The sequence below is a fragment of the Anser brachyrhynchus genome (assembly GCF_964034855.1).
Source record: "Anser brachyrhynchus genome assembly, chromosome: 2".
Classification (NCBI taxonomy): domain Eukaryota; kingdom Metazoa; phylum Chordata; class Aves; order Anseriformes; family Anatidae; genus Anser; species Anser brachyrhynchus.
Window position 1 is genome coordinate 156,537,564 of NC_137695.1, and position 1,153,433 is coordinate 157,690,996.

The window sequence follows — 1,153,433 nt, forward strand, 5'->3', positions numbered from 1 at the left end:
GGTGATTGCCAGGCAGAAGAGAGCAGTAATGCACTGACTCCCCATCCCAAGTAATCACTCATTACACCATGGCATTATAACCCACTACAGGGCTGAATCGTTGTAATCTCTCATCCCCAAAATCCCACCTATAGCAAGATGTGGACACAAGACAGACCAGATTTAAAACATCTACAAAGTTTCTATGTGATATATGGATTTCCTTCCTCCTCTCGCCAGCAGCTAGAGGAAAGCAGTGACTGTGAAAGCAGCTGGCTGGTAGGAGTTGGGGGAAGAGCAAGCACCGTCTTGCTGCAGGGCACAGATAAGTGTTAATTGCTGCCGCACATTAAAAGGCTTGAGATAAAGACTTCACAATAATAAATGTCTCGTCCCTCACAAGGCATCCCCACCTCCCTGTCTGATGCCAGTTCCCCTTGGCTCTCCTGCTTCTCTCTTCTCTCTTCTTCTCTCTTCTCTCTTCTTCTCTTCTTCTCTCTTCTTCCCATTCCTCCTTCTGGCCTTCCTACATCCCCTGTCCGATTCTGCACACCTCTCTATGCCTCAGCCTGGTAATTAGGCTCTCACCTGGAAGACCATTCCTGCTGCCAACTGCATTTTTGTGTGTTTCTCTTGTGACAATGACTTCACTAGAAGCTGCTCTTTAGGAAAGTGCACCTCAGGTTTGCACATGCAGAACCGCGTGCTGCTGTGCCATGGGCTGCACAAAGGGCTCCTCTCCTTTCCCCCCTCTGCCTCCATCCTAGCAGTCAGTGCACAGCGAGGCTTATTTGTCCCCCACAGAGCTCCCTGGCAGCATCTCCCCGTGGGAAGAGGCCCCCTCAAGCTGCACCATCACTGGGATGACCCCAGCCCCGGCAGCCAGACCTCCCAGCGAGGGGATGCTCTTAGGGCCCTGAACATCCCTCCTTTGCCTTTTTCCCTCGCTCACTGCTTTGCACGCCGAGCTGCACCCACCGCTCCCTGTGTAATAAGAGATGGAGATGTTGTCTCATCCAGTCCTCAGCACCTCACATGCTCTGTTTCCCCGGGGGATATTGCTCAAGTGAATTAATCTCTCTGCCAGGAGATCCAGCTCTCTTCGGGGATAGTTAGCTGAACATCCCCCGAGGACCATGGGAGATGGTTTTACTATTCTGCATGTGTAGATCTTTGCTAGGACTAATCTTCTGCACTACACCAATCTGTTTCTTACTGAATAGGCTTTGACTGATTAAGGATGCAACTATTTCTGCTACTGCCACTGACTTTCTTAACCTTGGCATCAAAAGAAGTACCAAAACACTCAGAGAAATATCTAAAAACCTACCAGCCACAATGAGGCCCAATAAGCCCAGCTACTTCTGTTTTACTGGTGACGGTATCTACTACCAAGCTGCATTATGCAGAGCAGGACTCCATGATGGGTGCTGCACTCACTGATGCTGGTTCTCAGGCAAATTGAAATAAATCAACTGTAGCCTCCAAAACCCCATGGGCTATACAAGTAACCCAAGTAGCTGGGCTCACGGCCAAGCAATTCTTCCAGGTAGAGGTCCATCTTCTCAGGACGCAGGGTCTCAGTGTTCCTGCCATGCCAGCCTGTTGCCTACATCTCTCTAATGTCACCATACAGCCCCTGAAAAATCAACGGTCTCATTGCAAGGCTCCTGGGGCTCTGCTGCACATTAAAGACCTTCTGGCTTAACAGCGGCCATGAGCAGATTTTCCTTGCTCCCTAGTACCGTGCTGCCAGGCATCCTGGTGTTATCTGGCATCCCAGTCCCACTTCCTTGGGATTTCCTGGGAATTCAGCACTGTTGGAATATCTCAGCAACTTCATTTTAAGGACTTGCACGCCAAAAGGATGGAAAGCCTTGGTATTAGCCCACTGTCTCTAAATCACTTTATCTTAAGCTGGTCTAAGGTAAAAGCAAACAGTAGTAATACCAAATAGAGCACACAGTGTAGGAATAGATAATACAGTTTACTGAGACATTTCTATAAATATGCCACTTTCTAGTCTAGCAGGTTTTGAAGTTTCTTTCACACTCTGTGATTCAGCTAATAAGCTGAGAGATGCTCCTCAGCCTTCCTATTCAAGGACTCACACAACCCATTCACCATCTGGCTGCCTCACAAAAGGCAACCTGTGCACAGAGCCCTTCGCTCTTTTATAATTTAAGTCATTCCTTGCAGTTCCTTCAGATCTGGATATTTCCTACCCAATCAAGAAACGTGTTGCAGCATCCTGTCCCCACACCATGGCACGGCCCTGCTAGCATTCGGAAGAGTGATGTCTTTTGGACATAGCCTGGTGCAATTTCTGTTTGCCCAAGTGGTCAATAAAGATATTTAAAGAATATCCCTGTGGTCAGGGGCTATCGACAAGGACATTATTAAGAATATCATTAAGATTAATGAATATTCCTGTGGTCAGGAAATGAATTATGAAGTCACTGTAAAAGAAAATATTCTTCCTTGCAACTTCTATAGTCAAATGCCAGAGTGAAGCCTCATTATTCATCTTCACATTCCATAGTCATCTACATTGACAACACCATTTTATCCAGCTAAATAAATGATACTGAGGTGTGTGGCCTACTGCTGGATTTTGATCAAGACCATATTGTACTGTTTAAGGAATTTGGGATGAAATGACCCACAAATTCTGGTTTTAAGAGAAACAGCAACAGAATCATGCTAGGGCTGCCCTACCCCTAACCAGACTGCACCCCAGCTGGTGAGTTTCTTTGTGAAAAATATGAGAATCCAATAGAAAATTTGGATTTGATCAGATACTTAGTCCTGAAGTCTAACTAGACAGATACAATCAGTCTTTCAGCAATGAGCACAGAGCAGCCCATTACCAGCTCTGTGATAATTAGTCCTTTGGCACATGATTTGCTGATAGATACCTTTCTGTGTGTCACTCCTTTGAAAGAGTCTTTATTCTTGGACTTCGCTGTCTTTTCCCATTTTCATAAGCTAAGCTGTTTAATTTATCAAGAGAACTGTGCATCAGCTATAGGAGGTTGCCCGAGGCTGTGTCTAGTTGGGTTTTAAATATTTCCAAGGATAGCAACTCCACAAACTCTCTGACCTGTTCCAGAGTCTGACATCCCATCCTGTCTTCACCCCTGCCATCAGTAAAAACAGCCTCTTATGTTTTCACAGAATTTCCTGTGCTTCATTTTTTGTCATTTCCTCTTGTCCTGTCTCTGGGCACCACTGAGGAAAATTTGGCTCCACCTTCCCAACTTCTGCCTATCAAATAATTATACACATCGATAAGATCGCCCTGAAACTTCTCTTCTCCAGGCTGAAAAGTCACAGTCAGACTCCTCGTATGTCAGATACTTCAATCCCTGAACCGTCTTTGTGGCTCTTCACTGGACTCTTTCCAGTATGTCCACGTCTCTCTTGTACTGGGGAGGCCAGCACTGGAAACAGCACTCCTGATGGGTCTCAGCAGTGCTGGGTAGAAGGAAAGGATCACCTCCCTTGACCTGCTAGAAACACTCTGTGTGATGCAGCCCAGGAGGCTAGTGGCCCTTTTTTATCTACAAGGGCACATTGTTGGCTCATGGGCAACTTGTTGTCCTCCAGGACCTGCATATCTTTTCCGGAAAAGCTGCATTTCAGCCTGTCCTGGTGCCTGGGGTCATTCCTTCCCCAGGGCAGGACTTCACATTTCCCTGTGTTGAACTTCATGGGGTTCTGCCAGCTTCCAGTCGAGGCCCCTCTGTATGGTAGCACAATCTTCCGGTCTATCAAACACTCCTACCAATTTTGTATTGCGTACACAACACAGGACATCCGGAAATCTCATATAGGACATCTCAGTTCCACCCTTAAAGCTGTAAGAGTAAGAATTAGATCACACAGAAAGTAATTTTCAGGGGTCTAAGTTCCTCATTTGTTCTGGATCTGAGAACTGCTCTCCCTCTCTTATTTTGCTACCCTTCACTGCTCACTGAAAAGACCATATTAAAATCTCACAGCCCTGGTGCATACACTTTGGTTTTGACTCTCTGCGTGTTAATATTATTAGTATTGATTTTCTGAGATGCTGCAGCAGGGATGGTGAAGGGGTCTCTCTCTCTGCCTCACGCTCTCTGCACAGCACTCCACTCACACGTCATTGCTTTCGCAAATACAAAAGCTCCATCCCAATTCTCCACATGCCATAGAAATTCGCTAACAGTGAACCTTGAAAACAAGCCACCTTACAGCTCATGTCTTTTTTTAAAAAGAGAAATATTATTTGCTTTGTTCTGTATTTTTCCTTTTGTCTTGACTTTGCTGTCTGAGCTGCCTGCAAGGAGGCAGTGAGACTCTGCTCCTGCCCTTACAGCGGAGGCACAGAAGGACAGCATGAGTGCAGACGAGCACTTTCATGAATCTAGGGCATATTTCTCTCCCTCATCTGCCCCTTGCAGGAGCTCCACTAGAAGGACTTCTTTAGGAATTCTTACTCGCGGCAGCTTCAAGCCATCTGTTGCTACAGAAGAAAGTGCTTGCTGAAAACATTTTTTTTTTCCTAAATAGTTACTGAACAGTTGGTGCTGTCTGGTGTTTGGGGTGGTCAGCGTTCAGACAACCTGCCTGGCCAAACATTTGCTATCGTGCTTTTTGTTAAAACATCCCAGTGGATGTCAGCTGAATCTACCAAATGCCTTTCGCGGACTCTAAACAACATTCGTGCTTTTTCTTAATTCCTTTTCAGCAACTCAAATGGTCTTCACCAAATGACTAAGGCATTCCCGGTGTCATGAATTCCTGCTCACCTCAGAAGCTGTGGTTTCTTTTGTACTACAGAGGACACCACCGTTCCCATATTAAGAGGTGGGGCTCTTCCAAGAAAGTTTCTGCTTGGTTGTTCTGCAGGCCAAGAATCTGGTTTGCACTCCTTGAGCATTGGGAGGTCCCGTGGGGATCATTTAGCCCTTCTTGTGATGAGGTTAGTAGGCTAGTAGGACATGAGCCCAGGTAGTGACTCCCTCTCTGGGAAGGCAGACTGAGATTTATACTTACAATATTCACAATAATCACGCCATTGTCTGCTTCAGGGTGCCCTACCAACAGAGAACACCCACAGCCCTTTGTGTCAAACCTCAGACAGTTTCCCTAAAACAGCCAGAAAGGTGGTGAGCATCACAGACAGCTTTCTTACAGAATTAACTAAGGAATCAGACAAGCTCGGTGATCAGAGTTACTTTTCAAGACACAAACCAGTGGCTGTTTCACAAAGAATTAATATACCTGTTGGGAGAAGCACTCTGCAGCGTCTCTGCTAAGAGAAGCAGTCACAGCAGGGCAGATGGAAGGGATGGGGAAGAGCAAGAGAAGTACGGTATGATCCTGAGAGAAATCAGGAGGGATGTGGTGCTGCACTGCTTGGAAAGAGGTTATCCACTGAGCACAAACCGATAGCTGCTGTGTTTGGAGAAGTGGCACATTGTACATTCATTATGTACAGAAAAATTCAGCCTGTGTTAGAAAAGTCCATTTAAAATCAGTAATAAATATATTAATAAAAGAAGACTGAATATTATAAGAAGAGCAATAATGCAATTAATTAAGTCAAATTAGAACATGAGCAAAAGGAATAGGAAGACAGTCCACTTCTCGAGCCCTGTAGCAGTATACCCTTGGACTTACAGCACTCAGAAACTCAGCTATGCTTCCTTTTGGTATCCAGCTCAGAGTTATTACAGGAGATGTCCTGTCGTTAAAGTTGAACATGTAGGGGCTGAGTAAGGTCTGATCCACTGGCTGTACAGTGAAGAGAGAGATATAGATGCCTTTACAAAGTGTTATGGACATTTTAATTCATTCAATTGCCTCCACATTAATAACTAAGACAGTGTTACTAAAATATTGGCCACACTTTGAAATGGGAAAAAACACATTCATGGGTATGTCCCATTTAAAGAATAAGCTTCAGGTTTCTCACATGAAGACAGGGAAAAAAAGAGATCTCAATTTCTGTCTGAAGTTTCAGGTAATATCCTCTTCTTACCCTCTTTCTTGCTGAAGGAGCCTAAGCTTTTGCCAATCTGTGGGGGCAAGCATGCACCTCAGAGAACAAAAATTATCATTATAGAAAAGAGTGGTCTTATCTGTAAGAACTAGCCTGGGACAGAGGAGACCGAGTGTGTTTTCTGGCTGTGTGATAAGCATCTATCCTCCAGAAATGTCATTTCATTTGTCCGTTTGTAAAATATTGAATCTAATATGCTTCTTTTCTTCAGCATTTTATCTTTCTTCCCCATCTAGATTTTCAGGGGGAAATACCATTTTTTTAAAGGGTTAGGACTTCAATGCATAATAATAATAACAACAACAACAACAACAAATTACTATGGATGCTTTCACTGTTATTAGAGAAGGCAATCAAATGCCTGTCAAATTTCAGGTCCTCTGGCTCTTTTGAGATACTTCCACACCGCTCCATGAATCTCTGACGCTGTACAAATCAGCTTCTCTCACACCCTCCTTCAACTAGTTGATCTCCTGTGGTCCCTTTCCAACCTGAATTATCCTGTGATTCTGGTACATTGATGCAATTGGCTAATGATGCTCTGGCTACGTATTTTATCTCAAAAGGTGTCTCATTGTCTGGCTGTTGTGGTATTAAAGGTCTCCAATTACTGAAGTAAATAGTAAACACTGAGCTCAGTCAGGTGTACTGTAGTGTCTCAGCCAAGAGCAACACTGAAACTGAGGGGAAAGGAACAGTGAGGAAATTTGGCTTATATATTCATTACAAGCAAATCTATGAGATTGCAGAGTGATCAGCAAAAGAAGGCAACAGAAGGAGCAGCATTCCTTTTACCTTACAGACTAGGCAAATATATTATGCAGTAGGAGAATAGGGGCTTCTGGAACGGCCTGTGTCAGGGAATGATACAATAACAGAATAATTCAGGTTTGAAGGGAACTGATCATCTAACCCTTGAATAAAGCCAAAATTCAAAGTTAGATCAAGCTGCTAAAGAACTCTTCCAGTCAAACCTTGATTATCTTCAAGCTTAGTATTGGGATAACCTGTTACAGGGCTTGACCATTCTCATTGTGTCTAATATTTCCCAGGTATCTAATGGGAATTTCACTGTCTGTAACTTGTGTCTTTTGCTGCTCATCGTTTTGCTGTGCAGCTCCAAGGACAGTCAGGCTCCTTCTTTTCCATAGCCACACATATAATATGGGAATTTTCACACCCTTTTAGTGCTGAGACAGCCCTACTGAAAATCAATTGAGCTGGACTGTGCTAAAACAAAGGGATGAATTTATTACATCCTTCTGTGAATTCACAGGATGTTGAATTTTCTCAGCAATAATCCTCAGTCTTCAATGTCCCTTCGTCATTTCCTGACTTGCTTTTCTTTACACATGGATCTCAGCACTGTCTTTCATGACACAGGCAAAAAAGAACTATTTAATACCTCACATCCCAGCATCTACTCTTGGTACCTCACTGGGATATTGCCATGGAAACAGGGAAAGTTTGAAATAAAGGCAAATACGCTTGCTTTTCTTATTTTTCAGTAGGGACTTCAAAATTTACAGCGATATAAAACAAGCCGTGTACCATCTGCTTATTGAAAATTGAATGCAAATGTTTCTTTTCTGTCTTCTAGAGCTCTAAATCACAGCCATGGCATATACCCTCAGAAGCACCCTTAGAAGTGGTGCATGAGTTCATGTGGCTTCCTGTCCAGAAGTTAAGTAGATGAGAAATAGTGTCGTCCTTCAGCAATGGATGGCACAGATAAAGAACAGACTGAACCAAAATGGAAGGAGACGTACTGGAGACGAGCAGAGCCAAGAAATCAGCTGCTGGAAGAGAATCTAGGCTGTATAAGTCACACAGCCTCCCTGCTATATTTCAAGAAAGGTCATTTTTTCAGATGACAGGGGTGTTTAGGAGTCTTCACAAACATACCAGCATCAATTTTTTCTTCTGTGGTCACTTTCTCTGTGAATCAATAGAGTTGAGCACCACTGAAACAGAGTCGAGTCCTCTGCAGAGAGAGCAGCATGAGTCTCCCAGCTGATGTGACTGTGATTTATTCACATTGCCTCCTAGTAAGGGGTACCAGAGCATGGTTTTCAATGACGTCGATGGAGATAAGTAGTTCTAACATCTAAGTCAGCTAACTGGAGGATGGAAATGGTCTGTGTACAGCACCATTTCGTCCCACTGCCTGCAGAGGTGTAGAAGGGATTTTAGACTCTTTTGAAGTCATATGCCACAGCAGAGACCTAAGTCCTCAGGAGGTGACTAGAAAGAAGCCTGTTACTTTTCAGATCCCTGATCTCTCTTACCATATTGAGATTTCCTAGAGGAAACTTTTGACATCATTTTGAACACGTTTTTATGACCCAGGCACTTGCCGGTCAGTGACCTTTCTCTCCAAGGTGGGGTATTGCTATCTGCAGTAGCACCAGTGTTACAGTACACAAAGAAATCCCCAAATTGAGGTAGTTCAGACCCACCACTGAGCCTCCAGCAGTTTCCCAGGGGACTGACAGCATGTGGCAACACTGATGATTGCAGATGGTTCTTTGCCCCAGATTTCCCAAGTCAGTGGTCAAACAGCAGACGGCTCTATGAATTTATATGGAGTCAAGAGTGAGGGTGACATGGAGAGGCTGCCTTACAACTGTCCTTATCTACAGTCACCTCCTCCCCTAGAAGCAGAGGGCACAATCCATCTCCCTGTATTTTTGCACTGTGCTCAGCATGCAACGCTGCTTTGCAGGCAGCCTGCGAGGCTGCAGCTGTTGCAGGGCCATCCATCTCCCGCACGACTTCGCCTTTCCCTGAGCTGTTGGAGGGGAGAGGTGTTCAGGTAGCAGTTGCAAATAGATTGTGTTTTCTGTTGCTGTTTCTCTGGTAATCAGACAGCTACACTAATAATCATGTCCTTACAACCCTGGCTCATGCTTATCACAGTCTTCTTTGAGAATGAAAGCACACTGTGCCCTGTCCGCTCAGCCATCCGTCACTTCGCCGTCCTGAATGATTAATGTCTACCTACCAGAGCCTTCACACAGCTCTCCCTGGGAGGCCGTGAAGCTGCATGTACAATGTTTTGGGCCCAGTAAAAGATAGGCATGAATGTGTGATCATTACCAGGGAAGTCCGGTGCACTTTGAAAAGGTCCACAAGAGCCTGTACTATGAGGGAGACATATTTTAAAGGCACTTAGATTATGTTTCATTTCCTCCTAATTCATGGACATCAGGTCAAATCTTCCACTGGCTCCATTTGGAGTGACAGATCTATCGTCTCTGGAGAAACGTAGGTATAATGAGAGACTATATTTAAGTAGCCATTGTGTCACTGCTATTATATCTATGGAAAAAGTCTTGATTGCAGGTGGCTCTTTGTATTACACTGATTCAAACCCAGAGTCACAGCTCCGTTCAGGCTGCAAGGGACCTCAGGAGGTCACCAGGCAAACCTTCTGCTCCAAGCTGGGTCAGTGCTAAATTCTGACTGAGTTGTCTAGGGCTTTTTTCACTTGGGCGCTGGGGTGGGTTAGCCTGGCCAAGGGACAAACTCCCACCCAGGCACTCTCACTACCCCTCCTCAACAGGACAGGAGGAGAAAATAAGACCAAAAAAGCTCATGAGTCAAGATGAAGACAGGAAGATCACTTACCTGTTACCACCATGGGCAAAACAGACTCGACCTCAGGAAAATTAATTTATTGTCAATTAAAATAATTTGGTTGGTAGGAAGTGAAAACAAAAAGTAAAACACCTTCCCCAACACCTGTAGTTCCAACATCCCCCCTTCATCCTGAGCCCTCTCCCCCAGCGGCGCAGGGGATGGGATGGGATGGGATGGGATGGGATGGGATGGGATGGGATGGGATGGGATGGGATGGGATGGGATGGGATGGGATGGGATGGGATGGGATGGGATGGGATGGGATGGGGGCTGAGCTCAGCCCCTATAACCCCTCTCAGCCGCCCCTTCCTCCTCACCCGTGGCCCTGCTCCAGCGGGGGCCCTGCCCCGGGCTGCAGCCCTTCAGGAACACCCTGCTCCCGCGGGGGCTCCCCACGGCCGCAGCTCCCTCAGGAAATGTCCCCCTGCTGCGGCGTGGGCCCTCCCCGGGCTGCAGGGTGGAGATCTGCTCCAGCGGGGGCTCTGCAGGGCTGCCGGGGAATCCCTGCTGCCTGTGGGCCTGGAGCCCCTCCTGCCCTCCTCCTCCTGGGGCCTGGGCCCTCTGCTGCTTCTCCCTCGCCCTGGGCCTCCTCCTCGGCCTGTGCCCGCTCTGCCCTTTCAGAAATCTGTTTTCCCCGAGGTGCCGCCAGCTTGGTGCTGGGCTCAGCTGGGCCCTGCCCACAGAGGCCTTGCAGCCCCCGGCCAACACCTGAGAACAGACACACAATACAGGCACTGACTCTTCACTTACACTGATCAATTGCTTCCCTACCCTTTTCATTCCTGAGATGCCTTCTTTACACTATCCCTTCCCTTCTTAGAGTGGATTTTGAACAGTGTTCTTTACCACAAACAGCTCTTGGTTTGTGTTCATTTCTTCTCAGACACATAAGCAACAGCAGAGTAACCTGCTTATGACTACTTGATGTACCAGAGTAGCAGAATATACTTTCTTTTTCCCCCCATTAATTCATGGTAAGACGATCAGGAGAGTGGTACATATTAACATATTAGATTATAAACACTTCAAGGGAGCAATTTGCCTCAGTGGTGTCCGTGTACAACGCCAAGCTGAATAGCACCATTTTCACTTGGCATTAAGCACAACTGCAGTCAAAATAACATGCAATTACAAATATAAGACTGAAGTAAGAGTAGGGAACATTTTTCCCTGTTGCTTTTTTCCTCTGCCTTGAAGTGTCATGTATTTGAAACAACCTCAATTCTGCTGGTTCCCAGGTGGGTTCATTAGCTGTCTTAACACACACCTGTAGTGTTAAGAGGTAGTAGCAGTTGAAATGAAAAGAGTGCTTCTGATCCTGCTCTTTGAAAAAGACAATAGGTGTGAGCTGGTTCCCCAGTACAATTTGAGACTGGGTATAGGAGTACCCCAGTTTCCTGCAGAGACTTTACTTGAGTGGAACAGCTCCCCAAATCATTTAGGATTCTGTGAGGCAGGCCCTCCCTTTTACTGAAACAGCATCTGGTCGCCTGGTTGTGCTTCTCATTAGCGGATCTGCCAGACCTAACTGACCTGCTTGCATTTGAGAAGCCTCACAAAGCCACGTCTTGCAAAGCCATGTTGGCGTACAAGCTCTTACAAGAAGAGACTGAGGTGGAGAACCACAGGACAACAAACACAGTGTGATTTGTGTTCTAGATTTCTCTTTCCATCCCTCTCCCTCAGGAGAGCAGACACTAATCATTGCCTGTAACACCTCTGGGTGATTAATTTAAGTGATTTAACACCTGGGGATTCACTTTCACACAGAGATCGATGGTTTGGATGTCTCCTACATTATTACCCTTACAGCAATTACCTCCCACAGATACTTGCTCTTGTGCTAATGAGCCAGAAGCTATTAGCATCTACATCCACCATCTACATGTTTTACAGCTGCAGGAGGGCTCTTCCTTGGTGACCACATCTTCTGGGCAGGCAAATTTAAAATATGAATGGAAAAGTCATTTCTGGAGGCATCTTGGGAAGGAAAAAGAAATAGGCAAATTGTGTTAGCATTAGGAAGAGAAGTGTACCATAAGCATGAAATCAGAGCCAAGGATAGCAGAATCAGACCTTCGGTGATGTGAACAGTGCTGGGATATACCTGGTCAGCGTGAATAGCTCCATCAGGAACACCATACAAATAGAACTAGCAGGGTGGTATCATTTGCACCAGTTTGCTGAGTTGGCTTAAATGAGCCAACCTATATTAAACTGCTTAGCAGAGTGCTAAAAATGAGGTAAACTCTGTTTTATTATTTCTTACTAGTTAAGTAATTCAGTTTATCTTAATTGCTGCTCTAGCTTCTTTCTTTTTCACCACATCTGCATTCAACTGAGTCCTATCTTAGTGATGTTAGTTTTCATAGCACCACCTAGCAGTTTGCTTCATACCATCGCACAGACTCTTGCACCAAAATGCAGATTAATTTAACCCAACAGCCCCAATATTCTTCTCATTTACAGCAATATAAATTCAGTGAACTGATTTCAGATTTACACTTAAATTCAGAGTCCAGACCATAAGAGTCAGAGCTCATGAACTGCGTATCAGAATTCATACTGCACATTCAGTGTTTTACAATGGCAAAGCAAGTATAGAATGGAAGGAGGTTGCATTCTTGCTCTCTCTTGGGAAAATTACTTCAACCCATGTCTTCAAAGAAAGAGAAAATGACAGCATTCTCAAAGAAATCATTGTCTGAATATTTTAGCATCTTCTCTTTTTATACATGAAATTTCTTATGTTTTATAATGCAGAAATTCTGAAAAGAAAGCACAACAATAGGGTAAATGTGAGCATCATCAAGAGGCATAACTCATAGTCTGAGATCGAGATCACTCATATTGCAAGTTGGCCTCCTTTCCTCTCAGTTCTGTGGACAACACAGCAAACCTCTGTTCTATATCTCCACAGATGTGTCAGCATCTTGCAGTTTGTGTCTGCATCCTAGTGTTCAAAATGCAGCTGGTAACACTCATCAGACACTACAACAATGAAATGCAAGATAAAAGCTGTTTCTTTGCACTGTGCTACACAGGGCACCAGAGGATGGATAGTGTTGACTGTTCTTCCTTGCTTGACAAGTCAGCTGATGGCTTTATTTCTAGAGAAGGACACTAGATTAAGCTGACCATGCCATTGACACACTTTGAGAAGATGCTGTTCCTGCCCTCTGACACAGGAATCTTGTACCTCCCTTTTCACAGGTCCTCTACAGCAGAAGAATGCAAAGTGGGGACAGACTATGGGCCAGCTCTAAAATTCCCTATGATCAAGACGTATCATATGCCCTCCTTTTCTTCAGGCCTAAGTCTAATGTCACAGCCATGGATAACTGTTCCCTTCAGAAATACCAAATTAATTCATATGACCTGAAATTCTAGTGTGAAACTAAAATCTGTTGTGACATGGGAGTATTAGTTTATGAGAGATGTAGAAGCAATGTGGTTATTGCAGGTTTTGTTGTTGATTTGTTTTTTTTGCTTTTTTCCTTCTCAACCTCAAATTGGAGACAGAAGGAGAATATTCACCTCCAGGTAGAGTCCATATAGTCTGAGGTTGTATAGGTCAGTAGTTTCTATCCCTAACATTGTCGCTGTCTTAGAAACCAAGCGACACACTCCCAGTCCAGCCAGAGCTGGAACACATAACCGTAATGCTAAGAAAGGGCAGCTTGTCTGAATCTGTATCAAGTATTAAAGCCAAGAGTTTCCATTAATAGTCACTGTGTGGCATAGTACATTGACTTCATCTATGGGAACATTTTCTTCCTTTCCTTCAACAGGCAAAATTTTCCAGCAGTAAAATGCTGGATCCAAGGTTTGTCCGAATATAAGCAGCAACTGATCTTTTATACCTCCTTCAGTGGCTAAACTTCAGCTGAAACACTGACTGCAGGTCTTCCAGAGCTTTTATTTTATGCCTTGTGTAATCAAATAACAGTTGTTGGTTTTGTTTTGTTTTGTGTCTCTGAAGATCCTAGAAATGTAGCTTTCTTTTTTTCCTAAAAAAAAAAAAAAAAAAAAAAAACAACTTTATATAAATATAACGGAACTAAAAATATTTCCTTCTCCTAGGTATAAATGTTTTGGTTTCTGCTTAATTGGGTATTGCTTTGTCCTGGGAGAGTGAGAAAGCACAACAGGGAAGAGCTCATTTACCTTTTTTGTACTGCTCATTATTTTGTACACTTCCAGTACAATTCCCTCATTTGTCCCCTTTCAAAAGTCACTGCTTTTACAACGGGCAAACTGAACTGAAGACATTGCCTTAGGTAAGAAAGATGCAGTGATTTGGTCACAGCATGGTTACAGACACAAACGCATTTCCAGCGACTGAAATATTTTGTTTGCTGTCAACCAGTTGATGTGTACTGAGCAGACTCTTGCATTTTGCTGCAGGATGCTTAATTTCTTTCCTCCTCTGAGACAGGACCTAGGCACATGGCAACAGCAATACCTTGAGCAATCAAGCATCTGTGACTTTGATTTAGATTTATAAAGATATTTATATGCCTATAGATGAAATATCTGGCTTACTTTTCTGCAAGTTTTTATTTTTACTTTTTTTTTTTCCCAGATATTTTTTTTCCACATATCTAACTTTCCTCTGTTTTTTTAAGAAAAGCTCAGTGCACAAGCTCTTCTTCAAATTCTCCTGTACATGCCTCTGCATTACCTGGGTCCCTTTTAAAATGTGGTCTTCAAGTCTATATTATTGATTGCTCAATTAATTACTCTAAAAGGCTTTTTTTTTTCTTGCAAAAGGGGTGGACGGGGTTCAACAACTCTTTGGCTTGTCTTTGTATGTTGGATAAATTGAGATGATAGAATATGCTGGCAAATACCACTCCGAAAACAAAGTTGTTGATCCTAATTGCTAACAGAGATGTTATCTGATGCAGCACAGAAAATGCATGTGCAATTGCTCAGTTATATTTATCTCTATTGTTAAAGTGGTTGTTCTCCTTTCTGTGCCATGGGAACTCATCTTCACCATCACAAAATGAAGTCTTTATGAACATTTTTCATTGTTGCTTTAACATAGGCCAGCACTTTTATAAAACTGTGTACCATCCCACAGGATATGTTGGCCCTGTTTATTCATTTCTAAGTGAGCCTCATACACAGCAAGAACAGATGAAGGCAATTATGACCATCTAGTCTACAGATTAAGGCTATGATGACCACTTAGTCTCACCCTCTGTGTAATACAGACCAGTGACTTCTACCAAGTACTTTCTGCATCAAGGCAGTGGTTTCTTCCCGTGAGAGAGCACAAGGTAGTTAGTTTCTGTTCTATCACTGCATGCCATGGCAAATTCAGTTCAACCAGTTGTTTTGATGGTTAAATATGCTCACTGCTCATATGGACATTTTATTTCACTGAGGCAGCTGGAAGGTGACATAAAACCTGCAGCATTTGTTACTGAACTGTTTGGATCAGCTTTTGGCCATAATATCGTCAAGACAAAAAAAAAAAAAAAAAAAGGAAAACAAAAGCAAAAAAAAAAAGAAAAAAAGGAGAAGAAAAAGAAGAAGAAGAGTAAGAATGGATCATTCCTGCTGGTGGTAAGATTTTTATTAAATGTGAAATATTAGCTCTGGAAACTTAAAATTCTTCCTTGAGCTGCAGTGGGCAAAAATCACAACATAAGGACAATGTGATGTCCTGTACCTGACATCACTTGAGACTTACCTGGATGGGAACAACAGTAAAAGTTGCCCAAAGCTCCATGCCAAATGAGAAATCATGGCAGTGCCACACAGCGACAGGCGCCATCTAAAATCAGCACTGAGACTCACTTCTCATCCTTTTCTAGGAAGCATTAGATTAATAACTTTGAGTGCAACTTTGGTCTGTCCACGTCAGGGGAAACTGCACCGTTGACTTTTGTATCCCAGGATCTTTCCTTTAAGCTCCACAAAGATGAGGTGGATTTTCAACAGCTAGTTCCAGTCCAACATACACTGACACTGGTCTTACAAGTGCTTCCTTAAGCACTTTCCTTTTGTTCATTCTGCACTGTAATCTTTTGGGCACAGCACAGTTGGATATTCGATGAAGGTTCATACTTCACTCTGCACGTACTTTTGTCAAAAAAGCTTTTATTGCAATGCAAAATATCTTCTGTATATGACATCTTTCTTCCCCCAACCCCCTTAAATTTAATGAGTAATCCTTTCTGGGTTTGTACATTGTGATTCTTGTGTGTATGTATGAATATATATACATATCTATATATCTATCAATCTATAGATATTATATTAATACAATCATATATAAATCTGGACCTATATCATTTTATATATATACACATAGCACTAGATATGTGTGTGTGTGCATATACATATATACACATTATATATACACTATATGCACATATATGCACACACATACATATTGTATAATCATAAACATCTGTTGGTTGTCAAGGGACTTTTCTTTAACAAAATAGGTTCCATCAGTGGATTTTACTTCTGTAGTGCAATTTTACAGGAGGTTAACATTTCCACATTCAATATAAAAGAAACAATATACATTTGAAAACGTGCCATAGGATTTTTAATGAAAAAATTAGAAAAGTGCATTATTTTACAACACTACAGTAAATGATTCTTTTTTTTTTTTCTCTGTAAAGACATTGTAAAATATATACAGGGTTGCTTAGTGCATTCATTACAAAAGAAAGATGCAATCCCTTGCATAAATTACATATTGTACAGGGGTTCGCTGTCTACTTGGACTTGTAAACATTTGTGTGATACAGTTTTCATTCTTTATATAAGCTGCAATACATCTTATTTTCATTTGACTGTTGTTGCATTCTAACTCCAGTACGGCATTCTAAGGCCATGTGTGAAGGCATCCTCTCCCGTTATGGAGAAGGCCAGAAAAAGAAATGAAAACACAAAAACGTCTTTAATTTGGTTCTCTGTAATCAAGTTATCACTGATTTAACAAATCACATCTTGATGCTTATGACCTGCTCTTTCTCCTTTGCTAGGACCAGCTCAACAACTGTATTGAAGTTAGAGGTCTGAAATGAGCAGAGAAAACTGCTTCCAGGAGGTAAATTCTCAGTGCAGTCCACAGCCAAGCAGCCAAAGTGCTCCTCTTTCTAGAAGACCACGCTCCTAATGATCTGTGTGCTGCACAGAAAATGTATCACCAGGACAGAAATTTGGAGTGTTTTGCTCTATCTCAGGCTGTTGAGGGCCTTTAGAATGCCGTCAATATACCATCGGTAAGTCCGCATATGCACATTCAAAGAAGTACAAAAATGCACCAAAAAGTGTCAAGAGATCCAAAAGAGACATAGCATCAACACACACTCACAAACACACACATACACACACGCTTCTGTCTGAGCAGGAAGGCTCAGTCTCCAAAGTAGGAATCACAATTTAATTTCAACATGTATGTGTGTTTGGAAGAAATCCAAGAATTTCCATATAAACTCCTTAGGTCCCAAATTGAACACTTTTGTCCCTGTTTCTCATAGATGAACAGTTTGTTGAAGAAATTGCACCTTGAAGAGACAGTATCCACATTCTTTTGGCCTACTGGAAACAACTTTTAAGCCCCCCTCCCATTCCCCATTGACCTATCCAGCTCCAAATAATTTCCTTTGCCATTATATCACTAGGATCAGAAGTTTTAGTCAATACTCCTCAATGGCAACAAACAGCCACACAAATCTTAACAAGTCAAGGGAAGAGGAAAAAGAAAACATTTTTTTCCTTCCACAGTTCACTCCTGACCTTGCAGAAAAGTAACAGCTGGATTATTGGTTGTAGAGCATATTATAAGAAATTTACATTCTGTAAAAGAAATACAGATTAGGTTTGCATTGTAAAAAATGATACAGTCTCTCATCGTTTCTGCTTATTAGCTTGTTAAAAAGGTTAGTAGTAGACAGGACTCTTTCTGGAACGTATACTAGTTCTTTTTTCATACAGGGTTCAACCCAAGAGTACTGACACCCAAACTAACTTTGGGTGGACTAACCAAATTTGTTAATAGTAAAGACTAAAAGAGAGGTTCCCAGAGTGGTACCGAGGAAATGACTTAATAAAGCCTACTGCTAGAGCAGCCGAGTCTCAACCCTCTTGTAACTTGGACATTTGGATCTCCATCTTGTTATGCAGTCAGCGTACATATCCTCCAGTATCTGCATAATATTCCTGCACTGACAACTTACACAGAAATTATATGACACAATGTAAATTCAGCTGAACAGTCAAAAAGGAGGTAAACTGGCAAGAGGAGATCACTGAGTTGTGTTGAGCATACCAGCAAGTGGTGACCACACCAGACTCCGTAGCTCTAATCTTCATAGGAGAATAGAAACAGCACAGTATCAACAATGAAATTTCCCACTGCTGCCTCTGACTGCAGTATGGAAGTGAAAAGATATGCTAAGAAGGAGCAGTGTGATAACCATCTTTGCTAGAAAATATATGTGACAGGAATTCTACAACGAAAAGAGTAGGCACATGGAAAGAGATGTCACTAAAAAACAACTGGGGCTGAGATGCCGAAGAATGTGAAAGGAGTGTCCAGTGAAAACAAAAAAGAAATCACAACTAACTGGGCATTTTTAAAAGGATCTCACATATATGTCTTCAATCCTCTGTTCCCTTAGCGAATCCTTTGGCAAAACTGCAGCTTCCCAGGGCAACCAGAAGAATGTTCCAGTAGCCCTGATCACAATGAATAGCTGTAAGCTGCCCAACAGACCCATTTGGATGACTTGCAAAGAGAAGATATGAGATGTGCCCACGTCACTGTTCAGAAAGGGCTCTCGGAAGAACAAATCAGAGAGATCAAAGAAGTGTACTAAATCCCTTAGAGGAAACACTAGAAGAAATGGCTACGGAGCTATCTGAAAGCTCTGCCACCAACACAACAGAAACTCTGGCTTCTTAGTGACGTTGAGAAGATTTGATTTCATTTCCTCTAACAGGTGTAGTGCCTCAAGAGAAGTCACATTATACCTATACAAATGACTGCTCTGAGTCATTTATTGAAATCCAAGCTCAAACAAGGAGGAAAAAAAAAAAAAAAAAGATTAAAAGATGCCTCCTCCTATTTTTCAAAGTACAGATTGCTTGAGTGTTATTTTTCCCCCCGTTTACAGAATGTTGCAACACATTTTTCTAAGTTGAACACAAAACAATAAAACCCACCATGCACTAGTTTCACGGTCCTAGACAGACCCTTGCTTATAAATCTTTGCAACTCACCTGTGAAGGGGGTAAGCAGTATTATTCATATTTTATAAAAGAAAGGCAGATGGCCCTAGTCTTGGTTTCCAAGAAGAATGCTGCTCTGAGCTCTTGCCCAGTGTGTAAGCTAGAAATGAATCCTGTCCTTCTTCACCCTCACCCAGCGAACAGGCAGAAATCGACTCTGTTACTCTGCTTTCTGTAACCTTGCTCAGACAGGGGTTGGGAGAAGGATATGCCATAGCATCAGCTCCCTCATCAATCCAGCTTGCGATGGAGAAGCTCAGCTGTACCTTCTCCATTCCGCTGGTGGTCCAGACGTGTTTGCACATACATCCAGAAACCCATCCCTGTGCTCTTCCCTGCCTTGCTGCCAACTTTGGGCTCTCTCTTCAAAGCATAATCCTTCCCAGACAGCACAGCCGAGACCCTTTGGCCGTGCTCCAAAGGGTACCAGAACCATGCTCCATCCTGAAATACAGCCCCTTACAGCCCACCTGGGTCATGCCATCTCTCTAAGACACACCACTGGTTCTTTTCTCTACAAGACAAAAATCAAGCTCAAAGACATTTAAGCACCTATTTAGTTCAGTGGGAACTGAGGGCCTAACTCCATATATTAGATCTGAGCTAAAATCCTTTTCCCAGATACTTCCAGTCAACATGCCAAGATGATGTTTGTCAGTAGGACAACGTGGCATGACCTCCGTGTCAGCAGTGCCACTACTAAGCAGGCCTTTTGGAAATCATTTTGTAGACTTCAGATTTCAGACTCTGGGAGGCCAAAATCCTTTACACACTGTACTTCAGCTAATCTAATTAAATAGTGTTATCAAATTAATTAGCGTCTTAACAATAATTATGATTAAGGAGCTGCATACCAGTGCTGTAGGGAGAGAAAGAGAGCAGTAAGGAATTACCATTATTTCTCTAAAGGTCAATTTTGATTATGTTTGGACACGAAGGAACTGTCCAAACACAGTCAATACAAAAAGGCTTCTTTGCTGTACCATGACCTCCCAAACCCAGCTGGAGCAGCTTAGCATTTCCCACACATTTCTACAAAACAGCTCTGGGATATAATATCACAGATGGGCAAGGAGACCCCAGTCCAAGCCTTTCTGAGCAGTACAGATTTGCCACAGGCAATAGGGAGGATGGTGCAATTGATCTCTTCCAGGAACAGGAGAGGGAAGAGGCTCTAGAAGACACAATTTTCACTGCTCCCTGTTCAACATCAACATCAGTAATGTGGTCTCACTAATGACAATCCACTCCACCATGACCCTGTTATGCTTCATCCTTCCCACATCTCCTGCGACTCCTGCCTGGGAGGATGATGGCAGATGGATAGCAAACAGGCTACACCCAGAAGACCCATGGCTTGTCCTTAATTTGAAACCACACCACAGACCTTACCAGTGATCTACAGACAATGAGTAAACCACTGTGTCTCTTTGCATGCTCAAATCATCTGTGCTTTCTGCTAGTGCCCAGGCCTTCCCCCAGACAAACTCCCAAATTCTCCTCCCAGGCCAGTACGTTGCATCCCAGTTAGGGTACAAGTAGATTTCACCCATGCAGGTTTGTGCGCTTTATGTTTCCTATTTGATTCCCCGCATATTGTTTTTAATCAATCTGTAGATTTCTTTTGTCAGTAGTAATTAGAGTGGAACATTTCCTTCCCCAGGGTGCAGTTCTGTAGCATAATGCTTTTCATTAATACATGATAGGGGAAAGTACAGAATGTGGTGATCTTGGGTTTGAGCATACGTTTACGAAATGGCAAGCTAATGAGTTAATGTCTGGGTAGAGAACGGGGAGGGCGTATGGAGAAAGCCGGAGGGCCACTGTCTGTGCAATGGATCTTTCTTCTAGCCTCAAGTGTAGTGCTCTGGATAGAGCAATTACTGCAAGCTGTTCCACAGACCAGATAAACGATGAATCAAAGCCAGGCTAGTGGTATCAGAACTCATGCATGAGGAAGATGCATTATAGAGCATAGTTTCAATTATTATATTTGCTAGCTTCACTTGTGAATTAGCCAGCTATGATAAATGTTATCATGCTGCTGTTTGCTCTGCATTTCTCAAAGTGAACTAAAACATGACAGAGCTTGGAACTGTGAATATTAATTACCAATAAAATTGCGGCATTAATCTCTCTTTTCTCTCTTTTTTCTTTTCTTTCCTTCAGATGTGTTGTATTAATATATGGCAGCAATCCTTACATGGTCAGAAAGTAAGGTGAGGGAAGGCTCTGGGATATTTCTTAATTGCAATATTCACAAAAGGAGAGAAAATTGAAGGCTGAAGGCCCCAGAGATAATATTTCCAGCCTAAAATTAGCAGGCAGCTTTGGTTGCCTGGATTCCATAAAGGAAAACACAGTCACAGAAGTTATACATGTTGACTGCTGTCTTCAGGTCTTTCTACTCTCACCGTTAAGTTTAGGAAAAATTGTTCACAGCAAGCACTAGTTGAAGATACATATATCATATCTTAAGAGTTAAATAAAGGCTCACATTCTAATTTCAGTGGTGTGTAAATCTGGACTCATTGTATTGCACCCAAATCAGCTAGGTTACCATACTGGAAAAGTGCATGAGAAAAAATTACCCCTAAGCACTTTGATTTCTCTGTAGTTTACCATTTCACGGCAATATAAAGCCACCAACTTCAGAGGATAGTCCAGCAAAGGTCAGGTCAGCAGCTACAACATCCACCAAGGACATGAGCAAACCCAATCATCATGCATTTACCATGTCTGCATTCTCCAGTGTGCACAAGGAGTAACTTTGTGGAGCTCCCAGTGTAAAGAAGATGCAAATGCTGAAAGCTCCTTAATTTAAAGCTTCGTGTTGGACTTTCCCCCAAAGGAATACCGCTGTGTACATGTACATGACTTGGAAATTTGTGCAAAGAACAATACTGTTTGACTGAGAATCAATCAGAAGGGTTGCAGAAGCCCCTTAGGGGAAAAGCAAAAACTGAGAACAATCACTGAAAATTTTCCAAAGAAATTAAAGACTTAGGGCCAGTCTGAATAAGTTTAGCTTTTGTACAGCTTCTGCTAGCTTCAGAGAAGGTTCTGCCACTACAGACTCTAGAGTAGCAAAGAGTCTGCTTACATCCCACTGAGCCCTTCTTGCGCTTAGGAGCACCAGTATAACAAAATAGCATCACTAGCAAAATATATCACAGGGATCAGCACTGCTCACGATGGGCTGGCTGAATAATATCTTGGTTTCAACAAAGACAACAGCAAAAACTTAACTGGAGAATCAAGAGCACCATGAATCTCATCAGCAGTAACCACTGAAATACTGTCAGTGCAGGACTGCACAACACCTTTAAATCAAATATATCTCCAAGGGGTGTGCAGGAGTGAAGACACCTCCACAGAGCCCAATTTCATTGTCCTGAACACTTCTCTGTGATCACCCAAAGCAGCACATCAGCTCTCCAGTTCCTGACACGCTCAGATATGGGTAACAGGTGTGGTGAGGTGTCAACAAGATAATTGTTGACAGTTATCAACAGTTATCAATTGTTGATAACTTGATAATGCTCAGGCTAATAAGGCTAAGCATAAACCATATCTGAGCAGAGAGCATCTCCCAGACTAATTCTACCCAGATAAAAGCTCTACAGTCTTCAGTATCACCTCACTGTGATTTCAGCTGGAAATAACATTAAGTACTCTTCCTGTTGAGAACATTTTATTTTTTTTGCCTTGCTACTACTTGGGTGAAAGTTCTTCTGCCATGTTCATTATCTACATCTTAAATAATTGCAAACTGCATTTTGGCAAAGGCTCCCATCAGTTTTCATGGCTATAATTCAGTCTCTGAGCTCAGATTAACTAGCGTAAGAGTCCCAGAGTGCCTTCCATCTGTAATCAATTTCTCTGTGTCCAATGTCATTATTCTATTTATTTTTATTTTGGTGCATCATTATGATGTCTAATCCTTTTCATACGGTTTATCTTGCTGAAGTTTCCAAAATAAAGTTTGATATTAAAGTTAGATGACAGGCAGGCTGGTTAGAAAGGCAATATTTCTTTTTGAATTCTGTGAGCATTATGCACTTCTAGTTGATGAAAGTAGTAGTGGTGTGATTCTCATTGTAATTTGTGCAATATTCCAGTCAATAATAGTGTCTTGTTGAAATATGCATTAAAAAGTCCATAACATTACTGTAATGGACACACTCCAACACGTCTCTCTGGTCTGGCTTCCTCATAAAGATTTTAAATGACTGTCTTAATTGGATCCTAATATTAACAGGAATATTACATAAAGCTAAATGAGGACATAAACTTCAACAGAAAGCTACTTCCACCCAAGCCCCTGCCCTCTGGTCGGCACACACCAAATCATTCCGGAACATTTCCCTTCTCCATCCTGGTTCCACTGACCGCTTTTTTTAAAGCTTTTAGCAACAAATGAGTCCTTTTTCCACATCAAAAACCTTCATATTTGTCAGAGAAAACATGAAATTACCTTGCTCAAGTTGAATTTGCAATAATCTTGATTATTTCCCTGGCATTTCTTCGATCGAAGCATAGGAAGCTAATGAAACCACCTACATTACAGTAGACATTACAGTAGATTAACTTAGTCACTTCCCTCTTTTTATTTTATTTTTTAAAATGTTGTTCATGTTGTCCTAATAAGCTATTACAGAGGAGTACAAACTGAGGTCTATTGCTGAGGATCACTGTCTATCTTCTCCATTCATTAACAACCAGGAATTTATTTGGAATCCTTCATCCAGACATCATCATGTAACATCCAGACACCCCTTCCAAAGATGTCCCCTTCATTCTTGTAAAGCACAAATATGTACAAAGTTCTGGCAAAGCAGCCCCAGTTAGATCAGTGGTGATTTTCCTTATGCAGTAATGAAGAGCAAGAAGAGTTGTGCCTGTATGGCTCTATTGTTTCCTCTTTCGTTTCCATATCACAGCATGCTCAGTCAAAGCTGTTTTGGTGCTTCACTGATCAAACTGATTTTTTCCTTTGATGATAATATGAAATATGATAGGATAATGGGGTTGTTATATAATCAAAGTCGACAGCAGGGAGCTAAATTTGTGTTGTTTTGATGAACAGCACATTAGTGTGACATAAATAGATTAATCTGATTTATTATTATTATTTCGAATGCTTAATAATAGGGGAAATGAGACTCTGGGGAATGAGAGTGCATCACAAAGTGATAGCAAAAGTCTCTGTGCTATGGAAACATAGGTTAGGTGTCTTGGATATTAGAATGTATTGTCATAAGTGGCACCACTACTACCTGCTTCAATCTCAATATTTCAAGAAAATAGCTGTATTTCGAAAGAGTCAGTAGAAAGCAAGAAAAGCCGTTCTTAAAGAACTAATATCTTAAGTAGAATAAAATAGTAATGTACTAAAGAAAATATGCCGTGAAAAGTGGCATTGTAAGAAGAAAGTTGGTAGGGCAATAAGTAGCCAGAGATGGAGCAGATAAAAATCAGCTCAACTTTCACCGGCTGATTTTACATGTTTTAGTGAAAAGCTGAGGTTAACCTTGGAGAAAAGCTACTCTTTCAGGATGCTGAATGTTCCAGTTACAAACAGCTCAAGTCAATATTCGTGCATCAGTCAAGAACCACAAAAACAACAAGAGAGAAGCATTTTCAGCATATTTTGCTTGGTTTACTGATATGTGCGCACAAGAGTTCTTGTATTTGTGGCTGCTCACAAACAAAAGTCCTGCAGGAGCTCATACAAGCATATGGAGGCCTGCAAAGGAAATGTCTTGCCAATTTAAAATCTTATGTGCAACAAAAATATAGACGGGACAGAATGTGAGTTCTACAGGCAGAAGGTAAAAATAAATTAAATTAAAAATATTTCTAAATCCTAAGGAAGGCAGATATATTTTCCAAAATGCTTTCCAACATACAAAGTCCCTACATCCTTTAGACTCAGAAGTATCACTACAAACATTTACTCTGGCTCCATCATATCAACACATGTAGATTTCTTCAACCAAATCCATAAACTTTGACTAAGCTAAACTAGAGTTTTTAGAAAGCCATTGAGTTTTAATGCAAAGATTAAGTGGCAGACAACCTATGACCCCCTAGGTAAGTTGCTCCCCCAGTTAAAATACCCCCTGTGCTAAAATTTACCCTTTGTTTAACTTCATTTATGGTTCCAGAGGGGAAATTAAGTAACAAATCAACTAGAACATGTAACAGCTTTTAATTTCTGGAGTTCATCAAGATTTATAGAACATTCAAAATTATTTTATATGCAGCAGAAATAGAATTTTCCTCTTTTCTTAAAAAAAAAAAAAAGCTAACCAATGCTTTTTAAAATGCAACTTTGTTTTTCACAAAACTGTTCAAAGTTTTGACTCAAAGTCCTGTTACAAAAGTTCATTTTTAACAGGCAGATAGAATTTCACCCTCCTGAAATCTGCAAAATCCCAGATTTTTTCTGCTTTACCCCAGTGTCAAATATACTCAGCACTTGTACATGATACAGACATGTACATATTTTTTCTTATCTCCTTAGCAGGAAAAAAACCCTACAATTATTTGCAGTCCTGGGATGCCATCAGCAATAGCACTATGAAAGTGAATTTTGACACCACGGTGAACCCTATGGGCCACCCTCCAGAAATCAGTTTCTAGGTAGCTTTCACAGGGGTTGTTTAATACCTCCTGAAACTGCTTTTCTATGTATGCTTGCTTCAACAGTTTTGCCATCAGCATTTGCCTTAGGATATGGTAACAGCAGCACATCGTTAATGCACCCAGCTTGCTCTCCAACTATGCTGAAGGATGTTACACCCACATATTAGGCTGGAAAAGTCCATCTCATCTATCCTCATTAAGAATTACAAGTTAATTTTTCACTCATTTTAACGGAGTTTTGCATGCCACAGCAATTTAAAATCCAAAAAGAAGTTGCATAGGGAAGTCAAAGTTATGGATCCTTGCTTTTCATTTACTCGTTGAAATACAAATATCAAAATTAGGGAGAACATGAAGATATTTGATATAGCTAGTAATTTAAAGTCAGGGAGAACAGAGAAGGAAGGACATTCCTTCTTTCTCCCTATTGATGCTCTTAATAGATGCCTCTTTGATAGTATATCAACATCCATCAGCACACAGAGCTTAGAGCTGGGGTTTATGTGAAAACAGACCATCTACTCAAAAATATACATTAAAAAAGGAGGATTATTGCTTTTACAATGAAAGCACAAAATGGTAGAATCAGCAGGAAGTGACTAGTGCCAAATAAAGATAGGTTTTGTATGGTGAATTAACATGGAAGGCAATTTAAAAGATAGGATTAAATCAGAGACAATGGTGCAGGTTTACAAAACTCCCAGTCCTACCCCCGTCAAATCAAAGATAAATCTCCCAAAGCACTAAATCTCATGTAATCATTGCAAATTCCTATTGTCTTAAAAGGGAGCTGGATTAGGCCTCTAATTTGGTTCTGTAAAGTCTGTTTGGTCCGGATGAACAACCGAGCAAAGGACAATTTCCAAGGAACAACTCTACAACTTGGTCTCAGCATTGTCTACTACAGCTTGCCAATGCAATCACTCCCAATGTTACCCTCTAAACACTGGAGTAAAACTGCTTTTGACCATTACTGCGAAATGCATTTTGCCTTTCTGCCTAGCAAAAAAGCAATATCATCTAATCTCACAAGTTCCCAGTGAGCCAAACACAAGATACTGTCCCTTGAATTCTTCCTGAGACCAACAAAGGCTTTCCATTATTTACAAATCAAAAGCATTTAGAGACAATCATCTTTATTTTTTTTTATTTAAAACAAGGAATGCCCTGTCACTATTATATAAGAAAAAATATACATCCACCTATTTATACCCATCCTAATCCAAGCATTCAAAAAAAAATATAATTCCTATTCATGCAGATAATTGCTGCACAATAAAATAATAATAAAATAATAATAATATTTTTATAAATAAAATAAAAACAACAAAATACACTCTCTAGTTCCAACAATTCTCCCAATTGCTCTTAAAAAAAAATTCCACTTGCAAATTGTTGGAACAGTTTCAAATGATGAAAGTAAATATAGCTAAATCAACAGGATTACTTGCTTTTGATTATTAATTCCATTGCTAGTTTTTCTTGTGTTTTTATTATGCATACCAGTTTTACAAAGTGCATGCTTTATTTTATTTCTTTTAAATTTTGAACTGGCAAGCTAAAATGATCCATCGTTTCCTGCCTTTTTGTAATGTTAATACAATCTAAAACCTAGCATTAAAAAAAGTTATCATGATACACCTGGTATATTGACTGCTTATGGCGCATGCTTGTCTTGGCAAAAAAAGGAAACAAATTGGCTCCCCTCCCCACCTCCCCGTTCTTTTTGGAAGCAATCTAAAAAGTTAAAAGCAGGCTGGAACACAATTGCCTCAAGGGAAAAAAAAATAATACCTGATGCTTTAATTTTGTCACATGGCACTAGTTGTGGAATTGCACGCGCACACACCCACCCACACGCACCCAACACGCACGCAAGCACGCACGCTGCAACCTGCTCGTGAGGAAAATAGTTTATTAGGTCAGGAGTGCCAGTGGCACATGAAGGCTCCCAGCTGTGTGTGCAACTTTGGATTTGGTACCAACTTCACGTCACCTTGAATCCTCTGACATCCACCGAGGGGGTAATGTAAGGCATACTTTGCTGGAACAGTAATAATCCATGCTTCATGCTCAAGAGCTGAGTCTCAGAGGAGGACTGGCTTTCTCTACTCCCTTCGGCCTCGCTCCGTCTCACTCAAGGAAAACAACAAAACAAACAAAAAAAAAACACAACAAAACAAAACAACAGAGAAGAACTGGGGAAAACAAGGAAAGCAAAAGAAGACAAATCACTTTAAATGGACTTTCGCCTTCTCATCAGCCTGTGGTTATCTGTAAAGCTGTGCAACCCAGGTGAGATGGAGCTGACAGGAGATGGGAAAAGGCTGTTTTTTAATGTGCTTGGCGAGATCTCCTCTATCTTGTAAGAGATGGAGTGAAAGTACTGGGGGTTCAGCTTCGAGCTGAACGAATTTTGGTGGGACACCACCCGGCTGGTGTACTCGTGGGACCTGTAACACATGCAGGAGCAAACTGACTGAAGGTCTGTTACTTCGGCCTTGTACCGCGGCCGACCATGCTGGGAGTCCTCTTGGATGTGGATAATCATGCTGTTGCGGTTCCCTGCCAGGGACGCCCGTTCCTCGGCATCCCGCCTCTCGTCCTCGCTGTTCATGGTTAAGAACCTGAGAACAACCAGATTTAGAAATGCCCCAATGACTGTCAACCCCACTAGAATGTACATAAAGCTAAAAGCCACGTAGAGAGGCTTCTTTTGAAGGGCCCCTTTGGTCTGCAGGGCCACATAGTCTCCAAAACCTATCGTAGTCAATGTTATAAAGCAGTAATAGTAAGCATGGAAAAAGCTCCATTCCTCATACTGGGAAAAGGCTGCTGCTCCAATGCAGAGTGTCCCCATGCAGGAGAAGAAACCCACAGTGACCATGTTTTCCATGGAGACCTCAGTGCTCCTCATCCCACAGCACTTTTTGATGCGTTTCAAGAGGTACTTGACGAAGGTGTTCATGCGCTCGCCCAAGCTCTGGAACATGACGAGTGTCAGTGGGATCCCCAGGACAGCGTAGAACATGCAAAAGGCCTTCCCTGCATCCGTTCCTGGGGCAGCATGTCCGTAACCTGGCAGGGGGAACGAAAAGACAGGAGAGTCAGCAAGGCAGGTGGCTACCACAGCTCCCTTTCCACACAGGCCACGTGAATCGCGGTGACTCCCGAGTTGCGGCCAGATCCAAGGCTCCAATAGCTACAAGGACATCGCAGTCACAGGATCTTCCAATCTCCTTGCTCACATCCTGTATTTGAAGGAAATATGACAAAACAACTGAGTTGTACACACAGGACTGAGAAAAACAAAAGAACGAGCAATCCATATTACTTCAAATAGCCGCAAACTCCTAAACATTGCTTTCATTTGCTGAAGAAATTTCATGTCCATCCTGCATCACTTGAGGTAGTGGAAACTTTAGAAATAGGTGGCCTCCTCCACAACATTTTTGAGAGGAGTTGGTGTAGCCCTGTCCCAAAACCAGAGTACACCAATGGCATCTAAATTCTGTGTCTGCTGGCAACAAGGAGTTAACAACGTCCACAGAAACACTGATGAATGGAAGTCTTTTTAAAATTGTCTTTTTTACAGAATAAACCTTTCCCATAGGCACCCTTCTGAAGGCCACTCACTGCTGGAACACCATGGGATTTTAGGGGTTTAATACCTGCTGTAACTTTAATTACTGAAGAGTAAGGAACTTACCAGCTTCTCTTACAGTTTTACAGCTTTTTCAGCCAGTCTGGGAAAGACACTTTTGCCACGGTGCTAAACTAATCCAGGACAAAGGATGTAGCATGTTTCATAGCATAGCTTACAGAAAGTAAAATCACAGCTAAACCTTCATTCTAAATCAAACAAGCGTAGGGGTTTCTATTTCAAAACGTTAATTTCAATTTTTCACATGACACTGCTTTAGAAATCTACATTTCTTACAGCTAAGATTGCAAGCGACAGTACCAAAGTCTCCAAAATAGGATGTCTGCAAGTCACTCGGCCATGGTATGCATTCACCGTGTGGGTAGCACTATCTAGGCTCCCCTTAAAGTCAATGAATAGAAATCTTCACTTCCCAAGTGCAGTACACCTCATCTACACCTAGATATCTAAAACAGGTCACTAAGTTATTCTCAGGAGCCACATATTTCTCTGCAGTGATTATAACAGAAATCTCAGGACTGACCTCAGTTCAAGATTCATATGCATAAATCTAGGTATCTACGTGTGTGCTAGGTGTCCAAGCTCCCTTTATAGTCAACAAAGATTTAATGAAAACAGGCAGTAGTGAGTTATTTAACTGCCATTCCAGCATCTGTCTACCTTATGTTGAGCTGAAATGACAGTACTGACTGCTCCATTGACTATTTACTAGGTCCCCGTTAGACTGACTAGGTATCTGCTGACTACAGAAGAATTTAGACATCTACTGCACAGGTAGACAACTACATGGAAACAGCCAAATGTGGGCACCTTAGTCACGAGTAGAGCTTCACCTTCAGTGACCAGCATCAATTCAAGGTGCCTGCATTGTAGACACTGAAGGCTTAAATCCAGGTAGAGGCATCTAACTTCGTTTGAGACCCCTGAGTTCGCAGGATATTTATATAGGGCTAGTGAAGGAAACGCAGGACATACAGCAGTCCCACGCCACTATAGATCAGAAGCTGGAGGCCAGACTTCACTTGAGATACTGCTGTGCCAGACCAGGTGAGCTTGACCACTCTGTGAAGACCATTCCCCTCATGCTGCCCCAGCTCTGCACATCACTGCTAGGCTCAGGTTATGGACCTGCTGATCTGAAGCTGCCAAATCCTTTTTTTGAACCCCCTTGACACTATCTACCTCCCCGACCTCCTGCGGCAACAGATTCCAGAAGTGCACTCTCTTCTGTGTAAGAAAGTATTTTTAATTTTAAGCAGATCTCCTAGTTTCAGTTAGTGCTCCATTGCCCCAGGGCCTGACGACTTCAGCTAACCCCAGCTGTATCCCTGACCTCAGTTTTCGCCTGTCTGAAGATGAGGTGCAGAGACCAGAACTCCACAAAACCCTCAGGACATGGGCACACCACAAAGTCCGCAGTTTTGCTAGAACACCAGACAACCTTCAAAAAGAAAAGCAACAACAAGACAAAGAAAATAAGATGAATGAACCAGCAAGAATGCCCTCCAAAAAACTGTACTTACTTCCTTAGCTCAGATGCTAGTTGTTGGCAAATGGATAGGATGTAAGCACTGGTTTGAAAAGGAAATACATAAATCAAAAAAGAAAGTTATTTTCAGGTTACAAAATAAATACATTCACCTGTTCTATTGAGGAAGGTACCCTGTTTATTACAAAAAAAAAAAAAAAAAAAGCAGTTTCCAAATAACCTGCAAGGGGAAGTGTCTTCCATAGACTGATGCTGGATTTGTTCCACCTGACTGTCCCTCAATAAAGGCTATAATTGCCTCTCATTACTAAGATCAGCTTTTGAACTACAGGGGTGTTAATTAAACCAGGGACATCTTCCCATTTTATAGCTTTAGTTACAGCTGATAAAGAGAAGGAAAGTTTCAGAAAATGTGATTTTCCAGATGGTTACAGAGATGGCAGTTGGTGGAAACAGCTTTCACTTTGGGTTCTAAAGAAAAGGGCTGGGGTGAAAAAAGACTTCTTTTGATATCATTATATCCCTCTTACTAAAGATATCCACAGAGACAGTTTAGGGAGATTATAAAACATTAATATTATATGCTTAGACACTATCTCACAATTGAATTTCTAAGATTCGTCACAGACTTTGTAATTAACTCAAACTCAGTTCTCATGAGATAGGACCATACTCATAACCCTGTTTTACAGATAGCAAAGCACAGACACAGGCAGGCTATAATTTTTCTCTAATTCACATAAGTAGACAAAAAATCCAGAAATTCAGATTTCTATTCTGCCCTGTGTCATACTCAGTTACCACAATATCAGGTACATGCCTTTTACCATATTTTGACCATGAAGCTGGGGAATAGAAAGAACTTTATTCATAAAGCTGGAATAAGACCTTGCAAATAGATTCCTGTATAGGGAACCAGACAAATACATCTCTCCAGTGCAATGCAGCTTTATGGAGTAGTCACCTTAGTCATTGCCTTCAGCAATCTAAAATGAAGGGTTTCAAAATACACAAAAGACAGAGTAAATTCTCCTTTAATTTAGCCATACAAAATCTGTCCAGTAATACACAGAACAATATATGAAAAGCAAGCTCCACCAGTGCATGCTCTCTGAAATTCAGTAAATCTCGAATTTAAAACAAAACACTGTCTTCTTAACATCAGAAAGGACCTCTGGGAAAAATGAGAAGGTCAATGATTGCCAGAGGAAGAGGGGCACAGAGAACTATTAAGCCTGGAAAATAGCCCTCCACAGTGCATAAGGTCAGCCTCCAAGTAGTTGGGTTTTACTTGTGTCAAGGAAAGGCAGAAGCAAAAGTAACTGCTTTGGTAGCAGACTTCAGCCTCCAAAATTCAGCCTAACTTCCTCCACACAAATGCCACTGCCCTTTGCCAGAGTATAAAAAGAAGGCTCCATATGAACCGTAACAAATGCAAGACTTAAAGAGAAGTACAGAGGTTAAACATGACATTGGTATTTCTCACTCTTTGGTGACTAAGAAGAAAGACCAAAGAGAAGTCCTTTAAAAGTAGGTAAAGAAAATGCATCCCCTAGCAAGCCAAGAGGTTGAGATAACAGGAAGAAATATATATGTAGAGCTTTAAATTGAGTCACCCCTAGGTAAACACTACCTATACTACTCTAGTACACTACCCAGTTTGCTCAGGTCCCACGATACACTACTATGACCACAGCAGGCAGATTTGTCTAGTATTCAATGAGATACCATTTGAATGGTCAATGACAGTCTAAATAACTTTCACCTTGATTGGAAATGATGTCATGAATAGTCTCGTTCTCTTTTAATATCTCTCTCGGTTCCTTTGACTTTCAAGACAGAACTCATCTGGTTTGGCATGAAGGATAGTTTGGCATGAAGAAATGTCATGCCTCAGAGTGTTATTCCAATTCTGGAGTACAGAGCACCAGTCCACCAGTTATAGGAGAGCTGTGCTACAGACATCTAACAGAACTGCAGGAAGTTGTAGGCAAGAGAGTCGAAGGGTCAGAGCATGGAGGCTCTGCCTTCTTTTCCAGACCTTGAATGTTGCGAGTATTGTGACATTTCCCCCCAGTATTCAAGTACCCAGCTTCATCTTCAGGTGCTCAGGGACTTCCTAAGCCAGATACGGTTTCACTGGTTTTAGTAATGCATAATGGATTTCTCTCCCATGATCTTGGGCATTCCCCCTTGAACCCGTATAAACTTTCAGCACCTGCAGCACCCTGTAGCAAGAAGGTCCATAGATTAACCATATCTTCTTTAAAAAATCACCATCACTTCTTTATTTTGAACTTCTCTCCCACTACTACCACTTGAAGCCCCATCTCCTCTATGGAAGAGACCAGGAACAGCCATTCCCCACTAACCTTTGTGCCACTCATGATTTTATGGACATTCTCAACACAAATGCCATGCCTTGCTAGCTTGCGCTCAGGCACTAAGCAAATATCTCTGGCACTGTACAGCCTCATGTGGGCTGACCAGCTTGCTAAGATCTACATCAGTGATCTTTGCACCACTCTCAGCTGCAGGGTATAGACAGGCCCCTAAAGTCTGTCTTGTCCTCCAACACAAATTCTCTTAAATAATACTTTTCTTCTAGAGCAAAAAGGGTCTGCATAAACAACGCCACGCTATTGCAGTGATCCGGACTAACTAGAATAAGGGAATATATAACAAAGATAAAGCATTACTGGGAAAAATCCTGAATATTTTCAGTGTGTTGCATTTACACAGTATCCATGTCTAAGACTGCAAAGCGATTCCTATGGTGGAAAATTAACTGGGAAAAGGGATGGATTCCAGTACCAACCCATGATTATCCACACTGTTAAATCAGCACAGTTCCCATCATGGCTTTAGCCTGGACCAACCATCACTGTCCAGGCAATGCCCATACCTGGTCTACCCATGGAGGTTAACTCTAAGCAGGGACCACCGCAGCCAAGTACCACTCTGAGGCTGTAGGGGTGTTCAGCTCTTCCTGGCATTCTCCATGCCATCAGGTCTATATGTCTTAAATCTTGAAGCAACACTGTGTTCTTCGTGAGGGACATTTTATTTCTTTTAGGAGTAGATTTCTCCGTTCGTTCATCTACACATCATTCATCCCCATGACAGACATTTGGGCCTGGTTGTCTTTGTCAACAGCCTCCAGAAAGAAATGAACTACTCCATCGTCATGACTCAATCCTTTCTTACTCATGCTGGCAGCAACTCTGGACGTGAGATAACAAAAAGAGGATAATGGCACCTGTTCCTCAGATGGGCAAGCACAATTCAGATGAAAACATCTTCCTGATGTCACACGTTCACTTCGTAAGTTCGTCTACATCAGGGAAACTACCGCAGAAAAGAGTCTGGCTCTTTGCTGGATTTGGTGCTTGTGCTTTCAGTGGGGAGAAGAAGCAAGACTGTCTTCATGCTACGGTAGGGATTGGGGAGATAATTCATCTAACTAACTGGTACCTACCGGTATTTCATTTTCTAGGACAAAAACATTCTCCTGCAAGGAAATTGAGAGCAAATCACTGATGCTGGTGTACCTGGATGAAAGTTGCTGTGTTACAAACACCATCCTCCTGGCACATAATCACCGCTGTCTGCTCCCTCTTCTTTCTCCCACATGTCTGGGCTCTCCCTGAATCCTGCTGCATTTCTCCCTAAACATCTCCAGGATCCCCTTTCTCTCCCTTTTCAGTCAATGTCACTGCAGCACATCACCTACATAATCTCTTTTACTTTTGCACGGCATTCCCCTTCCATCCTGCCTAAAAGACCGTCTCTGAAGTTAGGTCAAAGCGTAATGCATGGCTCCCTACAGGTACACAGGCCAGCATGGGATGATATCATCCTATGCTGCAAAGATATGGACATCGTGTGGGAGGAGATAGGACGTGCTAGCCCCAGCTGCAACCTAAAATCTGAAATCCCTCGACAAGGCTGGCACAGCCTTTCACCTCGGCTCACCTCTGTTGTGTTATGACTGCTTCCACATCCTGACTGCAGAGCTAAGGCCATGCCACCTTGGAAGTTACACATACTATTTTACAGTGCATCAAGTCCTACAGAAGATCTATTCTGGGTATCCAAGGACTCAGTAGGTTTCTCTTGTTTTATTCTCCCCATCACAAGCACAGAGGTCTTTTCTTGTCAATCTTGGAAGCAAACTTTCAAAATGTTCAGGGAAGACAGCTTCAAAAGCAGGTCTGAGTGGATAGGCAGGCACACAACACGCACATGCAGTATCCAGCAAGGGAATGAGGAGGAGGAGAAATGTTTTTGCTGTGTGATCTGGTGCCTGGCAGGTCAGGGGGCAGCTGAAGCTGTTCTTTTTGTGGGTGGGAGGCCAGCCCTGACCCATGTACATCATGAGTCAGGACAGACAACTGCCTCAACATCCCTGAACTCTTGCAGATGTGTTGGAGCAATAACTCAGGCCATCAGCTGCGACAGCTTTCTGTATAGTCCTTCTGTGGGTGTAGCTTAGGAGGCAATGTGTTTCTCAGACTACCTTAAATTATAGTGGTCCAAAAGCTGCAATTTAGTTGTGTGAAACACAGCCATGCACTGCCATGCTCACTTTGGATTCAGGGTAGGACTTGGGACTTCAGGGTTGGCGGGGTTGGGCTGGGGATCACACGCTTTGCAGTCAGGCATGTCTTGTAAGAAGGTACCCTTGGTGAAAGGCATTCTCTTGGATTCTTAGGCAAATAATGTGTCCCAGTAAGGTCTCAGTAAGGTCACCTCCATGGGACATGTTGGAGAACCGTGTGTCAGAGGTTCTCAGACTCCTTAGACTGGGACTTCTTCCTCCTTTCTTGCCTGGACTCAACCACCAACATGTATATGGGATGACCTCTCCTCTGCCCTGCTGGATGCCTACCTGGGGCAAGGGGGGGAAAAAATCTATACACATTATTGGGGCAAAGTAGTTGGAAGTGCTGGTAATTCAGTTGTGTGCCCATCCGAGGTGGTGACCAGGCCATTCCCACTGTCCCCACAGCTGGAGATTTCTGAGGGCTTCTTCGCTTACCCTGGGAAAGCTTTTGTACTCCTCCCAAACCTCATACCCCAAAAGAAGACAGCTCCACCCTCTTCAGAGCTTCTGCCTGCTGGGGAAGCACAGATTTGGTCACAACATTTGGCCCTCTCAGATACCCACTGTGAGAACAGACAAGCCGACAAGTTTAAACCAAGCCATAGGAAACTTTTATTTTTCTAAATAGTTCTGGTTTAATCCTCATTGCTTGATAATGATGAGCTACCTATATCTACTTCTCTGCCCATCTGTCTTTCTTTCCCAATAGCTTTGAAGCTGCTCATCAATTTTCACCACTTACAAGAAGCTGTAATGTGAACTTGATAGTAATCTGTTCTGTTGGGCATGCCATCTGGCCTATCTGTGAATACACACAAAAGGCCCAAAAACCCAACACGCACATATGCAAACTCAGCTGCAATGTGATGAGCTCCTTGTCTGGCCAGTTACAGGAAAGAAGAAGGAGCCGGGGATCCTGTAAAGTGTTGTGAAAAGTAGGGGCACTGGAGAGATCTGGAGAAATTGGATGTCTCCACCATCTTATAAGATACCTTGTGATGGGATCGATACCTATCTGCCTGCAAGGATAAGGATATAGATAAGGGTTCAAAAAAATCAGGGAATTATATTAGAGTTCACAAGAAACCAGGCTTCACTAGTTCTGGTGCTCAGGAAAAGATAAAACTTGAAAAATGTTGCTTAAAGAAAATGACAAAGTGTTTGAGAGTTCTGCATTTGTTTGGGTTTGATGTTCTTCTTTTTCTTCTGCATGTAAAACTTTTCCTTTTGTATGTGTGTATAAAATTTATACTTTAAAGGGTTTCACTACAAAAAAGTTCAGTGAATGAAAGTGGATATTTTCAACCAGCTACACAAAGCCAACAACAATCTTCCTGCTCATCTGTATGCTGTAGACACAGAAGACCTCATCATCTGAAACCTCCTCATGTTGAACTTGGACAATGTCTACTTTTACTACTTAGAAAAGAGCAGAGTAGACTGGCACAGATTTGGCAGTGATTTGTGCCATGCTTCTGGTACACCGTTTCCCATCTCCTTCCAAAACCAACAGCAACTCTGTTCTGGATTTCCATCTGGTCAACAGCGGACAGTTCTTCGGACTGCAGCTGAACCTGGCCGGTTTTCTGAGGAAATCAATAGCAGTACATATCGGCAGCCAGGCAGACCAGGAGGAGAGCATTCGTGCATCACAGGGACTCAGAAAGACCGATCAGCCAGTACACTGGATTCTCCTAACAGCAAGAAAAACAAACCTCCAAAGCCAAGGACAGGAAGGTTGACAGTGACTCTTTGGGTTCATATGTCTTGGGAGCTTTGTGGTGAGTACCAACTGATCAGGCACTCCAGAGTTTGCACAACACCAGCTCAGCATAAAACTTTTGTATCTGAACCAGAGTGTGTTTTATATCCATTTGGTGCTGAGATACGTGACTGCACAAAGCCCCGTAGCATTTCTGAGTCAACATTTTCCCACTCAACTCATGCTCTCTAATTCTGACTTCCCCTGCATGCCTTTTCTCCACATCCTTCTCTCCATTTTGTTCTCTGAAACAGTCTGAGCATTGACCTGAGGCTCACATCACATCTAGTCCCAAGACAAATCATGCCCAGAACAAGATCTCAATCCGAACAGAATCGTAGCAACGACTAGGAAGAGACTTATCAGGTCATGTTATCCATTCCCGAGGGCCAGCATATGATTGTTCCCTACAATATGTTCTCCAGGGCTTTGTCCAGTTTTGTTTAAATGATTGAAATAACAGGGTTTCTGCTCTCTCCCTTAGGAAATTATTCCCCTGTCTAACAGATCCAGATATTAAGGTTGTTTTTTTTTTTTGATATACAGCCTGTATGTTTCTATGCCATCTTTTATCACAGCATTCTTTTATCGCCCTCATTCCAACACACCCCATTTCTTCCCGTCGTTATTCACTCCTTTACGCTTCTTGGAGACAGTCACAGCTTCATCCCTTAGCCAATACTAGCTATAAACAGAGCTGTTTGGGGCAAGACAGACAACAGATGTTTTACAACATATACCTGGGTTCACATTTTAAACATCTCTTTAGAAGCAGCTCCTTATGTGATCATTTTACACTTCTTTGAGATCCTTCCTGTTCTCCAGAAACTTTCAAGATCTCAGTGCCAGAGTTGTGTGCAGTCCTGATAGACATAGGACCACAGTAGCACATTTATCAGTTCCCTGGATTGCCAAATGTCCTCTTTGGGCTTGTAAGACTGGCCACTGTCACTGTAACATAATGAGCACCCAACATTGCAAATGTTTCCTGCTGCTGTCATTTCTTTAATCCCAAACCTTCCTTCTATTGCACATATGTGAGTGCAATACATACCATTTTTCCTTAGTCTCCTGTATAAATGACCTTATCGAGCAATTTTAATTGTTTTCTGTAATGGTGATTTTGGTTGTTCCCAGTTTGTTGGCAATGGTCTGTGAACTCTCCATGAGGGGAGATGGACAAAGGACTCACCACCTGCAGGTTTGGCAGGATGATCCAAACAGCACTCGGGGTCTGGGAAAAAATACATCAGGAAGAAGCACAGGGGGTTATGTCTTAAGAACAGGCCAAAAATGAACAGGTTTCTTCTTCATTTTGTTCTGATGACAGAAAAAGGAGCACAAGAAATTTCTGATTTCTCTTTGTTTAGAGGATTAGTACCTTTCAAACTAAAAACATACCAAGTCTGAGACTTCATGGGGTTAAAAGAGAAGTCTCCTTTCAGACCTGCTGAATGCCTGAGACCTCTCTCGGTCTGACATCGCCAGGGCTTCAGAAGCTGGATCTCAGCAAAAATATGCTGCTAAATAAATGCTTCCCAAGGCCAGAAAGCAGCAGAGCAGCTCAAAACATCAGACACAAATCATCCCTGCCATAGTAATCACCTCCCCGGTACCTGTGATGTCATTATCCACTGCAGCCCACGGAGCTCTGTTTGCAGATCAGCGTGACATCAGTAGCTGTCAGAGCTGGTCTGGTAAAACACAGCGCATCCTGCGAGAGACACGGGGTGGCTCTTAGAGAAGCTGTTCGGCTGTGATTTCACTGCAGCAATTGCATTTTGTCTCTACGACTCTCTTCTCCTCTGTGCAATGAAGAGATGTAGAAGAGCACAGGCAGCCTGCCATGAGTTTGCCTGCCTGCTTTTTTTTTGTCTGTTTTTTTGTTTGTTTTTGTTTTTATTTTGTGCCATGGCTGCTGCAGGTTGTTCCCACATGGGAGAATAACGGGATATTTTTCAAGCTTTTAGAAAATATTAATAGGCACACGGTACTTTGAGCAGACTGTCCTTTCTGCTATGAAAGAAAGCAGGGGTTCGTCCATGCAAAAGGGCAGCTAAAGGAAGGGTTAGGGATTCCCACCGTGCTCAACTTTGGTCTCCCCCTTGAAAAACATGACAACAAATCTGTTAGGAGACACTACTTCTACTAACACGGATAATGTGATGTAAGCTCTGGTCTGGACAAAGTTATACAGATACAAAAGCATTTCTTCCAGGGTAGTTTCTATCCTGGCATAACAGTTGAGCTTGGTGGAACCACCAATTCGTCCCTCTTTGCTTTTCATTTTCTGTCCCTTTGTTCCTGGCCATGGTAAGGAACCAGCCGGATGGACACAAGCTTCCCTGCTTCTAGACCTTTGGAATGACAGAATTCTTTACATCACTTACAGCATTTATTGTACCCTTCTCTGAAAAAAAATAGCTCTCCAACACGTATTCTGACTCTGGCTGGCCGCACTTTTGGCCAAGGCTATTTTCCCTGCAGACACTCTAATTTTCCAGCAGCTTTAGTAGCTGAAAGTTGACTTCAGTGATCTGACAGCCAAAGCAAGTGAAGTCCATCATAATTTCGCCCATTACATCACATACAAAATAAGCAGTGATTCGACTGGATTTATAAACAGATTTCATCAAAGGGATACATGCATTTTTTTTAATGAAAAAAAAACCAACAAACAAAAAAACACATTTTGTTCAAATGCTTTGGTTTGAGCTTATTGTAACCTATGTAAGGTTATTTGATTTTTTTTCTTATTCCCAAAACAGACTTCTGTTTGAGAATACAAGTAAAAAGAGATGTCTCAATTTTCTTCTACAAATTTTAAGTGTGTTCTTTTGACCAACTTTGAAAAGCTGCAATAACTCAGCCAAAACACTTCTGTGAAGGAAAAAGTAATTCTTATTGACAAAGTATTTTTGGAATATGATACCAAAAAAGTTAATGGTAATATACCTCCCAACTCTACCATCCTATTCTGTTTTCCACTGACCCAGTATTAACTTTGAGGTACATTTATCCTTGCACTTTGAAGATAGAAGGGCTGAGCTAAAACATGAAGGTCAAAGTTTTGCAGCATTGTTTGGGTTTGTCTACATGAAGATCTTCTAGATTGCAGTATCAGGGTAATTACTCTGCTGCAGCTATACTGGTCTAACCTAACTTTCTAGGTTGGCACTTTTATATGAAGTCACCTCATCTTTTTTTTTCTTTTATTCTTTCTTTTTTTTTTTCTTTTTTTTTTCTTTTTTTTTTTTTTTCCTAATAGCAACATTTATCTCAACTAAGCAAGCACATACCAGGAGTGTAGACTGCTGGACCAAGATGAAAACAGAGCCATTTCTCATGGGATTCTGTCCCAGCCAGCAGAAACTAAGAGCAGTCAGGTGTTTTAGAAACTTGAGACCAAGAGATACCAAACCCAGAACTTGATTTCACATACAAAGAAAATCTCCTTCCTAAACAGATGGAGCTCCACCTCAGTTAGGAGTGTTGACTCCAATAATCAAGCTGTAAGGCTGTCCCTAAACTCATTGCTCTTACAGATAAAAGTCTCCCTATTTCCAATCCAAATTTGTTTGTGGTTTGTTCTTGTAAAAATAAAGCCATTAACTTGAACAGCTCTCCTCATAGCTTGTCTTCCCTACTCCCATAGATCAACAGCAGAGATATCCCAACAGACTTTTTTCCCCCTAGAATGAGTAAACCAGCCTCTGCTAGTCTGTTGCATTAGACGGTTTCCCCTTCATAGCATTCTGAGTCTATTCAGCTTTAATTCAGTTTTCCTGTACACCAAGAACCCGAATTTAGACACAGAAACACAGAAATTCTGTGCTCCATTTGTGCAGACTTTGATTAGTATTTCATATAATTTTAGATAGATCTTGGAGATAGCACGGACATGAACTATGAAATTTGAAAATTGAAAAGTACTGAATCCTGAGCCTATCTGTCTTTGCATCTCAATACTAAAAAATCCATGAGATCTTATTTTGTCTCACAAAATAATATGAATAATATGATGAAAATAGACTGATCTTTCTTGGTGACCATGAAGTCACAGCACTGTAACTCGAGTACATGTGAGTTTTTTGTTTAACTAAAAACACGCATTTGAGCTAAGCTCCATGTTAGCATTAAACAGAAGGATGCTAAGAAGAAACTTCCCATATACTGCAAGCAAGTCTCCAACAAACGACCCATGAAAAGCAGGATGGGGTTCATGTGCACTACGGAGTCCTGAAGCTGACAGGCATATAGCAATTAGTTATTCTAAAAGTGGCTCAGTTTAACCTCCTCAACACATTTCCAGTTCCCAGCAAACCTTTTTGCTGAGCTCAGTATTAGATCTTTCACCTCCCCTTTCATTTCTTCATTGTTTACAGACATCTACCTTTTCCATGTCAGCCCTGATAAGCACACCGAGCAGCAAGATTACAGGAGGCAGTAGACTGAGACACCATTTAATGCACCTGACTAAGCATGATCGGAGCAATCCATCACCTCAGTTTTCTACTCGCAGCCAACAGGAACAGTCAGAGTGGCAAAAAACGCGAAGCCACTTCTATAAACTTCTTCAAATCTGTACCCCTCACCACTTCTCTGTTGCTGGGTTGAAAACAGTTTCCTACTATATTATTCTAGTATCATAACTATTTTTTATTTTATTTCATCCCTGAACTCCTGCATGCAATGTAGCTCAAGAAATTAGATTGACAAAGTACTTCATGTGATATTTCTGAGCAGTCACAGCCACCATTTGAATAGCTTTTATACCTGGGAACCTCCGTTGTGGTCCAAGAACCCGGAGTGGCAGGGGCTATAAATGACACGGAATAACATGAGATGGTCCCTGACCCTTCACAATCCTCCTCCGACACTGGGAACTACTCTCTGCACCTCCAGTATGGGAATACCAGAAAGGGAGAGGGCCTGGTCATGAAGAATACAGATCAGACCAAGAGTTTGACACCCCCCACAAAAAAGGCCATGTAATTAAACTGTTTACTAATTTAATTTAACTGTTATTAAACTGCTCAGCAAGTGAAAAATAAAAATAAAAAACATTAGGGGGATATTTTAAAACTGTTTTGGACAAAACTCTGGGTAGCATCCTCCAGTACCACTCCTGTGGGCATTTAAGTTTGGTTTCAGCTTCAGACCCAAGTTTTGGAGCTTGCAGAATTTACGGAGCAGCCCTACTGAAGGTTCACTAGAGTTCCTGTCTCTAAGACATAATGACTCCTCGTTGCACCAGCCATCCCATGCATGCCTTGCATTTTCAGTGCAGTACCAACTCCCATTCCTGTTTGTGAGTGGAGTTACAGACACATGCTCAAGTTTGGGCTCTCAGTAAGGATCTGAGCACGATTTTGTGGAAGTCGAGTTTCCCCAGCTGCACATTTCCTGGAATCAATATACATAATCAATATCTATTTTTTTATTTGCTTGCTTGGTTGCTTGTAAGTCTTGGAAGTAGCAACTGCACTTCCAGACTTGGGAACTCATTTGTTGCTGGGTCTCATTTGCTTTGCAAAACCGCAAGCAGTGTGATGGAGCTGTTGTCACCAGCCTTGAGTGCTCGCACTGAGGCTGAAGCTGTTCCTGGGTCCTGATGATCTCCTGACTCCTGGCTGTGTTGGAGCAGCAGAATTATAAACCTGGCGGTGTTTTATTTATCTTTGCAGAGGACCAGCTCTCAGCTTGAAAGAACCTGTCTCTGGGAGAAGACTCCAGTAAGTATCGGCACATCTGATAGATAATGAAGTTGCTTTTCTTGCTACGCAGATAGGTGGTACATGGCCTAATGACAGAGAAGCTGAAAATACCCTTCAAAAGAAAAAAAAAATCTTTGGCTGCACTGCATCTCAGATACTTCTGTATTCACTGTCCTATTTTTCCCATCATATTCTTTCGACTTCTTTTCCACACCCTCTCCCTTCTTGTTGGCTGTATCCATCCTTCTTCTCAGTTAAGCCATTCTCTTGCCTTTCCTATACTTGTTTTCACTTGTTGTTGTCCCTTTCTTTTTCTTTCTCCTGTTTCCCTCCTCTCTCTTGCCCACTCTCCTCTCTTTCATTCCCATCTACCCCTTCCTCATTCTCGTTTCTTGACTACTTCAAGCACCTGCTTGCTTAGGCAATGCTCAATAGTTAAGAGAACTTCATAGCCTATGCCGCCCTGCACAATAGTTGTTCTACGACCATTATTGCCAACTATAAGCCATCAGCCTTATCTTTGCAGGCAGGATTAATTCTGGCATGATGTATTATAAAATTAGCCATCCTTGGCAAAGCTACTGCCCTTTAGTTCTCACAAGAACACAATTAAATGGCATTTGCACAGTCAAGCTAGAGCAAAGCTAAGAGGAGACAGACATCATGAAGTTATTAGATTAGGAAGTTAAAACAACCACATCTCAGTTAGCTCAAGCGTTCGAACACATTATATAACATTTCAGAGGTAATACAGGCAAAATGAAGCTGCTTTTGGGCACTTCCCTCCCTCCCTAGCGAGCCGTGGAGAAACTCACGTAATAACAGCGAATGAAACTTGGAGGAAAATCACTACCAGATACCCAGACTTTGGGTTTGCTTAGAAGACAACTTCTACTGCACCAGCAGAAAGGTTAACTCCATGGGGACTCCAGAGCATGCACACAGCTTGCGGTCTTTGCTAATTAAACACATTCGCACACATCATAACAAGAGCTGCTCCCTCACCCCAGGGCTGGACCCCCAGCTCATGTAAGTCAGCAGAATGCCCCAGAGGAGCTACTTTGATTTACGTTGGCTAAAAATCCAGTCCCTGATCCTCTGTGCACGCAAGAGTGTGCTAGCATAACTGGTGAATATCTGGGCTTAAAGAAGCCTCGCTCACACAGATTTTCACTGTTTGAATAGGCACTTGTATATTCATCAATAGCAACTCAAGCTTCATCTTTTCTCCAAATCAGCTTTTTATCCATGGATAGTGCCCTGGAGCTGGTGTCCACAAGCTCCAGTCTGCTGGGGTGATCTCCCCCGCCACCCATTATATGATTTACAGGAAAGAAAATAAAGCAAATTTGCCAAGCATGCCCTACTTTGTCATCACAGAGGTCCCTCAGATCACTGAGTTTGACATGATTTTAGATGAAGTTTATGGAACAGAACAGTTCAACCCACCAGTTTTCACACAACCTGCAGCATGGTTTGCTCCTCTAAGCTGGAAAAATTAAACATTTGTCCAGCCCTCCCCAGATAAGCACCAATACTCCACTAGGAAACCAGGAATCCTACTGCAGTTGTCCTTCAGACAAAAGGAGTTACGAGATGGGTAAAGATGATTTTTTTTTAGGGTAAAATCTGTAGTCCCTTGGAGTTTGTGAAGGCCAAGTGTCCCAGGCATCCAAATCATTACAGAGTGATAACGCTCTCCGCAAACCGGATTCAACCTCTGATGACCCTCACAAGTTTTACGCATGAATCCTGTTCAGCACAGCTCTCCACCCACCCACAGCCAAAGGAGCAAAGCCCAGGAGCAGACCAGCTTAATTTACTGCTGTTTAAAAACAGACGCTGGCCCTCTATTTATCTCCATCAAGAGAAAAAAAAACCAAGCTCCTCAAATGAAAAGCCCTGCAGGATTTTGCCTGCTTGAATGTGGAATGGAGATTTGACAATAAAAAAGACATTTCATTTGTCTTATTAGTGGCTGACTACCGTGGAAGGTGTTCAATCAATTAGACTGATCTCGGACTCCTGAATTATTGATAGAGAGAGCTGGATTACACTCCCAAATGCTTTTAGCTTAATTGCCCAACCCATCATTGCTTCATTTTCCTTTTCTTATGTATATAATTTTTTGTTGTTGTTTCAGATTTTACCTATAGCAGCTTGCCAGTGGCTGACCCTGTTATTTTGCTGCTGTTGCGAGTGCTGCTGGTGCTGGTGCAGGGAGCGAGTGCCAAAGCCGTGCCCAGGCAGTGCTTGTAGGGTGCAGGCAGACGACATCAGGGTGGTGCTGGCATCCCCCAGGGACCAAATGGGACTGGGGTGAAGAACAACATCTTCCTGCTATGAAGACGAAGTGTGAGGGGTTCAGAGGTGCCCCACTTCCACCCTCCCTTCTTATTCTCTACTTTTTATCGCTCTCAGTCCCTTTCCAGGTCCTTCCCTTCATATTCATGCTCCCCTTCGCTTCGTGTCCCTTTTCTTCCCTCCCCTGACACCCAGAAATGCAATGCAGCACAGATCTGGAGCTCTTCTTGGCCAGCATACCACCTCCAGCAGCAGCTGAGCGGTGCCCAAGTGGCCCTTCTCACCCCACCTCTGGCCATAGCGGCTCCTCCCAAACACTTTTAGTTTTCCTCTCCCCACACAACACTTCCCAGCCTCTTCTCATTTCCCACTCATCAGCATTTCTCCCCGCTGACACCCTCTCCCCCATTTCCCAGACTGGACGCATCCCTCCCTCCTCCACTTGCAGCAGTGGGCAGTTTGGTGTAAAAATCAGCAGGATTAAGGAACACGAGCAAAACAGTCAAAGAGGGCTGACAGAGATAACGAGCGTCATCGTGTACAGGGGCTTTGAGTAATCCAGTGTGCACGCAAGCCCCGAACTGCACTGACCTCGATTGTTTAACTCTCACTGACGTACCGGGACATTAGCAAAGACAGATTCACTGTATTTGAGTGCGCTCCGTATTTTATGGACTAAGAACATCTTAAATGCCTTTAAAGTGTGGTTCCCTGCGACTCTCTTGCAGGCTAACCTAAAGCAGAGAGACAAGCACAAGTGGATTTATAAGGACATGGGAGCTGTTTCTTAGTGAGAGAGGAGAGAGAAAGAAGGGGAAAAAGCAAAATGAGATGGGGAAGGGTATGAAAGAAAGTTGAAATGGGGAGGGGAAAAGAAAGAGAGAGCAAAATGAGACGGGAAAGGGTCTGAAAAACAGTTGAAATAAGCAGAGAGAAGAGGTGTAAAGGAAAAAGGAGGATACAAAAAAGCAGAAAGAGAGAAGAAGAGAAAGTGAGAAGAAAAGAAAAAGATGAGGAAAAACTTGCTTGTGGAAAATGACAGACAGACAATGTTTGGGAGGACTGGAACTGCTGGTGCCAGCTTTGAAACAGGTTATTTCTGTGATAACAGGAGCATGATACGATCAGCGTTCTGGCTAGAGCACAGTACCGGGGGATATGATCAGAGAGAAATAAAAGCTGTAACAGCAAAACTGCAGTGCAGGTGAATTACACGACAGCTTGCAAGGATTTAAAAAAAATAAACAATGGTTATTTCAGGATCCATCTGAATATTTTCTTATTTTCTGGGAAGTTGTTACAGAACTCTGCTATTGGATTCAGACAAGAGGAGAGATCTCTGGGAAATTATTAGACAGATAAATAATACTGGGAAATGTGTCATTTTGCAATTTTCTAGATGGCAGTGGAGGATTACTGTTACCAGCAATACTTGTGCTCTGCCCTTCCTGGATGTAATAGGAAATAGATTTTTTTCCCCCTTGAAATAACATCAGAGCCAGCAAGAGGCAATTCTATTTTAGACTTGGTTGAGATGAACAGTGAGGACACTATAGAAAAGTGTTTGATCGAGTGTTGACTAGTAGTGTTTAAATTACAAAGAAGTATAAGCAACAGCAGGTAGCCAAGTCGTTAATTTCCAAAAGGCAATGGTGAAAAATTAAAGGGATTAGGGAGTGAGTCACTTGGTATGAAGAGCACAGGGATTATAAAAAAGAAGCTTGAAATTTCTCCATGACAAGTGCACAAATACCAGGATTAGATTACAATAATGCTTATTGCTATCAATCTCGCCACGTATTGCAAGATTACGTTAATACTCGGTGCAAGGGAAGGGTTGACAGGAGCATTTAAGAGGAATGGGAAAAGGACAAACCAACAAATCCATGTCTGCTAAATTGCCACGTGGAGGGATGAGAACTGCCTAATTAACATTAAACAGCAAAGGGTTTGGGGAATGTATAAGGAAAAAAGGCAGCTAGGGTAAAAGGGAGGAACATTGCTATGGTTTTCAGCAAAAAGGAGGTTACTTGATCCTCAGGCAACAGAGATCAGGAATGGGGATAGAGAACAGGTAACAACAACTCCCCACATCCTCAAAGGTAGGAACTGAATATCCCTGTATCAGAATTCTTGTAACTAAATAGAGAAAGATTTAAGAAAGAGAGAAGGAAAGAAAGAGAAGGAAAGAAAGAGAAGGAAAGAAAATAATTAATTGCAGGTCTGTTTCTTATTGCACTCCAGCTGGATAATAAGCCCCACATAGGGAATCCCTAGTGGAAATGAGCAAACTAAAGGATTAAACAGAAGTGCCAACACATTGTGTGGAGAGGCAGGTAACTGGCCCAGGAAGAGTTAATGGCCATCTTTTGTCACGGTGGTTAAAGAAATGTCTGTGTGGCAGCTTATGAGCAAGACAAGTCTTTAGTATGACAATGGGTAAGCGAACAAACGTCAGAGGCAGGAGCAGATGATGCAGGGGCAGCGATCCACGGATCTCAGCAGGCTGCAGGAACCGGGCTGGCCGGGCGACTGGCAAACTCCAAATCCAAAGCTTTGGGGGGTGGATGCTCCTCGAGGTGGGTCTCCTCTTTGTGAGTATTTTCATTGCTGGGACAGAAGCGGGATGCTAAATATGAGAAATGTCAGCTAGCAAGTCACAAACACATCTGCATCCATACCACCAAAATCTACAGTGGGAGCACTGGGAAGGTTTGCACCAAGTGCCCCAGACAACACAAGAGGCAAGCGTCTTTCCTCTTGAAGCCCTTCCTGCTGCCAGACACAGCCTGAAGACTGTGAAAGAGCTGAAATGCGAGGAAAATGAGATGCTAGAAGGGTTTGCATCTCCCCAAACACAGGGCGCAGACCTGCCCCACTCACCAATACCACTCCAGCCCCTTTCCTGCTCTCACGCTGCCCGAGCGAGGAGGCGTAGCAGCGTGTCCCTCTCCTGTCCTGCTGTCACAAAGTGGATCCAGAGCTGCCTTTCAACAGGCCAGAGCCAGCAGAGACAAACTGTATGGAAATAAGATGTTTTGCTTACACCAAGGCACCCCAGAGAATGATTTCATTCACAATAAATCTCCTTTCGTAACAGCGGCTATAGCGAGGGGCTAGGCTATTCGGCTATTCTCCCTCGCATTTAATTCCACTGATTGAAGTTATTCCCAATTTACGATGTTTAACTGCAGAACTGGGTCCAAATTTCCTGTTGCTGCTCCACTGCATCCTCCCGTTTAAATTTTTCACTGCCTGTGTCTGTCACGGCGCTAAGAAACGTCCTGAGAGGTCCAGTCTTGCACTGAACTTTCCTTGGCCATCATTCTGGGGCAGCTGCTGAGACCCTCTCCCACTCTCCAGGACGAGGTGCTACTGCACAGCCCCGGTGAGTTGGAGCTGCCGAAGGCATCAGGCTGGTCCCAGCCCAAGGCCACTCATGGATAAAGCCACGGGTCCACCCTGTGGCAGAACCACAAGATCCGGGCTGGCCTCAGTCCTTCGTGGCCTCCTTCCAGCCCAGGGGCTGGCGGGACATTGGTGCATGCCCAGGTCTCTTATCCCTGTGTGTTCCCGAGTCCATGCCTGGGACTTATTAGCTAGAGAGCAGAGGTGCTAATTGCCAAGTCCAGCTCCAAGGTTGAGAGCCCAGAAATGCATTTGAGGTGTTCAGACATTAATTCAGTGGGGGCACATATGTGAGATTCAAGGCATTTGAAATTATTTTGGGACAGTATATTAAAATAGTGAATACAAGCAAGTTTGGGTAACTTTTTTTTTTGTTTTAAGTGACCTTTAAAGAGAATGGGCTGCTTTCCCCATAGTATCATTCAGAAGTATGGTTCCTTCTTTGCAGGTTTGGGGTTGAAGCATTTTGTATAACATGCAAACCCAAGCACAAACATCTCTGAAAGAAGGTGAAACCTTTAACATACAAACTGAGACTCTGATCTTGTCCCATGTCTCCAGGAGAGGCCAGTGACAGCTCCTCCTGCAACTAACTAAACCAGCTACGATGCAGCTTGGTGTCACCACATGGCAGTACAGCTCCTGACACTGCCAGACCTCCTTATGGATGCAGTATTAGCACCCCAAAACCTCCGTATTTGCTCACTTAGCCTCAACACCCACAAAGACACAGCCTCACAGAGAGGCAAACTCATCAGCATTGTGCTCAAAATGTCAGTGCAGCCATGCAGGAGCAGTTTTCTTCCACAGAGCTACTGCCAAGCATTTTCCGACACATTTCTTCATATTACTTAAGCTATTATGACCATGACCCAAGGCATTTCCTGGGGACCAAAGAACAGCTGAAAGTACCAGGCACACAGACCATTAACCCCAGACTGTTGTTACCTGCCAGCTTGAGCATCACAGACTACAAGTCCCCCTGCATCCCCCGTCAGGGTCTCCTGCTGCTACCGCAGCATAGACAAAAACTACAAAAGCTCCTTTTGCACAGGCAAACCAGAGAAAATGAGAAAGGAAAAGAAATAAAAGGAACTTCCTTTGGTCATTGTGAGGGAAAAGAGGAATGCTGGATAGATTGGGACAGAGGAAAAGGCTGCAAGGAGGCATCAGGAATCTGGGGAAGGTCCACGTTTCCCTTCAAAAGCTCTCATCTCCCTTCTCACACACTTGTGCATCGCACTTCTGGGATGCTGGGGAAAGCAGGTTTGGGCCATGAGAGTACAGAGAGAAGCCAGGGGATGGGGAGCCTCCTGGAACTGCTCTGTGCTGTGCTCCTACAGCTCGACAGTCCCCGTGCTGCAGTGCCTGAGCCGAGTATGCCGAAGTCCCAAGGGCTGAGATGAGATCTCTACTGCCAGCCCTGGATTTCATACTCACCCCGAAACCAGGAGAGTGGAAATATTAGGCAGGCGAATCTATTACCTGCACTGCTCAATGAGGCTTTTTTGATATCCCCTGTCCCCCAAAGAGAGATGCTCAGTATACACTGGGGTGTTGAGATACCTTCATTTCCATTTCCAATTCCCTTTTATTCAGCAGCCTGCTCTCAGCAGTCATCCACACACGTTCCCATCTCTCCACACGCAAAGAGCCTTCCTCCCCAGCCCGTTCTCCACGAAATGCCTCCCACTGACCCCCAACCATCCTCTCTGACCTTTGTTCTCACACCTTGGGCAGGAGATTAGCTTTTCAGATTAGCCCTCCAGCTCCTCCATCACTTCAACCAACCTTGCCCCTACTTGTGCTGGAGCACCTAGTGTCACCAGAAAACACTGCTTTCATCCCCCTTTTCAACAGAGACATGGTTTATTGTCCCCTAAGTAGCCCTTCACAGTTCCCCTTCTCAATCAGCACTGGGTAATGGTTTCCGAGGGACCATAATACTTAGCAGCACAGTAATTGAATGATATTATTAACAGCAGCAGCATCTGTGTTGTCTGTTTAATTAACTGGAGAGCAAATGAGGCCCTAAGAGTCATTAGTCTGATCCTTTATTGTTTTCCTAATGATCTGCAGCTTCTCTTATTTGATTATTGGCTAAGAATCCCCTTTACCAAAAAATGCACTTTTAATAAAATAATAACAAAACAACTCTCTATACTCCTGACTGACACATATTAGTTCTCTCAAGCTGCAGATTAGACAACTGTAAACTTCTACTCTAAATCCTCCAAATACACCATCTCCGCTACTCCTTGAGCAGCTGAAGGGCAATAGAAGACATCTCAAGGAAAGAAAGAACAAAGCTGCAATAAACATCGTAATGGCGCACTGTTTGCAAGTGACAAAAGCCAGGCTCACCCTGCTGTCACTCATGGGAGCTCTGGAGGAGGCAAGACCACACTTGAAGACTGCAGGACGCCAAGGAAGAGGTACACTAACCCAGCACTGCTGATCATAGCATTTCATTCCACTTCTGTACAGAAAAAGGGATGAGGACCAAGTGATGAAGACTTCCTCCCCATCCTCAGTTGGGCTGAACCTATGGGAAAGAGTCATCACTGCCTCCACACCCATTTAGCAGCCGTCCTGGTCGGGTGTTTGGGCTGAGGTTCCTTGCTTGACAGCTGGTTATTGGCTTCTCGGCAAGGGGCATATGGAAATTTCCATGAAGATGATCCGAACTGCAGTTATTTAGCTTATCAAGAAGCACAGGCAATTGGCATTAACCAATTTAGGAAAAAAAAAAAAAAATCCCATCTCAGACAGGAAGGAGGTCTTGCTGTTTGCAGCCTAGGACATTTGCTCCTGGTAAGTCTGTAAGTTAAGCAGCAAAGGGTACTTACAGATATAGTCACATACAGACCTGGGGACATACCACTGTGTGTTACACATTCTCTCCCACAGCCGATCCTGGAAGGCCTACAATTGCACAGCATTTCTTTAGCCTAATTAAGCTGGTTTCTTTAGCCTAATTTAGCTGCTTAAGCCCCCAGCGCAACATCTATCAACCGTCACACTGCAGCAGGCACCTGGGCTGCTAACTGCATGCGTGGCAAACCCTGTCCTCACCCCAACATCACTCTAACGCCCTTGGACAACTGTGGACTTGGTGGCCCTGCTTCTCCAGGTCCTAATCTGGAGATCATTGTGCTCAAATACGGGCCTCAGGTAAGAGAGATGCCACCTCCTTCCTTGTCATCAGTCATTACTAAAGGCAGACTGAGATGAAGGGCATGGATCTATAGCTCTATGTAGGTTTAGTAATTTTTTACCGTGATCTGTGGGTCTGATTATCAAGGGGATCTCTGATCAGTAAGTCCTTCCTGGCTGCTCTTTCCTAACTCCCAAATGCTCCTCACTGCATAACACTGTCGGTACCAAGAGGTCAAAGCATATGGATGTGACACATTACGACCAAGTGATACACCAAGTGACAAGACAAGGGAAAATGGGCTCAAGTTTTGCCAGGGGAGGCTTAGGTTGGATATGAGGAGAAATTTCTATACTGAAAGGGTTGTGCAGCACTGGAATAGGCTGCCCTGGGAAGTGGTTGAGTCACCATCCCTGGAGGTCTTCAAGAGACGTGGAGATGTAGAACTCAGTAGCACGGTTTAGTGATGGACTTGTCAGTGCTAGGTTAAAGGTTGGACCAGATGATCTTAGAGGGCATTTCCAACCTGAATGATTCTATGATTCTATGAATCTAAGACCACGGAAGAGGATTTGAGGGGAACTACAGAAGGAGAGCTGCCTGTATCTCCATGATCTCAGTGCAAAATCCTCCTGGAGTGACTGACTACTTATCTGAATTGTCATTAAGGAGAAAAATAAACCCATTTTTTCCTGTGAGAGCCTCGTTCAGTTTAGTTGTATGTTTCATCAAACAACTTCTCCTTGCACATACTAAATAAATACAGAATGAAGAATGAGCACAAGTGGATCCTGTGGCTAAAAAGTCTTAGAAGGGTTCTATTTTTTGGACATTTCTTTTTTGGCTCTTGAGACTGACACTTCACTAGACCAACTTCTTAGCTACAGACTGGCTCCCAGACAACTACAGATGTCTCTGTTTCTGACTTCTTCACCTGGAAATGTTGCTGCACTTCTAACTGGATGAGGGATTTATTTGTAATCCCCAATTTGCTGCTGTTCCCTCCCTCCCTGGATCCTGGTGCAACAGTTGTTGGCTGCTTCCTGCTCACTGCATAGATGAAAAATAAATGAATGAATACGTGAACTTTGTGGCTTCCCGTAAATTTAGAATAGAGCAGCTCCTTCACACTGGGTATAACAGCAGGTACAAAAAGAAGTCAAGAAAGTTGCTGTTCCCTGGATAACATTACCAGCATGATTGCTGAAAGGACCTCAGACATCATAGAATCATAGAATCCTTTTGGGTCTGGAGAACCGTTTATAAATTCAAATATTTTTTAAAAGGCATTTAAAAATGTCTCAGAAGTTGTGCTGATATCTGACAGGTACAATCTTTCTCATGATTCAGTTGGAGATTACCCCCCTCCAAGAAACAGCAGCAGCATTTTGGTACAGAAGGTTCCAGTACTGATTGGAAACGGGAAAAAAAAGGATATATGTGGTATGCTTCAGAGAAGAAACTATATGATAAGTAATAAGAAGATTTTTCAGCTCAGCTGCTAACCAACTAAGTGACTACAAAGAGTCTTAGCCTTTCAAGTTTGCTTTTTACTGCCTCTGTAAACTGGGAGTAGTGGCGTCTGTCCATCAGTAAGTGAAAATGGCTGTGGGATTCCTGAACAGCAAGCACTGGGCACAAAAATGTTTCCAATAAACCCCACTGATCTGTGATTTTTTTCTTGTAAGAGTCAGCCTTGGGATAACTGCTTGGGAAGCCATCCCACTGGCTCCTCCCAGGCTCCCTTGTCCATGTTATTTACAGGTAAAATAGACATGAGACCTCATAAAAGAGCTTCACATGTGTTCATATGCCAATAGACCTGCTCCTACACCATTCCTGTCTCCAGATGCCCATTCGCCTTTACCCCTTTTGTGGTTTACCCAGTTACAAAATGCCAGCCAACTACCACACAACTCCACAGGAGATTATTCTTTAAACTAACATATCTGACTGCAAATCTGTACTGTACTCAACCTGGATTTTAACCTTCCATAATTTCTCCCCATTACTGCTAAGTGCTATGCCCTTTGACTAAGCCAAATCATTTCCCTCTTTCTTTGGTTTTTACACCCATTAAATTTTTGTAGCTAGGTAGCAAAAGCCCTTTTACTCATCCCTTGGACAAGCTCTCCAGATTTAACCCTCCACTAGTATTTCACCCTGCCTTCCCACTGTTTTTCTGTGCATTTCCTCGTAGCACATATCTTTTTGGTTTCAGGGTTACAAAGTCTGAACATCTGCCCTTACGGAAGGTATGAGAAAGGGGACTCCCCCTTCTCAGCAGGATACACCATCTTCAGCCTCTTCCTTTTCCTTCCCAGTGGCCGTACTGGTGATTGCTTTTTCCCTCTGTGCTTGTGCTTGGAGGGAGTGTTGCACATACCATGGCATGATGCCATCTACTTATCTCCTAGCACCTACAGAATATCTGGAGGTCATGCCCAGAGTCCAGTGGGATTCACACACCAGCTGCAATCTCCAAGCTTGTCTACTTAACCTCTTTCCAGTTGCACTGGCATGCTGCAGCTTTAAAGACTGAAACATGTGAAGGAAACGAGAAGGGAATAAATAGGGAAGGATCCCAGCTCTGTGGGAGGCCCCTAGAAAGGTGCATTCGAAGGAAGCCCCAGCTTTCTACCAAATAATAGAGCAGGTGGCAACGTCACACGCTGCAGGAGCCCATCCAGTGCCAACAGGCAATGCAGGGAACTAGAAATCTTGGCTCCCGATCTCTGCTCTCCACGTGAAGCCACTGAGCAAAACTACATAATCCACTTAAGCATGAGTCTCATTTTCTGATCTCTAGATGTAACGAGGTGGCAGGATCAACGGCCTCTTTGACCATGTCTAAAAGGTGCATGGGGAAGAGCTGCCAGTCTTGGTTTCACAGGGCGTTTCTTGCTGCATTTTTTGAAAGTGGCCATAATTAAAACAAGGAGAAAGCAATCCCCACCAAGAGAAATCCATCAGGCGATGCAAACACTCTACTGGAATCTGCAGGACCTTACCCAGCCAGAGGTTGAATTTCAGATAACTGATTTCCTGAAAACTTGGTCTTTGCCAGAACTGCTGTCTATTGCACTGGCTTTTGCAGTGAAACAGCTTACTCAGCTTATTCAGCAGATCTTTTCTGGTGTGACTGTGGGAGGGGTACCAGTGGGAAATAACTGCCCTGCTGATGTGCAACAGGACTGAGCACATGCATACACAGTCCTCCTCTCACCTCAACGGTGGCTGTGCCATGGGGTGTCCCTTGCCGTTTCTCAACACCACCAGAGCTCCGGCTGTGACATTAGGGACAGCGGTCCTCGCATTGTCTTGTGTTTCAGCTGGAGAGCCAGGTCACACTCATCTTTGCTCCTGGAGATATGGGACAAGGCTGTCATGGCATGTGGAGCTCCTGGCAGTCAGATCTTCACCAGTCCATCCAAGAGAGGAGCTCCAACTCAAGAGAGGGCAAGATCTGACTTAGGGTATAGAAAGGACAGCCTACGGCATGCTGTGGCTGATGCTGATGGGCTAGTGGCTCCCGGGACACGAGTTTGGTTAGTTTCCTGTTTTCTTTGTCCTGCCAGGCAGAAATGACTGGAAAGGCATACTGGGCATATTTTAATGGGTGATTACATGATCAGTTTTTGCTTTAGCTTGCTGGAGACCTCGGTGCAGCTCTCCTCAGCTGCTCCCCATGGCCAGCCAAGGGAAGACATCAGGAGCGTTAAGGTGGAGAAGGTGTGGGTACAGCTAGGCTCCTACCTCCCGTACCACCTCCTATACAGCATGCCCAAGTGTGTGACAGGCAGAAGCAAGAATGACAGCCTTACAGCTACACACAGATATATAAATATGGATGCACACACATAAATATATATATACGTAGCTACAGACACTGAACTAACCAGCCTTACCACCAGCATCCCTCTCTCAACCGAGACCTGACCGTTTCTGCAATGAGCTCAAAGTCTTTAGAGAAACATTTTGCTCCCCATATGGCCACTCCTGTACTGCGGCAGCTCTGAAGCAGAAACCAGGCCGTGCTGGGGACAGCACCAGTAGCAAACGAAGGTGGCTGCGAGCCTGCAGCAGAGTTAGGAGCAGAACCTGGATCCAACAGCTAAATCATGCCTATCTTTCCGCTCCGCCACAGCATAATTGTCTCCTAAGCTGGTTAGCCTGCTTTTTGTCCATGTCCTGACTCCGTAAGATCGTTTCTTGCATAAAGCAATGTGTCCCATCTATTCAGTTTGCATTCAGATTGCCTCGTTTCTGGTGTTCTTAAGGCTGCTCTCAGCAAGGATCGCTGATCTCGTTCAGATTTACCAAATCGCTTTGTAATGATGAGCACTGTGCTTGGTAACCTTGCAGCCATCAGCTGGAACAGACTCAGGTCTTTAATCTGTGCCTATATGTGTCGTAAATATTCTTATAAACCAAATGTAACAAACCTCATTGCCCAGCATTAGCCACAGGGCTGATGGTTCAAAGAAGAGCTCTCTTTATGTAAAAATACTTCCAAAGTGGGTAATTGAATATCAAGGTAAAATATTTACCTGGCAAGGATGTCTTCTTTCTTGATCTATGCAGAAAACATTTTTTGCTCTGAAATTCATAACCAGATACGTTGTCACCGCCCTCAAAATTAGTCAGCTGCAACTCTAAAAAGCCAGCCTCACACTTCCAGCAACAAGCTGCTTTGCATGATCATCAGAAGAGGTAAGAGGAGGTAACAGGCTGATTTCAACACCTACCGTGACAGGAGAATAACATTTAATTTCCCTAGCCCCTGATGAGCCCAATTTCTTCCCCTGTCACATAATCTGCAATAAATAACCCATCAATCCTTTCACCAGGTGGCCTGCTACAGCGCTGTTTGGTGTAACATATGCACTTGACTGTCCCCATTGCATCATTTGACAGTAGTCCACATTTAAGACGCCTTTTTGGTTTAAATCTCACTCAGAAGAAAAGACACATCTATTAAAAAAGACACACATACATCAGCCACCATCACCAGTGACTTGCCCCTCTGCAGCAAACTGAAACAACTTCTCCTGGATAAGCCCATTTCATCTCATTTGTCTCTCTGTGGTCCCTTCTTGCTAACTATTGCACTGCTGCCTCCACTGGGTTAACTGTCAGGGTATTAGACTGATTAGCTTCTGTGTACCCTTGAGTCAAAATAAGTCTAATTTGGGGCTTCAGGAGTTGAGAGGAACATTACCATCATGTATTCCCTGTAAAAAGGGAGAAGCTGGATTTCCGTGCTGCAGAAGCGTGGAAAGTACCACTTTATTATAACTTGCACTTAGCCATCTACACGTAGCAGCACCTTCAGTGGATCACTTTTCTCATGCTGCATTAAAGATGGGTTTGAGCAACCTGGTCTAGTGGGAGATGTACCTGCCCACGGAAGGGGAGCTGGAACTAGATGGTCTTTAAGGTCCCTTCCAACCCAAACCATTCGGTGATTCTGTGGAGAAAATATAGACCTGGACTGCAGTGAGGCCTTGGGCAAAACCTTGGGTGCTCCTGTCCTTCAGGTATGTGCTCACACTCACTGGCTGGATGGACTCGGGGTGGAGAACAATTCCTGCATGTGCTCCAAGTGTTCACGTTTCCCTGCAAACATCAGATGCCCCTCGAGCCCTTACAGGACAAAGCAACAAGTCTGGGGAGGACTGGGGAGAGGTGCTCCTTCCCTTGTTGTCAGAATGGGCATAAACTGGAAATAGGCACCCTGTAAAGGAGTACTTTAGTGAAGCACAACGTACCAAGCAGGAGAAATGCTTCACCGAGACAGATCTATTGCCTCCGAACACTCCCTAAGAGCAAAGGAGCCAGCTCCAGTAGCAGCTGTTCACACCAATATGTTTTCCACCTTTACCTCGCGTAACCTCTGGATTCTCGCTGAATCTTGCCGGGGCTTTGAGAGGAGAGAGGACGTCAGGGCCAGGACCAGTACATTGTGCTCTAAATGATTGATCAGAGACTTCCAGCTTGCTTAAAGTAGTAATTTGATGATAAAAATCCTAACAATATCCTGCTCCCTTCAACCTCAATACGCTATAATCTTATTTAACACAATGAAAAAAAAAAGAAAAGAAATCTTGTAGTGAGCAGGCACCAGAGGGAACGTGGGCTAGAAAAGGATATTACAGTATCACTTCAGAGAGCGCCATAAATAAATCTTTACCCGAGATAGGTAGGCAGATTGGTGCAGCTCCACACAAAATTGCACTGCTCTACAAGACAGTGACTCATCAAATTCTCCACTTCTGATAATCAGCCCAACCAGGATTTCATTACAGCAAGGAAGAGAAGCCAGGGACAGGAACCATCTCTGAGCCTGGCTAGAAAACGTCTCGCTGTCAAAGTGGGGAGTGGGGACACTTGGGTACAGTTCCTGCCCCCCTTGTTCGTTTTCGGACCAACAATGTGAAGACTCGCCAAAGGACAGTTTTGGAGCCAAGGGGCTCAGAGCTGGGCTCCCCAGTACAAGAAAGACAGGGGCATACTGGAGTGAGTCCAGCAAAGGGCCATGAAAATCATTAAGAGAGGGCATAATCCGTCATATGAGGAGAGGCTAAGAGAGCTGGGCCTGTTCAGCCTAGAGAAGAGAAGACTCAGAGGGAGATCTTATCCATGTGTACAAACATCTGATGGAGGGTGCAAAGAAAACGAAGCCAGCCTCTTCTTAATGATGCCCATTGACAGGGTAATGGGCACAAAGTGGCATACAGGAAATGCCATTTAAACTTAAGACGTTTTTTTTACTGCAGGGTGGTCAAACACTGGTATAGGTTGCCCAGAGAGGTTGTAGCATCTCCATCTTTGGAAATATTTGAACCTTGACTGGACATGACCCTGACCAACCTGCTTGTGCTTAGAATGATAGAACGGTTTAGGTTGGAAGGGACCTTAAAGCCCATCCAATTCCAACCCCCCTGCCATGGGCCAGGACACCTCCCACCAGCCCAGGTTGCCCAAAGCCCCATCCAGCCTGGCCTTGAGCACCTCCAGGGATGGGGCATCCACAGCTTCTCTGGGCAGCCTGTGCCAGGGCCTCACCACCCTCTGAGTGAAGAATTTCTTCCTTATATCTAATCTAAACCAATCCTCTTTTAGTTTAAAGCCATTCCCCCTTGCCCTATCACTACACCCCCTGACAAAGAGTCCCTCCCCAGCTCTCCTGTATCCCCCTTTAGGCACTGGCAGGCTTCTGTAAGATCTCCCCAGAGCCTTCTCTTCTCCAGGCTGAACAACCCCCACTCCCTCAGCCTGTCTTCATAGCAGAGGTGCTCCAGCCCTCTGAGCATCCTCATGGCCCTCCTCCGGACTCACTCCAACAGGTCCGTGTCTTATACTGGGGGCCCCAGAGCTGAACGCAGGGCTCCAGGTGGGGCCTCACAAGAGCAGAGCAGAGGGGGACAATCACCTCCCTCGACCTGCTGGCCATGCTGCTTTTGATGCAGCCCAGGACACGGTTGGCTTTCTGGGCTGCAAGTGCACATTGCCAGCTCACGTTGAGCTTTTCATCCACCAACACCCCCAGGTCCTTCTCCTCAAGGCTGCTCTCAGCCCATTCTCCGCCCAGCCTGCACTTGTACTTGGGAGTGCCCCAGCCCAGACGCAGGACCAGCATGGGGGTTGGACTAGACAATCTCCAAACCACGCAGCTCAGTGACTCTGTGAGTCTCACCCCAGTTCGCTGGCTGATCAAGGATATTATTATCACCTGCACCGTGGATTTGGCTGCTTAAAAGCAGACACACAAATACCTGATAGGCCTTACTAAGCTTAAAATTCATCATATTTACCCAGGTGCCCGTAAGCTTGTGACATAAAGTCTAGCCATGCCCCAGAAAAAACTCTCTAACTGCAAGGTCTCTTGTGTTCAGAGCTCATTTTATTTTTCTTAAAGAACAAAAATTCAATTTATCAGCAAAAGACCTTCCCCTTGGCCTAGGGTCTCCAAGGAAGACACCCTATTCCCGATATAGATATGCACTAGAGGCTGTCTGGCAAAGTCCCCATCTCAGACCACTCTCTCTCTGCTGGATTACAAACTGGCAAGGAATCCAGGAATCCATATGAGCACTTTCCATAGTCACCGGTGTAACCAGGCACTGTGCAGGTGCACATACGCAAAGCAACACTCTCGGTGTGTCACAGACTACTCTGGTTTTCTACCTTAGTTATAGGATGCCCCACGCAGATGGCTGACGTGCATAACCAGGAGGATTCAAGACTCCCAAGAGAACCTGGATGTCCTCAATTTACTGCCAGCTGAAGTCTATTCCCTCCTGTACACTAACCAACAGATCTTTTCAGCTCTTTGAGTAGGAACTTATCAGATGACTTTTATGTAGTCTTCTTTTTCTTCTGGCTAATTATGCCCATCATCTCCTTGTAGAACTTGAACTGATGCCTCTGCTCCATGAACTACCTTACATTGCTCCTAAACTCAGGTTTGGTCAGGAGTGCAACAGGCAAAACCAAGCCTTTAATTCTCATCCTTTGCAGACACGTCCATCCAATTCCACTGAACACATTATTTCCTGAAAACAGATAATTCCACTTCTGCATAGCCCAGGCCAAGTGAGCATTCTGCAGGTCAAAGGCCTGTTATTATTTTGTTTTCCTATTTCCATTACCTTCTCCTTGCTTAGAACAAAGAGACACCGAAGCCAGTTGGAGGCTTTTTGTTGACTTTTAAGGGCTAGGCCTCCTTTTCACGATAAACTCCAATCTCCAACTATTCACCTCCTCAAGCTGACAGCAGACTCTAATCATCCTTTCCCATTTGTCTTTTCCATTACTTCCCCCAAGCTGGGAACTTTCTGCAATGAGCCTTCCAATACATACAGCAGGCTCAAATCCAGAATCGTGGAAGAATTTGAACAGTGGTGAGTGAGTTTGGTATTATTTCTGCTTCCCCTGAAATTTTCCTTGAATGCAGCATTCTGTACTTGCCAACTCGAACCAATGTGTGGGGCATTTTATTGCAATCAAACAATAAACCAGAAATTGAGCTGGAATAAGTACATCAAGTGCTGCAGAATTCATGCAGGTATGCCACCCCATGCCAGCTGAAGATATGGCTTAGAAGATTTATGGATGCCGTTAAAAATAACTGATCTACTCCACACATGGGGAAAATGATACCCCTGTGCTGAGTTGGGAAGTCGTTACGATAACACTGATGATTACAGGAACATTATGATTTTACCCCTCAACCATCTTATCTGGACACCTCCAAATGATTACCACTGATTTTTATTAAAAAGATCTCCTATGCACCGTTCCCTTCTTTTTTTCCTCCAAGATGGTAGGTCTTCTCCCTTGCCCACTAACACCTTCTCTAAAAATGAGAAGGAAAATTCAACTAGACAGAAGTATGCAGTACAAAACTGCCACTCTGTGCCCTGGCCCATGCTCTGCAGCAGAAGAATAGGGAAATTCATACCCAGGGAAGGAAAGTTATGCACAGCAGCACATATCACTTGCTCCCAAATTAGGTAGTTGATTTCAAAGGAGCAGCATTTATATGTGCAGAGCAGCTACTTAAGGCTGTTCACAGAAGCTTTATGGTTGTCTCCAAGCTCCAGAGAGCTCAACCCATGATGAGTAAAGCACCTGGATTCCAGGTGGGAGGATGCTAATCTAAGCCTAAATTTAATACATTACAGCTCTCTATAATGTTTGCAGAACAGTTTCTCTGTAAGAGGGCATGTACAGAATAGACATTAGAGGACTGGATAGGAAGAATTTATCAGTATATGTTTGCTTCATACAGTTCTAGACTCCCATGCCTTACTTAAGCCATGACTCCCACAAACAGGGTAACTGTCTCTTCCATCCTACTGGGCCATTTTGGGTCTTGCATGACGCTCAGATAAATTATTATTTCCAGTCAAATTATCCCATTAAATTTGCATAGTTAGAAGTCCTCCTCATAGTCTTCCTCATAGGCAGGGTGAGAGCAGAAAGACAGCAGACCCAGGTGGAGAACCCACATGAGTCCCTTTAACCATGGTGATAAGCATTTTTTTAGTATTTTTTACCAGTTTCCCACATTGTATTAATCAAAGACCACCAGATCCATGCAAGCACTAGAACCCAAATTCAACTAACAGTGGACAGAAAGGTCAGAAGTTTCCCCATTTGGCTCTTAGTTTAAATGTTTGCTTCCCTTGCGCACCTTGCCTTTGAAGGTCTGGGTCATCAGCTCTTCACACGAAGGACTTTTTCTTCACATCACCCTGAAACATGCTTAACTTTCAGCACGGACATAACGGGAAGCTCAAACTCTTATTTCTGGGTCTGTAAGGAGGCAATATCCTCCCTGTCTATACGTCCTTCATGCAAGAATGAACTATATAGTGACACAGAGCAAGAGTTCAGATCTAATGCTGCATCCCCATGTAGAAATCTCACTGCTGTCTATAAGACAGCCTTGAAAACAGGATAAAACCAAGATGAGCCACTTGTGGTATCTCTCCATTCCTATTGAAATACATTTCTGAATGGAACAAAGGTTTTCTGTGGTTAATTCCATGCCTTCTTACTTCTGGTTTACCAAAAATAAGTCGGTGTACCAACTACCGCACCAGGTGGTCAGGAGATCCTACGGGAGCAGTATGAATAAAAGTGACAGGAACTGCTGAGTATAATCCTGTTTTCCTGAAGTCTGTCTGAGCTGGGACTGATGGTTCACAACCTTGGGCACATCAGTGGGGAACGTCATGAAATGATGCCCCATGCAGCGGGGCAGCTGGCACATTGGTGTGAACAGGCATTTTGAACATGCAGTGACCACATCATCTCCAGGGCCACAAGCCTTGACAGCTTTTCTGCACTTTCAGCCCTGATGACGTCCATTAAACTCTCCTCTCTTAGTCTTTCCTTGTCAGAGTTCTAAGGAAACAGGCTGTGCTTTTTTCATCTGGACTGGCAGGAGGAAAGAATAGGGCAGTAAGGACGGATAGTACTAGCCAAAAGCACTGCGTTCCTGACAGTGAGGGCATTTGCACGTGTTGCACGAGTGTGACTGCCCGTGTCCCTCCACCCCAGCACAGTGCATGTCCCCTCTCGGAGTCCAAGCACTTCCAGGCAGGCACCACCAGCCAGATGCCTCCTGGCATCCCTCCACCAGCTCCACACACCGCCTCCAGGACAGGCAATGCACAGGCTTCAGTGGCCCCAAAGCAGCTTTATTCCCAATTAACAAATACAATTGCAGGGCAATGTGGTTCAATACCTTTCCTGGCTTTCTGATTCTGTTTAACATTCTGCAGTTTCGAGTTGGTTTTCAGGCCTGTTCAAAGGCCAGGGGTATGATGAAAGTCATTGCCCAAGGTGTTCCTTCGGATGCTCTCTGACGGGTATAAAATCACTGCTTCTTGGCTAGTTCCTGTGGCTGCCCCAGAAACCCCCTGAAGGCAAAGCAACATGGATTGAAAGGTGCAGGATCAAAATGCCCCATTTCCTGGTGACCTGCTACCTGTGGATCGCTGACATGGCCATTAAGGACTATGAAGTCAGTACATGCCTAAGGAAGGGTCTGAGCCACCCATCCACACACGTGCATTAAATCTGCAGATGAAAACCATCTTGATGTGATTAAGGTTGAACAGCAGTGACTGTTTTTGACCCAGACCTTTCTTTTTTCTAAGGTTTTCAGATTAAGCAGAACGTATCCAAAGGAGATTTATTAAAAGGAGAAACCAATGCCTTCTAAAAAAGTATTGTAGGGACATTAGAAAGTCCTTATTATTGCTAAAGTTCAGCACTAACGAAATTATTTGTTGGAAAGAAAAGATTATGTTTGATTCATTTTAGAAATTACCCATGATTAAGGATTACTGTTTCTGGATCATTGTTATTATCAATTGGCATAGCAGCCCTGAAGCAAGGCTTATTCCCCACAGCTCACCCCTGAAAGACCTGCCCTGCCCATAGCACACGTGGGTGCTGATGCTGAACATGATGCAATGAACTGCAACAGACAGGCAGGAGGGGAGAAGGCAGCCTCGATGAAGGGAAGGTCAAGCTTTACACCCAGGGCTGGGATCCAGGGATGCCAGAGTCAGTTGCTGGCATTGAATTTCTTCCTGGTATGGCCAAGGCATTTTCTGTGCTCTCCGGTGACAACTAAAGGATGTGGCACTTCCCTGCCTTCATGAGCAAAGGGAAGATGTGATCCCTGTGTCACATTTCATCAGTGTCCTAAGCGTTTGTTTAGCAACAGACTAGAGCATCCTTTGCACAAGGGGCCCTTCCTCCTTCCTTGCCCTGTTTGCTACCTTTTCAGCTAACAGCAACAGCAGCAGCACTGCAGGGAACAGAGGTGAGGCAGGAGGAGAGCAGATGACCTCTGAGCAGCAGCTGAAGAAGCCCAGTTTGCTAATGCTGAAGCAGCAAACAGCTACGGACAAAACAGACGTATCAGATACCTCTGGTGGTCACATCTTAACACGCACATCAAGTGGCTTCAGAAAAAAGGAAAATAATGACAAGGCATGCTCATTTCCCCAAGCAATCCGTCCCTATCTCTGACACAGGGGGCCGATGGCTTGCTCACAGGGTCAGTGCTCCCCATCAGCAAGCATCCTGCAGCTGCCTATAGATCGGTGTCCCTCCCGTGCCAGCGTGTGTGTGCACAGTGGCAGTGTCCCAGCCTGTGCCAGGAAACACCAGCACACACGGAGCATCAGGTCACTGGCAGTTTCTCAAAGCACTCTTCAGTTTTGGATGGGTTTCACTTTGTACCTCTTCAGGAAAATTGAGCCGGTGCTTTGGTGCCCAAGTGCTGGGTTGAACCAAGCTGCCCATGTTTCATTATGGGGGTTCAAACGAGCTCAAAAACCGAGCCTGAGCCTGAATCAAGGCTGCTAGGTCTCTCCCAGCTGCAGTCATACACAGGCAAACCCCCCAACCCCTGCCCAAGTAATTTCAGGTTGGTCCAAGACATCACACATTGGGTCCATGCAACTTCTAGAGAGCCTGAACTAGAGCCCAAAACAGCCCTCAAAATCTGAGCCATTTGCCCTTTGGAAGGAGGCAACCCATGCTGCGATGGCTGCCGGGCACAAGGGATTTTGCATATAGCAGCTCTCATGAACAAGGTGACATTTCGAGAATGACATCCCTTCCCATTTCCAGTTCTACATCAGTTCACATCTTAAGTATTTACAGCCCATGAAATTTTCTTTCCTTTAACAATATGTCCTGGTTCCAGTTAGGACAGAGTTAAGTAGCTCATAGTAGCTGGTAGGGTGCTATGTTTTGGATTAGGATGAGAAGAGCGCTGATAACATGCTGATGTTTTAATTGTTGCAGAGCAGTGTTTACACCAGGCCAAGGACTTTTCGGCTTCTCGCTCTGTCCTGCCAGCGAGCAGGCTGGGGGTGCAGCAGGAGCTGGGAGGGGACAGACCCAGGACAGCTGACCCAACCTGGCCAAAGGGGTATTCCATACCATCTGACGTCATGCTAAACAATATATAGGGGTGGCTGGCCGGGGTGGGGGGGCCGGCTGCTCGGGAATAGGCTGGGCATCGGTCAGCGGGTGGTGAGCAATTGCATTGTGCATCACTTGTTTTCTTACACATTATTATTATTAATACTATTATCATTATCACTATTATTATTATTATTGTTATTATTATATTCCTGTCTTAATAAACTGTCTTTATCTCAACTCACCGGCTTCACTTTCCCGTTTCTCTCCCCCATCCCAGAGAGGGAGGGGGGAGGGTGAGCGAACGGCTGTGTGGTGTTTAGCTGCCAGCCAGGTTAAACCACAACACAATACTAGATCCTTCCCTAAAATATATACATACAGATTCCTGTATTCTTATATATATAAGCATACATTACAAAAATATACAGCTACCTCCAAGAAATGCTGTCCCCACCCAAGCCCACAAACTGAAACCTGCTGCCATGTAGCCTCTGAACACTTCTCCCCTCCAAAAACAACTGCCTTTAACTTTCTTTGTACTTCTCTGTGCTCACTGCTTCATGAAAAGGATTAAAAGACAAAAAGCAGCACAGGGGAGTGGCAGGTGAGCTGTTCCCTGGGAGTATTAACCCTGTTAAATACGTCAATCCTAACTCATTCATCTTCTTTCCATACGGATTAAACCCCATCACTTTCCCTTCTCTACCATTCAGAAGAACCACACGCTGCTCATCACTCTTTTTTTCCCCCTATTTGCGCTATCATTCCCCTTCTCAACAAAAGGGCGACCAGGACTGAATACAGCAGGTGAGAAAGATGAAGCACTGGTTCATCAGATTATTATTAGCCACATCATTATTATTAGCCACAGTTTCCTCCACCCGTCCCTTAACTCAGCCAAGTGGTCCTTTCACCGCTGCAAGTCCCCACTGCGTCCCAAGTAAATCCCTTCTTTCAGCTGTTGACAATGATGCCCTGAGGTCTGGAGGGTTAAAATGAGCACAGAAACCATCACTGCGTACAAGGCATTTAAATCAGTCCTTTTGAGCAGCATCGCCTTGTGCTTAGCTATATTGAAATTCACGCTGGCAGTTTTTGAGGTTTATTAGGCCTTTACAGAGTTGCTTTTATTCCTCAGTAGTCTTCACTAACCTGATTCGGGGCGGACCTTGTTATTAACCTCTTCCCATGCTGAGAACTGAACTCTTAACCCTCCTCTTTCCGTCTCTCCTCTTAAACACAGCTGAAGCTATGCCTCTGCTTCCCTTCTCCCTCTACACTCACCAAATCCCATTAATAGCTTCTTGTGCAGCGCTTTTTCAAAAACATCTTTAAAATCTGAATTAACTGTATTTACCAGTCCTCCATTATCTGCTGTGCTGTTAATCTTTCTAAAGAAATTGAGGGGTTATTAATGTTAGACACAACTTACTATCTGTATTCAAGTGCTGCAGTGTTCAAAGACATCAGCAAAGATTAGGTGGCATCGTGCTAAGCTCAGTCTACACCAAGGCAAAGTCCTCACCCCTGTTTGTTCACAATCTTAGTCAACACAGAAAAGCCAGCAAAAGGAACAATTGTTTCCTCTACTATAGAAAACACAAACGAAAGCATGCAGAATTTTACCCTTAAAACCCATGGAGTTTTGTTGCTTTTAACTCACACTTACCCTGGTGTTTTATTGCCTGTTTTTAAATTAATTTCTCAGTTATTCTTACAGCAGCTGGAATAAGACTGAGAAGTCTATAATTCTTTGGATCACCCATAGTTCCTATTAAATAGATGGATACATTGGCGTCTCTCCAGTCCTCCCTAGTCAAATTATTCATCATAAATAGTATTTATTATGAATAAAGCCCCATTTTGGTTAGCAGAATGTTTGGGAACCATCCTGATTTTCTTTAAATGTATTGATTGTTTATAAGCACTTGGCAAATAGATTTTAAGTTATTTGCAAACAATTTTCATTGACTGTTCACTTTTAATGGTCAGTTCCTGGTTGGTACGCCATGTCCATGATCTTTTATAACTCATCTATAAGAGAAGTCACACACTGCACTGGAAAATCATTGATCAATGATAAAATGGTTCGCCATTGATAAAACATTGAATATTACTGTACTTTGGAGACTGGAAGATGCTTTCACACATCTTTTGGGGCTCTCAGTATACTTACGAAGAGAATGAAGTGAACTGAACAAAGTTAAATGACCTCAAGTGCTCAGTCACAAAACAACAAAACTGCATTTTAATTGCACGATTCTCCCATTTCTTCAGATGCTTATGGTGATAAACAGCATGGCTATGAACCTCCAATATAAAGCTCTTTCAAGACATCTAGATTTTCCCCACTACCTGTATCAAGACATCTCTTTCGGGAGCTGCTCCTTAGGAAGAAGACCTTGTGCCCAGCCAACTTCAGCAGGGTACAACAGAGATGTGCCCATGATGTGCTCCTGATGAGACCAGAGCCTGACAATCTCCATTTTTTCCACTACCATCTTGACTTTGCTTTGCATTGCCCTCTCCTCACTACTTCTTCTGTGGGCAAAGCACGAGCAAAGAAGGAAAAATGGTACGAAATGGGACTCTGGATTACCTGCGACCCCAGAGTCAGGACTGTCTTTTAGTTGCTTTGATATGATGCCCTTACAGGGAGACTTTATGTCAGAAATCCTATGGCTTACAGGCAAAAAGCTTTGCTTGTGGGAATAGTTTGGTGGTACTCAGAAATTTAAACCCAGGAGAGGCAAGGGATTCCCTCCCACACATCTCTTCTCACTCTGCCACCCGAACCCTTCCCAATTCAACATGAACACAGCTTTCGAGTGAAGATTGATGCAAACAAGTAATTGAACTTCTCTGCAGTCAGTTTATTGTCCATGATTAGAATCAATGAATCATAGAAAAATTAAGGTTGGAAAAGGCCTTCGTGATCATCTAGTCCAACCAGCCCCCTACCACCAATGTTACCCACTAAACCATGTTCCTAAGCACCACGTCCAACCTTGCCTTGAACACCCCCAGGGACGGTGACTCCACCACTTCCCTGGGCAACCCGTCCCAATGCCTGACCGCTCTTTGTGAGAAGAAATGTCTCCTAATTGTTTTCATTGCTGAAGAGTAGTGTTCTTTGTTCAATTCTTTGTTTTAATTGTTGAAGGGTAGGGGCATATGTTTCCATTTTTCCACTCACCAGGGACATCGCCCAACTGCCAGGACTTTTCATCTATGATGGAGAGAGGCTTGGCAACTCCATCAGCCAATTCCCTCAGGACTCTGGGATTCTTGTCATCAGGCCCCATAGACCTGTACCTGTTTAGATTCATCAGATGGTGTCGAACCTGCTCTTCACTTACAGTGGGTGGGACTTTGCTCCCCCAGTCTCCATCTACGGGTTCAGGGAAATGAAAGACTTGGGAAGCTTGTTTACCAGTGCAGACGGAGGCAAAGAAGTTGCTGAGTACCTCAGCCTTCTCCACATCTGTCATTACCTATTATTCAGCTAGAGAAATTCACTCCACGTATAAGAAATCAGCGACCTATAATTGCTTACACACCACTATTTTCACCCCTCAGTCTATGTTAATGAATGTTAAAGGTGCATGGTGGCCCTCGGGGACTCCTCCTGCCACCCCAACACAGCAGCCCGAAGGGAGCTGGATCGTCTCTTGTGCTCTTCCTCGAGGCTCTGTGCAGAAGGGCTGCCGCTTCTTGCACAAGGGCTCGCGGATGGGAAAGAAACACTCACACAACCCCTGAGAATCGGCAAGAGTTCTTTATTGCCGGGTGTTTGGTGGCTCCAAGCTAATGCCTGGGATGGAGCCTGAGCGACAACGAGTAGGGAGCTCGTCAGGCCCTGCTGCATAGCTGTCGGCGTTCTCTGATGGCACAGAGCAGAGACCTGCCGGGGTAGTCCCAGGTCTGATGTGGCTGAGGTGGATCCACTTCCATGGGTTCCTCCGCCTCTTCTTGTGGACCCAGCTCCATGGGCTCCACAGTGTCAGGCAGGAGGACAAGCCAGTCCTTGCCTGGGACTGCCCACACGGGATGCCTCCCATCAGGTATGTTCTCCGGCCAGGGTGCCGAACCAGGGGGTCGCCCAGTTCCACGTGTAGGTCCCATGCCGCTGTCCATTTCATTTCCAGGCATGGATTCAACGCTGCCGTTTGTTTTATGGCGACGGCTGGGTCCCACACTGCGCTCTGGCCGATGGGCACGCCTCTGCTCCCCACGGCTCTCTGCCTCACGCTCCCGCCTTCGCTCCACACCACCACTGCACCACTGGTTAGGCCCAGACCCCCTGCTGCTGGATGTCTGAGGGGCCGGCCTGTTCCCCGCATCACTGCGGTGCCAGTGATATCTCCGATACGTGTCTGTGGGCCGGGCACCAGACGACCCCCGGGCACTGGTGTCTTTTGTGCCGGAGGTGCTGTCCCTCTGCCCACGACACATCTTCCTCTTGTCAGCTGCCATCCTTCTCGGTGCTTCCTCAGACCGCTTCGCTGTCCTCACACCGAGGAGGGCTGCCGCTCGCCTTGCTCCTTTCTCTGGCCTTCTTCCTGCCGCGTGCGCTGGCTCTCAGAGGACCGAGTCGCTGAGCAAGTGGCGGGCCAGCGGCAGGGGGGCCTGTTTTATAGGGCCCGGGGCAAAGGCGGGGCGGTGGTGGCCACTGTGACCTCAGCAAGGCTCTGTGATGGAGTGGCCCGTGCGAGGCCAAAGGCGGCTACGTTGGGAGAGGCCTGGAAGATGCCCTCACGTGGACAAGGAGGAGGGTTGGGGATTTTTGCCCTTTTCTGGGGCTGGCTCCCCCCCAGGCTTGCCAGAGAGAAAGGCTGTCCCATGCAATCCCGCCTCAGCCCATTTTTTCTCCAGATCTCCAAAGGTTAGAATCTTTCATTAACAAAAGAAAATCCCACCGACGAAACCAAACCAGACCAATTCAAAAGGCTAAAGCAGTCAAAACTGAAGTACCCATTGTGACTGTTAATACCTTGCAAAAGTTTTTACTGCACATTTGGTAAAATTCTGCAACAGACACATGGTGTGGGGGGAATAGAAATTACATTCAGAGTCTGAGTCTGGAAATTTGTGCCTGAACAGGGAAAAGCAAGGGATGTGTTTAATCAACAGGCTCCAGCACTCTCTTCTTATAAAAAAGACAGCACTTAAACTTGATAACTCCTTACAAATAACAAGTGAGGAATAAAGATAGGACATCAGTATTCCTCAAGAGAAGAAACATGAAATGGAGTTAGAATTAAACATTTCCTTTACACACACACATGCACTGTGTATTGTACAGTACAACGTGAGTGCACGTCTAGTGATTTCCCTACCTGCACTCCCAGTTGGATTACTGGTGTCTTATCTCTGTGCCCTGCGGTACACCCTTCTATAAATCATATGCTTGATTCACCGGGGGGGTTAGGAGCTTCAGCTGAGAGCAGGGTCCTCTGGTGGGAGTCGTTAGATGTTCCTCAATCTCTCAGTAACACATCAGCATTGAAATGAGTAAGAGGAAGGAGACTGAAGCACTAAAAGGGGGAAACATTTTTAAAAAAGGTTTTAGCAAAGCCAGAAACAGCGGTCAGGGTGTGTCTGATCAGCAGCCTTGTGCCCTCAGCAGGAGAGATCAAGCAAGCAAGGTTGGTCTTGTGTCCTAGCCTGCCAAGGCAACAAGAGCCACCGTGAAACACCCAACTGGATTTTATTTTAAATGGGAGCAAAAGGGGCAGGATAATGAGGAACTAAACACTTCTCTCCCTCCAGCTGGACATCAGAGTGGGACTGAACTCGTCCTGGAGAGCACCCCCACCTTGATCAGCCAAGAAACAAGCCACCAGCACCTTTCTGGGGCTCTCCCCAGCCTTGGGGACCAGGAGCCAGACTTTTTCACTGTGGTTTTCTATAAAGAGCTCATCCACCTGTCCTGCCACAGCTCCCAGGCAGCGCCAAACACTTTCCCAAGCTGATACCAGTGCTGTCACCAGTGGGTGTGGAGGAATAAAGGCATCCACCGACTAGGGCTTCTGGGCAAAGGTGTTGGCCCACCTCCTTCATAACAGGCTTCACCAAACTGGATGTGTTCTTGTTTTCCCAGCAGAACCAACACAGCAAGATGTCCTGCCCATCCGGACCCCCTATGGCATGACAGGTTTAATCTTAGGCAAAATGATGAAAATTAAATTGATCCTCAACTGAGTTTTTATCAAGGGTAACAAGCAGGAAAGGTACATATGCTCCACAAACAGAGCACATTTCCAGCAGAGCCAGTAAGAAACTCAGGTTCAGAAGGTTACTGCATCATATCCATAGGGACTTTCCTAACTTTAAGCTCCAGGCAAGTGCTTGCATACTGTGCTGAAAGACGTTATTCCATAAGAACAGAGCACCTCACTTTCACCTTGACAGTCTAGTGTTTAGAGTCACTGCAACTAGCTTGTAACTAGGAAGAAGGATATGAATCAACTGTTTATTAACCCAAGCAGGAAATGAATCTGAAACGATGCATCACTTGGAAGCCCACAAAGCTTTATGAGAAGCCCAATCACCTTCGCATGAATGAGGCCAGAAGGAGGGGTCCCCACCTCGATGGAAAAAGACCTATGGTTTCTGGCAGCCTTGCTACTAAACTACAAGTCAGCAGTAGGAATACTGTACCTCACATTCGTTTTAATACAGGAATTCACCAATAAATTGGGGAGCATATTACAACCATCAATTTATAGTCTTAGCAAGTTTTATTTGCGCAGAACGGGAAAAAAAAAATCAGTTGGTGACTTTATCTTAGGAAAAGTGATGTTGTGCAGCTTCCCTCAGTACTTCCTGATGGCAAGGCACAAAAGCTGAAAGGAGATGGGGGGAAAAGTGATATGGGAGAAGGGGAAATGCTTGGGCTTGTTTCCATGCTGTCCGCTGCCCCGCTAAATCCAAAAATCTTTCAGGCTCTGATTTATTACCGCTTTATGTACCCAAGTTTTCCCCTGACTTCAAGCAGTAAAATCTTTGAGGTCTGCAGTCACACAGTTTGATGGAAGCCATGCAATCTATGTTTTTATTAGCCGAAACCCAATCAGCATGTGTTAGGAGACTTTTTTTAGCTGGATCTCTCACATCTATCTGGTTGGTGTACTCTGCAAGTAGATACTCCAGCTTTCACAAGACAAACAGATGCCTGATCACTACCAGGGCTGGAGACTGCTAAGAAGACCCCAGATAGCTTGGGCTGTATCCTTCGCATCCATTTACTCCTCTGCCAAGAATTATGGCCAAAAACTCCAGTGCTAGTGCCTTGAGTACCAGCTAGAGACTAAAAATTATCAGGTAGAGGTGGTCTGGGGAGAATCTGGGGAGAATATCTATGGGGAGAACAAAGAGGTCCCTAGGGGCCAACCTCTGAAAACCCTCCTGAGACTTTTTTTATCAGGAAATCTTTAAATGGGAAATCTAAGTAGGTTTGTATGGAGCCAACTCTCCTCATCTCTCTCTCTGCTTTTCTTTACGCGAGTTTAAATCAGATTAGGCTTAAAATGAGTGACACGCCATTGTCGCTGGGGTGACCGCTCATGCAAGAGGGTGGGTTGTTATAAAAGTGAAATAGCACTCAGACCTTCACTGGAGGATTTGCAACATTTCATAAACACAGGGCAATCAGACCTTCTGACATCGGTGAGACAGTTAGCTATCAGCTCTGGACAGGGAGGAGAGTGCTTACACAACTTTCATGGCAAGTCAGAATCACAACTCACAGGAGGACACAGCTAATTTTTAGCCTGGTCCTCCAACTCCCAGAGGGCAGGGTCCCTCTAACTTGAAGGCTGAGATGGTGGGACTGAGATGGTGGGGGATTTCCCAGTTTTTTCATCAACCAGGTCACCCATAGCTTATAATAATATATAATGAGGTACCAGATTTTAGATCTCTATCCTCAGAACAACTTTCGAACACTTTAGGTTAGTTAGTATTTGTCTGGTCGAGCAGAGCTGGTGAGTCTTGCCTTCCTTCAGATAGAACTTTCCTTCAGATAGAGGGAAGCAGGACTGGCAAATTTATAAAGAAGAAAAAAAAAATCAGTGAAGAAAAAGAACTGATGCAATAATGAAGCTACAATGCCACTGCTGTGCCAAAGAGACCCCTGCGTGACATGGCACAGGAGATATTTAGGACCCTTAGGATTATACGTGGTCTTGCTGTTTCCAGTAAAGGTGGTGGTGGTCAAACTGCCCATGTGCAGTGGGTCCAGCACAGACTCCAGTTAACACACTGCATCCTGCCTACCCTCTAGCGAGGCCTTGGCACTGCATTTTCAAGGAAAACAGATCAGACATCCTGCTGTATTCGGGGTGACACTGAATGAGACACGGAGAGCGGCAGGTCTTAGAGCAACGCTGCAGGGAGAGCAGGCTCAGCATCTACTGCCTGGCAATGACATCACGGGCTCAGAGGATTGAGGTCAACGTTTTGCAGCCTGACACGGGCTCGAGATGTCAGCCTGTGAATTTTTCATGGCCTATCTGCACCTCTATCAGCAACGCTTCGCTGGCCTGGCCTGTATTAACCTCTTGATCTAGACGGGATTTTTGCCTTTACCGTTACCCTTCCTCCCATCAAAGCTCATTTCCTATTTTTCTGCCACACTACATGGTGCCAGAAGTTCAGAGCTCTCCGTGCGACATCAGTGGGCTTGCGGATATTATTTAACCCCAGCTGGGTCACCCGCAATGTTGCGTGGCGTTTCAGTGGCACATGAGGTGAGTCAGAAATCGTGATGCTATTTTGGGTACGCTGCAAAGCTCCCAGCCAGCCCACTTGGGACGGAGGTTGAGAGTTTGCAGCTTCACCCCCTGGCTAAGGACACTGCCAGTACCCAAACCTGTGGTGCTGCCAGGTTCCCTTATTGCAAGAAACTCCCTCTGTCAAAGCAAATACATGGGAGGGAAGCGCAGTGAAATTTCACTTCCCAGAGCTACTACACCAACACCAGCCCACACACCCTTGTCACATAATTTGGTTCACGTTTTCAAGATGACCTCTAGAAACTCAGATAACCTCTACTAAATATGTGTCTTACAAGCATATTGGTGTGGTTGTACGGCCATGGTTGGAAGGTTGCATTTCCTTCTCTGAGGCTGGTGATGTCTACCTTTGCAAGGGCTGGTGGTGTGAAATATGCTCTTCTTACCACTCTGGAATAGCCAGTATCTTTGTTTTGATGTGGTCCAACTCTAACCCAAGAAAGGACAGGACAGGCTGTGGCTCTTAACTAGCATGCAGGCTGAATGGTCTAAGACACCACTCAAATTTCAGAAATGAACCCAGGTGAGCCACAGCTTTCAGTAAATTGAAGCATTAGTTTTAAAAGAATCACAGGCTCACAAAATGGTTGAGCTTGGAAGGGAACACTAGGAGTCATCTGGTCCAACCCCCGTGCTCAGCCTACATACCTACAGCAGCTTGCCCAGGACAGTGTCATACAACTGCTGAATATCTCCAAGAAGGGAGACTCCAGAACCTCCCAGAGCAACCTGTGCCAGTGCCCAGTCAGCACACAAAAGTGTTTCCTGATGTTCATGCAGAACCTCATGTCTCAGTTTGTGCCCATTGCCTCCTGTCCTGGAACTGGGCACCACTGAACAGAGCTGTGTCCTCTTTGCACCCTTCCTTCAGGTGCCGATATACCTTGATACAATCCCCCTGAGCCTTCTCTTCTCATTTAACCTTCTGGGCTTTCTTTCTCTTTTTAGCCTTCTGGGGCTAAAAAGCTCCAGGTCTCTCAGCCTTTCCTCACAGGGGAGATGCTGCAGTCCCTTCATCATCTTCATAGGTTTCACTGGGCTCTCTCCAGCACCTCCACGTCTCTCTTGTACTCAGGAGCCCAGAAACGGACACTGATCAGCCCCAAGAGATTACCCGGCAGAACCAAATGAGTAACCAGCCCTTGAGAAACCACCATCATTCCCACCGTAAACTATTCCTGAATCTTCCCATCCCCTCATCTCCCAGGTGCATCCCGTGGCTGACAAGCTTTGCAGAACAATTTGGTATTTAAATCAGAGGACTACGAAAATCTGTCACCCCTATCCTTCAGTTTGGAGAGAAGGTGAAGTTTCCGAGGCAGATTCAGGCATGCTTGTGCTTTGTGTTTACTGGTTGGTTACAGTCACTTTCATTTTAGTGTCTGAAACCTTGGCTTCGTTGTGGGTACCAATTCTTTCACAGACGCATCTTTTAAATAAAAGGGCACCCAAGGCATTGGCAAGGCTATAATTCTGTCACCTGACATTTAAATCACAATCAGTCTTTCCATCTCTTTCCTTGTTAAGCAAAACAAAACAGAAGAGAGAATTCCTCAGGTTCTCCAGGTGTCTAACCTAGGCGGGAGAAGGAAAAATCACGGATGACCTTGCTTTTATGAATATCAGCTAACATTTTCCCTCCAGTCCTGGCAAGCTTCCATCTACCCAAGGAGGCAGTGATACGACTCTAATATTGAACCTCTCCATGCCACTTCTGGAGCCACATGCAAGGCTGAACATATGGACTGGATTCTGTTTTCACACTTGCACATGAGGATTAACCTCGCCAAGGTCACAGAGAGCCTGAGCTCCAGCCATAGGCTGACTGCACACAGCACTGCTCAGTGCAGTGTCTAAATCCTCAGGAAGAATTACAGCCCAGTGGGACCCTTGATCTCCTTCTGGAGAGGTAATCCCTTCCCAGTGCCATTTTAACATAAGAGGAGGTGAGGCATCTGCAAGCTTCGGTCACGGGCCAGTCTATTCATTTCTGCACTTGATTTGGTGCAAGTTTTGCTGTGGATGAGGCTATAGCTGTTTTAGAGTCCTTTCATTTTGTCATGTCAGAGGAATGTAAAAGAATTCAGACCCAGAGCTGTGTAATGAAATCCTACAGTCACAGGACAAAATTCTGTAAAGCTGCCTTGACTTTTGCTTTCACTTTTATCTGTCCAGAGGGCTGATAAAATGCTGCCGAAACAGATTTCCTCTGTGATTTACATCACCTTCTGTGCATGTGTAAATGATGGTACAGGATGAGAACCAGGTTAGCGTGCGCTGATTTAGAAAGAGTTCTCCCTCGACTGCACAAAAGATGGGAAGCTGCTCTCAAACCCTGCACTAATCAGCACCCCTCAGATTTATTAGGGTTGCTAAAGGGTCTCTAATTTTGGCTCACCTTCCATTTCACATTTCCCTCTTTCCTGGAATCACAAAGCCTCCAAGAATATTACCTATCTCTCACCTCACATCTGCTTTCCCATAATTCATACTTAGTTCTGCTTTCCTGTAACCCGCAGTAGTTCAAGGTTGAATTCTGTAATAACTATTTTCTAGTTTAAACAATTCTGACACCTTAGTGATGGTCTCAGGTCAGTTATATCTGAATGAAAACATTCTCAGGCATGTTAATAGTGAGGATCTCTGGGAAAGACAGAGAGAAAGCTTTTTAAAGGACTAGCAGTGTGGGACTATGTTAATGGTCTGATACCACAAGACCTCTCTGAATTCTTGTTAAATCCATGCAAAGACATCTTATGACTGCAAAAATATCTTCTGAGCAACCAACTGCCTGTAGCAAGCAACAAAAAAGCAATATCTGACAAATCCCCCAAAGTTTCATTCACGCCAGTATCCTGCAGTTCTGATCTTTATTCAGACATCTGAATTTAGCAGCAAGACCGGTTGTTCTAGTGGCAAGACCGGTTGTTCTCTGGATACCTGGTACCCTGAGCTGGTGGAAGGGGATGGGGAGCAGGATGTGGCCCTCGCTATCCATGAGGAAATGGTTGGCGACCTGCTACAACACTTGGATGTATGCAAGTCGATGGGGCTGGATGGGATCCACCCGAGGGTACTGAGCGAACTGGCGGAGGAGCTGGCCAAGCCGCTTTCCATTATTTATCGGCAGTCCTGGCTATCAGGGGAGGTCCCAGTCGACTGGCGGCTAGCAAACGTGATGCCCATCTACAAGAAGGGTCGGAGGGTAGACTATAGGGGAACTATAGGCCTGTTAGCTTGACCTCAGTGCCAGGGAAGTTCATGGAGCAGATTATCTTGAGGGTCATCACGCGGCACTTGCAGGGCAACCAGGCGATCAGACCCAGTCAGCATGGGTTTATGAAAGGCAGGTCCTGCTTGACGAACCTGATCTCCTTCTATGACCAAGTGACGCGCTCGGTGGATGAGGGGAAGGCTGTGGATGTGATCTACGTGACTTCAGTAAGGCTTTTGACACCGTTTCCCACAACATTCTCCTCAAGAAACTGGCTGCTCGGGGCTTGGACTGGCGTACGCTTTGTTGGGTTAAGAACTGGCTGGATGGCCGGGCCCAAAGAGTTGTGGTGAATGGAGCCAAATCCAGTTGGAGGCCGGTCACTAGTGGAGTCCCCCAGGGCTCAGTGCTGGGGCCGGTCCTCTTTAATATCTTTATCGATGACCTGGATGAGGGGATCGAGTGCACCCTCAGTAAGTTTGCAGATGACACCAAGTTAGGTGCGTGTGTCGATCTGCTCGAGGGAAGGAAGGCTCTGCAGGAGGATCTGGATAGGCTGGAGCGATGGGCTGAGGTCAGCTGCATGAAGTTCAACAAGGCCAAGTGACGGGTCCTGCACCTGGGGCGCAACAGCCCCAAGCAGTGCTACAGGCTGGGAGATGAGTGGCTGGAAAGCTGCCTGGCAGAGAAGGACCTGGGAGTACTGTTTGATAGTCGGCTGAATATGAGCCAGCAGTGTGCCCAGGTGGCCAAGAAGGCCAACAGCATCCTGGCTTGCATAAGAAGCAGTGTGGCCAGCAGGTCTAGGGAGGTGATTGTCCCCCTGTACTCAGCTCTGGTGAGGCCGCACCTCGAGTACTGTGTTTTGGGCCCCTCGCTACAAGAAGGACATGGAGGTGCTTGAGAGAGTCCAGAGAAGGGCAACGAAGCTGGTGAGGGGTCTGGAGAACAAGTCTTACGAGGAGCGGCTGAGGGAGCTGGGATTGTTCAGCCTCGAGAAGAGGAGGCTCAGGGGCAACCTCATCGCTCTCTATAGGTACCTTAAAGGAGGCTGTAGAGAGGTGGGGGTTGGTCTGTTCTCCCACGTGCCTGGTGACAGGACGAGGGGGAATGGGCTAAAGTTGCGCCAGGGGAGGTTTAGGTTGGATGTTAGGAAGAACTTCTTTACTGAAAGGGTTGTTAGGCATTGGAATGGGCTGCCCAGGGAAGTGGTTGAGTCACCATCCCTGGAGGTCTTCAAAAGACATTTAGATGTAGCCCTTAGTGATATGGTTTAGTGTAGGACTTGTTAGTGTTAGGACAGAGGTTGGACTAGATGATCTTGGAGGTCTCTTCCAACCTAGACGATTCTGTGATTCTGTGATCTGACACCCTTGGTTTTGCCATAGAGCCCAAAAGAGGCAAACCTTTTAAAAAGATTTTTGGTATTTCTTTCTTAATTAAAAAAAAAAAAAAAAAGTAAATAAATCCCAGGGGAAAAAAGAATATATATATATATATATATATATATATATATATATACACACACACAACCATACTGAGCCCTGGCAACATATGTAATCCATATGTATCCATCCCCTGATGTAGGGGAGGTTCAGGTTGGATATCAGGAAAAGGATCTTTACCGAGGGTTGTTGGGTATTAGAATGGGCTTCCCAGGGCAGTGGTCACGGCACTGAACCTGATGGAGTTCAAGAAGCATTTGGGCAACTCTCTCAGGCACATGGTCTGATTTTTGTGTGGTTCTGTGTGGACCCAGCTGTTGGACTCAATGATCCTTCTGGGTCCCTTCCAACTCCAGATACTCCATGATTCCATGATATCGTTTTGTAAAACAAAACAAATTCTCCTGCTCACAAAGCACAGGCAAAAATAAGTCAGCCAAAGACACTCAGCATGAAGATCCCCTTCCATGGAAGCATTTTTGGACATTTCCCTAAAGATGTCACAGGATTGCTGAGCCTCAGGGGTAAAGCCTTTGTCCATCTCCGGAAGATCCCCAACACCCATCTTCTAGCCATGGACTCTTGGCTGACGAGGATATTTTAGCCAAGTCTAGCAACAAGAACACAGGGCTAAAGGCATTTTTCAAAGTCACTTTAAGAGGTGTTTACCATGCAGATATCCAGGGCAATTAATTCCAAGTAACCAACATAAGATCTGTCCCTTAGAATCTCCAAATACAATCCTTACAGGGATGGACAAATTAGGTACCTTTGCTTGTAAGGAGGCTGAGAAATTGGCCTGGGAGTCAAAACACGGTAGAGTTTGAGTATTTATTTATTCAGGAGTAAAATTCAGAAGTAAAACCCACAAGGTTTTACTCTGACAAATCTCCACAGTCTGCTCTGAAATTAGTATGTCATCTTTATACTACTAAGGAACACGATCTCTAGCTATTAAAAACAGCTATTAAAAAATGGGAGTTCAATTACTCCAAGTGCTTTTGGAGCTGAAAAGAGCCTGAAATAGTTTATTTACTTGCAGAAGATAACTCCAGCAGGGAAAATGGCCCCTTTCTCAGCACAAACTCCATTCTGGATTGGGTCAGAGCCGGTCCTAGGTTTGCAGAGCCAACACGTGGGGAAAGCATGCATCAAGAGAATTTCTTTAGAGAAGACCTTGTTTTCCATCAGAAAAAGACTGAATTCAGCCTCAAGCCTTCTCTCAGAGCTCAATTAAACCTTCACAGCCTGGAGCAGCCAAAGTGCTCTATTTGCCTGTGAGTGTAGCTGTGACAGCATCCTTAAAATCTTTCCAGAATACCTGGAAGGATCATATGTGCTCCTAATCCCTCTTTTGTACCAGCAGCCAGAGGGCTAAGACAGCGGAAGACCCATCATACAGGTCATCTAACATTGGTTTGAAAAAGCTGATATGGACAAACCTGACTGTGTGGGTTTCTCTGCTCAGAAGCCCAGCAGGAGCTTTGAAGAAGTGAATGATGTGGGATGGAAGGAAAGGTGGGGGAGATGAGTACAGAGCAGGCTTGCTACTCTGACCCTACCCAAAGGACGGAGGTGGTAGGGTCAACAACGAGTGCTGCCAACCATGGCCAAGCCCCAACCTCAGCCATGCTCCAGAGAAACCCAAGTCACCCCTTGGCAGGACAGCAGCCTGGGATCACCAGGCCTTGGGAAGCAGGTGACAAGACCACTTTGCTGCCAAAGCCACCGTCTAATTTGCCCAGAGTCAACCATTCACTGCAAATTGTCATCATTATTTCCCCCTTTCACCCTGATGATAGAGACTCAGCAACGATGCACTTCACACATCTCATCACGACAGGTTCCCTGTATAGTCAGTGGAGGGAGATCAGCATCTTCAAAGAGCAATTAATCCCCCCTTGAAGCCAAAACAACCTCTGAACATGCCCATCACTGCTTACAGCCATGTAGCACTGCCAGAGAAAAAGGAGCCGGGGACAGGATGGCAAAACCACTTAAAGGAGTAAACGCCATTAATGTGCAATTGAAATGGTTGGCAGCGACCGAACATGAGAGGCATTCTCGCATGGTAATTGGCCTTGGCTGCAACTTACAGTATTACACCCATCCTGTCTTGCTAATAGAGACTTTGCCGATGCATATTCGATAGCTTCATTGTGTAATACGTAACAATATGCTAGGCCAATAATTCAAGGGTTGATAAACCCAGCTAAGCGGGACCTCGGAGTGAATTGTTTTGAACATTAGCTAATTTGCCACTAGCCAATTCATCCAGCAGAAAATGAATTATTGCGCACAACAGCGTTTCATCACTTGGGCTAACAATTAGCAATTTCAGAGGTATTTCTTCCCTCCCACAGATCTGCACCAATGTTAACTAAATAATCCTCACCAAGGATTGAGGAAAGAAGGCAATGAGTAGGAACTGTTACAGCTAGAGGAGGAAACTGAGGAAGCAGATTTAAGCCACTTGCTCAGAATGACCCAATAAAACAAAGGAGAGAAGGAAAAAACAGAGCCTCTACCCCAAATTTACCCATTACATCAGGCTTTCAAAGATAGGTATGCACCTGTTTGAAAAGGCTTTTTTCCCTCTTCTCAAAAGGTCATCTCCATCCATGGGGTAGAAAAGGACTCCCATGAAGGTTTGAGTTTGTCTGTCCCGCTCAATGCTTCCTGAAAGAAAGATAAAGCCAGGACAACACCAGTGTGGCTACATCAGTGGCTCTGATTTCTCACTTGGCTTCCAGGAGAAACCTCGTTATTCCAGCTTTTCAACACTAGTTTAATTTGGCTGTGGGTACAGGCTGCTCTTGTTGCATGCAGGAGAACATTTCCTGAATCACAGAGCAGCTTTAGTGAGCCCCCAGGCCCCTTCACTACTGCTATAGTCCCAGGAGAGGACTCCATGAGATGCAATCATAAGGCCTGGGACACTACTTGACCTAGGCACATGATGCCAAGAAATAAAGACAATAAATCAGTAACAAATTATTCACATTTCTATATTTCAAGCCGTGATGTCAGCACAAAGTACTTCTAGGACTACTGGTCCCACGTGTGTGACTGGCTCATAGCACATTCAGGCATTCCCTCCTTCCTCCTGTTCAGAAGTGAGTCCCACACTCAGGTGTTGCAGGAACCCAAATCCTTCTAAGAACATCATACACACAAATCCACCCTCCTCCTCACTGGATAACTGTCAACAGACAGTATTCAACAGATATTACAGCAGATGGAAGTCTGAAAGAACAACAAATGAGGGCTAAATGAGGGTTATGTGGATTTCAGTTGGAGAGCTTCATCCTGTTACCAAGTTGCGAGAGCTTGGAGGTAGTTCTAAAGGAGACCCACGATTCACCAGAGATGAGAAATGCTGAGAGTGTGGGGTGGAAGTTAGACTGTGACTGCTGCTCCTAATTGAAAAAAGAGATGGCAAGTATTGCTTCAATTTTAAATATCTCATAATTTTCACCTAACACTTTAGCAGCACCTTGAGTAGAAGAAAAAAAAAATCTTTTTGTTTGTCTTTGCTAGGATTCACAATTTTGTTTCCTCTTCCCACCAAATATCACTTTGCTGATACTAAAAATGGTTTCTTACGATTATGATAAAGTAGTGGCACTTCTGAATAGTCAAATCAAGGGAAAAAAAGAGGAATGAATCTGTTGATGAAAAGTTGAATGATTCAGACAAGAGAATTGATTATTTGAGTCAATTCCATCAGAATGTGGATGTCATTGTTGTTCTTCAGTTTCACTTTCTTTTATTGAAATCTCACTGTCTGGAAAGTAAAAATGAAAAATCATTACCTTAACAAAACATCAACAGAGACCTAATTCTGCATCATTCCTGTGGAATTCTTTGGTCATCTTGAACCTGTATTTGACTATATATTTAAAATAAATACATCAGTGTACATTTTCTAGTGACTTATGATATTAAAACCTTCTTGAGATAAAACACAGAATGTCCAAAAAAAAGTCTATTTTCCACAACGTTTTGTGCTCTCTTATAATCTTCCAAATGAAAAGTAAAGCAGCATTTACTTAGATTCTGAGTTTTATTAAATGTCTACTAACCAGATTGTAATAAGATTTGTATTTACTTACCAACACATTCAATGAGGTTTGCTTTTTTAATTTTATAGGCATTTCATAGTCAGTAAGCAGGTCAAATTTAACAAGTTACCAGCTAACAAACAGCACATTTTGAATGCAAAATTTTATTATGAATGACATCTGCACATACTGAAAAGGTTTTACATGGTACTGATGTCCCTTTAATCTAGCACACCATTATTGCTCATGGCATTCAGAGGTCAGAAGCATTCAGGGTATTACATTAGGCACCAGACATTTGATTTTTGTTTACGCATTCCTGCCTTAAAACCTGTTAATTCATTATCATTTACCAAAACTTTTGAAATTATACTAATTATACTTTAAAGAAGAAAAACAAAGGCTTTCCAGTTCTGTCCCCTCCGAGTTTCACGGTTACGGAGAAAAGGGAAGGCTTGTTGGCAAGAAATGCCAGACTAGCAAATGTTAGGTTTGGCCTGCTCTGGCAGATATTTCACTGTAGCAGGTGCCAAAGCCTCTCTGATGTCCACTCTTATTATTCCGTTAACCAGTGGCTGCAGTGATCCTATGGTACAGATCCTTCAGGGAGCTGTACTGACATCAAATATAGTCACTGCAGAACATGCTCCAGTCTTCATCATTCAAGAAAATCCTAAATAAATCCCACTGACTAGAAAAACATAACACCTAAAACTGTACCTAATCCTCTCTCTTGCAGAAAGAGAACCTCCTGACGACAGCTTAGAGGTTTACCTTGGATGATGCCTACAGCATGGAGTGGTCTCTACCAAAAAACATCTTGCCCTGTAACAGATAAAATGGGAACCTCCAGGAGTTTTTCACTGGCAGGATTACTGAGGGTTTGAGCTCAGATTTCCCGTTGGCTTCCACCCTTCACCAAGTGTGGAGTAAAAATATTTGCTAACAAGTGAAGAAACTCCTCACAAGACAAGGAGAAACCACCTCAAACTCTACTCCCTGCCCAGTACATGCAGTTAAGCGTCTTGAATCATGCTGGCTGATTTGTAGCCTATGCTCAAGCACGACAGCTACAGTGAAACAGCATAAAATGAGGAGGGAAATGCCAGCAAATGATCCTTAGTAAGTAAGGATCCCATTGTAAAAAATCTAGCCCAAGTGCCAAAAAGAAATCCAATAGAGTCTGTGCATGTCCCCGCTGAATACGTAATAAATTTCAAAGGGTGAATGAATGTGTATCTGGAGTGCCAGGCAAAACAAATACAAGCTGAGAAAGGATGGTCAAAAAGCCACCAACCTGACATGGGAACTCACTGCAAGCAGATTGACATCCCCGTAACTCCCCAAATGCACTTCACCTTCATTTCACTTATTCACTGGGTCTTGGCCAAGGCCTCACTGACAATGCAAAGATTTCTGCGTTCTCCTCCTTCATCTCGGAAAGGCTAATGGGATCATCCAAATGTCACCTTAATGTTAACCGACCACTGTAACACAAGCTTGGGAGATAAGTACTGCCAAAGCATTAGCATCTCCTTCTACAATCCCTTACATGAAACTCATGTAATTTAAAGACACCCTACAAAATATCATTTTAATGCTGATATCTTCCCTCTCCACTGTGCTTGGCCGCACAGTCCCCACACTGCAGTCTACCTCATGCTGCTGTTCTCCGTGGCTCATTTTTCTTTATCGCCATAAGCCACCGTTGTGGGGAGGAAAGGAAGAGGAGTGGGATGGAAGGAGGAATGGATCCAAAATTCCCCAGCAAAATGGAACGAAAAACACAAGCTTAATCAAGCACATCCCCCAGACCTGCAGAAGTCCTAAGGACTCAGCCAGGAACGAGCGTTACCTAGAGACATGGGACTGAGCTCCCAAAAAAGTGGGAGTTCAGTTTGGCCAGGAACCCAGAGTCAACAGGATTATCCAATATGAGGACGCCCAAACACTGCAAGAGGCAAAACCCAAGTGCAACCACATCCCTCAAAGGACTAAGTGCAAGCATCCCTTCTGCCTCTGTACCCTCTCTTGTACTGGAACAGGCAGCCTAAATGAGAAGTGTTTGCACACTCTCATCCACCTGTGCATCTCTTTTAACCTGAAGCATCTCCTAAAAAGCAAAAGCCAAAAAATACAGCAGTTAAATTCTTTAAAACAAAATTTGGAGGGTTTTCTATTATTTTCTTTGCTTTTTTTTTTTTTTTTAATCTTATCTCAGAATCCATAACTGGCTTAATGACTGGCCGATCAGTTTGGGAGGGTACTCCCAAGGGCTTGGGGGCTGGAGATCTTTTGCATTGCAGATGGTGACGGGAGCCTTATTCAACAAACAAAATCCATCCGTAAAGAAGGGAAATGGGGGGGGGGGGGGAAGGGAGGGTCATTTTTGCTGAAGATCAGAAATGCTTCACTTATCTACGGCTTGTGGGGAGGAAGAGGGGAGAAGAAAAAGAAAAGAGGTTAAAAATAAGGAAAAAAAGCTTGTAAACCCTGCCGAGCCTGGCGGGGAGCAGGCGCGCCTCTGGGGGGAGCTCGGGAACCACAGTTCGCCCCCCCACGGGGCTGTTTCCATTTCGCTTTCTGTGCTGATAAATCAGGAGGGGGGGGGAAGCAGCCGTCTCTCCCCTTTATCTGTCGTTTGAAAAATAAGCATCCTCTTCCCCTGGATGTTCAGTCTGGAGAGGCAGGTATCTGTTTTACAGCAGTTTGTTGGCTAGCTGAGAACAAACAGAATGACAGGGGCTGAGCAAAAGAGTATCGTGCCCTGAAACGTTAATCCCAATAATCATAGACTCATAGAATCATACAGGTTGGAAAAAGCCCTCCAAGATCATCTGGTCCAACCATCCCCCTACCACCAATGTCACCCACTAAACCATGTCCCTAAGCACCACGTCCAACCTTGCCTTGAACACCCCCAGGGACGGTGATTCCACCACCTCCCTGGGTGGTGTCTCTTTGGGATGCTACCAGTTGTAGGGACACGGTTTAGTGGGTAATATTGGTGGCTGGGGGACGGTTGGACCAGATCTTGGAGGTCTTCTCCAACCTTAATGATTTTATGATTCTATGCATAGAGGATCATGCCCACAAGGGCCGGATCCCTGACCAAGCCATCCCAGGCACAACCGCGAGTACCAGCAGGGATGCTTGCTGAGGTTGCTTCACCCACTCCCCGGAGCCATGTTTTCCAGCAGTTCCTGCACAATCTATCAGAGCCTCAGGCATTTTGATTGGCTTCTGAAATAATTAATCTCAGTGCGTGCCACTCTGGTCAGCCAGCTCCCATCTGCAGCCATTGCAGAGGCAGCACTTGCATGCTGCAGGGTTGGAGCAGGAAAGAGTTGTGATGCTTTCGTGAAGATCACAGCAGGGCTTGACCACAAAGCCTACCAGGGCTCTGTCAAACATCCCATCTCTCCGTGGGAAAAGTGAACCTATGACCCTGCTCTCCTCATCCCTCTCACAAGTCCGCCTTCGGGCTGTGACAGTCCTTGATGTTAGTTACACTTAGCCTGGGAAAAGGCATTTCCCCAGCAGAGGGAAATATGAAGGCAGCCTGTTAGGATGTTCCTCCTTCTTTTCAACCTAAGCCATAGATGTGGTTTTCAGAAGTCTCAGCTTCAATGCAATACTTACAGACTCTTGCATTCACACCTTCATCAGGGAAGGCAAAATTAAAAACCAAAATCTCTGATGAAATATAATTGAAGTGAATGTTCTGATGAAAAAAACACAAGGGGGGGAAAGCTCACCTCTGATTGCTTCTCTACAGTACTCCCAGGCCCAGAAAGAGAGGATAAATATTTGTACAAGATAAGGAAATCCAAAGACAGGCATAAGGAATTATGCCAGCACTGGAAAGAACTGATGAAGAAAGGGAGATTAAAACAGTCAAATAAACATTCAATTTGACCAAAAGTGATCTATAGTGAGGACTTAGCAGCAGTAAGTAAACACTGGAAGGATGTAAACACTTTATTTGAGGCAGCAAAACTAGCAAGAATTGAAGGAAATTATGAAACACAAAATGAAGAAGGCTAAAAATTAGGAGCTCGTGCCAAACACGGGGCCTGTACGTCAGTGGAAGTGTCTTTCGAGGAAAGTGATCTTTCCTGGAAAAAAAAGAAAGATTTTATTTAATACAGACGTAGTCTCTCAGCATCGTCTGTCATCTAGGAGGATTCAGCAGAAATCAGTCGAGGAACTGCAGGCTCCAGTGTGCAGCCTCGCACTAACTGCTTAACATAGCATGTTTGCAAATCGTAACACCACTGTTACAACTGATACTGCGCAAATTTTTAGCAGCTCTACACTACGAGAGGAAAAAAACATCGCTCCAGCTACAAAAGGAAGCAACTCTGCTCTGTCCCTCAGTGAGAGCTCTCAGGTTGAAGATCTCCCATCCTTTTTTTTTCTAATATTTATCCAGATGCATTCCCAGCCCTATTGCTCTTGCCCCTAGAAGTGCACGTGCTGGAAACAGTCACGAGGGGCCTGAAAATCAGGACTAGTTAGCAAGCAGCTTTGCAGAAAAAGCTCTGGGCATCCTGGTGCAGAACAAGTTGAGCAGGACTCAGTGGTGTGTCCCTGAAGCAATGGGGGCCAACCATACCAGGTTGCATGACAAAGAGCATAACAAGCAGGTCAAGAGAGATTATTCCCCTCTATTTGGCACAGAGAGCCGTACACCTGGAGGGGCACCGTGAAATGAGAAGCAATGGTCACAAATTGCAGAGAGAGAAATTGCAGTTTGGTATTAGGGGAAAAAAAAAAAAAAAACACCTCCCAGCACATGCTGGAGTAGAAGCAGAGAAGAGGTGCAATCTCCCACTGGCTTGGAGATGATCAAAACTCAACAGGACGAGGCTCTGACCTAACCCAGGACCAGGCCTGCTTGAGGGGAGGCGTGGACTGAAGACCATCAGAGGTCCCTTCCAACCTAAGCCTTTCTGTGGTTTTATGGAAGGAGTTAACTGAACCAAACCTGGAAGCAGGATTGGGATCAAGAGCCTCCAGAAGCACCAGATGGATTCAGAGCTGCATCAGAAACAGCTCACAGAAGTCAGTTCTCCTTCATCCCCTCCCCGTAACGCTGTTCAAGACCTAAACCAGCCCAGACATCCACCCAAAATCCCAAAGATACAAGTGGAAGTCTAATGCCCCATTTACATGCTCCCCTTTGGGGGGGTCTCTCTGAGCACACCCCAACCTAGAGGTTCTAGTAGGGAATCCACATGACCCTCCCGAAAGAGGGAAAAGACATGCATATGTGGACATTTCTTCCTCCCCACTGCACAACAGGTACTGGTTCATCAGCTTCTCACCCCAGTGACTTTACATATGAATGTGGGAACTTAGAATAAAAGGTGGAAGTCTGCAGTCACCACTGTGTCAATGTAAGGAGCAGCCCCTTTTGTCCCAACATGGCACATCCCTAAGTTAGCTCTTCCTACTTTGTTTAGAGGATCAGTTTTTTTATATTCTTAACACCATAGGGTCACTATGGTGGGGAATGAACTGCTTCCTAAAAGGGCTCACATACCGCCATGTGCTGACTGCAGAATATTGCTGGAGATGGCAGTCAGGAGTGAGACAGCACTGCTTGATTTCCAGAACCCAGCTGAGTTCACATGTCTGGTCGTTGGAAAAAGAAATGTTGACTTGAAAATCGAGCAAACCGAGTCTAGAAGTCATTGAGGGGGGATAAACAGGGAGTCCCAAGAGGCCTTTTGTAGAAGCACTTCACCATGGATAACCACACTTTGGAATGAGGCATTTTTCCAACCCCGTCTTTTTTTTTGTGTTGATTTTAGGTTTTTACCATAAAGAATCAGCTTCTTACAGTTTTTTTGTCAGTTCGATAAGAACCGGCTTTTGCTAAGTGCCCTCATCCTTACCTCACCGGGGACGTTTCTGAAGTCCTTATTGCTTGAAAGCCAGCTAAGAGTAAATGACTCTGTATCGTAGCCCAGTCCCAGCCCATCAGAGAGAAGAAGTGTCAGGCTTGTTCAGGTTGGCTGAGTCACAGCACCATTGCTTTCGTCTTTGTGATGAATGTCGGGGATAAAAGGAAAAGCACTACAGTTACATTATTCCTGCTCACAGGATATTGGAAAATGCATTAGATGGCTTTGAATTGGCTGAAGCACGATGCTGGGCTCCCTGAAGTTTTTTGTAATGAAATTCCTACATGGGCAGCCCAGGGAATGGTTTGGGGGAGCACTCATCGGTTGCCTCCCCCAATGTCCAGGATCCCTGTGGCTGCATCCACAGCTTTTAAAACACCGCAGGGCTTCCTCAGGCTCCTCTTGCAGTTGCCTGGATCACAAGTGTCCAAGAAAGCTGACCTCCTCGAGCAGCTGTAATGCTGTGGCAGACATTTAGGTTTCCCTCTGGGGCTGCCTAGCAGCAACAACTCTTCCAGAGCATGGGCAGCAGCCAGTCTCTGAACTGCAACACCAAAATCAAGCAAAGATGCAAGGACAGACCCGTCCCCATCACTTGCCGAACAAGTTGTTCGCTCTTCTCTCTTCCTCTCTGCTTCCTCAAGTTTTACTCAGGATGCAGCTCTCGGGGTGCACTTCTGGGATTCCCATCTGGTTTGTAAGGACATATCAAGGAGCCCCCGCTCACCTCAGGAACAGAAGTGACTCTACTGGGATTGTGCTCAACTTTGGTGCTGTAGAGAAAGTTGCTGCTTCTCCTGGGAGACATACAGGAGACCCAATGTCCACAGACCAGCTGGATTCCCTTGCAGCAATTAGGACAGATACTGAATATACAGTAATTTTCTGGATTTTTTTATTAAAAGTGTCAATTCAACCCCTGGCCCTTTGCTTGGGAATATGCCACTTTTGGCACACAACGTTTCTTGGGAGTAGGATGAAATTTGAGGCTGAAAAGCATCATCATTAGAGTCAGGGAGGATCTGAAAGGATCACAAAGGATCTGAATCCTGGCCTCCTGCCATCTGGTTTCCAATAACACCATTTCTTCCCCTCTCCCTTGGACCCGTTCTTCTCTGTCTATCCTACTGAGCCATTAGTAGAGCGATAACAAGTCCCAAACAAGTCCCACCCAGTTCCAAAGGACTATCTTTTTAGTTCACCCGCCTCTTGAATGCTTGCTCTGGAGTAATGACAAGCACGAAGAAGCACAAAGACCATCCCAATAAAAGAGATTGATTTGAAAATCTGGGGAAGCCCTCTCAAACCAATGACACCATCGCAACCGTGGCTCTGAACCCAAGCAGCCACGTTCTGCCACAGCACTGTTACCAATCTGCTGTGGTCTTTACTCATAAATAAAGCCACGGGACAAGAAAAAACATCATCTTGTGCACGGATTAAATACTCTCAGTTCCCACTGAAACCTGAAGCCCAGGTCCTTCTGGGAATATTATGAATGTCTCCGGCTAGTCACCAGTTTTGTAGGCTATTGAGTAGTTCAAAAAAGCATTAATTGGCACTTTTTAATTTTATCCACCATTGTTCACCTACAAGCCACAGTTCTGACAACAGCTGCCTTCTCTATAACCCTTTGGCATCTTATCCTGGGTAGAAACCCTATGAACTAGAAATAACATGGGGAAGGAACAAAAAGGGAGTAAATGAGAGGTATAGCTTTAGATATAGTCAAAAAAGCAGAACAATGCAATGGTAGTGAGTGCAGCAAGAAAAGACAAGTAGGGGACAATGTGACTGCCTAGAAACCTGCAGAGCATGAGGTTATCCGTTTTTTACAAGAGTGGGATTGGATCTGTGATGTGCTTGAACCAAACATCCATGCTCCCCTGCACAATCCCCCCAGCTAAGGTGTGCCAGGAGATTCTCTGCCTTCTGCACCCTGCGCAGTGGTGCTACAGCCCTCTTGCTGAATTTGGGGCTGCTCTGTCAGTGAAGGAGCCCGCAGCACTGGCTATGTTAATAACAAGGACATTTAGCTCAAGCCAATTTATCTGTCACTCTGCGAACCACAGATTCTTTCCTTTTCCATTTGTCCCCTAGGATGATTCTTGCGCTGTTTTATTCCCACCATTCCCAGCCATCTTTGTGAGTATGCTGTACTATGAGTTATAGAAATACTGTTAATTAAATGAGATTTAGAGCCAGTTTGTAAGACAGCAGGCATTTCCCTGATATAGGAGAGCTACCACCATGCTCTCATACAGAAGACCACCACCACCACTTAGCATGCGATGGGGCATTTCTGATTCTACCTGGTACCAAACAGCTCCGCTATTACAAACTACGCTATTACAGCTGCTTCAGCACAGCTCAGAGCACCTTGTAGGATAAGCAGTAACACAGCTCAGCGATAACTTGAGGTGATAATTAAGGTTGCCGCTCTTTCCTAAGTGTCTGGATTTTTACGGGCTGCCTACCTTAATTCTGCCAGCCCATTAAAAACTCTTTGGGGAGAACAAGTACGGATTCGTACAAGAAAAAAAAATAAAAAAATAAACAAGAATTTGGAGAACAGTAACAGGTGCATACACAAATGTAAATAATGCATTAGTTTATTGGATTTGCGCTGCGCTTTTGAAACCCCAAGCAAGCACCTATATTATATACTGTGCAAACATAATAAGATAAGGATTCTTTTTCAGCATAGACTGCACAAGGAGGGGAAGAGGGAGACACTTGTTACACCTATTGCACTTGCAGGAAACTGAGACACAGTAAGATTAAAGTGTAGAAGCAGGAAGGCCCCTGGGCACCCACAACAGAGGTGCAGTAATGCCTATGCTGTAGGTGTCTAGTTCGCAGAGTAAAATTCAAAACCTTGTCTCAGGGACTTGGAAAATGGGGCTGTGATGACTGTTACAGTGTTTTATTCAAATAAAAAGTCCAGAATCGGTGCAGGGAACCAAAACCGAGGTCAAAGACTTCCTCCTCATCTGATCACCATGCAGCAGCATCGCATGCTCCCTCCCTTGTACTCTCCCTCACTGAATCCTTTTCTGTCAAATGGCTCAGCTTTAACAGCACGAGTAGAAGAAAGTGTTCACTCCCTACCTCCTCTTGCTTCACGGTAACCTCTGTTTGTGATCTCAAGCATGCCTAAATGTGTGTTAGGTGTTGAGATGTTAACAGAGGGGCGGTTCTGCCCACATGCAAAACTGGAACTGTTTAACTGGAAGAGTTCAAAAATAAAAGAAAAACAAAGCAGAACAAAAGACAACAGCAGAGGTACCAGAAAAGCAGAGGTTTCAGTACTTGGAACAGGGCACCTGAGCATGAAAAAGAGCAAGCCTGAGACATGAAGACACATCAGCTATATCTCAAACCACAAGCATCTACAAGACCATGTTGATTTGGCCTTATGACAAATGGGAACTGAGAAAGGGAACCAGCTGGGACACCCTCGTATTTCTAGGGTCGTACGCCCTGGCTCTGGTCCCATGTTCCTGCAGAGCTGTCACCTTTTTCTGACCTATTTAATCCCCCAGGCTTGGATGCACATTGGATTTGATGGTTCTGATCCATCCACAGCACCTCTGCATCTAGGAGAAAACCAAGCACGCACCTTTCCCATGTCCTTCAAGACTCCTGTATCTAATCAATTCTCACAACAGTCTCTTTTTCTCTCTCCCCTTTGCATTTCCATTCCAGCTGGCCACTCGCCACAGAAGAAAAAAGCAGCACAAGCAGCACGCTGAAGAAGCTCAGAGCCTGTGACAAAGCAGCACAGAAGTTAACACAGCCCTGAGATGCCAGTCAGTTCTGCCATCTCCAGACAAAAGCAACAAGAAAGCAAATCACCAAGGTATTTCCATTCCACTTCTGAATTTGCCCTGGGCACTACTGACTTTTCACAGACTTGCAGAGATTGCTCTCTCCCTTATCAGCACCAGGACTCATCTTTCCGAGCTAGGCTGCCCAGCATGCGTTTTTCAACAATAACACCACTAAAGCAATTAACATTTCCTTTTAAGTTGTCGAGTCAAGGTAAAAGCACTCAGCCTGCAGAGTGCCGCTTTCATCAGAAAGGGCCGTTGTGCTTTTCAAGAGGCACAGAAGGATCACTAAACAACTAAATACACCCAGGCACAGAGACAGATTTGTAAGAAATAACTCGCACAGCGAGGTTTGGAAGGCAGCACATAAACAAGACCAGATTGAGGGGCCTGGCAATGGACATCCTAAGAACAGATGAAGGAGGGCAGCAGCAAGCCATGGATTTTCCACCTAGGAATTGAGGAGGAAATTGTAACCTCCAGGCAGCACGAAATAACCTTCTAATGCTGGGCTGCTAAATTCGCTGCACGTCCTGAAGCCTTTTGCCTGTAGAAAAACAGAGCCAGGGTATAGGAAAGGCTAAGTGTTGTCCTTCCACATCCCAGACAATACCCGTGCTCCTGATACATCTGGCACACGGGACCAGCACATCCACCCTATGATGGGGGATGCACCATGGTCCTAACACAAGAGAGCACCGTGCCATCCAGCTGGCATGCCGAAAAGATGCCACGTGCCAGGGAAAACTGGTCATGGGGCTGGCTAAATGTGTCTAATGCAAGGGGATAGGGGTAGGATGAGAGCCCATGGCAGCTGGCATCCCACTTGTGAAGGACAGGCCGTGCAGGGGGGAGAGCAAGAAGAGATGCACTTGTGTGAGCCTCTGGCTGCACACGTAGGGTTGACAGGCCATCGGCGTGTCTCAGCGCCAGCCCAGAAGGACCCCAACCAAAAATGAGAAACGCCATCTGGGCGGAAGGTGCTAAGGCAGGTGGCATCGTACGGGGAAGAGATGAAGAGCTTGGCACAAGCCCCGGCAGGGGGGCTGGGCGAGGGGGTGGCTTTGAGTGATGTGAAAACCTGGCTGCCAGAAGTTGGACTGAGATCCACCAACTCATTCCGCACAGCTCCCCAAACAGACACACTTCCTTTTCTTAGAAGCACAGATGCCTATATATATTTAAATCACTGCTCTAGTCAGGGGTTGTACTAGCTGTAATTTGGAAAACTGGGGGGGGGGGGGGGGGGGGGGGGGGGGAAGGCACTGAAGATTCCAATATGTAATTTTCTCTTTTTTGGCTTATTAGATTATACCCTTGTTTAAGAACTAACTGTTCTTTTACTTGGTGTCCTTTTGGCAACCATCTCTACCTAGCAATACGTGGGTGTGTGCACTCCCCCAAGTTCGCTTGTACTTGCATAGCAAGTTCAAATGAAATACAGCTCAGAAATTGTACTCCCGCAGTCCAGGAGCAGGAGTATTTAGAGCAATTAATCACTAAAATGAAGAAAAGGCAATGACTGGCACCGTAGAGGAAGAGAAAAAAAAAACGTTAACTCAGAGCACTACTGAAACGTGCTCAAAATACACAATCGGGAGTGGAAGCGGCACGCCTGCCGCGGCGTTGCAATGACGGCAAAGGAGCATCACGACAGCCTGGAGTTGTGCTCACAGTCAAAATTCTTCTTCAGTGTGACGTTGTGATGTGGCTGGGAGAGGGGATTTGGCGGTTCCTTTTCTCCTGAGGTGATTTTGCTCTTCTCAATCACACGCATAACAGAAAAAACGTTTAGTACTCCCTGAGTGTGGTTTAACCAAGAGAACAGCTCCGGGGAGGTTGGAAGGGCTCGGCCCCACTTTTCAGACTGAAAACAGAAGCATCGGGGTATGTGCCACACACTTGCAACAGCAGCTTCCCTCCCTGGAGGTGTGTTTTCAAGACCCCAAACTGGAAGGTATCCACAAATCCTGCTGAAGTCATAAAGCAGTATTTGGGCTCGGAGAGTTAGGATTGCAATTTATTGATCGATGATCTGGCTTCGGTGCCATGAACTTTATGTCTAGCATTTTTACCCTGATGTTGTCTAATCCTGCTGAGGTAGGACTTTCCATAGCCAAGTACCTCCACAGATCAGAACAGTGGGAACAATTCAAATCTCTCACCAGTGCTTTAACCCCAAAGTTTGCTGAAAACTGTTGGTAGCCATTCAAAAGAGCTGTGCTACTAACAAGGCTGATGTTAAACCTAAGGCAGAGAGCACACAAAACCTGTGGGTTTGGGCAAGGCTGTGCTAGCATGCTTTAGCCCTGCTTATATTGCAGCTCTGTAAGCAGCATAAACCTCTTACGTTGTCCCGGACTATATTACACTGTTAGCTGTGCGGTGCAAATAGCCAGGGAACAGTTGTGGTAGTGCTTATCTCCGGAGGCTTAAAAAATCAAATGTGTAGCTTCAGACTCTTTCAGAATGGAAAACGCATCCTGCATCTAGATCCTTGTGACCAAGCAAAGCATAAAGAAAGCCCTCAGCCAAGTCTGATCCCCACTGGCACCCCAGGGCAGGTCAATCAAGTTGTAGTTGTTCTAAATGACACTCACACAAGCTGTGATGCTCTGTAGATGCCAGCCACCTCATTCAGGTGGGATATCCTCACCTATCTCAAAAAAAACATCAAAGGAAATCAATGTCAAGTGTTAATTGGAGCACCTCAATACCCCCAAGAACTTCACCCTTCCCTCTCTGCTGGCTTTTCCTTTTCCCAAAGCATCTTCAAGCTTTTCATGACCACACAGCCCCGCTCCATCTTTCCCAGCTCCCATTTCTCACCTCATCACCCACTTCCCCATCTGCAATGCCATTTGTGCCAGCTGTGACTAGCATTTTTTGGCTTCTCCAAAAAATGTCTCCAGGCATTGTTCCTCACAGCCTCTTGGACACAAAAGCTGTCCCCAAATTAATCCATGAGGCCAGTATTTTTCCTGGGATAAGCTCTTCAGCTAGGCAGTGATGGTGACAACTGACAGCTATTAGGAGAACTTGGCTTTATACACTGACCTCTTGAACAAAAGAAATCCAATATCTGGTAGTAAAGACACCTGGAAAACCACATAACTGTTATTACTATCACAGTATCTTCTCCTTTCATCCTATTACTTGTTGCCATCATTCACATCTTGTTTCAAAACGACAAAATTTCCCTAGGGCAATTACTTACTCCCATATTTTGCAGGTATTCACCACACTCCTGTGAATATCAACAGCAGTTTGCACCACATGAGTCAGCATGCAAAAAAAAAAAAAGAAAAAGAAAAAAAAAAAAGCAGTTTCAACTTCTATATACAAGCAGACCAGCACCAACTGCAGCTTTCATTAATACTTCAGGTGGTGACTTGCTCCCTTGGGGATAACAGGATAGAAAAATCCTCCATGGAAAGTTTGTGTGCATGTAGCTGAGGAGGCAGATCGCCAGAGGACTCAGAGTTACCAAGCACCTGTATCCTTTCTTTAAGTTGTCCTGAAAGGCGTATTTTTCACACGTTCCTCAATGACTTCGCACCCCAACCAACCTGTTTTCCAAACCCGTATTTGGCAGGTATGAGCTTACTTGGCTTGAAAACGAGCCTCCTAAGTGCAAAAGCTACTTTTGAAAATGGAGCTTTAGTTCTGTGGTCTTCTAGACACTTTTTCAAAATCACCCTGAATTTCACGCTGGTACAGAGCCCGGTGCAGCAGGGCTTGAGTCCAAGGACAGGACCAATCATCATGACTAGCTCTAAGTTTCAGTGAGTGGCAAATTAGAAGAAAATGAACATCAAACCCAACTGCAGATATAGCGGTGCTGTTGTCACTGCCAAGTGACAGCACACAGCAACTCACCTTCTTGCTCAGTGGGTCCTATAATCTGTGCAGAGCACCGCACCAGCAGCTCCCCAATTAGTAGGGCTAAAGCTAGCAGGGGTATAGCTGCAGTAGGTTGTGATTTTGGAGTGGATGCACCCTGGCATCTCAAAGGTTTCAGAAGATAACACACGGGCACAAAAGTTAGGGTTGCACACAAAGACAGGCACCTCTGTCTGGGTTCCCCATATCCATGGCCTCCAGTCTTTTTGGAGGAACCCTCAATGATGCCATGTGTGGTATCTCTCACCTCTCCCATCCTATGCTGGACCCAAATCCATCGCACCACTGTTCCCCTACTGTCACCTGAAACTAGTGGTTCTTGTTACTTTGGCGGACCAAAGCAAGGCCATTGCTGCTTGCCACGGGAACAGTTCTGATGGTGAAGAGGTGCCACAGCTCAAGCCCTGCTCAAACAGGAGATGGGTGAGGCAGAGGTGGGACCATTCATGCAGCAGGTTAGGAGCTGCTGCCTACTCAGCTGGTACGTACACCTGCTAGTGTTTTCATGGTTGTGGTCACCAGCCAAACTGCAACATCAGGCTCCTGACTCCAATTCCTACTGCACTGGGACTGAAGGAGAACCGTCAGCCAGAGCAGCACCACGTCCACCTCCTCAATGCTGCCACCTCTCCATCGGGCCCTTGTGCCCAGCATGACCTCCAGACACTTGGAGGAGATAAGCCAGAGCCTTGTGACTACGCTCACCTCTGTTCATTCCAAACACATGCGCACTCCCTTTTACACTGACCATTACCTCCTCCTCCCCAAATCTGGGGAACATCCTCAATGAAGTTTCCCAAACTGATGCTTTGTAGTTCCAGTGGACTGGTATCTTTTAACTAACACATTTCATCCACAGGCCTCCAACCAACTCTAAAGGAAAGGCTTTTCTGATCTCAAAATCCATGTACTGCCTTTCAGCTGTATATATAGAGCAAGTCCATGTTGGCACATGTGCTCCACCACTTTGCCCCCTGCTAAGACAGGTATTTGGGATTAGTAAGTGGACCGAGTCATTAATTCATTCTCCCTGCTCCCCACCTCGCTTTTTTATTTGTTTTAACTCCAAAAAAGGATGAAACTGGAAATTTTCCTAACTACCTGAGTGCCCAGCTCTGAGCTTGCTGGGGCTCTTCCTAGGGTGCGCTGAGGTTAATAAAGTTTGCACAGTGACACGAAGATTGGAGGACGGTTTGCAGCTGAATAGGGATCTCTGTTCAAGCAATGGTTGATCCTTCATTAGATCAGCCCACGGGTGAAATGAAAGTGTGGTAACATTAGTGAACACCCTAGTAGAAGCAAAGAAAAGACTGCAGACCCACAGATGAGTCACGAAATCTGTCTGTTCCCCTGCTCTAATTACATTGCTCATCCACGAAAAGCCTCTTTTGGAGCCATTAGGTCAGAATCTGTTCTCCCCCAGCTGTAAATCCCTCATAACCGAGTGAAGTCAATCGATTCATATTGGTGTAAGCAAAACCAAGCACCGTGCACCCGCACAGCCTTTGATCTTTCTGTCTCTCTCTGAGCACAAGCTCGCAGAACGCCATTAAAGAGACAGGAAACCCCGGCCCCCAGGTCTCGCTCACGCTGCAGGCACTCCGAGAAGCAAGGCTGACACCAAGCACTGCAGTTGGGAGGTGAAGGAGAAGCCAGAGGAGAGACAAAAGCCTTCAGCCTCCCCTTGAAGATGAAAGGCTGTGGACATCCCAAAGGGCCTACGGACGCTTGTAAAAGGGTTGGAGCATGTCACATCAAAAGGTTATATATTTTAAAAAAAAGTCTTTCTACCTACCTATATAAGTATATTCAAATTTCGGGTAATTCTACTATTCTAAACAGAAAAAGAAATAGTGAAACACAGCTCCTGTGGGCTCTCCAGCAGTCTCAGTCACCATGCTCACGCATGAGTGATGTCCCTCCGGGGGCTGTACTGGGACCCTGTACTATTTAACTGTACTATTTAACATCTTTGTCAGTAACACGGACAGTGGGATTGAGTGCATCCTTGTTAAAGTTTGCCGATGATATGCTGGAGGGGAGGGATGCCATCCATAGGGACCTTGACAGGCTTGAGAGGTAGGCCTGGGTGAACAACAAGGCCACATGCAAGGCCTTGCAGACGTGTTGGGGCAATCCCAAGCGCAAACACAGGCTGGGCGGAGAACAGATTGAGAGCAGCCCTGAGGAGAAGGGCCTGGGGGTACTGGTGGATGAAAACTGAACGTGAGCTGGCAATGTGCACTTGAGGCCTGGAAATGCAATCATATTCTGGCTGCATCAAAAGCAGTGTGGCCAGCAAGGTGAGCGAGGTGATTGTCCCTCTCCACTCTCCTATTGTGAGACCCAACCTGGAGCCCTGCATTCAGCTCTGGGGCCCCCACCACAATAAGGACATGGAAGTATTAGAGGGAGTCCAGAGGAGGGCCACAAAGATAGTCAAGGGCATGGAGCACCTCTCCTATGAGGACAGGCTGAGGGAGTTGGGGTTGCTCAGCCTGGAAAAGAGAAAGCTCTGGGGAGATCTTACAGCGGCCTTTCAGTACCTAAAGCAGGCCTACAGAAAAGCTGGGGAGGGACTCTTTGTCAGGGATAGGACAAGGAGTAATGGCTTTAAACTAAAAGAGGGGAGATTTAATTTAGTGTTTGGAGGAAATTCTTCACTCAGAGAGGGTGGTGAGGCACTGGCACAGGCTGCCCAGAGAAGCTGTGGATGCCCCATCCCTGGAGGTGTTCAAGGCCAGGCTGGATGGGGCTTTGGGCAACCTGGGCTGGTGGGAGGTGTCCCTGCCCACTGCAGGGGGCTGGAATTAGATGATCTTTAAAGTCCCATCCAATCCAAATCATTCTGTGATGCTAAGCACACCTTTTCTAGTATACAGAACTAAAATGCTAGGATACTGCAGACCAACAAAGCCAGACATTTCTGTTTCAGGAAATCACGTGAATGAATGGTCCAAGCAATGGTCCATTTTGTCCTAACAGACGTTTTCAGCTTCTTCCTCTTCTTCAAAGTCTCTACCAATGTGCTGTGCAGGAAAACGTGCCAGCTTCTCCTTGGCAAAGAGCTCTGCACTGTGAATGGAAGCAGAAGTCACCAAAGGACATAGGATGTTCCCCCAATATTATGTACATTAGGCAAGCAACCAAAGAATGGTCCTGGGTCATAAGAGCACGATTTCTTCCTTTCAAATCTAACATCACATCTACTGAAACTGTTAATGACATGGTCTTCCGATTGGGAAGATCATTAACCACCTGCTTAGTCCACAGTCCTTGCTCTTACTTCCTAGATCAAAAGGGGCATCAGGTTCTCAAAGAGAAGAGGGAACGCCTTCAGCAGCCAAGAGTAGCTTGGCTTGAACAAATTCGATAGGGAAGCCTGCAAGAATAGCTTGAATATTACTGGGTGTGTTGGAAGATGTGAAGAGTAAAAGGAGAAGGTGATGAGACATAGACTGGAAAGCATAAGGACATTCCTCTGTCTAGGACACTCTCCAAGCAGAAGCACAACTGAATAATATAAAGCTTTCAGAATGCAGAAAGCTAAAAGGCTGTCCCCGTCTTGGACGTCCTGAAACTAATATTTGTTCTTGAAAAGTCATTTTTTCAGTCAATGGAGATGACTCAGGAAACGAGAGCTTTTGAGGAGTTGTTTCTAATAACATTGAAACAGCCATGAATATGTATCCATTTTGGATATATATTTACACTTGTTCTGTTCAGTTAATGTTCTTTCAGGGGAGAAAGGGGAAAACCTGTTACAAACATCAATCTCTGTCAGGCCTCCTGCCCAAGACCCTGCATTTAATATAGCAGCTCTAAGTTCTGAAATGAGGTCCCCTGGGTTATACATTTTCCACAGCTCTGAAATCTGTGTAGTGTGATGGAGACAACGACAGAGATATCTGTAATGGCTAATAAGGAACTGTATTGATTTTGTTGGTTATATGATGTTTATTTACTTTCTTAAGCCCTGTTTGAGAACATTTTCTATTTTTTTTCAGGCTGCTGCAACATTTTCCATTTGCTACAGGAGCTAATATTGACGCTGCATTGTGTGTGTGTGAATTTGTTGGATGAGTAGGAGGGGATACTTCCTTCAAAATACAGGCTCTCAAGACCAGATTCTGAACACGTTCATCTCTGTTTAAAGCCAATAACTCCACTGAAACAACCTGGTTCCACAGGATTTACAAAGAGCAACTGTGATCAGAATCTGTCCCAGTCTGTCAGGACCCACCATTTTTGTCTGTTGGGAAAGACGTAGGTGGTCTCTCCCACTCCCTGTTGATGGAAGGGGGTGGGAACACAATACCACATGGGAATAAAAAAGCAGCTTTATGGTGAACTGATACATGAACAGGAATTAACAAGGTGGTGGGAAGGGAATGAATCAGCCAGTCCCGGTGAAGACAAAGAAAATTTTCAGACACTGGATCTCACCCACTCAGCCACAGCACCTTTTCTTGGTCCCTGTGATATCTCATCTCTTCCTCTCATAAAAACATACTACGGCAGTATCAAGAAAACCTATAAAAATGACACTTCCAGAAGCAAATCAATTGGTTCTACACTCAACCGGTGATGTTACAGTCAGTCCATGCATGCCAAGCCAGTCCCAGACCTCCAGAATCATTTGTGTGGAAATGAAGCCTGTGCCAATACCGAAGTCTAGAAATTATGGAACCCAACCAACGTTTGGGCATCTGCACTTCCAGGTTTAGGGATAAATTCACCCAAGCCATGGAACATGATGAACTATATGGTCGTGATTCTGGGATTATTTCAAGAACAGCATGTATCTATCTAACTATTACAGTATAAAGACCCAAACTTAAGGCCATGGAAGGGAAAGCAAGTTGTGAAATACTTAAAAAAAAATAATGGAAGCTTCTACAAAGGCTTAGAGGGTTCTTCTGGAAAAAAAGTACATTTGGGCTTAAAATCTGTGTAGTAAATTATCTGTTCTCCCCTTGGTACAGGCAAGTAATTCCTCTCACTTTAATGGACAATTTTATGGCTGCTAATAACATTTGTAGCTAAGATAATGACAAGGATAATCAAATCCCATGCTTGAGGGCATAAACTGATTGCTGCGGGGGTTAGCAACGAAATCGCCATCGCCATATATTGCACAGGTGTATTATGGGATAGGTTTCTTTCCTCCAAAGTAGAAACGCATTGGTGTCTGCCAAGATAACAGATTGGATGATTGTCTGTGTTATGGAAATTGCTGGTTTGTATGCATGGGATCTAGGGAAAGAGGAGAAACCTCTTTGTTTCAACATGACAATTTGTAACCCAAAACGCAAAATGAGCAGGAGCTGCAAGATGCATTTTGATGCATGTTCTAGCAAAACAGTTCTCTTAAAGACAAGTTCAGCCTTGACTGCAATGAAGCCCACTGCCAGATAGCAAATGTTGCTGTGCATTTAGCGTGGTACTCAGCAACACCCATAGAGTATACAAGCCCAGCAGCTGAGGACTAGAAGGAACCTCATTCAACTATTTGACTTCTTTCAGGATGCTTAGACCTCAGTCCATCATTTGGGGGTTGTTCAAATTATCACTAGCTCCTGTATAGCAGTTATCAGCTTCCCACTCCTAGAACACATGGCTTGGAGGGACTTCAACAGGTAACCTAGTTCATTCAGCGGAGAGGAAGGCTGAAGTACACCAAGCCCACGCCTGCTGGACAGCTAACCTCTTCAGATAAATATCCGACCACTGGCACGTGGGAGGCTCCCTGCAGATGATGTGACAGCTGTTTTCACTGCTGGCAGTGAGTCTACATCTGCCATGCTGTACTGCAAACACTGTGGGAAGATATGTGGAGAAACTTATCGCTGTCCTCTTTACAACAACAATATAAATATTTGAAGGCTGTCACTGTTCCTCCCTTCATTTTCCAGACTAAACAATCTCTATTCATTTCACACTGAAGACAGGCCATTCTCTTAGCATTTTGGTTGCTTCCCCTCCTGACACTGATTTTTCTGTCCCTTTCTCAAAACTCTGCACCCAAAACTGGACCCAATTTTCAAGCTGATGCCATGCCAATTCTAACAAAACAGAATAGCTGCTTCTGTGACTTGCATCCAACACATGCCTGATTTGGACATCTCACACCAAAGACCTGTATTTAGAATACAATCCACTTTATCACCGTGTTCTGGTTGCAGTACATGCATCTAGTCAGTTCACATCATTTTTCTCTGGGTGCATTTGATTCTTCCTTCTGCAGTGTAATACTTTGCACTTGTCTTTATTGAATTTCATCATATTGATTTCAGACCATCTCTCCAATTCATCAAAATCATTTTGTATTCTGCTCCTGCCCTCCCGAGTGCTAGCCACCCCTCTCACAGTTAATAATACGTGTACTCTCTGTTCTCTCAGCCAAGCCATTAATGGGAAAACTGAATAGTACCAACCACCAGACAGACCCTCGTAAGACCATACATGTTATGGCCATCCAATCTGACAAAAAACTACTAATAATTATTGTAGATTTTTTTTTATTCCTGTTGTGAAATTATCCAGTGGCAGATTTAGCAAAGGCCAACCAGGCTTGTGTTTTCTGCCCTATTTACCCACACCTGCGCAGAGTGTGCTCTTGTCAGACATGGGATAAGTGCTGCCACACTGCAACCTCTAGTCCACAGTGTGTATGCTTCCAGACCTTGCACCCCCCTGTACTAATTCAGTCCAGCCCATGTTTTTCTACTGTACTTATGAGAACTCAATGTTATTATAGTGCTATTATAATGTTATTTTTATATATATATGCAATAAAAGTCAAGATCTACTGCACTCCCATTATCAACTAAACCAGCTACACTATTGAAAAACAAACAAACAAGGAAACAAACAAAACCAATTCAGATAACTTTGACATGAGTTACTCAAGAAAAATCTGTGCTGGTTCCAGCTTGTCCCTTGTTATCCCCTAGGTACTTTCACACTGATTGTTTACCGGCTTGGTCAAATATCTTTCTGAGTATCAAATTTAGGTTGACTGAGCATTAACTCCCCATGTTGTCTCCTGTCCCTTTTTTAGAGATAGGCAGTGTGTTTGCTTTTCCCTGCAACAGCCACCGGTAGAACTGTTCAAACAGCAGCCATAAAAAAACTGGTGACAGAGCTGACAGTGAGCAGTTGCTGCTAAGAGAAGAGAGGTTGATTCTTATCCAGATATTCAGCTGGAGACAAAATTGTAGGATGCGCCAATAATCCCCTAGGGAAGCAGGAACCTTTAGCAAAAAAAGGACAGGATAAACTTACATAGATCCCAAGCAAGATCTGAGACAAACTTCAAACAGCCTGTGTGCGTACAGAACCAGAGAAAATCAGGCAGGAGGAGACTAGTCCATGCTTTGCCGCGAGGTAGGACAGCATGCATAGGTCATTCTTGACAGATGCTTGTCTATCCTGTTCTTCAGGACCTAGCAAAAAAGAGCCCACACCCTCCCCAGGCAATGTATTTCAGTGTTTCACTAGTATCACTGCTAAAAAGATTTTCCCTCTGTAGCTAATCTAACTCTTCCTTGATGCTGTTTAATAGCTTTTTCTTATTCACTGTACCAAACTCAAGCTCTTCAGGAACAGGCTGTGGCTTTGGTCAGATCTGAAAAGCCCAGGCTGGATTCTTTCCAAAGAGATCACGGAAATATTTTTTAACTGCTTAGCACCCGACCTGCAAGCCAGGTTTCAACTAGTCATCCAAATCAGGACCACAAATGTTTGAGAGCCGGCAACTTTCCTCGTGATACCTATTGCTAAATACTCAGAGCCAAGCTTGCATGCCATGCTTCTATCTCTTCGGTATCACCAGCCTTTACTGTGGTTCATCTTGAGGAAAGAAAAAAACTGTTGAAATAAAAATACATAAATAAATAAATAAGCCAGAACATACTCATCTTCCTAGCTTTGGAAGCAGCAATATAGAGGTACACCACCGTCAAACCCACGATTAAAAACTCAACACCAAATACCAAAGTGCCAGCAGCTGGCCTGCCTACGTTGTAAGGGCACTGACATCAAGCTTCATGCAGCAGAAGCGATGCAGGAAGACTGCGAGGCTTTGTGGAAAATTATCTCTGGTGCCAGTCCAACAGTTAAAGCAGAGCCGAATGCAGCCCATACAGATTAGGTTATCGCTTAATAGGATAGGACTGGTACAAAGGCTTCTAAATGAAAATATAATTGGGGGTGGATATTTGGGAAGAAAACAAAAATAAAGCCATGCTGAATCATATCAAGTGCTTCTCAAGTGTTAAAACAAACCACTTGGATGTGCAGTACATTCATGAACTGACTTGTAACACTGCTAATTTGCTTCTGTTGGCCTACATGAGTAGGTATCAGCTTATGTTGTTTCCTCTGACTGGCAGAGTGCACTCATTAAGGCAAACACATTGCTACTAAAGCCCTAATTGTTTTGAAAAGTGCCCTTTAAATAACAGGCCTTTTACTACTAGGCAGGATGTGTTTTAAGAGCAAATCATGAGCTTAAGCCTTTGCTGCCAAAAGACTGGATGCTCATTTATTTGTTTGTCAGGCAAAAATACCAAAAAATAATGCGAAACCCGACTGCACCAGTACAGACTGAACAGCTATCATCTGTGGGGCATTGAGCAACCTGGTCTGGTGGGACATGTGCCTGCCCACGGCAGCAGGGGTGGAATTAGATGGTCTTTAAGATCTTTTCCAACGCAAACCATTCTGTGATTCCATGATCTACATCCTCGTCTTGGGATATTCATTGCCACATGAAGTAGCAAAGGTGGTGAGAAACTCTGAAGGAGAGAGCTTGAGAAGATCACTGATTCTTAATATGTCAGTTAGAAGGTCAACTGAAGAATTCAGTTAAATCTTTGGGATTTCCAGGTGCTTCCAATGATCAAGATCTAGTGTCACTGTTTTAACTATCAGTTGACTAGAATTAGTTTTATCTCATTTCTAACACACCTAAGTAATATTGCAGAAAAGACTGCAAAGATAGGTCATATTTGGTGTCCAGCAGCAAACCAGCAATAGATCAGGCACTTTTATGGAGGACATGGGGGAGTTATGGTGTGTAAATGCCTTACAAAGCTCAGACAGCCTCTCAATCCCCAAACACTGGTTGCCAGACTTCCATTTTTGCTGTTTTTCTCTTTAGGAGTCTAAGGCAATTCAGATTTTTTGACAGCCTCGTACATGTAACAATTCTGAATAATACTGAACAGGCATCCCTCTGCTGTTTCTAGTCCTCAGCAGAAAACACTAGATGCTTTATCATGAAAGGTACTCTTCTACAACTCCTAGTCTACCTCTGGAAACCCCCAAAAATTAACAAAGAACAGAACTGTGGAGGAGCGCTGAGACTTTTAGTCGCCTCTGCAGGTACAAGGTGCAAGATTATAATCAATCACCTTTATTACATCAAGAGTTTTAAAACATTTCTGATGCAGTGCCTTATACAATATAGCTGGGACACAGAGGCTTATAGAGAGGGCTCCTTGTGCTTCCTGCTGCTCAGTTCATATTATCGCAGGTCCCCTCACTTCCGGAACAGAGCCAATGTAAGTACGAAACTCCAGATTTTTAAAAATTATTGCTGCCAGTAGCTCTGTTTTCACTGAGTGGAGCCAGACCTGTTTCACCATATAGTCCAGACTATTAACAGCTAACAGCAACTGCTCATTAGTTCAAGTAATAGAGGCCTAGACCTCTGAAACAGGAGTATTTGACACCTTCTCCTACTGTGTCTGGTCCTGAAAAGATCCAGATGGGTGCGGGATGTAGGAAAGTGAAAACTCAAAACTCCAGGTGGTCACAGGTGTGTTACAACAGTTAATGTCTGATACAGTTCCCATAGCAATGGCCCGTGGTGGTTTAAACATAGGAGCAGGACATCCTCTCTACAGGACATCAAAAGAAAAGGTGGTGGAAGAAATAAAATATTCCATCTGCACTCAAATGTCTCCATAATGAGTTAATGGTAGCATACATCAGGAACTGCTGACAGTGCCAATTGCCATGGGAGCAGATCCCTTTTATTCCTACCTTTCCTTCAGCACATCAAGAATATCCCTAAATTGGGAGACTACGAATGTTTGCTTGCAGCTGATCTCCTGCACTACACAATTAGAGAGCTGCTGTAGGTCTCATTCATCAGCCCGTGTCCTAAAGCTCTCTGAAATTTTCCTGTTGGAGATGGCTCAAACAGTTAGCAAAGGGAGTGACCCCCTTGTGTGACAGCAGAGCAAGGAGACAATCAACTTCCCATCAGATACCTTTTAACCCCACTATTTGCCTGCTTTTCTCTGAAGCTCTTCTTTCTTGCTGGTGCAGGGAATTGAAAGGACAAGACAGCCTATTCCCTCCTAAGCGTCCTAACAAGTAACAAATACACGAGTCCTTAATAGAGATATGTCTTTCACTGACATGCCTGAATCATTTCTGTAATGAAAGCAGGTAAAAAGGATACTGAACCCCTTAACCAACTGACTCAACTGATTACTGCATAAGCCTCTTGTAGCAATTGGCCAGACATTAAAAAAAGGTCAGTTAACTCCTAAAAAAAAATTCAAAAAATGGAAAGATTTTCCCCCTGAAACAGTAAAGAAGTAGGCATTGCACTTTCAAAAAGAAACAAAAACAAAAGCAAAAACGAAAAGTCTCAGTGGATCAGAAGAGGTTGTTAATGTCAGGCAGCAATGAAAGAAAACAAAGTTAAAAAAAGTAAACCAACACCATCAAAACAAATAAAAAGAATAAAATCCATGAACATTCTTCCTTGAGATTTCTATTTCTTGAAAGTTAAGGTAAAGGTATTCAGGAGGTGTACGGCTGAGCCTTCCACTTTCAGTTAAATAAACTAAAAATCAGTAGAAATGTCAAATTCAGCACTCCACAAAATGTTTGCTTCATTATTAAAAGAAAAATCTGAAAATTGTTATTACAGATATTTGGGGGGAAATGGTTTCCTACAGAATACAGCTCCCTGCACTGTAGAATTGATGTCTTATAATGGCCTGATACAAATCTACTCTGAGTCCAAATAGTCTCTCCATTATTTACAGCAGACTTTGGATCAGGCCTTAATTTCCGTGTTGATTTTTGTTTGTTTGTTTTTCCTAAACTCCCTAATCCATAGATTCCCTTATCTGACTTTAAACAAAGAAACTGCCACAGGTGCATTTTCAACATCAACATTAGCTGGAAGGAGTCAAGCCACAGACACCTAGTAGGACGTAGGTAACCCGCTGGAAGGCCACTATCCATACCTTTTAGCTTAGAGTCAGTGGATCCCATGGATGCATTCAGAGAAGGCAACAGTTTAAAATTAATTTGCACTACACCACGTATGCACATACGCATCTACATATACGAAATTTCTGAAGTAGTCCATGGCTTTATTCAAAAACATCCCCAAACCAAAAGGAGATGACCATGCCCGCCACACGCAGCAAACATCTGTTGCAAGCCCGCAGTAAGCTGTAGTTCAACTCAGAAGCAGCAAGGTCTCTTACTGATTAGTTCTGCATCATCAGCAAGTGTCCTTGCTAGCATCTGTTACAGGGGAGGGGGATATTTCATGCAGCCGTTATCCGAATCCCGTCAAGGATTGTCAGGAAAAATGCAAAGGCACCAGGTACCTAAAAAGTCTAAAAGGTCTTTGGCAAATAATTACCCAGAACTGTAAATGTTCCTTTACATAGTAAAGCTCCAGGTTCTGCTTTTATTGCACGTCAGAAGACCTGAGCTGCAGGAGTTTGCTAATATCACCTGGAATTCATTATGGAGCTGTGCCTTTGGTTCATCTTCACTGTTTAATCTGGCTATAAAGTAATGCCATGTGGTCTGAAAGAGAGAAGTGAGCTGCTAGGCAATTAGAAATAGTTCTCAACCTGAATCTTCAGAAAGTCATTTTATCTTCTTTTCTCTAAATTGAGGATAATTTTTACACAGAGGTGTTGTGAAGATGAATCACCTAATGTCAGAACAGCATTCTGAATATAAAGTGCTGTGTAACTCCAGCTCGAACCCATGAGCATCATTTTCAGCATTCATGAAGGAATGTGCTCCAGCACCAAAGGAACTAAGCACCTCAGTTCAGGCTGCATTCAAGAGAAGATGACAGCATTCTGGTCCTTGCTTTGAGCCAGACCAACAGGGTCTGCCCCAAAACACATGTTGTGGAAAAGGGAAGCTTTCCATTAATCTGTTGTCCCATAGATTAAGCCTCATAGTTCTGATGCTGCTGCCAGAGAAAGCAAAGGGATTCCACTTCTTTTTAGTGAAGCAGGCTCAAGCCCAAAGCTAGCGGATAAATTTCTTCCCTTATTCTTCATCTAGAACACCTCCTCTCCCTCCCAATTTGGCCCTGAAAATTTCTGCTTGCCATCCTGAATCAGGGGGGATCATTTCCTTCTTCAGCTAATTTCTATCCCTAAAGACTCACTGACATCTCTAACTTACCGCCTTGTCAGGGTGCAAACAAAGATGTTTCTATGCTGACACCTGCAAAGGCACATAAACGATTTTACCGCATAGAAAAATAATCAATAAGCAAAGAATATATAGTGGAGAAAATGAAATGTAAAAGATCTCCGTTTTTCCTTTTCCAGAAAAAAACAACCAGTGTAGGAACTACAAGAGTTTGAGATGTGGAAAAAGAAAACTGTAGAACATACGGCTGATAAAGACTTCAAGAGGTCAGCCAGTCCATCTTCCACCCCAAAGGCAAAAGCAGCTATAAGTTAACCATTCCTGACAGATGTTTGTCTAAACTCTTTTCAAAACCCTCCAATGATGGAGATGCCACAGCCTCCTTAGGCAATCTCTTCCAGCACACACCTACCCTGACAGCTGGAAAGAGTTTGCTAGTGCCTAATCTAAATCTCACTTGCTTCAGTTCAAGAAAGAAGTGAAGAATAATAGTCAGCAAGAAAAGAAAGGGCACAAAATATTAAAAAATAAAAAAATAAATAAAAAAAACAATACCAATTTCTCAACCCAGGTTATGCTAAGGACATCTGCTGACACCATCAGCCGTCAGAGTGGCTAGAGGTTTCTCGATGCTTCCCCATAACTGTTTTCAGACTATTACTAGGCATTCGCCCTGCCAGTAAGCCATACAGCTGGAAGTTGCACTTCAGCATCAGTCTGAGCTGTACTTTTGCCTTTCTTATCAGTGATTTTTAAAAAGCTTTTTTTAATGTGCCTCTGGCAGGAATGCGAGGTATCACTGCAAAACCGGTTTTCAAGAACTCAGGAACTGTTTCTGTGAGCAAGCAAGCAAAGAAGCCATACCAAGTCCCCTCTGTCTTAGCACAGCATTATTTGGATATTATTTTTTGTTTTGTTTTCTTTTGTTAATTCTCCACGAGACAAATCATATAGTATGAAAATAAAATGCAGGATATGTTAAATATTCAGGGAGCAAACTCTACATAAACTTCATCTTCATGTGGCTCACAGAAGCTGACCTCCTCTTTGTCCAGGAGATGCCACAAGCAGATATTACAAGTTCTGATCATCCAGTAATCTCCACTGAAATTTCAGGTGGTGTGAATCAGAATAGATCCGTTGCTTCTGTGGATCTACAAGCCCTCGTATCACCAGAAAATCTTGCTCTCTACTTTCACCTGAGCTTATTAATAATAAAGTGGCTTTAATCTACTCTGTCTTGGTTGTTTTCTGGTTTGGTTTGTGGTTTTTTGTTTGTTTGTTTGTCTGTTTTCAATGAGGTATGACCTTCATGGCCCCAGCAACTCACAAGTGCAGCAGTTAACTGAACGAAATATTGGTCTCTTTGTTCTCTTTCTCCTTCTATGTCTTGTTGTCTTCCTTTCTTTTCTTTCTTTCCACTGCAAGTTGTCCATCTGACATGATTCCCTACTCACAGCTTTCCAATGGACTGCTTTTAAATATTGCCATCTATCAAAAACCAAAAGCAGACTCAAACCACAAGAGGCTGGCCTTAAAGAAGGAGCAGGACTGACAAAACAATTCACATGTAACATCGTATCTTTTTCTAACCCAAATTAGAAACATCGCAACACTATCAGCTTGGCAAGCATTTTATACCCATTTTACAGAAGGGTAAAGTGGTGCAGAGAAAGGATAAGGAGACAAAATAACTATTCTGATCTGGATTTAAGCATGTGCGTGCTTAGTTCATTAACGCACGTTCAAATTCGCTGTGAGGCCACCATCTGCCAAAAGTAAGCCATCCCCTTCTCTGGATATAAACAGCTCCTGAATCTTTAGATATCAGTAGCCAAACAGCTGTCAGTAGGTGCTTTCTCCATTCATCATTACAGACGTTGCACCACGTTCTCCAAAAATCTTTTGTCTCTGTTCACCAGGATACTTCATTCACTGCTTACAGTAGGTTTGAGACTGAAAACAAAGGCCTAAAAGCTAGAAAAAGAGACTAGCAATTCACAGCACACACACTGTTTCAATTTTGTACTCCTTACAGTCACTTCCTAGGAAAAAAAAATAAATAAATAAAAATCCTCAATCTGTTTGTTGTTTCAGTTCATTTTAGGGTGACATAAACAGCTTTCAGTTCTTTACATTCTACACAAGCCTCCAGAAATATTCAGTGTTTACTAGAGCTCAGTGGTGTTAAATCAAGTATGACTATCACCCTTTAAGGCCTAAATGATAGAGCGATAGCCATACCAACAACACATTTTGACAGTGTCGACACCTGCTAACACAGAAGCAGTTTAGCCACTCCTATAAACCTGTAGAAAAGGGCACCAAAACTTAGTAGGAACCCTAGGAGCTACTTTTTATTTTCAAAAGTTGGTGTTTTCATTCATCGTAGCCAGCCTCTTGATACTCAGTGGCATATTCTGCAGTGTTTCTCAGAAAAGACAAATAGCTGGATGGAGAACTGGATTAAATCACTCTCTGTCATCGTTTTGGCTGTGTAACTGTAAATGGATAGGAAATTATACTAGCTAACTCTGAAGTGAGAACGATCCCGAAATAAACTCAGCAACTGGCAACAGCCAAGAACAGCCTATTAGTTCGTTCTGATCACCTAAAAACTTTCACAGGATTCAAGCAGGACCCAAACTTCATGAAAGCGTGATATTTCCCTTCTGCTAGTGGATTTTAAGAGCAGAGCCATAAAAATGTGTAGCACCTGCAGTTCTTTCAAAAAAATATGACAAAAAAAAAAAAAAAAGAAAAAACAGCATTGCACCTGGGGAGTAGGAAAAAAAAATGTTGCCACAGGTGGAAAATAAATAAATAAATAGATAGATAAATAAATAAGTAAATAAATAATGGTTCCATTTACTCAATCAGCCCTGGCTTCTTTGTTTAGCAGTCGGACTGACAAGCGAGCAACAACCTCCCGCCCTCTACCCCAGGCGAAACGCTGAAGGTTCGAGGAAACGTGAGAGTTGGCCAACGCTCAGTGCTTCGCCTCGCGCGGGAGGCTTTCAGCTTTCTGTAGCCAACCCAACCTGGCCTTCAGCGCCCGGATCCCACCCGAACGAAGCCTCTCTCTGCGGAGGCTGCCCGCTGGGGAGGCCGGGGAGGAGGCGTGGAGGCTGCCGGAGCTGTCCCTTCAGCACCACGTCCCGCCGGGAGGATGAAGAGCCCGGAGGATGAAGAGCCCGAAGGATGAAGAGCCCGGAGGAAGAAGAGATCGATCATATGTGGGCCATAGTCCATGGCCCACGAGAACCTTCCCGCATTAAATTAAAGCCGCCGGAGTTTCACGCAGCACGGTGAGGAGGGAATCACTTCAGGCACGTTGCAATATCAAGGAGAGCAATTAGGTTAGACATAAATTAGTCTGCTATCATATGCATATCGCTAGACTTTGTGGTCCACTGATTCCTCTTGCACTCCTCCGAGGAGAAGTTCGTGGAGACAGATTTACCACTCTGGAATAGGCGACAGAGGGTTTTATTCGCTCTGTTTTAAAAATCACCCTGAGATGGTTATTTAGAGGCACTTTTACAAGAGCACTTACTGCCTACAGCACGCTCACTAATGCATACACGGCATGTGCTTCTCGAAGTGTGTCTGGAAAGATTCAGAGGGAGAAGGAAATGTATGTGAGAGCACACACACAGTTAGATTAAAAATAAGAACCACCAAAAAAAAAAAAAAAGATTAAGATGAACATTTAAGATCACTGTCCAGGGCAAGAAACAGAGAAGAAATCTTTTCTTATTTTCCTGAGAACTTTAAGACAAAAAGTCATGCTTTTCTCTTGTGAACCATTTTTTTTTAGGATAAATTAAAAAATAAAGAAATACCATCCATGCTCACTTTTGCAGACTACCCGTAGATCAGATAACATCCTGAAGCTACTTCAGCACTGAAGAAATACACAAAACAGAAAAAAGTTTGGCAAGATACTGATAGTAACTATTAATAAACTTTTGCTAGAGGGATCACGTATCCTCCTGGAGCAGAGCTTCCCCAATGAACAATTGTCAAAGAATGTCCTTCAGCACCATACTTTATTATCCCTTTCCCTTCCTGTGGTTCCCCATTGCTATACATGCTTTAAATTTACACAATTCTGACACCCCAAAGCACCTCAGCCTACAGAAACATACACTACTATCCTCTGCACGCTGATGGGCTCCAAGCTTCCTAAATGAATCTAAGCTCTTTGCATGAGAAAATGCTACAGCCTCCCAAGCAAGTTGTACTTGTTTCCAGGTAAAATACAGTCAAACCAGCAAAATACTGTAAAAACAGCCTTTTCTACCTGTCACCAACTGAGCTTAAGAACACAGAAAGTATTGCAGCCACCACTCAGGCAGGAGTATGGGGCACCGTGAGTATACAGGCATGTGCGTGGAAGCCCTGTTGTAAAGCAGAAGGGCACGATAGTCTAGTGTTCATTTAGCCCAAATAAATGACAAGACACAGATCGAGGAAGAGAGAATCTGTAAGCAAAGGAGGAGAGTTCGGACACCGTAATGAACAGAAGCAAATCGAAGTCATCTGCTAAAGTTACATTCTACTTTATATTCTATAGCCTACTTACATATGTTTATTTATGTATGTATATAATAACAGAAAAGGAGATTGCCGCTTAAAATCTAATCTTTGAAAGGGCAAATAGGCTTCATGCTGTCAAATAGTCTTTCGAATGGACACGTTAATGCACCAGCTACAACATAGTCAAATACAAATGTAAGTAAACACAGCTCAAAGGACAGCGGACGGCGTACGCTGCTGAAAACTGCCACTATCTTCAGGTGGCAATGTGGTAATTGGTTGTAACAAGCCCTAACTGGTAAAAAAAAAGATCAAGTCTTCATGTATTAGCACGAGAGCTAGTTCTTTCGTGTTCGATACAACACACTGCCAAGCAGCCTCCGAGCTAGAGAGGTCTTTTCAGATCTCCCCAGATATTAGAGGGGAACATCTAGAAGTGCAGAGAGAAGGACGAGTCAACAGCCTCAGCAAATCCACCCTACTGAAAGCAAAACAAGGAAGAACACCACCTGCTAACCAAGCCAAAGCCCGAGCCGCAGCAGTTTTGCGTGCACACGGCAGCCTCTAGTTACCGTGGTATTTATTCTTATGGCAGGGAAGCAAACTTTATGCGAAATGCTCCGTTTGAGCTGAACGAAGCAGAGAAGTACGAAATGACAGCCTGTGGCTGCGTCCGCTGACGGTCCCTCTGCTGTCCTGGGGAATGGCATGCCCGGGGAGCTAGGCAACACCGGCACGACAGCGGGCATTGTTCTGCCTGCTGGACTGTATGCCCACAAAGAGGAGATGCACTCTGTGACCTGTTGACACATCAGACGCTCCAGCTGCAAAGAAAACTTCGGGAACACGTTGGGAGGCCCAGCGACAGGACCGCAGCTGTGGGAACCCCACCACAGCCCTCGCCGATGCCAAGACAAAGTTTGGGAAAGCTGGGCTGCGCTCAGCCACGGCTGCAAACAGGGGGTTCCAGGCTGAGCCCGTTCACACACCCTCCTCATTTTGTCCTCATCCAGCTGCCTTTTACCCAAGTTTTCCCCGTGTCTCTGAAGTGCAGGTGCACACACAGCTCCCAGGAAAAGCATGGCAACAGGGCCTCGCTCCTCCTGCAGGGAACCCCCCAAGAGGTGCCATCCCGCCCCTTCCCCACCTCCTCCTCACCACCCGAGCCACAGGACGGTGGTAGCCACTTGGTAGCCCCCAGTCCCCCACCAGCACAGCCCCACTCCTCTCCAGTCCCACCCAGGGGACAACAGGAATGTGTCTCCAGGGGAAAGAGATGCGGGACACCTCCGAGTCCAACAAGTTGCCCGCGGAGAGCCACGAATTACATAACACGGGAGGGAAGCCAAAAAACTCATCCAGCACTTAACACTTCGCATGCCACAGCCCCCTTGCCCCTCTCCCTTTCTTCCAAGCCGGGAGGGGGGGGGGGGCTTTTGTCCCGACCCCAAAGGGCCTCCCCAAAACGAAGCCACTCACCGATGGTCGTGATGACCGTGATGGCAAAGTAGAAGGAGCCGGCGAATTTCCACTGGACGCCGGCCCGGTGCGGCTCAGACTGCATGATCACCAACTCCAGCTGCCGGTAGTCCTCGCTGGTGATGTTGTACTTTCCTTTGAGCCGGATCTCCTCGGCTTTGAGTTTCTCCTCCTCCCGCATCTCGTTGTCGGACTCCAGCGCGTCGAAGACGGCGGCCCCGACCAGCAGGTAGGTGAACGTGCAGATGATGAGGGACAGGGTCCGCACGTTCTGCCGCTTCATGGCCGCCAGCAAGGGGCGAGTGAGGGGACCATGTCCCCCCCTGGCCGCCCGGGGATCCGACAGGCCGCAGCAGCCGCAGCAGCAGCAGCAGCCGGGGGACAGCTGCCGGGGGAGGCGGCGGCGCCCACCGCCACCGCTGCTGGGGGGCAGCTTGTGCTCGGGCTCCTGGCCGGAGGAGAGGCACAGGAGGCTGCTGGAGCGCCGGGACCAGGTGCCTTGGAGCCGGGAAACTCTGCGCAGGACCTGCCCAAACCAAGCCGTCCCAGTGCGCAGGGCCATCCAGGGCAACCCCCCCCCCCCCACCCCGCTCCTCCCCAGCACCGAGGCCAGGGGTTAGGGGGGGGCCCCCGCCGAGAGAAGGAAGGAGGGAGCCGGGACGGGGTCCTGCGGTGCCTTGAGGGTCCCCCCCCTCCGCCAAATTGCCCCGGGGAGGGTCCCCCTCAGCCCGGGCAGAGCTCGGCGGGGAGGCTGGGGCCGGCCCCGTCCCAAGTTTCTTCGGGGATGGAGGGGCCGAGGAGCGGGTGGGCTCCGGGGGCTGCTTGAGGAGGAAGGCGGGAGGGGGGGGGGGGGGGGGGAATCTCCGGCCGGGCGGCTCGGGACGGGCTGGGGGCGCTTTTATTCCTTCGGCCGCCGTGCGAGGCGGGCGGCGGGGAGCCGGCTTGCTGCAGGTGTCCGCGGTGCGGAGTCCGGGGAGGCGAAAAAAGAAGCGGCGGCGGCGGCGGTGGTAGCGGTGGTAGCGGTGGTGGTGGTATCAGGCGACGGGCGGGGAGTTGGGGGCAGCATCCCCGGCGGGAGGCGGGGGCGGCGGGGAGCCAGCGCCCCGCAGGAGCCGAGCCGAGCCGAGCCGAGCGGGAGGAGCGGCCCCGGAGCCGCCCCGGGCGGGCGGGGAGAGAGAGAAGAGGCCGGGAGGGCGGCGGGGAGGCGGCCGCCGCTGGAGCACCTGCCCGGGCTGGGACGGAGCCTTGCTCCCACCCCCCGGGAGCAGACACACACACACACACAAAATAAATAAAAATAAAGATGTGGGAGAAAAATAATAATAATAATAATAAAAAAAAAAGGCTACTTTCGCGGCTGCTCCCCCTGGGCTGGTTTATTTAGGATGGGTTTTAGAACAAAGCCGTTAAGAAAAAGAGCAAGCGTCCTCCTCCTCCTCCTCCTCCTTCTCCCAAGCTCTTGACATCATCTCGGGGAAAATGAAGCCCGCGCCCCTCTGCCATCGCCCGCGCGCGTGTGTGTGTGTGTGCTCGGCGTGTGTGTGTGTGTGTGTGTGTGAGCGTGTGTGAGTGTGAGCGTGCCCGTGTGTGTGTGTGTGTGAGTGTGCCCGGGTGTGTGTCCGTGGCCGCCCCGCCGCCGGCTCGGGAGGCGGGAGCTCGCCCCGGCCCGCCGCGGGGAGCGGCTTAACCCCGTCGGCGCCGCCCTGTCAGGGAGAGGCCGCGGGGCTCCCCCGCCGCCGTTCGCTGCCCGCCTCCCCCCGGCATGGCCACGCCTTGGCCGCCACAAGCGGGGACGGGCGGTGGTGGCCGTGGTGATGGTGGTGGGGAGGTGACGGCCGGGACGGGCGGGCCGCCCCTCACGCCGGCCGTGCTCCGCGCCTCACGGCTATGGGCGCTGCAGCAGCTGTGGGGACACAGCCCCACAGGCACGCCGCAGCCCCGACCGCCACGGCTATACACACAGCCCCAGACGCTTACAGCCCCAAATAGCTCAGCTGCACACGCACAGCCTCAGGCACCGCAGTAATACACAGCCCCGAAGACACACGGCCCCAAACACCACAGCCCCAAACACCGCAGCTACACACGCATAGTGCCAGACACCACAGCGATACGCACAGCCCTGAATGCCACAGCTCCAGGCACCACAGCTACGCGCACACAGCCCTGAATACCACAGTCCCAAATAACACAGCCCCAGGCACCACAGCAATAACACACACAGCCCCAAATACCAAAACCTCGAACACCACAGCCCCAAATACCACAGCTACACACACAAAGCCCCAAACACCACAGCCCCAAAATACCGCAGTTACACAGTCCCAAATACCACAGCCCCAAATACCACAGCCACATATGCACATCCCCAGACACCACAGCTACACACAGACGGCCCCAGGCACCACAGCTACAATCACACAACCCCAAACACCACGGCCCCAAACAGCACAGCCCCAAACACCACAGCTGCACATGCACGGTCCCAAACTCTACAACCCTAAATATCAGACACACAGCCCCAGGCACCTCAGCCCCAGACACCCCAGCCACACGCACAGCCCCGAATACCACAGCCCCAAACACCACAGCCCCAGGCACCACAGCCACATATGCACAGCCCCAAACACCGAAGCTACACACACACAGCCCCAAAACACCCCGGCCCCAAACACCCCAGCAGGCCTCCAGGCAGGGCGCCTCCTGGCAGCCTGCCCAGCTCCTCTCCCCCATGTCACCATCAGCTTTCCAGCAGTAGGTGCCACCAGGGGAAGCCTAGGGCCGCTTCTGTATATGCTTCAAGACAAGGCTGTCCTTCTGGTGTCACTTTGCCCATGGTGACTGTAGGCCCCTAGATGGTAACTTCTGCCCTCCAGCTGGGATTTGCAGTCTTAGCCAATAAAGGCTGAGTTGCTCCTGACTGCTTTCGAGTATCATTTTAGGTCTTTCTGAAATCCTGGGACACCTGGGCTTGTTACTTATCCTCCCTCCCTTAAAGCATCTCTGTCTCGGTCCTAACTACGCGTTCTTTAAGGGCTTTGGGAACCTTTCCTTTAGCGTGCAACGGGAACCCAGTGCTTTGAAAATGGATCAAATCTGCATGCTGAGAAGTCAGTCTCTGAGACAGAAGCCCTCTAAAAGGAGCACCTCAGGCTGAGCAGCCAAAACAGGTCACAGAGCCCTTCGTGAAACCATTGGACACAGTGAGGAGTGAGGGATTCATTTTGTTAATTCAGCAAACGAAATTTTCATCCTCCAGGGCAAAGCCTGGATCGCGTCACCTGAGCATTACCAAAATCATTACAAGCGCCATGCAGAGTGGGAAGGTCTCACCTGATGAAAGACGCTTGTGCTAACGGCAACAGAGGGAAGGAGAAAAGAGGAAATATCTGCTTTCGATCAACTCCTTCTTAAAAATAGAAGTCTGATTACCGTTGCCCATTTCTGATTCCCCAAGGGAGAGCAGGAGAAGAAGAAGGATCTATAAATAGTTTGCAACACAGAGAATCCTATAGCAAAGTCGCTGGGAAAGATCAATAGCATGATTCAAGGAGGGCTCCAAATTACATCTCAGGGGATGGAGGTGCTGAATGGAATTGATAAATGAGTTGCAAATGCTGTGTGTGTTGTGTGTATCTAATTAACGGAGGGTGACTGGGATCAATAGCAACGAAGGAGCTGGTCTAAAAATAGCACTCATGAAGGGATTGCAACCTGCGGGCAACAGCTTGGATGGAAATGTCCCCCAGAGTAATTAACCTTTAGCTGGGAAATGGTGACTAGAGGGGGGCTGAGGTGGAGCCTGTGGGCAGCTGGGAAGGGACGAGGTCTCCGGGAGGCTTTGGGTCACAGAGCAGCGTGACAGTCATGGAGGGTACAGGCACAGCCACGGGGTTGCAGCCTTCCTCCTCTTGGGCTGCAGGGTCAAGCTGCAGATTGGCGTAGTGCGTAGTGGAGAAATATCCGAGTATTAGCATTTTGGTGGGGTTGTGGAGCAGGAAATATTTGTAGCTCTGTGTACTTGCAAACATTTCAGCTCTGCTTAGAGAGAAGTCGCAGTCACATCTATTTACATCTACAACAATTTAGGATTTTCTCCTTGTTTTCTGACCTTGTTGCTGAGAAAATATCCAACCTCTCTGAGGACCAGCCCCCGGCACTGCTCATCCGGCCTCCCCAAGCAAAACTCCGCATTTGAACCACGGTGCAAATACCATCCAAAGTGTCCCTCAAGCATTCCGTCTGCAGCGGAGCAGTCAGGCAAACTTCAGGGAGAAGGAGTGACGTTGGACAGGATGATCGATGGCTCAGCTCGCGGGCTCTGCTGGAGTGCCAAGCGGAGCTGGCATCGCCCGAGTGAGAGGCAGACACATACACCCTGGAACAGAAAGTTCACTGTCAGCCTGAGTGCGGGACTGGGACCCAGGGGTGTGCAGCATGGCTGAAAGAAAAGGAAGCCGTAAAGATGAAGAATCTAGAAAATATCTCTTGGCAAAGCTGGCATGGAAAGGATTAGAGCGATGAGGGATGAGCGAAGAGCTTTTCTCTCTGTAATATAAATGGAGGTGGCTAAAAAATCCCAGCCAAAATTTTTCTTTGTAAGGAAAAAAAAAAAATCTTTGTGGAGAACTGCCTGACTGGGGATGTGGCCAGTTGTAACACAACTACTGAAGGAGAAAGACCTGATTATTCACCAAAAGGATGCCTAACTCAAAGTGGCAACATGTATCTTAGCTCCTCTCAGACTAGTCTGACTTGAGGGAGAACAAACAGGTTGGAAGACAGCCCCGAGCTATGCAGTGGTTGCACTGGCTGCTGTGAGCTCTGCTAACCCAATGTTTCACCTACTCCCTTGAGAAGAAGCTAGCGGGTATGAGAAGTCTCCCACCTTCAAGGTAAGATGGTGTGGGTGCTGTGGTGTTAGAGCTGCTCTCCTCTTTCACCTTGAGTTTGCTCTGCAGCGAAGGCAAGAGCAAGCTGCAAGGGAACTCGCATCGGAGTTGCTTTTTGTGGACTTTTTGTGGACTGCTCTCCAGTTTCTACTGTTGACCTGTGAGAGATGCTGAGACAGGGAGAGATCTAGTGGCTCCCTCTGCAAGAACGGGCTGAGAGCTGCCAATCCACGAGCCATCTTCCACTTGAACCACTGGAATCACAACAAACCAGATATGAGGGAAAAAAAAAAAAAAAAAAAAAAAAACCCCGAACCAGAAAAATGACTGAAAAACATGATCAAAACTGAAGGAAAAAAAAATAAAAAATAAAAAAAATAAAAAAGAAAGAGCTAACCTATTTATTTTGCTCCACAGGTTGTCAAGAAGTTATTTTCTTTCTCTTGAAATGGCGGCACGAAGATGGTCAGAACAGTGGTTCTCCTTCAGGGCCAGGGCTCATTTAGCCCAGGAGTCTCTCTCCCACAGTGACACGTAGGGAGGAATGAAAACAGAACAAGTATATGTGATTCTTTTTCACCTCCTTCAATGCTCTCCCAACCTCAAGGCTATTTTGATTCAGGAGATTTTTGGAGCCTCACTTAGCTGCTCAGTTTAGTGACCCATAATGGATCTTTCTTCCAAGCACTTGTTCTTTCTTTTCCTGAATCCAGCTAAAATTTTTGCATGCTCAGCATCCGCTGAGAAGGAGTTTGACAGCTCTGTCATTCAGACTGGGAAGAGCATTTGCTTTTGTTTGTTCAAACCAGCCTTCCTTCAATGGTCCCCAGCCCCTGTGCTGCAACAGAGTCTACTATACAATTTCTCCATGCCACTTACAGCTTGGTAGAGGTTTTGAAGTTCAAGCGAGGTAGCCCCAATTTAGCCACCATCCCCATGCAAGGGTGTAACATGACAGCTCTTTGTAGCTTCTCCACCTGTCTGCCATGGCAAGATGTTCTGTGCCTTATTCTTTGCCTGCAAGCAAGCAAGGCAGAGGTGTAGCCCTGTTTCACCCCAGAAAGTGTCTCTTGCCCTGCGGGGGATTTCTTTAAATTACTGCCATACAGGTACTGGAGGAGGCATTGTCCTCTACAGCTCTGCATGCCCTAAGGAAGCTTAGATAATCAGGCAGGAGATACACATCAACACCTGATGGGTGCTGAAATTTGCTGTGAATGTTCTTTTGAGTGGCAATAGGCAGTTATTCGTGGAAGGTGGGCACACACAAGGAGGGGTTGTTGTCACACATTTTACCTGAGAGGAGGGCTTCAGACCTGTAGCAAATCCAACATCCATGCAGGGTGGGGATGCGTAAGGAAAACTTTGCAATTTCAGCGATGAAGAATAGCTCACCAGAGGTCCCCCATCAAAATTCTTCCCTGCAAGTTTAAGAAACTAGTTCAGGAAATGCTCCAACCGTGAGAGCGGCTGTCCTTCACAGTGCAGCTGCAGCACCGAGGTAAACATTGCGATTTTAAGAACTGGGAAGTGGCTCAGTTTAAAAATGCGATGCTTGCCTCAAAGCCTATCATAGCCAGAATCTTTCTATCTGGCGGCCTTTGGATCAGGTTATTATCAGGAATGCAGGGATTATCGTGGCAAATATTAGAGGCTGGATTGTAAGAGCCATGCTTCCTTTTACCCTCACAAGCTCTCCTCTGGTTCGTTGCTTGCACCAGCTGCGTGCGTTTGCACAGTCACTGAAGTGTTCATGGACCATGGACTTATTTGGCTGACTGCAGGAGGAAGCCGAGCTTGGGTTACCAGGTGAACGCACCTGTGTCCTTAGAGCAGCAGTTCAGGAAAATGATGGAGGAGGGAACCTTCCCTGTGCAGCTCTCGTTTTATTCTTTGTACCTTTTTCCCATTGATGTTCAAAAGGAGTGCAGCCTCTATCGGGTACACTCAGGCAGGTCTCGGATCATTCAGCAGTGTTCCCTTCCTCGAGCAGTGTTTATGCAGAAGGAGACAGAACAGGGGACTGGTGCTTTAATTCTTCTCTTCATCCCTCTGTGCCTGCAACATGACAACCCTCTCGAAAGTAATCAGCGGTGACAGAAAACATGCACGAAGAGTTTCATTGACTTAGGGAGAGGGTGCTCGTGTGAAGCAAGTTCACACGTGGGAGAAAAAAAGAACAGGATCAGACCTACGCTTCGTATTTTTCCCACACTTACTTCTTTTTACAGTGAATTCACTAATGCTAAATCAACCTAGGTGGCAGGAGTGTGAGCATCTGGTCCAACCTAAATAGTCTCTTCTGTTCTATTTTTATATTCATGTATCATTTTTATTCTGCAGAGCTCGTGCATGGCGGAAAGGGTGAGTCTGCTTCTCAGTACACAAGCCAAAGGTCTCTTCCAGCACTGCTGTGAAGGATTTGGAAGATGTTTCACTCAAACACAGAATTTATATATAGGCACAAAGCTTTCATTAAACATGAGCAGCTAAGCGGACAGCATCACTCACTGACAGTAATGTATGCCAGTCTTGTAGGCACACTGTAAGAGAAACAGGCTGCCTCGGAGAAATTAATACGGCAAAGGTGTTGATTATTGATCATTTGTTGCAGAATTGACTCCGTTTCCTGAGCCAATGTGACTTCCAGAGCTATTTGTAGCTTCCTGAACGCTCGCAGTGTGACTGGCACTTTTGCATTTGCTGCAGCTGATGCCTCAATATAGTATTTGATGCATACTTTAGATGACTGCCTTGCATACTGAAACTGCCGCTGAACAAGAACGAGTCTTTGAGGACAGCCCTGGAAAACTATAAAAAAAAAAGAAAAAAAAAAAAGACCCCTGTACTGGTATGAGCTTGTCCATCACCACCAGCGACGCCTGAATTGCAAAGAGCCAGAATGCTAGGAGAGACAGCAGCCTTCCTGTGGCAATGGCTACTATAATTTGATGCAGAAACTTCTGAATGAACTTGTGGAAGTGAGCACTGTGTTAAAGTCACAGCTGAAGGAGATGTAAATTGCTTAGGGGGCTTTCTGGCTGATGAAATAAGCTGCAACTATTACTATACCACCGCAAAAGGAAAACTGGGACTCATTATCAGAAATAGTTGTTGTGGAATAGTCTTGTCCAGGAGAAAATACCCAATACTGCCTAAAATGTTTAAAATAAGGGTGAATAAAATGCTGATTTACCTTACTGGCTTCTCTGTGTTGACTGCTTGAGCTGCAGGATCTAACTCTTATCTCCTTTGAATAAATGGTAGATGTGTATACATCCTTTTTATTTAGAAGAGATTGAGTGGGCTCTTCCACACATCGTTCTATTTTTTTTTTCCTATTTTGAAGTCACATGAATACACTCACACTTCTGATACCTCCATACTTTTCAGAGTGCATTTTTTTCTAGTATTTTTTCAAGCCTCTTCCCATCATTTAGGACCTGACCACCACCTAGTAAACAAAAAGTGTTTTCCAGCCAACATTTTTCTCCTGCATATCCCATCTTTTTAGGCAGGGAACAGATAGATTTACTAAAAGAGAAAGCCTGTGGCAGGTAAGGTGTCCAGCTGCAGCTCTAGCCTTAGAGTTAACCTAGATCTTTCACAAAAGAAGATGGACATCCTTTGGGGTGCCCCTGCTGCCTCCACTATTGCATCTCTTGCAAACCTGTCTCAGCGGTCCAAGGCTTGAATATTCCTGTGTAATCCCTGAATACTCTGACTGTGGACACAATTTCAGAGTCCACCTGGGACAGACCAGGGCCAAGCAAGCCAATTTGCCACTGAACATGTGGAAAAACAGCATCCTTCCTCTTCTCCACTAACATGTTGGAAGTGTCAGCTTTATCTCACCAAACTCAGGCACTAGCTGGACCAAGTAGTAATTAAGAATTTGGTGCTAAACATCGTTATTATTATATCTAAAGTGCTGAAATGGAACTAAGAGCATAGCAGTAGCCTAAACCTCTGCTAATTCAATTACATTTAGCTGTGCCAGAGTCTCTTACAGCTATTTTCCTAAATAAATTCCAACCTGTATATACACACAAGGCTAAACTGCTTCTTTGAAAGGAAGATTATAGTTTTACTTGTAGAGATCAAGCGGGATATATAGTATAGTGAAAACCTTCCCTGGGAAACTCAGAAAGTCAGGGCAAAGGCAGTACCATCTCATGGAGGGAATTTCCCACCACCTCATATTAGCGCTTATTTAAAAACTGGAGGAGGGAGGGAAAATGAACCTTTAATAACTGCCCAGCTCTAAAATCAATTTCAGTGCTCAAGACAGCTTGTAAATACATGATATGCTTTAAAAAAGGATTGATGCTGAGGAAAAGTGAGGGGCACATTTTCCTGCTGTTGAAGTCAAATAAGGCTTTTAAATAGCTTCCTTTTTCAAGGGTGTGTAAGTAGCTACAGTGTTAAGAGCCTTCCTCTGGCTGAAGACAAGGGACTGGATTCTCATCTCTGTTACACACATTTAAATCAGGAGTAACCCACTGAGAATTGACCCAAAGTACATTTGTTTTAAGAAAAAAAAAAATGGGATAAAGGCTTGTATAAAAAAATCCTAACAAGGACATAAATTACGAAGATTTACACTTTTGGGCCAGGAGCTGAGAGTCGTTTTAAAACCACAATTGATTGATGAAGCCTCACAACATCCCTGTGATTCAGTATTACAGTCAGGGTGCAGACGGTTGCTCTGAAGCACGTCATGGTTATAGGATTACAAGCCTAACAAAGGCAGAGCATGAACCAAATTCAGGTTGCCATATCCTAACTATCAAACAGCAGTGCTTTGGGACATCATTTCTTCCTTGTGGTTGCTTAATGCAGACCAGTCTGGCTGCACGAATAAGGCTGCAATAATAACTAAAGACTTCTGCAGTTTCTCCTCTTTTGGCTACCAAAAATAACGACTTAGCATTCTCACGGTGCTGGATGGTGTGACATCTCGTCACTCTGAGACCAGTGGATCTGAGACCAGTGGATTGCTTAGCAATCCACGCCCCAGCCAGCTCGCTGAGCTGAGGGTTATAAAAGGATGCATAGAGTAGGCTTGGAGATGCTGGCATCAGGATCAGTAAGTCCATTTTGAGGGACCAGCTAAGACTGATGGCTCACAATCTGCATGTGCAAGACACAAAACTAGTGGCAGGGATAGGCTCTGCAGAGTGAGTGAAGAGTACAGTAGTGTTGGTGGTAAGTAGGGTTTGTCAAGCAGGGAATCTAACCTAGATGGGGAAAAAAACAGAAGGGAAAGAAGGTGTGGGAGAGTGAGGAAGGCAGAGGATGGAGAAATGGTGCAGCTGCATACTGAAGCTGAGGGAGAGGGGCCGGGAGGGAGATGGTTGGTGCAATGAGCTATTTGGCACTGGACAGGCAAAAAATTGCCGTCAGAACTGCAGAAAATGTTTGTCAATGTCCACTTCAGCTGTGTCTGCAGCTTTTCCAGCTGTCTGGAGACTCTGGCTGAATACTCTTGGCATTTTTTCTTGAAGGCAACAAAGTAAAGGAGGAAACAGCTAGCACCCGAATTTCAGTTTTCCCAGAGGGCCAGATAGTCAAGCGGTGTTCAAAATCTAGGGGATTCTTGGGAAAGGCACATGATGTTCACTGAAGTTAGCACTGTACTGGCAGGGTAGAGTGGGCTCTCAGATACAAATTGTGTTTCCAAGAGGCATCGTGCCTTGAAGATTTCTGAGCACACATCTTGCTAAGGCTTCTTTCTTGCATGGATGTCACACTGCAGAGACTTTTGCTTGTGCTTCTGTGTCAAGCTGATTGTTAGAGGGGAAAAAAAAGAGCCAGGATTCCTGCAACTCCTTGGTTTTCTGATCCCAGCCTCCCTAGGCACAGCTGGAGACTCCTTGTGTGTGCTGAGATAGCTGGGGGCCATTAGCCCTAATGCATCTCCCAAACAACCCTTCCCTCCTTTCTCCTGAGCAGACAGCTCAGGACACATTGTTCAGGAGGGAAATTTGCAGCTTAAATAGACTTTCTCCATGATTAAATTTATGTCTACAGTAGATGCATTTCCCTCCTGCTAAAGTACAGTAGCAAAGCATCTTTGCATATATACAGAGACTCCTGCCTACAAAGCAGAGCTTTGCACAAGCTTAGTAGCTTTTCCCCGTTAGCAAAACCAGCTGTCTGGCTACAGCTCTCAGCTTTATAATCGTGCCATTTTTAGGACTCTGTGCCAGCATGGGTAGGCAGTCGGGGTTCACACCTCCTCACACCCCCGGGCAATGTCACCAGGCCAGCAAAAGTTCGTGGTTAGCTCCGGCTGGGCAGCGAGGCTGGAGCTGGCGTGTGCTCTAGGGGCTGCTGAGCTCTTGCTCGCTGAACCTGGACTAAAGCCACATGAAATAACAGCCACAAGTCACAGGACAAAAGCCTAGGAGGAAATGGCAAACTGTGTTTCTGGCCTGCTGAATCAGCGACAGAGGTGAGGAAGGAGGAGACTGGGTCTTTTTTGATTTTCCCTGAAGATCATGTCTGGGCAAGGGTAATAATTTTTGGCAGATTGAAAAGTCCCGTTGGGAAAATTAGGAAGTCCTGAAAAGGCCAGTTTGGGGTAGATTGAACAGTCAGGAAGCTGAGCCCTGAATATGAAAGTGCTTGATAGCTTCATAAGACCACTTTCTATCAATCTCATCCTCTTAGTAACTGTACAAACAGCAGGGCACATGATTGAATGTGTTTCATATAAATATAGTGAAATAAACTGCACTCCATTTCCTGCTGCAGGCTTCCTTCAACTGTAAATGTCAGGTGTACAAGATAAAAGAGGGGCTGAGATCTGCTCCAGACCGTGGCATCTCCTGCATTTCAAATGCACGCAGAGCTGCATTTCCACAGGCTACAGAAGACTGAATTCATCGCACTTTCCAGCACGCTGCTAAGTAAAACAGAAGACTGATATACTACTAATAGTCGAGGCTTCTTATAGCAGCCTCATCTGTTATCACATCCTCCGCCATCGTCCAACTTGTACTCCCACCTCGCAGTTACTCTGGCCCTCGTGCTCTGTTTATCTTGTTCTTCCTCTCCTGACTCCGTACCTGTTTCCATGCCTCTCACATTCACTTCAGTTCGCCTGCTGTCCCCCATGTGCCACCAGCTCATGCCAGTCCTCCCTAAAAATCACTTCTGCCGTGATGCAAGCCCAAAGCTCCTGACACCCTCCATGGGATGCTGCCCTAGGTCTGCGTTCCTGGCTCTGCACAGGGTGGCAAAGAGGAACCTATAAGCTGATGCCATACCCAAAGCTCACATAGGGGAGATGCTTGGTTCTCTGAGTGTTTTGAGATATAGTAAATCAAAAGCTTGGGTTTGGTGGAAATGGCTGGTTTCACTGGGAGTCTGCATGAGTGGAGCCTGAGACTGAATGAAAAGACGTTTAGAATTTAGTGCAAAGCATTTATTATGACGGTATCATTAAATCAGCCCTAGAAAATTTGTGTCCTTAAGGAATGGGATGGGAACTCCAGGGTGACCTGGAGCTGAGTCTGAGGGGCCTGAGGAGAGAGGGATGATTTAATCCTATACAAGATCACTATTAACTGGCATGCTGTCATGATGCTTTAGAGCAAAGGAGAAGGGATGATTACAGAGGGAGAGCAGCAGCCACAAAACAGCACTTTTATTTTTCAAAATCTTCCCATATCCTAGCAGAGCAAATGACAAGAGAAGTTAAAACAGCACTTTTCAATTTTCTATCCTTTATTTTCACACGATTCTTCTCTGGAACTGCAATTAGAATATTTATTTCACCGCCTTGTGCTTTTTCAACACAGAACATCAAATGGTTTGGTAGCAGTTAGAAAAACATGTCTCTTATCTCCATATAAATATGAGTGCATCCCTCTGCAGAACTAGACCTAGGTATTTGCGATGCTCATAGCCACCATTACTCTATTACCTAAATGACTTGCATTAATGGATTTCTCCTTGCATGACTCGAGTGAGGAGAAATTCAATGCTGTATTACTATCCACATCTTACAGACAGAGAACTGCATCTTAGAGAATTTACAGCATTGACCGGGGGCACGGAGGAAATCGGTGCAGATCAGAAATGTCAATCAGAAGCAATGCAGAAACAAAGGCTACAAATAGGACCCAAATCTGCCTCCCCATTTACCTATGGGGACCAGACTTCCCGGGGACACACAAATGAGATTTCAAACCACTGTTTGCTGATCTCAGAGCCACACTGTCTGAAATCTGTAGCTGTGACAGAAACTGGAGGAAATGCATAGTTGCAAAGCTGCCAACGATGTCAATTTACACCTGCTGAGAATTTGGCCTAATCCATTCGCTGCATCCAATTACACAGACGATAAACCACTGAAATTGTAAGATATTATATATCTTTAATATAAGATCAAAGAAGGCTTCTAGCCTATAAGATCTTAGGGAATTTCTCTCTACTGAATTGGTAAGAAAAAAATTATGTGAGACAAAGATTCTCTTTTTACAGTATTGCTACTAAAGTTACTAGAAATGGGGAATTTCCAATGTGAAGAAACTTGTTCTCAGGAGAAATTACTTACGAAGAAACTTCCCCTGTGGCTCTGTATTCCCATCAGTTATCATTCAGGTTCTCCTGATGCTATTTAACAGCAGCTTTCCCAGGCCCATGTAAAGTCTGGCTGGGGAAAGACGGTAGGGAAAATCACCAGCCCCAAAGGTGATTTTGACTTCCCAGCTTTTGGGCAAAGGTGTTGACATAGCAAACTGCAATTATTCAGGTCATCGATTTTCTCCTTGATAAAGACAAAAAGGATTTCCAAAAAAAAGCTTGGAAAACCTAGCTCCAACATAGTGTCCATAAAGCAGGAGTTGATCAACCTTCACACGTAGCCAGCCTTCCCATAGCACCACGTCCACCCAAGTGCAAAATGAGCACCAATTGGTGAGCGACTCAAGTCAGTAAATATTCTCACATTCCCTTCTCAAAACTATACACCAGGATTTTGGCCCCCAAGTGATAAAATCCTCGTCGATTCCAGCAATGCCACAAGTTCACGTAGGGACGTTACATGATTCATAGTCCACACACCCAGTCAACGGCTAAAGCAAAAGCAGAAGACAACCTCTGCAGCAGGAGGTGCTTTGGTGCTGGAATGGTTTGCAAATTGCAGTGCTTTGGTAATTCTGCTCCGCTTCTGGTATTGAAGTAATTGTGTAATCCCATTTTTCTTTCTGTCTTAGAAACCTGTTTTTTGTTAACATCGCTGTTAGCCTGTTGTAGCTGTTAGTCTCTTGCAATAAAAGTATGGTTTTATTTTAAGGGGGGTGGGGAGGTGGGGAAGAGTCTGTGTGCCTGTTTTTCTTCCTATGGGAATCTGATCAAATTTGGCTTTACAAATGCAGAAATAATTCCACTCTTAAGAGAATCCAGAGACATTATTGTGTGTGTGATATCCAAAGCTTTGATTCAGAGCTGCAGGAAACAGAGGCTCCATTTTCCAGCACTGAGACTCTTCCTCCCTAACTAAAGAAACACATGAAATCTTTTCACAAAACTTCTCATCTTGTCCCTGCCTGAAGGCTCTTCCAGCCTTCCCTGGCTCCAGGTCATGTCCTTCTAGTGTCTTGTCAGCTTTCAGATTGTCTCACCTTTTCATTCCTATTTTCCTTTTCACTTGCTCATTATCTCTCTCCTTCATTCTCAGCAATCTAGTCCTTGGTTTAAGTAAATGTCATATTTCCTCTCTAATGGCACAAAATGATATTTTAACATTTATGCTCTTGTTTTGCCTCAGCTTATAATTAAAATGATCAAATTAGCTATTTCATTAGAGTCAATGGACATACTGCTAACAGAACCCCCCTTTTAGAATAATTTAACATCAGCATACAATACAATGAAGGTGTCCAGCACTTAACATATGCCAACATCATTTGGGAAAGAAACTGGTTAGCTCTCAACCTAGCTGAAATGATTTGATACAATTGAGCTCTGAAATTAAGTTTTACACCAATTGCTGTGGTTTAAGTACCTTGGAGCAAGTATTCCAGTGCCTCCACTCAACAATATCACACATCTTGTTGTTTCTGTTCCAGACACCTGCATTCAGCGCAACAGCCATCTGCTATGAATCGAGATTGCTTTAACCCACCTTCATACCCTCCTGGTCCTAGTGATGGCCCTTCGTCCTTCTGCTCATGGTGTTGCTTAAAAGAGACTCAAGATTATCAATAACCATCCCGCTGGCCACGAATAGCCAGCAAGCAGCACTGCTCTGCCCATGACCCTCTTCTTCTCCATGAGACCAATCGCTGGCCTCTAATAGGACAGCTGGATAGCCCAGTTCGTATAAAATTACTGTATTGACTCAGTGCCTCGGAGAGGTCCATGAGGGTTATGGGCAGGCACTAAAAACAGCTGTGCTGTAATGAGAATGGGTCTGGCTAGCGACACACATGCTGAAAATTTCCTTGAATGGCTAGGTTAGCACACACAGGAGAATAAGGGTTTTGGTATTTAACTGTTGTGTTTTTCTTTGCCTTTTCAAAAATGAACCGCTTGATACTGATATATTCTTTGCCTTTTCAGAAACAAACCACTCAGTTCTGATATTAGTAATGGAACCAAGCTTGTCATCCTTTTTTGATTTGATATCCTTTTATATCTAAGAGTGCCCCACAAGGAGTAAAGCTAGGTTTACACAGACAAATCCAAAGATCATTGACCATACTGGGGTCTTGTTGTTCCCACTGCTGGATAGGGTTGCTGGGACAGAGAGCTGAGAAACCCCCTTGAAAGCCAAACATGGCGTTGACACTGCCTTCAGGGGATGGAAAACCACCACCCACATGCCCTAACCCCATCCTTAAGCCACATTAGCAAACCTTGTACCTCGGGGCTCCAGCATCAGAAGCACAGTGTGCAATAGTCAGGCGCTCTGTGCCACTGGTAATATTAAAGGCCACGATACTGAAACTTCATATCCCCAATGTCTATGCTGATCTGATCTGAAAAATCCTCCTTGGCAATTACAGCCATTTCAGTGACTAGTGTAAACCACTGGGAATTTACCCTGCCATTACACTGCATATACCTGTGGAGCTGATTTACTTCCCACAGAACGAACGCACTGCAGCTCCAATGGGTCGTGGTAGGATTTTTTCCTTTCCTGCCATGTTCTATATGGGACTCTTTTAATGCCATGAAAATACTGGAAAATTGCAGAGAGTCACACCTATTTGTGACAGGTTATGTGAGCACTGCACACACACACACAAAAGAGGCATTCAGGGTGAGGTCTGGGTGTTTTGGAAGGGACAAGCAGAGCCCTGCTGTAATGAGAAACATATTCATTAAATATGTTTCTATTTAATTTCTTTACTTTTATGTTTTCCTGTGTTCTATCTCAATGACATCTGTGCTCATGAATTTTGCCACTAGAAGCAAGGGTAACATCACAATTATTTACTTTCTGAGTAGCTCACCTTTGAGCAGAACCTTCTGCAGACAAGTATTGTTTCCAGTGTTTCAGATTTGCCCTTACTAAAGCTGAAGACTGCATTAAGTACCTAAAAGTTGCTTAAAGGGATGATGGTGCCAGGTTCTTTTTGGAGAAGCACAGTGAAAAGGCAGGAATCGATGGACTCAGGTTGCAGTGAAGCAAATTTCAGCTATTTGCAGGAAAACATTTTTCACCATGGGGATGACTGAGCAGTGGGACAGGTTACCCAGAGGGGCTGTGGAATCTCCATCCTTAGAGATATTAAACTCACCTGGACAAGACCTCAAGCAACCTGACACAACTTTGAACTGAGCCCTTTGAGCAGAAGGTGGAACTAGAGACCTCCAGAGGGCCTTTCCAATCCGTAGTAATCTTTGATTCTCAAATATATTTGTAAGACAATTTTATTGTCCAGTGTCCTGAGGCAAAGAGCAATACTCTTCATTTTACACAGCCTGAAAGGTGGACCTGGAGGATTCTAGACTTAAGCTCACAAGTTTCTTCGGCTTCTGAGTTGAAGAGCTATCAGATTCTTGGTGAATGACAGCCTTTGGAAGGGAACATGTAATGCACTTCAAAAAGCTTAAAAGAACAGCAAAATATAACTGAATCAGTCAGCAAGCAGACTCAGGATTTGTTTTTACAGCTGTTTTTCCGGAAGGCTTTACTCTGAGATTTGCTGCCATCCAGCAAAGGAAAAGAAACAGTCCATGTAACATATGTGTAGCCAAAGCCTCTTGACCTTTGTCAATCATACATTCAGAGAAAAAAGTTCACGATAGATGGAGACACAGTGGCAGAAATTGTTCAGCACATAATTTCAAGCATAGCCTATTCATGAACAGTTTGTGAACAGAAGTAAAAAAAGGCAACATTTATCAGAGGAATTACTGATGGCAAATTACTCTCCCAGCTCCGACTGCCTGTTCCCTATACTCCATTAATGTTACCTTACCTCACAGCTTGAAGGAAGGAAGGCTAATATATCAGCCAGGCAACTATATTAACTGTCACTCAACAAATGAGCAAATCACGGTATTTGCAAACTCTGCAAGCTGATCGTTGTAAGCAAGCTTCAGGAACATGCAAGTTGACTTCACTCTCATGTAACCCTTGACATATCTGCACTATTGAACTTAGAAGTTTGATTTTGCATCACTTTCGTTACAGTGGGTACATTTCCTAAATTTTTTTAAATAAGTTAAATTCTTTTAATTTAACTGAAATCTGCACAAGCATCTGTAGTGGTGTTGTTAGACCATTAAGGCCCATAGAATAAGTAAGTTCAGACCAAAACTATAAACAAGTTTGCTTTTGTATTTCAGATGTGTCTGTAGCATATAAACCATGATTTCATAAGGACTCTAAGTGCTAAAAATGCTCTTACCCACTCATCCCGAAAACTTATTTTAGAGTGCCAAGGAGCACGAAGTTTTACTCTAGGACACAGAGGGTGCACTGTGATCTAAGAGCTGGAAACAAAAAATGAAACTCGAGAAATTTTCCTCATTGAATAAACTGCCCAGACATACATCTACTTGTGAAATTGTTTAAATTGGATTTTCTCACAGCATCGCAGTTGTTTATGGGCCTGATTACATTATTGAACAGTGATAGGACTACCCACTATCTAAACATCAGTCTCAGTCTCCTTGAAGACATCTCAAGTTGAGCTCCAAAAATTGTGGTAAAATAAGTATACAATCTATTGGCCTGTGTATTCACAGTGTGAGAAAGTATTCAGAAGGGCTTCCAGTGCAGTTGGGGTTATGACTTTGAACTCAAACAGAAATAAATAGTACTCTGAGACCCTACCTGGTCCTCCTGAACTGCATTTCTTACCAGTGGACCATCACCACCCTCTGTTAGTTTCTTCTGTTCCACGTTCAGCTCCTCTTTCTCACAGCCCGATCCCTGCACAAGGCCACTTCTTTTCACATGGCAACAGCTTTTCCAGGTGGGAAAAGTTTCCTATAGCTCATTTTGCCATCCCTGGCATTGGCTCGACGTGGATTCCTAGAAAAGAGAAAGAATGGGGTCAGCGTGTGCTGGCATTTCCCCAGTGTCTGCAAACTATCATCTAGGAATTTCTGACCCAGGTGTTGTGTCTTTGTATTTAACAGTTCTTAGCAGATATTTTCTTCTCTGAATCTGCCCAGTCATCTCCTGAACCCACGTAAACTTTTAGCGTCTACAGCATCCCATGGGAGGAAATTTCGCAGCTTAATTATACCCTGTACAAGGGACTGTACCTTCCTATTTGCTCTGGACCTGCGACCTGCCACCTGCTAATTTTGCTGTTATCCCCTTGACCTTGCATTGAAAGAGGACACGAAGAAAACTCTCCTCCTTCCTTTTCTCCACACCGCTCAGGTTTTAAAGGCCTCTTTAAAATTCCTCCTCTGCTGTTCCCTTTCGCGGGAGAAGAGTCTCGGTCTTCCCTCATGCAGTTATCCCCTGTTGTGTCACCCTGTTTGTGCCTTTTTCAGTCCTACTATACCTTTCAGACACAGACAGGACACAACTCCTTACATTCACCAGGATGAGGGCACGGTGTGGAATTACACAAGTATGATGAAGTTCTCTCTTGTGCTGTCAACATCTTTTCCAATATCCGATTTGTATTTTTGACCCCTACTGAGCACTGTAGTTATGTTTTAACGTGAAGCATTTATTCTAGCCTCATAACCTTGCTTCTAAGTGATAATAAACAACTGTTCTGCCCTTGCTCAAACATCTCAGTCTCCACAGGCTAAGCATCTCCTGTCTAAGCCCCAGAAAGGTTCAGGAATGAAAAGTTCCTTAATTTAGCTCAACTAATCTTGACCCAGTGATTATTCCTGCATGCTGATCCTACAAAAGCTGGTACTTTATTTGATACTTCTGTACCTAATGGAACATTTTGTTTGCATAGAAAAGATCTGAGAGTCTCCGGAGGGGCTTAATCCTACTGGCATGCTGTACTGGAAAGGATGAAGCACCACCTGCAAAACCCACACCAAAGTGTTCACCTGTGTAAATCAGAAACTTTCACAATTGCTTTCTATTGAACAAGTATATAAATAAGGTTATTACACACCTTCCCACACACAGACATGCACTTCTGAGAAGTGCAATTGCAAGATCTGAAATGAAATGAAATGTGGATTAGTGATTCAGTCTCTGGAAAAATATGCATGGTTCATAATAGACAGAGCGCAGGCCAGCACCATCAGCGAATTTATTAGGAAAGCAGCAGATGTGCAAGTTAAGCACCCAGCCAGAAGCATGGCTGGGTCAATTTTGCTTCTCGGACGGTGTCCTCGCCCATTGGTGGCAGTGAGAATAAGAACATAGATGAAAATTCAAAAGTGTAGGGGTGTTGAGAGAAGAATGTGACCTCGACCCAGCCATAAGACCATGCAGACTGAGTGAGCAGGATGGAGCCCTGGGTCTGTTTGCTCTGAGCTACATCTCCTGTCATTTTCTTCAGCTGCTGTGTTCGGTTCACTGTGCTGTCTTTGTGAAATGCTGTTAAAAAGAGTGTGTGGTATAAGCAGTGATGGATTCACTGAGCCACAAGGCAGGGTGACCACCTGAGAGCCCCTCCAGTTGCATGATGCCTGTTAATGTGGCATTATTCTAGTAGTCTTCTTTAGATGGGTGCCACCACCTTATTCACAGCTTCTCTGAGCCATGAAGTGTATGGAAAATAATATTTATATCATATTATAAGGACAGAATCCCTGAAAGCTTTCAACTTAGGCTTATATTCAGGCAGACTTCTCAATGTTTTGCAAAGCTGTGGTACGTATAAGACTCATCTACCCTGAGTCCTATGCATAAAACAGTGAAGCTTGACCCAAGATTAGTCTAAAATGGACAGACCAGAAGTGAAGCAAGAAATCTTTCTGATCTCCCGGAATGCCTTTATGTCCCATTCTTCGAATCCAGTTTATGGTGGAGCTTACAGAGCTCATGATATAGCAGCCCTTCTGCATACAACTTAGCCTAAAAGGTTGGCCACAGACCATGACAAGTGTGGCCATTCTGCAGATGGCTACAGCCTAGGCTGTGATGATTGATGCTGGCACTGGTAATGATCAGAAAACAGGCAAAGCCAATTCTCCAAATGTACATTTGCTAAGTTGAGGGATGCTTTTAGTCCGGGTATTTTTGCAATACTTTCTTTAGATCATGATTAGTGATATCAGCGGGAGGACTGTCAAGTGGTGTCAGAGAGGTTGCAGACCAGCTTTCTAGCCCTTTCAACAGGGAGGCTTATCTTCTTTCAGAACATCTCAGATCCACACATTTTTTCAAAATGCTAGGCATTTCTGTCTACATCTGCTGAATGGAGAAATTAATTTGGTGAGTTCGGAGGATACTGGGGGAAAGTAGGTGTCTGACAAACAACTGAGCTGTCAAAGATTTTGCTGAGGACTTCAGCAACTTGCAGCTGCCAAAGGCCTGTTATTTATCTAATTTAGTGACAACAGTGTTATGTTGTTTTCTTTCTTCAGGCATCAGGCTGAAAGATATCATAATGTACTTGGACTGTGGACCTATGAAAGACAGCAAAAACTTGATTTGCTCCTCATGTCTTCCCCAAAACTATTGACAAGAGTCTTCCACTTGCCTTAAAAGCAAATAGTTCTGCTGGATATAAATACTAACTTAGCTGGTTTATTTTGCACCTCTAAGGCTCCTTCACAGATCGTACTGGACAATGTGTCTTTGGGATTTCCAATGTGATCTTACAAGTAAAAGTACTTCAGAAATTCTGGATTCTGTGAACTAAGTTTAGCTGGATACTATCCAATCAGTCAGAAGAAACTGAAGTCCTGGAAAGTCCAAGCAAATATCTCATCCAGCTGTTCAGAGTGCTTACTGAAGGCTGGAAGTCTGCATTCATTTCTCTTTTAAGTCTGAGAAGAAGGGCACTAGAGCCCACATCTGCTATCCATAAAAGCACCTTTATGGCTTCTAAGCTTTGGGCAAGGTGAGGAAGCAGCTCCGTCCATCACCTCTGTTGAAGCTGTTCCACTTTACAGGGCAAACAAAAGGGAAAAAAAAAAAAAAAAAAGGAAAAGGAACAAGATTCACTCAGCAGAGACAAGAATGAAAATGAATTACCAATTGAGTGATGAGTGTACTCTGCTGGGAGGAAAGAGTTCGAGGCTCTAGCTCCTCTTAGAAGACTGTTTTATATATTTGTGTGATGGACACTTTATCTCACATCCCAAGACTTTCACCACTCTAACACCAAACCAGTTACCTGCCAGTCAGACTATCAGATTAGTAAACCCACTTTTTTTGGATACTACCTCTGGTTTCCATAGAAACTGTTTCAAGCCTAATCCTCTCTCAATTAGAACTTTTTATAATTTCTCCACCCTTATGAGATCATTTGTGGTTCCCATGGTAATCACTAAAAATTTGTTATCTCTCAAGTACTGCTTCTTAATCAGAGGCTTCACCAATAACAATGTCCTGCTGGAGCAGTAAAAGGCACAAGAAGGTTCTACTAGTCTTTGAGAGCATAGCGTGTCCTTGATTCATCATGCCATGTACCACAAATCCATACTGAGCATCCTAATGCTGTCATCAAGGTTTTGGACACTGTGGCTTTCATTATATTCACGGAGCACTCCACAATGTCTCCATTTTATTGATTGCAAAATTAAGGCACACAGATTTACACTGATTTTACCAAAGATGTTTCCATAGGTCAATTTATGTCAACAAAGCATGTAGGGAAATTCAGATCTCTTACTGATTTTTCTTGTCCAGGTTCTTTTTCACTGTATCACAGTTATCACAGTACTACACACCTTCATACAAAACAGGTATCAATGGCCCAAAGGCCCCTTGTACTGTATTGCATGTTCAGGTGGTTAAAACACCACATACTGTGAAAACAAATTTTTATACGTGCACATGCACATACACTACATTGACATAATATTTTATACACTTTCCTTCAAGCCTAGATTGTCGTCTACTACCTTGTGCATCCCTGTGTGTTCATCTCTTCTGCTCTCTCTGCACTATAAAGAAACCCACTGAGACTTAGAACATTTTTAGGATGAATCTTACTGTGTCTTTCAAATGTGGATTTTTTTTCTCAAAGTGACCTTAATCCAAGGTCTGAGATGGTGGGATATGGTCCTGAACATGACTAAATGAATATCATTATGCACTGAAATTTATGTGTGTGTTGGGACCTCTCCTCTAAAAAAGGGGAATGTCATGTGCAGCACTGCAAAAGAGGTTCACTGATGGAGAAAATAATAGATAGTTAACATAACCTACATGCATAATTGCTCCATTTGTTCACCAGGAAAGGTTATCTCCCATGCCCATAGCAACCCAGAGTCCATAATCTGTTCATATCCCAATCTAGGACCTGCCTCTTAAGCTTCATAATAGGGTAAATTTTCAAGCTGGGATTCTAGCTGTGTACCAGAAAGCTTCTACAGCATTTTTTTTCTCTCCATGTTGGCTAAAGTTAGAGATTTCTGACTATATCAGTCAGAGGGTATTGAGGTGATCTCATTTTATATAGCTGGTAGGCTTTAGGACCTGCTTAATATCATTAGTACTAAGTAGGGTGTCATTTTATTTCATAGTCATATATAACATTTAATACAACAGCATCCTAGAGTTGTAAAGACATTTTAGAATCTAATAGAAAGTTTCATAGATTTTATTGAAAATAGGAAAGCATCTTGGAAACATTTGACATTTCTGTGTGTCGAAAAGGTTAAATGAATACCTGATAATTATGTAACCAAACACTGGCATTCATTTGATATCCAGGTAAAGGTATTTGGAACCTATAGCAGATCAAAGAGCAGCAAAAACGTTTCCTTAGTATGTTGAAAAGCCAATGTGCTGCCACGCTCTTCAAGGGCTTTGCGAACAAGGCATGAGAAGGAAACAAATTGCCACAGATGCTTGTTAGCAGCTTTATTAGACACAGACAGTAACCCCAGCTTTGAGAGAAAATAAGAATAATAAATGAAGCAGCATTACTTCAGTACTGCTCCAGAAGCTCGGTAACTCATCACAAAGAAAAATTATTTTTTCACAAAACATTGAATCTGCAAGTCATTTTCAGCTGAGTCCAATGTCTCCCCACAAACAAAATGGAAAAGAGCACACCTCTTAAAAAGAGGAATTAAATGCCATAAGATCTCTCAAGCATTTTAAAGGCTTCCAAGGTTACGGTATCAGAAAGAAAAGAGTTTTAATGCATTTATTGGTATTCTGCCCCTTGGAGACGGGCAAGTGCTCTTACATGCTGTATGTTTGTGCATGTATATTTTTCACAGACAATGATATGAAACCAGAAGTACCTTGGCCATGGCTCTATGGAAAGCTTGGCATGGATCAAGCGTTTGCACCCAATTTTCACATCTCAGGTACAGCTCTTGGAAAAATCCTGTTAAAATGGACTGTTTATACAAAGGGAGCTGTTGGATGCACACCTTCGTGCAACGTGCCTAGCTTACTTCCAACAGCACAGCGGTCCTGCTTCCATCCCCCTCTGCATTACTTTTTTCCACTTCACCCAACCTCAGCTTTACCCCCCCTGAAATTACTGCCCACCCTGATGCAAACAGTAAAAGAAGAAAAAAAAAAAAAAAAAAAAGTGAGAGGCAGCTGGAGATCATGAAAAGAACCTTTTAATTAACATCTCAAATTCCAATTGTGTGTTAGTTTCTTAAATTGCCTGTGTTTAACAGAGTAAGCACTTTCTGGTCCCCTAGCAAGGTTTGGAAATAAGAGCTGGCAGAGGTGAATAGGTAGTAGAATATACACCTCATTGACATGGAAAAGGATATTGCAGCTATTGTTTACCTAGAGGTAAGTTTCTCCAAGGCTGAATTAACAAAACAATGGCACTCTGATTAGATTACCCTGTTTGTTTTGCACTGAGCTCACCTGTGGATCCTGAGCTTTTTCCATGGGAAGAGGTAGGTACCACAATACCTGTCTGATACCCAGGATACCAGGCACCTGGGTCCAGGACCCAGCACTCGGTGCTTACTCCCTGTAGCAATGCTTAGGGAACCTGGGTCCCACTGCATGCTTTTCTCATCCTTCCTTCACCCAACAAAAGTTAGCACAAGGGTTCATCCATCTTCTCAGGGTCGAAAGTATGGAAGCTCCTCCACCTTCCCTGAAGAAACAGCATAGGTCCATCCTCTGAAAGACATTAGCAAAGGTTTCTTCCCAACTTAGAGCAATGCTGTAGCACTCACACTTGTTATTTCTATCTTATTTAACAGGGGTGCTCGGATCGGTGTCCCCCACAAAGCAAGAGGTATCTTGCCCATGTCTCTCATTTCCCAAAAATGGTGCTGTAACTCGAAGCTTCAGAAGAGGGTTGGGGAGGTGGTCTCCTTGTGTCAAAAGAAGAAAGGAGCAAAACCTTCACTGACCCACAGGGCAGAAGCACAAGAAGGCTGCAGTCTGCTCTTGGCAGCACTTCCTAGGGAAAGGGGAGGCCTGGGTTCCTCTCACTGCTTCTGTGGTTGTTAAATGTACGGTGTGTGACCAGCCCTTGGAGGAAGATCAGAAAGCAGGTCTTCTGTTTCCTACATGAGTCAAGAAAAGTGGACCTTTATCTGGATCCCAGAGGGCTTCAGTGCAGATTCCAGCAGCAGAGACCATGAGCACAGTAGAACTTCAAGAACATGGAAAACATTGATGTCAAACCACGAGGATGCTCAGAGGGCTGGAGCACCTCTCCTACGAAGACAGGCTGAGGGAATTGGGGTTGTTCAGCCTGGAGAAGAGAAGGCTCTGGGGAGACCTTACAGCGGCGTGCCAGTGCCTAAAGGGGTGCCTACAGGAAAGCTGGGGAGGGACTCTTTGTCAGGGGGTGCAGTGATAGGGCAAGGGGGAATGGCTTTAAACTAAAACAAGTTAGGTTTGGATTAGATATAAGGAGGAAATTCTTCACTCAGAGGGTGGTGAGGCCCTGGCACAGGCTGCCCAGAGAAGCTGTGGATGCCCCATCCCTGGAGGTGCTCAAGGCCAGGCTGGATGGGGCTTTGGGCAACCTGGGCTGGTGGGAGGTGTCCCTGCCCATGGCAGGGGGTTGGAATTAGATGATCTTTAAGATCCCTTCCAACCCAAACCATTCTGTGATTCTCTGATTCTATGAAATAAGCAGACACTGACAGATGAGTGTTTCTAGTGTATGTCAAGTACAGGGTTTTAAGCTCACGATTTTGGGCTTGTGCATTTTGATTCTTGCTTTTCATCTTTATATTCTTACTGAAAGAGTTAACTCCTGATCTTTCCGCTCTCCAATAATATCTTCTGAAGCCAGTGGGTCTGCTGAGAAAGCAGATAACCTTTCATCCAGATCAACATCTAAGCTGGGTCACCATGCAGCACCCATGTAAAAGGAAAGGTTCCAACCACCATCTGAAATCGTCTCGGGCTTCACAAGTCCTGTGAATTTCCCTGGTAGAAAACCCCTCTTCACCAGCTGCACTGTCTCAGCTGCAGCTGGTGCTAAAATCCCAGTATCGCAAAGCCTGGGGTTTAATTCTAGGTCCAAGAATAAATAAAGAATGCATATACCTCTGTATAGCATGAGCGATTCTGCTCAGAATTGCACAGGTGACTTTATTTACATCTGTGTCAGTGAGGTCAGAATCTCATACAAAATGTTCAGCTTTTTGTGTTGGCTTGCAAAAATGCTCACACTCTAACTAAATCTGTCTTATAAATCACCTTGACAGTTCTCATAATTCAACATAATAGGGTTCTTTGCAGAAAGAATTGTCTCTCAACTGCTGCAAGGGGATGGACAAGATAACCTAAGAGGGTTTTATGTCTATGAAAAATTCAGTTCTTGACCCTTTTCTTATTCCTCTGCAACTCCACCCATTCAGGAGCTGTTATATCCTGAGCATTAAGGAGATTTCTCTCCATTAGGTCCCCAGATCTCTTTGCTAGTCAGTATGCTGCAGCATCTTCCTAGTTAGCATATTCTGTCTTTATATTCTTTGCTCCAAGACTCATTATTCTACAGCTATCTACACCAAACTGAATTTGTCATCTTTTTGCCTAATTACTTAAATGATCTAAGACCTTTTGTGTCTAACTGCATTGTTCTTCATTATTTACCTTACCTCACCATTTGCTGTCACCCAGAAATCTTGCTTTCAATACTACCCAAGTCGTGTCTATAAATAATAAAGCATTTAAAGAACCATGGTATAACACTCTTAGTGAAATGCCTTCTCAGTTGAGACATGGAAAATGAACACTGTTTCTGTATGTTTTACACACCTCACTCTGATGCCTTCCTGTCACTCTCTGCTACCTGCAGTCCCCAGATGCAAGAAGCCCATATGGATGCTGCCGACACAAACATTAATTTATGAACTGACTATCTCAGAGATATAAATGAAGAGAGGGAATATTTTGTACCTAACAGGACTCCCTAGGTTGGAAAATAATCTGATGGGTACATTGATGGCTGTGAGACTCAGCAATTATGCAGATACTTTCTGCCTACACCATTGGCAGGGAACAGAGATGTGGTGACTTTCTTCAGAACTACAATTTCCCACGTAGCTGGAGAGAACCTCCTTCTCCTCACTCATATGGTATATTTTGGGATAAAGCCATGCTGGTCAGGTCAAGCTCTTCTTCATTCTTGGGTAATGTCTTTGTGTAAAGCTTCTGAGGGTTGCTTTTGATTGCACCAAGAGCCAGAAAGAAATATAAGCTTTTCCAAAAACTTAATCAATATTACTGGTCTGGACTGCACTAATTGGACTATATTTAGCCACTTACCACCACCAGATCAGTGCAGAATCACTGCCCTGATCTTTAAGGGTATAAAGAAACTAGCACAAACTTGGACAAACTCAGTAAGCCACAATAAAAGCTGATCAAATAAAAACATCTGCTGTTACATCCTGGCTTCCTAGCTTCCCCTCTTACCCTGCCCTATGGACATTCAATATGGAAAAATCCTTAACATGTTCATTCCCAATTTCATGCTCCAAAAATATCTTTTCACATGTGGGTCAGTGGGTAGACGAGTCAGTCTGTACAGCTACATCTGAAGAACTGAGTGCCCAGTTCTGGATCCTGGTCTCCAGGCTGTTTGCAAAAATAGTTCACTCCAAGCCAGAGTTTACCCAGGTGGGTGACAGAGGAGGAGCACTAGATCATGTCTTCTCTTGCTTTACTTTCTGCCTTCCCTTCAGAGCAAAAGAAGGTAGTTATGGGCAAGCTGAGAGCTCAGCTCATTTCCTTGTTAACTCTGTTTGGCTGCTTCTGCCCTAGGAAGCAAGAAAGTGCGATGAGCAACCCATTGCTGGAAACTCCTCCTGCTTCAGGTTATAGTTCACGAGACAGCTGGATCTTCTCCTTGACCTGTAGACTGGTATCTAGTTTCATAAAGACCTAATGAATCACAGACTATTCATCTTAAGTGGAAAACGTCGTTTCTGTATGGAAACAAGATCCATCAGGCCATAAGGCACCTGAATTTGAACACAGAAGGCATACCTTGATGATGTCTTTTCAAGAGAACCTGATTTACAGTCTTGAAACATACTGCAGCTAGTTCCAGCTCCCTACAACATCAAGACTGACCTATTAAAAATTTTCCAGTTCCTTTTGTAGTACAATTTTTAGTGTTTCCCAGAGCCAAGTGGAAACTATCACCTTCCTACTAGAGTAGTTGAGATGGACATGCTGGATTTGTCTACATTACAGTTTTAGTTTAGATCAGAGTTTGTTTTGGAAGTGAATTTCTCAGTTATACTTGTTGCACTTTCCTTCATAGCATGGGATGGCACATGAAATTGATTTCATTTTGGATTAAACTGAGCCAAAATATGTTCTCTGGGAATGCATCTAAGGCACTTGAGCCACTAATGAGCACTCGAGCCATAAGATCAGGATAAGCTCCACACTTAGACTGTGTGGATGTTAGGTCCTTAGGTCAGGTGCTCATTATTTTATTGCTATGCCAGCAATTTAGAGGTGATTTCTTATTGCATTTCCCACGAAAGCACAACTTCTTACAACTCTGAGGTGGTTGTCACCTTCAGCAGGTTTTCGTATTGACATGTAAAGAAAGATCAGAGAGGACACATCGATGCAAGGTCTGTGAAGAGTCTTGTGAACTTTGTGAAAGACATACAAGAAGAATTGGAGAAAAGGATTTCTACTGAGGGAAAAAATAAAAATAAAAATAAAAATAAGTTGTAGGGAAATCAGAGAGACACTGAAGGAATTAAGAAAATTTTGGACCCATGAAGGAGCCTGAAAGTGAGGAAAACAGAAGCTACGGAAAATATCAGGTGGCAGGTAGGTGAACAAAAGTGAAGTCCTCTTTTAGCAGCCAGAGAAGAGGATGCATTTTAAGGCAACTTATGTTCCTTTCAATGGACAAAGCAAGTCATTTTTACTTTCAAATGCACTGCCTTGTTCTGGGAGTGGACAGAACACCCCTCCTGTTTCAAAAGACAAGAAGCATATAGTATGTCTAACTTAGCCAAACTAATTATTTTTGAATGCCTCTTATAAGGATGGAAAAGAGCCACAACACACACACATGCATGTATCAGAGTAACTCACCACAAATTCTGGCCACTGTGGCCCTCAGCCTTAGTTCTCCTGTTCTTTGCTCTACTCAAACTGAGCATCATATTTACATCAGATTGTAAGGCCTTCCAGGATAGAAGTCATATCACAACTACAATTGTCTTCCCCTGAAACACCTCGGCACATTTTTTGCGACTTTATAAATAAAATAATCTTCATCTGTACCTGTGAAAGCCAAGAGCAGGCAACAACTGCAGTAGGGAAGTGTAGATGTTGGAGGCACATCCTTCTCGTGTGGTGACCAATAAGTGAGGTCTTTCACCTTGCTCAGCGATCCGCTTCAGTCTTGATTCCTCTGCAAGCTTCCAGGTATATGGTGCCGCCGGTGAAGGGTGCCTTCAAGCAATATGCATCAGCAGATACTTTCCATTCCTTCCTTGACACACTGCACAAACTCATCAAAGCCGTGACAATCACGTCATTATTAGTAGCGATATTAGAATGACGAACATTATTTTAAGTTACTGATTAATCTGTTTAAGTTGCTGGAATTGCAATGCCTAGAAATGGACAGCACTGAGTCATCAAGCTTGTTACAGGCATTTTATAACTTCTTCCATGGGTATTTTTAGGGCGAGGTGTGGGGATACTGAAGAGACTGGCAGACCCCAGCATCCCCACGCAGCATCACATTCACTGTTTCCCTCCCAGTGCCCCTAATGGAAAAGGGAAGCAGGAGCAAAGCCCTACCCCTTTCTCTCCCCCCCTTCCCTTCACCGTTAAGGCTGGAAGAACACACAGCGGAGACATGCTGTATCCCATTAAGGGTTGTAGCGGTAAACAGGCTCTTCAGCAACACCAGGAACTGTCATGATCTCAAGTGCAGGAGCTAACAAACAGCCGAGAAGTTTCTGGATGAGCAGTTCGGAGAGGCAGCAACAGAGGCTACAGATTTGGTCAGGCTTCCCTCCGTCTGTCACCACGGATTGCTCCTCCGAGGCTCTTGCTACATTGCCAACACTGCTAGTTGAGAGTCCAGCTCCTAAATATGCAGACAGATGATCACGGAGAGACCAGGAGAGCACAAGGCACATATATCAGGAGACCATGGAATTTGCTGGTTGTGTATCTGCATCCTCAATCTCAGCAAATTACAGGACTGCCCGTTCTTTGCTGGTCTTTAGGAAGTATCGCTGTGGAGGGACTGTCCTTTCCTCTTTGTCTGGCTCTTGGAGAGGAATGTCCAGCTATTTCTTGTGCTGGAGGAGTAGATGGCCACCTCCAATGGGACAGCTACAAACACATCTCAGTTGTGCTTTTGCACTGAAGCCAATTTCCTCTGCCATTTCTTCAGTTTTTGCTTTTCCTGACAGTTGAAGAAGAGAGGACTGACTCCATGCTTTTCTCCTTCTGCAACTCATACAGGGGTCAGAAGCTAAATTAATTTAACAGGTTTGGGAGGAAAGAGGATGTAGGGCCTTGAGGCATGGTTCTTCACCAGTTTCTTACGGTGTGCCACTCTAGCTTCTTGAATTCTAGGCAATGCCCATCCTGAAAGCAAATGGGCAAGTACTTATGCAAAGAGTGACACACGCAGGCTTTGCCCCTGTTGATCAGACATATCCAAGCTATTTTAGCCAGCCTGAGAGACCAGAGCATCAGCAGAATTTGAGCCTAGGAAGTCCAGAGTCACAATATAAACTGATACTTGAATTAGATTGTCATATTCGGTGTCATTCTGACACCTGTTAGACAGATATTTTAATGGTAGGCAAACCCATTTGAGGTTATGTGAGTACAGGTCTCCCATTACTTTCTAGAATGAATTTCTAGAATAATCTTCCAAATATTTAAATGCTTCCTTTTTTTTTTTTCCTTGTTTTTTTTTCTTTTTTTTTCTTTTTATTACATGCATTTGTGTGGGGGTGATTCTTCTATTAGAGAAATATTATTCCTTGTGAAAAATATCGGCTTAGATATCACTGATCATTTTGCTCTTGATCCTTGCACAACAAAAATTTCCACTGGTATCTCTCTGCTGCTGGTTAACTTGATACTTGCACAGGTTTGCATTTTTTTTCTTCTTCTCATTCTATCAGAGGAGTTGGAATGGGCCTGAAATCCCTAGTAGCTCGAGTTAATTTGGGAAGAAATAGTGTCAAAATTTCCACCCAGAAATGATGCTAAACAAATGTTGAAGGCAACTGTAATTTCTCCCTCTAAATATTTCATTATGGCAGATTCCCAGGACATGTTACTGCTCAATCCCTACAGTACAGGACTACTCAGTTATTTGAGGCAAAATTCATCTCGACTGACTTTACCTGTCGGTAGCATAGAAGTCTGGACCTGAGCCTTTAACCACTTGTGCAGAGCTAGTGGTGTTCCCATGGAAAGCTCGGGGCTCGGGATAGATCTGACCAAAGGTAGGGTGAAATGAAGCATGTCTGGAGCGCCAATGACCAGACTGACTGGCTCTGCACTATCTATAAAGGAAGTGCAGCTTTCTTAGGTGGACGTGGATATGAGTGCATTGTAGATAAACACATTTAAGCATATGTATTTTAGATAGCTGTACGCCCAGTCCTGCCCACAGGGAGGTATAGTAAAGGAGTAGAGCACACAGGGTGGGTGGCATCTTAGCAAACTGCAGCATGCAGACTCCAATATATCCCTACTGAGTATGTGCAAACAGATATTTCAGCAGCTCATAAGTAAGATTAATGGGCATGAATTTTAATAGGAGAGGCAGAAGGCAATCCCTGGCACAAGGGAGATGTCATGTCTGCTCCGGAACATGTGAATGCTTGACTTCCCCACAAGTCTTGGGACCTGGGCAGAAGAAGCAGTTTTTCCATTTCCTTGCTGCATCTTTCAGCCAAATAATTTTTTGCTGAAATTAAGGCACATTATTTTTTGAAATAATATATTAAAAATACAATCTGAACAAAAACTGTTCAAAACAAAACAATTCAAAATGAAACCAAATAAAAAAAAGGGGGGGAGGGTGAAGAAGGAAAGAAAAAAAAGAAAAGAAAAGAAAAAACAAGTAGCTCAGAAATAGGCAGCCAGAATACTTTAACCAAAATAGTTGAACTTATTCCATGATTGCATGAAAGTCTGGTAGAACTTTTGAAAAGAGAGGTCAGATAGAAGTGAAAGTGTTATGCAACTTTAGAGGCTGCACGGTCAGCTCTGACTGTGCTTGTTCCCAAATAAAGACCTAGCTAAGATTTAAAGCCTAGCATTAAAACTACTTTCATTTACTCCTTCATTTTGAGAGCGGCTTTTCCATAGACAAGAGGTTAATAATAAGATACTGAAAAGCATGCAGAAGGTGATTGCATAGCTTAGATTAAAGTGAGATTCACTGGTACACAATCATTTGCTCCTGTAATTGCATTCAAGTATATCTATATGTGATTGCCCAGGTCTTCCTCTGAAGCACCTTCAAAATGTTCTTTCACTACCTGTGGTGAAGGTACCTATGAAAAGAATGGGACTTCATATTTTAAAATGCAGTTTACTGAGCATGCTGCTAACAAGGCAGATGTAATACTGTTTTATTATGTGCTCAATGGGATGAAGATCATCATGGGTTATGATAATTAGGGAGTTTTCTTAGGCTGAAAGAACATAGTTTAAAAAAAAAAAAAAAGGTTTTACTACGGTAAAGCCAGCTTTTAGAAAATTTGTGGGAGATCTTACTTACAATTGAACCCACTTAGGAAACACTTCAGTTTTATTTAGCCCTGAAACAGCTTTTCGTTTCAGGATGGGTAGGCAGTTGCTCTTTTCCAGATCCAGGTATTTGACCACTTCTGTGGAATTTGCTTTTTTAGCCCCTGCCGAAACTTCTTTCCAGGTTTAGCTGTTCCCTGATATGCCTTCATTCAGGACTTTCTGAGTTCTCACTCCTACTCTTACCAGGGGATGTGTACACATCAGCTGGTGTCAGTAGACCTTGCATGGAGACCTTTGACGTGTATGTACAGGAGCGGGGGGGGGGAAATATAGAAAAGGTATCCAAAGATGTGGGTGAAGATCATAGTAAACTTTCCCTGCCAGAGGAAAAGAAGGGGTCAGCTCCTTTTCTTTGAATCACTGCTTCATTGACCACGAATTTCATCACCTCCATGTCTTCAGTTTAGCCCCATTCACCGCCTCACTGACCTTGATGCTGAAAATGTTGGTAAGCATTTCTGAGCCACAAGACAAGAGGTCCTAACTAGTGTCCTGTACACGACCCTTTGCTAAAGGCATCGCTGGGATCAAAATACATAGGACTGCAGGGATCCTGATCCCTCCCTGATGCTCTGTGTGGCATTTAGTTGCACAGATTCATCCTTCTTCATCGTACATGAATACAGATATTCCTGATTCAGTTGGCTTTCCTCAGAAATTGCATGTTTTATGTCATTCATTTCAGGGATATTGTTCTTTTAATAGAATCAGTCAAGAGTTTGCTGTCAGAAGTGGTCAAGGACCCCTTGCAAGATGTGGGTGAGGTCCTGCCTTTTCAGATGGCTCTGTGATCTGGAAAGCTATAGAGGGAGCAAAAAACTGCAGATGACATGGAATTATTTATTCAATAGCAGAGGGTTAAATGAATGGGCAACAGCAAGCAAAATACAGCCTGAATAGATAAAAGGTAACAGATGATGGAGGTGAATCTCCACTTTAAAAAGTTTAGCCTGAAGTCTGTCTTTGACTCTGTCAAAGACATTTTCAGAGCTTCGCAGAGCCAGAAGTATCTTTTTACCTTTAACATTTTTCTTTTAGCTAAAATTTTACTGCTACTGTGTTATTATTTTATCACAATTGCATTTTTCTCTTTCCCTCTCTCTCCCATTCTCTCTCTCGCAGACACATACACAAAATCAATAGAAGGAAATATTGAAAATGCCCTATTTTCCCTTTTCTATTATAAAAAGACTTTTGAGGCAGCCAGAGGTTGTGGGTTTTACAAACAAGTGACATTGCTAATTGGACCTAAACAAATAGGAACGTGAAGCACGACAAAAGGTTGAAAATTATAACAACATTTAGGGCTGTCTGAGCCCTGATTTTTCAATTCTGAACCCTTTTTTGAGCCTCTCATGGCCAGTGAAACTAGTTAATGGGACTAGAAAATGAAAAGCCATTTTTCTGTTTTGTATTTTAATAATTTAAGGCCACCTCCAACAACCAAAACAAATATATTTATCATCACACACAAAGCCTTTAGGCGTGAACTCTAAAGAGGCACATTAGTGTGAATGCATCTGGCACATTGTCACTTCCCAGTTTAGCTTAACTCTTGCTTCTCCTTTTTATCCTAACATTGTATCTCAAGAGATGCTTTCTATTGCTGTGTCTTTTCAGAAAAAAAGATAAAAAAGTAAAAAGTAAGATAAAATATACATCGATGCAGAAGTCTCTTGGTAAAATTCAATAGTCTGGCTATGCAGAAGATCAGGCTCAACAATTATAATGGATGCACTTGATCTAAGACCTACGAAATAACCATACCCTCTCAGCACTCAGAAGTCTATTTGTATGTGGGCAGGATGTTTTCATTCACTGTAAAGCAAAAAATGATACAGATGCATAACACAATTCCCCTTGAAGGAATTTTCTCAGATTAAGTGAATGTAATACATGAAGGATTAGACCAGCAGCCGTGCTATAGACAACGGGACTGCAAGCTTTAAGCCGGAAGGAGTGAGAAGATGCAGCAATGCACAAGTCTCCCTGTGTTTGATATCTCTTCAGAAGTCATATTTCATGGTGGAATTATATTATGGGGATCAGCCTGGGGCAATGTTTCTTTAGCGTCATTACATCCAACAGCCCACTGCAGCTCATGAAGCAAGACAAGTAAGCAGTAAACTGGAAAAATGACCACCCTGCATGTTAGTAAACAGTTTTGGAAAGGTGGATTGCTGAGGAGTCATAAACCCATTTTTGCAGATGGGAAAATAAAGGCAGAGCATCTGGGACAAGGTCATGCAGTAAGCCTGTGCCCAAGGCAGGGAGAGATGTCAGCACTTTTCGGCTCCCCCGAGCCATGCTTTGACTGGTGAACCAAGCCCTCCCATTCAGCAAGAAGTGAAATGTTCCCGTCTCAAGAATGAGGGGAGTTTGCCTTGGTACATCACACACACGGGAGGTTAATCAGGGTAAAATCAGCCACAAGCCAAGAGAGGTTTGGTTGTAACTGCAGTCTTACGACCGTCCAAAATACAAGCTGATCTGCAGGGCAAAGCGATCATGCCAAGCACATGCCTTTTTTTAATCCAATAGGTGTTTGTGAGCGAAGTCAGCACAGTGCAGTCGGGGAGCCAGAACGTGCCTAGGAGGACTGATTTTGCTGTCTTTAACCATAATTTCTGTAGTCAGTTCCCTTGGCTTCAGTGGCATCAGCCATTATTTACCTTACTGTGAAAGCAGAAGCAACACAGAGGTTTTCTGTTTCCCACCGGGGCTCTTTCCTGGACACCATCTTGCAGCCAGGCAGAACAATAAATCTCTTCTCCCAAAAGCGCTCTTCTCAGGGCTGGAAATCCTGAGATGCTGAAGGTCAGGAGGTGTAAGGTACATTGGCACAACTCTATATCTCCAGCTTGCATTATTCTGGGTGCGGGCCAATGCTATCAGTCTCTTGCCAAAAAGGAATAGCTATTATGGCATTGATTTTCTGCCACAAGAAAAAAAAAATACAGGGAGAGTGACTTCTAGTTAAATGCAACAGTAGAAAGTGCTCCAACCTTTTACTGCAAAAAAGGCTGTGTCTTGCTCTGTGGTGGCTGAGACCTGCACTAAAACTCTTCCAATACCAGTTTTCCACACAAGAATTAGAAAGAATCTGTAGAAATAACTAGTATGCAAAGAACAGATTTTAGAAATAGTTACAGACTCATCTCAATTACCAGGGGCTCCCAGGGATAACAAAAATGGCTAGAAAGCCTGTAAATTGTGTTGCAATCCTAAAATTCAACAGTGGGTTCAGATCTGTAGTTAACATAGTCATAGATGGATAGAGTCATACCACAGCAGTGTTGTTTTTTTTTAAGTATATCTCTCTGCTGGGAGAGAGACATTTATTACAAAAATAAGTCCAGTCCAGGCTGTCCCAAACTTTGCACGTTTAAAATAAACAAAATAAAACAAAATAAATAGGGAGAGTAAAGATCAAACAGACACCAATTAATTCCTAGGTTTTGTTAAACTTCCAGATCGCTTGGTTTCTGAGGACATATTTTCTTACTGGATTTCCATTACTCCCACTTTGTTTTGGGTAAGAATGGATACAATCCAAGATTTTGTTTTTCTTTTGGCATTTATTTTTCTTCCCAGGCTTCACCAGAGCACAAGTGAAGGAAAAATAAGAAGGAGATGGAAAGGCAGAGACTTGTGAGTTGTCAGTACGATGGAGGAGGTATCTAACCAGTTCCAAATCTTAAATAATCACCTATTTCAATTCAGTCTGAGCCATTGAGGAAGTGAAGGGTCACATTTTATTCTTATTTCCACAGATTCGAAGTCAGAGATAGCTTAAGCTCACATTCTTCAAGCTGAAAATGAACCTGAATTCCTTGTAACCAAAAGCAGACTAATCTGTTAAAAAAGAGAGAGAAAATTCATTTCAAAATTCAGAGTGATTTCTGCTGCTTGGCCGTGTGCCGCAGGACCAAGAGAAGAAGAACACAAGCATGAGATTCCTGTCAACCCCAGTTTAGGAGGGTGGCAGAACTGGGAGTTCAGCCTCTGTGGCCCAACCAGTCCACACAAGCAGCTGCCAAGGTCCGCTGTGATTTCAGTTTTAGTTTTAGTCATGTGCACATTTTCCCTCAAAGACTGAAATTAGTTATATATTTGTTGCTGTTCCATCTGCTGGAGCTGAGGGTTTCCAGCATCACTGAGCTGGGCCAGCTGGGGACCACCAACCACGTCTCCACACGTTAAAACCCATCTACAGGGACCAAGGTGTAGGTGCTGAGCTCCTCCTAGCAGAGCAGTAAGAGCACGCTGCCAAATGCCAGCTTAACCCCAGCCTTCCCCGGGTGATACACTTCATCCTAAGGCCACCACAGCTGCCACGCTCTGGATCCAGATGGTTTGTAGAAGTGACACCAGGAGAAGGCTTGGCAAAGTTTTCCAACAGCGATGCTGTCTACTACTAAATCTCTGTAGGGTGTCTTTGCCTGGGTTAAACTCAGTAACGCTCTCAATTGCTGTATTTTCATACAGGTTCCCTCAGCCTCCCTGGTGGTACTGGCTGTATTAGCACTGGAAGTTGCATTTGGGTACCGAGGCAGAGGCTAACTCTTGTGAACAAGTGTCTGCAACTGAAGATGCACCTTCAAACCTTCTCACGCATCTAATTTCAACCATACTTGTCTTTCCCAGAGAGCTTAAAAAAGGATGGAAGGAATCAGCGCCCCGACCCCAGCCCTTGAGCCCCCAGTCCCGTGCATGGGCAGGTCTCAGTGGGTGGAAGAGAGCCAGGAACTCCCCTCTGGGAGACAGAAATGGGGTGAGGCTGAGACCACCACTCAGCTCCGCACATGCCCTTCATCCGCAGAAGATGTGCTCAGCCCCAGCCATAAAGGTTCAGTCCCGAGCTCAGCCCGTGTGAATGACTCATGATTCTAGCTCTAGAGGCTTTTAATTCAATCTCAGGTGTGCTAACCACTGGACGTGATCACCCATACATGCAAAACTGGGCTGTATTAATCTAGTTACAGCATACAAAGGTAGAACAGAGTCACTTCTCAGTAATGAATCACAGTCATGTAGATTTAAACATGGGGGTTGAAAAGGAAATGAAAGTCAGGTTTCCTGTATGGCTCATTCTCCAGCCCAGCATAGAGTCATCCAGGGGAGAGATTTCGTTTCATTCATTAATAGCCAGGGCAGACAAAGCATCCCTTCCCATCGTACCCCTGCTTGGATGTAATAACTGCGCTAGGTGGTTCAGGATCAGTGTTGGAAGCTCCCTGGCTGCTGATCTGCAGAGCCTGCTGCACCGGGGTGTCTTGTGGCACACACATGAAGCATCTGCGACTGACCCCAGAAGTAATTAGGCATGAACCTAAGGGCTCTAGTGAGCTAAAGGCTTATTACAAAAATAAGCAACTCTGAGAAGGAAGTTTGCAAACTGAACATCATGGGTCCAGCCTGGTCATCATAAAGAAGGGTCTTCAGGAGTCCCGATGCAGGAGGAGACAGAATACACCCAAGCAACTTGTTACATTTATAAGAACATTACAATTTAATACATTTCCTAGACCTCTGAATAATGAGCAACACGGTAATCTTATTAAAAAGGACTTTAAGGGCATGACCAGCTGCCTTCAGTGTCAAGCATGACAGCCCTTGGAAGTGCTTAGTCACACTTTAACTCCCGTTATTATTTTCCAAGCCTGTATTTGAGTCACACAGAAATGTGGCTTTTCATCACCTTGCACTACAAACCAGCACGTTTAACCATAACCATCCCACAAAAGCAGAAGGGCAGACAGTACATCTCTTTTCATTAGTGGAAAAGACGCAGCACTGACTTAGTTTTCTCAAGGTTTAATAGTCTTTTTTTTTTGTCTTTTAAACATGTATTCCCAGGGCCAGCTTTTGCACTGATGTCCCTCTGATACGTTAGGTGGAGAACTATCCTTAAGAGGTTGCCTTTAATAACTGCCAGGGGACTCTGGATCTGGGCGAAAAATAAAGCAGAAAGATTTCCAGGGAGTAAATGCAGGGTGAAGGCACAAGAGACAGAAACTGTTCAACATGCCACTGATGGGTGACAATTTCTTGGGTAGATAGTGCCACTCAGTTTCATCCAAGGACTATTCTTCTAATCTTATGTGGTTGAAGGGGCCATCACATCTGGGAAATTATATTCCTAGAAAGGGGGAAGAAGATAGTGGATTAAGACACCCCAAGTGGAGTGTACAAATGGAAAGGGCTCATGTTGTATTCATAAGAAGCAGGCAAAACTTTGGTGTATCCATATGTTTTGGGTAAATCCCCTCTGCTCTGAAGGTTTTAGTTGCTTTAGCAAGTAAAGGGAAAGAAGAGGGGGAGAAAGAGATGGTAGGGGGACAGAGAGAAGGGGAGAGGGATGAGATAGAAATAGATGATATGAAAGGCTTCCCAGAAAACTAGACAAGGGGAAATGGAAAAGGAATGAACTACTGGAGTTTTGAAAAAATATATATATATATAAATGTATATATATATATATAAATAAATATGGCAGCAAGTTCTCAAAAATATCAAAAATAATAGCTTTCAAATTAGAGTTTTCACAGCTGCAGGCTACAGAGTTTATTGCTTGCAGTATGAAATCTAATGATGTGATGAAAAGAAATCTGAGATCTCTTCCACTCAGCCCTAGACAGACTGACAGCCCTAGAGATCAATGTCCATTATTAACTTGCTGACTTCATGCACAGCAAGGCAGAGCATGAACTTCTCTGGTTCTCGTCAAATTTGGTTTAATTGGATCACCTACAGGATGAGAGGATAATTTAGCATGCAGTTCCAGCCACATCTTCATTGCACCCCCGAGTCTAGAACAAAGGCTCTGATTAGGAGGAAGTGGACATCTAAGCAGTGAGATGCTATGAGACTATCTGTCCATGTCTTAAACCCCTGTGATCACACAGCAGAGGGCAAGTGATCCAGCCACTGTTGATCCAAACTGTCTCCAAGCCTGTGGCTTAAAAGTGACATGCCCATGTCACACTTTTTGAAGGAAGCCTAGCAAGACATCAAAGAGAAGGGGCCACGTGGGCTACACTCCTGCCTCCAAACCATCCTCCTTGGGGATTTAATCTAACCCTACTGAAAGCAACGGGAATTTTCCATGATTTCAGATGCTGCAGTATCAAATATGCATGGGCAGAGATGGGGTGGGGTCACAGACCACAGCGGATGCATTTCTCCCCCGGTCATCACTCAGAAACCTCGTCCTCACACAGGCACATCCTCCACCAAAGTTTCCCTCTAGAAATATTAACAAAAAGGCCTTGGTTTTCTTAAACAAATTGGTCTTTAAAAAGAATTTGAGCCATCATATGAAATTTCACAGAATGCAGTTCGCTGAAGTAACTAGAAGAGCTACGAAGGGTTTCAACCACCGTTTACATGGGATAGGGCTATTTCATGGCTTAGAAACTGGTTTCTCAAAGGAGGAAGGATGCAGCTTTATAACCCCAGCAGTGAGAGACCCAGGGGCACATTTATCTCTTGGCTGAACCCAATCTATAGTTTTGGTCCCCAGCTGCCCCACAAATCTACAAGAGAAGGCTCTAGCTGGCTCCTGTGCATCAGTCAGTCCCTGCAGACCCCTAGTCCCATCTCCGCCGGCTGCTTGTTTGAACCTATCGAGCACCGTGTCAGAGTAATGAGGCAGGAGTTGTCCGAACTGCCGCTGACTCCCTTATCTCGCACAGCATCAGGAGTGAAAAAATGGCTGCTGGCTTCTTTATAGTCTGGCAGAAGCCTTGTCGATAACAATTCTTTACTTGGGTTTGCTGGAAATTACAGCTATCTCTGTTCAACTCCATTTCTCAGCCTCTTGCAATTCTACGGGAAATAGTTTTGAAACAGCTTCTCTGGCTTTAGGAGAAAAGAATAATGAAAAAAAAAAAAAAGCAAACTTGTCAGTGTTGAACATGCCTTTCTCTCTCAAGAAGCAATAAATGAGACTCTCTGGTTTCTTATCTCTCACTCTCCTGCGTTAATATTTAGGAGTCGGCACTAGCGAGATGGTCTCTGGTTCTCAGTTATGGCTTTGGATTTATTCTACTGATCCCAGCACACTTCTGGATGCCTGACAGCCACTACCTTACCCATGTCTCATCAGCGCCCTGTGAGACGGGGTAATCTCAAAGAAATGAGCAGCTGAAATCCTGCTTCTAACATGTTTCCAGTGAGCGGAAGGTGGCACGGAGTCGGCACGTCCTGTTCCCTGTGGTACCTTCCCCAGGTCCCACGCTGGGCCACACGATGCTCCAGCCGCCTCTTGATCTCACGCAAGATGCAATAATTGCTTGAAATCCCCTGCTGTAGCTGAGCCTGTGCTGGGCTCCTTCCCTGCTGCAAGCCAGTGTTACTGAAGAGTTTTCTATGTCACCGTTAGCAGAATTTTTTCCAATTTTATGATGCTCTTAAAAAAATAAATAAAATAACAGAGACCCTGCCTGTGAACTTCTGGTTTGTTTAGTGCAACACCAGTCTCAGCTGAAGCTCATACAAAGTCTCTTGGGTGCCAGAAACTCAGCCAGTGTGAATCTGTGCTCTTCCTTTGACTTCAGTGGACCCATGCCCTGCTGCACCAAGTGCAGCTCAGCTCTTGGTATTTAACATATTTCTCTGGATGTTGGGCTGGCCATCCCCTGAGAGGAGACTTTTCTTGCAAAATGTCATTTTCTTTGTGCTACAGGGAGAAATAACCTCTGGTCTCCGTTATTTTGATGGCATTCAAAACTATTCTGGGTACCTCCCAATGCAAAGGAAAAGAGACGGACTCACACCTTAAAAGCTTTGGGTAGGCAGTAAAGAATACGTGTTTGCTGGCCACAAACAGCACATCAGTGTGGTGGCCTGGTTATTCCACAGAAGGGAACTGAGGGTGAGGGAATATGGCACACGTGTTCTGGGGTTAAGTGGTGTGAAGTACAGTGCTGCTTTTGTCCTGAGAGAAGACAAAAAGTCCTGCATCATCCCTCTCAGCCAACGGAGCAGCATGAGATGTTCTAGAGAAGATCAAGAAGCAGCAACAAACCAGGAGGAGCAGTCTGAGAGTGGAGTGCCTATGAAATGTCCGCCTAGAAATGTTAATGCCATCCATAGGATCCAGTGGAGTCAATGACCTGGCTTACTTCATATCAGGGATGAATTTCTGTGAAGAAAGACAGTGGGACAATGAGTTCTGGTGAGATGGCCAGGAAAGCCAGGAGTCTTGGGGAAGAACTGTGAATGAGGAGCATGGAACGCATTAAAAAAGCTACTTGGAGGGGCATTGCATTGCAAAGGTTCTTCAACCGGGGAGAAGCACCCAAGCGGTGCCAACAAGAGCAGAAGGCCTCTGGAAGAGGGCAAGGAAACAGCGATGGGGAAGAAATTCAGCACAGAAAGCACAAGACATTTGTTCAGTGAGAAAATTTCAGCCAATGCTTAAGAAACAATGAGGAAACACCTCCAGGAGAACATATGGTCTGGAAAACAACAGCTCCCCCAAATCAAATAGCTTCCCTAAAGACCGTGAGTGAAAGGACTCAACAAAAGGTTGAGCCTTGTATGAATAAGTTCACTGCGTGCTAAGCTCCCACCAGGAACACCAGGTACTTCCAAGGCTGTCAGACCTGCTCCTGTCCTCCAGCTAGCAGGCTGAACACAAAGCACTTGAATGTCATCTTAGCCCACGCAAAGACAAAAAGTGCCAAAGACCATTTACTGTCTGGGGACCTCTGAACATTAACCGCCTTTTAAGCCTGACACCGTCATTCTCTATAATTTTAAAACTAGTTGCTGCGTAGCAGAGAAAAGTTAAGCACTCTTTTATCCTCTCTTTCATCCTGAGCTTCTTCCTCAGACAGGAACAAGCACCTCGCGGATGAAGGGTCCCATCAGCTTCCAGGCATTATCTTCTGGATTCCAGTTCTTTTCTTAACAGGGTTAAACTCAAACCATTATTAGCCAAACCGAATGCAACATGCACGTGTTGCCAGACAAATTGAATTTGCTTTCATTGAGTTAATTAGGATAAGCTTCCATTCTCACATCAACTGTTTTGAATTCATGTGCAGGCACAGTCTCTTCTTCTGCTTCCTGCAATTGCCAGCATGAGGCCAGCAGATTTTCAGACATAAGACTTGCGGCTTTTCCGTGGCTGACTCTAACCAACCTCCTGATTTATACAAGGCTCTCTTTCTAGACTTTGATATTTAACACCTGCCAGAGAGGTCATCTCATTTATCATTGTCACATTCAGCCCTTAAAAAAAAAAAAAAAAAAAAAAAAAGAGAGGAAGGAAGACAGCAGAAAGCCACTGAAGGAGAAAACATCTTGCTTTTATCACCTTGTCCCAACTAAACAGATAGCTTTGACCCTCTTGTAGGCCAGCAGAGGTAAGGCCAGGAAATCAGAATCTAGTGGACTTGGTGGTGCTGTGGCTGCATGCAAATCAGAAAACAAAGCTTCTCTGTGCTCTTGTCCCCCATCTCAGTAGCAGGTTAGTCACACATACTTGTCCTTTAAAGTGCTTCATTACACGCTAATGCAAAGAGCCACATAATCTTTATTATTTTGTTATTATCCAAGAGTTTCTGTTTGTCAGGTGCGATGAGATCCCAAGGCCAGAGGCAAGGAGTTGTTGTTCAAAGAGGGCAGCTGAGCTGAATATAAACACCTTTCTTTTTCAAATTTTAAACGTCATATCAAATCTTCACCTTTTCTTCCTCCCCATTCTCCCCTACAGTGTCTGTAGACTTGAAGCTCAGTATTTTTTCAGCCGCACAAAAGGCTGCAGAATAAGGCCATATTCCCTCATCTACCTTCATCAACTTAGCCCACTTCATTTAAGATAGATGCAAACGCACAGGAGCCTAAAGCACTGCAAAAGCTGGATCTTAATCAGAGATATTTGGTTATACCAAGGCCCCAAGAACATCCTTACCTAGCGGCAACCGTTGTCTTTCAAATCCTCTTCCATGCGTTTTCCTTTGAATCCGTTAAGTCCATGCAGCTTCTTAATCAAATCACCAAAAATGTGTTGAGCAAAATAATCAGCTTGTGATTACATTTTAAGGGATAAATAGCACACGACCAGCATTAATCACTCACAACACCCTGGGTGGGTGGCTGATTCCCAAGGACTTTTGATAAAATCTAGAAAGTGCTATATTTTTCCTTGAACGCAGTAGCCTTCAACTGAATCAAACTGATCTTTTTTTTCTTACATCTAATTTGTTTACACTGCAGATCTCAGAATAGAGTTGACAATGCTACTAATAACAACATTTTAAAGTTATTACCCTCGCTGAAGTCCTATAGGATTTTATTACAGCTAATGCAATTCCCCCGGACTCTAATGATAAAAATGCACTTTTCAAATCATCTTACAGGCATATCATTACCATTTCTGTACTTATTGGTTTCCTTAAACACCAAAATATATGAAGGAGGAAAGAGAGAGAGAGATTGTTTTAGCAGTTACATTTCCCGTGAAATATTGTATTAACCATGCTCTAACATACCTGTAGCATTGATGGACTTCGATTTGGGGAGACAAAAAAAGGGAAGGGTCGAGGGTGGGGAGGAGGGTATTTCAGACTATTTACTGATCAGTAGTGGCCAAACACACTGCTTTTTAGTTCATATACTGCAGAAAATCCCAGCCCCCATTGCATTTTGTTGTGTTATGCTCACTGCTCGTCCCATTATGCAATGTAGTTTTAAGTGCACCCTACAGATTGTGACTGCTTTACTAATATTCTCATGCGAGCCAAAGTGTTCAGTTGTTGCAGCACAGTGGGTGGAGGGGGGGGATATAATCTTTAAAAATAGATCCTCAATTCTTTTCTTAGATCACAAAAAAAACCTCTTAAAAATAAAATAAAATAAAATCCAAGCTACCGCACACTCCCCCGTTAGTCTGAAAGTGATTTGTTGGCAAGAATAGAAGTTTGGTTTCCAAGGTACAGCGAAAGAGCATAGAGACGGCCTGAGGTATGGGATAAATATGCCATATTTCTCAGTTACACAAGGTGCTGTAGCTAAGGAGAGATGGGGGGGGGACCAGGATGAAGCCGCTTGCCAAAAAAGCCCGAGAGCATTTGTACGTAGTGCCTTGTGTTCCAGAGCGGCATGCAGGTGTGACTCACCCTGCCGGGAGAGGTGCGCACGGCTGAGATGCTGCAAGGATAAGAGGTCTTTGGTGGCTTCCTCAGACAGAAATCCCCGTGCCAGCTGCCCCTCACACAGGGATGAACCTCCTCTGGCTTTCCTGCAGGAACCCAGCAGCATTTGCATGCTTGTGAACCTTCGGTTGGCCCAAAGGCTGCAGGAGTTTCAGGTAGCTCTGGTGCTCTTGCTGCAAAAAATAAAAATTTTAAAAAAATCAGTGTTCAGGGACCTTCAGCCCTGGAATGTCCTTTCACAGGACATCTTCCCTCACTGCCTGCAGAAATGCAGCCGAAGACGCCAAGGGACAGCCCGTGGCAGGGAGAGCTGCCATGTCAACCTGGGGCTGGCGGGGATGGGGAAATTTTTGGTGTGGGTGATCGAAACTCAGTGCCCTGGGATGGCTGTGCACTACAGAGCCCCTTGCAGGAAAAAAGGGATTTAATCTCACTTTGTGGAGGCCAAACCTGATGGCCCCGAGGTTTCTTTTGCCTGGGGCAAAGCATTAGAGATTACAAGAGAAGGGTTTGGATCTGCAGCTATTCCCCATACCGAGATGCTTTACAGTGTCACTTCCTCCTTGTGCCATTGCTCCAGCTGTCCCATGGTACCCAACTGCAAAGGGATATTTTCACTCCAGATGGCAGGTGGAGGTAAAAAAGGCTGTGAACAAGCCAGAAAGGATAGGTGAATAAACAATGCAAGGGCTGGAAAGGAGATCGTAGCGTCCTCCAGGCTGCTGTGCCTGGAGTAGCCCTGGGAGGGCCCCAGCAGTTGGCCATCAGCTTTTGCCTTGGGGGTGAACTGAAGTCCAGACTGGCTGTGTGGATCTTTATTTCATGTTGCACGGAGGTGTTCAGCTATTTCCTTCCCTTGTGATAACCAAAAGTACCTTTGCATTCCTATTTCACCCCATAAAAGCTCCCAGCCTTGGGCCCTTTACTTTTTTCCAGGTGGGCCCAACTGGAAACATCCACAACCTTCTGTGGCAGGGTGAGGGAGGTCACAAGCTTCCTGGGCCTCTGCTCCGAGGGTGTACTTACAGCTGGTACAGAGCGAAGCATGAATAAGAAAAAGGACCCAGACTTACCCTTATCTAAACAGCCTACAGAACACCCAAAACTTCTTGCAGGTTATCTTCTACCCTGTAGGTCAATGAAATACAAACAAACAAACAAAAAAAACCCAAACACCTGTCAGACAGAAGACTTTCTGTGCCTATTTAAAATGATAACCCAGTGGTCTCCCAGCTCAGCGATGCCCTAGCCATATGGCCTAACCCAGCCTGTCCCTGTTGGACTGGGACATCCGTCCCACAAGTTTGGGGCTGCTTCTAACCCAGCATCTGAACCCTGGTGGAAGCACCTGGAGCTTTGGGCCTGGGCTAGCTGCTACGCCATAGGTCTCTGAGATGCTTAAGGCAAGCTCGCCGCATCCCACAAAGGCCCACATCTCTCCACTTCCCATGTAGGTGATGTTTTATTAGCACCTCCTTCCCCACCTCTCTTTCAGGCTCCTTATTTCAAAGTATGTTAACATATTTCACCCATTCATCCCCCTCCTGTCAGCAGTGCCGTAAGGCTTGCCATCTGATGCTCACCCATGCTCAGAGCGCAAAGAGCACGAGAAGCCTCAGCCATAAGGTGAGGGGACATGTTAAGCAATGCACCTGTGGTACATTTAGCCCTAAAACCCCCCAGTTGTCCCCAACAGTCACCGTGCCATTACGTGATACTCCCTACAGAGCAGCGTGCAACAGAGACCAGCACTATGGGTCCTCCGTTGAAGCTGAGCTGGAAATGCACATGATTCACAACCCCGATAGCATCTAACTGTTCGGTTATTTTCCTTTAATAAACCTTTCCTGAACTGAACTATTTTTCCTTTCTGTGTCCCCACCCCTTATCCTGCTTCTGCAAACACAGGCATTTCCTACTGCAGCCACGGGAACACTCCATCACCGCACCGAAATTTCCTACAGCCTTCCTGGCGTGTGTCCTCCGAAACTGCCTGCACGCGTATGAATGCTTTCATAAAGCTGAATCACTCGCAGAAAAACTAGGAGCAGAGCTCAGCAAGCTGTTGTAAAGTCAACCAGCGCGTAGCTGGGCCAGCTTTTCTTCTCATTCACTAGTTACACGTGGTGTAACCTCGGCACAGCACAGGCTGGGGGGTGGAAGGGGAAAGAGGGGCACAGTCGTTTTGAATCAGGGGTCTGTCTCCCCCTTCTCAGCAATCACAAGTCTCATCAGTTATTGCATCTTGTGTGAAAGCCCAGCTTTCTCTTACATGCTTACTGATTTGTTCAGCGAATGTGCTGGGTAGGTCAACTACCAGTTTATTAATTTTCAGGAGATTTACATTGCATCCCGATAATGTAATTTATTTATTTATTTATTTATTTTTGTCACAGAATTATATTAGGGCTGGGTATTAAGCTCTCTACATTCTTTCTTTCCTTCTGTCCTTTCCTTTTCTTTCTTCCTTCCTTCCTTCCTTCCTTCCTTCTTTCTTTCTCTTTCTTTCTTTCTTTCTTCCTTTCTTTCTTTTTCTCTTTCTTTCTTTCTCTTTTTCTTTTTCTTTTTCTTTTTCTTTTTCTTTTTCTTTTTCTTTTTCTTTTTCTTTTTCTTTTTCTTTTTCTTTTTCTTTTTCTTTTTCTTTTTCTTTTTCTTTTTCTTTTTCTTTTTCTTTTTCTTTTTCTTTTTCTTTTTCTTTTTTTCTTTTTCTTTTTCTTTTTCTTTTTCTTTTTCTTTCTTTCTTTCTTTCTTTCTTTCTTTCTTTCTTTCTTTTCTTTCTTTCTTTTTCTTTTTCTTTCTTTTTCTTCTTTTTCTTTCCTTCTTTCTTTCTTTCTCTTTCTTTCTTTCTTTCTCTCTTTCTTTCTTTCTTTCTTTCTCTCTTTCTTTCTTTCTTTCTCTCTCTCTCTCTCTCTCTTTCTCTCTTTCTCTCTTCCTCTCTTTCTTTCTCTCTCTCTCTCTCTCTTTCTCTCTCTTTCTGTCTTTCTCTCTTCCTCTCTTTCTTTCTCTCTCTCTCTCTCTTTCTCTCTTTCTCTCTCAATAGATAGGAACATGGGTTATTCCTGGGTGGAGGAACATTATTACTGTCAGCCTGGTCTGTGCCTGGTATCTGGCCAGAAGCACGGGACAAAGCCATAGCCCTGGTGACGTGGTAGGCGCTGTCACTTGTGCTTCACTGCTGGGAAGGTCGCACCCAAGCCCCATTTGCAGTCAGTGAGCTGGAAAGAGATATGGGGGCAATGGATGATGCAGGGTGTTCTAGCACCTCTCAGCCATTAACCAAGCTGGGCCATTTTGAGTGCAGAAAGGGCTGTTCAACATCCATTTTGCACAGCAGGAGGTGCCAGAATTAGGCACTGATGGCCAAAGTGACAGCTGGTGGCTCATCTAATGGGCTACCCAGGCTCTGCCTGGCTGATCCATGCCTGTTCCTCCCAGGTCTGAGCCCAGTCCCCATTCCCAGGCCTCCTTCCCCCACGGGCCTGGCCGGAGGGATGCTCACAGCAGGGTTACAGGCTCGGGGGGAGGCAGCAGCACCACACTTCAGCAAGGTTTATTTTTTATTATTTTATTTGACTTCTTCCTCCCTATAAAAGATTGCTGCAAACACTGAGCTTTTAAATTAAAGGGAGTTAATGAAAGTATACCTGTGATAACTATTACCGGATCCCTTGTACATTCAACAGTCACATTAAGATGATTTCTTATTATCTCTAAATCCATTCCAAAGGCATGTTCTCGCTGTTACAGCCCTCCTGTGCACCATTGCAGGTGTGGGTTTGCTGCCCAGTGTGGCAGAAAAAAAAATAAATAAAACCGACTGTGTTGCTACAGCCCTGACTTTTTTTTTCCCTCCCCCCCCCCCTTTTTTTTTTTTTTTTCCAAGACAGATGAGCTGAGGCTTACAAGGAACCCTGCTCAACGCTTCCCTCGGATAAAGCATGGTCATGTCTCCATGTCCCCTGGGCATTCTTAATGCAAATGGAGGCTTCACCTAAAACAAGAGGAGATCTTTCTTTTGTTATAAGAATAGCAATGCAGTTTTCAGTTGAGAGCGTGCTGTCTTGTACAGAACTCTATCAAACACGACAAAAATGGAATAAAGTGTGTTGGTGTAGCCAAGGCTGCTGCAGCCACCTCAGTCTCCAGAGTCAATTAGACAGAGTCTACTACCAAAGCAGACCGTCCAAAATGTATTTGGTTCATTGTCAATCACAGGTAACCCATGAAATGTGCATTTTCATACAGCAGCCACCGCATTTTGATTGAATCAGGCATTCATTCTGGAGCAATTCTCCCTGATACAGCCAGGGGTTTTGATGCTGTTTTGATTTTGGTGTATTTACCTCACACATCCAGTTCCTGGCATTAAGGTGGGTCACAAGGCAGAGGCCAGATCCGTGTCTCCCAGCTTTGCTTTGTTGTACTGGCAAACGAGCAGCCACTAATTGCTCTTACCAGAGACAAGATGCTGAGGAAGCAAAGAAAACCCTCTTGGCTTCTCACTGCCACCATCCGCAGCGGAGCATCAGCCTGATCTCTATTAATCAGTGGCTGACAATTCACATTGCTTGGTTTTGGGGTGGGGGTGGGGATTTGTTTTTTGTTGGATTCACTCCAGAGCAGAAGCACAAGGTGCACAAGGCCGGGGATGGGTGCTCGGCTGGTTGGGGTTGGTGCAGGCTGCGCCTGGCGCTGTAGGGTTGGGCCGTCTGTAGCCCCAGGGCCTCCTCTCCTGCTGTTATTCTGTCACCAAGGCAGAGTCTTGAAAACAGGTAGGAGTCAGCTTTATATCTTCAGGTGGAAGAGAGAGCTACAGCTGCTGAAGAGTTCGCCTGGGAAAAACTGTGGCGTGTAACTAAACTTTGGATTGAGCCACTAGGCTGGGCCAGGCTCTGCAGGCCGCATGGGGGACGTTGTCCTCCTGCGCTGTCTGAGCCTGCCCCAAGGCCTCACCCACCACTTTACACCAGCAGCATGGGGGCATTTGGGATGTCCCAAACACAGCAGAGACCCTAAACCCACCTCCACTGGTTCGGCAAAATGCCATGGAGCTGTGGGCAGGCCCATGTCCCCCATGCTGCGGGGCCTGCCATGCTTGGAGGAGGAGCAGGGAGACGGGGCATGTAGCAGCACTCGACATTTGCCACACAGCAGCTCTTAATATTTGGTGTTTTACACACAGCACTGGGACGGCTTACCGAGGTATTGTCACTAAGCAACAAAACAAGGATTTTGCAGGAGACAGTGAGGTGATACCAAACATCCTATCTTCCTCCTTTCCTCCCCAACGCACCTCAGAGTGCACAAACCTCGGGAAGGGAGGAGGAAAGGGGATTTAGAAGCTGGAGTGTTGGCTGGGAGCACCCATAAATCAGGGAGGAGAGGACAACCATATTGTGGGCTAATTCAGACCAGATGTGTCAGGTCTGAAGGGGGAGTCCAGCCAGGCAAGGTTTGTGTTGTCCTCCCCATGCCTGCACCTTGAATAAGGCATGCAGCATGCAGGGCACGGGTGGACAAGCCTTGAGCAGGTGAAGGATGCACTTGAAGAGGAAGAGGACTTTCATGCACTCTTTACACGTGAAGATGAAGGGGACTTCATGGACTCTGGGACTCTCTCTGACTGCTCCAAGCCCAGAACCGAGGGTTAGGTCAAATGGGCAAAGTGGTGCGGTCCAGCTGCAGAAAAGCCACACAAAGAAGCATGAGGGATTACAACACAAATAGACCTGACATCGGGGAAAAAATAAATAAAAAGTCCCTAAAAATCCCTAAAGGCTCTGTACCGGTGTCACTGCAAGCAGCTGCTCTCCGTATTGCCACCAGCGGACCCAGCTGATGTCACCAGCACAAGCTAAACCCCAGCGAGGGTGGTGGGTGGCACATTTCCATTAGCATCCTATATGTGCAAACAGATAGCACGTTGCCTCCCAGCTGCCAAAACACTGCCGCCTTATCTACGGTGCAGCAAGAGGTGCAGGGAAAAGGGAGAGGGAAAAATGTGACCGTGGTCATTCGGTTACAGCTCAGCTCCTCCCAGCCAAGGGGCCCGTTGGAGCAGATTTGCACAAAGCCAACATAAAGCTGCGGCAGGTTTCCCCCTTCCCCCGGACATTTCACACCGGTGTGCCCCAGGGGAGCTGTATTTCCTCGTCATGTGGCTCCTCGCTGACATGCCGCGTGATGCCCGGAAGGTCACTGAGCACCTGGCCAATGGTGCACATAGTGAGAAGGAAAAGTACTGGGCACGAGCCGCAGTCCTGTTATTCATAGCACAGCAGTGCTGAAGGGCAGGGGCATCCATAGCACCTCAATGCAGCGCTCTGGTACGTGGATGTCTCCATCCCAGCTTGTCATCTTGACCTCTCTTTATAGCCACTGGCAAAGAATTGGCCCTTTGGGATGGGAGCATGACTCGTTCAATGAAGGGTAGGTGTTTGCATAAGGATGGCTGGATTTCTTCCTCGTAGAGTTCCTTTCTCTCAGTGGATGAATGCTCTGTAAATCACAACAGCCCATCATATGGCTCCTGTTCCTATCCAGTGGTTTTAAATAAAGAGGGCTGTGCTGATAACATCATCGATCCCTTCTGCTCTTTCTTTCAAATGAGCTCGTGTGACCCCAAGCCCCCACTATGGACTTGCAAGCTCTAGAGGACACGATTTTATACTGAAACTAACAGCAGGAATGTTTAGAGAGATATACAAAAGGGAAAATCTGGTAGATTTTCTCAATATTTATACAGAAAAATATCCCAAAGCATTTGGTTGTTTTGTCATATTTGTCATGCTGTAGCCCTGGGCCAGGTTCCCACAATGCCCTCCTGAAGAGACTTGTAAAGGGCTTCAGCCAGGTGTAGAAAGGCAGGAGCAGCTTTTGTCTCCTCCATTATAAAAAGAGGCCTTTTGGGCTCAGCAGCCCAAGTGAGCAAGAGCTGGGATGGGGCAGGAAGGCTTTACACCCTTACCATTCCCTCCAGGTTTCTACATTGCAGACACCATGGGAGGGAAGGAAACCTCTTGCCCAATCTGCCTTGTCCCTGGGGTCTGTGGTAGTGGCACCTTCCACCTTCTATCTATGGGCCAGCAAATGCCCATGGAGCTGGCTGTAGGGTTTATTGCCATGAATTAAATTATCCTGTCCAAGTCTCATTTCGTATTTCTTCTGCTCTGCTCTTTACTTATTTTACACTCACATTACCTTTGCTCTTGTGCTTCCTCCAGGGATCTGCAGACACTCAACTGAGCAAGACCAAAGGCTGGCAAGGTGACATCCTTCCGAGGTGACATCCTTGTGCATCCCTGGAGCCCAAACCCCCAGCCTACACAAAACGTATTTGCTGGCAGAGGGGAGAACATCCAAATGCTGCATTCATTCCCCTGAACCATTTCTAATACTCAGAAGCCAGTAACCTGATTCATAGCAGAGGTGGGGGAAAACATAATCATTATTAAAAGGGTGATTTGAGAGATTTCAAATTTTTTCGGGAGGAAAAAAAAAATGAAAAAAGAAAAGTTCCCTGTTCCACACTTCTTAAGGTCAGACTTCGTATTAAGACTCCATTTATAAAGAACACATAAATGCTTAATACATGTTTAAGTGATTGATGAATCATTTATTGTATATTGCTATTGAACTGTTGGTCTCTAGAGCAGTGACTTATCCATCTATAACACCTGCTGCTGCCGTATGTACAGCCATCGATAATGCTGGAACATGAAGTATTTGTGTGCATAACGTGCTTACCACATCTAACATTTATGAATGCTTTATAAACAATTTATAAATGAAATCTTAATATACAGCGTAACCTATTTTTAATGTTGTGGCAGTTACATAATCCATTTGGCCTTGATTCATCTCGGCTCACTTTGGGCACCTCGCAGAGGTGTCTGTGGCTGAAGCCCTCTTCCATTTCTCTCTGAAATTTCTCCCCTCCTTGCCTCCCACTCCTTCTTTACCCCACTGCTGCCCAAAGAGCACTGCATACATGTCTGCGAGGGATGCTGTGCCCTTGAAAAGTTCCACAGTCTGTGCAATGATCAAGTTGCATACTAGTAACCCTCACACATGTACATATGTACGCACACACGTTTGCCAACCCAAATCATTTCATGGATTCAATCTGGTGCAGCCACACAGAGAGGCAAATCTGGCAAAGGGATTGGGAGGAGTGGGTCTAGGACTAGAGAGAATGGGCACAAGTTGCACCAGGGGAGGTTCAGGTTGGAAATGAGGAGACATTTCTTCTCCGAAAGAGCAGTCAGGCATTGGGACGGGTTGCCCAGGGAGGTGGTGGAGTCACCGTCCCTGGGGGAGTTCAAGGAAAGGTTGGACGTGGTGCTTAGGGACATGGTTTGGTGGGTGACATTGGTGGTAGGGGGGTGGTTGGACCAGATGATCTTGGAGGTCTTTTCCAACCTTAATGATTCTACAAGTCTATGATTCTATGACCACGCACCTGATAGAAAAGCAACATGAGTGGCATCCTGAATTAGGAATCTGTCCAAAATATGCTCCTGTAGAGGGTGATGCAGATCTTGGGTTGGTCCCAGAGATGTTTAACTCCCCACAGCCTCAAGCAGCTACGGCCCCAGCCTAGGTCCTCACTGGAAATGCCGCACTTAGAGGGGCTACAGCATGGCATCCATGCTCTGGATTTGAGCTGTTGGGAAAGGAGTTGCGAGGCAGATGCCTATACCAAAGCATCATTAGCATGGCATGACTTCAGCCACAGGCCTGGACCGTTCTGTAAGTACGTGGGCAGGCGTTGGGTGGCCCAAGGGCCCTGCTTCTGACACAGATGAGTGATGGCATCCTCATAGCCATTTCAAGATGCTCATTGTTAAACCATTTCAATAGCTGCCCTAGTTTCTTTCTGGCAGTGTTGTTTTGTTCAAATCAACCACGTGCCGAAAAGGGGTTGAAATCGCCCTAATTCACTCCTGATATCAGAGAACACGGGGTTGTAAGGAATCCTTCTCTTCAGAGGACCCAGAACTCCCTCTTAGCTGTGTGTCCTCATTGTTAACATATACCTGCCCCTATGCCAAGTAGCTTCTGAACAGGGAAGGTTTCCTGTGGATGCAGAGATGGAGAGGCAGAGAGGACGTGGACGCAGCCTGGGTTGGTACCGGCCCCTGGGAGAGGAGCCTTTGGATGCACAACTGCAAGCAGGAGGTTGAGGAGCACTCTCACCTACTATGCAGCTACTGGGCACAGCCTTTGGTTGTAACATGATTTCCCAAGGTGGTCTGTTCGTATGATTTATGCTTTGAAGGCTCCTTACTGTGTTTGGTGTAGGAATGCATTGAGCACATACTATCTCAGAAGTTTCTTCTGCATTCCCAGACTCATTGTATATACCTAGCATTAACATGACGGTGCCCAATTTTGAAATCTTCTATACGGACCACAGCTTCTGGGAGCCAGTGGTGATGCAAGAATATGATGGTCTGTACAACATAATGAAACAGAGGCCTTGATCTCGAATTTACAGGTTCAGATACAGATTGTGCATCTGGGCACAGGTTTAGCAAGCTCTCCAGGCAGATGTGAGACTCTGAATTAGCTGCAATCAGTGGGTCTATTCATGTACTTCAAATTAAACACGTGTTTAAATGTCTTGCTGACTCAGGAACATAGAGACAAAATGAATATATGTTAAATGATGTCTCACCTACATACAGCATGAGTTTCATTGGTGTTGTGGAATTGATGCATCATGAAAGTAGTAACCTAAGTATAACTCCAACAAGCAACCAGATGGTTATAAAATAGATAAGGTCCCATTCAAATGAAGGATCTCAAGATGCTTTAAGACAGAATGTGAGAGCCAAACTCCAGTTTAACAACTGAAATATGGTTTGAAGAAAAAAAAAATTGCCTGAAAATGATCCAAGTGTTAGGTGGGGTCTGATGGGAACGCAGCAGAAGGAGAGAGAAAAAGAAAAGGGTATGTGAATCTTTTCTGTTGGGACCAAACAAAAGAAAGCAGAAAAGTAGCGACTAGAGGATTTGGTGGGAAGGATGAGGAGAGAGAGATGAGAAACCAAGAACTAAAATAAAAAGATGTCGGACAACCCAAGGACCTTGAGCTAAGTCCCAGAATGGTCTAAACCACAGAGGTAAATGCATCATTGAACACTGAACATGAAAACTGTCCACATCTGCATTTTTTCTGTACCTAGTAAAGAGCACTAGTGTTATCCATAGGTTCGTGCCCGGTTTACAAACCTCTGCAGCAAAGCATGTTTCTCTAGGAAATCCCTCAAATCCCAGCCCAGCCCAAAGAGCTGAACTGCAAGCCCAAAGCACTACAGGGCGCGCTTAACATCCTGGGGCCTGGCAGATAGCACTGCTCTGCTGTGTGTGGTGCAAGTAGGATGGATGCACAGTCTCTTTTTTGTAAGTAAGAGACAAAGTGTCCACATCCAAAAAGGGAGCCAGAGGAAGAGTGCATCTGGCTTTCGCTAAGGAAAGCATAAGAGCTTCTAGGTCGCGAACCCAGACGTGGAAGCCTCGGGACCGTTGGCAGAAGGAACTCTAATAGGGCTGGATATCTGACTGCGTGCACAAAACAAGTGCCTCCAGCCAGTCTTCCTAAACATACTGCCTCCATAGCTGGTCCTCTGTCCTGCCTTTGCGCTGTTTCTGTGGAGGATGGAAGGATATTGAGGCATAAGTAATCTTTCACGTGAGTGCACCCTTCTCCCCTCAGTTGACAGTCAATGGAGACTGACCCAGGACAGGACACAGGAGCCACACGATACAGCATTTATCTTTCATCAGCTCTGAGTTCATTTAGGAAGAGAAAATTTGAACAAAGCTGAAGTTTCAGTGCCACAAATACATTCTCCTTTCAGAGACCGAATGCAGCGTCGAGGGACACATTATCATTACCAGTAAAAACACACAACCCTGTCACAAATCATAGGCAGAGGAGACAGGCAGAGGTGTAAATAACACAGGATAAGTATTTATTCAGATAGTTAAATTTACACAACTTACGTTTCTCCAATGCATACATATATTGGACCAACTTCTGCTCTCAGCAACGGTCATTTAAATTAGGAATGATTTAATTCAACCAAGTAGGATCATATCAGATTTACAGCTGTGTAACAACGCACAGTTTGGCTCTTCACATTCAAAATAATAGCTGGGTGGTTTGGAAAGAGAAAAACAAGTTTTCAGTTCCAGAAAAGGAGAGCAGATCAGAAAAGTATCATCCTTTATTCAAGCCATTGCAAGGACCAAAGCTGACAGCAATTCCAGTGAAAGCTTCCATTAAAAAGAAAACCAAAAGTGATGCAGTATTCTCATTTCAAGTGCCGTCCCCTCCCCCGTTGCCAAATTACACTGACACTTAAACATTCTCCTTCTGGACATGTCACAAATGATCCCCAGAAGGAAGAATTTCTTGTGTTCCATCTCTCTCTCCAAGACAAGTAGAAGTGTAAGAAAATTGGGAAAGGTATCATAAATGCCAAAAGCAACTAAGCATCAAAGTTGACAAGGGACAGAGTGGTATACTGTATAATGAACAGATAGACCATTAAGGGTCAGCTCACACATAAAACTTGTATTTATGAGCACATATGGCAGATTTATAATGGCATATTGGAAACCTAGGAAATATGCAGCTATCTTTTGCTATAATAAAACCTGTTCCCATTCCAGCAGCTTCAGCAGGCTAGGAATCACCCCCCTTTGTAGGTGAAGGGCAGCGTTGCACCTCAGCATAGGCTTCACAGGAACTATTCCCTCTGTTCTCAGACAATACTCTCAAACACATACTAGGAAATGATCCCGTAGCCAGGTAAGCTGAAGGATCCTCACTACAACAGCATCTGCTTCACAATATTTTTGTTTCGGATGCAGTGTGGTCCCTACAAAGCCTTAGCTATATGCCTCGCATCTGCAGATTACCTGCTGGGAATACTGAATAAAACCCAATTTGGATTTTGCTGCAACAGTGTTGTGTAACACAGTACAGAGACACATGTCAAAAGCAAGCTTTCATGGAGAAGATTAACTGGTTTAATTCCTGCTCTCCTGGGATCTTATTTTTCTGTGTATATGTCTATCTAGTGACAGAGAATTCAGCCTTATAGCATAGAACCGGCCTCCAATGACACAAAAAACATGCCCAGCTCGGCTGCTTTTGCCCCTCTTTCCAAGGGTGCCTCTGGCCCAGAGCCACTGTGCAATCAAAGGAGCAGTTTTGTTAGTGGACATTGTGTGCTGGCAGCTGGCAGAGCAGTACATCTCTGCAAGTAAATCTTCAGTCAGTCTCAGATTTCCATCACGCTACGTCTGAAGACTTCCACTCTGTGTGGAAGCTGCGTACGGAGACACAGCCCCAGAACAAACACTGATAGCATTACCACAATACGGTTTTAGAGATAATACCCTGGATGTGCTGGAAATACAGTTATCATGCAATAGCTATAGGTCTCCTAAATTTAAAAATAACATATTTAGGATGAATACATTACAGTAATTTCCAAACATGCAATGGACTGAGTTTTGAGCAGCGTCACGTTCCTAAGGAAAACACCAGTCACATCTAAAAGTACAAATGAGCACAGTGCAGAGAGCCAGAACGAGTGGCTATCCAATCTAGTGCTCCACAGCATGAGCAGGATGGACCAGGGCAAGTGTGTCCACTTTTGGATGAAGCCTACACAAAAATAATCTGCAAAGAGGTTGTGCATGTAGGTTTAACACATATAGAGCTAACTTGAGGGCCCCTACTGCATTTTGGCATATTCATCCCTGAAATTATTCTACCATGAACTTGAAGAGCTACAGGATGCAAATTTAAGAAAAGATTCAGACAGGTGTGAAACCTGTATTAATCATACATGTCAGACATCTCCCTGCGTTACATGGGGTAGATTCAGGTTTCTTTATGCAAAAAAAAAAATAAAAAAAAAATCTGAAAGACAACAGGTTAAATTTCCGATATGTTCATCAGGTATTTTACGGTCGGGAATTCCATGCTCTTAATTGCCTAATAATTAAGCTTACTCATTCCAACAAAACAAACCAAAAAAATAAAGAAACAAAAAAAAAAAAGAGAGAGAAAAGAACAAAACAACCACATAATCAAACCCAGTCTATTAGCATGAAAAACCTGATGAGAAGAGCTTGCAAAAACTGATGCAAAGTGATAATAATGGGCAGCTGATTAATTCTGGTGGCTCTTTAAGTGTCTGCAAACATTTCAATCGGTTGTGATTGTATTAAAGAGAACTACGAAAGCCCAAATTCATAGGCAAGCCCCAGGCAACCCAAAAGCTGACTTATTTCCTTTCTCAAGGACAAAACTCTTTAAGCTTTTCATTGCCTTTTTTCATTTGTTCACAGATCTACCAAAGTAAAGGCAGCGTGACTCTACCAGGAGCATGTGGCACTGGACTCAGGGGAGGAACAGAATAACTGGAGGCACGTTTGCTATTCTTACATTCAGTAACAAAAAAAAAGCATCTCTATTGCTATTTACCACCAAAGACACCAAATACTCAGCAAACAAGTGAAAAAGACCAAGCCTGGGAACAATTCTAACAGAGAACCTACACCTCAAGGCTACATGCCACAGGTCCAGCCTAAGCCAGGAGGAATTTCATTCAGAAATTTCAACTTGTGTTGAAATGCTAAAAAGAGACTATTCAAGTTGGAGTTGAGGCCTTCAAACGCATGGTTAAGTTCAGCCCCCTTAAATTCAGCCCTCAAGTCCCTTTCGAATCCACTGGTATCAATGGGGAGTATGAAAGTATGATGCATATATTAGCAGTTTCAAAGGTTTTTTGGAAACAGAGGAAAACTCGAGCATAGTTATAATCTGTCTCTCTCTCTGAAATTAGCTAAAGCAGCTGCCCAAATGACTATCAGCCAAATCAGAGCGCGTTCAGCTGTTCCTCCAAAGTAGGGACTGTGGCCTGGGGTTGGACAGAAACAAGCTGGGGTCAAGCAGAGGATGTGCCAAGCATTTTTGTGCACTGTTGTTAATCAAATAGCGCACAGTGCATTTACAGCTTAGTTCCAGCCACAGGCTCCATAGCACGGATGTGGACACTAGGAAGGCAGAACCAGGAGAGAGGCAGCTCCCTGCTGCAGTTGTCTTCATGGAATTTGATATTCAGATAGAAATCGCCTGTGTAGAGGAAAAGAAGTGCTCCAAAGTACACAGAGTCTTTGGTCGGCTTCACCTGCAAAAGAGAACGTGAAAATCAGTAAAATTAAACAAGCAACAAAACAAAATAATTGCACTTTGCAATTCAGTAGCTCCTTGAAATGATCTCAAAGTACTCCAGAAATATTCAGAAATTAAACATCTCAACATTACCTTCCCATAAGTGAATTTCTTGTCCCTATTCTAGCAGTGGTAAAATGGGAGCACTGAAAATGAAATTCTGTGTTATTCTGTCATGCAGCAAAGCTGTGGCACAGCTCAAACCAGAAGACAGATCTTCAGCACTCACTGATTTCAGAACAGATTTGGTTTAAGGCAAAAGTCCCCCACAATGTCTTGAATAACCAGGAACATCTTCCCTTAGACTGCATTTATCAACATCTATATTAAAGGTCTAAATCATGGCTGTGAACTCTTGTTAAATGCATGGTTGAACACCATTTAACAACTTAGCAATAACTAAATTCATCCCCACTTATTATTCAGACACAATCTGACTGCAAATTCTAATCAGGAATCTTTAATATTCACTCTCATTGAAATAATTAAATTTAGCAAGAAACATCCTATGAAAAAGTGGGATTTAACCTGTCCAAATTAAACAGAGGATTTGCATTGTTTCTACATTTATATATCTCCCTTCATCACCGAACCATTTATGATCCATATCTTTACAACAAATATCTTGCTCCACCATTTCAGCGAGACACTCAAGTGATTTTTAACTTCAACAGTCTTATCACTATTCAACATGTGCCAATGTTTGAATAAATGTCTGCTTCCACAAGATGATAAATCCATTTCTACAGTGTCTACATCTGGGTTAAAGTCACTGCAGGTGCAAAACACCGAATCAGCACAAAGCCTTACCATTGGATGGAATTTATTTGAAAAATCATGAAGAGTCAACTTCAGTCCCAGAACAGACCCAACAAAGGGCACCTGATGCTCCTCAGTACAGGTCTTCCTTCCATCAAGACCATCTTACCAGTTCCCTTCTGTTCTCTGGAGACCCTGAAACCATCTTCTCAAGATACCCTCACGGGGCCATCCCTACTCTCACAGGTAGGCTCGTGCCCATGTGTTTTCTTTTTTATTTAACATTAACTGGTAATGGGCCTTTTCTTGGTTGTCCCCAAACACCTCACTGTCCATCATGGTACAGAGCCCAGAGCTGATTCCAAATGACAGCAAAACACAGCACTGGTCACCAAGCTGAGACCCAAACATAACCACAAAGGAAACTCTGGTGTTACAACCAGAAGCACCAAGCTGCCCAAAGGTACAGGGCTTGATTGGATTCAGGGGAAGAAAAATGTTTGCAAAGGACATCCCTGAGAAATGATGGGACATTACCACCCAGAACAGTGAAGGGATGAGGTTAGGGCTCCAATATGGGTTACAAACATGGTCAAGGACCAGGAGGATTCTTGCCTGCTGTGAAGAATTAGGTCATATGGCAAACCAGGACATCAACAACTGTGGGTTAGCTGGGGAAGTGTTCTGGACACCCCCTGCTGAAAGGGCACCATGCTTTTACTTAGGAAGATGGGAACACGCATGATGACTAGACAGACCATGGCACAGGGGGCTGGGGAGGCAAACCACTGGAAAAGGTTTGCAGGGGTGTAGGGCACCTCAAGAATATGCCAAAGATCTGAAAATTGCCTGAGCTGCCAACACCTCTGGTGAGGAAAGCTCTCTGTACTCGTCGGATGTGAGGGGAATGAGCTGTTTGTTTCTGTTTTCTTCTATACCATTTTTGTTTTGTTTTGTTTTGTTTTTTCGACTTTCACTGCTGGGTCCTGTAGCCAGCAGGCACACACCTCTTAGAGCCCCCGGGGGTACCGGGCTTCTTTGCTGACCCTGCCTGAATTGCTGCTCCTGCCCAGGAGCCTGGCTTTTCACAAGCAGCAACATCACCCGAGCTGGCAGAGCCCGTGCTCCCTTTGGCTTTGGTGCTGATCACTTCTGCTGACCTCCAGCAAACTTGTGTCAGCATCGTGTCATCCACGTGAGCGCTCAGAGCGGTCACAGCTGTTCTCCTGACCCGTGTCCTTGGCATCTCCCCTCCTCACTGGGTACAAGTTCCTGCCCTCCGGCGCTGCGTCTGGACATGCAGAACAACATTAAGCAGCCTCCCCTCTTGCTTCCTCCCCCCCTCCCTGGGCTGCCTGCCTTATTTTTGCTTAACTCCAACCGAGGCGTATTTGCATCCAGAGAAGGACAGAGGCAGGCGCTGATGCAAGTGATGGGTGGAGGTGAGCAGCAAGTGAAGCCCCCAGTTCATTTCTCCCCAACCTAGCTGCACCATGGAGAAACATCTAAAATAGCATTTATCAAAGCTCTTGACAAGTAGAAAGGTGATGTCAGGCACATCAGCTTCAACACAGACTTTTCTTGTTTGAAGTTCTGCCTGTGTAGGAGCTCTCCCTGCCTTCATTCCACAAGTCTCTGCAGCACTCATCCTTTCCTTCGTCATATGGCAGAAGAGCCAGGAAGGCAGGTAGTGGTGTGCGCCCAGATCTGCCCACAGCACAGTATGCCCTCACCAACAACCTTCCCAACAACCCTGCGGACTATCCACATCATCGCTGTCACTAGTACAGCCACTACTCTCATCAGCACTTGTGGTCTGGGGAGGAAACAAGGAATCAAAACTAGCCTTAAACCTTTCCGCTGCTGAGATGCAAGGGGCCCTGCAAAAGTTAGAAGTTTCTTCCAAAGCAATGACTGACTGTGGAGTACGGCATTCCCAGAAGACCACAACGACATCAGCAGTCAGATCAGTAGAGGGCCAAATCCAAACCAATTGGTATAGCAGGCACAGGACTCATTTTGAGGTTAAACAACCTACTTTTAGGTCTTTCTACACACACTCGGTACCCAAGCTCCTCCTACAGTAAGCAGACATCTAGTCAATGCAGTGGAGTTAACAAAATGATCTACACGGCCGGCCTACAGAGGCAGGACACAGGTGTCTAACCACAGGCACCTTGTGACATTTGGGAAGACCTAAGGCACTGAGACATCTACACGGGGCTGGCAGATGCAGCATAGGATTTACAGGAGGATTTCTGAAGCAGTAAATGGAGGTACGCCCATGGCACCTAATGATGGGAGACACCTACGTTTAGGAAACTGGATCTCATCCCTGGTGTCTATGTTAGGGTGAGTTAGGCCTCAGGGGCAGCAGACTACATCTCTGTTGTCTCACAAGAGCTTAGCTGGCCAGCGTCAATGGAGACACCTACTCGTTCAGATGTCTCGGTCTGGAACTCTATCAACCCAAATCTCTGTAAAGTGGATGTCTACATCTGAGCCGGCTGTTCAACAAAAGGATTCATGTGATCAAATGTAGGTGTCAAATGGAGAATGAAGTAAAATATTCCTTAGACTCCATCAGCCCCGATGACTCACTCTTCACTGGCTGTGAAGGGAACGCAGTATGACTTGTTCGGATGTGTATGCAAGTCAGATGTACCCCACCGTACGTGGCATACGCCATCCCAGTGACTGCAATACACGATCCAGCTAATCGGAAACAAACGTGAAGATAAACACGAAATCCAACTCTTTAGGAGATGGACTCGATGATCCTTGTGGGTCCCTTCCAACTGGGGATACTCCATGATTCTATGACCTACTCATGCCTGATGCAGACCAAATTTGTACTGATGTTTGATCAAGCAGCAAATAGGTCTGGTAGTTTCACTGCCTGGACACACGTTTGTATGTTGTCCCAATCCAGAGTGATGTTGCACACATGTAGCTCGGTCTAGCTACAGAGTCGGAAGAGGTTTTACTAAAATCACACCAGGTCCTTTGCATGGAGACCAAAGGCAGGAAGCTTCCACCCCAGGAAAACAGGACTGAAGATTCAAGAAAAAAAAAATGCCCACATTACTCCTCCATTCCTCCGAGAGAGAAGAAAAATTAAGTTTCTAGCTTCGTCCTAATCCTTCCCTGATTCAGGCTACCATGTGGGACTGCGATTCCTGAGAACTAATTACTACTTATTTATACTGCTGTAGTACTTAGGGAGCTCAGTAAGAGATTAGGGCTAGTGCCAGCTACTGTACGCTGCCCCAAAGAGTTTACAGTGTGAGTACCAGTGCCAAGAAAACTAATTTGTTCCAGATGGGCCACAGAGGACCTGCCAGAAGTGAGCAAACGTTCATCATAGCTTCTGGGCTGATTCAAAATGACCATCTCCTAATGAATTTCTCCTCATCTTCCGCTACCAATCATTTGAGCAAGTGAGTGATAACACACCCAGGAAAAAGAAAAACCTGCTTGAGAATAGTAATGGCAAAAGCAAGAACAACAAGGAAAGATGAATTGTTGATAGTTACAGGAATCTCCATGGCAGATAATTTTTTGTTTTTAATTTGGCTAGAAGCAGCTCTGATCAACTAATTAGTCAAAACACTGGTAAGAACTAAGAATCTTTAATAATATGATTAAAGCTAAACTTCAGGTTGTGAAGTGAGATAAGAAATAAATGCAAAGGTATTTTAATTGGTAGAGGTCTGCCAGGTTACCTCATGTTTCAAAACCCCACACTTTTATCTTCTATCTAACTGATAACTGAGGAAGTCACTTTTTCTGTTAACTATTGGCATAGAAAGGTAAGGTTAATCAATTTAAAAGTTAATCTTAAAAATTAAGACTTTACATAATTTAAAGTGCATGGAAATATCTCATTATCCTCTAAAGTGTTCAGTAAAAAAATGTTGCTTTTAAAGGTAGTGTATCCCAGCAGTGATCTTTGGACACAAATCCAGACTGGTGCACTGAATTGAAAGGGGAGCACAGAAAGGTGAATAAGCACTCGTTCTGTTACCTCCAAGACAAATCATCTAACTTCAACTTCCAGCCATAAGAAAGAGGAGAACAAAATCCTACAACTTTTACCCTTTAAACATTTTTTGTTCATTCTGTGAAGCCGTGTGCGCATGCTGAAAACTCCTGTATATATTCCCTGTCTTCCAGAAACATGCAGAAACTGATTTGAAACTTTGTAGTCTGAAATCAAATAATTGTGATTAGCTGAGCATTTGCTCATTAGGTTTAATAAGAAGTTAACGCTTAAGAAAGCCGAGGGTTGTTTTGGTTTGCTCTTCCAGAGAGATCACATTCAACTGAGCACAAGTAATGTGGCATCATCGTGACAACAGACCAGATTTTCAAGGCACGAGAAGCATCTTTTCATGCTGAAGCACCTGATGCTCCCACTTGTTCTTGACCATACGCTACTGATACGCCAACCATGCACTAGTTCTCCGTCCTCCCTCCCACCCAGCTCAGCAGTGCAATAAATCATGTCACCACCTCCTTGCTAGTGTCAGTGTAATGTCAGCCCAATTAGCTCAAAGTGCTGACGAACGTAGTTTGATCTAAACTGGCCAACTTTGCACAGAAACAAATACTCACACCATCTCTCCCGCACGGTCTGCTGCAGAAGAGGGGAGCGTCTTTCTGCAGAGGGGCAGAAACAAGCAACTGCGAAATGGCAGCATCTCAAGGCACCTCCATTAAACAAGAGAAATAATTGTGTGCCCGTGACCTCAGTTTATAAAAATAATGAACACATGTTTAATAGCTTTGAGAGAGCAGCACAGAGCTACACCAGCTGGGAATCTCGTCCAGTGTCTCAGCTTTAATTTGTAAAAAAGAGACACTATGAATCTCTTTCATCTCACCCAACCACGAGCTTCTTCAGTTTCTTAACCAGCGTTTGTTGTTTCTGCCAAATTCAGAGCATGAACACAATTCTGAGTATGTTCGTTCCTCCCTGAAGCATCAACTGCACAAACCAGGACTTTATTCTTGTCCCCAAAACAGGTGCTGCTTTCTGAAATCATTTTCCATTACTGAATTAGTTATTACGTGGGATGAAAGGGCCTCTGACAGCATTAGATACAGTGTTTGAAGAATTTTCTTCCATGATCAGGGCTCTATGCCTCAAAGAAAAATGACTAAGCATTTTCTCTGGGAGCCTGTGTAGGACGTGTATCAATGCTACATATTGTGAAATACAGCACTTCTTGTCTAGGAGTAAACTTTTTTTTTTTTCATTTCACCCTTTTGGATAAAAAGGAGGACAAATGCCAGAAAACAACTCTATTTTTAACTTTTGGGGGACTGCGTTTTCAGGAAAAATGGCTAAATACTGAATAACGGGGCGAAAGCATGGGCTGTAATGTATGAGAAGGCTGCCCAGGCAGGCACAAGAGATGTGACCTCCTGACTTCTTGCCCCATAGGAGACTCAATCAGAAGGTAAGAATACATCACGCTGTCATCTCCCTTTTTCCTCATTAGCCTGAAGGGTCAGCCCTTTGGCAGTTGGGTATCTGAACACTGCCACTCACATTAAAAAATCCACATAGTCAGGAAGGGATTCAAAGAAAGCCGTCTCTCGATTATTTCTGTTGACATATCTAAATTATTCAGCTCAGAATATAGTTAGTACCCATTAAAATTCAAGTCGATGGTTTATTCTGTGCTCATTATCTTTTGGAAATATTTTCTTCCTATGATGCGCAATTGAAAAATATGCATGGTGACTGTCCCTGTGGTTAACCTTTAATTTCTTTCTTACTGAGGTTCACTTAAATATTCAGTTTTGACAGGTACATTTTATTATCTGTCTGAAGAGCTGACCTAAGCAAAGGTCCTAGGCGCTATCCCAAACATTCATCCCCTTCTTCATGTTTATTTTATAAGTTACCAGAAATACTGTCTATTCCACTCGGCAATATTGTCCATATGTTTTTCATTCCTCTGATTTTTCGTTGTTGCTCTTTTTCAGGGAAGGATGTGGGAGAGAGTAGTTATATTCGGGAAGTCTTTCCAGTGCCTGCCTTAGAAGTAAAAAGCTCCTGGACTTTAAATTTCTAAAAAATAATTTGAGGCAAAATTCAAAAATTCAATTATTCTAAAAAGGGACTTCTTTGTCCCATTTTAAGCAGGGTTTTTATCTTTCTATTTTTCTTTATTTTTATAAGAGTATGCCAAGAGACTAGGAAATGAACCAGATCATCATATTGGTCATTAATGTTTAGCATTTCCTTTTGTCTTTCCTCAGGATCTAACTAAAACTGATTTGCTGAGTTCCCTGGCTCAGCCTGGGGAATATTTCTCATGCACTAAAGAGAAAAAGTTACTTAAAATCCATTCCTGCAGACTGCACCGGATGGCTCAAGGGACTGGCAATATGGTACTAAACATTTTATCTAGGTTACCCGTTCACATGTCATCAGATCTGGAGTGACCAAAAGTTACTGGCTACAGGAGTTTGCTAGTGGCTTACATTACAGGAAATTACAGTCTTAGCCCATCTCAGAGAGATGATTCTACATCCCCAAGCCCAGCAGCACCTTTAGTAATAGCTACCATAATCACGGCATTTTCCAAAAATTAATCTGCCTTAAAATAAGTGAAAAATGAAGCCCTTCTCTGGAAATGCACATCATCCAGAACCGTGACACGCTTGATAGAAGAGCTTACAGAATCAATGTAGAAGGTGTTGGATCCCACAAAAGTGATAGCATCTTGCAGCTCATAGTTGTGCACCCCATTTTGGTAATCCTGGTAGGGCGTCACGGTGAGAGCGAAGGGCCCCACGCTGTGCTTGCTCCAGTTGGTCAGCTTCACCTCCAGTGGGACGGGGTCGCCCACTTGGCAGTCCACCACGACATCACAGTCGCAAAGCTTGCCGTCGACAAGGATATCTGCAAAGCAAGAAAACAATTCTACATTATGTTGGGCTTCTGCTTTAAAAACTGTATGAATCCTGTTTTTTTTAAAAAAATGTATTATTAGGAAGCTACTTGCGACAACCAGTTCGTGAAGGTCTGATATCTGTCCATAGCTGTTGAGAGAGCTATGAAAAAAATGACTATGCTCTACACACAGGCACCAGAAGGTATCTTTTTAACCAGCTAGCTCCTTTTAATCTCTTCCTTGGCAGGCCAAAGCCACAGACACCTTTTCTTGCTTCTCCTGCACATCAGCAGCACCAGGTGAAGGGAACTCCAAACAGGAGTCATCAGTACAAGTCATGGCTGGAGAGATTTGGGGCTGGATGCCCGTATTCACACGGGAGAGATTTGGGGCTGGATGCTCATATTCACGTGTTACAGCCAGAAATAAATCCTCCAGTATGGAGGTGACCTTTCAGAGCAGGACAGACACTGCCAGAATATGCAATGTAATACACATAGAATGGCCCAGCTAATAAGGAAAAAAGGGATTTTAAAATTATACAGGAGTACTACAAGCATGTTCACTCTTTGTGCTTTAATTCATTCTGAGATTTCTATTTTTAACTTCCTACTTCTCTTTCTCTTACTGGGATAGCAGAAAAATGTAAAGCTCTAAATTGGTTACTGCTGGGACAATGACAGCCGGAGTAATGTGTCCACTAACCTTGCCCATTTGCTCATACAGAACCAAAATGTTTCATTACTAACACACTATGAAATTGCTAGTCCAATTCCCTGCTCTGAAAGGGCTCCCAGTTGTGCAGTATTACTGTATTTTTCAGATGAGGGTTATCTCCAACGCACTATTAATACAGGAACATTTCTATTTCGCTGTGGGTTCATGTTCAGAGATAAGAGAAAGCCCTGGGCACATGTAAGAAAGAGTCCTCTCTGTGAATACCTATCCCCGCAATCTCACGTGCCCATGAGACTTTTCGATCACTCCAGCTCCTCCTCGGTCGCTTGCCTTATGATGCACAGCACACTGTTCCTCTGCCAACAGCACCGCATTTACATTAGGAATATCCCCTTTTCAGGAAAAGACACTCTTTTTACGCTTCAGGAACTTTCAGAGGGAAAAATATTTTACACCGAGGTGATTATTATATTTTTTTTTAACTTATTTTTGTTTTGTTGCCTTAGGAGAAAACCTACAAAATGATGCATGTTCTCGTGATGCCCTTTAGCCTGGCAAACAGAACAACTGAAAAAAAAAGCTAGTGCCAAAGAAGAAACTAGTTCAGAAAGGGAGATTAATTCCAGAGGTCGGGGCTGCAAAGCTGAGCTCCCCAGATGAAAACCAAAGCCATCCCAATGCAGCAGCACGTCCTGGATTCAAGAGGCTCGGCAGAGCAAGCACAAGGAAACCCTACAAAGCTTGAGCTGCAGCCATCCAAAACGCATGCCGGTGTCCCACTTGGAACAGTCTCCGTGCCAAAACTTTCCCTTTTCCAAAGGAGATGCCCAGCTTATGATGACAAGAAGGAAAGGAAGTTTATCATTTTAGGGAAGGGCTGGAAAATCTGCTTAGGGTTGGGTTTGTTTTGCAACAGCACACCCTAATGCTGCGGGCTGTCCTGCCCAACGTGATCAGACTGCTTCTTGCAGGACTGCCCTAGGATCAAGGAGGGGAGGTGGTGGCTGTGATGGTATCCCATTAGCCAGGGAATGCTGGAGACTTAACAGACTTGAATGTTTTTAAACACAAAAATGTGTGTATGTGTCTATATACTCTATGCTTCCCAGCACCCTGCCCCAGCAGCAAAGTCCAGTTGCTTCTTTCAAAATAATGCATTTATATCAGTTTCTGAGCTTAGATTAGTTTATATTTTCAAGCTTCTCCCTGCAAAGTAAGTGCTTTCGTTCAAGAATACGTGTCTTTTTTTCTGGTTCCTCCAGCCAGCAGGTCTTACAGCTGCGAGAACGGTTAGCTCCCAGGACCAGCATGAGCCTTCAGAAATACTCAGTGAGCTAAGTGGATGAATCTGTGTTCTCAAGCTGCTCATCAACTCGCCTTTTAGCTTTAAAATTCAACGTTCTGCTGTAGGAATTATAAATGAACCCTTTGCCCTCTGTCTCCACCTTTGTGTCTAATAATAGCTCAGAGCATTGCTTCCCAACATGTTCATGCAAAAATAGAAAATCCAAACAAAAGGGAAGCAATTAAGCCTGACTCAACCGGATTAATTTTCTATCATATTCCTAAAAAAAATCAATTCATTTAGGATTGATTTTAGAGTATGTGCGCACATGCGCTTGTGTACATATTGCGGGATTGCTTCCCTCCCTCCCAGCACACCCTTCCCTCTTGCAGTACCGCAGCCAAGGATCTCAATGAGATGTCAGATGAGAAAACACACATGGCTGGCGTGCAAAATACTATGGAAAGGAGTGTTTAAAAACAGTCTCCTTTCATCAGAGGGAACAGCTTGGTTTGACAGGCAGTTTTACTCCCTTCCTGACACAGAAAACATCTCATGGACCATACGGATTTGCTTTAATATTTTCATCCATGAACAGAGGAAAAGCCATGTGCACAGGGTCCCATTTCTGCAGATTCAGCTCAGTAACACAGATGGCATGTAAAAGCTGAGACTGCTCACACCACTGCTGTGAGAGTGAATCATTATTGGCTTCACTATACAGTAGCTCTGAAGCAGAAGATACAGTCGCTAGCACAGAAGACAGTGGTGGCCGTATCTCCGCCTTCCCCGGATTCAGACGCAAAGGAAAACACTAGTTCAGAAAATTAGGAGGAACAATTGTAGTGCAAACAGCACAAATAAATTGCATAAAAAAGGTGGAAGCTGAAACTCTGGCAGTCCTGGAAAAATAAAAATTAAAAAAAAAAAAGCGAAGACCAAGCAATCTCCTTCTAATTAAAACCTAAGTCCTTTCAAGTATTTTAATAAGCCAACAGAATGCTGCTTCTTTTTTCCTCTCCCCCCTTTTCTCTCTCCTGCCTATTTACCTACATATGTCCCCTATGAGAAGCATCCTTGGGTGCCAACATCACCCTGCAATGCCTGAAAGCCACTGAAGAAAGAAAAGCCTTCACCAAACCTTTTGAGATCTCTGTGAACCTACCTTTCTGTTGAAAAAACTATTTCATGGCCCACCTGATAGACAGTGCTTATTGGCATCACAGGAAGGCTGGAAGACAGCTATATGAAAATAATGCATCAGAATTCTTCCTACATCTTTCCTTCAGGGTCTCAAAACTCTCAGGAAAAGGGCATGAGTGCTCCTAAAGGGAAGACAGCCACTATTCCACACGAAAAAAATCATTTAGCATCACCTGCCAGGCGCGCTTCTCTCTGCATCACCCAAAGGAGCAGCTTGGAAATAAATAACAAACATTATTAACATTTTGCTTTATTTACTTTGCTCATTTTAACACACGGTAAGTTGTTCTTGCTACTCGGTTCAGTTTCCATGTGAGCGCCCGCACACATTGGCCCACCTGTACGTGAAGAGTCCTGAGTCAGAGCTAATTGCATTTCCACACCCAATTCCCCATTTGACACTCTGAAAGTTTAATTTTGGAAAGCCGCATACAAATACATGCTTAATCTCAACGGAAACACGTATTCCAGCGGTGCTTATGCTCCTCGCTCAAGTTGGAGTTGATTCTAAGAAAACGGGCTGCAGAGGTGTCTACGCTCATCTTTAGAGAAAGAAATTCCTGTTCAATGCTTGCTTTTAAACAGGATGCTGGATCCCCAGAGAGGCACCGGCCTCTTCCCTTCACTGCAGCTGGGAGCCTGGCTCAAGGCTTCCTGCAAACACCTCGCAGAGGCACGGCTTTGCCCAAACAACTCAGTGAGCAAGACTCAAGGCAAGAGATGCCTAAATAAGTAAATAAGTTTCACACGAGTGGTAAAAGAGATCTTCGAGCCCAGCAAAGCAAGCGTTGCTCAGCCATACTGCAAGAGTTTGGGGAGTTTCAGTCAATCGGGCATTTTTTATGCTGTTAGAAGTGTTCCAAAATACCAGTTTTACTCAACCTGGTCAGTGTACTAGGAGAGAGAGACGTGGTGTAGGAAGGAGGGGAGATGAGCTGCAGCCACGCCGATGTCTCTAGACATTGTCCATCAGACACTTTGATGGAGGAAAGCCAAAGACCACAAGCCCAAGCCAGAGCTGCTGCAGGGAAAGTCTCGCAGAGTGATTCACTTATTCTGTGTTCACCAAACCTAAAGTGCTGATTAAAATGTCTGCCCAGGCCAGCTTTGCTTCCAATTGTCCTAAAAGAGCAATGAAAGGTCCTGCGATGCTGTCTGGAGCTGCTTCTTTCTGTATCCTGTCCTCTTCTGCAAGCACGTTTGCCCAGGATTTTGCAAGGAATGTAAGAATGCAAAGAGGAATTGAAATAAATATAAAACCATTCATTTAAAAAATAGGTTGAACAACTTTGTGCATTTCTGATTTTATATATAATGTAGATGGAAGAAAGATCAGAATGGGGTAAAAAATCTGTACGACAGGCCAAATCTGTGTACAGAGCAAGCTGATCCCACCTGTCTCCAAATCATCCCTGTCCCTCCTCTCATGTGCTTATCAGGTCAGCAGCAGTTTTGGCAGCCTTTTATTCAGGGTTCAGTCAGCTGCTTAGAGGAGCTGGCAGACAACATGTGGCATTCTTTTAAGACAACAGGCTCCTTGATTATTTTGTTAACATATCTCCTCCAATAAATGAACCTAAACTCTGTTTCTGTTTCCCCTGTTCCCATTTGTTCTCAGTCACGTAGACCAGTTCCCTTTCATTTTCCAAACCATTCATGCAAATTATTTACACACAGAGATATAGCATTGGTTACATTTGCTTGTCCATTACGAGGTCCTGCAGTATTTTCAGAGCTGAATACATCCATATAAACGATATCTCTATGAATATAAAAACTGTGTTCCCTGTGACTCTCATCATGAAAAAGCTGGCTGGTTACTTAATAACATGAGAGCCTTTTAGCCATTTGCATAAAATCTTCTGGATGTGGCTTGGATCTGCTCCTCGCACCAAACCTCAGCATCTTTGCCTGGAATAGCAGCCTCATGTTCATTCATTGTTATTCTGACACGATGCGGAGCCAAATCCATCCCCTCCATAATTTCATAGCAGTCAGAAGCAAGAGAGCACGGAGGTATACAGATGTTTGTATTGTAACAGGTTCAAATAACACAAATATTTCACCCTGTCTACCACTGCTAGTCCCGTCCTGGAGAGTGCCCAGTGAACTCAGAGCCTGCTGATTCAAACCCCCCACAGACCTGAAGAGTTCAGCTCCAATTTGGGTCAAGATCCTTGGACAGGGATGAATAAAAATACAGGAAAGCGTATGCATAAGCTAGGGCAGCTCCCTGCAAGTCCCAACAAGGCAGAGACTCACACCTAACACAGGGGTACGGACCTGAAAACAGGGAAGTTGGCAGAGGCTGGGATGACTGAACATGAATACAGGCTACTGAAAGAGGCAATTGCTTTCACAAGACCTCTGAGCTGCTCAATTCCTGGCAGGCTTCCCATTCCCAAACATTTTACAATTGAATTAAGGACACTTTATTCGCTCCAAAAGCAATTAAAAAGAAAAACACATTTAAAATATAGTTCTAGCAACAATAAGCAATTAGTCTTAGATAATTGTCTGTGTCTTCCTATTTAATCACTCTTTTGCGGTGGCCAGTATGCTGATGACAGATCCCGACTGGTCCGATTACCGTTCTTGCCAAATCGTTTCGAGTTTGTGTCTGCTCTTAACTCTGTGATGACAACGGACTGAGGATGCTGCAGCATCCCCTAGGAACCGCTGGCAAAAGGATTTTTTCAACCTTGTTCATCTGGAGTGAGTAAGCTTTCTTCCTCCAAATCAGTGCAGTGTTTATGTCCAATTTTAATCCCCAAATCTATCCTCGGCAGGTATGTGACCAGCATTCAGTTTTGGAGCTACTCGATCTCGGCTGTAAACATTCAGATGTAGTACAATCTTCTTCAATTAACTCTAAATACCAGGGTTGCACTCACTGAAAAGAGACGCACTAACACGACCGGTGCTCTGGGGTTTGGCTGCCTCCAACTTTTACTTGGGATCTTAAAACTGCAAATCTGAATGCACATTAACCACAGATTTAGTTAAGAAACGAGTTGTTCAGTTTAACCTCTCTGGTGTTGGTGGGAGTTATTTTATTCTGCACTTGTCTCTTACAATAGACTTTTCTCCTGCCCTGTGAAATTGCTGGCACGTGGATTGCACCTGCTTGTCTCACTTCTCCTCTGGCAGCCAAGATAATTCATCATTTGGTCATCTGCCCAAATTGCTATCAAAGTGAAATTCACTTCAGCATTTGTATTGCTTGTGTCCGGTCCTAATCTAAATACTCAAAGGCAGACCCCTGAAATTTTACAATTCTCAAAGCTTTGTGCTTTCCAGTGCGCCTGAGCTCCTCTTGACTTATTTGAAAATGTTCCATGACGTAGCTCCAGTTCGCTTAAATAGTCTCATTACTGAATGTGGGCCAACCCCTTTTTATCTATTCATCACAAGCCGGCTTGCAGAAGACTTCTTTTGATTATCTGCTACACCGCCAGAAGGTCAGGCTGGCATACGCTGTATGCCTGTATTTTGAAAATTCACTACCCCAGGATTTGCATGTTATTTTTGGTTATTAAAAAACTTTATTTCTACAGCTTGTTTGTGGCAGGACTACTTTCAGAGCATTCTTGCCCTGCCTTGCCAAAAAAACAAAGAACAGAACAAAGGGAAGAAAACTCCTATACTACCTTTAAAGAAAAGTAATCCCTATCAGGATATATCATATTACACTATTTTTGTACACTAGCAGCTTTGTGCAAAACTGCTGCAGGTGATGAATAACATGTGGCTTAACCTACAGCTTACTGAAAGAAAATCACCTTATTCCTCACTGGTTGCATAATGAGACTTAAAATTTCCTCTTCTTTCTGCCACCCTGCAATGATGGATGTGAGACAAACCTCTCTGCAGAGGGGATTTTTAAAGGTCTCCAGCAATCTTTGTGAGAGTTTCTGACTTGCAGCTGAAAAGTTAATGGTAAAAAAAAAAAAAAACAAAAAAAAAACCAAAGAAAGAAAGAAAGAAAAGAAAAAAGAAAAAAATAAAGAGTCTGGAGGCCTCGTCTGCTGGTATGGGAGCCTGTCTGATCTCACAGCAAGTTTGGTGCTTGACTCAAAGTCAAGTATGTGGATTCCACCAAACAATCTACTTACCCAAACTCCCACTGAATATGCCAATATCAAGTAGAAGCAGCATTTTCTGCATTATTTGGTCAACAGGCATATATAATGGTGCTCTGGACTCCTCTACAGGGAGATCATATCTATATATCTCCCATATAAGGGATCGCACCTAACTATTTTTTCATATACCTTGCTATTTTTTCAATTCCTAGTTAAATTATTCCTATGTGAAATATAACTGTCATATCTGAGGATTTGGGGTTCCTGTAGGATGAAATATGCTGTGTGCTGTCTGAAGCAAGAAGGAATTCAAACAAAGAGGAGAAGAGAGGCAAGACAGCAGGTACCTCCATCCCCAGACGTATAGAGACTTAGGGGCAAAATGCTTTAAGAAAGAAAGGAAAAAAAAAAAAAGTGATACTCATTATTTAGAGAAAAATGATGGGTACATGACCCATTTTCCATGCTTGTCTTAAAAAGGAACCGTGAAATATTAGAGGAGATGCCCAGGCCATAAGAGTTGTATATCCTCGTAGAACAGCCAAAGCCTGGTACAAGATAATATATAACCCCCTATTAACAGGCAGGTAGATGATTTACCACATTTCAGTCACTGTGTAAATACAAGCACTAGGACACTGAGCCTCATGGGCCTCCTTCAGCCCAACCACGATTGAAACGCAATGAGCTGAGCTAAATATGAGATATTAAACAACTGCAGGTACAAACGGTGTATCGCAGCACTTTATGTACAGGGAAGGTGTGACGTGTGGTTACTAGACTACATGCGGCTAATGTCTACAGACCACAGTTGCTCAAAAGCAGAGGAGCATGTTAAAATGGACATAGTCTTAATGAAGTTTCTTTGAATTGGGTCTTTGAGTTAAACTTTTACTAATTCCCCTGGGTATGGTTAGTTCATTCTGTCACTTGTGGATTAAGACATGAGACAGCAATCTGGGTAGATATGACTTGGAAACTACCAAGCCCTACTGTGGTACTATAACATCTTAACTCTGATCACATCCTTCTTCTGCATCATGGCCTGTCTCAAAATCCATTTTAAGTCCCTTAATAAGAACCACACTAACAAATATATGTACTTAGAGGTTTTGAGTCACCGTCTGTGACACAAATCCATATTCTTTCTAGTTAGACACAACACAAAAAGACAATCAAATGTACAGAAAACAAGAAATCTTTAAGCCTAGAGTCATCAACCCCCCAAAATGTTGGCCTCTCTCAGATCTTTCTGTTAGTAATCTACTATCTGCTAAAACTTATCATGCTCAAAGCCAAGCTCCTGAATTTTTCCTGAAGCCCTTTCCTTTCCTTACCTACCTTAACTTCAGAAATAAAACTAGAACCTTTCCTGCCAGTCTCAGCTTCCTCTTTGACTTGCTTTCCTCTCATGACTCACACCTCCGGTCTGTGATTAAATCCTGATGCCACTTCCTACAAAACTTCTTCAAATTTGACCTTTTCGCGCTGCCCACATTGCCAAAGCCTTGCCTCAGATCTAATTAAACTGTGAGCGTTAACAATTAAAATCTCTTCTCTGCTTTTGACACACCTCCGAACTAGTGCCTTCTTGTCTACTGAGCTCCTTGCTTCAAAGACCTTATCTACGGCCTGGTTATGTCCGTAGGGCATCTTGAATGGCTCATCTTCTCTCTAGCTACAGAAGCAGATCTCTGCCCAGGCTAAATCCCCACCTACAGATCCAGCTCTTCCTGGGCAACTTGAACCTAAGCAGAACTCTGCTCCTGATGTCAGGCCTTGCTTAAGTTCAGCTACTGTACAAAAGGCCTACTGCAGGCTTTCAGGCCTGCTGTAGACATCTCTTCTCTCTCCAAGTTCTCCACGCTCTAATTTCTTGTTCTGATCTTGAATCCCTTCTACAGCTTAGCCCTCCCATGACTAAATCCCATACACCCTATGACAACCAACAAAGGCAGTCTTAAAGTCTTTTCAGAAAGAGCAGTCAGGCATTGGAATGGGTTGCCCAGGGAAGTGGTGGTGTCAGCGTCCCTGGGGGTGTTCAAGGAAAGGTTGGACGTGGTGCTTAGGGACATGGTTTAGTGGGTGACATTGGTCGTAGGGTGATGGTTGGAACAGACGATCTTGAAGGTCTCTTCCAACCTGAATGATTCTATGATTCTACGAAAGGCTGCCAGGCCAACGTCATCCACATCCAGATCCAAGTTTTCCCCCACTGGGCTCCTCCTGTGGTAGGACCTACAAAGCTTCACCTTGACCTTCCTCAGCTCCTTCACCACAACGTGACACCACTGTAATACAGGCAGAAAAGTGACATTTGCTAATTGCTACAGGGGTGGCAAGTTGTGCCCACCGCTACTTATGGGCTACAACTAGCAGGCAAAACTACTGCTCTCCTGTTATACAGTCACACTATTTTCCCCATTCTTCTTTCCTGCTAACCTTTTTTACTATAAAACACATATACTTCTGTAACATATAGATAATACATATATATACATGCATACGTATGTATATGTGTAGTACTAGACTACAAGCTCCTAGGGACAGTGATACTTCTGTTCTTGCTCTTGCAAGAACATTTTCTATGCTCTTGCTCAGCAGTACAATTTGTACGGCACCTAGAACTATGCAGACCTGTTTTCTTCGGATGTCCAGCCAGTACTGCTAGAGACATAGAAACAATAAAGGAAATCACCTGAAATCATATATATATATATATATATATATATATATACACGCACACACACGTATGAATGTATGTGTGTATGTATGGGAGCAGTGCAACAGTTTTCCAAACAGGACACTGGGATGTTTTAGGAATGAGTTAACCTCTGAGGAGTAGTTGGGAGTGTTTACTTAGCAGATAAAAGCATAAGCTACCCAGCAGGAGCAAGAGGGGAAGGTGATTTCCAGAGGACAGAGAAAAAAAATCTGAATTGTAAGCTTTCAAAATCCCTATGCTGGCTCATCGGGATGTGTTTTGGTCCACCAGCTCCTTACAGGAGTGAGTCTTAACACTAAACTGAAGGTAAAACCTGAGGATTTGTAGGACACAGAGGAAGGAAGAGGCTAAAAGGAAAGCCAGACATAAGGAAAAAAAATAAAGAAAAGTAGTGCTACTTAAAGAATAACTCTTTGATAAGAGAGTTAAAGTAAGAGCCTAGAAACCCTTTCTTCCCCATCACTGCATTTTGACGGAATGGAGACATCCGATATCACCAGAGTGAAAGGCAGAGAAGATGAAAACTCTGGGTTTAAATAAAACTAAAAGTGAAATATATCAGGATGGGAAAAAAAAAAAAAAAGGAACAAAGGAACATTGAGCCCAGATAGAGAGACTGAAAAATTAAATCTTCCCCACACCCAAGGCTGCGAGCTATGCCTTGAGCTTCACTGTCAAGTGGTGCAAAGCATTCCAGCAAACCCCCCTCCTTTTAATTGGCCATTTGGGTGGCAAAACCATTCCTTGCTCAAAACTTGCAACCCCGTTCCAGCCTGCAGAGCTGCTGGAAAAATGAGCAATGAGCAGGTGTCAAATTCTGTCCTTTTATCTTCAGCTTTTAAAAGACAGATACAATTATGTGCAAATCAGTGTAGTGTGGCAGCTGATTAGGTCTCTTTTCTAAGAATTATTTGCACAAGGCTCTGCGAGCAGACGGGCCAGAGCTATCAGCTCATCTACAGAAACAGTATTGTGCCTGCTCTACCTTCTAGAGACCTGCAGACGCATAAGCAGAGAACAGCTATTATTAACTCCTCATCCACCACAGCAGCCAAAGCAACAAGGTCTGACTGGTGCAACCTTTCAGTGGTTTATGTAGTTTGAGATTTTGTGTTTGACACACAGCAGTGGAACTGCTAGGAAATTAGGAGAGGTTGTAAAGCATAGGAAGTTGACAAACTTGAAGAAAATAGAAGCTAAAAATCTTCAAAACCCAACGTATCGAACAACTGCATGTCTTCCTTAGTTGTACTTCTGAAATAATGTCATTTTGAGGATTTACATGTGAAGTGATGCTGACTGCATCTTGTTCCCTCTTACAATACACAAACAAAAAAAAAATCGTCCCAGTCTCCACCACATTTGTATCTGCAGGGACTAGATTTTTAACTTTGTAAAAATCCATGGATTTAAATTATCTAAAGATCTGGCAAAAGGTTTATCATGGAGGTTTTTATTTGTTATTCCAGGGACATGAGTTAAAAAAAAAAAAAAAAAGGTTCAAAGAAGAAAAACAGCTTTTGCTGTCTTGAACTTGTCCCCTGCTGCCATCTAAATTGTTCCTGCTGTCTGGATGAGAACAGCCTCCAAACTGTGGATACAGGGTATGTCCCTTAACGCTAATTTATCATCCTTACATCCAGACTCGGAGAGGTTTTGTATGTTGCCTCATCACGTAAAACAGGGGAGGAGAGAGGATCATTTTATCTTGATCCTTTCTAAGCTCCTAAAGAACTAAAAGAAGCTTTCAGTGCAAGGGATTTTTTTTTTCCAGAAATGTTTAGGTTCCTAGCAAGAGTTTGGGCTACGCTTTCCATAAATATTTTTGAAGAAAGAGAGTGAAGCTGGTTGGAAAATATATAAAGCAAACAGTGACATATAATGGAAAGTATTCCCAAGAGCATTTGCAATCTCAGCAAGCGCAGGACATTGAGAGTTAACCACTGTATTATGTGGTTTGTCTTTTCCAACATTAATTTGTGAAAAAGTCTATCTTTTAAGCACTTGCAATCCAAACAAAAGAACAAATTAAAAGAACTAAGCACACAAACCATGCTGGGCAATGGAGCATCACAGCCAAACACTGCCAGTAATCTATATTCACGTTGTATTACATGAACTGACCCAGAAGTAACTATGGCTGCCCTCTCCTGGAAAACTCTCTAAAACAAATGAAGTTCTCTTTCATCCATTTCCATTAATGGCATTAGTGGCAAGACCACAGGAGAACATGACAACTGGATAAACAGCTATGAGGAAGCAGTTACAAGCGACAATAGAATTGAACTATTTTTCCATAAAGGTCCTGAACAGATTTTATAGTCCCCCTTGTAAAGCAGGGCGTAAATTCAGCTCACTCGGAGAACAGAGGCGATGCCATTCCGGCTTACATTGTCAGAATGAATGGCAAATGTCAGGATGGGAGGAAGAAGAAAACAACTTGCAGTCATTTCCTAGATCTTCATAGTCACAGAGAGCAGAGCTGAGCTTTAAGGAACTTCAGTCATGCATCTTATTTCCCCAGAGGTTCACTGGCCAAGCACTTGTGACACAAGCCCATGTGAGAGGGGACCCAACGCTGGCACCGGGCTCAGCAGGTCACGGTGCCAGAGCCTGCCAGCGTGCATTTGTGTGCATCCAGAGCACTCTTACTTCAGTTCCCAAAGAAAGTTGCTATTCCCAGATGGTCTGAGAAGAAAAGACATCCTACCTACATAAGGATGGGACAAGGAGGAGACATCCACTCTAACTTTTGGAGTCGGGGGGGGTTGGAACTCGATGATCTTCAAGATCCCTTCCAACACGAGCCATTTTATGATTCTATGATTCTAACTACGTTTGTGGTTAAAAACAGGACATCCAGCCTGATCCCACACAGGAAAGTCAGAGAAGAGATGCTTTTAAGGAAGGGAAGAAGTGCATCCAACCTTCACAGATGTTAGTATGAGTCTACAAAATGTCCTGATCCGTAGTGTCAGATGGTATCAATATAATACAGTATCAGTGCAGGTGTCTTCAGCCTATTGTCCATAGCTATATCATGACCTCTATTACCATTCCTACGCTTTTTTTTTTCTGAACAGATATCTGGCTTGAGCCTACTCAATAAGAATCTCTCAAAATCCTTTCTTCAGCAATGACGGGCAGCATAAGATTGTAATCTGGAAAGATCACTGGCCAAATCCAAGTTATTACTTCTTCCATAAAGGTACCGCTGAGTTCCTGAGTCACATCTAGAGATAAGAGCACATAGGAACAGCCTAATATTGTAGAAACATGATGAGATTTAATGAGATTTAGATACCAAATTGGTCTATAGAGTACCCATGATCAAAACAAACAGAACAAAACAAAATCAGAGGTAAAATATTACTCAGCTTCACGGAAGGATTGACATTGAAAGTTTTCTAAATATAGCATCAGTCTTCTATCTACAGATGTAGCAGAACTCTCTTTTCTTCACTGCTGTCCTCTCTACCCACCATGATCCTGATTACTTTTTAACCTCACATTTGCATTTACTCCTGACAGTGACATACCAGGCACTGTATGAACACAAAACCAGGCAAAATCTCTGTCCTTAAGTAATCATTTTGTCATGTAATGACCAGCGAAATCTACACATATCCAAAGAGCCCTTTCAGCTGCCAGACTCAATTTGCCTCAATTAAAAGTATCTGTAATACAGAACAGATGTTCCAGGAGTTTGCCAGCTGTTGAAGTGATATGCAGATGTTGAGCACACCAAACTCCATACAGTTGACCTTTCAGTAAAAATGGAATTTGTGGCTCCCTGTCTTAAAAATTCTGAGCCAAGATCCTTGTTACTGTAAATTGCAGCAGAATTAATAGTATTCTCCAGTTTCTTATACAAGTACAGAAGCGACAAACCCATAGAGCACCAAAAAATCCTAGAAAAAATAATGGAGAATTGTCTGACAGGCAAGACTAATTCCAGCTGTCCTTAATAACCTGAATCATACAAAACCCAACGGTAGCATCCATCCTGTTGTTTTCCAAATTTTATTTATAACCTTTTTTCCATTTTGGCACATGGCAGCCTCCTGGAAAACTGCTTTGTAAGATCAAGGTCCATTTGCTCTGACACTTTTCTTTGAGATCTGGTTTAAATGAATACCGCTCTAAAGTGTGTTCTCTAACAAGTACAATAAAAAAACAATAAAGTTGTTAATTACTTGAAAACCACGCAATCTTGACCTACTCTTACTTAAAATGTTTATCTAAGTAAAGAAGTCAGTATCAGCTAAGTATGCCAAACTCGTTATTAACGACAATCTGAAAATTGACTTGCTGACAGGGGATACTAGCTCTCTGACATCAAAGAACTACTAGGCTAACTGGAGATCTATTGGTGCAGTTTTATTTATTTTTTAACTTCTCAAAGTCGTTCTGCAGAATGGACTGCTGTCTTTACCATCCCAAAGCACCTCATTAAACTAGTGAGTTAATCAAGTATATTCTGCTAATGAGAAAACATGATTAAAAAGTTCAGAGAAGGGAGAATGAGGAAAAATTTTAACGGAGCAGTCAACCTCTTTCCAACCTAGGAACTTGCCAGTGGTTCGTAAAATGTAAGCTGTAGTTTGGTTAATAAAATATAAGCTGTAGTTATGTCTTCTCTGAGCAAACAGTAATTAACGTGGTCAAAAATTCATGGGGATACTTTCTGATGGGGATCCATGGGGATAATTTCTAATGAATTTCTGTCCTGCCTACAGTCCACTGGTCTAGAATGTAAGCCTCTTCCAGCTTTATGAGACACAACATACTGCAATTAATATATATGACCTGTACACTCTTTCTGTATTGCTTTGGCATTCAGGCCTCCTGCATTTATTTATATTTGGTATTAAGAGCTTGCTAAACTCATGATATGTATCTTTATCCATGCATACATCTCTGGGTTTATAGGGAAATATATGTAAGTGCTTACTCCAGGTACCATAGAACAGGTTGATAAAACTATTACTTGCTAGCAGCTATCTATACATACAGCTACATGATACATTTTTTACCATGTCAGCTTCCTTTGCCCAACTGAGAGTCATTACAACATCTCAAATCTTGTGCACTTTCATATATCCCTTGTCCATCCCTGTCCACAACTCACTAAGTATAGAATTTTCTCCCAAATTATGCCTGTCCAAAAAGACACCATCCTCTGCCAGCAACAGCTTTTCTATGCCCAAAAGTATGAGGGCTAGTTATATCTGGAATATTTCTATTTGACATTGAGATGGAAAAAAGCCTACATTTGCTCAGTCAGCCTTTCCCCAGCAAACACAGGAATATTTCATGCACGTATTTTCTTGTGCATTGCGAATCCATGGAGTCACAATAACCCCAACAATAAATCTAAGTATTTGAAAGACATTGTGGCAGAATCACGTTGGAAAATCCATCTGAGATTAGTGGGAGCTTCACTTCCTTGCAATCCACTGAAATATTTACACGGATCTTTGTTCTGTGATCTGCGTTGCCTGTTAATGTTAATAATGAGAAACAATTTACCTTACCTAGACTTTTCGTCCTATCAAAACAATCCTAAGTATTTGCATTCTGTATGAGAATATGTATTGTCTGGGACTGGGATCTTCTCTTGGATCGTCTGCAGGCGAGGCTCTTTATTACTTGGCCATAGTGTGAATTGCCATCGAAGCCAGCAAACGCCATTTCCCTGACTACCCACTCGCCGAGCCCTGGGAAGAATAAAAGTATGACACAGACTTTATTGAGAGCCCTGATAAACCACCTGCCATCTTTGGCTCCAACAGCTGAGCAATTTCTGCTGGGCAGTCCCATGAATGGCCTTTCTGTTGGGAGTTTCAAGGGAGAACAATACAGCTGTTAATTAATAAAATAGCTCAAGTTTGTCTGCAGGTTGTTTATACTAATGAGCCGAGCTGGTATTATGATTGTCCCTTTTCAAGTTACCGCAGCGCCTTGCAGAAAAGAGACCCGTAGCAAAGGAGATAACGGTGATTATAGGAAATGAGTCCTAATACTTCCAAAATTGGTATTATTCACAAAGATCACTTGAGCTGGGGGGACTCAAACAACTCCCTTCCAAAAATTCAAAAAATTGAAGATGTGTTTACTTGTCTGGCTGGTTTCTCTTATATTTCCCTCCTTTATCTTCAGTACCTCACTGCCACAGTTCTGTTAAATTGGCAGATGTCTCAGAAATGGTTTTCCTACTTTAAGCTGACACCCTTTATCTAACATACCAAAAATCAGTGATCACTACACAGGCTAGACAGTTAATAGGCTCAAAGAAAAAGATTCTGAAGTGCTTATCCAAAGTGACAAAATAGCCTGGCTTTATTTCCTGGGCCATCATTTGGTCATATTACACTTTCTTTGGATCCCACTCCTGGCTGCATATTCTCCACTGCAAAAGAATTTCCAGCTGCTACTTCTGGCAGCCCTTTGAGCTGTGTCCCTATCTCCACTCATGACCACAGCCTTGATCTTTCGTCTCCAGCCTTTCCCTAAAATGCCAATTAGCCATGTGATGGTCTCTCCAAATGAGATCTCTGAGCAGGTCTGAGTAAGGTCATGAGCAACATGACCTTACTTCCCATGGCGCTTCCAGCACTGAACTTTTGGGGATGCTAGTAGGAGATAGCGACTTTGGAGATGACCAGAAGAAATGACTACTATTTCTTTTTCTGGCCTTTGGAGGCACTTTCATACTAGAGTAGAGCAGGTGCTCAGATGCCACCACAGCCACACACCACTGCATTATACTTTCATCTTCATAATACAAGTCTGCAGTGAGAATTCAACTCAGCACTTCAGAAAGGCACAACTCTGAAATTAACTATCAAAATTCATTTTTGCCATATTACTGATGCCATCATAGGCATTCAAGGAAGAGATCTTTTATTCTGCTTTCTGAATTTTTCATTTCAAAAATATTAAGAATGAAAACTAGTCTTACAAAGTCCTTGCAAAGAACAGCCACAGCAGTCCTCTCACCGGTAGGCAGAAACAGAAAAAAAATCAGAGCTTTGCTGGCTCCTTGGCTCCATTGGAAAAGGCTGCTTCCACTACAGCTGTCTCATACTGTATAGCTTTCTCAGGTAATCCTATATTCAAATACAGCATGCTTTCTTATACTGAAGTTCTTTCCTCAAGGAGCAAGAAAAAGCTAAGGAGGAGAAATAGCCCAAAATTTACACTGAAAAGAGAGTTAATCTATAAGTCTGAGATTGCTCCATGCATAGTAAATCTCCTAATTTATCCAGTCCAGTTGCAACTGTTCAAAATGATGAGGCTTTAACCATATCCTTTAGGAAATAACTCCACAGTTCAATAGATCTTACTGTCAAGGCTCCTTAAGTCTCAGTCTAAATGTTCCCATCTTGATTTTATCCCATTACTCTTAGTTATAGCCTTTATTCTAGCCTTGAAATAATTCCACTCCCACATGGGGTTGATATCCTTCTAAAACTTCTAGCTGCCACTACCCTTGGCATAGGGAGACATTAGAAAAATATACTAGAATAAATTAAAATTGTCAGAAAAAAAAATGAATGCCAGATAATTTAAAAATAAATACAATTAGAGCAGTTAAAAATGGAGAAGGCCTATTAGATTACTGAATGAGTCCCTGAATGCAGGATGTCTTAAATTAATCTGATATTAAATGTGATCTAAGCCAAAAGGTCACGAAGAATCTTGCATATCTTCTTTAATTTATAATTTCTTGGCCTTTATGCAATGCGTCTCAAAATGCTAATGCAGCAGCACCTTGAGGTGTGCTAATTTTTATTTTTGAAGATCAAATTCATTTCTTTCTCTGAAGAAAATGATGGCCTTATCTTACAGCACACTTATCCCCAGTGTGAAAATCTTGGACTGGGCATAACTCAAGTTGCCTGTCAAGACTGTGCCTTCTTCAAACTGAGTGCGAAGGGAAAAATTGCTGTGCCTGTCTGCAGTCAGGTAGAACTGCTGCATCCAACCTCATTTGAGCTGCAGTTTCAACAAACACACATGGGAATGCAGTACTGGAAGAATATTTGATTGTGTTTGTTTACCAACAGTGTTGATGCCAAGCAGCTTTGCCTGGAAATAAAAAAAAAAAAAAAAAGATGAAATTTGATTTTTAATAATACCACAACTCTGATAGGAACTGTGTTACACGAAATACCATTTCAGGGTATCAGAAGACAGATGGCCTAAATGAAACAGCAATACATCAAAATCTCAAACCTGGAAGTCTTGGGAAAGTTATTTTAAAGGGAATATAAACTTAAATATATGCTGCAAAAGTCAGGACATGTAGTGTGAATGTGATCACCAGTGGCCCCACTTCAGTTAGGTTTTCTTTTTGTTTTCTTTGTGAGTAGGCCTGAAGTAGCTCAAGACACAAGTCATTTCACTACTCGAACAGAAGACCTTCAAGGAAGGAGCAAAATAAAGTTGTTCCAAAACTTTTTAAACAGTAAACCCCTGTTAATCCCCAAAATATCGAACAGGATTCAGTCTGTTACAGTCTGCATGTACACATTTGGCCTAAGGACTGAAGAGTGGCTCTGCAAATACCAGGCATCTCGGTCTAGAATAAACTCTATTTCTTTGAATCGTCTTGATTCACATATCTAAAGTGAAGATGGCATTTTCTTGCAACAAAACTCCTCCTTGTTGGGTCAATTAAAAATAGATTCAAGAGGAAATAAAGTTCCTTAGCAACTTGAAAAGGAACTTGTAGGAAAAACTACAGCCATTGTTAACCACTAGGGGAAAACCTACGTGCCTTATCTCTTTGCTAAATTGCTTTATTTTATTACCAGCCTCTTCAGGCCTGTTATATGAGAGACATTTGCTGACATACGTAAACGATTCCAGTAAGGATGCTTTCATTTTGTTCACAAGGCACAAAGGAAGCCAGGCTGAGTTCAGGCCTTCCCATTTGCCTTGGCTCTGGAAAACGTGAGGCACAACGGGCTTCGAGCTCTGAGTTGGACCTTACATCCTTCCTGTGTCTAACTCAGACATTCCGGTTTCATTTTCTAAATGCTCAAAATGTGTAATGTAATGGCTTAACCTGTTCTTAAAGACCAGAGAAAAACCCACCTCTGAACCACAATACAATATCTAGAGTCTAGGGAAAAGATCATAGAATCAAAGAAAAAATCAGATTGGAGGGGACCGAAGAGGGCATCTGGTCCAACCTCTCATGGTAAAATCAGGGACTAGACAAGATTGTCTAGCCATCGTGTTTTACTTTGTGCTTCCTCAGCCCCTGGTTTAAGGTGGTCATTTCTTTGGCATTTGGTTTTAGGATGCCATGAGCAGTAAGCACTTGAATAACAATATTTTGCTTCTTATGAAAAACTAGTGTCTACTGCAGCCATTACGACAGCCTCTGCTCGGAGACCGCAATGAAAGAGATATGATGGATTCTGAATAAAGAAAAATCCTTTTATTCATCATGATCAAAGCCTAGAGTGTCCAGAATATCTTTTTTTTTAAAAAAAAAAAAAAGTTCTTTATTTCAAGGTAGATCTGACAGACCACAGCTGGAAGTGTATGTCCCAAACATGGGTTCAGATGCTCACCGATCTTTGGAAACACAAAGGAATCGGTTCTGCTTTCTGAATTTTAAAGTGGGACAATTATTTTTGCAACAAACCCTTAAAACAGGTCGGACTGGCATAATTTTGATGGCAATTTCAACTCTTTTGATTCCGATTTTGCAAACAGCATCCTGAGTCATGGGCTGTGTTTATAAAGCTGTATTCAATGTTGCCACACACTGCAGGGACACATCCTAAAGCTGAGTTTTTTTGTCACTCCTAGTTAAGTGATTGCTATCTTCATATCAAGGTGAGAACTTAAAAGCCTCAAACATGCGTATGATATTACAGCCACTGGGGAGAATCTAATTGGCAAAAACAGTTGGGAATGGCAAAGAGACCACAAAACATTGGGAAGAATCCAGCCCCGAGTCTGTTTCATAACAATATATTTTAGAACCTTGCAAATATTTATATTCTCTTCTGCTGGACGGCCAGGTTGAACCAGGTTTTGTATTGTTGAATTATTTATGTGAATTCTATCTGGAGAAAATAATAATAATAAAAAAAAAGCCCTGCTAATACGCAGAAATTCTGCCATCCTATATACCACCGTGGCTTCTGCCTGTGAGATGTAGCATGTTTCTTGAATTCGTTCCTAATCTTTCTTGGGATGACTGAATCACATTGCCAACAGACCAAAGCAGAATGGTGCTGCTGATACAGGTCTCTTCCTCGCACAGCGTGCAACAGCCTTCCTCCTTTATTGTATTGTATCCGCAGCATCAGGCTGAAATTTTGGTAAACATAATGAATCCACTAAGCCCTGGAAATGACAGCAACATTTTCTGTTACCTGCCGGATAAAGCAAAGGTTCCTTTGCTTCTGTCTCCTTCAGTAGCATTTTCTATCATTAAACATTAGACCACAGGTACTGATAGGAGAGAAGCAGATGGCCCGTGCCTTTCTACTATCTTTTTGCCTCTATTTCCAGGAGATGGTTACGTTTTCCTCCTCTTTCGCAGAATAACTGGCCCTGCTCTGGCTGCCTGACAGTCATTTTCCGATGTTCCATGCAAGCACTTACACTAAGTAGCTCATCAAAAGAGGGGTTTAGTATCCATGATGAGTAAGGTATCTAGCCATCACTGCAGGCCATTCTTTGTTGTTGCTTTTTGTTGTCTGATGCTTTTTGTTTTGTTTTTGTCTTTTTATCATCAAAGCAGAAAAGTATAATCTGGCATAACTATTATTAAACACCGCTACTAACATAAAACTGAATTCTCTTCCTGCCTAACCTTTCCTCCAGCATTTTACCTGCCAGCAAACAAACCCCACAACACACTTCACGCTCCTGGTTTAAGTGACTCTGTTGATTTTTAACCCTCTCTTCTATGCAGTAAATTCATTTTTAGCCCATGGGAGTTGAAAGCTCTGTCAGACTCACAAGCCAAGCTGCTCCGGCCAGCTTGCAATGGGCAAAGCTTGAAGAAGCATCGTGCTGCAGGCATAGAGGTGCCCTTTTTTCCCCAGAAATACCTGGGCACAGTGTCCCTTCAGGTTTTACATGTGAGACATGAATCCAGGATGCTGATCCACTGCGATTATTTTCCAGAACCTAATATTAAAAGCACAATTTTCAAGGGAAACCCAGAGCTGAGGAGTGGTAGATATGTCTACCTCTACCTGGAGCTGGACAGAGCAAGCTTCGCCTTGTCTCCCACTTGACTTTGTGGTGATGCTTGCTCAGTGGATGATTCAATTCAGCATCCCATGTGCCTAAACGGCAGGGGAAATGCACAACAGTGATCACAGGTAGGACAAAATCCCAGCCCCCCAATGCCCTGTTGGTTTATCTCTACATAAACTTCCCATTCCCAGCTCGGGATAAATGCCCCGTTCCTCTCTGTTAAACAAAATTGGGAAGGGAGGTGCTCTTAAGAGCAAAGGGGAGGGCAAAGGGAATGGTCCTCCCCACTGGGGAGGGCATTTCCCCATCACTCCCATTGCTTCTGGCATTTACCTTCAATTTTAATCCTGCCAGTGGCATATCCTCTCTGCGGGTCCTCCCAAATGCTGACCATCTTCTTGTTCATTTTGACTAATTAATAAGAAAGAAAGCAGCACACGGAACATATCCTGCATTTCTGTATCGCTCATGAAGTCCTCCAAATTAACATCTCATCTACAGTGCAACGATCTACTGCCTTACAGCCCTCTAACAGCAAAATAAGGCACTATTTAGAACATATTGCAAAACCATTTAGCATCAAAATAGCAGTGCGTTTGAAAAATAGCTTTTCGAGTTTTATCTATCAGCCTCACCAACTCAAAAGTCTTCTTTTTTAGCAGATCCCCTCCTATACCAAAGTATTTTAGCCCCAGTTTGCTATACGTAAAATGTAAATGCGAAGAGATATAATTGACTACATTTCCACGCTAAGGCGTATTTAAAGAAAGGGGGGGAAAAAAATCCCAGCATTTTACGTCCCCAAGGAAGCTCTTTTTTTTTGCTCTTTCTCTTTAAATAACGCTATTCCCAGCCCTCTGGTGTGCTCGGGCTGCACCAGCACGGGCTGTACAACTCAATTACCCAGATCTGAAGGAAACTCACGTCCTCGGACAGCATCTCTGAGGTTTTCACCGTGAGCGCTGCCTGATCTAATTAGGAACCACTCAGCATCTTTGTGGCAATTACTAAAGAAAATAATTATGACGTGACCACTGTCTTCCTTCAGATGGAAAAGCAGCAGAAAATGACAGGAAACAGAAGTCATCCGGGAGTTAATAAAACAGCCTTTGGCAAGAGGGGAGAGAAAGGCTGCTTCCAGGAGGGGAAGGTACAATTCTCTTGACTGGAAAATGAGGCAAAAGTAGCACATCGCAAGCAAAGGACCAACAGAAGGGGTTTAGTCATCCTGTCATAAACGAGCCATAGCCCCACCATAACAAAGCACAGCTTCTGCTCGTCTGTTACAGTTTATTATGGGAAAAGAGCCCTTAGTGGGTGCCACAGGATGCCTTGTGGCTGCCCCGCTGTCACACGTTTGCCCTCCAGAGGTACCAAGCGACAACGCATTAACAACCCTACACCTATTAATGCCACGAATTAAATCCCTTCCAACACGGCAACCGATTTAAATCGCCGCAAATCCTCCCGAGTCCCCATAGGAAGTGAGCCTGGTGGCGACACCAGGGAAGCGGAAAACGAAGCTCCCCTAATTGCAGCCCCCACCTCACCCACCGATGTGCTGCCAGAACTTCGTCATTTAATTTTAGGGATTGAACCTCTCTGCCTCGGTTTACCCATGGGTAAACTGAAGCCATCAGAAGGTTGCTGCAGAGCGAAGGAGACGTGGCAGTGCCTTCACCAAACCGTGACGGAGATGGGCGCAGAGGTGCGAGTCCTAATTCGCGTTTATAAAAGTCCCTGAAGGACCTGGGAGATGTGGTGCCGAGGGAATACGACGCATCGTTACATTTATTTTGCAAAGGGGTGTGAACACGCGATCCCGTTTTCATCACCCACGCAGATTTACGGGGAGGGTTGGAGCACAAAAGAAATTAAACTTTTTGACACTTTCTCTGCGGCGCAGGTTCGTTATCTGAGCGGTGTATCACATGTAAGGGATTTAATAACTCGCTCTTAAGATCAACAATGAAATCATACCCAAGCCTTCGCTATCTCCAAGCAGTGCACGAGCAAAAAAACTGTGTGACAAAAGTGTTTTAGAAGTTGGGATTGCGATGTGGATATTATAGCACCACACAATCTGAGTGCTTTCAGAGCATTCATTTACAATTGCAGCTGTAATTTCCCCTGTATTTTGATTATCTTGACATTTTCTAATCATGAGAGTTATAAATTTTAAAATGATATGGCAGGCTTGATAGGCTGTGGGTTCACCCCCCTTGAGTCAAGTTACTTTTTTTATTAAATGCTAAATTGCTTTTCTCCAAAAGGAGAATGATATTTTGGTTAATTTTTGCTTTCTGAATGCTGCCACAGATTTCTTCTGATAATACAGTGGTCTGAGTGACAGCCGAGAGCTTTCTTTTCAATATTCCTGGATAAATATTGACCAAAGATGCCAGTTCTGTCTTTCACCATTGAGATGAATTAGTTCGGGCACAATTACAGCAGGTTTTTTTTTAGCGTAGCTTCTAGTATGACTCAAAAGTTTCTAATATCAGCTTAGAATTTGCACAGCTTTTATTTATTTATTTTTTCCTGAGCAGCTCTAGCGTTTTCAGGCATTATATATAGCTAGGGTCTGTAATTTGGCTGGGGAGGTGCAGTTGCCTGCATGTTAAGCATGATACTTTTGCTGCTTAACCCAAATTCATGCAAATTATATGCTTTGCAAAATAATGCCTGTGTATTTGCAGTCAAGACTTTTTATTCACGCTCCCCCTGTGTTCCCTTTAGTGAGCAGTCCCATTTCCAGCGTTGCAAGGTACGGAGGGTTTCTCCCCTAAATACTGCGTCTCAGGACTCCGGACTCCACCAGCTACCCCCAAAGGCACATGACAATCCTTCAATTAAAAGAGTTAAAACACCAAGGAACAGTATGGTTATGGAAAGCCATGGAGATGGCTTCACATCCCTTAATTTGAGGAGGGTAGGGAAGGATGAGAGCCAAAAGAGGTTTTAAGTAACCACATTAGTGCATCTACTTGTCCCAGAACTTTGCCCTGATGACTGCATGCCCGCCCAAATCCTTCTGTCCTAACCAACACCTGTTCTACTAACAATCAGGAGAAGCTGTGTCATTCCTAACCCATTGTCTAGTAGCATTACATTCAAGGCTGTTACTTCCATGAACAAGGTAAGGGATGCATTTTTCAATCCCGCTTTTCCTAATTTTGAAACCTCAACATGCAAGTTGCGATCATCTTTTGACAATTGCGTCTACTTAAGCTGCAAAAATTACATTTTCCAGAAGAACTCCAGCAACAAAGTCACGAGGGCTGTCCAGCCCACGACAAGAAGAGACACTGACACTTCCCTGCTTGACAAAGGACACATGTACACTTTCCAGCTACTTTATCTCATCTCTGACGGATGCAACCCAATGTAAGAAGCAGCTCTGCAACTTCTTTGCTTCCAGACAGATTTATAATACAACTGAAAGCAATTAGCATGACTAGACTACAAATCTCCTAACCTTCTCTCTCTTTCCTAAACTGTCCCCTATTTGACCAATAATAGTGGTCCATCGCACACTTCATGTTAAGAATTTTAACTTTTATTTTACCTGTTGAAGAGAGAAGGTGACTGGGAAAGCACCAAGCCTCACTTCGTCAGAAGAGCCATTTGAAGTACTTTTTTTTTCATATGTATTTCATTGATTACTGTGTAAACATAAAGGTTTAAAACAACAAACAAACAAACAAACCAAAAAACATCACTGCACGCCCTAGCAAAGAATCATCCCAATGTGGGATTGCAGGCCCCTGTCCTAGACCCACAACTCATGCCTTGGACAATCGTGTAAAGGACTTCTCTGATTAGGCAGATTCAATTTGAAGATGAAAACACATCCCAAGGCACTTTTTCAAATTATAGATGAGTTTTTGATTTGAATCCCTTAACGACTATTGTCTCCATCACAAGGCGGAATGGGATCACTATTAGCCCTAGTTGCACGGACATTAATTTGGATTTGAAGCTCACGTTAACTCTCAGAAGGGTGCATTTGTGTATACTGAAGTATTATTCTCTCTGCTAAAATGGCAACCAAAGAGGGCGTAGACGTCAGGTGGATAACCAGGACAGAAGTTTTCAAACCATTATTCAGAAGACAACACATAGCATATCTGCATTGAATATGAACTGATAGCTTAAGCAACGATTGACAGCTGATTTCAGTGCTGAGAGTCACAGAGGCCCTTTCAGCAAAATCACCTGAAATATTCTTCCTTACCAATAGATCCTTCCCTTTTCAATAGACCCCAGGCTTAGTCAGGCTGACCTACAGCCCCTCCAGAAAGTCAATGTACTGAGAAGCATTTTACATCTACCCACCATTTATCTCCCCAAGGACTGTCTCAAAATAAAGAAGTCACGTTGCAAAGTCTTCCTTTCTTGCAGATCTGATTCTTCCTACATACATTCACCGTGACCAAGCCTTTCATTTAGAAACATACAGAACTTCTCTCAAAATACAGTTAGCTCAGAAAGCAAACAGTAAGGCAAAAAAGGGAAAATAGTCAATGCTGTCGCTGCAGCAGAGCTGCTCTGAATGAATTCCCTAAAATAGTTAACCCAGGCATAAAAGCTCTGATGGCAACATCTTTACAAGACCTGCAGAGAGACCAACGTGTGATGACCAAATGGTTATGAACACAAGGAGCTCGCAGCTAGACTGCCTTTGAAGTAATCAGATCGCATCACTCTGTACTGTAATACAAATACAATGCCTTGGAGAAATAAAGGGAGTATGTTTCATTATTTTTGGCTGATGCTGTAGTGTCCCAGTAACAGAACCATATTCCTTAAACTAACTGAAAAGCTCACGGCGGTGAAGCCTCTCAAAGCCAGTGCAACTCCGCGTTTTACAGCATAGCAGAAATATCCTCCTCATTTGAAATTCTGTACGAAGGGGAAGGTGCTTTAGAAATACATCCATTTAAGTACTCATTTCTATTCTTGGCAATTCAAAAAGCTCTAAGCAGAGAAAGAAGGATGTTAGGTAATAGAAGAAATATCCTCTTATGCATACGAACAACCAGCAACATAAAGCACACAAATATACATTGGGCACCAAACTCTAGTTTATTTGGATTCCTAGTCCTAATATTACCAGCATAATGCTTCACACTGATCTTGGATTTACAGACATGTCCTCCCCTACATTTTAAAAGAAGCCTTCAAGATATTTTCCTGTGTAATACAGCAACGCTACATACCTTTCATAGCTTTGCTCTCCACAGTCAGACTGAAACCACTACAAAGACAGTGAGTGTCATTAGCCCTATTTAATAGCGAGAAACAGGCACAGAGAGGTGAAACATCTTGCTCACAATTATACTATATGACAGAGGTGGGAACAGGACCTTGAACTCCTCAGCCCTGCTCACAGCGATGCAGTCTCTAGAAACAAATTCATTTCCACGACATGTAAGAAAAAACTTTCCAAATTTCACAAAAGCAAAAGAATCATTTCACTTGCAGCCAGGCACAGCAATTTTATTTGGTTTTCTGCAGGCAAATGTCACCTTTCCAGGTTTGTTTTCATTTTGTTCACTGCAACCAACAGACTCATCACTCCTTTGAAGTTGCTTGCTTTCTCCCGAGCTGGCATTAGGTACACAGACAATTCTCCTCTCCCCTTCAATAGGGAAGGGTGAATTGTAGTAGAGGTGTTTGGCATAGGTTTAGGATATTATTTGCTATGTGCCTGCAAATAGCTGCAGTTTCATAGTGTATCTATTTTTACGACTAACTTTCAAAGCAACCCAATAATAAATATGGATGGATTTTCTAGGAATCAACAAAGTGGAAGGAAGGAAATGCATCCCTGCGCAAAGCAGACTTCATGAAATGAGGCTGACGAAAAGAAAAAGAGAAGGAGATGAAATCTTGACATAAAGGTGAAGAGAGGGAACAGAGAAGGTGCAAGACCCTGAAATTACCTTGCAAATGTAGGCCAAAGAGGCAGGTACGGAGAGCAGATGGAAAAAGTAAGTGATGCACCTCTGCCAGTGACACAGTAGTGGAAGAATGAAAAATAAGCAAAGAAGGAGACCTTGCCCGTCTTTACCTCAACACCGGCTAGATCTTGCATGCTGGAGAAACAAGAGGTAGGAGAGAGGCTTTAGGGACGAGTCGCGATTTACACAGCAGCAATTTGCACTGTGTGCACCGCAGGAGGAGGGCACAGACCGGCGTGCTGGGCAGTGCTAGCTAGAGCTTTGCTGCGGGCTGGCTGAACGTTAACAGCACCCACCATGGCTGCAGTACACAATTTCATATCACTTCTCCACTGCTGGTGATCCGGAGCCCCAAGGCAGAACGTGGGAACGGACCTCCTCCTTTGGCACAGCAGCAGGGAACTGACCTTATTTACCTGTAGGGCAGCTCTAAAGCGCTTGGCAAACACTTTTTCTATTACAGCTTCTCTGGCCGAGTCTTTGGGCCACCTAAACTACCAGGCAACGTGCTTCTGACTGACTGCAGGTAGGTTGGATGAATTTCTGGATTTAAAGAGACTCTGTTTCCAGGGCTGTCCTCAGTCCAAAACAGGCCGCCTTCCCGCAGTTTACCAAGTTGACCGTGCAACATGCGGACTTTCCCTTTGTTACCATTTCTGCTCTACCCAGACAGCTTCTTTTCCTACTTTACTTGAGTGGTCTCTGTGCTAAATCTACCTGTCGTTAGCGATATTTAATCACTCACAGTGTATGAATTACTGGAATCGAGCACTTAGCAAATGACATATATTGAATATCATTTGCTATTGAAAGACACCAATTTGTTATTCATTTTATGCTGCTCTTTTCAGAAGAGATGTTCAAGATCTCTTCACAGTGTTGCATTATGAGTAACACCAGCTATTCTCCGACTGTGAGCCTGTGAAATCTTTTCCCTTGTCCAGCTCGAGCTGAAATCCCGACATTTACCATTCAGCATCTGCCTGGTCATTCTCTTCTGGCTTTCATTCCTCCAGCCTGCAAGGACATCACATCACTTCATCTCTACCAACTCTACCAAAATCCCGTGGCCTATTTCTTCTTTGGAAAATTTCCAATTCTTTCAGAAAGCAGATTGTAGTGTACCACTAATTGCAGTTAAAGAGAGTAGATGGCTCACGTAGCTGTTATTTATTCATTTGACATTCTTAAACATACGCTCGGAATACCTACAGAGTTCCAACAAAGCTTCGCTGAAGTCTAAACCTGCACTTAGTTTTTTAGCCCTGTAATTTGCAGGTCAGCCTTGTGGTTTCTTTTATTGCCAATAATTAAGCAATTCAAGGTGAATTATTTCACTCATGAAAATTTGCATTGCTCTAAGCAAATACGCCCTGAGGAAGCTGTGCTGCCAACCATTCCCACTTGTAGTCTTTTTCGGCAAACTCCAAGCACATCCCCGGAAATCAGGGCCCTTATTCTCACTCCTGCGGGCTGCTTTGATGTAAAGAAGAAGAATGAAGGTGGTTCCTTAGGGCTGCAGAATCGCCAAGGCTGGCAAGGGCCTCTGAGGATCACCTGCTCCAACCCCTGCTCGAAGCAGGGGGCTCAGGACCACGTCCAGCTCAGTGTGAGTACATTCAGGGGTGGAGATGCTCCCGCTCCCTGGGCAAGCTGTTCCAGCCTTCAGACACCGTCACAGAAGAAAAAAAAAGAAAAAAAGAGAAAAAAAAGCTTTCTTATGTTTAAATGACATTTCCTATATTTCAATTTGTGCCCATTGCCTCTTGGCCTTTCGCTGGATACTACTGAGAATTGTCTGGCTCTATCTTTACATCTTCCCCTTGGATATTTACACACATGGATAAATGATAAATGATTATGAGATCACAGAATCACAGAATTGTAGGGGTTGGAAGGGACCTCGAGAGATCATCGGGTCCAACCCCCCTGTGAAAGCAGGTTCCTTAGAGCAGGCTGCCCAGGTAGGTGTCCAGACAGGCCTTGAATATCTCCAGAGAAGGAGACTCCACAACCTCCATGGGCAGCCTGTCCCAGTGCTCCGTCACCCTCACCGTGAAGAAGTTCTTTCGCATGTTGGCACGGAGCTTCCTGGGCTCCATTTTGTGGCCATAACCCCTTGTCCTGTCCCACTGAAAAGAGGTTGGCCAAATCCCTGTCTCCCACACTTAAGGTATTTGTAAACATTGATAAGATCCCCTTTCAGTTTTCTTTTCTCCAGGCTGAACAGACCCAGGTCTCTCAGCCTTTCCTCAGGGGAGATGTCTCTTCTCCATGTTGGTTTCCTCCAGCTGTCTGAAGGAGGCCTCACTTATTCACCACCTGGCCGTCTGCAGCAGACACCCACCACCACGTTGCTCCCACTGGTGTCCCGCTAGGGTCTTCTAGAAGTCAGGGCCTCCTGAAGCTGTCTTCTCCCAGCCACGGCTGGCACCCCAGACCTCTTTAAGCAGTTCCCAGGAGTCCTTCACCAGCCCCAGAAGTGCCAAGATCTCAAAGCAAAGCACAGAAACCGCCAGTCTGTTGGCTGCCTCCGTTAGCTGCTCTCACTTTGCCAATTTACTACAGGCCTGATGAATGCTGTGAACCATGTCAGCTCGTGTTCACAGCATCTTTTTTTTGTGGAAGTAGAGAGAAGAGTACAACTTTATGGATAAAAAAATACACGAGCTATCAAGTGGAACTTCTTAGGTTGCAATGAGATACTAAACCCTCAATACAATGAAATGCTAAATCCTAGCCTCTCACTGGCCGAAATGATGTACATTGACATTTACTGGTAAATACTGCAAATCTCTGAATTCCTCTCACATTATCCTGTTTTCTTGATGCCTTGATTTTCTTGTGTTACTGACAGCCATTACAATTCTTTATGGAAAAATAAAACGGAAATGTTTTAGTGGTTTTTTTAAAAGGCAAAGGGGGGAAATAGCAAAACAACGTTTGTAATTTTGAAATTATTTAAAACCCAGGTATGAAATGCAAACTAGAAAACATTAAGGGAGCACTATGGTAGACCAATGAGGCATTACATGAATTCTGTAAATGAGGTACTGATTGGAAACCGCACGAGAGAGAAGAGTGTCTGAACTTTTCATGAAATACATAATGCTGGCAGATAGACAATTGATTTCAGTTCCTTAATGCTGACAGAACATAAGATACTTTATCATTTGTTTAGAGAGAAAGCACTCGTAAGTGTTCTTGGAGCAATAGCTGTTATTCTTCAAAGACTGTAGGAAGAAGTAGAGATCAATACATTGCAGGGCTGCATTTATACATTTCTGTGGGAAAAGCAGAAACATCTAATTCTCAACCCTCCATCTTCTCATTTATAAAATGAAAAGTAATTCTAAGGGTACTGGTTACCTACAACTTCTTTTTTTTTTTTTGGTTAATTAACTCAGCATCAGCTTGTTTGATTTTGTAAAGAGCAGATTACAGGGGAATCCAGTCTCAGTCTACCTCTACCTGAACAGAAGTTGTAAAAGGTGATGGAGCCAAACGCTTCTCAGTCTTGAAAAACACAGATGGCCCCAAGGTCAGACTGGACATTAGGAAAAGATTCCTCACTTGCAGAGTAGTACTGCACTAGAAATGGTCATCCAGGGTGGTTGTGGAGGTATTTTTAAGGCTGTTGAAATACTTTTTCCATCCTTAGAGGCATTTGAGACTCAGCCCAGGCAAAGCTGCCCTGATCTACTTTGGTCCCTTCAGCAGGAGGCCTCCAGCAGCCCCTGCCCAGGGACATTTCCAACTTCTATGATATGGATTTGGTGGTGCCTGAAGAAATCAGTGGCCAGACTGCAGTATGATTTTTAGTGCTTTTCCCTAATTTAAAGTATCTTTAAAAAGTTCAAGAAGCATTTGTATAATGCTGTCAGACACATGGTCTGATTTTTTGAGTGGTCCTTCGGGGACCCAGGAGTTGGACTCGATGATCCTTTTGGGTCTCTTCCAACTCAGGATATTCTATGATTCTGTGACCTTTCCTCTCTGCCATAATTCAACAAATTCACAGGAATTCACAAAGCTCTCTACCTCTTTATCAAATTGCATAAGAAAATGGTGAGTAAATTCAAAAGAATTGAGAGAAATGCAGGGAGAAAAGACAGAGAAAAGACAGATAAAGTCAGTGATGCAAACACAGTCTTTCTCTCTTTCCACAGAGGAGTGATCACACACTTTTTTAAAAATGGGAAAGCAGAGTAAAACGAGTAAGAAGTATTTTTGGTTTTGCTCTCACAAAGTTATGTCCCAGGGAAGATCATCACAGCCCCGTGCACGCAGGAATTCCTGTCCTTTTCAGGACGTCCTTAGCCCAGAGATAGGAAGGCACAAAACCACCATCCATCTTCCCAACAACACACGCAGGGGCTGATTTTTCCAGCACTCTCCTTTTCCCGAGGCACACGGTGCCAACTCCGCCAGCCGTAATCCCAGACGAGGCAGACAAGTGCTCTGCCCTGGTACTGTAATTCCTGCGCTCTGGCTCCCACGTAACGTTTCTGTCCGTGACCTGCTTTGCAAATCCAGCTGAGGATATAGGCCAGGACAGAGCAGATGGAACAGCGTGTTATGACCTCTGAGTGGTATTTCTCCTAATGCATTGACTGAGTTGAGAAAGCGAGTTACGATGTCAGGCTCTCCAAGACGCCAATGCTGAAATCCAAGTTAGCATATAAATGCGCCGAGGGACAGACGTTACCAAGCATCACAAGTACCAGCATTTTCAGCCAGTGAGTTCAGCTGCCCATGTTGGGAAGTTAACAAGAGAATCTGAAAGTCTTTCTTAATACCTCATGTATTTAATTGTTCTTTCCCACACTTTCCAATACCTACAACGTGCACCTACACCCTGAAGTACCAGCTGTTACACCCAGTGCCTACAAAAAGATGGTTTGGGTTTTCCTGGAGGACATCAGCTGTCCATTTTACACTCCCAGAGAGGGATGCTGGCCCAGTGGGTAAGGAAAAGAAGGCAAACAGGACTCTGGTGAGTCTTCCGAGCTCTTGCTCCATCTATCATAAAATGCATTTTATTTTACTTACTATCACCCTTCACCAAAAACTCCCCAAACCTTTCATGTAAAATCAATACCCGAAGTCCTTAGGGTTTCTTGGCAGCAATCTCTTTCTTGATAACAACTCAAAATGAGAAAAAAAAAAAAAAGACTTTTAATTTGAGCTTTTGTCCATTTACTCTTTTGATCTTCCTTGGTTTTGCTACTTGACACGATTGTTGTTTTTTTCTTTCTGCCCGGAAAGGGAGAGCAGCAGCACTGTGAGTGCTGTTCACATATTTCCTTGCTTCGGACGAAGTTCAGCACAATTTGCTAGTGATGATCATGGCCTGGATACGCACCATGCGCCTGGGGGCTTGTTCCAAAGGTTCTCTACGGTCTCAAATCCCTTGCCCAGAGCTGAGCGTGGCCGGGGCTTTCTGACCAACCCCACTCCATCCACTTACAGTGCAGAGAACCAGGAGGAGTCTCGGTAGGTTACCTCATTAAAAAATGTACACATCTTTTGCATCTACCTGAAGTATCATGAGATCCAGAGATGGGCAGCGTTCATTTTCTTGACCTCAGGTGCCCCACTCAAGGAAAAAAAAAAAAAAAGAGATGGTTTTCTCTGTGTTTAGCACAAGCCCAGGGCTCAGACATAACCCCCCAACATCAGGCTAAGCAAATGCCACCCTAACCATGCCTAATTCCTGGGCACATGTCAGGTCCTCCCTGACAGACAGCATCAGTACTTTGCTCACATTCGTGAAGACTGAGAGCATTAGTCAGCCAAAACCCACTGAGCCATTAGAAAAGCCACCCACTGACTTCCATTTTTTTCTTATTATTTTTAAATGAGGAGGCTAATACTGTCTTTGTCAGAGGTAGGTAAGAGGATTGTGTAATACAAGCTTTATTCTACAATTTTCTTATATTTTCCTACACTTCTGAGCCGAAGTATCCTCATTTTCCCCCTTTTCTCTATTCCTTGTCTCCTCCTCTCATTTGCATGAGTTGTGTTTTTTTTTAAGCCATGAAATTCATTAGGCATTATTGTACACAACTCTAAGCACAACATACCAGATAAATCAGGGAAAAAAAAAAAAAAAGGAACAAGGAAAAGTAAGCATAATAGACCCACATGAGAAAACTAAAATGTCTGTAATTATTATTAGCGCTAAAATTTTACAACGTGCCAATGAGTCAAAACTAAAATAGGGCTACAAAAAGCAAAACAATGCAAAAGCACCTTGATAATGTGCAACCATATTAAAAAGATAAGCAGAAATAGTGAATACGTGGCTCCTGATAAATATATTTGCTGGAACCACTGAATCAGCTACGCACAATCCTACTTGCAATTACATGGGGTGTTTTGTTTTGTTTTGTTTTGCTAAAGGCTGTGGTGCTGCCCTGTTCATTCATTGCACTTCTTCCATTTCAAGGTTCCTCATTGAATACCTAAAATTTTCCCATTCTGCACTACTTTCAATCCACGCTCAAAACCTAAAGGGGCACTGGAGAAACCAATGTTATTTTCTCCTCCCACTCCCCTAAATTTTACCTTAAAATAAACCAGAATTTCAGTATTCCTCCATAGTTATAAAATTAGGAAATCAGAGCCAAGTGATACAGACACTTTTGTCCTATTGGGTCCCCAGTTGCTTCAACAGCTATCTTTAGCTAAACATTGCAAAAACTTACTTCCACGCCTAAATTCAGGGGTGTATTCAGAATAATCTGCTCCCAGCAGCTAATTTAGGTATCACGGCTGCTTCCCTCCACTGACGGTGCAGACAGCCGGGTCTGGCAGCACTGGATTGTAGGTGGCCTGAATCACTGATCACTTTCTCAAATTCAGATGCTAAAGATAGGTTTTGGTAGAAAAACAGTCTGAATGTGGCCCTGCAGCTCTGCCAATTTTTCTCCTATGATTTGTGTTTGCCCAGCTCTGAACCTCTCAAAATCTCATCAAGGATGCTGTAAGAGAAGCTCAGCACTTCAGCCTCGAAGCAAAGACTCTTTCCTGTAATCCGTACCATCACCACGCCTCTGCCTCACAATTTCTTTCCCTCGTTATTAGTACTTCTCTTAATTTGCATTACATAATCCGTTTTTGGAAATCACTTGTAGATCTTGTTTATATTCTACTTAATAAAATCTACGGACTACTGCGTAGAACGGGGCTGGTGTTGCTGTATTCTTGACCGTGTAATCCAAGTGCCCTCCAACACGACAGCTACAGCCTCTCATTCAAATCATGTTCTCTACTTGCCTAAGACTTTTTTTTTCTTTTTAAACATCCCTTCAGCCTTTCCTGTTTTAGTTGAGTTCACTATTAATTCATTTGTCTGCTTTCTATTTACCAGGCTTCGCTGAAGTCAAAGCAAATGCAGTCAGCTGACTGACATGAAATTTGGTCTGAAATACAAACGGCTGGGAGAATTTTAGGCCTTGATCCTGCCAGCCTCTATTCTTAGAAGTAATCCTTATTCATAAAAGGGTCACCTTTGAATGAGTAGCAACAGCGTTGATAAGCATCTGCAGGGCTGAACTTAATAAATGTAATTTTTTCCAGGTTATTTAGAGAGAACAAAACAAGCAGACCATCAGATTTAGACATCTGCTTTAAAGGCAACACTGCAAATTGTCTGGAGACCAAAATAGATCATTAGCAGGAAATGGAGTTTTCTTAATATTGAATCTGATCCTGCCCTACTGAAAATCAATGGAATCTTGTCCTGGACTTTCATGGGAGAGGGACGCAGCACACCTACACTCCCAAAGACCTGGCAGCGCATAAAAGAGCCGAGCTATGACAACCGTCAGGAAGAAAGCTCAATCTGGATAAACCTGACGTTACAATACAAAAGTGCCCATGCTGGAGAAAGGAAGAGGAACAGAGAGACCCAAACGTTAGATTCACGTGCTACTGAATGTCACTGCTGAACGCACTGGTGGAAACATTCAGCTTTTTGCACGATTCGTGAAGGATAAAAACTACGGGAAAGCAAGAAAATCCAAAAGATTTAGGTCCACAGGAATATGGTTCTGTGCAGAAATGTTCACACGAGAAGACTTGGTGCTGCTGCTAGCAATACTATTTTCATTTTAGCATCCTCAAACAAATATATCAGAATATTTTACCAACGTCAATTAAGACTCAGAATGCTTCTGGGACACACATCCTTATTACACCCATTTTTACAGGCTAGAATGACACAGAGTTTGACTCATTAAAGGCCAGAAAATGAGTCAGCAAGGCAAAAGAACCCCAAAGCCCCAATCATCCATCGGCTGTGATAACCACTGAATAACCTCTCTTTCCTCCGTCATTAGTCAGCCTTGGGAATAAAGTCACTTATCTGAAACATAAAACTATTTCATACTTGATGTTTGCCTTTTTTGTATGTTTGTTTTTCACTGTGATTGCCTCCTAACATTTCCCAGCCTCGCACACAGACTGATGCACTTAATTTTGACAGACACAAAATCCCTCTTAAATCTGCTGCAGTGTTTATGCTGGGATGTATAAAAATGACTTCGTGAAACAGAGTCTTGAAATAGAAAACGAGATTAAAAATATTTTGCACACGAAGACTTCTCTAGGCTATGAGAGAAAGAGACAAATATTACAAACCTTATTCTACTTCTCCTGATTGCCTAAAGGGGCCCCTACAGCAGAACTATTATCTTTAATCTTATGTTCTCTTTTCAGTGTGTATTTTATTTTCTCCTCTCTGCTAACAATACCCTGGCCTCCTAATAGCTCCTGAGTTCACCTGCTAAAAAGATATTCCAGGATAAGACTTCTCTGTATTAGATTTGCAAAGGTTTAGAAACAGCTTGGGCTCTCTCTGTGCTAACAAACACTTAGCGGTAAATGCCTTCTCAAAGCGAGTATTGCAGCAGTGATTCGGTCAGTGTATGAGCCAGTTTGCTTAACAAGCATGAACTTCCCCGGCCTGCCAGTATTACCACAAAATAGAATCATTTTCCTAAATGGTTTCATTAAAGGGACATTGTGAGGCTGAATAGCAGATATTGAATGAAAATGGACAGAGCGGATTTTTAGTCATGCCAAACCAGTCTGTGGCATCAGTCACAAAGGTTTCCCTGAAAAAAAAAATGCCCCTGTCGCTTTATTCAGAGCTGAACACATTTGCAGTGATTCTGAAAGATTCGCTGCCACAGCCACTGTGGCTGTACAGTGCTCATCAGCCATGATCGAGCCAATTTATCAGAAGAACCCAGGATGAGTTATTGTCTGACAATGCCAAGACTTACATTCGCTGTGGAAAATCATAATCATCCGTTGCTTCAAACAACTCCAGTTGAATTGCCTCCCCGACTTATTCATCCCATACAAGGCATGCTAGGAATACCAAGAAGGACGAGGGAGACACAGAACGACCGCAGATCCCCCTCGAAGGGGCGTCACAGCGAGCAGCTTGGAAGGCAACAAGTTCTGCATTTTAACAGCAAACACGAGGAAGAAGGGCAGGAGGGCACCGTGTGAGACAGCTATCGCTATTTTTTTTAAATACAGCGATGCTGGAGCAGAGACTGAACGACCCATCCATTGGGATTTTTCAGCTTTCTCTGGAAGGCGGGGCATGGAGCACCTTCAGGGCCTTCTGATGGAACTACGCGTACACAGGGATTCAACGTGGGCCAAGGGCACTAGGGTTTTTCTCACTTCTTTTCCTGCCTGAAACTCACAACTGAATTTTTAGAAGACTGAAACGTACATCCCTAATGCCTCCAGGCTGGTAATGGTGCAGGTGAATGGCAGTTAATGGCCTGTGACAAAAAGAGTCAATGATCTGTCCTTAATTTCTATTGAATCTGTATCTGCATTTCTACACGGAAGAGTTCTTTAATCGGGTACAACATACTTCTTCCTCATACCTGCCCCACAGAACACGTACTGTTACGGTGTCCCCTACACATGAGGCACTACACGGCATTAACACAGCAATTCCCATCAGCAAGAATTCATCTCCTCAAACCGGAGACACGTGAAAGCAAGATCCTCTCTAAGCTCGTGGAGAAAAATAAACCTCCAAAGGTGAACATGATCCTCCTGTCTTGGGCAGGTCGTGTAGGGCAGGGAGAATTGTGCTGGGACTACTCATCTCTGCTGACGGTGGACAAAGCCAGGACTTTCAGGCAACTCAAGTTAAGGGAGATAAATATCACCTACAGTACACAAGAGAGATAATTATGCACCAACTCCTACAGTCACAACTTTGCAGCAATTCAGTGGGATGCCTTTCTATTGTTATCAATATTTTGAAGGCACATTTGTAATGCCAAATCCACTTTCAGATAGCACGGGCAGAAAAACAGTTGGGAAACATGTAGGTGTTGCAAGTGTAGGTGGCGTTTCTGTAATTCATCTTGTTTCACATCCACTGTAAAGATAAATACCAATTCATGGAGATACCACTGGAAGTTGTTTCTCTTGCTGCTGATTTATGGTCCGTTGGTCATTAAAATAAACCAATGACAAAAAGTTAAACTTCTGTATAAGTAGTAAGCAACGCAGGAAAAATAATGAAGACAAGCAGATCTAACCTTTGTCACTCAAAGGACCTATGGAAAGTGTTTAGCAAATACCTGATGTTATACATTCATGCCTTTAAAAAAAATAAAAATAAAAGAGAGAGAAAGAGAGAGAAAAGGCTGCCCTATTTCCCTAAACTCTCAGCCACCTCTCCTTCCAGCTTTCTCCGTATTACAGGTCCGACATGCATCTCTGTCAAGCCAGCCTACTTGGTCGTTCTGTAAGCTGCTGTCTCTGAGCTGGGGCCTGAAACAAAACTGAGAGACCAATAAATCACGCCACAAAAGACAATCTCAAAGACCGCATAGTGGGCTCTTTTTTTCCTTCTTCTTTTGATTTCTTACAGCCTTTTTTTTTTTGTGTGTGTGTGTGTGTGCTTCTTGTGATGTTTCTTGCAAAGGCATTTTGCAGATCAAAAAAGCTCATGGACAAAGACAATTAATGCTCAACGTCCTCAGTGTGATTGTACTAACCAATTAAATTTTCTTTAAGAAAGAGGCTAGGATCAAACCCTGAGATGAGAAAGGGACTGAACTCGCAGGAAGTTCATACGTCTGAATTTTCCTGATACTAAATTTCAGACTGTGACCTCAGATATCTATTGATGGAATCGACTAATTGCATACATTGACTGAATCTTCCAATTACTGGGGAAGGGATGGCTTTTATGGAGGCTTGGGTCTTGATGTACTTGTGCAACTTCTTCACACCTGTGCAGTTAACGAATTAACAGGGCTGAATCAGGCCTCTCATTCGCCATGCCTGCCCATCCAGGGACCAAACTGGGTAACAGGCTGGGCTCTTAGCAAGAGGATGAGCATTTCGAGGAGGATGTGGAGCTGGGGGTGGATAAATTATGGGGGAAAAACAGAGACAAGCTGACAAGTGACTACAACATAAGTGGTGTAAGGACTGGTCCTTGGAGAGGATTTTAGCTGAGCAGCGCAGGAACCTTTAGCTACATACACAATGTATTCATAAGGTATAGAAATCCCAGCTGGCTTTCTGCTCCGTGCAGCTTCTCTCCAAGAAATAAAGAGGAAGAAGTTAATACCTTGTGAAAATAAAAACATGTTGGTATAACCTACCAATGTTTCACTTCTGTTCTTAACAGATAACGATCAATGCTAAAAATATATCAGAGAAAAGGCACTCTTGGTACTCAAAGGTTTCTCACTCATTTCTATAGAAAATCTTGTAGTCTCATTCCTGTGATGACAATCACATCTATAGAGGAATTTAATCTCCAGGGTTTTCAAGGAGACCAAATTTCTTACCGCCATGGCAATGGCAAACCCACAAATTTATCTCTGGGCAAATATTCAAAGCTTTTAGCTGTGACTTTTTATATATACGTCAAATGAGCTCTTTTGAGTGGCTGCTCAGTGCAGACGGCACTGCACTCCTTACTCCCAGTCCTGTGCTGCCAGATTTTAGATGCAATCACTCCAGTCTGCACACTGGAAGTGAGAGGAAACTCGGACAGAAAATCTCAGTGAAAACAAACTCAAAAGTGGGTGGTATTTGCAGAAGAAAAAAAAAAAAAAAAAAACAAAAAACAAAAAACCACAACAATAATTTGACAAACACATGCGGTTCCGAGGCAATTTCACACACTGCTGTTCAGGATCCCAGGGTCTCTGTACCATGTATTATGAAACTGCAGCTGAATGTCTTTTGTTCGGTTTGAACTACCCAATTTAGTTCAAATGAGTTAGTTTGCCTCCTATATCAGTACCTGCCAATGTTGTCACACAAAAAGAAATGAAGATATTAGTACTTTTTCTTCCGATGGTGTCTGGTTGGCTATTGTGAAAATACTAGGGCAGTTGTTCACATCCATTTTGCATTTAGTCTAAATTAGCCTTTTAGATTTAAAAATACCTTAGATTTCCCTCGTCTATCATTTTCTCCTTTGATACAATTTCTGAGCTGATGGAAGTTTCAATCAGAATGCTGTTAACCTCCAACAAATTAAATATTGGGAGAGTATATTAAGCAGAGCACAAAAACTAAATAGATTTTAGGAGCGATGTAAAAGGCAAGAAGCAAACTGGAATGAAAGATAGTTGGAAGAAGGAACAAGATTGATATGTAAGATTCAAATCTGATTTAAGTCCAGCACTTACTGGAAAAGCATGCAGAAACTAGATCTTGCAGTGCAACAAAAAAGGTACTGCTTAACATTAAAATGATAGTTTCCATTTCAACTTGCATAGGCACAATGAAATTCAAAAAGTGCTATGCCTTCCCAGTGGTAAATTAGTGCATTTGGCCCACACAACCCCCTTTTTTTAAAAATAAAACAAAACAACATACATATTGATCCAGAACACAATTTCCCCTTTGCAATGCCGAGTCACTGAGCCGGCTCTGACGCTCTCAAGCTCTTGATTTGGCCGTGTTTATACCCCAGAATTAAATCGCATCACCTGTTTTCACTTTCTTACACCCAACTTTAAAATATATACTACCTCAGGGTTTCATATCGTCACAGATACGCAATTTTTGTGGGTTAGCTTCTCTCAAATCATTGCTCTGAGCCCAAAGGCTGACTACAAAATAGGGCTGAACCAGAAGATACTTATCGATAATCCCAGAGTTTCCTGGTTCCAGCTGGGATAGAAGAACAGCAATGACAGCCTTTTCCATAGCAGCTCATTAGCTACCTTTCCATTTGAGGCCTAAAACTGTATGTGGCACATGTGATTCAAAGATCATTGGAAATCTGTATTCAGAGAGATTGATCATTGGTAATCTGGTGCCTTTTGCCAAAAATATTTCAGAATATTTCAAAGACCTCTCCCACGAGGGTGAGACTGGATGTCCAGAAAATATTTTCACTGACAAAACAATTCCATGAAAAAAAAAAAAATCTAGAAAGTAAAGGAAAAGTAATTCAAGCTGGAAGGAGCTACTCAGGATTACGACCATGCAACTTAAAATTGCTCCATTGCATTCGGCAACATTTGTCATGAACAGCAGGTTTGGTCTGGGCCCAAATTTCAAGACTCAGCACAGGCCAACTGGTCAAAAAAAGGTCAGTAGATGGTAACAAGAAAGGTAAAGGGACTTCCACCTTACCAATGAAAAACCTGCAGGGAGTGGGTTTATTTACGCCAGAAAATAGAAATGGCTGTGAGAGAGAATCATGGTAACCAACTACTATATAGGAACATTTTTAAGCAAAACAGTTGGAAAACTCAACAGGGCACATACATTCAACGTGAATCTTGTGTTTATTACATTCTGAGTGTCTGTTTCAGGTAGACTGTATTTAAATTTAAGTTCCCAGAGAGACATAAATTCCTGTTTCTCGTATAAATTTTTAATGTATTTCCATTATTAATCCAAATTTTATTCCAAGGAGCTTTGCCTCTGAAATTAATCAAAAGACTTCTGTCGTACTCCAGATGAAGCGAGCACAGAATTCCGGGATCCTAACAGAGAAATCAGACTAAAAATAGCCTGAGGACTGTGCCTGAGGACTCTGAAAACTCTGGGAACCTGGTTTGCTCTAAGTGAAGCGGGTAGGTCACACACCGCAGTTTTCCTTGCTGCTCAGCATCACTCAGGTGTGGTTTGAGCAGCCCAAGAGGGAAAGCAAAAGGTTTCAGCACCGAGCTCAGGGACACGCACTGACAGGACAAGAGAGAGCAGAAACTCTATGAAATACCGTGGTATCTCTATACATTTGAAAATGGAGCTTGAGGTTGTTATTTTTTCTTGCCTGTTTATCACTCTGCATCCAAATGCTAAAAATAAAACTTGCTGGTTATATGTGGGAGTCGGATCTCCATCCAAAACAAAAATACGCCCTGCAACATCTGTCTCGGTCGTCCTGATTTTGGCAAATTCGTTCCTGCCAATAGCACGGATATTTTGCATGAGCTGCTATGACAGGCACTACAGCCGGGACCATAAAATCTAACAGCCCGTGCCCGAGGTCTCCTCTCTGTGCAATGCTCAACAGAAGACCATGGAAGAGGTTCTCCAGTTTTGGAGATCCAGCTTCTGGGCACACATGTTCAGCGTGGTGGCACACGGATGCTTTGGCATGAGTTGCTGTACAGATATACCATTTAGGGGAGTGTTTGCAGATACAGAGTGGTCATGTACCCATTCCTCCTTAGTGTTTGTGGGGTTGCATAGACCCACTGCTCATGTTTGTGAGTCTCACACTACCGATTTCATTGACGACACATTTAAAAATGCCATCCCAATCCTCTTTAGAGATGCCTCTTTTGGTATGTGACAAAGAGTGCTGAAATACCTAAATAAAGGGCGAGATACCTTTAGTGAGATCATCCCTCTCCCTGAGAGGGAAAAAGGAATTCAGTCCAAAAATCAATCTTCTTGTTAATAATTTGTACTAACAGAAATGCTGACACATCAAACACTTCCAGTGGCTTCTTATATATTACCCTCAGGTGACAGCCTACAGCACAGCGCCCAGCAGAGCAGTTTAAGCTTTCCAAAGAGGGGATCAAAGGCATCTTTTGGGAAGTCCCCAAGTCTATGTAGCAGCTCCAGACACCTGGCATTCAACCACTGGGCTTCATCTACTTCTCTTGTATTTATTTCCTTCAACCACACACTCGAAAAGGGCAGAGTCATCTTTGAATGTGCTACTTCAGAAATGGAAAGAGAGAAAGAAAAAGCCATACACAACCTTCACACTGAAGGTTTGTTCCACAAATGTTTTTCTGTGAGACGTTTGCTGAACAAGAGTAGAAGAGAGGGTGAAAACATCCAGGGCAGCTACTTTGGTTTTACACCAGGAATATCTAACACCCTCTGTCTGACTCCATTTCGGCTAGACGAGGCAAGCTTTCCTCAATGTACGAGACAGTATGGGAGTTAGATCACGTGCCTCGTTCAGTGCCAGCTTTAATCCAAAGTTGCTCTTGACACAAAACCGGAGAAAACTTGGCAGCGTCGTTTCCTGAACTTGGGTTCAGTCCCGAGCAAAATTCCAAACGAAACACAAGGTCCCAAATCTGCATGGAGCAAACCAAAGAAAACGCTGGCACCAACGCCAGCAAAGCGAGCAGCCAAGTTTTACTGATATACACACGGCTTTCAGCTGCCCACAAAGAGCTAATGCTGCCTTGTACAGGCTCTTTGCCCTATACTTGGTGCCTAAAACCAGCGAGAGGGGATATGAAGGAAGGGAAAACTGCTATCAGTTCTGGTGGCAGATGTGTCCGTGGGCCATCGCCCCCAGGCCACACGTGGAAGACACCGGAGCAAAACTGCGCAGGGCACTGCTGAGAATCCCAATAATGGGAACAAAAGCAACACTTCAAGCCTGAGTAAACAGTTTATCACTTCAAAGGAAACAGCTGAATTTTAGCTCGTGAGGAGGGGAAGAGATCCTTTCTTCTGTTGTCTCTCCTTACGACACAGGCTCGGGGGCTACTCTTTCCCAAAGATTTCCTGTATGATTACGCTACAATTGCTAAACCCGTGACATCTTTGCTCACATCAAGTAGTACGTTTATGCACAGTGGGACCGTGCAGAGATTGAAGCAATGCTCTGAATGAGTAAGGATGCCAGAATTGCCTCTTGACGCTTTCTGTGATTCAGCCCTCGCTCCTCCCCGAGACGTACGGCAGGACCGGTACCCGACGAAGTCGAGACCGAGCCTTCCATGCCTGCGAAGTGCCACGAAACCTTTGCACAGGTAACGCTGTACAGCTGCAAAATAAGCACATGACAGGTTTTCTCCTCAAATGCACATGCATTTTCATTAGCCCAAACTAAATGGTGACCAGAGGACGGAGTCAGACCTCGGCAGACAAGCACTTAGGAGGAGGATGCTGTCAGCGCACTGCCTCACGGACTGGGAGGAAATTTTTCATTCCCTCGAAGTGGGCAGAGAATCAATAGCTCATTTTTCATGTTATGGTTATTATGCCCAGTGCTCCACGGGTATCGTGTTATATACAGCCTCTATAGCAACGGCTCAGATTCCTTGCTCCTGTTTGCTCTGTCAGTAGCAATAATTGCAAAAATCCCCAGGGCTCGGGAGCGTTTAGCTCCGACTGGGAAATACAATAGTGGACCCAGTAAAAGTAAAATAATAGCCAAAGAGAGCAACCCATAAATATGAAAACAACTGCAGCACGACACCTTTCCGGTTCCACTAGAGTGATTACCCCAGCGGCAACCCTCAAAAAAGTATGCGGGGGAAAAAAAAGTACTTTTTTATTGAAAGTGCCTTTTACCATCCACAAGAAATGCTAGTGAGCATCAAGGCAACATCACAACACTGCATGTATTGCTCAGGCTCCGCTTGGAAACAGGTCTGGAAGAGGCGAGGAGGGCTTGGAGCATGACTCCCCCCCTCCCAAAGTTACCTTTGGGCCAGGGCAGGAAAATCTCATCTCTGTAACACAGTTTTGAACACACCAAACCTTAAACATATTGCTGCCTACCTGAAGTAAAGCACTGGGCATTACAATCTGGCACGATTAAAATCTGGCTCTGGATGTGTGGTGATGACATGGAAATTGTAAGGTACAGTAAGGTACTGGGAAAAGCATCTTGCATAGAAACCACCTGACAAATACAGCATCAGCACCAATATTAAAAATAATAACAGTAATAGTAATGGGAAACTTAATATAGAGCTATTGTGAAAAGAAATATCAGAAGGCTTGCGGCTGTGAGAACAAATATAACCAAATGATACACCAACCTGTGGATCGCCCAGACCACACAGTACGTAACAGAAATTTCATTTTTTTAGTTTGTAAAAAGCCAGAATCTCAGAACTGACAGCCAAGAGAAGCATACAGCAACTTCAGAGCAGAAAGTAGACAGACAAAATGCCCTGTGCAGTGGGTTTGGCTTTCAGACACGTGAACGGGGCACTGAGTGTAAAATGGCTCTTTGGTGGCAAAGTCTTCAAGCCAGCTTGAGAACAAACAAGGTGGTTGAGGAAATACAGCTCAGCTTTCCTTGTGTACAACTACTGACTGCCAGCCTCTGTTCAGGACTGACTTTCCTACGGCAACACAGAAGGATATAAAGAGGAGAATCCTTTCATAAGAGATGCCCTTCACAGACAAAAACAGGACGTACTAAGAGAGGACAACTCCTTATCTTCCTTTTCTAGCCTATATACAAGTTCCTTTGACAGCTTGGGAAGCAAATACAAGTTGTTACACCCTAAATTAGCAACTGTAAAATTCCAAAACTTCAAAGAATCACAAAATGGTTTAGGTTGGAAGGGACCTTAAAGCCCATCCAGTCCCAGCCCCCTGCCATGGGCAGGGACACCTCCCACCAGCCCAGGTTGCCCAAAGCCCCATCCAGCCTGGCCTTGAGCACCTCCAGGGATGGGGCACCCACAGCTTCTCTGGGCAGCCTGTGCCAGGGCCTCACCACCCTCTGAGTGAAGAATTTCCTCCTAACCTCTAATCTAAATCTCCCCTCTTGTAGTTTAAATCCATCCCCCCTTTGTCCTGTCGTTATCTGACTGAGCAAAAAGTTGCTCTCCATCTTTTTTATCAGCCCCCTTGAAGTATTGAAAAGCTGCAGTAAGGTCACCCTGGAGCCTTCTCTTCTCTAGGCTGAACATCCTCAGCTCTCTCAGCCTTTCTTCGTGGGAGAGGTGCTCCAGCCCCTTGATCCTATTCGTGGCCCTCCCGTGGACTCGCTCCAACAGCCCCACGTCCTTCTTGTGCTGGGGGCCCCACAGCTGGACACGGGACTCCAGGTGGGGCCTCACGAGGGCAGAGCAGAGGGGGACAATCACCACATCCATACGTGTAAAGAAAAGGAGATAAACGGTTGCAGGGTTGGAGCTAGACCTAACAGACCTTTGAAGCCTAAATGAAATTTGCCTGCTGTTGTTTGCAGAGACATAGAAAACCGTTTCATTAGATTCTTTATGGAGGAGAAAAGAAAAACCACTGATAATTGAACAGCAGAAAAAGAACGAGAAAGTTGGTTGGACTCTCGTGCTCACTTTCTCCTGACTATACAAGCAGAAGATCTATCAGTAAAACTAAAAGATAAAAATTGATAGGGTAAAGCAGCACATGCAGACTCTACTCCGTTAACCCGTGGAACTCCCCGCCAAGACTTTCACATCAAGGCAGATCTTCATGTGAATTAATACAGTTTTCACCATATCGCTCACTAGATTTAAAACATCAGAGAGCAAACTGACTGTCATCTTTGGTGGAACAATGGTCTACCACCACTAAACTCTAGTTGCATTATCCGTCTTTCCTCTGCTACAAACATTTTGCTTTGGCCATCGCTGGACCAATACCAATTTGGTCTTAAAAAGATGCTATGGTATTTGCACTACACGCTGTGACTTAAAAAGGGGTATGCGTATAAATAAAGTATATTAGAGCAAAGTTTTGCAGGCTCAGGAGCTGAGCGGCCAGATTTACCACCAGCCTGTGCCGAAGAGGTTACACATATGCTCGACCAGGTTGTGCTGCTGCCCTGTATATGGCAGGCAGTGAAGGGGGCTGAAATGCCAAATACCATTAAGATGCTCTAGCAGCTGCTGTGAAAGGAATTAGCATGAGAAGCAGAGCACAAAGCTATCAGAAGAACGCTGCACAAGTGAATAGAAATTGAAGAAAAATGAGCTCCTTGTGAAATATTGCAATCACTTCTTTAAGCAATAAAGAGATGGTTTGTTAAATAATAGACTAGAACAACTTCAATAAAATAAAAACTGTCAAAGTACGCTTTTTAAAGTTGCTACACAATCTTCCAATTTTGCCTTCATTACTAAACAGTAACAGATGATCAGATTTTATCATCATCTTGTCTGGACAATATCTTACCAGCATTTGAATACATTAGAAAATGAAAGAATACCGGAAGAAGAAAATTTAATATAATTACCACTTTCTGAAAATAGCTTGTGCATAACATTCACTTAATATAGCTCAAATAAAGTGAGAAAGAAATCAAGGATGGAGAAACTGTTTCCTATTTAAAACCAGATACAAACAGCTTGTCCTAACCGTCTCTTTGGCACTCGCTTCCATTTCCTGCATGTGGAACCAAACGAGCGAAAATAATTGTGCCAAAAGAAACCACACACTATTGCCTGACCAGGGGCCTCAGCCTTCGTTAGCCCAAGGATGATCTGGCTTCATCAGCTACAAACCTTGCATTAAACAAACCCTTTGCTGCAAACACTTTTTCCTTCAGAGAATGAAAGGAATCAACGGCAAAACAAAAATTTGAACCAAATTTTAAATTGTGTCTTATTGCCACGTAGGCTGAAGGGCTTAAATCTTTCTCTCCCACCAAGCCCCGGCCAGCAAGCCTGCCACAACCTCTTCAAAACCACAGGATGTGGTCAGGGAATTCATCCTTCTCTCTCCCTCTGCAGCGACCCTGACACGCTGCGCAGCTGCAGCCATTCCCTTGTACGATGCCCCCAGGAGTACACAAAAAGTAGCTTTTCCTGTAAGCAGCACAAGAAAAAAAGGCCAATTTCCTGCAAAAGCTGTGCTCACTGCCCCATGTCCCACACCATCGCTCCTGCAAATCGCCCCAGATCCTGCTCTGTCTCTCGTGATCCCTGAAGGGACAAAAAGCCATCTCTGTCTGGTCTTTTGAGATCTTCACCTGAGCTGACGTGTAGGATTGTAATGACTTTGTAGCTTTTTGGCCTTCTTAAAATGCTGTTGCAATTGGCCACCATCCTGTACAATTACAGGGGGCGGGAGGATGTGCAGAAGTATAGCAGAATCCCAATTTTCTGAAAGCTAGAAAGTAGCTTCCTGCCCAAATTGCCAGACAGAAGTCTCCGTTCCTAACTCCCCACATCTCATGAGCACAGCACAGATATTTAACCTCAGCTCTCTAGCTCTGTCTACAGCAGTCCTAACTTGTGCCTGAGCTAAAGAAACTAGTCAAAGCCTCAATCACATCAATCCTTACCATAACAGCGGCTGATAGCATCAGTGCAAAACATCCACTTTTTCTACGTGTCGTTAGGACTGCAAATATCCTTTGGCCTTTTTTTAATCTTCAAATCAGCAGAGAAAGAAGTCACATTTTTGAGGAAAGGTTCAGTACACTGGGGCAGAGAAGCAACTTTCTCAAAGTCTTTTAACACTGAAAACGTAAAAGGGTTGTGTCCTTATCTCCACTGTTCTTGGGCACTGAGCACAAACTGAAAAGCAGAAAAAAATGAAGCACCACCTGGGTCACCAGATCCGCTCAGAGAACCAATATTGGAGGCTACTTTCATTTATTTGATATTGGAAGGTGTTCCACTCCAGCAAAGGCAGAATGACATCCAGTGGTGGAGGTTAAACCTACAGAAATTAGAATGGGAAATAAAAAAATGGATCATAGGGCTGGTTGATTTTTAAAGGATGTGGAAAATTCTAAGATAAATCTTGTAACTTTCTGAAAATCCCGCAGTTCTTCAACTGGAATTTACAGGGATCAGGGCAGAAATTAGGAAGCGAAGTCCTAGCATCTGTGATAATTAACGATAGGGTGACCACAGCAATTCTCCTTCAGACTTTTCAATCACAAGCTCTGTGAAAAGAAGGGAGGGAAGAGAAACAGGTTTCCTTAAAGGTGGGAGCTGTTCGGGTGAAAGCCTCTGGCACCAGGCTGTCCAAAGAGATTTCACATGCAGCTTGTATTTCCAGTATTTCCTTGACGCTTTTTCAAAGCAGTAGACAACCAATTGCAGATTTCCCTTGTCTCTCTGCATGCAAAGCAGGGATGCTATTGAGCAGACAGCACTGGAGCAGGATTCAGGACACCTGCGTTTGGATTAGTGCCATGCCACTGGCATGCTCAGAAAACCAGTGGCTCGCTCTGTGCCTTGGTTTCCCCGTCCATGGAGTGCAAAGAATGACCCTGATGTCTTCGGTTTCAGTATCTACTTCAAGATCTACTGCTGAAGAATGTTCTACTAAAGTGATGCTATTATTAACCCAGGAAACTTTTTCATCGGTTAATTGTAAATCTTCAATATAAAAGATAACACTGTCATTTTTCTAAAATAATAGGCTCACATTATAACAAGTATCTGCTTTAAAAATGAAATACCTTACTCAAGTGAAGGCAAAACCCTTTGAAATGAGAACAAAAAGCTCACTGTTCTGACTGCCAAATTCCTTCAATGCTTTTCTTTTACTCCTCTGATGAAATCCAGAATTTAAAAAAATCTAAATTGTCTATCTCCAGTTTTATCAATGGGAGCACTGGATTTTTCTTTGAAAGACTGGTTACTTGCCACCCCCTGCTCCAAAGAGAATATAAAATACTTTTGTTGCATTGATGTCAATTGTTAAGAATAAATTTCAGGGAAGGTTAGATGGCACATAACTTACGGGGAACCACTCTGCAGGATTGCAGGCAAGGTTACAGCGATGCCCTTTCAACAGGACAAATAATATATCCATTCACTATGAGCCAATCCTGTCGTGTTACCTTGTTTTAATCAGCCCTTTTATAATATAATATTCATGTGGAAATCAGGCTAAAAATACCCCCTGCCAAGGTGACTGAAGACATAAAATTGAAAACTTTATTTTGCATATTTTAAGTTCAGGTATTATCCTGAAATAATGTAGCATATTAATTGAGCCTCATATTGGGAAGAGAGAATGAAAGCAAGGGAAGGAAGGAGAAGGCAGGCCAGGAACTATTGCCTCTCCATCAATGATTAACCAGCCTAGGCTAAAGCTAACATGATCTCCGGGCACTCCTCAGAGGCAAAGCACTGTTATTTAGCACCTTCATTTGCATTATAAAAAATATGAAAAAGCCAAATATCGGGCTTAGATGCTGGAACACAACTGCACAGCAGCATCCACAGAAATCCAGGCAGCCAATTCCCTCCTTGAATCAGGTCCCAGGAGGGGAGCTGGACAGAGACGCTTACCCCAGAGAAGATGGTATCGTTTGTGGGGATGGTCATGGGGAGGAGGATTTCCTCTGGGTGTAATCCTCACCAAACAGTGATGCTCCTGGGAAAACTCAGCTGTTTGGGGAGGTGGCATCAGGGAGGAGAAAAAGTCAACTTGGGTCTACTTGGAAAAGCTTTTTATACAGGAAAGGGAGAAGCACTCTCATTACATATCAAAGCCATGAATGGCCATGGCATTACATGGCTTCAGAGACCCAACGGGTCTCATCCTCGGCTTGCTCAGTTTACAGATCAAAACAAGGTATTTCAGGTAGCTCAGCCTGCACCAAAAAATCAGCCGGCGACCTCTTCCCCGCCAGCATCCAGCCTCATCCCGCACCAAGGAGCGCTGGAACACAACTGACACGGGAAGCAGAGCAGGCATACGGCTCGATGCTTCGCTCTCATATCGGCTGTGCCGTGCTGACAGCCACAGAAATTTGTACCTGTCAGTTTATTGCACTGACATAAGTGAAAAAAAATCACAGGGGACCGAGGCTGTGATGGTGTGAGGGCTGTTGTCCAGACCGCAAGTGCATGCTGAAGAAGTCCCCCTTATTTTTCCCCCAAAAGCTTCAACTCAGCGCACATAACCTTTCGGCAGCCAAACTCATCTGAGGTTCAGCACACTCATCTTCCACAGGCATAGGGATACATCAATATTATGCAGAGCAGGAGGGGAATTGGCAGTTCCGTACCACTGGTTATGGGGAGTTATAAGCTGGTTTTCAAAAGGGCACATTGTCTAGAATATCTGCAGTAGGGCCTTTGACTTTTTGCAGCTGAACTGAAATAGATGAGGGGCAACAGTAAGCCTATTAGGACAAAATTGAATGTTACATTGCATACAAAAATAATACAAGAATGATCCTTTTCTGATATTTTAATGTACTAATTCCGTCCTACTACATTGCCATAAAAAGCAGTGAAAAATGTTCTCATTCAAAGAGAAAACTGACATTAAGAACCGATCTTCCTTATTTCAAAGGAAAAAGAGCTCCTGCTTGCTATAGCCATTTTCTTTTGCCGTGCATAAAATATGTATATATATTTGACTGTAGCCAAAGAGTACTAGTACTGAGCTTGAACGTTTCAGAAGAGGTTACCAGGGATGTTTCTCAGGGGTCAGTACTGGAGCTGATATTATTTCCCATCTTGACCTGGCTGATGGGATGCAATGTGCTCTCGACAGATTTGTAGATGACCTCAGATCAGGGAGGGAGAGCTGTCAAGATGCTTTTCTGCATGTCAGGATGCTGAGTTTGGCTGGTCAGAGCCACATCCAGGAGCTGGAGGCTGCCAGAAAACACACAAAGTCCTGTACTTGGTACAGAGCAACCTCAGCAGAGGCACCTGGAAGAGATTCATCCCTGCTGCACTTGGGGCTCCGTGTCCAGTTTTGGGAAGCACCCAGTACAAGGGAGATGTTGACAAACAAGAACGAATTCACATGGTTCAGGGCTGGAGCACATAATACACGTGGAAAGACTAAACGAAGTGGGAGAGGAGGCTCAGGCCTTCTCATTGCCAATAACCCCACATGAAGGGAGCTTACAGAGAAGACAGGGCCAGATTGTTTTTTGGAGATGCACAGTAGAAGGACAAGAGGCAATAGTTACAAACTGTAGTGAGGGAGATCCTGTTCGGAGACAAGGGAAAATATATCCACAGTAGGAGGAACTGTGGACTCTCCTTCCATCCCCTCGTGACTTGCTGGAGGCAGCTCTGAGTGATCCGGCCTAACTTGGTGGTCGGCCTTCATGTGAGAAGGAGGTGGGACTAGATATCTTCCAGAAGCTCCTTCCAACCAGAAATGTTGTATGTACTGCAGTACTTATTTATTTATTTATTTATTTATTTGTGATGGCTGTTACAGGAAGCAGCAGAGAAAGGAGTCAGCCTTCCATCACTACGTTTCAAGGAGAACGAGCCAGGGGTACGTCTTACACTCGGCACCAGTTATCCACATCTTTAACCACTCCAGTGCTGGAAGCTGGGAGGAAACCCACAACTGACTGTGCATTAGAGGAGAGAGAAGGCAGCTTCCCTGTTTCTGCTGGACTTAAAGTGTGTCCTCAGCTTCCACGCAGCCAGGGGATCTCAGGGTGACCAAAAGCAGCTGATCTGTAGTGGCTTGGTTGCCAGCTTTTGCTTTGGGGGAAATACGAAAATACAGAGGGCAATATTCTCAAGCAAGCACAGGGAGAATGGTAAACCTCCTGTTCCTCGTAACAACAACCATGCCTCTATTTCACCGTCATGCTTAGATCATTTTGGAAACTAGCACCCCTGCTGTGCATCCTGCTGCACACTGTAAGCTCATCGTACAGCAATCTCGGTTTTGTAGCCAAACAATTCTGGAAAATCACTCCTGCTTTTCAAGTTGAAGAAGTAGAGATCGAATAACTTTTTTTTTTTTTTTTCCTAGGTAATGGTGACAGATGCCAGGACTTACGGCTAATGACAGAAGGTATTATGAAGAACAGAGACCCAAACCTGATCCCAAATACAAAGCAGTATGGTAGTTTTGCCTAGTTATTCCAGATGAACAATTTCACTAAAGGCTAGGCTGGGGAAAAACAGCTCTAAACTGTATTATAGGTGAGACAAGATTTCCAGTATTGTACTTTTAAATTTAAGTAATTCAGCATCTGCATAAGTACAAGCTTTGCTGAGTCAACAACCTTTTGACAAAGAAGATTTACTCTAATAGCAACAGAACATGAAAAGGAAAAATGTTTTCATGATAATGTATTTTCAATATTCTGTCTCAGTAATATTCATATCTTAATGACCTCAACAAAGTCTTAGCAGAGAACTTATACACAGCAAAAATGATAAAGTTTTCCTGAATTTGGACTATCTGGAGCTAGATTAAAAAAAAAAAAAAAAAGAGAACAGCAAAGCTGCTGTGGAAATAGCCACTGAGTAGTGGGAAGTAGTGTATGCTAATCAGGACAGTGGAGTAACAAAGGAAACATAACTCTGTAAGTATTTGCGCACCTTCTCCTAACACTACTTATTGGGACAATAATTTTGGGTGGCAAAAATATAATTACCTTTCCTTTCTTTCATCAGACCGCCACTATGTACCGTAGGAACAGCACATCTCATTTTATTCTGGGCTTTGAAGAAGTTCCTGAGGCATTAATGTGATCTATGAATGCCAATTCAGAAAAGGAAAATAAAATAAAAACACCAGTTTTAGTACCTTGCAGCATCCATCCTCAAAACTTGAAGTGAAGTAAGAAGCAGCTGAATTAAGAGCTGGTCATTTCTTTGTAATATCTTTCATGCTGGGATCATGAAACATGTCCCATTTTTATGAAAGATAGACCTTTAGCAGAGATGTGGACCTAAATGTGTTTATTTCTGGATACAAATTTAGCAGCTGGAACCTTTACTGAATTTTGGCCATAAAGCATCACATATCCAGGTCTTCCACGCACAAATGTCTAGTAAAAAACTCCTGAAGAGGCAGCCTGAAAACAGCAATAAGGACACAAGCACAACTTCTTCATAATAACAGAGCACTTCAATAGCACCCCAAGGATTGCGATTTCTATACAGGTAACAGAAAACAGAAGGAAAAATCAAAGTGTAAAAACGAAATGAAAAGCTTCCTTTTTTTTATCACTGTATATACACAATCTATGATAACTCCTTTACTAATTTTAAGTGGTGAGTCAGAGAAGTGTCATTGTTTGATTGACTAATCTGCTTGGACCATCAAAAAAAGCTTAATTTCCGTTTTTCACTTTTTTTGGTAAATGATGTATTAACTCCTCTATTGAATTTCTCCCTTACACTTTTCCCCTCATTTTCTGAGGAACGCAAGGACCCAAAGCTTTCATTCAGACCAAAGAAATACTTTAATTTTTCATCTGTGGAAAGACATTTCCAGTAACTCATCTCCCTAATAAGACACAGTAGTATCAAAGAGAGCTGGAAATTTAGGAAGAAAGATAACATGAACATTTTCAGTGACCTCCTCTAAAACTTTTAGATTAAAATCAGACATGAAGTTCTGAACCACTGATGCCATAGCACCAATAATATCTTTAAAATGCTTTGTTGAACCAAAGCAATTAAAAAAGCCCAAAGGCACAGATGTGATTCCTTCTCCTGTGCACTGTTTTCCTTCCTCTACCAATATACAAAGTCTGATGGATTTCCTCTAAATTGAAGGATTAACACCACCATGGAACAAGTATTTGTTCCTAAGAAGAAAGGATTTGTGAGGGCAAACAAGCCACCATTAATCTTAATACTCCAGCCGATGCCAGTTACACATGCAGTCCTTGTTGACACTCCTTTATTTCTGAGTTAGAAAGACTCATCCTCTTACTGACACAATCAGACAGGACAGTTTATTTCAAAGCTATAAAAAGTAATGACATTTCAAGAAAACAGAGGCCTATTAATTTTTCCACAAGCTAAAACAGGCCTTTCAAGTACAGCCCAACAGCAGATGCAGTGGACAAAACTTTAATCCATAGTGCTCTGGGCCCTTATAAAGTATCCACAACATGAAGAAAAGTATCCTAAAATCTTAAGACCAGAGCAGCTGCTAAGCTATGCAAGGGGAGAAACTGACAGTGCTAGGTTGAAAAAAAAAATAGCAAAAAATAAAAGCTCTTATTCTTGAAATGAAATTTTAGAAAGCGAATTTTTCTCTTCTGTATTTCCTGCAGATTTAGCTCTTCAGTGGCCATCTTCTCGCTCTTTGGGTGACCTTTCAGCTGTTACATTTCACTGCCTTCCCTCAAGGATATCTTTTCAATATCTTGCTAAATGGGAAGGGAAACGTGCAATGAGCAAAACTCTCCAAAATGGAGGCATTTCTGTTTCTGTACATACTTTGAGGATATATAAGCTGCAGAAAAGGGTCTCTTATTTCCAAAGGCCACAGATTTTATAGTCTTTTCTACCAGTGCTTCAGGAAACTGGCTCTTACATGGTAAAAGAAAACAAAACAAGTGTGGATTTCTTTGAGTACTGCACACTTTGTCAAAGAGAAAATCATTATTAATATAAACTAGAATTTAATTAGGGATTCCTGAATGAAATGGGAGAAGCTCCATGACTGAGCACTAAATTCGACAATAGGCTGGGAACATCATTTAATGTCGCTGTGAAAGAATATGCTGATCCCATCCACCTCTAGTGAAAAGAAAAAGAACATTAAAAAAAAAAAAGAAGAAGAAGAAGAAGAGATGGTACTATTTTCTTTCTTGTCCTCATTTTTCCTGAAGTGAAGATTTGGATATGCTCTTTCTCACCTAACAATGGTTACTTCCCTTCTGCAGGACACAGCAAATTTGAAAGTCCTGTTCATCTACAAATTTTGTGCTGCCATTTACAAAAGACACCAAATTAACTATATTCAATCAGGCTGCATTTCTTATGCATCTTTACTTCTGATGAAGACCCTTACAAAGATTAAGAGACAAGCAGAACACTGCTTACCATTTTTAAAACATTTTAAGGGGAAAAAAATAAGACTTTGACATTGGAACACTGCTTTAGTCAGAGACTTTATATAAAAAATAAATCATCTGGAAAAACAACAATGCAAAACCCCAAGGTCTTTAACATACAAGATTTCTAACTCCCTCCTTTCATCTTTTCTGATCTGTTGGGTAGTAGCAAGTGCCTTGTGTGGTCCCTTCTGCTCAAGTGTGCTTGACAGGAAGACTGTCAAGTTAAAAATGACTTTTTTAAAAGATAACTTAAAAAATAATTAATTCCCACAAATCACTGGGACAGCCAGGGAAGAGAAGGAGGAAAGGAAATGGGGAGAATTTACCACCCTGCGTGCTCATAAAATGGATCCGTGGAAACAGCAGGATGGTAAATTTCTCCAATTTCTTTGCTCATGTTGCTCCGTAGCGCAGGAGCACTGGGCTCGGGAAGAAAACAAGAGTTATGAACCCCGAGGCTGCTGCGGTTCCCTGCAGCACAGCTTGCCTGGCAACACGGCTCTTCTCATCCGAGTGCACTGGAAGGGTAAAGCATCGCGTGGTGCAATGGGTACTGCCCAGCCAGCCTGCTGATACAGTCCCTACAAAGCCAGATTCCTCGTCAGATTGCCAAAGGGATGGCTCAGGAGAGGTAATAGGCATAGGAAAAGGTCATCTTCCTCTTCCTCATGCTCTTACACACTCAGTGAACATTTGGTAAAGAGTTAGTTCTCGACTCGTTAGAATTTTTACAATTTTTTTTTTGTTTCAAACAACCTTTTCTCTCCTTATTTTAGATATGTCTTTCCAATACAGCTTTATATTCTACTTAACAAATGGTGGGATATAATGAGTGAAGATTCATTTGCAGATTATCGGTATAAGCTTTAGCTCTCAACCTTTTGACCAGACCGTAAAATAAACTTGAAAAAGATTATTTCAGGCCCCTTTAAATCAGCATTGGAATAAGAACTGCACGAATGCACCTTCTGACAGGATCTGCCCATAACAGCTCTCTCTCTATGTAATTGAGCATAGATATAGTGGCAATTTCAGCAAAAATCACTTACTAACTTCTTCAATTAACATTATTTTCACAGGCTGGTTGAGGTGGGAAGGGAACTCTGGGTCCATCTGGTCCAGCCCCTGCTCAAGCAGGGCCACCTCCAGCAGGGTGTGCAGGCCCATGCCCTGGTAGCTTTTGAAGGCCTCCAAGGAGGAGACTCCACAACCTCTCTGGGCAACCTGTGCCAGTGCTCTGTCACCTGCACAGCACAGAAATGCTGCCTGATGTTCAGAGGGAACCTCCTGAGCTTCAGTTTGCGCTCATTGCCTCTTGTCCTGCACCACTGATAAGAGCCTGGCTCTGTCCTCTCTGCAGCCTCCCTTCAGGTGTTTGTGCACATTGATGAGATCCCCTTGAGCCTCCTCTTCTCCAGGCTGAACAGTCCCAGCTCTCTCAGCCTTTCCTTACTGGAGAGCTGCTCCAGCCCCTTGTTCATCTTGGTGGCCCTATGCTGGACTCTCTCCAGTAGGTCCAGGCCTCTTGTACTGGGGAGCCCAGAACTGGACCCAGCACTCCAGATGCGGCCTCACCAATGCTGAGTAGAGGGGAAAGAGCACCGCTCTCAACCAGCAGGTGATCTTTTACCTAATGCAGCCAAGAATACCATAGGCCTTCTTTGTGGCAAGGGCACCTTGCTGGCTCATGTTCAGCCTGGTGCCCACCAGGACCCCAGGTTCCTTCCTGCAGCACTGCTTCCCAGCTGGGTGTCCCCCAGCATGTCCTGGTGCCTGAGGCTGTTTGCCACCACGTGCAGAACTTCACACTTCTTGTTGAACACGAGATTCTCATCAGCCCACCTCTCCGGCCTGTTGAGGTCCCTCTGGATGACAGCACAGCCCTCTGGTGTGTCAGCCACTCCACCCAGTTTTGTGTCAACTGAGAATTTACCGAAGGTGCACTCTACCCCTCATCCATGTCATTAGTGATGTCATAAAGATGTTACGCAGGACTGGAACCAGTATTGACCCCTATGGTACTCCGGGCCCAGCTGATCAGCCAGTTTTTGATCCACACCACTGTCTGTTCATCCAGCCCATGCTTCAACAGCTTCCCTATGAAAATCTTACGTGGGACAGTGTCAAAGGCCTTACTGAAGCCCAGGAAGACAACATCCACAGCTCTCCCCTCACCCATCAGACTGGGAATTTCATTTATTATTTACTATTCAACTTTACGTCAGTGTAGCTGAGAATAGTTTATTGACAGACATTAAAATCCATGAGATAAATGATCCTGTGAGCAATGCGCCCATCCTATACAAGAGTTATGCAAGGATTTGCACCGCTCAACAAATGAATGACTTAGATCACTCTGCTGCGAGGTCCACACATCATATGCTTAATTGATTGGTCAAGCATACTGGAGCAAAAATAAGGCAATATATTGTTATTCTTATCAAAATTCTACAACATTAGCCATGATGCAATTCTGATATGAATGCATAAACGTGGGTTTGAAACACAGAAGAGCCCAAAAGAGCCCAAATTTGCAGGAAATAAAACTAAATGATGTATGACAAATGCTAGCACTTAAAAGTGCTCTTATACTCACAAAATGAAGTCATCTTCCAGACAGATGAACAGTAGAGTTCTTAATGCTCTCTCTTTATAGGGGCACATGCTAGTCCCATGCAGAAGATTAATTTCTTTCATAAAAAAAGCAACACCAGGTAGGAAATTTTGAATCCGTTTAAATGCTAGACTGACGATTTGGGGCAAGAGACTCAAAAGAAGGGCCCTTCAGCCATTTTATGAAAGATAGAGCCCTGGGTTAAGGCTGTGCATAAGAGTATGTTTGCAGTATAACTCCTGTTCTTAGATTATATTATGATAATGAAAGAGCAAAAAAGGTAGTGAGAACAAAAGTGTAATTGCTCGAGTCACGATGCTAAGTAGTATTTAAGTATTTACTTATTCTTTAAGATCTTTTTAAGAAGTCTCCAATAATAAAGAGATTACAACAGTGCCTCTACTGACCTATGCAATCTTACCAATGACAAAAATGATAGCACCAATGTGAGGTTGTTTCTTGAATATCCCATCAGATTCAGTAAAATCAAGATTCAGCCAAAATACCTGCTGAATGCCTGTGTATTATTTGTACTGTACCTTTATGTTAGCATTGTCACGGAACCTCTATCCCTTTTGATACTAAAACCAACTTCAGACTTTAAGTTGTAGATCTCTGCATCTATGTGATTTTGTAAACAATTGTCAAAAGTTTGAACTTAGGCAACAAATTTTAGGGTTTTCAATCTGTGACCTGACATGATTAATAAAATCTACACTTTTTCTGTTATCGTTTCAAACACATACTGTACTTAAAACCCTTGATGTACTTACTGCAAAGCAAAAGCAAGATTTTTAGCACTTAGGAGAATACACTACTAATACAAAGAGACATTTCCTTGCATTAAGAAATGTTCTAGTGTAAATTAAACAGCTTTTGAAGAATTACACAGTTTAGGTTTTTAGCAAAACATAAGGCTCAGCTTTGCTCTCTGTGACATAAGTGCTGTTCCACTAGATTTTGCTTCCGTATAATATTTTGAAAGGAATGTCACCCTGCACCCACAATATGAATTATATGGCCTAGTTTTTCGATGTGCATCTTGATTATGTTCTGGCTGATGGACAAAGGTGCCCTGCTCCAGAGCCCTGCTCCCCAAAAACCCCAACCAGAGTCCTGTGAGCACACCATGGCTCCCTCTCTTTTTGCAAGTTAATTGTATTCCTGAGAAACGTAGATTACAGCTTTGTGACAATCGTGATATATTAACTCTTAATTAGTCAGGAAGCATTTTAAAGGGTGAAATTTTAAGGCATAAATGTACATACAAAGATTGTCCGAGAAGAGTTGGGTATCTGGAAGCTTAGTAATGATAATAAGCAGACTTCAGTCTTTAAATGACCAACTTAAAAATCTTGGTCTTTTAAATGACCAACTTAAAAACACTGTCAGGCAACTCCAGGAACCATTGTGAAAATACTGAGGAGGTTTTCATGCTGTTCCACGTGAACCACCATAGAAACTCTCCTTACATAAACCCCTTCAGTATCACCTCAGCAGATACGAAGATTCAACGACCCAGGACGGGGACCATGGTGATTTCTTGGCTGTCTGGATCAGGAGGTCCTATCTCTGGCCTAAACCTGTGCTGTTAAATTTCTTTTACCTTCACTCTTTCCATAGGCCTAGATTCGGATCAAATGAAAACCACAATGATGACGTTATGACAGAATTTTCTGTCATACCTTGCTTCTGAGGTAGAAAATAAGCACAAAGAACATGCACTTCCCCTACAACGCTGCAGGACTACCAGAAACTATTCACCGCATGTTTAGGTTGTACATCTCCACAGTTCAGATCTTTAAAGCCCCATCTGGACACTTTATTTTATCTTCTTTTTTACTGCAGGATAAAACACAGTAAAAAGCAATCCCCAGAATGGGGACCCCAAGGAAGCAACACAAACCGCCTGTGGATAACAAGACTTATTGTTTAGACTACGGAAAAAGGACATAAATGGAAAACCATAAAAGTGATCCATGAGATTAAGGCTCCAAAAAACAATGCATTCCTACAGAAAACCAGGCTTTCTTCACATACAATATACTTCAATACAAGTAATAGCATTCTGAAAAAAAGGGCTACGCTCTCGGGCTACTCCAAGATGATTTTGGGGGCGTAAAGTTGCCTGTTCATCATACAGACGTTGAAAACGCAAGCAGTCTGCACAATGTTTTAGTGTCAGTTTTACTCTGGAATTGCTCCCCATCAGACAAAGATGACTGCCACACAGATACACCTCACCAGTGAGGAGGCCTGGAAAGTGACACCAGAATTTCTTAAGAGCTCTTGACAACATACTAATGACTTCTCCTCTCCCAAAAGGACCAATGCTCTACTGGAAACAGGAAACCCGACAATCACAGTATACCTAAAGGAAGAAAAATTCCTAGTTGTTTTTATTATTTGAGACCACCAGCCTAACTTTTAGCACATTAAGATAAATGCAACACGCCATACGAATAACTGAATGTGCAAAATAAGCTCCCCTGATTTCCTGTAGAAACTTTTGCCTTCCCTACCCCAAAACAATACCCACTATTAAAAAAAAAAAAAAGACAAAAGACAATTTAATGAAGAAAAATAATGTATCATTCTTTCTACCTGGGGATACTTCAACACAGTTAAATGAATGCAGTTCTGTGCAGAAAGCTACAATGCAAAGGAGTTTGCAGAACCCGGTTCAGAAATGAATACGGAACATTGCTTCAATTCTCATTGATGTGCCGGGGTCTAGTTAAAGTCCTTCTCTTTGGGTAGTGATAGACATTGCATTTTTGTTCTTCTGATTTAAGTAAATTTTGCTGCTATCAGTTTTCCATTGCTTTCCTTTCAGACACATTCTTAAAGCCCATCAATACAGTCACCTCCTGGCAAAACCAGACCAAGATTACAGAAGAAGAATATATGTTTATCCTATATAGTCCACACAATCCAAATTTATCCTCCCAGTGACAGTATCAGATCATTGAAAAGAGAGGCAGGAGTTTGGTGAGAGAACAGGATGTCACAGGAGGATTTTAATTAGCCCACTGGGAAATTCATTCCCAAATGGTTACAGAAAAGTGGAAAGATAATAGATATAAGACACCAGAGATGGATTATATCAGCTTGTTATGAAATTCATTCATATTTCAGTTCCTCTTTGAATTAAAACTAAGCAGTCTTGCAAACCTGTACTGTGACAGCTGTCCCCATTCACAGCAGTAGTCTCAGAGATTTCTCACCCAAATGCCCGTGCCAGGCCATGAGCACACAGCAAAAGAGCAGATTATGCTCATCTTTGTCATCTCCCCTCTCAGCTTTATTTTAACCAACTGGAGTCTCTTTTTGGTATTTAGATGATAGGCTCACTGTGTCTTCTCTGTTACACACGTATGCTCTGTCTACTGCAACGGGTCTGGGAGCTCGACAGTAATAACACCAGAAAACTTGTTAGAATGTGACAACTTGATTAAAAATTACACTAAGCATTGCGCTATAGCCCATAATTACTGCTAGCATAGGAGTTTGGGTATACAAAACCAGCTGGCACTGGGTTACCAAAGTCATTCAGAAGTGGTAGATGTTTATCAGTTAGACACTCTTCCACTAGGTAAGTTACCAATGTTACCTCATGTGCATTATAGAGTATTCAAAAGGAGAAATAAGTATTTACATAACTGATTCCATTTAGGAAGGAAATATATTCACTGAGCACTGGGCAGAAGTTAGTTCATCCCCTGCACGAATGGACAGATGACTTCAGCTTCCTGACCTGTACATGCAACTGCCCTTATTTACTGTTACAGAAGTTTTATTCAGATACAATTCAAACTTCTACAAAAATTCAACCAATCTTGACACTGAACACAACTGTTTGAATTTATACAGATGCCTAAAGGAACAGATAAAGGCTAAAAAAGGCTTATCTCCTCCAGTATTAGAAAACAATGGTCTGTCAGAGTCAATTCACAAGTCTATCTCATAAAAAGTTCATCCTGTTGAAAAGGGCAGCTTAGCATGCGAAGGGAGCAGAAGAAAAGAAACAACTCAATGTAAGAGGCCAAAATAATTGACTCAGAAAATCTAAAGAGGAAAGGAAGTAGGATTCTTCTTGTCCCCTCCACTGCATAAGCAATGGTTTACAGCAATACTATCACAGATCAGGGGTGCAGCAGGGATTTACAGTAAGAGGAATCTTTCCAGGTCAGCCTTTATCCCTGTGGAAGTGCAGAATAAGCAGCAAAGTCTACCACGGTTCACCACATCACTCATATTGACATATTTCTTCCTCCAAAACTCCTTACCTCTTACAGGATGATTAAAAAAGTAAACTGTAGGCCTTCTGGAAAGTCAAGACGTTTATTACTCCAAGGAGAATTGATATAATCCCCCATTCTATTATATATATAGTTCCCCCACCCATCCACACACCACCACCCCAAAATCTGGCTGCTCTTTATAAGATACGCTTGTGGTTACCATTTCTTGAAGAAGGTTTTAATGAAGACAGAAGTTTAACAGAAGGCACTGCAGAGCAAATGTGATATTAGGGGAAAAAATACGACTGCCTCTGTTCTCAGCCTCTCAGAATATTTTTATATTAAAGACTTAAATGCAACAAGGGCAATCGTTTTTGCTGTGCAGAGAAATTATTACGCTTTTGCAAAATGAAACAAAATTCTGATTGGTAGGGAAAGGAAGACAAGGCTACAAATGCTGCCCTAACGCCAAGTACTCAGGGATGGTAATGGAGAAGAAGTGGTCTCTAAGCATGCTGAGAACACAGATCGCATTGCCCAAAGTTCAACATTTGGAAATGTGCACCCAGCAGCCCTCCGGCACTGTGGAGTGTACCCTTTTTCTCACAGCTGCCTTTGAAATGCATCTTTCCATAAGCAGAGAAATATGATCAGCTCTTTGTGACTTACAGACTTTCGGTACAAAATGATTGTTCTGGGACTTTTAACTGCACCTCAGCACCTTTCATTACAGAAGCTTGCAGCCAGTTGCTCAAATAACATCCACAGATGGCAACCGGTAGCCGCCTGGAGAAAGACAGGTTGGAGAACTTCAGAAGACAAAACTATTCTTCAAACTGGATCATGTATCTGCAACTTGGACCCAAACATGGAATAAAAGGATCAGAAGCAACCTGCTACTGGAAGGGCTCACCACAACAGACAATGGTATATTATGAACTCACATCTAAACTGAAAGAAGTCTCTGAAGATGATGTATCCCAGGGAGAAGAGGAAGAACCAAAGTGCTGAAGCTCCCTGAAAAACATATCAACTAAGATATATTGACAACGTCTTACCCCTTTGGAGGTATGAAAGCATGCAGTCAAGTACAGCTCTCCAAGTGCCCTTTATCATCCTTGTGCATCTTTCAAGGTACACGCTACCTGGCAGTGACGGAAGGAGAGCGGCAGACTAAGGAATGCCAAGTGAGCTCCTGGATGGGTAGCCTTGTTCTGCAAAACCAAATCCTGCTATTCCCTTGTTCTGTCAGGAGCCTTGGAGCGAGAGGAGAAGGCGTCTTTGAGCTTGGACAGCTTCCAGTCAGCCAGAAGGGATTACAGAGGCAGATCTGTGCATCTGCCCAGCCCAACTGTATCACCGCACAGCCAGACCTGGGGCTTTCCGTCCACCCAGTTGAGGGTGATGCGAGAAGCCCGAGCTGCCTGCCTAGAGCTGAAAGCAAACACCAGACCGGATGAAATGCAGAAGCCATTTGCCCACGGAGAGCGTGCAGCCTGGCAGAAAGCAAACCCGGGGAACCAACGACTTGCCCTGCTGCCTTGGAAGCGACAGCACAGGGAAGCCCTTTGGCTGAGACTATAAAAGTAAATAAGAACCGAAAGGTCATCGCCTACCTGTTGTTTCCTCAGCTGGACACCTTTCCACCACGGGCACAGGGTATATGAAGATTTTTTTGTCTTACTACTAAAAGCCTCTACCTCTTCAACAGCCTGTACCCAAACTGGCAAGCAGACCACGACCGAGCTGCAGGTGCAGACTCCTGACGTGACAGATTATTAGGTTTCCTCCTGTTTGTTTTCCATCTCAGCACTTTGTAATGCTACCAATTAAGGGCTAAATTTATAACGGATGCATTTTTCTAAAATGAATTTACTCAATACTTCTCACTCGTAATGCGATTATTTTTTTCTTACGGTGTCCTAAAGTGTTTTACGAAATTAAAAATTACAGCTAGCTCTAAGACAGCCACAAAATATTGAAACCTATTCTAAGCAGCATGGTATGAACCACCAATTACCATAAAAAAAAACTATTTATTTAATATGTCAAAGCTAATTGTGGTAGCCCACCCAACACTTCCAAATAAATAATTAACAGCTGAATTTAGGAGCATGAGGTAATCAATTTCCCTGCTGCTTATGAAATGCATATGAAATGTTTAAAAACTATACTGGTATTATTTCAAAAGAAGGGAGCCTTTGCATAAGGAGCATGCTATTTCTGAGAGTGCGAATGTATATGTATGTGACAGGAAAGGAAAAGATGGAAAAAGAATATTTCATCACTTATTTACAGCCCTAATTTATAGAAATTTAAACAGAGAGCTCACATAAGTATTCTGTTTTTCCCTTCCCCTGGTAAAAGAGAAGTACAGGACCTAAGAGAAAAGTGGAAGAACAGTCTGAGTCCCTCGTACTACACTGATATGCATCTAGTTGCACAAAGCAACTTGAAAATACTCCCTGCATGGTTCAATGCAGAAAACATTTTATACTGTGAATAGTTAACCATGAATTTAATTCTCACATCATATATTTTTGCCGTGGAGTATCACTCACACAAGTCTTTTCTCATTCTCAAATTGGCTTATGATTTTGGATCAACAGATCGATCTTGGATCAACAGACCAATTGTTTTTTCCAATGATTCAAATAATTCTAAAAAGGTGTTATTCTGTTGTGCAGGGAAGTGAAATCATCTCAGTATCATAACAAAAGTAACTATTTGAGATAGTAATGGTATTGAGTCCCATGATCCATCTGGATCTCCCATCCTCCTTATAGATTCATAAAATGATGCTGATGTAGCCCATGGTTAAATGATGTTTTATAGAGTACACGGTCTTTAGATATATGGCTCTGCAAATTCTGCGAGGTTTGTAAGTAAATACAGATCTGACGTGACTGCTGAAATACCGAACTTTGTGGCTTCACTCACATTTTACCATCCCTGCTAGTACTGCTAAACCTTTTTCTCCCCCAAATATCTCCCACAAGTATCTGAGAGACTCATCTCTCTGGCAGCGAGCTATGGTCAGGGTCTAGACGTGTTTTGAGCATATTGCAGAGATTGCTCCAAGCTTCTACATATGTTTCTTCCCGTTTTTGTACAGGTTCTCATTAGAGGCATCTAGTCCTATTTGTATCAGTAGCATAACAAAAGGCAAACAGCACGAGGCCTGCATTATGCTTCGGTAAAGTCCTAGTTCCACTACTCACAGGTATTGAAGCCAACAGTCCATTTAAGTATGTCTTCATTGCTTCTGGATAGCTTCTGGATAATGTAAATCCTGAAGCTGTCCCAAGAGCACTGAATTACCAGCTGTCCTCTGAATGGGCGAGCTGGTTGAGAAGTGATATGGTTCTCATATGGTTCCTAAATGCACTATTTTTAAAGATAAAATCCCCAGAGCCACGAATAACATCATAATTTGTGAGAATAAAGTCCATTAGAAACAGCTGGGAAAAGGCAGCTACCATTAGGCATGACTAACTCTTGTGAGTACCTGAAAAGACACCTGAAGTATTTTTAATGCTTTTTATTATTTTTACACAGAAATTGTTGTCATTACCAGGTCAGGATGTTGCCTCTTCAAGACTGCAAAAACCTGCTTCTCTCCAAATCTGTTCTCTAATGTCCCCATCCAATTTCTTGGGAAGCTGAATTCAACGTTACAGTCTGAGCCCTTTTTAAAAGACCACTGTGAAGCAGTTACCTGTTAGTTCCTAACGTTCCTACCTTCATCAGACTTTTTTTGTTGTAGTAGAGTATCGGCCTGAAGTAACCTGATTTTCACTGCAAGACTCTTTTAGGACTATGAAAAAGCAGGTTGGTTTCTTTCAAATTAGCATCAGCATAATTTAAAAAAGAAAAAAAAAAAACTTTTATGCAATGCTGTTGGCTTAGAAGACTAAGCATATGGAACAGGCTACTCATTCGGGAGGTTGTCTTTGTGCCAGTGTATGACGCAGGCAAGAACAGACAAGATTTGCTTTTCTTTTTTTTTTTTTTCAACAATAAGTTGATATCTGATCCTCTCCATACAAGTCAGCATTTGCAAAGATTCATGCTACTGACTAGCTGCTCTTACCATGTAAAAGTGAATCCTTGATATTTTATATGAATAAGAATGCATTTTAAGAATGCAAAGGAAAAAAAATGCAGCAATAGCATATCAGAGGGTTAAGTTTACCCAAAGCCTTACAGAGTTACATTAAAGGCTTCCTAATCAGCTTCTCTAAAAGAGAATTAATGGTTTTAAAGTAAGTATTAGGTATAGCAAACCTTTACAGTAAAAATCTGTAAGTAAACTCATCCCCAAAAAATCACAAATAGATCGATTTTTTTTGGCAATTCCTGTGTAAGTATCTAAGATTGCAAGCTGGAATTAATTAGGTGCCATTACTTTTACTGTGCTACAGTTACTGTCAACCTGTCTTGGAGAAATAATATAAAAAAGACCAAAAGTCAGAGATTTAAAAAGAGGTTCACAAAGGAAATATTAAACAGAAATAATAGTATACCCCTTCTACTTCTTAGAAAACTGACATAACAATAAATAACGAGGACCAGGGAACTGCTAAGGACAACACAGACCAGTCAGAGACGGGCTCTTCCCAAAAGCACGTATTTTCATTAGAATACATACAAATGAATGCATCTGTATTTATTCAAGTAACAAAGGCTATTCTTAGAGAGTGGAAGACCTGTCATGAAAATCAGTAGTTTAGAAACTGATGTAGGAGGGTTATGATAGAGATCTATAAAATCATGAGTGACATGGAGTAGGTGAACAGGGAACCAGCTCCTCTAGCAGAAGCCATGGAGAAAGTCAAACAAAAGTAGCAGATGGCACACTGAAAACAAAGAAAGGATATGCCTCACCACACAATCGCAGTTAAGCCAAGATAAGTTATCAATGCAAAAGGTTTCCTCGAATTCAAAAAAAGCGATCGGACAAAAGGATTGGAAGAGAGATTCAGCGAGATCTATTAAATACAGCACTGCTCCTTCTTGGGTGAGCCTTCAACTGCTATGAAGATTGCTAAGAAGTGCTGTGTTGACTTGATTCGTGTACCATTCCCCAGGGTCTACTGCTGAGCACTGTCCGAGACAGAATCCTGGACCAGAGGGATCGTTAATCTAACCCTGAAATGGCCTTTGTACGTCCTTTATGATAAATGACAAAAAAGACAATAAAGTCTTGCTTCTACTGACATGTTGTGTTAAAAAATTTGCAACCACATAAACTGGCAAAAAGAAATAAAAAATTTCCTTTTGTATTTGCCATTGGTAAGACTAACCTTGTAACCAGTATGCAGTTCTGGTGTCCCCTTCTGAGAGGTAATGCAGAACGATGGGGACGTAGAAAAGGGGGAAAAATAACTGAAGGCTCAAATAAATATTTTTCAGTGACAAACTTAAAAAGCTTAAGCTGTTTAGCTTATAAAAAGATTGAAAAATTACTTGATTAGTGTGTAAGTATCTCTATGGAGTGAAAATGAAGAGTAATAAAGGACTCTTTAATTTAGTGGAGAAACAATTTAGTTTAGTAACAAAGAATGGAAGCTGGAGCAGGAGAAGTTCAGATTAGGAACAAAGCTGGGAGAGTGGGTCAAGCAGTGCCACAGACCAGGCAGGGAAGAGGGGGATTACTCCTATCCGAGCTCTTCATGTAAAGACTGGTGCCTTGCTGTAATCAAAATCAACAATGTTTTAGCAAGGAGTGACATGGAAGTTCCCACAGATCAGGCTGAGTGGTATCTTTTCACTAAAGATGTTTATAAATCCCGTGGACTCACGGATATCTACTTGCAGTGGTTAGTGGGAGAGAAATTGGGAATGACGAGAGTGGCTTTCACTGGCGTGGCTCAGGTAAACCGGGGGATAAGAGGAAACAACCCCTGGCTCGAGGTATGGATTCAATCCCTCGTGGCTCTCAGTGCTTTCCTACTCCTCAGTCACCTTCTGCAGATAAACAGCAGGGGAGGACAGGAGCCTGGGGTAACGCATACTCATAAAGATGTCCGTGGAAGACAGGGGAGACAAAGACAAAACATTAAGCATAAAACGAGAACAGAAATTATAGCTTTTCTAGATATCATAGATATAAAATAGATGACAACTGAGTTGTTTTGGAAAAGCAGGAAGTCTCTGGCAGGGATCTAATTTTATTGGGTCAAAATAGTTATTAACAAAGAGTTGTCTACAGAAAAGAAGATCATTTCCCAAATATTTTGCTTAAATGTATGGCTTTATAAGGAGACACCACATACATATATTTGCTTGTATTTAATATAAAGGGGAGGAGAGATCGAATCAGATGTCTGCAAGAACTAGGAGTTTTTCCATTTTCTCAGACTCGGAGGTTTTCATAAAACTGATTCACTGCTCACTATCTCACATATTTACTCATTTGGCAGACTAGTTTCCCCAAAAGGCTATTTCAATTCAACAATGCCTGTACAGCAGAAACAAAAGCTGGTAAACAGGGAACGATGGATGTTCGCTCATATGAGACAGTGTGAGAATGGAATGGCAAACACCTCATCTAGACTTCTTCAAAACAAACAGAAGAATACAAAAATATTCATTACCAAGAAAGAAGGCAGCATCGAAAATCAAATGGGAGTTACAGAAAGGAAGGAGGGCAGGATGAAGACAGAGCTGATGTGGAAGCCGGGATGGATATGACTACTCTGAACTTGTGCTACAGAACAGAGGTGCTTTCTCTCGGCAGGAAAAAGCAGTACGCTCATCTCTAGTTCACACAGGAGGCAAAAGTCGAAAACATTTTGCGCCTCTTGCAAGCAGAGCGTGGGTCTGAAGGCACTGCTGCTGCCGCTGCTAAGTGAAACTTAAATTGCATCCTCTTATTCTATTACCATGCTATGTTTCCAATATTGGTTTTTGTCATTTTAAATAACTACACCCAGTGCATCTCCCAGCAGGCTGGTCTGTGGACCAAGAGATTTCACTATCAGCTATTTTCTTCATTTTCTTTTTCCCAATGCAGTTATATTGTGTGGAGCTACAGCTGCCCATGCACCTTTGATGAATTTCTGTAAACAGCTCAGCAGTGGGCAGGGGTAACTGGATAACACGAGAGTCCTTTCCCTAGTTTCTTCCTTAGCAGTGACCAATACAAGTGACAGTGACAAGAGCAGAGGCACTGAGGGGACCATTAAGCTTTCTGAGACTTTGGTGTGTCAACCGGAGACTGTCAGATCCTGGCCTCAGAGTCACTGAGGTTGGCAGGGATCTCTGGAAACCAGCTCGTGCCCAAGGCAGGGGCAGCTAGGGCAAGTCGCTCAGGACCATACCCAGTAGCTGAGTATCTCTGAGGACAAAGGCTCCACAGCCTCTCTGGGCAACCTGTGCCAGTGCTCAACCACCCTGAGTGAAAAAGTGCTGGTTTCCATCCAGATGGAACTTCATGTTTCACTCTGTGCTCATTGCTGCTTGTCCTGTCAGCAGGCTCCACCAAGCAGTCTAACTCCATCTTCTTTAGTCCCACCTCTCTGGGTATCTACAAGCATGGACAAAATCCCCTGAACCTCATCCCTGGGGTAAGCAGTCCCAGCTCACTTCCTAAGCCCACGTCTCTCGTGTCCTGGGGAGCCCAGCACTAGGCCCAGCGCCCCAGATGGGTCTCCCCAGTGGTGAGCGGAGGGGAAGGAGCACCTCCTTCTGCTGGGAATGCTCTGCCCAAAGCAGCCCAGGACACTGCTGGTCATCTTTGCCACAAGGGCGTGTTGCCACCAGGACCCTAAGGTCCTTGTCTGCACAGTTGCTTTCCAGCCAGCTGGCTGCAGGCCTGTGCTGGTGTATGGAGTTATTACTCCTCAGGGAGTCATTTCATGCTTCTCTTATTACTCTCCAGGGAGATTTCATGCTTCCCTTTGTTGAACTCCAGGAGGTTTTTGACAGCCTTATCCTTCAGCCTGTCAAGATCCCTTTGAATGATGCCGGCCACTCCTCCCAGTTTCATATGAACTGCAAAGTTGTGGAGGGTGCATCCATCCCACCATCCAGGTCACTACTGAAGAGGTAAAGCAGTGTTGGCCACAGGATCAATCCCTGAAGTAAACTACCAGTGACTGACCTCCACCTGGAATTTGTGCCACTGATCACAATCACTCAAGCCTGGCATTTCTGACAGTTTCCAAGTCCACCTCACTTTCCATTTCTCCAGCCAGACTTCATCAGGTTGTCTATGGGAATGTTATGGAAACGGTGGCAAAAAATGTGCTCATGAAATTCAGGGTAGTGATCCTACTGCTTCTCTCACCTCCTCAGGATCTGAACTCCATCATCCCATGGTCACTGCAGCCAAGGCCCCTGACCTTAACATCTCTGTCCAGTTCTTCCTTGTTTAAAGTGTTAGGTCCAAGCAGATTACATCCTCCTCGATCATCTATGTCTGAAAGCTGTCATTAATGCACTCTAGAAGCTTCCTGAATTTCTTGTGACTAACTCTTTTGTCCCTCCATCCTGGTCTCACCTATTTCTTCCTAAACTGGAAGTTAGTAGGGGGAATCCCACCACATCATTGCCTGCATTGGTCTGTCCTCTGACCCCAACCCATCAGCTCCCAGCTGCCACATTGTTAGTTTATATCCTTCTGTCTGAAGCTTTTGCACTGCTTATGTGTTTGTTCTATGTTTTATATTAAAATAAGAGGGACAAAGTGTTCTGGTTTATCTTCCCTATTCACTCTGCTGCTTCCTGACTGCCTTTCCAGGCACCATGCTCAACTTACATAAGCTTCAAATTGAAAACAAAAATTAGAGTAGGAAAGACTACATTAATAAAATATTAAGAAAATATTTAGTTAGGAGTCACAGCTGGAAAGGTTTGCTGGCAATTGATATTTTGGAGTTTCCCTGATCCTACTATAATTCCTCCATTTCTCCCACTGTGAAATCAGCACATTTTAGATTTGAACTTCTTAAGCTAAAAGCATGTTCAAGAACTTCTTTATTTTCCATTGGTTTGGGAAATTCTGCAAATAAAGTGTTGTTTTAACAGTTTGCATGAAAACATAACAGTGACTAAGATCTATTACACTCCATTTCCAGCCCAGACACCTAGAGAATTAGCTAAATGTGCACAATTTACCTCCTACGTAAATGAAGATTATGGTTAACTCTGTTGAAGTCAATGTAGTTAAGGCAGTGGAACATAAAATAAACTGGAATAAAGTCTAAAGCACTCATTTAAAACATAAGTGATACGTAAAATGGAAGTAAACAGACCATAGGCTTTATGCTGGAGAGCACTATCAATTACTTAGATGAAGAAAAGTGGAGTAGGTGTGTGCTGATTATTATTAATAATAATTAGAATCTGGTCGAAAACAAATACTTTTATATATGAAAATTTAAGTATTGAAATATATATCATAAATCTATGCCATTTTTATTGCATCATTCAAAATAAAGGTCACACACCTGCTGTTTTTCCTGTAGGTAAATCTTCTGCTTGCAGGAAACAGAAGATCAAAATTTAACAATGTGAGGTTGCCTTCAAGGCTCTAATTTCAACACCTGATATCCTAAAAGCTTCAAAAAGATCAAAGGTTTATCTGAAATAAGAGACTGTTGGACCTTGCTTGTCTTTTCCAAGGTATTTTCTCTTAAACAAAGGAAATTGAACAAAATAAGCCATTTCTCAGATATCAGAGTGCATGAAAAAGGCTAGGAGGAGCTCTGAAAGTCTCAGATCACCAAATGAAGGCAGGGCAGGTAGGAAGTGATGGGGAGGGCTGAAGGACAGATGGAAGAACTGAGGTAAATGGATGAGCCGCGGGAGCAGTGCCCGGACAGAGCTAGAGTGGAGGCGGTACGATGTGGCAAGGGTGGCCTGCGAGTGGTGCCAATTAAAAGAGATGAACTCCTGGAGAAAGAATCAGTCATTCATTTAGAAAGCCTGCCCGTGAAGTGAGCATACTCTGAGCTAGGAATGAAACCATGTCTGTGGTTAATAGAATACACCATAAATCTTATTAAGCAGGAAGTCTGAAGAGGCTTTTCTCTCGTTTTGTACCTAAGAGTCTGAAAATCATTGTGTTATTAGATTAGCTTACAGAAAGGTAGTCATTCAATATCCCAACCTTATCCATGGGGAAAAAAATTGTTGAAGAAGATGATTTATAAAAACCACCAAAGCCAAGGCCTATAATTGGAGAAAAGGGATAGTTTAGCCTAGTGTTGGGCTAACAGATGTTAGCCCAGGGAACTCAGACACTGAGTTCAATGGGGATTATAAAGCTTAAGAAAAAGCAGTACCAGCCAGCCATAGCTCAATTCCTTCCAGCGCAGAGACAAGAAGTGGTTTCAAGTGCTGGCTGCAATTGTTCATACTCGCCATAGACTTCCAGCCTGCCCTTAATCACTCAGAGTAGAGGAGTAAATGCTCATACCTAAAATCAGTTCTCACTCCTTGGTCCAAGTGGGACTGAGCTGCTGCGTGAAAAGAAATGAATCAAGAAGGCAGTTCACAGTTTCAAGATTTAATGACTTTGCTGTAGTCAAGGACCTGGGAGAGCCAGGCTTCATTCCCTGCTCTGCCACAGTACTCTTGCACACCTTGAGACACACCATGAATTGTCTCCCCTTGCTTCTCAGCCGCACAGCAGAGATAAAAGTCCCTCCCTGATTTAGGGGAGCACTGCCAGCCAAAAATTCGGGGCTGTTCAGACATAACCACGCTCTAAAAAGTCGAATCTTAAAAGTGTAAATTCAGTTTGTATTTAAAACAATGCTTAAATACATGCTAAATGTAGAGATTGATTAAATCACTATGAAACAATAAAAATCTAGGGGCACTTTGATTTCAGCACATTCTCATGAACTGTCCTAAATACAGATAAACATCTTACAGCCAAACATGCTCATTAATTCCTGAAGATGCTCAATTATTAAAGGAAAAATTGGCTGAAAGGAGTCCAGGAAATATAAGTTGAACTTCCAAACTAATCTGATTTATTTAGCACAAAAGAAACAAGAACTTAAGAGAGGGTAAAAATAACCGAAATGATTTCATACGGTTTTGGTACCAAAATTCGTATTGTTCTCTAAACTATAAATCATTTTCCCACCTAAGTGTAACGCAAGCTATCTCAGTATTTCATACCTAAAGCAAACCAAGTGTAATCTCAACTCTTCTGTGACTCACTTGGATGAAACAGAAAAAAAAAAGAAAAAAAAAGATCACAAATTACATTCTGTAAACCATCAATATATCATAACCAATCTGCTTTTTTTCAATTGCTGAAGGACAGCCCCAGCAACCGGAGATCAAAACGGAGGGACAGTTAAATATTTTTATATCTGCTCTTCACCGTTGAAATTTAATCTCGTACGCTACATGCCAGCCGTGAAGGTATTAGAGTGCTTTTGTGTCCTTCACTTTTTAATCACATGCCTGTTGGACTTTTAACCTTCTGTAGTCAAAAACAAACATGGAATTTATCTTAGCAATGTTTTGGGGCTTTCATTTTTTTTTTTTTTCATTTTGGCTATTTCATATATATATCTGCAAGCAATCTTTGCCAGAGTGTTTGTCTGATAGTCCTGATATCTTAACAGTTGTTATATTCTTTTCAATGTAAGACTTTGCATTTGGTTAGCAGTAGCTAGAGCAGGTTAGCTCTCTGTAGAATCACACATACACAAGACGGGAAAAAAACACGTTTCATCAATGATAAGCCAGCAAAGAAACCTTAGGCACAGTGTCAGGCTGCTTGAGGCTGGGAGAAGGGTTCATAGATTTTTAACTCACTCTCACAACATAAACACTGCCCCGTATCCTACATGCAGGCAGTACCTGCTAGCAGAGCCACATAACCTTTTATGATACAACATTTTTAATTAACTACAAAAGGCGCCAGTTCAAATGCAGGATGTAATATTTGGGATCAGTCTCAGTGGGGTTTTCTCTTGAAGGCATTGGTACAGCCACTGTTAAAATCAGAGACCATCACCTTGTGATGCTATACGGATGGCATTTGCTCAGCAAGCTCCTGTAGTGTCAGAATATGGAGCAGTGCCATGATTTGGATATTTGAATATAAAACATCTTTCTCTGAATACATAAAGAATAGAAAAAAGGCCAATCTGTAGTTCCCTTCTGGTAGCACCGCCCTTTCTAAACAAAAAATCATACATGCTAAGTTGAGAAGTAGTAATGAGTTTTTGTTGTCTCCAATTTCTCTTCAAGTTCCTCTTCTTTTTCATTACCCAGCCTTTGATGATATTATACTTACTGTGATTGATACAGCATAATAGGTTTCCTGCCAGCTCTGGTGAATTATCGGCACGCATGAAAAAATTCTCTGTACCATTAATGTCACAGACACTTGATTACAATTATTATGTTTTAAAGGAGGAATGATAAGCTGTTGGAGGAAGAGTCCCTACATTGCATAACTTCATGTTGTGGAAAACATTGGGGGGGGTGGGGAGTCTTTGATTTCTTTCTATATGTTCCAAGAGGCTGATTTTCCTCTACTGTGTCATTTTCAGCGTTTAAGACCGGAGATTCTCCCATTATTAACAAAACTTCTGAATCATCTGACTGACTGAATAGTTCTGAATCCTCACAAGAGATTTTGTGACAATCCATCCAGTTTCTATTTCTAAATCACAAATGCTGCTTTTCTAAGAACATATCCCTGAAATAAAAATGACAATTATGAAACAAGTTTTAATATACTACCTTGGGATAAGTGGGAAGCCTTCCGGTACACCCTGAAGAGAAATATATCCCTGAATCAAGAAGGGGAATGCCTTGGTAATGGCAGCTATAGAGCGTTTTCCCACATGAATCTATGAAATTACTAGTCTTCCTTCAGACATCATTCATGTCTTTGCAGTGCTTATGTTGCTGTTGCATTTCTTTATTTTGTTTATCCTCCTTGTAGAGAAACACGCAGACTGAAACTATTCAAGGTACCAGGTGAGAAGTTATTTTCTAAGATCAGTCTCAAAGGGAAGGAAAACTTGGAGGAAAAAAAAAAAAAAAAGTGCCCTGTTGTACAATTCACTGAGCGAAACCAAAATAAGAAAAACAACAAAATATCATGACCTGCTCATTCATAGTACAAGTTTGTTTGTTTGTTTTTTTCTAGAGCACTGCTAAGGCACCTCTCACCATGGTATTGGAGTGCCAACCACCAAGCCATGCTGTCCACGTAAGAAGAGGTGGATCCTACAGAACGTCCCCCCCAGTTTTGGTTCACTGACCGATGCTGACCATTTGGCTAGTCTCACTGACCTCCAGATTTCCCAATAAACTTTTGCAGCTTCACAACGTGATGTAGAGAAACACTGCCGTGTACAGATGCAATGGTCACTTCCAACCTCTGTTCCCTTTCTGTCCCCAGTTGTTCTTGGTTTTGCATGCTTTCCTTCAAACGCATTGCCTAACATCCAACCCCAAGCTGCTCAGAGATGGACGTCAACCTATTCTCCTGGAATTCACTTAGAGCCATAAAATTCTTCAAAGTTGGAGAAAAATATCCTAGCATTGATGGCGAGTAGCTCTGCACCATGGCCAATTGGCCCATTAGTGCATCCCACACCAAACTGTGTGGCATGTCAACAAGACTTCTCTCTCCCACAATTTTATTTCTATGACTACCAAGCCTGCAGTTAACCCTTTCAGTTGCCTGCTCAAAGTGATTATTTAGCACTCATTTTCACTTCCTTAATAATAAGTCAACTGCATTGGCTGCATGAAATCAATTTTGGAGACAAATTGATTCACTCAGCTACACAATTGATTAATTCCAACCGGAAGGCGATCGCTGTTGCCATGCAAGTCAGCAGGAACCTCAAATTCACTCGTTCTCCACTCCTCTCTTTTTCACAAGCTCAAGCAGAAGGGAAGTACGCTGTTTTTTGTCAAGATGACTTTGGGAGGGATAAAAGCAATTAGAAGACCTACACAGCATCTCCACAGCACAAATAAATAGGACAATCCCATGCATTGCTCTGGGAAGTGAAAATATTTAACATCCAAGCCTCTCTTCAGGACCAAATCTGTGGTGTGTGCATTACAAAAGGGAAAAGGATGCTTGTAGACAAGGTCTCGGCAATGTCGGAGGAGTGGAAAGAAAGCAGGATGACTGTCAGGCATGTCCATTCCTCCTTTATGTGCTTTCCCACACTTACACACACAATTAGTCACAGGTAAGGATGCCCAGGAGCCCTTGTCAGTCTCACGTCGGGTGGTTTTCAACATAAAGTCAACATCTGAAGAAATGAAAGAGAACCAAGGACACCACAAGCAAAACATGTCATGCTATGTAAAGCTTATTAGGGAGTTGAAAAATAAATGCAGCATACCAGGTAATGGTTTTGCTGAGCTTTTTTACAGATGACCTCCACAGTTCCTGCCTGTAAAGGAGTTTGAAGGAGTGAAATAATAAGAATTATTATGAAGCCATGGCATGCTCCATGTTAGTACTTTGAGTCATTGAACAATTAGGGCCTGTGAAAGGTTTGAATGTCCATCACGATTCAAAGTCACAGAAGAAGCCTTAATTTTTACATTTCCTAACTCCTTGAGGATTTGACTCCGCAATTCAGTCTTAACTTTCCTAACTTACGATTCTTTCAGCGTCATCTTCAGAAATGATAGGGCCACACACCGAATCCAGCAGCTAAATGGCTTCTGGGTGTCTCATCACCAACATGTTTTAACAATGCTCCAAAGACAAGCTGACCACGAAACTCTCACAGATCTGGCCTCACCTTGAAAGTGTCTGGAATATAAGAAACTGAAACACTCCTTCCATCTGCAGAAAGGGACGTGGTCACATTACAGCTGAGGATCCACTACAAAGAATAAAGACTTCTTAGCTATGCTTAAGTGAAATATGGTTTTAGACTGCTTTGGTACATTTAATGACTAAGAAAAACTACCAAAGAGAGTTCCTGAGTACTAATGCAATTTAGTAGACTAATACTCACTTTTACTTTAAAAGAAAGCCATTGAATTATGTCAGAATAAAAGATATTGAAGAGATATTTATAATTTATGTACACAAACAACTGCACAAACACGTTAAAGCAAGACTGCAACCAGAGGAAGTAGTGTTTGGGTTTCTTTTCAGACAAAATATATCGTATGTGCTTGACGTACAAAGAGAGAGACTTTTGGTGGTGGTGGGAACAGAAGACAAGGATGCCTATTGACTACGGTCATTAGTATTCTGTGACAGCCTCTCTCAAAGCTCTGACACGTCTAAGATGGGAGCCCATACTTCCTAATACTTCATTCACCTCTCAGATTTGTAGTGATATAAATCGTTCTTAACTGCTTTCTAATTAAACCAGGATGCTATTTTTCCTACTTTTGCTCTGATTTAAATATTTGGTTAAATACTTTTCAATTAAGCCAGGATATTATTCATATGAGAAGCTTGATACTTCATTAATCAAGTAAAGCAGAAAGCTGCTTTTCTTTCCTATGAAGCAGTCTCAGATCATAAGATTTAAAAAATTATAACTTAAAATCTGAAAATCTGAGGTTTCTCCCCTCCATTGACCTTAATGAATAAAACCTGAGTATGAATTTTAAAATTCAGTGTCTGGAGAGAAGTCATCTTTTTTCTTTGGAATACTCGCTCTTTTTTTTTCATGGAAAAGCTCTAAGTATTTCTAAAACATTGATGTATTAATTTTCCAGCAATCAAGCCACACTGAAAATAGCAATGAAAATTGACATTTGACAACAGTATCAACATAACATTATTTAGTGCTGACATTAAACAAGTAGTATCTTTTGCTGCCACTGCACAGCCTTATCTTGTACCTATCAAGAACTTTTCAGGTTCCCTACGCAGTCGAAATGCTGATCAAGTCAAACATCCTGATTTAGTGTTTGCTTTGATTTCAGTACCTATAAGCTCCACGTTTGGATATTAGCACTGAGCTTCAAAGTACTACATGGTGTCAAATGAGAGGAGGACAGAGGCCACGAGTCCAGTATCATAAAAATGAAGGATCAGCTAGCAACGGTCTAAAATTGAGCTCATTTGCACCCAAGTTAAAGATAAAACCCAGAGGCTGAGAGATGAATGTTAGCCTACACAGACACGTTTGGACTTGGCACTTGCAAGATTAAATAAAAAGGTAATGAAATAACTTTTTTCCCCTGCACAGACTAAGTCAGCCTCTACTCTGACTTCCACTATTATGCTACATTAATAAGCAATGCAATACTTTTTCACCATTTTGAAGACTGCAGGAGTCTGCTGGTAAATTTTTCATTTTCTAGAAGGCAACACTGAGAAAGGGACGGCAAGGAACGCGCTCTAGACCACAAAATAAGACAGAAGCAACTATTAAAGTAATTGCATCATCCTCGGGATGTTAGAGCATGTTAATGCTTTCCAACGAAAATTCGAAGTCTCAGCCCAAATGAAACACAAAAATACAGTGCACAGCCCTCGCTGCTAGACAAACAGCACAAATAATATTCTGCTTCGGTATGGCAGAAACTGCTGAAAATCCAGAGTGGCCAGCGATGCCTTTCCAGTTAAACATCACATTTCTGCAGACTTTCTCTGGAGACAACAGCAGGAATCTTCAGTACAGTGAGCAATTAGCACCTCTGCTATAGTCACTCACTGATAAAACCTGGCCCGGCACAGCTCTTTCGTGCTGTAAAAGAAATTCCTGCAGTTGGACAGGTCTGTCTGCTCCTGCAGCCAAATATTTGGCCATCCTGACTGTCAGACTCTATACCTCACTCTGGGGAAAGCCAGGGCTATCTAGCAGCTCCTGCAAGGATCTCCATTTATTTTATGACTAATTTCCGTGTTCCCCATGAAGAAGGAACACCATGCTTTTAGTCGTAACTGTTTGCTTGCTGATCTTAAAATGCTCTCAAAGTGTGGGTGGAAGAGAAGTCCTGTAAAGAACCAGAGTAAAACTCATCCTGTATCAGAGGAATTATCAGGGAGGAAGATCCTGCACTTGGTCTAAGCACCTTTTTTTCTTTAATCGGCGTTCACGTAGAGAAAACAGTCATACACTGAAGACAAGCATGTCTAAATATTTCAGGTAATCTGACATATAAAGTACTACCAGTGTTTCTTCAGTAGGCTTCAAATAAAATAGGCAGCCTGAAGCCACAGACATGTTAATTAAGGTACTTAATGAAGACTGAAGAAGGGAAAATGCTACCACGTGCCTCCCACTGACACGGAGTAGACCACTGCTCTGCCCCTAGAAAGGAGGAAATAAAATCTCAGTATTGCCCAGTGGATGAAGCTAATGCTCTGGCTGAGGGTGCGATAAAGGATGAGTCGTATTTTGGGGAAACGTGGAGAAGGCAGGCAAAATCCATCCCGAACCGAGAAAATGAGGTGCCACCTTAACACCTAAGAGAAATAGGGAAAACCTTTGAAAAGCTCTCTGACCTTTCGCAGGGAAGGTGAGAGCCCTAGGACATCCTGTAGCAGTGGATAAACATAAATATCTACATTTATTAAGATGAGAAACTCAAGTCCAACTCATTAAACTGGTTTGCCTCAGGCCATTCAAAAGTTTCACGATATTTGGAAATCCATGCAAAGACCTCTGCATGAAAAACTGCTCCTTTGGGTCTCAGCCTTGGTCCCCAAATGGAAGATCAATGTAGGAACAAGAAGGTTTTCTGCTCCTTACCCAGCTCCCCACGTACCCACCAGGACAACTCTACATGTGAAATGATCGATGTCTATGTCTTGCTTTATGGTTTTTATAGTTACTCTGCACTCCACTGATCATGTCACTTCCATTTCTTTAGGAAAGAACAATGCAAGGAGTTTAAAATTCTGATGCCACCATTGTATCACTTTCAGTTAGATTAAGACTTTATCCAGGATGTAATTCCCAAATATTATATTCAGAAGAACCTTACGTTGGAATATGGGAGGTCACGCATGGTCTTCTTAATAACTACGGAATAAAACACATCAAATACAAAACCAAGTACAGAAAAAGTTCTCTTTTTGCCAGATTCATTGTCACCTTTCAGAGATATAAATACAGAGGGAAGGGCATTTTCTCCAAAAGAAGCAAAGAATAAGGGTTTTTTTTATTTTGCATAGAACTCAAAATTACAAATCGGTGGCTCATTTTTGAACTGTGCAGTCATGACATCCTTTCCTTTCCTGATATTTTCAGAATACATTAGCTCAGCAGTATCTGTAGTTTACAGTAGCAATTAGCATCCTGGGGAGTCAGCCGCAAATAACAAATTCATAAACAAAATAGAATTAATCAAGTGTAAAATTAAAAATAAGGTGGAGCTTGCATAATCTTAGAATGTCAGAACAGCTAAGAGAAGCCCTTGCTCCAGGCAAGGATTAGTCTGTCAAAATAATGGTCAAATATTTAAGCACGCTTTTTTTCCTTAATGGTTTAAAAAATTAATGAAATTTAATTATATATTTAAATAATAGCAATATTATGGCCTGTCTAGCAATTAAATTGGAACCATAATCACCTCACTGAACGTCAAGATGTCCTTGCAAGGTCTCCATTTCAGTAAGACACGGTACAAGAGAGACACACTTAGCCAGAAATGTGCAGGTAGACAAAATAGTGGACAACAGCATATGTTTTCTGTGAACAAAATCCCAAAGTCAAGATGTGGTAGGAAGGTCTTCTGACATTACACTATGTTATATTGGTCGGTTGTTTTTTTGAGAAGCATCCCCATACTTTAGGTAACTAAGTACTTTAATGAGCATATATGTATGTATGGAGAAAACCATTCAGAAGAAGTCTACTGGGTCGAGGAAGTCTACTGGGAGACTTGCTGTGGTAATTTACCCAGGAAGTGCTGAAATATTGACAAAAAAATATATATCAATATTAATTTAAAATATTAAAAAATAAAAATGAAACCAAAAATGAAACCAAAACACACCAAAGACAGATCAGACAGAATCATCAAAGCTTGTCAGAAAGGCAGGTAACATTGTCTGTCCTGGAAACAACTGTACTCAAGCAGCCCTTGCAAACTTATAGGAAAACTCACAAATGCCAAGTTACTTATGTCCTTAATCAGCAGCAAGATGAAAATGTTATTGAAGTCCTATGATTTGCTTTGCATTTCTATTCAAAATAGTTTCCCTTTAGAACATGCTATTGAAAGGAAGCGAAGAGTTCTGAACCATTATTTTCCATACATCTGTGAGAAAAACCCTTTTTACCTCAGGCTGGTCAAGAACCACGGTATTACAGAACGGCAAAGCCCTGTTGGATTACCAGTCTCATACCTGAAAGCACTCCAAACAATTCCACAATAGCAGATTTAATAGATACAGCCTTAAAAGAGAAAAATCAAAGCAGAGTTTGTAATTTTTTTTTTTCCCATTGAACACTAAAACACTCGCTAATTAGAGTCATAACACTCCTCCTGGCTAGGTAACAATTATCACTGCCATTTTACAGGTGGCAATTCCCAACTGCTAATTGGGAAGATTCTCTCACTTATTAGAAGTGAAAGGATCTCTATCAGGTCGCACCACGACTCAAAAGGACAGACACCACTGGAAAGTGAAGTGTCTCGATCCATTGGGTGGCAAGAGATGGTGAATTAGTTATGCATTTACTCTGATCAAAGACAGAATTTTCTAACAGACTGCCCTGCTATAGCTCGATGTGCCTCTATCTTTCATCTTTGTACCATAGCAAAATTGCAGTGAAAAGAAACAATTTTTCACAAAGCCAGCCCTAAACACAACAGCACAGAAGCTATTTTTTGCAGCTAGTGCTCAATGCTTCGCACCGCCTCTTTATTCTTAAGGCAAAGGGTCTGTATTTCATCAACTGCAAGGTGGGAAGTGGATCCATGCACGAAATGAAGAGAGCTCTTGCCTTAACATACAGCAACGCAGATGAGTCATTTTAAGGTCTAATCAATGGTAACAACAACCTGATAGCCGAGTCCTGAAAACTGACGAGATGTTTCCAAAGGGCTTTCATAAATTTTCATAAGGGGCCTTTCTGCCATTTAAACTAATACATACCAAGGGATCAATATTACAGGAGTTTCTGCATTTGACGAGGAAGATACAAAAACTTGCTCCTGGATTTCTCTTTGACCTATTTATATTCTCTTGGTTGCTACTGTCCTTCAGCAATGCAGAGCAACTAAATAAAGAAGCTCTAATTTATCTACATATTTGACATATGTCATTATTTGCCCAATTTTATGCAAAGTAGGTGTCTTCATAAGTGTTTTTATAGAATATATTTATAAGCTAAAACAGAACTGATGGAGAGCTATAAATCCATGTCAGTCACGAAGAGGTATTTTAATTTCCCAGAGATTTGGACTGACCAGGCCTGGCTTGCCAGGAAAACTCAGTGCTGAGCAGGTGCTTTATTTCTTGGCTACAAAAATACCTCATCCTTCTTCTCCTCACATTTCTTTTAGCCTTTGTTCTCAATCTGCAAAATCTTCAGAAAGCAAACTTGTGCTGATGGTCAAATTGCAAGCCACAAAGATTCAGGAATATGCCGTCACTGGATACAGCATAAAATCTCGTGTTAAAACAACAACCTTTCACCACAGACCGCTCCACTCGGCGTGTGGTTAGCACGCCATTCGGGACAGGATCCTAAAAACCATCTGGAGCATCTCAGCAGCGGCAGGGAGCTCACCAGTGCGAGGCACAGATTCAGCCTTTCAGTTCGAGTGCCCCTGCTTCAGCCTGTCGTCTTCTGGCCAAGACTCTGATACTCCGATAAACAAGGAGACAGATTATAAGCTAATTTGATATATTGTAGTGATGGGAATGGCATACGTGACAACACATTTGTTCTCTTTTGCCTATGTCTCCTAATTTTTCTACCTTCCCCCTATCGTATGCTTTTTTTTTTCTATTTATTCTCCTCCGTATGTTTCTATATAATAGAGAAAGTACAAATAAAATAAGAAGTACAAAAGAGAAAAGAGACATCTCTCTATAATTCTAAATTTTGTTGTGCGATGCTTTCATTCTGGTAAGCATTTGGGGAAACAGATTTTACGAACAGGTTCCATTAACAATAATGGGACAAGTTTCAAAAGTAATACAAGCTGGTGTACTTCAGAAGTGCAAAGGCTTCAATTACAGGCTTCAGGCGTTTTTTCTTTGCTCTGCAATAACTAAAATCACTGATCTAAAGAATAAAATCCACAGCCTTCCAGCTTGCTTCCTCGTGTAATATAGTGGCCTTTGCCTACTTCCAAAGCGACGAGTGCCTACACCGTAAATCTCTGCCCAGGCATACTGATGACAGTGTCACAGGGAACAAATACACCATACTGCTTCCTAAGCACTCTCAGTTCTTTTGTCTCTTACCCTGCTGGTTCGTTACCTCTGTACTGTGTCCACTGAAGTCTTCAGAATAGGCAAAACTACCTAGGAGAAGTTAACCAACTTCAAAAAGCACTTTTCATTTGGTATACGGAACACAACAGGGGGTATGCCAACTCTGAGCACACCCCAGCTCAGTTAGTCATCTCAATGGTATTAAACAGTAGACTGCCAGTCATAGGTTTTAGCTTGGGTCTCATTAGGGAATTATTTCGGACCCCACGAATGTCTCATGAAGGACTAGGTAGGCATCTGTAAGCATGGGGGTTCCTCAAGCCAAAGGAAAAGGCATCCCAGGGGTGATCACACATCTGGGATCCCCTGGAGATGCTGCAAGCTTCTCAGTGTACCACTTACAAAAAAACGTACAATACAACCCCAAATTATTATAATGTCATAGGCTTTCTTTTAAACATGATGTCTGTAGAAGTTCTCTCCAATACATGATCCAAGAGTAGAATGGTACTGATAGAGTTTTTAGCTAATAGAATTAAAGACGCCATTCTAATCCCAGTTTGAAGTTATGGGGTATTAAGACATCGTGTTTTGATCTGGGACCAAGCATCTGACTTCCAGTGGATTGACCCCGTTAGGGAGCTGAGCAAGAGGAGCTTGAAGGCTGCCCCCTGAAAACTGCCTGATGAACCCTCACCAGCCCTGGGACTACAAAAACACCCGTCTTACAAAATACTCATCAAAATGCCATAAATGGTGTGAATTTTCCCATAATTAGGGATAGGGGTGAAAGGTTCTCGTTATTTAACATCTATTTGCACAAGGAAGTGGAAACAACTTCTGCTGGGTCAAAACAAGCCAACCTATTGCAAATGAAGCACGTACTTCAAACGCTTCTCTGTGTCAGACAGCCAGGCCAACTTCAGCATTTTACTTTTTTGCTTTTCCTTCAGAATTGCTCAGAAATTGGATCCTGCCCTCAAAATCCTGCCCTCAAAACCCATCACACCTGGCCCATCTGTCTCCACAGCGTGCAGATTTACTGCTTGGTGTTCACCTACCTCTGCTTCGACTCGCCATGGCCTGCATTTTGTTTCCCTGTCCAATTAGACTGATGGCCTTTCTCATTTAAGAACTGGCAACCAGACTCTACTACATATACACTGGGTGCTACCAAACACTTTTCCTAACTTAGCTAGAGATTTATTTCTTTTCGATTATTCAGGGCATGCAAATTTAATGAATTTTGCAATAGCTGGTATACCATACCTCTGCTTTACAAACATACCTCTCCAATGCTCTTTTTTTCCCCCCTAGTGCTTCAAAGAACTTTGTGAAATTTCACGAATGAAATCAGAAAGTGCTGATTTGCTTTAATTGTTAGAACTTATTCAAGAACCCCCAACACATTCTGATTGTATCGAATGAGACCGGTAGAAGCATCTCAGCAACAAGCATCACTGCTGTATCTCTCTCTTAGTAGGCATAGAGAAGTTTTTGACCATATACTACGGATGAAGTAGATACTGCTTTTGAAAAGCAAAGGCTATGCATAGTCGGCTCAGTAAATTTCAGAACGGTAATCATTAAAAATAAAAATTAAGCTTCAGTTGTTTGGGCTGTAGACTCTGCTTCAAGAGTTTTTAAATGCACAGGTCTGATTTACACAAAATTTCTACATTTTTGCTTAAGGATGTTCCTGTATGATTGCCAAGTCTTTCTTTAAACTATTCTCTCCTCCTTTCTCTTCCACCCTTGTATTTGTCATTACTGCACTTACTTATTTTTAAAGGTTGTTTTTCTTCACAAGAGCTAAATAGGAAAAAATCTGAAAGGTTGAACCACGGCAGATAATATAAATTTGGCAAACGATTTCCTTCCCTGTCCATATCTGCCAAAACTCAAAATACATCCCCTCTTTAAGACTTCATGTGCTACTGCTGATTTAGAAGAAGTGAAGTAATAATTTGTTCACTTGCATTTTAACAAACATGAGGAATGGGACATTGGCGTGCGTGCCTCCTTTTAGTAGCAATCACCAGTCATCTCGCCTGGCCAAACGTGCTTTTTCCTCCTTATGTGGAAACAAGGAGAAATCTCCTTGCTGGCCCCTTTTCTGCAGAGCAAAGCACTACAAATTCAGATGAATCCTGTAACTTCCAAGCGTTTTGTCAATTTTGAGCACCCTGCCAGTGATCAAACCCAAATGGTTTCCTACTAGAAATCTCAGCTGCTGCTGCTCTAAGTACCTACCCCAGTTCTGTGCTGCAGTGATGTGGTGCATTTATTATGACACACAACAAAACAAAATCCTAAAACAAGCCCCTCTCTGTGCTCCCCTAAGGTGGCACTTTAATGCAGGTAAAACAGGCTGACTAATCTCAGCTCAGTAGTTCAAATCAAAAAGCTTTCCTTGCCTGACTTTGCAAAGATTTCAACATGATTAGAAAGCATTTTGGTCAAAGAAAGCTGAAGTTTGAACAACAAAGGAGAAAAACACACAAGCATTAGCCACGGGGAAGCTTGTCCCACTTGTTGTCCCCTAATGCACTGACAGCCATCATGAGAGAAAATTATACAGATTAATAATTTCCCAGTGGTGTTTTCACAGAATCAATTTTATATCATGAATCATTTTCTTTTAGAGCACTTGCTCTCTGTAGCACTTCAAGGATGTCTGAGACAGAGCAGGGATGGGTCAGGAGCAGGAGAGCTGGAAATGCCTTTGCTGCGACAGGACTAACAGGTTGCCTTCTAATTATTACGTTGTGGGCTAAAAGGACTATCGGTGACATTATTTTATACCAAGTCGCCGCTAAACTACTGCAAGTTTTACCCTGAAGCCTTTTTCTTTCACATGCAGTCACATTTTAGATAATACATGGTTAAAAATGTATATGCTTTCTCTTTTGCCACCAGCAAACTTTCTTTAGGGGAACTGCAAAAGCTGCAACAAGGAGCAGCTACCGTAACACCATGGGTAAATTGTTCAGACCTGAATTACACCTTAAAGACTCTGAAAGTCTTCAGGCTCTTGGTGTTGTATATAACCTGAGCTGCAAGATTCATTTGCTTTTGCTTAATAATAAGAACTTTTCTGTCTACCTTTTTGCTCAAGAGCAGATGATCAACTTTTACTCAAAGTTCGGAAAACGTATATTAGTCTTCAGGCAGAAATAAAGAAGGGAAAAAAAACTCCCCTTGGAGGAAAAAATCGGAAAGGTTTAATACTGCAGTCAAGGAATTCGGATGGAAACATTCATGCAAGATTAAATGTGAAGATTTTTGTAACGCTTTTTGTAATCAGTGTGGATGTATTTAGGTAAAATCTAATTTTCCAGGGAAATCATAAATGCCTCATTTTCATAAGAAGCCTGAGGGAAGCTATATGTACTAGAGATAACAGAGATTACATCAGGCAGAGAAGGCAGTATCACCGGATATAAATAACACGAGGAAGTACAGATGCAATTCCATCAAACACCACCTCCCTAGACTACAGAAAAGACTCACCTCGCGCTCTAGGTACGTTGAGCATCTCTCTGGTACGTACAGAAGGCTCTCATTACAGCAGGATTCAAAACTGTCCCGACTGACATGCTTTAAGACGTGGCTCTCACCTGAAAGGAGGTGATGTGCTTTCCCTGGCCGGGCTTGAACAGTTCCAAAAACTGCTTTGCAAAATAGGACCTCGTGCCGGTAGGATACAAAGTGCTTTACAGCACAACTTGGTAACTACACTTTATAGCTTGATCCACCTCCGGAGCTAGCTACGAGGCTGAATGCTTTAGTGCTTGGCTAGGAAGAACACGAGTACCCGCAGCTTTTCCTAATGTGGTTTTATTTCTCTCAAGGGAGGACCGAAAAAAACATTCACGGTAACTGAAGGGCCATTGCCAAATGCTGTTCAGTCCAAAGTTTACACAAATTACAAGAGAAATCTAAATATTTTCGTGTTTTATGAATTCTAAAATGAACGGTCATCAACTGAGTGCAAATATGGACATTTTACCATCATTAACAGGGACATTCTCCATTATTTCAAATAAAATATTGATAATTTCCTCACTCTTTCCTTTCATGGGTATTTTCTAGCCCAGCTGCTTTTAAAAAGCATTCTTTCTGCTTTTTCAGAACCTCTGTGATTACCATTGAAACTTTTAGCTGTAACTTGAATTAAAGACATGGAGGAATAGGAGAGTTACAAGTACCATCCCAGGTCCTGTCAAACATACCTTGAAAATAAGAGAGCCTCCCCAAAACTACCAGTTGAGGAAGTGGTAGAAATCCAGTTGCTGGATCTTAGGAGCGCATTAAAAATAAATACTGAGAAAGAAGTCCACTCTCCACAGAGGTGTTGGACTCTTTTGCTTCAAAGTCTCAAAATTTCAGTTGTCAAAAATTAATAGTTCTCCAAATATAATTACCAACCTTAATATCCACTCTCTATCCGCACAAATTTGGGATTTCCATTACTCTCCCAGTCTCCACAAGACTGTCAGCCTCTTGCCGAGGGGGTGACCTGAAGCAGACCTCTGCCAGGTGCTGCCTACAGCAGCCTCCACACTTTGTACATGCACAAGCACAAGGGCTAGGGCACGCACTCGGTGAGTGAATCTGCGTTTAATCCCATGTGCCACCGAATATTCTTTAACATAAGACAGGCTTACTTCTACCTCCATAACATTTTTGAGGCCATAACTTTTTTTATTGTTCTTTTGAGGAACATACAAGCTGGATCAACACTTTTTGTCTTTTTTTTTATGGTTCTGTTTAGGCAAGTGTTAATAAAAATCATCTTCAGTTATGATTCAAATAGAATTTTTCCTCTTGAAAAATTAGTTTCTCAGACGAAGCCTCCCGAGCCTTACTGTCTGATACGTCTGGCTTTTCCCACCTTTCTGCCTCCCCCAGCAGATGTTCAACAGGCTTGGTGCAAACACAAATGGAATAATGTCACCTCCCGGTCCCTCAGGAGAACGTTTCTGTTGAGATGGTCGAGGTGGACTCTCCAAGGAGCCATAGACAAGCCTGCAGGTCTGGCTGCACACCACGTGCCCTCTCCCCAGCCTTCTCAGGACACGTGAGGAGGCGCCCGGCCTCCACCGCTGCCGACACGAGGCTTTGCTCATTCCCAAGGATAAAGTCTGAAACGTCAACCTACCAAGTGGCAATGTAGTGTGGTATTGCTCCAGAGTATTTAGAAAGGAAGATGAGATGGAAGACTAGGACCAATGTTTGGGGTTGAGGACAGACTGTCATTACGCTGCCATCAGCAGACACAGCAACCAAAATGTGTAAGGGTGATAAAAGAGCTGGATTGTCTTTTAATTCTGGCCCTTGCAAGTATCTTGCAAGGATAGGGACATGGTTTAGTGGTGATATTGGTGGTAGGGAGGACGGTTGGACCAGATGATCTTGGCGGTCTTTTCCAGCCTTAATGGTCCGATAATTCTATCTAACTGGAGACAAAGACGCACAGCCATGACAGTTTGTAGAAATGATTCCTAAACATTTCCAACCACAAATTCACTTCCCTGAACAAATAATCCACTTTCATTTACACTGCCAGGCTCTTTCCTCAATTCTGAGAAACACCAGCCTGTATGGGACAACACAAGCCATCACACTCAGCTCACCTCCGTGGTGCTGTGCCACTGATGGGTTCCCACCAGGCCCGGGACAATTCCTCTGCGCTTGACCTCACCGGTTCTCCAGAGGTTAAGGAGCAGAAACGTAGCTTAAATCAAATTCCCTAAACTGATGGATGCGCCCTGCCTCAGGGCAAAAATTATCAGCAGAAAGTGTGCGGGTGCGTGGGAGGGCAGCACAAGTAGTCATTTGTGCCTTTCTTTCTCTCTCAAATCCTTTTAGTGAGCTTTGCCCTCCCCTCAACCTCCCACTTGCCATTTAAGGTAGTCTGCTGTGAGGGCTGTATAGTACACTTGAAAGTTAAAAGCTGATCATTAAAGTAATTAAAATAAGTCCAAGCGTACAGTGGCCTCTGCCTTTTCTGCAGCCATTCAATAACTGTGTTGGATTTCAAAAGGAAATTTAAAATTCCAAATGCAAATTTTACACAGATGAAAACAGCCGATGTTGATACCAATTATCTGACCGGTATTTTAGATGGACTAAAATCAAAAGGCAACTTCATCTAAATATTTTAAACTCATTTCTCCAAAGCACGAGTAAGGCCAATAGCTCAGCGAGATTTTATAAAAGATTCTCTTCCCCACCAAAGCAACAGATTTTATGGAAATGAATAAAGACGTGGCAGAGACGTACATTTTCATCTTTTGGGGAACAGGTGAGACTGTGGGAGGGTTACGAAGACTTTCTGTCTCTTGGCGAGCATTTGCTGAAATGCCTGCTCTCAGAAGCCCATTCTTCTTTGCCCAAAGTACCTGGGACAGCCTGGTCCTGGAGAAGGAACAGCGGGTGGCAAGGACCACGAGCCTGAGCTGGTAAGACAGATTTTTTTTTTGTTCCTGTTCTATTAGGCAGTCATCTACTGTCAAGCAGATCTGCTAATGAGAAGACAGAACAAACCAGAGGAGACAACCAAATTTTATGCAAGTTTATTGCCTAAATATTACTTTTGAGTTTTGTGCTAACAGACACTACAATAATGGGGCGTGTTTATTTACGGAGGGGAGACCGTGCTCAGTTCAGCTCTACAATAAACCGAGAGACATTGAAGTGATAAATCAGGAAGGCTTGGTAGAAACAAAAATTAAAAGTAAGCCCCACTAAATCTTAAAAATGGGATGGCTACATAAACAACTTGATGTATAGTTTCTATTGTTGTTTACAGATAATAGAGTTATCTATTTTCTCTAGCTATGAAGTGCTTTCTGTATTAAAGTACTACTGCCATCATAAAACACTTGTGAAAATTAACAGCCAACTTCTCTTCGGCACTGAATATTAATTTCTATATGAACATTTCTTGCCACGCAGCCTTCAAAACATCCTCTCCCCCAGGGTATTTCATTTCATGCAGAAAGCAATTTTGATGAACCTACCCGAATTAGTGAATGAAGAGCGTTCACTACCGCACTTCGCAAGCGCTGCATCCGACTGACTGAACTCCAGGAAAGCACTCACCGCTGCTGACTGCTGGACTCAAAATGAAACATTTATTCCATTTTTTATTTATAAACAAAAATCGTCAAAGGGCAGATAAGAAGTGGTGATGGTAGGTGGCAGCGGGCTGTTGAATAAAAACGAGGGCTGTCAGGCAAATGCTGGACCTGGATTTAGTTAAAATGAGACGGTCTCACACATGTCATTAGTGCCTGCTGCCAATACTGTCAAAATGAAAGAGGCCAAAATATGGGTATGAATATAGGGGGGGGATGGAATTAGAAATACAGCAAGTATTACATGTCGGGGGGAATAACAGCAAACAGATATTTGAGAGGAGAGAAGAGAAAAGCCTTGAAAGCAGCAACACCAGCAAGTCCCCGGAGAAGCAACAGACGGTAACTGAGACACGGGCTTACTGCTGGCCAAGACAGCAAGGTCAGCTGTTTTTTTACAGGATATAAATATATATATTAGCCTACTCCAGACACGAGTTAGTTATTCCTGTACAGCGCAGTGCAGTTCACATCAAACCCAGCCCGTACACTTCAACCCAGCTCAGCGCTGGAAAGGTTCGATGAGATTTCTGAGCGCAGGCAACATTAATCATTCAAAAGCTGGAGTGCCTAAATTAGTATGAAAGATACTGCAGTGAGCACAGCTTGGCCAAATAATAACTAAATGACTACTGGAAAAAAAGAAAAAAAAAAAGACAAAACAGACTGCTTTGTTCGGGGGGGGGCCTCCAGGAACCAGCAGAAGTGCCTCTAGCTGCTGGCTCCCCTCTTCTGCTGCACATTTCTGTGCTGGCAATGGGGTGAACTAAAAGCTCCGCTAATTCTTTTCTCCTTCTAGGCCCTAGCCCTGGAAACATTTATAAACCACACCAGCTCTCTGCTTATACACATCCTAGTTAAGGTTTCTGCAAAAAATGCTTCCAGGATCCTGACTCTGATCTCTTCATCTCTGCTGAAAAAATGTAAGGGATTTATAAAGCTGCTCATAAAACACAAACTAGGAGCACGTACCTTATTTCCCTAGCAAAAGCAACCAAAATGATGTTTTATGCCTTAAAATAATTTAGTTGTTGGTTTCCTTTCACTCGAGTCAGATATTCAAACCTCTGTTATATTATTCTCATTTCCTTTCCACTTTGAACTGACATCAGATAGCCCAGAAAAGAGGAAAAAAAAGAAAAACACTTTTTGCACAAAATTATATTGGTCCAAATCTTTAAGAAAGAAAGAGGAACAAGATACCTGCTTTCTAACGCTTCATCCTATAAAACCTTTCTCTTGTTCTTGATATTATGCTCACAAATGATTAAAATATATGAACGGCAATAATATCAAAATAATTTCCTTATTAGGCTTGAACTCCACTTTCTAAATACATTACAACCATGATGAGCCTCTATTTATCTTGCCTGTGGTAGTACTTTACAATGATTACATAAAGAGGTCTATTTTGGGAAGGTTATATCTTTGATCTCTTTTTATATACATAGAAATCATTTGCAACTGACAGATCTATTACACTTGCACATGATATTCTTCATCTGCAAATAAAATACTCTATATAAACAACTTAAAGAATCATTTTGTTTCCTTTAGAAAAGTGCATTCCTGCTTCCCTCAGCACATATAAATTGAATCCATACTGTGAGAATCAAGGAGGGTATCGATTCCTTAGGCAAGCATGGAGAATTCATCACACAGTAACTCTGTTACTGGGATTTTTATTTTTTTTAATCAACCACCACATAAACGCATCTATTTATAAATCCTGCCCGCAAAAAAACGAGGCGTTTCTAAGGCAGGTACTTGGTGTGAAGTTTCCAGAAAGCAGAAACAGTGAAGAAGATGAAGGAGGCTATTTTGGCTGCCCTGATGGAGCGAGCACACGGCCAAGCGCTTTGAAGCACGGTAGCGCTGAACCTGCCTGGCTTCCTCCCGCCGTGCTCTCCAGCCCCTCTCTGCAGCGTTTCCTTGCAGTCACTTTATTTTCTTGGTATTGTCAGTCCTGCAAAAGCTCAGGCAACACCTTGAGACCGTAAATTTCCACGTGCTCTTTCATCACTGTCTTCAGTAAATGCCTTAAATAGCTTGTGTTCCTCCAGCTTCGTTATATGCTTCACCTGATCATACTCACAGAAGCAGTTACTAGACCACTGAGAAGACTGACGGGGACAAAGCTAGGACCATCTCCTCCATCAAAAATAACCAATATATCTCCGAAGGAGGACAAAGGACAAGAGCACTGAGGAAAGGAGAGTTTCACTGAGCCACCAGGACCAATTTTCCAAATAAGCAGCAGCATCTCAGCGCCTCATCAACAAACTTCCATCACTCTTCATGTGCCAAACAGGAAAAATAAGCAGAGGAAGAACAAGGGGGAGGAGGAAAAAGTATTTCAAAGGAAGAAAAAGAAATGTATTCTTGTAAGGGAATTACCCACAGCATCAACCAGCTAACATTAGCTGAGTGTGCTAATTTCTATTTCATGATTGCCAAAGATAAACTCTGTTGAGGCTCTTGAAACTTCGTAAGAGTGCCTGTGTATTCCTTCGGCATTGGATTGCCACGAGCTTTGGCTCATGTCTATCAGTTCCTCAGAGTTTCAAATGGAAGTGCTATGCTGTTTTCTTTTTATTCATAACATACAAAAGACATCCCCCAATATAAGTCAGATTTCATCGCTACGTAAAATGTGGAGAAATGCTGTGTTAGGATAGTAAAGACTCACGTACATCAGCCCCAGTTTGATCCCAATCATCAGCAAACAGTTTGCTGTGATTTGAAGGACCATACCAATGAGAAAGAATGAATACTGTGAAGGACTTATTCATCTACAAATAAATACGTATCTGCCACCACGAGCATGTGATTTTGGCCAATATAGGCTCTAAACTCAGGAGATGGGGAAAATATGGTTCTGCTCCCCACTGGGGTACACCCTCTCTGCTGGCATGTGACTAAATCTACTCTACTGGCAGACTAGATTTAATCATGTTCTTCTTCCCAAGAATGTTATAAAGCTGCATTAACATCCTCAGGCAAAAGTCTCCGCACAAATGAAAAGGAATATTGCTTCTATTTCAGAGACGCGATAAAACCCCGTAGCCAGCCACCTACGTAAGTATTTCCACTCATCCTGGTTGCTGAATAACCAACATTCAAATCACCTCTAAGTTTAGAATAAAGTAGTATGGAAAGCTACACACTTGAGCAAATTCAGGACTGCAATTACCCCAGTTAAAGTACAGTCCTGATTTATCACCCCCTTCTTACTAGAAGTCTTTGTCATCTTTCCAGAACAAGCACACATGAGCGCACAGAAGGTTCAAGCAGTACAGCAAAAAATACGGATCGTAAGGATTTTGGAGGAGACATACGCCTTTCATACACCAAGCCCTCAACACCTCACTAAAAGAAGATCCATGACCAGAAGCATGGAAGCAAAGCACTGGAAAGAAGTGAAAAAATCACTTCAGCAGGCACAAGGAGTCGAATGCACAGACCCAAACCGCCCTCCCCAAATCCTTTATGCTCATCCTCCTGTTTTGGATCTCTTTGTTCGACTACCAGAAATACAGATTGCTGAACTCGTTCACAGAAACTTTAGACAAAGCTCCATGTTATTGTTAATGTGGAACCTGAAACACCAACTCACTGCTGACGCCTAAATTTGAAGATGAGGAAATTCAGAATAGGCCAGGCCGGTGCGTATCCACACTGCGCGTCACCAGCACCTTCTGGTCAGGTTTCTGACTCACAGACTGGTTGGGGTGGGAAGGGACCTCCGGGTCCATCTGGTCCAGCCCCTGCTCAAGCAGGGCCACCTCCAGCAGGGTGCCCAGGACCACGTCCTGGTGGCTTTCGAAGGTCTCCAAGGAGGAGACTCCACAACCCCTCTGGAAACCAGTTCCAGCGCTCCATCACCCCTACAGTAAAGTGCTCCCTGATGTTGAGGAAGTTTTATTAATGGGATCAAGTCCTTACTTATTTCACCTCTCTTGTTCAAAACATACCTGGAAACCACTGTAAAAACCTAATAGTTCCTGGTTACCTCATTAAAACACTGGCAGGCTTGAAGTGACATTTACTGGAGGGGCAGCTCTGCAACGTTACCTATTACCACGTGATGGAAGGCCACCTTATCTAGAAAGGGAAAGTTCATTGAGATGACCTCTTCATATGTCTTCTGACTACCTGCTTGACAAAAATATATTTGTATTTCAAACAAATATGGAAATCGCAGATTCCTTCATTATACCTTCATCTAGACCAACAAAAGCTTTTCTGAAAAAGGAGGACGTAGCACTGGGCAAAGCTTCACCAAAAATCTTTCCAAATGTTTTAATGTCATAGTGGCAGCACAAACTGGCCATAAAACCACTGAAGCTGCCAATACCCACATATAATCCATAGAAAAATTACAGGAACTACACTGGTACTTACATAAAAGCATGAATACATATTCTAATTCCCAACAACTTTAGAATGTTTCATCATTGTCACCAAACAGGAGAATCCACATGTAGGGCCAGTGCTTAGGTGACATTTTACAAGCAAGAAACTTGAGTGACACCTTCATAAATGGTTCTTAACATGCCGGGGAAGAGATGCAGTCCTAAGATTCTTCTCAACAGCTAAACAATGCGGTAAATCCATTCAAATGATGTGTCTGAAGTTCCTGTAAGCTCATTTTTGGAGCTACGATCTTTGATGCTCCACTGTAGACTACATGCTTGGCAAATATGTGTGTATAGAGAGGGGCATGGCACTGCCAGGATGCTGAGAGATGTGCTTTGCAGGAAAGGGAGGTGGTGAAAGGGGGGGAAAGCAAGCAAAAAATAAAAAATAAAAAATGTGAGAACTGATTTCAAACTGAAGCTGTGCAGCAGCTACGTCTGCATCCAGTCTCCTGCCTCCTCCACCCAAGTGTCCCAGACCCACTGGCATGACCCTGAACCTCCCTGGGCGATCCCTGGGCTGTGCGTGGCACTGAGCAGAGGCTCCAGACCCCATCCCGACTTGCCGCCCCACTGCTCAGCATCCCGATGTGCTTCGCCGTCACCCATCCCCAGGCGGGGGAGCCGAGGGCTGCCACTGCCCCCTGACCTCTGGAGCGTCTCTTCTCTCGCTTCTCGTCAAGAGGACATTGAGATGCTCACAAGTCTTCCTGGAAAGCTGCTACTGAAAACAAAACAAAGCCAAGGAACGGCTTGGGATGTGACACAGCAGCTGGAGCCTGGTTACGTGATTAAGGGCTGACGGACGTAGTCTTTTCCTTCAAAGTGATCTCATTTAATGAGACTACGGACCTCGGGAGGTAACATTAAACACTGCCCGTGCTTGGAGCAGGCATTTATTTGCTTGAATTGTTATTCTTAAGAGCTGCACAATTGCTAAAATAAGAAAGAAAAGGTGCATATTCCTGGTGGTCCTCTGATGTGTGCGAGAGGTACACACATGTCCCACGTGCACCATGCCCCAAATCAGAGACACTTGCAGCCACAAAACTCCAAGATGGCATAACTAATTGTAACAGACTATCATTTTGCCGTTTGAATTCTTCAGACAAATTTAGAAGTAAAGGACTGATCTACCAAGCCTTTTTCATGGGGTGAGGGTAATGGCACTGCTATCTACCCAGGCCAAACTAGCTTTCCAGGAAAGAAAACAATGTGCAGTGGGGACATCTTTTCTCTAAGAACACAACGGGTCGGAACACAAAACCAGAAGCTTTTTAAGGACCATCACCAACATATGATCAACCCATCAGTGTGCCAGAAACGAGATTAATCCACAGAGCACAAGAGCTTTTTCTTGAACGCGAGGTACCTGGTGACAAGGATGTAGATCCTGCTGTAAACTCACAAATGTTTTGTTGAGTTGCAAAGTGCATCAGGACAGTGGGACGTGTTGGGGATGACAATGATTCCAGATGCTCTGGTCTATTTTTCTTTCTAGCACAAACGTTAAATCTTTTCTTGCGACCTCAGCAGCAGCAGATAGCCCTTGCCCAGGAAAACATTAGTCCAGATACAGAACATGGAAAATTCAGACACATCTCTGAGATCAGGTAACTGTAAATCCATAAATGTCTTTGAGAACTAGATTCCCCATTCAAAGGCTAATTTACACATGCTTTAAAGAATAACGTGATGCCACACACATGGAATTAACAGCACAGCTCTGTTCTTGCTCGCTTGTGGCAATTTCATGGTGAAGGGGGCTGAAATGTCTTGCGAAACTTAAGGAACAATTTTTCTAAGATCAAGAGTAATATGTAGCTTTAAGTGGGTTAATATTTATGTTAGACCAATGTAGCCACTCTAAGTGTACTGAGAAATGTAATTCAAGCTTTGGAGAAAACTGCAATTAAAAAATGAATTAAAATCAAATTAATCTTTGCCCTGTCCTAGTGTAATGCTTAAATTGCAATTATGAAATCTGTACCAGAAAAAAAAGCTTGAATAAAGAGTAAATTACACCTATAGCTGAGCAAAGGGAGTGGAAGCTAAAGGAGAAATGCAGCAACTTAACAATAAAAGTGCTTTGCTTGAGGTCAAAGCTTATTATTTCCAGAAGAGTTATTTGGATTTACCCGGATAGGTGAAGATGATGATTTAACAGCAAACTCACAAAGTTTTGAATGGAGTAGACTGAGATTTGGGAAAGGATATTTCCATAAACAAATGTTGACATGTGACAGATGGATATAAGCACTATTTGAGGACAACTGGATGCATTCAGGATATTCATACTACATATCTCTTTACAGGCTTCCTAGCAACAGAATTTCTATCTAAATCCATAAGAAGCCACATGCTTTCTGTGGGACACTGCCCTCCCCCTCAAAAAGTGTTTCTGGAGGAATTCAAGAAAATCATTGAAGAAAAGTACTAACCAAATGCTCCTCCTGACTAACAGAGTACACGACTGATCTGGTCAGTTGACAAATATATATATATATATATATATGTAATAAAGATCTATGCGTATCCCATATATATATATATATGTATATTTGGGAGATACACACATATATTATTTATATATATATATATATATCCAGTGTATATCCCAAATATATATAGGGGACAGGTTTGTTCCAACTGAGTAGCATTTTGTTTCATTAAAGCTGAGCCCTGAAAACATTGTCATGGCAGTGAGAAGACAAAACAACACATGCTGAAGGTGTGACTCCTCGAAGGTATTACAAAAAAAATCAGGATCTTCAGGCACAGGGCAGGTAACCACCCTTCATCGGCCACAGGCAGCAATACTGCAAGGTGTAGGTGACATTAAACACAATGCTCTTTGTTGGCCTCAATTTCAGCGGATAAATTTCCTGGGTCTGCCAGCAGTGCTGGAGATGTTGTCTGTGACCAGCAGCTCAGCCATGATGAAGTTCAAGACCTTGGAGTTACCTGAAGCAGATGTGGAGGAGAGGGTAAGGAGCAGTGCCTGTGGGGTTGACTTTGGAGCAGTGACACTAAATTAAAATAATCAAATCACGCAAGGTTTCCAAGGCATTAAACAACCTGTTCCCCCACACGACAAATATATACGCTCCTTTGGGATAGAAACAGAAAAGAGATTTAGAAAATTCACTTGAGGGGTGATGATAACTACCTTCATTTGCCAAAGAAACAGTAAAACATAAAATGCCATGCCATTCTGCTACATGGTTCGATATTTCTGGGATTTTTTTTTCTAGACTTCAGAATGAAAGATGTTGGAATTGCACTGAAGATGGTCCCAATAAGCTTTCACCCTGCTTCCTTCTCATATCCTTAACAGACTGCAGCAGATACACCCCTTGAAGCGAGGCATTCAACACAGAAGGAAGATCTGAGGGTATCCAGGATAATGAAAACAAGAGAGGAAAAAAGAGGATTATTGCTTAACACACTTACTTTTGCAGCAATGAACATGCAGGGTTGCTGCCTTGGGGCTTATTAATTTATCACTTTTTCTTTTTTCCTTGGTGTCAGTTAGGTTTCTGTGGCTCCTTGACATACCCAAGTAAGTAGATTCTGCACATGTAACACACCTGACTAAAAACCATGGTCTGCCACCGACTTGACAACAGAGAGAAGGACGTTTTCTCAAAAACAAAAGCATTTATGCCATGGAGCATGAATTTCTTGGTAATTATTCTTCATTCACAGACAGGTCGTGAGGCTCCCTTAATCACTTAACAATGCCTCGGATATGTAAAACCCTGTAACGGCCAAACACCATAGTGTATATATTTCTTTAAAAATCACACATTGACTAGACAGAGGCGTTCCTCATCTTCTTCCCACACGTATTTCAGTCACCAGACCTCGTAAAACACATACATGCAGTCCTCTAGCACCACAGCTCAGACTGTGCGTAATTCTTAACCAGCACCTCTTGACCCCCCATTATAGCAACGACATTATTTTTACAAGGCTCAAATGCCTTAATTTTAACAATTGGGTGTGCATTTGAAATGTATTACTTGCTGAATAGCAATTTGTCAGGAGCCCAAACCACCCAAATAACTAATCCATGCTGCACTTGCTCTCTTTTCCACTCCAGACACCGCTTCTACAGAGTTGGGACATCCCAACTTCATCACGTATGAAAAAAAAAAAAGGTAAAATCCATATTGCACTCATATCGTCTAAGAAAACCAGAAATAAATATCTCCACTTATTTCTGGGCAAATGTATATTTAATGATGTAACTACGGTCAAGGCCCTCTTACTGCATGAGGGGTTTGTAGTAATACCAGAGGCAGCCGACAGCAGTCCCAACGTCTCCTGAACGCTCAGAGTTTGAACTTTTGAAGAATATTCAACATTTCTTTCCGCTGGGAAGCCTTTACAAGCGTCGTCAGCATAAAGTCAAAATACGAATCACTGGTGGCAGTGTGGGCACAGACGGATGTGGCACAGCAGCACAGCTTTATCTCGAAGCATTCATTCACCCAAGTCCTTGCTATTACTTCAAGCAACCGATTTACTTTCATTAACACCAGTTCAGTTTTTATGCTCTAGTTCCGATAATTCACGTACTGTTTTGGATATATTAATGGGCATGTTTTCAGGTTTTTTGCCACGGATTTGGCCTTCTTCCTGTACTACCATGGTTTTTTTTGTTTGTTTGTTTGTTTTTGCCATATATTCATTATGATAAGGATCATAATTTTTAAGTAGAGAATCTATTACTCTGTAGTTCGCTGAGGTATTTCTTAACCCCTGTCACCGTAAGCTTTCACATTTAAAAGATGCAAAAATCCTCACAAAGTTCTGGAATAATTTATTGGATTTATGCCATTTTGTGCTTTTTTAATCACAATACCAGTGACAGATGCATTCATCTGCTGAATGCTGACCGAGCTCATGACACAGCAGTATGCCATCTTAGACTTCTAACGTCATAACATACACAAAGGGAATGAAATCTATCCATCTCCGGTCACTCCAGTAATGTTTAACTCTCCCTGGATTCTTACCGTTTAAAAACAACTTTTAGTGAAGATGTATTTGGCTACTTCATCACCAGGAAAGGAAAGCAATAAGGAACGGTGCATTCTTGACTGCTGCATACCTTCAGGGATCAGGTTAATAAGAACAACGAATTAAATGGAACAAAGAAATGAAAATCCATCTGCTGTTGGGAAAATTGAGCCTCAGAGCCCCGAATCCCCCAAAGAAACTCTAAAAATTTGTTTTCAGAATTAACATCAAAGGTTGTGGGGAAAAGGTACATAGGAAATCAAAATACGTACGTACCTGCTGACTTCGCCACGGTGTTTACCGTGTAAACTTTGTGGGAATCAAGAGCTTTGATTCCTTTTGCAGAATAGGAGGGCACGTTGTGGGCTCAAAACACTATTGTGTCCCCAAGGAGAATTTCAAGGACATTAAATCAACTAGTACATTGTTTTAGTTTTGATTGCTTAAAGGAAAATATATGAAATATAATTGATTTAACATACTACTCATATCAGCTGCAATTATCTGGTTGGTTAAATTCAGCTCGCTAGCAAATACGTTTAGAAAACTATTCAAATTTATTCACCTATGTTCATCACAATATTCTGAACCCAAATGTCAATCCCTAATTTCATTTTGCTGATGAAGAAATCAAGGCACAGCTCAATGGCTTGCTAAAGGCCAGAGAATACATCAGTGACAAGCTCTCATTTCCATCTCTGATCACCGGACAACATGGATCCACAGCGTAGGGCTCAGTAAAGGGCTTCCATCTTAGATTTTTTTTTTTTTTTAATCTTTTCCTCATTTGAAGTATCAGAAATGGAATTTCCCCCCCCCTTTTTTTGTGCCCTGGACCGGCATTTCTTATTTTTCCTCCCTCTGAGACAAAAATCCTTATTATACTATTTATATTTCCTGACATCATGCATAAAACCGCATCCTCTTACTGCATTCCTTTATTAGCTGCCTTTAAGCTGAACTCACAGTGTACAGCTTGGCTGTGCAAAATGTAACTGGAATAATTTCTTCCTAAGGTAACAATTAGAAGAGAAAAAAGAATTTGAGGGGAACCACACGGACTTCTAATTGACTATCATGACAATTATATTATCTCTGGGATATTTATTTGAAGTAAGGATCCTTGCAATGAGATGTTTAAACAAGTATGCTATCCACATCTCGAGTCTCTTTTATCAGATGTTCTCAGTGCATCTACAGTTATTAATTAATCTGTAAGAACCCCCAGTGTCATCAAGCAATTACTGCTTATCTCCCCTTAGTAAATCCCAAATTGAGGACAGGGACAGATAATTTTTATGTTCAAAAGGAAGATTTCAAATCTGTTCTTCCCAACTGATGTTGCTTTTAGAAACAAATTCGGTTTCCTGAGCAGGCATGTGAGGTACTTGTGAGCCTCATGCAAAGCAGACAGATAGGAAGCATGAGCTGGATCACAAAGGAGGTGAGCACCTGAGGTACACAGCCAAAGGCATGGTGGAAAAGTGAACCAAAGGAGTCCTGAGACAAAATTGAATCCTGCCAATAGCATAAAATGCACAAAAGCCCAGTGTTCCAGATTTCTTTTACAAGGCAAGTTGCAATAACGGCTGAAATTCATAATTACAATCATTTATGTAATGGCTAACATTTTTAATGCGCGTTTTTCTCGCCAGCATGCTTGCTTTAATCAGTCCTTCACGGTTATCATCATTTTCAACCTTGGGCAGCTGCAAACCTGTCATAACACCTTTTAGTAGCTCTAATATCATACCCACCTCTCTGGTAGGATTGGAATAGACTTGGGACACCGATGTCCCAAGTCCTGCCTCCTTCAAACAAATCAAGAACATGAATTTGCCTACAATCTGCTGCTGTTCAACTTCACCACGTATTTTAGGTGCAGTTAATATGCAGGACTCCACATAGAATGAGTACTGCTACTAGAACGAAGGATGCAGAATTTCCTATTCATTGTCCTATTCATGTCCTATTCATGTCCTATGGCTTAAATAAAGTCATACTTTTTCAGTTTAACTTCAGTCAGAAGTTTGCCACAAATGAGATGTAAAAAGTGGCAGAGGAGACTGCATTCTGCTGCAAAGTTGGTGTTTTGAACTCATCCTGAAGGAGCAGAACTAGTTCTTTGGGGCAGATAAGTACTATAAACGCAGCATAGAGAAGTTCCCATTGTATATAATATAATGGCCTTCTCAATTCAGGAAGCCGAGATTCGTATCTACATAAGACAGACGCAAAATTAATTTGATGGCCTCAGCATAGACCTAATGGACCTAATTAACATTCCAAACCTCTTCTAGAAACAGTACTTGAATAATTTCTTAGATGAGAACCTCAACGAAATAGCACTGTAAAGCCTGGGGTGACAAAGCTCAAAGGGAACAATCATTTTGGTGCATGATTATGTTTGCTATAGTAGAGGGATCAGGAATGCATATTAATGAGAGTGAAGGGTGTGGAGAGAGAAGCAGTAGAAGAGATGACCTCTTCCGACAAACTTCAGCTCATTTATGTCCTTAGGCTATCAGGGTACAATAAAGTTATGATGAACTTTTATTTTCACGTTACAAGCAAATAGGAAGGTAGTTTTTTTGTTTGTTTTTGTGTTTTTTTTTATCAAACCTGGATATGGAGTTTGGGAGTCAACAATAAGTGTTGCCTTTGAAAACTTGTAAAATGTCGTCCTCTTTTGCAAGCCATTTTATGCAGTTGATCATTCTTCATGCAGCTGCCTATGAACAGAAACTCATCCAAGTTGAAAGGAGTTGGGCTACTCATTATGTACTCTTGTACTGCTCGCTCAAAGTTTTCACTTTCTACTTCCAGAAAATAATGCAGCTAGACAAACTCAAGCTTTATCTTGGTGTTTTGAAAGATACTGTGGGTGAATACATTTTCCCAGCATGAAGTAGTGCATGACTGGCAATCAAGTAGAAACACTGAGCGCCATCCAGCAGCAAGCTCCGGACCAGACCTAGAGCCGTCGGTACAACTACGATACCTCAATTTCCACCATTATGAGGAGACAGTGGAAAGGTGGCTACAGAAATCTGTGGTGCTGCCAAGGGTACTGCTGGATGTCCATGTTCCCATGTGTCTTTTATTTCAGAGTTTTTCTAGATGACAGCTTTTCCTCTCAAAATTTGCTAACCTTGTGTCTTCATCTGTAATGCCCCAGCACTGAAGCCGAACTTTGAGACACTTTAGCAGCTCCCCTCCCCAGGCTGCTGTACAGCTTTGTGTAGCGTGATTTTTTCTAGAAAGATGTGGTTTTCTGTTACAATCACAGGTAGGAAAAAAAAGCTCAAAATTAAGTACCGACGTATTTCTCTTACCAGACCCAGCATTAGGGCTGCTAGCGTGTCACAGCCCACACTGTCTGCAAAGCAAGACTACGCCAGCAAACTGCTAAACCACCAAAGACAGAGCTGAAGCACGAAACGATCTGATTCAACAGTACTCAGATGACTTATTTACAGACAAAAGGCTGTAAAAAGACAAAAGACAAATTGTCACCGAGGACACCGGTCTGCTCCATTGAAATCTTAGCGAAGGCATTTCCTTCTCTCTGTTTCAATTTCTTATCTGCAAAATGGTGTTAATACCACCTGCCTCGTTATGGAGCCCTTTGAGTGGTACTGATAAAGAAAATAACTGTAAAGGCAACGTGATACTACTCTCAGCATGAGTTAAACAATTTTAATCAAAGGAAAATATTAAATTGGGGAGATCGTTTCTCTTTGTTTTAGGCTAAGGGAAATCATGGCCAGAGTAAGGGAGAAAGACTTAATGAAAATGAGGTTTCTTAGGGGAAAAAAAATCCAAACATATCCCATGGTAATTTTCATTCTTCTCAGCTTTTTAAGAAGGGACATCTGAGAAATTTCACTTGTAACTGATGCCAAGCAACTAACTGTGCAGTGAACAGATCAAGAGCAATAACTTTGCAGAGCCCAAGCGAAGCAGCTCTATGATTCACTAGGCACGTGCACAGGACCAGACCTCTGCTCCCTTTTTTCAGGCAGAACACAGTTGCCTTGTAGGAACAGGAGCGGAGGTTTCTCCGTCCTTTAAACACACTTCGCTTTGTGCCCCTCTGTTCTGTACAAGGATAGGGCCGACTCCAACAGAAAGACAACAACAACCTTTGTTGTTGCAAAATAAACAGCAGAGAGCTTCCTAGTTGTTCACATTCAACAGCACCAAAGTTTTTTCAGTCCAGCAGACCAAAGGCAGGCTCCTGCTAAAGGGCCATTCACTTAATGCAAGACCCGAACCATTTCCAACACTGTTGACTCCTATTTTAAGTTCGATTGCATTGAACTGCATTATTTGGGGAAACGGTCTAAAAAAAGCATGATAACAAGCTAGTCTCGAAGGTATCGACAAGTGCCTTTTCATGGACCTCTCTACTGAATAGTGCAGGAGCACACGTGAAGGCAGCAGGAGAATTCATTGTGCTACAAAGGCTTGCCATGATACAGACATCTGAGCTAGCTGAAAGTCCCAGCAAGTCTTTGTCTGAGAAAACAAGTAAATAGCTCTTTTTATTTGGCCTTTATTGGAATAATTGATGTTGCTATAGAGAACACAGTCATAAACTCGATCATCATTCTCTCAAAAAAAAAATAAAATAATATCTCTAAAGAACAGTCTGAAAGCAAGTAAAATCATTTAGCAGATAGATTTAACGCAGTCATAACTGCAGAGCAAATTTACCTTGTAAATTAAGAAACTGCATATCTAAATCTATACATTTAAATGGGAACACAAATATTACCTTTGCTCAAAGGCAGTTCCAAACATCAAGTGAAAACAGTTTTCAGATGTCAAAGACTTCAAACCCTGACTTTTGCCAGTTTGTACTTACAGACGAGAAAATCATCCCAAAGAACTGAGGTTCCAATTACACCTCAAACTTCTTCATCTGAGAACTTGGCGGCCAAACAACTCTTCTTTCAACTACGGACACAGGAACAGAAGGGCATTCGGGGATAGGGGGTTTTTCTACTCAAAATAACCTTCGGCAGACTTTCACAGAACTCTGTTGTTATTCATCCTTTTTGGCATACATGCCAGTGACTCCGTGGAGCGGAGTAGGGTGAGCACCCTGATTCACACTTCCAGCCCTTGCTTGCTTGAGCTCTGTCTTGGGAACTTCTTGCTGCTCTTCCAGAGGAGGACTTGGTCACAGCTTAGATGAAGACAGATTGCTCAAGGCAGTCTCCGCTGGGGACACTAGTCACAAGGCTACTTATGTTCTTTTTTATCTCCTGATAGCAATTCAGGCCAACAAAAAAAAAAATAAAAGGAGCTCTAGGCTGCAGGGTAGGGTTGAACCTATCATTACCCAAGCAAAAAACACCTCAACTGGAGCTCTCAGCTGGTTCTTTAAAATCTCTTCTGCCAGGTCAAGACAGGAAAAGCTAACGACGTCCCCCCAGTATGACTCAGAAACCCCCAACTCAACTCATCTTCACATCCTTTGTGTGAAGAAATCTATTATTTTAGTATGTGAATAGAGGCTGCAGTTGTCAAAACTTACTATTACCACCAAAACAGCATTTCCATTAGTTACCGGGGGAACCTAGAAGGCTCAAACTACTGGCCAGGTTTGGTAAGCGATGCTGGCGCTGCGATGGGTATTTTCATCCTTTCGTGGAGTCCTTACCAAGGCCTGTGTATCAGCTGCTAACAGCTCAGCCCCAGCCCCGCTACACGTCAGTGCCGTGAAATGGGAGACGTTGCGACTGCCGCCTCCTCCCATCCACTACGTCAGGAGCAGCCAGCGGTCCTAAATTTAAATGACACCTGCTAAGGGCTTGTACCTTTCTTTAACATCATAAAGATGGGATGCTTTTTGATCTATTCCGATAGATCAGTGATGTAATTACACGCTGGTTTAGTTTTGAGGAAATCACTGTGCCAAACCGCACACAAGACTTGGCCTGGTCTGATGCTGCCTCTGCACCAGAGGCTTTAGAAGGAAGGCAAAGAGCTTTGCCTTCTGGTACCGCGAAAGAGAGGGGGAAAAAAAATATATATATATATATATATATCTTGTAATTCTTTTGCTTTGGCCTCAAGAAACATGATGCTTAACAAAACCTGAAATTTCCAATAGATGGCTGGAAAATGGTTCCGCAACTTTTGGAAGCTCCTTCACAAAAAGTCTAAGAAACATGAGGCAAGTAGCAATTTTACGTATCTTTACCCATTTTCTTACAATTTCTCATGGTTTCTTAGACTACCACTCAGCTTTCCATGAAATTTAATGGATGTTCCTGTGCACCAAAGCACTCCTTCCCAACCGGCAGAAAGAAGCCGACGATCACCTCACAGTGGCACGGAGCTGGCGTTTTAAAGGTCTGTGGACATCACATTTGCGAGAGCAGACAAGAAGGATTCATTTCTCCCTGGGTGAGCAGTTCACGAGGAGTCAAATTCCCTTCGTTGGCTACAAATCACTTTCTATCCTAAGGATTCCCATATGAAATAGTCATTCCTCCAGCTCGCTTAATACTTTTGCTGGAGGTAGGCTTTCGGTCCGACCTTCAGTGGGCTCCTGGCAGCTTAGGGACACGCAGGCAGAAGGAGATGCTTCTCCCAATCCCAATGCTACTCACTGATGAAGGGCAAATCCCCTTAACTTCATCAGGAACAGGACTCGACTTCTGCCCACAATTTCTGCCTTCTATAAGCAAAATACATAGATAAGTATTGGAGGGAATTTTTTAATTGGCAGCTTTCTTTGAAGTGAAGCCCAATCAATGTGTAATCTGTGAGTAAAGTATTCTTGGTAAAAACTCTCCAATCTCTTTACCCTTATAGGGTATAAAACCAAGTTTGCAGTTCTAGGCTGGCCTGCTTCCAAAACTGGAACATCTGCAAACTTTAAATCCCTTTTTATTATAAACTCAGAATATGCTTTCCCAGGAAAAAGTTCGCACTTACTCTGGAAGCCACATAGTACAAAAAACAAAAACAAACAAACAAACAAAAAACCCTGAAGTACAATAATCCCCTTCACTGAGCCCAGAGTGCTTCATTAAAATGTGAACAAAAATAAGAGTAACATCCAAGAAATTGCAATTCTCTTTCACATATGGGATCTTGATTTGTAAACAAGGACCTGTGACTTTAACAGATTATTCAAAACCCAGGAAAAAAACAAAACAAACAAAAAACCACAATAACTGCATTTCCTGAGGAACCCCCCAAAAGCTAGGACATTTATAACTTGTGCACACTAATGAAACAAACAACACACATCTCATCTGTTTTTCAAGATGTTAGAAAGAAAAAATGAAAGAAAAAAAATGATGTCAGCTGCATTTAGCCTTCCCTATTCTATCCTCTGGGCATGTTATATACCTTTGCATTTTCTGGTTAACCCCTGGAAGGGAACACTATGCATATTCATGGGTCTCAAAGCATCTTTAAGCAGGACAATCGGGTTAATTACCTTATCACCTCAATTGATAAGTCACTTCCAGGACTCCTCTGCAAAGCTCCAGGCCGGGAGCACATAACACCAGAAACGACCTCTTCTTCCCCTTTTTTCTGCCACTGTAGTCAATGCTGAAATGGACATTTTGCCCCCAGAAACTAAGAGTTATTCTAGTAGGGGCAACGCTGTTCTCAATTTTAATTCCCTGATGAGCACCTTGACACTATGTTGAAGGGCATTTAATGCACACTAATTATGACCATCTCTACTTAAAATCCATCAGTAATTTCATCAAGAAATACGTGACACACGGTCGTGCAGGATCACCTCCCCTGGTCTACAGGCATAAACCAATGGACGTACCATTAAGTGACTCTTCCAACTGAAAACAGATGAATGGCAGAGAACAAAATCAACTTAAGAGTATATTTAAGACGATGGTAGGTACATTGCTTTGCAGAAAAGTCCAAATTAAAACAGTAATTTAAAAGGCCTTTTTTTTTTTCCTTTTCCATTGCCAGACTCAAAGCACCTCTGGGGGAATATGTCCCCTTCTTTTACAAGTAGAAAAGATTTCATCCAATAAATCAGAGATAAGCTGGGAAGCAAGGTCTCCTGACACTTAGTCTAGCACCCTATTCACTGGACTGTCCCCCAGTACTAAGGATGTAAATACAATAAATCGGGTCAAAACTAAAACATATGCTGAGGGTTATCAATTAACCTTTATCATTGAAGTCTGTAGAATCAAAGGGCATATATGAATTTCCTTGAGGTAAGGAGCTCTATAGCATATGTTCGGATATTTATACCCTTTAAAGGCAAGATTGAAGAGTAAACGAGAGTTAAGGCCCTAAGGGAAAAGGGGCATCTACTCTTTTTCACACATCTATTAATGGTCAAATGCTTGGGAATGTGTGCAAGATGTGTATGTAAAGAATGTGCAAGGCCTGAGAGAAAGGAGTATCTGGCACAGAAACACACTTCTGATATTAGCAACTATGAGCTTACTTTAAAATCTGATGAGGCAAAAATTAAGAGAAACTTAAATATTATTGGTGGAAGGTATTCACAGTTTCTGAACAATTATTTCCCAATGGCTCCCAGCATAGAAAGGAAGGCATGGTAACTGAAAACAAAGCATGCATACCTGCCTTTGGTCTGGTCCTGTGGCATAAAGACAGACATTACACTCAAACTCAGCTTCAGTTATGTTCTGTAAGTTACAATTACTGCCAGTGCATTAATTACTGCGTTTTGCAGATGACCCATACCATAACCATTGAAAAAAAGCCATTAAACCTAATGAAAAATTCAGTTCCAAGGACTCCACTGGATCGGCTTCTAAATTCAGCTTTTAGAATCTTGGAATAAAACACTTTGTCAGTTTACATCGTTAAATAATTGAATGTCATATGAACGTCCTCTTTTAGTCATCATTCATTTAATTATCTCCACCGGCGAAATAATGCGATAAGCCCTTGCTGATCAGTATGACTTAGCACTTCGAAGCAGAAATCTAAGAATACACAAACTGTTAGAGTATTTCTCCTCCAAAAAGATCAATGCCAACTTCAGTGTATCTTCTAATTGACACAGCTATCATCTCCTACTCTTGGGTTCACCTTTCCACCTGGACTATAAGGCAAATGTATACAGGTATAACAGACCAAAGAGATACGCAAGAGGATAGTAACTACTAATATTAACTAGGGTTTGAAAAAGAGAAGAAGGTGTTAAAAATCAGATCAAACTTTCCTCCCTGTGGCTCTGCAAAAAGATGATTTTCCCCTCTCCAGTGAGCCTGGGAGCCAGCCACCACTTGCCAACCTCTTGTCTCCGGAGTGTAGTTGGGATTTCTTGTTTAACGCTCCATGATAGCAAGCTGATCACGGGTAGCCCAGGTGTGGGGTTTGAAGGTAGAAATACTGCTATAATTTTTTTGCTGTGTTCGCTTTATTAAAGTCCATATTGGACTTTGTAACACGGCAGTACCTGAGATATTCTTAGAACAGAGAACACAATGTACAGAGAAAACAGTATCTCACGTACCTCTGACTAGCAAAGATTAGTAAATACGTATTTTACTATGATTCATTGGTCAGTAATGATTTTCATATTTAATATAATTTTATATAGCAGCATAACATGCATACACCAGAACACTTTCAAGTTCATTCACAGGCACAAATATGGATTTATTTACGTGTGTGTCACTGCCACAGGTTCTTGCTTGCAGAGCCGAGATCCCATACGTGAAACAGAAGTACTGTTTCTCAGAGCAGTAACATCATTTTTATTCACATAAAAAACTATCACGCACACAGTCATCTACCTAGAAGAATCTCTGAGCTTTCTGTGTCCAAAACCAACATTTCTCTTTCTGACCAGTTGTGCGCTAGTAATAAAGAAAAGCATGACTTAAATTCCTATGATTTCCTTTTAAATAGGTAATATTCCAACTTATTCATCCTGATCTCTGGATCCTTCCCAGCAATTAACAAAAATTAAACGCACAGTCACAACAAAGTTTTAAGAAAAGCAGGTTAGCATGGAAACAATCAATAACCAGCTGAGAGTCTGAATTTTTATGATGTTCTTCCAATATTCTACTAGCTCCACTGAGGTGCGAATAACAAAGTTTTAAAGCAATCCTACATACTCCTCTTTGATCACTGCAGACTTGCATAGAAGAAGCTCTCAGTTTAGAAAGAAAATAAAATAGAAGGACTAAATCAAATCTGTATTTACAAAGGGCCTTGACACAGTAGGCATAATTCTTACCATCGATAAGCCCTGACTTTCTCAACCTCCTCTGGAGAACTCAGCTTACGGCATTAAGCTTGCATTGAAAAAAAAAAAAAACGCATACTGTAGCATGCTTATTTTCAGTCTAAGTCATGCAAAGGGATGAATCATGTGCCTGAGAGGGAAGCATAAAAGCTTGTCACTTGGAGAAATGATTACCCGCGTATGCTGGCTACAATCGTGTCATACCAAGATCATTACTTAGTAATGAAAAGGAGAACAAGAACACACACTTCATCCCTCTAACTGAACTTCATCATCTTCTCATGATAAAGGCAGTCCTGTTCCTGTCAGTCTCTCTAGAAAGGAATTATAGGCATTAGTAAAGTTAGGAAAACACTGAAGTTCACAGACAACAATCACAGTGCTGAGGAGACCTGACAATACTGCAACCAAATACTCCCACCCACAGACTATCACCTCTCCAGGTTGCACCACCTCAACATCTTCACCCACGTTAGCTCTAGCTAAAAAAGAGGTCGTCTCAGACCCTGCAGTGTGACCCATATGACACATGCCACCAGACTGCCCCAATTCATCCGTGTTCACACGGGAATGGCTTTCAGAAGAACACCACATGCTGAGCAACGGTGAATCCAGCACCCTTCACATGAGTGCTTTTGTGGTCGGTGAGTTATTCTCCCTGTTCAGAAAAGCTACCCGGTTCCAGTCTGACGGCATCTAGCTTCAAATTCCAGCTACCAGGTTTTTCTTTCCATCACCAGCTTTCTGTTCCTCAAATAGATATGCATAGATTGTGATCGATATCTCATAACCCTGTCTTAAAACTAAAATACACTAAGCTCTCAGTCCTTTCAATGTATTTTTCTAGTCCTCTGAGCATTCCAAATTCTCATCCAATTTTTTAAAACCGTAGCTATCTTCCTTTATAACAACAGAGATGGTGTAACCATGATGGTCTGAAGATACAAGTACATCAAAGCCTGTTCATATGTTTAGAACCGGTATATATTTAACGCAACATTTTTAAATCTTTAAAATAAAAGTATTACTTTACAAAAAAAGGAAAAACAAAAATAACTTACAAATGAAAATGTGCAAAGAGTATATATATATATATTTACATCGCTACGTTCAGATTTTATCAAGATTTCCATATTGCTGTTATATAAGAACTGGAAAATGACTCAATTAAATGCACTGTAGTTGATGTGCGCTGCCTTTAAACAGCAAAATTTTGCTGGTTAATATCTTCCCAAAGGCTTCTTTGCAATGAACGCGGGCCAACTCAGAGAAGAGAAGATATGAAGGACCATGACAATTTTATTATTGCTGCCATCTACACAATTAGGCAGAAGAACTAAAATAAAATCTAGCTAATTGTAAAATGTAATTATCTTTGAGAGAGTAAACCAGCATTAATTCTTCTAAATGCTGAAATAAACACAAAGGGGTTTCTCAAACATTCTCCAAGTAGACAAGTAAGAGAGAAACCTGCAATATTAAAACGACAGAGGAGAGCATCACAAATCAGGCAAACAAAAAATTGAAAATTTCTTCAGGGAAACATTAACAATTTTCAACTCGCAAACTGTATTAGCGTTGTTCTTAATTTTGTGATTAATGCCACCTTGGATATTACCAATGCTAAACTTTGCTTCACATGAAATATATCAAGCCTAATTGATGCTTTTTATCTTCCAGGATGTTACTGAAAATGGAGTCAGCAACTCACAGGTTCAAGAAGTACAAACTCTTGACGTTCATGCTCAAATCAAAGGTGCATGCACCATCCACATCATGCAGTATGGGCATAGACCAGCTCAGCCCATCATACTGAACGCGCAGATGGGGGTAAACCTCTGGACCAAATCACAAAGTCTTCCTTAGCATGCAAACATTTAAGAAAGAAATAAAAATGACCACTGTCTACCATAATTAATCTGCCAATTATTCTTATTTGGGGCTGGCAAGGGTTAGCTGAATACAACGTGTGTATCAAAGACAGACAGTGGACATACATGTGCCATGCCATCTGGGCTTAGACATCTTACAAAACCTACAACTTTCAATGCAATTTTCTTTAAAATCTAAAATGTTTCTGATATAAAAACATCTGTCTTGCCTCAGTGATAGGAAAAAGTAATGAACTTATCCATGACACGGATACAACAGGAAAGTAAGAATCAACCTGATCCTTGCTAAGTTTATGTTTCATGGAAATAACATAAGTCAAGTAACTCTAGTTACCAGCATCATAAGTAGCTTGAAGTTCACTGATACCAGAAAAATGCTTAAGATAATCAACAAGCCAAGCAAAAATATTTTCGTTTTATAGAGTTAGTAATACAGTTGCTTCCAGATTTGAAAATGAGCATTTGGGTGCAGTGAAATGAAAGAGGCAATTGGAAACCAATTAGCTAAACTGAAAATGGAAATGGTTTCAGCCCCAGATCTGCAATCTGCACCGAGATTTGCATCAGCATGCTTATTTTATCTTACACTCCGAAACAAGCTCCACGTGATCAAGAACTGCAAACACTCCTTAGTTTGGTAGAATTTGAGTATTTCAATATTTATTAACAACGGCAGTAATAAACCCACCACTGACATGTTTGTTTATTTGCATTCCCATGTTTATTGATGTTTAGGCAGATAGGTCTTTTGTCTATTTAGAGAGATGAAATTGAGAACAGGAGTTTTAGCCTTCTCCACGCTCTTAAATCCTGTTTAGACTGAAGAGGTTAATTCACCAATGGGATCCAACAGACCTGACACCGGCAGTGCAACCGCTATATATAGAATATAGAATATAATATAGAACGGCTTCCCTGTCGCTTCTCGCCTCCCTGGAGTGGGTATTTGGTAAGGGAATATTTTGGGAAGGGAACATCACATGCAATATGTATTTTTTTGGAAGTTGCATAGATCTGTTAATAAGCGGCAACGTGGCCTGCTTGTTCTCACTTCAGAAACAAACTTTACCGAAGGAGCTTGCTATCATATACCAAAAATAAATATTTAGGACAAATAGAAAGGAAATCCATTCTGTAGCTTAACGGTATGCTGTTCAGCAGCCTCTTCTTGAATTAAAGCAATTAGAAAGTCTCACATTCATCCCTCCATGGACAAAATACATACAAGGTGACACTGGCGATGCCCTGCTGTGCAATTCTCCAAGTTCTCACAGGTAAGTGCGAACTTGGAGGTAGAAATTCCTGTGCTTTGTGCTGTCTTTATTTAGCAACATAGCAGTAGCACCCAATTATGAAATACAGTTAAAACTCTGTGTTTAATTGGGACCTTTTACATGTCCCCTTGTATTGAGTGCCCATGCCCAGGTGCTGGCTGGGGTTGCCCGGTGCCAGACACAGCCCCATGGCAGGGCCCAGCTGAGCCCAGCACCAAGCTGGCGGTGCCAGCACTCGGGGAAAACAGATTTCGGAAAGGGCAGAGCGGGCACAGGCCGAGGAGGAGGCCCAGGGCGAGGGAGAAGCAGCAGAGGGCCCAGGCCCCAGGAGGAGGAGGGCAGGAGGGGCTCCAGGCCCACAGGCAGCAGGGATTCCCCGGCAGCCCTGCCGAGCCCCCGCTGGAGCAGACTTTAATTGTCAATGAAGTGAATTAATTTTCCCCAAGCAGGCCTTTGTTGCCCATGAGGATAATTGGTAGATCATCACCCTGTCTTCACCGCAACCCAGAGGCTCGTGCATCCCATTTTCTGCCCCCATCCTGTTGAGCAGGGGCAGTGAGACAGCAACTGGAGGGGCCTCTGGAAGCCATCTAAGGTCAATCTTCTCCACCCTCTAAGGAAATAACTACCTGTGGATTTCTCTAAATTGTAAGAATATAATTTATACATTAGTTGACTACTAGATAAATTGATTTCTGTGCATATATTCCTTCCACACACATCCACTGTGTTACAGACTATATACTGAGTACACATGGTATTCTTAAGAGACTATCATGTGGCCATGGCCAACACAGAAATATTCCATATGGTGTTGCTACTGTGCCTATAAAAAGGCTTTAATGAATTCTGACTTCATACCATCACATAAGAAGTGTAATCATAGTATAGAAATGCAATGCCTGCCACATTTTGTTGCTCTCAGCCGTTCCTGCAGCCTATCCTCCCCTCTGTTTTCCTCCCTCTTTCTGCTCTGGATGGCTGAGCTCACCTCTACGAGGCATGGGGAAACATCCATTGTCCACCTGTTTGATTTTAAATAAGGCTTTTTCTCAAGCTGTTGCTTATGCTGCCCATTGGCTCTTGGAAGAGTTATGTTGCATTCCTCCTTCCTTAAAACATTTCCTTGGTGCGATGCCTACAAGGCTTCACAAGAGGTGATGCTGTGCACTTGTTAGAGATCACTGCCTGTCGCTGAACCACAGCATCTCCTCTTTTCACCGAACCCTCCTCAGCTCATTCAGTTATTTATTTCATCTTTTACATGGATGGGTATTTCTGGACAAGGTCTCTTGTTTTGTCCTGTTGCTTTCAATGCACCAGTTAGCAGCATTAGCAGGATTTATAGGTTCTACACTAACATAAATAATAGATAATAATTAACTTATTAGGACTTTGGGAAAATAAATAAGTCATTTTGCTATTTTTCATGGATCATGTTTCCTAATTTACTTTCCCATACTTGCACTCATTAACTCTACTCTTTCAAAAATCAGATCCTATATTTTACCTTTCTTGTCATTTATCTACTCTCTTTTAAATTGAAAATATGAAATCTTAATATTATATCTGAAATTGTTTCTATACATTAGAGATAGGCCATTATTGACAATGAACACTTTCTTTACAATTGGTACACATTGCAAGGACTGTTCACTGAATTAATTTTTAAAAGAGAGTAACTTTAAGCTCAGTAAAACAGAGACACACACTAACTCCCGACCAAAAAAAATAAAAAAAATCTTAGGAATTAAGGAGAAAAACACTTTATTAAGTCACACTCCATCTGATATTCTTCAAAGAATGCCATGCTGAGAAACTATAAGCAAGAATACAATTTTGTGAGAACGGGACACTTAGCTGAATATTTCATTTTGGGAACTAGGCTGACGTGTTCAGGCATATGAAACAAAAGAGCTAGTCCATATTTTCCTGTTGTGATTTTTTTTTTTTCTAAGTAGCCACAAAGGCCCTGCAGTGATAGGACAACTGATAGGACACCTCCTGTTGGAAGAAGAGCTGCCACATAGCCTCATCCAAAAAGGTTTCCCAAAAGGAGGAATTTTCCTTTTCCTTTTGCTCTGATTTATATTCCTTGGCATCACATAACGATGTTTCTGCACATAATGCAGAAAAGCAATGTAGCAAGAACAAGAAGTAGGTATTACAGACAAACTGAAAGCAGAAATTTTTACTTACTGTATTTACAGAAATGCAGTATCATACATTACTGCTACTTCTTGCAGTGCTCCAGCAAGAGCCCTACAGGGCTGTCAACACAGGCTTCAACTGAGGAGACCTCATCTGTTTCAGAAAGTATCTCTCTTTCTCTGAGTAGCATCTAATTTCTGTGTTTAAAACAAATTATCACAAAGATTACTCAACTTCAAGCCTGGAATAGCACCAACACCTTGAAAAATCAAACCTCAGGCGGACAAAGAAAAGCAAAGAAAAATCAATAGTTTATCTGCCATTCTCATTTAATCTACATTTTAATCGAAGAAATTAACTTTTTAATATTCCCTGGACAAACTACAGTAGTTGTCAAGACACGCTAGAAATCTTTTCCTTCTCTCAATCTTGAGTATTAAGCAACCCATCTGGCTTGGGTCTCATCCAAGAAAACTAACCTGCGTCCTTCAAATATCCTTTAAATGCAGCACGCCAGAGTTTTAAAGATAACTTTACAAAACGAATGTGTGTTCTGCCCTTCCTACTCACAAAATTGTGAATCAAGAGCAAGTTCACATTTCAGTGTTTAATAGTCTAACTGCGTGTCCCTTATATTCTGCCTCCAGAAGTACTGTGGAATATTACACAACGTTCAAGGCTTCCTAGTAGCAGATTCCATTGTGAAATTCTGCCTGTGACAATAAACATTCCCCAAATGAGTTTAATTTACAAAGCAACTATTTAAATAGATTTCTTCAAATGATATTGCCTTTAGGTATTATCGATCTTATCTTATTTATAGCTTATACGCACAATGCTTCCGCATTTCCTTTAACATTTAAATATTTATATACTGGCGTTGCTCAAGCATGGCATACATGCCAATGACTATTAGCTGGATTTAAAGCAACATTTGGATTGGTAGTTAGCGCAAACATTAACTGACTTCTTAGTAACTCTAAAGATTTTATCCATACATCATACTAAAGCATGCTGTGTGGTTGGTGCTGTTCCAAGGTTGTATTCTGTAACCCACAGAGCTAGAAAAAAAATGAGTTTTTTTCTAAACTACTGAACAAATGTAGCTGTTTTTCACCTGTTTTACATCTCCTTGTGTTCCCTTGTTGTTCAATGGAGAGAAATTGGCATTTTCTGAGCCTGACCTAGACAATTGTGTATACCAAACAACCCCAAATTTTCAAGCACGTATTACTGTATTTTTATCCCTTCAGTACAAGGGTAGCCTAACACAACAGGATCACAGACATCTACACTAAGTAACATGAATCTAGTCCTAATCATTTCTGTTTGAATACATCTTCGTTTTCAGGGAATATTACCTGAGATAATTTGAAAAAAAAAAAAAAATCATTTCCCTTGGATGCTTACCCACACAAATGAGACGTCTCTCAAACGAATGCATTATTATTTACTGGCTTCTTAACTGCTCAAATCACAAACTATATTTTGAATGGAAAAAAAAAATGTTGATTTGTGCATTCTGCCTCGAGCCTGTAGCAGTGATACGCCTTTCATCCAGTAACTCTCTTTTAGGACTCTGATGACAAATAGTGGTTCAGTTTTAAGGGAGTTTTGGGTTTTTTTTTGTTGTTGGGAAGGAGGGGACAGGGAAATAGCAGTAAGTAATAGCAGTAAGAAAGAAATTATATGCATGGTCTCTCTTCTTTGATGGCCTTTTTACGTAGCCATGCAGATCAGTGGGAAAATATCAGGCAGAAACATGCATCATTTTTGAAAAGATTACTGATATTTCAAGTTCCTATGCATCAAGTGGAGAGAAGGGACTTTGCTGCCGTTCGTGATGCAAAGAGGCACCACCAACCTGTCAGTTTGGCTTAAAATAAATTGATCAGAGGAACTAGTTCAGATTTATTAATGTGTCCTTTGGGAGTTTGTCCCTGATTCATAGACATTACAACCAAGAGGGAACATTTTATCTTCTTCTCTGACCTCCCGTATTTCCCAGGACATACAATTTCATTCATTTCTCCTACCGACACTCCGGTCATTTGTGCTCATCCATGAGCCTCCCTGCACGGGAGTCTGGAGATGGGGTTTACAGTCTTCCCTTCTCAAGAGGCCACGTATGAGTCTCTCCTGGAAGGTGTTGGAGATTTATTTGCTAAAGGAGCCCTGAAGGCCTTCAAGACTAAACTTTTTTGCCTTTAATACATGGACCAGGCAGGTAAGAGCCATGGCAAGTCTCACATACACATGGTTAAACTATCTTCCTCCCCAAAAGAGAAAAGCATCATCCACAGTGCCTATTGCAAGCAGGTCCTTAGTCACATCACTCTCCAAGACTGACAATATGCATGGTGTGTTACTGACAGCCGGACACGTCTGTAGGTACTGCTGGTGAAATCTTTACAGATACAGGTATTATCTTTCAGATAGCCCTTCTCATTTTCTGTTGAATAAAATGGAAGGGAAGAACAGAAAGGGGAAATTCCTCAGCAGGAGCCAGCTGCTCCAGTTCTCTTATTTGCCTCTTTTACCAACCAAGAAACTAAAATTGTAACCCAATGTAACACTGGGGTAATGGACTCATAATGGACAAAGAGACTGATGCCTTTGATTTGCTGGCGTTTCTTCCTGAAACATCTGCTGGCAAAAACACTTTTCTGAGAAAGCTCAGCAAAAGCACTCTCTTCCCCCCAAAACAAGTGCAATTGCAGATGTGATTCAGAACTGGACAACCATGCTATGGAGCCAAATGGTTATCCAGAAACAATTATTCAGCAGATTCAAATATAGTTAGGAATTTCCCTCCAAAAGAGAAAGACTAGAAGCCAGGAGAGCTGCGAGAACTAATGGAGGCTGCAAAGACCCAAATTTGAACTCCACTATGGTCCCCCAAAAAGGTGAATTACATTTCTAGGGATCTATGGACCTTAACACAATGTAGAAGGCTAAAAATGAACCTTTTTGCTGTAGTCAACAGCGTTAATAATAGGTAATTCAGATAAATCCAGACAAGACAAACATCCAGGAAGGTGGGAAACCACTAGACAGCATAATGTCCCTACTCAGTTCAGAGCAGTGTGAAGAAGGATTGTGTTGTGGCCGTCACTTCCACAGGGAAATTTCTTACATGGCAAAAAAAAATGAAGCACAGAGTCTGCAGTGGGAATGTCTATTTTGGGACCCTGTGGGAGCATGAGGAGGAGAGAAACCACAATCTTTACCTCTGTAACCATTATTTCTTATTTTTCTCCCCCCTCAGTCCTAATGTTGTTTTTATGCAGCTATTTATGTTTACTGAATTGTAATTTACTTCAGATAACTCAAAAGAAAAACAAAAATTGGAACGCCTAGTACTAATGAAAGTGAAAAGCAGTATGACAACAAAATCACTAATATGATAAAACATGTACATCTAACCAAGGCAGAATATCAATCCTGCTGTTTCTGGCTCACATTCGATCTTATGAAGAGACAGAATGAAGATTTTTAAAAACTTATTCATGAGTAACACACTAGCACAGCCCAATTACAACAAATGTTTTTCTCTCCAGGACCAAAAAATGTCATCAGGGACTCACATTAGGAGCGTCCCAGTGTTCCCAGAGATTTTACTCCCTTTGGGAATAACGTGGAAGATTCATTGCATAAGATCTTTTAATGACAGATAAAAGAGGTGGGCAGGAGCCTTGCTGTGCAAGCATTTCTTCCACCACATCACTACCCAAGACAGTTCTACAAATGCCTTCCTACGTGCTAACCCAGCATTTGCCAACCCAGCCCCAATAAAGGGAGGAGGCTAAGGCAAAAATGCCCCCAAAAATGTGTAGATGCAGAAGGAAAAGCAGAGCAAATGACATTTTTCCATCTATTTTCAGAAATAAAAGTAGTGATGGACAAAAAGGGGTCAAGAATAAAATGTGCTTACACACCTACTGCATATGTAGCCTGTGACAACTTGGCGCCTTAGCTTGGTCTCAACATACCTGTCAAAGGGCCTCGATCAGTGGACAAAAAAAAAAAGCAGAGAGAAGGCCAGGAATAATCTCTGACCTCCCCAAGTAGAAGAGGTCCTACAATCCGTTCCATAATTCGACATCACTTTTTGACTTGTTGATGTTCACAGCCACCTACCAGCGCAACAGCACAGTTGCAGGCAAGAAATGAGCACGGTTCTCCGTTCTCGGAGGCAGCTAAGCAGTATGTACAGTACTTCCAGGGCGATTATGTTACATGATGCTCTAAAATAAATTCAATTATTAAACAACACCATATGTCACTTCCCTCCAGCTGAAAACACAGCATACGGTTGCTTTGTGACAAAATCAAAACCCGCTGGAGAAAAAAAAAATTATTAGATGTCACTAAAAAGCTTCTTTCTTTGCTCCAGCGTGGGGTAATAGTGTAATTATAAGTTTTGGTAAATGTTACCCTCCTCTCTGAGCGCTTGTTTGACATCTCTCTCATTGCACTCTCCCACCCACAAAGTGCCTGTGTGCATAAGTTCTCCAATCCACGTTTCGCCCCATGCTCACTCATTCATGGGCTTGCAACAACGGCGGTGCAGCTAACCTGCAAATTCAACAGAAATATCGCTGCCTCGTCTCCCAGCGCAGCCGCCAGACCTCACGGCCAGGAGGGCAAATTGCATGCAGGCAGCGGGTGACTTATTTTCCCTCCCACATCTCCTCCTTCCGCGTCTGAGGACACCGCTCCCAACCTCGTGCCCAAGCAGCCCTGCAGCCCGCCATCCGCTCGGCTGCCTGCTTTGCCCTCGGCGCGGCATCTGGGTGCTCAGCAGGTCACATCGCTTCCCGGCCCTGCAATTTACTGAGGATCAAACGCTCCTCCTATCAGCCCAGCTAAATCGTTCATCCTTACCCTGATCGTCTCCTGCCTCAATTACTGCAATCCTTCCTACCTGCTGTCCTATTCCCACCTGCTTCCTTCCTTCCCAGCCTGTTCAAATCGCAGCTGCTAAAATTATCTTCCTAGTCTGATAGTCTGGAAACACCCTTCCCTTCCTCCCAAGATACACATAAGCTTTTATTGTCCTCCCCTCCCACCCAACACGCCACGTCTAACAGCATGTGCACGTTCCTGACTCTGTAGAAATCCTTCCCTTGCACCTTGGATTTCATTTCTTACAGCGAGAAGAGAACAAGAAAATTCTTATTCTTCCCTTGCTCATTCTTTAATCAACCAAACCTACACCCATTATTTTCTCCCCACTTTTTGTTCCCATCACTGTTGTCCCTTACCCCGAGGTTTTTGTTGAAGGACTTATCATTATATAGCAAGCTCAAGAATTTCCAGGCAAAGTACTTCAAATAAAAAAGTGGGAACACTTATCACATTACAACCTTAAAGCTTGTGTTTAGAACAAGAACCAATATTGGCTTCCAAAAACTCTTCCCAATTTTCTTCCTTGCTGAATTCATTAACTGCTCAACTTTTAATATTTCCTTTATTGCTGTTGGTATTGTTTTTGGCATGTAGGATTGATCCTTAGGAACACTGGCAACATGGCCAACAACTTAAAAGCAAGTTCAGGTGCTGTAAAATCTGTAACACACACACACACACACACGCTCCCCTCTTCATCTTTTACACCTTCGTAATAACAGTAACTGTTGGTAGCATCCAAATCCACAGTTTTGAAATCTGTGAAATCACCTTGTTGCTATACTTGCAAAAATTAGAAAAAGGAAAAGAAACACTAAGAGGCCTGGAGTTTGCGGTGTCGTCGCTTAATGCTGGCGTTTGAGGGGGAAAATACCAAAATCTTCCAAAAATACCACTCCTACCTTGGCCTGTTAACTCCCTGCCTGGTTATGAAACTGATACTCTATGGAGGGGAGCGATTACAAATGCTATTTCCCAGAAGAAATTCTGAGGGAGTATCACAGCTCTGGATACCACGTGGAATTTGGCAAATAAAATATGGTTGCTCGAGTGGGAAAGTGAATATACAGGACAGAAGAGAGGAGATATCAAAGAGCCCCTGAAAGGAGAGAGGTCCCCAGAGAGCTGAGCTCAGAGTTGCATCTCCCAAACTGAACACAGGAGACAGGAGGAACTGGAAGTACAATCTGTGAGCTAGCGATAAATACATTTTAAAAGCTACAACTAAGAAAAGACAGTAAAATAATGATCATTGTTTAAAAAAAAAAATGTGTCCTGCAGAGAACGAGGAGGATAAGAAAATCATGAAAGAGCAACATAGAGTTATACAGCTTCCAGAGGAGAGATCCTGACTAGCGTTAAAGCAAGCCTTTATTCATTTCTGGATGGTAAGAAATGCACTGAACACTGTAGATACAAGATCGCCCACCAATTGCAGGTGAAGAGGCTGGGAATAAAAATAAATAAAATTAAAAAAAAATGAAACAAGTAATATTCTTTGGGATTCAGAACACCTTTATTTGGTGCCATTTAAAAAATATGAACAGGTTTTTCAGAACTAAGAGAAAAAGATAAAGAAGCACATAAAAACACAACTGGATGCTGGCACAGCTGTGATGAAAAGCACCTTTAATTGATAAAGTTTCCAACCCTAAAAACCAAGGACTGAAAACTATCTGACAAAATCTCATTAGCCCGGGAATTAAAGCACAATTAGATCTAAAACTTTTTAAAGAAAAGAGTGAAGTGAGAGAGAAACCACATCTCCTGAACAGCAGGAGACAATGTAGAACAAATAATAGGATCCTAAGCTTAAGGAAAAAATGGACAATAAGGTCAGTCAATTCATTAGGAATTGCGAGAAAAATCTGATAACTAGTTCAGAATAAACAGTAAAAGTTTTTGGACACGTCTCACGAATGATTATGTGGAACAGATATACATCCTTCACACAAAAGACAACCAACTACCTTGTGGACAGACACCAGCTTCAGTAAGAAGAAGGGAGGATAAGGCTGGATAATCCCATTGTATATGAGTTTATATCTGAATTTTACATGCTTTAAATTAGTTTTAAATCATTATTAGTTGATTTATTTAACAAAATTTGGCAAAGTTCAAAATATTTCTTTCTCCTACAACTAAGATAGCATATTTGTAATATTCAGAGGCTGGAATAATGGCTTATTACATAAACCTGTTGATGAAAATGTTGATGCAGTGATGTTTACCTAAATGTCAACAGATAGAATAAAAGGCATGCTAATTGGATTTATGCACCCAGGAAAGGATTTATGGTAGACAAACAAACTGTAGGTAATCGTAGGAGGTCCTTTAAGCTGCTATAAAACACGCATAAAAAATGACTCCCTGTGATATAGGCACTGAAAAGTACAAACACTTTCAAAGATTAATTAGATAAATCCATCAAAGAAAGTTCAGCGTGACCTAATAGACACAAAGCTGTGGATACAAGCTCTGGCTCAAAAAGTGCCTGGGATGCGCTTTTCCAAAACTAGAAGGGCACGCTAGGGAAAGTGTTTTTTAAGACCTGATGTTTCATTCCCTAAAAAAGACTCTCTCTGCCAGTGGCTAGTGTCAGGAGGATGCTGGGTTAGAACAGGACCTCTGGTCCCTTCTAAAACAGTTCTTGGTAGGGTTTAGTCTTTCTTGACCCCTTCCACCAAACACTGGTAATTGAAGAGAAGGGAAATATCGAAGTGTCCTATGAGAGAATTTACTTTTCATTGTGACTTATGGGCACCTGTTTCTGATTTGTATGAGGGCCTTAGACGTGCTGGATGGGAAAACAGGAGGCTACAGGTGAGATTTTTGAGATGCGATGTCCCGCCAGCTCAGACACAATGGGATGCTACTGAGAATTCCAGCGGGAAAAGAGAAAATTGCGAGAAAATTGCTTCTTATTTATACGTAGGCACCAGACAGAGCACAAGAATGGCAGAAGGGCATCTTGGTTCTGAAAAATTCAGATCACTCTGACTAGATAATAAATTAAAACCCACTTACTTTCCAAGGTGCCTTTGGATCTCTACTCAAATATGAGAAGTTGTGATCTTCTCATAGCTCCCTACTAACCAACAGCTTTAAGGGAGATGTGACTCAACTCTTTCTGTGCCAAACCTTCCTGGAAAAGTATATTTAAAAAAAAGTACATAAAAATCTTACTAAGAAATCTACAATAACCCAAATGGGATAAAAACTCTTCTTTTGCAGTGCCTTCAGAGGAAAAGCGAAAAATAAACATGGAAGAGTTCTCTCTCTATAGACGCTCTTGGGAGGGACTGAAATGCACAGATGAGTTTTGTTTTTCTCCTTGCTGATAGACTATGAACTTCTCAAATGTGAAAGGGATCAGCTCCTTCCATCTCTGAAAACCTTCTTTGTGCCACGTTCTGAGAAATCCTCAGAGCTAAAAGCGTGTTTTAACACCATCTGTCATAGTAGCCAACTTTCTGGACCATGCATTGCAGCGACTGAAATGCAGCCTAGCTCTGTGTTTTAAGGCACTCAAAAAAAAAAAAAATCCAGACGTGCTTGGGGTTTAAATGCGTTTGTTACCTAACACCAAAAGATATCTACAGAAGAATGGTGTGTAAAAGCAATTATTTGTCATCCCTCCTCAAAACATCTGTCTAATCACGTAACCTTGCAATCTCCCCTGTTCAGCCCAGAATTATCTACACTGGAAAAAAACCATACGAGTTTTCTGTTTCTTCCTCAAAACACTGAAAATTGCATCACACATACCTGCAAATGAAGTACTCAAGATTTTTCCTTCTTATTTTTTCTCTGACTGAACTTCCAGCATAGGGCGACAGCTTCCCACAACAGCTGGGCCTCTCTCAATCTCGGAAATAATTTTTTGATTAGGGCAGGTTTTCTAGAAGAGGTAATCACTTCTGCTAGACCACCTACTGTAACTGTCTGACACAGACATCTAAAGCTCTTATTCAGATCCTAAAGAAAAAACAGACGAAGAGCAATAACGATCCCGTGAGCAACAGGACTGGCCTCACTGAGAGACACTGAGGATGCAGCTTTTATTGAGGTTCCAGAAAGTGCAGAAGGTTCTCACCATCTGCATTGGGAAGGTTTCCACGAGGCTAAGGTGATCCTTACAGGTCTACATTTTCTCAAACTGGTGCCTTACAACAACACGAGGCTGGGACTTACGTTTGTCAAGAAAACAAAGGAAGCTTTTTTTTTTTTGGCAAACAAATAAGAGACTACATCAATCATTATCGTTTTGGCTGAAGGATCCCGTTGCAGAGCCACTATCACTAAGAGAACTTCCAAATCATCGCTGGCAAAAAGCTGGGAAACCTCTACATTCATGAGGGCCTGAATAGACACAAGACATCAAGGGACCATTACACCTGCTGTGTGTGATGTACGTTGGACAGAAGTGGGCAAAACACCACACAAGGTGTCTCAACAACCTGCAGCTAAGCTGTGTCCAACCAGCGGGTTTCCATTTTGTTTTTATTTGCGCTGCAGATAATTTTGTTTCATTCGAATCCACCCCATCTAAAGATTTTCCTGGGCTTTTCCAGTCTGATCTCAGCGCCACGCGTTGAAAAGCAATCTAAATTCACCCTACATCGGTACCTCTGCTGTGACAGTCAAGATCTGGAAGTTTATTGCACTGCCTATGGCAAGGCACAGCTCTCTGCTGACGCGCCCAAGCAGTAATCTTGTCCGCATAAAAAACCCACATCCCCTCGACAGAAGCATTTTGATCGGCACCATTTACACGGCACAAATATGTACGATTTTAAGGGCTACCTCTAGGCGTTAGATGAGTCAGCTAACAGCGGCGATTCTTTTTCTGCAGGAACTTAATTACGTTCCATGGCCTCGATACCAGATATCACAGCCAATCTTCACGGCCACGTGCCTTGGACTCTCGGTGCTGGGAGCAGGGCTGGACATAATGAGCGCATCCAGACCTAAATATCAAAACTCGCCTGCAAAACTACTGGGCATAAAAGCATGAAATGGCTGTCCACCAAGAAGACACAAAGAAGGTTAATTTTGCATATAAACTCACTGTTGGAAAGAGAACAATAGGAGGGGATTTTCTGAGTTTTCTACTTATAATCACAGAAGCATTCAGGTTGGAAAAGCCCTCTAAGATCATCTGGTCCAACCTTTAACCTAGCACTGCCGAGCCCACCATTAAACCATGTCACTAAGTACCACATCTCCACGTCTCTTCAATACCTCCAGGGATGGTGACTCAACTCCTACCCTGAGCAGCCTGTTCCAATACTTCACAACCCTTTCAGTGAAGAAATTTTTCCTAATATCCAACCTAAACCTCCCCTGGCACAACTTAAGGCCACTTCCTCTTGTCTTATCACTTGGTGCGTGGGAGAAGAGACAACTTCTAATCGACACTGCTTATTTGGAGTGACACAAAAAGCTCGACTTCTAGCATCTGGATACTTCTACAGCAGCTCGAGGAGTTGCCTGCATGGACAGCCTTCCTAATTTGAATGAGAATTTCTGAAGCTGTAAAAAAAAAAAGGAGCCTATTTCAGATCTGCATCTTGCCCTGTCCCTGTCTAGTACCTCCACATTGCCAGACATCAACTTTTTCTGTTCAAGGATGAAGCAAGGTCTAAGTGAACCCTTAATCTGGGTGTCCCTAGGAATTCGGATGTAAACTGGAGGAAGTGGGATGCACAAGTGGGAACACTGGGATGAAAGGAATAGAAATGAGGAGACTTCATTAAACAAGCTGCAACCTTCAGGGCCCAACACTGACACAAATGTTACTCGGAAAAATTGATGTTTGTGATTTATGAGCAAAAAATAGTACTCCATTTTCGAAAAAGGCACTCAATAGTATTTTACATTTAAAACAGTCCAGCTGCAGCACACACTAGCAGACTGGACACACCAAGCACCTAAGGTGGCACTGAAGCAAAGGCAGCTTTGGAAAGCTGAAGCTGCTTGTCGAGTTTGATAGTAAGGAGCTGAATCCTGATCAAAAGGTGCTCTTCTCTCAACAGACGAGGTCCGAGAGCTTCTACAGTAATACTCTGCTTTTACATCAAATCCAGAAAATGACACGAGGGCTGCAGTGCTCATAGCTTACTTTGAGCTAATTTAAAGGACCAGTAAAACAGGCCGTGGAGATGAAACAACCCTACTGGTGGTTTTCAATCGGTGGTGGGATTTCACAATTGGTTAAACATTTTAGCTGAAGTACTGATGATTGACACAGGAAACACCAGAAGCAGGCATCTTTCAAAAACTGGAAATTCAGAACATATTAAAATTAAAATCTTTTTTCTCCTCCTTGTAAAAAAAGACCTAGAGGTGACCCTTCAGAACAACATGGTGTACTTACAAAGAAATAACGTTTTGTAATTTGATCCAAGTAAAAACATATCTAAGATTGAAAGTCTATAAAGTTGAAAGGAAACATATGGCTTTTTTAAACTGTTATTAGCCTAATTCAACTTTATCATTAGCTTAACTCAGAGGTTAACACATTTCATATTTCAAATTACCAGTCGTATCTGCTACAGGCATGCTGAACAAATATCATATAAATCACAGAGCCTGACAAGATTTAATAGAAAAAGCTGCTAAATTGACCTATAAATATACTGCATTACAATGCATCAGCTGGTGTTGCCACTTTCTTGGAACCCGTGGAAGAAATTAGGATAGTTGTCTAATACCCTCTTTCAAGTGTTTTACATTGCCGTGGGATTGAAAACTTAAACCCAAGAAAGCAATCCCACATCCAGTGCTTTACATCCGAGTTACACCTCAACAGAGTGCTGAAATTCAGAGCTAGCCTCCAACACCTTCCCCTGTTCTCATCATCTCTGATCTGTCTGAAGCAACGGTTTACCTCTTTGACAAGTGCACTTACAGTGATTTTAAAATCCATTTTTCGAAATCCAGCAGTTCTGCAAACCCAATTTGCTTTGAATCTCATTCCCTCTTTGCTGGGGGATGCAGAATTTAATATTTATGATCCCTGCTCCTGTAAGGGAGTATTTGCAATCCTTCTGATACATGCTACTGGGTTAATCATCTTTTCTTTCTTGAAATGTAAGTATCTTTTGTTCCTACAAGGTAATGAAGGAGAGTTACTCATCTTCATAATTAATCCTGAATTTTAATTAAACCTATTAACTGAACATGTCAAATGTTTGTCACTTTCAAAGCAGCGTAAGAATTACACTTAATAATAAATGTTACTTATTCGCGTGTTGCCCTGGGTTATACTGCTGCCACAGTATCTATAACAAGATCCCTATGCTATTTTATTTGGTATTAATATAATTTATTATGTTATAACAAATGTATTTTATTCACTCCTCTGTACCACCAGCAGCACAAGGATAAATTTCGTCGTAGACCATGCTGGCGTGTTCTGTACAGTACACTGAAATAAATGAGCTTGCAATGACATATATACTCTTTCCCCTATCTTCCTGAACTTTGTGTAATAAACTCAAAACGCACTATTTATGCATCTCTGTTCCTGCAACCAGACTAGTCAAATGAGCAGCTCACATGAATAAACATAAGGATGTAAGGAAATGTTTGAAAGATCGGAGACCAAATTAGCAGGGTAGGGATCTTGTAATTTGAATATCTAGCAAAACGACACAATGTGAAGGACACTGGAGAAGAGAAAAAGATTCTGCTCTGAAAAAAATCCTAGAAAAACAGGATTATAGCTTTCCATGCTAAGTATCTGTAATGCCATACTTAATGCATTTGTTTTTCAAGTACCAGTTCTGCTTTCCCGCTTCTCGATCCAAAAGCCAGCCCGTGTAACAATCTCCTCACACATCATCACCAAGAATAAAGACCTCAGAAACCCAACTCTCTATGCGTCACATCACCCAGTCCTACAGTTCTCAATGCCTCTAAGTGATTTTCAGTCAAGATGTCCAAAACATCACCAAAGACCACCAGTTTGGGGGAAGAAATCCACTCCTCAGATACAACAGAGCAAGGAGAAAAGTGCCCTGGGAGAGGACTGGTCCAAGGCTAAAAGAACTACTAGATGCCACAAGCCATATCCTCCCTTTCCAAATACAGGTGAACTTCTTCAGCTTTGCCTTTGCTAATGACAATATAGTGTGTCAACTAATTCAACTAATTCCTCTATTCCCTTACTCCAATTTTCTCTTGGGAACACAACACATTTTTCAACAACCCCGACACAGTCCCGTTAACGTGGACGTAAAAACCCCATGATGGTGATGCGCAGGCAGTGGTTGGCGGTCTCCGGTGATCTGGTTTCCAGGGTCCTGAGCAATAAGCAGCACCAGAAGATGTAACTGGGAGAAAAGCAGAGCCATGAGGAAGCTTTTAAGGGCAGAAGAAAGTTCCTTTCTAGGTAACTGATGTTGATCAGACTAGGTGTCTGATTCTTCTTATGTCCGATATGGTAACTCCAGCTACCTTAAATAGTAGTTAAAACTCTCCACACTACTACGTAAGTGCGCCAATGTCATTCTAGTTTTCATCACCATTAATCTGTAGGGCAGAAAACAAAGCACGTTACCACTGCGACGTTTAGCTATTAGAAATTAGTGCTTTCAATTGTGTTTCGTTGAGTTTCATGGACATGCAAACATGGTTGCTTTTAAATCAATAGGAGGGAAAAACGGAGTATTCTTCTGAGTTAAATGAAAAATAAACTACTTACACAGGGAGCTTTAGACATGAGAGTGTAAAGTACCCTGCTAACAAGTGACATGAACAGCAAATAGGTCTCTTTCCCTGGGTGTCCAGGTTAAGAAGTTTGTCAGCGTTTTGTGAACCAGCTTTTCTACATCTTTTATATTTTTGCCAGTCTGCATCATCCCAGCCTTTGAAGACACCTGAAAGGCCAGAGTCCAGAAACACTAAGCCATATCTGAGACACCACCATAATTCACAACCTTAATGGATATATTCTTGTTCCATTACACAGATATTGATTTACGCTGTGTTGTAATAAATATTATGGAAGCTTTTTGACACTGACCAGCTTGCAAGCTGGTAATCAAAGAGAAACAACTGTAGCAACCAAATCTATAAGGAAGCATTTTTTACAATCAGATAACTGCTAGTGTAAAGACTGAGAATGCCAAACCATGGAGATGAAGGCAATCATACAACAGATGGATGTTCATGCACCAATAAATAAATAAATAACCCAGCTAGACCCCTTCCTCTACTGATTAACAAAGCACTAAAGCCAAGGTGGCTGTATGAAAGCACTTCAGTTTGCATGCTTTGGATTCTCAGCGAGACATATGATTTACAGAATTACAATTATATGCAGAAGCAGCCCTTGGAAAGCCACTTTAGTAGCAGAATTTGGAGGGAGGGGAAAAAAGGCATACATTGCCTTATACCTGAATGAGACTACAACGAACCAAAAGAGAACAAATGAAGTGGGAAGTTATTAACACTCAAACCACACAACCGTGTCTGTGGACAGAAACAAGCTCTGCCCAAAGAGAGAATTAACACCCGGCTGGCAGAAGTGAGATTTCCCCTGTATTATCAAATGCAGTGTGGACTCCTGATTCAGGAGCAGGACTGAGAGTGAGGAAACTTGTCCTCATTGTGGCAAGGAACCCAGGCATACGACACTGCAGAAGACCGATGAGTTGTGAGGAAGGGGAGGAAACCTGACTCCCTCCTGCTAGATGCTTTTGGGTAGACTTTCTCACTCACTCCAAGTGGTAATCACACATTTTTAGTTGACTACAGAGGCACAGTATACATCTCTTTGCACTGATCTCAATGATCAAAGTCAAACCTACATCCTTGCATAAACACTTTGCCTCCTTTTTCTGCAATTTTCCCCAAACTTCCCCTAGGAGGTTGTGCAAGCTAGCCAGGGACTCCTCCAACCACTGTTTTGCTTAGCAATCTAATCCAGCTGACCGCGGTCCTATGCGATGACCCCAGCACATGCGCGATTTATCACTACTGATATACCTTTACTAGGTACGAAACATCTCTTAAATATCTTAATGACATGCAAAAGCCTGTACTGCATAACCATTTCTGCAGGAAAGTTTCTATGGACTGTTAGAAATGTCTGGATAGGTTTCATTGGCATTCAGTAACAAAGAACCGGAGCTATTTCAGTCATCTGTCTTAAGTATCTAAAAAATCAAAAGGAGCACCAAGCACAGAAAACACATGGTACATTCTCAAAGCAGCTGCAAACGCCCTCACCTTTTCCAGGAAGAATGCCTTTTGTAAGCAGAGGACAAGAGTTTGAACATGTGGATAGTTCAGAGCAACTTCACGGAACTCGCTCTCTGTGTCCAAATATAGACTTACTCGAGATTTGTCATGATATTTTATAGCCACAGAACTGATTTCAGAAATTCAGACCACAGCTATGTTTGGAGAAAAGCTGATAGAAAAGATAAAATCTACACATGCAGCAAAAAAAGGAAGGAATGATTTGCTGCTCACCGTGCACAGAAAACTATTAACTGTTATATATATAACTACATTAAATTAACTCACATTTGAGAAAAAAAAAAAGTATACAAACTAGAAAGCTAGGATGACTGGAGTCTCTCCCTCAGATACAAATTCAGAGCAGTGTACCTTCAAGGGACGGACGCTTCCCCACATGCCCAGGCAAGCCGCTGTGCAGAGAAGCACATTTGATTTTGGTGGACTGATAGAAATGATGCAGAGAAAACGTTACAGATCAGCCAGCCTTATAAAAATACATACATGTATCACTTCGATTCTTTTTCCACTCCTCTTAGACATTTACTTGGAATAAGCAAACACTTTTTATGCTCAAAGAAGTTTGTTTCATTTTTCTTCTACAGAAGATATTGAGTAAGGACGCTAGAATGGTGATTCACTTCAGGAGGAGCAGATGGATATTTTTGGTCTGGTTATCCGATGTTGTACCACATACCGATGCTGATTAACTATTAGTGCCCAGCACATGAAAAGACAAAGTCCAGAGGCACAGCCCCTACATTACTTCATAGTCCACATGTACTTTTAAACATCTATTTTAAAAAATCCTGCATTCTAGCGGTGATGGATATGAAAGAGCAATCAATTTATGGGCCTAATTATGCCTACCCAGAAAATATGCTCATATCTAGAAGCCGTAAGATGAAGGAAAGAAAATGAAAGAAAGAATTATGGAAATATTTCCCTCCTTGTGCGAAACAGTACAGAAGGACTCATAGAATCCTAGAATCATACAGGTTGGAAAAGCCCTCCAAGATCATCTGGTCCAACCACCCCCCTACCACCAATGTCACCCACTAAACCATGTCCCCAAGCACCACATCCAACCTTTCCTTGAACACCCCCAGGGACGGTGACTCCACCACCTCCCTGGGCAACCCGTCCCAATGCCTGACTGCTCTTTCAGAGAAGAAATGTCTCCTCGTTTCCAGCCTGAACCTCCCCTGGCACAACCTGAGGCCATTCCCTCTAGTCCCATCACTAGTTACCTGTGAGAAGAGGCCGACCCCCAGCTCCCCACACCTTCCTTTCAGGTAGCTGTAGAGAGCAATAAGGTCTCCCCTGAGCCTCCTCTTCTCCAGACCAAACAGCCCCAGTTCCCTCAGCTGCTCCTCACAGGACTTGTGCTCCAGGCCCTTCGTAGCCCTTCTCTGGACATGCTCCAGGGCCTCGATGCAACACCCAAGGTAAATTTCCCCTTACCGATCCACCTTCAGAGACAAGAGGTGACAAAGACGTATGCACACCCCCCAAATAATCCTAAAATGTTTTTCTCCTCTCCCATACTGTCTTGTATGATTAGACTGTCCCGTAAAAACATCTAACTGGCATGCTAACATCTCCCAAAACCACACAGAATCCCACACACGCGGTTGATGCCGCAGATACCACAGTGTGCACACCCGACGTTTGCCATTTTTCAGTTGGCCTGCTGGTCGTGCAAGGCTATGTTTATGTAGATTATCGACTTGCAGGATGCTTGTCAATAGGGATCAACATAAACACGGCGTGTACCTGTACGTGCGTGGGCATCTCCTTCTGGCAACAAAGGCCTAGATGAGAGAGATGCATGAATTTAATGCAGCACCATAATAATAATAAAATGCCTCTAGGTGAGAATATAATCAGCTGAGCTGTATTACTCTAGAAGGTCTTAACCTGAAGGATTAAACTGTGTAACATATGCATTTATTTCTTTGAGAGGGAGAAAGGAGAAGGGAAGTGGTAGAGTTGGAGGAATCAATACAACCTTTATTGGAGCTGTAAATTAATTTACTGCCTCACTTTCAATTCAGCCTGTTCTACCCAGACAAGCCCACGTTCATGTGGAGTTTCAGTGGGTATAGGTGACAGAAACAGCCATACAATATCATTATTTAAAGGTGAGAAGGAAAAAGCCATATCCAGGAAATGTTATCCATGTAAACAGAGCACCATGATCCGGTATCACAGTTTTGTCTCCAAATTGGGGAATTTTTATGGCATCATCAGCCCACTAACGTATAAATCTGTACCTCGTGGCTCGGGAGCCTGAAGGACACGGCTTCCACAGACCTCGAAAAGATCAGCTCAACCACTGACCAAGTGATCCCCACGTCTTTTGTGCTTCTTATATCAACAGTATTTTGAACATTTAATTTCTTGTATACCAAGCTGATGTGGGGAGGACGAGCACTTTCTGAAGATGACTCAGCACTGACTTGCTGGGGAAAGGTGTTCTGATATTCTAGCAATGACAGGTATATAAAGAGTAGGCACAGAGGCATTCACTTCATATATCTAAGGAAATAAAGTGAAGCATCTAGAACAAGATTAAACGACTAGATTAGACAGACAGCAGAGTCTATTTTTAAAGTTCCAATAATAACCACCTATGAGAAAACAAAATAATAGTGCTTCGGGAGATGAAAACTCAAACCAGCTGTCCAGAGTGTTCCTGAGCTTTAGGGACACCAACAAAACAGAACAAAAATTTTAAAGCCATTTTGGTCATAGTTTCACATACTTGGAAGTCTACCTTTCTCGATACACTACAAACCCTCCATTGATAGCTTAATTCTGTTGCCAAGCTTTCCCCACCAGACATTTGCTTTATACTTTTTAATTCAGAATCCTGAGAAAGCTCCAGGACTGCATCTGCCTTATTTGGGCTGGGTTTGCAATGCGCAGAGATGTAGCAGTCTGGGTACAAGGAGACCATATCAAAATAAGAGATGCAATCGCTTAGCACACAGCAGTTATTTCTTCATGTGGAACAGGATCCTGGATGCTACCCCTGTTGCGAGTATGATTTAACGCATTTATTTTACTACATGTAGAGCCTGCAGAGTCTAAAGAAGGGGCAAAATAAATGAGAAAAAAAATATCTTTCCACCCTAACTGCCAAATTCTGAACTTCTGTTTCTGCTCCTTGGAGACAAGCAGTAGTATTTCTGGTTTTGCAGAAGCAGCTCAGAAATGTGTGAAATATAAGACATGACTGGACAACATCCATGCAGCTCCATGCTGTATTTTAGTCTGTCTCGTTTTCCGTGCAGAACAGAAGGGCTCTTGCAGAGCTTAAGGGCAGGTGATCAGTGCCAGGCGAAGTGCAAACTGCCCCGGTCCCGTGCCATAAGCCGAACAAATAATTAGCAAACCCGCAGTCCAAGCACCGAGTGGCGAGTGCCTCGTGAAGCTTTCTCCTCCTCTTCCAGATGGATTAATTTTTAAAGATAACTTGCTTTTCTTTTCCAGCGGGGAAAGAGTGGGGACAGACTTCCAAAAATAGGCTAGCCTGTCACAACTGCTAACTGTCACGCGGTGCCGAGATTGGAGCTGATCTCTTGGGGAGGCGGCTGAGAACAGAGGGGAGTAAGGAAGGAAGGAGAAAGAGTAATTCCTCTTTCCATAGCACAGCCAGAAAGAAAATGAATAGACAACCTGCAGTCAATCACAAATAATACATAAGCCAAAAATCAGTCATTCCAAGTAAAAATACATAAATGTATCAGTTTACCATCAATTATTACCAAAGGAATATATTCTAGAGCAACAAAACTGACGCCCAAATGTACTCTCTGTCCAAGGTCTCACGGGGACAAATACGACATTATTGCCTGTTTAAACAAATTGACCCAGCAAATTAAACCAAAATGCTCTCTTTAAATTCAATTTTCAAATGCTGTTCTAAAAAGACTCCTGTCCATGTGGCCTCTGCAGTAAACAGACACACTGAAGCCACAAGATGATTAGAAAAAAATATGTTTAGCCTTTTATGAGATCAGGGACTATTCAGATTACATAAATCAAAAGGTTATTTAGAAAAAAAATACATAAATAATCCCACTTAAATCCAAGCAAAATTTGCTCAGTGCTAAATATTGGAAGTTATAAGAAAAGGTAGGGGGAAAAGCTACAACTGCATCATTATTAAATGGACAAGAGCATAATCTCATTCAGCAGTGATCTTAGCCCTGTGCATCTAACGCATTCATTTTATTAAGAGGTCTGAAGCGGAATATTTGAAAACAGAAATCTTATTAAGAAAGTCTTCATCATCCTTGCTGGCGTTTTTCCTTCCCGCCGCATGAAGGAAATGCTTTTTGTCTGTATAATCTTTGCCAATAACGGGCTAATCTTTTTTCATGGCCTGCCTTAGTCACATGTTGTTGTGGAACATTAAGGATGCACTTCGCTAAGCTGCTGCACCAGGTGCTTTCTGACGCACCTGCGTAAGACGTAGCATCGGCATCAGGTCAAAACAAAAAAACAGACAACATAAAATTGGATATCATCACTCATTCATGAACTTCATTTCCCTTTTTAGGTCTAAAATGCAGTCCACCTGTCAGCAGACAACAGTAGGTTTTGTAGTATAGGGTCATGAAACGCTGATTTAATAAGACTGACATACTGACCAATGTAAATTATTTAATTTTTTAATGGTGACCATACGTAGAGACCCTGTCGATGACATTTGTGTAGCTGTGACTTGAGGTGCTTGCTACCAACAGCACCAGTGTGGCTTCTGCTAAAGGCCATCTCCTTCCCTTTCTTCAATGTGCCTCCTTCATTTATGATTCCGTGTAGCCCTATCCTGACATATAAAAATCATGGTAGCTAAATTTTATAATTACAATATTACTTGAAGCCAAAGAGTTGCATTGCTGAAGACAGGAAAGTACAGTACAAACCCTATTCATTATTATTTTGTGGGGGTAAATGCTCCTGCGTGGCTCCAACGTTGTGCACCAAGTGGAGGCTCCCGTGCCCAAGTCTGGGAAGGGCCAGGGGCAGCTGCGGTTCCTCCTCCTCAACAGCTGAGTCATGGCAAGTTCTTTGACTCAATGTCTAATATAACCCATTAAAATGAGGCTGATTTTATAGGGAACAGCGATGAGTAAGGACTGTGCCAGCAGACATCAGCATTCAAGTTATCATAGATAACTGGGGGCTCTAACACAGGCTCTATCACAGCTTTTTTCCTCCCCTCCAAATTTAAAGTATGAAAATAAATGCCTACTTAAAGAAATAAAATAATAGCCGGTGACAATTTTTTTGTTGTTGTTCATGCCAGAGATACAATAAAATTAATTCCCGAACTCAGAGACTGAAAACCAGCTCATGAGATATGCAACGTGGGCATTTAACTGAGCCCTAGCCTGGAGCCCTGTACTCTCACATGGTGAGGGTTTATGAGAGCTTTTATGAGAGCTTTTGTAGGGCTCATCCATATCACGAACAGGTACAGAGATTACTGTCGGAAAGAATTTACTAATAACACACACGGCAACTTGCTGCAAGCCGAAGGGCCACAGAGAAAAATCACCCAGGCCACAAAACAGCTGAGTTATGAACAAAATAAAAGTTTCCTCCAGGTATAGCAGAAGAACATCATCTGAGAAGAGAACGAGATGCCTAAGGCAATTATTTTGTTATCTAGAAGTGGCTTTAAAAGCCAGACGGGCTCAAAACCTGAACAAATGCAGTGTTTAGACGGCGGCATGTAGGGCTGTTGGAATAGTTTTTGGATAGTAATTCTTTTCTAATACAAATAGGTCAGGGAGAATCAACACCTTTTGTGTCATCACTGGCTCCCATGGCAGTGACTTCTGGTCAGCATCCAACAAATTAAATTAGAGAGTGATCAACTGTCTAGCTCTAGTCAAAATTAGACCCACCTTTAAATACTCTTCTGTTCTTACATTAGAGACCCATGCGATACTGTTGGGGTAGTAAAAAGGAGAACAGATGAAACCAAAGATCTCTAATAGAGAAGCGGTAAAGGGCCATATCTTTGAGCCAAACAAATTGCACAAAATGGGGCATTTGGAAACAACGACCGCAATTTCTTCCCTGAATCAAATCTACTTAAAGATACTTCTTTCAGGCAGATAGCAAAGAAAAAATACTGAATGTGCAACATGGTCACTTTCTAACGTATCTCCCGTAACACGCTGGCAGCCCCACAAATTGGCACATCCCGTGCCTTCAGCTCAGGGACTGATACTCCCAGAGAATGCCCACATTATTTGGGCACCCTAATGAGAGAGCCAGAGCCAACAAAATCCTCTTTTACAATGGAACAACCTCTCAATTCCACATTCCTGGGTGGAAGAGCAGGATGGGAACAACGTCTCTGGGATACTGACGCTGGACAAAAAAGAATCCTCTTCTAGTTATTTTCTCAGGTCAAATCTAAAGGGTTGCCAAATTGCTTGGATACCAACGTGTATTCACCAAGCTAAGCACTGATTCATTGCACTCACTGGAACGAACTGCTGGTTATTGCTATTTGCCAATTATCTGCTCCCACCTTTCCATTACTGAGATAGTAATGCGTGTATCACAAAGGGTTTTGAGTGAGTGACAAAGATTTTTGGCTACTGATAAACAGCGCTGCACAATTTACAAAACCAGAAGGTTATTTCAAGACAAAATTGCCATGAAACACCGTCATTTAAATAATGAATGGCTATGCTTGCTTGCTTGATTTCTTTCTCCTAAAATAATTTTTCTTCCTTTCTGTCAGTTGGCAACAAATACATCTTAACATTTGCATTTCAAGCAAGAAGACAAATCCAGACAGTTGCTCCAAAAGGACTGGAAAATGTGTTGTAAACTCTGGTATGTACAAACCTATCAAAGACGTCCAAACTTAGGCAGACAGGGAAGGCATTAGCAGTTTGTCAGAAGCTCAGGAGGAACCCCAACTTTGCTCAGAGAATTTGGAAATTGCTCTTCTCCCCCATTTGAAAACATTGTTCAGCCACGTCCCAGCTTGCAACATCCATCCACTCAGGTCAACACGGAGCACCTTGTTCTGCTACCTGCCATAATACACAGCAAGAGACACTAAAAGTCCTTTGCATAATCTATGACCAAAATGGCCCAAACAGGACCTAACGTTTTTTTGTTTACTTGTTTTTTGTGTTTCTTTTGTGTTTTTTTTAATCACCAGCAGTCACTATGGAAATCACAGGCACAGTATTCAAGCCAAAAATGCCCATTCAGGCATCATAAAATAGCTCCAACTTTTCATTACTATTCAGTGTAATTACGAGAACTAAAAACTAGCTCAATTGCTATCAGTTTATGTTTGCGCAGAATTAATAAGTCTGGGACTTAAAAGGCAGTAAGCAGACAAACTAGTGCACACATGTGGGACAGAAGGAAAAAAATACCAAACCCACAGTTTTCACACAGGTCTTTGGCTATGAGATATATATAAAGCCACTGCTCAAGTATTTTGCCTGATAGAATCATAGAATCATTAAGGTCAGAAATGACCTTCAAGACCATCTGGTCCAACCATCCCCCACCACCACTATCACCCACTAAACCATGTCCCCAAGCACCACGTCCAACCTTTCCTTGAACACCCCCAGGGACGGTGACTCCACCACCTCCCTGGGCAACCCGTCCCAATGCCTGACTGCTCTTTCTGAGAAGAAATGTCTCCTCGTTTCCAACCTGAACCTCCCCTGGCACAACCTGAGGCCATTCCCTCTGGTCCTATCACTAGTTACCTGTGAGAAGAGGCCGACCCCCAGCTCCCCACACCTTCCTTTCAGGGAGCTGTAGAGAGCAATAAGGTCTCCCCTGAGCCTCCTCTTCTCCAGACCAAACAACCCCACTTCCCTCAGCCGCTCCTCACAGGACTTGTGCTCCAGGCCTTTCATCAGCTTCATAGCACTTCTCTGGATAACTTCACTCAAGTTTGCTGTGTCATGGTCTCAAAACATAACTAATTTAGAAACTGTCTCAATCAATGTTGTTTTTTTTTTGCAGAAGGACATTTGCCAGAGAACACACAAGTTTGAAGGCTGTAGCTGTGGCATGCTCGGCTTCCTTCCCAAACAGAAAGGACTACAGAATAAGGCCTCCTCATCAGAAAATCTGCCCCAAAGGCAGCTTTACCACCTCTCCTTGCCGAGCTAACAATAAAAGAAAACATGGTAAACAACGCTGCTCAGGGATACTCTTGGATTTTTATAATAAAAGATGATAGATCATGCTGAACACGGTTGCTCCACTGACTTCCCACCACATCAGAGATCACCATGTAATCTATAGTGCGTGTTGGCACTTAAAGTAATGGTATGCTATAAATAATAAATACAAGGGATAGAATAAGAAATGAGACTGGGAAAGCAGATATGCGAATTACACAATTTCAAATAAACACGCATATATGTGTATATATGTATAGAGAGAGACAGCACAGACCATCCAGCACGGCTGGCTTTCGGCTTTAGATGCTGCAAGGGTTGGGGCTGCTTTTAGAAGCTGTTTGCATCATTTTATCTCTGTCTTTAGAACAGTATTCTTGTGAAAAGAAATAAAATATTCAAAAGGTTTAATTATTTTTTTTTCTCTGAGCACCCAGCAATCCCTCCATGAATTATTGTTCATTGCATTCAAACAGACAAAATAAATCCACCACAGCTAACTACCAAGATCCTCCCACCCACAAATAAATCCTAACTGTTGCCCACTTCCAAGCAGAAAAGAATACTAAAAAGCAAAGCCCCAGCCACAGTTCAGGTTACACTGAAACAATCAGAGAATTAACCTTCAAAACAGTTTTACAGGAGGGGAATGTCAGAAGCACAGAAGAATGCCACAAACATATCTCATCGAGAAATTTCACCGATTAGCAAAAACAAAATTGAGGAAATCGAGGTGTAAGAAAACAGATTTCTCATCTGTATCTTTTAAACCGAAATGATACCTTTATTATGCATTAATATATTTGAAGATTGGTTAGCTTGTATGGGCAGAGGGTGGGCGATACGAACTCCAGAGATCCTCTCCCTTCAAGCTGAAATTATTCTGCGGAAAAGAACTGAGTACATTATAGGATGAAGTGAGGGTGGTAAATCCCTACCGAGAACACATCTTCCAATAGCCTTGAATAATTTATAGCAGTATGATGCACTGGTCACTCTAAGAAAATTTCTGTAACGCTCAAAGATTCTACACATGCAGTTTTCCTCATTTTATATATTAAGCTCATCTATTTGCACTAAGGCAACCTTTCAGAGTTAAAAGGCCTTTCACAAGATCGTATCAAATGGGTGATTCTAATGGTCTTCAAACACAGCTCCAGACGGAGACTCAACTTACATAGCTTCAAGCAAGAAACAGAATTTGGAGGCAGCAATTTCTCCCTTATGTCCCGTTTTGTTCCAGAATACAACACTAGTTCTAAGGAATTATAAATGCAGAAATGTAACAGTAATACCTATTTCTTGTGTCTCTAATAACAGCGTCAGAAAAAAGGTGAAGAAATTAAACCACCACACCATACGCAGCCTCATACAACTGCTCTTTGTACTTATGTCTGTAAAGATGTGCTGATTCAGAGTGGCTTTTGGGTACATTGTTTCTCAAAAACTAAAGAAATTACTAGAAAAATTGGCAAGATAAAAAAACAACCCTCCCTAAGCTGTGATCCTACATCAAGGCACAAGGATACCATCCCCAAAGGACTGTTACTGAAGGGAGAAAGCCATCCTGTCATTAAAACTTGGAGGACAAAGGGCATCACCACAGATAGCTGAAGTATCCAAGAGATGAGAAAGGTATATGGAAAAGCTCACACAGCTGGGGGTGTACCCAACACCTCAACCTTCCCCAAACCAACCAGTACATAAACCCAACCCACATAACAAATCCTGCTTTGGGGTAAAAAAGTGGGGTATCTTTGTGTGTCTGTGTATTTATTCATGCATGCCATAACTGATAGGCAAAAATCCTACCAAATTCTGTCACATGCTCTGAAATCACCAGTGGTGATTTTACAACCTGGCTGTGAGACTTCAGTCATCAGGCCCCCATTTTAAAATACTCATCTCTGATAAGTTTTAACTTTGTATGAGGACACTGAAGTTGACTGCTTGGTAAAGCAAACCCAGTCAAATCAACTGACCTCAAGCAGGAGTTTATCAAGGTCTTTAACCACGAGATAGAACTTCATTCTTTGGATTAATCACTCCCCTGTGTAAAAGGATGGCTTCAAATTCAGCAACAGCAAGGCCCATCTCTCCTGCACCATGTTCCTTCAAAGAGTTGCTTCTCTTTTCTTCTTTCAGGTTCATAAAAGCTCTGATCCCAATGGCTTTAGGACAACTTAAGCACAGGCATTAAACATACCCTGAGCACCCTGCAAGAGTACAGCAAGGTTAGGACCTTGCAGAACTGTAACTCTTCTGAAAGTTATATGCATTTTTCCTATTTTGTTACCTAAAGAGTCAATCAGTGAACGGAATGATTTTCCTCTCAGGATCTGGGCTTATTTTTAAAACATGATTAATGGGACATAATGGAGTACTGGCTCTTACATTTGACAGAAAATAAAAATTCAACTGAACATGCTCTACTTTAAAAAATGCATAAGGATAACTAGAGCAAAAACAAAGCAGTTATGTTCTGCGATGTCATCTCAGGTCTGCTCTGAGAAAGCATTAGCAAATCGAGATATATTTAGAAGAAATTAAGGTGGTGGTATATGTCTGATCTGCCCAAAACCGCATAGGAAAGGAATTAGGAACTGGAAAAGACAGACTTTTACAATCATCCCTGGCTTTCTGCTTCCTGAAATGTTAGCAACCATGGCTACCAGACATCAGTAGGCTCTCATTTTCATCACCTAGAAAAAAAGTAATTTACCAAAAAGTAAATTACCAAAAAGTAATAATCTCCCATCAAACTTCTTAATAATTCAAAAAGAGAAGCTTCTCAAACTTTGGCTGCAAAACCAGAAAGGTGGTGTCGCCCACCTGGCCCATTTGGGAAGTTCCTTTGCCTACAAACTAGTGAAGTACCACTTCTTAGCCTTCACTCCTTAAAATTAGGAGTTGCCATGGTAAGGATTGGGCAGCAGCAGTCTCAAACAACCTCACAACAGCGGTTTGAAGCAACATCTGGGTCAACACAGGCTATAAAAAGCACTATAAAACCGCTCTTCCTCAATGCCCGCTTCGTTTGGAGACAGCAAAATGAACAAACAAACAAGAGTAACCCCAGTGAAATTTAAACAGTGGTTGTGAACGCGGAGACGTGGACTTTGATCACCTTGGAGCACGTGGCAGTTGTTTTCCATCTCAGGCCAGCGCGGTGTCTGCGGGATAACAGGCTGTCTGTCTGCTTTCTTCCCTTCTCCCAGAATAAGTGTCTGCAGCAGCTTAATTATCAAGTTACAAATAAACATATTCAGCTTGGTGCATACATTCAATTACAGATAATGAGCTCTAGACAAAAGCTATTGAACTATAACTGATACTCTAACAGCCAGTACACAACAAGCAATGATTAAATGATACGGACTAGGGACAAGAAAAGAAATTCTCATTCTTCCCTTCAAAAACATGCAAAGCAAGGAGATTTTCTGGCGAAAATCTGACAGAGGTAATTCTTAATACCTATTATTTTCCCTAGTCTCATCCATTTCTCACAAAATTAGAGTGAAAGTTCAAGTGGTACTCAAAATTTTCACTCTTCGTGTTGTCATTTCAGCGAGATGTTTACAAATAAAAGCTTACAGTGTTTGCTAGAAGTTGAATTTTATAGTACCATGAGGATGCAGGGTAATATGCTACATGCTTGCATATAAAACCTAAGAGGAAGTGAAGCCTGAAGGCACACTTTGGTAACTTCAGTAATTTTAATACTCTGTAATGATAAACCAAATAAAAACCAAATATTAGGAAGTCAGGAAATTCAGACTTGCAGTGTACCTTAAAGGAAATGAAAACATCAAAAGTACAGACAGGGAGAAATGAAGTCAGTGGAAAACTCTGACGTCTGTCCAATGAGTCGGGCACGGTCAAGAGCTGCACAGATTAATCTTTCCCAGCTTCAAGACAACTTACAAATACCACATGTAGTGCTCTGAATGCTGTGAATGGCTACGAAAATGTTTTGCTCTCTGAGGTTCATGACATAGGGAGTGTTTTTTACATTACCCTTGTCTCTTTCCCTATAAGCTGAGTTTTCATTTGCAACAGTATTAGGATTCAAGGGCTCCTCATGCAGACCTTATCAGAAATAAGATTTCTTTATCTCTTCAAAAATGACTGTCGCAACGTTCCATCTGAAAGGTCTGCTGTAATCCTTCATCTTGGACTTAGCTTATGCAGCTTCTAAATATAAACTGATCTAAAAATATTAACAATTGCTTCTTCTCGGTCTCAGTCCGGCAGTCGCAGGTTCATCATAATTTTTCGCTTCGGCCAAGCCGGTTCAGACTGCACTCACCTGATAGCACAAAATTAAAATCTCAAGCGCTGCCTCCTACCACGACGAAACCAGCAGCACGAACAAGCAGGGTGCTTACAGATCACAGAGGGCTTTGCAAGGGGTGTTTCACTTTGTTGCCTATTGTTAGAAGAAAATTGATTTCTCTAACCACGACCTGTGGCTGCCTTGCAGAAGACCGCAGCTATGACCTCCAAGCATCTCAGTCCACAGCATGACCAGCCCTGGGTTAACCGTGGCATAGGGGAGCAGGCAGCACTGAAGGATTCGGCTTGCAAAGTCTACCTCTTCCAAGTCAATGGGATGCTGCCAGCTTGCTGCAGCTAAAAATGATGAGCTTCCCTACCTGTCAAGGTAAACACAGAATGGCTTGGGTTGGAAGAGACCTTAAAGATCATCTAACTCCAACCCCCAAAGTGTAAGCACGTTCCACCAGCAGCCAAGGAATGTTCACCTAATGCAAAATAGGTTTTCCAGTAATCCTGGAGCGTGTTACTTTGAGAAAAACCAGCTGCTTTCTCCTAAGTATAGCCTAACTGTCAGATAGCCACACAGTGCTGAAGGTACAGCTCCCTGAGAATAACCCCTTCAGTGACACATCCTCATCTCTACACAGCTTTGCTGTCTCCTCTTGAAGCCAGCATGTTCTGCTCTCAAGGTCAAGGCAAGCTGACTGTCCCTGGGCTTCCCGTTACAGCTGATGAGTGTGTGGATCTACACAACCCTTGCTACGTTATGGCAAATTCTAAAACTGGGACCTGACTGCCATCGTCCTGGTCTTACAGTAGGGATGAGCAACTTTCTCTTGGATGATGCTGGACAGCTGCAGTCTGAAGGGCTACATGTCAAGAGCAAAACTGGGATACTGCATAGAGTAAATCAACTCAACATAAAATAGAGCTTTGTACTGAAAAAAAAATAATAACTTGTTGCATGGGAGCATTCTAGCCATTGGCTACACTGTACACAGGATCATGTGTCAGACTTTCTAATGCGGCAAGAACCAAGGAAATTTTTGCAACGAAGAGCTTTAGTGTTTGGATTCCTTTTATCACTTTTTTTTTTTTTTTAGCATAGGATTTAATTTGTCTCTTCGAATAATCTGGTTCTTTCTCAGCTGTATCAATTCCTTGCTAAAGCACCAATCTTGGCAGTAGTGACACTTGATGTTTATTACTTTTGCCTGCTACAAACTGCCTGGCCTTCCAAGAGCTGAAATGCTCAAAATTCAGATGACAGAGCTGGCCTTGTGCAGGCTGCCATTAACACATCAGTCAGTGGTTAGCAATTAGAGAACAGATAATCCAACGATCTTTTTAAAAGGGTCAGAGATTGGTCATTGGCAGGGTTTGGAGGTCAAGGTTTAGACTGAGTATTAGGGTAACCCTGGTCTGGAACAGGTCACTCACAGGGTCGGTGCAATCTCCGTCCTTGGAGACTTTTTACATCCTGGTAGACCACTGACACCTGACGTGACCTACTGCTGGCAACAGCCCCTCTCTGAAGGGGAGGTGGGACCATAGAATCATAAGGGTTGGAAAAGACCTCCAAGACCATCTGGTCCAACCATCACCCTACTACCAATGTCACCCACTAAACTATGTCCCTAAGTGCCAGGTCCAGATGACCACCAGAGGCCAAACAAAATTTCTGTGACTCTATGGAAGCTTGAACTACGTTATATGGACATACAATCATTGCTGGTTTCAGATATTCGTGCTATAAAAGGATGATACAAACAGAAAGTACTTCTTCCAGCCCTACATGAAAGGTTGCTCTAAACACACCAACACGTAACATGGAAGGTCAGGAGGACAATGCAAGCAGTAAAACCCCGAGGAGATTGATCAGGCAGGTCTTTTGGTTCTGTCATTACCGTTCACAAAAGTACTCTTTTTTTTTTTTTTCCCCCTCTATGTTCATGCCTAAATCTCATCTGAAGGTTTAATTTCAGTTCATCCTTCTGCCCAGCCACAGTTAGACCTGTTAAAGGCTGAGCTGATGGTGATGTCTCCATCTCTCTACAGTGTATTTCTGAACAACTCACAAACTTGCAACTCTAAACGATGTGCCAGCATATAAAACAAAAATCAGCATCCAGTATTATCATGGTTCCATTATAATTGACACATTATTTTAAATAAGCTATTATGATGATATAATTCTAAGAACATTTGTGCCTTTAACAATTGCTGTTACCAACAAAGTTGCACAGCTTTTTTTTCTTCCTCAATTCTTTCATGTAACCTAAATAAGACAGAAAAGCAATATATCTGCTTAATGAAATTACAGGGTAAATTCCATTAAGTCCCCCAAAAGCGAGACACAGATGAGCACATGAAAGCTCTGGAGTAAAAATGTATTTCCTGGGGCAAGCAGCAACGGGCAGAGATTGCAAAGATGCTTGTTAAAATTATTTTTCTTGAGCTAAAATCTAGTAGTCACCAATGAACCAAGTCACAAGAATACTGAAAACTCTTCCCCTAGTCCCACTAATTATCTCCACTTCATTCTATTTAAAAAGTGCTTTTACTTGCACAATATTTTTCATATATATGGAAGAAAAAATGGAAATCAAAGAAGCCAGTGGTGGTAGGAGCTATGGCAAACCAAGGAGGCCTTTCATAGAATCATAGAATCATAGAATATCCCGAGTTGGAAGGGACCATAAGGATCACGAAGTCCAACTCCTGGCACCGCACAGGTCTGCCCAAAAGTTTAGACCATGTGACTAAGTGCACAGTCTAATCTCTTCTTAAATTCAGCACACATTCAGGGTCGGTTGGGAGTTTGTCATTCCCACCGTCATGGTCCTCCAGCTCAGGGCACCCTGGGTCCCAAAGCCCATCATCAGCGTTGAAGACAGAGGCAAAGAAGGCGTTAAACGTCTCTGCTTTGCCTATGTCATTGTCTGTTAGGAGACCCTCCCCATCTAGTAGCGGACCTATGTTTTCTTTGGTTCTCCTTTTTCTGTTCACATATCTAAAAAAACCTTTTTTATTGTCTCCCACAGACATGGCCAGCTTCAACTCTAGTTGGGCTTTGGCCACACGGATTTTCTCCCTACAAACACAAACAGCATCCCTGTATTCCTTCCTCGTCGCCCGACCCTCCTTCCAGCAGCCGTACACTTTCTTTTTTTGCCTAAGCTCCAGTAGAAGATCCCTGGTCAGCCAGGCCGGCCTTCTGCCCCGCCTGCCTGCCTTCCGATATTTTGGAATCGCCTGATCTTCTGCTTTTAGGAGGCAGTGCTTAAAGACTGACCAGCACTGATGGACACCAATACCTTCAAAAGCAGTTTCCCAGGGGACCTTGCTGACTAGTTCCCTGAGCAGCCTGAAGTCTGCTTTCCCCACATCCAGGGCTGAAGTTTCGGTGACAGTTTTCCTTCTGTCACCATAAATTCTAAACTCAACCACTTCATGGTCACTATGACCGAGACGGCCGCCAATTGCCACGTCTCTTTATTTCATTATCAATGATATGTGATGGCAAATAAACACGACGAGCACCAAAGTACCATATCTCTGCAGAGAACTGCACTTCCAGCTCCTGGTCACTGTCATAGTTTCATGATGCAACTGTAGAAAGAATTGGGTCATTATTGTGAAGAGTGTGAGAAAAATCACATGCAGTGTATTTTAGACTTAATTCTTAGCAATAAGATCACCGTTTACCAGAATAAGTCATCAGCTACCGGTACAAGTTGTCTGATGCAAACACTGTGCATGCAACACATTTATAAATGAGCTTCAAGATCTTATTTAAGAGGCCTTAAGTACATTTTTTCTCCTTTCCATAAGAGATACATGAGTCAAAAAGAGACCCAGCAAGTAAGACAGCATGTAACTCTACCCACAGCATATTAAAATACTTGATTTCAACTGATTATTCATTTTAGTATGCACATTTCATTTTAAAAGAAGCCCAAATATATTCAGAAAACAAGACACAGGGCAGATGCCAGCCCTGTTGTTTGCTGTAGTACTAGAAGGCAGCTACAACTGCCTTCACAAAGAGAACTAGATGTTACAATATTCCCTCTCATCATTCAGTTTAGCTGAAGCCACATACCCAGCTTCCGAAGTGTGAAGGGCACTGGGGCAGATAAGTTGCTGTCAGATGGACTCCGCAGATCCAAGCAAGCTTTGGAGGAGACTTCAAGCTCAGCCAGGAGGAAACGTGCAGGTGACAGGTCCATCTTTACGTCTTGCCTCTTGCTGAGAGCAAAATCCTTTCAAACAGCAGGGAAGCAGTTTCGTTTCCCTGAAAGCCACAATCCCAATTTGTCTCTCAGTGAAGTGCAAGTGTCAACCTTCCTAAAGAAATAGCCACAAGATGAAGCACTGCTTCCACCTTCCTTCATTAAATCACTTGGATACTCCCAAAACGTGGGAATTTGTCTCTCGCACTGCCTCTAGCACAAAAACTCCGCGTCGGGAGCCCCAATTTTTTCCTGTTATTCCATATTTTTGCATCAGAACACTATCAGTTACTCAAGGGAAAAGTGAAATTGTCAGTGAAATTGGCTGTGATGGCTGAGGACACCGTGAGGCGAAGACGACAGAAGCACTTGACTTGCAGCCTTGCTCCAAAGATGTTTAAAACCTTCCTGCTACCCTAGCTGCCTGGATCTGTATTTCACCGGCTCGTAAACCCCCCTGGATATGTGCTAGGAGGCAGCATGGCCATAAGCCACATCCTGGGCTCAGGAGAACATTGGTAATACCTTCCAGATGAGTTCTTCAAAGCCAGGTACATGGACAAATTGACGTTGTGGGTCATGCTCACAACTTCGCTAGCAAATACATGTGGCCCATCTTCCAAAGACCATCCAACTAGTGTGGTTAACCACTTCCTATAACCAATCACACCACTTCAAATCCTTCAACAGCTTTGTCCAATCTTCATTATCTCTCTTCTGCTAACAATAAGAAATTCTCTGCATATTTTACAAGTAGTTTGGCCACAAAAGAAATCCACTTAAATAATCAGCAGTGAGATCTCTCCACTGGTACACATGTATTATTCATTACTACATAATCTCAACAGCTTGCTTAACATGCCAGGAGCTTCTCTAACTTCCCACAAAAAGGCTGACAGAGAACTTTTTCCCCATTTTTAAGAATGCACAAATTAAGTTTAGTCCATGCGCTACAGCCTTCCTGTTTCCTCTTCCCCCAGCCCTTAAGCATAACAAATCACGGGAAAATCCATCAGATGAAAGTTTGACTGAACAATTTCTCAGTTCATCACGGGACCATAGCTTCTATTGTTAGATACGGACAAACCTGCCTGCATTTGCACTCTCCCCGTTCCACGTGAATGGAAGACAAAGCAGCTCAAGCAAAACGCTGACCTGCTCTCTGCACATGAAATAACAATCTATCGTATCTGCTTCAAGAGGCAGAAATTAAAAATGGAAAAATCCTTACACAAGTATTTCTAATATGAGTAGCACTGCAGAGGAAGGGGAAGGAGAGAGAAATAGATATTTCTCTCTTCAGTCCGGTGTTTGGGGCAATCAGCTGGGCACAGGCATCTCTTTCAAGGAGAGGTCTTTGGGTGAAAACAAATCACCAGGAGCCACGCTAGGTGCTACATGCCACTCACCTGGTAGCCACCAGATACCACCTCTTTGCTGAATTTTGGAGGTCTCAAATGTAGGTCTCAAATGAGAGTTACCAAGCCAAGAACAACTTAATTCCATTTCCTGCCCATTGCTGTGATTGTTTCTTCTTAAAATGAACCCATCGTGTCAGCTACACCCAACCAACCAACCAACCAGTCCACCAGAGTATCTTCCCTGAACCACTGTCCTAACTCATTTCTGCTATTTCAAGTTAAATAAAAACAGAAGATGAATATATATATATATATATATATATATATATATATTCATCGTTTTCATTGTGCCTTTGTCCTCCTCAAGTAGGCACCCAAGAGTGTTTGTATTTGGCTCAATGCCCTTGCAATTCAGGTATGCCATATTATGTTCTCAGGGATAATAAAGCTTTCTCCTCAGCCCCAGATGTTACGTGGTATGCTTTCAGCAGGTTGCAGAAGAACAGCTGTGGATACAAAAACTAAAGGAGCAGCACATGATGCTTAAAGTTGACTTTAAAGAAGCAGGGTGGATAGATGGGTCCCCTTCAAATAAAAATGTCGACATACTCTCTGGAGCTGAAGTATGAGTCTATCTGCCAGCTGTGCAGATCAAGCCCCTGCTGTGTGTGTTAGCATCTAAAACTGGGGAAGACGGTGATTGAAACATGCCAAAGCTGAAATAGGAACCGTGTTGCTCCTCTAGTGGCATCCTGGAGGCTGCACACACACAGCAGCAAGACCCGCAGCTACTACCACCATCATCATAAAGGGATCAAGGATTCTGGATTACCCAAGGAAAAAAATTTTTTCTTTCCCTTCCCTTTTCCTCACTGCTCAGTCACCCAACTAAAGGCCAAAACAGTATTTCCAGATAAACTTTGCACATGCTGACAATCTGTCATATCCCGGCATGACAGATATCCTGCTCCCCCTGACTGCATTTAATGTTAAACCAGTCATTAAGCAAATACAATCATATACGATATCAGAAGAATGTTATTTCTTTTCAACAGGAGCTGGTATTAGTTGTGTGCAGCCCGAGAGAGGAAGCCTCTTCTCAAAAGCTTAAATCTGGATTTTACAGGCAGATTGCTTCACAGGTTGTTTTTCGTATAAATTTCTTTTTTAATGCGAAAAAGTTATTTGTGATTAGCTATCAATAATGCAAGATGTCTTTGAAATAACAGCAATACTTTTCACTCCGCTGTGAAAAGTGTCAAGAACAATTCTTTACATTTTGATGCTAAACGAAGTTACACATATTGCACTCCGTCTCACTACGTCACTGGTTCCAGCAAAGAAGCCCTTCAATGACAGCTCAAAGTCATCTGGCCAATCAGGCAAGAAAAATAAAGCACCCCTAAAAATCAGAGATTTCTGGTCCTTTAGTTAACTGTTGACCGAGTTTTTAAATGGGTATTTAAAAAAAAAATATTCTGCTTTGCTGTTGAAACCCTTTTTCATTTATAAAGAGCTCTTGCAGATTATGTGAACGTCCTTCCAGCATCAGACATATGGGTTGGAACATCTTTTTATCACATATGACAGTGCAGGTCAGACCCCAAAGAAACATGTTGTGAAGAACACATCAGTAACAAGAATAATTGGCTATACAACACACCTTGAGAACTGTCAAAAATGTACAGTTTTTATGAAAAAGCAACCTTTTTAAGTATGACTTTTGATGTTGTTCAGCACTGCCCCATATGTCCACCCAAATGCCATTTTTAAACCCCGAGGATATATTTAGTACAGCATACATCATCCCGCTGTCGTCATTTCACTGAACAAAGCAAAGCAGGATCATGCTAAATGATGCATCCTCAGCGTGTTTCAAGAGCACAGCAGTGAAAGGACTGCAATACCAATGAAGTTTAAAATGTAGTCAAATAAGCTAAAGAAATAAGCAGAAGACGGCACAATAGGTATCAATGGAGTTGAATTATGAAGTCAAGAATAGATGGAAACATAAAATATGCTGACATACGAACTGTATCTGCTCCTGCCTAGTCTCCGTTCCCCCGCCATTCACATAAGGCACCATCTGATCTTTCAAGTTTCTGCATGCATGATGAGCTCTTGGCTACAGCCTGGGCTGGTGCAGCCAAATCTTTGTGATTCCACCTGGGCAGGACAGAATGCAAGTTATCACTTCCGACTGGCACGATTTCCTACGCCCAGAGTGACCCCGCGTGAGAACTCCATGCCTCATTACACCAGCCAAGAAATTAATGTAAATCACCAGCCCAGCACAGCTTACTGCGATCTCGGTAGAAGCTTGAATTCGATTACCAAAATTCAAAATAACTGCTAAGGGTTTGAGATTTATTTGTTTTTTGTTTTTTTTTTCTTTTAAAGGCATTATTTAGCGAATGATAAGATTTAACTGTTTTCGCTAAGTGCAGATACCTTTTGTTACCACGTACTGGATGTCCCCCACAACAAACCCTTTGCTCACCTCACCTTCCTGCTAAAATTAGCTTTCGGATGCTGCGCTCTTTGAAGCAGGGTCGATCATCTTGTACTGGGTTGTAAGGGAGATGTCCCCTTCCCAAGGGACTGGAGGGCGGGGAGTAAGCACAGTCCTTCTCCTAGCACAAAGGAGCACGAGGAAGCAAAGCCAGGTAGTTCAGTCTGCACTGAAGGGTGGCACTGAAAAAGACATTTCTTGGCATGAACCCACAAATCATGGAAATTACACTCTTTTACCCAATTTTTAAGTAGGGCATAGATGGTTCTTAAAGACACTTCACGGAGACACTTCAGTTTGCTACTATTGTTCAAGCTTAAGAGAGTGATTTTTTTTCCCAATAGTAATCCACAACAATAACTCGCCTTTATGTTGAACAACAGAAGCAAAAATATCAAGTAAAACAGCAACGGCATGGTGAACTGGTTTAAAAATGGGACTTTGAGGAGAAAATACAGCACAACCATGGGCTTGCTCACTCTGCACTCGGGCAGGGTGTCGCTGCCCTCGATGCACGTCAAGTGTCCCCACCAGTCGTCCTCCATGTCCTGTGCTGGTTTGGCCAAAGCATGTCTGAAGCTACCAAGCCAAAGCAGTGCCAAAAGCCACCAGAGCAAAGAGCAGATGTGCTAAAGCCTGGTTCCCCAAGGACACTGAGCTCTGCTGCTGTCTCCTCTCCATCACAAGGTCACCATTACCGAGCAAAAGGAGCAAGTGCTGGGGTTAATTTGGGCTTTTAAATTAGCTGCTGCCAAACACAACAATAGCCAAATCCTCCGGCCTCTTCCTCAGCTCACTAACCTTTGGGCTCTCGCTCTCTCCTGCTTCTTGTAGAACTGGTAGAAATTTAAATGACATTTAAGCATCCTCCCAGTCTTTTAAATTTGGTTTAGGTTGTCCAAAAGGTTAAAAAGTTAGTAGGGGTGATAGAGATAAGCAAGAGCACAGAAGCCAGCCTAAAAATACAAATAAATGTAGTGAATAGCATCCGAATTCATTGTACTGACTTGCAAAAATTGGATTTTGCTCTAAGCCAAGATAACTGCCTAAAGATTTGACATTACCTGAAACCCCTTCCCCCATAAATCATCTTAGACAAATGTTCCTTTCAAAATGTTAGGAAAGGAAATGGTTAATTTCATTTTCTTTCCCGAATGTCCCAATTGAGACATTTCTGCTACCCAAGCAAAGCATTTTCTGTATTGATTTGGGGGATTAACACTACCATTAGCTTGATACACAGTTCATCCAGCTGTTCAAATCTGAAATTATCAAGGGTAGATTAAAAAAAAATCATCCATAGGCAGGCTTTTTTCAATTTTTACTGTATTAACTAAAGGAAAATGATTCTCTTGTTTCTTTCCATGACAGGCATTTTATTTCCCTTGTGCGTTCTCAGAATACATATGCTGGGGCCTTTGTTTTCTGCTAAAGCTAATTAAAGCTTTAGTTTCAGTTACAAAAAAAAAAAAAAAAAAGCTATTTTCATACAATCACTTATTTAAACCCACCACATCCAGATCGAGCATTTTTCCAACACAGCCAGGGACACATCATGCACGCAGGCTCATTTCCAGGGACCAGCCAAGCTGCTCTCCTATCGGAGAAGGTGCAGGTCCATCACCGTGTCTCTAGGATGAATTCATTAATAAGACCTTTTCTTTCCAAAATCTGTGCTTACGTTTTGCTATTATTACTAGGCCACGTAGCAGAGTTACTCTATACAGACTACACTGTGCAAAGCCTGGGAGATCGCCTCAGCTTTTAGTTAGCAGGTTTCCTTTATCAGCCTTAGCATATCACGGTGCTTCAAATAATGCAAGGAACTTGGTAATTTCAAGTTTTAATATTTTGGGACAATAACATCTCTGAAGTGAACTATTCCCCTATTGACTTTCCAATCTGACAGTGTTTGTGAGACAAACGCTAAACCTGCATTTGCTTTTTATGGAGACCCATGGTTTGCAAAGTTCGGTAATTGGGAAACTTTTGAGATGCCTGGGAAATCATCGCTAAGGGCCACGTTGCCCACTTGCGTGCTGCTGTGCTCTCTGCTGCTGTACTTTAAGAAAACCTCAATTTCTTCTTAGCCATGCTTGTTTTGCAGTGTCTGCTGGGCAGCAGTGCTACTGCGGTCCCCAGAGCTCACAAACCTGATCATTTTCTGCCGATCTGAAACCCCGCAGATATACCCAAGGGGACTTTGAACTCTGCTCTTCTCGTTAAACGAGAGAAGGAAAACCCAAACTACCAAAACAACTTTAGGCACAATCCCCATAAAAAGTAGCAAGGGAAGAAGGAGGGAAGATTTCAGGAGTGAAACATCTGAACTTCATTTGGAAGAAGACCAAGAGAAGGGAAAATGGGATGGCATCATGGTAGGCTCCTACCCATCTCTACAAGAAGGGAGGTGGGAATCAGAGGACAGTCTGTTTAGAGAGAGGAAATACTCTGCTGCAGGTTTGCTGCTGGAAAAACAAGCAGTGATAGCTGCATTTGTGCTATCAACTAATTATTTCTGCTGCCACGCAGCACAAAATACATAAGACTGAAAACTAAACTAAACAATCTAGGCACAGCAATCATCCTTCACTCTTGAATCTCAATATGTTTTCTACTGTTCCACTGTCAAACTGAATAATAAGAAAGCAACACTGCAAGATACGAGTGCGAGTACTGCACTTAGCGTTTACCTTGTATGCATGCATCACCTATGAGTGTCACATCATCAAGATGCCATACAGTTTTCCACCTCATTCTGGGAAGTAGTAAATTAAAGAAAGTAGTAAAGGAAGTAGTAAATTTAAGATATGATTGGCCCTTCTGTCCCAGCTCTGGCAAAGTGAGATTCTCCATGAAACCAATTTTCTCCTGGGAAACTCCTCTTATCAGTTCTTTTGTGATCCCTTCACCGGCGAAGCCTCCATGTCGTTAATGATATCGTTAATGATATCATTTGTAAGGCACTCACTGCTTGGAGAAACGCCGGGATGCACGTAGCATTTGACTATCAGATGACAGCAATGCTTTGAGGCTAATGTGCTCAGATGAACACTTCACCTGTGCTTAGACAACAAATACCCTCCTTATCTCATCACAGTAATTCAGAGTTACGCATGCCACAGTAGCACGAAACGTACCAGACCATTTATCCCTGTTTCTAACTATGACAATCCATGTTGGCTTTTCGTTTCCTGTCTCGCACAACCACCCTGATTCTCTAGAAGTTATCATAAGGGCAGATTTTCTGGGTTAACATCTCTGTGGTACAAATAAATGAGCTTCACAAAGATGCCCAGCCAGGTTTGCAGGAACATAACGTTGTGTCTACACGTGCCTTCCTCCTACTTCTTCAGACTTTGTACAGCTACTAATTTTCTCTGAAATCAGGTTTTGCTGAATTCCAGGTCTTCAGGTCTTGAAAACAGAAAATAATCAGTTTGCCCTCTTGCCTCTTCAGGTGTAAATGCCATCAGATAAGTACTCTTTCTCTTCTTTACCATTTTCTCAGGCTATTGACAAAGCAATTAATGACAGCATTCTTACAATTTATGGGGACTTTTCCTGGAACAGGTTCTGAAGCTCTTTAAGCACTGCAAACTGCACAAACTATAAAGCAAACTCTGGTCTTCCCTTCATACTAGCAAAGCATCACCTTTAAAAGGAGAGCCAGGGCTATTCTGTTGCATAAGCCATGCGATCGAGAGGTGATGCACCGAATTTCAAGGCTTGCATTCAGCATGGAGATGACAGCTACCTGCCTGTGAAGAAGAGACACAATCATATCTCTTGGGAGCTTCCCTGTGTCCGCAAGGGAGTTAAAGCAAAGCCTGCTTCCTTCCTTCAGTCGCCGGTATAAAATGGTGGTTGTGGAAGAGAGGAGGAAATTCGTAGGTGGGTTTAGAAGAGAATGTCCCTTTCCTCTGGATATTTGAGCAGCTTTTAACTGTCTCACTCTCGATTGCCGTGCAGAAAAATTCCAAGTTTTTCTAATAAAATTCAAAGGGAAAAAAAAGGCTTTGGTGTTATAGTTAAGCATCCAGATAAATGGCCTGATATTCTGAAGACTTGAGCATCCAGCAAGTCACAAAACATTGTTTGGCACTGTAACAGTCATCTTTTCAATATGAATTCAGGAAAAGATTTTCAGGGAGGTTGGGGTTTTTGTTTTGATTTTTTTAAATTCTTGGGCAACTCATCATTCATAGAATTTTTACTATTTATCATTTAGCACTGCCATATTGGTAACATTTTTTACGTAAATCTATTAATAAATCTAAAAAAAACACATAATGAAAACAATGTCATGAGTGAAATCTTCGTGATCGACACATTATTTTTCATCTTTCTGAAATTTAAAGTTGGTTTTGGGGCCACATTACAAATTTGAAAATTGGGGGGGGGGGGGAGGGGGGGGGACACAAAAAACAATAAGATCAACATTTAAACTTAAAAAAAAAAAAAAATCTCAGCAATAAAATCATAGAATCATTCAGGTTGGAAAAGACCTCTAAGATCATCTGGTCCAATCTTTAGACCTCCACATCTCTTGAAGACCTCCAGGGAAGGTGACTCAACCGCTTCCCTGGGCAGCCTATTCCAATGCCACACAACTCCTTCAGTAAAGAAATTTTTCCTCATATCTAACCTAAACTTCCCCTGGAGCAACTTGAGACCATTTCCCCTCATCCAACCTAAAATGTACTCAACTGTCAAAAAACATTACGCAGTCAATGTACAAATGGAGGTTCTAGGGGTTATTGCCATCTGCAAATTTCTTTATTTAAGACGAGGCGATAGGCGGTAACAATCCTAAACTTGACCCCTAAAAGTATATCTTAAATGGATTTTGCTTGAAACTATTCAAGCAAACATTGCCTTTGTAAAAACACCAGCTCATGGAGATATATATACGTGAGCAATACCGTGCAACTACACTGCTCCTCCTCAGCTGCCAAGGACACCAGCCCAGAACAGTCCTCCAGCATCACGGATTATGGGAATGATGCCCAAAGTTGGAATGACAGAACTACAACTCTTACACCAAGTCTATGTTATTTTCATATTAGCAAAGATGATAAACCCAGACAGAGAGAAGAAGAAAGCTGTTCCTTATGGGAAGTTCTGGAAGGATATCAAACCTCTCCGGGTTCTTACTTGGCACCCTGGGTCACTAGGCAGGTCCCTCTTACCTTGCTAAAATAAAAACAAGCAAATAAAATGCCAAAAAGATCTTGAAAAGCAAAAAGTGGTCCTTTAGTTTATGGTTTCTACAGCCTTAAAGAGCATGGATTGCTACCTCTGTCCATTTGACTACCCCGAGCAGATGAATCATCTAAAACAAGTTATGGTATCATGGTCATATTTTGAAGTTAAGTTAAAAGTGCCACTTGAATAATTAGGTGAATCAGAGAAAGATATCAGACCTCTGTGCCACCAGAAACCCTAATATGCAACAACTTTATTTACTTAAAAACTCTTACGCCATTCGAAGTACGGGTGACCTGTTCATATGCCTATGGTCATAGTTTAGTCAAATCCCTCCCTAAGCTGGATCAGTTGCTTGGCTAAGAGAATAACTTGTGCGTGTTATAAATGCATAGGAGGCAGCATCAGTTCAATAGAAAGAACAATCTATTGCTGTACGTAGGGTCACTTGACGAAGTGACCATTGTTTCCTTACATTCCTCTCCTATGAAGCTCCCTCTCCCAGCTGAGGGAGCTGGGGATGTTCAGCCTGGAGAAGGGAAGGCTCTGGGGAGACCTCACTGAGGCCTTCCAGTACTTAAAGGGGGCTTATAGAAAGGATGGAGTGGGACTCTTTACTCGGGTAGATAATGATATGGCAAGAGGGGATGGTCTTAAACTAAAAGAAGGTAGATTTAGATTAGACATTAGGAGGAAATTCTTCACTCAGAGGGTGGTGAGGCCCTGGCACAGGCTGCCCAGAGAAGCTGTGGATGCCCCATCCCTGGAGGTGTTCAAGGCCAGGCTGGATGGGGCTTTGGGCAACCTGGGCTGGTGGGAGGTGTCCCTGCCAATGGCAGGGGGTTGAGGTTAGATGGTCTTTAAGGTCCCTTCCAAACCAAACCATTCTATGATTCTATGGTTTGTTGCTACTTTTGTAGGCAAAAAGCGCCCTCTACTCATGACTGGAGTGGGCCCTAAAACCAGTATCTCAGAGAATCCTTTGCTTTCATCAGCTCTTAAGAATTTTATCACCCAGGTTCAGGTATTTTGTGGAACCCTCTTGGGAATCAGGAGTATGGAAACATTGGTATTATAGTTATTCTCCCAGTAACGAGAGGGCTCTGGCCTGGCCGATGGTCTGTGACCACATCCTGCTGTGCGAGCCTCATCTTCCCTCCAACCCCAACCTCCACAAGACATTTAGTCCACTGCAAGAAATGCACAGCAAGGGATGCAGCTGAGGTCTCTGGATGACCAGTGTTAGCAGATGGAAGTCAGGTTCAGGTATGCAGGGTTTTGCAAAGCATTTATTTTATGTCATCCACAGCATCTACGGAATTGTTAGCTGTCTGGCATACCTACAGACATGTCTTTCTAACGTGTAATTATGCTATATCATCTTAATAGGCTAACTACTAGTAAACAGCATAGCAATTATATACTAGAAAAAGATAACTTTTAAAAATATTTAGTCACGATCTGCCTTTGCTTCAGTTTGTTTCTAAATAGGCAAAAAATAAAACTTCTCTTTTTTTTCCTGGAAATACTGGTAGAAACTTCATTCTCTTTCTTTTTGTACTAAATCCTGTAGATAAATAGCCGGAGAACAAAGAAAAAAGAAAAGAAATAATTCATCCTGTGATCCTGGCTTCTGCTGACACAAAAATTCTTCTAAGAATATGCATTTCCTATTCAGTTCCGTTAATTCCTACAGCACTCTTATTTTATGTTCATTAACTTCCTTTTAACACTACTGTAGATTATTTCCATGCAGTCTGAAAAAAAAAAAAAAAAAAAAAGGTGCAAGTGGAGCAGAAAACAGAGCAGGGACTACAGAAGTTTGTCAGTTTAACAACGAAGCTCCAGGAGCAATAACATTTTCAAACAAATGCAGCACTAAATCCTCCTACACTGCAGTGTAACAATCAATTTGTTTGCCTAGGAAACTTCTAAAGCACTTTCAAGGGAAGAGAAAAGTATGATAGACAACTCAACAATATGAAGGGATGGAAATTCTTTGCAAAATCTCCCTATAGCAAATTGCAGGGGAAAAAAAACTATTAAAAATGGTAATTAAACAATAATTAGCTTCCCCATTGTTACTTCAGCAACACTGACGACTTTTGCATGAGTTTTCATCAAGGAAATTATCATCAAAGTATTCAAACACTAGCGTTTAAACATGATTTAAATGAATGCCTATATATATGCACCTAAATGATCATACTCCATGAAGCCAGGTTTTGGTTTACCACCTTTTTTTTCAGACCAACAGAGAAACACCATTTCTTATCAGCCAAAGACTTAGAACGGAGATGCAACTGATTTGCAAAAGTACTGAAGATTTTGTTTGTTTTGCAAGAACTGTGTTTAAAGTGAAGACTTTCTGGTAAAGAAATGGAAAGCCGTAGGAACTTGGATGGCTCTAACGGTATCTTACTTCAGAAGCAATCAATTTAATCTCATCCTGAATGCATTAACTACGCAGTACCACTATGAGTAAGACAACACTTCTATGCTTATACCTACAAACTCAGACATTTTTGCAGCAAGAATAAAGTTAACATCTACATATTTGAGAGGAAGGAGAGCGCAGTTTAGAAATGTACAGAAATATATTATAAATTAATGCATTAGAAGTGAACGTCACTTTCTGATACTATAACCTATGTCCTTGTCTCACTAAAGTATGGTTCACCGAGAAGATGTATTTCATTATCAACACTAAGAGTTCAAAATAAATAGCTACACCAAAAAAGAAATCTTTTATAAAGACAGATGCTCTGCAGACACATCAGTGCCTGTTCGTTTTTCTCCCTTCTAATTAAAAGACCATTCAAACTTCTGGCTGACCATTTCCCTGTCCAAGTTCAGTATATTCCGGGGGGTTGCAATGACATGACTTTGCACACCCGCCTGAACGGGACATCACATCTGCAGAGCGGTAATTTTGCCTCAGATTCCAATTTACTGTATAATGTATTACATGGCAGGGATTCACTCAGCCGATTTCCATAATGACAACAGTAGCTGCAAAAAAAAAAAGGTACTTGTCTAGTAAATTGAAACGTGACATCTATATCAAGGTAAACACGCGAGTCCTCTGAATACCTTATTGGCAGCCACACTATTTTAGCTTCAAAATAAATTTTCCCCAATAGCAGCTTTTATTTCATTTCAAATCCATCAGCTCTTTTAGCTTCTAATTCCCAGAGCTGCCCCTTCCAGTTTTTAATCTTATCTTCCTAGTGTGAAAGTGCTGTAGACCAGCACTTTTAAACACAATAATGCAACAGTTTTTGAAAGCTATATAAATCATGTGAGAGACTATCCTATTAATTCCTCTTCTCATTACCAATTTTTCCCTTTTATTTACAGGGCTTGGGGACTTTACAATTCAGTTACTCTGAGGGAAGGAAGAACTTCAATTTCATCGGGACCTCCCCTCTGGCTCTTGACATTTTCAGAAACCTGTTGGACAATAACATTCGGGTCAGCCCAGACATGGAAATTATGCTAAGCCTGAAACAGATCAATTCTAGTTTGTAGCTCTCGGATAATGACTTTGTGCTCAAGGCTCTTTACAGACACGCTAGCAAAAAAAAAAAAATCCATCTTCAGAGTATCAGACTGGTAGTACTAAGAAAATCGTGGGTGGAAAACAGGACGGTAAACTGATTAAAGGGCACCAGAGGGGAGAGAAGCAACTGGTTCTTTTATTCTACTTTAAAAGATTCATATTTTTTTGCAAGGTAGGAAACAAATTATCCTGCAAGCTGTAAGAAGCCCAGTTTCCCATTTTAGATGCAAATATCCACAAGTAACAGACACAGAGGAACTGAAAGCAAATATTTATTAGCACACCATTGTTGAAGTCAGCTAATTAACCGAGCACAAGGCGAATGTTTTATGGGACTTGGGTATTTAAAAACTGAAACTGCAGAAGAGGAAAAGGCTTAACTAGAAGCCACAAGCCATTAATGGGCCACTGCGGAAAGATTTTATTTGTCTCTGCTCTGAGTTAGGAGCACTGACCTAAGCTATCTGGAAGTTATGAGTATTAAAATATTAAAAATAAACTAAAGAATTTGTCTCCAAAGGAAGCAAGTTCTTGCTGATTTGACAACCCTCTGAGAAACTCTCAAAGAAAACAAAAATCTGGGTTGTGTCTCTCCAAGCCCCCTTAAAAGAAGTGTGGCACATAAAACCCCCGCATTTGCTTGCTTAAGATAAAAAGCTGATTTTGCAAGAATATATGACCTTATAAACAACAACATCTGCAGTGGTGGCCACCTTCCAACACCCAACAACACCCACCAGCACCAGGTGTGACGCCAACCCAGCCTCTCAGGTTCCCCTTCTGGGCACCGTCCCCATTTCAGCCATCGGTGGCATTCGGCGCCTTCAAGACTACGTAGACACTTTTGCCATTTCACGGGCTCAAAAGTTTCTTATCTGCATCCCAGGCGGAAATAAACCTTCAAAGATACGTGTACCCTTGGGCTGTTCTCAGCTCCTCCTTGTCACACATTCTGGTTTGCTGAGGGAAATAATTGGCTTTGTGGAGCATGAAGCAATAGGAATGGCAATACATACCTCAATTAGACTCTATTTTTAAAATCGTTTTTAAACGTATGAGACTTTAAGGACTTTTAACAAATTTGCTTGATTCCCTTCTATCAAACAAGGTTAGGGACTCATTATATGGTGCATGCAGCACTTTAACAATATTAGAATACACCACGAAGCCAAGCTTTCTGTAGGAGACTTCGAAGCGCACAGTAAGCAGATCTAAAAAGCCCTGTAATTTGCAACTGGCAATCATCGTTCTGGTAACACTCTACGAGGCTTTCATAATTTCACTGGTGTTTAAATTCATGAGCCAAAACGCATCATAAGTTCTCTTTTATTGCTGTCAAGACCAGAGATTCAGATTCTCTTCTTCGGCCTTTCGGGACTTACTGGGATCCCCCAAGTGTTCAAGGGGGAGCGTTTGCTTCATCGGACTCTCTCTTTTTTCTGGTAGACACACAGCACATAAAGCAACAACCTGAAAGGCTGCAGTCAGAGCACATTGGCTCTTTATAACCAAAATGGCATTAGTTCTTAATTATTAGGCATTTTTAGCGCAGCGATGATAGAGGGGGACTGCTCCAACATGGAAGGAAAAGGCCACTTTCTGCCAGAAAACTGAGGCTGGTTTGCCACACCGTGCCAGCGGCTGAAGGGAATATAAATGAATTAAGGAGGAAACACATGATGTGTCACTGATAAAATAACCTGGCATCACAGAAGTATTGGTAACTACGGCTGCACCAAAAGATCAATGTTGAATGTGCAAATAGCAGCCTCTTTAGAAATCATTGCTCTCCCTCCAATGTGTGGCGACAAACTCGGTGACAGTATTTACTTCCTGCCACCAGTTTCATTAAATAAAGCAGACTATCCTCATCCACCCGCAAAGCCATCTCCAGAAGTCTATGGAAAATATTGATTTTTCTTGACTCGTTTCAGGTCAAAGATGCAAGGTAATAGAATAGCTTAAGACAACTATTCCCTTTCCAGCCTTGAAACCATGTTTCTGGGGCCTGGTTTGGGATCTGTTGTCGATTCACTTTGACCATAGGCAAGGAACTATCAACCCTCAGGAACCTGCTTCTTTCTGTAAAACAAGCATAGTTAACATTTCCACTGGCTGGCTGCTTGGCTTTGAGACTTTTTGCTCTTTTAGGTTGTAGTGACTAAATAAAATCTATTTCAGCTCAAGATCATTAGATAAAATGCACCAGCAAGTAAAAACATTATATGTGGAGGATGATGCAGCTGAGGAGCTATGCCAGTGTCCCTCTAGATCGAGGGAGAGGGGATCAGGATCTCCAGAGTGTGACTTGCAGGCACCACCCTGAAACGTCAGCGGGAGGAATTTTTCTTGCATCACTTCCACTGGGAGGACCCACAGATCTTCCTGAGAGTGGATAAAGAAGAGCAAAGAGGCAGAGTTAAAGCAAGAAAACAAGAAATAGTGATTTAGGTTATTAGTTTTAAGTAAGGCACAGAACTAACTCCCTGCTATCACAGGGGCCAAAATCAGCAAGGGTATTTTATATACATAAATGGCGGTGAGCTCTGTGCCCATGGAGAAGCACTCATGCTGTCTCCATCAAAAGAACAATGATTGGGGCCACTCCATCCCACTGTAACAGTGCTTTGGTATAAACATGGTTTGATATATAACATGGTTTGCTATAAATGGATGCAACCGGTTAGAAATAGAGTTTATAATGAGATTGAATACTCTCAGACCTACCTAATAAGTTCACTATTTAATACAGAGCAGACAGCAAAGCTCATATGGCTTAGAAGAGCCATCGTTGCCATCACCAGCAAGCACAGCACCAATACCACCCTTCTCTTCGCTGCAGCTGATGTAGGTACACCCTGCAACCCTACAAGGAGAACCCTTAAAACACACTCCACACACACGGAAAGAACAACAAAAAAAACCTTCTTCAGGTTCTGAAAAATGCTACCATTAAAAGAGTTCACTGTTTTCAGAGGAGTAGATGAAGAGAAAACTTGCTGGCCTCCTCAACTAAGTCTTACTTGGTCTTTCATTGTTGTGCAAGGTCAGGCAGTGAACTATGGGGAATTCCTATGTGATTCCAGAATCTGTAGGATCCTTATCGCTAAAGTCCTGCTCAGACCAAGCTCGATGGCAGTTCCTGTACCTCTAGGCAGGAGGAAAGCATTCTCTACAATGTTATAGTGAGTCCCTGATATTCAAAGTGGCAGCCTGCATGAGGAACAAACTAACATTAGCAATCCACATTATTAATTCAGCCTGTTCCACCTTCTTTCCTCATGTTGTCCACTTTAATTTTTTGGACAAGAACCTGAGTTTTGTGGCATTTCTATTATAACTTCCTTCTAGCTTCGGGGCTGAATATTTCAGGCATTGCAGTGTGCCTTTATGAAGTGTCAAGCATCCCTAACTACCTTGCACATAAAAGATTCGCAAATTCATATGAAGTCCTTGAAACATTCAGAGTTTGAGCCTCAGCTTTGAACCAAGGAGAGTTATCATCTTGTTTCCCATTTCTGAGAGTACAGTCCGTGACAGCAGTGTGCTGACTGTGCTTGCCTAACTCTGTGATTTCAAGGTGATTTACTTTTTGGGGGCACTCAACATCCACCTGCTGAGAGTTAAACAAAACTTCCATCTTTCATTATCGTTCTGGTAATCACACAGCTCTGGAAGGAACCACATTTCACATAGCCCAAAAATATCCAGCCTATCACACGAAAGCAAATGTTTTTCTCCCTCTCCGCCTTCTGGAGAACAGAGGAAGAAAGGGACAATTCTCGAATCCTAAAGTTGGTGCCAGCTCTCTATATTTTTCAGTTCGGGGCTAATGTGCCTGTTTTCCCAGCAGTCCTCTATGGAGCAGCTGCATCCCAGATATTGAGAGCACCACCTCTACAAAGTCTCAGCATTATTTTGAAGACCAAAATGCTATTCAAGAGCGAAACATCAAAAACATGGGATTTTCAATCTTCAGATCTCATTTAGGCTAGGTAGGATATGAGATGCATGTTCGGGTCATTAAACTGTCTCTTCAGAAGATATTTATAGGAGTTGTACAAGCAAAGATAGTTCCTGTAGAGACAGAGAGCTCCATTCCCATGGAAAAACACCTGCTCCTCCAGCCCGCAGAGCACGCCATGTACCCAAACTCTTGTGAATCGTGCTTAACATCAGGCTGCCATGGCTTTATTTCATGCTGAAAGGCGATGCCACCAGCCCAGAAGAACAACCTATAGAAATATACACACACCAAAGCCAGCTTCCAGCTTACCAGTGCCCAAGCTGGCCACATGGGCTGGTTCACCTGCATCTCCCCGGCAGGACCGGAGCATGGCTTCAGCAAGAGCAGATAGCCAAGAGCTCCTCTTCTATGTCCAAAGCAGAAGTGGCCTTTTGTACCATTAAAAAAAACGAGTGACCAACCAGAGAGAGATTTTTCCAGCAGTGAGAAGACAGAGTTCAATACCAAAACATTTCATTGCAAGCGGAGTGCTTTTTGGCTTCTCACCCGACAGATACTTGACGCCCACACTCTGTGCAAACTTGATGTCCTGGTGCAAGTACGATCATTTTAATATACCAAGGTGGCAAGACTTAAAATCGAGGGCTAATGAATAGATGCTTTTGTTACATGCTGTACCAGGCAGCTCCGGGAACTGTTCAGAACAGCCAATAGGTATCAGCAACAAAAAGCAGGAAGGATAAAATAATACTGTGCCACTTGATGGAAGAATGGTTCCGACGTCTGGTCCCTCCAGGGTCCTTCACCCTGAAAACCCCAAGCCCAGAATACTGTTTTCACACCTACCTGGAAAACACCTGCACTAGCACTCCTAATGTACCAGTAATGTATTCAACTTATTAAAACTATTCTTGTATTTAGCTTTATGAGGTGGCAGGAAAATGAAGGCATCTTAAATACAAACAAAAGTTTGATTTACTACACTGCAAGTCTGCGAAGTGTAAATGGAAAGACAAAAACACTCAGAAACCTACATTTTCTTTCAAACCATCAAGACTTGAAACTGACTTTTTTTTTAAAAGTTACTTTTTGGAAAGTTTGAAATCAACAGTAGAAGCTGTTGTAGAAGATGCTGGTGCAGAGCATCTCCTGTGCACCTGTGCGATGCAGAAGGAATTTGTGAATGCACCCCGGCACGTGGCGCTACAGGGATTTTTATCTCTGGATGAAGAGCAGAAAGGGGACCTTCACTCCATTTCTGACACCTGCTCCGTGTTTTCATACCTAGTGATGTTAACAAGATGCAAGACAGATGCATTTTCTGGAATATCCAGTGCGAGAGCACATGTAGTAAGCAAGGCAAATAAGATCGTATGATGATTGGAGTTGGGTTCTTCCATAAATGCAAAAATTTCAGTTAGAAAATAATAATAATAACAGTAGCCTTAATTTTAACAGTCATCTTGAAATATTGCATAGCTTGACAAAGGCAACGAAAGGGTAACAGGGGGTCAGCATCACAGCTGGAACCAACCCTTCCAGGAGGCTGGCAGCTGGTCTGCCTCCAGCAGCTTTTACCTTCTGCAGGAGAGCTGGGACTCGAGCACCTCCAAAGGAGCTGGAGCCTTCTCCCCCCTGAAAAAAACAAAAATCAGAATTCTTTCATGACATCTTTTTGGGATTTTAAATCTGGTCCTGGTTGAGGGAAATGAGAATAACAGCTCTCAGGCCTTTAGGAAAACTCAGCTTTCAAACAAGGAATAGATTTTTTGCAAAGTACATAGCCTGAACTCTTTGCAAGCAGACAAGTTTACAAGCTCCTCTTTCTTCTTCTTTTTAAAAATAATTTTCAAAGAACGTGAGGTTCGTCTAGTTGCTATCCGCTTTCGAAACAGCAAGGACTGCAAAGCTTCAGATCAACAAGAAGAGAAAAGGAAAACAATACTGAATGAAGCTGGTTTATTTGCTGTACAAACACACTCCCACACATATATTAACACAGTGTAATAAGTTGATCTTGGTATAAAATAAGTAGCCCTTCTTTAGCTCAGAAGGGCTGAATAACCTCTTAGAGGCCTTAACCTTACAAGTAATGCAAAGAGTGAATAAAACACACTCAAGTACCTACCCCTAACATTTTCACGGAGTCTCTGAACTCCACTCAGTGATTTAAAAAGCTAGTTTGCTGGTGCATGCACACAAGGAATTAAAGAACAAGGAATTAAACTGATGTGACTTTTACAAGATGCTCCAAACTGACTAGAGCTCCAAGTCAAGACTGTCGGCTTTGAAAGAAATATTTCCGGGAGCTAGGGAATAATCTCCAATGTCTGAAAAGCAAACCCCATTTTTTTCCGACCCATAGGCATCAGGGCTGTTCCCCTTCCCGAGGCTCACATGTGCAGCGCCAATCCAGAAGACCTTGAGCCTTGCAGGGAGCCACAGGCTCCTGCTCATGGCCATCCACGTCGGTACTGGGAGCCTCCTCTCGATTCCCCATTCTCCCTGGAATCCTCTCACCACCTTATCTTGGTTTTATAGGTTAGATATCAGCAGTTAGCTTACTTTAACCAAAAATATAAACAAGTGTTAACATGTAAGACCATTAAATGCTTAGCAACCTTCTAAATCCTCATCTGTTACTCAAACACAAGCTTCCAGAGATGTAGGGTTTTTGCTCCCAGCAAGTCTTAAACCGTTACTGGAAAGAGCTTCTAAAACCCACGGCCTTCTGAAAAGCCCTCAGGTTGCCAAATTCCAACACCAGGCTCAGCAGTTTTGTTCTCCTGTTCTCTCTCATTGATCCATAGATGCTTTCCTGTAACCTTAGCGTGTGGTTTCTGAAGAAAGAGTAAAAATAAAGACTTTCTGTTGCTCCTTCTCCAGTCTTTCAGAAACTGAAACATAACTTCACCACCTCCAGATGAGATGTTAAATCCATGCAGTTTAGCACACGTCCTGCTCCTACTGTTAATTAACAACTGAAAAAGAAGACATTCATGTTCTGCAACTCTGCAGGCACTTAGAGTGCAGTAGGAAAGCCAGTGGTACTGAGCTACTTGCCGTTACACACAGCCTGGGTGTTACTAAAACGCAAAACCAGGAAGAAGCATACAGGAAAGGAACCAGGGTTCCCATTACTCAGGTCAACTTGCCTATGAAGAAAATACCTGCTGGGTAACAGCACCCTAGGAGATATTTTGGCAAAGAACCCATGTGAGGACACCTATTGGAAGGAGAGCAAAAAACGATCAGAAATTGCTAGTACAGTGAGTACAAAGCAAAGGAACAGCTCCTAACAGCGTTAAACCCTCGTGCTTCAGTTTATTCCAATTGTACATAGCAGCTACAAAAGGCAGATTTTGAATATTTATCAGTGAGCTGGAACAGCAGCAGCTTTGCTGTGCCGCTTCCATTTAAAATCATCATGGTTCAAGAAGTCACTCAAGGACGGAGAAGGTATTTTGAGAAAACCTACAATCTTTTAAAAAACTCAATTTGATCATCCTAATGGCCAACGTCAAAACCAACATCTTTCTGGATGATATTCCTGCCAAATACTATTTATCTGAATAAGAGTAAAAACCCCATCTCTTTCTGTATGCAGCAGACACACTGTTAATATCTACCTGGTTTTCAAACTATTTGAAGAGGTTGAAAAAGCCAGATATCTCCTAATAAAACGGTGTTCGCTCAGGAGGACTGTAATGAGAATTTTCATAATCATGTGACAAAGTTCAGAAGAGCTTCTTGTTTGTTAAATGAGAAGGTATCTTATGTACTATGCTTTATATCTCCAATATCTCTTCACTAATTTAACAAAATAAAGGCCTTTCGACTTTCTTTTGTTTTCATCATATAAGGAATCAATAAAGAATAAAGGCATGGAAAGTTAAACAAATCCAATTTTGATTCCATCAACTTCCAGAAAGTCATTAAATAAATTCATCATCGCAGAGTTTATTTAGCAGTGATTATTTCTAATCCCAAGAGAGCAAGAACTGACATTCAGATCACATGGGGAACTGAAAGCCAAACAGCAGCTGAGCTTTCTTGAGCCGCAGCTCACCAAGATGCAGACGTGAGAAACTAGGACAGCATTTCCAGCGTTGTCTTGTTGCATGATTTGTACCGTAACATACAATATGCAGGTTTAACGAAAACCCTAATTAAGGTATATTTCAGGAAGGTTATTTGAGTCAAAAGTAAAGAAAACCACTTGGTTTATAAGCAAGGAAGGAAGCCAAGGAAGTCCTTTCTGTGGCATCACCAGTTCTCAGTTTTTGACTGCATATTTTCCCCACTAAGACATTTTCCATTTCCCCTATATTTTTACAGCTTGAATTTTCATTTTCCAGCAATACGAAGAGACAGCATTGCCTCATGTGATGCTTTCAGACCTTTCTGCATCTTTGCTTTTCAGGGCTTTGTGAAATAAACCTCTACTTTCTCACTACCCTTTCGGACAATGCTGCCCTTCAGGTGAGGCACTGAGCGTGCAGGTGGTCGCTGCCTCCCAGCTGCTGCTTTCCTCCTCCACTCCCAAAATCAGGCTGTCCTAGCAAAAGACATCTCTCCAAATAAGAACTATCTGAAAAATCTTTCTAGATTCTGAACAGTGCATTAAATTGAACTTAATGCTTTTAGAAGTAGATGTAGAGTGGTTTTATCTTATTATAAGCAATCTTTATAAAATGAAATAATCTATAAGCAATACACTTACCATCACTTCCTATATTTTGATTTATGGACTTTGCTATACTATCAGAACCTGGAAACTATAGACATACAGAAGAGGAACAGAAGCAAGAAAAAAAAAGACAGGGTTTGGTGGTGTTTACAGAGATAATCTTGATATCTGGTTGCCACATGTAAATGAGGCCAGATTAAAGGTCCACTTTTGGATTGCTTCAAGCAAGCTGCTCCCAAAATACTGTTTTCATCTAAAAGACCAAAATTAATTAGATCCAATTTATTTTTAACACATGACAAGGACAAGATTATGTTTCTGATCCTCCTAAATTCAATTTAGTCACTCGATACATGCCTCGCAAACAAGCTGGCACTCGCTGGCTTGGGGGCATGGTGTTACCCTCAAGGATTTGTTAAGGACAAAGTCAGCGATTCCGATCGAAGACAACATCTGGCAGCCCAGGACTCTGCCGAAGCACGAAGGCTGCCTCGGACAAGGAACAAGTTGTTGCTACCAAGACTTGGCTGCATCCCTGTGCTCTGGGCTCAAATTCCAATTTGTGAAAAACAGGGCAATGATCAGAGGGCTGGATGTTACCATCAAAGGGAATTCAAGCTTTTGCAACGTGCTTTGGATAGCAGAACTATTTAAGAAGAAAATCTGTTTCTGAAAGGTAACATAAAGCACACATTCAAGTTGTGAAAACAACTCTTAAATCCTCATCTCCTTCACCTTCCCCAAAGGATGTTCTTTCCTTTCCCCTTCAAAAGCACCCTCAATCCACACTTCTGTCCTAAATTGTTTCCCACACCTTTTCCCAGTGCGGCTGCTGCCAACGCGAAGAAGGAGCAGGGTGCAGCTGCTGAGCATCGTGGTAGGGAGTTTTGCTCCATGCTGTGTTTCTTTTTTCTGCAGCAACAGAACCAAAATCATCATTAACATTGCTTACATGTAGCTAAAGTGTGCAATGTTGTCGTTCTGGAGCCTCTGAATATCTCTGTTATAAATAAGCCCAGGAAAAGTAGGGAGCTGGGAGTTAGGGTTGATGCTGCCTTTGGATACCAACCTGGTTCCAGTTTCTGTGGCTCCCAGGTGACAACAGGAAAGAGGAATTAAAGGGAAAAGGATTTCTCCACTTCTTGAATTTCAAAGATACTAATAAGTGTTACTCTGGAACCTTCTTAGTCAAACACGATATTACATCTCCTATACAAGTAACCTAGTGGTCTAGCCTGACATCCAGTAAGAAATAGATGAGCGAGCTTAAACCTCAACTCTACCAAAACATTAAGATTACAAGGTAATTTTTTGTATTATTTCACAGATTTGAAACCCACCTATCTCCTCTGTGTCCATACTAGACAACCAATGAATTACTGGGAGTCGTTAAGCTGTAAACGTAAGGAAAATAAGTGATTTCCAGGGAGTGCAGGACAAGGGGCAATGGCTTTAAATTGAAAAAGGGTAGACTTAGATTAGACATTAGGAAGAAATTCTAGACGATTTGAGCCTCTAGATAGCAGTCAACATTTAAATATTTAATTTTTTAAATGTTTAAACCTACTTGTTAGGTTTTACCTCACTCAAACAGTCGAGTGCAGCAGAGCAGAGGATGCTGGGTTGCCTTTACAGGCAACTCTCTGAAAAGCTGTAAGACACCACCATGCAACTTCAAGTCAAATTCAAAGAAAGACTTGTTATTTATTTTTTTTAAGTATTGAGACAGGTACGCAGACATAAAAATAATTTGCTGTTCAGCTTCTTAAATAAGTTAAATAATAGTTGAATTAAATGTATGTTGAAATGATTTTTAATTAATCCATTAAAGTACTCCATTGTCTTGTAAAAAAATAGTTTTGTAAAATGACTGAGCAGTGCAAAATGGCTCAGCACCTAATTTTCCTGTGGATTTTTAGATTTCAAAAGGAAGCTGCTGGTAATGTTTTGCTGATATGTCAAAAAGTTCTATATGCTCTTTTCCAATTAAGCAAAACTTAATAGTGGGTAATTAAAGCATTACATTCTTGAAAATTAAACTTCTCTCAAAATCGTATTTTCAAACAATGCACACAGCTTTTCTAAACTGAAGAGAAAGCAGCAAAAAAAAGCCAGCTTTCCTTAGACAGCATTTACAGTTATTTTTCTACGGTTTCGCTAAAGCAATGCCAATTTTAGGCTGATATCTGATAAATACCGCTTCCTCTCTTACAGCTCTCAAAGGTTAGCAAGTACATATAATCACTAAAACCCAGAAATACTGACGTGGAGATACAACACAACCCCATGACAAATCAATGGTTTCTGGTATTCTGCCTCCATCCTTTTAGTCAACCACAGCTCCTCAATCACCAAATATTAAGTCTAATCCTGCAAAAACAGTTACATTACCTTCTATATTTTGCCTAGATTTGTAACATTTTGCTTCCATTAAAAAATAGGTAAACACCCCAAAAAAAGAGATCATTCAGTATTCAACATTTCTACATACATGTGCAGCCAGTGCATTGCTTGAAACCTTGCCTCCTAAGTCTACCGATGAAACCAGCAGCAACGTCATGCCTGACTGGGACAGATTTTTAAACAAAAAAAGCATCCTGCTTTAGTATGCAATTCTTCTAAGTTTAAGAAACAAAGCTAAGGAAAAGGAATACTAACATTTAATTCGAATAAATTATTGTGAGAGTTTACTTAAAATTTGGCAGCGAGCTACCAAACATATGGACAGGCAGGGATGCTGTTTCACTTTAAAAAAAAAAAAATCAAATACTAAAAAGATAAGCATGTTTTCTTGTGTACCACACTGGCATAATGCTGTCCCAGCAGTAAATAAAACAAGAACTCTAAAATGTAGGAGCTGCTGTTTGCACAGTTTCAGTTAGACACAGAAATCATGAGGTGTGGGTTGAATTTCACTGAGTCAGTGGATTTATGCTGATAAAAAAAATGCAATGAGACAGAGCTGAATGGGAACTATATTCCTGCAGGTTCAGCTATTTCACCACCACTAATAATTCCTATAGGCCGTTGGATTGTTGACATATATTTTCCTCATTATTAAGAAATACTGACAATAAATATATATTTCCTGGAGATAAAAATTTGTTTTTCTCCCCACCTACATCACCTCCTTACATATTTCTTCTACATCACCTTACAAGACATTTCCTGCTATTTTTTAATTTTTTGAACAGCTCATTCTTCATTCAGATCGTACCACCTCTTTTTAAAATAAATTTCTGCAATGGCACATCTCCAGTGTGAATATTATTAGGGCTTTGGTTCACTGAGTTATCTAACTTTAATGCTTAATTTTAATCATATGAATACTCTCCCTGAAATGTAATACTTACATGCTTAATGCTAGTCATACTTATTAATAGCTTTTGTATCAAGCAGTGCCTGGAAACCTTAAGAGCGAAGCCTCGTTGTTCAGAGATACATATAGACTAAGAGATGATCCATACCTTGCAGCACCCTTACTGCATCTCAGATTAATTAAAGTAGCATCAGAGGAAACAACAACAACTTCATTTTTTTGTGTGTGTGTCATTAGTATTCACTACACGTTCACTGAATCTAATTCTTCCAGATTCCTTATTTAGACTCAATATTGTAAAACAGCCCCAAAAAAGCCTCAAGTTAATTCGCCTAAGGTAAACAAAGGAAAGCAAACTATTTTAAATTCTTCACCACTGCACTCGCAGCAAAAAGACAAGCAAGTAGGTTGTGCATGCTGCCTAGCACTTTTTCATGGCAATTGTTCATGATAATCGGTTTCATAGAAATCACAGATAAAAAAGATTAGCAGACTCTTCCATCCACTCTCTTGAAATATTAACAACTTTTGCATATTTTCCAGTGTTCTTCTCCAGAGAAGCGAGTCCCAAAGATATGGGCATTAGCTCACTGCTACAGGTGACTTTTCATGGACCAGCTGGAGCCTTCCTACCAACATGTTTCACCAAAAATACTTGGGGGAGGATTCAGCTCAAGATCAAGACATCTACACTGAGTCAGCTGCACGTGTGTATGTCCACGTGCCCTTGGTATTTACGGACCTGTGCCGGGGAATGCAGATCGAGCTGCTGTAGTCGATGGCTCAGACCCAGTGAACACTACCAGCTCCTGCCTTTTGCTGTCTATTACGGTCCAGCAGACACATGCTTATGCCAAGTGGTCCTTTTAAGATAAATTAAAACATGCATATTATCTATACTGTAATTTTTAATACATATTTTAACAGTATAACCTATCATACCATGTCTTTGAAACTTTTCATTGGCAATATAGTTTTCATACATTTTGTATGATCCAAGAAACACCTGGCAATGACCGTCACTATGAAGTCTGTAGATTGATCAGCATCACACAACAAATCAGCAGAGCACCCATCAAAAGTAAGAGCCAGTCTGACCAATTTTGGTTCTGACCTGGTTATCCTCTTGCTATTAAATGCAATATTTGGCTTAGCACCTTCCTCTAAAGAAGTAAACATACCCTTGCGCGTCTCATGCTTCGTGCTTGACAAAGCCGCTTCACTTCTCAAACTTCCCCTTGCATAAGAAGCCGCAGTTTAATACCTTCGAAGAGCAGCTGACACCTTGTGGAAAACTTTAAAAAAACATTCCAAGGAAGTTTTCATCACAGCGGTCATGGTTTCTGTCAGTTTATTTGCGGTATACAACGGCAAACTAGTTTTTAAGGCAGCACCTCTTTCAAAGGCCTCCTCCCCAAAGAGAACACAAGAACACAGTTTCTACAGCAACCAGTTGTGAAAACTTCAGTACTGGATTAGCACATAAATAAAGCAAAGTGTGAAAAAAAGGTTCTTTTCTACTAAAATTCTTCTGCACTGCAGAAACAGAGAAAAACAGCCTCAACAAGTCTATTGGAAGAGCTATACATAATTACAAAGCTTTCTGAAAAGTTTCCGAAATTTTATCAGCTACATCAATTTACCACAAACATCTGCAGTAGTTAAATTGCATCTGAAACACCCTCTCCCTGTATGCCATAAAAACGCGTAATTCTCCCGATCTGTTCTCATATCCCATTTACCTGCTGGATTTCCATGCGCAAGTATTTTGATGCCCTTCTTCCCGACTCTGCCCTTTTCATTTTGGCAAAATCAAACAGAGTTAAAGCCCTGTTGAGGTTCAAGTGCATGAGGAGTGTGACGTGTGGATAAAAAAAACACATTTAGAGGGAGAAAAACGTATGAGGAGCACCGCTGGAGTTACAGAGATGGCTTCATGGGAGGGATATACGTAAGCCCAAGAGGTCCATGCGTGCCTGGAGAGTGAGTTGGGCATCCAGATGTTGATGAGGTGATGATAGTGCTGAGCAAAAAAAGCAAGGTGCTAGAACATGTACAAGGCAGTCACGGGGTTATACTTTTAAGCAGAGATTAAGCAGCTAATTAATTGATTAATCAAAACAATTAACTAGATGTCAAATCAGCACAGCAGCAAATTTAAACAGTCAATTAATTCATATATTCAAAAGAACAGTAAATAATTAATAAGGAATTAAAGAGTTTGTTAATTATGTGGCAGTAGATTAGTTATGCAGAAAACTAAATGAGAAGCAATTAATTAATTATGCAGAGAATCAAATGAGCCACAAAATATTTATGCAAAGAATCCATACAAATGGGCAGTTTAAAAGCAAATGGGTGGCAAAAATGCTGAGATACGTTAAAAAAAATAGTTAATAAGGATCAATTACTGGTAACTGTAGTTAGCTAAGCTATTAAGAAAACCATTTGAATCAAGAATGGAAGTCAGGTCAGAAATCAATTGAGTGTGGAGAATTAGGTTATCAAATAGATTCTAAAATAAAGACTTTTCCAGATGTTGGGAGTCGCTGACATTTGGAGTTGGCTGCCCCCAAACCAGGGGCAGACCTGGTTTGGAAACACAGGTCACTAAAATCGAAGCAGACACCAGAAATAGGGCTTTTTCACAGCATTATGCTATCGCAACCCCATCACCGCTTTGCCATCGCCCTTTGCTTACTGCCCCAGTGCCGTACCCTGCCTTGTCTTCAGCTTAGGTTAGAGATGAATCAGGATTCACCTCTTATTTCATCTGCAAATTTTCACGCATACTTTTTGCAGTGTTAGACAGATAAAGAATACATTGTATGAACGTTATCTCCAAATATTAACTCCCCCGACGTGCCTTCACTAACACTGCAAATGAGCTACGTCAGGGATCTGAGAAGAAAGCTGCCTTTATGTTAGTAAAAAGGAGAGAGATGTAGGGATATCAATGTAACTAGAAGGTAAATTACACAGATGAGACGCTACAAACTTGTCCAAGCAGTGCCTTGGCATCAGTCAACTGAAGATAACACTAGGGCTCAATAAGATACAGTACAGTGTCCAGCAGGAAGATATTTGGCAGGAAATGTCTGTTTTATTGCTCAGATGATTGAGATCAATTTGTAACACACCGACTAATGCTAACCTATGCAAAAAAAAAATACAGAATGTTTCTGTGTCGTGAAATAATGCAGATTTTACAAGACAAGGAGGTGAAGATTGGATGCAGGAGGTACAGCTATAAATCAGCTGGCATTCACTTACATTTAATGGTCGCGGTGCCACTGGCTATCCCAGAGGGAAGCACAAATGCTTCCTTCATTTCCAAATGCATAAAGCAGCCTGGAGACCTGACAAGGTGCCTATGTACAGAAATGCAGCGAAACTGCATGTGCTTTAAAGAAAAAAAAACAAACATCAACCTCAGTAGTCCAAAGAGATAAAAGCTGCCAACAGATTCAGGCGGCACCGCTTCAAGGCTTCCCAACAAGCGTAAGCCTCCGAGTACGGCCACTCTAAGGCTGACGGGACAAGGATTATCTTATTCCAGGATAGGAAAGACAGACGAAGGACTGTGACACAAAAACTGCTGGATTTGGAGAGACCCCAAGTCTCCTCGCGCTCCACATCCCCTGGGATGGTCATGGTTGGGTTTTTTGGTGTCCCTGGCTTTGCTTCCCTCAATAACTGGCCATATCCCTGTGTCTACATTCAATGATGGACAGGGCTGTCAGAGGAGAAATGGCCTTGCTCTTTTCTCACTTCACTTTTCCACAGTTTTTATTATACGAACAATAATTGGAATTTTTAGGTACAATCTCCCATGGAAATATGGCCCAAAGTGCTCCACACTCTGAAAAACACCGAGAGCTGCTGCTGCCACCGATGACGTCCAGCCATTAATGCTGATTCCCAACCAAACTAGCCTGGAAAAACTCTTTTTTCTAGAAAAATTTTCTACGCAAACGTAAATTCTTGTCGCTGTTCAGACTCTACCAAGACCATCACAGCGCTGCAGCCCAATGCAATGGCAAGGCAAGGCGGTCTCAACTCATCTTGGGCTGCACGAAGCTTTGTTTGAGCTTCTTTATTTCAGCAGCAAATTTACTAATGAGCAGGTGGCTATGCTTCATTTGTTTCACTTATCTTTGTACGTTATAACCATAATTTCTACATAATAGCAGTAACAAGTAATTATTTGGACTACAATGAAGTATTTATGACTCTCAGATAATGACACAGCACAGAGGAATACGAGCCTGGTATGACAGCAGAGGCCTCTGAATGCTAGGACTTGGGGCACAGGAGGACAGGCACGGAAGGAAAAGGCTAATACCCGGCGGACAGCCATAAGGAACTCATAAAAATAATAATAAATACAAAAAAAAAAAAATTAATGTAGTAACATTATGAACTATGATACTGTTTTGAGACCAACATTCTTCAAACAGCCTGTTAAGATTTCAGACACACCAGCAATAAATTCTTGACCTCGTAGATAAGGGGTGTTTCATTTTTGCCCATAGGGAAGATGCAAATTGTACCATTCCCGTGGAAATCCACGTGTTTGCCTAACTACGATGTCGAATTATGGAGAACTGGGTTCAACGTCAGGCTTCCTGAGTCTTCACAAAGGGAAAAAAAGTGAAAAACGCGAGTGTTCGTTCCCATAGAGGGGTTTCCAAGCATTCTCTAATTTACCCTTTTCAACTCTTTCTTAGAAAGAAAATGAATTCACTGGAAGCTGATGAATTGCTTCTCTTTTTAATCCTTTTCATACAACACGATACCAACTTTTCTAAAGGAAAAAAGAACTGTTAATAGCTTTCCACAATTTTGGAATTTCTCCGGAAAAAAAATAAATGTTCAGAATTTTTAAATAACTAAATTAGGAAAATAAATAAACAGTTAACCTCTTCCCCATAAACACATACAAGGCTTTAGAGAAGATGCTATTAACAGCCTGACCTGAGGTCTACAAAAATTTTTCCTCCCAAATGAAATATTTCAGAAGTTGTGCAAAATTTGGATGGAAGCACTATTTTTTAAAGCAACAATATCCATCTTCAACGTCAGAAACAACTCAGAGCTTTGTGAATCTCTACAGAGCAAAAGCGAAATAGCTAAATGGTGACGATAAGCCACCACAATACCTCTTCTGGTTTAAAGACTAGCCTCCTGTTATTATTTCAAGAGAAGTCTCAACAGAAGCAGACGATTACCATATCTGAAAAGGCCACTGTGCTCCTTTTAATAGCTGCAATGAAAACCACTGCTGGAAACCGCAACTTTATCACCCAGCTGTTTTCTGTACCTATTCTCCTCTGCGTGCCTTATGGCTCAGCAGAGGTTTCCAGCTCAAGGTGAAACCACAAGAAAGTTAGGGAGCTCTCTAAGATGCAGTAACAACTCCTCTAACTCCGGCCATTTCAGAGAAAATCCTTATTTCCCCCTAGTGAAGGACAGCCAGTTTCTAAAAACATTTCCCCAGTAGCTTTATCTGACAAATAAAGAGAACTCAGAAGGAGTCAGTGTTGATAGAGTGGACCCCACATTTTATCCTGGAGTGAAAACCACATGAATGCATGTATTTATTATGAAAGATGCCAGACACAGACAGTGGACTTCTTATATCACCTTGCTGGCTCTTGGAGGTGCAGGGAGCATGTTTTCAGGAAGTTGATTCATCAAAAACCTCCATTTGGGGTGATAACCTGACAGCTTACATATACTGCAACAAAAATCATTTTTTTTAATTATTTTTCTGAAGCAAAAAAGCAAAACTACTATTTAACTATGACATCAGAATGTAATATGCAAGCTCTTCCCATTATTTAAAGGTAGAGAATTGGGAAGTATATTCTCATGAGCATCCTCTGTCTCGGGACTTTTCTCCAGGCACTGCTAAGACCCCTTGCTCTACGATAAGCCAAGTCATAAATAAGAAAGAAAATAAAACCAGTACATGATACTTAAAATAGTATTAGAGACAGAGTAAAATAAAATGCTTGCCAAATGGGGAAAAAAAGGAGATCAATATTATTTAACACATTTCTAGATTGCCAACCACCACAGCACATAGGAGCTTAAAACAATAAAAATACAACTTCAGTACAGTACCAACAGCGAAGAGCAACAAAATTGATCACAAGCTAAGTGAAATGCATGAAGCTTTGGTTCTCGCTGAGAAAGCTCTCTTGTCCTCCCAGAGCAGACCGCAGAAAAAAATGAGAGTGGGCTCAGGCTTAATGCTTACAGCAAAACTAAGAAAACCAAGGTTACGGTCAAGGCTTTGTATCCGTTATTAATGCCAAGGACACAAAATATTATTAAGACCAAATTCAAAGATAAGAGATCTACCACATGCAAATACTCTGTAATATTCTTTGTCAAAAGCATCTCTGAATTTGTAACAAACCACTTAAAAGCCAGAAACATCTACAAGAGCTGGGGAGAGTCAAGAGAGATTTTCTTCCAGGAAGGCGAACCTGAAAAATAGAACTGAAAAACCCATTGCCGGAGATCTCACTGTATTCACCTCCCCAAGGACTTACTTGGAGAAAAACACATTTCCTGTATTTATTACTGAAAGAAGTTATCTAACTGAATTTTAAGGGAAGAAGTATTTTATTCCAAGTGTTCATTCATTAGTTTGCAAGAACAAAATCACTGTTGTATATTCCAGTTTAAGATGGATGTCTTTCTACACAGTGCACTTCACATGACTGGGAAATCATCTGTGTTCTCAGAATAAATATAGCTTTTACACACATCGACCACCTTGGCACGATTCTTAGCGAGCATGTGAGAAGAAGAGGGAGGCTAGGTTTCCCCAGGTATTTCTGTTAGGAAGTAATGTTCTCACGAGCCCTGAGGACTTCTGAGATGTTTCCAGGTTTTTGACGAGTCGACAGAGAAGTCTGAGCTCCTGACTCCATTGTTTGTCCAGGAACTCAACCCACGGTGCACGTGTGCATCACGTCCAAGGGCTGCAATTCCAACTAATATCGCCCAAATGTCTGTGCTGATGCTCTGATGAGTCAACGAGCAGGTGCTACACAACGTAGGACAGGTTTTTCTCCAACAAATCCTGGGCAGGAAGATGCAGGCATGTGCTATGCATCTACCTGATACGTATTAGAGCTCTCTCCTACCTGCCACGTTGTCAGAAGCTCTGCTGCTCTCTGTCTCTGGCAGTTAAAGGAACAAGAGAAAATGCAGGGCAAACCTCAGAGGTTCTGCTTTACCTGGCCACAGCGCTGCTTTAATCAAATTCAAGCTCGTCAGCTCAGTATCTGGTGGACTGGATGAAATGTAAAGCTTTCAGCCCTTAAGCTGTACAAATCTGCTAAAATGACGGATCTGAAGATTGGGCCTGGCAGTGAGACATCGCTCATGGCAGTGCCTTCTTCTCACAAACCAAGGCTTTGTAACGTGTGGAAGCAGAGCATCTAAAACTCTCCAGATCTCCAAACGGCCTCCAAACCTTTCCAGTTAGGCCCTCTTTATTAGTACGAAGGAACACGCATGCCAAATGCTTTTATTGCTTTGCTAATCACCTTTATTGATATTTGCATGAAACCTATTTTCTCAGTCCATCTGGTCCTGCTGCTCATTTATAAAGTGAACTCTTAATTCTGCCTTGTTAGAACTGGCTCATATGGAGATAATTATGTCAGCAAAAACAAAGGATCATGATTTCTAATGGAGACTGGGAAGCAGAAGCTACCAGATTTGCTATTAATGTCATTCCCAATAATCCTTAAATAGAACTGCTTGTACATACAGCCCTTCTCAGGACGTACTGACTGCATTAAAAAGTCAAAGAAATGTTATGTTGAACCAAAAAGCAAATCTTTTAAAGAAAGAATAAAAACATTCTCTCTTCTAACTGTTCTTGGACACAACCAGAGCAATAAGGAGTGATGTGAGGTGTTTAGAAGACACCAAGCTGGTTTTGTTACCCATGAATGCACTCTGCAAAAGCAACAGCGCCATCAGACAACGCCTCACACGTTCTTTAGATATAAAAAAGTAACCAGAGCTCTTCACAAATACCATCTGTGCAAAGACATACAACAGATCTACAACAGAGTTCCTCGCAGTTGTTATTTATAAACTGACTGGGTGTAAACAGAAGGTCCCATTCCTTTGTGGCCAGGTTACATCTATTTAAATAAAGCCAAAATGTGTGACTTTACAGAACTTTTGCCAGCCTATCTTTATGAAATATTAATCAGTAACTCAGCTAACCCAGTGTATATTCTGCCCTGGGTCTCTACTGGCACAAACACCTGCCTCACCTGGTGACCCTCCAGTGATAAAAAGCCCCCCAGAAAAAAATTTAAATGGGGAAATAGTAGAGATGTTGCTTTTGTCCGTCTAAATTTCAAGCTGGTCATTGAGCAATGATTTTTTCTTGACTTCCAGTACAGTTCAGGTGTACTCACAGACTGGACAAACTTCAGTACAGGTAAAGTGAGGCAGTAGGGGTCAGAGTATGCATCCACAACAAAATGAGAACAAGACTCAGATTTACCTGAACACTAACAATGACTGGCAAATGAGAAAGGCACCCTGGAAGTCCCGACCACCTAAAACCAGACTATCTCACCTTGAGACAGTCAAAATGCCAACAACTGGAGAAATCAGAATAGTGGTTGTCTAATTATTAACAATTTTTATAGCATAAACTCTATCTCCTCTATACCATGATGGGAGCAGCTATCCTGCTGAAACCTTTGTAGTCTGCCTTTGGTCTCATTGTACCATGCTGAAAATAAGATTCAGTCTTGCTTCACTCATCCTAATCCATATGCCCAACCCCAATTTTAAAATAAAGAAATATATTCAAAAAGGGTCTGAAAATTCCCTCAGCTAACATCAGACCTATTCATGAATCCATTAAGTAAGTTGCAGTCAATTTTTCATTGAGAAAATAAAGTGACATACGTGAGACATTCACTACTTCGTGGGTAACTTTCATATATTTCTAGTGTGAAACTTGTTTCAATTTGCAAAGATGAATGCTTTGATTTTTCCTCTTTGCTTAGTAACAACATGCAGGGTAATACAAGCTGGGAAAGTCGGCATTTTTCTTTGAGCAAATTCTACTCAGCAGGAGCCAAATCCTTAACTGGAGAAAATCAGCATAATTTCTTGAACATTAGATGCTCAAGAAACACTGAGAGTCTCACCTTTCTGAGAAACTGTGAAAAATTAGACCTTTTTTTTTTATTATTATTATTATGTTCGCCTGCAGAAAGTTAAATTTGATTAGGGTAATCAATATTGCTTGGAAATTGTGATACATAATACCAAAGTAGCTCTTTCCTAGAAAACTGAGAATGGAATGAATGAATGAATGAATGAGGCACAGCCGCAATGCAGTGCTTCTTCCGACAGCTCGACCTGCAAACTTCCCCACCAGTTCTCTAAATAGCAGCTGTGATTTCTTTTTCTAATTACAATTCACTCCCTCTCCCCTCTTCCAACCCCAAACTAATTTTAACATAGCTTCTTGTTAATTAACTACGTTAATTGGTAATGCTTCTTGGCAAATTTAGCAGGTTTCTGCAAGCACTGACTCTAATATCTACGTCTAAATGCATATTCATTCTGATAAAATTCATGAAAACTCCCTCTGCTCTTTGCAGACTTCTCATAATTCAAAAAACTATCTCTAGTACCTACAGCCTGGCTGCGAAGGCCTAGAAAGTTCTGAGAAAACCACCACTGAATACACTACAAGCGAGAAATGAAGTAAGAACATCCCGTGCTGTAAAGCTCTATTCCTCAGGATACTTTCTCCTGAGGGTCTTTGGATATGTCATACCTACTAATTTCTGAATTACTAGGAAAAAAAAAAATAAAACGAAAAATAAAACGCAAGTGCCAACTAATTTCATCCAGCCCTGCAAATACATTATTAAGTGCCGAATCTTCTCTGATGTTTGGTATTTAATGAATTAAGAGGTCCGAGTCATCTGCAATGACGTGGAGCTCTCTACAGGCCGCTTAATTTAGCCCAAACCATTATTGAATCAATGGAAACCACTGGAATTTAGCATCACTGAAACCTGTTTGTTTATTTAGGTACCTAAATATTGGTTTATTCAGGCACTAAGCTAACCATAGATCTCAAAAAGCTGGTCTTAATTGTTATACATGGGTTTTTTAAACACTGCTTTGTACATTACAGCTGTGGAACAACACTATGTCACAACAGCGATGTTTTTACCAGGATTTCAGAGAAGGAAATTTTGTATCACCTCCCATTTAATTAGCCAGCATCTCGTACCCCAGAAGCCCAACACCTTGCATACAGGAAGTGCTATGGACGTGGTCTGCAAACAAACACGTATGAGACAGAGTATATGGGAAATATTTGTGGTGTGTTACTGCGCAGCTCAATACTTATTTTTTGTAATTTGTAGGATGGGAAAGGAACTACAGTAGGATCCTCTCCACTCCTCTTCCCCTTCTATGTTATGTGCAATCTGGAGCATGCCAAAGGGCTTTTCAAAAGCCATTTTCTGGAAAATTTCATGCTTCCCTGCCATCCTGTTCACTTTAGGAATTATTCTGCAGTACCCAGAAATAAGTAACCTCCCCCAGAAGTGTTGAAATCACTCCAAGCAGTCTTCCACCTGAGGGAAAAAATATATTAATAGGTATAACCAGCAAGGGCCATCCTCCCTTCCCTCACTGCTGCTGTTCTCAGTACAAGACTACTTGCCAGGCATATCTGCAGTGAGGTTTGTTAACCATGGCTCTGCAAGACAACTGGTGAGAAGAAAAAAAAAAAAAAAGAAAAAAAAAAAGACTTGAAAGCATCTGAAAGTCAGTCTGAAATAAATCCTGCAGTCACGTAATGCTGCATTGGGTCCTGGGAAATGAGAGCTGCCAGCTCTGCTACCAGTAACTGAGTAAACAGAAGAGTGAAACTGCTGGAAAATAACTGCTAATAGGACCGGGAAGAAAGTGCAAACTGCATTTGTAACAGGAATCACAGCCACAGCAACACGTCTGCCTGACCTGTAGCACGAGTTCACAAGTCTCGTCCATACAGTAACGAAGAGCTCTAAAAGCTATAAATCTTACAATCATTCATTACAAAGCGACAACCGTTACCGAGCCAGAAAGGTGTCACCTCTAATTTGTCTCTGCACCTCTCTAATAAGACATTTATGTCTTAATTTTAATGTATGTTTAAAAAAAACACAACATTTGCACTCTCTTCCTATTCAACCTTTAAAGGGAATCTTGTCTTTGTGTACAGGTTTACTTTTTTCTTGGTGTACTGCTGAAACTCTTCCTCCTCAAATCCAGCGTGGGCCCTTCATTCAGAAGCTCTATAGAGCTGGGAGCTCAGAGCTTCCAGAAGAGAAAGGACTGAACTAGCGTCAGTACCAGAGGAAGATATAATAGTGCAATAAAGCCCACCTGGATTCAAAATTGTTCTGCAAAATCTTCTTTACAGCTCATCAGCCCAAAACCCCTACCAAGCTTACTCAATATGCTACAGTTCTAACCTACAGTGCCGGTGAGAGCATCCAAGTATGATTAGCAAACCAAAATTCAGTGCTAGTAAATGTAAGAAGTACTTACTAGAAGCTAACAGCAACACACCCTTGCTAGAAACATGAATACCAGTTGGGATTTTCCAGAAGTGCATGCATGCGACAGCTGCATGCGACTAAGATCAGACTTCCCCAAAAATTTCAACATCCAGCCACTAAGTACTCTATGTCATCGTGCATTACAGAAAAGCTCTCTAAATTTAGGTATGATGTATTACCTTTGTAAACGTTAAAATACCTGTTTTCACACTGGAGTTCCTCTGTGCCAGAATCCTAAAAAACGTACCAGCCTTCAAAATTAATGTGGATTTTTCTCTACTGAATAGCCATACGAAACAATCTTTTGCATAAGCAATATTTCAAGCACTCAACTTTTGTTATTTTTGCTTTTAACTACTTCCAAGATGACATAAATTCAAGTCCTAAAACTAATAAGTGGAACCTCCAGGGGTTCCACCTAAATCTTCCTAGCACAAAAAGGGAATGACAAAAGAAAAGCCAGCACACGCAGCCAAACTTCACATATTCAGTGAGATTCCTTAAATTTAACTACACATTATTAAACAGCTGCCATACATTTCTGTATCTTAGCTTGCAAAGAACTTGCTGAGTAACTGCTACACTGCACCTGATCTATCAGGAATACTGAAGCGTCTTGTATTCAGTAAATTTGTAGTTTGGCAAGGAAGGGTAACAGCAGCAAGCAAAGGCAGGGCCAGCAAAGCTTCAAACTCCAGCTCTGTAGCAAGCCTGTGTGAGGTATTATGAGGTATTTACTTAAAATGTATGTGGGTAGCTTAAAGAATCATGGGGAAGGTTGGAAGGGACACACAAGGACCATCAAGTCCAACTCCTGGCTCCACACAGGACCACCCAAAATCAGACCATGTGTCTGAGAGCGTTGTCCAAATGCTTCTTCAACTCTGGCAGCCTCCATGCTGTGACCACCGCCCTGGGGAGCCTGTCCCAGTGCCCGACCACCTCTGGGTGCAGAACCTTTCCCTCACACCCAGCCTGACCCTCCCCTGTCCCAGCTCCATGCCGTTCCCTCGGGTCCTGTCGCTGTCCCCAGAGAGCAGAGCTCAGCGCCTGCCCCTCCGCTCCCCTCGTGAGGGAGCTGCAGGCCGCCATGAGGCCTCCCCTCGGCCTGCTCTGCTCTGGCCTGAACAAACCAAGGATCCTCAGCCGCTCCTCATATATCTCGTCCTCCAGACCCTTCACCATCTTTGTAGCCCTTCTTTGGACATTTTAGTAGCTTTTTGTCCTTTTAAAATGCAAGTATCATACAGCAGGCACACTTACAAAGCAGCACGGTATCAGAGGAGAGGACACCCTACCCTGTCTACCAGCACTGCTATAGAAATCTTCCTCAAATTGACAGATTTTGGTGTTCTGTTAAAAAAAATAAAATAGCAATCTAATTATGTTGATGTATCTGGTAAACAGCTTGCACCACAGCCATTAAACTCCGTTGCTGGAATACTACTAAAAATTATTTCAATATGAACTTTTGATACATTATCTGTAGTTTTATTCTGCCACCGTAGCATGGACTATTGTCCTACTTAAGGAAATACAGCAAAGGACATTAAATACAACAGCATTGATCAGGCAAAGTTTTAGCTTTGAAAAAAGGATCATAAAACTGAAACATGTCACCATTACTTCATTCTGATAGCCAGACTAGGGCCATAGAGCAAATCGACAAAGGGAAATTGCTCTTATGTGCATCTAAATATGGGGAATATCAGATGATCAATAGTTACTTGTTTGCTATTTTTCTGTCTAATGATTCATAACACAGTAATGTCTGCAGCAAAAAAAAAAATCGTTGCACGGCTTCATAAACTTTCCTTAAAAATGTCAATTTGCATTTATGAGCGATATCTCAAGGCCGGTGGCCATTCATCATTAAATCCTCATTAAATCCACAAAAGAGGGACCAGACAGGCCACGGCCACACAAACCTCCCACAACCTGTGGCCTCATAGGGCCTAACCAAGATGAAGCCTACAGCAGGGGAAAAGGAGGTCTTCATCTTCAGCCCCTGATCAAGGCCCTGCTCTTTTCACGGATGTGACAGAAAATGAACAAACTCTTTACCTACAGATCACTGAAATGCTTCTAAAATAGAATGACTTTGGGATACTGTAGGAAAAACAAAAAGCAAAAACAAAAACAACAAAAAAAACAACTAAGATTGCTCAAAGTACAGCTCACCAGTTTCCTCAGCAGAAGAACACACAGGGGACCTGTGCAGTTGAAAAGAGCAACACAATATTTGGGAAAGGCCTGACTAGAGTAGGGATGAGCATGGCTGACATCGCAATTTTTTTTTTCAGAATAATGAAAATCAAAAGCTTATTGTGAAAAATTGTAGTGTTGCATAATTTAGTGATGATGGGGTGATAAAATGGCAGCTGAAATTCAAAGGAAAGAAAATAGGTATTAAATATAATGTAAGAAATGACAGGTTCTTAGTCATTACCACCCAAGAAAGAGATCTCAGGTATACGCTAGACAGCTCTGTGAGAAGTGCAAGAAATACCAAAAGAAAACAGCACGTAAAACATTAATAACGAATGGGATTGAGAGCAAGAGAGAAAATACTGGTGTGTCACTACACAGAACTCCATGGTGTGCCCATATCTCTGGCTCTGCAGACAATACCAGCTCAAATAGAGCTGAACAAGAAAAAAATGGGTGACAAAAAAGATGAAATATGGCGCATCTAACAGGAGGAAAAAAAAAAAACAGTATTTTGATACTGCAGCTGGTAAAATAAGACAACAAAAGCATCTGACACAGAAGTATAATATCATGAATTATAAGGTAAAGATGAGGAGGGAACAATTTTTTCACAGTTCCACACAACACAACTGGGGCACGAATAAAGGTACCAAGCAAGAAATGTAAAGCAAACCACAGAAAGCCCAGCTGCAGGACTTTCCACCGCAGGATACTGCAGGGGCCAGGAGCACAGGAGCTAAAAAGGAGTTTACCTTGATTTGTGTAGGATTACACCATTAGCAGCTATTAATAGCTCATTGTAGCTGCAGCTGAGAAAGTCCTGCTTGTTCCCAGAAGCTAGGAATGTAAATCCAGGACATGTATATGGGAAGGATGACTTTAATGGCTCCTTGCACTCCTTCCCCAGCCACCAGCCATTTTAGAAGACAACTTGTGGGCCAGACAAGTCCATGTCCTGCACGGCTGCTCCTATCGCTTGCCTGTGCAGGTGAGCAAATGTCTGATGTAGGTCGCAGCCACAGAGAAGGTAGACGAGAGCATCCTAAGGGGAACACAATTTACTGGAAAATGGAAAGGATACAATACACAAACTGCCATCCCCCTTCCTACTCCATTCTCCTGCAAAGGAGAACCTGACTTGATATACTTTGTAGTTAGCACAGAGTTCCTTCTAGTTTAATACTCAAGTGCAGCACAGTCCCTTTACTTTCCTATTCAATTTACTGAAGTTCAGATATCACAGATATATCTTCCCCCTCCTGGAGAACTCCAGACGGTCGCTTCTTCTTTCCCAACAGTATATTTAAGGGTAGAAATATAGTTTATGATACCAAATTGTCTAATGCTTACAATCTGTTTCTGTGTAGAGGGATCATTTTTCCATGCAATATTAAAGGATAAATATAACAAATAGTGAAGGCTGGATAAATAGTCTCCTCTCCCAATTTAAAATCTACAGCATTTCACACCGAAGTAATTTTAACTGAAAGGAAAATCTAAGTGGTCATTCATCATGGGGAAGAAATGCTGTTATTAGTCTCCAACTCTAACAGCTGAAACCTATAAGAGACCATCACTGTTCCCAACAAGTCAAAAATACTTTTTTAAACTATTGCTATAACATTGTGGTGCTTTGCACTTTCATTGTGACGCCTTCAGGAACCAGTTTCCAAGTAAATGTAAGAACTGTGAGACACATTCAGTAACATGGACACCTTACACGTCATTAACCTCTGTTGACAGTATTTTGTTCCCCTCTCTTTCTTTAATAGTATTTTAATTATGGAGGCCAATTTCAAAGTATCAATTTTCAAATCTTAAAGTACTGCTAATGCCTAATAGGTCTGCAGACAATATTCTACAGATGATTTCAGAATTTGTTTCTGATGTAGCAGTTAAGCACAGATGCTGAAACAATCTGTAGGTAATTTGTAGGTAACTACTTCAGAAGGATGACAATTAAAGGACAGTTACTTGGAGACTGCTCAAATCCCCCTTTTTTTTTCTTTGTAATTAATGTGCAAATTTACAAGGTAAATAACAAAAAAGAAGTAGGGATAATGGTACCGTATCTGTGTGTCAGTGTGGTTATGCTTCTGTTTTTATTAAATGCCTTTAAAATGCATTATTAGCATTTATTTACAATTTTGTTGGCATCCTAATGGAAATATATCTTCTGAAGGGATCTGAAGGAAAAAACAACACTGGTGAGAAACTTGATATAACAAAGGCAATGGACATTGCCCAAAAAACTAAGAACAAAGGGACTCAAAAAATCAGAGGATATGCAGAACAGTCTGTTCCTAGATGCATGAGGAAAAAATAATATAGCCAGAAAATATAAACTATATGGCAGTAAAACGAAAAGGAGGGAAATCATAGGCACATGTAAACCTAAAACCAATCATCTGAAGATAACCATGATTCAAGCTGGGACAGTCTTTCAAAGTTCTAGTTCACTGCAAAAGAATTCCACTAAGTGTTTAAAAGTGTGAAATTTCAAATATTTAAGCTTAGTAACATAACAATTCTACTTCTATTCATAAAAATCCCACTATCATTCAAAGTATTCTGTACCAGCATATTTATATGGTAATAAGGTCAACCAACTTAGAACATGGTTAAGAAAACTGACTTTTTGAAGTATCTATTTTCCAATACTACAACAATTCTACGTATAGCTTCCAATTTGGGTTAGTTGGGTCGCTATTGTTCATCACACAATTTCAGAGTTCATTTTTGGGCAGTCTTTAATAAGATCAATCACAACGTAAATTTCATTGCAACCACTAATAACTACATACTAAAGGACTAGATGAAGAGGTACTTAGGAATGCCAGACAAGGGGAAGGTAATGTCTCTCAGAAGAGTTAACAGGTACCTAGAAGTCTATAATAAAACTGATGACTTCAAAAGGTTTTATACTAGTGAAAGATTTTAAAACACAAGTCTTAAAGTTTTATGCATACTTCTGATGGCAGAAGGTTAAAAACAGTTGCAAACTTTCATGGTTTTATACTCCCTCAAATGCAAGCTAGCCAGATATATAGAGACTGCTCTGAAGGATTACTGCCTAATACCTACACCCCGACAAAAGAGAAGAAGGTCTCTTCCATATGACTATCGTAAGTAATGAAGTTAAAAAGATATTAAAATAAATAGACTGTCAAATCACCTCCAGCTGCCTTTTTATCATACTGCATCTGCTGAGTTAGCATCAGGATCAAGTCAGTTCTTCGTCAGGAGGATGAAGAAAAGCCCTGAGGTAGAAGCAAATATTAATTGATTGATTCGTGTTTACGCTACACAAAAAATGGAGTTTTCATACGCAAATGTCCGTGCCACCTTGAAAATGTAAATGTGCGAATTCTCCATTCAATACACCTTAAAGAGGCACAATCCACCAGGCAAACCTAATCTTGAGAGACTGAGTACAGAGCAGTTTAAAACATTCATGTGGAGAGCAGAGGTTTCCTACAGGCCACAGACACCAAATTGTGCCTATTAATGACAAAATCCTCTAAGTCCCAAACATTATTTGAAAAGCACTTTAGTTTTCTGAACAATTAGGCTGCAGCTTGTAGTCATTTTACAGTCAATATTTATATGTCACTTCTGAACTTCACCAACCGCAGTTTCAGAGAAGTATGTAATGCTGTCAGTATAGTTCAGAGCAACTCCCACATTACAAGAATAAGCACGTTTTACACATTTTCTGAACAGTACTTTTCAACAGTATAACATTAATAATTTTAGATGGCAATTAAGAAAAGACATCTTATTCCCTAAATCCAGGAAACACCATTTCATCAACTCACCACAGTGTGATGTCAAGGCCATCTTAACATGGCCAACCCAACGAAAAACCCAACTCTTACCAACTAAAATAAAACCAGAATTTCATCCTTGGGAAGATCAAACCTCCCCACGGGATGGGAGACATGTTCCAGTGCACAGAAACATCCAGCAGCTGCAGAAGCACTTAGAAATACACCGGCCAACATTTGAAAGGAAATCAGAATGGTTTCATTTTAAGAAAATAATTCTCGTATTTTACTGATATGAAGGACAGTGAGGAGCAGCTGATATGAAGGAGCAGCAGGGTAAAGTTCCCCTTCACCACAGCTACCTCTGGTGTCTCCCAGGAGTACAAATATTCAGTAATTAAAAGGGTTTAACCAGCTCCCAGGGCCAAACTCACCATCTCATCTTCTTAAGACTGCCAATAAAGATGCCAATTACAATTAAATGCAACAGAACAAGATATGCTCTTGTGCACCACAAAATAAGCTCATAGTTGATTTCAAAGTGGTCATCAGATAGCTAATATATTGTAAAGGGCTTTCATCACTTTGATTTTGAATACAAAAGAATAAACTGCCTACAGAAGCTTTCCGAGCAGTTCTACCACCATCCAGCCCAACTGCAAGACTTGCAAACATAGTGAGCACAGTATTTATTCAAGAAACCAAATGATACTGTAAAAGATACGTATGCTAAAGGTATTAATTGTGCCCAAAAGCCTCAACAGTGCAATTGCTAACTCATAGCACACTAAATGGAAATGTGAAAATGAGAAATTGGGTGATGACAGCATTTCACTTTGCCTTCTCCAACCAACCTGGTCTATTCTGCAAAGCGAAAAAGCATGTATTACCTGCTTAACTTACTGTCAAATATAATCTGTTTTTAAACATGGGGCAATTAACTATTGAAAATAAAAGGTACTGACACTATTAGAGCTTTATCCCCCTGGCTGAGTCGCTGTGCAGGTAATGTGCGGTGGCTGCAACTTCTGTTTTACAGAAGAAAGCCACATACCCCTCAAGGCTGCAACAGCACAGCTGCTAATTCTGAATACCTCTCTTACAACTGGATCAGTAAACTCCAAGCGGGGATGAACAAATAAGGTAGGTGGGGGATTTTAAAAGGCAAGTGAAACAGAAATAGAAGTCTTTTTTTAGTAAGAAAAGCCTGGGGGAGATCTCACCACCGCTTTTCCCTGCTGAAAAATGCTATTTGCTTTTTAATTAAAGCTTTTGCGGTTTCTTTTTGCAGCCCAATTTTCACTGAGCAGCAGCACGTCTGTGGAGATGAAAAATGCACAGAGTAATGAATTTTAGATTTGGAAGAAGTCAGCTCTAGAAATAAAAAAGGCTTCCACACGTAGCCAAGATTTGAAGGTGAAGTGATTTAATGGCTGACTCGACTCATTATAATTATCATTATTCATGTCGTGGTGCCACCCAGAGGCTCTGTGTTCGGCACCGTACTAATAATATACTTTCAACAATAAATCTGTTTGCAAAACTATGCAAGGATGTAAGGGACCAGGCAGACTTGAAGCAAGAGGAAGAGTGCATGCACGGGAAGTAGATGGGAAAAGAAGTTTCAGCAGACAAGTACCAACACATTTGTTGATACGACTTCGCTTGTTCAAACAGGAAAGTAAACTCTTGTATGGTGAACAATTTGGCATGGTTTATATCAAGTCAAAATAAAAGAGCTGTATGACAATGCTGGTGTAATAGAACAGCAAAAACCAATTTGGTGCTTCCAGTCAAAATCTTTAGGCTTTTAATCTACGTTAGTTTATTCCTTTCCAAGTGAAAAAGTAGGCTTTCTTGGTAGCAAATTTAGCAAAACTCTTTGCTGACAGTTGCCAATAACCTTTCTCATTCAGGAAAACCTGTTCTTTACGTAACTCTCTAAATTAATAATTAAAAATAATTAAAAATTCTGATTAGACATACCCAAATATGATACGTGCATCAGAGCAGTAGGATAGGGCACAGCTCTGAACGTACAGAGGAGGTGGAGGTGTCAAGCTATTGCCTTTTACGATCTCTCAAATTCTCCAGGTCAGACCCTTCACTACGTCAATCACGGAGCTCGTGTAATTTTCTCACCAAAATTTAGCTGTGATTCAACTGACATGCAATGACAGTTTCTTACATTGACAGAATTGACCCTAATTGCAGTAAAAAAAACCAGCTAACTAGCTGTGATGCCGTGGATGTGGACTCCAGAGCTTTGCAATGCTTACTTATTTTCATTAGCTCTTCTAAAACTCGTTTCCAAAGGATATTTACATCTATGATGTAAAAAACAAGAATTAATTTGTTTTAACTTTTGTGGTAATCAGATCCAGCTGCAGGAAGAAATAATTACATTAAAATAATTCTAATTATTGAACCAAATAGCATTCTACTTCCCAGGTACCTTGGGGCTCATTGTAGGTGAGTAAAGCAGAATATTCTACATTTGCCACAAGAAAACTCAGCAGCAGTGATATTAATGTATATTTTCTGCTTTATTGCCTTTGAATGTATCACTGCTTATCATCCAGAAGGTTTTTTCAGCCCATATTTGTGCAGTCAGAAGTCTATGAAGTACCAACAATCTCTAGGAGAACACTGAACCAGACCTCCCTCGATGTTTACCGAAGACACACGTCTATTTATTCTCAATGGCACAGCGCTACTGGTTAAATAAAATATAACTGCAGTCGGTAATTCCCAGTCAGCCCTGTAAGGATACAAGGTCAATTATTTCATCCTTGTAAATTAAAGACTGGAAACAGCATACCAAATAACTAAAAGCCTAACAACAGACAGGCTGTTTTCATTACACTTCATATCAATAACAGTTGTCAAAATGAAAAGAACTGAATTCAAGCTTCATTTGCTTCCTACAAGCCATTAGTAAATGTGTAAGTTTCTGTTTTGATAGGCAAGGGAAGCCTTTATAGTCTCATAAATGTAAAAATAAAAGATCTAATTTATTCACTCATCAGCAATGGAGGATATAGTTTGACAAGTTTATATGCCTGAACACACACACACCAATTAAAATGGTGAGGATGGATGATCACGTAAATTTCTGGTGTACCACATATGGCAACCTTGTGAGACTGTCATGAAAATTAGAAGATCTTGATCCTGAAGAAGACATCTGCTCCATCTCCTTTTCGCACAAGAGGCTCTTGCTACACCTAATCATTCCTGAGGCATTTCTGCTTAGTTTGGTCTCCCAGGCTTCCATGGCAGAACTACCAGGTCCTCACTTTACAATCTCTTCCATAATTTTGCAATAAGTCACTATTATTCCAAATACCCTGCATACATCTCTTTTCCTGCAACTTTATTTCAGCATTTGTTGTAACCAGAAACATAAAAAGTCTTATTTTTTGTTCTTGTCTTTTACAGCAGACATAACAGAGATCTGTTGTATTCCTCCTGGTCTACTCTCAGGTTAAGTAACCCCAAATCTCTCATTATTCCCTCAGATCGTGCTGTGTAGATGTCATAACCATGACATCTTGAACGTACTTCGAATTCTCTATTACAAATCTCTACCCTGCTGGAAAGGCATACCAGAGCACTAACAAAGTCCTCCTGCCTGTTCTTCATATAAAAAATCTTACTTTTTCAGTTCATTTCTTAAAGTTATTTGGAATTTTAGTTCTGCGTTCTGACACAGTCGCAACCTCTCCCACCTTCTTCACATCTGCATATTTAACAAGAATCCCTTCTAGTCCACCATCTGGGCTGGTAATAACAACTAATCAGCAAAAGTCTTTGCTGAGCTCCATTCGACATCCTCCCAGTCTCACAACAAGCCACTCATAACTGCTCTCTGAAAATGGTTTTTCAATGAGCTGTGTATTCACCATATAGCACTATGACCTAAACCACCTTTATTCAGCTTGAAGTGTCACGAGAAGGAAAGTCCAAGACCTTACTAAACACCCCAAAACATGTCACCCACCAGTAATTCTCTCTCATTAAGTCTTGCCACTTTCTCATTGAAAAATCAGATTGGTTTGACACCATTTCTTTTTGACTGGTTCCTGTTGATCGATCTTTATCCGCTCATTTGAGGATGTTAGTGCCTTTGATTTTTTTTTCTTTAATTCTAAAGGATAATAAATAACAAGGATAATAATCTGTAATAGTTCCAAGTGATGAAGTGGATATAGCAATATATCAGCACTATCAGTCTGATGAGCGGCATGCATTCAAAACTCACTCGAAGTGCCAAACAACAACTCCACCAGGAAAATATGCTGTTGTAAAGAGCAGACAAACGACACGCATCATGTTCTTTCCAACTCAATCACGGAAAATAAGTTGTTGACCACCTTAAAGTTTGAGCACAGCATTCATTCCTGGTGGACTTCAGGTTTACATCTGCCTCTGCATTATGGCTCTGAGATAAGAGTCTCTTTTTAAAAGGTGGTAATAAATGGCTTTGTAGGAACATTGGTATTTCTGTGAGTCAATGTTTCTTGTCTGCCAATGACTGTAGATCAAACCCACCGAGTGCACAATTAACAGCCTACTTTTCCAATTACGTACCCTCCCAAAAGCCGAAGTTGATATAGCTGTCGTAAAGAAAGAACACGATACACCATATCTGAACAAACTGCTATATAAAAGGATACAGATTTATGTTTTCTAAACAAACAATAACAACAAAATACAGCTACCTTATCTGAAGGCAAATATGCACCAGGACAGCAGCTAAGCATTCTTGAAATGCTACTTTTTTTTTCTAATCTTTACCAGCTTCTCAGTCACAAGTACCCAACGCCTTTTAGCTGCTTGGTTTGAAACAGAAAATCAAAGAGATCAGAACCAGGAGGAAAGCAAACAGGTAACCATGCTCTGGTTCAAAAACTGGGATCCATTTTGCCCCATTGTCAGAAAAAAGTCTTGAGCGTAGCTCTACATTCACTGTAGAGCAAAATTTGCCTGAAAATATTAAAGAGAAATTGGGAATGTTACAGCAGAATTATTCAGAACTTTCTTCTTACTGCCTACCTACAGGTCGTCTCCATAAGCAGAGATTTTAGAAAGTGCAGTCTCCTTCCTGAGATAGAAAAACACGACAAAAATTAGAAGTAAAAGATTTTTCCCTGCTTTTTCCAAACATTTAAGAGGTGAGAGAACAGGAATACTGATAGTTTTACATCACAAGCACAGGTCTCCCATAACACAGCTCACTCAACAGGATTTGCAAACCCAAGACGAAAAGAAACTTTAGCATTTGTAAGCGGATACTGAGCAAGCTGCTAAGAAAGTCTGTCTTCAAGGCAAGTGTTTCTGCAACACACTTCCCTAGTCTACAAGACTATTAGTCCTCAGTTTTGTTTTTTCCATACTTAGTCCAGAGTGTTGCAAAGCAGTAATCTTCTTAACACCTCTTTGCAACAGTAAAAATTGACAAGAATTTAGGTACAGTGTAAGGAAGATCAGTACCTTTCACTGTAGCCATAAGAAAATACCACATATATTGGCTGGAATCTCAGAGGTTAAAACTCCATCAGGGAAACTTGTCACTTGTGGATAAAGATCTCCTGAGGTCAGCCTTAAGGACCCATCTTTAGATACCTTGCTTTCTACTCCCATTTCTTGCCGTTACTCAAAGCTGAAATTGCAGCAGAATAGAATTGACATTAGCTTAACACGCTGAAAGACCATTAAATCCCTAACACCAATCCTGCCTTGGATTAGCAAGAATACAGACAATTTTATCCCTCGAGACTTGCTCAGGGTGACCCGTGACAGGGATGCGATTCTCATACCTGATGGTGAGATCTCATCAGGGTGGGTGGGAAAAGAGCCTTTAGTGATAAACAGTCGCATTTTTCATGAAATGTTTGTGATGAAAGAAAGCAGGTCCAAAGAAAATAAATCATACCCCATCTGTTTAAAAGCATACCGTTATTATCCTCCTATAACAAATCTTGTTCGGATCCAAAAAATTGTACTTTAGTACTTCTCCCTGCGCTACAAAAATTAGTTCCAGGGGAAAAACAACTGACACAAGGTAATTTCATAACAGTGTGGCATTTATAAAAAATTAATGTTTCTGTTAATTGATTGGCTGAAGGAAAATGTGGAGACAATCCAGCTAAGTTTGAGTTTGATGACAATGCTTGCAGAGAAGGAAGGCAAAAATCCCAGTGCGTCTGGCTCAGGCTTGTTCACATGTACCAGGTGTCTTAATAAACAAAGTTTATTCAGCACACTCTCCGTATTTACTTGTCCCCTTTCTAGTATTTTTATTTTTTTTAGTATTTTTTTTATTATTTCAACCAAATTTGACAAATGTGGCTGGTCGATGTTTCAAAAAACAAATTCACAATGCTAATACAAAAAGGTAAAAAGTTAAAAACAGCTCAGCTGGATCATTCACCTTTTTTTTGTCCCCCTTTTTCTCCTTTTTTAATTTAAGCTCCTCAAACTCAACAGCAGACCACAATTCGTTTCTTGTTGTGGCTGTGGTGATGTGAATGAATGACATAAATGTAGGTAATGAAACAGCAGGGTCAGAGTCTGGAAAGGGATAACACAGGGCAGAGATGCAGCACGGTTTTTTAGGAGGCCACAGGCAGGGAAAAATGCCTTTATTCTGTTCTTCTCCCCTTGCCTTTGTGCCCAAGTAAGGAGAATAAGTGCAACATCTCTCAGATCCATACCAGAATAGTCAATATACGTGACAGGGAATGATGAACCTGAGAAAACTGGCCAAAGAAGTTGGTTTATGCACGTCAACAAAATACATACTGTATTTTTGGCAAGCAGATTTCACTAAGAATTAATTTCAGCACCATACTTGAACCATAACGTTTCGCTGGGCTCCCAACGTTCAGAGAAGTTTGTTCCTTACAGTACCGGGGTCCCAGACCTCTTCCACTCTGCCTCACCCTGCCAAATACCTGCATTTCACCCCAAAAACCTGGATTTTGTTCCTGTGTGATGTTAAGACATAGGCCAGAGGAGACATCTCCTTCCTGTTTGTGCAGAGCACTCCGGCTTGATGCTGTAAGATAAAGCAAATGTAACTTTACGTGACTGCAAATGAAAGCTGTTGTGGGCTTTTGGCTTTGTTTTCTAACATGCAAACTGAAAAAAAAGTGGGAGATAGCAGAGTCTGTTCAGACCTGAAACACTGCAAGTCCTGCTTATAGGGGCTGGTAACTCTGGTGTTCAGTTTTACTCTTCTCACACAGGACTAAACTGAAACAGAAAAGGATTATTTTGAAAAAAAGCAAAAGGAAAAAAAAATACTTCCTTATGTTATTTTAAAAATCAACATCTCAGTACTACAACATCTCCTTTCTAAATCTACGTTGAAGCTTCCACGTTACAACCAACAGAAAAAAGAGACACGAAATACGGGACTTGAAAGTTTTCCTCTGCCGGCCTCCTGCCAGCTGTCTCCTCCTGTGCAGAAATGAGCACTAACTAGGTACCTTCTGGTAGTTATCAACAATACGTCTTGCATACTCATTTGGGGGCTCTTTTTAAGTATTTATTATCAACATATTTAACTACAATTATCTCTTCTGCCTTTAAAAAAAAATAAAAATTTAATCTGCATTTCATTTGTCATTTCAGCATGATAAAGTCCCATTTATTTAGACCCATATCGCTATGAACTATGATAAACACTTCAAAATAAATTCACTTAGCTAAGCTATTTTACTAAATGAATGCAATCTGGACATTTTTAAAGCAGTCTTAAAGAACATGCGATACTGCTCGTTACAAAGGCAGCCTACAACTAGCAGGCACATTTTTCTGAAAGCAGAGCTTGAAAGTGAGCTCACATTTGCCAACATTCTGTTTGAATTTGGGAAAGAAACCTTACAGAACTTTCCATTGATAATTTCCCTTCTACTGTGATTGATGGTGACCTTTCTGCCAATGTATTAGATAGATACCCTTTGCAGACTGGAGATTTCTTCCTTCAAAATCCTATAGTAGGTTAATAATAATATTTTCACGGGCACTAAACACTAAGTGCCCATATTTCTAACCCCAACCTCTTTTTCCACCTTAGGAAATTCTCAATTCAACATTTTCTTTTTTTTTTTTTCTTTCCGATATGAATTTGTGATACTAAATGAGCATTTGTAAAATAAAAATTACAGATTAAGCTCATTCTCATCGTACCTATAAACGACAACTTCAAGTCACTGGTTCGGGATCCTGCAAATTGCTGAGGGATTATTGCAAGTGAGGCTATGTGGGTATGTTACAAGCGATTAGGCTTCACCCACACACATAATAGACCGTCATATTTAACCTTTCCTTTGTCTGCACACCCAGTTGACCCAGGCTAACTAATGACTTCCAGGAGGTGAGACTACCAAATGACCTGAAAAATGTGCAGAACCACTTGTTTTCCCAGAAGAATTCTTATCGCCGGGGGAAACAGGCACCAGCATTGTCAGGCTGTAACAGCCTGTCAGCAAAAATTCCCCATAATTAAAAATACTGATACAAATTCATAGTTCAGAAAACAAGCTGAAATTATAGGATATTCTTTCAGGTCTTCTGAAAATTGATTTTTGAAATGAGAAAGCAAACGCAGGTTCACTGTGACACCCCATACTGATAAATGGATACAATTTTTTTCTGCAATTACTATATTTACAATAGTGTCAGTACCTGATATTTACTTCAAAGCCAGGGGCACTCCCAGCAACCCCGGTGCATCTCATCTAGTCACCAAGCCCTGAGCTGAAGAGTTGTCGTGTAGCTTGTGAAAGACTGAATTAATGCACACAAAAACCACCTGCTTTGTGTCTCCAGATCTCTCTACTTACATCAGAGCCCCCAGCAACGTTGTGCAGCTCCAAAACTACCCACTGCTGTTGTTACCAAAATCCTCGGTAAATTCATTGGTGGTCTGAAGCATGGTCTGAAACAGCTGAATAAAAACTATTTCCATTACTAGTGGGCATCTCATCCATTTCTATTTGCCATCAACGTTTGAACTTTGGAATAAAAACTTATTTTTTTTCTTTTTCCTCTTTCAAGAGCGTATGTTTCCTGGGAGCAAATACACTGACAAATATAAGATATAAATAATAAAATATGGATGAACTCTTATAATGTAATGGAACATTCATGGGGATGAGTACAAAACCATATTTATAACTTATCTATATTTTATGTACAGGAATATTTTGGTATTTGGTTTGGTAACCCTTTGTTTGATGCCTCTTAAAACAAGCTTAATGAATGCATTAAACAGAGAACAAACCAAGCCCCCCTCCCTTGACTTTGTAGGACCATCATTTTTACTACTACTGACACTTACTCCAAGTAATGTTTTTATTTTCTGAAATAAAATATCACACACTTATCGTTAACAAACTGTGAACATTCAAATCCAATTCTGAAATCCAAAATTTCCTTTAATACTGATGATTTCTAGCATGTAAATCTAGGAATGAGGGAAGCTAGCCAGTGCAGCACAGCAAACTAAGGCTGACCTCACAAATATCGGGGAAATTTCTGAATTTTAAAGAAAATCCTCAAACTATTTTTGCAGACATTGCCAAAGAGCATCGTACATGTTGTATTAGCATGTCCCTAGCATGACAATGGATCAGGGAATGGTGTCATGCTCTCTGATGGTCAGGCTTGTTTAAATCAAATAAATATATATATATATTTATTTTTTTTTTATGAAAATCCCTGTATTTTTCACGTTGTCTGAGGACGGCCAAGCACCACGAGCAAGGACCACAAGTAAATTGCAGGTGTACGGCAATAATCACAGCTCAATCTCACAGCTGAGGGATGCTCCGATGGGGAGCCATGGGCTGAAGCCGTAAGCACGCCACCGGCGCGGCTGAGTTTCGAAGCACACATCCGTGCCACAGCCGCACGCAGGGCTGCTAGCGTCAATTTTGAAGAGAAAGCCTGGCCAAAAAAAAAAAAAAAAAACCATCCTATTTGTCAACACTGTCAAGCGGCCACTCAGACTACACATACACTGCTTGAGATACGGCCAGTTTTTAACGGTTTCCAGTATTTTTGTACCTTTTTTCTGGGTACAGAATTGCTCCTAACAAACCAGAATGGGACGCTCACTTGACGGCAAGAAAAAACCATCTCCGCAGTCCCCCGCACGTTGCACTGCATGTTACTGCAAGCGGCAGGACATGATGACCGCCTGGAAAATTCAGCACCCAACCTTTTGACAAAAAAAAAAAACAACAAATTGAGCCACTACCAAAGGCATTTTTGAAAGAGGGTAAGAAGTAACTGGAGAACAACAGATGGATGTTTTTGTAGATTTGCCGTGGTAATTAAACTGAGATAGAGGTATCACTTAAAGCTGTTGCTAATGTAAAGTTTTGTACATGGACTGAACGCAGACCCACAAGGGTACAGGAGAGAGGAGAAACTGTTTTTCCTAAAAGCCTCTTTAGGTTAAATCTCTTGTCATGGATAAAATATTACTATAGAAAATTGTGAGCTTGCAAGAACATGTCGTAGGAATACAAGCATAACTTGCCATAAGAGCTGGCAGGGAAAGCAAGCAGGAACACAACTGCAAATGCATCCCGGCAGCGAGACAGGACACAACCCTGAGCCCCCAGAATTTCTGGTCCAATTACCACCAACATGTTTTCCTACAATAGGACTAGAAATTAGTTTAAATAGCGCTCGCTTGGAATGACCAAATGAGAAAGAATGGAAACAGAGTTTAAAATAAGTCTTGCTGCCTTCTCCAATTGCTCTTCTTTCCCAAGTTTTCTCTTTTAATCGCTCTTCTCTGATAGCCACCAGATTTGGTTCCCATCCGAGCCATAGGGGCTGCTTGAGCTTCTCCTCTCTTTCCAGAGGAGAGTCCCCTGCTCCCCTCTGCAAGAGGGAAGTCTCCAGATTGAACCTGGTCTTGCTCAAAGAGAAGTCATCTTTCTGCTCCATGTTGCTGCCCAGCCAAATCTCTTCACCAAATGGAGCCTACAACCAATACTACAAGTAACTTCATAGTAGAGCCACATACCAGCCCCACTTTAGGAAATCCTGAACCTATACTAAAGCCAGCATCACCTCTAGGACTGCTTAATTCCCTGTGAACTGGCATCTTTGCTTGCAGACCTCTTATTTTTGAAGTTGCCAACTACATTGTGAAATCTGACATTTGGGCAGCCCCACTTTCCCTCGGAGAAGCAAACATCCCAGCTTGCGATTTGAATATGGGCATCAGTTTCTACGACAATTTGTTTTATTACAATATACTTTTTTCATTTAGAAATATGTTATAAAGACTGAGTCAACAACAAACTCCCCCCGTAATTCCCCTGCATTTCTTTCATTTATGTTAAAACCTGAAAGCATTACACTTGTACAGGCATCACGAGCACATGGCATTGCAGGGCTTTCAGTGACTGACCATTTCGCCGGTGCCTGAACATCGGATTTGGGTGCATAGGGCAACGTCAGGAGGAAGCAGAGGTCACTCCTCAAGGCTCTCAACAGCAGTAAGAGGTTTCCGTACTGCTTTGTTCTGGAGCAAGATCTGGGAGGCTGTTGGTTTAACTCAAAAATTGCGAAAAGAACAGAACGCGAAACTGAAAAAAAGAGTAACTTATTGCCCATGAAGCGTTTAGATAATAAATCAGGTTTTGTTGTGCCCAGTTTCCCACGTTAGGCAGGTGCCTACATCTAAGCTCTGCACTAAACCACTACTCTGAACTTCATTTGAGAAGCAGATGACAAAGACTAAAGCAGAAAAAATGCCAAAGGAAGCAAGGCTGGGCTAGAAACTAAGGTTTGGACGTGGTTATCCACTGCCTCACTCCTGCAGGCAGTGGGGAAGGGCACAGACCACTGCTTCCTGCCCTTTGCAAGCCTACGACCCCTACACCCAAGCAGTCAGTATTGTTTCTAACGTATTTTAAGAAGAACTGATTCTTGATATTATGCATATTTCCACTCTCAACTTCTGTCAACTAACTTTCCATAGGAGGAAGAACAGTCAAAAATTTAAACCCAGAAATTATTTTACTATTGACACAGAAAGCAATGGTAAGTAGAAAATGAGCAGCTCAAAGTAATACCTTTCGTGATAGTTTTGCTGCAGAGTGACAGACTACAGGCAGCCTACGAAGACGTCCAAGCCAACACCAGCCATAGAACAGCTCCACATGCACCAGGGTAAGACGCCTGAATGAGCATCCCTAAGAAAGAAGAATCAGGTTCCCTTCGGGGTCTGTCTCCACTTCCTTCCCATTTCTGCAGGCAGCAGAAAGAACTACGCTGTCAAACAGCGATATATAAATCGGGCAAGCAGTGGGAGACTTGATAAAGGTCAATTGTCCTGCAAGAAATATAAGGGCAAAAGCATTTTTTCCAATAAAACAAGGGAAGGGCTGGCCTTGCAGGAAAAGGCACAGAAGGAGGAGCTGGAAGATAAAGACTTTATTACTGTGCTCCTGATTTCTTGGGAAGTTTCTGCCACGCCAACTTGGGATTCTCCGTTACAAACACCAGCAGAACCCCAGGAGGACTGGGGTCTGGCTACCCCTGTTTTATTTAAGAGCCCCTCCAAGACACTGTGCAACCTAAAGACTCTCTGGTGGCACGGGGCTGATGCTGTGCAATTATTAAATAGTTCTTACCACGAAAACTGCTGCATCATGAAGGGCACCCTGTCAAAGTGCATCCACCTTTGCTGAAGAGACCTTCGCTGCATTTCTCCCAGAGCAGAGACCAAAGACGGTTTTATTGCTTAATAGGCAGTCAGGAGTCAAAAGGCCTTTGCCAGGTCGTGCTAAAAGCCCTGAGCAACCAGGCAGTAAGGCACGTGCACGGATATTCAATGGAGCAGAAGTTTATGGAGGCAGAAACAAAAATACAAGAGTTTGGCAACTTATTCACGGACTGGTTGAGGTGGGAAGGGACCTCTGGGTCCATCTGGTCCAGCACTGCTCAAGCAAGGCCACCTCCAGCAGGGTGCCCGGGACCACATCTAGCCTGGGGAAGTATTTTGAGGAAAAACAGCTTTATATGGCCCTCCCTCTTCGGTAGGACAGTGACCACGGAAAGGAACAAAACATTGGAGGAAGAAGGTTGCAGCTAAAGACAAGGAGGAACAGTTTGTCTCAGTACATGTATCACTTTACACCTTGTTTTTAATGCATTTTTCAAAAATTGTGTTCCTTGAGAATCACTTTGCTGAATTTAGTTTTACATTTCTTACTTTCCTGTACCCACACAACGAACCGTAACAAACAGCAGTGCCCACTCACTCAACCAGAATTAGTTGAAAGTTAAATATAAAGTACATAGTGAGCGGGGAAAATTGCAGTTAACCTCCTCTTCTAAAACAAGGCTCAATGATACTAAATTGGAATATATAACCAAAAGCAGTGACAAATAAAATTCGTTAGAAACAGTGAATAGCCAAAACACTAGGTCGTAACTATAAACTGCATTAAACATTCAAAGCACGTGCTTAGAGAAGCCTTGCCTTGAAATTTTTTGGAGAAAGCACATTAAGAAAAGAAAATATATATTTATTTTAAAATAATTTTGGCAATGGGTGATGATCTACTCAAACTCCCTTTTCCAATGTCATAATTTAAGGAATATTTTCACTTTCTATACTTACGTGCAACCCTGTATACTTTGATTTTGTAAAAATAGCACTGTAAAATTATTTTTTGGAGATTCACTAAGAGCAAGAACATACATATTTCACTCAAAGGGAACAGCTGTTAAAATACTGACAGCTATCACTTAACTAAAAAAGTGTTCAGAAAACTATCTCCCTTGGATTAAATGCTTGTTAATCAATCTGATTTTCTTTTCAAAAAACACTTGTGCCATCACGTACAGATGCATCACCAAACTGGAATAAAAAATCAGTTAAATTCAGATGGATTTTTAAATTAACACACAGAAAATGGATTATTCCGATATATATTATCGATGATAATATATATTGTCATGGATAATGTTCCAAAAATGGGCACATATTCCTAATAGCTTTCCACATTCTTCTACTACTAACGCTTTTTAACTCATGAAGCTGCAATGTGCAGCTGAAATAGGACCATAAGGAGAAAAGTATGAACACATGAAAACAAATTTCCACAATATCAAAATACCACAGTTTCTAAAGTTAAGAATAACCCGCCATTTCTCAACTAAAATCAGACTGGTGCTGGTTTTGCAGGTGATCTGCCTGCCCAAATCACTCTTCGTACCTGGTGTCTGCTGATCCCAAGTACCAAGTTCATCCCTCGTTTCCTGACCAGAAGAGATGTGCTAGGCAAGGTGTTCTGCAGGCATCACACAAAGTTAAAATCAACCTGAAAGGCTACAGTCAAGAAAGCATGTCTGTCTTGACTAGCATAAACCTCTTTTCAAGCTTCTGTGCATCACCATAAAATGGAAAAAAAGAAAAGCTTGGGTTTAAAGCCTCTCTCGGCTTACCTTAAAATAAAACGTACCCTATAGTTTGAAACTGGTAATTGTTCTCTTGGAAGGATTTTATTTAGGTTGATGGCCATAGATTAAAAAAAAAACTTGTAAGCCTAAAAGGTCTTGAATGTTCTAGCTGTACTCTGTGATCAAGTGGTTGGGCAAACATCAGCTTCTGCAGATTTTTAAGTGTTACTTGAAATAAGCAGCTATAGTGATCCTCTTGGGGTGGAAGAAATATTTCATAAATCTGCATCATAACTTTCCTGAATTTGCAAGTCCTCATGGCGCTGTTGTTCGTCATACTTTGGCTCAAAGGGAGAACCACACATTAAATTACATTAAGAAGTTAAGGTTTGGAGCTTCCAAATGTAATTTGCTCTGATTCACCAAAGTGAAAACCAGAAGCAGCTGCCCTAAGTGCTGCGCTCGGCAGTGTGCGAGGAGGGCCATGATTCATTTTGAACAGGGAAAGAGAAAAACAAAAAGCTTTTTTTTCTCTTTTTCTCCTTGACACTTTGGAGTACCCTGCAGGCCACCAATACACCATCATTTGGGAATGAAAAATTAATTGCTGTATTTCTATCACCTTAGTTTATCAAATATGATGATTGTATTATAATCAAAGTGTAGAATTAGTATGCTAAATGATCAAAATTAACTACAAAGATTTTCAAAAACTTCTAAAAGCTTGATTTGGTTCAAGTCCATCTCTTTTACTCTTTTTAATTTAATTTGAAATGCAAGCAGATTGATTTTTATTTTATTTGCTACTTTGTCAGGGACTTTATGACTATGGAAGTCAACCTTCTTTCTTTGTATGATTTACAAGAGCAACTATCTCTTCAAAGTAGAACTTGTGATTTTTTTCTGCACCACCTCAGATTCCAGGTATCGCAACACACGAAAACCTCCAATTGATTTTTCTTTCTCTTGCACTGAAACATTATAGATTGTTTTTCATATAACCTTCCCTTTTTTTCTGTTCAGTGTTTCTTCTTCTTGAAGATTTCTGAACTGAATTTTGAGATAAAGGCTACACGGAGACTAGCTGGTGTTTCTAACAGCCTTTGCCATTGAAGGGAACCGCAAAAACTCTCGCCTCAGGGCACTCTGGAAAATGGAATTAAAGACCTAGAAAATAATTTTAAGGAACAGAGGTCAGCATAAATGTCAATATTATGAATGCCCAAGTAAATAAGTTGGGGAGAGGGAGAAGAGGAAAGAGCAGATACATAATTATGGATTGCAATGGAACAGAAATCCTTTCTGACATGAAGAGCGATCCTTCTTTCTGATGCGAAGAGTGATCCTGGCTGTTCACTGTGTGCTGATGAATGCCACCAATTTTGGTTCAGTTTCACTTTGCTCAAGGGCTTTGAGAAAATTTCAGCAACAAAAGCCACAGCAATAATGTCATTATGGCCCTTTTCTATTTCGGAGTTGGAAACTTGCTAGGGAATACAATAAAATTCAGCAAGGAAAGAGGCAAGAAGAGTACTTCAGGTGTCATACAGATGATCACTGAAGAAGCAGATACTTATTGAAAAACAGTAGATAAAGAGCATTTGCAGCACCTGTACTATTTAGACAAATTCATTTTAGTTAAGATTTGATCAAAAACTCTATTTATTATGCAATTCATGTACTCAGCAGGAAAATGTATAAGCTAATTTCCTGGCTTTATTTATGTTTGTACTGAGAGGATCACGTTGGTTTTTTCACCCACAGATTCACAACTAGGAAAAAAATCTTTATTTTATGGTGAGCCTATTAAAGGTTCTCAGGAAAGGAAAATAAAATTGCCCCAAATCTGCTATTTTAAAAATATTAAAGTAAAACAAGTAGAAATCCTTTCAACAGTCTGTTGCCAATTTAGAACCGAAGCTCCATAATTTTGCTCTATTTTCTGCATTGCTTTCCCATTCATCATTTGTTAGACATCTCTAGAATTCTTCAGAGTATGTGAAACATCAAATTTACAAGGGAATTCTAAGCAAAAATATCAAGTCCTGGCATTGTCCATAGTCTGAGTAATACAGAAAAGACAATTATTTGCCTACTGTATTTCTAAATTCCTATTATGTTTTGAACACTTTTTTTTTCTTCTTCCTTTTCTTAATTCTTAACAGTGCTTACATCAGAGTTTAACAGCCTGTAAGCATACCTTCTAAGATTTATGAACTACTCATTATGAAATGTTGGTAAAATTCAACGAAAAGCTTAAGTAAGCAGTACAGAAGTTGGAATCAAACACACTGTGAATTTCAGACATTTGCAAAGCAGCCAGTTAGAGCACATTTTCATCCCTAAAGGATTTGCTTAGTGCAGAGTAACCAAAAACTTTGTGATTCATAATTATTAAAAAAAGTTTCTTCCTTTGAAATCTTTGTTCACTTCAATATTTCTTTAGGGCTTTCTAGGGCTTTCTTACAGACTATCAGGAGATAGTCTGGACTGTTCTGTTTAGTGAGAAGCCCAAATTCAACACCATCGTGTTTTCTTTGCAGTGAGTACATAATGCTATTTTCAGCTCGGAAAGGAACAGAGGTGGGAGTCAGGTCATATGAATAAGGGAAGACAGTTACAGGCTGTAACCAATTTAGGGTATAGCCTTTATTAGGCTGAACCCTGTACTCCATCTGTACTCTCACATCTACTTTACATAGGGGCATTTACACCTAGATACAGAAAAGCTGAGCCACGAGTAGCTGAGAGCTACTGAGAATCCTCAGTGCCCCTCCAGGTCTCCAAAGGTACTGAGCTGTGGTCCCACCAGAGAGCTGGGGCTGCTGCACAAAACTCAAAATTGAGCAAGTTTGAACTACAGTGAATCCATCTCATTCTTTCTTTTTTTTTCCCTTTTTTTTTTATAATATATGGGTTTAATATGATTACATTAAAACTTCAATTTTGAATGCAGGGCACGGTAAATAACAATGCAACATAATCAGTAGTTACTATGAAGAACGAGGCCCCTAATCTGTATAATAGAGCCTCTCTCTTGGTAATCCATCAAGCACTTTGCCAAGGACACTGCAGGGACAATAAAAGCACCAGTTTCACCATGGTAGTATTTCTGCTCAGCATGCATGCACTTGTTGGTAAAAGGCAAGAATATTATTTGTTGTGACTAACAGCTTTCATCTTCAGAAAAAGAAAGCATCACTGCACAGCAAGGTGCTTTTCTATTGATCGTTTTTTTCTACCACCACTAGCATGGGAAAGCTCATGGGTTTGCAGCCGTCCAGCACAGGTTTCCCTCTAAACACCAGTTCTTGAAGGGCAAAGCAAGAAAGGAGGACAGTGTGATACTGTATGCAGGTCAAAGCACAAACAGAAGCACATGGTCCACTTGCCAATGAGGCTTGTGAGATTATTTTGAAAACCTTTTTTTGCTAGCCGGCATCAAATTCCTTCCAAAATTTATTGAGATCGTTTATTTCCTCTTTGAACTCCGTAGGAATCAACTTCAAGCAATAAAATCTTATCGCCTGCCAGAAAAAAAAAAAAAAGCATGCTTTTCTACTGCTCCTAGCATTGCAACATTTATGAACCAGTGTGCTTTGGTTAAAACTGCGGCATTCAGCTTTTTCATGAAGCATGATGAGGTTTCCATAAACTGCAGCCACGTCTGTCCTAGAGGGATATGAATAAAGTCTATTTGTGGAACATTCAGCAAGTGGATCCAGGGTGAAAATACCACTTGTGCCTTCAAAGACCGAATTAGCAAGTTGCTGTAGCCTGAATTTCATGATCTTGTCCATTTGTCTTTTCTCCTGCAAATGTTGTATTTTGGCAGAATCGCTCATCGCGTAAACCGGAGTGACCCTCACACAGCCTCGGCACCCTCTTTGCACATGCACATAAACACACGTGTGCAGAAACGCTAGCTGTATCAACACATAAAGCTGGGTCTAGAAATAGCAACAGCAACAAACACGTTTTGGAGAAAAAATGTGAACGCTGGGACTAAAAATAAGAACATCTTTGAACGAATACCAAGATGATTTGTATGAAGAAGCAAAGACCACTAAATCTTGCAAATACCCAATTTAACTCCCTTTCCCTTGGTCACTCTGATTTAGCTGGCAGAAATAGAAATCTGTGCTGCAAACTGACAATTACGGGCAATACTAGTATCAATAAATTGTTCATTACGTAGTAAAATCCTGTTTTTCCAAGGAAGTCCAATACCCATTGGGCTCATGCTTTGTTTTCACCTTCTCCGGACAGACACAAAAGAAGTATGCTCCTGGACAAGGTGGGCATAAACAATTCCAAAAATTATTTTTGCAGAAAAGTATGGAAGAATGTACGTACTTGGGAGGCAAAAGCCCTCTTCAGATGACTTCACGCACTCAACTCTAGCTAACAACTAAGTGGTTGAGTATCTGTTGGTTCAGAATAAGAACTGACTGCAAACAACTTGAACAGTCAGCTGTATGCGCAAATCAGTGACCCAAATATTGCTATTTCTGAAGCAAATGAACCATCTTCGACAGAAAATTAAAGTTTTCAAAATCACCTTTTTTGACAAGGCCTGAGGCTGTTAAAATCCACGTCTGTTATCTCTTGAAATGATATCTAAAATGTTCAGTTGATAGGATGTTATATCATAGGTTCTATTATTAAGCCATGTGAAGAGGCATTGGTAATTATTACCAATTTTATTTTAGGCATCGGTACAGAAAAGTAGCTGAAATAAGTTCTCTTCAAGCAGTCTCTTTCCAGACTGATGTCCTACAGATAAAATATAACCATCTTCCCAAAGAAAATGTGTGGGTTTTGAAGACCACTAAAGGTCAGCCACTATCCCAAAATTAAGTTCTTAGAAGTTCTGCTGTTCTTTAGAGGAAAAAATGCACTAAATAATAATAGCATAATGAAATTAGCTTGGCAACAAGCTTCCAGAAAAGAACCTTCTCTCTAAAGAAAGATGTTAGAGAAAAGCATTAAAATTTCCAAGATGGAGATAAGAAATATTCTTGGGGTGCCCAGGAAAGAAAATATAAATTAAAATGCATGAAAAATTATTGTGTTTTATCATATATGAGATAAAACAGAGGAATAAAACTGAGGAATCCTAAGAGTCAGTGCTATCAAACCTAAGCATATCATACTAGCATATGGAAGTTTAATTATGACAAATAACAACAGTTCTAGATGTTTTAACCCCAATGGGATCCGATCTTTGGCAGAACACATGAACTGGAGAGCAACTTTCTTGCAGCATTTTACTTGCATCTTCCAGGGTTTTCACTTGCAGCACGTGATTTATTTATACATATTAATAAACTCTACTTCTAATAGCGTAATACATCCTAAAGTTTGGGGAAGAGAAGAAAAGTACAAGCATGTAACTGGTAAATACCACAAGTCTTCCCAACAAGCTTAGGCAGATCTGGATTACTTCCACATTGCACTGATCAGTGCATTAAGCGTTGCATATACATACATGCTGACTTGGTGGTTGGTTTTCTGCTTGGTTTTATAGGAAAAAGATCGCGCTAAAACATTTCAAACAAAGACAATATCATATCCTTTATCTAGATGAACAGAAACGCTAAGAAGCTCAACCAGTCACAACTTTAAACACATGCTCTTTTAGAAGAAAAGATGACACGAACAGAAAACAGTTACCTGCCAACAAGATTTTCTGTATTAATCTTGCACGTTATTCACATCTTACCTGAGGCAACAGATTCAGGGTTCCCCTTCTAGAAAAGCTACTGAACCTTCCCAATCTGTTTTCCTTTTCCTCATCACATCCCTGTGTCCTTCATCTCACCTTAAATTCTAAATCGAATTAACATAATTACTGAAGGAAAATTACAGTGCACGTAAGAGGCCTTTGCAGCAATTTATAAGCAAGTTAACCAGAAGATGGAGTTGGGGTGGAAGGGCATGGGCAAAATCTGCCAGTACATCCCCGTGTGCCCTAGGGGAACTTGCAGAGTGATGCCAACAGCCCTCACACCTGCCCTGACTTTGCAGTTCATTCAATATTACGGTTGGCCCTGCTCTGAGTGGGGTCTGGACCAGACGATGGCAGAGGTCTGGTCCAGCTAAAATTGACTTGATTCCATACCGTCCTGTTTGGTGCTTTTCGACGGCTTTGAACCTTTCATGGCTCTCTCACTGTGAGCATTGCAACCCCTTTTATCATAAATTCATTTCTTCCTTCTAACTCCATTTTGCTTTAGTGTCTCTATCTTTAAACCAAACATTGAGGAAGGAGAAGGAAAGCCCTGAGGTGCAGGACCAGGACACTACAGATTTGAAATCCCACCTGAAGTCCCTTTGAGCCTTGATACCAAACTTGGAACACGCTGAGCGTAGATTTGTGGGTGCCATACCTGCAATTACAAGGAAGGTCTTTGGACAGAAATATTGCTGGGACGCTGGGGAAGATAACTGGAAGGCTTTGTGCTCAGAAGAACATAAGCCACCTCATTGCCAAGCCAGTGGCAGCTAAAGGGAATAATAAAAAAGTTTGGCAAAACAGCCAAATTACAAGTGAAATGACTATTCTGACACGCTGATGTGTAAATAAAGATACTGGAAGTAATTCAGTGTAGAAAAACATTTGCTTTGCTTATTAATCAGGGATATTGCCAGAAGCAAAACAGAGTCTCATATTTTTAGCTTAATTTCGAAACTGGTGTGGAAGTCACAAGTTATTAAACCCCAAAAGGGGACATGGTTCAGACCAACCATTTTCCAAGCTTTATTCACCCTCATCCGTTCCTAGCGCGTTTTGGGGAAGTTTCATAAATGAGTCATTCACTGGTTAAACCAAGAGGCTGAAACACCGAGCTTCCCACTACGTTACTGTCTTATTCTGGAGCCTGAGGCAGAATAATGATCTTTTCTCAGCCTGTCTATATGTAATATGCACATTATGCTTCTCACAGGGATATGATCCGCTCACTGATGATAAGAAGCATTTCAGAGTTCTCAGAAAAATAGCATCATAAATTCACGAGAGGTAAGCAACAGTGAAAACAACTGCCTTCCCGTACCAGTGCAGTCGGGCAACTTAAAAGCTACAACAAACTTTTTACCTACAGATATACCATCCTCAGGTACTGAGCCCTCCAAGGTTTTTCTTTCAAAAAAAAAATTTATATTAGCTTCCCAAGTCAGCCTCCAGCCTTATAAACAGAGAAGTCAGAAGCTCATTCTGCCCTCAGAGGAAGAGGGGCCCTTGATTTCTTCAGGAGTTCTGATCTAGAGCCCGAAGGGATGAGGTCTTCCACGTCATCCCGTGAACCCTCAGGAACAGGACCAGCAAGAGCTGAGCTCCGCCAGCTCGAGGACAACAGAAGCCAAGAAGAGTGAAGGAGGCACCGCAGAGCGTATTGGCACGTGCTGAGTTGGAAAGCTGATGTGAGAAAGAGGCCAGGGAAAGAAACAGATGAATTGATGAAGGTAGGATTTGCTTTCTTTAGTTAAACAGACCTGCTCTTTTCTTTATTAAAAGGCTGCCGGAGTCGTGGTGGGTGATGCAGTTTCAGTGACCAACAACGCAATGTTTCCTCAGATACACACAGTTTGAAAGAAGAGCTCTAGAAGCTCTGCATGATAATTTTGCAACATTTTCTTCTGGGAACTAGTTAGAAACAAGCTATTAAAGAGGCTATCTGCTTATGTAGTCATGTTTCTAGCTCTTATTTCACTTTGTTCTTAGCCGCAGTGCACGATGGCCAAATTAGACGTCTTCACAGGCCTTGGCTACCCCACACCATTCTCTTTCCAAATGTTTAAATCCAGTTCAGATTATGTATATTCCAGGTCCTAGACTAGAGATTACTGGGTGAAAAGGCAAAATTATTCTTTCACTTTCAGCTTTTACTCCCTAAGAACAGACTGATGATTTTAGAAGTCACATGCACTGCGTGAGGTATTCCCTTCACAAGTGTCCAGGGATGGAAAGAAATTTTTTGGCCTAATATAATGCAACTTGGCAGAAATGTGGTTTTCTCTGATGAAGTCTTGGCTTATTTATCTATGTTTACATATATTGTTCTATGTATATCATAGAAGAATCCAGTGAACTAAGACAGCAAATACCTGTTTCTGTGTGGTTACTTAGACTTCTGTATGGAAAAAGCCTGTAAGAGTATTTCTGTGGCAAACACGCTACATGTGGGCAGGCAATAATAACAGTACCTTTTATCGCGTCGGTGTTTCCAGCATGTCAGCAGCAGACAAGTCAGAATCGTGAACAGAATCGGGAAAGGGCGATTTTACGCTCAGACCTAGTCATTTAACTGACAGCAAGAACAACAAAGTGCATTTCCACAAACACTCTGCCCATGAGTTCCCCAAGTTAGGATTTTGTTAACACAAAATTGCACAGGATCCAAGTGCTGAAATGGCATATAGAAAGAGATGTAGATGACAGGGTTACCTACAACTGTTAACTCCTTACAAACCTTGCAAGGAACCCAACCACGAGTAGGAAACCAGGGCAAAAATGTGTCTTAGGACTCTTGGAGAGCTTTAAATAGACAAGGAAACAAGTCGGTAGTTACACATCCAGCAGACACTACAGCAAGTCACCAGTTAGACAGAAAATACATCCACTTCCCAAATAGGTCTGGAATCACAAGCCATCCTAACTCTGCATTACAGAGGCAGCATTAGCATTGACAAGAGTCCTGTGCCGAGCAAACGTAAAGGACAGGGCCATTAAAATGCTCGCTGCCGCCTGCAGCGTTATTTGCAGAAGTGCTACCATCAGACAACCACTGCTTCAGGTGAACCGCTGAGACCCAGTGCTTTGTTTTAATTTGGACTGGATCTGCAGCGTAGGCTCTGTATGTACAATAAACTGAAGGCAGGGATTAGCTCGAGTAGATAAACTGAACTCTCCAGATACCGCCCTGCAGCAGCTGGAGAAGCTGCAGTTAGAGCGATGAGACGCTCTGATGTCCATACGAGTCTCCACGCATCTCTCAAAGCAACTCAATCTTTCTCAAACAACAGCCCTTGATATTCCTGTTGTTGCGAGGAGATTTACACTGAGATTCCTAAACTGAAACTTCAGCCATGTCAGGGATTGTTAATCCTTTTACACAGCAACCAGGAGCCAAATACATTTTACGATGACAGATTGCAAATAAAAGGACTTGCAGGGCCATCAAACGTGCTAGGGGCATCGCTACAAAATGCAGCAGAGGTAGATGAGGTCAGAACTGGGTCACATTTCCATGCTTTATAAAATTTGCCAGGTTTCAAATTACAGGCAATCACACAATAAATCTCAAACCACCGGAGAATAAGAAAATTCCCCTTGCTTAATAAGCAAATCAAGAAAAGGGTAGACAAGTCTCAGATGCAGCAGAAAGGAGAACAAATAAAACCCCTCGCAAAGTACATTTTCAGAGAACAGTAATTACAGGCAAGTATTTTTGTCTTCGCTACAGATACAGCTTTGACATTTCCACTCTCTCACAGAAACTATGTATTTAAAGTGAAAATACGAAACTAGTAAATGGCAACTGTCAGTCGCTGTGTGTTCATTGAATGTATGTCAGTAAGGGTATGCAAGTCTACTTTGCAATTATTTTTAACCTCTCTCTCTGCCCACAGAGGAGATCTATGGGAGAATTTAATGGAAACAAAGAGTTCGAGGAACTGACTAGCTCCGAGTTTTACAAATTAACAGCAATGTTGAATGTCAATCAATAGCAAAATGTACTAGGCTTCAACCCCCAGCCAACGCACGACTGACCTTCAGCTTAGTTCTTCACTTCGTTATACACATACCTTCTTAATGAAAGAGAAGCTTTATAAGCATCAGTGACAGATGATAACAAAAGCCACCAGAGAACCACAAAACAAAACAAAACAAAACAAGAGAAATAACCAAACAACAACAAACACCAAAAAACCCTCTGTTTCTCCCAAGAATGCTTAGCTAATAAAGCAAATTAGGTCCTATGTGAACAGCTAACTGTAAAAAAAAGCAGCTGCAAAAAAAAATAGATGTCACAGTGATTGCAAAATTGCAACAAAGATACCACCATTAAAGTAATTGCAGCTGGTCTGAGCCCAAATAAGAATTAAATAGCCTGAAAAAGCAAGACAGAATACAGATAGCAAACCTACGCAGGATTTCACATGGCTAGTCAGTATAAAAAGCATTAAGATTAACTAGGGAAGTTGAGGAAAACTCGGGTATACATCAGGATTTCAATGCAATGATGACTTTTATCCGTTTGTGATCTAGAACTTTTTTTCCCACCAACACCCTGACCACCTCTGTAGGCTATAAAAGCTATGAACAACTAACTTCTTGATTTGCAGTTAAGATCACTGAGTATGATTTTACATCATTTTTAATCATACTCTCTGATGATCCCTTCTGCTGTCAAGCGGTTACAGAAAGAAAAAACATCCCGAATTCCTTCCTCTACCATCAAAATCCCAGGTGTTTCTTGTTCTCCCACTATCTTAAATCTATCACTGATGTTTATAAAGTTCCTCTTTCATTAGGAAAGTGTGTATACATCCGTAATGAAGTGAAGAATTACGGCTAAATTCCTTCATCCCATATAGATCCTATTCTAAGTTTTTTTTCTTTTTCTTTGTACTGTTGTTTTCCCTCTGTGAGCTGGAAGATGAAGCTCAGGTTCTGTGTTCAGATAACCACACCGCAGAAATAGCTTCAGCAAATACTCCAGGACTCAGAATCCAGGAGGCTAAGCACAGATGGCCCTTGCTGGCACACCTCTCATAGCCAGAGCCGCCAGACCCACACGCGCGTATCTCTTACCCCTACAAGCAACCACCTCCCACGTCAGCATTAAGCCCCAGGTAATGCCCTCCTTTTTCCAAGCTGAGCATGTTTGTAGGTAACAAATCAACAGAAAGAAACATCTCTGGGCACTGCGGGACCTGGAGCTATAAGGAGCAGACACCAACATGGGTTTGAAGACTTAGAGCAGGGATGGGACGAGCCTTTGGGCGGCATCAGGATGGCTTCTGACAGCCCCTCTTAGGGTGTTCTCTTCCACACGGGGACTGGCTGCTCACACAACTCCTGCATAACTCAGCCTCTCTCCCCTTATCCTCACAACCTCCTTCTGGATTTCACTTCTTGCTCCTGGATTTCATAAGAGAGAAATTCCATCAGAAGCTCAGCACCCCACACAAGGGAGGGGGACCCAGACTCGCCCACCTGCCCTGCCCTTTTGCCACCTCTGGCTCCTCATCCCCGTTAGAAGGCACGCTGATTCAGCTCGCTAATCTGGCCAAAACAAAACAAAACAAAACAAAACACTTCCCCCCTACCCCAGGTTTCTTTTCTGCTATTTTAGTGAATTGAACTGAGTCACTGTGCCTTGAAGTGGGTGACAGAGCCAGAAACACATGAATTTCTTTCACATACGAGTGAGAGATAAAGAGATAACAGGACTAAGGACCAGCGCTCGGTTGTGGTAGGAACAAGCCATTAATGCCCTACGAGTCTTCTAATACACCCATAGCCTCCCTTCGGCTGTCCTTCCCTTCAGCCAATGCCCATTTACCTAAATCTCATTCAATTACAACAGAAAAAAAATACAGAATTTAGATGTTTTTTGGTTTCTCCTTCCTCTTCTTTTTGACAATCTTTCAATTTTTGGCTTATGTTACGAGATCCTGGAGACAGGAGCAGCCTACTAACGCGTGCTCAGCTATACCCACATGGACTAACTCAACTGCTACCCAGAGAGAAAGCTCAGAAAAATGGTATGAAAAACTGTTTGGGGTATGCAAAAACAGCGGAATTAAAATAATTTCCTGATATAAAAGAACCTGTTTTAAAAGGTGTGGGATAATGGCCTCTATGTGTCAGAAGATAAGAACAACCTCCACCAGCAAGACCTAGAAGAAATTCCTAGAGAAAAAGCACAATTAATTTTATTATACCCTGAGAAGAAAGTGTAGCTATCAGCGTATTATTTTACTCATGCTTTTCTTATGCTACCTAATGTTTTCTGAATAAAAAGGGTTACACAGCAGCTTATTATTATTAAAATATGACACCGCTTGTGCCTTCCCAAGCAGCAAAAAACTCCACTCAGATGCTCTGAAAAATCTTTTCATTTTCCTAAGCCATCTGTCAACAGGCCATTTCTTCTCTGCCTCTCCTTTGATCACACAGCCCTAATTTTCTCAGTGCGGCAATTAATCTTTCCCCCGATTTTTATATAAAGCTATTAGAAAGCCTTCTGAAGGCTGCTCGTTGTACACTCAGCTGATACATGCAAGCCTCGTATTCCTATAATTACCCCTTTTTTCCCCTCCTCTTTTCTCCCTTCTCCCTTTTACACCTCCCTTTTACACCTGCTTCAATAGGACCACGCGAGCTTTTTGTGCTCGCCGAGCTGTCCTGAAGCAGATATAATCACCGCCACCCACAATTCTGCTCCTCAAGTTACCAATAGAAATCTCCAGACTCCTTTTTTTCCCTTGGCGAACTACACGTTGATATTATGTCTTCTGCTCATGCAGTACGCTGCTCAGAAAATGAATGGTGGAGACGTCAGGCCGAATAGCGTGTGCTTGAAATTCTTCCCTATTTCAGCAGATTGCCTTTTGCTTGCATTAGGTCTTATCCCCTTTAATAAAAAACTTTCCTAGAATGAATCTTTTGATGAATAGGTATTGAGATAGTCTTCGGGAAAATAAAATCATTCACTTAAGGAGAAGTAGAACATTTAATGTGATTGGATACATCATCCTTCCCCGAGTATTCATTTCATGCACAAAATCCTTTTGATGCTTTATACCTTTAGTGTCACAATAAAGAAATCTTCTTATTACTGAAGAACGATAAGACAGTAAACAGCAGCTGTGTGATAGCACTGATGTAGCAGAACATATCCCCGCGAGGATTCTTGACCTTTCAGCCTCTGTTTTGAATGCTGCAGCTAAAAATATCTTTTCTCCGCTGACAAACATTACAGCTACATGCTGCAGAATAGCAATGAGGAGCTTTATGCTCTAATGGTTTTACTATAAATAGAATCTCTTCAATGCTAAAAGCTCTTCATTAAAAGGATTAGTGACTACAACACACAACAGGAACAACCGATACCAAACCTCAGGCTTTGTAGCACAAACTGATTTTAAATGTACTAGATTGAAGATTTCCAAAGTAACTGTAATTTGGTCAGTAAAGCAGAAAGAAGAAGAGCTCTCTCTTCCCCATGCAACATTTTGGAGAGCTGTCTGTGATACAAAATTAATATTTTGAGGAATCTGCTTCCTAGTATTCTCATTTTCTCCAGTTCAGTGCCAAATTGACTGTATAATGCAATGTCAAAATGAAGCACAAAGTCGCAACAAAGCCGATGTCAGTACTTGAGCATAACAAATGATCAGTCATCTGTTAGAGCAGAAAAATTTTCTTTCCTGCCCAGTTTGAGATAGGGACACGAATTCTCACAAGGCTGGGCTGCAGCACTCAGCTACGTTTCGGTAAGAGTCATCTCGGTGACTGAAGGAGGAGAGCGACAAAGGCAGGGGCAAGGAGACGAGCAGAATGGGGATCCTACTCACCATTTCGGGATAAACACTTAATAAAGCCGGCGTTAGGAGGTTACTTTGAGATGTGCTGGCACTTACACCATCAGACTGATGTCTCACAAATACTATGCCATGGGAAAGAACCAGAGACAAGATGTAAATTAACGCAGAAAGAAGGCACATTTGTTAAATGATGAGTTATCCTAACGTAGCAACAGAGAAAGACTGACGAGGAAGCCAGAAATTTTGAGGAAGAAGGTAAATATTACTTGCTAATCGTGACATAAATTTAGCACTTCCAATTCTTAGAGATAACAAGCTTGTCAAGTACCCTGTTAACAAAAACACTTCTGAAGGATCCAAAGATCTCTTCAACTCCCCCGACACGCACTAAAATTGGGGTGTATAAGCAGTCAATCAATGAAATGCAATCCCCTCCGAGATTAACGGCACCTGAAAACACACAGTAACCCCGCACAAGCACAGGGAAAGGAAACTATTCTGTTCTTGGATGTGGTTTACTCGCTCCCATCCTAACCTGCACTCCCAAGCCATCTGTCAATAAACCATGCCTACAATTAGCATCATTTACCTTATATTATATTTACCTTATCATTAGCCTTACAAACGGGCTAGCATTTTCTAAGTGCTAGTTCTGGAACCGTACGAGGACTTCAGCCACTACCAGAAGGTTCGCTTGCGGCAACTTGTTGACAATGTTATCCCAAATGGCCCCAAAACACGACACCAAGAAAGAGGGATAAGAGAATATATATATCGAAAGACTATATGTTCATATATCAAGCCTTCAGACCACTGAGGTTTATCTGTGATTCTGTGACCATCTATGGACCTCCTGTACGACTTCAACTGACAAAACAGTGCACCACTGGATCGCCATCGATGCATCCCAATAAACTCTACCTCCAGTCCTTTGAATTTTAATTCTGTGGCCGTGCAAAGATGTTTTTGCCTCAGCATTTCTAACCTGTTTGCATTAAAGCACACATTATAAGGTAATTCGGTATTTATTTATTTAATAAAAGGCACAGTTTGATTTAGTTGGAACTAATGGCACATTTAAATACTTTGCGGGTTTCCCACTTTGATATTTGTTTATTGTTAGAGAACAGAAATTTAATACAACAAACCAAATATAGATGACAAAAATAACTAAGGAGGTATGTTTCCCCTCTGATATTTAGACAAATGGCAAATTTTGATCCCCAGCAAAAATTTCTAATATGCAGAACTACATAGTTTTTTCATTTCAAATTAGAGGATTTGCTACTAACATGCCATATGCCGTGTGATATGTTTAACAGAATGTTACACTTCTAATTGCATACCAATCAAGGGTTCATATTTTCCAACAATTAGCGGGGTAAAATATAAATTTTCTAGTGTGGTTGTTACTTTCAGGCATCCAACAGAGCCTATAATATTTTAAATGTACACATCTTGGAAATATTTTAATCCACATAAATTCACAAACATGATTTGTCTTCAAGAAGAGACCTCCTCACATGGAACACTGACTTAGGATGGGGAGAAAGGAGAATGAAAGATGCATTTCTGCTTAGAGCACCTTTTTCAATTCCCATTATCTCCCATAAATGTTCTAAGATACCCGACCCCAGAAATGGGGGTAGAGAATGCGGGGGAGGTTGTGGGGGGTGTTATGGTGAGGGATGGGGTTTGGGTTTTGGGGGGATGGTGGTGGTAACAAGGGACATCTACATATAACGCCTCAACCTTCCATAATGAAGATCCACTCCTAACAGCGGTTGAAAGGAAGAACTGTGAAGCTATTTCTGACATCATGGGATCTTACAGAATAAGCTTCTCCAAACATTTGAAAATCACCTGGTTTCATGGGCAAGCACATAAAATTAAATATTGTATATTCATGCCAATTATGTCTCGTTCAAATGGGGAACAGAAAAAAACAGGAAACAGCTCTAGATAATCTTGATTAATTTCCACTTTCCTAGGCAGAAGATGGTATCCAAGTCTGACATTCATGCTACAGCTTTAGAAATGTTTTAAGATATTTTGTGATGACATTAGCTTGCTTTTTGTTTGTATCTATTAACTTACTTGCTGATATTCAAATTTCACTAACAAGTGATGAGTCTTCCCATCAAAGCATTTATTATTTATGATGGAGCAGGAGAGCACTGCTTAATGAATAGCAAGATGACTCGGATTCATTTTCAAAATACAAAGAATCCCAAGTGACTTTTCACCTAGACATTATTATATACCAGTAAAATTTTTACTGAACCAAATATTTACTTCTGTTTATTTCAGTGTTTACAAACTTGAATAAACTCAGTTTGCCATCAGAATATGAAGTAATGACAATTAAAGACTGACTAATCACCGCATATAAAACAGTTTTGATTTGCTATTAATTGCCAGATACTATGTACTGAGATTTAATTTCTAGAGAAATGCTCAGGGCAATTCCACTTCAGCACTGAAAATATTTGAACCTGCATTTACATCTCCTGTTTCTTTAGCATTATCTATATAACGGCCGTACGTTACAGCCTCCTCTCTAGATTTTAGCATGTCACGAAAAGTATAGGAGTCATCACTACGGTATTTGAGTTTAAAGCTTCTTCCCCAAGGTAGTTCAAAGACTTCATCACTGCAAGGTTCAGTATAAACAGTACTACCCAATGATATCCAGAAGGCACTTGCATACTGGGAATATACATGCTGCTAGCTTGAACTTCCATGAAGATTCCTAAATAAATAAATAAATAAATAACATCGATCGAGGATCAAATCTAGAATTTCTGCCATTAAGAACTATTCACTATCCTGTGTAGAATACTCTGAGTTTCAAATTTGAAGAAAAAATAACAGTATGAGATAATTGAAGGAACAGACAGTGTGTTTAAAAAATCCAATGGGGCCGTAATTTAGTTCGTATCTACAGAGAATGGGATGTAAATAAAACATAGTTCCTCGGGCAAATGAAATATGTGGGTTTCTGCACAATGTTGATCCCTTCATCTTTAAATTTACCCACGCAGCAACTCCATAGTGAGTTCATACCATAGGACTATCCAACTTAATTCCCTTAAAGGTTCACTGATGGCACAGTGTATGGCATCCACAGCTCTGCAGACTAAAACTCCAGGTACAGGATAAGGGTAAATGCAGTCTGTGCCTTTCCATAAATTAGGTAATGCTACTGGATTATTACCAAATTGCCAGCACCAATGCAAAAGATACTTTAGAAGTAACAAGAATGATTAAGAAAGATGCTATACAGTACTTCAGAGCTGTTCTTAATCTCACACAATACATTGTTTTCAAAACAATTTATTACAATAACAGAAGAAAACCTGGGAAGGTTTTGTCCTGCCTGACAATCAAGTGGCTGATTTTTTTCAAACACTCAAAATAACAGAGTTTCATTGTGTTCCACTCTGCCTTTTGAAGAACAGATTCCAGATTATCATCTCTAACCTCTGCTACAAGCTGCCTTCCCTAGCAGGCAGGCATCGCCACAAGGGACCGGGCTCGTCCGCCTCCTCCCGTTTTTACTCGGCTGAATTGTGTGCAGCTTTCTGAACGGATGTCCTGCACCAAAACTATGCGCTCTGACAGCCAGAAAGCCAAAATATTTCTCACAAGTAAACAGTCATGAACTTCTCGTTTTCATTCCTTGTCTTGCATCAAGCTAGCGTTCTTTTTTAAACCTTTGTCTGGTGTTTACTTCTTCTGCAGAGATACCTGAGTATTACTGGCTCCAAAGAACTGCATGGACTGCACTACTGCCTCTCAAAAAGGCAAAAATTGAAGGAGAAATTGAAGTAACGCTTTGGTGGGCTGCTGGTGGCCAGTTGCCAGATGTCCCCCAGCCACTGTCTCCCTGCCCCTCCTCAACAGGACAGGGGGAGAAAAAAGGATGAAAAATCTTGTGGGTTGAGATAAAGGTAGGGACATCAATCACTGCCATGAGTAAAATGAACCACTTGGGGAAAAGTGACTTTGTTTTTTACCAATTGAAGTAGATTTGGGCAGTAAGAAACAAGACAGAATACCACTTTCCACCTGCCATCTTTCCCAGTCCCAACGTCCCCCTTCATCTGACCCCTTGCCCCCAGTGGTGCAGGGAATGGGATGGGATGGGATGGGATGGGATGGGATGGGATGGGATGGGATGGGATGGGATGGGATGGGATGGGATGGGATGGGATGGGATGGGATGGGATGGGGGCTGTGCTCAACCCCCCCAGCCCCTCTCAGCCGCCCCTTCCTCCTCACCCATGGCCCTGCTCCAGCGGGGGCCCTGCCCCGGGCTGCAGCCCTTCAGGAACACCCTGCTCCCGCGGGGGCTCCCCACGGCCGCAGCTCCCTCAGGAAATGTCCCCCTGCTGCGGCGTGGGCCCTCCCCGGGCTGCAGGGTGGAGATCTGCTCCAGCGGGGGCTCTGCAGGGCTGCCGGGGAATCCCTGCTGCCTGTGGGCCTGGAGCCCCTCCTGCCCTCCTCCTCCTGGGGCCTGGGCCCTCTGCTGCTTCTCCCTCGCCCTGGGCCTCCTCCCTGCCATGGGACCGTGTCCGGGCAGCCCCAGCCTCTGCCCATGGAGGCCCTGCAGCCCCCCTGCCAACACCTGGGCATGGACATCCTATATATTCGGATTTCTAAGATTTGGCATATGAAAGTGATAAAAAGCTTGATTATCTTATAACGAAAACTAGCCTATTACTTGAAACTCCTCTGTGTATGTGGGTTTCCTAACAATGGCTGAACTTCCAGCTAGCAACACCAAGTGCTTGGGAAGGAACACCGCATGAAACACGTGTTGATTCCATGCTTTTAAGGACAACACAAGTCACCTGGATAGACAAATGCCATTTTGTCACTCGGAACACTAGCCAAGATAATAGGAAAGAAGTTGTTATATATCTGACTCTTTAGCAGTGGAGCTGCAGGCATCAATCCAACTCTCACTAGCCAGCTATGGAGCATCTGCCTGTGTTTGCTAAGGAAGACTAAAGGATGAAAAATGCTGGTGACAAGGGAGTCTGAAATCAATTCATAAACCTTACAATGTCTGAAATATAGACACTTTTTTTGTAACATTACATTCATCTCTGACAGAAATAAGTCCAGATACTGCTTTACTATAGCATTGGTTAGGGAGTTAAGTAGCCAAAGTGTGAAATGGAATTAAAATGTTCATCTGAAAGTTTTGTCGGTTTAATTATTTTGTATTTACTCAGAGGAATTAAATTATTATCCATCTTTAACATTGAAGATCCTGTTAGGCCAGAGGGGACTGCAGCCACTTGCTGATCACTGTGTTGTAGCTGGATATCAACGAAATTCACATTGGTCTTAGTACGTAAACTTTGAAAAGTGCCAGAAGGTTTAACAGGCTGGATTTGCTCCATCTTCACCAATTTCAAACTAACATTTGTGAGGGAGGCAATGTTGGTCTTGATAGCCTACATCATGTTCTGTGAAATACTAAATATTCATTACAATTCCAGCAACTAATAGGAGATAATGATAGATAATCTTGAAAAGGAAAGCACAAATTTACTTTTTTAAGGTAGAGATCATTGAGGATCCATGTCAGGAATAATCCTTCTGAAGAGCTAGTCTTGTCATGCAGATCTCAGAAAAAAAAAAATATTGTGCAACAGACACAGATAAAGGCTACTGAAATGACTGTGAGACAGGCAATAAAATAGCACTATGCTATCAAGGAGACTAGAAGAGGTAGCTCTGACTGCTGTCTTGAAATGCACCGAATAAAAAGCTAGAGAAAAAAAGGGCAAACTTCAGAGACTGAGAAAAGCTATTTAAACTAAAGAACATTATTGACATGAGAACAAAAGGGCTGGAAATGAGTCACAAATAAATTTAATCTTGAAATTCCTACTCACAGTATGGTTCTGAGATGCAGCTCGATAAGTTTATAAAAGGCTCTCCAAACAACATTACATTGAGACACTTTCTGCAATCTACTTCTGAATTAAATAACATCGAGATGTATATTTCATGTTATGATATCAATTTAAAAAACATGCAGGCAATACAAATCCCTATCTGTTAAGTACCCATAAACAGAAATAATTTCCTTCAAATACATCCTACCTGTTAACAAGAATAGTTCATAAATAGCAAATAGTGAGAGCACTGCTGATTAATACCTTCGTTAGGAACAGACGTTCACAAACTCACTGGTTACTCCAACAAGTTACAAGAAATTATAGTCACTGGGAAACCAGAGGTGGTCATTTTGCCTCTTTAAGCAGACAAAGTTCAGGATGTTCACTCCAATTGACTGCTGTTTACTGGTCTTATTTTCATCTAATCTCAAACCTTTGACTACATTTATCACTCATTTCTCATTTTCTTTGTTTCGCAACCACTAGTTTGCAATTCTGTAAGTGACAAAAAACGTGTGTTCTTTCTGCAGGTGAAGGATATATGGAGAAAAGTGTGACAGAAAAGCAAGTAGGGATGCAGTAATTGGGAGGGCCAATGAATCCAACTGATGGGATATACAGGTGTAACATCGTATTTTACCCCACCTACCCATCCGAGTGCGAGGAAGGCAAAGACCCCGCTGAGAAGCCCTGGGCTGCCGATGTCCCCAGCTCGGCAGTGCTTGGCTCGAGCTTGGTTGCGGCTCTGAGCCCTCAAGTCCCACTATAATAAATTCACTAACTGCTCCCACAGCTTGGGAGTGCTGTTCAAAGGCTCCCAGGCAGAAACATTTGGGGCTGGTGGCCTCTGTTTCTGCTCTGAAGTGTTTTTTACTTAAGGTTTCCAATGCTTTTAATACCTGCACTTTTCCTTTAGCTTGAATAACCCAACCCCACCGTTGATTCAGATAACTGACACTTGACTGTTTATCAAAGCACAGAAATGTAATTATCCCTTGACACTTCTTTTAATTATTGAGGATTGCTGCTGCTGCCTTTTTTTTCCCTGAAGTTTTCACATGAGGCAACCAATTATTTCTCTCTGCGTAATTCCAGACACTGCTGAGCCATTTTACCCTTTCTATATACTACTAACATTTTTAATTAAGATTCTTCCTTATTTCATCTCTTGTCTCTGGCCTTGATATGAAAGTTCTGTAACAGCTCTGTACATGTCTGACACTATTGAGCCACAACTTTCTATGACACCACTCAAAATGTAATGAGTAACAGAAAACAAATATAGTGTCTTTTGATGAAAGCTCTTACTGCAGCCATACTTCAAAATACGCTTGCTCAGCTCTTTTATACTGTAAGATTAAACACAGCAACAAAAAAAGCCCATCTCTTTCTGTAACTTTTACTAATGTATCCAAAGGTAATCAAAAATGATACTGACGTGAGTCTGAATTTCTGCTTGATAAGGAAAACGCGTAGTAAAATACGATCACTACTGAGTATACAATCATAGCTTGGGAAGGTTTTTCTGTTTGACTGGCTTCCTTTGTAAAAATCAAATTAATTATTCAAATCAATCAAATCAAATTAACCTCTTCCTGGTCTAAAACTTTAATATCTCTTATATATATACATATATACAAAAACACATTATGATCACTTAATACAAAGGTCAGGTATATAAAATAAAAGTAAAATCAAAAAGTTTCAACAGCATTTTAGCAAAGAGACAATGGGGAGAAGGAACAGGCTAAGGAAGAAATGGAGAAAAAAGGAGACAGAAAAATAAATCTCTTAAGATAGAAAATAGCCAATTAGCAGCTGATTTTAAGAGAGAGAGAGAAAAAAAACACTAAAAATGAGAAAAAGAGAGAAAATGAAAAAGAGGGGACTTCAGTCAAAGCTTATATTTCCTCATACAAATCTGTCTGTTCTAGTCTCATGCTCGTACTGTTGAGGTTTTGACAGTTGGAAGCTATTAATTTCAGCATTACAAGGCTTACTGAGGTGGATTTATGTTCTTTATAGTCATTAATTCACTTCTCCTTCCTTGATGAAATGAGGGACTGCTTCAGAACGAACACTGCAAATTAAACCACCTTGCCTCCCCCCAGATCGTCTGATCCCCAGAAAATTTCTACTGATCATAGACCAAGCTGCCCTTAAGTGAAGGGTCAAAACACGTTAAGGGTGTGGGGGTGAGTGCCCACATAAAAATTTTTTTCTTTTGGTTTTATTTGGGGTTTTATGGGAGTTTTATTTTGCTTTTAGCAAAAGATAATAAAAGAAAAAGCTTCCATTGAATTTGTTCAACTCCAAACTTCTAAACTACAGCTGAGTATAGTTGCTCTTCTCCTCAGAAGATGTCATAATCCAGTCAAAGGACACCCTTTTTCCGTAAAAGAGTCTCATCCGAAGTCCAGGGTAGTCAGTGAAAAGACTGCTTTCATTTTATAGCACTCATGCCATTCAGTTCCAAGCGTATGACTTATTTTTTAAAGAGAAATAAAAGCTGAATAAAACCAGAAGCTAGATAAGGAAAGCTGAGCGTATGCCTTCTGGAACAAGGCCTCCTTTCCTGCTTACTGCCCGAAACCAATTACATGTTGAACCTGTCCTACATAGGCTATTCAGAATATTCCTGATTGTAGAATCAGCTTATTTTTCATTTCTCATTCTCTGCACACTTAACTGTACAATTCATTTAATTGCTGGGTAATTAAAATGCTGCCTGATCAAAGCATCTTTCTTGCCTCTCTTGTTCATACATACATCTTCTGATCTTTTTTTCCTTTATTCTTTTTTAATTGTCCACAAGCTGAACTATATTTTTCTGAATTTTATTCAAACGGTATCTTCTGTGTCCATCAAAGTAATAGAAATCTATTTCTCTGCAGATTCGGTGATACTTTTCACTGACTGCTTTACAAGACAGCTTCTTTGTGTTTTCAGTCTTCTTCCTTACAACTGCCTTTGAACCTCTTTTTGGAAATGTAACCCATTGTCTTGATTATTTCAATAGCTTTTCATTTTTTAATTTGGATGTTCAATTAATCTATTATTCAATTTGCTTCTAACAGTACCTAGAAAATTAAGCACCTTGCTCTGACTGTGCAACAATTTATCATCCTTACAGTGTTCCCCAATCACCAGTTATGGCTTAACTGCGATCTCATAAGCAATATTCCTACAAAGAAGTAACCTATATATGCCTTTTTTTTTCTTTAAAAAGACAATAAAGTTTTGTAAAATAAAATACCGAAAACAAAGTAAGTCACTTAACTCACCGTAACAAAAGGTATTAGGTGCATGTGCCTGATTCAAACTTGAATAAGTTAATTGTCCTGCTACCACAAAGTTCTGGGTTTCTTCCTCCTTTTCATATCTGATCAAAAACCATCATGTGGTAGTTTCCTCTCCGTCAGTATTCCTGTTCTAAGATTGTATTAAAATCCTTAAAAATAAAAAAATAAACTGCATTTATTAACAGACGGGTACTATTCAGTATGTTCTTATGCCAAAAGTTGCCCGATTTAAGCAATTTCTTCCCCTTCTTACAAACTGGTCCTCTGACAGATTTCCAGCAATAAGTCAACTTATTTCCTATGCCCTGATTTTGTTAAATTAAAGAAATCTGTATCAGAGAAAGTGTAGTTCAAAGCAAGAGAGACTGTCTCAGATGTTTGAGTAGTGAACACAGAATCCACCTGCTAGAGTTACTCACTCGGTATCTGAGCAGATTTTATTCAGCGTGGTAACATAACCCCATAAACGTAAACCCAACAATAAGTCTTCATTAGCTGATCACCTCCAAAACTTTACTTTTTCCTACTCTGGTTTGATTAGAGCTCTTCCGTAAGAAGCTTCCCACGGGAGGTTTCATTAGAGACTTGTGCAGACATCCCATGCACCTTTCTTCACAGCTGAATCACGCTGGTAGGTCAGAGCAACACTAAATCAATCCCTGTCTAGTCACTTCGGACAGCTGAACTTCTAGCAGATTTCTATGTTATTAGGCTCAGAACAGATAATCTTCCTTTCTGGACTTACATTTCATCCATTTCGCTTATGGTACTTTGATTTTTGAGATTATCTATTGATTCCTGTGTGGTAGTCTGATCTTTTTGAAGAGACTGTGGTGCTTGTCTTTGAGCCAACAACATATTTCATCAGTATGTTCTTCTTCCTCCTCTTCTCTTTTTTTTTTCTTTTTCTTTTTTTTAAAGCAAAAATCACTATCAGTTCACACTGACAAGATCGTGAAAGAATGGTCCTAGACCAATGCTTACACAACTCCATTAGTATTTATTACTCCTTTTTCCCTCCAGCCTCTTCCCGCTGCTTTGATAGAAATTCTGGGCCTGCAGCTTCAGCTACCAGTTCCTTCAGAAATCCGAGGACATAACCACTGGCTCTCTACCTAATCTAGGAGGTTTTGTTCATTTATCTTCACTTTTTGGTGCTCTCTTTATTCTTAGTACCTTTTCTTTGAAATCGCTACTAGTCTAGTTATGTCTGAAACCCTTTCCCTGCAAGTTTTTCCCCTCAGTTTAGAGTAACCAAGGCTTTGGTAAGAATTAGAAGCAACAGCTGATTCCAAGCATTTCACACAATAGCATGTTTTGACATGTGAGAATGTTACTTTTGTGCCAGATGCCCTAGTTTCATCAAGTTAGTCCTTTTTTTTCAATGTACTACCCCAGTCCCTTAACACCTCCCAGTAACTAAAGCATGTTGCTTATTTGACATTGCCAAAATATCCTCCAAAACAGCCTGCACACAAGCTGTTAAGATATGAAAGTGTTCCCACCTCTCTTAATTCTTAAAAATAAAAATGAAAAACCTGAAGGTTTTTCTAAATGGATGAGAAAGGTTGGTTACCTAGTGAAATTCATTTACCACCCAACTGTTTCTCGGTTTCTGTCTTGCTATGAATCAGACTGCGATTCTCTATCTCATAGACAACTTTCTCTTCAAATTTTCTGGCTATCGTTTTCTTGGTTTCAACTTAACTTCTGATGGTAATAGCCAGTCTACTGTAATTCTGAAATACAAAACATTTAAGAGTATTTTAGTTTGATAAATGACTAGAATAATATTTGTTATATTTTTGAAGGACACACCCTGATATATCCACCCAATCTCTCCATATTCCCAAGTTTATCCCTATATAATCCATATGATCCTGTGATGATGAGTGATTTGTGTATTAAAAAAGAAAGTAAAACTGCTTCCTTGCAGTTCCCTCTTAAAACTATTCTTTTAACAAATACCAAGACGTGATTCAAAGATGGAGGAGGAGCAGCACTGAAGGACTGCCCCAACTAAACCCAAACTGTTAGCAGTGATCACGTCTGCAGAGATCTGGCTCTTTGTAAGTGAGGCCTTGGAGGTGGGACAAGCTGTCAGGGTGTCAAGATAGCATCCAGAACACAGGCTTGGAGATGTACGACTTCCTCATCTACTCACTGACAAATACTTTAAAAATATTTTCCGCTGTATTCAGGCCATGGTGATTTGACACTGCTGCAATCTCTGAGTTAATCACATAAACTGTGGAAAGGAAGATTTAATTACGGTCTAAGGTCAGACTGGAAAATACAAAATAAAATGGGCGAGTAGTTTCAGTAATTAATTTTAAGATCCATGAAATATATAAGCTGTGAAAAATTATTCTAATTTGATGTTCTTTAAAATAAACGATATGTTATGGAGATAATTTCTTTAAAAAGTAATACTTTGTAAGATGTTTTGTGAAACATAGCCAGACAGAACTTCCAAACAAGCTGGTGTGGATTGCATGCTCATAAAACACATCGAAATACTTTTAAATCTACCTCCTCTTGATGCTAACTACCTGCAAGGGCAAATTTAAAACCACCCTTCAGTTCTGAAGTTTTGAGTTTTCTGTAAGCTCAACATGCCCGCATGATGCAAGTAGACCAACAATTTATTGTGGACCCACAACGAAACGTAGTATACTCTACCTATACGTAAATAACTAAAACTTTGGCTATCAACCATCACTTTCCTTAATGCTGATCTGGAAACAACATTTAACAGCAATATTGTTAGTTTTCCCTTCAATAACATGAAAATGAAATATATTGCACTGTGAAAAGGTATCTAAAAGTAATTGTTATCAGCTGTCTTGAAATTCCTATTTATTAGAAAGTAAGAAGTGAAAAATGAATGAAATGAGTAAATGAAATAAAAGGATGAATGAAAGCGAAAGGTATTCCTGGACTTTGCCTGTGGTGATGCTTGATCGTCGTATGGTTCCTACAATATTATTGCAAATACTGTCTTTAGAGTTTATGTATAATCATTGGTTTTCAGTTATTCAACCAGTTTCTACAGGCAAGGAAAAGCTAAATATTTGCGCTATATATTATGACATGCATCACTTCAATATTTGTCTACAATTCTAAATTCCTAAATCAAACTTCTCCAATAAATCTTCACTCTAACATGTACGAGGACCAGCAGGAAAAACATCTTCACCCTGTGGTTGCAGTCAGCAACAGAAGTTAAGTTTCTTTTGCTTTACAAAGGAGGGGAATTTCAAAAAACTTTCTGTTGTGAAATTTATGTACAGCATGCAAAAAGTTGGGAACCTCTCCCTTTAGATGTAGTTCTCAAATTTGCATGTAGGAATATCCTGGGTCCAACCTATTCCAGGTTCAATCAAAAGCCCATTTCAAATTCAGTCTATTTCAACTTCGGTAACAGCATTTTGTGCATGGCATTCGTACCTCTGATTATTTTGCTACAAAATGCAGAAGAGTACCATCAAACTGATAAGTGCTTGGTCTCCAAATTTTGCTTGCTTGCAAAACTTAGCATCATAAATCAAATAAAGACTGAAAAAATATCTCACTGCAAGCAATTACAATTGCCTCCATCTGATCGTTTTCAAATCAAACCACATGACTTGCATGACGTATGTACGCCTTGGAAGAGTCTTGGTTCTTCTCATTAAACTTTGCAGGCTATGTTTCCTTGATTTGATCATATTAATATATGCACCTTAAAACCACATCTATTCCTACACTTGGTTTGTTGCCCAGCAATAAAAAGAAAATATGTCATAAATTTTAGAGAACATTGAACTTGCTGGTGTTGAGCAAGATCATGTTTTTCAATTACGTGTGATTTACTAACCTCGCTAATAGACAACTTCATTTTACAGAGATGTCCTAAATCTTAAAATCAATTTTAACAACACATTAAGAACTCTCCCCCTCTAGCCTTTGACATATTTTCTTTTTTACGATTCCTTATGTTTTAAATACTTTTTCTTTCCCCAGTCATTTAATCATATGAAATCACAACCCACACTGTCCACTAAGAGCCACTTTTTTCCTCCATCTGACAACCCTCAGAGCTGACTTCTGACCCTTAGACCAAAACTTCACTGCCACTAACTTTTAATTCTATGCTTTGCCTTGCATTTGGTGAAACAAAGACAGGATTGTCAAGTTTACATGAAAAATTCTTTCAATAGGCTTTTATAATTTTAGAAATGTAGTATTAACTCTAATATAAATTACGTCAAATTTAAAATAAATTTTGAAGTCTGGCTTTTATAATTTTGAACAAGAGCCAGTCATTTTTTAAAATCAAAACCATGTTAAATATTCATTCGTGTTTCAATGTGAGCCCTTATAATAAAGTAAACCCTTCAGTGTAACCATCAATATAGGAAAAGCTTTGAATAACCATAGGATCAATTTTGTTATACAACACTAAGGCAAAATTTCTTAGCCAATATATTCAAAGGTTGTATTACAATGATGGCTAATATAAAGAACGTTCATATTTAAACTCTAGTTCATCTTTCTTACAGAGAAGCAAAGCTCAAAGCAAAGCAAGGTTCTGACTACAAACAGTATGATGATTAAGAGGAAAACAACTCAAGTGGCCGACACTACCATATTACATTATTCTTAAAAGTAACTTATCAATAACATCAAAACAAATTAAGAGAGGCGGGATGATAAAAGACCATTTGTAAAATACTGCCTTGTTAATTATACATATTAGGATGACAGTTCTTTAAGTAGTAATGGTAACGGTCAAAGAATGTTTAAGATAGCTTGCATAAGATTATCTCCATATTGGTATTCAGTACAGACCACCATCACTAAAAAAAGCTGATTTGTACACGATAGTTACGGTCTATAATAAACCATACACAAGCACAAACACTGTTTTTATCACTTCAAAGCAACAGGAAAAAAACCACAGGAAAACAGAATGCGCATTACATCTTAGATGATTTGAAACACATAACACTTTATTTACTCTGCCTATTAGAGCTGAGTAGGAAACATAATCTGGCTAAAATTTAGAGTCTGAAGGACAATGTGTCACACCGCCTGAAGTTGTGTACACATACACTCATTCTTGATTGTCCAGACATTCCAACAAATCCTTGTTATTCCCACCTACCAAACTGAAAGACAATCTTTTAATTCCTCCTTCATACACTAATAAAATCAAAATTAGTCTGCCACTGCCATGGTGTTTCTGAAGGACCCCAGTAGCTTCCTCAAGATGACTGCAGGTAGCTTCACCTGGCCACGCGGTGGTGAAACCAGGTAGCAAAGATTCAGCTACTGAATACTCAAAGTTATAGTTGATTAAAAGAAACTGAAATTTCTCCATTGCCTTTTATTTTCATTTTTGCCTTTGTTTTCAAGTAAAATCAGAAGAATTTACAGGTATGAGGCAGAGAACATCACAGAGTGTTGGTTGGTGTTCGTATGTTCTGACAACTACAGCAACTGCAACTCTGAGTTAAACAACAACATGAGAAATTACCAACTGCACAGGCAATTGGATTTTATTGTAAATCCGTGCTACATTCATGGTTTCTGAATAATGCATCAAAATATCAATGAAAATCACCATTTAGGCAGGCTTAGCGAATGCAGCCCTATGCCTCTAAAAGTCTCTTTTACTTAGACGCTGTAAGGTGGACTTTGGCAGTTAACTGAAAACCAAAAAAGAAAACCAAGAAAATTAAAAAAGAAATAATTAAGAAGAATAAGAATTCATCCTTAAGATGATCTCCCATGCAAAAACGCCAAGGAAAGATTTCCGAGCCCAGGCTACAAACCTGTTGAAGGTCAATGGCATTCAGTAGAGCTAAAATGACTCCCAAGTGACCTGAGCTAACAACACCCATCTGACACGAGCTGCTTGTTTTACTGATGAGGACCAAATCGCCAAAGACAGACATTCAAGCAAGTGCTACCAAATCTTTGAATCCTCTGAAGAACAGCTGCCAGGTAAGCATGGTTTCAGAGACAGATGTTTAAAGTTCGACATGTTTACAACACAACAGATTCAAAATACTACCAGTTTTAGCCTTCTCATCTACATATCAGGTGCATACACATTTTGGCATATGAGTTGACGATGGTCTGTATGCTTGAAAAAAATAAACATTTGAAACAATAAATGTATGCAAATAATAGCATTTGGGGTCTTTTAAGTTTAAACAATTAACTCAGACAATGCTGATGGACCATTGCTCCTTAAAAGTGGTCCTCTCTGAGTTATCAAATTAATTAGAACAAGGAGCATAGAGTTAAATTTGCTTTTAAAACTAAGACTTTGAAAACAGTTTTCTTACAAACATGGCACTTCTTCTTTAACCGATCACTGCAATAGAAGGGTTGGGGATAAAATACCCCATGTTCCAAAACCTCTACACAAGCCCTGTTGAAAACCTCAGACACAAGTCAAATTATCACACTTCTTCAAAATTAAATCAACTAAATATTTAACTGTTGGAACATCACTCTAAATGCAAAGTTAAGATTTACTAAGATTACTAAAAAAGATACTAATGCAAATATCTAGATTATGATAAGAAATATACCACAAATAATATCGCTATTCTGTATAAAAACGTTTTAGAGAAATTACTTTAAAAACACGCACTGTCAGGCAAAGAGAAAATTTAAGCAGCAGCCACCTCTCCTGCAAAACAACTCGGACCGCAAATTACAGGAAAAAGTGCATACTCAGGTTTCATACATACCATCACTGAACAGTGATACTTAAAATAAAATTGATATAAATTTTACGTTTATATTCAGCTAAGCAAAATATCTAAAGGGAAAAAAAAATCCTAGCAGATTCTTCTGTATCACAGAGTACCAGTAAATGAAAACATTACCATTCTCATGCCGCCAGAAATTACAAACCAGTACGTCCTCAGAAGAGATCATCAGTAGATTTTGACATTACTCACCCCACTGGAGAGGAGCCAGCTGTAGATGCTCCAGGACCAGTTGATTGAGAACGCCTTCCACACTTGCTTCTCCTTCACGCTTCAAGGAAGGGTAAATTAGAATTAAGGAAAACTTTGATTCAGAGAGAAAAAGAGCATGTAGCACGCACGAATTTTATTACTGCAAATCAAAACTGCAACTTCAAGATTCATTAAAGGTTCAAGTTTTATTAGTCAGTAAATTGGCTAACAATAATAATTAGAGCAATTTGTATCTCCGGAATATAAAAATTTAATTCCACTGAGGAGCATTAAATATAAATATGCAAAGGTAAAAAGTGTCTAAATAATAGTACAGCACAAGGGGAAAAAAATCTGGAAAAAATGCAGAATCTGTAAGTATGTGGTGCAGGATCACAATTCAAAATGACAAGTTAAGAACAATCTGGAAACAAAAAGAGATAAAATACAAACCAGAACAAATGTGAGGTAGGTTAGTTTTGAATATTGGTTTGGTGCATGTTCCGTGGACATACAAGGAATGGTAGAGAATTTAGTGACCATGTCATTATTTGATCTTTAAGGTCCCTTCCAACCCGAGCCAGTCAATGATTCTATGAAGGGCAAACATCAAACCAGAATCACACGGGCATGTAACCTGCAGGCTTCCCTTCTACTCAGTCCTCTGTGAACTCAGTGACAAGCTCAGACTGAAAGGAGAAAAAATATTCTTACTCTAAGGACAGCAGAGAACCGAAATCAACTGTTGGGAAAAAGAGAATCTCTATGTTTAAAGGGCTTCAAAACCAATGGAACACAAAGATAGCATTTCCATTTGAACAAATTCATAATAATAAATAATATATTACAATGATATATATTTAATATGAATATTAATGGTAATGTGGGGTGCATCAGGAAACTTATGTCAAAGAGCACTGGATTATTTTTTTTTTAATTCTCTGATTTCAGAAGAGCACTGAATACAAAGGGCTTTGAAGGACACACAGACATTAGAACCACTTCATATTTAGCCAAAGTTGCACTGACTGGCTTTGGCACAATTTTGTACCACAAGAAGCTCCTGTCTCAGGTAGGCTGAGAGGCATCACAGAGTGGTTGAGGTTGGAAGGGACTTCACTTCTGGGTCCATCTGGCCCAATCCATCTGGGTGCCCAGGCCCACGTCCAGGTGACTTCTGAAGGTCTCCAAGGAGGAGATTCAACCTCTCAGCTCTCCAAGCAGGAGACTCAACCTCCACAACCTCTCTGGGCAACCTGTGGCAGCACTCAGCCAGCCACAGAGCACCGAAGTGCTGCCTGATGCTCAGAGGGAACCTCCAGAGCTCCAGTTTGTGCCCATTGCCTCTGGTCCTGGCACTGGGCACCACTGACAAGAGCCTGGCTCCATCTTCTTTGTGCCCCCCCTTCAGGTATTTCACCTTCAGGAAGAGGCGGACATGGAGCAAGCAGGGCTCAGCACATGAGCTTCTCAAAAATTCTCCTTATCCAACTTAGTAATCTTCAAACATCGTAAGCACAGGTGGAGTGCTGTCCCAACACAGTTACAGGCTGAACTCCCAGGAAGATTCCCTGAGGCGTTATCCAACTACTCCAAAAAGAACTGGAGCCATCTTTCCCAGAAACAGATAAACAAAGACAGACGAATCTATGAGTTTTTATAAACAACTCCTTAAAGCCATCAGTTCTTTTTCTGCAAAACTCTGAAAAGGGAGGCACATCATCAGACTGATGAAGTACGTCCTCATCTGAGTCATTTAAAAGAAAATTAACAGGTACTGAAAACAACTCATTTCTACCACAGGACATAATTTTATGTATTCTTCAGAAGGTTTAAAAAAAAAATCTTGAAACCTCAGACTAAAAACAGCTAATAGTTGAGACTCGAGAGCTCAAGGAGATGATAAATGAGGAAATCAATAATTTATAGCATTCTCACAAAAATTTTTTCAATAATCCTCATTATGGCCTGAAGAAAATGTATTAAATAGCTTTAATTTCCCTAAAAGTACTACAAATGAAGAAATCACAGACCCTAACAAAAGGATCTGAAAGCCATAAACAACATGACAGAAACCCACCTATTTGGAAAATTCAGGACAGCAGACTGCCACCTCAGAAAAACATTGCTGCTGAAAACTAAAAGCCAGGACACCAGCACAACAGAATAATTGCCAAAACCCAAACTCCAAGATAGAGAATACATATTTGGAGTGCTTTATAGACACACAGCAGATAAATAATTCTGTCATCACATCTTTAATCTAAGGAATATAAGCGAGAGAAAGCACTAATAAAAAGGCAGTATTTTAAAGAAGTTTTAAAACAGAGCGGTTGCCATTACCCATAATGTTAAGCTAACTTAACTGTAATTTACTTACAACTGGCTCACAGTGGTGCCTGGAATATTACAAATTTTTACTGCTTAAAGCTCCATGGAAAGCTTAATGCCTCAGATACCATTATAAAATGACTATAAAAAAGGTGATTCTCCAAAGTTTATTATTGGTAAATGCTATCAAAACAGATCCATGTATTCATAAAGAAAACACATTTTTGCAATTTCAAATTCAACACATCCACAGATTATTTCTATAGCCAACGACCTGTTAAACTTGATGCAGAATATTTTGCTATGCACGTGATACTTTTTTTAACAGACCACTAATAAAAATATGGGAAGTTCTTCCAGGTGAGTACAATATTCAGAAGAAAGTCTATATTTAAGTCATTATTCCCACCCTATGGCAAATGTTTACAGTGATTTAAATATATATATGCATATCAACTAATAAAAATTACCTTTCCACACTTTTTAAGTTCCACATCCTGTTCTTGCTCTTGGGTACAAGAGACCAAAATACTGGATCAAGCTCCCTGGAGTTCCCGGATGATTAGAGTGCTGAAGCACACAGCATAAAAAGCTGAGAGAACGGGGTTTGTTTGGTCTCGAGAAGAGAAGAAAGCCTAAGAAGAAATTTTACCGCTCTCTGCCATAGTGGGAGAGTATAGAGAAGATGGAGCCAGACTCTTCTTGGAGGAACACAGTAGCATGAAGAGGGGCAACAGACACAAGGTGCAGGGCAGGGTGTTCTACCAGACCTGGAGAGGTTCCTTCCAACCTCAATTACTCCATAATCCATGCAACCTCACCGTCTTCAGGACAAAATAGACTCAAATACAATATTGATGTCCAAGTTGCACGGACTGGTTCAGAAAACGTGCTTTCCCTTGGCAGCAAATCCCCAAAGTGCTTGGTTTTTAACAGGCACTTAAGATACTGCCCACAAAGTTCCCTAAGCATCCAGACCAGGTAAAACTCTGCTGCCAGGCAGCCTCAAAGTCAAAAATCACCAAAGAATCACGGAGAAACTCCGTGTGATGGGATGGTCTGAGCATGCCTAGTGGCCACAAAGAGCCACAAATGTGACTTTGTAGATTAAATCTCCCAAAATAAACCTCCACATATTTTCATGACCTGCCACCGCGATCACAAACCTGCTGTTCCGTAGAAGTCCCGTTTTGAAAAGCCTCCGTTCACCATTCACCCAGGCCTCAATTCTAAGAGCAAATGCTTTGTTTCTAACAGCACGTGCATCAGTCTGGAACTAAATAGATGACTTCCAGTTTCCACTGCAACTACTCACGTTTGGCAATTCAAGACCTTGTCTATTGCACAATAAAATGAGTTTCAATGCGGGCCTCGGATGTAATGAATACGCAACTACCGGATACTATTGAGAAAAAAATAATAATTTCACAGAGTAGATACCTTTATTTCACTGTTTTTAGAAACAGACTGTATATGATTCATACTAAATTTATATTTATAAATATATATTAAATAAATATGATTCTATATTTATGATTCATACTATTCATATGAAATTTATATTGTTTCATACTAAAAACCTGAATGACAATCAAATGAATTAGTTATTTCCCTAGGAAAACCTTAGTTTTTTACACCAACTTGGTTGCCTAATGTGCAGTTGGGTGCCTACATTTGTAACTCCGCATTGTTACCTAAAACCTGCAGCTTAAAAATAAAAGAGAGTTTTAAAAACAATTTCCGTATTAAAATTACTGATTTTTTTTTCTCTGCTATGCAGCATTCCACACCTTGCGTCCTTCTACAAAGATTTATTTTCACTAACATATTTCTGAGTTCTTTTGCAAATAAATACAGGTGGAAGCATGCTCACAATCATAAACAAATTAGCACAGGTTCATAAATAAGACTATACTAATGAAAAACAGATTTAAATGATTAATGAACACAGTTTACTTACAGCAGTAGCCTTAGTCATATTTTAAGCTTTCTGTTTTACTATTATTGTGGTACTTTATTACTACAACTAATTACATGCAGTTATTAAGGTTCCTAAATTTAGAAGTTACTATTGCAAACAATTGCTGATGCTAAGAAGCTGTATGGGAATGTAAAGCTCCATCCAAATAAAGTATTTCTTAGGCAATCTATCTATAATGATTTAAAAATGCCACAACATGCAATATTCTCATAACTGGCAATTCATAATTGTGATCAAGATGAAGTCATCAAAAGCTGAACAGACAAATAGAAAAGTAAATTTCAGTAACAGTTACCAGTGGTTTGCTGTCAAACCCAGACAGCATATCAAATGAGATGACTCAAGTTTCTGTCCAATACATAACCATTTCAAAATTTTGATTGGCTACTTAGATGATGAAATACAAAAACATTCATAATAAAATGTATGTATTTGGAAGAGGTCAGTGTTCAGAAACCTAATGAATGAGTGAAACTTACAAAAATCCGTTAGATGAAATTAAACGAAGAAAAGTTCCAAGTATCAACTAGAAGGAATCAACAAATTCTTAAAAGAAAGTTGGGACAATTATTCAGCTGGTTATGCTGGACTATATGCTCAAAATCAATCAGATATAGGACACTTGGAAAAGAAGACGAATACTGTTCTCAGAGCAAGCATCATATCTGAAACATGGACGACGTAGCTTTTATTTCATGAGAAGTCTCACCTGAAGTATTGCTTCCAGCTTTGGATTCCACGTATTGAGAAAAACATTGCAATACGACTGAAAGAAAATGTGGTTTGAAGAAAGAAAAAAAAAAAGCTGGCAATTAGGTTTAAATATAGAACAGAAAAATCAGAGGAGACATAGGCTGCAATTTCAAAACCTGTAAGAAAACATTTAAAATAGGCCAGGCTTCATATAAATCACAGAAATTACTGCTGAAGTAATTAAAAAAAAAAAAAGTCTAACTATTAGAAGAGTTAAAATGGAGCTTGATATTTAAGGTAGCACTGGAAGTTTCATTTGTATAGGCTGTTAGGGTGAGGCTCCAAATGTTTTCATGAATATGAATCCAAAACCTTCCCGTCTCATTTCACTGAAATAGTGTTTTTTTCACAGGAAGATCAGAAATTTTCTCCGTTTGAAAACAAACCTGGGAGGAGCTGGAGACAGGGGGAGGAAGAGGAATTTTCTACCGCATGGCTGCACAACTCACAAAATGGAAGCCAGTTTTGGAGGTCACTGTCCAAGCCTATGCTCAAAGGGTGGAAAACATCAAAATTACATCAGGTTGTTCAAGGCCTTGTCCTGAGTTTTTCAGTATCGTCAAAAACAGCAATTCCACAGCACTTCTGGACAACCCATTGTACTGCTGGACTGCCACCACTGTGAAAAGGTTTCTTCCTGGTACCTAACTGGAATTTCTCTGGATGCGACTTGCTACGGTCACCTCATCCTTGCACCGGGCATCTCGCAGGGTCGGCTTCGGTCTTCTCCACAACCATCCCCTGGGTACCTGAAGGAAACAATCAGATCCCAACACAGTCTTAGCTTCTCTGGAAACCGAAGGCCAAAGAGTGTGTTTTTCTCAGCTTCTTCTCACATATCGTGTGCTGCAGCCCCCTCATCATGCTGGTGCCCTCCTACATCGCATTTTCAGTATCTCCATCACACTCAGACATCAAAACAGTACAAAGTATTCCAGCTGCAGACACAGAAGCGCCAAGGGGATGATAACAGTCATTTCTCTTGACTTGTTGGCTATACCCTCATCTGTGCAAGACGGAACAGAGAGAGCCTTCATCAATACATGGGTACAACACTGAGCCACACATGATGATGTCCAGCAGAACCCAATGTTCTTTTTTTCTAGCCATCTAGTTTCTAGCCTATACTGATGCACAGAATAGCTCCGCTCCAGGTGCAAGAATTTCCTTTGTTGTTGTTGTTGTTGAAATCAGTTTGGTTGCTCCAATCGACTTCTCCACCTCGTCAAGAACGCTCTGAATGGCATCCGTGCCCTCCAAGGTATTTCCACGTCTCTGCAATTCAGGCATCCACATTCTCCCACACATGCTTGTTTCTTTTCTGTTGTTCTCCCACTACTTTAGAGACTTTGCTGTCCGTACCAAGCTTAAATCCAGACTCAGTAGACTAGCCAGTCTGCTGACAAAGGTGTTCTTACCTCACTTGATCAGGAGGGTTAAAAAGAGGCACCCAGAGCTACAGGAGGGAGATAGACCACTCAAAAAACAGCAGCAAGTTATGCCAAAAAACACTAGATATAAAACTAAAGCATAAATAACTCCTTGATGCTATCCCAAGCCAAGCCTTTCTGTGATCCTTATGAAAAAACCCTTCAGTCGGCTGAACATTGATAAATCCTTGCATATTTTTCTAAAAACGAGGATCACTCGAAAATGACCAAATTCTCTGAAATGAGTCTGAACATATCTGAATTTCTTCAGTCAAAATGTAGATGGTAGAGATTAATTGAATATTCTGACAAGCAATAATCTATGGGGGGTCTAACAAGGACTGTGTAAAGAGCACAAAGAGAAATTTAACCTACCCTTCATCTTCCACGTGGCAGACGTGATATTTCTTAGCTCAGGGGTTTGAAGAAACCAGGTACAGAGTAGCGGTATAAACACAAAAAGACAGAGCACTCAGCAACAGACACAGCACTCTAAAAACTTTAAAGAACACTTAGTACAGATGCCTTGATCCACAAGACAGAATGCATAGAAGTTCCTTGCAGAAAACATAAATTTTGTTTAAAAATATTTAGAAAACATGAAGAGAAGCATAAGTTGAAAATATTAGCCACCTTAATACTACATGTGCTCCATCTGTTCAAATCCTGTGTTAAAACAACAAACCTTGGTTGTTAAGCTGATACCAGATGCCATCTACCAGATGCTAAAAAACAAGACAGCGTGTTCTTAATTTAAATTATCTCAATACACCTATAATCTCAATGACACTCTACATTAAATTACTTCAGAATTTTTCTTAATTGAAACAGCATGGCAGCAAGCTTTCACAGAAGAAGGTCTATTTTCCTACTAATTTTCATTCTATCAAAAATGTACAGAGGTTACAATGAATAATATACTGTGTTGTCTTTACCTCCTGCCTTCAGCCCTTCAAAAGTATATGAAAATTGATCAAGCGTTACAATACTTTCCCAAATGAAGCACTGAAAAAAAAAATCACTTGAAACCCTGAATATTTCAATGAATAAAATGTATTTTATATTTCAATGAATAAAATATTTCAATGAATATTTCAATGAATAAAATGTGCTGGAAGATATTCCTGATGCTCCTCAAGACATTCAGACACAACTTGAAATCCTCATTATTTGGGAACTATTTTTGGTCCTGCAGGGGTTCTGTATAATTTTTCGCTACATCCTGAATAAAAGGTCCTTGAAAGCAACTAGAGGAGGGCAACAAAGCTGGACACGTGAGAATGGCAGAAAGCTGCACCAGGGCAGCTGGACTTGATGATCTTTGTAGGTCCCTTCCAACTGAGCTATTCTGCTCTTTTCAATGGCATCCACACACTTAAATCTGAAACCTTTGTTTGTGTGATGATTTCATATAACATCAACCAAATGCTGTAATAATTTAAGGAATTGTAAGCTTCTAACCAACACGTTAGTTTCCTTAAAAAGTGTAAGAAATTGAGTTACTCTCCTTCTACACTGTTCCTACCACATATCGAATTATATTTTAAATATAAAAACACTTGACACAGGAGACACCAACTTTTCTGTGGTTACTTATGAACACTGAATCTCTCAAATTCTAACCATGACAACTCATTTTTCCACTTTGCTGTATTCACAGAAGCACACATCAGTTTTTATTTATTTCTAATAAATTAAATAATATACTCCTTCCCTCGTAAACAGTACAAGACTGCTTGTAAAAAAAAATTGTCTGAACTCTGTTCCCTAAAGCATACATATATTCTCATGCATATATTTAGCACAGAAAGATTAGCTGGAGAGCTCAACATGGTTCAATAACGGCAGATACCAAAGAGATTGCTTTTTCTTACCTTTCTAAAGGCTTCTGCAAAAATTCCTTCTCTAGTAAGGAATAAAAGCAACTATACCCCTTTGCATTTCTGCAAATACTTTTTATCTCTTGGCTGCAGGCCTCTGAAGGAAAACAAAGCTTACACAGTTAAGCTATCTGTCCATTTCTCAGCGTATCTTTCCACAAGTGTGTCTGAAATAAAATCTGCTGGCCAGTATCAAATTAGTCTGGTGGAAGGACAGCTGTCTCAGAAATGTGAGAAATTAAGTTTCTCCAACTTAGCAGAAGTGAGAGGAGAACTGTTTGTTGCTTTCTTTTTTTTTTTTCTTTTTTTTCACCTGCTTGCACCTAAATGTTGCCATAAGAAATAAAATGATTAGAAAGATTGATTCTACCTGGGACATGAAATCTAGAACACTGCATCAGTTGACAAGGGAAGACCAACTGATGTCATCCACCTGGACTCCCGCAAGGCCTTTGACACGGTCCCACACAGCATCCTGATCTCAAATTGGAGAGAGATGGATTTGATGGGTGGGCCATACAGTGGATAAGGAATCGGCTTGAAGGTCACACCCAGAGAGCGGTGGTCAATGGCTCCATGTCCAGGTGGAGGTGGGGATGAGTGGTGTCCCTCAGGGGTCTGTTCTGGGACCAGTACTGTTTAATATCTTTATCAATGACATGGAGAGTGGGAGGGAGTGCACCCTCAGCAAGTCTGCAGATGACACCAAGTTGAGTGGTGCAGTTGATAGGCCAGAAGGAAGGGATACCATCCGAAGGGACCTGGACAGGCTGGAGAAGTGGGCCCACATGAACCTAATGAGATTCAACAAGTCCAAGTGCAAGGTGCTGCGCCTGGGTCAGGGCAATCCCAGACAGGAGGACAGACTGGGAGAAGAAATTGAGAGCAGCCCTGCAGAGAAGGACTTGGGGGTTCCGGTGGACGAAAGGCTCGACATGAGCCAGCAGTGTGTGCTTGCAGCTCAGAAGGCCAACTGCATCCTGGGCTGCATCACCAGAGGGGTGGGCAGCAGGGGTGATTGTCCCTCTCTGCCCTGCCTTTGTGAGGCCCCACCTGGAGCACTGCATCCAGGTCTGGGGACCCCAGCACAAGAAGGACGTGGATGTGCTAAGAGAGGGTCCAGAGGAGGGCCACAAGGTTTATCAGACAGCTGGAGCACCTCTCCTGTGAAGAAAGGCTGAGAGAGCTGAGGATGTTCAGCCTAAAGAAGAGAAGGCTCCAGGGTGATCTTATTGCAGCTTTTCTATACTTAAAGGGGGCTTATAATAAAAATGGAGAGCAACTTTTTGCTCAGAAAGATAATGACAGGACAAAGGGGATGGTTTTAAACTAAAAGAGAGGACATTTAGATTAGAGATTAGGAGGAAATTCTTCACTCAGAGGGTGGTGAGGCCCTGGCACAGGCTGCCCAGAGAAGCTGTGGATGCCCCATCCCTGGAGGTGCTCAAGGCCAGGCTGGATGGGGCTTTGGGCAACCTGGGCTGGTGGGAGGTGTCCCTGCCCATGGCAGGGGGTTGGAACTGGATGGGCTTTAAGGTCCCTTCCAACCCAAACCATTCTGTAATTCTATGAAAAAAACACAAGTTTCTTCAAGAATTTTTAAGCATAGACGTGTGTGTAATTCATTACCTTAGGTTAGAATAGCTTTGGTTCTAGGAACAAAGTAAACATTCATAATAAATCTTAAGAGCACAGAAAGTAAAGCTTGCACTCAATTCAACACACAGAGTTCACGCATTGTTCTCTTAGTTTTCTAAGGGCAGATTTACATGCCAGCCATGACGGTTTGGGTATCGAAAGCTGGGTTCAAATACAGAACATGGCATGGATGTAAACAGTATTGCTCAGCAACAGAAATTAATGAGAATGTAGTTTTACACCCTGACAAAATTATTAAAACTATGCACTCAATTCCAACATAAGAATTGGACTGTGCAATCAAAGGATATTTATATCTTTCCGTAACAGGGAAATTTTCTAAGTGAGTTCTGATTAAATATTGACATTTTTGCATAAATGGAATTCTTTCTGAAATGTTGCTTAGGGAGCCTGGATGGAACTAGGCACTAGGAATCTCATTTATATCTCAAGTTTTGCCTTTGACTAATCCTGTATAGCTTTGTGCAGCCTTAATAATGAGGAATAGAAAAAAATCATTGCAGATCACTAGATAAAAGTACAATTAAAAGCACAAAAAGACATCTCTAAAGATAAACCATGATTTGACTGCCACTCTTCTCTCATTTCCTGCCAACCATTATCACACTAATGTGAGGATGATCTGAGTGAAAAACATAAATCTCCTGAAGGATGCCGAGTATCAACACATGGCTGGGGGGGCTGTTGGCTGCAGAGAATGTTTCCCTGATGGCAATCATGAAAAAGCGTATTTCCGACACGCAAAGCATTAAGAGTTAGGGAAGTAATGTAATTTACAGAAACACCATTGGTTTATTTTCACTCTAAACTGAATTTATATGAAAGCTTCTTAATGTAAATTCTTATTATTAATAATGAGGGAATATTCTACTGCATTTAGAACGATTAGGAGGATTTGATGTTTAGGATAAGTCATCACTGAAGTCCTTTCTAAGCCTTAAAACAGCTACCCAAGATAAGATATACAACGGCATCTATTAAAAGGACTTGGAACTAAATTATTCTAATATGTTCTGATTTACTCAAATTTAATTAAATATATGAAAACTCTTAAAACCAGCTTCACATCTCTCTTTATGATTCACTTACATGGTGTGGGGAAGAGAACAGAAAAATTTGACCCTATGAAACTACTACTCATCAACTCTAACTATGCTTCCTCAGTTCCCTAAATGTTGGGAGAAACACACAGGGTTTGTGGCAGGCTTAATGATTCAGGCAAAGCCATTATAGTAAGACCCAAACATCATCTAAATAATATACAGCACAATTAACCTTAAACAGTCTATAATTATCACAAGCTTCATCGTTCTAATTACTTTTCTTTTCAGTAACACTGCTATAAAGTGAGTTGAATTACAAAATAAAATGTCATAGGGCATCTATTTATGTATTTTTAAAGCAAGTATTTATGAAAGGATATAATTTTCCAGCAAATATCCAGCTTGCTGTTAATCTCCAGACCTTTTGCCTGTTGTCTTTCTTCTTCCAGCTGCTTTTCGTTCGCAAACTGTGTCCCATCAGCGGGGGATTCTGGGAAGCTCTCAAAATTGAACTTGTCAACTTGGATAGCCATACTGTAACAAAAGGAAAAGAAAGAGGAGAAAAAAGGAGTTTCACTATGACAATTTTACAAATATTACTTGTGCAGAAAAGGCAGAGCGTTGTAAAACCAAGCACTACAATATTATACTGTATTTGTCTCACAGGCATGTGGTCTATATACTGATAGATAACCTGCATGATTTATGCTACTGAAAATAGAAGTCCGTCCATTCAAGATCATAAGATTAAAAAAATCATCAATTAGCATCTTAATGCCTTTGTGAGTAGTGCAGAAGGTATCTGCTTTGCTGTCGCAACTAGTTGACCTCACTGTGGCTGTGCAGGTGTCCATCTGCCTTTACTCTTGGTGTGTAAATGCTCCTGGTGTGCTTAACAGTTGCTAAAAAAATAACAAAATTGGGCCAAATGCTGATGAATGTACTATTAAAAGTTATTTATTAATCTCAACCTACACACAAGTGAAGTACTGTGTTCAGTTTTGGGCCCCTCAGTACCAGAAGGACATCGAGGCCCTGAAGCATGTCCAGAGCAGGGCTACGAAGCTGGTGAAGGGCCTGGAGCACAAGTCCTGTGAGGAGCGGCTGAGGGAACTGAGGGTGTTTGGTCTGGAGAAGGGGAGGCTCAGGGGAGACCTCATTGCTCTGTACAGCTCCCTGAAAGGAAGGTGTGGGGAGCTGGGGGTCGGCCTGTTCTCACAGGTAACCAGTGATAGGACTAGAGGGAATGGCCTCAAGTTGTGCCAGGGGAGGTTCAGGTTGGAAATGAGGAGACATTTCTTCTCAGAAAGAGCAGTCAGGCATTGGGACGGGTTGCCCAGGGAGGTGGTGGAGTCACCGTCCCCGGGGGTGTTCAAGGAAAGGTTGGACGTGGTGCTTGGGGACATGGTTTAGTGGGTGACATTGGTGGTAGGGGGATGGTTGGACCAGATGATCATGGAGACCTCATGATCTTTTCCAACCTTAATGATTCTGTGATTCTATACAGAAGTGTGTCCTTACATGAAAATTAAAACACTTAGAAAGCCACGTGCACTTCGCTGGTTTTACAAGCCCATCTCCTCCATTTTTCCTTGGAATTTTTCCTTACAAAATCCAGGAAGGAATGACCAAATGGTGTCAGTACTAGGGCTCAAATATGACCATTCTCTTTTCCTTTGAGAAGATGCTTGAATCCTGCCTAATGTATGTTAATGAATTACAGGCAATATTGATTTCAATACCGTAGTCTAATTCATCAGTAGCAAATAGTTAAATAATTGCTTTATTAAATGTATGGTGAGGCATAAAAGCAAATTAAATTAAATATATTATGCTATAATGCATACTAAATACGTATATGTTAAACTAGAATCACTAATCTAATGTAAAAGGGAATTTAGAGCAGCTCACATCACATGAAATGTGGTTATAGCGGATCTAATATACTGTGCTGCCAAAACAGCTTTAATTTCCTGAATCGTCTGAAATAGAAAAATAATTAGGGAAGAATTAAAATATATTGCTCTTGAGATGACTTTGCTCTTAAGGAAAACACAAGACCAAGCAACTACTTTTTAAAACCATTCATGAGGAAATTCAACTACTATCAAAGAAGGGGTATGAGAAGGGCATTTTACAAAACACCCAGGGTTACTATTACTCCTTTTCTCTGTTTCTGCAGATATCAAAGATGGAAACAAATTCCAAATGTCGCCAAAAGGAAAACACCAGTCACAGAAATCATCATGAAAGGACTTTGAAATCCCACCAGACCAGAAGAGATTTTCTGTAATTAGCATTAATTTAACAGACTGCTGACCTTAAAAAAAAAAAGTGAGAAAAGATACAGTAATTACAAAAAACAAGGAATAATCTAAAGCTTATCAGGTTTACTGTGGAAAGATGAAATAAAATAGGCCCATCATGCTTCACCCTGAGCAAAAACTGACATCTCAGGAGAAGACATTCATGTTCCTCTACCTTCATCATTAAAAAGTACAAATACAGCACTGAGACGAAGGTGGCACAATTACTTTCTATAAGCTACCTCCTCTGCAGACTGTGTCTTTGCTCATCTTTGCATTTAAAAATCAAAGAAGTCAGAGGAATTAATCTATTCCTCTCTAAGGGGTGTTTTTGTCTTGGCTATTTTTTCTCCAGCAAGAGATCATTGAGAATTCTTCATTTGCATGCAAAGACCATCAAGTGCTGGGCATATAAAAAAAAAAAAGCTAAAATGAGCTGCCAAAAGTATATCACAGTAACTGCAGGAATCAAGCCAGAAATAAAGAATGTAATGAAAAACACCTAGACACAATCTGTAGCGTGCATTTAAAAAAAAAAAAATCAGACCTGAAAACAACAATTCTAACTGTTTTTAAGCATGATACGCATCTGCAAATGCTGGTGGAGTTTCCTGGGTTTTGCATGGGCAATACATGTGGAAAATGGAGATCCAACTGGAAATTTGTTTCTGATATTAGTTTGTCACTTGGTGGTAAATGACCAGATGCAAATCCAGCACTTAATTTCTATTACGTATACCGCATTGCTTAAATTCTTACATAAATACTCATAGGTAGTTACCAATATTTGCATTTCAGCAACAAATTATGATAGTTTCAGAACAGTCAACCATATTTAGAATGCATCAGCCAATGGACCTGGAGAACAGCTCATTTATTTACTGTGCTGCACTTTCTAAGTGAATAGTATACTAGAAAAACATTTCTGCCCAATAATGTTTAATTGAAGACATTGAGATTGCATTTTTCCGTTAATGAATCATTACTGGCACTATGGAATTTTTTTTCTCTGGAAATGAAATATGCATGTAAGCACTTTTTCCCCCGATAGTCTACAACAAATTCACATCAGCTTCAGGAACACAGGCTAGATTTTTCTTAATAACACTTCATTGTACAGCTCTGAAATATCTTGTATTAAGCTCAAAGGTACGGTACTTAAGTAAATAGGGCCCCTAGTACTTAGAACTAATTCCTCAATGTTTTTGTTAAAAACCATGTTTTTATTTATACCGTGTATAGTGTTTTAACACAGTGACATCTCACATCACTTAAAAAAAAATAGCAGAATGCCCCCAACATACTCGCCTGCTGGAAAGCGAGAGGTCTGAGTAAAAGAGAACTACAGACAGAAAATATCACACTAAACAATATTACAAATACAGCTGTAGGCAGAATATATGAAAACAATAAACAGAAATTATAACATTTTTCAAGACTAAGGTTATGCTTAAGGTGCAGCATGACAAAATTATATCCTAACTATTTCTTAAGCATATGCACCTTTCACAATTGGTATTCTCCTTCTTCCCTAAAAAATATTCATATGGAGCTTTGTCTCTGAATTTTGTGTCACGTATTTATTCCTCAGCCTATGGAATGTGTAATAAGTTGGAAGGCTTTACCTAAAAATCAAAACAAAAAATAAATACCTTAACCTAAATCAGTCACTCATCCCTAAAACTTTACCCCTACACAAACCCAGCTTCTTCACTTTTAATATGATGATTCCTCCTATGAGAAGATGCAGGTGAAGTAGGAACGAAGGGATGAACAATGCCTGAAGACAGCTGACTGAAGGAGAAACAGATAAGCTGGACATTGGGTTACGATCACCAAATAAGAAACGATTTTTTTTTCATTTTTAAGTGATCTGTAGAGATCACATGGGTTTTATCCCAAATGCAGCAGAAGGCAGTGAAAGGCAACGTCTTGAACATCATCCAACTTTGCCACTGTGCTGTGTGCATCAAAATAATGAAACTAAAATGTATTTTAGCTGTAAAAGTCTTTTCTCACTTCTGTCTTCAGTTCTTTACAATCTATGTTTCAAGAATTCTTTGCACCTCTTTTCTCCCCACATTTGTCCTTGCTTGCTGCAATGTACAAGAACCTAGAGATTCTACAGAGAAAAGTAAAAAAAAGACAACTGAGATTGAAACAGGCATTCAATTTATTGTCAACAGCTATGACAACGATTGCTCACACTGTGCAAGGGTAATTGCATACCCGGTACCTTGCCCTTCACAGTAATTAGGTGTGAGGGAAAACTTACGAGATCTTAAAATCCAAAAGCTTAAACAAATACTTGCTTTGGGAGAAGGGACTGGAGTTTCATTTTAACCTGCTTTGCCTCATGGGTAGCTATCCCCATTTTCTACGAGGAGAGTTTTAAATAAATCATGAGCTATTTGTATAAAAACTCTGCGTTATATCGAAATATTTAATAGGCAATCCTGCAATGCAAATCAGGTTTTGTTTCTCTCTGGCTAACCTTGCTGGTGCGGGAGGAGGGATAAAATAACCGAAGTTTTCATGAATAATGAAACAATCGCGGTTTGAAACTACTGGGTTTTGTCATGAAACGAGCTCAAGCCGTTGTGACAGCTACTCAGACAAGGAAGCATCCTTACAGGGATGCAAATTTTTCAAATACAAATTAAGCAAACGAAGAGGAAAAGGTCAGCTCGTTGGCAATGCTGATGACACGCCTGCTCCGTATCATCTCACGTCACCTGTCAGGATGACTTACAGGGGAAAAATGACAAACCTTCCACACGCAGCAGCCATTTCAATGACGGTTATCCCAAGCCTCGGTAAAGTAACAGCACAGAGCTGCTAAAGGCACCGGACGGTTCATTTCACCACTTCTCATGCCCTGAGTTACAACTTTACTGGAAATACTACCCCGTCCTGCTGATAAAATGCGCACCAAAAAAGGACTTTATATAAAGAAGAAAACTTCCTGCAAACACCACCGTGCCTACTCCGGAGCCAGTGCTGCACACATCCATCCCTCGCTAAAATTAAGGAACCCCCCCCGGTTTCAGAGAAGCAGCAGATGAAATGAAGAGGTGGGGAAGTCAGCAAGGGAGCGTTGCCTGCAGTGCTGCAGACCCCTGCCCCATGGAGGTCTGTCCCAGCCGTCCCCCACCCGCAGTGATGATGCCCGGCACAGCTGATGTCCTCATCTCTTGTAAGAGGACGAGTATCTGAAGTGAAATTACATCTGTCACGCTCACCAAATAAAACAGGGTTACAAGCAGATAGGGAATTAAAAGAAATGCAGCAATCTGGCACCGTAACTAGATTGCAGCTTCCGTTAAATAAATAAAATATCGCTGCTGAGGTTGGAAGAATAAAAACCTAGAGATAGCCCTTATTCAATTATCTTTAGGAAGAAAGGATGTAACAGGAACCCAAAAACTCTTCCTCGTGGCTAACTACCTATTTAAATAGTAGCGCCCACAGATGAGTTTGCAAGCTGTTTCAGTGATGAAGCTGAAAGGAGGCAGTCAGAGACCTTATTCAGTATTATGCTTCCTGCTCATTCTCCTTACTTTTAAAGGAGACAGTAGGGACACAGAGCCAGGCCAGATTACTATTACTTACTCAAAATGCTTCCATTCATACATATATATATTATATATATATATATATATATAGTATGTGAATATATATATAAGTATGTGAATAGTCCCTCTATTGTCAGTGACCTTAAATTTCAGGAAAAGCTACAAGTGAGGATGATACCACTGCTTCTCACTTTCAAGAGAAAATTAAAAAACAAACAAAAAATCTTAACAAAAACAAACGAACAACAACAAAAAAGGATTCTACCATTATACAGTCTCAGTAAAACAGTTTTTATAACATCATGTTTCAGGAGTACATAATTCCACCCTAAATAAAAGTACTGCAGCAGATATTAGGAGTTTATTGTTATTATTTATTATTAGCTGATATTAGTTCTTTTTTTACTTTTACCCTATGCATGATGTAGAAAAATCCCTGGTTTTAGCTAGGCAGTCAAATGTGGTATATATCATATCAAAATTACAGCCAAATGCTTGTCAGTTTTTGACTGGATCAGGTACACAGGTAACGGTACCCTAGAAATTAATGTGTCAGAGGGACAGTCAGTTGTTCTCCTTATCTTGATGTTTGACAGTCACCTCTTTTAATAAAAAACATCACTTTTTTATAGTAAAGAGGGAATATTCATTCTCCGCTTAGTACATCACATGCTGATGGTACTGTTATGTTCTCAAGGAGGTTTAAAGCATGTTAGTGTTCTTGTGTTAGCCTGGAAGAGTTTAAGGCCGGGCTGGATGGGGCTTTGGGCAACCTGGGCTGGTGGGAGGTGTCCCTGCCCATGGCAGGGGGGTGGAACTGGATGATCCTTAAGGGTCCCTTCCAACCCAACCCATTCTATGTTCTATCCTATATAAAGAAAAGCAGAGTAGTGACACCCCAGTATAGAATAAGTTACGGGCTAAGAGGGACCTCAAGTATCAAATCTCTTGTGAAATTAATACATATGTATCACCAGCTGAACATGAGAAAGTAACCCAAATTAACATGTATCTTGTGTTTACTTCTAAATATCTCAATGCTTTACAAGTGCCATCTATATTTCATACGTTATGATAAAATACAACTGTAAAACTAAGTAGCTCAAGCGACCCATAAGTAATGATCTCTCCTCTTGGCCTAAAACTGACTTCATAAAGAAAAAGGATTGCTTTAATATCTGAACTATGCAGAGCAAAAGATAAATTTTTCCATTAATCTTTGAAAGGCCAATTAAATTAAAAAATTTGCATTTAGAACTTAAATATTTATTTAAAATAATTGAAGAGGAGATGAAAGTCAAACTATAGTGCTGAAGTCTGTAAAATTCATCAGCTTATACTTATCTGATCCACAACATTTCAGATGATAAAAAGTTAAACTGGCAAAGAACAGTTCCTCTGTATATAATTTAATGTTTGAAAATAGAACAGTGTTAAGAGAGAGTTAGCTACATAAATCTTCTGTTTTAATGAGATTATTCTGTGCATGCTGCAAATCTCACTTTTCAATTCCTAACTCTGAATTTGAAAACCATAACCTGGAAATGAAGAGGCATAACAATTAGCTTCAACTTGCATCTTTTTTTTTTTTTCCACTTCCCCATTTAAATGATTTGGACTTCTATCGCAATCGCCATGCAGCGAAACTGTTAGGTACATAATGAAATAACAAATTTAGAATAATAATAATGCATGCTCTATATATAGCATGCTCTATAAATATAGCATGCTCTATAAATACACCAACTTCCAGAGGGGGCATTAGAGACTGATAATCAATAGCCATTTACTCAGTTAAGAAATCTAGAAAAGTGTAACCATGATAATGCTTAAAGACTGGGTTGAATATTCCCCCCCCTTTTTTTTAATCAAACCTGAACTAAGCATGGATTGTCATCCTATCATTATCCAAAATAATGTCATACTGTACCTCCTACATCTCTCACAGTGGAATATTAATAATCAGAGAAATACATTTCAAAAGGTGTATTTTCATATTCAGTTACTCATTTGTATAATTCAGTACTGCTGTTTCGGGGCAGAAGGCTCAAAAGAGAACGTGTAAATTTAAAAACGTGTAATTTTGTGCCAGATAAAATGCATGAGACCAAAAAATTCTACAATTGTGCCCACTTCTCATTCCAGCTCCCTCTGTCTTCCCAGGAGATCGAGAAGATTGGCCACTCCAAAAAGTAAAGCAAAAAATACACCAGCATAAGGCAAGTATCTGTAATGTTTAGAGCATCTTTTCCCTGTAGCCTGAAGCAGAGGAGAGTTTTGCAGTACTGCAGAGTACAGGTACTCACCTGCTCCGAGCTTTGTCTTCCTACCAGCACTGCACACACCTAGCAATAAGGAACAAGGGACAAAAATGCCAGGTGTCTCTCCTTCTGGAACACCTCAAAGAAACCAGCAACACTGGTAAGAAGTACTGTGAGCAGGAATCACCAGCAGATCACTTCACAGCCTGCTTTCTGCCCTGTCCCCACACTGATGGTTGTTGCTTGGTCCCAGGGCATAGCACAAGTACACGGCCGTGTAGGACCTGTGCAGGACACCAAGACATTCGGAGGAGTCTCGGGGCCACCTGCACATGATATAACTGGATCATCAACTCACTTTCTCTTCAGAGAAAAGGCTTAAAAGTTCCCAGCAAGTCACACAATAGCCGGCACTATTCCTCTTCTAAAGGAATGTGACCATAACACGTTGCACACCTGAAAGGTCGTCTTCAGAGAAGATACTGAGACGCCAGTCAAAACCAAACTCCGAGAGAAAGCGAGTGCTCAGAACACCAGAAAACCGATAGAGAAATCACTCACACATGAAGCAGTCCGTCTCAGTGACACACAGAGGAAATGAAATGATGCATGGCTTTACATGCCAGATTTTCCTAAAGGAACTGATTCAAACATTTGTGGGGTAAAGTGATAGGATGCATGAATGCTCAGCGTGCAAGTGTACACATTTTGACGTGGACTATCACTTCAAGATACAACTAGACTCCACATTTATAGTAAATTATTCATTTATATTCAACTCTCTTGTCTTTTTTGTATTAATATACAAAGCTATCATTTGCCCTTTTTCGCAGAGCATTGCAATAAAAGTTCACCTTGGGATGACTTGCTCTGATAACCAAATTCTTTTCCAAGTCTGTTTTTCCCAAGCAATTTCCCTTTACAGATCTATAACCTGCATACTTCGATCACAGGCGTGGCCTGCACATTTTCAGGATTTCTTACAAACCAGCAACAGCTCTTCAGAGCACTCCTCTGTTAGCTCCTTGAAGACTCTTCTAAGCAAGGCAGCCCAGACTATGGACTTCAAAATGTTTCTTTTGCCACAGCCTCGTTGATTCTTTTGGTACATAAAGGAGTTGTACCGATTTTATTAGAGACTCTCAGGTCCCAGAAACAAGTTTTCTGGTGACACCATCCTTACGCTAGCCTGCCAAAAAGAAAAGTCAGGGGACAAATCAGCACATACCCAGTTTAGGAATACAAACCACCAGTACTACAGAGAACATCTCACACTGTAGGTCTATGAGTTTTGACCTACAGAGCTTATTTTATAACTACTGCCAGGTTCTATGATCACAAAATCCCTAAATCTTACTACCCCATAAGTTTCACCTGGGTAGATCTGCAAGCCATGGCAGCCAATTGCTCAGCACTATTAAAAGCGTGCCCATCTCCCTCTCTCACACACACTTTGCACATGAACGGTATTTTTCCACCAGAAAACAATGCACATATCAGAATTTCCTTCCACGTTTCCTCCCCCAGAAACACCTACGCATGCATTTAGAAGCAGGCTTCGAAGGAAGGCTATTTTCAAAAAATAACATCAACCGCTGAGCACTGCAACAGCCTGGAAGACCACACTGGCCTTACCAAGTCTTGTCAACACTTAAATCCTTAATGAATGCTTATGTCAGAGCCTCAAAGTGCTTCCCCTCTGCCCAGCAGTTAAGGTTTTATAAGGCAAGGCGCTGCTTCTATTGCTAATATCGCTCAGCCTCAAGCAGCCCTGGATCCAGAGCTGGGATTGTCTTCCCTTGTATCTCTACACGTTGCTATCGAGCTGCCTTTGAGCATTTTGCCCCACACGTTGCTGCGTGGTACAAGTCGCCTGATTTGCCTTATTAGCACCTCAGAAAGCGGGCACGGATCTGAAGATCTTTGTTATTTTAGCCCAAACTCAACCCGTGTGAGTTCGTATTCGGAAATCGCCGCATCCCATCAAACCGCCCAGCCGGGTGCCCTCTGATCCAGGGAGCCGTGAGCTGCAGCCCCCAAGGGAAAGGGCAGCGACACCAATGTTTGGGACCATTTGCAGGCGCACACATTTCTTAGATAACAACAGATTTTTTCACTAAGGAAGTGGAGGGAAGGGAAAGCACAACTTCGAAGTTGAGAACGGTCAAGTCGTGGTATTGGATGTGAGGGCCCTTCAGGTTCGACGGATGTCACAGAATCACAGAATCATCTACGTTGGAAGAGACCTCCAAGATCACCCAGTCCAACCTCTGACCTAACACTAACAAGTCCTCCACTAAACCATATCACTGAGCTCTACATCTAAACAGCTTTTAAAGACCTCCAGGGATGGCGACTCAACCACTTCCCTGGGCAGCCCATCCCGATGCCTAACAACCCTTTCGGTAAAGAAGTTCTTCCTAACATCCAACCTCAGGAAGACCTTCTTTACGTCCAGAGTGTCCATGTTACCATGGCCAGGGCGGTGCCCATCAATGAGGAACAATTCAAAATTTGAAACAAAGACCAAAAAAATTTCAACTGAAAGTTCATTAGAAGGCATCGTTTTATGTACACTATTAAGCTTTTTCAAAAATTTAATTAGTTTTTAAGAGAAAGTATTCTTCCTAAACTGAGGAATACAGTATCGGGATTAAGAAATAATGGAGTTTTCCATCTAAGTATTTAATTCATGTCCACTTCAACTTATTTTTCAAAAACGACTAGCTTTAAATATGTATATTTTTAGGTTAATCTTTTCAATATTTCATAAACTGAAAAAGAATTATTTCAAGTAAAAATAATCTTGGTGTTATTTAGAAGTTTTGGTAACATTTTACAAATTATGTAAATGTTGAAGTAATTTTTTTTTTCAGCATTACTTTTTACCTAGAAGTTTACAAAGTCTTTTCATTTGTCTAATCTTAACTTTATGAACTAAGAACACATTTTAATCAAAATTACATGAATCTCTGTTTCTTTGTAATATTCCTTTACAGACAATAAAAGCTGAGAAGCAGATGTTATTTAAATTTCTTCAAGAGATTTTTCCTTTAAAAAAAAAAAAAGGCAAACTGCAAGGTAAAATTCGAAGGTTTTGAAACAGAAAACAATGACTGAAGATCTCTTTTATGGAAAGTGCATATACTTTCCCCTTGTTGATAAGATTTTGCTGAATATAATAAAACATATGGAGGCATATCTAGATTCAGGCATCAATCTGAAACTAAATCCCAGTTCAGGAATCATAGTCTCATCTTACACGTTCAGAAAAAAAAACATATATTATTGTTTTCAATTCTTTTCAATTGGAGGGCTGAAATTCAGTTGTGTATATATATACAACCAACACTTTTATTTCTTAAATCATCATGTCCCACCTTGCTCCCCAACCTTTAAAGAAGCCAAAAACACCAAATACATAGAAGGCCACAGACACTCACACACACAACGTTAGGACAAATAAATAAATGAAAAATATAAATTTATCCCCATCTACCAACAACCATTTAACATAGCAAATCCCAAAACACCAGGCCAGTACTACCAGACCAACTGTACCCCAGAATTGTGTAGTTTTTCGAACCTTCCCATTCACAGCTGAGAAGTCCTCACGCTTCTGATGTACTAATTTACTCTCAGTTACTCAATTATACAGTTTATACGTATATATAATTAAAATTGGGTTTATATATACTATATTAAGTGTCTAATACTGCAAATAAACACACACAAAAAAAATCAGATGTAGAGGTAGCCGCACTCAGCAGCATTTAGATTTAGCATTTGCTTTTCACTGGCTGACTACACGTAAGAACTGCCCCATTATTATAAGTAAAATCGCGCCCAAGCTTGCCATTCAGATGCAGCATTGCATGGAAATTGCTTGGAAATTTGCCCTCTATCCTCTTGGAAAATAGTAAATATGGATAATACCGGTATATAAAAAACGTGTGAAATATTACATAATCTCCTTTGTTCTGAAAGCAAGCTCTTTATACAAAGCTTTCTATACAAAGGATTTCCTTTTTTATTGCTTATTATTCTCCATTTCGCTTCTCCCATACAACTAGAAAGGAGATGCCATCAAGCAGTAAATTGAGGAAGAAAGCTGCAGAGACTTTTTATTCCCATTTATTCCCATTGAGCCTCCCTCAGGGATATACAAATTGGAAATTGCTAAATTATCATCTAATAGGCAGAAACAACGTAGGCGAGACCAATTAAGTAAAAGGCAGAAAGTTGTATTACACATGTAATTAAATGAAATTCTTTGACTAGACTACATTAGAATAATTTCCCAAAAAGGACAAAAATTCACTTTAATCAGCATATGACACATTGTACGACATGTCACTAAAATAGCACATTAAGAGTTTTGGCATTACTAAAAAAAAAGCAGTTTTCTTAATTGTAAATCAAGTTACTTCCAGGTGTTAGGAAATGTGCTAAATGGCAGCCTTCCTTCCTATATATCCCAGACTCTAATGATGAATAATTGAGTATAAAGTCATAAAAGAGTAGGTTTGTTCTTGTTTGTTTTTTGTTTTTTTTTAATAATATTATTATTATTATTAATTTTTTTAATTTTTATTTCCTAGCTATTATATTGTTCAACTAGCTATCTACACACATTTTGTCGGTCGGACCGTTCTCTTGCAGAAGCCCATACACCGACACAGAACGCAGGAAATCACTAAATCAAATCACCACCGTAACTGCAGGCTGTAATGTGAGTGACAATAAAAAGGGATGATCCTTTTGGCTCGTAATCACAAACGCCATCAAAACGAGTAACACTGAGCGGAGGGGGGGGAAACCAACAGTGCAATCAATTCTCATTTGCAAGGCTTCGGGCTCTTCCTCTCGAGCCATTCTCAGAGCTGAGCAAACTAATACCCACTGCTCCGTCCTCATGCTACTGCACAGGTACTTTGTCCAGCCCTTGGCAGATATTTCAGGAGCTGGAATCCAGCTTGGGATCAAAACATACTCCAGAGGGCCATACGAGTGAATCTCCAGGGTTAGGGAAGCCAGAGGAAGAGGAGAAGCAACACTTACTTTTTGTCATGGTGTTTTCCCAACCTCTCTCTTTCTGAAAATTGTCTCAACCTGTCAAAAACTATGGCATCATCACTCCATTTTGAGAACAATCCAGTAGGATTTAGTTGATTTAAGCCAGTAATTGTTTATAAAACTGATAATCACGATTTCAGATGTGGATTAACACCTCTAAGCACAAATTGCTTTTTTGGAACTAAATTAATTCTGTAATCCCTCTGCAAATGAGTGGGCAAATGCTTTCAGAAACCTGGGACAGCCTCTATACCATAAAATCAGTATTTTCCTTCAAGTAATTCCCAATAACTCGCTTTCTCTCTTTTTATATTTCTTCAGACAATACCGTTTTAATAGCAAATCTGTGACCTTCTGTCCTGAGAAAGTTCTTGTCCAATTGGAATTCATTTGCCTAGCAGGCTTAGAAACCCTGGTTAAATCATTACCATTATTTCGTTATTGGAAACGCCAAACCATCTATTGAACATTTTTTAAATGTACACAAACTAACCTGGAAGAGTTGGAAAGGAAATAATGCGATTTGCTTTCTCAATTGAAATGGAAATGCAGAAACAGCATAGCCACATGGTTTACAAAAAGAAAAAAAAAAGAAAAAAAAAAGGAAAAAAAAAACAACCTCTTTATATCAAAAGAAGAAACAGCTTACTATTTTAAAAAAATCTAATATTATTTAAATGTTACTTATTTGTATAAATCAGTGCTTGTGTACAAAGGCTCAAAAGTAAATGAGTTTGTGTAGTTGACGGCAGTCCTGAAACAGCAAGCAGTGATACTAAAGACAAAAACCAGGGCTTGTTTTGGTGAGCATGTATTCAGAACAAGCAGTACAGACGAAACCAACTGTCTAATGTCACTGTGTGCTTGAAAATATCATTGTACAGGAGTCCAGCCTGCACAGACTCCCAGATAATAGACAAGAAACTCTGCTTCAAAATTACAGAAGACCAGCTCTTTCCAGAAAAGGAGACCTAACATAAAAATACAAGAGTGAATACAAGAAAGAAGTGGACTTGAACACACAGAATAGCCTGGGAAACAAACAGTGAGGAGCACTGACGTAAGCACGCTCCTCATCTAGATACAAATTCCATGATTAAGCCTGTGTATATGGAGTTATTGCCTGTTAACTGCCCTTTTGTTGTCATCATTTTATCGGGGTTTGTAAATCACTCCCGAAGTTTCCTTCGTGCAGTTCTCCATTTCATACTGAAGAGGTCACAAGTCTGAATAGTCCTTAGTAAGTCCCATCCTCCTTGAGTCACTGTGCGTTCAGAAGGAATATAAGCAACAGCTGAAATAAGCTGAAATGAGCTGCTAGTGATGGCCACCTTAAAATAATCTTTCCATCAAGAGACTGACAGGGGAAAAAAGGGAAATACTGGTAAAGTATGATACAATATTGTGCGTGACGCCTTTGGGCATGGCAGAGCTGCTATAGGGTGAGATTGGGTAAAAGCGCCTCATGATTAATATAAACCACGTTATTAATAAGTATTTTAGAGCATTATTTGTACAACATAGCACAGTCCATTATTCAAGCCTATAGATACTTGCAAAAACATCTCAAAGACGAACTTCACTTCCTAAGTTTACTTTCATACTTACAGGTAGAAATTCAAATGAAAAACTACAGGACTTCAGCTCCCGACTTCAAGCATGGTGCATGTGCTCTCCTACCATTAAATGAATGTTTCCAAACTTCTTAACTTTTAGCTTTAGAAGCTCATTAATTTTCATTTTATGTACTTTGTTTTCTCCTTCCAGTGAATAATGAGTAGTGTACAATGTATCATGTAATGCCCAGGAAGAAGTGAAAAGTGAATTCAGGAGGGGAAATGCAACTAAACAGTTGCATTCATGGTCTGGTCCAGAACAGTGAGATCTAAACCAGAAGCTAAGAGGTCAACACTTACAAGAATAATGGTTAAAAAAAATAAATTTACAAGTGCATTGAAGTTTTTAATTATATGTTCTTTGCTGCAAAAAGTAATATTTATAAAATATTTACTAAATCTGCATGTGCTACTGCATTCTTTTACTCCCATGTCTTCCAAAGTTCAGAAGATTGAATAATGCACTTGTTTTCTAAGGCTGAAAATCTTTATTGTTTCATGATTTTTATTGTCATAAACCTTTCGTTAAAAAGAGAGATTATTCTGTTGTGTGATGGCTTTAGGAGACGCAGCTTCAGCGATCTCAAGATGCAACAACATTCTGTGTTTCGCTGTATCCTCCTTATTTCAGTGAAGAAGCAATCTATTCTCCATCTCAGTTCTATTAATAGCTGACTTTTTGTAACAGGTAAGTTTTCTCAGCAATAGAGACAAATCTTCAGACAGAACCCTAGCCCTGTCTATAAATCCTCATTACCTAAACTAAGTTAACCTGGGGGATAATAATCCTTTGTTTAATGTGCACCTATATTCTAAAAAATTATCCTGTTTTTTGGGGGGTCAGTAACTCCAAATCATATTTTAGTTTATTGTTTAATTCCCCCCTTCCACTCTTCTAATCCCCAACACGCAGATTATTAATGTTCATAATCTTTGTCCCATTCATCACTATCACTAACAAGCTTTTGCAAAGTCTCTGCTACGCTTGGAAGAGACTGAAGTGCAAAGGAAGGTCAGAATTTGGCCAAGTAATTAGAATTCAGTTAACATTCCTGTAGATAATACACGGTCCAGACAATAATGAAACCCTTTATCATGCTCTTCCACTCCAGTGGCTAAATAGTGTTAATTATTAATAGATATGGAAAAGGAAGATTATTCACCAAAAATTGGAAGCTCTTTTATGATGTCTTGCTCCGCTTGAGTATTTATGTAGTGGCTGCACTCACCTTCATGACGTGGGATACCTTTTTTAGCCTTGGCCGTGCCAGCTCGCTGCTGCCCTGAACCATTCACCTGCTCCTTGAAAATGGCCCAAAAAGGACGGCGTGCTTCCCTCACCTCCTTGAGTTTCCCTCGATGTCCAGACTCAATTCAACATCAAAAATGAGACTGATAAAAGGAAAGTGTCAGCTGAACCTGCAGGTCTTAAAGAGTTTGCAATCAACTCCGTGTTAAATTAGTCTCTGGCCTTTCCACCACCCTTGAGAAGAGACAAATTTTGTCTTTTCCTGCCATCAGCGAACATACGTCTAGCTGGTTTAGGGTAACCCCACTGTAGTGCAGTGAGGTACTCAGTTAAGTGCAGACATGCTCCCTAGACCACAGATGTTTGACCTGAGCTTTGGGACAACTTTATAACTCAAAAAAACAAGCAGCACTTGGAAACATAATGATTATAATACGAATATAATTACTATTCAATGCCTTCTTCCTAAGATACGTTCAGTAAGATATGGAACTGGGGAAAAGCATCCACTGTTAGTTACAACCAGTGACTTAGGAACACATATCATCTGATCTGGGTGAGCGTAGCCCCCACTGCAGAGTCACATCTCTTGTTCGTACCCAACACAAATGAAATTCCTGGCATGTTCGGTGCTGAAAATTAACTGAAAGAAATTATCTTTGATGTTGCTCTTCATTCAGAAGTCAGGCATGATAGACTACTCAAATCGAAACCCTTTGTGCATCGTTTTACGCCAATTTCCTGACTACATATCACACAGCCCCATTAGTAAGCATCAGTACCTGCAACACGAGCACTGCTGATATAAACGAAGCCCAGAGCTCCGGTGCACTTCCACGCATCCGAGACTTCGTGCCCCCGCCAGGACCAGACATAACAGGGCAGGGGCTGAAGATGAAAGGCTGCTCTCCACAGATGCTGGCCACGTCTCATCAGACAAAAAGCATGGCTCAAATTAACTCTAGCGAGCGAAATAGCTGCACAATCATCTCTAGGCATCTTTGTACCTCTTCGGAAATGACAAAAAATAGCTCCACTTTACTGGAAGCGTACACATCTACGGGTACACAGAACCCCAGGAATGGCCTTAAAGCTCCTGAGAATCCCGGCTGGGCATCCTTTCACTGACAGCACTCTTGACCTGTAACAAACTGATTTTTAAATAAACACATGTAAAATATGAAAAGCACACCCCTGGAAGATGGACAGAAGCAAAACCGTTTTCCTCATGAAATGACAGAATTCTATTTCAGCTGTAGTTACCACATTTAATTTGAACCACAAAAGCTGTTCTCCATTTTCCGAATTTCAAAATAAGTTTGTCCTCTATTTCTCTTTTTTTGTCAGAAAACAGCTGCTGTAAAGCTCCACTCTTCTAAAATGAGAGGAAAGCTAGTGGGGAAGGCATTTAGTAGTGTTTCTAAGCAGGCTTGCATGAGGAACGATCCTAAAAAATACGGAGAAAGGTGGGTGGGCAAAGTCATTCTTACTGGCAAGGGAACTACAGGTGGGAAGTACTTCAGAAGAAGGAAACTTCTACTGCTCTCTGCACAGATGTTTAAACTCCCGTCACTCTAAACAGAAGAGACAAAGAGGGTGGGCCCTTCATGAAGATCTGGGATGCCATGAGGATGATAATTATTGGCGTCTATCAATAACTGCAAGCAAAGCAGGCAAGGGAGATTCAATCCCCCTCCCTTGTCATGATAAAGCTCCTCTCTGGAGCTCGATTAAGGCATCCCAGAACAAACAACAGCTCTGTAAAGCCAGTTCAAGCCTCAAAGGCACCCTCTGAGCACAGGGAACTGCGTTCCCCTGTTCTCCAGCTCTTGCACAGCATGGTTCCTTGCCAACAGAGCACTTTATCTCTTAAGCTTCTGAGAAAACAGTATCTGAGCTGCAAGACAGGCTCATCGCCTCAGCCTGTGACAAGTAATGACAAAGGTTGCCTTAATTCAGCACACCGACTGTAACAGTGGGTATATCCAACAGCTTGTCAGGGATGGGAGTAATGCCAGGCATCTCAGGGGGGCAGACGGATCACGTACCTCTATTAAGGTAGCTGCAGTACCAACAAGAAGTTGCCAAGATTTTCCTCGGATGGCCTGGATGTTTGAATGCTGTGGAGGCTCCAGAAAAGACGAATTTCCCTGGAACTGTGCAACGTGAGGCTCACTGATGAACGCCAGGGCCTGACAGAGGTTTGCAGTAAGGGATCAAGGGCTGAAATGCTCGTGGCCTTGGCCACAACCAGAGCAGATGCTGTGGCTATTAAAGGCTGCTCAACTGGGTCCTGCTCCAAACCACACCATATATACATACCTACAGGGCCACAAGGCAACAGAGGACGTAATTCTGCTACTCATGACAGCGTACAAACCAATGATCCTTCTCGAGATGGAACAGTCAGTGTTCTGAAGCTGGTTTTTCTATTTTCAGTAGAAAAGAGGAAATCAAGAAAATAAAATCTACGTGCTGCACGATCAGACATCAAAAATCGAGATTTACTCAAGCGGAAGAAACAGGTTGAAAGAAGTGAGACCCTCAAAGCCCAGCCGCTTCAAAGTCCCCATCCAAAATTGAAAATCGCCTATTAGTGTTTTGTGCAAAGAACTATGCTGAAAGAGATGGCAAGGAAACCTACAAAATGCAGCTGAAATGTTATGCTAAAAGTGACACGGGTGGATGAAGCCTCCTTCAGGAGGTACACACAAATTTTAAGTGCTTTAGTTCACTCCTGATGTACAGAACTTGAAGTATTTGCTGACAACCTATTGGAAATGCACAGATCCTTGTTGGAAAGTGTACGTGGGGCAACCACTCAAAGAAAAAAAAAAGTGTTTTAACAAAAAAGTACATCAAAAGCAAACCGTATACGAAGAGAACAGACATAGTTGCTATATAGCACTATTTAAACGGCCAGGTTTCATTACCAGAAAACTACCAGAGGATCTTAGATTTTGATCAAATAACATGTGCAGAAGAAGCAAGCTATTTGATCAGATTCCAAGACAAGCTTCTCTCATTCCATCAAGGCAAAAAAAAGAATATATATATATATATATATATACACATAAATATATATCATAAGACGAAATGCAAGTCATTGCATGGTGAAGCTGCTATTGAGTTCCACTACCCAACACATCAATCTTTCCCTGGGCTAAGTTTTAACTGTGAATTTATTTAATATTGTAGTGTTTAATGCGGGGATAATAGAGATATCTTTTTTTTTTCCTGGTTTAAATTGCTGACCTGTTCATTCCAATTTTAAGCTATTTAAAGAATAGCTGTGGGTTTAGCTTTATCTTGAAATTGTAGATATTCCTGAAAACGAATGCAATGTCAGCAATGAATATCCATTAAAACAGGAAAAGCTGGTATAAAGAAGACACACGGTACAAGCTATACCTGTCCTTTTTAAGGCAGAAAACCACACAGCCAGAGCAAAGCAGCCAGAAACCACTTCCCAGCAAAGCCAAGCATACAGTTGTATTGAATCATTAAGGCAGCATAGGGCTTAAAAGGATAAATCTCAGCTTTTAAGTGCAAAACAGAATTCAACTTTAACTACTGAGCCATGACCACCGCCTCTTTAACAATGCTATAAAAAGCTACCTGGCTTTTCAAATTTTAAAAAGTCGGTGTCACATAAATATGCTCACAAATGGTCTAAAAATAACTTTAAGCTGCCTAGCCACAAGGTCAAAGTAGAAAATTATGCTCCAAACCCCAAAGAACTGAGGCTCTACAAAGAGTTTTCGTTAAAGAAAATACTATTGACAGAAGTGAAGGTGTTGCCAGCAGCTCACAGCTATTTCTATACGGTTCTTCAGCATCAATTTATGTTGAGTTATCCTCAGGCAAAAATGACTTGAGATGTAGGAAGTAAGCCCAAATATACAGTTCTCACCAACGAACCACTTAACAGGTGTTCAGAGCATACTTACTTGAACTTTAACTGAAATTAAACTCTGGTGAGTGTCCTTTCTGTTCTTTATTAATTATGTACTAAAGGAGAATAAAGACAGACGTATTTGAGCTGCATTAAGGAGTCATTTTCAACAATTCAGCGTAGTCCAGCGTGCCCCATCACTATGAATGCCGATAGCATGAACTGTGTTGACCACACTACACCAGAAACCTCGTCCATGTGGGTTTTCTAATGATTCCTGCCCAAATCCTGGTTAACTTGCAATGCACATGTCTGCTACACCTCAATCCACACTGCTACTTACTAGGAAACCAAACAAAATTTCACTTTTCCATGGAGAGAAGACCTTGGCGAAAGTCAAATCAGCCTTAGCACACAACAGCCTATACTCTCACAGACTTCACGTTTCTCAGAGTTAAAAAGTATAATGGAAATAGCAACAGTGACTGGGGCTCACATTTCCTTGAGGTTTTTTCTTGGTTTTGGCTTTGGCAGGTCTACACCTGGTAGAATATCATATCACAAGACAGAAAGCTCCTATTTGTAGCCCTTAAGGAACAGTCTTAGGCTATCAATATCACTCTGAACACCAGTAAAGTGATTCACTGATAAGACAATTTAGGGACTTCAATGATTCCGCACCGAGTTGACTTTATCTAGCTTGCAAAAGATGAAAGATGAAAAGAGATGAAAAGACAAAGCCAACCCTCCTGGGATCTGAACCTCTGGTTTAAGGAGCGTAAATATTTCAAATCTGATGTTTCAGGCATTCGCCCAACACGTCCAGTTATACTTCTTTTTCTTACTGTGCTTTTCTTAAATACTAATGTTTTCCCTAGAAATTGGTACAGAAGGTATTTGATTACCAAAGAAAGACGGCATAGGCTGCAACAAAGCCATCAGAAATACTGCAGCCTGTCACAGGTGATGAGTGCCTCTGATTATTCTTTGCTGCATTCCCTGGGGTCAGCATTTCATTAAATAGCAATGCTCTCTTTTAAAAATAGATTTACCACCATGGCGTCCTGAGGTTCTTTCGTGTTTTTAGCTAAAACTACGAGCAGAAAGCCTACTTTCCTCAACAGTTCTATTTGATTTTCAGTTTCATTGTTACCGATAAGATTTATTAAGTTTGGGTAATACAACCTAAAACAAGTCATGAGCACTAAAACAGCTTCTTTCCCTCTGTTTTAAGAATCTCTTTTCAACTGGACAGATGAATAGCTTCCTGGGAGAAATTATGAAACGCTTTAAGAATCATGTATTACATTAAATGAGAGGAACTTGGCGGGTACAACTTTGAAGAAAGACAATGCAGTCAAACATCGATGCATGTCAAAATAAATTAGATTTTTTGCTGTACAATAACAAAATTCTTCCAGCACATTTCAGGGCAGAAAGCGTCTCCAGCACCCACCTAATGACACCTGATACAAATTATTGCTTTTTCGTTACTGGTCAGGATAGTGTTTCAAGGAAAATGCCTGACTCTTTATTAAAAATATGAAAATTCATATATTTACGTGGGTGGAAATCTTAACAAAATATTGAAAAGAGCAAATACATTTTCAAATAAATCTATTTTTTTGATTCAATAGAGATAAATGGCTTCTGCTCTGTAGAATACTTATCTAATTAGGGACAAGAGCAAGAAAGCTGAATTGATTTACCACTAGCCGAAACTCAGAAAGAAACTCTTTCCACAAGATGTCAAATTTCCATTTGTTTTCTTCATTGGGAAAAGACTCATCAAACATCAGGTGAGATCAAAGCGATGCTACCAGGAGTCAGGACAGAGGAAAAATTTAAACAATATTGCCTCTGAGAAGAAAATGTAAGTTGCAGCACCCCGCAGACAAGCTTTAAAGCACTTTCCAACTGCAGCTGAATTACCTATAGAGAAAACATTGTCCGAATTCCCCGGTGCTTCCTGCAAGTCAAGATGTTCTTCTAAGTTGGAAACTTTAACTGAAATGTGAATAACTCCTGCAAATAGTTTTGAGATGACTATCATTACATTCATGATAAGGAGATACTCGGTCATGTTCTAATGAGAGGCTCTTAAAAACATGGTATCTATAACTAGACCTATAAAAAATAAGATCTGTATCAAGGACTAGGAAAAAAAAGGAATGAATTTTGAGCTGGCATCTCAAATCAACAACCAATTTTTCATTTTTTCATTGAAAATAATAAAAAGGCACCAAAATAAAGGAAACTACATTGCAAAAAGTGCAGTATTTTGTATTCCTTCTCTAATGTAAATACAGTGGGATTTTGAAATTAAGACCTATTGCGCTACTATTTCCCAAGATGCAAAAATGTGTGCTTCTGTGGATCCACTGCATCCTATGTATTTGGAGAAAATCCTTAAGCAACAGGTTCAGTTTAAACTCCTAGGGGAAAAAAAAAAAAACAATAAGCAGATATGAACATTATTCTTCTCCTTAACCTAATTAAAACCTATTGCTGGAAAAATTCTTCAGGGGCATGGAGTCCAGCTTCCAGCTGCAAAAACCAGTCTATTATGTAAGGGAAAGTCCTACCCCAGAAGAGGAACAACCCAGGCACCAGCAGGGGCTGGGTCAGGCTGGAAGGCAGCTTTGCAGAAAAGGCACTGGGGTCCTGGTGGAGAAGCTGCACGTGAGCCAGCAGCGTGTTCTTGCAGAGAAGGAGGCCAACAGAACCCCTGAAGTTGGTAAAACTGGGTGAATTTGGTAAAGTACAACCAGCAGGTGGAGAGGGGTGACCCTTCCTCTCTGCTCAGCACCGGTGATGCACATCGAGAGCACCAGGACCAGTCGCAGGCTCTCCAAAGCAAGAGAGACCTGGGCATAGTGGGGAGAGCCCAGTCCAAGGCCACGAGGATGATTAAGGGATTGGACTATCATGTGAGGAGAGGGTGGGAGAGCTGGAGCTGCTCAGCCTGGCGAAGAGAAAGCTCAGGGGGATCTTACCATGTGCCTAAACACCTGAGCGTAGGGAGCGAAGGTGGAGCCGGGCTCTTCTCAGTGGTATCCTGTACAAGTCGAGAGGCAACGGGCACAGAGCAACACATAAGAAAGTCCAGCTAAATACAGCAGAAGCCTTTTTTACTGTGAGGGTGGTCAAACACCAGAATGGGCTGTTAGAGAGACTGTGCAGTCTCTGAGCAGAGCGTGATGATGTGCATGGTTCCGCAAACTTATTCATAAAATTATCTACTTCTGTCTTCAGGCCATTTAGGAAGACTGAAAGGGCAAAAAGCCTGTCTGAAGGCTATTCCAGAATGTCAGTCCTCTAATAGTTCCTGCTTCCAGGTTAGGCTTACTAATAAATAATTGGGAAGCAAAGGGGAAAAAATTTCAATTGATAATAAATAAATATTCTCAAACATCAATGGCTGAAAAACACAGACCAAAACATTGCCCTACAGAAATAAATATTTATGTCATACGCAGAAGAAAAGCATTTCTGCTTATCAGGTGAAGTTATGCAGAGCTGGGGTGGTTTGTTTTTGGTTTTTTTTTTTTATATTCAAGTACTTGAAAGATTGCTTGCATAAGGCATAGTTAGCTCAGAAAACATGTTCACGCACCAGAGGAGAATTGTACGCAAGAACCTGTGGGATCATCTGCTCATTATCTCTGCCCGCACAAAAATTGGCAGTTTCCTTGTACAGACGTTTCGTATCGTTGTTTCAACTCATTTCACAAAACTGGATTCACCGTAAGGAAATCTCCAACCTTTGGTTATCAGCTTCTACAGAAAATATTGCCCGAAGGGAGGGAGGGAAAAAAGGCAAAATCTTGTTTTGCTTCAGAAATTTGTTCATTTGAGGTGGGAGGGGTTTAAGAAGGAGAGGGAGAAGGACAGTAGATGGGAATAAGTGAGACAGAGAAGGGGAGCAAGACGCGAAAGAGAACCCGTAAGGGATTTTATAATGCTGACTTTTATATGTGGCTATACGTGCACCCAGGGGTGATATGGGGCAGACATAACGCACACTCCAGGTGAACACCTGAAGATGTACCCCAGGTCCATCTGATGGACACAGGCTGCAGAACTCAGCACTTTAACATCCAGGGACTAATAAACAGGTAACATGAAGACAAGTTTTGTTTAAGGTTGCCCATTTACTCAGCGACTTTCTGCAGCAACACTAAATGGTATTTACAGAGCACATAATGCCAAGAAACTAGTGGGAACCTCCTAAGTGCTAGTGTCACACGAGGAGGAGGAGAGAATGGTTCAGAGACATGGCTAAAACTAACCACAGTACAGCAAGATAGCTCAGCTGAAACACGCATCATTAAACTTCAGATAGATGAAGAATTTGCTGTAACAGTAAAAGTCCTATGACCTTCTCAAATAAAAAAAGAATAGAAGTTAGTGCATCCAAGCTCAGCATCATTTATCTTCCAGGAGCATCTCGAATTGCTAAGACTCAGGACTCAGCACGGTCCTGAACTGGGGCTCGGGGATGACTTTTTGCTTGATTCAGAAAAAAAAAATCTTGGATTATTCCCTCAAACTTCTCATTACCGTGCAACAGATCACCGTGCAGTGCTTATAAGACACTTAAATGAATTTAAAATAATACATTGTGTGTCATATCCATTCATTCTGCATTAACAGACAGCCTTCCACCATCACAATCGTAAATCTTCTCATTCTCATGTTCTCTTTTTGACACCTAAACACGTATCTTACTCCAGCAACACAAAAATATTGACAACGATCACTGCATTTGCCCTCAATCACTGTTCCACAGATTCTCAGTGAAATTCAAAGTCTCCAGCTATAAAGCTTGTCTTGATAATGCTTCATGACATAAGAGCAACTATCCGAGATTCTATTATTATGGAACTGATACAAATTTCAGGATGACATTAAATGGCTGTAAATCTTTTTTAAAAAATAGACCATTTCTCAATTTTTACACTTCTTGGTTCCATTAACTTCGTTTTCCTTCACACAACTTTCCTCAGTTTGAAGCATTTCAAAGATTAGTCATAAAAGCAGATTTTTTAGCGTGCCCATCTGTTCACTGGTACTCTCAGCACTTAAATCAGATGAAGATGTGCATGTTATGGTACCTGATGCTCCTTGTCCATCTCCTGCTGCACCCACGTGTAGCAAAGAAGCCCTGGGGCTCCTTCCTCAGCAGCAGCTCCTGCTGAATTACCAGGCCAGAAGACCTTCGTTAACACGCTCCTGACAAACCAGCAGCATCTTGAAGAGACTCCACAATAACTCGAAAGAGTCTATATTGGTTTGAAGAGGTTTGAAGAGTCTAAATAATGTCACAGTAATTAATTAGTGTCCTGCCTTTGCCACGGCTACCATGTCCCTGACCTGTCACATTATTGCTTTTATCTCAAAGGCACTACGTTATGTATTAATAAGTGTTCTCCAATGTAAATGCCTAAAATCATACAAGTAAGGAGCAAATTAGCAAAACAATTGAAACAATTTTCTAAGGTTATGCCGATATTCTCAAAACAAGTTATTTTAAAATTAATTACTGCTAGCGAACGCAAGCACAAAACACAGAACTAATGACAGGCCTCGTACCCCAAACATTAAATCACTATAATTCAGCTCATTTGGGAATTTGTTATTATTTATATTCAGTAACTTTTACTTCTAATTCTTGCACTTTCCTTTTATTATCTAGGAAAAAAAAAGTTAGAAACCTGTGCTACAGCTCTCCATCATAATCAGCTTCTATCTGACTTATGACTATTTAATTCCTTATTGATTCTTTCTCTTTTTAATCATACCCAAAGTGAAACTGATTCTTCGCCCTCTGAAGACAAAGCTGAAGACAAATACCCAAATTTTCTGAGCAGCATAATAAGACTATCATGCCTTATAGACAACAGTCCCTGTAAGAGCAAACCTTTCCTTTACCTTGACAGATGCAATTCAAAATGGGGCACGGTGTGAAATCAAAATATTGAAACTGTCAAATATAATCTCTCTTCTGGCACACCATGCAAAATTGGACCTTTATTTTATAGACAAGAAAGCTGTTTTATTGCTTCAGCAGACCAAGGTCTTGAAGATGACTCAGACTTACCCCGAGGAACACAGAGCCTAAGGAAGCAGACAAACACAAACCGCACAGCCAAAGGCTGGGTGTCAGAGGGGCATCTGCAGCCAGGAGGGACTGCTTTTACTATTGAGAAGCGGAGAGGCTATGAGCGTAATTCTCCTCTTGGTTCTCTTCCTTACCAACACAAAATATGAAATAAGAGTCTGGGGTTTTTATACACAAAGATTAACTCTTCTTGCCTGAATCCTCCACTCCTCCGACACCTTCTAGCTGTTCCACCAGCACTTACCTTCCTGTTTCATATCCTTCTTTTCCCACCTTCACAACTTCTTTTCCTACTTTCTCTCATTTTCCTCTCTAGTTTATTACATTCTTTCCTTACAATGCATTTTTGCAGCCTAAGAAATCCTCGCTCTTTATATTCTCTGTCCCCAAACACAATCTCTGTGCCTAGGTCTGAAATCACTGAATGTTATCCAAACTTATTATTTCAAATTCATTTCCTTCGATCAGTTTTTGATGTTCTCCAACCTAATCCCTGCTTCTTCCATTTCACAGTCTTAACAAGGATTACAAATATCTCATCAAGATCCAATCTGTATGGCCACATCATTATCGCCTATCACACTTCTGCTGTGTTTGACCCAGCTGACCCTTGCTCCTTTTTATTTACATTACAATCAAGAGAACTGGGCTGAATTCCTATTACAAAATGCCCAATTTGCGGCATCTTTGTTTTTTGTCACACTTTTGCCTTGTTTGTTTGGTCCCAGTTCCAGTTTCTACTTCTGATCTGGCCACCCAACCTAGCCAAACTCTGTCCTTGCTCTTGTCACAAACTTCCAGCACGAACCTCCCGGGCTCCTGCCTTCAGCTCCGCTTCTGGCCACACTCACCCCCCGTTCCTAAGCCTGCAGACCATTTCAGTTCTCTGATCCTCTAAATATCAGGCCCAGCAGCCCCGAACACCCTTCTGGATCAGGCACTTGCTTAATCTCAGCTTTCTACTGGGATGAAAAATTGGTTTTAATCTACCTTTAATGTATCACCCAGATACAATACCCCAGAGATGACGCTGTCTGCTTAGGATTTCTTAAAATAGGCCATTACTCACCTGCTAGCCAAAGGCAGTTCTGTACCATCGTCGCCTACCTGGCCGGTACAGAGCAGCTGGGTGACAGCTGAGGCTCCAGTACTGCTCGTCAGAGAACTTGGGCTGAGCACATCGCTGCTTTTGTGTCTTGTGCATGCTGCCACTCTTCTCTAAAACTGCTTCTGGAAGTATTGTTTCTCCTAGTTTCTATCATTTGCTTCATCAGCATGTTCTGCACATCATTCAAAACCTTTACAGGTTTGCTACCAACACTAATAGAACAAGTACGGGTTCAGAAACTTGTTAGGCGTTTCTGAATTAAAGCAAGCAAAAACAAAAAAAAGTGCACTGAAATATGCATAATGGTGCTTTAAAAAAATCTGAAAACAGCAACGGAATACTGTCATAACATATATTATTTACTTCAAATGATTTTAAAACCCTGTAATGATTATTTTTGTGTTAAATCATTCCATCCGTGTAAATATATTAGACGCTAAGCTTAAATGTGAATAGGTTTGCTTTGTATGACCTGAACCAGGTGTGAAAAATGATGACTTTGCAAGTGATTAGCTCTCAGCACGTTTTGCAGTATAGATTCAGAAAAACATATCTGATTCACTGTTAGTCTTTAATGCAGTGAATTTTCAACCACGGAATTGTAAATTTGTGCTTTTTCACTGCATTAATGTTGTTGATAGTACATAAAAAGAGAAACTATGACATGCCACAGGCAGCCCACATGGGGTCTGCAAGGCATTGCTGATCCCTTGCTAGGTGTGCCATTTATTGAAAAGTTTTGGGAGCCTAAATCAAAGCTAAACACGCTTCCGTCTAACTGTTCAGTTAGCTCATCAGAATAACATCTGGTAACAGAAAGCTTCAACTTTTTCTCAGATTCGGTGCATGCCCTGTGTTCCTATAAATGCTACTGAGGCATTTTCCTACTGGCTTCAGTTAGACACGGGACATTGGCTAGACCAGCATTTAATTGGACCTGACCTGGTCGTTTCTGTGAGACATGCAGTAGAGGTGCCAAGGCTGAATCTTTCACCAAAAGACAGCACGGAGATCCGGACTGCAGAACCTCTTCCTCTTCTGAACATGAAGGGAGATGTCAGCACACACTAAATTCCTAAAGGTTCCCAAGCACACTGCTACTGGGGGGATCTTACACAGCTAAGAGTTGACAAAAAAAATACATTTTATCTTCTTCCCTTTTACTTTTCATTATATATGCCATTATTTTAACTTAAGTACAACAGAGAATACCTGTTTGGGCTCAATTTTCTAATGTTAAGAAGAGAATCCCATGTCCCTAGAATAATTCCTACAGCTTCTACCATTTTGCTTATGAACCTTTTCACAGTTCTCCACACCCAAGTAAGGATAAAGTGCAAGAGAAGTTATATTTCTACTACGTCTTAGTGTCTGAAATTAATTTAATTAATTCATCATCTGTCATGCAGTTTCTACCTCTGTATCTGAATGGTCTTAAAATAACCAAGAGGTTCCAAATCAAGCAAAAACTTACTATTTTTAAACTTAAGAAGAAAATTAAATATTAAGATTTTAAAATATTAAAACCTGCTTCTTGTTCCCCGAAGTCAAATGTATTTTAGTACAGGCTGTATAAGCAAAACCTGTGTTATATTGTAGAGACTGGACAAAGCATCAGGGGCTCACCTCTATTGTAACCTGAAACAAATTGAATGGGTTTAAGCATATTTAATGAGTTTAAGTCAGCAGGTTTAATCACATGCTAGTAACACTGCTGTAATTACTCAGGTATTTGTAACAAACCTTTACACACATACTCTTTGTGATGAACTTACGATGTATAGAATTCAATCTTCCAAGAAAATCAAATGTGTGACCTACTCAGAGACCCTCACACAATGCCACGCGTGACTGAAACGTGCTGAGGTTGTCAGGAAGTCACATCTGGAAAACATTAATTATCAGGATCCTTATCTTGACAGATGTGGAAGAAAAACAGGGTTGCCTCCTGTTGGAAAAGCAGCCAACCAACCACTTTATATACATATTTCAACTACGTACAACTGCGAAACAACCTCTTGCCGTTGCCTATGATCAAGAACATGGATGGACTCGTTTTCAGACTGTATGTCGGGTTGCAATGAAGCAAATTAGTTGCACAGATGCCTCTGCTTCAGAAATGGGTATGCAGAATTGATCACTCCAGTACTGTGTAATGTTTGAGTATTATTTTACCACCACTAAGGGGAAATATACCTCCAATGCTCGCATTTCCTCTAGTATCCTGACCTTAAGGCTTAGCTGTAATTTGGAAGCAACACAAATATCTTCTAGTAAACAAAGCATTTTTGAAAACCTGTTAACTTCTTTTAGATCCATGTATTCTACTCTTGATCAGCATCTATTCAGTCTTCAAGCATGAACAGATGGACATAAGCTATTTGTAATTTTTCTTCAACAAAACAAAGCAAAATATTTTTCCTGAGAAGAGGGTACAAAACCATTTAAATCCAAACCAAATTTTGTTTTAACAGTACTGAGGCAGGGAAAACACCTCCTAGAATTTAAAGAGTTTAAACCCTAATAACTTTTAATCTCACAGATCATACACCAATCGCAAATGCAGCCACTATCTGAAAATTGCAAATGTATGCACGTTTAATAAATTAAGCTCTCAGTTACGAACCTCTAATTAATTTCTGATTACCGTATAGCATTAAAAAAAAAAATCGGAACTGAACAACTAACTTCTGATTTTTTCTCCTATTTCTCTTGTGAAGGCAGGCTGAGGGAGTTGGGGTTGTTCAGCCTGGAGAAGAGAAGGCTCCGGGGAGACCTGACAGCGTCCTGCCAGTACCTAAAGGGGGCTACAGGAAAGCTGGGGAGGGACTCTTTGTCAGGGAGGATAGGACAAGGGGGAATGGCTTTAAACTAAAGGAGGATAGATTTAGATTAAATATTGGGAATAAATTTGTGGAGAGGCCCTGGCACAGGCCGCCCAGAGAAGCTGTGGATGCCCCATCCCTGGAGGTGCTCAAGGCCAGGCTGGATGGGGCTTTGGGCAACCTGGGCTGGTGGGAGGTGTCCCTGCCCATGGCAGGGGGTTGGAGTTAGATGGTCTTTAAGGTCCCTTCCAACCCAACCCATTCAATGATTCTACGATTCTCCAGCATACCTCCAAGTGATACACATATTATCTACAAATCAGTGAGTTACAAATCTCTGACAGGTCAGATCTGAACAGAATGGATTAAGGAGAATTGCACGAGATGCCAATACAAATTTTTAGAAAAAATGACCGCAATGAAAATTTCCCATTAGATGATGAAAAACAGTAAAGTGTCTTTGCTAGCGTGAAGAAGACCCATGACTAAGATGAATGCCGTGATAAAAGCAAAGGAAATCCCGATTTTCTGGATCTGGGCAGGAAGACTGGCTAGATTTCATATCCTATCAGCACAGCCAGCAAAGCCATCTTGAAAAAGTGATGAAGGAGAACAGCTTAAAGAAACTGAATATAATATTGGAAATATTTTTCAACTTTCTGAAGGAAAAAAAAAATCACGTGTGTTGCTTCACAGCATATACAGTTACTTATCTTTTACAGAATTTAGGTAATTCTTAGTAAAATAATCGGATCTAATTTTAATTTAAGTCTTGAGTCTTGATTCTGTCGGTTTGTAAAGTGTTTTGGAGGTGCCCAGATTCGTGATTTTCTTCCCACCACTTAGGTGCTTTGGAGAGGCCATAACACACAATATGTCACAGGAGCTCTCTCCCCAGTGGCACGACAAAACTGTAGAGAAAATGAACCCAAATTCCATGTTAGCTGGTCAAGGGACATGATCCTTCCCCTTTACTCAACACTGCTGAGAAGGATCTGCAGCACTGGGTCTGCTGCTGGGCTCCCCAGTACAAGAAAGATACGGACTTACTGGAGTAAGTCCAGCATGGAGCTACTAAGATGATTACGGGCCTGAAGCATCATTCATATGAAGGAAGGGCTGAGGAAGCCGGGACTGTTCTGCCTGGAGAAGAGAAGGTTCAGGTAGAATCTCATGAACATGTATAAATACATGATAAAACGAAATGAAGATGAGGAAGGCAGACTCCTCCGACTAGTGCCCAGTAACAGGATGAGGCACTGGACACATTAAAAAATGTGAAATTCCATCTGGACATGAGAAAACATTTATTTATTTATTTTCTCCCAGTTTGAGGATAGCCAAGCACTGGAACAGGTTAACCAGGGAGGTCGTTCAATCTCCATCCTCAAAGATATTCAAAAGCCAACTAGACACGATCCTGGGCACCTGTTTTGGGTGGCCCTCCTTGAGCAGTAGGGTTGCACTAGCTGACCTCAAGAGATCCCTTCCAACCTAAAGGATCCTGTGATTCCATGACAACATATTTCATGAAAATTTCTGATGGAGCAATTACATCCAAACCAAAATGGTCTGAAATGAATTTCCTGATTATTTGAGGCATTTCTACTGTCATTAATAATACAAAGCAAAAAAAATTGAAGGGCTCAAGCTGTCATGAGATTGTGATTTATATTTTAATGCATGAAGATAAAATTTAATGTCACTTCAAACAAATTATTTTTGGTGGCAGATTTTATTGGACCATTACCCTCCATGAGCTGTCACAAACCTCTTATGGTGAATCACTCATAAATTGGATTCAGATGGCAAGAAGGCAGAGAAATGTGTTAACTGCATGAGTAATCCACTCAGCTTCTAAGTCCACTTAGTTATCTGGAACTTAGATTTAATACACTCTGCAAGGCAGATTTTGAAAAAAAGCGTACATTTAATTAAATTCTTTCAAACGTAAATTCTTTTAAAAATCAGGTAAATGATTAACCTCCACTGAAACTCGCTGTTACCTTAGATTTTTCTTCACCACCTTCAGCACCTCAACTTGTCAAAAATTTGGTCCATGTTCTTGTAAGAAGTAGTCTCATGAGGTTTCCACTCTAGCCCAGTCTTCTGTTGTGGTATCACAACTCTTGCTAAAAATCTCTCCCCCTACATCCAAACTCCAACACTGTTTTGTATGTACACCGGTTAAGGTACTCCAGCACCTACTTGGTCAAGAAAAGAGCAGTACTTCCAAAACTGTGCCACGTATCTGGAACCAGTCCAGATTCTAGATTACTACTACAGATAACTTTTTGTTTCTCTCATTTCCTTCTTTTCTGTGGTTTTCCACAAGTCACTGACTGTGATCTTAGGATGAAACAGTCTTTTCTGAAGAGGAGAAAGAGAAGCTGTGCATGCCCCATCCCTGGACGTGTTCAAGGTTAGGCTGGATGGGGCTTTGGGCAACCCAGGCTGGTGGGAGGTGTCCCTGCCCATGGCAGGGGGTTGGGACTAGATGGGCTTTAAGTCCCTTCCAACCCAAACCATTCTATTATGCTGTGATTCAAAATCCAATAAAATATTCTACCACAGGATCAGAAATATATTTTATAGTCCCCCCTGTAATAATGAAAAATCTATGCTGTATTAGGTACATTCGGTATGCCAAAGTGAAAGATCTGAGAACACATGCACTGCTGCAACTTAAATTAGTATTTTTCTTCTTTTTGCCTAATTCTGTATTATTCCTTAATCTTTTGTAATTCCTGCAGCAGCAAGTATAAATCTTAATTACTGATGAGAATCACTTTGTGTTGGGAAGAACACACGCACAGGAAAAAGACAGCCCATTGTCAATGAATTTACAAAAAACACAAAGATATAAAATTGCTGGGTAGGACTGCGAAGAGATGGAACAACAATTATGGTTAATGGTCAACACAATAGAGAAGTCAACACGGGAAGAAAAACTCTTCAGTAGGTGTTCAGCTAGAAATTCAATTACGCAGCAAATGAGTGTAATTTGCTACATAAAATTTAGGTTTAAATGCCTCAAAATCTTGAGACATTATAACAGCATTTGAATGCTGTTTTCTTCCCTCCGTATTTAATTTTAGATTTCCAGTAGGGCTCTGGCATTTTCAGGGCTGACCACAGGAGAGGGGGAAAAAAAAAAAAAGTCTTTACCGCTGTTGTAATTTTCTACGTGACTGTAAATCATAATTTACATTTCAGCCCACTAGTGCTGATGTATTTCATCTAAAAAGTTCTGAAAATCTTCAAGCTGCTCTTTATACATCCCAGCGCTTGGAATCGCTGCATAGGTATATTCAGGTAGGTATTAGATGCTCAGCTGCTGCCAGGGCACTCAGCACTGAAAAGCTACGGCTACGGCAAACCCAGCGAGGCAGATTGTGTTTCTGCTCTTGGCACCTTCCTGCTGAGTGACAGCCAGAAAAACGCTTACTGCTCTGTCTCTCGGGCCCCAAATCACAACACACACCTCTTTTGTAATGTACTTTAGCATATGGATAAAAAAAAAACCATGCGAGACAGACTTCGTTACTCCAGTTCACTACCTGTTACATTGAATGACTGAAGTTTCCGAAAACCAGCAGATATCGGTTCTGAAGTCTGTGCAGACAGACCAAGCGATGAACAAAGGAAAATCTAGAAAGTTCAACAGTGTTAGGAATTGTAGCACCAAATACCTAGGAGAATGAGGTTTGTCTTCCACCTTCTCCTTCAAGCTGAAGGAGGAAAACTAAAAAAAAAAAAAAAAAAAAAAAAAAAAAGTCAATGCCATTCTTCTAGAGCTTTCCATTTTGCTTTTATATGGAACAAGAAGCTTCTGGTCAAAGTTATACATCACAAAACGCAATACTGAATGAAACATACTCCTGCATAGCCCTTGATGAGGTATGTAATTCCCAAATGTCCTTCCATTTCCTTCAGATTTCCATGGGGACTTTCCTAGCTCTTGTAGCAAATTCCCATTCCCAGACATGAATTTATAGTCCTTGTAAATTCATTCTGACAAAGCATAGAAAGAAAACTTTCTAAGAAGTTCTAAAGTTTCTAAAATGTGGATGTACTCCTGGGCTTCAAGGCAATTAAATGCACTACTCTTAATGTTTCAGAAGTAACCAATTGCAAACAAACATTTCTAACTTCTACGTTTCTAACTCTTTTTAAGTTTGCTGTGCCCTAAGTTTAAATTCTGGTCTACATCAGTATTGAAATGTATTAACACCAGCAAGTTCAGTGTTTAAAGGCTGGGCAGCTTTAAGCACGTTTCTCCTTCTCACATGGCTGGAAAGAAAGCGGGCAGTGAAATGACTGCTGCCTGCACCTCTGGGTGAACTCTGCCACAGAAATCGGTCGAGTGTAAAAGTGGGCTGAATGTGCACCCGTCTCCTTCACCTTACTGAAGGGTTTAGACTCCTCTGCCCCTCCCTCCCCTTCCTCTAATGGCACGGTGTGATCAGCTCCTGTCATGGTGTCTTCTTTACGGCCACGTTTTTGTATCTTATCACAGCTGTAATCACATTTCTTGCTGATCAGCAGAATTGGACTATTCCTTCCACACTGTAAAAAGTCACGGTGCTTAACAACCCCCCTATTTTACCTACAACTTTTCTTCGCTGATGCTCTGTACCCGTTAAATGCATACTGAGGGACTGCTCATCCAGTCACTGCTTTGCTGTCTCAATACTGAGCCTGGAAAATGTAACTGAAGTCAATCACGCAATTAAATTTGAGAGTACCTAGCCATTGAAAACGTTGTAGCAGTAGTCTTCTAAAACACGTACAGGAAATTAAACAATGATATCATCAGTCTATGTATAACTTTTAATTCAACCTGCTGTACCAGCATACGCCAGGTAACTGCGTTCGTACTAATATAGGACCTGTCCCAGGTGCCAATATAGCACAAGGCTCATTCCCCTTATTGGGCTATCTTCTGTTTATTGGAGTCTTACTTTAAATTAGCTTTTCAGCTCTTCAGGATATGGCTTACTTCCTTGTATTTCTGCTGGTCGTAATAGCTGGTAATAAACAACATGACTAATATTTGGTGATAAACAATATTAGCAGCCTGCGCGGACCAAAACCATGTTTCAAGAGCACCTAGATTATTTTATATCAAAACATTTGAAGGACAAAACAGATAACATTCGATTTCCCACTGCAAGTTGTGATTTAGATTTTTCTGACCAAGCACTGAAGACCAAAACCCAGAGCTTGGCTGCCAATTAGCCCTGCCCTGCACAGCGTTTCCTCACCTGCAGCCCTTCTGCCCATTCATTCCATTTAGGATGTGTAACTGAAACACACAGGGAGGCGACGAGTTAAAAATAGCAGGGGGGAAAAAAAAAAAAAAAGCCAATTAGTAAGAAGTGCCACAATAACCTTTGTCAGGATAAATTTAATGTATAGGGCTCAGAGATAGTTCCTATGGCAACCAGAGGCACTTGCAAGGTACCATTAATGAGAAATGCAGTATCTGTCACACAAGGAACTAGATGCAGCAGCAGCCTGGCAGGCTATTTAAAGATACTGTTTTCCTCCCTGCCCCCTTTTCTTCAAAGAGCAGCAGGAAAATAAACTACTACTCAAGTAGCTTTATTACGTGTAATTTTCTAATTTTGTATTCTCTTACCACTCCTCCAGTCACTGAACTGTTAAGACCTCAATGTAAGCTTTATTCAAACTGAACAGATTGCATTTACGGCCGTAACCCACATTTTGCCTACTTTCTGCAAAATAAACTTCGCTCGCAACGTGTACAAAGCAGCAAGACGTGAAACGCTTCACGCAGGTACCCCAAAGATACAGTCACAGGCCCTACAATTAAAAAATACAGTTTCATTGTCTGCAAGAGACAGGCGTTGTGAAACTAAGACATACATTCATTAACATCTGCCTGCTTTGTTAACGCTGTTCATCTGTTATTTTTACAGAATATAGTTGGCAATTATTTCAGATGTAGTTTTGATATTTTCTCCAAATACACACAAACAAGGATTCAGCGTGAATAGTTTTAAAACCAGAGGTTTCTCTATTTTATACACAAAGTCCACTTCCACTTCTAGTATGTACAAAAAACCATCACAAACGTGGACTGTCACTGCCACCACATACTCCTTTCTTAAAGACAAGCCTCCACTAACTTGGCACTATAACACCCACGGAATAATACAGTTCGCATCAGGGCCTTAAAACGTAGTAAATCATCCTAATAGTTTATTTTTCAGGATTGTGAGAAATAGCAAAGTGTGTGCAGCCGCAACTCCTTGATTTAGCATCACTAACTACAGGATTGGATGGAAAGGCTTGCTCTAATACCGTTCTCAAAACCTGGGCCAGCTGAAAGAGGTATTTCAGCTATGCCAGGATCACAGGGATGCAGCTGGTTTATATGAACTGTCATTCACTGCTCTTACCCCCACTCTCAATGCAGGTATGTTCCCTGAAACCTTGTTCTCTACACCTTTTGAAGTTTCTCCTTGATCCAGTCTGGTTTCGTTCACACCAACCTGAAGAATCCTGTCACAAGGATCTTCTTTCAGAGCTCAGAAAGTGCTGTGAATTATCATTATCATCATAATTATCATTATCAAACTGTACTTGATCGTTTATCAATCCCAAACAGGCAGCTTTCATTTTAAACATTTTGAATTAAATACTAAAATCCTTAAGTAATAAATCTCCTAAAATTAAGCACTCAAGAACACAGTACAATGAACTGATCAAAGGCAGTTTGGGATTCAAATAGGTTAAATGTGGTCCTGCCAAGCTTTTGCACTGGCATTAGCAGGTGTTAGGCCTCCTTGAAGCTGCCAAAGCTCTGCCAACTCACTGGGAGACGTACAACTCATTAACACCTTTTTGATATAAAAGATAAGGCTGACAACAAAGGTTCTCTGATGCACGTAAACCTGGAAGGAAAGGCTGGTCATCAGCTGAGATGCTGGGGCCTCGTTAATCAAAGGGAAAGATTTTAGCTGAGATGCATCCATGGCCAGGATTTTATAAGACGTGCTTCACAGAACCAATTAAGAGAATTAACATTCTGCCGTGCGCTCTGTGGAGTTGACATACATTGCAATTGGAACTGAAAAAAAAAACAGACAAAGAATAAACATTCCAGAAAAAAATACAGATGACCGGGTAAACTGTTAAGTTGAAACAATTTAGAGAGAAAAAAAAAAAAATCCTCTTGCAAACAATGACTCAGTAGATTCTTTCCAAAACCAAATTAGTTCCTGAAGACTTACATAGAGGAAAAATGATTTTAATTGTATTTTAATTGTGGCATGCAGCCAAACTAAACCTCTGGTCAAACTCTGTTCTGTTATACCAGGTGTATCTAGTTTCAAGACATACCTGAATTTAACCAAACTGCAATTTTTAGTTTTGCCATGTAACCTGTAATACTTTCAACTGATTCAAAAAATGTTAAAGGTTGCTGTTCCTGTTCGTACACTGCTTTTCCCCTCTCACTTGAAGGACAGACTTGTGAATAGCTGACTGGCAACAGCACATTTCATGGCAAAGGTGACTCTGAAAGAAGAGAATAGACAACTGGGGACCTTAGAATACCTTAGAATATTTGAAAAATCTGAAAGCATATCTGCCATCAGTGAGAAAAGTCTCTATTCCATCCCCAAATAATCTCATATAAATACGCTCCAACCCACTCCCCGCTCCTCTCCTTAAAGCTGCACTTCAGCAGTGCAAATCTGGAATCAACTGCATGTGTCAGAATGCTCCGGAAACCTCCAGAGCAGAAGTCAGGAAGAGATCTGGTGACACAGCAAAACCTTCACCAAGAAGTAAATAATTTAGTTTGTGAGAGTAAGAATCATTAAACCAGTTTCCACTTAACCACCTTACCAATAGTTATAGCTGACAGAAAAACCTCAATCCCATAATTGTAAAAAATAAAAAATAAAAAAATTACCAATCATTTCAGGGTACTGAGTTTGAATTAACTTTTATAATTCATTCTTCCATTTCTGATGTGTGCCAGCTTGCTTTATTTTTTATTTTGTTCTCAAGTCTAATAGCATCTACATTTCTCTATGCTCTTCCTACCATGCAATCTGGCGAAGAACTTGTTACGTTAACTTCAGTGAGCTTTCTCAGATGTGCTCCTCTGCTGCATGGATGATGGAGGTCCCAGTCCAAGGAACGACCAGGTTAATCCCCCCAAATATACTCAGCAACCTGAGATAAGCGTGGGACCACGTGTAATTTCCACCCACTTCAATTCACTAGTTGTAAATAGCATTAAACAAGAACTGTTAAGATGCCAATAGCGGAGGTATCAGTAGAACAGAAAGGAAGAGGTATTAAATGTTAGAATAAAGAAAAGACTACAAAAAGAGGTATTGATAAAGAAAAGCATGAATATTTAGTTTAAACTCTTTGACTGGACATTCCTATTTTATAAACCCAACATTTAGGTATATTAAAGGTCTGTATTTATAAATAAACATGTTAGAGGATTAGTGTACTCATACCAGGGAAACAGAATTTCAAAAAGACAATCATCACCATACAGCCTCAGAATATGGTACAATACTGCAGAATGTGTAGAAAACAAGGTCAAATTACAGATACAATGAATGCTTTCAGCCATGTTTCTTTTCAAATTAAGAACAACTGGCCTAGAGTAAAATTCAATTTTCAGAAAAAAGTACAATTTTTAGAAAGTTTAATCTTTCCAAAGTGTGAAACGAAGCTGCTGAAGAATTGCTTTTATACTTGAATGAGACAATGTGATAATGCTTCTTAACACTGGAAGGATTATAAACTTTAAAGAAAGGAACCAAAAAAAATACAGTACAGTTCATGAGTTGTCAACCCCCAAGAAAAAATTCTATTACAAAGGGTGATGAAATATTTATGTGCGACACAAAGGCATTCTGGATTTAAAAAATGTAATTTCAGTGGGAAATAATTTCCCAGAGAAGTGACAATACCCTACCATGTGCTGATACAATGTCTGTTTAAAAGGATGGTTGGTTTGTATTCAACTCCTACTGAATGCTGAGCAGAGGTTTTCATAGATGTATGTATTAAAATCCACACCCAGTTCCTAAGAGGTGAAAGACAGCTCATCTGGGCTATTTGAAGCTATTCACTATTTAAAGTTTGGATTCTTTTTCCACCCTGCTCATCACTTTGGATTTATTAACTCTGAGTTTCATCTGCTATTTTATCACCTCGTCCTTCTGTAATTCCTTGCAGCTGGCCTCCCACTCTACAGCCCACGATTTACTCGCAGGGCACTTCCCAGCCCCGTGCTTGCTCCTTTTCCCACTCAGTTTCCAGGAAGGCTGAGCAGCACAGGGCCCAGCATGGATCTCCATGGAACTCCAACGATGACTTTACTTCTACAATTAACAAAATGATTATTCACTCCTCTGTCACCTTTCTCTTAACCAATTAATAACTCTCATTTCTTATCTCACAGCAGCTCAGATTCTCTATCAGCCTTTGGTGAGGAACGTTGTCATGTGCCAACAGTTACATTAATTAGATCTTTCTTACCCACAAGCTTGTTAATGCCTTAACAGAACTTAAATGGATTTATGAGCTACAACTTCCATGCTTAAAAACATGTTTACTCTTTTCCAATTCAGCACACTTATCCAGTGCAGATGTACACAGAAAAAATGGGAAGAAACCTGTAATTAACCTTCTTTACAAGTTCCCCGAGGGTACGTACTCTCGACTCAACACGTCAAACCTGGAGTGTTTCCAAAATGTTGCCATCTTTCATAGCCCGAAAGCACTACGTAAGACAAGGAGTAATTTTAAAAGTGCAGACATGGGGGCTTTAAACACACCTACAGCACTAGACAGAAATGACAGCACCACGGGATTCTGATTTAGAGTTACTCTACCTCCAGTAACGCTCCTTCTGAGGGACAGAAAATTAAACTACTCCAGTGATTTCATCTGAGAACTGACTATTACTCTTTAAAAATCCAAAGCTAGAGCAGAATTCTTCGTTTTTACTGCCCTTTCCAACTGTAAGGAAACAAATTAGAAGCAGTATGCATTTTCCAAAACCGAGCAAATGTGCTTTGAAGGCCACGTTGTTGACTGAGAGCGTACCGAGCCACCAAGAGGGACATCTCCCTTGGGAAGACCCGGCCACTGAAAGGGTGAGCTGGAGTGGAGAGACTAAGTGAACAAAAATAAGGGAAGATGTTGGACTTCACACGACGCCGCTGCCTGCCAAGACTTCACGTAGCTTCTCCAGTGACTGCCAGGGACGGCAATCTTACAGACAGATTAATACTGAAGCTGACGGTACCTGAAATGAATGCATTTGAAACTCTCAGCCAAGAAATCAGGTTTTGTTACTGCTATTTAATCAAATTCACTTGGGGAAGTATCAGCATAAGCAAATATTGTGATACAACATGACAGCTATTTTGTCTTGCATGTTCTTATTTTGGCCTTCTTTCTTAAACCACCGGGTATTTTTCAGTGGGGTGAGAAAGGATTGTTCTAACTTTCTGAAGGGTAAAAATTGCATTAAAAGGATAAAAAAAGAGAAAATAAAGACTCCGTTTCAAAGTTCTGAAAACACCTCTATGACAGGAAAATGGAAACACCGTAAAAAAGAGGCTTTATACACCAGAGCATTTACACAGCATCTTTCAGACTTCTTCAGATTATTGTTGTTTTAGCTTTTGGCTCCAGATAATGAAGGATGAAGGAAATGGATGTCAAGACTGAAGAATAAATTCAAACTACTGAGGCACTAATTCTGATTGACTTTTCTCTTTGAAGGAAAGACTCATAAAACAGCTATTTTAATTACACTTTTGATCATCTAAAATAAATTAATAGGAATTGGGTATTTTCATTTCCAACTTCAGGAAGCCTATGCCGTACCATCGTGATCTTTTGCAGGAGATCAGAGAGCAGGCAGAAAGCCAAATCAGTGCAACACTGAAGTGCAACTTTAATAAATCCTTTGGCTGTTAAACCAGACTAACTGGCGGCCATTCAAGACAATCTTCTTTCATCCCATTAACGCAGTCACCATGTCACCACCGCCACAAAACACAGCAAGTGCTCCTAAATACAGGCAGTGCTATAGGCTAAATCCATCTATTTAACTATAGATATCGATGCGACCTAGAGCTAGGTGTGACCTAGAGCTGTACCTGCACCCAAATGCTCCCTCTTCTACTGGCAGCAAGAATAAAAATGTCCTGAAATGTGTTTTCCCCTAAAAATGGAGATGATGGTTAATTAGGAAATGGACAAAAACTATTCGGTTCCCTTCACAGCTTGAACCTACAACCTATAAAGGTTCTACATCAAGATATCCTTCCCTCTGTATTTCCAAGTCTCCAAATAAAATAAGAAGTAATCAGACATACACAGCAGGACCGTGTAAACGCACGCTACTTTCAATAACAGACTACTTAAAGTAATACGGGTCTGGAGGCCAAGAGCTTTAAATGTAAACTGGCACTATGCCTTCTGTTACAGATGAAAAATAAAGGAAGAAAGGGTAAGGAAAGGGATCAATCCTCTGGAAGCAATAATAATAATGACAGAACAGGCCAAATGTTGGTAAGACAAAGTCGTAGAGGACAAGAGAAAGTTATAGAGGAACCAAATCATACGGGCGCTTGCCTGGCAGGAACAACATAACACTGCTGGCTTTGGGAAGAACAAGCGAGTTTCCAATGAGCAGGCAGATTTTCAAATCGAAGAATATTTTAGGTTGGAAGGGACCTCCGGAGGAGAAGCGGTTCAAACCCTCACTCAAAGCACAGCTAACCTGGAAATCGGCCACAAGATTCACGTCTGCAGCCCAACAGCATACAAGAAATACTTATTTCCTTTGCCCATCACAGCTCAGGTAGCGTTGTGTTCAACTAGGTTGGAAAGAATCAAGAAATAATCCCTTCAATAACAACGTTTGCAGCCTACCTTGAGTTTACTCCATAAGGTAAATCTGACAGGATTTGGGGTTGTGTGAACTACATTGGTAGAGTCGCAGATACATACCTCCCTACCCATCAGGGCTCGTCCAGATGGCGTCTCTTTTTTCTTAATGGTTGTCTATCATCATTTCTTTCACACCTAGGTTTCTAACTTGGACTTCACTGCAATAGTGCATAAATACATGCATGAAAATTTGATGCGTAAACACACAGAACTATAGGGTGAGAGACAGCAACGACCTATCTCAGTTGTGCTCACTACTGAGTAGGTTCAGGACAAAATAGAAATTTTGATTAATTTTCCATCTCACAGAATTAGTGACAAAAATTGGTAGAAAAAACAGTGTTTGTTAACACTACTGACCCGTCTCCTTCAAGTAGAAAATCCACTAAAAAACAAGAATAGACAACCCAATTTTTTTCCATGGATTCATTTCTTCCCAAGGATATTGCTGTTTTTCATTTAACGAGCGGACTAATTTCTAGTGAAAGGCTCATAATGGTCAGCCTTCAATTCCACTTTTTTTCCATCATCCCTCAGTGCTGAAACATGGTCTTTCTAAAACCACAATACAAACCTATAGGCATCAACATGTGTGAATTAAGAGCAAGCACAATTTGATTTACAGGAAGCAGTATTTTTCTCCTGTTTAGCTTTTTGATCCATTCTTATCTACCACAAGAATTTCGAATTACGAATTTTCTTGCATTCTTCCCTCTTCTCCCCACATATCTTGCACAAAAATGAAAAATAAATGAAAAAGTGCTAGCACTTCAGTCTTTTCTTAATACACATGTACTTTGTTTGATGCCTCCACTTAGACTGCTAGTTACTAAGGACCAAATTCTGTTTCCCTCTCTAAGCATCTAGCATCCACAAATTTCAACAAATGAATGGTTTTTCCCAAGTATTGATGAAACGAAGACAGGAAAAACCCTGGCTTCTCCTACAAAAAAAGCTCCTTTACCAAAAAAAAATAAAAAATAAAAATCTAAACCTGAATTCTGAAATCGATTGTTCTTTTTTCAAGAGAGATTTTTTTGAACCCTCGTTTCCTACAACCAGTGCTCTACTTATGATTTGAGGCGTAAATAACAATAAATATCAGATTTGGATTAATTTACAGATCATCTAAAACCAGGATAAAAAACTCATACAATACCTGTGTGATATTTTGTACAGGAGCCAACTTATCTAACCATGTTTATGCTATACCATATTAAAGTTAATAAATCCTGTCAGAGACAAACCTAGCCTGCACTCACAAACCTCCTGTTCCCCTAGCTGAGTACACACAAAATATTAGAAACAGCATAAATTTGGTCTCTTAAGGTCAAGTCGATGTTCAAAGATGGCAGAAAAACTGCCATGCAGGCTAGATCCAGCTGGTTTGTCGTTGACTTAGAAAAGCAGTCAAATCGCTTACACCTACTTTTGAGAAAGTGGGAATAGCAAAAAGACCTTATGAGGAGTCATACAACACCGAAACAGTTGCCTACCCGGCATAGCATCCTCCAGTTGCTGAAGTCAATACAAAGAGATTTTCAAATGAGGCTGAAGGAAGAAAACTGCCTTGGAGTAGACAAATGTAAGAAAAACTACCTAAAGGTACCTCTCTCGGTAACAACTAGACAAGAGGGGTTTATCTGTGCTCCAAATTATTGCGGTTTTGACAAAAACAGAAATGCTAAATTCAAATGTTGATCCTAAGAAAGAGATGTCGATGTTTTCTCATCGACAATTATGGGAACACAGCACTTGGAAAAGTCTTCCTGTTGGAAGGTGCAGCAATTGCAGGCAGGTCTTTAGCCATTCAGCTGAGGACACCTTAGACAAAGCCAGGTCCTTTGCCTCTCCTTCTCAGCAAGGAAAACTGCTTGATGATCTGATGTCTGAGGCTTGGAAGTCTCTTCATTTCTAGCTTTATTCACAGATAGCTCAAAGCCAAGTTTTTCCTGGTGTTCTCACCTCCCCTGACATTTAAAGGAGAGCCCGTCTTTGTCCCCAGATTCGCAGAACACATTAATAAACCCTTTTAACTTTTACTGCTTTTATCAAACTGAATTCTAGGTCTACATCACTTTGACCAGTTACCTGCATCTTCTAAGTGAGCTCGTCTTTCTTACATAGGTGTGGCCAGAAATGTTGTAATTCTCAACTATGGTTCCATATTTATATTTGCCTGTTCTGTTTTCTGATCACATTTGGTTTTTTGCAGCACCATGGACGACTCGCAGCCATCGTGTGATATCACCCACCACACCCTCACACCTTACCAGAGAAGCAGGTCCCTTTCACAGAAGGGATTTCTTCAGTGCTTTAACCACAAAGCAACCCAAATTTAAGTTTCTCTTTATTATGCCCTTTATTTCTCTTTATTTCCTTATTCTTATTATTTGCCAACCTATCATTTTTGCAGATCTTTTATGTAAAATCTCCAATTTTTGTGCTTTGAAATAAATATAAACATTAAAAGTGGACCATGATATTGATCTGAGCAGTGCTAAACACATCACCCCTCCCTACCCAAGTTAATATTTGGTATTAGTAAAAATAAATAAATAAAAATTGCAAACCTTAACCATCTTAACTATGTATTTAACAACTGTCAAGGAAACAAAAACTATTACCCTGAAAACAGTAGGTGATTTTTTATGTTTTGGTTATTACAAACTTTGGTATTTTTTAAGGTCAGCTTGAAGCGTCCTCAAAAACTTCCAGCTTGCCCTGTTTTTAACGTGAAGAGCTGGGGAAACTGCTGTGAAGTTTTAGCTTCCCTTGATGACAGCAAGGCCTTAATCATAGTGGCTTTGTCCTTAAAAAACAAACTATAACAGCAACATAAGGAAGACATAATTAATCTCTCATACAGACAACATGCCCTGTCACAATCAAAAGCACAAATTAAACATTGACTTAGCAGCTGTGAGTAATAACAAGCATGATTTACTTACACATAGACAATACATTTATTAAGGGAACTTACTGATGGGTTAGAAAAGGCAAGAATTTTTAAATTCTCCTACCCTTTGGAAGAGGACTTATTTCCAAATGTTTTCTACCGAAAATGCAATATACAACACTTCCATTCAACTGAAAGGTTTCATTGAAACATTGATAACTTAGTTCACATTTATTATAAACAGTTCTAAAAAAGACAGCAAGTTTTTAACACCAGTCTGATAACCAGTTTTCAGAGTAATGCCACTTCTGTGAACACAACATTCAGCTAATTAGGTCTAATCAGATATTCACAGACTTCACAGCTCAATTAACCAATGTATTTAACTAAGCAGTAGTCAATGGCCAATGCTCATTAAGTATGCACACAAAGAATTTTTTACATAACCGTATTTTACATGGACAAAAACCACCATACTGTATGATGATGGGTATACAAATAAAAAACGTTTTTATTTTTTGATTGTCAATAGAATTTAACAAAAAAAGTTTTTAAAAATAGCTGTGTCAATACGTACAAAACTTCATTCATCAAAACTGATAAAAATCCTGGTTGACTTTAGTGAATATTTACACAAAAGCTCACTCATTTAGCCCTACAGCCCTGCTAAAGGGCATGAACTGGCTACCCAGAAAGAAGTCTGGCTTGCAATTCTTAATTTCTGATTATTGACTTTGCTGCTGTAGTATTTCTCTGCTACTTGGATGACCAATACGAGGATGCCCTCATTTATGATGGCCTGTAGCAGTGATACACCTATCCGACAGCTTCAAGGGGTATTTCCTATCCACAAGGAAATACAGGTCTCAAAAACTTTTGGATTTTGTTCTGTTGCCTCATCCTTTGCAGCTCCTCCTTCGCTGGCAGTGTTTGACGCTTTTTTCCCAGCCTGTTCTTACCCAGGAGCTGTTTGTTCTTCACTTCTCAACTCCTCACCCTGCAGTTCAAAGCCTTAATACTCACAGCCCTCACACCAAGGCCAAAGCCATCCAAAACCTCCAACATCTAAATGTGTTATATCTGTGGCCTCCAACTGTGGAGTCGCATGTACATAAAAGTCTCTCCAACCTCCGTCGTGTTGCACCACAAAGATATATGAGAGGATTCATCTAACTCAGACCATCACCTTGATAAATCTCACGCTGATGATGATGTTTGCCATTCCGGACTGCCAGACATACTGTGCACAGAATGGAAATGCAAAGGTAATGCAGGGGATGTTGTGCAAAATGAGATATCCTGGGGCACATAACGAGATAACATCTATTACCATAAATTATGAAGTGATTTACGCATAAATGAGGGTTGTCATGAAATTTAATTTTAATGGTTTGATAATCAAGTAAGAAACACAATAATTACCATACCTAAGGTTTTCAATAAATTAAAATCACTGCTACCGGCAACACTTTTTTGTTAACGTACCTGATACAATTCCCTCCCAGAGCTGCCTGCTATATTCTTTAGGTTTCATTCCTGAATGCCACATCACTGTGATAAACAAGTTCGGTTTTACTGCTGATTGCATTGAAAACATTTCTAATTTACAGCAAAGCTCCATCACCAGTGTGCAGTCGACTACTTGAAGAAACAGCTTTGCAGCTGGGAGGCTCCACTGGTCTAGAAAGTTGAACTTTCCAATAGCAAATATGAGAGAATTCCCTGCAAATTCCTTCCCATTAGGCACAGGAGTGCAAATCTTATATCCTACAGTGACCGCTCCATAATACAGAAAGCAGAAACAACACAACAAAGGCTTCCGAGTTATTTTACTTTCTAAAAAAGGGGGAAGCAAAGAGGCGAGCACTGAGCAGGATGCAGCATTATCCTTCTTTGTAGGTTTGTTGGCAGAAAATATGAAAGGCTCTAGCAATGAGAACAGGAACGAAGAAAACAATTTCCTGCTATCTACACTTTGTCAGGACAGGAGATTTCAAAATGATGGTGATGAATGGAGGGATGGCAAATTACAAAAGGAACTATGAGTGACCAAAATAAGAGCTGGAGAAAAAGCTACAATTTAAATAAAAGTGGAATGGGGAAAGCATTAAGAATGAGGAAGGTATCAAGAAGGTACAAGCAAGGGGAAAAACAACTGGACTTGTCTGAACAGCCTCACTTCAAATATTACTCAAATATTAACAAAAAATCAATGTCAGAAGCTGGGAAAAACTGATAAAAAGAGAATATAAGAGTAGGGCTTGTGGAAAAACATTGTCCATGTGGACTGACAAAACTTGGTTCAAAAGCAAACACCTGTGAATGACAGTTCTATGTTTAAAAAGAAAGACAGAATCATAGAATCATTAAGGTTGGAAAAGACCTCCAAGATCATCTGGTCCAACCATCACCCTACTACCAACATCACCCACTAAACCATGTCCCTAAGCATCTAGTCCGGTCTTGAACCACTGCTCCAAAAAAAGGGAAGATCGTTGATTTACTTTTTTTTTCTTTTTGCATGATTAATAAAAGTCCTTTGCTAGAAAGAGTTTGCTAATTTTAAGGCTCAGTGTATGTTCCACCTAAGTTACTGTAGAAGATCCATTCGAATAAAAATTAAACCTCTACGACAGGAGTTATATACACGGTTACACATAGTAACAACTGTGCTTATCATTCAAGAACTAGATAACAAATGAGTTTAGAAGTGACAGAAAACTCAGTGCAACTTCTAAGCAAGAATAAAATGGTAAAATATTTTGCATTAAGATTAAACTCACTATCCTTGCAAGAAAAAGCTACAAAAAACACATTGATAAATGACTGTTTCAAATGACCTACAGAACAGGTTTATATGCATTACAATGTAAAAATTTAAGGGTATTTAAATTTCGATTATTAAGCCTATAGGAAAAAACAAGTAATTCATTCAAGGAGATGCAAAGTAATTTTATAACCTTATTTGTAGCACTATTTATGTTTGTTATATACTATCCTAAAAACTGGGAGCAAATTCCAAGCAGTCTACCAACTACAAAAATGATGGGAAACAGGATACAAAATAAATATGCACATTTTGGTGAGTATTTAACTTGTATTTTGAAAAAGAAAAGAATGAATTCTTTCTGAATAAAATAAAAAAAGTAACAAGAACTGCACGTTACCGATATTTTTGTCCATTCCTTGATAAATAAAAACTGACAAAATTCAGCCTTATTTTGAGTTGATGTACTTTGCCCTTTGTCAGGATATTGCTGGTACTGTTACATATTCTGTATTTGTTTTTCACGGTTGCATACCTTCCAGCTGATTTGTTAATTGTTTTATTCTTTGCCAGCTCCACAATGTTCCAAAGAAAAACAGGCCCCAAATATCATCATTACGGTAGAAATACATGGTATTGTTACAAATAGGACCCTTTTAATACTGAAAGGACTTACCGCTGACATTCCCCGGCATGCAGAATTAAATCTTCATTGTTCCTAGCACTAATGGTCAACTCGTGCTCTGTAGAATTGAAGACGTCCAGAAGTAGATGGCACTGCCGGGTGCTGTTCAGACAGGGGGGAAAAAAAAGGAATATTGCAACTTCAATATATATATATGTATGTATATATCAGAATATATCAGAATAAACATTTATACATAAAAATTTAGATGCATATAAGTATACGTATATTCTCATACATATATTTTATACCCTACTCCAACTATATGAGTATCTTGCTCTTTTACTAGAAATAACTCTTTTTTGGTGACTAAAGCACTCTCTCCCTTACACCAACTACTTCAAGAGAGACAACTTTGTCCCTTTTGTAGGAAAGGCAAACGCAGGCAGGCTTAGCAGAAATTCTTATATTCACCAGCTACCATCCTTCAAATCCAAATTTTCCTAGAAGCATTCATTATGAATATACCAACCGTGTTTCTGGTAAAACTAGGAAATAATACCAATAAAGCTACAGAAAATAAACTTTACTGAAAATTTTTATTCTTATTTGTAAACTGTTCTTCCTTGTGAAACTACACACAAACAGCAGCACTGAATGAAGATTACAATATAATACACATGCAACAAAAAAAATCAGGAACAAAACCAGACAGTAAAATGCCAAATACAACCAGACAGTCCCAATAACATTTTATCAGACCACTCGAATTCAAAACTTCCTCAGAAGCTATTTAACAGCAGGGAAATATCGTAGCCTTAAGCATCACTACAATTTAGCTTTAGCTATAAATGACTTTGAAGTTTAAATGCATGTATAACAGAATTAGGTGACTCGCCACTGGGAATTACAAAATGAAGTAGTATAGCCATTGTACAAAGGTTACAGATCATCACAACCCATGTAATTGCTACCAGAATCAATAAGTAGGGGAAAGTAACTTGTATTGAATGTCAGAAGTAAAAGCCATCAGCAGCTTTAATTTGAGAGGGAGTTCGCATGAATCACAGAATGTTTGGGTTGGAAGGGACCTTGAAGATCACCTAATTCCACCCCCCCTGCCATGGGACAGCTCCCACCAGCCCAGGTTGCCCAAAGCCCCATCCAGCCTGGCCTTGAGCACCTCCAGGGATGGGGCATCCACAGCTTCTCTGGGCAGCCTGTGCCAGGGCCTCACCACCCTCTGAGTGAAGAGTTTCTTCCTTATATCTAATCTAAATCTATCATCTTTTAGTTTAAAGCCATTCCCCTTTGTCGCTACACCCCCTGACAAAGAGTCCCTCCCCAGCTCTCCTGTAGGCCCCATTTAGGTACTGGAAGGCCGCTGTAAGGTCTCCCCAGGGCCTTCTCTTCTCCAGGCTGAACAACCCCGACTCCCTCAGCCTGTCTTCACAGAAGAGATGAAGGCCTTCTTTGAGGCCCTTTTCTGGACTTGCTCTAATATTTCCATGTCCTTCAGGAGCTACCTCAAAAAAGAAAGAGGAAAACAGCAGTAAGGTGGGAGCCATCATGGCCATTCTTAGAAGAACACGCGTACTCAAACCCCAAAAGACACAGCTGTGTGTCTCCGGTAACCACGTACACTTCTGCTACTGCATAATAACTTCAAATCAACCCCAACACCAGTCATTCCAGAGGCAATTAAACTCTAGAGGCGCAAGACCTTAAGATCTTAAGATCTGTGATCTCCTCGTCTCCAGGTTTTCCGGTTCATAACACAACTCTCTCGTGAATATCAAGAGATCATTTCCAAAGCATCTACAGGAGGAACTGCGCTGCTGCCTGGCAAGCCCTTGAGACGGGAGCAGCCCTCCGACAAGCCCCACATGCAGTCAGGCACCGAACTGCAAGCAAACGCTGCCAGCAGACAGTACCGTGCCTCTAAGCAAAAGCAAAAAAAAGTATATGTATATAGGGGGGGATGCTTTTTTAGTAGTTTTAAGGGTTTTCACTCTTTTGGGGTAAAGCCCCAGTGAATACCGAGTATGGAGAGGAATGCACAAAGGTAGCTGAGTGCCTGAAGCAAACACATCAAAACTCAAGAATTTCGACCAGATAAGGAGCCCCAGCTCGCAGCAGAAACTCCCTGCCTTAATTAACAACTCCCAAGAAAGAAATGACTGGAAGGGCGGGATTCGAGTCAGCAGCTAACCTGTTACCAGCCAGGCATGAAAAAGAGAGAAAAGGAAGCCTGGCTTCTACCTCATAGCTGGGAGAGTGGGACGAGACCTGTAAAGACGCAGGAAACTTCTGCCTCTCGAGGAGATGCTAAGATACAACCTGCAAGGGAGACTTCCAGGGTTGAGTAGGTTTACAAAGTCCAATGCAGAAGGAATTCTTTATTTACCCCATAGCAAAAATCAAACAATTGTCTGAAGTAACACTCAGACAAGCCCTGTGTGATATTTTTGGCAGGAGAACCGAAGTTTTGTAAATAAAACAATTGCTATGAATGTAAAGGCTCTATACACGATCACCAGTCTTTCAGAACAGGACACCATCATCCCTTAACACTAACATTTCTGAATAGGAACTCTTAGATTATGCAGGGAAAATTATTCATCATCCTGAGACTTTTTTCATCCTTTTCAAACACAACACAAAATTGGTGCGCAGGGGAATGTCCTTGTTGACTTTGAGTTAACTCTCCAGGGAAATCTTTAATAAAATAAAAATAAAAATCAAAGTTACAGAATAATTACGGTAATTTGAAAAATAAGAATAAGATACAGGTATAAAAAGCTTATAGGCAACGTTAAGACTGTAGGGAAACATAGCATTAGAAGTTCAGAGTAAATACGTATCAGTACCAAACCAACTACAAAAAAAAAAAACAAGGACAATTTAAGGGTACAAAAATACAAGAATTGAAACAGCAAGCTTCAAATACTGGAAAAATGATAAACTAATAAATAACTAAAATAAATAACTAAAAAACTAAAATAAATACTGGACAAAGCATAAACTCTGGAAAATAAGATGTGATATAATAAAGTGAAAAAGGAAAAGCAAAGGGAAAAAAAACCACACAAGTTGTTAAAAAGCACTTTGTTAAAGATCTGAAAAATGTAATTTTTTTTTTTTTTAACCATGTCACAATCAGTAGGACGGAGTAGAACTGATGATGTTGAACTACAGTCTGGGTGAAAGTGAAAGTTTCAGAAAAACGAAGAAGTAGCAAGAAAGCCAAATTAATTCTTTATATCAATTTTTGCTACAGGTGAACTTAGAGATGACTGTCCTCTGCAAGACAGGAGTTAAAGGACCTGTATCAGTGTCAGTAAATGAGATTTTAGAAGTAAATAGTATTCATGCAAGTGTGATAAAGGAAATTCAGCACGAATTTGCTGAACTACTACATAAAAATCAAGTCAGTAATCTGTTGCTGAGAAATTTCAAATGTCATATTGTTTTAAGGATTTCAAGGCAATTGAGAAAATTAGCCATGGCCTCCATTTTTTTATTTTATTTTTTAAAGAAAAGTATGTAAGCTTACAAAAAATTTAAACACTCAGAATAAAAAACATGATATAATATGATTTAATTACAGGCAATAGTAGCCTAGTGAAATTTCTGGCTGAGAAAATACAGTCATACGCCACTGTTTCCTGGACCTGGGAAAGATTATCCTACACTTACCCAATTTCTTCTTCATTTTTCAAGCTATCCACCACCATGTACCACCATATAATAGTTTATGCTAAAAGGTTAGTGGATTAGGAAGGGAGGTACAGACTGAGTCACTGGGAGAAAATTCACTACTTTGAGTCCTCTAAATCTAGTTAAGAATGGTGAGTTACCTTTCTTTCCTCCCAGAAAAGGGAGAGAACCGTCTTTGCAAGATGTCACACAACTTGAAGGGTCACTGGTAGCTTCCCAGTCTTTCTAGGGGTTTTGGATCATTTTGCTGACACTAATTACTTCTTAAACTTTGGGTCAAACACATCTACGAGTCATTTGGTGGGCTTGGATGCTTTTGTTGGGTTTTGCTTGTTTTTTCCCTCCAGAACATCTATACGGATAGCATGGTATCACCCCATATTAACACGCCCAATTAAACCTTCATCTAGGCTTGTTTTATTCCATATACTTACGGGCACAATATACCAAAGTGTAGGAAAACAGCATAAAAGAGCACAGAGCTTCCCTTTCCTGCAAAACCTAAATAAGCCGCTCAGACACTGCAAATACAACACGCGTCTTTTCTGAACAGAATGATATACAAATTATTGCATTATGTTAAAAGCCCAAATTAAACAAAGATGAATTAAAGCTGGACTGGACTGTCTATAGACTCCAGGATAAAGAATACCAGTGCTTGAAAGGATTTTACTTTTGTTTCCATCTATCATTCGGACTGCTAATGGAAAGGAAATAAGCCTGGGTCAAACAAACAGTTTCAGAGCCTAAGTGGAAAAATACTAAAAATCACATCATGAAAACATTTTCCATTTCAATTACCTTCCTTGTTTGTCTATTGTGCTTCCTTTAGAAAAATCTATCACGAATTTCAGGTTCAAGATTCTCTTTCACATTTAACATGAAAGTCTGTAGCTCAGGAGGTTGTGCATGCCAAAACTAGAATTACAAAGGATGTTATTTTCACTTGGGTGATTTATTATCTGAAGGTCTCAGAGTAACATGCCAAATTAAGTCAATACTTATTTCAAACGCTAAAAAAGAATTCCTTTTGTTTTTTTAATTGAAAAAAAGCGTTATTTCTACAGTGTCTTGGAGATTTACTGCATAAATTAATTTCTGTTATCCTCCATTACAGAATCCAGGATGTAAGACAAACAAAAGTTAGTGACAAACTGTATTTTAAAAACCTTCCAATGTCTGTTCTGATGACAGAAATAGTCACAAAACTGGGGCTGTGGGAACTTAAGACAAGAGGCAATTATACTGTGATCTAGAAATTTCTTTCAGGGGTATTGCAATCTACCCTGAAATGACATCAGAGGATGCACTTCAGTAACATTTAACACAATATTAAAAAGCAGATGCAGCTATCACGCTCTAATGACAGCTCACTTCAGTGAATAATCGTGTAGCAGCTCTGTTTCTAGCTTTGTTCTGAAATCAGATGAAACAAGAAACACTTGGAGGGAGTTTGGCAAGTTATGCACATCCTGACTCAGCTCCGTTTCCCCATCAAGGCGCGTTTTCACACCTATGCTTTGGTTTGCTTCTTTTACGCTTTCTTTAACCAGGCACGCCCAACATCCCTGCTCAAAACGAGACACCAGAAAGTGAAGAGAAACACTTGGAAATGCTGACAGGCAGTGGCATGCTAGAAGCCAACTCAGTTCTCCAAAATCCACTGATGAAGGTGACCACTTCATACAGTACAGCAAAACAATGATCTACGGCATCTCTGCTATTACTATTGTGTTTTGGAAAGAGCTTCTTTAATTCCATTTGATTTTTTCCCTTAAACATGAAGCTTTCCACACTAACTCTAGATGATTAATTCAGAAGTTTACACATCTCCCTGTTACAAGGCCTTTTTCACATATTCCACAAATTGTCCTCATCTGACTTCTCCTAGTTGTAAACCTTTTCGATTACGCTAAATATTCCCAGCACATCTATAAATACTTGCAGATTTATGTTCTCACGTCTTCATGTGCCAAACCGTACATATTTAACATTTTGATCTCAGAAATCAATTCTCCTCAACTGTAAGCTCCTTCTTGCCCCCCTCCCCTGAACTCACTACAACATTACACAATTAGCAGTTTGGGGTTAGCGAGATGATTTACCTACTGGATCTAACCTCCCATGTGTCTTGGGTTCTCACTCAGTGAAATCTATACTGAGCTCAATGGTGTACGTATAAAGAAAGTATGTAAAAAGAAAAGATATACTCTACAAAGACATCCAGTCTTGAGAACGTTAAAAAAAAGTTACTAAATCCATTCCTTGACAGGTTTTACAAATGGTTATTCAGCCTAATTGATCAAAAGGAGACCTTTACCTGTAATTGACTTTGCCTGGTTTCTCTTTCATCTACTTTTTATTATTATTATTTTTCATTAAGAAAAGAGTGAATTTAACACCGTGGAGACATCTATTCCTTTTAACCAGGTCTTATCCTGGCCTTCCTCCCAATGAACTAAAAGGACTGCCCTTCAAGCAGCCACCCAAAGGTTTTCCTCCACCCTTCAGGAATCCATGGCATTTGAGCACTGAAATACTGGGAAACACGAGACCAGAAACAGCTGCCTGTCAGCAGGTAGCTGATTCTCATTCGAAATGTGCTAAGTGTGAACGCTTACTTCAAAACTTCAGCTACAGAAAACCAAGAAGTGTTTCAGAAAATGCTACAGAACTTTTCTGTCGCGTGACCAAAACGTTTGTTAGAACATGGCCAAAGAACCACGCTGTTTGCCATTCCCCCTCTGCCATTTGTGAATAAGGATCAGGGTTTTCTACTCCAAACCGGGCTGCTGAAGGGGCTGCGTTGTCATTTATTGCACTGAAAACGTGGGCAACCATGGAAACCAGAAGTGAAATTCTGAAAACCATGGCTGATTTCATTAAGACCCAAACCTCTACCCACCCAGCAGAGATCTCCTGAGAAGCCAACACATAGTCAAGGTTGTCCTTTTTCTGTCTCCCAACACTTAGGTGAAACCCAAGCTGGAAAAACTGGATTCTACCATGACACATAAAGCAACGATAGGTCTTAGACCAGGGAGCACACTGCAGGCTGATGCCTTGTTTCCAGAACTAAAACATTTCATGACATCAGATACATTAACAGCACAAAGGAAAATGGACTTCAACCTACGGTGAGCTGAACTGGCACTTCTGGACAGTAGCAGTCTCAGACCTGCTGAAGTTCCTTTTTTATTTTTCTTTCTCTGACTCAATTACAAGAGGAGAGTCTAAGCCTCTGCTCTTGCCAAAAAAGATCTGCAGCTGATGGTGTAAGGTGGTTTTAAGACAGGAAGAAAACTTGGCTGCCTCAAGAAAATTAAAAAAAAAAAAAAAAAAACCACTTTGCTCATCATTGTGAATTTGTAGAATTGAAAAGTAAGGATATTCTCACATACCAGATTTCCAAACCTTGCTCAAAAGGAATTGCAGCATCCCTGTTGCATTATGGACTGACCTCATCTACAAATTCAGAGTGGCTTGCCTCCTCGCAATAAGCAAGGCAAAGAGTTTCCAGTTTTTGTAGATGGCTGTTATTTAAACATCTTTGTACAGGCGGCACAATGGCAGGGGATGCAAAGAGAATAAGAAGTACCCTACACAGCATGCAGAGCATACCTTATTTCAGTTCTTACCAAACACGTGGAGTAAAGCAGCATTTTTTCTAGCATTTTTTTCAAGCTTTGTTGCTTTTTTGACAAAGGTGGCAGGGGAGGACATACAGTGCTCACCAAAACTGGCAGGTAACGCTTTCAGGGAATAGTTCAAGACAATCTAGTTAGAACAACCTTCAACAGCAGACTTTCTTGGAGTTAACAGGATGGGAGAAGGAAGAGGTGTTTCACATGCAACAAAACGTTTCCCTTACTCTGACCCATCAGCATCCCAGCTCTGCTGGCGGTCTAGGAGACAACCTGCTGGTAGCTGAGCTCTTTGGAGGCCTTGAATCACCCTCGTAGTTTTGAGGCTAAGACCTGACAAGGAGTCAATTCACATGATACACCTGATTACAGAAGACAATGAAAACAATATTATTATATAGATTTACCAGAATTTTATGGTACATAGTGTCAAGCAAGGAGATCCCTGAAGCCCTTCAAGGCTTCAGTGAGCTGTGGGAAATATTGGGAAAACTTTCAGTATAAATTCATTCTCATACCCTATTTCAGGGCTACTTCCAACACCTATTTTTTTCATTATGCACGACAAGACCAGCATTTTCTGGCAAGGACAAACAAGCAGAATCAAGGATTACAAGTGACACGGCCAGAGGCATACAATTTCCAAGCGCGAGGCCGTCCCGCCAGTCTTTTTGGACGCAGGCAGCTCGGTGAGCGGAGGTTGAGATGCTCAGGGAAAATCGTTGGAGCAGAATAGGGCCGCTTACGGACAGAACATCCCCTTCTGAGAGGAGGGCTGGTGTCTGCACGAGAAGTAGGCAACAGACTGCACACTGCAGCACATCGAGGGCTGCACCAAGCTGAGCCGGGGTGCCCCTACGGACTAGCACAGGTCAAGGTTAAAAGGAGCTGTGTCAGAGTTAAATGCGTCTCAAGATATAGTGAAGGTGCAGTTAATGAAACTTCTCCCTCTAAAGCACAGATCTATGCATGAGCAGAAGACATACTTATGGCTACAGACAGTAAAAAAGGCAAAAATAAACCAAAGAAAAAATCTGTTTCACTGATATCTCCTATGCATATCTGCTCAAGCAACTAAATAAAAGGAATACCAACTGAGTTTGGAAGACGTTTACATAAACCATAATCTTTATGTTACATTGGGGGAAAAAAATGATTTCATTAACATTTTTCCTGTTGATTTTTTTTTTCCAGTGAAGGCCTAAGGGAAGAATCAATTTTTAAAGTTTTATATTTGACTTTGATTTTAAGCCCAGCAGCTATTAAGCTATTGTTTCTTACTTTTATTGAGGTAAAATGTAATGTAACAACAACAAAAGCATAAAAGAAAAAAAAAATTGAATCCAGAAAATGAAAACAATGCTAACTCATTCTGAAATGACAGCTGAGAAGGCAAGTTATAAAACACAGTTTCTCATATAATGACTAAACAAAAATAGTTCGGTGCCTCAAAAAGAATTTAAGCAATGATTTCTCAGCTGCAACTCAAGAGGAAACTTGGTTCAAGTTTTTAAAAGCGAGGAAAAGTACAAAATTTGATTTATAATTTGCTGTCACTGAGTCTCAGATACTGGCATAGATGATCAACAATCAAATAAGAAACTTCGTTTCATTTAATAATAAACGTTCATCCCCAGCAGTTTGGAAGATGACACTTCTACTCTTTGTCACTTTACAGCATAACACTGAACGGTACCTGACTTCTGATGGAGAATCACCGCTGGGACGCAGTGACAAGAGCCTCCTTGGAAGAGTGAAGGAAAAGCATTACTGCTCCCTAAAACCAGTGTAATAAAATCAGGAACACAAGATAACAAGCACTTAAAAACAAAGCGCATTCATGACTGATAAGGCAGTGTATGCCTTTGCAACAACAAGAAGTTTTGAATGGCAATTTGACAGCTCCTGCAATAAAACATTTCTGAAAGAAATGTAAACATTAAGGCATTTTGCCCCCAAACAGTAATAAACCTGTGAGGATTCTGAATTAAAATCAATAACATCTTTAACCACATCTCTAATCAGCAAATCACTTAAAGTTTCCACTGACTTAAATGCTGGTCTGTGTGACGGACAGGCAAAGAATGAAGTGAATGCAAACAGTAAGGGCTGCAGCATTTGGCTGAAGTGGAGCTGCTATATATAGCACTGCTGCTACATGACTAGCGAAATCGTACACAGCTGAACAACACAGCAACTCTACCTTTGAATTAAGACCTCAATCTATTTTTATAGATTTTGGGATTAAGCGTTTTCCAAGCATAGTAAATTCCTGAGAAGAGACTGACAAGGCAGGGGGGAGGATAACCGCGTCTTACGCAAACCACAGCTGGGGCCACCTCGCACAAGCAGCTGACTTACCAACAACGGTGTTTCAAATAAAAGCATCGTGTTGTATTTCAGGCTTTTATGGAAAGTTCACAGCTTCACACCCAAGCTACTCTGTGACTATAGGAAAGTAAGAGCAGTGAACCGAAGAGCCATCATGTTGCCCATATAAAAGTGTATATAGGATACTCAGAGTACAAAGGAGATTTTTGACAATGAATGAAAAAAAAAACTTCTCATGTAAATAATAAATGTAAACTAAGCATTTCAACCTATACACTGAATCTTCTTGAAAACTACTTAATGTAGATGCTGTGATACTTCCAGGATGGTACAGAGATCGTTTATTAACGCTTGAAAACCTTGCACACTGAACAATGTGCCACTGCAGGTATGAAACTCTGACCGTCATTAATAAAGCTCCTGGAATTCTCCAGATACCATGCTCTGACTTGGCAGGTAGCATTAGATTTATTTCTTCTAGAGCAGTTCCTAAAGGAATAAACTCAGGCCCATTGTGCTATATTTTCAAGTAGCAAAATGTTTGGCAGACCTGCTTCCAGTAAGGGTATGCAGTTTTAGGTCTCTTTCGCAAAAGCTGAACACAATACATCTACTCAAAAAAAAAAAAAAGATCAGTTTGAGACAATCTCATTTGTCTAATTTTTAATGATACTTTGCACAATCTATTTCAGTGCTTCCTTAGCCCCGTCTAACCTAAAATTTCCTTGCTGCATGCAAAGCCCATTATTTACTCTATTACCTGCTGTGAAAAACAGATACCTATCCCGCTGGCAATGCCATTTATGTAATTACAAATTTCTGTCTGCACTCAGCCTTCTCCTTAGCTCCACTAAGACCAACAGTTTCAATGGTTTAGCATTCACATCCTATTACTCTTCTTGCTCTACGCTATCTCCAACTTGTCCACTTTTGCTTCAAGTTTCTCTAAGTTAAAACCCCACCCAGACTCAGTACTTTTCTTGAGACTTCATTTCTTTTGTTCCTGTGAAAAACAAAACAGGAATGAAAGAAACACTTCACGTTTTGCAAGCTATGTTGCAGTCCATCCATCTTTCGACATTTTTGCATCAGTATGATACTGGTGACTCATTTCTCCGCTCGGAAAAATGAAATATGGCGCCAATATCTCCTAGACTTGTAGTTCTTTCTTGCCTACCTTTGGGGTTTCTCTCTGAAGACTGTCATGAAAAAGGTCCTGGGACCAATATGAATCTCTTTGATCAATCAAGTTCACTCTCAACCATTAAAGCAGTACTATATAAATGCACTGAAATAATTTCAAACTTTAAAACAAGAAGTTCTACAACGCACGGTGGCATGCTTTTCAATGGTACTGCTACTTTGGTATATTGGAATAGGTTTTCTCAAACAAACTTAGAATCACAGAATATCCTGAGTTGGAAGGGACCAACAAAGACCATGAAGTCCAACCCCTGGCTCCACACAGCACCACACAAAAATCAGACCATGTGTCTGAGAGCATGTCCAAACACTTCTTGAACTCCAGCAGCTCGGTGCCATGACCACTGCCCTGGGGAGCCTGTCCCAGTGCCCGACCACCCTCCCAGTGAAGAACCTTTCCCTAACACCCAGCCTGACCCTCCCCAATGCTGCTTCATGCCATTCTTATCCACTGTACAACAATTTTTTCATGTACTAACTCCATACCAATACTTGTACCGCAGAAGTACCTATGTACTGAAACAAAGTCCACTCTTCTTTCTTCCCCCAAAAAAACAAGCTTGGTTATTCACCTTTTGAACAAGAGCTATTCCAAAGCTATCTCTGGCACTTCCGGAGTTTTAATACATCACAAATATTTAAAGATTTTAGAGTATTTAATGACTAGCATGTGTGAACTTACATGCAAACATGTAAATTGACCCTTGATTTTTGAAAACTCACCAGGCCATGTGAAACTACTCTGTGGTTTACAAGAGAAAGCACTGAAGGAGAGAATGATTGCAATTTATTCCTCACATCTAAAGACAATCATTTACGCATACTTTTTTTTTTTTTTTTAAGACTCAGGCAAACACAAAACTATGTAATGCAGTAATGCAGACCACACCGTAATAGCGGAGAGATACAGAAAGAAGTCATCAGATATTATAATAAACAAGAAATATCCTGTCGTTGGTAAAATAAACATTACTGAAAAAACATTTGAACATCAGAAATTTTCAAATTCCCATGGAGTACTTTGATCACAGTCTGCAGTTAAACGAGGGTAAATTCCTAAAGTGGAGGAATTTTGACAACTGGTTGACAAAATTCTTTGCCCACATGTTGATGATGACATTGCAGGTTTCCAGCATGCCCTTTAAGTTATAGCCAACATAAAAGAGATGATAAATCACATATACAAGAGTCAAAGAAAGGCTCACCTTGTTGCTGGAAGGGTACTGACACGTGTGAAGAAAACAGACGGCTCTACTTCTACATGAAGACCCAGTGAAAGGTTCCTGTAATAGCCTTCAACGTGTCCTGGTCCACCAGAGTATTTAAAATTCAGAATGGCTTCCAGTGTCTAGAAAAATAGAAGTAAATTACTTATTAGCTATGTTTCACTGCTGAGCATTTCAAAAGTACAATTAAATTACACCACAGAAGTGATATAGCAACAAAGTTTCTATGCCATCAAGAATTTGAATTTGTCTTCCTAATCCGTCCATTCTATTGTACCCAAAAAAGGCAATCAAACAAATGACTGCATCCCTAAGTTGATTTTTTTCCTTAATCCTTTCACAAGCTTACAAGTACAGAACAAAATCAGCTGGACATAATTCCTCCTAGAGTTTATTAAATGATCCGCTCTTTCACACCCTTAAAAATATTCATCACTTCATTACCTTCTTAATCAAATGGGTAACTTGTAAAGTTTTTGACTGCAGACAAATGGAGAGAAGTTATACAAAGCTAAAAGCATCTGCTCTCAATACATGTAAGCATTCACTCATCTCCGCTAAGTAACAGCCTACAACAAAACTATTGACCTGACGCAGCGTACGAACCTCGTCTTTCCATGATGCTCATTTTAGAGAACGACTGGTTAGCAAAGTTAAAAAATAAGGATGATTCTCTATCGTTAGTCTTATGTACTCATTACTCTCATTAGCACTGAGTACTTCTGTGTCTGAAATTTTATTTTTGGGTCTTTTTCCTTAATGAACAGCATGTGTAAAGCTTACCAGCATACCAGTCCCCATGTCATCTTCAGGGCTCAAGCTCAGAACAAACCTTTGGTTCATGCAGAGGGGACCATACATCACCTCGTCTTTTATTATACTCCTGAAATATAACTTGCTTGAAGCAAGCCGAAAATTTGGGAAGTGCCATTGGATTCTTTCCCTGCTCTTATTCTGGTTCCCAGGCAGCTGCTATTGCCAAGTCTCAAGAGCAAGGGCACAGACCTAACACGGACATTACCACGGCATGCCGAAGTTTATGTCAACTAGGACAGCAGTTTCTAAAAAAGATTTAGGAGCAATGCCTACCTCCTCCCTCGTTAGCTTTTAGCTTGTTTTTTACAAAAATACAACACACACACACATACCACAGAAAAACCACCACCAACAAACCCTCCAAGACAACACCCTCTGCTGGAAACCATTCATATTTCCCAGATGCTATCAATCCTCAGACGGTTAAAAGTCCTTTCCCTTTCAATTGAAGATTTATTAAACATTTGTGAAACCTGTTAATTGGATTTCTAAACCTGGCTGAAGGAACAGAAACACTAACACAATCACTGTCTTAAAACAGCCATAATCCAGTGGTTTGAGGAACACCAAAATCAAGAGTTCAATGTTTTGTGGCACGCGAGGGCTGAAATGTTTTGCACATTTCCAGCTTGCTTTTAAGTAACTTGAACTAACTCTACTTCCTAATTAAGTTTGATTAAAATTCACAAGAGTCACCTTACAACGCAAACAAAAATATCCACTGGGCACTCTGGACATACCTGTCTACTCTGTTTATGTCAATTCCTAATTTGCAGTTAATGAACTCAAGTTTACGTTATGTCAGGAGAGTTAATCAATATTAAAGACAAAAATTAAAAAAAAAAAAAGCACAAACCCATTCAAAACAGGCTTCGTTCCAATTAACCAGCTGGACTATTTCCTACAGATCAGAGCTACGCTCCGCAAGTACAGGGATCTGACACTACTGATGTAAGTAGTGTAATGTAAGAACGGACTTCAAGTTGAATCAGGAAGTCTTCTGTGAAAACTCTCTGAAAAAGCCCCGTGTTATTGCTGTAACACTCAGAGTATCCTGCTTCGGAAAGCTACCGTGGTTTGGGTCCATGGCTCATTGTGCATCAGACTGGGTAAAGAGACAGGGTTAGTTTGAAAGGCCATGGAGTATTACCACTCCCCATGCAAAACCTTTCCCAACATCCCATACCAACTGAAAACACTCAAGAAAAGGCTAAAAATTACAACCCTTATGTGCCATCGGTACGTAAAAGAGTTCAAAGGCATCATCATCATCATCGCGGTCCCTCCCGCAGTAGGGAATTTGTCGCACAACCTTGCTGGTGGCCCTGGGTGCGTCTCACACCCCATGCTAGAGAACAGGGAAAAGACGACCAAAAGGTCTTCTACCAACCTCAAGAGCAGGAGGAATCTCTTCCCACCCAGAATATAAGATCTAACTGGGGGCGCTCGACAGATTTGGAGTCTCTCGGAGAGCTTCCGAGCACTGAACCCGCTGCTCTCTCTGGCCGGGGTGTATAGGGATGTGTAGAGGGGGAGCATGATTGAGGGAAACATTTTTTTCTGGTGCCTTCAGGTGATCCGAGAAAGTTTTAATACTTAGAATTCATACAATATCAACAGGATGTAAAAGAAAAAAAAATTAAATCTCCTTTAAACTCCTCTACGTACACACACCTTGGAAAGGACTCCACACACAATATGAAAGATCGATTTTCTATCTCCAGGATAGAAAAAAAAAATCCCACGCTTTCATAAGCTTACAAAGCTCCAATTTAAAACAATTTACCATCCTCTCCCACAGCACCTCCAGAGAAGGAGGCACTAAATGCTACAGCCACAGATTTAAATACCGTTGTACGCTTACTCCAGCGGCCTTGTCAAACCTGCACAGATAACAGCCTGAGCTGCAGATCCTATTAAAAGTTTATGAATATAAAAGAATTTATTTGATTTCTCTGAACTGCATCGCTGCAAACCAACAGGGAACAGCAGGGTGTCACTATGCACATAATTCTGCCTGGATGATCCATTAAAAAAAAGGGGGGAAGGGAAGGGAAGGGAAGGGAAGGGAAGGGAAGGGAAGGGAAGGGAAGGGAAGGGAAGGGAAGGGAAGGGAAGGGAAGGGAAGGGAAGGGAAGGGAAGGGAAGGGAAGGGAAGGGAAGGGAAGGGAAGGGAAGGGAAGGGAAGGGAAGGGAAGGGAAGGGAAGGGAAGGGAAGGGAAGGGAAGGGAAGGGAAGGGAAGGGAAGGGAAGGGAAGGGAAGGGAAGGGAAGGGAAGGGAAGGGAAGGGAAGGGAAGGGAAGGGAAGGGAAGGGAAGGGAAGGGAAGGGAAGGGAAGGGAAGGGAAGGGAAGGGAAGGGAAGGGAAGGGAAGGGAAGGGAAGGGGATTTGTGTCACTGGGAAGCTAAGCATAGTGCTCAATCCTTCTGTATGCTAGATCACATGTAAGGGGTTGACTGACTAACTCAAGATGAAAGAGCCAAATCAAGAAGTTTTACCCAAAAAACTGTTCCATGTTCTTTGTAGGCTGAAGAATACTACTTTAGTTCAAAAATCGGCTCAGACCACGGATATGTTAAGGTAAATATAACTCAAGATCATAAAATCCACTTCCAGACGTAATCAGTATATGCTGCACATGAAGAAAAATAAATATTATCTAGAAGACCACAAAATATTAGTATAACTTGGTATTAGAAACTCTCATAATTAGTCTGGTTTAAAGAAAAATCCTGAAGGTATGAGAAATGTTAAAAGAGTCATTTCCTTTAACAAAAGAACCATTATTGAACAGAAGCAGCAGATATAATCAACAAGGAAATAACCGATAATCAGAACGATATATGCAGTAGGTGAATGAGTAGTCAGGAAACCCAAATCCATAGTGATATATTTTCAATGCGTAAACAATCAATAAACAATTCACATACTTTCCTCCTCACTGCTGCAAAACATTTTTATGATTCTTTCTTTTTGATTCTGTAAAGCTTACGAAGTTGGAAACAGTTCAGGTCAGGAGCTCCTGGATTTCTATCTCCCATCACCTCTATTGCTTCGTGATTTTGTCTTTCCCACTTTTTGTAAGCAAAAGTTTAGCTTCGTTCCTAAGCCCTTCTACTAGCAACGGCAGTAACTCAGATTTTATCCCTGTATCTTGTTACTAGAAGAACCAGAGGATTCTGTTTTATAACTTCTTAACCACAGCACTGCATCACCACACATGCTGCACTTTGTGTTTCAGACAGCAAAGATCTATTTTGTCCATTTTTTCTTTTTCCCAAACTGGAACCCTAATGTTTTTTATTAATATTTATTAGCGATGTTTTACATAATTAAATCAAAACCTCAAACTTTATAACAGAGGCTCACATACGCTGCATTTTCGGGTCTTTTCTGAATTCCGTTAGAATAGCAAAAATGACACGACGCAGATCTTAACATTTTATACAAGATGAAATGCCAGTACTTAGCTACAGGCAGTTTGCTCCTGAGGCTCTGCAGATACTGCCTGCAATAACCGTGAAGAAATACCAGAATGTAACATCGCAGGCTCCCCATTAAGATTTTAAAAAAGCAGCATGAGGAGACTAAAAATATTTAAATTCAGAATATAATCTTCTTTCCATTTTGGTTTCTGAACTCATTATAGAAAACAACTCCTCCTAATGAGTATAATTTCTCGTGGGATTAGGGCTTGACATTTGAAAAGTAACATATTCTAGGTGTGCAATCTTCAAATCTACCTTCCTCTCTTTTAAATCAAATTACATGCACAACAGTAAACACGTTTTCCTCCCGGATCCCATCATGCTCCTGATCTCCTGCATCTCAGCCAAATCAGCAAATGCATTAGCAGGACATGCTCCAGAAGGAGAGGATGAATTCACGACTGCTTAGCCATTCTTCCCGACTTTCAGCCCCTTTTCTCAGCTGCCTGGATGCCTTTTGTTTTCTGTTCTGTTGGGTTTTACTTAAACAGGGTTGTATCAGGAATTTCAGCTGCCTAAGAATATTGTGTAACTAATTAAATGATCTGGCAGTGACAAAGAGAGAACAAGTTTCTCAAATTAACTACGCTCTTTTCACTAGCAGCAGAGGACCCTGGCAATGAATGAGGTGGGAAGAGCAAAGAGCTGGCCCGCTGAAAGCTCGGAGGGGGCAGCGCTGCTGACAGTCGGTTCCCATGTCCTCAGCTGCACCAGGGCAGCGATGCAGAGCCGGGGGCAGCTCCTGGAGCTTGCCCTTCCTCTGGGCTGCGAGGCTGAGCGGTCCTCGGGGCTGTCACGCTTGCACATCCCACAGGGCCCTCGTGGTGCTTCAGGCTGCTGATCGTCACCATCCCTGGGGGTGTTCAAGGAAAGGTCGGACGTGGTGCTTAGGGACATGGTTTAGTGGGTGACATTGGTGGTAGGGGATGGTTGGACCAGATGGTCTTGGAGGTCTTTTCCAACCTTATTGATTCTATGGTTCTATGCTTCCAGTCACAAATTCAAGCCCTCTTCTGCACCGTTCCCATCTTCGCCATCAAAATTACCTAGCACTACTGGATGAAAACAGAGTCAGAGACTACTAGCTTCTGAATCCAAGCACGTGAGATATGCTGCTCCACCAACACGATTCATACAGAAAGGCAGACACTGAACACGGATGGATCTTTTTCAGGAAAAGTCAAGAATGCGAGCATTGGCAGGGAATGGTGCGTAGATGCCTACGCAGCTGAACCCGAGTAAGACGGGATCCAAAAACATCAAGCTTCCAGTCCTTGGACCTGCTGGTGAATGCAAACACCATGTCCAGGTTTAGGCCTGGGCTGATGAAAAGATTCAGTCCTGGAACCCTCGAGTTAGATGACACCCAGACAGCATACCAGTTCTGTCTCCGTATTGATTTGATTACCAGAATTAATCTAACTTAGCACTTTCTGAGTTTTAATTTGCAGTAGTCTAACAAAAGACAAATACTTGTCATTTTTTGCTTCTCTCTCCCATCACTGAGTCCCTGATTTCACATGGTAACCTGGCAAAGGATAAAGAATGTATAAAAGTCAGACTTAACAGCAGTGCTGGGAGAAATGACAGGTGCCTTTATGTACATAAGCTGAATATTCTCCTGCCCACCTGTAGTCGGGGGAAGAAAAAAACACTCACCTGCACACCACTAGACAGGAAAAGCAGAGGGCTCACTAGCTGAGAGATTACTCAATTCTCATCGGCAGGACAACAATCTCAAATCAAATCAAAAAAGAAGCCCTCCAACTAAACGTCAGTTGTATTGTGTTTCTGCTAATTTCTGTCGATGGGAGCTAAGCAAAGAACGGCATTACTGAAATCTCAATGCTCTTGTGACATACCTTATGATTTCTTAGCTACATACACCTCTTAACACTCACAATTTTGACCAGTCTCTTACTGCAAGATGCAGACAGTAAGGGGTCAGATGCTGGTATCTTCACAGCCTCTTCGATGCAGGAATCCACATTATTCCCTCCACTGAGATCTCCCTTTACTTGAAATACTGGTATTGAAAGGAAATTTGAGGGGAGAAGCAGAGTATGCTATTTGTGATATGGAGAGCACTAAGCCTTTACCTCACAAGGTTGCTTTCAAGCTGAGTATTATTCCAAAAGTGGGAATAAGTTAGTCCTCCTTGATGTCTTTAGGAAGCAAGGCCAGCAACACAATTCGGAGGCTACCTGAGAAAGGTCAAGGACAACAACTGAAGATCCTTAACGGAATACGTTAACAACCACATATGAAATCTTTCTACCTGAAGAAAACACCATACCATGGTTCACAGAAATTACATTCTATCATAAATTGAATTTCTAAATTGAAATAACCACTGAGATGACTGTGCAGTGATATCATGCAACTTTGCAGCAAGAGCTCTGTTCATTGCTTGCTCTCCCTCTGGAGAACATTAGTCCAACCTGTCTGATTTTCTGATACACAAAATATAGCTGTTGTATGTTTTTCTGTATTTCCTAGATGATACAAAAACTATCCTTTTTTAGCTAGAAATAAATAAATTTTGTATCTTTAAGGAGAAGTTAAAAAGCCATGAAAGGGAAGAAACTACCTCTCCATTTTTCTGAATGTAGATGATAAAGCAAATCCGAACCTACTGGAATACTTGATCGAATCAGAATTCCTAATCTTCCCCAAACGGGAAAAGGAGATGTTGCTCCTTAAAGCACCAACGAGTAGAACTGATAGCCAGATCCCTGATACATGCATTATAAGAAGGATGTGCATATGTAATCATCTTGTAGTGCATATGTAATCAGCCTGTAGGACTGAACTGCAGCAAGCAGTCTCCATACTAATTTTTTTCCATGCATTCCATTAAGCACATGCGTGGCAATTACAAAAGCGGTGATAAAATTCCTAATAACTGATAAGCAATGAAACAAATTACGCCACTGCAGTAAATCAGATCTTTATGTGTATAAATAAATACAAACTCAGCCCAAATTGCTATTGCCGTTATACCACTTTTTCAGTCTAAAGGAAAATAAAGTATATTTTTTTTTTTTGCACACGTTAATAAGGGTGAATTTACACAGCTCGCCCATGAAACAAGCTGCCTGTTGTGTTCATGCTCTGGTGCAGTTTTACTCAAGTACACCTACTGCATACACGCTGACTTTCAGGAGCAATTTTTGCGGTACACCAATGTTTATCTAGCTCATCCATCTGCATTTATGTCTAGTTAAGCCCCTGAACAATGAAACCGCTGCATCCCTTTGTAAAAATAGCACAATGGCAACAGCAAGTAGCTGAAGCTAAATATAGCTCCTGCAGGCACATGCCGGGAATTAAATAGTACATTTTCCCCTTCCCCAATCCTAAATCAGTAAGCTGCAGCAAGGAATCTCTGGTGAATACACACAGGAGCTCAATAAATCCCCCTTAAGCTTACAAGGCATATTCTGAATCTGTGCTAGCTAAAAATAGCCATGTTTATAATGAGAATGGAGATGTGAGCAGAATAATATGAAGTTTAAAGGCAGGCACACTATAGCCTTTCTGCATTAACTAATAGGGTGAATCAAAGGTCACCCTAACAAACAGATACGTAGAGTGACAGACCCACTATAATACTCAACCATCTTTTATTGAAGAGCATTCATCTCACATTAAACCGTGCGCTTCCTAATTGCCTATTCCAGCTACACATCCCCAAGTTATTTTCTCTGCATTTTTAGCTAGAAAACACAAGTTGTTACTTCCAAAAGACGGGAAAAAGACAGGAGCATAGAGCATTATTTCTCTGGACAGTCTTCCCTCCTAGAGCTCAGTTGCCCTCTGGAAACATTCAAGAAATGTAATGCCTACTTTTTCTTGTAATATGAATCACAGAATTCTGTTCTCTTTAATTCAAGAGGCCTGCAGCCATGCCTGCAGGGCAGTAAAATGGCAGCCAAACGCTGATGCATGTTCACAACTGCCTCAAAAGTTTGACCTCTGTCAACTTAGGTACAAGACTACTGACCACAGCCATCACAGCGCCTCCTTCTCAGTCCAGACGTGGAGGAGAGACTAGAAATAATTTAAATATGGATAATTTTTATTTGCAACACTCCCACCGAGAGTTTTGTGTCTACACAAAGTAGGAAGGTTCAAAAGGAGAGTTAAGTGCAGGGATGGATGCTGACGAACAGCTTCCCACACATACACCCTTTGAAAGGGAAATGCTTTTCATTCGAAGACCCACAACCCAGCCTGATTCTCCCGGCAACGGCTATGTAAGATGTTAGTTGCTGTCAAGAAGCTACAGTACATCACCGAATGCATTTCCTGACTGAAACCTGTCCGTTAAACCCTGTAGCAGGTCCCCAAATGTAAAGGTACAAGAAGCTGGCAGCTACTTCACACTGAAAGAACACACCCACGGGAGGTGGATAAAACGGTACAAAAAAGACAGGGATCTCCTGGAAAGACTCCAGCGGAGGGCCACAAAGACGATATGGGACCTGGAGCGTCTTCCCTATGAGGAAAGGCTGAGAGACCTGGGTCTGTTCAGCCTGGAGAAAAGACAACTCAGAGGGGATCTCAACAATGTGTATAAATACCTGAGGCGTGGGAGACAGAGGGATTCGGCCAACCTCTTTTCAGTGGTTTGTGGGGACAGGACAAGCGGTAATGGCCACAAAAGGGAGCCCAGGAAGTTCTGCACCAAGATGCGAAAGAACTTCTTCACGGTGAGGGTGACGGAGCACTGGGACAGGCTGCCCAGGGACGTTGTGGAGTCTCCATCTCTGGAGATATTCAAGGCCCGTCTGGACGCCTACCTGGGCAGCCTGCTCTAGGGAACCTGCTTTGGCAGGGGGGTTGGACCCGATGATCTTTTGAGGTCCCTTCCAACCCCTACAATTCTGTGATTCTGTGAAATAACAAGATGCGATAAAAACACTCACAGCCCCAGAAAGAACATCAGCACCAGGAGGAAAACAAGCGCTGCACAACTGACGCCCTAGTTAAGAGTGACACATCTGATCTGAGCTGCTACTCACCCACCAGCAAGTTCCCTCTCACTCCGCAGAGACCGAGCACACCACCTTTTTTTTTTTTTTTTTTTTATAATTATCATGCACCACATCTTGCTTCTGCAGACCCAGCCATCAAGTACTAACTTTCAGTGTGGATTTTGGGCCAAGCAAATGAGAATTTTAGAAAGTTGTACGACTGTTCACAAGTGTGGGTTGCAGCTCTGGCCTCCCACCAGCCGGGGGATGGATACGCCACCACCCAGCCCGCCTGGGCTGCAACACCCGCAAGTCTCAGAGGAACACTACCAAGTTAAGCAGTTTTCAGTTTTTCAAGCTGCACACTTCTACTGTTTCACACTTGCTCAACGCTAGCCCATCCCTTCTTCTCCGTTCCTTCTACTTCTACCATGTCCTTTGTGAGAAATGGGAATTAGACTGCACAAGAAGCAGGGTGCATTCTGAAGCCACTTTTTCCTCTGCTCTCTATTCCTTTACTTTCTGATATTCCTAATATTCCATAGACCTTTTCCCACTGCTATTACAGATTAAATTCACATTTTCACACTGTCTCATCCCTCCAAGATCTCTTTCCTGAATGGTAATGGTTAACCTGGAGCCCATCATTGTGTATTTGGAATTAAGATTGCATTTTCTCCAGGCACATGTGGATCAGTATTGATCTTCACCTCAAATTTTAACAACCCACCTCTATCACAGGATACTCCTGGCAACCTTAAAAGTCAGTTTTCATATATGTTACTCTTAATAACCTGTGATAAAATCCTCATCGCCAAAGTACCCAGATTATTTGAATGACAAACGCAAAATAATGATCCCTAGAAACATCCTGGAGACGACTTCTTAGTGAGTAAATGGACCATTTATCCTACCTTTAACAAGCTCTTGACTCCTGATGGGACCTTCACTTTTACCTTACAGAGTATCTGTTTCTCTCAAACAGACTTCTGTGAGGTTTTAGGTACTTTAGGAATCAAACTAAGCAGTAATCAACAATTTTTTCCTTTGTTCTTGGGCTCAGCCTATGCTTCAAAGAATTCTGATAGATTCAATAACCAACACTGCTTTTCACAAAGGGAATGTCTTAACAGTATCCCAACATACATACCTTATTATTATAAAATGTGCTGCTACACAATGAAACTTAACTTTTCCAAGTTAACAAACTGTCAAGACACCTTAGATATGAATACAATATGTCAGACAAAGAAGGAATAGCTACATGCATCCCCCTATGGGCATATGGCCTGACACAGGTCCAAGCAAAATTTAGAGTTTCTATTTTACAACACACAAATCCACCCCATAAAAGAGCACACAAGAAGTACAAATGGTTTCCTGAAGATGTCAAATCCATTCGCTGCTCATAATGGTCTGAAGAACCCAGCTCCATCCACTATCCGTACACTCACTTTGTATTCTGACTATTGCTGTATTGTTCTCTAAATAACAGTGATACCTACACCCTCGAAAGACAAACCAAATTGCTTCTGCAATTGCTGAAGTACCTTAAAAAGAATGCATACATCTAGAACATCAGAAAAAATCTACTCTACGACAAAAGATCCTTGAAATTGAGTGATCAGATTTCCACATCAGAGCTCTTCTGTATGCTTGTGATAAACAATCTTCAAGTTTTTCAGGAATTCCTGTGATTAAGAGGGATAAGCCCAATTAATTGATTGTTCAAAAGCAGGAAAAGTGAAAAAGAGATTTTAAAACTGGAATGCTTGAACAACTTAATCAATAGATCTGTTTATTCAGCACAGCCATTAACATGAAAATATGGAAGACTGAGTACTTCAGATTTTTCAGCTGCTCCTCGGGTTGGAAATAGAGGCTCTAGCAGCACAATCATTTTCAAAATCTGTAAACTTATTGAGCTAAATTTATCACTGATTTAATGAGTTTTATCTGGAATGAATATTGCAAATTCCTACTCTAATACGATGGTAAAAACTAACGAAATGAAAACATAATGAAACTTGTTTTCAGAGATTAAAGCTTCAGAAATCAAACATGCCATATTCTAGCTAGACATCAGGTCCTGGAGTTGCAGAATGGCAATGCCTTCCATCCTAATCCATCTGCTTTCTTTTGCTGGGCATGTTATCCTACAGCTAATCTGCCAAGCAACCAAGCATTCACTCACATTATTAAAACATACAGTTCTCTCAACAAACACAGTGTTACGTGACTTCCTCACTTCTTTTTTTTTCAATATAGGGAATTTGGACTTAGCTCTTTAGTAAACACTAGAAGATAATTGCAGACATGAATCAGAAGTAGAGATGACACTAAAGCTCATTTCCTCTCTTCATTGATCCCATTTTGCCATAATTCAGCCAGCTAAACGTGGTCGAGGCCAATGAGCTCCAGCACCACTTCCCGCTCCAAGTCCCATCTTCACTAAAGCTTCCTGAAGGCTGAGCACAAACTTTAAATTCTGCGAATGGTACAACAAGAGAAATAAAGTTCTACAAAGGCAAAGGTCTTAAAGCAGATGAAAGGCATCACAAAATGTTTTCTCAGAAACACAGATTTATAAAGGGCTAGTCACTGGTGTAGTGGGTTTACGTGGCAAGGTTTTGGTAGCAGGGGGCCATAGGGGTGGCTTCTGTGAGAAGGATCTAGAAGCTGCCCCACGTTTGGTAAGGGCCCCACCGCTGACCAGAGCCGAGCCAATAAGTGATGTTGTTTTGCGCCCCTGTGAGAGCATATTTGAGACGGGAAATAAAAACGCTGCACCACACAGCAGCTGGAAGAGTGAGAGGAGTGAGGAACAGCCTTGCAGGCACCAAGGTCAGCGAAGAAGGAGGGGGAGCGGTGCTCCAGGCGCCGGAGCAGAAGTCCCCTGCGGCCTGTGGTGAGGCCCATGGTGAAGCAGGCTGTCCCCCTGCAGCCCATGGAGTATCATGGTGGTGGAGCAGGGTTCCACCCTGCAGCCCGTGGAGGAGACCACGGTGGAGCAGGTGGACCTGCACCGATGGAGGCTGCGGCCTGTGGAAGACCCCTGCTGGAGCAGATTCCGGGCCGGACCTGTAGTACGTGGAGAGGAGACCACACAGGAGCAGGTGACCTGGCAGGAGCTGCTGCCCGTGGGGGTCCCAGGTTGGAGCAGTTTGCTCCTGAGGGATGGACCCCGTGGTACGGATCCATATCCGGAGCAGTTCTTGAAGAGCTGCTGCCTGTGGGCAGCCCACGCCAGATCAGTTCAGCAAGGCCTGCATCCCGTGGGAGGGACCCCACAGCACAGGGGATGAGAGTGACCGAGAAGGAGCGGCAGAGAAGCAGTGCTATAGACTGACCATAACCCACATTCCCCCATTCCCCTGTACCACTTGGGGGGATGAGGTGGAAGAGGGCGGATGGGGGGGAAGGTGCTTTTGGTTTCTTTCCTTTCTTTCTCACTTCTCTAGCTTGTTAGTAATAGGCAATAAATCTTACTATCTCCCTATGCTGAGTCTGGTTTGCCCATCATGATAATTACTGCGCGATCTCCTTGTCCTTCTCTCAACCCTTGAGCCCTTTTCATCGTATTTTCTCCCCGTTCCTCTTTGAGGAGGGGGAGTGAGAGAGCGGTTGTGGTGGAGCTCGGCCGCCCACCCGAGTAAAACCACCACAGTCCTTTTCAAGTAATTTGAGCACTGTGTCAGACTAGTCTGCAGTATGTGTTTATTACTGATTTCTGAGAATGATCTTGCAATTCAGACAATACCTGGACCATCACTGTTTCAACCTGCCACTTTTTATGTATTTGTATTCACACAGACCAGTTATGCTTGAAAGGTAATAGAATATCCTATGAAAATAACATAAAAAACAGGTTTCAATGTATGTTGATACTTTTGGGTTTTTACCTTTTTGAAAAATACTTTCTCAAAGTCAACTGGAGGTCCTTATAAGTAGGTTCAATAACACCGTGAACAAAAGAATTAATCAGCTGAATCAGACAGCTTTTCCTGAAGAAAATATGACAAATCTAATTCTAGAATCTAAGCTGTAAAACCATCTAAAGCCATCATACGCCAACAAATCTGGAGAAGTCTCCACTTTCCAAGAGGAGAAGAAACAGAAAATCTCCTTTCTGTGTGAAAAGGCAGAGATCAGTCTTTCACTCCTTTCTTTTTTCCTTTGAGAGACTCAAAGAAATACGCTCCTCCACCTTCCAAGCACTACTCACACATACATAAAAATTCAGCAGAACACTGCCAGGATAGCACTTCTTTCTCTAGGGTCAGTGGTGAACTGACCTAAACAAATTCTTAAATTTAAAAGTTTTCCTGAAAAAAAAAAAACAAACTATATATTCACATTCTATACAACTAAAAATGTATAAATATAATAATACATATATATTTAAGCAACTGGTGCCTGATCTTTAAATCACTATTTTGCTTCTGTTAGGGACGCTAACTTGATTTCCAATCTGAGTGGTTAGCATACACTTAAAAGGATTACAAATGCGTATTTAAAAAACACACTGACTCAGCTCACTCAGAGAACTTCATAAATATGCAGCAGGAAACTCCCCAACAGTGACTCATAACTTCAGAGGTTTAAAACGGACAAATAATCATGAAATTTCCAACTGTTAGTCATACTTGATTAAATCCTAAGCCAAAACCATCCTGCTTCTGTGAATTCTGCTTGACCATCCATTACGTTCTACAGAAATGAGAGTCCTCTGGGAAAAGCAACAAAAACCATGTAACTGGGAAATGACTGCTAATTCTTAACAGCTTACATAGAAAGATTGTTTCATATAAATATACGTTGGAAAATAATTCCTTCCCTTACAACTGACGCGTGGGTGGATTTTGTCTTCAACTTGCTTTGAATGACTGGTCTGAAAAAATTATTTTACCAACTTTTCTCTAGAGAAGAGAAAAATAAAACATGATCAGAGGACATGCAACAATCTTAAAGTTTCTTCTCCATAGAAATCTATTCATATCTATTTATCGTGCAGCTCGACAAACCTGTGCAGTTCCTAGTTAGAAAATGCACTGACATCTTCCAGCTAGCAGCATATTCTCATAGATGTATGGTATTTAGAATCACAGAGTATCCCAGTTGGAAGGGACCAACAAGTCCAACTCCTTGGTCCATACAGGACCACCCAAAAATCAGACCATGTGTCTGAAAGCATTGTCCAAACACTTCTTGAACTCTGGCAGGCTCGGTGCTATCACCACTGCCCTGGGGAGCCTGTCCCAGTGCCCGACCACCTCTGGGTGCAGAACCTTTCCCTCACACCCAGCCTGACCCTCCCCTGTCCCAGCTCCATGCCGTTCCCTCGGGTCCTGTCGCTGTCCCCAGAGAGCAGAGCTCAGCGCCTGCCCCTCCGCTCCCCTCGTGAGGGAGCTGCAGGCCGCCATGAGGCCTCCCCTCGGCCTGCTCTGCTCTGGCCTGAACAAACCAAGGCACCTCAGCTGCTCCTCATGCATCTTCCTCTCAAGACCCTTCAACATCTTTGCAGCCCTCCTTTGGACACTCTCTAACAGTTTTATGTCCTCTTTATATTGTGGCACCCAAAACCGCACACAGTACTTGAGGTGAGGCCGCACCAGCGCAGAGCAGTGTGTGACAATCCCTTCCCTTGACGGCCTAGCCCCAGGACATGGTTGGCTCTCCTGGCTGCCAGGGCGCACTGCTGGCTCATTTGGAATAAATGTTTAATGGCTTCTTGCTAAATATCATCATAGTGTTCCTATTTGGTCTCGAAATGAAAAAAGAAACATCTTTTTAAAGTTTAACCGTATTAAAAATATATGTAATTACTATAAAGACAGTGAGTTCTGTAAAATGAACAAGAACGCCTCAACCTCTTCCTTCCAAATCTTGGTAAAATACTGCGTGTGTTTTTTATACAGAAACATTAGTTATCGTTTCACCAAAAGGCAACTTCATATTTGCACAATGTAAAACCATACAAATGTAAATTAATATTTCCACACGATCGCAGAAATCTAAACATCTATCCATCCGATTGTCACTGCAATGACAAAACTACTGCACGTGAAGCAAGGAAATTCATAGGGATTAATTTTAGACAAAAGGATCAGATACTACCCCATACTTCTAAAAACGTGTAAAACATACCCGATAACCAACAATTCCACTTTTGAGACAAATAAAAAGTGGCAAATAACAGAATTATGACTGAGAATGGTGATGAGTGGGATTTATTTCTTTTTATCATTCAAATTCATTCAGCCTGAATGATGGTGCTTCATTTCATACAAAACCAAGTAAGAAAAAAAATATATATATATAATATATATATATATTTTTAAATATAGGAATAATTACATGAAAATTAGGTTTGGTTAGAGTATTAAAATATATATTTTCAGCTAGTCAGAAGTCCTCTTATGCCCCTATCCCTCTTTTTTAGGCTAAATGATTAAAATCAGGTGGTAGTTCGACTTCATATTTGCTAAAAAATAGGCTCCTGCTCCCTTCTGATTCAGAGACTCATTTCTTTAAATTGCCTACTGAGAGGAATTATGAGCACTGAATATTACACATCCATGCTCTATTAACCATAAGTTCTTACTGAATGCAGTTAGAACCTCTAACATTTAAAGAATTATTTATCAATAAATCTGTATTATTCTCTCTTTAATAGAAGATAAATTATGGTCAAAACTGCATTTCAAAGTCAATCAAACATGAAGCATAATTACTGGACTACATGTTCTTGCATCCAGACAAGTGTCACACCCTGCTTTGAGAAATAATAAAATCATAAAGAATCGAGGCCTCCTTGTCCATCTCTAAAATTTTAATTTTATCACACCAAATGGTAAACAATCTGTTTGGCAATTTATAATCTATTTTTACCAGGTAACACGAGGGTAAGTTTTCCCTATTGAAATAAAGACGCACAAGAACTCTGTTTAAATATAAAAAGCCTCACAGCTTTAATATGGGAAAAGTGTAAATTGCTCTAAGGACTGTGCTAGAGGGTTGATTTGTAGTTGTTTGCCTAAGGGAACCTATCTGCATTCAACACTTATCAGAGAAAAATCAAGCTACGTGGATTTAAAAAAGAAAATTGAAATTAACTTTTCCAAAGAAGATAAGAAGTCCAAATGAGTTGCTCTGAAAAATGCAGTTTACTATAGATATATGTAATATTTAAAATATTTGGTACTAAAATTGTGCAAATGCAACCACGGTAGGCACAAAACGTTAAAAAGAAAATACCTAGGTTTAAACTGCCAATAAAGTTAACCATGAAATTATGAATGGACCACAAGTCATCCAGAGCTTCAAGATGGAGTTACCTAAATCGGAAGATGTATTCCATCTACTAAGTAGCCATTCAGGTCCTTAGTACCAGATTCAAAACAGTCTCAAGCCTTCTGTCCGGCTTCCCCAGATGGACAAAACCTCTGCATCTCCAGAAGGTTCAGGACAACCCAACCCGCAGCAGGCAGGACACAGCAAGCAGGGCTCTCCTAACCTTCTTCGCTCCGACCCAGCCAGACCCTTGCAGAGCAATAAAATCTCCAGCTACTCGTACCTGAATATACTTGTGCTGGGTTTTGTAAAACACGCAAATGACTATGCATTTTTAAGGATTATAAATGACATGTGCTACGACCTCACCACTTTACACCAAGAAAATGGCACGGAAAACAGTCAGCACCATTCTAAATATACCCTCAATTAATAAAAATAAATCGTTCATGTCCTCAGGCACGGAAATACAGCATTTGTGCTTGATTTATGAATTCCTCGTCCATCACTGCCTTTTGCTTCTCTGCTCTTTTTTAGTTAGCTTCATTAGGGCACCCACTCGGGTTGGAGAACTCGCAAGCCTTTGACAGTATACAGCAGTCTGCAGGTCAGGCTTGAGCCATCTGTTTCACCAACCATAAGCCTCCCATATTTTGAGGAAAAGTTATCAGAAAACTTTCTTTGTGTCTTAATTCTGCTCTCTTCTAGTTTATTTCTTTCTAACGAAACATATATTCTCCACATCTAAGCATAAGATAAAGGAAGAGATCTAAGGATAAGAGAAGGAAGTGTTCAAGTAAGATTATATAAAAGCAGGGTACAGCTAGGCAGTATTTTAGTGTTTCTCATTTTAATATTTCAGATCCCATACACTGAAAAATGAGAAGGAAAAATGATAAGATGACTCTCAGAAATTTAAATAAAAATGGGGTTGCTTTTGACATACAAGAATTCCACCTTCTCCATTTACAGGATTGCCACTTGTCTTGAATCTTGTCACGGGAGACTCCCAGTTTTGATAGACTTGTCATGCGCCCTGTCAAACAAGCTTGCAAGATATTATAAAATTTGTAGAGGGAACTATCTTTCTATTGTGGTGTTGGCATGACAGCTTTATGAATGACGTCAAGAAAAAATGTTGTTCTATGCAGCAAATATATGGTGAGTTATTACACGCTACTCACTCTCCATCCACATTACTCGGATGCTTCAGGCCTTGCTCTCTCATCTCCCATGTCATACAAATCAAGTTGTTTTACTCTCTCATACGCTAGTTTAAAAACATAAAGAAAAGGCAGTCCAATATACAACTTAAGTTTGGTAACTAGAGAGAGAATAAGTAGCTTTTTAGCCATTTCCCATATAATGGGGATAATATTATAAACTTAAACAACCAAATGTGCTAGAAGCAGCTATATGTTTTCACTGGTTCTCTCAAAATTCTAACACCGTGTAATATGTGCTCTCCCATTTTAAAGTGCTTCTTTGAAATGTTTGAGGCAAGAATCAATGCGTGAACATTCAAATATAAAACACAAAACTTGGTTTGCACCAACAGCTCGGATACAAACACGCATTTTAAAAAGTTAATGATCAGTACAATAATGTAAAATATAGATACTTTTCCATTGCAGATCTTTTGCATCAGAAAAAACAGCTCCTGGTTGTCACTCAGTACTTGCTAGGATACATCTTCTTCAAAAAATATTTCAGATAGCGTGTTTTTAACGCTTATTTATTCTTCTTTCAGTTAAACAAGACCATTATGTAGCAAACCCCATGCTTTCCCTAGGTGGACACCTGCTCACCTGAATTTACTGAAATTCACGGAATTGATCTAAATGCAAATTGTACCATAACCAAGACACAATGTTATTGATGGAACACTCTGCAAAGAAAGGTTAAGACTTTATACTAGTAAGAGCGGCCCCATGCAGTAAACAAAACAGGACACCTACAAAACAGAAGAAGCACACAAAGTACTTCCCAACCTACTCTCCCAGTCACAAATAGCATGAGATTCCTTGAAACAAAGGTGAATTTTATGTATTTGGTAACCCCCACTGAACCTCTCTTCTCTGATCTTACTCAATGTTTCTCTGAATCCAGAAAAACTTTTACCGTCTCTCTCATTCAAGTGTTTCTTCACATCTTCAAAGAACTCCAATATGTGAAGCATATGGACTGTGAAGCACTGACTTGAAAAGAAAAATAAACAGCCTTGTCCCTAGTATATAAGACATGCTCATGCGTCCACTAATTCTGTATTACAGTTTCTATTCAAGTGGCCAACAGAGACATCAGGCTTAGCGGTACACAGTGTCTCCGATCTGGAACTCAGATATTGGCATTACATCTGCCATCTATCAATCCTCAAGCACGAGGATGGTTTGAAACAGGAGGTGACAAACTACAGTTGGCAACTTAACCATTACACCCTTCAGTTCACAAAGGCGCTCTTGTTGACAGTACTATTAACTTTGTTTATTCCTATCACATTATTTTCTCCAAAAAAAATGGACCTGAGAAAATCCTAACAAAAAATGTTTCCAGGACACTTTTGAAAGATGTCATCTTGCTTTTAATGTGCTCCCTTGCCTTACTGTTCAGACATGCCGTTTCTTTTGTCTCCCTTCTCAAGTCTTTCCTGAGAGGTAAAAGGCTTTTCTTACAGAAATATTGTTTTCTGTGCTTCTGATAGGGTGGCATCAAAGCTTTCCAGGCTACCTACTAATATTTAACTCTCAGTTGCTGTTTTGTTTCTTTTTAACAACTTTTCTCATTTCTTGAATATTCTCTTTGAATGACTTTAAGAAGCTGTGCACCATTTCATCAGCTGCTGTTGCTGTAGCCAAGCATACCACAGTCACTTCCAGGCGGCACTTCAACTTAACATTTTGAACCAGGTCTTACACGTTCCCCAGGAAAACATCAAGGCCAACTTCCTCTCACTGCCTTTCTAATCAGCTGCCCCATAAAACCAATGGGTCTGTGAATTTAGTCTGTGTCATGTCCCAGTGCAACTCTTACAGTTCTCTTACTGCTGTATCCAAACTTCGCAGCCTCCCTAATTTCGCCGAAGATCCTGAGATCAGCATCACGCTGGCCAGTCTGCTGTATTGATTCACTACAACTTCTTCCTACTTCGGATGGAAAATTCAGACTTGGAATTCTATACTATTCATTGCAGCTGTCGACAAAAAAATTCTGTGTTACTCAGCAGCACTGTTGATTCACTAATCTCATTTGCTTAAAGCATTCCCTAATTCATAGCACCACAGCACCATCAGAAAAAACTACTGTGCATTCATTCAAGCGCCCACCATTGTAATGCAGAGGAAATACTTAGAAATTTTAAATTATGCTACCAAAATATGTAACGTTCTGCAGTTCTGCTGAAGAGAATGATCTGGTGCAGGGCAGTACTGGACTTCAAAGCTCAAATACCTGCAGTCCCGGCTAAAAGAAGTCCTAATACCACCGCTCAGCGATTGTTCCTCCTCACTTCTGGAATATCTGACCTGCGTTCATCAACAAGCCTGTAACAACATAATAGCTCACAAATACATCATTAACTTAATACATTTAAACTTGTTACTAATGGAACCCACAAATATACCTGCACTTTTATGAGCTATTATATCAGTCATAACATAAAGAGATGTGACAGACAATTCATGTATGCAAAGTTCCAGGTCGCTGATTTCTCTATAGATGTAGAATATTTTCTTCTATTTCAAACAAGCTGAGAAGTCTGTGCCAAATGTTTTAATGCATTAGAAAAGCTACTCAGAAAAATCCAGCTTGCTACTGCTGCAGACAAACAGCACCACACGGAGGAGAGCACCAGAAACAAGAGACAGGACAGCAGTTTGGTTTTGTGTGTAGTACTTACAAATCGTACCGTTTAAAGATAAAGCCTCTTTCTCATAAAAAGCCCGATATTCAACATACGACCTGCAAACGTCCTCCTTTCAAATTTTCGTAATATTTCAACAGCAAATTGCATGTTAATTTCACAGTTACAGAAAGTAAAATTTTGTTCTGCTGTTAAAATAGCAGTTCATTTGAATGATCATGATGGATACTGCAATAAGTGTTTTGCATAGCAATATTTTCATGTTTTAATTACACACATATTTAGTAGAGCTCCTCTGATGTTTTTCACTGTCATCTACCAAAGGATCCATTTTTTCAGTGGTACTCTCAGCTCAATCTGACAGGAATATTACCAGACTGATCTGACAAGAAAACAGCAAACAGTGAGGGGGGAGAGGGAAGGAAAATCTAATACTGGGGGGAAAGTTCTGACTGAAGGTTCTTTTACATTACTTTTTCTGGTTTTGGATGCTTTGCTGTGCCCATGTCCAGGTGCCAGAGGGCTGACCCGTGCTGGACACGGCCCCATGGCAGGGCCCAGCTGAGCCCAGCACCAAGCTGGCGGCACCTCAGGGAAAACAGATTTCCGAAAGGGCAGAGCGGGCACAGGCCGAGGAGGAGGCCCAGGGCGAGGGAGAAGCAGCAGAGGGCCCAGGCCCCAGGAGGAGGAGGGCAGGAGGGGCTCCAGGCCCACAGGCAGCAGGGATTCCCCGGCAGCCCTGCAGAGCCCCCGCTGGAGCAGATCTCCACCCTGCAGCCCGGGGAGGGCCCACGCCGCAGCAGGGGGACATTTCCTGAGGGAGCTGCGGCCGTGGGGAGCCCCCGCGGGAGCAGGACTGAAACCAAAGGAACATCTTCATGACACCAAGACATAAAAAAGGATATTTTGTTTTTCTCTTACAATGACCTTATAAAAAATTTGCAGTCAGAAATTCAGAATACTGTGCTATAGACTCTCTATCTCCCCTAATGTGTTCATATTATGTATTAAATTCATTCGGTGTCACAATTCTAAACAATTCTTGACAGAGTCTTGAGTACTTCTTCACTAATACAGTATATCCTGGAGCAAACAGAAAAACCAGCAGAGAAGTTCTGACTGAAAATGGCAACGGGAATTCAAAAGGGCTAGTCGAGAAAATACAGCATGCAGAACCTTAACTCTCCATTAAAACAGTATTCTTGTAACTGTAAAGATTATAAAGAGCTAAATCTTTTTGGATCTTCAAAACTATTGCTTATTCCAGTCAGCTGTGTATCCGTGTGACCACAAAAAAGTTAAGCATTCAGTATTTCACAGATTTCAAACTGCCGGATTAAAATTAACATTAATATTGCTTCCAATATTTAATTTAGACTTCCTTTCCTAATATTCTGTCATTGGATCCTCTATTTTCTGTCCTTTTCAGGTCATTTGTTCTCCTGTTCCAGACCCTTTCCTCACGGAGACCTGCTGACTCAATCTAAAGGCAACCAGCTTGGACAAAACATCATCAAATCCCAGTTAAAAAGAGGTGGTGAGCCATAATAAATGTGCCTTTAGATTGTACTCACCTTTTCCTGTTCCAAATTTTAAAGGAACTACTGACGTTGAATATTTTTGCTACGAATGGAGGCTTTACACGTTGCAAGTAGCAGAAGTTTGCAGGAGGCAGAAAACGAAAGTATAAAGGGGCCAAAGCCACAGAAAGATTTTAGAATTGCATTTGAGATATAGGAAAAATAGTATATAGTTTAAAAGGTAAAATACAGTCTAAAGAAAGGAAATCCTCCATCTTTCAAAAGGTAGCACACTTTCTTTTGGACGAGGCACTTGTTTTATATCCTAATGTAGTAAGTGAACACATTGCTGAATTGCTGAGCATTTTATTTCTGATGAAAACACAAAACTGGAACTCAGACCCCTGCTCTTCAAACCTGGTAGTTTTCACAAACAGAGAAGCGTTAACTTTAATGTTTTTGCCAAATTTCATTTGGATAATTATATTCCAACTAACCACTCCAGTAATTTCAAACGGCCAGGAGTCACCAAAACAAATCACGCTACACCTTAGCTCTGAGACCAGAATACAAGGAACTAGGTCACTGAGATTAACAGCCATAGATTGGCAGACAATCTTACGTGTCAGCAAAGCAATTTTGTGTAGGATAATAAAAAATAATGAAGAGCTAAGACAATGTTTTTGCAATGCTTAAAAGTAATGAGATGCCTGCCACCAGTCCTATGCACAGTCTGTAAACTGCACTCATTAACCCAAAAAATCTGAGTTTTAGTTTAGACAGTGGCTCCTTTTACAGGATTTATTTACTAACAATAGTGCATGATACAAAAGCTGTCTTCCCAGTGTAGTTGCCCTCTACAGTTTAGCCAAAGGAAGTGCTCTTACATGTGCATAATCTCTGTTTTCAGGAACAAGAGAGAGGAATAAGGATCTCTCTTCCATTTCCCTTGCACTGCAAGAAAAACTACAAGCAGAGAAGTACTACACTTCTTTCACAGAAAGAAGACAAATCATTAAAAAAAAAAATTATACAGACTGACCAGGAGCAAGAATGAAAAATATTACATAGAACATTCCTGAAAATAGTTGAATTAAAAGTAACATAGCTGCTTAACACCTACTGGGGAAAAAAAATCTGTTTAGCTTCACAGAAGAGTTAAAATTATGATATCAAAGTTAAAATGACATATTAGAAAAATCTGAGAGGAGACAAAATAGGAAGCGATATTTTCACATCACGGGTATTTTTTCTATCAGGAATTCAGTAAGTTTAAATCAACACTGCAGCAGAACAGGGATGTTTTTAGTGTTTAAAATAAATAGGGCAAAACTAGGATTTGTATTAAGGAAAGAAAAAAGCAAGAACTAAAGTAACAGCAAATTTCTCTTTTTGAAATACAACAGGAAATTTTAGAACTTACTGCACAATTCTTAACGTTATCAGTGATTTGATATACCATATCTGAAAAAGACGTGTAGGGAGTACACCAGGAAAACAAGAAAAAAAATCTTAATAAATTTGTTTACTTGAGATTACTTTCAAGGTGCATCTTGCATTGCCATTGTTGATATAAAATATCTTACTGAAGTAACCCATCACTCATCTGAAAAACGCATGTGACCCACTGAACCAGTGCTGCAGTACTTGTCATCCCACTATGTTCATTATTCAAGCTATAATCATTTTGCTGAAGAAGCTTCTAAAGCCCTCTCTGAGAAGTTAATACATTTATCCCAGGGTGTATTAGAGGTAGGTTGTTCGCTTTGAAGTAGTAAGATGGTGTCCTGTTTATCTTTTGGAATAAATTAAAACCTCATGTAATATTCCAAAAGGTTGGTTTCCTTTAGTAGAGAAGAGATCATCTCTCTGTTTTGTGACTGTACTCTATTCTCGACGCACCTCAAATTTATGCTTCCATTTGATATCCCATACATAACACCATCATTTCAAGGACTTCAATAAAATTGATCTTTATTTGCTGGATAAGGCCTCTCCCCATTAAAAACAAGATTTACCTTTTTCCTTCGACAACTTACCTATATTTTCGGTAAGTAACACCTTATTCTGTCAAACATTTCAGTAATAAATGAATAACACATTTTATTCCTGGCATACTAGATTGACTTGTAAAGGAGGAGTTAAAGAGAAAGACTATAAACAAAATCTGAATATATTTCTTAGCTCCCTCTTAACACTTCTAACAAGTTATATTAAACATTTGCAGCATGACAGCGGAACTGATTGCTCTGCAATATATCTCTTATTATAAGCATTTTACATTTTTATTATATCCATTTTTAAAAAGCATGCTAATGCTGTATTTGCTGTAAATGCAATTCATTCATCTGAGACTCATAAGAAGTACCTACGCACCACTTAGAAAAGAAATGAATTTTATAGTGCTTTGTTCAAGTCCTGAAAGGAATTCTTGCGTTCTGATAGGATATTTACATGAACACAAAATGATTTGGGGATGCTCACCTTGATTAAATAAAAAAAGTACAACTCCAAAAATCAGATACAGGCTCACAAAACACTGGACTTTGTAAACCAGTTTTGTGTTTGCCACTGAGCTTTGATAAAGACAGAAGGAAATTCATCTTCTGCCCGTGGGCACTTTCATAGCATCTTTCCGATGGATTTCCTAGTCCAATATGGCTAGGAAACTTAAAATTCAGGCAAAGAAAACAATATCTGGAGTATCATTGATGTAACAGTTAAACATTAAGCAGGCTACTGAAAAATTCTAATTACTTCACTCAACAAAATTATATTGCCATGCTGTCACACTTACTTATTTTAAAGGTACTCATCTTCAAAGCAAGTTTGGTTCGAGCTTTTCCCCTGCCAATACTGTATTTTACATCTGGTGTTCGTTTGACCTCTCACGTCTACCAAAAAATGAAATCTTGGAGTAAACTGAGTCCCAAACCTGTTTAAGTTTGCGGAATTGTGACATGTCATGGTACCTTGCAGAAGTCACAGCCTAAAGCAATATATTACAGGACAAACCCTAGCAGTACCATGCAATCTTACACGGCAAATAGTACATTACTATGCAGTCTCAGAAAACAAACAAACAAAAATAACCTCAGCGAAAGAAGGCCTGAATATTTGTTTTGAGAGGTACAAAATCCCAAGGAATAAAAACACTCACACACAAGCCACGCATGCAAGCAGGAAGAACATGGGGTCTCATTGTCTCTATACACTGCTTAGTCTAAACAAGGCTCCAGCCTTGAGCACTTCACGGTGCTTAGAAGCCCACGTTATAAATATGCATTTACACTTTTTTGTTCAAAGCTTCATCTTTTTTTTCTGTAGAATAGCAAGAATCTCAAGAGAGTTTCAATTTGTTACACGTGCAAATAAGTGGAAAAAAAAAAAAACTTTTTGCTTCTTCATGGTAATAACTGTTTACCTGATCGTATCGGCAACCAGAAGAAAAATCTCATTACTCAATTATGAGCACAGTATTATAGCTGAGTCCACTAAACCTAGCTAAATATGTTCTTAGAAACCGCCAAGCTATCACCATTTTACATCTGAATATCAAATGAAGGCTGCATTAATATTACAGCACATGTAATGCAAACACGTAGCTATACAGGAAAAAGCTCTCGGTTTTTCTACGTTATCTTGTGTAACTATACATGAGAACATCAGGAACTGATAAGCAAATCAGGTGGCAGCTAAAGTTTGGGATGGTAACTTCAATCAACCCTAGAGACTTTACAGGACAGTAAGTGCCTTCATATAACCCAAACCAAGTTAAAAACGTTTAACAACGTGTAAATGGCTTAATACCTACACCAAAACATGTAGCTTAGCCTCAAAACTCCGCAGAAACACTGATCTCATCAGTTATACTTGGAGGAGTTCGACATCACTAAAGGATGCATTACGTAAATTCTTTCTTCTCTGCAAGAAAATATGCAACAGACAAAGCCTTCACAAACAGCAACTGACTTTTCGTCCTCTGTTTTCAAATTCACCAAGAGGTTTTAAGCTTAGGGATGTATTACCCCATTTTCTATTTCAGTCCCCCCCAAATCCTCTACCGATACACAATCTTTGCAACTTAAAACCAACTGACTTGCGAAGGCACTTTTAGTTCAGAGTACACGGGTCCACAGAGAAAACAAACATATAGTGTCTTCTAAAATATTTATAACTGTAACAGTAATTATGAAAGAATGTTTTCATTTGCAGCAAATCATTTAATATATTCCATCCAAGGTGACAGCTTAATAAGATAACTGCTCAGGCAAACTGAATAACCAGCTCCATGTGTGTCACGCTTATTTCAAATTTTAAAAAATCAGTCTTCTTTGAATTAAAATGTCTCCATCAATATGCCAATTTTTATCAAAAATAACCGAACCAGCGCTCAGTGTATATTAAATCTTTCACAAGTAGCAAAAAAAAACAATTTCTGAAACTTATATACCACGTATAAATAAAACAAATCCTGCGCCTTCACGTATCTTCAGTATATGTAACACTTCTAACTTGGCCTTCCTCAAAGTGTTGGTAGTCGAATATATACAGGAATCACGTATATTCCTATTAGCCACCTGCATCTCTGCAAGGAACAGCTCTGTGTAACAGTCAGTGCATTCAGCATTTCATTTTAATGACACCTAGGACCTTCAGAAAGAAAGGAAAGGGAAAGAAAAAGGAAAGTGGGAGGAAGTATTGTTCAGCTTCATATCCCTGTTTAGCTCTGGAGCTTTACAAGTTGTAAACAATTCATGCAGTCGAAACTGATCACGCAAGTTAGAAAAAGCACTGAATGAAAAAGAATTTTGAATAAATAATTCATCTGTTCAAGACCAAAATATTTAAAAGACACTATGTTGAATTAAGATTCCCTAATCAATACCGTTATCAGTCTTCTTAGTTCAAACATACACAGTGCAATCCTTGTCAAGTATTGCGCGTCAGCATTATGAGCTATTTCGCCAGGTAATTAACACAGTCTGTCATGTTTTTTATTTTGTTTTGTTTTTATGCAGAGTAGTCCACATTTCCCACCTCTCACCGCTTGGGGAAACAATTTTTTAAAAGTAAGGAGAGAAGAAAATGATGTATTTTTATGTAAGCTCCACTCAGTTTAACATGTATTTATTCTCTCAGTTCTTTTATTGTTTGGTGACTCTTTTGGCATAGGATACTTCAGTCTATAAAAGCCTAAAGAAAACAAATACATGGCCTTTTGAATAAAGCCTTAAAATAAATTGCAACTACATAGCATCCAAGAAAATAAACCCATTCTAAACTCTGCATCACAGACGAACAAGGAGTTTGCCCACACTCTCGAGCTGGATGCTCATAGTGCACATTGACTATTTCTCTTACGGCTACTGCTTCTGAAACACCGGCATTATAAGCATTTTGCAAATAACGCTACCATTGCTAAAATCACTTTGTCACGGTTTCCTCAACAAGTTCATTACAGCTTACAGGGAACAGCACAGAAGCACACAATTAGATATGTTTCAACTTAACATCATTCTGACATGAAAAACTTGCCCCATCAGCCATCCACCTCCAGAATGCCAGAAGCTGGTTTAAGGCTTTTTAGGCCACAGAAGTACTCTGAACCTGCTCCTTCCGTGGACCACAGTTTTTATTTATAGTGTTGTTTCTTAGGAATTCAGTGGTTTTTTCCACCTGAAACAGCTTGGTGGCTATAACTGAAGCACTCCCCACTCCAGGAGATGAATCTAGCTGTGCTCAGCCAGACAGAGCAGGCATCTGCATCTAGAATCCGATCTTCCCCAAAATGACAGTGAGACATCTCTCCAAAAGTCATCACATGAAGTAGTTATTCGGCTTTGAATTAAACTCCAGCTATTCCCCCTGTTTACAGGCTTTTTCTCCTAACTAGCAAGACTCTAAGAAACTTGACAGAAAAGACCAAGCAACAGTTTTTAAGTAATTCAAAGTTTGATGCACAAAGAATAGGGATACTTTGCACAGAGAACAGGAAAACTATGAAAAGAGTTAGCACCGAAATAAAGAATTAAGGTCTTTTTTCTACGGCTTTCCACGACAGCAAAGTGCTAGAGATGATTAAATATAGATTGCGGAATTTCCATCAGTAGATCATCTTCCAGCATGGCCGAGACATCGCTGCTCCGCAACCTGACCTTTGAGGCAGCAAGTAGAAACTAGATGTTCTCTGAAAGCCCCTTCCAGCGCTCCTTTCTGCGATTTGTTTAGCATTTCTTGTACAAACATGGACAGGAAAATTTATCATCTGCAACTGGAATGTTTATTTAAGACGTCAGTAATAAAATTGAGCACAAGCTAACTAAAATCCCACTTTCTCCTAAAAATGTGCTTTCTGTTCAGGCAGAATAGGAAGGGTTTTTTTAACGGTTCTGATTATAAAAGCCCTTATCACAAAGCAGCATTAATAACTGAAGCTATTTTATTTTAATGGCACACAGATAAAAGAACAGCATATTCATTTTCTGTTAACCAGGAATTTTAAAATAATTTGGGTTTTACTGACTTTCAGATGTCAGCCACAGAAAGAACATCAATGCGTTCAGCAGCTCCAGAGCAGATAACCTTGCCTCTTCAGGAGAAGAAAGAAGACAGTCAGAGTAAAGTATAATGAGAAGCATTTTGTAGTAACGCTGTCTCCACATCAATAATCCACTGTTTGTGAGGAAATCTGCAATTTTTCAAGTTCTAACCTTTGAATACATTACTGTGCTTTAACATTCATAAGATCAAAGTAACATCAAGTACCGGGAAACATCTCGCGAATCTAAAATTTAAACAGCAAAATTGAATGTTACTGATAGCGTTACGTACCAGCCCTATACCTTTCACTCAGAGAATGACTAATATAACCACCCTAATATAACCAGCACGCACATTTTTCTCATCAAATACACAAAATGGGTATTATTTTAATCACTAAGGGGGTAACGTATTATTGCTCTGAGGAGTATAAAGATAAATACACATATATATAGCACTGGAGCGCCGTCTTATTATTTCTATTATCAAAACCTATACAGTGGAAAAGTAAATTACAGAATTTTCAAGATGATGCAGTATGAAAATGCTGTTAATAAATACAGAAATGTAGCTGCTGGTTGGCCCACACAAAAGGTTCCCAAATAGGAGACAAAAAACATTACTTCGAATACAAAAGATTGGGAGCTTTTCAAACAGCACGTTACCACAGCACTGTTACCTTAGTTCTTAGCCCAGAAAAACTGCATTTTCACCATTTCTTCCAGCATTTAAGGCCAGCTCTGATCCCACTTTAAGGTTTGTCTCCATGGTGCATTCATCTGTGCTTTCAGCCGGTCTGTGAATCGCAGAGTAATTAACCTTTATTCAATACATTTATCATTCACTGACAAGTGTGGCATTTCTCCCTCCAGCCTTTCCTGAAAGAAGTGCTACTATCATAGCTGTTACTAACAATGTATGCAAACAAATACTCTTAAAAGGTAGAGCGATACACACAAACGTAAGAAGAAGCAAGCAAAAAGTAATTTTCACTAGCTCCTGTGATTTCCCTTCTTTTTAATTAGGTCAGAAAATAACCTTCTTTACAGATAATTCTGAGCACAAAGCATCCGTGAGGATGTTTAAAAGTTTGAAAAATACCCCTTTTCTCTTCACTTTTTGCCACTGCCTACCCAGAACACAATAACGTTTGCAATTTCTAAGCTCAGTTTTTGAGCAAGTTGCAAATCGAAAAGGTTTTATCATTTCCAGTACAGAGCACTTTAAACATTACTCAATGGCATTCTTGCAGTCACTTATATTCCACCGAGGTAAATAGGAAGAAAGACTGTCAACATAAATGTATCATACCACCCAGTGGATGGGCAGCATTTTAATTAATTTATTAGGATAAATACAGCTTCTTTTACATAGGATGAATCTTTAGAATCACCTTCAAACCGAACTGGAAAATTTAGAAGAAATAAGGGGATCAGTAACAAATTGCCACTGTGGTTATTCACATTTGAATATCCTACATGATATTCAAATCCACGTTCACATCCTACATGAACCACCATTCCAAACTGGTGACCTACCAGTATAAACCATCTGCCACACAGGATGCCCAGGTGCCTTTTTGTTTTCTTTTTAAATGAAGGAGATTTTGGGGCAAATGATGAAGGAAATTACAGATCCGTAAAGAACTTCTAACTGGACAAATGGGCAGGAACCGTAACAGAAAACACAATGAGTGGACAAACGTTGGATAGAACATGATGGAATAATCCAGTTGGAAGGGACCTCCAAAAGTTATCGACTCCAAATGCAAGCCGAACAGACCGAAGCAATACACTGGAAATGGGATATACTAAAAATGCTCAAGCTTATTTTTGCGAGCAGAAACGACACCTGCCCAATTGGTTCTCCAAAGAAGTCACTGTCTACATGAGTAAGGATGAGTCTGTTCAAATTTTCCAATAGCTTCCTAAAAAGCACTTAAGGAACCAAGGTACGCGGGGTACGAGAACAGGCTTTCCTCCCAACAACCTGGATCAATAGACAGTGAACTCCATGTAGGTGCAAAAAGGCCCTCTTAAAACCGTGTGGGTCAAGACGGCCCTGTGCATCAGATGCTGTGCGATACAGGCATGTGGTCACAAAACGGGGCTGCTAAAAAGTGTAAGTTTTACCAATAATATGTTGATGTCGCTTAGTATTCCCAACAGATAAACTGAAAACCAGCCATTCAGAAGAGAAACTAACACCACTGACGGCATCAGGAATGAATCAAATGAGGAAATTCTGTGATGATGAATGCAAAGCAACTTACTGTAGAAAATAGTAACATATATATTAAGTATTTAAAAACAATTACTGGTTGTAAATTACAGCTTGATCATTGCGGGCAGCTCTCCGAAAACACCTACTAGGTAGCTAGCAAGTTCCAAAAGGAGCAATTAAATAGACCGGGACTCTTCAGGTAGACAGACAATCGAGACGCGGTATGAAAGCAGTCTGTCAAATAATAAACCGTGTGCAGAAAATGACTACGGAATGACTAAGCTACCGTTTGGGGAGCGGGGCGAGGGGGGGTGGAGGCTAACTGATATAATTATTTGGCAGATAACAGATCCTGCAACACAAAACAATTTCAGCAGAATACTTCAGAGGCTGTAAAACAAAAAGGGATTTGAAGTTTTCACAGCAATGTAGCCAAAATGGTAGGGTTTAAACAAGATTGATCGGCTACACCCTATGCTTAATGAAGCCAGCAGCCCACTGAACACTGAAACCTGAAAAAGTGAAGCAGAAAATAAGCCCTTTTTTTCCCCAGCTTTTCATAAGCTTTCTGTGAATAACTTACATTACTAGTGGCCAGTATTAAGGATGCAATGCCAAGCTAGGTGGAGTTTTCTTAATTCCAGCTGTTCTTAAACATTCTTCAGAACCATCCTGACAGCAACCTTCTTTTCAAGGGTGCTTGGCATAGAAAAGCCAAGCCATTAATAAAAAAAGTGTCATAACGGCAGTAAAGAACTTCTTTTTTTGTAGTCTTGCGACAATGCACAACTCACAGCACAAAACCAGTAGGTAACAACCAAACAGACTGATATGGAATGATAAATAAAAGTAGAGTTGAATCTCCATGCTTTGGTGTGAATGTCTGCTTTTTCTGAAAAACTAGTCTTCAGAAATTCATGGTCATGTTTCCCAGGAGAAAATGACCTCTCAAAACTTGCCAACTTCCGTTTAACTTTATATATGATTTAAGAATTAAGTAATTCTACTAACCCCAAAACTTAGCATGAAAAAAAGAGCCCTGGAAGGAACCAGCCTGAAAATGCTGCACAGGTAGTAGCGTTTTCTTGTGGTTTTGCCTTCATTAACTGGGAAAACGGATGGTTACTTCCTTCTAGTTTACCATTTTCTGTTTTATCAATAGCATAATCAATTGCTCGAGCGAGTCCAGAGAAGGGCAACGAAGCTGGTGAGGGGTCTGGAGAACAAGTCTTACGAGGAGCAGCTGAGGGAGCTGGGCTTGTTCAGCCTGGAGAAGAGGAGGCTCAGGGACGACCTTATCGCTCTCTACAGCTACCTTAAAGGAGGCTGTAGCGAGGTGGGGGTGCCTTGGGTGCCTATTCTCCCACGTGCCTGGTGACAGGACGAGGGGGAATGGGCTAAAGTTGCGCCAGGGGAGGTTTAGGTTGGATGTTAGGAAGAACTTCTTTACTGAAAGGGTTGTTAGGCATTGGGATGGGCTGCCCAGGGAAGTGGTTGAGTCCCCATCCCTGGAGGTCTTTAAAAGACGTTTAGATGTAGAGCTCAGTGATATGGTTTGGTGGAGGACTTGTTAATGTTAGGGCAGAGGTTGGACTGGGTGATCTTGGAGGTCTCTTCCAAGCTAGACGATTCCGTGATTCTGTGATGTGTAAACTTTCTTATAAAACATGAACTAGTAAATAACATTTAAATGAGGTATGCCTAACATTCTTACCAATGACATAAACCAAGTCCTAAAAAAAGACTGTATAAAGTGTGTGTGTGTTTGTATACTACTTGCCAACCTAGAAAAGCCAGGAGCAAGAAAAGGCTGTTGAAAAGTTACTGCTTACCACAAATTTTCCATGCTAACGAGATTATAATCTCTAAATTGGAAATCTGGTTGCCGTGTGCAGCCCCCACAGCTTCTCCTGTTGTTCCACATGGACTTCCATACTGACTGTTCACAGATACAGTCATCTGTTACTGCACCCACTAAATACCCAACCTAAGTGCAGAGAGATTACTTCAGGGCCTGCTTGGCAATTCACAAGATGGCAACCCCCACATCTCTCTGCAGGACTGCTTTAGATACCCTAGTAAATGAAACAAACCCGTTTTATTGGATTTTAAGTGCGCACGTGGTGGCAGAACTTGTAGTTGTGAAGGACAGAAGCAGCCATCAGCCTGGAAACTTAGTGTTTGCTTAGGGTCCTGAGTGGGAATGCCAAAAAGATTGCTAAGGCTCACGTACTGCTAAATCTGTGCCCCACGTTTGCCTCTCCATGGGCACAAACCGTGCTGCAAAGGGAGAGTCAGAGCAGAGATCGCTGGCAGTTATAGGACTTGGGCTCCCCTGGATCCTGCCACTCAGGAGGGGATCCAGCAGATCACCACGCAGCAGCACAACTGGCTTTGGGAGCTGGACTTTAGCTTCTGCGGCCGTAGGATGTGTTTGAGGAACGAGAACCCCTTCCCAGATACAGACGGGATGAGACGGAACGGATGGGCAGCCAGCAAAGGGCAGAGCAGCAAAAGAAAGTTGCAAGTTAGAGTTATGTGAAGGTTTTAATACAGCCTGCCTGACCGAGGAGTAGACAAAGCCTTGTCTGACAAAGCCGAGCTGTCTCCCAGTTGCAGTCTCTCTTCTGATGGAGGACTAAACACTGCCAGCATCTGCTGGCAAGGAAACAATTACACAAGTAACCCAAGAGATTTCTGGAGTGCGGAAAGGATCGGGTTTTGACACAGGTGGTGGACAGGCCTACTTACTCTAACCTTGTAAGAATTTGTCTGCCGAAAAAACACTACTGTTTTCTGTCAAATAAATTACTTTTACCTTGGTAAAACAAATACTTCTTGCACTGATCTGCTTACACAGCACTTCTGAATAGATATTCTTGGCAGCACTTTTATCAAGAAAAAAAGATGGATGTCCTTATGTTAAGGCTATAAAAATTAGTTCTTTGTACTTATGACTCACAGCTTTCCACAGAAGCTTACTCCTCTTTCTCATAAGGGAACATTCAGCTTTCATCAGCAGTGCTACCGCTAATGATCCTAAAACTGACAGTCAAAAAACCATGATGAGTCCTTACAAGGAGCCTAGCAGCAATTATCTTCTCTTAAATATCGATGGAGCAGATAGATGCTGAATTGGCCACAAATTTTCAGACAGACAAGAACTTGCTAATGATGGATTCTTGAAACTATCAAGCATGGGACAGGGGGATAACCGATCTTTTGCAGGATTTCTCTTGCTAGATATCATCGTCAAGTTTTGTGAGAAAAAACAAAAAATGTAGTGAGGAATAAAGGTTTTCTGGAAGTGAGGATATGGACGTCAAAATGTAAATGTCCGTATCAGGGGATGTACAGTCAAAAGTTTTACAAAAACCATTAAATAAGCAATGACCTTAAAGAAATCTGACCTGGCAGTCTGTCAGTCTGTTTTAGGAGACCGGGACAAAGTGAAAGGCTTTTGGGACATTGAGCAGAATACCCAAGAGCATGGCCCATACGTGCAGGGTGAGAGTTGTTGCTCCTTGCTCTTCTTCTTCAAAGGCTGGGCGTTATTGGTTTGCAGCCTCCTCTGCAGCATCTGGTACTTACGTGATCTGGCCCCTTGGAAGAAGACTTACAGTTCCAATTTAAAGGAAAGGCCATGATAAATACTAGTGTATGATTCATTACATTACGGAATAACAATAAAAATAAAATTAAAAAAAATTAAAAAGTCTCTTTAAAGAGACTTTCTGAAAAAGAGAGACAAAAAGAATGGTCTTCTCTTACACCACTGATATTTTCTTAAAAATCAAATCACAAATAAAAAATCAGACTACCAGAAAAAAATCAGCAATTCACATTACCAGAACAGCATTTTTCACAGAGGAAAGCTTTCCAAATTTGTATATGCTGTACAATTGCTAACAGACATCAATACAAGTTACAGTTAGAATAAAAATTCCAACTGCTGTTAAAATAATAAAAATCAGAGAAAAGGACAGCAGAGGCCACTTCACCCCTTCACAGTACGCATCTCTCTCTCATCTGAAGGACATGTAACCTGTTTCTTTCCTGCTCGATGGAAGCCCAAGAGGGAAGCTGTGGCTGAGTAGGGGGACTGCAACTGCTTAGCACTTGCTGGCTGTCCACATCACCTCTCTGCATCCTCCTGCCCACCTTTATCGCTCTCTTGCAGTTCCCCACAGCACCCTCCAATTTTCCTTCTGTGCTAGAATACAGTGGACGTTTCTCCACGTTGCATTTTTTGTGCAATGGGCCATCTCTAAATAGACAAGACCAGAAAACCATCGTTAGGAACTAGAAAGTCGTTTCTTGGAAGTCAGAATTGTGTGCATAATTGTGCACGTTGTATATCGGTTTTAAAACAGATCCCCAAAAATCACCACAGGAACTAGATGGCACCTGCCAAGGATTATTTTGCAAATTAAATTTCTACTTTGTCTAATTACATATAAAACACATTTAAGTGAGAGTTGCATGGAAATGTATGACTGCTGTGCACACACAGGTGGCATTTTTGATGTGCAGCTCCAGTAATGGAACTGGACACCCCTTTATGAAGTGAGTCATATTTTAAAGAGTAAACGAGATTTTAGCCTTACAGGGATTATTTTTTTTTATATATATAAGTTCATATCTCTTTTAAATTTTAATTCAAATCCAGGGATTCTCCCAGGTATTTGCTAGAGACTTGCAGGCATTTAATTAAGTGCTACAAAAAAACCTACGTCTACCAGAACCTCTCAGCACAATGCGAGTCAGAACACTGTTGTCTGCCACCCACATTTGTTAATAACCGAGCTATGGAAATTATTATTTCTTAAATGGAAAGAAACTAATATGCCAAGCAGAGGATGAATGAGAGCACCTCAGTCTGTGAAGCACAGCTTAAGAATTCTATCTGAGGTACACAAACGAAGGTTTTTTTAGGATTCCAAACAGAAAAAAAATCTCAAAGATAGTGCTCTTTCTGACAGGCTATATATGTGTTCTATGCAGAACATTAAAAAGAGGAAGATCCATTTCATACCACAGACACACTCTCAGTCATTGAAATTCGATACGTCTGAAGACAAAGCCACAAATATGAGATTTGCTGTAATCAAAGTCAGCATCTAGTCCATAAAATTAAAGCAGAAAATTGCATTTTAAGTGAACATTAGGAAATATGATTGGATGCCTCTTCTTTCTTGATATCCAAAAAAGCAAAAGCAATCTAAGCCAACCATCATATGCCTTAACAACTGAAGGCAGCTACACCTTCTTGAAGAAACAAATTCCTACCTTCTCATCTTTTCCCTAGTCAACCAGCTTCATCTGCTTCAGTTAGGATGAGCTCTAGCCAACAAACTCTTAGCCAAAACCCAATTTCAGTCACACACTTATCATCTAAAAAACCTGACCATCTGTGTTTCATGAAAAGGAGATGTAAAAATGAGTATTAGCAACATATTGATGAAACTGCAAACCAATCTGTCACAATCTCCTTTGCAGTCTCGCATGAAAGGCAAGGTTGACAGGAATCTCAAAAATTCCATGGGAAAACTTCTGGAAGAGAAGAAACAACTGCTTCAAACAACTCTGTTTTCTGGGAGAGAATAAAAAGGGAATAATTAAAAAGCATGGCTCTACCAAACACCAACTCTTATGGCCTGCAAACCTGCACACAGCACTCGTGCTCGACATCTTCCATTATCAAGGCAATGTTATTAAACAGTAAAACCAGAGTGATTTCTACATCATTTGAGGAAGAAATAGGAAGAATTTTCTCAAGATACTTCAGAACTTGATCTCCACCTTACAATACCCACCCAACCTCTCCAAATTTGCAGAGGATGGATTCTGTTTCACCACCTGGACTGCTGATTAGATAATGGACACTATCAGCCTCATTAGAATCAGAGAACCAGCCGTTTCACCCCAGAAGGCAATCGAGTTGGTCAGCCTTGGTCTGCACTTGTAAGTCCATGTTGACTGTGCTCAGTTAGCTTCTTGTCATTCCTGTGCTTGGAACAGTCTCTGTTATCTTCTCAGGAACTGAAATGAGGCTAAACAGCCTACAAAACCCCAAATCTGCTTCTCGTCTTTCCTTTAGGGGGGCACGTTAATTCTCTTCCAGTTATCAGGAACCTTCTTGCAATGCCAATCTTGTTTCTCTCTGTGTCCCTTTAACAGGAAAAACACCAACAGCCTGCCACCTCAAAATCACATCCGGATGCCACCTACAGAATGTTATTCAACAATAAAGTAATTCTTTCCTTCAAAGTTCTCCTTGTTACCAACATATTTTTCATGCTTTTTGGTGTTGTCTTTACAGTTTTTTGGTCTTTACCATAACTTCAGATATTTTTCCATTTTTTTTTTCTGTACGTGCCAAGACCAAACACCAAGTTCTCCCACTTCTTTACAGGTGCATGCACACCCAAATCCCTGCGTACACACCTGCACACAGAGGTATATATAGTCAGTAACGTATACATTCAGAATTGTGGGCATGACAAGCCAAGAACTAATGACATCCTTCACTGTCCAATCGAGTTCATTTTGACCATTCCTTCATACCAGCTTTCCTGCTGTCCTATTAATTGATGCTAACACATTATTATATTCCCATCTCATTTAAAAAGCCCCAGCAGGTCTGCAGTACAGTTCAGACATTACAGCCCTGCAGACCCCTCACTTTGCAGCACAGCCTCGTATGCTTTTATTCCAAGCGCTTTTGGAACATGGGCAGCTTTAATCACAGTGACCTTCACTCTAATATATAACATAGGTTTGATGGCGTTATATGATTAAGAGTAGTAAATCTCACAGATGTAAGATGTTTTGAGACATACATCATGCAAAAATTCTTCTCCTGCCAATCAATTACTTTTTCTTTTCATCGAAGCAGAATCACTATTAATCACCGGCAGGACATTTTTCCTGCTCCTTCTTCCTCCATCTGAAGGCAAGTGCCAAAAACAGGATATAAGGTTCTTATGTGCTCCGTTTGCTTATTTGATTTTCACACGCCTTACCCAGGGCCTTGCACATTCTAGAAACCACATACAAATTGTGAGGAGGAACCGTTCTGAGCGTACCAAGCCATATTCAATGTATCTCAGACTGGATTTCAGTCTTTTCTTTTAAACACAATTTTCCCTGAACTAATTTACATCCCAAATATAAGCTGGATAACTGCTTCATTTGTGTGCACAATGAGGCACAGCGCAATTCCAATATAAAACTAGAAAGACAATTTTCAGTATGATTGACATTTCTGGTGCAAAATTTGAGCAGTGAAAAGAATCTGGATTTGTATTTGTTCATTCCTCATCAACTTCACAATTAGAAGACACCGACTACTTGCCTGCACTGATTATGACAAAAGTTATCCTCAACAACGCTGGTAAAACATAGTTCTTTTACCATCCGTAAAAGCATCCACATTACTTCAAAACTTTTTGAACGTTTAGCTGAAAAACTGTGCTACTAAATTTGTAGAAAAAAGTAAAAATGTTAAGTAACATAGCACATGACTTTTTTTTTCAACTTGTTCAATAACTTCACTGGATTTGACAAATAACACTTAACCGAGTAGTAAGTAAAACTATGAAAAACCTTAAAAATGGAAAGTTTTCTCTAAGCAGCCAAACCAAACAACCTCGGCTTTTGTGTCTAAGATATATCTATCATAAGCTGCTTTATGATTTACTGGCTATCTTGTGAACTTTTCCTTATTTTGTAATAACATCTATTTGTTACAACTGAGTCCTGTTGCTCTTTTTCTTAATACGAGGCTTATCTTACTGGAACAAACCCAACGTTCAAGTAGCTCTGCATCCTGCAATGGGCAGCAGTGCCTGTTTAAGTAAGATTGTGACAAGAAAGGCAACAGAATGATCATTACTCATTTCTTCCTCAATATTCAGCCAAGTTTTTAACACAGACATGGCATTAGGGTCATCTTAGAGGCTGGAACTAGATGATGTTTAAGGTTCCTTCCAAACCGAGCCTTTCTCTGATCCTTACAACAGCTGCCTATCAAATCCAGTTTTCCATTTCACTTGTTCCGTGTTGAACCTGTCTATTCTCTTGCCCTTCCTACCATTTGGTAGCAATGAATTTTACAATTTAAATTCTGCACATTATGAAAACAAACTTTGTTTAGAACTTCACCTGGTAATTCCCCCAGCTAGAGATCGATAATGCTGATATTATCTTCTTCCAAAGCCCCAAATATTAATCTCTCCACATATTTTCCTACAAAGTTCACTTTATGTTCAATTTTTCAGCGAGGAATGATCTGTAATTCATGCCAATGCCTAGCAGAAAACTGATGCGCTCAATGACGATAAAGATGTACTAAAAAACGTATTGATCTGTGTATGATTAGAGTAGTTGTATAAAAGTCAAGATGGCTTTTTTCGATCCATACTTAACGAATTTAAGGGCAAAGAAAAATTCACAGCTGCTGTCCATGAATTAGAGAAGCTCTTTCCCCGGCTCCATAGAAGTAAGAGAGTAAAACCAGACCTAGCCATCTCTTTCCCAGCAGGGTGGATGATACCACATCACCCCAAACCCATAATGTATCACCGACATTATTCGGAGCCTTTTACTGCTTCCTATTTATGGCCCTACGGTCCAACCCCGTGCAAAACCAAACCCAACCAAGCCAAGTTAACCCAAAGCCTTGCAGCTCCCCTACCACAGAGCTCTACATTTTCTCTTCCAGTGTCTTTGTCAGGCATGGTGCAGACACATCACCACGCAGCCACTGGACACAGCTTTGTTCAAACAGGGACCTAATGCCATCGCTCCCGTCGTATTTACTTAACACCTCTTCAGTATTTAGAGAGAACAAATAACGCAGTCGAGTTCCAGGCTGTGTTACCACTCAGCAAATATTTCCCTAAGCAAGCTGCAGGAGCTTGGACTGCTTGGGTTTTAGGTCCAAAAGGAGCACCCAAGGGTCCTGCGAGACCCCTGGGCTCGCTCAGCCTCTGGGCCACCAGCCATCACCTGTGGCCACCGCGGGAGGCGGCCAGAGGGAAGAGCGCCTCCCAAACACAAAGCACCCAAAGATAAAGCCATATGAACCTCTGCATATCAAATTCCACCTTTCAGCACACCGACCTCAAATTTAGGAAGATTCTGAATTTCTTAGAAAGCGAAACCCCACCCTCAGCAGCAGCACTTTCGACAGAGCCGAGAGCGTGTGGATGCACATTCATAATTCAGTTAACTGTCTATACATTGGCAATCCGATACGAAACAAGAATCAGGAAAGCCAAACCGCCGGCATTAAAAATAAATGCAGGCAAAACATAGCCTCATAGAGTACCTCCCATACCCAGGCTCCAGAACATGTAACACGAAAGAAGCTATTGTATTTGCCTAAACAAGTAAATACACTGATTATCATTTTTTTCGAGCCTTTTTCTGCATGTATGATTTCTTTTAATATCATGTCTAGCTTTCTTCTTCCTTGCCGTGTAAAAATGTGTTAGTATATTGAAATGTTCCTGAGCGTATACAGATGTATAGCTTCTATTTGAGCGGCTAGGGGAATGGTAACCATGGTGCTGCTTCCAAGAATAGAATTATCATCTGTAACAGCACTCATGCTGTGGCAGTTGACAGAATGGTTATAAATATATCTATTAGCAGCCTGAGCTGAATCTTTAAACAGCACTATAGGGACAGCAGTTGGCTAAAAATAGCTCGACAATATTGCATTTGAGCACTTGTCCTCAGAAACACTTTGTCACACACACAGGGCGAATTTCAATGTTTTTTCTGCACGAGGCTGAAAATGAACATCTGTGGCACACAAGAGACAGACAGCGTGACATTTCGTGACCTCCCTCCTCCCCGTAACGCTACAAATAAAAGCACCGCGGTGAAACCTTGAAAAGGCTGCTCCGAAACACGAAGTAATGCCTCGAATTCAAAGCACACGAAGCAAGGGCAGAATCGAAAAACATTTTACAAGGGGAAAAAAAAAAAACAAACGTGGCAATCAACTGCACACAAATCACGTGTCGGAGCTGCTGGAGCTCGGCTTCGTTCTCAGACACTTCCAGATAACTGCAACAAGGAAATGATGGTCACACAGTTTTTGCTAACAACTGGATGAGCTAGCATTCAATATTAATCAGGGAAAACTGTCTGAAAACAGATTTCTGTATTCAGTAGTCGTGAAGTCAGACACGCATTGTCCAAAAAAAAAAAAAAGGTATTTTTCGTTTGCTCCTCTGTGTTTTAATCATCTTAGCATAAAATGTTTGTGCCCACCGTTGACAGCAGTGCAGTAATACTAATGGGGCCGTGTAGGGGGGCTGATAAAAACAAAATCATGACGGGGCTGATGAAAAAAAATAAACAAGCTTCCTTTAGTATTCAGGAAAATGTTTACATGCCTTTAAATTATCAAATGAAAACAGAGGCTGCTAATTTCCTCATGAGCAACTGTACATTGGAAAGTCTGGAAGTTCAAAAAAAAGAAGATAACAAATGATGATTTCCTCAAATAAAAGTGTGCTTGCAGAGTACATAATGCCATATATCATGGAATATTTTAGCTGAGGAGTCGTCTCTGGAGGTCTTCTGGTGCAAGCCTCTGCTCAAAGCAGGGCTACGTTAGATGAGAGCTGTTTAGAGGGGCTCAGCCACTGAACGTCTGAACACGTCTCTGAAGATGGAGGTTGCGCAGCATCTCTGAGCAACCATTTTGTGTTCGAGTGCCCTCACTGTGAATAAGAATCTTCCCAATATTCAACTGCAATTTCTTATGTTCCAGCTTGTTTCTATCCTCTCTTTTTTTTTTTTCACGTTTGTGAGAGGAGTCTGGCTCCCTCGCCTCTACACTCACCTACCACGTTAACTCCCTTTACCGCTGAAGATGGAAGCAGCCCATCTTTCTCTTCATGTCCCATGGATTCCAGTGCTCTCCACTGGACTCACTCCAGCCACGTCCACGTCTCTCTTGCACCAGGGAACCCAAAAGTGGGCTCAGTCCTCCAGCCATGGTCTCACAAGCACTGAATTCTATTGCCTGGAGTGCTACGGTGTAAGTATTTAATTTTATTTTAGTGTTTACCTGAGTATCAGGTTTCAGCTACAGGGTTTTAGCAGGTATTACCTAAATTCAAAATAAGAAATTAAATTTAAACAAAGTTGAAAGCCCACTAAATTTGTGTTCTTCATTGGTAAAGGCTACACCTTCAATGCACGCTCCAAAAAATGCAAGTGAACACAAGATACTAGGGAAGAAAAAGCATCTCTCAACCAAAATGAAATACGTATTTTAGAGCAGGTTTATATTACTCTTTACATCTTTTTTGAAGATTATTTGAGGATGAATTACAGTTTACACAGAATGACTTCCATGAGTTGTGTCCCTCTGAAAGCCTTATTTTTGGTACAACAACCTGTCACGAAAACTCAAATACTAAAAAAGTAAGCTATACTGTAGCAAGAGACTAATATTCAGGCAAGGAGAATGCTCTCTTGGGATAATTAGAATTACTGTTTCATAAAGCATCAACGTGATCATTGCAGTAAACTTAGGGTGCAAATATCATTAACACTTCTACATGGATTTTATCAACTATATTATCAATTATACATCGGTCCTCTCTTCAAAGTTAAACCACCTCCAATCTTTTTTCTGCATCTGTCACAGAGGAATTGCAGCACATTGCATATACTACAACTTTGAACATCTGAAAATGTATGCAAGTACTAACACTACTACTCCATCTCTCTTTAGGACATTTGTGTATCTGCCGAGTGACGTTACTGCCACCGGGATTTTTCCTCAACCAGTCGAAGTGTGATGCTTAGGACTGAAGGAAAGCAATGCCTGATCTGGTTAGATATTTTTTCAAACAGAAAACATCATGACAAAAGAAAGCATTAGAATAAGCAACACCTTGCTAGCCTTCTTTTAAAACATTATTTGGGTAACCAAGTCTTACAAGCACAATAAAAATTAGGCAAAACCTGTGTGTGAAAGAAAGCAATTTCTTTTCCACGTAACTTCAATGCCTACTACAATAATGCTTTTATTCCAATGGAGATAAAAAGGGTTTGATACAAGTTCCAGTTAAACTTGTGCCACAAATTTAAACCAAATACTACGATATTACTGTATGACTCTGTTCTGGTATAAATCCTTGATCAAGTAGCACTTGACTCTGAGCAGAATGACTGTGTTTTCCTCAAGTGGTTTGTTCTGTGTATTCTCTTAGAAGTAAAAGAAAAAGATCAAAAGTTTTCTGAATTTATTATAATTTCATCAGAGAGTCTCAAATTAATTCTCAGCAAGTATCAATCGGATGGCTCAGTTTACAAAAATGGTTTTGCTTGGATAAACCAGCAGTTCCTAAGCACTAGTTGCTGAAGCTAAAAAAAGTACAGTTAAAGTTCAACGCAGGGAAAAAAAAAAAAAAACAAAAACACTGTTCGATAAAACAACTTCAGAGACAACAGCTAACATTTATTCCAAGATCTAGCTGACTATATTTACAGTTGCCCGATTTAAATTTCAGTCACAGTGCCATCTGGTGACTATTTATACTCATACATTTTAAATAGATGGTATGTTTTAGGCTCATCCAACTACCTCTTGTCATCCATTACCCTATGTTATCCTCTACACCCCTCCTGTCTTAAGTTTTATCTGAAGGAGAGGACAGAAGCAATTCTCTATGTACCCAAAAGGTATAAAATTTCCAGTTTGGACATTCCTGAAAACTTAACAGTGTGGAACATAGTGCGCTACATGGTTGAAGTAAACTTTAACCACTAAATCATATGAATATTGCTATAAATAATAAGGTTTCTGTTGATGAGAATGAACATCATGATCTCAAGAATGAGATAAATGGAAAGGTATCCTTCAGATATCCTGGAATTTGGCCTCCAAGAGCCAGCTATGCAAGGACAAACACTGCTGAACCTCACTTTTCAAGTTCTATTGCTAAAATTACCATAGTTTTAACTTAAAAAGTTATGGCAGATAAATAATCTTAGTGAAGATTAATGAGAATAACATTTATTGATCAGTTTATGTTCACATATGCAAAATCAAATAGACTTCCCAGGCTCATTATATATTTAATTTCGTTTAGAACAATTTATAGAACTTGTGAGTACAGTTCTGACACTTCGATGAAGACAGTAACATGGGAGAAAGACTTCTCAGATTGATGTTGACCTCTGTTTTGTCCCCTTCCCCAAGCTCACAACAAATATTCCCATTGTTACTCACACCTCACCCCTTCCACAACGGAATGAGCAACAAGAGTATAAAATATATTGCGTTTGTCCTTTCATACCTGTCTATGAAAGAGGACCTTAAAGGGAAATACTTGGTTATACTCGGTAACGTTTTTCCTCAAGTGTTTTTCTACAATACAAACGTGCTGTAAGAAAAATACCTAATTGGCAAGTAAGGGAAACATTTCAATCGTTAACTGTTACGTGAAAAAGACAATAGCTATTGAACAAAAAATACAAGTAGATTTCTCTCTCCTTCCTTCTTGTATAAAAAGATGCCACACAATACATTTCAGTTTTTCAATAATAATCAGATCTCAACTTTGTATGAAACAAGCTGTGTGTACTTCATGACTTAGAAAATGAATTTGCTTCATTGGTGCTTACAGTTATTAATACTACTTCAATTCTCAGTAGTATTCTCAGTCATGCAGAAATGCTGTTCTGAAAACCAAAATCCACTACTTCTGAAGGTTTCAGTGCAAGGAGCTGTTCAATTTCCAAACACTGACCCAGTAAGTTGAATTATTTTGAGGATGCTATGCACGTCAGTAATTTCTGATAAAATTTTCTTTCCGTAAATCAAATTATTGATTTTTTTGACATTGTTTCACGTTTTCTAGAAAATGGTTCACACCCAAAGATAAAAGTTTTGTTTTTCAAGGGTAACGTAACCTAGTCCTGACAACGAGCATACAAAATTACGTGATGAATTGGGGGGGAGAACCCATCTTTCTGAAGGAATATTAATTCAACTCATCTGTTCTTTCAAGCTAATGTTCTAGAGTGCCAGAGAATAATTTTCTATTCACTTGATTGAACATTGATGAACCTACGCCCACCAACTCTTTCATGTCCTGATCACCTACAATAAACTTCATCTCATCTATGCTGTAAATGTGGAGTCCTCTGACCACCGTACTGCCCTGGCTGGTAATGGGCCAGAAATTGTAGTTCTGCTGCACTGCACTGAGCTTGCAAGGCCCAGGGGAAGTGATGCTTGACCAACCCGATAAGCTTCTGTGGGGAGATGGCAGGCTTGGTGGACAAGGGGAGAGCAGCGGATATTGTCTATCTGGACTTCAGTGAGGTTTTCAGCATTTTGCCCGTTAAGATCCTCATAGAGAAGCAGTAGATGAGCAGACAATGAGCTGACAATGAGGTGGACCCAAAACTGGCTGAACAGCCAGGCCCGGAGGGCAAAGATCAGCTGCACAAAGTTTAGTTGGAGGCCAGCGAGCAGTGGTGTACCCAGGGGTCAATACCAGCTCCAGTCCTGTTTAACAGCCTCACTAATGATCGAGATGGCGGGGCAGAGTCAGCTCAGGGTCTGAGAGACCCTCGGAAAGGCTGCAGATGAAGCTGGTGGAGTGGCTGATTCACCAGAGGGCCGTGCTGCCATCCCAAGGGTCCTCGACAGGCCGAAGAGGCGGGCTGGCAAGAATCTCGTGTTCGACAAGAAACGCAAAGTCCCACCCCTGGGGAGGAACAACCCCAGGCACCAGGATGTGCTGGGGCCACCCAGCTGGGAAGCAGCTCTGCAGGAAGGGACCTGGGGGCTTGGTGGGCACCGAGCTGGACATGAGCCATCAAGGTGCCCTTGCCGTGAAGAAGGCCAATGGTATTCTTGGTAGCATTGCCATGGCACGTAGGAGCCCATACTAAAATGGAAAAATGGCCTCCTAAGAGGGTACTGCCCTGAGTCAGGGTGAGTATGGTCTTGGAAGTGAGACTCTTGATCCTGTTGTTGTGCTGATGGTGTTAAGCCAACGGGTCTTCTGCTGTCGCCAGAAGTATTTGTGTAAAGAAAGCACCATTAAAAGAAGATACTGGCCGAGTCAACCCTACAGAAGCGTACTTTTATAGCAGGGGAAAACTTATTCAAAATCCTTCTCCTGCTTAATTCAAACCGAACCATTCCCAGCAACTGCCATTACTACCAACCCACTCACTGTACCAAGGCATTGGTGTCAACTTACAACAAAAAGCTCCCTTTTGAGAAAAGAAATTTACCACAAAGCTACTGCCACATAGCACTGACTACGACTCACGTAAACTCTCAGATTTTGAACATTCAACACAAAAGCACGGGGTCAAAATTCAGTTCTCAATGCTTCTACTCAGTACAAACTGTGTAGAAACCATCCACAACTATATATAACCTGTGCAACAATATATACCTGTAAAACTTCACACTATCTTACTCCATATAAAAAAAAACAGTCCCCGAAATTCTCATTAAACAAATAATGATGTTTGTTCATTTGTTTTTAATTCCACTACCAAGTTAAAACTAGAAAATAGGAACACTGGCAGGCCTAGTTAGGCACACAATTGAAACAGACTTCTGAAAATAAACATATTAAAATGCTCGACTAAAGCTTTCACCTAAATAAGCATCTACAAAAGTAGCACATTTTCAAGCATGTGTTAAACAGAAACAGCAGCAGCCAACTTTCAATTTTAAATGAACAAATTTGTAAACTCGCTCAGAAAGAAGTAAATTAAGAACTGACAAAAGTGACAGCTGAAAGTAGTAGAACTCAGTATTTTTTTCTAAATATAAAACAAGACTGGAATATCTTCAGTTTCATTTATAAAAGCTAGCTATGTTTTTCTTATTTTAAATCTACCTACTTGTATACAATTTTAACTGGCATTAATCGGTTTTAAAGTATGTTTCATAATGCTGAATTCATTCACTTTATCTGGCAATTTTCACATTATTTGTAGCTTTTGTGGCCCAAAACCTCAGCCACGGGTTAGAACACCAAAGGCACTGCTATATACATTCACTAAAAGTAGCATGATTTTGCAGGGAATGCACAACCTAAGCATAGGACAAAAATAAAAGCACAAAGCAACAGATCCTGAAGACCCCATCAAACAATCATCTGTGCTCACTAAGCAGGTAGCCTTCAGGAATATCCCTCCAAATATCAGCAGGTCCAAATGTCACTGCTGCACACCGAAGCATTTTAATTACCCATGTGTTCCTACTGTATGCTTATAAACTCTTTGTTTTCCCTGGGCTTTTTCCCTGCAAAGTGTAAGTGTAGAACCACAGAACGGTTTGGGTTGGCAGGGATCTCAAAGACCATCTAATTCCTGCCCCCTGCCTGTCAACAATTAAACTATTCACTTTGTGGTAACTTTGGGAAAACTGCATTTTGGGGACATACTAAGAGGCTTGATTTTCAAAAAGATTTCTTTACAAAAAAAAATTACATTAAAATTTTTTTACAAAAAAAAATTTTTACAAAAAAAATTACAAAAATTTTTTACAAAAGATTTCTTTAAAAGAGGCTCAGATTCCAGGAGAAAAAAAAAATTAAAAAAGCACCAGAAGTTGCTGGGATGCTGTGATAATTTAAGCTGAATTTTATCCAAATAGCATGCAAGTTTTGGTACGACAGAAGGATTAATGTGTTTAACACTTGCCAGGACTGCCATAACACTGAAATGTCCTCTTGAATTAATTTCAGAGCAGGTGCACCACTTTTTCAAGGGATTTTCAAGAATGAGCACTGACACACACATCAATTCTAACCAGATCGCTTTCAAAAGGCCAGTGACATAAACAGACAGTTATCCAGCATGTATTGACACCGCTGGTATTTTTAACGTGACATTGTTATCACAACAATGATAGAGAACTATGTAAGTTTCAGAGCCGCAACCTCTTCAAGTTCCTAAACGAAAAAGTGAAGGCAATATGAAAACCTACCCAAGAAAAAGCAAACAAAATTATGCAGGGGAAAGGGAGGAGAAATGTTGACAATTCACAGTTATGTTTATCTGTAGTTAAATTACTTTTGTTTATATTAGAGATAAAAGCCTCTAGCTGCACAATAAACTTTCTTCTTTCTAGGAGACCAGAGATTTCTTTTCACTTTTTGCCCTAAATATTTATCAAAGATGCAGGGTAGCAATTTGCTATGGATTATACGAACATAAACTGAAAGAAAGACCTGAATAAATGTCAGTGGCAGGGAAGTAGGGGAATTGCTGAAAGAGAAAGAGCAATGATCACAGTCATTCTAAGAACCTGGACGCTGCTGTGGGATAAAAAGAAAAAGGCAAATAATATTCAAATTTCAGTATTTTTCCTTTCTATTTGCTTTGCAGTGATCATTTTTCACACTGTCATCGATCGCTAGTGGGTTAATCACAGCTAAAGTAAGGATAAGCACAGAACAAAAGATTAACTGAACTGAATAAAACAAGTAGGTGGGAAGCACCATCCCCACACTGCCAGTTCAACAAAAAAGGTGCACCTTTGTCTCATGATACATAAATGTTACTCAAATTAGTAACCATGCACACACTGGAGTCAGATGTGGAGCAAAACTTAAAGTATAACCCTATTTAAAATGACAATAACCAGAAAACCCTTTCTTATCCTTCCTGTCTTGTCAATCTTAGTTCCTGTTTCTCTTACTGAAAAAAAAAAACCTCACAAGATAGAGTATAGCATTCATTAAGACATACAAGAAATCCCTCATTCTTCACCTTAAAATTCATTTAATGGCAGACTTCGTTCAACCCATACTCCTTTCAGTGCAGATTTCCCCAGACAACCTCAGCTCTCCAAACCCCACTGCTTCTTATGCCCTATATTAAAAAGCCACATTTGATATTCGCCATCACTGCAGCCAACCCCTGCAGATCCAAACCTACTCCAGAAGTAAAACGCTGCAGAGAAACCTGCAGACTAACTTGAAAACTGCAACGTCTACCTTCTGTTTAATTGCTTTAACCTCAAATGTAGCCCTGAACAAAACCCCCAGAAGAAGTGCAAGGAAATGCATTTCCAGTAACACAGAGGATGGTACAGAAATCTCTTGGCAGAATCTGCTGCTGCTCTTCAAGGTTTTCCTAATTCATAAACAACAATAAAAACTAAACCCAGCAACCTATGTACACAAAGAAGTAGGAAAACGAGGTTATCCTGTAAAATGAGCTAAGTTCAAGGCATATTCGGTCGGAAACTTAAGAGGTCGTCTATAGCTCCTAACAAGTAGCCACCCAAAAGTGGGAAAAAAGAACTGAATGATCAAAATTAAGCATCCCTTCCTTTAAAGTAGGAATACAGTGGGAAAGAAAAAAAAAAAAGGAAAGGAAAAAAAAAAGAGGTTAGAGAAACTGTGAAACTGTGTTGAGATGTAGCATTGCAAGATACTCATGTGCCAATCCATCACATTTGTTTAGGTTAGTCCAAGACTAACACTTCAGCCTGGCTGACAAAATTGTAATGAAGTGTTTCACTACACTGCAGGCTCCAACCGTTCGAGCACGAACCACGAACAGCTCCGCATTCTGCAGCATTCTGAGTTGTTAATTTCGCCCTCTTCAAAGCCCTCTTCTTGTCTTAGAGAGCACGTTTACAAAGAGCGTTTTCCGCAGTTTTCCTCATCCTCTGGCCTGAAGGTTTCTGCTTCCAAAAGAACGTTTCACTCTTAAAAAATTCAGATTTTCTGCAGGGAAAGCACACCGAACAGTAACTGAGCTGTTTCTTTCTTCACTGAGATATGAAGAATGGCTTTTTAACTCTTGTGAAGTCAATCACGTTTTTAATCACTGAGAAGATTCCAGCTACATTTTTATTTTGGGGTTCATTTTTGCAGGGACAGGAGCCTGATAAGAATGCATTACATTCACCACGTTCACCAGATCAGATATTTTATACCACTGTTACACCAACTAGGAAAAAATATGCAGTATTTAGATTACCATCTAAAGGTTTTTAAGAAGCTGGCTCATCTAAATCTTTTTTTATTTTTTTTGTTTAAATAAGTACATTTTTGCTTACCCCCTATTCAGGTGATTTTCAACTATAATTGCGCATGTTCAAATACATGAGAAAATTTTGATTTTCATCCCCAGACTGAATGGCCTCATTGTGTTGTAGTCTACGAATGTACACATCGTAAGCATTTTGGGAAAAATAAAAGAAAAAAAAAACACAAGCAGGGAGACTTTGTTGAACCTAGAAAGAAAGCCAAAAATTAAGATGTAAAATGAAAACGCAGAACAATCTCAATTCCAGACTGACTTCTATTCCCATTTGATGTTCTTTCACATATCCGTAAAAAGCCTGATGTTCATACAGCTTGATTTTCTGAGTAAGGTGGCAAGCCTGTAAGCTGAACAAACAAGGAAAAGAGAGCACGAGTTGAATCTTACTAACTTTCGCACATTAGGCTACTACAAGGTACTAAACAGATGGCAAGATTCCTGAAAAAGAAGGCCAGGATTTTGTACATGGCAAAGCACTTCGGTGAGTAGAAAATACTATAAGAGAGATGCGGAAAAAAAAAAAAGCCAAAAAGCTACGAAAGCTACAACCAGTTTAATTACAAAATACCAACCTACCCAGCATAAGCAATTCTAGAAATGGTTGGTTAATTTTCAGAAGAAAAAAAGTTCCCCTGGGCTAGACATGGTATATATAGAGACCATGTCCATATAGTCATAGTCACGCTTTTAAATTCAAATGTCTTGAAAAATATGCACTGAAAAAAACCGCTCGGAGGTAAGTGTGAGAAATAGCCCCCACTGGTTACACGGCTCCCTTGGTTAACTGTGACTCACGTACCCGCGGGAGGTGGCTTTCACAGCACGGACTTCTCAGAGCGACTTTCCAAACAGAGGGAAGGTAAGCAGAGCTGCCACTACGTCATCTGAGGGCTCTTGGTTTGGGGATGGCTGCGTGTTTTTATTATTGTTTTGGCTTTTTTTTTCCTCTGCGTGGAAATCATAGTCAAAGTTATTACTCACTTAAACGCAGGGCTATAGCTGCTCAGATGTGGGGACAGCTATTTCTTCTTCTCTGCTGGCTTCTCGAGCACTCTGAATAACACCCAATTCCGTGGCACAGGATATGGTAATACAAGTATGTATTTATTATTATTATTTCAGTTAAAAATCTAACTAGCAGCTAACATTCCCAATTCCTTTCCATCTGCACTGGGAGATAATAGCTCACACCTGGATATCAAGTACAAAGCACAGTTACAATAATCCAACCACTTTACTCCTTTTGTAGCAGAAAAATCATCAGAAGGAAATTATGCCTTATACCTTTGGGACAGTACCAACACAAGAGAAACCCAAGAGGTTAGTTTCAAAACTGCAACATTCAGGAAAAAAAAAAAAAAAAAACATATACTACAGTTTGTAAAGCTGGCTTCATCATTTTACAGACGTAACCCAAATAGCAAAAATAGTTCTTTTTGGAAAATCATCAACGAGCTGTACAATAGTGCTGGAAAGGTAATGCTTTCCCTCTTTTTGGATATGACATCTGCATCATATGCAAAATTTCCAAATAGGACTATAAGAATTATTGGTCTCACACCCACTCCCTGACAGTAAGTAGCGGAAAGATGCCTAGGACAGGATGCCCTTTACTTGCTTCAAAACACAATGGTGGAAACTAGACGTGGACAAATCAAGACTAGTGGTAAAATAAAGGACATGAGCATGCCACCACTAATGTAACTGTTCTAAGGATGTAAAAAGAGGGGGGATATCTTGAGAAATGGGCTTACATCGTCTATTTCTTACCCTATTCATGGTGAGGAACATTCGGTGGTTATAATGGAAATATTCCTAACTGCACACCTTGTACGATCTTGTGCAGGTCCTTTACTCCTTGTTCTGGTCTGTCAGCCACTGTATCAATCACAGAATCATCCAGGTTGGAAGAGACCTCCAAGATCACCGAGTCCAACCTCTGACCTAACACTAACAAGTCCTCCACTAAACCATATCACTAAGCTCTACATCTAAACGTCTCTTAAAGACCTCCAGGGATGGTGACTCAACCACTTCCCTGGGCAGCCCATCCCAATGCCTAACAACCCTCTCAGTAAAGAAGTTCTTCCTAACATCCAACCTAAACCTCCCCTGGCGCATATTGCTGTCAAATGACAGCAATAGTAATAAAATTGTCTATTATTTGCATTTGCATAGTGCCCAACAAAAAATGAGTGGAGTTGTACGAAATGCCTTAATCCTAATAAAGTTCCTTGTACAGTACTTGAAATGTGCTGCCCAGCTTGCTAGTCGTTTTATATGAAGATATAACACACCTGAAGGGAAACTTCATAAAATTTATATAAACTAGCTACCGCTACAAAGTCATCTAGAAGCCTCCTTGCTCCTGACAATGACTTTATTAAAAAACGTGCATTTTAATTGCGTCTTGCCATTTGTCTTTTCCTGCTGCTCAGTCCTATTTCAGCTAAATCAATATGTTTTAAGAGTCCCAGGTTTAAAATTAGCTGGTCGTTACGAGTTTTCCACTTTTACAAATATAATTGCAGAGAATGATATATTGTGTTCTCTGTACTTAATGCCTACAACTGATGCACAGCCAAGTCAGTTACCAGTAATATTTATACCAATACATCATCAAACCACAGATCTCTAAGTCAAGAGGCATAAAAAACATTCTAGGCACAAGCAACATGCACCAGTGCAAAGGAGTAATTTTTCTACACCAGTAGTCATACTATTCTTCTCCGCCGTGTTCCACCACCAGGGAACAAGATTTTTATTCGATTTAAATCTGGTAACATTAGAAATCCATTACACCATCAGTTTACACCTACGGAAAATTAGTTCCAAACCAGTAGTGGGGAAAAAAAAATCAAAGAAATAATGCGATTTGATTCCAGAACAAAACAGCATCTCAAAATCCTTGCACTTTCACCTCTTCATATAAGAATTTTTTTCATTAACTGTGTTTCCTCTCACATCATCAGTCACTGCAGTACACAGCAGAAACAGCAGTTTAACGACAACACAGAGAAATCAGTTTCATACAGTGGCTGACAACATGAGTTATAATTCAGATCTATTTTATATAACACATTAAAAAATGCATTTATTCATTTACTTGGCACTTTTTTTCCTCTTGTCCTAGAACTTCTCCCCTACTTCTGGACATTTTACACCCTTTCCATTTCCCAGAAATTTAAGGCTTTTAAATCCAAAATTGCCCTTTCACACTAACAAAGACAGCCTTTACTGCTTGATGATAAAAGTTAACACGTTATGCTTAGTGCTATACCGACATATAATTGTACTTACACTGCAATAAGATGTAATTGCCTGCATTAAAACTTGGGATTTATCGGTTTGATTTCTGTTTTCACTGATAGCAGTAGAAACTTAAACAAACGGAATTATGTGAAGCAATCCCTCAACCAGAATGTTAATCCAAAGCATCTTACTAAAAGCTTGCAAAGTATGATATTTAAATCCTGTATTGCTCCATAAGCAGTAAACGTGGAGCTCGCTGTGATGATTATCCAGTCGTTTCCCTAGGTGAAACAAAGTTGGTAAAGTAGATTCTGATGTGCCCTTTCAAAAATGGCTTAGCATCAATTACAGCTATCATATTCTGCGCTTCCCATTTCTTCTGCGGAAAGCTATAGCATTTGACCTACTCTTTTGAAGTCCCTACAGTGATAAATTACTAAACTTCTTTCCGTTTTCTCATACTCCTGGGTAAGACAGCTATTAAGAAAGCCACTTTTAGTGAAACAAACAGTATAACTGAAGGTTCTACTTTTCCCTTAAGATGCACTTCAACTCCTTCGGTTAGTTGGCCACAAACCAGCACAGACCTCCATGGATAAATATGATCCGTGCCTGTGATGAAGATATCAAGAATATTTCTAGAAGAATGTTATGTCAAAGCTTAAGAACCTGAACTTGCTTGCAGATTTATTTATTCACAAATAGAGAAAAAGCAAACTGATCTATATTTTTAAAAAAGGAACAGAATAAAACCTTAGCAATTTCAAACTAATCAAGGCTATGTGGCTAAGAAAGGCCTGCACGGATTTTAAATGGCATTTATCTCAGCCTTCAGAAAAGCTTCTTCATTATCTGTCACTGCACTGGGTTGCTGTGGTTAATACACCACAGCAAAAGACTAAATTGATAACATTTATGAAATCTCAAAAAAGATCCAATGAACATTTGGCAAAGAGAGATTATCATCTCCAAGATGTGCTCATATTTAAACAAAAATCTTACATGAGGTTTAAACACCTTCAGCAGCAAATTTCTAGATTATAATGTTTTGAACTTGACCATTTTATAAGGTAAGAAACAAATTTTACTGATCATAAAAGAATGCTCCAAAGACAGGGAAAAGAACCTAAGATTACCCTTTCTTTTCCACCTTTTCTTCCTTACCTTCAAACAGGCTAAAGGCACTTGGCGATAAGCTCCAGAGAAGAACTGTAAATAAAAAGGTGCTAATAGCAGCAGCTACAGAAATGAGCACAATTAGGATGCAGACATTGCTTGCCAACAGCAGTGATTAATGAAATGAAAGCCTAAACAAGCAGTTTGGGATGTAAAGTAAGACAATCAGGATGCAAATCCTGCACAGTACCAAGTGTTACAGAATCATCTAGGTTGGAAAAGACCCTTAAGATCATCAAAAGCCCACCCTTCAGCCTGACCTACTGAGTCCCATCACTAAACCATGTCCATTACTGCCACATTCACACGTCTCTTAAATACTTCCAGGGATGGTGACTGTAACACATCGCTGGACAACTTGTTCCAATGCTCGACCCCTCTTTCAGTGAAGAAGTTCTTCCCAATATCCAATCTAAGCCTCCTCTAGACAGCTTCCTCATGACTTGTCCCTTGTCACCTGAGAAAAGAGACAGACACCCTTCTCACTGCAACCTCCATTTAAGTAGTTGCAGAGAGTGATGAGGCCTCCCCTCAGCCTCCTTTTCTCCAGACTAAACAACCCCAGTTCCCTCAGTCACTCCTCATAAGTCTTGTTTTCTAGTCCCTTCACCGGCATTGCTGCTCTTCTCTGCATACGTTCAAGCAACTCAAGATCTTCTAGTGAGGCACCCAAAACTGAACATAGTATTACAGGTGGGGTCCCATCACGGTACAAGGGGACAATCCCTTCCCCAGTCCTGCTGCCACACTATTGCTGATGGTGGCCATGATGCCATTGGCCTTCTTGGCCACCTGGGCACACAGCTGGTTCATGTTCAGTTGGATGTGAACCAGCACTGTGGTCATACAGCTAGCTGGCTGAGGGAAAGGATTGTCCCGCTCCACTCGGCGCTGGTGCGGCCTCACCTTGAGAACTGTGTGCAGTTTGGGGTGCCACAATCTAAGGAGGACATAAAACTGTTAGAGACTGTCCAAAGGAGGTCAACAAAGATGGTGAACTGTCTAGAGGGGAATACGCATGAGGAGCAGCTGAGGGCCCTTGGTTTGTTCAGCCCAGAGCAGAGCAGGCCGAGGGGAGGCCTCATGGCGGCCTGCAGCTCCCTCACGAGGGGAGCGGAGGGGCAGGCGCTGAGCTCTGCTCTCTGGGGACAGCGACAGGACCCGAGGGAACGGCATGGAGCTGGGACAGGGGAGGGTCAGGCTGGGTGTGAGGAAAAGGTTCTGCACCCAGAGGTGGTCGGGCACTGGGACAGGCTCCCCAGGGCAGCGGTCACGGCACTTGGCCTGCTGGAGTTCAAGAAGCGTTTGGACAGCGCTCTCAAACATAGGGTCTGATTTTTGGGTGGTCCCGTGTGGAGCCAGGGATTGGACTCAATGGTCCTTGTCGGGTCCCTTCCAACTCAGGATCTTCTTTGATCCTATTCTATGATTGCAGGTCCTTTTCTGCTGGGCAACTTTCCAGCCACTCTTTCACAAGCCTTCCCAAGCCTATACCACAGCATCAGGTGGTTATGACCCAAGTGCAGGACCCAGCACTTAGCCGTGTTGAATGCATTACATTTACGGAGTAATTGTTCCAGTTGTAACGTGAGAGAGAAGATATGCTCTACAAAAACTACTCATCATTACAACACATCATTTTTACCCTAAACAATTGTTTAACAAGCTCATTTGGTTACACCTAACACATCAAAATGATTTTTTGAGGTAGGCTGTCTGTAATTGTTCTAAGGGAAGATTTATAGCAGTAACAGAACATCATTATTAGTATCCAAGTCATAGGTAATATAACATGTTCATGATGCTACATGTAAACTTACCTTTCTGACTAAATTATTCAGAAGTTAGAAAAATTATTTCCTCTAGGTATGAGCTTTTCAGATTTGTAACAAAGTCGTCTGCCTCACTTCAAGGACAAAACAAGAAGAGAGATAGAAAGAAGTAAATAAGATACAGGTAGTATTTATTTGGTATGTAAGTGATGTGCCTAGCATGTTATTTACCAGGCTCTGAAGTTATAAACTAACAGCTATGACGACAAGGGTGAAGAGATCTGATTATAGAGTTATAAACTAAAAGCTACAAGGTAATAAGAGAGGAAATGGAGGAAGAAAAGATGAATTAAACTGTAGGTGAAAGGCAAGCTAGAGAACTGCAGACAGAAGGCCCTTAGCGTTGTAAAGGCACCTCTGGAACTGCAGAAGTTCAATTATGGTAAAACAAAAATTGTTCAAGTAAGATCTTAGAATACTGATTGTATTACAGCACACTTAAAGGGATTAAGATTTGAATAACTAGCTGAAAATGAAAAAGCTGCCATGAATTTTAAGTGAAATTACAGAGAACAACTGACAAATAGAAAGCTACTACACAGAACACATACACAAGACAATTCTGTGTCATACTAAGTAGCAACAGGATTTTGAAACACACTACATTTAATTTCAAGCTCACATAGGTTGAATTAAAGTCTTGATTAAAAAAACCACGACAATAATTTCACTGGATATTAGATAAGTATATTTAGGTACTGGAGAACCTTCACAGTTTTAGCAGATCAGAGCTGTCCTCTTTCTTGGTCTCTCCCAATCTACTTTTTTGTGCATTTTAGCTTCTGCCACCACACTTTCCCACCAGAGCAGCTGCCTTCCTCCCAGCCAATTCCACACTTCTGGCTAAGCTAAAATGCTAGAAATTGTAATGACAAGTCTAGTGAAAATGATCACAGCAAAATGTTTATCAATAACCATAAATTAATGCATGAAAATACTGCATCATTTTTTGTGAGGATAAGGTGTGGCAATACATTTGGCCATAAAGTTACTATAATATTCAGAATTAAAGAAATTATTAAAAAAGGTTTTTTTACAATTGAAATCTAGGTATCAGATGCTTGAAAACATCTCCAATTAGACGAGAATGGAAGACTCTTTCACATTCTCAGATAAGTCATTCTGAAGTCATTTACAAAGTTGTAAAACATTCTGAATTGAAGTTGCAGCTACTACTCTGACAATACTGAATGTAAAACAGCAGATGAGATGAATGAACTGAATTTATTCAAATCCAGGGGGGGAGTAGCTTTTTTTTCCTCCCATGGCTCTAGAGAATAGCGTTAGCAAAATGCTTTCTTCGTGTTCTGAAGTACAAACCTCTCTAGAGCCCAACAGTGTTCATCTTTTGATGTTACTATTCACAGAACACAGTTGGCGAGCAGAAATAGTGTTGAATATTCAACTATTAATAAAACGAAAAGCACTCAAAGGAATATTGCCAAACTGGGCAGGGAAGGAAAGTTAAGTGTGATGAGACCCAGACTACTCAAAAACTGCAGGCTTTCATCCAAACCTAGATCATAATTAGATTTTTGTCAGCCATGTACCAATGACCAAGAATTCAGATTTCACTCATTTTTGCAGAAAAAATCTACTGTCATTATTCTCTTTATCTCAGGGGAAACGGCAATCCTTGGCCAGAAAGCAAACAAAAAATATGCTGCGGACCTGGGGAACATTGATTTGGCCCATGGCTACTTGCTGGGCAGACTTCAGGAAATGTGACTTGTTTTCTGGTATTTAACTCACAAATTTCTATTAACCAATCAAAAAATATTTTTTTTTAATAGAAATTAACTTGGGAAGTGAAAGAGCTTTAACCAGGCTTGAAAGTTATTAGGGAAATAAACAGAGAGACTTGTGTCTTCATTCTTTTTATTTCGTATGATCTGACGTGTGTAATACCAAAGGAGAACTCACAGGCACACGATTTACAAGCATGGTACTGAATTCCAATGTAGGACAATGTTAAAGTAGAACATCTAAGTTGTATTATACATTTGTGCCTAAAATCACACTGCTAAATACACTTCTATGCAAATAGAAAGAAGTAATCTAAATACTAAGAGTGCTCTGCAGATTCAGCGTCTCCACTAATTTCAGCAGGGTCTAGAACTATTCAAAAATTCTGAGAAAAATCAAAAGTTTTATTTACAGGGTTAAACTTAGAATAGCTTCAAGGTATATACATAAAATGATTTTGAGCTTAAAGCACTAACAATATAAACCTTATATCAATTAACAGCATACTTTCATTAAAAACAAAGAACATAGCCTGAGAAAGGCATGAAAAAAAATTAGTCCAGTATCTTATTTTAATACACACTGACTAAATCAGAAAAGAGACACCACAAATGGTGTATGAAATTAGATTAGCTCTACATATTGTATTTTAACACTTTGTGCCATTTACTGACAGTACAGGAAGAACAAAGTAGATTACACATCTAGATTACTTAAACCTCAGCAGCTGAATCTCTAGAATTACAGCTCAGGTTCAGTTTGTGGAAGCAAATTCTCCTGAACATACAAGTTTCAAAACAGATAAGTAACTGTGAGCTAATGCTCTATAAATTATAAGGTGGTCCTCAGATTGCCATACAACTGACCATTAATCGATGTCTATGATTAACAGTTTAAATCAAGATTTAAAAAAAAAAATCCACAAAATGCATTCAAAGTCTTCTTTTGCCCAACTAAGACTTCATTTCAACTCCTGTTTCAGTCCTTTGTAATAGTAGGGTCATGTAGCCTTTCTTAATCCCAGATTTTTTCCAAAGAAACCAGGGACACTGTTGAACTACTATGTCCTGATGGATAATTCTCATTTTCTCCTTGTGACAAAAAGAAACTACCAGTGGATTATCTTTACCTGATGGTATTCACTGTGACTTTAAGGACCAAATTTCCACAGATCAGATTGCTGTATATAGCTCAGGTCACTAATACGTGGCGCTGAGTAAGAGGTTGCTTCTTCCATCACTGAGCTGAACGAGTCTAGGCCAAATAATCTCCGCTTCCAAGCAAGAAAACCGGTACAGAATTCCTTGGTTTAAAAATCACACATTTTCTACTGAGAGATGACAATATTTCTTTTAATTTTTAAATTGCAGTTTAGATCCTCAGCAGCTGAGTATCTAAACAAACCGCAGTGTTCAAAAAAGTACCAGATCCAGCCATAAAACAGACCATTTCACCTACCAGCATAACCACAGCAATGCAGAGCTAAGCATGGGCTAACTCACTCTGCAGTAGAGATGCACCCTAGAATGACCAAGGATTTTAAGACAATGCTTACCAAATTACTCAGTGGTGAACAGTAGGAAAGTGTACATCTGGACATATTATACTGTGATATTCTTTTCAGCTTGAGGGTGTAAGCAAGCTTTATGATGAGATCATAAAGCAATTTTTGTACGAAATTTATGAGATCATTATAACAGTCATTTCCAGAAGCCAGTGACTGGTTTATTAGAAGACAGCCTGTAGCAAAATTGAAAACGAAGATTGCAAAGAAGTTCAAACGCAATACTGGCAATATCCAATATTGAAGCGGAAGAAAAAAAAAAAAAGGAAGGAAGTCAAATACGAAGGGAAGATTTAAGTATCAAGACTTCTAAATATACCAACAGTGACATTTCAGAAACAGCATCAGGAGAAGCATTGATTTCTATTAATTTTCTTTTGCAAAAATTCACCTGTCTTATGAAGATTGGTTAATGCACGCCATAGAGGATTGAAAAATCACTACTGCTACTGCACATTCACAACAGACATCTATTGCTACATCGTGAATAAATGCTAGAAGAGTATATCCACAGCGTATCCAAATTCTTTAAGATCTATCTTGTTTCTTAACTTAAAAGCTCCCACTTGCTTCTTACCATAGTCCTTGTCAAACCATTTTAATTGCCTAGACTATTACAAGATTAACCTTAAAACATAATCAAGCAATTGTCCCAAAAGGCACTGTGCAGGACATGGCCACAGCCCACATGCACTGAACTGTTGTGCAGCAACTGAGAGAACCTGAAGTACCTTCTACGGAGGTTCTAGGACATTCAGAGAGATTCAGAAATATGAAATATTTTAAGATTCAGGTTCAAAGGGAATCTTGGACCGTCCTCTCTTTTATATATCCCAGCTTGCTAGTGTATACAACAATGTTCCTAGCGAGGAAAAGCCTTTATATTTGACAATGAATTTATATTTGTGTATTCTGAAAGATATCTTGTCTGAAATCAAGTAAGTCAAAAACAAAAATACAACAAATTCCTCAGAACCCAGCCAAGATACATTCTGATTATGTTTTTAAATAAAAATAGTTAATTGACTCAATTAATAAAAATAACTGCCTGATATTTTAATTTGGAATTTTCCACGGGTGGATATTAGTTTTTTTTTTTCAGCTGAAGAACTCTGTCAAAGTAGAGAGCTGCTGCAAAGCGAAGTAAACACTAACGTACAAAAGTAAGAGGCAGCTGGAAAAAAGCTGGATATAACACCTTATCACAGAATGACTAGGAGACAAATGTAACGTAACTATCCAGAGGGACACAAATCTATTCAGTTGTGACAGATAATTTCTCCTGGCTGTCTGGCCAGTACCTGTGTATGTCCATATGCACGGAGACTTAATTTCGTGGATAGTCTGGCAAATCTAAAAATATTTCTGAGATCTTCTAAATACTTCTGAACTACATAGACGTTTTTAATCCAGGTAGATCAAGTGGTTGATTTATAGTGGCTTAACAGGGACAAGCTGAGATAATATTATCATTATTTATAAAAACATGGTAAATACAAATGAAAGTTACAGAAATGGTGATCAGTTACAATGGAACTAGCCATGACAGTCAGTATACACTCCATGGATGGTGTTACCCTATTGTGGTTTTCTCTCTCCTCAACCACAATATGACATTCTTAAAAATTTTGGAAAAATATAAATCACATCTTTCCTCCCATTAATGTCCCCTGCAATTACATGATCAGAATGGTATAATTTAGGTAATTAGACATAATTTTGTAGACTTCCCCCAGAATTTTATTCTGTTGGCTACTTTAACACCTGATTTTCTGTTTTTCCTGTTGATTCTCCATAAATCATCTCTTCTAAACTTACTTCATAAAAATGCACTTATTAAAAGAGTTCTAGAAGAGATGTTAACACAGTAAATTGTTAATTTGAAGCATGCTATGGGAGCTGCACTACAGTCATATAAAAACCAGGCTCAATGCACAGATAACTTTAATAAGCAAGGAACCCCGTAATGTTATCAGAATTTGTGTTCTCTTTTCAACATAGTTTTGGCTACCTGCAAGGTCCTTCCGTACAAAATACCAATTAATAAATTCAAACTGCATTCAACAAACTCACCAATAGAATCAAATTCGTGCATTCCCACCAGACTGTTGAAAGAACACATTCTTGCTTTACAGGTCTCCAACGTCCTTACAAAACCATCGCAAAGGTCACTGTGAACCTGCAGCTTCTCAGTTGCCAGGACAACTGGCTGACAACCAGAAAGTGCACCAAAGGGATTCTTCCATGTATTTGGTACATGGAAATTCTGCATTTCTGGACTTTTATTCCCATTTCAAAATAATATTCTCCTTGCTTGCATAAATTACAAGTATTCTGCAGAACATAAATTCTTACACAAACTTCCACGCTTGAAAATTAATGGTGAACATTTCACTCGCTTCAAACTGTTTTCCCAATCATGGTGATTTATCTTTATGAGCAACTGGGAAGTACCTCACGATGTCAAAAAATACAAAGAAAGCCTTTACTAGTGTGCTTTTTTAATCATCTCATATGCTGTCATCACATCATCCGTTTTGTACTGCAGAACCAAATGAGAGTGAATTAGTAGTACTAATGGTTCAAAAGAAACATATTTATAAATTAATAGTGTCCCCTGTTTATTCATCAAATAGAACTGTAAATAACCTCACTGGGAAAAAAAAGTAAAATTCAGATGCAAAGTGCGTTATTGAAAAAAAGCAAAACAGGTTTGCTTCTCAGTCAAAGACTTGCCAAGCCAAAATTGCTGTGTACAATACTGGAGATAAATTCGGAGGGAATGAACTAATGCAGAACACAGTTCCATGTAGGAAACATATCAAATACTACATGGCATGTAAAACATGCACCAAAACTATGGAATAAACCAATGAAGTCCTAGGCAACATTTTTATAACCCTTGCTATCTTAGTCTTAAATTATATCTCCTGCAAACCAGGCCAGTAAACTGCAGCTGTTCTTATTTCCCTGCTCAAAACAAGAAGTTTGTATTTTGAACAGGTAAGAACCTTTTGTTCTGTTTTCAAAAGAAAAACAAACAGTAGCTTACTCCAGGTAAGACTCACAGTAAGCACAGTGCAGCTCCTACCCACACAGTTGTTCTTTCATCCTGCTACATTTATTTATTTTTCATTTGGCTCTCTCAGTTATTCTGTTACTTACATGAGCACCTCTAAAAGGCTAAGTACTGGATGTGTTAAGGTAATACTTTGATCCTTTGACCCTTTACTTTTTAATCACAGAACAAACCGTAACGTAGCATAATGAAAACTAAATTTTTCACTTATTTTTATGTCACTTACTTACCTTCACATGACTGAAGTCACCAGCTTTGCTGCTTTCTTGTGGATTAACAGGTTTAGCCTCTACTCTTGGTTTGACAACCTGCCGAAAAGGACTGGAAAGTGGAAGTCCGCTGACACTGATTCCATCTAGAAAAACAATAAAATAAATTATTTCCTCTTTAAATATTGTATTTTATTCCAATAAATCTATGTCTGTTTTATTAAAGGGAGAGAAAATACTCAAAAGGAATAAAAACGTCACATGCAGTGACGTTCTTCATGTGGGCAAAGCAACAAGAGTGCAAGGAAAACACATTGTACTACTTTGAAATTTATGCGCCATAAGCCTGGTTTTCCTCACTGTTAGAATTCTTCTGTTAATCTCTATAAATGCTCAAATTAAAAGACATATTTGTTCCACGTGGGTCCACTCCAGAAAATCAATCAGCAGCATCTAGCTGATGAGAAAACAGAAGGGGTGAGTCAGATTAGCACAGCTACAAATGGAGAAGAGAATCATACGGGCTGTTATATGACGATCCTGGAAAACTGAAAACAGAATCAGTTAAACAGTATTTAAATATATATATATTCAGCAACAGCAAAAGAAAGCCTTTCCTCTAATAACATTGCTACATTACATCATGCAGTAGTCTAACCCTTGAACACCATAGAAAAGGACGGGTCATGAAAAAAAGAAAGAATTTTGCATGTGCTAACAGGTTTTTTATTTCTAACTTGTATAAGAAATAATAAGATACAAAACAATCCTAAACCAGCTCTTAACACCTCTTTAAAGCCAAGTGATATCAAAGTTACTTATTAGACTAAGATTTGGGACAATAATACACTAGAACATTCAAGTCAGTTGGCAGAAGGGTTGGAAGTAGATATCTGTAAGGTCCCTTCCAGCCCAAGCCATTCTATGATTCTATGACTTTAGGTTTTCCAGCAACACTTATGATAAATACACTTGATAGCTTTGCAATCCACTCTTTTCAATGGTAGTAAGAAATTTTACCTGAAGAAAAATACTCTTCAAACTGATGAATTAATTTCATCAGTTACATATTTAGAACAAAAGGTGAAGGTGACTGGTGCACACATTTGCACACAAAACCATGAGAACTACCAAACACGAAATATCTCATAGCACTCGTCTTATCTTCCGTTTTTATATAAGACCCAAGGTTTCCTTTCTTTGTTAAAAGACTAGATAATACCTAAAACATGCACTAGACATGCAACTAATGCCTTTTTTAAGCTATTTTGTCTCCTAAAGACAATTTTATTTTCATTTTCTTTGAAAAATGTCATGACAAAAGTTAGTTTAAACCATTTCTAGGGGGAAGTGGATTTTTTTTTATCTCTAAATTGCACCTCAGGGCAAAAGGAGGTAAGACATCAAAGAGAACATTGATTCTGCTTCAGGCTAAAAGGAAAGTCTAAGGTAATCACCACTGTGTTCAAACTTTTGTTTCTAGTTTGTGGCACTGTGGCATTGCCTATAACAGGGTCCGGCACAAGGCACTGCATTATACTTTAAATGGCTCACCCCTCCACAACTTTGACTATACAAAGACACTTCTCTGCCAGAGGACAAAAATAATTAACGTTCTGCTGCTAGCCAGTTGTTTTAGATTATTTAGCTTTTTCAGGTGTCTGACCAGGCAGCAAAGTTGGCTATTTATTTCACAAAGTGCTCCTTTGCAATGCATTCAACACTCATCACAGAATGGGGAAATTCTTTCACGAGTACTGGTAGGTTGCTGAACTTGGTGACTACAGACGAAAAAAAGGAAACTGAAAATTTTAAAGCAATTCACCAGAAGTTTTAAATTACTTCATATTTATATTTTATGAGTTTTCATAGTGGAAATACATTTTATTTTCTCTCATGAAGTTTAGAGATTTAAAGATGCTACATCCTCCACATTTATAATGTCAAGCAGCTTGAGCAGCCTTTCACTATAAAAAGAACAATTGTCTTGCTACTCGGTCCAGAAATCTTTCTAATTTCTGGAATTCACATTGAACATTTCCATGGTAACAGCACATGACCAACACTTTTTCCATGGTAACTGCAAAAAAGCAGCTTGCTTTTCCAACATCGCAGTCATTTCTGTCATAACAGAGCAAAATCTCTTACCAGCATTTCCTCTCTCCTCTCAAATGTTAAGTAAATTGTCAATTTAACTTCATTAGCCACTTTCGCAGTACGCTGAGCAGACGAATCCCACACAATCTTATAATTGAATGAGGGAAAGTTTACTAAGGTGGTTAAACTTCTCGATTTACAAGCCAGCGACTGAAGCACCCAGAGAACGAGCCGCCGCAGGGCAGTTTCCCTCCTGTTCAAACCCACAGCCCCATGGCAATGCAGCAACGTACTGTGATCACTGGCCTGATCCAGGTGACAAAAACACGAAGACTTTTAAACAGGTACATCACAACCATGGGAGCTGCAAACTCTGTTGCAAGGAAACTCTTAAATAGGCTTACCACTGAAGCCAGGACACTACTGTTGGTATTCCAAGGCTGTCTGTAGGTAACTGCTAATACAATGTGACGTGAAACATGAGCCAGAGCAAGATTTTTGGTTAAAGTGCTTCTCCTCTGCAGAAGAAATACTTGAAATCCAATAGCAGCACAAACCCACTTTCTGCTGTTTTCTAAATATACATGAAAGGTACATATGGGGTGTCTGTATGCAGGTGTTGGAAGGGCCTCTGTGGGCAGGGCCCAGCTGAGCCCAGCACCAAGCTGGCGGCGCCTCAGGGAAAACAGATTTCCGAAAGGGCAGAGCGGGCACAGGCCGAGGAGGAGGCCCAGGGCGAGGGAGAAGCAGCAGAGGGCCCAGGCCCCAGGAGGAGGAGGGCAGGAGGGGCTTCAGGCCCACAGGCAGCAGGGATTCCCCGGCAGCCCTGCAGAGCCCCCGCTGGAGCAGATCTCCACCCTGCAGCCCGGGGAGGGCCCACGCCGCAGCAGGGGGACATTTCCTGAGGGAGCTGCGGCCGTGGGGAGCCCCCGCGGGAGCAGGGTGTTCCTGAAGGGCTGCAGCCTGGGAAAGGGGGAGAAGGTGGTGTTTTCATTTTTTGCACTCACCAACCAAATCTATTTGAAGTGACAATAAGTTAAATTAATTTTCCTGAGGTCAAGTCTGTTTTGCCCGTTCTGGTAATTAGTAAGTGATCTCCCAATCTTTATCGCAACCCAGAAGCTTTTTCACCCTATTTTTGTCCCCCATCCTGCTGAGGGAAGACAGCAAACAAGTAGCTGGGTGGATATTTGGCCCTGAGCCAAAGTTAACCCACCAGAGGTTAAAAACTATAAAAACATAGAGTAACAACTTTCTAACATGTGTGCTTTGGCAGTATGAAATTATAACCCAAGAGGCTCTGTCAGAATTCTTGAAAAGTATTGAACTTGAAACATAAGACATGAAAATTAAATGTCCTCTGAACCCAGGTATTTATTTTGTCTATCAATTGTCTGATAGAAATTTCAGTACGAAAAGCCTCTCCTAAAAATACTGTAACAGTTTCAGAGTACTCTCAGCACAAAGAAAAAAGACTGAAGTAGTTCATGACAGGGTAGAGAAAGAATGCTTGCCAAACACGAACGTGCATTTTTTTTCTTAGAGAAAAAAAAAAAAAAAAAGAACAAATGATCTTGTATTCTGCTGGAAGTGAAAATTCTGCAGAACTCTAGGAACTTGCTGTCTCCGGCTACTGCAACGATGGCCTGCTTTTGGCTGGAATGGAGTTAATTCTCTTCAGAGTAGCTCCTGTGGTGCTATGTTTTGGATTTGTGACGAAAATGGTGTTGACAACACATGGATGGTTTAGTTGGTCCTGAGCAGTGCTCACGCACACGAGGTGTTTTCTGTTTTTCGCCCTGCCGGCAAGGAGGCTGGGGGTGCACAAGGGGACACGACCATGACAGGCAACCCCAAATGACCGAAGGGATATTTCATACCGTACGGCATCGTGCTCAACAATAACAACTCGCTGGGGGCGGAGGGGCAATTGGTTGTCTATGGAGGTGAAACCACAACAAATAGGGCAATAAATCAAGAGCAGACGAGTACTTATTCCTTCCCTCTCTCAAAAATATGCTTAAAACTAAGCATAAGACAACAAAAAAACTAAGCAAGACAACAGTTTGCAGTGCGCCAGGTGATGCCAGAGCAGAGACGACACGTAGCAGAGTGAGCTCCATTACATTTGAAGAGTTTGTTACTAATAATTGACAACAGGAAATGTAGTATAAGTAAGGATACATTCCTGAGGTTGATGAACTAGTACTAAAAAGTTAAACTCAGACAAAGGAAGCAAGTGAAGTGTAAAAAAAAAAAAAGTAGTCAAAGACTAGAGATTATTTATGCACACTACATTAGATGCCAAATTAAAGAGCCTCAGCGAGGAAACAGCACAACAGGAAACTTAATAAGATGATGGCTTAAATAGCCTGTAAGTCCCAATAATAAATTTATTACTGTTTGCCTCATGTCTGTCTTACTATTTACTTTGTAAAGATTTGAGGCCTAAAATACTTCTTCCTACGTGTTCCTGTAGAAGCCTGTACAACTGATCCAGGCTAAAGTCCTATGGCGCTTATATATTGTTAAAAATAATTTTAAAAATTAAATCCTTATCAGTCAAATTATCACACAAGACAGGTTAAAAGACATTTGGAAGAGAAAAAGGCACCTTCTGTAAGCACTAAAGTTGAAATTCAAAAAGAAATCTGTAAGAAAAATTCTCAAAAAAATTAAGAACTTTTTTTAAAGTAACATGCCGATTAATTTATGGAGGACGGAAGAGTTTGTAGGCAAAGAAAAAAACCTCAGTGCAACTAAAATGAAAACTGATATCTTCAAACTGTAAAGACAAAAAAGTTAGAAATGAAATAAATGAGAAAATATTCTGAATGATATAATGCATTAAAGGCAACCAAAGGTACTAACACAAAGGATCCTACTGAAGTATCTGAGGACTTCCATCATCACCAGAAATATCGTCCTAATAGAATTCTCCAGGCTATGTTGTTTTGCAGACTTGTCAAGAATCCACTTAAACTCATAACCAGGTATCTTTCTAACAAAGAAATATGTTGTCTATAAGCTATATAAGCATGGGAATGTTAAATGAATAAAACCTAGCTTTGAAATTGTAGTATTTTATTTAAGCAGAAAACCAACAAAGTAATTATGAAATAGATTTACAATGGTCTTGTATACCAATATTAAAACCATTCAAGATCCCTGCCGTTAGAAATAAGCTATTATTTGTCTGCAATTCTTCCTCCCCCAGAGAAGGGAAGGAGAGACTTAAGGCATAGTTTTGCTTCTCTTAGCATCTAGTTACTTAGTTCCTTTGATGAGTTTATGAATTTAAATATTCTCGCATCTGTCTTTAGGCTCCCTATAAACAGAACGAACGAACGCTAACATTTCTACATAATGAAGCACTCATTGCAGTTTAATTAATTTACCTTGCAAAACAGTATCCCCATTTGATAGAAGCTTTTTTTAAAGCCTCTTTCCCACTAACAAGTTACCAATTATAAAACAATCAAAAAAGAGCAGCTATTGTTCTTTTCCTGTTTAGCATCAGGGAAAAAAATGGATTTCAGAAATTACGCTATAATGACTTGGAAGAATTAATTATCCTCATGATGTGAGCATCCTGTTGACCTCTCTCATTTAACAGCAGGGAGAGGCCTTACTGCTGAAGCTCCTTAGGCCAGGCTGTACCAAGCAATGCTGTGCTTCCTCCTGTCTTACTCTACGATTCTAACAACCTTAGAATCAAATTAAATAGATATGCTAGATTTCTTGACCAGAGAACCAAGAATGTACATAGAAGGACCCTTGAAACACCCAGCTCAGGGACAAAACTTCATTAGTATTTGCAGCAAACAGGATTCTTACAGAGGACCCTTAAATCTTGGGCAAGTACCTTCAAGACATAAGCCTGGACTTCTTAATCTTCATTAACAAACCCAAGTGTCTCTAGAACATCTGCCCAGCTGTTCAAAGTGTTTGCAAAGTAATTATTTCCAAAGACAGTAAGCCAAGACAATCCAGATTGTGACAAGAACCGTAAATGTCATGTTTTAATGGGATGCACATTCTTCTGCATTATAATCTTGTGTGTTATTAGGCTGTATTTGCACAAACCCAACTTTCTGAGTGGAAGTCTATGCAACACAGAGAGAATGGCGTGTTCCTGACGTAACAGCTAGGATCTTATAAAACTTGGTGACTTGCCAATGAATATCAAATCAAATTCAGTATAAATATATGGGAAACAAAAAAAAAAAAAAACAAAAAACAATCCTAACCTTAAGTGTGAAGATTATTTTACAGAAGCAAGATCGTGGAGCTGATTCACAGATTCGTGAGCCCACCACTTCAACATCGAGCAAAATTTAAAAAAAATTAGGTTCTGCATTACTGCATTATTATAAGGCAAGTAATAGAAAACAAAGTAAGGAGCATCATTAGGTCAGTACAGAAGCGCAGAGATCACCTTTCAAGTAGTGTACAGAGACTACCCCATGGATATAGAGCTGACAGTGTTCAAAAGGGACAACAAAACCGAGAAACAGACGACACTCTTTCCACAACAAGGACAGCCAAGCCAGACAGAAATCTTCAGACTGTGAAAGAGACCACTGTGAAAATAACACTGGGAGGATGTGTAACATCACGAGTGTCGGTACTATGTTTAGAAGATGGATTGTTAGCTGTTTGTTGCAATACAGACACTAGGTAATATCAGAAGGATACCAGTAGGTTGAAAGCTGATAAAAGTAATTTAACTGTGAATCTTCTTGGCACAGCATGTTGTACCAGCCTGGCAGAGAGTGCAAAGAATTTTATGACAAATAAACCCACCGAGAATGAGTAACAGTGCCTAAAAACAGAGAAACTGTTACCAGACTCTGGAAGTTCCAGAGCTAAGAAGTCAGCATGCAAACATCTAAAGGAAAGGAGCATGTATGTTCAAAATTTTCCCTATATTCTCCCACAGGCATCTGCTCTTAGCCACTATCACAGACAGGATATTGGACTAGACGGTCATTGATCTGATCCTGTACAGCATCTCATGTGTTTTTGCTTCCTTTAATCTAGAAGAACATCTAACATTTTTCTTTACCAGACAGTATACCATCAACACACAAGAATTAGATCAGCAATTCTGATTGATAACTTAGTTTACTTTCCAATTGGATAAGTGTATCATCGCAAACATCTGCAATTTATCCTTTCTGTCCTATGTTCAGATTACAAACAAAAGGAAACAATTTCAGCAGCAAATGAAAACAGATCAAAGTAACAGATGCCCTGCTAAGGACATTACTTTTAAAAGACAGAAGTATTTTGATCATCATTGCAAATCTGGTCCTCAAAAGAAAAAGGTACCATAGCTACCATATGATTAAAAGCCACGTCAGAGTTTCTTAGCTCTCGATTGTTCTTTATATCAGGATGCTACCTGGTTCTTTAAAAATTACAGTATTCGTTCAGAATATGAATATATATATATATTCGTTCAAGAAATGCAGAAAAAATACAGTAGCAAGTTAAAATGTCAATGTACTTCGCATGTCTAATAATACTTTTAATGGACACAAGGTACACATCCCCCAAAGATACCAGAGCCCTAAGCAAATACCAATGGATCTTGCTCCTTTATCATTGCTGAATGAGAAAACATTGAATTCCTTCCAGGCTACAGGTGAAGAAGCTGTAGACAGAAATAACAAAGTAATAATGTTGTTCCAATATTTTTTTCATATCTGGTCACATAAAAGTTAGATACTTTTTTTTTTTTTCCTAAAAAAAAAGACGCCCAAATCCACTGTTCCACAACTGTTTGATGTCAGTAACAAGAAGAAAGCATGTTACCCTCTCCTTCTACAGTATATTTTATTTGTACATTATTTCACCTAAAAAACTGCTGGGAACATGTAGCTTTGCAGCGCCTTTAAAGATTTTGGAGATCGGGTCAATGGCAGATTTTTCTTTTTCTGAGAGTTACAAAAATAATGAGAAATAACAGAACTGGCACTAAAGAGCATAACGTCTACTTTTTAAGATACTGACTTTCAGAATTATTTTTCAAATTATATTGATTACATTGATCAAGTTGCTTCTCATCTCCATGACTCAGATTTCTTTCCTATTAATGTCAGCTAGAAGGACAAATACAAATAAAACCGAAGTTTCTGAAGTTCAGTTAAAATTTTGAATGAACTGGCCTATACCATTTTCTTCACCATTTCAAAAGCCTTAGCATAAAAATAATTAAAAAACTGAGTCGTACAAAGTAAATCTTATTGTTACTGCACAAAACCCATAGTGTTGATAAGTCCTAATTTTTTGTGTGTTTTTTGTTGTTTTGTTTTGTTTTTTAACTTATGCATTTTACACCAGGGAATTTTAAAAGGAAAGAAGTCTTTTAAACTTTATTAACACAATAAAATGTCTGTCTAAATGCATCTGCAAGGTAACTCAGAATTCAGTCCCTTTTGCCTTCACAGAATCACGGAATCATCTGGGTTGGAAGAGACCTCCAAGATCACCCAGTCCAACCTCTGACCTAACACTAACAAGTCCTCCACCAGACCATATCACTAAGCTCTAAATCTAAATGGCTTTTAAAGACCTCCAGGGACGGTGACTCAACCACCTCCCTGGGCAGCCCATCCCAATGCCTAACAACCCTTTCGGTAAAGAAGTTGTTCCTACTATCCAACCTAAACCTCCCCTGGCGCAACTTTAGCCCATTCCCCCTCGTCCTGTCACCAGGCACGTGGGAGAATAGACCAACCCCCACCACCCTTCAGCCTCAAGTAAGCTATACATACCTTCTTGTTCTTTTTTTTCTATTTTGAAAATATTTGTATTTTAATTACACCAATAATGCACACCTGCAAGTGAATCCCGGGAAAGAGTCCAAATAATAATTATGATATGGTTATCTTTAAAATACAGGAATATCTTGTGTTGGCAAGTTAATTCAATTAGTGTAAATATATCAGGCAATTGAAAAAATACAGAGAATAGCAATTACTCCAGTAAGACTTTGTGTTCATCATAAAGAGGAAATCCTTATTACAAGTATCTGGTACTTGTAATTGTGGATAATTCTAATACAAGCAAACATTGTTTTGTGTTTTTTTTTTGTTTTTTTTTGTTTGTTTTTGATTCAAAAGAAGCTATGAGCTTAAGCAGACTTTCTCTAAAATATAAATATTAAAGGGATTATGCCCTACATTATAGTACGTCACTTCTGGCAAAGCTGCAGTCAGCCATTATAAACAATTCCACAAGCTCAGATAAAGAAATAATCAACTTGATGATCATTTCTCTCTAAAGCCTGATGTTTCCAAACTCCATTTCTCTTTATTTTCTTAAGGTAAGGATACAAAGAGACATCAAGAACAATCCCTGTCAAGAAAGATTTAAAAAGACAGCAAGATAATGTCTCACGATGAGAAAAGTTTGGCCAAACTGTCATGTCACTGATTGCCACAAAAATTCAGTCTTGAATCCATACACCTCACTAAAGAGTTGCCTTTGCATTACAAGACACAAATATGAAAACATGTAGCCTCATCACATACAGTATGTTAAAAAGAACAGCACGACAACTGGATAAGTGCTTCTCAGAAGTTCACAGAATCCTTTTAAGCAAGAAGAAATTAAGAACTCACCGTCATTGAGATCTTGCAGAAGGTTTTCTTGGCATGAAAAGTCCAGTTTCACTTTGATGTTTACAGTAAAAGTCGCAATCTTCCCAGGTTTTAGAGGAAACTGGGAGAGAGTATCTTCTAGCTTCCAACTCAAGAAGTCGCCATACAGCTTCTCTGTATTAAAAAAGAAGCCAATATTTCCTTAGCATAACCACCGTACTAAGAACGTTTTATTTTATAACTGTTGTACAGAGTATTAACTGATTTGCCATCTTCTGTTTAAATTCTAAAATATTTAGAATTAAGGCATCAAAAGTGAATATAACACCAGAAAGACATCAGAGAGATTACTGAGATTGGCCTGAAAGCATTTAGATCACAGAGCTGAAAATAAAAACTTAGGTGAAGAACAATAACAACAAAAAATATATAGATTGGACAATAGGCAGTATTAAATATACAATTTGAATACACAAGAACACATCAAAATATTGCACCAAAATAAACCAGTTACCATTCTGAAGAACCCGTGACATCATTATACAATTACTTAACAAGCAATAGAGAAGACTAGGAACATCATTGGCTTTCAGTTATTTATAAAAAAAAGTCCTTTCTCAAAACTGAAAAACATAAAGTACACAAGACCCAAACCTTAAGGATGCTGCCAGGCGGGAACAGCCTGCCTTAAAACATATGTATCTGAGAAATGATTTACCAATGGTCTACATGAGATACAGCATATGTCATTATTAGCTCCTCTGTCCTAGGCCTGAAGTGCCAGAAGGGATAATACAAGGAAAAAATATATTATTTATTGCTTATCAATAGATTGAGGTCCATTAACCAGTTCTGCAGCCTCCTTAGTGCTCCAGTAACATCCAAAGATCCATTTTGAATGAAAGAAGAGCAGAAGTCAAATCCACTTCGGAAAGAGGGGTGAGTAAAGTTGTGCCATTTCAAGCTCCACGGTATGCCAAAAAATAGTCATGGACTTTTAAGTGCCTTCAGCAAAAGCAATGCATGCTATTCTATGAAGTTTGTGTAGGGGATTTTTTTTTTTATTACTTTTTTAAGAATGACAGAAAAGGCTCCTAAATACTGGAACGGTACAATAACACAGTTGCAGGTTGAGATTGCCTTTGCATCACCTGTTTTTCCTTCTTCTTTCCTTCTCTAATTAAACAATATCCCAAGCCAAGAGTTTCCCGGTTTGCCCCTGCAATTCTCTCCCCCATCCTGTAGCAGCAGCAGGAGGGAGCAGGTGAGTGACTGGGTGGGAGCTCAGCTGCCAGCGAGGATCAACCCACCGCGTCCAAAACCTCATTGACATTTGCAAGACCATGCAATGACAAGCACTGCAAAAAAAAAGCCTATTAATACATGAATATGATGGTTTGATTGGGAGCATCCTAAAGAGGTATTTATCAATTCGTAGCAACGCGTACCATTGCAACGTACGCTGAAGAATTCTTCTAAAGGCTCATTTAAAAACAACTGGAGTGCTGCTTTGGGTAACATGGGGACCACAGAAAGGCACAGAGCTCACCTCTGCTTCATACCAGCTTACTATATCTAACAGCACGTTAGGGTGTCAGCACTTCAGAGCCTCTCCAAAACCATCCTCTAAGACTCATCTTCAAGAAACCAGGGTGGGAAGGCCGCCTCAATAAGCTACAGCCTAGTATTAAGGATCTAGCAACAAAAGTAATTACAATTCCAGTCAAAAGATTATTAATTTGTGTGGAAATAACTGCATCTAGAAGAAAAATATTTTCCATTAACGGCAACTTCAATGGTTGGTTTGCTTGAGATAATGATCTTCTCTCTTTCCACATCAAATCCATATTATAGACTACTCTATAAGAACAACAAGGTAAAAAATAAAAAATTCTGCTAATAATTGTTTCCTTAAAGTCACCTCCACCTCATCTAATGATTTAGTTGTAACCATATCATCGTTCTGATTTTATTTTCAAGAAGTTTAACAAGTAGAGCGATCTCTATCCCCCTTTTCAAAGAAGTAAAACCGTAATGTGCTACAGGGATGTTTTTCCCCAATGTAAGCAAAGCAGAATGACGTATCCCAAGCACTTCAGTGTATCTCTAGCGTAATGAACAAATTGTTTCCAAAATGTATTTTCATTAAGGAGGAGATTTATCTGAAGATATTAGACTGAAAAGACTTTCTGAGTGCGAACAGCCCCTGCAGGTATTAAGGTACCCAACAGATCCTCTCTAATTTAACATTTGCAATTATAAGACAAAGTCTGAATGCTCGAGCTAAAAGTTTAACTGCAGAGAAAAATCAAGTTAATACTTAGATATCATTGTTTATAGTTCAATATTGTTTTCTTTACCTTGTTTAGCAGTCATTATTACAATGAATTATACTATTGCATGGGGATTCAGACCTTTCAGCTGAGTAGTAAAAATTCTTGGTGTGGGGCATGCATTCAGTTGTTTCTAGAGTCCAAAATGTGCCTTTAACAAACAACTGAATTTGCAAGCAACTTCTAGTAGAGAGGATAAATTAATGACGTGTTTTACCTTTTAACTAGAGACTAAATCACTAAAATCATAAAAAATATCATAAAACAGTTCACCCACAATCTAATTTTGGGTTCACTCTAAGTTCTTTTCATTTGAAGATCTGTAGAAGCAATTCCACGTTAGCACTTTACACAAACTCCATACAACTGTAAGTCTTTCGAGATTCAATTCTTTCCAAACTTAAGCCCCCAGGCAATTCTGGTTTTTTGCCATAACTCTTTTCAGACAAACATGTCTATAAAATTCCTTACTGAAATGATTTAACTTTGGGTGGAGGCATCTAAATTTGAGTGGATATTAAAGCCATTGCGAGGAGTCATAACCTATCTGCTTTTACCTTACAACCACCACAAGTTCACAGTGCTATATTTAAAAACCCTGTATCAGGATTGCTAATATTTCTATCAAAATAATTTGCTTATAACCAGTTAACAAAACCATAAAATGCCAATCCACAGAGGCAGGCAGTACAGGAGGCTTCAAAATGTGATTAGACAACTTAATGGACAAGTCCATAATGGGCTACTAAAAAAAGGATCATCTCTGATGTTCCTTGGGATGTAGGGCAACTAAGGATACTGAGCAAGCACAACAGAAACACAACCATGGCCAGACTTGCATGCTCTCTCTCTAAGCAGCATCTCCTAAAGTCCTGTGAATTCTTGGCTAGATGGACCGTCAGCCCTAATAGGGCATTTCTTAAATTCTTACGCCTTTGTCTGTCTTTCTGTGGTAGAAGGAGGTGGGTGCGGGCACTGAACCCTACTAACTGTACCCTTAGGATCTGCAGACAGCCTTGAAATTGCAAGTAACTTAAAGCATCAAAGTGTACGTGGAATTGTGGAGAACAGTTGTGGATTCCTGACAAACACTCATTTAAAAAAAAAATGCAGAATAAAAATATATAGTTCAGCCTGGAGGTCCATTGAGTCCCTAACTACATCACAGACAATTTAATTAAAATACTTGCAACAGACAAGGAAAAGGTTTAAAGGACAAAAAGGAAAAACAAAGTACAAAGAAAAAAACTAACAGACTAGAGCTGAAAGGTGAAGTCTGGGTAAAGCACAGCCAAAACAACTGCTGCTCCTCAAGCTGAGCTGCTGAGAGGAAATGGAAATGCAAAAGCATTTACCGGCTAGCACAGAAGAGTCAGACAAGCGCTCCATACCTCTGATACGAATTCAGGGTGCACAAAGGTACACTGAATACAAGCAGGATCGGACACCTGAAGATAAAAATCTTTGTTTCAAGGCAACAAAACTCTTCAGACTTTTATGGTAATCTGCACCTCTGCTTCTTGATGCCTCACCAGTTGAGGGATATATCCCCATCAGAATACACAGGACCCCAAAGCAACTAGCAGTTCGAAATGCATTGACATTGGCATTCGTACACATTAACCTGAAATTCTAGTAAAAATTGAAGTTGTGTATTTACCACTGCAGAGTAACCAGCATCAGTTGCTGTTTTTTATGAAAATGTGGAACTGTGGAGTGTTTAAATTAGAATTACAGGGTTAAAAATACTAATAGTTCATGCACTCATAGGCAGAGAACCAACACTGTTAATTAATTTTCCTTTAAGACTGGAGGAAAACATCTCCTTTCAAACTGAGGAGATAGTAATAGAATATTTTGAACTCAGACCTAGCAGACAGAAATAGATTTGCAGGAGTTGCTATATTCTTTACAATGCAAATGTATCTTGCAGAGCTTCTTCCGAGCTATTAACAAGTATCCTTAAAAGGTGACGAAACTTGCTGTAAAATCATGAACCATTTGACATTCATCCTATGAGTGGAGAAAAAGAGTTATTAGTAAGAATCACACAAAGTCCTGAATATCTGTGTCAGCTAGTGCGGGCAGAAAGGAAGAGACCTGAGCTGAGAAATCCTGATAGTAAAACCCTGGCAGATATGAGTGGGGCTGGACTACCAACACTCATTCTCCTTCCCTGGCAATGACGTTTGCACTAACTGGTGGAAAGCCCGTGTCCATTCACAGCTCTCCAAGGACCATAGCCCAACTCTAGATCCAAAAAACTTTGCAGTTTTGGTTGGGAAAAGGTAAATAGATCTATTCAAGGATACTCACAGTTCTTAAAACCTGATCCTCGGAGTAGATTTCTCATTTGTGGTCTAGCACGGTTAAACACCTGAGACCACAAGCAGATGCTTTCAAAGACAGTGAAAAGAACAGAGCCAGACAGGTAAATTTATTTCTCTATGTTTAAATTCCAGAGGTCAATCACTTCTAAGAAAGACCAATGAGGATTTGTTGCTTCATCATCCAGGTTTATTCAGTGCGTGCAGCCGGTGCTCACTACTACAGCCTACGATTCTGGTAAGAACGGCTGGCACGCTCCTCTCAATGCTTCAAGCCTCAAAAACACATCAAGGTCACATTTACCCCTGCTTGGACTAAATAGTTGAGTTATCAAAGCTTTCAGAGTGAACCCCCCTAACTCAGGCACAACGTAGGCTCTGACAAGAGCTGGCTGGAGATGGAGGATGGAAAGGCAACCCCTCGCACGTCATCATTCTAAAAAAAGTATCGGACCATCTGACATGGTGAGGGACAACGTGAGGTGACACACGGTTGACCTTGATGGGATGCGTGTGATGTCCAACTTAGAGATACCACAGCCTGGTAGACGAGACTGGTACAATGAGACATTAAAAGAAATGACAGACACGTTCGTTGTGGCGGTATGACAAGTCCCTCTTGCTGATTTGCCTCAGGATCTGTTCCAGAACGCGTGGCTGCTAAAGGACTCGAAAACCCTATGATGACCTTTATGAACTGCACAGGGAGAGCTGTAACTTCTTCTCATTTAATCCAAGAGCTAGACAGGGGAAATCAAAGAGATGCAGCTGAAAGAAACGGAGGAAATCAGAAGGAAGCAAGTTTGAAAATATGATCCCCGGAGCTTCTCATTACTAAGACACCATTAGAAATAATGCCAGAGAAGAGGGCTTCCCCAGGAAAAGTGACCAGCTGCAGCAGACAAGGAAAAGGAGGTCTGGTTGTTGCACTGCAACAGCTAGTTCCGTCCTGTCTACTGCACCAAAAAATGAGAATGGCGGCTCTTTACAGCACTGATCGTTGTTATAAAAGTTGTGGCCCTAGAAACAGAAGGTAAGGAAACAGGGTAAAAACTCACAGCTGAACGCATCAACTTTTCCCCTTTTCCCCCCACGTTTTTAACAAACGCTCTAACAGTGATGTTATGAAGGTTTTAATGTTGACAAGTCTATTTTTTTTAATTTTGAACTATTTTAACCACGTAATGTTATATACCGAGAGTCTGCTCAACACCTTTGATTCAGAGGCCCATATATTCCAATACTGAGTACATTTCAGTACAACTCCATCATTTAATACACGTGCTGTACTTGGTCTTTCCAAAACATACAAAGAGCACCTAGCACAGTGGGAGCACCTTGGAATTACTGAAATGAGAACAGTAAGTCCTCTCACTTTAGCTTTTAAAATTATTCTTGGTAACAAGGCTCTGATAGAAAATCTATTCTTAGATGATTGGCAACTCCTCTTCTCTCAGATTACAGAGAAAAAGATATTCTATTGAAAAAAAAAATTACGAACCTGAATACTGAAAAGAGTAAAAATCACATTCCATTTTAATATTCTGGCACTGACAATAAGATCTACAATCAAGTAAGATATTTCTATTGTAAGTAAAGATTATCTTGCTTGTCATCTGCAGTTCTTCTGTTAACATCATTTTGATAGTGATGAAATGTTTTTTCCCCAGAGGAAAAACCAAAAACAATAAAACACATCATGAAAAAGTGAGATTCGCCTAACAGACTAGTTATTAAATATTAATAGGTACAGAGCATTTTAGGAGAAGTAAGTGAAAGCAGGAGATGTACTTTATTTCTTTTGTACCTTCCATTCCACCTTTTAATTCGTAATACCTCATTTCATCTACTGCTGTGGTGTTGTGGTTTTTTTAGTGTTTTATCCCACTTTTTCTTATTGATTACTGAGTAAGCTACAAGTAGGCTTATTTACTTCCACTCTTTCAAGGAGCAGAACATTACTGCTAATGGCAATTTATTTAATTAACTAATCACTGTACTTATATCTAAGGAGAAAGTAATTCAAACCCATGATTCATGCCATTTTTTATTTTTTTTTTGCTTCAGGATGTTTTGCTTTTTCTTTATTTTATTTTGCTTTCCATTGAACTTAAAGAGGAAACCTAGATGTCCAAAAAAGCAGGCGATCCCTTGCCACACAGATGGTACTACAATTTCCTTCACTTTCTTTCTGCATATTCTTTCTTTCTCTTTCATTTTTATGTTTCTACAAAAAAATCAAACTGAATGATTCCAGTTCTTTGGCGGGGATTATGATATTTACTTTAAACTGACCTAAAATAAATATACCACAACTAGACCCCCTTTTATCTAAGAACAAGCAATGATTATTTCCAAATATAAACCAGCACACATACCCTTAGTGTTGACTGTTTTCGATGTGACCTCCAGGGTCTCCAATGGTTCTGTTCCAATGTTTTCTAACTTAATGATAAGCTGTTGCGTCTCTCCATTGTAAAGCTGGACAGATACATTCGTGGAGATTTCATCCCCTGAGGAAGGCTGAAGTGTATGAGCAGACCTACAAAAAGTGACAAACATGAAAACATAATATTACAATAAACATGGTAAAAGCTTGTCCAAGTTATTATATTCTATCGAAGATTTCAATGGAATCTTGAAGATCCAATAAATCCTCAACAGAATATGAGATTCTTTGAAGATTCAGAAACCGCTCCTCTGAAATCCTGCAGATATTTGACATAATTTTCCGTTCTAAGTTTAGCAAGGATCATTTTTAACAACCATTGGGGACAAACGTTACTGTTATGCATAATACAAGTCAGATTTCAAACAATGTGAGATATATATTCCTGACTGAAAGCTTGTTAAAAAATTGCTGTAAAAATCATAAGGAAGGGAACAGGGCAAAAAACTAATAGCAGGTCATCAGAAAGAGCAAACTTGAAAAAAGTGACATCTGATCTACCAAGAGTTTGAACACTAGGCTTGAATACTAATGAGTATCAAGAGCTGAATGTAAAATAAAAATGTAAAAAAATAAATAAGGAGAATAAGTTGAATGCTACATAGGAGATACCAGGGTGAAATTCCTCTGCAGGATCCTGAAGTTCATACCTCTTTCTGATCAGCCCATCAGAATTACAAAATGAGAATAAAACCATAAACCAGGAAGATTCCTCAGCTGAGATGAAACCTTTATACTTACAAGGGAGGATACATTATCTTACATTGTTAAGCATTCCCAAACTTCACCAACATACTACCCATGTGCAATATGAAGATGGAAACACCTTTGATGAAGTTAAGTAGCACTGACTGCTTTAAGCAGCGGATTGCCCATAGAAACTGGTTACTTAAGGGATCATAAACAGTATCAGAAGTATGAGGTAAGATATACTCAACAGCAAAATATATCATACAAATAACTTAGAGATGATACAAACAAAAATTATTTTACACAATTATATGTGCTAGAGAAAATGCACGGATATCTAAAGCTTCAGAAGGATGAGAATTTATCTCCACGAGTATCAAAAATTCCATTTTAAAATAACAAATGTGGCAAACCAGCCGAAATAGGAGACATTTCACAGTGCTGTGACAACACATGGGTAAAGCAGAATTGAGCAGTAACCTTGAACTTTGCTAGGAAGAGGTAATATGGGAGCTGGCAGAGTGCAGTTCTAGTGGACAGCAGGAAGCACAAACCTCATGGGAGTGGATCCTGGAAGAAATTTACTCAGCGAAAGGTGAAATAGTGAATATAAATGAACTCTTTAGAACATGAATGAGGGAAGGAGCACTGCAGAACAAGACAGATGGGCAGAGGTTCAGTTTCTGACTGCTTTTTTCACGCTAATGCAAAGTGGTCAGAAGGGATCAAGGACACGAGGGCAAAAGCTATCGAGATTAATGACTGATAAATTTGTTGGTAAACCCACGGTCAGTAACTTCTTTTGGCAAGTATTTCTGCTATCCTTCCTTCATACCCTATTTTTCCCTTATTCGAGATAAACAGCCTCCACAAAAAAACAACACAGCAGATTTTAGTCTTTCAGAATGCAGCTTTGACAACAAAAAACACATTTTTTGATCATTTAAATGCTACAGACATATATCGCTACCACTGCAGCACTCTGAAGTTTGGGCATCTGGAGTGGCAATGGAGGAAAATAAAAACGAGAATTTCTTAGTTTCTTTTCCTCCTCATACTCAGACAAAAGTAGGAATTGCATACTAACAAAGCAAAATAACGGCTACTCTCAATTACTGTACAAGGGTACATATGAAACCAAAATCCAGCTAATTCAGCTTGCACATCTTTTGCTTTAACACAGGTTCTTCCATTAAGGCATTTGAGTTGGGCCTCTCACAAAGCTGCATTAATGCCTGGAATGCCTTTGGGCCGCTCTTCAGGTGCTCTCCTGCTGACCCATGACCTTTCTCTAGGCTCTGGACACCTACCACTGACACTGGCATCAAACTGGGAGGAGGGGGATGGATTCAGGTTCCCCTCCTGCAGCAACTCTTGTTTAAAGCCCTTCTCACCAGCTTGGCAAGCCTATGAAGAGGGCTTGTAAACATAAATGCAAAACAAATTGTAAACATGCAAGAAGAGAAATTACTCAGGTTTAATCCTGCTGCCTGTAAATTAGGAGTATTCTCTCTGTCATTTCTTTACCACATCTTTTAAAAGTACATCATTCTCCAGAGGATCCAAAGGATAAAACAGAGTTGACAGGAGTTGCAGGAGTCAATTTACAGATATCATAGAGGCCAGGAGAAGGAATAAGTGATGGTAATCAGGGGCCTCTCTGGCATACTGAAAGGTAGCCAGAAATGCATCTGAATTCCCAGGATGTCACAGGAACTGAGACTGAGTACTGAAACTAAAGCATTTGGAGAAACCAAGAGCAAATTTAACACCAACGAAAAGGAAAACATACACCAATATACAAAGCAAATCTCGTTACTGTTCCACATTATCAGCAGAACATATATCCAAAAAGAGCAGATATTATGCTCATTTAAGAATATTTGCAATTCCCTCTGTATTTCAAACTCATCATATTCTTTAATATATTCATAACTTTGGCTACCCAATACTAATTTTGATTACAGCTAAAACCACCCAGACTCCCTATCTAGCAGAATTTTTGTAGACAATTTACCAACATGCAACTGAACTATAGTGTTTTATTAGTTTGCTGTCTTCACTAGGATATTTCTTTTATATCTTTGCAATACAATGCCATCAAGACAGGCTATTCCACATTAGAAAAGTAGAATTCATTATGGAAATATCAGAACCAAACTGGTTCCTTTTTTTTGCTAAGCCATATTGAATAACATGGTAACAAAAGAAGTAAGTAAGTAAACAAAAGGCTGTTTGCTGGTCCATAGCTAAAAGGAATATTAAAAAGAAAACCAAAACTCTGTATTTTATAACTACTTGCAAAATGGAACATGGATGCTCTTGAACCTGGAAAAGTTCCAAAAGATGAATTGAATTGGTGTCTTACAAGCTTTCTCTAAAGACATGGAATTAGTCAGTCTCATTCTTCACCCCAAAAAATGCTCAACAACCCGCCCCAAAAAACACTTAGCCCTCATGTAACAATTGTGACAAGTTTGGTGAGTGTATAACGAAGTTATTTTAATTAATTCTTCCTGTACCTCTTAAACATGTTGTTTTTGTAGTATGGTATCTAGTTTGGAGCTTCCCCATACAACAGAAATATTGACACGTTGGAGGAAGTCCAGAAGAGGGAGATCAAAATGATTAGGAGGCTAATGTGACATAGGACAGGTTCGAAGACTGTTTGTTTCATTTTGAAAAAGAGAAGGGTAGAGGGAACTTTTTCTGAGTGTGGTCAGTCAACTAGATAATGCCCTGAGCAGCCTGGTCTAACATTAAAGACGTATCACTTGTCAAAGATGGTCCTGCTTCAACCAAAGTCCTAGAACAGCTGATCTCCCCCTTCCAACTTACATTAATCTATGGGTTACCTCTTTACTTCAGCATTTTATAAACATTTATGAACACTAACATATAACCAAATAAAATCCTGATTTTATTAAATTTCTCACCTTGGAAGGGAGGTACTGATCTGCAGCCTTGGCAAAGCTGGAATGACTTCAACAGTACAGCCATTGGTCTTCACTCCTGGCAGATTGTCCAGAAGGCAATCACTGAAGACTCCAAAAACTGACGTATGGTAACCTGATTTTTGGAAGAAAACACAAATATTGCACAAGTTTTTTTTTGTTTTCTGAGATGTCTAATACATTAACCTTACTAGTCAGATCTTGCCAGTGTTTCTGCTACGCAAAAGACCACCTTCTCTACAGAAGAATCTTCTCAGGACACAAAATATATATTAAAAAAAGATTTTCATATCCCATAGATAATACATTTTTAAAATAAATGACATCATACAAACAACACGCATCTATGCCTTTGGATCTACGACATATAAAACTATAAAAAAATAGACTCCATAATTTCTACTATGCACCGTGTTAAATTCTGTAGAATCCTTTAAAAGATCAATGTTACAAGTTGTATGAAAAAGACCAGCATTTCACAATACCATATCACCTAATCCACCGCTGCACATAAACCTGCTACCCTTCAACATATGTTGAGTCCCTTATTTCTTCAAAAAAAAAAAAAAAAGATAGCAAAGAGTATCGACAGTATCCAGAAGCTATTAAAAAAATCCCAAAGCAAATGATTTTAAAAAAATTTTGAATATCTACCTATGTATACAGGTGCCATAAAAGACTGCAGGTACGTATACATTATTGAATATGTATATATGTATGCCCCTGCCATACGAGTCCACAGGTCATCCTCTAAAAGTTTGATTTAGTAGGCAAATACCTCAACACCAATTCCTTGCCAAGCAATATATACAACTTGTATCTGAAGGCAAATTTAATTCATTGACACCCAAGTAACGGCCAAATACAGAAATCAACTCCTCTACTTGCAATACATTTTTAGCATGTGAAACTAAAAACAGACAACTATAGCACAAATGTTCCTCGATGCTTTGATGGTATTCTGTATTTACTGAAATAGTTTCTGAAGGGGAAAAAAAAAAAAACAGAAATGAAGAATCTTTTTATGAGCAGAAAACACAGTGAGAACAGAGTTTCTTCAAGTTCAAATACATCTCCTTTTGGTGTTTGATTTTACTAAAACAGTTCTTTTCCTGAAATTCTATATTCCAGCAGCATGTACCTAAAATTGCATGTTGTTAATATGATTCAGTACTACTGCTTTCTGAATCTATCATCTCCTCCTTTTCTAGGAGACTGATCTGCTGGTCTTCTAAAAAAAGTTGTTTAATTCTCTCCACTTACTATGAACACAATTCTCTTTATGCTTATTAATGAAATGACATCTCGAGTGCAACAGACTACACACATCAGCTAAATTGTTTCTCCACAAACAATCTGCAAAAATTTCTGTAATCTTACATGAACACGATTAAGAAAAATGAGCTGCAAGATTATCTTCTGCATTCTCATGAAAAACTTCGTCATTTTTCTCAGAAGCTTTCCAATGAAAACATTAATAAGGTGGAGTTTGAGTTCATTATCTTTTTCCTCTCATATTGGAGATACTGAAAACATGTGTTCACTGCTGCTGTCGCAACCAAGTGAATTTTCAGCATCACGGGCTGTGGTTTTAATGAAGTCTAGTGTATTAAACAGCTCTGTTTGTTTGGGACTTTTTGTTTGTTTTACATACTGAGGAGAATTCAGAGTAGCAAATATATAAAGCACACCAATTTAAAGTGGGCCAGACAAACATGTAATTCACAGAGACATAAAGTATTGTTTTGCTAGTAAGAGAGTGATGAAATGCATCCCTTACCATTGACAGTGATCTGTCCAGTGGTTTGAGGAACACCAACAAGAGTTACCGGATAGAGACCAGACTCCGCAGGTAGAGAAAGGGCTGCAGGAAGAGATTCAAATTCTACTCCTGTAGTCAAGAGACCCTGAAGAAAAGTCATATTACACAGATAAATCCATTTATAATATACACTTACAATCTCTTGCATTATATCACCCAAACATTTATGGTTTATTCACATTTGCTCATAGCAGTTCCTTTGGTTTAAAGTTCCAGTGACTTAAGTATGCTTCAAGTATTACTGCAACATTTGTCTTCAATAGAGAAATGAATGTGTTTCAGGATTTTTCTGAGGTGGGAAAAATACATGAAATACAAATAGTAAGTAAAAAGAACAACTGATATTATCTGCAAGGCGTTTTGCTTTTGTTTTTTAACTACACTTAATTGCACCTGCACAACATACATTTTGGACAGTGGAAATCAACCATCAATAGCTTGCTTAGCTTTAATTAAAGTTCCTGTCCAGAAAGGACTTATCTATATGGAGGAAACAAATGGAGTATTTACAGATAATAGAGCAGGTCTAGTTTTATTAACTAACCTAAAAGTCTAAATTAGGAGTTGGAATAAGGTGAATGTCACCTCTCTCAGTTGACCACCTATCAAGCCTAGGTGCCTGCAGCTAGACTCTCTGATGATGGAGAAATCTCTGAGCACCCTTAAAATTAAAACATGGGACAAAATAAGAAGTACAACCAAAAAAAAATTATTTAATGTGCTAAGAACCACAGCATTACTTTCCTAAGTAAATTAATTGCTTTTTTTAAGCTCAGTTAAGAAGTTTAAGATGCTTGAGCACAGTATGCACTTAGAAGTAATATAAATATTGCTGTAAAACACAGGAGTCTAAGCCACTGGCTGCTTCTATATATTTATTAATTAAAAGTGATGATATCCAACTATTAATGCTGTAAGTACAACTAGATTAAACTTCAACTCCATTAAGATGCTTCATAGGAAGTCAAGAGTCTATATAAGAGGTAGATGCTAGTTTTGTGAAGACAGAGGAAAAAATTACACTTTCAGACAGAAAAACACAGAGATTGCAGACTAAACAAGGAGGTTAAGAAGCAGCAATGTCACCTGCACGGTGCCAGAGCACTGGCATTGCTTTCCTTTGAAAACATCTGACTGCCTACTTTCTCGTTCAATAGGTTTTTGAATGGCGTACCTCTGCAGCTCACAGCTGCTGTAAAAGGCAGACTAGCACTCTTCCGTTTCTCATTCTCAATTTGACATTATCCTAATTGCTACTCATACAACACGTCCTTAAGGAAATGAAAATGGCACGACCTGAATTACCCAGCCAATGACTGAGTCTTGACCTGTTGCTTTTAGTCCTCGATGACCCGATTTGCACGGGGACTAACCGCCACCACTTCGTCGACAAATTCCTGGACAATGACTAAAACCAACCAGCCAGTAACGAAAAACTGAACTCAACCAAAACCTGTTATCAGAATTTCTTCCCTCCTCAGAAGACAGTGTGCCATGTGAAAAATTAACTATCAATTAACTAAAAAAAATGTGAAAATGTGAAAAATTAACTATCAATTATGTAATATGCATATGTAACGTATGTACTATGTTAAGCTAAAGAAGAGCTTTGCAATTAAGATTCTTAACAGTGAAGCTGTCGACACACTAAAAGCCTACGAAAGCATGCTGAACAGATTTGGCAATTATTATTTATTTTCATTCAACATCTCAAGTAACCAAGATTCACACACTGCCTAATATACCCAAAAGCTTAAATCCTTCGTTCCAGCGATTACTTCTTTGTGGACGATACATTGGTGGGACAAAGCTTATTTCAAACCAAGCTGTCCTTGCTTTGTGGAAAGGTTCTTCAGAGAACCGTATCCTTCTCTGATACTGCACACAATTTAATCATTTCACTTGAGCTATAAGAAAATACTGTTGAACCCTCATTTCTACTGAATTTTAGTTTTCCCCTAGTTTCTCATATAGAATTATGTCCTAAGAAACAATCCCCACAAAAAAAAACTCATAAATCAAATTCTGTCTCGCTACGCTTTCGTCAGCCGGTCTAGCAGAGCATCGATGCTTTGTGATTCCCACCTCATCAGCGTAGGAGTGAGCGCTGCTTTCCAAAAGAGTGCTTTTATGTAGCTAGGAACGTAACCAGGCCTTGCTTGCAGTCCTTTCTGCTGTATTCTTTACACTATTTCATAATAAAGCTTATAAAATAATAGTTGCAATAACCAGTCAATACAAATTGATTTTAGATATGTTGCAACATAACTGATTGAAGGAATCCTTGCAGAGGGATTCAGACCCCAGAAGAGGGGTGAACATTTACACTTTACACTAAGGCTCACCCTTCATGGTAATCATTCTGCTTTTGCTTTGAGTGAAGCAAATCTTGCAACACAAAGGTGACCCCCACACACTCCAGAACTCACCTTTACAACAGGTACAAAAGGATTTTAAAAATTATTTCAGTCTCCAAAGCACTGAACTATCGCTTGGCCAAATATTCAAATACGGAGGAATTATTTAGGATTCACCTCAACTAAATACTTTCATCCAGGGACTTAAAATCCTAAAAAATCAATTATTAAAAAACCCTCCAATGTCTTGTTTAGTATCAGCTGTCGTAAATAAAACAGACGAGGCAGGGCCCCCTCGCTATTCCCTAATCCATCTCCCTGCTCTGAGGCAGAGCCAACTCCTCATTAACCTGTCATTTTTGTCCAGGGTATTTTGGAATTTCCTTCACTGGGACTTTCTAGGAGGGGATTAGGTAACTTAATGCAGTGCCTCAGCAGCCTTCCCACTTCAGTCCTTCTCCTAATGACTACACGGAACCTACCTTGCAACAATTAATACAAGTTTAATAATAATAATAATAATAATAATAATAATAATAATAATACAAAAAAATAAAGAAAAGCATTCTTCCACTCCTGGCTATGTCCCCAAATGCATATAAACACTAAGACGCTACAACACCATTGCAAAACTATGGCCCAGTCCCTTTTCCGAAATACAGGAAGCTTCCCATTAAGACAGGGTCCTAATTAGCCCAGTTTTCACTGGGCCGAGGGGGGAAAGGGAAGCTAGTTGCCTTTCTGGCTGAGGCACGGAGAAATTGAAACCATGGGGGGAAAAAAGGGGGAAAATTTTGATGTTATCCACGTTGATCACAGGAAAACCAGTAACGCAAAGGAAGTGCTCAGCACGATATATTTTTCTTATAATGTATTACAAATGCATTCTCAATCTGTTGTTTAACAACAAAAAAAACACATGAAAATGAAGAGATTTTTAGAGAACAAAAGCAATGGAAATGCCAAAACATCTGCACTAAGCAAAGACTATTCCTGGGCTAAAAATTAAAGAGCCTCAAGTCCATTAACGCATGAAGGAGAAAACATCATTAATTCAATTCTCTCATTCTGAGAGTTTTACTCTCCAGTGAAACTTCAAGCTTTTAAGAATAAAGATATCAAGAAAGCATAAAAGTTCATTAAATGAAAAAAAAATGCAATATAAACCTCAACAAGTCTTCGGTGTTCCAGGCATAAACTGAAATCAAGATAATTATTCTTAAAACTCGACCCACACAAATAAATTTTACATGACAGTGACGTATCTAGAATGTCTGAAAGACATTTCCAGTTCTGCTACATGCTGGATTCGGCAATATTTGCCCAACATTGCCCTCTGGTGCCTAAAAAAAAAATAAATTAACAGAGACAATGAAACCAAGGCTGAAGTGCTGTTATACCCTTTACCTAAAGGTATCTGACGCAGAGAAAGAAGAAAAGAAAAAGAAAAAGGAAGCAAGTGTCAGATTTCTTTTCCCTAGAGTCTTGTACCTTATCTCAGTAATAATACTTAGTAATCACTGCTCTTTTTGACCAAATAGAAAAAATGTATCTGTATGCAAGACTTCCTCCAGGGAATATATGAATCAGAAGAAAGGTTTTTATTTCCTTGTATTCCTATAAAACTACCTAAACTGTCGTAGAAAGGATATACGCATGCTATTACTACACCCTGCCTTTCAATCACTTCCAAACTAGATTTAGTTTCAAAGAAACAAAACAACTTGTATGCAAATGGTAGCTTTTGGGGATGCTGTTAAAACATTATGAGTATGTAAGTGCCTTTTTAGTGCTTTACTTACCAAACCTGATACGTAATCACTGTTTTTTTCCCCCAAGTACCACTGCCAAACTTAAGTTTTCTCATTGAACATACTTTATACAACATTGTCAAGTACTTTACACAAAAATTGCCAAATATTTATTTAAAAGGAAGTTTCTCCCAGTATTTCTAGCGAGACTGTTTTAAGCAGACCTACATATTTTCAACCACAACCATTTTTACCCTTCTTCCACCAACCTTTTCTATGTATTTTCTTGCCCAATACAGCTTCAATGACACGTAACCTATCAGTAAGTAAATATTCTCTCGAGAGTACAAAGATATGAACCCTCTGAAGAGCAGTTCATGGAAATATTTTGAATGATCATGAGCTAAATTCAGGGACTGACTATACACAGAGATTGATCAAAATTTTAGACGTTATTTTTAAACATCAACATAGAAAGTGTTCTTGGTAATACCATAGTTTTGAAGTTTAGAAATTAAAAAGCAAAAGCTATTCCCATACTGTCATTAAGCAAAATACTTAAATTGTCTTGAAATGCATAAATTGTCTTGAAATGCTCCAAACAGAATGAGACCTATAGAATAAAGACTTTCTTTTTGGGCTATGAGCTTTAAATACTCTAAATTACATTAACCCTATGTGTTGTGGCAGTATTTTTTAGTTTGTCAATACTGACTTACTAAAATACAGCTTATACTGCTCTGTATGTACCAATGGGGGTTGTAAGAAGGCTAGATTTTCTACAGAAAGTACATAAAAAGATGCTTTCACTGAATAAATAACACTCCCACAACAATCCTCAGCCTGTGAAGACAGCACATTTGTTTTTAAAATGAAACTTGAGAAACAAAGAGGAAAAAGTAGTTAAAATCTTATAGGACTTAAAACACTTCGCACTGCTTTAAACATTTTTTTCCAAGATACGAAGTAAACACACTAGAGATCTCCCAGCTTGGTTTTGTGGGTTTTTATTTGAAGGTCTGAAATCCAAAGGTCATTTTTTTCCTGGACAGAAAAAGGGCTCGGTAACTGTACGAGAGATAAAGGCTACCATTCAGGTACCTGAACAAGTCTAAACAGAAATCGATATTCCCGGAAAAAAGTAAAGTGGCGTATATACTTATTTAGAGCTGAACATCAAATCTACTCTTGACTTGGGTTAGACCACAAGGACAGCAAAAAATATTCTGTCTAATCTACTGCTGACAAAGGAAATTAGGCTCATTTTTGGCTCTCACGATGCTGATTTAAGGTACCTGCTAAGTTTTACACAAACACTGCCTCTGATCATCCCTTTGATCTCTCCTACTTTGCATTACTGACCAAAATATGCAGTTGTTGGACCTAACCACCTCTATATTCCATGCTTAAACATTTTAAACCAAAAGAAGACCGGGATACAGAAGACAGGAAAGAAAGAAGAAATGGGACACATATGAAAAATAGGTATCTAAATAGATTCCCAAATCATGAATATGCATGTCAGGGGATAAACAGCAAGAACAAGATAGATGGGCAAATAGTTTTGAAGAAAAAAAACACAAAAAAATCAACTTTTCCAACTTCACGGGGCTTCATCTGAATAATACTGATCCAAGTTATGCCTCCACAGTCTCATAAACTAACTGTACTTTACATTCATACTTCAAATAACGAAAAAAACTAGAGAAGCCTTTCAATGGGGAATCATGCTCCTTCACAACTTGTGCTGTATCCAATACTAAGTTGTTTACCTGATGTCACAAGGAAAAGTATCCCGATAAAAAGTTTGGATCAATGCTTCCATGGTTTATTTAACATGCAGCGAGTAAGCTAGAAGAACACAAGATACTAAACTGACAGTTGACAGAAAGGGAAAATTAGAAAAAAGGAGTGAGACTATAGATTTCAAGACAGTTTCGTTTTGATGGTGAGCCATGATAAAGGGAAAGACTAAAGGAAATCATGTGATGGAGAACTCAAAGGACTTCCAGGCATTGGAAACAAGGTTGAATGAGCAGTCATACTGCACGAGTAAGGTGCTGAGTCCGAAGGAAAAAAGCTGTGGGACAGACTAGCTAAAACTGACATTAAATGACAAAAAAGGATACACTCAAAATGCAAACGATTCTGAGGTTAAATAATGGGAAAGAATGTGACATGAAAAAAGACAAAAAGGAGGCATGAGGCGTAAGTACACATTGATAATAAATAACTAATAATAAAATAAAATACTTTAAAATATTAAACACCCTGAATTATTAAAATTAAAACAAAAGATTTCATGCTTGTGATAAAGTAACAATTATTCCCACACTCTAGAAAACCCACAGATGAGATCAGAGAATCAGAGCAAGTTAGGCTGGAAGGAGATGCTGGAGGTCCTCGTGTCCAACCCACTGCTCAAAATGGTGCCAACTTTCACGTCCATGCAGGTTTTTCACTCTCCTGGCCACTCAGATTTAGGAGATGGAGATCCCACATTCTCTCCCCGGTGAGATGACACCAGTGCACAGCAGAATATCTCAAAGCACTCCAATTATAGATCACTGACTGAAGAATTACGTTAGTCGTTTCTATTAAACGTCCAGTCTGCTTGCCTCCTTCCTCTCATCCTTACCAATAAAACTGAAATTCAGTATTAATTCAAAACATAACTATCATCCTAACAGGAAAAAAAGGAGTCATGCTACTACAATTAATTTGCTCACTGAATGGATGGAGCGCACACCCTTATACATAACTGTATTCCACGTTCTTAAGGGTATGCAACCACTCACAAGATATTTCCTCATTAAGGAATTATCCCAAAAAAATGAAATATATAATTACATCATTACTTACACAAGATAAATTAGACTATAAATCAAAATGCTCTTAAATTGGTTTCCACATGGAGTCCTTTGTGATGCACAGCTTTACAGTTATTTTTTCATTCCTAACAATCTGGAATACTTCTGTGTTAGATAAAATGCTGCTGATGGAACCAAGTGTGTTAGTGTCCAGGAATTAATTTTATTATACTGTAACTACAACCTTTGGGTGTGTTTGTTTCCTGTGGAAAAAAATATCTTATGTATGGCGTATTACCAGTAATTTAGGTCAAATTGTTTGACTAGCCACTGCAGGAGACCTGTTAATAATAATAATAATTAAAAAAAGAACAAATAAATATACCCTAACTCACTTAGCCCAACAGAACAATGGGCTCTGTGAGACAGGATTTCTTTCTTAATGCAATATTAAAGATTGGAGAAAAGGTGAAAATATTTAACGTAATGGCTAACACTGCATTAGGACTGACTGAAGATTAATCTGGTTTAGCAGTTAAAGGAGTTTTAACCTTTAAATGGATAACAATGAAAAAACTCCTGTTAATTGGCATAAAGGGGGTAAAAAACAATCCACTTGGTTTCGTATACACTGCAAGCAGTCCACAAAAACAATATCATACAGTTGCACCACATAGCAGAGAGCTTGGGCTTGAACCTTCCAACCTTAAATGCTTCTCTGGTATTCTTGCCTTTTTTTTTTTTGTCCTCCCTTCTGATTGCTTTAGCTTCCGGTGCTTTCAAATAACATCTATCCCTGGGAATAGCAGATCCATAAGCCGAAGCTTCTATTAACAAATCAAAGCTTCCCGGAACTAGTTATCTTAATTCCTCATTTTTTAAAAGATGTGACCAATGTGGGAATTTTAAAAGCTAGGATAAATACATTTTTTTTTAAATAACAGGAGGAAGAATACACTGATTATTAGGTTTCAGGATATGATTATTACTTGAAAAGCAGTAAAGTCTTTAGTATGGGTTCTAGTCAATGCAGAGAGATACAGAATTAATTTACAGATCAGGAACAGTAAAGCATTTAAACACTTCAAGTGGCAGAGATTTTCATTTCAATACCTCATCATCACTGCAAAACATGAGAAAACTGACACTACCGCACCGTTAAACTGAGGTTGGACTGACTTAAACAGTTTTTAAACTACTTGACTTACAGAAAACCGTATTTGAAACTCTGACTTCGGAAAGAGCTGAGAAAAAATAAGCAGAAGGATACATACCATGTTTTCTACTCGGAGCTCAAAAGGCATAGGGTTGTACACCATCAACTGAACTTCACACACATCTCCCTGGACCCACTGGAAGTCTATGAGAAAGGATTACAGAATTAATGCAGGAATTGCCTAATCATAGCGGTACAAAAATTAGCATCAGCTGAGCTGTCAGGTTGTTAGATTGGCTTTATGTTCTAAATTAACATCTCTCTATAATCTGCACAGCCCAAGTCCCGTTCAAGTGCACCGAGGGACACAAGCCATAAATCAGAGGCAAAGCAACGGGTTAAAGGACCGGAAGTGTTCGTTAATACACTCATTATATTAATAATAGTAGTGCTCCAGAGCCCCTGCGTGCCAACATTACATCGACAAAATTAACTCAGGCATCAGTTCAAAACAGTACTTAAACATATCCCTAACCACTTGAAAGCTTAAAGGCTCCCATGCTTGGAGGCAGGTACAAGGTACGCAGCACCGTGCATCACCAAGACTTGGTTTGAAAGCAACCAAATTAGAAATAAACACCACGGGAACAAGGATATTAACAATAACGGGAACAAATCTTCATCTATGTATAGCTGATGATATATAATAAATAAATAAGAATAAATAAAAGATCATTAAGAAGAAATCAGAGAATCACAGAATGGGTTGGGTTGGAAGGGACCTTAAAGCCCATCCAGTCCCAACCCCCTGCCATGGGCAGGGACACCTCCCACCAGCCCAGGTTGCCCAAAGCCCCATCCAGCCTGGCCTTGAGCACCTCCAGGGATGGGGAAAGCATCTGCTCACCAGCAAGATGATTTCCTTTAAGGACAGGTTGGACGTGATGCTTAGGGGCATGGTTTAGTGATGATATTTGGTGGTAGGGAGGATGGTTGGACCAGATGATCTTAGAGGTCTTTTCCAACCCTAATGATTCGAGGGTTCTAAGACACCACATCCATTTCCTCCTCCTAATTTTCTATGGAAGTTTGGGAAATGCTGTAGGAGGGGAAGATACCGTGAGGATCCTTTGATACCAATTTTTATTCGTTTATTTTTTGAGGTTCACAAAAGGGAGGCTCTTAAGTAATAACACCAATTATTAAGCAACTTCTGGAAATACCTAGGAAAGACATGACCAGTAAAAAGGCCAAGAAATAAGCTGCATTTTGAGTTTATATCTCACTACAGCTAACAGAGGTTCGGCTTTAAAGACATCTCACCCTGCCAAGTGTGAAATTTTGGGGAGTTTTATTCTGTTTCAGGAGGTGGGAAATTCAACAAAGTGGGGTCAGCAGCACAGATACAATTTCTGAGGAGCTTCGCAATGAAGAAAGATTATTTTACACCACCATTTTGTACTTTTTTCAGCCCACATGCTCATGTCTGCCTTCCAAATTTCTTGCAGTAACCACATGCACTTTGTCTTCAGAACTTACACTGAATGTGACAACATTTGCTATACAAGGACCTGCAGTCCTCACAAACAAATATTCATTACCCAGATTAAATAAATCATGACCATAATCTAATCCATAACACACACTGATTACCTTTTAACTAGTCTACTCAGTGATTTTAACACAATCTCAACACTTTTTTACTAGGGTATTAGAAAAAGTCCTGTAAAAGGCAGGATTATTAAGACTGTAATTCACAATTAAAACCATCTGTACTCTAATTGCACATTCACAATCACTATCTGATTACATTTTGCAAGCAGTATTAGATAGCTCGGGGGACACATACTTAATGCAAATGTCTAACTCCAATTAATGCTACTGGAAATTAAAAACATACATCCCGAGATATTAACAGGTTATATTACTATGAAACCTGCAAAGTAAAACAGTCGATTAAAACAAAATGTTCAAAAGCACAATTGTATGGAATGTTTGGTACATTTTTTTTAACCAACTTCCTTATGAGTGTCCAAAATCTTATGCATTTTGCAGTCCCCAAAGGAAATCTCCCAGCACAGAGCAGCAAAGACGTTTGAGCACTGACCCCCCGTTACAGTTTACAATCACCAGAAGGAGGCACTTTGGTCCTCAAAGTTGCAGTCATTTTTGGATTAGAGCTACCACAGAATCAGAATGCCTTTTTTGAAAATGTACTCAATGCAAACACATGAAAAAAGTGATTCTGAAAAGGTCAGTTACCTATATATATATATATATATATATAAATTTTATATACATATATATATATAATGTATGTATGTTGGAAACTCATTATTTCATCTTTCTAAGTTGTACCCAAAACTAACAAACCCATTAATTTCTCTGATGTTTTAATCTCTCCCTTCTTCCAAAGAGAATCATAGAATAACATAATCATTAAGGTTAGAAGAGACCCCCAAGACCATCTGGTCCAACCACCCCCCTACCACCAATGTCACCCACTAAACCATGTCCCCAAGCACCACGTCCAACCTTGCCTTGAACACCCCCAGAGACGGTGACTCCACCACCTCCCTGGGCAACCCGTCCCAATGCCTGACTGCTCTTTCTGAGAAGAAATGTCTCCTCGTTTCCAACCTGAACCTCCCCTGGCACAACTTGAGGCCGTTCCCTCTAGTCCTGTCACTGGTTACCTGTGAGAAGAGGCCGACCCCCAGCTCCCCACAGCTTCCTTTCAGGGAGTTGCAGAGAGCAATGAGGTCTCCCCTGAGCCTCCTCTTCTCCAGACCAAACACCCCCAGTTCCCTCAGCCGCTCCTCACAGGACTTGTGCTCCAGGCCCTTCACCAGCTTCGTAGCCCTGCTCTGGGCATGCTCCAGAAAGAAGAGAAAGGATTCTAGGCTTGTTTCTTTGTTTTTGCAGATTTGACCCCTCAAATACTCCCTGAGCTACCTCCCTACAAAACTGTTAATGATTATTTTCAGGCAAACAAATAGAACACATTGTGAGATCTTGTTCCTGCAGAAAAACCCCGCTGGTCACCACCAGCACCAAAAAGGTGCCCCCACTTCAAGGGCTCCCACCAGCGACCTCAGGTTTGCTTTCCAGAAGATCTTCCTAAAAGACACCAGGACAACACTACAGAATTGCTTCCCTAGGGGAAAAGCTGTTGAAAGGACAGGCAAAAGCCAGCAGATGGCCCTAGGTTCAGAGCGGTATTTCAACCACCTTCATGTAGGTATGACACGTTGCTTGCAAGATTTACTACTGGCACTGCGTTATACTACAAGCAGTACTGTTGAGACTATCAGCACTTCCCAACAAAAATCACTTTATGTCATAAATCTTGAGGTTTATTTCTCATTACTAGTGTAGCATCAAAGCAATTTAACCAGAATGTAATAATCCAATTTCTTGTTTCCAATCAGAAAAGCTTATCAGGCTGAAAGCTCAAAAGCTGAACACATTTCCTTAAGACTTTTCAAAAGGGCTTTGTTTCCCTTTGGTTTGTCAGCACCACTTGATTTCCTTTGCTGTAACAATGATTTATCCAAAATACGGCTTACGCATTTCCATAACAGAAAACAGTTCATTTGCTATTGTCATTGTTTGTAATTAAAGTAGATTAAAGACATGTCTTTAAAATATATTAATGATTTTCAAAGTTTATTAAATTCCTCCACTTCTTACGAAGAAGTATCTGGTTTCGTTCTGTGTATTCTTTTGTTTGTAGAACCCAACGTTAGAGGCTTTTACAAGTGAATGCACTGCATATACACTTCAAAAGACAAAAGCTTTACAAGATCACGAGCAGTTCAGACATCTCCTTACGCTAAATAAAAAACTAAAAGGAGAAACTACTTTGTACAATGTAACACTCCTATGGTACCCACAGCACATGAACAAAGCAACCTGCACTGCTACCAAAAACTGGAGGCTCTGTTTCGTACCCATCAAGGAACAAGACTACTGCATAAAACACCTGTTTGACAGGATTAGCAATAAAATGTTATTTAAATGGAATGGGAAAAAAAAAAAGTGGTATATTTATGAGATTGAATGTTGAAAATATAAATCTGAATCTATTTTTTAATCAAATTAAGAGAAATCATACAGACTGTTTTCCAAAGAAATAGCGTAAGATGCACCTTCTGATTGACATTTTTAAAATTTCTTATCCTTTATTAGCAATTTTTTGAAATCAAAGTAGTACTGTGATTGCACAGTACTGAAAAGAGTATCATAATGAGCCAAAATTAAGAAAAACACCCATCTGCACATTTCTGTATTCCGGTTTTCACAATCGGTTCTATTCCAAAGTCACACGAGTCTCTCCTCTGCTGACACTAATGCCCGTGTTAAAAATTATGCATTTGTGATATGCACAAAAGCAACAAAAAGGACTACCAATATTTGTAATTTAATCCAGGATTTGAAACAAGCCGTTTAATCTACTGCCAGTGACACAATTACTGCACTGAAGAGTTTGTTTATAATAAATTAAATAATCCTCTGGCAGAAAATGACTAATCAGTTAAGCATCCTGTGTTTAAGTTAAATCAAAATAGGATATTAACTGGATGCTCTCTTTTCCTCCTGAAAGAAAAAAGCTGAAAATCAATTTTAAAATCCCAATTATCAATTATTTATTAAAGTAACAATTCATTAACCAAAACCAAAAATTATATGGGTGATGAACTACCACTGTCCAGCTGATTTGCATTTTTTGTCCCCGAAACTGCAGCTTATTCATCTGAATGTCATTGTGTTCGATGCCCTTATCAGAAAAGAGAAAAACCCAACACTGCAGCTAGTTCATGGCAACACACACAACTGGCCAAGCTGGCTACTGCCAACCAAAACGTGTCAGAACTAAGCTTTGTCTGAATTCTTTTTTATTTGAGAAGGAAGCAACTAGTTATCTCCTCTGAAAATGAATTTGATCACCTACGTGACTTGATCCCCACTTTGAATTAGGTTGAACTGTCCCCCAGTTTCAAAATCACTGGGGAGAACAAAGCTTCGCTCCTTTAGCCCATCAGGCTAAAAAAGCTGATTAAATCAAACAAAAATTCAGGTTTGCTTTCCCTGACCAAGAAAGAATTTCCAATTTACCAAAACAATGAGAAATACTGGAAAATATTCTTATTCTTACCTATTTTCTTAGTTCGTTCTTCCCCGCGATTGTGAGCAATAATTGGAGAATATATGAAGGGGCTTTTGGTTGACACATTCTGAGCCAGCAGACTTTTCATTTTGTGAGGTCGGAGACTGGTGGGGAGGTTCAAGAGCTTCACAGATCTGTTGAGTAGAAATAATTTTATAGGAGGTTGTACTAAAAGTGAGCTGACAAATATTCATTGACATACTAAGTAAATAGTGATTAAAGTACCTAAAATGGAAAACATGAAGTAAACAGCTACAATACAAAAGGAAAATAACACCAATCCCAGAAAACTAAAGGGAAGGCTTCAGAAAGGTATCAGAAAACCAATACCAAAGGAAAACCATCTTGATGGCGGTAGATACACCTCCAGTGCAGAAAGTAATCAAATATTTAACTTAAACCCGAGCCAGAAGCCAAACGAAATTTCAGTGGACAATGTAATACAAGTAAAGAACTTCTCAAGGTGAATAAAACAGGTTTTCAAACAGTTGAAGTGAAGAGTTGCATCTGGAAGGAAGGAAACTTGACAGGAATTGGAGCGGTCTTGTTGAAGGCCCATAAAGCAATCACAAATAGACAGGAAGAGGGTGATTTATTAGACCATCTCTTTGCTAGACCAAAATCCCTGTGATACTAAGCAAGGAAGCCACTGCTCCTCCACTGCTGATGGGAAATTACAGACTAAATATTAGAAATATGAACAAGCAATACGTTAGTGGATATTCAGTAAAAGTAGCAGCATCGTAAGAGCCCATACGACTCCTCGTTACTTAGAGCCTGGAAGGAGCAAGGAAAGGAAAAACAAAAGGTGAAGAAAGGCAACATTCACTGTAACAGCTATTTTGCTACAGTCTGTTAAAATTTAAGTATTTGTGGCTTTAATTTAAAAAGAAAAAAAGTCAACAGGAGACAACAATGTTCCCTTTATAATCATGCATGGATTTAATCTCCAACTTCTAAAAAATTGGTTTTCCAATTAAATAAAATCTATAAAATAAAACTGATTTTTTTGCTAACTACATCCCAACACAGTGAGGCAGACAACCAAGAATTAAGTGAAGACCTCAAAAAACCTTCCAGCAGTAAACTTTTAAAGTACAATTCTGTACTTAAAGATATCGTATGCTTGTACCAAGGCATGACTAGGAAGAAAGCCCAGCCAAAACCCTAGGAGACTTCAGAAATCAGTTGAGGAGCCAAGCACAGGAATCCCAGAAAACCCCGACCTCTTCACAGACGAGCTCCCCTTTTCCCTCCTTTCCCCCATTCACCTGCCACAGTAAAATTTATCTCACTGGACTTCTTTGATAATGCTACAATAAACCCAAGAGGTTATGAATGTTGCTGTACGTGATTAAATTCTCGTGTTTTATAAAGTTCTTCAAATACAACGACTCACACTGGAGGACTACGAACGAAATCTGCCATCCTCAGCTGTAAAGGTCACAGAAATAAAATCAAACATCTTTATTTTGAAAAGCACATTCTTGTACGTGTTAAAACAATTTTGCAACGTTTACACAAGATAATTGAAGTCACTCACCACAGTCACAGAATTACACTGAATTTCAGAACAATAACCTATCACTGAGAACACGAAACTACTTCAAGTCCTCAGCACAACAAAGGACGGTTCCGTCAACCAACCAAATCAACATCCCCACTAATAAAAAGTGCATACATACAAGAAAGCAATTTGTTTTAAAAATAACCCGAATCATCCTAGATGATGTGCTACTGCTAAAACTGATGAAGCTCTAAGAGGAATATTACAAAGACAAGTTATCTCTGTGATACAGAACGCCTGATAAGAAGTTAACGGAGAACATCAAAAGTATTTTGGAACAAGAAATGTAATACACGTTATCGGCTGGGAACACTTAGGGTCAGCATCACAGCCAAATGCAAAATAAGAGACAACAGACTTTGGGAATAAAGAGAAACTATCACAGATTGCTGAGTACTTCACACCTCGAAGCAAGCACAATACCTCTTGGATTGGATTTTAAGTCAAATTAGAATGCGATTTAAAGCAAAACGTGTGAATGATACTTAGCTGAGGAAATGAACAATACATTTGACAAAGTGCTAAAAAAGAAATTTTATTTTCCGTATAGAAATGCTTTGTCTCATCCACCATTATTACATAAAAACCGTTGGGTAAGCTTTTTTTATCTTGCTGCAGAGCAGGGGAAGCAATGTCCTTCAGCCACCTGTTGGAGAACTCAAGGGTCACACACAGAATACAGCAACTTTTTTAATTCCTTTGGGCGAAAAGCTTGAATAAAGTACATTTTCTAGCCTTGGGAGCAGCCCTACTGAATTCAGATGGGTGACAATTAGGAATTACAAAAAAATTGCCACACCTACCCAGAAGAACAAAATCTTGTATTTGGAAAAAAGCTGTATTAATTGAAAACAAACTTGCTCAGAGGGGAAATGAAAATACTTTTAAAAACACTCTACCTAAGCAAACAGTGCATCTATTAGGATAGAAAGACATTAAATTTTCCTATTTTGTATTTGAAAAAATCCTAGGTGATAATTTCATAGTATGCTACAATGGAACATTTTCCCATCCTATGTGCTCTTAATTTCTGGAGCTTCATCAAAACAATTAAAAATGCAAAAAAAAAGCTTTCTATATTGCACTACAACATTAGAAATGTTAAAAAAGTTCAAAGGTTACAAGAGTATATATAAAAAATATTACCATATTTAAAGTCTGTCAATAATAGACCAAGTTTCCAGTTAAAAGACATGGCAGAAAAAATAGAAATGAATCTGACTGTATGGAATATCAGGAGTAAATAATTAAACAAAGGACAGCTCTAGGCTTTAAATACTAACTAACATGAGTAATGAGCTATGAAGACTTTTCCAAGCCAAATCTCTTCAATTGCTTTATAGGTACGGGGGAGAAAAGGGTAACGGTGTTACTGTGTTCTGACTTGTCCAAAGCATTTCAATGCTTGACAGTATTTTGATCAAGAAATCTGCATCCAAAATAAGCACCACACAATAAATGGATTAAAAACTAACAGACTACAAAATGCCAACAGTAAATAGAACTCAGCAGCAGTAGAAGTTTGTTTCTAGAGGGCTCTAGCATAGATTGAATCATAAGCTTGGGTTATTCAACCATGGCCAAAACCCCATTTCTGCACATTTATCATTTGTGTCTCAAAAATTAGCAGGATTGAACTCAAAGAGCGCTGCAGTCCTGCAGTGAGCTGTTTTCCAGACAAGCTGGACAGCTGTAAAATACGTTAGCCCTGCTGTGTAGATGTAACTGGAGGCTTTATATTTAAATGCAACTAAACAGTTTGTCAGCTAACGGATTTTTATCACTGTGGCTTTTATAGGACTTCCAAAAGACAAGAAGAAGGGGCAGGGGAGGAGGAGAATGATCAGCAATTCCCTGTTAAGCAGTCCCGCTGTTTGTCTCCTCAGCCCAGCCCGTGTCGCACCCCGCGGCAGAACTGCAGGAACTGTTTGCAGCAGCGCTCCAACTGCAGCCGGGTCAGCAAAAGCTCATGCTAAACGCTGCACCTGGGTGCTGAGCAATGTCTTAATGCAAGGCATCGGAACAGCAAGGAAATGTAACGTGGTTCTCAAAATAGAAAATGTGCTTCTCTCGGAGCAGAAAACGTTTTAAGGGAGAAAGGCAAGAGTCGTTCCCCGCTGAAGTATTGTTAATCTGTTGGCAAAAGTTTTGAGTGGCCTTGAGAAACTCACCTTCAGGAGGTATTTAGGGATATATTTTATATATTCAGAATGTATACAGGGAAATTGTCTAACAGAGACAGGTACCCGAACTTGCCATCAACCATCTTTAAGGTCAATGGAAAACCAGCCAATAATACAGGCAATGGGATTCAGTAATTCAGCTCATCCTGAAGCAGAAATTTAAATTTAAGCAGAAAAACCTAACTGTGCTCACCTTTCTCATGACTGCAAGTATGCAGGATGACTAGTTTAGAACTATACGTAGAGTTATAGTGAAATTAAATCCACCCCAAGGTCAGCTGAAAATGAATTAATCGTACAACTTCCCAACTCTCACGTGTAACTGTGGTTCTGCCAGTTACAGGTTTAGGACTGTAAGTCCACGCTGCGTGTTATGTGGCAGAGAAGCTGGTACCAGCTGCCTCTCCGAAGTGTGTGCTGTGCCACTGAGCACACAGCTACCTGCAAAGCCATCCCAGATAGCCGGTCACTGCCAACCAAATCCTGCCCGGGCACTGAGAGGACAAAGCTGGAAGACCTTGGAGAAGCTGCGTTTTTCCCCCAGGAGCAGACATGAAACGTGGGGTGGCCCAGGTGGCAAACCGATGCGCGGCTTTGCACTTGGTCCCAGCAGGGGACAAAGCACTTTTAAGAACACCACTGGTGCTTTGCCGTGTGCACCCAACCTCAGGTACGTGCTCAGGTTAAATTTGTGCTGTCAGAGAGCAACTCCCACACAGCAAATTGCTCGTGTGAGCAGACACATCACCGTAAATGAACTGCAAACAGTTAGACAGCACGTTTTCCCGCAGTAAAGAAGTTAGAGAGGATTTGGTAAAACTAGCTACAGCAGGAAAACCGGTCTTGGTGTAAAACCTTGATTTCATTTTAGAGACATTTACTGAAAGTAATCTGCAAATAAATACACTCTTCACTCTCTGGTTATACACTTTATTATCTTTTTGTGATACCAGAACATTGCTTCGTGAAACATTGATGACTTCCCACAGAGAACTCAAATCTCTCCGAGAACTCTTTTCAGGAACTTCCCCCGTACTTTTTCTGAATAGCAATTACCTTTCCTTCCAAAAGGCACTTCTTGACAAAGACTTTCTGTTATTAGTGATGCCAAATGGCTGTTTCCTCCCTCTCTGTCCCTCTCTCCAATACTTTAGTCTAAACCAGGTGTTATTCACTGGAATGACCGCGTGACGGGCTTTGGAACACGGGCACAAAATGCAATGTGGATTTAGAACAGGCCACTGAAGGGCCCAGCCTGAAAATGCATCTGGAAAGGAACAGCTACAAAAGGCAACAGTCCCAGCCAAATTCCAAGCTCCGTGGATGGAGACAGCAACCAACTGGTGGACTTTCAGTGTGGTCAGGTATCTAACTTAAATCTCAGCTGCAATTATACAATATTTTTTCTTAGACGGTATCAGAAACTCTTGAATGACAGTTTAAAAAAAAAAATCTCTCTCCTTCTGAAACTAAAGACCACAGAAAGTATTTTCTACTCAAAGGCTCTATTTTTGCTTAAGAACTTCTCAAAACAATTTGACATTTTGACATTTTTTCATGTTATTGTGAACAGCTTACGCAAACTGAGAAGACTACATCCTTCCAGTATCCTTTAAAATCTGACAGGTCCTGTGGAAAAGTTAAAGATTGCATTTTGGAGTCTTACCTCACAATAGGCAATTTGGTGAACGGAACAGGAGGTAACTTCAAACCATCTGGCAGAGTGATGAATTCCATTGTGCCAGGGCACTTTGCTGTGTAGCTTTCCAAGCTCTGCGTGACATCTTTCTTTTCTAGAAAATAAATTTGTTTAAAATAGAGTCAGAAACACTTTCAACTTGCACACAACAAAAGTTAAAGATGAACTTAAAACCTGAAGTTTTACTTGCTTTTTTTGCATTTTAACAAAATAACTCGGATGGAATGCCAGCAAACGTCCGCGTTACAACGCTTACATTACGCACCAAAAGCCTCAATGGATGTCTTATGTCCATAACTACTTAAATGGTCTTTAATGAGCAAGGTAGTTTTATGGACTTTCAGAATTTTTAAAGCATCAGCGTATACCCACCCTTTGTTAGTTTTTTTTCACTGTCAAGATAACAATTTCTATAATTCAGATAGAAAATCTAAACATTCAGAGCAGATGGCATCAAGCACTTAAAGGTTATTGATAGAAACAATGTTATGTGAAGAAGCCCTGTCCTGAAGCACCAGCTGAAACAATACCTAATGGCAAAGGAGAAACAAATTAGTTTTCACACTATCTTGTGTTACAACTCCCTAATTTTTAAAACAATTACACTATGCTGCTAAATTGTAACAGCCAGGAAGATTTTTTTCTTTTGTTTTTCATAAAAATACAAGAACATTCAAGCAAATATACATTACGCATGTCACCTTCAATAATATATAATAAATGGTTCTGAATTTCATGTCATTTCCACGAATTCATACAAGTATGTCTCCAGAAAAAAAAAAAAAAAAAAGGTCTATTGGGATATTTGTGGCCTGAGTCCAAAATTGTGTTTGTCTGTTGAGACCGGAGTCTGCAAACAGAAACAAACCTGAAAGTGTGTGCTTAGATGTGAGAATGAGGTAGCTGAAGACTGAGACCTACCTTGGTTTAAGGTACAGTGTACATGTTCCTCTGTACATGTGCTAGCAGTACAAATAACTACTAAATACCTACATCATTTCTCGAAAATAAGTCAGAGATCTACATACGCAAAGAGAAAGGAAAATAGAAAATGGGAGAGTGACGGCAGTTACTGCTTTCCAAAAAAAAATTGCTTAGGATTTTAAAAACAGTTACGGTTTGTTTACATCGATGTGAAAAACCAACTAGGAAGTTTAAACAAAACCATTAAAAAAAGTCATGCATACTTAGAAGAAGGGCCTGGCATAAGATTGGATATAATTATTGCTTAAGTTTTAAATTTTAGGGACAAAGTTTCATGATTTCTTAAGAACTGCCTGTAGTTCTCTCTCGTATTGTAAGTAGCTTCATGAAACCACAGCCTGTTGCTCTGTTCGGGCGATTAGCTGTTCGCTAGCAGTCCTCGGGATATGACTCAAGACAGACTCATTCCGAAACTGGGTCCCTCCCATTCCCCCAGCAAGAATCGGCTTTGAAGGATGAAAATTTCAGCTGATGACCTCGGTACGAATGGAAAACGGAGGCTGGGGAACCAGCCGCGAGCTTCTCGCGAGCAGGGCAGCACGTCCTCTGTGCCACCACGAGGAACGCAGCGTGCCTTCAGGGGCAAACCCAGTGAGAAGTCCCAAAGATCCCCAGGTGCAGAAGCACAATGACGCTTCAGATGCAATTAGGCATGGTTGGAAGGTTACCACCAGTAATCTGAAGCATGTGGGCCATGAAGAGAGGTTGAGAGACCTGGCCTTATTCGATGAGGAGATAAACCCAGGGGAAACTAATGACCACCACCATGAAGCTGGTGGATCCAAACCTTTCCCTGCAGTGCCAGCTGATGCAACAAGGAGCACCGGGCACAAACAGCAGCTTGGGTGGCTCACGTTGGGTATCAGGAAAACATTCAGCAGAGCAGAGCAGAGCAAGAGCAGCTCCCAGAGAAACTGCCCCGGGGGCTGCGGAATCTCATCTCCGAAGGTTTTCAAAACGCTGCTAAATAAAACCGCAGCTGGTGACAGTGCTGGCCTAAATTGGACTAGGTGACCATCAGAGATAAAGTCAGAGCGGTATTTTTACTATTCCGTGATTTCAGACGGCTGCTGCTGCCTCCTGGCCATCAGCACCTCATTCTCCTTCCAAGTTATTACCACTTCAGCCCTTTTTATTGCAAAATGCATCAGAGCAACTTCCAGAAGCAGCTAGATAACGCCACGGAGATCATGCAAAGGTTTCTCTTATTCTTATCTTTTCCCCCTAAAAGATAAAGGAGGGCTTCATTTAAAGGGAGCGTGGAGCTTGAGACACAGAACTATTCATTTCAACATTAAGTGAAGAACAACTGTGAGCCGACAGATTTACAAACAGTTAATTTTGCTCCTGTACGGATGCAGATCCAGTTATGATGCTGTGCAGAACGACGCGGTGATTTACGGCAGGACAGACCGTGACTTCTGGGCTGCTCCTGCCCAATGCGAATTGTCGGGAACTACAGAATCGCCAGCTTTCACAACGTAAACAGGGGGCTCTCCTTTAGCAGGACATGGCAGGGAAGAAACACTCTTAATTTGCTCGGTTTTGCCTGCCTGATCTTTCTCAAGACCTGTAATAACAGCGGAACACCGTAACTACGAACAGCACTTTCAATAACAAAGACCAGAAGCTGAAGGATGCATCTGTGACAAGAGGAATGGGAGAATCAGATCATTTTCTCCTTTAAGGTTCAACTACTCACGGTTCAGGGAGGTCCTGGACCTGTTTCTGGAAGAGCACATCTCTCTAGGTGCTGCTGTGAGACAGCTGATCCCTAGCACACGCTCAGCTCGGCAACGTCAAGGTTCAGGATTCATCCAAGGATTTTTCAATGCAGAGTCGTAAAGCCCAGCGAGAACCAAGCAGCGGGATCCCCTTTTACTTTCGAAGACATTTGATTACTTATTTCCTAGATTGTCTATTCCCTGTCAGACCAGGCAATGAGATGCTACAGCTGACGTGATTGATACCATTCCATACATATGCTCACTTTTTTTCATGCACCTGACAAATTGCCTTGCTTGTGTCTGTGTCCCACTGAACCGTCCCAAGCCACGCACCACATTTTAATGGAGAGTAGGAAATATTCCCGAAAACATGTTTTAGACATACACAGACACTCAGAACGGCATAGCAGAGCCAGGAGTTGTAGCAGTTCGAGACTGTTTTCATAAAAATTTCAGGCTATAGGATTCAGGATGTTATTTGCCATTTTATAGGAGCAAGGGCACATAATAAACGTTAGATCTGCAGAGATGGGAAGGATCACAGCTACCAAGAATGATGAAGATGACACTACAACGCGCACTTCATTCTGCCCAGGAGTGGAGGCTGTCATGCTGAAGCACCAGCTTTTATTTCCTAGCGTGCAATGCCATCAATCACTGCGTTCAAAGCAAACGTGCTGCCGCTTGCAAAAGGAATCTGCTTATGGATTTGAGAGTCCCGTTTTTATTTCGCAGTAGAAGCGCAGTGTGCTTGCCGCAAAGGCACGGCTAAAACAAGACGTTTTCCTAGGTGGCTGCTGTACGAAGTGCAGTTTGTAACACGCTGAGCCGAGCCAGCAGCTCGACTGCATTTCACTCAGCACCGCATCTCAGCTGAGCCGCACAAGGAATCCCCACCAACAGGACGCAGCGAGAAGCATCCACCTAAGAGCAGGAGCTGCACAATCTTTCCCGAGAGCCACTTCTGAAAGCAAACGTTGGAGCCTCTCTTCCTTGACTGAGTACCTTGACTGAGAAGAGCATCTGCGGCTGAGAAAGACACGTACTATTTGCAGTTTTCTTCCTCTTTGGAAAGAAGGGATGGAAAACAGCTACGCTTAGAGGTCGTTGCCCATCTAGCGTCTTCATGCTTGTGCGTGTCAGCAGGAAGGCAATCGCCACTTGATCCTCTGACCTGTGAATTAGCCTCAACAGCTTTAAAAGCCCGCGCCGCATCTGGAAACCCCACTGAATGCTCTTGTGCAGGTTTTACGGCGGTTGATTTATTGAGTGAGAAATGACGGGTTATTTTCTCATGTGGAATAACGATTCACGATCTTTTTCTCCAATTTCTCTGCAGACTCATTGAAAGCTCAGGGTCATAAAATGGCTGCAACCAAAATAAAGCTGCACAAAGCCACGGTCAGTACTGCCACTCGGGCACACGCTTCTCGGTCTGTTCATTATACCCTCATAGTACGATTTCCCTATTTCATACAGAATTATTTTCATTGCCATATTCTTGCTGCTCCTGATAACTGAAAATTTTGCAAGTCCGCCAATATTATTCGTGATCTTTTGCTTAACTACTTCATGTCAACACAATAAACTTTGGTTTTGTCCCAAGCCTGCTTGGAGCCTTTTTCTAAGATGAGAACACAAAAATCTGAAAGCTTCGGTTGCACAGTTAGAAACCGTTTGTGACTGAAAGCTACCGAACGTGAAAAAAAAAAAGTCTTTTTGCCAGTTTCACAATAATATGAAGCAACATTGCCCAATAACGGAGCCACTGAAAAAATCTGAACAGGACAGGAAAGAAGGTTGGTTATATAGAAACATTTTTAAGGACTTCGGTAACCAGTTTAACCATATCACACAAACAGCATTTCATGCCTTGGCAGGTAACAGAGAAAATTAGAAGAAAACAATTGCTTTAACTCAAGAAATGTAGAACATACCCAGCCACAGCTAGTACCCCTTAAAAAGGAGTCAAATATTAAAAATATGGTGTTGGCTCTTTGGCAAGCACATGGTTGGTCTTGTACTCATGAAGATTTTTTGTCCCTTGCAGAGCAATCTGCAGCAAGGCAGAATGAGGAAAGGGAACAGTTTATGTCTGACCTGCCAGTTGCACTGAAAGACAACTGACTTTCTGGTTCCTTCCACAACGTGCTAAAATATTGAGAAAGGAAGTAGGGAAACAAACAGCTAAAAGCCTTCTGACTTCAATTTTCCCCTGGTGGTAAGCCCAGAATCAGAGGTTTAACAAAAAAGCTGGTACCCAGGGTTGTTTGTGCTGGCTGAGCTTTTCCTTCCGCCTTGAAAACAGCAAATGGCATTGACGAAGGAGAAGTCAGAGGAGACCTCGTGCAGCAGTCAGCTCCGACAAGTGGCAGCCAGCTGGCCCACCCAGCTCTCTCAGGAACAAAGTGTCAGACATCTCCTTGACAAATTACTAGTAACAAGGCAGAAAACACTCAGTCTGACAGCAGAAGAAGCAAGAGAAACAGTAATTTCTGTACCCGGAAACATCAACTTTTCCCTTCACAAAATAGAAAATCGCTTGATGAGCCATCTTCCAACTAGAGAAGATAGAAAGCGTCTGCTACCGTGGAGATCTCCTGCACCACCATGCCATCAAGGTGCTGCTGATCCTTCAAAGAAAAAAAGGAATTCAGAAAGACCACAAAATACTTTAAGACCCTCAACAAAAGCTGGCGCAGTGAGTGAGTATTCATAAACTAACAGCTACAAATTGCTTTTACCTTGAAGTTAATCACTTAGCTTACAGCACGCGTGCAGAGGTCTTCGTGACCTTTCAAAGAGTCCCTCAAATTCTAGTCTGGGAGAGATGCAGAGGGACAGTTAAGCATCCTATTTGTACATTCAGTGCATCCCTCTTCACTACCACAAGAAAGCCAACGTTGTAAGCGAAGCGTCTTAGCAAGACTTGCCCGATCAACCCACTTATTCAGTATTTCAGCTGTTTAATTCAGCAGAACAGAGCAGGTCTCCTCTAATTTGCAGGCAAGCATCACCAGTTTTTCCATTACATAAAGTTTGGCAGGAATTCGATGACAGCATTTTCTACATTTGTAGTAAACTGCACCTCTAATATTTTTTGGAAGAGAAAGACTTGGAGCAAGTTAACCTTGCTTTCAAACTGTCCACGGGTCTCAAGCAAGTTGCTTTGTCTCTCAGGGCACCGTTAGCATTTACCTTTTCCATGGATAAGTAAGTGTCATGAAACTGGAACAAACTTAACGTCTCTGATCTCCGCGTTTAACGTAACAAATTTAACATCTCCACACCGCCACGTTTTGTCTATAGACTCAAAAGATATTCTCACGGGGAGAACCAGAAAGGACTGGCAGACAGCATATTACACGAACCCTGCTTCTTTGAGAAATCAAGCAAAATAAATCTCTAAATAAATACGGCGGAGACTAAAACTAATAAAATTCACAGTTTGAGATGGAAAAGAGAAGGAACGATAGGAAAATAATTTATCTGTGTTAGCCAGAGAGCTTGATAAGTAAGACCCACTTTCATGAATAGATCATTATGAACGGCAGCAAAGAAAGTGGCTCCATCCTTACAAGGAGGGAATGCGTACGAGGGGATTCAGTTATTTGCTGTAGTAGTTATAGTTCATCTCTGAAAGAGCAATCATTGGCTTTACTCCTAACATTGCAGGGTAGAGGGAAAAGGAAAATGTCTGGTTTCAAAATAGATGAGATATAGAGGAGTTGTCTGTGTCAGGATTATGCTCTCTGCTTCTGAAGACCACCACAGAGAAAGAAAGAATGGAAAGAGACTGCCTAAACACACGAAGGGTTTTTTTTCGGAAATTTGGTCTTTCATTACAAGATTTTTTAGCAATTATATAAAATGTGTACACATTATGTCACAGTGAGTCTGAAATTCACACCCAGCACAGAAATACTTTTGGATAGAATCTCAAAAAATTGGGATAGCCGAAGTGAGAGTTCAGGGAAACGCCATTAAAATTTCAGCATCTAGTTCTCCACTGTACCTGAGCTAACTTCAGATGTCTGTGTTCTCTGAAAAACATTTCAAAATATATTTTGTACACACAAAATCAGTATGTAAACCACTGAGCAACGCTAATGATTTCTGACGTTAATACCAGCAGACCTATCTTTACATAAAGTGGAGCAAATGAAGCAAAGCTAACTTCCAAAACAATAAAAAAAAAGTTAAAAGACAACTCCTGCAAAGCCACTTCTGAGCAAAGCAGGCTTTGTAAAAAAATGTACAGATACAATGGCCCACTGTTACACACATCTGATTTGGTGTTTTGGGTAGAGGAAGCACAGAGAGACAGAAGGTGGTAAGAACATCACGGTAATTTCTGTAGGAGCTCTCTCCTCACTTCACTGTCCTGCAAAGTCACTGGAATTTGGCCAGAGAGAATTAACATAATTCAGAGTTTTGATGCTTCCATTAGTGGCAAGAAAGAGAAGAGACTCCTCTTGCCTGAGAAAAGGCCAGTTTAATTGTTTAAAGAACCAGACAACTGTCTCAAAACTGATAACGAAAACATGCCAGCTCTCTCAGCTAACATATTTGAGTTTTCCAATCCTTCCGAAAAAGCATTTTTTCAGTATCACTCCTGAATCTTTTTGTTCTTTTCAAAGTACATCCAACCGTACTCAAATGGACATCATGCAGGGAGATCACCAAAGCAGATGGATGATCTTTTAAACACCCGTATTTCTACTTACATATAAACTGCTACTTGCAGTTAGGAGGGCACTGAGTCTGTTAAAGCCATCTAAAGGCCATATATTTGGATTTTCGTAAAATAGTTAATATAAAAATACCTTCCTTCAGCACAAAACATTAGCAAATACACCACAAATTCTTCATGTCTTCATATTGTCAATTAAAGCATGTCTTCCTCGAAGCAGTTTTTTTCTGAAACAACAGCTTGGCAAGTTGTCTTCGTTTGAACATCCCTTCTCTCCATTAATCACATCAGGCTTCTTCAAAAAACAAGAGGCAACTACACGATGATGGGAATTCTGACGTACAGCTTGGAAATTTCATTTTATTCATGAATGACTTTAAAACAACTTAGTAGGAACTTTCTGTCATAAAGAAATGCACCATTTTATTTTAACGCCGGATTTGCTGTTTCACATACGAATTTGGATAAGGCAGAGGCTGGAGATTTTGTCTGCGCCTCATCAAGTCCAACACAAGTCTAAACTAAGGTAAATTGCGTGAAAGACATTCAGCTTTGTTTGTAATGCCAGGCAGTTTGAGTCAGCGTTCATTTTATTTACATTACAGCATTTTTTTCTTCATGTAACACTGACTCAAACTGCTAGTCTTCATATCTTGTGTTATCCAAATGAATTTAAATCTCTCGTTCCTGTTGGTGATTTTGTTACCAGTTTAGTCACCCTCATTTATTTAGTCCACAATCACTAAATTCACTGAATTGTAGGCTGAACCAGAGTTACTCCAGCCACACAAGGATAAGCAGATCACTCTTTGCAATCGATAAACTTCTGTAGGCATTTTGGTTTTCCTCTTGGCAACCTTAAGTTTCAGCATAGTCTACAAGACATATATTTCATGAAAATCAATGGCATCTTTTTTTAAAATGTGGTTTTAGAGTGAAGTTATTTAATATGCCAGCTCCTCTAGAAAACACCAGTTCCAAAGTGAGGTTTTAAAAGAATATTATAAACCCAGAGAGTTTTACCTGGCTGCTACTATTCTGTATTAAAAATAATAATAAAAAGAAAGCAAAAAAGATTTTTAAATATGCAGGAGCGTTTTAGATAAACAACTCCCAGCAACAGGAGCAGGTAGCAGTGCTGAAGTTTTATAGCACAGAACTGAACAAAAGAGCACTAGAACAAAAGCAGCAAAACTCAAATCTAAACTCCAAATCTACAAATCCTAAATACCGCCCACGTTACTGATGCCTTTATACATTAACCTCGTACGGGAAAACTTAAATATGAGTATGTAGCGTCATTCTTTGCAGTACTGCAAGAGAGGTGGAAGAGTTGGAGGAAAAGAAAAAAACAAAACTTTAGCCAGTGGGCTTGTGTATGGCGCATTTCCTGGTCCCCTCCGTTTATCTGATTATATATAGAGTACCATGATGAATGAGTTAAGTGACTTCTAAGAAACTTCCTCCTACTTCAAGTCCAAACTCAGAAGATTTTTATTACAGTACGTCAGAAAGCATTTACATTCAAGCTTTTTTTTAATATATTCAAACACATTGTGCCACTACTATACCTCTAACACACACAAGGTGCTAAGTCTGCTCAATTATATTTTTATATGTATATACACACACACTTTTTATATATACATACATAGATAAGATACGGCACTATGCTGGAGCTGTAAAAATACTTCCGATCCATGGCTACGAACCTCCCATGCTGCTATAAATATTCCCTTTGTAATTATACTGGACATTTCAGTCTCCATCCAGAAAATGGTTCATTTTAGTATTACAAGCCCAAGCAGAGTAGCTCCCGTTTGAAAGATTTACCAGTTTCACAAAACCCCCTTTGCAGGCGCTTTGTCAACCAAAACACAACGCAGTGCGTTAAAGCAGTTCAGTACTGTCAGTTATGTAAAACTCACCTCAACTCAGACGTTTGCATCTAATTCTAATTTCCACATTCTCTGTTCAGTCTGATTAAAGCTTCATTCTTCTGAGCCCTTGAAATCGGTAGCTTCTGTCCTTCTAAAAATTGATTTATGTGCTGTAGAGAACCCATGGGGAAATGCTGTCCGAATGGAAAGGTAATATTGAGGAACAACGTTCCCTACAGCTATAAAACACTGCACAGTGCTGACAGGCCATGGCTGTATTAGCAAGTTCTACAGCACAAAAGGAGAGAGGCCATAGAGGGAATCAGTTGGTGCCTACATCACACAGACTTCAGGGGATTACTTGAGACTAGTTTCAGCGTAAGCAGACCTTCTCAGAGAAGGTTTCCAGTACAGCACCTCTTACTTTCTACTCTCGAGACAGTTACTGAAGTAACTATGAAGTCCTAAAAAAAAAAAAACGATGCAGAGATTCATTTGCCACTTACAGTTTTGAAAGGAGAATAAGGACCATTTAAGAAATCCGCTAATTGCAACTGTCAGAGGTTCAATTACTTAATTTTTAAATTCCTTTAGCATCTTTGAACTTTATCTGGTGAACTTTTTTCATCTTACAGGTCAGATCACTCCCCATCGTAAACCATTCCGAGTTAACTCTTTGAAAGAATTCATCGGGTTTACTCTCCGCAGAGGAAGGGCTTTGCCTTGAAATCTTCCTTCCTAAAAAGGAAACCTTCATCAACTTCTCTGCTATGGCTCCATCTTCCTTGAGTGTGTCGTTTTACACCTGTTACGGTTCATTTCTACAAAAGTGCAGGCAGGCTTCATGTTTCCAATATATCTGAAGAAGTTACTAGCTTTCAAGCGTTCAGTAAGTTACTCTTCAAAATCTGGTTTGGGCTTAGGATTCCCTCCTTCCCCCCATTTAACTTGTCACAGGCGGCGTTCCCCTTTACTTTCTATGTTTGGACACAACATATACTTTTACAGTGTAAATTTTCTCCACTTGTATTTATTTTGCCCTGCTTTTTCACTATTTTTGGATTTACTTTAACGGAGAAGGGGGAGAATACACTTACAGAGAACCTAGTATGACACCTTTAAGTGGTCTCCATGCAAGCAGCAAGCACACCACCCCTAATTTCTTCCAATGAGCTTCGTTACTTCTATGTAGCTCCTCTTTTCAAAGTTCGATGCTACTGACAGGGTTGTCTGTTTTTGTTAAAAGTCAAGCATTCTTGTTTATCCTCATTTTTATTTCTAATACTTACCATCTTGCTGCTTATGACCTGAATATGATGAAGAGGAAGGGAAAAAAAGAGGAACACTGGGAACAGGCAGGGGAAATGGCAAACAACCAGCTCAAACTGAAGCTCTTAAGAACTCCTACTACAAGCAGTCTAAAAAGGGAAGAGTGAGAATATCACAGGAAGACATAAACAAGAGAACAGGACACGGCGAGGTGAACAAACCCTAACAAGTTGCTCCTACAGTCCCGCAAAACCAGGTGGTTTTAAATTATCCCGTGCTCAAGAGGAGCAGCAGTTATTTAGAGGTTTGTAGGTTATCCTGAATCCCTTTCTTCAGTGAGATGCCATTAGTCAAATCCGTGTGGGGAACCATAATTCGCTAAGTGCTGATGCAGTTTGATTTAACTTTCCCAAGCGTTCAGGGGCAAACTGAAGACAATGTTTTATGTAAGGATCCCCAGAAACTAAATCTGGTCTTTACTGCTGCCAATATAGGCTTGGCAGAAGGGTTACACTTAAGGGCATTTGCACAGTTGGTTTTGGTCTAGCTGTCAATTTTTACGAGCTTGGTTTAATATCCTTCACTCTTTTCTGTATTTCTACACAGCAATTTGAAATTTAAATATCGCCAAGTGGATGCATATGCAAGTTGTTCTATAAATAAAAATGTCTGCAAAATACTACGTAGTTTCCTCTTTCAAGCTATGAGATAGAAAGGCGTATTTTCAGAGTTGTCAGATACCAAGTTTGACATGTTCAAATTACGATCGGCCCAGGTTTAACCACAACTGCCAGAGATAAACAAGGTTTGGGGAATTTTTCCAAGATTAAGCCCATCGCTTCTTTGCAAAAGGGACAGAGCTCACCCTTGGCAGTTGATATGTCAGCAGTCTCCTGAACACGACAGCGTTGAAAGGAGCATGAGAAGGTTCTGAAAAGAAATTCTGAAAAGAAAAGGGTCTGAAAGTGATCTCAGATTATTGTCACGCAGTCCCTGGTCCTCCAGCTACCCCCAGCTCTAAGCTACCAAAGCCGACTGCCCAGCCAACACTGACAAGTCCATCAGGACTCATCTAGAGGACAAGGGGAACTGAAAGAGCATTCCGCATAAGGCTGGGCAGAAATTCCCCATCGAGGAGGAGGATCTCAGCACCGGGGGAGAACAAGCAGCTTCTGGACAGCGAGAAATTATCTGCATGAGAAAACAGCCTGGAGCCGAGCTTGCAAACCCTAAAGTTTGAATGGCACAGATTAACATGCCGTGTGATTTTGAAGTGGCAAGCAACAGCCAGCCCTGCAGAAGGGACAGAACCGTGCCACCTCGGGGCTCAGAGTCACGTCCGTGACATTTATATGACTCAGGGTATTTTTGAGAAATCAACAGAGGACCTCTGAAAAGAGCAAAGACCTTTTTCTTAGACAGAGCCACGTTTCGCTCATCCTACTGACCCGATGCAGTCACGGCATGCAGTCACTGTCTGAACAAGGAATGATCTCAGCAATGCTGGGGTATTTCCTGTGCAAGGCCTGTATGAAGGTGTATAAAGCATTCACACCGCAAATGAAATTCCACACACAGAAAACCCTCTTAAAGGACACTAGAGAACTGTTAATAAGGTTTTTTTCCATAGAAAACAACACCCAGCTACAGCAAGAGCGACCCCCCTAAGTCCTTCATCACATGCAGGACTTCGTCTGACCTCTGCCTGAAGAGAAATGTCAAAACAATTTTTTCACTGAAGATTTCACGTCCTTCAGAGAATCAATGACAGTGGCTAGAGTGATGACGATGTGCTCCGCAGAGGGCACGCCTGCGTCTAAAGCCTATCTGTAATGAAGCCCAGGATATCATTTGTAGTTTAGCTAGGGCTAAAACAAATTTTGTCATGACTCAGTAGAAAAATAAATAAGCCAAAACTGTTCAAAATCTTACAGACAGTGAGCAGAGAAAGCCTGACAACTGGATCAACAGAAGTGGAATGACAAGTGGATCTTACCAGCCAGGCCGCCAGACATTTTGTGGCCACGGCTGTGGAGGTCAGCCTATTTATTTCTGGTCACCACTGCTGCTGAAAAGACTAAAGACAAAGGTCATCGCAGAAAGACTGAATTGCACGATGCCCACTGTTCTCTCGCTGCTGTTGAAAGGTCGACATACATACATGAGGCCGGCCACACCATCATTTTTCAAATTGTCAGCCAACGTGCTTCTGTTTCTGAAGAGAGTTATCGTGCTGATCTATGGGAGGGTAAAAGCAGCAGAACAGACACGCTGAGACACTGAGGGCCATGCTAATGCTGCAGGTGTACCTATGCTGGCGACCCCATTGGCTAGAGAAGCACCAAAAGGGTACCAAGGGGGCTCAGACAGCCACGCAGGCCGTGTCCAAAATCAGTAACTACGATGGACAGAAGGAAAATATGGAATACTTCTCCTGTTACCTTTGCCTGCCGGTTATCCAAGCTCAGAAGATAGAACTAGTGTCACGAAGTCGGCGTGCACCTTCCCACAGTCTCGAACTGCTTTGGGAGCCAACCTCTGTCCTGCAGTTTGGCAGCGGAGGCTGCAGCTGTATCCAACGATGTAAGAAGAATCAGTGGTGCAGAGGGATGACAGAAAGGCACCCTCGCACATTTCAGGAAGCGCTTCCAGATCTTGTTCTCTCTCTCACCTCGTGTCACTCACCTTAAGTATTAAGGTATCCAGAATGCTTGGTCAACAGAGGAAGCACAACCTCTGCGTGTTTCACGCAAGGCAGAGCAATTATGCTGCCAACTAAGGAGGTACTCAACAGGCGGATCAGGGGAGATCTCAGATGTACAGCCCACCACCTCATCAGAGCGCTGAAAAGCGTGAGAACAGCCAGAGGAACAGCCAGAGGACGGGAAGATCTTAATGACACTAAGAAGCAGCGGAAGGCGAACATGATTTCCTCAAGTAATAGAAGAGACAAACTTGGAAAATATTTAATGAACTGAACTTGTCCGAGGAAGTAGCAAAGCATTCCTCGTTTCATGCCACACCACGAACAGTGAGAGAAGGTCGCTTCTGTGCACCGAGCTCCTTGTCACCAGAGAAGTAACCAAAGCATCAGGCGTGACAGAGTTCAAAACCCACTGAACATCTGGAAGAACCCGAACTTGCAGGGGTGCCACACGTGCTTTCTGAAAGTCGGTTCTGTGCGGATGGTCACACCCCAGTAACTGCTGTTTTGAAGCAACTCTGTGCTCAGAAAAGCCCTATTAGATGAGCCCCCTCAGAATCATTTGTTCGCAATATAAATTACAGTCCTTTTAAGAACTATGGATACCATCAATAATAAAAAAAAAAAATGGTGTTTTTCAAGTATCTGACCTTACCCAAATTAAATTCAGCGTGAGCTGTACGCAGTGTTATGTTTCAAAAAGTATTATGCAAAAGAGATGGATTTAATTCCAAGCAACTTTGCATTTGCACATTTTAATTCTTTCTGAAAGAAGGAGCGATTCTCGAGGGGTTGTGAACATTACAACATAATGGTTGGAGATCACAGAGCTTTACAGCAGACTTTGGTACCTCTTTTTGCTAACCAGAAGATGGCATTTTACAGATTTACGTAACTAAATCGCTTAATTTTAAATCAGACTCCAATTAAAATGACAACTGACAGCTCCCATTTACGTGATCATACTGTTATTTGGATTTGCATGTTTGGAAATTGTAGTTCCAGTAAATATACACAAAAGTTGTGTTCTTAAAATAATTATCAGTGTCATTTAATTAATTCAAATACAAGAAAGTTTTGTTTTAAACACACACTATTAGACAATGCATTTGGGTTCTGTGAATAGGAGCAAGAGCTTCTAATGAGATTTTTCATTATAAATACAAAATCTCATCCTCTTAAATTCGACTAGAAGCGAAATCAAATTTTTCTGTTTGCTGAAATCCGAGTTCCTCAACTTCAGCTGAAGTAGTAACTGAACAGAACTAGATTAAGAAGATAGAATGAGCCAATATTCCTTTTCTGTGTCTACAAGAAGCAAATCCAGAGACATAAAAGGCTTAGATTATGTTCCAGTACCAAATGTTTGCCCGGTAACTTCCTTCCAGTTTAGAGTTTTCACTTCCATTGGTTTTATTTTTAAAGATGACCTGCAAACTGTCTGAATTTTAAATATAAGCACAGGATTTAACGTGTATCCTCAATTAAAAGCTTTAAAAATAGGAAGTGTGCTTTATTTAAGAAAAAAAAATAGTTCTGGGTAAAAAAATTATTTTAAAAAGAGTGAATTTTCCTCTACCTCTTAACTTCTAATGTGGCAACTTTCCATAGAGAATAATAATAAAATCTTAGCATTCTTAAACTCCAGCGCTACTGAGTTATTTCAATTTCATAATGAAACCCTTTTTGGTAAAGAAAACCTTGAAGTTTCAGTCATGATTATCAGAGAAGAATACTAGTTATATCTTAAAAAGTGTGAAGTTATAAATAGATATAACACTTTGTAAGTTCATAATATAATGGAAACTGTTCACAGACTTTAAATAAATACTAAGTAGCAAAACCTTATGCATACAAAGCATCTTGTTTTAGTCCTTTACCACAATCCATGGTTCAAGGGGGTTCTTTGTTTGTATTTTTCCTGATAATAATGGAAAAAAGAACACTATAAACGCACAGTAGTTTTCTATGCTAAATGAATCCTTGCAGAAGAGCAAACAAGAACAGCCTCAGAAGAATTAAGAAAAAAAATATACAATTCAGAAATAAGTTTCCAGTACTCACTGGTACTCTAGTTTGGAATACTCACCATGTCTGAGCACCACACTATCAGCAAAAGATTTCAAAACACAACAGCGAGCTCTATTTTGGACCCCTTCAGCAGAAATGGATAAAAAGATTCAGCTACATTTCAAACACTTTGAAGAGCACTGAGTTTTAATTTTTCAAAGACACTAAAAGTCAGAGTTATCAGAGGTCTTATGAAGCTGGAAGCTTTACTCAGCCATACAACGTTTGAAGACAAGAAAGACTAGAATTTCAGCTCTCATTTTTTTCATATAGAGGAAACTGAAACACAGAGAACATTCAAGGAGATTCAAAACCTAGTGGCAAATACAAAAATACGTTGGTTTTAGGACATTTTTAGGATTTGGGATTAGCAATAACATGTGGACATACGTGGAACAGCTCAAAGCCTTTTCTTCAGTGAAGCTTTCCATACGTAAATCAATGAAGCTTCACGTAAGAGCCCTGGAAAACCCACAAACCTGGAAAACCTTTCTGACAGCAACTAAGACCTACAGAGAGGCAGATAATTTATTCCAGTAACCCAGCTCCTCTCTGTTCCTCTCCTTCCTCCATTACTGATTTAGCCACTAAACAAACAAGGGAATTCGTGAGTAGGCAAAGGGCTGAAGCCTGCCAGCTAAATTGTTGGTTGCAGGAGTCACCAAAGAGCAACATTTGCCCATTATTAAAGAAGAAAGGAGGAAAAGCAACTGCTGAATTCAATTCCATCTTGCTCAGCTGCTACAAGTTCGTTGTCACAAACACAGGGACCAGGACTGTGCCTACTCCCTTAGAGGGCTTCTTTACCACAGAATCCTCTAGGTTGGAAAAGACCTTCAAAGACCATCGAAGTCTAACCAAAAAGCTGACCTACCAAGCCCCATCACTAAGCTACATCCCTAGCGCCACATCTACACGTCCCAAATTAAGCCCTCCAATCATACACCAAAAATTTACAGAGGAAATTGAGCAATAGGCTTGAGGCAGTCAATCAGCAGACGGAAAACATTTAAGAAAGTTTTATTTTAGCTACTACGTATCAAGGTCAGGACACTGCAATATTTAAAATTAATAACGCCGTACACTTGATTGATAGCCATCAAACAGCTACCCAGTGTGCACACAATTCTCTAACTTCTGTCCTCTCCCCTACTTCTCAAACTAAGCATACTTCAAAGCAAAGTCACGTTATTTGACTGTAGGACAGAAAAAAGTGCAGATGACTCTCCTCTTTTTTAAAATCATACCTTGATCAGAAAGAAAATCCAGCATGGTCTGGAGGAGGAAGGACAGATGCCTGACAGATAGAGCAGGGTTGCCCATTCTTCTGGAGGCATACACGAGTTCATGAAGCAAACGCATCTGTACTGCAGCCCATCCTCGATGAGTTCCTACAAAATAAACATTTTTTGAAAGCTAGAAGTCATCAAAAAACAATCAAATTTGGTTTTCTGTATATTCTAAGCAGTAATTTAATGATACTTGGATTAAAATCACCCAATGGAAACAATAATTACAAAACCCAAAGCTCGGACTCAAAACAGTCAAAAAAATAGGGGCTTTGGGTTTGTTGTATATTTGACTGTAAAGCAATTTTTGTTTCATATGCTTGCCTATTGACTAAATTTATCATTAGAACTCAGAAAACGAAGTTAACACTTCTCATAAAGAAAAAATAATACAATATACAATTTTTAACTTCTCCAAACAAGAAATTCATTCAAGATTTAACACAGAAACTTCACTTTCATCTAAATTCAGTACTTCTTAAATCTCTCCAAGGATCAAGCAAAATGTTTTCTCCCGATGCTCTCCTCACCTTTAAAAGTCAGTTAAAAAAGAAATAGACTAAAGGACACGAGGCATATCTCCTGACTATTATTAGCCTTTAAAAACTAAGTTTCAGACTACAAATTATTTCGTATTTGCCAAGTTTCTATCAGAACAATAAACAGTGCATCATAATGTAGGCTTTCTTTTGAAAATGTAATATTCAGTACATGTTATGAAACTTAACCTGCTTTCAGGTCATTCAAGGAGTAATGGTTTTAAACTAAAAAGGGTAGGAAGAAATTCTTCGCTCAGAGGGTGGTGAGGCCGTGGCACAGGCTGCCCAGAGAAGCTGTGGATGCCCCATCCCTGGAGGTGCTCAAGGCCAGGCTGGATGGGGCTTTGGGCAACCTGGGCTGGTGGGAGGTGTCCCTGCCCATGGCAGGGGGTTGGAGTAAAATGATCTTTAAGGTCCCTTCCAACCCAAGCCATTCTGTGATTCTACGATTAGTAGCAAGCAAAAGCAGTAATCGTTAAATAACGGACATTCTAAGATGTGCAATACTTCATAAACTTCTAAACAGACTTCTTCCTAGTACTACCCTTCAGCAGTTGGCTAACTTTTCCAGAAGCAATTCCCGGAACCAAATGTTAAGGAGTTTATATTTCCCACACACAGGTATCAACATGAGGTTATTTTTCCACGTGTGAAATGCCATTCTTAGCAAGCACTGCTTACAATTTACAGTGATCCTTCCATGTCTCTGCAAGAGCCAGGGTAATATCTGACAATTTTTAGGGGTAAAACCTGACAAAGCACTTCAGTGCAACATAAAGGTAAGGTAAAAAATAAACGCCAGTTGTCTTTTTTTTCTTTAATAGCCAGCTCTTGCAGAACTTCTGCAAACTCTCCTCCCAACACAGTCCCACGCCAGTCTTCGAACTGGAATCCCAACAGTAGATAGCCAATGCATTCTCACAAAAGGGAGAACAATCTGCCAGCTGCAATTTATTCTTATTTAAACCAGTTCAGAGTCCTATTACAGGTGAACCTCACTGCCTTTTCCATTGATGTTCAGCCCACTGTTTGCTGCTCCACTCCCGCAGAGACATCGTTTAGTGAATGTTCACTAAAACACCACTATACAAAAAGAATTCGAGTTTTTGGGAAACCCAGGAAAGTTTACTCAAAACTCCCAAGTTCCCAAGCAGCATATTAGCTGTCTCTTCTTTTACAGGGAAAATGTGGCACAGTATATTAAAATAAAGACATTTTTTTAAATGATTACTTTATATACAGCTTTGGATAACATTGGTGCCAAATTAAAAAATGTTCAAATAGAGGTTACCTAAAAAAGGGCAGCAGACAGTAAATAAAACTTGCAGAACACAGCACTTAACAGCAACAAGAACAGTCACTTGTTACAGGCTGGTTTGGGTGGTTTTTTTTTTAAATAAGTGCAAAAAAATAGCAACTTTAAAAATATATAGCATCTAAAAATTGCTTAAATGTCTTAACCAAAAGCTAGTCTTACAGATAACACCACACCAATTTAACTTGTGGAAGAATGTGACATTGATACAGATATATATATATATAATTACAAGCATGTATGTACTTTATATTATATCTGTATATAATGTATATGTGTCTATATATAAAAACATAAAAGAATCTTTCATTCTTTAATTAAAAGCCAACAACAAATACCACGAGGAATACAGTTTCTGAGACACAAGTCTTCAAAGGCAGCTAATTAAAAAATACTCAGAAATAAAATATGACCTTTGTTGTACTGAGAAGTGTATCATCACAAGACATTTTTGAAACAGCAGAAGGGAAGCTCTCGTTAATAAAATGCATTTGCTGCAAACAGAGGAATTCAGCAAGACACTCAGCAGTAGCTCTCCGAAATTCAGAACTATTGGAAGCAACACCAGCAAAAAGTAAAGTTGTTGTTCTAAAAAACTGCTTGATTTGCCACAATTAGTGACAGATAGGTAAAGGACTTGAGTTTTATTTGAAACCTCTCAAGGAAATTAGTCATAGAAAGCCAACTGAGTGACCTAGTAAGCTTTCCCAGAGACACTTACCTTTGCTGAAATCTTTAGGATCCAACGATAAGCTATAGCCAGGGAGAGTTTCTAAAAGCAGTTTGTAGCACGCCCTCCACCCAGGCTCTGGGATGCTCGGGGCAGCGCACTGCATTGCTGCTATACGCTTGAAAAAAGCGGATTTGCGGTGAAAACCAATACGTTCGTACAGCTCGGAAAGAATGCTGTAGCGCTGGATTTTTTCTTCTTCTGAAAGCTGAAATTTAAGGGGAGAATAGGAAGGAATTGGTTTTAATCAAGAAAGCATATATCTGAGTAACGGGGAAAAAAAAAAAAAAAGAGAAAAAGCAGAGGGAAATGTAGCAGACATCTCCAACACCCCAGAAGGCCAGAGAATTCGCATACAGCCAGTCCTGGCAGCTCCTACTGCCAGGAAAACTTACACTTGCTTCAAGTTCAACAGCTACCAAGAACAGTGAAGACGCATTTCTTTATCAACTTAATTTGTCATTAGTACTAACAAGTAAGTAGTCAAAGCAGTTAAACATACCTAACCAGCTCCGTATTTTATGGATGATGTTTAGCATGATACTCATGTGCATGGTCAGAACACAAAACTACACCACATCCAAACTCAACTGATGTAACGACTGAAGTGTCTTCACCAGCTTAAGAGAAAACCTAGCAGCTGATCTTGAAATCTCAGGCTATGAAAGCAAAGAAACTTAACGCCTCGATTTTATGAGCCTCTGATCTTGTAAACCACAAAACATGCAGTCCATGATAACATACAAATGCAGACTGTCAACTAGCGAGGTAGAATTTAGTGAAAGGTTAAGTCTCATTAAGCTTAAAGTTCAAACAAACTTGGTAAGGAACTACCAACATGCACTGTAGCTCGTAAATATACTGGCACAAGTCCCAAATAATCACTCCTTCCGCCCTGGTGTGCAGTATTTCTTCTATGCAGAAGAAGAAACTTCTGCAAGAGTCTCGAAGTTATCAGCTATTTCATGTCTATATCCCAGTAACAAGCATTAATGAGTCCTGAAAGTGGATCCATGCTGACACCTAGTGCACAACATCCAACACGCACAACCAAAAGCAATACGAAATATTTGCCATTACGAAGAATTATTCCTCAAAATATGTCATCAGCTTTACAGGAATGTACAGTGATAAAGTTCGTACAAAAATAGCACTAATGGACAAGAAACACCATTTCTGCCACTCACACTGCAAAACCAAAAGCATCAGTTGGTGAATTGTGTTTATCTTCAGATACTTCAGGACTTGTGAAGTTGAAAAATACTAGCCACGCTAGTAAATTTTGCAGAAATTATTAGGTTTTATGAAGCTTCAAAACATTTTTAGCCATGTAAATCCTGACATACAAAAACATGATCTGTTTTCACAAGTCACTACTAATTTTGGGCACAGGGATAGGTCCAAAAAAGGCCCAAAGAGACCTGGAGTTTTCAGGACACACCATGACCTTATCTGATAGCTCAAATCCTAGTAGGTCAAAAGATTAAGAGATGCAGACAGACTAGCAAATGATTTGGGGCAGTTTCAGCCAGTGTTTGAAGCTGAAGTTGCTATTTCCCTCAGACCTGACAACACGAGCCAATGCACAATGCAAAAACAAAGCCCGGCCACATAACAGACCAATCCTTTAACTGGAATTGTGAAAAGGCAATTGCACCAAGCTGAAAACCATCAATAAATGCAGCTGGAAGGAAAACAAGGCACAAAAATAAGACACTGACCAACGTAAAAACAGTTTTTCAGAATCCCCAAAAGCTAGCATCTGGAAAGAACATGAGGTGTTACATTAAGTTCAACTGCTCTAGCAGAGAAGAAGCTACTCCAACTTTTTTTCTTCTTCTTTTCCCTATTTATATAATTTTTAAAAGATAGAAAATCAAAAAACGGCAGCAGAGTTGAAAGGGGCATGAGCAGATCAAGTATTGCAGTTAGAAAAGCTTAAATAAATTATCAAAACGATTTCTCAAATACACAATACTGTCCGTGTTCACATACTAAGGGTTTAAGATGTAAGTTTAAGATGGGAAGTTAAGTCTTTAAGTTAAGAGTAAGTTTAAGATGGGAAGAAAAAGGGCCACAATAGCTCTTTAGATGAACATGAGCACTCACGAACTGGAACAGCTACCAGAGACAACAAATTCTCTGGAAGTTTCATTTTTGTCCTGTTTGAGTAAGTTTTTAACGCTTCCCTAGCTTGTGGCTCAATGGCTGTCCATAAAGCTACTCAAACATTTCTTGCAGTTGCAGGAAATTGTATTTCCTCCTGGCAACAAAGATAGCGAGGCTGCGTTTTCCCTCGGCATAAATAGTCCAGCGTTACCACCTAGGGGCTTAAAAGAAAGAAGAAAACAATCCCCCCCAGACACAACAAATAATTAATTTGGGAAATACAGCAGCAGGGTTCAGCAGACTATCAGTGCAGCACTCACAAACACCTTTCCTGGCCTTACAGATTTGTAAAAGATAACGCACGGATGTGAGATAGCCAACACGTGAGGCACAGCTTCTTTTCAACCTGGTTAATCTTCATTTAATTGTTGTAACAAACCGAGTTAGCAACCACAACTGGAAAGGCTGTACTTCGCTATCCAAGCAGCCGAGCCCACAGTTTTAAGACAAGCTTTCAAGAGGGAAGCCTTTTTTACATGATTTTTAATTATTCCTTACTACATTCAAAGAAGCATCTGTAACCTCACTTTCTTTGTAATTGGCAGTTACAATTTATTCCTCACAACTGGACGCAAAGATAAGTCTTACTACCCTGGAGCTCCCCTGTAATCAGAAAACGCCAGTTACATAATTCTACCAGACAGGCCTGATTTTTACAATTCAGGAGACTGGATATAAGTGGAAAGAAATCAGTTTTCCTTCACATCAGAGGCATGCACTTTATCCTGTGAGGTGTTTTTCTGCTGCCTACTGTTAGCTGTACTGATGTTCTGCCTACCTGCAAGAGAAAGACACAGCCCCCAGTTTGCTTCTCTAACTTACGACAAGATGACTCCTCCTTCAAGTTTGCCCAAATAATAAGTGCAATTGTTATCTGCTTCTGTGCTGTGCACAATAAATCCTGAAGAGCCAGAAATATCATTCCCAGCCACGCCATCCTATATGGAAAACGGATCCCCCAACACTGGGAAGATCCTGTAACTCACGTTTCTCTTAATACTGCTTTCCAGAAACACTTCCACCTGAGAAAATGACAAAATAGCAGACATGATCATATGAAGAATTGTGAGTTATGCCATCCTTGATTGAAATCAAGGCAGTTTAAAGGTAGTTCTCAGCACTGGATAGCCCAGTACTGTCACAGCGAGGTGGTGGTGGTGTTGAAGAACCAGCCGGATACAGAACTTCCAGACTGGCATCACCACGCTATGACAGCTGACATCAGGACATGGCCAACTGATCATCAGACATAAAGGAATATACAGTGGAAAAGATCCACCCCAAACTAACATGATTCCGAAAGAATCAGTGAATACCAATACCACTTGAGAAGAAAAAATAATAATAACGCTCCTTAGTATCAAAATTTAACCTGTTTCTCTCCCAGAACATATCCTGCTGAGTACCATCACCATCTTGCTTCATCTCCCACGTTACGCACGCACTCCGTGCATTAACTCCCTAAATTCAGACTGAGCTACAACAAACATACACAGTATTCTCAATTTTTATTTCAAGGTTTCCCAGAGGGTGGGAGATCTGGCATTGTGTACATGCACAGAGATTTATCTCTGGGGTCAAATAGCTGATGCCGTACATCAAGTTCAAAGTCACTTTAGGGAAAAAATAAAGCAGAAAGACGGAGAGAGCTGCTAGCTAGTCAGATAAGCAGCGGGGCCTCCAGGATGCCCTTCTCTGATTGTTCTCTCCATCGCAGCAGGTGACAGAAACGATGATGTCTTCTTGCCATGCTCTCTCACTACGTCCTTTTCATCAGCACCTGCTCAAACTCTGAGTTGTTTCCGTTTGTGACACTACCGAGCCGGCTGCTGCGAGCTGTGATCAGGACAGGGGCTGCATTCTGAGCAGCTGCCGAGCTTTGTGCATGTTTATTACAAGGTAATTATTAGCAGCTATTTAAATGCCTTATATACTTCGCCATTTAGTAAAGTAAGTCCTATTTTCTTCCTCTAATGTAAACTTCAAGTTACAGCATCAGTGGGAAGGGGGAGGAGAACACGTGATTCTCCTAATGATAAATGCTCCCTTAATCAACACAAGGTAACAGCAACACTCGAGTTTGCAGGCCGAGCAAATGACAACGCAACGACAAGGGAAAATTTCTGGCACAGCAGCTTCACAAAAATCCTGCCACAGCAGCGTGCATGAAAGGCTTCTGAGCTGCCAGTGTAAGCCACTGGAGAACTGAGGGAAAAGCAGAAATTGCAGCAGTTAAGACACCCCATGACAAAATTGGTTATTTATATGATAGTTCATTAACTAATTAAATTCTCATTCTTATTTGGTTAGAAAAATTGAGACACTGTACAGAATTAATAAGCAAAACAGATTACCTGCAAATTGAAGAAATTATTCTACCCCCCTTATAAATTTGCTGTCCCAATCTGGGCTTTAGCTCAGTGGGGTGGATTTCAACCGCTGGTTTTACTGAGACATAGGGAGCAAAAGAGGAAAAATGGTAAGAAATGTAACAACTTTTTATGAATCGTTTCCACCACACCAGTTTGGTTTGGTTTAGTTGCGGGTTTTCCTGGTAACCAGTGACACCAAGCATGAGACACTGATAACATCTTGTTCTGGGGTGGTACAGAGCATCAGCTTCGAGAGTGACATCACCAGAAGTCATCATCTTCATTTCAGACTAGAGAGGCTCTTGATAATCTCTGCAGGAATTGTGTTATAGAGCCAATTTTGCAGCTACACAAATAGAGGATTTATTCCCCACTTTGAAAACTTAGAATTGAGTATCATCAAGTGCTAACAAGCTTCACTAGCATTCTGTTACATGTGCCTAGAAAGTACAGCAACAATTTAAAACATTGTTTGTGATTACAAATGAACATTTTCAAGTCTTCCCTGAAGTGAAAAGGTCTATGCCTAGTTTTCTCCTCCCCATGTTCCCCGCTTTTCTCACAGTTCCAAATACTTTTTTCTTTTTCCCCCTCTGAATTCTTTTCTGACTTGGCATCACCCAGACACGGCACTGCACAACAAAAATTCAACTGAGTAACAATACCAGTTATACTCTAAGCTCACTCTGTGAAAGGCCATTCCTTGTTTCATTGAACTAGATACAATCAAGAAAAAAAAAAACCAAGGCAGGAGATCTGCCTTAAGCAGCTATTTTTCCCTAGCACAACAACTCAAGAGAATAACAATGGAACATTTTGTCTTCACGAGAGAAAATAACTGCTAGAGTCTCTAATCTCAAACTAAGTCCTCCTATTTTTAAATGAGTTCTGAATACCTTCTTAAAGCAGTCTCAGAGATGTGAAAACCATCAGAAGTCCTAGTGAGAAGCAAGTGATAGATGGTTTCCACATACAGAAAAGAAACTGGAGTCTCCTAAATCTAAGTAATTTTAACATCTGAGTGTAATCTCTCACGCAGGAACAGAAACGTAACGGGACGTTGTGCACATACCTGACGGAGATTGATATAAACTGCATTCTGAAGGAATTCCGAGGCTTCCATGCTCCTTTTCTGTATTGCAAGGACTCTCACCGCCTTCACACAGGCCTCCAGTTCAATCACACCAGCATTCTTGTACTTGGAGAGAGAAAATTAAAATCATATGAAGTACGGCACCTGTTAGATTTGATAAGTATTTCTCCCTAACACGTAAATCAGCTGTCACATCCTCCAGACCCCAGCAATTCCCTAACGCTAGTGACTACACTGTTAAATTACCAACACGTGCCCAAGTGACAATGAAGGTGTCATCTGAAATGTTATTATGCAAAACAACCGTTTTCATCCTCTTCACCCCTTTTTTATTATTTTCAGACACCGCAGAGCTTCAAGTCTGTGAGTTCAGATGAGGAGAAAAGTTGGGAATACGAGCATCATTTTAGGTAACCTCATACACACGGCGAGTACGGGTGCATGTCTACAACAAAGTAATAAATTCGACCTGCACAGGATAATATCTATATAAGCTCAAGGCTGGTAATAGGCAGGTCAGTTTTACAATTATTCTTCACCACCTAAAACTGTTCTACCAAGGTAAATGGGGAATTTATTTTGTCTATTCTACTCATCACAAAATGTATTATATAGCACAAGAAGCTGCACCAAGAGAACTGCAGTTTTACTACATCGATTTTCTCTTTAGTTAAACCAGTATCATTGATCACAGGTGAATTACAAACCATTCCAAGTTTTCTAATATCTAGCTGATACCGTTTTCTGTAAATTAATGTTTTATTTTCATTACACAGCTTGCCTAAGCAAGGCCAGAAACAACACAGATGTGCATTGATCTGTTTGAGCTCAGGCATCACAGGCAATCTTCCAGACAAACAATCTGATCTAGTTATTTCCCCAAACAATACCGATATTGGACGTTTGAATCTCCTGCTTAACTTAAAGTCTTATATGTTTGGAGCTTAATGGGGGACATAAAGCCCCGAATGAAATGCAAAAAGAACTCCAGAGAAGCACGGATCCATCTTCCTTTCTTAAGCGCTTGAGACATCAGCAAAAACAAAGTATGGGAGATCGAATCCATTTGAGAAGATGATGTGAAAGTTATTTATGCTTAGTGATGACGTCAAAAAATGTGTAGAAAGTACTGCTTCCTCGGCGTTACAGCTGCGAGCTATTCTGCCTGCAGGTCTTAGACAACAGCTAAATACACTTGCCTTGAACAGCCACAGATCAGTCCCTAGACAAAGTTCTTTGTTATTTGCAAGTGAAGCTTATTATTACCTGCTGAGAGCACACCAGATATGATTATAATCAAAATAGAAGTAACCTCCCCAAAACTAAGTCCAAAATTTAAAGAAATCATCTCCTTTCTAGATGAGCAACTTAAGGTAACATAATAAGCTGAATACCTACTTGAGAATTCCTGCTATAGTGATGAAACTGCCCCCCAAACTATCACATTCTCTTGCTTCTGATCATGAATTAACTCATGGATACGATTCATCTTGTCTCATTTGGAGAGCCTCCCTTCAATACAAGTGTGGGAATGACACCTCATGTTTAAAGATACTTCTAAAATCAAAGACTATCTGAAATGAAGAAGTGATTAAAGCGTATATAACTACATCGTAATGCAATTAAACTCAGCTTTAGTGGTGATGAGGATATTGAGCCACTCTTACCACAGTATGAAATCAAATTTTTTCCTCTATACTATACTACCAGTGCAAATATTAAGCTACCTTACTACCTTAAGCTCTGAACATTTGCACAAAAAATCCCCCAATAAAGTTCCTGTAGAGCTGAGAACTATTTAATTTTCCAAATCCTCATAAATGAGTGTTTGTCCTTCTCGTGGCCTTTCCTTTGTCCTTTCTTCATGACCACACGCGTTAAATACCAGCGTCCCTTAACAGTCCTGTAAAATCACATCCATCATCAGCAACCCCTTCATAAACTCCTGAATTCCCCAGAGATCATTCCAGCAGGCACAGTAAATAAGCTCACATTCAGCTCCCACAATGCATAAAAGCATCCATAAAGTTGCTGAGGTATGTAATAAAAACTATAAACATACCTAACAGTTAACAAACCTCCCCAACATTCAATACTTCTGCTTGAGAGCGCTTTAAAAATTTAAGACAATTAATCCAAAACCTCCAGGTACAAGCAGTCACAGTAAATATTTCACTCAGTGCACTGCTATTTCAGATGTCATCTTTGACCAAGCTTCTTTAGAATCTTGCCAGATTCTAAACCAAGCACTCAGTGCAGGAGCATGAATTATTACTATTGCTTCCATTATCGTATCTTTTAAAAATTGTAATGCAATTTTTAAAACCTGTAATGCTTTAGAAGATACTCCCAAACCAAAACCACGGCACTTCATTATACACAGGAATTTCAGTGAAATTTTAAAACTAGATAGAATTACCTTGCCATAGTAAGAGATGGCTTCTTTATATTTATCTATGATGTCTTCAGGGCTCAGGCAATTCTTGGCACGTCCGATTTCAGCACTGGTATCTGCATTTATACCATTTGAAGTCAGCGCACCTAGAACAGACCAGGATAGGAAATGAGCAGAAGGACTTCTAGCAAGTAGTAAATATTCAAGAAAAACAACAACAACAAAAATGTGATATGCTCTAGGTTTGACCAAAGCATACACAAAGAATGCTTGCCCTACCTAGAAAATACTGGCTCTGTTTTACTGTGTCACGTTAGAGGGCAAACAAAAAAATGGATTCAATCACAAATCAGCAAATGGGAAATAACCAAATTATTCAGTCTTTTAAAGTTTTAAGTATCTGAGTACTTAGGCTATGAATAAAATATTAGGTTGCTAAAATTAGATTACAGCCGCATCTGTATATGCAAATTTAATCTGAATTTTTCTTTGTTTTACTTACAAATTTTATTTCTATAGCACACACACAAAAAATGTGCAAGTTCTTCTATAAACTAATGATTAGAACAGTGATCTCCCCCTCCAATCATTTAAAATAAATGTTTTTCTTCCCTGCATCCAATCCCAGAAAATCAAGTGTTTCCGCAGCATAACTAAAGGCCACCCAATCTGAGCCTTCCACATTAAAACAGAAAACTACCTGAGGCTCAGGCAAAATAGTACAAAATTGCTTTTCTCATATAAGAAAGAAGGAAAGAGAGAGAATCTTCACGTCTACAAGGGATAAGAATCTAAAGTAGAAGCCAAGGAAGTCTGGGGTATTAATAAGTACCGGACGATTTTATTTCTAGAATTCAATTTTATTGCAGAGTTAACAATAAAATTGAAAACATCCATCAAAGGTTTAGAAAGACTCTGTATCTCCTTACGTATTATTTAATCTCGATGATTTCGGGCCTACATTTATACAGTAATTTATTTCTCCAAGAGGCTTCTTTACTAGGATGGCAAAGAAATCTCCATGTTTCAGAGCTGGACCTAACTTTTAATGGACTGTTAAAAACTGTGAAATATACTTTCTACTCACTCTGTATATTCAGAGATATGTTATTTATATCCTCAAATGCTAAAGAACTGTTTTGTATGTCTGTCAAACTTAAAAGAATCAGACCACAGACACCTGTACTTAAAACTTTAGGGTGTTTTATGGAAGCTATCTGCAAAATCTTTGTTCGTGATGACTGAAGGAGTACCACGACACTGTAAGACTAAATGGGACCATTCAGGCCATTAAAAATTTTAAAAACCTCACTACTCATGGGAAGGAACACTCTTGATCAGACTTTCTAGGGACACAATCATAGAATTCCATCGTTTATTTTGTACCGGTTACCCTTCGCAGTCTCTTTGTTTCCTCGAGATTTAGAGCCAAAACCTGAAGCACGAGGATCAGGACTAGTTTTGGCAAGTGGCAGCCGCTAGTTATACAAATACAAAACAAATGCAAGTAATAAAAAGAAAATACTTTGGAAACATGCATGAAAATAATGTACCTGGATCAATGAGAACTTCTTGTGCCCCTAAAAGGAGGAACAAAAATGGTTTTTTTTTTCAGCCTTCAATAAAGCCAACAGAATAAGCTCTTATAATGTTTTATAACGATCATCAGGCTTGAACAAAATTATAAAGTGTATCAGAATCATCGTTCCTATTTTGAAGGACTACCAATTATACTTCAAGTAGTCACAACACGTTAAATTTCATTTTGTCAAAAAACAAAGTAAAAAATCCTGTAAATTTGCAATTAATTCTGAAGCATGTAAAGAACTGAAGAATTTTCATTGTACAATTTAAAGGCACGTATTTTTTCTCCATTCTTGTTTTAGCTGGCAAGTTTCTGTCACAACCCACTGGTATTTTAATTTCAGATCCTGTGTTTAAACCTCCCTGTACGAGCTCCTTTAGTTCACAAAATACTCTGTAACAACATTTTCGAAGAGCTGTACCCAGCATATCCCTTTTTGATTACCATTAATTTCACTCCAGCACGTTTTCTGAATAACTGAGTAAAGCCAGAAAAGCCACCGAGCCAGGCTGTTCTGATAAAACAGCTGACAAGGCTGCTGCATGGGAGGAGGATTATCAGACAGACAACACCTTGCTGATTAAGCATAGCAGTAAAATTACGACTGAGGGTTAAGCGGTTCAAAACAACGCTTTATGAGAGGAAGGACCTCCCTCCAATTCATTTGCTCAGTCTCAGGATGAAGTAGAGATTTCGAGCCAGATCAACAAGATACTCCGAAACTCCACTGAAGTTTCCTAATTAATTCTGCTTGGGGAAACAAAGATCAGGCGACAAAATTAAGAGCTTAGTACTTCAAACAAAATAGAACAAAACAGGCAACAAGCTAAACAGTAGTAATCTAATGTCTGCTTATGGAAGATACAAATTGCCTAGCTCGCAGAATGTGGACACGTTCCTGGCCAAAGGAACTAAGCAATTCAAAATCTGGTTTTACACTCTAGATGTAAAAATCTACTTCAGGTGTAAAATCTACTTTTATACTCCAGCTAAAGTTCCCCTGCGGCCCGTGGAGAGGCCCCTGGTGGAGCAGGCTGTCCCCCTGCAGCCCACGGGTCCCACACGGAGCAGATCTCCACGCTGCAGCCCGTGGAGGAGCCCCCGGTGGAGCAGGTGGATGTGGCCTGGAGGAGGCTGCGGCCCATGGAGAGCCCCCGCAGGAGCAGGCCCCGGGCCGGAGCTGCAGCCCGTGGAGAGGAGCCCACGCAGGAGCAGGGGGTCTGGGGGGAGCTGCCGCCCACCCGTGGGGGACCCGTGCTGGAGCAGTTTGCTCCTGGGGGATGGACCCCATGGTAATGAGCCATGTGGGAGCAGTTCTTGAGGAGCTGCTGCCTGTGGGCAGCCCACACCATGAAGGAGCGGCGGAGACAAAGCGTCAGGGACTGACTGCAGCCCCCATTCCCCTGTGCTGCTCAGGGGGAGGAGGTAGAAGAGGATGGATGGGGAGAAGGTGGTTTTAGTTTGTTTTTAGTTCTCACTGTTCTAGCTTGTTAGCAATAGGCAATAAATGACATTAATCTCCCTTATGCGGAGTTTTCTGCCTGTGATTGTAAGTGGTGGACGATCTTCCTGCCCTTGCCACAACCTACAAGCTTTTTTCCATCATATTTTCTCCTCCTGCTCTTCAGAGGTGGGGGAGAGTGAGAGCAGCGTGGTGATGCTCGGCTACTACCAGTGCAAAAGCACTGCACACACACACCCTGCTACAAACACGAAGTTCTGGGAATGTTAAAAGTCAGGCGTGTTCATCGAAATGCCAAAGCTCCCTTTGCATGGCCAGCAAGATACTGCAGCCCTGGGGTTCAGACAAGGACCACAGAAGAAAACCTGCCTTTGGAAAAGCCAAGGCTCCACTGCTCTCCCCCTCCCTCAGGCAAGTACTTTAAACCCTCTGTTACTGACCAGCTCCCTTCTGAATGAACTGTTCCCAGCAAAAGAGTTTCAAAAGAAGTTGAAGGGCGCACCACCAACAGCCAGATGATATTCTGATGCCTACAGCGCTTCCTAGTTATGTACAAAAAATACTTCAACTCTGCTTAGTAGAGGAAAAAAAGCCACTGTCACCTCCCTCTTGAACGTTTGCTCTATTTTGTAGGAGAAGATATTCATGCTTCTCTCTCCACAGGTGTTTTTGAAACACCACAACATTTTCTGAGTAGCCAAAATCTGGCATTTTAGCCTAAGAAGGACAAATGGTGGAAATCACGCAAGATTCAAGACAAAGATGCTTCTCTTGGCCAGGTCCTGGCACGAAGACAGTACCAAGGAACCCTGTCGTGGCCAGGCTGAACTACGGGCACAAGAAGAGGAGCGATTCCAGGCAGGCACATGGGGAAGCAATACAGGTTCCTATCGGATCTACGGCCCTCAAAAGTAGCCACAAGTTGAATGCCCATTCCACGTATGCTATTTTTTGATTTGATTTGGAAACCCGTTTTGCATCTGGACTGATCCTACAGACAGGTACACTGGAAGTAGTTCTCCATGTTAAATATTGTCCCCTAAAATTAATTAAAATAAAGTAGATTATAAGCCAAGGTGCGCAGAGATTTTGCAGAGATTTTAAATGAAAGGCACTGCAGGGTCAAACAAAAGGTAGTGAAAAGAAACTTTCAGAGGACTGTAGAGGAAAAAAGCATCACAGCAGCAGCTGTTTGGCTAGACAGAGTTTAGTGCTTCAGATCTCAAAAACATTAAAAGATCGTAACTAGTGACAGGGAACAAGATCTAGGGGGCCACGAAGTAACACTTTCATCTGCAAGGGATAACCAAAAGTCTGTAACCAGTTTTTCTTGACCCTAATGCCTGATTCCTAGTCCTTTGAAAAATCTAGTCACGTGAAGTGACGGAAGGACTATGAGCTATAAAACACCTTACACAAAAGCAGCAGTAATATACCCAAATGTATTTTATTGGATTACTCTGATAGCTGTGACTTATTTGTTACCTACTTCAGGAACGGACTGCAATACTTACTGTTAAATATTTGTTTAAAAGGGGAGAAAGATTAATAACCGCAGGGAATTTTACCCTAACGGGCAATATAAAATGCACTCGTAAGTCACGGGACCAAACGGACAGATTTTAACCACTAGGTATTTCCTGCAAAGCTAGTGTCCTCTCCTTAAATAAGGTATTTTTATTATCCAGGTCATCTGGTGTCAAGACACACAGTATGTATTAAAGGTAAATCAAAGCAAACGTTTACTAGATTGTGATTTACAGATGAATAAAGACGGGTGGAGTTTGGTTTGTTATTATTCTTTATTTAAAGAAGGACTTAATTTTGATGACACTGCACACAGAAATACTTAGACCAGCCCGTAAACCTAGCTTCTGTTTGCTTCAGCACTGCGTAAGAACCTAAATACACACGCACAAACAGCTGCGCTGGCTGGCACCAAAGGCCTGGCTGGCTTACCATCCTATTTCTCATCAAGCATGTAAAAACAAAGCAAGGTTTTGTGATATTTCAGTAATTTCTAGCTCAGACGTGAACCAGTGGCAGTATTCACATATTTTACAGTAACCGTTACATTTTTTTTTTTGCTTTCCTGACCCTAGCCAGCCTCTCCTGGAAGGTCCAGAAGCTTTCAGGAGCCTGAGCACCATTTGTTAAGTGTCGTTATGCAATTAAAGGCTCAACTCCATGATCACAAAAGAGCCCAGAGACACCATGACAGCTGAACCCCAATAACCTGGAGTCAACACAGCTGTCCAGGGGCGTTAACTCATCTCGCTGGGTTTCGTGAGCTGCTCTCCACATCACCTTAACAGACAAAGGGATGCTACTGCCTACCAGAGTATGGATCATAGGACAAAAGGAAAAAAAAATACCTTGGGATTGTGCAAGACTTCTTATGGGAGATACAGGGGATGAACCAAAGGCAGGGAGAAGGAGGGACAGGAGCAGTTTAAGGAGGAACAAGCACGGAAAAATAGAGGGATGAGGGGGCAGTGTGTATTTGTGTGTGAATATCTAACTACCAACAACTGGAACGGGCTCCGAGGCTCAGTACTCAGAATAAAAGCCAAATCCCGTGCTTACCTGGTCTGTGCCTGTTGCCTGCCTCAGCAGAAAGAGAACCTCCTTGTGCCCTACGAGATCCAACTTTACCTCCAGTACCACCAGGGTAATGATAGATGACTGACGCTGAACATAACCCCTCGAGGGCAGCTAGAGATAAAAGAAAAAAAAAATAAGCAAATTAGTAGAGAGACTTTCGAGAACTGAAGTACCATGCAGCTGAGTTTATTGACATGAATACAAAGTATGTTTTAATTGGAAAGGAGTGACAAAGGCCATGGAAAAGGCTGAGAAGCTCAACGTCCTTTTTATCTGTTTTCACTGGGAAGGTTTACCTTCAGGCTTCCCCAAGCCTACCAGCAGAATCTGTAGGATTAAGCCTTATCCCACAGTACAGGAAGAAAGACATCTGAAGTACTTAATCCAACTGGCCACAAACCCACAAAACCAGACAGGATGCACCTGAGGAGCTGCTCTCTATCACCTTGAGCAGGGGGAGGTTTCTAACGACCAGACAAAGGCAAACACCACACCCATCTTCGAGAAGAAGGTACTGGGGTCTACACTCAGGGCAATCTCAGCTCCCTGACAAGGCTATTAAAAATCCTGGAAGCAGTTTGAAGGTGTCTGGGAACAGCAAACATCGATTTACAAACCAGTCCTCAGCAACCGCCCTGCCTCCACTGAGGACAAGCCTCCCAATAGCATCTTTATAGCCAAACTGGTGAGATACAAAGCGGAGAGGTGGGCAACAAGCAGGTAGAAAGTGGGCTGGACTGGCAGGCTGCTTCGAGCAGGTCAGAGCAGGGGACCTCCAGAGGTCACTTCCAACCTCAATTATTGTAATTTCCAGGAGTATAATTTTACAATCCACCAGCTGGGCCTTAAAATATCTTCATGCCCTGCACAAGTAGAAAAGTTCTCTTGTGCTTCAAGAATCCTGAGCCACCTAACCTTCTGCAAGAGAAGGAGGAAAGAAGAAGGTGGTAAAGTTTTCATGTGTAATTCACAGAGCACTTAGGAAGCTAAAAGGACTTCCAAGTAGAATGGGAAAGTGCAAACAGAAGGAAGATATGCCACTGGAAGTTAAACACTCATGGCTTTGGTAGATGTAAAGGCAAAAATCTTCTGCTAACAGTCGACAGTAATACCTGCAGGATAGATTTCAAAATCATCTGTACTATCCACTGAAAACAGAAACATTTTCAAAAAAAAAAAAAGTATTAAAAAGTCACACTTTTCTTTAAAAAAATAAATAACCTTTTACTACAGTAACACATTTTGTATTGCAGGTTTTCTTAAACACCTTTCTTTCTCATTTCTTATTAATTTATTGACTTCATTCTTAGTCACGCTTGAAATTCGGATTTTGGCCACCAAAGCTGCTCCTACTTTTCATAACGCAGAAGGAAAGTTATAGAAGATACTTTCATTTCCTGGATTTTAGCAACTAACTATTCGATTCAATATCACCAGTTAATCCTACCTCCGAGCCACAGAAAATCATTTACAGACCGCAGCAGCTCCACCGCCATGTGGTAGTGCACCAAGGAATCCTGCAACATCCCAGCTTGTAAACACAGGTCACCAACGTGCTTCCGCATCCGGCCTTGGCAACGCTTCTTGTAGTGTCTGCAAAATAAAAAGCGCAGTTTGCAGTTATTTCCAAGAAGCAGCTATCCGAGGTAAAGACAATGTTCTTTCCTCCTTAACAGCAGATCAACGTTTATTTACTCTGTTTCTCTGAGCAAATATTCAGTATGAATTCTAACCAGCATAGTATGCAGATGTAAAAGAACCAACATTTTGAGGAGACGCTGAAAAAAACAATGCAAACTTGGGCTAGATAGAATTTATGGAGTCAGATGAAGTTAACAGACTGCCCTTCAGGGTGCTTTAACAGCCGTGCCACAAAAGAAAGAAAATAAACACGCACTTGTAAAAAGCAAAGAATTGCTTACGCTTGTAAAGAAATACTACCTGTTTAGAAACGTTATGGCTCATGAGAACACAACATTTTTATTTCAAAGCAACGGTGAGTGAAAGAAATTGATGACGCCTTCATCTCCTTTCCGTTTTTGTCCTACTCCACGCTTACATACCCAACAAAACCACTGCCACTTCAGGCAAGCGCTGACTGGGTTTCTCTTGCTACCCCTTTTTTAGTTATTTGAATAAAAGCTGAGACAGCACCAGCAACAGTTTCTTTCCTTTCCCGAATAAAATCAACAGACAAGGTGGAACTAGAAAGGAATCGGGACATCAATCAGCATGATAAAGACACTAACCTTACTTTTTTGTCTTTATTTTTATTTTAAGTGGCAGCTAAAGCTACGTAACAGGTGCAATGTAAGACACGCAATACTTCCAAAGCACCCCATGGCTTAAGACAAGAGAAATCAGTCATGGTTGAGGGCAACACTACTCTCAAGTTAGTCGGCAATGCTCCAGATCTCCCCTTCTGCAGAGGTATTCCCTAGCAAGAAGAGCCCTGCTCGACCTCACCACATTTTCTTGAAGAACTGAACTTCAGCTTAGGCAATTTATTATTTTATCTACATTACTGCAATAGCGTATCCTTCTGCTCTAACAATGCCTTCCAAGTATATGAAGATATAAATACCTACGTACGCACGGTATATTTGACGTTCCAAACTTCACACCAAGATTTTTTTTTGTTTAGACTAAAATAAAATTATCTGAGAACGAAGCTTTAATTAAAAGCATTCCTGTAGATCTCAATTCTTCATTATATACATGACGGATTGCCAAAAATCTGGATGACATGGGTTTCCAAAACTACAAAAGACCACCTCAGACTGACTCATAGTTTTATGTTTTTATCTTATAATAGTTGTAATTAAACTTTTTTTTTCATTTAAAAAATGCCCAGCAGAATATTTAAAAAAAAAAAAAATTCCCTAGCATATTTGAACCTATCTAGCAACTTGAAACAGAAACCAAACAGGTAACATCCATCCTCTCTTATACCCTAAAGCACACTTGAAATACAAGGAAACGTCACGACTAGGCGATGAAATGGGGCTCGAGGCGGTGCTTTCCTGCCAGGCAGAGCTTCCCAGCGCTGAGTTACTGTCTGACTGAGATAATCGCTCACTGCGATTTCAACAGACTGCTGTTTTTATGAAGTCTGATATGTGAAAAAAGTAAAAGAATATATGAAGCCTAAGGGAAGGGCTAAGAGGCATATTAATTTCTATCCTTCAGATTTTAAGGCATAAAGGCTAGAAGAAACGGGAACGATAAGAACAATCACAAGTTACTGGGTTTTTGTTTTGAGGGTTTGGGTGCGTTTTTTGTTTTTGTACCAAAGACAGCCACCAAGTGCTAAGGACAGCCCCTGCATTCAGCCGTCAAGCAACGTCTTACTCCTTGTAGCTGGTTCAAAAATAAAAGAAAAACTTCAAGAGGTCAAAGAAAGTAACTGATTTGGATGGATGGATGGAGAACGGCAATCTAAAAAGAGAAGATATACGGACACGTGCACTGTCCATAAAAATCAAACAGAAAAACAGTCAGGACCAGTGTCACTGTTGAGAAGAAATTGCAGAAATTTTAAAGGGAGACAAGAAGTCTGTCTTCTACTGCTCCTCTCCAACTAAAATGTTGTAAATTAATTCAGTATAAATGTACATTCCACCTTTCTCATCTACCACGTCAAGTTCACAATTGATGTGGAGGTGACATAAGACTAAATACAACGGCTGTTCTTCATCTTTCAAATATGTCAAGGAATTCAGGTATTTATCTTTTCGTTTTTCAACAAGCATCATCTTTAAGAAAAAAAAGGAAGAAAACGAGAGGTGCTCTGCACAAACTATGGAAGAACATCAAACCTTAGCAAGATGTCAGCCTCATATCATTTTTAAATTTTAACACCAAGTAAGTAGTGGAATTAAGGAACAGTTTCCTTCCAGAGCTACAATTCCTTTTGAAGATGCTAACACTTCTGATTTCCTCTCCCTACATTTTCAAGTATTCTGTGTTTTTATGAACAAACCAGGCTCCCTATTCTCTCAAAACTGTAGGTTTTAAGGTGTGGTTTCTTCCAGATTTTCTAGCTTGCCTATTATTAACTTCAGAAATACGAGTCAGACAGCTAAAGGAATATTGCCAGACTCCTAAGCCAGAGCCTAATACCCAAATTATTTCAACAGCACTGCCTCACCAACAGCTCCTCCTAACCAATCCCCAATTTTGCTGGAAATGTACGCGCACCAATATATTCAAAACGTGAATGCATCCATTCATTACAGTCAAACTTGGGTGTCAGGGAGCATTGCTCATTCAAAACATTTCCCTTTTAGGAACTCTTCCTGTTTATAAACCAAAAGGATAATTTATTCCCAACGGTGAAGAAATATACCACTATTTATTAAAAATCCAAATTCATTCAACTTCATTTAGCTCTCACAATCAACAACAAGGACTTCTGAGCGTTTCTCAATTACTTTAAGCGTGTCTAAAAAAGATAAAAGGCAAAGATTACATTAAAATTAAACCCACTCTCCACAGAAAGTAAAACTCAACTCCGTTGATATTTGGGAAGCTGGTTTCGAACTCCCATGTCTACAACATCAGGTCATCAAAAGCGTGAGGAGACTGATTGATACTTTCTTCAATCCACACTGGATTGCAAATTTAATTGAAAAAAATATATACATGCGTATTTATCCCAGCAGAACATTATGATTATTCATTTTAACGTTTAGCTGGCTTTGCTTCACAGCTTCACCTGAAGAATCGGGCCACGTAGCTGAAAGCAAGAAGCTTCTGGATATTTTCTCTCTGATTTAATTTTGATTAGAGCTTTGGTTAATTGTTTCGGCTCTCCACCACTGACCCTATTTGATGGCAGGAAGTTCACAAGCAAGAATTGGTACTTCTTCTACAGTAAGACAATTTTTGCAAGGTCAGGTCCTTCTTGTACCCTGCTGCTAAGAGCTGTGTCTCTTTTCCTCCTCTAGAGGAGAATTTAGGACATGAAGTCTCACCCCAGACACACCTACGGCTCACCCAAACACCCCAAAAGCTCTTCTGGAGCGTGTGACACACTTGGAAATGCCCTCAGAGAAGGTAACACCCCGTAGCGTAGGGCTGCATGTGGGATCCTGCAGCATGCAGGCAGCCAACCCATCTTCCAAAGATTCCCTCCTTGACACAAAATCAAATTACTACAAAAAACACTACAAAATTTAAATTCTCATTCTCTGAAGTGGCTTGGTTGTGTTAAGCTGGTACCTAACACGCTCTTCAGAACGATACTGACCACCATCAGCACCAGTAACCATGACTGCTGCTTCAAGCTGGAGGCAGTGAACCTGTTCTGGGACCCAGAAAGCCCTACTCATGTCCCCTTCTACTCCATTTGCTATATAAGATGCAGGCTTTACCCCTGCGTCCTCAACTCTTTTCTAGGCTACCAGCATCATTTTATGGGAAAGTCAGAGTAATACATTTCAAGACAGAATTTATTTTCACTACAAAGCACCCAGTAACAAGCTTGCAGGACTTTCTGAATGCTCCGCGTTTCAAAACGGCTGAATTTAAGAACAGGAAACATGCAAAATTAATTTGCAGGATTCATGCAGAATGCTTCAACGAAAATTTCCATCCAATTCCGCCGATTCCGGTTAGCATGCAGAACTAGAGACTTCACCGATCGTAACAGTGTCCGGACTTAAGGAGCAGCTACAGCATTTCATCATCTGCCAGGACTTTTCAATCTGGAAACGAAACACGGGCAGCAACAGCTTCATGGCTTTGGGGTTTAAAAAAGAAAGCAAGTTCCAGAGGCCAGCAGCCGCCTAAGCAAATCACGTGTGCCCTACAAAAAAACTCAGCACTGCTACCAAAAGATAATTGCCAAGTGTGCCCAAAAGTGTCAAGCACGGCAGTGAGGCTCCAGGCAGCAATTATTTTTGTGTGTACTGAAAAACAAATATAAAAAAGCAACGCTAAACTATGCAATGAATGCAGAGTGGAAAGGCAGGTCATGGGAGAAAGCTAACTACTTTTAAAAAGACGCAATCACAGCCTACCTTTTTAGACCCAATAACAAACTCACAGGGCAGTATGAGAGAAGAAGGGAAAAAAAAAAAGAAAGGAACAGAACAAAAATTAGAAAGACAGAGAACAGAAACCAAATTAACAGCCACATACACATCCTGAGATATCACAGAGGTCGGCAAATCAGTAAACAGATCCCACCTACTACAGTACAGAGAAATGCACATCTGTAAACAGAGCCCTGCTTTCTCACTGCTCAATAGTGTTACATGGAAGCCTTACCAGTAGAAAATACAAAAAAAGGTCCTAAGACACAAACTGCTATAAAAGACATTAAAATGAGCATGTTTCATTTGTTAGCTGGAAACAGAAATATAATAGGAAAATTAAACAGACACTTTCGGGCGTTTCTGATGAGTGTTTCCCAGCTTGAAGCTTGTAGGACCGCGGTATCACCACGAGAAATTGCAATTCCGTTCTCTTTGATCGGCCTTCCGACCTTTACAAACAACTATCAGGTACGTCTGATTTCAGAAACTTTTACAGTTACCCTTAGCAGCCCCACGACCACGAATACTTTCCCCAGTTTACAGATGAAGAAACACAAACTGGAAAAATCGACAGGTTTGCCCAGACGACCTGCTGGCTGGCTGCTCCAGGAATTACACTTACTTCAGCCTCCCGCTCCTGCGGCTTTTAGGTAACAGGACAAGACTTCTCAAGTCTTAATCCCGCTATTTTCCATATAAACACTTTTCTACCAACCAAAGAAAGTACCCTACACAAGCCACACAGAGTTTTCCTGGGTGTCATAGTCACAGCACAAAGCCCAGGCACGTTGTCTCACCTGCTCATCACCCAGGCACCTTGCAGAAGACAAAGACCAGCTCCCCTTTTTCGGAGAATTCTTTTACTTGAAGTTCAGCCTAATAACCCCTGTTCCTAATTTATGAACTCTGCTTCTTAAAACAAGCTGACGATGTTGCACTTATTATGCAAATTAGAGGCAAATACTAATTCCTGATATTACTGCTAGTCACCTAACTGAGCAAGAGAGAACATCCATCCTATCTATCTAGTCCTTCTCGTAAGTATTACCCTTAATATTTCACAATAAATTGCTGGAGGAGAGTCCACTATAAGAGACTAAAAAGGTTTGGTTGTTTTAATTTGATTTCAAACCATGCCATCATAATTAATGTGTCCCATGTAACTTCTTAATGTATTTTCACTCCATATACCAGCCCCATTCGTCAGCTGAGTGTTACAGCTGCACTCAAGCTCTTACGAGACCTTTGCTACACACCGGGAAATTTAACTTTAAATTTGGATATTGCCCGAAAATATATGCTTATTTAGTCCAAGTAGGCATCTTCAGCTACAGCAGCAAAAACATGTTCTCTCTGTTATAAGCTAGCTTCCATCAATTTAATGAAGAATATTTGTGTTGTTGTTCTTTTTAACCAGTTACACACCAGCTGGTAGGTCAGGATAAACAGAGTAAGAAGGGGGAGAGGATGAAAATAGAGGGATAACCTTTATCTCTAGCCCTTTAACAATTTTCACCTACTCTAACCAAAGCTGTTTCACTTGCTTGTCTACCTCAATAATTTGCACTTCTATTTCATTCTTTAAATTCTTTATGTAGACTCAAAACCAGCAGCGTGGAGAAAGCTATTCTGCCAGACGCTCTCACATACACCCTACACGTTTAGACAGCCTTTATCCCTCACCCAACAGAATTACACAGCACAGCATCTCACAAACAGAAACCGGACTCAGGTGAGGAAGCTCCTTCCTAACCTGCATCTCCCCATCAGGGCCTCATGCAACACTTTCCCCTTAGTTGTGGAATCTGTCACTGCGAAACAGAACGTGATACAATAAAAACACTTCCTCGCAACCCAAGTAATAAAACGAAATATGCCAGCATTTCACCGCTCAAAACCTACGCTGGCAAGAATAAATTACTTTAATAAACTGACCCTCAAAAACACTTCACGGTCTTGAATTTCTGCTGAGAACACAGAAGCTGAGATTTGTCCTGCTCCACGGAAGGTGCCTGTGCAGAGCAGCTCACGCACACCACACGCCTTTACTTCGAACTCAGCGAAGGGCAGCTCCTTTTTTCCGTAGGGCTTTGTCAGTACAACTGATCTTTACTTGGGATTAGCTTTCTCCTTTCTGTTACAAAACTCATTAAAAAAAAAAAAAAAAGTCCGGGCATTTAAACTACCTCCTTACTCTCCTCAGTCTCACAAAATACCCAACTGACTGGAAGGATCTCTTTTTTCAGCTTGCTTGCCCTATTTCTATATAAATCCCAAGTTTTAAAACTTGGTGCATCAAATCAGAAGGGCTAACTCCGCCGCAAAATAAAAGCTGAAAAATGCTCTTACTGCCGAACCAAAGAGGGAAGATTAGAACATTTATCACCTTTTCTCTTAATTAAAGTATATCCGTTGGCCTAGACTCACCTAAAACCTATTTAGTGTTCAAACTACTGCTTAACTATTTTTAAAACTTTTTTTTTTTTTAAATGAACCAGGGTGGAGGAAAAGGCTCCTACACCTTCCATTTTGCAAAGAATTCAGGTACAACACTAGGTCTGCTGCAACTTTTCAGTTCAGCAGCATAAAGGAACCTCTTGGACAGGTAGGGATAAGCATCCTGCCTGTTACTGAGCTCCCCACCTCGTCAGAATCTCACAGGAATTATTTGGCCATTGGTTGCACACACACCCTGCTCCTAAAAAAGTAATGGGTGTGAACGAGGGGTTGATTTCCCAAGTACCACCTGGAAGGATGTTACTTAAAAGACACCATCAACATAATTAATTTGTATATTAAGGCAAAGATTTCGGGGGCCAAAACTCATAGTTTTCTTAGTTAACTGGAAACAGAAAATCTTGGTGATTGAGTTCATCCAAAATTCATCCAAACCGAGCAATCAAAGCCGAGATACTAAAAGGGCTCACCTAGTCTACAAAACCTTACTGCCCACAGAACATAAAAAAAATAAAAACAGTAAAATAAATTCTCCTGCCCATGAAAGCAGAGTACTGCGGGAGCTAACCAGCACACTCAAGACAGAGCAAGTTCAGCTGCGCACCAGCAAAGAGCAAGCAGGGATAACTTAATAATTTTAATTCCAACTATTTAGAAACCTAGAACACTTTCTTCTAGTCTACCCCATTCTTACACAGAAATTCTAAGGCTGGGATTAACGACCCAGGCAGGCAGACCTGATGAACATGATCAGAAAGCTTCGCAAACATGCCTGTACAGCTCCTGACAGCCCAGCCTGGATGCCTCTCAGCTTCCACGGGCAAGAACCGCTACCGGCATCCCTAGTCGTACAAGATGGATGGGAAAGATGTTATTTTCATGCACTCTATGTATTTTGACAGGACTTCCACACTTCTATCTTCTGAAAGAATAAAGGAAGATGGATTTGAGTTCAAGCAGCAGAGTCAAGCAGGCTTTGCACCTGTCTACAGCTAAAAGGCCACAATTACCAATCCCTAACACCAGAAATATTTGACACTCAAAGCTGAAAGCTACGCGTGCATGTGGTTAGGAAGGAAAGATGCAATGCGAGGAGGAAAAATTAAAAAAAAAAAAGGAACACAAAACAAAAGGGAACAGCAGCAAAACAAGATGGGTCAGGAATATCAAATAATTAAAAAGACAGGGAAAGACACTGAACTTAGACACCAAAATACGGTCACTATTTCGTGGGATGAAAAAGACAACAGAGGCTCAGAAAAAAATAAGGATTAGTCTACTACTCCTCAACATAACATAGAATTACTTTAATTGATGTTAATTTGTTTTTTAACACCGTATATCTATAAATCATTTGAATCTTTCCAGCAAAAAGTCTCATTACAGTGAAATCTACCAAACCTCTCCTGTGAATACTTCCTGCTACTTGATTTGCCTCATAAATTAAAGATTTATATATCTATATATATATAAACTCAGTCTCAAATATGGTCAGACTACTAATTAAATTCTCTTGAACTACAGCAGACACACACATGAAGATAGGAGCACGACCTTTGTTGTAAAAAAGCATGCTTTGTTTTTTCTAACAGTCTTATTCTAGAGGCTAGCAATTGCCGCACAGATTTTTCAAGACCTGCAAGCTGCCAAAAATAGCTGCTTACCTACTGTCTGTGTCCAGACCTACAAAATCCTTCTTCTCAAAGGGAACACAGAGGAGCGGGATCTTGTCTCCAGACTTATCAGTGGCTCTGTCAAGCCGCTTAGACTCCAGCACGATGAAGAGGGATTCGATAAAATCTTCTATTCTCTTCTCCACGGTTTCACACTCATCATAACTGGGATAAAACGCCACATCCGTGCGGGGCTGCTCTGCAATCTCTCCTTGAAGGCCAAAGACAAACAAGCGGGAATCATAGAGCGTGGAACCGTACATTTCCTTTTGAAGATGGAATTTTTCAAAAGTCTGAGGCCAGTCCTTTGCAGAAGAACAGTCTGTGATAGTTATCAAGCCCACGACTTTCCGGTGTGTCTGAAAATCCCCCCATTCGTTGTTCTCGGGGGGATAATGGTGCCTATAACGGATATACAACACGCGCTGCGAGTCGCGCACGTTAACTTGACTCACTGCTGAAATTCGCTTGTAGATCCTAAAAAAGCTCTCTTCGGGTACGATGCCGATCGGCTGAACCACGACCAGGAGAGTCTGGTGATCCTCGGCACACTGCATGTAGTCGGGGACGCTCATTTTGCATCAACTGCAGGCTAGGAAAAGAAAAAAAAAAAAAGTGCATTATTTCTTTTAACATTCAGAAGCATGCGCGGCTGCCGAATGAGACCAGGACTTTGCTCCTAAGCACTTCTGCACCCTGTGCATTACTTTAAAGACATACTTGTAGGGTTTTTTTCCACCTGGCTCTGTTCCCCTGTCCCGTTCACGGTGCAGCTACACGGTGCAAGCTGCACGAGCCAACATCGTGCTCGGGGCAGCAGGGTCTCCACCACCAGGGCTGAGGATTAAATGTTTCCTGAACCACGACCACCTCCACACGGCTTTCTCCTGGCCTCTGTCTCCAGCCTCACACCAAGGGGAACCACGGGGAATCGCCTGGGGTGGAACCTGAGTGGGGATGGCCCGGGTGGGGCTGAGCCAACCTGGCACTGCCTTGACACAGCCCAGGCCGAGGACAATCAGCTCTGAACTCCTAAATTCGGGTGAATGAAGCAAAATCATCATTTTTCTCAAAGCCCACGCAGGAAGGGGGGGGGCACCACACCATCAGTTCTGGATTTGCACGTAAACATTTAGCACTCCCCAAGCCACCTAAAATGAGTTTCAGCGTCTCACAGGCAGGCACAGCCCCAAACCCCTCTATGCCTGGACTCTTTGACCCCGAGCACCCCCCCACCCCAAAACCAAGCAGCAGGCTGACCCTACACACACACACACCCCGAAAGAAAGAAAAGACTTTTGAGGCAAAACAGATGGCGGAAAACAGCTTTTGTTTTTGGTTTTTTTTTTTTTTTGGAGGTTGAGAGTGTGACGGGGGGGAGCCGGGGAAGCTGCCGGCTCTGTGAGGGGGGCACCGCGCTGAGGAGATTTGGGGGGGGAGGAGGGGGGGGCACTCACAGCCGGGCCGGGAGCCGCCCCCGCCGCCTCCTGCCGCCGGCACGGAACTGACGGCAATGGCCGCCCCCAGCCGGGCAGGGCGGCGCAGGCGCCGAGGGCTCGGCGGGAAGGTGGCGGCGCCTCACCCCCGGTGCCTCAGCCCCGGTGCCTCAGCCCCGGCTCTCCCCGTAGGATGTGGTGGCGGAGGGAAAAAGGAGAAAGTCTTCCAAGGGGGTTTTGTTCAAATGATGCCCTCGTCGGCTGGCAGGGGGATCACAGCTGCTGGTAGATGTCCCTGTTGTGTGACTGAGAGCTACAGAGGCTGTGAAGTTGTTGGGAAAATAAAACAGCTTTCATAGACTCGTAGAATCGTTAAGGTTGGAAAAGACGTCCAGGATCATCTGGTCCAACCATCATCCTGTTACCAATGTCACCCTAAGCACCGCGTCCAACTTTTCCCTGAACACCCCCAGGGATGGTGACTCCACCACCTCCCTGGGCAACCCGTCCCAATGCCTGACTGCTCTTTCTGAGAAGAAATGTCTCCTCATTTCCAGCCTGAACCTCCCCTGGTGCAACTTGAGGCCATTCCCTCTAGTCCTATCACTGGTTACCTGTGAGAAGAGGCTGACCCCCAGCTCCCCACACCTTCCTTTCAGGTAGTTGCAGAGAGCAATGAGGTCTCCCCTGAGCCTCCTCTAGACAACACCCTCAGTGTTCACCCAGTTCCCTCAGCCGCTCCTCACAGGACTTGTGCTCCAGGCCCTTCACCAGCTTCGTAGCCCTGCTCTGGACACGCTCCAGGGCCTCGATGTCCTTCTTGTAGTGAGGGGCCCAAAGCTGAGCACAGCACTCGAGGTGCGGCCTCACCAGGGCTGAGTACAGGGGGACGATCACCTCCCTGCTCCTGCTGGCTGCACTATTCCTGATACAGGCCAGGATGCCGGTGGCCTTCTTGGCCACCTGGGCACACTGCGGGCTCACGTTCAGGCGAGCGTCGACCAACACCCCCAGATCCTCGGTTTGAAACTGGCTCCTAGGTTTGGTGAAGAAAGCCGAACATTGGCACAGCTCGTTATAGCAGATCTCTAGGACCAGTTCCCAGAGAATTGTCTGTTTTCCACTCAGGCAAGAGGTGACAGGAGTTCCCTGCCACTTGGCACCTCTGGCCCCAAATACTGGCCTTCCCTTCCCAAATTGTTCTCCAAACTGAAACCTCTCAGGTGGTGCCAAGCCTCTGAATCTACATCTCTTCCCATTTGAGATCCACTGTGTGTGACTGCACCCTGAGGGATTTTCTGTAATGCAGAACCCTGATAATCAATCTAACTATGATACTAAATTATGAGAGCTTCTATTACTGAGGTGGTCTGATAAAACCTTCATTGTTGATATGGGGAAAATCTTCAGGAGGGCAGCCCAAGGAGCACTGCCATCTCGTTTATGAACAATTAATGGAAGCGGTGCACTCTTCCCAAAAAGAAAACTGAAGAAAATGTGTTGTGTTACCTCTGTGTTTAGAAAGTGTAAGTCTTTAAATTTTCTAAAATGTACAATTTTAAAACTAGTTCCCACACAAACATTTGGGGGATAACAAATACCAGCTTTGAGCTGGTAAATAATAGTGAGCTCCCTCAAAGCTCACTTGTTACAGGTGCATTGCTGGGAAAAGATTAAAGTGCTTGGGAAGGGTCACTCGATCACAAACCTACCTCCAACACACAATTATTAAATATAAAAGTAGATAAATGAATGGTCTTAACCCATTTTAGGAGAATAATTACTTTAATATCCTGGTAAGCAACATATTTCTCACTGACAGGTCAGAAGCCTCTGCTAAAAAGAAATGGAGCTGTCAGCTGGACGCCTCTGTTTAAAATGCTCAGCATTTATTAGATTTACAGATGCATGTGAAAACACAAGGGACATATTACAAACTTGTTTGCACATTGGTAACCTACAGCTATGGGGGGAGAAATAAACACTCAGTAACCATACTCCTCTTCTGTAAGTTTTACTTCATATATTTGTACAAATATGTATATATCCTATGACCATTGTCAATCCAGTTATTTTCTGCTTGCATTTGTGTATTAGCATTTAATTTACCAACTGCTCAGACTTATCTCACATTTTGAACAACACAACCTTCTTTTCCTTACTGTGTAACATTTCGTCAAAATCCCTTTAGAATACTTCTTTTGCCTTGTACAAGACAGTACTGCTGCTTCATCAAGAACTTGTCTGTTTCCATTGTTTGTAAATGCTGCCTTTTTATTGTTTTGTATTGTATTTTGTATTTGCACTTCAAGTTTAGAGGGCACTACTACAGAAGTTGTTTTCCTCTGTGACAGTATGCATCTTGTGCTAAACACCTCTTTCTTTTAATATAACCTTACATTTATTGTCTGTGCCAGCTACTTATCCACATCTTGCATTTATGCTTTGTCAGACTGACTTCAGCTCCTTTCCTTGACTGCTGATGCAGGCAGATGTTTCCTCAGTCCAGCACTTACCCGCTGTTCTTTATACAATAATGGTGAATTTCAAGACTCTTTTTTTTGTGTGTGTGATTACAGAGCATAAATAATTAAAAATCTATTATCTATTATTAGTCTATTATCTTCCCAAATGTGCATGGACTTTTTTTTTTTAAGCGGTGCTCTATTTTTATATAAAGAAAATTTATCCTTCAGGTTTTTGGTTGGTTGGTGGGTTTGTTTTGTTTTGTTTTGGCTCTGCCAAACAATTTACAGTCTTCATCATATTCTCTCCGGGATAAATGGAAGATCTTCAGTGCAGCTAAAATTGCCTCAAGCTCTTGCTCTTTCTCTAATAGTACTCTAATTTCTCTTAGTAATCTAGGGAACAGACACTTTCTCCAGATTACATTCCTTGGGGAATTCTGATTATATCAGCTTTATCATGATTTTTCTTCTACCATATTATGTCATGCTATAAAGGTGTGATACACAGAAGTACTTTTTGATGATTCAACATTCCTTTCTTCCTTCAGGTAGCTCATTACATTTGAATGAGTTGTCCCCATTTGAGCCAACTATTTATTGGAGCAGCAAGTCTTACTGCTACAGCTGATGTACTTCCACTCAACACAGAGCTGTAGAAGTAAAATCAGTCAATTAGGGAATCAAATCAGTGCATTTCCTCAGTTAGGTTCCACTTCAGATTCAGCCCATGAATAAATTTGTTCCAGGGTAGTTCAGGTTCGGAGCAGTAACAGTTCATACCAGTAACCTGGAATTCATGCACACTGCCTCACATTAAAAGGGTGATGCTATAGAAAGAGTTCTCTTTCATAAATACGCTTTTCACAGAGCTGTAGGATGGAATGTACTGGGTTTATGTGGCAAGATTTTGGTAGTGGGGGGTTCTGTGAGAAGTTGCCCCATGTTAGAGAAGAGCCAGTTACAGACAGTTGCAAAAGGGATCCACTGCTGGCCAGGGATATGCACCGGTTGCACCTCTGTGCAAGCAGATTTAAGAAAGGGGAAAAAAAACTTTCTGTGCCACAGCAGCTGGGAGAGTGAGGAGTGAGAAGCAGCCCTGCAGCCCCAAGGTGAGTGCAGCAGGAGGGCAGGAGGTGCTCCAGGCACGCAGCAGCAGTTCCCCTGCGGCCTGTGCAGGGAGAGGCCCCTGGTGGAGCAGGCTGTCCCCCTGCAGCCCACGGGTCCCACACGGAGCAGATCTCCACGCTGCAGCCCGTGGAGGAGCCCCCGGTGGAGCAGGTGGATGTGGCCTGGAGGAGGCTGCGGCCCATGGAGAGCCCCCGCAGGAGCAGGCCCCGGGCCGGAGCTGCAGCCCGTGGAGAGGAGCCCACGCAGGAGCAGGGGGGCTGGGGGGAGCTGCCGCCCGTGGGGGACCCGTGCTGGAGCAGTTTGCTCCTGGGGGATGGACCCCGTGGGACGGAGCCGTGTGGGAGCAGTTCCTGAAGAGCTGCTGCCTGTGGGCAGCCCACTCGTATTTGTAAAAGATCCGCTGTCATAGTAATGTCAGCTGTTTCCACAAGATGTCAGAAGACGATAAGGATCAAACGAACTGAGCCTGCTATCCATATAGCATCACTGTACATTATGCTTCACTTCAGGTATAAGTTACAGAGTAGCCTCACCAAAGTTGTAACCTCAAAGCAATTATGCAGTCTAAGAGATTTTGACTGTCAGTAACTGTCAGACTAACTGTAAAAGTTGTCTCCAAGTACAGTAGTGCTGGAACCAGTGCCAAGCAGCACATCGCTGCACCAGCCTTGTGCTGAGGTGCTGGCAGCTGCTAAAGGTGCTACCTTCCATTAATAATCCAGTGTCATCTGTATGAAAGCCCTGTCCTTATGTACTTGCCAAATTCTCTATCAGCTCATAATATTGAGTTAAAAAAATTCCCTGTATTTTCCATTTTATGTGATGCTTTGCAGGTGCATCCCTTTCTGCCTAAATTCCACATGAACTATTATTGCATGCTATGGATATGCTCCCACGGATCCCTCTCATGCTAAGTAGAGATCAAATTAGTGGTCTTTGCAGATTTCTCACCACAAGTGATCAGACATACCGTTTGTGAGGCACACTGGAAACCCTTAATTAAAGCGATTAAGGAAACCAACTGCTCTGCCACTCAGTGGGGGCACAGCAGCTCTTTTCCATTGGGACTCCTGGCTCCAATGGCATCAGAAGCAAAACTTTCAGGACACTCAGGGAACACGAGGGTGAATGCCGTGCATGTGGGGAACGTGTTAATAACATTAATTAAGCCACTGCCCCGTAATGAGTTAGTGGTGTCTGGGTGCCCTCCACACCCCAACACAGCTCTGACAGGTGTCAGGATCACCAGACAGCATTCCCTACTACCGTACACCAGCAGCTAAAGAGGTGTTTAGCGGCTTGTAATTACGGTTTAGGTTAATAATTGTGTAGCCACTGGCCTGTAATTGGGTTATACACAGGATGAGTCCATTTGCCATTAAATACAACTTCCCCACACTTGTATTGCGGCCCACACACGGAAGCTGACAAGGGGGGTTCCAGGGCCGCTCCTGCCCGTGCTGGGGCCAGTTCAGGCCCGGGGCAACCCGCCCAAGGCGCTGAGGGAGCCCCGGGGGCATCCGCCATCCTCGGGCCTCCTCACCGAGGCGCCGCCATCTCCTCAGCGCTGCGGACAGCCCCGAGGAGCGCGGTGCACCACGGGACTTGTAGTCCTCCCGCCGCTCGGCGAGCAGGCGGGCAGAGCAGTGCGGCCTCATGGGAGTTGTAGTCCTGCCGGCGCCTGCTGCCGGCACCGCGCCGCTCCCCAGTGGCCGTCAGAAACTACAACTCCCAGGGGGCCGCGCGGCGGCGGCCGCCCATTTCTTCGCCGGGCCGGCCGGGGCGGGCATAAGATGGCGGCGAGGTTGAGCGGCGGCGGTGGGGAGAACCGGCTGGTGTCGCTGCCCCTGTCCCGCATCCGCGTGATCATGAAGAGCTCGCCGGAGGTCTCCAGCATCAACCAGGACGCGCTCTTCCTCACCGCCAAGGCCACGGTACCGGCTGCCCCCCTCTCCGTGCCCTCCCAGCCGCCCGGGCCCGCTCCTCCTCCTCCTCCATGAGGCGAGGCGCCGCGCTTCTGCCCCGCCGCGCCAAGGGGCGGCTCGGTGTCCTCCCTGCCGCTCGGCTCCTGGGGCTCTGGGGGCTGCTGCAGCCTTGTACCGCTGTTAGCTGGTTCAAACTAGCCCAGGGGGAGTGCTAGCCTGCTGCCTTCTGGTCCTCAGGGCCGCTGGGTGGGCTGGGTAGGGCTCTGCAGGGCGGCACAGGGTGAGGTGCGTGTCAGGAGCCCAGCCGGTGCTCCGAGAAGATGCCGGCAGTGTGGCCAGGATGGCCCCCGGTATCCTGGCCTGTGTCAGGAATAGTGCAGCCAGCAGGAGCAGGGAGGGGATCGTCCCCCTGTACTCAGCCCTGGTGAGGCCGCACCTCGAGTGCTGTGTTCAGTTTTGGGCCCCTCACTACCAGAAGGACATCGAGGCCCTGGAGCGTGTCCAGAGAAGGGCCTCAAGGCTGGTGAAGGGCCTGGAGCACAAGTCCTGTGAGGACCTGGGGTTGTTCAGTCTGGAGAAGAGGAGGCTCAGGGGAGACCTCATTGCTCTCTACAGCCACCTGAAAGGAAGGTGTGGGGAGCTGGGGGTCGGCCTCTTCTTGCAGATAGTGATAGGGCTAGAGGGAATGGCCTCAAGTCGTGCCAGGGGAGGTTCAGGTTGGAAATGAGGAGACATTTCTTCTCAGAAAGAGCAGTCAGGCATTGGGACGGGTTGCCCAGGGAGGTGGTGGAGTCACCGTCCCTGGGGGGTGTTCAAGGAAAGGTTGGACGTGGTGCTTGGGGACATGGTTTAGTGGTGACATTGGTGGTAGGGGGATGGTTGGACCAGATGATCTTGGAGGGCTTTTCCAACCTTAACAATACTATGAGTCCATATCCTGACTTTGTGGAATGTATCAAGCCCTTCTCAAATGAGTGGGTCTTGCATGGAGTGCCCTGTTTGTGCACAGTTAAATGTGGTGGTTTTGTCTTTGATTGGGGATTAAAGAAAACTGCTGCACTGTACCTGAATTCTTACTATTCACTTTAACTTTTTAGGAGCTTTTTGTCCAATATTTGGCATCATACTCCTACAAACATGGCCGAGGCAAGGAGAAGAATGCTCTAACTTACAGTGACCTGTCGCATACTGCAGAAGAGTGTGAAACCTTTCAGTTCCTTGCAGGTATCTATGGAGTGACGGTAAATCCAGTATGTAATTGGGAAAATGAAGTCTTGTCCTCACAAAACAATTCAGTGAGAGCACAAGCCTCCTGCTTGGTCGTTTATCTTCTATATAACACTAAAATGGAACTCATAACCTATGTCACTGAAAACCCTTCTTTGGCAATAGAGATTTTTGTGGTGCTTCCAATTTATACACGGCTAATTAGCACTCAGCATATTGCCATAAGCCTTCCACAACTCCATTTGAAAGCACTCAGCCTATAAAACAAGATCAGTGTACATCTTTGTTACAAATTATATGGCTCGCAAATTACACCTTTAAATCTGGGAGTCCTGTTTCGCTGAGTGACTCATCATATGGTTCCTCTCCCTGTTTTAATGCGTGTATATATAAGGTATACACGTGCGTGCACGCTTAACTTGCAATTTTGTTGTAACACTTGGCTCAGAGAAGTTATCAGCATAGGATATAAATTGAGAAGGAGACATTCTTAGGCTGGGCTTTCTCAGGGCCCTTTTTGTTGTCCCGAATATCTCTCCTGAATGGAGAAAACCTGTTTCTATAGGACATAAATAAGATAGTTGTCCTAGCGAATCCGTCAGAGGTGGCTGAGTAACTGAGCACTCCATTTTACGTCAAACAAATAACATTACTTGCACCACACATGGGTAATTCCCTTTTATTATAGCTGTTTAGGTCAGACTAATTCATCTGGTTATTCACTAAAATAACGATGTAAAACAAACAAAAAAGGCCTCTTTTTGGCTGTTTAATTAGTGGTATGAATACAGCAGGATGAATGAAACAACTTAAGTTTCAAACTGACTATAAAAGAAGCAATTCTGCCTTCCAGATATCTTGCCAAAGAAGATCCTAGCTAGCAAATACCTAAAAATGCTTGAAAAAGAGAAGCGAGATGGAGAAGTGGGGGAAGGAGAAGAAGAGGATGAGGAGGAAGATGATGAAGATGAAGCTGTTGGTGAAGATGTTGGATCTTAAGGCTAGAGGAGAACTACTTCATAGTTGATCCGCTTTCTGTTGTATAAAGGATGTTATTTTTGTGACTGAGATTCCAGATGCTGGATATATTTATATACTGAGCCATTTGCTTTTGCTTTAAGAAGTTTAAAAATTGAACTTTGTCCTTGCTGAAGAATGGGATTCTTCCCTCGGAAAACACGGTGGGGAGAGAAGCGCTCATGTAAATTTGACAGCAGAACTCGCTGAGGCGATCCAAAATGTGACTTCTTCAGACAATCGTTACCAAATCTAAAAGTCCTTCAGGGCAGCTTTCAGTCCAAAAGCTGTTTCACCTTCTCTCTAGAAGGGGGTTCTACCCCAGTTTGTCTCTCTCCTCAGAGTGGAAAATGAGGGGAGGGGAGGTGTTTTATACAGTAGCTTAAAATATCTGCTGTCCTGGTCTCTTTAGGAGCCAGGAACTGATCAAACCCTCCCCCAGCTGTCTGGGATAGCGCCAGGGCAGTAGCGGCGGACCAAGCCCATCTGAAGAGTTCTGCAAAACTGCTGCTGTAGTGCAGCCTCCGTGGGCGTGCCTGCACGGAAACGCGGAGAGGATGAGAGCTGTTCCAATAGCTGATGTGGTTTGGTGGTAACAAAGTCGGTGTTGGATAATGATGTAAATATGTACATCCAGAACCTTGCTCTGTACTCAGCTCTCCACATCTGCAGTGTGTCTGTGGTGGCTGACAAAACGCGCGTTGTTTGAGGTCTGTTAAACGTGGATTGTTGAGAATGAACAACCCATTTGCTGTTTAAGCGAGAGCTGGATTTATTTTTTTTTTACACTATAAAAATAACTTTCCTGTGTACAACTTTATATGCAACTTTTTAAAAATAAATTTTTTTTTTATGAAAAGTGATACTTAATGCAGAGACTTTCTACAGTTCTTTCCAGCTTCTGTTGTGCGCATGACTAATGTATGAGCCTAGCGTGCTCACCCTTCATCCTTCCAGGAAGGAAAAATAAGGGAAAACAAGGAAAAATAATCATTCTATGAAAATATTTATGGCTTGTCTTAAGTTGAAGGCCGAACTACACTAAATGGCTATTGAAACACAAGGCTGCAGCTACTCCATCATTTGGCACACTCCACATTTTGTTCTAGGAGTGCAAAAACAGGGGTTAGATGGCTAAGATCAGAGACTGGCAGAAGAGTTAAGCTGCTGAGCCACAAAAGAAATGTTCTTACTTTAAAAGATCAAAGACTGTGGCACTATAAACTGTGTTCCGTAAGTTGCCATAAACATCGCATTGTATCAAGAATGCTGCAGTGAGTGCGAAGTGATGCTTCAGCCCTAGAGAAATTCCCAGACGTCCATACAGAATTATAATGTTGTGAGTTTATTTTATTTTTTAATTATTAAAAATGCACAGATCCTGGCCAGCTCTGTGAGGGTCACATTCGAGGGAGCTGCGATAGGAAATCCTGCCGCAGAAGTCATTAGTCTTGGGACCAGAGCTGGCAACGACCCACGGCCTCGTGCCCCTCGTGCCGGCCCCAGCACCGCTGGCTCCCTGCAGCCAGGCTGCAAAATGCTGAGGATGCCCCATCCCTGGAGGTGCTCAGGGCCAGGCTGGATGGGGCTTTGGGCAGCCTGGGCTGGTGGGAGGCGTCCCTGCCCATGGCAGGGGGGTTTTGACGACAGCACACAGTGGACAAACTTAGCAAGACAAATCTGTTGTTAGATGTCTTTGTTTTCTTCCTACAGTGTTACCTTGCGGGATCCTCCCCACCAAGCCAGGGCTGCTCAAAGAAAACGAAGCTCCCATCTCCCCAAGCTTACAAAAACGACGAACAGACTGCAGTTACCACACACAAATCACCGCATTTCGTCCCTCTTAGAAGTTTCCCATGGGACGATGAACATACTCAGGCAATTAGCGAGGCCACAAGAACTTGGTTGAATTAATCCAGAAGGGTGTTCGGAGTCCTCAGGGGAGAGCTCAGAGCTGCCAAAATTTGCCAGAACCAACTCCAGGCCTTGCAGCTACCAAAGCTTGTTGCCATCAAAACTGGTAACTAGCACTCGTTTTCCCCAAATCTTGCTTGTCACAGAGCAAGTGTGCCCAATTCAACATCATATTTCAAAAACGAGGGATGTGACTTACAAGGGACGTGACTTCTGCCTCAAAGGGGAGGGACGGTTGTGACTTTATCTCATGCTACCAAGTAAAACCTGTCTGTGGCTGCAGGGCTGGAACTCACCGTACCTCTGATATCACCTTGACTTGAGGCTTTACGGTAAGCATGAAGAGCTCGCTTCTTTTGCTTAAAAACTGCAGGTGCAAACTGAGAAAGGCACAAAAGGCAGGATTTCAAGCAAGCGGTTTCCAAACTGCCAACCTGCCATAAATAATTTGAGAGTGCCTTGCCAGTTACTTTCTTGAAAAGCAGCACAAAACGGCTCTGGAAACGCGCCCAACGGGCACATGGCAGAGCACGGACCAGAACTTCACGGCACTCGGGCGCCAGAGGGATTCTCCCCTCTCACAAAAAAGCCCCAAAACCAGCACATTTAAATCAGAATTATGATTTGGCAAAGCACAGTGAGGCATACTATAAGGATGTCTGCTCTGGAATGATCTTGAATCAGCCACCACAACTTTACCAGAGCTACAGACTGCAGCAATCCATAGTTTTAGATTTCACAGTGCACAAGTAACTGGGAAAAAAAAAAGTCAAATTAAAGAAAGACAGCAAACAAACTTGTAAAGATGAGGAATTTTATTTTATTGACATACTATGAGGCAAAACAAAATTGACACCATACAAAATAACTTTATAAAATATCATTCACATCATTATTTTGTCAGGAATTACAGCATTCTGAGCTTGTTACGAGTCTTATGTTTTGAGGTGAGAAACACTATGCTAAATCTTTAGTATTAGTTGTATATATACAGTAAGAAACCAAAACAGAAACTGTTAGGTTTTTCATGAGTTTATTGCAAAAGTAGTGCAAACTATTTTACCTTGCAAGCTGTAAAACAAAACTTGGAAAAGGACCCACCTAAGCTTAAAAACACGACAATAAATGCTCGACTTCACAGCCTTTGAAGCTTCCTTCAACGGTTCTCAACAGAAATTCCCCATCTTCAACAGAAATTCCCCATCTTTGCACATTTTTCGGTTTCCACTGGCTCGGAAAGGCAGAAGTGGAAGACGCACCCGCAAGAGGCTGAGTCGGGGGAGCAGGTCGGATCCTGCTCCGTGCTGGGCCCGATGCTCACCAAGCCTTAATTTGGGCAGCTCGGCGCACAGCACGGCCGAGCCACCCCCAAAACATTGACCAACAGGGGAAGTTTGGTCCCTTTGGTTTTCCTCTATCAACACGCTGCCCCTCTCCCCATCCGTACTTGAGAAAAGAGTCAAGAAAGCGGTACGAGCACGCCGACGGTTAGGAACACGTATTGTCTGTTTTCGGAGTATAGTATCCTTTTCCTGAAGTCTATGTAAAGCGAATTTCCTCGTGGTCCCCCCTCCCCGTTGCGTACACGATGCAGGGCAAACCCCACCCTGAACTCCTGCGTGAAACCAAGGACGGATACTACATCCTACGAGCTCAACAGAAAACACCGGTCTAAAATGCTACTGGGGTCCCCCGAAGCAAAACAGGTAGCTAGTAATCTACTAAAAAAAAAAATAAAAGCAAACAAATGCTACATGAAAAATGTTAAAGGAACAAAATGCAGCATATTCAGGCTCTTTTTTTTTTTTCTTGAGGTACCTATATAAATATTACCTTCTGCCCAAAGTACTATCTGTTTTGTTATAAAACTAAAGTCCTTATCTCGAGCCAATTGCAGGGCATACATTATTATTGAGAAAGTGCAACCATGCTGATAATTTATATGCAGCATATTAAAGGATGAGTAGAGGCTTTAGAAAATATAGCTTAAGTATAGACCTGATGGAGCAGTTTTATAAAAACATCTAACAGAGGCATCTTCCTTTTGTTCGAGTCTCTCTGCAGCTGAAAGCCTTAAGAAACAGCTTTGAAGTCCTGCCACCCCGGACTGTCAGCCCTTTTACAGTTCCATACATAGATTTATTTTTTTTTTTTAATATTTAAACTAAATACAAGTCTACAGAAAAGATTTCCCCCTCTGTATTAAGTATTGGTAGAAAGTCGATTTTTTTTTTTAAGCTTCAAAAAATGATAGTATATCACAACTTAAATTTTCCAAAAAGGATTTTTTTTCTTAAGTAAAAAAGGCTTACGTAGTAGAAAAACTTATACGTAGTTGTAAACTGTTAAATACAAAACTGTGTGGAAAAGTCAATTACATTTTATTCCCTTACCCATGTATCCCTTTGTTATATATATATATATATATGCACACATATATACACACACAGCTGTATTCTGTATGTGTATGTATGTTATATATGCATATATATAGATACAGATGTATATATCTAGGGTTGGGATTACGTATTTCAAGAAGTTCTTTATTGGGTATTTCTTTGCCTAGTTCTGCTCTGATACTGTACACTTTACGATTTGATACACCGAAAAATATTTTAAAATTTGCTAAAAATATGCTGCTTTTCTCTTCTTTTTTAAACTCTGCGGTTAAAATTCGTTTGCTGTTTTTAATCAAGAACATGACTTTTGATTGTTACGCACTGGGAAAAAACACAAAGGCACAAAGAATCAAACTGAACTACAATATTGTTGTTTCCGAACAAGAAACCCAAAGGTTTTGGTTTGCAGAGGACCGCCTCCGCCGAGGTCAGTCGTCACATGCAGTTTGGTCGCTTTTTGCCCATCTCGTCGACAATTTGAGTTCATAGCACCCAACTGTTGAAATGAGGTAGATCCAAATCCAAAAAGAAAGCTGGGTCCCCGCCACGTGATTTGCCCCTGTTCCTAATGTTTTAAGGATTAGATGTCAGTCGGAGAAGCGAAAACGATGGCACTATCTGAAGTAAGCACAGAACTCGAGAATTATTTTTTTTTTTCATTTTTCAATGTAAAATTTCAGCGCTAAGTCGCGGTCCTCCTTCAGGCAGAGATTTCCTAGCAGGGGAGGGAGAAGAACACGTCCAACGCAAGGAGCTGAGATTTGAGAAAGCCCGTTTTGGGGCAGACTGCCCGAGAAACGCAAGAGAGCCTGGCTTCTGTAGAGCAACGGTGACGCCAGCGCCCAAGGAGGTCGGTCACAGTATAGAGATCTACAGGTTTTCCCCTTTCGTTCTCAGGTGAGCCTTCCTTTTTACGAGTTTAGCTTCATAGGAAGATCCTACTCTCGTTAAACAGTATTTTTGCATACTCCGAGAAAATCTGACCAATTTATCTCTTTTGTTAAGGCTTAATTTAAAGTGGCGTCGCCACACAGCGTCATGCAAACATCAAGCTACGTAAGCAAGGTACAGCATTTACCCTACGCACGTCGACACGGAGCCCCGCTGGCTCTGGGGAACATAAAGCAACACTTCATCTACGCCGTCAACTCTACGATGCCACCGGCGCGTTTAAAAATCAGTCAAGGGGGCTTTGTGTTACACGTGCTAGTCTTACCCAAACAGCACTACATCGTTTATACATCGGAAGCACGAGGCGTTTTAATCCGGATGCAACACGCAACCTAGCCAACACACGCTTAGTACCACTTGAAATGAGGCCCTTAACATCTTAGCTTTTTCTTTTTTTTGTTTTTTCCTTCTTCTTCCAAAAATAGTAAACTCTACACGGTCATAAAAACATTTGGATTCGAGGGAGCATGTACAACGGGAGACTTCTGAGTTCCTTTTTGGTTGGTTTTTAGTTATTTTTACAAAAATAAAGAAACAAAAATATTCAAAGAAAGGATTTTAATGGATGTCAGTTAAATCTGCAATATACCAAACTTCAGGAAAAAAAAATAGGGGGGGGGATTTAATCAATACATTCTCTTTTCCACCTCACCCTTCCGTGACCAAGTCAACCACCTTGCCGCACAGAAACCTGGGGTGAGATCTCTACAAACTGCCCCAAAAGCTTGAGGTTTTGTGATTGTACAAACTAACAAAGGACGACGGAAGCCAGCGATATTGTGCTTATTGTTCCCAGCCAAGCTCTGCCTTCGCACCTTCACGTCTGAGCAGTCACACTGCGCTTTCACCGACGCGTGCACGCACGCACGTGTGCGTCCACACACACACCACTGCCAACAAATGACAAACTGAATGGCAGCACTTCGGGATAATCCACAGCTTCGCCAGATACACTTTGCCATTGCATCTAATTGGTGATTTTTCACAGATAATTTCAAGCCTTACTCCTTTTTTTTGTTTTTGCATCTCCCTATAAAAAAAAAATGCACAGCTTTCCCAGATGCTCACTAGTAATCACCCCTTAAGTATATCTTCTTTCTGCAAATCCATACATTATCCTACCCTTCAGCCCCATATAATCAAAAAAACAAACGCTATTTTTGCTGCCCCAAACTCGGTAATAAAGGATGGGGAAAATGCAACAATCTTCATTTAAGCTGGAGACGTTCTGGGGATTAAACACTGAGAGGCAATTTCAGGTCAGTTCAAGATTCAAGTCGGCCAGGCAATTAGAGACACGGTATTTACTTCAAAACAAGATGACACAATTGTCACTCGTGGATGAGATGAGGAGTTTTAAGGGGTCAGTCTCAGGAGAAAGCAAGGAACAACAAAATTAGGGTCAATCCCACCTTTTTATAGCGCAAACAGTGGGTTCTGAGCATCTCCCAGCTGATGCAGGATTAATGTTAATGAAATCTGGAAACAAACTTCTCTGCACGTTCTGCTGATACGCGACGGGCTCAACCCAACCCCACCCGCAGCACACGATCAAGTGCCCGCCGCAGAGCCGAGATTTTGGGGTGCCCACCCAGCGTGGACCAAGCTCCGAGCCAAGCAAACCCAGGCAGTTTTACGTACGCTGCTAAGAGGGGAGCTTCCTCTGTTGGCGCAGAAACAGGAAAAGCTGATAGGCAAAGAATAGAGTCCCCATTATGTGGTATGGGTTTTATTTTCCTGCTAGGAAATGTAAGCTAACAAAGTAAATGCAAAGAGGACCAGCCAGGGGAGTAGGAACTCCCAAGGTTGCTTGCTGACCTTTTCACAATTCATGCTTGCCAAGCACACGCAGGCATAAAATGGTCGGAAACGTTTAAATTAATGCTTCAGGGACAATCAATAGGCTCGTTCCTAGGTTAGCCGTATCTGTAACTGCTGCTGCTGGGTAGAGCAGCTATTCCAGCAGGTATTTCAGTTCTTAAAGGGGAAAAAAATAGAGCAAAACTAAAGCAACCTGGTACAGCAACACAGCCAGATGCTGCGGATCTTTTACATTTCTGGCGCTGCCACGTGCAAAACTCCAGGACCGGCTCCCACCAGCCTCTCGCACCTGCGAACTCCACGAACGTCCCTGTCCTCGCTCCGACCAAATCCGAGGTGCTCTGCGATGCCGAGAGCAGAAGGCAGCTTTTGGGAGCTGCCCAACAGCCTTCCCTTTTGGGGCAGGGGCTGGAAGTTGCCAGCAGGATCTGCCGGGGGCTGCGGGGCTGTGCAGGAAGCCAGAAGGAAAACTACATGTTGCTTACTGTTGCCTCAACAAGTGCTTATTTGGCAGTTTTCTGATAAAAATGGTTCACCTTGCCTCCCTAGTCACTCTCATCATTTTAAGGGGATGTGCTCACAATCCCCTGCCTGCACAGGGAAACCTCTTCCAGGCCACAGCAACATCAATAGTGTCTATGGATCCATAAAACCAGGACGTAGTGAAATATTTTCTAAAAGCAGCTATTTGCCCTCGAGCAAAATCCTATTCTTCATGCCTTGGGGGGGACTTGTGAAGTTAGAACAAAGATCTGAACGAAATGTTCAAGATTTTACCCTGTTCAATCATTGCTGAGCTCATTTATTCAGTCACTCACCATCGCTCAGCAAGAATTCTTCCAAAAAGCCAGAACTTCGTCCCTGCCATCGATAGGCTTCGTTAGTGTCTACGGCCAAAGATTAAGATGATGAAATCGCAGGTAACATAATCCTGGCTGATTTGCCTCTGAGATGCCAGCTCCTAGCATAAAGCCCGGTCACTTCCAAACCAAAAGCTACAGCAGTGCCACGAAACCACCCCAGCGCGTCGTGGTCAGGCAGGTAGTATTTCTGTCAGCAGAGTGGTTAAGCATAAACCAGGGAAGCTCGCTTGGATTCACTGTAAACAAAACAAGGAATTAACGTGGTTTTCTACGGTTTCATTTCAGGCCATTTAAAGCACCTTTAGTCGGTGTGCGCTTAGTTCAAGACTGAGTTATGGCCAAGGCTTCACACAAAACTGACACGTGAAACATTCACAACAAAAACACTCCAGATTTTTTTTTGTTTTCATTTTAAAGTTTATCAGTCTTGGGCTGAGCAGGGAAGATAGTCAATATACTCAACGTTACAGTCTCACATCAACTTATCAAAAAAATAGGTTTAAAAATATTCCAATACATATGTTTTTTGCTTCAGATTCAAAATATATTCCAAGCACCTTGATGTCACTTGCAATGAAAGCACGACATTTGTCAGCCAACAGCTGAAATACGAAGAGATGTTTCATTTGGAAACAACGGTATACAAACCCGGCAAGCGAACCGAGAGGTGACACGGGAGCCGCTGCTACCAGGTACCAAAAAAGAAAACGTGCCAGGCACGATGTGCCAAGCTCTTTCTGAAATCTCAACACCACCTTTGCACGAGCCACGCCGACACCTTTGGAAGACAGGAGGAGCGAAAAGGAGATGTCCGGGATCACAGTATGGCACCGCTGGTCCTCCAGCACGGAACAAAAGAGCAATAATACAGTTCTCCGGGGAGCGTTTTGGCTGCTTAGGTAGTAGGCTCGCTTTACAAATTAATCTTTCTGTGGAGGAATAGAGGAGGTAGCCTTGAACTGCATCTGCTCGCTAACTAACGAGTACTACACAACCACCTTCCGTAGTGATTTGGCCAAGCCATTACATTCATCTTAACACTGCACGCAAAGGAACAACACGGAACAAGCAACTGAAACACACAAAACGAGATAAAACTGGTTATGTGCCACGCACACACAAAATAAGCCCCCGCTCCTTGGGATTCAACACAAGGTCTCGGAGGGATGCACCTTTCCAGACACTGACCCGCCGGAGACAAAACTTGGGTTTTGCACCTTAATGATACGCGACGGGCTGGAGTTCGGGTCTCTCCTGTCCCGATGGTTACAGAAGGCCGTTGCTGATGGCTTCTCAGAGCATCACACACCACTTCTTAGTTCAGGGCACTAAAACATCGACTGCACCCAACAGTCCCACAGCCACGGAGGGACAGAGAACAAGACATCATAAACCCCATCCCATATCCCTGTTACTCTACTAATTCTGCCCCGCAGACCGGTTCTTCTCAATACCACACGGGAATCAAATGCTGAAGGAAGCCAGGAAGACGCGGGACAACTGGAGCTGAGAGTACAGATACTGCATTAATTAATTAATCAGCCAACTTCAATCCAAGATTGGCATTTAAATGTTGCACGGACAACAAGCACGGTGGTGGCTTAAAAACCCGACTTAGCATCTTTATGGTGTGGGAGAAACGTGCACAGAGGAGAGAGGGAGGAAATATTTTATGAATACAAACACACCCTAACAAAGCAACTGTGCCCTCGGACTCACACCCTAACGCAAACGAAGCACAACAACATTTAGAACCAAAGCTCGTGTCTCAACACTGTAAAATATGGCAGCATTCCTACAACGTCAGAGCAAGGAATGGCATCCACAGCATTTCCGTATTTGCTATCCGTAGCGCTATTTACAGTATTTTTAAAGAGCTACAGCAGAAGGGAAAAAAAAAAAAGTCTTACAGTAAAAAGGGAGTTTAAAAACAATCAGTGCAATTACCTTCTACTTGAAGTTTTCCTTAAGACTGCATGTATGCAACAAGAAGCATGTTGCCAAATGTATATAAAGTTAAAAAAAAAATGTACTGTCCTGTATGAGAAATAGAGAAAGCCACACTGTCAGGAAAAACAACACAAAACAAAAACAGATGCTACTGTAGAAGAGTATTAAAAAAATTAGGAAAAGAAAGTAATTTTCTTACATTGGCATTGAGTGTAAAAAATAGAACAATAATTTTTTTTTACATTCTTTTTTTGGGTGTATAAGGTATTTAAAAGAAAAAACAATCCCTTATGGGCTACCTATGCCACCAGAAATGCTTACTGGATGACACCAAGAGGCAAGTACGTCCCCATCTGCGTCTCCACAAGTCCCAGTCCTGCTCCTGCAGTAGGCGTCCTTTTGCGTTGGACCGAGCTGCAGAGCCAACCTGTTCTCACTTCAAAACGACAACATTCTTCCTCAAAAAGAAAGTCTGCACATACAGGGAAACCTACAGCAGCCCACTAAACACGCACGGCGGTGCTAATGCAGGCCTTCCTTCTGCCCTTGCTCTCAGTTAAATCTCAGAGACTCGCCGGCACGAGGAAGATTGGGGTTTGAGGAGGCTGCTGCAGTGACTGGTGTTGGCAGCGATGTGCGAAGCACTCGGCAGCATGATCTGCTGCTCGGCACAAAGCCTCTTTGTGCAGGTACACATCAGGCTGCTGATAAAAGCTTCAAAAGCATCTGAACTCCGTTAGAAACCTCAATCTTTTATAAAGTGACCTGAGCACGCAAGAACCTAGAAGCCCACAGCTAACCTTCAAAAGTTACTTAAAATCCTTGCAGAGGTGTTACCTCTTGCCTTAGTTATACAGGTGGTCTATTCATGTCTGAACAGGAGATGATAAAAATGGACAGGGGCCGCAGGAGTTATTGATAGTCAGACTTCAAGCTAAACCTTAGCAACATTTTGGCTTTAACAATCAGGGAACGTATTGCCTGGACGAAGATCAGAAACGTGTAGTACAGATTTCTTGCTTTAGACTTAGGTACTTGGAGATTTTCCATGCTGGCTGCAGCAGGTTAACACACAAGGCCTTCCCTCACAGCTTAGGTCAACGACTAATCCCAAACCTTTCCACCTGACAGATCGAAACCCAAGGAAATTAATATGCCAGAGCTGCCGCAACGTGGAAGATCATTGATTGTGAGTCAGCAACCCAAACGCCGAAGCCGCCTAACTCGAACCAAGCCAGGAGGAGTCCCAATAAAAACAAGTGATCAGTGCACGCAGTCAAACCAGCAGAGTTACGGTTGCATAGGGCTATCTGGAAGGCCAAACTCACGTAAGGCTGGGACAAATCCCCCTACTTCCAACATTTCACAGTGGGGCATCTCCTCCTAAGGACTGCCTGAAGGAGAGGCAGAGCGGACGTTATCTGATTGAGCCACGGAAGCAGAAGTTTCTAAAACCAGGCAATACTGTATTACAGCTAGTACATTAAAAAAGACAGCTTTTAAGTATTTTAATCTTTGTTACTACGTTGTGATTGTCACAGAACCACACGCTTTGGAAGGGCTCTCTGGAGACACCCAGTTCCCTGCCCAAAGCAGGTCCAGCAGATCAGAGCCTTTCCAAGGACAGAGATTCACAACCCGCTTCAGTATTTGGATATTTCTGTTTCTATAGTGTTACCATTTCAGTACAAAGCCAGAAAAGCAATCCATAGCAGGCAACTCAATAATACCTGTTCACCTCTTGAGCACGCTCTTTTAAAGACGAGCTGCACCGAAACAGAAGAAATACTGCAGTACTGACACCGGTCAGTTTGTCCCTAACGGCGCCGACGCCTGGAAGGGGAAGGAGATATTTTTGTCACCAGGGTGCAATCAGGATCGGCTTTCAGCCCGCCGAGCACCAGGACAGCCTGCGCCAACAGCTGAATTCAAGCAAAAGGTCATCGCCAGGGACATAACGGAGAGTGAGAGGAATGCAGTGGAAGAGGTCCTGCCCGGTGCTCTTTTGCAACCGCAGTCACGCAACTCCTCGGCACGGCCTCAGGGAACTACTGCCGGAGGGTAAAATGCATTTGGTTACTGCTGGCCTGAGCTGCACAGTGACTTAGTGGTTATAACTGCCTACCTCAGCCACGACTTCGACAGCAGGAGTACGTGAGAGATGGAGACGTCTTGAGCGTTGCGTTTACCTGAGATATTGCTGCTCTTACAAAACACGAAACAGGTGGGAGGGTAAAATAAGAGTAGGGGGTTGGGCGTCTGTCCGCCCCCTCCCTTTTTTGTGGGGGGGGCGGGAGACGTTTTGAGTATTAAAAATATTGCCAGAAGGATAGCTTCTGGCCTTAACATAGCACGCTGCTTTTCAAAATATAATACTTCATCAAAAGTTTTTAGAAAAATGCTTTAAATTATTCATTAATTCACCACTGGGGCAGGGGCAGCAGGGGAAAGGAGGGAGAAATCAAGCTGTCGACTTAGTGGCATTGGAGGCTTAAAAATCTGTGGAAGGTAGAAATGTGCCTAGCCTGAAATGCATGCAACCATCCCAAGTTCTTCATACTCAAGGAAGGAAAGCTACACAAAATTCCTGTTCATTCCAAGAGGATACAGAGATGACAGCTACTCTGAGATTAAGGGTCTGCCTAATATCCCTTCTGCAACTGCTATGCCAGCCCAAAGAATGCATCCTAAATAGGGTGCAGGGAAGTCCCACAGTCTGCTTCAGAAATAAGGTTTGGTGGGTCAAGACAGATTCCGCCCTCTTAGCCTGACCTGACCACCATAAAGTCCTTGCCTAAAGTCCTTTATTCCAGATCTGCACGGATAGGGAAGAGGAGGATGAAATTCACATCCAAGAGGTCTCTGCATAAAGAACAGCAAACAAAATAACTGGCGTTTTATTTAAAATGTTCGATCTCTCCTATTTGTTAAGAATAATCCGTACAAAAATAATTCTTATATAAAACTCTGCCGAATTAAAATCTTCGCTGAAATCTGAAACTTCTCAAGCAAGCACACGGAGAAGTGCAACGTGTCCGCTACGGAAAAGCTTCTGCAGCTCAGCAGTGCTTGTGAGGGAGGTATGTGCAACCCGGCTGGAAAACAGGAAGACAGATGATGCGACCTGGAACTTGCTTTCTGTTACACCAGCGTCGTTTAAAAAAAAAAAAAAATCTAGATTTACAAAACTGACCAGGAAGAAAATCTGACCCAGCAGCCTAATCAACGAATCAGAACAACACAAACACCATTCATCTGTTACTAGGATTTACATTATTTCACCTAAACAACACCGACAATCAACACGCTTGCTACGAGGTGTACAAAGTTATGTACCTACAGCTCTTTTTGCAGCACAGCTTGGGCATTTTCTAGCTTATTCGACAGCAACCAGGTATAGTCCCTCTGCTATATGGCACAGACCTCCGCGTGGGTTAAAGCTACGCGCCCGCCTCAGTGGCTAGAGGTAAACGGACTCAGAACAGTGACTGAGCTTCTGCTAAGAGAAAAGGGAAAAAGACAATGCAAAATGGAAGAGAATGACATTTTCAAAACCTGCCTCTTAACATGTATTTAAGTTATCCTACGAAAACGAACAAAATCAAGTCAACATAAACATTTCCTGGGCTTTTACCATTTTCTCCTAAACCTGCTTGTGGCATCGTAATTAGTGCAATGGTTTACATATGTATTATGGTTTTCTTATGAACCCAGTGTGCAAACTAACAGAAGCGTTTGTCTAACAATTATCAGTTTTACTTAATGCTTCTCCTAAGAGAACGGCAAAACTCTCACATTTACCATTGACCTTATGCATAATGAAGAGAGTTTCACCTCCCTTCAAAAGTAAACTTCAGTTTCCTAAGATTTATCTTTACTGCATAGATTCTCTGACTTCTGTCTAAATTACAAACAGTGAACCACTCTCCTCTACCAGAGCGCCCGCTTCGCCAATAATCAACGCATAAATAAAATACAAGTGTTTTGTGCTTGAGCAAATGTAGAATGTTGGTCTCGTGTGCGTCTCTGAACGGCACAGGTAGAACCTGCTCTGCTGCGTGCACGCCTGAAAAGCCTTTCTACAAATTACAAGCTCCACAATACACCCTGTACGTATCTCTGAGCTCTCACAAAGTCAGTTGCATATTTTTTGCATTTGAAGAGTAATATCCTCACGATAAGGTTTTAATTTCTAAATCCAAAGCAGTCTTGATATGTTAACAGAAGCATAATGAGCACTCCTTAGTAAATAAAAATAAATAATAGCATCTAGTCTATCACATTAATACTGTGAAACATATATAAAATTTACATTAATTCAAACATAACAGTGAAAGAGGATTGTACTGTATTTTATCACCACAGACCCGTATTCCTTAGAGACTTTGGAAAGTAAGTGTCACAGTCCTGTATGACAAATTCTAAAGTTAGCTGTCAGTGTGATTAAAAAAATCCTTTACAATTTTTGTTTCTTAAAAATGGCACATCTTCTTTTGCCAATCTAACTGGACCTATTAAAAGTTTAGGTACAAGTTCGTTCCTTTTTTTTTTTTTTTTAAATTCTTCTTTAGTCTATGAAAAACATTTTTAAATGCAGCACAATAAAAAACATTCAAGAACAAGCTTCAGAAAATACATTTGCCCTTAGACACAGAGAGAACAATCTTTGTAAGACAGTTGAAAACCAGAATTTTGTCACTCTTTTGAAAATAAAAACTTTGTAAATGCATCTAGAATAATCAAGGCTTCATAAAGAGCCAAAAAACGCTTTGCTTTTCCTTTGTATTAAAAGCTAATTCACAGCATTTTTGCCCACCAACTTTAGTATGAATTAGATCTCTCCAAATTATTAAAAGCAGTTAAATGAATAGCAAACTGAATGAAGAGGTTTGTGTTTTGTTTTTTGTTTTGTTTCTCCCTAAGCCCTGAGATCACAGCTCTTGATTCAATTATAAAATATGGGTCTGTTTTATAACAGACAGCTTAGAGATTTTGGCAAACCACATTTCCAACAATCGTGGGGTTTTGTACAAGAATGCAGTTCACAATCAAGTCTGAAATTCTGGACGGAAGGCTTTCTTGCAAATGGGGAAGAAATTAAGATGCGTCCCTCATTGCTGGCTGTCACTGTAGCTTGGGCAACTGTTGGTCTAAGTGCAGCTGGTCTCATGTGAATCCAACTCTCTATTGTACTGAGTCGCTAAACATTAAAACATGTCAAGCAAAGTACATAGTGCGCAACGTGTCCTGATGAACTTGAACTGCTTTAGCAAGTGCTTGATGATCTCTGCCATTACTCTGACCCGAAGTGTGGCTGCCTTCAGCACTGAAAGAGAAGGGAGGGGGGGGTAAAAGGGAGGGCGAAAAGAAACCCTATTTAATCTGCCTCTCCTCGCACATAAGGTTTTCACGTCATTCATTTCTTCTGAACAGTCACAACAGTTCATTGCCCCTAAAATATCAGTGAAGTTCTGAAACAGAAGAACAGCACAGAAGCATACAGGCAGATCTTCTGGTTGTTGGCTTTGGTTCTTTTGTTTATTTTTGGTTTGTGGGTTTTTTTGCTTGGTTGTTTTGTTGTTGTTTTTGTTTGTCCTTATTTTTTCCCCACCCACAATGTAATTCACTGGGGAAAAAGCAAACCAACTTGCCCTCAAACTGCTAAGCGAGGATGCCACTGATCCCAGAATTAACAAGCCCGTTTCCTTCCTGTGAAATTCGGTAGCAATTCAAAACCATGCAACTCACCTATCGTGTTCTTTATCCACCAGATGGTACCTGGCTCGGAAGGCAACCAGGTGCGCGTAATACGCAGGCGCAGGGATGGAAACCGAACGAGTACAGCGTACGTACGTATGACACAACTGGTAGGTGAGAATCTGCAGTTCGTCCGAAGAGAAGCGATTGTCATCCCAGAGGACGTGGTAATGCGAAGGTCTGCTTGTTCCCTGAAGGCAGATCACACAGGACGTCAGCGCTTCAAAAACATCTCTTTTAATTTCCACCTCTGCGGGTGAACTGCAATACAACCTGCTACTTCCCCAAAAGTACACGTGTGAAATTCTAGACTTCGGCAATTTTTTCCTTTAAAAAGGCAAAGAACCTCCCTCCTTGCTCCTTGTGTAACAAATCCCTTTGCATTTTTGGAAAGGATTGCACTTCCTCGAATTTCATCCACGTTACTAATATTAAATGATTGTACTGAAGTGCACTTTGACCTTGTGAAAGTTAGATCTTACAAAGAAGCCAGGCAAAGCAGCTTTATGCAAAACATTCACCCTAACAGTAACCTAACCCGTGCCTTCACTGCATACACTTCTTTTTAGGGAGTACTGAATTTTAAAGAGGATTACATTATCAGTGCTATTGTTGATTAATAGTTTCCATTTCTGATTCAGAAGAAATCACAAGAAAAAGTGAAACTATAATGGTGCTGTCTGAACGTACTGGAGATTTCCTGTACGCGTTTCAAGAGAATTTCATGCAAGAGGCAGCTCGGAAAAATAGCCCAACTACCTCGCTACCATTCAAAGCAGCACACAGGCAGGATAGAAGCACATTAAACTAATTGCACAGCGTGTGCTTACTGGCTGTTTAGGTTCATTATTTTTTCTAGATGTTAACAGTGATGGAAGAGCATTACAGACAGCACAGGAAAAAGCAGAAACACATAGAAGGAGGTTGTGTCCTTTGTCTCCGGTGTAAAGAGCACATGAAATACCAACAGCCAGTGTTATCACTGAAAGTCCTCATCCCACACAAAATGCTGTACCTGAATACCAGCATGACTACACAGGTAAAAGTCAAACTCTGATGGATGGGTGATTTTTGTGTCCACTGTGGTGCCAGCTGGAATGTTTCCACTTTTTCCAACCTGTGTGAACAGTAAATGTAAATATATTAAGGTGCACAAACTTTTTTTTTCCTCTTTTCAGCTGTACAGTAAGGAAGAAGAAAACATTTTAAAATATCTGTAAAAACAAAAAGTCCAGAAAGGACCAGGTACAACTGAAATTCTGTTCATATGAAAACCTGGAGTGTCTGTACAATGAAGGAAAAAAAAGAAGAGATGAGCCGCAGAACCTTCTTTGAGTTTACCTATAATAATTAGCTTTTCTGATTAATGCAAAAAGACTTTCCCACAACTGATTTGTCAATCTCTTTTCACTTTCCAATTCCAGGACAGGTTATTTCTCTGCAACTTTTCTTGTTTATAGCTGAAAGAGGACAACCCGTGGTTGTAAGACAGGCCTCACCTTCCCTTAAAAATATTCTACTTGAAAGCAGAACTTAGAAACACTCTCTAAAAGCAGTTTAAGGGCAATCATCTCACATTATTAATATACAAAACCACCTGGATGTCAGCCTTAGAAGTAATTCTCTGCTCACACAGAGCAGCTTGACAGCAGGAAAACAAACACAAGAAAAGCCCTGTCTGTGAAAAGAGGTTTGCAGTTCAGAAGTCTCCATTTCCAGAAATAACGCCTACAAATATACACTGCTACAAATAATGTGTTGTGACACACCGTATGCCCAAACCAAATTCCAGGTATCCAAGGCATTAGATACCTAAGACATCTTACACGTAGCGTTAAAGGAAAAGAGTTCATCTCACCATGCCTACATCCCAGCTGCCTACCTAAGAGTCATTCTACAGTCAACAGGAATCAAATCAGTGAACTCGCTAACACTATTTTAGAATTGGAGGAAGCAATACCTTAAACTGCGATGGAAATATCAATCAGACCTCTGTTTACAAAAAAAAAAAAAGAATGCCTGAACTATTTCAGAGGTAGACATCTACATCACAAGCCTTACAGCACTCAGGTCAATCTCAACCCTTAAGAATCTCCAGATGGGAGAAAAACTGAAAAGAAACACGAACAATTCGATTAACTTTAAAAATCGATGCACAGACTTGTTCAAGGATGCACACTGTTGCCGTTTCGTAACATCTTCTTGCCAGTTATTATATGGGATAAAACCCAAAGGCTTTCCTTTCCAGGCACAATTATTTCACCCAATACATCATGTAACTCTTTAAACAAAGCAAGTTTTTCATATAGCACCCAAGCAGTTTGGCTGCGCGCTAGATACTTGTTGGTCACAGTTAGAACGTACCCGTTCGTTTTTATCCGTACAGAAGAGCCTGGTGTGATGCCTTTTCTGCACAACTATGAATGTAATTCCAGGCTGGTAATCCTTTTCTAGTTTAATGCATGCTTCTCTGATAGCCAGCAATTCATGATGGAGAACCTGAATCATAAGCATAAAGATAGGTGATAAATGTGAAAGACAGCTTACAGAGTACTCTTATATCGTGTTCCGTCTTGCACTGTCACTCAGAGCAATGAGATGTCAAAGCTTTCAGGATCAAACCTTAATTTCTCCACTTAATGAGAACAAGTTAGATCACCAGTTCCCTGAGCCACGCCAGAGCTGGTTCCGTATTTGTTGAGCTCCAAGCATGAGGCTTGGACTAATACAGCTGTGTGTCAAAATCTTTTCAACTGCCAAAGACAAATGTTCATTTAATTAGGCTGTTGAACATACAGCAGCATAATTATTTTTTAGGCTAGTACAAGGGATAAAAATCCAGAATTGCTCAATTGCGTGCACTTTTCCAGCTGTGTAAAGCATGGCTACAGGGATCAACAAAAACTGAAAGATAAATGCAGTACACAAAACAATAATTTGGGATTTATGTAAATTATAAACTGAAAAGTCAATGAAAAACAGTGAAATGGAAAAAAGAAAAGAGGAGTTTTATTAATTGATGTTTACTAAGTGACCTTTCCTTCCTTCCCCTTTGATTTTGAGAAGCAGACCAAGTTCTATATCTTTAAATTTACATGTAAAAATATCGGAAAGGAAAGCATATTAAATATCTTCAACATATTTAGTATATTTAATATCTTTAAAATATAAAGAAAAATATTTCTTAAAGCATGGCATTTGTAAGCGAACAAAATAAATACATTTGTTGAATTTTATACAGAATGAATGAAAAGTGACAGTGTAAAAACAGAGAATTTATTACACCTGGTTAAAAACAGGACAATGAGCTTACACTTATGTTTTCATTACTGTCCATGTTCTGTGGGATCCAAATTGACTAATTTCTATAATAATATATAATATTGACTAATATCTTGAGTAGGTCACAGATGTTGAACAGGCTTGAGTTCTAAAACTATACTTTATTGCTTATATTTTTGCAAAGGTTAAGCATGTTAAGGTGAACAAGTACTAAAAAAAAGCTCATGAAAGAAGTGAAATCATTTTCCCTGCTCCTCTTGGTCAGGACACAACAAATTTGTTGAGGGTACACTACTTTTCATAGCTCCATCCACATAAAACTACATTTACTACCAGAAACCGACAGAATAAAAACCTCAAAATAAAAATAAAAATGTAACCTGTTGAAACTGTCCCTCGGAAACGCCATCTCTGTAGAAAATTATACGAGTTGGTTTAAATCTGGTTGATTTGTAGAACTGGATAAGCAACTCCCTGACCATGGCAGCCAAATCTTGGATGATTTCTTGGCGGTGCTGCTGGACCCGAACAGTGGCACAGTATCGATTAGGATGAGCATCCATGCTTCCTACAACCTGTGGAAAAAGGGCTTAATATCACACCAAACTTAAGAGCAGTTTAATAATGGTAATTGATGAAAATAACTGAACTGCCTTTTCAAACAAGCAATTTTCTGTTTATTAAACCTTAAAGTTAATATTTTAAAAATTCCATTGGGCTTACAAATAAACAAACAAAAACTCTACACATCAAAAATCACAACACATCTCCACCTGGCTTTCCAGGACATGTGTGCAGCTTTTTAAAACAGATATTTGTTTATTTAGCACCAGAGTTAAGTCTAAGATGAATACTGCACGTACTGCCTGCAAAGATTCTCATTAAGTAAGCCAGAGCATCTATTACAGGTGTTGGACATAATGCAAGTCATGCCCTTCCTTATACTTAAGGAGATTACTGCACAATGAGTGTCATCAGAAAGCTTGAATCCCCCCCAAAAAAACACAAGTGAAGCTCTCAAATTCCTATTCAACAATGGATAAATTCTTAACATTCTTAACTGCAGATTTAAAAGATCTTAAAAAGCAGATTTAGACACACACCAGCTTATTACAGGTTGATAAATATCAGCTAATAGAAAAGCTCCTCTGTGCATTAGCAGCTTGGGCATTTTACAAAGCAATACACACATTTAAGTAATTAGCATCAGCCTTCTCTCCGAAGTTTCATTAAATTCTGCAGAAAAATAATTTGTAATGCTAGGCAATCAGAAGAAATAGACCACTGAAGAATTGCAAGTAATAAATGCTTCAGAACTGAGCAGTGGGAGAAAGCAGGGGTTCAAGATAACTACACCATTTACTCACTGCAGCAATGGAAGGCTTTTTCCCATCTCCAGCTGGAGGATGAGTTACATCTGCACCAAGGAATATGACAGGCTGTTGAAATACTGGCGGTCTGGTGAAGAGAAAGCAAGTTTGTAAAAGCAGCATGGCTTAAGCCTAATAAAGCACATTAGAAGCCAACTAAATGGCACTCTATTCTCTTGCCGTGAATTAGTCAACAATTTCAACTTAATCAGAGATGGTCACAAGTAATGAGACGGTACTTGGTCCTGATCCGGGTTCTCATGCTACAAACAAAGTACTTGGGCGTATTTTTAAAGCATAACTGCTGGTTCGTTTTCATTCAAAATGAGAAAAAAAAGATTTTTCTAACTTGTAGAGTCACCACCTCTATTAATCGAACCGCAGAGAAGGACTAGAAGTTGCTTCTTCAGCATCAGATAGCATCTAAAACTTAAACAACTGCACACATGCAAAAGCTTATGATTTTGTTTCCAAATGAAAAGACAGCACTGGTAAGGAAAAATGTGGTTATCAGAGGTATTGCTTTAAAACTAGAACGTTTAAGCTGTGCTTCAAAGATTAATTAAACCCTTAAGGTATTAGTCTGCTGCCTCAGAAGTAAAACTCCAAAACACTGTGCTCGAAACATGAAGCTTCAGCTCTGTTCCTTAACAAAAGGATTTTAAATGGGAGACTTCAGGCCACCAGTACTTTCGGTGCTTGTGGATGTATGAAGGAATGGTTAGGCAGGTTGACAGACTCAACTGTTCTCAGACCTTCTCTAAAAAGGAATTTGAAGGCAATTATAACAATGTAACCTACAATGCAATTAAAGAATTGTTCTATTATAGAAAGAACTGTTCTATTCCTGCCCCTGCAACCAACAGAAAATAATTATGGAATCGTTTCTGTTCCAAATACTCCAAAAAGATGCTTTTCTGGAGCATCTAGGCACTGTGTACATTTGTGCTGCTTTGCCTTTTCCCCTTTATTTAACTCCATTTTCATGAATGCACAGTTTATTGGTACGAGGAGCAGAATTCAACTTTCTGGCCTTATTATTGCTGTTAACACATGCACTTAACAGAGAATTTGTTTATGAAGCCTACTTATATGTTGTGCAGCTCTGTTTTGTTTCCACTGCATTATCTTAACTCTGCTCTAAAAAACACTGTGCCTTTTAAAATGCATTCTCCATAATACAAAGATTCTCTGTTGCTTTAATAGTGGTTGATTGAGAGTCCATGCTGCCAAGGCTTCATATATTTAGTGCAATAAACACAATTTGACAAGATAAACAAAACATATATCCCATCCCTTCTCATAATGTGCCCCCTTCTCTCCCCCCCCCAGATACTTTTTGGATTATTTTTCAGCAGCTGCCCTCTGACTAGCCTAAATATGAAGTGAAAATTTGCTTATCTACACAAAACAGTGTTTGCTTCTTTGATACAGGGTCCCAAGAATGATGTAGCAGGCTACTCCGTGGGCTCTCCGTAACTTGAAATGCAATGTTTGTAAAAAATGCCATGTTTTCACTGAAGTAGAAACCCAATTGTTCATTTTGATTAAAGTTACTCTTACTAAGTGTGTCTGTGTGTGTTTACAGAACTAAAGCTTCTCACTGTAATACTAATAAGAAATTGCAAGGTAAACCCTGGAAATAAATTAGTTCCTTGCTCCCAACTTCTGTTTTTTTAGATGTCTGTTGAAGTTGAGATGTACAACAAAATAAAGAATCTTGACCACAATTAAACTGTAAAGGAAATGGCACTATTATTTAAGATGATTTCTATTTGTTTGAAAATTCAAAATATTATGCTTTTTTTTTTCCAATTCAAATGAAAGCTGTGTATTTCAATGGTCAGATTGCAATATATATATATATTTTTAATAAATTTCAACTGGAGTAGGTATTCCTCTACAATCTCTGTAACCCAGCTCTTTTTTTTTTTTTTGCAAGACTGCATTTGAAGCCAAAAGATACAGTCTGACTAAAGACTCACTTAAATTATAGTGCTATTGACTATTGAAAAAAGCACTTAGTTATCTTATATGTTGGGTTTTTTTTACCATACAATACCCTCTTCCTCTGTGAAAGATGGCTTACCTTCCCTGTGGCAGTAAAATATTATTTACACCTCCTAATTTGACGTTTATTTTTAAGCAAAGGTTGGACAGAGTTTGCGGTGTTGTTCTCTGCACGTTTTTCATCTGAACACACTGCGTTGCCATTCCCAGCACGGTGTCACCAACACGCTTCACCTCCGCTGCAAAACAAAGAAAAAAAATATATATATATAGATTTGTGTATCACAAATCAAATAATGCAGGAGACATTGACTCAGTGACACCTAGAGTTTTAGTAAAATGGTTGTTTAAAGAGAAAAAATGAAAAAAAACTTAATTCCCTCCTCTGCTCTCCAAAAATCCTGCTCCCAGTTCTGTACTGCTCCCATCAGCTGACAACACAGTACCTCAGTCCTAGACATAACTAAAGGCACTGCTGGCTTATTTTAACTACAAATTATTTTAAATGAGACTAATTGTAATTTCAGAATTATAGTGTTTTAGCAGCATGGAAGAATCTTTGGCTAATGAAGTCAGGTAACATGGGTAATATTAGGATGATGAGCAGTTTTATTATTAAACACTGGACTAGTAACACAAAATGAGTATTAGCGTGCTAAATAACATTGAGACAATCATGGTCACGTCCTTCCAGTTTATCAGCTCATTAGCTTTAGCCCTGACTTGCATAAAAAGCAGCCATTTTAGCAAAGGAGGGCCCATAAAAGCTCCAAAATAAACTCATTAAGAGCCACACTCTTCAAAGGTTAAAATGAATCCTATTGTTAACAGCAAAACTGAGACTTAAAGGCTTTAAGGGAACTGCAATCTTACACTCAGGAGAAGAAACGTAGGCTCCAAGACAGCAGATATTCATTTATCCCAAAGGAATAGAATCAATACTACTCTTGGAGAAGATGCAACACCATTTGGCATCGGGAAAGGGAAAGAGACTTTCTGAGGAGCAGGGGGAGAGAAGGAGACAAGACTGTGTGTATAGACGTGCAAGAGGATGGAAGAGCACAGGGAGAAAATAAGAGATAATTAGAGGGCGCAGAGAGAACCATAATTGAAGATAATGAGAAGGAAAGCAGATGAGAGTGATACCACATCCTCTCAGTAGCTAGAAGGAGGAAAGAATCCCCTCTTAATGCCAAGCAAGAAAACTGCAAGATGTCATTTTGCCCTGGATTTGTACCGAACAACCTAGAGACAAACAGCTTTCTTTGCAAGGCTGAACTAAAAAAGAAAAAAATAAGTATTATTTTGTGGAAGCTTTTTTTTTTTTTAACTCTCACTTTTCAGTTTGTATCAGATAATCTTGGGAAAAGAAAGAATTAGGAACCTATTTTCTACTGTATTAAATTGGTGAGAGATGGCTTGGGGAAAACAAATCTGCAGCTGCTTGGTAGATCAGGGCTGTGAGAAACGAGAGTCCTTGAAGTTATGGGAGAAAAACAGTGGACGGTGCTGCAATTAGGCAGGGTAACAGAGACGGAGGAAGGCAGGACAGCAAAAAGAGCAGTCCTGTGTATAGGAAGAGCTAGTTAAAAACAAGATGCGTGGTTTGTCTCAAACATTAAAACTTCTGTGTATGTGCTATGTAAAATGCTCCTGTTGCCAATCTGGTTCCAAAAATCAATTGAAGTTTTGTGCCCTCGTGTTTCAAGGGTTACAAATTGAAATAGGAAAAATCCACAGGGCAGAAATTTTCTACTTCATTCAACTTCTTTTGCCAAAGGCTGATGGCATGAGTAAGCAAAGACATCCTAAAAGCTACACAGCTTCTGAGTTCGTTACTTCAACCACTTGGAACTTTTAGCACACCAATTACGCTAAGTACATTTTAATCCACAACATAACACTTTAATCAATTTCACAAAAGCCCCGATTTTAGCTTTCTCACTCACAAAAACGCATCTCAAATGCAACCAACGGGATGAACATGCAAAAGCAAATTAAAAGCATAGCCAAAAATAATGAAGTGAATTAAAGCATTAATATAAAACATCAGGCAGCACAAGAAGAGGAATAAATTTAATTTATAGCCTATTTCTAAATTGAATTTATACAATTAAACCAGAATTAAATTTGTTTTTCAAATGCTTAGAAAAAATTACATGAAATTGTGACTAGAACATGCTCACGGGTTTGGCTTACTGACCATAGACTGGCGTTTTTCCTGGCAAAATCACTACAACAAGCTGCAGGCCGGTGTAAGTGTTCTTGAGATGTCTGAACATGGGCTCCACGCTGTCGGCTCCCTGGGCGTATTTACAGAAGCACGGCTGCCCTTGGATTGGCATTCCTGCATCTCTGGAAATCTTCCTCAGTTGTTCCGTAAAGGACCTACAAGGATGGGAATGCATTAGATTCTCAGCTAGAAAAAAATCTTTTGTTCTCATTTTTGATGGAGTGGTCCCTAGACTTGCAGAGCTTTACTGTCCAAAATATTTAGGAATTTAACCCAAGCGCATCTTTAGTTTACCGTGCCTACACAGTCACTGAAGGAAAGATAGGGGAAGATAAGGAAATACGCTGTGTAGACTGTGTGCCATTACTGAAAACTAGACTTCCAAAGCAAATGAGTTATTCCACAGTATTTGATCTTTCTGTGGGAGGAAGAGCATGAGCTGCTTTTTGCAAAACAGACTGCAAGGATGATAGCTCAGATAGCCCGCTCTACCAAACTCATGTGTATCACTATAAAAGTGACAGGAACTTGTTTGGTTTTTTTTTTTTTTTTTTTTTGGTGCTGGTAAGAAAAACAACCAGCAGAATTTACCAGCAATTGCATCTCAGAGAACTAATCTAACATCAATAATAACACGCAAAAAAACACCTTGCTAGACCACCAGAGAAATGGTGTACCCTGGAGGGGAAGACAAACCTTCTCCAAGTTTTTTTACTGTGCCTCTTGCAAGCAAGACAACAGAAAGCACTTCAGTGTGGGAGTACAGGGCTCTGTAAAGCACACTGAGTCTGGAAATCGTGTTCAAAGTCCAAGCTCGTCCTAGTTTGATGCCTGGAGCCAACAGTGTAAGTACCACAAACAAAGGCAAGACGAGCAAGCAGTGAGGTGACACTGCAGATCTGCAGAGCAGACAGTTTGGTGCTGAGAGACCAACCGCCATACTATGTGTGCTTGTATCATTTTTCTTCAGAGCAGCTGTAACCTGGTCTGACTGTCCGTTCCGTGCTGAAGCACTGGTAACACATGATCCTAGGTAGCAAAGGTTAACCGACATCAACACCAACAAAGCCACCTTTATTATTTTGGACTGGATGTCTCCAGAGGTGCCTAACAAGTTGCTCCCCTTCACCAAGAGGTGCCAGATAACACTGTCTTGCCCGCAGAGGGCATGAAGATTTTTTCCAAACCCGTTGCTAGTCTCATGAATCATAAAAGGAGTGTGAGGTTCAGCCCTGCAGCTTGTGACTTCTTGCAGAAAATATGCACATTAAGCATTTTCCCTGGCAAAACAAGTATTTGCCACTCTAAGCAGTCAGTGGCAGAACATGCAAGTCTGCACCGCTGCAGGTTTTGAGCCTTTCATTTTAGAATTCTGTCTGCAGGTACAGTGCCTGAGACGAAAGGCGCACTCACCGTTCCCAAAAGGCAAAAACAGGATGATTTTGAAGACTTTAGGGTTTTCAAAGGTGTTTATTCTGATGGATCTACAGCAGTTGTGTTCCAATTAACTGAAGATGTAACAAGATGCAACTGGATGCAGCCACTTTCCCAGTATGAAGGAAATTCCTTTCACAACAAGGACAAACTCCATCTGAACTGTAATAATCTTGATAACCTGCCAATCCCTCTAATCTGTCTCATACCCTCCCAAAAACTGAGTTCTCCTATGCACGAGTTCCACTAGAAGCAACAGTGTGTAAGGGAAAATCTGCTGGCAGCTTAGTTCCTGCCACATGCCTGGGAAAAAAACAACTCCTTAGCTTTAAAAAATAATAGGATGTGAACTAAAAGGTAACATTTCCACGGTTTTCTCACCACTTGTTAGGGAAACGTTCCCAAGCTATTTGGCAAATTAGCCAAAAGAACCTTGTTATGGGAATACCGCTGCGATGAATAACCACAGCCCTGCATTCACCTGACAAAGAGCAGCTGAGTCACCTGCCAGGGCAGCTACGAGCCACACTTGCCCGTGCACGAAGGGAAAGCATACAAAAGACTTCGGCAAATCCACCTACACAGGCATGCACGCGTTCCTTGATCTAAGAACGGCTGAGGTCACTTTTAACAAGTCTTCCATTTGTTTGTGACAAAGGGAAACGACACCCAAGTAGTTAATTCAGATGTTGAATGTTAAAAATGTTCCTTTGGATAAGTTCTGCACAAATTCCTCCATTAAAACCAGGAAAAATCTAAGACAACGTAGAAGCTAGCTTTCGGTCCTGACAAATACTTAGCCCTTAACACCCTTCATTAAATCACTTTGATCATCTTACACTCAATCTTAAGGCCTCATTGTGGTAGGAACCTTGCCATTCAACGTGCGGTGGTTTTGCTAAGTGTGATTTTGAGGATTTCATCACGCCAACAGTGAAATCACATTGTCATCATTCAAAACACAGAGAGAAAACTTCAAAAGCACTGTTAAAGATGTACTGCCATGTGTTAAACTATATATTCTAAATAAATTAAACTGTGATATTTCCATACATGCAAGTAATAAAATCATCATCTTATGCAGCACACTTACTTAAGATGAACTTCAGTGCATTGGCGCTGGGGAGCAAAGCAAGCAATTGCCCAAACCTTTATTTCAATTCCAGTGTGAAACTGTTTATTCCTCATGTCCCAAACTCCTTGAACTGGGGTAGCAATTGCTTTGTTCTGGAAGTGGAAAGAAAAGAAAAAGTAACACTAATGTAGAGAATGATTCACGCTAACAAAGATCAGTTGTTTCCGCTTCCCTCCAACCCGCAGACTATTTATAGTCTGAGGTCCTTCTCTACTGTTTAAACATCTATCCTACCTTATAAAGATCATTCTATCACTTTAACAAGACAGCTGGCTAGGCTGGTGAAAAGTAAAGCTTGTAAAAAAATCAAGCAGGCATTGTTCATTTCTACTGCTTATGGTTTTCTTTGGTTAGATAAATCAGCAACAGTCGGAAATTACATATGGATATTAAGATAGATACCGTCAGTTGGTATATAAATCAACAGGAATTTATACTCCTACAGTAACTTTACAATTGCTGGGTGAACTTTCCAAGAGTGACTTGATCCAACTGCTATCAGTATTTTATCACTAAGTAGAGGAAAATAGTGGTTCAGTGTCAACTCAACTCTAGAAAAGACCTAAAAGAGATGACAAATGATGACTAGTTACTGAACTCTGACCTCTGCAACCATTTTCTCCCATCAAGTGGATATTACTGTGATGGATTATCTCCATTAGGGATGGAGGATAATGGATACAAGACAACAAACTAATTCTGGTAACATTAATTACCTTAATAAGTGTCAGTATCTAGTAGATGTTTTAGACAAGCTACCACGACGTCTGCCTTCTCATTAAGCAGACAAGGCCAAAATTTTTTCAAGACACACACACAAATCTGATGATTCATTTTGCAAAGAATTTTATTTGCTGAAAGCTGCACCTCCCCCACTCTGACTCTTCATCATTCATCTGCCATTGTCTTCCCCCTCTGTTCTTGCACCAGAGTAGTTCCTAAGAGCACTCTCCCTCATCAAGATCAGCCAAAGGCAGCTGGGTTACCTTAACCTGACATTGAAGGAAGGTTTGAGCTAGTCTGTCTGATTTTGACTGAAGAGCATTAGGTAGAAGGCATGAGATCCTTGCCCATTTCAGGTTTATGGCAGGTAACAGTGCACTGGAACAGAATTATCTGCAGCCGGTGATGCATGATGTAGGAAAGGTTCATCAGAAGCCTCCACAAATTAAGTCATCCTAAACATCAAGGTTTTCATCATCCAGAAAAACAAGATGCTATATAATTGATAGAAAATGTTACTTTTAAGCTTTTTTTTTTTTGAAAGACAATAAAGTAGGACGACTGTCAGAAAGAGGCCATCTGAGAACCCATTGTAAAGAAAAACCTGCAAATAAATACTGCAACAGGAAGAGGAGTCTCTAGAGAGTAACGTGCTGAGAGAGAGAGAAAATACCTTAATATAGTTGTCCTAAACAGAGCTGCGTCACTCAGAACACTCAAAACCACCCAGAAGTTTAGCTTTAGTGAGGGAGGCAAAAATAACTTCAGTTATTACCATTCCTTATCTGTGTTCTTTTCAATACATGCGGGTTTGAACCACTACTTGCAGGTTTCTTCTTGCAACACCCAGTAAAACAGCGTGTCAAAGAAAAAAACAGCTTGCAAACATCTTCCTCTGGTTTATGCAAATGCATTTTACCCTAGCTTTACTTTCAGAAAGAAAAAGGGAGAGCTGAAGAAAGCATTGCCACACACAACATGGCCACTGAATTGAAGGACTTCTAAAAATAGTATTTAAGTGCTAAATATTATACCTACGATGATTTTATCCCGTTATGCCCAACATCATTCATTTCAAACGAGCATATTACAAAAATTATCACAGCTAGTAATCAAAGCAATCACAGATAATTGTACAGTGTATGTTTAACATACCCTGCCTCCATAGAGGATTGAGGGAGGCTGTAGGACTCTACCAGTCACATCTGTCATTTCATCCTTGACCATTATCCCAAATTCACGAACATAAGGGTCAGTATTGAAACTTGCACTCCGCATCTGAAATTAAAAGGATTGAGATATTACTTGAAGAAAAAGAGGTCCTTTTTAGGAAAGGTGATAACTTTTCTGAGATAACTGTATTTGGGCATATATCCCCTATATATGGGTGAAGTCAAGCATTCAGAGCCTCAGTTAATTCTTCCTGGATACATGGCTGCCTCCAAATTCAAAATAAAGTACCAAAAACCAAACAACCACCCTTAAACCTGTTGAGAGAATGCATTTCTTAATGGTTAATATTTAGAAAAACAAGTTTATAACCTGTGTGCAGTGCACAAGCAACTTAGTACCTGCCAATGGTAAGAGAAAAAATAAATCCTCTGCTGCACTCGACTCAACTTTGACAGAACACTTACCAATTTGCTAATCTCTTCCTGACGGTCAGGTGCTGATCTGGCAGTTGCTCGAATCATAGTGGAAGTTTGATTGTCAGTGAGTTTTTTAATGCATCTTTGTCCTGCCACTATGTTGCACACCTAAAATACCCGCACACAAAGCTAGTTAAAAAACAAAATGCAACTGTGTGTAAAGCAGCAGGAAGAAAAACAACAACATTTCTAAGTTGGCTACTCATAATTTTGACAGCAGTTCTTTTTTTTTCCCTCTGCCCGCCTTCCCCCACTCCCGGAATACAGTATTATCTAAAAGTTTACTTGCCTCCAGAGGAAGGTACGTGTGCTTCTGCTCCTGTCCAACTTGTAAACATGGGAGGTGAGGATAGCGTAAAACTAATTTGTGCCTATCCTTAAAATACTGAGCTACAGTGCATTCAACTGTTTGTCCATTCTCCTGCTGAAGCGGGAATCTATTGGAAATCAAACATGAAAACAAGCCGTTACTTCACGCAAGCTACTTTCCCACACTTGCTCAATACACTTCTTGGCACAAGTTACACTCGCTGGAGATTTAAACTCTCTTGTTTAAACGATGTAAGCGTACTTCTGCAATTAGGAGTCCATCACAGCCACTACCGTGTGTCTCCCAGTAGTACCACAGAAGGCTGTTTCTGTAACTTTCTCGACACCTGAAGCTACAGATTGTTTCCTAAGAATGGGTACTTGGAGGCAAAAGCTAATGTTTTTTGCTTGTTTGTGATACCTGCAGTACTATATTTCAGGACGTGCCGTGCACAGAAGATTGTAAGCTTATTGTGAGGCACACAAAGCCAACTATTGTTTCCACTAATGCACTTCTCTTTGTATTACAAATATATTACCACATATGCAGACACATTTGCATAGGCTTATATCAAGCTGGCACAAACAGTCCTTTCATTAATATAACGTGTCATTGAAAGAGTAGGAAATGAAGTCAATTAAATACTGTATTTAAATATCAATGAGTTATTTTCTTGAAGAAAAACAAAAAGCTGGTAGCAGCTTTGTTTCTCATACTGCTTTCTTAAAAATGGGTAAAATACCTGCCTATTTAAGCTGCCTGCAAAACCTTCAACAGTGATTATAAATGAATATTTTTCCAGGCTAAAAATGGATTGGCAATAAGCAGGATTAGGAACCTTATCCCAGTTGCCTTCACTTCTCTGCTTAACAGCTCTGGGAAGCATTATGCTACCAATAGGGTGTTCGGTCCTAATGCTGAAGAAATCCGTGAAGGAAAAAGAAAAAAAAAAACAGATCTAAAATGAAAAGACTAGTTCAAATGTTATGAATTTCATTATAGCATAAAAATAGAACAAAAGGAACAACAAAATTGGGAAAATACTTTGAGGTGTATTTTAAATGTATTGAGCAAAGAAAAGTGCCATTTTGCAAGATAACTTTCCCTAGCTTAGTAAGGAAGTCACTCTTCCAGCATGAAGTTAAACATATGCTTAAGAAGCAAAATACTTTACGTTTGGTGACTTGCTGGTCGTCTGGTGACGTTGCACACTCTGTATTTTCTTTTCATTTGTCCACAGTGTGTTATCTCCACCTTCAGACCTAAAAATTGGAAAATCCGTATCACCATTTCTTTAAAAACAAGGTGTCAGCCCGCCCAGCTACTAAACAAGACTACTCTGTGTAGTAGAGCTCATCAGTGGTTAGCGTGTTCTTAGAGCACTGAAGATACCTATCTCAGGTAGAACTCAATTTCTAGTTTTAAAATTCGAAAACCCTGACCTTCAGCCAAAGTTCAACAAAGAGTTTTAGGTACAAGGCAAAACCTTAAAGGCCCAAGACTTGAAAGACAAAGCTGGACATACTCAATTAATTCTAGTTCTGTACTTCTAAGGAAGCCAGGGATGGTGGAAGGACAAAAAGGGCATGAAATGAAAGGCTTGTTTATACTCTGTGTCTAAACACACAGTGTCTGCGGGACCTCCAGCTAGCACAACCAGCCCTGACCTAATGAATCTGGAAACAAAAGACACCTACACAGCCTGCAGGAGCCCATGAGAATGAGGCTGCTGGGCTTTATTCTTACTGAAGACAAACATCTGTTGCAATCCCCAGTTGCACAGAAAACTAAGCCTACCTGAAAGCCAGCAACTTTTAGAGAAAGCTCACCGTAACAGTGGAACCCTCCTCGCTCTGTGCATCCCTAAAGAATAAATTACCCACCCCAAATCAGCACAAAATTGCTACCTGCACAGAAATATTTCGGATCTACCACTACAATCCCATATAAGCTTGGATACAGCATTTTTATTTGTATTACTTGCATGTTCAGACAGAAACAGGTGTAGGTGGACAATCAGAGTTAGGAAGTTGGAGGTGTGGGAATAGGAAAGAGGGGGCTGTAAATACAAATTCCATCTATATCTGCACACGTGTATAAACTCATGCTGCTGCTGAGTAACACCGCATATTTACCCTATCTGTCAAAGGCACTCGCTTGCCAAACAAACTCATCTTCCCACGTAATTTGCTAGGGCTCAAAGTGCTATCTATTATGAAACCATCAATAAATATCAAGTTTTCAAAAGGATCTGTGAAGTCTGCATCGCAGCAGTTTAATCAAGAGATCAACTGACTGCAGTACCCCAATTTACAACTAGTTTTGCTGCAAATTTGAGATAACTATTACTTCCTGATGACTGAAAATCCTCACGGAAAAGAATGACAGTAATAGCCAGGTGCTGAATTGCTAGCTATTTTTCCAGAACACTTACGAATGGTACAAACTCATTTTATTTATACTTTTCTTGCAAACTTCTCATTGGGCAAATACATGCTTTGAAGATGATTTCGTAGCCATTTTGTGGAAATAAAGAAGACCTAAAGCTGCTTTCCCCACAAAACAGATTTATGCAGCTTGTTTTTCTTGCCTAACTTACTTTTTAACTAGCATATCATGAAGGAAGGTGTCCTGGTTTCATCTGAGATAGTGTTAATGTTCTTCGTAGTGCCTGGTATGGTGCTGTGTTTTGGATTTAGGATGAGAATAATGCTGATAACTGGGTTTAATTATTGCAGAGCAGTGCTCACACTAATAACTCAAGGGCTTTTCAGCTTCTCACACACTGCCCTGCCAGAGAGGGGCTGGGGGTGCACAGGGAGCTGCGAGGGGACAGAAGCAGGACAGCTGGCCCAGGCTGACCAAAGGGATGTCCCACACCACACACCGTTATGCTGTGCAATAAAAAAACTGGGCGGAGATAGCTGGGGTGGAGGGCTGCCGCTGCTCAGGGAGGGGTTGTGCACGGGTCAGCAGGTGGTGTATGTTATGTGTCACTTGTTTTGTTTATTCTTTTTTTTTTTTTCCTCTCCTCCCTTTTCTTTCCTATTAAACTGCCTTTATCTCAAGCCACTCAAGTCACTTTTTTCCAGTTCTCTCCTCCATCCCACATGAGAGGGAGTGAAGGAACAGCTGTGTGGTGCTTAGCGCCTGCCAGGTTAAACCACAACAGAGTGAGCCTGATTCTCCAGAAGAAACATTCTGGGTATGGACTCAGTAAACAACACGAACAGCACGATTCCCCTCTCCTACTCTTTGATTCAGTCATTCCGTATTTGAATAACTGTAACTTACTTCCAGGAAATTACACATACGAACTATACTTAAGTATGCAAAAACACGTTGCCGATTTATTAGTAAAAGCTGGAATATGAAAATCTTTACAGCAGCAATCTCTAAAAAAAATGAGACTGAGTAATTAAAAAAAAACCCACACAACAAAAACCAAGAAAACTGAAATCCCAGTCTTTACAAACAACTTGAAATGACTGGATTAGAGACAGAAAATAACGCAACACTTCCACACGTCTAATTGTAACTTGCATTTACTCTAGAGATGCAACTACTTTAAGAAGAGCAAAGCATAAAGTAATATTTAAGTTCTAAATACAGGGTGAAAAAGCAAAATTCATTTGAGAAGGTAACTTTTTTTTTTTTTTAAGTAGACTGAGATAATAAGGGATGCTGCTGCACAAACTGAAAGGATCTCAGCTCCTCTGCACTGAGATGCTCTCAGACGTCTACACGCACGAGTAACTTTGACCTGACACTTGATCAAGTGACTGGGTGGTGGTGAGGCACGATAAAAGGAAGGTATGTCAAGAGAACCTACGCTTAAAGGAGGAGGAAAAGCTTATACAAGCCAGTAACTGATCTCAGTAATTAAGTTATGATCCATCTGTTAGGATAAGAGTTCATCCCAACACTTAGAGACTAAAATCTGTCATCTTCATGGATTCACTGCAGCACTTTCATGAAGGGCAAAGCTAATTGAAATTACTCTACTTGCCACAGGCTAAATGCACATGCATGTATAGTTACCGAATATTCTCAAATGTATGATAATTTACTTATACATACCCAAGCTCTAAATGTTCCTGCTTCAAAAATAAATGAAACAAAAAACTCACTTAACCTTTCGCACGACTGAATCATGTCTGAAGCCATAGACTTTTCTGAACTGACCCAATTTTTCTTGTAGTTCAAGAAACTCTGTCAAAGTCTTGAAACATATGCAAGCAATAAAACGATTCTTTCCCCTTAGTTTGCTCAAAAAGCATGTTCACTGTTCATTATGATAATCTGTCTCCCAAATAGGCAACTGCTAAGGAAAGTCTTTTGAATATGTGTTGATAATCTATCAGTAGACAGAATAAAACAGTTTTCTATATAATTATTACCTTTTATTTCTTTGGTAAACTTTACCCTTTGGGAATCTGTCAGAGGTTTTTGTTGTTCTTCAATACTTTTGAAGTCCAAAACTTCACATACAAACTCAATAACTGGCTGTGCTTTGTAAAATGCAGTTGCAGATACTGTAGACAAAAACAGTAAGGTTGTATTACAAAAATACTGAGGAAATTTTAAAAGAAACCCAACAGAGGGAATAAGAGTTTGGCCTTCCCATTGAAAGAGAGAAAAGGAGGAAGAAGGAATTTGTGCAGGACCTACCATCAATATTTAACATCATTTTCCATAAGGAAGGTCTGACTGATTGATGGAACCCAAACCAAACCTCTCTGCCACCGCCTAAGGGATTTGAGCACCCTTCTGATGCTGTAAAAAAAGATCGCCCCACAGGAGTATATCTGAAATAAAATAAATTCAGATCGTAAAATTAAAGCAGAAGGCAACAACAGCAATAAAGACTTAACTAATAAAAATTCCTATTTGAAAGCACAGAAATATGAGTGTTTCAGACAATAATCTGAAATCCCTGTCAGGACTCTAGGTTATACTTCTTAAAATCCATTTAGTTATATTAAACAATTGGCTACTAGTCAGGTTGGTTTTTACATTTATTTTCAGTATACTCCCTTTATATACTTCGTGGGTTGAATTAGTGGGTATTAATAACTTTTTCGTACTCTTAACAATTCAGACATGCTTCAGTAAGAGAATAATTAAAGAACTCTACTATTAAAACAGCACAGTAATAATCTCTCCCTGTATTTGTGCATGGCTTCCTCTAAAATCCATGGAAACTTTGTGCAGGTGAACAACCGATCTAAGTATTTCTGACACATCTTTCAGCCGCATCAAAATCACTGCACTGGTAATTCGGTACAATTTATTTAATATCGAACTAATCAAAACCAGTGCTAATATGTTTCTCTGACCACAGATGCATGAATAACTAGTCTTGGCTGGTTTATTTACTGTAAAAAGCTGACTGAAGTAGCTGACTGAAGAGATTTTTTTTTAATCCTTAATGTGAGGATAAAGTCAACGCAATATAAGGCTGCTTAAAGATATTTGCGTAAATTTAATTCTCATTGTCTCTCTTTAGGCCTTTAAAATGGGGAAGTTCAGCCCTATTAAGCTTTGTTCTTTACTTCCCAGCTGAATTTAATTTGAACAGTGTTGTTAAGCGAGTCTTTTCATGGCAGCAGATTTAAAGAAACGCAGCATCTCGCGTTAACTACAAATGCCATAGATCCCACTGGCTTGGGAAAGTATTTTGAAGGATAATTTTTTTTCTGCTAGAAAAATAGCTGTACTTGTGACACTAATGTCTCTCTGGCACGGTGATATACAAAATCAGCAATTAACATCTGCCAAAGAAAACACAGGAATAGGGCAACAAGTTTTAAACCTGCCCTTACACGTCTCCCAGCCTCCGAGGACTTTCAGCTCAGAGGGCTTCCTTCTCTGAGGCCCAGAGAGAAACAGGGCGCTGCTGAGATGGGAGGGCACCCCGGAGAGCAAGCACACCAGCAGGGAATGAGGCTGAAAATCAGTGAGGAAAGGGACTTGTATCCAGGCTTGAGGCTATTCCCTCCTCCTGATGAGCAGAAAAGTGCCATACTGCGTCTTGCCTGGCCCCACTAGGTAGCTATTATTTGGGTTGATCTGTGTCCACCTACTCAAAGCAGCTGCTAAAGTGATTCAGACAAATTTCCTAAGCCTTAAGGCAATTTCCTAAGCAATAAGGCAAATTTTCTAAACCATGCCAGTGTCTGCTGCTTACCTCATGGAAGGCAAGTGCCTCATCACCACATCCAGAGCCTGGATGGTTTCAAACGGGACGCTCGGAAGCCGGCCAGAAAGAGCATCGTGTAAAGCCTGCAAACTCACACAGGACATCCACTTGATTGCCACCTTAAATATCCTGTCCTTGCCTTCTCCTGGCAGCGTGACCTCCAGCTCCACCTGCAACAATGCCAAACAACAAACCAAGATGATTCTTTCCATTGAGAGGGAAAAATGAGAGGGACTTAGACGGGACCACGCTGAAAAACGTTGTAAAACATGGGAGAAGACAAAGAGCAATGATGAAGAAACGACATATATAGTAGCTACAGCCTCTTTTTACGGCTAGATTTTTCCAAAGGTGTATTTCAGAAAACTGGCACGCTTCCCAACTGGCATCTATGTCCCTCCGAGACAAAACTGTATTTTGGAAGTGTTTGCGCACAAACAGGGAGGTCTCCGTGAAGATCCGATAACCCGATTTCAGATACCCAACACAAACTAATGCAGCAACACGCACGTCAGCTTCTGCATGCCCAAAATAAAACGTGGTCTGCAATTACCTGCCAAGATTCACATAGTTCAGGTACTCTTCCTTATACTGGTGATATTAGCATGTGGGAAACAGGCGCATTTCCTCGCTGTGTTAGCCTCTACTTTGAATTTTACATCCAAAACCAAACTACATTATCGTGAATTACTCTACCTGTGGAGTATTTTGTAACGCTGTTTTCTCATCTTTATTAAAAGAAGAAGTCTGAGCACAATTCTTAAACCAACAAAGATTAAGGCTTGTCTGAAATTAAGACTTGTGGGAGTGACTACAAGAAATAACACGATCAGAGGAATATCCTTTGTGCTGGTTATAAACAAACACGTTGCATTTTCCTGTCCTAGGGAGCTTACTTTTTGAATACAAAAGGCATCCACTTACAGAGAAACTGTAATTAGCGGGCTACAGAAGACAATACATGGGTAACGGAGCGCTAATATATGCAATCAGCTGATCTTTCACAGCGCTTAGCTTCCGCAGTCAAAAAATAGGAAGCAATGATAAAGCCCAAATAACAACCTCCCTATAAGCCCAACCCCAAATTGACAATTTACAGTAGGCAATCACAATTAAAATTGCAGCCCCATCTCTCCTTCAGTACAAACATTATTCACCAGAAGACTCACGTAGAGGAAGGAGCCACACAGCCACGAGAGAGCAATGGAAAGCAGAGATCACTGGTCTGAATCTGGCCAAGACTGTTTATTCCACCAAAAATGCAAACAAAGGCACAGGTTTTCACCTGACACAGGCTGGAAGCTTTCTATAAAGCCTTTTTGCTTGTTTTTACTTTAAAAACTGTGCCATCGAAAGGTCTTCAACACCATTTAGAGCAGATAGAAGACTGATGAGATGCATTTTTCTTTTAAACTTCTCTCCTCCAAATAAAGTTCCATCATTTCTGTTATTCCTGACACTGTTAAAACATAACTAATCTGATTAGTAGTGTTTTTGATACATTAATCTAAATATATATATTTTTTTCCCTTCCCGATTTCAGTTTACAAAGCTCCCTAACCACCACGAAATGGAAAAAGACAAAGAATTGGACTACTCGTGTTGAGGTATCCGTGTCCCCAATGGATATAAAAGCCACAGGACTGAAGAATTTCTGTGCCAATGACCGGACCACAAGCTTGTGTCTGTCCCACTCCCCGAATCTTTAATTTTAAAAGTCGATAATCCATAATTTGAAAGAACTTTACCCTTTTTTGGTAACAACACCCTAACACACAGATATGCTCAGCTACCTTCGACAAACCTACCAGTGATCAGAGCAGTACCTGAGCCAAATACCCACCACGCTTAGTTTAGATCTAACAGTGAATTTGCGCTGCTGAATTTAGTCCAGTTCTTGCTGTTGGTCCTAAACCCTCCTCAAAACAGTTGAATTTAGAGTCATCGCTCAAGTAAGTAAGTTTAAATCCATCATTCCGGGTTCCCTTCCTCTCATATCTCAACTGAATAAAATACTACTGCAGAGTAGTATTTCGTAGCAGAGAAGTAGAGTAGTATTTCAAGTAGAGAAATTCAGAATAGTAGTTTTACATTGGAATTTTGCTACATAACTTACTAAATTGTAAAGCTGAATTTAACAGCTGATTGCCTACAGTTTCTCCAAATATAACCTGCCTGAAAATAAAAATTCACAGTCTCGATCACTAACCTGTCCTGCTCAAGACACTGTGCTGCAGTTTAGCAGTTAACCTCACTTGACAGCTAAGAACCCAAATGAAAGGGATGTTACTGTAGTGATGTGGAAAAATGGAAAGTCGTTCTTAAAAAGAACACGGCTGGTAGCTGAGGTACTCATCTGATTTATGCATACAAATCGGCGTAGCAGGATTTCATTTTGGTGGTGTTGCTGCTCTCCTAAAACCTAACCACACAATTGTGGGGAATTCTCTGTTCTCTTTTCCATAAAACTTGCATCACTATGTGATTATTTTGTCATGTTCTGAGTATATGACGTATTAATCTAGATTAATAGATCACATAACGATCTATTAATCTACAGCTTTTCGTTCCCACAGATTCCAAGGAAAACAGATAGGCAGTTTCCAATCAAATGCTTGGGCGCCTACCTTCCAGGGCCTCAGCTGGAAAATTCAAGCCAAGGATTCACGAAAGAGGTCAGCTATCACACACAATGTCGTTAGCAATATTTCAAAAGGACAAAGGCAGGAAGTTACAGGTGAACTGGGCTCACTATTAGAACCCTATGGCAAAGAGGAGGCTATTCGTATTTTTATGCCTTGATGGTGTCCTATACACTTCTTGTTTCTGAATGTGTAAGTAAAAACTCAGAAAATATTCTGTTAGCACTTACCTATTCCCTATTTGTTCCGAAAGGTCTAAAGAAATGAAGGAACAGAAGAACAAAAATGTGGTGCAAGGAATGAATGAAAATAGGTATAATTATCATGAAGGCCAAGCAGAAAAGATGTAAAGTGTTTGTACATGAGAAAGTTATGAGAGAAGTACGTTATCAGCAAGGGGAAAAAAAGGTAAAAAAACACCACTGACAAGAGATGAGAACAGTAAATTAAGTTAAAGAGCAACCGGTGAAAGATGATGGGAAATTAGTGTCAGCCTTCTGTTTAGCAGAAATTCTTCCGTTACTGACATACATCAAAAGTTAATCAAGATCTTCTCCCATTTAGATGAAGGACCATCTATTAATCATTGTGTGTTCATGAATTTTTTCAACATGATCATAAATATAATCAAACATGCTGTAAACTTGCTACGTTTGTTCTGTACAGAACAGCCAAAAGAAAAAAAAAGAAACCTAATCTAATTGCCCTGGAGGAAGTCTGAATACCTACAAGCTTTATACTGGTTTAAACCATGCTTAAACCAATTAAGGTCCACGTAAAAAATGTCCCTCATTAAGCTAAATTTCCCAACACCTGATTTAAACCAGCTGAAGGTTTATCTCTATTAGCTCTTTCCTCCAGGGTAATAACTTTAATAACTGCGTAAGTCCTGTATCTGCTGGGAAAAAGGGAAAAAGAGCAGTTTGTTAGAAGTGAGCCTAAACATCAGCCAGTCACACAAATAAAACGATCTAAACCATCTTTGTTTTTTTTGGAGATTAACACCTCTCCTCTGCTAGATCTATGATCTGGCACAAGCAGGTTTTAAAATCCGAGAGCATCTCGAGCAGAGTTGTGCTCAGGAAGCAGATACTCAGACACACAACAAAGAGGAGCAGAGCAGCTGGAGGTCATCCCACCCAGTTGCTCCAAGCGAGGTCAGCTTGCATCTCACACGCTCGCACCAGATCAGAGGATTACTTTGATCCCACGTTCCTTTCTCCTCCACAGATGGACCATTTTTCATTTACGTTTCCTTTTTAAATGCCCAACGTCATGCTTGTCATAAAGCGTAGAGTTATTCATGCACAGCTCAGATGGCATTATAGTTATAAGCTCAGCCTGTGCGTCCCGAGGACCTGTTGAACCACCCCCAGAGACACGCACCAAATATCATTCTAGCTTTGGCAAACACTTTGCAACTTTCTGCATCAAACCCGTAGGAACTTGGACACCATATGTGAAAGTCAAAAAAAGTCTCTAATAATCTTAAATGATTCCTTTATAGTTTTCCTAGACATCGGTTTATCAGTTAATGAAAAATAATTAAGACCGGAGCACAGACTGACCTTTACTGAATTGTACTCACTTCAGCACACTTTGGGGAAATATAAATTGCAGCTAGGAGAGCAAGAGCTTCATTTGGGTAGAACTATCAACCACGTCCTGCGCTGCCCAGGCACACAGCAGGAGACACAGAAGGTCAGTATAACTGCGTTACAGCACTTACCAAATTCAGGAAGACCTGAGCTCTGCTCCCAGTTGTAGCACACTGCAAGTTTCCGTATCCCTCTATAACTTATTTGCATTTTACTTTGTCTTCTTTTGTTGTAGTCAACAGGATAGAACAGGCTTTGGCCCTAATTGCACATGCCTCACCTTGCACCCACAGCAGAAGGGTGGAATGGCCTCCAGAAACTACCGCAGCACAAACGAATAACGAGCATGACTCCATCCTCAAGTATTTAGCATATAAATAAAAAAGGTCACGGAAAATTCAATCTGATATTAGACCACAGCAAATGTAGGTTAAGTTATTTTACAGGGTCTGTGTGTTAGCATGTTCTTTTTCTTTTCTTTCTGCGTAACGATTCATCAGTGGGTATAGATTTGTCATCAGTGGGTATACACAGCCAGAGTGACTGAAGAGGTCACTTTCCCCAGGACAGAGCTGGCAAACAACACACTCGAGCGCTCTTCGCCTGCCCCAGTGCTCAGCTAGCAGGTCTTTGCCTGGGCAATTCAAGCTAATTTGGCTCTCACATCACAAAAGACAAAGAGAAGAGGTTCCATACTGCCAACCAAGGGGTGCAGGAGCTTCTTCCAATTAGTGGATAATAATAATCAGCTCTCAGTAGGCTTTGATGACATAAATGAGCCGACACTACAGCTGGCAGATGTGGGGCTGTTAGAGTGGGGCCAGAGGAGGCCACGAGGATGGTCAAGGGGCTGGAGCACCTCTCCTGTGGAGAACGGCTGAGCGAGCTGGGGATGTTCAGCCTGGAGAAGAAAAAGCTCTGAGGTGACCTTAACTGCAGCTTCTCAATACTTAAATGTATTACAAAAGAGATGGACAGCAAATTTTGCTCAGGCAGCCAGTCGCAGGACAAGGGGAAATGGTTTTAAACTACAAGAGGGGAGATTTAGATTAGAGGTTAGGAGGAAATTCTTCACTCGGAGGTGAGGCCCTGGCACAGGCTGCCCAGAGAAGCTGTGGATGCCCCATCCCTGGAGGTGCTCAAGGCCAGGCTGGATGGGGCTTTGGGCAACCTGGGCTGGTGGGAGGTGTCCCTGCCCATGGCAGGGGGGTAGAACTAGATGGTCTTTAAGGTTCCTTCCAACCCAAACCATTCTGTGATTCTACAAAACCGTACCCTGAGTAAAGTGGCATCTAAAGGCAGCAGAACACATTTATACACACACACACACAACAGTTGCGATCAGTTATTAGAAAGGCTCTGCAAATATTACATTAGAATCACCCGCTAGAAACTCTTCTCTTTAAAACTTACTTTATCTCTTCCAATGGGAAGCGGCATAGCTGTATAAAGGTTTTTTCTTCCATCAAACACTGGCTTGCGATCCCCAAAGATCTGTGTTTTAAAGTGCTGAACCATATGCTCCACTATTTCCCTGAAAACACAAGATGACGACGTTAATTCAACTTTTTACTTTTGATGTTAAGCAGCAAGTGAACATTAACATTTACGAGCAGAAGCACGAAGAGAATTAAAGGGATGTCCACCGTTGGGCATCAAAGCTACGATTTGTTTAGCCGACCTGAACGAAAGCAACCTTTTCACAGACTAAACGGTTTTCTCAAAGCAGCTATTTTTTGGCGTTTTCAGATTGAAGCTTTCCTTCCTGTTTTCTGTGATTTACTAGAACTGGCAGACCAGAAGAACGTGCTAGCTCGGGCTCTAAACAGAAGGTGCACGGTATTCGCTGGGGCTCCTGCTCCCCAGTCCTACAGTTCTTTCTGCATGTCACCAAAGGATGGTGGACCAAACGCTCAGCAGACTGAGAAGCTTCCAAAGAACCAATGCCCAACCGTGCAGCCTTAGGGTTGCAGCAGCACAATATTCCTACGACGACAGTGGTAAGCAAGCTTTTCCCCTAACACTAAGAAAGATGTCTCAAATGCATTTTTTTCCCCACAAAAGCAGCAAAACTCGCGTTCACAGGGACTCACACGTATTAAAAATGTATCTTCATTCATAAAGCATAGCTGGAATGGGTTGTTAGTACGAACGAAGCGACCACCCCAAGTTTTTGTCAAACCACAGTGGTTACACGCTGGCCGTGAGTTCACGGGATGTGAACTTTGGTCCAAGCATCCCAAAAAGACATCCCTGGGCCATCTGTATCACACGGCTGGAAAATTAGAAACCCATCAGCAGCCTGCAGCACGCTGCCTAGAAGATCCTCGACGTATGGCTGGGAGCAAAAGGGCACGAAGAAGTGGAGCTGACACAGAAGGGAAAGCCACGGGATGCTGTTTCTTCAGTACCATCGTCAACTAGCTCAGAGAGGCTGCGAAGGCTGTTTTAAACACCATTTCTTGGACAGGTAATTAGCCTAGCTGGATACTGGAGCGACACAAAGCTCTGAAAAGAAATGCCGAGTTCATTCAAGTGCTGTAACCGATGAAGACTTTTAGCTGACAATTTCTTTGCTGTGTCCCAAGGCTTTAAGACAAGATGAGAGCATTAAAAGAAACTTGTCTGACCTTGCGAGAAGTAGGAATGAAACTTGGCCCAGTAATTTCTGCCTTGGATCTGCAATATCTGACTGAACAAGTACATACTTCAAGGATGGGAGGAGAGAAATACATTTCAACCTTAAGTTAAATGTTTTGAGTAACAGAAAATCCATTCTCTTACTAAGCAAGCTTTGATTGTAAACTACTCTGTACGAAAGTGAACGCTTCTACTTAATTAAGGTTTTCAAACTTCAAGCCATGTTTAGCAACTGTGTTTCTCAGCTGTGGGTCGAGACATCTAAATGAAAAGTGAAAGTATTTCCTCCATCTGAAGTTAAAAGAAGAGTTATTTACTAATTCTCCAACTTCAGCCCCCTGGGACTACTATTCCACGGAGACCATGCGTACACACAAGAACTCGAGGCCGCTGACCAGAAGTGGAGCTCATTTTGAGCCTTGTGAGCCCCAGCTATTCTCACAACTTAAACTGAGGGCATCCACGGCGCAGAACCCGATGCCACGTTGCCCATCCTGACCGTCAGCCAAAATAGATCTGGACACGTATCTGTCCAAGCCATAGCAAATCCTAGAATGAAACTGAAGAAGGAAGCCAGGACAGATAAGGGAGTAGTGTAAATGAAAATGAGATGTCCCCCTATTTTTTCTAGGGATTATAAAGTAACACAAGCTATTTACTATAAATATATGTATTAATGCAGTTGTAAAAAAAAGTACAGTTTAGTCCTGGACTATACGCGCATCCCACAAAACCCTACATATATACCCAAATACATACACAAACACAAGTATACACGTAGGATTGAAAGGTTCTGGCTAACAAAAACCCAGGCGTGGGCAAAGACATGTACATCTACAGGGTAATAAAAGCACGAATAAGTGCTCAAAGAAGTAAAACACACCCTTCATTGAGGGAATCCCATTTGTATTCTTCCCCCACCACACCAGAAACACATACGGTAGCATCATGAAATGCATTTACGACAGCCCTGGTTACTGCAAAAGGCATTTAGTCCATGCACATTTATACCTGCTCCTGAAGAGAATTTAGCAAAGAGTGTTTGCTTTCAAAACTAGACCCAATTCTCAACTAGCTTCAAAATTAAATTGTTAATAGCTAGCCATGGGAAAAAAAAAATAAAACAGAATTGCAAAGGTTAGCAGTGCTGCTTTATGGAAATCCTACCATTAGTGGCCTCGTCAGGGTAACGATGGGTAGCACACTCCAGTTTATTACCTCATGTTAGGAAAACTTTGGCTTTCAGGTGGCTTTTTTTGACTTCACACTTCGCTCATGACTGCATATTCCACCCATGTGACCTTTTTTTAATGCGGAAAGTTTTTGCTCTTGAATATATAAACACGCCATTCCGATCCTCTACAGTCAAGATGTGTAGGTAGTTACGATGAAGACACTTGCGGTTTCGAGTCGGTGCCAAGTCTTGTTCTCAGTTTCACTTCTGGCAACACCACTCTCCTCCAAGTTAATGAGGTTGCCACACTGTGACTAATAGGGCACACATGCAAAACGTGGGACCTAATTGCCTGTTTCCTTGGCCAACTGATCCGTGTCTTCATCTCGCTATCTGTTTCAGGAGCATATCTTTCCCTTATATAGAATCTCCTGATGAAGGATAATTTCTTACCTAATTCAGTCCCTCCACGATCCTCTCACAGCAGCACAAACAAATGGGTTTTACCTCTCTTCTTCCACAGGGGAAGGTAGGAAAACAAGAAGCTCTTCTTGCTGAAGAGCTTGCCAGCCAGCTGCATTCCAATATTTAACCGAGCAATACCAAGAATTGTATTTATCCAGTTGGTTTAGACTGACCTGACCCCTCTAGAGTTAACACAGTGGCTTTAATCACAAGCTGGCAAGCTCCATCGAAATAAGGGACCACTAGCACTGAGTTGGTAAGAAAGAAGAACTCTCAGAAATAACTCCTGTTGATGAACATGCAAAGCCAGAAGCTATCAGTGCAGGTAACGAATAGATAGAAAAACTCCTCTGAGCTGTCCACAAAACCCAGCACACGGCTCCAGCATTTTCAAATCACCGCAGGAATGTAACAAACAGAGGAAAAGCAAAGCACGCCATTACCTGTTAACTCTTCTAGGGCATTTTTCTGGCTTTATGTCCAACTCATAATGGTAGATATCTATTTTAGGAATGTCCATTTCAAAGAAGTTGGCCTGCAGTTTGATTGTTCTCCCAGAAGTACCGAAATCTGGGCGAGGAGGAGGTTTGAAGGCATATCCCTGTATTGGTGGTGGCATTGGTGGAGGAGGTGCGAGCACTGGAAAAAGAAGAGGAAAAAATTTAGCCATGTTAGCTACATTCAACTGACCGTTGAGCAAATTTACAGGTTATTTGACCAATGAAGTAGAGCACACTCAAACTGGTAACCCAAATTAAGAACAAAACAAAAAAAAATATGCTAACAGGAGTCCACGAATCTCTTCTTCCGATACTGGTTCATTATTCGCTGTATTTCCTAGTCCTGATTACTGACCAAAATCTTTAAACCAGTTGCATTTCCCTATCCTGGACAGGATTTTGAGATGCTAAGCACGCACTGCTGGAAAAGTGAGAACTAGAGCATCACTACTTTCTTGCAGGGAAGATCACAGTTTCAAAAGAGATACAGAAGCAAATCACCTAACCACTTTTATTTGAGCAAACACCTGTAAGATGCAGTTTACACTACTTAAGCCACCCTTGAAGTCGTATTTGAAAGGCTTGTACGCACATAAAGCAAATACCACAGGCGTATTTCAGCTGTATGCATTTTGCTCTGATCACCACAGCCTGCCAAGAGCAGGAACGAAGCCCAGGAGTCGTTCCTGCACATCTCTGCTCTCTGGCAAACACGGCGTGTTAGAATTCAGCTATACCCCGCTGTTTCCTTTATGCAGAAAGCAAACAGAGCAAATAGCCTCCGGCTGTTGTCCCGCGTTACTGAGCTCAAACAACAGCCGTCTGCTATAGATAGGGCAAGGCACAGCCGGAGCGCAATAGCTGCTTGTTTTAACCTAGGAATTCCCTTAAAAATCCACCAGAAAGGATCTAAGATAACAATTTGAGCATCCAAAGCTCCTGAAACAGCAGTGCTCGGCTTGCCCAGGGTCTAGAGCAGCAGTAACTCACAGCAAAATGCTCAGGTGTGAAAGAGCCCAGCGGGCTCCTCGCTACGTGTGAGCACCCAGGTGGGGTTTCGGGATCACCCAGCTCGGTCCTCAACAACGCACGTCCTTCCATCCGCACGCCTGTCACCTTCTCTGCTGGAAAGTGCTCCCAGAACGGTAACGCTCAGAAATACCCTCCTGCTTTCCGGCTGGTATAGTCCTTGTCGGATTATCCTCGCTGCCTTTTAGATTCAGCACCAATTGTGTTTTCAGATTTAAACCAAATACCCATTTATTTCTCATACTTACATTATTCTTTTTCTATTAATCTCACAAAACTGCCTTTATTCTCATCCCGTAGCCTGTCAAGCACCCGGATTTTCAGTTCACCTTCCCTGAACGAGGCTGACCCGAGCACCACGGACTACTTTTCTACACGAGGTCCCATCGGGGACTGGGGTGAGCACACCAAAGCTTTCATCCCTCAGCTGGAGATGTCGCGTTACTCAACCCAAAACTGCTTTTGCCCATTATGCCTCACAGTGATCAGCCACGATGTTCACATCCATCCTGGCTGTTCATGACGGATCCTTTTCCAGCTCCCTACTCACTCCCAGGTATGTGATCCTCTCTTTGCACAGATTTTACTCTGTATTCATTACCCTGCTGCCTCCCGTACAACACTCAGGTCCTCCCTTTCCCACACATCACGGAGTTTCTCACACTTCTCCCTAACAATCATTTCCTAAACGATCTCTGCCCAAACAAGACCATTCCTGACCCCAGCAGCATCGTTTCTCCGCTTGACCCTTCAACCCCCAGGGCTGTTTCCCCCCGTCAGTCTCTCCTTACTTATTTTAAAGTCCAACTGAAGTCCAGTCTTCTTTCCTTCTTCCCTTCCACAAGCATCACCACTAACAACGGTGATTCTCCAGGGCCAAACTGGATAGATGTGGGCAAGATGCCCCTTACTGACAGCCTTTGGTTTCGTGGTGGTGGCGGGCTCACCGTGGCACCAAGCTGCTCTGTCACTGCCCCTCCTCTGCAGGACCAGGTGAGAAAGCTGCTCCCACAGACATTTAAACCTGCAACGTTTCAAAGCTTTCTATTATTCAACTCCAAACCCCACCAGAAGGCTCCGCAGCAAGCACTCAACTCCCCTCCAACAGATCCTCCTTTACCAACTTTTCCCCCAAAAAATCTGGCTCCCACCTAGGGTTTCAGCCATTTTATTGCTTACACCTCATTATTGCATTAAAGCCATTATTTTCATTTCCATTTTTCCTCTAACATCCCCGTTCAACCACAGTGGCCTGGGCACTGACATTAATCTGTATTTTTTTTGTGTTGTTCCCTATCATTTCCATAGCACCAGCCATTCCAAAAACGTTCCCGTTTTCTGCCCAGGCTCCTGGCATTTGTCTTTGAACGTTTCTGCTCTTTTTATCCACGCTCTATCCTAGCTGGATTATGGATTGCCTTACCCCTAGTACCTGTTCAACTGTTATCACATCCATATTAAGCCCTTCCCTTCTCTTCGCCCCCAATTTTTACGCTTTCTGACATTTCTGTATCTACCGCCCCAGCCTTATTTCCCTGCCCTTCCTTTTTCCTGTGCCAGATTTGACGCAGCATTTTTCATCTCTCTGAAAAGTACTTCCGAATTTTTAAGGTTTGGCAAGACAACGATCAGCATCACAGAGGGAGGAAGGGATGCCATCCTAAGGGACCTGGGCAGGCCGGAGAAGCGGGCCCACGTGAACCTCATGAGGTCCAACAAGTCCAAGTGGGACAGAGGGGTGGCCAGCAGGGGAGGGAGGGGGTTTTCCCCTTCTGCTTTGTCCTTGTGAGGCCCCACCTGGAGCCCTGCGTCCAGGTCTTGGTCCCTCAGCACAAGAAGGACGTGGGGCTGTTGGAGCTGGTCCAGAAGAGGGCCCCGGAGATGCTCAGAGGGCTGGAGCAGAGAAAAACGCAGCTTGCTGGGCAAGACATGAAGGCAGTTTGACAGCACACCTGCACCGTGTATTTTTAAAACTTTTTTTTTTAATGATCCAATTAAAAAAAAAAAAAAAGCTATTTCTGGCTCAGCTCACCAAGTCAAACTTATTTAGGGCAGGGTGGTGCTTCAAGGAGATAAGTCCTGTTTATTAAACAGCAGCGCTGACCCGATAAGCAGGCAGCCTCCATCGCCGCCACACGCTGCGGCTGGAGGACTGAGGGCCGCCAGCTTCACTGCGGGGGGGAAAACCGAAGTTAAACCGAAAATGACAACTGGTGGCGTGAACTCGTTGCGGGGACTACCACCTCACGCTAAGAACGCAAAGGAACAGCAAGATACCTCGTGCGAAACGTGTTACAGCGACCGTCTGTGAAGTTCGGAGTCACAACGCGCCCAGTTCAGAGCGTCATTGCTCTTTTTTGTTGGAGAAAACCCACGAACCTTCATCGTGAAACGTAGCTGCTGTGTTCAAGGCTGCCCCGACACACTGCCCCGGCTCCTGGCTGCGGCGCTCCCGAGTAAATTCCCTGCACCCTTTGAAAGGTGCCAGCAGGGGAAGGCTCTTCTTCATGCACGAGTTCCTGCCGGGGAGGTTTCGGAGCGTGGGGAGGTGTGTCGGAGGATACGGCTGGACTCTGCCCACGGAAAACTGCCCAAACCCACCCACTGGGGCCCAAAGGGCCACCGCTGGCAGCTTTCCAAACACACCCGTGGTTTTTTTCTTTCTATTCCTCCTTTCCTGCTCTTCCAGAGGCTCCTTCCCTAGCAGAGACAGCATTGCAAAGTGTTCGAAAACTCCACGTGGATACCTGGATCTTAGTCTTAAAGCGCTGCCAGGGGGAGAATGAACTGGAAGATGAGAGAGTTATTAAACGTGAAACACCCGAGAGAGAGCTATCAGAAGCTCCTCACTCGTTTGCTACACAAAACCCTGAATACCGAGGGCGTTTCAGCCTTGATACGATGATTGAGGCCATCACGAAAATACCAAGCTCTGTCTTAAAGGTTTGGAGTAAGGTACGCTGGATATTCAATAGCGAGGTGCCAACACAGAGTATCCTGAGGCTTAGTTTTAATCATGAAATAACTTTCTCTTATAACCCAACTTACATAGACCAAATGTTATCACTCTTTAAGTTATCACTCTTAAGAAATGTGATTTCTACAAGAAGAAAGAGATCTGGGAAAGGCCAGGTATTAGAAAAATAACATCCTCGTGAAGGGAAGTAAACCTCAAGCAGCACTGCGCTGTTAAAAGGGATGAGCGGGAGGAAGGAGGAGCAGAGGAGCTACGCACCAACGCAGGAACGAGCACAGAAATGCTACTTCAGTGTAAATTAGGTGCTTTTGCAAATTTACAACCTGCCTGCAGAGCAAGGCCGCCCGCGTGCAGCTCCCACTCCATCCAAATAACGCCGATCAACCCCGAGATAAGAGTGACTCAGGGAGCCACCCGGCCAAGGCACTCCCAGCGCGCACAAGGTGTGAATGAGCCGCGCTTCTGACCGTGGCTCTGACACCCAGCCGGTTGTGTAACTGAGTTTTCGGGGCCATTTCTTTCATTTACAGCCACTTTGCAGGCTTCCAGCACTATCCTTCGTCCTTCCTGATGCTGTAAAGCTTCGCTGCCAGGCTGCTCGGTCCTGCAGGTCAGCGCCAAGCTTGGCTATTAGAGATTTTCAGCAGCGAATTATGCCCTGGTAACAATATCAGGGCCTAACGAGTTACTAAATAAGAAGGGGCCAAGCTGGTTGCATCCGAGGGCTTGTCGACACAGGAGATCGTCTGAGCATAATTAGACCAGAGTAATTATATCAATAAGTTTCCTGGCATAGCAGGTCCTGACACATCTTTAGTAATCAGGTGATGCTTTCACAACTCAAAAATGTTTTAGCGCCGGGCTCCCGTAGCCCACATTTGTCGATAGGAAGTGACTCTCAAGCTATTTTTCTAAAAACACAGCCCCTCCGTACAACTCACAGGAACCCACGTGAAGCACGGGAGCCTTGTTTGGCAGCTCTGCTTTCGGTCGAAGTTGCAGTTCCCCTGGATCGTCGGGACGGGCGTTTGCAGATACTGAAGCTGCCGTGTGAAGAGGATGCTTTAAGCCCTTCAAAAACATTTTCTGGTGCAGTTTTACTCAGCTTAAGCAGGACTTGAAACAAAGTGAGCTACAGGCAACAAAGCTTAACCTGAAGACAGAATTCATGTCTTTCTGCACTAACAGAAGAGGCACCATAAACACTTTTTTTTTTTAAGGATATCAGATACACTAATTACTTGACACCCAAGTATTTATTAAAAGAAGTCCAAGTTTCAAAGCCTGCATAAAGAATTGCAATTTAATGGTAATTTCGGTTCCCCTGCAGCGCTTGGTTTGATGTGCCCTGCTTGTCAACCCCACCTCGCAGGCAGCACAGCCCCTATGACTGCAAATAGCGCTTCTTCGATCGAGTTCTGCTGCCTCCAGGTGAGCTGGCTCCATCCCTTGCACAAGGGGACGTGGAAGGGATGAAAAAGGCTTCAAAAGCTGACGGAGAACAACGGAGGTTGGAGGAGACCCGAATTTTGCTTGCCCTTCTCAAAGGCAGTCCGATTACGTTTGCTCGGGACCTTGTCCCGTTGAGTTTCGAGTGTCTTTAAGGACAGAGTTTCCAAAACAGCTGATTCCAGTATCTGATCACCCTCATGGCCAAATAAACTTGCCTTGTAATTAATGTTCCAGGTTCTGTCCGTTGCCTCTTGCCCCGTTCTGGTACACCTGCCCTAAGTCTGGCCCTGTGTTCCCCAGATCTCCCCCTTCGGCAGCTGCAGACCACCTCACTCTTCTTAAGTTTCTCATATATTTGTGTGAGAGAGGGGCTTTGGCTTTTTCCTTTTCCCCCCAAACCAACTAAAAAGGCTTAGGACCACCTTCAAGTGTTTCACAGTCCGTGTTTTAGAGAGAAGCTCAACTTTCAAACTGTCTGTTAAGAGCCGCTAGACGAAGATAGGGAAAAGGCTCGCGGTGTTTTGCGAGAGATAAGGAAAACTCCAAGCTGCAGCTCCCAGTCCCTTGATACTACGAGGGCAGAGGAATCTATCCGTCTGTCTCTGCTCCTCGCTGAGCGTGTTTTGGCGTACAGAAAGCCCCTCAGTCAAGGCGCGGTGCTGTTGGAGTAGAGGATAGGCAAAGAGGGAAGGTAACGGGCTTAACCTTAACCCTAGGAATTCAGCAAACCACGAGGAAAGTGCTGGAGGGAAGTAGGAGAGATGATGCAGGCGGATTTGAATCCGGCATCTGTGAGAGCATTATCTTAAATATCACCTCCCGAAGGCCTCACGCTAAGGTGTGATTGCCCCGAGATTTCCCGAGGTTTTCTGCGGATACCTCCTCTGGAAAGCAGCACTTTGTAGGGTTCAGCGGGGCAAACAACCCGATAAGCATCTGGAAGGAATGGGAACAGCTAAAGAGCAAAGGGTAAAAACCAATTCTTCCTACCCTTTTATGCAAATAAAGCACGTCTAGGACTGCTTCGGGTAGCTCCTTTAACCACTTCTTGTCCCAGCTATAGCAATTAGGGCAAGTGTTCAAGTGGGTGGAGGGCAAACAGATTACCAGAGGTCTCCTCAGGAAAAAAAGAAGGGGGCGCCACGTCTCCATCTCCACTCGGACCCAAGCCATGGAGGAACTTTGCTCAGCTCCGTTCCTCGCTCTGGACGCGTTACGTTTCTTTCTCCTCCTCTTCTCAGCACATAGAAAGTGCCCAGACCCTACCACGGATCCACACGGGATGCCTTCACATCCCTGACTGCTTCAGTGCTGACGAGCAAAAATGAAGGGGCGCTCTGAAAATTTGGGCACATTTTAAGACCCTTGTACAACGTTACTGGGAACTTCAGGGCCGCCACCAGGCCGCAGTGCTTCTAATTTCTTAGTGCTGTCGCACGGAATCCAGTATTCAGGTAAAGAGCAGAACGTCTTGGTTAAACAGCACCGCCTGCAAACCTGTAATCAACCTCCCGATGTTCAGTAGACTTAATCTAAACGCGATTTTTATGGAACAATCATCACTCACCGCAAAAGAATTCGAGCTATGTTAATTCTCAAGTCCACCGTTGTATTGATTTTGCCTGGAATAAACGCTTACAGATCTAGAGCCTTGGTCATCCTGGCTCCTTCCCTCCTGCTGTGTGTTATCAGAGGCATCAGTGCCCGCACGCACACGAGCGCCGCTCGGCCCAACAAGCTCTAAAGGCTCGGGCTTTTGCCCCTGGCACGTCTTTGCGGCGAGCTGCGCCTCGCCAGCTGGAGACTGGTGCCACGGAGGCCCCAAACCTCCGTCCCCAGTGTAATTCCCATTGTGTGCAACTTAATGAAACGCAGAAGTGATTTGTCCTCAGCTTATTAGAGAAACAGTCCAGGATGGACACATTTGCTCTGTCCTTTCGCAAGTACATTCACACCCACCCCACGCTTTGAATAGCAGTAGTTTAGTCTAAAGTCTAGAAATATGGATTTGAGAGTTATTCTCACGCCTAAAATCTTTTTACTTTACGAAACTCAGCTGCTCTAACTCAGAAGCAGTCACGCTCTCCTTGGAAAAGAAATCTTCACCCAAACCCACACCAGATTAATCTTAAGAAAACAACTCGTGTCTTAGTTTCAAAGTAGAAAATTCACAGTTAATTTATCATTTTTGGTAGTGAAAGCAGCTGCAGGAGCATCTTTAATAGGAGATCCAGCAGCATATAATGCGGTTTCAAGAGATAGGGCTGTGGTTTTCAGCGCTGCTGGAGAGAGTGGTAAAATACAGGTTTGTACTAATGGAATAATTGCAATGTGACAGGAGTGTAGGCTTCCAGCAGGATGCCTCTGTGATATTCCCCCTCACACACCCTGTTACGGCTCGTTTTTCCTCTACCTGCTTCCTGTAACCATCTCGAGTTCTCCTAGCAGTCAATACAAATTCAGACTCGGCCGTGGCACCGCGCCACCCCAGCCATGACAGCAAAAGCAAGGGAGGAGACCATAAATAGTGGCATTTTACTACAGGGAGATCCAAATCCTGGCAGAAATACGAAGTTATTCAGTTTCTCCCGCAGTGTCACTAGTAAAACCTTACTCAACATCGCACTCAGTCCTATAAATTATAAATATATATATATTTATAAATATATATTTATAAATTTCCTATAAGTTTCCTATAGGAATTTCCTATACATTTCCATTTGGGGGCTGTCCTTCTCTTCTAAGGATTCTGTAAATGTAAAAAAAAGCGTAGAAGCTAAAAAGGAAAAGGTGTAAGTACAAGTGCTACAAGGAGGCCGACACCTCCACTGAAATTTTACATTACCAGGGATTTGCAAATTAGAAACAGTTGGGGAAAAAAAAAAATACCACTACCGTATTCTAATCACACAGCAAAATCCAAACAACCAAGCTCCAACTTCCCCGCCCCAGTGGGAACTCCGTTTGAAGTTTCCTCCTCGTGAGCGAAGCTCTCACTTTCCGAGGCACACGCCCTTGTCCCGCCTGAATCGGTACAAACGTTCCTGAGCGGCCCTGCATTAAAGGACGAAACAATTCTCCAAAAGAAATGCGTTTGGTTCACCACGACATCCATTCCGTCTTGGCTCTCCTACCTGCATCCGAGCGTCTTCAAGTCTATTTTTGTTTTGTTCGGGGTTTGGAGGGCTGGTGGGTTTGGTTGATTTTTTTTTAACCCTATGTCTCATTGCTATTACTACTGAGGAAGCTAGCAAGCCCGAAGAGCTGAAGGTGAGACATCCTATTGTTTGAGAAACCTCCTTATTTCACCAGCAGTTAAAAAAATAAATCACAAATCACACAAACAAGAGACCCCCTGCTCTTCCTACATCCTCAGACTCGTCCTCCACATGGGAGCAAATGAAGATTTCAGAAACGATGGAGGAGTATGATGGGGCAGGAGAGGACAACCAACAGACAAAAATATTAAAAAAAAAAAACAGCAAAAAAGGGGGCGTTCACTGCAATCCCCCGGTCGCATGAAAGGACAATGAAATAAGTTCATTATCGAAGGATAAGCGAAGCCAAGAACCCAAACATTTAGCTAGGAATTTACCCTCTGCACGAACAGACGCCTGTCCTTTAATAGCAAACGCTTGCTAAACGAGTTTCAAAAGGTGCACAACAAGGCCCCAGAAATAATTACATTTTAAAGCCTCGTTCATCTACATGACAAGTTTAACTTCAAACAATTCTTAGATCGATCCAGCTAAGCCAGTGAAACCTCCCTTCTTGGGAATTCTTCTGAAATCGGCTTGTTTTAAATAAATCAAAATCGGCCCGTCCGCACGCTTCCTAGTGCTAAATTAAAATCCAGGTTTCGTTGTTTTCTCGCGTTAACGAGCCGCACAAAAAAAAAGCCCTGCTAGGACAGAAAGCTCTGCGGGGCCGAGCTGCTCAGCCCGCCCGGGGTCCCAAAGGCTGCGTCATCACGCACGTTCCTGGAGAGGAGCGGAGCAGGAAGGACTTCCCGAGGCAGGAGGTGGAGGCAACGAACGAGGGAGCCTTGGTTTCAGTTCGGATCGGCTTGCCCCGCGGTGCCCCGCGCAGCCTCCCACGCCAGCACGACCGTTTCCTTCCACAGCACCGCGGGATTAATTTGAGGTGGAGGTAAACTTACTGGCTTGCACCCGGGCAGCTTTTACATCTGCTTTGAGCAACGAGGAGCTCTGTTTCTCGGGTGCCCGTTTGGCGAAGGCTGAAAGACGACTAAAAGCTGCAGCGGAGACGAAACGCGGCCGAGAAGCGCTGGCGAAAACGGAAAAGGAGAAGCAAACGGCAAGGGGAGAGAACGAACTGCTCTCGCCGGCACTGCGGTTAAAAATCACTTTCACAACCCAAACGCGACCAAGATTTGGCAGCTCTGTGGAAAGCTCAACGAGAACTGAATCCGAAAGACAGCACTAACGGCAGCAGAGAGAGGGGGGGGGAAAAAAAGCCAACTTAATGAGGGACTTAATTATGTCATCGCCACACCGAGCCGATGGTTTGCTTCTGCCTTGGCTGCGTCATTTTGTGAAGTCCCCCAGTTAACAAAAAAAAAAGCACACGGTCACCGGGTAGCGCTTGGCTTCTCAGCTGCAGCAACGCTGTGAGGGTATCTACGAGAAGCCCTTTTCCTTAATGCAAAGAAACCAGAGACCACGCAAACCCGTAAAAATGCTCGCACGAGGACTTTATTCTGAGCCTCTTCTGAACCTCTGAGGCTCACTGAGCGCTGCAAGGCACCGCCTACCAAAACAGCCGTGAGTATACAGAAATAGGGGCATCAGCTCTGCCTCGGGGTCACGGCAACACTTCCTGAACGGTTCTGAAAGGTCTCTTCAGAGCTCTGCTTCTTAGAAACGGCTACTAAAAAATTATCACGCTAACAAGTTACAGCTCTGGTGTAAGATTTGGGAAAGGCTGGACTGGTGTGACGTACCTGGGGACAGCGCTACTCGGATTTGTCTTTTACCCTCCTAATCTTGAGGGCGTAAAGGCGACAAGGAAACGTTTCAGTCCGTCTCTGGGTATTAACATAAATGGGAAAAGAAAAAAAACCACCTTGCGTTAAGTTAAAAAGCGCAGTACTTCCCCAGTCAACAGGACAGGGCTCCTCGTAGCAGCTGGCTGCTCTGTGTGCGCATCAGAAAGGATGCAGGGCAGTAAGGGAAATTCAGTCGATAATGCACGCAGCGGATCCCTACCCGCTGACGCTACAGTTAAACATATTAAATATTTCCCAGCAGCTACTTTTTTTCTTAACTTACCAACAGTAAGCTACTCAGGGCTGACTTCTCTCGATCGCCGCTGAAGCCAGAGATCAAATTTAAGAGTCAGCAGCGTTTTCTGGTAGTTTGAACGCTACAAACTCCACCACCAAAAATACAACCAAGCGCTCCGCTAAGACCTGCGGTAAGGCAGGCAATAACCCACGACACCCTTTTTGACAGGTCTCGCAAGCTTCGTACAGCTATTTGTCGGCACATGCTTAGCTCACCCAGGGATGACTCTCATTACGCAGGCAAAGTTGCTAATTAGCAAGAAGCGCGGCCGTTCGCGACGCCAGTTTAACACGGAGACGTTTACTGCACGCATCGGCCCGATGCCCGCAATTTTTGGGGGGCCAGAAGAACTCAGGAGGGCTGCTTTTGGGAACGGACATTCCCTCCTAGGCTGTTTGAAGAGAGAAGAAGGACAGACAGTCATATGGTAACCTGATTTAGTAGGATTTAGAAACCCAAACTCACTCTCGGGCGTTTGGGAACGTGACTCGCAGCCGTTCTGGAGGGGCCGAGCCTGGAGGCAGCAGCGCAGCACGACACGTGCCAGCGGGACTTTCCTGGAAGGCGAGGAGGTTTGGATGTCCCGCACGGCCTTCTGCGAGCGCTACAACACACCACCGAGGAGTCGAGTACGAGACGTTTTTGCCAAAACGAAATATTTCAAGAGGGAGGAAAAATGTACGTACTAAACCCCACGCTTCCGCGCAGCCAATGAGAGAACCGCTGCTGAAAAACAACTTCCACTTTCCACAGCGTGAATCTTGTGTGTACTTTGGCTCGCAAAGGAAAAGGAGGAGGTTCCATTCATCACTTGTCTTTGCACCTAATCACTGCCTCATCTTTAAGATACCTTACGATTACGCAGCAGGCTCAGCCAACACAGTAAGGAGTCGTCTTTAGGAAGACACCCCGGCCGTGGAGACGCTGCTCCTGAAAAAAAACTCACTGTGTTTTATGGGTAAAGTTGATGAGAGGAATTTAAGCTTAAAGAAAAACTCTCATGCGAAAAGGGAGAGCTGAAGGTGCACATGAAACTATTTCCTCTTTTATGTACGGCAGCTTACGATGGATTTCAACACAGCTGTCTAAAATGAAGCCGAAGAAACCACACAGCTCCGTGCCACCAGCCGAGCTGGCACATTCGGAGCAGGCCCGGGACACAAAAAACCTTTCCAAAACGCAAAGAGCAGCGACAGGAGGTGCCGGGCGTTCTTGCTGCCCTCAGGGCATACGCTGGGAGGACGCAGGTGGAGTTCAGATCCACAAGATGAAGGTGCTGCCATTTCCAGCACCTGATGTGCAGCAGCAGCACACCCTTCCCTGCACGTTTTAGGACTGAAGAGAGAGAATACGCAACCGTGGCATATCAACAGGAAAATATATGGGGGCTAAAAACGAGCACACACACACGTTGAAACTCAAGAAAGATTTAAGAGTTTCAAAAGTCTATTAACAACTTTTAAAGAGGGAACTTTCAGCCAAACAGCGACTGAGAAAATAGCCTTAGTTTCGCCGGTTCGATACAGAGAACTCCAATTTTTTTCTAGCACAAGAAACAAAGCCTGCGTTTCACACAGAAACCAAAACCCCCTTTACAAAGTCAGTTTTTCAGACAACTGCTGCTTCGACAACAAATTACGCCTTCAGGTAGCAGACAAAAATCAAACGCCCTTTCAAAGGCTCAGAAAGGAACCTACAGCATGCCAAGGTGAGAAATCAGAAACAGAGAAATGCTCTGCAGGGGGAGTTACAGAAGTTTACGTAAGTTTTAATCACTTCTTCAAGCCGAATTGATATAAGGACAGAGTTTTTATTATGATGACCCTGCCCAAGGCAGAGGGGTTGGACTACACGATCTTTAAGGGTCCCTTCCAGCCCCAAACGTTTTCTTTTTATGCCACTTCTACATTTTTCCAGCCTGGAAAAGATAACACAAGATGTACGCTTCCTGTGTTAAAACGAGCAAAGCAAAAATCTCAGCCATACATTCACATTTCTTACTCTTAATAGTTTCTTGAAGGCAAAAAAGCGTAGGGATTGAAAAATGCAGCAAATTAAACGCTAAGCCAAGAAGTCAGTACCCGGGGAAAAGGAACAGGGATCACAGCTTTGCTAAACACGGCAGAAGTGATTTTACGAAGTCCCGCTCCGGTACTAAAAGTGTCTTCCCCCCGACATAACAGTGTGTTCGAACAAAGTTTCCATGTTCAGCAGCAATTTTGTGAAATCAGTCAGATACGGCCTCCTAACTTGCTTTCTACCCTTTCCAGGAAAAAAAAAAGAAAGGAAGAAAGAATTCAGATGAAAATAGCAAACCCTGGGCAAATCGAGCCAGCTCGCTGGCGGGGGGCCAACGCGACGGAACAGGGCTGGCGGCGGCCGCCAGTTTTGGCAAGGGGGAGCCGGAGGAGTAAAGTAGCTCGGATGTATCCACGGGCTGGAGCGAAGCAACCAGCAGCAAGACCCAAGTCAGGAGGCGCATGAATGGAGCATTTTACGCGGCGTCGAGGATGTGCTGACAGACATGTAGGGGCTGGAGCTCTCGCGCGCTCGCGGCAGCTGCGTCTCGGCGCACGTTTGCAAACCGCAGCTCTTGCTCATCCCTCTGAACCGGATCTCAGCATGTGCTCAGGTAGCAGCCGGGCGCGTGGAAGGGAACTTTCACTGGCGGCAGCAGACCGCACCAAACACCTTGCGCAAGGCGGCCGAGCGTCCCGCGGACGGTCCCCTTTTCCACACTGCTTCGCCGCTCTCTTAAAAGGATAAAACGCTAACCAAATGCCCTGCCGGACCGTTCGATGGGGAGCGGGAAGATATTTGGGACTGCTGGAAGCCCGGCTGGGGATGGGGTCACAGGAAGGAAGCAGAAAACGTCACGGCGTGGAGAACAACTCGCAGCTCGTACCCCAGGACAAGCACTGCTGCTGCCCAGCTCCGCACGGGGGAAAGGGCTGAGCCTCCGAGATAAACTCGGAAGTAAACAAGGCAGAAGATGAGCTTGGTGGGAGGGAGCAGGAGCCCGAGACACAGCGGCGATGTCTGGAGGGGAACAGCAACCTGGGACTCGGTAAAAGCGTGGTGTTTGTGGTATCAAAAGCCCTGGGCTCAGAAAGGGATCTTCTGCTGCGGGGAAAACACCCTTACACACCGAATCTGGTGCTGGGGAAAGATCACTCTGAGTGAAAGGGAGAGCAGGAGGGTCAGAGAGCAAGGGAAGGAGGTTAGAGGGACTTCCACCTCCTTGTGTTAAAGGTTAAAGCAATTGGGAGTGATGCCCAATTCATCAGAAGGCATCTTCCCTTACATGATGGTATCTCCCCCAACATCCTCTCTCCCTTAAGCTAATTTTTATCATTTTTTACCTTTACGTGGAGATAGACTGACTCTAGGCACACAAACCTTTGTTACAGTTGGTGTGAAACGTTCCCGCTTTGCTTTTAAAGGCATAGACCAGAAGAACTTAAAGCACAAGCTCAGCGATGCATGGTTACACCTTGGATACACGTAGCTTTTAGGACGGAGGTGTGTTTCCATACCATTATATTATAATGGGCAAAGTTCACCAAAAGGGCAGCATTTTCTCAAAAACATGGCAGGCCGTTGGCCCAGGGTAGCAAATACGCAGCTTATCGGTTCCGATGTACCTTCGAGTTCCCATCTTATCACGGAGCCTGGCCGCGGTGCCTGCGCGCCGCTCCACCCTCCGCACGGCTCCTCTCGGAGGCGGCACACCAAGCTCCCCCTGTTCCCCCCAACATTTAGGGTCGGAGGCCTAGGGAACTTCTACGGAGCGCAGCTACAAAAAGCTTCCACCCTGGAAGCCTCTTCAATGCCGCACCTTTTATTTAAGATGGGAGTATCAGTTTAATTTCTAAGTCACCTCCAGCAATCACCCCCCACATACGTGAAACTACTCTCAATCCGTACACTGGCAATATTTTCAATAATCTGGCTCTCCAATTTTGAACAAGGTGTATTCACAGGAGGTGAGCAGCCTTAGCAACAACAGCACAGTCTGAGCTCCACGAATACCTGCACACCGAACGTGGAAACCAGAGAACCTGACGCCAGAAGCAAAGGAAATGATTAAATCAGTATTTACCCACAGTTATTGGTACTGAAGCGTGCGAAAGCCAAAGCCTTGAACCCCACTCAGCTGCAGAGCCCTATCTCCCCAGGGCTTCTAGTAAAGGCCTTCAGCACCGTAGGGAGAAAAGCAAGAAGTACAGCTCCTCTGCTTTTCCTAACACGGCAGCAATCCTGCTGGCTGTCCTTCTTGATTCTCGTCCCCTCAAGGGGAAATCAAAGAAAAAAGAAGCCAGCCCCCAGCCGCGGGTCCCAGGATGGGAACGCTCTTACAGTCCATGGGAAGCAGGACAGACATCTCAGCTACAGGTCCCGTACTTCACTGTGCTGTTCCTCGCTAAGGAATTCGACAATAAGGGAGAGAGATGTTATGCAAAGCTGTTAGGAACAGTAAATTAAAATACAGGAAGTTCGACTTGTTCTGAAACTTTTCTAGGAAAAAGAAAAAAAAAAAACCAACAACTATGAGGCACCAGCCATCCAAACACTGTAGTTCCTACATTAAAATAGAAACTGCCTCACAGAAACAGCCCAGACTCAAAAAAGCATTGTCCTATAGTAACAATACACACTTCAACGATATTAATGTATTTCTCTTAAATAATATCGGGGGTCCTTGAGGCAGTTGGCAACCTTTCTTCTGCCCGCATTCATCTTCCAGCTCACAGCACTCATTACACGACGGAGCCTGAGGACACCTAAGGAAGCCAATAACCTCTTCCAGCCCTACCTGGTGCCTGGGTAGGGTCTGGGCAGGTTTCACCAACACCTAAAAACCCAAAAATGAGGCAGGGCCCCATGACAAGCTGGCGCCCCCCGACCTCCTTCAGCCCGGGGCAGGCCAGGAAGATGCGGCCCGCTGCCGGGAGCGGGGAGGGAAGGAAATGGAGACCCCAGAGCTGCCAGCAGGAGGCTGAGCTGGCAGCACAGCCGGCCTGGAGGGGGAAGGAAGGCGGCACGGAGCTCACCCAGCCCCGGGGAACGACCCCGGGGCCGAGCCGGGGGGCTCCCCGCCGCCCCCTCGCCTCACGGCGGCCGGGAAGGGAGGGCGGGGGGGGGCCGAGCCTCCCCTCCGGGGGCCTCAGGACACGCACCGAGGCTTTGCCCCTTCCTTCCCCGCGGCCTCAGAGGCTCCAACCGGGCCTAAAGCCCCCGAAACGGCCCCGTCGGGGGTAAAAAAATGAAGGAGGGAGGAAGCGCCTGAGGGCGCCTCGTGCGCCGGCGGTCGCCTCCCCTCAGCCGTCCCCTCCTTCCCCTTCGACCCCGTCCCTCAGGCACGCACCGAGCCCGAGCCGAAAGCCCCAGAAAGCCCCAAGAGGGAGGCGAAAGCGGTCGGAGCCTCACCGGGTCCGGCGGAGGTGGCTCCCGGGTACATGTCTCCGTGCGAGGCGGCTCGGCGGCTCCGAGGGGAGGGAAAGGGAGGGAGGGAGCAGCCCGAGCCGCGGTTAACGCTGGAGGAGAGGGTGGGGGGAAAGGGAGGAGGAAAAGAAAAGGGGAAAAAAAAAAAAAAAAGGAGGAGGGCCCACGTTAAAACCAGGTTACTCGGCGGCCCTGAGGAGCGGGGAGAAGGGAGGAGCCGTGGGGTCACGGGGAAGGGGCGCCCCGCCTGCCGCCCGCCTCCCTCCCTCAGCCCCCGCGGCGAGCGGGAAGCGGGGCGGGCGCCGCCTGAGGGGCCCCGCGGCCCGGCTCTGGGGCCGGCTGCGTGCCGCCAATGGCCGCCGATTCCCTTCCTCCTCCTCCTCTTCCTCCTCCTCTTCCTCCCCCCTGACGAATTTCTTCCTCAGCCATGCCGCCAGGCTTTGCTCTTCGCTTGCCGGTGTGGCCGAGCAGGCGCGGAGCGTTTGTAGGAGAAGCGTTTCTAAGGCTCGGAGCGAGCCGCTGAGGTGAAACAAAAGGGTGTTTTGCCTCAGCTTCTGGCTTAGGCAGGTGTGGTATCGTCAGTTGTGCTAAAATAAAGTGTAGGGTGGCTGCTAGAGGGCTTTGGAAAATGCAAAGTACTTCAGGCTCCCTCTCTGCTGTGAAAACCTCAGATCAGTCACCTCGCTTCCCTCACACCTCCATGCCACATCCACTTTTTGTCCCATCTAGGAATCCCAGCTGTGTTGTGGTACCTTACTGTCTTGCACAATGAGATAATTCCTGGCCATATGTATATGAGGTTTGGTACAGGAGAACGCGAATTAGCAATTGCCATCGTGTGAAAGAGGCATAATATTGGTCAGCGTGACGTACTGAGGCCCAGGAGATGATCTGTGATGATTCCTGGAGGAGTTTTCATCCCTTGGTAATTACCTCATTGGTTCTTCTTCCTTTCAGGAGGGGAAAATAGGAAAAAATAAAAAAAAAGCAAACCTGCTAAGGAGACTGAGTTAAAGCATGATCTCACTTCCACCAGAAAACATTAATTACATCAGCTATGATCCATACTTTCCTCCAGCGGCGCCATTTAAATGTGGATAACTTTTTTAAAAAAATCTCATCCCAGAACAGTCAAGCCCCTTCAAAGTCAACTAAATTCCTTCAGTTAATTTTATGTGCTAGGGGACACGGTGAACGTACTGCTTGGTATAGTTATTCAAACCATTTAATATCCTCCTTCATCAGTTTGTATTTGAAGTGATAATAGAAGCATTTAGCTATTCCAAATTTACATCAGCTAGATGTTTACGCTCCCCTTTGGGTCATACTTGTAGGTAGATATTCAGGGGTTGCTATTAACTGCTCATCTCTCACTGCAAGTGTACTGTTCCTGAAAACCTTGTCACCACTAGTTTCCACTGCAGTGATTTTGGATTTGTCTTCATTCCAGGCTCCTCATGTTGCTGGAAAGTTAAGATTTACCAGCAACTATGGACAATTAAAGGACAAAATTACGGGTAAAATTTATTTCTAGAGAAAAGCCAAGTGGCTGGAGCACAATTGTAAAGAGAGACTTTGAAGATGGTCTGCCAAGGGAGCTGGCAAAGGGGTTGCTGCCGTCCCCTCTGTGAAGAGCATTTGGTAATATTTTTGCACAAACACCCACAATTTATTGGTTTATGCTAAATAAGGTTAGGTGAGGCTGAAAACAGGAAACAAAATCCCCCCAAACCAGACTCAGAAGGGAGTTATCCGAGGCGACTTTGGCCTTTCTGCTGTATCAGACAGTACTAAATGCTGAGGTGACAGTGGGAAATCATGCAGTCCCTATATCAGCATCTGAGTTTTTGATACTATATTTAAATCAATCTCTTCAATCTGATTAGGAGGATAACTCCTGCTAACATTATGCATAGCTCCGTGCCTGTTAGACCTTCTGCATTTAAGTACAAGAGAACATAAAAATATACAGATAGGTTTCTAGAAAAGTCTACTGAAAGTGGTGATCATGGAGAAGTTAGCATCCAGTACCCACCACCTCATCTCACCCAGCTAAGTCTAGATTTACTGCCTCACACCAGCACCGGCTGAACAATGTAGCTACATGCCTGTCTTGGCACCTACCATTGCCTACTCAGGTTTAAAAATTACACGTGAAAGAGCCAGGGGAAAAAATGTAGTAGGGCTACCATCATATGAGCAGTTTGTTTACTGTTCTAGCAAGAGAAATAACATGGCTTATGTTTGCTATAGAAGGAATACAAGACGAAAATAAGCCATCACCACAAGTAATGAAGGCATTTCAAAATCTGTGACTTTTAATCCCTGGCACCTGATGTGATGTGGTAGTTAACATACATCACTAATAGCATGTCGAGCATTTTAATACCAGGTCCATTAGTACTTAAAAAAATTGGCAAAGCTTATATACTTCAGTCAAAAATGATAACATAAACATTTCAGTCATAAGACTGCACTTAAAGGTATTTTGTGAGAAACAGCTCTCATGTTACAAAAATTCTAGCACACAACACACAGATTTTAGGTTAAGAGGGCTATATGTCGGGTTAAGAGGATTTGGTAAACAGGACCTCGGAGCCCCCCACTGCAGGATATAGTGGAATAGCTCTGCCTAATTATAACTCCAAACACAACTGCTGGTGGGGGAGAACAAATAATCCATGCATAGGTTTCCTAAAAGCCACCACCACCACCAAAACCCACAACACATTTGCGAAAGGCTTTGGTAATTTATTCTTGTCTAATCTGGTCACCCTGACTAGCACTGAGGCTTTCCTCCATCAGGACATTCACGAGTTCGGAGCTGGCAGCGTGAACAGGAACAGGACAGGAGCAGTGATTACTGTGTTATATTTTTCCACCTGAAGGAAGAGCTCCTCGTGTTGGTAGGCATGTGGAATGAGTTCAATCCAGACTTCCAGGAAAGAACCATCTCTGTCCTGTAGGTGGACAAAAAACAAACGGACTGACTGTTGGATACATAAACACAGATAATCCCATCTCACCTTTCCACATCATCCTGCTTGTGAAATACCGGACTGAAAACAACAGTCATTGAAGCTTGCATGCTGAAAGGATGTGCCGACATGAAACTTCATCTGATACCTCACCCAGCTGCCAAAGAAGAAAAAAAAGAGAGTTCATTTTGGTACTCAGCAATCAGTTGGAAATTAACAAGCTCCCAAGCAACAGAAGGTAGCTGACGTTTAGGGGAGGTTTCACAAGACAGTAAAGACATATCCCATGCTACTTTTGGGTTCTGAAGAACACTCTGCAATTGATTTCAGAAATTCTCTGGAAAATATAGAGCCGGAGAACAGCAATTAATATCTGGAACAGGCTAGAGTGCAATATACTTGTATTGATTTTGAGCTGATTTTTGTGGGTTTAGAACTTCATAAGCAAGAGGGCTTATCGCTGTGTATACATGACTGCCGACTTGCACAACCAGTTAAATAGTAAATCAGTTAAATAGCTTTATTTAAACACTCTTTTTTTTTTTTTTTCATGTAGGAGTCCTGGTGTTCCTGCAGGCTGTTTTCATGCTACTGTACACTCTCAGCAAGATTTCTGGGTTACTGAGGAGAGGAGAGTTACAGCTCTGGTCTGCCCCTGTTCTTGTAGTAACAGGGCACACACAGGTTGGTCCACGTCACTTGCATTACTTCTAATGCTTTCTGTCACTGACAAATGATGTTTTGGAGCACAGTGAAACCTAATTATGTTTTACTGGGCAATTTCAAACCCATCCCCCAAAAAAGCAAAACCAAAACCAACCCTCTCACTCCCCCTTACACACAAAAACCCCTCTATTTTTGAAAAGATTTGCGGTCATATTGGTCTGAAAGCTCTATAAAAGCGTTCTTTTCAACATGCTCTTAATAAACTGTATTAACGATTACAAAGTATCATTAAGAATTGCTGAAATGCTCAAAATCAGGTTTCTTTAGAGGAAAAATTGACTGGCTGTTGCACAGAATACCCTATCATAACTGCTAGATTTCAAGCTGAAATTTCCTAGAACTGGTATCTCCCAAGGAAGGAAATACTGGTTTTGGAAAAACTGCATTTTCTAATATTTTTTGAAGATAATATTTATGAATGGCTTTTAAGAATCATTTATATAAACAGAAGTAATTGGGGGTAAATATTTTACATACAAATAAGCTAGTGGCAGAACATATGGCTTTTCTTTTGATGAGAGAACATATTTCGATCTCACTAAGCACAACCCTTCTCTTTTTAAACTAAATTAATTTAAAAACCAGTTTATAATTTCTGTTAGTCATTTATAAGAATGATAAAATGGCAAAGAAATTTACTCGGAGAAGAAAGATGTAAATTTGATTCTTGACTGAGGGAATTCAAGCTTACATTATTCCAGCTCTCACCTGGCCTGACTTGAAGCTGTTATTCTGGAGTGTGCGCACTAGATTTTCATATACTCTATGTCCTTTTCATAATAATATATATATTTTGCTTTACATAATAAAAATATACAGTGAGATCAGAAAAAAAAGTGAAGAAGGACTCAAGAAGGACTTACTTTTGTAAGTGATCAGAGCAAACACTACAGCAATTAAAAACTATCAAAAAGATGCAGCACCACCTATTGGGGATGTGCTGTGTGCTGATTATTACCACTGCAAGTAGCAGTAGAGTTTTGTTCTTGTTGTGAGCCCAAACGAGCATCCTGTCCAGGCAGGTTTCTCAGCTGGACTTCCCACTATAGCCATGGACTCAGGCCTGGAAATATTTCTTCGGTTTGAACCCAGTTATGAGAAAGGGTAAAACACACACAAAAAAAAAAATCAGCTAAGGAACAAGTTGTTTCCAAAAAGAGGATAAGAAAAGCAGATAACTGTACTGATACTATTAATGAACAAAGTTGGAGAAGACAATTTAATGGTGAATAGTTGCTTTGTCAAATCCACTCCTACCCTCAAAATAAAATAATAATATTAATAATAACAACAACAATAATAATAAAAGCCATGGACTTAGTGTCATTATAGCCCAGTAAGTGCAACTGTAAAATTAAAATCATACCATACAGAGGAAAAGCTGGTACCACCACTGGAAAACAGTTGGGGGGGGGATAACTTGTCCTGGTTAACAGCACCCAGATGTGCCTCAACAAACACAGGGCACCCCAATTAACTGCCAGCTCCTTCCCTCTCTCAAGAGCGGAAAGCCTTCGGCCCTTTGGGTAAAGGTGTTGGCGTGATGGTAAACAACCTGAACTTCACTGGTGTGGCTAATTGCTAAAACCAGGAGATAGAGGCATGTCGAGCCAAATGAGGATCCTCCCAGGGCCAGTGAACAACTTGGATTGTTTGAACAGCTTAAAGTAGAAAACAATAATGAACTTCTACTAGGGAAAGAAAGGGAACTGTAGAGAGATTAAAGTGGACTGCGGTAAGAAGGACAACCTAAAAGGGCTCATCTGCTTTTAGGACCTCTCACCGTGACACAGGGATTGCCTTTAGGCAGCTACAGCATCTCCCAAGCCTATTCGGTGGCTCAGGGAATTGTGTTTGTTTATTGTTTGGTTTGGTTTTTGTTTGTTTGCTTTCAGGCAAGCAGTCATCTCTTTTCTCCTTCTTGCAGATGACTTCCCTACCTGCAGGACGTACACCTGGCTGAGCGGCCAGCTCATGTATTATTTCGTGTTGTAAAACACTGCCTTCAAGACACAGATATAAGACTTTGCCATTTTACACTTCTTATTCTTGCTTCCCCGGTGTCGATTCACAATATAATGCAGTTTTCTAGAACCTCACAACAATCACTGTGCTGACTTTACTGCTAGCTTCTTCTGACCCCAAACATAAGCATACCACTATAGCATAACTATATAGAAATTCCGTACCCAATGCCCGATGAAAACACTGCTGTCCCGCAACACTAACAGGCCGGAGGCCCTGACCCTAATTTGTCAGACCTGTGCAACTTGTGCGAGAGCTTGCCGTGTGAACTGGAACTTGGTACCAGGTGTCACGCTATGTGAGGTTTGAATGTGGGATAATGGGAAAGGCCTTGAAAGAAGAGGCCCCCAAATCATTACTAACTTCACAGAATCAGAGAATGGGTTGGGTTGGAAGGGACCTTAAAGCCCATCCAGTCCCAACCCCCTGCCATGGGCAGGGACACCTCCCACCAGCCCAGGTTGCCCAAGGCTCCTCCAGCCTGGCCTTGAGCACCTCCAGGGATGGGGCATCCACAGCTTCTCTGGACAGCCTGTGCCACGGCCTCACCACCCTCTGAGTGAAGAATTTCTTCCTTATATCTAATCTAAACCTGCCCCCTTTTAGTTTAAAGCCATTCCCCCTTGACCCTGTCATTACACTCCCTGACAAAGAGTCCCTCCCCAAACTTGTGGTCAACTACTAATTATCGAAAAAGTGCAACTTGAGAGCTGGAAAAAGGCTGTTTAATACAGGAAGGATCAGCTCAGGAAGGTTAAAAACAACAAAACAGTTAAGCAAGGTCAGGGAAAGAGAAAGAAATGTGTGATTCAGGTCTCCTTGGTGAAGACTTCTTGAGTTTGGCCACCTTGATGACTATCAATACCCAAAGTCATGCTTTACTCTACAGCGCCAGCTCTGTAGTATTGTGTACACACATATAATTTAGGAAGAAGTGTTAAGGACTGAACCCTTTGTATATGTAGCAATAACGACTGATAAAGTACAAGAATTGATCTGTAGTGGTTACAATTGTGAGAATTATTAGCACAGTGTTTTCTTACTTAATATTAGTATTAAAGTTCTGTTTTAAATTTAAAACTACCAGTGTTAGCGCTGCCAGCAATCTCTAAATCTTTAAATGGTGTGTGTATGTATACATATATATATACATACATATATATGCACACATAAATATATATCAGTTGCGACAGCGCATGTTGAAACAAGTTCATCCCCTCCTTCCTGATGTTTTCCTTTCCTGGCTGGTAAGTAGAGCTCAAGTGCATTCAGTCAAATCTCTGCTGCTGCCCTTTACCATCCTCCACGTGTAAAACACCCACCTTGGGAAATTTTCACACCCAACCTCTTTGCTTTGCTTATCGTGAAGACACTCCTGTGCTATCTGGTGAACACTTTATCAGCACACTTGTATTATCACCCTACATCAGAGCATTGTCTTTCTGGAGCAAGCCCTAGTAACTCATCACTCTGGAAGTAATTCAGGATCCTAGAACTGTAGACTACGCAGAAGCATACATACTTTCCATTTTTTATTTATTTTTTTAAACACCCCGATATATTTTCTACAGAGCCATCTCTAAGGGAAGTTATTCTGCTCCAAGAGGATGATGAAATATTAAATAGGTTGTATGAAGCATGGACAGTTAACCGGCTCAGAGGTGAAAAGCACACAGACTTTATCCTAGACTTTATCCCTCGGTCCGCCTTGGAATGGAGCTTTGTTAACTGGCAATGCTGACTGGATAGCTAGGCTTCAAAAAGCTTTGGGGAGCAGCAACACTGTTCTTTCCTATTACACAGCGATTTGTTGGCATCATAACTTTATTCTGAGCCCCTACAGATCAGCCACATCAGTGTCACTCAATAGATGCAGCAAGACAGCCATGAAGCAAGGATGCAGGCAAATCTCCTCTAATTAATGTCTTTATCAACCAAAACCTAAGCTTATGTGAAAGTCACGTTTAAATTTCAGGTCATAATATTTTATTTTTAAACAATGCATCTTCATTTTTAAATCATTTTCGCTTAAGAACTGTTACCTACGTCCCTGTTCTCTCCTATAGGGTCCGCTCAAATTTCCACTTGGACCTTCACCACTAAAACAGGATAGAAAAAACTGTCCCCTGTCATTCACCTGTCTTCTTATGCACAAGCAATAGAGACTCCTGTCCCCAAACAAATGTATTCAATTTCAGTACAACATCACGAAACGTGTGGATCATTGCCAACAAGAAACCCTTGAACACACAACCTGCAAGTTCAGTGAAGCTAGATTTTTCTCTACAGCCTGAAGACAGCAAAGATTTATCGTCACTATTTAAATCCTGTACAATAAGTTACTTTCTATTCAATGCAGGATGTTTTCAGTGGAGCAGGCACATTTCAGATGCTGAATCTAACATTATTAGGTTTCTTAGCTGGCAGTGTCTTTAGCCATGAAGTATAATCTGAGCTATTTAGCTATCTTCATGTGGGCTGTTCTAATAAAGGCTAATGGTGGTCCTCCTGCACTGGCAATTGATAATTCCCCTTGCTTCCATCTGCTTCAGCAAGTCACTCCTCAGTTCCTTCCTCCACATACATGAATGTAATCTGGGATCTACTTAGGAGGAATATTTCTTACTTGATTAGCTTGGGTGTCCTACAAGTTTTTTTTTAGCCTTTTCACAAGCTGTACATTTCCAGAGGTGCTATTGCTGATAAAAAGGAGTTACTCGGAGATTCCAATGCCCTTAAGCAAACTCCAGTTTCTGCTTCCAGATATTTTGAGCATAGCTATAGCCTATACATGAACTTCCTTCTAAACTAGATCTGTGAGTTCATTTGCCTGAAAATTAAAATTTTCGGTCCATGTTGCTAGTTTTCGGGCAGATCTTTGCAGATGTAGCCACACAGCTCTGAAAGCTTCCGCAGAGGAGGCCGTGGCAGCACTGGCATGAGGGATGGATGAGGCAAGCAGAACTGCCCCTGCTCTGCTGGGCCTTCATGAAATCCCATCCTCAAGCACCTGGCACTTACAGAGATTCCTCTGTGCCCTCCGCCAAGTACAAGAAGTTTAAGTGTTTAAAGTCAGAACTGGTACCACCACTACCAAGGTTAAAAACCTGCAAGTTAAGTGCTGCAACACTGCATTCATCGTCTCCAGCAGTAAGTAGTCTGATCCTCATCCAGTGAAACTTAGAGATCTTTCGAATTGTGAGGAAGGGACGGATACAAGAGGTCCCTCTTGTGTGCCTCAGTTTTTACTTGTAATGGTCTCATCAGTCCTCTGATTTTTGTGGAGAAGCATTAGAATCAGAGAATCCCTCAGGTTGGAAAAGCCCTCTAAGATCATCTGGTCCAACCTTTAACCTAGCACTGACAAGTCCACCACTAAACCGTGCTACTGAGTTCTACATCTTCAGGTCTCTTGAAGACCTCCAGGGATGGGGACTCAACCACTGCCCTGGGCAGCCTATTTCAGCACCACACAAGCCGTTCGGTATAGAAATTTCTCCTAATACTGAACCTAAACCTCTCCGGACACAACTTGAGGCCATCTCCCCTCATCTTATCGCTTGGTGTTTGGGAGAACAACCAAATCCCCACCTTGCTACAACCTCCTTGAAGGTCATTGTAAAGTACAATGAGATGTCCCCTGAGGTGTCTCCTGAGCCTCCTTTTCTCCAAGTTGAACAGCCCCAGCCCCTCAGCCACTTCCCAACAGACTTGTTCTCCATCAGACCAGTTCTCCACCAGACCAGTTCTCCACCAGACGTGTTCCCCATCAGACTTACTCCCCATCAGACTTGTTCTCCAGCCCCTTCACCAGCTTCATCGCCCTTTATTGGACTCGCATGAGAACTGCAGCTCTCAGACATACTTTGCTGGTATCGAACGCTGTCATTTTAGGATTCTAAATACCGGGTCTTTTCGCAAATCCTTAAATTATTCTGCCCAAGCTTAATTTTAAAAGTTTCATTTACAGAACACCAACAGCATTGTGAAAAAAAAAAAAAAAAAAAAGTTGTTTAAATGACTTTACTCTTGTCTGGAAATCGGTTGATCACATATAAATAGCAGAGGGGGGAAATGGTAGAATTTGTTATGTTTACAAAGTCACCTAGAAATTAGGAAGTGGGAATTTATCATAAATGGCTTTTTCCACATCGTTATTTTAATACATATATATATTTTTTTACACACGTACGTTTAGCCAAGCAACGACACCCTAGGTGCCAGCACCGCTGGTGCCATCCACCTAGGTGCCACCCACGAGGTGTGGCCGTATTTTTGGGGTAGAACAGTAACAAAACGCGACCCCGCGTGGTGCAAGGCAGCGGCCGGCCCCTCAGCCCCGGCCCGCGCTCAGGCGGCACCTCCCCGTGAGGGGGCAGCGGGAAATGGCCGCCGCCTCGCCTCCTCCCGCCTCCCCGCCGCGATTGGCGGAGCTCCTCTCCTCCCCGCCCGCCGATTGGCCAGCGGCGCTGTCACCTTCTTCCCGTCCCCATTTTCGGCTCTGCGATTGGCTGAGGGCGCTGATATAAAGCCGCCCCTCAGGAGCAGCCGTCTTTTCCTCGCTGGCCGCACAAGGTGCTGTGTCCTTCACACGAAGCTAAGGCCGTTCCACCCCGGCGACTGGCACCGCGCCCCCCACCACCATGGCCTCCGTCTCCGAGCTCGCCTGCATCTACTCCGCCCTCATCCTGCACGACGACGAAGTCACCGTCACGGTGAGTGCGCGGCCCCGGCGCCACAAGATGGCGGCCGGCCGCGGCATGGCGGCGGCGGGGGCCCGGCGAGGGGTGGCCTCCTCCTCCTTCTCCCCCTTCCCTCGGAGCCGTCCCCTCATCGCTGGCCTCGTTGCAGGAGGACAAAATTAACGCCCTCATCAAGGCGGCCGGAGTCAACGTGGAGCCCTTCTGGCCGGGGCTCTTCGCTAAGGTAAGGGGGGGGTTGGCGGGGAAGGGGCTCGGGGGGTGAAGCGAAGCTCGCCCCGCGGTAACGAGGCCGTGCCGGGTGCTTTCTCCTCAGGCTTTAGCCAACATCGACATCGGCAGCCTCATCTGCAACGTGGGAGCTGGCGGCGGGGCTCCGGCTGCGGCTGCTCCTGCGGGCGGGGCTGCGCCTGCGGGCGGCGGGGCTGCCCCGGGTAAGTGGGGTGCTGGGTCCGGCTGCCTGGGCTGGAAACGGCCGGGTGAAACCCTGGGCTGAAATGCTCTTGGTAGCTTGGGAGTCAGCGTGCGGGTGGGAGAGAGCAAAACCATGCCTCACCCTCAGTAATAAGGCTGGAGTCATCCTTCGAATTAGCGCGTGGGGCTGGGGTTACCTCAGAGCTGAGGCTGCCTTGTATGTTGTCAGGATGTGATGGCTGGAGTGCGCCTGCTCTGTGAAGCCTTGGGTTTGATGGGAGTTCTGAAGGCACAGTGCCACTTGCTTGGTAGCAGAAACATCACTCTTCCTGGGCCATTAAGATTAGAGGTTAAAAGAAAATTCTGCACGCAGGGTGGTGAGGCCCTGGCACAGGCTGCCCAGAGGAGCTGTGGATGCCCCATCCCTGGAGGTGCTCAAGGCCAGGCTGGATGGGGCCCTGAGCAACCTGATCTAGTGGGAGGTATCCATGCCTATGGCAAGGGGGTTGGAACTAAATGATCTTTGAGGTCCCTTCCAACCCAGGCCCTTCTATGATTAGTAAGTTATGATTGTCTAGGTTTGCTTCTTGTTAACTCTTCTAGCGTGTGACTTTTGTGAGTTGATGCAAATGGAAGAATTCTCACCATTTCTTCTTTTCTAGCTGAAGAGAAGAAAGAGGAGGAAAAGAAAGAAGAATCAGAGGAATCTGATGATGACATGGGCTTTGGTCTTTTTGACTAATTAGTTTTGTACCTGCCTGTAATAAAGAAGCATTGAACTGTTTGGTTGTCTCTTAAATGCTGGAAGGGAGCGGATGAAGGCTGGCCACACTACCTGCAGTTCCAAAAACTGCTGCCACTGAATGCTGGCCTAGGGTTTTACTACCCGCCATGCTGGGTCTTCACCCACAGCAGCAGCAGAGGTGTAGCACAGCGACAGTTACAGCTCTTAATTGCATTCCCAGCACGTGGATAAAGGTGTGAACGTAATTGCAGTGAGTATGGGATGTGTTCAGGTTTAGCAGGAGTGTTACTACTTGCTGTACTACCTGTGCTGCAGTCAGGAGCTGCTTGTGCAGTGGCCTCCTGGGAAGCTGCAGCACCCCACCAATTCTTAGCTCATGGTACCAGGCAATTGAACCTGCTCGTGAATGGAGTAATGTAAAAGCATTACAAAAAAACATTCGAATTGGGCTTATCCAGAGCACCTGAGTCAAGGTAGGGCAGATCTTTAAACGTGTAACAAAATATTAAATGAAAGTTAGTTACGCATTAATAAAGTGTTCGGTGCATTTAAGGACTCGAAGCTGTGTTGGAGGGGTGTTGTGTAGCTGGATGAAGGGTGGTAGCACTACACTGCCCCATCCCACAAAACCCCAGACTTTTTGTGGGGAAGATGCAGGCACCTGGGGAAGTGAGGTCTGGTCCTGATGGGGACCCCTGGTGGCGGTAGACCCTGCAACCCCATTGCTGCTGAGAGCTTCCAGAATAACCCTGCAGCTGCTACTTCCCCTACCTCCATCAAAGAAACGGCCCTCTGCAAAAACTGATTTTAAAAGGCTAAAGGAGCATAAGAGACATCCCATAATCACAACTCACACGGCCGATAACACCAACTGACTTGTTCCTGTGCTTAGAAATAAAACTGCTTTGTGGAAGGTGACTAAGAACCTTTGATTTCTTCCTTGGATGCTCGCTGTTGCACCTCCTGAATTGACCTTCTGAAATTTCAGGGAAAGGTAGGGAGAGCTCTCCAAGCAGACAGAATGTGGAAGGGCTGCTGTAAAACACACACAGACAAAAAAAAAAAATAGAGCCAGCCTTTCACTGGTAACACCTTTTTAATAGGTCAAAGTAACTGTACAGTTCATTATATTCTTCCTGAGAATAATTTATATCCCTCAACAGCAAAAAGGGAGTGTGGTTTTTATTTTAACAGAACAGATGGCATAACTGGAAAAAACCAAGGAAAATCTAATTACACTGCTCTACTGTAACTCCTCCCAGGCAAGATAGACAAAAGGATGGGTTAGTTAACTACAGTGGGTTTAAAATATTCAACATGGCTTTAATCTGTCTTTATAAATTATATAAAAATGGGGGGCATGAATGGTTACAGAACTCCTCTAAATGCAGCTCTGAATTGCTCTGGTACAAAGCAGCATTTTTGCTTCCAAGGAAAACAACGTTGCTACAAAAAAGAACTGGCACGTTATTCTGGTGAAAAAGACGAGAGTTTTCAGTTGTGTCCTACAGCTAGTTCCAACCAAATGCATCACACGTTCACGTAAAAGTAAAAGGCAGGAAGATGAAGAGGGCTTTTAGTTCGTCTTGAAATGACCGACGTCTTGAAAATATAGCTTTTTATTTTCTTTCTCTGTAAATTGTGATTAGCATATTGCGACGTAAGTGTTCTAATAAAAAAAAATTCCAGTCTGGATAGTTCATATACTGTGGGCAAGAATTCTCAGCCCTGAGGTTTCCCAGAATTCTTCTTCACAATATCTTTCTCCGCTCTGCTGCTCGAACAGTTCTGGCTCCGAGACTCTGCGGCAGCTCGGGGCTAAGCGTGGCCGATGCGATGGGAGCAAAACCGAATCGCGCCCCGAAGCCGCGATTTCCCAAGGGCCTCTGTACAGACTTCGGCTGCTGCCGACGCCGCTTCTTCAATCCCAGACCAGCTTGGCTTTGAAAAACTGGGTTAAACTTTTGTCACGGGAGAGAACCGACAGCTGTCAGTCAGCTGAAGCAAGAGTCGCTGGAAAGCCAGGACTGCACCGGGTTAATCCTCGCTGCTGGTGGAAGGTGGAACATCATCCTTTCGCAAGCAGAATTCTTTCAGACTGCTGAAACTCTTCCCTCAGTACTTAGTGCGGTCTGGACTGGCTGATCATTTTCAGTCTGGCTTGATCAATGACATCCAGCAAGTTTTTGGCATCCACGGCCAGAGCGTGAGCGGCCGTCAGCATCTGCTTTTTGTACTCCTGCTGCAGGCTGGTCATGACGTACTGCTGGGCCAGCTTCATCTTGTTAATGAGCTCGGCCAGGTCCGAGTTCAGCAGCTTCTGGGCCATCTCAATCTGCAACAACAAGACTCGGTCAGCTGCGTAAATCGGTAGAAATCACTCAGGACAGAGCAACCTCTCCCTGAGCGAGGGCATCCCCCCAGGGAAACCCCACCAGCCCCTGCCTGAGGTTTCCCCTTGGAGCTGGAGCCACCGCGTGGAGCAGGTGAAATTGCTACACAGGATGATTCTCTAAGACGGCACGTAACGATTCTCTGGCTTTCTCACTATCACGCTCAAGGTTTTGGAGGAAAATGGTTTTATTCCTGACTCTCCTCAACTTCACCGAAAGATCTGTCATTCCTCATCCCAAACGAGGCTACTAAGGGATATTTTCTCATCAAAAGCTCCCAGCTGCACCAAGCTATGCTCAATTACCTGTTTAATGACTTTGTGCGCAAGCTGTGTTCAATCAAAGATTCAATCTGTACCAAGAATTAGCGCCCAGATGGTCTCCCTGCGCTCCGGTTCTGATTTGGTGTAAGCACTGCTGACAATTTTTACTTAAACTGTGCACGTGTGCGTGCTGTATGCTCCATCCAGTGTGAGCATCTTCACTTGTAAAAACCTACATCCACACAGCGCTTAGGTTCTAATAAACTTGATTTCATGAAGAAATCTGAGAGCTCACAGCGCTTACTAAATCCAAATGCGTGCGTGCAAAGAAGAGAGAGCCAAAACACATCCAGTAGCTGAGGGTAACTTGGAAGACAGGGACCGAGCAGCACGCGAGCGGAGCTGTACCCACCTCTCTGTGGGTGCTTGCAGGAAGCACCGGCAGGGTCTCATCTACCGTTGCCAGCAAGGTTCTCAGCGCCAAACCGACCTCCTAAGGAGAAAAGTAAGTAAATAAGGAAATAGAACAGACACGGGACACGGACCCTTGCTTTGATTCCGTCACCCCTCTCATGTACACCACGACAAAACCAGACAAAGCTCCAGCACTGCCTGCACGTTACCCCGCACGACCACAAAAAGCTTTTCTACTTCCGACTTTCCAGAAAGTTTCCTCTCCCATCGCTTGTACCACGAATTCTGTCATTCAGGAGCGAAATAAAACCCTGATCTCCGAAGTTCCTCCTCACCTTTACCATGGGCACGTACTCCTCTGGCGGAGCTGGCTGTATTTTACTGGACATTTCGATGACTGCTTTCACCAGCCCGGTTACATTCTCATAGACTTTGTCGTTGGAGCGGTCCAGGTTGGCCGTGGGAGGAGGGCTGATTTCCTGCGGCTGAATCTGGAAGCAGAGAGGGGTTGTTGAACCTCCTGTCCCCAGCAGATGGGGCTCAGCAACCTCCCAACCTCCGGGCTCGTGTTCGCAACAGCCACCCTGTCCCTGCTGAACACGCTCGTCCTTGGGGCTGAAGGAAGTTTCCTTCATTTCTGACTAAACCTGATCTGTGAAACGACACTGAGGGATTTTACCAAAAAGCCTCTGAAGAGCTCCCAGTCTAACTCCCACAACAACAAAAAAAATAAGGTGAGGAACGAGGAGCACGGAGTACCTGGCACATCTGAGTGCACCGATGGACAAAGTCCCTTTACAACAACGGGGTATCGGGTCCCTTGTTCCACAAAGTCCTCTTTTTTCACAGCAAATTAACAAAACCGGTGTCACCAGCAGAGGTGGGACACCCCAAATGTGTTCATCAGCTCGTTTCCTACAGATGAGGGAAAATCCAACAGGTTCCAAGTCCTGTACAGCTGCAGACACCCCAGTTCCCCGCAGCTCTGGGTACAACAACCCCCTGGGGGAGAGGAGGGTTGGGAAACGCCTCCTTCCTCCTGGTGCCACGGTGGTTGTCCTCCCTGCAGCTCTGGGATCAGCTCCCGGCCCCCCCACATCGCTTCCAGCCGGTCCCAGCTACAAGAGACGCTTCACTGGAAGCATTCACACCGCTGAAAGGACAAAACACTTGGGCGAGGCTTTGTCTAAGGAAGGAGCGCAGGATTTAGAGCATCGGGCTTGCAAGTTTTTTGCATTTCGCTAACTGGTTATTGACAGCTGTTACGGAGATTGGGGCTGGCGCATCGATCAGAGAATACTTGAGGAAAAAGAACACGGTAATTACTTCAATCAGCAGGGAAAGGCCGTGATTCTAATTGGATTAAGCGATCGAGAAGTTACAACAGTCCTCTTGCAAAGTCGCATGCAAAGACATTTGGGAACAGGGCACGTACACACGCTCACGCACTGCTTACCCTCCATGGCTATTGTTGAGCAGAATGTGGGGGAAGGTTAAAGAAATTTACCAAAAGAAGGGAAAAAAAGAAAAACAATTATTAATAAACTCAGCAGGAAAAAAAACCAAACAAACAAACCAACAAAAAAAAAAAACCAAACCCAAACCAAAACATGTGTAGCGATAAGAGACCAGTTAAAAAGCCTGCAACAAAAACGCATCCTGAACGGTCCCGGCAGTCGTTCGGGTTAGCTCGTGGCCCCTCTGTTAGGGAAGCCCCGTGGTGCTGACACCCTGCCGTGCACCCGCGAGGAGGGGGAAGTGCTCGCCATGCGCCCATGCCGACTTTTTACTCAACACATGGGGAAGAGATCATGCAAAGCTCGACAGGAGCGAGGCAGCCTGGCAAATAGCGAAGTGGGGAGTGGAGTGAAAGGGCCTCTGCAGCGAGGGGGGGGGCGCTTCCTGGGAAACCCTGCTCCTTTGTAACACAAGCCATCCGCTACCCAGCAGGTGTAGGAAACGTTGCTTTCACCTTGCTCTTTTTTTTTTAAAATAAAAGTCATGATGGGAAACGCGCAGTCAGGTAACTGCGCGGCTCCTGTTCACGATGGCAGCCACAGCTGGGGTTAGGAACTACCAAGAGCCCGCTCCAAATGCATTCTCCCCAACCCACTGAATTCCTATGGCCATAGGACACATGACTTCAGAAAATGGACATCTGCAGTTCTTACTAATCATCATTCTCTCTTTTTTTTTTGTTTTTATAGCTAACATCAACATTATTGCTCCGCGAACTTCAACAAGTCAGGGATATCTTTCTGTGGACTGGCCGACTTTGCCTCGGTAACTGAGAACTATTTCTTGGTGCCCGCTGCCCTACAGGTCCCCTGGGGTAAGCAGTTCTAATCCCCTCCATTTGTATCCTGCAGAAAAGGGAGGATGAAATGGGAGTCCGGTGGGTGCACAGGAAATGGAGTCTGAAACGAACCCCCAAAGCATCTTCAGCGGAGGGCTGCAGACATAAAGTCACAACCTATTGCAAAATAATGAGCTCCTTTCTTGAAAGGGAATATGACAATCCCATTTCAAGAAATTACTAACAGGAAAAAGAACAAAACCAGTGCTTCTTTTCCACTGAAGGAGTTACTTAGTACATAAATCTTCTCCGTACTGATGTTTTTGGCTGCTCAGGTTTGTTTGTTGTGAAAAGGCTGTATTTCAGAAAACATTTTTTGTGTTCCAGTATCAGTAGTTAGAAAGGAAATTTTAGAGAAGCCAAATTCAGCAACACATCTGTTCCTGCTTTTTTACGTTTTCTGAGGCTTGGCGGCTTGAAAAGCACTGGCACCAGTCGATAATAATCCCACTCGAACTCGCCAGCGCTGTCAATTTATGCCGATTCTTAAATATTCAGATAATCTCAGAACAAAAGTGAGCAAGAGTGAGACAGGCAGGGGCTGAAAGATCGATTTGTGCCAAACACATTGCTTTGGGGGCCAGTTTTGAACCTCATGGTCAGAGGAACTGCATTTTTTCCTGAATTTTCTCAAAATCAGCATCAGCTACATCTGTGCCTACCGTAATACGGATTCCGATTTTCTACTCTAGGCTTGGCAGGGCTCTGATTAGCACGAGGTTCTCCTTCCGTGAGGAACTGCACTACTAACACTGGCTGTCGTAGTGCAGCAGGGATGGCCCCAGCATATTTACAGGAGCCTGCACTCTAACGCTGACATTGCTCTCTTCTGAGGGAACGGCTCGAGTGCAAATACTGGTGGCAGCCGCTGACAGAGGGGCAGCAGCAGCAGAAGGGGTCCTGCCTGCACGCTCTGGTCAGTAATGCCACGGTCAGACCTTTGGGAGGGTATTTGTCTAGCCACAGAGGCTGGAAAGTAACCTGCGGTGTGTCTGCATCATTTCTGGTAGAGCAGTGCTGATGGAGAAGCCGCAGTCAGTATTATACCTAACTCCTGGAAATTGCTAATAGCAGAAATAGCTCCACTGGTTCCCCTCGGGAGGCCCCGGGGTCATTTGTTTCTGATTAGGAAGGTAAACGAGTCCCAAAGGCAGGGAAAAAAAAACCTGGAGACGTGATTTTAGAAGTCACTGACACTCTTAAGGACCGGTTCCACTTACTCCAGCTGCAAGAGGAAACAGGGCACAGTTTCACACAGCCCTGCAGCACCTCTCTGCTAGACAACTCCACAAAGTTTCACTCCTGGTTTTATTGCCTATTTACTGGAGATGAGACAACAAATACAAAAATATCTCAGTCACAGGTCAGAAAGTCCTGACCACACCATTTCCTCTCCTTCCTTGCTCCCCAGAGCCAGCAGGGTTTTGGGAATCGTGGTGCTGCAACAAGAGCTTTTGGGAGCACCACAGCTCAGACGCGTTTCCCCTCTGTGTGACTGAGGGCCCGGACACCGTGGTAATACCTGAGTAACTGGGGCTGGATCCTGGGTGTGCTGAGCTCCTTCCTGCTCAGCAGAACTCCTGAGCAGGAAGGCTGGGTCCGTGTGAGAGAGATCATACACCCCTCAGACCAGAAATAAGCTCACCTGGGAAAGGTTCTAGGTGAGGAACGTGCTGAATCAGTCCTGGAGGATACGAACCAACCAGTTAACTCCCTGGAGAGCTGCCAGCGCGCGACAACATCTACTTGGGAAGTTTAGTCACTTTTGCTTTCCATGGTCTCTCCTTCAGGAACAGCTAACTGTCTCTGAGGGGCAACGTTTCATTTTCTGAAACGTGTGCTAGTTTAATTTTCGTGTGATACCGAGCACTGTACCTTCACGCCTTCGTTGTAGCTGTCCACAGGGCTGTTGAGGCTTGCGAGGCTGCCCAAATGGCCGGGGGCTCCGGGCCGGGGAGGTTTCTTTGGCGGAGCTGTGTGATCTGGTGAAGAAAACCTGCATTTTAGAGGACCAGCGCATCAGATGTACCTGCATAATTCTGGTCTGTCAACATTACAGAGGCTACTCCTGCTTTATTCTACTGCCAGAGGAGCTGTACGTCGTAACGTCTTACAGAAAATCCACTGTTTGCGTGGGTTACACGTTAATCTGTGTTTCTATTCAAGAAAAGCAGAGACAAAAAAAGGTTGTGGAATTCATCAAGTCTCCCTGTAATGAAGAGGACACGGCCATTTTAGTAAGGTACATCGAAAATCCCCCTGTAGGGAACCCTCCTACTCACTCAGGGCACCTAACCCAGAGCTGAGAGGTGCTTACCACCTCTACCAGTACCCCAGCTGAGTGCCCCGCATGCTGTGTGTCTGGGAAATCAGGCCTCTTCCTGGCAGAAGTCCTGGGCATGACTCACTTGAAGACAGAGAAACCTAAATTTAGTCGTCTACCTGTGCTTTACATGTCTGAACTCCACACGCAGTGGAGTCCTACACAGTGATTCAGCTTCCTCTAGGCTTCCCAGCTGTTGAAACACCTTCTTGGATTTGTTGACTACGTCTCTGGGAATTTAAGCACTGACTGCACCGAAACATCTCCGTGTGTGGTTATCTGGAATCGAATCCAGCCTTGTATGGAAATACTGGAAAGCGTCTTTGTTCACTGCTGCTGCTACAAGACTTGTAATCCGGGATTCAAGGGGACATTGTATGATTTTACTGCTTACCTGGTTTCCCCACCGGCTGATATATGTGCTGGTTACCAGCCTATAAAATAAAATACACATTTATAGTAGTTAGTACAGTGCTCACGATTTCACGAGCAGAATCTCAACCAACTGGAAATAGCCAGTTCTCAGCCCATTTCCCAGCAGTTAAAACCCTTCCATATTCACCGTAATCTCTTAATTACATTATTTATACAGCAAGGAAAGTTATTTTCATTTATGTTGTAGTGTTCACAACAGCCCTGCCCTGTACATGACAGTTTATCCCTCACTATTAACCAAATGTGGTGGCATATTTACAATATCTTTTGCTCTCCATTCAGGGATCAAACTGTAGAAGTCATGGTGCTGATGAAGGAATTGCAGTGCAGCACTTAGAGGACTATTTCTGCACTGGGGAAGAGCATCAATGAAGGTAACAGAGCTTCTGAGCTGTGAAGCTCTTAATCAAGGTCAATTTGTTTATTCATTTAATGATAGATTCAAGTGAATTTCCTTGGTAATTATGTTTATACAACCTCAGGCCAAGAAAGATGAAAATCTGTTTGGTCACAACCAAATTAATACTTTATGCAAAACTTGTCATATTAAAAAACACACGAAAATGTTACAATCAAAACAGACTAATTTTATGCAAGTGTATCTGTGTAAAGGAGTTTCCATTGCAAAATAAGACACTGAAGGCAGTTAGAATTTAATATGCCCAGTAATAAAACATTTCAAGAAGGCATTCGTTTATAAAATAAAGACCGCTTTCTGCAAAGCCAGAATAGCTCTTTGCATCAAACCTAAGGAAGCTGCTTTTTCAACATGCTAAAAAATGGCAATAAGGAATCCCTGAGCTCCCTTTTAATGGTGTGAAAGCACAGTAGCTGCTTCAGTTCGACTTCAGCTCCGGATAATGCTATCACAAAGCGCTGCCTTAAAATGTTAATTCACTTCCTTTTCTGATCTTTTAAGCACGGTTTTTGAATCTCTCACATTGTCTGTTTTCAGAAACACACCCAGGTAATAGGAACAGCAGCAGTACACTCACTGTTCCTCAGCTTCTAACTTCATAGCTGCCTCCTTTCTTCACTAACACAACTACGACTGTGACAAACCAAGCACCTTCCTTGCCCAACAGCATGCAGGTCTGCAGGAGATCCTCTAAACGGACCTGAGAAGCTCCCATCTTGCCAACGGGATCATCGTCCCGTTAACGAACCTGAAGGACACTCACCATTTCAGTTCAGCATTTATTCAAAGCTTTGGCCTGGCATTTTTAGAAATTAATGTTAGGGTTTTAAAACTGCAGGCAGGTCTGACAAGGCTTCTGTGGTTAGGGCTGCCCAGCGCTTCCTGAGGCCTCTTTTGAGCTGCTCAAAACTTTTCCCAATTTTAACTGCAAGAACTGAAAATTCCCACGCTAACTCTACTTCTAGCTCATTTCTAGCAGTTTGCTGTGGAAAACTGTGGCCAGAAGCAAAACGTTCAGGATGTAGGGTCACACAAAACTATATCGCGTGGGGAGAACTCCTAAGAGAGACGCCAAGCAGTTCTCACAAGTTCCATAGATGATATTCTAGCAGGAGGAGGAATCAAAGCTCCAACGTCCTGACACTCTCCTGCTGTTACCACGTCTCTCTGAAACCCATCGGCCGATCATCTCACACACAAATCCATCTGCTCTCTGCCAGCCCCATCGCCATCAGCTGTGTCACTGACTTTGTGAACTCTGCTATTTCAAATCTGAGAACCCTGGGGGGAAGAGGTGGGGGGGAGAGGGAAAGGAGGCTTAGTTCACTGAAAGAGTTCGTGCATTTTTCCTTCCAGAAAATTATTAAAAATATGTGTTGAAAGAAATGTGAGTGAAGTCATCCAGCCAAGCGCACGCCCGCTCCAACTACCACCATGACTAACCTAACAAAAACTCACTTGGTGGGAGGACTTCAATGACACCTCGGCGATCGGGATCCTACCCTTGCCACTGCCACAGAAATCTCTGTGTAATGCTGGGCAGTTGTTTAACCTGAGCTCTCCTACAAATGACTACTTATTTCTCATCCTCCCGATGAGAAACTGAGATTGACTCAGAGAAGCATCAGACATTTCCCACTGCAAATGAAGTCAGAGTCACATTTTAAATGTATCGAGAACTCTAAGAATGCAAAATCAAACTCTGGAACTGAATTAAGAGTCTCCTGTAAAACCCACTTTGGCAACGCTCTCATTTTTCTTCCCACTCTTTCAAGTGGGGTGTGAAGTTGTCCTCCCTCACCTGGGAACCTGGAACGTCCCCTACAAGCAGTTTGGGATCGGGGTGTTGGATTTTTCCTTCTAACCCTAGGCAGTCGTGTTGAAATCACAGTCAGAAAAACCAGCCTGCCAAAATGAGCTGCGCTTTTAGGTGGCTGTCAGAGGCACGGAGTTTAATCAGACCTCTGATGTGACTTCAAAATCTCCTGCTAATTTCTTGCAGCACCTTCACGAGTAGCACAAAACACAGTAATACTTCCACTTAAGAGTAAGTAAGTAAATAGAAAGATGCAACGACAGCAAGACAAAACGATCATTAATAGTCTTCAGGTTCACAGAAAAATTCTTAGCAGCTTCCAAGTACCAACAGCTATCTCTGGAGACCATGCTGCAGCGTGCCGTTAATACACTCATCTGTGACTGTGCTTTGGCTGCAAATGCAGGAAGAGCCCCTGCACTCACAGGTAGTGAAGAAAATACAGAAGCCACACTACGACTTTGGAATTGCATCCCAAACGATCGAAGGAAGTGAATTTAAAGTACTACCTTCGAAGAAATGCTTTAAAGGTGATCCCTGGAGACAAGCAATGGCTGAAGCACCAGGTTTCTATCAGTAACGGTCCCTGGCCTGACCCCCCTCTCCTATCTGCGTGATTCAGAGATTCCGATGGCAATTCAACGATCGGGGAGATGTTTTTAGTTAAACAGACGCCAGTGAAGCCAGTAAAGAAGAATACCGCAGCTGCAGCTGCTGTCTGACAATAAATGAACGGCTGTGGGGTTTATTCCATTTGTTTCAGAGCGGATCAGTTACCCTAAACAGATTCCTGGGTAATACAACAGTAACATTTACATTCCTTGTAAGAAAACCCTTCAGATATTTAAACAACTGCTGAAGTTATTTTACCCCTGCTTCCTGTTGATAGAAGTTTCAGAAAACCATCGACATTTTTAAACGAAAGGCCCAATTAGACACCGCACAAGCTTTTAAAAATAATTGCAACATATTTGCAGAAGCATTTGTTTCGACAGCAGCTTCGAGGGGCAAGAAAACAAGCCCCAAATCCTCCCAACTGCTGCACAAACAGCTCTGCCACGGCTGCTGTTCCCACAGAAGCTGAGCTTCTTGGAAAGCTGTAGAAGCGTGTAATAACAGTGGAAACATTTAGCAAAAACTTTCAGTCATCTCCCACAATCACGACTGTACAGCGTGTACTACCAGGAAACTGCAAAGAGGGCTGGGAGACGAGAAGATCCCACACATACTTACTGGGCCCTGGAGACCTCCGTCCTCGCGGTCGATGCTGCCCCGGGAGAGCCGCACGTCGGGTTTCTGCAAGGAAAATTCACAATTTCATTGCTCTGCTTACAGATTCACGCAACGTAGGCTTAAAACCATCTTAAAAACAGGCAAATACTGTTGAAAACGTTTCGCTGACAGATACAGATGTCATTTAATTCCCCTCCCTACACTGCTGCGGCTACGTGCTCCTGTACCGACAGCTACCAAAACGCCTGGCGGGCTTCTAGACTGCTTCTCAGCACACGTGTAAAAAAGGCTTTTTGTAAGTAGTGGTAATACCGTTTCCCCAGCACAACACTGGAAAACCTGCATTTTCATTTTCTCAAAGGCAAACGTTGGGTTTTTGACTTGTTTTCCTCCCAACAGCACAATTTCAGCCACAGGATGAGGAGCGCTGCGCATTAATTCCTGTTTCCTGCTCGGGAAGGCTTATATGTACTTGGCTGCCTCGCCAAGCCTGCGAGCGGAGCCAATTACTGGAGCTCTTTAAACACTGCTTTTGGGTACAGAGATCTAATAAAGGCGCCCTGATGCACTGGTCTCCAGACACAAGCGACAAACAAATGAATTTCTACTTTATCTGCTTTAAGAAACATGGGACATGATTGTTTTACTAAGTCATAATAGGACCGCCCCAATTTTTTGTCACAGAAATTGTCCCTTTCCCTCACCTCCCCCCCAAATCCAGGTAAGTTATACTTATTCTCCGAGGACAACAGGAAACACGTGAAAAGATAAAGGAAGAGCTGATGTGCGACAAAGGGTAAGGCTGAGCTGCAGCAAAATCTGAGTGCCTTTCCGGCACAGAAAAACAAAGAATTTTGTCCCCAACACACTGGCCTACGAGACTGGATGAGTTGTTCATTAAATTCAGGAGTTCATTAAAATGCACACCTACGTCTGTGCAAATACAGCCTCTTTCTTAAGTCTGAATGCACGTATACATTACATTTCTGTAGATGCAGAATGAAGTTATTTTACTGAGAGGAATGCAGGCATGTGAATATGGATGGCAGCTACACTCACTCCATGAACGTGTTCTTTCAGGGTCAGTTTTGGGGGACAAATATACCTTCTTGTTGAAAGCTACTCAAGATCCCTTTCCTTCCTTCTTTCTAAAAGCACTAAAGAATAATTCCAATTCCCATATCCCGCTAAATGACCCTAAAAGCCATCAGGGCAGGCAGATCAATATGCTACCATTGCTCTTTTATCATTAAAACATTCATATTGTGCCGGCAGCCTGCATCAAGGGCTTATTCTTTGGGTTTTCATTCAGTCCTTCACAGATGGAGCAAGGCACAGTCAGAGACAGTCGCTGCCTGAAAGAACTTGCAGATTAAAAATAGACAAACAAAATTAGACGGGGAAATATTTAACCCCTTCTTGAACGTGAAGAACCGACACAGACAAAATTGAGCAACTTGCTCAACGTTTCTCTGAAAATTTGCGACAATTTTATAGTGAAACCTACATGGATGGATCTCCAGTTTATTTCCTTTGTGGTGATGATGAATTTTTTTCTGATGGAAATCTCATTCGATACGGATATGTCAGACATGGCAGTAGGTATCAAGTGACTGTGATTCTCATGGTATTTTTTAGCTAAATATGATTTAAGTACATGACTGAATTTCTATCACACTGATGTTCACAATTTATCACTTTCATTTCTAGCCAGAGAAGTGCCCGAAGTCTTTGGAAATGGCTGAAGGCTACTTTATTAAGGGGGTCTTCCATGATCCTTGCATTTTCAGCAATGTACCACTCCAGAAATGCCAGACTCCAAACATAATGAAATATTTAGCATTTTAGATGATTCAGAAGCACAATATGCACACCAGACCAAGTAACACCTTTCTTTCCAATATTAAAAGGAGCAGAAGAACGAAAAGTTACATTTACAGACACAATTAAGTCTTGTCCCCTCCTTGTCCTACTAACAATGTCCTACAACCCAAGGCACCACCAGCAGCAAATGTACGGCATGCAAGCGAACTTCAGGACATTGCACACATGAACCTCACACAAACACCTAGCTGCAGTCTAAGATCTGTTGCATGGGAAGGGTGTAAATACACCGAAAATATTAAAATTAACGAAGTTGTGTTGGACTAGCCCTATGCAATCGAAGCCATGGAGGGCATTGATGTTGCCCAGGCATCTCCAAGAACCTGAAAATGAAGATACCAAGTAGCAATGGGTCCGTGAGCACTTTGTACCACTACACAACACATCGGCATCTTAGCAATCTGCACGTTCACATTATGGATGGAAAGACTGAAAACCTTTACTGCTGCCTAAACACAAGCACTTTTAACCACTCTTCTCCAAACGCTCTTCTCCCTCTACCCCACCAAACCCCCAGGAGTTAGGTACACAAGGAACAAGAGAGAAATATTCAACGTACTTCTATGCCTAATGACTAACAGGAGGCACAGCTATATTTCTAACAATCAGTAACCAATATTCTGATTTATTCATTTGTATAGCTATGGAAATATCAGAGGACAAACAATTTTATAGTTAAGGTGACAACTAAGATCAAGCTCTCCTTTTACTTTTAAATATAACTTAACAGGAACTCTTCTAAGTGGCAAAACCTTTAATTTTAGCCCCCGATGCTGGCATTACATCGCAACGTGTGGCTGAATTTTTCATACTGAGCTCTTCCAGACATGTTTCATGCAACAAGTAAGCCTCACACCAAAATTCACCTGCTCCATGCTTTATGCGTTTATTTTTATGCATTTCTCCAACTTGTTGGAGCACAAGCGGTGCTCCCAGGTGTACATATAACACGTCAGGGGAAAAATCCTCAAGCTATCATTTTGGCTGTGAAGTCTCCCAGACTGAATGTAACAAGCAAGACGTCTTAGTAAGCCATGCCTAGAAGCACCCTGCTTAAACTCTTGTGTTGTCTCTTCATTTCAGAGAATGAAGCCTTTGGGAAATGGGTGATTTACGATTTCAGATTTTTCTGAAAATGTTTCTCACTTGCGAGGATATTTTTTTAGCACAGTGACTGGCCATGATGACAAGTCATCCTCAAATGTGTTTCATACTCGTCATATTATGGGACTGCCTAAACACAGAAACTTTTTTTTTATTTTTATTTTTTGGTGAAAGCAGCAACTTTACCAGACTAAAAAGTCTGGGCAACGTCTTTTCTACTTACTATTGTATCCATTACAGATATATATTCCTGGTAGGATTTTATCAAAATCTTGCAGAAAATCAAAGCCCTGAAAAAGTAAATGGCTTTCCCCCCCAATAAATAGTCTACTATCTGAAATCTTTGGAAACTTTAAGAGGACTTTTCAGACAGGATGCATATGTTGACAAACTGGAACAAAATCTATTTTATTTCCAGAATTCCCGGTCACTCACTAATAAAAGAACATGTATGTCTTGGCGTTCTCAAGACATGCCGAACTGTAACATCTCAGTGGGATTTTCTCAGGCTAAAAATTAAAATCTTATTTTAGCAACAGTTCACATCAATTATACTTGAATTGCAGTTCTCAGTGTCAGAATAGGACAAATACTAAAACCACAACTATGTGGGAATTTCAGAAAAAAAAAAAAACACAAAACCAAATACGATAAGGAAACTATGCGAGTTATTTCTTCTAAACATCACAGGAAAGAGCTCTAAATTTCTCAGCACAACGCTGTTCTATCTGCTGCGGAGTCACTAAAAGGAGCGTGCAAATACATCTTTATTTCATATAATTAAAAACAATGCCACATACCGTCAATACAACCACAACAGAAAGGTTCAAGCTGGCAATTAAATTTAAATGGGGAAGAAATTCATGGAGATGTCCCAAAAGAAGGAAATGCCTCTGCAGAGGGCTGCTTCAGAGATGGCCAGCTACAGTGTAAGAAGTTACAGGATAAAAACCACAAATTTCACTATGCTGTTGTACTTAGAATGTCACCTTGAGAAGATAACAGCGTGACAATTTCTGTCCCACAACTTCTGCTAAGCCAGCTAAGAGCTGTCAGTTAAGTTAAGCATGGCATCACCACCACCACTGGCTTCTTAACTGTGGTTACAGACGGATTCCCCTTTGGGGCCAAACTCTCTATTAAAATACAGAAGATGTGCTCTTCTAGAACCAATTAAAAAAAAATCAGGATAGTTCCTGGCAGTTCCAAACTTCTGCCAAGACCCCAAAATCAAAGTATCCTCAGAGGGCTTTTTAAAAATTATTTTAACTCAATGAATTAACTGATTTGCTTTTAAAGTACTGCTACACATGAGATCAGGGCTGGAAGGTTAACGTTTACGTGCTGTGGCCCTGATGGAGTATTTCAATCCTTCGATCCTGATTTTCTGTGCACACACACTGCAAAGGGAAGCCAGCAGGCTCGACATGAAGTGCAAGTATCTCAGGATGCGCGCCAGACTGCAGGGTAACGTGCCAAATCTTTTAGTTACAGCGAGCTGTCAGGCTATTTGTGATCATGGAGCTCTGCTTTTAGGGGTGGAGGCTGCTCATTCAGCATCTACATGCTTTGCGCTACGTAAGAGTAAAACCTTGATCAATTTTTGTAAATCTTATTTTTTTAGAGTGGAAATACCCAGATGGATGAAAAATAATATGAAAGTGCAGAACGAGAGCTTCGTGTACTTCTTGTGATGCTTCCTGTGGGAATGAGGTAACCACCCAAACATCCCAGGATATAAATGAGTGAAAATCTTGTGGACTGCAGCACCTAAAGGACTGTACAGCAAGATTCCTTGCTCAGAAAGCCAAGCAGAATTCCACCTGTTTAATGCAACGTTTGTGTGGCAGCTATCTGACCCATCTGCCTTGCACAGACAGCATCTTCTGTGGCTGCCCGCACCACGTGTGAAACGCTGCAATGCTTCGTCTTTGCTTCGACTTCTTCAAAAATAATTCACAGATTTCTGTCTCCTTCCTAGAGGTATTTCGTCCAGGACAGCATGAAAAATTGCAGGTTTAATCAGTGTCCATTAAACACCTGGTGTGCGGTGTCCCTTCTGTATCAGGCGATGGGACGGGGTGTAGTCCTGAAGGAAACAACCCTCCCCACCTTCCCTGTTCTCTTCTTACCTCCCAGTGAATAAATTTGATTCAATTTAAAATTTAAGATGTTCTTTACTGCTCAGTTTTTACACAACAGATTTATTTTTATTCAGGAGCTTCCCATGAAGAGAGATGTTTGTTTTCTCTTTTTCCGGCAGGATCTCAGAATTTTGGATTCTATTTAAGACTGCAGCTTGCAAACATTTCTATCTCCTCTCAAGTACTGACTGGTTGTGTGTTCTCAAAGGACCAGTTTCAGACAAACTGCTTACACAGATAACATCCCCTCTGAAGACTGGTACATTTCCATTTCAATGCCACTGCGATTTTGTTCTTCATCTGGGGTCTCTCTTCTAGCACACACAGCATCAGCGCTGTTTGTGCTTGTGCTAACATGCTTTGAGTTGTATTTTGTCTTTGTAGAAGCAGCAATAAATTTTGAGTCATGAGCGTGCTGCTGTTACTCTAGGGAAATAAAAATTGTACTAACAGAAACCCCAGCGAGGCCCTTTCGTCTTGCAGCGTCTCACATTAAATGATTTGCAGTTACTCCTCCGTGAGTCCAATTCTCGGCAGTAGAAGTGTGATATGCTGTAGGAGTCTGAAGGCTGTGTAAATAGGGGCTGCTTTTGAAAGCAGTCAGTTTAAACTAAGTACACTAGACTGCAGTTACATAAGTTAAAAATTAAATTCTGGCTCTCCTCTCTCTATTGTTCTCTGTGCTCAAAGGGAAAAATATTCTTCTGAAACCTATAGCAGGGAAGGGAGGGCCACGCTTCAGCCAAACAACGTGACCAAAATCTAAAGGTCAGTTTTCCTGCAGAAAGCAGGAAAAGCAAGTGAGAGACATGACATCGACTTTGAGAGAGCAAGTTGCTCTCCTCCTTAAATCACTTGGAGCACAATTAGGGAAGTCCCTTCTCCTGAGAGAAGAAACGTCACCTCTTTACTAGAGGCCATGGGACAAGGAGTGTGTGTGTATACTATATATATATATATATATATATATATAAAATAATATATATATTTCTACACTGTATGTAGTTTGGACTCTCCTGTATAAACTCTGGATATTCTTCAGGAAAAGTGCAAGGCCTCTGGGAGTGCCTCCCCTCAGCAACTTTTCTAACATCTTTATTTTTTCAGGGCTAACCCTAGAAAACTATGCTCCTTTTCCATGAAACACCCACCTATAAACTGAAGCTTCCTCTGACACGTATCATGCTACGGGTTCACATACACCCTTTGGCTATCATGGCTCAGCTTTTGACAGTGTGTAAATGTGTAATAGGCATTCAAATGTAAGCCCCAAGTCTGTGTGGTCAACATGTTAGCGCAGAAGGACAAAACTCTCATGAATTCCAATTCCCCATTTTGGCCATTTAAGTTCACACTTAACTTCCTCTCGATCTTTCTCTGCTTTTTGCCTTTTTAACTTTCTAAGGTTTACACCAACCGAATTCGGTGCTGGCAAACTGCAGAGCTGTAGAACTGGTCACAAGTTCACAGGTTTTCCTTTAAGCAGGATGTGGCAGCAGTGATGGTGTCTCTCCAGCAGTGAAGACTATTAGAGGCCAAAAGAAAAATCAACGAGTCCCTCCTCAGGCAGCAATCTGTGGGATGGTGACCTGGCACCACATCCTGAACCTCAGGACCACATCCTGATGGTCCTGAGGTTGAACCAAAGCAGAATACCAAGTGCTACGATTAATTATCACCTATCCAGCAATGTCAAAGGTCCCACGTAACCCAGTGCCACCACCTGAAGTCACAAATGCCTCATTCTCAGAGGCGTTCTATTAAAAGGCATCCTCAGGAGCAATATGTTAATCCCTCAAAAAGTTCTTGACAGTGATTTAAGTTTGAATCCACGATTTGACCTACTAAGCTTGTGAAAATCACAAGCAATCAGTGCTGCTCGAGACTGGAAAAGCGAATGCCTAAATTAGGCAAGAATTTTTCCTTTCCCCTCCCTCTCTTCAATCTTGCAATAAATTGGACAAAGCAATCTGGGTTCAGTGGTTTTTCTACTATCATCCAACGGCAAGCTGCAAATTCCCACGTGTATGTACAGAGAAACACGTCAAAACCAAGCTGTTAATCAAAAGTAACAACTCCAGCACGATTTGGATCATGGCTAGAACATGTAATGGGCATGTGGGCATCACCAGTAGCTCTCAACAGCATGTAGAGATTTATCCTTTGTTGTCTCCATGCCAGGGGCTGTTGTGAACGGTTCTGGATACTGCATCAACTAAAACCCTGACAGAGTAAGGTAATGCAGCTGGCAAGGAACTAGGTCTCAGTAACGCTGTCTACACACAAGATCTGCTCTCCATTCCCTCCCACAGGCTTCCTGTAGAATAAAGCACAAATTCTTATTCGCAAGGAACTCAATGTACTGGCTTCAATATCCCTAAAAGACGTTTTCTCAAGCTCTGTGGGACAACCATAGCCAGTGAACTTTGATGTCCAAACTACAAATAATTCATCTGTACAACAAAGACATCCCTGGAGGCCTGCTCTAGACAGTGCAGAAAACTCTTATAGAAACTGTCTGCCGTTATCATCATCTGCTTTAAATACACAGCAAGTTTATTTAAACTTACCTCCCCTAACAAACCTAGGGCACCTGCACTTATACAAACATGTTTTGTACCTACAAATGACATACAAAGCTTCCAAAAGAAAACGTTCCTTGAAATACACTTACGACCAAACGTGTGACTGGTATTTGTCACAATCCGTATCACACCACTGTCATTTATTCACCTGCCAAGGGAGGCTTGTCAGCATGAGCCTATACTGGGTAACATGCTACTAGCATCTTCTGCTGCATCTGTAGCCAACAGTCTCGAGTAGCAGAATTTTAACACTGAACTCGAATTTTGACAATAAGGAAGCCAGAGTTGAACTCAGAAATGTACATCAGTGGCTCTGACAACAAGAAAACCTGGAACTGCAGAGAAACAGCAACAGAAGATGCCATTACCAAAGCATTTCTTCTTTTTCCTGGCGATGCTCAGAGCTTTCCCCCCACCTCACAGAGCTCTCTTTTTAAATTATTTCTTCCCACTGACGTGTCTCTTTATTCCTTCGGTGTGAGACTGCTTGCAAGTCTTATTACAGTCAGGGTTGCTAGATGGCTGAAAGTAATCCCTTTTTTAGGGGCAGAGCGTGCACAGATCTATATCCTTAAGAATAAACATGCAATCTTCAGATGGCCACAGAACCCACAACTTTTCACACATAAATACTTGACTGAATCAAGTGAGACTCACTAAAAAAAAAATATGTTTGAGGCACCTGTAACACAGGACACACTTCCTAGCTGAACACTTCAGTGAAGAACTTCTTCCAAACCTGCATTTTGGAATCGACTCCTGTGTTCAGTAAATATTCTCATTTCACAGAAACGACCAGTTTTAGCAAGCTGCAATGAAAAGAGTTAAGAAGCACCATGAAACAAAATTTTACCAGGAATCGTTCCTCCTTTTCAAGCCAGCGTTGATCTTCTTCCATCTCTTGTTGTTGTCGTATCAATCTCTCCTCCATGAGATGTGTGGGTAGAACCTGCCCCATTCCTCGTATGTCCAAAGTGCCTGAATCCTACAAAACCGAGTTAAGTTTATGCAATCTCAAAACCACTGACAGTTTGTGAAAACAGCTGCAAGAACTTACAGATTATAAAAGAGTGGATTTTTAAAAGCCCCAGCGCACAATAGCAATCAAGCAGAGTTCCTCGATCTGCTTATAAACTGAAGCAGGTCATCAGAAGAAACTCTTTCCAACTGCAAACATTTTATTTGCCTTGCTCCTAATCACTGGAACCAAAAAGATTTGAAAAATCCTGCTTTATTTTTCAATAATGTTGTCACTTCATATGTTGCACTTCAAGTTGGACAACAATAACATTTATCAATTTCCTTTTCTTGTGCAATAATGCAACTATCCAGTTGTTAAAGCTGCAGGATATGTGTTTTACCCAAACCAAATACCCTTTTCTGTTTCAGCTGACACTTGTAAATCACGTCATGAAAAGACTTAATGGATTTTTTGAACAAGCTTTTATGTATGTCTTTAGCCTACAATACTCAATATGTGATATCCCAACGCTGTCTTGAAATCATTAGCAAGTAACGTATAAATTAAAATTTTTAGAGAAGCCGTGGTGAGTTTGCAAACTAACTTCACTGAGGCCGTCTACAGGTAACCAACTTCCCAAGCTTTTGTGAAAACTTTGGCTGTAGCTTATTAATACGAACATGTGCAAAGTATTCACATGCTTCCACCAATACTTTAGTTAACTATGTTGTGCTTGAATGAAGTTGTTTCTGTGGTGAGTAATCTCAAATTGACCTTCTAGAACAAACAGGTATGTTGAACTACTTGGGATGACGGCCCTCAACTATACACAGCATGAATAACAACAACACGGCAGCAAGCTGTAATGGCAGAAAATATGACCGAATCTACCAAGAGTTACCTGAGGCAAACTGAAGGCTTGAACACCTATCTGCTCTATTGTATTTTGGGTATCAACCTCAGTTCTCACTTAAAAATTTACCAGAGGCACAAAGAACAGAACATTGCTTAGGGAGTGCAAGTGGATTTAAGACAGAAACTGCAAAAAGAGAATCTTTGTGGAAGGATAAAATAGAATGAAAAAAAGTATAAAATATTGGAGAAGAACAGAAAAAAATGATGGAAGGTTAGAGGGGGAAATAATTTTATATTCCTTGCAACTATACGCAATTGTTGAGAGGCTGAAAAGCATCTACCAAGAATATAACTCAAGAACAGTTTTGCAGACCACTTCATTTGCTGTTCCAGATAAGTTACAGAGAATCCTTGGATATACTTGCTATACTGGGTGTCTCCCGTGCGAGGTATTTTTAAATAGGTAATGATATCACAAATTTTAACATGAGTTTTTCCTCCTCTCTTAACACCGCTAAGTTTCAGTAAAGCCTTCTTCTAACAAACTCAGGATAACTATCATCACCCAATTAGTCTCAATGTCTTAGTTACGGTGCTAAGTAGTAGTAACTTCATCAAGAATTTGTGTAAAGAGTACAAACACTATGTCCAATCTCACATAAGAGGATTTGGTTCAAAAAGAACTGAATTCAGTCATGACTCCAATCCTACTCCAAGAAGGCAACTTAAAAAACACCCAAGAAACATACTCAATTTTCCTACAATAATTTCCAGAGGTATCTGAAGAATAAAAAAGCGTGTTTACTGTACAGAGTGCATCAACAGGTGTGTCAGTTCACGATACCTCCATGTTTGGTTGCCACACTGATATTTCCTGAGGTCGATGGTTCCAGGAATCTGTTTGATCCAAGAGAGAAGCCTGCCCTGGATAGATGCTGCCTGCCATGGCTGGTATCCCGTGAGAACCAGGGTAGCCAGATACCTTTAGGGAAAATGCAAGAGGTATTATGTAAGCAAACTTACGTTTCCCCATATTTAATAGATTTTATTTTATTTTTTCAAGGGAGCAAATATGAAAGTGCAGAATTGACTTAATTCAAGCAGTCACTGCAAGGGAGGAGGAGAAGCAACAGCAGAAGAAGGGAGCCAAGCCACAACATGATAAAAACTCAAAGACTTATACTATCTGAGGAAGCCTACCCAAACAACAGCATTAGAAAGTATGTTTCAACCTCTGTAGTCAAAAAGATCAAAGTCCTCTGATGAACAAAACCAACCGTATCGATACATTTATAAGACCTACACATGCACAACTCATGTTCAAGTTAGTAGGAGCCATGCACACATCGCCCTGTGGAGCCATACAAATATGTACCCCCCAGTGCATATTACAAGCTTAAGCCTTGAGTGACTGCATGTAATTACTGTGCCTAACTGCGCAGCCTGAGAACTTCCCCACAGAAAAATCAAAGTAGTTTTAATGAGCCTGAAGTATTCCAATTCAAACAAGGAAAACCTCCCCCACTCCACGGGAAAAAGAACCTCGACTGAGTCTGTTGTATATGGATGTTGATTTGAACAAACCCAAGAATACTTAAAGGAGGCTATCAGCTAACAGAAAATAAAAACATTTCAGAGAAACATCAGGGAGCAGAGTATCAATAAACCCAAGGAAAGCGTGGCAACTAATCCCTGCAATTTACAACGCAAGTAATTTCATAGCTTAGAAAAAATGCTAACATGAACATTATATTCCTTCAGTAAATATGAAAATGTCTAATGTATTTCACTTCAGTTTTCAAGAATTTGAGCACTGCATCAGATCCGAAAATACCTGTCACCTGGAGTAACCCTACCAGGCTCAGTTCAGGGTTTGTTCTGATGTAAAACAAACAAAAAAAACCACGTTTAAGGCAACTTAATGAAACTAAACTGTGTAAGAAGTGAATCAATCCCACCAGCTGCAACTGAGTTATAAACTCCACGTTTGAAAGAAAACACGCAGTGTTAAATTTAATACCTGGTAGTGATTTGGCTGTACCATATGCTGTGGACTCGGATAAAACCCTTCACTGGATCTTGGACTGGGGTAACCAGGCCTGCTGGGCTGTAAGTGTAACGGAAAAAAGTCTTTAGAAACAGGAAACTAAACACACAAAATTCCTCTTTGCTGAAACAAACATTTATAGGAGGCACATCACAAAAACAAGCTCAAAAAAAAATCCCTGAAATAAACATTCTAAGTTATTTACACTTAAAACAAACAAACAAACATACATATAAAAATTAAGTTTTCCTCCTTTTTTTTTTTTGTCTGGAGAAAAAAGAAGCTGAATTGTTTGCTAGATATCTCTTCCAACCTAGATGATTCTGTGATTCCGTAATAAATAACACTCGCTCTGTACGTTTTTGGGGCGTATTTAATTGTTTGCACCACAGGGCCTTCTCTGTACTGGTTAAGTCCAGACAGAATATCACAGAAAAGAATGATTCTTAAATCATGCTTCCAGGTGCAAATAGCGCAGGTTCCAAGTTTATAATCTGCATTACGTAAAGTTTTGCCATTAATCTGTTGTTTTGTGACTGTTCCCAGCAGCAAATTCTTTTGCTTCAGTCAGAGCACAAATTAAGTTTTGTTTAGCATGAATATTTCCACACATTATTGTGAAGACTAAACTTGGTTCTGATTATTAACCCCCATGCAATTCATTGCCTCAAAATGGAAGGTGCTTTTGGTCATATTCTGAACCCCATGTCCTTCATTATACATGCTTTGGGTTGCAACCCATTCCCAGCCAAGAAAAAACAGAAACAGTTTCTATTAGAAAGGAGCTAAAGAAGAGCTATCACATTATTTATCTGAGTATCTTCCTTTACCCCTTCAGGAAAAAGACAATACTTTGCACGTAATCAAAGAGGAGGTATAATCACAGAAATACATGAGAAAAGTCACCAGAAATTCAGAAAGCCCAGTTCAAAAAGCTGTCTGAAAAGCCTGTTTTCCTGCACACACTGAACAGACCTCCCTTTTGCCAGAACAGGCACAGAAACTTCACACCAGTGGAAGAAGCAATGCTGGAAAAAGTTTCTCAGAAGTGTACTTTTATCTTCCAAGAAGCAGCGTTCTGTTATTTGTACTTGATATTAACCTCCGAAGGTACGTTTGCCTTTTTTCCCCAGGAACAGTGCTGCTGGGTATTTCAGAAGGGAAAAAAAAATCAACCAAAGAGAAAAACAAAACCCAAACCAAACCTCATCGTTTTGCAAATGGGCTCCTGGTGTCCCTCTGGCAGTTAAAAGCTACTTTCACAGTTCTTTGGGACTACAGAATTTTATCATCGCTGCATGAAAAATGTTGTTATCACTCAGTACTTGTTATTTTTGGTTTCTAACTAATCACTGCAATCCAAGTAATTTCATAGTACAGATTGTGATAGCTGTGAATTATCTGAGAACGTGTAGGAATTTAAGGCTGTGAAGTAAAAGGGAGTTTAAGCCCTGTAAAGAACTGAAACTTTTATAATGAATTGTTATAAGAAAAATAGTCTTTTGTTGCCATTAAAAATTTACAAAGTAACTTGAGATGCTTGAAATTCCTTATCTGTAAAATTCAACTTGTTCAAATGTCATTAGCATGCATATCCATATTTTACAAAATCACACTGTACAAAAAACATAACCGTTTGACTGTATTGTATATACAGTGAGAGTACCTCAAAGAGTTAAAATACTGAGACCCCCTTCTCCCCCCTCCAAGAAAAGGTACGCAGTGGTAGGAGCACTGATTTCAATCCTAACACAACTTTTTTCAGGTGTTTTCATTTATGGGTCACACCCAGAGCTCTGATGATGATCACTTCTACTATGGTGTGGCTCATTCATTACATTAATTAAAGGTATTTTTAAGCCCTGAAGACTACATTCTTAAACAATTTTGTAATAATTAAGTGGCATATTGTTCCAATTCACACGGTTTATCTGCTTCTGTTAGTCGGTATGTTATCTGTTTACATATACACCGAATCCTGTCAATCTCAGGTGCCTAAACAAGTTGATGGATTCTTTGCCGTTCTCAACTCTGAAATGAAAGCAGCAGCTTCAGTGTCTGTATTTCTTGGTTGCCACAAAGCTACCAAAATGGAGAACCAAGCTAGGAAATCTATCAGGCAAGAAGCTAGACGTGGGGAAACCAAACAAAAATAAGTTGCCTTCCTATGGCCGTTGGGGCAGCAGAAGGGGCCCTGCTACTACTACTAAAATCCCCATCAGCACTAGAGCTCAAGTAGAAGACTACAGGAATTTATCACAGACTGATTAGGATGCAGATATTATTCCACATCACAGCGGTGACTGCACAAAATGACATCCTCCCAAGTATGGACTTGATCCTTCAAAGTGCGAAATAAATCTTTGGAAAAGCACGCAAGTTACGGAAAGAAGAACGCGCTCAGCAACTGGAGAGGTTTGACTACCCCAACTGGAGAGCTTATCAGGGACATCCAAAACAGGGCAGACATGCAATGGAACAAAATTAAGTGTAAACTAAAACACATAATGTCCTTGGGAAGTAAAACCGTTATCTGTTTGGAATAAGAAAAATAAAATTAATTAATTTCTCTTCTGTCATTGATTTTTATAAATAAGCTTTACAAATGTCTGAGATCTCACCAGCTAACGTTTCATAGTAGTGCTAGAAGAAAGAAAGAAAAAGCCAGGAAACATTTTTGTGGCAACTATGGGAGTCTCTTGCAAGTTAAACAAACAAGAAACAGAAAATTGTCAGTGCAAAATTATAGCACAGATCAGTTCTAATAACAGCCTAAGCAGAGCTGGGTCATTTCAGGCAAGCATTAGCAGATGATGACAAAATTGGGCAGAACGCCGTTCTTAACCAACCCATCAAACGAGGCTTTGAAGAATAATAATCCTTTTAATTCAATTTATTTATTATTATTACTTTTAGAAACACTCATGCTTTGTGTTCTGATATCTTAGCTACCTTGGGAGGAGCCTCATCCGATCCTCCTGAGTCCCAGGACACCGTGACTTGTCGCCTGGATTCCATTCTCATTCGTTCTTCTTGCTGCAGCTTCTCTTCCTCCAGTATTGTACTAAGAAAAACACATCGTATGTAAGTAAAACTCCAGCTCCATGTCTAACAAACCTCAGAGCTCCCACATCTCTCAAGCTAATGAATACTAGACGAAAGAGTGAGTGAGAACTTTTAAGACAAAGTTCTTTTATGTATATTGGTTCTGGAAACCAGTATCCTGAAGAAATACATCTGTAGGGTTGTCAGCGTGCTTTCAACAACCGAAGCAGCACCGGGCTTTCAGAAAGCCGTGGTTGATCTTCTACAAAAAGTTTTTTGCATGTTAACATTTCTTTTGATGTGTAATTACACAGAGAAATCCTCAAAGACAATAAACCAAGCACTCACTTGCATGAAAACTTATTTTTCACATGAGAATACCGAATTGCTGCAAAGGATCAAAACAAACCGAAAATACGTTCTTTATGGAAGCTCAGCTGAGCTTCAAATCACTGGGATTTTTCCCTCTGTTAAACAAAGCAGTCAAAAAAACCCATCTCAAATACCATGCTTTCCTCTTACATTTCAGCCTAACCAGGAACGCATTCAGCAAAGCAATTCAGCAAGACAGAAATATCTGACAGCATTTACTCAGCTTTTAAACGCTCAGGTCAGAAGGGTACATTTTCAAACAAAGCACAAGACAGCAGTAAAACTAGTTTGCTACTTACCACTGTTCTGACTATTAAAAAGACCGTTTGAAGTTCACCGTGATACTGCTGCCCCCACAGCAGCCTCCTCCCAGTTCTGCTATGTGGATTATTAATGTTGGATATTTGCCATTTAAGAACTGCTCAGAATGAAGCTTTGGACGAGGGAGCTGCAAGCTACATGGATAGTCTAGAGATCTGAGCAGGGCAGATTATTTACACGTTGATCTCCCCAGAGTAAAGATAATCCCGTAAAGGAGCTATCCCAGCTCCTTTAGCACTCCAGTTTCTAGAAACAAAGCTCGGTTCTGAGTTTATAATCTCCTGCTCAGACGACTAAATAACCACCCAGAATTACTCATGCAAGGGATGAGATCAACTACAGCAATCTATTCTAATCTTGGAACTTCGCTGCTTGTTTCAAGAATAAATTCCTGCTTGGTCGGAGACTAGAACTTCGCCTTTCCTCCCTCAGCCAAAAAAATTCATGCCACTTCTTAAAAGCAGGGAAGTCAGCTCATCTCACTGCAGCCTACCCGAGTTTCTGAGTATTGCAGCAATTTCAATCCATCACTGCCGAAGGAACACAAGAATGTGGAACAAAAACAAAATCAGACAAAGTTATTTGCAGCAGTCGTTCTGATAGAGCTATTGCAGACAAACAGCTACAGCCCGACAGAGGCAACTAAAAAGAAAATCATTCTACTTTACCACCTCTCTCCTCCTACAGAGTAAGGAAAAAGAGTATTTCTTACGTGAACTCATGAAGAATTAGCAAAAATGCACCACTTTAAGGCTAGGTCAGACTTCAGATATTCAGCATGCATTTTTATGTATCGTGAGAAATCAGTTGGGACGCATCTGGAGCCACGAACCACGATTACAATCTTTGAAGAAATACCTCAAACCTTAACCAAAAAATACCAGCAAAACAAAAAAACACCTACCCACACAAATAAAATGTGCATTTTTTTTTAACCAAAGCTGTTGATATGGCAGTTGCTCTAATGCGAGCACAAGGAATGGAACAAAAGTCAGCTAAAAGCAGCTGACTAAATTTAGAGATGGCTTATTGACAATTTGGGGCCACGGGTATAATTTGTCACAGCCCAGTCCTGTTTTTCCATAAAAAGGAATGAAACAGTGCTACCTATCTGCCTTGCTGTCAAAGCGATTTTATCTGTGGTGTCCCAGTATTTAATACCATACCATTAACCTCCATCGTATCACTCGAAATGACAAATTTTGACTGAAATGATTTGTTTTTCATAACACAGGCTCAGCTTTTTTTCTTAAGGCTCTAATTCATCCTGCTATTCCTTTGCCTGTGTCATCACGAAGACCTTTCCCTCCCAGCCCGGCGAGTAGCCTGGTCAACGGCTGATGAGCTGCAGCAGAATTTGTACCGGATGCCCTTGACTACTACCGACAAGAAGAGAATATAAAATAGAAACGCCTCGGAGAAGCATCACTCGAAAAAAACACAAGGAATATAAATGACTCACAGAAATGTCTTTGTTTTTACAAAGGGAAGACCAATCCATAGATGGAGCACAAGTGTGCCAAGAGATATTTTTGACCTTTTCTCGGTGCAGCTGCTTGAGGACTCTCAATGGTTTATTAGAAATTGCAGAGGTCAGGGGAGTCACATCTAGGCATATTTTCCCAAACGGCACATATTTTTAGCAGCAGAGAAGCATTTCTAGCCATACGACTTCCCTAGCAAACCTTGAGGTAGAACAAACAAACCTAAGTCGTCGTCTTGGCTGTGTCTGATGAAAACCTCTACTATTAAAGTTTGCGTCGTCGATAAACTTATTTCACTTTCAAAGAACCTTTTCACTCAAATTTGCCCGTGGCATTGAAAAGGAAACATTTACTGGGAGGTTCAAAGCAGGAATATCTGAAATACTGAAATGCAGCCTTACGTTTCGGAAGACAAAGCAATGCTGGTGTTTGCTCATACGTGGTGTGGGAACCTAGAGGAAGTGCTGACCCTTCAACAAGCAGCTTCTTTTCTCTCGTCTGGCCAACAAAAATACAAGGTTGCATGGAGATGAACACATTTTCCCCATACAGCCCTAATTTAAGAGCACTTTTGCTGGACTTTTATTCCTAATGGTCACTGTCGATGATCAAAAGGCCAACAAAGTGTTTTGCAACCGCCATCATATATATCAAGTATGTGCTACAATTTTTTTTGCCAGATGCCACAAAATGACGTGACTTAAACTGCCTTCATTCTTATCAGTTTTGGTCCTTTTGTTTATAAGCAACATTTCGAGAGCTGCAGCAAACAGTCACAAGAAGGCTCAAGTCCCATTTTCATCAGTTAACTACCTCATTGCTGTCGTAAAAACAAACTTTAGGACGATGAATCGGTCATTATTTTACTTTTTATATTCTTTTTAGAGTTGAATCTGTATTTAACACATGACCTGCAGTCCAGGGATCATCTGGGATCATCTACTCTGGTAAAACCTGTGCTTCTTCATCAGCAACCAACAGAGGGCCTAATCGACAATCTTGTCACAGCCATGATAAAACTGCTCCTGATTTTGCTATTTTTATTAGAGAAGAATGGCTAGCAATAGGTACTTGGTACAAAATTCATTCAATGATGCACTGAAAATGTCATTGCATGACATTAATTTAAAAAGCTCAACATCAAAATCTAGCTTAACACTGAATACTAAAAGGAGTTTTAACAGAATTACAGCCAAAGGGATGTGCAGGGCAGCCCAGCTCAGAAGCACAAGCCTGGGAGAAGACCTGTAAGAAAGCCTGTACTAGTGCTGCCTTACCAATACAAACCCGTGGCATATTGAACAGAGCAGAGAATAGTTTAAATTTAATAATACACGTGTGAGGTGGTATGTATAATTGGTTACGGTGCTGTAGGTAGGCAGAACTCATTCTGAATAGCAACACTATAAGGGTAATAGTGCATGATTCGGGTCTGTTAAATGCTTAAATGGACCTAGGAAGTTAGGAGGAATTAAAGCTGGAAATCCACCATCTATCCATTCGTTTCTGTGTTGGATGCGATGACTAACTCATCCTTTACCCACTCTGGACAGAGCAAATACCACAGAATTCCCGGCCTTATTTCCCCCCTAATAACACTATGCAAATTCTACAGAAATCAGCATCTTTGCGTGGCGCAAGCAGCTGCAAGTAAAGTTTGTGCAAAGCAGATGTCACTACAAAACGGGTAAGGCACCAAATAAACCGAGAACAGATGAAATATTCGTGCTCCCATCAGTACTACTTCAGACGCAGAAAAGCAGTTTTTTCCCAAAGCCACGGTCTTTGTCGTTAAAAAGGGAGGAATGCTGCAGTGTTGTATCGTTGGCTTTAGGCAAACAAAGTCTGCTCTCAGCTTGAAAAAACTACCCTGGCTCCTATCCAGAACGAGCAGCAGCCACACCACACAGAAAAGGCCACCAGGGAAATGGCTTGTTTTTGCAAGTTCATGGGAATTGGAGTTTTGAAACGCAATCCTTCCTCGTTGCCTGAGACTGCCTCGCCATGCGGGAATTGGCAACCTTTCTGACAAGAGGCTGACTCTGCGAGCAGCGAGAAGAAGCCCTGAGGACAACTGTGCTGCCTGACTTCCAGCAGGGAAAGGTCACCATTTTGGAGTGGCAGAAAATTCTTCGCTTTGGTGAGAACAGAAACTGGATGCTAGGGTTGCAGTGGCCCCAGGAGAGAGCTTGTTCTCTGAACGCTGCTTCAAATGTCCTAGCATGACAAGAGGAGGAAAAAAAGTTTAAAAAATCCCCCCCTTGGTGCATTTTTCATCCAGAATCAGAGAACCACTGAGGTTGGAAGGGACTCCCAGAGGTCTCCAGTCCAATCTCCCAGTAAAGTTGATGCACAGTGAGGTCAGGTCGCTCAGAGCCTTTTCCAGGCAAGGCCTGAAAGTCTCCGAGCGACCAGCTTCAGTGCTTATTCATGCACTCTGGGAAACACTTTTCCTGGTAAATGATCAGAACTTGCCTTGCTGCAGATTTTGGCTGTTGTTTCTCACCCTTTGCCTGTGCGTTTCTGACGAGAGCCAGGTTCTCGGGCATTGGTCCATCGTGTCTATTTGGCGATACCTTTTCCTCTCTTTCCTCTTCTGACTCATGCTGTTAGGGCCATTCTTGCCTTTGCTCTGTCTCTCTGCGTAGTCTACATTTTCTTCAGCCCCCAACAAACTCACTTTTCCTTCCCTTGCTGGTGAGGTACCCTCCCTTGGTGGGTTTACACATCACAGCCATCTTCCTACTCACATTTTTTAGGGCTTCGTTCTCCTCTGTGCCAGCCAGTTATCACTACAATCTGACTACAAACTGAAAAGAATCCTATCCTTCCAGAGGAAGAAAAAAAATAAAGAATTGGCACTTTCCACCTAGTATCCAAACCATACTACTGAGTCCTATCTTCTCCTCGTAATCCCTACCCAGGCCTACCATTCCTTCCTGTGTGATTAACTCTACACAGATAATATTATAAGGTCCTTCTGAGAAGGGTAAGTCCTTCTCTAGATATGTATATTTTAAGTTTACACAGGAGCTCCCAGAGTAACAGACAGTGGAACATTTTACTGAAGAAGAAAAAAAAAAACTTAAAAGGCAGCTACAGGAAAAGTTATCCATACAGCAACTTTGAAACAGCATCAAAATTATATTCAAATTGCCTCTTATTTTAATGACCTGTGAATTCTCTTCTAACACAAACATCCAGTGACAGCACATATTATGTTACGAAAACAAAACACACCACAAAGCACAACTTTAAAAAAAGATGTCAGCTAAAACTGAAGAACTTGGTAATGAATCACAACGAATTCAGCAATTTACAGCTGTACAGTACCTACACGTTGTTTGAAGCCTTCACATGTTGACTTAGGCAAAATAGATACCGAGCACTCAGAAAATCACAAAAGTGGACACAAATATTAAACTTCTCTATATGATATCTCAGGAATGTTTCAAAGTTTAAATATCACCCTTGTCCTGTGACTGGAGAAATGGGTATATGGACTCTGGAAAAAAATACTGCAGAATATGCTGTGCTGTGAATTTAGACTGGTGTCAAGTGTGTAGTCACACTTACTGCAAGACAGACAAAAGGTAGGCCATCCCACTTTACAAAGGGCAGAGTAAGTCCTGGCTAATTACAATGCATTTATTGCAGGCTCCGCAGTTGCACAAAAAAGAGATGCCGTGGCGAACTTGTGTGCTAGATATATAAAACTGACTTCCAGCAGCACTTCAAAATTTTGCATGTTCTACTGAACATGCTCAGATGTCTAATTTCAAAGCATCTACTGTGAAACCTGGTGATTCATTTCTTTAGGAAAATACACATTTGTACCCCAAAACTGCATACTACATGTTTGACTAGGTAATCACTCTGAATTCTTTCTATCCCCCCCCGAGAACTGTAGCATATGTAGCTAAAATTATGAACAAATTACTAGTAAAAAATTGATTTTTTCTTGGCATAAAAAGATGATTCATATTTCTAGTTATTTGAATTCATTGCCTAGTTTAATTTTCTCCAACAGATAAGGTCCAGAATTCCAAAAAAAGTATCACCAACCTGGCCCCCTGGAGATAAAGCCTTGCATTTTTGACAGAAAGAAAACACTGTAATGGAAGGTATAGCAAAAGCAAATATTTCTGAACAAGGAAATGACCTTTCAGAAGTAAAACCCTACCTGAGTTGTGCTTTAAGTTCAGTAAACCTGGGTCGTCTGCTAGGGTCGTATGCCCAGCACTTGGTCATAAGGCTGTAGAGGGTAGGAGGGCAGTTTGGAGGCATGGGGAGCCGCTCACCGTTCTCAATCCGCCCAATTACATCATTGTTCTTCACTCCCTGGAAGGGCTTTACCCCATGCATGAGGATCTCCCACATACACACACCTGGGGAACACACACAAAAAAAACATTTCCTCTGTGTGAGCAAACAGAAAAAAAAATGTTACAAAAGAAAGCAAACCTTTCCTCCAGCCCCAGCACACAAAGCCTTGATTTTAAGAGGGAAGAAAGGAGGTTTAATAAGAACGGTGACTGAAATAAAGGACAAAAGCCTCCTTTCAGAGCTGCTATGCCCAGGAATACTACATGTTAGAAGTTCCCAGAGTACTTGGCTTGAGTCGTACAGCCAAACAATGCGATTTCTGCTAAAACATATAGCCAGGGAATCAATTTTTACTTACCGGCTGACAGCAGCAAGGAGGGATGTGTAGTAAGATTACGCACGCAGTACCAACCAGAACTATTTATGAGGAAGCATGACCCACAGCTGGCTCACAGCAGCCTGGCTTCACATTTAGCTACGCTTTACCTATTGTAAATCAGAATGGTTGCTCATATTCAAATCTACTTTTCTTTCTTCTTCTTCTTCTTTTTTTTTTTTTTTTGAAGTAGAATGAGCTGTATTTGCTTTTCCCTTTGACTAGTTCCAACTGGCCTGTTTCGACTTGCATAGTGTATTTTCACTTTGAGGGTGTTTTAACGCTGGCACCGATCCCATTTTTTTTTGGTGCTGAAACTATGTAATAAAACAGTTTCTGCTGAAACTATGTTAAAAAGCACAAAGGGGAAAAATGGTCTGTCAGTTTAAGATCAGCCAGAAGGTTCCACAGGCTTAATTCTTCTGACTACACTAGACTTTTCTTCATACTATTACAAAACAAGTAAAAATCACATACCCTTTGCTTAAAAAAAATCACGCTTCAGTTTGCAAAGAGGGTGAACACTGCTCTTACTTAAAGTCTCATCGTCTTTGCTCCTTTACGCAGCCTTTGTTTTGTCTGTCCACAGCAGCACTCTATAGACTCTAGCTCGAGCACAGGTGATCAGATTCATAGAAAAAACATGCATATTTAGGGAAAAAAGATCGGGGTTTCAGGATATTCCTGAAAGTTACGCCTAAACTTGACTATGTAGAAAAAAAAAAGAAAAATACAGAGAGAGAAAAGGTGCTAGAAGAAACCGGAATTTCCGAAAGAACAATAAAAACAGCCGAGTATCTGGAAATTACTCATCTTACAGTAATTAAAAACACTGAACTTCTCGGACAGGACAGTAAAAGCCGCACCATTTGGGTTCACTTACCAAACATCCACACATCGCTAGCTGAGGTAAACCGTCGGAAGTTGATTGACTCTGGAGCCATCCATTTGATAGGTAATTTTCCTTTGGAAGCTACGGGGAAGGCAAGACAAGGCAGGCTGTTATTTCCACTGCTCTGCTCAAGCAGCTCTGTCTCCCCAGGGAAATAATTTACAGGCAAAACCCATCTCCAGCGAATAACTATCAAATTTGTACGTGAGATTTCTGTGCCACCTGGCCAGTTCTGCTGGTCATCCTCTAGAGAGGGAGGGGAACAGCACTTTGCAAAAATATACAGACTGATTAAGCTCCTTCTTATTTTAAGTCAATTCTTAATTCAAAATGCAACTACTGTGGTTAAGAACCCACTGGTACGAAGTCTGAAACTGTCACAAATTTTCAGCTAGGGAACAGGTGTTTGTAAATGACTGAGCAAAATAAGGGTAGCTTGCTTGGCCTTACATGAAACAGAAAAAACAACAACTCCAAAACAAAGCATTTCCCCAACCCCCCCCCAAAAAAAACCAAAAGCACAACAGGAAATGACCACGTCAAAAACATTCCTCACCTTCTCAGCAATTAAATCAACTGTAAGTAGCTCGGAGGGAAACGAGACAAGTGAAACAAGGAAGCACACTGAAGCGTACGAGGACAGATAACAGATTTTTAAAATCCATGCTGTAACTTCGAAATTCATTGAAGATTAAATTTGTAAAGACAGCTACATAATATGCACCAGATTTAAATGTTGCAGTTCGGCACCACATAGCAGGACAACACAGGTGGCCTGTTTTTCCCTATCAGGCACTGAAGGACATCTCACAGCTGCTGGAGCCACTTAAGCTCAGTCTTCCATGCGAAATGGGGGGAAAAAAGTAATTTCAAGTATGTTTTGTATTGAATCTTGCCAGACCAGTGGCATTTGTGAGTATGCAGCATACAACGACAATGCAAACTCAAACATCTGTAGGTAGCCTTAAAATCACTGTAGGCTACTTAGATTGTGCCATTAATATGATTATCTCGGGACTCGAATGTGGAGAACCTTCTTAAAATTGTGAAAAAAGTACTGTATGCTTGTCCTAAAAACCAGAATGTAACCTACATTTCCTACTTCTTGCAACTTAAATCAGATTCTGTGATTTGTCTTCTTGAACCGTATATGTAGGAATTTACTGCCATCTACTAAATTTTCAAGCAGTTGTCAAACTTAATGTCAACTTACCTTTATAGTAAGTACTATCTTCCATGTATCGGGATAAACCAAAGTCACCTAATTTCACACAGTCAGTGGCAGACACCAGCACATTTCTAGCAGCAATATCCCTGCCAAATAGAGGAGACACTATTTCTAGTCATTTAAAAACTTAAGAGTGGTAAAATACCATTTGGAAAATATTATTAAAGCCCAGAAGTATCAAACTCCTTTGAGAAGACCAAATTATTCTTCTACAGTTTGGGCAGGTATATACAGAAAAAAAAAAGTCTACATATTTGTCTACTGATTCTGAGAAGCTTAAAGAAATGTTCTAACACATTTGGTCCTTTTGAGTAATATCTGTCATCCTGAAGCGTAACCGTCAATGTCAACACATCAGAGGAAAAAATTTTGTTCTATGATTCTATTTAAAGATCACAGGGTAACAAGTTTTGGCAGTTTGAATTAATGGAAAGAAGAAAACCTGCCTCCTGACACTGGAAAGGCAAGGAAACGGTTTAAGGTCTCAGTCCTGGCAGTGGCTTCGTAACAAGGAGCTCAGTTTTAGCGGTACCACAGGGCTGCTGGCAAGGCCTGGACACCTCTCACAGTCTCCCAGGTGAGACAACAAGCCCTGTTTGCTGAGCCTGCATTTGTGCAGACTGACAGATTTAGATTTGAGCAGTGAAACAAAGCAACCTGAAATGGTGCTTTCTCCCATTTCAGTACAATACGCTTAAGTTATCTGTCAAAATTTTTACTGGTAGAGTTAAAAATAAACAGCTACTTGGCCAAAATTAAAATATCTCTAACAATTGTAAGGGTCTATAATTTACAATATTTTTATATACATACCTCATATGTACATGTATGTATCTATGTACAATATATACCATATATATGCAACTTGAACTTAAATGTTTAAGCACAAACAGAAAGTTCAAGTCCAAAATGTTTCATGGCAGTTTGAATTCTGTTTACTGTTAATTGCATGCAACATGAGGCTAAAATCAGTCTTTTCTCCCTAGGGAGGAATTCAAAGGGAAGAAAATTAAAAACACATCCAGAAAGAAATTTAGGTTCACTTTCTGGTTAAGCAAGAACTTTTATTTTATAAATACTCTGTTTTCCCTGTTCTTTGCTTAAGAAGCCAGCGGCCCATTGTTTTACTTTTCTGTATTGGGAAGATTACAGTTGACTAGCAGTTTGAAAAGATGTTGTAACCACAAAGCAACAACTCAGCTGAAATCTATTCTGATTAAAATCAGGCACCATCTCCAAGTCAATCTAGGGCTGAGCCAGCAGGTGTCACTCTTGAAAAGGGTGTTATTTTGCTGGCAGCGTCTAAAAAAATGCCATACTGATATGGAGAGAGACATAAAAACACGTAAACGGATTTTAGGAGTGTCAAAGTATTGCTGCTACACATTCATCATAAGCCAAGGAAAAGAAACATGAAAATGAAGCTTAAAGGATCAAACTATGCATATTAAGTCTCTTCACTCAGGCAAGTGTATCTAGTACCAGAATTACTGCCAACAAGCAATCTGGTAATCTAGGACATGCTTCATTCTCTAAAATTTCAAGTAGTTACATATAAAAACATGCACACGTGTGTATATATAGGCTTACCTATGTACAAATCTTTTGCTCTCTAAGTAGGCAAGTGCTGTGCTAAGCTGGTAAGCGTAGAGTATGAGGGAGGCCAGATCCAAGCTGTATTTTCTTACTTGCAAAAACGATCTCAACTTTTTGCACAAAGGAAAAAAAGGAAAGAAGTCAGGACAAAAAAAAAGATAACAGATTTAAACAAGACATATCTCAAATTGTAAAGTCTACACAAGTGTCAACAGGCCTGCTTTCCCTTTAGACAGGATGAGAACAGAAAACCACTCATGAAAAAGCCCAACTGGGTTAAATCCAAGTATTTTTTTCTGTGTGGAAACTGTTAGCCCAATCAAGAAAACATTTCTGCACTGCATTCAGGCTCCTTCTGAAGGCTGAGTGCATATGCTGCTGCTGAGACAAGTGCTCCTGGTCTTTTTATGAGTTCTTCCCCTGAGAACTGTGCAAGTTTTTGTCCTAAATGATTTCGGGACCTAACAGTATCCAGCAACTCTGAATACTGATTAGACGAATATTGTTTGAGGAGCATGAATTTTACTCTGCATTTATAATTGCTAAGGTATAGGCATTTAGCTCAGAGTAGCCACTATCAATGCAGAAATTTTATAAACTATACTCCCAGTAAAAGGCAGTTAGGATCTAACAGAAAGTGGCACTAGATTTACCTTAAAAATTAAAACAAGGCTTTAAAAAGTAATTTGGGCTCTGGAAAAGAAATTTATAAACTTTTGACAGAAAATGATTGCACTATAGTTTTTCTGCCTTTTTTTGTTTGTTTGGACAATGTACTGCACGTTGATAATTAAAATGTCTTGCAGAATGAAATATTACTTCAGCTCACATTTTCATATATACGTGGCTCAAAGGAAACAAATCAGTTTCAAAAACCTGAGCTCTAGTTTTGTTTAAACCATTCATCCGAATGATGTGATAATAAGGAAAGTCATCGTATGTAAGGTCTCTGCTGCAGACTCCGTACAGAAAGAGAAACATAATAAATTCAGTATTCCAAGGAAAATCGCAGTATTACTCGGGAAGCTTCCAAAAGGTAGAAAAATCCTGGTTTCTAACTACTGTCAGTAATATGCCACAAGCCATCTTTGCTTAAGAATAACAAACCTGCTCACTTTCATATGCAATGTTCACTTTTCAAGAAACATCTGTTCAAGGCTGGGAAAGAAATTCGGATGGTTTTATGTACCCCACTTCCACCCTCCTCCCAAACCCTCTGTGCTGTAGTTTCCTTCAATTGCTGCTCACACAACACAAGCCACTACTGCCACCTTTTAGGAACAGAAGATGTACCACATAATTTCTCTTCCAGAAGGCATGCTCGCAAATGCTGTTTATATCTCGTTACCATCATCTGACTTGACACAGGTCATGCTCTCTCACTCTGCAAGAGCAACTGAAGTTCTCTGAAAAAGCTATGACTAAATCCCTTTGGTACGAGCTGATGCAGTTGCCTTAGTGGAGGAGTGAGGTCAAATCCTGCCGCTCCTGGGTCTGAGTCCATAATTCTACCACAAGTGTGATATCATGCCTGAGGAGTTTGCCTTTGGGTTAGTAGTGATAAGTGATTTTTTCAGTCTTTTGCAAAGCTAAAAGGGGTAACCAAAGACACGGGGGAAATTTTCATACCTCTCCAAGGGTACAGAGCTCCATGATTATCCAGACTGGGTTTTCTGTAATAACTCCAATGAGCTTCACAATGTGCGGATGATCAAACTGACGCATTGTTACTAAAAGGAGAAAATAGAAGTTAATGTGCCCCATAAAACTTATATTTTTTGAAGATAATAAATAAGTTCTGCCCTGGCTGAGCATGATGTAAGTGAACACACTGACCTGCCAGTCCAGTGTACAACCTATAACCTGTACAACCTATTAACCTGTTGGAACAGGAGGAAGGAAAAACCAGTATGTATAACTCAATGTCTGAAAAAAATGTGTCAGTTTATGGCATAGACACACAACCTCGTTTGATGATTAAGTTCACATCTGAATTTATTTTCTATGGGCTTAATTAACTTTTCAGTCTCAGCAGCGCAGTCAGTATATTTTATGCAATAAGATGTACAAACGCTTATTAATGTTCTGGGGAGGTCTATTTGGTAGGTTAAACAAAACATCAGTCCTCTGATTACGTTTTTATCTTCCAACATACGCACAACAAGCATCCTTAATTTAATCTTAAAGTAGTCTCTCTTTTACATTTACAGTGTATGCTGTCAACAGAAATACACAGCAATTACCAAACTGGCAAGTCTGCTTCAGTTCACACAGAATTTGAAAAGAATCAGAAAAGATGTATTTTGGCTTTTAATTAATTATAAGCTAAAACAGCAGGTGGTTTTGGATTCACGTTCTGACGATCTCTGAATTCTACTTCTGATACACATCAGCAGTATAACCAATACCTCTTGCAACACTAAAAATCCCAAGAAAAACCCTTGGACAATGCTACTTAATCCCACAATATTTCACTAATATATTTTACTGCAGAGAGGGAGACTAAGAACATATCCTTTAAAATATTAACGTGCTATGAATAGATCAGGAAAAGAATCAATAAAACAAACAACCCTATCGAGGACCTAGCTTAACACATTAATGAACAGGAATAAAGAACGTGCCGTGACATGCCAACTGGGCGATAAAAACTGGTAAAACACCACAATGAATTGAGACTAGGTTCCTAAATCATTGAACTCCCCTCCTCACTTTTGAAGTAAAAGGAATTTCAGAGAGGGAAGTTTATCTGAACCCTACTTCAGTATTAAAATATTGATAAATAAAGTGTATATACCAAAACACCACCGATTATTTACCTTTAGGGCTCTCTTATACTAATCTAACTCAGTGAAATTTGCAGTATGTTTTACAACATGAAAATATTGCTTCTTTGATGTAGAAATGAAGTGGGAAGACAAAGTGATGGGGAGGAAACCAACATACGTATTTCTATACTTCTTATGGTCTTAAGCATAATATATTCCATTGCTGGAAAATATATCTGAGAGACTAATTCAATCAATGTTAACTGAAAAACTCAAAAATTCATTTTGCCATCAAGATTCTAGAGCCAAGAGGAAGATTCCCTTTCCAGAAGGAATGAACCACTTGCAGAAAGGAGCAATTTACCAAGACCCATGGAAGATCAAGGAAGATCTCCAAACCCCAGGCAGTTTGTCTTCCTTCTTGCAAGAATCAACACAGCATCTTTTCAGCACTGGAAAATCCACTGTGAACAACTAAAACCCCCAAACTACTAGAACTGTCTTTACGTCATACTTAGAAGTTCTGAATCTGCAGGGTTTACATATGTATGTGTTATTAAAGGAAAAAAAAAATGCCTGAAGCTCTTTAGTGAAATAGTGAAACTCTGGCTAGATGTTGGATTTGGGCTTTTTCTGAGTGCTCTTACAAAGTGGCAGTGTCCTCTCAGAGTTTGCAATCTGAACACAAACAAGAGGAAGGGAATGGATGGAATTATAAGAAAAAAGGAAGAAAGATGATTAAAACAAAATTGAAAAGCACTATTTACCTGTCTACTCTGCGGGTATTTCCTGATCTGTTGAGCTCAAGGTCTAACAAGCAGCATTCAATGAGCAATTATTTTCTATGTTGTTAAGAGACAGCAGCCTACCTTTGACTGCTGTTATTACTATAAACAGTGCTATTTACTTTTCCAACAGCTAGATAGGTAGTTGAAAGAATTATAGTAATTTAAGAAAAATCTGACATTCAAAAATAGTAAGCAATTAGCTATGAACATGTTTTCTGAACAATTAGAAAAAATTCTTAAACAAAAGACTACTGAGTAAGAGAATACAGTAACATCCGGCTATAACCAATTAATTTATTGTTATAACACAATAACTTTACAAGATTTATATACATAATAGTGGAGGATAATAGGCAAAAATTAAGGTCTATGTCTCATACCATAATTTGCTTACAAAACCAAACATTATGGAAATCGGCACCTACAATATTCTTTCAAAAGTTTTCTGTTGGTATTCTCTACAACAAGCCTTCCTCGTGTATGAAAGATATGTTTTGGGAATGCAATATTTGTGGGCAATTATTTAGAAGAATTGTTTATTCTACTAGAATTTTTAATTCTGAAATTTCAAAACAGGTAAGAATTAGACATAATGTTTTAGCAACTTTTTTTTAACAAGAACAACAACCTGACCTTCTAAAGGTAGTGTACCACACTGAAACAAATGCTACCTGATTTTATTTTAAAAATTCATTGAGGAGAAGGAAATAGAAGATCAGATCTCTGATGTTCCAAAACTGTTTCTGAAGTCTACCAGGAGTCAGATATCACTGTTCAACTTGGAAAATCAAATAATCCACATATAATCATACACACGGGCAATGCCAGGATATAAAGCAGTTTTCCTGGCACATGTTGCAGGAGAGGACAAAGCTCATGTTATACATTAAGAAAACATTTAAATTAGTATCAGAAGTTTCTGGCATAGATGGCTGCAAAGTCTTTCCAAGGACCATTTACAGAAGCTACCCCGAAAGAAATAATTTAATACTCACAGGCTTCTTGTAAGAATTTTTCTCTAACGCTGTCTGAGGTGCAGTTTTTACAAGTTTTGATTGCAACAGCCATAGCCGGATTTTCCTGAAACACATTAATTAGAAATAACTGAAAATAACTGAAATTCAGCCCACCAAAAGCTAAGTCCTGTAAAATTCTAGTACTTTAGTTATTGTGCAAATTTATAGTTAATAGTTAATTTATAGTTAATATAGTTAATAGTTAAATAGTTAATTTTGCAAATATCAATGATAAAATATTACTGTAAGCAAGACACTTAGTGTACATTTGTATCTAATGAGCCTTGGAAAAATTGATCTGATTTAAAGTATATTAATTCAAACAAAAATTGTGATAAAAGATGACTGACTTAAGTGAGTAGTACTACAAGCGTTCCAGGGCTACTGAGGATAGTAAACTATGAGCATATTTAGCAAAAGCAAAGGAAAACAAGTAGATACATGCCTGAAAAACACACTTGGCTTCTGCAAGCAAGCAACTTGGAAAGCCAAATAAAGGACCGTTTGTGGCTGTGCAGTGCAAAGACTGGCTGTAATTCTGACTGACTCAAATCCTTCCTACTAAGCAGATTGCTAACAGGATGCATACTAATTGAACTTTTCAACTGAGCTCAAACTCCAAAGGGAAGTGAAATATTTTATAAATTAGCTTCACAATCAGTTACATCGAGTGCTTTAAACTGATTTAACACAACACATGTATTCAAAATCAGAAACAGATTTTAGCATCTGATTGCTTATCCTCTGAATACAGAAAAATGAGAAGCTCTAAGAAAGCCCAAAGGAGGCCTCCTGGCTCAGGCGGCATCTTTCATCTTCTCTTCCTTTGGTGTCTTCCACAAACACTCCTTTTCTAAGTCCCAGACAGCATGGAGAAGCTGGAAGTGCCTTTTATTTTGTAAAGAAGCTTTAGGCATTTAAGCTTCAGTAGAATTCAAAACACTGCGATTTACTTAGAAAATGGTATTTTAAAAGTTTAAATCTCGATTTATCAAGTGAGTAACCTCCATTACAAGCCAGAAAGCTCGTGTATTCCTAGCTCTGACAAGAATAGCTCTGCATGGGCCCAGCAGAAGCTGCTCCACCACAGGTAGCTCAAGCTCTTCCAGCACAGCAACACGGCACGTCCCCACTGCTCCACGCCGTGCTAAGGCGTCACTCCGATGAATTCTTCATGGATTGAAAGCAGCTGAAGTGTTTTACAACTAATCCTGATCCAGGCCTGACCAGGGCCTTATATGACTTCCTTCAAATTGGGAATAGTGTGGTGGAGTCACCGTCCCTGGGGGTGTTTAGGGAAAGGTTGGACCTGGTGCTTAGGGACATGGCTTAGTGGGCGACATTGGTAGTAGGGTGATGGTTGGACCAGATGGTCTTGAAGGTCTTTTCCAGCTTTGGTGATTCTATGATTCTAATGGGAAAATTACACACCACCTTTTCCCCAAAGGGGCACAGGGTAAACGCGTGTCCTGGCCTGGTTTTTAAGGCCTGTGAGAGCCCAGCACTCACAGAATTGTCCTGTGTCTGCACATCCTTGTCCGATTTTAAATCCATTTTTATGCACAAGTGCTACCAGAATTAGAATAATATTTGTATTTTGCAGGCTTCATGTCCATTTGCTAAGAGTCAGTCACAACATAGCTCTTCAGGTTGACTTTGCATGAAAATGTTGCTCAAAAATCTTCTCTCATACATAAACATGGCCATAAACCGACTGAAAACCTGGTGGTAAATGAAGATTTTATTCCCTTCTGAAGTCAGGATTCAAAAATCAGGGTTGGAAGAGTCCTCTGGAGCCCTGCCAGACCAATCCCTCTCTCCTCGGGCTACAGACAGAGGGTTTCAACGTCTTATGTATCAGTAGTAACATCAAAAGGAAGAGTTTAGTGCCTGAAGCCACCAAAGACTCCAGATACGCAGCACAATAACATACAGAAAGAGGGCTCTTATCAGGGTTTTGCTGATGCTTTATTTTTGGATAAGGAGCCAAAACAGCGAGGATCTAACAGACAGGTACCAGATTGTTCAGTGGGCAGCAAACATCGCCATTTTAAATGACACCTTTGGCTTAACTCCAGAGCAAATAAGCCTTTAAAGACGGTCTTATTTGAACAGCTTACACCTGAGCAATAGGATCCTGTATGTATATGTATGCACACATTTTTCATTCAGCATGCTATAAATGCAGGCTGGTTGTGGTCTTTCGGGAATATTTAGTAGCAAGCAGCCTTCTAGAAGATGTGGATACTGCACAATCAATAGAGTAAGAACTTTACAAGTCCAATGAACAGGGATAAATACGATTTTCAGATTGGAATTTGAGCCAACAGAATGAAAAGCCAGAAATCACCCCAATTTTTTTACATGTGAGCTGAATACATACAAATATGGGAAGGCTATCGTGTTATTGCAGCTGATTTTTTACCTGTCGTACCATTTCTTCCAGAAGTTTACGTTTCAATCTATGACTACTACATAAAAATGTAATGATACCTTACTATTATCCCTTTACATATTCAAGTTCCTTGTATGTGGTAAAACATTCCTTAAAGAACGTAATCAGTTTCAAAAATCTGCCAGACACACACTGACTTAACAAAACCAATTTTTTCCTAGACAAAAAAATAATAGAGGTGGACAGCATTTTCTTTCAAGAAAAAGTAGTAGATTTATTAACATATAAACTAGAGAGCAAGAGAGAGAGATGCTTACTGCCGGAACAGACATATTTTTCAATGTTATTGTCCCTCTGTTGTAGGCTACTGCCCTTCCAGCATAACAGACTACAATTTCTCCTCTATATTTCAGCACAGTTAGATTAAGTTAGATTACTTTATCCTGACACAAATGGCAGCTTCTGCACTGAATCCTGGACCTAAACAGAGCTCAGGCTTCACACCTTTAGATACTGTTTTAAACTTCCAAAAAAAGTTCTAGAGCACTGAATACTCAACAGAGTATGGCCAGAGTTCATGCTTCCCATGCTTGGACACACTCAAAGAAGTGTATTGCTGGGGTTTAAAAGCAATGACTTGGAATTCCAACTCTGCCAGTGGCTTTGATAAGGACCTGAGTAATTTAGTTGGCATTTTTGATTCATTTCCTTATCTGTAAAAAAACACACCAGGGATATAGGAGCAGAGAAGCCACTCTGGAGCTCCTTTTTTACATACCTGGAAACTGAAAAATATGCACTACATGCTGATTATTTTGATAAACCACAGAGTCAACATGTACTTGTTCTGGAAGACACAGTCCAAGGCATATGAGGCATACATTTATTTATTTAAACCAGAAACCTTTTGTTTGTCTGTGATTTACTTCAGAAGTAAGGCTTACCGGACTCATGTAAACTCCTTGATGTACATCTCCAAATTGTCCTTCACCAATGCAGCGCCCCAGCTCAATTCTCTCCCTTTGAATTTCATAATCTCTGGCTACAAGAATATAATGCACTTAAAACATCAGATCTCCGATGAAGAGCAAATGAACAATCCACAAGATACCAAACTCAAAGTAAGTCACTCAAATGTCTCACATATGAATAACTAAGATTAACATCTGCTGCACACCAACCTATAAAAATGCCGTATACACAGTGGAAACCTCTTAAACAGACGTTTGAATCAAAGCAATGAAAAAGGAATTGATAAATCTGATTTGTTAATGAACTATTATGCATTATTTATTTCACTGCAATAGACATAATTAAGTCTTTCTTAATTATAGCTAGTAAAAGACAAAGAACACAAACAGCCTAGGGCAATACAGATGATAATAAACACAGGCTTAGCCCACGTGCCTTTACATGTTTAAGAGAACTCCACTATGTGATATTTTAGATCTTGGAACCATCAAATGAGCCAGGAGAATTTTTAAAGAGGTAACTGCAAGAAAAAAATACAGAAACAAGAGCGTGGCAAACAAAGAGAAAATGAAAGAGCAAAATTTTGAGTGCACTACACCACCATCAGTGTGTAATTGGAGTAAAATTGATATAATGCTTTGCAACTTATGCAATTTTGTTAATTCCATTGTTTAATAGACTGAGAATATTTCTGATGAAAACGTCTCGGTACTTCAGCAAAACATTTAATCAATTGCAACTGAATTACTTCATTTGCAATTTAATTTCTAGCAGACAAGGAAAAATATTTCAGGACTAGCAGAAAAGCACGTACAGTATATGTTTTCACCTCTACTTATTTTATTCAGAGAAAAAAATATAATCTACCAGCTTAGGACTTCGTGACTGATTATTTTGTCTTCATTAACACTACAGAAATAATGTCACCTAGAGCTGGATAATACAATGATAAATGCCTTTTTCATTTCTTGTTTTAAGTACTGCATTTTCCTCTTTAAAATCCCAAAGCTAGCTGGTTTAACTATAAATAAATGTTTATTAAATGAAAGTGAATAGTAAACTTAAAAATTCCACATCATTCCAAATTGCAAGCATACAGGGATGGGGAAAGGGTCTCCTGTTACCTTCATCTATTCCATAGCTTTCTGCAGTGCAATTAAGAGAAAAATCAAATGCTTACTTAGATATAGCTTCTTGAAATCAAAGCAAGGACAAACATTTTTTAACATTAAAAAAAAAAAGAAGAAATATACTGATGCAATTTTAAGTTTACATTAGCAGAAGTCACGGGTCTGTTCTTGTGATCTTACTGCCTCAGTCCTGTGAGAGCTGAACACTTGAACCCACTTCAATCCAAGCAAAGCGCTTCACTTCATGGATTTCTCTCGAACAGCCCATCTTATGGGCTTCGAATTGAAGGCATACTTAAGTGTTTAGCATCATCCAGGGCTGGGACCACAAGTAATTACTTCCAAGAGAGTTTAAATGAAAAGATTTTAAAAAATCATACAGAGTTAATATGTTCACAAAAAATAAAGGATATAACTTATCACAGTACTTTTTTGCTCCTGCAATTATTTTAGTAGAATCATGTAGTGACTTACTGCAAGACATTCGAAACACATTGTTTATTTCTGGAAAACATATATTCTTGCTTTTCAAATATTTTCCACAGCAGTATGCTATATTGCGAACACTGAAGTGATTATGGAGCATTCCTGCCACATGGAAACCTGTAGAAGTCCTTCCATATACGTATCATTCTTCAGCGGAACGTGGTACCAGTTCAGCACCACCCTCCCCTTTTACACTAGCCAAACCCGACATTTTTGCAGGTCTGAGCACCAACTGATTGCCTACTTCTGGAGAAATCCTAGGTTGCCAAAACGCAACTCTAAGCTGTGCACTCAGCTGTTAAAATCAGCATTCTGGACTTTCACGTTAAATTAGCTAGCCCTGCCTGTTTAAGATTATACCTTAATTCAAATATGCTATAAGAAAATCCTTGCAGTGGCTAATGCATGATCTTTTTTTGCTTTCAAAGATGAAGACTCAAAAGAACTTTGCATTTTTATTTTTGTTCCCAAAGTCTTTCATCTTTAACAAAATTGCATGTGGTACAGACAACTTTTTTCTACCAAGGAATTAGAGAGCGGCAAGTCTGACACAGAGCAAGGATGAGATACGGTTACAGAGCAATATGCAGCAGCTTTCTAAATTCCTTGCCCTTGTTAAACAAATCTTATCCATTCTTTCTTTGTGCATTGTGTTCAGCACCACCATAAAAAACTCTGTATTTAGAGACATAAAAGGAAGTTCTCTGTGAAGTCACTGACATCAGCAAAAAATACTGAAGAACTTGTTTTTGTTTGCTTCATAACCTGAACTTGAAAGACACTGAATCTGAGTTTTTAGAACACCGTCAAGAATATTTTCTTTGCACACACATTAAGCCTGAAATCTAAGATTCACTCCTTGCTAAACCAAAGAAGCTGCCAGACAAAAAGTTCCCGTTAACTCTCATACTTACTTGATGGCATCGTATAAGTATCTTCTTCATCTATTATCTCTGCATAGTCATCTGTTTCTGTAAAGGGAGGAATTGAAGAATTTCGGGAAAAGCAGATGAAAACAATTCTCCAGAACAGTATCTCCAATTTATCAAGGGTGATATGCAACAACCCCCCCCCTTCAACAGCGCCGGGACGCATTCACAATAGCGTGAATAAAACTTGCTCATGCATAATTTATGGTATGGTAATGACCCCTGCCAATTATACTACGTCACATAGATGCATTCACCAAGGAATAAAAGGAAGATTCATTCGGATTCAGAAAAGTCTAAGTTCTGTAATTGAAACCAATCTCAACTGTTGACTTCAGAAGAAAACCTTTTTAACAGCAAATCCCACCACAGGAAAGATAAAACGTTATTAATGGATTAAATTGCTTCATCTTCAATAAAATGTGAATAGTAGCTTGCTAGTATTTGATGTCAAACAAGCAAAACAGCCAGTAAAGATGTTCCAGGGCAGCATCTACCCGCTGCCAATGTGGCAAAGGTGAGCAATTTTCTGTAGCGTCTCTTGGAGCGCAGAGGTATTTTAGGTCACAATCTTGCCTCAGACCCATTTTTCTTGTACTGCTCTCAATTTCCTTTGTTTAGCAGAGATTTCACTATCACTTTTGCTGTCAAGAACCGGCATCTCATGGACTGCTTTTGAAAACGTCCAGTTCTCTAAGTTTTCAGAAAAATGACAGTGTATTTTTTCCCCTGTTTAAGACTTAGGGCTTTTACACTACCAGTTCTCAAAATGGTCTAAATGGCATCAAGCCCCATCAGAAGCTCCTTCTCTTGCTCTAAAGACTTCTTCCAGTGCGTGGAGGTCTTTTCGTCATGGTTAGAAACTCTTCCAGGGGTTACAAAACCAATCCACAACAGTGAGATCCTTACTCACTGCCAGGCACATTCTATTCACCAACTTTAAATGCACGGAAATTCTCGAAAACGAGCAATTTCAAGTCCAGTCTGAGGTTTTCATGGTTGGTTTCAGGCGATCACGTATTGGGCTGCCTCTGAAAGGCATGATTTGCTCCCCTTTTTTCCCCTTCTGCCCTGGAGCATATGTATGTTCCTACACGTCCTTTGCATCGTTTCTAAAGGTATGGTTTCTGAATGGTGAATGGGACAAAGCAAAGGTTGGATGATCCCTTTTGGCAGCAGCCCTCATTTCAACCAAATTAAGCCACTTCTGAAACCAGAGCAAGGCTCCTAAGTATTTTACAGGTACATAAACAAGTTTTCAGGCAAACTAAATACTCAAAAACTAGGAAACTAGAGGTCCCCGTAACCTCTCAAGTTCAACACACTTCAGTAATTAAATGTAGAATTAAATGGAGATTTATGGTCCTAACTTCGTACTACTAAAATAAAATGAAAGCGATTTTCCTGTCTTACACCTGTACCATGTCTTGTAAAAATAGAATCAGGAAATTTTATGCCATTTAAATTTGTGCTAGGCAATTTCTATTTAGGACACTGCAAAACAGAGCCACCTAATGAAAATTCAATGAAATCTGAAGACAGCGCCCAAGTCACAACAGGCAGCATACCCCAGAGGCGCTGATCTCTTGGCATGTTTTTTCCTCCTGATATAAACTAATGTTTTTGTAGAAAAGCCCCTGCTTGATCTGAAAAGCATCCGTTTGAAAGAAAATGTTAAGTGTTACACCACTGTAACGGGGATGGATCACTCTGCTTCCTTGCAATATTCTGTAAGATGTTTTTAACTTTCAACTACTGTTACAAGCTGTTATTTGAGGACTATAGCAAAGAGTCCTTCATATATGTATAAAAAATGGGCTGAATGAAATATACAAACATCTTCAAGAAGAATTTTAAAAGCCTACAAACAAAAGTGGTGCCACACTTCTTTAGAAAAAGAAAACCTTTGTCACACTAGATTACGGGACGGGGCTTATAAAATATGATAAATGACTTGGCTTGTTCATCTCCCTATTTTAAATTAATGAAGTTCATTCGTAATAAAAGCATTAAGGGAACACTGCAGAGCGCTTTACATGGTTTTGAGACACTGCCCCAAACTGTCCTGAAACGAAAAGGGTCTTCGTAGCCAATCCAAATAAATAAGATGTATGCAATTAACTCAGTATTTCTTGTTATGCATTTAACACTTGGGAGAGGAATATATAATGAGAACTCAAAAAATGATTCCAATCCATGTCTGGCATCGTTTCTTGGAATTAGAGGAAAATTCAATCCAGGTGATGTGCTCCAAGTGCTCTGCACCAAGGGTAACCAACCTCCCTCGCTTGCTGCTTTACCCCACGACTGCAGTCACTCGGTAAGAGACGATGACCAAGCCTGTTAAGACCCCGACCACGTCTGCCAAGAGATGGTCCAGAATACAGCAAAACCCAGCTGGGCGAGGCTCTGCAGGCTTGGATTATTCTAGATGAAAGAAATGAGCAGGCCACTTCTGGACAAACGTAGTGTCAGTGATATATGGGGGTGAGCCAAGTCGAACCTTACTAACTCTGAATGTATTTATTAAAGAGTAGAAAAAAAAATCAGTATCACATCCATAATAGCTCTTTCCTTATTTTAACCCTCTCTTTGAAATTCTCTTTCTCATGATTTTTTATCCTCTTTTCAGAGCCCTTATTTTTTAAAAGGTAAACACCAATAAAAATCAGTGCAAGGTTAGAATCTGAAATGCAGTTTCTGAATTTATGACAGAAATAAAACGCTGAGTTTTTAAGAAACACATTACTATTTCTAAGTAATAGCTAGTATTATCTTAACATGATTTATATCTGAAAGAGAGAAAGCAGACAAGAATTTATACACCCCCTTGACAGTTTAATAAGAGGAAGACCACAAGACATTATCTCTATTTCTTCTCATTGCCTTCTTTTGCAAATTAAAAGAACATAAAAAGCAGTACCTCCTACTTATATGAATAAAGACACATACACCAGTCTATCAGTTTGATTTTTTTTCCAACATCAGATAAAATCCTTTAGAAAAATAGCTAAAATATTTTTTGTTGTTGGTAAAAAACAGACTTGTTTTCAGAGGATAGCAAGTGAATATTGCCAGGGAAAAAAAAAGACTTCAAATGTTTAGAGAGGATAATATTTTATAACAACGGTGTCACACTTTTGAAGGAAAAAAAATTAAATTTCTCTTTAAAATCAGTAGATTGAGTAGCTGAAACCTGATTAATATTTCATATATTCAATCTAAATCAATCCCTCAAGTATAGCTTCTTTAATGCACGGAGCAGTAGTGGACTACCGAGCAATATGATGCAACCAGGCCTTTAAAGCATCACTTAGTGGATTCATTTCCCATGCTGTATTACAGCCATTGAACATCGACCAAACCCAATCTGTGATATAACCATTTAAATCAAACTGAACGGACACTCCTGAAAACCTAGAAACTTTCGTTGCATCATGCCAGAGCCCCCTTTGCAAACGCATGCAATACCACATATCCCTGTGTGTTTGAAACAGGTCCTCCTTTTTCGTTTCCAGTTTAGCAGAAAGTGTTAGTTGCACAGCCTGTAAAGTACGATGTTTATTGGCTCACGTCCAATGCAGAACTGCTTTTTAATACTAAAATGTGTGTAAAATTGATTACGGAAATGCGCATTGAGTGGTATGTGGATGTAAGAGTTGCATATTGCATATTAGTAACACACAGACTAGAAAACATATTACCGTCCCCACTAATTTCATCTGCAGATCCAGGTGGCATGCAAGGAGAGAGAAAAACAGAGGGAGAGAGAGAAGGGACAGAGAAGGGGAGGGGAAAATATACTATTAAATTCATGAGTAATCCAAAAGTATTCAGACTGCAGTTATCTTATATACCTGACTCAAGAGAAACCAGAAAAGTAGCGGAATTTAAGACTTCTCACCTAAAACCCAAGGGATAAAGATATGTCCTGAGAAGCTTGTACGATGAGACAGAGTTAATGACTTTCAAACACAAAATTTCACAAAATTAAATCCAGGAGTGGAACTAGTTCTCCTAAGGTATTGTTAAGAACTGACAAATTCTGCTATAATTCAAAATTTTGCTATGAAATAGATCTCCTACGGCCAGATGAGCCATTTCATTTTGGCTTTGCACATACACATGGGACTGCTGCTAACTAGAGTTGGTGCTGACATTTTCCAAGGACGGACACTCCTGTGCTATCACTAAGACATAAGAAACACCCTCTAATTTAAGTATTAATTATACAGAGCATAGTGCAGTTATGCAAATGAGCACCATGGCCTGCATTTCTGGTAATGACGCTACTCCACGCCAACACCCGCAGCACAAGCTGATGTACTTTAGGACATTATCTATAAAGAAAAGGAAAATATTGTAAAATGCACTTATTACTCCGGTTCTTCTTACCCCTAACGAAGCCAAACCAGCCCAGCCCAAGTGCTGAACCAGTATGCAGCCACAAGCATCGCTGTACTCAGTATTTAATTCAAAGTGATCTTAGCTGATGCTTATTGTTGCTATTCTATTTCATTCATGAGCATGCTGTATCAGGGCTCCAAGAATGAAGGAAAAATACATCAACAAAACCCGCCAAGGGCATACGGGGCCTGCATAGCTATACAAATCAAAATATGAATACGTTTGTCATTGTAGCATATAATGTTTAAAATAAAGTCCCCTACTAAAATGGAGACCAGCAAGTTTGCGACTGCAGGAAAATCCAATTCAACAGGAGACGAAGGGGTGGCAGAAATTTAATGAAATTATTCTTGGAACTCTGTTTGCCTGAGGCTCAAGTAGTAAACAAAAAAACCCAACAGTAACTGAGTTAGTATTTCAGCTTTTGGGTTAATAAGGCAGCCTATACAAAGAGCAGTGCAGTACCCTTAGGCGGCGGCTCATGGGAACAGAAGACGAAAGGGAGAAAGCGCCTAGCTTTCTTTACTTTATGCTGACAGTGATTGACTCCTTTACAAAGAGGCAAGAAAAGAAAAGAGAAAAACAGAAACAAATTATTTGGAAATAAAAGAAAAGAGACCGGAGAGAACATCTACAATGAATGAACATAAAAATAAAGGTTTACTTTACAGTTCTCTGTACGCAAAATGGATATACAAATGTTTATGGAACTCTAAAGCACATCCGTTACTTTCCTACAAATTCCTTTCTACAGCAATAAGCTACGTTCATTTCACTTCTTAAAAGTGAGATTAGAATCTATTTAAAAAAACCACTTTTGCCAGCTACATACACCACCCATTCACAACGCAGACACCATCCATCCCAGACGTGTAATGAATGCGCTTTTGCAAGCTCCCTGTCTAAGTTTTCCTAGAAGGTGCTGTAGTTAAATTCTGACTTTAGTGGCAGTCACCAGACTGAAACATGGACGCACTGACTTTCTGGACCCAGGGAGAAGAACTTCACACAAAACAGGTATTCCACATATCACGGTGACACAGAACAAGGAAAAGCACAGTTACTCTGTCCCACTGACACATATTATAAAATGGGATCAGTCACTGGAGTTTTATGCCCAGTGCAGACCTGACTTGCCAAGAGATACTCAGCACAGTCCCCCTTTCCTCATCATCACCCTTCAGTGAATTAGCAAAGAGCTTATCAGGACGAGAGATTTCTGAGAGCATACAAACTGGATTTCACAAGGTGACAAAGAAGGAAGCAAGATGCTACAAACCTTAGGGTAGCTGCTTCTCTTACTTCTCCTGGCATCTGTAACACTCCTCTGCTTTCGCCTTTTCCCCCTCTCCTCTATCTCAGGAAATAGGAGAGGTGATGTACAAAGCCAGTCAACCAAAGACTCCCTCACAGCTACCACTTGAGAGCGAAGCCCAGTGAAGGGCACAACTACAGCCCATTTTATTTAAAAAACTTGACACTTTTAATAGAGTCTGGAAACCTTCGAACCACCAAAGCAGCTGTATTTATGCAAAAATCACTGTCTTACACTCATATTTTTTTTGTGCCTGGAGCTTGAGGGATGATGTGCAGGATGCTTTAGAGCTGCATTAAGTGTGTTCACTGTCCAGTCTGGAGGCAGCACGTTGAATTTCATGCACACAAACCTAAGGGTAACGTTCATAACGAAGCTTTCGACATCCACAAATAAAAGGAAGAAATACTACAGCTATTTTAAGAGGCTACTGAAAAGGTACTGAAATAAGAATAAAGGAACACGATACACTTCAGTGAAAGAGAAGAACAGGTATAGAGTCGCTGGAAGCAATGCGAGCTGTCTCGAAGGGAAGAGATGCTTCAACTCAACCCATCTGCTCAGGCTACAAGGCTAATTCAAGCCTGAAGTGTCACAGTGTTGTCACTCCTACACCAGCACATGGGTGGCAGAAGCTGATGGAAACCTGACCAGCCCATTTCTTACGAAGCACTCTTCGAAATAACAAAGGTGGGTTGAATTCATCGTGCCCCGATGAGTAGCGATGCTCAGATCAACTTGTCTCCTGTGTTTGAAACTTTACGTTAATGATCCACTGCTTATAGCCTGTGCAATTATTCTGCTAGATTAAATCCAGAATGCTTTGTCTTAAACTTACTGCAACTTCAGTCTAGCTACAGAAAAAGTTTATTTTGGTAAAGAGGCATTTTTAAGTTCAAAAAGAAGTTGCAACTCTTTTCTAGGAGCCTAGAGAGTACCTGGTTGAAATGAATGGTACTCTGACAGGTTTCTGCCATTCCACACTGATGCCCATAAAGTTTAGAAATGCTGCTGAAAACAGACCTCACCTGACTCTTTTTTTGGTTAGTTCCTCTCCCAAATACTAAGTATTCACTAAAATTACTGTCCGTCAAGAAGACCACAGCACTTTGTACACAGTAGCCTGTTCTCCAAAGGGAGCCATCGGGCGAGAGGGCAGCTGCTCCTGGAGCTCCTCGTAAGGATATCCAGCACTGCACGGCTGGAAATCGTAACGTCCCGTTCTGTTTTAGTCATACATTCCTGAACCGGTTTGAGAAAACCCCAGAGAAAAATCTGTGAAAGAAATAAATCTATGCATTTTCAAGGTTTTTGAAGTAAAACAAGTACCATGGAGCTGAAATATTAACTGAATGTATTTGTCAAAGCAAGGATGCTTATACATAAAGAATAAAAAAACAAACCCAACAATGCAAGGAGCATTTTTCTTGCCATACAAAAGTGTCTGCTCAAATCAAGAGAATGGATCGCAAAGGAGGAGCACAGGAGGGGAAGAAGTTTAACCAACGCCACAGTTCATTTTGGCCTTTTTGTGAATGAAAAGAAGCAAGGTATTTTTTCTTTAATCTTAAAAAATTCCGTGCACTTTTCAGCATTATCTTTTTGGATTGATTTGATAAAATCAGCATGCAAAAAACAACAACCAAAAAACTTTACAACCTTGGGCAAAGAACACCTTTTCCCCCTATCAGTTTATTCAAATGGAACCAGGAAATGTAAGCCCTACACAAGAACCTCCTTCAGAGCTGAGCACAGGGCATACCTTCATTTTTAGTACAGGAATCACCAAACAGGGCAAGCACTGTGCTTTGCAAGCAGAAGTGATTCAATAAAATCTTATTTGTCTTTCCATCCTTGCTCACAGTTTTGCTTGTGAATAATCCTCATCGTTCACAGCTATTCCAGCCCTTTTGCATGCTGACATCGTCTTCATTAAGAACATTCTTAATTGCTGTCATACTGAAATCAGGTAAATATACTTAGTATTTTCTTCTCTCCTGTTTGTTGTGTTTTGACCGTTGGCTCCTGCTACGTTTCATTTTGTTCTAGATAACCAACTGGAAGTCTGTCTCATAGATAAACTGTACCATATTCGATTTATTTATTAATGCAGGCATAATTTAAGTGAACTTTTAGCATATCTCCTTCAACACAGCATATTTTTCATTCAAATTTAAACTGCAGCCAAATGACACAAGTCGGGTGGCAACCACCTCAAACGCAAGATCTGCTCATAAAGAGCACCTTAGAGAAGAACTACGATGCTGCCTCACTGCCGTCATCAGAAATGAAGTAAGTGATTTAAGTGGAATTATATTTAGGAGTGGATTTATACACCACGGAAACTGGAAACTGGCTAAGAAGCCCCTCTTTCAGGATGCTAAAACCCTACAATCCCTGTAACGAAGCTCTCTTCAAGAGACCCTATTTCTCCTGCACAAGGTATGTACACCAGCATCATTACACACTTAGGCCATTGGATAAACTACTCCTTTTGACTTTAATTTTAAAATGCTAATTGTAGTAACAACAGCCATGTCAGCTAGGGAACAGGACGCGACAAATTTCTCCGTAAGTTACCATTTCCCTATTAAAGGGGTCTGGCCTAGGATCTGTTACTTAGATGGCTTAAACAGCTTGCCTTAACATCTGAAACAGTGACTGTGTGTTTAAACACCCTTCATTTTGCTCCACCACGCTAACACCTACTTAAGCCACAAAACCAGCATCTGCTATGAGCTGAGACCATCCCGTGGCAAGCCCTAGCAAACCTTCAGGCCTGTGCCTCGTGCCAGTGCCCGCCGTCACCCCTCCAGTCACTGCTCCCTCCCCACAGCCACATCATTTTATCCAGCAGCACCAGAACATCCCAATGCCAGTCTTGGCTTTTGGAGAAGGCCTTCAAGATGATCAAGTCAGCAGCAGTGTGCCTTGGCAGCCAGGAGGGCCAACCGTACCCTGGGGTGCATCAAGCACGGCATCGCTAGTCGGTCGAGGGAAGGGATTGTCCCGCTCTGCTCTGCGCTGGTGCGGCCTCACCTCAAGTACTGCGTGCAGTTCTGGGCACCACAGTTCAAAAAAGACGTGAAACTATTGGAGAGAATGGCTACTAAGATGGTGAAGGGCCTAGAGGGGAAGACGTACGAGGGGCGGCTGAGGTCACTTGGCCTGTTCAGCCTGGAGAAGAGGAGGCTGAGGGGAGACCTCATCGCGGCCTACAGCTTCCTCACAATGGGGAGCGGAGGGGCAGGCGCCGATCTCTTCTCTCTGGTGACCGGTGACAGGACCTGAGGGAATGGTGTCAAGCTGCGACAGGGGAGGTTCAGGCTGGATATCTTCATGGTTGTCGCGCACTGGAACAAGCTCCCCAGGGACGTAGTCACGGCACCAAGCCTGTCAGTGTTTAAGAAGCGTTTGGACTGTGCCCTTAGCCATATGGTCTGAATTTTTGGGCAGACCTGTGTGGTGCCAGGAGTTGGACTCGATGATCCGTATGGGTCCCTTCCAACTCGGGATATTCTATGATTCTATAAGCCCACCCACGGTCTGTACGTATTCTGCCCTATTCTGTAGCTCTGCATATAATGCGACATTTGAGCAACAACTGAAAGAATTTATGGCCAGAGAATTTTATAGTGCAAAGGAAGCACAACGATTAACTAAGGCATGCAATCGTTTGATATTTTTCTTCCTATTCATATTTACGTGAGCAAGGACGGGGTAGAAGAAACCAAAGAACTTTGTCAGAAAGGATTTATGTAAGAGTACAGCAAGCTAACTAAGGCTTTATTGGTTTCATTTTATGAAGAACTTCTTATAATATATAATTGACGGGGTAAATTATTATTTTTGGAAATATGTATATCAGGAAATACGTGCATCACCTTCCTAAGGCTAATGGTTGCTATTTCAAAACAAACTGCTGGCCAAAGTAAGTTTCTGTGGACTAAAGTAAAGCATTTAATAAGGCGACTCCAAGCAAAACAGCAGGAAACCTAGTCAGTAAAATCATAGTAAACTCCTATGTTGCTTCTTACAAATTAGATGTACTATTTGCACACAGCAAATAGTTTAGCCTTACTGTTTCCTGAGTGCACACTCTCGGCCAAGTACAAAGAATTCCTTTTTAATGTAAAAGGAAGAAATAAATTGAGAGGGAGATAAAAGTTGGGTCTATCCATCACCTAGAACACTACTCCCCTCTGGTGAGTCGTAGTAATTGAAACTAAAACATCAAAAAAAATCTGAAATTCTGCTCAGATTTAATTGGGCTTTTTATATTTATATATAAATACATGCACACACACACATAAATGTAAAATTTGACAAATAAAATTATTACTATGCTTAAAAACTGGGGGAAATCTGCTAGGCATCTTGCTTGCACGTAATAAAAGATAATGCCTGCTGCAAGAAACATTTAATTTAAAGGCAAGACAGACAAAGAATACCAGAACAAACAGAAAAAGCCGCATGCAGTAAGAGGTGTGTAGTGAAACCTGGTTCAGTGACCCACAGCCACAAGAGAACGTTTCTTGGCTCCCAGGTCCAGCAATCTCCTGCTTTAGATTCCTGGAACCAACTTCACTCTCCACTAGTTTGAAAAGGTCTTTATTCAAAGTCAGAGCAAAAAAAAATGTATTTAGAAACCTTCAATCTTTGTATGCCTTGGAATATTGAAACACTAGGAAAGAACAAGTTTTCATTTCACTAAACCAGAAGTATTTCAAGGTAGGTTAATACACATTTCAAAAAGCAAGACAAGACGTCTTTCATTAACAAGTTCATTTTCAAACCTGTAAAACTTCAGACAAATGCCTGAACTTTTCGATCACTACATCATGTTCCACACTGGCTTTCAGCTACTGCAGGTTCCAAACTGAGGTGGAGAGCTCACTTTGAAACTTTCCTTTCGAAATACGGGGTTTAATGCTTCAAATATGTCTGTTAGATTTTCCTGCTGAACGCCTGCTTATGATTTTTGCTATTTAATGTTAGCATTGGGAGAGGTCTAAATAAGAACAGGAGTCTCAATGCAAACAAAGAGGAGAATTAATTTATGATTTAAACTATCAAAGGCACGAAGGACATTACAGCTGTCCAAAAATTATAAAGGCTCATCTCATTTGAAGTCCTTAGCTCTAAGGCATGTAAATGTCACCAGAGAAAAGCTCTTATTCTGCAAACCAAGATAGCATCATCCACAGCTGGCTTCGCACTGGATGCTGTCAGCTGTCAGACTCTGCTGACCTGTAACTCCCGGGTTAACCGAGCATTACGTACATCTGTTGCCTCTGTTGTTCCATATGATGTATCAGTTACATCTGACAACACCAGTGGCACCTCTTTGCATCTACTTGAATCATTACTTCATTTATAGCAAGTTGATTCCTTAGGGTAACTCGGAGATTTTTACAGAAGACATCTCCCTTATGGAAAAAACCCTTATTATCATGCAACTTTACCTCAACAAACTGTCTATGGGTTAAACTCAGTGTCCGGACATCCACTCTTGATGCACTTCAAAGAAGTTGGGGGCAAAACCAAACCAAACACAAAAGTAGAAGGTTCAAGATTCTCTGTACTCTTATTAAAAAGAAGAACAAATCCTTGAGACTGAATTATAAATGCAACAGTTTGAATCATTCCAGTATTATGTCAGTGTTTCCAACAGTAACACGGTACGAAACCCAAGCACAATGGTTTCATTGTGGAAAGATACTTTAAGATTTTCACTGGGGAGAGAGACTTTAAATAAGATACCTGACTGCAACACAAGAAAAATACATAATTGGTTTTGATTTTGGAACTGGAAAGAACCAGAGGGACATTCGCTGGTTTAATCTGCCTGGTTTGCTTATGTCATTATGGGGCAGCTTTGTGCCTTACAGCTTCTTTGATATCCACTTGGAACAACTGGCTCATCTCCAGCTACTTGTTTCTCCTGTATTTTGCTAGATGCTATGCTCTAACCCTGCTTCTGCAGCAAAGCTCGTTTGCCTATCTTTCTTCTGTATGTGACACCCTACACACCAGAATTACGGGGCATCACAACTAACTAACATCAAACCACTTTTTTGAGCAAGTCTGTGGTGTGAGACACGACACTAATTCAGATATAAGGCATCAAGCAAAGAATATCTAAATTTGCAAAGTTGAAGTGACTGCAATAAAGGATCATGAATTAAGTATTTACTACTGTACACTCTTTCAATAATAAAAGTACATCAGTGGTCTTCCAAAAATTGAAAGGGTGGAAATTTGAGGTGGCAGTATGTTTTTTCCCCTGAAGATTAGCTTTTTTTTTAATGAGTGAGGTGATGAAAAAACACTGCACTAGCCATTTCCACTTTTTCTAACAGCCAAAATAACCCACACAGGCATGAATCAAGAGAGAAACCTATCATGCTTCATGCTTATCTACCTCCGTGCCCCAAAAACCTTGCTTGATGAAGGAGCAAGAGCTGCTATTTGAGAGTGAATGTTAACTGATGAAGCTCTATTACACCTCTGCAATTCGATAAACATTTGAATTCCAGATCTTCTCACCTATTTTCTTGCACAAGGTCTGTCTACATGGGTTTCTTATGCCAGGGGTGAATCTTAAGCGTCTTTAGAAAAGGGTAAGGGTGGGGAAAGGAATCTGAAAAGCAGGAAATCAAACATTATGCATCTTTTCTCCTTTTTATAAGTTTTCTGAGTATGTGCCCCTAAATGGTTGCAAAACCCCAAAAAGTGGGGCTGTAGCCTCCCTGTAAGTCAAGGATGTACACTCCACTGGGTCACAGTAATTGTTCCTGAAGTTTGTGGCCAAGCACTCTAACTCTATAGGGACATATCACAATATTAGTACTCTTTCACACTGCAAACCTCCATTATAAATATCATGTGTAAGTATTTAGAAATGCATTTCCTATTGAGACACTGACTCAACCCCTCAAAAGGACTTGTTCTGAGATTCTGTAAAAGAAAACTGTTCTTTCTCAAGTATATAAACTTAAAACAACACAAAAAAAAAATACAGTAACTAACTGAAATCTTAGAAGCCCATAAGCTGCAGAAACACCACTTACGACCTCACACGCTCAACCCTTCAATTAACTCGTGATTTTCAATAGCAAAAATTTAAGTGCTTTGATCTGAACAGCAGCTACAAGAAAACAGCTATTAAGTTTCTTCTTTCAGCAAGGCGATGATGAATATTTACTTGCTCATTTTCACTTTTCAAAGCTACTCCCTCATAATTAACACATCCTCAGGTAATTTAAGAGATAGCCTACTTGATTACAAAGCCAAGCGGGAATATTGACAGCCTGGCTTTGAAGTAGCCTGGCCCTGCTGTACTGCACGGACAGGACTGCTCTCACGAGCAACACGACACGGAAGGGTAGCTGGAAAAAGTTTCCCTTTACAAATTCCACTACAAAAGCAGCACAGCTATGGTCTTGGGGAAGTCAACAGCCACGAAGCAAGAAACGAGCTAACTGCAAACGAAAACCTGTCTGAACATCTGCTAGCTTTAAAAATGCACTCGCTTATTTATTTTTTTTTACAAGCCTTACCTGATACAGAGACCGTGTGTGACCTTACTCCTTGCTTCTCATTGTTGGCCAGCCTGTAAAAGAGAGGTTTGAATCGCTGAATGCTGTACATTCTTCACGGTCCCATACGCTGTGAATTCATCCTAACAGGGCACCTACTGTAATTAGCAGGGCCAATCCATTTGCCACAGCGACAGATTTTGAGGGGGAGCAAAGTCAGAAAGGAATCTACCATTTCATCCCAGCCAAGGGAGGAGCGGAGAGAACACGTTACCATTTTAATTAGCAAACAACTTCACGATGTCAGGGTGAATTTCAAAAAAAAAAGAGAAACATGAGTTTTAAAAACTTTTAAAATCAAGCAGTACATGTCTAAACATTGCCAGTGCAGACAATGTGACGGTGTATCTACTTTCATTATCATACTGGAAATAGAAAATTTAGATTTTAGAATTTAGATTTTTTTTTTCTGTAAGATGACTTATCCTGTATAACAATTTTAAATCGATTTCTTCATTTACTTAACATAGAAAAATAATCAAATGTATTTAGCTATAGAAGTTCATCACTAACGGACATTCCAGTGAATTGTTCTAGCATTTTTTTCCATGTACACATGTAATTTTAATGGCAAGAGAGCAAAAGAGTACTGCACTTGGTGTTCTGAAAAATCTGAAATTTCAGCTGCCAAAGGCACGTACTTCCAGATGCACGATGGTGTTGGCTAGTACACTGATACATTTGACATAAGACCCTTCCTCTGCTGTCAGCCTAAGAGCATATGCGGTGCTCTTGTTTATACAGACATGAGCATACTAATCCAGTTCTGGTAAACTGCCCCAAAAATGGCAATAAGCTTCTCCTTCAAACCTTATTTTATCCCAGAAATCCCTACAATGGAAAAACAAAACCAAGAGTAAGATGAAATGTATGTAATTAGAAGGTTATGCTGTGTTCCTCAGTTGTATCTGTTTAAGTAAAAACAAATTCTCCTTTCCTGTATGAGTGCACACTGAGTTTACCAATCTTACTGCTTCCAGCCTCGACTTTCATTTCCTTCTCCTCCCTGCATTTTAACTCCTCTCTTTCTGCACCGTGACAGAGCTAGGCTAGCAAGGACTGCAGCAGACCTGTGAAGGAAGAGCAACCACTAGTATCTAAGTGGCCCATTTCTTGCTGATTCAGGAATAAATCATGTTCCGTGCTCCATCCAAAGGGTAAAATTATAATAATAATAATCGTAAAAAAAATAATAATTTTGGACTTCCTCCAAAAAAAGGAAGAGATAAGATAATATAAAAGGTTAAATTTCGTGTGGTCTTTCAACCATCATCTCCTGACACTGGATATTAGTGATATTGTCTGATAAGGCTCAAGGAAAACAATCTGATGAGATACAGCTTTAAACTGGGTCAAAATGTGGCTATTGATGAAGCAGTCAAGACTCCAAACAAGCTGGTTAACAGACTGAATTTTAGGAAGCCACAACGCACATGGAAAGGGTAGACAAGCATCACAACTTGCCAGATAGGGACAGAGATCTAGGCACTAATATTAGGTGGGCAAAAATCAGCAGGAGGAATTAACAGGCTTCCTATCACTGCGTTTGGGACTACGAACTCCAACAAGGCAAGGAGTATTCATAGTTCAAACAGTCAAATTAGAAATCTTCTCTTTACCTGAAAGCTCTGAAGGGAGAAAGATGCAGAGAGATGTATTAGCACACATTAAATAAGAATTATTAGATGCTGATAGCATGTCTCATCGTACCTTGGGTTGAGTATCAAAATAAAACTATGCAGAAACAAAGAATTCAGATCTATTTGCATGACACAGATTAGGATTTTCTACACATCTACAATTATTATTGGAGAAGATTTTTTCTACATTACTGTATTTTTTTAAAAATAGATGAGAAATTCTGTGCTGTATAAGTGATATTCTTTATTACAGTCAAACCTAGGGATTTCAGCTCAGATTGGTCCCATTATGGAAATTTAATTTAAAAAAGGAGACATGAAAGATTTATGATAGGGAAAAAAAAAAATATTTTCTGTATTTGCATAAGCAGAAAAGAGGGCAAATAGGAAAGAACAACATTGTAGACTGACTCACAGAGAGACTGAAGTGACAATATGAGGACTGTTTAGCATCACTCCTGTAATCAAATTTACTCCTATAATTAAATTTACTTATGGACTGGAAATAAATGGCCTGAAGCCCACTCCAGTCTTTTCCAAAACATCCTACTTTTGTTATTGTCAAACATTATTGATGCATTATGAACTTCTTCCCCACGGATTTTATTTCTGGTATCTTTATAGTTTAATGCTACTGTCAGTCATCTATGCCCTGCAGTCCCAGATGATTGCCTGCTATTTGTCCTAGAATCCAAAAGCAAGAATAAAAATTAAGCACGTATAAAAAGTCCCAAGGTGTCACTTAAGCAAAACTACTTTTCGCTACATAAAAAAAAAAGAAAGCATAAAACTTACTTTGGTATCGATGGTAAAGCTCTTTCACCTTCTGTGTAAAGAAGAAGAAAACAGAATTAAAATTTTATTTCAGAATTTTATTTCAGTTTCCAAATAACCTCTCTCAACGTGCAATGTATACAAGCATGAAATAGTAATCACCACAACCTCCCAGGGAAACTGAGCATGTTGACTCAAAAGACCATTCTCTACTTATATTAACAGCAGCATATCAACACAGCTCCTAACCAGAGATACAGACCTTCTGGCAAAGTCTTGCGTGAGAGCAATGTAAACAGAACATGACTCCTCTTTTATTCATAACAAATAACTCTGATAAATCACCTGGCAGAAGGTATGACAGTATTTCATCTCCCTAGTGAGAAATGCTTCTCTCATTTCCAAGATGTGCTAACTACATACATATACACAATACACATATAAATACATACAGATTTTTTATATAAATATATATGTATAAAATAAACATATAAAAATATATAGAAGATAATATATATAGTGTATTTATAAACATACTATATACACATAAATAAAATTACTTAAGCCAACTTGAACTTCCAAACAAGACAACAGTCATTACTGCATGTAACATACAATATTAATTTCCCATGTGGTTGAGATTATACAATAGTAATGCTCAGTAGCTAGAAACGAGGGTATCCTCTTATAAACTATTTTCAAATCCTCTGCCAGTCTTTCTGTGATAATGGCTCTGTGTGTAAAAGTTTGCTGTAAATAATCAACTGTATTTCCCATCTGCATTTGATGACACACTCAGTATTCATACGCGGAAGGATGATGGGGAAATTACTAAGCCTTTACCAAAACACCAACAATTTGCGGTATATGGAAGTATGCAGGGAAGGTGAGGAAGTGGGTAACTAGAACAAGTATCTTTCTCCAAATCACTGTAGCAGCGATACAGTGACCTGAGAGAAAATGGAAGAGCTGCTTTTAGAAAATGGAGATGCGTACTGTTTACAAAGAATCATATTACTTCTGGTTTTTTATCCTATGTTAAAATTACTGAATTTTCCAGACCTTAAAAAAGAAAACTACAGTCTCTCCTTTGTGTGCTACGGGACTGAGTAGTGAAATGCCTGATATCCAAACGTCACGCTCAACATGGCAAACGACAGCATTTAGTTACAATTCTTTTGCTGTCCAAAAAAACCCGAAACTCACTGCAGCGCAGGCATGCTCAATGGAGGCATCATGCAGCCTCAAAATTAATTCCCTCCTCCGTGGGGAGACTCTGGAACTGTCCCCCGTGCAACTGGTGAGCATTTTCCAGACCTTAAGAGATCCCCAGTGACAAACTGACCATGCACCAGCCCACAGAGCCAGTGCATATGTTCCTTGAGCCCCCTGAAGTTTTCGTATGTGAGATGCTGGACATGCACCATGTTCCCAAAACAGCTATGTTCTTCTTCTGCCCACCTAGCACTGACCAAAGCGTACATGCATCATCTCCTGCAAGTAACCAAAAGTTCTCCATTTCTCCTCTGCTCTCGTGTGGACTTCAACATGTTCCTACAAAAGAAGTGCACACGTTCCACATCCAGCCCAGGGCTACAAAACCAGATCTTTCCAAGCAAGTTTGGAGACTGGAGCAAAAAGAGACAGGCTCAATCATACTTGAAAGCAAAAGAGCAAGAGGGTCCACCACAACTGCAGAAAGGATGAGATCAGGGGTGTAGGAAGGAAGGTACGGGAAAGAAGGGAAACAAAGAGCCCCGATTTGGGAGATGACAGAGTAGCTTGGTAAAGTGACTAAAAGAAGGCCTGAAACTGGAGGGCAGTGGAAGGACAGGAAGATTATACAAGAAGCATGAGGCAGGACATAGAGGTATGGTCAATTGTTGGAGGAAATGATACCTTTTGGAGAAGAAAGCAAAAGGCAAAGATCATGAAAGGCAGTGTGGAGTGACAAGTACGAAATCAGAAGCTTGACCATGACAGCCTGGCACTAAAAAGATGCAGGAGGAGGGGATATCCAAAAAAGAGAGACTGGAATGGGCACTACAGCAGTCACGTTGGCTTGAACTAGGCAAAAGATACCAAGCTTGGAGAAACAGGCACAAGAGTCCTGCCCACCACCTGGCAAGGCCTTCTTAGGGTTGTGAATGAGGCACAGAAGCTTAAGACCCCACCTGGTATCTCCTGATACCTCCATCAGCTGTCGGTCCTTTTTTGTGCAAGCATCCCGAGTTCTAGCTTGCATCGAGTTACTCCAATACCTCTCTTGCATTTGGCAATGGATTTAATCAGATGTTGCTGACGAACCATGTGTTACTGATATAGCATACTTGCCAGCCTGTTTTTGAAGGCTCAGGAAACTATACAAACACACAGACCTCAATGTTAAAAGAACTTTATTAAATTGCAAGCTTAACTTCATCACTTGCTATTTTTAAATCAAGATAACTGGCGTACAATTAATGAAAAACTACTCAAAGTAAGTATTCTTGCTGTTCTGTGTGCATCTCCATCGCATATTAACTGCACACTATTCAAGACTGTATTCTAAAGATGGACTTTTTAATTTCCTCTCTTTTTTTCTGTGTGTGAGGAGCATATCAGTATCAGTATATCTGGGGACTTCACAGAAACAGAGACTGATTTTATAACACTGCACATGTTCCAAGTGCTGAGTTCAGCTGCCGATCAGATTGTTCCTCTCTCCTGCAAACGTAAGACTCCAAACCCTCAAGGAAGTGAGAAATACCATACAGGTGGCAACTGGCAGTGGAAGCTGAAGTTGCTACATATCAAAAAGGATCTCTCTAAAAGAGAAAAATATAGACTCTAACTTTCCAGGGCAATATTAAATATCCTTAAACATGATATCTCCCCATTCTGTTTCTGCAACTCTCTACTTCACTTATTGAACAGCTTCCCACTGGTATAAAATATAAAGCTAGGGCCATATCAAGACATCTCTTTTACAACAAAATCCTGATTCCACCTTGGAAGGAAGCCACCCTATGTGTTTTACGAGATAAGGAGAACACAAATAGAGGTGGTATTACATAGTTAACGATTAATAACACAGAGGGACACAGGATTAAACAAGCATTTCCTGATGTTTTGGAGTCTGTGACTTGATCTGCATTCTCTTAGTGCCTTTATGTTTTTATGACCGCATTTAGGAAAGCTGTCTTATTTTCAACTTCAGCTGCAGAAAGCAGGGAAATAAAAAGCACAGCACAGCAAGAAGAATCAGTAGCTCCAAGGATGGACAAGCAGTAAGTGATAGACTAACAGCTCTACACGTGAACCGATTTGTGATGGTGCTGCTGGAATGAAGGACTGTGATGGAATGGGAAAAAGGCAGCATGTGTGAGACCCCAAATGGAGCACTGTGTTCAGCTCTGGGGCCCCCAGCACAAGAAGGACATGGACCTGTTGGAGCAGGTCTCCAGGAGGGCCATGAAGATGATCAAGGGGCTGTCCTATGAAGACAGGCTGAGGGAGTTGGGGTTGTTCAGCTTGGAGAAGAGAAGGCCCCGGGGTGACCTTACAGCGGCCTGCCAGTACCTAAATGGGGCCTAGAGGAAAGCTGGAGAGGGATTCTTTGTCAGGGGGTGTAGTGACAAAGGGGAATGGCTTTAAACTAAAAGAGGATTGGTTTAGATTAGATATAAGGAGGAAATTCTTCACTCAGAGGGTGGTGAGGCCCTGGCACAGGCTGCCCAGAGAAGCTGTGGATGCCCCATCCCTGGAGGTGCTCAAGGCCAGGCTGGATGGGGCTTTGGGCAGCCTGGGCTGGTGGGAGGTGTCCCTGCCCATGGCAGGGGGTTGGAATTAAATAATCTTCCTTTTTTACTCTCCTTTGCCCACAGGAAGCACAATTGATTTCATTCGCATTAGTAGCAGAGCAACGCACTGGCCAGCCACAACGGACAATGTCCCCATTTTGGCCACCAGAGATGTGCCCCAAATGGTTGGTCAAATATGGACAAGGAGAACGGGGAAAAAAGGGGAAAAATAAACATATGCAGAAAACCACCAAAAAAACCAAGCCAGAAATAGAACCCTACCAACAAGTAGTATTAGAGACACCTCTGCTTTCACTGGAGAAAATTTAGGGAAAATCCATCTGTATGGAACTACTGGTGAAATGGCCCACCAAAGCTGATGGTACAGACGCCTACGTGCTCTTGGTGCACAAACCGATCACTTCAGGCAGCATACCCAAGCTGGCACTCCTCCATTTACAGCTTATATCCCAAATAAAATCAGAAGCCTTCATTAGTACCTTTGCAGGTCCAAAGTCAAAACTCATTACAAACAGCATCCCAGTAAAAGCATATGTTGTTTTTCACAAGTTGAAACCCACAACATTTTGCCCAATTCTTCACACACTTGAAAATAAAATAAAATAAAATAAAATTTGTCTCTGCACAATTGTATCGGAGTGTCCGTGCCCAGGCACTGACAGTATTTTTACTATTTTAATTAGAGTTCGTTGCCATTCTGTTAAAATGAGAACAATTTTCACATGTATAAGCCAGGAGTAAACACTTATTTGGAGAATTTCATGGATTACTTAATTTTGGTGTCTTGAGACTTGAAGGCCTGAATTTTCATTTAATCCTTTTATATTCAAAGGGAATGTTTAAATTTAAGGCGAGTTCTGATCTAAAGGAATGACAATCAGTTATCTAGTTCAGTTACTCAAATGTGTTTTTTTCCCCCAGAGTATTTTTAGCCTTTTATAAGAGTTTTGACAATTTTGCATTACCTAACCAGCTTGAATAAACAGATTAATAAATTCAAAATTCAGTCACTGGACTCAGATCACAGGAAGGCTACTCAGCACATAGCTCAGTCAGCAAATAGCTACTTAATGTCAGCTGAAGTTTTTGAATCAATCATTCATTTGTGCACTTTGAAATAGTTAAGTATGATAATGCAAGCACATATTAAGCTCATAAAGTTTCTACAATGGACTAAATTGACCTATGTACTAAAATATTTATGAAAAATAAAACAAACTGAATGGAAATATGCCAAATGCTGTCCAGGTCTTAAACATTAAGTGATCTCACCAAATTAAGAGAAACAGGATTATTAACTGTGCAGATAATATCACAAAAACATACACTTCTTGTAGTAATCAAGAAAGACAATTTATAAAGAGACTTGCAATAAACATATACGTTTAGAACAAAGAGAGAATGGGAAAGCTCATGGAGGGGAAAAAACACATCTGTTGAATCCAGAGCTGCTACATGATTTGTTTCTGATATGCTTCACAGGTCACTGTTGGAGGGATGTGGGAATTCAGATCATGGTGGGGACAGCTCTCCTACAAGACGTTTAATTAATATACTGAGTATTGCTACAATATTAAAAAAAGCTTCAAACAAAACAACAACAAAACTACAAAAACAATTTTTAACTGGAGGGATTCTCATAATGTTTGCATAAAGAGGAATGTTCCCAAAGTGCTATATAATCTTCCTTTAAGTGAATCACTGCTTGTTTGCTTTATGTTAATATACACTAAGAAGAATATCATGCAAATAAACACGTTCCCTCTCTTACATGCATTGATTTCTTTTGCATTAGTGCCTACAGTCAAACCACAGTGCATGGCGTAGCCATGCCTGGTACTGTATAACGTAGAAAAATCAGAAGTCTTGCCTTTAAAAGAGCTTAGTGAGTCCAGAAGACGTAATAGCTGAATGATAAGTAAGTCAGGTCAGTAGAAGAAAGGAATTAGAAAAAGCAAAACCAGAGTGGGTCAATTTTTATTGCCACTTTCAGCAGTAGAATATTAGGACCCATTGGCGCTGTTAGTCTTAGATGGCAGTTGCTTATATGCATCACGGAACAGGTTATGTTGACAAGAAAAGGTTAAAACCTGTAGAGATTTTGGCTGGGAGCTGTTCTCCTGCTAAGGCAAGAAACAGAGGAGGGTTTGGCAGAGAAATGGCAACAGGCATGACTGGAACACAATCAATGCTGCCATGCACAGCACTGGAGGATGGCCCACTGGATGAACAGGGCTAAGACTCGATGAGGACCGTAACTGCCTGTTTGTTGCTATTGTGAATGACAGAATGGGAAATCATCGGGCAGCAGTATTCTGTGGAGTTAAAAGCATCTATGTGTAGATAAGAATAGGAAACCATTCCAGCTGCAGAGAAACAAACTGATAATTTGCACTGGCAACAGAGGCTAAGTGGACCAAATTTCTGAAATACCACCAATGCAGAAGTAGCAAGAACTGGACATAGCCTACACGGGTGCCTTTAAAGAAAAAGCAAGGCTTCCCATTAACTTAGAAAGGGCTTTCCATTAACTCAGGATGACTGAGAGGTGAGAAGAGATCACACGTTAGGACATGAAAAACTTAAAAGCTCAACTTTGGCTGCTATAGTTAAAGCTGACAAATTGCCAATTCACTTGGGATACTGAAAGGGAAGTTTTGGGAGTGAATAACAAGGGTTGTAACAAACCTGAAACCGTGATTTCCAGAAAAGCTAAGTTATTGTGAATATTTTAAATAAGAATAGGCATAGAAGACGATTGCTGAAAGGTATAAACTAGACTACTGAAATTAAAATCTTGGTTCGGGATGCCTGAAACTGAAAGACCCGAACTATTTCGATAATGCTACCCCTTTCAATGAACTAAACAACTATGGAGTAGGGAAAGCTAGTGGCAAAAAAAGCAAAAATGTGGCTATAAAGGGACTCAAGTTTGGATTGTAGAACTTCTAGAATGGCTCATGTACTTTCTTGTATGACAAACAGGCAAGAAGGAAATAGTTTGTTCATTGTTTTAGAAACCAAAAATATTGGATGAATTTCCATAAGCAAGGATTATGGAAGAAGGACAAAGTTCCACTTTCAAGCAGCTTTGATTGGACATATTTCAATAATCAAAGCTAGCTGAAAGTAGAAAAAATTCTACTGAAATTTAATTAAATTCTCTCTTTACATCTAGCTCTAGCTGCACCCTGGTCTCATGTCTTTCAGCTTGTGGTTTGCTAAAAAACAATAGATCAACACTACAAAATACATTCTTTGCTTTAGTTCTATTCATTGAGAAAGACTCGCAGGACTTTTGTCAAAGTTTAAATAATAAAACCTGAGAAATTTTGAGTATCTGGGAAGAGAACACTAACTTTCAATAGTCTTACCTAAAGGTATTCTAACCAACCTCTCTGAATTTCTACTTGAATATTAAGGTGTTGTATTTCAAGTTAACAGGTCCTTGTTAGGGCTGCCTTTAATTACAGTTTATTTACTTCTGTTAGTTAAGTTCAGAATACCATAAAGCAGTGACTACTGGAAAACAATCTAAATTATCAGTCATTAAGTAATTTTCAATGGAGTGACATTGACAGTCAGTGTTTGCCTTAACAAAAATACCTTAAGTTTCCTTCCAGAAAGACAAGTCTCCAGGTGAGGATTTTGAACCTACCTTGTGTCTTCTGTTCAAGTGCAAGATAATCTACCAGTAGATAAGAGTATAGCCGCTACCAGAATGAAACACCTCCTTACCTTTCTGTGGCCTGATAATAAAAGATTGCGTGGCTCCATTCACCAGTCGGCAATATCCGTCTATCAAGTCAGCCATGTTCTCTGCAATGGTTAAGGACGGTGCTGTCACTGTCAGAGGCTAAAGAAGAAGAAAAACAAGGCACCAACAGAGAGGGATTATTGTAGTTGCAAGCACTGAGCAGAACAGCTGTGTCATTGCATCAGAACTTTACATACACTCACAAACAGTCCACAGAAAAAAGTGGGCGAGCACAAAAATATCAGATTCTTGCTTTACCTTTTATGTAGCAAATTTAAAATGCAAGGTTTAGAAAGTACAGCTGATAAAACCTTCCACCTAAATCTAAGATTAATCTGGATCTATTAAAAGGCTCACTAGGCAAACTTTTAGTCAACCACTGTTCATTACAATTACTGTGACTTTTAAAGACTATAATCATGACAATTCTATAAAAGTTGCTCATTCCTTAGATACCCTTACAGGCGGTAACGATTTTCCCACCCCTTTGCAGCAATTTATTCTTTACCCTAAAAAGTAACCTCCCCAACTTCAAAATAAATTGAAATTAAAAAGACAAGGGGGAGAAATGGAGAAGGAGATGAGACATACAGGCGAACTATTAATTTTAATAACTCCAATATTAATCCTCTTCTGCACAGATTTGTCAACTTGCCCCCAGTGCTTCTCTATCACAGTGACTGTTTTCCTGTGTACAGGACCAAGAAAAAGATTTGATTTCACTTCCAGCTCTTCCCCATGAAATATGAGGAAAACAGATTTTCTCTCTTTTATACTTCCCTTTTCACAAAAGTGAAATTGCTCAGTTTCCTCTTCAGTGCATAGCATCATATATACATGCAGGCTACTATTAAGATGCACTTAAGAGCTAGTATTTTCAAATTAAACCTCATTTACAAATATCAGAGTATACAAGTACCAGATGCAAAACAAAAAGCACGTAATGAGCTTTATGAGTATAATGAATACTCACACTCAACTTCCCTTCCCTCTTAAAGCACAAGAAAAATCAAACAACTATACAGAATGCCTGGAATGCAAAATTTAAAATATAATGCATGGGCTGTACCTACAGGAGGAGCAAGAGCGTTTAACAATAACTGAAGTCTTTGTATGCATATGTGGTTAGGCTGTCCCCAGCTTAAACATACATGTGCAAACACGGCATATACTTTTAGTACAACGTATTTGTCAACTACACTGACAGTAGAAAAATTCAGAATGAAGTTATAGACCAGAAGTACAATATACAGAGTGCTTTAATTAGAGCACACTAATTTCATTTATTTCATTTAAGAAAAACCAAAGATAGCAAGTTTATCACAACTGTCAAAAAATCATACCTCAGGTGCACCTGCTATCTTGAGTTGCAACATCCCTTTTCTGTCCTTGTCTTCACTGTTTGAATACTGAATAGTTTGCACTTGATTAAAATCTGCCAGGTGAGTTGGCTACAAAAAGGCAAAGGAAACAAAATTCAAATTAAAGCAAAATACCTTGGCTTTACTCCTGAACCATATGCAGATTTTGATCTCCAAATTACACTTTTAGAAGTCTGTTCCTCTGTTTCTTTCTACAGTTTCATTGGGCTTTGCATAACAGTATCTACAAATATGCAAAGGTATCTACCAAGTAAAGCCAAGCACCAAGTTTGCCTACAGAGGTCACTGTTGAGTAACTCTAGGCACTTGCTGAAGTACACAGCGGAAACAACGTCTTGGAGGGCAAGACTGAAAACTCAACAGGTTATACCAACATGGTATCTGCACTTAGAGCATAGTTACCTATCATCAGACCGCTGGTAAGAGGTACATTTTTAGCTGGCTACCTATTCCTGATCTCTAAATCTTTTCACTACCTTTGAAGGATTTTCAACAGAAGTTGGACATATGCTTAACTTGTATCATGACTGTAAATGTCCCAGACACTTTGATAAAGAACCTGTCCAAACATTCTTCCTTGCACCATGAAGGTGTACTGGCAATGCTGTAACATCAGGCAATAGCAAAGCTGTTAAGAGCACAAAATAAGACAAATAACACAAATAAGCCAGCAATGACTGCACAAATGCTAAACACTGATAAACAAGCTCTTCACTTACACAATCTCCCGAAGAAAGGAGAAAATAGTTTAAAATAATTTACGTGTTTCATTGTTAAAAAAGTGAGCACAAATGCTTCAAACTCCTTAAGTAAGCACTTCACTGGGTTAAAAAAATAACGAATTCAGTGGTAAGGACTTTCTCTACTTAACTATGTTTTCTCCATCCCAAATCATGACTTAATATCTGAGTAATAGCTTTGTACGTTGAATTTCCCAGCTCTTTTGAGTTTACTTCGAAGATTAGAGTTGCAATTCCTCTTCGTGTCAAGTTCAATTCACAACAGGCCATGGCTGTTAACTCAGTAACAGAGAGAAGAAAGCAGAAGTAGACTTACATTTGCGCCCTTGTCTGTAAGGTAGCTGATTCCTTCTTCTGGGCCAATTGCCAACTCCACTGAAATAATCCAGCTTGACTTCAGAATCGAAGGAGAAAGAGTAAAATTTCAGTGCGTTTAATGGAACACTATCTTCCCACGTTATCATTGCAGTTTTTAGTAATTAATCTCTAGAAGCTTCCAAACTCCTCAAACATTTTAAAATATATTAAAATCAAGTAATTCTATAAGTAGCAAAACTCCTGATGACGAGTTTCCTGGGGATCTGTCCTACTCAGAGTGAGTTGCCATGTGTTTTATCTTAGGTCTACACGAGAACTATAAATTTCCTTTATTTCCTTTTCTCTCCTCATGGACACTGACGTTCATGTTCCAAATTCTACTTGAGTATCTATTTTCACAAAGTTTGCAGACTTAAGACCACTTTGCAAAATTTATTTGTAATTGGTAGAGATTAAAAGCCGTTAGAGGAAAATTTACAAACAGAAGAAGCTGAGGAGCCTCATTTCCTCAGGAAACCAAGTTAGTAACTGCTCAGCTTTCACAAATGAATCACCAATAACAACATCTAATAAGATACAATTCTTACCCTACTAATAGATGGTGCTTTTTAACAGTCAACTGAGAAGGTTCCAAATAAAATTAAAAACCATATTTTGTTGTTAATGAAATCCAAGGACTCTTCTCTACATCAAAAGATGAACTAAGCAAGCGTTTAATTGAAGAACTAAGCAAAACCAATTTAACTTGTAACTACAACATGTATTCTGGTGACTTGCATTCTTCTACTTACACCGAGAGCACATTTGAAGCATTCCTTGTCAAATCTATACACCGGAGAGAGGATCTCAAAGAATTTCAAAATACTTTCTTCTCTATTAAGGTTGGCAAATTGTCGAAATGTTTGTTGGATTAATTTTCGCAGTGTTTTGGCCTGTGCATGGAAATTTAAAAAATTCATTATTTTAAATCTAGTCAGCGATGGTGCATTTTAAGAGTTTCATTTACTCAGTATCACTAACAATCCTTTTCAAATGATACCCTGAAAATTCTCAAAAAAAAAAAAAAAGCGCTTCAAAATATAAATAACAGTTCTTCCTTACAAATTTTTCTTGGGAATAAAATTATTTCTGCTATACTTTACAGAAGGAATGTCTAGCTAATAATATTTTGATTAAATTACAGCCAAAGACAAAACATTAACCTTTGCAGGAACTACTTTTTCTACATTCCTCACTTCTCCCAACATCTTAACTGTCCACCAACAGAAAAGCACTGCCGTCAGGACACTACACCTTCTAATCTGTCTTAAATTTAAATCATCATTCTCCTATCTGGTAAGAATACCTCAGCTGTAGCTGAATCTTAATCTCTCCATGCAAGTATCTTAGACTATCCATTACATACTGGATTATTGAAGTCTGATAAAATGCAAAATGACTTTCTTATTAAAAAAATAAATAAAATAGTAAACTAATGTTAAAAGAAATATTTCAATTGCAAAGTAAAATATTTTAACTCCATTACATATCATTCTAGTAACTTTTTCCAGGACAGAAACAACCACTTTGAAATAGCAGTACAAATAATTCTTCCAATAGCCACACCATTTGGGACAATGAGATGGAGCAAGACACCTGTTACATGTCCTGCCACAAAGCATGTAGAGGATCCAAGCAGATTTTCAAGCAACCGCATTTTTTTAAAAATGGGTAACTAAACAAAGACTTACGAAAAGAGAAATATTTGCCTGTACGTAATACATATCCCTTGGAAGGCTGCCATCCATATCACAATAAAAGCAATCTGAGATGCAATCTCTTTAACACACCCCAAAATGGAACAAACAATCAAGAATCCCAAATGAAAACATCCCGACTATCCACCAGAAAACACCCAAACACTGCCAACAGAAGTCCTGTAGCTTCTCTCATCTGTCCTAACCATAAGAACATAAGGATGCTATTGAAGTAGCACGTAAGTAAGTAACGTGGGGTTTCATCACTGCTTACATTACTGCACAGTGACAAAATCTCAAAACCTATTCCTTTTTTTTTTCCTTTTCAAAGCTTGAACGGAGTCAAAAGTGATTGAATGGGATGTTTAAAAAAATTACCTTTGCTAACACCTATTTCTAGTACATCTTCCAACTAACACGAATAATAAAATGCAAAACCGTGTTTATTTTTGCAACATGTCAAGGTTAAAACAAGAATTACCATTGTTCCTCTACCAAAACGTATCTAACTTTCCTGTGATAACAGCACTAAGGGTCTTCATTCTTTCACGCTGCCTAAAACAGCTCCAGGCTCTGTGCAAATACAAACTTTCTTTTGACATTAGCACTTCTAGTTAGCTTAAGCATTAATTTTTAGGAATCCTTTAAGGAACATCCACCACTCTGAATTTTTTTAAAGATTTTTTAAAAAGTAGCTTTAAGAAAAGAGCATTATAGCAGTGATCTAATAGTGCTGCATATTCACATACAAAAGGATGATCGGTTTTGGAGCAATGCATATGTGGACTGAAAAAAACCCACCTCAGCTCAGCACGTAAGTTTTATGTCATAAAGTGAACAAAGTAATCTGCCATTTTGTCAAATTACCCTGTCTGTATAGGAGAACCTTCTACCAACTCTTGTTTGAACCATTCCTGTGCCCAGCTGAGGATGCTGGGCAGGACTAAAAAGTGGCTGGCAGTCGGGACACCTCCACACTGCACCCAGAGCTCTCGGCACTTAGGAATACCAGACCCTCCTGTGCCTCTATCTTTTCCTATGTCATGGAGGTTATCTCCCTTTTTTATAGAGAAAACTGGTATTAGGGAACTTAAGACCACAGCCTTAACTGGACGCCTGATAAAGACCAGGAATAATAATAATAAGAAGAAAAAATATCTGCCAGATTGAAGTTGTCCCAAGTATTTCAGCCATGCAGTTGTTGAAAGATACTTTATTCTGCCCGTGATTTGATTCACTGTCCTACTTCATCTTGACTTCAAGGCAAAAAGGGACGTCTTATTTGGTTCTTTTAAGTCAATGAAGATGACTTACTATTTGCATATAATCTTCACCTTAACTTCAGATCATTAATAAAGCGTAAACATAGGAGGTAAGTCAGAAAAAACAACCTAATCCGCACCAAAAGAGACATTTATGAGAAAAATCTGCGAATGACCTCATTTCAAGAGAAAATGCATTAAACAATTTATCTTAAAATATTTCATAAGAACAGTTTTTTTCTCTGTTATTTCTCAAGGCATGCTCTAGAGTGGGAGAAAATTTGCAAACTAAAAAGAATCTGGTTTATATTCATTCCCCCCGCCCACTGTTGGTTTAGTATAAGTAGCATTTTTATCCTGTGGTTTCTGCATACATGGTATATCTAGATGGATACAGAGGGCATGGCTACTGACTGCCCTAAACATAGGAAGGTTTATTATTCTTCCCTAGTGAAGTAATGAAAATGGTAGGCTGGGTGACTCAGTAACTTTACCTCTGTGCTTGATTCAGGCTGACTTACTCTTTCTTGAACAAGCAGTACTATTTGCAGCATATATGAGGTAGAGCAAGGCCGCACCTCAAGTATTGTGTTCAGCTTTGGGCCCCTCACTACAAGAAGGACATCGAGGCCCTGGAGCGTGTCCAGAGCAGGGCTACGAAGCTGGTGAAGGGCCTGGAGCACAAGTCCTGTGAGGACCTGGGGTTGTTTGGTCTGGAGAAGAGGAGGCTCAGGGGAGACCTCATTGCTCTCTGCAACTCCCTGAAAGGAAGGTGTGGGGAGCTGGGGGTCGGCCTCTTCTCACAGGTAACTAGTGATAGGACTAGAGGGAATGGCCTCAAGTTGCACCAGGGGAGGTTCAGGCTGGAAATGAGGAGACATTTCTTCTCGGAAAGAGCAGTCAGGCATTGGGACGGGTTGCCCAGGGAGGTGGTGGCATCACCGTCCCTGGGGGTGTTCAAAGAAAGGTTGGACGTGATGCTTGGGGACATGGTTTTTTGGGTGACATTGGTGGTAGGGTGGTGGTTGGACCAGATGATCTTGGAGGTCTTTTCCAACCTCAATGATTCTATGAGTCTATGATTCTAACTCTAATGTTTCATCCCAGAGAAACCTCACTTGACCCTTCTGGGACTGCACTTGCTTGCCTTCATAACATCATTGTGTCTTACGGCTGCTCTGTGATCAGACAGATGCCTTTAAACTCCTGAGTTCTTTATCTAAGGAGCTCCCCAAATAAAGCTGAAATATGTGTTTTTTAAACCAACGTATATCGCCTCATACTTTGCAATGCTAAATATTTGAATTCTCATTATCTCAGCTTTTTGGTTTTCCTATACATAGGGTGATATCTTCTTTGTAGCTGGCATTTCCTAAACATATATATCAACAAATTTTATTAGCACTGCACGACACTAATTCTACCTCCCTAATAGAGAGAAACACTTATTTTTGCATTTCACGGCCATCAGGAGCCCTTCTTTGCCTGCTAGTTCAAAACTATTGGTCTTCACAAAGTAAGTCATTTAATTACTTGAATGCATCCTAAATTGTTTTTAATAGGGATTTCATTTTCATTAAAAAGCAGACCTGTTTTTCTTTCCCTTGCTTTTCTCTTCAGACATCCAACATTTTTTCATGTCTTTGCAAGTTTCTACCCAGCTTCACCTTCTGGAAATTCTTGCTACTTCTTTCTGTTATTTTCTCCATTTCATAATTTCTAAAGAGCAATCTTCTTTGTTGGTCAGTTTTCTGGCTCCCTAATAACATTTTTCAAGGTAGTTATTTATTCATTTGGGTCTGGAGCCTTTCACCACAATTTCTCCCTCCAGCTCCAGATAATTGCTTGAATTTAAATGCAGAGGGATTACTTAAATCCACTTGACTTCATTAGTTTCTGATGTTCAGAAGTCTTTTGAAACAAAACCCCTTCGTGACAGACCTTTGCTGTTTATCCTCCCATTTAATTAACAATGAATAAACTTTCTAAATCTGAAGTTAAATTCTATTAGTAACTCCTCTATAAAAACATCACTGCTTACCAAAAGCAGTTCTAAAATAACAATTTATGATTTATATTTGCATATATGAACAACAGATGTATTTTACCACGGCAACCATATCAAGACTGCTACAGCTGTACAACTTCATGGTGACCATTCTTAACATTTCCTCCCCTCCCCACCTTTCAGAACATGTTGGAAAAAATTTGCATTTTTTACTCTGGGAACATATGGACTTCAATGGAAGTGAGATCTGACTAACATTTATAGTCTCAACTAGGATTAACATAAATGGAAATTGCTGGAAATCTTCCTCGAATGAGTCGCTTACAGTCTTGAGCAAGGAAGGCAGAATTTGGTTCGTCAAGCTGACGCTAAAAATATGCCTTTTTTTTTTTTAATGTCCCCATCCTCCTTCTCCAGAAGTCTCATTTCTCTTTCAGAAAGTAAGTTATTTGATACCAGGGAATCTGAGGACTCATTTTGAGTTTTTGTCCACCAGGCTGGAGAGGTAGAGGCGTACCTCTCTCACATTAGCTCAGCAGGGCCACATAAATCACTACCAGTTCTTCCAGCTGCATGCCTATACCTGACCACGGGGATATATGCCTTACCAATCTGACAGACAGCTTTGATATTTTTTCAGCAAGACAGTACAACTACACACCAATTCACTTACGGCTATACAGTGAAATTAATCATGCAATTTTCAGATTTCTGAAACAGATTTTTTATTTTTATTTTTTTTAAAGTAACATACAGTTGAGTGGAATTAAAATTACCTTCACTGAATCTAGCAAACTCTTCGGAAAAAATCGTCTTAAACCAACATCTTTCCTGAAACAAAAAAAAGCACACACATTATAATAAAATAAAATATCAGATACTGTATTGCTGTTTCCTAGGGTCTTTTTTTTTTTTTAAAAACTAGTGCATGCAACATAAAATAGTAAATGATTTTCATAGTAAAGTCCTTGACAATCTCAGCATCACAAACACCGTACCAGTAATATGCTAACCGTAGCCACTCTACAGCAAGTGAGGAATTAGCAGCATTGTCTACTTTAAACTCAAAAGGATTACATATTTACAACAGGTACCTGATGTGGAAAGCGTATCACTTGATATGTTGGCTCAGGCGCAGAGAAGTTTTGGTAATAAAAACTATTAATTGTACGTTAGATTAATTTAACGAATACTGAAAAAACAGTCTTACAGCTTCATCAGCTGAGAAGCGGGTAATACAAAAATGACGAATTCTAACAAACAGCTATTGGAATTAAGCAGGAGATGCAACATAAAGGAGAGGACCTCTCGTGCTATCAGCTCAGTAGGCATGCGGACAGTCTTTCCACTACTATTTTACCCATATGTAACGTAATTTACATTTTTTAATTTCTACTGTCGCTTTTTCCTCATATTGAGCATCTAATGTTAGAATTTCCAGCTTTTTATTGCAAATAATCTCACTTCTTGCATCCGTATGTCAGGATCCTGTATCTGTGAGCTTGGCTTCTGTAAACTAAATTACATCAAGCAACCAAATTACATCACTTACAAAGAGGCTCACAGTCATCCATAAGGATTGAGTATTTTTGTGGCTTAGGTGCGCTGCCCCTACCTTATGTTTAACATATACATGTATCACTACAATTAAACGGTAGCTTAGATGCCAGTGGTGTTATTGTTAAGGGGATCATGATTTGGCCAGGTACATCAAATGCTGCATGACCACATACTAGTAGTACACACATTAGCATGAAATTTGCATGACAAAAAGGAAAAATTGAAAGAAAAAAAAATGTAAGTAGGAAAAGGACTTAAATCCTTGCCTCTCAAAGGTATTAGTGACAACTTTTAAAAAAATAAAATAAAAAATTAAATGTTGATCAAAAGGTTGCAAGCTTTTTTAAACAAAGACTGTATTCTACTTCTGAAATGAGTACGATAGCTTTCCATGACTGCATGCTTTGCAGAAACAGACATGCAACTGGAATTTTTACATTTGGCAAAGCTGTTAGCCAGCTTGAGAAATATAGTATATATTCACTGCTGCCTAACGGCAGAAGAAAAAAGCCAAAATTAAAGTCAATATAAAAAGCTTACTCAAAATAATAAAACAGGGTATTTTTAAAGCTCTCTAAAGACTAGTACAGAATTCTACAAAACGTACTAAAAACACCCTCAACCAAGAGGAGCAGAATGTTCACGCACAGCAGTGAACACTGGCATCTGTGCAATGACAGTAAGCTGAAAGATGATAAAACTTTCATAAATGTTAATTCCTTTGATGCATTTCTTCTCAAATGCAAATGATATGCGGTTTATCATCCCACACAGTTAACTAAGTCTAACACACCATTACCATCTAAATAACATGCAAAGACATTTTGACAAGGAATATATTAGTTTAACATTAAGCATTTTAGAGGGAAATGGTGTTTTCAAAAATTAAGCACCCTACATCTCTCCTGTATTACTCCTCTTAACAATACTACAACACCTGGCTGTGACATTCTGATTCAGCTGGCTGTTAAAAGGAGGCGTAGTTTGTAAGGTCTGTATGCAACAAATTTGGAAGAAATTCTTATGCAGAATACAACGAAACACAACTCTTACTTAAATTTGTTAATAAAGTATTCTAGGTTAGACTGCAAATTTATTTACTGTAGGAGAATTTAACATAAGGAGCACAGAGATTTAATGCCAGGGTCAACAACAAACGATGGGTACCTATACATAAGAGAAGCATTATAAACCACAGCACACAAACAGCTCTTTAAACAACCCTACAAACTCTTTCCTCTCTCTCCTCAGCTGCAGTATATGGGGATAAACCACAACAAATCAGTCCTCCATATTAAGAACTCCAACATCTATTTTCTGATTGCCAGTAAGAAATAATTAGCAGTGAGATCCCGGTTCATACAGTTTTACCAGCTTTGTGTTTAACCCATCTACTCCATCCTACTTGAGGACTTAAATGCATTTTTTTTTTCATGTATAAACTTCAATAGGATTAATAAAATACCAACTACAAATAGATGATACTGCTTGTTGTATACTGATAAGCAGCTCTAGGCAGGACATATCTTCATTTTTATTTTTCATCTCAATTAAAGTTACATCAAAAAAAGTAATGTTAGATTAACATAATAGACTTTAACATGCTCTTTACAAAATTGTGGATGCAGCTGTTTCTTCATATAGCTCCCATTTGTATACTGGTAATTATCCCTGCTCTGTGCTAACAGGCTTCACATTTATTATGAAAAAATTCTTCTTTCATTACACGAAGGCCCAACTATTAAAGGCTACTTAACAGTTTGATTCTATCTACCATTTCCCATCCAGATTTGGTCTTGTATGAAAATTTGATCAAAGATGAATGTACATCAAATAGACATCTGACAAAGACAGGCAAGAAGCAATCACACGAAATGCAAAAAAGTGCTATTTAAAAATTGCACTCAGCTGGTTAAGTGCCTCATGATGTACTAAAACTAGCAAAAAAAAAAAAGGAAAGAAACAAAAGGCCTCACTTGAGAAATAAATATTAATTGTGTAAGAAAACCTTTATAGGCTAATTAAGGTGATAAGATCAAATGAGTACATTTTGGGGATCACTGGCACTTTTTGCACACTCTCACAACCTTATAATTATCTACAGCCACTTTAAGATGCTTTTATCCTCTATCTCTCCCAGCTGAATCCCATACAAAACACACTTTGTTTCAAACAACGTAAAAAATAAAATAAAATCCTGAAGTGCACAATTCAACATTTCCTTTTTTTTTCATGGCATTAAGCTTTTACATTTTGCACATCATGGTTTTGCTTCATTTTCTTCCTGCATTTCACAGCAGCGATTATGTTAAAACCTACCAAAAGAGTTATTGTTTGGAAAACACATGCATTGAAAGAGACAAGTCATTGTTAAAATGGAAGCAGCCCCATGCTGAGTCCTACAGGAGCTCTTACCTGTTGTAATTCTTAATTAAAACTTGTGTCATCTGTTATAACCCTTGTTTCCTTTGCCTCATTGCTTCCCAAGTTATTAACCTCATTACTAACATCTGCACTTCACGAGTTGCCAAATAACTGTCTAAATATTCTCAAGTTCTTGCTGAAATATATATATATATATACTGCAAGTGCTGCAAGTCACATACTCTATTTCACAGGAGGATGACATGATCAGAACCTTCTTCAGGCCACAGTACTTTCGTATATTTTTATATAGCATTTTAGCCTTGTCTAACCGTTCATACTGTTCATCTCAGCCCTTTCTCATTTTGTTATGAGTTCCCTCACTCAGCACATTTCTACTGGCAACTATGACAAAAAACTGAAGTCCTTCAAAAAAAAAAAATTCAAACAAAAGCAGAACTTCAGAACGGCTGCAGAAATAGAGGAGCATTATATAAAATTCAATTTATCCTTCTGAATTAACAGAAGAATAACTGTTTTCCATTTAAAAAGATCGAAAACAGTTGGGTTTTTAAACTGAAGCTGTCTCTATTATGCTCAATCTGGAATATCTACTTCTAAAGACTAATTCACAGATTCCAACCACAAACAAATCTAAGCAGGGTCAAAAAAGCCAGTATGGGAGCTCTGCTCTTCCTCTAAAATACTCAACTATATCTTCCAGATTTGGTAGCATTCAAACTCAGAGACCACGTTTGGAAGTTTAGGTCTCATCAATTTGCTCACCATAACCCCAAGAGGCAATGTTAGACGAGGGGACCTAGAAAATCCCGGCTGTGTGTTCAGTACAACCACCTGGGAACATTAATTATACAGAACAACCTCCTGTCACAGTATGCACATGCAGCATGGTCCATCTGCAGTAAAATTGTGAAGATAGGGAAACTTTCGAGTGGAGCATCTGACGAGGGTGTTATTGTTGCAGCCTAACAAACAGGCAATTCCCGACTTATTTTTACCCATTAAAACTATATGGTTTCCTCAAAATACCTTATAAATATTCATTGTGAAGAAAATACTGATAATCCAAAATACTCTTAATTTCACACCTCTACAGGTCAGCGGAGTTGTTTTATTAAAAGCATAATAAAAATACAGACTTCATTGCTACACCAAACTTTTATCCAAATTTTATGCTATGCTGTAGAATGTATTTTCACAAAGATAACTGAAGATCTCACAGGGCTATGTATGTATGAAACACAGTTCCACTAAATTAACACAAATAAAATCTATCTTCAAACCCTAAAACTTTAAGGAATTTGGAATTTTTTGGACTGAATCAAACACACCACGATTAATCCTCCAAAATCTTTTAGTATAAAGATGCTTCTTGGTCATCTTAAAATTTATGATACATATAATAATCAACTTGTTAACTACAATTCAGCAAGTTCACATACTTAGCAAATAAAAGGAAAAAATGATACCTCAAGCATTTCAGGTAATTCAAACTTTAGCACGGATTAATCACCACTGAAGAATGCAGCTATGCACAGAAAATCATTTAGGAACAAGTACAATTTAGAACTAGACTTGTTGATCCCAGAGACACTACTAAAACTAAAAATCATAATAAACCTCATGATCAAGTTTAAACAACTCAACCCTATTTCCCTCTACCAGCTGAACGTGTTCTTCCTATTTCCATATTTTGGTTGGTTTCATCAACTTTTTCTTATTTAATGCACTCAAAAATCTCAACAATCTTCATGAAATAAAAAATAACAATGGAATCTTTCTTTTATGGACCTGAATTTCATTTATCTGACTAAGAGACAGTTCGAACCTCCAGCTGGAACACAATACTTACTCTAACACTTCATAGTTGGACTTCTTTTCTAATGCATTGCCTCTCATCTCTCCGTAGGATCTCCTGAAGTCAGGAAGAATATTTGAAAGCAATAATTATTGCAAGACCCAACCTAAAACTACAATACCAACATAGTCAAACCTTTCAGAGACTTACCATTAGAAACCATTGGCAGAATGAATTCAAATATAAGTGTTAGTACCTTATTAACCTACCTCAATACAACAGATTTTTTTTTTTTTGACAAAATAATTTCAGGCAAGGAACATTGCATGGGACAATACCAGCACTGCATTTTCAGAACCACTTTGACGAAGCCTAACTACCAAAAGAAGCAATTTAAGCTCTCCTTCAGCAGCTCCTTTCCACCTCTCCCAGTATCTCCTTCTTTTTCAACAGCACTTGTGTCTGGGCACGTAACGGGGAGAAGAACCAGAGGAAGTGGCCAACGATAAGAGCCAACAGTTTCAATCCAGAGATGCTCAAATCACCAGCTCAAAAAATAAAAAAAAATGTGAGAATGAGTGGCTGTTGTAGGGAGAGGGCTGGGAGCGTTGTTTTCACTGACAAAGGGGGCCACTAATACTTAAAATAAAGTCTTAGTAGTCATCTACTAGAAATGCCTCACCGAGGTGAAAACGTGCTGAAGAACCACAGCATGCTCAGCATGCTACCAAGAGAGCCATGGACAGTGGGATTTGGCTGACAAGATAATCGTGGATTAGAATATTCGTTGCACGTTCTGAAATAAGGCACTGGTAGTTTTGTCAGCGTGGAAGGATGTGCAGGTACACAATTTGTTTTTTCTGGGGCTACCAGCAAAACTTACAGCAAGGACATCAGGTTTTCCCTAACAGTGTCCAGGCAATTTCACAGACCAAAATTCTGTTTTATTTTGCAAAATTACTGTTCAAAGGACACTTATTCAGTGCTAACAAGTTTACATGTGCCATTAATTTTTTATCAGTTTTACTACTTTCCTAGTGTCCCTGTGCGAGACAGCAGTGTAACTAAAGAAAATGTTTCAGGCTGTAAATTCTTATTTGATAATAAATTAGCAAAAACCAAAAAACAAAACAGGAGTTTCAAAAGCTGTGCTGGGAACTCTCTCAAGGATCTACTAATCTGATAAACTTATCTTTATTTTCCAGCTGTCCATACAGTTGACAAGAACCCCCACCCCCCAAATCCCTAAGATTTAATCATTTGAAAACAGCACATTAAAACTGAGTTAATGCAGAGAGGAAAGGTAGCAGCATTTATCTTAAACATTATTTAGCTGTAGGATTTATATATTTATTCTTATTTATAGAAGCACAATGACAAGGCTTTTTGCTAAATAAAACCATGGATGCATTTTTCTTTTAATGTACATCACTGTCCTCTACAGGTTTTTGCATTATTCAGATGAAAAAATCATCCCAAGAAGGCAATATCAAGAGGTAATTAAAATTTTATAAATAATTTTAATCTAAAGATCACCAGAAATTGGTTACAATGTGGCCTACTCAGTTTTTCTTCCAACTACTTCATAGCAAAAAGTCTGATGATGTTTTATTCAGCTATATTAGCCAGAGATCTATGAACTACAAAGAGTTTCAAAATTAATGTATATATTCTACCAGAAACGTGTTGAATAATAGATGAAATTATCAGCTTACCTGATTTCAAGGCAACCTAGTTTCAAAGCAATTTCCTGGTCCACTTGATCTGCTATTTCTAACATATAGTCATTTTTCACCTACAGCAAAAGAAGCAGGTACGTATCACAGAAAAATCAGTTCAGTGCTGATACAGACGAAAATGCTGCCCAAACATCTTTGGGATAAACATATCTTAGGTTTAACTTTTTGGAGTCTTTATTTACAGTGCACAAAAAGAAGCCATATTTATATTATCCGCAAATGAGCCGCACTTTTGTAAGAAACTTATTTCAACTGCAATGAACTTGGTAAAAAAATAATCTACATCAATATTACTTATGCTTTATTAAATCAAATGAAAATCTTCAAAGGAGCTGAGCACATGGTCACCCCTGCATTCAAGATACGTGAATGTGTGCTCTACTCTTGAACCATTTTGGTCAACAGTTTTTAATTTCGTAGGTGCATAAAACATATAAATATCCATGCACTGCTGTGAAAATAAAAATAGCTGTAAGTAAAAATAGTGGCATGTGAAAATCATATTCCATATTGACTTGAAATAATGTTTGAGCTAGCAACAAGAAGACACAAGCGTAAATAGATGGGTGCCATCTGCAGTAGGAAAGCAAACAGGCCAGGAGCGTGCTTCAACACTGAAACCAAATGCTACGTTTGGCCATCGTCTTCGCTCCTGAAGAGGATGGTTGGGCCAAACCAGTGCATTTGGAGCACTGGGGGCACACGGCGTCCCCAGGTGAGCTGGGGACAGTTGAGAAGTGGGATAAATTGCCATGCACAACCTCTGTGCCACGGAGCACACCAAGTGCTCAACAGGATGGACTACGGTGGGTCAAAGCCTCACCGCATGTCCTGGACTTGTTTCATTTACCAACATCAGCAGAGGTAGCAAGAGTGCTTTTGGGGTAGTACTTTCACAACACTGCAATAAGTTATTTGTACAGTTATTAATAAAAAAGGACAGAGAGAGGGAACAGAAGTAGTGCTGAAGAACTTAACTCTGCAAACCCCATCTTCCACGCAACAGACATTTTTTCACCAGTAACATCTTTACAGAAGCATAACTTTTTTTTATAGCTCACATTATGCTCTATCTCATGAGATCATAAACTTGATATTATGATCCTAAAGCCTCTTGTTGCAGAAAGTCCTGAATTACCATAAATATGACAATTGCAGATCAAAGAGGAGATTATACACTGCGAGAGAAATACACTTCATGTAATGTTTTTTGAGTGATTCCAAGTTGTAAGAAAAACTGTTTCAAACTGCTACCGCTATGAAATTCATAGATTAAAAGATATGGAAATCCAGCAGCAGATTCAACAGCTGGAGGTCATCTCCAGGCAGCATCTGCCCAGTAAAATACTAGTATGCAGCAGTCCCCCCATCAGCGTAACAGCTGGATCCAGCCTGAGACTAAAATGCAACAAATGCAGGAGACTTTCCTAGATATAAAGTGCACAAACATTTTTAATTTATTACTGAAAGATGGTGAAGAAGGAATATGATAACTACATTCTCACTCCTACGCGGTTTATTACAAAAGCTGCAATATCAGGAAAAAGCTTCTCACGTTGGGACTCAATACGTTGACAAAATAGTAAGTTTTTAATCCTGAATTCAATTCTAACATACTAGAGTTGACAATTAGAAAGGAAAAGTCAAAGACTTGACTAAGTGCCCTTCAGCTTTATGTAGTTTGCAAAACATATACACACATGGAAATACGATCGTTGTTTTGTGCTGCCATGATAGTAATACACAAGATATGTAGAATTAATGACTATTTCTTTCTTCGTAAAGTTTACAGTAAAACAAAACAAACCCCTCTTGTATTTGATTCCTGTTTGAGTTTTTCTGGTAACGTTTACCAAGATTTATCTGATTAGAGGTTAAAAAAACCCAGCACCCAAAAACCGCAGACTGCATATATCTGATAAATACAATGGCTGAAAGTGATACAAACTCGGAGAGAGAAGCCTCTTCCGGGAAGTCGAGATGCTTTGATTCTGTATTTTCATTCAAAGGCATGAAGCTTTCCGTGCAAAGAGTCCTACGTGTTAGCCAAGTAAACAGACATTGCTCAAATGGAAGAAACATCTAATTTGCGAAGTCATGTACAAAAAAAACCCATCAATTAGAAAGAACGGTCAGTTATATGACCACAGATACCATCTACAACATGGGTCATGTTACCATCTACTTATTTATATTTATAGAGTGGATATATTCCATTCAATTGAAAGACACTGCAGTTATTTTCTGCAGAAGGAATTTAAAGAGCCTGGCTCCATTCTCTTTGTACCCTTGCTTCAGGCATTTAAAGAACCCTGGAAGGGACCTGGAAGTCCTGGAAGGGACCTCCAAAGATCATCACGTCCAACCTTCTATGGGAGAAGGAAGCCTGGATGAGATTGTCCTCATTGTCAAAAAAGTATTTCTTAAATATGCTGGTAAAATCCCCCTGAGCCTTCTCTTCTCTAGGCTGAGCAGTCCCAGCTCTCAGCCTCTGCTCACAGGAGAGATGCTCTTGTCCCTTCATCATCCTCATGGCCCTTTGCTGGACTCTCTCCATCAGCTCCAGGCCTTTCAAAGTCATTACAAAGCCTTTAGGCATCTCCAAGGTATTCGGAAATCAAGAAATTTGGGCACCAGCCCGTACTGCTCAGCATCATGGAGTGCCAAAGCAGGAAGAAGTGTGCAAATGACAAAAAAAAGGAAGACAGTTTGAGCAGTACTTCTCTTGGCTAGTATCTACGTTCACTCGTCATCCTACTGCAGAATTGCACCTGTTTGCAATGGTGTAATATTCCTCTGTGGGAAAATCTTCCATTTCCAAGGTTTTGTTCGACTTTAAATCAGAAGTACCATCTAGATGTCTCTGCAAACAGCACAATGTAACTATTTAAACAGAAAATTAAATTAGAACTTGTGTTCATCAGTAGGGATATGAATCCAGTCCTACACTAAAACTGTCAGGCACAAGCTCAGGCCATTTAAATAGAGAATATAATTTTCAGACTCCTGTGTTATTACCATAATCAGCCTCTGCAGTACACACAGATGGCAAACAGCAGGCTGGTACTCCCTGTTTGCAGGTCTGCATGGGGCCATAAGAAAAATAAGAGACAAAATGAAGAGGTGAACTCTAAGAGAGTTCAGTTCCTATATGGATGCCTGCATTCCAGAAATGAATCAAGTTAAAAGGAGCTATAACCAACTTACTTCTCGTTTATATCATCCATAACGAGGTTTAATGAACTTTAATGGCACTTTAAATACAACCTTTCATTTCAATCTCCTACCTTTTCTAAGCATTCACCTTTATGTATAGTCCAAATTACTTCCCTGAAGAAGCTACCATAGCTGTTCACGAAATCCCTCACCTAGTCTGCCTTACATCCACCCAAATCAACCATCCATCGGCTAACTCACTTACCTTTAACTATTTTGTTGAAATACACATCGGTTTTTGAACCATTTCAACAACTTTGCATCACCAGCAGACTTCACAGCGCTGTTATCTACCCCTTCCTTGAGGCATTCACACCACAAAGGGCCTGCCTGTGGCAAAGCACTTTCTCAACACTGCCACATAAAATTTCCCCTTGCAGATAATTTGAGGCTACTAGAATATATGATGATCAAATTTTTATTCGTTTATCTTCACAGCTCATTGCCTGGTGGGTCCCAGGACTGAAATAATTCATTTGTTAAGCTAAACAGTTTAAGAACATCTTCAGTTTCATACAAACAAATTTAAAAATGCTGCTAGCCTCAAGTAACTAGTAGTCCATAAATAAATAAGCAACATTAACCAAACACTTAACATTTGGGTTTTCTTTCCCCTTGCCCTCTGGCTTGGGAGCTTTCACAAATTCCAGTCATGTTTTCCCTGCCCGACTCTGCAACTACAAGCACCAGAACTCAACAAAAATAATTTAAAAGCCCTCCTGATCTCGACAATTTGGAAGAAAAAATAAGCATTGTGAAAATCCTCAGCTTATTTGCAAGACAAAAGTGAGGCATTTTAACCATATTCTAATAGGCAGCCAGATATTTGCCTACTTGACTGCATAATTTTGTTAGTGTGACAAGCAGAAAAAAGGAGGTTTTTTGTTTTGCACATCCCAGTCTGGAAGAGATGGACAAACACGGATATTTCACAAAGGTAGAGCAAATCAAGAATATTCCCATATCCTCACATTTCAGCCCAAAAGAGACTCTTGCCTGCAGGTTTTCTGTATGTTTTTTTTTTTTTCTGAAGTTCTTTGGTGATATGGAGTTTCAAGTCTGTCAAAGCCACCCCAGTATTCAACTGGAAGAGTAGAATAAAAATGCCTTCATCTACATGCAAATGGACATGAAAACACATGAAAAAACCAACTCTCCAATTTTCACAAGTGACCAACATCAGCATTCACAAAATCAGTCATGACATCCTCTCATAAAAATGAAGAGCCGCCACTTGATTATCATAAAGCACTGCATATTCATCTGTTTATTTTTATTTTTAAACTTTGGCAAGTATACAAAGTCATACAAACTTCAGAAAGCCTAAGGCCATAATCTTGCGGTCTAATTCGATTGAACAACGTTCTATTAGAGATAGCAAATATAATAAATTGATAGAAGGAATTAAATTTCTGCTTTTTTCAGAAACCTGACTGCATACATTCTTCTTTAAGTTTCAGTAAGTTTAAGAAGAAAAAAAAGCAGATTTGATTTCTGCTCTCAGAATATTAATGAGAACTTCTCTTATCACTTTTTCTTGCCTATTCTCTTTGAGATCAATGCATGAACTAATGCTCACACACAGACTGGAGAAGAACTTTGCAAGAGTTTCAGCATGTTTTGCATAACATCAAGGAACGAGCTGAGCAAATATTAAATGGAAGAGACACAAGAGATAATTTAATGGCAATTAAGCGTGCTGCCACAAGGCAATCGAATAGTTTTAATAGAATTCTTCTGTGTTTGCTCAGTTATGACTTTTATTATTGTTGTTAATAGAGTTAAATGAGAGATATGAGTGGTTTTGTATTGTTTTTGTTTGTTTTTTAAGAGAAAAAGGGGTTTATTCTTAAGAGCAGAAAGCCTAAGATACGTCTAAAACCCACAAAAATAGAACTCTTGACACATTGGAAGAACTTGACTAGTTTTTCCTGGTTATTACCAAGTCAGATGTACATTAAGCGGGAAGATGACTCCTGATCTGTGGTCCTTGGAGATAGGGTTATATCCAAAATCATGTTCCCCCTCAGCACTGCCCTCCTCCTAGGCACGTGCAGACCTCTACTTACAGCTTAGAAGTTCAGATATATCCTCCTGGAGGAGGACTGAAGAGTATGCACCAAGATCTACACAATATTCAAGGATATGAAGTCTCATTGGTGTTGCTCTCTTCCCCATTTTAATGGCTTCACGTGGGATCTCTCCAAAGGCTAAATCAGAAAAATGCCTAGCACGGTATTTAATTTACCTAGTTTACGTTACTTAATTTACCTAGATCGTAAGAGAATACTAATTTATATAAATAATGTCTCACAGACCTGATTTTGAAAAAGCCACTCAAAAAGCCAACCAGCCAAAAACGAAAAAGCAAAGCAGCAACCCAACCAACCCAAGGAAGCCTTTAAAGCACTCCTGCTAAGCTGGTGTGAATTGATTTGGTTTACGCTGCCTGTAACACAATCATGTCTCCACGTACATTTTGCATTCTAGCAGACTGTGCTTATCTGACCCGGTGGAGGAAACTCTACTGGAAAACAAATTTTAAAGGAGGCTGAAGAAAAAAAGAATTTCTTGCTACAAATTGCGTTGTCGACTTTAACCACCTCTTCCCTTGGATTTGTTTGAAAATGTTCCAATAAGTTTAAATCAGATTTATGGGCAAGCAGGTGTATACTTCAGGTGTAAAGGATCCTGTAGTGTAAAGGAAATTCAGACTACTTCACACTTCTAGATGAGTACTACAATCCGAGCGTTAACATAACTATACCTGTATTTGCCCACTCACAGGCTGATGAGTAAGAATTTAAGCACAACCTATGCTTCATGTTTGTTCTTAAGCTCTTGGTCGTAACAACTACAGTCTGCTGCAATGAAGGGATGAAATATGTGAAAACCACCAATGTGAAGCAGAAATGCACTTCTCAGAGGTAGGAAAAAAGTCTTTTACAGGCCCTGATAAAATAAAAGGTGGAACAAAACTGAGAACCCACGCAATGTACACTGCCTGTTCAATAAATATGTGGTTAGAAAGGGCAGTAACATTTAAAACAAACAAGAATGTCAAAGTCCAACATAATCCTAAACCACAATATATTTGACATATTCATGTCCTGATAGTCAGCTAGAATTCCCCCATTTTTTTTAATTAAGTTTATTTTCTTGCCAATATTTACCTTCTGTTCTCTGCAATGTATTTTTTTCATCAATATTCTTCACTGGCTGGCAAGAACACAGTTATCTGTTAGGATTCTAAGTCTTTTCAACAATAAAAGTTCAAAGATAGTGTGAAATCATACAAAAAAGGAGGTGAACACTGAACCACGAACTAATAAGCTTTTTCCATGAGGAAGAAAGGCACACAAACAAAAAGCCCCGGTTTCGCTGGACCAGTTTCATTTCTGATGTCAGACTTTTAAAATATTTGTTCTTTTACATGAATGGACAAATTACTGATGGTGTAACTTGTAAACTTCTCAAAATTTACTAGGAAATAATTGGCACTCTGCTAGCTATATCAATGGCGAGCTATGAATGGTTCCAGCTGGTACAATTTAAAACAAAAATTGGAGACAGGGGAAAGCCCATGTTTGTGAAGACGGAGAAATTAGAGAATAGCCCTGTGCTAGCACACATGATCTAAGAAGAAATCTATCACGGGCCTCGTATTTTATATACCAGCTGCTACTTTCAAAAGCCATCTGCTTCATTTTTCTGCACGCGAGTTTTCTGATGCAGCTGCAGTATTTCAGAAAAACGTTCACTCGGGCTGACAAGCCATCCTGCCAGTGCAGTTCATAAAAACACCATGTGGGATTTGAATTTCTTTATTAAGAACAAGAGTAAAACCATTCTGAACCGAGTACTGAACTCTTTCCAGGAGTTTAGAAATTAAAAGCCTACTTGTTATGTCTTTAAAATATTTTTTGGTTTAAATTTTGTTTATATCCTAAAACAAAAAAAACCACGGTCAAATACAATTATCAAACTTTCTATTGAGTTTTGTTTTCAGGTATAAATACTGTGAATATTCTTTAGTTACAATGCTATCAAAAGCTGGCTAAAAACAAGCAAATACCAATAATTAGCCTCTGCGCTGGCTCTCCCATCTCATTTAATGTTAGCAAGGAATTTCCCACAGGATAATCTCCAATTTTTCAGGACAGTTTAAAATTAAGCAATCTATTTCTCTTGCTATACTTTCACTGTCTGTGACCTACTTTTACAACTTAGGTTTTTAATTTTATTTATATATATTTTTTTGGGGGGTACTGTTTTATAAACTGTATTTAAACAGCACTTCAGTGGTAAAAGACCTTCTGAAGAGTTAAAAGCATAACCAAAAAAACCACCACCACAACACAAAAATGTAGATAAACAAAGAAACCAATTGTCTTCTGCACTCCCATTTAGTAAGCAGCACAGGAGTTGTCATTAGAGTAGTTTAACGAAGCGTGGAAGACAAAAATTAAATTATACCACTTTCTCCTTAGGCAATGTGTTCTGTCCACAGATTTTCAGCTGGTGTTTTTGTTTTACATTCAGAAATTAGTACCGGCGGTTGGTTAGTGATATCTGTATTAACAACCACAACTCTCCTCCTTCTCTTCCTCTACTTACAATAATTCTTTCTTCTCCTTTTTAACAGCTTAGGTGTGTTCTAGCTCCTGTGTTTAAAGGTTTTAAGTTTCTGAAAGGTGTTTGGGTCCAGAATACCTCAAGGCATCAGCCTGCAAAGCTCATCTTCAGCAGCTAGTTATGTGCCCAAGGCAATTAGTGAAGCACATAGCACATTTCTTTTCCCTGAAACCTGGCATTAAAAATTAACCAAGTTACTCGGTGTTCACGTTCAGATTGCATTTCATTTCCTACTTACTGCAGGTAGCCCACCTAAGTCCACCACAATCCATGTCACAGCTCCTCCCACCAGAAATAATCATCTCAAATATTCTGTGTTTTTGGTTGTAATGTGTTGTGCAGCGTAAAACAGACTGCCAAAAAGCTGAAGCACATCCTGGGAGAGATAAAGCATCAGATGAATGTGGAAATGTCCCACTCCGTAATTGTTTATAATCACAAGACTGCAAAAGGAGATGGCTCTGCACTACAGAGTCAAAATAATCAAACTGAGATACGACTTTGCTTTGAGAGAGTAAGGTCCCAACCCACACTGCTATAGCTTCAGAAATCTTATGCAAAATTAACCCTCGAAGATTTGTGCCTCATCTGCTTTGAATGAAGTACCATATGCACAAAAACCCAAAGCAGGCTTCTAATGTCATCAGTATTTTAGGAGCCTCCTTAATAATTGTAATGGTAGACTTTAAAATGCACACAGGAGGAAAAGGCGTATGTGGGAGCTCTCTACCCCTATTTACCCATCTGATAATATTAGACTTATTATAGAAACTAAGGCTACATTAGGGAAAATTAAGGCTTCAGCCATTTCTCGTGGAGCTAAAAGCACAGATTCGGTATCGGGATAACATTCATTTGCCATCTGCCCTCAGCTGCTCCTCCTCTTCATCTTCCAAGGTCACAGTCTCTATATTATCTAGAGGTGATCTTTGACATCTCTAACTAATTTTGGAAGCCCCTATGTTAATAATAAGGGCATTAGAGGTAGGGAGAAAAAAAAATCAACTTCTGACGAGGCATTGTTTGGGACAGAATGGCTAAAAATGATCCCTTCTGTCAGGGAGGGCTGATCTCCAGATGTCACCGCAATATCCACTGCTGCTCGGAGATCTTCGATAAAGTAGGACTATACACTCGGGAGCCATATAGCACTCAACCTACTAAGCACGCCTTGCTAACAGCTAATTTTATACTCCTCCCCTCCGACACACGACTTTGCTTTTCCAGATCAAACGAGTCCAAGGATCAATGCGATTTACATTTTGGTTGTCTGATGGATGTTATATACACCATAATCCGCTCATCACAAGAACATTTGGTTCAGGACACCGAGAAAGATGTACGCACGCACCAATACGTAAAAATCTGTGCTATCTTCAATTTATGGCCTCAAGTTAACAGCCACTCACATACGACCAAAAGCAAGCCCACAAGCACTATTTTCTCTACTTCTGTTGACAGGTGGAAGTTTAAAATCAAAGAAGTCCTTTTCTTCAGGCTGCGCTCGACTAGTGAAGAAGGATTTGGGAACACAAGCGTGTTTCACATTCCTGGCATACGGCCCTGCTAACAGAAAGCAGACGTTTGACACAACATTTGGAAGATACAGAAGCACAACCGTACAAACAGCAAGACCTGCAAGAACATCAGCGTAGTTACAAGGCTGTAAATCAACCGTTATAGGGAAAAAAAAAGGAGTACTTTATGAGGAATTGTGAATTTCGGCAATTTGAAGAAACTGACCCCTGTAAAGGGTACCTCGCTTATAATTACTTTTACAAGCTGTAAAGAGCAGACAGGTGATGTTCAGTTAGATTTATCTTTTCACTTTCTAAGCAGCTGCAATTCTTACATTTATTACCATTCTGCCTTTGGGCACAGTTTTGTGTGTCAACCATTAACTCTTCTTGAAGGATTTTATTTTATTTCCAACAGGCTGCTAATATAAGGAACAACACAAACCTTTCCTCCTATGTCCTTGACTCTCTGCAAAGCTTTTACTATCAAAGTCATTTGCTTTAGGTCTCCCCTATTTTTATTACAGTATAAGAGATGCTGGTATTTAATTAGGTTAAAGAGTCTAATTCCCAGCCTGCACTTCAAATTATATCTCAAGCACCAAAGCCTTATAAAACTTTAATCGTTATTATAGCAATTGTCCCGACTTAAAAATTTCTTACGTTTCCTCCAAAATGTTGGGGGACAGCATTATAAAAATGGTATTTTATTTGCATATATTTCTCTAGAACAAAATAAGAGAGAATTTTCATTTAAGGAAATTTCACTTAAGGAAATGTATTTTAATCGGTAACTTTACCTTCACAAATACTGCAGCAACAGAACAAAAAAATCCCATTGCCCACAAGAAACTGTCTCATTTTTCTTTGTAGTACAGAACTTTTTGTTTTAAACCAGAAAACTACCAGCACTTTTCCTTTTTTTTTTTTTGAAAGAAGGGATGCCACTTCTTATGAAAACAAACCTGCACTGTAATTGCCAAGTGAAACAGAATTCAGCTCTGTCTTTCCAGGGCATCACGTAGCTGCCCTAACTTCGAGCTCACCCTCCTTCTGCTTGCAATTCCTCCTCTTGTGCATTACATAAAGTTTGCCTCATGTAAAAAAGCAAAACCAAAACCAGTCCTACGGTCTCCTTTCTCAGATAAACAGACACTTCCATGCCACAAGCTAAAAAAAAGACAGCACAGAGAAAAAATGGACACTGATAAAAAAGACTTTTTCTTGTTCTTTGGGATCGAACCCCCCCCAAAAGTTACAAATCTGTTGGAAGCACAGGGACGGCAACAATGGGACAGCTGATGCCCAAGAGCTGGTTACCCCCCACTCTCATCCAGATGCTTATTCCCTTTTCATCAAGGGATAAACCAGCTCCAATTACTGTGGCCTAACATGTTATTCAAGGATAAACGTGGGCAGGCTCTTACCCCACAATCAAAGGCAGGCGGTTCAAGTAGCTTACGTCTGATTTTAATTATATGAATGCTTTAAAAATCTGTATTCTACCTTGATGTGAGACACGGTTTTCGGTCCTCATTCAGCTATTAAGCCATGAGCCTTTATTCCACCTCCCAGCAGCGTTATCACTGGACCAGAGGGAGAGGAAGACACTTGCAACGAATCCCAACCAACACTTTTTTTTTTTAAAGGAAATTGAAATGCTCCGAAAAGAACAAGAAAAGTGTGAAGTATAATTTTCCTGACTTGAAAAAAATTCCAGTTTTTAATTCTCCTTTTATACTCTGTTTCATCTGAAGTCTTTAAAATCAGTATATAAAAAATCATAAAAAACAGTTGAATTTATCCTTTTGAGATTTACAATACCAGTTAATAGAAAAAAATATTAGTGGGAAGAATTCATTTGCAGTAGTTTTCATTAGCAATCCTGTGTACTTGCTGTTTAGGGGGTTCAGGGTGGGTTTGGACTTCAGCCTGTTTCGGATTTGGGTATCCAACACGACAGGACACAACTGAAGACCTGCGCATAAAGCCAATACAGCATCTGCAGACTGCGTGGTTAACCTTAAAAATGGCATTTCCTAATTTTTGAAAACTTAAATCTCTCAATTCAAACACCACTGGGTGGGATGCGATTTGCCTGATTTGGCTGAAATTGCAAGCAGTTGGGTGCAAGGGAACGACACCGTCAATGCAATATCACCAGCTAAATGCGCTTCTACTTCATGAAAGAGAAAGACCTCTGCAGACCTGTCCTCCGCTACCTTTGCTGCCTTCTGAATAGACCAGCAAAAAAAGAGAAAAAAAAAGAGAAAATTCAAGCACAAATCTGACCTGAGCATCACTCTCCAGCGTCCCCAGACTCAGCCTGAAATGCAGATGCTTGTGCAAACCGCACGCTATCGATATTGGTATGACTAACTCTGACATTACCAACAAGTCGCAGCATTTCCCCCCCAGCGTATTGATTTGAATCCTTTGCTGTACAGCTTGCAGAACAGGGGCACTCTCGTGAAAGGTCTCATTAAGTGCCCTGCTTTTATACTTCCAATTAGGACCGATTACGCCCACTGCAGCTGGCAGAGTGACTGCCACCGACTGCAAACGGCTCCGCTTGCAGGGTCTTGGTTTGTTCGACTCCTGGCAATAAAGAATAGGTGATGCAAATAAAGGTCACAGCATCCTCAGTATAGTCAAACGCAAGAAACAAAAAAGATTTCACATAGGAAGTACAAGCTGAAAAACTTAAATGCTTGCATCAATTTATGCAGGCACGCATCGAAGTGAATGGGAGTAGTCAGGCATGTGGGGCTGCAAACGCGTGCCAGTTCGCAGTTCAACAGCCTGGTCACTGTGGTTTGGTTCAACTGTATGAATAAACTGCATCTTCTGACAGCAATTAAGGTAACATTCTGTCATCTTTACTAACGTTCTGGGCTTTTGTGAAAGATGGGGGATCACCTGAGGACTCGGTCTTGCCCAAAATTCCAGGTTTGCAATGATGTCGCTGCTCTGCAGTTAAAACTCAAGAAAATAATTGCATGACTTCTAAAATCCATGGACTTTTCATAGGTGACAGAAGCCACCAGCTTTATTTTCCTTCTCCATGACCTTTTTAGTTTGCTCTTGTACATTTTTAATCAGCCAGACAACATGTGTTTAGATGTTATCAAGACAGTAACAGGTCCTCAGCCACGTCTTGAAAACAAAGATTTAGTCACGGGCAGCATCTGGTCCTCCAAATCTTTTTCTTCATTTAAAACTTGCATGGCAAGAACTTGCTCAACGTTTACATCCATTTGAATCTTAGAACTATTTGGTTTTTATTTTTTCTTAATTCTCTAACTGGGCCCTACATTCATTACGTTTAACGTAGTAAATTCTGTGCTGAAACCTCCTGGTATCTGTGCACGCATATATAATTTATATGTGCTTTGTTCTTGCCTATGCACAACACGCTGTGTCTGATGACACAATGTCTGATTGTGAAGGGTGAGCTGTGGCTAGCAGAAAAAAATGCTAAAATGTTGTGGGAATGACAATTAGAGACAAAGTGAAAAATTCTTTCCACGTCCCTCCCTGGTTTAGATCTGTTCTATGCCGCGGTGTTTTTGCTCAAAACCTTTTCCTGCATTCTTTTCCTAAGTCAGTGGGGTTACCTTACCAGACAGAAGTAACTGTCCTGATTTAGCAAGAAGCCAAGTGAGAATTATGGAGCAAAACAGAGCCAGGGACAGAGTTTGATAGCTCTCAAAGTTACACACTTGATTTCCATGACAATAGAGACCCCAATACCTTGCAGGACCCCAGAAGGAAGAACACTGACTTTTGAAGAACTGGATTTAGAAGTATCTCATGATAATATGAAGAAGAAAAGGGAAGAGAAAAAAAAAAGAGTGCTATGCAGAGTAAGGAGACAAGAACCCCTGATTTTCATTTGGTAATTGGCAGAACTGAGATTCAGGGCATCATCAGATACATACAGCTGTCTGTCGTCTTTGCATATCGGTTCCTGCACAGCTTCATAAGCATTCCTGCTATTCTCAGACATTTGTCGCTGTTTATAATGATTTCTCCAAATTTACTAAAAGCATCTTTGTTTACAAGTACCCCTCTGGCACTTTCAACTCCTTGCTTGAAAGAAACAGTCCCGTGAGGCACGCATGAGAAGCTGCAGGCTCGCGGTGCCATTGTTTGCAAATGAAACAAATCTCTGTGTACAAAGGAAAAAAAGGAAGTACACCACAAGGAATTGAAGACATAGCTGCTCCCCTTCCTAGGGCTGAATTGTGGGATTAAAAAAGTAAAAACGACAAAACCAAACGTAACTGTGTGTTCTTATCCAGATTTGGGCTGTGACAGCCAGGTGAGTTTTGTCACGCTACAATAAAAGCCTCACGATAGAGAAGGGGAGCAACCTGAGGGAGTTCTCCTGAACTCTTCCCACCTGTTGAGCAGGCGAACGATGGAGTTCAGGGAACGATCCTGAAGCTCATCACCCACTTTTGCATCATGGAAAACAAAACCCTCACACGTTTAAAGCCAGTATGAAGAAAGTCACTTGCTGCTAAAGTAGAAAGGAACATGATTTTGTTGCTTCTGCATGAACCCCTGGCGATACATAAAAGTCACTGATATCCAAGCATATCACACAGATTGGTTAAACTGGAATGCTACGTCCAGATAAGCACTGCATAAGAATTATTGCCTTCTCAGATGTCAACTCCAGCATATATCAATTTTGTTACACATTAAAAAAAAATTACAGGTCATTTACCTAAGGCAGTAACATATGTGCGTACAATAAAGCGTAACAGATGTTTAAGAAATTAATGCCAATTAGTGATAATTCCCTATACTGACTTAAGATGAAGGATTGGACAAAGGGGCTGATTATATTTTCCTCTTTCTAGAAACTTGAAGAGAAAAATTAATCAGAATTACTGTTTCCTAGTTCCTCATCTGCAAACATAAGAGGACTCTGCCTATTCACAAGGGCAGGGCATTTCCATGGTTTGCCCCAGCTCCAGATATATCCTAATTTTAGGTGATGTTGCTCAAGAATGATGGCATGTCCCAAGCAACCGACCTAAGACTGGGATATTTCTGAACCTGGCAGATGCCCCATTCTCCTGCCTCTCAGTCCTACCTTATTCTGTCTCTATTATGACATAATGTCTCATAAGGAGTCTCATAAAATGACACCTCTTAAATGATTTAGATTAAAACTGATCTTCCATACAGTAGTATAAACTATTGTTTAGAAGTATAACATAGAAATGTATCTAGTTCACAAAAATGCCACCATTAATAACAGAAACTGTTAAGTACTGGCAGTATTTCAGTGTATGAAGACAGACATCACACCACCCAGAAACTGGAAAAGACCCATCTAACGTAGTAAATCAGTAACTTTACATTCGAATTTTCAGAGAAGAACAGATTCTTAAAGTTAGGGCATACTATTACCATTCAAGTCCAAATTCCTCTAAAAAATATCCCCTCAGAAGTTTTACTTTGAGCTTCTCAGTCTAAAAGCAGATTTAAAATATTTAACAGTATAAAATGAAGATTTAGAGACTTAATTTATAGAAGTTTTACTGTTATGCAGTTTTACTAATCAAGAATACAGACTGCGAAAGGATACTCAAATCAAGAAAAAAAATAATGTGATGGGAAAAAAATATTCCATGGTTGTAGTAAAATTGCCTGCTTATTTACACTTGCAAAAAAATAAAGAAACTTGGCAATTTAATAAAGTGGTAAAAATAGAAAGCCATCTGAACAACAGTAAATTTCATCTGAGTTAAGACAACACCTGCAGAATAACCAGAAAATATTCCTCATCTCTTCAAAGACAGAAAGATGCCATTGTTGGTTCCTTCTGATTTATATATAAAACCTTAGATTTTTACCAACTTATGTTTCTGCAACAATACATTATCCATGTATACAACGCAAGAATTTCCCAAACTGATGCCAGCAAAATAGGAAGTAGCAGAACTGAACGTACCTGCTGATAGAAAAAATTTAAAGTCGGTTTGTCCTCAGTGAACTGGTTTAGAAATCCTTTTGGCAAATACCGAATTCGCAGTTCATACCTGAAAAACAAGGATGAGAGAGTTGAACTGGTGAGATGAGCAATCATCAGGAATTCCTCACAATTAAAGACAGTCTTCAAAGTTTGTGCAAAACAAAGATAAAATCAAAATAAACTAAGGGAAGTCATCTCTTTTGACCACTCAGAAAACTAAACCAAGGGCACTCAGTACCCAACATTTTGTAAGGACCCTTCTATGGGACCTTTGTACGGAAGCAAACCTAAAACCCTGGTGCCTTGCCTTCCCAAAGCTTCAGGGGGGACTGAAGCATCAGGAGTCAGTGGAAACGTGATCAGGACCAGATCCATGGGAAGGGTGAACCCAGAGAGGTGATGGCAGCAGGTCACCAGCCATAACCAACGGCACAACCCCTGCAAGAGAATTTCTCTCTGGTTATCAGCAACGTGATTCTCCACGCACAGACCCCACATCCTACAGACAAAACAAAGGCATGCTGAGGGAAAACGGCTCAGCTCCTTCTCGGATCCAGTGCTGCAATATTCACCTCTGAATTGTGCCACAGGTTTTGAAGGGATTTACCTGGAAAAAGGTTTCCTGCTTGGTACTTCATCATTAAGATGTAGCAAAAGCGGAACGAAGTGGTTTGCAACGTGGCAGTCATGTACAAGCTAACAGTGCATAATGGGTGACATTCAGATTTCCCCTTGAGTCGCGATATACCAAATTTCTATCCCTTCTCAAAGCCTCAACTTCTATTTCTATATCCTAAATTTAGCATTATTGCTCGTCCTGAGGCAAGAGCTAATGACGTTTGACACATACTGCATTCCTGCCATGAAACCCTGACAATAAATGTACTCATCCCTGTAGGGCAAGCATCCCTCTACTTTCTTTTAGGCAAGTAATTGGGATGCCCATGACCAGGGTTTATATGGGGCTACGAGGAGTCCCACACAACAGACTGCAATGGGAAGCTGCAGGGTTCTTCTTTGCTTTGAAATCACTCGAAATACCTTGTCTATAGTTAGAAGCCAAACTAAGGAAAATAATTAGAAACTGGAAACACGCACACACTGGATACAAACGAGGAATATTTAGAATGAAGGGTTTTCCACAGCACAGCAAGTCGTCTTGTGCATGGAAAACGATCTTCAGGCCATAGGATATAAAAGAGATGGAGGACACCACCAGGCAGAAGTCAGAAAAAGACTCAAAAGTCACATTTAATGAGCCATTTTTTGAGAGTTTGTCCATTTCACGATACATAGAGGATACCTAGCTATTCACTGAAATTTTAACTATAAGGCAAATTGTACCTGTGGGTGTTTAAGTGCCAAGGAGAGAAGGCAGCAGGCACACACGACCCAGAAGCAGAAAAGCGGAGCGCTCCCAATCACCACCTCAAATTCATCACCCTCTATCCCCTCAAATTCATCACTGAACACCACTGCAGAGATTGAAATGGAACAAATCTATTTAAAAAAGACCCATTTGCACTTTTTTCTTTGTTCTGTAACCCAGTATGATTTAGTCGTCCTTCTACATTTTAATATCAACACCACTGTGCTCTGAAAGCCATCCTTACTGTTCCTCCTCGTTTCTCAGGTGCACTTTCTCCTCCTATTCTCGGCGCTTGCTTTTGCTGTTTCTGAGCTCCTCTCCTCGGCATCGCCTCCCAGGCCTCATTACAGGAGGCAAAGAGCATTCAAAAGGGAAGATCCAGCCTCCGAAAAAAGGAAAGTGGAGTGACCTGATACCTGAATGCAGCAGGGTTATCCACATCGCACAACTTCCTGGTTAATTAAAAGCAGCTTCATTATGCTCATTCCTTTCACCTCTAAAGCAGTCTGACAGCCTTTCCCATTGGAGCTGAATTTAAGCAGATCGCTGAATGTTATTACAAAATCCACTACCTATTTTATTACTGTTAGGATTATTTCGTACTAGGGACTTGCAAATACGTAGCGAAGGCTGATGCGCAACTCGTGGGTATTTGCGTTGCATAAAAGAATTGAAATATCAAACCAACAAACAGCAAAAAAGCAAAACCAGCTGAAGAAAATTCGGAATCTTGCAAACAGAGGTTACTTGTCTTCCGCACAAAGCTACGGATGGAGCAGGGCCATGTGTGAGGAGGAAGGATCCATCCTACTCCCTTTTTAACCGGCAAAAAATTCAAATGAGTTTCCCCCAAGTTGAGCCCGTTTTGCTTGTGATGGTAATCAGTATGTGATCTCCCTGGGTTTACCTTGTCCACGAGCTTTTTCATCCTATTTTTCTTCCCCTGTCCCGCTAAGAGCACCAGCATCAGCCCACTACTGGGGTGTCTTCTGCCACAAGAACCTCACCAAGGGGACCTTCTACATCCTGGAAGCATTAGGGTTCAACGTGTGCGTTTCAGACATCTTATTTAATGACAGATTCTGAAGATGGGGTTGAATTTTCACACCACATAAATGAAAAGAACCCTTTATTTGGTCTTCCAAAGTACAAAGAACAAACACTGGCTAAACACCGTCGGTCACCCTACACCTCTTCTCCTACTTTTCAGTCCTGCAAGCAGAAATCAGACGTCACTCAGGCCTGAAGAGATGGATACGCAACTTATCTCAAACCTCCAAGATTCAGTCACCCTTGTAAAGAGATACGAAAATACAGGAAAAGCAGCATTTCCTATTTGCAGAGACCTGCCTGCTTCACTGAGGAGCCATGAAACGTATTGCTTTTTGCAACAGGATCTCACAAGAAAATCGAGCAAAGTAAAAAAACTGGGCTGGGATAGCAGTAGTGACCTTCATTACCTATTTATAAACCAGTCTCTGACTACACTTATGGGAATGAAGAACCTGATTTCCAAAGGCCAGCTCAAGGATGGGCTTGATTTTCAATATCCTGTACATTTACTCTTTGAAACACAGCCAGCTGAAGAGGATGCCAGGTCCCTTCTCACAAAACCGATCTGCTCACTGAGCCAGTCAGCCAGTTAATGGTCACCTCCCTTAAGTTCGCTAAAAACACTACCAGAAGACTTGTGTGGAAGCTATCGAAACTTACAGCACAGGACTGCTAAATTCTGGGGCTTCCTTTGGGGTCTTTTACCTATTAGAGCCGACGCACGAGCGATTTTACCCCCACACCTATGAAACTGGAAGAGCCCTACCCCAGGAGGAACAACCTGTTCCAAGAGATATTATTTGTTACAGGAACCTTTTTTGATTTTCCCCTTTTTTTGGGACAAAAAAGGCCAGCAAATGGAACAGTGCTTTGGCACGTACCATTTGTAAGAGACAGGAAGGATTGCTGCTGTGATTGCTGAGTCTGATCAAAAATGATCAGGGCTGATGCTGTGGTTTAAGAGTCCTGCATCCTGGTAATCCTACTTCACCTCGCTGTACAGGGATAAAAATGACAGTTAAGGGAGGAAGCTTCTTTCATCTTTTACCCTCACGCCCTTTGAAACATCGAATCATTAAAATAATACTACAAGTGAAGGGGAATTTCTTCATTAAGAAGTGAGTTTAATGCATGCCCAGGTCTGCCTTGCTGGCATAAACACGAAGAGGAAACCTGAAGCAAATAAATCAAAGACGCTCTGGTCTTTATTGCCTTCCCATAAAAGAGCACTGGGATTTTGTTTGTATTCCTCTTGTCATCTGGGATCGTCTTGCACACGCAGCTGTACAGGGCTTCACACAACCAAACGCTTAATGAAGAATTAACAATTTATGCTAGGCTAAGATAAACCTACCGGCAGCAGTGTTGGTGGAATTCAGTAATGAACAAAACTCTCAGGCTGCATCTGGACGACCACAGTTATTCTAAAGCAACTGCAAGAAATCATGCCCAAATTTTACAAATGCTTTTGTAGAGCTAAACCTTGGACATCTCCGAGATAAGGCGGTATTGCCCAAACTGACACAAAGCAGACTCCAGAATATTTATTTCCCAAAAAGTTATCACAAACAAATAAGCACGCGGTTCCAATAATTATAACGCTGAAGACTTTTTGGCACCAGGACTGAGATACATTTGGAATTTTCTGATGCTAGGAGGAGTTATCTTCATTTCCAGAGATTAAAACAAAAGGGAAAAGGATATTTTGTCTGATACGGTTAGCTAGCACGAATGTTCCTAAAGTGAAGGTGCAGTTAATACACAGCTTCTATCTGAATTTTAGTGCCAATCTTTGTAGGAAAAAATGAAGTATCAGGCCTCTACTGATTGTTATTTTTTAACCACAAGATAGTTCAACTTTTGCTATCTTGTGCAAAATACAAACCTTTTTTTAGCAGCCAGGAGGTCAAAGGAGTATGTAAAGGCAAACATGAGGGTGGGGAAAAAAAAAAGACTTGCAGTAAGCAATGATTTCCTGCTCGTCTTTTGCCACGTAATTGAGGTTATCCCCTGGCAGTCTGGCAAAGCTAAATTGTGTGTGCTCCTGCAGCTCAGCTGCTTGCCATAGGAAGAGGGAAGAGAATTTGAAATGACAGAATTTTGGGCGACCTCATTGCCCTGATGTCCACTGTTATTTACTCTTCCTAAGCTCTATCTACAGCTGTGTCATCTGAGCCGGAGCCACAGCCCTGCTGTTCCCCATCACTAACCCATCCTCTGCAGGACTATAAATAGTGCAGGACGAGACAAAAGATGCCTACGCGGGAGATGGATTTTATTCTGGTAAACTTGTGTACATCCTACTGACAAACAGTACAACTTCTAGTATCTGGATCAGTCCAGGAGAACATTTGAGTTATTATTTCTGAGCGATGAATATACAGCCCTTTAAATTTAGATAATTAAAAAGAAAAATCACACGAGAGGCAGTTATTGGGTTATTAATACTATAGGAAGCTTTTCATTTAAGACCCATCCCAAGACTTCTCTCCCTTAACTAATCTAAATATTTTTACAAGTACTGTCATATGATCTTAAACACTCTGGTTTATGGTATTACAAATATGACAGCAACGTTTTGATTATGCACAGCAAATCTCCACAGGTTTCAAAGGTATGTCAGCTGCATGTATTCGATAAAACATAAAATGACTGCCTGGAAAGGTATTGAATAATTTACGTCTTATCATAGCTCTTTCATGAGTATTTTATCCAATTCCTTTCCACCAGCTTCAAAACAATCATTTACCTTTGCTTTTAAAACTGATTAACTCTGTTCTGCAACGTGTACCACGTGAGTTGCACCGCGTAATAAAAATGGAACTGGCACTTGTACGCTATTTAAGAAATTTCAAACAGCATAAATAATTCACACATCTTACACACAACGTGACTATCAGGGAAGGGATTCAGGAATCCCTTACTTCCCAAGCTGTGATTTCACAGTATTATCAACGAAAAATTTATTGTGCGGTAAAGAAGGATAAATATTGATGCAGGTCCCAGAAACAATGAAATGTAACGTTCATAGAAGAGAACATGCTACACTTCTGACACCCAAAGTTTTAAACATTTCTGATTTGTTTGATATATGGAAGTCAGGACACTGAAGAGAATTTATAAACTGTGACATCTGCTGGTATATGACGCTAATTCCATTTGCAAGAAATTAAATATAGACTATTTACAACAATTCTGCAGAAGACAATAATTGCAGCCTTCAAAATAACAGCAAGTTTTGCACAAATCGTGGTTATAAACATAAAACATGGAGAAAAACATGCACAAGACCCCTGCAATAACCTAGTAAATGCCAATATTTTATATATTTTTTTCATTTATGTATCAAGATCTCTCCTTTTCTATTTTAGAGGTATGCTTACATCACAGATAACACTTGTACTAAAACTTTAAGGACGACAAAACGTGAGATGGGGCTCACTAGATGTATCACAGGTTTTGCAGACTTTCAGGACGAATGCCTGAGATTTCTGCTCCTACTTTAGGCCTCCTCTAAATCCCAGGTTAGACCTATCTGTTCTCTGCAGGAAACCCCTTCCAACAACGAAAACCATTCTTTACCACTTACAGCTTTATATGTGAAAAGTATTTTATCCTGTTCCACCAAAAGAGGATCGTCCTTAATAACGCACGTTATAGAGCCGACTTTTATGACAAGGCAAACACTCACAGGACTTGATTTTGACACTAAACAGATTTATGGCCTTACTTCCATTCTTCGGGAGGGTGGGCTAGTTCAAATTTCTCTCTCACGTTGGACACCCCCATGTCCAGGTGTAGCCAGTGAACCTCCTCAGACTGCAGATGGCTGAGCCGCAACCCGTAGCAGGCCACGTTTTTCACTTTGTGACTGTCCACAATCTTCTGAATTATGCCCTGAAACAGAGAAACATACACTCCTTACAAGCTGTAGCATGCAAAACAAATATATATTTTAAAAAATCCTACAGTAAGGCTTTAAAATGTAACCATGTCACATACTATACAAAATACTAAGCAATAAATCGGATACCATCTTTATTAAAAATACTAAACATTGTAAGCTCCTGTTTCAGATAAAACATTTACAGTTTCTGAAACTTTACTGGCACAGTTTCAGAAATCACTGCATAAAAAGGTTTCTATGAATCTTATCAGAATTAAGCCACAGTTCCCTCTGTGTAAAATAAAATAACAAAAACCAAACTATAAAAAAGCAGATTTGTGGATGAAAGTGAAATTTATTTTGTCCAAGAAAAACCATCATCAGCCTTTAAAAAATCTGTCTAGTTCTGGAAAATTATGTTAGATTTTCACACTGCTTAGCGCCTGAGCAGCCAGGATTTAGCAGGTCACAGCCCCTTGATTTCGCTGCCCCCCACTCACTTCGTTCCTGAGCTTCAGCACAGATCTCATACAAGATGAGGGAACTGACAATTACTCAAGACTCTCAAACAAAATAAACACACTCCTTGTTGGTCCCGAGGTAACTTTACGAATTTGAGGATCTCCTGCCAGAGAAAGGACCCGTGCAAAAAGCACCCAACAGATTGCCTCTTTCCTTCCCGAATGAAAGGTTTGACGCACGGTAACTAAAATTCAGATGCGTTAACAGAGCATGGATTAGCAACCTCTCAAGTGCCGTGTGCCGGGCTGTCCTGCTCTTAGCCAGATTAGAAAGTCAGCAGGAGACCAAAGCTGCTGCCTCGCAGCCTGCTGGAAGGTAAAACGTGTCCCTGCCAGGCAGCAGAGCCCTGCCGGGGCTGAGCTCCCAGCTCAGCAGGAGCACGGCTATCGCTGCTCCCAGGCGCTGCTTTCAGGAAATCATCGTCCTCTGCTGCTGACCCTGTAAGGAGCCGGATGCATCCTACCGAAAACGCTCGTGTGTGCGTGCGTGTATGCGCAAACACACGGGTACAGACACAAGCTGCTGAGTCTTGCACAGAATTTCACCAACGTGTAGGCAACAGGAAGTTTTGCAGGAGCCAGATGCGAGCTGTTGGGGCTGCTTAAGCGAAAGTTTGCTACACCATGGCATTGTTTTGCCAAAGTTATGAGTTTATATCCCAAATAAATCATTTAAGACCTTGACTCTGCAAATTATGCATGCAGAAAACAGCAAAAAATATTTAAGTATTCTATCTGAATGGAGGGGGAACACCCTCAGCATCCTCCTCGGTACCGGCGGTGCCTCCAAACCCTGGTCTTCCTGGCCGGGAGCTGCCAAATCCTCACCGCCAAGCGGATTACGAGGCCGATGCTTGCAGAAGGATGGACACAAACTGCAAAGTATGTGAGACGCTTGTGGAGAACTTTATCATATGGGAAGGATGCTTCAGAACATGCTGGGCAAGTCAAGCTCTCGGAGTGGCCGCTACCTGCTGGCAGCACCACGCCGACAAAGCAGCAGGAGCCGAGTCCAGCAGCCAGGAGCCAACCTGCTGGGACAAACGTCCAACACAAACGAAAACGATCTCCCTACAAGCTGGTAAAACCACGGAAGGAAGAACCACAGCGGCCAGGGCTGGATGCCCGGGGAAGAGGCAACACCAGACAAGCACATAGATGCTGCCCAAAGCGCTCTGCCAGCCTCTGACTATTTTTATCCCGAGGATTTCCTGAGCCAAGCCTTGTGTCATTCATCAGCCTTCAATGAGGCTCTTCCAATTCCTTGTCCAGTCTCCCCTTAAGGCTGTTAACTTCCTCCACCCTTCACCAACCGGCTGCAAAGGTCTCTTACCCAGGCAGCGGACGGGTTTAGAGCTGAATTAAAGGTACTGACCACAGGGTACAAAACGGTTAAGTTTGTTTCTTGCCTCTATTTATGGGTCTTTGTGTAAGGGAGCAAATACTGCAGAAGAGTTGCCAGTATCCAGGGAAACACACAACAACCCAGCACCCTCAGAAGCAACAAAGAGAGGAACTTGTAATTTAACCTCTTCTTCACCCAGAGGACTGTCTCTGCTTAGTCAGTGGAGCCTGATATTTTGGCAGGCGTGCTTTTCCCTGAAGGGCACACCGCCAGCTTTTCCATACGCGTGCAGCCAGAAGAGATTCATTCATTTTCCTCGCTTACTGAACGCTGCGTGAATAGAGGATGTAGCACGCAGCATTTGGTTCTGGAAAGCCGACCCTTCCCACGTCTCTGGGTGCTGTCAGTTCATAGTGAAAATGGGCGTGCGTGTTCTTAACAGACAGCTATACTGCTGTATATATATGAAACGACTTCATAAAGAGAAAAAAAATCATTTTTCTATGACCACGAACAACCAAGAACGCCGATGCGTAAGGCAGCTGAAACCATGAGCATCTCAAGAAAGAATCAGCCTGGACATTTAAGAGCCTCTAATTTTCAGGCTGAGATTTCAAAAGGAGCGAAGAAGCCAGCTATCTTCATTCCTATCAAAAGCAGGTGAGATTTTCAAGCCTCTATTCCTTTTACATTATCATTAAGGTCGGACAATTCTAAACCTATCACAGAATCAATATAAAAACACATATAGGTTTTTATTATTTATTTCAGGAGGGCACAATAACCCCTCTGGTGAAGCAGTTAGTTCCACACCACAAAAGTAAATAGCAAGAGTTCACATTGCAACTCAAGAAAAAGTTGACTGCTGAATGCTAAGGAGAGATGGCAGTATTGGTGCAAAGGGGTCAAGTGTTTGAAAATACAAGCTAGGAACTACAATGTATACCCAGAAAGGAAAAAGTGATGCTTTATGTGCAACAAACACGCAGGTTTCTTCTTCTTTTTGGTTTAGGAAATCCCAGAGAGCTCATTCTGCCACAGCCAGAATCAAAAAGCACAAATAAGGCAACGTGGTGGTCAAGCTGCTTAAATTGCCTACGGCCAGTCAGCAGGGGAAACCTCTCAAGCAAAGCATCCATTTGCTTATTTACTTCTTTATTAACGTATCAGGGAAGGTGAATTTGAACCACGTCGAGTTTCAAACACCACGTCGAGCCTCCTCGGGTCATGGGCAGCCTCCCCAGGCCGGGCGGAGGTGCTGGGGTGCCAAACAAAGCTGCTGCCATCGCTGCGGGACGGGCGACGGCTTCTCTGCCTTGCCAGAAGCACGCCTGGTGTTCTTCGCAGGACCGGACCAGAATGCTAAATCAGCGGTTCCCAGACAAATAATTTAACTGCTTGAGCACCGCACAATAGGGACTGAACACCCCGCTGGGCTATGTCCCAACAGTCTTCGAAGTGGAAGCACTGCCAAAGAAATCTGAAGTCTCTCCAGGCTTGACAGCTTTTTAGCTCAGGAAGCTCCTCAGGTGCGTTCTTGAGTGAAAAAACAACCGGGTAAGGAAAACCAAAAGTTTCAACCTTGATAACGAACTTACTGCCCCAAAGCCATCCCAGCTAGAAATGCCGGTGGGAGAGCTGCACCCCGGCAGACACCCACAGCTAAATAGGATTTTATCTGGGTGTAAGCAGGGTGCCTGCATGGACATAACCTCCCGATAGAAATTTTCACCTGTTGTCACTCTCATCTAAACACGGGACAACCGCAATGAAGTCACAGGACCGAACGCAAGCTGAAAGCTGTTTACTGTACACATCGCCTTTAATTAGGTTTGCGGAGCTGACATTTACATCCCAAACAAAAAAATAGGCTGGTACAGCTGAGCAGAAGAGAATGGGAAGCCCTTAGAGGAATTTCCTATCAATAACAGTTGATAGGTCACCTTTTCCTTACCTTTAGCCCAGAGGGGAGGCAAAAAAAGCTCTTTCTACAGCTAGCAAACTGGGCAGTGCTAAGGTTTATTCCTTCGTTCAAAGAACCCTCATATTCAACACAGCTAACTCGCAGAATGGATTCATATTTGTCCTCTGTTAGAACGAAAAAGTGTCCAAAAATAGAATTTACAATACAGTATAGTTAGGAAGCTGTTGAAAAATTCAAGACAGGCCAGAGGAAGGCTGAACGGTGCAGGATGATAACCTCGGCTCTTCCAGTATGCATCAATATCATCCTGTGCTCCTGCAAATGAGTGAAAATGAATTGCTTGCTTGTAAATTAACCAAGCTGATGTGCTACTATGAATAAATTGAAGTTGGAATAATGTACTCCCAGTGCGACTACAAACCTAATTTCCCTATTTAGCAGGAAGGAGAAAGTCTCCTGCACTAGAAAAAGTCTTTAGGCGGCACCTCCTACACAGGGACACAGTGTTAATGTTTGTGAGGCTCTCGAAATATGTCAAATGCTATTTATATATCAAGTATTATCATTTCTGATGAGCGATTTATATGGGGAGCTTAAATGAAGAGCTGAACAAAAGTCAATGACAAAGCTCTGCTGCAAGTTACTTTTAAAATTTCTATAAAACTCCAGAATGCCTTCGCAACACCAAGGTTTGACCAAGCATCACCCCCTCTGATGACGCTTGTCCAACATTGGAACAGCAAAGCCCACATCCCTGTTTTTAAACATTGTCACGTTGCTTTTTTTTTTTTTTCTCTCTCTCTTGCACTGATCCCACAAACACGGATCACTCATCCCGAGTGCCAAATGACGGGGGACCTCTGGGCGCACGTTGACAAACGCAGAGCTGGTAGAGCCGTGCTTGCCAGTGCCCTTGGGTGGATTAACACTCTTCTGATCCTACTGCACACTGGTACAGCTTCCTAAATAAATGTAACTGTTTTAAATGTTGATGCTAAGTTCAGTTTTCTGGAAGCTTAGCATCCAGAACTCACCATCTCCTATCCTCAGTCGTACTTGTGAAATGTGGGAGGTTCCTTGGATCCTGCGTAGTTCGATTCTAGCCCAGGAAGTGCTGTTGACTTGAAGGCCATCTGTACACCCAGGTATTTCAGGTAAAATGTCAAAGGGCGATTTATATTGTCTTTAAAGCATTGTTTTGCATGTCTCTTTCATCCAAGGACATCCAGAGCATCCACAAGTAAAGCAGGCACTCTAAAGACCAAAGGTGGTTTTGTCTGTTACAATTAGTTTATTACTAGTATACCTTCTTTTCTTATGCTGCTTCCATCTGCAGGTCTGTAGCTGTGTTCTTGATATTTTTTTCAAGTTCTCAGAAGCAGAGTTCATAGTAATTAAAAATACAACTCTGTCTTGTCATCTGGTGCAATGCAGGTAGGTGTACAGCAGAGAAGAGGAACAGAAAATGGTAAATGGTACTCATTTTCTAGCTCCTTTGCTACATCAGGATGGATTTTATTTCTACACAGAGGTAATTGATGTTAGGAAGTAGTGCACTCACTCCAGTCCATTTCTACTATGTCAGAAGGTTCCTGTGGCTCTAAGCACATGTATTACTGTATATATATGGCAATTAGATTCAGATGTGTAGCCCTTGCTGCATGCAGCAGACTTCTACCAATCAAAAAAATCCTCAGGTGGCATGGTTTTCAGTCCTGCTGGTGTTCACAGTCTTTTTCCACTGAATACGAAAGGACTTTTAGTGTGGCCGACCTGCTAGACCCATACCACATTATCGTAAGAACCCATTTTAAAAGAGAAACCTACTAGATAAAATCTACGTATATCACATTAGCAACCTCCTTTACAGGCAGCAGTAGATAGATTAGGTTAGATTAGAACAGCCCTGCAGCATGCCAAATCCCCTATAACCCTTCAAGATACCTGCTTGGTTTAGGTGGAATGTATCTGGCCCATCCAGCCGCTGGGAAGCCACGTGTTCAATTTCTGGCTACCTGGCAGCAGCACCCTGGTGGCCCGTTGGGATCAGTATCACAAAGACCAGCTCTGCTCCAGACTAAGCACAGTATCCGCTATATTTTGTCCAGATATCAGGTCAAAATAAGGTGGGTTATAAAAAGGGGAAAAGGCTTGAAGGACAGAGAGGAAGACGAATGGGTGGAACCCTGGCTAGAAGCAAGTCTCATGGACTGAAGCTTGACGGATATGCCTCTAATTCCCTCCAGAGAGGTAATATCCTTCTCGATGTATGGTTGGAGACCAGGAATGCTGCAGGGGATGATGAAGGGTGCTCACAAAAAGCTTTAACAGCCTGTTCCCTGGTGGTGCAGTAACTCTGCAGACCCGAGCAGTGCCAGCACCAACAGGCATTTCCTTGCGTCCTACAGCCTTCTCAGCTGGGTCTGTCTGCAGGATGATGCAGCTAACAGGACCGCAGAGCCGATCTGGGTTGGAAACACCACTGAAAGAATGATCCACTTGGACTTGGACTGAGCTTGCCAAAAGGTCACAAACACCTGTGCTAGCGCAGCTCAGGTGGAAACTTAAAGCAACGGGAAGGAAGCTGGCAGTGCTGCCAGGAGAAATGTACGCCTAACTAGGATATCATTTGAGCCACAGACCTTTGTGACAGGGACTCTTTCCATTCCACCACCATGAACTGACAAACGCTCAGGTCTCCTATAGCGCTGGATGAAACACAGCAACAATCCATGGTACAGAAATGCCAGCAAAAATCCACGGACTTAATGCAGACAAATGTGGACGGAAGAGAACACTGCAAGACCCACCAGACAACACAGACACTGTAGGACAGAGTAAGACAATGAAATTGCAAATGGCTTGGGAGGGTAAAAACAGGGTGTGGACTGAATAGGCAAAATAAACGGGAAAAGGGAAGAAGCACACACTAACACAGTAATGCAGTTTATTTAGCTGCTTTAGCGATGTCTTGGCTGAATGTGATTTAGCCCTTCTAAAAAGGGAAGATCTGGGACCTGGTTGTGATCAGAGCTCTTCCAATGTTGTACCCATGCTTTCTACCTGAAGAAGATACGATTCTGTAGGTGGGTAGGGAATCTGATGAATTTGCTGTGGGATTTTTCCTCTGATATAGCATGGGACAAAGCCAAAGGATGCCCCTTGACTTCTAACTTCGAGTCCATCAGGTTAGATATGTCCTTATCCTTAGTCAATGACGTTGTTCCTTTTTTCTTCAGCTTTATGAGTTCTCAAAATGTCAACATTAAAGAAGCCAATATCTTGAGAGATGCTGCTTAGAAAAGGGAGGAAAAGTCATCTTAATGATGAGCAAGTTAAAAGAACCGTGGATGTTGTATCTTTGTCAAAGACTTCTAACCGTGCTCCTCTCTAACTCTGGAAGTAAGGACAGAGCTGACTGCCAAAGTTTTAATATTAATTCTATCTAGTGTATCTTTTAGTTGGCTAATCCTACAAAATTGCAAGAAAACAAACCTGTGGAACAATCCAGGTGTGATGCAAGTCTGGCAATAACCTAGTTTGAGATGTCTGGTTGTTGTTTCTACGCAAATAATGCAACTTTTACTTCTCACAACCACTACTCAAGAATCAAGAGTTCTTTGAAGGAACCTTTGAGGGCTAGAAGTTGAAAAGAAGATATAATGGATGCCAACTTTGGGGTGGGAATGCAGATCACGAAGCAGAACTGCACATGACAAAAAATCTTTGTATTTAGATCAGCTCACGTGGCCTTTCCAACGGCTTGTTTAACAAAAATCCACCCTCCAACCCCCCAAGCTGCTAAATGTCAACAGTGCCTTCATTTCTCCATCAAATAGGGTAGTTACACCTTTGCTTCAACCACTCCTGGTAAGAGAAAGGCGATTTACTTGTGACTGCTGATCAAGCTGCGGCGGCACTGCTTGCATTCAGGGTACGTTGAGCCCATCGAAATTCCGTTTCGGCAACAGCCACCCACTCGCATGCCCATCCGAGGCTGCGAACAGGACAGAGCATGCCCTGCAAATCCATTGTTGAGAATATGCACGTAGGCAACACATCCTAACACAAATAGGCAAGATAAACAACTTTTCTTTCCCTGCATTGCAAATATACACATTGGCAGTAGGAGAGCAATGTTTGCACGTTCATAAAAAACACTTTTTGTTTTGGAAATGAAGCATGCCTTGAGTGTAAAACCAAGGGAAAAAAAAAAAAAAAGGAATAATGAGAGCACGCCAGTTCTTTGAAATCCAAGAAAGCATTTCCAAGAATTGAAAAGCTGCCCTTCAATCCATTGGAGCATACAGACTCATCCTTCAGAGCAAACAGCTGTCTTGGAGGGACTAAACCCATCCAGAACAAACAGAGGTTCACGGCCAGGATTTCATGACCAAGGATTTGTGTATAATGTATACAGCTAAAGCACTGCTTCTACTCTGCTCTTGAAAAAATCAAAAAGATATTTTCCTTTTTTTTTTTTAAGGGAAGAGGATTTTTCCTCACTTTTTTAACCACCAACCACACCCTTTCCATTGACATTTGACTTGGTTTGAAATAGAAGATGTTAGGTTAGAGAAACACCAGAAATCAGGAAAGAAACTTCAACACTCACTTTCCCTTGGTGTTAGAACACTCCACAAAGACCTCCGCTTTGCCAGCAGAAATACCTTTTCTGGAGATTTCAGCCCAAGTTTAACTTCCTTTGAATACTGGGAAGGTTCCTCGGCTATCATCCCACTAGCCACACTAACCAGGGAGAATTCTTAAAAAAACAAACCAAAAAACCTTTTTTCCCCTTCCCCTTTTAATTGCAGAGCTGTCTCAAAGATATTCACCACTGAATACTTTCAAAAGTTCATCAGAAACAAGCCAAATACCAAAGCCAGCACCAGTCTCCTTCCCAGTTCGTAATTCAGAAGAAACAGAAGCTCTCTTGCAGTCGATCTCCATAAGAGAAGGAAAAAAAACTAATGCATAAAAACCTTAAAGACTATTTTCACCTTAAATTATTCAGCTTGGTTGGACAGAGGTCATTTCAATGGAATGTAGGCTTGTACTCCAACAACGGTTTACTGTTCCTAAATTAAGTGTAACGTGGTAATACATCAGTGCTAGGTCATTCCTACAGAGTACCTGCACGTTTCCACAGTCACTGTCCCAGTCTGACAAAACAAAAAAGCCATCATATTTGTTAAAAGAGTAAGAGCAATCCCTTCACCTGCCCAAAGTATATTCTTCTTTCTTAGAAAAGGAGGACAACACAAAAATAATGTTATTTTTAGAAATGAACATCCAAAGAAATGTGTATATATGGAAACTAAAAATTAAGGCAAGCCTCAGGTTACTGGTACTTGTCTGTTCTTTTAAACCAGTTTTATAAAAATAATATGACATGTTTGTGCTTAAAATAAGGATGTGTAGCTCTGCAAATTGAACTTGGCACTGAATTTCTTAGTGAGTGTAAGTTTTGGAGCCTAAAAGCCCATAACCACAGGTATTTCTGAGTCGAAGAAACCAGAGATGTAATCTCTGCTTTTGTTTTGCAAGTTTCTACATTCTCCTTTGGAAAGATAACCTGCATTTCAAGTACTGTATAAAGAACCCTAGACTTACATTCACAGTAGAGGCTTGCAAATAAGGTTAAAAAAGGAGACAGTTTTCCTCCCTTGTACCCATTAATACACTTTAAGAAATTAATCAATCATACGGGATGCGTATTCAAACCAATCTACCTAAGTCATGGTGTAAAGATGTTTCAAATGGCACACAAAAAAACCTCTTTAATGTAAAATAAGAGTATGTTGCTGATGACAATGATTCCCACTACTGTATGTCTAATTTGTATGGTCACCAGGTTATCCCTAAACACAGGTGTGAGCTTATTAAATTGCCATTAGGCAGATTCTCTGATGATCACCAGTGAAAATCCTTGAATTTCACAGGTCTACAATCACTGACACAAGACTCACTCCACTTAGGAATGCTCTTAGGTCTTTTCATAAATAGTGATGCTAGGAAGTAGTAAGAAAGGAAGAGAGAACATTCAAATTTTGTCTTTCTTCTTAACTTTTCTCTTACACAAAAGAAACTCAATAGTGGGCAGAAGGAGACAACATATCTCCTGAACACTGGCAGTCCTTTCCCTTCAGCAGATCAGAACTGTGTCTCTGAAGTGGAATATGAAGTACTGTACAGAGGATACAAGTGATGGATGGGAGGAATGAGCAGGTGGAAACCTGCTTCTACAGCAAGAACATCACAGAAAAAAACCAAACCCATACACCACGGACCACCAGGCAAGACTGTTCTTGGACAATAACTAAAACCAAGCAAATCATGAAATTTTAAAAACATCTGACATGTTAAAGTGAGCTTCGTTTCAGTACCGCAAGACCCTAATTGTATGAGCAAGTGTAGAAAATGGTAAGTAAAAGTCTCCGTGTAGGATTATTGACCTGTACTTTCCACACAGAGCTGCTTAACTTCCCTTTTCTGAACAAATGCTATTTTCACGCATATGTGTACTTCCACGTATCTCAAAGATTACAGATACTTAAAGCTATCCTTCAAACAATCCCAACCTTGTATTTTGTGTAAGTTAACTGAAGGACTACGCTGTACAAATAAAAGCAGCAGGTGATTGCCAGGGTGAGGAGGGGAGGGAGGACAAAGGGATGTACGTACTGGTGGGACAAAGGGCTCTGATGCAAAAACTTCAGCTCAGTTTCCCCATGCTGGGAGGAAAGACTTTCCAAACAGGGATTAAAAAATAAAAAAGGCAAAGAAAACAAAAACCATGCACATGTCTTACATTTGAACACAGTAACCATGTAAAAATGTTGAACTTTTAAAAAAAGAATATGAAGAGAATCATTTAACGCCTCTTTTCTCCTCCATTTCCTCCCATCATCATACAGGATTTGGGGAAGTATAAAGTGGTAAAAGTCAACTGACATAAATCAGTAGTGGTATCTAGACTGATAACCAGTTCTCTAAATTTCAAGTTTCTGTTCTGCAAAAATGAGAAGAGTTCTTCTATTTCTTCAAGGTAATACAAAATCATATATCAGATTTTTTTATTTTTTTTATTTTTTTAAAGGAAAATTAGTACCACTTAAAGCCTTCTCTGAAATTACTCACAACATACAACAGGTAAAGATTATTTTAAAATACACTGTGAAACGTCTGTGTTTCTGCTTCTGGACTTCTACCTTTTGACCATGAAGTTAACATTTAACCTGAAGATGACATGAGAATGCTAAAACCAGACTTACTCGGACATCAGTAGCATCTCCATGCCGGATAATACTGGCCCACGTTGTCGGCTCACTGCTATTTTCGAAGTAGTGAAAAACCTTTAAGACTCGCTCCATGGCCCCCGGGGAACGCTCCATCCCAGTACTGAGGTGGGTCTTTGCACTTGAACTTGGTGTATGATTCAAGTTTGGATCGAGGTAAGCTGCCGCCATGGTTTTGCTAGATGCTAGGTATCTGTCATATTCTAGGAAAGGAAAACAGAAAGCAAATTAATTTTAGTTACGCCTAAATCTTACACTGATTCAGACAAAATATTTACTGCAAATCCTACAAGACTCATTTTTAAGGGACATTTAATCGCTCTTTCGGAGTCCCCTACTAAAATAGTTATGCAAATACAAATATAAAAGAAATACTACCACAGAAACGGCAAGTCCCAGCGAGCAAGTGAGTGTAATTCAAACAATACAGTTAACACAAGTGGCATCTTTGGCTTCGCTTCTTCCTTCAGTTTCTCAGTGTCTTAACCCAGCCCTCCCCCAAAAGCATTCAAAACCAAATACTGCCTTCCAGTTTTAACAAGAGTTCCCATCCCAAAGGTCTGTCGATTTGGACCTTACAACAGCCCAAAGATCAGCATCGGGAAACCCCGACACCCGAGTCACCAAACTGAAGGCTCTGCGCGAAGAAGCTGCACACTGACACAGCTTCTCCAGTTTAAGACTAGGGGCTAGTTTTGTTATCCACTGATTTCCAAATGATTTCCACGTCTGGTAGCAAAAGGACTACAGTACGAGTCCGCATCCCAAAGAAGAAAAAGACCGCCTCTTGGCTACTGCTGCAGATTAATCAACCATGAGCAGACGGTATCTGAGAAATCAATACAGAACAAGAGGGAAAAAGAGAAAACAATACATCCTTCCTCGCCTGACGTAGCCTCAAGAATCATCCCAGCCTGATGGATGGCAAGAGCAAAGACCTGCGGGGCTCTGCTCCAAGCTGACAGGGCTTGGACAAGCACATCAAGATTTCTATAGGATCAGAATGGTTTGGGTTAGAAGGGACCTTAAAGATCTAATTCCAACCCTGTGTCACGGGCAGGGACACCTCCCACCAGCCCAGGTTGCCCAAAGCCCCATCTGGCCTGGCCTTGAGCACCTCCAGGGATGGGGCATCCACAGCTTCTCTGGGAATTATATATATATATATATATACCTGCCCCTGGCAGCAAGCAGACAGTGGGCAAGCAATTTTCAAAATCTGGAGCCGAGTTGTTAAAAATAAACTTGATCTTTTGGGCGTAGTAGGATGAACGCCTTTCTGGTAGTAAAGCTGAGCTGGGAAACAGGCAGAAGAGGTGATTTAAGGTGTTTTAAGCTGTACTGTGGTTGAGTATCTGAACCTTAGCTTGCTTCTCTGCAAGGCAGAAGGCTACAGCTCAGCTTTTAGGGTAGCCATTTTTAGTTTTATACCCCAGCATCTTGAATTAGCTCGTCACAGATGAGCACAGAGCAAGAGCAGCAGAAGTGGGTGGGTAGGGGCACGAGGGGACACCGTGTCCCTTGGGTCAGTTCCCCCCAAATCTTCACCCACGGCCAGGGTTCGGCTAACAGGAATTCAGCACCGGCCCTTATCAAGGCTCGAAATCTTGAGACTGTAGATAACACCGTTTGCTAGAGGCTAAAACAGGGCTTGAAGCCTAACAACGAAGTTAAGTGTCCAAATTCCTAGCCACAGTAGAAGATAAAGGGGAAACAAACAGCCCATCTGCGCAGTGTGACTTTACCTCTACAACAAATGGTTGAATTGCGTTCGTCCAACAGAGCTGTAAGAACTTGGAGTTGGCAGCACTGGGGCAGACAAAAGCCCTCCGCAGTCCTGCCCTCAGGAGATTTAAGAGCAGGCCAACAAGACTTCTCCCAAATATTCCCCATTGCCTGACCCCTGAGGGACTTCCCGTACCTGCCTGCTGCCAGCTCTGCTTTCGTAACCCTCTGTTGCCGCAGTGCCTGAAAATCCAAGAAGCTGTTAGATCTTCTGAGCCGTGCTTTATTGCTCTCTTTTCTAGCGATCAATACAAATGCACTAAGCCAACCCCATGCCCATTTTAAAACCTGTCCGCCCTACCCATAAAGATCCCAAAACGCTGGGAAAACCTCGGCGAGGTTACTCGTGGGTTCTCCACGCTGAAGGAGCTGGCATGCTGTTTCCAGAAAAACCTTGACTTGAAAGTTGAAGCGGGTATAAAAATCTTCTCTGTGGCTGACTGCGACCAACCCGACGTAACGCAACGTCACCCTCCACGCTCCGACCTGCGAGGCTCCTCTCCTGTAATGGCAAAATGGCCTCAGCTCCTGTAAAACAGCCTCAGCCTCTCCTGTAATCGTAAAACAGCCTCATAAAACTCCAGATGACTGCAGGCTGGGGAGCTGCATGAGGACAACTCCCTTGGACAAAGTCCTAATGGCTCTCAATAGTGTAACTACTAAGAATTAAAGTTTTCTACTAAGAATTTATTTTTCTGCTCAAACTTGGGCCACTTTTAACCCTCTTCCATGAAGTCCTGCCTCCTTTAAAACAACCTACCCTAGCTCAAAGTCACTAGGAAAAATGCTGTTATCTCAAGCTTACACACACAAATGATAGAAAATTACTCTGCAAACCAAAGCAATACAATTTTTTTTAGTAAAGAGGAACTAAAAGAGCACCTGTTTTAATACAGTATCGTCAACTTAAGGGACGTATGTATCGGGTTTTATTTGGCAGAAAAAGAGCAGGGAAAAAGCTATAGGAAAAAGCAGAAACAAGCATTTTAAAAGTGTCTAACCACAGATGTATTACGGACAATCTATGGGACAATATATGTCCCTTGGGAGCAGCAAACAGAGAAGTGAAAGACATCGGTTCCTATATACAGAAGTGCTCTTAGGCAGCGTAATTTCAATGGGTGGGGAGAACACAATGACAGAAGGAATTCCTTCACGTTCATCACAGTGAGGGGAAAATCTGGAATCCAGCATGGGACCGACCACGGCAGGTACAAAGTATTGTCAATTTTCACAGTGTTTCACAGGATAGAAGCACTGAAAGGTAAACCAACCTCCTTCTGAAAAGCAGACAAGCACTTTTCCTCAGAAATTTCATCATCTTTGGGTTCTTTATAACTTCTTTTAAAAATCCCAATGCTTACTTAACGAGGCAGCAGAAGAGCAGTAACTTTGGTAGCTCTGAAGTTACAGAAACACATGCCCTCTCTCTAGCTACGAACCTATTAATATTTCATTTAAGCCCTGCCCCTGGGTCTGAGTTTATAATGTGACTGTAAAACTTTGCCCCTGGCCAAAATTCTGTAAAACATAGCTGCTCGCCATGTAAGGATAATTAAACTACTACTTTACAAGATCTGCTTGGTTATTTAAGATACAAAGAAAAGTAGGATTACAAGACCAGGATGCCTCCTTGTGCTCTTCTGAATTCAAACCAGATTGGTTTGTAATCCTGCCATTACAGGCCTCAGTTTAAAAGAACAGCTTCAGTTCTCCTGGTATTAAATAGCCAAGCAGGACACTATTACGGAGCAGAAACAAGCTACAGTACACACGGAGACTTAATTCTGCCGGGTTTTATTGGATATCGTGGTGATAAAAGAGCAGGGGCAAGCCCAGTGGTCTAACATCAAGGCTGGTCAAACTTGTTTGTATGCAAAGTCGTGCCAGCTCTCGCTCTGTGTGTCCCAAACTAAACACTCCTGACCTCCCGGTGCTCACACGTTACAAAACACTCCGCTGTTCCTCGGTACCATAAAGACAAATTATTCCAAGCTTGGGGAGAGGAGTGGAGCAAACCAGTCCTGGCCTGCTGATACTCGGTGGCTCTGCTAAGATGCTGCAGTCGCTCCCCAGAGCATTATCATCCTGTCAGCCTGCTATCGCCTGGCAGAGTACCTGACATTTAGGGAAATAAATGGGAGATTGTTACGTGAGGTTAGAAGATAAAGCCTTTTTTTCCCCCAAAAAACAACCGTACTTTGCAGCAAGAAAGCACTGTTGACCTTTTTTGTGCTTTGCTTTTTATACCATTCAGTTTTGAATGGCGGCTGTTGTCCTTACTCACGTATCAGCTACGTTAGGAAAGAATAATCAAAATCATTTTGTCAAAACCCCCAGAATTATGAGGTAACTAATTGAATTACTTCTGAATTTCTGTTTGCAAGTCATTTGCTGCTCAGCCTAATTCCTGCTGACATCTCACCAGCACTGCACAGCCCCACGTCTGATGACTGCAGCGGGAGCAAAGTCAATATTATGACTTTCAGTAGTACAAACAAGCAAAGTTCAAAGTCACATTTCACTACCAGCTCTGAGTACTCAGAAACTAAGTCACTTCCACTGATGAGACAGTCAAAAAAAAAAAAAAAAGAGGTCATAACAAATGTTTAAATCAATTAATTAAAATGCGATTAGCACACTGACAGAAAAGTTAGCGGAGTCCCATCGGGGCAATCTTTTCAATGCCAATAACGTCTTCTCTATCAGCCGTTTTGACGATTTACTGAAAATAATAAAATAAAATAAAAAAGTTCCTCATGCCGGTGTTGGCGGCTCGCCATCAGCGCGGTGTCAGCAAGTTTGCGTGACAACGAACCAAGCCATAATTATTCACACCGTGACTTCACGTTGTCCTTTGGAAGTGCCCTCAAGTTTTATAACGTTGCTCGATCTCCGTGGTCTGATCCCCACCTCCAGCCTGAAGGCAGCCACGTCTATGAAAATTTCTAGTCACACTTTGTCAAAAATAACTTGGCCCACCTCACTTCAGGCCTGCGAAAGGAACTGGGCCCAGAAGAAACCTCCCACTCCAAATAAATCCAGAGTTAATTGCTTTCATTGGTCCTGGTGTGGAAATTCTACAAGTCCTGAAATGCTTTTAAAAATATTTAAAAGTAAGTACTTTAATACTAAAGTAGTTGAGACTTGTTAAAACCCTTCAGGTTACTTGCACCCTCAATGTGCAACGTTGCTTTATCGGACTGACACAAAGCCCTTTTTGGCACAAAATACTGAACAGGAGGTCCCATTTAAATGTAACAGAAAGATTTTGTGTTATCCGGGGGGGTGAGCACTGGTTTGGGTTGCCCAGAGCGGCCGGGGAGCCTCCAGCCCTGGAGATGCTGGAGGCACGGCTGAGCACAGCCCCGGCACCTGCCCCTGCTCGGCGGGGGGCTCGGTTTTGCGATTCGGTGAAGACTACATTAAGAATTCCTTCCACACTCTAAAATCCTAAATTATCCATAATGTGCCTCACATCAGACAGTAAACATCTCACAAACGTACTGCTCAATCCATTTTCACAGCTTGCATTAAATCCTGCTGGAGCTCACCTTGCAAATATTACCTTGTCGATCTCAACCTCACAGAAAGTGAGGGTGTTAGGCAGAACTGTAAATATTTTCCCCATTACAAAGACTGTATTTTTAGGAGTCTGTTAAGTTTTGCACACTGCTGACACTTGATACGCCACGTCCTAATACTTTTTTTGTTGTTGGTGGTGTTTCTGAGGTTTCGGCCCAATGCTTGCTCTTGGGCATAAGTTGGCTGACTCCCTATCTTACCAGGACCACACTACTCTTCCTAAGAAAACTGTCCTAGTGTATTTAACAGAACAGAATGGAGAAGTGGGAAAAGCTGAGACATCAAAAGTGAACCCCCAGAACATGCACGTGCTACAGGAAAGCAGCAGCAAGCACTCCAGGGGTGCAAGCACAAGGTTCTTCTTCTCTCTCTTCTTTCTTTTTAAAGTTACCTTATGTTAACGTAAAATCTTGCTACAGATTTAAGGATGAAACTTTGAAAAAGCCATTAAGAGTTTTCTGATTTCAAACCGGGGATAAACAGAGAAAGACAGCAAAAAGGGCATTTCTTCCCATTAGGTTCACTTTTGCCTTCAGAAAGTCAATAATTTCAGCTATTTCCAAAAGTCACATTGGAAACTCACTGTTTCCTACCAAGCTTACTTCTCTTGTTTTTCTTTCAGCTACTGTTGATGTTCAAAAGGAAAAAAAGCAGTGATCCTTTGCTCCAGCTTTGGCACCTTTTGGCTACATCCACCCTTGTTGGTAAGGCTGCCTGTACCTACACAGCCAAGAAGGCACACGTTTCCCTTGCTGCCTCCTCTCTGATCCCCTTCCTGGTCACCACTCCCTCCCTCATACATATATTTATTTTAAAGTACATTAATTGCAGCCAGAAACACTTATTGAGGCCCCCAGGTCAAAGTATAAAGCAGCCTGGCCAGCCGCATTAAAGCCATTTGAATAATGAGTTCTTGTATCTATTTTAGTCTAAATTGACCCACTGAATATTTCACTCTATCGATATGAAATGGGAGAGTGGCCTGTGACTGACAATTCCTGACCGTTTTCTTTCCTGTAGAACGTTGCCCAAGCACTTACTAACTCCAGGTCTCAGTTCAGTTCAAAGCAGAAATGTATAGTCCTTCTTCAAACACAATTATGTGTTTGAGAAATACACTGAAAAGCCAACAAGGGAAGACAGAGACCAAAGTCAAAAGATGTTTAGCAATGCAAGGTGCAAACGTACAAAAACCTGTTTCAATTATATCAGTGTTTTAGGAGATTAAGTGTTCAGGGGAGCATGAAGAAGGAATTCAGAAAGAACACAAACTACAAGATTCATATGAAACAAAGCAATATGACATCCTGTAGGCTGCAACACAAGGCAAGCATATCTCAGCAAAAATCAATTGTTAAGTATAAATATGCCCTAAATTAACTGAAACAAAGGCGTATTCCATGTACAGCTGCTACTGGTGAAACTTGTATTCGAGGTTCGTAAGAACCTGTAAATCACTTTTGCAAAGTGCGAAAGAAGCATTCGTCTGTACCTTGGGATAAAAAGGTAGAGAAAAGTTTTAAAGAGCATTCAAAACCAGCTGAACTATTTTTACTGTCAAGCAGTAATTCAAATCCAGTAAGATGTCTTGCAATCCTTTTGTCTTGCAATATCCAGTATGGCACTCGTCCTAAGGCTCCCCAGGGATGAGTCCTGACATACCTTCAGACTCAGTTTAACCCAATTTCATTGCAATGTGCTTGCATAATCTGCACCACTCAGCAACTCCCTTTGGAGTTGGCACCAATTCCTAGTTTTAATATGAAACATTTGATAATGAGGAAACATCGTTTGTGTTGGGAATACAAGAAAACCAGTGTCTTTAATTAGCACAAGGTATCCAGCCAGATATTTGCTACAGTTTTCAACAGCACTCTGAACATGCACTGAGCTCCCTTGGTACCGCTGAAATCCAAGTAAACACTAATCTTCCTTTACATCTTCAATTAATGACCTTACAAATCTCTCTAGCAAGGTATACGAAATTATAACGAAGTTTTCTTAAAAGGCACCACAGAAGTGACCAGTAAAAATTGTTCTCAAAAAAGCTGGCAGCAGGCCTACCGATCAAAACACGAGGGTGAAGTAAGCAATATGACAATCTTTAATACTACTTACTGAGTATTGCTCAATGGATGCCCTACGTAGCACAAGTTCTTCTAAACAGCTGCAGAGTAAGTAAATAGGAGCAGTGAGTAGTGAGTGTTTACTGTCTTTCTAGAAAAGCAAACGCAAAGAATAAATTAGAATTGGTGATAATGAGAGCATGTTTCCAGGAGATTAGGAACGAGACATGCCTGAACCAGACGCAGTTCAGGGAAGTATTAAGGTATTCCAGCTATGCAGTATCACAGATTAAAATATTTGGCTTTTGCTGCCATTTGACTCGAAACCTTCCCTTCCTAGTTTTAGGTAGTGAATGATGCCATCCCAGACCCGCATGTCACAACATTCAGCTGCACAGGCTTTTAATTTTGGATCCATTTTAATACAGCATTAACTGCCCCCTACGTTATCTCCATTTTTCATGGAAACCAGAAGGGCACATCAGATAACAGGCACTGTAAGTACTGAAGGGGAATAGAGCATGACAATGGTCACGTTGTCGCACTTGTATGGCAACGGCCTGTTCCAAAAATCAATGACCTGTAAAAAGTTTTACTTAAGCCTATTCCGGCTCAAGTGTTTTCCAAAGCCAGTAATTACAGCCTCTGTTACATACAGAGAAATGTACGGACCAGGCACAAAGTGATTCTCATTCAAGTGACTGAATGGCTGTTTAATGTAGGCCAACCATAAAAATCCTTCTAATTACAGCTCGTTGAGATGATACTTCTGTGCGTCTCCACACACACAAGAAATATCAGTTATTTGCAGAGCTGGTGCTCTTGGAACTGGGCATGTACCATGCATCTCCTGACATCTTCACGTAAGATCCTGAAGAGCTGGGTAAACTGTGAGCTCCCTTGAATCCCTTTAGGAATCAGAGCTCTTGGCTCCTCATGTTGTTCTCGAGGACCTAAGCTACACCATTCTTCAGCTAATGGTCCTTTTCTCCTAAGGTCTCCATCTACTGCACCCGAAGACAGAAGAATAAGCAGAATTAGGTTAATTAGTCCAAGAACGGGTACAGTAGTACCTGTTCTCAAGTTTGGCATTTGATCTAACAATTAAGTCAGAGGCACAATGCCTGATAAAAATTCCTCTAACAAAGCCTCTGAAAGAGAAACCTAATACTCAAGAAAACGTTGCTCTGCAGAAGAAAAATGAGGGTTCAATCCTCTACAGCAGAGATGATTTTGTGGCAATTCAGCTTCATCCTTTTTGTCACTTTAAAATGGACAAGATCACGTAGGAACACCTCAAGAACACTCGATCATGATCAGGGTGGAACTTGGAAGGGTCAGAAACATCAGGTAGTTTGGTTGCTCCAATTTTTGGGAAAAAATCGTAGTAATATCCAGTCTTCACACATTGTTTGGCAGCTCTAAGCAGCACAGACGTAATGACAGAGCTATCAACACTCACTTACGTCCAAAGCCACTGCTGTGCCTTGTCCCTCATCACGCCAGGCTGTTGAAGGATGCGGGTGACAGATAGTCGGCGTGAGATCTTCGTGGCCTAGGACATGCCAGGAACTAAGGCAAACCTGAAGAAATGACTGCTTGCTTAGCAGGTTTCCCTACCTCCACCAGAATTTGTTGCACCACTTTAGCATACATCTGATCACAGGCAGGCAATTAAAAGAGACTTGTACGATGAAGCTTGCTTTATCGTGCGTTTTTATTCTACTTTATATTTCCTTGGAAACAATAAATCAGTTCCCCACTATAACATACAAATGAACAGTGCAATTTGCATCCCACACTGACAATTTGCGGAAACACCAGGTGGTAATAAATTGACGTTACACAGAGACGACACCTCCACAAGCCTGCGTTACTCAGAACAAACAACCCAATCTTCCTTCAGTCCTTGCTAAAGCAGGCAGGCACATTAACATCAGGGGTTACTTAAAAACCTGGAATTTTAAAAATGCTGAGTAGCACTTGGCCTGAAAACAGACCCTGTTACAAGAGGGTCCAGTAATGAAAGCATTACTTCCTGGGCTTCAGGAAGCACGGAGTTTTTACATATTTGCGATCCGTGCTCTTAACGTGTTTAAACTTCTTGCAAAAGTCCTTTGCTGTAGCTATGGAGAACACAGGAAAACAAAAACCTTCACGAGTGCTTCAGTATGTCTGAAAACACCTACATTTCTGCGCCAAATGAGAACTTGTTCAGTTGTGACACCCTCCACTGTAGGGAGGATTCATTTTTTTCTCTGCAGGTTGGAGGAACGGGACCCATCACTCCAAGCCCTATTTCCAAGCTAGCTTTACAGAAGGTGCCACAAAGGAGCAAAATATTAGGTATTCCAACCAAAGGACACTGTCTTTCATTGCATTATTAATTTTAGCCTGGAATTGGGTCTTCAGGATATTCATAACTTGGCATAACTTCTGTCAGTGCTCACCAAAGGCTGGGGGTGAGTAACTGTCTTTAGCATCGTACAGCCTCTTGCCAGCAGAGAACCACAGATTAAGTTTATTCTATTTTAACTTCAGGGTGGCAACAGAGTAGAAGAGTCAATGAGATTTCCCCCAGATTTCACAAATATCCGCAAAGTCCTAAAAAAAAGGGGTAACCGAGTGATTAGGAACAGAGCAGCAGCTGTGTGAGGGGAATGAAAAAGGCTGGGACCTTTCAAGGTGTGAGGAGAGGAGATGGGGGAGCAGGGGAACTTGACCAATATCTGCAAAACCTGTGAGATGATGGATAAACTGAACCCGAAGTCCCCTAGCAAGAGAACTAGTTGATACTTGATTAAACTAATTTATTAGTTTCTGACAGAAGACCTTTTCTTAGCATGAGAAGGAGAACACAGGCAGACTGTCTCAGCAAATTCATAAAGCTTTGGGGCAAATTCAGAGAAAATGGGTGCCTAAACAGATACTACAAGACCCCTCTGAAGTCTCTCGTGCAACAACAGTGGATGCTGAAGAACCAGAAGGAGAAGAGACCGCAGGTAACAGCCACCCTCATGTGGTATCCTCACACATTCACAGATGAGAGATGCTGTCAGAGAGAACAGTGAACTAGATGGACCACTGACGTGATGCACTGTTTTACACTCTTAATGTCCATAAAAGCTTCACCTTTTGCTTCTACCACTGAAGCTGAAGCGTGATCCCTGGTTCTTCCTTAAAGTTCAGCTGAAAATACAAATATATCAGATTTGCAAGCCTTCCCGTGCCTGACATTTCACAGACCACATTTATCATGTCATTTGTTGCCAGTGAAGGATGATTATTTCCAGGCTTAGAAAAGGCTTTGACTGTAAATCAGAAAATTAAATGAAGTCGAAGTAGACATTTTTCTTGCATTGAACAATTCAGAAAAATCCAAAAATCTGAGAAAAAAGCACATCTACTTGCCAGAAAACATACCCAGTATACCCTCATCCTTACAGGGATCCAAAGTAGTAAGAAAAAAAGCAATCAAAGATGCCCCATCACTCATGCAACACTTTCAGGTGTTTTGTTATTTTTTTTAAACGTCAAATGTTTGCAAGCACAGTTGACGTTGTCATGTATAGTCTGATGTTCAAGTATCACTAAAGGAATTCAAGTCTTGTTTCTCCAATCTACCTATAAAAGATGCTGCAGACAACAGAACTGATATATAATCATTTCTAAAGTATATATATATATTTGTACGGAAGTTTGAGCTCATTTTTCAAAGGAAAGCAAGTTGTCACCACAGGCTGCTGAGCCAATTTAATATAACCAATTTGTCCCCGCTGCTGCCAAAGCTGCAGAGCCTGCTACCCCCCTTCCTCCCCGCCAAGCATTTCCTCATCCACACTGCCTGACGAGGCAACCCTTGCTTCCCTTCTGCGGCCTCCTGTTGCTGCTTAAACGCTTTTTGAGCTGCTTTTACTTATTAAGACAGAAGAAATCTGTCCGGGCTTCTTCTTTCTGGTTTTGGGTTGTGCGTGTGTTTTCTATCTAAGTGCGGCGAAGTGGCTCAAAAAGAGCTCTAAGAAGCTCTGGAGCCAGCACAAAGTAAACAGCAAAAGCACATGGCCAGTAGTAGGGAGGAGGAGGAGGCTTCCCGCTCTTGGCAGCTGCAAGCTATGTCGGCTCATTGCTCTTCTTGGACTACACCTGGCTGGGGTGGGAGGAAAATAACTAAGCAAGGGATAGAAAACATCCTCTGCACGCACAGAAGGGGGAGAAAAGCGAGGGCTGGGTTTTTGTGAAATTGTTTTTTTTTCCAGTCCAGCTGCACGGATCATTTGCAGTCCACATCTGACAGCTCTGAGCCTCTGACACTGAACTATTAAATTGCATTTACTGGTCCTGATGCTGGGGAGCCCGTTTACTTACCTGGGCAAGAGAGGGAGGAAAAGGGAGGAGGGAAGGCAGAGCTGGGCGGAGAAGGAGAGCTCTTCCATTGCAATGGTTAAAGAAGGCAGAAATACTTGGTTAAAATATGAATATTAAAAATGCAAATATTGTGTCCAACCTTATTTTTTTCTCCTCCTCCTTTAAAGCTATTTACCAACTACTAGCTGGTACCCAGATGCACGTGGCCAACTAAGCTGGCAGGTTTGAGGTAGAGACCAAGAATCTTTAAGACAGGTGTACTGGCACAGAAAAATATCCAGGGAGCATCCCAGCAGACAGGAGGAGGATGAAAAAGAAGACAGAACAGAGAGGAGCTGCTGGGTGAAACAAGTAACACACTCGAGGCAGACTGACCGAACTTGTACAGGGTTTGGCCTCCTGGCTGAAATAACGCCCACCTTCCAATGCCTGACCTACCTCGCCATGAGGGGGTCCCGCTGATCTGGGAAGCTCCCGTGTGCATCTCCTTACCAGTAAGGACGGATGGTTCTTTAGGTCACCTACGTTGTCTCTCCTGCCAACCCTTCATACCGAAGAAAAGGGAACCGAAACTGCCCAGGACTTTCATGTTCCATCTCAACGACGAATAATAAACTTCTTACAATTACTGCTTTGATAAAGTTAAAAGGTTTTGTTTCTGTAACATATGTTAAAGGATTGTATATAATACACTAAATATTCAGAAATAATGATAGTAATTATTAAGACTGTTCTTCTTATTAATAAGATTATTCTTACATTTCCTGAGAGTGGAGCAAGAGAAGCAATTTATCTTGTAATTTTAGGGTTTGAAACATTTGTAAACTGGACAATTACGGCTACATCAGCATCCAGTGTTCTTCCGAGACACAAATGTCTTCTAAAAAATGAATAGGATGCTCTGCTTTGTAACATGCAACTTTGATGGTGTCATAAAATGTACACAAAGCAAGTATAACAAGGTATGGAAAGTATAGTTGTGAAATACCAAATATGTTCCCAAAAGTGCATCAGAACACCCTATCTCTAGAAACGTTAACTCTTAAAAACTGAGGCATCTCCTGACTTCGGGTTCAGATTAGACACTGCATGAGCTGAAGTCCTTGAGGGCACAGCCCGAAAGGAACAAACAAGTCTGACTATCCAGTTTACCCAAAACAACAATTTCCCCTTGCTCAGGAGCGGAGCCTTTACTAACACTGCGCCCGCAGTTCTGGCACTGAAGTTTTATCTTCTGACACATTCTTATCAAAGAAATTCGCTCCAGGAATTTGGATATGGGGCAAAAGTGGATGGGATTCCTGGGTAACAGGGCAGACAAGGTTTGTTTGCATCTGATAGAAAGCAGACAGGGACAAGCACCTGTAATTTGCACCAAAATCAACAAAACATCTGAGAGTTAACTACCAGAGCACTAGCTACAGATCTTCAGCAAGGGATCGTGATTTAAAAACATTGTAGAAGTGCTGTGGTACCTTTTAAAAGTAAATTTTTGGGGCAGAAACCGTTTAAACACATGACATAAAACAAGCAAGCGTTTGAAATATGCCTGGCACAGTCAATGGCAGCAGGAGCACACCTAACCTCTAATTATTTCCAAGTAGTTCGTAAATGTCAAAGTATGGTTTAAAGATGCTCAGCATTTGTTTGAATCCGACTCAAAGCACTACGTCTTCATCAGCTGCAAGATATTTCCTGGAGCAAATGGGGTTTCATAGGTAACAGCCAGTCAAGGAGAAAAACCCATTTAAAACGTCACACACGATGCTGCTCAGAGGAACGAGGGACACCAAAAAGGGGTGAAAAGCAGCAAACTAGGGTTTTGATAGCCGCAGAGCCTATGTTACTTCTACACGAATAAAAAATCGGAGACAGTAAGAGTTAGGAAGATTTACTCCAAAGAAATACACTGCAGATTATCTCCACACTCCAGGAGAAAATGGGCTTTATCTGCTTTAAAGAATGGATAGAAGCACATTTTGCTCACGTAAAGCAGAGTCCAGAGCAGGAAACATAACGAGACTTTGTGCTTTGCTGTCCTTCCAGCTAAAAAAGAGCAGACCCTAAAGAAGCATCCCCCAGCCACAATCCTTCACCTGCCGCAAGACTACAAAAGTGCGAAGGATGAGGAGCAAATTCTGATTCGTTAGTGCAAAACAGCAATTCCTCATTTCAGATGTCAGCTCGTAAATGAGACTGAAAACTTCCCTCTTCCATTTCTTGTGAAAAACCTGTTCCCTTACAAGAGCCTCAGCTGCAGGCTGCTTCCCGGCCACACTGCTCTGCAACAAGATAGGCACGAGAAGGGTGTTAGTGGGAGAAAAACCCTTCACGTACAGCTAGCTGCATGTTTCTTCACTACAGAAATGGCTGAAGAAGGCCTGTGCTCACTGTTTGTTGAGAAATTATTTTTTCTTTAATTCAGCAAATGAACCTCAAAGCTCAAAGATTTCAGAGATGAAGACAGCTTATACCAAAACTGAGCAAAAACTCAGGACTGATGCGGTTTCTCCTTACTTCACATTTATGATGGTGGTGGTAGGGGACCAGATGATCTTGGAGGTCTTTTCCAACCTTAATGCTTCTATCAACTAGGTTATTTGCTTTTAACACCGCCATTTTACCAATTAAGTTAGTTTAACAGTATTTGAAGACAGAGGACTTCGAAAACTCTGCATTCAAACAACTGTTCGCTAGCATGCCCTGCTTTCAATTGTTTCATCTTCCGTCACCCACAATATACTCGATATCAAGGAATTATTTGAATTAACTAGACTTATTGCTTTTATAAACCAGGGTAAGTGTCCAGAAAAACAAACAAACAAACTTTGTTCTTCGTTTTCCAGATGAAAGGCATACTGTTAGAATTGGATTTGTTCTGTAAGTTTGATTTAAAAGTAAGGACATGCTCCATATCTGTAGCTTGCACATTTACCTTGCTGTTTTATGTCCCTTTATCAGGCCTAAGAAGCAGCTATATTTACAAAAAAAAAAAATTTTGGAAAAGGTTTGTCAATTTTTGAAGGACTTCTTATGGGATAGGTTTTAAATTCCTTGTTCTTGTGATTTAATGTAAAATTTGGATTAAAGAAATGACAAATTGCTTTGGAAATACTCCTAAGAAGAGTATGTTTTCACAGAAAGCTCTGAACTTATAAATCAATTTGTTATAACATTTATATATTCTCCTCTTATGTGCTAAATGAACCAGTTCACAGTGCTAGTACAAACAGCATCTCCGTGGCCAAAAGGGAGCAAGGGGAAAAAGGAAAATACACTAAGTAGCAGTAAAAGATGCCAGAAATAATTACAGCCCATAGAAAAACCCAGTGCCAAGTTACACCGGGCAACCAATGTCAAACAAAAAAGACTTTAACAGAAATCAACAACCTGAAGTGTCTGGTATTGAGCCCTTCTCCAGTTTGGCCTTAATTCTGCAAAGCAATGGGCGCCCCCAGGCATTTCCAGGAGCAGACTCGAGTGGGTATTTATGGCCGGGTGATGAGCTGGAGTAGGTGTGTGCATACTGATAAGGAGGGAAGAAACGTTCAGCACCTGAGAGAGCCTGGCCATAGCCCTGCAAACAGGTAGAAAACTGCACAGTCACAAAGGACACATTTTATGAGCAACTTTATGGCATTCCAGCGGGCTGACTGTCCTTGCGAGGAGCAGAAGGGTAACAGCCTGCACCGTATTTACGGCCTGCTCCGGGAATTACTTTTCCCATTGGAGGAAGAGAACACGACTGCATTTTATTGCCATCAGAGCTGGAGTGGTATTAGTCTTATACTAGACTAATATCAAGTAGGATCTATGATATCTTCGGCTTGTAGACTGGAGACGAAGAGTGAGCGAAGTCTAACAAAAAGAAGGAAAAGATGCTCTCCAAGAATTTTATGGCAGTAAGTTACAAAAAAGCTGTTAACAAATTCCTCCTTTCCACGATCTGTTCCAGGGCTGAAGCATCACATATACCACAGACTGAGAAACCCAAGTGAAGTTCATGGTATCTGCCACCTCCTAGGTCCAGGCACCATCCCCAACAGGCCAAGGGAATGCTTCTGTGCTTCCAGATGTGTTATTCAAAATAATGACTGTGTACCCAACTTCTTGGTAGGTTCCTGTCACTGCACAGGAAAGTACCGACTGGCCTCAGGCATCAGTGATGACTGATTCTTAAAAAAAATATATTAAAATAAATCATTATAGTATATCAACACTTTCTATTGATCCACAAGCACAACTAAGGGCAAGTATACTTAACATACAAGTAAAGCCATTTTAAGCTGAGGTTTGGCATCCTACCTCTAGTCTGCTCACTGCTTTTTCTTTCTTTTTTCTTACATCCCCAAACAGTGCATTCATACGAAACTTCTCTGAATTGCTTAATATCAAAGAAAACCAGAAGAGATACAAGTACAAGCTTCTGAGCTGGCCATTTCTCCTTCTCCTGAAGATGCGCAAGCCACGACTGAGCAGATAACTATAGTAAGTAACCAGATACTGAATGCAAGCATCCTTAAATTCCTTTCTGGATACCTCGAAATGATAACCGTCTTCTCTATTCATAACTTCATATCCAAGAATTATCTTCTCTTATAACATAATCAGTTTCAATTAGGTAGCTTACTCATTTGTGTGGAGATGCAGTTCCAGAACAGACACTGAGGTTCACCCTGTGAAGGTTTTTCCCCGTTTTTCATTGAATTTTACTGATTTCTGAGATTCTTAAACCCAGACCCTCCCACCTTTTTACTTCTGCTCAGCTGTGATTTTCACATAAAATAACGAAGTGGGGATAAACCTAGATTAAGCAGAAATCAGCATCCAGCATTATTTTTCTGTGCTGGATAAGCATTAGATAAAAAGTCACACACTTGAATTAATGGAAACTCCTCAAATTCACTTCAATCAGCTCAGTAAGCAGCCACCAGATTTGAAAGAATCTCACACTGGGCTGGTGGTGATCAAAACATTGTTTTTCTGAACTACTCATAATTTATTAATTGAAGACAAAGCAAAAACAATTCTCTACTTCAGTATTTCTTTATTTACGCTACAAATGAGCTAAGTACCGCACGTCAGGTAGCTGTACGTATGGCTTGAGGAGGAAGAGGTACAGCTGAGATCCTCACTGGCACAGCTGCCAGTACGTGCCTTTCATTACCTAAACAATGCCAGTGTCCAGTGACAGCATTTTGGAAGTGCTTCACTACCATTTTTTCCGCTTCCCTCACTCTTCTTTAAGGAACCTGCTCCGTTTAATTTCGGATATATAACTAATGCCTTGCAAAATGTACTTAGCTGATACCTACGCCATTTTTCTTAGTTGCTTTGCACAGCCCTACAAGATTTCTCAAATCTATTGCTACCTTCCAATTGATAATTTTTAGCAACTAAAGCTGAAAACTAAAGCACAACAAAGAAATGAGTATGAAAACTACCGGATAAAACATCCTAATGAGATGCATGGTGTTTACACAAACACTACAGATACACTCTGGCCCCCTTTCCTCTCTTGTGGAAGAGTTTGCTAGTAAGGTGTAATATTAATTCCTTGGCGGAAGGAGCACAACACTAGGATCTCTACAGACCCTGGCGCGCTCTCCCTGACAAGCAGCATGCTGCTGTATGTTTAGGTACCACCTTTCTCCAAACCAAGAGTTCAGGTCAATCTTATTTTATTACCCCTAACAGTCACTGCTCCCTTGCAGAACAGCCCAGACAGAGGAATAGCCACTACCTGGTATTTTTGGAAACCCACAATGATAGAGCAGAGGGATTCCAGAGTATAAACCTGAGTAATTTCAGCAGGAATAGTAAGAACTCTGAGTTCAGAAAACTACCTGAAAGAGGGTTTTTTCACAGAAACTGTTAGGTAGCCACACTCACAGCAAGTGCTGCTGTTCCTACTGTGATCTGTTGGTTTCCATTATTAAGGTATGGCATACTTAAACTTTACGAACGTGACAGTTTTGAAAAGAAGCAAGATGTGACAGATAAAAGGAATAAAAAACTTGAGTCCTTACTGCTCCTTCAATTGACAGCAGATACTAAGAATTGTTTAAACGTAACCTGGTACTTCTCAAGCATCACATCCAACGTTAATGGCCAACACAGGCCACGTGGTTTTGTTTTACTAAAAATTAGTTAAGTGCATCCAAAACCAGAAAGAATTTGTTCAATACCTGATAAAACCAGAACCTACTGAATTCCCAAAATGACTTTGAAAGAATAAGTAATGAACATTTTCCCTCCCGAGTACCGATTATGCCTTGTACCCATTTACATATGCAAATAAGCAACGTGGCTGAAGAAACTCAGCAGCCAAAGTACAAATGTGCAAATCCTTCACTTCGAGGACAGAACAGGAACGGTGCCTTGATGTTCTCCTACCTCAGCGTAAGATAAACCCCGGGCATTAGATCCTCCCGTTATCACTGATGTAAAAAATCCTTTTGCATTAAACAAGCACGGATTCAGGAACACGTAAGGGAAGCCTACCTTTCGCCAAAACCTACCGTTAACTCCTCGAACAGGAACACGTCCAGCTGACACAGCACTGCTGCCTGCCCCACCCCAGCCCTGTGCAGCTGAAAAGGGCAGGGTGTAAAGTGGGGAGGCAAGTCATCGTCCCCTTGCCATCCAGACACAAAAGCAGCACGCCCCAATGCTGCACGGTCAGCTTTGCTGACTGAGGCACGGGCACATAGGCTGCTGCCACCTCAGGGGTGCCTTTACCTTTGGCAAAGGGCTGCGATGGATAGCTGCAGAGCTGCAGCAGTTGCACACTCCCGTTTCAGAGTCCTTTTGAGCCAACCTTTTCATTCTGCCCGTGTAATTCTGTCCCACTGCAATCAAACACCCGAGCGGACACAAAGCTGCTAAGCCGACCGGCAGCACGAGGCCTGGTCCGTGAACGGGCCGCTGGTCCCGAACAGGAAGGCTGCTCTGGTCAGACATGTTTCTGCTCAGTTTATCTCGGCCAACCATCATGTCACAGCCGAGACAAAAACTCCTTTGAGGTGAAAACACTTGGTTTTCACGAATATGATTCCAACTAGTATCTCTCATGGGAACAGCAAGGCCTACAGATCCTTGCTGAGCTGCACAAGGCCTAAGCACAGGCCCTATTGCCCCTTACCTTCGGAAGCCAGCTGAGAAGCTCCAGGAATATATCTGGCTCCTTCCCATCTTCCTGCCTAGAAATATAGATTTGGCATGACTGCAGGCCATTACCCACGCAGCAACTACTTGTGATCAAGTTATTTGCTGCAGTGATCTTTATAGATCACATTAAAGGAGAAAACAACTACAGGAATCCACGAACTATTAGCATTAAAGAGTCTAGCTTCAACAAGGAGCTAGAATCAGGAAAAGTCTAGTTTTACTGACAATTTTAAGTACGGATGGCTTCAGCTAAATCCCTATAGCTATTGGAAAACATGCAAAAAACAAAAGGATTTACTTTTCTTTAGTCATTAGTCAGACAACACCGGTGTCACAGGCTACAAGCAACAAGGCAACGAAGATGATCTGTGTATTCTACAAGGTCAAGAAGCAACATAATTGATTGCTTTTTTGAACGTTTTCGAAGTTATTTTATCAGCACACCTCTTCTGATTCTGAAAGGAAACTGGGGGGCACATTCGGCTGACGCAAGGCGAAACATCAACTGCTGGGTGCAGAGAAGTCACAACTACTCAATTTCCTCTGACAACGAGTGACTTTTAGTCCTACAGCATGTCAAATTCAAGTTAAAATTCAGCTTTTAGTCTCAAAATGCCACCACTCAGTTTATTAAGCTCTTCGTCTGCCCTCTTCCCTGCAAGCTGCCCCCCAAGTGGCTTCAGCTGCTCTGAGCACAGCTGTACCGAGCAGTGGCAAAATCGAAGGTCACGCGCCGATTTTCTTCCTGGGCTTACTCCAAATGAGGAGACTTACACCACGGAGAAGCCATTTTTTCATTAGGAATTTCCTCCATAAAACAAGGGACTATGCATCATTCACAGAACGAGTCCAATTTAAACAAACAAACAAAACCCAGGCAAACCAGAAGGCTGGCCTTTCGTTTTATGGATCTGCGATCCCTGCCAGGCAAAACACTCTTTTGGAAAGCAGTGGCGGTGCTGGGGAGAAGAAAGCAATCCCTCTCCTCGCAATGACACAAAACTTGGTTATCAGATAAAAAAAAAGAAGGGAGTTCGTTTACAGGTTGTTTTTAATGAAGTGACTCAGCAGGACTCAATTCCACCCAGGAAAGCTAACTTTTCCTGCCGTCTCTGCTAAGCAGCGACGTGCAGCGAAAACCCAGCGCTCCTCCCTTACCCCCCCAGTAAAAATGCGGTGTCTCAGGGAGTGCTGGCCACCTACCAGTTAACCAGCTATTGCCATAACCTCAGCAATCCCTTTCCTTCGCCGCCGGCCAGGAGGAACTGGTGCCAGCACCTCTCACCACCGCATCTGCAGAGATCTCACTGATTTTGTAAGGAGATCTTTGTGAACGCCAACCGTATGTTAATAACTACTATGATCAACTACATTTATGATGTGCTGTCCTTAAGCTGGTTTTAATATAACATTCACAAAGGCATTTTCTTTTGTCTTTGCTGTGCCAGTTTATAGGAACCAGCAGCTTGTACGGGCTTGCCTGCGATAATGTGATAGCGCCTGTTAATTTAATGTCTCTCCAGTTTTTAATAGAGTATCATGAACAAATCCATACCACATCATGAATTAAGGATACTAAAGCGTGTTTTTTTTTTATTTTTTTATTTTTTTTGACTAATAACTGATGAAAAGTACAGACTCTGCTAGCACACTGAAATTTTTGCATGGCATGAATTTGCACCTATTCCGTTTAAACCACACTTCAGCAAGTGGAAGGATTTAAGCAAGCTAATATATGCCTTGCAAATGTAATGCCAGTCAGAAAAGCTTGATTTCATTACAATAGTCCTTCCAAAAGAAGCTGTGCATGGAGATCAGTTGTCCAATGGATTGCTTTTGTTAACACAACAAAAACAGGTAAGAGAACATCTTGAGGGGACCTGAAGGATTAGCACCCAAGGATGCTGATTTCTAAACACTGCAACAGGCTATTGCCAGGCTAACTAGGTGAAGAAAATGAGAAAAAAACTAATATATATAAATGAGAACACAAACACACATTTTTCCTAGGTGACTTGTGATAAAAAAAGCCAAATATAAATGGAACAAAAAATCTATTAAGGCCCCAAACTCCTGTCTGAACATTCAGCAAAAGGGAGTATTTCAATCAACGTACCGTCCTCTTTTAGATGCTGGCTTCCAGACTTTGCTCTTCTGCCTTTATCTCAAGCATCTCCAGAAGGACAGTGAGATCAGTTTGTTCTCCTTGCGTAACTTTTAGTTTTCCAGTGGCAGCTCAGAATTTAATTCCACTCTGGTTCACTGGCTCATCACTAAGTACCACAACTGATAAGATCACACATCTCCATTACACTGCTAACACTAAATGCTCTCCAGGCACTCAAAACAATCGTTTTCCTTTCTTGTCCGAGTATCTCGAGCTCCATCTTCTATCCCATTTCTCTTGGAATAAGAAACAACCCCCCCAATGGAAACGCATCACTTCTCATAGCGCTTCTCACACTTTCTATACATTTTGAGCAATAGCAGCTCTACCGCACGCAGTACAGTAACGCTGAATTGAAAAACAAAACCACCTACTTTTCCAGACTATTTTCACTTTTAAATAAGCAAAAGCATTTTGGGAAGTTTTCTTAAATTGCCTTTGAAGAGTTAGTGGTTTGATGAGATTAATGATATTTTTCTTTTCCTTTTTCTTTCTGCAAAGGCTTCCAACAATAAAGCAGGCACACATTAATGGAAATAACACGCGCTTCAACAGTTTGTGAACCTCACATCTCAAAAAGTCACTAACAAAAACTTTAGAGAAAACTAATGTTTGGAAATAAATGGCTAACATGTCTCATCAGCTGATGCAGCAAGTGTAGCAAGATGCCGACAGGCTGCCAAAGGACAGACCGAGCTCCTCTTTCCCCAGGTGCGTCCCCGCAGCAAGGGAAAAGCCTTTAGCATTATAGCATTCCCGAACTGCACCCACAGATCTACGAGAGCGCGAAAGTGAGCTGAACACTCCCTCCAGTCACCTGAACCCCAAGTCACTAGGAAGATGGAACAGAACACTCATGCTAACAGATTTTTTTTTCTTAACACACCATAGCTATTATATTTCTATGCTCCGTATAGACATTAAGGAAAAAAAAAAAGAGAACTCAGACTAATTACCTGCCTACGTTTCCAACATCAGCAACTTTCCCTATGCCATTGCCACCATCGTGTTTAGGTGATTACTCAGCACCTGAAAAGCGAGGGGTGTGCAAGACTCCAGTTACCGCCCCAGTATTTTCCTGCTGGTAAAACAGTAGAGAGTGAGGAGATGGGGACGAGGGAGGAAGAGCTCTGAACTTTTCCCCCCATGTACCGAAATCTGGCTTTTACTCATCGCTTATCGCTTTAAAAAGATTGCAACATTAACAGCTTGCAATAAATAGGGTAAAACGCCTTCCTGGTGGACTGACTAAGTTTCACAACATAGCTGGCTTGAAAACAAAATCAACACAAGGGCTTGGACTGAATTGCAGTTATCTGAAGACAGTGTACACCTTTTACAGTCTAAAAGGCAATATTCCGTAACTGCAATCGCCCCTCGCTAACTACTCACGGGTGATACACTTGACATCGCGTCAATTTATCGCTCGTAAATTATTAAACTGAGCTCTTCACTTGGAAGGTTATTAAAGAAACTTCCTCCTCCCTTGGGTGGATAATTTACAGCTATACAGCCGAGCTACCCAACCACCCTTAACTGTTAATTTCACATTTCCTTCACCGAGTTATTGGGTGTATTAAAAATGGCATGCCATGCAAAATCTGGGAGGAAAGGCTACCAGCAAAAGCATCCAACACGAAATACGTTATACTGTCTAAAACTTTTAAACGATATCTGTAAGCTTCAGATTACAGATTCAGTAGATGACTACTGATCCACAGAAAGTATTTGGTAAAATTTAAGGCAATTAAAGTACTCTCTGGTCTGTTACAGTCGGAAAGAAAACATCCCTCTAGGACACCAGCACAGATTTGCAGTACTCAGCCCAAAGAAACTTCCTGCCTGCCTTTGCCGCGACCAAGACACCGCCTGCAGTGTTCCCTGAGGCTCTGGCCAAGCTTGAACCGATGTATTTCACAAGCTGAGAGATTTCAAGTTTCAAATGACGTAGAGTAAGGGAAGGGTAGCGGGGGGAAAGAAGCAGCCGAAAACGTCTTGCTCCTACCGCTACCGAAGTAAAGTTATACGGGCAGCTTCCTGAGAAGAGGCATGCCTGTCAACAAAACCCACACTTTCTCTTCGTTTGCCGACCAAAATGTTCTCAAATCTGGAATATAGAGAACCAGGCTAAGGTACCAAAAATTCAGAAACATCACTTAGCATTGACGCTAGGGTAAAGAGGAGGCAAAACCTGGCAACACAGATTATGCAAATAGTTTATGAAGGAAAAAAGTACTGTCTTATTCTTTGGTGCAGCCCTACAGTGGGAGCACGCGGAATTAACTGCAATTAGGTCAGCCCACAGCATCGGCAGGACGGAAGATTTCAGACTGATACTTAAAAGAAAGCGAGCGCAGACTTACCGACATATTTCAGAGCATTTTCAAAGAACAAATGTTTGCTATGAGATCACACACAGCACGCCAAAAGCTTAATCTGTCACATTCAAACGGAGAATGGACCACTCAGAAAGACGTTTTCCGTAGAAATCAAAGGAATACATCAAGATCACATCTTTAAGACGTTACAAAACACTTGATAAAGTTTTATCCATTTTTGCTGCAGATAAACTGAAGCTTTAACAGATTAGCAAAAGGCTCGGAATAAAGCCACGCAAACCAAACGTTTCTCTCGTTAATATATTACCTTTCTTTGACTGCAGATATCTCACGGCCCTTATCAAAGTAGGCCAGATCCGTTTCATTTCCCTAAGGTTAAGCTGGTGAACAGTACACGGGGTATTCATCGACTAACGAACGGCCACCATTCAGTGACAAATATAGCACAAGCTATTTCTCGTCTGCCCTATTTTTTTGGGGAGGACGGTATGTCGCTTTTTCCAGAAATCGCCACAATTGGCAGACTCGAAGATGCTGTGCCTTTGTCCTTACGTAACCGTTCGTGTCCCCTCTCCCCCCCCCCAAGAGGAATAGGAAGAGATTACACGGCCGCTCTCCGTTTCGGGCCGGAGACGGCTGGGATAAGCCATCGTCACCCAAGTTACGGCCTGAGAACCCTCCGCAGGCAGCCAAGGCAAGAGGGAGGAATCGCTTTGCCTTCATTTTAGTTGTTGCAGTGGGTGTGTGTGAGGGGGATCAATACCTTTTATCGCGGCCCAACGCAGCCATCCCCTGCAAGAAGGGTGCAGGCAGCCTTCCCTGCTGTCTTGATCCTCTGGTGCTGGAGCGGGAGGAAGAAAACTGATATCCCCGAGACTAAACAGCCTTAACAACAGATGGCAACAACCTGCTCTTTTTTTCCTTTAAAAGAAGTTCTTTCTTCCCCATTTGTACACTCTGCAAGTTACTCTCTAGGAAGGAGACCTCATCCTGACTCTCAGGATATCCCAAGGAGGTGAATCCCGATTTCATCTAATACTGCTGTTACCCAGTCCATGGCACCCAGGCACAGACGCCACTATTACCCGTAAATCCCACTAAACAAGTTTTTACTGCAAGCAAAGCACAGCTTCGTCTCAGCTTTACCTCCAGCTACTGTTGCTCACTGCTTTATTAACTTTTGTTCCCCACCGAGGTGACAGATTGCGTACTTCATTAGACATTTCCAGGATGCGGTGGTGCTCCGGGTCTGTGATTTAAGTTATTTCTCCTATATGTGCCAGCATTTATCAATACAAGGCAAGGGGGAGTACGTTTCGCCTGAACTTTTCAGCAAGGTGCAGAAAGCGCCCGAGACAAAGACAGCGTTAACCGCATCATGTGTCCTCCAGACAGCAGAAAATTGTAAATAAACTCGGCGTTACTTTACCCGAGACCACTCCTAATCAATTACGTGTCCCAGCTCCTACAGCACCATTTCCTCCCCGGTTCTGCCACCTCTCCCCTGAACTTCTGAAGCAACTGCCTCTGTCGGCGATCCAAGATTACGGTGACGCAACTCTCCACGGCCAGTTTCTCTTCCAAAAAAGAAAGTGCATTGAAATGAAAGTGGACGAGGGGAGAGTTGTGCTTACAATCAGCAACACTTAACCTTTTACAGTCGCTTGCCATCTAAGGAAGATTTGATTCTTTGACTACTAACACAATTTTGAGCTTAATCCCTGCGCTGTATCTTCCTGCGGATACTTTCACCCACATCACCAGCGCAAACACTCCCCGGATCATAATAGGGTAAATATTAGGGTTTTGCAATGCAAGTTAAGATAATCATGGGAATGAGTTTCATATTTCCATCTAATTATTGTTAAGCCTCCATTTCAAGTCAAAGCATCTCGCTATAAAAGATGCCCACTTTGTGGCCAGTCAGCCTCTTCTTTTTTTGTGTGTACGAGCTCAAGCAAAAAGATATTAGTCCCCCATTGTAAATGCTACAAACAACTTCTTCCGAAAGGCACACGAAAGCAGAATTACGCTGTTTTAAAACATACAAACCTTAAAACCAATGCAACAAGACCCTCGCAGCAGCAGAACTAAAAGCTGAGCAGCTCGAGTGCTCTTTCGGTTCAGATAATTTTGAAAAGCCAAGGGGAAAAAAAAAAAAGCATTACGGTTGTCAGGTGAAAGCAGATCCAGGTGACTGCTTCACGTTACAATTGCATGACCAGAATGAAAATAATATGGTATATTCCAGGTTTAGCTTTTTTCTTTTCTGATAGGAAAAAAAAAAAAAAGCTGTAGACACACAGGTGGTAAAACATTAAATGAAAGAGGGAAGGGAGGAGGGGGGGAAATAAAGGTAAGTTGCGTGTACCTTTAGCCCAGCACATCGGGAAAGGGCTGCAGCCGCTCTTCTCCATGCAGCTCGCACCTGCTGGTTTGGGGCCCCGCCACCAGCTCCACCGTGCAGCCGGGCGGAGGGGATGGAGCCAGGCTCAGGGTGACCCCGATCAGTGCTGCGGCCACCCGGGGTCCTGCAGCGGGGCTGGGAAGCCGGCCCCCGGCGTGAGCAGCGATCCACCAGGCCGGGGAGCGACCAGCGACCTTCCCTGAGCCCGCTCGGCCGCCTTCATCCTCTCGCTCCTCCGCCGGGCGAAGCCAAGGCCGGGTGAGCCGTGGCGGAGGGCGAGCGGAGGCCGGGAGCGAGGGAGGGCGGGAGGGAGGGCGGGCAGAAGGAGGGGAGGCGATGAGGGAACGCGGCATCCATATAACTAATCTCCCCCTGCTCCCGTTGACAGGGCCTCCAGCGGCTTCCTCAACCCGGCCGAGCCCCGGGTGCCGCGGTTGGGGCGGCGAACAATGCGGAGAAATTCAATGGGGGAGAAAATCCTCCCAGAGGCACCCGCAGCCGGCATTCACGCCCGCGTCTTTCTTCCCCCCTCCCGTCGCTTTTATCTCCTTTATACAGATGCTCGCACGCAGCCGTCCTGGTAAAAAAAAAGAAACGGGCCGCCCCAAAAAAGCACGCGGGAACCTCCATGAATTTGTAGGAGCGGGCGGACGGCCCCACAGCATCGCCGGCCCCGCTGTGCACCTGCAGCGGCGGCCTGGCTGCGAGAGCCCGGGGAGTATCTCGATGCTTTAAAAAAAATAAGAGAAAGCCCAAAAAGGCAGCAATTATCACAGCCCATGCCACTACAAAGCCAGCAGCACGGCTGCCACCCCCCTAAAACCAGGGCTTCCTTATATATTTGTATATATGTATGTATGTATATATATATATATATATATATATTTTGTATGTGTGTATATATCTGTGTATACATTTTATATATCTGTATATACATACATATAAGCATAAATATGTATTATATATACAGATATATAAATATATATACATATTTATGTATATATATAGAGAGAGAGAGAAAGAGAGAGACACACACCACTCTAGTCGAAAAGCGAAGATCACCACAAGCACACAGCCTTTGGCTCATCTCGACTTTGCAGGATTTAACATCTACCCTACTTAGAAAAGGATTTTCAGAGTATATAATTCAGAGTGTAATTCAGTATATAACCCGAGTATAGCCGTTGTAGACGTGTGTGTTTCTAAACACGCGTTCAAGCAGCATGTGTCTACGGAAATTAAGGGAAAACCCATTTTACCCTTGGCACAAAACAGACCGTGGACAAGTGCTTCGGCTGAAATACCCATTCAAGCCCCCAGAGCAGGGCTCAGGCAGATCCTTTCACGCATTTTATATTCAGGCCTTTTCACGTATTGCATGTTAATCTTTCCCCACTCACAGCAGCAAGGCACACGGCTCAGCCAAGTCTGTAACCAAAAGGGAATTAATCCAAAGCTAACAGCCTTCGACTTAACCTATCTGCCTACTTGTAGCAGCACAAACTAATCTATCGCTTATATTTAATTACTGTTCATTATTTCACTGCCACCTTCACTTCTCCATACACCGGCTATGCAGAACTACGGTGGCGCATGCGAAAACTCTTTGATAAATACAGTTGCTGCTACTTCTGAGGAGCGTTGCTTTCTTCTATATTTAAAGGAGAAAAAAATATTCACTGGAAAAAAAAAAAAAAAAAAAAAAAGAAAGAGCGGGGTTAGGCCACAAGCAGGCCATCAGATGTTCTGCATCACTGCTCAGGCACAAAGCTCTTCCTGGGGCTGAAGAAAGCCAAAGGGAACCGAAGACATGCCTGGATGCCTCCCCCCCCTCCCAATAAAGTTTTCAAAGCCCTCAAGTGCTCCGCAGACAGCCCAGCACTTCCCAGAACAGGGTGGGTGATGTTTACCTTCAACGCTGAAGAAATACATGTCGGTCAGGGTACCCTTTGCAACACGACCGAGTGCATTTGTGTCCTACGGAAGATGCGCGGAGGAGGGCAGGTGCCGGTGCGGTGCCAGCTCCAGCCCAGCAAGGCACAGGCAAGGCGATTTTCCAGGTCCGGCTCCGCCACCTCGTGACCCTGAACCCTTGTTTCGCTCCGCCGCAAAACTGAAAGCTGCAGACGCTTTCCCGGTTTTCACCGAGTTTGTTTGCTCTGTGCGTTAGGGTGGAAAATGCATTTTAAAAAAGTGTGGATTTCTCCCATAGAAAGACGGCGTTTTGCAGAAAACAAGCTAAAAAAAAAAGTAAAGTGAGAGGCAAAAGTGGTAGGGCCTAAATTAAGTTTTATTTGTGAAAATAAAACTCTTAAATATCAACTAGTAAGGGCAGTACCGTGGCAAATTATAGCAAAATGAGTGGACCTGCATTTGTCTTTCCACTTTTCAGATGAAACTGGTACAGACTATCAATCCCAGTGCCAAGAGATGCTGTCTGCTCCTTGCAGCTCTCCTTACTGATGAGACGAGCGCGACGATCCTTCTCGGCAAGGACGTACCTCCCTGCTGTAATACCACGCTACGAAGTCAAGGTGAATGCAAAGTACTGCACGGCCTGCGAGCTCTTCTCTTCAGTTTTACAATTTAACCAGGTATTTCGTACTCTGAATAGACAGATTGTCGAAATCAGCCAATCGCTTCCTTGATGCTAGGGTGTATTTTCTTTTAATTACACCTTTTCTATTTATTATTGTAAAAAGTACCTAGTGGACACAAGCTCTTTCTCCTCTTTCAAACACCACTGTTAGTTTTTCAGTACAAAAAAGCCCAAAGAGTAAACTTTGTGTTCTGGATAAAGGCAGAAACCCCAAACCTACAGGTTGCTGGTTTTTTTTTTGTTTTTGTTTGTTTGTTTTTTGGGGGGGGGTGATGCAAAGGAGAAGATAAGGCACAAAGTAAAAAGAAATTGAAAAAGTATTTGCAACATTTTACAAATACTGCACACCAAGTAGGTGTCTGAGTACCATTAACGTAAAATCACCTGTTTTAAGTAGTGCCAATCAGATTAAACCGTTTACTGAGGTAAGGACCATTTGTCAGAAACCAGGCTTGTGGAACACGAACATTTGTTCTTCCCGTGTTAGATGCACCTGCTGACATATATCGATAGTACCTGTGTTGTGCTCACTGTGTAAGCAATGATGCTAACGGCTATTACACAAAATACTAAAAAAAAAAATCTATTAAAAAAATGTATCTGTTCATACTAAGAACATACAGAAGGAAGGGGCATTCTCATAAAATGCACATTGTAACCAGAAAACTTCAGAGTACCCCAATAATAACCTAGAAAGCCCACGACCCTCAGACAGGAAATGATATTTTGCTTCCAAGGAAATTTGAGTCAGGATTTTGATGTTTTTATTTTTATGTTTTGCACGGTGACAACGACTTCAGTTGCCCAATGCCAGCCTAGTTTCCAGGCTTCAGAGTATCAGCATCAGCTCTCCGAAGGCAAAGAAGTCAGAAGCTTTTGAGCTGTATCACAGACTCTTTGGTTTGTTGTTTTCATTTTGCCTGAAGGGCTGATCCCGTCTCCCGGAGAAGCCAGCTGCAAAAATAACAAAGCCTCGTGGAACAAAGGGTTAAAGAGCAGTTTTATTTCCCCATCAGTTAGTATCTTCTGTTCATCAAATTTTGATCAAGCTGGCTGACAAGTTTGAGCACTGTTGGGATGGGCAGCAGGACAGAGCTACATCAAGAAGTTTCTTTGCCCAGAGAAACCAAACTAAACTCAGTACTCAGAAACTCTGAAGGAAGTCCATGGGTCTATCTTAAGGCAGAGTTCAACAGCAGAATAAAAACCTTCTTTTTCGGTTCCTCTGCTGCAACATCTCAGCTGCCAGACGAGCATACCAGCACCAGGGCTCTCCTTCCAACAGTGAGAAGAGAGCAGTATTTTTGCTTCTTAGATGAAACAAAAAGGTGCAGCCTAGAGCACAGGAATCCTATCAATATTATTTTATTTTTTTGGACTTGACCATTCCCAGTCTTAGCCACATTCTGGGATACTGCTCATCACTCCAGTAGGAACTGGGTGCTTGAGAACAAACACATTTATTTTAAGAAGATCTGCATATTGATTTAAAAGAGGGAAAGAACATTTCTTCATTGCATTCATTTTGCCAGTTAAAAAAAAAAGACAGTTCCCAAAACAAATTTGCCTTCATGAGAAATGGAGGGTTTTGTTTTGTTAAGCTGCAAATGCTTTTTTACTGAGAACTGCAGAACAGCCTGTAAAGCTAAAGTGCCTCACGACTGTTTTAACAATTAAAACATGTTCGTTGCTCACGTGACAATCTTCTGCATCCTAATTCATTTGCTTTTCCATGTTTGTTTCTAGAATTCAGCAGCAATGCTCTCCAAAGAGTGAAACTGCAGCGTAATTTTTACTGATCTGCACCCCCTCAAGCTTACCCCTTACAGTTTCTTCAATTACTGTAATTATTTGTGGGTGTGCTCAATTCTGCAAGGACTGTAATGGAGATCTTCTTGGGATGCCCTGGTACCTAAATGTATCATCCTTTAAAAAAGGCAAAAAAAAAAAAAAAGAGCAAAGCAAACGACCGGTAAGATCAGTTCTCTTTTGGAAAGTTCTCAAGAAATGTGGATTTGGGAATTTAGTCTTCAACGTTAGTCTTCACTCCATAAAGCAGATCCTGCTTTAGGATTTCTTGCTCTGTTTTGAGGATGCTTGAGATTTCAGCTCATATGACACAGCGAAAGACACCTCCGAGCTTCAGCCTGGGCCAGCTGATAGCCAGGACAAGGAGGGAACACACTGCAGGATTCACACCCTGGTGCTGCAGCTGCCCAGAGGAAGATACTAGCATCCCAATGAAATTCATTCCACATTATAAACTATTTTTCATCTCTCTGCTTCAGACATTTTTCTAGCATAAATTCAACCCAACGTTGAATTAATTCCTTGGTCTCTTCCTGCGCTTGGTGAGCTTTATTAGTAGAAAGCATCTAAGGCCACGATTCCTGGGAAGTGCTTATTTAAGTAACACATCCTCACCATGCCGTGAGCACCTAGTTGGCATCAGTATCCTCTAAACTACATTTTGCAGTAGCATTTGTATCTCTTTTTGAGATGCAAGTCCTCCTTAGTTCCCATGGCTGTGTTTCATATACTGTTACCAAAATACCTCTGTTATATTCCATTATAAAAATACCATTATAAAAATACTGTTACCAAAATACCTCTGTTATATTCCATTATAAAAATACCTGGGGAAAGGAAACTGGGCAGGACGCTGGGAGAGAGAAGGAGCAAAATACTCTGAAGTTTCCCATACCAAAGGATTCCCTTCCCAAAGGATCCTCTGACGTTGAGCAACATGCAGTGTCTTGGCCCATGCTGTTAAGACGCCAGATGTTAGAAGGACCACTGAGTTAACTTATTTTTATTGTTCCATAAATAAAGACTAGCCATTTTTTAAACCCACATGGGTTGCATTAATTTGCAGGCATCAAAGTCACAGCAGATTTTCTTGTGGGTGGACTAGCCCCCTCATACTCTCCCACTTCCTTCCATTTACTTTTGTGAAGGCTTATTGCAGAGAAATATAAAGGCAGCACCATGAAATCCGAGAATGTTTTAAAATTACTCCTTCCTTAGGGCCCTGATTCCAATCTTCTGCCTCTTTGGATTCTAGGTTGTTTACCAAAAACCCTATTGTTGTCCTCAAGATGTCTTTGAGAAGTTCCTTCACGATTCCAGCGCTTCCACAAAGCAGAAATCTGCTTGATGGTGAGCTGGAAAGCTAAGAGGAGAAAAGAGCCAGCCCTGCACCTCCTGCTCCTTCCTTTAAGGCAAAATCAAGTCTGATCATTCTGCTCCCCGTGCTTACCAGTTGCACTGCTTTTCTCTTCCAGTTTGGATGGGGAGAAGGAGCGAGACACAAAGCTATCCAGAACGGTCACCAGAACCTTACAAAAGCTTCCTCTGTTTGTGGGGAAAAGGCTCCGGTTATGGGGTAAACACAGCAGAAAGTACCTCAAGGGGGAGAACCCCCCCCTTTGATGCTGTTTAATGGAGACTCATTCTGCAAGGATCACTTTTGTTCTGTGGAAGGGATGCATGAGTGGATCAGTTGACCTTACAGACGCTCCTGAAAGCCCCTCTTCATTAATTCAAAGGTAAACGAGAAGTAATTGGTCACATCTTCCAAGAGGCGATAGAGGAAAAAGAAGTTGGTTAGGGGTCAGCAAGTCTCTGAAGTGCCTGCTCGTATCTGGGCTGATTTTTCTCTCATCTATCTAATAACCAGTTATACAACAGAAAGCTACGCAGCCACAGAGGGTCCAATTAATTCACCAGAAATGGCATAGCCTGGACATGCTTCCCTCATCCTACCAGCTTCTCCTCCAGATGCTAAATGCACAGCTAGAACAACAGCTTACCAAAAAAAAATGCATGCTAAAAAGATGTTTACAACTAAGAGTTGTGTCTAGTTTATGTATCACCGCACCTCAGAAGAAAGCATGTAATTTTCAAAGACTCACAGCATTACATAAAACACAAATATAACATTAGCAATTCCTCAGACTTTCAAATCACTAAACGCAATCGCAAATGGAAAAAAAAACTCCACAATAACGCACCATTATTCCATTTATATTTTTAAAAATCTGGTGGAACGGTTAGTAATGTATTTCTTACTGAAGGATGAGAGTAGCACAAATAATTTCCATGTGTAAATAAACACTTACAGGCTACGATAAACACCCGTCTAACTTTAATGTTTCGGTGTTAGACTAGTCAAGCCAGTGTTGACATCCTTCAAGCCTAAGAAAGCAGGAAATTAAAAATTAATTTTTACATAATGTCTCCTTAATTAAAGTTTTATAAACGCAAATGTTAAGGCTGCTTAAGCAAGCAAATTCTGTGCCTAACCTATCAAGAAAAGAATAATGTATATTTAAAATATAAGAAAAGCTGCACAAATACACCTTTTCCTCTTCCATTAGCATAATTTGGGGTCAGAACTGTTGCATGAGAAATTCAAAAAAAAAAATTCAGTTTAACTTTTTTTTTTTTTTATCACAACCTCAGTAAAGTCAGCTGTAGCATAGCCCCTAAACCACACACACAAAAAAAATCAACTCCTGTTCACTTCAACCATTCCCCCCTTACAATTTTCTACCAAGAAGTGCCATTCACTTTACAGGAACTTTCTCCCGTGTCTCTGACTACCTGAGAAGCAGCTCTTTGAAAGTTTACTGGTGTTTGCATGAGGCATTATCCGCTCCGTTATGGGGATCAAAGGTTGTCCTCGGGTAACACAAAACCTTTTATTCGATGCAAAATCTACCACCTTATATAAACTCATTTGTTGCTCCAATTAGACAAAACTGCACTGTTCTATCAAACAGGCTTACCCACGGAAGTGCCTGTAAACTCTAAACCAAAGTGCCCAGAAAATACAAGTATGTATGGCTCAGTTGTAAAAAGGCTTTCGGGATGTCACTGCGAAATAAAGCCCACGTTGGGTTCATTAACAAGCGGTAACACTGGGTAAAACTGTTTCAAAGACAGCAATTGCCCCTAGCCTGCGTCCTTCTGCAACACGTACGTTTACAAGCAGACCCACACCATCTCTCCACTGTAGCTCCAAATTCAACTGACTTGTAAGTGTAATTAACTTTATCCAGCGACTTGAGGACAACTACACGTAAAAAGCGGCATTTCAATGAAGTGAAAGACAGTCAAAAACGTTGTAATACAAATTAAAATAAGCAAAACCAAAAAGTGCAAGACCAAGTGATACAGCTGAGAACTTTTTGAGGCACAGCCCTTCTTCAGATCTACGGAAAGGGATATTAAATAAATATCCAGTGTCTTGCAATGGTAGACACAACATTAAAAAACCTGACAGCAACCTGAATGACCTACATCACCAAACGTCACAGGAGCAATGCTGTCAGCACATAACAGCATCTGACAAGGCCAAGAACTCATCTCTTGTCTAGTAGTGAGCTGTCAAACACCACTTCCAAAAAACCTGTGGCATTCGTCTCCACAATCCCATTTGATGCCTTTCAACCTAGTCATGATGTTAAGGTTTTTATGCAACAAGAGACCGAGACAAAAACCAGTGAATGCATAAACAGTGGAAGATCACAGGCCTTGTCTTGGTGGCAGCACATGGAGAACAGAATGCAGTCAAACTGCTGGTAGAGAAGTTTAAGCATTCTGAGATGACGGGAGAGTAAGAATTTTTAAATTGCAGAAGTATCTATGAAACTGCCATCTTAATAGGTCACCTTCATAGGTTAAATGACTTATGTCTAGTTGTTTCTGTCTTGAGGGTAGGAAGGACAAACTTCCTCTTCCCCTCAGGCTTTGAAAGAGGAAGGTTGTTCAACAAAGCTCATCACTGTCCTCCAAATTTCAATTTAAAACCATTATAAAACAAGTTGTACATTACAAAATGTCAGTAATTCAACTGCTGATGTTTCCAGAACCTCAATCATCACGACTACATCTAACATCCCACCATATACCTTTCCGTATCATAAGGTCTAAAGTTTTAAAAGCTTAACAAAACCATTTAATCCTCCTCTTGGAGGATGCATAGTTGACCAGGGAACAATCAGCAGGAATTCTCATATAGTCTTTCATTTATGATCATTTTAGGCGTAACTTATAACAAAGTCTGATAAAAGTTCAACCACGTAATGTTTTTCCTCTTAGTTCACTGTGGCCCATGATGTTCTACTTCAAACAAGCTTATGTGTATTTTGGGAGACGATCCCAAACCACTCCCAACTCAGGTCTTGCAGAAAAAAAAAAAACACAAACAACTAATATTTTATATAAACAACTACACAAGCTCCAACCTGATTTCCAGAATCCTTCTTTCAGTAACGCCGTCATCCCCACCCCTCCTTTACTTCATATTTGCTGCTATCAAAACCTTAGGTACTAACATACTTGGACAGTATAAAAAGCACATCCAAGCAAGTTTCAGGTCTCATCAAAACACACTGCTAATTGTGCCCAATTCCACAGGTATCCTAGAATCCCAGAATATCCTGAGTTGGAAGGGACCCACAAGGATGATCGAATCCAACTCCTGGGTCCCCAGAAGACCACCCAAAAAAAATCAGACTACATGTCTGAGAGCGTTGTCTAAACAAGTCTTGAACTCCTGCAGGCTCGGCGCTGTGATCACTGCCCTGGGGAGCCTGTCCCAGTGCTGACCACCTCTGGGTGCAGAACCTTTCCCTAACCCCCAGCCTGACCCTCCCCTGTCCCAGCTCCATGCCGTTCCCTCGGGTCCTGTCGCTGTCCCCAGAGAGCAGAGCTCAGCGCCTGCCCCTCCGCTCCCCTCGTGAGGGAGCTGCAGGCCGCCATAAGGCCTCCCCTCGGCCTGCTCTGCTCTGGCCTGAACAAACCAAGGCACCTCAGCTGCTCCTCATACGCCTTGTTCTCCAGACCCTTCACCATCTTCGTAGCCCTTCTTTGGATGCTCTCTAACAGCTTTATATCTTTCTTGTACTGTGACACCCAAAAGTGCACACGGGACTTGAGGTGAGGCCACACCAGCACAGAACAGAGCAGGACCGTTCCTTCCCTCGACCGACTAGCGATGCTGTGCTTGACACACCCCAGGGTACGGTTGGCCCTTCTGGCCGCCAAGGCATGCTGCTGGCTCATGTTCAGCTTGCTGTTGACCAAAACCCCAGATCCCTCCCCGTTAGGCTGCTCTCCAGCACCTTGTCCCTCAGTGTGTTCGTATAACCAGGGTTGCCCCTTCCCAGGTGCAGAATCCAGCACTTGCTCCTGTTAAACTTCATGTTGTTGGTGATTGCCCACCCCTCTAATTTGTCCAGATCTCTGCAAGGCCTCACCACCCTTGATGGAATCAACAGGTCCACCCAATTTTGGTATCATCTGTGGACTTGCTCTAAAAACCCTCCACATCCTACATCCAAAATCGTGCATGAAAACACTGAAGAGGGCTGGTCCTAAAAATGGAGCCCTGGGGAACCCTACTAGCAACAGGTCACAATCCCAACGTTACGCCATTTACAAGAAGCTTCTTGGCCTGACCCATCAGCCAGTTGTTCAGCCATCATATTATGCTTTTATCTAACTGCATTCTGGTCATCTTGTCCAGAAGGACACTGTGAGAGACAAGATCAAAAGCTTTACAGAAATCCAGAAAGATTATGTCAACATCTTGACAAAGCGGAGGGATAGGAAGAATGCTCCTTTTCCATACTTTTGAGTTTTTTTAGAGGGAAAAGTAACATCTCAAAAAATTTATCAAGGTTTAGTCATCTCGGTTGCTTCTGCAGCAGAAAGCTACAATATGAGATGCAAATATAACTGGACAGGAAACCAACATGGTGCGTGGTTTAAGAGAAATCCATTCTGTGTATTATTTCTATGAGTTTGAAGAACTACAGGAGTTGAAGTGGTTACAGAAATTAGCAGAAATTGTACTTTTCTGTGGAGTAGCCTTATTAAAAACAGAGTAAATGCGTTATGGGCATAAGCATGATACTGCTTGCAAGATAAAGTATACCTGTTTATGTACTGTAATTATTAAATTCTTTAGCTTTCAGAATTTCATGTTTTTCTTACTGTGTTCTGCACCATTACAAGACACTTTCAACAGCTGCCACCAAAGGTTTCATGCTATAAAGAAGCGACACAGTCTCTCATACACCATACCCTAATGCCTGAATAGCTCACCGTCCTCCGCTTGCAAGGCTGGCTCTGCTTTAACATCTTTTTTTTTCGTCCTTTAAGGAGATAGGTGAATTTTCCAGTTCTCTCAGCTACCTACCTCCTGCCTTGACTTTCAAACAAATTTTTACAAACTCAGAAAAACCCACCCTACAGCAAACAAATCCCTTAAGTTCCTAACTCCTTACCAAACAGCCTTAAGAAGTTCCCTTAGAGTTTGCAGCTGTACAGTGTCCCAGGGTAAATGAGGAGGCATACTCTTCCTAGAGCATCTACAGCCAATCTTTCAATTTAAAAGCAACTCCCTCTGGCTGATGCTCTAAAACAGCACTGACAATTAGTTCACTGTTAGCACACAATTATGTGTAACAAAATGGGAAACAATTTTTGCATACTCTGCTACTATCAGGATGTCTCATTCCAGCAGGGTTTGCTCCATCAAGCTGGAACAGGGACGCTTGGTCAGGTCTTTGCAAAGGTACCCGCTGAAATGAGTGCACCAGCTCCACTTCCACCAGAGTCCAACCTTCACTTCTGAGAAGCACAACAGCATTCATTACACAGCTACTCCCCTGAGGCCAAAAACCAGTTTTTCCTGCAGAAATGTGAGAAATCTCATGTTTCTGTAACGCTGGTAGAGTCCAGACAAAATTCCACTTTAGATCCAGATCAAGTATGCCACTTGAATAACACTCAGCAACGTGCCTTTGGCTTCGCATATGGCATATCCTTCACTTCTGGAATTCTTCCACGTCCAGGTGGTTGCAGAGAATCAAGAACAATCCTAACTGTGTGTCCCCCCAAAATCTTGGGAGCTAGACAGGAAGCACTACAGGAATGTGCTCAACTGCTGCAGGCTTTTGTTTTATTTCATTGTTTGCTTTTTTAAAGTTATCAGACTACTAAACCAGCTTGCTAATGTTTACAGGAACACAAAGCATAGGACTAGAAGGACTTTTCACGTCATCAACTCCTACTCCCTACATTTTCATGCAGTCCTGTCATAGTGCATTAATCAAGCGATAAATGCATTGAATTTCACTTTGAGCATCAAAACAGACTAAACCAGTTACCAGGGGTGCCACACTACTCCCAGTTCTGACTTTTATCCCCAAAATTCAATACCCTACGCTGAAACCTTTTTCCTTCTATTCTTTTTCTTCTGTCCCTTCAGTGCAAGACTGAGATGCCAAACATAACCTTCGAGCACAGTCTGGCTGCCACACACAGATGGAAGAGCCTCTTAAACTACATTTTTACACTGCTGGTACTACACATACCGAAGTTTAAGAATCTCTTATGGAAGTGTTTATATGAATAACATTTTTTTTTTCAAAAACCAAGTTTATCTACATCTATAGCCATACACAGAATTTATTACTGTTCAGTAAAACTCTGGCATGTTCAGAGGCACATAAGTTACATTTACAGAATGTACAGCACCAACATATAAGTGTAAATACTAATATAGATTCCAAGGTCAGAAAAAAACATGAAAAACAAGACTTTATACACCAGCTTATTGTAGTTTACCTTCTAAATGACCTCTACCAAACCAACATTTTAAATGAGAAGCAGCAGCAACTAATATTTATCCTGCATTTTTTTAAAAAATAAAGACTCCTAGATCTGTCATTGCAGATAGTCTTCCCCCTTTCCACAACCTGTTACAAAAGAAAGATTCTCTCTTTCTTTCTAAATAATTACCTTCCCATTAGGCTGTATTTTCATGGGCTATAACAAAGCCAGTAATGCCCTAAACCAATCTCAAAATAAGCAAACCAGATCTTGGTAGCTTTTCAGGTTGGTTTGATGAAGTGACATTGTTGCCTCTAAACAATATCAAATTAATGCTCACCAGCATTTTGCTGATGGAATGTCTTCAGGAGGGAATAATGAATTACTGCCTTAGCTAACTATCATTGACAAACCATAGAGTTACTTGCAAACACAAGTCAATTATTTCGCTTTGATAATTACATATAAGGCTACCCCTAGTTTACTGATGCTACAAGCACTTGTCCTTTTTTGTTTCTTCTGATACTACTGAGAAGAGCAATGGCTTGAGGAGTAGATGGATCTTGTGGGTCAATAAAAGGTTGCACAGCTGGTGTTGGCGACAGGGTTTTGGCTGGGATCCTCTCTGAGGATTGAAGACTTCTTGGAAGAGAAGGGATCCACCTTACAAAGTGAGGCAAAAGCATCTTTACCAACAGGCTGGCCAACTTGGTGAGAAGAGCTTGAAACTAGAAATGACGGAGGGCACAGATGATAACCGGGTGAAGAGCTGATCAAAAAGGATATCTAACAAGGAGTGCAGCAGGAGATATGGAAGGACATAACTGGAATAAGCAGACCGTGGTCATCACGGGGGACTAACCACCCTGGTATCTGCTGGAGGGTCAATGCAGCAGGGTACAGCAAACCCCAAGGGTTTCTGGAGTCTGTTGATAGCTTCCAGGCACAAGTGATGGAGGTCTATCATTCCTGACCAACCTGATAGACTTCTATGATGAACGGGCTAGCTTGGTGGACAAGGGGATGTTGTTTATCTTTACTTCAGCAAAGCTTTCAGCACTGCCTCCCTTTGACAACATCTTCGTAGACAAACTGATGAAGCACGGACGAAATAAATGGACATTGAGACAAACCGAAAACAGTCCAGACTGTCACACTCAACAGCTTGTGACCAACAGCTTGAAGTCCAGGTGGAGACCAGCCACAACAAATAAAAGATTAACAACATTTTCTAAAGGAAAAAGAAGAAACGCTAAGCCACCTAGATTTCAGTGAGGTGTTCAGTATGTCTCATCACCTCAACTCTACTCACTGAGGAAGTTATCTTTTAATTAAAAACCATGCTGTTGCTTTTGAATTGTTTGGACATGAGCTACAAGATACGCATGGGGGCAAAGGGAAGGGTGGGAGAGGGCAGTGTCAAAAGAGCAGCCAAAATGAGCATAGAAAGTTTCATTAAAAAGGCTTGCAAATATTGAATTTCAAAGTTTTTGTTGTCTTCTCCTCACATCCCCAAAGTGTTCAATACAAAAAGCCAGACACCTCACAGCAGCAGACAAAGGATAGATACATTGCTTTACCGAGTGTCAGAGGTATATAACAGTAGCAAAAGGTATTTTATGAGCACAGAGAATTAGATTATTAGAAGTACACAACAAAATTTTAAAGAAGGAAGATTTAGCCTACAATAGGCAAAGGAAATTTCTTCAAGGTGACAAGTTTTATCAGCAATAATTCTCATCCAAAAGGAATAGGGGCTTTGCGATACAGTATTTGGAAGTCTAGATATAGCACATTCCTCAATGGTGGAGAAAGAATTAAAATTATAAAGTACACTTGTATCAAAAGAAGAAAAAGCTTTCTTGGGACTTCCAAACTTCAAGGGGCATGCAGACAACTATTCTGACGTGACAGCACTAGCTTTTTATAGACTGAAAATTGCTAATTCCTTGTTTTTTCATTTGTATGAGTGCCTCATCTAAACACAAAGTAAAAAAACTACAACCAGAGATATTACAAACATATGAAAAATACATTTAAAATGTTAATACTGTTTTATTTAATTTAGTAAATTGAATACTGTTGGAAAAGAAGCAGAAATCTAGATAAAATTTTCAAAAATTCCTTGAAGAAAATCCTGATTTTCCAAAGGTATTGAAACTACTGTAATGAAACAGCCGATGCAGGTTTCCTTGCATACCCCCTTAGGCACCGTGTAACAGGCAATGTGACACGAGCAGCGAGAGGAACTGCCTACAGTCTCTAGCACAGTTCACTTTCACTTCTTTAGAATTGAAGCAACAAATCAAAAGGCCACTATTTTGTACTTATTTACTTTTGAGTCCACAGTTGGTTATTCATTTGTGCTTTAAACAGCGACATTGACAACAGTTCTCTGCTAGTATTACTGAGTTTGTTCTCAGCTATATGAATAATCTCTGCAGAATTTATTACCCACTGTATTAAGCGGGAACATTTATTTTTAAGAATTCTGCTTTTCATCAATTTGTCAGTTCTTGCTACTGCGACTTCACCTGGCTATTCCTCAAAACCGACTTTTAATTTTCCGTCTTTTAACATCATAGAAAGTAACCCTGCTTCTTTTTTCCCCTCGAGTCTGAAAAGCACTGTTGCATTTCAGGTTGCTATATGCAAATACATCAGACAGCAGGTGTAGATTTAGGATAAGAAGGATCCGGCTACACAGCACAGCATTGAACACCCTGCCTCGTAGCTGGTAGCTAACAGAAAAAGCAGCAGCAGGTTTTTTTGAGGCAGTGTGTTTCTGTGGAGGGTTCCAGGGGACGAATCTGGTTTAACTAAAGGGATCACCAGCAGGCTTTCTGTAAGAAGGAACACACTAACGAATGACGGAAGGAAAACATTTTTTTTAATTCAGGAAGAGCAACATTGTTAGGCTGAGTTGAAGATGTATCACTTCATTTTTATAGTTTTTTTTTTCTGGTCACATGGAACTAAAGCTAGTTCCAAAGCCATTTACTATGTCAAGATAACAATGGCTGTGTGTGGATGGTACTTACCTAAATTCTATGCTGTGCATCACAAAATCCACCCAAAAACATTGGAGAGACCTCAAATATAGCGCACCTCTGGAATTCAGCTACGCAGACAAGATAACTCATTTCCTATTCACTTTTCAATACTTTACGCTAGGAGAACACCACTTCACTCAACTCACCAGAGTATCTCTGAAGGAGAGAGTCTTCAAGGAGAGAACATCCGCATTTAAGATTCCATTCTGGGAAAATGCTTTGCTCCATTTCCGACTAGAAACCCAGTATATGTTCATTTCTCATTATTCTGTAACTATCTGATGTAGTCCCGTAATACACATTTTCTTGCTTTCTTACTATTTCTTGATTCTAGTAATGAGTACTTATTTGCACTACAGTATCAAGAACAAAGGACCAAGGCTTAAGAACAGCCACTTACATCACTAATACTATACCTGTTTTAAATTCAGAGGGGAATAAAATCCAGGAGGGATTATTTTTAATTCCAACAGTGCCAAACGGACAAAAAGTTTAATTGCATTTACCAAAGGAAGCTAGCCTTTCATTCCTCCAGGCATACTATGAACACACCCGTATTCAAGGATAGCTTCACATATAGACAAGAACACTTTGTTCTCTATCTGGCTTTGAAATTATGATATTTTAGCACATTTCCTTCCAAGTCCCTAATGGCTCACATTGCAGAAACCCTCTACGATCGTATGTATGGGCTCTGTTAAAAGGTAATAAAACACAGAAGTTACCTAGACGTCAAAGCAGTGACACAGACTCATGTAGGGCAACTCCCTAGCAATGATTTAACCAGCGGCCAGTCAACCAATACCTTCAGCAGCACACAAGCAATTATTCATACCACAAGAGTTTGTTATGAAACCGAAGTGAAGAGGAAGTTTTCCGGATGACTTTGGTATACCACTGACCACAACGAACTTACGTGCAACACAACCTTGAACGAGACACTGTAACTAAGACCATTCTAAATACCCTCCTTGCAACTGCAAAGTCTTCAAGTGCCGAAAAAACTTTCAGTGGATTACGATGCAAAGTTGAGTACTAAAACACAGGAGGCGGAAGTGAGAGCATTTCTATTGGCATCTGTTAAAAGTGGCACCCAGAAAAGAAAGTGAAGTTCTGCAAATATGAGTTCTGGTGACAGAACAACATCAATTAAAGCTTCCCATCTAAACGCAGAATTTATTCGAATGCGTCTTTATTCAAATGCTTTGTATCTTTCATCCTGGCTATTTCTCCAGTTTGTCAAGTTTCTGTTGAGTTTTAATTCCATCCTCCAGTGTGCTTGTAGCCCTTTTTATACTGCTGTCACTTGTAAATTGAATAAGCACATTAAGTCCACCATCATGGCCATTAATGAAGCTATTGTAATACCACAGGACAAGTCAGACCTCTGTGGGACTCCTTTCCAAGCATTCTTTTCTTCTGACAACACTTTAAGTATGTTTTTAAAACAAGTTCCCTTAATTTCCTTACCTATGAGTATTGTTAAATCCTTGCTACAGTCAAGCTACGGTGTACAGCTTTTGTAACCTATATAAAATCCCCGTACCTTACCGCAGAAAAAGGTTACCATTTCAAAATCCTGGACAATTATTTGCCTTCTATCAGTATTCAATGTCACAGCTAAAATTGCACTCGGAATTGCAACCGGGACAGCCCCCTGCACATACACAAATTGAAAGGAATAATCTCGTTGTGACTCAGATTCACAGCAGCAGACAAAATCTTTGAGTCCCGAATGGAAACTCAGAACAACACGATACCCAGAGCTTGCCACAGCCTCACCAAACATTTTGCAGCATCCTCCACGAGTACTTGCCTTCCTGACAACTGCTCTCAGCATTCTCACATCCTTTTAAAGGTACACCTTCCCCGAAAGGAAAACAACTTTCTCCAGATTTAGAGCTCTCTTCCCTCCTCCAAGCAAGCACGATTCCTTCTCAGAGCAGCCACATTCAAGCTCTTGGGGAAAGACTGTACAACAGATAATTTGTCAAGCTTTTCATTGAAATGGTCATTCGATTCAAATGGGAAAAAGCAGGTACCTCCAGAGCAGATTCCGAATAATAGACATAATAAATACATACCACTGCACTTCAGATATTCACTATATAAAGACACTTTATGGATAGATATGAAGCATACTTCAGCAAGAAGAAATAACAGAAAGGATACTTAAGAAAAATCACCAACCAAGAGTAAGGCCAACAGGCAGCAGGCCTGATAACAAATATCCAGCCCAAAACTTGCTCAGGTTTGAGTAAACCGTGCTGTTAATGGAAAAGTCACGTTTCAAACAGAGGCTGTCCCCTCAGTTACTCATGTTGGGGGACACAGATGACACACTGTGAGAGCAAACAATGAAAAACCACCCTCATCCTGAGCTCCATGGCAAACACTTGGGCCCACAGCGCTAGTCAATTTATACTGTTTTTAAATTATTATTATTTTTGGAAAAAAAAAGAACACTGATGGTGAGACACGGGGTTTAACAAAGAAATATTTCCAGCTCTGCCACAGTCACCTGCAACCCTGGGCAGGTGAACTTGTCCCTTACCATCCCCGCTAGCATCTGGGGAGAGTCCTGCCAACTATAAACCACCATCCACCTCCTTGCAGGCTGTCCCTCCGATCCACCACCACCAATACCGCTGCTGTTCTGACAGCTTTATCACACGCTGTGCTGTTTTAAACGTTAACCACATCACATGCATATTTAACAACGGCATATATTCCAGTTACCTCCTCCTCTTGTCAAAGTACACCATCTGAACGGGAAAGTCTCTGGACCTCAACAGGTCTTGTTTGGACCTTAGCATTACCTCAGGTCCCCGCGTGACTAAGTGCCACGGCAGGACCGGTACGAACCGATACTCTGATTATATAAAAGCACTGCTGTATTGCAAGCGAGCCTCTGAACGCTGCTCGCTGTCACATCAAGACATAAATGAAAGAAGAGAACTTACCTGCTGGCAAGGAATGTCTTGAAATATCTGTAACGATAAAGAAATACATTTAGAAGCAGAAGGGAAAATAGCCCTGCAACTGAAGCAGCCTAATCACTTTTCTGCAAAGCTGTACTTGCTTAATAAAGCCCATTATCTGAAGCAATTTGCTAGCTGCTAGGCATGCCACCTGCAAGTCAGAAGCATTTCCCTTGTCTCACCCTGTTCATTAACAAGATTATGTTTTGCCCGCCTAATTGAAGGATAAAGATGACACTAAGCAGTGAGGGTAATTATTACAGCAGAATACCAGTCACTACATACAAATTCATATTACATATGCATTTCTCTATTATTACCTATATAATTTCAGTGTTAGAAGTGTCAGGGTTACTCTTGGCATATGAAGAGGGCATTATTATTTTCTTTATTCTTAACCCTTTAGAGAACAGACCATATAAACCTTACCAAAGAAACCTTACAAACGACCAGGCTTGGAACACGAGAAGCAATACTCCAAGAAAGGAGGACTGATCTTTGCCACTGTCTGAGCCACAAGACACAGCTGCTGAACATTTTCATAGTAAAAGTCAAGGCTGTCTTGAACTACAATCGACCTTACAAAAACCACTAGTTCAGTCTAAATAGACCATATTAAAAATGATACCTTAAAAAGAGTAGACATCAATGTAAGTACGTGAACAGGCAATAATATAAATTATAACTCATTATATTCCTTCTGCCTGGTTTTCCTACATCTGTCATCTCAAATCTATGTGATCCGCCCATGGGACTGGAGGTGCTGACCAGGCTCAGAAGAGAAACTACAACCCACCCAGAATGAGAAAGCAAGAGTTACTCCAGGTCAGTAAGGATGAGGACAGGGGACAAGCACCGAGGGGTTAATGAAAACTGAAATAAATACAAATATGGCAAAGTAGGAAGAAAACAAATAAGAAACTAAACTGAACTATGAAAAAAGGTCTACATAGTTGCTTGGTCAAAAGGCAACAGCAATATTGAGTAACAAAATCCCTGTTCTGGGTACAAAAGCCCAGTGGAAGTTGAACTTCATCAATAGGTGTAGCAACTGGAACAAATTCAGAGATTATCAGGGCAGACGGTCACTGCATTGGTACCTATTAGAAGAAATAACAAGGCTTAATAAACGTAGCCCTGCTCTCACTGCCAGACTCGTAACATCATGCTTGCTTTCATTTATAAGCCACGTTTGCAGCTGCAAAAAATGGCAAAACTTGAATACCAAAGAGGATTACACTTGGAAAGAAAACCTAAAGGCAGCCTCCCGAAAATTTCAAAACCGAACTTCAGTACTCTGAGGAACAGTGAAGAAGCAAAACAAAGCTAAACCACACTTAAAATGCCAAACAAAAATAGCAACAGGACACCCGAAAGAGCAGAGAAAACATTGCATGCTTTGTTCCGGCAGAACAAAAAGTCTGAAAGTCAGTTAAGTTACATCGAAGAGCTGCTCACCATGCTGTCTGCTTATGGACAAAACGAGCTGATGTGGTCAGAAATGCCTTTAGATAGGAGAAAGGCAGGCAGGAAGAAGCTGCACGAACCGCAGGAAGGAAAAGCCTCAAGTTGCCTCCTGCAACAGCTTCTGCATCGAGCACACATCAGTGTACAAGGAAGGGAGCTTCCTTCTGGCAGAAAAATGTTGAAGCTATAATTAACTTGTAAAATTTAATGAATCAAGCGAAACGTCACACCTTTCTGCCCGCCTGTTTACATATAGGTTTGGTAGTTTCCCCCCACACTTTTTTTTTGGATAAAGACAAAACAATTTCTGCTTGTCACTAAGACCACACAAACAACCCTGGCCACTCGAGTAAATAACCTAGAGTAAGACTGCAGAGCAGAAAGCATTACATTTGATTTTAATTTTTCTACCGTGATGGAAACTAATCTCTAAATTCCGTTTATACTTAAATTTATAAAGAAAACTGAAATTTTAATTTACCATAAAAAACTAAAAGCTGCATTAAAGTTTCCTTATAGCCCTTGATGTACTGGAAAATTTTTATCACAGCATTTATTACTCCTGAAGCAGCCCATTTGATTACTTGTGCCTCCACAACAGATCGCAAGAAAATAATGGTAAACACGGCCGCCAGATAAATACATTATCATACCACAGAGATATGCAGAAAACATTAATTTACATCCTCTGAACTTAGCCAAGCAATTTCAAACAGCTCGAGGGAAAGCTCTGTGTCTAGGACACACACGTGACTTTAACTTAACGAATTGCTTGTGGTACTTGTGTGTTTGTCCCCAACTCCTGAGTTGCTTCTTCCTCTGTGCTATCCCCGTGCGAAGGCATCTGCGCACAGGTAGGTCCCACCGACCTCCCTAGGACCCACCAGATCAGATCTGCTGCTATACTGAAGTCCACGACTGTAATGATTTAGTACTTCCAAGTTCCACTGCAAATTAGTTCTGTAAATGCATAAAGTGAAGAGATGCTGCACCTCCGGGACAAGTATACTCAGCGGCTTCCTGCAAGTCCACGTTCTTCTAACACTGAGACTGTTTTCCAAGATTAATTGACACGCACACACTAGAGTTAAAAACAAGTAGGCCAAAAGAAATTGAAGCCTGAAGGTCACATCAGTCAACTGAAAATTGCATCAGTGCACTTAGCGAGTTGCTTGTATCGTATTTTTCAAAGATTTCCATCAAGCCCAAGGTCTTCCATAGGCTAATGCATCTTAACTCCGGAAAACAGCAACTGCTAAGAAACATCAACTCATAATAGCAAAAAACGAAGCAAACACTGTCACGATTGCAAACAGAAGTACCAGTTCCACGCTTTGTGGTCACTGTGCACGCAGGAACCACAGCAGTAAATGTTACTTACTTCATTACCTTCATGCATTTTTATTAGTTGCAGCTGCATCACAAATTTTGAAGATTAAATTCCATGATGTTTCTTACCGTTGGGCCTACCCCATCTCCCCAGCGCACTCTCATCTTTTCTGGCTTGAAACTTTTTAAGCTTATTCTCTGAATACAGTTTTTCATTTAACATCTAACATTGAAAAAAGACTAGTGGGTTCTGACAGCGTTTTAAAGACTTAATTCATTGAGAAGTAAACAGACTACGCATTCAGCCAGCTACTCATTTCAGATCATGTTTACACACCTGTTTTCTTTGCTGTGCAAAAAGATTTCCCTTTTTGAGTTCCCCTCCCCAGTGTCGCCCCCCAGTTTTCCCTCATTTCTCACTTCCTGGAGCGGAGCCGAGCTCACAAAGCCCCACCTGATGCTTCCAAGAGTGCAAACACCTCACCCTGCCACCCTACTAGAACAACACAGCCCCACACACCGGGCTGCCAGGCCAGACCTCCGCCCATCAGTCGCTGCTGGGAATCTGAGCTCACTATGATCCCTTGCATTACAGCACAATCCAAAGCACATTATACCATTCACATCTCTATAAAGGAGAAAGTCATTCGCTGCTGAGCTTAGGAAGAGGGAAAACTAAAGTTAGGCTCCTAACCTTGTGTGTGACTGCAAGAGTCCAGAGACAAGAGCATTTTACTTCCTTTTCCAGGAGCTGTTCTGTCGGTGAGGACCCCCCCCCACTGGAGGTTTGCACTGACCTGTCTCCCGCAACTCGTTTCCTGAACGCCCATGAACTGGCACGTGCACCGTATTTACAGCTGGGTAACACGAGCCAACCGTACGTTCCCATCTGTTCCAAACATTTTCTTCAAAGCGTATTTAAAAAACATGCAGATTTCATGTATTTCTCTTTCTACTGCTACTTCCAAGCAAATCAGTCACGTTCTGCGTTTATGTTCTTACTTACCATGCTACTAAATAGAAACAAACTGCCAGTTATTACATAGGCAAAAAGAAAAATAAACTTTAGACCATATTTTTTTTCCAGCGCCTTTTATATACCTAGCAAAGGTAAGCTACTTCTCAAGGAAAACTGTTTTTAATCCTAGATAGATAGTGGAAGGATGAAGGAACGAGATGGCTTCAAGAGGTCATTTCCAATCACTTTCTGTAACACTAGACACAGGTAACAATAACAGAACAGGAAAGAAGCTGTAACAACGTTAGAGGTGCTACGAAATACAGTTCCTCAGCCAAAAATCTTGCTAAGTAAATCAATTAGCTACATGAATTCACAGAAGGACTTCATTTTAAAGAAGGAATACTACTGTTACTTCTATACCCGTTGGGATGGTCTGCGGCAGTACAGTCCTCACACAGGCTTTGCTGATCCAGTCAACAAGTAGCGTTTTCTATGATATCCAGCACTCCAAGGGATTCATATATTTGTAACACTTCTTTTAAAAAAAAAAAAGTTTAAATAAAAAAATTGTTTTGAATGAAACCATGCATTTTGCACTGCAGACTTTCCTCAAATGCTTTCTTGGAAATGGAGCCACAATTTAACTTCCTTCTTTCCAAGAGTAACATCTAATCATCAAAACCAGGAATATTTTGTGAGCTTTGTGTTCCTGTCCCATGGTAAGATGAGAATATGGCTCCACGGGCCATGACAGAGGCTCACACACTTACCCAGGCTGCAGGCACAGATCTCTTTCCAGAGCCGCGGCAAGCAGACGACCACAAGAAATTCAATCCTGTTTTACTGTAGCAATAGCAGACTAACCTAACAGTATCCCCTTGAAAAGTGTTCAGCTATTCGGTTCACGAACCGATCTCTCATTCCTGCGAGGAACATGGGCTCTCAGCATGCGAGGAACCGCAGACCACAAGCTCCCAAGCTCCAGGAAGCGAAGCAGGACGTGTCCTTCAGCAACCAGCCCTCCAGCTGAACGAGGAATATCACAGCCACAACTTCAAATGCGATTTGCTTATTTACCTACCGGTACCAAAAAGCATTTAGGAATACATTTGCGTATTCAGCATTTAGCCTTCCCATGACTGATCCTGCACGATGGTGCCTCAAAGGCTGCATTCAACAGCCCTGAAGCCTCCCTTCCTACTGCTCGCTGACAGGCAAAGGGGACCTGTGGATGGATGCTCCTCTAATCTTTGATGAAGCTTAGATTTCATTGTCTAGGTTTTCATTTTTAAAGTGTAAACAATTAAGCAGAGAACACAAACAACCTTAAAAAACCATCATAAATTGACATTTGTTGTGACGCTCAAGGATTTATTGAAAATGAGTTAACTCAGGGAAATTGTGAAAAACACCTGAAGGACAATGCAGTCATTGGTGAGAGCCAACATGGGTTCGCTAGGGGAAGGTCACTTCTAACAAACTTAATTTCCTTCTACGAAAAGATCCCTTGGTTTGTTCAGGCCAGAGCAGAGCAGGCCGAGGGGAGGCCTCATGGCGGCCTGCAGCTCCCTCACGAGGGGAGCGGAGGGGCAGGCGCTGAGCTCTGCTCTCTGGGGACAGCGACAGGACCCGAGGGACCGGCATGGAGCTGGGACAGGGGAGGGTCAGGCTGGGGGTTAGGGAAAGGGTCTGCACCCAGAGGTGGTCGGGCACTGGGACAGGCCCGAGACTGATGGAGATCGAGAAGCGTTTGGACAACACTCAGAAATACGGTCTGATTTTTTTGGGTGGTCCTTTGGGGACCCAGAAGTTGGACTCGATGATCCAACTCAACTTGTGGGGACTTGTTGGTCCCTTCCAATTGGGATATTCTATGATTCTTTTATTACTCCGTGGCCATCTGATCCATCAGGCAAAGACACTGGAACTACTATTAGTTCATTCTTGCAGCATATCCAGTACGGAAAAGCTGTTAAGGAGTTTTTACAACATGATTAAATTCCCATGCAAAATCTACAGTAACCAATGGTTAATTTTTCCATATATTTTCATTCACTGTTGAAAGTTCATACCTTATTTCTAACCTCAATCTAACCTACTTCTAATTCAGCAGTCTGCAGAGCTGAATGGTAGCAGCCCTTTATTATATCATTTCCCATTAAGGCAATTTTAGGTTAAAGATCAACTCAACGAGAACTCTTTTTACATTAGCTGCACAGAATGAGAGACAGAAGTGTTTCACTATAGAGGCCCGTTTCTCTAAACCTTTGATCATCCTTACAGATCTCACACTATTTTTGCTTTCAGTAGCACCTCTGATTTGCAGATACCAGTACCTGACACAGTATTCGTACGTCACCCACAGTCTAAGCAAGCTGGTGGTGTTTTTAGTTTTTCCCCCTTTGACGTATTTACTGCATTTGCCTTAAGCATAGAAACAGCCGAATAATAGAGGACAGACTCTTCCATCCACCCAACTTGCCCACACTTTTTGTCCTTTCACCAAATCAGAGGAAATTCAGTGTATAAAACCACACGGCTTTTGTTTTCAACCCTACTTCGTAGGAGACCCAGGTTGCGCTGTAATCCTTTATTAAATTCGTTTAAATCCTTGTTTCAACTGTGAGTATCAGCAGTAATGACTTAATGCTTTCATCTACGTCTGTTGAAAAGGTTAATGAGCGAACAGCCAAGAATGAACCGCTATTAGACCCTCCTCAGGAAATGTGCACATTCTGTATTGTATTTCGAGAAGGTCTGTTTTACGATTTATTAGTTTTAATGCACGCTGCTGTCTCTGAATTGTAAATGCAACACAAAATTAAGGTAAGGAAAAATTAGAAGGCCAACTGCCATACTGCACAGAACATTACCTTTTTTTTTTTTTGAGATGGTTTGGTTGACAGAACAGGTATGATATATTTACGGTATCATCACCACCTATCTGCCATACTTCAGACAGCTTAAAACAATATCATGCATAAGCAAAATATCCTATTACAGAAACACAAGCGTCAACTTGTCCTATATCTCAGGAACGTGTTCAGTTTATATTTATTTCCATAACTGACAAATTGACAAATCCGTAGCTAATTAACTGTGGCATTATTCTCACTGCCCCCAACCTTCTGCTTGTACCTGCCTTCTGCTTCTCACCTACTGTGATTTAAAAACAAAAGCAATGTTTAGTCTCCTTAGTTTCCAGCATCTACAAAAGTCTTTCAACAGTTTCCAATAACAATTACCCCTCTCCCACTGAAGGAGACGCTCCTCGTAAATCACTTGGCTTGGTTGTTGAATGCTAGTTTTTTGAATTAAAAAGAAAAAAGCCCAAATTCCGATTGAGATGCTGAGTAACCCACTTGCATTTTCCTTCATTTCAGCTGAATTCTGCCCTCATCTAAAAGAGCATGCACCTGGAAACTTCAAATTAATTTGCACAAAGTAATTGAGCGTATCCACAGAGCTACCTATCCAGCCACTGGTGGCCAAATTTTAGAGCGGGCATACTGAGTGATAAGAAATTAAATGAAAAAAAAAATGGTGGAAGCTATATTCAAGGAGGTTACAAGCACAAAAAACTCCATGGTTACTCAGGGCAGATGGGATCATTAGCATTACTTACAGAGTTACAGAGCAACTCAGGTAAAGAATTTATTCTTATCTCAATACTCTTTTGCCTATGGTAAACAGAGATAAAGACTCAGGAGCAAGGTCCCGTAAGAGTTGGTTTTATGTCTAACAAGATGGATAACAAACCTGCAAGTCTACAGGTACTATTAAGCTCTTGGGGGTATGCAAATACCATGCTACCAGGAAGAAACTCCAGAAGGACCTCACAAAACGAAGCAAGTTACCAAAAAGTAGCAGACGTACTTCGCCATGGATGTGATGTAATGCATCTAGGGGAAAATTTTCTGAGCAATACCTCAATCACACTTACCACTTACACTTTCTGCAGTTCCAACTGCAGGAGGAAGTCTGAGTCACTGCTGACTGTTTTCTCTGAAATCATCAGCTCCAACAAGGGCAGTAGCCAACAACAACAACAAAAAGGCAATAAAGCATTGCGTATCATTAGGAAGGGCACTGAAAACGTGGTACTTAAAGACGTTGCTATATAAAACAATAAGGCATCTTGCATTCGGTTCTGGCCTCTGCACCTGAGAAAATGCATCCTGGAGTTGAAGAAGGTTCAGGGAAGGGATGGAGCAGCTGCCATGTGAGGACAGACAAAATGATCTGGGACCCCCCTGCTGGAAGGACATGAGACTCACAGAGTACAGCCACAGCTCACAAGCAAGGGTAAAGAGGAAAAAATGAAAGTATCAATGCAGCGCCCCTGCTCATCAAATCCTGCCAATATGAGAAGTAGGAGGCATCTGAAGGAAGTACTGGAGATAGCTTCAGACAGATAGGAGCACCGCTGGCTCCAGCAGCGAGCTCCCTCAAGTGCCTGCACAGAAGCAGGTAGCCTCAGCGAGTTCCAAGGGACTGGAACATCCACAAACCATTTAAAATCAGCATGTTTTGTTGTCGCTGAAGCACGATGCTGGGCTGCAGGATCACCAGCCTCATCCAGCAGGGTCTCTCGTGGTCCTGAAGTCCCCACCACAGCTCTGTGAAGATGCAGGGCACCCGCAGGCTTTAGGGCTGACCTGCAGGGATGCCTGTTCAACTGGAAGCACTGTTTGGAGGGTAGGTCAGCTATGTTATAGGAATGATCTTACATTTTCATGGCTTATAGCAAAAAGAGATTGTGCTTAACTCCAAACAAGCCCAGGAAACTTTAAAAATGCTCAGGATGTGTAAGGAGGGACATCTGTGTGCTGGCAGTGGTTCAGATATAGCAGGAGTGTCTCCAGCACTGACCTGCGATCATGTAATCCTGGTGGAAATCCTGTGACATTTTTATGAACCAACCAATTCAGGCCCTCAGGCAAGCTTAGGGAAAACAGCAGACTTGTACTCCACACACATCTACCTCTCCCCTCCTCATTTGTACTACAGAGTGTTTCTTCCTGAAAGCAATACGTTTAGAGGATTTTTTTTCTTTTTAAACATAGGCTTGACATTGCCTGCTATGATTAAAATTCCCTCCCTTGTCATTTTACATGATGGCCTCGTGACATGCGGTGTTCCGACACAAGTCACCCGCATTTTCAAAAGGTGACAGGATTTTGTAATTCTTGTGCTAAAATACAAACCAGCACTGCGTGCCAGAACAGCTGCTGCAGGTATAACAGGAACTCAGTACGACCATGGAGATGCTTCAGAATTAAAAAAAAATATATATATATATATTTTGGGGTACAGAAGTGAACACCAAGGATGCAAAAATAATGGAAGATAATTAGAAGAAAGTATTTCAAGGCAGGAAACTCAAAAATAATTCCCCCAGAGCCAGAGATCCCAGAAAACAATGTGTAAGAATATTGTTCTCTTGGTTTTCTAAGGATAATTGGTTAAGAAGATTTAAAGACCAACAACGTAAAAAAAAAAAAACACTGAAAATTTCTTTTCTGAATACCGGAATGGTATTTTGCAAGCCTTTTTTTTTTTTTTTTTTTGGGAAAAGACTTAAATTCTTAGAAAGTTGGGAGAGTCATTTCCCTTCATGTTCCACCACTGTAAAATTATGCTGTTTCCATGGCTATGGCCCACACACGGATTCCATTGTTCCGGCAGTTTTTCTGAAGCTAGAATTAAAGTTACAGGACATTTGAGTGAAAGAAGGCTGAAGGAAATCAATGCAACGGGCACGGAGGGAAGGAGAAGTAAAAAAAAAAATTCAAGAGACAACGTTTCAGTGGAAGAACACACACACAGCAGTTTGTCAGGAGTTTAACAGCTTCTCATCTCTGCTCACGCGTTGTACCTACCTAAAAAGGGCTGTTATGTAGTTAATGCATGAAAAGACTAACTTACCTAATGTCAAAAATAAGAGTTTTATTCATTTCAATGGGATTCCTGCAAGGCATTCAAAGGAAGCTTGACAGCAGCTGCTAAAGTTTTGCTCTGTACAGAAGCCTGCTCCAATGCACAAAATTAAACCTATTTTAATGAGAATACTGATGCCTTACTTAGCTTAAGAGTGATACTATGGACGGAGAAAACCTTAGCTACACTCAGAGCTGATTCTCAAAGCATTACATCTCTGCAACGAACGGGCATTTCCACAAGCACATGGCTTAGGGCTTTTGCAATGGGAAGTTGCTCCTCCAGCGAGACATAACAGCTTCGAGGTCCTAACAACGGACGAAATAACAGGGAACCGAAGGCAGCCTGCTCAGCGTGCCAGACAGGCTTCCAATAAATTTACCACCACAGGCATAAGGATGACTCCTTTAATGTTATTTCAGCAAGCCTTAGCACTTCTTACTAGGGACACAGATTACAAGCCTTCAAACTACTTTGCTGTTTGGAGGCACAACATGCTGCAAAATGCAATGCTGGTGCTGTAAAATATATACAACAATAAGCTTTTTAAGACCTAGATCACAAAGAAAGGAAGGTTGTTTCAAGAACCACCTAGGTTAAATTATTTGTCAGAGACTAGACAACATCTGGTAATGTTTTTCTTGTTAACTTTCATTATTATTTCTATTGTTACACAAACATGCATAATTATTTTAAGCCAAAAAGGCACAGATCCTATGTCAAGGTCTTAAATAGGTGAAAGAAATAAAGATGGCAAATCACAAGTAGTAAAAGAATAGTCTGAGCTATACATTCATTTAAAACATAAAACATTTTTTTGGGGGGGGGGGGGGGGGCTATGTTTAATAATAACTGCATTTGTGTAGGCTGGTTCCCCCTTCATGCAAGGTAGATGCTAGGGAGAAGTTTTTCCCCTAGCTTCAGCTCTGCTTCTGTCACCTTTTATACAGTTTTCCAGCTGGAAAAAGAAATGGAGGACAAATTAAGACAGCAAAAAAAAAAAAAGATGACAGGTGAGGTAGGGAGGACCTACATGCAGAGAAACACGACAAGGAAATACACACATACACCAGGACAACGACACCAATAGATGACTGATGAAAACTAGATTAAGAAGAAAAAAAAAAAAGGGTGGTGGGGGAACAAGGCCGCAGCCAGAAGGATTTCAGTACACAACACGAGACAGGCTTTCTTCTCCTAATTGGCTCTGTCATGTAGCTGTCGGAGAGCGACTCTCGAAAGACGCTGTTGTTCGTGTCAAAGGAAAACCCCCAACACGTCTGTTCTCGGCAAGAACACGATCAAACGAGAGCCCCAGTTGGCTTGACAGAACACAACACGCGGGCGGCTTCCGTCTTCTGTTTGCAGCGACTTCCAAACGTGGCCATTACTCACATCAGCCAAGTGAGCGAGCCAGTTTATTTCTAATACGGTAGCACCCGAAGTCTAGCGTGCATGATTAATGGGTTCTCATATCCACAAGCCCACTGAAAAAAACTTCAGCTTAGCATCATTAAGATGCTATCGGTCCTGAAATGCAATTTAAGATAGTATTTCTCCCTTTAATCTGCTGCGTTATTTAATCAATTTAAATGCGCAGTAAAAACTTAATTTGACAAAATTGAATGCGTTATTTCTCTCTGCCTCTGGCATAAAGCAGATTAAGACCACCAGAAATATTTGCAGAAAGATTCAAGACTCACTACCATCTTGGGAGGCAGATAAACATCAGATATGCTACAAACTCTATATTCTGCAGACTCAATCCTGGGTCTACAAAAGCTGTGGGTTTTTTTGGTTAACGCTGTAATTACCTCCCCAGCAGCTAACTCAGACTGTGCCTCCTACACAAGCCACGACTGCAATATTTAAAGTCAAGCTGCATAAAATATTTGATGCCATGCAGACTCCACTGACGTTAGGGAGATGGAACAAGGACAAAGGCAACTCTTAGTTTATATCTATTTTATTTCTCCCGTGTAGGTTCCAGGCCACGGCAAGTTGGATAAACGCATGGCTCAGAACTGAACGAGTTCCAGATCCAAATCCCTGCTGTCTCTGATGGGACAATCAGCTCACGATCCTCCTCAAAAACGTATCAGGGTGGGATTTCATCTGATTATCCCCCAAAACAATGAAAGGCAACGGCAGTTGACATAGCAGAATGCATGGAGGCCCATGGACAACGTCACGAAGCTGGACGTGGACGTGCTGCAGGATGATGCCTACCTCCTGGGCAGCCCCAAGGGTACGTACCCCCAAGGGTATGGCGTTGAGACGGGAGCTGGCTCTCCGAGGGGCAGCTCTTCTCATCGCACTGTAGCCCTGCCGCTATCTGTACGATGAAGCGGACGCTTCTGCCTTCGGCGCTGTCAGACTGATTTTCCTCACAAATAATTAACAGGCCAACCTGAAGGGCAGCAGCGAGGAAAGGAATCCTGATGGAGTACTGTTCATGAAAAATGACCATTATTTTCTTTGCTAAAGACTGCTACGGTCCCTACATAACTCCAACTTGCCTTATATTGGGAACTATTGAAATACTAGAATGTTACAGGTCTATTTCAAATTGACTGTCTAGCACAGTTTGTATCTGGACTTGATTTTGCAGAAAAAATATTTTTCTGACAAAAAATGCCTCAAAAGAAGTCAGTCTGAAGTTTGCTATTTCTGCTGATGTTCAGAAACAGTACTGTTTCACTTAAAGAGTACATAGCCAAATATTTCAGTAACAGCTTTTCTCCCTTTATGCAAAGGGATCATACAGTGCATACACTCGTACGATCACATCTTTCCTGAACTTGCTTAGTTGATATGTAAGATGCAATACTAATGCTGATTACACATACTGCTGACGTATAATGATTCCTTATTAGCAAGCAAATTAGCTAGAACACACATTGGCATAAATAAAGAGATCATGTCTTCCTTGAAGGATAAATAGAGAAGGGCCACAGATCCTAATTATATAAGCACACATGGTACAGTCACGTGTAGGTTGGTCATGGTGAACAAGTGTTTTCTACACAAAAAAAAAAAAATCAAGACTGCAAAGAAGCACACAGAAAAGATGTGTGCTTTCTCCTCAGCAATGAGGGCTGAAGGACAACATAATGTCCATCTTCCCTACCACAATACGATGTGTAAGAAATTACAGGCTTTATTGTGGCTGCTACATCAAGAAAAAACAGCAATAAGCTTTTTAGAATTCTTCGCTAATATTATAGTTTATTGGTTATCCCATCACTGGTTGCCTAAAAAAGCCAACCAACCATCAAACAACATAAAAAGAACAACAATAACAGCTCGCATCTTCCTAACAAGGACAGGCTATTCAAGGAGTATTCTCTAAAAAGCTTTTCCTTTTCCTTAATTAGTAAATTAACTAATTGAATAGCTGATAACAGAAGCATAATAAGTAATAATGGAATAATTAACTAATTATGGAAGAAAGATCAGCAAAAATATCTATTCAGCCTTCTCTGCTCCTTACCCAACTTTGCCTGTTGGATGCCACCAAATCTCACCAGCAGCAAGAAGAAAGAATTACACTTGGTCAGAGCAATTATGAAGAACAGAACTGACAGTTGTTTCATGCACATTTAACCTTGGCAACATTAAAAAAAAAAAGTACTTTTATTAAGCCATGATCTAGTTTTTTGCATTATCATGTACGAAACGCTATTTATTCCTAGCAGATTAAAGTATTTCAAAGACATAAAAATACCTGCACTTTATGGAGGACAGGAGAGTACATACGCCAGGTTTATTAAAAATTAAAATTCAGTAAATATTGAAGCAGCATTGAGGACATCAAGATCTCTTCAACCCTCCCTTTCTGACTTCCCGCTGAAGGTACCCTAAAACTCATGCTCAGGAAAATCATTCAAGTTCAAGCTTGAAACAGAAATGAGAAAGAAAATGGTTTAAAGCTCCAAATTAAAAACCTTATTTAATTTTCCAGTAATTATTACCAAAAAAAAAAAACCACACATTTTCAATGCAAGCTCTTTCAAGATCTAGTCAAGTTCAGAGTGAACATGAACTTGAATTTGCTCAAAACTGCTGAGCTGTTCTGGCACAAAGCCGTCCAGCTACTGCAAGAGGAGAGCAGTACTTCAGGAGCCCCTGAATGCGTACACCTTCTGCTGGTATGCAGAAAGAGATAAAACTAAAGAACTACAGCGCATACTTATTCTACTGTTAGCTCTGCTAGAGTTGATATTTCATCGTTCTGCAAATTAAGCATTTTTGACAGCACAAAGGAATTTCAACCTGCATACACTAACAATATCTCATGGAACTGGAGTTGAAGTAATTTCTACTTTGTATTTGTCTGTTGCAGCACCGCACAGGAAAAAAAAATGCCCAAGTTGTTAATAACAGGATACGGAAAGCTAGAACAAACAAGGAAGCTCAGAATGAAAGCATTATTTTCGGTCTAAGTCACAGGGATGTTAACCCTGCTGCCAAATGAATGCAGTCAAAGGGAAGCCCATCTACCTCCTCCTCCTCAATTCCTGAATCACGAGGCCAGAACGAACCTTAGGGAGCCTCTCCCTCTGCCCACAGAACAGAAAGACCTCGGCTAGAAGGCTTTGGGGTAAGCCAGACAACACTGACCTGCAGGAGAGCAGAGCACATTTCCCATCGCCGTAGCGGATCTGGCAGTCAGTGCCTGCAGGCATTCCCCAGCACATCCAGCAAGGCTGGAATCAGCAGAATCTTTTAGAACAAATTCACACACACCCCGGTGCAATTAATTACACGTCTCCCTGAAAAACCTACAGCCTGAAACCAATATCCTACAAGTTCTCCATTAACCAGTCTCACACCTCTAGCCGGTACTGCTTGAAGCACACAGTCCTAAGGCTTTTCCCTTCCTGAGAATTGTTCTAAAACCAGCAACTCCAACTCGTTATTTCCTCTTCCCGTCCTACTGCACAAATCACCCTCTTCTTGTGTCTAGAGTGCCTCAGATGAGCGCACCAAACATGCAGGCACCAACATTTAGCCATACGAATCCCATTCCATTATTGTTCATCTTTGTAACATTTCAGACTTCCTTCTTGCTTCACCAGTAGTCAAGTCCTCTTCTTTATGGTGTATTTTTTATTTTAAATACACTGAAGGAAAACTGAAAAAGTCTGAAAAAAGTCTCTAAATTTAAAAATCCTGACTAAGATGCAAATGAATGGCATAGCATGGTGCTTAACAAGATACCTCAGACCACAAGAGCTTCTTACATGTTTCCGGCACAATTTTACTTCAAAATGGCTAACTACAGCATGTTTTAAATTGAGAAGCTGCTGTGAACAGATTAATATAGGATTATTTCCTGCATACTGTGTACTCACCACCACCGCAGTAACCAGAACACCCTTCTCCTTGCTTCACGAGCATCTCCCCCCAGCTCACCTTCTCACTAGCCGTCAGATTTGGCTGGATGGCCTCATCCAGAGGGTTGTAGTCAGTGGCTCAATCTGCTCTTCTCACAGGTAACCAGTGATAGGACTAGAGGGAATAGCCTCAAGTAGTGCCAGGGGAGGTTCAGGTTGGAAACGAGGAGACATTTCTTCTCAGAAAGAGCAGTCAGGCATTGGGACGGGTTGCCCAGGGAGGTCGTGGAGTCACCGTCCCTGGGGGTGTTAAGGGAAGGTTGGACGTGGTGCTTGGGGACATGGTTTAGTGGGTGACATTGGTGGTGGGGGGACGGTTGGACCAGATGATCTTGGAGGGCTTTTCCAACCTTAATGATTCCATGATTCAATGCCTACATGGAGATCATCAACAAGTGGTGTCTCTCAGGAGTCCGTACTGGGACCAGGGCTGGTTTATCATCTTCATTAATGGCTGAGACGGGGGCTTGAGTGCACCCTCAGCAAGTCTGCAGAGGACACCAAGCTGAGTGGTGCAGTCAACACAACAGAAGGATAGGATGCCTCCCATGATGGCTTCCAGCACAAGAAAGAGGTGGACCTGTTAGAGCAGGTCCAGAGTAGGGCCGCAAGGGTGACCAGAGGGTCCCCTTCCACCCCAAACCGTTCTGTGGTTCTACAAACAGCTCCACCTGGTTCAAAACGTCAAATATACCACAGGGACACCATGGGTGCACGCTGGTGGGACAGCTGCTGGCCTGAGACCAACAGCTCTGCTCAGCTGTTTTGAAGCTTCTGCCGCTGTGCTCAATTTGGCAAGAACCAGCTTATGGTCAAAAATAATGTCAAAGAGCATAACAGAGGTGGTCGGCAGTTCAAGCCTAATTATTTAGGAAAGCAAGCTACTTAACAACGCGTTTTACTTGCAAGCATAATATTTTATATATACATATATATATTCATTCTATGATATATAATATAGAAAGAACAGTGTGGAGCCAGGAGTTGGACTCAATAATTCTTGTGGGTCCCTTCAAATCCAGGATATTCAAGGATGGTGATTCTATTATTCTCAAGAACAAGACCATGGAGAGAAGGGGAACGCGATGTCACGGGTGGTACAGACCTTGACTTTTAGTAGTTTCATCCCATACAAAAGAGTTTCTGTGCACAGAAGGGCATCACCTGGTGCAAGTTACCTTGGCTTATCCCAATGATGCACGATTACAATTGACTAGCTTAAACTCATGTAGGTCACCTCAGAAAAAGCAATACAAAAAAAAAATCTAGTTTTTCCAACAGACTTTTCTAATGAAGACCTCTTCACACATGTCTATAGACCATCAGTAATGTCAGTAGGCTTGGTAATATGTAGTTCTAAAATCCAAAGTAGACAAAATAATTAGACCCTGTTCCCAAAATCATGAAGTGCCATTTCGAGGCCACAGAGGCAGCAGTGGCTTGCCATGACCCACTCACAGGCCTCTTCCCAAAGTACTACCATGAATACAGGAACATCCAAGTTTTATCTATCTGACAAGCATCCAGAACATCTATTTCTGGAAAGTTAAAAAAAAATCTTGTTTGGCTTTTTAAAGTTAATACTAAGAACAAAGATCCAAGCCCCCCCATCTTTCCTGAAGTACAAGAACACCAAGCTAGACAAAAAAACTGAAGACTTGGTTGTATTCAGGTTTCCAAAATTTATGCCTCTGCAGGACTTAATTCCCCGTTTTCCTCGCATTTCGCAGATGAAAGAACAAACAAGTAATCCCCATTCTACCTGCTCAAGAGCTGAGGCAACCTCATGGCGTTACGTTAACTTTTATCTTAACTTCTATTGGCCCATCTAAGTTAGAGATGAGAGAGATCCGGGTAGCACGCGGCTCTTTTCAGCTGCTGCCTTCTACCAGGCAGAGTTCCTGGGGGGCTTTTGAATTTTATGGAATGACCAAGACCCGGTGGACCTCCACCCCAGCACCCCATAAAGATAGGCATGCCGTTCAAATGAAAGACAAGTAATGGCAGCGTTGATTAAGAACAAAACAAGAACGTGCATCAAAGTATTTTAAGGAGCAAAACGAGATTAAAATCACTCATGTGGCCTCATACAAGAGCCCCAAAAATGTGTTATTTTAGGGATAAAACCTCATTAAAAAATGAGGGATGACAACAATTGTTTAATTCACGCGTGTAAGCGAAGAGAGGGAGACTCAGCACAAACTTATGTTGGGAACATTTGTGCACCGGGTTGCAGCTCTGATTAATAGCTACATACCGAAATCTGTGATGGAAAGCTCCAGAAAATTGAGATCTGACTTTTGAATTTTCTGGGAAACTGAACTTCAGGAGATGGACAATATGAATGACAAGTGTGACGTTTCCAAGTGCGTTTCATGCAAGTACCGTCAGTGTCACTTTAGAAAACCAGTTAGTAGTTGCCTATTTCTTATTTTCTCCTGCCCTTTTTTCCCCCCTCCATATTTACACCAAACCTTTCAGAGATCAACTTGCAGAGCAAAACCAAGCTAGCCTCATGTGGGTGCAATCAGTGAAACACGTGAACTGAAGCTGCAAAACAGAAAGCAGTCTGTAATTCAGATGTCTGGCTTTCAGAACCAACACTGCGTATTGAAGTATGGAGTTGCAGATCAATTAACCACAATTCACGAGTGCCTTTAAGTTTAAAAACAGCAATGCATAAAATCAATACTTAATTTGCAGCCAGCGCAGGAGTGAATAATATTGGGGGAGATTATCCACGCTTTGTAGATATTTTATCAATAATGAAATAAAAGCCAGCGTGCATTATACATTGTTAAAAGCAGGGGATATTTAAATAAAAAAGGTTGAAACACAATCTGTAAACAACCACCCATTTAAGTTATAAACGGCACATACATGCCACTAATTGCATGCTCCAAAACTCCAAAAACAAAATTTTTTCCTCCTACTTCTTTTTCTACTGTAGGGAGAACAACAAGCCCAGATAGATTTCCTTGTCCTCGGGCTGCTCACATCCCCAGCTGCCCCCCTCCTTCAAATTTCTGCATTCTTCTGAAATTTGAGAGCTCTCAGACAAATCAGGACATGCCCTCGCTCCCAAACATGTTTCAGGCAATTTCAGTAAGAGGCAAGAGCAAGAATAAAAACCCATCAAAATTACCATAATTTCAAGAACAGACTACATATGACCTCAATTAAGCCATCAACCAGCAGTACAGAAAATATAGATGCTGCAGAGGTGAAAACCCAGATTAACTGAAATCAGGTTTGCTGCAATCTTCCCGTGCTGCCACTTGACTCTGAGAAAAATTACAGCTCTACCATACACAAAAGAACCAAGTGTTTTGTTCAAATTCTATAGCCTTCTAATAACTCTCATGAAAGCAAAAATTCTAAACCAGAGAGCAAGCGTTGGACCTCTCCTAGAAATTGCTTTTCAAGTGTTCCCAGGTTCCTGCAAATTTCTCTTGAAAAAATTACTTTGAAGAAAGGGAATGAACTTCATCCTCAAGTAACAAATTGGAAGTAAATTCCAACTAACTTACACAAATAATATAGAAATTAATTTTTCCTAACAAAAACAGTGCAGTCCTGAGGCAAATCTAATATTTATTTTCTTTAAAAATACAAAATAGATGAGGAACTTGAATGAAGAAGGGATGATGTAATCTTGTACTTAAAAACAGACGAGCATTCTGATTCACTGCAACCTTCCCTCCCCACCTTAATACCTCCGCACTTTGCCCACTGTTTAAGAATTTGGGGATACAAAACTTGCATTACAAGTGTTAATGTGGAAGGCGTAACTGTAGTTCAGCATTTGTGCCTTTCAGCTCCTTTTAAATCCGTGGTGCTCCACCCAACGTAGCCACCACAGATTTTCTTTGTATGAGAATACCTTCAAGTGGGAGGTTTAGAAAAGCTAAAGCAGCATCTTCTGACCCACATTACTCATCCTGCTGGAATAGAGTTATCAGAGTGATGGCAGCAGCATCCTGTGCAGGTCCTTTTGCTGTCATTGCTATGGATACAGACACCATCGGTACATTAAGCAATGCAACTCACTGGGTTTCTTATGTCCTTCTCTCCCTTTCCAGCATTTACTGACTTTATGTCTCCAAAGCTAAGTGTTTGTTAACAAAAGAAATGTCATGAAGTACGAATTTCTTGTATTAGTATCAGGATCCTGTCATTTTTTATGTTGCTGGAACTCCGGATTTAGTATACAACTCCAACTCTTCTCATTTTCTTTCAAGAAGCAGGAAAGTAACTGGTGTGAAAAATCTCACACCATATACATACATTTCCACACATCCTACATTACAAAAAAAAAAAGCACAAATCTTCCAGGTAGCTTTGCTTGGCTTCTCTTCAAACTTTATTAACAGGAAACCTCGGAACTGAAGCCCAGATCGTCTCCATCCCTCCTATGTCTGAGTCTTCATTGACTACTTATACAAATACAAAACCTCCTGGAGAAAGCGGGCCTCAAAAAAAAACATGTCTCTCCCCAAAAGATGTAGAGAACACCCTGTTTAGGGTCACATCTGTTCAATAGATTCAAGGAACTAGCAGCCTTGAAGAGCAGAGCATAGAACTAGGAATGACCCAAAGCAAAGCAAGGGCAAACGCATGCAAGCCGATGGCCATGAAGAGGCACAAATCCATTCGGACTGGCACAACCACAAGAACACAAACCTGCAAAGTGAAAAAAAAAAAAGGCTACTCCGTCAAATTTTATTCTTATACGTGGATTTGTATTCATCTGATAGGATAAAAAGACCGACTTGCTACTTTGCTCTCCTCAACACAAAGATGAGTTTGTGATGTGCAACAGCCTAGTTAGTCTCTGCAAGAGGGGAACATCACCTGCTTCTCACCTATGAAGTCTTGTAAGTCAAGACTTTTTTTTTGTTAAGGAGAAGTTATTCTTTAGAACTAGCCCAATCCCAAAAAACTAGCATTTTTACTTCTTGTGTTCAACCTAATTTAAGGTATCAAACAAGGATTAGTACATAGCCTCTACCACCATGCAAAAAGGAGGTGCAAGTTAATATCCTGTTTGTTTTTCAAAGAGAAAAGTTACTTTGGAGAGGTCTGTACGGTAAATTATTCACCATAAGAAACCAACTCAAATGTATATGAACGATGATTTGTATGAGTCAGCATACATTAAAGGCAGATGAGTACAACCTGAATTGCTCTGCTTAAAATAGCTATGATACAATACCATTCAGACTCCCAGCACCGGGACTATAAACAAAACAACATCAGGAGACCTCCAGAAACAGGAGAAAGTCAAAAATACATTTTGAGTGTTAATATTACTAGAAAAAGCCTATCGTTCCTTTTGGACATTTCTATTCTTAAACGACTTCAGCAAGAAAGAAATAGGCTGAAAGGAAAGGACTTTTTGTTCACAGCTACCCAAATTTCTTTGGACCTTAATACCTACCAAGATACCGTCAGGCTTATATTGTCCCATCCTGAAAGTTAAGCCAACTGTACTGATCCTGGAAGAGAGAAATGACGACACGACCACCTGCTTACAACAAATACAAATATAACCTGGAATGCCAAACTTGGAGCCCTGTTGACAACCGTGACTTTTAAAGTGCCCTTTTCCTTTCCACGTGCCTGATACTATTATACTAAAATAAGAAATGACCTTTTGTTTTCAACAGGAATCTCGGTTAGTGATTTAAAGGCTGCACCTTTCACAATACAGCTGTGAGCAGGTTCCACACGTCCTTAAGGGACGTATTTTAGCGATACCTGGAATAGCCATTGATCATAACTTCTGTTAGGTGATCCCTCTTTGTCCTCTTGGTAAAGAGCACTGTAATCTAATTTAATGCATTCATTTATGGGCTCAGTTATAGACTGCTACCCTGTTACGGTCTTCTCAGGTCCTCTCATTCTTCTTCACAAGGAAACACTGCCCAAGCTGCACGAGTCCAGAATCCTGCCCAGGGAATTCGAGTTGCCTGCTCTACATCTTGCCACAGAACAAAAAAAAGTACAAAATTAATAGCTTCCAGTAAGAAGGAAACAAAATTCACATCGCTTCTGACAGTCATCTACTCTATTCCTGAGCTAGCAGCATTCGTGACTAGCACAAGATGTAATCAGGAAGAAATCACAATTTCTGCCAATTCCTGCTACCGTAAATGGATTTCATGAAATTAATTCAAGCACGTGAAAACACAGCACCATTTCCGCTAACTGCGGGCAACACTTCTGGTCTACAAATCCACCGGCCCAAGACTCCATCACTTAGCTGGAACATTTTAAATGGAGACGGCTAGCAGCACAAGAATGGGGAATAGAGGAAAGCTTTTCGTAAGTATATTCTACTCAACTATAAGCTTAGCTAAACTCAAAGCATTTTGTTTCACAAGAAACTAGCAGCCAAAGATTTATGATGCATTAGGAAGAATTATGAAACTTAAGGTCCCAAAGAAGTAAGAGAATTGTCAAAGTTATCTTTACGTTCCTAGCCATAATGGGAAGTTAGGCTGATTTAAAAGGATTCACTGAATTTGAAATAAACCGGCTGTTCACTTACAATGGTTTTGTGTCTTACAGACGGATGAGAAGACATGATCTTCACCTACGTAGGAATAGCTAACCATGCATATACAAAATGAGATTACCGGCAGGACAACAATTCCATGGAATATAATTTGGAGGTTGCAGTCAATCAAAAGTGAACAAGAACGAGTACAACTACTGAGGGAAGGAGGGGAAAATAAAAGTTAACTATTACACTAGGACTTATGAAAAAGGGATGCCTTTTTCATGAGGAATGACTTCAATTTATACAATGCTGATAAGGATTTGGCTAGAACATTGGGTCCAGTTTCCACGTCCAGCACGGCACAGTATTTATAAACCCTGGATTTCTTGAAGGATGAATTTCTCTGCATCTCAGGCACTGCTAGCAAACATCTCAGGAAGCATACTCAAGACTGCATCTTGTCAGAGGAGCTCTCCACGAGCATCTGCCAGAAAATAACGCAGGTATTTCCTTTACTACTGAGCATACAAACAAATCCCTGGCTTGCCACTTGCTGGTCCTGCTGCCTATCAAGCTAGCCAGTATTTGCCCCATCACACAGTATTTTATGACTTGTCAGTACCTTTGTGTCCACTAGTTTTCCTTTCCTTATATTTGGTATGCGATCTCTGTAGCACAAGTGCACTCATTACCCTTTGTGCTACAACTACAGCTCCAGATGCTAAACCATTCACAAACAGAATCAGGAAAGGTAATGGGAAGCCTGGCACGCCAAACTAAGATTATAGGTTAAAACAGATACTTTCAAGTCTTGGAAAGATTATGGTCTGGTTTGAATTTTGGTCTTTTTGATGCTCTCCAAAACTTCTCAATTTTTTTTTTTTTTTTTTTTTTTTTTTACAAGCAGACAGTTAAAACACACTCCAAGGTGCGCTCAAAGGCTGATGCTGAGTTGAGCCACTGAAATGTCTGAAGCTTGGACATCCTCTAGGGTTAAAGTCCACCAACCAGCAATGCAAAGCACATCATCATTAATTTGTCCAAGAATGTCTGAGCAAATGACTCAGAATATCCTGCTGCTTTCAGAAGCTTTCCTAGACCAGTGTCAGCCCGGGGCATTTCCTGCAGCAAGTAACAGCCAGTACAGATTTTTAACCTCTTCAGCAAAATACAGCATCAAAGGACAATTAGACATTATCAGCTAGGTAAGTGTTCGTACAGAAACAGCTACAGCAAACCTTACTGCAAACGCAACCCCGAATCCCCAAGAGCAACACATCTATTTTAGAGAAGTGGTAAATACACTAGTGGGGTGGAGCAGAATAACCAGAGGGGACCAGAATTAGTTTGCCTTTTAAGACAAGGAAATGGATAACATCCACCTTCATTACAAGTACAAATAAGAGCCTACCACCGCAATAGTTCAGCACGGGAGTCATCATTCCGAAAAACGTGTACAGGCACGCTTGACTTCAGATACTCTTACTGATGCGAGCAGGTCAGCGTGGTTACACAAATCCAGACAGGTACGTACTTGCAGGGCTGGGATTAAGAAAAAATTAGTTGCCCCAAGACAAGCAGCAGCATTTATTTTGTGAACAGGTTTCAGCATTTCCAAGCTGAAATAGCGCTGCAGTGGACAGGCTGATGCCCTGACGGAGCCAGGGGTGAGCCTTATGGATGTTTAACCAAGTCAGTCATTCGGAAATCTGTAATTTAAACAGTCTGGAAAGTTACAACAGCAGCGTTACACGGCTATTCCTGGCATTGTCAGGATGTACTCCTACAGATCCATCCAAGTTCTGCTACAAAGGAATACTATTTATAGACTCACAAGCATTATTTTCTGCTGCATACTTCCCTACTCGCACCTACCAGAAGAGCTAGCAGGCAAAACAAATCATTCGTTTTGGTGTCCAGAAGACCTTTGGCACCTCCAGAGGGAAGATGAAAAACCCTACTTCATTCTACCTCGGTAATGTTTTCCCTGGTAATCCAGACAGGCTGAGGTTTTATAAAACTCCACTGAGGGACGAGACAACTAAGGAGAAAGCGCTTAAATTTATTTCCTCCCAACCCACTTACTTCCACGTATAAAACAACAGTTGCTCTGGGGGGACACCCTCATGAACAGCAGCGATCCTGAGCGAAGGCTTGGAGAGAGAAATCAGGAAGGCACTAAGCATCACACGGCACGGATTGTGTTTGTTAAGTTCAAGGTCATTGCTTTCAACACTGTGCATAGTGAGTGCTCTGATGACATCTGCCAACATGGATCAAGAACAAAAAGGATCCAGCCAGTGAGAAGAACACTTTCTGCACCACACCGCCGGTCAACTCATGCACACTTGTGAACCCAGCCTGCTTGGAAGAGTTCAAAGTTGACTACAAACCTAGTGGAAGATGATCTTTCTTCAATGGCCCCAAAAGTCCAGAAGAATAAATCAGATGGCAAGCCCAGCAAAATTCCACTTTCGGAAGCCAGGAGGAGCTATAAGCACATAGGTGTTATTGGCTCAAAGCACTTTAAGTTAATTAATTATCCTGACACTTAATGATAGTGGTTATTCCTTATAGCTTTAAGTGCAAACTGAAATCTTTGGAAACAGCTTTTATATCAAGAAGGGATTCTTTAATTCTACAAGTTAGAACGTGATTCCAGGCAAAACACTCAAAACAGAGAAAACGTGGATATATTTACATTTTATAAGAGAAACATTTCTTACTGCAAGAAATAAATAAGAATCCTTATTTCTCAGTCTACCACGCTGCTTTTAAATGAGTAGCATGGAAGGTACAACGAGGTTGTTTGTCAAATACTAGTTTAATTCCAGTGAAGGCAAAAAGACTAGAATGCTGGAAAGCATCCGATGTCGCCTGCAGTAGGGATATAATCAGGAGAACGTTTTTTGGAAATTGTTTTATAGGTGGAAGTGCTAGCACCACCTACTGCCACTGGCTGTCCATCATCTTTGAAAATGAATACACAATATATACCCATATCTGTGCCAATCCAGTGCATGAAGATTTGCCTGAGGAATAAATCAGTTATCAAGCCAAACTGTTGCTCATAATCCCTCCTTTCTGATACACGCCTTCTACATTTGCTAATAAATAATCAGAGTAAATAATGTGCATCAGGAAGAAGACAAAGCTTCATGAGCTGAAGCAATTAGTGTCATCTACACATTCAGGTTTCTGGGTGATGTTAACAGAGTCATTTAGTTCAGCTTTCCACAGTCACCACGTGTTTCTCTTTCAGACACATGCCTTGATTCCCTGGGGGTTAAATACAGAACTGACAAGTACTTCAGGTGCTATTCAAGTCAGTGAGAGATCTGCTTTGAATGCAAATTTTAAGTGCTACAACAACAAAAAATGGCACGTCTGAGTAGGGACCGAAAATCAAATTATTTGATCCTAGATTCTGTGACTCCATCCATACTAACCAGAATGTAAAATGAAAGGGTAAAGCAGACACTGCCATTGCAAATTTAGCACAAAAAAATCCATTCAGTCACAGAAGGGCTTGAAAACAGCAGAAAATAGACAAAACATGTTTTGGTACCAAACGAGGTAGTGGTTCTGTGGAACGAAGTGAATGATTGTGTAATATAAAGACTACCGTGGAACATGGTAGGAGCTTAAATTCTGACGAGTTGAATATATAGTTCACAGTAATGGTCTTTAACATCGCAGGAGATCCGGTACTGGAACTGTCATTCCAGTATTTGCACATATAATACCATTTCCAAAGAGTAAGTAGTGCTAATCTCTTCCTCCTACCAAATCCCCAGCCAGAAAACAAACACACATACTTCAGTGTTAACCTCACAAATCAGAAATACTTGCAATTTACATTTAATATCTCTTGCTGTTTTTTCTTATTTGCCATTACATTTCAAAACCTTGTTATTCACAGGGCTGGTTTTCTCTGAATCCTTATCTAGGAAGGTACTGCAAGTTATTTACCTAACAAACTCATAAATACTTAGTTGTCATGGTTTTACCAGGATATGACTCACTTCAATCCTTTACAAACTATGTATTCCAAAGAACAAATGGCTTCAGTTCACAAAACATACAAGTGTGCTTTTTGCCCGTGACATCACGACAGTAGTAGCTGTTCCTTTTAAAAGGTCAAACAAAAGGAAGAAGCGTAAGAAAACCTGAAATCACAGGGCTGAAAAAGTCAAGAGGCGGGTGCCCTGTTTTGTGAGCCCCTCCCTTTTCTTTTCTCTATTTCCCATACTACTAATTTTCCATGTTAAAAGAAATAAGTTTTGTCTGGCGTCTCATCTAAACCATTATATATCATGCTGAATCTGAATTAAGACAAATTTTGGTCTTAATTGAAAAAAGTACTAGTGGTGATGCTTTTTTTTCCCCCCAAACTAAAGTGTTTCAAGTTTTTCCAGTTTAGGTGACAGAGCTGAGAACAACTGGTTTTGAAGCCACGATTTATTCCTTGGAGCAATGGAAGTTTTTCCAAGGAATTCCACCTACTGTATCATCTGTATAGTACACACAAGCAGCATCCCCAACCAGAAAAGGGAAGGAATGAATTAGAAAGGAGAAGCAATTAGTCACCATAAACTTGAAAATTTAAGAAAGGCTAGCATGCTCACCACTCATGGAATAACAAATTATGCAAAAAAAAAAACTACTAAAGATTAAAGACATCTACGACTACAAATTTAGACAGTCACGAGACAATAAGTGACCCTCTGTTTCCAGAAGATGAATATACAGAGAGATCCAGGAGAGCTTTTTATACGCCAGAGGCAATACACCAGTTGAACTGCAAGGTAAGTCTGAAGTCCCCCAGGGACCTAGTCCATGCAAAATGCTAGCCACATCTCCTTTGCTACCAGGTATATTCTAACCCAGGCAAGGAGAATACTAACCTTGTCTAAAACAGGTGATAGGTTTTTTTTTAAATAAGGTTCTCCACATCAAGAAGTTATATGCAGAAGTGTTCCTGAAGTGGCAAGAGATGAGTTTTGTTACATGCCAAAGCCTGAGCTACAGAAAATAAAGATAAATCCTGTAATGCAAGCTCACAAACCAGCAACTACAGAGAACGCTGGAGAAAGCGAGCAATCATGGAAAAAATTAAAAATGGATCCAACAAATTCTTCTAGCTACATTCAGATGAACGAATATTCTAAACATCCACACATCAGCAGCATAAAAGCAGAAGTCAGAAAAACTCCAAGTACGGTGAGTAATAAAATTGAAGTTTGCAAATGTAACCATTGACTTTATGAAAGGCAAGTCAGAAGGAATCAAAAATAATAAAAAAGGAGTCCTACAGTACAAAGAATACTGTGCTTACCCAAATTCTCTGCTCCTGCTTGTAGCTCAACTACTTAAGATTAGGTCAAGTCCCCCTACAGTGAAGACTTTGCCTAAGACAAACTTTTATCTACTACAGAAAAGAAGAACATGAAAACAAAGAACCGTTACCATTTTGCTCCAGAGCCAGGATGTCAGTCTGGCCGGCCAATTTCCAGCTAAGCGATTTTGGTAGGCGAGAAGCCACCTTACAAATTCCTCCCAAGCACAATAAATTACTGTGCGTGCCTATACCTCGGTACTCAGGCTGAATGGAAAGGCTACGCAGGGGCTATCAGAAAGTCAGAGAAAGGCCAGTTTTAAAAGGCTCATGGAAAGAAACATACCAAGAAACTCTATGTAATGCTACTGTTCAAAAATCAAGATTTTCAACCATAATTACAAGGAAAGAACAAAACCAAAAGAACAAAAAAGACAACGTGGACCATTTTATCCAGCACACAACCTTGTAAGAGCGAAATCATCAGCTGTTCTACCTACCTTAAGTAGACTTTCCAGCTCTCAGCAGTAGGTGCTCAACATCAGATGAAACATGAAATCTGAAAAGAACATTTAGAGTTGATTAGGTTATTTTCTTTACATCAAAGCGGACAAGTATCCCATAGAAACGGAATGCAGCTAAGTGATGTTCTTGTATGAAGACAAGATAATTCTCCGCTGAAAAGGTGTGTAGTAGATACCCCACTTCCCAAGTTATTCACCTGCAAGCCCTTAGAAAGACCCCAGAAAAGCAGTGGGAGAAGCCAGGAGGCTGACATTTGAACTGAAGACAGACACCTTACAAAGCAAGCTGCCATCCATCTTGTACGTTTCGTACATTCGGAACTTAACTAATTGGATGACTTCGGTATTTTGAGGAGCGGAAGGGGTTAGAGGATTCTGAAGCGAACTTTTAATCTAGCTAACATACATTTAAACCATTAAATTAACAACAATGCAGCCAGTACTAAAAATTTTGATCAGTGATACAAAAAAACGATAGCAGCATTCAAATCTAGAATTAGAAAGAGAGCTTTCCTGAAAGAAAAAAAGCACGTGGGGGAGGACCTAGTGAAAAGCATTTATTTCCCCGGGGTACGTGCATCGCAGGACAGCCAAGCCATTTTTTAGCTGAAGTAATAAATGCATGCAGATACAGTTCAAAATACACACGTAAGACTGTCCAGAAAGAATTGTTTTGTTTTTTTCTTAAAGGAAATGCTCAAACTGAAAGCACTCCGCGGAGCTGAGTTGTCTGCAGAGTTTTCTGCTATTTTGCTGGTTGTTTTTTTTTGCTCTTTTGCCTTTTGAACGAACGCGTGCTACAGGGACAAAGGCAGTACTGAGCAGAGAGAAATCAATTTTTAAGAACTGTTTCTGAACCTTTATTCACCTTAGCTACTTCAGCCATTTCACACACAAAGGCCACCGAAAGATTTCCACACGATAAACTAACACACAACAAAAACACTGAAGAGACTGCAAAGGAGCTTGCATTCTTCTAAATAAGAAAACAGCACAAAAATTCCACTTGAAGCATTAGTCTGTGCTATAATAAATTGAAAAAAAATGAGAAAAAATCAAACTACTTGCAATTTCTACACGAACAGCCATGAGAATTTCAGTGTCTGGACATACGCGAAGTAAGGGAAAGCAAGGCGTGCTGCCTCTTCCTCACCCCATTTACACGCGCTGGCAGCACACTGAGAACGCTTTGCAGAACTCGGGTCTGAATTTTAACCTTTCCCGACGAAGCTGTTGTGCCTACGTTAAAAATTAAGCAAGAAGCTGCCATGGGGGAATAAGGAACGTGGCCAGGCCGGTGTGAACCCAGCAGCGTACCGACTTTACGCAGTGGTGCAAGGTGTGCCTGGTGCAACTCGCGTTTTTGCTCCTTCTGATGCACGACTTCGCCAGGACAGGCGTCTCACCTGGTACGAGGAAGGCAGAGGAGAGATGTTCCTTCCCCTCCACCGATGTTTGTCCCTACCCATCAAAAAGCTGAAGCAAAACCCCTACTCACCTACTCCCAGCACCTGTTTTTCCCCAGCGAGAGCGTAACAGGAACCAGCTACCTCCGAACGCTGACTTCAAAGTCAGCGCAGAATCTGCCGAGGCAGCCAGCTGTCCCACCACCTCCTCCAGCCTGAGTGGCAAACGACAGCTTTCCCCAGCCTCGTGTCTGCTCAGAGTATTTTTAGGGAATTAGTCATGATTTGGGACAAGTTGCGGGAACACCAACGATGAACACAATGGGAATGACATCACGACAAGTTCTTACATCCTCTACGAAAAGGGAAATTCCTCACGAGACTGTTCCGCAGACTGAGAAGTCCGTGCAAGTATTGATTTGCTTTAAGAAAGACTCTCTCTGATATGGCAAAAGCTACTTTTAACTCCCAAGGCTGATAGTAATGACCTTTCTCCGCTCTGGGAAATTACGTCAATGGTATCCGTAAAGCATTTGTTAAAATAATAGTGTGTAATGCTTGGGAGGTACTCACAACCAACCTCAAAAACGCACCGAACACAAATACTAGAAAAATTTTATTTTAATTGCTTAGCCATCAATAAACACAGACGCTTACGAGCGTAACAGACTCTCCACACAGGTTATCCCATTGATTTTCTACAGTCACCGCTGCTTACTGGTTTGCTTCGCTTCAGAAAGCAAGAGGTGATGAGATCTCTTCTGCGCTCAACTCAGCTTCCACCACTTGTAACTCTTAAAAAGCATCTCTTAGTCTCATTCTGGCTGGGATAAACACCCAAAACTTCTAAGGTGGTCAATATCAGACTTAACATAAAAAAAAAAGGTTTGGGTTAATTGAAATGCAGTGCTTGTATTTCAACTTTAAAAGAAAATCCATGCATTTTTGCCAAAATGGTTTCCCTAAAACAAAAGGGCAGCAAATATATTTGCCGTGAAAAAATTAGGACGGAACTTTTCATAGATTTGGGAATTTCTCTGCCTTTCTCCCCAACGGAAGGCTTTCAATAAACTGACAATATTTAAACATTAACACACTTTTTTCTGCTGGAAAACCAGTCCTTTTCATACTTCTTCCAACTGGCTGAAAGTCCTCCATTTGCTCCACTTTCGTTTCCTTACTTCTTTTTAATGTTTTATCTATTACTGTTTTACCTCATTTTCCTCTTTAAAACCACCCACAAATTGACCTGCTTTTTCAATTAAAAGACAGAGCATCTTACCTGGGGACCTAAACCTCCAAATTCACTGCCTAAAACTTCAGGTTTTTGTCTGCCAGTCTCTCTCCAGCTTGACCTCTTGACCAAACACACTACTACAAACAAGCTAATTGGTAACATCCAAGAAAAAAAAAATCTTAAAAACATCTTTTAGGTGTGGAACTCAACCCTTATGCTTCCTTGAACCTTCCGATGATCCATTAGCCCAAGCCTGACAAAACTAACGATGGACAAATGCCGAGCAGCCATTACTGATTTACCTCCCCTTCCACCTCTGATCCGCAACAGCAGAGCAAATTTTGGCACGGTGCAACATCTTTATCGTTATACGTGAAGCATTTATAGCCTTACAACAATCAGATCAGGTTTCTGATGATGCTGTTTGGCAGTACTGTAAGTTGCAGGACAGCTCCACAAACAATCACGCCAGATGGGAAAGATTTCAAGAGCTATGCCAACGCAGGGAAAGAGCAGTAACGCCAATTTCTGGACACAAGTAATTCTTTATTAGAGATGAGTCTTTTTTTTATTAGAGATGAGTCTTAGTTATCATAGCTTTGTGATATTATTCTTGCTAGTTATATGGTACATACGGGTTTTCAGATGCTCTCCTGGACCTTGTGCAAACAGCTGTACATGCACAGCTCCTCCACGCCTGGAGCAGTAAGGGCAATGGACCTGCCTGGAGCACTAAAAGAATTTGTTTTTTTAGGGTAATTGGTGTACAAGGTACAAGCACTAACTTGATCTTAGTGCTGCTCGTGGCTCGGGCGGCAGAAGAATCCAGTCCATAAAGAGGATTTGGAGCGGACTCGTTGGACACAAAAGCGTGTCAGCACAGGACGTGGTGCTGCGGCCACTCAGCCCCTCCACCAGCAGCTCCGCACAGGCACGTAGCCAGCTCGTCAGAGCCATTAACTGGGGGATAAAGGGCAAACTTGAGTAGGAACTCACACCCCAGCACATTAAAGCTGCCACAAACCAAAGGAGCCCATACTTCCTTTCGGCTCTTATCCCTACGAGCCATCACGCATCAGCTATGCGGATAAAGCTTTAACATCGAACCAAACCTCTCCCTTCTGACCATAATAACAACACTCAGCAGTGCTGCACGACAGCCTCAGCCCAAAAGCTACCATACCCCAAGTGAGAGCTGTGCTTTAAGCACTGATGTCACACGCACGTGGCCACCAGGTCCCCCAATTCCTCCTGCCTGTCCTTCAAGTGCTTTGTCGCGACTCGCTGCTTTCACCTTGCCTTTCCACAGCAGATCTCAACACAGCAACCCACACGGCCATGCCTTATTTCACTTTTAATAGCTTTAAGAGGAAGGTATCAAAGCACCACGGGCTTTACATGCATTTATTTTCCTAACTTGCTGCAGCCCTCACCCTCTGCTCTCTGACCTTTTGCTTGCTGGAGTACAACCGATGCTCCTGTTCCCCCTTCCAGCTACAGTGAAATTCCTCTTGCAACAGACTTTGAAAGACTCGAGAGGAAGAACCACAGTGCAATCCCCATTTATCTTCAAAAAAAAAAGATGAATATGTTACAGAACTCCAAAGTTTATTTCCTAGGAAGGGAAGCTCCTGCGCTCAATACTCTTCGCAGATTATGAAGCAGTTGAAAGGTTTTGTTTGCCTTTAAGGGAAGAAAAAGCTGATTCAGTTGTAAAATGAAGCCAGTGATCTGCACTCCTGTCCTACAAACTGCCTCTCCTCTTTCACTGAACGCAGAGCAAGGCACAAACCCAGCTGCTGGAAGCCCCGAACAGCACGAGACAAGCGGCACTGCCGATACACAAAGGAACTCACCCCCTTCTAAGGCTGAATAAATGGAGGCTTTGTAGCCCGTGCCACAAGTAAACTTTAAATCCTCATCGGAGGAGTTCATCTTCTGTGCCACACACCATCTCCTTCGAACGGCATCTGATCTCCTTCATGAACAACCAAGCATATTTCTTTATTTCATGGAGGCAATAAACTTCGGGGAACAAGGTAACGATAGCCAGAAAACTAAAGCACATTTCTTATATAAAGAAAGTACAGAGACGAACCCTAGGCAGGGTATGGAAGAGAGGCGCATCTGGCGTTACATCCCTCTCCTCCTTTCAACTCCACTCTTCGACTAAGTTTTATAGGGGCAATGACTGTGTTGTTTCCTTCCACAACCTGAGAAATATGAGTAATAAACCCCATCTAATATTCACAAAGCCACCAAGAAACAGGTCAGAATATTCCTACAGAAGAAACAAATGCCATATACCCCTCCACACGATTTCTCTTAACATCAATCCTTAATCTGTGCCATAAAAATAGAAATAAAAGGAATACTATTCACTTCTGGAAATTGATTTTTTCTGAAAATTGACTAATTAATATACCCAAAACACTTTGTGTACGTGTGCGTTATGGAATATACTGCAGCACTGCTGTCCTCCTCCTTGGAGGTGATATTCCCCCACCCCAAAATCACACAGCTTACAAATGCAACGACAAACAGCAAGGCCATGTAAATCAGAAATTAATATTAGATTGCCCTGATAATGAAGATTCAGCATGACTGGGTGCTTTTATAAGTTGATTAAACAGAATTTAATACAGATGATGAGGAAGAGGCTTCCCCTTGCCTCCACGTCACCTTTTAATTGTTGAAATCCCTGCCAGATCACCGGGTCCTGCATCACACAAGGGAACGCGATTAGCTCTGCTCCTTGGCTTGAAGGCTCCCTGAAAGCTCAGGTGTAGCACTAGAGCGTTAATTCACGCAGCTTCCACCTCTAAATTTCCACTTGGGGTTTAAAAAGCTCTTAGATCAATGAGTTTACTCTTTATTTTCACGAGGAACACCTCAAACGCAGGATGTGCCATAACTACTGCAGCAAATACAGACAGACACGCAGACCACATTGCAGTTTGTCTCCATACACGCTTTCACTAAAGATCACTTCATTCTGTTTCCCAGTCTCAGCAGTTACTTACTCCTTCCTTGACAAAATGCTGGGAAATATTTTGACTTGCTTTAAAACGCATTCACGTAAGTTACAATTAAGAGGAAGCCTACTGGTGCAACATCAAAATGCAAGCTATCGCATTAAAGAGTGAAAGATAGAGATAAAAAAAAGAAAATGTTCAGTTTCCAGACTATTTTTCTGAAATAAAAAGATTCAGTTTATTAGCATGCAATAAAACACACGCATTAAATGAAGGGCAATACCAAAAAGAATGAGAGAAATTGTCCAAGAGCACTCTACTGCTTGCTCATGCGCTTTAGCAGCACTTTCCTGGAATTTGTAAATGTACAACCAAACTAAACTGATTGTTTCAGGGTCAGTAACCAGCCTGCAGTTCTGTTTTTCCAGCCATATCCAGGTAACATCTGCATTTACAGAAAAGCATGACAATTTCGTTTATGCAAAGGATCTTCTTTCCTTCTTCTGAGCTTTACAGCCGTGAGAACAGCAGTGCACAAAGCAAATACAAGACGCTTTGCCTGCAACAGATCTCCCCCAAAGCTGCAAAGTAGCAGGAGAGGACTTGCTAAAGAGCTCAGAGAAAGCTACAAGTTGCTGGAGTTACTGTCAACTACATTGACTACCAATATAAACCTGGAAGTAACAAACCCCATGTTCGTTACCTATTATTGTCACCAAAATCAGGGCTGGGTAGGACTCGAGTGTCTGACATCCATCTGCTGCTCCTGAGGCAGGGATAAACAGCATCTCCTTCCTGACAGGTGCCCAACTTGCCCTTAGAGACTGTCAGCGACAAGAGTCCCCTCCCTAACCCATTTCAGTGCTTTATTATTCTTAGCATTAAAAGTTTTCCTCCCCCATTTGAGTCAACAATCTCTCGTGTGAGCCCCCACAAGCCCTTACTTTCTTCTTCCTTGTAGTAGCCTAATGCACGTGAATACCTGTAGAATACAAGGAGAGAAAACATCAACACCTTACTGTTCCATTTTTACACATCATGTACTTCAGCTATCTGATTAGTTACTGAAAGCATCCAAAAGGGAGGAAAAACCCTTTCTTGCTGCACGGTGCCCCAAACGAACACAGCATTATCCCTAAATCCCACCAATACTGGATTCAGCTGAATGGTTATTCCAAGTGTTCAGCCCTTGAGACATCACAGGAGAGCACGTCCGTCTTTGCAAAAAAAGAAAAAGGTGATAAACTGAGAACCAACTAACACACATCCACGCGCACTCAGCTTTTGCAGAACTTGAAAAGCGCGCTTTAAGTGGACACTTGAACAACAAAATCCAGCGTGCACTCCCAGTAGGAAGAGAGGCACCAAAACAAGTACAGAAAACAGTCAGCTTCCTGATTTTTATAAAGTAAAATGAAAATGAAAAGATGGTTCATAAACCAACTGGGATCTAGAAGTCTCCAGGACACGGTGCTTAAGCCTGAAGTAGAAAGTGAGAACTGATAAAAATTAGAATTACTTCTCCATTAACAATGTTCCTCTAACGGTGCTGTTAACAGAAGGGTAAGAACAGAAACTATGACTTGTAATATTTGCAAAAAACTTTACTGAGAGCAACAGAAACTTACAAGTCAGTGTGCAAAGGTTCCCTGGCTGAAAGCTAGCAATAGAAAAATACAGTTTAAAAAAGCAATGAAATTAAACAGTCTTGCATATGATGAATATGGAGCTTTGAGGTTAGAGCCCTCCAACCTGTGGCTTTTTTCCCCATATAATCAACCTGCTTTTGCTCCTATTTGTTACATAAAGCGCGAGGTGGTTCCAAGTCGGGTATTGTGAAAGGTTAACAACGTGAATTTATTGAGACAGCCACGTCAAGGCTCTTGCCTAGCAGTAACAGCACCCGAACTGACCAGCTTTCATCCAAATTCATGGCGAGGGGTACTTCGAGCCCCTCTTACAGAAAGCACTTCGGAATCGCCGTGAGTTTACACGCCCGCAGACGAAGCCTGAGCATAGCAGTGTCCTTACTTTAAACAGGAGCAAACGACGGCCCGGAAATTCAATCAGTCTAGCCAACATCAGAAGAAAAAAAAAATAAGCCAGAGAAGAGGCGGAGAAAAAAAAATCTCACCTCCTGACTTGCAGTACTGCGGTTATATCAGTGCTTGCTATCTCCTTCCACCAGCGGTTAGCAAAACCAGTGCTATCAGGAGCCTTAGCAAGCACTGGCAAGAATACAAGAACACCTCGATCACGTTCTGGAACTAGCCTGGGGAGGGCACGAGGAAAGGGAGATAAGGGCTAAAGCAAAACGCAACAAGTACCGAGTTTAAATCTCTACAAAGAGTACGTTCGAGCAGCTCTGGAGGTACCTGCTGCAGACATTTCTTCTGTATGCCACTGCCTAGACCGTCAGATCAACTGCGAAGAAATATCCCTGCGAAGAAATATCCCTGCCTTCAGCAGCTGCTGCTACAGAAGAGCGTCAGTGAAGAAAAACAGAAAAACAGGACGAAGGAGACTGCTAAAACCTGAAATAAAAGCGGGCATAAAAGGACCACGAGAGCATTCAGCCCCAAGCAAAAGGAATTTCTGCCTGAAGAAAAGCGTCTTAGAAACAGCAGAAATAAAAGCGGGGAGACGGCTTGGTTAGCTGAACAGGAGTAAAAAGGAACTGTGCTCCTTTAAAACGCTAACTTCATTTTTCCCCTTTACGTACTAACTTTTACTAGAGAAAAAAAACAGGAGATACGAACTCCAGTGCTCTAAACCAGAGCACAAAGGGACAAAGAAGGAAACCACGAACACACCTATGTAAAAACATGACAATGGCAGCGGGTTATATGCTTTCACTCTACATTTCACAGAATTTTAAAAATTGGCTAAAGTCACTAAGAGGAAATTCTCTTGTAAAGATCATCAGACGTGGGGATTTATGCGGAGTCTGTTACTGTACCTTCGGTACTTCACTAATTTGTTAGCACTAATCTTGAACCTGTTTATTGAGGCATCTCCAGGAAATAAAATATGAAGTGTAGCTGAACCTTGCTGGCTGTTGTACGTCCCACGGCTTACATCAGTAAACACTCTGCAGCATTAAGAAAGAGTCAGGAAGGAAGCTCGGTCCCCGGCTAAAGAGATGCATTCAAATCCACAAAATACATCACTGGGCTCATTTTGAGCTTTTGCTAAATTAGACTTCTGCTACTCCCCTGCAATCAAATTATTCGCTATCTGAGCAGCAAGACGACAGGAAAGAGCAGGAGCTCCTCCTTCCTACACTCAAAAAGGAAAAACAAAAACAAAACAAACAAAAACCCCATCTGCTGGTTCAAATCCTTCCCAGGAACTTTAACGGGACTAAAAGAAAAACGATCTCTGCCTTCCAAAGGCATTTAATAGCCTGACGTGGTCCGCTCCTGCTCCCCTCCCCCAAAACAAATTAAAACAAAAGCAGGAATCGCACGTTTTCATGCGAGGGTAAACAATAAAAAATAAAAATAACAGGATGGCAGCAGGAAGCAGGAGCAGTTACCAGTCAGCAGAGCCCTCCAACCTCTTCCTCACCGTCCCCAGCAGCTCTGGCTCTATCACAGCAACCTCTACAATCCGTGATGGAAACGAGACGGGCAGCACTTCAAGGATGCTCCCGTACACATTATTGCTTCTAAGTCTACTGCTCGATCAACTTACCAAGAGGGAGAGCAGGGCAAAGAACGTGCGAGCTCCCAGTGCTGCCTCCTGGACAACCGATGCACACCTTTTGCTCATGCACTTCCCATTAAAAGGAAGGAAATTAATCCAGGGTTGCAAAATGAGTTGAATTACAGCTCCAACGGGGGGAAAGGGTTGAGATTAATCTTAAGGATAAAGCTCGGAACTGACCTGTATTACACCGTATGAAGTCGGAGCCCTGCAGCAAAACAAGACAGCCCCGACCTCGCCAGTCCCTGTTCCCAGCCAAAGGAAAAAAGCAGCAATGCTTCGGTGCAGGAGGGATCTGCACAACTATTTGAATGCATCCTACATGCCCTTCCTGTGCTGAGCACAATAAAAGACACCCAGGTAACCCAATGCACAGAGTTAGAGGTGAAAAAAAAGTCCTGAAGTCATAGGGTACAAAGGAAATCTGATACAGGAGAGGTTTTTTTAATCAGTTCAGCTGTGGGCTGCTGCGGATCTGAGGAAGACTTAGACGTACCCACCATTAATGCTGACACAAGAGAATGACGAGAGGGTCTCTAACAAAGCCTCCAGCTTTTATTTACCTCTTCCATTTTGATTTTTACTTGGCAGATATTGCTAACAAACCTTACAGACCAGATTTCAGAGACTATTCTCGTATTTCTTCCTCGTGCATCTCCAAATTTCAAGCACCGTCAGCCAGACAGGTGAGTTTCAGCGGTTCTCATCCCACCTCTGACTATGCTCAGATATAATTTCTTCCATATACGTGATCGCCAGTGTCATCTTCCTCCATCCACCAGCACATCCCTCTGAAAAAGCTTCCAAAACATCCCCTTGCAGGTTTTAGTAGCTCGCACACCTCGCAGCACGACCCTCTGGGGTAATCAAAACAGTCTCTTGGGGCTGCTTTAATACAAGTGGAGGAAATCAAACCAAGCCATTTTATTTTTATTTATTTATTTTAAAAATACAAAATCACTTTCTATTCACAAAGACCTACTCAAAAGCCACGCTGGAAGCAAGACACAGAGCGTCAGGAACCCTAAATGCTGAGCAACCAGCAAACCACCTTAGGAAGCTTTCACGGTAGAAATACCACAAACTTACAAAGGAAAGGGAGAGGAAAAAGGAAAATGTAAGCCTGCAGTACAAACCCGAGCTTTTTAAGACGCTCAGTTCCTAAATAAACACTGTCTTCAGCAGTTCATCTGATTAGCCATCAACCACTGCCTGAAGAGGGAACACTGACACGAAAAGACAGGAGCTTTTAGAAAGCTGTTTGCTCGGATCCACAGCAGTTCTTCCTCTCCGTTAAAAGGCTACTTAAAGCCAGCTATCCATTATCACGCTCTCAGCTGAATTTCTCATTCTTTCACCTTCCCATCTTTCTGACAGACACCATAAACCAGTGGCTGCGTACTGTGGTACAACACACCGGCCATCAGAGGTTCCTAAATGCAGCCGTACACAGATCAAGAGACTCACCTGAAATAGCTAGCAATTTACAAGCTGCAATCTTCCCTTAATATGCATTTAGGTCTGCTTTTTTTCAGACAATTTTAATGCAAAATGACTATCCCGCACAAGTTACCATTCAGGGACGCAAGAACCACTGAAGCTCGAGTGCTAAATAAATATATTTAAAACTCTAGAGAGTTCTTACATCATTTCTACCGTCACTCCATCCAAGAGATCGGAACGATACAGCAAGAATTTGTTTGTTGCAGTTATTAAATCCCGGCCTCTAATTAAAACCTTTTCAAGAAACTCAGTCAATATGTCCACGTTTTCAAGTTACCCAGCAGTGGTGCTCAAAACATGAGAGCTACGCTAGCATGGGATGAGAGGGAACCCAGATTTAGGCTGGGAACCCCATGTGATGGAGGCAGCTATCAGTCACACGCTTGCATTTCCATTGAAAGCTGCCTGAAATGCAAAATCCTAAGCTTACTGGTAAGAAGCAAATAAAACCCCCAGATTTCACTGCTAGCACTCTAGAGAGGCAGTTGTAGCATAAAAGAAAAAAAAGTATGAATTCCCAGTATCGTTTTTAAATACCTTCCAGTGATTTACTGAAATTTATCCAGAACGCAGTAACTTGAAGGCACTGTATACAACAACCTATATCATGTTTAAAGCTACAGATGTTCTAATTAGGACAAGAAATTATGCAAAACTAAAACCAGACAACGTTTGAATGTACGCATTACCAGTATTCTGCAAAACATTACTTTTTTTTTTAAACACCACCGCAGGTACCAGCCAAAAACCCGCAGGTGAATGCATACACAGGGATTTAGGAACATAGAGCACGTGGGGTTGCAGCAAAACTACACTTTGAGAGCACAGAAAGCTCTTTGTCGTGGTGAAAAAGACTTTTCCACAAATCCCCGGGCAGAGGAAGGATGGGAACAGGCTGTTAGCATCATGAATGCTGTAGCATACTACAGGCAGCGCTGCCATGCGCTGCAGTGACTGCGAGGGGGAGAAAACACATCTTGCTATGCAAATAGCACGAAGTAACTTCTTGTTTTCCAGAGATGCTCAGCTTCTGGAGTTACCCTCTTCAGAAAAAAAAACACGTTTATAGATCCAAAACAGAAGATAATCTGCTGAACCATCAAACCCACCCGGCTCACTACTTCATTTCCACGAACTCCTCCTCTTCTCTTCGTGCCTATCATCCCCCCACACATCTGAGAGCTTGGTGGAATTCACAAAACCAAGGTTTCCCCCTTTCAAGTGTTAGTCATAGTGCGGTAAACCATTATATTTAAAAAGCCCTTTCCACAACGAGCAACTACTTTGAAGCGAGGTTGCATCACTACGCTCAAAATCTAGAATCTAAACCAGTTTTTTTTGAAGCTATTTCAGCCAATTCCACACTCGAGACAGAGAGTGCTATTCTAATATTCATTTTTGGGAGAAGTACTCCGGTACTGACACTACCAGTTGAATGCTACGTCACCTCCACATGCGTAACGCTTTTAATAATACCCAAAGCTGAAGAGGTCTGAGTTTTCTGACAAATAAGCACGATGCCATCTTCCTTTCATGCATATGCTTCAACCTTCCCCAAAGATAACAGGTCAACCAACACAAGCATCAATCTGAGCTCAACATCAATCTATAAAAAGCAGATTTTAAATGCACAAGGCAGATTAGTTTCTGTACCATTTTCCTCTTTTTTAATAGCCAGAAGAGTTTACGGTCCTGCGAGAGAAAATGTTTTCCAGCAGCTAGGCAAGTGCATCCTCCCTCCTTGTTGTTGTTTTTTTTTTTTTTTGTCTATAATACCCCAAATTTTACCTCCATTGAATTTATTCCACGAGCTCCAACCTCAAATACACACACACAAGTTCTTTACAGACTCTCTGCTATAAACCCTGCTTTAAGAAATCCAAAGGCTGTACTCTTCATCCTGCAAACCCCACTGGGTGGACAAAGGCGTCCCCGCACCGGGATGCGGCGGGGTAACAGCCCGATTTTGGAGGTAACAAAAAAGGAGATGGGTGGAGAAAGGAAGCGGTGGAATTTTGGACACGGACAACACCAATAAGATAACACGCTGTTCTCAATGACTACGTAACCGGATTTGCTGGCCCCCGTCCAGCTGCGCTCTTGACCTTACCCAGGTTTAATAAAATCAGAGATGCTAAAGGCAGATTAGCTGCGAGGAATGCGGGACTTTTCCACCCAGCACAAAAAAAAAAGAAGTTTTAAACGACCAAAGACTAAAATAACCTGTGTTTTTAAGGGGCACTGCAACACCACTTTTAAGCCACCGCATTAAATCCCACTATTCCCATTTACTTCGATAGGAATCCCCACGCGTTTCTCCTTTCAAGAGAACTTTTTTGTTCGGTGCCTGCGGTACAGCACTGCAATTATTCTCGTCAACCGGCCGAAAACGGGGCCGCGGGCTGACGCTGCAGCAGCCTGACCGTGGTGCTGGGGCCTGCAGGACACGCTCGGCTTTCAGGGCACTTCGACGAGACCGAGGGCAAGTCGGCTAACACAGAAGCAACACAGTGAAGCACAGCCTTTCAGCCAGAAATAGAAGAAAGGAGGGGGGGGGGGGGGGGAAATCAAATAGGAAGACAACCCCCCGCTCCAAAACAGCATCATCTGAGTAAAGGAAGTTTGGGAGGAGAACGGATGAGAACGGGCATTGTGCAGCGTGCGTCCCAAAAGGAGAGCCGGGAATGGAGCAGAGACACTCGGTTACAGCTGCAGAAGTCAACGCTCTGTGTAGTGTAAAACCAGGTTTACGAAAGGGAAGAATCAAAGGAAGAAATCAAATTTCTCCACGCACCGCAAAGGCTCCGACGCAACTCGCGTGGCGGACCCGAAGGCAGGCTGAGGGGTGTGCTCCCCGTTATCCCCTGCCCCCAAAATCCTACCCCTGCCCGCAGGACCAGGGGGGCTGCCGCCGCTTCTCCCCGTACCCAACCCCGCTCTCCAGCGGGCGCAGGCACGGAACAAAAAGCCCCAAACCCAAAAGACAAAAAAAGCAGAGGAGAAAGAAACCTCCACCGCTCCCCCTGCGCTCCCACCCCAGCCTCCGTGAGGCGACCAGGGCTCCCCCAGCACGGCTTGCGGGGAGGAAGGGGCGAGCCGGGCGGCCGAGGGGCCACCACCACCCCCCCCTCGTCGTCCTCCTCCCTTTCCTTTTTTCCCTTTCTTTTCCTTCCCTTCCCCTTTGTTTACTTTAGGGACCGGCCCGCTCCGCCCGGCCCCGCGTCCCGCAGCATCCGCTGGGACCGGCCCCGGGGGACGGAGGGAGGGAAGGGGGCGAGGAGAAGGAGCAGGGGACGAGGAGAAGGAGGGAAGGAGAAGGAGGGAAGGGCGATGCAGCAGCTCACCTCTCCCCCTTTCCCCTTTCTCCCTTCCACGCCGCGTCCCCCCCGCGCCGCCCAGCGGGGCAGGGAAGCGGCTTCGCCCGCAGCCCCCCGCTATGGGCTCCGGGGGGGGGGGGGGGGGGGGGGGGGAAGGAATGGGGATGTGTGGGTCCCCCTGGGGGTCTGGGGGTACCCCAGGGGGTGTGGGGGTGCCCCACAGATGGGTACCGGTGCCCCAAGGGGGGACAGGGGTACCCCAGGGGGGGTCTCCTGTTCTCCCCCCCTCCCCACGGCAGCCTCCCCTCCCACTGCTCTCCCCCCCGGGTGCCGCTGCCGCCCCCTACGCGGAAAGAAGGGGAGGGAAAAGGGGGGTTTCTCTCCTCCTTCCTCCCCCTCCCTCCTCTTCCTCGCCCCCCCCAGGGCCCCCCCAGTGCCCGTTATGTAAGTTAAGGCCGCCTGGCCCCTTATGTCTGCGTCCCCCCCCCCCCCCCCAGCCGCCAGCACTCACCGCGCTGCGGGCAGCCGCCTCCGGCCGGCTGGCCCGGAGGAGGGGCGGCGAGCGAGCAGGCGGGGAGGAAGAGGAGGAGGAGGAGGAAGAGGAGGAGGAGGAAGCCGTGAACTCGTCCTGCCAGCCCCGCTCTCGGTGGCTCTGCGCGGCGGGGCGGGCGGCAGCCTCCTCCCTTCTGCCCCCCCCCGCCCGCAGCCTCCCTCCCTGCCCCGGCCACCCCAGGCCTCTCCCCCGCCCTCCCGGCGCGCTGCACCATGGGATGCGCGGCTGCCCTCTCCCTCCCCGCACTAACATGGCCGCGGGGAAGGAGGGGAGGGGAAGGGGAAGGGAAAGGGAAGCGAAGGGAAGGGGGTCCGGCTGCCTCCCTTCGCCCCCAGGAGGGGGAGAGCCTCGCCTCGCCCCGCCCGCGCAAGCGCCGGGGCCTCAGGTGGAGGCAGCCCCCTCTTGGGGGGCTTCGGGGGATCGATGCTTCCTCGTGGCCCCACAGGGCACAGAGGGTTTGGGGAGGGAATAAAAGGGGGTGAGGTAGGGGAGGAGGAAGGTTTAATCCTGTGTCCTCCCTCCTGAGTGTCGGTGGCAGCTCTCCACGCTCAGCCGGTGTTCTCACTGTGTCTATGTTTGTTTTATTACAAGAAAGATACTGAGTGGCTGGAGAGCGTACAAAGAAAAGGCGTGAAGCTGGTGAAGGGACTAGAAAACATAGCATGAGGAGCAACTGAGGGAACCAGGGTTTAGCCTGGAGAAAAGGAGGCTGAAGGGAGACCTCGTAGAATGTCGCGAGTTGAAAGGGACCTACAAGCATCATTGGGTCCAACTCCTGGCACCACACAGGTCTACCCAGAAATTCAGACCATATGACTAAGGGCACAGTCCAAACGCTTCTTAAACTCTTGACAGGCTTGGTGCTGTGACTACGTCCCTGGGGAGCCTGTTCCAGTGCGTGACAACCGTGAAGATATCCAGCCTGAACCTCCCCTGTCACAGCTTGACACCATTCCCTCAGGTCCTATCACTGGTAACCAGAGAGAATAGATCGGCGCCTGCCCCTCCGCTCCCCCTCATGAGGAAGCTGTACACTGCGATGAGGCTTCCTTTCAGCCTCCTCTTTTCCAGGCTGAACAGGCCAAGTGACCTCAGCTGCTCCTCGTACGTCTTCGCCTCTAGGCCCTTCACCATCTTTGTAGCCCTAACCTCATTGCTCTCTACAGCTACCTGAAAAGGGGGTTGTAGCCATCTGGGTGTCAGTCTCTTCTCAGGTGACAAGTGAAAGGGCACAAGGAAACTGCCTTAGATTATGCCAGAGGAGGTTTAGATTTGATATTGGGAAGAATTTCTTCGCAGAAAGGGTGGTTAGGCACTGGGACAGGCTGCACGGGGAAGTGGTGGAGTCCCCACCCCTGGAGGTATTTAAGGGATGTGTGTACATGGTGCTTAGGGACATGGTTTAATGGTGGATTTGTAGTGTTGGCTGATGGTTGGGCATGGGTACTTAAGAGTACCTCGTCCTCTTGTCCTGTCACTGGGCACAACTGAAAAGTGACTGGCTCCATCCTCTTGACACCCTCCCCTCAGATATTTATACACATTGATGAGGTTTTCCCTCAGACTTCTCTTTTCCAGGCTAACCAGGCCCAGTTCTCTCAGCCTGTCCTCATACGACGGTGCTCCAGTCCTCTAATCATCTTAGTAGCCCTGTCAGGGCATCAAGACAGAATATTTTTTTTCAAGGAAATACTTAAGCGTGGCGACAGTGTTTGCATGCTTGTCAGCCATTGGGTGTATTTAACAACTGAAGTCTGAAGCAGCCACTTTAAAAATCCTTATTATTACATCTCTTGCCTTTAGTGTCAGTTGAGCCTGAGCAGCCCAGGCAGACCCAGCTTGAGCAGTTCCCCAGCTCTTACCTCTGTGGAAGTTGCCTCTGTGTCTGGAAATGGGAAGTAGGATGCTTCGGTGGGAGCGTATATCTACAGCTGAGCTAGTTGGCTGGGTTTTCTTTGTCATCGATGGAGCACCAGTTGATACAGTCAATGGAATTTAGGGTGACTCATCAGATCAAACATCGGTAGTTTACTTTAGGGCAAGACAAGTCATGCTCTAAACCTCACTGACTGGGTTGATTAGCTTTCCAGGTACTATAAGGAAACAAGGGAGCCATGCTAAACAAATAGATGCTTAGATTGTAAATAGCTACTTCAAATCGGGTGAATCCCAACTGAAATGTCCCAAGCCCCTGTGGAAGCCAATCTGTCAGGTAAGCTCTGAACACGATAAAAATGCATTGAGCACCATATAAAAATAAGTCCTAGAAACTTTTAAACACAGGTGCAGCATTACTGTCAACCTTTTATAGAAGAGCTGGGCCATTAGATAGGCTGCCAAAAAAATGGGAGATGCAGTGGCTTCCTTAGCTCATGAGGTTTGTACATGAATCTGTCAGTCTCCTGGGAATCCTTGGCTCAGCAGGCTGTAGGCTAGACAGGATAGCTGATACACTCTACCCTTTCAGCTGAAGCTGGACCACTATGCAGAAATGAAAGAAGGAAGGAAGGAAGGAAGAGTGATTTCAGTTATTTTATAATTATTGGTCTGGGGATCACTATTGATGCTCTTGCCAAAAAAGGTAGAAATGCGCTAATTAAAATTACTGATGACAGAAAGTTGGGAGACATCAATAAAGAGGATGTTCACAGTAACACACAGGAAAAATTGGATGCTCTTGGGGACTGGGATATTAAAAATGGAAGGAAATGTATGAGTAAAAACAGAAGCATATTTTGTGTAATAGGCGGGGAAGGGAGTGGAGGTACATTACTGGAAAGGGAAAATGGATCTTCATAAATTTTTATGATATTTTTACCAGTGATAACAGGGAATTGCACCAAATGACCCTCCAAGCATTTGATCCCAATTATTGTTTCCTTTTGTCTTAGCCTTCATCCAAAGATGTCATAGTGCACTAGCCTCCAAACAAACTTGTGAAGAGGATATTGTTATCGCCATTTTTTACAGTGATAAGTTGAGACAGTATTTGAGTTGCCACATTCATACATTGTTCACTGGCTGAACAGGCCTGAAAGCAAATAGCTCTTCTCCAGGGCTGTATCTTTAGCATATAAGATAGTAGCAATACGTACTTCTCATGACACATAGTACATCCTATTGTTTTGATACACAGGTTTAATAAACATTCTTGTTTCAGGTAGCTTTTCAAACAAATAGTAATAAATTGTGACTAATAAATGCTCTATTATCTATGCTCTAATAAATTATTACTATTCCTGAGTATTTATAACTTCATCTTCTGCAGATTCTCTGGGAAACATCAGTATACCAATTCTCCCCATTTTACAGATGCAGTACTCCAAGTGAGGTCTAACGAGAGCAGAGTAGAGGGGGACAATCCCCTCCCTTGACCTGCTGGCCACACTTCTTTTGATGCAGCCAAGGATATGGTGCTTACGTACAATGTGCAAGCGCACATTGCCAGCTCATGTTGAACTTCTCATCAACCAAAACCTCTCAGGCCTGCCCAGGTCCCTCTGGATGGCATCCCTTCCCTTCAGCGTGTTGACCACATCACACGGTTCTGTGTCATCGGCAGACTTGCCGAGGGTACACTCAATCCATTATCCATGTCGCCTACAAAGATGTTAAACAACACTGGTCCCAGTACTGACCCCTGAGGAACACCACCCATTACTGATCTCCACGTGGACACTGAGCCATTGACCACAACTCTTTGAGTGTGACCACCCAGCCAATTTGTTACCTGAGTGGTCCATCAAATCCATGTCTCTCCAATTTAGAGACAAGGATATCGTGTGGGATGGTGTTGAATGCTTTGCACAAGTCCAGGTAGATGACATCAGTTGCTCTTCTCTTATCAACCAACGCTGTAATAACCCTGCTGTAGAAAGCCACCATATTTGTCAGGCATGAATATCAAATTGATGGCTTCTACCAATTCCTGAAAAGTGTTTGTTTTATGTCCTAGTGAGATTACTTTTTGTTGGCTTCTTGTTGCTTTGTCCATCAGCAAAAAATTTATTAAAACAGAAGCGTTCAGCAACATGCCTATTTTGATAAAACACTTGATGGGAAATCTTTCTCACCTTACCGAATGCAATTTTTATTCAATTGTAGAGGAAGTTCCATAAAAGTTGTTGACTGAAGCTCTCAGCAGTGAGAGGGGAGATATGTTCAAGTTTAAATCCAATGACAAGTTAAATAGTTAATCCAGAATAAAAGCTTCAGCAGAAATTCATCACGCATTAGTAGGATGATAGTCATGGTTTCTGTATGGACAATAAGGCATTAGTTTTCAAATCTTTGTAGCTGCCTTTTTTCCCCCTCTAACTCTAGGTTCTCATCCAAACTAATAATTGCATTTGAGAAAGACAGGCACTTCAGAAGTTCGCCCATCCTACCTACTGAGAAAACAATGAATCCCTCTCTGATTGGATCTATTTTTCTCAACTGACTACTGGAGAGTTGAGGTAATGGGCCTAAATCTTTACACAGATGACCTTTTATGAGATATGACTTGCACCTTGGGCTTCTGAGATTATTGTTTTCTTCTATATCTTGAAAATTTGTACAGAAAAGTAAAATAATTTGCTTGCCAGCTCTGTCTCCACAGAGGTTTTTGGTAGGTGGAAATGAGACTATCCTCTGTAAGTCATTACTGAACAATTAATATTGAGGTAAGGCATTCAGTTGAATACTAATGTTATTATTCGTCTAGTCCACGCCATTATCTCATTCAATTTACAGCAGTTATTAAACCTGTGCTGCACTGGTATAAACAAAAAGATAGGAAACTTCATTATAGTGTAGCATGTATTGTCTTTTATTGAACGATGGAGCTGGGGTAATAGCTTTAAAAAGACCCAGTCCTTTCCGGTGTTTTGGAGCACAGCTGCAGTCAGGCGTCTTCAGCTTTACTGCAGGATGGTAAATATTCATTAAAACAACCAGAGTGATCAGGCTTGTGAGAGACAGGTAGCTCTGAACTGCAGGGCTAATTCAAGCTGTGACAATGAAATGCAGGAGGATTTAGAAAAAAGGAGAAAATGGCAAGACGTTAAATATTTCACAAAATACACAGTTACGTCCTTCATCATAGGAGGAAAAGATGCTTTTTAAAATCCTTTGAATCAACCCTAAATGAAGAAGTCTTCAACTGCATACACAAGATGTCTACTCAGTACTCTGACGTTGGTTAAATAAAAGTAGGTAGTAGATATCTTTTTTATAAGGTAGATATAGGAAACATGACAATGCCCATCTTACTAGACTTGCAATCTGCTGCAAACCCGATGCTGCAATGTTTTTCTCATGTGAGATTTTTCATTTTTTATCAATAGGGTCAGTGGCATGGATTATCTTGAGGGGTCTGGTCCTATGTTTGTTTACCAGTGAATAATTTCACACAGGTGGAGGATGAGCGTTACAGGAATTAGGGGCACAGTGGTATGTGCAGCCTTAGGGTTTGGACCGACTGTCTTGCACAATGTAAGGCATCAGAATGTTAGTAATGTCAAAATGAACATCTTCAGCTTCTCCCTTAATTTAAAAAAATAAGCAAAACATTATATCGGCATCTCTGGACAGTGTCTAGACTATAAACTGAATGGAAAGGCACCAAAAGAAGTATTTCTGATTTACTAAAAATAATAATAATAAAGAAACCCAAAGAAGGAAAATTCCAAGGGAAATTGACCTAACTATACAGGAATAGGAAGGGAAAATTCAGGTTGAAAATTTGGTGTGGAAAAAACTAATTAGTGGCCGGGGGACCCTCTTGACGAGCTGCCGTTATTAACTACAACCTCCAAAGCAAATGTTAATGTCTTAATTAGAAGCACAATAATAATCTTCCTAGATTTCCCAATGGGAAACAAACAAACAAACAAACAAACACCATTTTTCTACCATTTTGATGCCTTTAACTATGTTGCACGCTTTTCTCAGACAGACGTGGAAGAGAAGGGGGACTGAGGAGCGCGTGCTTTCGGGATACTCGGGGTCGGAGCCACAGAGCCCTTGGTGGCTTTCCCAGTGAAGGTACAGCCTTCCAGTTCCAACCAGCCCACAAGCCTGATGTTTGTAGTTGTCAAACTGGTCTTAAAACACCTTTTTTTTTTTTTTTATTTTGTCCTCATGCAGTCCTGCTTCTTTGTTATTAATCAGATCAAGTCAGCCTTTTGCAGAAACTGTGACAGCGATGTCATCACTCTGTTCTCTGTCAAATCCCTCCTCCCCAAATCCCTGCAGCTGCTTTGGTAAGCTTACGCTTCTCCTGTAGAGCCCCTTGATGTGTAAAATGTATGCCATGTTTTGATCAAAGGAGTTCTTGTACTTAACGCAAATTTCAGCACACTTCTGGCAGTCAGATGTGAACGTATAGATCTAATCCTCCCGATCGCCAGAGCGACACCGGGCCCATGGGACAGCCGTCCAGCCAGGAAGGAAATCAGGGGTGGCTGCTGAGGAATAGTTTGACTTCCTTAATTTTAAGACTCAGTTAAGCCTTATCTATTTCTGATAAGATTAGCTAATATGACTTCTGGACACCTATGGTGGTCTTTTAGTTACTTCTCAGGATTTGAGCAAATGGGAAAAGGAAAAAAAAAAAGAAGAAAAAAAAACACTCTCCTTTCTGCAATCCTTGTTGTTGTTTAAACAACATTTTAGACATCTGAGAATAATTTTCTGTAGATTTATTTTTGAACACGGAAATACATTAAGTAGGAAGACTTTTTTTTTTTTTTGGATGTTGATGGTCTATTCTGGCCAGTCTCATATTCAGTGAATGATTTTGAATTTTTGTGAGTATTGAGTCTTTGAATACTTCCCTTATTTTCCACTCTGTTTATTCAGTTGTAGTATCTCCAGCTTTGTTATCAACCTGATTTTTAATTGTAGGTAGACGGACTTCTGAGAGTTGTGGCAATGTGACCAGTCATCGTGTGGTCTGTCCCAGAATCGTGATGACTTTGATGCCATTTTGGTTTGGATTTTTGGAATGGTATACAGGACTGGTGCTTGTTCCATATGCCTTTCCTCTGAGTTTTAGGGTTCTCCCCGTCCTCCCTAAAACTGTGGCAATGGAAATTTTTTCTTTCTCTGCACTTCCACAACAGACTGGGGCAAATCTTCTGATCCTGTATTCAGAGACAATCCCCTTACATTACATTTTCCTCTTGTTAAAAAACGATTACTTTAAGTTATGGTCAAGATATTGCTGACCTGCATGAATTTATTCTATGATGGCTGCAGCGGGAGTCCCTGCTGTCTGAATGAAGTCATTATTTGGGAACCACTGAATAAATGACCTCATAAGTTTAAGTCAGCCTGAAGGAGCATATCTAGGTAGAAGGCTTCTGTTGTTCCTCTTAATTTTTTCATCCTGTACTGCTTTGAAAGCTGAAATAAGAATAGAATTAAAAAAAAAAGACTGTGATTTTCTTGAATTCAGGTCCATGCTCTTCAGTTGCCTAATTAAAAATTGATAGTTTACTATAATTTAAGATACTGAAGAGAAAGGGTACCACTCATGCACAAAGTTTTTGAACAGAGCCTCTACGACAGATAAAATGTGGAGTTAATTATCATAGCAGATATGTTTACAAGATGGTGATGCATCAGAAAATACTTTCTTTGCAGGATTGTCCAACTCACAAATATTTTATTCTGTATTCCTTCAGTGCTGGCTGACGTTCACTGGAGTGTATGTACTCGCAGTATATCGATGAAGAGAGATTTTCAGTAGTGTCTTTTTTGCCACCCGACACACTTAGTTCTACCTACTGGTTTTCTCAGCACAGGCTCAACATCTCTGCCTGTTTTGAAGGTGCTCTGTGAAGTGCCGTAGTATGTGAGTACCTCAATGCTACACCTGAGTTTCTGCACTTTGTAGGAAAAGTATTGCATCAAAAAAGGAAGAGAGAAAACCTCTGGCTGGACTTAAATTAGCGTGCTTTGCTTTGGAGGACTAAATGAGTTGATTACGGCACACACAGGAGTGAGTTCATGTTTTGTAGGTCCCTTCCAACTCAACTCTTATCAATAACTCCTGAAGAATAGACCACATTCTTTAACAGTTATGTTCTTCTATATCCTCAGGTTGTGTGCCATTTTAGATTGATATGGCAAGCACTGGAAAACACAAATATTTCTCTCAGGTTCTTTTATTCTGAAACCAATTACTGTAGCAGAAAGATTGCATGAAGTTTCTTGCTCTTTGTGGCAATCTCGCATTGTTGCAAGTCACTAGAAGCTATAGAAAGGCAAATTGACAGCAGCTGAAACATCTATAATACATCTTTGAATAGAAATTTGTTCTTGAAAATGTTACTCTACCCCAGAAAGAGTGTAATAGTTTTAATTTTTATTGAACCAGTTTAAAAGTGTGACTATCTAGCTTTGAAACAGAATATTGCTTCAAGTAAAGGCTGCTTGAGAAACAGCAGGAGACAAAAAACAACAGCAAATGTACTCAGTTATGGCTTTCTCTTTCTCCAAGAGCCAAACATATCTTTCTTATGGACGCCTGCCTCTCTAGAAAGTTATCTGGCCGTTTTGGTATGCAGGAAAGAAAATGGTCTCATAAATCAGCTGTGGATTATTCCTCCTTATTTATTTAAAAACATATTTTTTGCATATCACTATAAACTTTATAAGAGTATTACTTATCAGCATAATAAACATAGAGGATATGTCAAAGAGTTTGCAAGTTAGAAGAACAAGCAGTGCAGTGTTAGGCTTTTTTTCTGCTATCAGCTTCCCGTGGGGTTTAATGTCATTTAGGGTTTTGATGCCCCCAGTTCCAGTCTGTAAATTAGGCGTAGTAATTCCTTAGCTAGGCAAGACACTGGGTGTCACAGCTAGGAGGATGAAGCTGTCTGAACATTCAAGATCAAGTGTAGAAGCTAGGCTTTCTTCTCTTTTTATGTACAGTTGTTGTTTTCCCAACCTTCTTATTTGTAGCTTAGAAAAAAAACTTCTAGAGTTCCAGGGACGGAGTGGGGTTGTGCATAACGGAGGAGCAAATGTTTCCTTACTGTGTTCTTTTGATGTTGCTAGATCAGCTCCTCTGTCGGCCTTTCTTATTTGTTGGTGTTAATTATGTACCAAGCAGGTACCACAAGTGTAGAGGTTTTTCAAGCTCCTGCTATTAGTTCCCCCAGTGCTGTCTTTTGCTATGATTTAAATCAGGAACGTGTCCGGAATGTAGGAAAAAATAAAGGCTGTTAAGATGTTTGAGAGATTTCATGCTTAAAAAACAAATTGTCTTTAGATGTACTTAGTGGTTCCCCTTTGCCGTAGTGAGGAGAGCCCTGCAATTCATCTGAAAACAGAAACTCACAGGTATTGAGGTCAGGAATAGAAATAAAATTCATGGCTTGTAGCCAGGTGCCAATGAAAATCTTAATATTTGCAGAGAACATTATTTTCCTTAAGTTATGTGTAAATCTTTTGAGAAACATACGATATTTTGGGAATATTTATGCTTTTGGTCATTATTATGATTTAGTAAGAAAAAAAAGAGCTCCTTGAGCATATCGTGGTGTTGCAGTGACCAGCTCGGAAACTCTGAAGCAGCTGCAGAGCCACCGGTTGAAACGTCTGGGTAGGCAAACAAAGAAACATTAGGCTGTTTGCAGCATTTCGTCCAGATAACGGAAGGCACAGAGCCATGCAAAGCTTTTTCATTTCCCCCCTCTCCATCCTCGTTGGGAGCAAACAGGCCCTTTGCTTCGCGGGATGCAACATTTCCAAAAAGCCTTCCCAAAAGATGCGGCAGAACTGATCTGAGTGAGGCATCTCTAAGGTTGGTGTCTTTGAGCGAATCAAGTCAAAGGAGGGGAGAGTGTGCATCATCTCGCCTTGAATTATATGTCTGCAGTCACCTGCATCATGCTCTGAACTTACCGATGAAATTTTTACGGACCTGCCAGGGTGCTTAGAGCATCAGCTGACTACAGAAGATAAAAGTAAGGGAGACGAATACCTATATTTTAGGATCCTCTCCCCGATCCGCAAGCAGAGTCACCCAAAGGGGTGAAACCACAGAAGGTACAAAGGCAGCCCATGCGCTATCACATCTGCTGTGCCAGCCCCGTGCTGGTCTGCCACAGCGACGCTGCGGCTGCTGCAGGTGCGGGGTGAAGGTGCGCAGTGCCTGGCGTCTCCCACCTGGGAGGCAACCCCAAGATCAGCAGCAAATCTCCAGTTGACTTCAGCGGCCTTCAGACCAACGCTGAAGCTCTGCAAAATGCATACGTGTACTGTAGGGAATTGTTATAATCCAGAAATTATAAATAGAAAAGGAGAAATAACTTACTGAAAGTCCCTTCAGGGTTCCCAGCTTCCAGTTCCATTTTCAGTTGGCCAAGCCACACACAGTTTCACTTAGCAATGTTATTTATATAGCTGGGACCGACCTTACAGATTCTTTACATTAATTCCAAAGTCATTTTATTATTATTTTTTTTTTTCTGAAGACTGATGGCAGCTTTTTTTTACCATAACCCAGTAAAACATGCTCATGTCTTTTAAGTACTGCTGGACTTTGGTATAAATTACTTCTCTTCTTTTACAAAACTTCAGATTTTAATAAAACCAGTTATTAATTTTACAATTGTTGATATCATTGTTGTTGATATGAAATATTTTGTTGATAGCAAATATTTTTATCAATTTTTTATGATTGTTGTTGATATCAAATATTTCGATCTACAGTCTTGCCACTGGAATCCTCTTTGTGAATTGGAAAGTTTCAAAACAATTCTTTAGCCTTCCTGAAATATCTTCTATTACAAAAAAGGTAACTTTCAATGTTTTGTACACAGAATTACTATCTTAGGAAGCTTTCTTTGATATGGTAAGTGAGACACTTAACCACTGAACTGTCAGAAAGCAGTGTCATTGTGCCTGTGGGAAAAAATAGAAATGTTACGTTTAGATAAAATATATGAATTTTGTCAATAAAACTTAAGGAATTTAAATTTTATTTGCAATTTCCTTGCAGTAGAGAGAATAGCTTTTCTCTAGAGCTGGTGAAGACTTGGAGTGTTTTCTATTTATTTCTAGCAGAAACTATAAGAAAGTTTGCAGCCCAGGTTTTTGTGTGGATGGATGCAGTCCCTGCATGCCTCCAATCTCAGCCTGAGAAATGCTCCACAGGAAACAAAAATTAAAAGAACAAATTCATTAGCAATAGCAGTGTTATTTTAAGCTGCTGTGCCGAACAATGTTCCTTCAGTAAAAATAACAAAAATACTAGACTATTTTCGACAATAAATAAGGACTGATGCACAGTCCATTTGGCTTCTGTTGCCTTTCTTACACTGCAGCTGTAGCGTCAAATACTAGAATTACAGGAAAGTCACCTGTGGAATATTTGATGCCCTGAAAAAACAGACTTGGTCATGTTTATTTTTAGGTATGTAGATCAAGACTCCTTCATTATTTTGCCCTTTCATTCTAAATTAAAGTATTTATCTCTTGAATTTCAAGAGACATGCTTGATACGTTCATTCATGAGCTAAAATAAGTTGAAGTGAGCCCACAGAGGAAGAGATTACTATAGGAGAGAGGCTTTTACTACTGCTAAACCAGCCAAATATTTGCAGTGATTCATCCTTTTTCCTCCAGCAGTAAGTATTTTGGAAGAGCAGAATAAGGAAGGAGCTAATGATACTCCTGGTCCAAACAGAGATCAAGCCCTTTTTTGGTGATTAATTTGACCTGAATCAAATCCTTCGTTCCTATAACGTGGCCACAGAAGTGAGAACTGGCCCTGTCCATCCCAACTGGGGAGCAAGCCCTTTATCTTATGTTTTCATTCCAAAAGCATATTTTATGTGGTTTTATTATTTTATTTATTTATTTTTACATCGGTGCTGTTATTTAATATTTACTATTATTTCTATAAAGGGAAATACTCAGACCTGGGGACCTGTGCTGAGGAAAGGGTGGCACCACATCGATTAGGACCATCCTACAGAGGAGGCTGGGTCTGAAAGGAAGCTTGTGAGTCAGCACTGCCCCAGCCCCAGCTGCCTTGTGGCATGAGCCTCATCCTGAATTGGCCGAACTCAACCACAAAACAGTTAACTTCCCAGTCCTAGGGTGTACAGTAAGCTAGCCACGAGTCAGAAGCCTCCTTTCAGCCTCCACCCTACGTTTATCCATGGAGTTGTTTGTGTTTGCTTTTTTCCCAAGGTAGTTTCTTGGCAACCGGTTCCCCTCTTTCCCTTTAAGGTGCCTCCACCCTCCTAAATAGCTCGGCTCCCCATTCACTTTTGGGTCCTCTCCCTTGAGCATCCACAGTGCATAAACATCGGTTCAGTCCCAGCTGTCCTTGGGATTCGGTCAGATGCTTCCTTCTGAAATAAAAACTAACTGTAGTGTTTAGGTTTGTTCGCTCCAAAAACCACTCCCTGGGGATCGTACAAACAGTTCTGTGGGTTTGTCTCCCTTTCTCCCATAAAGTCCTCCAACACCCTCCTAAAAAGACGTACACCCTCAAAAATAAATAAATAAAGGAAGGAATTTTACAAACCATGCACATCGCTGCTTTGCACTTCCTTGCATAGCAGCCAGGGATCATTCACCGTGGCAGACAAATTGAGCTTCCTCTGTCTTCTCAAGCTTGTCGTTTCCCTGATGATAGACAGAATCCTTTGTGCTTTGGTTTTAAGATGCTGAGTCTTCAATGGCGATACTCAAATTATGCTCGTCCTTTGCTTTTCACTCCAGCCTCATGCTGCTGTATCGGTACAGCTCTTTGGGGGCTGCACTGGGACCTGGGCTGTAGAGAAAATCTGGCTTAAAAAAAAAAAAAGTCAGGGTTCTCAAACATTTCACAGTTTTCTTAAGTATAGTTAAAAGTTTCTAGATAAATACTCAGAACCATGCATATCAATTTCAGAAGCCAGAAGGGAGAAAAAAAACAATACCTCTTTATTAATTTACCTCTTAATCAGAGTGAAATGGAAATACCTGTTTCTAATAAAATAGATCAAAGGAACATTCTCATTGCTGATCCATCGCTCTGTGTCTGAATGAAAACGTTCAGCCCTGAGTGTCCAGAACGTGCCAAGGACAGTCGAGAACATGAGAGTCCTTTCCAGAGAGGCTGCTTTATCCACCCGTGTGTTTCAATAACACCTGCACTTCTGGGTGTTTCATCTGAAGAGCTCAAAGCACATTATCGACTGAGCTAAGTGGATAGCTAAGGTAAGAAGCATTCTGTCTACCAGTGAGTCAGGTGCCACCTCAACAGGTAAAACATCACGATTAAGGTCAGAAAATGAGTCCGTGGCAAAGCTGGAAGAGAAGCAGGAGAGATGAATTTAATAGGATCGATGGCAGCCAGCTGCCTTGCTGCAGCTGCGCTCGGGGAACGTTCATCTTATTCTTGTTGATGCAAGTGAACTTCTCGAGACAAGCAATAGCACATAAAACCAAACCATTTATCAACTGTTAAGAGAAACGAGCTGTAAAATGTTAGGCTGTCACAACTGTAATGCAGGCAGCAATTAGTAAGCTTTAAAGGGGCGATGTTTCTCCTCTCCATCTTTCTTGTACGTTCCTATAAAGCTTTGGTCCTATGTAAAGCTCTGCTAGACTCCTACCTTTGTACGTGCATATTCTGATCGTAGAGTGCTTCAGTCTGGAAACCTTCTCATCACCTTTTTAAAAATGATAATGCAAAGATCTTTCCGTTTTGACATGCTAGACACATTTCTGGAAGCAGAAACACCTCATACCCCTCGAGACCTGAAAAGAAGAATGTATAGCTTCAATACCTGAAGTGAAACTGCTCTGCCTCGGAGGCAACGTGAAAACTCCGGCTAGAAGTTAAAAACCTATGAGTTGAAAAACTTTTCAAAAAAAAGGCAAATCCAAAAGCCTAAGCTGTGGAGAGAGAAGTATAAACCCATACTCCTTCCCACCATCCGTCTATTCACACTGGGAGTTGCACAGTAACAGTAAGTGCAGGGCAAAACCATCAGCAGGGCACCTCAGACACCACTGGTTCCCCCATTACTGTTTTAGCTGCCTGCTGGTGGCACTCGAAGAGCTAAATCAAATCATCGAATGAACAAAATGATCGAATCACAGAATCATCTAGGTTGAAAAAGACCTTCAACACCATCAAGTCCAACCATCGACCTGACCAACCGAGTCCCATCACTAAACCTTAGTGCCACATCTCTTAAATACCTCCAGGGATGGGGGCTCCACCACTTCCCTGTCCCAGCACCTCACCACTCTCTGTGAAGAAATTATTTCCAATATCCAATCTAAACCTTCCCGGTTGCAACTTGAGACAGTTTTCTCACATCCTATCACTTCCCACCTGTCTTAAACTCTGTCCCAAATGGGTAGATGGGTTTAATTTTTAGCTAGTCCTGTGTGGAGCCAGGAGTTGGACTTTGTGGGTTCCTTCCAACCTGGTATATTCTGATTTTACGATTCTATGACTTTACGGTTCTATGATAAATAGCCGAATGACTGCAGGAATGGGTAAGCAGCCTTTTGTCTCTCCACTGCCAGCCTCAATAGAGATACCACATCCTTCTATAACTGCAGGTGATGGATGAATCTTCGTGGCAGACCCAATGAAACACATCGCACTGTGAGGTCACGCATGGGAAGGTATCAAAATGAATAGCTCATCACGTCTGGTGATATACAGGGTGAAATCATGTTTCCCCGTGGCTGAGCCTTGATTTTCTGTGATCTTGAAGTACCTTTTCCTTCATCCTTTTTACAGAAGACCACAAGTAGCTCGTCCCCCCTGCAGGGGGCCATACTAAAAGGTCGCTGCTAGATCAAAATGAATAAGCGTTTTCGGGCATGTTTTTCCCTCAGTTGCCAACCATACCATATTAAAGCTGTAATAAAAAGCATGCACAGTTCACCTGCATGCTTTGTGTTTATCATTTATCTCAGCCCACTGAAACCCAGCACCATTCCTCTCCCATTCGGTCACCGTGCTTTTGCTGGTTTTATACTCATCGAAGCAGCAACAGTGCCAAAGCTGCAAGGAAATATTTAAACGCTAATTAACTTCTTAATTCTGTGTGTGGGCAGGCCCCTTCTTTCCCCCGGAGCACAACTGATTTTCGAGATATTTATTTGGGATTTCAGGGTGTTTGCATGTTGTGTACGCTCCCGGTGCATGTGTTGGTATGTGTGTGGGATGCCGCTGGCTCTATCTGCCTGCAGCTGAGCCTGCGTGACGTTCCCCTTAGAGCAGGCAAGTTTTCCACTACGAAAGTGAAAAAACCAACCCTGTCTCCTATTTTCTTTCAGTCCCTGGATAAAAGCAAGTGCACGGCGGCTCCATCGAGCACCAGCAGTAGAGGTGTGCCCGTCCTCCGAGCCGCGGCGAGCTGGCGGCGGTCACTCGGCAGCACCAACCCAGGTTCAGCCTGTGCAAAGCCTGTGCAAGGTTTTTTACAATTTTTCCAATGAACCAAGATCTGTGAGGTGTTATTGCTGAAGCTAATCTGATTTGCTCTGGGAGGCGGCTAAGCATGTGGCTAGAATTTGTATTAGCAGTTATTAAAATTGCTTGTGTTTCCATACTCCCTTCCCATTCAGCTTCCCCTCCACATGCTGTGGCACATAAGAAATGGCTGGAGAGCAATAGTGAGTCCCTAAACTGAAAATATGTATAAAATATATCCAGACTATGTGTTTCTGTGCCTGTTTCCTGCAAAGAAAGAAAGATCATGCCGCAAACTTCAGCCCTCCAAGCGTTAAAATATACCGGCATTAAGAAGCGATTCAAACAGGTTTTATTTTAAAAACCCCGCAGAACTGGCTGCGGCTCAATGGCACGGGTCAGAACGTGGCTTTTTCTGCCCTGAAGGAAGGAGCAGGGCTGCGAGGAGCCTGGTGCACACCCGCCGGCAGCGGTTCCTCTGGGCACTGAAGAGCAGAGGCAGCAGAGCTTGAAGGACTTGTTGCTTCACGCCTGCCTGGCAGGAGGCTGCAGGCACCTAACAATAGGTTGAATCAGTCCAGCTGGAGTTGTCTTCTTCATATATTCCCCTCCGAGCAAGAGCAAGGTGCTGTATGGTCCCTCCAACCTCAAACACGCCGCCTGTGGGGCTCCTACAAAGAGTTCTGCTCACCCAGGTGCCACAAAGGACCATCCTTCGCAGATCCACATGGAGCCTGACTTGTAAAACAGTTTTCCCTTTGATTTGCTTCATTCTGTGTGATTTATCACAACTCTTCAAAAAGAGCTGTGTGTCTAACGGGTTTCCAACAGCAGCACGGGCAAAGCTGAGCGTTGACCTTAAATGCTTTTTTTCCCCTTGTTGCGTTGCACTTAATAGTGCGTAGTTATACTCCCCGTGCGTTGGGAGAGCAGGAAATTACACAGTAAATGTTAGCAGAGGCTGAAGAATAGGCTTTGATTATCACTTGATAAACCCCTGTAAATCCCATTAACGCTGAAAGCAGTTATGTGGATATACCAAGGGAAAAAGAGACCATTTGCTCTCGAGTGCGTGTAACTAAATAAAAATTTAAGAGCATATAGTGCATAATTATATTAGACTGTAGGTTAATGCTCTTGAATGAAAAATGCCAGATGAGCTGAAATTGCTCTACAGAACAAGAGAAACTCTGGCTGCCCCTGTGCACAGAGCCCGGGAGCTCTCAGTAAATGGCCCCAGTATTCTCCGTGCTGGCTTGTTATGGGGTCGGGGGCTGACGGAAACGGCCACGTTGCCAGCTGTGACCTTTGTCAGGACCTGCAGGGCAGAAAACAATGCAGGGAAGACGAGAAGACAAGCCTTCGCACCTAAAAGCCAGTTTCGCATCCTCTGCTGACCTTATTTCAGGCAGCATTTTACTTGCCAAGGCGACCAGCAGGCAATGGCTTAATCAGCGTCTCTCTCACCATAGGGCAGCCTGCCGCAAGCATCACGGAAGCTCAGGTTTGAGAGCCCGGTGCCAACGTACTCTGAATTCCCATTGATACTCCCCTCCGGAGCGGTGTCAGAAACGTGTGCCCAGCAGGAAGGCTGTCACCTTCCCACTGAGCACGAAGGCACCAGCCACTGGGACGGCCCAGACAGGATGCTCCTGGGATTGCTAATCTGGGGCAGAAAACACAAATCTGCTATAAAATTATTTATTTTTCATTCACGGGACTGTCTTAGAGCTGTGTTAGAGTTAATATAACTGGAAGTAGCTCGTAACCTCTGTTAAAGGCACGGATAATTGAAACAAGAGCAGCAGCTCCACCGAAGTTATCCATCCCTGCCCGAAGACGCTCAGTAGCTCACGTAAGGAGAACATAACACACACGTGTATGGAGAATGGCTTCACAAGCCCCAGCCCCTAGCACAAAGATGACACAGTCCTAAGGAAAAGGGCCATGAAAAAGGTTTGCTTTTATTTGATTCTTCCTGAAGTTAAGAAAAACAAGCTGCCAGATTCTCTGTAAATAAAGAGCATGGGACCAAAGAAATACCCGTCTCTGCTACAGGTTTCACAGCCCCATAGAAAAAAAAACTCTTAGGGGATTACAGCCACGTATTTAAGTTAACACAAATTCCTGACAACCCTCGCATTTTATGGCAAGATGAAACTGCTAGAACGAAGTCCACGGGCAGGTGCACAGCCCAACTTTTCAGCGCAGACTGTCCCGTCTTGCCATTTGCTTATAATCCTTTTATGGTTTCAGAAAGCCCCAGTAACACACAAACGCAACCTTTAAAGTTTTTCACGTGATTTATGCTCCTTTAGCCACTGCTGGTTCACATTTCGCATCCATTCTTGGAGGGGAAGTTGAGCCGATCTGTTTTTCATGATAAAAGAGCAGCCACCGAATTAATAGCAGGTCACTCCAACATATATTACAGCGCGGTTTGGCATTTATGTTGAGAATCTCCCGTCATCTTCACCACCAGCCCCAAATGCCATAGCAACCACATTGCAAAGGGGCTGAAATGTATGCACAGCCTAACGTGCTGCTAAATGAATGCACTACTTGTTTTACCGTTGTGATGATGAATTCATTTCAGCTGCAGTCACTGATTAGCAGAAAGCCTCGCTCCCGCTGAAGGGAAAATAAACAAACAGCTCGGATTTTGCCTTTTTTTGTAATTGAGGAGTTTTGCAGAATTCAGCTGTGTGGGCAATTAACTGAAAGGACCTCAAATTACATGTTGCGCTTGCACATTAGCTTTTAGAAATGCCATAAGAAAGTAATCTTTGCAACGAACACAAGGTTCAACCAGCAGAAGCAACAATTTGTTGAAAACTTCATACAGAACAATGCTTGTTTATTCACCAGTGTTTGAATATTGAAGTAGCCCACGCAATTGTTCTTAAGTGTAACGAGTTTCACCAATGTTTTGTAAAGCTCAAGCAAGTCAATAATTTGCTGCAATTAAAAATATGCAGCCAGCATTGTGATTGCTTGCAAAATACCGGATTTTTATCTTTTTTTAGCACTTTCTTGTAATGTTTTAAAGACACTTAAAATGTGTGCTAAAGCATCCAGCTTGTTCTTCCTGCACTTTTTCCACAACTTGCTCCCCCATGAAAAGCTACCTCCAAAGACGTGGGCTTTTCTCACATACTGCCATGCTCCCACGTTGCTACACCCACTTCCAACTTTCCACACCCTGGTGTATCACATCCAGGTATTAATTATTCCATACTCCTCGTCGGGATTGCTAGTCAAATATTTCACTCGAAACACTGGCTTGCTATTGTCCACAGACAGCTCTGAATCCAAGAACGAATTGTTCCTGTTACGTATTCACCGGTTATTTTTCCCCTTTGTGCTTCCAAGCATCTCCCAGTAGAGCTGAAGGAAAAAAAAAAAAAAAAGGAAAGGGAGGGATTGCACTAAGGCAGAATCTGCAGCCAGATGGATTCAGCCTGATTTTAGCCACCCCCTTCTGACCTTCCTTACACCGTCACGTTTGGCTACTGGCCTTTGAAGGGACGGGATAAGAGGTGTCCCAAAGGAGCAGGTAGGACCATGGAAATGAGAGCCGCTGAGATATGGGTGCAGTAAATGCCCATTATTTTTTAATGTCTTTCTCATGTAGTACATTACAAAGTGCTGCTGCTCTCCAACCCTTCCATTTTTCTCTTGCTCAGACTGGTCAATGCATAATTCTTCCTTCATTTTGGGGGGGAGAAGGCACAGCAGTTTTCTTGCCTGAGCCTGCTCCCCTCGTCTCTTGGTTTTTAGCTTCTTCTCCCTCCAGAGATTAGACAGGAGCTTTGAAAGCGCTTGTTCTGAGACAGGCTGGGCCACCAGATTCAAATCTCTCAAACAATGCAACATTTCTTTGGCACCGGGATCAGAATGAAGACGAAAACCACAGAATGAAAACAGAGCCGGAGGATCCTGGACCCAAATTCTTTGGCCACGTTCGCACTCCAAAGCCGGGGAGTTCTGCGGTGTGCAACAGGCTCCGGGTCCCTGGCAGAGACCTGCCGGAGCATGCTGCAGCTCTTACTTTGTCCAGGCACTGGAATTTCTCTTTGAGACAAAGGTCGATGTGTTCCTCACCTGTGGAGGCAAGGCTTGCACCTGGCGTGGGAGTTGGGAAAGCCCCAGGTCTGGTGGCATGGGACGTTCCTGTTTGCTAGACCCTAGATGACTTCTGGTACTGGATTTCTCCCTGGAGGCACTTGGATGAGTGTCTAGCCACCCCTTAGCTTTCTTTTGACTAGCTAAACAGACTAAGCTTCTAAAATGCCTCCCTGGAAGTCATCCTTCTCAGTCCCGTGTACATTCTTGCCAACCTCCTGCTTGTTTCGTGGATGCAAGAGGAGGGCACGATGTGTTGGCAGCGGTCTGGAGAGGGGAGGATACTCAGACAACATAATCCTCCTCTTCCCCTTGGATTTCCTCTGCTTGTACGTACACAGATCGGGTCAGTTCATGGTCAGTTGGTTGCTCACCGTGACTTGCGAGCCTTTTTCGGTCAAGGCTTTCCACTGCTTCAACCCCCACCAGGCAAATACCGTCTTCGTTCTCTGATCTTGTGACTCCGTTTGGCTGTACTTGCTTACCTCCAGACTACCACTTACTCATTTGTTTCACTGACCTCTGTTCCGGCTCTTTACCATTCTCCCAACCTTCGGCTCATCTGAAAAATTTGTCGGTAATGATTTAAAGTTTTTTTTTTTTCTTTCTTTCCAAGTTGCTGATAAACTACGTTAGTGTAGAGCCAAGAATCAGTCCCTATGGGATCTCCCCAAACACACACCCACTCAAAGAAAATTTCTCTGTTTATAATTATATTTGAGGCACGAAGTTAGCCAAGTCTTAATCCATTTAATGTGTTTCCCGGTGGTTTTGTATTGTTTTAGTTACTTCATCAACCCGCTGTGCTGTAGCAAGGCACTTTTCTTACAGAAGACTAACATCAATTCCCTCAACAGCCAAACGTGTAATCTAATGCAAACTTCTCCTGATCTGCATTAAAAAATGGTGTAAAAAAAATGGTAATGGGATATATCTGCCCCACAGTCACAGCACAGACTGCACAGCCTGGTGTAGAGAGACCAAAAATAACGTTAAGTTGCTTAGTTTGAGTATTGGTAGCAGGGTAGGCATGGCACCGTGGTGCTATATAAATTCATATTATATAAACAAACAATGCAAACATATATAAATTGAAATTATCCTTGTCCCCTGCAGCCTGGAGGACAGGCGTGCTCTCAGCAAGGTGAAACCCCACTGCAGGCAGCGCTGCTGCTTCCGTCCCTCTGCAGACACCGGTTATATGATCTGCCGAGCCACGTCCTGGAGGAGAGCCTGTGTTCCCAGGACGAATGCCACCCCATTGCAACCAGAGCCTCTCGTGCTTATAGTTCCACAGATGCTTTGTAAGCCGAAGGTGTTTAAAAGAAATTTCTGGCGTGCTGGACGTAACCTCAGCCTTCTAGTCGGCTGTCAACAAAACACAGCACCTCTCTGGTTTCTAAAGCACTTGGAGGGCAATACGGGTGGAATGAAACGTCGAGGGTTATCCTTTTCTCCGTGAGTGTTTGGTGTGATTTTTATCAGGGAATGAGTTTAATCAGACTCTCTTTCTTTTTTTTTTTTCTATTTTTTTTTCCCCAGTAATCCAGTAATAGCAACATCTTGCATGTTATGCACCTACCATATTTGCCTTACGAGAGATGAATGGAGTGGGGTTTGGCTCACGGTACGTGTCTTTATCTACCTTCACGTGATGTGGTCACTGCAATGTAGTCATTGCCTTGGATGCAAAGAGGACAATTCAAGGAGTTGTCCTTTTCAAAGAAACCTTCTGAGCTCCAAGGAAGGACCTGAGGACTATGCTAGGCTTTTGTGTGAATGGAAATTAAAATGTTTGCAGTAGCCTCAGATCTCTCGACTTTCCCAAAAGGCAGACAACCTACAAATGATGTATAAATGCTAAATCAAACAATTGTAATTTGGATTTAGATTTGGGAATGAACGGGATGTTAATGAGATAACGTCTAGGCATGATACAGCCTAACTTCTTGGCATAAGGATGCATAATAAAATCTTCTATGGTGTACAAGGTTGAACTCCAATGACACCAGTATTTCATACCTATTTATTTCTATGCATTTATTATAATTAGATTATTGATAATTGCAATGTGTCTCAGTGTACATAAATTCCAATTTAATGCTTATAAATAAATATAAAGCTTAAAGGACAATGGGAAAACAGGAAACACTAGGGCACAGGGAGGTTAACTCATCAAGGGCAATGCTGTTCCACTGGAAACTTTATCTACTGTCTAAAAAAACGCTTTCGGTTCAGTCTGATTGCCAAAGCGGGGATTATTCAGCAGCAACAGCCAGAACAAAAACCATTAAAAGAACAAAATAGGAAGGCGAGATCTCTGCAACCGGGGTTTAATTCATGTTAATATGCACGAGAATGCAATTAGGGGAGGCTCTGAATTGCAGGAATGCGTGCCTGATGACATGCAAATCTCATTTCTACCGGGGCAGCCACCCGACGCGAGGCGGTTAATAGATTATCCGAGTTCTTATCATGAAGCAAGCTACTTGGGGTGGAGTTCATTAATATAAATAAAAGAATAGGAACATCAGTTCTGAAAGGATGAGTGGGTGGGTCAGTAGTGAGACACAGAGCAAATATTCTCCTGATAATTTTAGCAGCAGCGCAGCGACCACCTGTAAGCTGCCTCTGCTGCTCGGAGAGTTCAGACCCGCAGCAAGCAGAAAGCACGAGGCAGAAATTCTGTCTCAGCTGCATTTTTTTTTTTCCATCCCTTGCTCTGCAGAAAGGATTAAAAAAAATTGTTGCTGCTGCTAATTGTTAATCACACTGAAAACAAACCTGGCCTTGCAGAACCGACTGCACAGTCAGAGGGCTGGGGAAGTTGGGGAGAGGGAAAAACCATCCAGGTGGTTTCTGGATGCTCAAATGTCTCTAGTTTGGGGTTTCCATATTTTGCTTATGTGATTATTTTGCAGTCATATAAACTACGCCATTGAGCTTTTTTTTTTTTTTTTTTTTAAACTCAATATACGTTTTCCTTTGGACAATTAAATTGTGAGGTCAGATTTACTGATCTGTATCTAGGCTCCTGAAGATTTAAGAGACGTATGGATGTGGCATTGAGGCACCTACTTCAGCGCTGGGACTGGTAAGCGAGGTTGATGGGAGGTCTTGATCTTGAAGGTCTTTTCCAACCGAGATGAGTCTATGCTTCTATGCTTCTGTAAGATGGATGGTAAAATGCCCAGGTGGTCGGCGATGCTGGGAAATGTCCGAGATAGCTCTTGCACAGGGCACAGTCCTGCTTCAGTCCCACATTTGCTTTAAGAGAGAAGGTGGGCAGATAGCTCAGTGCCTCCAGGCCCATCTTCAAGGCATGCTTCTTGCCTCCATGCTCAGTCTCAGGCTCTTCCACCATCCGAGGTTTTCAGAAGCTGCAAAAATAAATCAGAGCAGCTGAAATTCCCTGGAACACTCTCAGCCAGAAGTCCTGAATCATGTCTTTTTGGGATTGTTTAGCTGTCACTTTTGTACAGACCTGCATCAGCCCTGAGATGTTTGCCCTCTTCTTCTGTGGTTCTCCTTCTCGTGTTCACACCAGTTTGGGGTTGTAGGATTGCTGGTTGTGAGGAAGGGGTGGCTGACATGAAGGAAATGGAGGTGAAACAGGTAAAAAATCATCCCTGCCCGTGGCAGGGGGGTAGAACTAGGTGATCTTTAGGATCCCTTCCAACCCAAACCATTCTATGATTCTATAATAAAGGTGAACCATCGCACAGACCTTGTTGAAACATGCTGAAAAATCAGTAAAAAACAGGTGGCTTCAACTTTGGCACTAAGGAAATAATTTTATTTAAAAGAGGACCCCAAACAAACACAACCAAGTCATTTCCAGAGGGGGACAAGGCGATCCTATGGTCTGCTTTCAGTGCGGCCATGCCTTGGGGCTGGAAGCAAGCCCGGCCTTGTGCCTGGGACTGCCGGGGCTTTTGGTATCTGGAAGGTGAATTGCTCCCTGCAGTGGGCTGTGTGTGGGGATTTTCTCAGCCGAAACTTTGAAGTTGGCTGCTTTGCCCACTCTGTGATGTGGCGCTGTATGTTTATAATTTGCGAAGCACCTCGGGGTGAGAGGCCTTCTGTAAACGCTGTTATTCATCAGGAAATAACCGGGCCCGTGCTTTGAATGCTAGCTGGCATCGTTCCCAAACCCCACCAGCACGTTCAGCTGTTTATTTTTCTTACTGCAGCAGCGCCCAAGGATGAAATGAGAGTGGGGGTCCCTGGTGCTAAACGCTATGCAAATATAAATGTCATCTTCCCAATGACAAGAGAGGAAAAGGCTGTGGGAAGGGAAATGTTTTATACTCTGGGTCTGGGATTGTTTCTTTCCCAGCTCAGCGAGGGTGGTTGGAGGGCAGAAGGTTTCCTACATTTTTTCTCAGATGTAACCTAAAAGTGAGTCCTTGCAATGGGAACAGTCCCATCTGAGCATCCAGGCTCCCCTTTTCACTTATGGGGCAAAGAGGCCTCCTGGGGGCAGTTCACCTGAGCCAGTAGACACCAAACTTAAGGTGAGATGAAGGGTATCCTTCGGGTACCTGCTTTTCTCCACCAATTAAAAAGGAAAATCATGAAACTAGCCCGGACTTAGACGCCTGCAGCTGCAATGAGTTTGGCCATTGCAGGTTGGGATGACCGAAGTGGGTGCCACCTGTGGACAAACCCCACTATATCAGGCTGTAGAAATGAAAAAATGAGCTGCAGTGCCCCCACCTTGGGGCTGAGCAACGCACTGATCTCTGAGACTGTCCCTTTGGCCTTTGCTTTACAGCAGCTGAAGCAGGAGAAGAAGACGTGAACCCGCCCAGCAGCATAGCTAAAGGAGTAGGGTGACGGTGGGAGTGTGGGACAAGGAGAAATACCACAGTGAATTAGATCTTGTGTGTCTGACAAGAGACCAGTCAAAGCGCCAACAGACCTCCTTTTATTCCCACAGGAATGCACTATGTCTTATGGGATGCCAAGGACAGTATTCATGCTAAAAACAAACAAAAAAAGGTCTTCTGTGTGAAATTAATACCGAGTGCTAGCGCTTCGCGTCGGGATTCAGACTCCCTTGGGCTTTAGGGCCGCAGAGCTCTCTGTGTTATTTCCAGGGCAATTAGTATCCTCGATAAAAGCGCACCTGCCTGCAAGCCGTGACGGCCCATTACGGGTTTAATGCAGACGATTAGCTAAAATCCAGCTTCCGGAGCCTGCAGCACGGGGCTGGAGCCTGTGCACGAACAGAAGTGCCTGTGGCTTCCCCTGCTTCCTGGCTATATTGACTCAGAAAGGCTCCAGCAGAGCCTCTCCTCTTTTTTGGCATTTCAACGTCTGACCTTGGCAGGACTCCACCGTATCAGCGGTGTTAAAAATACAGAAGAAAACCGACATAATGGAAGAAAATCGTTCTGAACAGGACACAGCCCCCTCCCGATGAACACACTGAGGCAGCGTGTTTAAAGATCTCACCTCAGATCTCACCCTACCCATCCCTGCTGCCCGTTCGTTTGGCTTTCACACGTGTCCAAGGCTCTGCTGAGACGAGACCCATTTCTTTTGAGCTGGGCCCAGGTTCTTAGCAGCTGGCTGGGAAAAATGGAGATATTCTTCCTGTTTGCATCAAGGTTTACTTTGGGGAGTTAGGAACGATCACCATGGTCCAAAATGTCCTGGAACCATCCATTCTAGAATAACACCGGGTTGTGATGGTTGGAGGGGGCTCCCTTTCCCTGCCACAGTCTGATTGTGCTGAGTTTCACAGCTTGATACGGAAGGATTTATTTTCTTTAGGTCTGGGCTAAATATTTACAGTGAGATTTTAACTCTTCGTGTGCCGGCTGAGGGTCTTTTAGGGGTTTTGCTGTGCCAAGGAGGAACTGGTCCCCGCCAGGGACAGGGGTCCCGTTACGTGGTGCAGTGCTGGTTTGAATCGGTCCCATTTTCTTGGTATGAAGAGTGTTTTCAGAGGCTTTGAGGAAGTTTTTATTATTTCAGGAATGGTTTCCTCCTACTTCTGAAGGAATTACTGCGACACCTCCTCCCTGGCCTGGTTACGTGTGCCAGGACCACAGAGCTGCCATCGGTGTGGTGTTTTGTGCCGCCGTGCACGTCTTTCCAGCTCTAAACCCCATGGGCCTGCCGATGCTCAGCTTTGTGAGCAAAAATCACTGCACTGGGTATGAGACTTGCCTTGTTACCCATTATCTTTCCAGCACTACAACTTGTCACATCGGTAAAATGGGACTTCACCTTATTTTCGCGTTATAGTAATTCATCCTTTGGACTTTGTGCTGATATTAAAAACACCCAATAACCAAATGTAAACACGTCCTCTGACTCAGCCACGGCGTTCTTTAAAAGACACAACCTATAAACATCCCTTCCTGCTCAGGCCCAAACAAAGCTGAAGGGCCTTCCTCCAAGCAGGACGCGGGAAGGTTGGCTTTGAACATCTTCTGCTGATGCCATCGAGTCCCCTGCAGCTCTCTACCTTTATCCTACTTCTTCCATTCATTTCATTTATTATTCCCTAGATGACTGATTGATGATGCTTAGCAGCATTCCTCAATCAAGCTGCCTGGCATAGCAGGGCAGCGGTAATTTGTTTGCCTACAGACACCTCCCGCAGCATGACCAGCAGATTTTTTTTTTACCCATTGAGGCTGATTTGGTGCAAGCAAATCGTCCAATTTCTATTAGCAGGGCTTGAAATTCGGTGGCTATATGGAAAGTTTCCTCCTTCGTCCTTCACATTTCTGAGGAATGTGGGTAACGACAGGAATTGCAAATGCCTGTTAGTTGAAATAAATTTGGCGTAGTTGCCAAAACTGGAGGCTGACTGGAGCATTAAAACCGCTGACAACAAGCTGTGTATGAACAGCAGTGTGTGCCCGAGAGAAAAGGATGGGTGGGACGGTATGGGAAGAAGCCTGTGACCCGCTTCGTTGTTAAATATAAAGATATTAAAGCTTTAACAATCAAAGTTAGGGTGTTAGTGCGGGGCGAGTGTGTGGGAGTGCCAGGAAGGAGGATTACAGACCATGGGCTCACATTAAGAGGTGAGCTGCTCCTGGAGCTTTTATCTGTAATATATGGAAAGAAATACCAGGTAATGGGAGATTTCAATCATCAAGATGTATGCTGGAAGTCTCATATAACCAGAAATAAATCTCTTTGAAGTTTCTCAAATGATGTGCGATCATTTTCTAGCACAGGAGATATTACGCCCAACGCGAGATAACAGTATTTCAGATTTCCTCCTGACAGCTTGGGCTGTGCATTGGAAGATGATGGTATCTTAGGAACATATGGCTGGGACCCCGTCTTCACAGAAGCAGAGGATGGCCCGACGCAGTAATGAATATATTGGGCAGTTCAAAAGGGGTAATTTCCCAGTCCTGAAGCAGAATAGGGAAGACTGAAAGCTGGGCTTTATATAAGAGGGTTTTACCAGCTGACCAACACCTCGATTTCATAGGGATGCGAGTGGACAATTTTAATTAAAAACCCATCCTGCTAAAGAGGGGGAATGTCACACAGCATGAGACAAATGACTTAATAAGCTGATTGGGATAAATAAAACATACCTTCAAGCAGACAGATGCACAGTTAGACATGACTGCAGCCAAATGGCCAGGGCAGGATGGAGAGCGGTGCGGTAGTGAGCTTTTCCCTTTGGTGGCAGAAATGCAATCCCATTTGCGTGTCCGCATTTAGGAAATGTTGAAAAAGGATGAGGTGGTGCTGGTGGAAAGGAAAAGCGAGGTACGATTTGGGGCCCAGCAAAAATGCTTATTTGGCAGTTTTAGGAGCTCCATCTGTTTAGTTTGCCCAAAAGAAGACCAAGGCGTGACTTGGTGCCTGTGCGATGCACTTCGGGGAGGACGAACGAGGTACCTTGGGCAGATAGGTGTGACAGCAGCCAGTTCTGGGGGCTTAAGACTGGGCAGATTAAATGAGAAATAACAGTTTTGTTAAACACAGGCTGGTGATGGGCTCTCCAGGCTCCCCATCTCTTCATACCTCCAGATTAACATGCAGCACTGCTCTGCATAGGGTGGTGAATTAAAGTGTAGGTTGCTGAGCCTGTGCTGTGTGCTCTCCGCTGCTCTTCCTGCCTTTAAAAAGCTCTAAATCCGTGAGAAGCAGGTAAGGAGACTGGTGATATTTTATTATGCAAAGTCTGTTTGATACTCTGTGCAGAGTTCTGCAATGACGCGGCAATCATCTTCCAGAGGTGGCAGACACGGTGGGGTGCGGGGAGAGGTGGGTGATGCAAGATGCGCATGGGGAACAGTCTTCAAAGGCTCTCTGCTTTTGTATTGAACCTTATGATCTGTCAAAAGCCAACTGGGAGCAGGAAGATGGAGGTTTGGGGTCCTGGAGCCCTGTAAGGAGAAGAAATACGATGAGGATGTTGGACAAAAAGAGAATTGCTTTGGTTCCTGTTGTTTCCAGATTGCTGTTTTCTAGGTGGATGGGGACCACATGCCAGCCAAAGAGCAAAAATAAGTTTAAAATAAGAAATGCTGTAAAATTGGAGAATTCTGGGGCTGGAGGCTGTCTGACTTCAGCTGGGGCACTGCCCCCTCCCTGGGGGACCCAGGTCCTTGTCTCAGCCCTGCTGAACAGCAACAGGGAACTCACTACCTGCCCGTGTCTCCTTTTCTCCCCCATAAAACGTGTCTTTCACAGAGCACATTGGCACCTCCCGTGGAGAACGGCTTCTTAAGAGCTTGCTGTTATGTTTATGTTATTATTCCAAAGCAGGGGAAAATAGTTTCTTTCCCTTTGCACCAATAATTGAACTTATCCAAGAGTGACACGTTGATGGGTTCTGGAAAGGGAGCGGGAGCGATGTCTAAACTGGCCTGAAATTCAGTCGACAGCTTGTAGCATCTCTGGGAAGCCTTCTGAGTAGTTATTACCACGTCTTTTGTCTGCAGAATCATGACAGAAAGCAAAGAGAGAAACCTGAGGCGTTTTTGCAAGTGGTCAGGTTAATTTATTTCCCAGGAGTTCTCAGGAAATAAAAATTTTCTTTCTCCCACCCCTCAAATTTCAGCAATTTTAGTGATCTCATATGTAACGCTGAATAACCTGTGCCACTTACTATTGTGCTTTCCTAGGGAAAGAAGTGATATAAAGACATTTAGGGTATGCCCAGCATTTCAGAAGGACCAAATACAAGTGAGCCAGTAGGTGAATTTCAGCAGAAAACTGAAAAAAGGACCTTGGTCTTGCCTGCATAGCTCTGCTCTGTTGATGCAGGTGCAGAAATCAAAGTCGTGGCAAGAGCTTGTGTGCTCACACGTCCCTCGTGGTCGCAGAGGAGCAGCTGCCTTGTATAGGGGTGAAATACCTGTTACCAGCAGCCACCCGGGGTTTGGGAGAGGGAAGGACCCCAAATGGCTGAAAACAACACGAAGAGCAGCATGGAAATTGCTCAAAAAGCTCGATTGTGGCTGTGTGAATCAGTTTGTTTGAACTGCCAAACATACACGAACTCACTTATCGCGGCCTGACACCGCTCATTGTGCTTCTGACACGGTAAGGACACGGGTGTTCGTTGTGGGTAGCGGGTATTATGAGGAGTCAAAAGAAAAAGGGAAAGAAAAAACCCTTTGGCTCCCCGTAGCTAATCAGGTATTCACCTTGAACGACCACTAATGAAACCAGTACTGCATCAAAAGGAAAGCTGGCTCCAGCCGAGAAGGTTATTAAAAAATTTAACAGTACCAGACGGCCCCCGACCGGCTTAAGTGACTGCGTTTTACATGCTGCTTTGGAAAAAGAAAAGCAGCCTTGTGCTTGCCCCTCTCAGCTGCCACCTGTCTGGGGGCTCTCACAATTAAAACGAGGCATTGGGGATGCTGTCCTTGTGGGCAAAGATTATTTTTCTGTTCAGTGGCTCAATGTTTCTTGTCTGTTCTGCACACGGGCAGGTTATCAGCGTGTACCAGACCAAAGCTACCAGGTGCTGATTTACTTTTTCACTGAATCCCAGGCTGGTTGGGGTGGGAAGGGACCTCTGGGTCCATCTGGTCCAGCCCCTGCTCAAGCAGGGCCACCTCCAGCAGGGTGCCCAGGCCCACGTCCTGGTGGCTTTTGAAGGTCTCCGAAGAGGAGACTCCACAACCTCTCTGGGCAACCTGTGCCAGCGCTCAGCCATCCACACAGCACAAAAGTGTTTCCTGATGTTCAGAGGGAACCTCCTGAGCTCCAGTTTGTGCCCATTGCCTCTGGTCCTGGCGCTGGGCACCACTGACAAGAGCCTGGCTCTGTCCTTTCTGCAGCCTCCCTTCAGGTTTGTGCACAGTGGTGAGATCCCCTTGAGCCTCCTCCTCTCCAGGCGGAGCAGTCCCAGCTCCCAGACTCACAGGAGAGCTGCTCCAGTCCTTGACCACCTTGGTAGCCCTTCGTTGGGCTCTTCCCAGCATGTCCAAGTCTCTCTTCTACTGGAGGGCTCAGACTTGGACCCAGTGCTGGGGGTTGTTCCCCTCTGGTGCAGGACTTTGCACGTCTCCTTGTTGGACTCCGTGAGGTTCTTGTCAGCCCAAGTTTGGGGTTTTGTACCCAAAATGTACCCAATACCCAACTAACTCCTTTATGTTGTCAGAGAAGAAACAGGTTAAATATCCTGATTTGGGGAAGAACTTAAAACTTCCCTGCTTGCAAGCCTAGTGGGAGAAAAATTAACATGGTTTTGTTGGGGAGGTAGTAGGAGTTCATTGGGAATGGGACACGTGCAGTTTGGTCTCCAGCTGTAGGAAAGCTTAAGAGGAGGGGAAGGAGTCCCTAGATGGGGTGAAGCTGCTCCTGAACTTGTAGGTGGCTTCTGCTGCCACAAAATGGTTATTTGTATCACATAGTGCCCCAGGTGAGGAGCCCAACCTGCCTCTTTGCCAGGGGAGAGATGGATGTGGGCACCTCCGTATCCTCCCAGCCTGGTCATCCCCCCCCCCCCCCCAAAAAAAAAAAAAATTGCTCTTTTTAATGGCAAATGCACTGTGATTTCTCTGTGTATCAGCACAAGGGAGTCTCGGCTACTGTCATAACTTGGCTGTTTTCCACCACACTTTGATAGCGTAAAAGCAAACCTGGAGACACAGGTGAAAGTTCTTTAAAGTCTTAAAATCTTTCTAGTCATAATTTGCTTTGTTTTTTCCACCATTTTAGGCTTGTGCTATCTATAATGACTCCCTCTGGGTGCAAGCAAAGCTTGGCAGCTGAAGGCATCCAGGGTTTTATCTTCAAATAATGGTGTAGTCCCCCCCACCTGAAGTAATGCCTAATGTAGGGCTACACCTTTGGCCAAAAACTCCCCTGTAGATCATTAAAATCTGGACTTCAAAGAAAAACGATGCCAAAGGACTCCACAAGAATCTACTCCAACATGCATCTGGGCCACACGACCTTACACAACGAATTGAAGTAGCCAAATCACTCTTGACTCCCAAATGACCCCTCTTATGTTGCTGTTTTAAAGTTACAAATTGGTTGTAAAAGAATATGCAAAGTGCCAGGGAAGTGAAGCAACTTTGTGTTTTATCTCAGGAAAGCCAACAACTCAACCCCCCCAAGTCAAACTCATTAAGAAGCTGCCTTTGGGGAAGACGTCCATCGCCACGTGTTCAAGACAATTTTTCCAGTAACAGTTCTTAGATCTGCAAACGTCCTTGATGAACCTTCAAGCAAGGCTGCACCATGGATAATCTGCTAATAGTGTTTGAGCGTTAATGGCCAGCCGCTGCCTGGGGTGAGTGTCGGGGGAGTTTTTCTTGCGAGGGCTGGAGATAAGCAAAAAAAAAAAAGTGATAATAGGTGGGAGCTGTACCATAAGGTTGGGGGCAAAGAGAAACGCCTGTGCTTGCAATGCTCTTGCCCAAACTCCCACCACACAAGACTCAGGGGGCTGAAATGATAGTCCTGGAAGGTTGGAAATGCACACTTTTTTTTGTAGCGTTTGTGCTGTTTGTGGAGAATCAACTCTAGGGTTTTTGCTGCTGGTGGTGATGGGAGAAGCAAAAAGGACAGCTGGATCCTTCGGTTTTCAGGTTGTATTTACTTCATGGCGAAGAGAAATACGTTTTCATTTTATGCTTGGAGCAAATTAGGTTATCAAGTCAGTGTGCACAGTGTCAACTGTGCAGTAAGTCCTGCAATGGAAATAAAAGAAACGAGCCTCCCTAATTAATTCAAACGTACCTTCAGGAGAAAGTTACAAGTTCATGGTTGCACCAGGGGAGGTTTAGATTAGGTATCAGGAAGAATTTATTCATGGAAAGGGTAGACAGGCTGCCCAGGGAATTGGTGGCATCGCCATCCCTGGAGGTTTTAAGGGATGTGTGGACGTGGCACTAAGGGACAGGGTTTAGGGGTGGCCTTGGGAAGTCAGGTTGATGGTTGGACTTGATGGTCTTGAAGGTCTTTTCCATCCTAGATGATTCTGTGATTCTAAGCACAAGTTACAAGGGCAGAGAAAGACTTCCAGGCTTACCAGGGATGGTTTTGGAGTTTTGCTGGATACTATTTTATGAAAATACCTATGCCTGGGAAAAGGAGGCAGAAAGGCTCCAGAGCCTTCAGGGGAGGCAGCTGGAAAGCCCCAGGTGCAGCCTCTGAGATGGAAGAGACAAAATTCCCAACAACAAAAAGGCATTTTGTCACCGAGTAGCAGTGAGGGCATAAAAACACTGTAGATGGCAAAATAGACGCTGAACCCCACAAATACACTACATTATTTACCTGGTTTACCTGGCTCTTTCATCAGCTCCTCTTCCACCCTGAGTTTTGAATACACACGAATTTTGTATGAACCACACGTTAGCTCAGCTCCATCTCCCTGTGCTACTGAGGTTTACATGGCTTTAATTTTTTTTAAAAATTTTTTTTGTTTGTTTGTTACATGGATTTTCCTCAGTCCAGATGTGGTGTGGCCATGTTGATGCCGTAGTTAGGAATAAAGCAGGCCAGCATGCTTCAAAGTATTTAATGTACATACCCTCTCGTATTTAATGTACTTGTACACCCAATATCCAGCCAGGTAGACAAATGGGTTATCCATGTTACAGGGGGACAAGGAGTTTAAAGAACAAAAAAATGTGTTATGATGTGCTACAGAGCACAAACACACAAAGCAAAATATATATTTGTGTATTTCTGTTTTTTCTGTATGTGCATTTCTGTAGGTGTTTTCCTAAATGGATGGAGTGGGCCTAGAATTTTTTTTTTTCATTTTTGTTTGGTTTTTGTTTTTTAAATATTTTTTAAAATGGCCAGGAATGCTAAAACTGAGGCTTAAAGATGATGGTCTGGCAAAATTACACTTCGAAGCAGAGAGATGGAGGAGCCCTTTAGCACGGCGATGGCCTGGACCTCGGTGAGGACAGCTTCTCTGTGGCACAACGAAGCCCAAAGAACTATGAGGAGGAGCAGAAGAGATGTATTGCAGGAGACCTTGCATCTCCATCCACCTCCTGGGCTTGGCGAATGGCTCACCCAGGAAAGCAGGACTGGCACGTCGCCTCCTCCTGACCTCACCGGAGGTTAAGGAAGGAGCCCTGACCTCGAGCATCCTTTCTCCTGCTGTGCGACCCGCCTTTGTGTGAGACCTTTATTGTTCGAGTCCTGGAGAAGGATAAATAGGCTGTCGCTGGGAGCAGATTGCAACGAGAATATTGCCACACAAAAACCGTCCTCGCGTCCTGTTTCCAATAAAACCACATTTTTTTGACCGCCTGGTTCCAATAAAAAGCCCAGAAAGAAAGAATCGAAGGGGGCACTGCTTTTCATGGAGTGCCAGCAAATTGCAAAGAGTCGCTCGCTTTGAAAGAGTCGCATGAATAGGGACAAAGCAGGGTGCTTGGGGCTGCACAGACACCCCTGCTCCCGCTTCAGTCCTGGATTCAGTTCTGCTTTTTGCTCTCCTCCTTGAAGATTTCCATCCTGGCCACTTGCCTTCATCTTCTGAAGCTCCTCCTGACCCTGGCTATTGCGAGGACGAGGCGAGAGGAGGCATTAGCTGCAGCTGGGTGGCTTGACGGGAGTGCTGGGTCTCAGCAGGGTTTCTTTATGAAGACATCGACCCCGGCACTTGGCAGCCGCCGGGGCTGATGCCACCAGTTAGTGGTGTGGTGGGGCTGGGATTACACGGGCACAGCTCGGCCTCTTCCACTTTGAATTTTGCCCGAGTTGGGCACACTCTGGCTCTTCCAACGGCTTCAAAACAACCCCGAGGCAAAACAGCACCAGGAAAGCCTTGTAGAATTTATGACTGTAAAAATGCCAAGCATACAGACCTATACTACATATAAATTATGTATTTCTATTCTCATATTTTATCCCCCCTGCCTTTTTTTTTTTTTCAGTGAGTTTCTTTTACTATTATTATTATTTTTAAAGTGCTGTGTTTGTACAAAATCAAAGCATTTCTGGGTCTTTCCCCCACCCTCCCTAAAACAGCACGCCCCTCAAACATTTCTGCTTCGTGCCCCACGGTACCTCCTGCCAAATCCCCATCTATTCATGCCCCAGAGCACATCCCACCCCCAGGCACCCCCAGCGTGCTCTTGGTGGGCTCAGGGAGCTTCGAACCCATGGTGTAGTTTTTCGTTTCAAACCCTGCTTTTCTTTGGGGCTTTTTAGCCCAGCCTTTGCAAGTTATTGACAATACGCTGACACCAGAAGCGTTGTCAGGGAGAGGTTTTGGCACCGCTGGGGAGCCAGGAGGCTCCTCTGGTGGGCGCAAGTCCCATGGGATGTACTGGGACGAGTCAGGATGCTGTACCACCACCCCACCTCCCGCAGTCTGTCCTGCAGGATGCTCTTCCTTGTTAAAAATAGATGGAAGGCTCTGGAGGAAATTGCCATTGAATCTCCCTCTTTCATCCTAGATCAGCTCTTTTTTTGTGCTGTTCTGGATTGCCACAGAGGCGTGGATGCAGAGCAACCATCAGAGCTGTCTTCTGCATTATGAACACGGGACAATAACCTTGTCATCTGTGGGACGAGCTGGGAGGATGCTGAGGGTGATAACAAGAGGGACTGTAAATGCTCCAGGCATTTGCTCCATTTTGGGGCCAGATGGGGTAACGCAACCCCACGGTGCCAGTGGCTGTTGTCACTCGGAGTCCAAAAAGCCTCCTAGAGAAACGCTTTGCAGAAGAACGGACAGCAGAGGGATTGCACTTCATGGGTAGCTGCAACAACACATACCAAAGTGAGTTGTTTGGAGAAATCTGTCATCGTAGGTGCAGCTTGGGCTTTTAGTTCTCTGGGTTCACAGTTTCCCAGGCCCATCCTGGGCCACTTTGAAAAACCTATCCTCTCTCTAAGGCTGTTAAGTGATGGGAGGAAAATTCCGGCTGCGTACCCCAGACCATTGAGAAATAGTGACCGTAATAATGATAAATAATGATGGCAATAGTGAGAAATAGCAAACAAGCAGGGCCACAGGTAGGTGGTAGCAGGCAGTGGAAGATAACTCTGTGCTTGGCCTTTCTTAGCCCAGGATGTAGAGCGATAGTGAGAGCCAAAAAGGCAACAACACATGGCCTTGGGAGGTTTTTAACCTCTCTGGTCATGAAGATGGGGCAGCGCATAGGAGATCAGGCAAAATATTCAGGATGGTGAATTGCTGGACTTGTTAGAGGAAATTAGAAGCCTTAGGGATGGCAAGGCTCTTAGAGGAACATAAGAAGAAGATGCATGAGGGAGGTCGTGATTGGCTTGGCCTCATCCTAAAAATGATGCCTTTAGGGAACGGCGTGGGAAGGTGTCCTGCCATCCAGGAGAAATAAGACAGCTCTGCCTTGAAATGTCTGGGCAAGGCTTAAAAGCTGCTCGCTGGGGGAAAAAAAAAAAAAAAAAGCTGTGATATTGTGCCAACAGGCCACAGAGCTCTGCGTGTACCGATTGAATCGTCGCTCTGTGAGCGGCGCGGGGCCCTGCGCCTGCCAATTAGCGACTTTGGGGAGAGCATCTCGCGTTGTCTCCCCTCTCCTCTGCAATGCAGGCACTCGCTGTGCCTTGGGTTGGGCTGGAGCACGTCCTTCCCTTCAAGAGAATGAGAAGTCATCGCGGCGATTTTGTATTTTTTAGCGTCGTTTTATTCGTTCAAAGCGAGCGGTGCTTGTTTCAATTAAAGAATTACGTTCCTCCTTTCTTATGTCTTGGCTTACTGCCTGGCACTGCATTTTTTTGGGCCTGGAGAATGAAATGTTTCATTCAAAGCAGGATCCTCCTTGTCCCCGTGTGTGGCCGCTGCTTGGAGAGGTGAGGGACATGGGGAGGAGGCAGCGATTTTGATGTGGGTGGAAGAGGAAGGAGGGAGAAATGGCTGAGATTACAGAACAGTGAAGAAACCACAAGTTTTGTAGCACTCCTCGCACTTAACTCTGCTGCTTTTCCAAGGGCCGTAGCAAATCCTATTTATGCAAATCCTCCCCTTAGCAGCTTTCTAATATTCTTACAGCCTCCGGTGTGTGTAGAAGGGAAAAGTGGCAGGTATATAATCCTGGCCAAACGCTGAGCACCTTCAGAGCTGGCTGCAAAACTTTTGAGTAACGATGTGGCACATTTAACCTGAATTTGCTGACCTCTGCCCAGCATCAGCTGTTCTTCAGAGCTCTGCCTGAGCTTATCAGCCCTCCTCAATATCAGGCTAAATTCCGAAGAAAGGAGGGAAATCAGCTGGCAATTCATCTGATGTGTTACTTTTTCTTTTTTTTTTCCCTCCACACTTAATTGAGCATTCCACTTCGAATAATCCTCAGCATTAGATTAAATCTCTATTGATCTCATTTTAATGAGCTCACCACTGTGACCAACAGCCCCTTCTCCTGCAGCAGATGGAGACGTGGCCATCTGAACATGCAGCGGCAGGAACTGCGTTTCACAGGACTTACACCTTCTCCTCCATACAGCCATCCTTAGCACCCCGTTATTGCTGAATCTGTGGACCCAAAGCCAGCAGAGGCGTGGGGTTCTTCACATCATGCTTTCTGAGTTTGCTATCACACTGAATTTCTGCATAAGCCACAACCGATGACTCCCAGCTCAAGGATTTTGTTTCGGATTTTGCCCAGGTCCATCAGTATGAAGCTGGTAGCTGAGGGCCGTACATGAGCCCTTGTACACCGTGGGGAAAGCAGGCGTGCTGAGTGCTCCCAGCTCCCAGCTGCCTGGTTTAGGAGATGCATTACAGATTCAGGTCTGGGGCAAATCAATTTCGTAAGCTACAGAATTGATTCCGCTCTCGCGTTTCAGCTTCAGACACCTGCGTTTAAATTTTCACTTGAGATTAAAATATAAAATGAAGGCAATCTCTCCTTCCTTATGAGGAAAAAAAAAAAAAAGATTAATGGGATTTTAAATCCTAACGACAAACAAATCCTAATGACCCAGCACTTCTGATGTCAAAGAATTTGCTGCACTGTAGCATTTTGTAGACTTCACGGACCAAGGGACCCTTAGGGTCAGTTAATATCACCTTCCACCTAACTAAGGTCATGGACATTTTCTCTGTGATTTTTGCATACAGCCTAGCAGTTTGTATTTAAATTGAATAGTTTGACTCTTTTTGAAAGCCTACCTTGATGTAAAGGCAGCAGCATGGGGGTGTTCTTGGTGGGGAGCAGTGTAGTGCTATGGAAGAGACAACGTTTAATTGAAATCTGTTTCCTGCATTGTATAGAGCTGTCATCAAAAGATATCCTATCCAAAACAATATGCATGCTCAGTTTGGTGATATGTGGTTATTGCCAAATGGCATTTCTTAAAAACAATTGAAGAGATGCAGCCACCTGAGGCAGGGATGTTGTCTTACTTTCAGCATGAAGTTTGCAACATGAATTTGTAGATGCTGCCCAGCGTCATTTTAAAGTTTGGGTATTGCTCGCTGGCTTTAAACCTCTTTCTTTTCTATCTACAAGAGACAATGTGTCTTATGTCAGCAGATTATGGTTAATAGTCATGATGTGTAATGACATTAATTAGCAATAACTATTGCTAATGATTAATAACAGCAGCTAAGTGAAACCTTGGCTGCAATGATTTATTTTGGTTTATTGAGCTGTGCATCTGGCAATATTGTGATGCTCTAATACATTCGGGGGGGTTGGCTGTGTGGGGAAGCAAAAGGCTGAGAAAGTCTGAGCAAGGGCACACGTGTGGGCTAGCTCCTAATTGCTGCTCACAATCACCCCCGGGGAAATTTAGTGGCTTCTGTGGGATGGAAGACGGGAGCTCATCATGCCGCTTGCCTTGTGGCTTCAGCACAGGTCCTCAGTTGACCATGAGCTCCAGAAGGGTTTGGAGAAGGCTGTAATTACTCATGTTGGAGTGAGACGCGGGATTCCCTCTGGTGAGGTGTTGCAAGGTTTGTAACAGCTAGAAACCTTGCTGGGAGTGTAGGATTTTTTGTCCTGGTGCTTAACCTCTCTGCAACCACCTGGAGAAGAATTGCTCTTTGCTCCCATGGGATGCTGAAGACTCAATTCAGAAACGGTGAGCTGAAGCTGTGTTTAGTAGACTACTAATGAAGTCTCTTTTTAGTCATGCCTTAAAGATCAAAATGTAAGCTAAGTGTTGCATAGCTTTTGTATAGCTCCTTCACAAGGAAAAATTATTTTAATGTCTATTAAGTGTTTTGACACTGAATGGGAGACAAGCCAGAAGTGCAAAGCAATAACCTCCAATGTTGCAATGAAGGACCTGAATCAAATTCCAGCTCTGAACATCCCTGCACTTTGATAAAACTCATCTCAAATTGGAAAGGAGAATTGCAGTATGGGCACAAAATTGTTGTTCATTACCCAGCTGAAAGGAATGCTAAAAGGCCCCTCTTTAGCATGGCCTTAGTGCTGGTTCCACCTTCTGGGAGAAATGAACTTGCATTTAGATTAAAGTACAATTATTCCTTTTTCCTCTTGCATCCTATTAATTACATGCAATTTACTCTAAAAAGATCTGTTACTGCGCTAATCTTAGCAATAACCATACTGCAGCAAAAACATTGCACAACACTCCAGGTCTGTAAATGTTTCCAGAGATGAAATTTCAAATTAAAAAGCAGCAACAAACGTATCCTGGACTACTTTTACAATTTCCCTCTGTGGAACAAAGGTTTCTAAAAAAAAAACATTTTCCTTTCCTTATTTGTAGTCACTTTTCCTACCTCTGCAGTTGTTCTTGTGGTCTATGCTTTCTAATTTAAGTTGCAGGCAGCGTGAGGCAGTACCCAGCTATTTGATTTGTCTTGAAGGAGCCAAGCAGATGAATGATGTGGGCTGTGTAATAATGGTCAGCTTGTTCTGGGCAGGGACTTCCAGCCTGGTGCCTGGTTCATACAGAAATGTCCAACCCCCCTGGAGAAAGCAGTGAACAGCGGCAAGGTAAGAGGTTGGAAACCTTCCAGTTACGAGCATGTGGTTCAAGTGCAGCTGCAGACAGTTAGGATGGGAAGATAGTTTCTGATTGTTGGGAGATTCCGTAGTGTCCTACAGGGTGCAGGCGAGACAATCAATATGCAAGGCAATGTGCTAAGGTGAAAACCACAGAAAGCACCATTGCCAAACCTTGACTGGCATAGGCCAGAGGTGGTTCCTGCACCATAGGCTCTTTCTCCACAGGCTTTGTTGAAGTCCATTGACAAGGTTGTGAGAAGGATCCCTGACCTGCTGTGGCCCACATGATAGTTCCTGGGGGGCAACCGGGATGGCAGCAGCTAAGTTACAGCCTCCAGCACTTAGAAAGGGCCAAGGCAAGCCTCTCCACTGACACTCAAGGAGCAAAGGCCTCAAAATGTCCTACACCGGGCCCAGTGATTTGCAAACCAGTTCAGTCAACTGCTTTAGAACAAGACACCATCTTGTCAGATGAACCCAGTGAGCAATTCAGCTTCTCCTGAAGGAGGCACCCGCGTTTGGTAGGAATGGCATCCTGAAGCTGACGCTGATGGCTAGGCCTCCTCTAACCGTGATGGCTACCCAGACCATTAGCTCAGATGTAGACTTCTTGGGTGACTTTTTGTCGCCTTAACAAAGGTGGCAAGAGCAACACTGGCTGCCACTGCAGGACGTGCAGGTCTCCTGTACGTTCAGTGTCACATCTGTCAGCCCTGTGTGGTGGCCTTGTGGTAACGCAGATCATCCCATACGGCACTAGATAGCGATTCTAAAGCAACTGAATCCCCCACTTCCCTTTTGTAGACTCCTAAAGTGAGGTGAAATGAATCATATCCCACTGTCATTGTCTGATCTGAAAAGTCTTCAAAATTCGTCTGAATGTCTCTAGCTTTATATATGGCTGCCAGGTCCCTTCCAACCCAAAGCATTCTGGTTCTGTTAAATGGAACCTTGACCAGAGAGGGCACAGAGGGTGACAGGCCAGATAAAGGCGGGTTTGGTGAATACTGGGCATTTCCCCACAGTGCTGAGGCCTAGAAGGCTTCAAAAGCCAGGCTGACAGAAGGCCTCTGTGGTGTCATGTTGTAGCTACAAGGTGCCTCACTCTCCCCAGGAACGGCAGAAGGACTTCTTGCTGGGCTTTCTGTTCCATGGTGGGACCAATATTACTGAAGGCTTTGTGAGCCTTTCCTCTGACACAAAAATAAGTTGTTTAGGGCCTGGAACATGTCTATAACTATGGAGTGAGAGCTCGTGGAGCTGCACTTTCTGTGGTCTGAGCCTGATGAGGACGTTACACTTTGCACAGGATTTCCAAATAATGATGAAGCCGGTTGACATGCAAAAAGAATTTGAAACCAATATTCAGACTTTTTCCTTTTTTTTTTTTTTAGACTGAACAAAGGTCAAAATGGCTTTAAGAAAAAATAAAAAGACACCATGTTTGGTCAGGATTTACTGGGCAGCCCATGGAAACACATACAACTGAGTGGGCAGCATGAGAAGAGGTTGGGATTGCTCAGACTGGCATTGTGGCTAGAAAGGGAAAGTACCCTTTCAAAGCAAAACCCAGCTGAGTGATTCATCTGGCAGTGCAATTTAAAGACAAAAGATAGCAGAAAGTCCTGTCTTTTTTTAGGCCTTGTTGAAAAGAACTTGAGACACAGAGATATTTGTGGAAACATGCTCAAGACTTTTCTGTAGGTAGCGTGTGGTTAGTTGTTAGGAAACCCCTCTGCTCAATTCTTGTGCACAGAGATGGAAAATGAGACTATTTAGAGATGAAAGCAAGGCAAAGTGAGATGAAATTAAATACCTTAATGATTAGTGAAGCTTTAGTATCAGAAAGAAAACTGTAGCCTTGAAGCTAGCTACTTTAATACAACTGTTTTTGATCTGCATGTCGAAAAAACGCCTGGAGACACACACCTTTGTGCGTGTGTGTCACTTGCTAGATTCTCACCCTAAAATCACTACAAGAACCTCTTTTAATTTCAGATGTGCACAAGACCTGAATTCTGAGTACTGTGCCCTTTCACACCGTCTCAAATAGGTGATCTCCTGTCTCTGGGCACTTTTGGAAATGTAGGAGTTTGTGGCTAGGACGCCGGTGAGCTGAGGTAGCTCAGCATCTCCTTTTCCACTGAGCAAAGTGCTGAGTCCCCAGGTACTGCCTTTAAACCACCAGCCTGTGTTTCTTATTGCTACTATATACGGAGTCTAGCTCCAGTTAAAGTGTAATACATGGAGCTTATTACCCTCATTTTTTTCAGCACTGCAGAACTGAATGCAATTACAAAGCCTCTCGGAGGTGATTTGACTATGCAGACACTTTGCAGCCTGCTGATTTTTCAGCCACATTTAGCGCCTGGTGAAGAACAGAAATCCTTCTAGGCTGATATTGGAGCCATCTGGTGATGTCTTTTTCAGTCCAGTAAGCACTTCTGGGTTCAGTTTAGAGGATGTCAGTATATAACAGCTTATTTAAGAGCCTAAATGCATGAACATAGTCTGGGTGACTATCAAAACCTTGGGAATGCTGTAAGAACTGAGAAACACAAGTGTGAAACAATGCATTATTTCTAATAATAACCCCTGACAGAAGACAGGAGAAACCCGAATAGTTTCTCTTCAAGCACAGGTTAGGGGGTTGGAAGGAATTTCAGTGTCATTTCTGGAAAGGGCAGCGAGCCTCATTTTTTGTGGGGTGACTTCACTGTAAAAGCATCAAGTCGCCTCCTGCTGCACCGCTTGGAGCAGAAATAACACCATTGATCCTGCAGGCTGGGGAGGAGAGGCAGCGTTTAGAGGATGTATGATGTATGTTATAGGTACAATGAAGCAGTGCTGCTCTGCCAGCGGTGCCCGCTATCACCACACCAAGCCCCCGGCTTGGCACCACATCTGATGGTGCAAGGCTGCGCGGGAGAGCACTGCACCCCTTTTTTCTTCAGATCCCTCCCTATCAAAGGCCCTTTCCCCACTGACCTCCATGGGGCGAATCAATACGAAAAACTCCTGTGAAACCTTAAAACCTTGGCCAGATGCTCCCGTGGTTCCTTTGTGGCCAGATATTGGAGGCTCTCCCCCCTCCCTGCCCAGCAAAGCACTGCCTTGTGCCCATCACTGAGCCCCATGCTTGTTGCAACAAGGAGCTTTACTCGGTGCCCCTCCAATTTTCTTTCATCAGCCCTCGTGCTGCCTGGCGTTAATTAATTAGCTGGCACATTCCCCAGGGCTGCAGCCTGCCCGTCAGTCTGGCCTGCGAGGCATTCACGTACTTTCAGGTGTTGTTAAACCATAGCTAATACTTTTAAAATTCACTGCTGGAGGACAAGGCTTTGGGATGGTTCTCAGACGTTTCAGATTTTGAGCCGTATTTTATGGCAGAAATTAATTCTCACGGTCAGTCAAGACTGCATGCTTCTTCCCCTCACAGCCTTTTGCTTTTTCTCTGGCATCCATTGTTGTTCTTTTTATGGCAAGGTGGTATTAGGAGGCTGAGAAAGAGATTTTTATTATATTTTTAAATGGGTAGCTGCTGCTGGAAAGGGTGGCCAGGCTCAGCAGCCTGCACACTTCCATTAGACGATTTTGGAGGTCTTTTCCAACCCTAATGATGCTGTGATTCTGTGATCAGGTCCCTTGTGCTGATCCTGCTGCATGCTGGTGCTGGGAACTCCACCAGCAAGAAAACTTCTCCAGCACAGGAACCGGAGGGCTCCGTGCTGCCGCTTCAGCTCCTGGCCTGGCACAGCGTGGGTCAGGGACGGAGCAGCGCGGTGAAAGGGAAGCTGCAGGATGCACGCCGGGGTCAGGGACGGCGGCAGGGAGCCGGACTTCCTTCTTGGCAGCGGGTAAAGGTAGGCTGGCTCCGCTCTGCAGCAAAATCAGTCACCCACAGCCCTCTGGAGCTGTGCATCCTGTAACAGCTGCCCTTCGGTACCAGCGTGAGAAGTGATGTATTGAGATTTGCTCAACAAACGCAATCTCTTTTCCTTTTCGGGAGCGATCAGGTTATTGCTTTTATCACATGCATTCCATATTTCTCACAACATTTTTTCCCAGTAAGCCATGGCTTATCAATTATACATCAGCAGCACGCGGTAGATGGTTTATGCTGAAGTGTGCTCTCAGTTCTGACTGGACACATGAATCACACACTGGGTTTATCTCCTCTGGCTGGAGAAGTTCATCCAGAACCAGGTCTCCTTTGCGGATATTCACAGATGACCTCCAAGCTCATTTCCATAGCAGGCAGCTGCTCCCCAGGCATTTCCTTCGTATTTGTGTTTATATGAGCATTCCTCCCTGTGAAGCGAGCAAAAGGCAGAAAGGAGCAAACACGAGCTGCAAGCAAACAGAGGCAGTGATCTCAGTTCAGGTACCCACCATCACGTACAGCTGTACAAGGTCTGCAAGATGAGTCTGTGAAGCTCAGCATAATCTGGATTTTCATACAGCAAACCCCGTTTAACTGGGGAGAAACACAATTTGATGATATGGGGGTGTAGGTGGCAGCCTCAGGATTTTCTGCCTGTCCCCTGCTATGGCTGCTTGTTTTCAACTCCATATTGCTCCCCTAGATGTGCAGCCATCCCCGCAGCTGGACAAAAGGTGGGGTTTTGAGACGGTACTTTGAGGTTTTCTATAGGAGAACATCGCTAATTTCAGGGTAGATTTCCATAAGCAAGTGAACAAAGGCAGCTCTGCACTGCAGAGAAGAGAGGCTGCTCTGCATGCTGGAATTTATCTCCATAGATAACCGGAAGAAAAGAGCAGCCTGAGTGCGGGAGATCAGCACAGCAGCTATATTTCATATTCTCCTTTCTCCTTTGCTGTCAATACATCCGTGCATAAAATGCTTGCTTTGTACGGGTCCAGCATAAACTGAGTAACACAGAAGTAGAAAAATCTAAAACTGGAAACTGAATCCATCTGATATTCTCTTCATTTATCAAGCTCATTCTCGTTGGATTTTATGGAGTAAGTCATCCTTTCCTGAGCATTTTCTCCTGGAACAAATGGGCAAGTCACCATCCTCTCTCAGGCGCCATTTTATAATCATAAATTGCACATTATAACAACTCTGGGGCCATCGCTTGAGAATAGCACCCAGAGGAGACTAAGGACTTTGCACTGCTCCCACTTCTCTGGAGACAGAGTACAAACAAATTAGCAAAAGGGGATTTTGCATCGCTGTTTTCCATGAAGATGCAGTTTTTTTGACAATTTATATTTCAGATTGCACAACCATTTATTGTGGCAATTTCACGGCAGGCATTCTGTGCCTGCAGTGGTATTTTAGACTGTGGTCTGTGTTGCTTGAATGGCTTTTCCATTTACTCAAAAAAACAAACAAACAAAAAAAACCTTGAAAATGACTTATTTTGTTCTCACCATCATTCACCTATTGTCAAAGTTATAGGTGGATCTTGGTCTTCTGAATTTGTAAGGCTTGAGTTTTTGTTTAAGATTTTCCTCAATCCCTCATTTTCCCTTTATGGTTACAACTTTTTTGTAGCGGGAAGGGGTTGGAGCATGTCAAAACTTTGTGTTCAAAACTTCGTGTTCAAAACTTCCTAGAGGATATGGATACTCCTTGCTGAAGCTAATGGGAATGAGGTGTCCCAAATCCTGGTAATTCAGACCAGATTTAGTCTACCTCTGCCCTTCCTAAGGGAATGAGGCAAGCAGGAGATTAAAATGAATCCTGAGCTCTGCCAGCCTACAGATCCCTCGCAGCGGGTGATTTTAGGATCCTTCTAAACTAAACCTGAGCCTTCTAGATTTGGTAATCTGAGAGCATCCCAGGGCAGCTGGGAGAGAGGCAGGAGCACACATCGGTGCAGAGAGGTGGAGGCTCTTGCCCATGAACAACGCAGCTCACACTCAAAACACTGGGAATATGAAACGTGGACCCCTGAGCTCGTCTACTAGAGGCACACGGGGTTGCACAACCCTACGTGTCACGCCGAGCGTGTACGTGCTCGGCGTCGTGCTTGTGCTCACCTGGTTACTCACCCTGACGGCGGCGCGCTCCACGCACAGCCTCGCTCCTGCCAGCAGCACCCTGAGTCACTGCGGTGGGGCGACTGGTTCTTACTGGTGTCTGCAAAACCCTCCCCAGCCTCCCAGAGAGGTCAGCTCCGTGCTATGAGCCCAGGGCAATATTTGGGAATGGGGTTTGGTGAAAAGAGGCGAAGCGAGATGTTCTTTGGGGTGGCTCAGGGCTCCGGAATGACGTCCACAGCCCATGCAAGGAACAAAGGTGCTGGTGGTTTGCTTCATCCCAAAGCCACGAAGAGCTAGAAAGGGTGAAATGTTCTCTTCATGAGAGGCAAGCATGCTTGTTTACCTTTCATGGTTTATTTTGGAGGAAATGGCCACAAGGCCCTTCTTGAGCTGTTTAGCAGCTGCTCTTTTTTACTTTTTTTTTTTTTTTTCTGTCATTTATTTTGATTTCTGGATTTTCTAAGATTTAAAGAACCTGTCCTCCAACCCAGAAGGACAGTGGTGTGAGACCTGCTGCAACTGGCCGGGTGATGTAGGCAGCCCTCTGCTTTGCCATGCAATCACTGCTGAAAAAAAAAATCATTAATCTGCACCCCAATACCACAAAAATCATCATTTAAAGGATCAGGAAATAATTCATGCTGGATTATACGAAGAAGCTGGATTCTCCCCTTTGTGAATTTTCCTCTCAGAAGGGAGGGGAAGTTTGGGTTGCCTGGAGGCTATAAACCTGTTCCTGATTCACTGCACAGGATCATTGCAGCACGCACTAAATAACCTCTTTCCCTCGGGGACTGACAAAGCTGGCAGCAACTTACTTGTCTGGTTCTTCCTCCCCTTGTTTGGCAGGGCTCCCACCCCCAGGATTTTGGGGGGATATGGTGAGAAAGAGGAATTTCCTGCCCCTCGGAGATGTAACCGAAGGGAGACCGGTGCTCATCTTGCCAAGAGGAGTGGCTGGAGCAGGGAACTTTGTTTGTAACGTTTTGTGGTAAGTAGAAAAATCCTGCCACAGGGAAATGATGCTGTGCTGAGTGTCATGAGCCCGCTTGTGCATCTGACCCAAACCAACAGCAAACACCAGGAGGAAATTCTGGGGAAAAGACCCCAGCTACTTCTTTTCCCACACCTGAAAGTCACAGTCTGGAAAACCGAGATCCAGCCAGAGAGCCTTTGTCCAAGTCTTGGTCATGGTCTGATTTTTTTGGGTGGTCCTTTGTGGACTGAGGAGTTGGACTTGATGATCCTTGTGGGTCCTTCCAGCTCCGGATGTTCTGTGATTTTATGATTCTTTTAGATTAACGCCAGGTCTCAGGTCTTCCAGTGGCGTGGGAAGCTGCCTGCAGATTGGTGCTGTGCTGCTGCTTCATAGGAACGAGCATTAAAAAAACGAATTAGTGGACAAATGGATAAATGTGACGTGCTGTGGAAGAGTCAACCTGGCATTTATAAAGGGAAGTCCTGCCATGTGGGCCCACTGGAGTCCTCTGAAGGTGTCAACAAGCCTCTGGATAAAGGATATCCTGTTGATATAACCAGCTTTTATTTCCTAACGGCTGCGGACAGCGTCTCTCATCAAAGGCTTTTAAGGAATGTCAAGGCATAAAAGGGAAGGGCCCTGAATGAATAAAACCAGGATTAAAACCTAGAAAACAGAGAGGGGGAGCCCATGGTCGGGTCTCATGGTACGGGCTGATCAGCAGTGGTGTCCCCTGATCAGCACGCTCATACACGGCTGGAAAGGAGTGAAGAGTGAAGTGACAAAGCACTGACGACACGCTAATCCCAGTGCCAAGGGTGAGGACAGGCTGTGAAGAGCTGCAGAAGGACTCGATGGCTCTCAGTGACAGAGCAATGGGATGATGCACAAGGGGAAAGAAGCCCTCAACTCACCGGTGAAGTGATGGCCCTGAGCTGGGCACTGCCAGCCAGGAGGGAGAACATGGGGCTGCGCTAGTTGTTCTGTGAAAATGCCTGCTAAATATTTAGCAGCAGTTATTAAAGCAAATTAAATGTTAGGAACTGTCAGGAAGGGGATGAAGATTGTTGTTGTGCAGCTGCATATACCTGTGGATCCCTTTGAGCTTGAATCCTATCCTTTTGAATCCTATGTGCAGCTCCCGTCCTCTTATTTAAAAGGGAAATTAAAGAGCTAAAAGGTTTCAGAGGAGAGTAACAAGGAGGATAGCAGAATGCAACTGTTTAATATACGGAAGAACCAACCTGGTCCACCTCTTCAATCTGAGAGATGCCCAGGAGAAATCTACGGCATCATGAATATCACGGAGAAGGTGATGAGAGCTTCATCTTTCCTTGTTTTTCTCCAATAAAAGAGTAAGGAAGTAGCAAGTTGAAGTAGGAGAGGACAAGCTCAAAGCAAACAGAAGGAAGTGACTCTTCACACCTGTGGTTAAACTTTGGGACTTCCTGCCACAGCGTGCGGTGGGAACCAAAAGCTTGCGTGGCTTCGGAAAACTTTGAAACAAGTACCTCACACCTCTGTCCAACTCTCATCCTCTTCCTTAGGTGTCCTTTTTGGCTGCTGATGGGGAAGGGTACCTACAGACAGCAGAGCCTGGTCCTTGGGCTGCCCTAAATCAGGGCATGAGCTCATGCTCGGACAGTCGCCAGAACCTGAAATACATTCACAGTGGATAGGGAATATTGCACATTTTTTTCAGCATCGCTGTGCACGTAAGACCTCAAGGATCTGGCCTCGGATGTAGACGAAGCAATGACCTCAGGCATTCAGTTGCTTTTTTCTCTATCTTATTTCCTAGAGCTTGCCTCGCTGTTCTTCGGTTGTTATCTCCAACTTTTCTTCTCTTGCAGGAACACCATTTGCAGTCATTACCCGTGTAAGGATTTTGCTATTATCCACTGAAAAAAAAAAAAAAAAAAAAAAGGTAGAATTATCACGAAACCCATGAGTTCTTAGCGTATTATTTCAAGTGCTATATTTAACCAAATTACCCCCTCTTTTGGAATTGTTTGTTATTCCTTTGGTGATAGAACAGCATCCTGTTTGCCTGCACACATTGCAGCTGCACGGTTTAGAGAAATCCTCATGGGTTTCTTGAAATAGCCTCGTAACTGAAACCACCCAAAAACTGATCTGCACTTCTCATTTATTTAACTACATCCTAGTAAGAACCGAGACTGGTCCTATCGTGCTGTATTTCATCAGAACACGATTGTAATATTTGCAGTACAAATGCATAGAAATATCCCTGAATTATGCAACTTTATCTTTTCCGAAGTGTGTGACTCAAACTGGGCACATTCCAGAAGGTATGTTTGCTTCCCCAGCCTCAGCTCGATTACGCCGCACATCCTATGTGAATAATCCATTGTCAGCTACAGGAAACGTGCATCTCGTTGAACTGCCACAACCTGGTTACAGACTTGCAGACAATGACCCACAAACTGGTAGCTCTGAGTAACATTAATCACTTTCCTGAACATAGGAGCTTAGACACGTGTCTCGGTAATTAATTAGGCGCTAATAAATCTGTAGAGTTTGTGAGTAGTAGGTTGTACTACAGTTATGGCAAACAGCTACACCTTGTAGTAATGCTTCTTGCTTTCTGTATTCTACAAGTACAGGGTAGGACTGGGAGCTAGGATGCTTTTTGCTCTTTAAAGATGTGATGTTCATATTGAGGTTTTATTTTGTAAGCACAGTAGGACTGGATCCAGCCTAAACCAGGCTTATGGATTAAGGATTCGGGTGTTAATTATACCTACTAATAATTGGGTAGCTTTGGAAAATATTCAGAATCTGAACATCTGCTGCTACAGAACAGTAGAAATCAGAACTGGAAAACTGGCTGGTAAGAAAAATCCGGATGAGTTAGCCCCCAGCTATAGGCATAGATGAGAAATGGGGTGGAGAAACCACCAGATATGCGGAGTGGAAACTTGTTCCTCCTTGTGTAATGGTCTGAGCCTACAATTAAAAGCTCAGGCATGGAGTAGCTTCATTGCAGACTACTCACCTCACCCAAGATGAGGTTCCTCAAAGGTATCCGGGCACTGGAATCACCTGCATGAAGAGACTACAGCAAGAATAAAATCAGTAAAATGGCATCACTAGCTGTCTACAGACTATATACATATATATATATATATATATATATAAAGCCATTGTACTTTTAGAAATTACCAAAGAATTGCTCCATGCTAACACCTTCATGGCAAAACAGCATGCTGGGTTAAGTGACAGTGTACTCACTGTATTTCAGGAGAGGAAAAGGATTTCTCAGAGAGAAGGACGGTGCCTTCTGCATGACAGATGACCTCGCATATGGAATCCGTTTGGCCCCAGGCGGAACCACCCATGGAGCTGCTCACAAAGATCCTCAGCTCTGCACAGCTCCAGCCGCTCTGCCAGGACAGATGGGTTTGCACGTCGTACTTAAATCTTCATTACCTCCATCCAGCAGATGAGAGAAAAAAAGAAGAGGAGATCGTGGAGATAAAAGGCTCTAAAAGCACCCGGCCACGGACAGGATAGCAGCTGCGTAGGGATGCTTGGTGCATCCATTGCATGAATATACTGAGCAGCAGTGGGAGAAGAAGGACTCACCTCCCAGATTATTAGCTTTATTTCAGATCTTATAGTTTCAATGGGCAAAAATGAAGCCCCCAAAAGACCTATATATAAGACAGAAAGCCCCAGCATAAAGCTCTGGACCTGCACAAGGATGAACAGGAGCACAAACATGCAGCGAGAGCAACCTTAAGGGACCACTCTTGGACCATGCAGCAGAAACTGCAGTGTGAATCTGCATCCGAGGAGAACTTGGATGAGAGCTGGAAAAAAAATCTTGTAGATCCTTGAAATACGGCAACAGGGGAAGAAGCAACAGGCAAATGCTGTATTTTCACTGTATTGTCAATTACAAATCTCTTAACCCTATTGCTCATCCAATTTATTTTATTTATTAACCCTATTGCTCATCCATCTCCACTTCATGTTATTTATTTATTTATTTTCCCCCAGCCCAGATGCAGGGTTGGGTGTGTTGTCCATGCTCTAGGGAAGAGGGATATGGTCGTGCATCTGGAGCCTCCTGGCATTTAGCAGCTTACCAGTCAGAGAGAAGTGGAAGGCCAAAAAGCATCCCCTTTATGGAGTGGCATTTTGATGAGCGTGCATCGAGGGAGCAGCTCGATGGCAACCTGGTGTCTGTGACGCATCGATCCTCAGCTCTCACTTGTCTTCTCCATGCCTCGTCTTTCCCTGCTCCTTGTTTCGCACAATGCCCTCGTGTTTAGCTGCACACTTTTTGTGCAGCTGGCATTCGTTTGTCTCTTCTTCCCCACTATTTCGGTGGCTGTCGGCGCTGGCACTGCAGCTGCAGGGCAGCAGAGCCCAGCGAGTGATCAGGATTAGGCAGCACCTACAAGAGTTTGGCAGGGACAGGACTCAGGGCTAACACGTCTGCTCAGCACCTCACCCAGCACACCAGTGCTGCCCTTGCCTCCACCTGAGCTTCTAAGTATCTGCAAGTTGCAAGCAAGGTTACTGCTAATTGCTATTTTTTTTTTTCAATAAAAGGAAAAAGGAGGAAAAATGTCCCAATAAAACAGATTAAGGGCAAGGAGAGACTGGTGGTTTCTAGGGTTATGCTAAAGGGTTTTGATGAACGGCAGCTCTCCCTGCTGGTGCTCCCACCTTGGAGCAGCAAGAAAGAGGCTGAGCTTTCCCTCTACTCTACCTGCTGCCCTTAACCCCATCCCACTTCGTTTTCCTACTCTCCCATTGTGAATGGTTTCCTCTTTTGACTCTTCTCCCCTCACCCATCCACGCTGCTGCTTACCTGCGACCACCCATCTTACCTCCATCACCTTTCCTCTTTAATTTCAATTTCTTTCCTTTGTCCCTTTTCCCACAGTCTCTCCTCATTTGCTTCTCTATGAATTTGTTAACCTAGATGGGACCTGGGCAACCAACTCACTTTTAGGCCCAGACTTTTCCGGGATATCAAAAAAGGACAGCTGCAAGCTGTTTTTTATTTTTTTCTAACTATTTGCAGAGGGTTTTCAGTTCACTGTCTCCTCACATTGATTCACTCAGCAGCTATGCACAGGGTTTATTCTATGAATTGATTCAACATTAGGGCTCAGTTATTTCCAACTAGTAGGCGAAATAACGCCTTGATGTTTCCATTCCCTGCATATTCAAGGGCATGAAAGACCAGGCATGAACCGTGTCCACAAACGCAACTCCTTTCAGCCATTCAGCCTGACTGTGAGGTGTGCTCCCTGAAAAGAAGTTTCTAATTTGTAGAGTTATGAACTTGGACGTTAAATATAAATACTAACTTTTCCACTGTTGTGCCTTTTATTGATTAAAATTGGAAAGAAATCTTCAGGAGCAGGTATTTTTCATCCTGTTCCCTTAACCATATTTGCCTCGTTCCCTACCCAGATGATAAACCTGCAGCACAGCTGCTAGTTTCAGGATTTCTCACCCGTAGACACAGACTTCCATGTATATAAAAGACTTAATATAAAAGGAGGAAATTCTGTGCCTTTTTCCCCTAAATCAGGTAGGCACTGGCCATTGCTGGAACCTGTTCTAATCTCAATTTGTTTGCCTCATACATAAAAATCTTAAATTCATTTCAGACATACGTACTGGTTACTGAGGGAACAACTAGGAAGCCCACTTTGGGTTGGATGGAGTGGGGAAACAAAAATCTGACCCAAAGCTTGTGTTTGGATCTTGGTCTTGTGTGAGGACTTAGCTCTTGTGTTTAGATCATGAAATTCTGGCGTGTGCTCATCAGCAAAATGTCACAGCAGAGCCACCATGAGCTCTGCAGGAAGACACTCCCATCCATTCCTAGAATGCTTCGTAATCCGGGGATTTAGATCCTGCTTGCAAAATAACATTTTTATTCGAGTCTTTTAAAACCTTGGCATTGAGGGAGAAACTTGGCCACAAAATAGCGCCTTACAGAGCAGGACGAAGCAGGGTCCTGGTCCGAGGGGCACTGAGCACATGGAAATCCTACTGAAAACTGTAAAATTTGCAGTTTCTCAGCTTTACGTAGCACTGAGGCCATGCAGCTGAGAATATCGGTAAAAAAAATGGTAATAGAGCTAAGAAGAATAGTCAGGCTGGCTCCGTCGTGCTATGCAACTGGAGAACAGCTGTGTGCTGGTAGCAACGTGTGATACTGCAGCCAGAAGTCCCAAATCACTGCTAGATTTCTTCCAGGGATGTTTGAACTGCCTGAGCTCCCTCTGCCGCTTCGTCAAGGCAAACAAGACGCCGTGTCTGCACCCACCTGGGGCAACGAGCATCTCAAAGCCAGGAGCAGCTGCCGCACGCCACAGATGCGCATTCGAGCTGAGGAAACTCGGCTCGAAAGGACCAGGCTGGCCAAGAGCTGATATTAATCCCAGGAAGGAGAGCAAGCTGACCCGCCCTGCAGCTGCTGGCTGAGATCGATGCTCGTGTCGGCGTCTCGGCGAGCGCTGCCGTGGCCGAGGCTCCTGGTGCCACGCAAAGCCCTCGGACAAAGCTGCCCCGAGCCTTCAGCATCCCAGTGTTTCCAGGGCAACCAGGAAAGTCCACCGCATCGCAGCTCCTTCAGATATAATATTTTTCCCTTGCTGAACTGGCAGCTGTTTCTGAACAGTAGCCCTAGTGTGCGCCGCCGCGCTGAGAACCGGCACAAAAGGCAGATGTGATATATTTTGGGAAATCAGAGGCAGCTCCTTTGCCTTCAGTGCTGGTGCTATCCCTTGGGAACACAGACTTCACTACAGGAGTGGCTGCATGGCTGTTCGGTGGGGCGGCTTGCTTCGGAGGGGGTTTAGTGATGGAGACATCTGTACAGGGTGCAAACAAGCCCTGAGCTCTCCTTTCCCTGATGGAATAATATCAATCCCCTATATATAATGGGTACTGAAGTGTTTATCTCCCTCCTGAGGTATCTATAGATGTTCCTGTTCCTGTACCAAGTTTTCTCTCTTTTGGGTTTTAAGCAAACTCCAGAGCCCCATGGTTTGTAGTTACACTGAGCAAGTGCTTCTGCTGTAAAATTATAATTTTCTCTTTCTCATCTCTCTCAATGACATTTTGCTCTTTTACTGTATGAAAGGGAAAACAGGCGCTCAATCCACATGTCCTAGGCTGTTCATTATTTGCTATATTGCATTTTGTCCTTCCCAGATAAACGGCTCCAATCCTTCTTTTAGTTCTTCTTTTGTTCATCGCTGCAAGAATGCCGCTTGTCCCTGAACTGCTCAGCCTTGTTATTTATTTTTGAAACAGAGGAACAAACGCTGAGGACAGTCTTCCAATGTCAGCAATCGCATATATTGTGCAGCTGCATTAAAAAAAAAACCATCCCATCCCATCCCATCCCATCCCATCCCATCCCATCCCATCCCCTATAAAGCCTCACATATAGTTGATTGCTGGATGTGGGCACACACTGATCTTTCTTCAGTTATAGCCAAGGACTTTTTCGGAGCTGGTGCTCGTACTTATTTACGGTGGCACAACAGCACAGTGAGCTATGACAGCTGTAACGCCCACCCGTAGACATATATCCTGCAGGAAGTCTTTCCAGGGAGAGGAATTATCCCAAAATCTCTGGAAAAGCCTCCCACGTAGCTAAGTCCTAATTTAGGGCCATGCTTCGGTCTCGGAGGCAGCTTGGGAAGAATCACGGAGACGCATAAAATGAAAGATGAAGGTATGAGCCATGAAGGTTGCCACAGATAGTACACGAGGCTGCTACGACAGGGCAGCTAAATAAAGTGGCAGTGACACAGCCAAAGACCTTGAAACACCCGACCCGAAATAAAATATTTCCCCCGAAGACAGATCACTCAATTAAAAAAAAGAAAAGGGGCCTGTTTCTAGGCGGAACCAGCTGTAAATCTCGGCGAGAATAGAGACGGCAGCATCCTGCTCGAATGCTGCTGAAGGGCCATAAATCCACAGGTAGCAAGCTGCAGGGCTCTGCGCATCGCCTAGGAGAAAATGGAAGAACCAAAGATTTCAGCAGCAGCGTCCCTGGTGAGACCCAGCAGGGCTGTGACGTGCTGTAGCTGCTTCCAGAGCGCCTTTGATTCTCTGAGGGCTTGTAAAAGGCTGGGGAGCTACAGCTGGATGGGGAAATCGCTGAATCTCAGGCGGACAACGGGTGGGATTTCTGCGGGAGCTGCTCGGGGCTGACTTTTGTAAGCGGTGTTGCCAAATGCACCCGGGGTGCTTTGGGTACAGCAGCGTTTCCTTTGGCAGCTGCAGGAATCGCATCCCATCCCGCACCTCCAACGCAAGCTGGTCCTAAAATAGCCCGTTCCGCTGCACAGAAGTAGGAGATCTCATTTTCAAAGCATTTCCTCTCCTGGTAGGCTCCCGGCTTTTTGCTCAGGTTCCTGTGCGAGGGGGAGGCAGGAGGGAAGGAACCTGGAGAGGAAAACTCACCCCCCTCCGCCCCAACCTCCGCAGAGGACAGTGAAGCCTGAAATTGTAACCGTGATGGGGCCAGCCCCCCGTAACACCGCTCAGACAAATCCCAAAGAAGATCCTCGAGAAAGGTGGCAAGCAGGGACAGGAGGTCTGACGGATGGCTCGGCGTGGACCACGTGTGATGTTTCTTCATCTCACACATCAGCTCGTAACCAGAAGCACCAAATGTCCCCCAGGACCTGGCCAGAAGCCACCAGAGAGCCAATGCAGGGCATCAGCAGCGGGGAATTGTTCACGGTGGGGGCAGAAGGACACAAAATAGGGGGGAGCTTCCGTGCTTGCAGCAATAGCTCAGGTGGGACGCTGCCATCCCAGCTGTGGTGGGAAGGATAGTCTTCCTCAGCCGTGTCCGGAGGAAGGAAATCTCCCAGGTCTTACCCCGTTCCAGCTTCTTTTCAGGGTTTCTAGCAAAAATCCTAATTTTCAGTCATCCTATTCAGTGCTGTCTCCTCCTGATTAACGCGTTGATATGAGGCTTCAGGTAAGTGGCCCAACTTTCAACTCTCTACTCTCTAAATTGTTTCTTCCTAGCTAATTAGCCCTGTCTTTATGATAACACCGTACACCAGGCAAGGTGTCTGAGTCTCAGCTCCCTGCTCCAGCAGGAGCTCACCTCCTCCTTTCCTCCCCACCTGCACCCACCTCTCGTAGCATGCCCGTGCTGGACAACGATGGATGGATCTCCTTCAGACAACGCGAGCTTTGCCTTTTCTTTATTTCCTCTACTAGGATGGCTATTTAAACGTTTTTATAAAAAGTTTATTTCCCCAGTCTTTTTCTTTTTCTTCTTCTTCTTCTTCTTTTTCTTTTTCGTTTTCGTTTTCTTTTTCCTTTTCTTTTTCTTTTTCTTTTTCTTTTTCTTTTTCTTTTTCTTTTTCTTTTTCTTTTTCTTTTTTCCTTTTCTTTTTCTTTTTCTTGTTCTTTTTCTTTTTCTTTTTCTTTTTCTTTTTCGTTTTCGTTTTCGTTTTCTTTTTCTTTTTTCCTTTTTTTCTTTTTCTTTTTCTTTTTCTTTTTCTTTTTCTTTTTCTTTTTCTTTTTCTTTTTCTTTTTCTTTTTCTTTTTCCTTTTCTTTTTCTTTTTCTTTTTCTTTTTCTTTTTCTTTTTCTTTTTCCTTTTCTTTTTCTTTTTCTTTTTCTTTTTCTTTTTCCTTTTCTTTTTCCTTTTCTTTTTCCTTTTCTTTTTCCTTTTCTTTTTCTTTCTTTTTCCTTTTCTTTTTCTTTCTTTTTCCTTTTCTTTTTCTTTTTCTTTTTCTTTTTCTTTTTCTTTTTCTTTTTCTTTTTCTTTTTCTTTTTCTTTTTCTTTTTCTTTTTCTTTTTCTTTTTCTTTTTCTTTTTCTTTTTCTTTTTCTTTTTCTTTTTCTTTTTCTTTTTCTTTTTCTTTTTCTTTTTCTTTTTCTTTTTCTTTTTCTTTCTTTTTCTTTTTCTTTTTCTTTTTCCTTTTCTTTTTCTTTTTCTTTTTCTTTTTCCTTTTCTTTTTCCTTTTCTTTTTCTTTCTTTTTCCTTTTCTTTTTCTTTCTTTTTCTTTTTCTTTTTCTTTTTCTTTTTCTTTTTCTTTTTCTTTTTCTTTTTCTTTTTCTTTTTCTTTTTCTTTTTCTTTTTCTTTTTCTTTTTCTTTTTCTTTTTCTTTTTCTTTTTCTTTTTCTTTTTCTTTTTCTTTTTCTTTTTCTTTTTCTTTTTCTTTTTCTTTTTCTTTTTCTTTTTCTTTTTCTTTTTCTCTTTTTTTTTCTTTTTCTTTTTTTTCTTTGTCTCTTTCTCTTTCTCTTTCCTTTTCCTTTTCCTTTTTTTTGTAGTTCATACAAGATCTCTTTGTGATCAAGTCTGTCTTTAATACCGATGTAACTTTCCGCCAGGCTGTTCGAATGAAGTCCAGCTGCCAGAAAACAAACTTCTACCTTTTTCTGAAAAAAAAAAAAACAAACAAAGAACCACCTCTTTTCCTCCTTCAGAGCCCCTCGCTGGGCAACATCTGGAATCAGTCTAATTACTGAGCACAGCCCAGGGAGCTGTGGAGAAATCCTTCCTTGGGAGGGTGCTGGAGCCAGATCAGGAACCAGGGGTCCTATAAAATCCTTCTCGTGGCCAGACCCTTCTGCATCCCAGCTGGACACATCCTTTGCTGCGATTAACTCCCATAAAACTCAAGAGCAACCTCAGGGGTGAGGCAGCAGCTGCTCGTGGTAGAGGAGGAGGATGGGGAATCTCACATCGCACCACAGATTTGGGGAATCCCACTGGGGATGAGAAGGGGGCTTTCTTCCTGACCAAATATCCTGTTTCAGCAGTGGTACTGGCAGTGAGAGGGGACAGCTTTGGCACTTGTGTGCATCCTTTTGACCTCATCTGCGTTTTGGCTTGGCTGTGCCCGGGTTCTCCGTGCCTCCATGTGGCCAGCAAAGAAGACATTTCCCTTCAGGTTCCCTTCTCTATCGTATCCCAAAAGGTAAAAGTTTCATAGCAAGGGCTTTGCTGCAGGCTCCCGTCGCAGGAAAACATCGGTGGTGGCACAAAAATAGAGTGATGCAAAAAGAACATAGCTCAGATTGTGGAAACTTCCCCCCATTAGAAGTAGGCATGGGTTTGGGTTAAGTTTTCAAGGAGAGAAAAGATTAGTGCACAAATCACCGAAAAAAAAGTGGGGTACGGAGCACTCAGGTGCTCCTGGTTGAAGGGAATATTTGGCTCTCAAAATGTGAATAGGCAACAGACAAAAAATGTTATCTGTACTTTGCAGCTAATGAAAACACTGTCTTGGGAGCCAAGGCTCTGCTCTGATATTAATGCATTTTCTTAGGTTTTCCACAGCTGTGACTAATTTGTGCTGTCAGGTGTGCCTTTTTTTATTATTTTTTTGAAGTAAAAAGTGCATCTGAAGTGCTGCAGCCTCTAGCCAGGATGTTTAAATCGGGGAGGACTCATTGAAATAGCATTTCAGAGCCTGTCAAGTGAGGGGAAGGCACTCAGACACCCTGGTCCTCTGGGTGATGGGTGCTGAGCAGCCTGTGCTCCCGGGGGACCCGGAGGTGATCCTTCCCGGGGGCAGTGCTGTTTGCCCTGCTGGCACAAACTGCACCGTGACTTGCAAGCACAGGGCGTTTCAGAGCCACATCCCAGTGGGAATTTATGTCAGCGGGGCATGCAACGTGCAGTGGCTTCCCTCTGAATTTCAGAAAGGGGCAATGGTACGTACAGTTTGGAAAAATGCACTCAGTCACACCTATTCTCCCTTCCCATATATATATATATATATATATATATATAATGTTTATCATGTGCTTTAGCACTTCTGGTTACTGGACCCCCACTGCCTGCAGAATTTTGCCAGTCCAGCCCCTGGTAGCGATCTCTGAGCACAAATCATCAGGGCAGAAATTGCAGGGCTGAATTAAGAGGATGCACAGCAAATCGCACAGGACTTTACCCACCTGCTTACTACGGCTGCGTTCACATCATGTATTAAACCCGTCTCTGCTGATCCCTCTGTAAAAGTGCTGTCTGCTTCGTGGTGCCCCTGAGCATGGGGTCTGGGTCTTCAGGGCACCCCAGGGTCAGAGTTTGGTGGGCTGGGATGTTGCTGAGCTGTGCCGAATTGCTGCTCAGCTCCTTGCTCCTCTGGTTCAGCTGATCCTGGTGTCGTCAGCACTGCTCAGCGATCCAGGAGGGGGTCAGAGGAACCCCCAAGCAGCCCCAGCCTCAGCAGGGCAGCCCACCCTTGTGTATAGGGTGGGCATACCTTCTGGTGCCTGTGACAGATGGGATAATATGGCACGGGGAGCTGGGAAGAGCAATCTGGGCCACCTGCTCCCCATGGCTACTAGCTATAGGGGGCAGGCTCTGCCAAGCCTGAGTAGGAGGGCTGTGGACTGTTGGCAGACGTCATTTAAGATGCTATAATAATGGTTTAATTGTGCTGACTGCTGCATGTAGTTGGGCACCAGGCTAGCTGTTGAGCCTGTATGCTGGGAGAAGCCAAAAAGGAGCTGCAATCTGTTACTTCCATAAAACCAGGAAGAGTTTAAATTTAGGTATTCAGCGCCATCTAATTTCTTATATTTGTACCTGGGGGGGGTATGTGGGGATTTGGACAAGGGCCAGAGATGAGCTTGCACATGGCTTGTGCTCAACATTCAGCCTGTGACTTACTGCCTACAAGGCGAGGTGTTGTTTGCACATCACTGTGGCTCCATTGTCCCTGCAGCTGAGCACAAACAAATGAGTGTGCATTTGGCTGCAGACATTAACCCTGCGGAGTAGGGAGGCCAGGTCCAGGAGAGCTGGGTCTGTGGCCGCAGCTTCTTGAAAAGCACGAGAAGGTACAGATGTGTGTGGCACAACATTGAATGCTTATCTCCTGGGAATGGAGCCAGAGGAGGTTTTCTTGTCTTCAGAAAGCTGTCAGCTCTTCTCTGGACCATTCCGATATAATTTATTTTCTCTAAACTGGGAAATAAAAAGGAAATTTGCCCATCTATTCTTGCTTTTTGGACTGGAGAGCAGGTAAAGACCTAAGTGCTTCCTGCATTCAGCAATGATGTATGCAACTTAAGCAAAAACAAACAAACAAAAAAACAGTCAGTGCTGGATTCCAGAGGAAAAAGGTCGCGTTTGGATGTTCTGTGCTGTCTGGAAAGAAACTTTCACAGAAAGTTGCTCTCTTTGGCTGCCAGAGCATTTTCATTCTGTCCAATGACAGCTGTGTCTTCCCATCTTTCTCTGATGCTGGCTGGAGTTTAATTGCATATTTCTCATTGGTTTCCTACAAAGACTTTGTAGGATCATGGCATCTGGTGGATTTCTCCCCACGCTTCCTTCTCTTGCTAATAATGTTTAAATCTCTTTTCAGTCAAATGTGACAGAAGGGCAACATTTTGAGCAGAACTAAGTTCCTGCCACTTTTGTGATAACAGGCAGATGGGTAAAAAAAGCACCTGTAAGCATCCTTAATAAAGCAAAGGCTGTAGACTTGTGCCTCGAATGAGAACGGGTGGATACCTTGTAGGTACTGCTACTGTGGGAAAAGCTTCACTTGGTGCTTTCACTTCTTTACGTGCAGAAGGCAGTAAGTTGGGGCTCGAGCAATCCACGGTTCACCAGTGATCAAACATCACTTGTACAAATTCTTGTCTGTTGAAAGACTTCTGCTTATAGCTAGGCTAATAAAAAAGAAAAGAAAGAAAGAAAGAAAGAAACAAACAAAAAACAGTCCACAGCCATGACACTGCTTCCTTTTAGAAATGGCTGTCAGTGTGTCAGCACCATATCCTGCAACTGAAGTCTGATCTCTGAGATTATTCATGTACTACTTAATGAAACATCTAGATTTACACCTTTAATCAGAGGTTCTCAATTACTTTGCTTATGTTAGGAAGTGGTTCCCCACAGATGAGGGAAAACTTCTCATTTTACAGAGAATTGTGTGGCTGGCAGGTGACGTGATTTGCTCAGGGTTATACAAAAGGCTTACGAAAAGATGTCCAGCCCTGACGACACATCAGAAGTGTGCAGTGGCCGCAGGGCTGTTTGGCCGGTGTGCATCTGTGACCTAGTCCCACCTCTTTGTTTGACCAGCACCACCATTTTCAAGCTCTGGGCTCTGTAGTTTTTGCTGATGAGAACAGTTAAGTCATATATCATAGCTTGGTTTATGGATAGTTCTTCCACTTGAGAAAAATACGAGAAGACTGCAGTGCACCAAAGGCCGGCGTGGTTAAGGCAGGAAGATTTCAGCAGCCATTAGCACACAAAGGAGAGACATAGCTAGATCTGGTACAAATGGGTAAAACCGATAGTTGAGCCAGCTGATTTAACATTTTTTGCCATGCAAGATCCAAACTTACATCCAGAGCATAACACTCTGGCCTCTTTGCTGCCACACACTCCATTAAAGATGCCTTCAGTGCCTTTGCTTCTATGAAATAGTTACTGTAGCTGTGTCACTCTTGAAGATGAAGAACAAAAAAGAAAATATCGAGGCTCTTCCTCTCCCTGGTAGGATGTAGCTCAACCTCTGAAGAGTGAGAGGTTTCCTTACCTTGGAATGGAAAACCTCATGTGACCAAATTTCATCTGTGGGTTAAATGCAGGTTTTTTCAGTGCTTGTTCTTCATACAAGAACTGCACAGCACTGTACAATCCTGTTGCATCACACAGAGGTTTAATACCTCTCAAAAGGTCAACTAATCGAACTACCATGCTCACATTTGTAATAGGCAGGGAAATACCGGGATGAGCTGCTGCTCTCAGGGAGGTGGGCAGCGTAGTTGGAGTAGGGGAGCTGCTTTAATAAAGCACACCCATAATATCTGAACAATTGCATAGGCATTTTTAAACGCAGATGTTATGTACTTCCTTGGATAATAAAAAAGTTAACAAAAGGGCTGTCTTCTAAATAATTTTCTGAGCTTTAGAACTGTGTAACAAGCCTGTGGATTTGTCCTGCAAACTGCTCTGTGTGTGAACTGCTTACACTGGACAGAATTTAACTAATTTCATCACGAAAAACTAATGAAGTAGAAGTCGCAAAGGTCTGGGTTTTGTTTGTCTTTTTCTTCATTGTTGAACCTCTTCACATTTTGAACCTGTTTAGTAAAATTGGCGGTGGATAAAGAAATCTCATTTTTTTCTGCAGCTGACCTGATGTACTTTCCTAAAGAAATTTGTGATCTCTGAGCCTTGAAATGACAAATATCACAGGAGTGCAAAATCCCTCAAAGACCTATTTGGAGCTTTGAAAGAATTAATATTTAAAACAATCAAACACCCAACATCCTCAGATTTTGTGGCAGTTGCAGGCAAAAAGAGTGTATTGCCCATAGCAATTAACAATCCTAGTCGAGGAATGTTTCCCCCTTTTCCAGGCCCTTGTGGAGTCCAGAGGACGAGTCTTTATGAAAATAGGATGAGTCTTTAATGACAATGGACTCTTTAGCTGAAGTGACTTTCTGAGAAGTTGAGGCTCTAGCTACCAACCCCTCCAGAATCAGAAAGGCTTACTACCCTCTCTTTGTGTATTTTATTTATATTTTCATATTTCCTAAGGTTTTTGTGTGAGATTGGGGTGGAACCATTTCCCTTCCCTCCAGCTCTGTCAAGACTGGCCGTCCACGCGGGGCATGATGTGATCACACTTAGAAGAGTGGGACCATGAGGAAATCTGGGCTGCATATAGGCACTCTTCAAGAGTTTGGGTTGCCGTGGAGCTTACGTCTCAGCTTAGTCTGGGAAATATCGAGCGTTCCTGAGAGTGTCGGGAGCTTGGCAATCCCAAACGCAAGCATGGATGAGGTGTCGATGACTGCAGCCCTGGCTGACAGAAGATCTTTACCATTCCCTTGACTTAAAAGCTAAAATTTGCCATGTCGCTTATAAGCGGGAGGTGGTCTGAATACGTCTCCTAGTGGTTAAAAGCAGCCATGGCATTTATTTATTTACTTATTTATTTTATGAGCTTTGCTAAAGTTTTGATGCTCTTGGTAAACTGGATGAGGAACTCTTCCCATTCCCTAGAATTACTCATCGTAATCTTCCTTCCTTTTTAGATTTGATTTTTCATCCTTTCTAGAACTCTTGGGCTTCCTCTAGAACGAGAAGGATGGTAACCGTGAGAAAAAGGATGCAAACACAGCAAGATGGATAGTACCCTAACTCCTAGCCATCACTGTCTATTTTAGGCAAGGCATTTAGCCTTTACCTATCCGTCTCCCCATTTATCCACTACTGTGAATAAAAACAAACTGAAACGAAGAGGTAATCCTGCTCCAAATTGCTTTTGAGGTGTGTGACAAGAAACAACAGATGAAAACAGTCTGAGAGAAGCGCTACCGATCACTACTGATCATGGGATGTAAGCTGTTGCTGAGGCTTCTGTATTGTGGCAAACAAACAAAAAAAAAAAGGATTTGAGAAAAGCTAATGAGAAAGCTCTGTAAATATTTTTGTAAGCCCAGAGCATAAGAGAAAGCATGAAATTGATTGTTTGAACATCTAACAGTAACTAATTTGTGTAGTAAGTACGATACCCATGAATTCATAATGGAGGTTATGAAGGTTAATTCATGAGCATGTCTAAGCGTATTTAAATACCACTGAAGAGTGGAATATTGTTAAGTTAATCATTCCAGGGAAAAGTCTTAGAGTCATTTTAAAGAAAGGTAGTGTGATTTTAGACAGGCGACGAGTGAAGAAATTGGAAGCTGCTAGGCCATAACCTTCTGGTATGAGCAGAGGAAGTTATTAGCATGAAAATTGCCAAAGGGATTTTCTAGCAATTGCAGACTCTGCCATATCAAATTGGGCTCTAATTTCATTTGCAGTGGCTAAAATGCTGGTTGTGGTTGCTCAGACTTCAGCGCTAGTGTGTGTGTTTATTTCAGGAAGTGAAACTTAGGGTGAGAGAGCTACTTACCTGTGTGTTGGGATAAAAGATCTAGTATAAATAGCATGACTTACAGTCAACACGCTGCTGTCAAAGAAGTTAGCTTATCTCAGCACAAGTGATGTAATTCTGATGAAGGAAGTGTCATACCTAAAACCAACACTTCTCTTAAACACATCTCAGTGTTACATAATATTTGATTTTAAAAGTATTACATGGAAAATAAAGAAACTTTTAGAAGAACCCAACATTTAATCCCACAAAGCTCCTTGGAGTAAATTCCTGATGTAGCCCACTGACCTTGAATATTTTTGGTCTGCTGTCTGCAGTGGAGATACAACTGGGAGGACCTTTGTGAAAAAAGACTTTGTATGGAGTCACAGTTATTCATGACATGTAACAGCAGCTAAGCTCTATCCTGAAACACAGATCCTCTAGTTTTTTATCCTTTTGAATAGCTGCAAATATGCATATTTTTTAAAACTTACAAGATTTAACAGTCTTCATTTTTTTAAACTCACAAGATTTAAGAGTCTAATCTTAAGAGTTGGATTTTAGGTTGTCAAATCGGATCTTTTCAAGAAGCCGTTAGAAAGATTTTTTTCTAGTGTGATTTGTGCAAGATAATTCAGTCTGGAGCAAATGTGACCCCTCCGTGCCCTATTCCTGCCTAGACAAAAGCAGTTGCCTGCAGCTGTGTCCATCTCACTCTCAAAGGATTTTTAAAATGCCACTTGACATGCTGAATGTATTTGAACGAATATTTTCTGTCATTACCAACTGAAAGAACTCCTGCCATCTCCTCGTGACCTTCAGAGCGGGAACCCCATAGAAGAACAGCATTCTTCCTCTTTGGGACAATTAAAAGTCTGATCTCCCTATACCAAAAAGGAAGTTTATGACATGGGAAATATTTCCTTTTCTTGAAGAGAGGCTGTTGGTTAGATCTGTGTAGACATTATAGGGAACTAATTTAACAAGTCCTAGGCTCTGGTTTCAGGCTAGCTCAGACATGAACTCACTCTGTGGCTCTTGGGGTATTTCAGCCAGTCCAAATTTTCTGAGTCTCTGCAAAACCCAAACAGAATTGTTAAGGCACAGTGAAAATCAAACAATCATTTGTTCCAGAAAATATGGAACTAAGCCTAGCAAGAGTTAAATGGCTGTGGACAAAAGGAGATGGGATTTTCTCAGCTAGAAGATACTGCTTAAAAGAAGGAAGATAAAAGGAGTAGTTTGTGGTAGGGGAAATCCTGTTCTCGATTCTAGGAAACAGTTTACTCCGAGTACGCCCTTTGGAGAAGAGAGGACTTTGATTTCAGTTACTACACCTGCCGGCACAGAACAAATAAGTATAGCTTTTCTTTCTGTGTTATGAGCAGCACGGGGGAAGGGAAGCCCACACTTCACCATCATTTTATCTAACTTCTGTTTTTCAGAAAAAGGGTAAGTAATTTACCCGCAAGCTTCCTCAGAGATATCTCTGGTTGCCAAGAAGCCGTGATGGCCATACACCTCCAGTTTACACTCAGTACAGCTGCAGTTTGAAAGACGGCATTTTGGAAATTTTTCCTTAGGTACTTTAAACTCAATGTATAGAAACATAATCAAAATTAGTAGCTGCTGTGGAAATTCCTTGCCTCCATTTAGGATGCGCTTACATTCCAAAGAAAGAAAGAAAGAAGAAAGTACACTCCTAATTTGTGCAAAGATGAAGAGAAGTCACCTGGGGTTTTAATAGAGGGAAGGGGCTAGGTTTTACACTCAAGTTTCCTGTTGAAGTTTTCATTTACTACCAACCCAGCTTTTAAGCTTCAGCTGCCATACTCATGGCAGCCCAAGTTAAGAATACATATTTTTTTTTTCCCCCAGAACTAACACATTTTGAGTCATCTTAGTTTTGAAATGGTTGCTTCTTACCTACTTTTCCATGGGTATGTTTATGAGTTACTGCGTGCACAGAGCTTGAGAAGAGGAAGTCCTCACCTATTCAATCTGAAGACCAGGAGCTGCATGAAATAGGACAGAGGTAACCACCTCTGTACATCAGGCCCAGCCTCTTACCTGTCTTGTTCGTGATGTTTGTTTGCTTTGAACAGATGGAGCAAGGTAAATAAGCTGGTTAAAAATAAATCCTGTGGTGCTATTTCACATACCTGCTTTTTCTGCACAGAAGATGAAACAAAGAAGACGTCAGCTCAGGTCCTGAATGTCAAGGCCTGATATTGTTCATCTGCAGCCAACGTTGTTTGCCTGGTAGAGGTGAAAGCAGCGCACTGATTTTCCCCATGTGATCTTACAGAGGTGAGTCATGGCAAACAGTGATGCAGGTACGCGTATTTTATTTATAAACTCGAGGATAAGAGCGTCACTCTTCATCACATGCAAAATGCTGTCGGTACTCAGTACTGATGGGCTGGCAGGGAAGGGAAATCCAGCTTGTTATTTTTAGTACGCCAGAACTACAAACTTCAGACTTATCTTTCAGGCAGAGTCATTTGCTAGTCTTGGTAACTTGTTGTTAGCAGTTAAAGATGGGTGAAAAAACACTACCTAATTTAGCTTTTTGTTAATCATTCCAACAACAGTCTAAGCAGCGAATGTGCAGGTGACATCAAGTGTGATTTTTATTTCCCCTCCGTTGTAATTGAAAAGATGCAGATGTGCAAATGCTTCTTGAGAGTTTATCTGTATCTATCAACTTGATTATTATCTGTATTCTTATTAGAACAATTAAGCTGAGCTTTATCACATCTGTCTTCAGGTACCAAGTGAAGGACCTAGGCTGAAATTCACCCTAAACTCCATCTATTCTCAGTGATGTCCTCATCCCACTGTCAGTTTGAATCCTGGTCTCCACAGCTGTTACGAGCGAGAGCTACAGCTTCCCTAACAACTGAAAATCTTTGCATACTGGTCTGTACCAGCTATATCAAAAAGCCTGAAGCACGACAGGCTGGAGGGAAAAGACTAGCTTTGTTCTGCTGACACGTAAAGTTAATGGCAGTCACACTCAGAAAAGAAATTGCTTGTGGAACATCCTTAATAGTCAGCAGCTTCTGCAGAGCTGGTTATTTGGCGGTAGTTGTGGGAGACAGGGAACTTCTGGTTACAGAGCTGTGATTATTTCTCATCGCACACTTGCCCATACCACTACTTAGTCAAAAGCAGAGCATACCACCTTTGTTTGCAGTTTCATGGTCAGCATCCAGGGTGTTTGCACACACTTACAAAGACAGATTCCATCCAGTAGGACCTTGCATGCCTATAGTGTATCACAAAGAGCTGTGATACTAAATAAATCAATAATAACACAGCGTTTTCCCTTTCTTTCCCAGGAGAAGTCACGGTTCCACCCAAGTTTTGTTTATCAAGTCACCTCCTGCTTTTTTCCTGTTCTTTATGTGCAGCTCGTGGAGTTATATCTTGTGAGCAGGGGTGGCTGGATTTGGTGTTGTGAATCTGACGTGACATACTTCACTTGGCACTACCTTACTAACTTCCACAGTACTCACGAGTAAATATGTGCAGTCTTTTCCCAAGCTCGTACTTTTCTTATTCCTTCCATCCTCGGTGCTGCCATTTCTTTTCCCTCCTTCTGGAAAAAAGTGGACACTAGTGAGAGCAGAGCAGATTAAAACTTAACAAGAAAATACATGAATTGGAGGGAGATAACACTGACTCCTGATCACCTTTGTGTGTGAAACCAGTCCCTTCAGCTTGGAATAAATAACTCTGCCTTGCCACTATCTAGTAGTGCCTTAATGCTGTTTTTTTTTTCCTTCTTTTTCTTAACCCTTTTGAGAAATAGAGTCTCTGTTGCTTTTATGTATCATGGTTGTATTTATGCACTCAGAATATCAACGAGAGCAAAGAACTGAAACTGATAATGGAAAGTTTTCTTGTTTCCTAATACCAATCAATGATTTGAGTGACACTAAATTATTTCAGTGACCCAACTATAAACAGAGAATGCTTTCCAAGTGTTGTTGCAGGTTTTTCATAAAGGAGCACATCCTGATACCCTTATGCACTTGAATAAATCCCATCATGAGTTCCACAGTGCTGTCCATGTGCTTTAAGTGCTCAGGGCATGGCTTGTAAAGTTCATTACCTGCTGTGGTGGGTTTGACCTCAGCTGGCTGCCAGACTCCCACCAGCTGCTCTCGCGCTCCCCCTCCTCAACAAGACAATGGGAGAAAAACAAGACAGAAAAGCTTGTGGGTTGAGATAAAGTCAGGGAGATCACGTACCAACGATCGTCACGGACAAAGCAGACTCAACATGGGAAAGATTAATTTAGTTTATTGCCAATTAAAAATAGAGCAGGATGGTGAGAAACAAAACTAAAAACACCTTCCCCCTGCACCTCACAGCTGTCGTGCGGGGTTCCTAAATGTTATCGCAGAGGTGCAAGCAGCAATACTGATGGGCTCAGCTCTGGCCTGCAGTGGGTGCGTTTTGGAGATCATAGAATTACAGAATGGGTTGGGTTAGAAGGGATCTTAAAGATTATCTAACTCCAACCCCCTGCCATGGGCAGGGACACCTCCCACCAGCCCAGGTTGCCCAAAGCCCCATCCAGCCTGGCCTTGAGCACCTCCAGGGATGGGGCATCCACAGCTTCTCTGGGCAGCCTGTGCCAGTGCCTCACCACCCTCTGAGTGAAGAATTTCTTCCTAATGTCTAAGTTAAACGTACCCTCTTTTAGAGGTGGCTGGATCTGGCTCTGCTCAAGCAGCCCCTGGTCTCTTTTCATGCAGCTGCCCTGCTACCGAAACTCAGAGAAGAACACCCAGTACACCTGCTTTTACAAAGAGAAGAATCAGAAAAATTCAAGTGTGAGGTGTTATCTGAAGGTCTCGAAGTGCAATCCCCTGCTCAAAGCAGGGCTAACATGGAAATTAGATTAGGTTGCTCAGCAACAGCAATTTCACAACCTCCTTCTCAATTAAAAAGGAGGAAAATCTGGGTGGGTAGATGACTGCAAGAGTGGAAACCGGAGCCTAGTTTGCAATTCAGACTTAGCCAGTACTGAGAGCGCCTGGATGCCATGAAATTGGAGCCGCAGGAAGAGACACGTGCCATCAGTATTGGCATCCACACAGCTTGCGGTGTTCACTCGAGCAGCAGCCAGCCTCACAGCTATCATTAACTGCTTCCATTCTGCCTCGGGGCAGAATGGGCAATGAGGGTGAGGAAAGGTGGAGAGCACGCTCCCTAAGGCAAAGCCTGGGAGCTCATCCTGCCTTCAGCAGTCTGGATTCAGCTGGCTTCAGGTACCACTGCAGTGCAAGTACTAATGACTTCTACAGAAACCGTTTTTACAACTCCTTTGTAGAAGGTGAGGGAAACGTGTTATGCAGAGTCAATGAGGTGTACCCGAAAAACCAATGACCTCAGCCTCCTTCCTGACCTGTATCTTTTATACAAACCTTGCACGCTCCCCTGCTGCAAAGCAGAAATGTCTTTCAATGTGACAAAAGGAAAAAAATGAATCACTGACTATTTCCATGATGCTTTTGAGTGGTGCTATGGGGTGCAAGCAATACTAAAAAATAAGGACTGAGAAGAGAGGATATCTATAAAACCCTGGTTTTCAGGAACAGGGTTACCATCACTGCAGGCAATCTGAATATTGTCATCCTAAAGAGGGAGGACAGATGCCTGGCTGAGACTTTATGCCTCCTGACATGGGAAATGGGATGAATTTAAGCAGAAGATCTGGGCTAGAAAACTCAGGGGAAAGTCATGAAGAGCTGGGTTTGCTCTTGGTGCTTTGAACAGAATGGGAAAGTAGAAATCAGTAGCTGTTGCTTGGGCAGTGGCCATCTCTGAATCACCATCTCACACACCTTCTCCCTCTTCCTTCCCGGGAGCTGGAAGGGTAAGCAGAGCTTTTCAGAGCTCTGCCGTATGCTGCAGGGGTAGCCAGAGCCATGGATGTTTTGTTATCAGAAAGTTGGCTGTCTGGAGCTGGCTTTGCTGTCTGAAATGAGACTGGTAGTGAAAGATAATAAGGGGAAAACATTGCCTGGCGATACGAGTGAGATGTGGTTAGAATTAATATGAAAACAAGGCTGCAAATTCTGCATATTTATGCAATCACTTGTCTGGAGGATGTGGATGTTATATTTAAGTTCTGGTATTTATTTTAATTTAGCAGAACTGCACACCATCTGTACTCAGAGAATAAAGACGAAACAAGCCCTTGTTGCCAGGCTGTTGGTTTTGTAAGCTCTTCAGACCAGACGCTATGCCATAGGTCTGTAGGATGCTTGGATTCAAGGGTGTCTCAAGCCCCCTAGTGTACCTGGTATTAGCAAAAATAAAGCAGAGTACCAAAATATCGCATGGGGGATCCAACAGCTGGCTCAGTGCTGAATTACAGATGCTGCTTGGTGCCAAAGCCTTTGTGCTGTTTATGTTTAAGGGCTGCTTTTTGGCTGAGCAGGAAAACAGAAGGCTTGGCTGCTGTTATTTCACGAGATTTAGATAGGTCGGGATCACTTGGAAACTCCAGCTGGGGGCTGCTTTCTCCGAAACAAAATGTACTGCTTTTAAAAGACGTTAATTTTAAAATAAATGCAACTTTTATAGCATATTGTAAATATACATTGCAGCACGGTGCCCTACAGCACTCTTCTAGTCATCGCTTTATTAATAGCCCCTGTGATTCCTCCCTGGTGCACTCAGACTGGTCCTGTTGCAGTAATCCTAAAGACTTCCACACTGAAGTTCAAGTTTAGCTTCAGTTCAAGAGACTGAATCTTTCTGGACACTGTGTAAATAAATTACCTTCTTCCTTTTGAAGTCTTTATCATAATTACATGATTTTCAGGGGTAATCGTGCATGTTGTTATGAAGAGGTGATTGTATCTTGTTCAAGTCAGTCAACTCTCCACTGGTGCTGTAGTATACTGGCAGCAAATCACCATGAGAAAGCTTCTGTGAAAAAGAACCTTGTTAAATCCAGGAGAAAACCCAGAGAGATATGAATTAAAGAACAGACCCGGCAGGAAAATCTGTTCATAGATTCATTTATGAACTCCCCTAATATTCTTTCTCAACTAACAATGCTGCTTTCTTATAACTATAGCCCCAGACAGACAGGAAAGACACAACCAATTTAGTTGGCTCAGCTTTTCCTAGGAGCCTGTACTCTGCTCATTAAAGACATATGGATTCTATCAGTACGTGTTCAACTTCTTGATCTATGATCAACTTGCACAGCCTGGAGAAAGGCCTGAAAGGGAAGCTCACATGGTAGCGGCGCACGACATAACCCCAGCGTGCTTTAAAAACGACTTCTCTTTCGGTGCAGTACAGGCCACAGCAGAATGATGTAGTTCACATGTATTTCAATGCCTCCCGACCTGAGGCTTTTACAGCCCGACGTTGCAATGCTGTAATGACTTGTGTGGGCTTGATCCTTAACAAGAAAATAAGGGCTGGAGGCTTAATTTTAAAAAAGAGGCAGCAAGCGAGCTTACCAATATATAAAACCTGTGGATGAGAACAAAACTTAGGCTACTAGAGGAAGACCAAAGCTGTTATAACCAGTTTGCTCTTTCTGACACTTGATAATCGCATCTAAGGTTCATCTGTGTGGGGTATGACTCTTCTTTTATGATTTTCAGTCACTTCCTTTTACACCGGGTTATATTACTTCATCTAGTAGAGCTATCGTATTTAGGTGGTTTTCTGCTCTTAAAAGATTTGAGGTAAATCGACTTTGAAAATTTCTCCAAGCACCAAAGAAAGATAAATTGAAATAAGGACAGATAGTGTTACGTTCAGCTGGGCCAGAAAAGAAAGCCTCACACCTTTGATGAATACTTCACCTTTGTAGATACTCTCTCTGTTCTTTAGCTAACAGGATATCCTACAGAAAACTGAAATTCCCATCACAGAGGAACAAAAAAAGACCATAGAAAACAAGACAGAAGGGACACACTGTCACGTAAATTTACCAGCCCCAACTTTGGCAGTTCTTTATTTACAATATCAGGAAAAATGCAACATAAAAAACAAGCACAGACCATGGGCGATGCTTCTACTACTGTATTTTTTCTTTTCAAACTCAGCTATGTACGGAATCCTCCTTGGTCTTGGGGCAGTGCAGGCTGCCTGTTCTCACGTTCGAAGTTGCCCTATGATGTTCCCATGCAAATCAGGGATTTTGAAGCAGTTAACTGGAGTTAACTATTTACCAGAAGTTACGTTACGTCCAGTTTCAGTCGCACACGACACAGCAGTATGTGTCTGATTGCTATATTTGACGTGTCGGGCAACATTTAAATAAATTTCTTTTACAGTGGTATAGAAGTACACCTAAAAGTACCTGATATGTTTAGCTATGCAAATGTTTGAACTTTGTTCTCTCTCTGCTGCACTTCGAAATCTCTAAGGACCCTTGGATGCAAATAAAGCAATATAGGCTTAATTAATTATAGAAACAAAGAAAGACGTTGTTTAGAAGGAACCTTCGGAAGTCACCAGTCCAACCCTTTGATCAAACGGCGGTAGCTTCAAAGTCAGACCAGGTTGCTCTGCTCTTTATCCAGCCAAGTTTCCAAAACCTCTAAGGAAGGAGATTACACCGCCTTGTTGACTGACCTTGGTAAACCCATGCTCACCACCTCTAAGCACCTTCAGACTCCGTCAGATTCCAGGCACAGAAACAAGTTTCCTTTATTTACAACAAGCAAACAAACAAAACCAGCTTGTAGTCATGAATTACGATACCTGTATTTATGCATTTTAAGGCTTCTTAGGTTGATGGATACAAGAAGTTAGTACATAAAAATTATTCTACCTGAAGTTTTACTTTTTGTATCTGGTTTTCCTTCTCTCTGCGCTAATTGAGCTCTCCTCTCTCTTGTCCCACCACTTCAATAATTGTGGATCTGCACTTCTTTAACAGCACTGCAGTAAAATGACAAACGTTATGAAGTCTTAATGCTACTATAAAAAAAGTTGTAAAACTATCAAAATCCCATTGGCTGCCTGAGATTGTGCCAGATGGCAACTAACTGGAACAATATATGTCATGTTAAGCAAATCGGATTTGAGGGACATGCTATACATCCCTCATAAATAAAACACTGCTAAAATTGACCCTATAGTAATTAGATTCAGGAAGGAGCTTTTCTGCAGCCTCAGGAAAATCTCACAGTATCTGAAATGAGAAATGTTTCTAATATCCACAGCACTCACATTAGTCTGGTTCTTTTGCCAGCACCTGACAGCTTAGCGTTGCTACATGTGACAAAGCTCAGCTTTTTTTTCTTTTTTTTCTTTTTTCTTTTTCCCTCCAAGGTCTTTCAACAGATTTTTTTTGACCAAAAAACTAAAACTATGGCCAGTGTACTTAATGGGAACATAGAGATGACAGGGAATAAATGTTGCATTGACACCCAAAAGCTATTTTCTTGGGGCTTGGTTACCCTGTCACAAAAAAATACTTCATGCTGAATTGACAGGTCGCTGTTTGTCCAACTGGCTGAGGGTTTCCCCTCCTTGGTTGACTGCAATTCTAACATTTCGTTTCCTATATGGAAAGAATTTTTAACCTTCTTGTATTTGTACAGAGAGTCGCTGAGGATGACAGACTCATCCAGGCTGGAAGAGACCTCAGGAGGTCTCCAGTCCAAACTCCTGCTCAAGGCAGGGTCAGCTGTCAGGTCAGATCCACGTGCTCATGGCTTTATTCAGTCTCTTCTTGAAAACCTCCACGGATGGACATGGCACATCTCCGGGCCCCTGTTCCGGTGCTTAACCGCTCTCAGAATGAAAAATATTTTCCTCAGACACATTCAGTACTTCCCATTTCAGTTTTGACCACTGTTGCTCCACCTCCTGTCGTGCACCTCGGTTATGAGCTTGGCTATGTCTTGTTGCTGACCTCTGGGGGTTCTGGGGCTGCTCTTCGCTCCCCGATGCCATCTCTTCTCCAGCCCTGTTAGCTCGACTCCTCTCAGGGCAAGTGCTCCAGCCCCAACCACCACGGCAGCCCTCCACTGAATTTGTTCCAGTTTTTGTCGTTACAGTGGTCTTGCACAGTGATATCCTGTGGTCCTTTGCAGCTTTTATCAGGTTGTGGGATTACAGTGGGGCCAAGGGGACGTTTATCTCCTCATTAGCCCTCTCTCCCTCCCTGTTGGGGCACAAACACCAGGTCACAAAACACTGCCGCACACATGTGGTCGTGGCACCTTTCTTTCCCTCCCACGTCCTACCCTCATTCACAGCGTGGCTGGGTCCACCTTTATATCTCAAAGGAGATGACAGATATTAAGGTAATTAACTGCAAGCACCATAAAAGCTGACGAGTATTCTGTGTGCAGCACATTAAATTAATTGGATGTTTTTGCAGGTGCCAAGACTGCCGTTGACAGTTCTGGGATTGCTGTGGGGCAGCGCAGAGGTACTAGCTCAGTGCCGTAAGGGTACCAGACAAGCCAAGTCAAAAAGGAAGATGCAAATGGAACTGTTAATAGCTGCCGAGATCCCTAAGCTGTCCTCCTTGCCCTCTGATGCCTTTCTGCTGAATCTGGTGGCCTTTTAGAGAATAATATTGAAGTCAAAGTCGTTATCCTCAGTTGGACAATAACTAAGAAAATAAAAATCTGTCACAGTAGTTTTTATAGCATTAGTAAGAATGGGAATAAATATCTGAGACTCTGAGAGAGAAATTCTAAGACTGTGCAGGGCCCGTGTTTGAAAATAATAATTCAATTTGCATAGCCAGTTATCAACTGGTTGCTAATACGAGTTTAAATTTGCATTGTCTTGCAATGAAAGCAATGTCATGTCTGCCCATAAATACCTTTCTCTGCATGTCCATGGAATTCTCCTGCTTTGTATTCCTTCTGAGAGAAGGATTATAAAACTAAAATGCTGACGTTGGGAAGAACATTACAAGCTGATGTCCCTGAGTTTTGTTTAAAACAAATCCTTCCACCTATGAAAGACCACGTTAATAAGAACTGATTTCACAGCCAAAGAGTTTAAAATCTTGAGATGCTGTGTTTCTTCACGGACTTCTAGACTGCAAAGAGTTAGTGTGATGCATTTTAGAGGAGCGTACTTCATACTGTACTTCCCTTCTTCTCTTTGGCTGGGGCACACAGCTCCTAGCAGACAGAATAAAGACTTACCTATGCAATCTTGCACAGCATGGACAGAGAAATGAGGATTCTTGTGAGCCCGTTGGTGGAAGGAAGCAGCCGTCTGAGTTTCAATCCTCACCTAAAGAAAGACACGGCTGTGCAACAATCTTAATTGTAAGTGAAGGGGAGGATATTGAGCGGAGCAGCGTGTGAATAAACCTGCAGAATACAAATGATGTCTATATTCAGTGGCAAAAGGAAATTCCTGTAGACTTATATAAATCATGGTGAAACTCTGCAAAAATTAGAAACTGTGCACTCCTTGTGTAGCCTACATATAATTCACAGCTTTGTTTGAGAACGTGCACAAGCACGAATGGAAATCAGCACCAAAATAACATGCCCAATAATCATTTTGTAACTCCTTAAGGCACTTCTGTGCTTTACAGCTCACAGTCCTAGAACTTCTGGAGGGCAAAGTCGTTTCTCTTCTTTACCTCAGAGCTGCTGTTATCAGGTGGTTGTGCCATACCCATTGGGAGGGAACATAAAGGTTGAGGACTGAGCACTATATTATGGGTACCAAAGACGACAGAAGACACGTGTGGGAAGATGCCATGATGAAAACACATTGAATGGCTTTACCACTACATGGGTAGGGTTCATTTAACTAAATATAAGCGTTCACAGTACAGATGTCTGCAACCCAACAAAGTCACGCTGAGCTCTCTTGTGGCGTGATTGAGAACACGTCAACCATGTCCATGCAGTTCACAGCACGACTGTTGGACAAATCTGATTTGCAGTCGCTCGATTTGAAAGAGGTGAAGGTGGAAATCTTCCACCTGGAGAAGATTTCGGAAGAGATTTCAAATGCAAGGCAGAACATGGAAGATGGAAGATATTACCTGTGACTATGGGATTTTGATGATGTCCTTAATGCTAGAGACAGCTCTAGGCTTCTCATCTGATTGGGTTGGTTATATTTTATAAGCAAGATGGTGTCAAAAGAACACTGACAGCTGCATTAGATTTCTATGTTAAGGGAATCTTTACCAAGACATGGTCTTCAGGTGCGATAGAGCCTTGCCCATGTTGAAGATGTATCTACAGCAGCAGTTTTTCTTCATGTACTTTAAGCAGCTGAGCGCCACATCGGATAGCTAACAGACAAACATCTACTGTATTTGTACTCTTGCAAAAAGAGAGCACATAACAAAAGTGGATATTTCTTCCTCAGATGTCAATTTTTCTTAGGAAAAGAGTTGATTCAACCATGTGAATCCCTCTGTAGCACAAAGGGGTTCTTCTCTGTATTAATTATTCTGTCTCTTCCCAGTGATCCCATATACCTGTTATCCTGTTTCCAAAGTTTTTGAGATTTTATCAGAGATTCACATTATTACCTTCTATCTTACAGTTCTGCTTTTATAATAACTTTATAATAACTTCTTGAGGGCTAGACTAATTATGAACAGGAATCATTCACTATTTATCATTGCAGATAGCAGAGAAATCTGAAACTAATCATAATACTGATCAATTAACCGCAGGGTGACCTAGATTGCTAAATAGCCTTTCTCCATTTGTATGTTTCTTTTAATGTGGTCAAATAGCAGGTCACAGACACGGGTCAAAGAAGTGGGATGTAGGGCTGTCACTGTGGAAGTAATAACCTTAAGAATATTCAAAAACTTTGAAGAGATTGATAAAAGACACACAGATGTGACTAGGAAGAAATTTAATACGTATACATATGTTGTATAATTTCTTAAAAATAAATTGAGATCAAGAATTGTCTTGAACTCTATATTTCCTATGCAAGGAGAAATCTTTTTCTAGTGAAGAAGCTGTTCAAGCAGCAGGTGAAGCTTAACATGAACCAGTGGCAAAAAGCTGAACTGAACAGTGAAACCAAAAGTAAGATGACTTCTATCAGGGATTGTAATCAAACCCTATTTCAGGACTCATGCATCAGTCAGAAGCATACAGAAATCACTCTGATTCCATGTCCTGGACTATGCAAGCTAAACAAGATGATTTTAACAGTGAATTTTAAGGCTGTAAGGGATTAACATAAATCTATGAGCCCTTTTGAAGAAATAATCCCTGAACTTCTAGGTTTTCAAGAATTTCCTTCTTTTAGTCAGTGCTATATAATAACATTTTATTTCGTGTTTGTGACTTACCCCCAAAAGTTATATGAGAACACGTGAGACTGTAAAAAAACAAAAAATCAGATTATAAAATCTCCACGAAAAGGCACTTCTACCGGGATTTTTTTGTGTGTAAAACCCGTGAAAAAACCACAAAGAGGTTGGCAGCTGTGGTAAATTTACCTCTTACACTTTCGGTTTCAAAGAAACTGCTTGCCACAGTTGCAGGTACCTCGTGCGGTGTCTGATAAAATTATGTGCCAGTCCCAGAGGACACACATTTCTGTCAGGGAAAGCCAACTCAAGCCAACACGTGTGGAGTGACTCAGTATCTGTGCAGATTACAGAGCTGGAAAAGAAACCATGGAATCCCCTCGCTATCCCCTCGCTTGCGTGGGCAGCTCGAAGCCAGGGCCCTGCTGCTGTGAGGCGAAAACACCTCACAGCCCTCAACCCGCTCTGCGGTTACGGTTTGTCGAAACTATGACAAGTTGTATAAACGAGGCTTGTATTTAATGGCTCTTATTTAACGGCAGCCACGCACTGCTGCTGAGTCACTCGGAGCAAACACGAGGCGAGCGGCACCGCTCAGTGCAGCGCTGACTGCACCTGCCTCTATGAGGAAGCGGGCAGCCTCGAGGCACCTCAGGGCTGAAAAAACCGGCTTGTTTCCTCCCGGGATAAAACAAGGAGCTTCCCCCTGTAATAAATGACTGAGTCCCAAACAGGATTGCAATCAAAGTTTACAATTTATTAAACGAATAGAGGCAAGCAAACAGCACTGGGTGCGCCGGGAGTCTCCGCTCCACCAAGATGCCCACCCGTTACATCAGGCGGCTGGTTTTTATGCTCCTAGGTTAATACATATTCATTACTACCTCTAGAAAAGGCAGGGTTATTATAATTGGTTTCTGGAATCCGAACACTCCCAAGGGCGCCTGCGTATCAGTCTCCGGTGGTCCCTCGGGGGTCGCTCGTGCTGAAGGCTCGTAGTCTTCCTCCCAGCCTTTGTCCTTCAGTCGTCCTTCCGCTCCCCCTTCCTTCTTATTTGGTAGCCTCTGGGACGGATGTCAGAGACCTGCGCAACGTCCCGTGCAATAGGCAGCAGTTTTCTTTTTTTTGAAAACCCCTTTGTTCTCTTATCCCCTAGACCCGGGTCTCAATGTTAACCCTTCAAATCCTCTACTGACACGAACTGCTGGACCATTCCTTACAATCCCCCATCTTCTTTTTAATATTATCATGTCTCTTCTTCAACCTTTGCTAGTAACAACTGGATTTCATCAGTCGGTTCTCAGGGGGTCCATTTCTTAAGCATCATTATTGACACATCACCCTTCTTCTCTACTGAAGTCACCACAAATTGGGTGTTATTTATTATTCGACGTTATCAACAATGTAAAGCAAGGTATCATACAAGGTATAAACAATAATATCATTACACCACATAAAAATAAAAATAACATCCTTTTAACCCATGGTCCACCGGGCAGCCATGAAAACAAATCCCAATCCATACCCTTCCAAGTTTGTATTGGGACATGGGCTAACTTCCTAATTTCCTTTGTTATCTGCTTAACCACTTTTCCACACACTCCCCCTTCTTTTGCTAGTCAATAGTCTAAGACCATTCTATGTTGAAAGATAGCATTCCTAATCTGAGTGGATTGATCAGCCAAAAGATCCAAGGCCATCGCTGTTTGATTGGTTACAATTTTGAGGACAGCTTGCAACCTAATTATTTGGTTCAAATTATAAATAGGTTCTTGGGCTCCCGATAGTACCTCATTTAGGTTCCAGGTAGCTGGTCCATAATGCTGTATGATTCTTTCAGGAGGCCATTCATCCTCTCCCCACTTTTGGGTACTACCCCCGGCTAAGGAAGCGTCAACAGATCGTTTCATTCTGTTCAGGTAATCGTATAATCTTATTCCTAAATGATTTCCTTGTGTTTGTGACAATAAAAAGAACAAGGGTCTTATGTACCCCACATAGCATATTCCCGACCAGTTTCCGGGTAGCCTCTTGTAAGCATGTTTGCCACACACCCAATAATGTCCCTTTAGGGCCCACATCCCGTTTGGAAAAGGACCATCCCATCCCTCTTTACCCTTTGGAGCGTGAAAATACAGAGTGTCCTTGTTACCGAGTGGTCCTGTTACAATGTCTGCCCTGTTTGTACTCGTATATGCGCACTTCCAAGCTCCTGCATTGGGTTTCCACTTCCAGTTACAATCAAGTTCTCTTCAGCGGCCTGTCATATTAAGAGCTGACCAGAAATGTTTAAAGAACACTCTCCTGCCATCTCCAGCGATAGACCCGTACCACATGCTGTTCCTTGGTGGTGTTATCACGCTGACAGCTCAAGATCTGGCTGTCAAATTGTCCCCCCGCTTGTGCTCTTGCCACGGTTTCACATCCGGATCCAAAAAATTCCCTATATGAGCATTTCAGCCAAGTCCAGTTTCTCAGCTGGACGTGTGTGGCGTTCCATCTCCCACTACGTGCTGTACAGTTTACAGGTCTACATCCAGGATCGGTACAATCATATCCTCCAGGCTTCGGTAGTTATTGGTCCTTTTACTCTGGATGCGTGGGTCCAACCCCTTTCTGCTGTTCTCACAGCTGCTTCAGTAGTAAGTAAAACAAGGTACGGTCCCTCCCATCGGGGGTTCAATGATTCTTCCCTCCAGGTTTTTATTAAGACCTTGTCTCCCGGTTGTCTCTTATGAATAGCAAATCCCAAAGGTGGTGTTTGAGCCACCATCCCAATTTCTCTTAGCTCTTGTAACCTCCTTCCAATGCTAATTATATATTTCTGGATACTACGATCCTCAACTACATTGTTCCCTAGAGGCATCCCTTGAGAATAAGGCATACCATATAACATTTCATATGGTGATAATCCAGTCTCGCTGTGTGGTTTAGTTCTTGTGTTTAGAAGTGCCAATGGCGAGCATTTCGTCCAGGGCATTTGTGTCTCAATCATTAACTTAGCCCATTGTTGTTTTATTGTTTGATTCATTCTTTCAACTTTCCCTGAGCTTTGTGGGTGCCACGGAGTGTGGTATTCCCACTGAATACCTAACGATTGACGTAATAATTTTATTATTTTAGAAGTAAAGCGTGTGCCCTGATCAGAATCAATGTACTGGATTATCCCATATCTAGGTATTAAGCGTTCTAATAAAATTTTTACCACCGTTTGTGCCGTAGCTAGTGCTACGGGATAAGCATCTACCCATTGTGTTAAATGATCTACTATTACCAATAGATATTTTATCCTCCCTACCTTAGGCAATTCAGTGAAATCAACTTGTACTTTCTCGAAAGGTCTATAAGCTGTTTCTCTCCCTCCCGTGGCTGCTTGTCGAAACACTTTCTTATTTATTTTCTGACAAGTTAAACGACCTTCTGTAATTTGCTTTGCTATTTCAAAAATCCCAACGCAACCAAATTGTTCAAGTAAATGATCACTTAACACCTTTGTACCCCAATGTGTTTGTGCATGCAAGCGTTCCAATATTTGCCTCGCATATGCTTTTGGCAATATCTCTCGCCCATCGGGCAGTGTCCATTTTCCTTGTTCTAACTTAGCCCCTATTTTCTCCTATTTTGTTTGTTCCTCAGGGGTAAACTTCTTTCCTCCTCCCTCTCGCCTTTCTTCCTCCCGTATTATATTGATTTTAGCGACCTGAATCCTCAAGGCTGCTTCCTGGGCTTCTTTATCTGCTAGATTATTTCCTCTGGTTCAGTAATCTAATCCCTTTTGGTGTCCTTTCACATGTACCACTGCTATCTCCTTTGGTTCTCTTAATGCCCTTAAAATTTTTATTATTAATTCTTGATGTATAAGATCCCTCCCTTGAGTATTAATTAAACCTCTTTCTTCCCAAATTTTTCCAAAAGTGTGGACCACCCCATATGCATATTTAGAATCTGTATATATAGTCCCACTTTTCCCCTTTAATAGTTCCAGGGCCCTACATAGGGCATACAGCTCGCAAGCCTGAGCTGACCATGATGGGCTCAAAGGTCCTGATTCCACAGGTTCTAGGTCCTTATTAATTATTGCATATCCTGATTTTCTTTTTCCTTCCACTACTCGGGAGGAGCCATCTACAAACAGTGCTTCTCCTTTCTCCAACTCAGTATCCCTTGAATCTGGCCTTACTTTAGTCTGGGTCCCAACTACCTCTAAACAGTTATGTTGTAATTTCTCTGATGGTTTTCAGAATAAAAATTGTGTTGGACTCTGAGCAGAGGTTACCCTCAGAAGTTCTAAGTCAGGGGAGTCGATTAGTATTGCTTCATACTTTAGGATCCAGCTATCCGTTAACCATTTTTCCGCTTTCTGTTGTAAGACACTTCTGACATTGTGTGGAGCACACACCTTTAAAGGAGCACTAGAAGTAATCTTCCTACCTTCTTCTATTAATAATGCTGTAGCGACCAAAGCTTGGAGACAAGCAGGCCACCCTCTACTTACTGGATCAAGTAACTTGGAGCAATACCCCACGGGTTTCTTAATCCCCGCCCAGTCTTGAGTAAGAACTCCATATGCTGTCTGGTTTGATGTGTTCACAAAGAGATAGAAAGGTTTTTCCACATCTGGGAGGCTCAATACAGGTGCTTGTATTAATGCCCTTTTTATTTCCTTGAATTTCTGATCATCTTCTGTGAACCACTTAAGTTGGTTATTAGTTAACTTCTCATATAAGAATTTGACCTTTTCACTGTAGCTTTCAAGCCATGGTCTACAATATCCTAATAATCCCAATATTTGCCGAATTTCCTTTTTAGTTTGTGGGGGTCTTAAGGATAAGTTCCCAGATACCCTGTCAAGATCTAACTTCTTTCTTCCCTCACTCAGCCAATGCCCTAAGTATTTAACTTCCTGTTCGACAAACTGTAACTTTGATCGAGACACTTTTAATCCCTTTTCTCCTAGAAAATTTAATAATTTAATAGTAGCTTGTTGGGTTCCCTCTTCAGTTTCTCCCGCTACTAATAGATCACCGACATATTGCAATAATTTTACCTCCCTGGGTAATGTGAAATCTTGTAAGACTTTCTCTGAAGTTTGTCCAAATAGATTTGGTGACCCTGTAAACCCCTGTGGTAGCACAGTCCATCTTAATTGTTGTTTTCGTCCCGTTTTGGGGTCCTCCCACTCTAAGGCAAAATAATCTCTGGATCCCTCATCCAGAGGGCAGGCCCAAAAAGCATCTTTCAAATCTATTACACTATACCAAGGATGTCTGGGAGATATACGACTTAGTAAAGCATAAGGATTTGCCACCACAGGGAATTTAGTGATTGTTCGCTGATTTACAGCTCTCAGGTCCTGTACCAGCCTGTATGACCCATACGACTTCTTTACAGGGAAGATGCGTGTATTATGAGGTGACATACATGGTTCTAAAGTTCCTTTTTCCAGAAGTCCGTCAACTACAGGTTTTAATCCTTTTCGGCCCTCCATTGGTATAGGGCATTGTTTGATTCTAATTGGATGATGTGGATCCATTATTTGAACATTTATGGGGTCCATTTCTATCTTTCCAGTTTCCCCCTCCTTATACCATACTGAAGGGTTAATGACTTATTCATCCTTTTGTGCTATAGTGTATAATTTAATCTGCAATTTGTCCCCTTGGCTTTGAATGCTCAAGTTTAATCTCAAAATCAAAATTATTACCCCTAATAAACTGTATTTTGCTTCAGGGAGCAAAAGTGAATCATTAAAACAAATTTTCTTCTCTGTTTCTATTTCTACACCTTTCAAGGCAGGTACCTTAAAAGGCTCTCCTTTTGCCCCTACTACTGATATATAACTCTTCCCTTCTTCTATTCCTTTTGGAAGTTTTTGAATAGTGGATTTTTCAGCCCCTGTGTCCACTAAAAATAAAACTTCCTCTTTATGGGGACCAATTAATAGTTTTATCAAGGGCTCTGTTGATGTTGAAGTCCCCAGAAGATATAGCCCCTGACACCCCTATTCTTTGAATATTTTCTCATCTTGTTCCCGCTTACGACAGTTCCTCTGAATATATCCCTTCTTGTTGCAATAGTAACAGACGGGAATTGTGAATCTCTCTCGATAAGGCTGCCCCCTAGATGTTTTCTCTATCCCTTTTTCCCTCCTCTTTCCAGACGGGGTCTTTTCCTGACTTTCTCTTACTGCTGCTACAAAGATTTTGGCTTTCGCTTTTTGTTTTTCCTCATCTCTCCTAACATATACTTTCTGTGCTTCCCTAAGTAATTCTTCTAATCCCCTCTCTTGCCATTCTTCCAGCTTTTCTAATTTCCTTCTTATGTCCCCCCAGGATTTAGCTGCAAGTTGTGTTCTAAGGAGTGCGGTTCTGGCCAATGTATTCGGGTCAATTCCGGAATACTTTGTAGGCTTTTCCTTAATCTCTCCAACCATTCTGTTGGAGATTCATCTTTCCCTTGTTGTTCATTAAATGCTTTATTAATGTTTTGCCCTCGGGGAACTGCTTCCCTTATTCCCTGTATGATTAATGTTCTCAAATCCCTCACATTCTGTCTTCCTTGGGGTTGTTGATGATCTCAGTAGGGATCCACATTTGGCCATTTTTGGTCTCCTGGGGGTCCTGCTTGATTCTGTCTTTCCCAAATTCTCATTTCAGCTTGCCTAATCATTCCCCTTTCCTCAGCAGTAAATAAGATCCCTAAAATGGACTGTATTTCTTCCCAGGTGTAAGTATTAGGGCCTAGGAATTGATCCAATTTTTCAGCTACTCCGAGGGGCTCCTCTAATAGGGTCCCCATTTCTTTCTTGAGATTCCTTACATCTGTGGTATTTAATGGGACTGCCACAAACCCGATGCCTCCCTGATTGCCTCTGAGGGGTACCTCTCTTAAGGGACACAGAGAAGCTCCCTCAGATATGGCAGTCCTACTTCTCGTACATGCAGCTGGAGGTCAGTCTAATTCCGGTGCTGTTGGTGGTAGAGGCAGGGGCAACGGTGGTACTGGTGGAGATACCACAGCCACCGGAGGGGGAGGTGGATTGTTAGGATACGGAGGTGGTAGGTTATCCAATGGCTCCCATTCATCATCTTTTTCTTTTTCCGGTTTTTCTTCTTCTTCTTCAAACTTCTCGTCTGCTTTTAGTGTAAATATTGAGGCTAGAAAAGGAGGTGAAGTCCTGATCCATAATCCTGCACAATCACTTTCCTCCTGGCTAAAAGGTTCCTTCGAATTAACATGTATATTTAAGGCCTGGCAAATCCAGTCTTCAAAGGATCCAAAAACAGGCCAAAAGACGTGTGGTCTTAAAGGCTCCTTTGGCCATTCTATCATACAATACTGGACCGTTTTTAATTTACTTTTTCCTTTTCTGGGGCCCCTACCGTTCCAATTTCTAATCATTACTCCTAATGGACTTTCTGGTGGTATGTCTCGTAATTTGCTCCCTTTCTTTTGGTCCCTGGTCTTCGATTTTCTCCGACCCACCTAGGAATTTTACTATGGCAATTCCCACAGCCCTTGTGAGAGTGTCCTGCAGGGGGTTTAGGACCTGTCACCCACTCACGAATCCTATAGGAATCGCTTTGGTCCTTCACCAGCCAAGTCCCTCACACACCCATGCAACCAAATCCCACCCAACCGAACGGTACACGCCTTAAATACTTACGACTCCGTCATCTTCCTTCGGATCTTCGCACGCAGAACTACGGGCAAAATATAGTGCTGCAGCCGGCAAAGGGAGCTCATAAAAATAAATAAATCAAACTCTTTGCTTTCCTTTATTCAGGTACAAGATGGCGTTAGTCCCGACCCGACTCGAACAGGAGCCACCAAACGGTGGGGCGCCTCTCCTAGATCAAATCAGAATTCGGGAACCAAAGCCATCCCGGACGAGCCCCCAGTTGTAATAAATGACTAAGTCCCAAATAGGATTGCAATCAAAGTTTACACCCCTCAGGCGGGGAGCGGCTTCCCCGGGATCTTTCCCGGAGGCGGAGCCGGGCCGAGCGCCATGCGTCGAGCCACACTCCCCCTCAGCCGGGGCGGTCACAAGCAGCGACGCCCCGCCCCTAAAAGCCCGCCTAACTCCCTTCCGCGGCTCTGATTGGTCACATCCCTCAGAGCGACGGGAAGGATGACCAATCAGAAAGCGGAACTCCCTGAGGGGAGAGGAGGGCTCGGAGCCGCCTGAGGGAGCGGCGCCTGCCCGGGGCCGCCTGAGGGGAGGGGACGGGCGGTGCTGAGGGAAGGCGGCGGCGGTGGTGTGCCGCGTCCTCCCGTCCCTTGCCGCCCCGTGCTGCTGTGCCATGGAGGACGTGCTGCCCTCGGGCCTGTTGGAGGTCTGCCTGATGGTCGGCGTGCCCAAAGAGCGGCTGAGGGCGCTCCTGCAGGTGAGGGGGGTCGGCGGGCTGAGGGGGAGCGGGAGGCAGCCTCCGTGGGACAGCCTCTGCAGTTTCTTCCCCGGCTTTTACCTCATGTCCGAGCTGGGCAAACTCCTCCCTGCCCTCCCTGGGCATCTCTCCGCAAGTGTTGACGCGAGTGAAGCACCTGGGTTGCCTTCTTGCTGTCATCGGATGCAGCAGAAATGCTTGAAAAGTTGACAGGAGACCGTCAACAGCAGGGAGAATTCTGCAAAAACGTGAAGTAATTACGCTTTTTGGAAGGTCTGGGCTTTGGTGAAGAGTGCCAAGTAGCTTTATATAAGCTGGAACAGCAAAATGCTTGAATAGCATGTATCCTTTACAGGTTAACATCCCATTTCCCATCTGTGGTGGAAAAAAAGCTAGAAACAAGAATAAATACCTTCAGGATAACATAAAGGTCAAAATCCTGGTATTGAGGTTAAGGTTGGACTCGTTAAGTGCTCCCAATTACAACCTGTTTGATTCAGGTACAACAGGAGTCGATAGGTTGGGCTCAGCCTAGAATATTTGTAATGTGCTCGTGACCTGCCGCTGCACACGTGAGTTAACAATTAAAGTCCTCTGGTTAATTTTGTTTTGTTGATACGTGCTGATGGCTCTGCTCGAAGCTGTCCGGCTGTGGGAATAGCCGTGGTGCTGCTGGCACACGCTGAAAGCCAAGCTCCTGCTCCCACGGATCTCTGCTGTCTTTCTTCAACTTGGATTTGGCCGTGCGCTCTCATAGCGTTAGATAAAAAAGGCTTTGTTAAACACGGTATTGTTGCTTACTCACTCAGGAGACGGTTTCTGCTGATGTCAGCTTCTTAAGTGATAGTGACTAAAGAGAGGTTCAAATTCCAGGATCTCATTCATGTATACATTCAAATTGGGGAAGTAGTTATGCCATAAATGTTACCACCAGGCTTTTGAAATTGGTGTGTATGTGTTGTTTTGGCATCTGCTTCAGGAGCAGACCCAGAAGGGACGAATTTCCTTTTCACTTTCATCCACTGTTGTATACTCAGTTTGATCTCGTTGCTTCCGAAAACATGCGGAACAATAAGTAGGAAACTGGCTGAAAAAAAAAAAAAGAAGCCTTTCCATTGTTCTGATCACGTCACATGCTTTGAATCTTTTTGCTCACAATACAAAACGCAATGTCAGAAAGGAAAGTAGCCTCTATGGGTGTGGATGTTACTACAGTAACATCTCTTCAAGCTGTTACACCACAGAATAATTGTTATCTTGGGGAAAGTTTGTAGGTTTATCCCACTTCCTTTTCCTTCCACAGCACTATCTACATGAGAAAATGTTGGGCTATGTTTTGTGTAATTCCAGTGAGTGCAGAAAGAAGAGAACTTCTGACAGGAATAATAAAATGTGGATGAAAACCGGTGATATTTACAGATATAACAGTAGGATAACCTTGTCAGTGCTTCAAATCTTGGTCTGGAAATTGTGTTTATGCATTAACTTTATTGCAGCGTGGAGTAATAAAGTCAATGAGGTCAGTGGGAGCATGATGTTTAAACCACTCCCCAGACAGGAGAAGTTTTAAGAGACTTACCTGTTGTCAGTGGGGATTCCGGGAACAAAGAGACAGTTTTGCACAGAAGCTTCTGGGCTGTCACCCGTTAATTGTCCTTATTGCCAAGATAATTTTTGCTCTAAGGTTTCCAGATATAAAGCTGAGTTTTGAAGTGATGCGTGTGACATCCAGGCAGTCTGTGAGACATCTGGGATCTTGCACTGGCTCCATCACTGTTGGGTTTTAAATCTACCCACCACCATTAGTATTACAGATGTTGCTCTTTAATGGCTGCGTTGTGCTTTCTGGCCATCCCAAAGCAGACATCACCACCAAACCAGGTTTTTTTTGGACTTTTTCTGTAGTGGCCTCCCGGAAGTGAGGTGTCCTGTTGTACAGAAACAGCCAGGTGTGATCACATTGAATATTAGTCAGCAGTGTGAGCTTGTGGCAGTGAAAGCTGCTGGGTAATGGCCTGTGTTATCAAGACCATAGCTAGTAGGTGAAGGCAAGTGATGATTATTGTTGTTTTTGTAGCTCAGTGCTCATTCACACATGAAATACTGGTCCACTTTTGGATACCTTGATGCAGACAGCTGCTGACCAACAGGAGGGCTACCAGAAGAAATGGTTTAAGTTACTCGAGGGCTGCAGCACAAGTTAGGAGAATCTGCTTCTCAATGGATTTCTGACACAGCTGCATGAGACCCCGAGCAACTTGATTTAACTTCAAAGTTATCATTGCTGTCACCGCCAGAGGTCCCTTCCTCTAGGGGAAGGCTTCATACCTTTCCCTGCCCGGTTCTTCCTTAAAGAAGCCAATTCTTTGGTGACACGTGAGGTGGAAGTAACTTCTTGAGCGATGGGAAGAGGAGAATGCCATCAAGGAGACACCAAATAGTCGAGATTACACGGCTGAGAGGACGCTCCGTTCTGTGGTTTCAACACTCTGCTTCTTGTTGTTGTCTAAAGCAGTGTGGTCATTGGTTTGTTTTTGTTTTTTGTTTTTGTTTTTAAAAAAAGTCTCTTTTATCTGTGTCGCATGTGGCACTGTTATCACAGGAACATAATGGGTAAATAGCGGTGGAATAAGATCACGGACTTCAAGAATCTTGCAGAATTACGGGAGAGAAAAGGCACTAGTTTTTACAAGAAGCTAGGTATGCTGCAAGGACATTGGTAGTGAAATGCAACAGTCAGAAGAGAAGCATCCCAAAACAGAAGTGGCAGGAGAAGCAGAGAATAGAAATGCTCAAAGAATAGTAGACACAAGTGGATGTTGTTGGGTTGCTGCCTATGCGTTCTCTGAACTGAGAGGGTAAGAAAATATGACTTGGGCTTTAGACATTAATACAAACTGATCTGACTGTTGACAACTGGGTCACTGAGCCAGCAACAGCACTGACGAGGCTGTTCTGTGGGAAAAAAATAAGAATCAAATTGGTGTCTAATGCTTCTCTTGTAGTCCTGGCCATCAAGGCCCTGCCATGTTAGGAGCTGTTAGGCTGAGAGGCCGTTAAATCGCTGGCTGCCATCCAGCGCTCTGTAGCACAGAGATGCCTTCAGAGGCAGTCGGGGATTGCCTTGTCAAAGCAGCCTCCCATCAAAAGCTCTGCGGGGCAAAGCTGCCAAGTTGAGATTGCTGATGTTGGAGTGGCTCTATGTTTCCCTACCACAACAGCCTCAGGGCTAAGCCTTAATTCTTAACTTCCTTCTGCAGTGCTTAGCAGCGTGGATTTTTTTCTGTTTGTGTTTTATTTTTTTGAGAGGGGTCACGTTCGATTTCTCTCTGGTTGTCAGTTGCCAACTAACAAAAAAGACACCCGAAGTTCTTGGCGGGGTATGGCACCCAGTACCCCAATTTGTAAGGTGCTCTTACAGTCCTTACTGTACCTTTTGAGTATCTCAGTGGATATTTACCTGAACTTTTGTCTTTTCCCCTCTATTTCTTTCTACTTCAGACTCTGTTCTGTGAAATAGTAGTGTTATTTTCCCCACACTCTTTATTTCTTATTTTTATGGAAGTATTTTTTTTCCAAGTACGCTATTATAGAGTATGGTGGATCTCGTAATCCAGTAACTAATATATCATGAAGGTAAGTATTCCTTCTCATTTTTCTTGTGATGCTTCACACGTGAAGAAGACTGCTGGTGGGTTCATCAGCTGGAATGTGTAAGCTGAGACTTTCTGTTACAAAACTTTGACAGAGGGGGATGGGCTTCAGTGAACAAACAGAGCCTTGTGTATTACAGCTACCTGAAAAAGTGGGGCAAATAACGAGGCCAGCATTGGTATTCAAGGATTATTTAAAATATAAGTGATAGTTGCATCGTGCCTTAAGGTAAAAGAAGCGGCATGTATGCTTTGTCTGTCTGTAAGGCTGGCAAAAAGTGCACACGGAAAGGCTTGTCAGCCACAGTGAGACTTGCCTTTCCTGTTTCCAAATATCTGTTGGCTAAGCAGAGCTCTCACTTGCTGTTTTTGCCTTGCCAAAAGAATTAAAATTACAGTGAAATAGTTAAAATGCAGCTATTCGTATCAGGTGCATGGTCAAGAATCCAAAAAGCTCTCTGAAGTAGAAGGGAATCTCCTTTTCTGAGGACTTTTCCCACAGTTTTTCAAAGCGAGGCAGCAAGGGCTCTCTGTGCAGTAGTACCTCACAAAGTTGCCTGCTATAAAATGTTGTAATTTCATCTTGGGATGTCTGTTCCACTAGTCATCAGTATATGTTAAAAAAAAAAAACAATCATGGCTTCATGTTTTACAGTAGCTTAACATTGTGTTTATTATAACACTGACTTTTTTTTACTTTTTAATCACATTCTTAATCTCTTTATAAAGTTGTTTTGTGAAAGGACCTCCCTCCTTCTCCTGTGGATGTTATTCTGAATCAAAACATAACTTTCCCTGAAATTGAACAAAGACTTATCCAGGGAGTTCAGCTCTGCTTCCTTTATTTTGTTTGTTTGTTTTCATTTATTTGTTGCCTGGTTTGTTTTGCTACTTTATAGAGAGCTTATGTTTAATCCTAATGCCTGGAAGGAGGAAATACCTTATTTGATATTTGTTAGTTTTCCTGTGTGAAAGGGATTACTGATAAGGTATGTTTTTGAAAGTTGAAAAATGATTCTTTACCGATTGAAAATGACCGGATTATTCCCCTTGCATTAATTTATTTAAAGTGGGAAATTGGAAGGAAAAATGAATTATTTAGGAAGAGAAAAAGTGTATTCTCAACACGCAGTTTTAGGAGCAGGGAGAAAAACGGGTTAAAATGGTTCAAAAAACCTAGCAGAATGAGTACCAACTTAACGCATTACTGTTATTATTTTTTATAGGACACTCAAAGAAAACCCCAAAATTTTTTGCCCCTTGATCCAGAAGTTCTTTCTGTATTCGTGCCTCCGTTTATCAGCAGAGATGATATTCACATGGCTAATACAAGCGCTAATAACTTGAACAGAAGTAAACGTCGGTCTTTCCGAAAGAAGAAGGAGAAACCGAAGTTTGAAAACATCAAGAGTGTCAATGGGGAGCAGAAAGCACCCGACACCGAGGACATTACAGTTCCAAAGGACGTTGATCTTATTGGTTTGCCACAGCTGTGCTTCCCAGGTACTGTATGGCTCTCGATTCTAAATGAGAACTGTTTTAGTATTTATTTCATGACCCATAATATGGGATCATCTTCTCTTTCTTTGTGAATTCCACGGTACAAAAACTGTGTCTGCTTGTCAGCAGGTCGGTGATGAAAGTAGGGCTGAGCTGTGCGGGACAGACCCATTAGCACAAGACCCTGTAGCACAAGAAGCTGCAGCAGGTGCAGGGGAGGGAAGCAGAAAATCCCTGTCCACTACTGGTGAATCTTGGCTTAAATGGACGGGCACACATGCAGGTTTTCTTTTTTTCCCCCCTTTTTTTTAAACGACTCTTTGAATTTTCATTTGCTATTAAGATAGCCTAGTTAGTGTATTCTAAGATAAACAATAAAGTTAGTAATGACTATTTCCTCCAGGCTTAATTGCAGCAATTTTAACATGCATATTAGTCCTGCAGACCTTACAAATACCTTGAAGGGGGAGTGAAGTGAACAAAACTCATCTATTGTACTTTGCCATTTAAAATGCAAAATAATCGTGTAGTATTTCTTGCTTCTTCAGTAGCGTGTGGCTTATAACCTTTGTAATAATCCTTAGATCGATTGGATTATATATGTGCATTTTAAACCCTTCAGATGACACATTTCTCCTGAAATTAAGTGGAAATGTGCAATATTTGTTATAAATAATCACTTTTCAAGCAGTTGTCACTGTGTGTGTATATATATATATCATTATATATTTTAAATACATGTATATATAGTTTTTTAAAAAAATCTGTCTTCATTGCAGGAGGACTTTATATAACTTCTGAATCAAAAGAGGACCAGATTCATTTCCTGGTTTTCACAGATGTCTGTGGTAACAGAACATATGGTGTTGTTGCACAGTACTACCAGCCTATGCAAGTATGTTATTTAACTCATGCCTTTATTGAAACATATTAAAAGATATAAAGTAAAACGCTTGGAAAATAACGCTGGGTTTAATTTCTGCGATTAGTTAACAGATATGTTTTCTTAGTAGGAATACAGAACAAATCATACTGTATCACGCTGCTGTAATTTAATGCATTGCTGTTCTAGTGTACTCTGATTAAAATCCATAACAGGTTTTTCAGGAGTTTTGACTGAGTATTTAAGAGCAGCCTTGTCCCTTGGGCACGTTTTTTGTGAAGGCTGTGCCCTCTGTTCTTTCTAAATATCTTCTGTGCTAAAATTCTTCTTGATATGTATGTTTAGTCTTGTAGGCTGAATTTTTTCTGAAGAGCTCAAGGGAGATAGGCATCCAAATCCCCTGAAAATGCAGAGGGAATTGGGTATCATATCTCTTGGGCTCTCAAGAAAATACCAGCCACAAATTCCTGATTAACATAAACGCATTAATCTGTAGTTTCCTTGTAGGGTGGCTGTATTTCCTCAAACGGGCAGCCCCACTGGGAATCTGCGCGGACTGAGAAGAAGTCGGACTGTTTTGTACCGCTTGCTATTTGTGTTATATCCAGATACCCGTATTTTAATGCCCTCAAGGATTGTCTCTCATGGTAAGGCTTGCTATCCTGTGCCTTTCTGCTGGAAATAACCGTGCAGGTTTTCATACATGAGTTCCCACAACGTGCAGAATGCTGAAACAGTTTTAAGTTAAGATGCTATCACATGGGAGGGAGTGGAAGGGAAGAAACATGAGGTGAATGTTACCTGGGCAGCAGGAAAACACAAGTTCTAAATATCAAAGAATTTAATGTTTAGATGTGATGACGTCTTTGTGTTCTTTGATATTCTTGGTATGCCTAGAAGAATAACAATTTGCAGGAAACAGATGCCTCAGACTTTGTGGCGATTGTTTTGTTTGGTTGGTTTTTGTTTTGCTTTCCATTGGAAGAAGGATGAGTGCAGTTCTGTCACACTGCTGAAAATCACTTCAAAAGCCAAAGACCTCTTTATTTTATTTATTGTGGCCACACAAATGCCACAAGAACGTGAATATATGCATGAATAAGCAGTTAATGACATTTTAACTAAATAATCCAATTTAATTGAGGGAGTACAGTGGCTACCTGGCTGTCGTAGAACTAGGAGATAAAATTGTAGCGTTAGAGTACTTCATGGGTCAGAAACACTCAAACTGTGCCGTGCAGATGGGTTAAAAGATAAGTGAACATAAGTCAGTCTTCTTTAGTAACTTATTTTGAGGTCATAGCCTCTGTATGTTGCTTTGTTGTTAAACTGTTAAAATCTGTATGCTTTTCTGAAGTGGCTTTAAAGCTCCTTGCATGAGGGAGCCTGGCACTGCGTGGTGGACATTGCTGGCTAATTTTTGCTTGCAGAGGTAGAAGATTCCTTTCAGTAAATTTCAGTCAAGCTTTGTAGAGACAAATTTGATGTCAGGTGTCGTCTTTTTGCAGGGATTTGCTTCAGCAAGTGATATTCTTATATGTAAGCTGAAAAATACTAGGGTTTTAGGTCACAGCTTGAGTCTGCCAACCTGTTTCTGCCAGCTGTTGGTGTGCTGGGCAGGTGAGCAGGCAGCAGCGTGTTTCGTGGGTGCGGTGGGTGCATCGCTACCTCCCAACTGGACTCTGTACCTTGGTCGTTTCCCCTGTGGGCTTGAATTTAGCAGAGGCTGGCTTTCGCCGGTTTAGATAAGGGAGTCCTGGAAGAACAAAGCAGTTCTTCCTTCCTCGTAATTCAGATGTTTCCTCCAAAAAGCATTGATACCAGAAGTGAGTAACTCTTGGCTGCCCTTAAGTAGAAAACACCCACTGCTGTTTTTCATGCTAGTTCTGTCCTGTCACTTTCAGAGCATTAATAAAGGGGTTAAGTGTGGACGAGGGACATTGTAGAAACAGATATTCACAGGCTAGTGCAAAATCCAGATGATCAGTAAATTAGAAAGGAAGCCTTTGTTTCACTTTCTCCTTTCCTGCCCTGATCACTTTTTCCAGTCCTTCCATTTTAGTCAGTTGCATCAGCCATTGGTACTGCAGGAGGTGATTCATTTGCTTTTTATAGTCCCAAACCTCGAATAAATGCTAATCTGTGTAACTGTTACAACTGTATACCTGAGCTGTGATGCTTTGCAATTTATCAGGCCTTTATAATACGCTTCTGTGGTGGTTTTAGTCAGCTGGGCAGCTGAGCTCCACCACAGCTGCTCTCTTACTCCCCTTCCTCAAAGGGAAAGGGGGAGAAAATACGATGGGAAGGGCTCAGGGGTTGAGATAAGGACAGGGAGAGCACTCACCAATTGTTGTGACAGCCTAAGCAGACTCAGCATAGGGAGATTAATGACATTTATTGCCTATGACTAACAAGCTAGAGCAGTGAGAAACTACAGGCAAACTAAAAACAACTTCTCCCGATCCACCCTCTTCTCCCTCATCACCCTGAGGGGCACAGGGGAACGGGGAATGGGGGCTGCGGTCAGTCTATAGCGTTTCGTCTCCACCACTCTCTCACGGTCCCTCTCTGCCCCCGCTCCCTGTGGGGTCCCTCCCAGGGGATGCCGTCCTTCCCGAACTGAGCCTGCGGGGGCTGCCCACAGGCAGCAGCTCTTCAGCAACTGCTCCCACACGGCTCCGTCCCACGGGGTCTATCCCCTGGGAGCAAACTGCTCCAGCACGGGTCCCCCACGGGCGGCAGCTCCCCCCAGACAGAAGCCACCCCTGCAGCTCCCTGCTGCCAAAACCTTGCCACATAAACCCAGTCCAGCTTCATGCTTCTTTTATTCCCTGAACTCAGCCCATATGGGGCCATACTACTCTCTAGCTGTCCACAGGCTGGGAAATAGCATAGGCTCAGTTTTGCAGTTAGGGTGCTCAGCAGAGGTTTATATGGTATGTTCATGAGTCATTTCTTCTCTAAGTGAGATGCTTCCGAGCTGGAAGCAGTCGGTTTGTGAAAACATTTTTAAATAGTCCACTAAGGGAGAAGTGGGAAAATGTTCAGGAAAGCCATGGAAAATTCCAGAGGTTACAGAAACGTTTCTAGGTCTCCTGTATTTGTTCAGAGCAGACAGGAACCAGCTTGCAGGTGGAGTCCTGCACGTGTGGAAAGAAAGTTGCAGGTGGAGTCATCTCTTTAGAAATGCAACCTTCTGCCTCTGGCTGGGTATTTTAAACATTATAATTAAATATTTCCGCCTTGATCACGCATAACACGTTTTTTGCACTCACTTAAAGCATTAGCCTCCGAGGTAACTCTAGATGGCTTCTTCCTGTAAACTGCACTGGTTTCTAAGGGCAGTTCAGATTTCTCTTTAACCTGCCATCTAAGCTTTAATTGGCTTGTAAATATGTCAATAATTATGTGGCAGTTCTCCAGGGTAATAGAACTGCAAGTTGTCCTGCTCATATAGCGGGGGAATTTGCCATTTAGTGGCACAGCTCTCCTTCCGTATCGCTGCTGCATCTGGCTGTAAGATCCTAGTGTGTGTGTGCAGCTGGAAGGAGAGGGGAAGCACAAGTGGCAAAACTCGGTTCGGTGCTGGCTTTTCCTGCTGAACTGGAAACTCAACTGATTACGCTTCCATATGTTCTTCAGGATTTTTATTTTTGTTTCAAAGCTCGTGATCTCCACGTGCCTTCCTTGACTCCGTTGGACAGATAAGATCAGAATGTCTACCCTTTGGGGTTTTTTGTTTTTTATAAAAAGGTATCATACTGTGCCAGGGTGGAGTTGAGTGGAAGGAGAGGAAGAAGTGGAGAGGTAACATTTTTTTGGTTTTGGTTGTGTTACTGATCTATTTATTTTTCCTCGTAGGGCATCAAACAGTTAGTTGCTGGGATGTGTGGCTGTTCTGAATGGAATATAAGCAATTATAGTAAATGAGACCTCAGTGATCTGTTTTGAGCATAGTTCCCTGTGCAGCTGGGGTTGTTCCAGCTTTTTGTAACATTACAAAATTTTGTCACTGTTTGCCTGTAAAGCGGAAAGGCAGTTATGTTCATTTACCCCTCTTCTGGGTGCTTTGGCTGATTTATCATTCTGTCAGCCTGGGGATTTGGAAAAACTTGCTGGTGGATCTTAAACCACCTGTTTCTAGTGTGTAGCTCTGTCCTGTAATTACCTGTGGGAAAAATCCTCTTCGTGATTGCTAATAAAGGGCTGATGTTGAAGTAGGTTCTGTTTCTGTTCAGGATCCCGTCCTAGCAAGAGATTTCTGGGGAAATACAAAAATAAAAAGCTCTGCTCTGCAGAGCTCGTTGTCTGCAGGACCTGCAGTGCAGGGGATTGTGCATAGGTGGGTGGTTATTTGTTTTCGTTTAGAAGATTCCTCAGGTATTTTATCATCATTTCCAGAAATGCCATTCCAGGCATTTCCAGATAAAACTTGGGCTCCTAATCTTTATTAAACACATTATTGTACATTATTGTATAGTAAAAATAATAACTGGAAACCAGGCTCAAACTAAAGATGAGAACACAACATCAAAAGTTAGATCCATGTAGGTGCTTTGAACTGCAAGGTGAACTTCCAAACCTTCATCGTAGTAAGGATGATCTTTCACTCACAGAGTGAAATATCCCTGGCAGTGATCTCCCTCTGGACGAGCTCTCATCTTGGATAGATGAATAGGTTCTGTTCAAAAAAGAAATCTTCCAACCTGCACAGGAGTCTCTTCAGCTGCCTTGAGAAAAGTGCAAATAGCTCGCAGCACCGAGGCAGTACAAAGCACCTCTCCTCCCGTGGTCTTGCTTTCTGAAAAATCTGGTTGAGGGCAGTTAATAGAGGTAATGGAAGGTGCGTAAACTCCTTAGCTCCCTCTCTAATGTCTCAGAGATTACCTCCTTTATTTCAGCAGGCATTTGCAGTGTAGAGCTGTCAGCTGCTGTTACACAGATGGGCGCAGCGTGCTGATCAGGAGGCTGTCACAGCCCCTTTTGTACGTCTGCTCCTTTGCAGCATCAGGGTCAGGTAGTTTCTCTTGTAGCACTTACTGGATGTGTCTCCACACGCTTTTTAATCTCAAATAATAATAAAGTAGCAAACAAACAAAAAGCTCTTGGGTCTACCTGTGCTGTTTTTGGTACCTTAGATGTGGCCTAAGTGTGGCAGCATGTTTAAAATGGTTCTGCTGCCTGGATTTCTTTGAGGATTTCCAAATTCCTTTCCCCCTGCCACCTCCACGCCCCTGGTAGCTGATGGACTCTGGGGGATACGTGTTGCAGCGTAGTTCTCAGCCCAAGGCAGCTTCCAAAGGTGAATTTAGTAAATCTAAATGTCTTCCTTATTGCTAACGTGCTATAAAGCTTGGTGACACAGAATAGTGTGTCTTTATTCAGGAATCTACATTCCGTAAACAAATATGATGTCTTGACTCTGATGTATCTCTCGAGCTACTCAGTTGCTTTGTAGACTGCTTCCTTTCCCAAGAACGAGTTTTCTGCAAGATTCCAAAGAAGATACAAAGTAGAATAAAACCGCAGTGGAGAATATTAACCATAGGAAGTTCCTAATTTCTGCACATATAGATCAGGCTGAAATTGCAGATTTTGTAGCGTCTTAATTGTTATGTTCCAGGAATGCTGTCGGACTTCCTGGTTTGCAGTATTAATACCGTGTACGTTTAAATGCATGTGAGTCGATCTGGCATATAATGCAAACCGCATGATCTGTGTGGCCTTGGAACAGCTGAAGTAACACAGATCGAGAATAGCAATATTTGACAGGTTTACACTTTGCATTTGTCCTTTCGGGGGGTAGGAACGATAACAAACAGTGGTGTTCATGCAGGGCTAGGCCTTATACTAAGTATGGTTCTTGCTTCAAATTCCTCTGCTGTTTAGCCTGTTTTTTATTTTTTTCTTTAATATACAGTTTCTCTTTTTTTGTGACAGCGTTTTCCATCTCAGAGCTGGTGTCTGATGCTTGGGATGGGATGGACATTATGGCACTGTGTTGTTCTTGAAGCAGTCTGTATAAGCCCCTTCCTCAAGCTGTGTCTCACCTCTAGATTTCTTTTGCCATCATGAGACCAAGCGTGTCAGCTGCATCCTCTGATACATATGGAGCATTATTTCATGCAAGGAAGTAAAACAAACAAAACCAAAACAAAACACTGGTCTGCTTCTGACACAGCAGCGTCATTAAAATTAAATGGAGCCACTAAAGTATCCAATAAATTAGAAACGAATTATCTGGTATAATAGCTTCATTGCTCCTAGTAATGCCTCTTAATTCTAGGTTGTCATCAAAAAAGCTTTTTTCACGTTTATATGTTGTTATTTATAAATATTTTTCTATAATTTAATTTCAGCTTACTGGTGCAACTGCGACCTTTCAAGGATTTAGATGTCGATGATCACATAAAAGAATTTGCAGCAAAATTATTTTTAATACCCAGCCCGCCACCAGGACCACTGCACTTGGTAATTACTGATGCTGAACTTCCTAATTATCTTCATATGACACGTTATAAAGCTCTAGGATGTTGCTTTGTATAAATTAGAGGAAATTCTTCCCTGTCAGATCAGAGATTTTGCCTGCTGATACATAACTGATGTCAAAAGGGAAACAAAATTTCCCTTTCACCTGTACAGTATGCCATTGCCACCTCGCCGAATACACATATATAAACCCCAGTAAATCCTATAACTGTGTCACTTGACCGAAGTGTGGGAGTTCCCTGTCTTGTGTCTGATTTTGGGCACGTTGTTATCTTTCATCTACCTGAAATGGCTTCCAAGGAGGCAGTGCTTCAGCCGCTTCTCCTAAGCTGATTTCCTTGAACCTTGGATAAGGGGTTTGGAGAAGAGGAAAAAAGAGCATAGGTGGAACACTGAGTGATTGGCGAAACCAGCTGCCAAGTGCCAAGGTATCCAGCACATGCAGCATTCGTCCCCCTGATATTTGAAGTGGAATATTTGAAACACTGAAAGAGGCCATTTGGCTGGCTTGTTTTCTTCACATAACATTCATAATTTTTCTGTTTCCTAATGAATTTTAACAAGACTTTGAATTTTCCAGTTGTACATACAGATATAAATTGCATTATAATATACTTGTAACAAAGAAGGTTTCAGAAGTATTAAAAGTATTTTCTTTTAAAGTTTTATTGGGCAAGCAATCTATGATAATGAAAGGAAACAAAGTCCCTGTCAGTCTTTCGAACTAGAGATTATATCTTTTGATATTGCTCTCTGTTTCTATTCCAATGCTCAAATACCTGCCTTTTTGCTGTTAGTTCGTCTTGATGCTTTGTAGCTGGAACTAAAATTCTGGGCTAAATGTGGTGTGGGAATGCTTTTAATAAGAAATAAACAGAAAACATCTGTTGTAACAGGTATTTAATATGAAACCACTTCAAATAATAATTCCTTCACGAGAGGACCCGGACAGTCCAGTTATTGACTTGGATCTTCACCTTCCGTTGCTGTGTTTCAAGCCAAAGCGGGTGCTGCAGGTAAAGCTCATCAACACTTTAAATTGTATGTGGGATTAATGGTACTGGTAATTTGTATTTAAAACAAACAAACAAAAAAAAACACAAGAGGTTTTAGTTACCAAAAACAGTCATAAACCCAGCAATTCAGAATAGCCTTAGTTCTGCATATGGAAAATATGGCATAATAAACCATACTTCTTAAGATATTTGCTTACTTAAAGACCAGATTGAGGCATACTGGATTTATTTCTCTTGCAGTTCAGCAATAGGTGCTAAATTTCTTAAGCACACATTTTAAAATATAAATGCCCAAGCTGACAGATTTTATTTTGATTTCTCATAAAATGCATTTTCAGAAGGTTCATAAGAACGCTTTTCTTCTGTAAAAAAGGGACCTGTAGGATGGATTAGTAACAGTTGGCATTCCTGTAAAGAGAATGTTAATGGTATAGAAAGACAAGAAAATGCAAGAAGCTATTTGCAAAGATTTTTTTTCAGTTTCATAGAATTGTCCAGTAATTTTGATTTGTAGGTTACTCGATCTCTCTATGCTTAAATGGATGATCTGACTTCAAAGTTCAATGAAGTTGTTCAAGATCTTTAGCAGTACTGGTGTCGCTTCCTCTAGAAACCTGAGGTTGGAGACCTCCATCCATGTTTGTAAACCTCCTCAGCCCTGAGAGGGGAGGTGGTACTGGCTTTATTTTTTTTTTTTTGATGTGCCCATTTTTCCACCCACTTCTGCATGTTATGAAAGGAGCTATCAGAAATCCGTAATGGTCCTCTGCAACTGGTGCATCTGGAGTTTGTGTCCTCACCTCTGCGAGATAACCAATACGTGCCATGGCTTGGATGTTGGTAGCAACAACAAGTTGGATGTTACTTCAATTTTAAAAATATATAAGGTATCTCTTAGAAAACAGAGCTTGTGAGGCTGTTTTGCAAGCAGATGAAATATTTGTGTATATGTTGTATGTTCTAGATGTAACTCCTTGTAAACACTTAGCATTTTGTTGTTTTCAGATTTTGACCTGCATTTTGACTGAGCAGAGAATTGTTTTCTTCTCTTCTGACTGGGCCCTGCTGACGCTCGTGGCTGAATGCTTTATGTTATACCTTCATCCTCTTCAGTGGCAGCACACTTTTGTGCCTATTCTGTCTCGTCATATGCTGGATTTCGTAATGGCCCCAACATCTTTTCTGATGGGGTGTCATATCGACCATTTTGAAGAAGTTAGCACGGTATGTTCCCATTCTTGCTGTTTGGTTCCCATGTGTGTGTTCCCTCCCTTCTTTCAGATTCACCTAGAAACTTGGTTTTGTTATTTAGGTGTGTGAGAAGTGAAGAAACTAAAAGTAATAGTCATGTTAGTGTGACCATTGGCTTATTGGGATAAGTTGCTTGTTATATCCCTTACCTTTTTTTTCTTTGCTCATGGCTTCTGGGAGTTTCTTTTTCATCTGGGGAAAATTTCCATTTACATGTCGTTTGTGTACGAGTGATTTCCCTTTAGATCTTTGCTTAAAGAGTTGTGTGGGATGAATTGGATTCCTTTTCCAGGCAGCTGGGTTAAGAGGTCAGCATGCACTTGAAAATACTCTAATGGAGCTGCTGTTCTCTATCATGGAGTTCTTTATTTAATAAAAAGAAAACCAGCTATATAAAGAATTTAACTTCTTAGTTATTCTGAAGGTTTGTTTTTGTCATCGTTTTTCAGACTCTTATTTAAGTAACACTCTTTTAGTAGGTGGTAGTACTCTTGTATATTAAGGAGAAACAGAAATACATTGTCAGTCTCTCTGTTTTCTTCTGTTAAAAAGGAAACTGAAGATTTAATTCTAATTAATATTGATAATGGGAATATTGCACGTTCAAAAATGGATGAAGAGGAACCTGAAATTCCAGATGTTCCAGCACAAGCAGCGGAAACTTTCATAAAAAGGTGAAAAGATACTGAAACTGTGTTTATCGTAGTGCATAAATCACGTTGGACACTCTTTTTAATGTTTTTGTGTTATTTATTATTAATTTATATTCTTTAATTAATATAAAATGTTATTTGATGAAGGAAAATTGAAGACTTCAATTAATTAATATAGAAGTAACTTTCAAGCAGTCATAATCATAACCATATTATGCTGCTACACCTAGAACACTAGTTTGTTTTTGATTACAAGCATTTTTTTCTGAAGTTTACTGTGCTTTATACAGAAAACTGAGTGCACTGTGATGTACGTGTACTAGTAGGACTTCCAGGAATCTTGTTAGCTTGTCTGTGCTTGTAAATCAGTCTTGGTAAAAAAAATTTTGTGAGAGCTAAATAACATTTCCTTTAACAGATAGGAAGAAAACATTGGTGTTAGTATGTAACTTGAAGTTTATTTTTCTTTTCTTTGTAGAGTGGAGGGTCTTCAGCTGCATTATGACCTAGAGCTGTGCCGTCTCCGTGCCAGCACAGATCTTGGTGAACTCCAAATGCGCAGAAGGGCTTGGCAGCAGAAGCTGAATACAGAAGTTCAGCAAATGACTTTGCAGTTAATTGTTAATATTTTCAGGTGAGTGGAGAGAATATTTTTATTTTTTCTTTTTTATTATTCTAAGAGCATATGGTACTGGTTAAGGTGTCACTGAAAATATTCTTATTTTGTCCGATTTCATAGACAAATCTTGTAAGTTTTGTGAGGGGATAGGAGAAGGAGGCCCTGCCAGCCTGCTGGGATATCAATCATTAATGTATTCGGATACATCTAGTACCTGCTGTAGGTGGCCCTGCTTGAGCAGGGGGTTGGACCAGATGACCTCCAGAGGTCCCTTCCAACCCCAGTGATTTTGTGATACACATTACTAGGACATCTTAGGTGAAGCTGTTCCAATTTTGGACTTGCGTGTCTGTTGTGAGAGGATTCCAGGAAGAGAAGTGCAGCCCTCATCTCTAAAAAAAAAAAGAGGGGAAAGTCCCCAGCCATTTCCCACTGCCTCTTGTTGGGGCTGGAGCTCTCTGTGGATCAGCTATGGAACTGCTCACCTGCCTGCTCCTAACACTTCCAGTCAGGAGGTGCTGGGTTGATTTATATAGCCCGGGTGCCAGGGCTTTGTTAGCTGCCTCACTTTTGTTGGGTCAGTTTAGAGAACGGTCACACAAATGGCCGGGCCCTCCACGAGGACAATAGCTGCTGGATGTGGAGGAAACAGACTACAGAGAGCACAGCTGGATCTGGAAGACAAAATACATTTAAAACCTGATGTGCTGCCACTGTGGGATTTGGGGGATTTCAGTGTCTGGCAGCAATATGTTCCAGATAAAGACGAACAAGAAATGCCTTTTCCTGCCTGAGCAGCTCGAACTCTTTAACTCACTAAATGCTTGTCTACAAAAAAATGAACGGATGCTTTGGTATTTAAGAGATGATACTAACCTTTTGCGAAAGGGTTGATTCTTTTCTTGCTTTCTTTCTCCTTTCCTTCAAACTTTCTCTTTGTTCTTTTTTTTTCAGCATTGTTTCTTCTATCTTCTAATGCTCTATCTACCACCGTCCAGGAATGAAGGAAAGTAAATCTCTGATGCAATTGTGCTGCCAGTTGCTGCTCTCTCCAGTGAAGCACTGTAGTGTTTCTGTGTGCACGAGGTTCCATGTTTAAAGCAAACCACGATAAATGATATAGAACTATGTACTTGTACTAACTACCATTTTTCTGAACACATACGTGAAAGACGAGCGATGTAGTGGCCTTTTGTCAGGTCTCTGCATGGGTATAAGATTCCCCAGTTGTGCTTATATTTGATTTTAGCTCACCAAATTCTTTTCTTCATTCATGTGTTTTCGTGGGAATTTATTATTTCTTAATATCCAGTATGAATAGGTGAAATAAGATAGAATAATAAAAGGAGCCCTGATTTTAGCCACTAGCATGTATCTATAGCTTAAATAACTTACTCATGGGCTTGCCTTCAGAGAACAGCTTTTTTTTCGTGAAAAACTCATACATGCTGCTCGTTCTGTCTCATTTTTAGGACACAGAAGTTAGAAACGATGTCTGGATTTTCAGGGATAGCACAGAGCCTCTGTTGCCTGCTGTGCCCATGCATATACTAAAAATTGCATCGATTTTGCATCTCACTTTCTCTCTTATTTCAATAACTCTTTCTCTTCAGGCACAACACGAGTTGTCAGTTAGTGCTGGGTTTAGGAGCAGAGTTTGAGAGTGCACATTATCAGTGTCTCATGTGCACGTTACAGATGTGATGTAGTGGGATACTGTGAAGCCAGATCACATATTCCACATCGCCCATGTGGAGAGGTACACTCGTCTTCATAGTGCCTCCAGGGGGTTGTATGGGATCCTGTATAAAAACACAATTTCAGGGTTGGAGCCTAAGTTGTGACTTAAATATACAGATTCTCCTCCAGGGGTTACTGAAATTAATCCCATGGACTGTAAGTGACCTTACTGATTGGAAATGGCAGTGGCAGCAGGTAGCCTGTTTTGCTTCTTATAAGAATCTGTATTTTTTCTGTGATTCAGTAGCTCAGGCTTGTTCAGTAAAACTGAATTTGCCTTCTGATACTGCAGCATGTTTCTAGTAGTACCAGTGGGTTGCTGCTGCAAAAGGGCAACTTACTTACAAATCCCCAAGCATATTTATCTTTCTATTTATTTTATTTCCAGGGAGGTAAAAGACCATCTAAATTATGAACACAGAGTGTTTAACAGTGAAGAATTCCTGAAAACAAGGGCAGTGGGAGACCAGCCGTTTTACAGAAAGGTAAATTCAGTGTTAAATATGTTGTTATTCTGCTATTAATCCCTACTTTAGGATTAATGCCAAAAATTAATGGAATGGTCACAGTTTGGGCTGTGTAGTGTTCCTGACTCACCAGCTTTCACAGAACGCTTTATGGGATTTATTTTATTTACTGTAAACAGATTAAATAGCAGGCAGCATTTTGGAGAGCAAGATACTACGTAATTTCAGAGCAAATAAAACGTAATTCCCCAGGGGTGCGATAAACCTATGGCAGATGGTCAGTAACGCTACGTCTAAACTGCATTTTAAGCGCAGGCACCCGTCCAAACTGTTTGGACCAAAGCCCACGTGTGAACACGAGTTTTGGGCAAGCGTGTGAGCATGGCAGAAGAGCCTGAATGGCACGAGTTGAAGCACCTGCCTTATCTGCAGCCTGAGCAGTGGGGCAAGGAGCTGCTGATGCCTGCTTGGCTGCAGGCCCCGAGCCCGTTTCCTACAGCGTGGCACAGCGAGAGCGTGCTGCTCACACCCACTGAGCCCAGGATTTGTCTCTTGTTGGTCTCAGTAGGCAGAACTACAGCTCTTCAGGCTAAAGGACACCCTAAAATCCCCACTTAGTTTTTCCTAGCACTCCTGCAAACTCAGCTTATTGGTATATACCTGATTTTAAAGCCCTGTAGGCATTTGGAGTTTGCCTTTACAAGCCCCGAGTTCCTTTTGTTGCTGTTCTGATCAGCTTGGTCCTTCTGTTAGTGTAAGCATGATTTAGGTCCTCTGCTGAAGCTCCCAAGTGACTCCGTTTTTACCCCGTGTGTGCAGTGAGGCAGCTTTCTGCAAGGTTGCAGGCGTTTTCCTTGTGGAACACCAGTGCGTGAGGATGCTTTTATTGTAATGACTATGTATATCCTACAGAAGCGGGGTGGGTATGATCTCCTCATTAAAAAGAGAGTGTCTTGGTCACCAGGCTGTAGGATTTGGTGCTGTTCTCGTTGGTGTGAGGCTGTCACTGATCATCAAAGGCTGGAGACCCTGTGGGTGAGGAGGGGAAGTGAGGAGAAAGGAAGTGAAAAATGGAAGAAGGAAAGGAGCAGGGGGAGAAAGAGAGACTGAGAATAGACAGATTACACCAGAGCTTCTTGTAGTGTTGGGGTGCTTTGCCCAGAAGCTCTAAGTTTGAGGTTTTTATCCTTGCAGTTAATTTTTCACTAAGCTGTTTGCACCTAATTAAATTAATATTTACCTTCAAGTAATTAAACTAAACTGTCGCGTATCTGAGAAATAGAATTTATGTGTTTTGAGGGTTTGTGTCTAGCCATTTATAGTGTTTTAGGAGAATTCTGTTGTGACAAAGCAAGCCAAAATCCAAAATTATGAAGTTGGATGATTTTTCAAGTCTCAGGATTAACTAAATAAAAGTGTATCTTAATTAAATGAAAATTAATTGGAAGACTGTCGCCCTGAACTTGGAGTGTCAGTGGTCATTACCTAATTTCTGAAGAGATGTAAGACACATTCCCCAGTTTCTTGCACCCTTTAATGCAATTTACGTAGTAGTTTCTAGCAGATAATTTATTAAGTAGGTTCTTATTCCTGCCTGCTGTGAGATGTTGTGCTCTTATTTAAGCTTCTCAAAGATAATAAGAGTTGTGTGCTTTTTTTAAGTGATACTATAGTTTGTTTAGCAAGCGGTGGGTCAAAGCAAAGGTTTAACAAGGTATATAAAAAAGTGCATTTACCGTTTTAGATTTGCTTTTAATTATGTTCCGTGAATACATATGACAGTTACAAAAGTTACCTTTGGAGTTTGGCAACTGGCTTTCCAGAGTAACTGCTTTGCACCTGGCAAACGTTCTCAAAACCAAACTAAATAAGGAAAAATTGAACAGAACCTATTAATGTGTCAGCAGGCCAAAAATTTAGGGGAAGTGTTCTGACTTGGATTTCAAATGAATAGAAACAATTGAAATATTTTCAGTGGCAGTTTCTAACACTGTAAATGAAGGCGTGGCAATTTCATGAGTTGAAATTTCAAACAAGTGCACATTTAAGAAGACCTTTGAACAGTTGACTCATTTAAATACTAAAATACCATAGTGGTAGGTTTGTTTTCAAGTAAATCTTACAAATTAGCAAAATATGGACTAATTACTAGTGGTATCTAGTGTTATCGGTAGTGTTAATGGTATCTAGTGATATCTGCTGTTATCTTGATTAATTATCTTTAAAAACCATTAGGAAGGACTCAGTTCCTGCAGTTTGTCAGCTCCTGTACATAGAACTGGAAAAGAAAAGACGCCATCTACTGGAGAATACCTGAAAGCAGAAATCTTGGTGCTTCTGTAGATGCCTTTTTTTAGGATGCATTGCAAATAGGTAGATAGGAGGCATCCTGCGTACAAAGAGGCTATTAGTTGGGAAGATGTTTCCATTAAGCTCAGAGTACCAGAATTACTTATGAATCTGATTTATGAATCAGAATTGCTTATGCTTATCTGATCAATAAAGTCCCCCCCTGGTAACTGCAAGACTAAAAAGGGTACTTTAGCCAAGCCTCTGTGATAAGGCATTAATAAAAGTAATTTCTGTAGTTAAAAGATTAAAGATACATTAAAAGATACGACAATCTTTCTGTTAGTGTCAGTCACTTTCTAAAGGCTAAAAGTTGCGTAAGCACAAAGACAGGATTCCTGGTTATAACAGGAATGGTTATAATTCCTGGTTATAACGCTCTCCTGATGAAGTTTGCGTTGGATTTTTCTGAATAGATCAGTTTTCTGAATTGTTTAACTTCAAACAATACTAATTGTTCTGTGTTAGTACTAACACCTATAGAATTATACATGTTGTGCCGCCTCAAGTCCTGGTTTCATCTTGTTTTAATTTGAAATAGTGGGAATGATAGCTTTGCAGTTTTATGTAACATTAGAGCACAAGAAACTTCTTGTTCCAAACCGTAGACAGTATCTGCATCACTTTGTTATAGGCAGAAAATACACTGTTACACTTCAGTAGCTAAAACTCTCCGTTATGCTCAGTATTTCTCTTTTTTATTTTTCTTTCCATCTTTTCGAGGTTGGTCTGAGATTGTGGTTTGCCACTAAGCAAGTACAGAAGGTGAATAAAAGCCGAGTTGGTTCTTCTGGTGTTGAAGTTTCTGTGTTGAAATACTTTTGGTTTTGTGACTGCTAAAATCAACGTTCTCAGCTTTGTATAAGCAAAGCTAATAAAAACGAGCAAAAGATGCTCCTAGTATACCTTGTAAATGATCAAGAACTAATCAGCTTGTCTCTCACAGGTTTTGGAGACCTACATGTTTCATTCTTTTCTTAAAGCCCGCTTGAACAGGAAGATGGATGCTTTTGCTCGACTTGAGCTGAGTACCCAGTCTGAAGAAGACAGGTGATGCTTTCTCATTTCTTATTGTGTTTGTGTTTTTGAACCTTATCTTGGTGTCAGTGATAAAAGTCCTTTTGACTCTATTGGTATGAGATCAGGTTATCTATGAATAAGACAGTGACTAACTGATAGGCTGTTTTATTAAGCTTGCTGTGAAAGAGTGATGTAAATGTGTCCAGTCACGGCTGTTGGAATTGTAAATTAACACAATAATTGTAACTTAATACTGTAAAACAACAACAAAAATAATCAAGTAGTCATTTAGTGTGTATGTATACAGAGTTGTAAAACTAATTACATTTAAAATTATTTCTCTCAGATTAAACTTGATGTTTCGTATCCCAAGAAGAATGACTACGGAGAAAATGGCTTCTAAACAAATGAATTCACAGTCCATGATGAATAGGCGTAAGGTTATCAGTATGCCTGATCTGCAAGATATCAAGCTGCCAGAAATCCCCCCTAGAAATTCCTCGTTTCGAAGAGTAGAAACAGGCATTGGTAAGGGAAGAATGTGTCAAACAAATGCAGGGGCTTTTCTGTTGTCTTAGTGGGTGACATCATTGAGGATTTCCACAGAAACAGGGTCAGATACTAGAAAGAAATAGTGAGCTGGGGCCCATCTGTGCTTATATATATAAAAAACATCATATATATTATATACATGCATGTATCATATTATATATGAATATATTATATATACATACATAAGTATATATTATATATGAATATACAAATTAAAATATTATATATTTTCTATTACTGATGTTATCAGAACAGAGAATACTCTGATAATAAGGAGGATGTGCATTCAACGCATTTGTGTCCTTAGCACAACTGGAATGTCTTTGTATTATTTATAGTACTGCTGGTTGTGAAGATACTCACACTTTTACTCGCTGCTTACGCTAATCAGTGTACCTTCTTTTTTTGTTTTTAGCTCTGAAAATGCCCCCCAAATCAGTCAGTACCTTCAAAATCCCAGAAATTCACTTTCCTCTGATGTACCAGTGCGTTCACTCCTACTATACAGAATTCTTCAACCATCTCAGCAAAGCTATAAATACTTTACCACCTGACAAGTCAGCATTGCTGGCAAGGTACTTCTACCTCCGGGGACTTATTAGCTTGATGCAAGGGAAACTACTAAATGCACTTTCTGACTTTCAGAACCTAGATAAAACAGACTTAAGAATTTTTCCTACTGATCTTGTAAGAAAGATTGTGGAAACCATGCCTCCTTCTGAGCGTTTTCAAGCAGACCGCAAGCCTGAGCTGAAGAGGCTGATAAGTCGAGTGATGGAAAAACAAAGGGAAGTTACAAAAATAGATGACCACGTAAAAAATTTTGCCTTGCCAAAAACACACATGCAACTGGATGATTTTGTGAAGCGAATCCAGGAATCTGGGATTGTCAGAGACAAAGACACTATACATCGGTTGTTTGATGCCTTAACAGTAGGTGGGTAGAAAATGCATTTGTATGGATCATCTGCATTGAGACAATGACAATTTAACAATAAAGACAAGGAATCCACTTACGTGCACACAGCGTACGGTTTTCCAGATTGTGTAGATGGGGTAGTTTTGCTTGTTTTGTGATCTGATGGCGTGCAGTTTTGCTTTGGCTTAGATGAGTAAAGTGAATACAAGGCTGTCCTAATTGCCAATGGAAAATAACTCTATTACAAAATCACTAGGTAGCCTGGCAAGGTGGCAGACTGTTAAAAGCACCTAGCAAATTCCGCAATTCAAGTAGCTACAGATTAAATTCCTCCTGGATGGTCATTGTAGCAAAAGGAGAGGTTACTTCTATGTTTGAGAGAACTTTCTTATGTCCTGAATGAGATCTGAGTCTTGTGACAGGTTTCTAAAAACAGTTTGAGAGTGCTTTTATAAAACACTATGCAGTTCTTTCTGCACCTAGTTACTGCAGTAACTGTTACATTTTGCGCCACAAAGGATTAAATGTTGGTCAAAGGAGCAAGACTTTCTGAAGCCAAAGGTAGCATACATCTAGCAAGAACTTGTTTGACTCTGCTGCCCAAACCCACTTGAATTCTTAGAATAATTAAATATTTGGAATAACTGTTGCTGAAGTCTTTAATTGCTGTAAGCCTAGCTTTTATCCCAGGTTGTTAAGTATGTAGCATAGTAACACAGTATAGGATAAAGAACTGGAATGTAATAATGAAAAATATTCAGTTCAGTAGGGAATTACAAATCCGTTTCCATTGGCTGACTTTTTTTTTTTTGACATGAATTTAAAGAAAAGAAATAATGGTACAGTGTTTAGTGCTTCCCTCCATAGAAGGAAGCATGGAACCAGGGACACAGGCTAACTACAGAGGAATCTTTGTATCTCAGGAAGGATTTTGTCTCTGAACTGTTTTCCAGGCCTTTTTTTTTTTAAAAAATCTAAATCTTTAAATCTTTTTAAAAATCTAAATCTTCAGATCTTAATCTCTAAATCTTTAAATCTTTTTTTCTTTAAATCTTAAATCTAAATCTTTTAAATCTGAATCTTTAGAGCTATCTTCCTGTTTAAATCTGTATAATAGTTTCTCACAGTAACCAGCTTTCTGATTTTTTTTTTTTTTTTTTTTTTTTTTTTTTTTTAGGACATCAGAAACAAATTGATCCCGAAACGTTCAGAGATTTCTACAACTACTGGAAAGAAACTGAAGCAGAAGCTCAAGAAGTGAATCTGCCACCAGCAGTAATAGAGCATCTAGATAAAAACGAATGTGTCTACAAGTTGTCTTGCTCAGTTAAAACTAACTACGGTGTAGGAAAAATAGCACTGACCCAAAAGCGCTTGTTCCTTTTGACTGAAGGAGGACGTCCTGGCTATGTCCATATTGCTGCTTTCAGGGACATAGAGGTGAGCATCGAGGAATTTCTCTTGCATGATCCTGGGTCACAAGTCACGTTCCATTCTGCTAAGAGATTTGCCTCAACCTGACTGTTTCAGTAAGGGTTGTAGGAAACACCTCTGATATCAGTAACTTACAAGCGATCGGATAAAATTCTGGGTCTTCAGGCCAAGAATTGCAGGGTTGAGGTGTGCTGGGCGCTAAGATGGCATGGTACAAAAACCTGGAGCCTGTAACCTCTAGATTTACAGAAAGATGCAAAGCACGGCATGTGGGATATAGAGCTAGAGGCGTGTAAAAACACAAGTCTTAAATTTGCCTGTGGTGTCAGGTAGCCAGTGTGTATCCTCTCTATAACGAAGTCTGTGCAATGGTGTTGGAAATGAACATTTTCACAAAACCTGATCAGCGACCATCTCTGCTTAATGGTGTTGTATGAGCAATGGAAATGATGAATTGTAGTGAAAATAGAGGAAGTTGCCCTGTAGAATGAGTGCTGCACCTCACCCGTGCCTGCGCGGTACATCTTCCTTGCTTTCTTTCTTTCCAGGATGTGAAGGTCACAACCGTAGCTTTCCTTCTTTTGAAAATACCTACTCTGAGGATTGCAACAAGATCTAAAAAAGAAGTCTTTGAAGCTAACCTTAAAACAGAGTGTGATCTCTGGCACCTGATAGTGAAAGAAATGTGGGCTGGGAAGAAAATGGCAGACGATCACAAGGTATAAATTTGGGCATATCTAACTGAATAAGGGCGTGTTTTCTCTGCTCTAAATTATTCATGTATCAGTCTTGGAATTTCTAGGTTTCAGCACATGACAGCTAAGTAATAAGCTGTTGTTTCTGATGTTTCTTCTAAATACGGTACATCTGGAATACTACCAAAAAAAGTGAAGTTATGTTTAAAAATTAATCTTTTCTGTTCCATTAGCCTGGACCTCTTTGTTTAGTCACCGGTTTGGGAAATAGTTTCATAGTTTAAACTTAAAGCATGAGAGTTTTGATCCCAAAAGAAAGCTTCCTACACCTTGCTTCCCTTAAAAAGTATAATACAGAGAAAGATTTTTGCTGTGCTGGAACCTTGGTGGTTGTGGATCCCTCTGAATAAATAGAGCAAGATGCTTTCTTCTGCCACAGAAACCTTGAGAAAAAGGATCACACAAACATGGTTTCTATCTAAAATACCAAATTCTCCATCAGTGATGAGTTTAATAGTGCAAATGTATCTTGGTGTTTCTCCAGGAAGGATTTGGATCATTTTAGCTGCGATCAAGTGTAACGCACTTCTCTTCTGTGCAGAGAGGTCCAGGCTGAAAATTGGTATCTATCCTGTCCGTGCTGCGTGTTTTCCATCAGTGCAATTCACGTGGTTTTGTTTGCACATCCTGAGTCAGAACTGTGCCAGACCTGAAATACTTCTTTCGGTGCAATGAGTTAAAAGTAGCTCTTGTTTCCCTGCTCCGTGCCCTTGCTTGGGGGTGAAACGGGATGCAGGAGTGGGGTTTGAAATGGGGTTTGACTGCACCTAGCGTGGGCTGTGCTCCAGGGACACAACTAGCTGGTGCTTGTGCTGAGCATGGTGTGCATTGTGATGGTTGAACGTCGAGACTTGAGAAAATAACGATAAACTACAGTAAGACTTTTGTCTTTAGGATCCTCAGTATATTCAGCAGGCGCTGACAAACGTTCTCCTGATGGATGCTGTGGTTGGCGCGCTGCAGTCCTCCAAAAGCATATACGCAGCCTCTAAGCTGTCATATTTTGACAGGATGAAAAATGAAGGTCAGTCACACAGCAATGCCACAAAGCCTGCTCTTGTCTCACCATCTGCCTCAGCTTCTTCTGTTTACATTATGTTTTTGAAGCTCATTATCTGCAGAAATATAAGATGATGATAGCCTATAGCACTTGGTAGCCATAGTCTGTTAAATAGTAGCTTTATTTATTTTGCTCCTATGCATCACAGCCTTAGTTTGTATGTCTGTATCCATGTAGGCTGCTGGATTTTTGTTTCAGTTCTTTATTACTTGGGTGCTGTATGCATGCTTCTCTTACCAGAATTCGTACAAATACTCTTTGGGCTTTCATGGTCAGCTAAAGTTAGAGAGAAACAAAAATGAAAAATAATAATTTTAATTTTACTAAGTGGTGCAGAATTATTCTTTCATAAGAATTACAGATCTATTTCAGGCTTAAGTATGGACTTTGTAACCTTTTACAACTCTATTTCAGTGCCCATGATGGTCCCCAAAACAACCTCAGAGACGTTAAAGCACAAGATCAACCCCTCAGCTGGTGAGACGTTTCCACAGGCAATAGATGTCTTGCTTTATACTCCAGGTGAGGTGATGAATTTCTCTGTGTTAGCTTTAATTAGCCTATAAAGCAGGTTATCTCCCAGCACCTGGTATTATGACTGCCTGATTCTGTTCGCATTCTGACAGCCTTTGGTTGCGTATAGAATACTAAAACAGAAAAATCATTAAAACAGAACAGTAATATTGCATATTAAGATACTCCAAGGTATACTTTTAAAGTTGTAATTTGCTTCCCTATGTGTGTATGTGTTATAATAGCCTTCAATTATGTGTTAATGCGCTGATTTCCCATTAAGACTTCCACCTCATTTATTGAGCAGTGGAAGAAGGATGCTCCACTACTGATCAATATTCATTCACCGTTCCTTTTTATCATCTAGCAGAGTCATATGGGGGTGTTTTGTGGAACCGCAGCGCAGGGAATAGTGTACTACCTCTTGAAATCCCAGACAGATCGATATTCCTGTGGCTCTCACTGCATCCCGTGTGATCCCATGTCTAATTCATTGAACGTGATTTAAGTCCACTCCTGAAGAATGCTTTATCATGTTTCAAAAAGTGTATCAAAAAAAGCGTATCAAAAGTTTGATAGTTGGCAAATTTGTACCTCACTGATTCAAAACGTGCTGGGGAAAAAAGAAGTTAAGGACAAAAGCCTCATATCATTTCAGATGCTTAATTTGGGTTGTCATGGATCTGATTTTTCAGAGCAGTCATATTCCACTTCTTAATGAGACTTGAATATAAATTCAGCTGTGCACCTCAGGTTTAATGTCTGGATGTGAGGAGTGTGCTGTACGTGAGAAGTTCTGGATTAAATGACTTAATTGTGTGTTCTGGTTCAGGAGCACTAAGAATTCCCTAGAGATCCTAACTTCTGCCTCACTCACTGCATGCATTTAGCCAGAAAGCGAAGAAGTCCTAGAAATAACCCTCCTTTGCTGCAAGGTCCTGATCTAATTCAAAAGCAAATCTGTACAGTGCAGGACATCTGGCAGCGATCTGTGGGAGACAAAGTATGTGATCATACGTGTAAAACCAGAAAAAAACAGGCATGTATCTGAGGCTGTTCACAGTGGGTGTGAATGTGGGAAGTGGAGCTACTAATTCTGGGTTAACTTCATAACCTTCCTAGTCTTCTGATGCAAATTCACGTTTAATTCCTAATATTTGAGCAATTTGAGACAGAAGTCAATTTCACAGTTAAGGAAGTGGGCAGGAGGAACTGTGTGTATGGTGGTGGTGAGGGCATGGTTGTGCCTTTCTCTCTTTGTAGTGCGAAGCTTCTAAATGGAGCTCTCATGTTGGGGCAGATGGAGTGAATGGCTTTATGAGTTTTATTTCGTAGGGCTTAAAAGCCTCCCTGCAACCCCAGTTAGCTAAGCAATTAGTTGTCAGTGAAAAAGATTCTCTCTGCTCCGAATAGCATCGAAGTGTGAGATTACACCATCAGGTGGGCTCAACAGATAGATGAGGAGCACAGATTCATCGTGAACTGTGTCATTGGATTCATCAGCTGGAGATAGAAGTGCCAGAACACAGGTGTACTTTGTTAGAAAGTTGCTCTGCCTAACCTAATGCTGTTTTTTCCCTGTCTCTCCAAAAATGGTTTATTTTCTTCTCTGTTTTGTTTCTAGGGCATCTTGACTCTACAGAAAGACCTGACAGTGCTCACCCGAAACTCTGGTGTGCTTTAAACGAGGGGAAGGTGGTGGTCTTTGATGCGTCTACCTGGTCTATCCAACAGCACTGCTTCAGAATGGGCCGCTGCAGGCTGGTGAGACTGATACGTATCGCGACTGCTGCTTCAGCTTGCTTTTCCTGTTGCTAGAACCTGTGTGACCCTGAATCGTGGGCTAGGCCACGCTGTTACTCATTGAAAGTTGTGGGAGGACATCCAAGTTGCTTGTGCTACGGTCAGCTTGGAGAAAGGGAAGCTTTTAAGGAAAAGGGAGAGGAGAGGAAATGGATTTATACTGAAACAACTCAACTGGTAGGAAGTGATGGATTGAGTGTTGGTCAGGTGTGCTGCGCTAGTGGCATGGGCTCTTGGGGCAGGGAGGCTGCTTTGAAACAGCTTGAGTGGAGAGAATCTACATAAAGAGAAGCTGAGGAGAGCCTGAAGAGTACATGGAAAGTCACCTGCGCTGAAGAACTGGAAACTGGTGCAAGGAAACCAGTGGATGATTTCGTAAGAGAGAGAACAGTCGAAAAGAAGATGACTCTAACAACAGATTAAGGAGATGCTTGACTTGAAACAAGTAACTTGAAAGGGAGAGGATAACAGGGAGAGCTAAATCAGGTTTGGGACTGAGTGAAAAACGTGCAGAAGAAAGCAAACAAGCAGCAAAGGATTTGGGCAGGGGACTTGCATGGAAGTTGAGAAACATCTTTGTGGATAAATGTGGGAGAAAGGGAAAAGTAAAGCTGATGGTGAGGGGCTGGGGGTGGAGGAAAAGTAGAAAAAAGTAGAGAAAAAGTAGAAAAAAGTAGAAAAGTAGAAATTTAGGGGAGGAGTTGGATGCCAGCATGTTCTGGAGAAGAGGAGGGAAGTTTGGAACTTACGGGACTTGGGAGGGAGAGAAATTAAAAGTTTCTGAATGGGGGAAGGATGTTCCAGAGACAGTAGTGATATTTTCAGAGGCACCACTTCTAACTAAAGTGGGAAGTATGTTTATATCAGATGGCTAGTGCAGCTTCTGATCCAGAGGACAGAAATACACTAACCTCTGTGGTTTCCCCTGGCACCATCTGTAACTTTTACTTTGTGTAAGTCAGGAAACACGGCTTTGAGTCAATAACCAAGATACATTATTAATCCTAATTGCTGAAGGTTAAACTCGGCAGAGATCTGTCCCTTCTCTCTCTTCTTTCTTTCTCTCTCCCCTCTTCTCCAGCAGAGCAAAGGATAGAATACTGGAGTGCTGAGTCTTGATCTTGTTACAGTTTTATGGTAATTACTGTAACTCTTAATGCACCATTTTTCCATGTTACATTCAAAAGTGTTCTTCTTCTGAATTGTGTTTAATCCTGCTTTTTCTCCCCAGACTTGTATGGTGATGGTAGAACAGAGTCAAGTGTGGATCGGCTCTCAAGACTCCATTATTTATATAATCAACACCCACAGTATGTCGTGTAATAAGCAGCTAAATGATCATCGTTCTGATATTACAGACATCGTTGTGGAGAAGAAGAACGGGATACCCAGGTATATCTAATTACACTGTTTTCTTCTCAAAATACGTTTACAATCAAAAGTGAAAGACTGGAAGAGTCGTGGACGTAAGGAGAATCTTTCTGTGGTTAAATACAAAGCCATTTTATGTAGCTAGAAAAGTATTCCTCAGTCTGGGCAACTTCAGCCTGCAGTGAGCAGAGGACCAGTTAAATGTCTAAGTGACGCAGTGTGGTGCCTTAATTATTCGACTGAAGCAAAACCAAAAAATTAACTTTGCTCGTGGAAAAAGAGCGTAGAGGAAACCAGTGGCTGATTTTCTGAGGTGTTGGAAGGAAAGAGCCTTACAGAGAGAACTGGACACATTAGGGGGCTGGGCAGTCACCAACTATCTGAAGTTTAACAAGAGCAAGGGTCAGATTCTGCACCTGGGAAGGGGCTACCATGAATATATGTACAAACTGGGGGATGAGATGCCGGTGAGCAGCCCCTCAGAAAGGGATTTGGGGATGTGGTCAATGACAAGCTGAATGTGTGTCAAAAATCTTAATCAAAAGTCCTAACAGGCAACGGTGTTCAAGAGGATTATGGGGGATGTTTTTGTTGCACTTAACTCCTCAAGCATGATGTAATCGATGCTCTAGTTCACTTTGAGGTCTGAATTATACTGCAGCGTTTCAAGTGATACAAAGTCTTTAGAGTACGGTCTTAGAAGAAGACAAAAATATATCTCTGCGCTGGAATACTTCAGTTCCAAGAGGAGACAAGCAGCTTGAAAGATGGATGCTTGGCTGCAACGCTGTTGGTTGCTTAAATACGCTTTCACTACAAGGATCGAATTGGACGCTTCAGAATGGGATCCAAAGCCCTTGTGACGAGCAAAGTGCCTACACAAAACGCAGCTGTCTAGCTATGTAGGGTGTAGTAAGGGAAGGAGGAAAGTGTAGGTCTTTTCCTTAGGCATCTTGGTGGGAATAGGATGATGGGATGGACGTGCTCTTGTTCTTTCAAGGCTCTGGTCACTGTTTCAAATAATTGAACGAGGCTGAGCGTTCACTGCTAACATGATTTGTGTCTGGCTTTGAAGCCTCTTGGGCTTCCAGTCTATGAAGTGAAAAATGTTAATTTGGCTTAGTGTAAAATATGCTATTTCGCCAGTAAGCCTCTTCTGTTTATGAATTCTGCTTTGAACATGAATGCACACTGTGCTATTATTATTAATTTTTTGTCTGTACCAACAGTGAAGCATACTCGAGCAGCTTAGATGGAACGGTGATTGCTTGGAACATCAGCACTCTGAAAGTTAACCGTGCGTTTCAGCTGCCCTGCCAGAACCTCACTTCCATCAAACTTCATAACGACCAGCTGTGGTGCTGTAAGTTCATTACTCAAACAATTAACCTTTTTTTTTTTTAATCTTCACACAATACGCTGTTTTATTAGGCAGAACAGCCCATTAATCTCAAACACTGACTTTTCTGTATGTGATATTCTTTCCACTTGGTCTGTTTAAGCAGTCTTCAGCAGGTGAGGCTTCCAAAACACTTACATAGCTGGATCTTTCCTAAAGGTATTGCCCCTGCTGCAGGATATGACTTCTCGCTACACCCTGTTTGTCTGCTCTTCCCTGTAAATTGGAATGGAAAGCTTTGAGAAAGCCCTTTTAAAGTCTAGAGTGGCAATGATGTTTGCAAATTGCATTTGATGTTTTGGCTAGATTTTATGTTATTGGTCTGACTTGGTAATCCTCACACCTGCCTTCTGGCCCCGAACCTGTCAGCCCCTCTGCAGAAGTCTAGATGAATAAAGGCAGGATTTGTGTTTGGGTAAAGGATTATCTCCTAATACTCCTTTAGATCTCCTAATGTAAAGGAGTTTGGTTTTTTTCCCCTCATTGTTTTTGGACTCTTAACAGGTGTTTGTGCTGCAGAATAGTAACCAGAGTTTAGAGAAAGGACAGATGTAAAAAATAGGTACTGTAAAAAAGAGGAAGAAGAACCTCAAAGATTTCACTGTTGACTTGGGAAACAAGACAGCTGTTAGATGCATCTGTTTTATTTTGCCTGCTTTCCCCATGGTTTGTGGCTGTGGAAGAAGCAGGCACTTCTGCTAACAGCGCTTTCTCTTTCATATTGAAGGTACTGGAAGTTGCATACTCGTAATGTCAACTTACGAATTTCGACTACAGATGAAAATTGATTATCACCTGAAGGATTTGCGTTCGTATTTCCTCTGCTTCCAGCTCTTTCCTGAGGTATTAAATTCAAATTGTTAGTCATGCTGTCTCCATACCACGTTATGTGGTGTTACAGGCGAAAATATAGTTACTTCTCACGTTATGCTTCCTGTCAGCAGTGCTGTTAAACACGACTTTCTGTCCTTTAGAGAAACGAAGTGTGGGCATCTTACTCGGGGAGCAGTGACCTGTATATTTGGAACACCAAAGACTTCACAAGCATGCCCCAAAAAATTCATCTTCAGGATTGCTCTGAGATTACCTGTATGATACAAGTTAAAAACCAGGTGAGAGACATTTGGGCTGTTCTTACTTGTGGAATTCTTTACTAAAGTTTTGTTTGTTCGCAACTCTCTTGGGCTGTTAGCTACTTTGCAGGGTGTCTGTACATGTGCTGCTTTGAAACATTAATTCTCCTTTGAAATCAGAGCACAATACAACTAACTGCTATGACCGTACCCCAAAATGTGTGTCATCAGTGATTAAATGCATGGTGGCTGTTAGTAGCCATTAACGTTTTCAGAGAACTGTAGAAACTGGAAGTTTAGGTCCCTTGATATTTAATCTAAAGGCTCCTGCAACTGAGCCTTGGAAGAGGTTAATAGACAAGCAATAAATGCCAATTAGCATGCCTAGCTTTGTAGACGACCTTTTTCTTGTTTAGTTACCACGTGCTTAACTCGACAGAGACCAGTGGAGCTAACAGCTTCCCACCTAGCTTTCCTGTGTCCCTGCCACTTCTGGCTTCAGGCTGCGTACCTGCTGTTTCAGTAGTGTCAGTAGCTGTAGTAGTGATACCACACGGACAGGCTTACATTTAACTCACAAATAAATGGTTAATATGTATCTATTGGGGGAAAAAAGCTTCCCCCTCCCTCAGATTTTCCATACTGCCTTCCTGTAAAATGACTTTTTTTTCACGAGTGCCTCATGAAGCAGGGAAGCTTTCTGTGCCCTTGGCTCCGTTTGTGATCCGAAATGAGAAAAGCTGACCTGTAAATTAGAGGGTTGTTTGGAAAGCCAAAGTAATTAAGCTCTCTCTTATTCTACTTAGAACTTTGCTCCTTTTCTCTTTTGCTCATTCCTCACTCAACTCCACCTTAACTAACATTGACTTAAAAGAAACAACTGGAAAATATCCCTGCGTGATCCATCTCCTGACCCCGAGTGTTCAATACACCATCTTCCGGCCTGCCTCTGTTGTCCGAGCTTGTCGTCGTGCCCGGAGCACCCACGCTCCTCTTCCTCACGGCACTGCAGTTAGGAGAATTAACTTGTCGCCTGGTAAAGGCTAACAACGTATTGTTGGGGTTCTCTTCCGCAGGCTTGCTTTTAGGTGCTTTAATTAAAAACAAGCCATGCTCTTTCTGTAAGTCCAACCATCAGCCAACACTACAAGTCCACCTCCAAACCATGTCCCTAAGCACCACATCCACACGTCTCTCAAATACCTCCAGGGATGAGGACTCCACCACTTCCCTGCAGCCTGTGCCAGTGCCTCAGCACTCTTTACAAGGAAATCCTTACTGGCGGTGAGCATTAATACACAACGGGGAGTGCTTACCTCGTGCAAAGCTGTGCACAGCACTGCTACGGCTGTTTTGTAGCGGGTTGGAGCACGTACATCTGACCCTGCATTCTGGGCCTGACAGAGGCAATAACAACGCCCCTCAAGGAATTTACAAGGACCTGGCCTCTACCTTCAGTCTGCTCCCCTTAAACTCACTCACCGTCCCTGGGTCTCGTTTAGGGGTACTAAACAAAAAAAAAAGGGTATACCTCTTCCTCAGTTTTATCTATTTTTGGATCCGATTTCTGTAAATCTGATTCCATCCTGAATTTGCTGGTTCTGCAGCTTCCTGTAGCAGCAGGTTCCAGAAATTCACTGACAGCTGTCTAAAGAGAAGTGCTTTCTTCTGCATGAAACTAAACTCTTTCTGGTTTCCACATGGGTCCCTTACTTCTCTAGTTGTGGGATTTGTTGAAAAGTAGTTCTACGTTCTCCTTCTACATTCTCATCTGCACTCTTGTGATCTTTTTTTTTTTTTTTTGTAAACCTTAATCTGATCTCTCCTTAGCTGCCTTCTCTCCAGACTAAGGAGTCCTGGCTTTTTTAATCTTCATTTATGACAGCAGCACGTTGTCCTTGATAGGTTTAGTTACCCTTCCCTGGATCTTCTGTGTCCTTGCGCTGCGTGACCAGAACTACTCGTACCACTCAAGATGGGAGCAGGCTGAGGTTTATGCAGCAGTGAAATGACCCCTTCTGTCTGCGCCATGTCTGTGGAACCAAAGACAAGTCAAGAGCTTCCTGAAGAATCAAAATCCTTGCACTCCATTCCGTCCGCATGGGCACTAACACTCTCCTGGACCTCCAGCAGGACACTGAGGCCGTTTTCCCTCTTACAGAAGCCCAGCTGACTTGCTCCCAATAGATAATCTTAAAAAATATTGTGTATTAATGCTCACCACCAGTAGGAATTTCTTCATTTACTCAGTGATCGTATTCTCTGTGGTGATCTCTGCTGTCTTTCCAGGGATGGAAGTCAGACTTGTTAGTCCGATTATTTTGTTTTTCCTAACGATACTCTTCAGGACCCCTTTCTTTGTAGGGGAAGCCGTGAACTCCAACAAATACATCTAAAGGAGATTCTCAGCGTTCCTTTCTTCCAGCTTAGCAAGAGAGAACCCTCGCTTTATTGTCATGGCAAGCAAAACACCTGTCTCGACTGTGTCCTAGAACAAAATATAACAAAAAATATTGTTTTGTTACATTTTTCTTCCAGTTGTGGGTCGGCAGCAGCGGAACATCACAAGGCAAAACCAAAGGGAAGATCTACGTGATCAGCGCTGAGAAGAAGACCGTGGAGAAGGAGTTGGTTGGTCACGCCGACACAGTAAGGGCACTTTGCTCGGCAGAGGACAGATACGTCCTCAGTGGTGCTGGAAAGGAGGAAGGGAAAATTGCAATTTGGAAGGTTGAATAGTTCAGCTTTTCAAAACACGTCTGCCTGGGCTGGAAGAAGTGAAGTCCTCAGGCTCTGTTTACTGTAGCATTTTGCATCTATTTCAACCACCCGTCAGTGTTATTTTTGTATTTATTGAGTTATTTTTAGGAGCTACATTGTTGTAGAAAATCAGACCAGAAGTGAATCTCTCCTTGCACCTTGTATTGCACCTGCACGTTTGATAAAGAAATGGAAATGTGAATAGCGGGGCCGCTGGCTTTAGATTTACCCTATTTTGGTGTGAAGGATCAGAGCTGGAGGCCAGACCCTGTGATGCAGGCTGCACTGAGTCAGCCAAAGCTAGCGGAGGATAAGCTCGGTGACTCCACAGGAGCTCGTCCTCAGCGATGCATGGACTACCTTAAAAACAAACAAACAAATGTCTTTACAGCCTGTAATAGCTGGAAACGTTCACTGGAGGGAAAAAGAAAAAAAACACAAAACAACAACACAGAACCCCATCCCTCCAAAAAACCAACGAGACCCCAAACAAAACACCCAAATGTGTTTGATTTATTGAGTTACTGTAAATGCCTGGTACCTTCCTGAACCAGCAGATTTAGGCGGGAGGACTGTCTGTTACCACGTCTGTATATTTATGGTGCTGTTATTTAAAAGGTAGGTACAGGCAGGCTCTCCCTGGTAGCACTGAAAGCTTCCTGCTGGTAAAGCGAGATACTTGGGTAGTCTCCGTAACGTTTTACTTCTTAAACCTGTTCTTCCTGTAAAAACAATGCAGTTGAGACTCGTAACACTTTGTGAAACTGATTTTTTTTTTTGAAGCACTTAATACATGCAGCAGTTTATTATTACTAGTTTATTGAAAGAAAGTATCTTATACTTTCTTTTGTAGGCAACCTTTTTAGTTGCTGTGCAGACAAATCCCTGCCAGCCCTCTCTTCAGTCACCATTTCTGTAAGCAGAGGAGCTGCTGTTATTTAATGGAGAACCTGCTTAATTTAATTTTATTTTATTTTAAAGTTCTGCAAAGTCATCAAACTACTCCTCAGTTACTGGAGTGGGCACCATCAGATTGCAGTCTAAGGGATTCTTTCAAGCAGCATTCCCTGATCTCTTCCTGAGTTTGTTTTTTTTTCCCATTGGTAACAAAATCATCTTCAATTAAAACAATAAATCTTTGCAGAATAATTTTATTTGTATCAGTAAAGTGGAATACAATATTTAAATTATTGTAAATAGAAGGAAAAAATGGGCTGCTACTTTTTTAACAAATGTAAACTGAAGTGTAAACTACTGGAAATGTACTTCATGTAATACTTCTGACTCTTTCAATGTACTGACAAAAGGTTTTGTCATGTGATGGCAATTGTAATTTTATCTTTTTAGTATATTTTTTTTTCAATTTAAGAATATTAAACACTATATTGATACTCCAGGCTGTCTTTATATCTTGTTCTTTTTCCTGTGTAACTTGGTACATGATACAAGAATGATTTTTAGCATTGACTTGCATCGTCTCTGTGCGTTACGGACAATGGCTGCCTGCATTCCCCTCTACATATTCTCCTTCCTAAAAACAGCTTCTGCTGCTCATGTGCCCTTTGTTGAGCCCCTCATCTGTAACTTTCAGGTTCCTTATTTCCTCCCCAGGCACGGGCCTGGCTGCTGGGAGTAAGTGACATGAATTATTTACTGAATTAAAAGGTTTCTGTGTACGAAGGCACACGAGCTGCTAGTGCAATTCTCAGTTGTGGAGATGGCCCCAGCTCCAGCAACCTGCCTGGCATTGCCTGTGCTCTCACCCCTGCAGGACTCTAAACCTGGTTTTGCTTCTCAGCTGGTCCGCACCCAACTTATCTAAATGTCAGATGGCAAAAATACTTTTATGCCAGTAAATTCTCTAACTGATCACAGAGTCCAGTGTATTTGTTGAACAGCAGCATGGCTTACTGACTCGATGTCTCCTTTTCCAAGCACCGCTCTCTTTGCCACCCTCTGTTGCTACGGCTGCTGAACACAGGCTTGTAGGAAAGCGGTTTAACACAGTGGGCAAAACCACGAGTTGCCCAGATCCTTCTGGAAAAATCAGCCCTCCCCAGGAGCAGCAGCAGTGTCAATTCAGCTGACTTGCAGCACAATGCCACGTCACCTTCTCTCTCCTGGTGCGATGAGAAAGCTCAGGTATGTGTTTTCTTACTATTTCTGATTTGCTCCAGCACTGCGGTCATGGAAGTGAACCTGCACGACCAAGGCTCTGGGGTTTTGCTTGGTTTTCAGCCTGCTTGTTCTTGTAGTGATGGGGGGGAAGGCTCAGGGAGAGGGGCCCTCAGCCCCAGTTATCCTCAGAGCTGCTCTTTGCCACGACGCAAGTCGGTGGTGGGCAGCCCCCGCTGGACCTGCTGACTGATGCTGCCCCTCAGTTTGTGTGGTCTTTGCTCAGCTCTTGCCCGCTGTTTCACCCTGGGGGAAGCTGTTTGAGGTGAGACCGCCTTCTGGCTGCGTTCACGTAACGCTCAACACCGCGTTGGCCCTTAGTGCTAAAATGCTTGGTTTTTGTAAACCTTTTGCTGAGCCTTCCAAGTCAAAAGCAGATTGCTTTTGATCAGGGGTTCAAAACAAGCTGCCAAGCAGTGGGGAGAGTTTTACGTTCTACCTGAGATTGTCTTCTCCTCAAAACAGCATTTAGAGGTTGCTACACCAAGTTTTATAAGTATTTATAAATAAATTATTGCTCAACCAGAAAGAGGTGCTGCATCCTGTATTACAGACGGGTGATATTTCTGTTTTCACTTGCCCAGAGAGGCTTTGGCTCCTCGCTGCCTGTCTCCGTTCAGCTTAACACCGAGTAACTGCCTGCCCGAGGGGACACGGAGACCTTCTGAGCTCTAGGAAGCCCCTTTGAGGAGCAGCGATGCGGCAGGGACCTGTCTGAGCACACTCAGTGGCCCTTGAGCCCAGTGTTGAGCTGCTGCTGGGGCTGGTCAGCTGTGACGTGAAGCCTTCAAGCTCGGTTCGCCCCCACCCCGAGCTGTCCTGTGCCACCTCTTCTACCGCTTGGAAATGTTCCCCGTTTCTTGGCAGCCGGCTGCAGACCAAGGTTTAACTTTTGGGCTGTCCCGTCCTGCAGTTGATTAGTCAAGCCGAGGGATGGCAGCATCTGCTTCTGGAAGTAACCCACAGGAACTGCGGAGAGGGGAGCTGCCTGGAAAGCCGCTCCGGCTCGTGCTGGCTGCGATTTCCCCGATGGGGCTGTGCAGTGAGGAAACGGCCTCGGCCTAGGCCCTGTTGCCTACCGAGTGACCCCTTTCTGTCACTTTCTGTAGTGAAAAAAGCAGAAACCATCACCTCACCGCTGTCGTGGCTTGCTTACCTCTGTCTTCTCCGCATCATTTCAGCTGCTGTGCCCCTCCGGGTGCCTGAGGAGCCCGCTTGCCTTTCCAGCATCCCCGCCACGATCTCCTGAGGATGCAACACGCCTCGTGGCGGCTGTCTGGCTGCACGGCTTTGCTGTGGATCCTGGCTGTGAGCAGCTCAGAGGCCATTTGGGGGCTGAGGATAAGGTAGGGCGTGCTGGATGGACGCTGCAGGGTTCCCTGCAGGCACCTGGCTTTCCCCACTGCCCACCACCCTTGGCCCCAGGTTTTGGCCCGCTTTTTCCTGCTGTAACTCGCTGCTCATCACTGCAGCCCCTTTAGGGCCTGGTCCCTGCTGGGTGGCTCCCCCCGCCCCTTTTTGGTGCCCCGAGCCCCCCTCCTCCCTTTGACGCACCCTTGCCCCCACACCGTGAGACACCCACGAGGCTGAGTTTGTTTCTTTGCTGCTTTTGCCTCCCTTTGGCCTCCTCGGTTTTAATGACAGCAGGAGAGGACAGGGAGGGAGGACGAAAATGAACCAAACGCTGCACGGGCATCACGTTTTTCTGAGCTGCTGCTGCTGCTCCTGGAGAAGTTCCTTCAGGAGAAGCCACAGACCGAATCCATCAAGTAAACTGCTGGGAATCCAAGTGGGAAAGCTGACATCTTCGTGCTGCAGGTTTAACCCTGCCAGCCGGCGTATGTCATCTGAGACAGCCGTCCCTCCAGCGTTCCCCTATTGTCACCCGCAGAGCACGAGGGATTAATTAGCTTGGATGCGAGCTGTGGTTTTTGGAGGCTGCTTATGGTTGGTTTCAGAGTAAAGCCTGACCCTTTTTCCTGCAGAAACGATCCCATTCCCCCCTGGGCCGAGGGTCTCACACCACAGTAAAGCGGAGGAGAGGCTGCCGTGCAGGTAAAGGAGAGAGGAAGCTGTCCCCGAACTCCTCTGCCCTTGCAGCGCTCTCAGCACTGGCATTTGCTGGCTTAGCAGGTGGCTGCCGCCCCTCGCCTTTGCCTGGGAATGCAAAGCACTGAGAGCAACCAGCAAAAAAACCAGGCGTGCACCTCTCCCAGGCTTCAGCACGTTGCTCTTCCGTGTGTATTCCCTTCCTCCTACACCCAAACGTGAACGGTGTCACAGAAAAAGTGCCCCCACCCGAGCCCCCTACAAACAACGCAGGACCGCGAGCCCCAAACTCTTACTGAAATGTTTATTAAGATCGAACTTCAGAACAACGGATTGGAACACAACGTCTCGTGAAGTAGAATATCTCTAAATTGAATTTTTTTTTGTTTTCTATGCATAAATGAAAAAAAATCGAGATTATACAAAAAGAACAGAAAGTGCAGAACACAATAAAACAGTTCTCATGCAACAAATCTTTTTGTTTTTTGACCTTAAAACAGAAAGTAAGCTCAACAGTGTAGAAATAAAAAACATACATACATTATGCCGTCTATGCACTCAAACATTCATCTGTGACATTACTTTTCTTTATCCCTTTTTCCTCATAAAACTTAACATTATGTGTTTAACACATGCTTATAAACATTGCTAAACTCAGCAAGAGCTATTATAGTGCCCCAACTTAATAAGTTGATAAAAAAGTAGTTGTCATATGGCCAGTTCACAAAGGAACTAAATATTCTCTTTTTATTTTTTTCCGCTATGAGATGCCTATATGCAGCTTTCTATTAATATGAGGCATTTAAAAGAAGCTGGTCATTTGGCTACCAAAAGGGCTTAGTGTTCATGTTACATCAGAAAGAAAATTATCATCGGGAACTGCCAATGTGGTAAGAGAGAAGTCTCCCTGGTTTTGGGGCTGTTTACTACAATTTGGCTACCGCTGAGGATTGAATAGGTGCAGGCGATGCCTGGCTGAGCAAGGCAGCGCTCCTAGAGCTCCACCCACAGCTCCGAAATTTCTGAAACTTCTGAAATTTCAGAACAACGTGGCAGAGCATGCCGAAGGGAACCCGTGTCCTGGCTTTTCTGTAAAGCTTTAGCAGGTCACAGCCGCACCAAAAGCCTTGTGATTTGAGAAAAAATTTGAATTTGAGAAGAAATTTGAAAATACCCTCTTTTTTGGGGGGAGAAATATTTGCCAGTAAAGTGCTGTAATTTCGTTCAGTGTCAGAGTGCCCGTGTTTCCCTGTGCGAGGCTGAAAGCCTGAGCCCCTTGGTTATTATCTAACACCATTTCTAACTGGCCAGGCTGCTGAGCTCCGAAACAAAACGGCGGCTGGCAGCTGAGCTGCTGCAGCTCGCCTCTGCGCAGCGCTTGTTCTGGATGCAACATGAGAAACAGAAAACTTTGGGTAGCTCCCCTGGTTAAAATGACCACTTTCAACGCGCTTTACAAACGTTCAGCTTTGTCGTTTAAGAATAACAGCTAGAGGACTCTCTGTAACCATAAAAGTTTCTGCAAAGAAAAATAAAATTTGGTATTTCTTCTACACAGTCATTAACAACATTTCTGTGCAACATTTGGTGTTCATTAACATTTATTTGGCCTATGAAAAGGAAACGAGGACAAAACAGCTGCAAAGAAAACCAACTTCTCTTTCACAATAGATACTTCAGATGCCGAAGCTGCTACATGTGCTTGGAATATCATGCAGGAGTTTACTTAGTGATTTAAATAAGATATATACGTACAGCTGAGCTCGTCGCGCAGCAGGCAAGGACGAGGGAAAACCTGGAAGAACTCAGTTGAAAACCTTGCTGAGTAGAGCGACGAAGAGCACAACCACCCACGGTATTTTGGCCCAACCGGTGTGTATATGCAGGCACACAGACGCCGACACATGCACGCACGCACTCACCTAAAAAAAAACCTCTCGGGGATCGAACTAGAATTCATCGCAGAGACTGAACCGGCGTCGCCTTGGGCTCCCGAGGCAAGGGGAGAAGGACAGCGCGTGTTTCAGGGAGCGCTAACCTCTGCTGGATTTACTGGCTTCCTCCCTCCTGATGATGAACAACCCACATCTTTCCGTGACTGCTTATTGCCAGCGCTCGCAAACGACCAGAGCCGTGTTCTGAAAAGGCTATGTAGGTAATAAATCTCTATGAACGTCATCTAACCAGCAGGAAGGGAAACATTCCGAAGAAATTATTGCTTCTGGAATCTCAAATCGCCAGCCGCGAACAGTTCAGACCCGACTGGACTCTTGCGATAACCCAGCGGTGCAAAACCCTTGCTACGCCTTGCTGAGCGGATCGGTTTGAGCTTCCCTGCCTCCCTGTGGATACTCCTACCCGTGCAGCTCACCGACCACAGAGTCCTCACGAAACACTCGAGAAACTGAGAGCTAACGGTGCCTGATGCCGAGGTGTTACAGGTCAGAAAGACCGCAGCAAAATCCATTACAATTGTTTACAGTATAGAGCAACTCAGAAGGAAAACACTGCACCTCAGACGACTGCATGAAGGTCCTAGGACACGGAGCGCGCGGGATGAGCTCGTACAGTAATACCCGCAAACAAAAAATGACACTTACTATCACCAGGAATTAAAAAAAAAGCCCCCTCAACTCTCTCTTCCGCAATGAAGACATAAAATCATACTAGTTTACCTTTAATTGTGACAAAACCCATCTTTTCTGTATCAAAATAAAGGTAAGGGACACATCTAGACACAAACGAGTGCCCGCTCTACCCTGAGCAGTGCCGGGGCTAGGAAGAAAACTCTCATAAATTCCAGAAAAAGCATTACTCTGAAAGACGTCAGAAACCATCGCTGGCGAGCGTGCTGGAAGTCAGCGCGGTGGTTTCACGGGCTGGCCGAGGTACAGAAGGAGATACTTTGGCAGGGGCTGCCCCCAGTTAATTCTTCTGGCAATACTACAAATACTTCAGCCTGTTTACAATGGATAATTATTTCCTTTGGCTTTAGAGGGCAGTGAAATAGAGCTTCCTGCTACAAAGCGGTGTGCGTATTCATGCGTTGTGAACGGTAATTAAAGAACCCCATAAACAATCCCAAATCTGCCTTTTAACGTCCGATTCTTTGAAACGAGGCTCAGCAAAACGCTGGCTGGGACAAACCGGCCCTGCTCTGCCTGCGACCGAACCCCCCTGGGCTGGAAATGTCGTTCTCCCCCCTCACTGCTTGCCCCGACTGAGAAAGCTAAAAAAGAGCGCGTGACCTCACCCCCCAAAAACTGTTTTGCGTTCCCTCTGCAGGACGTGCAGCGAGAGGGAGCTTCAGCATCTCCCTGTCGGACCTCGGTGAGCTCGGCCGCGCTGTGAAAGAAATCCTGGCTTACAAAGGTGCTGCGTGGAGCAACGCCGGGCTGAAGCTACATTCACAATCACCGAAACCGCGACTTTGCGGGGAAACGGGGTAAGGCTGGCACTGACCAGAAGATGCAGGTTTTCAAAGTGTAGAAGAACGTTTTGAGAAATAGAGACTGAAATAAGGAGTACTCGACAGTGTTCACTGAACCAAAAGCAGAATCTTCAAGAAGTTTTAAAAATAAAATATTAAAGCCACTTTAAAACGTCTAACTCAGTTTGTATTTTACACGAATGCCAGTTATAGGGTGAAATACAACACGCATCTCTGTTATATAGGAATATCACCAGAATATATTAAATGTAATTGAGATGATAAAATTCACGGCAGAAGTTCAGTTAAAGTGTTTCTCACAACTGATTTCTTCAGCAAGGTCTCGTATTTTTCAGTAGTACTATTCCCCTGTCCGAACACAGTTCACAGTATGTGTTCTGAATAAAAAAAAAAAAAAACTTAAAGAAAAAAAAAGACTTTTTTTGAGACATTTGGAAAAAAAATAGAAGTCCTGTGCGATTACATGTACTTAGTGCTCGGCGATTTCGTCAGCCTGAAAACGACATCGTCACCCTGGACAGCATAAGGACGTCGGCACCGACCGAAAGCCTTCAGCTGAAAACCACACCGTATGCCACCGGGAATTCGTCAGCGATGCCAGCCAAGACCGCACGTCGACTTCAAATATACTGAAACATCCATTTCTTAAATACATCGACAATTCAAGTAATTTATTAAAAACTGCTTCTCATTTGGAAATATATACTTTTTTTCTTTTGACTGACTATATTGCAGCATGATTTCCACATGCATTTTTAAAGTACTGTAGTATAAGAAGTTTGAGGCAGCAGGAATCTTACGACGAGCTGTGTGATTTGTCTGTTTAGCACACGCATTGACTGCAGCCCGTAGGTCCATGCGAAAATGGGTAAATAGCATCACAAACACTTCTCAGAAGACGACAGATGGAAGTTCGGGTTCTGAAGCTGCTTTAAATGGCTGCCGGATCTCCGAGCTTTGTCTGCCCATGGACTGGGGAACTGCCAGCGATCCAAATCAGGTTTTAAATCGGATTAGCACAACTCTTTTAACCTCTTCACAGCAAATGTCTTTGCACTGCAGCTACGTCCTGAATCAAGGAAGGGGGCACGGAGGTTGCGCTGACGGAACTGGTACAGCAGCTCGGGAGAGCTCCAGCCTACAAGTCCTCCGACACACGGACTGGAACAGCAACACATGCTAGTGGATTGGATTTTAAGGCCTAAAAACTGTTTCCGACACAGATTTTTTACACAACCAGACTATGCCATGAAGTTACAGAGGTAGGCCTTCGTTGTTGTACTGACACTGTGCCCTTACCCCGGCTGCTGCGTTCCCAGCCGGGAGGTTAAAGGATCAGAAAAAGTGCAATTAAGCAACGGCTTTCCTTTCCCCACGAGCGAGAATTCGCACGCCCCATCCCACGAAGCTGACCCCAGGGACACCCTCCCCCACGGCAGCTTCACCCAGAGACGATCAGCTTTAAACGCCAAGAACACCCCAGAGCTCACCGGCACACGAAACTCCCAGCGAGAAATTGTCACGGCGTATTCCAATGACATTCATAAAGCTCAGCACTCGTGACAAAAACCTGCGAGTGCCGACCACCTCTCCCAGCCGCTATGGTTCACATCACGCACCCAACGCCACCCGCCTGGGACAAGCAGCAGACGTGGGGGTAGTTGTTGAACAGCATGACTAAAAGGACTCACAGCAGTTTCTCAGAAACCGCAGCAATTGCTTTTTTTTTTTTTTTCTTCTTGAAAATAGAACTATTCTGTAGTAATTGCACTAACGAAAATATGAAATCTAAAATTAATGTTAAAGAACTGTAGCTGTCAGACCAATAATACGCTCCTGAAAAAAACTGATCAAGGTGTCTAAGCGTTTGGTTCAGCTACTGCACTAGTGAAATCTGAAATGTTCAGACAAAAAAACGGCAAGAGACTATAAGTCGAGATAGCTTCCATTTTCAGTTAGTTTAAAAACAGCCGAAAACTTAATTTTTCTAAGTGCTAATCGTATACACTGTGAGTCTCATGCAGATTAATACAACTTATTTGAAACCTAAACGTATTCGCAATAAAAAGTGTTCAGAAATGACATTTCTAAGTTGTAGAGAAAGCAATTAGCATCATAGCTACCTGTTCAAACCTATATTAAGGACTACAGAATTTCATTTACATTTTTGCATGAAACTGCCTTTTCTTCTGCAACTTTAGCTACAAGTAGTGAAGATCCTAATTTGTTTTCCTGGGAAAAAAAAAAAAAAAAAAAAAGAAAGAGTTCTTGATCCTGCACCTGCACTCCCTGGAATGTGGTGAACAAGCGTCGGCCTCACACGGCTGACTCGCTCTCCAGCTCCGACGCGGCGGTGCCCTTGCGCGTGAGCTTCAGTACGGTCGGCTTCTCCGCGCTCGTGCTGCTGCCCTCGGTGGTCTCCGGAGGACCCAGTCCTTTCTGCTCTTCCTTCGGCTCTTCGTTGACTTCGGGGTATATCACCAAGAAGGTGGCTGTCAAAAACCCCAGGAAGGATCCCACCGAAGCCACCATGGGAATGACTCTGACCGTGCCAACCAGATCCACCACGCCGCCAAGGGCGGAGGCCACGAGGATCTGGGAGATGTAAACCTGACACGACAGAATAGCACAGTCTATGCCAAATCCTCGCTTGGAGTTCCCAGGGCTGTGGTGAATGTACTGGGAAAATACAAGAAACATGTCAGGAGGTAAAGCAAAGCAGGAAATCAAATATTTAAAGACTGGTATCTTCCTCGAATATCTCATCCATGTGGTCAACTTTAGGCCATGTCCAAAGCAACAAATTCCTTATCTCCTTATCAAAGCCTCCTCATCTTACCCCGAGGTAGGTATTTACTGTGGCACTCCTAGCGTGACTTTGGCTCCAGGATTACCTTTCGTAAAAAAAAAATCTACGTGGAACCGTTGCTGAAAATTATTTCTGTGATTTTAAAAAGGAATCTCCCTTCCAATCCCAGCACAGAAACGTGTTACGATAAATAATCCTCGTGTAATCTGTAATCCAAATGTCACAGTGCTAAAAACCGGGCAGTAAAGCTGTCCTCATTTCCAGCAGCATCAGTCTGCCTTACATTTCCCTAGACTGCAGGTCCAGACTCACCTCAAGATCTAAGACTGCCAGGAACCTAACTAATGCTACCCTAACAGCGGCAACCACCATGTATATAATAAAATACTCCAATTACTATTTTCTCTCTCTTTATCTACCACGTGCACGCAAATCCTTTCATATTTCAGCACAGGATAAAGCAATCGTGACCCCACTGAGCCCACTTCACGTTAAATTCCACCCGACCTAAGGAGCAGCTCTTGCTGTTTGCTATCAAGGATGAATCCCTGCTTTTGCACATGTCCCATCAAAGCAGGTATCTCAAATAACTGGATCTGGTAAATCTCCTTTGTCACTTCGATCTTCGGAGAAGCGTGAATGCTCCACCTTGATCAAAGTATTCCACATACCTCTTTAATATCATGGTATTGTCCCAGAAGCGCGTAGGGGCAGTAGGAGATACTCATGGAGACTATTCCCATCGTGCTGATCATTATCATGGTGACGTACACGTTGGGGAACATAGCCATCACTGCAGTGCCAAGAGAAAAACCCAGTGTGCCCAGGATGTAGATCACCTTTATGCTAAGGTCGTAGTTGTCCAAGTATTTCTGCAACAAGGCTGCAAAGATCAAGAACAAAACAAACACCAGCTTACTTGGTGAGGTTTTACGGTATTGACACGGCCGTGGCAGCTCGATATGCTGTTTAGGATTTGGATGCTCACGGCATATTTGGCAAGGCTTAGCATCGCTGCTCAGCCCTCACTGGGAAAAGGACGCACTGCTGCTTCAGAGAGGAACTAATGAGCTCAGGGACTTGCCTAAAGCCCTGCTACAAGTCTGCAGCAGAATTCAATAACGTGAAACTCAATCATACCACGGTCCACTCTGTGGAAGTCCATTCATTAATGTTATCTATTTATTAAACGTCATCGATGCAACCGTACCCTGAGCACAGAGCTGTTTCTAATGCAAGCGCATTTGCTAGATGAAATGATCAGGTGATTGAAGTTTTCAGCCGTATTTCAGTTTGTGTTCAGACACAAGCCACCTGCCTGAACTTCGATTTGACACGTCTCAACAAAGAGGCAGCCCCATGGTACTGAGCGGTGCAGGTGTGCCTGCACGTGGGGTGTAAAAGGCAGGATTTAAGTCTGTCAGAAGCTCTCAATTTCAGAGCCTGTATTCCAAGCCTACATTGTCACGAGAAAGCAAGAAAGAGACTTTCAGAAATATGTAATTTTCATTTTAAAACAGTCTTTGGAAAACCCTTTTTATGTATGCTTGAATCTTCTAACAAGCAAAATTTTAGTTTCCTGATGAGTAGCTAAATGCCATTTAATGCTTCAGATACTAACTGAAGCAAAACCATTTTTATCTTGCAGTACATCGATGAGGTGCATTGCAGTGTCTGGTTGTGCAGTCTCTTACCTGAACAAACGGCAGCAGTAGCAGCATAAATCACCAGTCCCCAGCACCCCATCTGAACTCCCGCGTTGTAGGCATGTAACTCCGTTGAATTGGAAGGGGCCTGCACCAAATGCAAATACAAAGACATTTTCTTTTGATGAGCACACCTCAGAAACCATCAGCTCCAAGCAGGTCTGCAAACGGCAACTCCTCTCTTACCTTTGGATCGCCCTGAAAGATGACCTGGCCCATGAAATCCGTGTAGAACACAGCTTCAGCGATGATCGAGAACCACGTTAAGAGGTGACAAACGCACAGTCTCAGCAGCTCCTTTGGCATCTTCAGCATCGACAACCACAAGAGCCTGACAGTGGTTTCAGTTTCCCCCTCCTCGCTCTCGGTGTCTCCGCTTGAGTTTGTCGTGCCGCTCTGGTTCCTGTGCCGGTACCTCTGCCGCTGCCGCTTCTGCATGTCGTAGATGTCGTTCATGCTGCGCGAGGACTTTATCAAGACGATGGCGTTGGCTCGACGGAAGCGATAGCGGTGAGAGCCGATTTTGCCGTAGTAGGAGAAGGTGTAGGAGGGCTGCCGGTAGAACATGTGCCTCCGCCTCCGCATGGAGTTGGAAGTGCTGGACTGCTTCATGCCTATTCGAGCGTGGCCGTTGAGGAACTCTTTTCGTAGGGAGCCGTTCACGTTTGGGACTTTGTCTTCATTTAAGCGATTATCGAGCAACATTTCCTCCTCCTTCTCGTTGTCCCTGAGGAAAGGAGAGAGGTGGTTCAGTTTGGACTTCATCATCTCTTGGCTGGTGTTGTGGGGAGTGTTTGGATACGAAGCGTCCTGAAAAATGGAGGGTTCGATGTCATGCAGGAAGAGCAGCTCTGATTCGATTTCCAAAGTGGCGTCGGGCATGTGCAGCACGGAGTCGCTCTTACTCCTCACAATGTTCACCTCAAGGAACTCCATGTTGAGATCGTGCTCGGACTGAACCTCGTCGTGGAACATCGAGGCTCCGTACGGCTCCTCCTCGCTGATCACATTCAGCCGATTCAGAGGGGGGAGGCTGCCGCTGAATTTGACACTAGAGAGGGTGTCTCCTTCGTCGTCAATCCTGTCCTGCTGAGGGTTATATTGCTCTTCTTCAATGCTAAAAAGGTGGAGAGCAACGGAGACCGAGAAAATGATGGCTGCGAAGAAGAAAAGGACTTGCTCTTGAGATTTAAAAATAACACCCAAGAAGGTCTGTGTCCAGTCCAGCCCTCCTAACATATAACCGATTGCTCCTCCGAGGCCTGTGGGAGACAAAACGGAGTTATGTCAATATGCACGGCCAAAAAAGCACACTAAACATGACAGACAAGTGGCTTAAATCAGACAACTTCAACAAAATTTAAATGAAAATTTCTTTGGTTTTTGGTTCACAATGTAACAAAATGACAGATAGGGCTATTTCTTTGGTAAAATGCCTTCTTTGGGACACATGGATATACTCTAGCTCTGGACAACCTGCGGGCTGCAGGACTAATTTCTGCTGCCCTTACAGTTTCCACGCATCCATAAAGACACGGAGGAGTAAATAAACAAGATGCTTTTGTGCAAAGCTATGTTCTTTGGGACTGTACAGATGCTACTGTATGGGAGAAAGGCTGTTGCTCCCTTAGCCTGAAAAGGGATGCAGTGCCTGAAGGGTGCCTGTTTGGGGAAAAATGGTAAATAAAGGAAGGACTGCAAGTGTTTGGAGGATACGTCTTCAGATTCATGTCTTTGAGTGAGCATGTACTGCTGCTGAAAGGTGCAGCAGTGACTCTGCTCCTCAGTTTGTAGGTTACTGCCCTTTTCTCAACAGGTCTATGCATACAAGGTTCACTAACAAGTAAAGCACCTGGGGAAAAGAACTTAAACCTACGTTTAAGTAACAGAATAGCTCCAGTTTGCTGCTGCTTAGCTTTGTCTATTCATCATATAGCACCAAATGCTGAAAGTCCTAATTTTAACCAAGTGGTTTAAAAATTTTACAATGCTAACCACCACCTTGTTGCTTTATGCCACAAGGTACGTGCTCTTTGCACTTATCTTTCATACCCCGTTCAGCCTTGAGAAGACTGAGAGGGGATCTTATCAATGTTTGCAAGTATCTTAAGTGTGGGAGACAGAGGGATTTGGCCAACCTCTTTTCAGTGGTTTGTGGGGACAGGACAAGGGGTAATGGCCACAAAATGGAGCACAGGAAGTTCTGCGCCAACATGCGAAAGAACTTCACGGTGAGGGTGACGGAGCACTGGGACAGGCTGCCGAGGGAGGTTGTGGAGTCTCCTTCTCTGGAGATATTCAAGGCCCGTCTGGACGCCTACCTGGGCAGCCTGCTCTAGGGAACCTGCTTTGGCAGGGGGGTTGGACCCGATGATCTCTTGAGGTCCCTTCCAACCCCTACAATTCTCTGATTCTGTAAGTAATTTTTCTATTCTCTGCCCGGGGTTCCATATGGGTATTTCCTCCAAGACAGCTGCACTATGAGCTTCAATACCAGTAAGGAAGTGGCAGTGGTAAAGGATGAAAAAACAAGCAGTGAACTCAGGAAAAATCAATTCAGCCAAAACTCGGTCATCAGGAAGAGCTGACAGCTGCCAAGACCACACCAACTAGCCACATACCAGCTGAAAAGGCGTGGATGTTCAGGGCCATATCTTGTTCTTCACTGTCCACCACATCCAACAGGTACGCCCGAATTGGCCCTTCCGTTGCATCGGCGCAGAAGTCCAGCACCACAACGCCAAGCACCGTGAGAACTATACCGATGGGCTGCTTGTCCGGGACGTCGCCAATAGCCAGACCTGAGGGAGAACAGGAGAGGAATCTGAGCACGTCAGCCCAAAAGCAAACACTACAAAGAGCAAGGTTAATCTCAAGAGAAAGGTGGCCAGCACACTTACTGGAAACATTCCTTTGCAGAATAAACTGGCAATTTTAGCTCTCTGGCACAGCTTCATGGAAGGTCTGGAGCAGAAGATTATGTTTTTACACTTGGAAGGCTGACATTTATTTTTCAGAATGCTATTTTTAAAGTGTCTCTTAACGCTTTGCTAGCATTGGAGGTTATTTTGTGTTCCTCGTGTATTTTCCTCCAAGGGCTGAAGGCTGCTCTTATAAAAGACAGCCACGGTGAGAGAGGAGAGCATCCAAAAGCAGAATGACAAACCTCATCTACTGCCAGAGAATTTTTGATAAAACTAATAATTGACAAAGGCGTGAATTACTTGAATCTGAGAGATTTAGTTGTTAGACATGCAAGAGTGATAAAAACGTTAGCGTAAATGAAGATGGCTGTGGAGAGAGATGAGCTGGCTACGGAAGAGGTCTGGAGAAGACCATGGGACGTGGCTCACTTCTGCTGAGTTCGCTCCAGGCTCCCTTGGGAGAGGCACGGCAGTGTTCGCAGTGCTTTTCAGAAGGGGTTATTCTCTCAAAATCTACCACAACAACATCCCAGGAACGGATGCCTAACGAACACGGATCACTTACGCAATGCACTGCAACAACCTCTGTGCTTAAAGAAGTTTCACTGAGCAAAAGTAGCTCTGGGTATCTGAAACACGTGGGTTTTCTAGAAAGCTATGCCATAGACTGTGCTATTGTGTAAGGAAGAACAGGAGAAAAGTCAAAAACTATATTTTGTGCTGATTTATTAGAAGGTGAGATACTTCAATATAAACCTATAAAAGATTTGCTTGCCAGTATAAATGGCCTCTGCCCTAAGCCAAGGTGAGGAAATAAGAGCTCCTTGTCAATTAAAATCTTGCCATAGGGCTGCAGTCTAGTATTTTGCCTACATCTGGAGCTGGAGGAGTAAGCCTTGGTGACACAACAACGAAGCACAATTGGTACCATACGAGAGCAATTCAAATAATTGATATTTATTGCTTGGGTAAATTCAAAAAACAAGCTAAACCTTGTTCATCTGAACAGTTTGTCCACTGCAATTTGCAGAAAACTGAAAAGCTTCGTATGTCAATCCAATCTGGCTTTGAAAAGCTAACGTGCTGAGCCAAGGCAATGTTCCGCTCACTTCCCTCAATTAGTACAACTTTTTCACAATAGAGCTGTACCTAACCCAAAAAAAAAAAGAGAGCCAAGAGGATATTATTAGGTGTTAAGTTCCTTTCATTTGCATCACAATGTAAACATTTCCCAAATGTACTCGCTGTCACCTCTCTTACACTAAATTTACAAAAGAGTCTTAGATTGGAGATTAAGTTCTGTAGTAAACTATGTTCAAGGAGAACTATTTTTACCAGCTTTGATGGGGGCTCAGGAAAAATTATTTTCCCACATCGTTTTTGATAAACAAATATTAACTGTGCTCTGGACTTTTTCAATACCGGGTCTAAGAAAAGCACAAGAAAAAGTGAAAAGATAATTTTTGAAATAATGCTGGAAACAGGATGTGTTGCCAGATATGCATTAAAGGGAAAACGGATCACAACAGGAAACATTTCCCTGTGAACAGGTTGCTACAATTTTCCCATGTCAAGGATCGCCGAAATTCATCTCGGCGACCGCAAACATTCTGCTGGCAGCCGCTGCGTGAATAACTCCGCATCGACCCTTACAGCTCCTGTTGTACAACACTTAGCACAGCTCTGACTTGGGAGTAAGAGTAAAAACGTTTAGGGTGAACAGCTCAAATGTGGCGTTGCACAGATTTCTAATGACTTTAACACTGAATTATTCGACTGCTTTTCGTTATAGTAACTTCTTACATAAAAACCTTACAGCAGCTACGTTAGCAGGAGATACATGCAGGTGTTTTCCCTGTTATTTACCTATAACAGAGCCATTGAGGAAAAGTGCAACTCCAAAGAGGACACCAATGGAGAGAGCGAGGATAAAAGGCCGCCTGCGGCCCCAGCTCAGCGTGCAGCGGTCACTAGCTGAACCTATAAGCGGAGTGAAGATCAAGCCCAGGATAGGGCTAAGGAACCAAGTGAGGCTGTAGTATTGCTCAGGAAGACCTGGAACAAAGACAAAAAGGATTTAAAGGTTACGTGGTACGCAGCAGACATTTGACCTTGTGCAGGACATTTCGTTCTACATTATAAAATTGTCAACTGATCTTTGGCTTACTTACATTTGTTCCTAAATGCACGACTCTGGTAAGATTTCTTAACAATGGTTAAAACCCACAACAATAAGTATATTTCAGCTATTGAAATAAAAGTTTAAAATAAAAAGGAAGGGGGGAGTAATAAGGCTAGATTACACCAGGTTTGAATCAGTGCCCCAAAATCCCACTTTTGCTGAATTTTGCTGAACACGCTCATTTTTTTGTTAGGATTTTAGGGGGGAGTGCCTCTGTAAAGGAGCAGCAGCCAAGATTTGCCGTGTAGAAGCCTGATTGCTTTGCTGCATCCTCGGTACATCCACAGACGATAAAACCAAAGATTTTTGGGATGCTTGGAAGCAAGCTGGTTGTGCACACGTCCCTGGCTCACCAGGGCTTCTAACGTCCAGCAGCAGCCGAAGATCACAGCAGCACTGCACATCCAAGGCCACTGCCTTAAAGAGTTATTAAAGATTGAATGGGCTGAGGATGATGGGCAGAATTTGGCTGCCATGAGAAATTTCCCATTTTTAAGGAAATTTTTAAATGTTTGCTTATGATAGAATTGATCAATGGACAATGGAAGGAGAAATAATTATTCATTAAAATGCAGAGATCAGCTGAAGAAGCTTGCTTGTCTCTAATATCTTCGCTTTATTTTTATTTTTTCAGAACCCAGGGAATTATTCATAGCTTCAGATGGAAACAGACTGGACTTACAATGTAATATTTACCTAGGGAAAAAAATAATATCACAAATAGTAAGTTTTGGAGAAGGAGAGCTGTGTGGGAGGAGAAGGAAACCAAAAAGCTCTGCTTTACACCTCTCCAGCACGGAAAGCAGCGGCCTGCAGATGGCAGGCTGGTCCAGAAGAGATGTGCTCAGGTCTTTTTTTTGCCATCTGTCCCCATCTGAGCTTATCAGCACAGGTCAGGTAACCCCTCCGACGTGCTCTTTAGCAAAGCGTTGCAACCAAAACAATCGATCGCTGGCAGCCCAGCGAATGCCAAGACCAACAAGCTCGGTGTCTTGATCCTCCGAAGGAAAATCATTTATAATTGAGAGCCAGACGCTGTGTGAGCAGCGTCTGACCTTCGCTGGGGGCATCGACCTGCCCCTCGTGCTCCGTTCTGCGTCCTCAGGCACCTGCTGCCAGCGGGATTAAACCAATCCCCGTCCGGAATAGCCCAGGCTGCAAGTTTGGAAGTCTGATCTCCTGTTATTTAAAGTGCCATCAAATCCTGACTAACGATGCTGACTTCCTCCGCTAGCTAAAGCAGGTTTTCGCAAGACTGCGGTGATACAGTACTTACATTACAGGGAAAAAAAACAACACATTTTCGCTCAGAAGCTACCATTAAAAACCAATTTCACCGTCAGGATTCAGAATCGAGGTTTGAAGCCAGGGTCTATGTGATATAACTCGATGGCTGCAATGATGAGTGCAGAGTTATTGGAAGAGTTGCCTTTTCCAAACCTGCACGACCTGCACTTTTGGACCAAACGCCCCGGTAGGAACTGTGCCCCTGGGGAATGGGGTGAGCATCCTGGTGTAGCCGCCTTCCTTTGCTCCAGGTCTGTGCCCGAGACCAACCCTCCCCATCAGCACTTACCGTACAGCTATCGGCTCCTTCTGCACCAGGTTTGAGATCCCTGGGAAAAGTCTGGGTTTGTACGAGCACTATCCTGCTCGCTGGTGCCTGTCAGCGAGCCAGCAGCCCGAAGAGAAGCAGAGAAATTCTCCATTTCCCTGGGATTTCAGTTGGGCAGCGTGTGTTTAACCAGCACCTCACCTGCTCCAGGAGGCTGCCGCCTGCGTACGCCTGCACGGGCACACACAAGGGGGCTCGCTCCAAAGAAAATTAACATGGAAAAGAGGACGCGTTTAGCTCAGGGCACGCAAACCAAAACTAAATGCCGAGTAGGCTGTGATTTATTTAGGGTGAAAAAAACCAAAAAAGTTCTCGAAACGCTACCTTAATCCATCTGAAACGGTCACTTCTGCACAGAACTAGAACCTGTTTACAAATATTTTTCCTTTGACTGCAAAAACTGCACACTTCTAAATCGGAAAGCTAGCTGCTTGGTGCATGCTTTACAGCCACAGCTCACCAGCTGGCATAAGAATGTCCCAAGATTATCAAAACCCAGGGATTTTTACTGCTACCATTACTCTGACTTCAGTACTTTCAAGGTCAACTTCACATGTAATAACTCCAAAGCAGCTTAAAGCCTGCGTTCTGATTTTACACAGCAGTAAATAAAAGGAAAAAAGGGCTTTTACCCAACCTCTGTTACATGCCGAAACGTGGAAACTCATCGTAGCCCCTGTGAGTCAGGGGAGAGAGACTCAAGTGCTTTCTTGAGAAGGCTTCATCTTCGCTGATGGAAAAGGGTGATCTTCCTAGCATCGCTTATAAATAAAAGCCTAAATCCAAATATTTGCACTGAAAATGGCTTGCAAAAGATGCAGACCTCAAGGATTTCAAAATTGAGCTAGGGGTGTATGGTAGCTTTTATGGAAGGGAAAAAAAAAGGACACTTATCCAAGCACGTGATGTTTGGAGATCCTGCTTTACACAAACCACTTTGGATTTGTTTATTGAACTACTCTTTAGCAGCCAAGACGTCTATCTTTGGAAAAAGAGGCTGTGGTAAAAATCTCTAGAAGAACCATTAGCCCCAAACCAAGCAGAATTCCTAAAATTCTGTCTTGCAGGAGCTTTCCCTGCTCCCCCAAATAAACAGGAAAGGGATAACTTTCACGGAGGTGCAGTTCCCACCGGTTGTACCCGGATTGCTAAGGACCATTTTTCTCTTTCCTCTTGCTTGATTTTCTCAACATTTTTCTCTTGCTTGAGCAGCAAAGCTCTGTAACAACTCCTGGAACCTCGCGCACCAGCCTGCTCACCTGCATATATGAGCAACCGAACAAAGCAATCGTTTTAGCGATGGGCAGGAAAGTTAGTTACCAAAAGCTCACTTTTGCATTTCTTTTCTCTCTGTTAGAGCTGAGATGTGCTATCAAGAAGACGTCGTCTACCCAGTGAATCAAACCTCTGCTCTGTACCACGCAGAGGTCTGAACCTGATGCTCCATGCCAAGAGAAGCCTCTTCTCTCCGTATAGATTTCGGTGTTGCCTCTGATGTCTGCACCCTGCTTTGGTGATGGGAAATCGAACATTTGTTGAGCTCGCGGAGTCCTACCTACCATGGGTCTTCCAAGAAAGAGCTTTCTCAAGCAGTCTCACCATGATGCGAGGCTTCAAAACATACCTTATAGACATAATCCTACTGGCAGAGTGTACAGCACCGTCACCGTTTCAGTAGTAGGGTTAGGATGTTTTGATATAAATGACGAAGTTCCAGACAGACAAGGAGAAATCCAAAGCCAAACCACTTTCCTTAAAAGAGGTTTTAGTACCTTCAATGGCTACGTGCATCGCAAGCAGATTTATGTCGGTGTCCACGATTTGACAGCAGAAATAAAATAAATACGGGGACTGGACATGGAAATATTTAAATATAAATAAATATATAATGTGGATGTCTTCCGAAAGTTAGATTGCAGCCTCACAAGAAGGAGCTCTGTCAATGAAACTTCAGAGAAATTGTGTCTGTGAAGGGTGCTGGGCAGCTGAGGAAGGGAGTTACACATCCTAATGGTTCCTTTCTCCACGTATGTATGTGCTATACCTTCCCTACACAACTTGACTGCTTCATACAATATTTTTTAACGGGAAGACAGTTAAGAAGGCATCCAAGACGATGAGCTGAAATGAAGATACAAAGGGAACATTTTAACACCAAGAAGTTCCTCCTGATACCCCATCTAGCGGCAGGGACTCCGACGCAGCACGGATTTAAATAACCCTTGGCCACGGTGCCGTGCCAGGAGGCAGCATCCAGCCTCTGATGCGCACCACAGATGTGCAGACGCCGGTTTGGATGAGATTTCAAGGCCCAGCAGGCCTGACATCGACATGACGGCCTCGCCGCAGCCAAATGTAAAACGTCCCAGCTGCTGGGAGCTGCTGTACCCACCTGGAACAGGCTCTCGCTGGGCTGGGGCCGATTTCGGATGGCCAAGGGAAGAATCCCGCAGCCAACGCTTTTAGAGGAGGCTTGCAGGAGGACTCGAAGGCCAGAGCAGCTGCATCCCATTACCAGTGCAACGCTGTTCCTTTATTTTGCCTGGAATTTTCCACCGATGCGTTGGCCTTGCCAGGTAGCAGCTCGACCGTGCGCCAGCTTGGAAAAGCAGCGACGCGGCCTCTCGGGGGGGAAAAAGGGGGAGGAACAGCAACTGCGGGATTATTATTTAGCATTTTACTGACAGCTAATCTGAGGAAACACCGAGGAGGAAAAAAGCAGATCGGATAAACAAGGTTAGCGTTTGTGCCGTGAACTGGATCCGGAGCAGGTCACAAGTCGGACTCCGAAGTCTCATAGAAATCAGTGAGAAAAAGAGCAAAACACAACAACAGCTTCTGTTAGCAGCGCCGGCAGCCACTGAGACCCTTGTAATATGGCATTTCCCAGCCAGCTACAAACAAACAGGACACTGGCTTCTAGTAAATAAGGGTTTGTTTTTTCCCAGACAAAAAAAAAGTGCCCAACAATAGTGGGACCAGCACTGCTCACGGTTCACAGGAAATGCTCACTGTGTCACCAGCGGGCTGAGGGCTGCGTGAGGTCACGGGCTCCGTGGAAGAAAGATTAAGTCCCATGCAGGGCTTTCTATTCAAAACCTCTTTTTGATAAGTTCTATTGGGGGAAAAATAGTTCTTTATAAGCTTAACAATAAGATCTGATATGGGAATAGGATGCTAAGCGCCTGGTTTCATTCGTCAGAAATCATCACCTAGAGACTTGTTTATGCGCCTAAAAGCAAACACCGTCCAAGTTTCTGGGCTACCACAAGAAGCTGTCGGGCCCTGCACGTAAACACTTTGTATTCTGCAGCTTCATCCCCCTGTAAAATACGGCGTGTTGCTAAAAATACCGTGCATTGATCTGTTTGAAATGTATTCCCTCCGCAAGCTGCTCTGTTTGGGCTGTATTTTTAAAGAATGCAGCCAGCAAAGATCAATGCTTGTCAAAAAGCTGTGAAAGAGTCGGAGCCTCGGTATCTGCTCTTCGTCTTGTTGCAGCAGATTTGGAGGAAACAGTGCAAACTCGGGCATTTTGGAGCATCTATATGAGGAACAGGGATTTCGGAATAGGGCTGCGATCATTTCAGAAACGCAAGCTGATGTCTGCTCCCTAACCTTTAAAATACAAATACTGAGCTATCTCACGATTGGATCCCCCTGAGAAACTGAAAATGAGCTGCCTGCCTCTTTTGAGCACTGTACCACCATGAGCTTGAATCGCAAACCCTTGTGAAGCCACACCTGGACCAGTACACACTGGAGCAGTGCACTGGGAGGGACTTGACTGGTGGTCTGACCACGACCCTGCAGCACAGCGAACACGTCCCCTGATGTTACAGCACCCCCGAGGAGCCACCCCGTAGCGTCTGGGCTGGAAGAGAAACTCTGAGCAAGAGGGACGGGGTGGGAGAGAGCAGAGTAATTTCTCCTGGTGCCCATTACCGCGATTTGAACAGCTGCCAGAGCTGGAAGTACGAGCTTTTAAGAAGGAACTGCTTTTAAGAACTCCTTGCAATCACGGCCTGATGCCGTATGAGAAGAGAGAGCCCCCAGTCTGCACCCCTGATGTCACGGTATCCTGTGCCCCGAGCAAGCTGCCAGCAGCACTAGGATGCTGGGGAAAAATTATAGCGGGCAGCGTGTGCGACCACAGGGCTCATTTCAGCTTCCACGTGCAGGTGGAAGAGCTCAGAACAAACCTGCCACCACGAGCTTTTTAATCGCCGTTTGCTTTCTCCGTAAAAATCCCAGCCTATCAAGCTGTCAGGCAGCTCGTGTTCGCTCAGGGTCTCGGAGATGACCTGTGGCAATAAGCAGAACGTAAAACAGGAACGGTATCGAAACCGTGGCTTAGATCTTCCCGCTGCTCAGATTTCCATCCTGAAATTCTTCTTGTGGCTGTCAAACATGAGCCTTTCTGCCCAGTCCGCAGCTTTCACGAGCTGTCAGCACGTTACACGCATCTTACGGGCAGCAGGACGTGCGCTCTGCATTCTGAACATACTTTTCCAGAGCGCGAAGCATCGCCCAGCCGCAAGAAGTCTGTCCTCTCCTTCGCTCCGAAGGGTCTGGGATTGCTGCTGGCGACACGAAGCGAGGCCAGGTGAGAACAAGGAATCAGCTGCGGGCTGTGAGAGCGATGGTTCAAGCATGCTGCCGCTGTTTGGGTGGGTTATTGACAGTCAGGGGAGAGAAGGGAGCAATAACCAAGAGAAAAAAATCATTAAAAGGGGTATTACGAGGATATAAAAGGCGCAGTATTTTGAGGGACTGGTACCCCAGGGTAAAATATAGATAATGATCTCCAAAGCTGCCAGAAAAAGTGGCTGGGCCCTGAATGCAGGGCAGGGACCCCGCACCCTCCTCACCATGATATCCAAACACTTTTACAGCAGATTCCTGCCTCTGAAATGCACTCACGTTTCTGCCTTAGTTGCTCTGTGTCGTAAGGACAAGGCTACAGAGAAAAGCTGGATCTAGCCCGAGATAAACGAACAAATAATTAGCAGGGATATGAAAAGGATGAAACTGCTTCAGATGCTGGAAGATCTGCCCGGCATTTCCTTAAAGCGTGGATTTCAGGTTTTAAATTTCCTTCGTAGGCGGGTGTAAAGAAGTCACGCTCTGACAGCAGAAACAACTTGGAGGATTTGGAAAGGATGACGAGAGGCTGTGCCTGACACCCCTGGCTACACGCCATGCCCACAACCGGACCAGGAGCTTCCTAAACACAACCCAAACAACCGAGCAGCTTTGGTCCGAAACACAGCGTGGTGTTTCACAGAGTCCTGGAGGTGTTTTCAAGCTCTGCACCCTCCTGACGCAGTCACCGTGCCTTTTGGTGCAGCCAGCAGCACCCACGTTGGGTGAAACGACCCTTCTGAAGAATGGGATTAAGGAAATAAGTGACAGGCCTCTTAAAGGGTTTCATTAACCCGTTTTCCCATTTTCTGTCTCAGTTCAGTTGTTGCTTCTCAGCCTCCTGCAGCTGTCCTCCCCACGTCTTCTTTGGCAAGGGGGGGAGTCGTCGGTGTTTCGTGAGGCTCTGCTGCTGCACCGCCGTTCTGCCAAAGGTGGGGAAAGGTTTACGTGGCTTCCCTGACCATTTCCACTTTCTAGCCAAGGTTTACAGTGCTGTGTCAGGGAAGAGAAGCATGTGTTAAGAGGAGCGAGCCAAAGGTCCGTGTGAAAGGGGGAGAGGGGAAGCAATAGCCTGAGAACAGCTGAGGGCCGAAGCATCAGAGAAGGAACATGAGTGCTGATCTGCAAGGCAGGAAAATGGGGTTTTCCTTTTAGCACGATCACAAAGGCTGCCAAGGAAAGCTTTTAAGGCTTTATTTATTCATTTCTACGTCTCTAAACCTCCTACTTGCCTACTTCCACAGCAGTAACCTGCAGTAATTCAGGTAGAAGATTACTTCCAGCTTACTGCCACTGAACCAATCAAACTTTCTGCTTTCTTAACCAATATCTCAGGAGACAGCTAATAAACAGAGGTGCCAACATTAGCTACCCCTACTGCTGCTGAAGAGGAGAAATGAAAGGCAACATTTATTATACGCTTGAATTCTTTGGTCAAAAGACCCAAGAATCGATTTCTGTTGTCGATATTTTTGTTATAGTAAAAATTAACTGCTAAAACCAATTCACTGGAGTTTTCTAGATTACCTGTGCCATCTTTTTTGGCTCTTGGGCAACTTGTTTTCATCTTGCCTCCCTCCGTCACTCATTAACCAATATTTAGAACGATATCGCATGGACACTAACAATAAATCTGCATCCCAGTGCTTAACGTGCTGAAGTGGAGCACACAGACTAAAACCGACGCAACTCCCAGCGTGCTGAACCAGCAGGAATAAAAACATTGCCTTCTAACTTCCAGCGAAGAGTAGGTCTGGGGATGTAACAGAGATGTTTAAATCAAGAAAAAAAAAAAGCTGAGAGCTTCCTCTGGGGTGCCTGCGAGATGTAGGTTGTGCCCAATTATCCCTACGTACCCGCGCAAGCACCCGAGGCTAACTCCGCAACGTCACCCTGCTTATTCCCATGCTGAAACGCTGCCTCCTGCGAGCAACGACACTAGGTCTGCAAACCCGTAGGGGAATGCCCCGATCAGCAAGCTGTTTTGCCACGCCGATCCTCGTTTAGGGGACCGTAATTAAAATGCGCGAGCTGTGCCCGCTGCCCCACTTGTGCTGGCGTTACATAAGGCTGCGGCGCTCCGTCTCGCAGCAGCTCCAATGACATGCGTCGCCTGAAGACATGCAGCAGCCCGGTTTGTCCCGGGCTCGATACTTTCCCGGCACTGCTTCAGAAATACCAGTTAAGTTTATAAACAGAGGCACTTCAGCTCAAACGCGCTCTAAACTCTCCAGCTCCAGCGCACTCCACAATCCCCAAACCCAACAGATTTACGTAGGCAACGTAAAATCCTTTAGCACCGACGTGCAAGCCTGCTCTGTTACCCACAGTGGAGCTTTTGTTGCAGCGATTAACACGTTAATACCCTGGGATAGGACCATGACGCCGCTGTACCGAACCCAACCCCAAAGCGGTGTTAAAAAACCCTATTCTTTCCCCTCCACGTAGCGCCAAACCTCAAGTGTTACCTCTGAAATCTCTGTGCCACCCAGGGACGCCCCCATATAATCTGGTTAATGGTTAAGAGCAATTTTTCAACCACATCTGGCTTGCTTAACGGGGACCTGCCGGCCACGGGGCTGCTGGTAGCGGGGTGGGGGCAGCCCAGCAGCTGCTCCATGGGGTTTTGGTCCAGGGGAAGCCTTGGCTGCCCTCCTGCATTGCTCTTACTCAGCCTGATGAGAGGCAGAAGCACGATTAACAACAACGAGCCACGGTAAGGTGAAGAGCGTGGCCAGGACATCCCAAATCCTGTGCGCGTGCATTAAATAGGGCAAGTGAGCAAAAACCAGCTTGCCTTTGCACATTGAGGAAAACCAGCCTGGTTTTTAGGCTACACGCTTGGCACAGGGTGACTCAGGAAGGTGGCTTTTGGCCTGACACCCCCCCGAGCACCTGGCCAGGCAGTTCTCTCCGAATTTCAGCTGGGATCACGTTTGCGTGGTCCTCCTAAGGGCCTCAAGCAGTGCGGGCAGCTCCTTTGGTCACTGCCCTAGAGCTAAGGAAACACGAGAGCTAACAAACATCACAGGGATCTTGCTTAACCTTTGTATCCTGGCAGCTATTCTTCCAGCCTCCTGCCCTTTCTGAAGTCCTCGGGACCCCCTTGAAGTTATTTCATGTTTTAAAAACGCCGCCGAATGGGGCGTTATCGATAAACGCCCCGCTTCTTCTCCTTCGTTACAGAAAAAAAGAGAGGAATCTGGAAAATAACCCACGCTAAGCTCCTCCAGAGGAGCTACATTCCTCTACGCCGCTGCCTTTATTGAGGTTAATTCCTCGTGTAGCCGTACTGAGGGAAGGAGAAATCCCATTAGTGCTCTGCCCGTTGGCTTCAGCAAGCCAGCCGCAGGTTTCGGGCCGGAGGGATGGTTCCTCCCTGAGTCAGAGCATCGCTGCGGGAGCACACCGCCGTCCCCCGGCTGTTTTCACGAGCTCTAGACAAACCAAGGCTGCTGACGGGGGCTGTCACGCGGAGCATTTTGATCAACTCACCTTTTTTTTTTTTTTCCCCCCCAAAAAGAAGCGGGATCGCCCCCCTCTCTAGGTATTCATCACACCGACTGCCTGCCTTTTGGGTAGGGGGTTAGAGAACGCCATCCTCCCAGAAAAAAAACGAGGGGGGCTGACGGCAAAGACAGCACTGGTGTTTATACAGCCTGCCTCAGACTTTCCGAAATGCCTTCTCCTATAAACTTGCGTGTTTTGGCTTGAACATTAACACAACCGAAACGCACTCTGCACACGTACCAGAGGGATTGAAATGCATAGCTGCTTTCACGTCCAAGCCTTCCAAACTATAGCTATAAAAAAAAAGAGCTCCATCTCAGGATTTTCAGCTCCAAGGGCCGTAGTTTGAAGCTGAAGGCAGGAAATTTGGGTAACTGGAGCAGAACGAGAGCCCCAGATCCCCGCCAGATAAACCTGCTCGCTGCGGCTCCGAAATTCTGAGCTTTTCCAAAATTATTCTGCCTGCATTCCTGTACGAAGGATGACGAGATCCACGGAGGCACTTTTCACCAAATAACTGAGATTGATGGCTTGGGACAAAACGTATTGACCCAGGATGAAAAGTCTTCGTACTGCAGACTGTAATTATTTTTTTTTTTCTTTTTACATGCAACCATTTTTTGCACGTTACGTTTCGATCAGTGTGGCTGTGCGTGGAATGACAGATCTACCCATAAAAACGATTCGTCCGAAGTTAACTCTCCAGGAAGGCAGCAAACATTTCTTTTCCCAACGTGCAAGAATTAGGCCCCAGCAGGGATAAAGCAGAGCAGAGCTCCTTTCCAAACTGCGAGGCACGTTTCTATCAGGCTGGGAGAAGCTGTTGCACCTTACATCACTGGGCTCACGAGCTTTTTGTCGTCGTTTGAACTGATGAACGTGACACGTCCGGGTTACGGGGGTACTCACCAACACAGCATCATGTAGTCCTGAACCACGGAAACCCGACTCATTTCTTAGGATTGAATTCAGAAATCCTTTCGTACCTTACAGAGCTGTTCCAAGCCCCCTTCCCGGGAAGGTTCCAGCTTAAAAACTTTTGAAAATTTATTTCTGCTACATCAGCACGGAAAAATGAGCTTCCTCTTCACTTACCTCCTCAGCCTCTGGACCTCTGAACCGCTGGAGCCCTGGCACAGGAGTTTTAAGCCATGATTTTCAGCACCTCAGTGAAGCAGGGAGCAGTTATGAAAGCACTCTTAATTAAATCACAGAAGAAGAGCCAACCTCAGCTTTTTAACTGATTACATCTTATTCTCCTCTGCCCCAAATACCTTTAAAGCTCCCCCATGCACTTCTTCAGCTGCACTGACATGAGGAATATATTCCCTAAGTGGTCCCCTAACCCCTTTAAATAAACGTATTTTTTTCTCCTAAAAAGGCAGGTACAGTGCAGAACAACTACAGAGGTGATGAACTGACACCAAAAGCCTATTTCTGTCAAGTTCCACGGAAAAATAACTCAGGGGGGAAAAGCAGGAGCAGAGCCCAGTGCATCTGCTCTTCATTTGTGTTCCTACCTCGAAAAAAAATACACGATCAGATGCTTTCGAGGCTGCAGGGGCAGCCCATCGCTATAGGATTTGTCTAATCTGTACCAGAGCAGGATAAACAACCATTTTAAAGTCACCTGATGCAGCCCGTGTCAGGCAGCAGGTATGCCTGTAATGACTCTTCCCTGCCAGAAAATGCCTGGCTTGGCGAGCCGCGACGCCTGGCTTCCCAAATCAGGCAAGGAAAACACAGCGGATCCCGCAACGACCCGTCCGTGCCCCTAAAAATCATTTGTCTGAGTACCGGGGGCGTTTTGTTGCCTTTAGGTTCCTCCTGGAGCATCCACGTTTAACCCTAATTTTAAAATATCTAATTTAACACGAATTCTCTGGCCAGCTACGTAAGCTCTGAAGTGCGTGGACTTGATCTCCATTCTGCAAAGAAATAAAGTAGTTTCTGGAAGTGGCCAGATACAACATTTATAGGAGGTACTGAATGCCTCGTATAACATTTATAGGAGGTATTGAACACCTCCAGACCGAGAGCTCAGCTAAAGCCAGCAGGATGTTTTTGGAATTTGCAGATTATCCTGGCTGGGGGGGTGCTGGGCTCAGTTCTGATAGACTGAATTTTTGAAAGACCATTGTTTACAGGGCAGGACAAGTGATAAAAGGAGGAAATTCACGTTTCCAAACAGCCCATACACAAGAACACGCAGAAAATGGTCCAGCTCGGTTTTATCACTTGTGCCAGAGAGACCAGAAATCGGGATCCGGAGCAGGGCAGAAAGCCAGGTCTGAGGTGATCCCAACAGAAGGCGTACAAAATTTAGCAGCAGAATGAAAGCAACCTTACTTTGAGACACTTGCCTAAGATGAAGGTGATGCTGAGGATTGAACCGGACAGCCGCAGGGCCTGATCCTGCCCACGGATCTGGGTGCAGCTCCTGCTCTCCAGGTCGGCACCGCGTAGGGAAATGCAGCCTCGCTTGGGAAGGGGATTAAAAGCTCCTCGAGCCCAACCTGCAAACCATTTCTGAAGGTTCAATGTAAGCAGGGACAGGCGAGAGGGATGCTACAGTGATACCACAGCCATTTACAGGACCTCACCTTCAGACTTCATAAGGGAATATGATTACAGAAGGACAGGAGCTATCGGGGGTTTCTCCAAGCCCACGGAAATAAAAGCCATGACTTGATTTTTCCGTGTTTAATTAAACGGACTCGTTTTCAATTTCAGCACCAAACAATCAGCAGCTCCAAACCTCTCCAATAATTTCTTGCAGAATAGCCTGCAGGAAGCATATCTGAACCCTTCTCAACTGTTGTTTGGTTAAAAAAGGCCGATTAAAAGGGAGTCCCAGAGGGTGCATCGCAGCAGAATCGCTGTTGCAACAAGCACACAGGAGACTCGGAGCAGAATAGAGGCTTAAGGGGTTGCAGCTTTGACAATCCTCTTGCAGCGAGCTTTATTAAAGCATTCCGTGATTTGGCAGCGGCCCGCTGACATTCTTTTCATTTCAAAAGCGGCCTTAATTTTATTTCCTTGAAAAGTAAGCCTCCTGTTCGTTAAGGAGTACGCAGCCTTTCCCCTTTCCATACCCTGTTTCACAACCCACGTTGAACAGAAGCCCCTCGAGTTGAGGTTTAAGAGCTAGGTGCGCCAACCTCAGATCTGCACCACCACCACCCCGTCCAAAGAGTCAAAAGGTTTCTTTCCAAGTAAAAAAACAAGCAATTGCCTGCCTTAAATAAAGAGCCCAGAAGCACTATTGTGTGACCACTGCAAAGTTACCTCCAAGTCACCAGCGAGGGCCAAATTCAGGCTCTGGACAGAGTGGCGCGGCTCAGGTCCCGCTGTGAAAGCCATTCCTGTGCGCAGTGCGCGTGTATTCGAGGCTTCCCCCCACGTCCTGGAGTGTGTTTGGACAGAAGTATAAAAAGCTGAGGGCTTTGGCAAATTTGGCTGACAGCAGACGTGGGTGGAAGGCAGGCTAAGAGGAAGGGCTGAGGCAGTGAGGGTAAAACCACTTGATTTTAGCGCACATCTGACCTGCACCAACACGATGGGTGGCAGGGAAGAACTCCCAACGACCCAACGTAGGAGAGAAGTAAGAAGCACAGGGACAAGAGACTGAAAGAAAACTGAATTTCACCCGGTATTTTCTAATTAACCCCCCCAAAATTCTGCTTACATTTCAGTATAGTCCCACAACCTGCTGAGTTTTCGTGGTGGCGTTAGCTGGTCCTTATCTCTGCTGCTTTGCTGGACCTGCTGGAAGTGGGAGAGGTTTGGGAAAGGACAACACAGCTGTCAAAGTCCTCGTACATCATTCCAGAAAGTTTAACCTCTCTTGAACCTTGGCTAGTCAAGATTAAAAAAACGCCAGTGTGCTGAACAGGAAAGATTTACTATTAGATGCAGTTACAGGAGGGAAGAAATATCCATTCCCTTCTTCAGGGGTGATCGTTTTTAGAGGCCTTGAGCACTTCCCACAACACACAGCCTAAAGTGTCAGGAAAAAAATGGGTTTGAAGAACAGAAATGGCAACAAAATTGAGAACTGCTTTTAAATCTCCATCCTCTCATGAGAGCTGACAGCGTGCATTGTCGTGCAATTTGCTTTGTCTCGCACGTTGTGACTTCTCTATCTGCCCGCAGTTCTCGCATCTGTTTCTTGCATGTGCTATATGGTTGCTCGCACTACCCTCAGCCCTCAAGCTTCTCAAAAGGAAAACTTCCGAGGATTCAAAGTGTTCTCATCTTGGAGAACTGCACCTTTTTGTTTTTTTAACAGTGCCTTAAATGAATCCCTAACCAAACCTTCTCCTAAAGACAAAGTGTTCAAGAACTGTGCTGCCGCTGGTTCCAAGCCAAGAGGTGTTTTATGTAAGAGAAGTGATATATGATATGAAAGCCTCATTGACTTGATTTTTGGTTTAAAGTACAGTAAAATTAGTATTACACAACGCCTTAGCAGACATAAAATTAGTCAATAACTAACAAATGATGGGTGGGAGGTTTTATAGTTAGCCTCAAAGGCACAACATTTGCTGTTTTATCCTTTCCACCGCTTGAGATCCGAATTCAAACTTTATGTGGTCTTAAAGACAGTATCTTCAAAGCTACCAAGGCTGGAAAGTGTATTCAATTAAGCCTTTACTGGTCTAAGTTTTCTGGAGCCACTGTAAATTCAATTCTTGCCCTGAGGTCAGCTGTGGTGCAGTCCCCCAGGTCAGCTCTCAAGCCATTAACTCTTCCAAGGCGGAACTCAGATCCTGCAATTGGCTCTCAGCACCAAATGCAGCTGCGCCCAGGAGCCCAGATGCAGCTGGAATTTAGGAAAAAAATTAACTTGGAGAGTCAAAGGGCAACCTGGACAGTTTCTTCCTAGTAAGGCAAGGTAAGGTAAATGGTAAGACACAGACTCGTGGACAGTTGTACATACGTATACCCTTTATACCCTTAAAATAATTCTCTGGCAGAGGAGAGACAAGCTGAAATAAATAGCCAGTGCTGCTTTTATGTTGAAGAGGCTCCTCCATCTGCGAGGTTTTCCAGCCAGTCAGCTTTTTTTCACTTGAATTATAGGCAGCCTCTAAAAGCTCATCCAATCCCTTTGTTTCCCTCTCCCCCACCAGGTCTTTAAGGTTTTCAGATTGCCTTTGATCTCAGGCTTAGCCGTGGAAGACTATCCCCTTCCACGCTGAATTGAGTCAGCAATTGATAACTTTAATTCCTTTGAAGAACCATACCTACAGGCTAACTTATCTTTGACATTTCATGCTTGGTTGCTAAATACGCCTCCATAATCTCCTCTTTACCTACACGCATTCTTCTCAGACAGGTATCAACAGTGAATTCCAAGGGGGAGACCAGCTACTTCATGCTAAAAGTTCACCCCAGAATATTAAATCTGCTTAGGACAGACACTTCTCAGCTACCACGTTGAGATTTCTCAGGATCAGCAATTTCTATTATTGCTTAACACACTTTTCCCATCCTGGCAAGCCCACGTGAACTCCATTTCAAGACCCTTTGAGCACGTCCTGCTAAGCTTTGGGCTGATAAAGCACTTAGTCATAAGAGCTGAGAAGGAAATTTCGCTGAGAACCGACAGCCCAAAGCCCCGAACAGCTATCCCACATGTGTGAGACAGCAGCGACGACAGTATTCTGCTGGTGTGAGAGCACATAATGAGAGAAATTATTGCTTTTCCAAAGCAAACCAACCTATTGTGTTCTGCTCTGCTTAGCTCAGCCTTTCTTTGTATCAGAATCTATTAATTAGCACCGAAATACTCCGTTTCCAGAAATACTATTCCCTCATGGCCCTGCCTGAAAAGACACATGGTCAGGGTTAAGCTTAAAACCAACTGCTTCAATATTTAATGCCGGACCGGCTACCGTTTACTCCAAGAGCCCATTAACTCTCCAGCACAACGAATGCCATCACAGACGGGCACTCACGTGAAATACGTAAAAATCAGTACCAGGCCTGATGCACTTCAGTGACTCTACAAAACCACTCATTTGATGTACTCCTTAGGAGAAAAACTCCTAAAATACTTTTTAACAGAGAAACATCCCTAAATTTAAGTGGTGCTGTAAAGGTAAGCAAGGCATGTTTGTGTTTCTCCGTATGTAAATGCACATTGTTTCTTTCTAAAGCACTGGTGTAATCTCCTTAATAATTTATGCAGGGGAATGAGGAACAGCTCTGGTGCTGACAGTCACTTCTCTGCCTATTAACTATTCATAAAACACTCAACAGCACTGGAAAGAGCCTTTGAAGCAACAGGAAAGGTTTGGTGAAGCTTTCATTGTATTAAATATAAAATTTAACCTCTATGTTTGCGTCACCGCTATTCATTTGCTGCACGGCAAATCCTCCTGAAGGTAGGAGCCACCCCAAGCCCCAGCACACAGATTTCTCCAAGTTTTTATGCCAGGCCAGTCCTTACCTCCTCCTCACCTTTATTCACATCAAATCCCTTGCAAAACCATTTCCCAACCGCATCCAAATTTTCCACGAACCATTATGAACTGGCAGTAGATTTGGAGATTTAATCCTTAGAAGCCAGGTTACTAAGTGACAGTCTATTTTCTTCCCTCATTAACAGTAGCAGGGATTTTAATTCCCTCTCACAGATAACAGCTTTATGGACCAGATGTTTCAGAAGACAAAACCTCCTCGTGCTCTTATGGAATTTATAATATGGAAACGTCGCAGAGGAAGCAAACAGTGGCTGGTATAAGTCAGGGTTAATGCAGAGAATATCCTAAATTGTAACACAAAATCCTTCAACTCCTCCAAAACCACCTTGGACTGACCCGTACAACTATACCCAGTGTGCTGAAGGAGCTGCCACTTGCTTTTTTGTGAAGTTTTAACACTGGTTGGGAGAACTGCTGCCTCAATAGGCCTCCAAAAAAAGGTTAACGAAGGTTTTTAGAGGTTAAAACTTACAGAAGGGCCACCTATTATCATTTCATCTGGAGTCGGCCTGCCAGTTCTCCTACCGGGCGTAGTTCTGTGTCCTCCAAATTATCCTCAACAAGTTATCTGCTTAATTTTGAACTCTTGAGCTGCAGATAGCAGGGAATCAAAGAACACGTTAGAATAATAAAAAACCTGGGAGATGCATTTGTCTTGTTCCTGTTGCTAAGCTACTAAAACCCGTTTATGACAAGACTGCCACCAATTTGTAGCTGCGTTTCTGAAAAGGCAATGTAACATCAATCTAAGCACAGCAATAAAGACGAAGATTAAAGTCACAAATCTGAACGTATTTTGGCAGGCGTACAGCATTCAGGGGCTTCCAGAGCTTTCGAATTCGCAGTATCCTTCGAGTCGAGCAGCTCCCACCTCTACCTTTAGCTCTTTTGTAAGGAATTGAGAACCTGTTGGCATTTAAACACGCTGACAATCCAACCGGGGCTGAACTGGGAAGGGGACCACACCAAGGGAGCACCTCCTTCAGCTGCTGAAGTCTCAGGGTGGTTAGGACAGGTGGTTGATCGGCCAGATGGTAGCTCCACCTCTGGTTTAGGGTACACAAACAGGGAAGTCAAATACCTGCAAGCACAAAGCGTCTAACACCATGCTAATGCATCTAAGGTTTTAACCATGGCATCAGATAAGAATCTCAGAGTGTTTCGGGGAGCAAGGGTTTTCTTTGAGATGAGGAACACGAGTACAAACCAGAAAGCTTCAGATTTAACGTACAGCTGTAAGGAGTCTGCCTTGCACATCCAAAAGGCTTCTGTTTTTTTTGGTTTATTTTGAGCGATTTTGTTTGCTTTTAGTTGGTTGCATCGCCACGCTTCTCCAGCTGCCACCTCTCGGAAAGTTCCTCAAGCCAAACGGATCTCAGGGAGCAAAGAACCGAGCGCTGCTTTCACCAGAACAAGAAGCAGAGGGAATATTACGGCAGCCAAACAGCTCCGTGCAGCCCCCTCCACCGAGGCAGAAATAGAGCTCGGGTTGAGGCAGACAGATGTTGAGGTTGATAAAGGTAAACAGAAGCATGTAAGAGGTAATTACAAAACAGGAGGTAAGTCACCCGTGAATAACTTAACCCTTCAGTGCATCCAGCGATGTTTGGTGCTCTGCTAAGAGAACACGAGCAAGAGCACCGAGAATTTCAGTTAATTCCCCAAACGCTCACATTTATAACCAGCTACCTCCACTTCTCATCTATACAGCACTCAACACCATCACTGCATCCCCATTTGCCAGCTTTTCCAGAAATTAGAGCTCTTTTCTTCCCTTCCCTTCCCCCAAATCCCAATGTTCTGGTGATCACTGGGGTTAGGGAAGGAAGGGAAGAGAGATTTTTCAATTATCTGGAGGAAACAGATCTGCTAGAAGAGCTCACAAAACAACTGTAAACCAGGAGAGTGATCAGTAATTAAGAGGATGGTTTGTTTATACTGTCTGACCTTAATCGTTTGGGAAGGTAAAGGCAGCTCAGCCAGCTATACATTTAAACATCCAAGTGCCAGCACAAACAAGAAAAAAAAAGTACAGGTCACTTACAAAACTGGGGGTCTTCTCCATGCGGAGCAGGATGCAAGTATTTTGTAGTCACGGTAGACAGTAACTAAACCTAGGCTCCTGATACAATTTAAATATTTTGAGTCTGTGGATCTTGACTTATCCAAAACCCAAAAATCCTGAAAGAAGTTACAGCCATCATAAATATTCCTAGATGAACTTTGCGTGTGTTGTATTCAGCCAGTCGGGTTGAGCAGAAAGCTCCTATTCAGAGGAGCTGAATATATTTATAGCATGTATAATGTATATCAATAATACGTTGTAATACTTTTATAATCTATTTTTACTATGTCAATAATATATCCAAAGAGGATGATGAGCTCTGAGAATGAACATTTTCAGGAAAGCTTGGAGGAGGAATAACCCCTAAGGATCTCTCACGGCTCTTGTACTGGTTATCGACCCGTCTGTTAATACAACGTAAACCCACCAGTAATATCATTTGAAAGCACATTTTTATAACTGCAAGGAGGAAGGGATTTGTACATTGCATGCTCGCACATTCAATCTCTGATGCTCTTTGGTCGTATCAAATAAAACACAAATGCTTCATCTCAAATGCTAACCTTGAATTTTTTAAACAATGTTGAAAAACATTCATTGAGCAGGATTTAGGGACTAGGCTGGGTGCTTCTGTTTGGCCACAACCGAGCGTGCTGTAAGGCACGACTGCTTTTATAAGCCAAAGCAAACATTAGCAAAGATGTCACACGCCTATATTGCATGCACATTTACATGGTGTACACACACGATTGATTTATTCACGTGGAGCCATGCTCACTGCAGTGTCTCCGTTCACTTTCATGGAATATTTTCTGGTATCTGATAGAAAACATGATTTTCTGAATTTGATAAGGTAATACCAGATATCATTTATACTGCAAGCAGTTTATTGGAAACCTAATTATAGTACTCACCACAAAATTTACCATAACCTACTCCTATTCCAATTCCCCTTTCTTCCTCATTTTTTCTAAAGCTATTTGTATCATGGTTTATCCATAGCAGTTGTGTAGTTAATTATAAACAAAGCACATTAACCATATAACACAACACTCACTAGTGGCTTGAAATGAATGTAACGTCGCATTAATAGTTGGAAAAGCTAAATTAAACATCTAGTTATTCTGAAGTACTGTAACCTGAAGCATTTCTTCATAAACGAAAAAGCTTCACTGCAGTCCTTTATAGCCTGAAGATTCTGGTGTCGAGGATACCTACCTTTTAACGCAGAATTTTAGAAGCTTTTGAGGGTGCTAGTTTTACACATGAACTCAAAACTTACACCAGGTTAAACTTTTATGGAGCAAAGCAGTATTAGACAAGGTGAATGCAGACAGAAAATCCTCCCCACTTAAACATGGCCACACGACTCAATCTGTGGCACAGCCAAGAATGAAAAAAAACATAACCCTTTTTCTACCACCTGCATTTTTAAGTTATCAGCTCCCACTCCCTTCTTCCTCTGACTTCAAAGAAAATTTAGGTGTAAAGTTTTGCTGAAGGGAAACGAGACTCACTTACCGATTTGTAACAAAACAGGCGTTACCAAAGCCGTCTCCATGGCGTAACAAAATTCCCTGCCAAACATGACTGCACCATGCATCACCCACAGGCGGATCGGTATCCGGTCTATGGACCCTTCACTAATGGTCTCCTCTCTGCTTTCATTCTCCTTGGTTTCTGGTTTCTGAAGCTGTGCCACAGGTAGGTCTTGAACTTGCATAGATTCCGAGTCAGCATTCTGGGGAGCCATTTTCATTACCATAAAAATATATATATATATATATCTTTGTTATATCTATATAAATAATACTACCATAACTCCACAAACAAGTCAGGGTGTCTTCTCTTTCAGCTTCTGTTCCTCAGGCAAGTAAACGCTTATATTCCTCTTGTACAAACAGGAATCTTGCAACTTCTTGTACAGATACGAGACATCAAGGACGAAAAGCTATTTGGTAGGAATTTCAACATAGGGCTTGCTGGTTTACTGAGAGTTAGAGTTAAAAATCCATAATTGCCATTCAGTTAATACCAGTTTCATAATTATTATTGAAGAAGTGCTGAAGTTGTTATTCTTGCTACAGAGAGGTGGAAAGGCGACACAAAGAGGTGCTCCACTGTTAATCCCCATCGAGTGGCTGATTAATCTGCAACAAAAAGCAAGCATTTAAAAATTTCAATAGCATTTTTTCAGGATATTGTGTCCCCCCCCTTTAACCATATACCCTATTTCCTGCTTAATGCTTTCCATTGTCCCTGCCTCCTGTAGGGTCTTTTATTCCACGATCCCTCCTACCCCTGGACTTGCCAGTGAAATGCAGTTGTTCCTCGCGTTAAACGATGCTTATCTGAGCTCCTAAATTCATCCAGTTTGTGGTCCTAGACGAAGCCACCGAAGAATACATACCGGTGTCTGAGACCCTCAGCACAGCCAGCACCAGACTAACAGATGCTGGGAAATTTAAGGCAGGTTCCATCTCAGAAACAGCGTGGGATATTCCAGCACTATGCCAGGAAGGTGATTCATAGGCTGCCATTTACTCACAGACAGCCCAGGTCGGACTTTTGGAAGTTGCCAGCTACTTTGCAGGAACATCTGAGAGCCCGCAGCTCCTCTGAACTTCCCTAACACCAGCAAATCGATCGCACGGCTTGGCAGAGAAGTTCATCGCCGTGTAAATTCAGACCGTTTTAGACCGAAGATATTCCTCAAGCAAACACAAGCAGAAATAAGCTATCGGGCACGTAACTTTGAAGACTGGCATTTAGATATTAAAACTTTTAATGAGATCTATATGGCATGCGCAACCATCTTCACTTTCTGCACACACCTGAGCATTTCAGTCTCTTATCCTAGTGAATTTGTTAAGAAATAATGGTGCAATATACGTTGTTGGAGCACTGTACATTATTCGTGAAATATATCCCAGCCAGGTAAGACAGGCTTCTCCTGTCCTTCCCCTTCCTTTCTGCCTTACATACAGCACCACATCAATCAAATGTTCACTTGGGAGAATGAAAAAGCATTTCGGAAGGAGTCTTATCCCAGGACAAAACCTCTAGGGGTATGGTTCCCCGCTGCCAGACCCCAACAAGTACCCAGCCCTTCCAGCTGTGGCTACAAACCTCTTTGCGGGCTCTAGTGTAAATCAGACCATTAGGCACCGAACCTAAAAGTCAGCCCCAAGAAGGAGATGACACGTCTGGGGTTTAAAGCAGCACAGCAGCAACTCTGCTTCCACGTGACCCCAACACACTGTTCTACACGTGCAGCAAGGGAACATCTTCTTGAGCGCTTCTCTTCTTCCAGCCAAAAGCATCTTTTTTTTTTTTGGTTTGGGTTTTTTTCTCCTCCCAGACTTCCCCAAATTACTTGAAGTCTCAGTTTCGGTCACCTCAGTAACAACTCACTCCTATAATTTCCTTTTGAGCTAGTCAAATCACGTGAGAGAAGTTAAAATAACCAAGTGCTATAGGTTATCTTACTTAAGTTTTAAGTTCCAATGTTTTAATCTACAAGTAATAAATACTTCACAACAAAAAGGTCTCAAGAAAGCATTTCTTCACCCATTCGGTACGAAAAGGAGGAGCTGAGATGCAGTGCCCAGGGTCACTGAATCGCGGCAAACACAGGAACTTGTTCAACTTCTTCGTAAGCTCCGTGTTTCCACAAAGCATTTTCTTTCCATCACTGTTTGGGTTTGCTACGTTCTGCGTGTGGCACAGTTCATTTGCCCTCTAATTAGCGGCGTGCTGAACTCGCAGCAGGAAGGAAAGGGATGGGATTCTCTTACCTTGCTCTAGTGTCTGAGGTTTCAGCTCGCTCCTCGAATAGCGATTAGTTTATCACAAATACGAAATCAAGCACTGCGTAATAAAAAAAACCAACAACACACCAAACAGCACCGCCACCAAAACACAACCACAGAGCACACACACGCTTATCATAACAGAAGGCCTGGGTGAATAAAACCTAGAGAGTACAGGTTCCAGGGCAGGAGCGATTATTTTAATTACAGTAATAAAACGCTTAATTGCTGGCAGGCAGGCAAAATTGCATTCAGCAGAATTTAATAAGTTTACATATCAGCTCTTACTACTTGGAAATCTCTCAGAACAAGCGCGTCGTGTTACAGGCTAAGGTCACTGATAACGCTCCTGTACTAGATGGCTTTAAAGCCCAGAGCTTTCTCTTAGGCTCAACGTCCCCTCGCGGCACCGTCCGGGAAGGATTTGACTCAGTTTCCCCCAAACACCTCTTTTACAAGGTAGTTGCAGGGCAGGAAGGCAGTTCATCATACCAGAACATTTCATACGATGCACTGGGGCTGCCTGAATAAGCAAGCAGGCTGACAGCGGGCTGGGAGCATTTGTCACCGGGATGGATAAAGAGGGAGGACAAAAGAGGAGGTCTGAGATTTAGGCTCTTAAGGGAGGGCTGGAGAAGTTCTGCTCGAAGCAGGAGACGATGGGGAGCGATCGGATAATTTCAGAGACAGGAATAATGGATGATGGATGGAGGCAGACTTTGAAGCTGTAATTGACACAGATAAAAAAGAGCAGTAGATTTTAAGCACGCCAGAAAAAGCGGTCGCAGTCTTCAAGTGCAGTAAGAGGGAGGCACAATGGACGGGTTTTATCTGAAGTAACACAGAATTGCCGGTCCATTATGCCAATTTTGTGGCGAGTGTAACGCTCGTCTCCCTGAGGCACTTTCATCTGACTCCAAGCGCACGTCTAGCACACGAGCTGGAGGGCAACAGCCTCTCTGGAAGGTCTTCCAGTCCTTGTGTAAGCCCTGGAGGCTGTGTTCAGGCTCATCTTACAGGCAGATTCTTTTCCCAAGCTCGTTTTGAATTTGGCAAGTTCGAACGGCGGCGTTCTTCCTTATCAAAAAGGCAGGCAAATTCATTTACCTGCTGGAAGTAAATATTACAGAAGCTTTTACGTAGCAAAGAACTCCAAATCTAGATTAAATGGCGTCTAAAGAGGAGTTGGATTAAAACAGTAAAGAGGGCACACTTCCATGTGTGTATCTAGCACAAATTTTTTTTTTATTTTCACCTTTGTTGGCCAGTAAAGCCAAAATTTAATTGACAACATAGTTTTGACTGTAGTTTTGGATATCAATGGGAATTTGTAATACAGCAAACTCCCTTTCCTCCTGAGGTTGAAAGGCTTCATTTTATAGAGAAAGAAACAGTCCTGTGATATTTTCCTTTCTAAAAATAATTTAAAAAGGTTAAAAATAAAGAGAAACGATGGATTAGGCTTATCTTTCACCTATCATTCAAGCAGTGCAGGTACATCAGGTCACGCAGCACCCAAAGTAACTTAAAAATGTGTGTTAGGAAGACGAGACCACGTACCCCATCTGCCACGCACTCTCAGTGTACTTTCCCTAACGCTTTAAAAGGCGTTTTCATGACTCACAAAGAGTAAGAAAGTAGAACAAAATGTCTCGGCCTGACAAAGGGGTTAATGTCGGGCACTGTACAGAGGCGGGGTACGAGCAGAAGCTTAAATGCAGAAATATGCACACTTGTAAAGCGTATATTGGAGGAGATTTGATGACACCAGCTCTTCTTCAACCTGACTGCATGCTTTACTTTGACCTCTGGCCCTCCTGCACATGGTACAAACAAGAAAGGGGAGGTTAACATCCCAGTGAATCAGGCAACTCCGAGAACTAACCTGCGAGCAAAATTTTACAAAAGCTGCTCAGATCTCCTCTAATCTGTTAAATCTGTACTCTCTCCCATCCAGGCATGAGTCGTAGCACGACGAGGCGAGGCACAGAACAGCACGTTACGAGCTTGACAAGGCGATCCCACCGTAATCCAGTGCCTCAAATAGGTCCTGCTCGCAGGCGGGTGAATCATCGAGGAAAATTACTGCCTTCTCTTGGGTTTCCAAAGAAGAGGAATAGTTATACGGGCCTTACTTGCGGCCCACGCAGTTCCGTGGTTTTGTTTTCTCGAATGACCACTAAGATAGGAGAAGCACCCTAGGTAATTACGCAACGCCTCGGGCAAATGACTTCTCTCACATTTCCCAGCGTTGGTGAGGACTCAGAGGTCGACCAGCAGTGTTTTCACATCCGTGACACCACCGTCTGGAGATCAGGTGATGGGCACTACACCCATCGGTCCCAAAATAGAGCATAAACGGGGGTTAACAGCAGTCCTGCCCGAATCTTTTAAGACCGAACTATTTTTAATACATGTTTCCAGATATCTCTTGCTTACAAGGAACAGGAATGTACTGTTCTACGAGCAACGAGATATTCTGAGCCAGTGCCAAAGCCTGTGACCTTAATTAAGCTACGATGCACGCAGCACATTTCAGGTGATCGCACACACACTTTATTAAGCAGCAATAAACCTCTGCCAGTAGATGCGGTTAAGTGGACACCACGAGAAAACTGAAATTGTGTGCACTAGTTACAGAGTCTTGAGGTCCTTAAGGGAAAAAGAAGCACGGCCTAAGAAAAATTCGAATGGGCACACTGAAAAGGATGGAAAATATTATAGTGTTCTGTGCAAACACCGTAATATCTGAAGGAATAAGCTGGGGGATGAGCCAAGGCAAACAACCCACTGCTCGTCCTCGCTTTCAAAGTGCCTTGCAATAACTTCAGCCACTGATCTCTCTCCAAGACCTGCCTCTTCCCTCATCCCTACTTGCCTTCCCATGTAAGCACGCAGGCTGATCAAAGCCTCCTCGTGTTGTTTGACAAATGGTAGCGAAGAGCTGCATTTTGCTACCCAGGACTTGTTTTCCAGTGATGCAGTACATGTCCTGTCTCAAACAAAGACTCTGCAGTTTATGAACTTTCATCTTCTTGACGCTGGAACAAAGGATGAAGGGATGCCTTGAGCCACCCTTGCATACCAATGGCCCCGTCTTTCCATTGTTCATCGGTAACTTCCCAGGGAAAACAGTTAAAAATCAGTTATTAGAGAATTTAATTCGGTTTTAATGTTTCTGGCCACAGCTGTCATTGAATCACTAGCAGATCCTAACGTAACATTGTGCATGACACCGAGAAAAGCAAGAAGAACAAAAAACCAAGGTAAGCATATTTCACAAAATATTCAAGTGTTTGACTCAAAAAAGAGCCCAGAAGCTGCCAGTCTAACAGGAGAAGCCTTCCTTCCTTCCAGCATCTTGCACGTTACCCTCCTTCACTTCTTCAAGGAGCACACCCCATGGACACACGCACTGCTAGCCACACTAATCAACCTGGGAATTATGTTAGGCTAGCAAGCCTCTAATTGCCCAGTCGTCCCATTTACTTGTCAAGTTGGTTTATGCTCCAGTTTCTAGTAACCTGGCCATCTCCTGAAAAGTTATCTCGAATGATTTAAGTACAGTTTTAATGTTAGCACTGGAAAGAAAGGCGTTCTGAGTGCATCTGGCTTTTCCTCAGACTAAATAAACGTTTGGCTGAACACTTCCACCTCTGTGCTGGAGACAAACATCATTTATTATTCCTTCTCTTGATTAAATGCAAAAAGGAGACTCGGTTCTGCTTCAGCATTTGACTGGCTTGCAGGATGATGCATTGTTTGGGCCTGTGCCTTTTTAAAGAGGAGAATGGCGTTTGTCCAAGGAAACTGCTGGCATTTGGAGCTCCAGTCCCCTACCACCCCAGCAGAGCAGCAGCGCGGTGCTGTGAAAGGGCAGCTACCAGAGGCTGTCCCTCACCCTTCTGCAACCACAGCTGTGCCACCTCACACGGACTTAATGCTTCTCAAAACATCAAAAACGGTTCCAGGAGAGGGATCCAGACGATTTCGTACCGAAACAGGTGGCTCCCTCACCGTCCCTGTGTTCTGTGGATCTGCCACAGGCCTGGTAGCCACCCCTGGGGTAGCAGCACGCAGCACGAACCTGAGCACAGCTTCACATTTACCAGCAATCCGTTCTGCTGGGACAGCCAGCTTCCCTAGCAAGGGAACTTTGGCTTTGCAACCTGCTGCTCTTGAAGGTATACGTAAAATACCCAGCCAGCCTCTCACACTGCTTCTGCTATAGGTTTCTCAATCACTTCGAGTTAGCATAAACAAGTACTTCCTCTAAAAGCAGCACTCTGTTCTTCCTTTTCTTCCTTACTCCCACCCCTTCCTGCACAACCCCACGAGCATTTATGAAGCTGGTCTAGGTTAAAAACCAACCTGACAAAAGCACAGCCAGGAAGATCAACGTATCTTTAACGGTCGGGTTGGTTTTACTCGGCTGCGTGGCTCAGTTTGGTTTTACGTGGCTGCGTGGCTCCACACCAACATATCAGGGGATGGGAGCAATGGGAGCAGCTAGAAGTAACACTCTGGGTTGTTCCCACCCAAACCCAGTGGGAAATTGCAGCTCCCAGGGAGCAAAGAGGCTGTCAGCAGATCCCTGCAGCGGCAAGGTCAAAAAGCAGACTCACCTGCTCAGCTCCACGCTCCTCCTCCTCGGAAGGAGGATCTTCAGCTGCCAGTGCCAGCATTTATTCTGCCTCGCAGTACTTGAGAGATGCAAGGCAGAATGCCACTCGCTTAGCCAACAGGCAGCTATTTTCTGCCCGGGTGTTTTGTGGCTCTGTTGCTAATTATTAGCAGCTGTTTATAGTAACAGAACTGGCCACAGGGGAAGTTTCTTTGGCCCATGCCGAGGCTCGAGCGTTCGGCCGTGGTAGGAGGATGAAAAGCAGCTAGAAAACATACCTGAATTTCTGACCCTGCTGGACAAACGCACTCAAGAGCTCTGCTGCAGTTGTGCAAGGGGGCCGGATCCTTCCATCGTCCTGCGCTGCTCCTTCGCAAACGTTCACAAGCAAAAATCCTGCACCTTTCTAGAAGCACCAGCGTGTAACCGAGTCACGAGGCCTTCGGTTCAAAAAGGCAGCAATTACAGCCCCGTGGCTGATTAAATTCCCATTAGGACTCCTCACCTAGTTAAATGCAAACACAGAAGGGTTTTCAGGCGCTGCTTTCTAAAAACAGAACTGCGCTAACCCTACCAGGAGGGGAAGGCTGGGCTTGTTCACCAATTTTTTTTAACGCAGTTACACCACATGTTACTTAACAGCCCCGTATGTGAGCAACACTTCTCCTGACACTGAAAGTCAACCTCTGATTTTACATTAAACAGGACTAACCTGTTCCGAATCGCGAAAAGCCTGCCAAAGGAAAAAGGTTAAGGCTAACTGGGTGCAATAAAGAACCGCGTTTGACATGTCCTAACATTTAATCCATCAGGCAGGTAATCAGAGGCATCGAATCCAAACAGCGTAAACTGGCTTGTTTTACAAGGAGATCGTGCCTAAGCAACCCTACAGCTGACACCGAGCGGAGACCGGGATGAGATCTGGAACAAGTTTGTGCTGAGAACTGAGATTGGGATAAGAAAAGGAAAAGGGAAAGGAAAAAGGAAAAGGGAAAGGAAAAGGGAAAGGAAAAGGCAAAGGGAAAGGGAAAGGAAAAGGCAAAGGGAAAGGGACAGGGGAAAGGAAAGGTGAAAAAGGAAAAAGAAAAGAAAAGAAAAATTAAAAGGAAAAATGAAAAAAGGAGAAAAGGAAAAAAGGAGAAAAGGAGAAAAGGAAAAAAGGAGAAAAGGAGAAAAGGAAAAAAGGAGAAAAGGAGAAAAGGAGAAAAGGAGAAAAGGAAAGAGGCCGTAACTTTTGGAAAATACACTTATCTAGGGAAAGCAAAGGGTTCTGGCAGCTCTCCCAGTTTTGAGGCCATACTCTGACATCCCCGACTCCCCCAAGAAACCCAGATGAAATAAGAGCGAAAGTGTGTGTGGCTTCATCTTGAAAGGGTTCAGGATTAATTATCGCACCCTTTCCTTGGTATGTATACAAAATGCCAGAAATTATTAAAACCTGACCTAAATGAGTGCCCGACTCCAGCCCTGCCGGTAGTAAACCTAAAAAAACGAAGGGAAGCACGGCTTTTTACGAAGTTGCTGAACCAATTCTGGGAAGCCATCTTTTCAAAAAGGATCCAGAATTTAATGCGAGACAGACTTTATTCGGTGGATTGGATATTATACTGCTCCCTGAAGGCACAGCCTGTTACTAATATTAGATCAGATTACATTGTTAAATCACTGCTGCTGCTGTTTTTACTAGGAAATACTTCATTTTCTTAAACAGGGGAGGTACCATTATCTGATTAAACTTCCTTTTGGCTTTACCGCTAAAAGCAAACAAACAAACAAACCAGAAAAAAAATACTTCGTGTGTGCTCCTGTTAGCCTGAAGTGTATTAATAGCGATATATTAAACAAGTACACTGCTAAGAAGGCATGGGCACAAATAATAACAGAGAAACCTTCCGAACTAGTGGGAAACTTGAAGCAATTTCACGCAAAACCATGCCTTAATCTTGGATCTCCAAGTGGCAGGATCTACCCTCAAAATTAGATGAAGGTTAAGGGCAAGACAGCAAGCACTGAGCGCATTCAGAAGTGAAAAATAACAGTTTGGTCATCAGAAACTCGCTGGGATGGAGATCCCTCCATCAAACACGGTGTTGTGCAAATCATGCCGCTGTGAAAATGCGAACTTTAATGAAGGAAAAGCATTAATTTGGTCCGGTAAGCCCAGGCAAACTTTGGCGTGGGGTAAGTATGGTCCAGCCCAAGTGGAACGATCCCCAAGTTTTAAACCACGCCGAACACGAGAGTTATCTTCCATCGGAGCAGAACTGATTCATCCCCCTCTGTCTCAACGAGGCAGGGCAGTGGAGGAAAACAACCGTAAGGCTATCATCAGGGAACATCTCGATATGTCGCTGAGTGGATTAACTGGAGCAACCTTACCTTCCTGCAGAGGGCAGGACGGTGTCCAACCCAGCACGGCTGGTGGCGCGAGTGCAAATCCTAACTATCAGGGCATCGTTGCCACCAGCATTTTCTCGCAAGGTCTTTGGCCAGGGCTGTCCTCCTGCTTGCAGCGTGGGAAATGAATTACATCAGCGCAACCACTGGCAAATTACTCCCCAGAACGAGCGATACTTTCTACAAGAGGCTGAGACTAGTGTTTTGCATGAATATTCATCCATCAGAAACAGTCGAGCCGGACTGGCAATGGCAGATATTCCCTGCAGATGTTACTGCACCTACGGTGAAGGGCACAATACTGCCTTTATTTTCGTGCACTGGCATTTGAGCTAATTGTACTCGTTGCTCTGCAAACTCACAGGCTGTACCAACTGGATTCTTCAGGCAGTAAATGCTTAAGAAACCCAAATACTGCCAGAAGATGTATCAGACAATTACAGAAGCTATTCAACAGATCAAGACAAAAAAGAACAGAGCATAGATCTTCCTAAGTTGCCTTCCCCTAGCATATCATTAACATCTGCAAAGTCTAATTCATTGGAATTATCTCCAATTAGCAGTCCCTAAATGCATTACCATCATTCAGACTCAGAAAGCTCTGTTAAAGTTGAGCTTTTGAAAGCATCCACAGAGTTTTGTCCACCCTCCAACGAAGATGGAGAAGTTTCGTTCTGGCTACGTTTTCCTAAATCTGAGGAAATAATTACTCCCTCGGAGGAAAAGTGAAACAACTCAGAAGAGAGTTTCTCACATTTCAGATCCTCCGAAGAGGTTGTAAACAACTAAATATAACCGCCCATATCATCTCGCACTGCGTATTATCATTTTGCCTTTTTCAAATGAACTCACAGACCAAACTGGTACATTTTCACTGCGATAGGCTGGTAATTCAGAAGGAACTGTTTAAATCGTACCTGGAACCTGCAGTTGGAGCCAGCACTGATTCAGCACGACTGCTAGAAACAGTCTGCCTCTCGTCAGTGTAAATAAATAATGCCTTCCCTTCTGCCTCGTCCTCACCCCAAAATGTTTGCATAGGTTCCTTTCATCAAGGGCTGCTAGATCATTTTACTTGCCCCACGTGAAGCAAAGCTGACTGCTCTTACACTGAAAGAAAAGAATAAAGGTATTTTAACAGGGATTTTATTTCTTCCTGACACCTTCAGCATCTCCCCTCTGAAACACCAGTGGCCTGAACCAAGTTTTGAGGACGCGCACTCCACCAAAAGCACAGCTACATCACTTGAGCAGATTCCTGCTCTGCTTTCTCAGACCGTCCCGAACACCAGACGTGTTTATGTTCACTGCCATAAAGGGCAGCTATTCCATTTTGTTTCTGAACGATTTAAATAAACATTTTAACTGTCCTAGCAGCGATGCGTAGGCGGTATATTTTAAGTAAGGCATAAGATAAAGGACCAATATTCTGAGTCCCTTCTTAGCGCCGATAATTAATCGAATTAATAAATCTTAAGAATACCAGAAGAAGGCTGTCCTGCCCATAAAATGGATTAATCAGTGCTTAGAAGGGTTGCACGACCACGCTGATTTCAGACCACATCTCCAGCACCTAGGAACACTGTAAGAACTTCCACCAACAGTATTTTAATATTCAATTTTAAGAAAAATTGTATGTGAAATATACCACTTCAGAATTACACTTTCTAGGAGCTTGCGAACAGACAACATTTTGGCCAATACGATGCATTTACAAACCATCTGTTTTAGACAAATTTACTGCAAGTCACAGGATTTAGACAGCTGGTTTATAAGCAGCCCAGCAGAGAGCTGGTGGCCGCGTTTAAGAGCAGCTTGCTACCAGCATATTTTGATTTTCAACTACGAACAAATGCTATTCCAGTCGTGGCTTTTGCCAAGCCCTGACCCCGTTAGCAGTGGCGAGATAAGACATTTACCGACACGCACGCTGCAATAATAAGAGGCTTGGCAGTTGGATGCAATGCATAAAGACCTGCTAGCGGGGAAATATTTGGGGTATGCAGACCTCTTCCACTTGTGACTTTGCAGAGCTACGAAACACTTGGCAAAGGCTGGTCAGATTTTGGCGTTTTTACCTAATTTGGGAATAACTGTCGGCCACTCTCCCCTTAGAGGATGCACAAGTTTCAGCCTCCACGTCGCTTTAAGCAGCAGACATCCAGACCCCCATGGGATGAGACTTGTGGTTGAGGTGCTCCTATGGTCTGCTGTTGTACTGGTGCAATCACTAGGGCAGATCTCAGCTGACGGTCACCTTCGGCAGGTAAAAATCAAAGTACATCTACCTCCCAGGCGGGGTTTAGTCCTGTCACTTTCAATTTGATTGTGCTCTCCCAGCAAATGCTGATTGAAAAGCACCTAGTCTCTTACAAGTATGTCTCCTGGAGTTTACTATCAGATATGTACCCTAGAATTACCTAAAACATCCTCAGGGAATCAGTCTTATGCAAACTAAAGCATCTTTTCTCGAACGTTCACGAGTAAAAAATACAGTTGTGTAGTTTCTATTGGATTATTCAGGTTTCTTCTAGGAGTTTCTTTGCATAAAAGAGGTCTTTGAGGTCAACAGGTCATAGCCAACGTGAATTCACTTGTAAAACTCACAGGGACTGCACTTGAGTCATTTTCTAGACGCAGGGTTGCTGGCATAAAGAACATGGAAATGAGAAGTTCGGCCTCTGCAAGCACGACTGATTGTTTAGAAAACAAAGCTAATCTAGTGGTTGCTTCTTTATGCACAGCTAATTGCATACCAGCTCGAGTGCCCTTCCAGTTCGTTCTCAGAGGCAGAATGAATTTGTGGTCAGATAATATCACGAATGCTTCTGGAGGTGGGCAGAGCCGCTTTAAAACTTGCAGGCACTGAAAGCAGCACACAGGGAAAGCAAGCAGGATCACCAGGGAAATGCTAAAATTTCAGCACACAAAAGCAAGGCAATAAAGTGCAACAGCTGACTTTCCAGGTTATCCTACCAGTTATCTAATATCCTCAGAAATGCATCGGCTCCCCTATACAGAGATGCATTCAAAAGAGTCAGGTCGAGCAACAATTTTATTCATTGGCACCCTGGATAGAGCCTGAAGTCTCAAAGCAAGTGGGAAACTCAGTTGTGAGAAGGGGAGAGAAGCAGTAACCTAACCTCTCTGATCTCCCTTATCACTCCTCTGATCACTTCACCTCTTGGTGGCTTCCACTTGCTATAATATGCTGATTTTCCATTCAAAATCAACTCGGTGGTAATCTTCCAGGAGATGACAACCACCCACACGTAAAAAATGGCAGCAGCCTGAGCAAGGAGCAGCACAAATCGCATGCAGAGGACACACAGAGGATGATGTGAGCGCAGGTGTGCCTGGTTGAAGCTGCCAGGCATTTCTGCCCAGGTCGGTTTCAGAAAGGGATGCCTTATTTCTGTGGTACAGAGGAAATCATGGGCTTACATCTGCGGGGGAAACCAGCAGGACAGTCGTTATTCCTAGAACAAAGGAATGTGCTGAAGCTGCAAAACCAAAGCCAATTACCTGGATGAATACTGAATATTACCTACTCTCAGCTTTTCAAAAGAGTTTTGGGTCTTCAGCCTATTTCTTTAAAGGACTGTTCTACTTTTAACCGAGTATTTTCTCTTATCAGTTTATTCTGGTACAAGATAGTGGCTTGGCTTCCAACCCAGTTCCAATGAAAACAGTTAACACTTGCAGGATTCCTTTCTCCAGCATCTGAACCAGCTAAGTGCATTTACACAACACGAAGTTGAGACGGGACAGAACATTTTTCCTCGAATTATTTCACTGTGTTGGGCCTGCTTACCAACTGTTTACGGGACGCTTATACAAAGAAGTTTGATGGAATTATTATTAAGGAACAATTTTGCTAAGTTTATACGTATACACTTAGCTACGTCGTTGCTTTGGTGTTCACAGAGCAGACCGAGCTGTTACCTCGATACGGTGATGTGCATGTGCTAAGTATAGAACGTGTCACAACTGCTGAAAGCATAGGGCTATTAAAAGCGGGCATCAAACCAAAGAAGTGAGTGAGCTTTGAGTGACCGGCAGAGATCACAGAACAGGTCTGGGTTGGAAGGGACCTTGAAAATTATCGAATTCCAGCCCCCTGCCGTGGGCAGGGACACCTCCCACCAGCCCAGGTTGCCCAAAGCCCCATCCAGCCTGGCCTTGGGCACCTCCAGGGATGGGGCATCCACAGCTTCTCTGGGCAGCCTGTGCCAGGGCCTCACCACCCTCTGAGTGAAGAATTTCTTCCTTATATCTAACTTAAATCTACCTAAATCTTTTAGTTTACCCCTTGTCCTACCCAGGTCAGACTGTGGTGATGTTAATTTTGCCTACAATTTCTTAAAAAACCCTCTTACAAGTGCTTTGGCATTTTGGATAGCCTGCCATAGGCCTTCTCAGGTTTGTTAGACTTTTAGAACTGATCCTAAACAAGAAGGATTGCCTGAATTTGGTCACTTGAGGTTTTCCACAGACAGTCCTATTCAGAAACACAGGAAAGGTTCATTAAACTAGCACTGATGAAGGATTTCACCGGCCTTTCTAGAACAGTATACCAACTTCCACATCTTTTGCTAGGAGGCGTGGCTGACTCCACGAAAGTATTTCTAACGAGGATTTCAGGAGTTTTCCCTGTGCTGGTCCAGAAGTATCAGTTATTGCACTGAATTATTGAACAGATCTGCAAGAACTGCAGAGGCCAGTCTGAAATTAAAAACGAAAAACCAGCAAGTGTTTATTCAAACGCTCTTCGTGCCAGCATAGTTCACTGAAGAAGGGATCACAGATTTTTCAAGGTCTGTGGGTTACAGCAGAGAAGTGGAACCCAAGCGAGTCTCCTGTTGAAAACAGATACTCCTGCTTTTGTCCTAGCGTGCTCCTGGAGGCGAGGATCACCTCATGTGACTAATGACTCCTCGTCCAGTAAAACAACATTCGTCTCGAATGCTTCAGTGCCCGAAGCACGCCGTACCTAAACAGATGCCAGCCAACTAGAAAAAGCCAGGGGGAGAGCCAGGAGACATGACTAAGGCGGAAGGGCACGGAATTATTCTCCTCGTTTAAACAAAGGCTTGACCATAAGATTCAAATGCGAAGTGTGTTGAAAAAGCAGCACTAAGCGATCCCTTCTTCGGAGAAGAGGAAATTGGCCTAAGCTGCGACCAGGAAGATTACAGCACATTCTCCACGTGCTGTCGGTATCAGAAGTGTTATTATCTCTCATGAGAAAGGCAGAGCAGGTTTACTCCTTCCTTACCACACTTGTTGATAGCTTTCTTGTGGCTCTGCAAGCCGAGATTGCTCCTCGCAATCCTTACCCATCCAGTTGTGAGGACACACAACTGCCTTCCTACCAGCTGCAAAGGCGCAGGCTTTCCCCTCGCGCTGCATGCTGCAGCTGCGTGCCTCGATATTTAACACAAGGAAATCCAAAAATTCTTCAGTCCTTAGCTTGTGGACGAGAAAGTACGGTTAGTATTCGACTAGCAAAGATCTTAAAGTTGACGAAAGTTACTGGTCAGCACACGGAGGTATTTGACATTTTAGGTCTTAGTCACTCGTCAAACCGAGGAAAGCCCTCAGGGTGAAGAATTTCATGGCCGTTCAAGCTTATTTTAACAAAAAAGTAGCTTGTCCTTCTGGACTATTTTATTTTGGCAGCTTCACTGAGAACTCCGCTTAGTCATTTTACTTTTCCAATTACAGTACCAGCTTATGCAATAAACCGATGTGTTTACTGTTTGAACAATGACCTGCCAGATTTCGGGGAGGACTAAGATTTGACTGAAGCAATGCGCAGTTACGCATAACATATACTCAAACGTTTTAGGCTTTAAGAGCCTAAATAGACTTGAAATTTCCTAATGCTGCTTTGTAGAGCAGCCAAAATTTAATAGACAAAACAGGGGCACCACTTCCCTGTTATCTCCTTGAAGTGAGAGGCATTTATCATCCTGTAATAACTTTTTGCTCTTCTAGAAGAAATTTTTTTTTAAGTTGGACACCCTTCTGCTATCTGGAAAAAAGGGGGCAGCTCTGAAGAAGTACAAGTCATCGTACAGAACGACAAATAGTTCAAAAGGTTACTTCATTTTGGTTTAAATTTTTAAGACAGAAGATACTTCGATTCCCAAGCCATGGTGCTGCATTAACAGCTATGATGTGACACGTTACTGCCCTGAGCTCGTGTTTCGGTTTTCAGTCAAGTTGCAGTGAGCTTGGGGTAGCTTAATTGGAGTAGAGAGGCAGAGGATAACAAGTTATGGGTTTAAGAGGGGAAAAAAATAAGTAGCATTGACAGGATGGGTGCTTTACTGGTGACATCCAGCAAGAAAATTCATACGTTGTCCGTAAAGTTCTTCTGACTTTTACAAGCTCTGGTTGCTCTGAGTGCAGATAGCCCAGAAGACTTTTGGATAGGGGAAAGCCTTAGCTCACCTTCTTTTGAGGCCCCAGGCAGCTTGCCCTCGTCTTACCACTCATACACAAAGCCTGGAGAAACAGGGTGAAAATAAAGCGTGCCATTGCGCCCTGTATTTTCCTGATGGAAGAATTCTTGTCCTATAACGATAAGCTTCAGTCAGGCTCAGACCTTCACTCACAGGGAGTACAAAACTTTGCAAGCGTTATCAGCTTTCGAAACGTGGAACTAAAATTAGCAGAGACAGGAGCTTTACGGGTTCAGCATGCCATGACGACTTCCAGAGAAGAGGAGAGTGCCCTCAGCACAACCAAAACAGACTCTGGTTTATTCAGGGATAGACGCTGGGAACAACCAGCCATCTGGGTAGGGATTTCAGTGACCTGAGCCCGGATTTCTTCGCTGTATGGAAAATAAACTGAACACATGCATGTGCCTTCTGGCACGCTTTATTATTAAACGTGATCAGTTCAAGGAATGGGCCAAACCCAAGGAACTCAAGCACACTAAAAAGGCTCCTTTGTTCTCCCTGCTACAAGCTAGTGATACGATCTACACATCAGTAAGAAGATGAAGTTAATGTTTGCAAAGTGAAAAGAGTTTTTGGAAACAGCATTTGTTTCTCTAGAGGGCTACCAAACCAAGAGCTGGTGTTATTTATTGACCACAGTCAGTACATCCTAGCTCAAAGCTGGACTGGAATAGTCCGTCCTCTTCAGATTATGATAAAGCATCTCCATTTACAAAAGTGATTCTAACTGTGAAGTGACTAAGGAAAACATTAAGGTAATTAGGGCCTCCTTTATTAGGAATTACAGGCGCACAGTCTTGCCGCACAGCACTGTTCCAAACAAATCTCTGAAAGCCTTCAGACTCATCTTTCCTGACACAATGTTTGCGGCTCTCCTTCTGCATAACCTTGGAAGCAATCCTGTGCGTGTACGAGGGAAGTAAGAAGAGAAATACCCCCTTGGTTCTTTGCTTCATCTCCTCAATGCACTATTGTGTTGGCCCTAAAAAGCTTTTGCCACCCTAGGCATTTTTGGGAACAGCTTCTGAGCTGTCGCCGACTGGGATAAAGAGCGAGGAATTAGCTCTGGAGATCACAAACAATCTGGGTTAGCTTCCAAGGGAAAGAAAGGTAAGGGTTTGCACAGCAAAGTCAGAGACCTAAATTAATTTCAACGAGCTTTCCAGAAATACAGTCATCTTTGCTCGTTAAAGGAGTCATTAATTCTAGCCTGCCAACATAAATTAACTGACCAGCGATGCCTTTTACTGCAGCAGGCTTTTCTAGCAGCTGTCAGTACAGGTTTGCGTGTACCGGTCCCACCAAGGTGCACAAAACTCCTTATGTAGGCAGCTTTCCAGAGCCTGTCTATTTCTCATCTGTCTCGGCCACCTCCTTCTCCCCCGGGACGATCTGAAAGGCACTGCTCGGGGCCGTGTCAGCTTTGAAACATCCTATAATGACCGGCGGCAGAGATGTAGCCTGTCTCCTGCCCAGGAAGCTAACGTCACATCGGCTGCTCGAGTCTAGAAGAAAGCACAGCCATCACTTCGCTCATCGTTACAGGGTTAAAACCAATTCACATCGACTTCGATTTGACAGAACCAGCAGAAATGCCAGTTAGTTTTGGCAAAGTCATCCTCCGGCATCTTTTGGAGGATCCCCCAGCTGTATCCCCAATCCTCCACCTTCGCCTTTGCTTGGAATTCAGAAGGAAGCAGATGGGGCTTTGCTGTCACACCACCAAGCTGCACAGCGAGGGAGCTGAGCCTCGGGATGGCCACAGGCTGAGCGGAGGGCCTTGCACATGAAGCAGCTGCCAGGATAAGTCCCAGGTTATTCAGGATAAGCACCAGGTTATTCACTCCGGCCACATGGAAGAGAAACGCAGCTCTGAAAATCCCAAACCCCTGGGCAAATACTTCCCGCTTGCTGGTTAGCCCTACCCAGGGCTCTCAGTTCTTGAAGTTTTTTGTGGTGCAAAACACCAGACTGCAGCAGCTCCCTGCCATTAGCAGCAGCTGCGCCTACCATTTGGTGGGATTCAGCTGATTTCAGAAGTGTTGGCAGCCCCACAGCCGTGCTTCGCATCCCGTTAGATCGCTAACGGTGACACTTGTCTGTCACTCTGAGCGCATCCTCCCCACACACACACCGCGAGCAAAACTCTTCGTGTAACAGATCCGAAGAGTGCCAGGCTTCCCCTGCACAGTCAGCAGCTCCCTTCTGTGTCTAACCTTGTCAGAAAGATTAGGAATGAATATCTAACAAACTACACGCTCAAATATATGTATAATTAGAGATTTATTCACTGGTCTGAAAGCCTTCTCTTTTCAACTCCCCACTCTTTCCTGGGGGGTTGAAAGGGTGGCAACATCAGGCTTAAATCTTTGTAGATGCAAAAACGATTTAAACAGCTTTAGTCTTAGTTGCTAGCACCTTACAGAGCTATAATTTGTCCTGTGATGCTAACAAGTTGATGAAGAAAAGTTTTGGGCTCTTGCTTGCTTTATCAGATAGGGTGGGGTCAAGAAGTTTCCAGCCTTGGCTTCTTGGTTTGTTCTCAATCTAGGTTTTAAAAAAACTTAATTCACTCAAAGTCAAGAATCGGCCAGCATTCTTATTTGAAAAGATGTTGCAATTACCCAGAAAGTTATAATAAGGGAAGTTATTTAATCCCTGCATCAATGGGGAGCAAGAACACGAAGCACTTTAATGGCCCTTGCATAACCACCAGGTAAGGAATTAGAAAGGATGCTGGGCAGCCACTGAAGCAAAAAAATAAAGAACTGGCTTTCATTTAATATTTGCCACTGGCAGGCTTCCTCTCGTTTTCCAAGTTAGGGGTGGATGCAATATTAATGAACTGCAGGCTGCCACTGGAGATAAACAACGGTGTGGCTTTCATCTGCCCATACTTCCACCCTGACCACGCTCCTTGAACCTGCGGGCAGGCAGCACATCGCGCCGCGCCGAAGGACGTAAACACATCGATGTCAGACTCCACCCTGAGGATTAAAGGCTAGGGAGCTATGACGAGCGCCCCCCTAGATCACTTATCTTTAGTTCAGAATTATTTTTCCCCCCTAGATTAAGCTGTACTGCAAATGGTTAACGCAGAACTGCAGCAGCTTCCTCACCCCATTTCGCAGGAACACCACGTTACTCGGTCTCTCCATGTAACGCTAAAGCCTCATTCCCCGCTCACTGGAAGAATTTGCCTTCCGTAAGCTATGCTGGGTGTTAAGTCTCAGCCCAGTAATTGCCACAGAGGGACTTAAAAGCTTTCTCAGATGTTTGACCAAGGGCCACTTACCAGCCTGGAGCTGTCAGAGGGAAAGCCTCTACAACTTGAGAGATCCGTGCAGGCCGTCAGGGACGCATCAGCTGTTAAAATCCTAGCAGGCAGAACGAGGTTACGATCCACAATCGAGGCAGTTCGTTGTCAGCTCAGTGACGGATCCCATCAGATACTCAGAAATACCTACACAGGCTCCTTCCAGAGCCGCCCAGACAAGGAGCCTGTTGACCAAAAGCTTCTGAAAGAGCCTGAAGTTCAGGGAACAGTGTGGCTATTATTGTCCCAGTGATAAATCTCGGCATTAATTACAATCAGTTATTCAGTAACCAGCCCTAACACAGAACTGGGGCTGATTTCTTTAGAGGGTGTTAATTTAGGAGCCTAGTTAATGAGGAAAAGAAAGCTGCTAAGCGCAGCTCCAGGAAATGCTGTGCAGCGTTGGGCTGCTGGAATGAACCAAGAGATTGTGGACTGATGAACCTGAGTTCCAGCGGTTTGCAATTAAAAAAAGGTATTTTTTTTTTCCAAGTTTGCTAAATGAACAGGCATTGGGCGTCTGTGGAAGGTGCAGGCATAGTAATTACTGGATGGGAACCCAAACCTTTTTATTGCACAGCTTATCCAGGGGCTACTGGAGAACACAGCAAAGGCCACAGCTTTTATCTAGTGCTCCACTCCAGCCCATATGCTTACAAAGAAGACGAGATCCTGCTAGTACTATAGGGTCAAAAGGCATCCCAAATTGTCACGCAAACAGCTCATCTGGTTCAGTGGGTTTCTAGAGGGACCTCAAGGCTGGAGAGGCAGGCTCACGAGAGCCTCAAAGTCCAACAAGGAGAAGCGTGAAGTCCTGCACCGAGGGGGGAACAACCCCAGGACGTGCTGGGGCCACCCAGCTGGGAATTAGCTCTGCAGGAGGGGACCTGGGGTCCTGGTGGGCACCACGCTGAACGTGAGCCAGCAAGGTGCTGAGCAGGGTAAGGGTACTTCATAGGTGGCTGAGCACTGGCACAGGTTGTCCAGAGGGGTTGTGGGGTCTCCTTCTTGGAGGAAATTCAAAAGCCACCAGGATGTGGTCCTGGGCACCCTGCTGGAGCAGGGGCTGGAGCAGATGGCCCCAGAGGTCCCTTCCCACCCCAAGCAGCCTGGGAACGCCATTTCTCCAGCAGCTACCCGCAATATCTGTAGGAGCACGAAGGGTGCAGATCACCGTCAGGCCCTTCTTTTTCTCAGCTCACTGAAGAAGTGAAGTGCTTTGACTTAAGCTGTGATGACCAATGCGAACGGCAGCCTGAGCCATGCAAGTGCCACGATGCTGGAAACAACCAGGGTAACTCCCGCACCAAGAAGCGTAACCCTTCTCCCTCTCTACACGTTCGTTAGAAGCAGAACAAGAGCCAAGAAAACACAAGAACAAGCCTACATCAAGTGTCAGTTCACCCAGCTACATTTCAGACGGCGAGCAGGACATGCGTGCGAGATGTGTCAGCGTTAAAGCTAGCCGTGCATTTGTTTTGGGTTATTTTTTGAGCTCCTGGGAATTAGCTGGCCGGCCACACTGCTCCGAGGAGCAACAGTTCACACTGCCAAATCACTCCCCGGGGAGCGCCCAGGGCCAGGCTGCACAGGCCAGCGTCCTTGCTCAGATATTCCCCTCGTAAAAGGGGAGAAGTATTTTTACCCTGCACGCACGCCTTCTCCCGCCCCACTAAAAGAAAATAAAATAAATCCCTGTCTCATTACCTGGAAGCAGAAAGCCAGCACTGAGACTTCGCTCGTCTCGTCAACTCATTTCTAGGCCCCGCTGACTGACAGGCAAGCTGCGGGTTAAACAGCGGACAGATAAAGCGTATTCTAGCAGATCGCTCGCCGCATGCAAGCGATGCTCGGAAATTAAGTGGCACAGAAATCTGACGGCGCTGCAGTCCCCGCTCCCCGGGGTAAGGCACCACTCCCTGGCCGCCGTCCAGGAAGAGCGATCGCATCCCCAAGGCCAGGAGGCAGGAGCTAAGCATGACGTGTTTTTGTCCGAAGAGAGCTGCGGGATCGGCCCCCACTGAGATCATTTATTTATCTGGCACTGAAGGGCGATAACGGCTTGTTTTCGAGCCTCCAAAATAAATGAAGTATGCTGCATGCAGAAGCAGCGCGGGCCAGCCAGCGGAGGACTGAAAATATGCAGGGTCAGCATAACGCTGGTTTCAATTTCAGTTAGGAAAACATCAGAGCTCTCATTTAAAACAAGATGAGGAACTGGGCTCTCTGCTCTAAGATCACCAGCCTTGCGAGCCCAGAACACCACTTCAGAGACACTTTATCAAAACAATTCGGGGGCGACGCTTTCCTCTTGCTGTTTACACACCGCTAAGATTTTTAAAAGCGCCTTCGGTTTGTTCTTTAGGGCCAAGAAGAGCTGTTTGCCTCCTGTCTTTCCATGCCTTGCTACCCGAGTAGCAACAAATACCTGAATTTTGGTTTTGGAAGGTCTCTTCCCACAGCTGGGGAGCCCCAGATTTGTCAGTCCTCACACAAGGGAGACAGTCACACCTCACAGCATCAAGCCAGCTGAAGGGGACGGTTCAATATTAACAGTGCACACGATGGAAGTGCTGGAAAGCGAGTCTCCCCCAGCTTGAACTGCATTTTTTAAGTTTTATTACTGTGTTGAGACAAGCTTCCCGTCACCCCCACCTCGAGGTTTGTGCTCGAGCAGAGCACACGCCAGGAGAGCGAGCCCGAGGTCAGCAGCGGCTCCCACGCCAAACCAAATTATTACCAAACGATAGCCTGGCGTCCCGGCCAAGAACTAGTTCGATGAGAAAACCTGGCTGCTTATCCCGAGCTGTTACAACAACAAATGCCAGCTATGCTCTAAATGACCTCCCAGCCCTTGGGAACACCAACACGAGGGGGCTTTGGCTAAGCCACTGCATGCCAGGGCACAAAATCTCTCAAGGGATTGCTGTGACGCCCAAAATTCAGCTTTTAACTTGATGCAACTTTTAAGCTGAGATTGGATAGGACGAACTCAGCTCTTTTCAATGCAGAGTATTTTATTCCCCACACCCCCAGAGGAGAGGACCACGATACAGGAGCATAACAGAATAACCCCTTCATTGAGGATACCACTAACTGTTGAGCTTGAGGGTTCAAGAGCCGCTCAGTCCCAGCTGGAGGACGGAATATCCTGCACCAGCCGAAGTTTTGGGCGGTTACTGCACACGCCGTGAGCAGGGCTGCGACCCAAATGCAAGATGTGTGGGCAGCTGATAAGCTGCTGCCTGTAAAGCGGTCATCTGACCAGCAGTAGCTTACTGCGAGCACGTGAAGTCCTCAGCTCACAGCACGCACCTCCCCAGCTCCAGCGCCTGCTTCCAGCTCCCTTCCTGGGCTGGCCGGGGCAGCCCATCTGGAGGGCGAGTTCCCAAAACGAAGCCCCAGCCCCACACGTGGGGTCCCTCGTGCTGGCTGCAGATGTTCCGCTTCAGCTTTTTGGCAGCTGGAGTTGCCAGAACCGCTCGCATTTTGTGTTTCTGTGTGACGTACGAGTTCCCTGCTAGGAGGTTCATTGATTAAGACGGTTACTCGGTAGGAGCAACGCTGCTGAAGCAGAGTATTGTTTCGAGCGCTAATATCTGCTCAGCGCTGGTAAATTCAGCCAAGTGACAGCCACCGCACTCGCTGCGGCCAAGTTCACCGCTGCTGAATGAAAGCTGTCTCGTGAGGCTGGCAGAACGCTGCACACCGAGGGACTGGGAGTCCTGGCAGAAGAAATTATCAGTTTAAGCCTTCTCTAGTGGAAAGAGGAGCGCAGGAGGCTATACCACCACCAAAAGGTGCTCTGTTGACTCTTCTGCCTATAGCAGAAGCAGGGCACAGCCTGGGGCTTCGCAAACCACACAGGTGAAGGTCACGGGAGCGACCCTTTGAGACCCAAAAGCAGCGCAGCAGTTTTTCATGCCCTCAGTTACTCTGCTAGCCGCTAACACTCCCCCCTCCCCATCACCCAGCAGCCTTGCTGCATCCACAGCGGCTCTCCTGGCAGACCAGCCGGCGAGCCCCGCTTCAATTCAAGTAGCTCTGCCTCTTTTCCGCAGGCTTTTACACCAACCATCTGGTTAAAGTCAGCCCGAACCACAAGCGAAGCTTTTTTTTTTCCCCTTTTTAAATCTGAAACGCGATGACACCCCTGCGAGCGCGCTCTTGCCCAACACAAGCTGCTTGATCATTCAGCGCAAGTGTTTCGGGGTGGGCTGCTGTTAGCGGCACCAGACCGCTAGCTAAGCCCCGAAAGAGCCGCCAGCCGCTGCTTCGCATGGTGGGAGACGTGCAGGATTTCACCCAGCGCGGAAGCAGAGGTGCCAGCAGTACGCGCAAGCAGCCGGCTAGCGGCTCCAGGAATTGAAGCTTGAAGCCACGACGCGTCCCACTGAGAACGACGGCAGGATTTGAAGACGGAGCTAGACAAAAAATCAGCGTAGGAACTGTTTATGACTTAAATTAGCGTCTGCTGGAAGCACAGCAGTGTTGGAAGCAGTTCTGTCCACGGCTCTGCTCACTTCACGGCAGCTAGGTCGGCTGCCAGCAGCTCCCACCTAGGCACAAACATGTTTCCTAAGCTGCGTTGCCAACCGAACGTTTTGACATCAAGGCTTTTTCGATACTCAGCTGCAGTTTCGCTAAGGAAACACTGCCCAACGTTCCTATTCTCCCAGCTTTTAGGAACGGCCCGCTGAAAAACAAGTTCATACAGGGATAGCGGCGGAGTCCACACATTCCAGCCTCAGCAGACAAGCAGAGCCATATTAAATTACCAAGGCCTTACTTTTTAGCTGTCACTGAAGCCAAGACCGGAGTGAGTTTAAAGGTAATTAACCTCTGAGGTCACAGACTCGCGAGACGGGTCCAAATTCAGCCTCTAAGCTCCTCGGAGCCCGTCCTAGAAGAAAGGCAGTTGCTTCAACTTACGAATTTTGTCATAACGTGACACAGAAGCAGGAAGTTCAACAGCTAAGTCTAAGCGCCACTAATAAAGGATATCTACAGGATACGCTGCACTGCTTTCAGCTGGCAAGGGAGGATGTAGGTGTTAAGGGTACAGAAACTGAACTGCTCAGAACATCTCAGCTCTGAGTTTTGCTTTCGACTGTGAGGAGCCCCCCCAGCACCCAAACGAGACCACAGCAGCAGACGCTGCTCACTCCCCTGAAAAACCCACTCCTGCAGGAACCTGCTGCTTTTTGGGAGTCAGCACGTTACACAAGAGCGTTATCTATAGGAACACACGCTTTCAGTTTTACTGAAAATGCCTCGGTTGTACAGAATTAAGCATAAGACCTGCTATCGTTTCCTCACCCAGTGAGGCACGAGCCAACTCATGAGCTGGCCTCCAACATCACAAGGAGCTAGCCCAAAACATACGTTCACCGATCCCATCCTCTACATCACGGAAATGGAGTTATTTTGTTGTGGTAACTCCCTTAAATGCCCAATTTTGTACATACAGGAGTGAAGCTCTCACTTCCAAGCCACTGCCTTTGACAGAGAGGAGCTCGTAGTGATGTCCAAGAGCACCTCAGACAGACCTGGATGCAGTTTGAGCAGCTTATGACAGCATTACCTTTCCAAGCCTAAGGTGAAAAGGTACTTCTGGAAGCATTTATAGCCAGAGTGTCAACTAAATACCTTAATCTGTCACCCGAAACTGCTCTTCCTTCTTTAGGAAAGGAGCACTTAGGCCTGCTGAACATTTCATCAATCCAGTATAATCATTAAACAAACCAAATGAGGAAAACCTTATCTTTTACAATCCTGGTATGGGGGGTGGAAAAGCAGGCACGAGCTACGCAGGTTCAGCATTTAAGCAGCAGAAGTGTCAGAGCGATCACATCATCAAGCACGCCTGCCAGATATTTACAGAAAAGCTCGAGTCCTACAGGGAAACAGCGAGTATCCACCAACTCTTTGAGCTCAAGTGCCAGCTCAAGCCGTATTCCCTTAAATATTTCAGTAGCACTGCCTGATCCGAGGCAGCAGAACATGACGCAGATCGTATTGGAGCAGCTCTTACAGAGCAAGAAAGAAACACACTGTAACAGAGAGATTTCTTCCCATGAATCCCCCAAACACCACGGTTATCCCTCTGTGCATCTAGTAACACACCACCCTTCTGAGCAAAATCACCTCCTCCGTCCAACCTCCACCACCCTGCAGTGTCTCTTCTCGCCCTTCCCACTCGCAATTAGCTGCGGGAGCCAAGCTCCAGCCACATTGACTCACCCGCTGCATCCAGTCGGAGCCCTGGCTGGGTCTCTTCCTGCCCTACGCACAAACTAAAGGATGCCAGCCTTTACAGGACCCACCACGGTGGAAAACCGCCCCAAAGGGAGGGTATTTTTCAAGGTCAAACCCAATTTTAGCACAGCTAGCAGGTGCAGAACGAGGGCAGCTCGGAGCTGCAAATCACCGATAACGATCTCGAGGAAAACTGCAGCTTTCGGTGGAGATTTACGAGTTAAGTGCAAAGTAATTTCTTCTTCCTTCCCCCCAGGACTCTCCAGTCACCACAGCAGCCTAGGTTAGCCCTCACTGTTTGGTGGTGCATGCCGAGATCAGCTTACAGATTAAACATGGAATTATTCCAATGGCAGACTAGTCAAGTTTAATAGCCCGAAAGGCTAAGCTGATTTCCATCTTTGGTCCCTTGTCTCCCAGCAGAATCCCACGGCCACCTCTTTTCGTCCCGTCCTCACCTCAGCAGGACTCGTTGCTCTACCCTAGGCACCCCAATTGAGCCTCTCCAACCCCACCTTCCTCATCCTACCACCCACCCCATCATCTCCAAGAATTTCACCCCATCTGGCTCCGGCAGCCCCACAGCTCCCCCAGCCCGTTACCGTGGGGCTCATCCCTCCTCCAACTCCACAGCCCCCTCACCTCACTCCCTGCCCCATTTTCTCACCCTTCTCCTCCCTCTGCAGCCTCTCACCTCCCCCACTGAAAAGCTCCCCATCCCCTTCACCCCCTAGCTCCTCACTCCCACAGCACCTCCTTCACCCCAAAGCTTCTCCACCTTCCCCTATAACCACTTGCACACCTTTCTCCCAGTTTCCTTACCTTCCCAGCCCCACATCTCCACTCCCCCAAGACTTCCCCAGCTGTTCTTCGCCTTCATGGTCTCCTATGTCCCTCACCCCAAATCCTCACCTCACAGCTCCCCAACCCTTCACCCCACTTTCACAGCCCCACAGGTCCCTCACCCCAGATCTCCCAGCCCTTCCTCACCTTCGTGGTCCCATTATCTGCCTTATCCCACCTTCTTCCATTTCACAACCCCACTTATCTCCACTACCCCAAATCCCTCCCAAAATCCTTCCTCACCTTCGCAGTTCCATATCTCCCCTCACCCCCTATCTCTCCATCACCCCAACACTCCCAGTACCATGCCCACCTCATCCTAATCTCTCACCCCATCTTCTTCCCCTCTACAGCCCTACACGTTCCTCACCCCAAATCCCACAACCTTTCTGCACATTAACAGCCCCATATCTGCCTTATCCCACCTTCTTCCCTTTCACAGCACTCCCACCCCAAATCTCCCCCCCTTCCTCACCCCCCACATCTCCCCTCACAGCCCTACATCTCCATCACTGCGACACCTCCTGGTCCTATATCCCCCTCATCCCTACCATCTTCCCCTCCACAACCCCACAGGTCCCCCACCCCAAATCCCTCTAGACTTTCCTCACCTTTGTGGTCCCGTATCTGCCTTACCCCACCTTCTTCCCCTTCACAACCCCACACGTCCCTCACCCCAAATCCCCCCAACCCTTCCTCACCTTCACAGTCCCACATCTTCCCCTCACTGCCCTACACGTCCATCACCCCAACCCCTCCCAGTGCCATACCCACCTCATCCTAACCTCTCACCCCGTCTTCTTCCCCTCTACAGCCCTACACGTTCCTCACCCCAAATCCCCCAACCTTTCTGCACATTAACAGCCCCGTATCTACCTCATCCCACCTTCTTCCGTTTCACAACCCCACACATCCCTCACCCCAACCCCCCCAACCCTTCCTCACCTCCACATTCCCCCTCACAGCCCTACACCATCACCTCATCCCCTCCTGGTCCCTTATCCCCTCATCCCACTTTTTTCCCCTCCAGAGCTATACGCACCCCTCACCCCAAACCCCCCCAACCCTTCCTCGCCTTCGCAGCCCCGTATCTGCCTTACCCCACCTTCTTCCATCTCACGACCCCACACATCCCTCACCCCAATCCCCCCAACCCCTCCTCACCCCCCTCCCTCACCCCCCAGCCCACCATTCCCCTCAAAAAACCCCTCATCCTCCCTCACAAAAAATACCCCCCGCCCCACAAACCCCCTTACCTGCCCCCTGCTCTCCCCCCTGCACCCGGGACCAGCTCCGTGCGGCGGGGGAGGTGCCCGCGGCGGGGAGGGTGGGGGGGGGAAGGAGGAGAAGGAGGAAGAAGAGGAGAAGGAGGAGGAAGAGCTCAGCTCCCTCACGGCGATACGAGCGGGCACCGGCGGCCGCTTTATACCGGGCTCCTCGGAACCCCGCTCCCGCTTCCGCTTCCGCCCCCTCCACGCCCCCCTCCTCGCCACCGGCCTCATGAATATGTATAGGGGGGCGTGAGCTCGTGTTTCCCCCCAAAAAAATGGTGGTGGGGGGGGATGTTGCTAGGGAGACGCGATGGCGGCCCACGGGGCGGCCCCTCGGCCCCGCAGGGGCGCTGCCACCTGAGGGAGATGGCGGAGGCGGGAAGGGGGGGGGGGGGGGGGTTGGAGCAGGTGTAGCGGCCATTTTCGCCTCCTCGGGCCGGCGGGGAGCCGGACGGGGGTGGAAGGAGGCGGCCGCCAGGCCCGGCCGTGGCTCCGGGTGTTTTCCTCAGACAAGCCGCGGTGCCATGGGGTGTCCCCCGGGAGGGAGGGTTGTGCCCTGCTGCCTGCCATGGCAAGCGACCCTCGGTCACCCAAACACAAGTGCTGGGGCACAGTCCCTTCCCTGCCCGGTATACTGCAAACACTCCAGATTTCCAGTGTTTTCTATACTCCAGATATCCAAAGTTTTCCGCACACCAAATTCCAAAATTTTACACACCAGATTTCCAGTTTTCTACACACCAAATCTGCAATGTTTTCCACAAACCGCATCTGCAATGTTTTCCACGCACCAAATTCCAGTTTTACACACACCAAATTCCAGTTTTACACACACCAAGTTTCCAGAGCCTTCCACACTCCAGATTTCCAGTTTTCCACACACCAAATCTCCAATGTTTCCACACACCAAATTCCAAAGTTTTACACACACCAAGTTTCCAGAGCCTTCCACACTCCAGATTTCCGGTTTTCTACCCACCAAATCTCCAATGTTTTCCACACACCTCATCTGCAATGTTTTCCACACACCAGATCTCCAGTTTTACACACACCAAATTTCCAGAGTTTTCCACACACCAAATTTCCAAAGTTTTACATACACCAGATCTCCAGTGTTTTCCACACACATCTCCAAAGTTTTCCACACCCCAAATTTCCAGTTTTCCACACGCCAAATCTCCAATGTTTTCCACACACCAAATTTCTAAATTTTTTCACCCTCCAGATCTCCAAAGCTTTACACACACCAAATTTCCAAAGTTTTACACACTCCAGATTTCCAAAGCTTTCCACGCACCACATCTGCAATGTTTTCCACACACCACATTTCCAAAGTTTTCCTTTATCATGAATAGGAAACCCCAAGATGTTGAAGTTCCTGCCACATCCTATAAACCCCATGCAAATTTGCCCTAAAATTTCTTTTTAAACCGACACAGGCATGTATTTTTAAATCGAAATTATTGACATCTAGCCTTAACTGTGCCAATTGCATTGGGCAGGGTAATATTTAATTTTCTTTACTTACATAAACTAGAGATGCATGAAGTTGCATGTTAGTGGCCTGTAAAAATGCACGTTATATCGCGTAAGTGTAATTGCTCTCTGTTTCTTGCCATTCCATTAAGTATATATTCCAAAACATTTTTTTTTCTTGTGAACTTCTTTCTGTGCAGTTCATGAATAAACCACAAAGCATACCAGACTTCAGAAAAGAAAAAGGAAAACCACAGAAGGCAAAATGAAAGAACAGCATACATCTATGCGCTATTAAAAAGCAATATTAATTTTGAGTCGAGCAAAATTACTATGATTACGTACCCTAAAGAAACAAAAACCTGAGTTAATCTTTTATTTGAGACACTGCTTTCAATGTATCTTTGTTTTTAGGCTAATTCAGGCCAAGGACTAAAAAGCATGCGTAACCACAATCCTATACAACTTGCTGAATTAACCATCCCCTGGTGAGGACTCCCAAAGTCTGTTCAAGGAAGGGTTGTTGTTTTTTTGATGTACTATTGATGTATATAAAAACTATAACGACATTATTACGTTTCTGAAACAAAAAAAAAAGCAGCGAAATAGTTGTCTTAATTATGCACGTGGTAGAGATAAAGCTACCACACCGATGGCAGCTTGGTGTAACACCTCCTCCTGACAGGAAAACAACATTCATTATACCTCAGCTGAAAGCGCATTAGTAAAACATGAAAGCTGGTTCCACAGAAGACACAAAATTTGCCTATGTGGATAGGAGTGGAGAAGTTTAATGGCTTGTGGTGAGGGAAAAGACCTTGGGGATTTCGGTGCAAATTATCTGCGATGCAAACACAACTGGAAGCCCCAAGCAGGAATCTGAAGGTGTGGGTGTAGTTAAAACATCCCAAATGTGCTTCTAGTTCCCCATAAATTGTGGCAACACAGGCTACCTGATGTTTTGGCACCTCACTTTAAAATACCTGAGGAAAATACCCTTTTTTAATTTTTTTTGGTCCTTTTCTTGCCTGCCATGGTGGCAAAGCTCGGTCCTTTCCTCACCCTGACATTTTAGACGTGTTCAGGCAGTGTCCAGACGTGTCCAGACGTGTCCAGATATTTCTCCATTTTATTTCCTCATGTGATTTTCGCTTGAGAGTTGTTAATTGTCAGCCACTAGCTGAGCCCAGAGCCAGAGAGGGTAATTTTCCATAAAGCAAATATTTCACTTTAAAAAAATCCAAATTGTTATAAAGAGAGTGAGGGGGTGGAAAAAAAAAAAATCCGAGGAAGCAGACCCACCTCTTCTCTCTGAGGTTCTTGTTCAGCTCCAAATATTTAATCCATAATAAATAAACACATCCTCGAGTCTTGGCAGGGGAGAAATGAAATTTCTCCTCTTGCTGATGCCGAGGGATCCGTGGATGCGCACTGGGCACGGCCGCGTCCGTCGGGACACGGAGCTGAGGTCCAGGCACAGCAGAGGGTCTGATGTTTGTGGGGCTGAGAGAAAAGGCCCTAAATAAGAGTTAAGAATGAGGTCTGGGACACGTTCCCCTCCCCAGCGTTTGTTATGGTCTACCTTTAGCGGGTCCCTGCTCAACGGGGTGGTTTTTGTGAGTCTTGTTCCTCGAGCTTATTTCTCCCTTGGCAATGCGGAGCAGCCTGAAGCACTTTAGCTGGAGCCCACCGTAAAGAAAACATCCAGAAATGACCTTAAAATCTCCCTAGTGACCCTTACAGTGCTTTGGTTTCCATTTTGTGGGTCTCATAGCTGGCGAACCCCCTCAGGCTCTCATCTCTCACAGGATTCTTGCTTCCACTGATTCGTTTCGCATGCAGTACCCGAGGATTTTCCAGAAAATCTGTGGGACCTCTGGAGAGCAATATCCTGCCCTAAAAGCCGTGCGGCTCCCTACACGATGCCCTCTGTCCTGGCACAGAAATCGGGGCAAGGGGTCTCCCCTATTTAATGAGCCGTGTTAATTAACCAGGATCGTCAACAAGCTGCCGTGAGTACTCCCTACTCCGTTTCGCAGGTACTTTTGGCTTACAAAATTGTTATGAAAATTTGCCAAGCAGCCAAGCCAAACAAACAACACCCCCGATATTATTTTACATGCGTGTCAAAAGAAATAACTTGCCGCAGGCAAAGCGGGCTGAAGGAATTTTACAAGGCTGCGTCTGATCCTCCCTCTCCCCTCCCTCAGACAGTTGAAGAAATGTTTGTGTGATGGAAGGGGTAAGGGAGCAGAGGACAGCTGCTTAGGAATTAATGAAATGTTCGAGCGTTATCGTGCGATAATGGATTTAGCTGACTGTTTGCCAGCGTTCAGATCTGGTGCGAATTGCTTTATGTGAAAGGCAGGGATTCCTAGATTATCCCAACCTCGGGAGGCTGCGGCTGCTCCTCGATCCTTTGAAAACCCGGACTTTAAAAAAAAGGTAATTCGTCATATCCCCGGTGGACAAAAGCCCACGGGGTTGTTTTGGCTGGCGTTCAGCCTTCATGGCGTGTGACACAGGCGGCTCTTAGAGGTGCCTCCTGACTGGGAGCGCCCGTGGGTTTAGGAGACCTGAGGCAAGGCTTGAAGCAAAGCCGAGCCCTCCGAAGCCCAGCTGATGTCTCCCAGCCAGGACACTCGTAAACAGGACATGAAAAATGAGCCTCAACTTTCACACGTTTGGCTCGTAGCTTATCCCTCGGGTATCTCTCACAAAGGGTGTTTGATTCATTTCTGATGGGAAAACAGTGCCCTGAGCTTCAAACTGTTGTTTTTCCTTCTTCCCACCCTTCCCCAACATACGCTGTCATTAAGCTGGAACTTGAAATGGCTGTGTAAAATGGCCCATGTCCCTTGATGCTTTTTTTTTTTTATTTTTTCTGCCTAAAAGCATTGAGATATAATTCTGATTTCTGCTTATCAGATAAAAGCCGTCGACTTGTGCCAAGCCAACCAAAGATTTTTTTGTCTGGACTCAGACAAGTCACAAGAAGGTCTCGCGGACAGCAGGATGTGCGACGGGGACCCAGACAGGCACTTCTTCTGCTCAGTTGAGATCGCCCGTGGTAGCCAAACTTGGCTTCGAGCTTGAATTTTTAGATCCAGATAGCTTTGGACAGCACCTGCGGCTACAGAGCACAACCCAGCCCTTTGCCCTGCCTTGTCCCCAAAAGTTTGGCTCGTGTCACCCCAGAGCGATGTCAACGGTCCTAAGCAAATGCGGCAGAGCACTTGTGGGTCTCTGTGCATAAACCTGGAGCAGGAGCAGGATCTAAACCTCCCCAAACCATCCCCGTTTGGAGAATAAATGGCCGATGGTGGGGTCTCAAGGTGCATTGGCTAAGACGCCGATACGAGACCCTAAGATGTGTTCTTGCTGCTGCTGCTGCTGCTTGTGAGGTCTCCTGGAGAATGCCTTGAAGAATGAGACTTATTTTCCGGGTTTGCACAGCTAAAATCGGTATTAGCAGCTGCAAAATTATCCTGCCTTTTGAATTTATGTGCTCTATAATTATCTGCACAATAAAACTGCGAGGCATTAAGCTCCAGTGCAATTTGCAGTTGGTGGGGAATTTACTTGTCTGGCCTTCAAGAACAGTGGCTGCTGGACAACATTTGAGAGCTGCAGGACTTGGTCAGTTCAGCCACTTCTTCCCTCGCAACGGAGAGACCAGAAACCTCCCTTTTTAAAGTTATTTTCTCTTTCTCTCCTCTTGGGCAATGAGCTGCGATTAGTCAGTATTCCTTCCGAGCTGTCTCACACTAAACCATGACGATGATGTTTATGAGGTTTCCATCACTGCACTGGGATATTTGTGCTTTGGTCTCTCTCTATTTTTGCCAAACTGAAAAGCGGATACATTTTCATCGCATTAGGTTTGCGAAGAACCAAAACCCTTGAACCAAAGCCTGGTGTACGGGAGGTTGGTTAAGTCTGAGATGATTTCCAAGTGACTTCATTCACTTTAGCTTTACCCTGGTGAAAGCTGGCCAGAATTACTGCCCGTTCACACCAGTGAATACAGAAAAAAGACCGGACCAGGGAGCTGTGCTGATTTTCTCCCTAAACAGGCTCCTGCAGTGTGCCGGAAAGCCGACTGAGATAGCTCCCAACCGAAGCCTCACCTGAGGGATATCTCTGTTCCCTAGTGCTTTCTCATAACAAAACAACCTTTCGGGGGTTTAACTTATTTATAGGTGATGCCGGTTCGGGTAGTTCAGCGCAGAATAAAATGTCATGTTTTATCTGGTCACAACACAGATGCCGAGCCTAGAGACACTAAACCAGGACTTTTAGTTAACAGATCGTTTATCCTTACTCATTCCTCCTTCTTGTCTTGCAGCCTTTTAGCTACAGCTGAATCAAAAGCACGCAGGTGTTATTGGGCACGTCTGTTTTGATCGCCGAGGTGGGACCTGAAACCTCTGGAGCCTTCCTGGAGGTCTTGCTTTTGCTCTTTGTTCTGCTAAGGCCTGTTACAACCACGCGGTGTGACTTATCTCATCTCTCCCCTTGCCTAATCGGTACCGTACCTAATCAGTGTTTGCAATATTCTGGGTCCCAGCACAGGCAGGATTTCAAATTGTTCAGCCCTGTGTCATGAAAACGGCACGTGGAAAAGCACCGGTGTTTTCTGTGTTTTTGGAGAATCCTGGGGAACAACTCAAGGCATCCACCGAAGCTAATGACTTCTCTAGCCGTGACTCAGTGCTAGCGGAGGTCTGTGAGCAGTCACAAAAATAGACTGGGTTGTACCGACTATATTCATCGTTTTTTTTTTTACGTTCCCCTGAAAACATGAGTAACGCTCACCTGGATGATGGAAAAGCGAGCTGGGTTGGCACTGGTTGGCAATGGGATGGAAAATTAGTATGTAAAGAACCTAGTGATTAAGATAATAAAAACAATGTTAAGAGTCTTAGGTGAAGCCAAGTTTTATAGCCCTCGAGCTTTTAATTGTGAAATTCTTGGCTCTCATTTTGCTTCTGAAATAGAAATCTATTTAAATGACTTAAGCAATCCAGGTTTCAAGAATAACCTGGAGCATGCTGTTGTAGTTGTGACGGAGAAACTGAAACGACTTGGGCGAATATTTTTTATTCTAATTACTTGAATTTCCAAACACAGCCAAACAACTGCGGACCCTGAAGTGTTTCATATTAAAGCCATTTTAAACTTAGAGGAAAAAAAATGAAATGCATTTCCAAAGCCCACAGTTGTTTGGAGTGGAAACTAAAATCCTCAGCAAAACACTGATTTATTTTTTTTTAAAAGGTTCTTTTAATCAAGTCTCCCCTCGAAGGTGGGTGGAAAATGTCAGACTCACAAATTCTGTAATTTGCTCCAAAAAAATTGTGTTATTATTTTTCCTTTTCCCTAGAACTGACTATCACCCCAGTCGTGAATTTTCATGTAATGTTTATCTGGGGGAATCCCTCTACCTAAAGTACGGTGTGGAGACCGCACACTGCTGTTCTTGAGCTCTAGCTTCACTTCACAGTGACAATGACTCAAAATCTGTTTGCTCTCAAAAGGGGTTCTTCTGTTCCTCTCCTTTCATCTGCTCATTGGGTATGCTCAGGATTAGTCAGTGTGTCTAGCCAATTTGGTGGGAAACCCAACATAAAAAGTGGGCAGGTTTCTGCTGGATAAACTGCGCACATTGACTCACGCCGCGGTTGCTAAACCTCATTTCAGCCTGCGGAGGCTGGCAGATAACGGCCAGACCCTTTCACATAGTATTTTCTCTCCCAGGGTAAGTCACGCTCCCGTTCTCGCTTTTGACCCCTATAAAACCAGCTGCGTTTTCCAGCTTCTTCTGAGCAATTTCATCATTTTCCTTGTACACTTCCCGGATCATCCTAGAGCCCGCTGGAGGGGGACCCAGAGGTGCCATTGCTCTTTTTTTAGAGCGTTTCCGACAGCAAACGAACCAGGAAGGTAACAGAGACATCCTTCCCCGATGCTGTTCTTATTTGGGCAATCCTACCAGTTCAGCACCTTGTTCCTTGACTTGTAAAAGGAGTCTGGCAGCTAAATTCCTAAAGTAGGTACCTCAAAGACCCAGGACTGCTTTGCTAGGACCAAAAGTTTTGTCCCCTTGACTTTTTTCTTCTATAATTAGTGAATCAAACACAGCAGGGAATATTTTCTAAGTATTTCAGGGTAGAAGTAAAAACCCTTCCTCCCTACATGGGTCTCAGCCCTTTCTCCTGGCCTGTCAGCGTCTGCGGGGTGCAGTCGGATGCTGGGTGCAGACGGATGCTCTCCCAGAGGACATCTTGGCGCTTACCTGGGCCAGAACACAGAAAAATTAAAAAATTTCCCTCCCCACACACACAAGTGCACGCAGAGCTGGTAGCGCTCTTAGTTTGAGGGTAGAAAGGATGGGGGTGTTGGTGCTACGGAGACAGAACCTCAGAAGGTTCTGAGTGGAGATTATTGGTGACATCCTGAGCAGACGAGGCTGTGGCACAAGATGAGGAAGTTAATAAAACTGAGAGGAGAGGAATTCTTAGCAATGAGAGCGATGGGGGTATTTTAACGAGCTCCCCGGGGAAGCACTGTTGCTGTGCAGAACTTCGAGAACAGGCCAGCAGAAATGGTTTTGAGGAGTTTCGATTTTTCCCATCAAGTAATCAGCTTTATTTCTGCAAAAATGGCCCTCCCCGATCGCAATTAGACAAGAACTGGCCTGAATGGGTTGCTCTGAATTTGAACGAGACATTTTCTTCCAGCTGGCAAAAGTTTCATATATTTTCCTCTCTCTTCCTTTCTCCTGTTAGTGGTTTTGGTCAGACCAGAAGCGAGCGATGCAGAATCTGCCAGAAAAAATGTTTTCACAATTGAGATTTTCATAAATGCCTTTCAAAAACTGCCAGTCAGCACCCTTGGAGACAGAAGTCCGCTCTTGAACTCCACGACAGGTACGGAGCAGACACCAGCTCTTATCATCTATCTGTCCACCTCAAACCAGAGACCTGAAGGACTCTTCCTCTTCTGAGAGGGCCACACGTGTTTTGTAGGGGATATCAGCTTTCCGTCACCCCCTCTGGTTTGTTTTGAGCTTTACTTCCCAGAAATGAGAGCTGCTGCTGTACTGCTTCCCTTTCGCTCCCTTCCTCCCAGCCTGCTCTGCTTGCTGCTAGCCAAGAGCTCCCCTAAACCACTTCTTCTTACAGGTCTGTGTCTTGCTGTTGACTGCAAAATTCAAGCAGACGTTTTCCTGGGGTTTAAGCAGATAGAAGGTCTCTCCACCGTGTGCGTGTACGCGTAAAGAATTCCACAAAACCAGCGTTCCACATGAGCCCCCTGCAGATCTAAGCGCTTATTTGAACAAATTCCTAGAGTTTCAGCTGCCCTGTGATTTTGATCTCCCTCTGAAGTGCAGCTGAAACCCGGAAGTGTTAAGGTTATCACGAAGGGGGGCAGCAGTTCATGAGAACACGCCAACCTCACGTCCTTAGGGAACTGGCTTGAAATCCAGAGACAGGGACAAGCCCGTCAATCGTCATTCCCGATATTTCCCGGGCTTGGAGATGGAGGACGCATTCACGCACCTGAAGCTGTGTTTGGCCCAGCCCTCTGAGCTCCGTGTGGATTCTGCACATGAGGCCAGCCCCAGGAAAACTTTCAGCTGTTCCGACCTTTGCTTTCAATGTCTACGTAACAAAAAATTCAGAGCTGGTGGTGACAGACCTCTGCCGACTGTGCTGCTAATGCCAGGAGGAAAGCGAAGCTACTCAGGTGATCCGTGAGCATTTCCAGCTCATTTACTTGAACCTCACAAAAACTTCGAAAGGACCTCACGCGCTGCTGGGATGGACATCCCGCCCCCCCATCCCACCGGTGCTTTGCGTCATTTACCCTTTTACAGATCAGAAAAGCTGCGCGGCTGCAGAGATTCCCATTCTTTTCAGAAAAACCCTCCGACAGTTTCTGCATGGGGGTGGCGGCGTTGCAGTCCTCGCCTTTACTTTCTCTCTAATGACCTACGAGTATCTCTTGTCTCATGGAATTGAGTGTTGTTTGCTTGTTCACAGTTTCCTTTCCTTCCGTTTTCCAGCAAAGAAAGTTTGCTTAAGTGTTTTTTGTGAGCTCTTTCAAGATCCCCAGAAGGATGATACAGGAAACAGAGAGTTTCCTTTTTGTACAAACTTCTAGGGTGTTCCCATAATAGCCTGAAATTTATCTGCCCTCCGCAGCCTGCAATTGGACAAAAAAATTAATGAACTGTCAAGGGATCAGGCAAAACACAATTAACATATCAGAGAGAGGAGAGCTTGCAATAAAAAAGAATCCTCCACTTACACAGCACCTTTCATCCCAAGGCATGGTGCTCATGTTGCCAAACACTTCCCTTTCTCTCCTTGTGTTTCCAATTACTTTACAAGTTGGCCACGCTTTAACCATTGAGCCCGAAATTTTCCATAATTGCTCTCTGCCTCAAGTTGATTTTTATTTTTTTTCTTTTCCTTTTTTTTTTTTTTTGAGAGGAGTGAAGGGAGAAAATTTACACACACAAACCAAACCAAACCAAACCAAAAAAAAAAGAAAAACAACCCTCCCTGAAAGGTGGGGTCATTTTTTTTTTTTTTTTTTCACCGAGATTAAAAGCTAAAGCGGTAGTTCTATGAACGTTTAAGCTTTCTGTCTCTTTATTTCGAAGAGCACTTTCGCGCCGCAGGAGGCTGGAACAGAAAGGAGACGCTTGGCACAGTAGCCGTGCCGGGGATCAGAGCCTGTCGCTGTCTCCGTGAAAATGCATCTGGATTCGTCCAAATCCCAAACCACAGACCAACCTCTATTTACATCTATCGGAGGCGTTGCCTACACCTATTTTTTTTTTTCTGCCTGCTTGCTGCAGCGCACGTAGCCCCTGCAGCCCCCCAAAAGCAGCCCCCCGTGAGCTGAACATCTGGCCAGCACGGGCAGGGGAGAGCTTCTCGTCTCTCCCCATTTCACCCTGGGTGACCTGGCGCCGTGGGTGAGAGCTGGGAGGATTGTAGCACTGCGAGGGAGGGCAGGGCCCGTGTTGAAAGCCGACAAGGTAGAAGTGTGAGTCACTCAAAGGCAAAGAGCAAACACTAAAGAAACAATTACTTACATATTTAAACAAAAAAAAAAAAAGCAAAAATCGCTTCTGGAAGGCACATTCGCCTGATGGCTGACACTCCCTAGAAAAGCGCGGTGTTATTCCAGAAGTCTCCCATGAGGTGAAGAAACCTTGCCAGAAATAACTGCAGATACAGGGTTGGATAATTGCTCAGCTGGGCGCAGGCTGAGAGCAGAGCGGGAACCTTTTCTGTCCCTGCCCGCTTCCTCGTTTTTGGGGGCTGCGCAGCGCTCGGGACACCGGGGCTTGCGTTGGCCGGAGCAGTCAGGGCAGCAGGCAAAAAAAATAAAAGAAAAAACTTCTTAGCAACAGCTTCGCAGCATCTGTTATTCTGTTATTTCCAAGCCCATTCATAAAAGCAGTTAGCCGAGGCCGGCCGCTCGGCGTACTCATTCCTGCGAGGAGCGGAAAGCTCTTGACTCACTCGGTGCCTGCAGATTGCATCCACTCGTCGAGCAATAAAAGAAAATGGCTTGCAGCCACTTCAGGCTCCAGCGCTCCCCTTGGTATTCTCCGGTTACGGAGATCAAGGGGCTTACACAGGGCGGAGAGGATGCAGATAACAGCTTCGCCTCCCCTCTCAGAGGGCTTTTCTCCGGCAGCAGAGACTGAGTTTGGGGAGCAGATGCCGTGTGGCATGGCTTGGGTGCTTCGACAGCACACCGACGCTCCTGCATCGTGGGCGTTGCATCGGGCAGGGTTTTGGTGCCTTTATTTTATCCCTAATTCACAGCTAACCCCAAATCAGATGCTCAATCTGCAGCCAGGAGTGGCAGGTCCATATGCACAGCTCCCCATATCTGCGTGGCCATGGGCAGGAGCTCCTAGCCAAAATTATTTGGGTAACATCACTTAGCGCCGCAATAGTTTCTATTAATTTTCTAAAACAGCTTGGGGGCGATTCACCTTTTTTTTTTTTTTTAATTAAGAAACAATATTTTTCTTTCCAGAATCATATTCGTCACCGAGAAAAGGCTGTCTTTACTGACAACACGCTGTACACACTCAACCAAAAAGATATCCTGCGAAACCTTTCCTTAAAATAGTCTCTGAGGGAAAAGTGAAGAGGTTCTGCTACAAAACCTCCCACTGCAGAGCAGGAACCCGAGGAGGACAGTTGATGTATGTGGGAAGTGGGTTTGGAAACAGGAGCGTGCTGGAGCTCTGACATGTTTGGCTCGCAGGAGGGAAGGTTGAAAGGGATTTGATCAGTCCCCAGAAATGCCTGCTGCGGCAGCAGGTGCCAGGATTTAGCAGGCTGCCTAAATTATTGGACAAAGAGCTGCACGAGTAATTTTCTGGAGACAGAAACGCGAGATGTTCCCGCTGGAAATGAGGATCAGAGGCTAATTAACTATAGGAACACCGTACTGAGGGAGCCATCCCAGGGATTCCTACGTGACAGCTTGGGGGCGTTGACATTGGGTATTTTAGGTGTGCAAGGAAGACGATCACCGTGCTGTTGTGGAGGTGTCCACTTTTCTGTTGGGTACAGAGGGATTGCAGAGGCTCCTGCCCCAAATATCGCAGAATCCCAGAGCGGTTGGGGTGGGAAGGGACCTCTGGGGCCATCTGCTCCAGCCCCTGCTCAGGCAGGGCCACCTCCAGGAGGCCACCACGTCCTGGTGGCTTTTTGAAGATCTCCAGGGATGGGGATCCACAACCCCTCTGAAACCCCTCTGGACTTTTCCTGCTCATAATATTGTGGCTCAGCCCCGAGCTGGTGGCTGCGGAAGATTAATCGGGGTGCCCAGCTTGTGAGGAAGGGCCAGCAAGCTCAGGGCTCGGAGGCTGGAAGGGTGACAGCCTGCCAGCTTTGCTCGTCCCCCTGGGATGTCACCAGCTCGCTGTCACATGAGTGTGCCGTGGGTGGGGGAATGCCCCGAGCACGGTGCCGCTGGCCGCTCAGCCTGTTTGCTCACGTGGTAAATCGCGAAGACAGCCTGACGGTTGCTCAAGGTTCAGCTTGAACCGCTTGAGGCTCCTCTTCGGAGGCGCGGAGGCTTTGAGGGGCTGAGCAAAGGAGTTTTTAGAAAGTTTTTGACTCCATAAAAGAGCAGAGAGGCGCATGATGCTGCCTCTCTGCTGACGGTACCGGCTCCTTTAGCAGCTCGGCCGCATCGGCTTGGTGATGAGCCCAGCTGAACGGAGACAATTTGGATGAAAAAAAAAAAAAAAAAAAAGAAAATATCTTGGTCCAAAGCTGAAGCCGACTCCTTTTGGACATGGAGAGCCTGAGCTTGGTGTATATCGAGCCCTGTTCCTGGGCAGCTTAATCTCAACAGCCAGAAACCCGTATGGATTTGCACTTCCATATGGAACAGTTTGATAATCACGTTGCCATGGCTACATTTGAGCCTTGCAATAAATGTGTAATTTCACACATTTACATCAAAAGGGACTCCAGGACATGCAGCTCTGTGCAGCAGAGCGAGCTGGTCTCTCTCCATAAACACTTGCTGTTTTTAACACCACATTATTGTACTCATTGGGTTTTTTGGGGGGGTGTGAGCACTATGGGGCAGGTTTGACAGTCCGGAGGTGAAGTTCCTGAGTGCTCTGAGGTCTTGTCTACACTAAGGCTTCCCCAGTGCTAGAGAAGACCCTGCTGAGACCCTGAGACCCTGCTGGGGTCTCAGCTGCCCATTTTCCCCTCAGGTGCCTTCTCCAAGGTTCAGTCCTCAGCTTCCTCTGCCTGATGGGTCCTTGTCCCGCAGACAGCCTCCCCTATCCTACAGACAGCCTCTCCTGTCCCACGGGCAGGTCCTGTCATGGTTTGTGCCTCCTTCTCTGCCTCCATCCAGAGCAACGAGCAGACAAGGGTTATTTAGAGAGGGGCAGGCAGCAGGGTAGCAGGGAAGAGGCTGCACCCATGGGAGGAGGATGGCAGAGATGCACCCACCGAGCATCAGAGCTGGAGAGGATTTTGCATCCAGACTCTAACACAGCTTTTCCTGACCTGATTTAAACAGATTTTTCAGGAACTCGAAACTTGGACAGTTCTGCCTTTTTTTTTTTTTTTTTTTTAATTTCCCCCGTAGCAATGGCAGCTGAAGGGTTGTCAGCACCAAGGCACCGCTGCAGCTGGGCTCTTTCTTGCTCAGAAGCAGAGAGGTGCTGGGAAGCCTCTAGGACTAAAAGAATTGGGCAAAGCAAGCATTTCAACTCACTCTTTAGGACTGCTGTTGGGCTGAGAGGAAATCAGACCTGAGACAAGTGCCCGAAATTGCAAATTTCTATGTGACGAGCTGGACAAGTGAAATATCTTGTATATTAAAATGTATGCGTATAAAAGTATAAGATTTATTTATTTATTTATTTCTGGTTGTTTATACAATCGGAAAAGTTAAGCAAGCCTAATTATTGAGGTTATTGGTTTTAATGAGTCATCACCTTGCTGTTATTATTCCTGGTTTCTGTTGCCATAGGACAAGAAGCTGCAGCTGGGCTAAGCTGTGCTGCGCAACGACTCCTGGTGTTTGCCGTTCCAGGATTGAGACATCGGAGAACGGATGGGCTCAGGCAAACGGGATCACGGGGAAAGAACGTCATGTTTGTCAGTGTGGTGGGTGCGGGTGTTAGGGAGCAAAGATGGGCTTCTGCCAGGGGCTGGAAGGGCTATCCTGGGGTTATTTGTGGAAGATAAAAAGGAGAGGTTAGGAGAAACGCCTGTTCTAGGGTGGAAAAGTTCAGTTGGAAGGGACCTACAAAGATCAAGTCCAACTGCCCGGCCACTTCAGGGCTAACCAGGAGTTAGAGGACATTATTGAGGGCATTGTCCAAATGCTTCTTAACACTGAAGCCATGGGTCATCAACCACCTTGTAGGAAGGATCCTGGATGGGTAAGAGCGAAGCACTATCAGGGCACATGGAAAGTAGCTTGGTAACAGAGGAAGGAGGAGATATGCAAGAGATTTACTTGCAGGGCTGGAGAAAATTCACAAGGTTTAATGCCAGCCAAAATGCACGGACCATGGAAAGAGAGGTGGGAAGTGGAGCTGGCATCCAGGAGCTGCGTTGGCGTGGCAGATAACACGTCGTATTGTTCGCTGTGTTGTGAGAAGGTTTAGGGAGAAGGCTTAGGAGGAAGGGGATATCCAAAACTTTTTTAGTCAGGCTGACCTTTAAATATTAATTAGGCACCCATGGGAAGATGCAGGAGAGGCTAAGATGGTATGTAGGGCAGAAGGAATCAGAAGGTTTGGTCAGGAATAGAAAGATGCTCTTAGCAGCAGAGAGAAGTGGCTGAATTTGCTCGTGTGGATGAGTGATCCCCGGGAAGAGAATCAAACACACAGGCCTGTGTGACCCCAGCAGAAGCTAGAGGAGGGAATAAAGGAAACATATGAAAAAGAAATGAAGAGGGAGGAGGAGACCAGGGCAGAGTGAGTCACAGAAGCTGTGGGAAGACAAAATTTCAGCGGCAAAGCAGGCCTGAATCCACGATGACTGCGCTGGACGGGCCTTTCCTTTTGGAGAACCAAGATGAACCAGCAGGAGGACCTGGGGTCTCACCAGATGACAATGTGTTTGTGTGTGTCACCGTGCGTGCTGGTTCCAGCCTGCCCTCAGCTCTGGCCGCCCCACCAGCCCGCAGGACCACGCTAACCCACAGCGTTTCATTGACTGGTTTCAATTGATCGGTTGTGTAGAAACAACACAAGCAAAGATTCCGCTCTCTCGGCTGGTGCAGAGGGTGTTGGGTTTGCTGCAGCAAGTTGATCTTTTGCAGCTGATCCTGAATTTTCATCTCTCTCTCCAGGATTGTGAACAAAAACCTTTTTTGAGACAGACAGCTGGCCTCATAAACAAAAGGCAGGGTTTGCTGGAAGAACGGGATATTGCACTCATTTTCTTTCCCTCTCAAAGGTGCATCTACTAAAAATGCCACAAAAATGAGCACACAGAAGGCACACACGGCCATGAGTTGCCCTGTGAATGTGAAAGCCATCATCAAGCCGTTGTTTCCTCCAGCACAGTCCCTCCTGTCAGCCCAAGAAGCGTGGCCAAGTCTCCCTCCTCGCGCTCTGCCAACCCCTGCGCCTCAGTGTCTAAAGCCTGGGAGCTGAGGGAAACCTCAGAGCAAAGGATAAAGCTTGCCTCTCCTTTTCACAGCTGCCAAAATGCTGCCTTTCCTGCTCATTTATCCATTTCCAAACACTTCCCAAAGCTTGAATGCTGGACTCCACCAAGGCATGGAGAGAGATAACTAAGGACTTGGCCGTGGATGACCTTCGCTTCATTCCCTTTTGCATCTATGCCTCCTAGGAATTAACTATCCCAGCCAAAAGCGGCACAAGGATCAAGGAGAAGGAAGGAGACGGTGAGCCGCAGCTAAATCCCGTCCTTGGATGTCTCCTCAGCCGGTGAGGAACGAGCTTTGTGCCCAAATGAACCCGAGAGGCGCCGTGGCCGCGCGCCCTGTGTGTGAGGCACCTCACATCCAAGCAGGACGTGGTGGCCTCTTCCCAAGCGCCCGAGCCACCACACGCTCCGGCCATGCTCCAGGGACCCTGGGGACAGCGGCAGGGCTGCTGCCAAGGCCCCGAGCTCCCCTCGGGCCAACTGGAGGACGACAAAAACTGCAGGCCGTGAATGCCGTCTGGAGCGAATGACCTGGATGTGTCTGCCCGGCCTTCGCACAAAGAGCCGACGTGGCCCCGGCTCCCTCGCTCGCAGGCCTTTGTGCCGCCGAGTCCCGGCGCAACGTGTGGGGAGCCACAGCTCCCGCCCGCTCGCAGAAGAGGCCACTGTTCTCCTCGGCTCCGCGAACCCGCCCGCACAATGGACGTGTCAAAATGGCTGCCAAGGCCGTCAGCGCCGAGAGCCTCCCCGCCGTGGCTGCCAAAGCTTCCTGAGGGCAGGCGGCTCTGCAGCCCAGTGCCGCTTTCTGAGGAGGAAAATTCAGAGGTTTGCTATGTCTAGACTGTCTAGATGGGAACTGTGGAGAATATTACCAGTTAATGATGTTTCTTCACTCCTCAGGCCACTTAGCTTTCGGACGTAAGCATGCTAATCCCCGCTTGTGCAGCACTGCTCCTGTTTTTTTTTTTTTGTTGTTTGTTTGTTTTTTTTTTTGTTGTTGTTGTTATTGTTTTTTTTTTTCAGGTTGCTAAATCCTGTGAGGTAATTGTGATCTGAAACTCCCTCTCCTCCCCACCAAAGCACACTGAATCCTCTGGCAGGATCCTCTGCATCCTCTGCATGGCCCCCCGGCCCACAGACTAGCTCAGCCTCTTCTCCAAACGAGTGTTTATTTCCTCTGTGTTCATTAACACAGGACTCAAACGCAGGAGTCCCCAGCTCACAATGTGGTCGTGATCCCAGCCAGAAGCTTGTCCTGTGCCTAACGATTAGCTACTCATGTCGGATACCCCAAAATAGATCTAAAAGAACATATAAAGGATGTTGCTCAGCCTGCCTCCAGCATCGCACGGGGACGAGGATCAGTCTGCCTTTGCATCACTACAGGGTTTACTTCTCTCCCTCATAAAACTGCACCATGAAGCAGAGGTTTCCCTAGGCGTTTCTGAGCACTGTGTGGTGTGTTACATTACAAATAAAGGAAAATATTCAATTTCTGCTCACATTTTTGTTTGATTGGGGCTCAAAATTTGTTTATTTGCGAAATATTAGAGGCAAATATTCATCATGGCCAAACAACCTGAAGATCAAATTTGGATAAGAAAACTGGGGAAAACAAGTTTTGTATATCCCATGCCTTTTTATTTGGGGGAGGGTTGGGGTTTTACAATTAATGGGCTTTTCAAAATGATCTAATTTGGTCAAAGAAGAACTAGAATACTGTTTTTGTTTGTTTGTTTGTTTGTTTGTTTGTTTTTACTGAATGAGACAACACGGGGGAAACTTTCAGTAGATTCTCTTGAATTAATACAATTTTTTCTCCTGATTTTCAAGTCAGCCCAATGTACAGGGTACCAAGAGGCAGACAGGCAGGGCAGGCAGTGCTTCTTTGGCCTCTCTCTTCCTCCTGCACGCAGAAATGAGGGACCTGATGGGATTTCAAGTTTGGATCAATGAGAAGTGTCTGCCAAGGAGCAGAGCAGCTCCCCTAGAAATAACCCTGCAGCTCTCCCAAGTGGGATGGGAGAGAGTCTGACCATTTCATTCCCTTAGTTAGGAATAAATATTGCATGTCCATCACTCATAGCTAATCATGAAGTGCGGTGATACATCATACATGATTTGATAGATATTTGGGATCCTATATTTGGGGTCAGCTCAGCAGGGGCAAACTATCCTCTTTTACCCATTAAGGTGTATATCCTGGCTCGTCTTTGCATCCTGTGGGCAAGTGGAGACTGTGTGGGCCAGTTCACGTGGCCAAAGTTGATAAATGAGGTCAAATAAGGCCTTAAAAACTTATTTTTTTTCACTGTAGCTAGAACTCAGAGTAAGCACAGCCTACACTGGGCCAGTTGGGAAGTACGTGAGACTTAAGGTATACCCACAACCCTAAAGACACTGTCCTTGTTCCCTCCGTGGCTCTTTGACAACCAAAAATTTAGCTAATTAAGCAAAATATCCCAGACACTAATAGCCAATGCTAGTGTTGAGGGAGCCTGAGCATCAACACTGCTTCTGCAGTGCATGTGAACCTGGAAGAGTCAACGTGCCCGTCCCAGGAGGGCTGTTCCAGTGACGAGAAGAGAAAGGATGATACCTTAATAGACCCGCATGTACGTGCCAAAATGAAAGCCAGAGGCTTTTGTGGAAAGCTGGGATCATGTCTTGGCTTGCCTTGATGGGCAACCTCTTCTAGGTAGCCCTGCTTGAGCAGGGAGGGGTTGGACCAGGTGGGCCCAGAGGTCCCTTCCCACCTCAACCGGTCTGGGATCCCGTGACTTCAGCAGAACTACACACATCAAGTAGGGGCAGGGAAACCTGGCTGGATTTCGGGCCCCGAGCACCCCGAGGACGCCTCGCTCAGGGTGTCTCAGCCAGGACAGAGACACCAGCTGATACATGAGAGCCCTCCCAGCCCTTACACAATTAGAAAAGAAAACAACCTGGCACGAGGTGGTAAATGCTCCCATGTGGCGTTCAAGGAAAACCTCTTTGCGTGGGACGTACTGGAAAAGTTGCTCAAGAACAGGGCATTCTCAGGAAAAAAACCCACGATCTGGCTGCTGTTCAGGTCAGTGTTTTCGTGCATGCGTGCAGCTGCTAGCAAGGTGTTTGTTGTGTGTGTGTTATAATTCCTATTGCTCTGGGATGTTGGAAATGTTTGCCCTCACCTTGGTCCCTTGCGGGTCTGGATCCATCTCAGAGCAGCTTGCGGATGACTTCAGGGCAGGCAGAGGCACTCTGTGGGTACCAGTCCAGGAAAGCTGCTCATGCAGGAGGAGTTTGTTTGTGGCGCTTGGTCACTTTCAGCACCCGGAATAAATCACAGTGGGAAGGCGGGGTGGACGGCAGGGCTAAAACACTACGCCCAATTCCGTGGCAGAATATGCGGAGGTTGCCAATCCCTGCCAAGCAAAGCAGTGGCTGTGCTTCAGAGGTGGATGAAGATTTTCCTGGTCATCCGGATCATTAATCACAGAGTCCCAGAGCGGTTGGGGTGGGAAGGGACCTCTGGGGCCATCTGACCCAGCCCCTGCTCAAGCAGGGCCACCTCCAGCAGGGTGCCCAGGCCCACGTCCTGGTGGCTTTTGAAGATCTCCAAGAAGGAGACCCCACAACCTCTCTGGGCGAAGACACCAGGAAGGTCTCCTGCCAGTCAGAGAGCTGCAGGCCTTCCCTCGTGTGCCAATCTTGCCGTACTTCCTCCGTCCCTCCAGCCTTTCTGACAATGACAGCATTGTTCTGAGCTCAGCTCCTGTAATCTTAAGGACAAGAAACGTCGGGGCCATCGCTACCAGCGCCTGCAGCACTCAACCCCTACGGTTTCACAGGGCGAGGTTTAATAGGCACATTTTAAGACGGTTGCTCGGTACAAAGGACCCTTTGTCCTCGGCTGCGTTAAATAAAAAAATACAGACCGTAAATTTAGTGCAAAAAAAAAACCTATGTAGTGAAAGGCAATGAAGTAGCAATCCAGGACAGGCTGCTACTTCTGTGGAGGAAGTGCCCTTACGCAGCTGAATATTTTGGTGGTGATCAGTCCTGAAGCAGCCACTGGGATTTTAGGGTGGATGGAAGGTCTGCAGGATGAAGCTTTAAGCTCCTTGCCTGCTGCTCTCAGACACCAGTCTTCACAGCGACTGTGCTCGCCCCTCTGTAAGGAAAGCTACAGCATGCGAAATTTAATGGAGAAGAGGGGAAGGAGCAAAGGTCCCTTTCCTTGCAAAAGCAAAAAATGTGTGTGTGTGCCCGTCCCTCCCCATGTCCCCTCTGTCCCCAGAAGCAGTGCCAGCACACACGAATGCCACCCAAGGGGCTGTGCCTCTGCCCCATCCTTCCCACCTCCTTCTTGCTCAGCTCTGCCCATGGCACCAGCTCCCTGCTCTCGGGCTCCTTTCCATGCCGGCTCCCCTGGGAACCACTGCAGTTTACTTCTACCCCCTGCTCCCTGGAGGTCACACCAAAAAAAAACTACTTCTGGAGGCCTCGTTTCCCCAACTTTCATCCCCCAAAATAGGGAACAGAGATGTGAACCAGGGAAGGCAGAGAGGAGGTGGGACCCGTGGCTGGAGCTTGTAATGACCACGCAGGATCGATCCCTCCATCAGGGGCATCAATCCTCATCCATCAGTAGCAGCAACAGGCCTCTGACACCAGCTTTTCAGAAGCAGGCTCCGGTTATAGCTATGAAATTCCCAAGGCTATAAGCACTGAAAGCACCAGAAATAACCATCACGTTAAACCCGGGTGGGTTTCTCCTGCTAAAAGCACGGCCCTGCATCGTACCCGGCATCACAGCTAGAACAAAACCATTGTGTTCGACCGCCTGCAGAGTAAGCTGGGGGGGACGGGGAGCATTTCTCACCTCCTCCCCCCCAAACGCAGACATGCACCCACGCACAAGAAGCTCCCCGGCGACTGAGCTTTTTCCTCCGGCAGCAGTTTTGCTTGCACAAGCAACATTTCTGCTAGGGCCTGGCATTCAGCCGCCGGTCCAAAGAGCTGCTTTCGGTCGTGCCCATCACCGTGGTGTCTGGGCTTTGCAAAATGGGCCTTATCTTTAAAAAGCACATATATATATATATTTTTTTTTTTTCTAGGACGAGATCAAACCGATCTGTGCTCCCCTGTCTTGAGATGATCGTGCCATTTCCGAACAGCAGCCCGGTCTGGTAATTCTGCGCCTTTAACCAGCCTCCCAGGCTGCATCATTTAACCGCCAGCAAACATCCTCACCCCGAATTAACCCCGCGAAAAGACCTGCAGCAGCAGCCACAGAATTGCTCTTCTCCTTCCAAGTGCTTTACCGAGGGGACGTTTCCTGCGGCAGCCAGCTCTGCAATATCCTTTATTTTTAGGCTGGGAGCCACTGCGCTATCTTTACTCTCAGATGCCACCTTTAATCTCACGCGCTGCCTTCAGCAGCACCCAGCGGATGCGGCGAGCCTGCAGCGTGCCCTTTTCCCCCATCCTCTCCGGGGGCAAACCACGATGTTTTTCGTCAGTCACCCCGGCCGAGAGCTGCATCCCCCCCTTGGAGCCACGCATGCAAACTTCCACCGGCACTCACATGGGCGGCAGCGCGGATCCCTTTGGACGGCTTAGCTGCGGATCATTTTTAACCCCGGAGCTGCCCGCGGGACGCCGAGGCATCCAGAAGCCGACATGTCAACGCCACGGCGGCGTCGGGAGGAGACACGCCGACGAAGCAGACCCGCCGAGCAGCCCACGCGTCGGTGCAAACGCTTCCCTGCTGCACGGGCAGGCAGCCGGTGCCTGTGCTGCTGCTGCTCCTGGCTTTCTGCAGCCTTGCCGGATTCAGCGTTGCTAGCTAGCGGTTTTGTGTCGACATTTAAAATAGCATCAGGAGCGTCCCCCGTTGATTTCCCTGCCTGCACGCAGCACGCTTAAAGCATTTGCTTGCTCCCCGGGAGATGGGGGGGAAGCCTGCAGACGTTTTCTCGCCCAGCTAGCGGCAAATCCCGGCCCGAGCTAATCTGTGCGATGGCTGAAAGCAGAGGATGCTCGCAGTGCGTGGAGCTGATTTGCTGACTTACCCTTCATCTCTCTCCAGAAGGCCAGGTGAAGAAGCCAAGCGCTCGCTCCAGAAGGAAACCACAAGAAGCCCGGCAGCAGCCACTGCAGAGCTTGCTCAGAAGTTCGCTCCCTCTGTCACAGCGTGTGCAGCTTGCCAGGTAGAGCCTGGCTGAGAACACGCCGTGCTTTTCCCCAGATGAGTGAGATCAGCACATATTCAGGAAAGAGAAAAAATAAAAAAATAAAAAAATCCTGCTAATGTATGTGATGGTTTATGACCCAGAGGTAAAGTGTTAGTCTACAAGTTCCTCTGCTTTAGGACTCTGGATTTTCTGGGGTGGATTTCACGGTGATGGTGGAAGTTTCTCTTCTCCCTATTAAAAAAGCAAGGAAATGGTGTACCCGCAGGGCAGACAAGAGCCCTGTCCTCAGCAGCGTGAGATGGAAGACACGGGAAGGGTGTCCCTTGTCCCTTATAAGCTGTGGAGATACCTTTGCAACCTGCACGCTGACACTTTTGGCTCAAACCCCTTCCTTGCTGTTATGGGCACCACATGGCTGGAGCAGGGGCTGAACCTTTTGGTGTCAGGAAGTCAAATGGGGTCGCCTGCAGCTGGGGTGTCTGTGCTGGGGGATCCTGTACTCATCAGTGCAGGGGGACCAAGGCAGGCTTAATGGTGGCCTTAGCTGACGGTTGGGAACCTGCGGGGCATTTTCTTTTACCCTCACCTGGGTGAAAAGCGGATGCATTGGAGGAAAAAGGTTAATTGTTCACCCAGGATCAGGCCCCGAGTCCTGTGGGGTTGGGAACCAGGCAGAGCCAGCGGGACCCCTCAGGCACCTGACTGCTTGTGGGATGCCCATAGCTTGGTGAACCTGAACCCTGCCCTCCCTGAGAAGACAGAAAATGTGGGAGAAAAGCCCAGTCAGGGTCAGGCTTTGAAAGAACCCTGGGCTAGGGACATGGTCTGATGGGCCTTGTGACCCCTCGAGGTCCCGGCGGGCCCTGTAGGGGCAGCGCCACGCAGGTCCCATGGGGACAAAATGGTGGCTCTGCCTTCAACCCGGGAAGCAGCCGTGGGCATGTTCGCCTGCAAGACCGAACCTAACCTACCTCAGATAGGCGCTCGGGTTAATTAGTCAATACACGTTAAGTGCTGCAAAGATTTAAGGCCCTGCTTAATCGTTAGGTAATTCAATCATCGGTGGCTGCGTGGGTTGCCCGAGGCGGAGCGGGTGAGTCAGCTGGGCTCTGGCAGGTGCGAGGTGTGGAGGGAGGGAGAGCTCTTTCCAAGGCTGGGTGACAGCACCACGGGGACGGCAGCAATTAGTGAGGCTGCTGGGACTGGGGGCTTTTAAAGGATCTAAAAAAGAGAGCCTGAGACTGAGCTGACTTCTCCACAGGTGGGAAGGGGAAGAGTGGCTGGAAAGCTGTGCAGGGGAAAAGGATTTGGGCGTGTTGATCAATACTTGCCTGAACGTGAGCCCGCAGTGTGTCCAGGTGGCCAAGAAGGCCACCGGCATCCTGGCTTGTATCAGGAATAGTGCAGCCAGCAGGAGCAGGGAGGTGATCGTCCCCCTGTACTCTGCTCTGGTGAGGCCGCACCTCGAGTGCTGGGTTCAGCTTTGGGCCCCTCACTACCAGAAGGACATCGAGGCCCTGGAGCGTGTCCAGAGCAGGGCTACGAAGCTGGTGAAGGGCCTGGAGCACAAGTCCTGTGAGGACCTGGGGGTGTTTAGTCTGGAGAAGAGGAGGCTCAGGGGAGACCTTATCGCTCTCTACAGCTCCCTGAAAGGAAGCTGTGGGGAGCTGGGGGTCGGCCTCTTCTCACAGGTAACCAGTGATAGGACCAGAGGGAACGGCCTCAGGTTGCGCCAGGGGAAGTTCAGGCTGGAAATGAGGAGACATTTCTTCTCTGAAAGAGCAGTCAGGCATTGGGACGGGTTGCCCAGGGAGGTGGTGGAGTCACCGTCCCTGGGGGTGTTCAGGGAAAAGTTGGACATGGTGCTTAGGGACATGGTTTTTTGGGTGACATTGGTGGTAGGGGGGTGGTTGGACCAGATGATCTTGGAGGTCTTTTCCAACCTTAATGATCCTATTCTATGATTCTATTAAGTCCTAACAGGAAGACCTTAAAAGGCCACCAGGACTCTGCTGGGCTCTTCAGGCTTGTTATGGCCTAGCCACCTCGGAAGATATGGATTTGGGGCTGAGCCGAAATGCTTTAGGGGATGTGTGACTGGGTCAGGTCAAACCGGGAGGACTGACATGCCAGGGACTGGCCTGTCCAACCTGCGAGGCCTGAACCCGTGTCACAACTTGGATGAGCCACCAAGCTGCTGATGAGGGACCCGCTCGTGTCCTCCAGATGAGTTCTCTGCAGTGATACAAACCAAGAGGCCCAGGGCTCCCAGTGGGGACATCACTGTGGTAGAGTCCATCCACCAACCCGAGACATCTGTCCTCCTGCCACCACACACCACGTCCCATCACTCTCAGACACATGGTCTGATTTTTGGGTGGTCCTGTGCGGACCCAGGAGTCGCACTCAATGATCCTTGTGGGTCCCCTCTAACCCAGGACATTCTAATAAACTTCTAACTAAGTTTTTCTCCACCTTCCTGAGAATGAGTCACTCTCCTGAAGGTGAAACTCGCTGACATTAAGGCTTCAAACCCAGGTTAACCCCACTGTGGAGGTGACTTCCAGCCACCTCCCACCACGGTTAGGGAATGCCCCTCCAGCGAGGGGAGATGGGGGCTCCTTGGTACTGTGCCCCATCCATGGACACCTTCCCAGGGCTTTTCATGAGCCTGGATCTGGGAAGGACCGGTGTGTGCCTGGCTGGAAAAAAACCTCTGAGCTCTGCCTGGTGAAAAAATCCCACTTTGGGAACTGGGGAGCGGGCTGGAGCAGCCCTGCGGTGTTGCGACAGAGCTGCTTGCCTGAGCAGCATCACTGACGGGGCTGTGATGGTTGCACGGGGCTCCCGGGGGTGGGACGTGAGCTCTGGAAGGACACACAGCCAAACACCAGCCTCAGGAAGGGCCAGCGGAGATGTGCCCCCGTCCTGCTTGCCCTTACCAGCAGTGTGAGCATCCCCTGGGGGCTCCTGCACCATTAATTCGACCCTTTCCCTGCAGCTCTCCTCCCGGAGCAGCTCTGTAAGAAAAAAACAGCCCGGAAGCGGTGCCTGGCTCTCAGCTGAGACCTTCCCAGGTTTTGGAGAAGTCGGCATCGCCAGCAGGCAGCCCAGTGGCCCAGCACCAGCTGCGGGGCTTGGCGCCTGTTCGCAAGGCACCCCCTGACCTCAGCCGTCGCCCACGTCCTTGCAGCCGGCTTTAATCCTTTTTTAATTAAACGCGGAGGGGTGTGATGGTATCAGGAGGGTGGGAGGGGGGTGGCCCGGGGTGTTTTGGGCTCGGTGTGTGTGCCAGCCAGCTGGGTTTGTTATGAGCCTGTCAGATCTCACACGCTAGCTTTCCCTCTCTCGTTCCTCTCGAGATAGCCCAGGCGTTGCGTGGCACATCCCCGCGGCTTTCCCACCGCTTTGGGATCCTGCCGTGTCCCACCTGGCAGCAGCTGCCCTACCTTGGACGCCCACGAAACCGGCAGCTGAAAGGCGAGGTGGCTTCTCTGACAACACCGAACGCCGGGGAGGAGGTTTGGCTTAAAGAAAAAATCAGCGTGAGATAACCAGAGCAGCGAGGGCACGGCCACGGGGATGCGCAGGAAGGAAATTGGGGTTAGGGCTTCGTCTGAGGTCATGCCAAAGGCTGTCAGTGCTGTTAGTGCTGGCGTTAGCAGGACCACTGAAATTGTGTGTGCTAGAGACGTGATGTTGAGCTGTAATAAAGATATACCCAGCTGTGTGCATCCACAGCTGACCTGCATGGGGTCAGTGCAAAGAGGTGCCAAGGGGTGAACGAGGCTCCAGCCATGCTGTGAAAACCCAGCCACGTCCAGCCAGCTGGAGCAGAGGCTGGATATGTTCAAAAACCTCCTGTTTCTAACCAGCGGAGGCTGCGAACCACTGCAGGGAGCCACCTGGGGCAGCTGGTGGACAGGAGGTTCCCCGTTGCTGGGAATCGCTGAAATCAAAGCGGCAAAATTACTGCTCAAAGGCAAGCTGTGGGCTTGGCGGAGATGGTCAGCGCTGAGTTCTGCAAGAGGGCAGATTGCTTAGCACTGAACGCCCCGTGTGCCTTAAGCCCCACGGCTCTGAGAAACAGCAGCTGGTCATGGGGCCTCCTTGCCAGAGTCGTCTGAGAACCCTTGTGGCTTCATTAAACGGAGAGCGGGGAGCTCTGCTTACAGAATCGCAGGGTCACAGACTGGTTGGGGTGGGAAGGGACCTCTGGGGCCATCTGCTCCAGCCCCTGCTCGAGCAGGGCCACCTCCGTTCGGTCTTTGGGAAGCCGATGTTTAATCCTAATCAGCCCAGAGATTTTCCTCCTACCATGGCAACCGCTCCCATGCTTGTTAGCAAACCCTGGCCGGGCACCTCGGTCGGTTGCAAAAATGCTTTTCCTCTTCAAAGCAGAAGCCTGGTTTACTGCCTCAGTTGGCTGCGCGGCAAGGCCTGGTGAATGGACTTGGTTTATGTCTGAACGTCACGAAGCACTTTGTTCCTCTGCAGGTGGCTGAGCGCTGGCACAGGCTGCCCAGAGAGGTTGTGGAGTCTCCTCCTCGGAGACCTTCAAAAGCCACCAGGACGTGGTCCTGGGCACCCTTCTGGAGGTGGCCCTGCTTGAGCAGGGGCTGGAGCAGATGGCCCCAGAGGTCCCTTCCCACCCCAACTAGTCTGGGATTTGTGATCCTGCGGGTTGCAATACCCAGAGGCTGGGCTTCGCGCACAAGAGATGGATGTCTTCACCTGCTCCATAAATGTGCTTCAACATCTCGTACTGTCGTCCTCCATCGAAGCCAGGAAGCTTGGCAAAAGCAAGAGAGGCAAAAGCCTCAGCAGAGACTCTTGGATGGATGGTCAACCCAGCAGGTACCTCAGGGCTTCAGGATGCTTTTGAAGTGTGGCCAGACGAGGGTCTCCTCAGCTGCTGAGATTCCTGCCTCTTCTGGCTCTCCTATTTTTTGTTATTTTAAAGGATAAGGTTTAAAAAAAAACACACACATGGGTCAAGGCTTCATGAATTTCCCCCCCGGGACTACAGGAATGCCTCACTGAGGGGTTTTTTTCTGGTGGGTTGCTTTTTTTCTGCCTGTCCTGAGCTTTGCATCAACCCAAATGCCCTTTTTATGCTGGAAGCAAGAGCATTCATTCCCGTGCCTTTTTCCCAGGTGCGTTGCTGTCCCCGAAGCGATGCTGCTGCTTTCGTATCCCTCTCCCAGCCCTCTGCTCTTCGGGTTCTCCTGCCCTGGGCTGACACACAGCAGAGCCTCAGAGAGCCATCACAGCCTCAATCCGGGGGCTCAGCACTCGGCATCAGCTCATCCTGCTGGGAGCAATGCAGAGTTTTGCATTTTTTTTTTTCCAGATTTTTGGCGTTGGGTTCTGTGCGACCGCAGAGCTGATTCAGAGCTAACCTGCCTCTCTTTTCTGGGCACGAATCCATTGCAATGCGATGGCGGCAAAGAGAGAGAGAAGCAGGGCCAGTGCAGGGGCACATAAAATGGGATTTCTTCCTTTGTTCCATGAGTAATAATTCAGCAGACTCCAGCCCTCATGGAGGTGCAGGAGGGACCGGCTTGGTCCCACTTGGTCTGTCCAGCGCTTCCTACCAGCCCCACGCAGCGTGTGGCCACAAAGCAGGAGGGACAGGGGGACACAGACTCAGTAGGAAAGCAAGTGGTGAGAAAGAAGAAGGGTTTTTTAAGAGCCCTGATGTTTCCCATGAGAAGGTTCCTGCCGTGCTGGGCGGAGAAGCTCTGCTCTGGGACCTTGGTCTGCAAGGGCCACCAGAGGGGAGGAGGTAAAGGCAAGCAAAGGGATCCTGGCAGGGCTTGAAAACATCATCACAGAGAATGACATTTGCTCAGCGAGAAGGAAGAGCTGGCAGGGGACCTTTCCCCTCTCCTCGCATCTGTCCAGCACTGAGCAAACATCAACTAATCTTCCTGACACTTCTGTAAGACAGGGAAGCGTTACGGTGCCGTAACGATAAGTGCGGTGGAAACCACAGCTGCAGTGACGCACGCTGCAGAAAACCACCTCGCAGGCAAACCCTCGGCCTCCAAATCTGCCAGCGCAGCCCATCAGGAGCAGGGCTGAGACGCGTTTCCCACAGCAGGTTGGGGGCAGACCTCAGGGCAGCCCAGGCGTCCTGTCTCACAACCTCCTGCTCTCGCTTCTGGTCTACGAGGAGCTCTATCAGCCGGGGGAATAACATGCCAATGGAGCCTGGAGGGGTGAGAGGGTGATTAAAAGCTCAATTAGGCTCCTGCTTTGGAACATTTTTTAAAAAAATCATGTTTTCTTAGTGATTTGAAAGCACCCTTTCATCTCCAAGCCGGCAGGAGCTGTCTGTTGTTCATTTCTCCTAGGTTTGCTCCTAATCAGTTTTGCTCGTGGGGCAAAAGATGAGGCACTGGCGCAGGCTGCCCAGAGAAGCTGTGGATGCCCCATCCCTGGAGGTGCTCAAGGCCAGGCTGGATGGGGCTTTGGGCAACCTGGGCTGGTGGGAGCTGTCCCTGCCCATGGCAGGGGGTTGGAGTAAAATGATCTTCAAGGTCCCTTTCTAACCCAAACCATTCTGTGATTCTCTAATTCTACATGGGAGGCAATTTATCAGACAGAACAGAGTGAATATATGAATCTAAATGGAGAGCGGCATGTTAGTTCGCATCAGCAAATACTTAAAGCTTTGCTGTCAAAGATGCAACAGCTCGTTCTTGCTGCTCCTGCAGGGAGATACTTGCTAAGTAACGAGAGGTATCCATAGGCTCATTCTCAGGTGAGATTTCCAAAGACATGGTACAGGGAGGCAGAGCAGAACTGTCAGGGTCTTCTGAGATGGCTTTGATTCAACCATTACTGAATTTGATGGCAGTTGGTGTTCTTCTGCACGTCTGTTGCAGAGCCAGCAGGTTGAGGGAAGTGATGATCCTCCTCTATGTGGAGCACTGTGGTCAGTTTTGGGTCCCCCAGTAAAAGAGGGACCAACAAACTGTTCTAAGTCCAGTGGAGACATCCATAGGATGAGGGGGAATGGGCTAAAGTTGTGCCAGGGGAGGTTTAGGTTGGATATTAGGAAGAACTTCTTTACCGAAAGGGTTGTTAGGCATTGGGATGGGCTGCCCAGGGAAGTGGTTGAGTCCCCATCCCTGGAGGTCTTTAAGAGACGTTTAGATGTAGAGCTTAGCGATACGGTTTAGTGGAGGACTTGTTAGTGTTAGGTCAGAGGTTGGACTCGGTGATCTTGGAGGTCTTTTCCAAACTAGATGATTCCGTGATTCTGTGTGACAGCACAAGACATATGGGGAGAGGTTGAAGCAGATGGGTTTGACCAGCCTGGAAAAACCGATGCTCAGGGGCATGTACTTGCTGTCTTCTACTATTTAAGAGGAGGCTGTAGAAAAGGCCGTCAGTTTCTTCTCCAATGTGCACAGCGAAAGGATGAGGCGACAAACAGAAGCTGTAGGAAATGGTGTTGTGTCAATACAGTAATGCACAGCGTGAGACCTTGTAGTAGGGAAGGTGCTTTAACTTTAAACCAAACCCCAAAACTAAACTGGCGTCACTCATTGCATTCTCACCTTCACATCCACGAGCACCAAGAGATGTGTGCCCACCAGTTTGGCACTGGTGTCCAAGCTGCCTGTCCAGGATTCCCTGTGGAGAACAAGGAGATGCCGTCTACTGAATCTTGCTCATGTCTCCTGGCTTCCTCCTAGGTGGGTGACAATTTGCTGGCTTCATATACTTTTTTTTTTTTTTTGTCCCCTGGAGGAGCTGCTGGGTCTCTCCACCCTGTCCCATGGCAGTGAGTCACCAGGATTTACTCACTGCTCTGTCTCCCAGCCCAGCTGTCCTGAGACGGTGCACGTAGATCTGCTGGGACCTTGCTGCCTTGCGCCCCTAGGTGCCATCAGCACGTGCCGTTTGTGTAGCCCTTCCCCCGCCATTTCTTATGTCTGGTGCAGCCACACAAAACACCCCTGTGCTGTCTCCACCCCTGGAGATACTCAAAATTCACCCAACAGGGTCCTGATCTAACTCTGATGACCCTTCTTGGAGCAGGAGATTGAGCTGGAGATGGCCAGACCTAACTTATTCTGTAGGGAAGAGAAGGAAAGAAGGAGATCTTTGTTATGACAAGGAGGGGAGAGGGAAGAGAAGGGGAAACAGTGACTCCAGTGTCCTTCATTAACCTTGCTGATAGACTTCAACTCATCATCCGCTGATTTACGTGGCACCGCTAACTGCTGGCTGCAGGACAAACCAAGCACTTTCCATTTTTAGGGATCAAAAGGCGATGGCTAGCACACATACCCTGCCTCCCTCCTCTGCCTCCTTTGGAGAATTTCAGAGCCCAACATGGAGACGGATCTGTATCCTATATTTTTTTTGCCAGCACCGGAGGCACAAGAGGACGTGCAGCTTGCCCAGCTCTGCAGTGACTCACTGGCAGAAGCCAGACTCCTGTCTGCCAGCCGTCTTCATCTCCATCTCCTCTGACAGTTCTCTGCCAGACCACAAACATGGCGCTTTCCAGGTCCCTTCGCTGTGCACAACCTCAGTGTGTCTCTGAGCAGGCTTAGCCCTGGTGCTGGTGGGCTGCGATGGAATATCCTCCATCCATCTCCGCAACCCGATGTGTGTTGGAAGGTGAGCATCCCCCAGCTTTTCTACACACTGGTCCTCTGTATTATGGAAGGGACAGAGGGACAGTGACCCCGTGGCACTTTGCTCAAGCCCTTAGATCCCAAACACCTCGCTGTATTTGCCCGCCCGTTTTCACAGCACGCGTAGGACAACCTCTCCTTGTGCTTCTGCGAGCCCCGGGGTTGTTGCTGGTGGGGTGAAAACTGTTGGGCAGGAGGGGAGGAACAGACAGGCACAGTGACTGCATAAGGGGATTTCCTAGCCACATAGGAAACCTGGCTGAAAAAGAACCCAAACGAAAAAAAAAAAAAAACACCTCTTTTTGCAATCAGCTTCCTCAAAGAGCTTGGGGATCTGGTAGCTGGTCAGGAAGGAGCCTGCCCCAGCTCAGCCCCACAGCTTTCCTCAGCCACCCTCCCAGCTGAGTCTTGGGTTGGCAGCAATGATTTATCCCCCACCTGCCTCAGAAAGTTTTCGTAATCACCCAGCTGCTGAATAACCCTCTTGTCTGAATTCCCCTGAAGGCCCAAAAAGAGCCTCTGCTTATCTAACGCTCATTTGACCGGATAATTTGAAGGCGGTTTTCGAGTGCTCTGGAAGTGACCTGCTCGAAGGCAGTTCAGCTTTTCAATCCCCTTGGCAGCAACATCAGCAGTTTTCCTTGATTTTTTTTCTTCCTCCTGGTGCAGGCTCTGACAATTCTACCGTCCCAGCACGATGCTCACCCCGCTGAGCCTCAGAAGGATGCAGAGGTGCCCGTTTCCCACAGTAACCTGTGTGCTACCTTCCTCTGGCCCACGGAAACTCAATCGCAGGGGATCATTTGCAAAGACTAATTGATCTTAAGAGCCTTTTTACCTTTTTAACTCTCATTCTAGAGTATTTGGAAGTGGCTTCCTAGAACAGGTTTGTCCTCCGAGTACTCTATGAGTGGCTGCTTCCCAACCTTTCTCTTCTTTGAGCTCTGCTCTTTAACCCCGCCGCTGTTTTTTGGTTGCTCTCTCCCATTGGGAAGAAAAGCTGCAGAGATCCTAGAGGCAGACCACAACAGGTTTTTAGTTCCAGCACTAATGCTTTCCAGTAAAATCTTTGTTTTATCCCACCAATCTCATGCTTGGCTTTGAAACATGCTTTCGATGAGTCTATTGACTGCACAACTGCCCGCGCGAATGTATGTCAAAAAATTCGTCAGACAATTGCCTGGTGTTCACTCTCCTCCTCTCAGGATGTGCCCAGCTTTTCCTGAAAATATGAGCTTTAAACTGAAACGACTGAGTCACCTTTTCAGAACTTTTCATGGTCAGATCCAGAAATACCTAATGCATGTCACAGGCAATAGCTAAGGATGTTGATTTCAGTTTGCTGGAGATTCAAAGCTAATAACGCTTTGCTTTCTCTTACGTGCTTTTCCCCCTTTGCTCATTCAGGCCTCTGAATCCTTCACCTGTTTCAGCCAGGTCAGATGAAGGGCTGAAGACCTTAGGTATCAAAACTCCTGCCGATTTTGCAAATACCAGTTACTGGATGGAGGAAAGGTCTCTTTTGGTGTCTCCAATACTGGAAATACAGTGCTATGATTGCACTACACTCTCCCCAGAGAAGTCTCTAAAAATCTCCAAACCCATCCTTTAAAAACCTCCAGTCTCTAAAAAAATAGGCTTCATAGCTCCACTTCTCCAAGGACAGCTTGTCCACTGCAGTGAAGGATTTGAAGAGTTTGCCAGATCCTCTGCCAAAGCTTCCTGGCCTTGTAGTTCCCCACTCTCGAAACTGGATAGGATGAACTGCTACAGCACCAAAACTGTGCCAGTGCAGGAGGATGGCTTCGTGCCTGGGTGAGAGGAGGATGGACCACAGCAGTATCCTCCTTGGTATGTCTCCACGCTGCTTATATCAACTCCTTTTTGTCGCCCATGAGAAGCAGGTGCAGCTTCAGAGGTGGGAATTTATTTAGTGGCCAAACTGAGCTTGGGTGGTTGGCAGTGGTGGGATGTTCCATCCTTTTAGCCTTGAAACTTAAGGGGTCTGCATGGAAAGCAATGAATAGCAGTGAAGGAAAACATGGGACTCTCAGATCACTACTGGATCAGCCTGAATGTAACGTGGGATCTTTTCAGAAATAAAGGTCTCAACGAAATCCATCTGGTTTCATACCTTTGCTCTGTATGGGAGATGGTCCCTATAGGAAGCCCACAAACATTGGCAGGCCACAGCTGACATCAGGACTTCCAGTTCTGCCTCAGGCAGGCACTCCCTGTCTACCTCCTGCCTCTCTGTCCCTGTCCCATTTCTTCCTCCCTCCTCCTCCTCCTCGTGCTCGCCTCCCTTCCCTTTCCAGACCCCGACACTGCCCCGGGCTGTCTCAGACTGACCTTACTGTCGTGGCCTCCTTCTCTTTGCTTCCCACTTGCCTTCGCCCAGTCATCGCGTTATCTTCTGCTCTCTCAGAGAAACGCTGCCAAAAACGTCCCTTCTGTGCTGTTCGCTTGCCAGGGCTGAGCAGGAAAATATTGTTTCCTGCAATTTCGTTAGCGGCAGTCAGGAAGGTCTCTCCTGCTGAGAGAAGGCACTTCAGTGAATTACATCCCTCGCTCGGCTGCCTTAGGGGAGGCTGCGTGTGGTAAATCCAGTCCTGGAGTACAGGCTGGGAGAAGAACTGGTGGAGAGCAGCCCTGCGGGGAAGGACTTGGGGGTTTTGGTGGGTGAAAGGCTCGACATGAGCCAGCAGTGTGTGCCTGCAGCCCAGAAGGCCAACTGCGTCACCAGAGGGGTGGGCAGCAGGGGAGGGAGGGGATTGTCCCCCTCTGCTCTGCCCTTGTGAGGCCCCACCTGGAGCCCTGCGTCCAGGTCTGGGCCCCCAGCACAAGAAAGTCATGGATCTGTTAGAGCAGGTCCAAAGGAGTGCTACAAAGATGATCAAGGGGCTGGAGCACCTCTTCTGTGGAGACAGGCTGAGGGAGCTGGGGTAGTTCGGCCTACAGAAGAGAAGGCTCCAGGGAGACCTCACTGCGGCCTTTCAGTACCTGAAGGGGGCTTATAAAAATAAGGGAGAGGGACTCTCTACTTGGGTAGATATAATAGGACAAGGGGGAATGGTCTTAAACTAAAAGAGGATAGATTTATATTAGAGGTTAGGAGGAAATTCTTCACTCAGAGGGTGGTGAGGCCCTGGCACAGGCTGCCCAGAGAAGCTGTGGATGCCCCATCCCTGGAGGTGCTCAAGGCCAGGCTGGATGGGGCTTTGGGCAGCCTGGGCTGGTGGGAGGTGTCCCTGCCCATGGCAGGGGGTTGGAGTAAAATGATCTTTAAGGTCCCCTCCAACCCAAGCCATCCTATCATTCTCTGAGTCCTTTTGTCCCTTATTTTCCCCATCCAGGTGCACCACGATGAGGCAGTAAGAACTGGGATGTGAAGCCCTTCCCAAACCCAGATGGGCATCCTCGGGGCTCCTGCACAATTTGGCCTCATCTTCCCCAAGGACAGTCCTAGCCCGTGTCACCGGCTCAAGAGGAAAATCCGGTGAGGGCACGGCTTTCCTGTAAGGCAGAAAGCTGTGTTAGAACCAGGCTTTCCCTGGAGCTCTTGTTACCAGCACAGCAGAGAACTTTTAGCAGGGTAATTAGCGTATCTGATGGTTTTATACCTGGATATGGTCCTTCAGGATATGGCTGTAAATGACATTTGTCCTGAGACAGCTGCTATCTGTATCTGGAGATTGTGCTAATGGTGTCCGTTGCTGTGTCTGTTTGCAGAACAAATGCAGAGAAATGACAGGGCTGTGGCAGGTCGTGGCACATTCACCCGTCAAAGTCGAGAGAAACAGGAATGACTGGGACATCTCATCCTAGGTGGTGTCTCCCCATGGGTGGTATGGGGTCTAGATGAAAAGCTGAAGTGCAGATGCCCATTACTGTCTGCACTGACCTTAAGATTTAAGCACTAATTGCCCTAATTTATGCATCTGGAGACTTAGGAGAAACTAGAAACTAAGGGACTCTGGCAGAGAGAGGGGCAGGACGTGTCCCTAAGGGAGCTCGGCCGAGCAGGACAGTGAGTAGTGAATCTGTAGAAAATCTTTAGTTCCTCAAAGGTTCAACAAAGAACCTGTGAGGTTTCTTTGGCTGTTCTGCACCCACAGGTCTTCTTTGAGTTGTTGAGTCTTGCTGCGCCCCTTTGCAGGTACAATCCTTGTCTTTCACAGAGAGGGATGGGACATGTGCAAGTCTGTAAGCACCGAGCCTTGCAAGATGGGGATTCAGGGGGTCTTGGTGCAGCCAGACTCATGCTCCTAGTGCTGGATCTGGATAATAAACAAAAGAAAATAGGCAGGGATGAGTCGTTCAAAGGTTAAAATCCTCTCTGCAAGCCAGCCAGGCGATGCAGTCCGGCTACCTTCCCTTCCTTCCCATTCAGCGTGCACTTGTGCATTTACCAGAGCACCTTGTTTAATGAAAAGGATTGCTTTTGATAGATGCAGGTTTCTGATTATGTAATTGCCCTTGTAAGGAAGCGCAGAGGAGAATTTTAGCAGAACTGCTGGCTCTTATGCAAGACTGTTGCCAGTGTTTACTCTGCAGAGATGTGATTCTCCTCTGTCATTTGAGCAGAAAATGATGCGTTAATCTTTTAAGACATTTATGAAACATTGGATTATGCCAGGATCAGTGCACTATCATCTGTAAGAAACCTGCTGGCCGATTGGATGGCACACAACTTTTTGAGGCAGGTTTTATATTTAAACTTCACATTTCCGCGCCGGAAGAACAGCAAACATCAAGCTTTTAAGAGCCTTGGATAAATCACGAGGTCCGAGTCTTCAGCAATTACTATCAGTGGAAAGTTGGGCTCGTGCATCTGTCAAGAATAGAAGCTGTATTGCTGAGCACCGGTCTCCTGGATACATTTTCATCATATTTCTCAGCTAACAGGATTTGAACCCAGCTAAATTGCACAGTAATACCAAGAGGCCATCCTGAGTCTTAACTGTTCCCCAGAGGGCTCCGAGATGATTTAATGACACAGGTTTAGTGTTCTAAGTAGTGACTGGAGCAGTGACTTCAGAGCTAAATTGGGAACACGATAACATATGGGGCACTGAACCAACTTCAGCTAAGTAAGTTTGATCTCCTGCTCTGCAGGAGCCAGAACTATTGTCCAAATTTGAGAATAAGTCCATAGCTGTCTCTGTTCTCAGGAATAAGTCCTTGTGTTTAATATGGGGTGGTGGAGAATCACACCAGGAACCTATAGGTCCTGGGCAGACCCTGCAGTGTCTCTGCAGTGGGCTGGTACAGCTGTGAGGCTCTCTGGGATGTCTGCTGCACACAGAGCCTGTCTGGTACAACATGAATATTCAAGCTCAAGCTGATGGCATGATTTTGCACAGGATTGAGACTTAGCGATTCAGGCAAAGTGTTGAATTGGTCTTGACCTGGACCCACATTACGCAGCTTTGGAAGCCCACGATGTCCTGCAAAGAGTAGGGTTCAAAGATTGAGCGTGTTGCAATTTTTGCCATAAAAATGCTTCCCTTTTTAAAGCACACGTTTGGCTGTATTTGCAGTCCAGTGCTCACACAGGCACCAGATATATGCAATGTTGGACAAAAATAGTAATATTTTTGCCACTCTCCTTGCTGAAATGGGATGCTGGCCTGATCGACCAAACGTTGACTTTTTTTTAGGAAGTCTAGCACTATGATTCACACCATGTTCCAAGCCCAATAGAATAACAACAGCAACAATAATAATAAAAATAAAAAAAGCTTCTTTCAAACTGCAGTTAAAAGGAGGTACATGGTGTCCCTTGGAAATCTGGCCACAGTCCCTGCACTGGGAACTGCTCTGCAAGGCAAATGCTCCCTTTGTGCTTGGAGGAGCACAAGAAGAACCAAACATGCACGTGTGTGCACACCTGGACCGTCATGAGACTGACAGCACTTTGTAGCTGTGTCACACCCACCTCAGCAGGTGTCAACACCCCTAAGTACACAATATTTTGTGCGTATTTCTTGCTTTTCATCGAATGGCTGCAAATCATCGAGCATCAGCCGGGGGCTCACCTCCCCACTGCCTCTCTGATAACCCAGCAATGGATCCACTTGCAAATTCCTCCTTTTACAGGTGGAGAAACTGAGGCAGAGCTTCGGCAGAGCTGGGGCCAGCGAACGTTGTGGCCTGGGATGTTTCAGGGGCAGGTTAAGCTGAGAGACTCAGGACAGGTTCAGGCACACTCGCTCTTGCCTTGGGGCGGAGGGAAGGAGGAGGTCACCTCTTGGTGTCCTTCCCAGAGGCTTGAGGATCCACCCAGTTACTTCGGAAACAAGGCCCTCCCAGCGGTGACACACAGATTTCTCTCGCTCTTCCTGTTTATCTCTTACTGATGCCCTCATTCCCACACCCTTTAGGGTGCTTGTGACTTTGGGGCCGTGAGCGCAGCATGCGGTGAGCGGCACGCGCAGAGCTCCCCGAGCTGCGTCACCGCGGGACGTGCTGCGGAGTGCTCCTCAGTGCAAAACACCGCTGAATTAATGCTGTGGCAGCTCTCCACCACATCAGAGGGTGGTTATTGTTATTATATTATGCCAGCCACTATCTGTCCTGCAAAGCTCTCCTAAAAGCACAAGACCGTTCAGAGATGCGAATGCCCCCAGCGCATGGCACTGGGGATGAGGAGTGCAGAGATGCTCCTGACCCCGCAAAGAGACCTGGCTGCCCTCTGGCACCCTTCTGGGGGCTCAGAGAGCTCACGGCATCATGGCGTGGGGAATATGTTTGTTAGCAGGTCACCAGGTAACGACCAGGCTCCCAGGGTGTGACGGGGAGCCTCGCCGTGGGTTAATTTCTCCTTGGGTGGGGAGGGCGAGGAACTGGGTGTCGGTCACGTAGGCGCAGAGTGGTGTCACCTCGGAGCTAGGTGGCTGGATGCGGACCCCTCCGAATAAACCAGCCCTCCTGGAAGGCTCTGCTGTGGTTGGGGGTGAGCCCCCCCGCTCAGCTTGGTGTGGGGCTGCAGAGGCAGCGATGGGTGGGCTGGGGCTCCGGGGGGTGTCACCTCGCCTTGGCTGCATGGTGCCCATCCCACCTTGCTGTAAATGATTAAACAGGGAGCTGAATAACACGGAGTCCTTCCGTGGCCCGGGGCCAGGAGGAGGAAATCGTGGGCTCCATCTAGCAAGCATCGGCGATGCGAACAGGCGGGAGCTTTGCGTTGTGTGCCTCGCACCCAGCTCATGGCGCTGTGGAAAGATGGGGCTGTCTGCCCTGCTGTCTGTCCTGCTGTGAAGGGAGGGCCTGGATGAAATACTGATCGTGTGTTTTCTCGTCCAAAGGCCTGTTCAGAAGCGGGAAGGTCAGCAACCTGCTGGAGAGGGACCAAAGATAATGCTCTGGCTCTGCTGCGTGTTTGGATCGAGGTGGTGCAGTGCCATGGCCACCCTGCCTTGGCACCAGGTCTGCCCAGGCCAACCTGGGCTTGGCAGGCAGGACAGGGCCCTCCAGGACCCCTGGCATGGAGAAAATGTGAGCAAAGGACGCGCATATGCCATTATCCTGGAAACAACAAAACCCTACCTCTGGGAGCGCCCTTCCTGCCATGGGGCTGTGCCGGTGGGCACAACGTTCCTGCGGGGACATCTGGGGTTTGTTGTAGGCTTCTGCAGTCCCAGGATAATTCAGATTGGAGGAGACCTCGGGAGGAGGAGGAGACCACTGTCCAGGCAGGCATCAACAGGGTACCATTTAACAAGACGCTGGTTTTTTTTGTGGTGAAACTGGCTTAAGAAATTCCCCTCCTCGTTCCTTTGCTTTCGAGCCTCCATCACATTTTGTTTTTCTTCTCGCTTATGACAGTACAACTGTTTCTTGGCTCTGCTGGATCGCTGAACCGATATGAATATCTTATCCTCTGTGACTTTTTAAATTCTGGAGAGAGAGGCCCAGGCACAGCAAGTTATTTTCATTTTGCAGCCGGGAGAGGATAGAACCATGTGAGCTATGCAGAACACATATATATATATATAGTGTTTGGCTCACCCATTTGGAGATCTTACATCCAGAGATGAATAAAAACTAGATTCAGGTGGGAGCCCAGCACTGTAGCTTAAATCAGGAGCTGAGCATCATGGCTTTACCACCAAACTGAACTCTTCTGTTTTTATCGATATAATTGATGTCTATCGTGCTTATGTTTAGGCAGGTGGGTTAGCTGTACACTCAGTCAGTTAAATCGCTTATTAGTCTCCACTGGCAGCTCTGATCTGGTCCCTGGTGGCTGTAAGGTGAGCTCAGGCACCTACACCCATGGAGACACCTACAATTAAGCACCGTAACCTGCAGCTGCCTCCTTTCCCCGATGGCATTCCAAACGCCTCCTTTGATGTCACACAGGGAAGGTTGTGGTGGAGACGGGGAACGCCTCTGGATCGCCTGACTCCTCAGCTGGCACGTTAGCACCTGTTTGCTCATGCCCGTGTGCTGACGACACCATCTCGCGTCCCCACCTCCTTCATCTCCATTTCAGCATCTCCCCACGCTGCCTCTTGGCTTCGGCTTTGGGGCTGGCGCCATCGCGGCCACCTCTTCTCATGGCAAGGACTCCGAGCTGCTTCAGGGCTACAGGCACAAAATAACAGTAATAACAAAATTACTCTTCTAATTGCCACAAGAATCACAACAATTACTCTCATACCATTATTGATATTAATAACAATGACGGTAATAGTAGGTGTTAATACATACCAGCAATTACTGTTGATCCTCCAACGTGCTAATTACCTTTTCTGCTATTAGTCCTCCTGGAATCGGAGGGCAGTGATTCGGCGGTGTGAGTCACCTTACTTTCACAAGGCCACGAGGAGAAGGCTCAGCCTGACTCAGACCTCAGGAGGTAAGAGTGACCTGCCGCACATCTCTCTGCGAAGGTGCTCAAGGCTTTTCCTGCAGCGAGAAAAAAGTCACGGGATGGGAAAATTCTAGAAGTGGAAGCGATGAACAAATGTGTAATTTTCAAGTTTGGGAATTATGGCAAGAATATAAGGAATATTTGCAGATATATGCAGATTTTCCCCTTGGGGGTTCAATATGCCCTTGGGGGGTCAATATGTATCCACTGCAAAGTATGGGTTTCCTGGACCTGGGAGGATTTCAGCCAATTTCTGATGACAGAGAAAAGCTGAGTTTTAGTATTTCTCAAAGATTTTTTTTTTTCAATCTGTGTTTTGAGAAAGCTGTTTGCAATTTATGAAATACTGGTGTTTTAACACAAAGTTTGGCCATTAAAACTGAGCCTCAAGTTAAAAAAAAAAAAAGAAATCTCCCTTCCATCTTCCTCTACGTCACCTGCCACATTAATTTTCCTCTATGGAAAAAAGCCCCAAAACATTTGGAGTATTGCTCTAATGTGGAACAAATCCAAATTCTGAAAACTAAAATCTTGGAGAAACAGCAGCTCCTGTCCACGTGGTTTGCTGGGATTGCAGACACAGCCTGGTGTGGGACTCTGTTACTGTGCTATGCGATGTGGATGATGCTCCTTGGTTCCAGAAGCAGAAGCAGAGGTGGAGAACTAGCAGGGGTGGGATAACAGGGCAACCTTACCTATAGGGGAGGACAAGGGCTCTCTAGGTCTACGTTAGAAGGGCAAAGGGTCCTGCAGGTGGGAGAGCAGTCACTGCTGTGCCTGTACTGACCCTGCGGACCCTGCTTGATGTTCTGATGGAAATGTTGAGATTGGCAAGAATGGAGAATGGATGAAGATTGATGTGGAAGCACCAGAAGGGACCCACAGCAGAAGGGCTGCACAAATGGCCCTCAGATGAGCAAACTGACAAAATCTCAGCACTTCTTTGTGCGTTGTCACAAGAGACTCAGACTTGGAGATGAATGGCAGTGAGTAAATCCTGGTGACTCACAGAAGTGGGACAGTATGGAGAGACCCAGCACTGGCAGCTCCTCCAGAGGGCAAAAGGGTACATCCAAACCCAGCACATTGTCACTAAACGGGGAGAAACCCAAGAAATTTGATGAGGACTTGACAGTCATTGTCCCTTGCGTCTGGAAAGGAGAAAAGCTGAAAGGGCGATGGAGTGCCCATAGCCTGAGATGTGACATTCAATAAGATCCCAAGAGGCTGTTGGGGCAGGAAGAAGCCTCATTCATTCACATTTCTGTAGCCAGTGAAAAGCTTTCATTGGATGTAAAATTGGATGTGAAATTGCCTTTGCCTCTGAGTCATTGCTGAAATCTCTCCCATTGCTATTTGTCAGATGCAATCACTCCAGAAATAGCAAGTAGTGGCAGAAGCAGCAGCTGTGGCCCAGGGAATACGTTGTAGACTTCAAGAAAATGGTGTCTGTAATGTGCCCAAGTGATGCAGAATTAATCAGGTTTGAAAAAAGAACACGGCTTTCGCACCCTGGGGGACTGTTGCTAAAAAATCCTGCCTATGCGGATCTTCCCGTCGTGCTCCTTGACATAACTTCTAAGAGGAATAAATGAGTTTATCTCCCACATTGCCCGGAGACCTTTCACATGGAAATAGTGGGATTAAGGAGATTAAGATTTAGCTTCAACTTGGATAAAGAACAACAAAGAAGAATGATTAACACATGAAATGATTCTAAGTCATTAGATCTGAAGTCCAGTCTCCGTACATTGCCCCTAGTGACAGCTTTTCTGTTGTGTTCATTGCTGTCACATCTGATCCCATAAGAGAACAGGAGTAAACCAAATGGTTCCCTGCAGTGGGGTGGGTTGGCTCTAAAACAACTATGGGCTGGGCTGTGGAGGAGGTACAAGGCATGGGAAGGAAAAAGGAGGCTGGTGAGATTTATTGGATGGGTGTAGGGAAGGCCCCGCTTGAGGAGGACAGGGCCAAGGAGGTGGAGAGCAGAAGCTAAGGGTTGGGGTCTTGGTTTGAGGAGAGAAGAAGGAGGGAGTAGAAGGTGGGTTTGGTGGGGGACCTGGCTTGGGGTGGAGGACAAAGCTGTGGGAGGAGGTTGGTGTGAAGTCAGCTGCCTCATGGTATTGGTGGGCCACCCATAGGGGGAGAGAAATGGCCACAGATCCATGTACCCTGTTATGGGTTTGGTCCAGACAGCAGATGGGGCTTGGAGTTAAGGAAGAGAAGGATGTGAGGCTGTCGGGATGTGAGTTGAGGGGATGTGTGCTGGGAGAGATGGTGGTGCAGGGCCCAAAATCACTGCCTGAAACTTTGGGCAGCACTTGTGGGGCTGGCTGGGAGGGAAGGAGGGAGATTTCTCCATGGCAATCTTCATGGGCTCGGTGGTGGCCAGGTGTTGGGACATCCCAGCCTGAAGACTCCAAAGCAAGGCTTTCAGAAGCAGGAACTGGAAATCAAGGCTGAAGTGCTCTGCTGGATTTTCAGAAGTCCTTATGTTCCCCAGGGCCATGAGTCTCACTCTTAAACCAACCCAGGCCTCCAGCAGTCTGGGGAGCTTTCTGGTCTCTCACTTGGAGCACCTCACACCAGTTGGGCCTTGTTAGAGCCGAAGTAGCAAACACCAGGCAGTTCCCTGGAAAGATGTTCCTGGTCTCCTCAGTGTCCACCAAACCCCCTGAGGGAGACTCCTGGCTATGTTGGGCCTGCATTGGGCCTAATGACATGTGAGTGAGCGACGCGAACCACCTCATGGCACGCCTGTGTGAAAGCAGAAGTGTCCAGCCCCACACAGATCCCGCAACCAGAAGCTGGTTTCCCCTTTCGTCTGGGCTGTTTTTTTACCCAGCAGCAGTAGCTGAGTCAGACCTCTCTAGGTCCCTTTGAAAGCTGTGGCCACCAAGATCCTTCTGTCGGTGGTGTGGAGGCACCTTTTGAAGCAGGAGCTTCTGCTTCATCCTTCCTTCAGAGCCTGGATCAGGAGGCCAAGCCACCAAACGAGCACGTCCTGGGGAATGGGAGCTCTGGTTTGGCCTGCAGCGTTGTGACTCTGGCTGCCTCAAAGGAAGGGGAGATCCGCTGCTAATAAAAGGAAGCTGTCAGGCAGGGGAATTAGAGCTCTTGGAAAGGCAGGAGCAGGCTGGCAATGAGCAGAGGAAGCAAATACAACACCGGCCTCTTTTAGCCTCATGTTTGATGTCTCTAGACCCAACGTACAGGGTCTTGCCAGTCTTCCTTGGTCCTGGGTGCAGGTGTTATGGGCTGAAATCCAGTGGCTCTGCAGCCCCTATGTTCAACAGACTGGGGCTACCTGTGGCTGATGGGGTAAGGAGCCAGGGGTTTGCTCACTGGGACCCCCCAGATCAACTTTTGGCCTGGACAGACGAGACAGGACATCAAAAGTACATCAAAAAGTACATAAACACTCAGTTTTTGGAGGGTAGGTCCGACCTTGTCAGGCTGACTTCTCCCCATGAGGACAAGATAAGAAGGGGGACCAGATGTGCAGTCTCCATCCTTTGAGGTTTTGGAGACCGGGTTGGGTAAAGCCCTGAGTAACCTGGTCTGACCCCCATAGCAGTCCTTGCAGGGAGCAGGAGGCTGGGCCTAGGAGGTCCCACGTTGGTGACAATATAGTAGGATGCTCAGTTTTCCCTAACAGATGCTGGCCAGTGGCTTTGGTGACACTGGGGACCTGAGGCCAGCTTGCTCAGTGTAAAGCCAGGGCCTTGAGCAGGAGGTACCCAAAGGCTAAATAACCACGTCAGCATGATATCCAGGCTCCCAGTCCCCAGCGAGAATTGCTACCCCATGGCTGACTTCATGTGTCTGGCCTGAGCTCACAGGGACAAGCAGAATTAAGCGTGCAAAGCTTCTTGGGCTTCTCGAAGTCCAAGTGTTTGTTGGGGAATTTACCTTTTAAAGGAGATCCTACTCCCGCCCTACAAAATCCAGCCCTTCCTAACACATCTGGGCTTGCTTCCCCAAGCAGCTGGCTGCTCATAAGTTCTGGTGTTCAACAGCTCTGACTTGGATGCAGTGTATGAGGTCAGAAAAGGGTATGCAGTACTGGTTCCAGGTCCCTCACGTCCCTGTACATATTAATGGTGCTCTGGAGACTGCAGAGCAGTGCAAACCAGCTTGAAGCCTGCCTCCTCTTGGCCTGATCAGCAGGTCATTGTTGGTTTCCTTACAGAATAACTCGGTCCCTTTTTGTGCCGCACCATATGTTAGATGAGACACAGATGTTTGCTCTGACAATGAGCCATTACCACACTGTCAAAAAAGCTGGTGTTTTTTGCAGCTGGATCAGGGAATGTCAAAGCCTTTAGCATCCGTGAAAACGCAGGAGTTCATGTGCTGTTCTGGGAGTCTGGGGACAGCCAGACCAATCAGCCCCAGCAAAGGAATCCCTCTCCGTGGCCAGTGGAGTAATAAATTTGCCTGTTCCTGCTCTGCTCTGCCTGTTTAACCTACTTGGGGTCAGGACTTACGATGTGTATCCATGTAAGATAGCACTATGGGGCCTTTCTGGCTTCTGAGGTGTCCAGATGTGACTGCAATAGCGGTTCTAGGTTCACCCCTTGTGTGCATGAGTTGTATTTTCATATACACGGTGGAAAAGGGACAGGGATTCCTGCTGGAAAAACAATTAGTGCTAATGGCTTTTATGATATGGTGGCTTATCTACAGGACTTGACCTTCACAAAGGCCCCTGGATACTCTTTTCTGCTCACTCTCAACCTGGCCAGACTCTCACATCCTGTTGCTACCCCTTCTCACAGCAGTTCTGGAGTTTACAACAGTGCGTTGAAAACAAATTGCAGACCACCAAGGATAATTTGGGAACTTTTAAGCAGAACAGACCATGCCAGCACACAGGGACGATCTCTGCATTCACCGCTGGAGCTCAGAGCAATACAAAGGCAGTCAGAGATAGCATGGGAAGAAATGGGAAAAGTGGGAGGGAGAAGCAAAAAGGCTGGAGTGCTTGAGTAGAAGTAAATTATTTTTTTTTTTTCTGATAATTTTCATGCATCAGACAAAAGATAAGAACAGGGGATGTTATTAAGAGGAAAGAGGGAGAAAGTCCCTGCCTGGGTTAACTCTAATTTATGTCAATAACAGCAGCTGATAGAAAGCTCCCGGAGTAGAAAGAAACAAACCCACAAAGTCTAAGCAGTGAGGACACAACTTATCCCATAAGAAACCACTCCCTGCCTAAAATACGGGGCAAACCCTGATTTTCGTGGTCCATTGCTCTGGTGCTGTTTAGCAATTGCAGATGTGGTTGCTCTGGGGGAAGAATTAGAGCTCCTGGAACACTTTTCTTTTTTTTTCCTTTTCTTGCTTAAAAAAATAGAAGAGCCTCTGGGAGTTTCAGGGGTTGCATATATTTAATTTAGAGTAACAACAGAGGGCACAAGCAGTGTTGCTGCTCTCTGCTATGAGCACGCACTGAGAGCTCACATAAAAATATTAGGAGATTTCTAGTAAGAAGATAAAGCTGAGGATGTTGAAAAAAAAAAAAGAAAGAAAAGGAGAAATATTGAGTAAATGCTTCGTAAGCATAAAAGGCAGAGAAGGGACAGTGATTTTCTGCCCTTGTAAAGAGGCCGTGAAGGTCTCTGGGGTGAGAGCACTTCTGCAGAGTGCAGGGGAAAATGGCACATGCCCCCAAGGGATATTTGTGTTCAGCTATCCTGGAGGAACAGCTACCATAAACCTAAAGAAGGGAAGTTATCCATAACCCAGAAAATACAGGGAAATATTTTCCGTGCCGCTCTGGGAGACCAGGAAGTTATTTTTGGTCTCTGTAGCACAGCGAGTGTCGGCGGGAGCATGTGCAACAACAGAGTTCTCAGCAGCTCCCATTGTACTTGCTGCTATCGACCTTATCGCTGATAGGTGCAGGATGTGAATTATAACGGTAAAGATGTAATCGGAGAGGCCTGGAGACAGCTCGTCTGCTAGGGACGAGCAGTTACCATGACAGAGGCTCTCACGTTGCTCCTTTCCAAGTGGCACGTCAGGTGAAACAAGGACTCTGCGGCTTCTGTTGACTTCGGTGTAATTTAGGGGATTAATGACTTCGCCGTTTCCCTGGCTGTGGGAGGTGAGGACATTTTTATGATTGTGAAGGACGGGGAAAGTCACGTTATTGCACTCCTGGTGAAATAACTTCGACGTTCTGCACAGCACCGAGGCTGGGAGACTCAATGTTTTTCTTAGCTATTACTTACCAAGTCACAACACACGCAGGGATGCACCAGAGGCAAAGAATCCCGATCCTTTCTCATTTACTGCAGCTTAAACCACTTAGGTGGTGCTATATCCACTTATACCAGAGTCTGGCCCAGCATTTTCGTAAAGTGTAGCACCAGATGCTTAAACCCTGCAGGTATTATTTCAGCTGATACGGTCATGTTGCTTTTGCAAGGGAAAAGCGTCTTCCCTGCACTGACTGTGGGGCCAAGTGAGGACTGACTCTGATACCTTTTCTTACAAGCAGGCCAAGGGAAAAGAGCTGGCACTAAGCAACACGTGCTTTATATCTGTTGGAGAACCGGTACACCAGTGCAGCCCCTCATGGCCCAGGGTGCAATGAGAGCTTGGCCAGGCACAGACGTTGCAGAGGGCTTTTGAAGGGTTTGGAGACACAATTTTTTTCTAGACGCCTCTGCCTGACTCTTACGCTGGTCATAATAATAACTGCTTTGGTCTGGGAAGGTGCTAGAGAAGGGAGCGAGTCTCTCGAAGTTTTTATGATTGTGCCTTTTTTTTTCCATCCTCCCATTTGGTCTCTGCTGTGAAATGTTTTTTTTGTTTTTGTTTTTGTTTTTGTTTTTTGAGACAATGGGGACAGCCACAGGCTGGGGGACCAAACAGCAGCTACGGGAGCGGTCCTGGGCCGTCGGCTTTCTCTTGTCTTTAGAGACAGCCAAGGAAAATAGTCTGAAAATTAGAAGCAGTGATGGACGTCAAAATTGTTTCACGTCTTAACGGTTTGAAAGGAAAAAAAAGAGAGAAAAAAATACCTTGCAATGATCTACGTGGGTAGCTGTGTGTGGGAGGATTTATCAGATGGGAGAGCAGCATTACATCTGCAAGTGTCTGTGTCCAGGGCAGTAGGGAAGAAATCAGATTAAAGGGGGATGGAACCAGAATATGATAATATTGTTATTGCCATATATATCAATACCAATGACTTTTGTTTTAAAAGGAAGGGACCCGTTGTCATTTTAGCAGGGCAGCCTGTTATTTCTTGAGATCACCCAAGTCACATCACAGCGCCTGGATCCAAGAGTGAACACTTTCAGATGGAAAGGAGAAGTGGAGCAGAGAGGAATTTTTCCAAAGTGCTAATGCAGGAGTTGGGCTTGATGATCCTTATGGGTCCCTTCCAACTCGGGATATTCTACGATTCTGTGATTCTAAAGAACCAGAAACGATGAAGGGAACTGTGAATTTTAAGCCTCACACATGTCAAGAAAACCTAGCCTCTCCTTTTGACCTGAGAAACGCAGTCCAGCTACAGATGTGTGGGCTAGCTAAGCAAGTCCCAGAAATCTCACTGAGTCTTTTGCCAAGATCCCCCCAGCGTTTCCCTACCATCACAACATGTTGAGGGGGAATCTCATCACCGTTTTTCAAGGGGAGACAAAAGAGGATTTTGGCTGGCTGGTGGCTGAGCAGGCACCTGCTGCAGCTCAGCCTGTGCTCTCCTCCAAGCCAGATTTCAGCCAAGCTCCTCCAGACATCATTCACTTGCACGGACTATGCAAATGTGCTCAGCGGGTGTTATCCCCACAGGAGGAGACCGAAGGCTGGAAGCTCTCGGCACAACTTGTTCCCCACGTACACAGACGTCCACCTTTGGCCTGTGTTCCTCCAGCTCCCAAAGAGGCCTCGGGGCCTTGCAAGCTTTTTGAGGTTTTGTAACATGTCGCTGGTAAAGGCAAGGCTGTCCTTCTGCAGGGCTTTGTGGGGTGAAGCGCTGTAATGCATGGAACAACAAGGCAAAGTCCTGGAGATAAAGGGGAGCGCCTGGCACGTGTCTGTCCGGCTGCATTAAGGCTCTGTGATTTTCCATGCATGCTTTCTTACAGATACACATCTCAGCACCCTATTGCTGCCAGCTCTAGGGCACTATAGAAGAGATTTTGGCCACAGTACATCTGCAGCTACATTTTGCAAGAATAAAAGAGTTGCTGACACTGCTATTTACGTGCAAAAAGCCTCCCTGAATGTTAACCATTAATTCATTTCTTTGTACGATCTGCCCTCCCCAGTCCATCCCTTGCCAGAAACACCTGCAGACCAGTCTTTGTGCTGCTGGATCAAACTGCTTTATGGCTGATGATAACGGGATGGTTCGTGGCCTGTGGGACATAAAAGACCTCGTAATAGTCAGGTAATGAGCGCAAAGATGCATGGATGTGTTCTCACTCATGCCCCACTCCTCCAGAGAAGGGATGCTCCCAATGCTCAGTGGTAACTGCTACAATGGCAGCAAGGGCAAAGATGTGATTCCTGGTCTCAGGGACTGGAAACAGGCACTGAGAGAAGACCTCTTTTTGCTTTAATGAGGGCAGAGAGTCCACAGAGCAAACTCAGAGAGTGATCTTCAGCAGGCTCCATCCTTGGCAGCACAGAGCAAGAATTGTTCTGTGCTTTGGCTGGTCTCAGCTGCCTCCATGGACCTGCAGTTGGGTCAAATTATATCAGGTAGAGCGAGGTTTGCATCTTGCAATACAATGGCTACGCTCCCGAGGACCAAAAAAAACACCATAAAATGGTTTGTGCCGATCTGCAAAAAACCTCAAGGTCTTTGCAAGCTTCGGTGGCTGAATCAGATCTAGCAGGCCACACGGGCCATCAGGCTCTCCTCGACATCGTGATGCAACGCGGGACAATCCCAAAAGCAAAGTTCATACAAACAAATTGCATCAGCAGCTCCTGCCCTGCACCCAGCTGCAATTCCCAGGGCGATTTTTCCATCTGCCTGCTTCTCCCGGTGGGGAAGGCAATGGGACCGTGGCCAAAGCTGGGTCCACAAATGCATCCACGATGACCTCCGGGCCTCCAAATGCTGGGAACGGTGATGGTGATGGGAACATTTTGCATGTATTGCCCCCTGCTATACTGACCACTTGTTACGTGAACATAACCTCTGCACAGATAAGGTCTCGTGCTGTGCATGGAGGTGCTTGCAAACAGCACGTGTTGTCGTAGACCGAATCTGAGCTTTGCAGCAAAGTAGCAGGCTCTTATTTTTATTTCTACTGCCTCGACAGCCTATAAATACCATACCGATATATTTTGACCACTTGTGCTTTAAAAGGCCGTCAGGAACACTCCTCAGCAATTTTCTGTGGAAATAGGAAGAAGGAAGGGAAGCAGCTCGTAAATGCTCATGTGTGCTTGTTGCCTGGA

General features: G+C 42.4%; 8 protein-coding genes and 8 long non-coding RNA genes across 60 annotated transcripts; 8 read left to right on the forward strand and 8 right to left on the reverse strand.

Annotated features, from left to right (window-relative positions):
- Positions 1 to 14,049: 14,049 nt before the first annotated feature.
- On the reverse strand, positions 14,050 to 120,100 carry KCNK9 (potassium two pore domain channel subfamily K member 9). The gene is made up of 2 exons (XM_080582121.1): positions 114,785 to 120,100; positions 14,050 to 28,660 (listed from the first exon to the last, which is right to left on the reverse strand). Exons 1-2 carry the CDS (start codon positions 115,344 to 115,346, stop codon positions 27,819 to 27,821), a joined length of 1,404 nt encoding a protein of 467 aa, XP_080438247.1. The 5' UTR covers positions 115,347 to 120,100; the 3' UTR covers positions 14,050 to 27,818.
- On the reverse strand, positions 79,028 to 635,556 carry TRAPPC9 (trafficking protein particle complex subunit 9). Of its 17 annotated transcripts, XR_013947304.1 has the most exons (24): positions 634,998 to 635,541; positions 633,532 to 634,132; positions 624,817 to 624,962; positions 623,352 to 623,480; positions 619,272 to 619,298; positions 617,743 to 617,864; positions 615,303 to 615,428; positions 609,681 to 609,897; positions 607,064 to 607,207; positions 590,457 to 590,583; positions 585,029 to 585,174; positions 579,989 to 580,074; positions 571,755 to 571,881; positions 569,957 to 570,089; positions 566,260 to 566,423; positions 559,243 to 559,395; positions 549,536 to 549,660; positions 486,841 to 486,983; positions 474,789 to 474,899; positions 426,819 to 426,972; positions 415,362 to 415,452; positions 370,583 to 370,667; positions 369,475 to 369,593; positions 235,682 to 323,670 (listed from the first exon to the last, which is right to left on the reverse strand). XR_013947304.1 is itself a non-coding variant. In XM_080582081.1 (23 exons), the coding sequence occupies exons 2-23, from the start codon at positions 634,113 to 634,115 to the stop codon at positions 173,685 to 173,687; spliced, it is 3,459 nt and encodes a 1,152-aa protein (XP_080438207.1). In that variant the 5' UTR covers positions 634,116 to 634,132; positions 634,998 to 635,541; the 3' UTR covers positions 170,601 to 173,684. The 17 variants fall into 17 exon arrangements, 12 of the variants coding, with proteins under 12 accessions (XP_080438216.1, XP_080438207.1, XP_080438213.1 ...); XM_080582081.1 differs by lacking the exons at positions 235,682 to 323,670; positions 369,475 to 369,593; positions 370,583 to 370,667 and adding exons at positions 170,601 to 173,864; positions 181,363 to 181,586; XM_080582087.1 differs by lacking the exons at positions 235,682 to 323,670; positions 369,475 to 369,593; positions 370,583 to 370,667; positions 634,998 to 635,541 and adding exons at positions 170,601 to 173,864; positions 181,363 to 181,586; positions 634,818 to 634,835.
- LOC308190551 lies at positions 559,406 to 573,636 on the forward strand. The gene is made up of 2 exons (XR_013947317.1): positions 559,406 to 561,097; positions 572,954 to 573,636. It is a non-coding gene; the product is annotated as an uncharacterized lncRNA (long non-coding RNA).
- LOC308190549 lies at positions 626,241 to 633,523 on the reverse strand. Its single transcript, XR_013947315.1, has 2 exons — positions 631,838 to 633,523; positions 626,241 to 631,544 (listed from the first exon to the last, which is right to left on the reverse strand). It is a non-coding gene; the product is annotated as an uncharacterized lncRNA (long non-coding RNA).
- Positions 635,557 to 640,311: 4,755 nt separating the features above from the next.
- CHRAC1 (chromatin accessibility complex subunit 1) lies at positions 640,312 to 643,604 on the forward strand. Its single transcript, XM_080582123.1, has 3 exons — positions 640,312 to 640,506; positions 641,595 to 641,721; positions 642,578 to 643,604. The coding sequence occupies exons 1-3, from the start codon at positions 640,366 to 640,368 to the stop codon at positions 642,721 to 642,723; spliced, it is 414 nt and encodes a 137-aa protein (XP_080438249.1). The 5' UTR covers positions 640,312 to 640,365; the 3' UTR covers positions 642,724 to 643,604.
- Positions 643,605 to 645,452: 1,848 nt separating this feature from the next.
- Positions 645,453 to 704,175, reverse strand: AGO2 (argonaute RISC catalytic component 2). 7 transcript variants are annotated; one of them, XM_080582107.1, is made up of 19 exons: positions 703,958 to 704,175; positions 687,707 to 687,902; positions 684,398 to 684,518; positions 678,733 to 678,914; positions 677,214 to 677,350; positions 676,943 to 677,077; positions 673,717 to 673,804; positions 672,522 to 672,669; positions 672,221 to 672,340; positions 671,739 to 671,861; positions 669,819 to 669,952; positions 667,262 to 667,446; positions 665,138 to 665,297; positions 663,046 to 663,136; positions 662,059 to 662,253; positions 660,761 to 660,895; positions 659,412 to 659,513; positions 658,388 to 658,587; positions 645,453 to 657,965 (listed from the first exon to the last, which is right to left on the reverse strand). In XM_080582107.1, exons 1-19 carry the CDS (start codon positions 703,986 to 703,988, stop codon positions 657,857 to 657,859), a joined length of 2,592 nt encoding a protein of 863 aa, XP_080438233.1. In that variant the 5' UTR covers positions 703,989 to 704,175; the 3' UTR covers positions 645,453 to 657,856. The 7 variants fall into 7 exon arrangements, with proteins under 7 accessions (XP_080438233.1, XP_080438232.1, XP_080438237.1 ...); XM_080582106.1 differs by having other exon boundaries at positions 678,733 to 678,917; XM_080582111.1 differs by having other exon boundaries at positions 703,896 to 704,012.
- Positions 704,176 to 704,489: 314 nt separating this feature from the next.
- Positions 704,490 to 712,373, forward strand: LOC308190548. Its single transcript, XR_013947314.1, has 3 exons — positions 704,490 to 704,897; positions 707,507 to 707,634; positions 709,604 to 712,373. It is a non-coding gene; the product is annotated as an uncharacterized lncRNA (long non-coding RNA).
- A 1,844-nt stretch (positions 712,374 to 714,217) lies between these two features.
- Positions 714,218 to 715,599, forward strand: RPLP1 (ribosomal protein lateral stalk subunit P1). Its single transcript, XM_080582122.1, has 4 exons — positions 714,218 to 714,416; positions 714,553 to 714,627; positions 714,718 to 714,835; positions 715,478 to 715,599. Exons 1-4 carry the CDS (start codon positions 714,345 to 714,347, stop codon positions 715,555 to 715,557), a joined length of 345 nt encoding a protein of 114 aa, XP_080438248.1. The 5' UTR covers positions 714,218 to 714,344; the 3' UTR covers positions 715,558 to 715,599.
- A 1,038-nt stretch (positions 715,600 to 716,637) lies between these two features.
- Positions 716,638 to 920,529, reverse strand: PTK2 (protein tyrosine kinase 2). 13 transcript variants are annotated; one of them, XM_080582102.1, is made up of 35 exons: positions 920,164 to 920,529; positions 905,483 to 905,541; positions 878,026 to 878,052; positions 833,876 to 834,102; positions 822,653 to 822,819; positions 816,480 to 816,567; positions 801,117 to 801,196; positions 799,456 to 799,518; positions 794,435 to 794,489; positions 789,444 to 789,584; positions 788,651 to 788,728; positions 787,556 to 787,663; positions 786,194 to 786,311; positions 778,674 to 778,704; positions 776,200 to 776,252; positions 766,620 to 766,637; positions 762,901 to 762,957; positions 761,495 to 761,515; positions 760,343 to 760,440; positions 756,983 to 757,067; positions 754,061 to 754,161; positions 752,426 to 752,541; positions 750,821 to 750,921; positions 749,599 to 749,688; positions 748,197 to 748,401; positions 741,744 to 741,855; positions 738,765 to 738,851; positions 737,589 to 737,726; positions 735,782 to 735,913; positions 727,212 to 727,274; positions 723,704 to 723,743; positions 722,862 to 722,968; positions 718,966 to 719,121; positions 718,629 to 718,709; positions 716,638 to 717,895 (listed from the first exon to the last, which is right to left on the reverse strand). In XM_080582102.1, exons 4-35 carry the CDS (start codon positions 834,068 to 834,070, stop codon positions 717,683 to 717,685), a joined length of 3,198 nt encoding a protein of 1,065 aa, XP_080438228.1. In that variant the 5' UTR covers positions 834,071 to 834,102; positions 878,026 to 878,052; positions 905,483 to 905,541; positions 920,164 to 920,529; the 3' UTR covers positions 716,638 to 717,682. The 13 variants fall into 13 exon arrangements, with proteins under 13 accessions (XP_080438228.1, XP_080438229.1, XP_080438230.1 ...); XM_080582103.1 differs by lacking the exon at positions 878,026 to 878,052; XM_080582104.1 differs by lacking the exon at positions 766,620 to 766,637.
- LOC308190544 lies at positions 719,128 to 733,302 on the forward strand. The gene is made up of 3 exons (XR_013947308.1): positions 719,128 to 721,902; positions 724,027 to 724,118; positions 731,824 to 733,302. It is a non-coding gene; the product is annotated as an uncharacterized lncRNA (long non-coding RNA).
- On the reverse strand, positions 805,595 to 816,470 carry LOC308190550. Its single transcript, XR_013947316.1, has 2 exons — positions 811,474 to 816,470; positions 805,595 to 810,554 (listed from the first exon to the last, which is right to left on the reverse strand). It is a non-coding gene; the product is annotated as an uncharacterized lncRNA (long non-coding RNA).
- Positions 920,245 to 924,232, forward strand: LOC308190547. The gene is made up of 2 exons (XR_013947313.1): positions 920,245 to 922,417; positions 923,474 to 924,232. It is a non-coding gene; the product is annotated as an uncharacterized lncRNA (long non-coding RNA).
- A 43,127-nt stretch (positions 924,233 to 967,359) lies between these two features.
- LOC308190546 lies at positions 967,360 to 973,552 on the reverse strand. The gene is made up of 3 exons (XR_013947312.1): positions 969,407 to 973,552; positions 969,171 to 969,230; positions 967,360 to 968,052 (listed from the first exon to the last, which is right to left on the reverse strand). It is a non-coding gene; the product is annotated as an uncharacterized lncRNA (long non-coding RNA).
- Positions 973,553 to 1,004,473: 30,921 nt separating this feature from the next.
- On the forward strand, positions 1,004,474 to 1,040,423 carry DENND3 (DENN domain containing 3). Of its 2 annotated transcripts, XM_080582080.1 has the most exons (24): positions 1,004,539 to 1,004,698; positions 1,009,578 to 1,009,854; positions 1,010,631 to 1,010,746; positions 1,011,242 to 1,011,381; positions 1,017,097 to 1,017,208; positions 1,018,123 to 1,018,456; positions 1,018,686 to 1,019,129; positions 1,019,248 to 1,019,466; positions 1,020,046 to 1,020,167; positions 1,020,625 to 1,020,780; positions 1,022,894 to 1,022,990; positions 1,026,268 to 1,026,371; positions 1,026,688 to 1,026,869; positions 1,027,309 to 1,027,830; positions 1,028,990 to 1,029,252; positions 1,029,795 to 1,029,965; positions 1,030,896 to 1,031,025; positions 1,031,476 to 1,031,583; positions 1,033,199 to 1,033,338; positions 1,034,609 to 1,034,769; positions 1,035,978 to 1,036,111; positions 1,036,875 to 1,036,990; positions 1,037,122 to 1,037,259; positions 1,039,759 to 1,040,423. In XM_080582080.1, exons 7-24 carry the CDS (start codon positions 1,019,001 to 1,019,003, stop codon positions 1,039,957 to 1,039,959), a joined length of 3,093 nt encoding a protein of 1,030 aa, XP_080438206.1. In that variant the 5' UTR covers positions 1,004,539 to 1,004,698; positions 1,009,578 to 1,009,854; positions 1,010,631 to 1,010,746; positions 1,011,242 to 1,011,381; positions 1,017,097 to 1,017,208; positions 1,018,123 to 1,018,456; positions 1,018,686 to 1,019,000; the 3' UTR covers positions 1,039,960 to 1,040,423. The 2 variants fall into 2 exon arrangements, with proteins under 2 accessions (XP_080438205.1, XP_080438206.1); XM_080582079.1 differs by lacking the exon at positions 1,018,686 to 1,019,129 and having other exon boundaries at positions 1,004,474 to 1,004,698; positions 1,018,123 to 1,018,242.
- Positions 1,040,424 to 1,044,496: 4,073 nt separating this feature from the next.
- On the reverse strand, positions 1,044,497 to 1,126,557 carry SLC45A4 (solute carrier family 45 member 4). Of its 8 annotated transcripts, none has more exons than XM_080582114.1 (10): positions 1,104,581 to 1,104,822; positions 1,087,352 to 1,087,544; positions 1,084,316 to 1,084,542; positions 1,077,123 to 1,077,751; positions 1,056,961 to 1,057,149; positions 1,054,792 to 1,054,971; positions 1,052,357 to 1,053,432; positions 1,052,159 to 1,052,258; positions 1,051,136 to 1,051,347; positions 1,044,497 to 1,050,334 (listed from the first exon to the last, which is right to left on the reverse strand). In XM_080582114.1, the coding sequence occupies exons 4-10, from the start codon at positions 1,077,364 to 1,077,366 to the stop codon at positions 1,049,972 to 1,049,974; spliced, it is 2,364 nt and encodes a 787-aa protein (XP_080438240.1). In that variant the 5' UTR covers positions 1,077,367 to 1,077,751; positions 1,084,316 to 1,084,542; positions 1,087,352 to 1,087,544; positions 1,104,581 to 1,104,822; the 3' UTR covers positions 1,044,497 to 1,049,971. The 8 variants fall into 8 exon arrangements, with proteins under 8 accessions (XP_080438240.1, XP_080438242.1, XP_080438246.1 ...); XM_080582116.1 differs by lacking the exons at positions 1,084,316 to 1,084,542; positions 1,087,352 to 1,087,544 and adding exons at positions 1,096,203 to 1,096,435; positions 1,102,467 to 1,102,519; XM_080582120.1 differs by lacking the exon at positions 1,087,352 to 1,087,544 and having other exon boundaries at positions 1,104,581 to 1,104,831.
- LOC308190545 lies at positions 1,108,119 to 1,121,269 on the forward strand. 3 transcript variants are annotated; one of them, XR_013947309.1, is made up of 3 exons: positions 1,108,119 to 1,108,516; positions 1,109,000 to 1,113,003; positions 1,113,259 to 1,121,269. It is a non-coding gene; the product is annotated as an uncharacterized lncRNA (long non-coding RNA). The 3 variants fall into 3 exon arrangements; XR_013947310.1 differs by having other exon boundaries at positions 1,109,000 to 1,112,123; positions 1,112,863 to 1,121,269; XR_013947311.1 differs by having other exon boundaries at positions 1,109,000 to 1,112,017; positions 1,112,863 to 1,121,269.
- Positions 1,126,558 to 1,153,433: the final 26,876 nt, after the last annotated feature.

What these genes read in the sequence shown, in the direction of transcription:
- SLC45A4 (XM_080582118.1), bottom strand. Translation starts at nt 1,077,366, where the DNA reads ATGGTAATGAAAATGGCTCCCCAGAATGCTGACTCGGAATCTATGCAA. An exon ending in TCTTTCAGGGCGATCCAAAG is followed by an intron (nt 1,052,259 to 1,052,356) that starts GTAAGAGAGGAG and finishes CATTTGGTGCAG; the next exon opens with GCCCCTTCCAATTCAACGGA. An exon ending in TACTGCTGCCGTTTGTTCAG is followed by an intron (nt 1,051,348 to 1,052,158) that starts GTAAGAGACTGC and finishes TGATCTTTGCAG; the next exon opens with CCTTGTTGCAGAAATACTTG.
- DENND3 (XM_080582079.1), top strand. Translation starts at nt 1,004,615, where the DNA reads ATGGAGGACGTGCTGCCCTCGGGCCTGTTGGAGGTCTGCCTGATGGTC. An exon ending in CACCAGGACCACTGCACTTG is followed by an intron (nt 1,017,209 to 1,018,122) that starts GTAATTACTGAT and finishes CTGTTGTAACAG; the next exon opens with GTATTTAATATGAAACCACT. An exon ending in AAGAGTAGAAACAGGCATTG is followed by an intron (nt 1,026,870 to 1,027,308) that starts GTAAGGGAAGAA and finishes TTTTGTTTTTAG; the next exon opens with CTCTGAAAATGCCCCCCAAA.
- KCNK9 (XM_080582121.1), bottom strand. Translation starts at nt 115,346, where the DNA reads ATGGCCCTGCGCACTGGGACGGCTTGGTTTGGGCAGGTCCTGCGCAGA. An exon ending in CACGGTCATCACGACCATCG is followed by an intron (nt 28,661 to 114,784) that starts GTGAGTGGCTTC and finishes TCCCCCTGCCAG; the next exon opens with GTTACGGACATGCTGCCCCA.
- RPLP1 (XM_080582122.1), top strand. Translation starts at nt 714,345, where the DNA reads ATGGCCTCCGTCTCCGAGCTCGCCTGCATCTACTCCGCCCTCATCCTG. An exon ending in ACGACGAAGTCACCGTCACG is followed by an intron (nt 714,417 to 714,552) that starts GTGAGTGCGCGG and finishes GCCTCGTTGCAG; the next exon opens with GAGGACAAAATTAACGCCCT. An exon ending in GGCCGGGGCTCTTCGCTAAG is followed by an intron (nt 714,628 to 714,717) that starts GTAAGGGGGGGG and finishes CTTTCTCCTCAG; the next exon opens with GCTTTAGCCAACATCGACAT.
- CHRAC1 (XM_080582123.1), top strand. Translation starts at nt 640,366, where the DNA reads ATGGCGGCGAGGTTGAGCGGCGGCGGTGGGGAGAACCGGCTGGTGTCG. An exon ending in TCCTCACCGCCAAGGCCACG is followed by an intron (nt 640,507 to 641,594) that starts GTACCGGCTGCC and finishes TTAACTTTTTAG; the next exon opens with GAGCTTTTTGTCCAATATTT. An exon ending in AACCTTTCAGTTCCTTGCAG is followed by an intron (nt 641,722 to 642,577) that starts GTATCTATGGAG and finishes TCTGCCTTCCAG; the next exon opens with ATATCTTGCCAAAGAAGATC.
- PTK2 (XM_080582097.1), bottom strand. Translation starts at nt 857,783, where the DNA reads ATGAATACCCCGTGTACTGTTCACCAGCTTAACCTTAGGGAAATGAAA. An exon ending in TGTGGCAACCAAACATGGAG is followed by an intron (nt 735,914 to 737,588) that starts GTATCGTGAACT and finishes TCGGTTTTGTAG; the next exon opens with GATTCAGGCACTTTGGACAT. An exon ending in GCTACAACGAAGGCGTGAAG is followed by an intron (nt 719,122 to 722,861) that starts GTACAGTGCTCG and finishes CTCTGCTTCCAG; the next exon opens with ATTCAGCCGCAGGAAATCAG.
- AGO2 (XM_080582106.1), bottom strand. Translation starts at nt 703,988, where the DNA reads ATGTACCCGGGAGCCACCTCCGCCGGACCCG. An exon ending in TTCCCATTGGAAGAGATAAA is followed by an intron (nt 678,918 to 684,397) that starts GTAAGTTTTAAA and finishes TTGGCATTGTTG; the next exon opens with CAGGTGGAGCTGGAGGTCAC. An exon ending in AGGAAAAACGCCAGTCTATG is followed by an intron (nt 665,298 to 667,261) that starts GTCAGTAAGCCA and finishes TTTGTTTTGCAG; the next exon opens with CGGAGGTGAAGCGTGTTGGT.
- TRAPPC9 (XM_080582081.1), bottom strand. Translation starts at nt 634,115, where the DNA reads ATGAGCGTCCCCGACTACATGCAGTGTGCCGAGGATCACCAGACTCTC. An exon ending in TCCTAAAGATTTCAGCAAAG is followed by an intron (nt 607,208 to 609,680) that starts GTAAGTGTCTCT and finishes TTTATTTTGTAG; the next exon opens with GAACTCATCGAGGATGGGCT. An exon ending in AGCTCCGAGTAGAAAACATG is followed by an intron (nt 571,882 to 579,988) that starts GTATGTATCCTT and finishes ACTTTTCTTCAG; the next exon opens with GGTCTCTTGACTACAGGAGT.